Source organism: Delphinus delphis, chromosome 7, assembly GCF_949987515.2.
Source record: "Delphinus delphis chromosome 7, mDelDel1.2, whole genome shotgun sequence".
In the NCBI taxonomy this organism is placed as follows: domain Eukaryota; kingdom Metazoa; phylum Chordata; class Mammalia; order Artiodactyla; family Delphinidae; genus Delphinus; species Delphinus delphis.
Window position 1 is genome coordinate 75,905,227 of NC_082689.1, and position 881,063 is coordinate 76,786,289.

At 36.5% G+C, this 881,063-nt stretch overlaps 1 protein-coding gene, 1 non-coding gene and 2 pseudogenes across 5 annotated transcripts; 1 reads left to right on the top strand and 3 right to left on the bottom strand.

The window, feature by feature from the left end:
- Positions 1 to 76,697: 76,697 nt before the first annotated feature.
- On the top strand, positions 76,698 to 76,830 carry LOC132428786 (small nucleolar RNA SNORA72). The gene has a single exon (XR_009520185.1). It is a non-coding gene; the product is annotated as a small nucleolar RNA SNORA72 (small nucleolar RNA).
- Positions 76,831 to 144,875: 68,045 nt separating this feature from the next.
- LOC132428167 (HIG1 domain family member 1A, mitochondrial pseudogene) lies at positions 144,876 to 146,157 on the bottom strand (annotated as a pseudogene).
- A 36,102-nt stretch (positions 146,158 to 182,259) lies between these two features.
- LOC132427883 (lysocardiolipin acyltransferase 1 pseudogene) lies at positions 182,260 to 182,996 on the bottom strand (annotated as a pseudogene).
- Positions 182,997 to 236,216: 53,220 nt separating this feature from the next.
- On the bottom strand, positions 236,217 to 794,044 carry GALNT13 (polypeptide N-acetylgalactosaminyltransferase 13). 4 transcript variants are annotated; one of them, XM_060016781.1, is made up of 13 exons: positions 793,800 to 794,044; positions 759,479 to 759,549; positions 728,471 to 728,716; positions 584,171 to 584,339; positions 463,302 to 463,468; positions 462,471 to 462,678; positions 459,543 to 459,713; positions 437,328 to 437,445; positions 409,307 to 409,487; positions 302,814 to 302,953; positions 283,464 to 283,562; positions 256,385 to 256,519; positions 236,217 to 236,654 (listed from the first exon to the last, which is right to left on the bottom strand). In XM_060016781.1, exons 3-13 carry the CDS (start codon positions 728,610 to 728,612, stop codon positions 236,514 to 236,516), a joined length of 1,671 nt encoding a protein of 556 aa, XP_059872764.1. In that variant the 5' UTR covers positions 728,613 to 728,716; positions 759,479 to 759,549; positions 793,800 to 794,044; the 3' UTR covers positions 236,217 to 236,513. The 4 variants fall into 4 exon arrangements, with proteins under 4 accessions (XP_059872764.1, XP_059872763.1, XP_059872765.1 ...); XM_060016780.1 differs by having other exon boundaries at positions 793,673 to 794,044; XM_060016782.1 differs by lacking the exon at positions 793,800 to 794,044 and adding an exon at positions 791,341 to 791,359.
- Positions 794,045 to 881,063: the final 87,019 nt, after the last annotated feature.

Here is an 881,063-nt window from a genome sequence, read left to right on the forward strand (position 1 = left end):
AAATGTGCCCCCAAGCTTTTCGAGGCCTCTCTTTTCTTCCCTCACCACCGGCATCCCGGGGGCCCCCTCTTGCCTTCCCACAGCCCTCCTGACTCTCCTGCAGCGCTCCCAAACTGACAGTTTTAAGACTGATGGCCAACTCGCCGGGCTGCCGAAGCGGCGCTACCTGCTCGGACCAGACCCTCCCCCCCTCCCCGCCGCTTCCCGATCGCCCGCCCTGCGGGACGGCTCCCGGCTCCCTCCGGCGCTCCCGCCTCCTATCTTTTGGCCCAAATCCCGCCCAAAGGCATGTCTGCCGGGCACGAGTACAGCAGCCCCTACCCACGCCCTCCGGGCTCAGAGTCCCCGCTCCGGACTCCGGAGACGCGTCCGCCTGCCGTCCGCGGGCCGCTGAGTTTCCGCGGGCGCCACCGGGGCCCTCAGGCCGCCCCCGAGCGCTGCAGAGACGCGGCGGTGCGCTAAAGCCGAGCACTCACCCAAGGCGAGAGCGCAGGAGGCGGCGCGGCCGGCGGCAGCGGCAGCCTGGCCTCGCACTCTGCCCTGAAGGCGGTTTTCCTCGCCCCTACTTTTCCTGGGGCACCACGACGGGCGCCAACGCCGGTCCCCCAAGCTCCGCACCTTCCTGAGGGCACCGCGCTGCCCCCCACCAGAAGGATCCTGGCGCGCCGGGCACAGAACGACTTGGGAGCGGGACTCGGGGGTTCCTTGGCGCCGTGCTCTCCCAGCAGGCGACAACGGTGCAGCTGTAGGGGGTTTGAGCCTCGGGATGCGGGTCAGACTCTCAGGTGAAATACCAGCTCCGCTCCAGCTTTTCCTCTGCTTCACGGTTCCTGCCTTGTCCTCTCCCCTCCTCGGTCCCCCGCTCCCTGTCCGCGTCTCTGTGGCCCCGGTTAGATGAAGCGAGGCTCGAGCAGGGGGCGGCGGGAGAGCGGTGTGTGTGTTGGTGCTTGTGATCCGCTGCAGAGCCGCGCTAGCCCCGCCTGTCCCTGCCTTCCTCCACTGTTTCACCAGCCTGAATTGCACCTCCGCGCCTCAGTTGAGCCTGCAGTGTCTGGCAGCTCAGGAAAAAGCGAGCCCCTCCAATGAGAAGAGACTCTAAATCTGCTCCCAAAGGAACTCTCCTTCCTCGCCCCCCTGCCTCAGGCAGAAAGCCCCCAGCAAGCAGCAAATGTGCTCTTTGAAAGGAGAGAAGTACGATATGCCTCTCTAACTAGGGCTCTCGTGTAAACGGATGCCTGGGTTTGAGGATGCATCATAAACAGGGATCCCGACTGGCTTCGAGATAAGCCTGTTCAGAACTCAGAGTTGCAAGTAGCAGAGGGGGCTCAAGATGGGAACAGAAAGGAGGGGAGGCACTCCTAGGAAAGCTCACGGTCCTCCCTGAAAATGGCTATTGGAAAGACTTGGAATGTCCGGAGTTAATGTGTGGCTGTAATTGAGGGAACAAGGCTGGATTGTAATGGCCCAGGCCTGGCAGTTAACTTAATGGAGGGGCAAAGTGCAGAAACAGCTAATACAGTGCCCATGCGTAAACATCAGTGTATTTACCACATTTCATGTTTGTTCTAAGATGCTATGGTCTCTTATGGCGTATTCCATTCAGTCCAAACACATAAAATTGAATTTGTTGGAAAATTATCAAATCATGGGGTTATGAAAGCAAGGGGCTGCTGCAGGACTCCCAAGCAAAGGAAAATAAGCACATAATCATTCTGCCAATTCGCTGCCAATAGGTGCTCCCTTCTAATTCTCTATCTCTAAACCTTAGTGCAGGTAAGCCCTGTACCTTGTCAGCCATAAATAGAGGACTCTTTCACTTTGGTTAAAACGCCTATCCTGGGTTACAGACATCTCCTGCGGGCTCTCTGATAAGAGGTCAGTGACTGTGATTCTTTAGGATTACATAAGAAGGGAAAGTGACACTGTGGGAAGCAGAAACTGCTCTGGGCCTGGATCATAAGACCTGGTTGAGTTCTGGCCCTGCCATTTACAAACTGTGTGACCCTGAGCAAGTTGCTAAACATCTTTGACCCCCAGCTTTCTACTCTGAAAAATTGGGGTTTGAACATTTTGCCAAAGTTGGTACATGAAAAAGAGAATGAATGTGGTTTTATTAACTCCTTTTGCTGCAAAGGATGTCATAGACTGGGCTGTAAAATTGCAACAAGGCCAAGAGATGAGGAATGAGTGTTTGGAGTTGGCCCCAAGTTGGGAACTAACACATATTCTCCTCTTATCTCTGACTACTCTCCCCCTAATCATGATGCCTTTGTCAGGCTGGCTTCTTTTAATTCCTGAAACCCACTGAGGCATACTCGCCATCCTTGGACCTTTGCCTATCTGTGTTCTCTTTCTGGAACGTTCTTGCCCTGGCACTCCACGTTGCTGGCTTCTTCAGTCATTCAGCTCAGCCTGAATGCGTCCTCCTAAAGGAGCCCCTTCACTAGCTTTCCAGGTACCCCCTACCATATCATCTTAGTTCATCTTCATGACACTTCTTTTTCTAGCCACTATTTTCTTCAACAGAGTCCTGGAATATAAGAGCAAGGACCTTGTCTCCAACACCTAGAACACTACCTGTCACATACCAGGTCCACAATAAGTATTTGCTGGATCAATCACACATACCCATATACATATGTCACTAGAAACTCCACATGCATTGAGTAATGCAGAATTAAAAGTCATCACTAAATCAGGTCACTTAAATAATTTAATATAAAAGAGCATATAAATTAAAACAAAGTAATCCTTCCTGTGCTTGTTAGCTTTAGAACTGATATTCTATCAGGTGCCAAATCCTTTTGACTGCCCCACTGCAATATCTCTCTTTTAAAAATGGTACTAACTTTCTTCAAATCCCCATTTCATTTTAGACCCAAAGTCAGATGATGTTCTTGCGTTTAGTCTTCTACTCCTTCAAACTGTCCTAGGTAGTATTACTAGATCTGTCTCCTTAGAATCGTATATGTTTAGCAGTGGCATGGAAACTGAAGAGCTCTCTGATAGTTTCATTTAATTATTTCATTTCCAAGCTTTTAAACATTCCCACTTTTAAAAAAAAACACTTTTCTATTGAAAACCTTTGCCATTTTCCAACAACTAAATTTATAAACAAATAATTTTATACTTCAAGAGACATGGTCTGGTCTAGAGGCTAGAAGGGGGAAATAACTTGCTGACTGTCACAGACTTAATAAGTGGAAACTCTGAGATTTGAACCCAAAATAATGAATCTCCAGAACCTAGTTGTTCTGCTATCTCTTCCCAGGTGCCTAGAAAGGAGTCTAGGATTCTTGCTCCGTAGCCAGGGTCTCCCTCCACTCCACCACGTTTCTCATACAGGTTGAGATCTAAGGTCCACCAGAATATAGCCTAACCTATCTTTCCAAAATTATCTCCTACCTTCCCTTTAATGTGGGCCAATCCAGCCAACTTTGATTGTTAACAATTCCCCAAACATTAACTGCATTTGCTCGACTGCAGTCCTGTCACTTAAGGATTCTTTCTCTATCCCTACAAAGTCCAAATTACCATCTCTAATGTACACACAAGAGAAGGGAAAAATTCCTTCAGCTTTTACTTCAAGTGCTATCTCCCCCACCTTTACCTTATCCTCCCACTAGCCGTAATCCATCCCTTCTCTGAATTCTCATTCCCCTAGATTTGCAATGTGGTTTTTACTTTCTAGCCTGTATTTGAGCTCAGAATTTACCAAGATTTCCCCTATAAAATAGTAAGCACCCTGAGCATCCACCTATTACTATTTTGATACCATCTAGCACTCCAGCTACCCAACCTTGCCTTGCACATGATAAATATTTAATACGTTTTTAGAGAGAACTAAAATTTACTGAGCCTACTTTAACGTGCCAGGCAACTTACTTGGAGCTTTGCAGTTAGTATTTCCATGACATAGCTAGCAAGATGGTAGAGCAGGGATTCCAAAACATGTCTGCCCATTTTCAAGGTCTCTGTTCTTTGAGAGAAAGAGTATTGCCTGATAAAAGATTTTTCAGGATGCCATCATGTCACACTTTAAACGTGACTGAGCCTTTGGCCTATTTGTGACCTTGAGTCCAACTCCTTGAAAATGTTTAAAGATGAACCAAACGCATCTTCCTCTGTCAGGACAGCTGCTTCCATGATGAGGTTCTGGATGGCAGCCAGCCCCATGGTGCTGAGGCCAGGCGGGATGTGTAGGGAATGGATGACAGAAGGCCACCTAATCAGGTGCTGTCTGATGAACTGAAGTGAAACACTGTGAAGAGAATGGGTCAAAGGGAGGAGAGGCACACAATTTCAGCCAAGGCCACAAAGCCAGAACAACCTGGAAAATAGAACTACAGAATACACAATACACATTTGGAGTCCAACATTTAAAGATAGGGTGGTAGATTGTAAACAAACTACCAAGCAGTTCTTGGCTGGGGTGGTGGCAGGGTGGAGGGGAGATCAAAGCTATATTTAACAACAAACTCAGTTCTAAACAAGCTGCATATTTATTCTTCCCAGAAATGTTTCTGGCAATGTCTTATTTGCTGTGTCCAAAATTAGTAATAACACAAATAACTGTAACTTTAAAAATGAAGGATATGATTCTGTGTTTTAATACTGAAAAAGCATGACTTTGCACATACACTCACCCTATTATATAACAGAACAGTGTGCAGAAAAGAGTAGACTTAATGTAAAAGAAAAAAACCTCTGCCCCTGAGAAGTCCAAATTCTAAAAATGACTTAATCTGCCAACAGTGAAAAAAGCAAACCTTTGAACATCTCAGCATACCTGGAGTCCATCTCCTCGTCATTCACTTATTGCCACTGTGACTCCCACCATGAAATAGTCCACATGGCCAGAAATATTAATTACTCCCGGGTGAAAATGGTATTATATTTAATACTCCTTTACTCCTAATCCTACCATTCTCCAAAGTCCGGTGAAGAGATGGGCAGGCTTGGGATCTGAAGGTCTTACGCCTCAGAAGGTGACACATTCCCATTACCACCATAAGCTCTGCTATATCTGGGAAGAGGTCACTCTTTGAAATTCTGTATGCAATTTTGGGCAATAGAATGGTGTTCCTTTTTTTTTTTCAACCCTCCTAAAAAAAGATACCGAAGTTATTTTCTCTCTTGCCAAAAAAAGAAGGAAAAGAAATGAAAGGGAGAAATCAGTTTGAGATTTGATTGCGCAGATTTGAGAACAGAGGCATTGCCATACCATAGCAGATGACTCATCCAGCCCTTCATCTTGGCTCCAAACTCTGGCCTCCGCCCGAGGATTCAGAGAAAGGCAAAATGCCATTGTCACTTGGAGACCATTTATTTAGCAAGGTTTTCCTGACTTAAACCCTCTCTTTACTCCAAAGCTATACATGGGAATACTCTGGTTTATGAAAGAATAAGGACTTTAAAAAAGTCCTCCAGAACTCGAGGTCTGTTAGAAAAGAAATAATTGTTTAACAGACTCAAAGATTTGTTGGAAGGGTGTGAAGGAAAAAATAATTTCCTTTCTTTATTGTGTCAGTTGAAGTTATATCAATACTTCTGAGGATTTCTCCCCTGAGAATACGGATGAAGTCCCAGATGTCAAAATATGTACAAGAATCCTACTTAGTTCAACACAATACACATTTAATGTGCATAAACCATGTGCCTGGTGCCATGCCAAGGGTTGTGCAGGTCAGAAATGATGACAACATAATGCCAACAAATATGTTAACAGCAACAGTAATAATAAGTAATACAATGTGGTAAGCATCTAAAGGAAGAAGATTGTTTTATTAACGTTCAGAAGAACAAGTCTCTTTAAGAAGTATTGTTCCAGCGAAGGTGAATTTTCCAAACCTATCAAACTGGAATCACTTAACATTTTTAAAGCATTAAATTCCCTCTGTCCAAATGATTTTATTTTAGAAATCTGAAGATAGAATTTTAATAAGATTTCTAGGAGGTAACATTTCTACATAATTGGAATAAGATAAGAAATAAATTATATTCATAGAAAGTTACAAACACTAAAATATTGTAAGAAAAAATACAAACAGTAGCATTTTGAAGGTGATAGAGTAAATTTTTCACACGAACCTTCTGTGCTAGTGGATACAAAAAAGATTGTAATTATTTTTCACTACTGGAAAATAAAAATGCAACTTTTGTAATTTTCATTAAAATGTTAGAAGGACAGATTGTGCCAGTACAGTTTATCTGGGACGCAGATACCAAGACAAAGCTAGGAAGGCAGAAGGTTTCTTAGGGGTAACACCTAAGATAAAACGGGAAGGGACAGGATGAAGCAGAAGGAGCCTTTAGGCTGTGATGCTGATCTGACACTAATGAAAAGAAAGGAGAGAAAACAGAATTGAATAGAGAGACACTCAGACTTTATGCAAATTTGCCAATGGGGAGCAAAAGTTGGCCATTGGAACAGTACAGTGTTGAGCATAGCTGGCTGTGTCCTCCTAGGCTTGCTGAGCTGTCATTGGCTGAGGGCTGCCCTCAGGAAAACATGACTTTGGCTGAAATCTGTATCAGACTGGGAAAGGTGCTGTAGCTGGAAGCCAACCCATGCCATGCACTCCTTCCAGCCGAAGGCAGGTTTTTCTTGAAGGGAGATCAAATGGCAAACATCCAAGGCTGCCAGTCAGAGAAGTGGACTTTATCAGGGTCTTTTCAGAAGTTTTGTTACAAATATCCAGAAATACTAGTATAATCTAACTAACTGTGTGCGTAAATCTTCAGTTTCGTCCTGGTACAATGACACGAATCTCTCTTTTTTGCGGGGGCAGGGGGTGGGTAGTAATAGCCCATGGCCATGTTGATCTTGGCTTCATGTATAGTCTTCTAGAGGGTAGAAATATATATATATATGTGTGTGTGTATATATATACATATAAAACTTCTTTTAGCATCTGCCAAGACTGAGGCGGCTTGACAGAGAGAGAGAGAGAGACAGGAGTCATGGAACAGTTGGGCATAGGACAGGAGAAGAGAGTAGAAGAGAAGTTATGAAAGATCCTAGATGATCAAGAGATTGAGAACAGAAATCAAGCAACTTTTCACAGCAGGAGTCCCAGGTTAGAAAGAAGAGTAGAACAACATACAGAATTTTCTGAACTCCGATTGTCCTGTTTATAGTTTTTCAGTTGTGCATTAGAATCACCTCGGGACTCCACCCCCATAATTTTATCAGATTCTCTGGGCATAGGGCCCAGGCATCAGTATTTTTCAAAAACTCCCTTAGTGGTTCTGACAACACAGCTAGGATTGGGAAACACTAATTTTGGGAACTGCATACCTATTAGTGCAGGAGCGTCCCTGGGAAATGTCACGCATGTAAGTATCATCAATCTTTCTCCCCCACTCAGAGGCCCCATTCTTTGGCACCAAAGAGAGACAGTTGAGATTAGGACCCCCTTGTCCCCTATACTCTCACAAATCTCCAGAGCCCAACACGTGTAGATCTGAATGCAAGCAGACAGGAGGATCTTGCCCTCCTTACAAAAGCACCTGGGCAAAGCAGGAGGCAGTGTGGGTTGACTGCGGTTTCATCCAATCCTACCACCCACACTCATAAATAATGAACATGAATGGAAGGGTCTGGGGCCAAATGGTCTTAAGCCCATTAATGTTTTAAGTTTTTTCATTAATAATGTTTCTACAGCTTTCTGCGAATGTGGGTGTGAATGTAAAAATTCTGTCTTTAAAATCTTCCTTCGCCACTATTTATCATACTTTCATGAATTAAAAATGAAACTGGGAAAGGGAGGGAGGGAGGAAGAAAGAAAAGGAGGGAAGAAGAAAGAGCACAAAAATTAAAACTCTCACAAAGATTACTGATTAACCAGTGGCAGAGCACATCACCCATGAACCTGTGTGGCCACGTCGGCTGACAGCCAAGCTGGGATAGGCAGAGCTGGACATCTGCTTTATATTATGTGATTATTTGGAGAGGAGCGAGTGAAGAAGAATTACAGAAATAAAGACAACAACTGCTAGAAACTAGAATGTCCTTTTTATACACACTTATTTCTAGAATCCCTCCCAGTTTCTACTCAGGGAAAACTCTCAATACTTTTCATTTAGCTTTGTGTTCACTCAATAAAATGACAGCATAAACTCACCCATGTTAGTGATGACCCAGTCTTGCAGAGATCATCTTCATATTCCCCATAAGATAACAGAAGAGGCCCTGGGGATTAGTAAAGTCCAGGGGTAGATTAGGGTTGCATTAAAACTCTCCATTTCCCTGTTATGTGGTTCCTCTTTCAACTTACAAAGTGGGTGCTTCAGCAATTCAAATTTCTGGTTAAGGTAGCAATTATTGTTCAAAACTGATCTGAAAGTAAAAGTTGTACCTAATTTATTCATAGAGAGCTGCTACCTATTTATTGTGAACTCACAGATTATACTGTGGCTCTAGAAACATCTTGGCATTGAAGTAATAATTAAATGTAATGATTCACCAAAGCTACTCTTTTTTCCCCTCTCTCATCTCTAGCTGCTAATTGGAAAGTCTCTTCTCCAAAAAAAGAGCTTAGGTGATTGACAAAATTTTTTAATTAGTAGATTTCTCTATAGGGAGAGTGGATGGGTATTAGCAATCTATTGTGCATATAATATAAAGAAGATGCCTGCTGTTCAACAGTTACATCTCTGTATTGTTTTTGGTTTGCATCAAGGTGAAAAATCAAAGAAAGAAATTAAACATGCTGTGAAATGACCAAATAATGAATTAACTTCCCATGCACATAGAAATAAAGTTCTTTCAGCAGTAGTTTTTAGCAAAATCAAATAATAAGGATTAACAATTAGAGAAGGGGAGAAAGAGAAGATGGAAGAGGGAGGTCACAGCCCAGTTCTAGCCATCAGTAAAGTGCATATTATTTTTTGCATTCTGTGAGGCTAAAGTTGCTGCTGATGAAATGTCCTCACATATTCTGTCAATGTCAGTATGCAAACATCACTAAATAAACCCTTGTGTCAAAATGTCACATAGTGATTATTTATGCTTCTTGACAATACCAATGAATGACAAGGCTGCCTCTATAGCTGTGAAAGTTTGCATACCAGCTGTTAGAGGTAACATAGATGAAGGACAATGTAGTCAGCAGAATTCATTTAAACTGTGCCATTAAATTAGCTATGTTACCAGTGGCCAACACAGCACACACTACTGTGATTCTCCTGAAAGAAAAATATCGACTAAACATCTTAATGCAAAGCATTTAATAATTAAAATGCCTTTCTGAACCCCTACTATCAAGTAGATAGTCATACTGAAAGAGAAGTGTCATTTTATTTTTCTCCTTTATTTGCACATTGTTTCAAAATGTTTCTTCTTCTGAAATTGAATATGAAGCCCACATATTTAGAGGAGACTGCAATCACTAATGAAGTTTGGATAACACAAAACAAACCCAAATGACACAGTGATAAAGTCTTTGCAATATATACACAAAGTGACTAAGATATCCAGCCCCTTTGTTCCTGAATCCCCATATTGTCTCCTGTTCCAACTCTACTCAGCGAGATAAAAGGTAGATCAGTGGGACAAAAACATATACTGTGAAAATATTTTATTAAATCAATCAGTAGGTGATTATAAATCTGTCATCATACATTTTAAATATTAAAAAATAATTAAAAGGTATTGTTTTATTAGGGATACCAAACTACTAACGTTTCCCTCTATTAAGCATCCTGATACTTACTGATACATTGGATGCTCAAAAGACAATTCAAAGTTACCTAAATCGCTAGGCTTTTCAGGGTCCTGACTAAGACCTCTGCCCTTGCTCCTAATTGTTGGAATATGAATCTTCACTTTGAAATTTCTGGCTTTGTGACCTTGGCAAGTTACTAACCTCCCTGTTCTTGGCTTTTCTCATTGTTAAAATGAAATAGATATAGCTTCTACCTCACTGAGGTACTGTGATGTGAGAATTAAATGACAATCTACATAAAGCAAAGAGTCTAATATCTGGCACAAAATATTTTCAAATTCAGTGAAAAACAAATTCAAAGATTGTCTTTAAATGAAAAAAAAATCGACATGGAGAACTTCTAATTTGCTATTAGCTTACAGATGATTTTACAGCCCTTCCCTGGTGGCTCAGTGGTTAAGAATCTGCTTGCCAATGTAGGGGACATGGGTTCGAGCCCTGGTCCGGGAAGATTCCACATGCTGCGGAGCAACTAAGCCTGTGCACCACAACTACTGAACCTGTGCTCTAGAGCCCACGAGCCACCACTGAGGCCGCGTGCCACAACAGAAATATTATGAAATTAAAGCAATAACTAAACTCAAAAGATTTCTAATATATTGACCCTCCTTTATAATAACATTGTGGGTCACAAGTTACAAACTCTGTTTTCTCAACTCAACAAAAATGAGTGTGCCTACTTTCATTCCCTACTCGCTCCCATTTTCTTGCTTCTCTGTCAATGTTGGCTGTATCTGAAGTTACCCTACACTGGCTCTGCTATTTGTGTTCTAACAGGTGCTTTCATTCACTCTTATTCAGGATACCTTTGCCTACTGATGGGAGGAAAAATCCACCGACCATCTCATTCCACCACCACCACTTCCCAAGTCCTTGCCTCTATATAAGAAAAGAATTGGCTTCTTAACAATCCAACAAAAATATAGCCCCCACTCACTCTCCACAACAACAAAACTCCTGCTGGAAGCAAAGCAAATGAAAACCTTCCTTAAATTATTCCTGTAACAAAATGGTGAAAGAATTATTCACCAGAACACTTTTTGTGAAGTGAAAGTGTTTGAGCAGCCTGTGAGACATGTGAAAGTAGATGGAACTGTTTCAAGGTCAGGCCTCAAGAGGTGGTTGTTAGTCCTGAGAGGCAGGAAGGAGGACAAGAGAAAGAAAGAAAGAGTTGAGAGAGGCCTCAGCGCTGGGATGGGGGACCTGTCACTCTAGGAGGTATCATTCCTCCCCATGACAGTCTTCAAACTTCACAAAGTTCACCGGGATGATGATAGTTTTTGAAGCCAATGAAGTGCCTGGAATTCATACTCCCCTTGATATAAGGCAAAACCAAGGTGGTCCTTGCAGTTGCAAGAGCTGAAAGGCGAAAAGATGCAGGAAGAAACAACCCCTAAAATCAGAGAAATCTCTTTGAGGGCTTTGGATTGGGTAAAACCATAAGGTTCAAATCAAGTTGGAATAGTTCTGTGAAGGGTAACGAGGCTCCAAAATGACCCTCGGTTTATAATCCTGATTTTGTTTTTCAGGTTTATTGAAAACATTTTCCTCACTAAGTCAAAGAGATCGGCGGCTGCACCAAATCAGCTTTATCACCATTAACCTTTCATTGTGTTCTGTGTGGGTTACAAAATGACACAAGTGAGAAGAGAGCATTTTGAAATTCAGAGATTGGAGCTGGGTAGGGGGGGCTAGGCTATTAAAATAATTGTGCAGGGGCTTCCCTGGTGGTGCAGTGGTTAAGAATCCTCCTGCCAATGAAGGGGACACAGATTCGAGCCCTGGTCCGGGAAGATCCCACATGCCATGGAGTAGCTAAGCCTGTGTGCCACAACTACTGGGCCTGCGCTCTAGAGCCTGCGAGCCACAACTACTGAGCTCGCGTGCCACAACTACTGAAGCCCGCACACCTAGAGCCCATGCTCTGCAACAAGAGAAGCCACCGCAATGAGAAGCCCACGCATCTCAAGGAAGAGTAGCCTCCCCTTGCCTCAACTAGAGAAAACCCGCGCACAGCAACAAAGACCCAACGCGGCCAAAAGTAAATAAATCCTTAAAAAATAAATAAGTAAATAAAATGACTGAAAATATCTAGAAACGCTAGAAGAGTATTTCAAATAATGACTTTAGAAAGTAAACCCACCCAACATAAGAATGAACAAATTGGTGCTATTTAAAGGCAAAATAGCTGTACTATAAAAAGTGACACTGATACTTCAATTCTACATGTCTTTCAAACAGTATGAAAAGCTGTAACTTCAGGGTCTACCCCAAATAAAAGCAAAAACTTGTAGCAGTGATTAAAATATATATATATATATACGATTTCCTAAGAAACATCTTAATACAGACATAACGCAAGGGAATTTTATTTTCAAAAGCCAGGACACCTGTAAGTAATAAATTAGTTTCATGAAACTGTCACAATGAGTTTGTGGAAAGAAGAAAAATTTATATTGTTTTCTAAAATTGCATAGTATTCATCATCTATTTGCAATAAGGTATGATTGGCTGCACTAACACCACGGTTACTCTGAATAGTTTCTAACGCTAAATAACTCATGACCCTATGTACCGTCTAGAACTGTAATTGAAGGTGGGGAAGAATAAAAGTCTTAGAACTCCTTCTTAAAAGAAAACTTACGAGGAAGGAAAAATAAAAGAGGTAAAAGCAGAGCTACTCCTGTTGAAGCTGGGTCGGGGCACAGAACCTCATCAACACAGACCTTTCCTCCTTTCTCATGGTGGTCCGCAGGAAAGCTGAGAAACTACAGCACTCTGAGAGGTGTAGTCCATCCTCCTTGATTCTGGAATTTAAGAGACGGAATGGAAGGGAGGCAAGGGGAAGGAGAGATGCCAACTTCACCCCAAGCTGTGTCCACTTCTGGGATTCTCTGACGTTTTTGGAATGAGGAGGCTGAGCTGATGAAAGTGAATTCCTTGAAGGACTTAAAAGCCTCATGAAAGGAAGTTCTTTCCTTCCAAGGGAAGAAGGAATGAGGCTGAGAAGTTAGTACTGTAACAAAGCCTTAGTCATAGTGGGATGAGCAATTCTGCTGTAGGTTATCTGTCACACAAAATATCTCTTATCCAGGCACTAATGGTCTAATATAATGCATGAGTCTTACAAATATGCAGGTGTGGGGAAGGACTGATGGGATTCTAAATTTAAAAGAATAAGCTGTTTCATTAAGAACTCTGTGGGGAAAAAAAAATGTTGAGTATAAACAGCATGTTTTGGTACCCTTGTGGAACAGTCTTAACACTGCAGGAGAGAGCTAATATGAAAAAGCTTGGTTTCTGAACATTAGGGTATCCAAAAAATGCCTAGCCTGGCTGCTGTGAGATGGAGTAATCTTGATCTCAGTTTCAGAATAGAGGTTGTCACAGCTGGAGAGTAAAATGCCCAATAGAGGCAGTTCCATGTGCCATTCCTCAGGCGGGACCCAAGAAGTGACAAGTTGATAGCACACACAGGTTCCTCCTCTGTATGGAACCTTCCATTTCCTGAGAGGAGACAGAGCAGGAAAAATAAAACAAAAATAAGCCTATATTACTTGACCAGACCTAGACTTATACCTCAACAACAGCAAGTGACCACCAGAAGATTCCCATCAAAAATGTGATGGATGGTGGAAGTTGCATTAGTTGGAAAAGAAAATGCTAGGATCAAGTAGCAACAAAAAAGAGGTTATCTACAGACAAGGAGATTGCATAACCTTTACTCTTTCAAGTTTTAAGAAAATAATTGGTCAAATTCTTTCTCTACTCATTTATACACTCTGTCTTTGCCCCTCCTGGAGTATTCCAATCATTCTGATTGGAATATTCCAATCATTGTGCTAAGTAGAGCTCAGCGGCCCTCTGGAGCTCACATGTAATAGGTACATTTCAGTGTGATTGCCTTACAAGAGATCAGACGTGTGGATTTCCCTTCTTTCTTCTTTAGTGTGAAAAGCCAGTGCTACATTACAAGACAGGAAGTTACTGTGGCATCACTGAGGATAACGTTGCTGGGAAAGGTAACCCATCTTGGAATCACTGGGAATTGCTTTCCTTATGCACAGAGGAGGCCATAGCCTTAGTTTGGTAAAGATTGTGGTCCCATGTGGTTGAGAGATAATGCAACAGAAGCCACGTGTTCTGTGTCCACGAGGTGGCAGGAAGCTGATTTCTACCCTGATCCAGTGCTCATGGGACTATAGATTTGTCTTCCTCAGAGGTAGACAGATATAGGATTAGAAAATCTTAGTCACCAGAACTGGAACCTTGGGTAGAGAAAACAGTCTCCTAGGTGTGCTCCAGAGGCAACTCTCAGGTGCTGGTTCAGGCAAGCAGTGCCTCACCTTGAGCCACCTTGGTCCCCCTCAGCAGCTCTAAGGTGCCCTACTACTGGCATCCACCACAGTCTGAGCCTCACTGTCTTGTTCATGAAGTGACAGAGAACTAAAAGGGCTTGAACCTCAGGCCATTAGCCTCTTTGATTGAAGACGTCCTCTTTTAAAGATGTTCTGAGTGTTCCTTTTGAGAATCTTCAGAATTTCCCTGCTGATGCCCCCCGATTGCAGATGGACTGTGCTGGCTGCCTTGAGTTCCTTCCTCAGCTTCCTGCCTCGGGAGTACATCTCTTTTCTCTTTTGCTTTCCAAGCAGGAGCACCCTTGGGAGACTTTTCAAAATGGTCCACAGCCAGTTCCACTCCCCACAGATACTTTGCAGCTCGCTCCTAGGGAGAGGCCTCTTACCTCGTTGCCTCAGCTGCCTTATCCAAGCAAAGCTGTTCGTTCCACTTTCCAGATGTGACTCGGGTTCTTGTTCCAGGGTCCCTCAAGCTCCAGGGAATCTATGTCAAGCTTTACAAAATATTCTCTTGAAAATCCTACCATCTGGCTTTATCTTTTACTTTTTTCCCTCATGGGAAATTGTGAGGAGGACACACAATAATCTGTCAACTCTTTAAAAAGCTGTCTCGCTACAGCCCTTTAAACGGCAGGTGAAATACTGTTGACTGAACCAGTTTCATAATCTCTGAGCATGTCTCAAAGAGGTCTGGCACTTTATTTCAGAAATGTAGAGACCTGGTAACTACTGCGTTGTTCATGACTTTCCAGGCTCCTGACAAATGATGCACAGCTGTAACTTTGATAACATTTCACACGGATCACATGGCACAGTGATCACATTATACACTGATAACATTAGGCATCAATGGAAAGAAGTAAAAACATTTGGAAAATAAAGGATACTGTGAAGATAACTGGTAAATCTCATACCAAAATACGCTACATAACTATAATAAATAAGCTAAAGAGATACCAACTGGACACATTATATACCCAGAAGCCACCTAAAAATCTATTATATCATAAAAGAATTCCAAACCAGTGAAGCAGCAACAGGCTCTTGTTGTTGTTATTGTTGAGGAATGTCTTAGCTCAGGGTCAGTGGAAAGTAGATTCAGAGGCAAAGGCTTATGCGATACCCCTACATAAGGGAATCTAATCCCAGATAGCAAGAGTGAAGGAAAGGAGGATGAGGCCAGGAAGAGGGAAAGCCAATAGAGGATGCAAGGATGAGTTGACTGACTGCTCCACCTTTAAAGCCCATTTTCTAAGAGGCAGTATGGACAATGGCTTCTCATGAGGCAGAAAAATTGATCTCTAGCTGCCCCCTCCTCCCATCCATTATTGGTTAGTCAAGGATGTGCCCCAAAGAGATTAATTACTCCTGTTCCCCCAACATGCCCACATGTGTGCGCGTGCACGCACACACACACACAGCCTGTTTACACATATTTTGACATCAAATAAAAATGCCTCTACATCACTACTCTTCAATAAGGAAGTCTTAGGGCAAGAGGCAGAAGGCCTGTGTTGTGAAGTTGGTCATAGTCTACCCCCAGTTAGTCCTGGCTATAGATACTGGGGCTGGAACAAGTGAAACAGGTGAGACAGAAAGGTTGAGGCAGAACTATTTTGATGTAGTGCATACCTGAAACCAAAAAAAAATTACTTTTGTGTGGAAGGCAGGTATCAACTTACACCTATATGCCACATTTTACCCCAAAATAAATGCCAGTAGATTGAAGAATATAGAAAATGAAAATATCAAATAGAAGGTGATGTTGATGCATATTCATCTCTAAAGAAGAGCTTCTTAGCACACTGGGAATGGAGGAGGCTGCAAAGAAAAGAATGTTAAGGGAAGTCCAAATTCTGTGCAGCACTGAGGGATGCATTGATGTATTTTTCAAAGCCCTTTCCTTCCCTGTAATTCAAAATACCACCCATTCCTTGTTCTCCTTCAGTGTCATTGAATTGCATTCTCTTGGTCTTCTCCGAGAGCTTTCACCCATTAGTTTGTACTATACATGTTAGGTTTGCCAGATCCCTGTCTTGTTTCTGTTTCTCCCTCACTCTGTGCTCTCTGAATGTTCTTGTCGACATTCTCAAATGCAATTATCTGTAGGTCGATGACTTCCAGATCTACTCTGTCAACCCTGATCTCTTTTGAGTTCCATATGAACACCTCTGCCACGTTGTTGCTTTACAAGTACATCAAACTTTGTGGGTTCAAATCTGAAATCAGTACCCCTTTCCCAGGATGCATCAGTGCTCCTTCTTCTGTTTTGAGTACCATCCCTGCCATGCCCTAAGATGGAAATCTTAGAGTCATCATTGACTCCTTTCTTCCCCATATTCAACACATCAGCTTCTCTTGTCAGTTCTTTCTCAGAATGTCTCTTGGGTCTGGCTTGTCTTGTCTAATTCCACTGCAACTGCCTTAATTCAGAAATTTAGAATCACTCATCTGAAATATTGCAATAGCTTCCCATCTGTTCTTTCTCTCACTAGGCTCTCTTACTATAGTACCTCCACCAAATTCCTGCCAAGTGATCTTCCTGAAAGCATTTTTAATTGATCATGTCCCTATCCTGTTTTAAAACCTCCCTTGTTCCCACTTCTCACAGAAGGATTATGTTTTTTTAAAACAATATTTTTAACCTCGTTTACCTAGAAGACAAATATATAATCCTCAGCTCCTTGTACCTCACTGTTCAGGCATCTATTAAACATCTACATCATAGTTTTGCAATTTATCCATTTATGTTTCTGGAAATTCTAAAATGTGCCTTCCCTCAGAATAAGAACTCGATATCATTCATATTTGTATGCCCTAGAGCATAGCTATTGCCTAGAACAGAGTAGGATCTCAAAAATGGTTATTATTGAATGAATACTTAAAGACAGGAACTGATAAATTAGCATCTTCCAAAATACGTTTCAGAAGTATGTTAAATACTGTTATATAAAAATATGCTTTCGTAGATAAACCAGTTTGGGACATTTTAGAAAAACAAATGAAATAATTTTTTAACTGGACTGGTTCTCACAATCACTAATATTCTTTAATGTACATAATAAATCTTAAAAAGCAATATAGTATAAAAATATTCACTGCACTTTTTGCTACCAAACAAATTTTTGAAATGAGTTGCCTTCTAAGAAAATTATTTTGAAAATGCTTTTATAGGCAGGTTCACTAATTCATTGTAAGAATATAATAAAGACAGGTTCATCTCATGTACATCGTTATTCATCGGAAGAATATATAGTATGACCCAAAGGTTATACAGTTTTCTTTAAATTTAAACTATTCTGCAAGGCAGGTAAAAGCAACTTAGGGCAAGGTTACTTTTCCAATGCCATTCCAAGCAAATATTATGTATGATCTCCTATTCCTGAGAACAACAACGGTAATAAAGTCATATTTTTTTCTTGGATTGTATTCATATCCTTCACAAAATTGTTGGCTCAGGCCCTTGAGAGCTCAGGGTAATGCTGACAATGGAAAGCAAGCACATTGATCATTACTGTGTACATAGCAAAGCAAACAATCCAAGGAAATAGTAAGAAATACTTTTTGGTTAGGGTATTACAGAAGAAACACAAATTATTCTCAAATTTTACTAGGTAGAAAATGATTTGCTGAGTTAGTAAAAGAGGCAACTTCTGACTCCATCAACCTGTACTGGCACTCAGGAATCTGCCCTTCAACAAGTTTTCCTCGTAATTCTCACGCAAATAGTCCAGAATTAACAGATAATACTTTTACGTACCCTGCCTTCACTCATAACAATCTATGAAAAGGCTACACAAAAGAAAGTGAACAAACAGGGTGTGATGGTTAGTTTTATGGGTCAAATTGGCTGGGCCACGGTGCTCAGATAGTTGGTCCAACATTATTCTGAATGTTTCTGTGAGGATGTTTCTGACTGAGATTTACATTTAAATCAGTGGACTCTAAGTAAAGCAGATTGCCTGCTATAATGTGGGTGACCTTATCCAATCAGCTGATGACTTGCCTAGAACAAAAGTCTGACCTCCCCACTCCCAACTGAGCAAGAGGAAATCCTCCAGCACACTGCCTTCAGACTTCATCTGCAACAACACCTCTTCCTGGGTCACCAGAAGGCTGCCTTTGGACTTGAACTACAGGTCTCCTTGGTCTTTAACCTGCTAGCCTCTCCCATCAAATTTTGGACTTAAGTCTCCACAATTACAGGAGATAGCTGAGATAGCTCCGATAGATAGATAGATAGATAGATAGATAGATAGATCCAATCCTCTTGGTTCTGTTTTTCAGAAGAACTCTGACTAATACACAGGGGAAACCATGTCAGCATTTGTCCAATAACTCTACTCCCAACATTTCCCAAGCTGGGTGATAGAATTCCTGTTGATTGGTTTGCCAGAACTCTGTAATCTTCTGGGAACTTCCACCCCATTTATTCCTCTACCTGTCTACTCCAGCCAGCATGTCTGGTTAAACCAACCGAACTCTGTCCCTAGGACATCAGAAATAAAATTGAGAGAGTGAAATCAATCTCCCTAGGGGTACCTGAAATATTCTAAAAGAATCCGTCCCAGATATTTATAATATGAAGCCAGGACTGAGAACCACTGATATAAGTCTTATGTGCAATGCCAAGGCCAGTGGTTTTATTTGTTTTTCATTCTAGGAGTCATGGAAGCCACTCAATGCTTTTAAATAAGAGGGTGTCCTTATCAGGTTTGAGCGTTTTTTCTTTATACACTCATGCTGACAGCTGGGACAGAATGAATTGGGTAGGGAGGGAAAAGTGTGAATGTAAGAAGATTAAGTGACTTGGGTGAGGAAAATACCAGTGAAGAATAAAAAGTTGATGGATTCAAGGTACATTAAGAGATAAAACTGACAGGAAATTATCAATTGATTGTCTGGGTGTGGGTGAAGAGTGAGGGAGTGAGGGGTGACTCCTGGGTTTCTACAGGCAATAGATGGCAACAAGATTCTGCCATTTACTAAATAGGAAACAATGTAAGAGGATCAAGTTTTTAATTCCATCTTGGGCATTTGAGTTTTAAATGCAAAAAGTTGAGTATGTATATCTAGAATACAGAAATAAATTTGGGAATAATTGTCATACTGACAAGCTCAGCACTCTCTCTTTTTTGACAACCCATTGGTTCTAGGGACTATGAATTATTACAGAGATGAGAAAGGGGCTGAATTAAAAAGAAAGTATAAAAGTTTGCAGTAAGAATTTTTTAAACTTATTTAAAGTATGGTCAATATGTGCTTCCTTTAACTATGCTTAAGATACTGCATTGCCTGTTCTGAGAAGGAGAAAAAAAAAAAGAGACCAATAGTTTCCACATGATCCTTTAAAGCAGTTTTATTTTTCTGTTCTCTGGCTTAGAACTTAAGGGAAGACTCAGTTAAGAAGCAGTTTCTAGTAGCAGTTAAAGTCAATGGAAATCCAGTTCTAATCATTTCAATAAATCTTTCTTTGATTTTTATTTTAGCTATTAACAGATCTACATATGCCAATATTATTTATTCTTGATGTTAGAGAAATATGTCTAAATGTTGTCTGACCTACGAAGGGGATTGATTTTCTTGGTTCCAGGGTTTTACTTCCACGGTGAATCTGAAAACAGTGACTATGGCCTCAGGAAACTATAGGTGACTAGAGAAAAGTACTTACTAAAATTTTTCCAGAAGTTACCAGCAGTGCCTCTCTGAGAAAAATTGAGTTTTCTAACAAAATGATCCTTCTCTTAAGGCTTGGCAGATCTCAAGTGTGGGCCCTGTAATTACTCATCTCTAAAACTGGCAGAGCTGTGAATGCAGACAAACAATTGGTGGATGGCAGTCAAAGACATGATGGGTTTTTTTCAGCAAACATTCTCGCAAACGATGAAAGATAATTGACAGATCATTGACAGTGAAGCAACAGATGAAAAACAAAATAAGTTGGTTATATAGGTATAGGAGAAATAATTTATAATTAGTAGATGGATTTATTTGTTCTTCGTGATGATAAAGCTTAAGTGTGTTTGATAAACCATCTATTTAAAAAACAGCAACTTATACTTACTGATTGTAGTAGAAAAGTTCAGACCAATAGTGAAAGACCAGCAGTGAAGGAGATGGAAGAGACCTCACACTCACAAATAGCAAGCCGTTTGACATCCGTTTTACCGCTAGAGTTGCATGGTTTAAATAATAAATCTTTCTTAAATCTTAAAAATCCACTGCAACTACTCAAGGGTTCCCTGCGGAAGAAGCTAATCAGGCTGTCATTTAACCAGGACTCACAGGTTAGGGACAGTAGGTGGCAGCCCATCTTATCGGCTGGGGGTGCAGTGATTGGCAGAAGCCCATGACATAGCATTTGTTAAATATTTTGACTACCTCTCCTGGGCCTACCTGAAGCCACTATTTGCTAAAACCTAGAGGAATAGCTACACCTAATCAAAGAGACATGGTTAATCCAAAATGATATGTGGTGTGAAAAGCATTCCTATTTGGCTTTGAAATGTATTTTTGTACTAACATTTGAATGTGTCTCTGATGTTCTGAGAAATGACTTCAAAGAGATTAATGAAGCCATACTGTGAAGACCTGACTCAAGAGAGCCGGGAAATGGTCCAGCTTTCTCTTCATTCTGCTTCCCTGCCGAATTCCTCTTTGACTCCCACTCTCTGACACCACAAGGAATAGCTCAAATGTCGGTTAGAATCATGTCAGTCCATATAGAAAGGAGAGATGAGCGTGTGAGTACCACAGACTTTTTTTTGCAGCAGGTAATGCAGATTTAAAAAAAAAAATAACTATATTTGTGGATTATGTCTTCAGTATGCATTTTCTTTTTATCCTAATTCTTTCCAACAGTCTCTGGTTCTTACTTAGAGATCCCAGTGTTTCCAGGGAAATTGGCTCCCCTCCCAGCTTCAGGTATGGGTAATGGGACCTGGGCATCCTCCAAGCTTCAGGCGCGGAAATGTGACCTTGACACAGTACATCCCATTCTCTTCGCCACAGTCATGGGGTTCAGACCTGAATATTCATTCTAAACTAACACAATAATGGTAAACCTCAGGATTGTTGAAGTGTTGCAACTGGGCTCCCTTCCTTAGATGATTTCGTGTATAGATGTGAGGCCTAAATCTGCTGCAGTCATTTTAATAAAGTCATCATGAGGAAAAACCAATATATAAAGATGGACAGAGCTGAAAGACACAGAGCTGGATCCCTCATGACATTACAAACCTCAGGATAAAGCCAATCCTGAGCCTGCCCTTCCCCTTCCAGCAATAAATCTACTCAACTAAAATGTTCCTTTATTTATTAAGCCAATTAAAGTGGAGTTTTCTGTTATTTGCAATTCCAGGCCTTCTAATTAAAACAGTAAGTCAACAAACAGGTAATTAAGCTGATTAGGAACTGTCAATTATGTTAAAATATAAATGTTGCCAATGAATATAAAGCAGAATTCCACCACAGATAATCACAAGTCGATACACACATTCACTTCTCTCTCCACACACGCACAAACACACACACACATGCCACCAATCTATGTTATCTGCTATATTTTAATTCATTCGAGCTGTATATTTTCACAGAATACATGACAAGAAGACAAAACTAACGTCTATGTTATGAGTTAAGATTCACTTGATCCTGGGAGGACAGCCTGTATGAAAGTGGAAATATCTCAGATATTGGGATATTCAGCCTCAAAAGTTCTAGTAACTTATGCTTTTGTGCTTAAGAGGTAAATTAAATCTTTTTGTACAAAGAAGTATACAAATTTTTATTAGAAGAAAGATAGCCACAAACGGCATTATCAATGAATGAAAATAAATCAAATGCCATAAATGAGACTTATCTTTATATAATCGTATTACTCAAAATGGCAAGCCATCGTTGTCAATATTTTGAAATATTCAGAAGAGGCTTATGTCCTTTATAGGTATTTCTTTGTTATATTCTTTAAGTAATAACCATTTTCTTGTATATGTTAGAACGAAGGGCAAAAAGAAGTCAGCAGTCAGCAAAATAAATGAAGTGAAAAAAAATGCTGTCTTTTTTTGGAATATGATGGTAAGTATAAATATATAATGAATCTTTCCTCCCAAATTTTGCTACAACAGTTTCTTTGACCTATGACCCAGGGGTTGCAGAAAGACACATTCACCAGATAAAATGTTGCCAATATTACTGGGTATCTGCACAGAAGTAATTAAAATATTAATAAAGAGAGTGTCACGATGGAAGGTCGTGTTGCTGTCATTCAGAGCCCACATCGAGGTAATTGCTTTCGCTACAAAAATTCTCGGAGCTGCTTCATTAGCCTTGCCTTGTAGTCAGAACAACTGCAGCGAGGCTGTTCCTAAAAGTGCTCACACATGCTGCCAGAGTAATGGCTTACGCCAAGCACTGTGCATTCTGCTGAGATGTGTGGGTCCGACTGACAGGCTCATCCTTGACAGCAACTGGGAAACAGGAATTATGACACAATAGAAAGATAAATCCATCGCAGCCACAGGAGCCAAAGAGAAAGGCAGAAAGACAAAGGTCAGTGACGGTTCAGGCGATTTGGGTGACTTCAGTGGCAGACATATAAAATTGAGTTATCAACTGAATTCTGAAATTCAGCAGAATCTGAGAGATTTCAAGGACAGTCAAGAACAAATTCGAAATCGGTGCTGGGTATGAAAGAGTTCTAAAGAAAGAAGTTGTGCTTACTCTATAACTAAGCAAGGGAATAAATGGTCTTACCTATACTGTCCTGACTTCCTATAATTTAAAAAAAAATAGGAACTTATTACACCATATTTTATACTATCATGTCAATTGTATATTGACAATCAAAGAAATTGTATAATATTCACGGGGGGTTTTTAGTACATGGGAATGAGGTATCTCCCTCTTCATCCTAGCCACGTATTTATAAATAAAAAAAACACACAAAAGATTGTGATTATTGAGTTAAACTATAGATGCAATTTATAGAGGACTAAAGCAGAAAAACACAAAGCAGTTTTACGTCATCATTTTAGCTTCAACATCATCATCATTATCAGGATCAGCACTGTCATCATCATAAGACAAAATGACTATCAGACGCTGAACTAGATTCTGTAACTTGTAAATATTAACATACCTAATGTGAGACAATGTTATCACGAGGTAGATTTCTTTGCTGTGAAGGTAGAGGAAAAATAAGCCAAATGGGCAACTGTTGACATGCCAACAATGCTCCATAATAGGATCACAGGTTCTATATAACAGATACATCCAAGAGGAGGGAAGGCTGTATTCTATTCCTGGCTTGATAACACTGGCCATAGATATTGCAACTAACTCTCTGTTTTCTAACTTCATGGTCACCCAGTAATTTTTTATAATAATTTGGCCTCATGTAAAATTTCTTGAGCAGTAGATAAAATCATTGTTATCATTGATTATTAGTCATTTGACATTCAGGGTTTTATGCATCAGCTCCTTTTAGCGTATTTAACAGGAAACTGTCCCCCACAATCCTGTGATCTCTAAATTTAATTTAATTTCTAATCCTGAGAGAAGGAGGAACAGACCTTGCAATGAGGAGACCCATCTAGCATCAAGACATCCTTCCCAAGTAGCATCCCATTCTCTTCCTCTGTGCCTTTGGTTTTCTGACTTTCTTTACTCTTCCCTCCCATTTACCAAAGGAAAAATGATCATTAAGGATGGTTTTGTCATATTTGCTAATTCACAATAACTAAAGAAAATTATTATTTTCTAGCAAGATGTGAGTAAGCAGCAAAGGAGACTAGGAAAGTGCAGATAATAATTCAAAGGAAGATATTTGATAAGTAAAAATTTCCACAGTTATAATAGTAATTTGAAATACTAGAAAAATTCACAAAACATATGTTAGTATAAATCTTTTGAAAACCGATCTATGAGTAGATTTCAAGTATCTTAAGGGTGTCTGCAGACTTTAAACTGGAAGTTCAGTTACTCAGATAGCATTCCAAGGAGTAATTCTGCAGCAGAAACAAGGTTAATATACAAACATGTTCATTGCTTATACTGCTTACAACCTAACAAAACTGGTCAAACCCAGTGACCTAAAATAAGAAATATCTAAGTAAAAAATGGTGTATCTATTGGATGGACTATGTTCACTAAGATATTGGAATGACACAGAAAATATTTACATTAGTTTTATTGTTGAGTAAAAGGACGAAAAATATACTAAAATATTAATAACACTGGTCTTTGGATAATACAATTATGGGTGTTTTTAACGTTTATTTTTCCTTTTCATATTTTCAAAATTTTTATTAATAAACTTGATGGCTTCATAATGAAAAATTGCTTCCGATTGATTCAATATTTAAAAACACTTGTTGGTAGAAGAAATGGAAATTGTCACTACAGACAAATTGACTTATGTGTAAGAACAACATCTCTCTCAGATTTATTTGAAGCATTTTTAATCTTTGAGTCGAACACAGCTCTTTCATTTTTTTATTCACTTATCCACTGAATATTTATAGAGCACTTACTGTATATCTGGTGCAAAGATGTGCTCTGGGAATGCAATGAAAACTAGACCTTATTCTTATCCTCAAGATGTTTCTAGTTTGTATCACAGATGCTACTGTAATAGTCAATTAAAATAGAGTGCAGTATGGACTTGATAACATGGAAAAACATGGAGGGCAGCTACCCCAGTCAGGAACAGTTCCCCAGAGGAGGAGATCCTATGCTAAATCTTGATAACTAAAACTTATTGAAGGCTTATAATGAGTCAAATAATGTTCTCTTTTCATATATTAACTTATTAAGTATAACAATCCTAGGATGTTAATGTTGATATGAATTTTATCATGCAGATACATACAGATGAGAAACCTAAAGCAGAGACAGGTCATACAGGTAATTAGTGACAGAACTGGGATTTGAACGTACAAAGTCTAACATCAGAGTCCCTCATCTTAGCCACTACACTCATTTGTCAAACATGGTGTGGTTAAGAAAGAGTAAACAAAGAGAGAAGCAGGTGAAATGACAAACAGGTGAGAAAACCCAGGAACACAGCAGGTTGGGGAGCTGGACTGCAGAGCACTAGTTGAGGGCGATGGGAGGGAGGTTGAAAAGGCAGCAGTCATCAAGTTACCATAGACCCTTTGCGCCATGCTCAAGAGATTGAAATTTATCTTGAATGGATGGGAGAACAGTTCAAAAGTGTTTTCCCAAAAATGCCACGATCAAATGCATTTCGGAAAGGTCACTCTTTTGAGTGAGAATAATGGATTCGAGGAAATATAGAAGCAGAGAGGGGGTGAGATAGAAGGATTTATGATCCAAACTATTTAGATTGACTCATTATCAGGTAATTGTCTTCTAATGTTTGATGATTTGTCATGATTAGAGTTTGGAATCTAACTAATGTCATATCATTTAGATAATAAGTAATTGAGTATAGTGATTATGATGATTACCCTCTCTAAAACTGGACAGAAAAATAATAATAAAATATTCATTTCATAGATTCAGAGCATTTTTTAAATTGGCTATCTTTCCATAGTGCTTAAACAGTTGTAAGTGACTGAGTGAGGAAAAGAAGAGGTAAGCTGTCAATTTGCTCTGTCCAAATGAATTCTATTCTTATCCCATGTCCAGACATATTTATTCACATTCTCTTTTTTTAATCCAAAAACTAAGGAAAGGGTAGTATTGGAACTTTGGAAAACAGGAATGATGAAGTCATACCAAAATCTAAAATTATTATTTTTATTCTTTTGGTTCGTGTGTCTTTCCTTAATGTAAGAGCAGCCCCAATGTTTCCTATAGGTTAAAAAAGATTGTCTTCAATGCAACATTTATAGATAAGTACCAGAAAAGTCCTCTTTCAAAAAATATCTATTCTTCAATCCTGTTTTGTTATTTTCCTGAAATTTTCACATTAAAAGATTCACCTGTTGATGTCAAGTATTGATCTAGCTTTTTTTTTCTAACATCTTTATTGGAGTATAATGGCTTTATATTGTTCTGTTAGTTTCTGCTGTACAACAAAGTGAATCACCTGTACATATACTTATATCCCTATATCTCCTCTCTCTTGCGTCTCCCTTCCACCCTCCCTCTTGGTGGTCACAAAGCACCGAGCTGATCTCCCTGTGCTATGAGGCTGCTTCCCACTAGCTATCTATTTTACATTTGGTAGTGTGTATATGTCCATGCCACTCTCTCACTTCGTCCCAGCTTACCCTTCCTCCTCCCCATGTCCTCAAGTCCATTCTCTATGTCTGCGTCTTTATTCCTGTCCTGCCCCTAGGTTTTTAGAATCAGTTTTGTTTTTTTTTAAGATTCCATTATATATGTGTTAGCATACGGTATTTGTTTTTTGCTTTCTGACATACTGCATTCTGTATGACACACTCTAGGTCCATCCACCACACTACAAATAACTCAATTTCATTTCTTTTTATGGCTGAGAAATATTCCATTGTATATATGTGCCACATCTTTATCCATTCATCTGTTAATGGACACTGAGGTTGCTTCCATGTTCTGGCTATTGTAAATAGTGCTGCAATGAACATTGTGGTACATGACTCTTTTTGAATTATGGTTTTCTCAGGGTATATGCCCAGCAGTGGGAATGCTGAGTCGTATGGTAGTTCTATTTTTAGATTTTTAAGGAACTGGCATACTGTTCTCCATAGTGGCTGTATCAATTTACATTCCCACCAACAGTGCAAGAGGGTACCCTTTTCTCCACACCCTTTCCAGCATTTAATTGTTGTAGATTTTTTGATGATGGCCATTCTGACTGGTGTGAGGTGATACCTCATTGTAGTTTTGATTTGAATTTCTCTCATGATTAGTGATGTTGAGCATCCTTTCATGTGTTTGTTGGCAATCTGTATATCTTCTTTGGAGAAATGTCTATTTAGGTCTTACGCCCACTTTTGGATTGGGTTGTTTGTTTTTTGATATTGAGCTGCATGAGCTGCTTGTAAATCTTGCAGATTAATCCTTTGTCAGTTGCTTCATTTGCAAATATTTTCTCCCATTCTGAGGGTTGTCTTTTCGTCTTGTTTATGGTTTCCTTTGCTGTGCAAAAGCTTTTAAGATTCATTAGGTCCCATTTGTTTACTTTTGTTTTTATTTCCATTTCTCTAGGAGGTTGATCAAAAAGGATCTTGATGTGATTTATGTCAGTGTCATGCCTATGTTTTCCTCTGAGAGTAATATAGTGCCTGGTCTTACATTTAGGTCTTTAATCCATTTTGAGTTTATTTTTTTGCATGGTGTTATGGAGTGTTCAAATTTCATTCTTTTCCATGTAGCTGTCCAGTTTTCCCAGCACCACTAATTGAAGAGGCTGCCTTTTCTCCATTGCATATTTCTCCATTGCATATTTATATGATAAAAACCCTCCCGAAAGTACGTATAGAGGGATCTTACCTCAATATAATAAGGGCCATATATGTTCTCAATGGTGAAAAACTGAAACCAGTTTCACTAAGATCAGGAACAAGACAAGGTTGCCCACTCTCACCACTATTATTCAACAGAGTTGGAATGAGAACATGACCATATGTGTGTGGGTTTATCTCTGGGCTTTCTAGCCTGTTCCAATGACCTACATTTCTATTTTTGTGCCAGTACCACACTGTCTTCATTACTGTAGCTTTGTAGTATAGTCTGAAGTCAGGGAGCCTGATTCCGCCAGCTCCATTTTTCTTTCTCAAGATTGCTTTGGCTATTTGGGGTCTTTTGTGTTTCCATACAAATTGTGAAATATTTTGTTCTAGTTCTGTGAAAATGCCTTGGTACTTTGATAGGGATTGCATTGAATCTGTAGATTGCTTTGGGTAGTATTGTCATTTTCACAATGTTGATTCTTCCAATCCAGGAACATGGTATATCTCCATCTGTTTGTATCATCTTTAATTTCTTTAATCAGAGTCTTATAGTTTTCTGCATACAGATCTTTTGTCTCCTTAGGTAGGTTTATTCCTAGCTATATTATTCTTTTCCTTGCAATGATAAATGGAAGTGCTTCCTGAATTTCTCTTTCAGATTTTTCATCATTAGTGTATAGGAATGCAATCGATTTCTGTGCATTAATTTTGTATCCTGCTACTTTAGCACATTCATTGATTACTCCTAGTAGTTTTCTGGTAGCATCTATAGGATTCTCTATGTATAGTATCATGTCATCTGCAAACAGTGACCGTTTCACTTCTTCTTTTCCAATTTGGATTCCTTTTATTTCTTTTTCTTCTCTGACTGATGTGGCTAAAACTTCCAAAACTCTGTTGAATAATAGTGGTGAGAGTGGGCAACCTTGTCTTGTTCCTGATCTTAGTGAAACTGGTTTCAGTTTTTCACCATTGAGAACAATGTTGGCTGTGGGTTTCTCATATATGGCCCTTATTATATTGAGGTGAGATCCCTCTATACCTACTTTCGGGAGGGTTTTTATCATAAATCGGTGTTGAATTGTGGTGAAACCTTTTCCTGCAACTATTGAGATGATCAAATGGTTTTTCTCCTTCAGTTTGTTAATATGGTTATCACATTGATTGATTTGCCTATATTGAAGAACCCTTGCATTCCTGGGATAAACCACAGTTGATCATGGTGCATGATACTTTTAATATGCTGTTGGATTTAGCTTGCTAGTATTTTGTCGAGGATTTTTGCATCTATGTTCATCAGTGATATTAGCCTGTAGTTTTCTTTCTTTGTGACATCCTTGTCTGGTTTTGGTATCAGGGTGATGGTGGCCTCATAGAATGATTTTGGCAGTGTTCCTCCCTCTGCTATATTTTGGAAGAGTTTGAGAAGGATAGGTTTTAGCTCTTCTCTAAATGTTTGATAAAATTCGCCTGTGAAGCCATCTGGTTCTGGGCTTTTGCTTGTTGGAAGATTTGTAATCACAGTCTCAATTTTAGTGCTTGTGATTGTTTATATTTTCTATTTCTTTCTGGTTCAGTCTTGGCAGGTTGTGCATTTTTAAGAATTTGTCCATTTCTTCCAGGTAGTCCATTTTATTGGCATATAGCTGCTTGTGCTAATCTCTCATGATCCTTTGTATTTCTGTGGTGTCAGTTGTTACTTCTCCTTTTTCATTTCTAATTTTACTGATTTGGGTCTTCTCCCTTTTTTTCTTCATGAGTTTGGCTAATGGTTTACCAAATTTTTTTATCTTCTCAAAGAACCAGCTTTTAGTTTTATTGATCTTTGGTGTTGTTTCCTTCATTTATTTTTCATTTATTTTTCATTTGATCTTTATGATTTCTTTCCTTCTGCTAGCTTTAGGTTTTTTTTGTTCTTCTTTCTCTAATTGCTTTAGGTGTAAGGTTAGGTTGTTTATTTGAGATTTCTTGTTTCTTGAGATAGGACTGTATTGCTATAAACTTCCCTCTTAGAACTGCTTTTGCTGCATCCTATAGGTTTTGTGTTGTCATGTTTTCATTGTCATTTGTTTCTAGGTATTTTTTGATTTCTTCAGTGATCTCTTGGTTATTTAGTAGTGTATTTTTTAGGCTGCATTTGTTTGTATTTTTTACAAAATTTTTCCTGCAATTGATAGCTAGTCTCATAGCATTGTGGTCAGAAAAGATACTTGATATGATTCAAATTTTCTTAAATTTACCAAAGCTTGATTTGTGACCCAAGATATGATCTATCCTGGGAAATGTTCCATGAGCACTTGAGAAGAAAGTGTATGCTGTTGTTTTTGGATGGAATGTCCTATAAATATCAATTCAGTCCATCTTGTGTAATGTATCATTTAATGTTTGTGTTCCCTTATTAATTTTCCTTTTGGATGATCTGTCTGTTGGTGAAAGTGGGGTATTAAAGTCGCCTATTATGATTGTATTACTGTCGATTTCCCCTTTTATGGCTGTAAGTATTTGCCTTATATATTGAGGTGCTCCTATGTTAGGTGCATAAATATTTACAATTATTATATCTTCTCCTTGGATTGATCCCTTGATCATTATGTAGTGTCCTTCTTTGCCTCTTGTAACATTCTTTATGTTAAAGTCTATTGTGTCTGATATGAGAATTGCAACTCCAGCTTTCTTTTGATTTCCATTTGCATGGAATATCTTTTTCCATCCCCTCACTTTCAGTCTGTATGTGTCCCTTGGTCTGAAGTGGGTCTCTTGTTGACAGCATATATATGGGTCTTGTTTTTGTATCCATTCAGCCAGTCTATGTCTTTTGGTTGGAGTATTTAATCCATTTACATTTAAGGTAGTTATCGATATGTATATTCCTATTACCATTTTCTTAATTGTTTTGGGTTTGTTATTGTAGGTCTTTTCCTTCTCTTGTGTTTCCTGCCTAGAGAAGTTCCTTTAGCATTTCTGGTAAAGCTGGTTTGGTGGTGCTGAAGTCTCGTAGCTTTTGCTTGTCTTTAAATATTTTAATTTCTCTGTTTAATCTGAATGAGATCCTTGCTGAGTAGAGTAATCTTGGGTGTATGTTGTTCCCTTTCATCACTTTAGATATGTCCTGCCACTTCCTTCTGGCTTGCACAGTTTCTGTTGAAAGATCAACTGTTAACCTTATGGGGATTCCCTTGTATGTTATTTGTTGTTTTTCCCTTCTTGCTTTTAATATTTTTTTCTTTGTATTTAATTTTTGATAGTTTGATTAATATGTGTCTTGGCATGCTTCTCCTTGGATTTATCCTGTATGGGACTCTCTGGTCTTCCTGGACTTGATTGACTCTTTCCTTTCACATATTAGGGAAGTTTTCAACTATAATTTTTTCAAATGTTCTCTCAGTCCCTTTCTTTTTCTCTTCCTCTTCTGGGAGCCCTATAATTCGAATGTTGCTGTGTTTAATGTTGTCCCAGAGGTCTCTGAGGCTGTCCTCAATTCTTTTCATTCTTTTTTCTTTATTCTGCTCTGCAGTAGTTATGTCCACTATTTATCTTCCAGGCCACTTATCCATTCTTCTGCCTCATTTATACTGTTACTGATTCCTTCTAGGGAATTTTTAATTTCATTTATTATGTTGTTCATCATTTTTTTGTTTGCTCTTTAGGTCTTCTAGGTCCTTGTTAAACATTTGTTATATTTTCTCCATTCTATTTCCAAGATTTTGGATCATCTTTACTGTCATACTCTGAATTCTTTTTCAGTTAGACTGCCTATTTCCTCTTCATTTGTTTGTTCTGGTGGGTTTTTACCTTGTTCCTTCATCTGCATTGTGTTTCTCTGTCTTCTTATTTTGCTTAACTTACTGTGTTTGGGGTCTCTTTTTTGCAGGCTGCAGGTTCGTTGTTCCCATTGTTTTTGGTGTCTTCCCCCAGTGGCTAAGGTTGGTTCACTGGCTTTTGTGGGCTTCCTGTTGGAGGGGACTGGTGCCTGTGTTCTGGTGGATGAGGCTGGATCTTGTCTTTCTGGTGGGCAGGACCACGTCTGGTGGTGTGTTTTGGGGTGTCTGTGACCTTATTATGATTTTAGGCAGCCTCTCTGCTAATGGGTGGGGACTGTGTTCCTGTCTTTCTAGTTGTTTGGCATAGGGTGTCCAGCACTGTAGTGTGCTGGCCGTTTAGTGGAGCTGGGTCTTAGTGTTGAGATGGAGATCTCTGGGAGGGCTTTCACCGTTTGGTATTACGTTTGATATTACTGACTTTTTTAGTAATATCAGTAAATTTTTTAGTAATATCATTATTACTAATTTTTAAGTAATAAATATTTAGTTTGATATTACTAATTTGATATTACTAGTCCACCGGGAGGCCTCTGGTGGACCAGTGTCCTGAACTCTGCTCTTCCACCTCAGAGGCACAGGGCTGACACCCGGCTGGATCACCAAGACCCTGTCAGCCACATGGCTCAGAAGTAAAGGGAGAAAAAAAGAAAGAGAGAAAGAATAAAATAAAATAAATGTATTAAAAATAAAAAAGTTATTAAAAATTCAAAAATTAAAAAGTAATTAAAAAAAAAGAAAGAAGAGAGCAACCAAACCAAAAAAAAAAAAAAAATCCACCAATGATAACAAGCACTAAAAACTATACAAATAAATTTTTTTTTTAAAAAACGGACAGACAGAGCCCTAGGACAAATGGTAAAATAAACGCTATACAGACAAAATCATATAAATCCACTGCCTCAATTTTGGGATGATTCCTTATCTATTCAGGTATCCCAGAGATGCAGGGTACATCACGTTGATTGTGGAGATTTAATCCCCTGCTCCTGAGGCTGCTGGGAGAGATTTCCCTTTCTCTTCTTTGTTCGCACAGCTCCTGGTTTTCAGCTTTGGATTTGGCCCCGCCTCTGAGTGTAGGTCATCTGAGGGCGTCTGTTCTTCGCTCAGATAGAACAGGGTTAAAGGAGCAGCTTCTTACAGGGCTATGGCTCACTCAGGCCAGGGGAAGGGAGGGGCACGGAGTGCAGGGTGAGCCTGCGGCGGCAGAGGCCGGCGGGTCGTTGCACCAGCCTGAGGCGCGCCATGCATCTCCCGGGGAAGTTGTCCCTGGATCACGGGACCCTGGCAGTGGCGGGCTGCACAGGCTCCCCGGAAGGGAGGTGTGGATAGTGACATGTGCTCGCACACAGGATTCTTGGTGGCGGCAGCAGCAGCCTTAGCGTCTCATGCCCATCTCTAGGGTCCGCGCTGATAGCTGCGGCTCGCGCCCATCTCTGGAGCTCATTTAGGCGGTGCTCTGAATCCCCTCTCCTCACGCACCCAGAAACAATGGTCTCTTGACTCTTAGGCAGTTCCAGACTTTTTCCTGGACTCCCTCCTGGCTAGCTGTGGCACACTAGCCCCTTCAGGCTGTGTTCACGCAGCCAACTCCAGTCTTCTCCTTGGGAATATTACCTCCGAAGCCTGAGCCTCAGCTCCCAGCTCCCACCCGTCCCAGCGGACGAGCAGACAAGCCTCTCGGGCTGGTGAGTGCTGGTCGGCACCGATCCTCTGTGCAGGAATCTCTTCACTTTGCCCTCTGCACCCCTTTTGCTGTGCTCATCTCCGTGGCTCCGAAGCTTCCCCCTTCCGCCACATGCAGTCTCCGCCCGCGAAGGGCCTTCCTAGTGTGTAGAAACTTTTCCTCCTTCACAGCTCCCTCCCAGAGGGGCAGGTGCCGTCTCTATTCTTTTGTCTCTGTTTTTTCTTTTCTCTTTTGCCCTACCCAGGTATGTGGGGAGTTTCTTGCCTTTTGGGAAGTCTGAGGTCTTCTGCCAGCATTCAGTAGGTGTTCTGTAGGAGTTGTTCCACATGTAGATGTATTTCTGATGTATCTGTGGGGAGGAGGGTGATCTCTGCGTCTTACTCCTCCACCATCTTGAAGGTCCTCTCTGATCTAGCTATTTTACAATAAAATATTCTTACAAAAGTAGGTTTCAAACCTTTCTCTTTGGTAGCCCAGTGCATTATTAAAACAAGCATTAATGGCATTTGAAATACAAAAGTAAAAACAGAGCTATGCTTGTTGAAGCAGCCTCAGGGAACGAGGAACCCAGAACACTAAGCTAAAATAGCAAATTTAGTATACTATTGTCTTAAAGAATGTAATGTTTTCCAGTGAATAAGTGCAGCAATTCATTTTCTGCAAAGGTTACAAAAATGCTAAGTGTAGCTGAATTAGAAAGGCAACAGAAAATGAGATGTCTTTGGAACAGAGGCTAGTACTAATTGGCCCTTTCTGAATCTTTTTTCCTGAGAATGCTTTTTTTTTTCTATGGCTCAGCTATGGTTATAGTAAGTATATTAACAGAACTTATTTATTTTCCCACTTTTCTGCTTTTCCTAGAATCATTTTATCAATGTTCCCAGTTTTTCACCCAACCATGTGACGGTTTATCTCCAAGAAGTACATTTTCACACACAGACTTATTTAAAATTATATAATATTATATCTTGCACAAATAAATATTTCAAATGGATCTAGTGCTTGTTAAATGCCTAGGTGGCACTGGAGTATGTACTTACACTAAGAAATTAACAGCCACCACTTCATTGACTGATTTGGAAATTATCTACTCAATTATGTCATGCAGCCATTCCCAGATGTTCGTTAGTTATTGCTTATTCAGAGGATTGGCTATATTGGTGTTCATATATTTTTAGGTTTATTAGAGTGTGAACATATACTGTAATTACACGATGCAGATGAACCACCATCTGCAGATATTTCTCCTCCTCTCAAGGACTTTCAGATCAAACTGAGTCATATTCCACTGATGAGTTTCCCCTGGATTAAAGCTTTACAGCACTGTAAATGACAATAATTATGGAGCTGAAAATATAATGTTTCTTTGGACTAGAAACTTCCTTTTCTGTCCTTTCATGCTTTTAAAATAGCTTCTAAAATAAACCACGTCTTGTGTGATATGTTAATAAGCCCTTTGGGGCAACATTATTAAATATGTTTTAAATAGACTATCATTGATAAATAAGCAATTTACTTTTAGGTCACAATTTAGAGACCAAAATAGCAACTTAAATATTCAATGATGATTCTTAAACATGTATCTTTATCCAATTAGTCACCTTGTCTTCCTCATCCTATCTCAGTTGTGGTATGCATATTTATGGATATTTTGAGAAAATACTTATTGGAAAAGTCTACAGTTAGAGGGGTTCTCTAGAAGCTGTCCAGGTATTCCTACCACAGCCTAACATCACAAATTGGACATTCAAATCCTATCAGCAAATTTTGCTTGTAAAAAATGAATTTACAGGATTATTTGAAATAGAGGTATTTTTTAAAATTGTGTTTTCCTTTTTCTGTGGATTATCCACTCAGAATTATATTATTTTAATACTATGGAGCAAAAGATTATGACTTTGTACAGTCTCTTGGAGAATACTAGCTTTGTTTTTGAATTATAACAAATGAATAGGCTTTGGGAAGTTCATTCACAGACCTGTAAAACCAGTATATCCTGTTTGAAAGATCTCTCCTCAATCTCAATGTTACATTATTCAACACATATTTATTGCATGTCTAAAATGGGCAGAAATCTATTGTATATTTGATAGATCCAGATAAAAACAACAACATGTTTTGATGTCCTTCTTATTAACTAATGGGAGCAGACAGATGTAAAACTATCCAACTCTAGTAATAAGAATGAAGTTGATACCAGAATATAGGCTCAAGCAATGTTCTGGAAGAAAAACAATGAGTAGAAAGGATTAATTCTGGTTGGGATTTCTCAGCTATCTGTCTGCCAAGTATTTCCCTTCTTGTCTTCTAGATCAGCTCTCTAAATATTTATATTCTTTTCTATCATTTTTTTTTATTGGGGTAGAGTTGTTTTATAATTCTGTGTTAGTTTCTACTGTACAGCGAGGTGAAGTAGAGTTCCCTGTGCTACACAGCAGGTTCTTATAAGATGTAAGTTGTAGAAGACCCCAGTCTTGAAATCAGTAGGCCAACAAATAAATGACAAGCTACTCAGCATGTGCACAGAGATGCAAATTAAAGCAAAAATAATATGGCATAAAGAAATAGAAAAAAAGATTGATAAGTTTTGATGAAGGTGTGGAGAGTGAGTATATGTTCTCATGTGAATATCCAATGATTTAACACATCAAGAACACTGCATTTTCATAAATCAGGTAATTGCACATGAGGGTGTCTTTTTAGATTCTATTTTGTTCCATTGGCCATTTGTCCCCATCCCCCTACACACACACACACACACACACACACACACACACACACACACACACTTGCACCAAAACCACATTTACTTAATTACTGTAACTTTATAGTATGTCTTTCATCCTAGTTGTATAAGTCTTCCAGTTTTGTTGGTCTTTTTAAGAATTGCATTAGCTATTCTTGACTTTTGGATTTCCATATTAATTTTAGAATTTCCACCCAACTCTAGAAGAAGTTAGCATTGAGCTTCTAAAGGTCCCCTGAGTGGGATTTTGTACAAAGTTCTTGCAAGGAATGTGGAAGGAGGGAAATGCTTTGATTAGGGGAGATGGACAAGGTAGATCATGGAGAGAATGAGCACTTCCCCAAGACTGGGCAGAAAAGCAAATGGAATGGCTGCAGGCCCACAGTCCTTGTTGGCAAGGAGGGCTGCTGTCAGGGGTGTTTCTAACCCTTCTATAGGAAAGTGTCCAAGAAACAAGGGTAGACTGCAGGGCTGAACCTCAGCATGAAGCGGCAGAGAAGTGACATTATAGGTAAAAAGTAAATGGAGCAGGGACCCAGCAAATATCTTTGATTTCTGCCTCACAGAGGCCCAGAAGCCCTGGGTGATCACAGAGGGATGGAAACAAGCACAAGAGGTGAAGAAGTTGAATTTCCAGCCTCCCGACTTGGGAGCAGAGTAAATCTGTCTCACAGGGAAAGAAAAAAAAAAAAAAAAAAAGACATGTGATGTTGTAAAATTAATTATTTATATAACTTAATTGCAATAAAAATAAAATCCTTATGTTCCAAGTGTGGAATTAGGTTGACTATCAAAGTCTGCCTAGGATGTACTTTGCCAAAGCAGTTTAGGATTAGATGTAAATGACTCTATTCTCCCAGAAAGGGAGAAAAGAAATCGGTAGCTAGAAGAAAACATGAAAACTGTTTCAGAGTTCAAGTTATTTAGATAAGTTTCTTGAATTCTTCAGTCACATATTTAGCCTAATTCCTAATCACTTCAAACATCATCTACTGTAATAGCCTGGCCTCGCATGTGAATGTAGTTCCTGCTAAATGTCCCTAAATATGTGCACACATATATACCTGGAAATCTTTACTCTGCAGAACTTTCCCAATCACCTCTCAAATGAAATCAATCCTACCTGCTACCTTCAAGACTCATCATTTTTTGGTTACCTTTCCAAAAGTATTTATCTCCCACCACAATCCTTTTCATCCTTTTTTGGGAATGCTGGAATATTCAGAGATATCACTGAGTTGTATATATGATCACTTTTAGGAGGAGAGAATGAAAGTGGAAGAGGGAGGTGGTAGGCTGCTGAGGTTGGGAAGAGCAGTGGGTTGCTGAGAATGACAAACAAGTAGGATTTGACACAAGAGTGGTTTTTTATCCTCCAATTTTGGTTACATGGGGTTATCAGGAAAAAAAAATGCAATGGGACCAGCAACATTATCACAGATACAGTGTTTAATAGATCAAAAGAGGAAAAATGTTCTTAGGGTGAACATGGGCAAAGAATAAAGGACAGGAGTCAAAGTCTCAGTTTCAGTATTCAATTACACATAGGAATAGGGCAAAGGCAGAAGTAGAGCAAAGGGACTTCAGCAATAAACAGATCTGTGATCCTCAGAGCTTGTTTTTAGTCAGAGTGGTACCATGTTGTGTAATTGTGTTTTTCATTTATAAGCATTAGAATGCATCGTCAGTACCTTGATCTTGGATTTGCCTTCCACTGGTTCTTCCTCACTGTAGAAATCTTCAGAGAAGACGGGGCCAAATTCAGAGGGGTATCTGGTTAGCAAGCCCAAAATTCCTACTCCACTCACACAATTGATATCCTTATTGTCTGCTTAAGACATTGCTGTTCTTTTTCTCCCAATTAGCCTATTAGACCTTTGAGACTAAAGGTCCCCCCAAAATTCTAAAGTATCATTTCACTGTAAAAAATTTTTTAGATAATTTCCTTTGTCTTCTTCCATTTGTTGATGAGCCTGAAACCTTGAAATCCTATAGCACAAATCAGAGTCTGACTTCTGCTCCTTGATTTGATTCACTCTGTTAGTAAATCTAAGGTTTATTCAAGCCAGTAATTTTTTTCCTTTTTTCCTACTCTCGCCCATCTTGGTAATTTCTTAGCAATATTTATATTAATATTCATGAGAAGGTGCATAGAATTTGAAATTCAGATCAAATATATGTGTCGAATTGTAGCAGAGCTAGTAAAGTTTATGCATAAAAGAAGGTTTTTACATGACTGAAATAAAGGCATTGGATTTTCCAGAGTGTATTTTGTCATTTGTTATAATTTTGTCCCATTTTACCAAAGATATTCAAATGTAAAACTCATGACATTAATATTTGCTAAGCTTTTCTCTTAAACTCATTAGTCTTCATATTTGCATTCTCATTATGATGAATGCAATGTATTGAATGTAGTAGGAGCCCATTAAATATTTGTTAATCTAATGAGTGACAAATGAATGTGTATTCAAATTGAATCTGCCTCAGAACAAGACTACAAGTCTACCAACATTCTAAAATACTAACTGGTTAATTCACTTAGGATGACTCTAACTGAAAATAATGCCCCCTGATTTAATATCTGTTTTATCCTCTCTGACAAACTTTATAGCCACTGTTTTATCCAAGACCACTGTCTCAGTGCATTTGGGCTGCTATAACAAAACACCATAAACTGGACAGATTATACACAATAGAAATTTATTTCTTGCCGTTCTGGAGGCTAGGAAGTCCAATATCAAGGTACCTGCTGATTCAGTGTCTGGTGACAGCCTGCTTCCTAGAGTTTTCTCACCATGTACTGACATGGTAGAAGGGGTGAAGGAGCTCTCTAGGGCCTCTTTTATAAAGAAACTAATTCCAGTCATGAGGACTCTGCTCTCATGACCTAATCACCTCCCAAAGACTCTACCTCCTAATACTATCACCTTGGGAGTTAAGATTTCAACATAATAATTTTGGTGGGGGATATAAACATGCAGTCAATAACAACCACCATGTTATGCTCATTTAAATTTAATATGTAGCATTTAAAATGGGGAATAGTATACATTCCTAGCAACAAAGAGTTTGTATCTGGAAGATTCGTGGTCTGGTAAAACCTTAATTCTATGGCAGCCAGGAGGCAAAGCCTTAGAACCCTCAAAAATCTCTGAAGTAAATACAAAGGTAGCAAATGCTTAAGGATCTTCTAGGAATGACCAGAAATAAGGTAGATTATTGAACAGATTCCCTGATCCATCCCATCCACGCTTTTTTTATCTTGGGAACTGGAACAAAATGATGTTAGCCAGAGTGGTAGGAAGATAAAACATTATTTATCCAAGTTTATATTTTAATGGTTAAGTGCATATGCTCTGGAATATGGCAGAGAGGAATCTGGAGTCCTAGATCTGCTACTTACTAGCATGTAAACTTGTTTGGTCTATAACAAAATACCACCAAAGGGGTGGCTTAAATAACAGAGTTATAGTTCTCACAGTTCTGGAGACTGGAAGTCCAAGGTCAAGGTGTCAGAAGATTTGGAGTCACGGAGGGGCTCTTTCCCTGGATTGCAGGTGGCTGCCTTCTCACGGTGTCCTCACATGGTTTCTCCCCAGTGTGTGCTCCTGGAGAGAGAGATCTTGTGTCTCTTCCTTTTCTTATAAGAACACTAATCTCATCATGAGCTTCCCAACCTCAAACTTTATTTAAACCTAACTACCCCCCAAAGGTCCCACCTCCAATACCATCACTTTGGGGATTAGAGTTTTAACGTATTATTTTGGGGGTACACAAGCATTCAGTTCATAATAAAACTTGAGCAGCGTAGTTAATCTTTCTATGTTTTAGTTGTCTTATCTGAAAATCAGGACAATGGTAGTAACTATCATATGACTTTTATATTAAATAAGATAATGTATATAAAGTATGTATCATCTCCATATATTTTGGCATAATCTACATATTAGCTATTAAAACTATTATTTATTAATCATTTACTAGCTTGTCTTTTACCTTCTGTGAGACCACTGTTCAGCTGGTATCCTTTTAATGTTATCTGCAGCTGTAGTAAATGGTTTTATTTTAACTATTTGTAAAATAAGAAAGTGTCTCTCTGTACCTATTCCTGTTCATTTCTCTAGATAGGTAGATGATACATGGATAGATAAATAGACAGAATTTCTCTATTGAAAAATCCATATTTATAATGCCATTTAACATCCACATGTAAGATGTCATTCTTTTATTTTTATTCCAACATTAAAAAAGTACCAAGTACCAAGAAAAATTTCTGTGCATCGTAGTTTGAACACTGTCTTCGGATAGTCTTTTTATTTGCACTTCTTGACACCAAAAGATAGCTTTTGCCTCACTTTTTAATCTCAAAAGAATATTCTGCTCCCAGAATATTAAGAATGGGTAAGGGAACAACAGTGAGTGGCAAGTGCTTGCTTGTATATAATTTTAAAAGTCAATAAGGCAATCTGAATTTTTTATGTCTGCTATAATTACATGATGGGCTCAGTGTATCAGAATAATCTAAGTTCTATACCTTCCTGGATGAAAACGTGAGGTTCACTAGCCCAGAGGTAAGCCACACTAAAACTTACATTTGGAATACAGAGGCATTTTAGGGAATGACTGAATCAAGTAAAAGGTTGGATTGCTCAATCATGTCTATAAGGGGAAGCTATTTGATGAGAAATAATATTCAGAAAAATAGTCCTTAGAGGAAGAAAGGGAAATTTCAAAAATTATGCCTAAGGCACAGTTGTCATTTTACATTCCAGTTTTCTTGTGAAGGTGAAAAAAAACTTTTTAAGTGTTACCAGTTTTGTTTCATGGCTCTTGGACCTGTTGGCCTAAACACCCTTCACTGTCAAATATTATGTCAGCATCACATTGTGGCAAAAGTGGCCAAATGCAGAACAATATTGAAAAAAAAAGAACAATCAAACAATGTTATAACTACTCAAGCCACAATAGCTCTCAGCACTTTTTTTGTATTTTTATATAAAAAAATTAATCAATGGTGAATTACTTCCTCTTTAATTGCTTTAGAAAAATCATAATGAATTTTTCAAAGTTATACAAATTGAAGATTGAAATATCAACTAAAAAAAATAGGCACGTTAAATTTGCTTCTATTCCTTCCTAGTTTAAATTATAACTTCTGAGGAAGAAATTCTACAAATCTCCTAGAGAGCCTTACCACAAAATTTATTGAGTACCGAGTCTGGTACCATGTCCTAATTCAAGTTACAAAGTCAAAAAACCAAAAAAAAACAGAAAACTGTGTGTGAGAGAGAGAAATTCTCAGTCTGCATTTGTGAGGGCGAATGGTGGTTATGCAGAATGGTCTAGGGCCTTTAAACAGGGAAAGGGATGGGGGAGGGAAGCTTTGAGAGTTTCTTACACTTTTCTTTCTATACCTATAACTCTAAGCCTTCTTTGAATCCACTTCCTTATCTATTAATTATGTGGTCAGTACATAATCATCCCACCTAATTCACTGAATTATTGTGGTAATCAATTTATGTGCAAAAGTATTTTGTGTCAATATAATACATTCAATATTACGTCATACTATAACTGTTTAAAAGAGTGTTAGGTTGAGTATATAGAGTTTCCAAAGGTTTTACATCAGGAATGTCTCATATGAATTCTGGTTTCGTATATAACTAAGTTGATCATCTGGTATCTTGTTTTTGTAGCAGCAGCACAGTAACATGGGAAATGCCACAACTATGGAAGAATTAAGACTTATTTATTTTAAAATTGCAACTTCAACGCATTATATGACTCCAGGCAAATTATATAATTCTTTAGCCTTAGTTTCTTTATCCAAATAATAGAAATAACAGCATTCACCCATAGGGTTAAATATACTCAAGGAAATGCCTAGTTTACCGCAAAGCTGTTGCTAATAAATACTGGTTGTAAACAATGATCTATTGAATAAAGCCTTAGTTACTTTGTGAAAACACATAAAAGTCTCTTTCTTGGCTAATATGCTCATTCTTCTTCCAAATTCTAAATAGGGGAGCAAATTGGAAAAAGAAAAACTTAGAGAAAATAAACACTTCACACCTGATAATTCTAACATGAGGTTGAAAATAATGGCCTTTTATTCTGTCACCTCAACTGTGAAATAAAGGCTTATACCTTAAAATACTAACTGTTAGGGAATACAGTTTTAGAACTCTACCTTTTCTCCACTCTGTTTTATCTTCACATGTTTGAGGAAGGAAAAATAATCTTAAATCTCTAAGTATGACTTAAGGGTCATAGAATCTTGGCAAGAAGTAAAATCACCATGCTGAGTACCATTTTGTATATACTCCAGTTAATTAACTCTAAATTTTAAAAACTATAAAAATGAGTAACTAAATAAAGGGCCCTCTTTTTTAAATGATCAATACACTAAAACTCTAAATTTTGAAAACTATAAAACACTGTATTTATAGAATAAGTATTTTAAGTTAAAATAGTGTTTTATTTTACGATACTCCAAAATAAAAATTAGGTTAAAGATAAACTACCAAAAAATAGAAGAGAATTACTTCAGATCCACATTTATGACCACTTTTTGTAATTTAGTAATCTTTGGAACTCTGTATAACAGTGTTTGGGAAAGAAAACCCTACCAGAAAGATAACTATGATTACTAAGCTGTGTTTTCTATTATTCAGAGCTCTCCAAAAATTCTCCTGCTGGAATGACATTTGCACGGTTACTGTACCCAAAAGTATTTCTCCTTTCAAAAGCTCAACAAATATATAAACATATATATACATTTTTACAAATCCAAAAAATAAAAAACCTCATTGCCTATAAATTGTAAGCTTATAATATATATCCTAATATGAACATCATACATAGTTAATAGGAAATGCTTTTAAAATATTTCAACTGTATATCTAAGTTCAGTTTTGAATTTAAACTCAGTTTTAAAACAGAGCAATGTATTTTACCAATAGCAATTGCCGAAATAACTTATTTATGTAATTAATATTATAAATCACATTAAAATTAGAATACTAAAATAAAAAGTAGCTGTAAAATTTATATAAATGCTCTATTATTCACTCAAGATTAAGCTCAGAATAAATCAGATGTGTACATTCATAAACGTGTTGTTTGATTAGGCTTGTTTTAAATTCCCTCTCACAAGAATGAAGGGATATTTTCCTGAAAATATGTTAGAGTTACAGGTTGAGCTTCAGAAGGCAGAACGGGAATCAACTGGTATCCATAACTGGGAGACAGCTTTAAGCTCAGTAGGAGACAGTTTCTAACAATTAGAACTCTCTGCCCTAGGATGTAGTGACTTGGGAGAATTCACCAGGAGACTGAACTATCTTTTAAGGATGATCAATTGAGATCAGTGTAGGTAATAGTGCCAGTCCTCTAAAAGGATTTTTCTGTGCACATTTTCACTGACCAAACTGAAAACAAAGTTGGGCTAGACTAATTGTCAGGAGAGGAAGATTAGTTTAAAAGCAATAAGAGACTCTTTTTTTAATTAAAATAATAATCTATCAAAAATAATATTATTAGGAAAAAATTCATGAAAATGCAACTATTTTGGATATTGCAAATAGCTGTATAATCCTTTCCTACCTGCTAACATTTTATAGAGTTGCATTAAGTATACTTTATTTTGATTTTTCTCGGTTAATACAATATATTTGTATTACAAATATATTTGTAAGATTTTGTCTACTCTTTACAAAAGCTGATATGCAATGAAAATAAAAAAGTATTATGAAGATGGGGAGGATGAGTGAATCTATCAGTTGAGTGCTTCTTACATGTCAGGCACTATTGGAAGTCTTATGGGGTAGTTATCTTATTTAATCCTCACAATCCATTTACAGGGTTATTTAGGCAAAGAGAGTTTAAATATTTTCTCAAGCATAGAGCTATTATGTGATGTAACCAGGTCTTACCGGCTGTTATACAGTAATTTTCTAAATAATGATAACTTAACTATAGAGACCTAATAGAGGCAATTATCCATTAGAATCTTAATGTAGACATTTCTGTGTAAGAATAGGAATGTAGACATTTCTATATAACCCTATACTCTTTCAAATAGAAGTAAAAGACAGTAATCTTCTTTCTCTTTTGATCTTCAACTTGACATGTAGGAATTAGTAGTTTGGTAGTCCTAGGAAAACCTCTAGAGCCAAGTTCTAAGAGTGCCTAAATGGACCTAGAACTTTCCCAGAGTGGAAGGAATAGTATTACGTGTCATAAAATTTCAAAATTTCACAAGAATATGGCAAGATTCTGTACTGAAAACTACAAGGGTAAATATCCCTGAAGGGGCAAAATGAGGTGCAATGGAGAACTTAGTTCTTATTTGTCTCCAGATGGTACAAATTACAAGTTACAGGCTGGTTTTGTTTTATTATTATGATAGCAAAAAGGAACTAAACTAGAACAACAGTTTCCAGATGTTGCAATGGAAGAATTTTTCAGAATGTATAGAAGTCTCAGCACTTTCTCCAATGTCAAGCTTCTTGGAGATAATATCTGCAATGTTTTTCTTTATCTTCAATAGGATATACTTGGAATTCCATGGACCAAAAGTACAGAAGAGGATTCTTCCTAATTAGTTGGCTTGTTAAAAGAGTAAGAAAGAAAAAGGAAACTTGTTTGCAAACAATTAGGACCACTATAATTTTACTTAAGTCTGTTCATTATCTTCCTAATGCATTTAAACTATTCATATTATGGAGTAATGCCTGGAAGATTTCCGTAATTTGCTTCCGCAGAAAAAGGAAGTGTCTGGAAAGCTTTCTTTCTGAGGCCAGAATTCCTCCAGTTTCAAGGTTTCTTTTCTTTACTATCTCCTTTCATAGCATTTGGCCTCACAACTGGCTGTGAATTAAATCCACAACTCCAAAATTTATTCCCAGCTTCTGGGTTGTGGACAATTCCTTTGACTTGTTCTGACCCACCCTCCTGTGGATTCCTGCCTTGCCTTGAGAAGAAAGCACAAGACTGGAAGAGGTCATGAAGAGAGTGAGTGTAGATAGAAGACAGGCTGCTGAACTCTTATACAGTAGAGTCTTGATCTGGGAGATGAGGAAGGAGCAAAGCAGACTGTTAAAAGTCAAGAAGGGGTTCTAGAGAAACAAAGGAGATACTGGTCTCAGGTTAAAACATTTATTAATAATGACAAGATCTAGATGAGACATACCCATGAGAGTAAGCAGTGGATTCATAATGGACATCATCACTAGTGGAAACGAGATGAAGTGTCTAGGAGGTCAGTGTAATGGAAGAACCATGTATATGAATTTTGAAGTATAAGAATTAATGACAATAAGCTAAGAAATTTTCAAAGAATGAGAGAAACTGACCACAGACAACTACAAGTAAAGTATAGGAGTAACAGTTTCAGTAACAAAAGAGTAGATAATATGGACAAACTTTCCCACTGAGAAGATCTAGAAGAGCTGTTCAATATATTTTGTAAAAAGTATTTAGAAATACTAGAGAACTACCAAAGGAGTGGAGATTTTTGAGCCATGACCAGAGATAGGCAGGAAAACCAAAGAGGAGATGGGATTGCATGTTTCTATAGACCAGAGGTCAGGAAACTATAGCCTATGGGTCAAATCTGGCCTGCTACCTGTTTTTGTAAATTAACTAAAGTTACTTTCATTAGAAAACAGCACATTCATTTGTTTTTATATTGTCAATGGCTGTTTTCTTGTTCCAGTGACAGAGTGGAGTAGTTGTAACAGAGGCCACATGGCCCTCAAAGCCTAAAACATTTGCTATCTGTATCTGTACAGAAAAAAATTTGCCAATCCCTGCTCTAGATACAGGTTTCATGCCAGGAAATAACTGAAATCCTCTTTAGAGGAATATAACATCATTCTCACTTTTAACTTTTTCCTATAATTTTTAAAACACAACTAACTCTCAATCAAAATGAAGAAAATACAAAGGGAGAAAAAAAGCTATGTGAAATGAGTTGTTCCTAGAAGTAGACTCTGAGAAAGTTGAGTAAAAACATTTTTGAAGGGATATGACTCCAGATAACTTTTTCAGAGGAGTGGAGATATAAGAAAGGGAAAAGAAGAAAACTAATAAAGGATGCATTATTGAGCTAATTACCTCTGAGGATAACTGAAGTTCAATCTCCCTAGAGAACTTAAGGAGATATTGTAAAACATGCCTGAGAGTTATCCCAAGCAAAGGATGAGGAAGCTGGAGTTTTTATCCATCAACTTCTAAACAATCATTACATGAATGCTACTTCTGCAGATGTTATCTCTTCAACTTTTCCAGCCTGCACTTTGCTTAGGCCAAGCATGCTCCCATAAGCAAAATTAAACTGAAATGGCAGGGAGGAAGAGATATTGGCAAAAGAGTGCTTGGATCTGAAGAGATAAATGCCTACGACATATGGGCAGGGCACTAACAGAATTTGTTACCTAAGAAGCACATATATTGGTGTTAACAGTCCAATGGATTTAAATATAACTGTATTTAATATGCTGAGGAAACAAAAGACAAGACTTAGAGGTCTGGCAGAAACTTGACCATAAAACATAACCAAATGCGAAGTCCATAACTAACTGAAAAACACATAGCTGAACAATCTCAGAGTATTGGTTTAATACAAAATTAGATACAGCTGAAAAGGGATTTAGTGGACTCGAATGTAGGTCAAAAGGAAATATCCATATTGATAATTGATGTAACAAAAGAATGGAGAATGCAGAAAAAATATATAAGCTATGAGACTTAATGAAAATGTCTAAATGTAACTAGAGTTTTAGACAGAGAGGAGACATATCACAAGGCTGGAGAAATAAAAAAAAAAAGATAAAGCTTATAATTTCTTCAAACTGATGAAAGACATGAAGCCAATAGACTTAAAAAGCAATGAAAACCAGAAGTACAATAAATACAAAGAAAATCAAAATAGTAAGATAATAGTAAAATATCTGAAAACAAATCCAAAGAGAGAATCTTAAAAACAACTGAATAAAAAAGAGACATTGTTTTCAAAGGAGCAACCACAAAAGTGACAGCTGAATTGTCAGCAGATAAAATGGAAGCTAGGATATATGGATTTTCTTAAAACACTGATAGGAAAGAACTTTCAACCTGAAATTCTGCACTCAGAAAATGTATCTTTCAAAAATGAAGACAAATTCTCCATAAGGGAGTAACGGAACTAGAATTTACAACCCTGCTGTAAACCAAAAAAAAAAAAAAAAAAGGCAAATACATAAACAACTATGTTCAAACATTGGACAACAGACAACAAGCAGTGTGGAAATGTGATCCCTGCTGTAAGGGAAACAAACATAGTGAGCCCTATATTTGCTTCGGCTATCTATATGGAGGCAACTTCTAGAATGCAGAATAGGCAAGGAGAGCCAAAATATAGCTAAGTAATCTTAGCTTGATGCCTTGCAAGGACATATATTGGAGTTTGGAGTACCTGATGTAGCTAGAATTTGCAGGGCAGAAAACCAGAAAGGAGGTAGCTATGCAAAGAGCTCCAGAAATTTACAATAGGGTATTTGGTTTCTATGCTACATAACATTACCACAAAACTACTGGCTTAAAACTATATGCAATCATTTTCTCACAGCTTCTGTACATAGGACGCTCAGACAAAACTTAGCCAGGTTCTCTGCTTCATTCAGTCACCAGCTGCAATCCAGGTGTCTACTGGCAAAATCCAGAGTCTCAACTGGCGAAAGATCTGCTTTAAATCTTCTTCAGCTTGTCGAATTTCTCTCCTTTTGGCTATAGAACTGAGGGCCCTAGCTTCTTAATGGACATTGGTTAGAGGTTGCCCTTTTGTCCTAGAAGCCACCTTCAATTCCTGCCACATGGCATTTTTTAAAAGCAATTCACAACATGGCTTTTTCCTTCTTTAAGACCAGTAGAACAGTGAGTTTCTCCTGTAGTCTGCTCAGAGGGTATCTTGTATAATGTAAAATTGATAGAAGTGAAACCCCAGCATCTTTACCATATTCTAGTGGGGCTAAAAGCAGGTCACATATCCTGCCCACCCTCAAGGAGAGGGAATTATATATGGCATACCACCAAGTGGTAGAGATCAAGGGGGCCACAGCGTGTTCTAGAGTATATGAATAAACATTAATTTGCACATGTATAGAGTGAAAGCTCACAAAGCAGAGTAAACTTTAAAAGAATGGGAAATTATCATGCTACATTTTGTCAAATAATTTCAAGAGCTCATATAGTCAGGAGTCATTGAGTCCCCAGAAGTCAGAATAGAGACACATGTTGAACATAAGGGACATTCAGTAGAGATCCAATGCAGGTCACACCTCGATTGTGGATTGAAACCAGCCTTAGAGTAAGGGCTACCCCAGACCCCATTTTAAAAGCTTAAAAGCATAAGAAGAAATCCAATCAGAAAGGCCATATACGTGACTGGACTCAGGTCCTTCCATGGCTTGCTCCAGAATTTTAAAGTTTGCTTGGGTAATAATAATGACATATTGATTTTTCTCTCAGCATGTTTGCTTCATTTTAAATAATTAACTAGCATTAATTACCATGATCTGCTGGAAATTAGTACTTAGTTGAAGAGTACACCGTTGGGATGAGAGTACCAAAATAGGAGTGATACAAGCAAGGCTCAAGAAATCACTTAATAAATGTAAATGATTCTGTTAAGCATGAGGAAAATGAATTGCTTCTGTGTTTCAACTGAATTAAAAAGGCAGTGAAGGGCTTCCCTGGTGGTGCAGTGGTTGAGAGTCCGCCTGCCGATGCAGGGGACACAGGTTCGTGCCCCGGTCTGGGAGGATCCCACATGCCGCTGAGCTGCTGGGCCCGTGAGCCATGGCCGCTGGGCCTGCGCGTCCGGAGCCTGTGCTCCGCAATGGGAAAGGCCACAACAGTGAGAGGCCCGCGTACCACACAAAAAAAAAAAAGGCAGTGAACATTATCATCAAATCATCTTCCCTCTACTAACACCAATTTGCCATGTTCTTTTACCTTTCTTTCCTATTCCTTATTCTCCTCTGCAAACACAAAATTCTATCAGATGCTTCTCTAAAATAAAAACTTAAAATGGAAGTCTAGGAAGTGACAAAAATTTAGGAGAAAAATGTAATGAGACACTATCATTTACCAATGAAATGTTAAAGGCACAGAGAAATTCTCTGGATGTAAATAATTAAATAATCATTATAAGAGGGAAATTTCAGAAATTTGTATATGTGTGACATTGCTCTTTATATTGATTATCTCTGACATTATTAAATGTATACCTTCATGTGTTCTAAAACAAACTTTTGAGAGTTCAGAAACACATTGAATGCATATACCCTTTGACCCAGCAATACCAAACCTGGGAATTTACAGAAATATACATATATTCTCACACATATGTGAAATGACTTGATGCATTATCTATAATAGTAAAATATTAGAAATAACCTGATTTCTTAAATAATTTATGTGCGGTTATTAATGGAATACTACGCAGCAATATTAGAAACCTATATAGTAATTTTAGAAGACTTCCATACAACAACCCTAAATACTAATATTATTCCTATTATACTGGGAAGGAAACAGGCATACAGAAACTAAGCAACATATTCGGAGAGGTTATAGCATTGATATGAGTTGGAGTAGAATTTCGGCAGAGGCATTCTTTGAAAATACCTCTGCCACCTAGGGTAAATGTATGTCCCAGTTTACCTGTAGTACTGATCATTATTACTAGCACTCCTACTCATACTCAAATGTATCCTGATTTTCATGACAATTTTATGATAACCCTGTATGACATGGCATCTCTCCCTATAAGACAAGAAATGACAAAAATGTACATTCTGCAGATATGTTGTACTGGTTTCCATTTCAATAACTCAAATTTTTCTCATTATTACACTTCTGCCATACTAAAATTATATTTTCATTTTCCACCATTATACTTCAATAACCATCCATTTATTCTCATCTTCTAGAGAACATTTTAGATTCTCCACATTTGCCAAATTTGGAAGATTTGGCTCATAACAATTACCTCCTGTGTGTTTCAAATCCATTTCTAGGTATTAGTGTGCCCCTTCCCTTCTGCTAATAGCTGCACTGAATTTAATACTCTAAAAAAGAACTTTTAGAAATGTGCATCTTCATAAATATGCTACCAGAAAACTACTAGAGCTAATCAATGCATTTGGTAAAGTAGCAGGATACAAAATTAATGCATTCTTATACAATAATGATGAAAAATCTGAAAGAGAAATTAAGGAAACACTCCCATTTACCATTGCAACAAAAAGAATAAAATACCTAGGAATAAACCTACCTAAGGAGACAAAAGACCTGTATGCAGAAAACTATAAGACGCTGATGAAAGAAATTAAAGATGATTCAAATAAATGGAGAAATATACCATGTTCTTGGATCGGAAGAATCAACATTGTGAAAATGACTCTACTACCCTAAGCAATCTACAGACTCAATGCAATCCCTATCAAACTACCAATGGCATTTTTCACAGAACTAGAACAAAAAATTTCACATTTGTATGGAAACACAAAAGACCCTGAATAGCAAAAGCAATCTTGAGAAAGAAAAATGGAGCTAGAGGAATCAGGCTTCCGGACTTCAGACTATACTACAAAACTACAGTAATCAAGACAGTATGGCACAAAAACAGAAATGTAGATAAATGAACAAGATAGAAAGCCCAGAGATAAACCCACACACATATGGTCACCTTATCTTTGATAAAGGAGGCAAGAATATACAATGGAGAAAAGACAGCCTCTTCAATAAGTGGTGCTGGGAAAACTGGACAGCTACATGGAAAAGAATGAAATTAGAACACTCCTTAACACTATACACAAAAATAAACTCAAAATGGATTAAAGACCTAAATGTAAGGCCAGACACTATGAAACTCTTAGAGGAAAACATAGCAGAACACTCTATGACATAAATCACAGCAAGATCCTTTTTGACCCACCTCCTAGAGAAATGGAAATAAAAACAAAAATAAACAAATGGGACCTAATGAAACTTAAAAGCTTTTGCACAGCAAAGGAAACCATAAACAAGACGAAAAGAGAACCCTCCAAATGGGAGAAAATATTTGCAAATGAAGCAACTGACAAAGGATTAACCTGCAAAATTTACAAGCAGCTCAGCCAGCTCAATATCAAAAAAAAAAAAAATCCAATCCAAAAATGGGCAGAAGACCTAAATAGACATTTCTCCAAAGAAGATATACAGACTGCCAACAAACACATGAAAGGATGCTCAACATCACTAATCATTAGAGAAATGCAAATCAAAACTACAATGAGGTATCACCTCACACCAGTCAGAATGGCCATCATCAAAAAATCTACAAACAGGGCTTCCCTGGTGGCGCAGTGGTTGAGAGTCCGCCTGTCGATGCAGGGGACATGGGTTCCTGCCCCAGACCGGGAAGATCCCACATGCTGCGGAGTGGCTGGGCCCGTGGGCCATGGTCGCTGAGCCTGTGCGTCCGGAGCCTGTGCTCCGCAACGGGAGAGGCCACAGTGGTGAGAGGTCCGCATACCACACACACACACAAAAATCTACAAACAATAAATGCTGGAGAGGGTGTGGAGAAAAGGGAACCCTCTTGCACTGTTGGTGGGAATGTAAATTGATACAGCCACTATGGAGAACAGTACGGAGGTTCCTTAAAAAACTAAAAATAGAACTACCATATGACTCAGCAAACCCACTACTGGGCATATACCCTGAGAAAACCATAACTCAAAAAGAGTCATGCACCACAATGTTCATTGCAGCACTATTTACAATAGCCAGGACATGGAAGCAACCTAAGTGTCCAATGACAGATGAATGGATAAAGAAGATGTGGCACATATATACAATGGAATATTACTCAGCCATAAAAAAAATGCAATTGAGTTATTTGCAGTGAGGTGGATGGACCTAGAGTCTGTCATACAGAATGAAGTATGTCAGAAAGAGGAAAACAAATACCGTATGCTAACACATATATATGGAATCTAAAGGAAAAAAAAGTTTCTGAAGAACCTAGGGGCAGGACAGGAATAAAGACGCAGACTTAGAGAATAGACTTGAGGACACAGGGAGGGGGACGGGTAAGCTGGGATGAAGTGAGAGAGTGGCATGGACTTATATATACTGCCAAATGTAAAACAGATAGCTAGTGGGAAGCAGCCGCATAGCACAGGAAGCTCAGCTCAGTGCTTTGTATCTACCTAGAGGGGTAAGACAGGAAGGTTGGGAAGGAGACACAAGAGGGAGGGGATATGGGGATATACATATATGTATAGCTGATTCACTTTGTTATAAAGCAGAAACTAACACACCATTGTAAAGCAATTATACTCCAATAAATGTTAAAAAATGTGCATCTTTCATGAAACATGATGAAAAGCTAAATTCATTAATTTGGTCTTTAGATATTATTCTGACATCTAGAGTTAGTCTCTTCTGATGTATACATTGTGACTTTTAGAAATGTTCTTCTTAGGGATACTGTATCCTGATATAGAACAGATATTAACCATATTTTGTAACTACATGCATGTTATTACATGAATGTAAACATTAGGTAAAATAATTTTAAGATATATGATGCTGAGACATTGGGTCATTCAAAGACTAAATCTAGATATTAGTTTTCTTTTAAGGAACACATCAAAGAATAAAGCATATATGATAATTGGAGTTATATTGTAATGTTGAAGTTGATTCAAGAACATCTTCTCTCTTGCCTCTCATACTATTATCCGTGTGTTTTAACTACTATACCAAAACACTGATTTCTGAAATCCAGTGCACCACTTAGTTATATGAAATAAATTGTAAGAAAATTAGTAATTTTGAGACATGCTTATTAATCAAGACTTCTTTATAAATCACAGTACATTGTATATACTTCTCTTCTGCATTTTAATAACAAATTTGATTTTCCTCAGTTATTCTTGCATTGCTAACTTTCAAAATTTTTCATCTACATTATGTCTGTGGCAGACAAACTAATGATCTATGTGATACGAAATAATGCAATTTTCCTATTTTCTGTTATTTAAATCCATGTTAAAATACACCTTTTACATCAGAACTTTTATTGAGAAATGTCATATTTAAGACCTCCTAGATGTATCTACATAGGGTGAAAAAGTGCTAATTTCTGAGAACATCTCAAAAAGTATTCATTACTTTTTATAACTTCTCTATTTTCTTTATTCTTGCCATTTGTAACATATTCAAAACTAGAATAAAATAATGCTGTAATTAACCTACCTTGTCTGCCAAATCAGAAAGATAAACATTTGTTTAATATCTTCTAACAGTGGTCAAGAAATGTAACAACTTTCACTTTTATTTTATTTTAACATGATATAATCATTATTAATTATAATAAATATCTGAAAAGCAAAATATATATATATATATATATATATACACACACACACTCCATATATATAATGAATAATTGAAGAGTCGATGCCCAGATCCCCAGGTAGCAAATTATAAGACTCTGAGAGGGATAAATTAATAACCTTGATGTTGTAAGACTTCTTTCTCACAGCTTTAAGGAAAAGAAGGAACACATGGTAAAACCCATGTCACTCATGGAAGACAACACGCAAAAGCAGGATCTTGGAAGAATTAGACCACAAAATTGATGTGTGCCTTGTGAAATGAAGGAGTCCTATTGAACATGTTTAATGATATTCACATTTCCTCTTTTCAGATTGTTTTGACAACATATTCCTATATATCTAACTTACTGAGTAATATATTTTTTAAAGTGTTTGATTTCTTTTTCAACCACCTTCTATATAATGGGGAGCTGGGAGAGGAAAAGCATTAAAAGTAGTCAGTTACAGACATTTACCTGGTTTAAAAGAGAGGAACATAAACCAAGTACAATCAATTGCATGAACAATGTCCCAATTTTATATAAGTACTATTTCTCTAAAATGTTTCACAAAATTGGCCTCCTGATAGTATCAAAATCCCAGAAGAGCTGGTTATTGCAGCCTGAGCTCCTATCAAGCCAGAAGTAATACAGATGAATTTGTACCAAATTAGTGACATCAATTCAGATTGACAGATTGAAAATATAAAAGTAATTTGGGGAAAGGTATCTTTTTCTTTATAACCCACAGAGGGATTCTAGAGTTTGTAGCTTGCCTTGGTTTTAAGATTTCTTAACTGATAGTTGTCAATAGTCACGATTTTTCAATAGTACAAGCTAGGCTGAATTTGTATTAACTGCAAATTGCATAAGTAGTTCATTTTCAATCACATAAATTATAGGCTGAGTGCAAGGTCGGAATTCCTTTCCAGAATTATCACAGTATATTTTCTGGATTTGATTGAAAAGTCAATTACATTTTATGCTAATAAATAAATAAGATATGAAGCCATTAATACATATCAAATAATATGTTTTTTTTAAATCGGTGATATATAAACTTTTTGGATTATATTTTTTTTAGCTTCCGCTGAAAACTACAGAGGAAGTGGAGTTGAGAGTGGTACATGTTCTCACTCAGTGTCCATCTGTGAGGCAGGGCAGTTTATTTATTGTCAGATATCTCTGGGTCAGTTGCCCACTGGGGTAGGATGACTACCTGAAATATTCAACACAGAGGTGAGCTGTTTGGTAACTCCATTCACTATTCAGACCCAGGGCAAGTTGAACTAGTAGGAGTCAGGGTTCAATTTCTTGAGGAGAATAATTAGTGAGACCAGGAAGAATTCTGCTCTGAAAGACAGATTGAGGAACACTGCAAGTTTGGGGAACAGAACCTCAAAATAGGGTCTGAACCCTATATGCAGGAAAATTCAGGCTCAGGAACATGAGGGGCTGGCAGCAAACTATCAGAAGAGGCTCTCTCTGAAGGTAGTGGAGCTCAGGAAACGATGTGGGACTTCACAGAGAGCATGAGAATATGAAACTCCAAGTCAAAACTTCATCAAAATGAAACCTGTCTTACATACACTATGCCATAGAGATAATACTGGTAGATGAAATATTAAAGTCTTACCAAAAGCAAGAGAGTTAAGAGGCTAAGAAATCATAAACAGTCAGTGCTTTAAAAGGTTTGGTTTGGGAACTCGTAAGAGTTCAAGCCAGTTTGGTGAGGTTTTAGCAAACTTCCTCTATAGGAGAGGGTGAATGCTGATGACTGTCAATTAGCCAGTGTTGGAGATGCTTGGCAGCTAGCGAATGAGCAGTATTACCAAAACCCACCTTTCCTACACCTTCTCAATCACAGGCATTTATGTTCTTTACACAAAAATTCTGTACAAGTCTTTAAGCCAATCCAACTCAAACAGGAACTTTTATCCCTCGACAGAAGATTTAGCATTAGTCTTGGCAGCCATGGGTCTCAAATAAGGGGCTAAGCCATGGAACCTTTGTGCCTAACAAGCAATATCCTTCTCCTAACCTCAGCCTTCTTGGCTTCTTCCTGTTTTGTCAGCTAGAGTTCAGTCCAAACTATCTGAACTCCAGCTCAATCGTTAGAGTACCTGACAACTCCCATAGCTTTCAAACCCCTGTTTCATTTGCCCTTGCCGGATGGGGGTGGTGTGTGATGACAGGAGTGTCAGAGGTGGAAATAGACCCTGATGTTTTGATTTGTGGAATTTTAAGGACTGAGTTTGAGCACTGATTCCACCATATACTACTGATGTGATCCTGTGCAGGGTTGACTATTTCACTGAAGTATTGATAGGGTTAATTGAGACAACCCATACAAAGAATCCAGCAAACTGCCTAGGATTAACAAGTAACTGAATCGCTTTGATGCACAGCAGAAATTAACACAACATTGTGAATCAACCATACTTCAATTAAAAAAATTTTTAAGTATTTAGCAAATGTTAGATATCAAGTGCTGCCTGAGATTCTACTCTCAGAAAACTAACCCAGTGCTATGATGCTGTTGCCCCACAGATTGTCCTATTTCCTTTCTGTCCTAAAACAGCAACAAAAATAATCATTCCTTAGGAAACATATCTGATCACATATATAAAGTGCACACCAACATGCCTGAGTTCTAGTAATTGTCAGTAAGTGTAAATTGCCACATTTTGTCTTTTTGAATACCAGTGTGGTAGAGACTGTTGTTTGTTTATCTAGAAACCATTCTCTTTATTTCTCCTTCCTCATATAACCACCATTTTGTTCAGACCCCTCCCAACTCACTCAAGGGAAGCTGACAGCATGTTCAGCTCCAGAGGGGGTCATATTCAGTAGGTCTTAATTATTCCCAGCCAATTATAGGATCCTATACCTCATGTGGGTGAGCCAAAATGGCCTTTCCTGAGTGATTGTTATTTGACCAGAGATGGGCACAGGCTTTACTTGTTTCTATCAATCTGAAGGGAACAGCTTTTAGTTCCATGGTTAAGAGAGTATTTTTAGTCTATCTCTCTTCCCAAGCATACAACCTAAACTGCTTCTAGCAGTCATTTGGTGCTGATGAGTGAAGCCAGCCTGAGGAAGAGTTTAAAGTTGAAAAATCATCTGACCATATTTGTAAAGTCCAGGAAATGGAATTCTCCCATTTGAGATAATTCTTCTCCTTATTAAGCTAGCCCAAATAAGATTCATTCATTCACTGCATCCAAAAGCATCTCAAATGACAAAAACCATTCTCTGCATTTCTTTTTTTTTTCTTTTCTAATCATTTGAGCAGATCTGATCAGATCAGATCATTCTGATCACAGTCATTTTTCTTTTGTGATCTCCATGCTTCCTTGATTTCATCCATTGCCAGTGGTTCTAATGACCCTCTATGTATTGATATATTCAAGTCAGAACTCACTACTGAGCGCCAAAATCATATTTCCAAATATCATTAGTTATCTCCTCCTGAGTCACCCAAAAGTTTCTCCAAATTAGCATCCTAATCTTATAATTCCCATCTATGTTAGTATGACCTCTTCCTCTATGCATATTCTCATCATTTGTTGTATTGTCATCCACTTAACTTGAAACTTCAAGACTTCATTCTCATTTTCTCTTTCTAGCACCTATCCCAACAGCAGTGCATATTTGTCTTTTCTACTTCCGAAAGTAGCCCTGAATTTATTTCCTCTTTGCCTTCATCGTGTAACTCTGTAGGCAAAGTTCTCCCTCATCTCTCATATGGGGTGTTGCAATCTCCTCTTGTTTGAACTCCCAGCCATGAATTTCTCCTCCTTCCATCTATCCTCGAGACACAAAGTATTATGTTTCTAAATCAAAAAGTGATTTCCTCCTTTTTTCTACAGGAAAATCAAACTGTTCAGCATATCTTCCACAGCTCTTCATGACCAGACCCCACTCCACCTCTCTGGGTTGATTTTCTTCTAGACTTTCTTTCACACATTTCCAGGCTCCAACCTAGAAATGTCTGATGAGGATGTCTCACTTTTCTCCAAGCATGCCATGTTTCCTCTTGATACCGCATAGTTATAAGTGTTTCTTCCTCTGCTTCAAATGTCCTGACCTCATTTCTCTGCCTGGAAAACTATTATTTATTCTCTAACATTCATCTCAGTAATCTCCTAAATATTTATCCTTAGCAGCAACCTAAGCTCTCAGCCCGAATTAATCTCTTCTTGCCCTGTATTCAAAGCATGGTATACAGAACTTCTCATATAGTATTCTCCACATGATGGTATTATTTGTAGCTTGTGAGTCTAGATCTGCTCTTAAACCATTAGCACTTTAATAAGGGGAGAGTGCATGATTCACCTGGGAATCTCTCAGACTAGTTAACACAGTGTCTGGCATATAATAATGTTTTAATAAAAGTCTATGAAAGGAAAAACAGCAGGATCTCTCAGGGCACCACTCGATGGAGAATGCATGTTTTCTCAGGAAAGGTTAGATTTTGTATCAGTTGTGGTTTGTGCTAACTACACTCATACTCTGTCATCTGTCTATCACCTGGCAATTCTGCTTCACTTTCCAGGGTTATCCTCAAGGACAAATAACGTGGAAACTCCTCTTTCAGCCAAAAGCTGAAAAATACATAGCTCGTGTCCTAGATCTAAATGGAAGAATAAAGATAATCATGAATTCATTTCTAATAAACAACCCATCACAGCCTAAAGCTCTTAGAAGTGAAAAATTCATGATATCCACATCTACAAAATGCAATGAGGTTTGAATAAAATCAATAGAGAGGCATAAATTGATATAATGCTTTTTATGTCTTCTGTTACAGCCGTATTGGGGGTTTTTTTTTGCCCAGAGTAAAGCGGTTGTTTTAAGGTAAAGGGAGTGTTTTGCCAGAGCAGGGCAGAGGATGCAGAGCCAAACTTATTTCGACCCAACCACGGATCACTACTCAGGAGCCTTCCTAAAGAACAGTTCACCATATGTGCTGTAACACCTTGTGGGACACAGTGGTACTCTGTTTCCAAGCTTCCTGACACAGATGATGGCCTGCAGCCAAGTATTATGTGCTGTATTTCCAAGTAGCTTTGCAATGGTGCTACATTCTTCTAAAGTGTTGCTTTGCCCTTTCTTGTGTGAAGGTCTTGGCACATGAATCAGGAGGCTTTGCAGGGTTTATGGGAATGTAATTTCTCAGTTTCATGGAGGTCTGGCACATTCATGAATATGATGAAATTCATTAGATTGAAATGGAATCCAAATTGTCATCATGAGACGATTCTGAATAAAACACATGTTCCCTGATGAATCTATGCTGGAAAAAAGCTGTAAAACAACAGTTTATGTGTGGCATATTTCTGTATTGTAATCACATTTTAAACTTTTTTAGTGAGAAAATCAATTGAGAAAATCTAGAATAAATAGTGCTGGGTTCATCATCATCATCATCATCATCATTTCTTGAGTGCTTCCTATGTGTTTGAAGGTATTAGTGTATTTAAATATCCCAAGAATCTTATGAAGCAAGGCACTGCTATTACACTCATTTTCGAGAAATTGAATTATGGAGTCTTGGTGTACACAGAGGACCAGGAGGCACCAAAGAAAGAGGCAGACCACTCCAGATTGGTAGGCGGCAGGTTTAATTAGCAAAGGAACTTACATACAAGTCTTGTTTTGGGCAGCCATAAAACAAGTAGATCTCTGCACCTGCCCACCAGAATCTTAAAAGTTTATATAGAGATCTTAACTGGGCTGCCATGTGTATCATCCAGATGGTCTCACCAACATCTTATTCTCTCAAGGCTACGTCCTTGAAAATGGCTCCTACTGTGGAAATGGTGGGCAAAGCATACATCCCAAAGACAGGGACAGGGATAAGTAGCCTCCAACTGCCCTGCCCAGATCCAGCTCGAGGGTCAACTGGTGGTCACATCCTCCAGATTTCTTCCTCAAACAGGTATAAAAGTAACTTTTCCAGAGGTGCACGGGCAGGAAGTAGCAGAACTAGAAATGGAATCCAGATTGTCTTCACAGCCTACATATTTTATCACTATGCAAATTGCCTCTGTTTTAGTATTATCCAAAGAGAAAAACTGACCTTCTGAAAAAGGTGAAAATTGGACTTACACATCCCTGAGGTCAAGATATAGTGCCAATTATAAAATTTACTTTATTTTACCCTTTGATCATGCCATTAGCACTTGTGCATGACCTCATCTTGAATACTCAGGAGTCATTTACGTGTAAATTACCTTTATCTAACTTTCGTTAATTTAACATGATTTAATCTCTGAATTGTGTATTTGAAAGTAATCCAGAAAATACACAAGAGCAAACATAGCCTGGAAGTTTTAAACAGCTAATTTGAATACTTCCAAAAAATAATAAACAAGTTGTTTAAGGTTATTTTGAAATCCAACAAAAAGCCAACTTAATCAATGTCATGGTCAGGTGGACAATATTTCAAGGTACAAATGAAACTGCAAAGAGTAGCTTTCAGAAGAGAGAGGAGTGGGCTATACAGTCACCCCAAAATGGAGTCTGCAACCTCTTAGGTGCAGTAAAGTCATCCAATTAAAATTACAGTTAATGGATTGCAATGACCAACTTGACCCTATTATTACAAGCTGTGAAAAAAGAACTCTGAAAAATAGATTTTCAGCTTAGAAGATATGAATTAAAACACTGCTAGAATATATTCATATCAAGTTGAGAGACCCTTGCCGACTCACTATGAGAGGAAATGCTATCCAATTTTCAACTTCCTACAGGAGCTGAGAAGTAAAACATGTTCAGAAAGTAGAATGAAATCAATATCGTAGCAACCAAATTAATCTTTCATTAGCAAATAAAAACCATGTATCCTCATCAAATCTTAAAGGCTAAATGGTAAAAACCCCAGGAGCTTAAGATAGAAAACATACCATTAAAGCTTGAAAATCCCATTTATCAGTAAAAACAAGCTTATCTTTAATGCTATCCCTTCATAATTTATCAAGTACAACTTCCACCTTCGGTTAATACATTGGGTAAGCAAAAGCTCTTTATATGAATCACTCTGAGGAGGAAAATGAAATGTTTATAGAGTAGAAGGCTCAATGCAAGGAGGAGAGGTTAGAAATGGGATTTCCATGTCAACACTGCGTGGAAGGGGAGAAGGCACTCTGGCACAGAAACTCAGCTAGTTCCAGAGAAGACTGAAGGAAATAAAGACAAATTTCAGACCCTAATTCTCTCCCTTTGCTTTAGCTAAACCACCAAAGGAAGCAATCTGGGCTTCTTCCAAAGGAGAGAAAAGGGAAAGAAAAAAATAGATATAGATATAGATATTGATAGTATACAGGTACACAGTATATATACATAATATAAATAATGTGTACAAAATAAACATAAATACACATGTATAGAGTCTTAACTGACATTTTGGATTTCATGTAAAGACTGCCAAATTCTTCAGCAATCATTTTCAAATTTTATAGGTCCATCGTCATAAATGCAAAATTCAACGTTAAATAGGTTTACACAATAAGAGAAGGCAGTAGAACCCTCTCTGCTGTGATAGCTTGCAGAGGGTAGGAGTCAAGTGTGATGTACTAAACAGAAGTTCTGTGCCCTGACGTCTTAGAAGTTTGATTATGTTGTTAATCAACTTTTCAATGGTATTGTTCGTCATTTTCTTTTTTTTTAACATCTTTATTGGATTAAAATTGCTTTACATGGTATGTTAGTTTCTGCTTTATAACAAAGTGAATCAGCTATACATACACATATATCACCATATCTCCTCCCTCTTGCATCTCCCTCCCACTCTCCCTATCCAACCTCCCTAGGTGGACACAAAGCGCTGAGCTGATCTCCCTGTGCTATGAGGCTGCTTCCAACTAGCTATCTATTTTACATTTGGTAGTGTATATATGTCCATGGCACTCTCTCACTTTGTTCCAGCTTATGCTTCCCTTTCCCCACGTCCTCAAGTGCATTCTCTACTTCTGTGTCTTTATTCTTGTCCTGCCCCTGGGTTCTTCAGAACCTTTTCTTTTTTGATTCTTCTATATGTGTTAGCATATGGTATTTGTTTTTCTCTTTCTGACTTACTTCACTCTGTATGACAGACTCTAGGTCCACCCACCTCACTACAAATAATTCAATTTCATTTCTTTTCATGGCTGAGTAATATTCCATTGTATATATATGCCACATCTTCTTTATACATTCATCTGTCGATGGACACTTAGGTTTCTTCCATGTCCTGGCTATTGTAAATAGTGCTACAATGAACACCGTGGTGCATGACACTTTTTTGAATTATGGTTTTCTCGGGGTACATGCCCAGTAGTGGGATTGCTGGGTCATATGGTAGTCCTACTTTTAGTTTTTTAAGGAACCACCATATTATTCTCCATAGTGGCTGTATCAGTTTACATTACCTCCAAAAGTGAGAGAAGGTTCCCTTTTCTCCAAACTCTCTCCAGCATTTATTGTTTGTAGATTTTTTGATGATGGCCATTCTGACCAGTGTGAGGTGATATCTCATTGAAGTTTTGATTTGCATTTCTCTAATGACTAGTGATGTTGAGCATTCTTTCATGTGTTTGTTGGCAATCTGTATATCTTCTTTAGAGAAATGTCTATTTAGGTCTTCTGCCCATTTTTGGATTGGGTTTTTTGCTTTTTTGATATTGAACTGCATGAGCTGCTTGTATATTTTGGAGATTAATCCTTTGTCAGTTGCTTCATTTGCAAATATTTTCTCCCATTCTGAAGGTTGTCTTTCCATCTTGTTTATGGTTTCCTTTGCTGTGCAAAAGCTTTTAAGTTTCATTAGGTCCCATTTGTTTATTTTTGTTTTTATTTCCATTTCTCTAGGAGGTGGGTCAAAAAGGATCTTGCTGTGATTTATGTCATAGAGTGTGCTGCCTATGTTTTCCTCTAAGAGTTTTATAGTGTCTGGCCTTACAATTAGGTCTTTAATCCATTTAGAGTTTATTTTCATGTATGGTGTTAGGGAGTATTCTAATTTCATTCCTTTACATGTGGCTGTCCAGTTTTCCCAGCACCACTTATTGAAGAGGCTGTCTTTTCTCCATTGTATATTCTTGCCTCCTTTATCAAAGATAAGGTGACCATATGTGTGTGGGTTTATCTCTGGGCTTTCTCTCCTGTTCCATTGATCTATATTTCTGTGTTTGTGCCAGTATCATACTGTCCTGATTACTGTAGCTTTGTGGTATAGTCTGAAGTCCGGGAGCCTGATTCCTCCAGCTGTTTTCTTTTCTCAAGATTGCTTTGGCTATTCGAGGTCTTTTGTGTTTCCATACAAATTGTGACATTTTTTGTTCTAGTTCTGTGAAAAATGCCAGTGGTAGTTTGATAAGGATTGCATTGAAACTGTAGATTGTTTTGGGTAGTATAGTCATTTTCACAGTGTTGATTCTTCCAATGGAAGAACATGGTATATCTCTCCATCTGTTTGTATCATCTTTAACTTTTTTCATCAGTGTCTTATAGTTTTCTGCATACAGGTCTTTTGTCTCCTTAGGGAGGTTTATTTCTAGATATCTTATTCTTTTTGTTGCAATGGTAAATGGGAGTGTTTCTTTAATTTCTCTTTGAGATTTTTCATCATTCGTGTATAGGAATGCAAGAGATTGCTGTACATTAATTTTGTATCCTGCTACTTTACCAAATTCATTGATTAGCTCTAGTAGTTTTCTGGTAGCATCTTTAGGATTCTCTATGTATAGTATCATGTCATCTGCAAACAGTGACAGTTTTACTTATTCTTTTTTGATTTGGATTCCTTTTATTTATTTTTCTTCTCTGATTGCTGTGGCTAAAACTTCCAAAGCTCTGTTAAATAACAGTGCTGAGAGTGGGCAACCTTGTCTTGTTCCTGATCTTAGTGGAACTGGTTTCAGTTTTTCACCATTGAGAACGATGTTGGCTGTGGGTTTCTCATATGTGGCCCTTATAATGGTGAGGTAAGTTCCCTCTATACCTACTTCCGGGAGGGTTTTTATCATAAATCAGTGTTGAATTGTGTTGAAAGCTTTTTCTGCATCTATTGAGATGATCATATGGTTTTCCTCCTTCAATTTGTTAATATGGTTTATCAAATTGATTTGCGTATATTGAAGAACCCTTGCATTTCTGGGATAAACCCCACTTGATCGTGGTGCATTATCCTTTTAATATGCTGTTGGATTCTGTTTGCTAGTATTTTGTTGAGGATTTTTGCACCTATGTTCATCAGTGATGTTGGTCTGTTGTTTTCTATTTTTGTGACATCTTTGTCTGATTTTGGTATCAGGGTGATGGTGGCCTCGTAGAATGAGTTTGGGAGTGTTCCTCCCTCTGCTATATTTGGGAAGAGTTTGAGAAGGATAGGTGTTAGCTCTTCTCTAAATGTTTGATAGAATTCGCCTGGGAAGCCATCTGGTCCTGGGCTTTTGTTTGTTGGAAGATATTTAATCACAGTTTCAATTTCAGTGCTTGTGATTGGTCTGTTTATATTTTCTATTTCTTCCTGTTTCAGTCACAGTAGGCTATGCTTTTCTAAGAATTTGTCCATGTCTTCCAGGTTGTCCAATTTACTGGCATATGGTTGCTTGTAGTAATCTCTCATGATCCTTTGTATTTCTGCAGTGTCAGTTGTTACTTCCCCTTTTTCATTTCTAATTCTATTGATTTGAGTGTTCTCCCTTTTTTTCTTCATGCGTCTGGCTAATGGTTTATCAATTTTGTTTATCTGCTCAAAGAAGCAGCTTTTAGTTTTATTGATCTTTGATACCATTTCCTTCATTTCTTTTTCATTTATTTGTCATCTCATCTTTATGATTTCTTTCCTTCTGCTAACTTTGGGGGATTTTTGTTCTTCTTTCTCTAATTGCTTTAGGTGTAAGATTATGCTGTTTATTTGATATGTTTCTTGTTTCTTGAGGTAGGGTTGTACTGCTATCAACTTCCATCTTAGAACTGCTTGTGCTGCATCCCATAGGTTTTGAGTCATTGTGTTTTCATTGTCATTTGTTTCTAGGTTTTTTTTTATTTCCTCTTTGATTTCTTCAATGATCTCTTGGTTATTTAGTGGCATATTGTTTAGCCCCCATGTGTTTGTATTTTTTACAGATTTTTTTCTGTAATGAAATCTAGTCTCATAGCATTGTGGTTGGAAAATATACTTGATATGATTTCAATTTTCTTAAATTTACCAAGGCTTGATTTGTGACCCAAGACATGATCTATCCTGGAGAATGTTCTATGAGCACTTGAGAAAAAAGTGTGTTCTGATGTTTTTGGATGGAATGTCCTATGAATATCAATTAAGTCCATCTTGTTTAATGTATCATTTAAAGCTTGTGTTTCCTTATTTATTTTCATTTTGGATGATCTGTCCATTGGTGAAGGTGCGGTGTTAAAGTCCCCTACTATTATTGTGTTACTGTCGATTTCCCCTTTTATGGCTGTTAGCATTTGCCTTATGTATTGGGGTGCTCCTATGTTAGGTGCATAAATATTTACAATTATTCTTTCTTCTTCTTGGATTGACCCCTTGATAATTATGTAGTGTCCTTCTTGGTCTCTTATAACATTTGTTTTTTTAAAGTCTATTTTTTCTGATATGAGAATTGCTACTCTAGCTTTCTTTTGATTTCCTTTTGCATGGAATATCTTTTCCATCCCCACTTTCAATCCATATGTGTCCCTAGGTCTGAAGTGGGTCTCTTGTAGACAGCATACATATGGGTCTTTTTTTTGTATCCCTTAAGCCAGTCTATGTCTTTTGGTTGGAGGATTTAATACATTTACATTTAAGGTAGTTATCCATATATATGTTGCTACTACCATTTTCTAAATTGTTTTGGGTTTGTTATTGTAGGTCTTTTCTTCTCTTGTGTTTCCTGTCTAGAGAAGGTCCTTTAGCATTTCTGGTAAAGCTGGTTTGGTGCTGCTGAATTCTCTCAGCTTTTGCTTATCTGAAAAGCTTTTGATTTCTCCATTGAATCTGAATGAGATCCTTGCTGGGTAGAGTAATCTTGGTTGCAGGTTTTTCCCTTTCATCACTTTAAATACGTCCTGCCACTCCCTTCTGGCTTGCAGAGTTTCTGCTGAAAGATCAGCTGCTAACCTTATGGGGATTCCCTTGTATGTTATTTGTGCTTCTCCCTTCCTGCTTTTAATATTTTTTCTCTGTATTTAATTTTTGATAGTTTGATCAATATGTGTCTTGTCATGTTTCTGCTTGGATTTATCCTGTATGGGACTCTCTGTCCTTCCTGGACTTGATTATTTCCTTTCCCATATTATGGAAGTTTTCAACTATAATCTCTTCAAATATTTTCTCAGTTCCCCCTTTTTTTTTTCTCTTCTTCTTCTGGGACCCCTATAATTTGAATGTTGCTGTGTTTAATGTTGTCCCAGAGACCTCTGGGACTGCCCTCAATTCTTTTCATTCTTTTTTCTTTATTCTGCTCTGTGGTAGTTAATTCAACTATTTTATCTTCCAGGTCACTTATCCATTCTTCTGCCTCAGTTATTCTGCTATTGATTCTTTCTAGAGAATTTTTTTTTTCTTTTTTCTTTTTTTGCAGTACGCGGGTCTCTCACTGTTGTGGCCTATCCCATTGCAGAGCACAGGCTCCGGACGCACAGGCTCAGCGAGTGGTTTCCTCATAACCACTTCTGTATTAGACTTGTATAGATCAAATGCATTAAAAGATATCTGCAGGGAGTAATGTCAGTATCATGGTAGAATGAGACACTCCCTTTGTCTCTCCCCTTCAATCTGCAACCAGTGAATCATCCACAACTCAACAAAGGTGCCTATACTCAATACACCAGGACACTGGAGAATTCCACACATCTGTACATCTAAAGGTGGGTAGACTGAAACACATAGAGAAAGTAGAACCAGGGTACAGGGGAACGAGTGACGTTGCAATCCCAGATCCTTAGCTGTGGTGGCTGAACCTACTGCTCCAGAGAACACAGTAGCATCAGGGTAGGCAGCACACAATTCCAACCTCTCAGCCATAGTGATGTCTGTGGCCACAGGGAATGAAGCAGCAGTGGCAGTGGAGCCAGTGACCCTGTCCCTCCAGTGATGGAGGTGCTCATGACTCTTACCACCCTTCTTGTCCACAGCAGTGGCACCCACAAATCCAACAATCCCAGACATGACAGAGGCACCCGCTAACCTGGCTCCTCCCTCACTTCACCCTCCTCTCATGGCAGCAGAGCTTGCAACACAAGAGACCCCAGATATGGCAGAAGGGCTTGCCATCCTTGTACCCCAGGCAGGGATGCCACTGACACTAGCAGCAGAAAGGTACCAATGACCCCAGAGGCACAAGCAGGGACAACAAGGGCACCAGGCAACACCTCTGAGAGAGGTGGTAGAGGGTAGAAAGTGCCAACTCTCGAATATAACCAGGGGTAGCTCAGGTAAGAGAAACCAAAAACTTGTACTGTAGCGCCACCTACTGGAAACCAATAGAAAGCCCTTTAGTTCTAACCCCCTGAATAGAATGAAGTGGGAGAAAAGAAAAAAGAAAGATAAAAGGCTTTACCTAAGAAGATGTTTCCTACTTCAAATGCACTGGCAGAAGAGCAACTCATCAAACACTATGAAGAATCACTATAACACAGTATCACAAAAATAAAATGGCAATTCTCTAGAAACTAAACTTAAAGTCAATCTAACGAGAATTCAAAATCACTATCATGAAGAACCTCAATGAGCTACAAGAAAAGTCAAAAAGGCAGTTCAATGAGATTTGGAATAAAATTCGTGAACAGAAGGAATACTTGACCAGAGATTTAAACTCTAGAAAAGAACCAAACAGAAATTATGGAGCTAAAGAATTCAATAAATGAGATAAAGAATGTGCCAAAAAGCATTTTAAAAAGAGCAGACCATATGGAAGAGAGAATTTGCAAACTTGAAGATAGAAATCTAGAAGTGATACAGGTAGGAGAGGAGAGAAAATTAAGATCTCATAAAATGACAAAATTCTGTAAGAACTATTGAACTCTTTTAGGAAGGGAAACTTTAGGAAAATGAATATCCCAGAAGGAGAAGGGGTGGGAGGAGAAGGGAGCAGAGAGTTTATTTAAAGAAATAATAGCCCTTCTTATTAGATTGATTGAAATTCTTTACCCGTGCCATGAGGAAAAGGAACATGTTAATGTGAATTTCAGTGTGAATAAAGAAAAAGGGGAAATTACATAGGAAGGAAAGTCTATGGAGGAGATAAATGATGGGTATCAAACTTTGGAGGTGGCCTAATGTGTCCACTAGAATTAGGCACCTGAGAACTGCCATAGGAAGGGAGGAAAGGAAGGAGAGGTTCCCAAAAGAAGCAAGGCAGGGGTGATATTTAAGCCAAGCACTGCCTTCTTTATATACTTAACTGGCTTGATTCTGCCAGGTACTTCTTTCACTGGGACCAAAATGTTCAAGACAAAAATGAAATAGCTAAACTCAATGCGGAACTATGTTCAAGTCAATTTTTCTTTAGAATGTAAAAAGCACAAAAATATTGGTAAAGATGTGAACACTGGGCCAAAAATGCAGCTGGGAATAAAAGTGATGAGCATCCTTTTTTGGTGTGGCAATCTCACATGAGCTCTGTGTGTTCCCCTGCTCATTCCTTAAAGATGATCTTCGTGTCCATGCTCCTTGCCAGTCTTTCAGGAGCAACACCTCTCTGTTTTAGGTTTTCCGGAGGTATATTCTGAGTTATGTGAGATGAGACGAGAGATGACCAACGCTAAAATAATCTGCACATTCTCACGGTTTGCTGCTTTCCCTTTTCTCCTTTTCTCTTGGATTTCTTCTTTTTCCAAGAAATAAGAGTCCAACGTATTTCACCTGTATTTCTTCTCCCCCTCCCCCTCCCCAGCCCCCTGGTTCTGTGCATGTATATTGAAGAGGCATTGCTGTGGCAACCTTCTGTGAGGAAGCTTTCAAGCTGCTCTATTACTATATATTAAAGAAGATCATACCAGAGGGAACCATTTTTAAGGTAGAAGAAATTTAACCAAATTTATATCTCAAAATTAAGAGGCACCAGGACTCAGAGTGTAAAAATATTCTGTAAGTGAGTTCCTCATTTACAAATATTATTAGTGTTATTACTCTTTGTATTCATTTTTACCTTGGGTTTGGAAAACCATTTCCATTTTCCCCCTAGAACATACTGCAGATTGGCATCTGGCACAGTTGTTCTTAAGTGTATTCCTCAGTGTGTGCTATAATAAGTGTCTCTCTCTTTAGCCTCTTCGGTTTTCCGTAAATATCAACTCGTAATTTTCCTCTTCCTCCTCTGAAGTCCTATCTATGAAAACAAAACTACCATCTATAGAAGATGGATTGGCTCCTCTGTTAGATGAATCTGTCCTGTCCAAGAGCGTCATGAACTCAGCACGTTATGAAAAGCTATGATTTCTAAATGTGACTCTCAGGTGGGTGTCAAGAGGTAAGGAATATTGGAAGTAAAGTCTAGCCTTCTGTTGTGTCCTTCTTTCCTTCCTTCCTAGCTCAGTTCTCAGGTTTCTAATTCCAATGGACACATTGGGCAGCCTCCAAAATTCGATACCCATCATTTATCTCCTCCCTAGAATTTCCTTTCTATGTAATTTCCCCTTTTTCTTAATTCACACTGAAATTCACATTAACATGTCCCTTTTCCTCAGGGCCCTGGTAAATAATTTCAATCAATCTAATAAAAAGGGCTAATGTTCACTAGGATACTATTGGCCTGTTTATGCTAAGCCCTTCATAAACATTATCTCAGTCAATACTCACAGCCGTACTATGAAGTGGATACTATCATTTTTTGTTTTTAAGGTGAAGAATTTGAATGTTAAAAGCCTTCCATCCCTTGCATAACAACACACAAATAATATGTGAAAGAGCCAGATTGAACCTGGTTCCCCTGGAGTGTGAGCTCAAGCTTCACGCTCTGGACCATCTCATCCATTGCTTCCAGCTAACTAACCCTGGTGAAGACGTCTGTGACCTGTAATGCCCTAGAGTGTCTTTCTCTTCTTCTGAAAGTTATTTTCTTTTTACAGAGGAATCTGTAATGCATCAGTAAAAGAACAGATTATGAAAGAGATTTAAGCTTGAGAAATGTTTGGCGCAATCTCTCAAATTCTACCAAAGTGACTGTCTTTTCCATTTTCACTAGCGTTGCTGTTTGAGCCTCTGCTCTGTTTCTTCCAGGGATAACCTCATATAGAAATGCGAGAATCCGTCTACCTCAGAGTCCAATACTCAGGTACGTAGGCGGCTGAGGCTTTTCTGGGTGACACACTGCTCCCTCCACTGGACTGTGGGAGAAGGAGAAAAACATGCTCAAATCTGAAAGTTTGACATGGTACCTAATTTCTTATGTAATTTTCTTTATTGACACGATACCTAATTTTATTTACATTTATTGAGAAACTAGGAGAGACAAATAACATCACAAAAAACTCAGGGGCGTGATGGTCCCACAAAGCTGAGAAATAATAAGGGATTCCAATGAAGCTTGTCCCTAGCACAGCTGTGCCTTCTGTGACTAGGTTTTATTTTTTATTTAGGAGGCACAGCAAAGATGTGTTTTTCACACCAACAGGAGAAGCTTACAATTGTCACCGTGATCTGTTTTAAAGATAGAGCTGGCATCATTATCCTAAATTTCTATTTGAGAACTATAGTCTGTAGACTGCACATGCTTTATCTTTCTGGAAATATTTTACAATCTAGAAAAATATCAATATGGAAAAATATAGACCGAGAAGGTGAAGCAATTTTAACAAAGACAATCTAAGTTTACTACATTCTACACGATTCTGAATTCCATGTAGTGCAAAAATATGGGCAGAGCAGTCATTGAGCCATTCCAAACCTTAAAAATAAATCCAATAACATGGCAAGATTCATGGTTTATTAACCTTACTTATTTATTCATCCATTCATTCAAGAGTCACTTATAAAGTTCTTACTATGTGATGGACTCAGAGTTAGATGCAAGGAAAAATTTTTTATTCTCCCCCAAAAAGCAAGTTCTGAGACTAAGGTTTGGCTTTAAGTTGTTTCTTTGGGAAGCGATCTCAGGAAGCACATGGGTCAGGCAGGAAAGAAGTAAGACAGTAGGGACAGCAGCCGATGAAGTGTGTATAATTAAGTGAGTTACTACTCTGGGTCGCTAGAATTTAATCCTGCTGGCCAACTCTGCAAGGCAGTGTAGAGCATGCGCCTAATATTTTTCCCACCTGTGGGGCAAGAGGGTTGGACTATTTATATACTAGCTTTCTTTTTTTTTTTTTTTTTTTTTTGCGGTATGCAGGCCTCTCACTGTTGTAGCCTCTCCCGTTGTGGAGCACAGGCTCCGGACGCGCAGGCTCAGTGGCCATGGCTCACGGGCCCAGCCACTCTGCGGCACGTGGGATCTTCCCGGACCGGGGCACGAACCCGTGTCCCCTGCCTCGGCAGGCGGACTCTCAACCACTGCGCCACCAGGGAAGCCCTATACTAGTTTTCTTAAGTCATCAGTTGAGGGCTGAGGCCAGGTCAGGGAAAGGGGTGATTAATTCTCTAGGACCTCCATATGAAATGCATGTGAGCATAGCAGCACTGCCAATGGGAGAAAGCCCAGGCAAAGAGATGTAGGGGTTAGTGAATTAAAATAGTAAGGCCCAGGGGACATGGGCAGGCCACCTGTAAGTCTGCTACAGAACACCAAAGTTGTATGAAGTGCAGTGAAGAGCTCACAGTGAGACATGGAGGTCAGGCATACATGCGGTTGATCTGGGTTAACCTTTGGACTGACCTGAGAAAAGAGCAACATCTTGTATCATTTGTGATTAGAGGCAAGGACATAAAGTTGAGAAACATAAATTTGCCATTAGAAGTGGAAGCTGTTGATGAATTAAAGAATAAAGGCCTCATCTTCTGATTAAGTAGGGTGTAGATAATCCCCAAGAGTCAAGGAGAGAGAGTTCAGTGAGAGATATTCAGGGAATTGGAAAAGGAGACAATCAAGGACATTATGCTTTAATCATACATAAGGTCAAAAGATAGAAGAGAACAGAAAAGCAGTTTATAAATATTTTCATCGCCAAACAAGTTTTGGAGTCTCTCAGACCACATGTGTGGAAGTAGGGAGATATTTAATGAAGAGAAAATCATGGATGCACTTTGTGCCTTTCCTAATGTCCTATCAGTTTTGTCTTATGCTCAGCTGATCTCTAAAGAATCTGATTTTACTATCAGTCAGCACTGAGAACACTGATATTACTAACCCACATCAAATCACCCAGTCTCAAAATCTCAACTTATGGAAGTAATATTCATGGGAAGTTGTTTAAGCAAAATGCTTTCCATTCTTTATCCACTTCTATAAGTATTATTTAGACCGCTAGAAAAATGCATGTGTGGATCACATTTTCTTAGGGCTTCTTAGGATAACTTTCACTGAATTATGAATACTTACTGTATCTTAAGATCGTTAAAGATCTGAAATAGTCATCGAAAATTTGCTTCTATATTTGTCAAGAATTTATCAATAAATTGTCTATTTTATCATCAAATGTCTGTTTTGAAGGCCCATCTGAAAATTTTTCTTACTTCAACTGAAGAAATGATATGTATCTAATCCTATGATGATAAAATGCTGTAACTTGTTTTACAAATATTACCCTGGCTAAAAGGAACTTGGATACAAACATGAGGCCTGAATTATTTTTATTTTTTTGCATTTACCATATTGGCCATTTGCTGTATTATTCAGTTATGATTTTCTAACTCTATTTTTATTATCATTTTCATTGGGATTTTTGTGTATGTGGCTGAAAGTCTCATTACAGAAAAGTAAGTATAAATAAATTTTAAAGTGAAAATAATTTTGGGAGCTATGTAATTTTTTTAAAAATCACAAAATATGATTATGCAAAGGGCATAGGACTATATATAGAATAAAGCCACTAATCTTATTTATGTTAACCCCAGGCCATCAAAATCACTGCTCTGTCTTTGCCATCACGTCTTTTTATGCTGATGTGATTTCAGTCTACAGGGAGTCTACAACATAAATATATCTGCATTAGAGCATCACAAAATAGCACATTTTCCACATCTACACACCTAGAAAAGGGACCCAGATTTAGTGAGATTCAATTTGTCACTTTAAGATTATTAATGTACCACGGTTTCGGAAAAATATTGTGAGGGAGAACCCCAATTCATACAGGCTAAGTAAACTTGCTAGTAACAGAAGGGGTCAATATTCAAACATAGGTCTGTTTGAATTTAGAATATCCTTTCTACCAAAACACTTTATTTTGACTTATATCTTCCAACTATACAGATAATAATATGTAAAGAAGGAAATAGATGTATTGTGTTAATATCTATTCAGTGCCTGGTGGCTATAAGAGTATGAAAAGCCTTGCTATGGCGGTTCTAGTACAGACCATTAATTGCATCACATCACTGACTAGTTTTGTCATATGACATTTTATTCTTATGTGTTTTTAAAGAATAGTTTATACATTTCTACAGGGCTTTTTTTTTTTTTTTTTTTTTTTGGCGTTATGTGGGCCTCCCACTGTCGTGGCCTCTCTCGTTGCGGAGCACAGGCTCCGGACGTGCTGGCTTAGCGGCCATGGCTTATGGGCCCAGCCACTCCGCGGCATGTGGGATCTTCCCGCACCGGGGCACGAACCCGTGTCCCCCGCTTCGGCAGGCGGACTCCCAACCACTGCGCCACCAGGGAAGCCCTACAGGGCTTTTTAAAAGCCATGTATTGGTGCATCATTAAACTTGTGCATGTCTATTTTTTATGGTGATGGCTCCAATAGCAAGGCTGAGGCACCTGAGGAGGAGGGTAACTGAACTGACTCTGCTGGCAGAACTCAAGGCAGAAAGCTGGATGACAATAAAACATACACAATGTTAATATTAAGTGGTCTCAGCAAATTAGCCATGAAAGAAATAGAGTCAATGCACCTCTCCTCTGAAACTTGAGTGTAAAATGATGCTAGCTTTTGGTCTTCTCTAATTTGCACATCTGATGTGAGTGAATCAGTACACTGTCATTTATGCTGAGATTAAAAGTACAGCCACTGACAGATTATCTCATCATAAAAAAATGCTGGTGGCTAAAAGTAAGGGGTTTTGGGCTTCCCTGGTGGCGCAGGGGTTCAGAGTCCGCCTGCCGATGCAGGGGACACGGGTTCGTGCCCCGGTCCAGGAGGATCCCACATGCCGCGGAGCGGCTGGGCCCGTGAGCCATGGCCGCTGAGCCTGCGCGTCCGGAGCCTGTGCTCCGCAACGGGAGAGGCCGTAACAGTGAGAGGCCCGCGTACCGCAAAAAAAAAAAAAAAAAAAAAGTAAGAGGTTTCTCCTTTCTATGTTCACTTGATTTCCTCCATCTTTTCACTGACAGTAATAGCAGTTTCACAGGTCATGGGTAGTGCAAAGAAGCATCACTTAAAGTACTTGTCTGTCATTGTTTAGGCAAAGATGCCTAAGGAGAATGCTACCTGCTATTACAGTCAAAACCTTGTTAACAAGGTGGATTTTTGCCAAGAGTGAGGCTGAAGTGAGAACTACATCTCAGGTAAGCGGTCACCCACCCAATTATAATTACCAATGGAGTTGTAAAAAATCAAGAAAAATGTCTGACATAGGCACTGTTCTCCAATTTGGTGCTTGAGTTTCTGCACCAGAATGTCCTAATGTTGTCTTTTTTTTAATCTAACAAATCAGAATCTCTGGAAGTGACACCCAGAAATCTGCATTTATAACAAGGAAATCAAATATATTAATATTGAAGTTGACTACTATTTCCTCTAGCTATATATCAATATGCCTACTCCAGTTTGACGGGAAAAAATGACTTTTTCCTTATTATTTATCATCAAGTAAAATTGTCACAATGATAAGGATTGTGTATAATGAATGCTTCATTTTCATTTTAGGTAGTCAAAAATTTGAAAAATTCTGAAGTCCAGATCTCAGACCATAAGCTAATTCTCTTTTATTTTCATATTTAAAATACAAGAATTCAAGTAGTTCACATCAAAGTGATAATTACAGAATAATTTTTTAAATTATTACAAACATTTTAGAAAACATAATGACTAAGTCTCTACATTTTTCAAGCTAGGGCTAATATTTTAACAAATTAGCCTTGCCTCTCTTTATAACAAAGAGGGTTTTGGTCATTTTTGTGACTGGTTTATCAGAAGACTAACAAGAAAATTCTGCCAACTGATTAACATGGTTATGAATAAATCATATCCTTTAATTGTGGTTTCCTGGATGGCCAATCCTGTCACTTGTTATTTGTAAAGCTCATATAAAAAGAAAACAACCATATACTAAACAACCTAATTTTTTTATGAGATTCAGAGTAAATGATAGTTCTATGAGGTACACTTGATTATTGTCAGCTCCATTTTTGAGGTAAGCAAAATTATGGCATAGAAAAGTTAAGGACTTTGCCCAGGGTCACAAAGATGGTAAGTCAGCAAGTAGCAAGATTCAGACTCAGTCTAAAGCCCATGCTCTTAACGGCTGTCTCAGACTCTTACCTCTGTTAAGAGGTAACAATATAATCATATTTCTAAACCGTTTTCTTGTTATGCAGTTTAGTCTATATCTATCTTTTAACCTGGAAATATTATAGACCTTTTGGAACACATTCCTACCTACTACAATGATGTTATGACACTTGCATAAACTGTCAAAAAAAACTCTCCCCTTTTTTAACGTTTCCAGAAATAAATTATAGTTTTTATTTGATAAGTTATATTTTATCTTTTTCTATAAAGTATCTTCATTGGTGAGTATAGATAGTAATAACTATACTTATAACACATTTATAGAAATCACAGTAGAATTTATAGCAGTCTAGAGCTAAATAATATACTGTGATGATTATTCTGAATAACTAATTTTGAAGATAAAGATCAGAGAAATTAAATGTTTTGTGTTTGTTTGTTTGCTATGCGATGGACATTAATTAATTTTTGTCTGTGAGGATCCTTGCCTCCTTCCTCATAGCACCTAAATTTCCTGTTAAGGAATTACTTCTGCCCCATTTTGGTCATCTTGCAGGGAGTGAACAGTTGACATTGTGGCTGTCAAAGGTGCCACATCTTGCCTTATGTTGGCCAACAACACCTGGGCTCCACATATGTCACAATCCTGGTCTCCCTTCAAAGGCATTGAATCTTGAGCATCTGAGGCAAGAGTGGGAGAATATTTAGAGGTGATTTATCCCAGTGGGACAAGGGGGCAGTAGCTGCTTATGTCTTTTGTCTTATACCTGCAGCTGTTCCAGATTTGAAACAGTTTCTGTTTTTCTTGCTTTCTAGCCCTTTAGAACAGGTATTAGTTCCAGCCTATTCTTTTCAGTCCCCAAGCCTTACCCAGATCCTTGCAATAAATCAAATTTCACTTAATTAGCTAGAGTTGCTACTTTCTGTTACTTACAACCATGAATCCTAACATACACATCTTGTCTATTCTTTTGTTCCAGGTCACCCAAATAGTAAATGGCTGAAAAACAACTTGAGTGAACCTGACTCTCCTTACTTGAATTCTCATACCCTTTTCAGTAAGTAATTCTGCTTCCCCAAGTATATATAGTACCTTCCACATCCTTCACATTCAAATCTTGCTGTCTGCACTCTTGATATCCAAAATCCTAGAACCAAATAAAGTTACTGATACCTCTTTCTATCCAAATTGTTTATCTAAGCGGTTGTTATTTAAAATAAAAAGACAGGGCTTCCCTGGTGGCGCAGTGGTTCAGAGTCCGCCTGCCGATGTAGGGGACACGGGTTCGTGCCCCCGTCCGGGAAGATCCCACAAGCCGCAGAGCAGCTGGGCCCGTGAGCCATGATCGCTGAGCCTGCGCGTCCGGAGCCTGTGCTCCGCAACGGGAGAGGCCACAACAGTGAGAGGCCCGCGTACCGCAAAAAATAAAATAAAATAAAATAAAAAGACAAATTGATTTGGATAGAAAGGGATACATTGTGGGCAATGAACCTGTTCTACAGCATTAACCAGATTGGGTAGCAAATGGACAGTTACCAAATACATTTTCTGTATGAGGAGCAAAAATCTTATATTAAGACTCAGACTGCAATTGTAGAATTAAAGACTGAAAAATGGAGTGGAAATATAGGGCAATATCCTTTCAAATAGATTTCCTTTCTTTAAGAATGTAATCAATATTCTCTAATAAACATTGTACGCAGCTGCCCCTGTCCTAAACTCTCCTGGGAAATTTTCTGATTCATTATGGAAAACTGCCTAAAATATCTGTACCCTCTGATAAGACTCTCCTGAACTATAATTACAAATTGTGCTTTAGAAGTTGTTTTCAGGAAAGAAGAACATCAAAATTTTATTTCCTACATATTACAATAAAATAATATAACCTAAAGGAGATATCTATTATATGAACAATCAGAGATTGTTTTGACCTGAAAGGGATTGTAGTGACCATCTAGCTCAAAATTCCATATTTATAAATGTGGAAACAGAGGGTCAGGAGGATAAAGTGACTTGTATAAGATGATAGAGATTCAGGGCAGGCTAAACATTCACTATATTAAGATCATGCATGTGTCCCCAGACCTAGTTCTTTTCTTAGGTCTGGTTGTATAAATGCTGGTGATAAACAAAGTCTGATTTATATGATGCATCTTATGTGGGAAATGTCTGTGACTCTAGGTATCCGATCAACCTTGAGAAATGACAGCACTGTTAGTGTAATAACTTTTGAAGATAACCATTGCTAATTTGATGATTACCAGTTGCCATTAAATGAATTTAAAAATTATTGTGTTTTATTTTCTAGAAAAAAAAAAATTAGATGAGAAAGGTTGTTAGTGATCTTTTCTGACTCCCGAGCTAGTGTTTCTCCTATCACACTCTACCTATGATTGACAAAGAAATGAAAGTTTTATTTTGTTCTTGGTCAGTTCTTGGTCATTATAATGTTTCCTTCTCAAACTACATTTGCTAAATTTTACACTTTATAATTCACAATCACATTTTTATTAGGCTCTCTACACTGTCTGTTATTAAATCGTCATGTTTTCAGATGCTTAGGGCTTTGGAATGTCCTATTACACTGGATAACAAGGCCAAAATACAAAGAAGTACTGTGGGCTAATGGAGTCATGGAGCAAAAAAGCCTGAGGTAAGGAGCAATGCAGAAGCAAAGTAAAATAGAAAAGTACTCCAAGCAAAAAACAACTTATCAGGCTTAAGCCTAAAAGAGAATAATGTGGGTTTCTATTTGACAGCGAGAGGCAATGCTTAATGGAAAACATTAAAAGGAAATGGTTTACGGTACTTCGCTTGAGTCTTTACACATAAAAGATGTCACTTGTGTTCAGACAAGTGGAGAAGCCCACGAAGTGGGGAGAAGAGCAGAAAGTCATTCTGAAATAGGGAAGAATAAAATGCCTGGATAAACATTTTATACCTGCAGTAGCTATATTTTAATAATTTAAATCATTTTTCAAGACCCTATTAAGTTAAAATAAATTATTTTTGGCATTCAGAGAAAAAAGATAGATATGAAATCTGGAAAAACTGAAGGAGGAAAAAAGATTAAAGAAATGGAAGCTCTTTAACTCCCCTCTTCCATCATCAAAACGTTTCAAATAAAGGTTGTTGTTTTAAATACTCAGGACATTGAAGACCCACTTTCTGTATATAGATTGTAAAGCCATACATTTATTACACCTGTGTGAGACTCATCAGAATTTCCTTATGCCTCTATATATATACAGAGCTGGTGATCTCTAGTTGTTTTAATGCTATGTTTCTGTATAAAGAGTTGACATTTGGCATAATCATTATAATATTTATTTTCTGACTGGTGTCACTATACCATAGCTGCTCATCAAATATAGAAATTAAAGAGATTTTTTTCTTAGGTAGCTGGACATCAAACATTAATAGCTTGTAAAGTAGTTACTCCTTGGCTTCCCAGAGATTTCTGACACCATTACCTGTCAGAGTTTCCACTCTTTGCTTCTGTTGAAAACTGAAACTGAAACTACTGCTTCCTGGAGCACCAATCATCATGGTCCTGGGCTCTCAGATTGTACCTTTTGCCCCAGGTCCCAAGAAGAATTCCTTAGTGGCAGATGAGGCAGCACCTCACAATGACAGCACCCTCTTAAACATATTGTTTCACCTGGTCCTTAAAGAGAAGGAGGTAGGAATGTTTAATTTTGAGATGTGGTATAACCAGTGCACAGACAAATATCAAATGCCAAGTAGGCAGCAGACTAGAAGATTCTTTTCCAATGAGTGTCCTCTTTGGAATAATCTCTAGAATCTCCATACCTTTGTCAAAATACACTTCTGTCGTTTGAGAGATTCCTCTAAAAAAAATCTACTAGTTCCAGTGGATACAAAGATAAAGTTTAGTTTCTTAGATTAATCAGAAATGGTTCAGAAGATATGACAGGTACACTTTGATGAAAGAGAAGCTTGAAAAATAAATCTACTAATTGGAGGAGCTTCCCTGGTGGTGCAGTGGTTGAGAGTCCGCCTGCTGATGCAGGGGACACGGGTTCGTGCCCCGGTCCGGGAGGATCCCACATGCCACGGAGCCACTGAGCCTGCGCGCCCAGAGCCCGTGCTCTGCAACGGGAGAGGCCACAACAATGAGAGGCCCACATACCACAAAAAAATCTACTAATTGGAGAAAATACTTAGATGAGGGAAAAAAATATCTGAGCAGTCACAGAACAGCATGAATTCAACAAATTCTAATAGCAAAATGGTTGGCATTGAAAAAGGCGTTGAGCAAGGACCAATATTGAAATTTTCCAATGTTCAGTTCAAATTCCTGAGACTATGTTCCAATAGGTAGCAACCTTGATATCTGGTCCTCTTCACTTTCTCCAAATGAGTGACCAATAGATACTGGAAACTCCAAGGTTCAGGCAGGTATTAAGGGAGTGTTGTCTACCCAGAGATCATACTATGTAATTAACAAATGTCAAAATACTCCAGAAGAAACATCCTTCAGGAATGCTGCAGTGGTGAATGCTGTTGGTTGCCTACCTGTAAGACCATCCTTCATGCTCCTCCATCCTTGCAGACAGAACCCTGATTTTGTTCAGGGTTCTGTGTTTCTGAGGAAGATAAGGTCATGTGTTTTTGAGGAAGATAAGTCTAAGCCAATCATGGTGGTCTCATCACTTTTGCCATTATACTCGATTGGCTTAGACAGAGCAAGTATTTCAATTCTGGCCAACGAGATGTGACAGGAAGTCTGGCTGGTAGCACCTAGTAAAGTTTCTCAACTCTTATAAAGGAACACAATACTAGAACCACCAGTTTTTCTGGATGTCTGGAACTGAGAATCTTCTTGAGGCCATGAGTGTAGCCAGTCTAAAAAGACAACTCAGTACGATGAGAATGGCAGTGCAAAAAGATTGAAAGAAGCTGTATTTTTGATGTTTACCCTCTGAATCAACCTAGTAGTTGCTCTATATTTTGGATTTATGAGATTAATATCTCTCCTTTTAAAAAATAGCTGTGTTGAGTTTTTGTTATTTGTAGCTGAGCACATCTTAATTTTATGTAGTAGCCAATTTATAGTACTGGTATAGAATTGCAACTCCATACCTTCTTTAGATTGGAATAATTGAAGTGGATGGAAGATAACTAAATTCATGAGTATAAAATATGAATCAGCAGTAAGTAAAATCTATAGCTGCTTTATGAAGCAGAACCTAAAACAATATGTGAACCTATTGCCTATTAGGAGCAAGGGCTCAGTCAAAATGAATTCACCTTTGAAGGAGACAACAAACATTAAATACACTGACAAAACTAATACGTGGGAGACATGTTTCCAACTCAAAGAGCAAAGCATACTGCACCTTGCTTAAAAAGAGCCCACATTCATGAGGCAAATGGAAAGTCAGTATGATTATAAGAGGCTGTGGAGGAATTTCTAGTCTACTAAGTATCAAGAATCAAGATTTTCAATTTCATTTCCTACCATTGCCAGTTACATAGAAATGTTCACATTTTCTAATGAAGTCTTGGGCTTTTCCTTTTATTTTTAAAATCAAATGTATTCATACTTACATGCATTACTTCATAATGCTTTCCTATCATAATTTAAGGATAATTTCATATTCAAGTTTTCTCTGCCTAGAACTTCTTCAAGTCATCTTTAGGTCTTGCTCAAATGCCATGTCCTCTATGAAATCTTCCCTAACATCCTCAAGTCAGGAATATTCTCTCCTTCTTTTTGTCCTTGTTGTAATGTGTCTACACTAAGGTATAGCTCTTTTCAGAGTATCTCTTGCAATGATTTTGGCTATAAATGTGACTGTCAGCTCGCTGAGGTCACAAATCATACATCTTTAAATTCGCACCTTGTCATTTGGGATTGGTTTTGGAGGAAGAGAAGAGTTTACTAGACACGTGGACCAACTGGTCTCTGTCACTGAGTGGAAGCTCTTCCCTGTTCAGGCCAGAAAGGCCAGAAAACAATGAAAACACACCTTAGTAAAGTGTGGCTATAAGGAACAAACTTAGACGCTTCTGACTGAAACTTTTCTTTAAACTTTAATATGAAAGATTCTGCAAAGAATCATGCTACACACAATGCAGCATATTGTCTTTTAAATAGAAGCAGTGGTAGGATAGATGCACCTGTGTGTGAGCCTGTCCCTCTCCATATGGTTTAAGTAGAGCCCATTCTTCATCCCTGATCTTTTAAAAGTATGAATCAGATCTTATATTTCCCATAAGAAAAATCCTCACTATAATATTATTAGAAAAACAAAACAAACACAAACAAAAAACCCCTCCTTCCTTCCACAGCCTAAGTGATTCCTGTCAATCTGGCTGCTGCTGCAGCAGCTCATTACCTCAGCCTCTTACCTCACACTGCATTCATCAGGCGCCAAAATTCAGCCTTTTTGCAGCTCCTCATTAAGTTCATGCCAGCCTCATGGGTTTAGTTTTTAGAGTTTCCTCTGCCTGGAGTCTTCTTACACCAGCCATTTTCTCACTCATGTCTCAGCTTAAACACGTCCTTGACATGGTCTTACCAAATCATCGTGACTAATATAGCACCTAGGATTTTATTTTACTAAAATTATTTTAATTATTAATTTATTTATATGCTTGCTGTGGATTTCCCTGATTAAAATTAAACTTCTTGAGGGCAAGACAGACTTTGTCTTTCCTGTTTACTGCTATATCCCCAGCAAAGAACATAAAACACAGTTGGAGATCTACACATATTTGTTGAAAAATGAAAGCATGAATGAATGGACAATATCCTCAAAAAGATTTTTGGAAAATGGCTAGGAGAAATGGACCTCAGCATTCCAGTGCAAGTGCAGGGCAGAGCATGTACGAGACAACTGTGATGTGCTGGCCTTTCCAAACAACCTCCTCAATTAGGAAAATGCTAATTGAGGGTAGCTTAGATACAAAGGGTAAATATGGTGAGTAGATCTTTCCTTTTGGTTTTAGGGAGAATCAAGTGCACTCTTTAAAAATATTATTTATTTAATCTGGCATCTTATTATAAGCTATCTGAGGGTAAGACCATCAAAATTCTCTAAAAAAAAAAAAACCTCCAGCTTTTGTTTTTTATCTGCAATAATTATCTATAAGGTAAACTATATGCTTGTTTTGTCTTAAAAGACTTTCTTTTGGCTTTTAAGTTGGAAATAATGTAGGTAGGACAAAAACTTAAGAAATAAAAAATGTTAGAATTTTCAATGCTTTCACAGAGAATGGCAGCCACATTTAACATGGAATAATAGTCCTTTATTCTTAAAAAATAAAGCAGATATTTTATAATCATCAGTTTTATTTATTTCTGAGCTGCTAGGTTTTGTTTTTCCCCATATTTTTTGTTCTTTCAGCTGTTGTCACAAATCTCCTCCATCTAATGAGTTCCCAAATAAACCTGATTTGAGCAGCAACCAGCTTTTTAAATTATGTTTTTATGGGAAGGAAGATGCTCTGGCAGGAAGTTAAGAACGTGAGGAGTCGAAGGTTTGGCTCGCCAAGCCCTCCAGTTCTTAAAGCAGCTGCATGGGGCTCATGAAGACATGCTGCTTGTAACAGGTAAAGCAGATCTTGGTTTTACTGAAAAACGTGATAGGCCCACATCAAAGCAAAAGGTTAAAAAAGTAAAATAAAAACATAGTTTTCATCCTGTTAAATTCAAAACTACTCCCCTTTCCCTCTTTAAATATGTTGACTCAGATGACAAGAACATAACTGGGTTTCTGAATTATTTGAATACCTAAAGCTATCGTTACTATGTTTTATTTAAATCCAGATTTATCTACGTATTTATTTTGTTTTTCACATAAAACAACTGGACTTTATTTTTTCAGTTATGAAAATTTTCAAACACAAAGGTTAAGAGACTCATGTAATGAACCGCCAAAATCAATATACCTTTTTTTTTTTAACCTATGTGTAAGGCCAACTGGCCCGAGGCAGGGGAACACAATCAGATTCACAGGTTGCATCAGACCGAAACTCTCCGGACCACCCAGTTCCAGAAACTGACCTGGAGACTTTCCGGACCACCCAGTTCCAGGAACTGACCTGGGGACTTTGAACCCAGCCCAGCCTTCCCGCCTTTCGAGGGGCGGGACTAACGGGCCCGAGGATACCCGGAAAGACCACCAAATAAGGAATACCCTGCGCCCTCCCAGATTCACCACACCCCTTTCCCTTCTTCCCCTATAAAATCTTGCCCAACCCTCGCCCGGGTGCGACTTCTCTGGCCCCTTTCTCTCGGACCAGTGAACCTCGCCCGGGAGCGCTCCCTAATAAAGCTCACTTGAAGCTTTTCTCCGTTTCGTGGTGCCGCCGAAACCCGGGAGGGGTACCAAGCCCCGCGGGTTACTGCGCGGGCCGCTCCTCCCCTCCCCCAGGAGACAACCAGGGAACCTCTACTCATCCACCCGATCCGGCAGAAAACGGGGTAAGTCCCCCTCCCTTGTTCCCTCCGACCCTCAGAGTCCCTGCCCACCCGACTCCCTGTCCTTAATCGCGGCCGCGTCAGGGATTCCTCCGTCCTCTCTCCGGGCCTCAGGTGACTGTGGAGACGTCCCAATCGCCTGACCGCCCTCTGACCTGCCGTGAATTGGAGACTGAGACCAGGGACACCTCTCTCTCTCTCCATTCACTCAGGGACAGACTGGGGGTCATGGGAACCTCACAATCGAAACCAGATCCGAAGACGCCCCTGGGGTGTCTCCTAGCCAATTTTACAGCCCTCGGTTTCTCCCAAGATCTCCGTCGCCGACGGCTTATTTTCTATTCCACTGTGGCCTGGCCACAATATCCTCTAGACAATCAATTCTGAAGGGACTTTCGATTGTAACATCCTCCGTGATCTAGATAATTACTGCCGCAGGACGGGCAAATGGTCCGAGGTCCCCTATGTCCAGGTTTTTTGGTATTTGCGCTCCCGCCCCTCCCTTTGCGTCAATTGTTCTACCTCTCAAAATCCTCCTTGCCAAACAAACATCTCCATCCGAAACCTCAGTCCCCTTGGATTCCTCCCCACTAACCGACCCTCCCAAATCTCTTACCACTCCCCCCTTCAGAACTCCTCTCCAACCTCCACCCTACCCTGAAGCGGTCCCTCCTCCTCCCGAACCCGCTCTGGCCCCTCCAACAGCTCCCCCGCCTACCTCAACGGTTTCTCCTCCCACGCCCCTTGCTTACACGCTCTCACGACTCCCAGGATCCAAATCTCCTCTGCCCTCTAAGGGAGGTAGCAGGAGCGTAAGGACTGGTCAGAGTCCATGTCCCTTTTTCTCTCCAAGATCTCTCTCAAATAGAAAAGCGATTAGGCTCCTTTTCTGCCGACTCTTCCCGCTACATCAAAGAATTTCGCTCGCTCTCTCAAGCTTACGATCTAACCTGGCACGATATCTTTGTGATCCTATCTTCTACTCTGACCCCTGACGAGAGGGAAAGAATTCAAACTGCTGCCCGAAACCACGCAGAGCAGGTTCACCTTACCGACAGCTCCATGCCTGTCGGAGCCACTGCCGTGCCTGGCACCAATCCAGGCTGGACTTACCAGGATGGCCAAGATGGCCGCCGTAAACGCGACCTCATGATCCAATGCCTCCTGGCTGGCATGCAGGCTGCCGCTCATAAGGTAGTCAATTTTGAAAAACTAAAAGAGATAACCCAAGAACCTAACGAAAATCCAGCTATCTTTCTCAATCGCCTTACAGAGGCCTTAACTCTCTACACCCGGCTGGATCCCGACACCCCGGCAGAGGCAGCAGTCCTAGCCACCCATTTTATCACTCAATCATACCCGGACATCCGAAAGAAATTAAAACGGGCAGAGGACGGCCCTCAAACCTCTATTCGAGATCTGGTAAAAATGGCCTTTAAAGTCTATAATGGCCGTGAGGATTTGGCAGAATCCAGCCGACAGGCTCGGATGCACCAGAAGGTGGCCCTCCAAACCCAAGCTCTTGTAGCCGCCCTAAGGCCAGCCATCTCCCATGGATCACAGCATCCACGGGGTCCACAAAAGGCAACCCCGCCGGGGGCCTGCTTCAAATGCGGAAAAGAAGGCCACTGGGCTCGCCAATGTCCAAATCCCCGACCTCCTCCTAAGCCCTGTCCCGGCTGCGGGCTAATGGGCCACTGGAAGAGTGACTGCCCTACGACTGGCCCTCCCTCAGCGTCTCCACGCGGGGGGCAGGCCGACCCAACGGCATTACCACTCGAACTGCTGGGATTGGCTGACGACTGACGGCGCCCGGACTCGAAGACCCCCATCACCCTCGCCGAGCCCAGGGTAACGCTACAGGTAGCGGGTAAGTCCATCTCATTTCTGGTGGACACGGGGGCTACCTATTCGGTCCTGCCTACTTATTCCGGGCCAGTTTCTCCTTCCCAGATCTCGGTCATGGGTATTGATGGCAAACCATCCTTCCGGTCCACTCCCATGTCATATCGAAGGACTCCCTTTCACTCATTCTTTCTTAGTCATACCATCCTGCCCAGTTCCCTTGCTAGGCCGAGATATCATTTTCCACTTAGGGGCCTCCCTCCAGCTGGTTAGACTAGGTCCCCTCCTCCCAACTCCTGCTTCCTCTTCTCGGCCTGTCTCTAGAACCCTCCCCCTCCTATCCCCCTCTTCCAATCACACCGAACCCAATCAATCCCCAAGTCTGGGATACTTCTAAGCCCATAATAGCAACACACCACTCCCCCGTTCTCATCCGCCTAAAGGACCCCTCCAAATTTCCATCAAGGCCCCAACTTCCCATCTCTGAGACTCACCTTAGGGGCCTACAACCTATTATCACCAGACTCCTAAACCAGGGACTCCTTATCCCCACTGACTCTCCTTGCAACACCCTCATCCTGCCTGTCCGCAAGGCCTCTGGGGATTATCGCCTGGTCCAGGACCTCCGAATAATCAATGAGGCCATAATTCCTCTCCACCCAGTAGTACCAAACCCATACACCTTGCTCTCCCATATCCCCCCATCCACAACCCATTTTATGGTTCTGGATCTCAAAGATGCCTTTTTCACTATCCCCCTACATCCCGACTCCTATTTCCTCTTCGCCTTTACCTGGACGGGTCTGGATACTCATACTTCCAGTCAGCTCACCTGGACAGTTCTTCCCCAGGGCTTCCGCGACAGTCCTCACCTCTTCGGTCAGGCGCTCGCACGGGACCTCACTTCCTGCTTCCTTACCCCCAGCACACTCCTTCAATATGTAGATGACCTCCTCCTTTGTAGCCCATCTCTCAGCCTCTCAAGACAACATACTGCAGATCTCCTCAATTACCTTGGCTCTCGCGGTTATCGGGTCTCCCCAGCCAAGGCTCAGTTATCTGTATCTTCTGTAACCTACCTGGGGCTCCACCTTACCCCTACCACAAAAGGTCTAACAGCCGACTGCACCCGGATTATCCGTGAACTCCAGCCTCTGGAAACAGCAGAACAAATTCTCTCCTTTTTGGGCCTTATAGGATTTTTCCAACACTGGATCCCTAACTTTGCTCTCCTCGCTAAACCCTTATATCTAGCGGCTAAAAAAAACCCTCAAGGACCCCTCACCTCTCCTTCTGCCGTTGACACGCCTTTCTCACCCTCCGTAACGCTCTGGTATCTTCTCCTCCCCTTTCTCTGCCCAACCCAAACAGACCTTTTCACCTTTTTGTGGATGAACGGGCCGGAATAGCCACTGGACTCCTTGCCCAGCCTGTAGGGCCTTCCTACCGCCCCGTGGCCTACCTCTCCAAACAGCTAGACCCAACCATTCGGGGATGGCAACCATGCCTTCGGGCCCTAGCAGCGGCAGCCGAACTGACCAAACAAACACTCAAACTGACTCTGGCCCACCCACTAACCGTGTTTTCCTCCCACCGGCTGGTCGACCTCCTAGGCCACAAGTCTCTCTCCCTCCTGGGCCCCTCCCGCATCCAGGAATGCCACCTGCTGTTCACTGAAAACCCTGCTATCTCCCTAGACCTCTTCCCCCGCCTAAATCCGGCCTCCCTCTTGCCTATCTCCGATATCGGGGCCTCCCCTTCCCACTCCTGCTCCCAAGTCGTAGAGGCCCTCAGCCCACCGAGAGAGGGACTCTTTGACACCCCTCTTTAAAATCCGGACCGCACCCTCTTTATGGACGGTAGTTTGATACTCGGTCCTGACGGACGCCGACGGGCAAGCCTACATGGTGGTAACTATCTCAACTATTATTGAGGCTAACAGCCTCCCAGAAGGAACGACCTCCCAAAAGGCTGAACTAATCGCACTTACACGAGCCCTTAACCTTTCCAAAGACCAAAGGGTTAACATCTACACAGACTCTAAATATGCCTTTCTCATTGCACACAGCCACTCAGCACATCAATTGAAGCACCACCAGGCATGTTTTTGTGGTGCAGTGGTTCCCTCACAAGAGATCAATTCTTCCTCCCCCTTCCCATGTATCCCCATTACTCTCGTCCCACAACTCACACTGTATAGCCAAGCCGAATTTTCCTCACTAAATATGCCGCCCTTTACCCGACGAAAAAGAGCTATCTTTCTTCCTCTGGTCGCAGGCATCTCTCTCGCCTCCTCCCTGGTCGCTGCGGGCATCGGGGGAGGAGCCCTAACACACAGTGTCTCAACATCCCGTGACCTAGAACAGAAACTCCAGCTAGCCATCGAGGCTTCTGCCGGCTGCATCACCTCCCTCCAGCGCCAGATCACCTCAGTAGCCCAAGTTTCCCTCCAAAATCGACGAGCCCTGGATCTCCTGACGGCCGACAAAGGAGGTACCTGCCTCTTCCTACAGGAGGAATGCTGCTATCACATCAATGAAACAGGACTCGTCGAAGACAACATAAAAGCCCTCCATCGCTTAAGAGAAGAACTCCAACGCAAACACCAACAGTCCGCCTCCCCAATTCCCGATTGGTGGCCATCTACCCTCTATACCTGGCTAACAACAATCTTAGGCCCCTTAATTCTCATCTGTATCTTGTTCACGTTTGCTCCCTGTTTTCTTAGGTTCCTTCGCAGGCACATGGAGGAAGTCTCTCGGGTGGCCACAAACCAAATGCTCCTCGGCCCTTACACCTTGCTTCCTACAGAACCCTCTACTGGCCTCCCCTAAGCCTCGGACCTCTGGTCGCCCAACTCCCCTTTCGACGCCCCCATTCAGCATGAAGTAGCCAGAAATCAGAACGCCGCCCCATTACACCAAAGATGTCGGGATGTAAGGCCAACTGGCCCGAGGCAGGGGAACATAATCAGATTCACAGGTTGCATCAGACCGAAATTCTCCGGACCACCCAGTTCCAGAAACTGCCCTGGAGACATTCCGGACCACCCAGTTCCAGGAACTGACCTGGGGACTTTGAATCCAGCCCAGCCTTCCCGCCTTTCGAGGGGCGGGACTAACGGTCCCCCAGGATACCCGAAAAGACCACCAAATAAGGAATACCCTGCGCCCTCCCAGATTCACCACACCCCTTTCCCTTCTTCCCCTATAAAATCTTGCCCAACCCTCGCCCCGGTGCGACTTCTCTGGCCCCTTTCTCTCGGACCAGTGAACCTCGCCCGGGAGCGCTCCCTAATGAAGCTCGCTTGAAGCTTTCCTCTGTTTCGCGGTGCCGTTTGTTAAGATCCGACCTTACACTATGTATTTAAAAGCTGATTTTTTTCTTAGAAAAAGGAGGCTAGCCATCATTTTAGGTAAGTCAAATTACAGCACAATTTGTGGGAGCAGTCAAGAGACTGCTTGAAGTCACAGTTCCCATACCTAGGCAAATATATAAACTCAAGGGGACAAAAGTGAGATGCTAAAGAATTAAATATTTAATTGCCTGGCCACTGGAACCAAGCAATTTATTGATTTATTTTTCAAGAATCATTTGGATCTACCAAGTGCCTATTTTGACATCATGTTGCTTAAGGACAAAGAATGAAGGTCTACGGTCATATAAACATTTCTGGGTGAGGGGTAGAGGTGCTAAAGTGGCCACATTGAGCAGACATTGGCAATCCCATCAGTGACACTTGACTATTGCAACTCATGAATGTAGCATAAGATACAATTCACTTGGAAAAGATAGGAAAATAAATTACTTGTAAATTAAACAAACTTTAGAGGGTTCTAATGTTCCTGAGGTGGATAAAGATGGGGGGAAAAGGAGTTAAAGGAAAAATATGGGGTTGCCAAACTTTTGTTTCCTTAACTCTGAAAAATGATTTAAAGATAGAATTTGATTGAATTTATTTCATTACAACCAGAATGTATTGGGAGGAATAAAAAACTGTTGATGAAAATACTATGGAAGTTTTCAATGCAGTAAAGATCAAATATCAAGTAGACACTTCACATAGATTTATGTCTTAGGAAATAAAGAAGGAAATATAAAGTCTCTGCCCTTCCTAACTTTACGTTGGCTTATGCTTTCCAATTTTCTTAGAGGTGGCAGTGAAGGCTTTAATGAGAGCTACTTATTTATGTCTGCTAGACACAGGAGAATTTGGGCAGCAGGGTTGTCTACTTATGCATCCGAATTTGGAGTGTGTTGATCAGACTGGGGAAATTTCGCACGACTTTGGGAAAACTGAAGTAGAAGTAGAAAAGAAGAAACGCAAATACCAAAATGCTTTAAAAATATTATTATAGTAGGAGTTCTCGGGTCACCTAGTGGTTAGGATTCCAGGCTTTGACTGCTGAGGCCTGGGTTCAATCACTGGTCAGGGAACTGAGATCCTGCAAGCCGTGCAGTACGGCCAAAAAATAAATAAATAAAATAAGCATTACAATATTATTATGGTAAAGATGAAACAAACGATGAAGAAAGTTTGAAGAGGCACACATATACAGTCTTCTGAAAATAGCACCATTCAGTTCCAAAGAGTCTTAGGATGCCCAAGACATCAGGAAATAAAAAGAAAAGCCCAAGTATTTCACTACTTAGTTTCCATCAGCATTTCTGGGGCCCTGGACATGGGTGATGATATTTGGTGCTGAAAATGTTCTCAGCAGATACTGTGTTAGAAGCAATCTCTCTTTAAATGAAATGTAAAATTTTCAAACTTGACAAAATGAATCAAGTCCTGTCAAATCTCTATTTATATTGATATTAATGTGTATTTACAAACATATATTCGATGAAAAGCAATTCATGGATACTGGCAAATTTTTTAAAAAGTTATCCTCTATTATGTGATTATCATATGATTCCCACCAATTTAAATACTAGCAACCTGATAAAATTTGTTGCCAGTAATCTGTTTTAACTTTTATATCTGGTCCCAGGGATTGGTGCTTAATACATGTCTATTCATGAATAAATAGAAAAAAAAAAAGAATGAGTGTGTAAGTGAATAACCAAGTAAATACTAAACCCTTCATTTTTTGCCATAGAAACAGTATTATTTTAGTTTCAAATATTCTCTAAAACTTGTCTAACAAAGCCTAGTAATTTGTTTAGCCAGATTTCAATATATTTTCATTAAGTCAAGATTCAGTTTTCTAGTTGCTGCTGTTGTTGTTATTTTGGAACAAATATTCTATGCCTGAAGTCTGCAAGCCCAAGGTTTATTCTTACTCTTTGTCTCTCTTTTTAAGTGACAATTGGTTAAGAAATCAGTTTCCTCCTGTGATATGTTAATATCAGATGTAACACAGCTACTGAATTTTAAAATTGTAATCTGCTCAAGCTCACAAAGGAAATTGTGCAATTGAAATTCTTTTCAGTTTAAGCTAGTTTAGTTAAATATCAGATTGCCAGTCAACAGGGAAATAGTGGAGGCATCTATGGATAATGATCATTTACTACTTTAAGAAAGACTCTGAATCACCATTTCATACATACTAACAAGTATCATCATATTGACGTCTACACAATGAAATAAATATATAGGGGGCTTCCCTGGTGGCGCAGTGGTTGACAGTCCACCTGCCAATGCAGGGGACACGGGTTCGTGCCCCGGTCCAGGAAGATCCCACATACCGCGGAGCGGCTGGGCCCGTGAGCCATGGCCGCTGAGCCTGCGCGTCCGGAGCCTGTGCTCCGCAACGGGAGAGGCCACAATAGTGAGAGGCCCGCGTACCGCAAAAAATAAATAAATAAAAAAAAATAAATAAATAACTATAAATAAATAAATAAATAAATAAATAAATATATATATATATAGCTTTCTGTTCAACTTTTACCATTTGCAAGATTTACTTGATTATACATACTGTAGCCTGGTAAAGCATTTCCACTTTGCTAAATTCTTGATGTATTCTGGTACCATGTCATTTCATTAATAACTATATAACTTGTTTTATCTTCTAGGGCTTAATTTACAATCTCTGCAAGTGTATGTGGCATTGAAGGAGACAATTAGTCCACTGAAGAAATGGAAATGCACTTTCAAGTAGACTGACACCAGTTTTGCTAGAAATGCCATGGTTATGAAAAGACAGGATGCAAGTCTGAGGGTGAGTTGTAACCCTGCACTTGAGAGAAATAAATAGTGAGACTGAACATGAGTGAACACATTGCCTGGGTTTATTTGTTTGAAAACCTGCACCTACTCTGACAGCTGTAATTATAGATATAGAGTGCAGAAAAAAATTATTGAATAAGGCATACACAGACTGTTTTCTACTCTCATCAATAATTTTGATACTGACAAAAGTTTTGCCTTCTGCTATTTCATCAGTCTTTTCTCTCAATTAAAAACTCCGTGAACTTTACCCTATATAACAAAAGTGTCTCTTTCCCTTCCTGCCACCTCTTTTAACGCAGACGTCACTCGGAAGGTAGACTCTAGAAATACAAATCTCACCTTTCTGCTCCTAGTTTTCCTTCTTATTACATAGAATGCAGTGGCAGCTTTTTAGATATTTTATTTGCTTTGGAATTTTCCCATTTAAAATATGAACTGCTAAGCTAAGCAATGGTAAAACAAATTGTATAAGAAAAAGTTTTCCCTCTCTCTGACACAGACGGTAATCAATACTGAGCTTTGCCTCTCGAATTCTGCAAGTGCCGTTGCTGCCCCAAGTTATGCCTACGGTTCTACAAGCAACCAGGATGAGAATAATTTCGTAGGGGAGGAAAATATCTTTTTCTTCTCCCCTTCTAAATTCTTGACTGGTGTTCCTGTAGCAAAAGAGAGATGAACAAGAGAAAATATACAGATTTATTTAATATAAGTTTTAAGCCACACGGGACCTTCATAAGGGAATGAAGACTAAATGAAACCTGAGTGTTTTTCTGCTAGTTTGATGAAGAATGAGAAGTGGTTGAAAGATGTGATAGGACAAATGTGAGGCAAGGCCTGTACAGATTCTTCTCTGTGTCTCTTTATTTTTGGAGATAAGGATGCTCCTTTCTTCGGATATAAAGAAGGCATCCCTCACATAGGAATCTTATGACCTGCTTCAGGGGACGGTCAGAAAGTTCTTCCTGCACATACCATTTCTCAAATTCCTTCAGCTTGAAATACACAATATGCCAAGATGCCATCTTTGGGGGTAGTGTGTCCTGAACCACATAGACTTCCATCAAGCTATTTTTGAATTAAGAATGAAACTAAACAGCACAAATAATATACAGTAAAATCTCAAAACAGACATTCCCAGGCACAGGGCTGGTGGAATGACATGGAGAGATAAACATTGGCCAGCCAAGGCTGGACTTACTATGGATTTACTAATCTCATCTCCTGCTGTCTCTCAGGTTTGCAAGGACTTGAGTGGGGCTGGGAAGAACCAATCAAGTTAGAAGGCAAGTAGTGCTTTTTAGTCAAGGTTTTGGTCTTGCTACTGTGAGAAACCTGCTATTCTGAGACACAGATATGGGGAATTTTCACATCAATGGTTTTGCTACCCTTCCTGCTGAGCTGGTTTGGCCACCTAAGAGGGAAACACCTAGGAATTCAACCCACAAATAGGTTTGTTTCTCTGTTTTAAGATTTCGAGTTCTCCTCAGTGGTTGATAGTTCCTCAGGCCTTAACCTGTATCCACATTTTCACAGCTATTTACCCCAGATGGTTTTCCCCTCTCTCACTTCAGTGCCTTACACAACGCAAGAAAAGTTGAGGGATGAAGGTCCCAGGAGCGCTCAGAGAGATGTACTTTGTCTCCGGGAGAAGGTGCAGAGTAAGACTCTTAGAAGGCACTAAGTAAGGTGGCAACCGTGATCTCAAGTAAAATAGCCCATTGGAATTCTTATCTCTGCATTTCTCTCACTGTAACTCTAGAAGACCACTGGCTGTACGATAGGGAAAATAATGTCTAATTCACAGGGCTGTTATGAAGATTCAGTAAAATACTGTACATGAAGTACCTAGTCCAAAACTTGGCAAATACTATGAGCTAAATATGTGTATTTCCTTCAACTCTAAATGTCCAACCTCCCTCCACATCTCAACTTACTTCACCAAATCCGAATTCTACCTAAATAAATCTTCGGGTTTAGGAAAGCAAATGAGTCTCCATGACGCTCCTCGAAATTGTATGGTTAGTCAGGATTGAATCTTCAGTAGTATCTAAACCACACCGTATCTCATAGCCACCTCTGAAAGAACACTTGAGTAATATCTCTGTATGTGATTGGAAAAGATGTCATTTTACTTAAGAGAATAGATGCAGTTTGAAACTGAATGACAATCTTGGAGTGTTTTCATTTTCAGTTTAGCAATTTGCTAAGGAATTTTGATGACCTTGAGGATTTTAAGAAGCTCAAATGAACAAAAGTACTCTGCATGACCCCCATCACCAATAGAATAAAAAATAATTACAGGTAAACTTTTGTTTTATTTTATACAATCTCAAATAATGATGCTAAAAAAAGACTTGTAACCTAGTACCTAATTGTTTTTTTAGCTCTCTGGAAAACATGTACGGATTAATCACACATAGTTTACTGGCATGAGCAATAAAGAAAGACAATTACTACTTTCCAAAGCAAAAAAAATATAATAATAATCCACAATTTAGATCTTTAGAAATCTTCCACTGAAGGAAGACTTATTACAACAGCCTTTGAAGAAATAGTTCAGATCACCACAATCATATTTAAATACGGGAAATAAAATTAAACACATTTAGAATTCTACACTGTTCTTCTAACATGTCTTTAACTAAATAGGTGATTAATAAATATTTATTGTTAGGTACACATGCTTTGACTTTTGAAAATATTGTAGAACATACATTTAATTTCCTGAGTTTCAAACATAATGCTTGAGCATAACTATGAATACAGTTATGTTTCTGGGAGATAGTAGCCTGGAAAAGAAGGAAAGACTGTGATAAATTATTCCTCAAAAAACATTCTTTTTGAAGGCACAATGACCCAGGTAACAGCACCACAACTTTTATCATATTATATAGAATTTTCCCCCCAGAAAACCTATCAGATTTGTAAGCATGGCTATAAGAAAGAAAATGCCTTACAGATAATGTAGTTACAAACCCATCTAAGTTCTGTATTTGTTTTGAGAAAAGATTGGCCCTGTCTGCAACCTATAGTGGGGAACTTTTGGTGTTGTCTCATCCTCCACGGTGGGTGAACTCATCCCTTTCCACTGTTCGGACACAGCAGAATGTTTATTCACAAACAGCACATTTATTCCTAGGATATCAACAAAAAGAAATCCAACATAGACCTTCACTTTTGTCTTCTCTTTCTCAAAACCTCTCTGAATTATATCTGCTCTTCATTGATGATAATCTCCCTGGTAAATCAAGCTCTTGTGACAATGAATGTTATTGAGTTACTAATTAACTTTCCTATTTTTGATATTTCTGGAGATTCTACGTTTTTGAAAATTATTTTGGTTGGAAGAATATCAGGAACATAAAATATTGCGTCTGAGCAGACACGTTTCCTTTAACCTTTCCAGTAAAAGCTCACCTCAGTACCTGGTGAGTTTACTGTAATCAAATTTGTAGCTGAAAGAATAGATATTTTCTGATTTTCCCTGAGAAGCTGGTTTGCAGCTTGGCTATATAAGCTGAAAGTAAAAAAGTAAAAAGATTCAATACCAACTGTGGCTCAGGGTCAATTTATAACAATTTTTACCAAAAAATAAAGGAAAATCAAATTAAAGTAAATTTAAAAAAAACTTCTTGGGAAATTTTACAACTGCCCTCAGAACCCTTAAAATGTTCACATTCTACATTGTCTAAAATTACTCCTGTTTTCTTCGTCTTCAATAATTATATTAAAGACTAAGCAGAATATATAAAGCCAAAGGAGATTTAGCTTCAAGATATTAAGCAATGCTATTTACTACTGGAGAATAACTAAAATACGTTTTTAATAATGACAGACTAGAAAGATTTTAATCTTGGTTTATTGCCACACACAAATATGTTTAACAATTTTTATAATCTATATGTTGCTGAAAATGTATTTTGGTATGCATGTTAAGTAAATTAACATTAGCTACTGTATTATATAAACCCTGAAATCTCCACTACTTCATATTATTGAAGTTTATTTGTTGCTTATTTAAAATTCATCTAGAGGCAAGGAGGGAGCATGCAGTATTTAGTGATTCAGGAACTCAGATTGATAGAAGGTCTGCATTTAGAACGCATGTCCCACAAGGCCACCTTAAACATTGACATCCACCCAACATACACAGCAAAATAAAGCCTGAAGGGTAAAATGAGAGATTTTTATAGGCCAGTGTTGGTAGTCATATACATCACTGCCATGCACATCTTATTGGCCATAACTCAGTTGCAATAAAGGTAGGCTTTGAAATAGTCTGAGAAGAAAAGAAAAAACAGGGAAGTCTTTATGGTAGATAGTTAACCAGTGTCTTTTGTAGGCCTTTAATTCTATTAATAGCCCCTTAATTCACAATACAATTTCAATATGTGTTCCTTTCAAAATGTTTGATACCCAGATATAATTTTTAAGCCCACATAAGAAATCAAAGAACATTCTTCTAAAATTATGTGTACTTGCAGACTAGTGAATTTCTTATGACTCATTCTAAACAATAAAATATTACATATTCTAAGAAATCATGATTAATAATGACATAGGTATTTGTTATAAACATTGGTTCATGTAAAAGAGAGCTCTCAAGGGAATAAAGATGTGACACATGAAGGTGGCCCCTAACCACATCCACCAGAACCCTTTGTACTTATTCAATATGCCCATCCCTCAACAGCCGCAAGTGTTGCTCAAGGTTCACACCTGTAACTTCTCCAGTAACTTCTGAGTCTTGCCTGGGTAACTGAAACCATCTCTCCGGGGGTTGCCTTGAGGGTATACAACCAGATGTATATTCAATGAAAGACTGGTGGGGATTACAAAAGTTTTTGCTTTCTTGCCCAAAATTGAAACAGAATCTGCATTTCAGTATAAGCTCCAGAGTTCCTTGAGGAATAGGTTGAGGCTGGACTTCACCTGACAACAGGAAGTTGTATTACTACTTCTATCCTATCTAGCATCCCTAACTCCCTTATAGCTTTTGCCCTTAGCAAGTCTCTTTCATGTACACAAATACTCATTTCAATCTGTTTCTAGGGAACCTGACTCAATACAGGAGATAAATCATTTAAAATATCTTTTAAAGTACCTGGCATCTCTAGACATATTTCGTGCAGGTAGTGAAGTTGCAAAGACTCTGAATTAACATTTTACATTCTGGAAAATATGTCTGCAATATCTCTTTACAAATCAGGCTTTTCTTGTTTTACAACTATGCTGAGCGTCTTTGGTTTCCTTTACACTCATCAGGAGCACACATGAAGAACTAGGAATAAATATAAATGAAAAAGATATAGCTAGAGAACCAAGATCCAAGGAAGAAAGTTGGCCTCAGCAAGTTAGTGAATAGAAAAGATGACAACACAAGCAAATTGATTACCAGCAGAAACTATTTCAAGTTAACATTGAATCAGTAAGTGCATATGTAACTGGAGTCAGGTATATTTAATATTCTAAAACTAATTGGGCATACACTAAATGATTCTGACCTACACAAGTTTAGTTTACTTTAACAGAATTTTTTTTTAAATAGATGTATTTGCTTACAAAATTTAAATGTACCTTCTAAATCCATGGAATAATTGAAGACAAAAATATAAAGGTGTTACATTTTGCCAAATTAATTTATAGATGTTTTACAATCAAAAGAAAATTTCAGTAGGTGTGTGTACATGTGGAAATTGCCAACTCGATAATCATTAAGATGTAAATGTAAAGGGCAAAGAATAACAGGTTAATATTGAAGAAGAACAATTTTTATACTTATTCTACAGGATAACAAGATCTATTATATACAGTAAATAAGACAGTATGATAGAGGAATAGGTGAATGAAACAAAATGGAGTTAATGCACCAAATAATGCCACCACCCCAAATATGTCCATATCCTAATCCCTGTGAATGTTACCTTAAGAAAGGGACTTCATAGTTGTGATTTAGGCACAAACCATCCAAGAGATAAATAATGGAAAGATTTCTTTATAATAAGAATAGGGGGATTAAGAATCAAGAGAAACAGAATGGATATATAAGAAAATTTACCATTTAGATATGTTAGAAATCTAAAATATTTTTATTTTAAATTAGCAAAGGAGAAAAACAATCTCCGTGAAGACTCTAAATAGACCAGATCCCAAGTTTCAGTTAACCGGAAAGATATAACTATGTTAAATTTATCTGTACCTAATAAAACAGCTTCAAAATAAATGAAATAAATGTATATAGTAATACCAGGCTAAATAAATATTATATGTTACATATAAACTTATATATGTTACATACAAAGTTATATAAATGATGGAGTTTTATAAGGCTACAGTTATATAAGTCTAAAGATAAATCCACAAATCTGGAGAATAAAAACACACACATATAAATCTGTGAGTATCCAAATGTCAACCATAGAAAGAGTAAACTGTTTTTTATATTTACATGGTGGAATACTATTCATTAGAAGTTCTTTGAACACAATGAAATTAAGCTAGAAAACAGAAAGAAAATATGACTAGGAAATTCCCTGGTGGTGCAGTGGTTAAGAATCGCCTGCCAATGCAGGGGACATGGGTTCGATCCCTTGTCCTGGAAGATCCCACATGCTGCAGATCAACTAAGCCTGTGTGCCACAACTACTGAGCCCACATGCCACAACTACTGAAGCCCACATGCCTATGATCCGCAACGAGAAACCACCACAATGAGAAGCCCACGCACTGCAACAAAGAGTAGCCTCTGCTCAACACAACTAGAGAAAGCCCATGCACAGCAACGAAAACCCAATGTAACCAAAAATAAATAAATAAATTAAAATAAATTAAAATTAAAAAGAGAAAATATGACTAGAAAAATCCCATGTTTGTAAATGTACAATACAAATGCAAATACACTTGGCCCTCCTAATCTGTGAGTTCTGTATCCACAGATTCAACCAACTGCAGATCAAATATATATCTCCCCCAAATTCCAGAAAGTTCCAAAAAACAAAACTTGAATTTGCTGCACACTGACAACTATTTACATAGCATTCACATTATATTTGCAACTATTTACATAGCATTTACATCATATTAGGTATTATAAGTAGTCTAGAGATGATTTAAAGTATATGGGAAATTGTAGAATTATAATGAAAATTACACCATTTTATATAAGAGATTTGAGAATCCCCGATTTGCAAGGGGTCCTGGAACCAGTCTCCCATGATACTGAGGGTCAATTGTAACAAATGGATCAACAAATAAATTATAATTAGAATTTTAAAATATTTTAAACTGGATCATATAAAAATACAAAGGATACAGCTAAAAGATTACTTTGAAGAAAATTTATCAAGCTTAATGTAAGTATTAAAAGAATAAGAACTTTTAAATTAATAAAATATTCATTCTAAGAGCTGGGGTGAAAAGAAAAAACACAAAATCAGCAAATAAACCCAAAGAAAGTAAAAGGAAGGAAATAATAAACACCAAAGTAGAAAATAATGAAATGGAAACAAACGTATAATAAAAGATTCACAAAGCTAAAAGTTAATTCTTTGACAATATAAATAAAATTTACACACCTGTGGTGAAACTGATTAAGAAAGAAAGACACCACAAAACAATTTCAGGAATGGAAAGGGTGGAGTACTACAGAACCTTCAACATCACAAATATATCAAAATATGACTATGCACAACATTACACCAAGAAATCTGAAAATGTATATAGATGAAATAGACAAATTCCTAGAAAATTCCAACTTATAAAAACTAAGTCAACAAGAAACAGAAACGTTGATGGAATCCAGAATTTACAGAACCATAACTAGTCACAATTCCAGTTATTGAACACATGTAGATGCAGTACCAGTGAAAGGTTGTTTCTTTTGGTTAAATGTGATTCTTATTAGTCTGCTTTGACAATTTAATCCTTTATGTAAGCACAGTTTTATTCTTCTAAAAAAATACTGGAATTAAATTTCACCGAATATTAATAATTAGGTTTTGGGGGATGGTGCTATATTTGTTATATTGTTTGGGGATCTTATTTAGTATTTTAGGTTACAAAATAAAATTTTAAAACAATATTTTATGAAATGTAAGGTACTGACACTTGATACACTCCATTTTTAGTTCAAACATACTTAAAATTTATATAATAGAACTAATACTATATAAAATTATTTAGCAACTTATGTATTGTTTAGCAACTTGGAAATGTGACAACTTTTTATGCAGCAAGTTGTTATAAATAATTCTAAAAACCTGAAAGCAAGAGTATATTATAGAAACATTTATTCATAGCTGGTACTTCTAAAATGTAAAGTGGTTTTCAAGGGAAATCAACAACATATTTAGAAAGCCACTATTACATGTATTCACTATACAGTGTCAACTGGTCTTTAGTGTTATAATATTAGTCAACTACCACAACTAGAGAATTATCTTTTGCATAAATGAGTCAATTTTCTAAGGCCAGGAGCTACTTTGGGCTTTAAAAATCATTTTAGTTTCATTGAAAAACCTTCTCATCTCCCATTTTATTTAATTGTTGTTTCATGCTCCATTCCCAGGAAATTTGAAAGAAAGTCTCTTTATGAAATAATATATGTATATAAAGATATAAATATAGAAGTTAGGTCAATTTAAAGATTGTCATTTTAATGAACAGCAATAAATTTATTTTCCTGTATCTGAATAATAACTGTGAGCACTATCTCTAGTTTGTTCAATATAACTTGATTTTTATCTCTCTGCTGCTTGAGGAACAAGTTAAACTGCAGTAAAATATAATAAAATAAAAAATAATTCAAACACAGTCTTCATATCAAAATACTCTCTAATCATCAGGGGATTGCAAACCAAAATCCCCATGAGATATCACTTCATACCTATCAGAATGGCTATCATCAAAAAGACCACAAATAACAAATGTTGGTGAAGATGTGGTAAAAAGGGAACCTTTGTGCACTGTTGGTAGGAATGTGAATTGGTGCAGCCACTATGGAGAACAGTATGGAGGTTCCTCAAAACATTAAAAATATAACTGCCATATTATCCAGCAATTCCACTTCTAGTTATTTTCCCAAAGAAAACAAAAACACAAATTTGAAAAGATATAAGTGCCCCTATGTTCACTGCAGCATTATTTAGAATAGTCAAGATATGGAAGCAAACTAAGTGTCCATAGATAAATGAATGGATATTAAAAAAATGGATAAAATGGAATGTGATATAAACACACACACACACACACACACACACACACACACAATGGAATATCACTCCGCCATAAAAAAGACTGAAATGTTGATTTGTGACAACATGGATGGACCTTGAATGTATTACGCTAAGAGAAATAAGTCAGACAGGGAAAGACAAATACCATATGATTTCACTTATTCGTGGAATCTTTGGGATCGAACCCAGGCTACAGCAGTGAAAGCCCAGAATCCTAACAACTAGGCCACCAGGGGACTCCCACTTATTCATGGAATCTTAAAAAGAAAACAAATACAGAAAGAGACTCATAGATACAAAGAACAAACTGGTGGTTGCCAAAGGGGAAGGACTTGGGGGGGGATGGGTAAAATAGGTCAGGGAGATTAAGAGGTACAAACTTTTAGTTATAAACTAAGTCACAGGATGTAATATACAGCATAGGAAATGTAGTAAATAATATTGTGGTAAATTTGTATGGTGAAAGATGGGAACTAGACGTATTGTCATGATCACTTTGTACTGTATAAAAATATCTAATTACTACGTTGTGTACCTGAAGCTAATGTAATATTGTAAATCAATTATACCTGAATAAATAAGGGGTGTGGAGAGAGAAATACAACCAAATTTTTAAAAAATTTCTTAAGATAGACTGAGAATGTTGGTGGCATGGGGAGAAACCCTCCTCCTTCACTTGCTTATGTTTGTATATATTGGCATAAGCCTTTTGAAGGGAAAGTTAGCAGTGTCTGTGATATTTAACATGGGCATAGTTTTTAACCTCCAGAAACATCATTATTTAAGATTCTATACAGCCATGTGTACACAATAATACAAAAGTGTTCATCATCACATTGCTTCTAGTAGCAAAATTATAGTAATAGCCTAAAAGTTTGTTAATAGGAGAATGGCATTAGATCATAATACTGTGAAATATTACACAGCCATTCAATAAAAAAGGTAAATATCTTTGTATAGGAATGAAAATATAGCTTAAATACATTGTTATGCTTAAAAACCCTCTTTATCTTTCACAATCATGCATATTGGGGAAGTAGTTTCACACACTGGTAGTGTAAAAAGAATAGAAAATTATAAGAAGACAATGCTAATAAAAGAACAGAAAATTGTATCAAGCTTTCATTTTAAGTGAAGAAACATCTACCCTTGAAGAAACTGCTTCAGACAAAACATTTCTTACTTTTAACTATTTTCTCTCTGAGTCATTTAGGAAAAGGACTGTGCCCTGGTGAACTGCTTGATTTCCCACTACTGTAAATTATATTGCAGAGGAATCTCACACCTATTCTATAAGCTGCTGTTGCTTGTATTCATAATTGCTCTCATCACAGTCAAGGTGTTTTATCAGTCTTCTGATGGGTCCCCTGCAGCGAAGCACTACTATAATTGACCTGTTAATATAAACTGAGGAATTGAGATAAAATCTACCTCATGCAAGTGAGTTGATCAAAACAAATTTGTCATATTTCTTAAATGAAAAAATATAACACATAGTATAGAGGACATACTCAATCTGAAGCATCTGAATAAAAAGATTAATATTAATCTCATTATGAAAGTCATCCCCATTTATGGTCTTCAGAACATTTCTATTCAGATAATGTCAAAAGTCAGTTCTTCCATTAGCTGGTTGTGACACTAAAAAAAAGTGCACCTCCCCAAGTTTCTTTTTTACTACAAAGTAATATCCATACAGATATTTCACTTCATGGGAAGTTGAAGGGGCTGGAATAAGAAGTTTAGGCAGATATTTATAATATATCCATATCTATCTTAGGCCTCAAAATTTCAAACATGAACAATACAATTTCTAATCTCTTCAATTCACAGGTGCCTCTGTTGACAATTTTCAACTCTCTTGAATATCCAAACCCTCAATCATGTAAAAATAATTCAATGTTTCTTAAATCACTCATATAATCAAGATTAGATGATGCATGATTAGTCATTGTTATAATGAAAGGGGAAGATATAAGTAAATATTTATAAATGATAGTCAAGATGGGATCACTCTGATGAAATTCATTTTTCCACAAAAGCTGATGAAATAATCATTTCAGTGTTGACAACCTCTTTTGGATAAAAGACAATTCAAAGCAAATATTGAGCTATCAAGATTGCAATTTATTCATCTTATGAGCTTAAATTGTTGCCCATAGTACAAAAATTGTTCATGTAAAGACCTTCATTTTAAGATGCTGTAGGGTTTTTAAAAATAAAACAAAACAAATCTTTCATCTGTATGACGTTATTAAATCCTCACAAAAATCTCTTAATGTACATTAATCTTCATATTAGAGATGAAGAATCTAAAGTTCAGGCAGAACAGGATGCTTGCACAAGTTCTATAGCACAAATTAATAAAGTATGGACTTGAGAACTAGACACTGGGTTCAAATTCTTCTCTACTTTTCATTTATTGGGTGACTTCGTGGAAGCTACTCGCACTCTCTGTGCTTCAGTTTCCTCATCCATAAAGTGGAGTGATGGAAATGACAGTACCTTTTTCAAATCCTTATTATGATAAACAAATGAGTTTAAATGCTCCTAAACAGTTCTTGGCACATAGAAAGTACAACGTAAGTATTGGATATTATTATTTTAAAACTGCAGTTGATGGAGTCTAGACTTGAACTTAAATCTTCTGATGTCAAATTTAGACTTTGGAGCAAGACAAACTTGGATTTCATTCTTACTCAACTATGCAAAAGCAGTGTGAGTTTTGGGAGAGCAATTTTCTTCATATATAGAATAGGAATAAAAATATACTTGCACACTTAATAGACTTCTTGTGAGGATTATACTTGTCAACATAGTACAAAAGCTACATAGTGTCTTATGGAGACCAGCATCACAGTAGATGATAATTCCATTTTCAACTCCTGTGAAAGTAACTTAATGCTTCTACTTACATATGATATGCTGATCAATTCATATTTATTGAAAATTTAATGCACACACAAGCACTGCTGGGTTTACTGGCTCACTTCTCAAAGTAAGCCATAAGGCATCATCCTCATTTTACAGATGAGGAAACGAAGGCAGAGAAAAGTTAGGCAATGTATCGAAGATGAAAAAATTAAGTGATGGGATCAGAATGAGAAACCGAGCAGCTTGGTACCTGACACTACATTCTGTTGCTTCTGAGCATTTCCATAGTTAGGTGCAGTTCCTAATGTGATTACTTTTTTAAACAGAACACATAAGACTGGTATCTATTCTGGTAACCTAGGAGTCAACATTGCCTAAAAATGCTTCCTACTACCAAATATCTAGAAATACTGGAATAAATACAACAAACATTCTCCCAAATTAACCGATATGCCCAGGGTCAAAAATGACAAGTGAGTGGAAACAACAGTTTTAATCAGTTGTCAGGGGTATGCCAATCTCCATGGCTAAGAAACATCTGACTTAACAGGTGCACTATGAACAGGAGACAAGATTCTGAAAGCAAGCAAGGTTGGGGAGTTGGCATACCCCACAAAAATCAGATCCTTAAAATAGAGGCTAAAGACCATTTATTGCCCAAGGAAGGGAATGGACTGGGACTACATCTATCCTGGCCAAGGCTCTGAGTGCAAGAAAACGTCTCCGAGAATTCATAATCACTGGACTGACATTCAGTGTTTTGTCATGCAGTTGAACATCAGCTCACAATTCACACCAATATGGAATGAGTGTTATGAATGAGAATTTGCAAAAACAACACACTTTAGTCCCACGAGGGTGTTGTACATTTAAATTATAAGATGTGGAATACAAAATAGTATATTAAATAGAAATTTAATAGTATATTAAAGAAAAAGAAAGACAGGATTTTTAAAGTAAACTGATTAATTAAAATGATGAAATAAATGCTTAAGTTACTAATAAGAGAAATAAGAACTTCATCAAGGAGCATTGGTTCTTTATACAGGATACAATCTTAAAACTCTAGGCAGATTTGAAAGGAAATTAGAGTGCATTTAAGGAAACGAATGCAATCTTTAAAATAAAATATAACTCCAAGGACAGGTTAAACAGCACACTTTACACTACTGAAGATGAAATTAATGACATAGAAATATGAATCTGAAGGTACAACCCAAAATGTACAAGATACGAAATAAAAAGAGCTCATGCAATGTGAAAAAGTGGAAACGTCTTCCAGAGGTCTAATTTGAGTTGCAACAGTCTGATTCAGAATGTATATTGATGCAGACTTCTTAATAACAGCAGAAGACAAAAGAGAGGGAAAGATGTTTTCAAGATGCTTCAAGAAAGCCAGAGTTAAAACATATTCAGTTAAATTCTTATTGAAAAACATGGATGAAATAAAGACATTCATTGTGATGCAAGGGTAAAATTAAGACACTTTCAGACAAATGAAACAGTTTACCATCAATAGACTTTCACTAAAGGAATTTCTAAAGGATGTACTTCAGGAATAAGGAAAATGTGCAAATGATCCTGTAGAAATATCTAACATTCAACACAGCAATGTGAACAAAGAAATGAGAAAGTAATTACTAAGGTGTAATCAAAGAGTAATTGAATTAAAAAAATAAAAGTATAACAACATCTATTGGGGGAATAAAAGTTGGGAAGAACTGAAACACTGGACAACAATAACATGTAAGTCAGGACTGACAGGAAAGATATAAGAAATTTTTAAGATTTTTATTATTTAGAAAGAAGGTAGAGATTGGTTTGATTTAAACTTTGTAAGTACAGAAAAAATTTAAGTAACCATGAGAGGAATACAAATGCAGTATTTAATATCCAAACAGTTGTAGAAAACTAAGCAATACAAAGAAGACAGGAAAGGAGGTTAATAAATAGCGAAAGCAGGTCGTACAGAAGGCACAATAATGTGTTTGAAATAAATCCAAATATATCAGTAATCACAACAAATGTGCATAGAATAAGAATGTTTGGTGATAAAGATTTTTCTGGATACAAAAGAAAATTCACTTGCATATTGTTTTATAGTTACATTAAAAACACAGCTTGGCTTCCGGAAAGATGGCGGAAGAGTAAAACGCGGAGATCACCTTCCTCCCCACAGATACACCAGAAATACATCTACACGTGGAACAACTCCTGCAGAACACCTACTGAACGCTGGCAGAAGACCTCAGACCTCCCAAAAGGCAAGAACCCCCCCACCACGTACCTGGGTAGGGCAAAAGAAAAAAGAATAAACAGAGATAAAAGAACAGGGACGGAACCTGCATCAGTGGGAGGGAGCTGTGAAGGAGGAACGCTTTCCACACACTAGGAAGCCCCTTCGCGGGCAGAGGCTGCGGGTGGCAGAGGGGGAAAGCTTCGGAGCCGCAGAGGAAAGCACAGCAACAGGGGTGCTGAGGCAGAGCGGAGAGATTCCCGCACAGAGGCTCAGGGCCGACCGGCACTCACCAGTGCGAGAGGCTTGTCTGCTCACCCGCCGGGGCGTGTGGGGCTGCGAGCTGAGGCTCGGGCTTCGGTCGGAGCGCAGGGAGAGGACTGGGGTTGGTGGCGTGAACACTGCCTGCAGGGAGTTAGTGTGCCACGGCTAGCCGGGAGGGAGTCCGGGGAAAAGTCTGGACCTGCCGAAGAGGCAAGAGACTTTTTCTTACCTCTTTGTTTCCTGGTGCGCGAGGAGAGGGGATTAAGAGCGCTGCTTAAAGGAGCTCCAGAGACGGGCGCGAGCCGCGGCTAAAAGTGCGGACCCCAGAGGCGGGCATGAGACGCTAAGGCAGCTGCTGCCGCCACCAAGAAGCCTGTGTGCGGGCACAGATCACTATCCACACCCCTCTTCTAGGGAGCCTGTGCAGCCCGCCACTGCCAGTGTCCCGGGATCCAGAGTCAACTCCTCCGGGAGAACGCACGGCGCGCCCCAGGCTGGTGCAACGTCACGCCGGCCTCTGCCGCCGCAGGCCCGCCCCGCACTCCGTGCCCCTCCCTCCCCCCTGGCCTGAGTGAGCCACAGCCCCCGAATCAGCGGCTCCTTTAACCCGTCCTGTCTGAGCGGAAAAACAGACGCCCTCCGGCGACCTACACGCAGAGGCAGAGCCAAATCCAAAGCTGAGCCCCTGGGAGCTGTGAGAACAAAGAAGAGAAACGGAAATCTCTCCCAGCAGCCTCAGAAGCAGCGGATTAAAGCTCCACAATCAACTTGATGTACCCTGCATCTGTGGAATACATGAATAGACAACCATCATCCCAAATTAAGGAGGTGGACTTTGAGAGCAAGATATATTATTTTTTCCCCTTTTCCTCTTTTTGTGAGTGTGTATGTGTATACTTCTGTGTGAGATTTTGTCTGTATAGCTTTGCTTACACCATTTGTCCTAGGGTACTATCCGTCCGTTTTATTTTTGTTTTTTTAATTTTTTTTCTTTTTTTTCCTCTTAATATTTTTTATTTTAATAACTTTATTATATTTTATCTTACTTTATTTTTTCACTTTATCTCCTTTCTTTTTTTCCTTCCTTCCCTCCTTCCTTCCTTCCTCCCTCCCTCCCTCCTTTCTTTCTTTCTTTCTCTCTTTCTACTTCTACAAATTCTTTCTTTCTACTTTTTCTCCCTTTTATCCTGAGCCGTGTGGAAGAAAGGCTTGTGGTGCTGCAGCCAGGAGTCAGTGCTGTGCCTCTGAGGAGGGAGAGCCAACTTCAGGACACTGGTCCACAAGAGACCTCCCAGCTCCACATAATATCAAACAGCAAAAATCTCCCAGAGGTTTCCATCTCACCACCAGCACCCAGCTTCACTCAACGACCAGCAAGCTACAGTGCTGGACATCCTATGCCAAACAACTCCCAAGACAGGAACACAACCCCACCCATTAGCAGAAGGGCTGCCTAAAATCATAATAAGTCCACAGACACCCCAAAACACACCACCAGACGTGGACCTGCCCACCAGAAAGACAAGATCCAGCCTCACCCACCAGAACACAGGCACTAGTCCCCTCCACCAGGAAGCCTCCAAAACCCACTGAACCAACCTTAGCCACTGGGGACAGACACCATAAACAACGGGAACTACGAACCTGCAGCCTGAAAAAAGGAGACCCCAAACAAAGTAAGATAAGCAAAATGGGAAGACAGAAAAACACATAGCAGATGAAGGAGCAAGATTAAAACCCACCAGACCTAACAAATGAAGAGGAAATAGGCAGTCTACCTGAAAAAGAATTCAGAATAATGATAGTAAAGATGATCCAAAATCTTGGAAATAGAATAGACAAAATGCAAGAAACATCTAACAAGGACCTAGAAGAACTAAAGATGAAACAAACAACGATGAACAACACAATAAACGAAATTAAAAATACTCTAGATGGGATCAATAGCAGAATAACTGAGGCAGAAGAACGGATAAGTGACCTGGAAGATAAAATAGGGGAAATAACTACTGCAGAGCAGAATAAAGAAAAAAGAATGAAAAGAACTGAGGACAGTCTCAGAGACCTCTGGAACAACATCAAATGCACCAACATTCGAATAATAGGGGTTCCAGAAGAAGAAGAGAAAAAGAAAGGGACTGATAAACTATTTGAAGAGATTATAGTTTAAAACTTCCCTAATATGGGAAAGGAAATAGTTAATCAAGTCCAGGAAGCACAGAGAGTCCCATACAGGATAAATCCAAGGAGAAATACGCCAAGACACATATTAATCAAACTGTCAAAAATTAAATACAAAGAAAACCTATTAAAAGCAACAAGGGAAAAATAACACACAAGGGAATCCCCATAAGGTTAACAGCTGATCTTTCAGCAGAAACTCTGCAAGCCAGAAGGGACTGGCAGGACATATTTAAAGTGATGAAGGAGAAAAACCTGCAACCAAGATGACTCTACCCAGCAAGGATCTCATTCAGATTTGATGGAGAAATTAAAACCTTTACAGACAAGCAAAAGCTGAGAGAGTTCAGCACCACCAAACCAGCTTTACAACAAATGCTAAAGGAATTTCTCTAGGCGAGAAACACAAGAGAAGGAAAAGACCTACAATAACGAACCCAAAACAATTAAGAAAATGGGAATAGGAACATACATATCGATAATTACCTTAAATGTAAATGGACTAAATGCTCCCACCAAAAGACACAGATTGGCTGAATGGATACAAAAACAAGACCAATATATTTGCTGTCTACAAGAGACCCACCTCAGACCTAGAGACACATACAGACTGAAAGTGAGGGGATGGAAAAAGATATTTCATGCAAATGGAAACCAAAAGAAAGCTGGAGTAGGAATTCTCATATCAGACAAAATAAACTTTAAAATAAAGCCTATTAGAAGAGACAAAGAAGGACACTACATAATGATCAAGGGATCGATCCAAGAAGAAGATATAACAATTGTAAATATTTATGCACCCAACATAGGAGCACCTCAATACATAAGGCAAAAACTAACAGCCATAAAAGGGGAAATCGACCGTAACACATTCATAGTAAAGGACTTTAACACCCCACTTTCACCAATGGACAGATCATCCAAAATGAAAATAAATAAGGAGACACAAGCTTTAAATGATACATTAAACAAGATGGACCTACTAGAGAATGGACTTGAGGATATGGGGAGGGGGAAGGGTAAGCTGTGACAAAGCAAGAGAGAGGCATGGACATATATACACTACCAAATGTAAGGTAGATAGCTAGTGGGAAGCAGCTGCATAGTACAGGGAGATCAGCTCGGTGTTTTGTGACCACCTGGAGAGGTGGGAAAGGGAGGGTGGGAGGGAGGGAGACGCAAGAGGGAAGAGATATGGGAACATATGTATATGTATAACTGATTCACTTTGTTATAAAGCAGAAACTAACACACCATTGTAAAGCAATTATACTCCAATAAAGATGTAAAAAATATGTATATTAAAAAAAACCATAGCTTGAAAGTCAAAAAGAAAAAGAAAGGATACCTAGTCAAATATAAGCAAAAGAATGTTGCTGTTGCTATATTAATATTAGGCTATTCTTTAAGAAACAAAGCACTGTCAGGGAGCAAGAGGGTCACTACTAAAGGACAAAAGGTTCATTTTATCAGAAGTATTGTTCTGTTCTAAACTTGAAAGCTTATTAACACAGCCTCATAATGCAAACATTCACCATCTAAGATTTTTAACTTTCTTACTAAATTAATAGATTAAGCTGACACAAATTTATAGAAACTATTTTAGCAATACAATTTATCAGCTTGATTTCTCTACCTCCCAAGTTACAGAATGCATATTTATCAAGTTTATATTAATAAATAAAGCATCACATTTTAAGCCATAAAATCTCAAAAGTAGTTTATAATTGATTCATATAAATTACAATGCTACTAGAAATAGATATCAGAAAATTAGAGTCATCAGAAAGAACCCATATACCTCAAAGTACAACTAACATACAACCTCAAAATATCTCACTGAACAAAAACCAAAACCAAAACAAGGACCATGATGGTGTAAATTGAAAAAGACAAAGAACTGAATGATTAAGAAATACTACAAATCAAAATGTGATGCATAGAGCTACCAGGAATTTAAAGAAAAATTTATTTTCTGAAAGTTTTTATATTAGAAGAGAACAAAAAGAAATTAATGAGCTAAGCTTTCAATGTAAGACATTAGATAACAAACAGAATAATTAAAATATGAGCAGAAATTAATAAAAGGAAAACAAAAAAAAGTCAAGCAAGTAAAAAGCCGTTTTTTGTTGTTGTTGTTTTGTTTTTGCGGTACGTGGTCCTCTCACTGTTGTGGCCTCTCCCAGTGCGGAGCACAGGCTCCGGATGCGCAGGCTCAGCAGCCATGGCTTACGGGCCTAGCTGCTCCACGGCATGTGGGATCTTCCCAGACCGGGGCACGAACCCATGTCCCCTTCATCAGCAGGCGGACTCTCAACCACTGCACCAACAGGGAAGCCCAAAAGCCGTGTTTTTTTAAGTCAGCTAGACAAATAAAACAGCCCAAACCTCTGATTGCCATACAAAAAGACAACAATTATAGGTACAGTATGGGTGAAAGAGAATTTTAAAATTGCTTTCATGCCAAAACATAGGTGAAAAGGAAAGTTTTCAAGAAAAATAAACTTAGTAAAACTGACCCCCAAAAGTAGAATACTTAAGTGTAACTATTTAAGAAATTAAATCAATAGATGTTAACCTACACATCCACACCCTAAAACAAAAAACAAACCAGAATCAAAACACAAGAATATATGGAGTTTTCAGGCAAGTTCACTAAACATTATCCAACGAATGGATAATTTCACCTGCCTTCAAGTTCTCTCAGGAAATACTAAATTGCCAACTCATTTCATGACAAATTCAGCAAAAAATTACAAGAAAGATAAATTAAAGTTCAATATGATGAACATAGTATAAAAATTCTAGGGCTTCTCTGGTGACACAGTGGTTGAGAGTCCGTCTACTGATGTAGGGGACACGGGTTCGTGCCCCAATCCGGGAGGATACCACATTCCGGGGAGCGGCTGGACCTGTGAACCATGGCCGCTGAGGCTGCACGTCCAGAGCCTGTGCTCCGCAACGGGAGAGGCCACAGCACTGAGAGGCCCGCGTACCGCAAAAAAAAAAAAAAAAAATTCTAAACAAGATACTAGTGATCTGTGTCCTTCAACATATAAAAATAGAGTAGATCATGAGAAAGTTGGGTTTTTACCACTAATACTAGGTTGATTGAACAATCAAATATAATTTATCACATTGACATATAAAAGACAAAACACATATGAACAGCTCAATAATCACTGGGAAATTTTTTTTTTTTTTGCGGTACGTGAGCCTCTCACTGTTGTGGCCTCTCCCGTTGCGGAGCACAGGCTCCAGACGCGCAGGCCCAGCGGCCATGGCCCACGGGCCCAGCCGCTCTGCAGCACATGAGACCCTCCCGGACCGGGGCACGAACCCGCGTCCCCTGCATCGGCAGGCGGACTCTCAGCAACTGCGCCACCAGGGAAGCCCGGGGAAATATTTTTATAAAATGAAACGCCCACCGATAAGAATTATTAGTACATTAATATTTTATTTCATATGTGATAAAATGTATTGGTGATAGAGGCAGTATGCTGATCAAATGTTCCATGTTCCCCTATATTTCCCATACCCAGTCAGAGCCATATAACTACTTACACACAACAGATTATGAGTGGTCTATGGACAATTTTCCATTTTTCTTTCCCCAACATGGTCATAAAGGTGCCACAAATTCAAAGCAACTTAAATCCTTAAAGAGTTGCCTAGACATCAAGCAGAATTTGTGTCATGCTAGAAACAAACTGTTGATATAATTCATAGAGATTTTGTCTACCCTGTCATCAGTAATACAGACAAAGAATTCATAACCAGAATTAATAATAAACTGCTTTACAACTCAATAGGAAAACTATAAACTATGCAGTAGAAAAAAATAGGCAAGAGACATGAACAGACATCACAGAAGGTGAAACTGGGAGAACTGAAAATGAAATAACCATCAAAGATCCTCAACACCACTATTTTTTTTTTAACATCTTTATTGGAGTATAATTGCTTTACAATGTTGTGTTAGTTTCTGCTGAAAAACAAAGTGAATCAGCTATATGTATACATACATCCCCATATCCCCTTCCTCTTGCATCTCTCTCCCACCGTCCCTATCCCACCCCTCTAGGTGTGTCACAAAGCACCGAGCTAATCACCCTGTGTTATGCATTGCTTCCCACTAGCTATCTATTTTACTATTGGTAGTGTGTATATATCAATGCTACTCTCTCACTTTGTCCCAGCTTACACTTCGACCTCCCCATGTCCTCAAGTCCATTCTCTACATCTATGTCTTTATTCCTGTCCTGCCCCTAGGTTCATCAGAACCATTATTTTTTAGATTCCATATATACGCGTTAGCATATGGTATTTGTTTTTCTCTTTCCAACTTACTTCACTCTGTGTGACAGAATCTAGGTCCATCCACCTCACTACAAATAACTCTGTTTTGTTTCTTTTCATGGCTGAGTAATATTCCATTGTATATATGTGCCACATCTTCTTTATCCATTCATCTGTCGCTGGACAGTTAGGTTGCTTCCATGACCTGGCTATTGTAAATAGTGCTACAATGAATATTGTGGTACATGACTCTTTTTGAATTATGGTTTTCTCAGGGTATATGCGCAGTAGTGGGATAGCTGAGTCATATGGTAGTTCTATTTTTAGTTTTTTAAGGAACCTCCATAATGTTCTCCATAGTGGTTGTATCAATTTACATTCCCACCAACAGTGCAAGAGGGTTCCCTTTTCTCTACACCCTCTCCAGCATTTATTGTTTGTAGATTTCTTGATGATGGCCATTCTGACTGGTGTGAGGTGATACCTCATTATAGTTTTGATTTGCATTTCTCTAATGATTAGTGATGTTGAGCATCTTTTCATGTGTGTATTGGCAATCTGTATATCTTCTTTGGAGAAATGTCTATTTAGGTCTTCCTCCCGTTTCTGGATTGAGTTGCTTGTTTTCTTGATATTGAATTTCATGAGCTGCTAGTATATTTTGGAGATTAATTTGTCAGTTGCTTCATTTGCAAATATTTTCTCCCATTCTGAGGGTTGTCTTTTCTTCTTGTTTATGGTTTCCTTGGCTATTCAAAAGCTTCTAAGTTTTATTAGATCCCATTTGTTTATTTTTGTTTTTATTTCCATTTCTCTAGGAGGTGGGTCTAAAAGGATCTTGCTGTGATTAATTTCATAGAGTGTTCTGCCTATGTTTTCCTCTAAGAGTTTTACAGTGTCTGGCCTTACATTTATGTCTTTAATCCAATTTGAGTTTATTTTTGTGTATGGTTTTAAGAAGTGTTCTAATTTCATTCCTTTACATGTGGCTGTCCAGTTTTCCCAGCACCACTTATTGAAGAGGCTGTCTTTTCTCCACTGTATATTCTTGCCTCCTTTATCAAAGATAAGGTGACCGTATGTGCATGGGTTTATCTCTGGGCTTTCTATCCTGTTCCATTGATCTATATTTCTGTGTTTGTGCCAGTACCATACAGAAGTCAGGGAGCATGATTCCTCTAGCTCCGATATTTCTTTCTAAAGATTGCTTTGGCTATTCGGGGTTTTGTGTTTCCATACAAATTGTGAAATTTTTTGTTCTACTTCTGTGAAAAATGCCATTGGTAGATTGGTAGGGATTGCACTGAATCTGTTGACTGCTTTGGGTAGTATAGTCATTTTCACAATGTTGATTCTTCCAATACAAGCACATGGTATATCTCTCCATTGTTTGTACCATCTTTAATTTCTTTCACCAGCGTCTTAGAGTTTTCTGCATAAAGGTCTTTTGTCTCCTTAGGTAAGTTTATTCCTCAGTATTTTATTCTTTTTGTTGCAGTGGTAAATGGGAATGCTCCCTTAATTTCTCTTTCAGATTTTTCATCATTAGTGTATAGGAATGAAAGAGATTTCTGTGAATTAACTTTATATCCTGCTACTCTACCAAGTTCATTGATTAGCTCTAGTAGTTTTCTGTTAGCATGTTTAGGATTTCCCATGTATAGTATCATGTAATCTGAAAACAGTGACAATTTTACTTCTTCTTTTCCACATTGGATTCCTTTTATTTCTTTTTCTTCTCTGATTGCTATGGCTAAAACTTCCAAAACTAAGTTGAATAATAGTGGTGAGAGTGGAAAACGTTGTCCTGTTCCTGATCTTAGTGGAAATCGTTTCAGTTTTTTACCACTGAAAACGATGTTGGCTGTGTGTTTGTCATATATAGCCTTTATTTTGTTGAGGTAGGTTCCCTCTATGCCTCCTTTCTGGAGAGTTTTTAGCAAAATGGGCATTGAATTTTTTTTTTTTTTTTTTTTAGCGGTACGCGGACCTCTCACTGCTGTGGTCTCTCCCATTGTAGAGCACAGGCTCCGGACGCGCAGGCTCAGCGGCCATGGCTCACGGGCCCAGCTGCTCCGAGGCACGTGGGATCTTCCCAGACTGGGGCATGAACCCATGTCCCCTGCATCGGCAGGCGGACTCTCAACCACTGAGCCACCAGGGAAGCCCTGGGTATTGAATTTTGTTGAAAGCTTTTTCTGCACCTATTGAGATGATCATTTGGTTTTTCTCCTTCAATTTGTTAATATGGTGTATCACATAGATTGGTTTGCATTCATTAAAGAACACTTCCATTCCTGGGATAAACCCCACTTGGTCGTGGTGTATGATCCTTTTAATGTGCTGTTGGATTCTGTTTGCTAGTATTTTGTTGAGGATTTTTGTATCTATGTTCATCAGTGATATTAGCCTGTAGTTTTCTTTTTTTGTGGCATCTTTCTTTGGTTTTAGTATCAGAGTGATGGTGGCCTCATAGAAAGAGCTTGGGAGAGTTCCTCCCTCTGTTATATTTTGGAAGAGTTTGAGAAGGATAGGTGTTAGCTCTTCTCTAAATGTTTGATAGAATTCACCTGTGAAGCCATCTGGTCCTGGGCTTTTGTTTGTTGGAAGATTTTTAATCACAGTTTCAATTTCAGTGCTTGTGATTGGTCTGTTCATATTTTCTATTTCTTCCTGTTTCAGCCTCAGTAGGCTGTGCTTTTCTAAGAATTTGTCCATGCCTTCCAGGTTGTCCATTTTATTGGCATATAGTTGCTTGTAGTGGTCTCTCATGATCCATTGTATTTCTGCAGTGTCAGTGGTTACTTCCACATTCTTATTTCTAATTCTATTGATTTGAGTGTTCTCCCTTTTTTTCTTAATGAGTCTGGCTAATGGGTTATCAATTTTGTTTATCTTATCAAAGAAGCAGCTTTTGGTTTTTTTGATCTTTGCTATTGTTTCCTTCATTTCTTTTTCATTTATTTCTGATCTGATCTTATAATTTCTTTCCTTCTGCTAATTTTGTTTTTGTTTTTTTTTCTTCTTCTCTCTCTGACTGCTTAAGTGTAAGGTTAGGTTGTTTTTTTCACATTTTTCTTGTTTCTTGAGGTAGGATTGTATTGCTATAAACTTCCCTCTTAGAACTGCTTTGACTGCATCCCATAGGTTTTGGGTTGTCATGTTTTCATTGTCATTTGTTTGTAGGTATTTTTTGATTAACTCTTTGATTTCTTCAGTGATCTCTTGGTTATTTAGTAACATATTGTTTAGCCTCCATATGTTTGTATTTTTTTACAGTTTTTTTTTCCTGTAATTGATTATTTTCATAGTGTTGTGGTCTGAAAAGATACTTGATACAATTTCAATTTTCTTAAATTTACCAAGGCTTGATTTGTGACCCAAGATATGTTCTATCTTGAAGAATGTTCCATGGACACTTGAGAAGAAAGTGTATTCTGTTGTTTTTGGATGGCTGTCCTATAAATATCAATTAAGTCCATCTTGCTTAATGTGTCATTTAAAGCTTCTGTTCCCTTATTTTCATTTTGGATGATCTGTCTGTTGGTTAAAGTGGGGTGTTAAATTCCCCTAGTATTATTGTATTACTGTGGATTTCCCCTTTCCTGGCTGTTAGCATTTGCCTTATGTATTGAGGTGCCCCTATGTTGGGTGCATAAATATTTACAGTTGTTATATTTTCTTCTTGGATTGATCCCTTCATCATTATGTAGTGTCCTTCTTTGTCTCTTGTAATAGTCTTTATTTTAAAGTCTATTTCATCTGATATGAGAATTGCTATTCCAGCTTTCTTTTGATTTCCATTTGCATGGAATATCTTTTTCCATCCCCTCACTTTCAATCTGTATGTGTCCCTAAGTCGGAAGTGGGTCTCTTGTAGGCAGCTTATATATGGGTCTTGTTTTTGTACCCATTCAACCAGTCTATGTTTTTTGGTTGGGGCATTTAATCCACTTACATTTAAGGTATTTATTGATATTTATGTTTCTACTACTATTTTCTAAATTGTTTTGGGTTTGTTATTGTAGGTCTTTTCCTTCTCTTGTGTTTCCTGTCTAGAGAAGTTCCTTTAGCATTTGTTGTAAAGCTGGTTTGGTGATGCTGAATTCTCTTAACTTTTGTTTGTCTGTATACATTTTAATTTCTCCAGCAAATCTGAATGGGTAATCAGATTTACTCTCCCCTTGTTGGGTAGAGTAATCTTGGTTGTAGGTTTTTCCCTTTCATCACTTTAAATATGTCCTGCCACTTCCTTGTGGCCTGCAGGATTTCTGCTGAAAGATAAGCTGTTAACCTAATGGGCATTCCCTTGTGTGTTATTTGTTGCTTTTCCCTTGCTGCTTTTAATATTTTTCTTTGTATTTAATTTTTGATAGTTTGATTAATATGTGTCTTGGCATGTGTCTCCTTGGATTTATCCTGTATGGGACTCTGCGCTTCCTGGACTTGATTGACTATTTCCTTTACCATGTTAGGGAAGTTTTCAACTATAATCTCTTCAAATATTTTCTCAGTCTGTTTTTTTTTTCTTCTCCTAGGACACCTATAATTCAAATGTTGGCGCATTTAATGTTGTCCCAGAGGTCTCTGAGACTGTCCGCAATTGTTTTCATTCTTTTTTCTTTATTCTGCTCTCTGGTAGCTACTTCCACTATTTTGTCTTCCAAGTCACTTATCCGTTCTTCTGTCTCAGTTATTCTGCTATTGATTCCTTCTAGAGAATTTTTAATTTCATTTACTGTGGTGTTCATCATTGTTTGTTTGCTCTCTAGTTCTTCTAGGTCCTTGTTAAAAGTTTCTTTATTTTCTCCATTCTACTTCCAAGATTTTGGATCATCTTTACTGTCATTACTCTGAATTCTTTTTCAAGTAGACTGCCTATTTCCTTTTCACTTGTTTGGTCTGGTGGTTTTTTACCTTACTCCTTCATCTGCTGCATTTTTCTCATTTTGCTTAACTTACTGTGTTTAGGGTCTGCTTTTCGCAGGCTGCAGGTTCGTAGTTTCCATTTTTTTTGGTGTCTGCTCCCAGTGGGTGACGTTGGTTCAGTGGCTTGTGTAGGCTTCCTGGTGGAGGGGACTGGTGTCTGTGTTCTGGTGGATGGGGCTGGATCTTGTCTTTCTGGTGGGCAGGGCCACATCCGGTGGTGTGTTTTGGGGTGTGAGTGAACTTAGTATGATTTTAGGCAGCCTCTCTGTTAATAGGTAGGGTTGTGTTCCTGTCTTGCTAGTTGTTTGGCATGGGGTGTCCAGCACTGGAGTTTGCTGGCTGTTGGGTGGAGCTGGGTCTTAGCTTTGAGTCAGAGATCTCTCTGACTGATATTACATGGGACAGAGAGGTCTCTGGTGGTCCAATGTCCTGAACTTGGCTCTCCCACCTCAGAGGCTCAGGCCTGACACCAGGCTGGAGCACCAATACCCTGTCAGCTACTCAGCTCTGAAGAAAAAACAAGAGAAAATAAGTAAAAAATAAAAATAACTAAAAAAAGAAAAAATTATTTTAAAAAGCATCATTAAAAACAAAAGAAGAGAGAAAAAAACCAATAAACAAATCCAGCAATGATAACAAGCGCTAAACACTAAACTAAGATAAACATAAAAATCAGAAACAAATCAGTCACAGACAGCAAACCCCAAGTCTACAGTTGCACCCAAAGTCCACCACCTCAATTTTGGGATAAGTCGTTGTCTATTCAGGTATTCCACAGATGCAGGGTACATAAGGTTGACTGTGGGGAATTAATCTGCTGCTCCTCAGGCTGCACGGAGATATTTCCCTTTCTCTTCTTTGTTTGCCCAGCTCCTTGGGTTCAGCTTTGGTTTAGGCCCCACCTGTGTGTAGGTCGCCTTCAGGAATCTGTTCCCTGCCCAAACAGGAGGGGGTTAAAGCAGTGGCTGATTAAAGGGCTCTTGCTCATTCAGGTCAGGGGGAGGGAGGGGTACAGTACTTATAATTGGAATACAGGGAGAGACTGAGGTGGCAGAGGCCGGCATGATGTTGCAACAAACTGGGGCACACCATGTGTTCTCCCAAGGAAGTAGTCCCTGGATCACAGGACCCTGGTAGTGGTGAGCTGCACAGGCTCCTGGGAGGGGAGGTATGGATAGGTATGGCCCTGTGCTTGCACACAAGCCTCTTGGTGGCTGCAGCAGCAGCCTTAACATTTCATGGCCGTCTCTGGTGTCTGCGCTGATAGCCGCAGCTCACACCTGTCTCTGGAGGTCGTTTAGGAGGTGCTCTGAATCTCTTCTCCTTTTGCACCCTGAAACAATGGTCTCTTGCCCCTTAGGCAGATCCAGACTTTTTCCAAGAGTCCTTCCTGGCTAGCTCTGGTGCAATAGCCCTTCATGCTGTGTTCACGCAGCCAACCCCGTCCTCTCCCTGGAATCTGACCTCCAAAGCCTGAGCCTCAGCTCCCAGCCCCCACCCGCCCCAGCAGTTGAGCAGACAAGCCTCTCAGACTGGTGAGTGCTGGTCAGCACCGATCCTCTGTGCGAGTACCTCTCTGCTTTGCCCTCTGCACTCCTGTTGCTGCGCTCTCCTCTGTGGCACTGAAGCTTCCCCCACCCACCCACACCCCATCTCCACCAGTGAAGGGGCTTCCTAGTGTGTGGACACTTTTCCTCCTTCACAGCTCACTCCCAGAAGTGCAGGTCCCATCCTTATTCTTTTGTCTCTGTTTTTTTTTTTTTTCTTTTGCCCTACCCGGGTATGTGGGAGAGTTTCTTGCCTTTTGGGAAGTCTGAGGTCTTCTGCCAGCGTTCAGTAGGTGTTCTGTAGTTGTTCCACATGTAGATGTATTTCTGATGTATTTGTGGGAGGAAGGTGATCTCCACGTATTCCTCCACCATCTTGAAGGTCCCCCCTCAACCCCACTATTAAATGGAAAAATGCAAAATAAAACCATATGTTTTATAATTTCATACCTATCCTATTGGCAAAACTTTAAATGTCTGACAATGTTAAGTGCTGGCTAGAAAGTGGAGCAGGAGGAACCAATATATGGCTGGTGGGTGTGGATTGAGACAACCACTTTAGCAAGCAACCTGATAAAATTTTGCAAAGTTGAAAGTGCTCTAACTTCAACTTATGCTCAAATGCTATGACTTCTATATTCCTTTCTCTGACTCTCCAAACAGTCTGAGGCAAATCTCATATTTGTGCTAAATTACATGAACTTTCATTAGAGTTACAGCAGACATTAGTTACCTCAGTGCTTCCCAGAATCCAAACACACTTACCCTCTTTGGGGAAATACAAGACGTTAACCAGAGGTTTTGTTATTTGTAAGCAACAGCCTCGATTCCTCATTAACGTACACAGGTTAAAGCAATGATCTTTTCATACCTGTGTGCTCAGCCTCTAGTAGAAGACCTGGCTCTAGTGAGCCCTCAAATAACAGAGATCAATTTCAAAGTACTGAGTAGTTCCCAGGTACAAATTAGATTCTTTGCAATGTGGTTTATGAAGACATTATTTGTAATATCAGAATAGCAGCTTAATAAACATCATTCAAAGAAAGCTCCTCAAAGATAAATTCATTCAGTGTGCAAGATTTGGCCTATTTTATATAACCTTTAATTTCTTCTCAATTTACATTTTATTTTCAAGGTACTATTTTTCTCTTCCAGGAACAAATTACTTGAAGAACCCAAAGTAACTCTTAGGGTGTTGTACTTTAGATGTGTTAGAAATCTATTTAACTAGAAAAAATGCAATAATTCACATATATATGAAATGTTTTTCCACTTTACAAACATATATGGCTCTTTCCCTATCACAAGCTTCCTGTGATCAAATGTCCATGAAACATATGAGCATAATGAGACCTAATAACTTCCTGAGCTGGAAAAACACAATGATTTAGCAAAACCAGGGGGACTTAGCTTTTTTTTCTCTTTTGTATTCTTGAAGTAAGTATTCCATGGCCTATTCAGGGAGATCAATATAGCTTTAGCTCTGTTTTATATAGCTGGGCAGTCATGATGGTAACTGAAAGTTCATCTGGGTTTTAATTGAATGTGTTCCTAGAGATGCACCAAAACAGATCAGAACGACTTGCTTTTAATTTCCTTTGGGCAAGTTGCTGGTGTGGGCAATGTTGAATTACCATTTTGCCTCTTTTGCCTTTTTCTCTTCTTTTTGAGTCTGTCCCTTTGAGCAACACTGCAATAGCTGCTGGCTATGCAATTAGGCATCTCTGTCTGCCTCCCCTTCAATATTTTTCTCCTTATTAAGCTAGTAGGAAAATGTTAAGCCCCTAGGCATCTGCATCTATTAATAGGAAGAGGAGATTAACTGTCACCATTGCATAGATTCATGATGAGTAGACTGCTGGCAGAGTTCTCTTTTATTTCCTTCTTTTTAGTAAGAAGAAAGCCACGGGCATCTTTGCAACATCAATAAAGTGGCTCAGCAGTAGGGCCTCTAATCTGGTCTCTGATGAGATGTTGTTGGCCCTCCATCTTGAATTGTCCATCCACAGGATTAGGACAAAGGAAACAATTACACTTAGTCCAAGACTCTCCTTTTACAGATGAAGCAATAGAGGTCATGTGATGAGTCAGAGGGTGGGCGGGTAATTAGTGACTAAGCAGAAACAAGTAGAGTATCTAGATGAAACCCAGAAATGGGCTCCTGTGCCAGCATCACAGAAAGCCATACTCTGACAGTGGGTGTTTGTAACAAAGTGTTTATTGCAGAACACCAAGCAAGGGAGTGGGAGACAAGTTTCAGATCCACCCCAACTTGGTCTTTGACTTAGGGGTCTTTTAAAAGGGAAGAACAAAGAAGCTGAGGTTAATCATGGTCGTGTGACATTTCTTGATAATAGTTTTGGGAGTCAGAATGTCTATGGTTGGACTTCCCTGGTGGCACAGTGGTTAAGAATCCACCTGCCAATGCAGGGGACATGGGTTTGATCCCTGGTCTGGGAAGATCCCACATGCAGCGAAGCAACTAAGCCCGTGTGTCACAAATACTGAGCCTGCATGCTACAACTACTGAAGCCTGCATGCTTAGAGCCTGTGCTCTGCAACAAGAGAAGCCACCACAATGAGAAACCCGTGCACCACAACGAAGAGTAGCCCCCCACTCGTTGCAACTAGAGAAAGCCGGCACACAGCAACAAAGGCCCAACACAGCCAAAAATAAATAAATGATAAAATTAAAAATAAAAAAAAAAGAATGTCTATGGCTTACAAGTCTCTAGTCTGGTTGTCCCTGACCCAGGGGTGTGTAAGCTCATCCTGCCTTGGAGAAACAACCTGAGTTTATACGTTAACGATTCTATAGACAACAGCAATTTTAGACATCTGACTCTGGTTGATTATTGTTTAGTTAGCACAGGATTAAAGTCAGAGGGGGACAAGAAAGGGAACAGCACAAAAGAATAAAGCTTTGAATAGGGAGGGGTCAATCATAAGCTTGGCAGGGGAACTCAGTTTTAGGGGAACTTGGTTTCATGGGTATCCTACCACTACTATAAAATTTCTGAAATTTTTTATATCTCTTATTTTGGGACCAAGATTTAATATCTTTCAGAAGTGAAACACTTAGAAAATTGACTTTTCTGAGATAATAAAAAATTTGTCAACAAAATTGTCTGAACAGAATTAATGGAAAAGTGTTAATTGAAAGGAAAGATGGTAAGTGTGTATTTGGTATGAGACATTCCAAAAGAGTTTTCACTTAATTCAAAAATGCTATTTTCAAACCATCCGAGGATTCTCAATTCAGACAATTCATAAGGGTCTAGGGTTTTTTGTTCCTACAAAAAAACAATTTAAAAACATAATTAGGTAAGCTAAAAATTAGCAAACACAGAGAGGTAGTTTGAAATCACATAATGAAATGATTCTCCAAGTGTGATGCCTGTAAAATGAAGAAGGCTACGTTAATACTACTTACATCATAGTGTTGTTAAGATTTAATGAGTTGGTATAGATAAAGTGCTTAGAACAGTGCCTGGCATATTATAAGCATTATGTATATTATGTACTCTTACCATTAACCTATTGTCACACTACAAGTAATCTACTGGATTAACTGATTAGAATTTAGCTTCAGGAATGGTCTTGAAGAACAAGACTATTAGAAATAAAAGATATAAAGAAGATTTTTTTAAGTTCCTATGGGGAAGATAAACTTGAGTTGAGGGCCTCACTGGGGTACCTGAGAATTAACGTTACTTATGAACTTTGCATTCTCTAAGATATTAAGAAGCATTTGCCACAAAAATGCAATAGAAAACAAACCTCATTGCTTCACGTTTCATTATGAGTTTTCTAAAGGTATACATACCTTCTGTGGATAACGGGGCTTTATTTTCCACAAAAACAATTTTCAGTTGTTTCTCTGGATCTTTGAGACAACCAATATGTTTCACCTGTTCCTGGCCTAGTGTCACTTCATAGGAATCTGTAAAGAGATCTGTAAAAGAAGAAAATACTGAGACATCCTTTGACTAGGAAACAAAAGAATGAAGCCTGTCATCTTTTATTCTTTCTTCCTCTTTGACCAGTGCTTTTCAAACTTGAATGGGCAGACAAATCGCCTGGGGAATTTGTTCAAATGCAGATTTTGATTCACTGGGTCTCCCCTGGGGCCTGTGAGTCTACATTTCTAACAAGCTTCCAAGATGCCAATATTGCTGGCTCAGTCTTCACGCTTTATGTAGCAAGGATTTCTATCACATCTGATTATTAAATTCTGTTGATTCTTTCTCCATGGACCCTTGGATGGCATTTCTTCTGTAGTCTTCCTGGTTCACACACTTAACCCTCCAACCACACCTCTGATTTTTAGTCTTCCTCACTCCAATTCACGTCTCACCACTGCCAAAGTCATCTTTTCCAAATAGTGTTTTGATCTCACTCACCCTGTGCTAAAAAACTTGCAGTAGATCACCTGCCGATGATTCATTTACTGGGCATCAACTATGTGATGAGGGCTCTGCTACATCCTCAGAATAAAAAGAGGAAAAAAACACAGGTTCTATCTTGGAAAGCTCAAACATAACTATTTTAAAACAATATATATAAAAAAGGGCAATTGTATAGATATAAGGTCACATCAGAAAAATTAGAAAACTTTGGTTGTTATGATTAAGGTTTCTCATTATCCACAGCCTTTTATGCCAGATTAGCCCCACATTTAGGATGTTTGATTCTAGAGTTTCAGGGATTCAAGATTTATTATTATAGACCATAAGTGTCTTTAGAACTTTTTGGTGTCCATGTTGGTTATTCAAACCACATTTCTGCTGTCCTGAGAGTGAGTCCTTGGAGGGCTAAGGGATGAACAAGATGATTGTCCCTGAATCTTCTGAAGGTTCTGTCATAAGGTCTGGTATAAGAGCCTTATATCAGGATTTCTGTGCTCAGAATCACCTTCCTTTTTCTCAAACTTCTCATATTTGAAGCTACTAACTCATGCTATATACTAAAAGTCTGATCAGAAGATAAGCCCCTGATAATGACTTTAGCATGCCCTCTCCCTTTCTGAAAGAAAATAGATTTCTTCCTCTGAAAAATATATTTCTTATATCCTTCAAGGTCAAGCTTTAAACCACCTTCTCCCTAAAGCCTTCTCTATTTATATTAAGTGACCTCTGATTCTTCTTAATTCGCAGGAATCTTCATGGCTAGATACTCGGTGGGGATTTATCACATGCTTCATATTTTCTAATTGTTTTATAAAATTTTTAGAACTTAAAAGTCAGAACACTGTCTGGTATTTCTATGTACTGTACTCCACAAACCACTCTATATGGTAGTCATGTTAGTATTTTCATAGGCACTTGATAGTGAAGATGGTGATAATTGGGTTTGGCACTGGGATAATGGTCCTGTCTTTGGGGGCCACATCCAAATGGAAGATCTCTTTCTGAAAGGATAATCAAGGTGTTGGAGGAGCCAGAAGTGTATATACTTCATCTGGAGAAAATGTATATATTCATCAGGACATTTCTGGGTGACTTGATGACTGTTTCCAAATATTGAATAACCCTCATGGGAGACTGGGATTGGATTATTATTTGTGACAGAATATTCTGTGCTGTATTAGTATTATAACTTCCACTTCAGGCTAAGCCTGAAGACATCATGGCACTTGGGTTACCTAGGCCAGTTTGGAAAGAGGAGGAAGCCAGTGCATGTGAGAATCAAATCTACAGGACTTGACTTGCTGTCTAGCTATGCCCAAGGATGAATAACTTGCATTTCACCTTGTCCAGACCAAAAGACTAATACATAACGGTTAGCTCAGAAAGAAGGCAGGACTATATCTGGCACTTAACAGCCTCAGTGCCTATGGCCTATGGCTGAAAAGGGCTAGAGTAGGCAAGGCATAATATGGAAGAAAGTGACAGAAAAAACATTTCATTTCAATATTTTTGAAAATGTGCTTTATCACTATTTTTAAAAAAATGTTCTTTGCTTTTTGAGAACGGATGGGAATTATATCATTAAATGATTTTTCTAATAAAACAAGACATGCTTTCAATAGGAAACAAGTACTAAGAGAGTTTTCCAAATTGTTCAGTCCTCTCTACCCAAGTGACAAACAAGGAAACACAGACTAATAAAGGTAAAGAGAACATCTGAGTACAGAGCAAAGTTTATATACATTTAATAGTAAGCTAAGGCGCGGTCTAAGGTGCAGTCTACAACAAAGACTTGTAAACATAGCTGTTTGGAAAATGTTGAGATTGATATCGGATACCTTTGATATCTTTTTTAAAATAAACTATTTTTAGAGTAGTTTTTGGTTTACAGAAAAATTTAAAGGATAATACGGAGAGTTTCCATAAGCCTACACTTAGTTTCCCTATCCTTAACATCTTATCTTAGCATACATATTTGGTATAATTAAAGACTAACATTGATACATATTAACTAAAGCCCATACTTTAATCAGAGTTCCTTAATTTTTACCTAATGTCCTTTTCAGTTCCAAAATCCCTTCTAGGACACCACATGGCATTTAGTCACCATGTCTCCTTAGGCTCCTTTAGGCTGTTAAGAGTTTCTCAGACTTTCGTGTTTTTAATGATCTTGACAATTTTGAGGAATATTGATCAGATAGATTGTAGAATGTCCCTCACCTGAGATTTGTCTGATGTTTTACTCATAATTAGTCTGAGGTTATAGGTTTTGAAAGGAAAAACACAGAAGTAATGTGCCATTTGTATCACACATCAAGGATCCATACCATCAAAATGACTATAGGAATTTTTCTAGGTGTTTTTTATCAACTTAAGCAAATACCCCTCTATTCCTAATTTGCTGTGACTTTTTTGAAATCATAAATGGTTATTGGATTTTGTCAAATATTTTTCTGCCTCGATTGATATGATCGTATGATTTTCCTTTTTAACCTGCTGATATAATAGATTATATTGGCTGATTAGTTTCAAATATTTAATCAGCCTTGCACACCTGAAAAAAATCCTACTTGGTAGTGGTGTGTGCTTTACGGTGTATAACTTATACATTATTGGATTTGATTTGCTAATATTTTTGAAGATTTTTACATCTATGTTCATGAGAGATACTGATCTATAGTTTTCTTTTCTAGTAATGTCTTTACCTGGTTTTGGTATTGGGGTAATGCTGGTCACATGAAATGAGTTAGAATGGGTTTCCTCTGCTTCTATTTACAGGAAGAGATTGTAGAGAATTGATGTCATTTATTCCTTAAATGTAAGGTAAAATTCAGCAGTAAAAAAATCTGAGCCTCTTGCTTTCTTTTTTGGAATATAGTTGACTCTTTAACAACATGGGTTTGAACTCTGAAGATCCACTTATACAGGGAATCTTTTCAATAAATATGTACTACAGTACCACATGATCTGTAGTTGGTTGAATCCAAGGATATGGAACCTTGGATGTGGATCCATGGATATGAAGGATCGACTGTAAAGTTATATGTAAATTTTTTACTGCATGGGGGTCGCACCCCTAACCCCCATGTTGTTCAAGGGTCAACTGTATATTAATATCTAGTTCAATTTCTTTAATAGATATAAGAGCCTAGGAAAGCAGGTGGTTGTGTGTGTGTGCTCTAAATTGGTTGGTTTGCATTTGAAAAGCACAGCTGCGGGGCAGGTGGCTCATCATCTCTAGGAATCAGCTAACCTTGAGTGGGGGAGTCCCTCCAGAGTCAGCAAGACCCCAGATGTCAAGACATCAGAATATATAAAATAGAAGGCTCCAGAGACTTCTGCTCCAGGTAAGCAAATCTCAACCTGTAGCTCCATGGATTTAGTTGTCTCTCCAGATTTCAGGGTGGCAATTTTCCTTACAGCCACAGTTCTCTGATGGGTCTAAGGAAAGTTATTGATTTTCAATCTGTTCAGCTTTTTCTTGTTGTAAGGAAGGAAGTGATGACTTCTAACCTCATTACATGTCAGGATTGAAACCAGATGTTCCCAACCAATTTTTTTTTTTTTTTTTTTTTTTTTTTTTGCGGTACGCGGGCCTCTCACTGCTGTGGCCTCTTCCATTGCGGAGCACAGGCTCCGGACGCACAGGCTCAGCGGCCATGGCTCACGGGCCCAGCCGCTCCGCGGCATGTGGGATCTTCCCGGACCGGGGCACGAACCCGTGTCCCCTGCATCGGCAGGCGGACTCTCAACCACTGCGCCACCAGGGAAGCCCCCCAACCAATTTTTGATTGTTCTGCTGACTTTAGTTTCATGCCAAGCTTAACATATTCGCAGTAGCTTCCAGATTCAATGGAATTACACTGAGAAGTTTCTTTTTATAGAAAATTTTGCTCAGCCTAGGAGTGGGATGACAGGCAATTCATTCATACAGTACCATGTGTTTTTATTTTGCTTTAAAATGTAAGATAAAAAGATATAAAAATATTATCTCAGGTTTTTTAGGAAACTGGCAAGAAATTATTTAAGTTAGTTATTCAACATTATTTAAAGCAGCTAAGAAATAAATGACATGAAACTATGATAATTTCTTTCTTTTGTTATCTGCTGAAAAAAGGAGTGGATTAGAAATCCTGACCCAAGTTTAAGTACTGATTATTAATTACCAGCTGGGTATCCTTACAAATAATTGACTCCTAAATTTCTCAGTTTGTGAATTTGGATAATGTTACTTACTGGTCTAATTTAAGGTATAGTTAAGAGCATAAAAGGCATGTGAAAGCTTTAAATTTGCATTACAAAGAGCTACAGAAATGTAGGAAAGTAATATCCTTGTTAACAACTCTCGTGCACATTCTCCCAAGTGTAGGTTTTAAAGGGGGCAGAGAGTTTCTAACTCTGGTTTAAAGAAAGCACAGCCTCAGGACACAGGCATGTTAAGAAGGAGTAAACTGAGGATCCAAACAGAATACCGATGGATGGGAGACATGGGTTCTGTATTTTTAAATCATCCTCACTCAGTGACAGAGGCTAAAAGACTCTGAGATGAGAAGGAATAAGTGAGCATAAGAAAATGAAGGATAACAAATAAGACTCGTCAAAGTAAACAACCAAGTACATGATTTCTCAAAAAAGTTAACTAGCTCAGAAATTTAAATCACTTCTGTGACAGAGAATACTCCTGTTAGGGGCTGATGAAACCAAGTGGGGATCCCAGCACATATTACCATGTCTGCTGGAAAGACCAACAAATGGCTTATGCTCCTGGCTTGACAATATGTCTTTTTCTTTAGTAGTAAATTCAACCCAAATGACAAACTACAGACAGAAAATGATCATAGATTGTGCTGTGGGTAATAACATTGGTCAGAGAACTTTATTGCCCACTAAACTTTTGTCCCAGGTGTATCATAAAGCACTGGGGTGAGTGCAAAAATTGCCCTTATATTGTGTTTTCTACAATTGTGTTCTTATTTTTTAACACTGATAGTGAAGTTTTATATCACTCATTGTTTGTCTGTATCTAAGTTCCATAGCAAATGCAACACATCTGGCAAAAGTCTAAATGAATTTACTTCCTCAGGATATTTAACATTAGGAAAGAGTGAGGAAAGGAGTCAGCATTTCTTGAGCACCTACTGTATACCTAGCTCTGTAGAAGCTGATATGTGTTAAAGGAATTAGGTGGCAAGCCAAGCTAAGTTGGATTTGGATCCTTGTTTACACAAGCTGGGTGACTTCAGGCCACGTGTTTACTCTCACAGAGCCTCGGTCTTTTTTTCTCCCGTCCTTTGTAAAGTTGGGATAATAATACAATCTGCCATAAAGGATTTTGGAGATTTGGTATGTGGAAAGTACGTATTGCTATCCTAGCACAAAGATGTCAAGTATTTTTTATTTGCAAGTATTATCTCAGACCATCCTAAAAAGCTCTGTAAATTAGGTATCTTTCTGCCCCATTTTACAGAAAAGAAAGTGGAAAAAGTTAAGAAATTTGCCCAAGTGAGAAATATGGCAGGATTTGAAGCATACTTTTTCTAGCTTTCTTATCTCCCAGATTTTAGCTCTTTCTATTCTATTATAGAATTGTGGAAAACACATTTTAATATGTAATATTAGCATATTATTTATGTTATATGCCATAAGTATTACATAACACCCATGTTATATATATTCAAGCCCTTTCCATCTTCTCTTTAACCTAAAATACTAACTTTGCTTATGTCTTTCTTAGAGCCCAAAGTTTTGAATTTTGAAATAAAGTGGTAATATATCTCTCAATCACATTTCTTTTTTTCTTTTTTTTTTTTTTTTTTTTTTGCAGTACGCGGGCCTCTCACTGTTGTGGTCTCTCCTGTTGCGGAGCACAGGCTCCGGACGCGCAGGCTCTGCAGCCATGGCTCACGGGCCTAGCCGCTCCACGGCATGTGGGATCTTCCCGGACAGGGGCACGAACCCGTGTCCCCTGCATCGGCAGGCGGACTCTCAACCACTGCGCCACTAGGGAAGCCCCTCAATCACATTTCTTTGCGAGAAAAATTCAGGCCATTTTCACACTGTGAGGAAGGGTAAAAAGTTTAGTGACTCCCAATTTGGTTTCTGTGTTCAGAAATCATATGGATCATTGTGTTATATGAATTGAAAGGTGAATGCTTGCAACAGAATTGCAAAATATATAGCAAAATAATAAGAAACGTACATTTTGCAAATATTATTTGGAAAAAATTTTGCAAAATTAGCAATGATTTCTATAAAATTTAATTTATAAATTCATATTTATAAATTAAGCTTATGATTGTTTTGTCTTTATTTCCTGTATGGCAAAATTGTAACTAGTTCTGAATATCAATTAATTTTCAAATACAAAAAAAAAATGGATTAGGCAAATTAAATTCATTATAGAAATAGCATACAAAATTTTATTAAAAAAATGGAAAATGTTCGAAAATATATCCATTATACCTGGGTCCTTGTGCTTCCTTAACTGGTAAAAGAACTGTGATTTCTTTAAAGACCTAATTTTTTAAAATTGAAAAGTAATGTTTTTTAATTTTTAAAATTTGACAGCAGATAAGGTAGACTATCATATCAATTTTATTTAATTCCCATGATATGTTTGAGAGATAAAAATGTAAATGAAGTGTGCATGGAATGCTGCCATGTTTTGACTATTAAATTAAAATTTTAATGTAGCTTTATTAAGCAATTTTCTCAATGCTAATGTTTAACAGAGTAAGACTAATTTTCTTTTTCTTGTTTTGACTAATTGGTGCTACTTTTATAGAATTTTTTAAAGGCTCTTGCTTAAATTTTAATGAAGTCAGTTAGTCCCCAAAGAGACTAATAAGACATTGGTTGCTGAAAGGTAAATAAGATGTCTAATTATTTAAAACAGGGCGTTTCTCACACATATGCACTGAATAATGGAAAACCATATTTTGAGAGTGGGGTGGCAAGATGAGTTAAAGTGTAGAAAACATTTTGAAGGTAGTGATGAAAATAAAACCAGAATCATAAATACTCTAAATTTACCTACTCTGAGTTAATGCAATAAAAGTAAGAGCAATAATTAATACGTTCATTTACATTTGGTTTTAGAAAACAACTTCTAGTAAAGTCCAAGGTTTCAGAAATAATTAACTCAAACTACAATGTTGTATGAAAAAGTAAATTACAGGATAACTTATGAGAATCTAACCTTGATCCTGAAATTGCTTATTAAAAGAAGCTCCTGAAATAAGCAACATACCTAGAGAGATTTTGCTGGACACTATCATGGAATTTTGTTCCATGTGCTATTTTACTTGAGCAATGCAAATGGAAAAACTATGAAGTTCATTACTGGAGTCAAAATTTTAGTGTATTACAATGTAACATAGCTAATTGATTAGCAAAGCACATTTGGTATACAAGACATAAGGTTTTCACTATGTAAGTTAAACATGTGGGACATTTAGTGTGTATTCATAGAATATGAAGGTACTCTTTTAAAAGTTATATTTTGAGGAATCAGTCTCCTGGACTTCAGACTATACTACAAAGCTACGGTAATCAAGGCAGTATGGTACTGGCACAAAAACAGAAATATAGATCAATGGAACAGGATAGAAAGCCCAGGGATAAACGCACACAAATATGGTCACCTTATCTTTGATAAAGGAGGCAAGAATATACAATGGAGAAAAGACAGCCTCTTCAATAAGTGGTGCTGGGAAAACCGGACAGCTACATGTAAAAGAATGAAATTAGAACACTCCCTAACACCATGCAAAAAAATAAATTCAAAATGGATTAAAGACCTAAATGTAAGGCCAGACACTATAAAACTCTTAGAGGAAAGCATAGGCAAAACACTCTATGACATTAATCACAGCAAGATCCTTTTTGACCCACATCCTAGAGAAATGGAAATAAAAACAAAAATAAACAAATGGGACCTAATGAAACCTCAAAGCTTTTGTACAGCAAAGGAAAGCATAAACAAGATGAAAAGACAACCCTCAGAATGGGAGAAAATATTTGCAAATGAAGCAATTGACAAAGGATTAATCTCCAAAATATACAAGCAGCTCAATATCAAAAAAACAAACAACCCTATCCAAAAATGGGCAGAAAACCTAAACAGACATTTCTCCAAAGAAGATATACAGATTGCCAACAAACACATGAAAGAATGCTCAACATCATTAATCATTAGAGAAATGCAAATCAAAACTACAATGAGATATCATCTCACACCGGTCAGAATGGTCATTATCAAAAAATCTACAAACAGTAAATGCTGGAGAGGGTTTGGAGAAAAGGGAACCCTCTTGCTCTGTTGGTGGGAATGTAAATTGATACAGCCACTATGGAGAACAGTATGGAGGTTCCTTAAAAAACTAAAAATAGAACTACCATATGACCCAGCATTCCCACTACTGGGCATATACCTTGAGAAAACCATAATTCAAAAAGAGTCATGTACCACAATGTTCATTGCAGCCCTGTTTACAATAGCCAGGACATGGAAGCAACCTAAGTGTTCATCGACAGATGAATGGGTAAAGAAGATGTGGCACATATATACAATGGGATATTATTCAGCCATAAAAAGAAATGAAACTGAGTTATTTGTAGTGAGGTGGATGGACCTAGCGTCTGTCATACACAGTGAAGTAAGTCAGAAAGAGAAAAACAAATACCGCATGCTAACACATATATATGGAATCTAAAAAAAAAAAAAAAAAAGGTTCTGAAGAACCTAGGGGCAGGACAGAAATAAAGATGCAGGCATAGAGAATAGACTTGAGGACCCAGGGAGGGGGAAGGGTAAGCTGGGACGAAGTGGGAGAGTGGCATGGACATATATACACTACCAAATGTAAAATAGATAGCTAGTGGGAAGCTGCTGCATAGCACAGGGAGACCAGCTCGGTGCTTTGTGACCACCTAGAGGGGTGGGAAACGGAGGTTGGGAGGGAGACACAAGAGGGAGGAGATATGGGGATATACGTGTATGTATAGCTGATTCACTTTGTTATAAAGCAGAAACCAACACACCATTGTAAAGCAATTATACTCCAGTAAAGATGTTAAAAATAAATAAAGTTATATTTCTATTTTAAAAAGTAATTATATCTTTTTCTTCACTTTTTTATAAACCATGAAGCTTCTCAAAAGAGTAGTCTGCCCACACACAATACTCCAAAATTGGAATTAAAAATAAAAAATTAACCCTGCATTTTTATAAGGCACTGGAGTTCACCACAGTGGATGATCAAAGTCTTATCATTAGGTAATAATGCCAGCTAATAATGAAAAAGTGACAGAATTAGAAAAATCACAATTTTGCCACCCCCAATGAAATAACTGATTCATACAAATATCATTAATAAATGATAAGCCATGAGATGAAAGGCTTATCAGAAGCAAATATTTGCACATTACCTCTTAGATTACTTTTAAACGTAACAGAAAATCCTTTCCAAAGAAAATATCTGGTTGTCACTACCACAGCCAAGTGATCAAAACTAAAACCACTAATAATGGTACCACCTAAAATCAAATGCTTTCTGTTATGATCCAATATAAAATATAGAGCATTATCAATGAAATATTCTTGCCAAAAGTTTATTAAAAAACTATTCAAGCCTTTAGTACTAACTCAGAGCATTCCTCAGTCATTTTATTATCACGTTGACATTAGTAATCTATAAATGTTTCTATCTCTCCACATCCTCTCTAACATTTAAGGTTCTTTTTTCACACTTATGAATATCTGAATATGGAATAATTTTCAACAATGCTTTAATTTTCATTTCTCTGAATACTACTAAACTGGAATACATTTTTACACAATTATGTCACTGTATGGCCATCCCTATTTCCTATTCTCTGAATTATGAGCATGTAGAGTCCATTTTTCTATTTGTAGCAGGTATTTCACAGAGATTGTACATACTTTGTTAAGCACAGGAAAACCTCAAAGATATTCTGGGTTCTGTTTCAAACCACTGCAATAAAGTTAGTCACACAAATTTTTTGGTTTTCCAGTGCATATAAAAATTACGTTTACACTATACTGTAGTATATTAAGTGTGCAAAAGCATTATGTCTAAAAAAATGCATATACCTTAATTTTAAAATATTTTATTGCTAAAAAATGCTAACCATCAGCAAGCCTTCAGCAAGTCATAATCTTTTTCCAATAGTAACATCAAAAATCACTGATCAGGGCTTCCCTGGTGACGCAGTGGTTAAGAATCCGCTTGCCTAGGCTGGGCACACGAGTTCGAGCCCTGGTCCGGGAAGATCCCACATGCCATGGAGCAACTAAGCCCTTGCACCGCGACTACTGAGCCTGTACTCTAGCACCTGCCAGCCACAACTACTGAGCCTGCGTGCCACAACTATTGAAGCCCGTGCACCTAGAGCCTGTGCTCCGCAACAAGAGAAGCCGCCTCAGTGAGAAGCCCATGCACCACAACGAAGAGTAGCCCCTGCTCGCAGCAACTAGAAGAAAGCCTGCATGCAGCAATGAAAACCCAACACAGCCAAAAATAAATAAATAAAATAAAATAAGTAAAACATAAAAAAAAAAAATCACTGATCACAGATCACCGTAACAAATACAATAATAATAATGAAAAACTTTGAAATAATGTGAGAATTACCAAAATATGACACAGAGACGCAAAATGAGCAAATGTTATTGGAAAAATGATGGCAATAGTCTTGTTTGGTGGAAGGTTGCCCAAACCTTCAATTTATAAACGATGCATTGTCTGCAAAGCACATTAAAAGCAAGGTATGTCTATATATGAAAATAACTTTTCTTAGTCAGTGGTTCTCAACCTTGATTATACAATAGAATCACCTGGGAAGCTTTAAAAATATCTATGCCCAGGCTATTGATCTCATATGATGATTGAAATCTTTTTATTTGTCTTGCACAGGCCATTACTCCCCTATTTTCATAATTTCACCCTTAGCTTTGGACCTTGTCACCTGTATGGTTCTTTTGATCTCCATTATCCCACACACAACCATCATTTTTTCAGCTTTCAGTGAAGCATCTGCCCAGGCCACCCATTATTTTTTTTTTCCCATTTTTGGTGTACAGAGGTGTTTAAAATTTTCTTGGTTATTGGCTTTATTTAGCACAGTTAATCCTTTTAAAATATTGTTTATGTGCTTTATGTTTCACTGGTATTTTTTCTGTTGTTTTGAGAGGAGATGCTAAAATTAACCTACATAAGGCCATGTTGACCTGGTTCTCTTCATTTTTCAACCTGACAACTACCTAGACCATTAAAATCAGTAATGATTTTCAAGTCTTCTCTTATTCATTATTCATTCCCTGAGGTACTAAATACATTTTATTTGCCTTCTATTTGCCATGCATTCTACTAGTTGTAGAATGATGAAAGCACCATCTTACTGCCCCCTAAAAGAAAGAAAATAAAACCAAATAAAAAAATTCCTGTCATGTAGCTCACAATCTAGTAGAAGTGTAGCTATCAAGTAATTTGATAAAATGTAAAATTATAGCTGTGGTAAGTATTAAGAAGTGGATATTAATGAAGCTATAATAACATAACATTTACATAGTTGAATTGATCACTAGGTTAGTAAATGTTTTCTGAGTTATTGATGGTTGAGTTGAGGCCTAAATAATGCATAGTGCATAGAAAAGCTAAATTTTGTGCTGCGTTGAAAAAGAAAATATATTATACAAGTCATGGAAGAATTATTCCATAGTAAATATTCGATTGATGTCATTTCCTGTGATTAGATCACCAATGATGGAAATAGACTGTTACTGTTAATTTTAAAACATTTAGTGGAATCCAAACATCCCAGGATAGATTCTCTTGTTCACAAATCATAATGTTACAGCAATGAATCATAATTTTCAAGAGCATCCCAGACCTACTGCTCCAACAGATGCATCTTTCCATCTATAAGTACTTGTAAGTTATGCTTGTGAAGAAATGCTGCCTTGCTTATACCTCTAACTCTGCCTTAGCTTTTTCATATGAAACTACCTCATGCATTCTCACCTAACAGGAATGATAGACTTTTTTTTTTATAATGCTTTTCATAAGCTACCTGTTATAAGCAACTTGTTGTTAAGACTCAACGATTGAACTCTAAATAGGAAAAATTGTTTAAATGCTGAGAATTTTCTAGTGAGACTCCTTAACGAAAATTCTCTTATAACTATACTAGAGTTAGAGATCCAATTTATTGAAAAAGTTTTAGAAAATTATATCAAAATAAGGATAAGAAAAAACAGGAAAGAATTAGAACAATAGAGAACCCCTAAAAGTAATAGAGATGATATCTCTTTTCTGTGATAAAATTTGAAATCTAAAACAAGAGGTAAGTGGTGTTGGGTTACTTCTTTTTAGTTACAATCACTTAATTCACCGGTCTGTAAGGGTAAATAACAAGACTTTTAAAGTTCCATGTGCTAAGAAAATTCCAAGTTGTGTTTTTTTGGCTTTATAGGAATGTTCATTCCCAAAAGTTAAGGGTGCAAAATGTAGAATATCTAATTGCACAAACACATTATTTTTCTATAGTTACATACAAAACATTTGTAAGAAATGCTGGGAGAGTGCAACAGTCACATTTAGCACCTAAATGCTGGCAAACTGCTAATATTCTGCAGCCATGACTCTAAGTAAACTTTGTGGGGAAGCTTTCTTATTTGTACAAAAAAACTGAAAGAACTGGATAGTTAACTTGATGTGGTAATTGAATAGAATGGAAGAATGAAAATAAATCCACTGGAAAGATATAGTGAAAATATGAGAAAATATGAAAATTATAAAGATAACTCAGTGGTCAAATATTCTAAACCTTTACTCGTTAAAGTGTAAGGGATTTTATCTCAGTGCAATTGACCCTTGAGAATACACAGAAAATATTACTCATTGGTTTCTCCTAGATACCCAGTCTACAGTGAATAAGACAAGGTACATCCACCTTTTCAGAAAAAGTCAATTTCTCTTTACATATAAACATGGATAGTTACGTAGCATTCATAAATACATAAATGTCAACAAGTCATACCTAATTTTTAATATTGTAGTCTTTTAGTTTTCTTCCTTTTTCCCTCATTGTCCAAAAGACAAAATTTGACCCATTCAACATTCCAGGGTATTCCAAAGCATTAGCCGTATTGATCTTGGATGAGCAATATAAAAAAATACTCTGACCAATGAAAAATATCTTACTTTTAGTAGTCATTCAGAGCACATGCACAGAGCAGGAATTTCTTAGATTATTTATAATGGATTCATAATTTCTGTTATTTTGCTCTTCTACAAGTTAGAGATAATGACATTAATCTTTCTCTAAAGTTTTTTTTTAAATTATGGTGAAAGTTGAGAAATCCTGAATGCTCATCTACCTACCAAGAGGTTCATTTGCATAGTTGTTCTAAAATATATACATACATATACACATAAAAGAAAGACATCTTTACCCCGTGTTAAATGTGCCCTTCATAATCATCCATAACAATAAAACAGTACAGAAAAAGTCAACCACTCCATTAAAATAAAACTCTGTGTGTTATTATGTTAAGTAAGATTTTCTTCCCTAGCAACAGTTGCATAATTGTTTTCACTGAGTCATATGTGATTGCAGTAAACATATAGCACATTTTGCCTACTATTATTCCCTTTCACTCTTAAAAGATTCTGGGTTGGAAAATTCTTGCAAAAAATATTTTTAATTTCTAATAAAATAATAAATGCTTCTGCTAGGGAATACTTCTGTCAGGGACTTGGCAAGAGTCCCATTAAACTATAACTATAATTGCCACCTGAGTGCTTAAGCTCCTTGTGTCAAGGGACTAGCAGGCAAGAAGACTTGGGCTGCTACTACACAGCAGGAGCATTTGAGAATATGGGTAGTGCTTAAGTGACCAACTTGGGGGCCACTCTTTGCTCCCTTTGTCAATTTGCACAGTAAATAGACTGAGAAAGCCATGGTGACCAGAGGTCCAGAACCCTCAGAAATGAAGTTCAAGACATCAGGAAGACAGGTCCATTAGAATTCCATAAGAGGTGTCTCAGACTTTATTTGAAGAAATGGATCTGAGCCACACAGAGTGGCCTATAGGGGAGGCTGGCTATATCACCAGACTCTCTTCAGAATTAAAGGTCTTATTACCTCAACTGTTGAAAATGTTGCCAGCAGACATCCCTCACCTAGCAGTCCCCTTTGAGGATTGCCTTAGCTGAGATCTGCCTCACCCAAGGCCATTCTTTCTTCTTAAGGCAGAGTACAAGCAGTGCTTAATTGACATGGGTCAGACCTGGCCTTTTTGATCCAACTTTTGGGACAGCTCTGAAGGTTATCCCATTTTGAGATTCCCAGTAAAGTCAGTTGATACTTTCCTTAGACTATTTCCTTTTGCCCAGTCTTACTTCCTTTCCTTACCTCCCACAGATGTTTTCCCCAAAAGCACTCCATAATAAATCTCTTATTAGCTGAAAAAGCAGACAAACAAACAAATCAACTATGGAAAATGACAGAGAATTTAGAGTGCATATTTCAACTCCTTGTGATTTATATTTACATTCTTCTTGTCCTACACATGTGCTCTGTGTGATCATCCAGTATCTTCATTCCCACACCTTTTATATGCTTCTACTCCCCATATGCATTTTAGCTAGAGTTCTGTGTATTATTTAGGTTTCATCAATGGTTGAAAAGCCAAGGGAGCGGTAGTTCTCCCCATGAGAAAAAGGCCATTTTCCAGTGTCTCCTTCTGCTGTTGAACAAGGCCAGAGATGTTTTAAGCCAGAAGGCCTTAAAGACTTCTGCAGATTTTCCTTGCTCATGGCTAGAGTAGGGGTACCCTATTAACAGAGGTTTCTTACTGCCTGTGTCTCCTATAATCCAGAATAAAGACTCTGAATGGATTAAGCTATTACCCCCAGTTATGAGCTGTTTGGGGACTATAAATTTAGATTTCTCATAGTTCAATCAAGTTTTATTTTTATAGCGTTACTTGTGTGTATTTTTATCAACTTAAAAATTAAGAATTAAACATTAATAAGAGAGTTTATTTTAGCTTTCAAATCAGCATCCAGAAAATAGAAGGCTGATTCCTTTTTTCCCCTCACCACAATTGGTTTGGTCCATAAGAAAGAATGCAAGACATCTTTAGAATATAAATTCCCAATCCCTGTGCCAAGCTTTTATCACTAAACTCTACAAAAATTTCCAGCAGACTTGTTATATGAAATTTTTAGAACTGAAATTAACTTGTTTCTATTTTCTGTATTAGACATTCTATTTAGAGGAACAGCACACACTTTTTTAACTTTAGATTTTAAAGTATATATTTCTTGAAAAGCTTTGTGATACATCTAACCACTTTGAAAATAGCTCATATAACATTATTTCATCTGCCAGGAATATTTGCTCAGTAGGACAATTCTTACACTTTAGGTTGAAGTGTATGGTTCTTTGGGTAATGTGTATAGTATTATATTTCTGTACTTATCTTACAAACACTAGGGATCTGAAATAGATCTGTATATATGAAGTACATACTTTAAAAAATAATACACAATTTCAAATAATAAGTAAGCTTTTTACTTGCAAAAACCTATGTATTTTATCACTTTTATGGCATTCATTTCACATAAAACTCCACGTTGTAATTCTTCTATTTAACCTCTTGTTAAAAAATCTTCCCCACCTCACTCCACACTCACTCCCAACCTCCTGCCCAGTAATCATGGCATCGTTTGGTTTCTGGTGTAATCCACAAATGGTAAAGACAAAGCTAGGAAACGTTAATTTTTGGCGAAAGTTAAACCTCTTCAGAATTAATGGACCCTCTGGCAGTGAATAAGGTGATGTCTGAAGCTCTCCAAGGAGTATGCTTTGATACGAGTTGATATGGTTACAAAAATAACATCACTGAAATATTTATCCTGAGTCATGTATTCTTGGTAAATATATTTCCAAGAATATTTTTCTTTCAAGAGCTAATTTTAGGATGGTGTTCTTAAAATCCTAACCTGCAAAAATTTTACATGCCAAAGGGAAACCTAGTTTCCTAATAGAGCAGTAAGGGCTATATGCAAAAACTATGCGGTAGATTACCAGAGCTGTCCTAATCCAATTCGTTAGATAATGAAAGAAACAGAAGAGCCCATATATAGTTAGACATTCCAAGTTTTATTCCTCCTAACGCTAACAAATCCCTGTAGTTAATACTAGTTGAGAGTAATTTTTAAATGTTACTATTGTTCAGTAAACAGAATAAATAAGAGCCACTACTATTTATTTAGCACTTATGCCCAAGCCCTTAACTACAACACAATATTTCATAGTTTATTCAGATTTCATATCCGTATGATCAGGCCCAATAAGATGGCTGCTCTCTTGTTCTCTGTACAACACCTGCCCAACCTGGTCTTGCCTCATCCTTACCTTAAGGGTGTGATCACCTTCCCCTCCTAAGTTGAAAGTTTAATCAGTACCACCTGCATGATCACCCAGACCCCCCCCCCCCACCCCCCAGCTAATGATTTTTCTAGCCCTCCAGTACGTTTGGTTATCAACAGGAAACAGCAGCCCTCGCAAAGTTTGCTAACCCAAAGAGCTGTGGGAACACGTTGTCCAGCAGTCACCCTGGCAATGAAGGAGCCCTTCTGATGCTATGCCCCCTATAAGTGATAGCCTCCTCTTCCCTTGTGTAGCCAATATTGCTTCTGAGTCCTGCCTGCTGCAGGCTGTACCTGGTGGGCTGCTGCTCCAGGACCTTTGCCTCTGCCTTGTAAGTTTCCCCATCCAATAAATCATTGATGTCTGTGTCGCTGACTCTGGGTTCTTTCTTTGATCTAATGGCTGGGCAATGACAAGGATTGCGAGACTGTGGGGCACAGCCCAATAATATCTATATTCTGTAACCCTTTTAAGTCTTCAAATTCCTCTATATCTCATATTGTATCCATCCAGGCTGAGAAACCAAAACCACCCTAGTTATTTGAAACAGTACTTAATAGAGGAACTGGTTCTAAAAGTGTTAGAAGGGTCAGGGAATGAAAGAGAAATGAGTTTTACTCAAAGCCCATCTCTAAAGTGGGCTGCCATGCCCACAGGGCGTGCAGTGCAAATGTCACTAAGTTAGACAGGCAGGCGGCTAGGAGACCAGGCACTGAGAGTGCAAGAGCTTGGAGTCCTTTCTCTGTCTGAAGTGCTAGCCTTCCCTACTGCCAAAGCATCACCAGTAGCCTGCTATGCAGAAGCCACAGCAGAAATAATAATGACTTCTTCTCTTTTTAAATTCCAGTCTAGCACAAGTGCCTCACTTTGGCAGAACCTAACCAGTGAACAGCTGGCAAAGGAGTCTAAGAAATGTAATTTTAAGTTTCCAGCCCATAGCACAAGTTAAGTGTGAGACTGAACTCTGATAAATATTAGGCACGTTATTTATTCAACATTCCTAGAGAGACATTGAGCAATTATTAAAATAAAACCGAGTTATTTCGGAAGGACCAGCATATCATATAGGAAGTGTGGGTTGTGTTGGTGTGGTCATCAGAAGCAGGGTTCTAACATGAGTATCTGTAGGGTTGGGATGCTATTGATAGACCCTCAGACCCTTTCAACAGCTTTTATTCTGCACTGGAATAATTTACTTATTAAAAACAGCAAAGGATTGTATGAGCAAATGTGTGTCCAATAATTAGCATTCAACTGATTTTTAAATATCTCACCACTATTAGGTTTGAAGATGCTACAGGTGGCAAATAGAACCTATATACAAACTATGGATGGTCAGGTGGTCAATCCTATTAAGGTCTTCTTTTAGAACAAGGTCTTGGAAATAGTTGTTTTTTTCTTTTGATCCCATGCTTTATTCAGTTATAAGATAGTTTCTAAAGCATATAAACAACCATTTATCTGTGTAGTTTTTGCTCTCCATCCATTTCTAATATCTGTAATTTCAGTGGTATTTTTTTTTTACTCTGAGTTACTTATAAGGGGTTTAGTTACATAGAGATAGCTTTTCTGTGCTTAATTTCTTGCTATCATTTTGTGACTAATTTCTAGAGTATTGCACTGCTTTCAAAGAACATATCCTATATTATTTCTTTGCATTTTATTTTTTTTTTACCAGTATACTGGCCTCTCACTGTTGTGGCCTCTCCCGTTGCGGAGCACAGGCTCCAGATGTGCAGGCTCAGCAGCCATGGCTCACGGGCCTAGCCGCTCCACGGCATGTGGGATCTTCCCGGACTGGGGCGCGAACCCGTGTCCCCTGCATCAGCAGGTGGACTCTCAACCACTGTGCCACCAGGGAAGCCCCTCCTATATTATTTCTAAGGAAATAATTTTTCCTTGTAGATAAAACTATGGCTTATTTTTAATTGCTCCATGGGTACATTTCTAATTTACTCATTCATTCAACAAACTTTTGTTGAGCAACTATTCGTTTTTGACAGTCTCTGGAAAAGGCAGGTAATAGCACCATGAACCAGAAACAGTGTCACACGGATGGAGCTTACATTTGAATTGAAGGAGACAAATGGAAGTAAGCAGTCGAACAAAATTATTCCAAGTCATAGTCGTAATAAAGTCTCTGATTTAAAAAAAAAATGAGGGCTGAGATAGAGACTAACAAAGTGTGTGTGTGTGTGGGGGGGTCTACTCGAGGTAGGTTGATCATGGAAGTCTTCCCTGAAGAGATGATGCTATCTGGGACATCAAATTACAGAAGAGCTCACCATGAGAAGAGTTGGTTGTATGTGGGGTAGATGGAGACTCACAAGAAGCCCAAAGCCAGGGGCTGCACAAGGGAGAGGAAGGTCTGCCCCTGGGGAGCCTTCCCTCTAGTGTTGAAGGTAACTTGCCTTTTATTCTAGGAAGGATTGCTTACCTTCTGGTGGCCTCAGTAGCTGTGACACTGTTCTGCCTCTCTTGCCAAGTCTGGAAGACTCCTTGGTAATCACATCATTCTTTTTTGGAGAATTATATGCACAGATTTAATCTGAAAATCATGTAACAAACAGATAAGTCCTTCCACATGGCCTTTTCTTTTGGTCAGCTTGCATCGCCGCCTCTGACGGTGGGATTATGGTGGTTGTACCAAGGAAATTCAGCTTTTGGAGAGATTTCCACTTTGAGGTTGCAGAATCCTTAGTTCTCTTGGGTTTCTTTCTCAAACTGACAGCATTTGCTTTGTAACTTTCTGAATTCCTATCTATTCTGGCTTGTGTGTGGCACCTTTTCTTGCTGGTACTATTATGAATTTATTCTCATAATCATATTCTTTTCTGCCGTTTCGATGAGATTTGGGAAATGACTGGCAGTAAGTACACAGGGTCTGTCAACTTTGTTTACAATTGGAGTCCCAGAATTTATTTCAAAAGCATCCTTTTATTTATTTTTAAATGTTTTATGGAGTTCACAAATAACTGTGAATGTGTTAGTATGTTATTTTATGTTAGTTTACGAAAACCTTTATAAAGGCATGTTACCTGTTTTTAGAATTTGACCTTTATTTCTTCCTGTTTTCTCTCATTTTTCTGTATTCCTCTCTGATATTACTACTAATTTTGTCTGCAGTACTGAATAGGTGTGATAATTGGTATTTAAGTAAATTATTTAATAAATGAATGAATAAAGCGGAATGATTTGGTACCTCCTATATATGCATAGAAATGGAATAAAAGGTAACCAACATTTATTGTGCCTTTACCAAAACCAAGGTACTTTACGTATATATTTTGTAACTGTACATTAAAGCAACTCAGTCTTACTCTAGCTCCAGTATATTCATTTAATTTCCTAAGACTCCCAGAGTTAACTTGTTTAGCCAAGATTGAAATATTTATCGATTCCAAATTCTCGCTCCTCTCAATCCCCAACAAAATCCAAAAATCCATAGCAAATGTAACAATGTTCTTGGACAGAACTATTAGGGTTAAAAAACGGTTTCTGGAAACTTTAAAATGCACTGACTTGGAAAGAATACATTATATTCAGACAAGGTTGAAATAGGGAGAAAATGGTTAACTACAGAAAGGTGTTTCTAACTAAACAAGAGTAGTTACCGCTTACTGCCACTGGTATTACCCCAGAAACAGAAAACCACTCTGTGACAGTTCACGGGAGAACACAATGGTTCCAGCATTTGTTGCTATGAAAACACTGATTACATTTGTTTGTTTTCTATTTTAAGCTGCAGATTTCTCACTTTACTACTTTTAATAGTCACAAAAGAATAATGTGTCCTGCTTATCACTCATCCTTCCCTTGGCACGCTTGGTCAGAATAATATTTTATAAGCTTTGTACACAACTTAATTTTTAGCAATAAATTTTGTTCAAAATATTAACATCGCATGTAGCAGAGCAATAAATATTTACATATATTTTTTAACTGAGGTAATATTTACATATAGTGAAGAGCACAGACCTTAAATAAACAATTAATAACTCTTTTTTTTTTTTTTTTTTTGGTACGCGGGCCTCTCACTGTTGTGGCCTCTCCCGTTGTGGAGCACAGGCTCCAGACGCGCAGGCTCAGTGGCCATGACACGTGCTCACGGGCCCAGTTGCTCCGCGGCATGTGGGATCTTCCCGGACTGGGGCACGAACCCGTGTCCCCTGCATTGGCAGGTGGACTCTCAACCACTGCACCACCAGGGAAGCCCCCAAACATTTAATAACTCTTGATTGATGTAATCACTCATATAAATACCAACCCATCAAGATATAGAACATTTCTATCACCCCACCAGGTTTCTTCATGCTCCTTTCAAATACTACCACTCAATAGCCCACCACTGTTCTGATTTTTTTTTTCATAAATTTATTTATTTATTTTTGGCTGTGTTGGCTCTTCGTTGCTGTGCACAGGCTTTCTCTAGTTGTGGTAAGCGGGGGCTACTCTTCATTGTGGTGTGCAGACTTCTCATTGCAGTGGCTTCTCTTGTTGCAGAGCACAGGGCTCAGACGTTGTGGCTTGTGGGCTCTAGAGCGCAGGCTCAGTAGTTGTGGCGCAGGGGCTTCATTGCTCCATGGCATGTGGGATCTTCCTGGCCCAGGGATTGAACCCATGTCCCCTGCATTGGCAGGCGGATTCTTACCCACTGTGCCACCGGGGAAGTCCCTGGTTCTTTTTTCTTATTCTTTATCGTTGTATAAAAGGAATCATGCAATAGGGTCTCTTCTGTGTTCGCCTTTTACTCAACATATGCTTTTGAGGTTTATCTATGTTCTTTCTCTGTATCAACAGTGCACTCTTTGTTATCACATTCCCCTGTTGATTGACATATGCGCTGCTTTGAGTTTTGGGTTGTTATGACTAAAGCCACTATAAATATTCCTGTACAAGCCTTTTTGTGGGCATAGATTTTCATCTCTCTCAGGTAAATATCCAGGAGTAGAATTGCTGGATAGTAAGGTAGATACATATTTAACTTTATCAGGAAGTGCCAAAGAGTTTTCCAAAGTGATTGTACCATTTTCCAATACCTTCAACAATGTAACGGTTCAACTGCACTGCACGCTCACCAACTTTTGACGTTTTCAGTATTTTTAGAGTTAGTCATTCTAATGTGTATATAGTGATATTTCATTGTGATTTTAATTGCAATCCTTGATCACTAATGATATGCAGAAATTTTTCTTGTGATAATTGGCTATTCATACATCTTTTTTGTGACATATCCATTCAAGTTTCTTTTTTTTTTTTTTTTGATGTGTTCACTTACTTTAATAACATTACATTTACCATGTTATCACCATGGAAGGTAAATTCAGGTTAGACAAGAGAATTTCACAAGTACAACAAAGCATTCTGTAGTATACCAAAGTTTGTATAATGTCTGACCAAACCAGCTTGCTCATAAATCTCTTCCATTACAGGCGATTTATTTAGTTTAACATTTATGATTCTTTCAGAGGAAATAAACAGACTGCACACATTTAAAAAGTATTTTTCATTTACCTTTGCATTAGCACTTAAAATACACACTTCTATTTCAAAATGCCATTTAAAAATTATTCTAATATAACAGCAGCAAACTATAATTCTGCAATTACAAAACAGCTAAACGGGGATCTACAGTTAAGTTATTCTCATGTTTACAACTATGATTCTGAAACAGATACTACTTCAAAGCAGCTGTTACCAGCTCTTTAGGTTTGGTTTAAAAACACACACATAGTTGCTGGGAGGTTTATAATGTTGTATTCCGTGCACTGTTCTGAAAGGGTTCTTCAAGAGCCAGCCAGACCTTAAAAACAGTACCCAGTCCACAAGGCAGTCAGAAAGAGTTAAATTAACTGGGGTAAACAGGATTCCTACATTACATCAAAAGCGTATGATATTCTGCAGCAACTGGGAGCATTTTCAGGTTTGGTATGTTGTCCTCTTTACAACTAATTTTATCAGAAGAGTTTAAGAAGGTGGACACTGTACCAATATCGAGTGCATTTAAAAGTGACATGTTTTTGTGCTCATCTGACTCCCCTGAATGACTTAGCTAGTGAACTAGTCACCAGGCAAATCAAGCCTGCAAGAAAGGAAGCCAATATTCAAATTATTATGTTATTGTCTGACCCACAGAATTTATTTTCAACATAAACATATAACCTCAATATGAGATGTCTAACTAAAGCAAGCACCACCGAGACCAAGACAGCATCTCCTCTTCTAAGGTTTAGGTTTTGCCCAGAATTCTTGATACATGGAATAGCCCATACCAAGAGTCATTGCTCCCACAACAAAGCCTTGGGCTGCAACGCGCATGTAGATCAGGTGAACAGACATTTTAGTATTGCCCCTGCTCTTCAATTTATATAATCCATATGCAACGATTGCTGCAAAACCTGCCATTCCAATGGGGACAAATGGTGCCTCTCTAGCTTTTCGGATAAGTTTAGATCCCTGACCTTCATCATATGAAGAAAGAGAAACATCTGTGTCACTTGACATGGTGATTGAAGAATCTTCAACTGCACGACGTCGCAGGTTCCTACCGGCTCCTGCCAGCTGCTGACCCACCTCGCGCACCAGCCCCATTCAAGTTTCTTGTCCATTTTTTTTTTTTACATCTTTATTGGAGTATAATTGCTTAACAATGGTGTGTTAGTTTCTGCTTTATAACAAAGTGAATCAGTTATACATATACATATGTTCCCATATCTCTTCCTTCTTGCGTCTCCCTCCCTCCCATCCTCCCTATCTCACCCCTCTAGGGGGTCACAAAGCACCAAGCTGGTCTCCCTGTGCTATGCGGCTGCTTCCCACTAGCTATCTACCTTACGTTTGGTGGTGTATATATGTCCATGCCACTCTCTCACTTTGTCACAGCTTACCCTTCCCCCTCCCCATATCCTCAAGTCCATTCTCTAGTAGGTCTGTGTCTTTATTCCTGTCTTACCCCTAGGTTCTTCATGACATTTTTTTCCTTAAATTCCATATATATGTGTTAGCATACGGCATTTGTCTTTCTCTTTCTGAATTACTTCACTCTGTATGACAGAGTCTAGGTCCATCCACCTCATTACAAATAGCTCAATTTCGTTTCTTTTTATGGCTGAGTAATATTCCATTGTATATATGTGCCACATCTTCTTTATCCATTCATCCGACAATGGACACTTAGGTTGTTTCCATCTCCGGGCTATTATAAATAGAGCTGCAATGAACATTTTGGTACATGACACTTTTTGAATTATGGTTTTCTCAGGGTATATGCCCAGTAGTGGGATTGCTGGGTCATATGGTAGCTCTATTTGTAGTTTTATAAGGAACCTCCATACTGTTCTCCATAGTGGCTGTACCAATTCACATTCCCACCAGCAGTGCAAGAGTGTTCCCTTTTCTACACACCCTCTCCAGCATTTATTGTTTCTATATTTTTTGATGATGGCCATTCTGACTGGTGTGAGATGATATCTCATTGTAGTTTTGATTTGCATTTCTCTAATGATTAATGATGTTGAGCATTCTTTCATGTGTTTGTTGGCAGTCTGTATATCTTCTTTGGAGAAATGTCTATTTAGGTCTTCTGCCCATTTTTGGATTGGTTTTTTTTTGTTATTGAGCTGCATGAGCTGCTTGTAAATTTTGGAGATTAATTCTTTGTCAGTTGCTTCATTTGCAAATATTTTCCCCCATTCTGAGGGTTGTCTTTTGGTCTTGTTTATGGTTTCCTTTGCTGTGCAAAAGCTTTGAAGTTTCATTAGGTCCCATTTGTTTATTTTTGTTTTTATTTCCATTACTCTAGGAGGTGGATCAAAAAGGATCATAGAGTGTTCTGCCTATGTTTTCCTCTAAGATTTTGATAGTTTCTGGCCTTATATTTAGGTCTTTAATCCATTTAGAGTTTATTTTCATGTATGGTGTTAGGGAGTATTCTACTTTCATTCTTTTACATGTAGCTGTCCAGTTTGTGGTTGGAAAAGATACTTGATACAATTTTAATTTTCTTAAATTTACCGAGGCTTGATTTGTGACCCAAGATATGATCTATCCTGGAGAATGTTCCATGAGTACTTGAGAAAAATGTGTATTCTGTTGTTTTTGGATGGAATGTCCTATAAATATCAATCAAGTCCATCTTGTTTAATGTATCATTTAAAGCTTGTGTTTCATTATTTGTTTTCATTTTGGATGATCTGTCCTTTGGTGAAAGTGGGGTGTTAAAGTCCCCTACTATGATTATGTTACTGTCAATTTCCCCTTTTATGGCTGTTAGTATTTGCCTTATGTATTGAGCTGCTCCTATGTTGGGTGCATAAATATTTACAGTTGTTATATCTTCTTCTTGGATCGATCCCTTGATCATTATGTAGTGTCCTTCTTTGTCTCTTCTAATAGGCTTTATTTTAAAGTCTCTTTTGTCTGATATGAGCATTGCTACTCCAGCTTTCTTTTGGTTTCCATTTGTATGCAGTAACTTTTTCCAACCCCTTACTTTCAGTCTGTATGTGTCTCTAGGTCTGAAGGGGGTCTCTTGTAGACAGCAAATATACGGGTCTTGTTTTTGTGTCCATTCAGCCAATCTGCGTTTTTTTGGTGGGAGCATTTAGTCCATTTACATTTAAGGTAATTATATATATGTTCCTATTCCCATTTTCTTAATTGTTTTGGGTTCGTTATTGTAGGTCTTTTCCTTCTCTTGTGTTTCTCGCCTAGAGAAGTTCCTTTAGCAGTTGTGGTAAAGCTGGTTTGGTGGTGCTGAACTCTCTCAGCTTTTGCTTGTCTGTAAAGGTTTTAATTTCTCCATCAAATCTGAATGAGATCCTTGCTGGGTAGAGTAATCTTGGTTGCAGGTTTTTCTCCTTCATCACTTTAAATATGTCCTGCCAGTCCCTTCTGGCTTGCAGAGTTTCTGCTGAAAGATCAGCTGTTAACCTTATGGGGATTCCCCTTGTGTGTTATTTGTTGTTTTTCCCTTGCTGCTTTTAATATGTTTTCTTTGTATTTAATTTTTGATAGTTTGATTAATATGTGTCTTGGTGTATTTCTCCTTGGATTTATCCTGTATGGGACTCTCTGTGCTTGCTGGACTTGATTAACTATTTCCTTTCCCATATTAGGGAAGTTTTCAACTATAATCTCTTCAAATATTTTCTCAGTCCCGTTCTTTTTCTCTTCTTCTTCTGGAACCCCTATAATTCGAATGTTGGTGCGTATAATGTTGTCCCAGAGGTCTCTGAGACTGTCCTCTGTTCTTTTCATTCTTTTTTCTTTATTCTGCTCTGCAGTAGTTACTTCCCCTATTTTATCTTCCAGGTCACTTATCTGTTCTTCTGCCTCAGTTATTCTGCTATTGATCCCATCTAGAGTATTTTTAATTTCATTTATTGTGTTGTTCATCATTGTTTGTTTCATCTTTAGTTCTTCTAGGTCCTTGTTAAATGTTTCTTGCATTTTGTCTGTTCTATTTCTAAGATTTTGGATCATCTTTACTATCATTATTCTGAATTCTTTTTCAGGTAGACTGCCTACTTCCTCTTCATTTGTTAGATATGGTGGGTTTTTATCTTGCTCCTTCATTTGCTGTGTGTTTTTCTGTCTTCTCATTTTGCTTATCTTACTGTGTTTGGGGTCTCCTTTTTGCAGGCTGCAGGTTCGTAGTTCCCGTTGTTTTTGGTGCCTGTCCCCAGTGGCTAAGGTTGGTTCAGTGGGTTGTGTAGGCTTCCTGGTGGAGGGGACTAGTGCCTGTGTTCTGGTGGATGAGGCTGGATCTTGTCTTTCTGGTGGGCAGGTCCACGTCTGGTGGTGTGTTTTGGGGTGTCTGTGGACTTATTATGATTTTAGGCAGCCTCTCTGCTAGTGGGTGGGGTTGTGTTTCTGTCTTGGGAGTTGTTTGGCATAGGGTGTCCAGCACTGTAGCTTGCTGGTCGTTGAGTGAAGCTGGGTGCTGGTGTTGAGATGGAGATCCCTGGGAGATTTTTTTCCATTTGATATTATGTGGAGCTGGGAGGTCTCTTATGGACCAGTGTCCTGAAGTTGGCTCTCCCACCTCAGAGGCACAGCACTGACTCCTGGCTGCAGCACCAAGAGCCTTTCATCCACATGGCTCAGGATAGAAGGGAGAAAAAGTAGAAAGAAAGAAAGAAAGAAAGAAGGGAGGGAGGGAGTAAGGAAGGACGGAAAGAAGGAGGGAAGAAAGGAAAGAAAGAAAGAAAGAAAGAAGATAAAATAAAAATCAAATAAAATAAAGTTATTAAAATAAAAAATTATTATTAAGAAAAAAAATTTTTTTAAGAAGAAAAAAGAAATGGACTGATAGAACCCTCGGACAAATGGTGGAAGCAAAGCTATACAGACAAAATCTCACACAGAAGCATACACATACACACTCACAAAAAGAGGAAAAGGGGAAAAATCATAAATCTTGCTCTCAAAGTCCACCTCCTCAATTTGGGATGACTCGTTGTCTAGTCAGGTATTCCACAGATGCAGGGTACATCAAGTTGATTGTGGAGCTTTAATTCGCTGCTTCTGAGGCTGCTGGGAGCGATTTCCCTTTCTCTTCTTTGTTCTCACAGCTCCCAGGGCTCAGCTTTGGATTTGGCCCTGCCTCTTCGTGTATGTTGCCGGAGGGTGTCTGTTCTTCGCTTAGACAGGACGGGGTTAAAGGAGCCGCTGATTCGGGGGCTCTGGCTCACTCAGGCTGGGGGGAGGGAGGGGTACGGAGTGCGGGGCGAGCCTGAGGCGGCAGAGGCCGGCGTGACGTTGCACCAGCCTGAGGCACGCCATGCGTTCTCCCGGGGAAGTTGTCCCTGGATCCCGGGACCCTGGCAGCGGCGGGCTGCACAGGTTCCCCGGAAGGGGTGTGTGGATAGTGACCTGTGCTCGCACACAGGCTTCTTGGTGGCGGCAGCAGCTGCCTTAGCGTCTCATTCCTGCCTCTGGGGTCCGCGCTTTTAGCCGCGGCTCGCGCCCGTCTCTGGAGCTCCTTTAAGCAGCGCTTTTAGTCCCCTCTCCTTGCGCACCAGGAAACAAAGAGGTAAGAAAAAGTCTCTTGCCTCTTCGGCAGGTCCAGACTTTTCCCCGGACTCCCTCCCGGCTAGCCGTGGTGACTAACCCCCTGCAGGCTGTGTTCACATCCGCCAACCCCAGTCCTCTCCCTGCGCTCCGACCGAAGCCCGAACCTCAGCTCCCAGCCCCGCCCGCCACGGCGGGTGAGCAGACCAACCTCTCGGGCTGGTGAGTGCGGGTCGGCCCTGGTCCTCTGTGTGGGAATCTCTCCACTTTTCCCTCCGCACCCCTGTTGCTGTGCTTTCCTCCGCGGCCCCAAAGCTTCCCCCTCCGCCACCCGCAGTCTCCGCCCGCGAAGGGGCTTCCTAGAGCGTGGATACCTTTCCTCCTTCACAGCTCCCTGCCACTGGTGCAGGTCCCGTCCCTATCCTTTTGTCTCTGTTTATTTTTTCTTTTGCCCTACCCAGGTACGTGGGGACGTTTCTTGCCTTTTGGGAGGTCTGAGGTCTTCTGCCAGCATTCAGTAGGTGTTCTGTAGGAGTTGTTCCACGTGTAGATGTATTTCTGGTGTATTTGTGGGGAGGAAGGTGATCTCCGCGTCTTACTCTTCCACCATCTTCCCCTCGTTCTTCTCTTTCCCAAGTTTTTGTTTTGTTTTGTTTTTGTTTTTGTTTTTTTTTTTGTGGTACGCGGGCCTCTCACTCTTGTGGCCTCTCCTGCTGCAGAGCACAGGCTCCGGACGCGCAGACCCAGCAGCCATGGCTCACGGGCCCAGCCGCTCCGCGGCATGTGGAATCCTCCCGGACTGGGGCATGAACCCGTGTCCCCTGCATCGGCAGGCGGACTCCCAACCACTACGCCACCAGGGAAGCCCCATCTCTTCCCCATTTTTAAATTCAGTTGTCTTTATTTTTAAAATTGATTTGAATGAGCTTACTATATATTCTGGATAAAAGTTACTTTGTCAGATATAAGGTAATGAGAATAATTTCTCCCATGGTTTAGCATGTCTATTTACTTTCTTGATAGTGCCTCTTGATGAGAAGAATGTATGTTTAATTGGAGTATTTACATATAATGATATACTCAGATCAAAATATAAAACATTTCCATCTCCCCAGGAAATTTCCTCATGCCCTAATGTCTATTTCCTAGTCAACCTCGAACCCTTCCCAACAGAAGCAATGACTGATCTGATTTCTATCATCAGTTTGTTTTGCATATTCAAAAATTTCATATGAATGGACTCATACATTTTCTTTCAATTAGCTTAATACTTCTAAAATTATCTATGTTCTTGAATGTAGCAATATATATTTCCTTTTTATTGCATTATACTTGTTTATTATATTACTGCTTAGCTTCCACTTTTGTCCATCCATTGATAGAAATCTGGATCTTTTCTTGTATTTGTCTATTATATTGCTATGGTAATGATACTACTATGAACATTTTAGTGTAAGGCTTTTTGTAGTTATGTAGCTATGATAAATACCTATGAGTGGTATTGGTAAGTTATATTTTAACTTTCTAAGAAACTGATGAACAGTTTCCCAAAGTGGTTGTACAATTTGACACTCTGATCACCCATGGATGAGAGTTTTGGTTGGTCCACTCCCTCTATAATATTTGGATTTTGTCAATCATTTTTTTATTTTATGATTTCCTATGGGTGTGTTGTAGTATCTCCTGGAAGTTTTCATTTATATTATCTGATATTTAATAGTTTTTCATGTACTTATTGGCCTTTCATGTTTCATTTTGTATGTTAATTTTGAGGAAGTGTCTGGGTGTGTGTTTTGCCCATTTTTTTCTTGGGTGACTTTTTATTATTGAGTTGCTGGAATTTTTTTTTCAAATATATAGTCTATATAGAAATCCTTCCGAATCTGTAGCTTTACTCTCATATTGTTTTTGTTTGTTTGTTTTTTGTTTTTGCGGTACGCGGGCCTCTCACTGTTGTGGCCTCTCCCATTGCAGAGCACAGGCTCCGGGCGCGCAGGCTCAGCGGCCATGGCTCACGGGCCCAGCCGCTCCGTGGCATGTGGGATCTTCTCGGACCGGGGCATGAACCCAATGTCCCGTGCATCGGCAGGTGGACTCTCAACCACTGCGCCACCAGGTAAGCCCTACTCTCATATTGTTAATGGGACTTCCATAGCAGTTATTTTTATAATTTTGATGTAGTCTAATTTGTAAATATGATGTTTCATATTTTGTGATGTCTTGCTTAAAAAAAAATGAAAAATGAAAGAACAGAAGAAAAAAGGAAAAGAAGTAAGGAAGGAGAAAATCTTTGCCAAGATCATGAAAATAATCTATTTTTTCTGTATTTTAGACTTTATGTTTAGGCCTATGATCCTTCTCAAACTGATTTTTCTAAATCGTCTGAGATAAGAATCAAAGTGATTTCTTTTTTTCCATAAATATATCAGTACCACTATTACAGAAATTTTTTTTTAATTGAAAGAAATTGCTTTTGAAAAAAATTGCTGTTGGAAAAAAATCATTTGACCATACACGCTTTGTGTCTATTTCTGGTTTCTATATTACGTCCCAGTAATAGATCTATTTTTTTGCCATATCATACTGTCTTTCTTATTATATTTAAAAAGTCAGTCTTGATTTCAGGTAAGGCAAAATCTCCAATGGTTCTTTTTAAAAATTTTGTTTGCTATTTTAGTTCTTTTCAAATACTTTTTAAAATTACCATGTCATTTCTAGAAAAAAAGACCTGTTAGGGTTTTCACTGACATTGCTTTAAATCTTTAGATTTTGTGAAAAATTGGCATTGTAACACTATTAGGTCTTCCAGTTTATAAACATGGTGTATATGTCTATTTGTTTGGTTCATTATTTTCTCTGAAATATTTTATAATTTTCAGTATGTATATTTTTCACATCTTGCATTGTTTGTCCAGAAGCATTTGATACATTTTGTAAAGTTTACATAATTCAATACTTAACACCAAACAAATTTTTCTAAGTATTTTAACAACAAAAACAACTTACTTAACCTGATAAAATGTATCATCTAGAAACTTATAGTATCTGTATTTAAATGGTAAAACATGAGAAGCGTTCTCATTAAAGAATATCCTGTAAAGTACAAATACAGCTAACATGGTAATTTAGAAAGTTATTTGGGTAAATAACCAATAAAAATCTAAAATTTTCTACACACAGATAAGACAAATTGGGACATACTTTTAAGAGTATCCCTATCATAGTAGCAACAAAATCTATAACCTACTGAAAGTTAATGTAACCCAAAATATGCTAGACTTACCTAATAGAATATATACTATTTTATTTAAGAATTTAAGAGACTTTCTGTAAAACTAGAGAAAAATAATATATTTCTGCATGGGAAGACACAATATTGTAAAGATATATCATATTACTCTGTAAATTGTGTGTATGTGTGTGTATAATGGTACTGTTACAGGAATTGAATCAATCAATGAAAATAAAGTTTAACAGTAGATGCTTTTATATGTAGACATTAGTAAGTAGTAAAGTGTTTTTCTAGCCATTTGAAAAGGATGAATTATTCAATGTGTTGATAAATTTAGCTTTCAATTTGGGGAAAAAATTATATGTGTATGTCATACTATATATGAAAATTTACTCAAGCTCCATTAAAGATGTAAAGTTTAAAACGATACAACAAAATAAAATACTGGTATTAAAACATATAAAAACAGAGAAGCTCCCGAGTAAAGATCAGACAGATCTGACTACACAGAAATGTAGTTTTGTGTAATGAAGGATATTGTATAAAAATTACAAGAAAATTTCTTGTAATTTATATATGTATATATATACATATTCCATATGTATGATAAACCTGTTCAAGGGTGGCATCCATACTTATAATTATAAAGAGGTCTTCACTCCCCTATTTCCTCCAAAATAAAGCCACCCATGTAATACCATTTTTTGCCTATCAGATTGGCAACACACTTTTGAAAGAGAAATAATATCTGTCACTGATGAGGATATAAAGAAATTGGCACATTTATATTGACATGTCATTCATAGAATTGTAAGTGGTGACATCCTTTGGATGGCAGTTTAGCAATATTTATAAAACATGACATGTTCCTGTTTCATGATGCAGCCATTTCTCTTCCATCAATGCTTACTCTGCAGATGAGAACACTCATTACAACACTGGTTACTCAGGGAAATAAGTTGGCAGGCACCGAACTTCTCATTAGTAGGCAAACAGACTACACACTCTTTAATTTTAATAAGGTATATTGTCATGTATTAATTTGGAAAGTATTCCATAGTACATTAAATGAATAAAAGTAACTCAATACTCTATGATAAAATATTTTTAAATCTTATATATGTATATGAACATTGATTTAAGCAGGAGTATGTATATTGATATTATTATTGCAGAAAAATAAATCTGTTAGTGACACTGCTTCTGGGAAACAACTGAGAATGGAGAGTAAGGAAGTAATGTGCTTCAAACCAACAGATGAAATAAAGAATAATTAAAATAAATGAGCTAAATCAAACCAAGAAGCAAGAGGGAGGAGCCCACTGAGAATGTTGTTGTTCTTTGCAAATTGCCTGCTGTGAGTGGCCATGCCATATAAAACTAACTTTGCAGCTTTATGTAATGTGCTCATTTTTCCTGGTAACTCGGGCACTTTTGCCTAACATCTCTGGACACACACTAGATGAATAACTACGTAAACAAAACAAACTACCCGATGGAGACAATTTATCCAAGTTAATTCAGGAAAAAGGGAAGTTGGCACCTGCATCTACTTTATCCTTTACTTAAAAAGAGAGACTTTAAAAGATAGCTGTTGCCCTGGAATCATCTCCTAGTGAAATATGAAATTTAGGAACTTCATCTCCTTCTATTAAATCTTAGGCATTGTCAAATGCCCATATTCCTTCCTCTGCTGAAGAGAACTGGTTACTATAACAACCACTGCGGCAGTATTACTAACCACACACTCAAAAACAAAACCCACAAACTGATGAATATGTCTGTGTTCACAGTATTACCAGGTAATTTAAAAATGGATGGAAATGCAGTAAGAAAGAGTGAAAACGAAGGGGATTTGAAATTTTATATTAATCCAAAAAAGCAAGTTTAAGCATAATAGAGGACAGAAGAAACTGACCCAAAAGCTAGGGCAGCTCCCACCTCCTGCTCAGGCCATGCTGTTCTTGGCTGGATGGCAAGATGCCAGTGCTAGAGTTACTCAGAGAAGCTAGGTCGCAACCTCACTCTCCAATTCATTTTGGAGCTGTGAATGAAATAGGGAGAGCTAAGCATTGATGCCAGACAGCAATGAATATATATCCCCAGAAATGCACCCTGATTTCACAATTAAGATTACTGGGAGAGGTGAGAGCGATTGAATCAAAAGAACTACAGATTCCGAAGCTTTTATTTTTACTTGCTGTAAAATGGAGATAACATTTCTCCTCCCTTTCTTATCACTGTGAGTATAAAGTTACATAATCTTCTTAGAAAGTGATTTAAATGCTATTAAGCTTTATAAAATGTAAGTTACATTTCTTATTACTAAAATTTAAATGAGCAAATATCTGCAATTTATTGATAAGCTACTTTTTGTCATAATTTTTTTAATACTGTCATGTCTCCTTTAATAACAAAAAAGATTTACCCTATATCTGAGATTCAAACAATATCCTTCTAATACTTTTCAATAAATTTAAGACTCTGTGAGTAAAAAAAATAGAAATGAATTAAAAAGTTTATCCAAGCATGGGTGGCTGTAAGCAAATCTTGAAAAAGTTGAGTCTGAGACTGTCAAAAAAATATTGTCTAGATCTGGAAAGAAATGCTAACTTTTGTTTAAACACTCCTAATGTATGTATAATTGGCAGTCAGTCAGCAACTTAATACTTTTTAGAATTTGACTACATTTAAAATGTCAAATTCTTGTTATGCTACTAAATATATTTCCCTTCACATAAGAGTGTGATGACCTAAAACGGTTTTACTCATTTAATGAAGCCATTTTTGTAACTGTGAGAGAGTAAGTATAAAAATTACAATCTCATTTTAGCCCAGCTATTCTGAAACTAAGAAGTAGTCAAAATAGCTTGTTTTAAAGAGAAACAAAAAGAGGTCAAACCACCTTGTCTTGACAGAGTTCATGTACACCAAGTTCTAAACCATAACAGAATTTTTAAAGCTAACTGGTAAACCTCTAAAAACAGAGATTTATAAAAAAGAAATGTTGGTAAGCATTAACTACTGAGCTGGATTATGTTCCTACAAACACTGACCAGACTTTAAAAATCATAGATGACTGTCCTATTTGTTAAAATAGAGAATGCTAGAAAAGAATGATAGAACATGGTAGAGAGGGTGTGAGTGTGTAAGTTTAGAGGTAGTATTTGGGGTTTTTTGATCAAGTAATATCTATAATTAGTTTTATGAATCACTTACCAGGTTAACAAAGGCAGAGTCTATAGAAGACTAGGAGAGGAATGCTATATAGCCCAGAGTTCCATCTCACAGCCTACAGAATGTCAATTTCTACATCAATAATATAGCATCCTCTGTGGCCATGAAAACAATAGCATGTTTCCAGTCTTTAGATTTGATGTAGTCTTATTATGTTCATAATAGTAAAGATAATATTAGACATAAATTATTTTCTAATTATTCTATAAATAAAGTTTTGTCTTATTCTACTGAAAAATTTTCTGTCAGGAATTTTTTTGTTTATAAGTTTTATGTTTTTGTTGTTTATTTTAATGTTTCCTAAGGAGCTTCAAATATCCATTCTGATTTCTTCTTTCATTGTTTAAAAAAAAATAGAAAGATAGATTTTACTAAACTGAGAAAAATGGGAGATTCTTATCTAACTAATGAAATTTGAGCCAAGGTTAACTGAAAACATGGCACAATTTCAGACAACATTTTAAAGCAAATTTGATCAGAATATAAAATATTTCTTCAAAGGTCCTAAGCCTTTTATCAATTTACCATTATCTGTAAACTCTAGCTTGGCATTCAAAGTGCTCTCCCATTCATCATTGTCTCTCTCTTTCAATACATTTCCTATTATTTCTCTATACAAATCATTCCAGCAGCCAAATATGTTAATTATCCCCCATCCATACCAGTTTCACTGTCTTTGTTCATTTAATTTCTCCTTGGAATACACTATTTCTTATTATGCTTATCCACACTTGATTAATCCCTCAAAGTTTAGTCAAGTCCCTTCTTCACGAAGTTTGCCTGTTCACATCAGTTTTAAGAAATTTCTCCCTCAACCCAAATCTTAGTATACCTAAAACTTACTGTTCACTTGGCACATATTATGGGCTACTGAATAGTATTTGTCACTTGTATGAAGGTCCTTTCCCTTTAACCGTATTGCACTAAGGCAATAGCGAGGAGAGTAAAAGGCTTCACATAACTTTGGTAATTCCACAGGAACTAACTGATTTTCTTGAAGACAATAATAATAGTGATGATAACCAGAAACATTTATGGGCCCACCGTTATATTTATTGTGGAGGAAAGATATAGAATCCAGTTCAAATCCAAACTCCATAATTTATTAGCTTTCATCAAATTACTTAGTATTCCTAAGACAGTATATTAAAAACTTCACAAGTGCTATCTCATTTAATGTTAAACACAACCTTGCATGACAGCTTCTATTATTAGCTCAATTTTAAGACTAAAGGAAGTGAAGCCTGGATAGTCTACTTAAGGATAGAAGCTGGTAACTAGAGGGGCCAGGATTACCCTTATTGAGAGCTAGAGCTCTGGTCTTACCCAGAGAGAGGTGTATTAAACATACAGAGAGACAACACATTGGTTTTATACCCACCTAGCCTTTTACCTGATAGCAAAATGGATTTCAAGGTTATTTGGGGGATGACAAGAAGAAGTGAGCCTTCCTAATTACAAGAAAAACCAGACACATGAGATCAAAGGAATTTCTAACATTATCAAGAGGGAACTGTTAAAGGATCACTTCCTACTTGCTCTGCTGACACCAAAGCTAAAAGCCCTGCTGTTCTCCCTTACACTGGGTACAATTGGTTAATTCAGCTCTCAAGCTTTCCCAAATCAGTAAGGGCAGGTCTCTAGAGGAGGTCTGACAGTCTGCTAGCAACAGTTACAAGGGTAGCTGTCTTCAACTACGACTGGGCCTTTGAAGTTGAAGCTGGTTTCCAATTAACCATTCAAAATTAAGGAAGAATGTATAAAGGAAGAACGAGAAAATAGCTCAAGCACTTTTGCTTTTTAATAGATTTGACCTTTTTTAAATTGAATTTTGTGACAGGCTACACCAAAAGAAAACCTGGAAGAAATAAAACTGCAAAGTTCTAAAATTATGAAGCACAAATTGTAATTTTAAAAAAGCTTAAGCCACAATTCAGCTCAGATGTCCTAAGTACCAATATCTCTTAATTTGATATTTAATACTCTCTAAGCCATGCAAATAGTCTTTATCTGCTGTCTCTCCCTCTTTTAACCAGTTCCATTCCTCCAGGCTGCACTATCAGATCTATTTTGTCATTACTTCACTGCAAGTATTAGGTTGATACTCACTAGTTACTTTCCTCCAGGGTATAGTTAACACTAAATGCTTATTTGTGTTGATGTCTCATTTGCATTAAAGGCCAATGGTCAGCCAGTGTATTATGGAGGCCAATCAAGGAAGACATATCTTATATCCTGTATCTTTGCAGGAAAATACTTGTAAGACCTTGCCTAAGTCCCAACCTTTTTGGATCTCAGTTCTCTCATCTACAGAACAAATAAAATTTGTTCTAGATTATAGCCAAGCATTGAAGTCTTTAATTTTATGTCTGTAAATTTACCCATCATGCATAACTTCATAATAGTACTCTCTTCTGTATCTTCTTTACCTTTATCTGTCTTTATCTTCTTTTATCTATTCATGTTTCTTTATTATTTACTAACCATCCCCTCAGCTGATTTTTAAGCTTTCTCTCCTCTTTCACTATTTTCCCTTCTATTCACTTTTCTCACTCAAGAGATTTCAACTTAATTGTCAGCATTTAATCAACAATCTCTAATTTTCTTCTTTTACTGGGAAGTCTGACCTATCTACAACCACTCATCCTGGCTCAGCAGATCATTTGCCACTTGTGGCCGAGTGAGTGGTCCTCATGAAACATTCCATTTTTCCCCTCGTATTTTCCAGCCTCTTTGCAGTTAGGTAAGGACATGTAAGTAGTTCTGGCTAATGGGCTGAAGAATAAGTGATATGTCACTTCTGAGAAAAGCATAGAAGAGCTCAACCTTCCAACTGTCTCTTCCACTAGAAGAATGCACGTGTCAAATGGTGACATCTCCATTGGCCTGGGTCCCCTACTGATGCTATAGGGCAAATCTCCCTAGTGGCCTAAGCCAGACATATAGTGAGAGCAAAAACAAACCTTTGTGTGTTAAGCCACTGAGATTCTACTGTTTGAACCTAAAGAATACAGTCTTCAATTTTAGTCAAATGACTTTCGGTAAGGGACCATTTCTTTAATTGATTTTATGGTTCTCTCCACAGTATACTGTATAGACTTCTACACAAATGTTGTCAATAAATACTTTTGACTACATGCCTTTTATTGTTTTGTGTACTTTTTCATAAGCATAATTGGTCCCAGAAAATGTAATGCGATAAAAATAAAATCAATGATAATGATCTAAAATTCTTCCTCCTAAAATTTAAAGTGTTGCATTTCAGAGATTTAAAAGATCAATTAAAAAGTTTTGTAAAGAAGAGAGTTACATGGTATATCTGTCAGGAATTATTCAGAGAAGCAGAACTCCTAGAAGTTATGTGATAAAGGATTTATTGTAAAAAATCAGACTTTACACAATTAGGGGAAACACTGGGCAAGGAAAGGTTTGAACGTGAGAGTAGGAGGATCAGAGGAGATGCCTACCAGTCAATCAATGTGAGAAGCCAGCAAGTGCAGCCACTGGGGTAGAACTCTGAAGGGTGAGCTGGTGGAGAAGTCTAAGGGAAACTGCTGCCTCTCTGGCCTTCAGCCCACAGGCTGGTGATGAGCTCTGGACCACTGTTGGTCAATAAGATCAGCAGTTGGGTGGAAGCTGGACATGGAGTGGGGGAGAGCAAGGAGAAGCTGGAACCTCTTACCACCCATGGGTCTGTGTTGTCACGGCACCTAATACTCCAGACTTTCAGAGAGGAGGGAGTGCTACTTCACTTCCACTTTCCAAATGTCACACATATTTCCCTGTTGGCCACCGTAATCCAGAACCATACAAAGAAGGGGATTTGAAGGGTGGGCCTGCCAAATCAAGGGAAGTTAAGTGAGAGTCATCAGACTGAGGGCGAAGAGTGGTGAGTTAAAGATGGCCACAAATTATTCCTTCACCGTCTATGGGTGGAAACTATCTTCCTTGGCAGGGCGCTAATGCAGAGGTGTAGGAATGCTTTAGCTTACAACTTTGGCTTGAGGATTCCTTATCAGCTGAGTGAAAACATTATGAGAACTGTGCTACAGTTCTACAACTGTGCTAAAATTCCTTTTACCCAGTCCTCCTTCCTTTGTTGTCCTTCACAGGGGCAAACCCTCCATGGCTTCCTTTCTGTTTACTTCATAGGTGTTTCTCCCAAGAAATGTCTTGCGCATCTAATCCCATCTTGGTATCTGCTTCTTGGAAGACCCGAATCAATATAACCAGTTTGTTATAGAGAAATAAATCACTGAAACAGTTGACCATTCTTCCATATTTGTCTCAGACAGACTTCATGTCATGTAATTAGATGCAATAAAGATATTTTTACAAATGCTCAGTTTTGAATGGTTATTCCTTTATGAACTTTTTATATAAATCACAAATTAGAGAAACATATCCTTTGTTCAAGCTGGGTGTCCTTTTTTTTTTTAATAGTATGAAGTGTGTTTTGAAAAAAAATACCACATTCTCATAAAAATATAAAGTCTTCAGATTTCACCTGCTTACAATGAACAATCAACAAATCATTTCTGAGTGCCAGCTGTCTGAGAGGTAAAATAGCCCTGAAGAAAACAAATTGATAGGACGATTGTATCTTCAAGAAGTGTGTATTTTACAATGGAGAAAATGAATATACAACTCTTTACAAATATAACCAATGATATAGCATGATATTAATTCTACTGTCTTCACCTGTTCATTATGGGAACAGACTGACCAGGTGTTAAGCCTGGGAAAGTCTGCATTTGGCTGGGGTTTGTAGAAAGAGTGGCATATAAAGGAAGATAAAAAACCAGCAAAGAAGGCAAAATAAAAACAAAAAATAACTAATTACAGACTCAGTAAGTATAGAATTGTTCATGGAAAGGAAATAGGATATTTAATGTAAGCCAGGCCTTTTCACACTGACAGCCTAATTTGATCTTCAGAAAATATCGGCAAAGTAGAGAATATCCACTACAGGGAACTTAATGGTGGGAAAGCTTGAGAAGCTGGAACATCAGGAATCTGTACATGGTACAGCAAGGATTTCGTATCACTTCTCGTTTGTGTAAATATGGTCATTTGTTGGAATTCAGAGAATGAGAAAGGAAATTTGAAGCTGCAAAAGCTAGGAAGAAAGAAAACGGAGAAAGGAATTACATTTAGCAAGTAGGTCATTTGAAACCTTAAGAATTGCAAATTCGTAGAGTGAGAAATCCCATTTCAATGAGTATGTAACCAAGAAACCACAATAAAGCTTTTTAAAAAAATCAGACTTTAAAATTTATAGATTTTTTTATTTTCCTTCTAATTCTTAGCTGATGGGAAGTGAAAAAATTCTTTAACTCTGGGCTACTTTTTTTTTTTTTTTTTTTTTTGCGGTACGCGGGCCTCTCACTGTTGTGGCCTCTCCCGTTGCAGAGCACAGGCTCTGGACGCACAGGCTCAGCGGCCATGGCTCACGGGCCTAGCCGCTCCGCGGCATTTGGGATCTTCCCAGACCGAAGCACGAACCCATGTCCCGTGCATCAGCAGGTGGACTCTCAACCACTGCGCCACCAGGGAAGCCCTGGGCCACTTTCAAAAGAGAAAGGACTATTAAACCAGGCAAATGAGCTCAGTGAGGTATTATATTTAATAATATTGGCATCATTTACTGAGTGGTGTTATGTGTCAGACAATGCTTTCAAGGTACTATCTCATTTAGTCCTTCCCAGAGGATGTGGAATAAGCACTATTTTAATCCCACTGTGTAGTCAAGGACTCTGAGCCACAAAGTGAAACTACTCAAATTCACATAGCCAAGCTTCAAACCCAGGAAAAAGTCTGGTGTCCATATCCTTTATAACGTAACTAATGATTTAAAACTGTATTTGCTTATTTTTTGAAAATGTTTTATAATCACATCGTTCAATTTCTAAATGTTAGTAATCAATGTTAACAGTTTCGGATGTGTCCTAAAAGAAAAATTATAAGCATTAATAAGCAAAAACGTATATATGTGCATACATAATTGTTTCTTTTAAAACACAAACTATCACGTAATATATGTTCCTCTACAACTTGCTTTTTTTAAAAAAGTTATTAATTTTCAATATCAGCTTAGGAAAAAAACTTGTTTTTTATTATGGCTACCTAGTCTTCTTTTACATGGATGTATCATAATTTGTTAACCAGTCCACTGTTATTAGGCATTTAGATTGTTCCCAGTCATTGCTATTACAACCATTGCTATAATTAACAACCTTGTACTTCATCTTGCATTTCTCCCAAGCCTCTCAGTCTTATTGTTTTACCATGCTGCCTCTCTGAGGGACCCACATCATCCTTATTGGCAATTACAACTCTGAGATTTCTTTCTTTTTTTTTTTTTTTTTAAGTAAGAGCATTTTGAGATATGCCAATCTCTCACTGTTGTATTTCCTATTAGGCAAGGAGGTTAAACATAAATGCTCAGTTCAGAGCATTTCTTAAACCAATAGAATGAATGCGGACGATCTTTAAAAAAGAAATAAAGGGTGAACAGAGTTTTACGAAACTCAAGGGTGACAATCAAGAACAGCCATAAAGAGATCTTTTTAAAATAATGAATCTCCTGATGTTTCAGGAAAAACATCAGTGCTATTCTTTGAAACTGACCTCCCATAAATGTATATACCAGCTAATATACTGCATGTATATTGCCAGCGAATTCTCTCACCAAACATTTGCATGATGCCTAGACATATTTTAAAGAGCTCTGGAAGCTAGACTAATTAGGCCTATAGGTTATTTTTTTCTCACGCATATTAATAACTTATTTGGAGAGTCAATTCACAAAACTGAACAGCTATCTTCAGTACATTTACTTTATTTTGAGCTCTTTGGAGAATACTTGTTATATAAACCAACAGTAATGTTATGAATGATAGTATTCTTATTAATGACAAGGACTTTAGAAAATTTAATGTTTCTAGTTTGAAGATATTTATTAATTGTATCTATTCTGCTCTGAACGTTTGTTCCTCTTGGCTCCTTCTTTCTGATTATGCCAATTCCATTCCAGTGCAATCTTATCACACACCATTAAGAGGAATAAGCTTTATTGAAGCTCTTTAAGGGCAGGTCAGTAGAGTGAAACTCTTGTATATTAAAGTCAGAAGCTTAGAGGATATTCAACAAATGCTATTGCTATGATGATAAAATGACATTTGCCCAAGAACTGACAGAGGAGACTTTAGCCTTAGATTTCTCATCACCTGTTAATTCCTGATGATCAGAGGTAGAGCAGTATCCGATTCTTCACTCAAAATATCAGTAAGAAAAGGTTCATGGTTATATGTCTGGAAAATTGGACCTCAATACGGTGAAGGTGGTTAAGGTCAGTCAAAGAAGAGGGAAATGGGGACTTCCCTGGTGGTCTAGCGGTTAAGAATCTGCCTTCCAATGCAGGGGACATGTGTTCGATCCCTGGTTGGGGAACTAAGATCCCACATGCCGTGTGGCAACTAAGCCCGCGTGCCACAACTACTGAGCCTGCATGCCACAACTAGAGAGCCTGTGTGCCGCAACTACAGAGTCCATGTGCTCTGGAGCTCGTGCGCCACAATGAAAGATCCTGCGTGCCGCAACTAAGACCAGATGCAGCCAAAAATAAATAAATAAATATAAAAGAAAAAGAAGAGGGAAATGTATGAAAAAGGCAAAAGTTATCAAACAGCCTCAGTGTTAAGGTTAGCACTCTCTGGAACTAGAAAGTAGGTTGGAAGCGAACCTGGGTGAGTGACTAGTGTCAACAGGACTAGAGAGTCCAACAGGAGTCAATCACAGGTTGCTGAGGAGGCCAGTGTGCCCAGAACTGTAGTCCATAGAACACTGATTGGTATCAGAATGATCTGAGATGTTTGTGAAGGCAACCAAATCAGAATATTTGAATATGGGGCTGAGAATCATCATTTTTCCACAAATTCTCCAGGTATTGAAAGTTGGAAGCCCACAGTAGGAAACTATTATAGCATGAGACCGATACTTTTCCGGAAATTTTCATGCTGAGCAGCTAACTCATGGGTTCACAAATATTTCCCACCTAGAAATGGGCCAGGCTGCTGTTCGCTACCAGCACCTGTATCCATAGTCCCTCAACAACCCCTTCACAGGCCAAGCTGCAGCAGCATTTCCAGCTCATTAATTTTAGTTACTAAGATCCTTTAGCATAGCAGGCAAATTATAACACTAGAATTTACTTGTAATTGGAAATATGTACTCAGTTTAATTTGAGCATTTTGGGGGAAACTGGAGCAAAAGGAGATAGTTCATCCTAGTCAGAAACATATTTTCAGCAGTGGTGATAAAATGCTTTAGCAAGAGAATAATTCACCACCATCAGGATGGTCCAGATTACAGCTGGGTTTGCAAGAGTCACCTACTTTCCCTTGCAGACTTTTTCCAGTTCATTATAGAAAGCATAGAATAAAGAAAGTGCTATTTAATGAACCCCCAAGTTCATTAAATGATCATTCCTAGTAGTTAAATAGCCCTCAACAAATTGAGATTAATTTCCTATTTACATGTACATATAGCATATTCTCCAGTAGGCCTTTTTTTTTCTTTTATGCAGGTTTGTAAAATACAACCTGACACCTTGGATAGAGAAAAGAAAATCCTGGGAGTTAGGACTTAATTACTCTATAAAAATTATTAGTGTTATTATTTTATTTTAAATATTATAGAAAATACTGATTCTCCTCATAACATTTATCAACACTGGTTCATTATTCACTCATTTATTGAAAGAATATTTATTGCCTCCTTGAAAGGTATTGGGGACTATATGATGGGCAAGAAAAAATTGTTTTATCTGCCTTCGTAGAACTCTGGGTCCAAAGGAGGGAAGAGCTATTAATCAAATAACCAACCATGAGTCTAACTTTAACTATAATAAGTGCTTTGAAGGGAAGTCACGTAATGTCATGGGAATATCAAACAGGGGAAACAAATCACATTTTTAGGGTTACGGAAAAATCCATAGAGAATGACAGTTGATTTTGAATTGTGAACTAAGGGTAAATAATTATAAATTTGGGGCATAGGAGTGGACTTTATATTTGCAGGCCAGGAAGACAAGTTTAAGGAACAATAAATGTGGGTGGGGAGGGGGACAACTTATACAAGTTGAGGATAAAGAGTTATGTAGGGGCTAGGCAATGTAAAGTCTCATAGCCATATACAGCATTTAGGTGCTTTATTCAAATAACATCACTTAGAAGAAAAGTGTATTCGCATTCACAAATTTTTATGTAAAATCTTCACAAGCCTTTACTGAGCTTGGCTTAAAAATTCCTGATATAGTCAATCATTAATTTCACTAATGCTTGGTTAGGTGAGGTTTAAATGTTATGTCAAGAAAAATTTCAATAGTATTATATATTCTAGTAGAGGATTGAACCAAAAAAGGATTGATAATAGTAATAGAATAATAGGTCAATTAAGTATTAGTTTTATTGATGCAATGTACCAAAGATTTTCATTATTCAATTAAGATATGTGTCCATATGCTAATAGTCCCAGAGAGGCATATTGTGGCAGTAGATGCATACATGATATTTGCATATGGATCTACAGCTACAGCAACAAATGCGAAAGTCAGAAAACAGAGCTATTCACATTTAATCAAAAATATACAGATGGTTGAGTCATTTATGTTTTAATTTTAAAAATATACTTATCTGGACTTCCATTTTTATTTCTTCCCCTTGTATTTCAGAATTTAGAACACACACACACAGAGGGAAAAACATAACCATGCTTTGGCATTACTCAAAGTATTTAATTAGTTAAAGGATAAACATTGTCATTTACTTTTTCAGCCCCATAGGCAAAGTTTGCATTATTTAAGGAAGAGAGAATGAATTGCTCAGCAATAAGTGGGTGATTCAGAGCTGTACAAATACACCTCCTGGAGTACTCAAACTCTTATCCTTCATCAGACTCAGGATTGAGAGTCAGAATTATATGGACCATTTCCCCATCTTGCCACTTTGCCATCTGTCCTAAAGTAATGATTATTTTTCTACAGCAATTGCATTGTGGAATCTTCATTAAGGAACAAACCACTACTTGGAACAATGAGGCTGGCATTGAGGCTGTTGGCCCAACGAAGTGCATTATTCACAAATCCCACATGCTCCACATATGTTGGTTCCATTTCAGAAAGAACTAGGAGACTATGAGACTTTGAGAGCTTAGAATTAAAGACTAGTAAATTAAGTAAATCAAGCCAAACATCAATTTTAGGTAAGGAGCACAAGTCAAGATCTTAAAATCTCTTTAATTGTGGGCAGCAACTGGAGAATTAGATACTTTCACTTTACTGATGTGTTCATTGACCACAGTTCTGTTTGAAGCTTCCCATTCGATTCTTACTCTTTTCCTTTGTACTCTGCTGTCAGCAATCACGGGTGTCTGTTGGAATGGCTCACAATCACTGAAATAAGTGAGAGATTTTATGTGTTTGGAAATCTAATAATGTCACACTGTGCTACTTCTCCCTAAGAATTGATATAATTTTGAATGATATGTATACTAGGTAAATGTATGAGATCAGCATTCTCTTTATTCCTTTGTTCTGTAGTATGCAGTCAATACCTGCACTAGCGTATAGGCTTATTATGAAGGGCCTTGAAGAGAAAGGGATGCTCGAGCGATTGGGAGACAGTTGTGCTTATGTATCGTTATGCAATAATAGAGAGAAACAAAATAGATTTCATCAAGCTTATTGTTGTTTTATTTTCTGGTGTATTATTTACTTCTTTTGCTTACATTCTATTTGCTTCTGTTTGGCAGTGAGTAAAAGTAGGACATGTAACAAATAAAGGTTATTTCCTGTATTTAAAATTTTCTATGAATTATTTTTCTTTAAAGACAAAATATTTAATCATAAAATTTCATGCTTCTAATTGCTAACAGAAATATCTGTGATATATTTGGCCAACTCGAAAGTAGAGAACACCAGGTCAGTATGGAAGCAATGGTGAGTTGCCATATGTACGTTTGCACTACTTTATCATTTACAAATTCCTTTTTGTCTCTGCAAAAATGTAGTGTTCTTCTAAATCAAATATAATATTCTAATGGACAATATAAAGAATTAGGAAGAAAGCTTTCCATAATATATTTGTAGGGAAATGGAAATCTACTTCTTTCAATGAATAGTAATTAGTAACTTCAATTAACAAAAATAATCTACCAAATTATTATTTTATCAATAACAGTTGTCCTTCCCTGAAATGGAAACAAAAACTAACATGTCTAATAGCCATGCTTTTTCAAGCTTAAATTAAAAACACTGTCAAGAGTGGTCTAAGACGGCAGAGTAGGAAGACTCTGAGCTTACCTCCTACCATGGACACACTGAATCTATACCTACATATAGAGCAATTTCTCTTGAAGACTTGAGGGTTGATTGAACAGCTACTGCACGTGAAAGACCAAGAGAAATGGGTAAGGAAGATGGAGACACAGTATCCAGGGGAACTCCACCCCCAATGCAGTGAACTGCAATAGGGAGGGATATTGCTGAGGGTCCCAAGGGCAGAGTCTCCTGCTCTGGGACACAGCCAAAAAAATAAAAAAAAAAACTCCAGAAGTTTAAAGGGCACCTAGACTCTCAGGGAAGGAAATCCATTTACTAACCTTAGAGCTCCTGCCAAACAGGCAGGGAACTGCTGGACCTGTCTCGGGAGTCAGGGGTGCTGGCAAGAGCCATTGTTTGAGTCCTGCAGGGACTCCTCCTGGACCATGCTTGTTCTGGCTCCAGCTGGCCTGCCAAAGCCCCAGGCACAAGCAATCTACACAGGCAACACTCCCACACAAGACAACTCTTTCAAGACCAGGAGAGACAGCTGATTTGCCTAATTCATAGCAACAAAAAATGAAAGTCAAACAAAATAAGGAGACAGAGGAATATGCTCCAGACGAAAGGAAAAAATTAATCCCCGGGGGGGGGGGGAATAAAACCCCCTAAAGAAACAGAGATAAGTAATTTACCTGATAAAGAGGTCAAAGAAATGGTCATAAGGATGCTCACCAACAGAATATTACTCAATCAGAAAAAAGGAACGAAATCTTGCCATTTGAGGCAACATAGATGGAGCTAAAGGGTATTATGCTAACTGAAATAAGTTAGAGAGAGAAAAGCATACACCATATGATTTCACTTATATGTGGTATCTAAAAGACACAACAAAGGAACAAAGAAAACAAAAGAGAAACAGATTCATAGATACAGAGACTGGTGGTTACCAGAGGAAAGGGGATGGAGGAATGGATGAATAGGTGAAGTGGATTAAGAGGTACAAACTTCCAGCTCTAAAATACGTAAATCAGGGGATGTAATGTACACGTAGGGAATGTAGTCAATAGTACTGTAACAGCTTTGTATGGTGATGGATGGTAACTGTTTTTATTGCATTGATCATTTCATAATATACCAATATATCAAATCACTATGCTGTACACCTGAAACTAATATTGTATGTTAATTATAACTCAGTTAAAATACATTGTCAAATGTAAGTGAAATAAAGTTTCACCCATTGAGATGGCTACTATAAAAATAGAAAATAAGTGTGGGAAAGGAAATTGGAACTCTTGAGCACTGGTAGCATGAATATAAAATGGTACATCTACTTTGGAAAATGGTATAGCAATCCATCAAAAAATTAAAAACAGAATTACCATATTATCCAGCAATTCTCCTTCTGGGCATATATTCAGAAGAATTGAAAGCAGGGACTAGACCTATATTCAAAGCAGCATTAGTCACAATAGCTGAAAGGTGAAAGCAACTTAAATGTCCATGAGCGGATGAATGGATAAACAAACTGTGGTCTATACATACAAAGAAATATTACTCAGCCTCCAAAAGGAAGGAAATTCTGACAAATGCTACAACGTGGATGAACCTTGAAGACATTATGCTAGGTGAAATAAATCAGTCACAAAAGGACAAATAATATATGATTCCATTTACATGCGGTACCTAAAGTAGTCAGACTCATAGAGACAGGAAATGAAATGGTGGTCACTAGGGACTGAAGGGAGGAGAATGGGGCGTTATTGTGTAGAGTTTCAGATTTGCAAGATAAACTGAGTTCCGGGGATGGATGGTGGCGATGGCTGCACAACAGTATATGTACTGAAAGGAACCGAGCTGAACACTTGAAAATGGTTAAAATGGTAAAATATTTTATGTGTATCTTACCACTTAATAAATAAAATAATAATTTTTAAAATGGTGAAATAAGATTTAAAATAGTTGTTCTTTCTTATAAAGTACCTGTATGACTCAAATGTGATTGTTGAGTTTTCTGGTTATATTAATATGTATTTACAGCTAAAGTAACATAATTGAAAATGCGGTCACCTTGCTTTTACTGGTTAAAAATTCCCTTGCACTCTCTCTGCTCCACCTGCCTGACTTTTTTCAGAGTTCAGCCAGCTACTGGAATAGCTATGGACATAACCAAGATAAGAGATCCAGCTTCCATGATGAGCAGTTTCCATGTAAAAGCCTGTGCTTGATCAGCTGAAGCAGCAGGCAGCCATATTCCTGAAAATGGAGAAATAGATTGCTATTAAAAATTAAAAATTAGAGAAACCAATCCATTTGCAAACATGGTAGTGAACGTGTTACATACATAAGGGAAAATTATCTGGAAACACAGAACAAAATGTTAATAGTAGCTATTAATTTTTGTTCTTTTTAATTATGTATATTTTCAATTTTGTCCATAACGAGCACTGCATAATGAAAAATTGAGAGAAGAAAAAAAAAGCAGCAGAAGAAGAAAGAAAAAAGAAAAGGTAGTTGTTTTTTACATTACAAATGCTAATATCCTGATAAATATGGATTGTTTGGGAATCATATCTCAGGCATTTTATTACCTTATTTCCAACTGAGAGAGTCCTTTTTACAAAAACACTGTCCTTCATCAGAGTTAACAATGAACTTTATTTAGTACTAGCTGCAGATTTAATTAACATATGTTTACTTTCGTTTTTGGGTGATTAATGTCAGAGATGGTTATTGTGGGGTCTCACACAATTTCTTTAGCATCCCACTTGATAGCTCCCCTTTATTCATTAAAAATGATCATTACCTCTAACATTTTCTTTATCCCTCAGCTAGCTTTTAATTCATTGTTCTGTTTCTTTTTTTCTTTTTTTGGCCGCACTGTACGGCACAGGCATAGCTCTGTTTCAAACGAATATTGACAGGCCTTCTCTGAAAGACAATGAGATTATTTAACATCTTTGTAATTACTGTGCAATACCCCCTTAATCAGAAGCATGAAACACAGGCAAAACCCAGAAAATGGACATCGCTCTTCTCCTTTTACTTTCCTTGGAATGTCACAACAACCGGAGTACAACTGCCCTTGACTGGGGCTGATGCTGAATATTCCAGAGAATCACAGTATCTACTAAACTGGGTTTTTGAGGGTAACAGTACATGATGGATCTAAACTTGGTTTTGAAAAACTGGATTGAAGCTGCCTGTAGACATAAGACTTTTGAGAAATAAAACACTATTAAACAACTTGAATAGTGCTATTAATTACTTATATTGTTTAGTTTTCATTAGTGTAGGCAATTAGGTTTTTCCAGCATGGAAATAAATCAATCAACAATTCTATTAAATTCAGTATTTTTGAACCAAAGAATTTTTTTTAAAGAATAATTTCATATTCCAAACCCTTTTAAAAGAAACAAAATTGTACAATTGTCTTTAAGACCAAATGCCACCAGAATGATATTTATCTTTTTAATTCCCAGTATTTATATAATACTCACATGTTCAGGGCTCTCTCTGTGCTGAACTGTCAAGGATGGGAATTCATCTCCAACACCCTTCTAGTTTCTAATAGTGCTCCCCTCTCCTTTAGATAATCCCATTTACAGACTGTGCAGACTCTGATGTCATTTGCCACAAAGACCCCAGCTAGCCTCTCTACCCAGACACATCTCTGTGTTCTAGATCTTTGCCTCTTTTTTCATATTGCAATGTAAACATGCAGTTTTTGTGTGTCTCATTCTCTTAAGACCAGGTTTTAGTGAATACTAGCTAATCTGATGAACTCTAATGCTAATTCATTCATGAGACTCCATGGTAAAATGTCCTCCATCTTTGGTAAACCTAATTTAGCCTTCCTGGGTCCAATTAATCAAGCTAAAGAAATACTTAAGTGTGGGATTTCAGACACTATTTTCAGACTTTAGTCTTTATAGTTAGCTGGTTGTCAGTGTCCCTTAATGCTTTGATACTCAGTGACTCTCAGGTCCTTCCTAGACCTGGTGAATAATAATCTGAATTTTAAGAAGATTTTTATGGATTTATGTGAACACTAAAATTTCATAAGCATACTTTAAGCCCCATCATACTAATATGTATATCTTATTACTGTATATAAACAATAAGATCCAATATTTTGAGTGTTTCTATGTGTAGTCACTGTGATAACTACTTTGCATGTGTTATTTAATTATTACAATAACTCTACGACGTAGGTACTACTATTACTACAATTTTACAGATTGGGTGCAGAGCCTGAGAGGCTTCATAGCTTGTCTCAATCCACAGAGCTGTTACGTGGAAGAGTTGGGAATTGAACTCAAACCTGTTGGATGTCTGACCATGAGAACTCAGCCATCTTCTATAAATGCAGAAGGGCTTATGCCATTTTGCTTGCTTGGTAAAACATGGAAGTGCTAAGGATAGTACCCTGGTGGGTCATTATACCTAATACTGGTGGTGGTTGCATTGTCAGGTGGCAATTGCCAGGAACAGCATTAACCACCCAAAGTGGGTGACCACCACCCAAAGTCTCAAAGTCTCATAAACCTAAGAAGGAATGATAAGCACCCATGAGCTTCCCTGATATACAATAGTGTATAGTATTTTATAAAGACTTTTTCTCCAGGGTCAATTCAGCACCATTGTTAACTGTGCAAAGTAGGTATCTGGAGAGCTGATATTGCCCTGTTTCCACTTTCTACATTACCATCTTGGGGGATTCAACAGCAAAGGTTCAGGTCTTAGAAATTACCAGGTAAAGTGGTAAGTAATCCTACTTGCCTTTTCAAAGAAGCAGTACTGGAAAAATACCTGAATGACTGGGGTATGTAGGAATGGCAATTTTCAGACAAAGAATAACAGGTAAAGCATATAGAAGTAGCACTATAAATTGGATAATAGCCAGAGAGGGATTCCAAAATTAGTTTCTTTTATTTTACTTATACTGTCTTAAAACCCAATTTGCCGTATTCTACAATCCATTTTCATTTCTGGAAAGTATCATACATGTGTTTATCAACCAAAAATCAGAACTTAATACATTAAAGCCCAATGACTTCATGAAATTTTTGGTCATCCTGAGTGCAGCTGACAAAGTTTTTATTTAAGTCTGTCCATTCTTTACTGGTGTTTAGGTCACATTAATAATGATAACTTTCTAAATTATTTTTATTAGAAGTCATCTGGAATGGAAAGTCTCCTCATCATAATCTTATTAAGACCTCAGAGTATAAAGTAAATGAATAAATGCATTGTATTCACAGACTGCTAATCTGGAGTTCACACTTACTGTTCCGCTCTTTGAAATCCAGTAACTGTGATAGATCACTACTTAAAGAAGGTTATACTTTTAAACAAACTCTGACATTCAGTAAAATTCCATGTAGCTCTTCTGAGAAGAAAAAAGGATGTGTCAGGCAAATCAACTATGATAATTAGTGGAATGGCAGATACTGGAGTCCTGTTGTCTTGCCTAGTCATAAAGAGAACACAATCCAAGAACAAGCTAGATGCAAAGAATCTTGGAATCTTTGCATTCAGACACCTCAGTTGTTATCTACTCCCAAAGTCTTGTGCTAAAATTAATTAAATTACCTAAATTTAGACAATTCTATCAGAAATGTAGTTTCTAGAAGTAGCGATCAGAGATAAGAAAGTGTTCCAAGACGGTAGAAATCACAGTTTCTGGTGAGAGTATGATAATAAAAACTAAATTGTACATAGTTTTACAAACAGAATATCTCCCCTGTGGCACTGGAACACAGAAGAGACCCACAGTGTCCCTCTGAGGATAGGGAGGATGGCAGACAGTGGACAGTGGATATTGTATGGGTCATCTGTGCAGCAAGTCAGCTTAGAATAAAATAACAACAATCCCCTCCAGAAGCAGAACTTAAGATTTGCCAACTGTCTACTCCCTTGAAAAGACCATCAAAATAACATTTTGATCAAGCAAAGCAAAGTTTATTAAAGTTATTGCTGGGTGAACAACATCTTGACAGCCTTAATAGGATCTCAGAAGAGCAAGATCAGATAAAGATATTTATAAGGCTTTGGGTTTCCTCTCAGTAGTTTAATTAAATTTTTATTTGATAAATTATCTGTTTGCTTAGGTAAGACAATTATTTGCCTGGACAAACTGGTTCTTAGGAATTTTCTGAAGTTATTTGTAATTTTACAGCATTATTTTCCTGGGTAAGAATTTCCTGGAAAAAGTGCTTAAGTCAAGTTGACACAGGTGATCTCATGTCCAAATCCTGGCAATTAAAGTCTGAATGCAGCTGGTCTCAATTTTGACTTCTGAAGAGATTATCTGGGAACAAGTCCTTTCTGCCTTATATCTCCTTGATAATCCTAACATCACCGTCATCCTGATCTTTAAAACATTCTTGTTAATTGCTCTAGGATAATTTCAGTGATCTGCCAGCCCGTTAAAATACCTTGCATTATGCTTGAAGATGTCAACATTTCCAATTAGAAAGGCTTAAAAGACCAAGCGTTGGTAGAGTTAAGGCACTGGCTAAAACTCCTTAAAATGAATGGGTCATCAGCTTATAAATCAGCAAGTTTAAAAAGATTACCTAAATGCCTCATTGGTTTTGAACGGATGAAGAGATAAGAAGCGAGCAAAAGCACTTTAACATCTATAATAAAATGTAGAAGGGAAGAGGAGATTGGCAATCAAAGTAGAAGCAAAAGATGGAGATAGAACAAATGAAAACGAGAGGGTTAAGTATTTTGGTTTAGCTATTGCAGGCAATCCCAATTCTGCTTCATGGGTAATGTGAAGAATTACGTCCGTACATGAATAATCTAATTATTTTAAAATACACGTTTAATTATTGTTAACAACCTTCCAAAAATAAATTCTCAAGCTTCTAATTCTTTAAATTTTTTAGAAAGCATTTTAAATTATTGAGTGATTGAGTCAAATTTTACCTAACCGTTCATTGCCCAAGTCAATCAAAATAATATGTAAACTACTGACACATTTTTAGTATGAGGGAACTAAGCAGTTTTAGGGTATTTGATCCAATTCTGAATCCAGATATAAAATATTTACAACCATATGTAACACCCTTTGTATTTAATATCCTGCTTGGTTCTTAGTTTTGTTTTGTTTTATATATGAAGACATTAAAATACTCCCTGTATGGAGTCAGAGCTACTAGATGTTAATACCATGTAACTTTACTCGTCAAAAGTAAAATAAAACAAATATCCTGTTTGTGTGTAGTTTTTTTCAGCATATGTTTTATCCTCCTAGCATTACTCGTCTGACAACAAGTGGCCTCCTAAGAATACAGAATGAGTTTCTCAGTAACTAAGCTGTAAACATTTCTTCTAGGACTAGTGAAGAAAGTAAACAAGTCAGTTTTCACATTAACAGATTTGAAGAATAGCAGACAAAATTTTAACTATTATATATAAAGTGATTTTAAGTATTGTTTTTACTATGTATAACTAAGGCAGGACAACTCTTACGTTTTGAAGTATTTACACATAAATATTTTTAAATGATTATTCTGTTTGTATATATACTAATGATTTTGAGATATTGGATATAAATAATTTTTCCAATCATAGGTACATTCCCTCACGTGGAAACTCTCTGGTCATAGCACATGAAAAGGATAGGAAAGATGAATAGTCTTACTTACAATAACGGTTATCGACTTTGACATCTGCTCCCATAATTTCATGGTTTTTGAAAAGCTATACTCAGAGTAAGCAAAATTATCATTATAATTTTAACTTTGAAGAGAAGAACTCCACAGCCTAGGCTTATTCTGAAAATTAAAGCAACGGATTTATCCTTTTTTTTTTTTTATTAAAGACGAGCACACCAGTCAAATTAGCAATTATATGAGTACATCTCTTCCCATAATCATTACTTTCCTTCCATTTTATATTCTTGATGAGAAAACCATCACATTCTCAATAGTCCTTACAAACTATTCTGGCTTACAAACGATCAGAGTATGCAAAGACATGCTTTCTTTTTCAAAAAATGCAAAAATAATAAAAAGACATATAGTTGTATTGTTTCATTACCAGGACCTAAAAATTATATCAACATACTTTCAACAGATCATTCCTTGCATTTTTTTTTCTTCTCTATTCTTTAATCAAACTTTAGTCTTTTTAATAGGAGGTTAAAAAGCCTTTTCCTGTTTGGAAATTTCTGTCTAAACTAAGAACAAGCTCTGTCAAAGAACCCACACTTTCCAAAACAATGAGAGAGACCAGCGCTCTTACCACCTCAAGACTACCGAAAGGAAGGCTGAGGAACATCAGGAGGAAGAATGCACGGGGAAACTTCTTTGCGAAGACCGTCAAAGGGTTGCCTTTTTCTCGCTCTACACCTGTTGAGAGAAAGGACAGGTTTTTCACCTTCCTTAATCGAGTTGCTCGGCGCTCACGGGAACCCCTTGGAGGCCCTCGCCCCGCCCCTTCCGGCTCCTCCTTCCCGGCAGCTTTAAGGCTGCGGCTCCGAGGCAGCAAGATGGTGATGCTGCCGCCGGCCCTCCTGTGGCGCGGAATGCCTCCTGGGCCGGTTAGAGGGGTCTGAGCAGCCGGTGCAGTTGCCCTGCCGTCGCGTCTTTTGCCCTGCATTCCTGCAGGGATGTTTGAAGCCAAAGAAGCCTGTCTGTGCGGTGCTTCCCAGCACTCTGGCACCTGGCATCCGAGCTGTGGGACTCAAGCAGCCGGTGGAGAGCACGGAGACTTATTGCGATGGCTGCCGTAAAAATTTCTTAAAAAAAAAAAAAAAAGAACCTCTTGGAGAACTTGATACGTGTCCTTTGAAATTGGGTGGCCGCAACCACTGTGTATGTCTCATATGTAAACAACTTCTAAAAGTCAAAGTCTGGCTGGAGCTGCTCGTGTAAAAAGAAACACGAAGTCTGCAGTAGGAACGAGTCACTCATCTACCACGGGCGGCCAGAGGTGCTTGTATTTCAAGAGTCAGTCGTGGCCCCAGCAGAACTGAGCTAGAACTGAGTCCTCCTAAAAGGAACCCCACATGCAAGGCTTTAAGGGATGGTGGACGTCAACTCAGTAGAAGCCAGGAGCTGAGGGAGGAGTCGCCTATGAGGAGAAAGTCGACTGTGGGATGTCACAGGTGAGTGGATCTCCTACGAAGTCACAAAATCACTCCATGAAAAAAATAGCATTTGGGCATGTCAGAGAGAACGCTAAAGACAAATTTAGAGAGCACCATTCGAGTTAGAATTGGTCAACCCGTGCTTGCAATTGTGGAGTTACGAGACAGGGAACCAGCAGGTGGAAAAGATGATACAGAGCAACATTAACCTTTCACCGTCCTTCTTCGGCGAAATCCGGCCTCTGTACCCGAGTACCAAATTGATCTTGGAGACAGCGTTTTGGGTGAAGTAGAAAAGAACAGCTTTATCGCTTTCTCGGGTAAAGGGGACCACAGCAGGCTAATGCCCTCAAAACTGTGTGTCCCCGACTTGGAGGGGGTGTTGAGGAGTGTTATAGTAATGGTTCAAAGAGGGCATGATCAGCTGGGGGACATTCTTCTGATTGGTTGGGGGTGAGGTAAGTGGGAGTCAGCGTCATCAACCTTCTGGTTACAACTGGTCTGGGTCTACGTGCTTGTGGGCAGCATACAGTTAACTTCTCCCACCTGGTGGGTGGTTCAGTGTCTGCCAAACAGCTCAAAGATATCGTTATGAATATCCCTTGGGGAAAACCAGGACTCTGCCCCAAGCCTGCAATATTGCTTTTTAAATTTTTTTCCTGACTGCTCCTCCCTTGTTTCTACATCCCCTCCCTTCCCTGATTAGCAACTGTTTGAACCTGCCCTTTGGAATTTAGGGAAGATCATGGAGGCTGAATAAAGCCTCTTTCCTGCTAACAAGAAAATGGGGGACACAGAAAGACTTTTGTGCCCAGGAACCCCACAGGGTCCTGCTCAGTTTCACTTCCTCTGCAGGCTTCCAAGCCCTCCAGGCCTGAGGTGTGAGAGAGGAGCAAGCTTTCAGTCAAATGAGAGAGTGAACATTTTACTTAGATTGAACTAATATTTTTATACTTGGAAAAATTAATTCCTGAGACTGTCTAAAAAATCTAAGGCATCTGAGAGATGACATGCAGAAAAGAGGAAAAGGATTTGACAAAAGTTATTTGAAAATAGTAATGGAAAAAAAGAATCCATTTTCTAATGTGCCCATACTGCATTTCCTTACATTGATCCACTGGTAAATTGGTTTTGTGGTTTTTCGCTATTTACGTTTATGTGGTATTTCACAGCTTCTAACATGCTTTTATGTAGTTATCAAATTTGATCATCACCAAAAACCTGCTGATGCCAGAATAGATATCATTACTGTCCTTTCTGAGATGAAGAAACTAGGTCTTAAAAAATGTCAGTTGTCTTTCCCAAAGCTGGATAACTAGTACCTGCAAAGGCAAGACTCTACATTAGCACTCTTCCCTCTGCTCTTTGCTCTCAAATGGAATCTACCAGGAAGGAGCATATTTGGGATTCACTTATTTATCTACTCATCACTGCTGACTCGAATATTTGAGTAGAAACTTAGGAGAGTTAACTTACTGCACATATAAAACTGGTGACGATCTTACTGATAATAGTAAATGTTTAATTTACATAGAATAAGCTGTACACATTAATGTATGCAATTTGCTATTTTGACATATGTATACACAAGGAATCATCACGCGGGTGAAGGTAGTTAACATATCAATCAACCCCAGAAGTTTCCCAGTGACCCATCCCTCCCTTCTGCCCATCCTTACCTTCTCCCCAAGCAACCACTAATCTGCTTTCAATCTGTATAAATTAATTTGCATTTTATATAAATGGAATCATATATATAATCTTTTTTGTTTCCTTATGCATGGCATACTTGGGATATTCATTCACAGTTTTGTATTAATAGTGTGTATTGCTGAGTAATATTTCATTGCAGATTGCTTATTCTGTTGATGAGCATTTGGATTATATCTAGTTTAGGGTTTTTACAAATAAGGCTTCTATGAACATTTTTGCACAAGTCTTTGTATGAATATATAATTTTCTTTGATAAATACTTAGGAGTGGAATGGCTAGGTAATATGGTAGGTGTATTTTTTTCTAGAAACTTTCAAACTGTTTTCCAAAGTGGAAAAAATAAGATGCAGCTGGACAAGCAGCTGCTGAGTCCAGAGTGACAAGAGTGGGAGGTGAAGAGGGGGATCACTCCTAAGGCCAAGCACAATATTGAAGCTGCATTAACCTCTACTTGACACTTTGTTATCAATTTTAGATTTCAAATCATAGACTGTGTATTTCTTTAAAATTTTTTTTAAATAAGAGAAGAAAAAGCTGTGTAGGAAAACACAAATAATTACAATTTTTAAAGAAGGCTTATTGAAAACAAAATAAACCCACAACAAAAAACAAAAAAAGGCAAATTTTCTCTTTTTGAAGTTATTTCTCTTAGGGCAAGTACAATGTCTCAGTTTCAGTGCTTATGAATTCTGGTTAGGTAAAAAAGAGTTTGCATTTTATCTTAAGCCTATTTTTTACGATCAAAAGAAAACGTGTTTTGAAAAGGAAAAGAGTTCTCCTTTTATAGGTTTCAGAGGGTTAAAGAGGACATGCCAGTAAAGTCAAACCTTGAATGAAAAAGCCAGGAGAATTTGGAGGGAGGGGGGAGGGGCTACATTACAAACACCTGTGGGGTAGAAGGCCCAGCTTTTCTCTCAGACCCAGGACAAATGCAATCCTGATTGTTAAACTATTTTTGGTTTCCAAATCTAACCAGAATAAGTCTGAGAGAGACCTAAATTAGAAACCTCTTTTATTAAGGAAAAAAAATGTTTAAAAATAACCACCTTAAGACCGAGGTAAGTTAAATAGCTGGGTTTGGAGCAGATGTGCATAATAACTAATTAGTAGCCCCTGGCAGGATTAAAAACAGCTTTGCGGGGAGGAGTTAAGTATAGATTGGTGCATTTCAGTTGAGCCAGTTAGTACTCTTCCAGTAAAAATGGCGTGCCAACAGAGTGCTGCGGGAACCAGGAATTTCTGGAAGTCTGCTCGGTAAGTCCAGCTCACAGTGAAGCCGTGTCCACTGAAGGAGGAAAATCACTGTCCAGCAAAAGTGAGTTGTAATTAATGAGAAGGCACTCTCACCAAAAGAGTACACAAAGTAAGAAACAGCGTTTTAGTCTGCTTCAAGGCAGAAATAAGCTGACAGGTTTGCTTAATCTGCTGTTTGCTAAAGACTTGTAACTGCCCCATATTTTCTGCTGCTCGGACCAGCCTTCCCATAATGACAAAAAAATAGCTGTAGGCTCCAGTGGAGTGGAAACAATGACCACACGTTTCTTTGCCTCAGAAGGAGATTGGTGCCATTGGTTTGTTGGATTTTCCATTGACTCTAAATAGGAATTTTTAGGTGAACAATTGGTCAAAAGTGAGTTTAAATTTTACTAATGAAAGAGGAAACCTGAGACTAAAAAAGAGAGAGATCCCTCACTATAATTAAAAAAGGATTCACTTTTGCGTGACCCTTTTGGTTTTAAGAATAAAATTTGTCGGGCTTCCCTGGTGGCGCAGTGGTTGAGAGTCCGCCTGCTGATGCAGGGGACACGGGTTTGTGCCCCGGTCCGGGAAGATCCCACATGCCGCAGAGCGGCTGGGCCCGTGAGCCATGGCCGCTGAGCCTGCGCGTCCGGAGCCTGTGCTCTGCAACGGGAGAGGCCGCGACAGTGAGAGGTCCGCGTACCGCAAAAAAAAAAAAAAATAAAATAAAATAAAATTTGTCAAAGCTACAACGGTTGAATAATTTAGGTTAAACAATAGGGCCTTGTGTGTAAGCATTGTTGTTATTGTTTTAATGGCAGAAATTAAACACCCATGGACACTTAGAAAATAAATAACCTTCCTTTTTGTGTCAAACAAGACATAACTTCAAAAGAGAGTTTCTGATGGCAGTACCAGAACGTTCTTCTACGCTTTCCTTTAAAATGGTAAATGACTTGATGAGCACCGTTTTTAGTGTAGAAAAGCGACACCTGCCGATAAGCTGTGAAGAAACCAGCACTAAACATGCGAGGTTATGCAGATGCAGAAGAACTAAACTGTATGAATTCCTAGCATTAAAAATTCAAACTAAGGTTTCTGAGTGGAGAGCCCGTGTTTGCTCTGTGAGACTCATCTAGGTCTTATTTTCTGGTGAGTAGAGGGCACTGGTGGTCTTCTGACGTCTAGGTCAGCACAAGATTAAATGCCAAGATTTTATGAATAATTAAGGGCTTCCTATCAAAATGTTTGTTCAGCTTAAGGACAAAGAGTTTCTGATTTCAGGTCTTAAGGAAGAATGCAAGGGTTTGATTGGCATAGAAAGGAGTGTGGGGAAAGAGCCGAGAGGAAGCCAGGAGGAAGGGCCCTCACCTCCGCGGGCAAGTGCCAACACTTGATCTGGGCCAGTGCCCAGGAGCCCCAAATCTGCCTCTAGTCTGGGGAGTTTGTTAGGAAGTAGGATTGGGCCTTGAAGACAATCTTGTGTGTACCTTGTCTGCTAACAGCCTGACGATTGTTTACTAATACTCTGGCCTAAGTTATTTCACAGGGGTCGCTCCCTGCTACACAGTGTTGAAATTACATTCAGAGATTAAAAAAAAAAAATTGTGTGTGTAGCAGTATTTTTCCACAAAACGAAGTGCAAAATATCTTTAACAAATAATGATGGTAGTAAGAAATATTTGACATAGTCGTGCAAAAATGTATCTCATTTTACAAAGGCTTAGACATTTGTGAACATTTACAGAATATCCCCTAGGTTTTTAGACTGTGACCCTTACAATCTTACTCATTTTTCTTTGTATTTAAATGTGGCTGTTTGTCTAAAAAACGTTAACATGCAAGTTCAGTGATCTCCAGTTCACCAAATATTCTCTCCCGCGGCACGAAGATGATAATGATGATTATAAAATACCACTGAACAAGACTGTACAAACAGATGAGCAGGCACACTGCAGGTCCAGTACAGTATAGGGAGCAATTTGACCAGAAGGATCCTGAGCTCAGACTTGCAAGGTGGAATTACAGTCTGTCTCATAAAGTAAAAAGTCTTCTTCTCCCCCCAGTAGAAGAAGGGCAGCCTCTCTTCTTTCTCCTCCCACCACCTGTGGTACCAGAGTTGGAGGTCCTCCTTGGACGAGGGGAGGGTGTCTACTGGGTATCGGTGGGTGTGGAAGTGGATTTCCTTGGGAAAGTCCTTGAGGAGGAGTTGCCTCTCTGTCTGAGGAATGATATGAGGATATGCCACCGTGGTGTCATGGACGGCGTCTAGGTTCTTCTCTTAGTCTACTACAAAAGTAAAGCCTGTAGTTCTTGGATGTAAGACATTTTCATATTTTTGAAGTCCATTCTTTTTAGCAAATTCATTACTTCGAGCCGTGCAATTTTCTGTGACATCAGTCCCTTCTGGGAATATGAGAGTTGAAGTGGTTCATGCATATCACAAAAATAATCATGTCTTCAAAATGACTGTTGTCATCCTTCCATTTCCTGTGAGTGAAGATATAGGCAGCAGCCTGCATGGCCCAACCAAATCCAGGAATACTTTTGAGACTGGCTTTGAGGCAAATTTTTTCTAATCTGAGGTAGTTATGTCTCATCAGACAATTCCACAGAAATATTCAGTCCATTCTTGTTGGATGATTCATGATAATAACAGTTCTTTCTCCAGGAACAAATGCATCACCTGTTAATAATCACTTTTACACCAAACATGGGGTCTCCAGCAGTGCCACAGGTAGAGTGAGCCAGGTTGCCACAAGGCAGTTGTTGATCCAGTGACACCAAGATGGGTTTACAAACATCAAAGGTGAAAAGGGACCCAACATGAAAATGCTTCCAAAGATGCTTCCCCAAAATAGAGTGAGTATAAAGTAAATCCCTCTCCAAAAATGCTTCCCCAAAATAGTGAGTATAAAGTAAATCCCTCTTCAAAAATGCTTCCTCAAAATAGAGTGAGTATAAAGTAAATTGCTCTCCAAAAATGCTTCCCCTCTCCATGATACCATGATTATCCTGGATGTGAGTCTTTGGTCAGACAGATGAATTGCAAATTTCTTCTTCCAGTCTTCTGTATTTTGCCTTTCATTCTCTCAATGGTGCCTTAGATGATTCTTCCCTTTGAGTGCCTTTCCTACAATGGGCCACGTTTACACTAGACCCTGCTGACTTTGGTGATATAATTAAGTGTTCTGTAGTCTCAGAAATCAGAAGCCTAGAGGTTTCTGTAAAGCCTGGTTCTGTTATACCTTATTTGACCCAACAACCTCAGGGGGTTTACAGTTCTCCCGAAACTCAGTAACAAAGAAATCCCTGCTTTATCCTTGTTCCTAAATTAATTAGTGGTATCTCCAATCTCCAACAGTATAGTTACCAAAAAATCAAAGCAAACAAATAAAACACCTTAGTTTTCTCTTCACTTGCTCAGTAAGTGCTCCCCTCCCCCACCCCATTATTCCTCATAACCAGTCAGTCTTCCATTCTGCCTTCAAAATGTGTGTGGCAGATGTGAACTTTGCTCTGTCCCAGTTAATGCCCTGGATCACTCCCTCACCACCTCTCATGCCATCTCTCATGGTCTGGAGCATGGAAACTGCCCTTAACTGGTCTCTTCCTTACATTTCTGTCTTTAACCTTGTCACCACCAAAGTCCCCTCTCCAGAACATAAAGTTGATCATGTCACTCATCTGATTAAGATCCTTCTATATGTACCGCTGCCCACAGAATAAAGTCAGTCTCTTAGCTGAGAATTCACAATCTTGCTATAACCTTCCCTGACTTCTCTCTCAGCAACACGTGCAAAACTCTGGTCTGACCCCTGGGCACTCATGCCCTCTCACTCATCCTAACTTTGCATTGCTTTCTCCTTTGGCTAGAAGCCCTTCCTTCCTTTATGCTGCAGTCAGCTCCCTTCATTTCTTGCATAGGACCACTCCAGCAGAAGCAACTGTTCCCTTGTATGTGTTCATCTAAGTATCATCTTAGTGTCATCTAAGAAATCTTTGCCTAACTCTGGTCACAAAGATTTTTCTCCTTTGTTTTCTTCTAGGAGTTTCATTGTTTTAGTTTTCAAACTTACTAAATTTTTGAATAATTTTTTGTAAAAGATGTGAACTGTGGATTGAAGTTCTTTCTTCTTTGTGTTCATCTTCTTCACCTAGAGCTGCATTTGTTGCCTCACTATTAAAAAAAAATTCTTTCTCCCCTGGATTATCTCTGCACCTTGTCAAAAATCAGTTGTCCAAATATATCTGGATTTATTTCTGGATTCCCTGCTCTGTTTCATTGATGTATTGTTGGTCCTGATAGCAACACCACACTCCAAAATTACTGTCATTTCAGAATAAGTCTTAAAATCAGATAGTGTTGGGCTTCCCTGGTGGCGCAGTGGTTGAAAGTCCATCTGCCGATGCAGGGGACACGGGTTCGTGCCCCGGTCAGGGAAGATCCCACATGCCGCGGAGCAGCTGCCCCCATGAGCCATGGCCGCTGAGCCTGCGCTCCGCAACGGGAGAGGCCACAGCAGTGAGAGGCCCGCGTACCGCAAAAAAAAAAAAAAAAGTGTTAATGCTCCAGAACTTTTTGTTCATTTTTAAAGATGTTTTGTCCTTTGAATTTCCTTAAAAATATTAGAATCCGCTTGTCAATTTCTACAAAAATTCCTTCTTGGATTTAGATTGAGATTGCATTAAGTCTGAGAATGCCCTCGGAGAGAACTAATATCTTAACAATATTGAGGCTTTCGACTAATTAAAAAAAAAAAAGACCATCTTTAAAGATCTTTTAACATTTCTCCCAGCTACATTTTGTAGATTGCAGTGTATGCACAGTCCTTGCATATTTTTTCAGATTTATCCTTATCTGGTTAAGAGATCACATGAAAGTGGAAAGTTTTCTGAGACATGAGAACTGTAGACTTTACCTTGCAGGAAAAGCAAGGAGCCATACTTCTAAACACATACAGCTATTTGTATACGAAATAAGTCAATAGAGTCTCCTGAAAAATGACTGTGGTTCATGTTGCTAGAGTTGCTAAGAGTAGGAAGGATGGGTGGCATCAGGCTTAGGGTTGGAATGACTCTTTTTTTTTTAATTAATTTATTTTTGGCTGTGTTGGGTCTTTGTTGCTGCGTGCGGGCTTTCTCCAGTTGTGGAGAGCGAGGGCTACTCTTCGTTGCTGTGCACAGGCTTCTTATTGTGGTGGCTTCTCTTGTTGCAGAGCACAGGTTCTAGGCACGTGGGCTTCAGTAGTTGCAGCACGCAGGCTCAGTAGCTGTGGCTTGCAGGCTGTAGAGCACAGGCTCAGTAGTTGTGGCACACGGGCTTAGTTGCTCTGCGGCATGTGGGGTCTTCCCAGACCAGGGCTTGAACGTGTGTCCCCTGCATTGGCAGGCGGATTCTTAACCACTGAGCCACCAGGGAAGTCCCGGAATGAGTCTTCTTGAGAAGGATTTAGAATGAGACTGATGGTCAAAAGAGAATAAAGTCTAGGAATCTGTTGTGCACAGAATTGTTAATTTTTCTAGTAATGAAATTTAAATTTTTATTCTTAGGCTGGTCTAAAATGGCTCATGTCTCCTTGGCAAGTTCAGATAGATACACCATTTATTTCATATCACAGTGATTAACAGATCAGATGAAATAACTGCTTTACTCTAATGCTGATTAACACCAGGTCAGGTTCCGTTCAATGTCAGTGAAATCCCCATGTCTGGCAACCTTTAGAAATTGAATAGCTAATAATCTGTGGTGGATGGTGCAGACACTGACCTGCCTAGAGTCAGAGGGCTACATGACTACAGAGCCTCCTAAGACATCTTAGAGCTCTATGTACAATTAAATGATAATGTTAAATGAGAGTTCACATAACTTTAACAAAGGAGACCGTTTGAGTTTATGCCACCCTAAATGGATTTCCTTCTCTCTTGCACACTCTTGAATCATTCTGGCTGTGTGGAACATATTTCCTATTGAAATGCCTTGCAGCTATGTTAAGTTGCTTGAGTGGCAGTTGACAGTTCTGAAAGGCTGTGGCCTTGGAGGCTGATGGGTCTCCTACCCATCCTGAATTCGAAACAGAGAGAGTTATTTTTAACTCCATTATCAGTGCACATGACTGTCCTTGCTGGGCAAGTGAGCCAAACTGATGTGATGTTTCTGTTGCTGAGGTGAGAGAGATGGAGGGCAGCTAGTAGTTTCACATGATCCTTTAAGGTAGTAGACAGCATTGAAAAAAGAATCACAATCCAAATAAAATAAATAAAACAGCCATTTTAGTGAACTAATCAGGAATACCAAATGTTTATCACTGAAGCAAAGTTACAAGGATTTTCTAGTGTGATTATTCTACCTAAACTTAATAATTCAAGTGTTTATGGGGAAATGGTGATGGTACAAAGACCAACTTATTATAAAAAGATATCTTGACATTCATTTCATAAAGTGTTTTTTGAAGACATGTTTAATCTTCCCAACATTTTTATATCCATGAGAACTTCATGCAACTCACACGTTATCCCATTCTTCATAAATCACTCAGCTACAGACTTCAAACTTCAATTCGCTCAATTCAACACTTACTGAGCTAGCACATTCAAAGCATTAAATTAGGGCTGGAGGGGATTCCAAGATAAAGAGAACATAGCCTTTACCTTCTAGGGGATCACAGTCTAATAGGGAAGAGAGACACACACATCAATAATTTTAAAACATGGGAATCTCTGCTAAGTGTTTCTACTGTGTTGTGGAAAGAGAGATGAATCGTGGCTATGTGCAAAGATGTAAAAATAGCACTTTTCTTGTACTGATGACTTCTGCAACCTCTTCATAAGTCTGTTTTTGCTCATCATGTTATGATATATCATCAGATGGAATACTTGAATTTGCAAGTACAATAATAATTAACTAACATTGGCTTAGTGAGAAAAAGAAATCTTATATACACATAAAGTAATCTTGAAGTAGGTGATTCTAAGCGACGTACAGTCACATAGTATCATTAACAACTTGGGCTCTTTTTTTAACTCTCTACTCTGCCATCTTCAGTAGTGATTTTTAATCATTTAGTTTGTTGCTTCCTGGTTGCAAGAGGGCTGCTTCAGCTCTAAGCATCACTTGCTATGCAATCCATCCAAAGTAAGAAGAAAAGGCAAGATTTCTCACTCTTTATATCAGGGAGAAAAGTCCTGCCCAGTAGCAACCCAGGACAATTTCTCTTACATCTTATTTGCCAGCACTGGGTCATGTGTACTCCTATGCAGATGGGTGGCACTCAGCTTACTTGTCTTTGATCAATCATATCCCATTTCCGGAATCTGTGGGTGTGGGGGTCTGCTTTCCTTGCGCATGTCACTGCCCAAACAGAACTGAGACTATGTAAGCCAAAAAGGAGGGAGAAGGAGAGTTAGTTACCAGCAGCATCTGCAAGAACATATCCACGTATGTAAGCACTCAGAGCTTATGTTACTGGAAGGGGAACCCCTTCCAGGGCCCAAGAATGGGCTCTTGTCTAACACTCCGTAATGAATTGGCAGATGAGACACACATACTGACAAAGCAAAAGACTTTATTGGGAAGGGGAGGCCAGGTGGAGAGCAGTGGTGAACTTTTCACCTTGTCAGGGTGAAAAGTTCAGCCTTCTGGGCTGAGGTGACTGAGGGAGGAGACCCCCTGTCCCTGGTTTCTTCTAGGCTCACTGTGGCATATCCCACTTTCTTCTCTCCTCTTTCCACGAAACTACTGACATCCTTGTACCATTCTTCTTCTGGGTCAGTTACTAGTATCTCAGATAGGTTGGGACGAGAAGAGTATAATTCATCTATAACTTGCATGCATTGGTGCTCTACGGGGGAAGTATGGGGATCTGGTATTAAGGAGGCTGGATTTAAAGTCTGACAGATGCTTAGTTTTATTTCTGGGGTATCAAGGAGGAGGGTCTTGTATTGGGTGATCCCTCCCCCACCCTCCCGCCATTCCTCTATCCTCTTTAGTCTCTAAGACTGCTTGCACCTGTTGGGGCGTGTGCACTGTGGTGGGTTGACCCAGGGCCCATTTAGAGGCCTCTTTAACCATAAGAGCGGTGGCTGCTACTGCCCAGAGGCAAGCGGGCCAGCCTTTGGCCACCTCGTCTAGTTGTTTCAAGAGCCACAGGCTGTAATACAGGCCCCACCATTTGTCCCAACATCCCCAAAGTGGTTCCCACCCGTTCAGAGACATACAACCTAAAAGGCTTTTCTAGGTTCAGGAGGCTTAAAGCTGGGGCTATAGTGACGGCCTCTTTCAGAGTATTAAAGGCCACCTTACAGGTCTTATCCCAGTCAAGTGGCCCTTCTTTACCTTTTAGTTTTTCATATAGGGGTCAGGCCAGATTCCCATAAATGGGAATCCAGATCTGGCAAACCCCAGTTATCCCTAAAAGCTGTTTTCTAGTTTGGAGACAGGGGGTATTTAAGATAAGGGATTTCCTCTGAGGGTCGAGCATTCTTTTCCCTTCTGTAATTATGAACCCAAGGTATTTTACTTGGATTAAGCTTATCTGAGCTTTCTTAGGGGACACTTGATATCCCCTTTCATAAAGAAAATTTAAGGTTTCAATAGTATCCATTTGAGAGCTAGTAAAGTCTGGGCTTGCTATGAGCAAGTCATCTGCATATTGTATTAGGTTACTGTTTGTTAAGGTTAATTCTCTTAGTTCTCTCCCCAGGGAAGTCCCGAATATATGGGGGCTGTCTCTGAAATCCTGTGGTAGCTGCGTCCAGCAAAGTTGTATGGCTTACCTTGTTTCTGGATCTTACCACTCAAAAAGGCAAAGAGCTTTTGGGACTGAGGATGGAGGGAATGCAAAAGAAAGCATCCTTAAGGTCCAGCACTGAAAAGTACTTAGAGGTTCCCAGGACTTGGGATAGAAGGGTATATGGGTTTCGGGACTGTGGGGTGGATGGGAACCACAGTCTCGTTGACCACTCTTAGGTCGTGGACGAATTGATAAGATCCATTCAGATTCTTAACAGGCAGGATTGGGGTGTTGCAGGGAGACTCACAGGTGATTAGGATTCCAAAATCCCGGTATTTGTTAACTAGCAGCCTAAGGCCCTCAAGAGCTTGTGGTTTCAAGGGGTATTGTCTTTTCCAGGGGTAGGGAGCAGTGAAACATTTATAGCTAGTCCTGGTCTAGAGACATCCCACACCTGGGGATTGATTTCATCCAAGAAAGGGAGGGAGTTCTTTCCTGTGTCTGACTGCAAGTGTAAAGACACCAGAAAGTTATTGGTTTCTAGCTTTCCCCAAGTCACTCTGGTCTGGAGGTGGCAAAGGAGGTCTCTCCCCAGTAGGGGAGCTGGGCACCTGGGGATATATAAGAAGGGTCCCTTGCCAGTTTCCCACCTTACAGTGGAGGGGCTTAGTAAAATTTGAGTTTTGGGGTTTTCCGTGTACCCCTGACACCGTTTTAGTCAGGGAGTTTAAAGGTTCTAGCTGGAAAGGAAAAACAGAGACGGCAGCCCCTGTATCCAAAAGGAAGTTCACATCCTTACCTTCTACTTACAGAATCACCCAAGGATTAAGAAGTGTGATTTGGATCTCACCATTCGAGGGGGCTTGTCGAGCTGCTGGGCATCTTCAGTCCTGGTCTCTCAGGACTAACACAGGGCAGGTTTACAGGTCTCCATATGCCTTCCCTTAGGGCGATGTGGATACTCCCCTTTCTAATGTCCATCCTCTTTGCAGTAGGCACACTGGGTTCGTCTCAGCCACAGTGACCCCTAAGGTGTTTTTCCCTTTCTCACTTTCTCCATGGGCCTCACCCACTGGTAGGGTGAACCAAGGTCAAGACTTTAGCCTGTAGATTGGCGAAGAATCAGGTCTGTTTCTCTATCCTCCTATCTTTTCAGGCTTCTCTTTCTTCCCTCTTGGCCTCCTCCTCTTGGTCCCTATTTAGAAACACCTTTTTTTTTTTTTTTTTTTTTTAAACCTCATCCACTAGCTCAGCGATGGGGTCTCTGGTCCTTTTTCTGGTTTTTGTAATTTTCTCCTTACGTCCAGGGTTGCCTGGGTTATGAAGGAATGGACCAACAGGACTGTACCTTCAACACTTTGTAGATCGATTAGGGTAAAATTTTTGAAGGCCTCCTTGAGCGTTCTCAAAGAGGGCCAGATTTTCACTGTTTCTCTGGGTAACCTCTTTTATCTTACTATAATTAATGGCCTTCTGGACCCCCTGGGTCATTCCCTGCAGTAGGCTAATAATGAGGTGTCTTAGAGATTCCCTCCCTGCATTTGTGTTGGCGTCCCAATCCAGCTTTGCAGAGGGGATTGCCTCTTCTGCAGGGGCCAGGTCAGCATCCATCCACTGTAGTTCATCAGCCACTGTTCTGGCCTGATCTGGGATTCTAGCTTTTTCTTCATTACAATACCAGGTGAGAATGACCATCACGTTCCTCCATGTGAAAGAGAAGTTAAGGCTAAGATGCTCAAATTCATCACTAAATTTTGGGGGTTTTCAGAATATGAACGCATTTGTTCCCTACATTGGGTGATGTCTTGCATGGAAAAGGGAATATGAACCTGCATGGTTCTCCCTTCCCTATCTGGTACTACTCTTCATGGACAAATTTTGCCTGAGGAGGACCTTTCCTCGTGTGGAGGGTAAAGCTTATTTCCTGATTGTAGTCTCATGGGGGAAGGGGTATAAGGAGGCGGAGCTGAGGCTAGGAGACGTTCCCCAGATCTTATGGTCTCCGGGGCAGCCAGAATTTCCCTTCCCTTGCCCTCCCCGTCTGCCTTGGGGGAATCAAGAGAACGTAGAGGGTGTCTTCCATCCCAAACTTTGCCAGAAGGACTTTGAAAGGGCATTTATCAGGGTCTCTGAGCTTACATTTTCTCCTTTTTTCGGGATCTTGGAAGAGGGCCGTAAAGGCTTGGACATAGGGAACCTCATTGTTCTTACCCTCGTGTTAAATGGTGTTAAATCCTAGTGACCCCCGAGGGGGACCATTTTTCCTCTTACCCCAAGGAGTAAGTAGGCCAGTCCTGGGTGCAACATCTGATACGTTTTTTTCCTCTTTAATCCATCTAGCTGGTATCCCTCTCGGTGAACTAAAAGGCAACCCAGCGATGTGTCTGAAGGGAAACTAGGCTTGTTTCCCATTTTGATGGCTGTATAGTTTGTATCCTGTTGCCAGAGGACCAGTGCCGGCTTCTACAACCTCTAGAGAGGTTGTAAGTTCTCTCTTGGTCCCAGAGTGCCTGATTGTATATGTGCCAAAGGAAATGCTCAGTGGTAAGAACAATCAGAGGGACTGTAGGGCTGGTCCCAATTGGTAAGTTAACCTGTAGACATAATGTCTAAGGTGTTAACTTTCATCTAAGACCAGGTGAGACTGTATGGAACCCCGTCAACCACTTCCACTTGGAAGCACTTGGTCAGTTAGACAACCAAATGACTGAATTTATAGAAACAGGGTGTCTGATGGAGGGCTTCTATCACCCAATTATACCCCCCAGGAACAGAAAGCACAATCGACAGGGAGGAAAGATAGTAGTGTCTCAGAAAATCTCTTATGAAGACTTAGAACTTCAGATCTGAGTACTGACAAACAGAGTAAATGGAAATATCTTGAGTCTTCAAAGATTTCAAAAGGAGGAAAGGGGGCCAGGTTGAAGGAAGAGGGGAAGGAGGAGGGACAAGACGGGTGGACTTAACAGACATCTCCTGCCACCTGCAGATGCCCAGGCATTACGGGACTTTTCTCTGGGCTTCCAGGAAGGGAAGATGGGAACTCGGGCCAATCAGAAACTAGATATGAGATAATTCGAGTTCTCTGCCCACCGGAGGTGATCAGGCTCTGGCCCTCAGATAACTGAGGCCCTTCAACCAGACTCCTGCATCCAGGACCAGGATAGAAGGAAGAAGGGTAGGATAGGTGGGTGTTGAAAAGAAGAAAGGGAGAGGGAGGGGAAGAGAAGTCAACAAAGTCTCTTGTTCCTTACCCATTTGGGGCACTCTGGCCAGGCATTCGAGTCTGGAGGAGACCAGGGGTAAAAGGGTCCTGGTTGTGGCTGCTGGGTCTAGTCTGTTGGCGGGTGAGCTGGTCCTTGAGTACCCTGAGTGGTTGGGATGTCAGTCGTAGCAAAGAAGGGGTTCCACCAGAGTCACCAGTTGTTACTGGAAGGGGGACCGCTTCCAGGGCCCAAGACTGGGCTGTCGCCTAACAGTCGGAAATGAATTGTCTGAGGAGACACACGTACCGACAGCAGAAGACTATTGGGAAGGGGTGCCCAGGCGGAGAGCAGTGGGGTAAAGGAACCCAGGAGAACTGCTCTGCCACGTGGCTTGCAGTCTCAGGTTTTATGGTAATGGGGTTAATATCTGGGTTGTCTCTGGCCAATCATCTTGCTTGTGCCCATATTTGGTCTGACTCAGGGTCCTTCCTGGTGGTGCGCACATCTCTCAGCAAGATGGATTCCAACGTGAAGGTTTCTGGGAGGTAGGCAGGACATACTATGGGCTGGCGTCTCCTCCCTCCTTTCGGCCCCTCCTGAATTCTTGTGGCTGGTGGTAGCTTGTTAGTTCCGTGTTCCTTACTGGGACCTCCTGTTGTGAGATAACTCCCGCAAGCACTCATTATCATGCCTGGCCAGGGTGGGTGGTTTTGGTCAATGGTTCCCTAACACTTACACCATCACTAAGACTGAAATGACTGCACCATCACCAAATCTAAAATAATCCTTTCCAGTAAAGAAATCATGGAGCAAGGAAGGTAAAATAGTGAAGGATGAGGAATATCCTCATAACTTAGTCAAGGGGTTTTGGAGTATGGGTGTTATGGGAACAGCACTATACATGTGATTCTCAAGCCACATTACAGTTGCCCGAGAAGCTTTTAAAGATATTGTTGCCCATTTTAGATACTTCATTTAAGTGGAATTATGCAGTATTTATCTTTCTGTGGCTGGCTTATTTCACTTAACCTAATGTTCTCAAGCTTCATCCATGTTGCAGCATGTGACAGGATGTCCTTCTCTTTTAAGCCTGAATAATATTTTATGTATAAAGCATATTTTCTAATGGGTTAGAGTTTCAACCATGCAAGATGTAAAAATTGTAGAAATCTGTCCAGTAACTTGCATATGGTTAACAATACTGTATTTACACTTCAAAATTTGTTAAGAAGGTAGATTTCATGCTATACGTTCTTTACCAAAGTACAATGCATATATTGATGCCCAGGTCACTAAAGATACAGATTTAATTGGTCTCGGCTGGGGTCTGGGGATTTCTTGGTTTGGGGGTTGGTTGGTTGGTTGGTTTTCCATTTCCCGTGACAATTCTGAATTGTAACTGACCGAGGCAGTCTTAACATTCCCCTCAGCTTAAACCAGTTTCTTCTTGATCATAGGTCCCTGCCCTCCCTTTTCTTAAAGCATTTAGTTTAGAAAAATTGTGATTGTACATTTTTTCTCTGCTTCTTTGAAATGTATGTAATTCTTTCCCCAGCCTCTTGCTCTGTAAGGGTAAGAAATGACATGAAACTATTAGGATGGCCAGAAAGAAACAGAGGGACAATATTTAGACACTGAACACTAAGAAGCTCGTAATTTCCACAGAGAAGAAGTTGGGATAAGAGATGGAGAAGAGAGGGTGGCAAAAATAATATTAATTTTTTAGGGTGCCCCTGAAAATTCTTCGTATCAATACTGCTGCCTAGGTAAGAAGATATTAAGACTAGCTAAGTCACCCTAAGCTAAGTCCCAGTTTTCTACATTCAAATCCTGCCCTCTTTGTAGCAGGAAGGGATGGAGAGCAGGAAAACAATTGATGAGATGGGAACCTGCATCGTTCTCTCTCCTTCAGTGTCAGTTTAGGGCAGTGTATCTAGCATATAATTTTCATAGAATTGCTTATCTGTGGATGGGAATTATAGGCCAGATCTTCAGGAACAGTTCCTTGGATGGTTTATGAAAGTTCAGTTCTCAGGTAGGAAGTTAGGTCTGTTACCGAAGTAGACATGAAGCCCTCCTCTTGGAGCCCTAGCTGAACCAAAGCCCCCCTTGCCTGGTCAGGGAGTTCTTTCCTGCTCAGGTTCATGCTGCCAGTAAGGAAACTGAGTTTGCTGCAAGCAAAACAGACTTTCATTCAATGGCCAGAGAATGGAGAAGGGGAGCTCAGGCTCTAAAGGCACCTTCTCTCTGAAGGGTGAAAAGCGGGGGACTTTTAAGGGGTAAGGGACACGTGCAGGATCAGAAACTGGGGGAAAGGGTGGAGATTTCCAGGAATAGCCTGTGCATTGTGCAGTCCTTCAGGCACATATTGTGCCTAGCAGAGGGCAGAGATACCCCCTTTGGGCAAAGATCTTAGCATGGTAATGAAGCAAAGGTGACTTTCCGACACCTCTAGGTTTCATCTGCACAGGTGCATTCCTGTGGTCAACTCAGCCAGTTAGGGCCATTGGCCACTGTATATCTCTCAACGTAGAGCTGCAAAGCATCTCTGCCCAATGCCAGGTAATTTTGAAACAAACACAGTTAAATCAGGGCAAGGAAAGTTGTGACCTTTAGCCTACTTTGCCCGATATTTTGGATCTAGGAGGTTCAGTATGGTTTTGTTGGGGACTTTTGTGACATCCCGTTGATAAAACACAAACAGTCTATATGATTAAAAACAGTTTCTGCAACTGCAGCCTAGGCTGCATAGCATGAGTGACATGTCTAGAAGTTGGAGAGAACCTTCTTCCTCTTCTTACATGGAACTCAGCACTGTTTCCACACTTAAGCTACTGGTATGTAGAAAGAGAGAGCGTCTCTTGGCATTGGGTATAGGCATTCCCATGTATGTCATGGAAATGGCAAAATTTTCGCAACAGGGTCAGACAAGACTCAAGAGGGAGTCAAAGCAGGATGGGAAAAAACCATAGTGGTACTGAAGCTAACGAAAAAATTTGACGGTACAGGTGAGGCACCCCTTTGTAATGCCTAGAGACAACTGGGGAGCTCCTAGCTGTGCTCCTGAGGTCCTGAGTGAGGGGTTATAAGTCAGCAAACTTCTGGGTTAAAACTGTAATTGAATTACCAAAATAAGCTAGCAAAAACAACATTCAAGAGCTCATTTTTCTTAAGAAAGGCATAGGCCAGTTGATCCTATGCTGGCTGCTACTCCCTCTCAGATATCCATGCCTGGACCAGTTATCAAGCTGTTTGCTGTGGAGCTGTCCGCACAGTACCTGGGTAAGGACCAGGCTGTCTAGGGCTGGCCTTGCATACAAAACTCATGTGGTGACTTCAGGTATGACAGAAAGTTTTCACCCTTCTCTAAAAGTTCAGAACCAATCACCAACCTGACACTTGAATTTATCTGCTTATCCACTATAAGCACAAACTCAGTGACTCCTTCCACCCAAAATTAAAAAAAATCTATTTTTGGATAAAAGCCTAAAAATGTCATTGACAAGAAGTTTCATGAAAACTAAAATTTAGAACTATTGATACTACTTTCAGATAAATCTTTTATCCAAAAATGAACAGGGGGTAAATTTTTTATGACAGTCCAGGGAACTGTTTCTCCACCTAATTCAAAACAAGTATTCAGTCACCAAATATTTGTTGGATGTCATTTGGTGCCCAGCACTATAATGAACTGAGAGATACTGTTGAGTAAAGGAAACACGGTCTCTGCTTTAGCTGAAACTATAGCTTAGTGCAGGTAGTTGAGCATTAATGAAATAAGCTCAGTAACAAACATGAATTACTAACAGAGAAAAGTGCCCTGCAGGACAAAACTAGTACTTATAACTAGTTACCTGGCTTTGACTGACACCCAGGCAAGAACATCCTGGGGAAGTGACAGGATGGGAGAGAGTGAAGGATTAAAGAAGTTAACCAGGTAAGAGTAACTCAAGTTTAATTGAAACACACCAGAACCTCTGCAGTTTGAAAAAAAATCCCTGCAAAGAGATGCAGTTCAGCCTCAGCCACAATAAGTGGCAGACACAATCTTAGAATATAGCTTATAGTCAAAATTTTTACATTAATTATGCTTGATTCCCTCCGGTAAGTTCTGTCAGGTATATGGGCTAAGCTTGGGCTCTATGAATAGAGCCCTGGTCTGGCTCATGTTCCTTGTGGTTCCCGAAGAGCAGTAACTACCGTTATCTATCATTTGTGTTGTCATTACTGTGTGATGACAGATACTACCTCATAAGTATGTAGTAAAATTTAAAATATATATATATATATATATTTTTTGGCTGCACTGCTCAGCTTGTGGGATCTTAGTTTCCCGACCAGGGATTGAACCCAGGCCCTCAGCAGTGAAAGCACAGAGTCCTAGCCACTGGAACACCAGAGAATTCCCTAAATATTCTTAGTCTTAAAATTTCTTAGTATTTTTAATGTGCCATTGTCAAGTAGTAGAAAGAACAATTGTCAGGCAGTAGAAAGAACAATGTAAAAACGGAAAAGCCTGGAAAAGACCCAGCCTTGACCATGGGGATTTAACACTCACGAGGCTTTTCGTTTCCATCTGCGACTAAATCATTCTATGATCCTGAGAAAGTCACTTATTCTAGTCAACTAAATATCCCCATTGATAGTAACAGGAGGGGGTTATTATTTTGCTCTTCCTATACCTTTTAAGGGTAGAATAACTCAACCTTGAATGCACCGAGGCAAGAAAACCTTCCTTCTCTACTCTGTTCTTCCTAATTTTTATCGTTTTTTTAATTAATTGATGAAGTGTTTGTTTCCTTTGCTGGTTTCATGAAACCTTATTCTCCAGGAATTTGAGACTACTACTTATTTTGTAGCTATCTGAAGAAACTTAAGATCATAAATGTGAGAACAACTTGAGTGCTGTAAGAATATGATCACCAAGAAAATAATTTTTGAGCACTCCTGTGCCTGACCTTGTTATTAAGTAATAAATATAGATTATCTCATTTAACTATGCAGACAACTGTATGAAGTAGATATTATTACTGTCCCCATTTTACACGTTAAAAAAACTAAGGATTAAAAAGAGACTAACTTCTCAAGGTGGTATATTTAGTAAGTGTTAGAGCCGGTATTTTATCTTGAGTCTGGGTTCTGAATTGTCTCCTTACCTAGCACAAATTATATAACTCTTTATCTATAGCTGCATTAAAAAAAAAATGCTGAATTGGAAGGTAAATTCTCAGTGTACTCTTTTCTATTTATAAACTCAAATGTTTACATCAGGAAACTTCCCAGGTAGCATTCTCCCAGGCCCTCACCTTCCAGGTATTGTGAGGTAATTCAAGTAGCAAGTCACTGTACCCGCTCCATAGGTTTTTTGTGCAGGCTCACTATCTTAGAACCTCCAGGTGGGTATTCACACCATTCTTGGACTCTGACATGTTTCACATTCTCCCCAGAAATTCAGTCCAGTAGCCTCTGGGTATGAAGACATAAATAAACCACGGAGAAAGTAATTAATAATGCCATCCTTTCCACCACTTCTTTTTTCTTTTTTTTTCTTCTGCTGTACGCGGGCCTCTCACTGTTGTGGCCTCTCCCGTTGCAGAGCACAGGCTCCAGACGCACAGGCTCAGCGGCCATGCCTTCCGGGTCTAGCCGCTCCGCAGCATGTGGGATCTTCCTGGACCAGGGCACGAACCTGAGTCCCCTGAATCGGCAGCCGGACTCTCAACCACTGCGCCACCAGGGAAGCCCTCCACCACTTTTTTATTGTGAAAACCAAAGAGAATTTTCAGGAAGTAATAAAAATAGACCAAAGTCCACACCCACATCCCTGGCTTTGTAACAAATTTCCTCAAGGGCATTTGAAATCATAGTTTCAGCTTGTTGGGGGAAATATTAATAAACCCATGAGAATGTTCTGAAGATTAAGAAGCATTCTCTTCCCTTTTTTGTCTTCTAAAGACTGCATTCCATGTTCTCATGTAACTTTGGAACTTGCAAAACTTGGTTTCTGAGTCTGAAGATTCAAACTCAAAATTGTTTGAAGGATAGAGGATGAGAAGACACTTTTCTAATTTAATCTTTAATAAGTCACTCCTCTGTGGCTAGACTTGCAGATTCTGTAGTGAAAAAAGAAGACCCTGTTCACCATATCTTTTCAGTTGACATGAAAATAGAGACTAGAAGCAACCATGCAGCTAATGTAGGCAAAAGGGTGGTAAGGGCTGAGGGGATATTCTAATGGTACTAGCTCAGTGATACAAACCAATAAAAATATTTTAAAGATCAATGTGTTAAATGTGTTACTCATTCACTAACAAACTCATTATGTGTTAGGTGAGCTATTATGAGCCAGGCACACTGCTAATATAATTTTTCTGTCCTCTGATTTCTACAAGAGTGTTGGTGCTTACTATGCATTTTTTTTTTTTTCTACCATGGGTTTTCAGAGTAGAATAATAAAAAGGAAATGGGCTTCTGGTAAATTTTCTAGTTTAGTTTCATGCTATTTGTGTGACAGTAAACAAAATATTTAACCTGTCTGAGCTTCATTTGCCCATCTGTAACATAATAGAAAATAATACCCATTTATTGTTATAAGCATTAAATAATGTGCATCATAAAGTGTGGGAGCCCTCTCCCTATATTTCTTTGATCTTTTGCAATAACAGAGGCTTACTGACGATTTTTTCTGAAGGTTATTAAGTCTTTCTTTTTTTTAAATAAATTTATCTATTTTATTTTTGGCTGAATTGGGTCTTTGTCGCTGCTCACGGGCTTTTTCTAGTTGCGGTAGGCAGGGGCTACTCTTCGTTGCAGTGTGCGGGCTTCTCATTGCTGTGGCTTCTCTTGTTGTGGAGCACAGGCTCTAGGTGCATAGGCTTCAGTAGTTGTGGCTTGCGGGCTCTAGAGCCCAGGCTCTGTAGTTGTGGCGCATGGGCTTAGTTGCTCCGTGGCATGTGGGATCTTCCCAGACCAGGGCTCGAACCCGTGTCCCCTACATTCACAGGCAGATTCTTAACCACTGTGCCACCAGAGGAGTCCCTAAATCTTCATTTCTGATAATTGATTGTTAGTATTGTGCCAGAGCAATAATTCATAATTGACACAATTCCCATTTATATAATAACAATATCAGTGTTGTTACCTGATAGTTTCAATATATAAGGTCTACACACATAATTTTATGATTTTATGACTTTCTATCCAAGGTGCTGTACAAAGCAGTTAATTGGAGAGTTGGTCTTTGAGACCTTCTCTGGATTTAATGGCCTGTGAATGACCTCCAGGTGCTCCACTCTCCTTTCAAAGGCCTAAGCTGTTCCACTTAAAAAGGGCCTTGATTTCAATTAGCTCTAATCTCATTTTGATAGGTTTCTTCTGAACTTTTGGACCAAAAGGGATTCATCCATTCATTCAACAAACACTTGCACTGCCTGCCATGTATTGTTGCTAAATGTGAAAATATTATGTATGACCCAGGCTGTGTTAGAATTTTTTTTTTTTGGTATTAAGGCCCTTCCAGTATAAATTGAATCATAGCAAATAATTCCACCACCCTTAAGAGTTGTTTATTTTATAAAGATTAAAATAACAATGGATCAATCCAAAAGGGCTGTAAGAAACAGAGAACTTTTAAGTGTCTCAGTCATTTGGGTGCTTAGAGTTTTTTTTCTTTTTAAAAAAATTTTGTTTTATATTAGAGTATAGTTGATTTACAATGTTGTGTTAGTTTCAGGTGTACAGCAAAGTGATTCAGTGATACATGTATATATATCGATTCTTTTTCAAATTATTTTCCCATTTAGGTTAATACAGAATATTGAGCAGAGTTCCCTGTGCCATACAGTAGGTCCTTGTCAGTTATCTATTTTAAATACAGTAGCATATATATGTTAATCCCAAACTCCTAATTTATCCCTTGCCACTGCCTTTCCCCTTTGGTAACCATAAATTTGTTTTCTAAGTCTGTGAGTCTGTTTCTGTTTTGTAAATAAGTTCATTTGAATCAGTTTTTTAGACTGCGCATATAAGTGATACCATATTTGTCTTTCTCTGACTTACTTCACTTAGTACGATCATCTGTAGGTCCATCCATGTTGCTGCAAATGGCATTATTTCTTTTTTTATGACTGAGTAATATTCCATTGTATATATATATGCCACATCTTCTTTAGCCATTCCTTTGTTGATGGACATTTAGGTTGCTTCCATGTTTTGGCTATTGTAAATAGTGCTGCAGTGAACATTGGGGTGCATGTATCTTTTTTTTTTTATAATTAAAAAAATATATATTTTTGACCACACTATGTGGCATGTGGGATCTTAGTTCCCTGACCTGGGATCAAATCCACACCCCCTGCATTGGAAGGACAGAGTCTTAACCACTGGACCACCAAGGAAGTCCCCACGTATCTTTAGGAATTACAGTTTTCTCTGGATGTATGCCCAGGAGTAGGATTACTGGATCATACGGTAGCTCTATTTTTAGATTTTTAAGGAACCTCCATACTGTTCTCCATGGTGGCTGTACCAATTTACATTCCCACCAGCAGTGTAGGAGTGTTCCCTTTTCACCACACCCTCTCCATCATTTATTGTGTGTAGATTTCTTGGTGATGTCTGTTCTGACTGGTGTGAGGTGATATCTCATAGTTTTGATTTACATTTCTCAAATAATTAGCGACATTGAGCATCTTTTCGTGTGCCTCTTGGCCATCTGTATGGAGAAATGTCTAGTTAGATCTTCTGCCCATTTTTCAGTTGGGTTGTTTGTTTTTTTGTTTTTGAGTTGTATGAGCTGTTTGTATATTTTGGAGATTAATCCCTTGTTGGTGGCTTTGTTTGCAAATATTTTCTCCCATTCTGAGGGTTTTCTTTTTCTTTTGTTTATGGATTCCTTGCTGTGCAAAAGCTGTGAAGTTTAATTAGGTCCCAATTGTTTATTTTTGTTTTTATTTTCATTACTCAAGAGGTGGATCAAAAAAAATCTTGCTGCAATTTATGTCAAAGAGTGTTCTGCCTATGTTTTCTTCTAAGAGTTTTATAGTGTCCGGCATTACATTTAAGTCTTTAATTCATTTTGAGTTTATTTTTTGTGTATGGTGTTAGAGAGTGTTCTAATTTCATTCTTTTACATATAGTTGTCCAGTTTTCCCAGCACCACTTATTGAAGAGACTGTCTTTTCTCCATTATATATTCTTGTATCCTTTGTCATAGATTAGGTGACTATAGGCACTTGGGTTTATCTCTGGATTTTCTATCCTGTTCCATGGATCTGTATTTCTGTTTTTGTGCCAGTACCATACTGTTTTGATGACTGTACCTTTGTAGTATAGTCTGAAGTAGTAGTCTTAGTATAGTCAGCCCGATTCCTCTAGCTCCGTTTTTCTTTCTCAAGATTGCTTTGGCTCTTCGGAGTCTTTTGTATTTCCATAAAAATTAAAAATGTTTTTGTTGTAGTTCTGCGAATAATGCCATTGGTAATTTGATAGGGATTGCATTGAATCTGTAGACTGCTTTGGGTAACATAGTCATTTTGACATATTGGTTCTTCCAGACGAATATGTTATGTCTTTCCATTTGTTTGTGTCATCTTTGATTTCTTTCATCAACATCTTATAGTTTTTGGAATACAGGTCTTTTACCTCCTTAGGTAGGTTTATTCCTAGGTATTTTATCTTTTTGATGTGATGGTAAATGTGATTGTTTCCTTAATTTCTCTTTCTGATGTTTGTTGTTAGTGTATAGAGTGCAACAGATTTCTGTGTATTAATTTTGTATCCCACAAATTTATTGAATTCTCAGATGAGCTCTAGTAGTTTTCTGGTAGCATCTTTAGGATTTTCTATGTATAGTATCATGTCATCTGCAAACAGTGACAGTTTTACTTATGCTTTTCCAGTTTGGATTCCTTTTATTACTTTTTCTTCTCTAATTACCAAGGTTAGGACTTCCAAAACTATGTTGAATAAAAGTGGCATGAGTGGGCATCCTTTCTTGTTCCTTATCTTAGAGGAAACGCTTTCAGCTTTTAACGAGTATGATTTTAGTTGTAAGTTTGTCATATATGGCCTTAATTATGTTGAGGTATGTCCCCTTTATGCCCACTTTCTGGAGAGTTTTTATCATAAATGGGTGTTGAATTTTGTAAAAAGCTTTTTCTGCATCTATTGAGATGATCATATGGTTTTTATCTTCAATTTATTGATGTGGTGTATCACACTGTTTGATTTGCGGTTATTGAAAAATCCTTGTATCCTTGGGATAAATCCCACTGGATCATGTTGTATGGTCCTTTTATTGTAATGTTGGATTCAGTTTGCTAGTATTTTGTTGAGGATTTCTTCATCTATGTTCATCAGTGATATTGGCCTGTAATTTTCTTTTTTTTTGGTATCTTTGTCAGGTTTTGGTATCTTTGTTGGGTTTTGGTATCAGGGTGATGGAGGCCTCATAGGATGAGTTTGGGAGTGCTCCTTCCTCTGCAATTTTTTGGAACAGTTTCAGAAGGATAGGTGTTAACTCTTCTCTAAATGTTTGGTAGAATTCACCTGTGAAGCCGTCTGATCCTGGACTTTTGTCTGTTGGGAGTTTTTATCACAGTTTCAATTTCATTACTTGTGATTGTTCTGTTCATATTTTCTATTTCTTCCTGGTTCAGTCTTGGGAGAGTGTACCTTTCTAAGAGTTTGCCCATTTCTTCTGGTTGTTCATTTTATTGGAATATAGTTGGTTTTAGTAGTTTCTTATGATCCTTTGTAGTTCTGTATCCATCGTAACTTCTCCTTTTCATTTCTAATTTTATTGATTTGAGTGCTCTCCCTTTTTTTTCTTGATGAGTCTAGCTAAAAGTTTATTAATTTTGTTTATCTTTTCGAAGAACCAGCTTTTAGTTTCACTGATCTTTTCTATTTTTTTCTTCATCTGTTTCAATTATTTCTGTTCTGATCTTTATGACTTCTTTCCTTCTAATAAGTTTAGGTTTTTGTTGTTGTTCTTTTTCTTTCTCTAGTTGCTTTAGGTGTAAGGATAGGTTGTTTATTTGGGATTTTTTTTTTGTTTCCTGAGGTAAGATTGTATTGGTGTAAACTTCCCTCTGAGAACTTCTTTTGCTCCATCTCATAGGTTTTGGATCATTGCACTTTTGTTTTCATTTGTCTCTAGGCATTTTTTGATTTCTTCAGTGATCCCTTAGTTGTTTAGTAGCATATTGTTTAGTCTTCAGATGTTTGTGTTTTTTACAGTTTTTTTCTTATAGTTGATTTCTAATCTCATAGCATTGTGGTTGGAAAAGATGCTTGATAGGATTTCAGTTTTCTTAAATTTACTGTGACTCACTTTGTGGCCCGGCATATGCTGAATCCTGGAGAATGTTCCATGTGCACTTGAGAAGTATGTGTATTCTGCTGCTCTTGGATGGAATGCTCTGTAGATATCAATTAAGTCCTTCTGGTCTAATGTATCATTTTAGGCTTGTGTTTCCTTATTGATTTTCTGTTTGGATGATCTGTCCATTGATAAAAGTGGGATGTTAAAGTAGCCCACTATTATCATGTTACTGTTGGTTTCTCCCTTTATGGCTGTTAGTATTTGCCTTATGTATTGGGGTACTTCTATGTTGGGTGCATATATATTTACAATTGTTATATTTTCTTATTGGATTGATCCCCTGATGCTTATGTAGTGTCCTTCTTTGTCTCTTGTAAGAGTCTTTATTTTAAAGTCTATTTTGTCTGGTATGAGTGTTGCTACTTCAGCTTTCTTTTGATTTCCATTTGCATGGAATACCTTTTTCCATCCTCTCACTTTCAGTCTGTATGTGTTGCTACATCTGAAGTGGGTCTCATGTAGACTGCGTGTATATGGATCTTGTTTTTGTATTTATTCAGCCAGTGCATGTCCTTTGGTTGGAACATTTAATCCATTTACATTTAAGGTAATTATCGATATCTATGTTCCTACTGCGATTTTCTTAATTCTTTTGGATTTGTTTTTGTAGGTCTTTTTTCTTCACTTCCTGTTTCATTATTCTCCTGTGATTCGATGACTAATTTTAGTGTTGTGTTTGGATTCCCTTTTTTTTTTCTTTTTTTTACTTTTTAAAAAACTTTTCTAAATTTATTTTTGGCTTCACTGGGTCTTTGTTGCTGTGCACGGGCTTTCTCTAGTTGCGGTGAGCAGGGGCTACTCTTCATCACGGTGCATGTGCTTCTCATTGTGGTGGCTTCTCTTGTTGTGGACCATAGACTTTAGGCATGCAGGCTTCAGTAGTTGTAGCACGAGGGCTCAGTAGTTGTGGCTCATGGGCTCTAGAGAGCAGGCTCAGTAGTTGTGGCATACGGGCTTAATTGCTTCGCGGCATCTGGGATCTTCCTGGACCAGGACTTGAACCCGTGTCCCCTGCATTGGCAGGCAGATTCTTAACCGCTGTGCCACCGGGGAAGTCCCTCCCTTTCTTTTTATGTGTGTATCTCTTGTAGGTTTTTGGGTTGTGGTTACCATGAGGATTTGACATAGCAGTCTATATAAAAACAAGATTGCTTTAAGTTGCTGGTTTTTTAATTTCAAATTCATTTCCAATATCCTTCATTTGTGCTCTCATCCTCTCACAGTTGCTGGTTTTGATGTGATTTTGTGTTCAGTTGATTTCCTACCTTTACTTTATGTTTGCCTTTACCCGTGAGGTTTTCCATTCATAATTTTCTTTTTTTCTAGTAGTGGTATTTTCTATTTTGCTTAGAGAAGTTCCTTTAGCATTTGTTGCAAAGCTGCTTATGTGGTACTGGAATCTCTTAACTTTGCTTGTCTGTAAAGCTTTTGATTTCTCGATCAAATCTGAATGATAACCTTGCTGGGTAGAGTGTTCCTTATTGTGGGCTCTTCCCTTTCATCACTAAATATTTCTTGCCACTCCCTTCTGGCCCACAGAATTTTTGCTGAGAAATCAGCAGATAACTTTATGGGAGATTCCCTTGTACATTATTTGTTGCTTTTCCCTTGTTGTTTTTAATATTGTTTCTTTGTCTTTAATTTTTGTCAGTTTGATTACTATATGTCTTGGCATGTTCCTCCTTGGGTTTATCCTGCCTGGGACTCTCTGCCCTTCCATGACTTGGGTGAATGTTGCTTTTCCCATGTTCGGGAATTTTACAGTTACTATCTCCAAATATTTTCTCAGTTCCTTTCTATCTGTCTTCTTTTTCTGGGACCCCACATAATACAAATGTTAGTATGTTTAATGTTGTCATCTCGTAGACTGTCCTCATTTCTTTTCATTCTTTTTTCTTTATTCTGTTTCATGACAGTGATTTCCATCATTCTTTCAGCTCACTTATCCTTTCTTCTGCCTCATTTATTCTTCTCATTCCTTCTAGTGTATTTTTCATTTTAGTTATTGTATTGTTCATATCTGTTTGTTTGTCCTTTAGATTATCTAGGTCTTAATTAAATATTTCTTGTATCTTCTCATTTGTGCCTGCATTCTTTTCCTGAGATCTTGGATCATCTTTACTTTTGTTACTCTGAATTCTTTTCTGGGTAGATTGCCTATCTCCACTTCAGTTAGTTGTTCTTCTGGGGTTTTATCTTTTCCATTCGTCTGGTACATATTCCTTTGCCATCTCATTTTGTTTGTCTTCCTCTGTTTGCAGTCTCAGTTCCACAGGCTGCAGGATTGTATTTCCTGTTGCTTCTGGTGTCTGTCCCCTGGTGGGTGATGCTGGTCTAAGAGGTTTTTGCAGGCTTCCTGGTAGGAGGGACTGGTGCCTGCCTGTTGGTTGGTGGAGCTGGGTTTTGTCTCTCTGGTTGGCAGGGCCATGTCAAGTGGTGGATTTAGTGGGAAGCTGTGGGCTCAGGAAGATTTTTGGCAGCCTGTCTACTGATAGGTGGGGCTGTGTTCCTGCTCTGTTGGTTGTTTGGCCTGCAGTATCTCAGCACTGGAGTCTACTGGCTTTTTGGTGGGGCCAGGTATTGGTGAGAAAATGGTGGCCTCCAGGAGCACTCATGCCAATGAGCAGTCCTCAGAACCACTGCCATCAGTGTCTCCTCCATCCCCACAGTGAGCCACATCTGCCCCCCACCTCGCCATGAGACCCTCCAAGACCAGCAGGTAGTTCTGGCTTAGGCTCCTTTTTTTTTATTATTATTTTTTAATAAATTTATTTATTTATTTTTGGCTGTGTTGGGTCTCTGTTGTTGTGCACGGGCTTTCTCTAGTTGCGGTGAGTGGGGGCTACTCTTTGTTGTGGTGTGTGGGCTTCTCGTTGCAATGGTGTCTCTTGTTGTGGAGCACAGGCTCTACGTGTGCAGGCTTCAGTAGTTGTGGCACATGGGCTCAGTAGTTGTGGCTCCTGGGCTCTAGAGTGCAGGCTCAGTAGTTGTGGTGCACGGGCTTAGTTGCTCCACTGGATGTGGGATCTTCCCGGACCAGAGCTCGAACCCATGTCCCTTGCATTGGCAGGTGGATTCTTAACCACTGTGCCACCAGGGAAGCCCTTAGCCTCCTTTTGAAGTCACTGCTTTTCCCCTGGGTCACAGTATGCACAAGACCATGCGTGTGCTCTCCAAGGGTGGAGTTTGTTTCCCCCAGTCCTGTGGAGTTCCTGTGATCAAACCCCACAGGCCTTCAAAGCCACATGCTCTGGGGACTCCTCTTCTGCCCTCCTCCCGATGCCAGACCCCGAGGCTAGGGGGCCTGACTTGGGCCTTAACCTCTCACTCCTGTGGGAGAACCTCTGTGATATAACTATTTTTCACTTCGTGGGTTCCCCATCCGGTGGGTATGGGATTTGATTTTTATCACATTTGCACCCCTCCTACCATCTCATTGTGGCTTCTTCTTTGTCTTTGAATGTAGAATATCTTTTTTGGTAGGTTTCAATGTTTTTAATCGTTGGTTGTTTAGCATTTAGTTGTGCTTTTGGTGTTTTGGGGAGAGGAGGTGAGCTCACGTACTTCTACTTCTCCACCTTGTCTCTCCCCTCCTGTAATTCTGTGATTGCATTGTCAAGAACTCAGGTGCCACCTGTATTTCTTTGAGTTTTCACTGACAAAATATTCTAGCCCTGAGAAAGTAGAGAGTAAACCATGTGGGAGCATCAGAATAGGATGGCTCTGTGCTGCTATTTAAGAAACAAATGTCCTGGATAAGAATTGGCACAGCCCCTCCTTAGATATTGGGACCCAGACAGGAGCACTCTTTTCCTGCAGATGTGGCCACACACGAGCCCTTGTCCGAAAGCCACTGTGGTGCCTCCTCAGCTGGTCCTGAAGAAAAAAAGATCTCTTGACCTCAGGGAAGAATGACTAACAAGTATCTAGGTGCTGAGATGTAAAGCAGTTGGCAGAGACTGGAGATGATGAGGTTTTCCTTACTGCTGCACACTGGAGCAAAGATATATTTGCATATGAGTCACCCTCTTCAGCAAGCTTTAGTTTCAGAGCTAATTACATGTGTTGTCTAGAATAGCACGAAGAGAATTAACCCAGCAGATTTTTCTATATAAGACTAATGTGTTAATATGGACATACACAATCATTTTGTAAGAATATAGCCCAGAAGTCCTCAGTCAAATTTATATGAATATTACATGGATTGTTTGCTTCTAATTTTGATCAAGGGGAAGTACACTGTGTTAGAAGAATGAGATAAATAAAAATAAATCAGTGCCAAGTTCACTGCTGTTTCCCATTGTAGTGATAATAAGTTTCATTTTTCCCTTCTAATATTCTGATTTATCTTGGGAAAAAGACTAACTCACATTCCACATTGTATGTTCTGGATGGTCTTACTGTCTGTTAATCTCATTGCCATACTTAAGAAATATGGAAGAAACTTCTTTTACTGGCTGTATAGCAGAGGTTTAAAAAAAATTCCCTTGACCTTTTCTTTGTTCAGGGAAGAATAAGAAATAAAAATGGATGCTTTCTTGAGAGCTAAAGAAAGAGATGCTCTTTCTTTCCTCACTCACTGCCCCAATGAAATCTCTTTCAAGGTTATTCCTTCAAAACAGAATTTGGTATTTCCTCTACACTAATCAATATTGGAGAAAAAAGGTCTTTGACTTCAAGTGTTCTCAGTGCTCAATATTTCTTTAAAAGTCAGTCTTCGGGCTTCCCTGGTGGCACAGTGGTTGATAGTCCACCTGCCAGTGCAGGGGACACGGGTTCGTGACCTGGTCCGGGAAGATCCCACATGCCGCGGAGCGGCTGGGCCTGTGAGCCATGGCCGCTGAGCCTGAAAGTCCGGAGCCTGTGCTCCGCAACGGGAGAGGCCACAACAGTGAGAGGCCCGTGTACCGCAAAAAAAAAAAAAAAGTCAGTCTTCATGTTTCTGTTTCTAGAAGCTATCTTGTTTTCTTCTTTCTAATCATCAAGTTACCATCTCTTCTACTTTTTAAAGAGAGTTCATGAAAAATTTTAAAATCTAAAATTTAATTGGATTTTTATTTTTCATTGTTTCTTTGTCATACAACTTGTGTTCCTTACGTCTCTCTTGCTTCCCACTGTATCTCCATGCCTGATGCCTGATATGCAAAATAGATACTATTTGTTGAATAGATTGATGTTTTCTATTTCTGTAGGAATCACTTCCCATCCCCAAGACAAAGGACCTAAAAATCCTATCAGTGTTAATTTACTTTTTATGAGTTGTGATAGAACACATGCTTCTTAAAGTTGAACTTAACCAAAACGAAACTTTAAAAAATTAACTGCAAATGCAATGTTCAACGGTCGATTTGGCATAATTTTCATATTTAGCATAGAGTAATTGTCAGGAACAGGGTCTGGATTCATAAGCTTTGGATTGAAATTCTGGATCCGACACTTAACATTGCTTATATGATTTGGGTTAATCACTTGAAATGTTATGTGCTCTGCTTTCATCATCTGTGATAACCAGCTCATGGAAGGCAGGCAGCTTAAATGAGATTATTTATATAAAGGGTTTTGGAACAGTGTCTGATCCTTAGGAAGCTGTTACCTGTATTATATTTATTTCATCTTATCCTGATATGGAGTAGCCTCTGGTGCCCATGAACCTCCCAGTTGGATATAGAGGAATCAGAGTTTATTGTGAGTACAGAGAGAGCAGGTTCACCTTAAATTAATTGGTCATCCCAGACCTAAATGCTACTGCCCCAAATTGTTTTTTGTTTTTTTTTTTTTTTTTTTGCGGTACACGGGCCTCTCACCGTTGTGGCCTCTTCCGCTGCGGAGCACAGGCTCCAGACGCGCAGGCTCAGCGGCCATGGCCCACGGGCCCAGCTGCTCCGAGACATGTGGGATCTTCCCGGACCGAGGCACGAACCCGTGTCCCCTGCATCGGCAGGTGGACTCTCAGCCACTGCGCCACCAGGGAAGCCCCCAAATTGTTTTTATACCATATACTTGGAAATGGCATGAAGAATAAGCATACAAAAGGAAGAATGCAAATCAGAGAGGACAGGAATGGACACCTCTCTACCCAAGTTGGAGGGCCAGAATTTTCATGCTCCTAAAGAAGGTAGTGATGCCTGCTGACCTTATTGCTTTTCCTGCCTTCCTGAGCCTCTTGTTTCCTTCTGTGAAAAAGTTAAGAAGTTATATGAAATGATCTCAGTTCATTTCAGCTCTAAAGTTGTATGATTTTACAATCATACAACTTTATGAGAAGGGAGAAGTGTGTGAGTGTGTGAGAAGTGTGTGAGTGTGTGAGTGGAGTCTCCCTTCTCACACACTCCTCAGAATGGACTACTTTGACATGATTTTCATGAATTTCAAAATTATTAAGCAAAATTTTATTTTGCTAATAATTACAATATTATACAGTAAACATTTTGTCTTAATTTATAAGCAGTAAATACCACTGACTTGTTCACAGGTAAATAACTATATTTCTCAAATGGAAGCATATTCTGACCATTATGATTATTTTAATCAACATCATTACTAATGTTATTAGAATTGAAAAGAATTGGTTGCAGAGGATTTTATATTAAACGGTGTTGCTGCTATTTGGGGAAAAATGAGACTTGTGTTTAAGAATCTTAACATTGGGTGAATCTTTAGCTGCACATCTGTGAGGATTTTGATTTTCTACATTTTAGTAACTCTTTTCTAATTATTGGAAATGACCTGTGACAGGAATGAAGTTATATTGGGTTGGCCAAAAAGTTCATTCGTTTTCCCATAAGATGGCTCTAGTAGTGCTTAGTTGTCTTTAACTTCATTCAAAACGATTTTGTTAGATTGTATTGTGACAGCTGTCATATCAGCATGCATTTAAAAAAACTTATCAAAATTGGTGAATTTTTATGTAGCAATTTTAAGATTGAAGATGGAAGAATAAAAGCAACGTTTTTGGCATATTATGCTTTATTATTCCAAGAAAGATAAAAACGCAACTGAAACGCAAAAAAAGATTTGTGCAGTATATGGAAAAGGTGCTGTGACTGATCGAACGTGTCAGAAGTGGTTTGTGAAGTTTTGTGCTGGAGATTTCTCGACGATGCATCACAGTTGGGTAGACCAGTTGAAGTTGATAGCGATCGAATCGAGACCTTGAGAGCAGTCAACATTATACCAAGCGGGAGATAGCCAGCATACTCAAAATATCCAAATCAAGTACTGAAAATAATTTGCACCAGCTTGGTCATGTGAATCGCTTTGATGTTTGTGTTCCACATAAGTTAAGTGAAAAAAACCTTCTTGACCATATTTCCGCATGTGATTCTCTACTGAAATGTAACGAAAACATTTCGTTTTTAAAACAAATTGTGCTGGGCGATGAAAAGTGGATACTGTATAATAACGTGGAATGGAACAGATTGTGGGGCAAGCGAAATAAACCACCACCAACTACACCAAAGGCTGGTCTTCATCCAAAGAAGGTGATGTTGTGTATATGGTGGGATTGGAAGGGAGTCCTCTCTGATGAGCTCCTTCCAGAAAACCAAACAATTAATTCCATCCAACAAATACTGCTCCCAATTAGATCAACTGAAAGCAGCACTCGCCGAAAAGCACCCGGAATTAGTAAACAGAAAACGCAGTCTTCCATCAGGATAACACAAGATCACATGTTTCTTTTGATGACCAGGCAAAAACTGTTACAACTTGGCTGGGAAGTTCTGTTTCATCCACTGTATTCACCAGACATTGCACCTTTGGATTTCCATTTATTTCTTTATAAAATTCTCTTAATGGAAAAAATTTCAGTTCCTTGGAAGACTGTAAAAGGCACCTGGAATAGTTGTTTGCCCAAAAAGGTAAAAAGTTTTGGGAAGGTGGAATTATGAAGTTGCCTGAAAAATGGCAGAAGGTAGTGGAACAAAATGGTGAACAGGTGGTTCAATAAAGTTCTTGGTTAAAATGGAAAATGTGTCCCTTATGTTTACTTAAAAACTGAAGGAACTTTTTGGCCAACCCAGTATTTTTGGAAATATGCAAAATGGTTTGGGATAGGAGTTTAACAACATATATCTTAAGAACTTCAGCCCTGATTATACTGAAGGAAGGTATGTTGCTTCCTTTGGGAGTGACCATCTCTGCAGAAAATGAAGGCTGTCTTGATAATGACATGTATATAGGCTTATTGTATTTTCAGCTATCAATTTGAAAGGAAGTGTCTTAACATTTCCAGCCATCTCGTTATTTTCTTAGTTTCAAGAAGATTCCAAATGACCTTTAGAAACACTTCGTAAGATATCCCGTGTTGCAAACTTTAGGGAAAAAAAATAATTCCCTGAACATTTGGACACAGCATGCTACTATTTGCCTGCCATTAATATACCGTATGGATCTACAGCAGGAGGCAGAAGCCTAGAGGATATATTTTCCAAACTTTGCAGGGTGAAAGCTGCCCTACTCGATGGGTCTATTTGTGCAGCTGCCTTGGAAAACATTCCCTGATGGGGCTTTGGTGAGCAGCTCTTCACTTTTTCAGCAACTCTGTTAGTTGTTTAACCTCTTAGAGCTGGTCTGGGCATTCTGATCTCTAATTTCTCCTACTTCATTCATTCCTTATTATCCACCCGTTAACCATAATATTTTCAGGTGGACTGGAGAACAAAGGGCAAGCCACAAAGGCACAGTTACTGTCCTTAAAAGAAAATCATCGGGCTTCCCTGGTGGCACAGTGGTTGAGAGTCCGCCTGCCGATGCAGGGGACACGGGTTCGTGCCCCGGTCTGGGAAGTTCCCACATGCCGCGGAGCGGCTAGGCCCGTGAGCCATGGCTGCTGAGCCTGCGCGTCCGCGGCCTGTGCTCTGCAACGGGAGAGGCCACAACAGTGAGAGGCCGCGTACCGCAAAAAAAAAAAAAAAAAAAAAAGAAAATCATCAAGATACAGTTTCTTTAGAGAAAAATGGGTTTGCAAATGACTTCTGTTGATTACTGCTGTTAGGAAGCTTGCCCCTGCCCACCCATTACCTGTTACAAGGAAACCCGAGAACTTGGAATTCTAGGGAAGAGTTTCCCAAACTCATTTAAGCTTATTATTATGCCATTGTTATATCATATGCCTATGATTCTGAGCTCATTAGATAAAACTCACTCATTGATTTAAAATGACACACACTTTCATAAATTCACTGCTAGAAGAAATTTTCAAAAAGAAGAAGTAATCAAAATCTGAACTTTGGACCCAAACAAAATTAATAGTAGTGACACACATATTCAGTAGTTTTTTACCAGTAAGATTTTTTTAAGGTTTAAAAAAGCAGAAGTCTTTCATTTTTGTAGTTTTGTTACAAAACATGAATTTAAAAACATTTTAAAACCAGAATAGTGTTTTATTTTCTTTTTAGTAAGTCACACATTGCACAAATATTAGAAATATTGCCAAATTTCTCACTTCAAGGGCAACATCTTATTATAATACTTTGTTTTCATTATAGAGTAACATGTATACATACCATTCTTTGTAAAATGAGAAGGAAGAAAAGTATGGAATCATACAATTTGCAGAGTTTCAAAGGACCTTAAATTAAGCTGCTCCTTAAAATGTTTCTTCACCAATATAGAGATATTTCTTTACCAGTGTTACACATAGAAATAAAGAGAATAATAAAACAAACTCCCATGTTCCTATAGCCAAGCTTCAACAATGCTAAACTTTCTGCTCTGATTAATTCATCAATGATTTTCTTTATTTTCTGTGAATAGGTAGCTAGATCTACTTGTTGAGCATCCTCTTGCATGCCATCAAGAGACACGTTTTACCTGGTTGTCTAAATTTATTGTAAAGATTCATCACTAGGTTCCCACAGTGCCATCTCTCTCTCATATCTATCAAATTTTTAACCTAAGGATTTTAGCATCTATTAATGGTATTGCCTAGATATTTTATTTGATATTGAAAAATAGTGACTTGGTAGTTTTATCATTATCCTTGCATTTATTAGCTGTGATTCTTACATAATGATCTTTATATCCAATTTTATGACTCTGAAACTCTATTGAAGACAGGTAGGCTAGATGCTTGATTGTTCTTGCCAGTTCTCAAAATAATGATGTGGTGCCCTTGTATACTCTTAAGGAGACCAATAATTTGTGCTCTGCTTTGTCATTTAAAATTTTTGTTTTGTTTTCAGAACTCATGGATTTTAACATTTTATGATTTCAGTCCATTGCAGCCATTATTCTTTTTGAGGTCCAAGCTGTCCTGTCAATGCCAGAGGTTCTTGGCTCCTCTTTCTTTGATGGATTTCTTCCTTTTTTAGTTACAAATGGGTATTTCAGGTTCATCTTTTATATTTCCTGCCCTAGACTCTGAGTCAGCCATTTGTCCAAGGAGTCCTGCTTCCTTTCATAGGAAGTTGCAGTAAGAAATGACAGTGTGAGCATTAGAGATGCTTTTTGCTTCTAGGACTTCTCAGGGCACAGAGTCAGAAAATATACAAATTTTAGGAAAACAATAAATCTTGAATTCATACTGATATTTGGAATTGGCATTGCAGAGTTTTACTTAATGTATAAAACTTGATTTTTAAAATATGTGTATTTTTTCCCTTTCTGAAAATTTTAGACATTAACATAATTATATTTGCTTTATTTTACAATAATACATATGTATATAAAATAGTTTGTATATACACAAAGTATAGTTACCTGCATTGTCATTAAAAATAAACCTGCCCGCTGAAAGCATTTTAAAATCTGTGTGGTTCTTTTCAGTCCTTGGAATATGTAATTCTGCAATTTTTATTTAAAGTATTGTGTTTTTTAGGAATTCCCTGGCAATCCAGTGGTTAAGACTCGGTACTTTCACTGCCATGGCCTGGGTTCAGTCCCTGGTCGGAGGAACTAAGATCCTGCAAGCTGTGTGGTGTGGCCAAAAAAAAAAAAAAAAAGTATTGTGTTTTAAAAAATCATTTGAAATAACCCTTCCATATCTGGTTATTCCACCAACCTTATATACTGTTCATTTTATTTTTGTTCATTTCCATTTTAAGGGATTGCTTTGGTTTTTGTTTTTATTTAATTTTAGCTTTTAATTCATGAAAAATATTGACATAATTCCAAAGTCAAAACTATGAACCAAAATAATTTAGGTTTCCAGCTTCACCTGCTCCCCTTCTTACTCTTTCCTTCCGATGGAGTAACCATTTTTTATTACTTTCCAGATAATCCTTCCACTTTTAAAAATTGAAATACAGTTGACAATACAATATGTTTCAGGTGAAGAATATAGTATATTTAAATATATTTCAAAATGAATCACCACAATGAGTCTAGTAACAATCTGTCCCCATGCAAAGTTATTAAGATATTATTGACCATATTCCCTATGCTGTATATTATGTCCCCATAACATTTATTTTATAACTGGAAGTTTGTAACTCTTAAACTCCCACCTCCCTCCCCTCTGGCAACCACAGGTTTGTTGTCTGTATCTGAGTCTGTTGTTTTGTTTTTTAGATTCTACATATAAGTGAGATCATGTGGTATTTGTCTGTCTCTGACTTATTTCCCTTAGCGTGATACCCTCTAGGTCCATCTATGTTGTCAAAAATGGCAAGAGTTCATGTTCTTTATGGCTGAGTTATATTACGTTGTATATGTATACCACATCTTTATGCATTCTTCTCTCGGTGGCACTTACGTTCCTTCCATATCTTGGCTATTGTACATAATGCTGTAATGAACATTGGGGTGTACATATCTTTTCAAATTATTGTTTTTGTTTTCTTTGGGTAAATACCCAGAAGTGAAATTGCTGGATCATATGGTGCTTCTATTTTTAATTTTTTGAGCAATCTTCTTACTGTTTTCCATAGTGGGTGCACCAATTTACAATCCCGTCAACAGTGCATGAGGATTCCCTTTTCTATACATCCTCCCTAACACTTGTTATTTGTTGTCTTTTTGCTCATAGCCATTCTGACAGGTTTTAATTGCTGTCTGTATCTCACTGTAGTTTTGATTTGCATCTCTCTGATGATTAGTGATGTTAAGCATCTTTTTCTGTGCCTGTTGGCCATCTGTGCATCTCCTTTGGAAAAATGTCTATTCAGGTCCTCTGTCCATTTTTTAACTGGATTGTTTGTTTTTTAGATATTTAATTGTATGAGTTCTTTATATATATTGGAAATTAACCCTTTGTCAGATATATTATTTGCAAATATCTTCTCCCATTCAGTAAGATGCCTTTTTGTTTTGTTGATAGTTTCCCTCACTGTGTCCTTCCACTTTTTCTCTTAAAAAAATAAATTCAGCATACTATACAAGCTCTTCCTTATCTATCAGGATTTGGTCAATGAAGCAGAACCACTGTGAGTGATGTAAAGGATTTACTGTAAGGATTAGACATTACACAACCTGGTTTAGCTGTCTGTGTAAGCCCAGTACCCCCTGGATCGGGTCTGGGCTTGAAGTCAGCAGGACTAGCAGTCAGGAAGGAATGATTCACATAAAGTTAAGAGAACAGGGGTGAATGGGTGGGGAGGGCAAACCAGAACCTATTAAGACCCACATCCATCTCTTAACCTGAACCAGCAGTGGTGTGTCAGAATCTCCAGGTCCCTGACTTTGATGGTGTGGGCAACCTGCAAAAGAACTAGGATACTTTGCCACAGCATTAGCACCCAGCATGTGTTCAGAGAAGTTGAAAGAGGAGATCCAGGGGAAGTTGAAGGAGCTGCCTGTCAAACAGCTGCCCTATGCAGATCCACCACAATGTCATAAACTGTTTGAGCTGCAACAGTGTCTGATCTCACACTGACCTGAGTGAACCTAGCAGCTGATTCTGATCAGTCTTCAAATCCTATGCCAGTTTTGCTTGTGGCCAACCCTAAACTAGAACTGTGCATGGGAGAGAATACTGGGAAACTTAGTTCCAACTAAGTTAAGTTGAAACAGTACAAAGCCACCACAGTCCGTCTTTTGTCAACTTGTCATCCAATATATATCCCTCTTCCACTACATCTACTATTTCCACTTGTCCTTGGCAAGCACCTTGATGAATGGTGGTTCTTTGCCTGGGCCTAAATCTTTATTCCTGAACGTCTGGGCTACTAGAATCAGTGCCTCATTGGAGACATGGGTGTTCTCAGCAGTACCCTAGGGGATCTCCTGAATTCAGCTGTCCTCTTTCTTAGCCCCATTGTGTAGTAGCAACCCAAATTTCCCTTGATATTCAGGATCAATCTATCCAGCAAGTACCATAAATCAATCCCTTTCTTGCCTGCTAATTCTAATTTAATTATTCATTGCTGTATGCATTGAAGGTGGAAACATTTCTCCCTTTTAATCTAAGACCTCTATACTAGCAGAGTCCAGTGTTACAGATATAGGAAGCAACTAAAATATCTCAGAGGTTACAGAGAGACTAGCCACTCCTATTTTCATCCCTTGAGTCCCAGACTCATAAATCCTACCTATGGGAGAAACCGTACACTCATCTAGAATACATACTGCATCCTGGAAAATATACACCTCTACCCCACAAAGTGTTGTAAGCCAGTTGACTCCATAAATGAGTTTTCAAAAGGCCAATCCCAACTATAAGCATGAACCTATTGTACACTTGCTGCAAATGAGTTTCTTGATCAGAAGTGATACTGTGTGGAATATCTTGAAGGCAAGTAAGGCATGTTATGAATCCAAGGATGGTAATTTTGGAAGAAGCATTGTGGAAAGGAAGGCAAATCCACATCCAGGATTAGTGCCATCCCATCCATGGTGAATGTGGTCAAAAATAACCTGGTGGCTGTAGAAGTTAATTATCTTGGAAGTGACATAATGCCACTTCCACCATACTCTATTAATTGAGACAGTCAAAAAGTCCTCCAGTTTTCAAAGGGAGGGATAAATACATGTATATTCCACCTCTTGAAGGACGAGTAGCAGAGTTCTGATGAACATGTTGGATATTTGATGAAAAATATGTTGCACAATTCCTGGAAAATATAACTGGCTATTTTTCTGCAACCTGATATTTTTATCTATTTAATTTTTATCTCAACTGAGATCATTACAGAGTCATATAGACCAGGGACCGGTTTCGTGGAAGACAGTTTTTCCATGGGGGGGTGGGGGGGGGGAGGGATACGGTTCAGGCAGTAACGTGAGTGATGGTTCAGGCAGTAATGTGAGCAATGGGAATGATGGAGAGCGGCAGATGAAGCTTCGCTCGCTCACCCATCACTCACCCCCTGCTGTGCGGCCTGGTTCCTAGCAAGCCGAGGACCCGTAGCGGTCCACAGCCCAGTGGTTGGGGACCCCTTATATAGACAACCCTTGCTTATTTTCTAATAGTGTATAATATCCCATTATGTGATTATACCAAAGCTCATTCAACCTGCTCCCTAATGATGGATATTTTAATTTTTTTGGTATAGAAAGCAGTTTTGCTATACAAAAATATTTTTATACAAATAATGATGTAATGCCTAGCCTTGTTTGTAGTCATTTCTTTTTTGTTTTTATTTTTTTGTGTATCTTCAGTGTGAAAAAGTGTGCATCTGTAAATTTTTTACTTTTGCGATTCAGGTACAGTTCAAGGAACAAAAGATTCTCTTCTTTCCTTGAGATGAGCCCCTTTTATTTAAATCTTTTTATTTTATTTATTTAAATTTATTTAAATGTTTTTATTTAAAGATTCTTAGAGAAATGCATTTGTTGGCTATTAATTAACATTATATAATATACATTGAATGATATCCCAGACTATTTTGAAATTGTAGTTCATATTACATAACAAAGAAGCAATCACTGAGTAAACTGTATTAGAATATTCATTATGCAGTATTGTGTTATCTGTACCTTGATGAAAAAGATTAATCCTTCTAGCTGCTCAAACAAGTCCACAAAAAGAAAAAGTTTTTTAAAAGTAGTACTGATTTGTTGGGAGTCAGCATGACATTTTTGACTTCATGGGATACTGCAGAAAACAATGATCCATGATGTTTCAGATCTATTTAAAAGTGGGTCCAACTAATTCTCTGGTGATCACCTAAACATCACACTACATCTTCCTCTGTGAAATGAAGATTTTCCTATGATTCAAGTACAAAACTGATTCAGCCTGTTAAATCTAAGTCCGCAAGTGCCAATTTCATTGAACTTTTCATTTAAAAATAGTATATATAACTCAGCTATAAAAACTGAAACTGATAATTTTCCTTGCTTTTTTTTTTTAACACTAAGTTACTCTAAGGTGTTAAGCAATCTAAGAAGTTTACAATAACTGAAGAAGGATCTTAAGCTGATATGAAAGGAAGCTGAATAGAAACTTTTGAAACTGATGAAAATTCAAAAATTACTACAGAAATATTATTATTCAATCATATTAACTCATAAGTTCATAAAAAGTAGGGAGTGGGGGGTCTATTAAAATCATTTAAAAATATTTAGTTTTGGTCCTCAGAAAATAGGTGCTTACAAGTAGTTTAAATTATGACTATTACTTAATATTCATGTTAATCACATTACTGATATTGTTAACATTAAAATATTTTTAGTTTAATTTTTAGTTTATTTTGGAGTATAGTTGATTTACAATGTTGTTAGTTTCAGGTGTACCACAGTGATTCAGTTATACACATACATTCTTTTTCAAATTTTTTTCTCATGTAGGTTATTACAGAATATTGAGTAGAGTTCCCTGTGCTATATAGTAGGTCCTTGTTGGTTATCCATTTTACATATAGTAGTGTGTATATTTAATCCCAAACTCCTAATTTATCCCTCATCCCCACCTTTATCCTTTGGTAATCATGAATTTGTTTTCTAAGTCTGTTAGTCTGTTTCTGTTTGTAAATAAGTTCATTTGTGCAGTTTTTTTTAGATTCCACATGCAAGGGATATCATATGATATTTGTCTTTCTCTGTCTTACTTCACTTATCATGATAATCTCTAGGTCCATCCTTATTGCTGCAAATGGCATTATTTCATTCTTTTTTATGGCTCAGTAATATTCCATTGTAGACATGTACCACATCTTCTTTATCCAATTTTCTGTCAATGGACATTTAGGCTGCTTCCATGTATTGGCTATTAAAAGTAGTGCTGCAATGAATATTAGGGTGCATGTGTCTTTTCGAATTATGGTTTTCTCTAGATATATGCCCAGGAGTGGGATTGCTGGATCATATGGTAGCTCTATTTTTAGTTTTTTAAGGAACCTCCATACTGTTCTCCATAGTGGCTGTACCAATTTACATTTCCACCAACAGTGTAGGAAGGTTCCCTTTTCTTCACACCCTTTCCAGTATTTATTGTTTGTAGATTTTTTTGATGATGGCCATTCTGACCAGTGTGAGGTGATACCTCACTGTAGTTTTGATATGCATTTCTCTAATAATTAGTGATGTTGAGCATCTTTTCATGTGCCTCTTGGCCATCTGTATGCCTTCTTTGGAGAAATGTCTGTTTAGATCTTCTGCCCATTTTTCTATTGGGTTTGTTTTTGTTGTTGTTTTATGAGCTGTTTGTATATTTTGGAGATGAATCCCTTGTTGGTGGCTTTGTTTCCAAGTATTTTCTTCCATTCTGCGGGTTGTCTTTTTGTTTTCTTTATGGTTTCCTCTGCTATGCAAAAGCTTTTAAGTTTAATCAGGTCCCATTTGTTTATTTTTGTTTTTATTTTCATGACTAGGAGGTGTATCCAAAAAGATGCTGCTGCAATTTATGTCAAAGAGAGTTCTGCTTATGTTTTCCTCTAGGAGTTTCATAGTATCTGGTCTTATATTGAGGTCTTTAATCTATTTTGAGTTTATTTTTGTGTATGGTGTTAGAGAGTATTCTAATTTCATTCTTATAGCTCTCCAGTTTTTCTAGCACTACTAATTGAAGAGACTCTCTTTTCTCCATTGTATATTCTTCCCTCCTTTGTTGTAGATTAATTGACCATAGGTGTGTGGGTTTATTTCTGGGCTTCCTATCCTGTTCCATTGATCTATATTTCTGTTTTTGTGCCAGTACCATACTGTTTTGAGGACTGTAGCTTTGTAGTATATTGTGAAGTCAGGGAGCCTGATTCCTCCAGCTCCGTTTTTCTTTCTCAAGATTGCTTTGGCTATTGGGGGTCTTTTGTGTCTCCATACAAATTTTAAGATTTTTAAATTCTAATTCTGTGAAAAATGCCATTGGTAATTTGACAGGGATTGTACTGACTCTGTAGATTGCTTTGGGTAGTATAGTCATTTTGACAATGTTCTTCCAATCCAAGAACATGGTATATCTCTCCATCCGTTTGTGTCGTCTTTGATTTCTTTGATTGTGTCTTACAGTTTTTGGAGTACAGGTCTTTTGTCTCTGTAGGTAGGTTTGTTCCGAAGTATTTTCCTCTTTTTGATGCATTGGTAATGGGGTTGTTTCTTGAATTTCTCTTTCTGATCGTTTGTTTTTAGTGTATAGAAATGCCACAGATTTCTGTGTGTTAATTTTGTAACTGCAGCTTTGCCAAATTTATTGATGAATTCTAGTAGTTTTCTGATAACATCTTTAGGATTTCCTGTGTATAGTATCATGTCATCTGCAAACAGTGACAGTTTTACTTCTTCATTTCCTATTTGGATTCCTTTTATTTCTTTTTCTTCTCTGATTGCTGTGGCTAGGACTTGTAAAACTATGTTGAATGAAAGTGGCATGAGTGGTCATCCTTGTCTTCCTGATCTTAGAGGAAATACTTTCAGCTTTTCACTGTTGAGTATGATTTGAATTGTAGGTTTGTCGTATATGGCCTTTATTATGTTGAGGTATGCTCCCTCTATGCCCACTTACTTTCTGGAGAGTTTCTATCTTAAATCGGTGTTGAATTTTGTCAAAAGGTTTTTCTGATCTATTGAGATGATCATGTGGCTTTTATTTTTCAGTTTGTTGATGTGTATCACACTGATTGGTTTGCGTATATTGAAAAATCCTTGCATCCCTGGGATAAATCCCACTTGATCATGGTGTATAATCCTTTTAATGGATTGTTGGATTCGAATGGCTAGTATTTTTTTGAGGATTTTTGCATCTATGTTCATCAGTGATATTGGCCTATAATTTTTTTTTTCTTTTGGGGTGTGTGTGTGTGTGGTATCTTTGTCTGGCTTTTGTATCAGGGTGATGGGGGCCTCACAGTATGAGTCTGAGAGTGTTCCTTCCTCTATGATTTTTTGCAACAGTTTCAGAAGGGTAGGTGTTAACTCTTCTCTAAATGTTTGATAGAATTTGCCTGTGAAGCCATCTGGTTCTGGACTTTTGTTTGTTGGGTTTTTTTTTTTTTAATCACAGTTTCAATTTCAGTACTTTCAGTACTTGTGATCTGTTCGTATTTTCTGTTTCTTCCTGGTTCAGTCTTGGGAGCATGTACTTTTCTAAGAATATTTCCATTTCTAACAGGTTGTCCATTTTGTTGGCATACAGTTGGCTGTAGTAGTCTCTTATGATCCTTTGTATTTCTGTGATGTCAGTTGTAACTTCTCCTTTTTCATTTCTAATTTTATGGATTTGAATTCTCTCACTTTTTTGCTTGATGAGTCTGGCTAAGTATTTATCAATTTTGTTTATCTTTTCAAAGAACCAGCTATTAATTTCATTGATCTTTGCTCTTGTCTTCTTCATTTTTGTTTCATTTATTTCTTCTCTCATCTGTTTGATTTCTTTCCTTCTACTAACTTTAGGTTTTGTTTGTTCTTCTTTCTCTAGTTGCTGTATGTGTAAGGTTAGGTTGTTTATTTGGGATTTTGTTTGTTTCCTGAGGTAAGATTGTATTGCTGTGAACATCCCTCTTAGAGCTTCTTTTGCTGCATCTCATAGGTTTTGGATCATTGTGCTTTTATTTTCATTTGTCTCTAGGTATATTTTGATTTCCTCTTTGATTTCTTCAGAGATCCATTGGTTGTTTATTAGCATACTGTTTAGCCTCCACATGTTTGTGTTTTTCACAGTTTTTTTGTTGTAGTTGATTTCTAATTTCATAGTGTTGTGGTTGGAAAGGATGCTTGATGTGATTTCAGCTTTTTTAAATTTACTGAGGCTCACCTTAGTATTAGAACTTATTAAATATTAGGAAATATGCTAATAAGACATGGGAAAAGTTAATGGTCTAATTTTTGATCCTTGATACTAATTAATATTTTTAGGTTCAATGCTATTGGCAACTTCAGCTCTTAAAGTTAGAAATAACTTATATAATGATTCGTGTACAGGCACATGTACATTAATATGAACTTTGATGCTAATTGCATCTTTTGACAAACCATGCAGCAATAACCCTAATAGCATTGGATATCATTTTAAAATATTCATCTGTGAAGGCTGGAATTTAGGATCAATAGAGCTTATCATAAGCAGAGTTTTTTATTTCAGTACAGGAGCTACTGAGAGATGGCCAAAAATGATTTCATTCTGGGCTTACTTCTGCAAATGTAAAGTGATAATTTTCAGAGAAGCTGATGTGAAGAGTTTCTTACATAAAGTGCCTATAATCCAGAATGTGACTGCCCCAGGATGCTCTAGTTTAAACCCTACTGCACTGCCTGGGGGGCCACAAGGGGTAAGCACAGGGCTTTTAGTCCATTTATGGTACAAAACAGAAGCCAATTTTCATACATGCTGGGAAAATGAGGGAAAAGATAGATACAAAATGCCTGGACATTTTTTTTTGAATTTTTTTTTTTATACAGCAGGTTCTTATTAGTTATTCATTTTATACATATTAGTGTATATATGTCAATCCAAATCTCCCAATTTATCCCCCCCCCACTTCCCCCCTTTGTGTCCATACATTTGTTCTCTACATCTCTGTTTCTGCCCTGCAAACGGGTTCATCTGTACCATTTTTCTAGGTTCCACATATGTGTGTTAATATACGATATTTGTTTTTCTCTTTCTGACTTACTTCACTCTATATGACAGTCTCTAGATCCATCCACATCTCTACAAATGACCCAATTTCATTCCTTTTTATGGCTGAGTAATATTGCATTGTATACATGTACCACATCTTTATCCATTCATCTGTTGATGGGCATTTAGGTTGCTTCCATGACCTGACTGTTGTAAATAGTGCTGCAATGAATATTGGGGTGCATCTGTCTTATTGAAATATGCTTTTCTCTGGGTATATGCCCAGTAGTGGGATTGCTGGGTCATATGGTAATTCTATTTTTAGTTTCTTAAGGAACCTCCAGACAGTTCTCCATAGTGACTGTATCAATTTACATTTCCACCAACAGTGCAAGAGGGTTCCCTTTTCTCCACACCCTCTCCAGCATTTGTTTGTAGATTTTCTGGTGATGCCCATTCTAACTGGTGTGAGGTGATAATCTCATTGTAGCTTTGATTTGCATTTCCCTAATAATTAGTGATGTTGAGCAGCTTTTCATGTGCTTCTTGGCCATCTGTATGTCTTCTTTGGAGAAATGTCTATTTAGGTCTTCTGCCCATTTTTGGATTGGCTTGTTTGTTTTTATAATATTGAGCTCATGAACTGTTCATATATTTTGGAGATTAATCCTTTGTTGATTCATTTGCAAATATTTTCTCCCATTCTGAGTGTTGTCTTTTCATCTTGTTTGAAGTTTCCTTTGCTGTGCAAAAGCTTTTAAGTTTCATTAGGTCCCATTTGTTTATTTTTGTTTTTATTTCCATACTCTAGGAGGTGGATCAAAAAAGATCTTGCTGTGATTTATGTCAAAGAGTGTTCTTCCTGTATTTTCCTCTAAGTTTTATAGTGTCCGGTCTTACATTTAGGTCTCTAATCTATTTTGAGTTTATTTTTGTTTATGGTGTTAGGGAGGGTTCTAATGTCATTCTTTTCCATGTAGCTGTCCATTTTTCCCAGCACCACTTATTGAAGAGACTGTCTTTTCTCCATTGTATATCCTTGCCTCCTTTGTCATAGATTAGTTGACCATAGGTGCGTGGGTTTATCTCTGGGCTTTCTATCCTGTTCCATTGATCTATATTTCTGTTTTTGTGCCAGTACTATATTGTCTTGATTACTGTAGCTTTGTAGTATAGACTGAAGTCAGGGAGACTGATTCCTCCAGCTCCGTTTTTTCCTTCAAGACTGCTTTGGCTATTCGGGGTCTTCTGTGTCTCCATACAAATTTTAAGATTTTTTGTTCTAGTTCTATAAAAAATGCCATTGGTAATTTGATAAGGATTGCACTGAATCTGTAAATTACTTGGGTAGTGTAGTCATTTTCACAATATTGATTCTTCTAATCCAATAACATGGTATATCGCTCCATCTGTTTTTATCATCTTAAATTTCTTTAATCAGTGTTTTACAGTTTTCTGCATACAGGTCTTTTGTCTCCTTAGGTAAGTTTATTCCTAGGTATTTTATTCTTTTTGTTGCAATGGTAAATGGGAGTGTTTTCTTGATTTCACTTTCAGATTTTTCATCATTAGTGTATAGGAATGCATTAATTTGGTATCTTGCACCTTCACCAAATTCATTGATTAGCTCTAGTAGTTTTCTGGTGGTATCTTTAGGATTCTCTATGTATAGTATCATGTTATCTGCAAACAGTGACATTGTACTTCTTTTCCAGTCTGGATTCCTTTTATTTCTTTTTGTTCTCCGATTGCCTTGGCTAGGACTTCCAAAACTACGTTGAATAATAGTGGCAAGAGTGGACATCCTTGTCTTATTCCTGATCTTAGAGGAAATGCTTTCAGTTTTTCTCCATTGAGAATGATGTTTGCTGTGGGTTTGTTGTATATGGCCTTTATTATGTTGAGGTAGGTTCCCTCTATGCCCACTTTCTGGAGAGTTTTTCATCATAAATGGGTGTTGAATTTTGTCAAAAGCTTTTTCTGCATCTATTGCGAAGATCATATGGTTTATATTCTTCAGCTTGTTAATATGGTGTATGACATTGATTGACTTGCATATATTGAAGAATCCTTGCATCCCTGGGATAAATCCCACTTGATCATGGTGTATGATCCTTTTAATGTGTTGTTGGATTCTGTTTGCCAGTATTTTGTTGAGGAGTTTTGCATCTATATTCATCAGTGATATTGGTCTGTAAGTTTCTTTTTTTGTAGTATCTTTGTCTGGTTTTGGTATCAGGGTGATGGTGGCCTCATAGATTGAGTTTGGGAGTGTTCCTTCCTCTGCAATTTTTTGGAAGAGTTTGAGAAGGATGGGTGTTAGCTCTTCTCTAGATGTTTGGTAGAATTCACGTGTGAAGCCATCTGGTCCTGCACTTTTGTTTGTTGGAAGATTTTTAATCACAGTTTCAATTTCCTTACTTGTGATTGGTCTGTTCATATTTTCTATTCCTGTTTCAGTCTTGGAAGGTTATACCTTTCTAAGAATTTGTCCATTTCTTCCATGTTTTCCATTTTATTCGCATAGAGTTGCTTGTAGTAGTCTCTTAGGATGCTTTGTATTTCTGCGGTTTCTGTTGTAACATCTCCTTTTTCATTTCTAATTTTATTGATTTGGTCCTCTCCCTCCTTTTCTTGATGAGTCTGGCTAATGGTTTATCAATTTTGTTTATCTTCTCAACGACTCAGCTTTTAGTTTTATTGATCTTTGCTATTGTTTTCTTTGTTTCTATTTCATTTATTACTGCTCTGACCTTTATGATTTCTTTCCTTCTCCTAACTTTGGGTTTTGTTTGTTCTTCTTTCTCTAGTTCTTTTAGGTGTAAGTTTAGATTGTTTATTTCAGATTTTTCTTGTTTCTTGAGGTAGGCTTGTATAGCTATAAACTTCCTTCTTAGAACTGCTTTTGCTGCATCCCATAGGTTTTGGATCATTGCGTTTTCATTGTCATTTGTCTCTAGGTAATTTTTGATTTCCTCTTTGATTTCTTCAGTGATCTCTTGGTTATTTAGTAACGTATTGTTTAGCCTCCATGTGTTTGTGTTTCTTATGTTTTTTTACTTGCAATTGATTTCTAATCTCATAGTATTGTGGTCAGAAAAGATGCTTTATATGATTTCAATTTTCTTAAATTTACTGAAGCTTGATCTGCGATCCAAGATGTGATCTATCCTGGAGAATGTTCTCTGTGCAGTTGAGAAAAAAGTGTAATCTGCTAGTTTTTGATGTAATGTCCTCTAAATATCGATTAAATCTGTGTGGTCTGTTGTGTCATTCAAAGCTTGTTTTTCCTTATTAATTTTCTGTTTGGATGATCTGTCCATTGATGTAAGTGAGGTGTTAAAAGTCCCCCAGTATTACTGTGTTACTGTCGATTTCCTCTTTTATAGCTGTTAGCAGTTGCCTTATGTATTGAGGTGCTCCTATGTTGGGTGCATATATATTTATAATTGTTATATCTTCTTGTTGGATTGATCCCTTTATCATTACATAGCGTCCTTCCTTGTCTCTTGTAACATTGTTTATTTTAAAATGTATTTTATCTGATATGAGTATTGCTACTCCAACTTTCTTTTAATTTCCATTTGCATGGAATATCTTTTTCCATCCCCTCACTTTCAGTCTGTATGTGTCCCTAGGTCTGAAGTGGGTCTCTTGTAGACAGCATATATATGGGTCTTGTTTTTGTATCCATTCAGCGAGCCTGTGTGTTTTGTTTGGAGCATTTAATCCATTCACGTTTAAGGTAATTATCTATAAGTATGTTCCTACCATTTTCTTAATTGTTATGGGTTTGTTTTGTAGGTCCTCTTCTTCTCCTGTGTTTTAAAATGCCTGGACATTTCTTATCCATCAAAACCATCCTTTATATCAGCTTTTCTTCTAGATGGAGAATCAACACTCAACATGTCATACATACTATAAACCTGCCCTTAGGTAGCTCATATTTTTTTTCAAGAGGCACTCTACCTGAGTCATTGTTAACTCGTTCAGGTGCCCTTCAAGGAATACCCTTAGTGGGCATGTTGACTGATAAGGACCAAGAAGCTTGCCAGCTCAGCCCGCAGAGAGATGGCAGTGTAACTCACCAGGCTTTAAAATTCTTACTCTTCCCACTACACCCTAATTATAGGATTAAAATATCAGGATCTATTTCAAGGTTAAAAAAACTGACCTGAGTTGTTAACTTCACAAGAGTTGTGAAGCAAGAGTACCAGTCTACTGCTTGACTGGTAATGAAAGAGATTTCTGTTGGGTGCAATCAACGATCCTTAGGTCTTCAGAGTCTGCCACCAGCACTTCTACCTCTTGCCAAAAATGATACAGTGTTAGGGCCTCCTGGATCTGTCGGTGGTAGGTGGAATAGAAAAGAGTGTCAAGGTGGAGAGCTGATACTTCAGGTTTGAGAAACAGAAGAGGGAGAAGCCCATCTCCCTACTCAACTCCAGAGATTCGTGCACATAAATGTTGACTCTAATAAAGGTTGCTGTAGGGAGAATTTAATTATCAGTATTTTTAAAATTTGGAATTTATATCTTCACTTTAAATGTATATTCCTAGGAATGTGTAAGTAGTATGTATATAGTGTTTACAAATAAACCTTAGAGAGATATAACAATATATATATACAAATAAAGTTAGTCTGTGATAGCAAATGTTATTTTATGATTCAGGGGTTGATCACATCTCCAGCTGCCTTGTCATCCTAACATTCCATTATCTTATCACAAAATACCATGCTTCTGTTAGAGGGAAAGTGCCCATCTGAGTCATACCAAATTTAATTACTCTAATACTCATATAATTATGGAGTTGTCTTAAGTTCCAAATACATCCATTCCCTTAAAAATTAATAGTTTTGCAATGAAGAAAGACAGTGTAATCTTAGTAGGAGGACATTTAAAAAGTAAAGAGGAGGTTAAAATGTATCAACATAAAAAGAACAAGAAAAATATCAGTCCTTTTCTTTCTGCCTCACCCTAGGCATGGAATATAGTACACCAGTAGAAGGGAGAAAATATGGAATTCATTTGACACACAGAAAATATTTATTGGGTGCCTAGTATGTGCCATGCATTGTTCTAGATACATGCATTATCACAATGTAATTGAGATCCCTGCCCTTTGGTATTTTTTATTCAAGTAGTGGGTGCTTGGTGGGTGTGGAAGGTGGAGAAAAGGAGGCAGTAAGTAAGTGAGCATTAAAGGCAGTAAGTAAATTTTTTTATATTCTTGTTTTAAAATTTTTATTGGAATATAGTTGATTTACAATGTTATGTTAGTTTCAGGTGTACAGCAGAGTGAATCAGTTATACATACACATATATCTACTCATTTTTAGATACTTTTCCCATATAGGCCATTAGAAGGTATTGAATAGAGTTCTCTGTGCTGTACAGTAGGTCCTTATTAGTTATCTTTTTTCCTTGCGGTACGCGGGCCTCTCAGTGCTGCGGCCCCCCGCCGCCGCGGAGCACAGGCCCTGGACGCGCAGGCCCAGCGGCCATGGCTCACAGGCCCAGCCGCTCCACGGCTTGTGGGATCCTCCCAGACCGGGGCACGAACCCATGTTCCCTGCATCGGCAGTCGGACTCCCAACCACTGCGCCACCAGGGAAGCCCTAGTTATCTATTTTATATCTAGTAGTGTGCTATATGTCAATCCGAATCTCTCAAATTATCCCTCTCCCCTTCCCCCCCACCCGGTAACCATAAGTTTGTTTTCTACATCTGTGACTCTATTTCTGTTTTGTAAATAAGTTCACTTGTAACTTTTTTTTAGATTCCACATGTGAATACTATCATAAGATATTTGTCTTTCTCTGTCTGACTTACTTCACCCAGTATCACAATCTCTAGGTCCATCCATGTTGATGCAAATGGCATTATTTTTTTTCTTAATGGCTGAGTAATATTCTGTTGTTTCAATATATATGTACCACCACATCTTCTTTATTCCTCTGTTGATGGACATTTAGGTTGCTTCCATGTCCTAGGTATTGTAAATAGTGCTGCTATAAACATTGGGGTGCACTTGAAAGACAAGGTTGTGCTTTTGGACAAGAGTAACAGAAAATAATGTAGCAGAAAAAAAGGTGTAACTTGGAGTCCCACCATGTTAGAGAAAGCCAAGAAGGGACTTTTTGGGTGTAAGATATAAAATCTAGACAATATCCTTTACTCTTACTGACAATTATAGAAAAAGTTTTGGAACCAATGTGTTATTCATAATGTTTTCAAATCAATGAGCTTCTCAATCATGCAAACATAATGCAATATTTTAGTTGAGTTTTCTTCAGAATAAAATTATGAAAATAGATATTAGAATCCTCCCTCCCTCCCTCCCTCCCTTCCTTCCTCCTTCCTTCTTTCTTTTCCTTCCTCCTTCCTTCTTTCTTTTAGCTTAGCAGATGAAATGGTATTTTATTATTTTATCCCTTGATTCTATGTGTGTCTAGGAATGTAGGGCTGATCCTGGGGAATCACTTCACTGTAGTGTGGGTAGCCTCAATCTGCTCCTCCAAACTCTGACAAGACTTGTCTTCCAGGATCCCAGCACACGAATCAAGGAATTGGGTATGATGCACAGTATTCTGAAAAATAATTTTCATCATATAATAGCAAACGTTAACTTTTCTATTTGAAGTCATTTTTATAAACAGAAAAAGAAAAAAATCAAACAATTTTAAATAAATGATAAATTTAAAATATGCACATTTTAATGTTTCTATTTTATATATATTTGGTATCAAAATTGTACTGGGACCACAATATTTTTTTACTGCCAAGAGATATCAATAGGCACTTATTATTTATTTAAATAATCTACAAAATGGAACATAAGCATAAAATATTGAAATTATTTGTTTGAAATGCTGACAAAATTTTTTAAAAAGACAGCATAAAGGAAGACTAAATTGGTATATTTTAATTCTACAAAAATGTATAAATATTGAAATTTATAGCAGAGGAACAATTATTTAGTAATGCTTACAACATTTAAAATGTGTAATTCTTGATGCATAGTCTACTTTTATAAATGTTAACTGTGTGCCAAGCATGAATCTAAAACAGTTTTGAAATTGTTTCTCCTTAACTGTGGCTATACTGACCAAAAAAGCAAAAGCTCCAAAAAAATCATAAAATCATCATGTCCTTTTTTTCCCCACTTGTGCTATTTTTAGCTAAAAGTACAACTGAAACCAAGCAGCAGCTTACATTCATTTTATCCCAAATTAAAAGCATGATGAAAATTTCATTTTTTAACCATTATAGATATAGCCTTAATCATCTAATTTCCCGTCCTCATTTGTGCTCATTAAAAACAGAATATTAAGTGATTTGTTTTCCCTAGCTAAAAACAAAAGCAGAATGATAACTTTTTATAATGATGATATAAATATCATAGAAGTGGTCTTTATCTTAAAAGATAGTAAACAGAAAAGCTGCCCTGCATCACTAGTATTTCAGAAGGATTTTTTTAAACAAATACAATTAAAATTGCCTTTAGAATTTATTGAACAATATAAAACAAAAGTTGGACACAAATTTATACAAACTATTTAAAACACATTGCTGGTATTCATTCAGTACCTTAAATTCATACAATTATGAATATATACCTAATAGCAGTTTGACCATGGTGTAAGTCACACCAGATGTGTTTATGTGCTATACAGAAGAGTGGCTGATTTATTGATTCCATATTTTGATATATTGAGGAAAAATGGGAAAAAATGGTAGTGGCTGAATCCTGAAACACAAACTGTCTTAAGACTTAACCAGATTTTTGCTGCCTAACTGATTGGAAATTTATTCAAGATTTGTAGATATCAGCTGTGCATAAAGACAGATTGTAGATGATGACACATCTGTTAAGATCTTGAATTTCCTAAATTCTTCATATTTATTAAATCAGCATGCATTGTAACTTGAGAATGCATACAAGTTTTGCCTCTTCTGAAACTAGTTTTAGCATCTGTAAATAAGATGCCAATAAAATGGTTGTGATCAGATAAGATCATCATTTCACAAGTGGTGAAAACAATGTAGGGGGGTAGCCAAAATTTTAATTTTTACGGAACCAATTTGTACTATATTCTTAACCTCCCACCAAAAAATTAAAAAGGTAAAATCTTTCCTATTGTTTTATTGTTGTATTCTTTTCTCTCTTTACTTTTTTTCCCCTTTTTATTATTAGGCTGTTTCTAAGCACCATGGCAAAATTGAAATTGTGGGTTGTGTTTATGACAGTCTACAGAGCTCCACTGGGGCGCTTATAAGTCTCTGCCTATTACCCTGCAGTCTTTGAAGCTGCATAACCTAGAACCTACCCAATAGTCACAGTAATGGATGGTCTAATTCTGTGCAAGCTGTAGGCCAATCTTACTTTTACTTTGAACATAATTATAAGGAAAATAGAAGTGAGGGGGGAGGATGCTCTGTTAGTTACTGCGGAAGAGGCTATTGCCCAGTAATACTAGAATGTTCTGTAATCATGTTGTTTCCTGTTAATCTCTTTATTTTTTGCTGCAGGTCTTTATTTGTTGTCTATAGCAGTATTTTATAGAACTAATCTTATTTAAGCACGAAAGATAGTGAGAATTTTTATATCTCTGAATGTACTTAACATAAAATGTTTAACAAAGACATTTTCCTCATTATTGTGCCTTTTTGTTGGAGTGCTTTTTAATTGAAGACAATATTAGGTTATATTAACAATGATGAGTCCTGGCAACACGAATTACAGCTATATGATCTTTGGGCAAGCCACATTATACATCTGGGTCTCAGGCTTATTATCTATTAATAGGTAAACAAAGACTAGGTCATCTGTAAAGTCCTTTCAAAGATTCTGCAATTGTGTTTTTTTCATAGACTTGCTCATAGAAAATAAATTTAGTAATTGCTCCTGTGAAACCATGAAAATACATATGATTCTTAAGAGAATGGTATGTCTCCCCTCTAGAAATAAAAGTCTATGCCTTCAAATGGCCACCGAACTCAACCAAAAAATAAAAATTAAAATTAAAATTATTTTATCTTAATAGAGCAACTTACATAATACAGCAGCATGTTTATAAATGTCTTGTTTCACTTCCATAAGGCAGGATATTTTATCATACAGAATAAAACATAGTCCATACATGAATGTGAAGAATATTAGAAAATTATATTTGGAGACAGTTATGCAAATCCTGTCTAAATATATTACTAGACTTTACTTTAAAATATAAAATAATGTGCCCAAAATATGATATAGTAGCACTTAGCAAATTAACACACGTTTTTCAGTTCATTAATTCAATAAATGTTTAAAGAATATTTACCATGTGCCAAGAACTCTACCGGGAATATCACAGTGAATAAAACTAACAAAGTGCAGGTTTTTAGGAGGCTTACATTCTAGGGTATGAGATGGGGATGTTGGGGGGTGAGGAAGTAGAATGATAGACAAAATATAAAGAAGCAAATTTGTAGTTTGTCAGAGTGTACAAGGAATAGAGAGGGCAGGAGGGAGAAGGGTTTGCCTTACTGATGAGGTATTTGAACAGAGACCTAAAGAAAATGAGTGAGAGTTCTGTTGGGCAAGAGAACAAAACATTAAGACAGAAATTTGCTTGGCAGTCACAGTAGAATAAGGGGCAGTCAGAAATGTGTGTGTGTGTGTGTGTGTGTGTGTGTGTGTGTGTTTGTAGAGGGATATCATTCATGAAGGACCTTGAGGACCACTGTAAGAAGTTTGGTTGGAGAAACATGAAGTCACAGGGTTGTGAGCAGAGAAGTGAAACAATCAAATTTATGTTTATCAGAATGACTTTGGCTGTTGTATTGAAAAAAGACAATTAGGGGCAAGGATTGGGAAATTAGGAAACCAAATTATATGCATATTTCAATTTAAAAGGTTACAGGTAGTGACACAGTGGATGTGTGCCAAGTCGTTGATTCATGGTTATATTTCAGATACCGAATCAAGGGAATTTGCTGATGAATTAAAGTTGAGAGAGAAAGAGAGGAGTCAAAAGTGACTCTAGGGTTTTGATCTGAGCATCTGGAAGCCTGGAGTTGACATTAACTTCAATGGGGAAGACCTCAGATGAGGAAGATTCAAGTCATTTGAAATATTTATTAGTCTAGCTCCATAGACAAGGAGTGTATTAGATGAATGCATTGTGAATCCACTCATGATTTTAATTTTCTGTATTGAATACAGTATTTTTTTTTTTTTTTTTGCGGGAAGCGGGCCTCTCACTGTTGTGGCCTCTCCCGTTGTGGAGCACAGGCTCTGGACACACAGGCTCAGTGGCCATGGCTCACAGGCCTAGCCACTCCACGGCATGTGGGATCTTCCCGGACCGGGGCACGAACCCGTGTCCCCTGCATCGGCAGGCAGACTCTCAACCACTGTGCCACCAGGGAAGCCCTGAATACAGCATTTTTGAAAAGAAAATTTAATTAGTCATTAGTTTTGGGTGGTTTGTAATATTTAGTATTATTTTTTTTTTGTTTGTTGGACACTAACAGCATTTGCTGAAACCATATGAGGATTCTTTGAAAATTCTTCTCTGGCATTCAAGCTCAGGCAGTTTTCATATTTCCTGTATTTTTGCTATGACCATAATGAACTTTCAGATACTTAAAATGCTTCCAAAATGTGTCAAATTCAGTTTCAGTGGAGTAGCTGTATTTTTAAAAACTTGTCATTGACTCTTCACTAGATAACATATGCATTTTGATTGACAAATCCATAATAAGTGAAACAGATTGTATAAAAGAGTTCTTGAGTGTTTAAGCTTTTTAAATTTAAGGAAGAATGCCTTGCAGGGACATTTTGTCATATTTTAGTCAGGACAAGAGGAAAAGAGGGAAGAAGAGAGTTAAAATGGAAACTGTGATTGTCAAGTCAGACCTCAGTTGACTTGTGAGGCCACTGTCAATTTAAGGCAGTGGTTTACTAGCTCTTAGGAGTCACAGCTTCCTTAGAAATTTGCTGTAAGCAATGGATTCTCTCGTCAGAAAAAAATGCCCCGACATTAAAATTTTGTTTGTAATTTTAAATTTAAATAAATTTAAAACATATCAGCACAAATTTCACGGATAGATTTTTCTTCTTCCTTTTCATGTCTTCTGCTCAAGTACTTTGAATGCAAAGGGTTTTAAAGATGGAAAAATATTCAGGTATCCTCAGAGACTTTGAGGTGAGGGATGTCTACACTTTAAGGAGTAAACCTGAAATGCTCCATGTAGTGTAATTCTTCCTTAGAGTTATACCAGTTTAAAGCCATAAAAGGAAGGAATGCTAGCTGAGAAAATCGTACAGGATATTACTAGCTTTTACAAAGTGAGCTCCGTGTGTGTGTGTGTGTGTGTGTATGTGTGTGAGAGTGAGAGTGAGGAGAGAGAGATTGCCTGTAGCCAACCTGATCAAACTGATTAATATTTTCTATTAGAGCTTTTAAAGAAAGGATGAGAGCCAACGATATGACATTCTCTACTCTAAGAGGTCACGTCTTCCATTCCCCCACCACCCCCTCCCTAAAATTTCTCTTAGCTGCTGAGTGCATTTACAATGAATAAAATACATATGTAGAGCAAGTTTATGGGCATTTTAAATGGTGTCACAGATTTTTCTTTTTTTTTCATGTTTTCTACTTACGTATTTTGAATACAAAGTGTTTTAAGATGGAAAAAGAACATGTGAAGGTAGCCTAATTATGACTGTGTTCCTTGAGTCATAATTTATGGCAAATGATATCTAGCATTTCAGTTAAAATAAAAGTTTAATGGATATATATTGAGTTCATTCCCCCAGTGATGAAAACTTTAGATATTCTGGCATAGCAATGAAATTCTGATAGTAATGCATTATTTTATTTAAATATAAAAATAAAGTAGTCACAGTGACTTAACTAAAATCCTAAATGCCAAAGAATTAAAAATTAGGGCTAATACTCTACCTTTCACCTACAATTCTGTGTAGCCTAAGTGACAAGTCCCAGTCTCTAGAGTGAAGAGAAAAACAACTGTATAGTTTATGAGACAACGTGGTTAAAAATTGAGTTTCCCACATCAATTCTAGGACCAAGCTGATTGTTACACTCAGCCTGTGTTAGAAGTGATTGCAACCCAAACAGAATATCTTTTTAAAATGTTTCAATTGTTTTTTAGCTTCATTTTGCTCCCCTCAATGACTAGCTAGTTTCTTCTGATTTCATGTACTTTAAATTGAATTTTCAAATTCTCCTCCACTTTTTTGTTTAAATGTGATGTTTTTATAAGAACTCTATTAGATGTCAATATCCAATTTAAGTTTTTTCCTGGTACAAAATTTGGAACTGATTTTTGAGCAACAAATTCATTGCTTAGAAGTAATTCAATGTAATGGCCTTGCTGTTGACATAGAAATTCAACATGTTTCCATGAAGGTCCAGTAGAAACAGAGTTTATAAAACAATTTATAACATTTCATAATGAAGTTATAAGGCATTTACATTGTCCCTTTTTCCACATTATAAGAAAAAAATAAAAATAGCCCCCCCCCCCAAACTAATCCTGTGACATGATGGCAATAATTTTTTTTTAAAAGGAAACACAATTCGTTTTTCAAGTTGTTCTGATGTTTAATAACAGTTTGCTGTTATTTATTCTATGTGCTTTTTAATCAGATACAAATTTTAGTAGGGAAATAAGCAAACATTCCTAAAAATGAATTATAAACAACTGTGTTTTAGAATACTAAAAGGATTTTAAAACTTTCAATTCAACAAAGTTAATATTTTTTCCTAATTGAAATAATGGAAAAGCATAAGTGTAGACACTTTCATGGCTTAGGGGAAATGGTCTTCATGCCCCCAGAGTCATGTTCCTTAGCAGCCATTGTTGAGATCTGCTTCCACTACAGTCCTGCATGGTAGGCACCATTTTATCTTCTTCAGAAGGTTCATCTAGACATTGATTACTGTTAACATGTCTCAAGGTGAGTCTCTGTAAAAGATAACCAATAATCAGTGCAACATATTTTATCTTAAACTTCACTAGCACATCAGATTAAATCTGCTCTTTAAAAAGTCCTTTTTTTTTTTTTGGTATAAACATTGAGATATGTTTGTAAGAGGAACTGTGCACAGGTGGCTCTGAATTAATTATTATACAACTTTCACTGTTATGGTTTTAATCATTGTCTAATGCACCTTTGTTTGCAGATGGTTAAAGAAATTGGCCGACATTTATCATGCGTTGCCAAGAATTCAGGCTCCTTTGCAAAAAGCCCATTTGTGAGTTTAGAGTTCAGTTGAGGAGTGCAAATATTAACAAGCTTTTACAGAATCTTAGTTTTCTTGGGCATGTGTTACTTAGTAACCATTTGGCAAATACGAAAAGAGATGTCACAGCTGTGACCCAGATGAACAAAACTGCTGGAGATGTTCCCTTTTCAAAATACTATACAAGCCATAGTATCTGTGACTGTGAGACATTCATTGTAGAAGAGTAATTACCATAGCAACAAAGATCTATCTTACTTGATGGTGTGCTCACCATATTTAGTTTGCATTTTTAAGGATCTTAAAAAATACCAGCATCAAATAAAAACAGATGTGATGGACATATTTTTAAAATATTATACCTACATATATTTTCATAACAACAGTATTAATAAGCATCCTCTCAGTACCCAAATGCTGAAATGTAATTCCAATAATTGCACCAGGTTAACCAGTCTTCTCTTTTGAGTTCACATTTACATTTTGAAGTCATATTTTTGGACTTTTCAGATATATATTTTAAGTCCACATGGTTTTATATACTAACTTATGCACTAATTGTATACATTATCATATACAGTTCTGCTTAGTTTCATGGGCAATGCCTAGAACCATACTACACGAAAAACTCCCCAGCCAGAAGAGACGTGTTTGAATATGGGAGGTGATTTGGAGATATATCTTGAAAAAAGTATCCATATATTATACTCTTGTTGCAAATTACCAAAATTAAAGGTAGACAAATACTTTTTTTTGGGGGGGGGGTGGGCTCTTGATATTATATTGAAAGTCAGAAGATAAAAAATGCAGGGGGCATGCAAAAAAATGGTGGTGAAACACTGCCTAGACACTTATAATTTGTTTTGGATTAGGACTACAAACACCCCGAACTGCGCTGTCCTGAGAAAAGATAGACTGGAAAATAGGCTTGTGGTAAAGGATGCTTAATAGACAACAAACAGGAAATTAAAAGAGCAAGACTATTAGATGTGAAGAAGATTTGAAGATTTAGGCCTTTGTTGTTGCTCTTTTCAATACATGGAATCAAGCCATTTATACTGAAAAATGGACAAAAGAAGAAATGGCCAAAGATAGGCAAGAAGATAGTTGATTTATGCTAATGATGCCAGAAATTATTTTGTTCATTTATGAACCAAAAGCCAACTTGGAAAAAGATACAAAAGAAAACAAGCATTTTTTTCTAGAAAGTTCTAGTTAAAAAATCAAAGTGTTCATTTTTGTTACGTACCTGAGGTCCTCTGTTTATATATGTCCTTTTCCAAAAAAGCCACTTACCCTTGTTTGCTTCTATTAGATCCTTTTAAAAAACACGTATATGACTTTAAGGATTAGATTGAATATGTGTTGTCAATTACATATGTGATAGTTTCTAAAATATTAGTACGTATTCTTTCTAAAAAATGCATAAATATTTTCTTTGAAGGAATTCATTAGTAGTCAAAAGCCACTGCTGTTAAGATAACCAACCAAGGAAAATACTCTCCTTTTCAGTGTAGTGGAGTAGAAAGATCAGACATTTTAGGGTTAGATAGCCCTAAGTGTGAATTTCTGCTTCCCAAGTTACTAGCCATGAAAATTTGGGCAAGCTACCAAATCATTCTGAGGACATACTTTGTCAGATGCTTAATTATACTTACTAATATGTAAAAATGCTCTTTCCCTTACTGCTTAAAAAATTTGACTTTTAGTCAGCTGTGATCACTTGCAACCTAAGGGTAAAATTGTTAACTGTTTATAGGCATCAATGACTTACAGTAAAAATGACCTCTGATTGATTAACTGCATCTGCATCTGATAAACTGCATTATAATACCAGATAGGAAGGCAAATAGTGGGCCTCTTAAAGTGCAAAAGACTTGTAATTTTGTGAGACTAAATAGTTAAATCTGAGATGACCACTTGGTGGGCATTGCATCTACCAGGTATGGTTTCTTGGAAAACAAACTAAGATAATATATGCAAATTGCCTTGTGCAAAAGGTCTGGACTTCTTCAGCTTTCCAATGTATGTTTGGAATGCCCTGTCTCATATGTAAGTCTAATCTAAACAACATCCCTCTTCCCCCTCCTCTCCATACTTCGATTCTCAGCCTTGTCACAAGTATCCCAAGCTCAATTGTGTCCTCTACTAACAGCCTTTAACTGATTCATTTGAACCAGAATAACTCCCTGACTTCCCATGTGTTCTCATAGCAAGGTATTGGACAATATAATAGCTTTTATTTACAGGACAATAATCCCCTTAAGATCAAGAACTAGGACAGGTACTTATTGGACTTGAACTGAATAATAATTCATTTTACTGTCTACTGCGAAGATACTCACAAATCATACAAGTCAGAAAAGTACAATTTTTAAAAGCTTTTATTATTATAATTATGTCATTTAACCAGCCACAAAGAAATGCTCAGAAATAATTTACTTCATAAAGTTATTGAAAATTACATCTTAGTCTTCAATAATGCATTTGCTTTAAGTTTCAGGTTAAAATAGTAAATTTTAGAAAGGATATGTTGTATCTGCACACAAAGTATCTGAATAAAAATTAACAATTTAATAATTTCAGTGTTCCAAAAACAATTTTTGGGCTATGTTAGTTTTTTTTTTTATTGGTTTTTTCAGCTCTGTTACAAAATCTATTGTCATATAGACATGGCTATAGTTAGAGCTAATATGTCATAATATATTCCATCAGTTATACTTATGCATATGTATATTTGAAATAAAGAAAATACCTATTAATAATAAATAATACACAAATACCTATTAATAAATAATAGACAAACCTATTAATAATAGACAAACACCACTTAATATATACCTATTATACCTATTAATACCTATTAGTAGGAAAATACCTATTAATAATAGACAAACACCACTTAATATATACAGCCTCCAAATTAATGAGCAGCTAAGAAGTAAAAGAGAAAAATAACTCCAAGGAGAAATAGCACATAAAGATTTTTTAAAACCACATTTTAAAGAAATAAGTTTAGATTTCAGTACCAAAACACAAGAAAAACACTAAAATAAATTTAATAAAGTCTGCAACACAAACCTCCAAAATTATTTGAGAAAGTAATCAGTAGAATTCTTAAAAATATTTCTAAAAATTTCCTTTCTTGTATAGTTTCTTAGATGCCATTTTTGCAAAGGGTTATCATTACATATTTCCACAGTGGGCTGTTGGGAGCCATCAGCTACTTTGCTTACTGAGAGACAGGACTGGGTGAGTATGTGAAGAAGAGTGTGGGTCTGTTTGACAAAGAAAATAATGAGTAATGACAAAATCTAGTACAAAGGCAGTAATAAATCAATCATTCTCAGCAACATACAATTTCTACTGGATAAGCACTGAAAGCACATGTCACAATAATTGCATCCATGGAGCTGTGAGCCACATCCCTTTAGCTGACTTTCATGTCAACTGTATTCAGTAACTGAAGATAAGACTGAGAATACAGAGAAGAGCCTGAGATCAAATGATGAAACATTTGGGGCAAAAGTTTATTTTGGATAGAAAAGGTTATATTCTTAGTGTTCATTCCAGCAATAAAATGCTCTTAGCATTAAATGAGTTATTTTGTGAGTGCATATTCAAAACCGTTGATTAGTCCAGTGAGTTTTCGATTATGGTCTTTGGCTCCCTCATTCCTTTGCCCTAAACTTGAGTGGATGCCAGGGAAGAATCTAGGGGATAATTTAGCTTTAGGGCTTGGCTTTACTTTGTACAATATGGTACTCAAGTTATTTCCACTGTGTTTTCACAGGGCTAACCTGGTGGCATTAAAAGTGTTCCACATATGCATTGGTGCATTCATCTAAATGTCAATTAGAAAGTTAATGAAGGGAGGAAAAAGAAAATGATTAACTCCATTTGGGCTCTTAATTTGACATAATTCTCCTAATTAATTTGTAATTAATTTATTTGTCTGTTTCTTGTTTTCCATCTATTTCCTCCACAGGAACATAAGCTCCAGGAATGCCAGGGACCATGACTATCTACATCATGAAGTCCAGTGCCTGCTCACATGAGGTACTCTATAAGTTTGTTGATTGAAATATTTAGTGGAAGACCAATGCAGAAAATAAATTCTGATAAAATTAAACTACATCTCTTGGGCAGCTTACTGGATACAAATCATTGGATTTTTCCATTTCAAGGACTTACTTTCTACAGTCAAATGGTAATAAATGATTTACAAAGATAGGAAAGGTAACATTATCATATATAATAAATTTTATTTGTGAAATGATACTGTTCACCATATAGTTGATTTGTTAAGGAGACTAGTTTGGGGGGCTATTTATGAAATCAGGCTTGCCTTTCCTATCTATACTGTTTTAAATTTCTGGGTTTGATAATCCTCTACCCTTAGTGATTTTTGCAATGAACATTTTTTTGGTAAATGTCATGTTAACATCAAAGACCACAGTGTTAGTGAGTATGAATTTCATGTGTTATTAAAAAGAAAAATGAATTATAAAGTTTTCCTTGGTTTAAAACAAAAACTTGATTTTACTTATACTCAGGAAATGTACCTCCAGAATATGAATACAATATAAACTTTTCCATAAAAAATATATTTGTTGAAAAAAATATATATTTGTAATATTTTCCCCCCAAATGTTTATCACATGAATGACAATGAAACAAACTCAAAAAAATTTCACTCTAGGTACTTCTGAAAAACCATAAACCAGAAGAAATTAGAAATCTGAAACAACCCCTTTGAGATAAAAAATTATTTTTCATTTTTAAAAACCCACAAAAACATTTAGTGCTTTCATTTGTTTGGGAAAAAAAAAGTATAGTTTTTTTTTTTTCCTGAGTATTCTGTTTAGAAGAGATACCAATTGTTAATATTTTATTGGTTTTCTAGTAATTTTAATTCCTTATGCAAATTTATGTAATTGAGCTCATCTAGTTAAATAGACTTCACTTTATATTGTGGGCATCATTCTTATAATTAATATTTTAAAAACCTAAAAAATAATTTCTACAAAGGAGACTTGCCAAAAATCATTTAACTTTTCCATTGGGGTTGGGGGATAGCCAATTTGGAGCTACTATAAATAATGCTGTGATAAACATCTCTGAGCATCTCTCTCCACATCTATAATCATTTCTTTAATGATTCTTAGACGTGAAATCACAAGATCAAAAGGTATGAACATTTTAATACATATTAGTAAATTAAAAAAAATCTGTAATAATTATTTTGCAATAATAGCAACAGCAGTTTTCTTGTGATTACTCTATTCCAAAATACTGTATTTGTGTCAGTTTCACTGCATCAGTATTGTGTGTTGCCACTATAAACATTTCTTGACATATGGACAGGATAAATAAAGAAATGGATAAAAGAACACATATGAAATGACTTTTTTTTTAACAGTTATTTAATGGCTTTTTAGTTATTTAAATACTTTTTTTTCATTTTCATTGGTTAATTTATATATCTCCTATGCTGTGTTCAAGACCTTGGATATTTTTATATTGGATTTTTTTATATTGGATATTTTTATATATATATATAAATGTAAATAAATATATTGTATATTTATATTTTTTCTTTTAAATGCTCTTTTTTAAGCATACCAGCCCTTTGTCATATTTGTTACAAATGCCTCTCGCAACTGTAGGAAACTGTCATATTAACTCAGTTTTGAAGGCAATGTGACATACAGGCTGACATGCAGCATACTGCCAAATATCATTTCCTATAGCATTTTTTAAAATATTGACTAGAAAACAGGATAATATGAACCCTATGCTGGTATTGGTTTCTCTTTATAACATAGCATTACTTAATTGTTCTCTATTGAAATATAAAGCATTAGTATTTCCTGGGATTTTACAAAATTTCAATCATACTATTTTAAGATGCATAAGAAAAAGTTAATGCTTCCTGCCTTTAAACATATTTTTGCTATCTGAAACAAGATGTGTCATGGAGTATCCTAAATCTACCCTTTATTATTATTTTTTTTTTTGCAGTACGTGGGCCTCTCACTGTTGTGGCCTCTCCCGTTGCAGAGCACAGGCTCCGGACGCGCAGGCTCAGCGGCCATGGCTCCCAGCCACTCCATGGCATGTGGGATCTTCCTAGACTGGGGCACGAACCTGTGTCCCCTGCATCGGCAGGCGGACTCTCAACCACTGCGCCACCAGGGAAGCCCTAAATCTACCCTTTTAAAGGTACAATTACTACTGAAAGCCAACTGGAATTAGGCTAGGGAAACAATTTTGGTGACAAAATAAGAATCATAAAATTATAAAATTAGGTCATACCTTTGGGTAAAAAAGCACGAAGTAAAAAAATTGATATTTTAATGAACAGATAGAAGTGACTGTATGGTTGATTGAAGAACCAGTCATACAGGTCTCAGTTTAAAAGATGCCATACGAAAAGTTTAAAATGAAACTTGGTCAATTTTATTACATATAATCATAAAGAAAGAATGAATTTGGACTGTTATAGGTATTTAATTTAATAGCAAAAACAGGATTTCCCCTATTGATCAAGTACAGAATAACAATTTAAATATTAATATAATAAAGTTCTTATTTAAAATTTTAAGTATGATCTTCTAACAAGGTGATCTGTGCACTTGTTAGAATAGAATATGAGTATTAAAAAAAATAAGTGTACAGGTGTAGGTATTTAACAAACAAGAACTAAAAGCGTAATACTAAACTACTGAAATTCCTATTTACTAATTGTTTCTACATAAGAAATCACAGCTCTGGGTCAGTGGGACTATGGAAATATAATACTTGTCTGATATACACAGCCTTCAAAAGGTAAATCAAGCCACTATTTTTGTTAGGAATCCTACTCAGGGAAATGGCTGGGTTGGCAATTATAGATGACTTACCTTGAAATTATATTCCCATTTACCTGCTTTCTGATAAAGTGAAATAAAAGAGGAGGTATTAAGTAAAATCTAAATACAAGCTTCTGTGATTTCAGTAAATATAAATCCCATATATTTTACCTACTGAAAAAAAATTCCTGATATTGTGTCTCTGAGAAACATTTGACACAGATGGATATCAAATTCATAACAAGCATTTTCTCAGTCAACTTGCTCAGTCACATGAAAAACAAGACTTATTTTTAGCATCATATTTTGCTTCCTTTTTTTTCTTTGTTGCATAGTGTTTGTTGAGCATAAGTGTTCTGTTCTAAAATTAGATTCTCACACTGTATGTAGCCGCCTGAATGTTCAAAAAGAAATGTGATTATGTGCACTTATTGCAGGAAAATACAGATTTCAAATGGATTGGAACCCAATTGCAATGAAATAGAATAATATAAGACAACTTGAATACAAGAGAATGGATGGATGGCAGACCTTTATAACAGTAATCTTTAAAATACTTCAGTGAGATGAAATATAGGTTGTTTTTCCTTTTGTTTTAACTTTGTGGCAATGGGCTTTCACAGCACCAAAGTGTTCAAGGAATTTTTTCAAGAGATTCTAGACCAGGTGGGGATTTTCCAGTTTTGCTAATGATGCTCAGGTTGCCCCCAAAATGAACATATTTGACCAGGTATAAAGTGATACTGAATTAAATGCATGGTTGTATTGTTTAAGAAATACTTAGTTAGGAAAGTGGGAAACTCCATATTTCAAATCAGAATTGGCCAAAGACATGTATTTATTACCAACAAGTTCTTAGTTTCATTCAAATGAAAGGTGAAACAATTAGATATTAATTAATTATATTATGAATACATGTGGCTAAAATTCGTAAGCAATCAGACCATACTGACAAAGTAGTTTTATGACTGCTTGTTTAAATAGACAAAATTTATTGCAGTACATCTTTGCAGTTATTAAGGAAAGGAGAAATTCTGTGTGAATACAATTTGGTACCACAAATAATTGATAATATTTAACCATTTCTTTCATTTGTAATACTGTACATTTAACTTATCAAATTGAGATAGGCTGGGACCTGGGACCCTTTGCTGCAGTGCTTGCACCTGGACAAACATCTGAGCTACAAATTACAAAGAAACTATATAGGACTAAAAAAACTGTGCATGCACAGGTGGGGCAAATTATGGACAAAAAGACCAAAAATACCCCCAACTGCCACTTCTGAAGAGTGGGGAGCAAAAGCAGGGTACTGTGCATGCCCCCTGTGCACAACACCACCAAAGGGGTGGGAAAAACACCTAAGCCACCCCTCTGGCCCAACCCCTGAACACAGCCCTACCCTCACCCCATGTAAGGAACAAGCTCGCACCCCCCACCCCCCACCTTGGGGGAGCGAGCAAGGGAACCTTTTCACTCCTGTGGCCTTTCCAAGGTGGGGAGTGGCACGAGCTGGTGTGTGCAGGGGGCATGGGCAGTACCCTGTCTTTGCTCCCGGCTCTTTAGAAGTGGCAGTTGGGTTTTTTGGTCTTTTTGTATTTTTTTGTCCATAATTTGCCCCAGCTGCGCATGCACACAGTTATTTTTAGTCCCTTTTAGTTTCTTTGTAATTTGTAGCTTGAGGAGACATTTGTCCAGGTGCAAGCATTGCAGCACTGCAGCAAAGGGTCCCAGGTCCTGCCTGTCTAAGGATCATCAATCATCATTTGAAAGCATCCAATTATATTTAGTTTTTCAATGACCTCAGGAAGCAAGGTAGTGTAGTGGAAAGATTGCTGGAGTTAGTGCCAGAAACCTGGGCTGTGCAGATGTAGACAAGGAATTTAAACACACTAATCACTACTTGATAGATGTGAAAAATACAAATAATAATATCTTACAGAACTGTTGTAAGAATTGCACGAGAAAACAGATAGAATTAAAGACATTCAGTAAACTTTATTTCCTTCTCTTTTCTCCCCCCACTCACTTAAGAAGTAAACAAACCAAAGCAGCTGCATAGATTCCATGTTTTGAGGCTTTATGATACCATTAGGGGAACCACTGACTGAAACTGCACCCTGGCCAGGCCCCATAGTAACTACTTGCATGAGTTATCTTAACAGCAGGAGGTCCTGGTAAGGAACATGGAACTAACAAGCCACCACCAACCGGAAGAATTCAGGAAAGGTCAAATGGAGACAGGAGACGCCAGTCCATATGTCCTTCCAGAATCCTTCTCTCTGGAATCCATCTTGGCTGAGTGATGCGCATACCACCAGGAAGAACCCTGAGTCAGAATGTTTGGCCAGAGACAACCAGAAACTAATCCCATCACTGTAAAATCTGAGACTGTGCGCCACCTGGCAGAGCAGTCCTCCTGGGTTCCCTTACCCTCCTGCTCTCCACCCAGGTGCCCCTTCGCGATAAAGTCTCTTGCTTTGTCAGCACATGTGTCTCCTCGGACAATTCATTTCCGAGTGTTAGATGAGAATCCACTCTCGGGCCCTGGAAGGGGTCCCCCTTCCTGCAACAAATGGCGATTTTGGTGGGACCTCTTCTTTGCTATGACTGACATCCTGACCACTCAGGGTACGCGGGGACCAGCTCACCTGCCGAGGGACCAGACCCAGTGGCTGCAACCGGGACCCTTTTTTCCGTGGTCTCCTGACGTGGATGACTGGCCAGAGTGCCCCAACTGGGTAAGGAACAAGAGATTGTATTGACCTCTTTCCCCTTCCCTCTCTTTCCTCTTTTCAACCCCTCCTATCCTACCCTTTTTTCTTCTGTCCTGATCCTGTACGTAGGAGTCTGCTTGAAGGGCCTCAGCCTGAACTGAGGGTCGGAGCCTGATCACCTCTGGTGGGCAGAGAACTCGAATTCTGGTTCTGGTCTGGTCTCTTGTTTCTGGTAGGGTTGAGTTCCCATCCTCCCTTCCTAGAAGCCCAGGGAAAGGTCCCATGACACCTGGGTGTCTGCAGGTGGCAGGAGACATCCATAAGGCCACCCCTTTTGTCCCCCTTCCTTCCCCTCTTCCTTCAACCTGGCCTCCTTTCCTTCCTTTGAGATTTTTGAAGACCTGAGATATTTCCATTTACTCTGTTAGTACTCGGATCTGAAGTTCTGTGTCTCTATAGGAGGTTTTCTGAGAGACTGCAATCTTGTGCTTAAGCAAGTGTGTGATTAGGATGGCCAGGCCTGTGTGTGTTTAATACTTTGTGTTCTGTGTTGTGATTTGTGATGGCCATTCTGCCTTGTGAAATGGGAATATGTGTGGCCACCATATTGTTTAGACTCCAGAGAAAGTTGGTTTAGGTAAAACTCTTGAAAACTGGTTTTTTTTGCATATACAGTTAGTCAAAGCAAGCTTGATCAAACGTCTTTTCAGAATTTTGACCCTAAGGGAACAAGTCCTACTAGGAGAACATGATTTTTCTCTCCCTGTGCCTTGAGACCAGGGCTCTCAGGAACCCTTATCTAGACCATCTCTAACTCCTACAACTGAGAGGAAAATGGGAAGAAGCCTTTAAAAATTTTACTTATTCCAACTGTTATTTATAAACTAGTGAATTTTATATTGTGATACCTGATTTATGACTAAGTTTAGAAAATGAAGCTAAATCTTTCATTGTGTCTGTCTGGATATTTGTATGTCTCAGTATGTGTCTTTGTCTTTGGATAATATTGCTGAGGTTAATTTGTAAATGAGCTCTGTTCAACTGACTTAAAGAAAAGTAAATGAATTTCGGGTTCACGTGAACTGGGAAATATTCAGTATTAAATTAATATCTGGTATTAATGTATAAGTTTGTCAATCTAATTGATATAGACATGTCTTTAGAGTTATCAACATTAAGTGTAATACTTTTATTGCACCTAGGTTTAATATAAGCTAAATAAAATCTTGTTATATCTGTTATAAAATTGTCAGCAAAAAACAAAACAAAATTCAATGTAAAGAAACTTTTAAGGAAAGAAAATATAAATGAGATAAGAGCTTTTAGATAAACTCTATTAAGAATAATTATGCTTTAGGAATGTCTGTCTAAAATAGTCTCTCCAGATTCTGGTAACTTGAAATTCTAGAGTTGTGCTAAATTAAGTGATGGAAGGTTATTGAATAGCTAGGTCATTCCCAAATAAGATACTGAAACATTAATTACTGAACATTGGCTTCCTTTTGCAGAGAAACAAAAGGTATTTAGGACTGTTAATAAATATGTTTGGTGCCACACTGAGATATTTTCTATAAGAAAGCACATTTTTCAAGAAATTATTTGGGTTTATGTTTACCAATCTACAGAGTGCTGATATAAAGGACAGTCCATGGTTGCTTAAAGTAGGGTGTGTGTTTTCAGTAAAAAAAGGTATGAGGCATGGAATTGCATTTTATTAAGGGAAAAGGAAGTAGGTCTGACTTACAGGTGGCTGTTTCTGAATGGAAAAATAAAGTGATGGATACAGAAAGTGATAAAAAGTTTTGTGGAAAGTGGGCCCCAAGAAAAGAATTTTGTGCATGGTCAGGACTGACTGAGTTTAAAATAAATTTGAGTAAATGAATTTTAAAAGTAAGCTGGTACAAAACTTGAATTTGCCTTTTCTCTCTGTTAGGAGGACAAGTTTTCTTAAAATGCTGAACTGCCTTTGATAACAGATTTTAAGTTTCTTTACCTTTTGAGTGATCTGTTCTGTATTTGCCTTTGAAATCCTTTATTGTTACTTTGGCTAACTGAATAACTGTTGTTTCACAGTGACCTATGATATTATCTGTTTTAAACCCTTTTGAATTTTTTTGACAAAAGTTCCTAAATCAAATTCTAATGAAGTCCTTTTGACCTCTAGCTAACTTTGGAATGCTTCAAAGGGCCCCTGAAACATCCCAAAGAGAGAAGTAAACTAATTAGGTTCATTTGGTATGTTAAATTACATGGGAACTTAATCTTCTTAGGTTATATTGTGTGGTACATGTTACTAATATAGATATAGAGATTATATGGAATTCCTAAAAATCTGATATGTCCTGGTAAAATATTATCAGTCATAATTCTAGTTATTATCTGAAAGTGTGTCACAGCAGCAACCAAGTTACTTTGTCAGTTGTATTGTAAACAGATTTAAACGTACCTCCTGAAGTCTTGTCATTATAGACAGATATGTTTTCATTCTGATGCCTTTGCAAAAATGCTTCCTCTTCAAGAAGATTTATAGAAAGGACTTTTGGATAAATACAAGTTTCTGACTTTCAGACCATAATGCTGAACTGGGTAAGAAATTGCAGAATTCTAATGGGAAACCTGATGGCTTCGTAAAGCTGTTAACAAAAAGGATTAGTTACACAGGACTGAGTGAACTGGTGAATATGGTTGTAGTTTTCATGGTTTCTATCTGAAAAATTACTGGTTTAAATCTGTGTTTTCCAGGTATAAGGAAAACCTTCTCCTTACACTAATTATGACTTACAGTAATTTGGTAAATTATACCTTTGTAAGCAGAATTGAAACATTTATCTTTTCTCTCTATCTGCTCCTTCAAGAGTGAAAGCCCTTAGGTTCCCAGCAGCTTTATCAGATAAATTAGGAAGGCTCCCTCAATAACAGGTACAGAAATCTCAAGGTATTTTGGGGACCTTGAAAAGGAAGGCATTCACCTAGATCTGTTAGGCAAAATCTGTGACAAGCCCTTGGTGTGACTTTCCTAGCCCTGAGAGGACTTTTAAAAGTTCAGTCTGAGACTCCTTATAAAAGTTTCAGCAAGCAGAAAACCCATATGATCAATTACAATTATATAAATCATCAGGCCAAGTTTATTGAGACCAAACTTATTTTGCAAACAGACTAGTCTTAATTTGGTTATATTTGGTAAAAACGAGGGTAATTTTAGAGAGAAAAAGATTATGTTTCAGTGAATATTAAATTCCAGTTTTGTTAATGGCAGTCTGTTATTTACTAAGACTCACCTCACAGATAGTTCCTTGCTGTTATATTAATGTAAAGTTTAATTGAAGGACACTCTAAGTTTGTTTCTGAAGCTTATCTCAGTAATCTATCTTTGGATGAAGATCAGATGCCCCACAACTAGCAACCAGGGGATTATGCATGCTGGAAAAGGCATAATTGAAAGGACTGTCTCCAACATGGACGGAAGGGCCCTTATCAGGTACTCTTAACTAGCTCATGCACAGTGAAACGGAAGGGAATTGACTCTTGGATTAATTTCCACTTACAGAGGGCCCCTGCACCGGACTGGTCTATAGAGAGGACTGCTGACCTCAAACTCACCTTAGAACAATGCTCAAACATAGGAGAAACTACATTCCTCCTAGGACGAGAAAAAGACAATATCAGAAATAGACAGCTAGCCCAAGATCCTGGACCTGACTTGTATGATCATTTATAATGTTTTCTTGATTCTTGGACCTTTGCATATGAATCAGTTGCCTTTCTATCATAGGCACGATCCTATGCTAGTTTGAAAAATCAGTCCAGTTGTTGGGCTTGTGGCCAGTTAACCTGTGTCTAGTACTTCTGGGTTACCTTGGTGGATTTCTCCACTCCAGGGCTCTAATTGGTTAGCTGTGAGGAAATTTACTTTCAAAAAAAAATTATAGTTATGTTCAGGTTACTATTGATATTACTAGATGGAATCCCCTCACCTGGTCAATTAATAATGCCTGCTCTGACCCTGGCCATAAATACGAGTTTTCTTCTATTACTCAAGCTCAATCAGAGCAACAAGCAAAGTTTCAGCCAAGGAATAAAATCTCCCACAATTATGGGGCAGATTTAAGTAGATAACACCAGGCTATGGTAATTTAAGGTAAAAAGCTCCTCTCTGTTGGGAACAAATAAATCATACTAAGGATAATCAGTCTAGTAACACTGGGAAACTGCACTGGGTGCCTTATGGACAATGCCAATATATAATTTCCCTTAAAGATAGGGATTGGTACAGAACAGACTAAGTCAGATGACCTGCGATATACTGGGCTTCACCTAATGGAAGTTCTTGACTTGTATTCCTACTTATGACCTCACTAATCTGCCAGCTATATTGTTTTTTATATTGCCTGTTTTACAACATTTTTGTTTCTTGTATTACCAAATGTGTGACTGAGCCTCTGATAAAATGATGATATGTAGTTCCATATGAGATCAATGATTATAATAGCGCAACTCAAGATATGGGATGAAGCAACAAGAGGGAATATTTTTCTGGACTGTAAGAGGCTAGTAAGACAGGTGGCCCAGAGATTTTTGGCTACTGTTAATAAGACCTAGTCCAGTAATAGCACACTGAGTGGCCTATCAGCGAAATCTTCACCAGACCTGGGAGTGAGCATTCCCAGCACAGTGGGACGAAATGGTCATGAAATGCCCCCCCAAACCATGGTCGAATTTACCAAATTTATGACCATGAAGGGGCCCTGCTGACTGGAAACTGGCACTTGCCATCTGCTTCTGCAAGGATTAAGTCAATGGCCACTGTGGCCACTGACCTTCAACACCCCCTGAAAGGAATTCAGGGTGGAGATCAGGAATGAGGCACTCTGTGCTCTGAGAAAAACTGACAGAACAGGCCTTTAGATAGTTAAATACTTTCAGGAGATTTTATGAGCCCAAATTCTTATATCTTCCCATATCTAGAGAAATACTAACATCATTAACGGTGACATCTGCTTTATTAAGGATAGTATTACAATTAAAAGTCAAAATGGAGTAGCTGTGGTTCAGATATCCAATGAAATAACTAGGTGACACTATGGGTGTGATTTCAGACAAGTCCTTGTATTGCTAAGAACTTGAGTTTTCTGAGCTGTGTCAGAATTGGATGCTACCAGCCATCCTCAAAACAATGTCTGCTGGTAGCTGGTAGCTGCAACCTTACTTTTTAAAGGTCTCCTCTTGTAACTATTACATTTTAGACAATGGAATTGTTTTAGATCATACATTAACGAAAAGAGACATGTGTGGTGACCAGTAGCACCTGTTATCTTTGTGTTAACACCACATTAAAAGTTAAAACCTACTTAGATAAAACTAGACAACTGGCTACATGGCTACAAGTCTCTCCAAAGTGCCTGGTCCAGACTGGGTTTCAGGCTTATTCTCCTGAAAAGAAATGAGATTTATTTTGCCTATTAAAATTCCAGTTGTCACTCTTCCAACTACTTCTAATTTGGTCTGTTACACTAAAATGGCAGATCCAGGGACTGAGATTTGAATCATACAAGACTCAGATCCAGGACTTGGAACTCAGAAATATTTCCAATTCAGTGTCTGTTTTCCAAATTGAGGCAGGACTAGGCCCCATTTTAGCAGGAAGTGGCCAGAGCTGTCATCACCCAGTTTCCTGAATTAAAACTGATAGGACTCTGTGGGGCTCTGGAATACAAATCCTTTCTGTGTCCCCTGTTTCTTGTTTATAGGATATAGACTTCATTCAGCCTCCCAGACCTTCCCTGAGCTCCAAAGGGCAGATTCAAACAGTTGTTAATCAGGGAAGGGAGGGGATGCAAAAACAGGGGAGGAGCCGTCAAATGGTGGTACAGCCTTGGGGCAGGGTCCTGGTTCCTCCTAAGGAGTATGCATAAGAACATCTTTGAGTTTTTCTGCAGGAACTAAGGCCCCCACCCAGGTAGAGAGGATGGTAATTTCAGGCTGAGCACAAGGTTCCTGGAACCACCACCCTGTTACCTCACCACCAACCAATCAGAAGGAAGTCACACACCCTGCAGCTCTCACCCCAGATTTTGCCTTCCTTTTCTGGGCCTGGTGATGACCATCCTGTTAGACCTCCTGTTTGGCCCCTGTCTGTTTCATCTCCAACAGGCTCCAAGAGTTTCAGGCTAAATTGTTACCATGAGGGTGAATGCTGGTTTTGGGCACAGAATACCTTGATTTAGATCAGGTGGAGAGAGACTTCTACTCTACTAGGCAGGACTATGCCTATTCTCAGCAGGAAGTAGTTACAGAAGAAAGAGACCTCTACCCCAATTCCCAAGAAGTATCTTGAGTATGAAGTCTCTCCGGGGGAGTTATTAGGGGAACCACTGACTGAAACCACCCACCCTGGCCAGGCCCAATAGTAACCACTTGTGTGAGTTATCTTAACAATAGGAGGTCCTGGTAAGGAACATAGAACTAACAAGCTACCACCAACCGGAAGAATTCAGGAAAGGTCAAAAGGAGACAGGAGACACCAGTCCATATGTCCTCCCAGAATCCTTCTTGCTGTAATCCGTCTTGGCTGAGCAATGCACTTGCCACCAGGAAGGACCCTGAGTCAGAATGATTGGCCAGAGACAACCCAGAAACTAATCCTATCACCGTAAAACCCGAGACTGTGAGCCACATGGCAGAGCAGTCCTCCTGGGTTCCCTTACCCTGCTGCTCTCCACCCAGGTGCCCCTTCTCAGTAAAGTCTCTTGCTTTGTCAGCATGTGTGTCTCCTCAGACAATTCATTTCCAAGTGTTAGATGAGAGCCCACTCTCGGGCCCTGGAAGGGGTCCCTCTTTCTGTACCAATACTGTTTCAATTTTTCTCTGGATATTTGAAGTTCTCCCATTTATGACTTGCTTTTTTAAGATTAAAAGGACTGTGTGAGATAAGGTGTGGAATGTTTCAGTTGTTCACACTGTGAGATTCACAATTGTATTGATAACTAGCTTTCTTTGGTTACTTCATTAGGACCTAAATCCTGCCTCAGCCATGGGTGGTGTAATCTTTGTACTTTAGCCGCCTCCTAATAAAGGCTAAAAGGAGAGAATTGAAAGGTAAATTTCAGCTCTGTAATTCTGTGAACTCCTTATTCTGCTTTGAAAGTGCGCCACCTCAGAGGTTTCTCAAAGAAGAATTAATTTGCCCTTGATAGCCGTAGATAAAGAATTAAAAAACACAGCAAGTGCTATTTCTACTTTCCACTGGTTGTAATATGAAACTAGAGCTGCTTGGCAGTTACTCCCCTTTCTCATCTCAGCACCTCTCACCCTTATGCTCCATTTCCCTCCTCTCTCTCCTGGAAGCCTTGTCATTTTCTAAAACATATTTATGCTTTTTCCTAACTTTGCGATATTTTTCAGTAGTGCATATAAAAAGACTAAGAAAGATAAGCAGATGTTTGGCCACTGTCTAGACTTGTCCTTCCTAAACTCTTACCATGTACATAAATGACCTGGGGATTTTGCTAAAATACAGACTCTGACTTAGTGTGTCTAGGGTGGTCTCTCAGATTCCTGATTTCCAACAAGTTCCCAGGTGATGGCACTAGTCCTAGAATTACACTTTGGGTAGCAGTTGTTGAGACTATTTTGTAGACTTAAAGTGATCATAAACCTAAAACTTAAAGAAAAGGTAATTATAAAAAATAGATATTGTATTTCACTTTCATTAAAAAAATCATGTCTTTCTGCTGACCTCTTCACAAATAAAATCAGTGTTTTCTTTCAAAGTTGAAATTTCCAGGAAGGCAGTACATTATTTCTATAATCTATTCTCGTGTGTCTTCGCTACATTATGATTCTACATTTTTTAATTTGGCAAAAAAATCTACATTATGATTTAAAATTTAGACAAGTTGAACACAATTCTGAAAACCTAAACATATAGGAGAGTAAATTAAACTTATGTAATTATTAAGATGATTGGATTATTTATTTAAAAATAAACATTTCTCAACATTTATGACATAAGCTTTATTGTATGTTTTAGAAATAATGTTTACATGCCACAGAACATAACAGTGCTCTAAAATACTGCAACAGAATAACTTCTAGTTATCCAAAATAGTAAATTTACAAAAAACTATATCTTAGCTGAAGCTAGCTATTTTTTTCCACTTTTCTTTCAGAATCCCCTAATATTCAGTAATCTTGCTACTGGCTGATAAAAATATAAACAAATATACAGAATTACCAAAAATAGTTATTTCAAATATGCAGGAATTTGAATTATGACTATAGAAGCTGTTGTCACTTAAAAATTATAGAAAAGTTTAAAGATTAGATGTGGTATTCTGAAATTCTGCTTCATCTTATAAAAAATATGTATACTCATTTCCCTTTCCTTTTAATATATACTAGATTTCTTTGTTTTTTTAGCACAAGCCCAGTAAAGTCCTTGTTTCCTAGTGAAAACTAAAGAGCAACAACAGCAACAACAACAAAAGTTTTTATTTTAAAACTTGCATTGTTTCTCCTTTATTTGTACATTTATCTGTACTTTTCCTCATTGAAGAGGTAGGGAGCTCAGGGTCCAGGATTACCCACACATATTATTGGAGGAAGCAGCATCCATCCCCAGGCTTAACCTAAAGGATGGTGATGGATGATAACAGTTGAAGAGAAAACTTGGTGGTTAGACAGAGAAGATGAACAACGTATTAGGAAGGCAAGAGTCTGAATAGAACACACTGGTGCAATATAGGAAGGGTTCAGGGTGTCTTTAATAATGTTCCAGAAGAAAAATATTTGTTGTCTAAGGAGCTTGGTAATCTTGTATAAATTTTAGGGCCCAATTTTAACCCTACATAACTAGTTTCAGATCACATTAGAATTCAGTGTTTTCTTGATATTCCACTTAAGAAGCTATATCTTGCAAATTAAATTGACATTCAAAAAGTGTTTAAAAAGATCTTGTTAAACTATCAGTAATACCAACAACTCTGAAGGTTGGTTTTTAAAATGTTACTCTTGCAGAGTATTATAGGCTTGCATCTGCATCTGTGAAATTCTTTTATCTCTATTGTATTATTTATCTTGTAAGAATAAAGTTTACTTATCTTTGAATAAGTCACCGATCATTTAATGATGTGGAAAATGTGGCAAAGATGACCAATTCATTTTGCTAAGCAAAGAGAACTGAAAGAAATGCAGCTGTTTCAATGCACCTTCCTTATGCAGAGGAAAATATTTCTTTTTTTATTAGCTCCATCTGATGGTCGATCTGGTTTTTACACACTGCCTGGCTATAAATTCCCAACAGTAATTTCACTGTTTTCTATCCCTCTCTTCTATCAGAAAAATGTGCTATATTGTGAAGATACTCCTTAGCTGATTATGTATCTAATTAATTCATTGAATTCTGCAAAGTATTTACTAATGTAAAGAACACTAATTCATGCTAATTCTTGTGGCTATTTTCTTTTTCCTTTAAGTTGAGAAGCATAAATATCACAGATTACAACCATGTAAAATGTAAAATTTGAAAATATGAGAATATTAGTGATATTGTCCTGTATGCACATTTTCATATAGGACACACATACCTCTCAGATAGGCATGGCCTGCCCATTACCTAATTTATGTTGAGCATGTACATGGTGATAACAGAGTTTAAGCACATAAAAATGACTTTATTTTCCTTATGTATATTTTATATTAATGGACTAGTTTGGCAAAAACCTATTTATATGATATACCATCCTAATGTTTTCAGCTATGAGCATGCATGCTTGAAAATACAATTCTTTCAATGCAGAGAAAAAATAGCTTAGGATTTAAATGTATTTGAAATACATAACTGAGTCTAAGCATTAAATAAATAAATTAAGAAAATACTATACCTCAGCATCATACTCCCATAACTGATTTCCTCTCATGTGGTGGCATTTTAACATGATTACAGGTCCGTTGAGTCTAGACACATCCAAGCACAAGTCATCGGTTCTGATTTCTTTGTCAGCAGTATAAGAAAATACCTGAAAATATAAGAGTCAGCCAATAAAATAATATATTCTTTAAAAAAAAAAAGTTGCAGTATAGCAGATTTATCTGTGGAAGCTTTCATATCAGATAAACTTGTGTTTTCAAATGATCTCTGCTGTGTGATCTTGAGAAAGCTAGTTCATCTCTCTGCGTCCTTTTCTTCAACTACAAAATATGTACAGTGTCATGTGCTTTTTGTGAAGACTCAGTTTAACAAACTAAATTATTATTATTTTTGTAATTCTAACCTTTTTTTCCTTTTTTAAATTGAAGTAACAGTTGATTTACAATGTTTAGTTTCAGGTGTAGAGCAAAGTGATGTATATGTATTCTTTTTCAGATTCTTTCCCCTTATAGGTTATTCCAAAATATTGAGTATTATTCCCTGGGCTATACAGTAGGTCTGTGTTGGTTATCTGTTTCATACATAGTAGTGTGTATATGTTAATCCCAAACTCCTGATTTATACCTTTGCATCCCTACCCCTTTCCCCTTTGGTAACTACAAGTTTGTTTTCTATGTCTGTGAGTCTGTTACTGTTTTGTAAGTAAGTTCTTTTGTATCATTTTTTAGATTCTACATATAAGCAATATCATATGATATTTGTCTTTCTTTGACTTATTTCACTTAGTATGTTAATCTCTAGGTCCATCCATGTTGCTGCAAAGGCATTATTTCATTCTTTTTATGGCTGAATAAAATTCCACTGTATTTATATACCACATCTTCTTTATTCCTCTGTCAATGGACATTTAGGATGCTTCCATACCTTGGCTATTGTAAATAGTGCTGCAGTGAAGATTAGGGTGAATGTATCTTTTCGAGTTATAGTTTTCTCTGGATATATGCCTAGGAGTGGGATTGCGGGTCATATGGAAGTTCTATTTTTAGCTTTTTAAGGAACTTCATACTGTTTTCCATAGTGGCTATACCAATTTACATTCTCACCAACAGTGTAGGATGGTTCCTTATTCTCCACACACTCTCTAGCATTTATTGTTTGTAGAGTTTTTGGTGATGGTCATTCTGACTGGCGTGAGGTGATACCTCATTGTAGTTTTGATTTGCATGTCTGATAATTGGCGATGTTGTACATCTTTTCATGTGCCTTTTGGCCACCTGTATGTCGTCTTTGGAGAAATGTCTGTTTAGATGTGCCTATTTTTTGATTGGGTTGTTTCTTTTTTTGATATTGAGCTGTTTGTATACTTTAGAGATTGATCTCTTGTAGGTCGCATCGTATGCAAATATTTTCTCCCATTCTGTAGGTTGTCTGTTTATGACTTCCTTTGCTGTACAAAAGCTTTTAAGTTTAATTACATCCCATTTGTTTATTTTTGTTTTTATTTTGATTAGGAGATGGATCCTAAAAGGTATTGCTGCAATTTATGTGTTCTGCCTATGTTTCCTCTAGGAGTTTTATAGTATCCAGTTTCACATTTAGGTTTTTAATCCATTTTGAGTTTATTTTTCTGTATGGTGTTAGAGGATGTTAACTAAATTATTAAATTCTTAATATTTGGTGACATTGTATTTTCTGAATTATATTTGCCTTATAAAACTTACACAACAGGTTCAATAAAATAAAGTTTGTAAACTTTATGGAGCTCCGTAAAGGGCAGTCCTTGTTGCCACCACCATTTGACCAATTCCCTAAGTCTAGAGACAATGATGTTTTTCATCAGTTTCCTTTCTATAACATAAGTACATCACATAAACTTTATTAAATATTGTCAGTGGGTTTCTGAAGGTTGTAGAATTATCTTTAGAGATCTCCTTAAAGGCAGGCTCTATGTTTACCTTTCTCATGTGGTTTTGGCTGGGCTTGACTATAATTCTTCTCAAAATATCCAAGAAATGTCAAGGTAGATAGCAGACTCATTGTTAGCTAATTCAAACTGATGCTTTAATAATCTCTATTATTTTGTTCCTAGTGTGAATAATTTATTTATAACATTGATTATTAAAGTTTTGTAAGGGTTATTAAGTACATAATTATAAAAGTTGTTTTCTTCTGTTATGATAAGCATGCTTCAGTATTCTGTGGGTATTTATTTTTTCTTTGCAATGTCAAGAGGGAGTATGATGAGGAAGGTCATTTCAAGGTCTTTTCATTTCCCAAAGCAACCTGATGAAATCTGAGGAAGTCAGCTCTACAGATCACTTATAAACTCTGAGTCCTAGCCTGTAAGCTGACTAAGTTAGTCTTGAAATGGTTGCCTCTGTAGCACTGGTACTCAGGGCTTCTAGGAAGACTAGGAAGATCACAAGTAGTGGTAAGAGGGAGATGCAAAGTCAGTGATGGAACCCAAGTACCCTCTTAAGCCAACATCTTAAAAGGAAAATTTTCACAAAGGTTATACATTTTACTTAACAATATAAAAACTTGGGAAGTGTATAAAGTTCATTTATTTAAACAATATAAAATATATTATAGATTTCATGTATTGAATTCAGAAAAGATTTTCTTATCTTTGAAGAATCATGTATATGTGTATACTTTTTATACTTTTCAATGTATATACTTTTCATGGAAAAAGAGTAACCAAAAGAAGAATGAAGGAAACACCCATCTAAGATAAGTATTTGTATCCTTCCCAAACGTGGCTAGTATTTTTTTTAATACAATTACAAGCATATTTAATTAAATAAATGAATCTGGTAGTACACCTTGATGTGAGAGAGGGTAGTTTCTAGAGAAATTTCTTTTGCCCATTATAGGATTATTTCAATGTGAAGGATAATTTTCCACTTTGAAATTGCTTTATTTTAGTTGTATACAGATGGCAATGTAAACGGAGACACCAAAGCATCCATATTCACCATTAATTTTGCATAATGAGTATAATCATGGCCTGAGCATCAATTCTCCTCAGGTCTCTAATGATAGTTTGGAAACTTTAACTATTGAAAGTTCTAGAGAGAAGTCCACAAAGCATTCTTTGTTCCTCAATTTCTAATTTTGATTCACTTTTGGGTCAATTAATAGATATGTAATTTACATCACATTTAAGAAAGATATCTATAGAATACTCTCTGACCCTATATATGAAATTATCTTTCTTTGGACTTTGCAATTGAAAAAAAATTAACTGACGCATCTACAAGTCATGGCGATTGCTGGCAAACACCAGAAGTTAGAAGCAGCAAAGAATGATTCTCCCTTACAGGTTTCAGAAAGAATATGCCCTTTCTGGCACCTTGATTTCAGACATCCAGCGTCGAGAATTGTGAGTCAATAAATTTCTTTTGTTTTAAGCCATCCAGTTTGTGATGGTTTGTTATAGCAGTTTGAGGAAACGAATACACTTCCTTTTATTCCTAATGCTGGTTGAAGCCTTTAAAAGTAATGGGATTAGTTTTCCAAATGTCACTGCAAATTTTTCGAATCTATTGTATCTCAATATCTGGGCCTAAAATTGTACCATCCAGTTATACTTTCCAAAAGCGTCAGAGCAATCATTTTCATAATCATTTTTCCATTTAAATATATCTTTGTAAAGTGGTTCTTTACTATGACTAGATGATTTACTTGCTTTTATGTATACTTTATTGAGGTTAGATTGATTTCTGTCTCTGAACTGATGCAATCAAATGAGTTTAGGAATAACTCCCAACATATGAAAGATGATAGCCAAGCTCAGTCTCAGTTCCTTTTAATCTTAATATTTTTTCAGAGAAGGTAAACTTTTTCATTATATCACACATGCATACAGTTTGTTCTGGATTTTTCTTTTTGGGAAGTGTGTCCAAAGGTATTTTATGATTCTTCAAATATCTAAAATTGAAACAACATTTAAACATTTTTTAAAGACTGTGTGAGAATTATCTAAAATATTCTGCAGTAAATTAGTACTTTACTTCGCACAATGAAGGAATGTGTCAATACGTTCTTTTAAAAATTGTATCTTGCTTAAAATCCTAATGTATACCTGTTTCTTTAAAAATACTCTTATATCTTTACCCCTTTGAATAATTGCGAGAGCATAGCAGACATTCACAAAACCTTGTAGAGCAGCCCAAGTTGCAAACCAAGGACACTGTTCTGTTACTGGGACCTGGACCACGCCTCCTTCAGCAAGAGGCTTGGGGACTAAACGCCCTCTGCTGGCTCTGTCTCAACATAAGGTTTCCTTCCTTCTTTTATCCTTAGATAAAGAAATATTTTGCCAAAAAATATGTGTGTATTTAAAAGGCTCACATGCGTATTTGATTCAGCTTTGTTAATTATACAGGTTGTGATTTCCCTAGATTTAGTTCAGAATTTATAAAATACTTTTCCTGTCGAGTTCCTCAGGACAATATTTACTCTAAAGGTTCACAGTTTGAAGAGACTATGTTACTCTATGCCAGCTGCTTCACTTTCTAGATGAAGAAACTGAGGTCAGTAAAGCTACAGGGTTCACCCAATTTGCCAGAGCGTCTTAGCGAAAGAGGTCTCTCTGGACCCCAGGCTCATTGTCACTGTTCCTTCACTTGACCATACTGCCCTTTACATACCCATTTTGGAGCTTTGGGCCCTCTGGGAATCCCTTTAGGTATTTGAAATACAGTCAGTTTGAGAAATCTGTTAACAGCCATCCAGAAGGACAAATTATAAGAAAATAAACATCATAATAGTTTTTCCCTCATTCTGTAAAAATAGCCCAGGAACATTTGTATTGAAATAACAAAATTGTTTAGCAATAAAAATTCAACATTTAGCAGTGATTTATTTAACATGTTCTCTCTTACTGTATGTCACACCATCCTGATATTAGCATGGAGAATGCATAGATGGAATTGAATTCATCAATGGAGATGCCAAACAAAGAGACTTTTGCTCTCAGACAAAAGATTTTTGTCTTAATTGATTTCAGATTCTGTTTATAGCCTGTTAGCCCAGTGGTTTATATAGAAGAGGGTAAGGAGATGTAGGTAGCTTCTAGCTGTGTACTCTTATCTTACATGCATACATGGTATCTATGGTCTTTTACAGTTTTAATGCTCTAAAAGACTTGTTAAAAACAGGATGTGAGTGTGTATCTCAAGTTCAGTATTCCCAGTCTGTCCTCAGTATCACCTATGAAGGCTTAACTCTTTCCCCTTTCACTTCAATATAACTATGTAACACTCTAGTAGTTCCCTGTTTGTACTCAGCAAGTCACCTCAGTCTTCCATCCCTGACCTGGTATGTGCTGATCATATCATTCGGACTATCCATTTCACTTTGCCCAGGAAAAGATCACCTCCTTAAAGTCTTAGTACATTCGTCACTTTCTTCATGTAGCGTTTTTGTAACTACTCTTACCCTGATAGCTTATCTGCACTTTATTGTAGGTATGATATCATCTGTGCATATCTTTGGAGCAGAACAACGCTAACACAATGGGCTTTGGAAAATGACACGACCTGGGTTTGAGACCTTCCTCCACACTCTTCAGAAAGAATTACTGTGAGACTTTGACCAAATCTTACCTTCCTTATCTGGGAAAAGGGATAAAGATGCCTCCTGTTTCCTGGGCTATTTCAGAGGTTGAATGAGGTAATTCTTCTAAACTCTAAACACAGTACTTAGCCCAAGTGACATCTCAGTATCAGTAATTATCTGTGCAAAATCCAGGCATATAATCAACATTTGATTACAGTTTGTTTCATCTTTTTGTTTTATTTTTTAAACCTCGCTGCCCCAGTAATAATGCTGGAGATATATTTTGAATACCTTTGGAAACAATTCTAGGAGAAGAGTATGTGTCCAGTAATTACTTGCTGAATTTCAATGAAAGCAATTTCTCTTTGGAGTTCTTTAGTACACTTTATGGAAAACAGAGCAAGAGAATAAGGTAATAAAATAAGCAGGATGCACTAATATAATAAAATGTGACTGTTGTTTCTATTTTCTTTCTACTTCATTGTTAAATCCTCCTTTTTTTTTTTTTTCTGTGTTACGCAGGCCTCTCACTGTTGTGGCCTCTCCCGTTGCAGAGCACAGGCTCCAGACGCACAGGCTCAGCGGCCATGGCTCACGGGCCCAGCCGCTCCACGGCATGTGAGATCTTCCCTGTGTCCCCTGCATCGGCAGGCAGACTCTCAACCACTGCGCCACCAGGGAAGCCCAAATCCTCCCATTTTAAACACTACTGGTGTTAAAGTTTATGTATGTTTAATAACTTACTCTGCCTTGAAGGGTTTTAAAGGAAGTCTGCAATTCAGGAATCTATACTCAAATATTTTCCAAATATTTACTCATATTCTACTATTGTAATATTGAAGAATATAAATTGCAAATATAAGCCTAGTAGGAATTCCTTCCAAAAGATACCTCAAGATATAATACTTGAATGGTAGATATTGTTTTTTATGTGACTGTGGTAGAATTCTCAGATGGCCCCAAGATTCTTGTCCCCTGGTGTACATGCCCTGTTTAACACCCTGCCCTTGAATGTTGGTGAGAGTGTGACCATGACAGGAAAGTTACTTCATGATTACATTATGTTACATAAGACTGTGTCTTTGCAGACTGAGAAAGATGGGCCCTCAGTCCTCCAACTTCAAGGAACTGAAATCTGCCAATAACCAGGAATCTTGGGCCTCCATTAAGATCACAGCTCTGACCAACACCTTCATTTCAGTCCTGTGAGACCCTGAGCAGAGAACGCAGCCACATTGTGCCTGAATTTCTGACCTATAGCACTGTGAGTTAATAATTTTGTGTTGTTTTAAGCCACTTAATTGGTAGTAATTTGTTATACAACAATAGGAAATTAATACAGTGACCATCAGGTTAAAGGAGATGCATGCAAAAACTAAATTATTCTCACCATGTAGAACACCTTCTCCCATGCTATGTCTCTATCATTTATCTATTCATTCAGTGATTCATTCATCTATTTATTCCGTGATACTTTTGAGAATGTTAAATGTTTTCAGGCTTTATCTAAACCATATAGGCCATTCATGAAACTTTGATAGCAGACATCCAAGCAAATGCCAACATTTCTGTAAGAGTTTCCTCCACTATTCCAACCTGCTTGAACTCTGTTCTTGATGTTCTCATTGTATTGATTTTCTGTAACAAATTAGCTTTCTCTTGATGATATTCTTTCCTATGTTTTCCCCCACTGAATTATTCCTTAAATATTTTTTATCTGAAGAACTGGCCTTCACACATATAAATTGCAAGGGAAGTAAAGTAAATTCCTGGATGGGATATTCTCCTTCAGTCATGGGCAATTTTATACATACTTTCCCTTTATGACTATATCATTAGTTGGAACCATGGAGCAGCAAGATATCTGGTCTTTGAGGTTCTTACTCATTTATGCCTGTGAATGTAAAATAAACATAGCAGTAATAATATATATTATTCACATGACATATATATACGTATATATATAGACTATACATTCATTTTAGTGTTTGTTTTATTAGCCACAGATTAATGATAGAAGACTTTGTGATATCATTTCTGAATGTATTTTTACTGGTATTTTATATTATTTCAAAACTTTTCCACATACATTGTATTATTAGACACTTCCTAAAACTGGTATGTTGCATATAATTAGAGAAAAATTATATTAAATATATTAAAAAGTCTCAAGGCAAATTATAATGTCCTTAAGATAGCACAAAGAAACTTACTGTGTATCTGTTGTAACTGCATCTTATCTGTAAAGGTAAACTACCCTTTAGTTTAAATTAGACATAATTTTTAAAATTCACCTCCATATTTTTAGCACAACATTGGCACTGAATCAAATAATACTGAACTTTTCTAGATGGTTTCAAGCTTAAAGAAATCCTACTTACGTCATTCATCATTGCTGCCAACTAAGATCAATTTAGTTTGGCTTCCTCCAGAAGCTGACATTGAACAAGGATTCAAGTGCAAGTAGTTTTTATTATGTGGATGATCCCAAGAAAGACCAGTAGGAGTGCAGGGAAGGCAAAGCAGCCAGTAAAGCGTATATTACAAATTAGTTACACTGTAGATAACTGGAGCCTTATCCTGTGGGAAACTGGCAACCAGGTGGAACAAGACTCAGATTCAGTTCCCTGGAAGGGTGAAGGACCTGGGATAATTATACCACTTGCCCTCAGCTTTTGCTTGAGGTGTGCTTCCAGGTAGTAGAGTTGATTAATTCCCCAGGTGTGACAAGGTGGGCAAAGCAGCCTCTGGCAGAGAAAACCAGCAGGCAGAGGGACAGAGATTCTGGCCTTTTGGATGTTGGGCTGGAAGCAAGTGGAAGGAGAGAAAGCCAACATTTGGGGATAATCTGCTATGTGTTTGGCAAGATAGCAGTCATTTTAAATATTAGTATATTAAATATGATATAGCATATATCATAAATTTCTTCAGTAACTTTTCAGGGTTAGTATTATAATTTCTTTTTTTTTCAAATAAGGAATGTGACATTCAAAATGGTTAGATAAATTCCAGGTCACTCAGTTTGCAAGTGGGAAAACCTGTCTTTGATCTGTGGTCTGTCAGGCCCCAAATCCCATGCTCTTTTCACACAGTTAACATTTTGCTTCTGGGATATTTAAAAAACTCCAAACTTGATTCAGATTTCACAGGTTTTTCCTTAAATTTCCCATATGGTCCTATGTTCATTTTTCCAGGATCCCATCCAGGATACCACATTACATGTAGTCGTCATATCTCCTTAGCCAACTCTGATAGATGCTCAGACTTTACTCTTTTTGATGACTGACAGTTTTGAGGAGCACTAGTTAGGTATTTTGTGGAGTGTACCTCAGTTTGGGTTTGTCTGATGTTCACCTCATGGTTAGATTGGGGTTATAGATTTTTGGGGGGAAGATCACAAAAGTGAAGTGCCATTCTCCTCACATTTTATCAAGGGTACATGGTATTAACATGACTCACAGTGTAGAGCCTTGATCACTCACCCAGGGCAGCATTTGCCATGTTTCTCCACTGCAAAGTCACCACCACACCCTTCCATATTCTACTCTTAGAAAGCAAGTCAGTAAGCATAGCCCACACACAAGCGGGAGGAGAGATAAATTCCATCTTCTGGAGGGGGACCTGTCTACATAAATTATTTGGAATTCTTCTGTATAGGAGATCTCAGAGATCAATATTAACATGTCCTAAAAACTTCAGTCTAAAACTGGGGGCCATGTCTTTATATCAGATTCATATGTAACCACATTAAGATTCTCATAGTAAAAAATAAATCTAGCTCATGGGCCACTTGTTTGGGCCACTGAAGGAAGAAAAGTTCTCTTTAGTGAGCACATTGTAACGTAATGATTTCCACCACCTAGAAATAGCACTTGGTCTCATCAGTGTGTAAGATGTGGATTGAATGAACACTGGCCACCGTGACCTAGGGAGACCACTTTGATCATTCTTTGGTGTTACAGGGACCATACAGTGCACCTCTGAATTTGCTAGCTGCTGTTTTCTTGGGGCGGGAGGTGAGGGAAAGTGCCTCTTAAAACAAACAATTTCTGCATATCCCAGCCAAATAAGCACATTTTACTTCCTTTAAATAAAAAGAACACTGCAAAATCTGTTTAGAAAGTTAGCAACTAGAGAGATGGAGTAGAAGTATATCTATCTGGTAGGTTTTCATTAGAAGACTAAGATTCTTTACTAGAAGTTGGAATGGACGTAGTTCTGGTAGGCTGTTTCCATGGTAACCCAATGAAGCCTTTTTTCCTTTAATGGAAAGGTATCATTTCTGTACATACCACATGTAGCTTCTTGCTCAGTATTGGATCAAGTCCTTTGATAATAGAATAAATGAACTGACAAAAAGTTCTGTAGTCTGTCCCTGCTTGTGGTGAAATTATACTTGGGTACTAAATAACATGAATAAAAAGCCCTTTTCATTTTGGCCACATTCACCATGCCATTTTTAATAAAAAAGTACATGTGCAAGTATTTTCATGAGGTTGTATTAGAAATAGGTTACAAGCTATCCTTTGGCAACCTTTGCACTCTGAAAGATTATTGCTCCTTTTGTCTCAAGTAAAAATTTCCTTGCTTGACATTTACATTCTATTAAAATCTTAGCTCCACTACTTATAAAACTTAATTTTCCACTCTCCCTAGTCCAGGCCTTCCACTCCATTTACACTAGTGTCCTCGGTGTCCTTGCACACACTCCATTCTCTGTGCTCCCTGACAGCTTTGTGAAGCATTTAAGACCCACTCCTGTCCTTATCAGACCTTTTTTCTGAATGCCTTCTGTATAATAGTACAAATATTCTTTGTTTTAAGAATAATTGTTTTGTATTCCCATTGAGATTGAGCGTAGGGATTGTGTGCCCATTTACAAAAATGGTAATATAATAAAAAGAATCCAAGTATGATGCCAGTATAAATACTTATCCATAGAATATTATTAATTTTATAATTAATATTATAAAATTATTGTCTCTGGGTGAACCATGTATTTGGAGTAAAAAAGAAAAGAAAAACCTGCTTCTGGGGAGGCAAACAACTCTTCCAATACTCAGTGCAGCATGAAATTCTCTTAGGGTTACTCATGGAAAGGACTCTATGTCATGTAACAAACAGCATCTTCCCTACTTCCTTATACACAAAAAGAAGTTTGAGTTTTTTTTTTTTATTATTTAATTAATTTATTTATTTATGGCTGTGTTGGGTCTTCGTTTCTGTGCGAGGGCTTTCTGTGCGAGGGCTTTCTGTGCGAGGGCTTTCTCTAGCTGTGGCAAGCGGGGGCCACTCTTCATTGCGGTGCGCGGGCCTCTCACTATCGCGGCCTCTCCCGTTGCGGAGCACAGGCTCCAGACGCGCAGGTTCAGTAATTGTGGCTCACGGGCCCAGTTGCTCCGCGGCATGTGGGATCTTCCCAGACCAGGGCTTGAACCCGTGTCCCCTGCATTGGCAGGCAGATTCTCAACCACTGCGCCACCAGGGAAGCCCCAGAAGTTTGAGTTTTAAGTGTGTATTTATTTCCTCTTGGTGCCCATGTATTACTGGGTATATATATATATATATATATATGGTGTTCAATGAATTACTGATTAATAGGTTCTTTTTTCTTTAAGTCATTACTTTTTTGTGACTGGCAGGTTGCTCAAAATTTTCACATTGTTCTATCTTCTAAAAACATTTGTTTCCTAAATTTTTTTCCCCTAAATTCAAGCTTTCTAAATTGTGTCCCTGTCACTGGACTGCAGGTTTCACAAATCATCTGGACTTGTTTCTTGCCTATCTAGCAATAGTGATAAAGAATATTAACTGAGAATGTCTAGTTCAACCATATCAATTTACAGATTAGAAATTGAGGGCCAGAAAGGACAAGGGACTTCATAACACCTGTGGTATGGACTGAATGTCACCCCACCACCCCAATTCATATGTTGAGCTATAATTCCCAGTGTGATGGTATTTGGAGGTGGTGTATTTGGGAAGTAATTAGGTTCAGATGAGGTCATGAGGGAGGGGCCCTGTGATGGGATTAATGCCTTTATAAGCAGAAGAAGAGATCAGAGCTTGCTTGCTCTCTGTCATGTGAAGAAGCAGCAAGAAGGTGGCTGTGTGCAAGCCAGAAAGAGGGCCCTCCCCAGAACATGACCATGCTGGCACCCTCATCTAAGACTTCCAGCCTCAAGAACTGTGAGAAAATAAATGTCTGTTGTTTAATCCACCCAGTCTATGGTATTGTGTTCTAGCAGTCCAAGCAGACTAAGAGTCACAGAGGGATTTTGACACTCAGGTCCTCTGATGTTAACTTTTCACCAAAGCTGACTCAGATCAAGTATGGTGTAGTGTAGTAGGGTATATGAAGTATATAACCTAATTATGATACCTTCCTCTCAGGGTTATTGTGAGACTCAAATTATATATACATACTTAAAACACCTGCAAATGTTTACTATAGGAGTAGTGTTCAATATAATTTCCACCCCCATCACTGCCATAGGCTTTTGGGAAGAAGCATTCATAATATACCCATAAAGAACTTAATTAATAACTAAACCAACTCATACTGCTGATGTATGCTTTAATTTAGTGTAGGACGCAATTAATCCTAGAAAAATATAGAAAAAAATTGTTTCGTGCAAAGGAGAAATATTGGCTTACATCCATATAAATAAAAACAATAGTTTGTAAAGATGAGGCTAGATTGTTAACTAGGAGAAATACCTAATAAAAATTAGAAAGATTTGTTCTTCATAGTTTATACAGAAAAATGATGACAATTCCATGATATCTTAGGTATAATTTTTTTATTTGATACAAAGAATGTATAATTAGGGTCATTAAAATATGGAAGATATTTTGTTGCTATCTTGTCACTATTGTTATATCAGGATTTCTAACAACAAGGCAAAATATATATGGGATATATAGTTATTTGGGAACAAATGAAATGTTTAAAACATTTTTTTTTCAGCCATGTAAGTGTATAAGCTTGCATTTGATTAGTCTCCTCATTTTGGGTTATCCTCAATAAAATCTTATATATGATGACATCTTTTAAAAATTGGTGAGTTTTAAGCAAAGAATGCCTTAAAAATCTTGGTGCTATAAAAATATTATACCTATTTTATTTGGCTTGCAGATTTCTTAGACTTTTTTTCCTTTTTCTAAACTTTGTTTCTCTTCCTTGCATTGGTTAGTCAAATATTTGAACATAAATTTCTTGTCCAGTTTTTTGTTATCTAGGCTTCATGTGTTTTCTTTCCCCAAAAAACAAGTTTTCATATTTGGAAGGGAAAAGAACCCTAGGTATACCCTTACTTGTTACTTTCTTCCAATACTGTAAGAATTTATTAACTAGGATAGAATTGGGAATACAGTAAGATGAAGAAAATCTTAGGTATAGCAAAGCATATAATCATGAGTATGGGCTCTGCTTGGCTTCTGGTGAATATAAAACTGGGGTAGCCAACACTGTTAATTTAGAAACTATAGACATTATTTACCTTACTTAGAAACTAATAAGGTGGCTTTTTCTACGAGAGTAAGCCAAGTTATTACTTTAGCTATTACAAAGTGCTTCAAATGGTAATATTAAATAATAATTTATGTCCTCAGTAAAATTTAGGCACACACACTCTAAGGGAGAAGAGGGGATCATTTCAAAGGACCTTAATATTCTTCATATATAGTAGATTCATGCATTCAATCCATTAAATTTTTTAATATTAAATATACTAAAATGTTGGTAGGAAGATGACTTGAACAAGCAAGCAGCTCAGTGTAATGATTAAGACCAGAGTGTTAAGTCAAGAATTATGCATTAAGACAGTATGAAAGCATTTGAAGATAAAATAGAGAAAGGAATGAGGTTCAGAAGATTGAAAAAAATACAGAGGAGAAAGGTTCTTCTGGGACTGAATTGTTCAGTGGAGACAAACCTATCATGATGAAGTTAGCAGAAAGCTTGTAGTCCATCTCTAAGTAATAGAAGCTTCAGAAGAGATAAACTGGTGGCCTGAGGGAGCTAGTAGCAAAACTGCTAGTAGCAAAACATTTTTCTTTTATTAAGTTTTTCGGTTAACAGTCTACCCTTGTCATTAAGAAAAGTACTATTGATGGTGTGCAATAAGAGAAGTACATATGCCTGTGTGTGTGTGTGTGTGTGTGTGTGTATTTTGTAAAAATACAGTAGTATTAAAGTTTCTGCTTTGTGAAAGTGTGTGATATTTCACTTTTCAAAGGGGGTTTTTCAAAATATTCTGGAAATTCCATTAATAAAATGAATACAAATTTATGTGAACTTTCCCAAAGATCTTAAAGTATTTTAATATTTAAGCTTTATAGAAATTTAATTTTAAGCTTTTTAGAGATGGGCTGATATGATGATACACTTTAATTGATTAATCAATAGAGTAAGTATTTCTTTTGTCCACTATGTGCACATACTTTGATATCATCATCATTTCCTTAGATGCCCTCATAGAGACTGTTGTCCCTTCCAAGTTTAGTCCAGTGCCTTTCCTTTTCCATATAATTCTCTCCTTATCAGGAATCAGGGTAGACATTTTTATTATCTCAACACCAAAAATAATTGAACCTTTTTGAAGCTGGTTTGTTTTTATATTGTTATATGGGTATATTATTATATACCCAATAAGTCATATAACCAGTGTTGTACTTACAGCTAGAGAGCTTGGAGCCAAAGTTGTGGCTTATTTAAATGAATGTAGGATTTCAGGTATTAATTTTAAACACTTTACAGTAAATCAGTAAAAGTGGTTTCTAGGTTGACTTGCATTGCCAATTTTTCCGTTGCTTTTAAAAAAAGTGTCAAATGTGATAGATGTTAAATATCATTAAGCAGAAATACATAAAATTGGACTGTACAACACTTAGAAGAAAAGATCTAAGAAATAGACAATACTAGGGCTCGGTTTTTGGAAGTATTAAGAAAACAATCTCACAATCTCTGAGTAACTCCTACAAGGGGAAAGAAAAGGATTGAACACAACAGATTTGCCATTTATTTCTATGCCAGGAAACACTCTGGCCAGGCAAAACTAGGCAGAATAAGATCATTAGTTTAAGTTCCTGCAAGTTTTAATCAACTCCAAGCTTAATACGTGTTTCTTTAATACAAAAGATAATATAACTTGTTTGAATTAAGAAAATGTTACCTGCTGATTGTTTACTCAGTTCTTGAATTAAGATTTGAAAAAACAATTTTAAAACTTCTGTTCAGAAGTTATTAACTATTAATGGAAAAGGCCATCATCATTTAATATTTATGGATTCACTTTTAGTTATTTTATACTTTAAAATTTTTATTAATATAGGATTTAGAGGTATTGACAATTTTATTTACTACTACAATTGCACTAAAATAGAATACAAAAACTCAAGTTAAAATGGAATATCCAGGGCTTCCCTGGTGGCGCAGTGGTTGGGAGTCCGCCTGCCGATGCAGGGGACACGGGTTCGTGCCCCGGTCCGGGAGGATCCCACATGCCGCGGAGCGGCTGGGCCCGTGAGCCATGGCCCCTGAGCCTGCGCGTCCGGAGCCTGTGCTCCGCAACGGGAGAGGCCACAACAGTGAGAGGCCCGCATACTGCAAAAAAAAAAAAAAAAAAAAAAAGGAATATCCAAAACCAAATTTTCTATAATTAAAATATTCTGTAGGACCAGTATAATTTAGAGCCATTCTTTGTAGCTACTACTTGATTTCTTGAAGTAGCAAGATAAAGTAATACATGTTTTTAACTTTGAGGAAGGTTTCGTATCTTATATCTTAAACCTCCGAAGGGGTGGGTTGCTTAAGAACACTGAGCTAGAGACTTCCTGGAGTTTTCTTTGTGAGGACCTACAGTAGTTTCCTGTGGCTGCTGAAACAAATTATCGCAAACTTGATGACTTAAAACAATGGAGATTTATTCTCTCACAGTTATGGAGGCCAGAAATTTGAAGTCAGTTTCACTAGGTTGAAATCAAGGAACCAGCAAGGCAGTGTTCCCTCTGGAGTCTCTAGGGGAGAATCTGTACCTTGCCTCTTCTAGCTTTTGGCAACAGACTATATTTCCTATGCTTGTGGCCACATCACTCCTGTCTCTGCCTCTGTGGTCTCGTTTCCTTCTCCTTGTCTATGTGTGTGTCACATCTCCCTCTGCTTTCCTCTTATAAGGATACATGTGGTTGCTTTTAGTGCCAACCAGATAATCCAGGACAATCTCCTATATCATGATCCTTAATCACATCTGCACTGTCCTTTTTGCCATATAAGGTAACATGCACAGGTACCAAGGCTTAGGATGTGGATACGTTTGGGGGTCATTTTTCAGCCTATTACAGCCTCAAATCTAGGCATTTTCATAGGAACAGTTTCATCTTCCAGGACGATTTTCCTTTATGTGGTTTCCCCAAAATTTTGAAGCTATTTCTGTGTTAACAGCAGGTCCTTGGGTAACTTTGAAAATTTTGTATGAATTTGTTTACCCATTCATTCTTTCAATAAGCACTTATTACTGTAGAAGGATTAAGAAAAGGAAATTAACTAATACTTGTTTCAAGAAAAGTTTACAGTTTGTTTTTGGAAATGAGTTGAATAAACACAATTGAATGAAAATATGAGAGTTAAAAGAGAAACATGGAGATATGGTATATAAGTAAGTAAAAAACAAATGTGAAAAATTAAAGTATTGTGAGTTCAGCAAAAGGAAGTATCAATGTATATTGAAAATCAGAAAAAAACCAAATTATTATATGGAGGACAGTGAATTTTGAAGTGGAACTAGAACGATGTAAACTATGGAATTACGTAAACTAGAATTTATGTAGTTAGAAAAGTGGAGAAAGGTGATATCAGGTGGGTAAAAGAAAAGGCAAGGATATGATTTTAAAAAATGGATTTCAGTAACAATTTTTAAAATGTCTGTTCTGGCTATACTCAATAGAGTTGATAGAGTTGAGAGTTTGTATGGGTGAGCAACAGGAGATAAAATTACAAGGGTAAGAAGGAATCAGACTGTGTAGAGCTTTGACTAGTAAAGGATGTTAATTTTATCTTGTAATAACAGGGGGCTCTAAAGTTTTTTGTTTTTCCAGTTGGGAATGGTATTTTTAAAGGAGTTTTCATTATTGAATGAGGGTGGAGTAAAGACAGGCTGGAGCTCTGGTGAAACTATATTGAAACAATTGTGGTAACTCAAATATGAAGCAATCAAGGCCAAGATTTGGAAAGTAGAATTATTAATAAAAGAAAAGAAGGAATAGGGAAAAAGGACATGTAGAAAGAATCCACAAGCCTTAGTGCCTAGTTCGAGAAGGGCAGGGTGTGTGATAAGAGATAAAAGAAGAAAATGTAAAAGATAGATGAATACAAAGATTGAAGAAAAAAGGCTTTTCATGAAAGATGAGTTAATTATAGACACACTGAATTTGAGGCTACACTTGGTCCTTCAAGTAGAAATGTGCATTAGTTTGAAGCAATGGGTGTAAGCCCAGGAATTGGTATGATTTTGGAGCTTTAATTTCCTGGGAAAATAGAATGAAAAGAATCAAGAATAAACAGAGTAGCATAAAAATAATGGTCTCACTGACTTGTATATGTATCCCAAAGGTTTTTTTGATACCAGACTGATCCCATGATAGCAGGCCCTGCTGAGACTTACTTGGAAGGGAACTAACTTCTTGTATTGATGGACTTGATGAACAGATACCACATGACCCCCTGAAAAACCAGGTCAATGTGAAATGTATGTCTTTAGGTATTTTCTCCTACTAACATCATCTACTAACCTCATCTAGAGTATCTATTATAGGCTAGCATAACCAGGTTTTGTTGGATGAGTGATTGAGACAATTTACCATTCCATCCTCAGTATATTTTAGTCTCCTGGTAGGAGCATAAGCCAACCAAAGTCAAGAGAAGTTCTCCCAGCCAAGCATTCATGAGACTGAAAGGCTCTTGGAATAATCCCTATTTCTATAGAGGTTATAATAACTGCTCTCTTCTAGCTCTCATGTATCCAACTCATTTAAACATTTAATGAATGGTAAATGTTCTTTTTTTTCCCTCACAGGCCGTTGTGGGATTTTACTTTGTGAAATCCCTGGTGAATTTTAATTTCAGTATGCAAGTTATTAAAAGGGGACCAAACTAGTGTAGAAATGGCTTATAAGTAATTATAAGATGTAAACTTTATGTATAAAAAGGTAAACTTTAAAATGAATACATATCTCTTGAATGAATATATCCATTACAATCTATGAGTATATTAGAATGTATTACTAAAATAATTTTCTCTAGGAGAGGGTCTGTAATGAGGAGAGAAGATATTTATTTACTTTCAAAATTTGTAAGGTACCTGTCATAAGGTTAGATTCTTCTTAAGTATAAATGATCACGTTTTAGAGGAAGAGGAGACATTTGTATGAAAGTATAGATAATACCTAATGATCTCTTCTTTATCTTGACAGACAATGGGGTTTTAATAAATGGCTAGCATAAGCTTCCCTAAAGGCTTGCTACCTTGAAAAATGGCTGTGAATCATTTACTGCAATAAATTACATGGAATGTTTCCATGTGCTTTCTAGCTCTCTCCAAATGAATGGCTACAGGGAGAAAGAGAAACATTATAAATGCATTTGCTAAAATGTGAGTGTTTTTCCATCACTTTATATTTTTGGCCTTTAGAAGGAATAAGTACAATATGTACAAAGGCTGCTTTTCTCCCTATTTTTGATTAAAGATATATTGCAGTTCAAAGGGAAATACCATTGGTTTTTAAAAAATTTTATATTGATACATTATATATTATGTATATGATATATTTATATTTTATCAAAGAAAAGTGTTTATTTTATAAATAGTATATTAATCTAATTTGACCCACTTATATAAATTTATATATATTTTAAGTAAAATTTATATAAATTTTAAATAAAAATTAGTGTCAGTATTTGAGTAGATCTAGTATATACCCAATGAGGCTAAGGCCTGTTTACCATTGGCTCCTTTAAGATGATGTTAAATGTCATGTAAAAGCACCTCATTAGAAAAGAATGGTATTTTGACATCAAAAAGAGAAAACATAAAGACAAACATTGGGATAAACTGTTTAAAAGTCTGTATGTGAAAACACAGTGTGAACAAAATGTCAAGTCAGAAAAATATCTGTAATGTGTATGACAGAAGATAATAATCTTAATAAAGTGTTTTTATAAGTGGTGGAGAGAATAAAGAACCACCTCAAACTCCAATGAAAACATAAGCAAAAGCATGACTGAAATTCATAAAGTACTAATGCCAACTTTAAAAATGCTTATGTGCGTTGATAATGTTAGAAATATGATTTAAAGTAAGATAAAATGTTTCTTCCATACTAAATTGGCTAAGATGAGAAACAAGAAAAATACAGTATCCAGTTAGGGTTGGCCACTGTGATCACAGTCCTGGGGAAGTGTGGCTGGGAATCAATACAGATGCAGTGAATATAAAACTGGTGTGGAGTCAGGCAGATTTAGGTTCAAACTGGCTTTACCACCTCAATCACATTATTAATCTCAGGGTTTCCATTAAACTCATGAGTAAAATCAGGATAATAACACCATGTACTTCATTGATTGTTGTAAAAACCAAAGAGGATAATGCATGTTAAATGTATATCATAGTACCTCTTCCTATTTTAGCTATTTGTCCTATTAAATTGGTGAAACATTAAAGAGGACAATTTGTCACTATATATTAAAAACCTTGAAATGTTGCATAACCTTTGATCTAGCAAAGTTACTTGTAGACATTCTTCTAAAGACGTAAATATGGATGGAAGCTCACCAGATTTTAGCTACAAGGGTATTGATGAGCCTGGGGTATAACAATAAAAAGTCATAAATAACATTGTGTGTTAAACAGTACAGGATTGATGAAGTAAATTACAGTTTGTCCATTAAAATATGCCCTGTTTAGGGTAAGAAGTTGTTAGCCAATAGGTAACAGAAAAGAAGCTAAATTATTTGGGTTTTAAACAGTGAGCATGTCTTAAGTTTGTGAGTGGAGCAGTATTTGGCCAATAGTGCAATTAGAACAGTATTAGTGAACTGTAGAGACAGGAACGTGCACAGAGCATGCAGGGAATAAAGACATGTCTAGAGCACAGGAACTATAACATCAAGGGAGATTAAGCTGGAAAGCCAGATGGAGATGAAATTATGAGGGGCTTTGACTATCATAACTAGGGAATTTGTACTTTATTTTTGGACAGAGAAGAATTGCTGGAGATTTTAATCTGATTTTAATTCTAATATGCCATGGAATTTCATATGCTTATGGAATTTCATATGATATATGGAAATAATGAGTTGTTTTTTTGTTTTTTTACCATACAGGTGAAAGACGTTGTAGGCTAGGACAAAGAGAGAGGTCCTGGTTTTAAAGGGACTTAGAGGTAGGAGTCAAGGGACATTATTTTCATAGAAATAGGGGATTTGGTGGCCAATGAAATTTCAGAAGTGAAGTGTCTATGTCAGATTTTAATTTTGGATGGTTGTGTGAAAGGGAAGAAAATGAGTACAGTTTGGAAAGCTTTGATTTTGAGATGCCTGTAAAGAATCCCAATTATTAATTAGCAATAGATTCCAGAGCTCAGGAGAGAGGTTGGGGATGAAGATATAAATCTGAGTCATTAGTACTGTAGGGGACATGAAACTGCTTCCAGGAATCCACATCATCTTTTCAGAAGTATAAAGAAGACAATCCCATAACTTCTAGTAACACACTTTCTACCAGTAAATTGTTAAGTTCTTTCTTTCACTTGTAGAAATTTATGTTCAAGTTTTAATCATATTCTTATTTTCATTCTTGTGTTTTCATTTCATGTGTTTAATGATCTTCATGATATTACTTGCTAATGAAAAGAAAGCATTTCGAGAGCAGATAGGAATGGAGTATCAAATTTTGTCATTATTCTTTGAGGTAGAAGACTTTTATTAGTAAGGTTTTAAAGAGACCACCTCAAGATGATCAAGTGTTGAATTTAATAATAATTCTCCACTTGCTACCCTGTTTTTACAGTAATCCTGATAACAAAAACATCCATGCATTCTTTCATCTATTTACTTGACTAATTTTTATTAGGTGCCTACAGTATCCCAAGCACTGTGCCAGGTGCTAGGAATGAGGAGAGAAGAGTATGCTGGCCATTTGATTATCTAAATGTTTAAGAAAAATATTTCCAAGAACTACTGAAAAGTTTCTTTCTGATATCTCCAAAATTAAAAAAACCCAAACTGCAAAAATACCCTTGCAAGGAGAAATGGTTAAAGGTATAATTGTCTAGAAATATAAAGTGCATTCTATTAGAAAGGTAACTGAGTAAAACATGCTTAAAAAATGAAACAGCATTGGGCTTCCCTGGTGGCGCAGTGGTTGAGAGTCCGCCTGCCGATGCAGGGGACATGGGTTCGTGCCCTGGTCCGGGAAGATCCCACATGCCGCGGAGCAGAAGAAACAGCATTAACATTTGTTTTGACTTTTGTGTAAAAGCAGGAGAAAGAAATTTAAATTTAAAAAAATAATACATTTATTTATTTATTTTTGGCTGCATTGGGTCTTTGTTGCTGTGTGTGGGCTTTTCTCTAGTTGTGGAGAGCCGGGGCTACTCTTTGTTGTGGTGCATGGGCTTCTCATTGCGGTGGCTTCTCTTGTTGCGGGGCACGTGGGCTTCAGTAGTTGTGGCACATGGGCTCAGTAGCTGTGGCTTGCAGGCTGTAGAGCGCAGGCTCAGTTGTTGTGGTGCACGGCCTTGGTTGCTCCGCGGCATGTGGGATCTTCCTGGACCAAGGCTCGAACCTGTGTCCCCTGCACTGGCAGGCAGAGCCTTAACCACTATGCCACCAGGGAAGTTCGAGATTTGAATATTTTTAGGAGTTGGGGCTACTTCTAAAAATTCAAAACTAAATAACCATAAAAATAGATGCTGTTTCCATGGTAACATAAAAGAATAGCAATAAAAGACAGAGAAGGTAGCTCTCTCAATAATTTATTCATTCTCAATAAAATCCTAAGATCTGTTCTTTTTAAAAGTAAGTCAAAATTTTAAACATGTCCCTAGTATTAATCATGCTAGGAATATTCAGTTCCATCAAAAAGATATCATAATAGGGTTTTATGTGATGTTTTATGTTTTTCATAATATATATTTGTTAGAATAACAGGAGAGGCAGTGCATTTTATTGAGCTTAACAATACCATGAAGTGTCTTGTGCTTTTATCTTGCCTCTGGCATTAGCCACTGAATAAACATTTTATTTTTTACTTTTAGAAGTAAAAACAGAGATAATTGAGAACACAAATGGAAATAATAAAGAGAATAATTAATAGCAGTAGACCAAAATGTACTATTTAGTATATGCCATGCTAGTATTAGTTGTTTCATAAATTTTTACTAATCTTTAGAGAAAAAAATTGAGGGAAAACTTTTATGCATTTTATAGATAAAATACTGAAGCTCAAAAATACTAAGTAACTTATCATAAGTTACTCAATTAATCAGATCTGAATAGTGTTATAAAATGATGTTCTTTTATTCTCAACAGTTCAATTTCTCCATTTTTATTTGTTTAATTATGAAAGTAGTACATATATAAGGAAAAATACGGGGTAAAAAGTAAAATTTCCTATACCAGCTTAATCTTCTCTCCAGAGGTCATTTGTATTCCAAATAGATATGTATACATTTCTAATAAATTGTATAGCATTTACATATATATATTACAGATGCTATATAGAGGAAAATGTTCACGTACATTTTCCACAAATGAGATCATTCAAAATTCAAAGTAAGTTGTACTGTGCGTTATTTTTCCCTCTTTTCAATGTTTGATGACAGTACATTTAGACCTCTCAGTCATTCTGGTGGCTACGTAGTAATCTGAACTGTGGATACACCATGATTTATTTAAACATTCTCCTCTTGGTAAATATTTGTTTCCATTATTTGTGTTGTAACAAAATGGGCTTCAATAAGCATCTTCAACATTTGTAGACACGAATAAGTATTCATATAGATGAAAAATTATTGGTTTTAATTTTATCTTATTAAGTAGATAACATGGAGACATTAGAAAATATGTAGGTATGGGTTTTTTACTTACTGTTTATTCCCTTTATTTATGAATCCCTGAGATTGGTGTCTGTCTATACTTTTGGTTTCTGTGATAATAACAGCATTTTTGGCAATGTCTACATAGTACTAAGGTACTTAATAATAAGTACTTAATAATAAGTCCATTATTCTGACCATGAATTCTTTCATCTATTTACTTGACTAGTATTTATTAAGTGCCTATCATATTCTAAGTGCCACATGCTGGGGAGGAAGAGAGGAGTTAAGACATAGCCCCAGCCAACAGGAAGTTTACAGTAGAGTAGGATAGTTTATTTCTGGTTATTATTCATGTAAATGAATAATGTAATTTTAAACATTTATGATCTAGGTGTTCCATGTCATTTAGACAAATTTAAGTATATGACTGGTTATCCTTTTTAACAGTAACCTTGGCACCTTAATGATTCCATGAGGATAATTCACCTGAAGGATCTTCCTTCCTCATTTTCATCTGTATTAGAATCAGAGTGATTTCATAAATAGTGTTTCCCTTTTTGAATTCTGCAGGTAATCACTGTGTAGATGATGAGCTGGATTTTTTCATAAGCTGTTGAAACACATTATGGGGGACACTTCTAAATGTCCACCCAATACCCATGGTAAATAAACTGTGAGGAGAAGCTGTGATGAGTGTGAGGTGAAGTATTTAGTGTTTCTGTGCCATGAGGTGTCCAAGTAACACATTTCTGGCCAAAGAGACATACATGGAGATGTGCTGAGCCTTTAGGAAGGCATTTGCTTTTGCCTAATAAAAGGACAGACATGGCTATTTCAACTTTTCTCTACCCCCACTTCTTCCTGCTTTGAATGCGGACATGATGTCTCGAGTTTCAGCAGCCCTCCTGTGATCAGCTGATGATAAAAGTTAACTTTAAGAAGAATGGAAAGATAGAAAGCTTCTGCTTTCTTGGTGGACTTATTGAGGACTGGAACAAATTATCAACAATTGACTACTTTCAGATTTCTTATTATGTGAAAAAATTAAACCCCTATATATTTAGTCCTCTGACAGCTTTTGCCATAGGACTGCATTGGGTTTTGGTAGTAGAAGCCTCTCACACTCGTCAATCAGTATAGTAAGCTGGACCATTTTTGAATGCTGTCATTGTTCTGCCTATGTGGTTGTTTCCATCGTCTTCTTTCATATGGTCATTTTCCCATGCTGCAATTTAGAAAGTTTGACTCAAATATTTTCTTGGTTAAATTCAAACTGTGTAGCACTAAGTAACATTTTAATAATTAAGTTTTTTTATTTGTTTGTTTGGTTTTAGGGAGAAACTTCATTTTAGTGTTCTCCATTGAATCATATAAAAGTCTGATTTGAAGTACGGTGCCAAAATTCAACAGGGCCATTTCCTTCTGGCTTTTTCTCTATGGATCCTTTTTTTTCTTTAAATTTTATATTAGAGTATAGTTGAGTTACAACGTTGTGTTAGTTTCAGGTGTACAGCAAAGTGATTCATTTATACACATACATACATCCATTCTTTTTCAGATTCATTTCCCATATAGGTTATTACAGAATATTGAGTAGAGTACCCTGTGCTATACAGTAGGTCCTTGTTGATTATCTATTTTATATATAGTAGTGTGTATATGTTAATCCAAAACTCCTAATTTATTCCTCTGTCCCACATTCCCCATTTGGTAACCATAAGTTTGTTTTCGAAGTCTGTGAGACTGTTTCTGTTTTGTAAGTAAGTTCATTTGTGTCATTTTTTAGATTCCTCACATAAGCGATATCATATGATATTTGTCTTTCTCTGTCTGACTTACTTCGCTTAGTATGATACTCTCTAGGTCCATCCATGTTGCTGCAAATGGCATTATTTCATTTTTTTTTTATGGCTGAGTAACATTCCATTGTATATATGTACCACATCTTCTTTTTCCATTCCTCTGTCCATGAACAGTCAGGTTGCTTCCATGTTTGGGCTATTGTAAATAGTGCTGCAGTGAACATTGGGGTGCATGTATCTTTTCGAATTATGGTTTTCTCTGGATATATGCCCAGAAGTGGGATTGCTGGACATATGGTAGTTCTATTTTTAGTTTTTAAAGAAACCTCCATACTGTTCTCCATAGTGGTTGTACCAATTTACATCCCCACCAACAGTGTAGGAGAGTTCCCTTTTCTCCACACCCTCTCCAGCATTTATTGCTTGTAGACTTTTTGATGATGGCCATTCTGACCAGTGTGAGGTGAAACCTCACTGTAGTTTCGATTTGCATTTCTCTAATAATTAGTGATGTTGAGCATCTTCCAAAGCTCTGTTGAATAAAAGTGGCAAGAGTGGACATCCTTTTCTTGTTCCTGATCTTAGGGGAAATGCTTTCAGCTTTTCACAGTTGAGAATAACGTTAGCTGTCGGTTTGTCATATATGACCTTTATTATGTTGAGGTAGGTTTCCTCTGTGCTGAGTTTCTGGAGAGTTTTTATCATAAATGGGTGTTGAGTTTTGTCAGAAGCTTTTTCTGCATCTATCGAGATGATCATGTGGTTTTAATTCTTTAGTTTGTTGATGTGGTGTATCACATTGATTTGCGGATATTGAAGAATCCTTGCATCTGCTTCTGGGTCTCGCAGCGGTAGTGGCATCCCGCACACTACCGGGGCAGCAGGGGCAGTGATTGGCGACTGCTCGCTGCTCATGCGTGCTCCCCAGATGGCAGGGGCAGTGAGCAGTGCCCACTCCTGGGTCTCCCAAAAGCAGCGGCAGTCTGCGCACTCCCGGGACAGCATGGGCAGCGATTGGCACCTACTCCTAGTGGCAGTGGTGGCTCACGCCCACTGCTGGAGCTCATGTAGGTCGTGTCCTATTGCCTAAGAGTGCGTGCAGGGAAAGAAGCTCCAGTGGTGGTCCTACCCCCCTCCTTGCACGTTTCCCCAACAATGGCACCTTGTCTCTCTGGTGTGTCTAAGCTTCTTCTGAGCACACCCTTGGTTGCCACACTCCAGCCTCTTCGGGCTGTCTCTGCACAGCCAATCCCAGCCAATCCTCTACCTAGATCTGACCTCTGAAGCCTGAGCTTCAGCACCCAGCCCCTGCCCGTAGTGGTGGAAAAGCGTCTCAGGCTGGGGAGCACAGGGCGGAGGTGACCATCTGTGCAGGTCACCCTCCGTCTTGCCTTCCTCAAACTGGTTGCTGCACTCTCCTCCGAGGCTCTGAAGCTTCTCCTCCATCCTGGCTGATCTCCTCACCGTAGAGGGGACTTTCCGGGGTGCAGGAACATTTCCTGCTTCGTAGTTCCCTCCCTGGGGTGCAGTTCCCATCCCAGTTCCTTTCTTTATTTTTTTCCCTTTTTCCTTTTGTCCTATCCAGTTATGGGGAGGTTTTCTTGCCCCTTCAGAAATCTGAGTTCTTTTGCCAGTGTTCAGTAGATGTTCTATGCAAATCGTTCCACTTATAGATGTATTTTTGATGTATTGGTGGGAGTAGGTGAGTTCCACGTCCTAGTCCTCTGCCATCTTGATCCCTAAGATCTCTCTATGAATTCTTGATACATTCACCTGCCTTACAGATACAACCATCATGTTGTGCTGATCAGAATAATTTTTGCTTCCTCAGTTCACTCTAAAGCATTAAACAGCTCACTCCTGTGCTTCATCTTGACCCTTTTAGACAACTTGTATACAGAGGATTAGTTATCTCTAACTGTGCTTTGTTATAAGTTCCCACGAACTCCAAATTTGGCCTCTGAAAGTAGCCATGGCGGCAAGACTCACAGCCAAGTAGCCTCCACGTGGCCCACCTTGCCATGCCACTTTCCAGTGCTTACAGAGAGCATAAGAATCCTTGTTATAGTATAAGTTTCTGATAATTAATTGGACTGTCACACAGAAAGAGGTGTCCTAGAATTTCAGTCAAGTATAAATCTTGTTTAAAGACTACATTTTTACCTGGTCCAAAGGGCGTCTTCAGATAGCCAAAGCAAAGTTGTAACAGATGTGCTTACCTATGTATGCACTTTAAAATTTTATTAAACCACCAAAAGTCACAGAAAATATGACATATATAAACATTTGAAAAAGAAATTTAGGATAATCACCATCGGGAAAACATCATAGTTATTGAGTGATTATATGATTCAGTTAACAACAGAATAAAATGTAGCCCTCGTTTTCTCATACATGGTAATATGAGTCTCAAACATCTGGCCTCATTCACCATACGCTCATTGAAGGTGTTGCTCTTTTTATTAAATTCTTCAGTGCTTTCTTACGATACTTGGGATAATAACATAGGCAAATTAATTCTTGATTAGAATGCCCATTAATTTACTAAACTAAGCCGTAGTCTACTTGAATAGTTTATACAACATTTTCCCCCCAAATATGAAGCTGATAAAAAAAGGGAGAGTTTACCTGATTTCCTCCCATACCATGACAGTTGAATATACCCACTTTTTCATTTTCCTTGCGGCCCATGTTGTCTAAACATTGATTTGTTTCAACATTTCTTATCTAAAGGAAACACACAAAAATGTAAGTCAGAAGGTCTTTCTGATATTTTCAAATTGCAAATTGGTAACAAAATGAGTTTGTAAGGAAATTTCTCCAAGGAGAACACATTGCTTTAAATTTTTATTTTTCTATGTCCATTCTGAGATCTGTGTAAGATTCTAAACTCTCATTCAAGTAAATTTGAATAGGATGAGCATTGTCATTAGCATCCAATCAAGAGGCACTCTTTGTTTATAGCATAGTATCAGAAAAGAAGAAAACCTCTACATATTATAAATTAGGAATTCTTCCCAAAATCCTTTTAAAATTAGGACAGTTTCCAAATTCCACTCAGATAACTATAGTGTATTCGTGATGTCCTATAGAGAAAGGAATAGAAACAAATTGGTCAAATATTCAAATTTATGTATTTTTAGTTGCTTCATTACTAGATGCTCCATTCTGTACATTTATAAAGATTAATTATACTGTTTATTTCTTTAACTAAAATATACACAGCTTTTTTCATTCCCAGTGCCAAACTTAGTGGAAAGCAGCTGACCCTAAGAAAGACTATTACAAGGCTAAATGGTGATTTCACATGAAAATTCTTCAAAACCAAGATTAAATTGCCAACTGTAAACATAAGATTCATGGTTTACACTCAGACACTGCATTAGTCCCATAGTTAACATAACATTAATACATATTTGCGCCAGATGCAATTACAAAAGCCATTTATTGAGTTTAAAGATGCCCAGATTACTAAATCAAGCACAAGTGAATGTAAAAAAGAAGAAAAACCTTTCTAGTAGATGCAGTGTTTTAGAATTTTTTCGTTAGTCTTACCTCCAAGTAGTATGTTTTGTACTTGTCCACTCTGCTTCTGAAAAATTCTTACCTCTGACTCTTATTTGGACACATATTACTGTTCACTCACACATTACTTGGATATATTTATTTATAATAGTTATCTATGCTTTAGGTACATGTTTTTCCCTACTGGCAAATAGGTACATGTTTCTCCCTACTGGCAAATGAATATGATTAGAAACTTCTATAGAGGCTGGAGTAGGTTTATACAATTCAACTTTTTTGTATGGTACAGAACCCTATGGTCAGGTAATGGTTCCCAGAGTTAGGAAAAGTACTGTCATTTGCAGTAAACCCCAATCAGCAATTGAAATTAGTGGGGAGTAGAATTCACACTTGGTAAGGGGTTGGGCAGAACTGAGCAGTGTGGTCAAGCCCTGTTCCAATGATTAGAGGGAGGCAAGAGTGGAAACAGAGAAACAAATAAGGAGACTATTGAGCCATGCCAGCAAGAGATGATGGTTACTTCGAATAATAGGATAACAGTGGAGGTGGGGAGGTCAAATTTAGGATGTTTTTAAGGTAGAGCCAGTAGGACTTGCAATTGAATTGGAAATGAGCTAGGAGAGAAAAAAAAGGCATCAAGAAGCATTACAAGGTTTTGGCCTGAGCAAATAGGTAGATGATGTTTCCATTTACTGGGAACAACATTCTGAGTTCTTAACATTGATAACTGTATCTGTGGTCTTTATGCTTGAAAATCCATTTTGTGGATCTGAAATCCTTGGCTTACAATATATTTCCTTGAGTATCTTTAAAATGTTACTCTATTCACTTCCAGCATAAATAGTTGCTTTTGAAAAGTCTGATGATAGTCTGATTTTCTTTCCCTTATTCTTACAAATGTCTGTTTGCCTGAATGCCAAACTAAGTCCAATAGGTTTACCACAACATATCTTAAAATTCATTCTGTATCATTTGCCCAGGTATATGGTGTTCTGTTTCAATATATAGTTTCAAATTTATTTTCAAGGGTAAATGTTGAACAATATTGTATTATATATAATTGAATTATATATAATTCAATAAATATTGAGTTATAATTTTTAGTGTTTATTTTGTTTCATTGCTTTTTCTCATTAGGAAATTCTATTATTTTGGACCTTCTTGCTTCTCTATATGTCATTTTCTATTCAATAGTTTTGTCTTTTATTTCTTTTTTATTTTTAAAAGTTTCCTCCTTTCCCCCCTCTAAAACTCTATGGCATTTTCTCCTGGGATTATTGACTCATCTATTAAGTTTATCCTTCATTTCTGAAATGATTCATTCTTTAATTTCTAGTTCTTTCCTGCATTTCAGGCCCTCATTTCAGAGGTTTTTCTAAATTTGATTTATATTTTTCTTTTACTTATTTTATCATTATAAAATTTCTCTTGACTTGTTTTGAAATATTAGTTTACAATTTTCCTCTGTCTTATAAGCGTAAAGTTTTGGTGTGCTTTCATTTTTTGTAGAGCTATCATTTTACTCTTTATTATCTTTATTCTTATGGTAGTGATCCTTTTCTATTCTTTCCTTTCCTTTTTTTTTTTTTTTTTCCTTTCAGGAAACAAATTTTCTGGATCTTTTAAGAGGGAGAATTTGATTAGGAAGTAATTTTTCCTCCTTCCTCCCTCCCTCCCTTTCTCTTTCTCTCTTTGTCTCTTTCTTTCTTTCCCTTTTTCTGTCTCTCCCTCCCTTCCTTCCTGATGGGGGGAATCACTTGACATCTTTAAACTATTCTGGTGCTTGGTATCTATGCCCAGATGATTCTCATTTAATTGGTATAGGGTGTAACCTGTCCATCAGGTGTTGTAAAGTCTCCCCAGGTGATTAAAATGTGCAAAGTTTGGCAAACACCATTCTGGAGGAAGGTATGGCATGTCTTGATATTGAATGGTGACATTACAGTTACTTTTCCTTTTTTGAGCAACTTCTTTTTCAGTGGTTTCCACCTGGGCTGCCCTGTAGACTCACCTGGAAAGCTTTTAGAATGTACTTCTACTTTGCTTCACCTTCATAGATTCTGATTGAAATGGTCTAGAGTAGGACCAGAATACAGTTAAAAGCTCCCCAGATAATTCAGATGTGTAATCAGGGCTGAAACTCCCCTTATCAGGAAAACACAACAGAATAGTTGGTAACTAGAAGCCTGTTAATTTTGTGAATCATTTTGAAAACTCAGTGCTGGTGGAAAGGTTAGGAGGTTTTCATAGCAAAGCTGATTTCCCAGCTACCCGTTGGGTATGTTTAAGAATAAATGTTTCCAGCTGTACCTACAGGAAATGTTTACACTGGAGACCATTTCTAACTTCACAAATCTAGATCTGTTCCTGTATTTTTTTGAAGAGTTGAAAAAAATTGCCTTCTGTTTTTTGAAGTCTCTTGGTTCTGTTCAACTCTGCCATTTTTATTTTTAAAAAATGTTTACTGAAATATAGTTTATTTACAATGTTGTGTTAGTTTCAGGTGTACAGCAAAGTGATCCAGTTTTATATATATATAATATTATATATATATTATATATATATTTTATATGTGTTATTTTTCAGATTCTTTCCCATATAAGTTATTACAGAGCATTGAGTAGAGTTCCCTGTGCAGTACAGTAGGTCCTTGTTGATTATCTATTTTATATATAGTAGTGTGTATATGTTAATCACAAACTCATAATTTATCCTTCCCCCCACATTTCCACTTTGGTAACCATAAGTTTGTTTTCGAAGTCTGTGAGACTGTTTCTGTTTTGTAAATAAGTTCATTTGTATCATTTTTTTAGGATCCACATATAAGTGATATCATATGACATTTGTCTTTCTCTGTCTGACTTACTTCACTTAGTATGGTAATCTCTAGGTCCGTTCATGTTGCTGCAAATGGCATTATTTCATTCTTTTTTATGGCTGAGTAATATTCCACTGCATATATACCACATCTTTTTTTATTCATTCCTCTGTTGATGGACATTCAGGTTGCTTCCATGTCTTAGCTATTGTAAATAGTGCTGCAATTAGCATGTTTGTTTTTGAATTATGGCTTTCTCCATATATGTGTCCAGGAGTGGGATGGCTGGACATATGGTAGTTCTTTTTAGTTTTTAAAGAAACCTTCATACTGTTCTCCATAGTGGTTATACCAATTAACATCCCCACTAACAGTGTAGGAGAGTTCCCTTTGTCTCTACACCCTCTCCAGCATTTATTGCTTGTAGACTTTTTTATGATGTACATTCTGACCAGTGTGAGGTGAAACCTCACTGTAGTTTTGATTTGCATTTCCCTCATAATTAGTGACATTGAGCGTCTTTTCATGTCCTTATTGGCTATCTGTATGTCTTCTTTGGAGTAATGTCTATTTAGAGCTTCTGCCCATTTTTTGATTGGGTTGTTTGTTTGAGCTGCATGAGCTTTTTGTATATTTTAGAGACTAATCCCTCTCCATTGCATTGTTTGCAAATATTTTCTTCCATTCTGTGGGTTGTCGTTTTGTTTTGTTTATGGTTTCCTTGCTGTGCAAAACTTTTAAGTTTAATTAGGTCCCATTTGTTTGTTTATTTATTTTTTTCATTACTCTAGAAGGTGGATCAAAAAAGATATTGCTACAGTTTTATGTCAGAGTGTTCTACCTATGTTTTCCTCTAAGAGTTTTATTGTATCTGGTCTTACATTTAGATATTTAAACCACTTTGAGTTTATTTTTGTGTATGGTGTTAGGGAATGTTTTCATTCGTTTACATGTAATTGGCCAGTTTTCCCAGCACTATTTGTTGGAGAGACTCTTTTCTTCATTGTATATTCTTCCTTTGTCATAGATTAATTGACCATACATCGGTGGGTTTATTTCTGGGCTTTCTATCTTGTTCCATTTATCTATATTTCTGTGTTTATGCCAGTACCACACTTTTGATGACTATAGCTTTGTAGTATAGTATGAAGTCAGGGAGTCTGATTCCTCCAGCTGCATTTTTTTCTCTCAGAATTGCTTTGGCTATTCGGGGTCTTTTGTGTTAACATACAAATTAAAAAAATTTAAGTTCTAGTTCTATGAAAAATGCCATTGGTAATTTGATAGGAATTCACTTAATCTGTAAATTGCCTTGGGTAGTGTAGTTATTTTGACAATATTGATTCTTCCAATCCAAAAACGTGGTATATCTTTACATCCCTTGGTGTCATCTTTGATTTCTTTCGTCAGCATCTTATACTTTTCCAAGTACAGGTCTTTTGTCTCCTAGGTAGGTTTGTTCCTGGGTATTTTTTTCTTTTTGATGCAATGGTAAATGGGATCTTTCCTTAATTTATCTTTCTGATCTTTTGTTGTTAGTATATAGGAATGCAAGAGATTTCTGTGTATTCATTTTGTATCCTGCAACTTTACCGAATTTATTGATGAGCTCTAGTAGTTTATTGGTAGCTCTTTAGGATTTTCTATGTATAGTATCATGTCATCTGCAAACAGTAATAGTTTTGCTTCTTCTTTTCCAATTTGGATTCCTTTTATTTCTTTTTCTTCTCTGATTAACATGGTTAGGACTTCTAAAACTGTGTTGAATAAAAGTGGTGAGACCATACATCCATGTTTTGTTCCTGATCCTAGAGGAAATGCTTTCAGCTTTTCAGTTGAGAATGATGATAGCTATGGGTTTGTCATATATGGCCTGTGTACCCTCTATGCTTGCTTCTGGAGAGTTTTTTTAATCATAAATGGGTGTTGAATTGTGTCAAAAGCTTTTTCTGCATCTTTTGAGATGATCATATGGTTTTTATTCTTCAGTTTATTAATATGGTGTATCACATTGATTTGTGTATATTGAAGAATCCTTGCATACCTGGGATAAATCCCACTTGAACATGGTGTATGATCCTTTTAATGTATTGTTGGATTAGGTTTGCTAGTATTTTGTTGTGGATTTTTTGCATCTACATTCATCAGTGATACTAGCCTATAATTTTCTTTTTTTGTGATTGTCTGGTTTTGGTATCAGGGTGATGGTGGCCTCAAAGAATGAGTTTGGGAGTGTTCCTTCCTCTGCAGTTTTTTTGGAATAGTTTCAGAAGGATAGATGTTAGCTTTTCTTTAAATGTTTGATAGAATTTGCCTGTGAAGCCATCTGGTCTTGGACTTTGTTTTTTGGGAGTTTTTTCATCACAGCTTCAATTTCAGTACTTGTGATTAGTCTGTTCATATTTTCTATTTCTTCCTGGTTCAGTCTTGTAAGGTTTCACCTTTCTAAGTGTTTTTCCATTTCTTCTATGTTGTTCATTTTATTGGCCTGTAGCTGCTTGTAGTAGTCTATTATGATCCTGTGTATTTCTGTGGTGTCTGTTGTAATTTCTCCTTTTACATTTCTAATTTTTGCTGATTTGGCCCTCTCTCTCATTTTATTTTATTTTTTTTCTTGATGAGTCTGGCTAAAAGTTTATCAATTTTATCTTTTCAAAGAACCAGCTTTTAGTTTCACTGATCTTTGCTATTATTTTCTTCATCTCAGTTTCACTTATTTCTGCTCTGATTTTTCTGACTTCTTTCCTTCTACTAAGTTTGGGTTTTGTTCGGTCTTCTTTCTAGTTGCTTTATGTGTAAGGTTAGGTTGTTTATTTGCAGTTTTTCATGTTTCCTGAGGTAAGAATCCACTGCTATAAACTTCCCTCTTAGAACTGCATTTGCTGCATCCCATAGGTTTTGGATCATCGTCTTTTCATTGTCATTTGTCTCTAGGTACTTTTTGATTTCTTCAGCAATCCATTGGTTGCTTAGCAGCATATTATTTAGCCTCACATGTTTGTGTTTTTTACAGTTTTTTTCTTGTGTTCAGTTTCTAATCTCATAGTGTTGTGGTTGGAAAAGATGCTTTATATGATTTCAATTTTCTTTAATTTACCAGGGTTTTCTTTGTTGCCCAGCATGTTCTCTAACCTGGAGAATGTTCTGTGTGCAGTTGAGAAGAACTGTGTTCTGCCACTTTGGGGTGGAATGTCCTATAAATATCAAGCCCATCTGGTCTATTGTTGTGTGTGTCATTTAAAGCTTGTGTTTCCTTGTTTATTTTCTGTCTGGATGATCTGTCCATTGGTGTAAGTGGGGTGTTAAAGTCCCCCAGTATTCTTGTGTTACTGTTATGGCTGTTAGCATTTGCCTTATGTATTGAGGTGTTCCTATGTTGGGTGCATAAATATTTATAATTGTTATATCTTCTTCTTGAATTGATTCCTCAATCATTGTGTCGTATCCTTCTTTGTCTCTTCTAACAGTCTTTATTTTAAAGTCTGTTTTGTCTGATACGAGTGTTGTTGCTTCAGTTTTTTTTTTAATTTCCATTTGCATGGAATACCTTTTTGCATCCTGTCACTTTCAGTGTGTATGTGTCCCTACCTCTGAAGTGGGTCTTTTGTAGACAGCTTATATACGGGTCTTGTTTCAGTATCCATTCAGCCAGTGTACATCTTTTGGTTGGAGCATTTAATCCGTTTACATTTAATGTAATTATCAATATGTATGTTCTTCTTGCCATTTTGTTAATTGTTTTAGATTTCTTTTGGTAGGTCTTTTTCTTCCCTTCCTCTTTTATTATCTTCTCTTGTGATTTGATGACTTTTAGTGTTGTGTTTGTATTCCTTTTTCTTCTTTGTGTGTATATCTATTATAGATTTTTGGTTTGCAGTTACATGAGGTTTTGATATAGCAGTCTATATATATATACACAAGATTGTTTTAAGTTGCTGTTCTCTTAATTTCAAATGTGTTTCCAATATCCTGCATTTGTATTCTCCTGTTCTCACGATTGCTGATTTTGATATCATTTGTGTGTGGATGGTTTCCTATGTTTACTAAATGTTTGCCTTTACCAGTGAGCTTTCCCATTCCTAATTTTCTTGTTTAGAGTTGTGGCTTTTTCTTTTTCACGTAGAGAAGTTCCTTTAGCATTTGTTGTAAAGCTGGTTTGGTGGTGCTGAATTCTCTTATTTTTTGCTTGTCTGTAAAGTTTTTGTTTTCTCTGTCAGATCTGAACGAAAGCCTTGCTGGGTAGAATATTCTTAGGTTTTTTCCTTTTATCACTTTAAATATATTTAAAGTGACACTCCCTTCTGGCCTGTAGAGTTTATGCTGAAAAATCAGCTGCTAACCTTATAGGGATTCCCTTGCATGTTACTTGTTGCTTTTCCTTTGTTGCTTTTAATATTTTTTCTTTGTCTTTAATTTTTGTAAGTTTGATTAATATGTGTCTTGGCATGTTCCTCCTTGGGTTTATCCTGTATGGAACTCTGTGCTTCCTGGAGTTGAGTGAGTGTTTTTTCCATGGACTTGGTGACAAAATGGCAGCCTCCTGGAGAGTTCATGCCAATGAGTACTCCCCTGTACTTCTGCCACCAGTGTCCTCTTTTCCACAGTGAGCCATAGCCACCCCCCTGCTCTCCAGGAGACCAAGACTAGCAGGTAGGTCTGGCCCAGGCTCCTATGGAGTCCCTGCTTTTTCCATGGGTCCTGGTGTATACCCTCCAAGGGTGGAGTTTCTCTTTCCCCCAGTCCTGTGGAGTTTCTGCGATCAAGCCCCACTGGATTTCAAAGCCAAATGCTCTGGGGGGCTCCTCCTCCCAATGTTAGACCCCCAGACTGGGGAGCCTGATGTGGGGTTCAGAACTCTCACTCCTGTGGGACAACCTCTATGATGTAATTATTTTCCAGTTTGTGGGTCACCCACTCAGTGGGTATGGGATTTGATTATTTTGCACATGGGCCCCCTTCTACTGTCTCCTTTGTCTTTTAGATGTATCTTTTTGGGTACATTCCAGTCTTTTTTCAAGTCCAGTGGTTGTTTAGCAGTTATTTGTGATTTTGGTGTTTTTTGTGAGAGGAGGCAAGCTCAAGTCCTTCTACTCTGCTATCTTGTCTCTACCGCCACCCCCCTGCCCTCTCCCATTTTTATCTGGACTTTGTCACTGTTGTCCCTACCTCCATAAGCTGGGCTTTATTCCCTGAAGTTTCTCCTGAAAAAGAGCTTCAGTTATTGAGTTGTAAGAATTCACAGGCTGCAGAGTTTTCAGACCGTTCAGACATTTAGAGAGGGGACTTTTCACTGACTTGCACATTGGATTTTATGAAAACACTTCTCCCAGTTTCAACTACTATTTTTAAATTGGCATAAAACAATTTCTCATGAGTATCTATTGGCAACTCAGGTGTTATCCTGGTCTCATTTCCATCAGGCACCCCATTGCTTCCCTTTTTTCCTACTGCAATGATTGTATTATCATATGGTCATGAATTTTACCGGTCATATTTTGGGATTGGTAAGAATACCTTGTCACCTAATTTTATTGTTAAAGTTGTCCATCAGTTTTTGGTTTTGCTAACCTGGATGCTCTCTCTGCCTCAATGGAGGAATTCAAAGAGTTTCAAACAGTATGTCACTGCTGCTGCTATTTTTTCAGAATTCCAGAATAGACTCATTTTGGGGACTTCATGAAAAGGAGTCTGTTTTATTCATGACATGTTCTAACTTTTCTAAAAATTGGTTTGATGGTTTCCAGACATGTAATATTAATTGTCCCTTAGAATGCAGCAGGTGCTAAGAGGATATAGTATAGGAACCCAAGTTGAATCTGGTGAGGCTGGCTGGACATGGGTTCTAGGAGACTAGAAATAATTAGGAGTCAGTGGTTTTAGGAAAGCTGTCAGAATGAGACAGGAATGGCAAGCACCACAACCACCACAATAATTATTATTATTTATAATTGTAATTGTATGTGCCATGAACTGTCCCAAGCACTTATGTGTAATAACTAATTCAAAACCAACCTATTACCCCAATTTTACACATGAAAACATTAAGATACAAAGAGGTTAAGTAGTTTGTCCAAATAAGTTATTGAAAGTTATTATAGTGAGTTTGGGAATTGCCTGGTCCTGCCATCCAGACAGGTAGGCAGGCAGTGTTGTTCAGAAAGGAGGCCTATAAGGAGGATTAAGTTCTAGTTGAATAAAGGTAAATGACAGGTCATCCAGACAGTGGCAAAGACACATGGAACATGAAAGGGGCCTAGGATCAGACCTGAGGAAGCAGGTCAAAAAGGCTAGAAGCAGGGGCTTCCCTGGTGGCTCAGTGGTTGAGAGTCCGCCTGCTGATGCAGGGGACACGGGTTCTTGCCCCGGTCCGGGAAGATCCCATGTGCCATGGAGCAGCTGGGCCCGTGAGCCATGGCCGCTGAGCCTGTGCTTCCGGAGCCTGTGCTTCGCAACGGGAGAGGCCACAGCAGTGAGAGGCCCGTGTACCGCAAAAAAAAAAAAAAAAAAAAAAAGGCTAGAAGCAAAGTGGTTTCCATGCTGAGTGTCTGTCAGACTGTTGGGCCCCGGTCATGAAAATGACTTCTGGCTGTCATGACATTGGATACAAATATGGAGTGTCAGGGAACAGGGCTAGCAATACCCATCTTAAAAAATTGAGAAGGACATATCATCTGGATAGAGACAGTATCTGAGAGGTTTTTGTGAGTAGTCCTATGATATCCAGAGTTTTTTAAAAAAATGCATGTACACCTAGAAGGCAGCCTGATGTACATCAGGTTATTCTCAAGTCAATGAGCCTAACAGTGGGAATCTGTAATATTTTCTTCAAACATAAAAAGAGTCACTAGTGTCTTTTAACAGTCTTCAACAAGCAAATCTTAATGCACAATATAAGATACTGGCATACAGGAAAGTTCAAACTATGCATCTCATCTTTTGAGATGCAAAGGATGATCAGATATAGGATGATTTTGCATGATTTTAAAATCAGAACCATTGTAAGAACACTCTGGAACTGAGGTAAATATATATATTCCCAAAGAATGTTATTTAAGCAGAGAAATGAAATTTCAGGAAAGATCCTGATCTTGTCACTGGTGTCATATTACCTGACAACACCAATTGCTTGATCATGCCATTCATTAATCCTGAGAAAAATCTAGGCAAACAAACATGGAGGAACTTCATCCATAGAAACTCCTTACAGAATCCAACCTGTATCAACATATGGGTAGTTCTGCATTCTGAGAAATTCTTGTGACTCATTCCTTATGTTGTGGTATAGCTTTGAATATATGGTGTAGGGCCAGTGTAGTTTTAACTTTGTTGTCTGCTTTGACATTTCTTTGTTTACACATAATCTTTTATTGCCTGAGAACAATCTTTCATGACATAAACTTGGGAGTATTTTTCCCACTTGTGTTTTGATGTTTGAAATCAGCAAGTCTTTTTCTAAATGTTTCTACTCAGTGGTAGTATCATTGGTAATGTTCTTACCACTTGCATGGTTTGTTCATTAGCTTTTGCTCCCTCTGCTGGATTGTAACAGCAAGCAACAATGAGAACTCCAATTCTAAAAAAAGAGTCATAAACTCCCACCCCCACCACCTTTGAACTTCAAAACTAACAGGTAAGCTTCATTCTAAAATAAGAGTCTAAACTTAAACTAGCTTTTTTGGGGCTTTAATTACTCCAACACATGCTTATCTTTCAACTGCACATTATGTTACTCATTATTTTAAATATGTCAACCTCATTTGGTTTCTCTTTACTTTGTAAAGAAGGAAATTGGCACATTTGCAGTGCATTCCAGAGTTTAATGTTAATAGTTGCATGTAATTAATTGCAGTGAATATGCATTTAAGTATATTTATTTTCTCTTTACCAAATTATGAATAAATCAGAAGGATGGTTTTACACAGATTTGCAAAATCTATTTAATTAACAAACCCAAGCTGACTTCTCTTATGTAAACCTGGGTTTAGAATGTCCTGTGAGATTTAAAAATTATGAGTATGTGATATCTTAACCTCCTTCAACAAAACAGTAAAGAATACAGAAAACTGAACGATTTCATTTATTTTGGTGGATAACAAAAGCAATCAAGAATCCTAGGAGAATTCATATGCCTAACTGGAATATAGTTTGTTGCAGTTGTTTGTGCCAATACATATTTAAGTGATAGAATTGATTCTAATTTATTTATCAGCAGTGTAAAGTAAAAACAAAAAAAAATTTTTCTAGTAGGATACTTGCTCATTTTGTCCATAGGTGGGTTACCCAGCCCAACATTCTTTAAGGTTAACATCTGATGAAGAGTAATATATTCTGCCTGTATATGTGCATATTTAGTTACACTGGGATGAAAATCAGCTACTGGTCCCAAAGAGTTTTGGAAATATCATCATGGGCAGAGAGAATGCCCCCACTTGTGCCAAGTTGTATAAAATGAGGCTTTCTTACTGGTTATCCTATTAAAGGGTCAAGAAGATGGTGAATTTATAAATAGATCTCCTGATTACCAGCAGAAAGGGTAACACTCTCAAGGTTTTAGCCTCTGCATTTGGCAGTAACTGATTTTATCCTTAATCCCTGCAGTCAATAGATGTCTGTTTTTAGTTAAATTTGCTCTTTAACAATATTTAAGGAATACAGTGTCAATGTGTGCAAGGATCTTAACTAGCTGATAAGGTTAAAGAATACAAGAGGAGAAGGAAGTGCTGAGGTCAAGCAGGCAGTACAAAATGCAGAGACTAATGTCAAAACGTCTTCCAAGCAACATGTAAATGCAAATACTAAGCCCCAAGAGTTAAAAGTCACTTGGCTCCAGCAATCCTCTTCTCTCCCTTCTTGCCCTCTCTATTCTTGTGTTCTACATAGCTCACATTTTTCCAAAATGCTGGCCTGTCTGAGGCCAAAAATTTAGGGTGAAGCATTACTACTTTAGAAAGCCATTTTTCAATCTTATACTAGAATTAGCTTTTACGTTTACAAGATCAGAAGCTGACATGCTAAATATACATAAGCTAAAGGGCTACTTAAGAGAGAATTTAATGCTGCAAGAAGCTCTACTTCCTTATTCCATTATGATCTGCTTACTAAGTCTAAAAGGCATATGCTTCATTAAGCTACTTAATTAAAGGTTTTAGTTCAAAGCAATTGCACAGCTTTTAACTTCCCATTGGAAACTGCATGTAATTCACGGGCTGGGTAAAGTAATATTTCAATTACCTGAGTAAAATGCAAATGTAAGAAATTAAGACAGCTATCTGATATCAATACTGATGATTATTTTGGTGACAATACACGATAATAGAAACTGAATACCATGTTTGCCTCTATCTTGCAATACAACTAGGAAAGTTATAAAGAGAAATTGACATGAAAATATTTATATTCATCAATGCACTGCAATATTAAATATCTAGGCTTTGAAAAACACTGAAACTCAAAGAAATTGTAAATTGTTAAATCCTAACAATTTCATTTGAAATTAAGTGAGGAGTACATATGAATTACTACAAAGAAATAACTTTGTCCTCTAGATAAGTAGCTTTGGACACCTGATACCACTTTGAGACTTTGAGAGATAGTACCTTCATATATAAGGAAAGGTAGTTTTTTACATTTTTAAATTGATGGTTAATGACAGGTAGTAAGAAAGAAAAAGATTTAAGTAAATGACTGTTGTCCATTAACAGTTCATCCCGAACTCATTATCAAAGTGTCCATCAAATTATGTATACATGACTAGGCGAAATTGAATTAGAAAGCAGTGCTTGGTGAATTTGTCCTTCTGTTTCCAAGGAAACAGGTGCAGGATTGCATCTCTTTAGGATGGTTTTAAAGTGGAAAACTGCAGTACGTTAATATTCCAGAAAGTTCAAAACTTAATATATTTCATAGAGTTTTGAATTTATTGGGTTTTTGAAATAGCAGCTTATAGCATGCCTATATACCACATGTTTATTTCTACTTAATTTCTTATCTGTTTGTTTGTTTGATGCTCTTTTGCCATCCCCCCACCCCCATTTCAGTAGAATGGCTTAAGAGTAAAGGTCTTTCCTTATTGACTTTGCATCATTAGCATATAACACAGGTTCTAGTTTAATCTCTTATTTAATAAAAGCATTTTGAATGAATAACATATAGTAATATAATCTATTTTCTCCTTCTAGTTATAAGAAAAAGTGAGCTTTAGTGTCAGACTAAAATGTATTGAATCCTGACTCCAATATTTAATTAGCTCTATGAACATTAGGTCAATCATGTGAACTTTCTCCATACAGGTTCCATATTTAATTGGGGATAATAACAAAACCTAAGTCATGGAATTGTGATTTTTAAATACTGCAATTATTATTAAGCATCTAGCATAATGTTTGACATAGTAAGAAAACAATAAATAGTAGCTATAATTACAATACCTGTAACTACTGGTGCTGCTACTAATTCTTGCTAGGTGGTGTTGTAGATGCTCTCTATCCTCAATCATCACTATAACCTTGTATGATTACCTTCCTGCTGCTGACAGGTACCAGAGAGAAGACCTAGTGCTACTTGAGTCCTAAACTGTGAGGTCAGTATTTAAACCCTCCTCTGCTTGATTCCGAAGCCTGGGGTTTTTTCAGTACAACGTGCTGCCTCTTCTGGATATGTTTCAAAAATCCTGAAAGGTGTAATCTCTATCTTTAAAAGTTTTTCAGACGATTTCTATAAGATTCATTACAGAAGATAGTTACTTTAAAATCAGTAGGTTGTATAAAGGAATTTTCCCACACTTCATTTTCACTTTTTCAGAAAGTCAATTAATTAGGTTTCTTGCTGTAGTACAGGAAAGCATAAAACTGAATTTTTAACATGGAAGTAAACATCTAGGTTCCATTTCAGAGTCCTGAATCTTGCTCAGGAGTCACCCCGGTGGCCTCAGAGAATTTCCAAAAGCCCTCTTTACTCATGTCTGTCTTGTTATCTAGGCCCTGGTCATCCTTCTTTTAGAAAGAGTTATCAATGTTTACTCATCAGCTGGGTCCATTGATTACCATGGGAGAAATACTCTACTACAAGAATAGAAAAACTCCCTTCTTCTAAAGGTACAGTCAGATTCACACTTGATCCAACAAACTTTTCAGTAAAGAAATGAATGTTGGATATTTTGTTGGGGATCTTCAGTAGAACTAGATTATAATAACTCACATGCAAACAGTGTTCCAGTTTAAAAAACACTCATATATTTTATGTACTGAATATAAATAAATCCCTGTGACATTAGTGCTAACATGGGAATACTGCATATTTGAAAACAGCAATGACACCCTCCCAATGAAAACAAAAAAAACCGCAAAACACCAGAGGCCCAGGACTAGTCACTAAAGTTACACCTAGAAAGTAGTATATTCAGTGTTATTCCACATGAACCTTTGCACTACAGTATTCAGATACATGAACCTTTGCACTACAGTATTCAGATTAATGTTGAATAGATGTAAACTGAAAAATTCTATAGAGAGATACTTACCTGGCTGATGAGTAAGTGGAGATTTGGCAAACAGTGCAGTGATAAGGCACAGAAAAACAGCCTTTAAAAACAGTTCAGCTAGGAACAAATTGCATTTTTTTTCTTCAATTATTTTCTAGTTAATCACAAGTGATATTTATAGTTATAGAGTGGATAAAGTCATAAATATCTTGGCAAATGCACCAAAAAGTATTAGACTGAATTTTCAGATATTCTACTGTTATGACCTATAAAAATGGCAGACTCAACAAACATAATAAATATTTTTGGAATGCATGTATTATTGCTGTTGAAATGCTTTAATTACAACCAATATTAAATTAGTTTTGATTCTCAAACCTAATCCCCATTAGGTGGGAAATTAACAGTATGGAACATACAATTCATAAAGGAATAATTCTTATTTTGAGCAATTGAATATGTATTAGGAACATATGCTTGTACAGTTATTTTTAAATTTCTAAAGATAATAGATATTTTGTGACTATATTACCCAATCTACAGATTCAATGCAATCCCTATCAAATTACTAATGACATTTTTCACAGAATTTGAACAAAAACATTGTAATTTGTATGGAAACACAGAAAGACCCTGAAGAGCCAAAGCAATCTTAAGAAACATAGAGCTGGAGGAATAAGGCTCCCTGACTTCAGAATATACTACAAAGCTACAGTCATCAAAAGAGTATGGTACTGGCACATATACAGAAATACAGATCAATGGAACAGGACAGAAAGTCCAGAGATAAACCCACGCACCTCTGGTCACCTAATCTATGAGGAAGGAGGCAAGAATATACAATGGAGAAAAGACAGTCTCTTCAATAGTGGTGCTGGGAAAACGGGACAGCTACGTGTAAAAGAATGAACTTAAAACACTCCCTAACATCATACAGAAAAATAAAATGGATTAAAGACCTAAATGTAAGACCAGATACTATAAAAGTCTTAGAGGAAAATATAGGCAGACATAAATCGTAGCAAGATCTTTTTTGATTTACCTCCTAAAATAATGAAAATAAAAACAAACAAATGGGACCTGATTAAACGTTTAGCTTTTGCACAGCAAAGGAAACCATAAACAAAATGAAAAGACAACCCTCAGAATGGGAAAAATATTTGCAAACGAAGAGACCCACAAGGGATTAATCTCCAAAATATACAAACAAACAGCTCATGCAGCTCAACATCAAAAAAACAAACAACCTAATCAAAAAATGGGCAGAAGATCTAAATAGACATTTCTCCAGAGAAGAGGTAGAGATGGCCAACAAACACATGAAAGAATGCTCAACATCATTAATCATTAGAGAAATGCAAATCAAAACTACAATGAGATATCACCTCACACCAGTCAGAATGGCCATCATCAAAAAATCTACAAACACTAAATGCTGGAGAGGGTGTGGAGAAAAGGTAACCCTCTTGCACTGTTGGTGGGAATGTAAACTTATCCAGCCACTATGGAGAACAGTGTGGAGGTTCCTTAAAAAACTAACAACAGAGCTACCATAGTATCCAGCAATCCCACTCCTGGGCATATATCTGGAGAAAACCATAATTTGAAAAGATACATGCACCCCAATGTTCACTGCAGCACTATTGACAATAGCCAGGACATGGAAGCAATCTAAATGTCCGTCAGCAGAGGAATGGATAAAGAGGTGGTATGTACATACAATGGAATATTACTCAGCCATAAAAAAGAAAATACTGCCATTTGTAGCAACATGGATGGACCTAGAGATTGTCATACTAAGTCAGAAAGAAAAAGATATCATATGGTAGGGCTTATATGTGGAATCTGAAAAAAGGTACAAATGAACTTATTTACAAAACAGTCACAGATGTAGAAAACAAACTTACGGTTACCAAGGGGGAAAAGGGGGGAGGGATAAATTGGGATATCTAACACACTGCTATATATAAAATAGGTAACTAATAAGAACTTATTATATAGCACAGGGAACTGTACTCAATACTCTGTAATGGTCTATATGGGAAAAGCATCTAAAAAAGAGTGGATATATGTATATGTATGATTCACTTTGCTGTACACCTGAAATTAACACAACATCGTAAATCAAGTATACTCCAATAAAAATTTTAAAAGTCATAGAGAAAGAAGAAATAAAGAAGACAAAGGCATTCTTTTCTTCTCTAGATAATAAAGTTAGGGTAGGGTTATTCTCTGAATTGCACATGGTAATTAGAAAAAGTAGCTTTCTGGATGAGTGTGAGTGAAAAACTTTTATTAAAGAAGTGAAAATATTTATAAAAAAATAATATTTTGAAAAAGGATGCTGCAGATCAAGGGTTCTCAGTGTGTCCACAAAGTCTATATGATTTTGATAATAATAAGATAATACTTTTCACTCTCACTTCTCATGAATGTACAAGAAGTCTTCTGTAGGCTACATGGTGTGTTATAATAGACAATATAGAAGCATTTGTAAGAATCCAGCTATCTTTTTTTGACCAGTTTTTAATGCAATTTAAAAAAATAAATAATGCTAGTCTTACTATTTGGTTTTGCTTTATAAGATATATTTCTTTTTCAAAAATATGTTACTTATATTGTGTAATGGATTATTCAATAAATTAATAAATTTTAATTTTAAAGTTTCCAGTTTGTTTCAACATAATAAATATTAATAATTAGAGTCCACATAAATAAAAGCTCTTCATGCTCTTCATGGGTTTACAATAAATTTTAAGTGTAAGTTCCATATGACTAAAAAGTTTAAGAACTTTTTAAAGTTCTCTAAAGAAACAAGAAAATACTATTTATGCCATCTTAAACTATGTTCTTTCTTTTTACAAATCCCAGTGATATACACCTTTATGGTCCTTGTAATTTATGAGAAGTCATTTAAAATAGATCTGATTAAAAACCCTTAAAGCATTTTATTCATGACATAAAAAATAAAAACTTTTGCACAGAAAAGGAAAACATAAGACAAAAAGACAACCCTCAGAATGGGAGAAAATATTGCAAATGAAGCAACTGACAAAACATTAATATCCAAAATTTACAAGCAGCTCGTGCATCACAATATCAAAAAAACAAAGAGCCCAATCCAAAAGTGGTCAGAAGACCTAAAGAGACATTTCTCCAAAGAAGATATACAGATTGCCAACAAACACATGAAAGGATGCTCAACATCACTAATCGTTAAGAGAAATGCAAATCAAAACTACAATGAGGTATCACCTCACACCAGTCAGAATGGCCATCATCAAAAAATCTAGAAACAATAAATGCTGGAGAGGGTGTGGAGAAAAGGGAACCCTCTTGCACTGCTGGTGGGAATGTAAATTGATACAGCCACTATGGAGAACAGTATGGAGGTTCCTTAAAAATAAAACTACCATACAACCCAGCAATCCCACTACTGGGCATATACCCTGAGAAAACCATAATTCCAAGAGTCATGTACCACAATGTTCATTGCAGCTCTATTTACAATAGCCAGGACATGGAAGCAACCTAAGTGTCAATTGACAGATGAATGTCTATAGAAGATGTGGCACATATATACAATGGAATATTACTCAGCCATAAAAAGGAATGAAATTGAGTTATTTGTAGTGAGGTGGATGGACCCAGAGTCTGTCATACAGCGTGAAGTAAGTCAGAAAGAGAAAAATACCATATGCTAACACATATATATTATATGGAATCTAAAAAAAAAAATGTTTCTGAGGAACCTAGGGGCAGGACAGGAATAAAAATGCAGGCGTAGAGAATGGACTTGAGGATAGGGGGAGGGGGAAGGGTAAGCTGGGACGAAGTGAGAGAGTGGCATGGACTTATATATACTGCCAAATGTAAAATCGGTAGCTGGTGGGAAGCAGCCGCATAGCACAGGGAGATCAGCTCGGTGCTTTGTGACCACCTAGAGGGGTGGGATAGGGAGGGTGGGAGGGAGATGCAAGAAGAAGGGGATATATGTATACATACAGCTGATTCACTTTGTTATACAGCAGAAACTAACACACCACTGTAAAGCAATTATACTCCAATAAAGATGTTAAAAAAAATATTGAGCTCCTTAGAAATTGCTCCTTTTGCAAAATATATTTATAACTTAACCAAAATAAATAATTCATACCTCGCCAAGTGAGTAATAACGTCTTGGGATCTGGGAGTCCGGATAGATGTTTTCAAGGTACCAAGAAAAGGGCTTACACTTCAGATTTTCTCTTAGTGTTCTTCTGACTGACACATCTCCATAATCCACTTTGACAACACCTGCAATTTTGCAGAGAAACACACAAATCAGCTTGTGCTATTTTCATTTCAGCACTGTTTCACTCTGTTTACTTTGCTATCAGTTTTTTTCTCTATAATTAAAATTTCATCAAATTGAATTGCATATGCAGCTGCTACTACACTGATTTTCTTAGTATCATCCAATTAGTACATTAAATGGATATTAAAAGGTTTTCCATTGGTTATGACTTTTCAAATGCAAATATTTATCACCAAGTACTTGTACTTCCTAGATTGAATAATCAACTAAGTGTAATTTGGTATTAATTTAATATCTCACAATCAAAGCTTAATTGAGCTGTGTGATAATGTGGTTGTTTCTCTTTAATAAAAATTTCAGTAGCTTCACTTTTTATTATTGCTCATATTTTTCCTTTAGTATAATTTATTCACCACTTGTGGATTTCATGAGAAATTTACATAAATATAATCCTCACAGTGGACGGCACATATGTGTTCTAAATTTTCCTTCTTGAATTTTTATTCTTTCTAGGTTTACCATAGACCTAATATTTTTTTTACTGATTTTTTTTCCTATCTTATTTTACAAGTTAGCATAAACCACTTCAAATCCTTGAGTAAGTTAGTAAATATATAAGCATAAAGAAACATAAGTAAATGAAATACACTTACATGTGTATTAAAATTGCTTAATTGTACTTCATATAATAGACTGAATATTTCCATTGAAGATCATAAAAGAATGCTCTTTAGTTGAGAAATTAAAATAACAATGCCACTAATTTTTATATAAAAGATATGGTGACATGAATTGCTCATTAATATTAAAATGACAATTGAAATGACTAAACTGTGATAAGATGACAGTTATTTCTTATTTTGAAAAGGTCTCTGTTTAACATGTTTAAGACTAGTAAGCAACCAGACTTTGGCACAGGAAGAAAATGGGCCAGTATTTAGTATATTCTATCCCAACCAAACAGCAAAGCCAATTAGTCATTTTGTAAGAAAGGAACAACTGTTTAGGAAATTGAAATGTCTGTAACTAATACCATTATTTGGGTCACTATTTTCAAATGAGGTGATACTTGAAGCTCAATCACCTGCCAGTCCTTCCCATCCCCCACCACCCCTGTTTCTTTCAGAATTTTTGTTTTCTCAAAATTAAATGTCTGACTGTTGTTAGAAAGCATTCTGCTGTGCTTAAGCAGCCAAAGTATTTCCTTCTAAAATAAAATACTGATTTTTCTAGCTAGTGTTTGGATGAAAGCAATGTGATCTTTGTGCTTTTTAGACAGATAAATACTTTCTTTCAAAATAATTCTATCCAGAACTTCCAATCTGGAGTGCAGCTTTCAAAAGAAGAGGTTCAAAAACATTTACAAAATAGATCACGAAAAGAATTTCTCTTTGTGTTAAAAGCTACACATACAGTCTTGAAAATCTTATAAAAAGATGCTATTGGACCCAGAAAAAAAAGGCACTGCTGCTTCAAAGGACTTAGTTCAACAGTTAGTTTTACGGTTCTGGTTTCATTTTCAAGGTGGGCAAATTTAATCAAAGTGTCTTATTTATATATCAGTATGCTCCCTTTTCATCATGTTAAGATTTAGTATTCCTGGCTCCAGAATTGTTTCCTAGGAGGCTTTTATGAGCACTTTCCTGATTGGAAGAAAGTTTAAAGGTTCATTTGCATATATTTTACATGAGATAAGAGAAAATGTTAACTGCCCACATCAGATTTTTCAAAGGGTGGTTGGTGGAGAATGATAGAGCTTATTGAGCTTATTACCATTAGAAATGCACAGAAATACTGTGGACTTAATATTTTGGTAAGCATTCCTTTTCCCCTCTGTATGGATATTTTCCTACTTAGAGGTAAGATATTCAATATTATGTAAGACACAGAAGTGCTCACCAAACATTCATCAATTCCTCCACATTTCTCAGAACGCTGCAGTTAGGCAAGAACATCTGACTGGTTCTGACCAATGTCCCTCTGGTTGTAAGAATAGAAGGACTTGTTTGAGACCCATCAGCTCTCTTTTCCTCTGCTACTCATACTCCTGTATGTGCAGCTACAAGATGGTGAGACCTTTGTTAGTTTGTGTCAATGAGTGACTATGAAATAGAATCTGAATTAGATTATTCATTTCCATCGCTTAAAATACTATCTCACTTGTTTCCCAAACTCTTTATTGCCAACCCAAACCTCTCTGAAGTAGTTTATCCCATTGTTTACTCAGCAATTTTACTGGGATTTCTAATAGGCGCCTCAAATTTGACATGTCCAACAAGGTCCTCTTGATTTCCCACATGATCCATCTTCAAGGTTCTACATTTCAGTAAGTAGCACAAATATCCACCCATTTTCTCAAGGCAAAAACAAGGGAGTATTCCTTTTATCTCACAGACACATTCAATTCATTAGCAATTCACAATATGGATCTTTCTACTTACTATGGGGTTACATCCTGAAAAACCTATCATAAGTTGAAAATATCGTAAGTCCAAAATGCACTCAATACACCTAACCTACCAAACATTATAGCTGAGCTGAGCCTACCTTAAATGTGCTCGGAACACTTACATTAGCCTGCAAGTGGGCAAAATCATCTAACATTAATCCAATTTTATAAAAAATTATTCAATATCTCATGTACTTTATTGAATATTGTACTGAAAGTGAAGAACAGAATGATTGAATGGATACAGAATAGCTGAAAGTGAAAAACAGAAATGATTGAGTAGATACGAAATGGTTTTAAGTATATCAGTTGTTCACCCTCCTGATTGCACGCTGACTGGGAGCTGGGACTGCCTAGCTTCTCAAGAGAGCATCACACTGCATGTTGCTAGCCAGGAAAAATATCAAAAACTGAAATTTGAGAAGTACAGTTTCTACTGAATACATATTGCTTTCATGCCATAGTAGAGTCAAAAAATTAAGTTGAATCATCATGAGTCAGGGACTATCTGTATATCCCCAGCCCCTCTACCATCCCCATTACCATCCTGGTCCCACTCTCTCTCATCTCTTGCCTAGACTAGCATTGCCGTAGCCTCTTCACTCGTCCTCCTGACACCTGACATTTCTCCATCTATCCTTTATTTACTATTGCTTGCTCCCTAGGCAATATATTTGAAATATAAATAAAATCATGTGCTCCTCTGCTCCAGAGCTTCCAGTAGTTTTCCATTGTGCTAAAAATAATTGACAATATCCTAGTCATGGCCAAAGCTTCTTCATGAAATGACTCTTGGTTATCTCTCTGAATTAATCACCTGTATTCACTTCATTGTAGCAACACTGGCTTTCTATTTCTCCCTCTTTTTCCCCCCTGTCTGGAAAGGTATTACCCTGGAACTTAGGTCCTGAGTTGTCCTACACTTTGTCCAAATCTCTGCTCAAACTTTACTTCCTCAGGCTCACCCTGACCTTCCTATCTAAATTGATCACCCTTCCTATCATCCCGGTAATGCTCTATCCCTCTATCCTGCTTAATTGTTCTCCAGCACACTTGCTAGTACTTGATATCATATCACAGGTTAATTCTCTCATTGCCTCCCCAACGAAAACTTTGGACAAATTACTTAATCTCTTGAAGCCTAAGGTATTCTGTCTGATGATATCTTGTACGATGGTGTGAATACTAAATAATATCTGAAAAAGGCATAGTACAGTGCGTGGTATATAATAATTACTGAATACATATTATGTATTTTAATGGACACCTGTTGTTTTTGTCTGCCCAACATCCATTCTGCATTTTGGTAAGAGCATTCAGGTTTTCTTTGGGCAACCATCACAGCCCCACTTTCACTTTGTGTGTCTTGGTGACCGCGTTCCCCTTCCTGCCTTTCCAGCTCCACTGGGATGATAGAATAAAGGCATTATCACCAATGAATCTTGCTGAAATTCACATTCTGATTCAGGTGGTCTAGAGGTAGGCCTGAGAGTCCGGATACCTAACAAGTTCCCAGGGGATGCTGCTCTTGCAGCAGGCCAAATTCTGAATAACACCCAAGACAATCAAAGCAGTCCATTTCTCAGCCTTACTCAACAGCCCATCATAATGATTGGCTCAGGAATGGGCATGTGAACTATCTAGGCTAATAAAAGTATACTCTGACAACTTTCTAGGACTGTTAGGAAGTTGAAGCTCTGTTTCTTCTGGAATTGCTAGCTGTAAAGATGATTAAAGCCTGGAGCTGCTGAGGCTACCATACAGAGAATGCCTAAGACAGTGAAGCCAATACAGGAGTAAGATAAACAGATGGAAAGAAAAGCAGGCAAAGATAGAGAGCATAAGCCAGGCCAACATTAAGTCAGCAGATATTTATCATGTTCCAACTATATACAGGGCACAGTTTTCTAAGCACTTGGGATACATCAGTGAACAAAAGTATCTTCCTCAATGGAGTTTACATTCTAGGGTAAGGAAACATAAGCAAACAGTAATACATTAGAAGGTGATACGTGCTATGACAAAAATAGAATAGGGTGAGGGAAGAAGGTTGCAATAGAAGGAATCAATGAATTATGATTTTTTTCAAAGGCAACTTACAAGAGTTGCAAGTTTTTAAGGTAAGTCTTTCAATGGGACTTGAACAAATGCTGGAGAAGCTCTGACCGAGTTTCATGATGAATTAGAATAAAAAGTATTTTAAGTAACTCTACATTTGCAGGTTTTATTAATAGGTAAATGATAACATTTATGGGCAGTTATATTTTATTTAATAACCTTTCATTCATCATTTTAAAATCTATTTCATGATAGTATTGAATTTAGATACATAGAACAATTACGCTTTAATTCTTTAAATAGATAATAGATAGAAGGTCATAATAATCTCAGTTAAGTTCTTCCCAAGTAGATACCTAATAAGCCTAATAGTTCTGGTTACCTATAATCAAAGTACCTGATGACAGAATAGCCTGATTATAGATTAAAGTTTAGAGTTTTGTGCATAAGAATACATATTGCAGCATAGCTTAAAGTGGAGAAAATGGGAAATAATTTCCTTCAATAAGAGAATTCTTAAGTAAATCAATGGTATACCTAATTGACAAAATATAATTGCTGTATGGAAATAATTATGTCTGTATAAAATATGGGAAGTGTAAATAAAATATAAAGAACTTTTATTACACTGTCATAACTGAGTAGAATGAAAATATCTGGAACAAAAATAACTGAAAAATAAAAACAGTACATTCCCTTTGCTACTAAAAAAGAAAAAAACATTAAAAAATCTTTTTCCTTAAGCACAAAAGTTAAAACTGTACAAAGTTTTTATGTACAATGATATATTAATATACTTATAGATACAATGATATATTAACAATATACTTGCTTATTATAGATACGTATAGTTTCAGCTAAGAATTTTTTGATATTTTCAAAATTCCTTATAAAAAGAAAATCCTTATTCTGTTATTTTCTTTGAAAACTTGTCATCAAAAGCTTTTTGAATAAGGATCTACATTTCTTTCTTCTCAAGTGTAATAAAAAGATAGATCATTTTTAAGCCAACTAGGGATTACTGTATTCTAGAGTATCTAAGTACTATATTGTGTCAGATGTTTAGCAGATTAGTTGGAATATTTTTTTAATTTAAAAAGACTCTTTTAAACTGCCATTTTAATTTTTACCCATTCTTAATTTGCATGTAAGTTACCCAGGCTCATAACCGTTCATTAGGAAGTCACTGGATAGAACTATATTAAGAGGCTGATGACCCATGCCAGCTAATAATACACAGTGATTATCTGTTAAATTTATCATTTACTATTATTACTTCAATTTTATTTTAACAGAATAAAAATGAGATAATGAATTGTACAAAGATCACAGCTTCTGCTGAGAGCAACAGAACATAGAACAATCAAATATCAGACAACTTCTCAATTTATTTAAGTTTATCTGATCTTTATAGTCAAAAGTGTGGGCAGGTCAGAAGGTGACAAAGACAGTGGAGTAGGAAGACCCTGAACTCACCTCCCAGAGACAAACCAAAATTATAACTATTTGCATAATAACTATCTATGCAAATGACCAGAAGATTTATTCCAACTGAAGACATAAAGAAGGAACCACATAGTATGATATGAGTCACAGACTTAGAGAACGAACATGGTTACTGGGTGGGGAGAAGGGATAGATTGAGAGTTTGGGATTAACATGTACACACTGCTATATTTAAAATAGATAACCAACAAGGACCTACTCTATAGCACAGGGAACTCTGCTCAATATTCTGTAATAACCTAAATGGGAAAATAATTTGAAAAAGAATAGATACATACATATGTATCACTGAATCACTTTGCTGTACACCTGAAACTAACACAATATCCTTAATCAACTATGCTCTGATATAAAATAAAAATTTAAAAAAAAAAAGGAACCACAGTAAGATTAGTAGGAATGATGGAGACACAGTATAGTCAGAACCCAAAACTTCAGGGTTGGCAACCCACTAATGGGAGGGATATCACAATTATACAGGTTCTCTACAAGGAATGAGGGGTCTGAGCCCCATATTGAGCCACCTAGCCCAGGGTTCCTGCACCAGGAAGATGAGCCCCTAGAATGTCTGGCTTTGAAGACCAGCAGGGCTTATGTTCAGGAGAGTGGGAAGGCTATAGGAAACAGATTTCACTGTTAAAGGGCTCATGCAGAATCTCATACAATCCAAATCAAAGCCCAGAGAGGGTAGTGTGAAAGGAGCCTGGGTTAGACCCAGTTGCTGATCTTGGAAAGGCAGGAGACAACTGGGCCTCCTTCTGGGGATGAAAAAGGAGTTGGCCACTGGAGGCAGCCATTTTGGGGGGGCTCATTTTACTCCTATAATATTATTGCTGGCAAGTGACATTTTGAAATCCTCCCTCTACCCTGTAAGTGCCAGGGGCCAGCAACAGCCCCAATTCCCCAAGGTATGCAGATAGCTGAGTGGTGACTGGGCCATGCATACCAGCAGGCCAGCACCAGTCCCATGACCCCCGGGCCCCAGAGTCAGCCATGCTGGGACCCAGCCTGGACCATCAGTGGGCTAGCACCAACCCTGGCATCCCTGGTCATCAACCACTCACTCTAAGACCTGGCCCTGCCCACCAGCAGGCAGAAACCAGCCCTGCACCCCACTGGGCTGTGCAGCCAGCCACTCCAGGACCCAATCCTGCTCACTAGGGGGCCAGCAGCCACAACACCAGGCAAGGCCTGGCAATCAACCTGGCTAGGGACCAGCCCTGCCTATCGTCAAGCCAACAGTAGTCGGCTCTGCCACAGCAGAAGGCAACATGCTGCCCACATAGAGCATAAAGAACACAGAGCTCTAGTGATCAGAGGGGAGTGTGCTGCTGGGCCCCATAGGAAGTCACCTAAATAAGGCCACATTTTAAACACTGGAAGACATAGCATCCCTAATACATAGAAATAAACACAGAAAGTTAGGCAAGATGAGGCTAGAGAGGAATATGTTCCAAACGAAGGAACAAGATAAAACCATAGAAAAAAGCGAAATGAAGTGAAGATAAATAGCCTACCTGACAAAGGCTTAAAGGTAATAACCGTAAAATGTTCAACAAACTTGGGAAAAGAACAGATGAACTTAGAATTTTAACAAAGTTAAAAAATATAAAGACTCAAAATGAGCTGAAGAGTACAGTAACTGAAATAAAAAAATACACTTGAAGGAATCAACAGTACAGAGATGACACAGAGGATACAGTCTGTGGACTGAAAGAGTAGTAGAAATCACGGAAGCTGAACAGAGAAATAAAAAAAGTTTTAAATGCTGATAGTTTAACGACACCTCTGTGAAAACATCAAGTATACTAACCTTTGCATAATAGGAGTCCCAATAGGAGAAAGGGTAAGGGAACTTATCTGAAGAAGTAATAGCAGAAAACTTCCCTAACTTGGGAAACAGACATCTAGATCCAGGAAGCAGAGAGAGTCCCAAACAAGATGAACCCAAAGAGGTCCACAGCAAGACAATTTATAATTAAAATGGCAAAAATTAGAGATAAAGAGAGCATCTTAAAAGCAGCATGAGAAAAGCAACTAGTAACATTTTTAAAGGAAACTCCCATAAAGGCTATCAGTTGACTTTAGCAGAAACATTGCAGGCTAGAAGGGAGTGGCACACTATATCCAAAGTGATGAAAGGAAAACACCTGCAATAAAGAATATTTTACCTGGAAAGGCTATCATTCGACGTGAAGGAGAGATAAAGAGTTTTACAGACAAGCAAAAGCTTAAGCGAAGACCAGAACTAGAAATATGAAAATTACAAAAGGAAAAATCTCATTGGTAAAGGCAAGCACACAGTAAATCAACCACTTATAAAACTAGTAGGAAGGTTAAAAGACAAAAGTAGTAATATCTATATCCACAATAAGTAATTAAAGGATACATGAAACAAAAAAATGTAAAATATGTCAATAACAAACATGAAGGGGGAGTAAAAATGCAGGTTCTTAAAATGCATTAAAACTTAAGAGATCATCAACTTAAAATGTTTATATATAAAGGCTGTTATATATGAACTTCATACTAACCACAAATCCAAAACCTAGAATAGATACATACCCAAAACAGAAAGGAATTCAAACATAACACTAAACACAGTCATCAAATCGCAAGGGAAGAGAGCAAAAGAAGAAAGGAACAAAAAACTACAAAAATAACCAGAAAACAATTAACAAAATGGCAGTATGTGCATACCTATCAGTAATTACTTTAAACGTAAAATAATTCTTAAATTTTTTCACTTCATGTTTTTTCCTAAAGTCCACTATAGATACTCTCATACATACTTTCTCATTAAATCTCTGTAGTATCCCTATCTATTATTATTTTTAAGGATGAAAGAATTGAAACTTTAAAAGGTTAAATAACATGCTCAAGCTTACTTAGAAAATATCAGGAGGAGGATTAGAAGTCATTCACATCCATTTATCACAGTCCAAGCTCTTGCCCACTCTACTAGAATAACATCGAAAAACTGGAGAAACTTTGAAAAACCTGTACAGAGATATCTTTCCCTGGATGGTGGTACATAACATGGTAATTATCATTCCTTGAAGGATAGGATCCACTTGGCAAATTCTTCCAGTCCTAACAGATCAATGTGATCCAAGGTCCAGGACAAACTTGAATTCACAGAAATAAATGATCAGTAATGACATAATTGGGAGTTTTTCTACTGATTTGACAATTAAATACAAGCCAGAAAGTTTCAGTGTGCAATTGAATGATCAACCAAGATATTTCCATAAAATGCTTCACGAATTTTGTACTATCCATTCCTCGTTCTGCAGGATGCTGAAGTAACTGTTTCTTCAGTTTCGTGACACATATTATTATATGTTCTCTGAAGTAGTGATATATTTTATAATCAATGGCATCTTACAATTGCTCGAGCGGAGAACACACTGTATTGTAACTGATGCTGCTTGAACACGTGCAAACTTGTTTTCCTCTTTGTAGAATAACAAGCCAATTGCAGTTTCAGTAATTAATTAATGCAAATTTAAATCAATAGGCATTTAAATACATCCTGATTATTGTCTGAAAAACTTTCCTTTGATACTTCTGGTAAGATCAAGAAAGTGCTAAGATGAAAATTTCGTGAATGGTTTTAGGGACTTTAAAGAAAATCCCAGGAATAACAATGTTTTAAGAAAGCCCACATTATCAATCATCTTGATGGTACTGAGAATGACAGTGGATGGAAAACACATACACACCAGTAAATCTGCATTGAAAAGTGATTCAAAAGGGTCAGCCTCCAAATATGAAGAAGTTGCTTTACCAATTTATTTTGCTTATTTAAAACAAATTCTTTGTAGTACAAGAATGACATATGATCAAAAAGCTATCTGAATAGTTTATGTCTGAAAGAGTTCCCGTAATAGGGACAAAATAATTTTAAGTGAAAAGGAAGTGATACATTATACTTAAAGTGGAGACTTTTTCTCAGCAGCAAATAAGAAAATGGTGATCTTTAAATTGATGACAGTTTAAATTAGATGAAATATATTTAAACATTTATTAGCTGGTCATATTTTAATAGAAACAATGAGCTAAAGTCAAATAAGTATCTTTACTACAAGACTTCTCATAACCTTTACTATGTTACAGTGCATTTTGAATATCAAAAATAATATTTCCCAGATTTAATTGTCCTTTCTGAAAAATTTTGACAATAATACTCCATTGAAAATGTATTGAGAAACATAGCTTTACTGTATTTTCTATGTCTAAGCAAAAAATTAGTCATTTACAGGACATAAATCGATCCTGTTAGAGAAAAACCTTTGTTGGGGGAAAAATTCTATATGCTTTTCAAATTTTTTCATTAGCAAGTTTCCATTGCAAGATTTTAATTAAACCGAGACAATGGTAGTAAATACAAACACGTATATTCATTGATGCGTGCATTTATGTTCAGTTCCTAGAACAGTACCTGGTGCCAATAGTTATTCTTTAAATATTAGTTGTACTAATCTCTGGCACATGTTCTCTCTTCCCTCTTTTTCATTCCATCTCATTCTCTCTCTCTCACTTTCTCCCATATATGTGTGTGTAAGAAGTATGCCTTGGGAACCCTCCTACACTGTTGGTGGAAATGTAAATTGGTACAGCCACTATGGAGAACAGTATGGAGGTTCCTTAAAAAACTAAAAATAGAACTACTGTATGATCCAGCAATCCCACTCCTGGGCATATACCCAGAGAAAACCATAATTCAAAAAGATACATGCACCCCAATATTCATTGCAGCACAATAGCCAGGACATGGAAGCAACCTAAATGTCCATCATATACATATATACAGTGGAATATTACTCAGCCATAAAAACGAATGAAAATGCCATTTGCAGCAACATGGTTGGACCAAGAGATTGTCATACTAAGTGAAGACGACATAGAAAAACAAATATCATATATGATATTGCTTATATGTGGAATCTAAAAAAAAGGGTACAAATTAACTTATTCATAAAACAGAAGTAGAGTCACAGATATAGAAAACAAACTTACGGTTACCAGGGGATAAGGGGGAGGGGGAGGGATAAACTGGGAGATTGGGATTGACATATTACAATACTATATACAAAATAGATAACTACTAAGAACCTGCTGTATAGCACAGGGAACTCTATTCAGTACTCTGTAATGGCATATGTGGGAAAAGAATCTAAAAAAAAAAATAGAGTAGATATATGTATATATATAACTGATTCACTTTGCTGTACACCTGAAACTAACACAACATTGTAAGTCAACTATACTCCAATAAAACTTAAAAAAAAGAGAGAAGTATGTCTCTATTTAAGAAATATGCCTCTATTTGCTTTCATGACTTAGAATTACTACTTAACACTTACTGAAAGTGTTGAGAGAGAGAGGGAGGCGGGGTGGGGGGAGAAATAATTGTATACAAAATTTGGCTCCAGAGCATTGCCTGGTTTCATTAACAAAGAACATCATTAACAATTTTAAATATTTGAGTGCATTTTCCTAGTCTGTATTTTGTCAGCCTTGTCTGCAAAGCCAATAAGTAAATCTAATTATGTTTTTGGATTGTGAGTTATTAGGAAAAAAAAAAAAAACTAATATGGCCCAGAAAGACTAGTGTGAATTGGTTATTACATTTTATAAACTAAAGCAATACCTGAGATTATATTGTGGAGCACGTTTCAAACAGAAGAAACAGTAAGTACACATAGTCAGTTCTTCATCATTTAGGCTAACAAAATGTAAACCTACAGTGTGTGTGTGTGTGTGTGTGTGTGTGTGTGTGTGTGTGTATTTCAACAGGAATGACTTCTGTACCTTTTAAATATTTGTTTATTCAGCAAAGGAAAATAAGTCTGAATATGTGGAGATATGATTAAAGGAGATCAAGAACACACCAGTTCACTTAGAGAGATACTGGTTCTCACTGCCTGGGTTTGAATTCTGCTCTGCAATGTACTAGATGTGTGATATTGAGCAATTTATGTAACCTCATAGGGCCTCAGTTTTTTCCTCTATTAGATGGGCATAATAATAGCATCGTCCTTAGAATGTTATTGTGATTATTAAATGAGTTAACAAGTAAAACACTTAAACAGTGCATGATACATAGTAAGTGTTTACTAAATGTTACCTCTTATGTTTGCTATTGTTTTAATGTGGATAATTGTTTTAATGTGGATATGGACTTCAAGGGGCACATCATCCCATCACAGAAGAGTAGGCTAGTAATTCTCTGAGCCTGTGCACTTCTGTTGTATATCAGATGGAGTGGGAAATCAACAACTTTAACATTGGCCCTGATGCCTTTTCAGTGGGAAGCACAGCATACCTCACTTTCAAGACTTCTCAGAATTGCACTCCTATAGGTATCATTTAAGGTCTCAATCCAAGCATTTTTCTAACCCCAAAGTACTAGTAAAATGAAGCTGCAGCTCCACACATCTCTGTACTTTACATTTCCCCTCCCTACGTTTGTGCATTATGGTGATTTTGACACATACGCCACACAAGAAAAACACAGATTCCGTAATCATGGTTTTTCAGTTAAGAAGAACACTACTAAAAACAGTAGGAATTCAGATTAAAAGAAAAAAAAACTTCTAAGAGAACATATTGATTTCTGTTTTGAAATAAAAATTATAAAAATATTCTCAACCTCCACTGTCAACAACAAAATTTCCCCCTTCTGTCCTGAACTACTACAAGTGAGTGAGCTGAAAAAGGCCACAGAAGAGTCATTAGTCACCCCAGGGATACTGTGCACTCTTACTATGGAGCAACCCATGACAAAAATTTCAATAAGCATGAGTTTGACTTATGATTGGGAGGAAAGGTAGAGTAACATATTGTTCCTGGGTTTCCCATGCAGTATTTATCTTCTTCTAGCACCAGTCATGTCAAAGACTTGATAGTGAAAGCAAAGCAAAGTTTATTTACTGCATACAAAAGATACAGTTCACAGACCACACTTAACATTGCTTGGCATGAGAACTTCTCCGCAGTTACCAAGTAAGGGCAACGTTCAGTAATGATGAAAACAGGCCAAGTGTGTCAGCTGTACTATTGTGATGCTAAAATATTCTTCTACATTAGAGTCTAGTACTCCATTACACAGAGAATTCTAACATGCCTCTCTTCTTTTTTTTAGAGCTTCGTATTGTTCTTAGGATGTCACCGGTCTAAGTCTATGCTACCATCTAATTCAACAAACCCTCTGGGGGGTTGGGCAGCTGAAGGGGAAGGCAGGATGCCAACATCTTGAAAGGAATAGCATGTGTATAATGTAGTTTTTTGTTTTCTGGTGAAGGTTTGATTTGTCTAAGGGAAAGGAAAGCATTTTGAATCATACCATAGCTATGGTATTCAAATGCACAAACTCTGAAGAAATCAGGAGAGTTTCTTAAAATATAAATAAACTTGCAAATGTTGATTCAAGTGTCTCACGTTATTTCTCCTGTCCCTTGATTTTGCTTGTTGCAAATAGGTTAAAACCTCAACATCATTGGTCAGAAAATAAAGGAGGTAGTTACTGAAAACTTGGGGAAAAAATTTCAGTGCAGTAAATATTTACTGATAAAGAGCTGTATAAAACCACAAAATTGCATCAAAATTGTAACTGAGTTAGAATTGACCTTTCATAGATGAAAAAAAACCCCTAAGGCTCAGAAAGCTAATTGGACCTGCATGAAGTAGCACAGCTGATAAGTGAAAGAGCTTGCATTGGAACCTAGGTCTCTCGACTTCAGTTCAGTGCTTTTAACGTGTTTCTTCACACAGTATGTTTTCACTGTTCCTCTCTCTGTGTTATATACTGTACTGGGTGATAGAAATAAAGTGTTGAACAAAAACTACATACAGTTTCTTCCCTCACGGCTTAGTCAGTAGTTAATCAAATAACCAACACAAATGAAAATTACCAAATGTAAAATTACAAATGTATCTGAGATATGTTCAGAGTATAAAAGCATAGAATAGGCAGCTGATCCTAGCTGGTGGTTAGGGAGGAGAGGTCAGGAAGGCTTCTCCAGGGAAGTGATCATTGAGCTGAAATGTTAATCAACTATGGTTGTGGTGAGATGGAGAGTGAATTGGATGGGCTTTACACAAAATGCCATCTGGTTTTATTTTTTAGGAATATTTAGGGAAATAAAAGTTATTTTTCTTTGTCTATTACCAAGGATTAATCATTCTTTATTTCTGTATTATTTTCTGTGACAAACAGACTCTAAAACGGCCCTGATTGTCCCCACTTTCTGGAATTCAGGTCCCTGTTGTGGTCCCTTTTCCTCGAGTGTGGGCAGAACCTGTGACTTGGCTTTTAACAAAGAGAATATGACAAAGGTGAGGGGATGTCACTAAGGTGATGACGTTACATTAAGATCGTAACTTACATCTTGCTGGCAAGATGTCTCCCTTGATGGCTTTGGTGAATTAAGCTGCTGTCTCCCTTATTGGCTTTGGTGAATTAAGCTGCCTTGTTGTAAGCTGCAATGTGCAACTCTCTCAATGGAGAGGCATGAAACTGCTGGCAAAACCAGCAAGGAACTGAACCCCTCACTTTGACAATCTGCAAGGAGCTAAATTCTGAAAACAATCATGTGAACTTGGAAGCAGATCCTTCCCCAGTTGGGCTTTGAGTGAAACAGCAGCCCTGGCTGAGATGTTGATTGCAGCCATGTGAGAGGCCCTGAAGCAGAGGACCCCATTAGGCCTTGCCCAGACTCCTGACCCACAGGACATGTGAGACAATAAAATGGGTGTGGTTTTAAGCCACTAGGTTTGTGGTAAGTTATTACACATCAATAGATAGTCCATTGCCTTTTCCTGTCATTTTAGACTGTATCTGAAATGTTTTGTTTATCATCTTAAAAAAACTTCCTAGAAAACTACGAAAAACTAAAAAAAAATTAGGGGAGAATATTTTGAAATTATTTAGATAATCATTTACTTCTTAATATATACATTTAAAAAGTCTTTTAAAGTTGAACATCTGGATGTATTAATACATGATCCATTTAAGTATACATAAAGAAAGATATTCTAACACCATTTTTCTCAAATATCGTACTGGAGTCTAAAAAGGATTAGGCTGGGGCTTCCCTGGTGGCGCAGTGGTTGGGAGTCTGCCTGCCGATGCAGGGGACACGGGTTCGTGCCCCAGTCCGGGAGGATCCTGCGTGCCGCAGAGCGGCTGGGCCCGGGAGCCATGGCCACTGAGCCTGCGTGTCCGGAGCCTGAGCTCCGCAATGGGAGAGGCCGCAGCAATGAGAGGCTCATGTACCACAAAAAAAAAAAAAAAAAAGGATTAGACTGAAAACTAGAGCAACAGAAACTTGGATGACTAATTACAGTATTGCATGTGTGAATGATCCACCTGACTATGAACTCCAGACCCACCACATACTAGCCATATGACCCTGAATAAACTACTTTACTTGTATAAGGTACAATAGAGGTAATAACTGTAACTACTTCATAGAATCATTGTGAAAAAATAAATTAGATACTGTATACAAAGTACCCTGGCACAAAGTGAGAGCTCGAATATTTTAACTATTGTTATGTCAAAAAATTATAAACGCCTTTTGTTCAGTTATAGAAACTTTACAGTAAAGTATTTCATAATCTAATAATAGATTACAGTCTTATTTATTCCACTTTTTGAATTTTTAGATACAAATGGGAATTTTTTTAAATATAATTGCATTCCTTCTGCTGGCTTGGAAAAATTTTAAAGCAATTTTCAGTGATTTGAGTCATGGATTAAGAAATTTGCTACTTCAGATAATAGTTATTAGTTATTAATACTTTCACAGGGCTCACCAATCTTAATCCCTTTCATCTTTTTTAGGTAGTCTTCAATCTTGTATTTTTTTCCTTCCCAATGTTCAGTGTTTACTGAGTTAAGAAATACTCTGCAAGGCAGTATTAGCAAATTCATCACAATTTTTTAAGAACATTAAAATTGTATGGTTACTTACTATATGGTATAATTATAGACTTCTGCTTGACAATAAACCAATGCTGTTTCAACATTTACAGAATACAGACACTATAGGACTTATGTAATATTAGGTAATTAAGTAATATTTAGTAATTATTAACACATCAGTATGTTTTTACATTTAAATAGTTTCTAGGTGATTATTAAAAGTTTCTTCTAGATATACAACATGAGAATCCAACGGCCTTCTACGGAACTGAAAATGTGGGAGAATACTGATAATGGTAATAGACCAAAGATGAATTCCTTTAAAATTATTTACACTAAAGCAATATTTTAACTTTCACTCATAGCTTCATAACCAAGGTCTCTACTCTTAAAGATGGTTAATAGTAACACTAACAAAAGATTAAGAACATTTGATCAAACCTTGTTAATAAAATCCAATTTCAAGCTTTCTTAAAAAGGAGGAAAAGCTACATAGCATTTTGGATGGTGGGTTTATTTTATTAGAACATACTGTTAGTCCTTAGCCAATACGACATATGTTTTATTAGCATACACAAATACAAATTTTTCAACAGTCCTGCCAAAATGGGCAAATGACTAAAATTTAGGTGGTTTTGAAAACAAGTGCTGCTGATGTAGTTTTGTTTTCTGCTTAAAAGAGCTAGGTATCATCTATTAAGCACACATTATGTATTTCCAGCCACACAGGTTCTCTGAAATTATTGCTGTTATTATGGTTCCATTTTACATAGCATAACAAGGAATCTTCATGAGACTGGGCATTTAACATTTTTTTTTAAGTCACAGTTTATCAAATTTTAAGTGCAGAGAGAAGATTCCTAATTATGTAAGACAAAGTAATTATGGTTAATCAGAGAAAAACTCTTTGACGTTGTAATACATGACTTTAAATACATGCCTTTGTAATACACGAAACTGTTGCAACCAACCTGCCCTCTGCATTGTTTAACACAGAAAAAAGGAAATGCAATTTTTATGCATGTGTAAACTACATTACATTTGGCACCTACAACAGAGAAGCTGAATAATTGTTTTGAAGTAACTTTCCTAGAGTTCAGGCTTTCTTATTAGAAGGAAGCTCATGAAGAAGACATTCTCTCTAACATATTAGTTATAATACACTTCTAGACTGTCTCAAGAGAAGAGGCACAAAGCAACACATTTCAGGTCATTTGTAAGGTAGCCAGCCAGGAGGGCACAGTAACATCTGGAACAAATAATCAATTTTAATCTGAACGTTGAGCAAGTATAGCAGAGCAACCTCCTGCTATGATCCCTGTGAGCTTCTTGAATGGGGGTTGAATGTAAGTGTGGTATATAAGGATAGGATTCTCTTACAGAGAATTGGTGTTCCCTGCGTCAGTTTCCTGGACAGGAAACTGGAGGTGAAATGGTCATGGGGTCTGAAATTTGAGTAGTCTGCTTGGGTTTAAGGGTACTCCCAGATGATGGGGGTCATAGGAACCTGGTCATGGGGAGGTAGGTCAGAATAACCCAGCTAAAGTGGGATGCACCTCAAAAGGCTGGCATGTCCTTAGAGACCCCTGAGCTTCATTCCAGCAGGAGTCCACGGTGCCAGGATGGTCAAATCACTAAAGTTTTTCCGTGAGGCCTTTCTTGACCACCCTATCTAAAATGGCATGGCCATTCCGCTTAGTCGCCTTTCATTATCCACTAATTTCCTTAGCTACTATCATAATCACACATACTATTTACTTATCTCATTTATTGTCTGTCTTCATGCTACAAGGTAGGCTCATAAAAATAATACCTTTGTCTGTTTCTTGTGCTTCTACATCCTCAGGACCTAGAAGAATGCCTGGTACATATTAAATAATGAATGTTTGTTAAGTGAATGAGTGAGTGAACTATTACTTTTAAGTCAGAGGAACTATGTCTGTATAACTTCATTTTATTTCCTTTTTAAAGTCTCTTTTAAATAATTTAAGGTTAATGCATAGACTAAAGCTACAGAGTGATTTTTCCTTTATTGTTAAATTTAGAAGGTCTAGGATTGATTTTGTTAGTGGACCAAGTGCAAAGGCTAATCTTTTCTCTCACAAATGACAAGAAATCATCTGATTTAAAAATAAGATTAAAAAATTTCCCAGGGCTTCCCTGGTGGCGCAGTGGTTGGGGGTCCGCCTGCCGATGCAGGGGACACAGGTTTCCGCCCCGGTCCGGGAAGATCCCACATGCCACGGAGCAGCTGGGCCCGTGAGCCATGGCCGCTGAGCCTGCGCATCCGGAGCCTGTGCTCCGCAACGGGAGAGGCCACAGCAGTGAGAGGTCCGCGTACCGCGGAAAAAAAAAAAAAAAAGAGTCATGTACCACAACGTTCACTGCAGCTCTATGTACAATAGCCAGGACATGGAAGCAACCTAAGTGTCCATAGACAGATGAATGGATAAAAAAGATGTGGCACATATATACAATGGAATATTACTCAGCCATAAAAAGAAATGAAACTGTTATTTGTAGTGAGGTGGATGGACCTAGAGTCTGTCATACAGAGTGAAGTAAGTCAGAAAGAGAAAAACAAATACTGTATGCTAACACATATATATGGAATCTAAAAAAAAAAAAAAAAAGGTTCTGATGAACCTAGGGGCAGGACAGGAATAAAGACGCAGACGTAGGGAATGGACTTGAGGACATGGGGGGGGGAAGGGTAAGCTGGGACAAAGTGAGAGAGTGGCATGGACATATATACACTGCCAAATGTAAAACAGATAGCTAGTGGGAAGCTGCTGCATAGCACAGGTAGATCAGCTCGGTGCTTTGTGACCACCTAGAGGGGTGGGATAGGGAGGGTGGGAGAGAGACGCAAGAGGGAGGGGATATGGGGACATATGTATACATATAGGTGATTCACTTTGTTATACAGCAGAAACTAACACAACATTGTAAAGAAATTATACTCCAATAAAGATGTAAAAAAATAATAATTCTTCTTAATAAGCATGTTCACTCACACTCCCATATGAACATGTACATTTACATGCATGTATTAACATATGCATACACATATATCATTCGTGAGAAACTCATGAAACCCACACACCTACAGAAGGACAAATTAGTTAAGACATACATGAGATGAGACTTCATTGGTGGAACAGTAGTTAAGAATCCACCTGCCAACGCAGGGGACACAGGTTCGAGCCCTGGTCCGGGAAGATCCCACGTGCCGCGGAGCAACTAAGCCCGTGTGCCACAACTACTGAGCCTGCGCTGTAGAGCCCACGAGCCACAACTACTGAAGCCTGTGCACCCTAGAGCCTGTGCTCCACAACAAGAGAAGCCACTGCAATGAGAAGCCTGTGCACTACAATTAAGAGCAGCCCCTGCTCACCACAACTAGAGAAAGCCTGTGTGCAGTAACAAAGACCCAAAGCAGCCAAAAATAAATAAATAAATAAATTTATTTTAAAAAAAGACATACATGAGATAGGTCTATTAGTATAGTAGAATTAAAAAAAATTATTTTGGTGTCTGGGAACACATGTTTAATATAAATATTTGACTTAATATAAATAAGATATATGTTTGGTTTTTAAAAATTATATTTCAATGGATCTTTTTACACATGAAAAAGCAATAGGTTTTGTATTTTTAAAAATTAACCTTTATTAAAATACAAAGTTTAAAAAAAAAACTTCCCAGTGTCAATCAACATGAGTCACAGATATGTGAAAAGGTTGGTCACAAAAAAAGACAACAGAACACAGAAAACTCAAAAAGAGGAAGCCACAGGAGTAGAATAGGTCCTTACTAAAGAGGAACTACTATTATATCATTTTATAATTTAATATCTGTTACATATACTTACCAAGCTAATATATGTAAACAAACTATTTACATTGCCTATTATTCTCAGCAAATCATTTCACTGTCTTCAAAAGTACTATTTTAGGAAATCCTGCAGGTACACTTAAGGTCCTATCTTGACTGGGTCAATCCTAACATTCTAGTATATTCCAGATTCTGGTGCTAACAGTATTCAAAATGAAGTCTATAGCAACCCTAACAGAATTCTACTTTCCCAAGATTTATTCTTTTCTAGGTATAAAATTTATATTCACTACTTTAGAAGGGAAGGAATTAAAGCCATAGAGAACCCATCTGGGGATCCTTAGATATTTGTTGTAACTCAGGAGACAGATACTAAGATATTTCTGCTTTATTTCTTCAATCTAGCCTCATGGGACAATGGAAAAACCACAAATAATACTGTCTTCGATATCTATGTGTTTGAGGTAAAAAAAAATGTCATGGTTTTAAAATTTTGTCTAATTTTTCATATAATGGCCATAGTTATAAATGGACATTAATCTGCCAGTTCTTGCTTATTTTTATTCAGTGTAAAAGATATTCAGTATGATTTTGACATAAATTAGGATTACAAGTTCATGAGAGTTCAGTAAGACCAGACACCCAAAAGTTATGCTGCACCCACATCTTCATTCTGTTACATAATTTGTTTTAAATAAAAGCTCTAAACTCTTACATTCTTTTTAAGAATCCAACTCTACTGAGGAAAAAATGATCTTTACCTCTTCGTACTGACTCAGTGAAAGATTACAGAAAAGAAATATTACATGAATTATCTTAAACTGTATATATACCCTCTAGTATACTTCAAAGTATGTCCCCAAAAGATTCCTGCTATTATCTAAGTGGGTGATGCAACATCTGAACAAGATGGTATGTCATTAACTAGCATTAGCTGAACTCAAAGTAGGGGCACTGTGATGAAGATGAGATTTGTTCACGAAAAGATAATTTTTAGAAATGAAGAAAAGTGAAGTGACTGTATAAATAAAACGCCTCATTTTTTCCAATCATCTTGATATTGCAGGAAAGGTTATTTTTATTATGAATTTTCTTAATACATATAACTTTTGTTGATTATATTACTGCTCCATATCACTTTTTCCAAGTGAAAAGAGAGGCAAGTTATATATTTCTTTTGACTCCTTTGTGTGACATAAAGTGGGGTTTATATTTTGTAAAAGCTGAATGTTTTCATTAACAGATAGATTCTTCAAATAAAATGCAATTTAAAAGAACTACGAAACCTCTAAGTGGACATGCCAGGTTATGCATGGCCAGCACCAAAAGAAAATCTGCTGTGGACTCTCATACTCTTTATTACTCAAAGAATCCAGTAGATGGAAGCCTTTTCCTTTTAAAACTCAAACTGCTTCCAAAGCATGCAGTTGGACTTCCTATTCCTGCTGAAAGGGTAGCTGGAAATAGCTGGGAAAAAAGCACTTGCTCTCCTGAGACCATATCAGAAAGACCACAATTTACCTGCTTTGTAAGTGGTTTGAAAATTTCATTATCAAAGTCAAGTTGTTCTGACCCCTATGAGCTGAACGAGAAAGGAAAGAATAAATAAATCGTTGACTCCTGAAGCCGGGCTCTTGGCGGCTGCAATTTTGCTTGTCTTCCTGCATTAGTGTCCACATTCTTGTTGCCCTTTCTCAGTGAAACATTCCTTAGGCTAGTGGTTACATCTGTTTCCTTACATTAGAGTTCTTTTGGAGCAATCCTCAGATGAGCAGAGGAAGACATTCTGAATTAGGCTTTCTGGGATGAGCAAAGGCTTCTTCTGAGGGGTGAGGCTCGTGGGCATGGCCACACGGTGTTTTCTCTTTGTCCCTGTTTATGGCCTCTTTCTGCCTTTCTTAGGCTGGTCACCTCTGCCTTCTTACCAGAGTCCTGAGCATTATCTCTGAGAACATCTGTAGATTATCGTTACACTTGACTGTCCAGGGAATGAATGATTGCATTTTAAATAACTGATCAGATTTAATCATTATATGAATTAAATCACTATTAGTCTATTAGATTGCTCTCTGTCTCTTTTAAAGATATGAAAAACCAGGGTAGTTTAAAGAGTCTGGGTTTGGGGCATTCCAATGTACACTCTAAGCTGGGTATTTTTATTTTTTCAGTTCAAATCTCAATATGGAATTTACACTTTGACAGAAAAAACACACTTTTCTTTAATTCTAAATGTGTCACTGAATGTTTTTTCCATGTTTTTATAAATCGAACTAATGAAACAATTATGTATGGTGGCAACCTCTGCAAGGGCAGCCAGGATACCTGACATCAGTACCACCCTCTTTCCACTGAACTGCACCACAGTTAGGTATTAGGTCCCCCACTCCCTTTTCATTGCTCAGTTTTGAAGTGTACAGTTAAGCTTTAATTTAGAGCCTTATCTCTGGTGATGGCTTCTAACTGCTCATCACTTTTCCTTGCACTAAGCAAGGGTCATCAGGTCACATCTCATTGAAAACTCATTTAACCATCTCCTGTATACTTTTAAGGTCAAAAAGGCAATATACTGAATTCAGATGTGAAAAGCAACAACTACAACAACGTCCCTAGGTTAACAGTATGTAAGTGTCCTTTCTCTAGCAGGAAGAGATCTGGATAAACTATTTGGATGTTGTTTACTGAATACTGGAGCTTCGCCATGTATCTAAAGGGCTCATAGCAATACAGTGAAATAATGTTCCATTTTGCAAAATGGAGGGTTTCATCTCCCAGAGCCCCAATTTCTATACTGCACAACAGCCAAGAAAGAAGGAAAGAGGAAAAGGGAGGAGGCCAGAAATAAAGATAATACTTTGTTATAACTGGTGAACGGTCTCAGCTGACAAGTCTGGAGGAAGAACTCACAAAAGTCTTTGGGAAGTTATAGCATATCTGAACTCAACTGTCGTCTCACAACTTAAGAGACCAAAACTGGCGCTCAGATGTATGAAATCTGCCTTAAACAAACAACGCAACTTACACATAAACCACAAAGAGCTCTGAATATCTTTGTTATTACTCACACTCTATTTATAAATCCTTAAAAGTCATCAAAGCAGTACTCCTGCCACACTTGTAAAGGCCAAGGTGAGATTCATACTTAAGATGGAAAAGCATTTGCTGTTACCACTCTGTGATCAAAACTGATTTTGTGTCTTTGACTCAGCCATTTTGTAAGACAAAGCAATTTTTAAAAAATTAAATTAAAAAAAATGAAACATAGGATGCTTATTTTAAAAGCAGGTATGTTATTTCCTGTCTTTTCGTTGATGGCCTTCCTGACAGGTGTGAGGTGGAATCTCATTGTGGTTTTGATTTGCATTTCCCTGATTAGTGATGTTGAATACCTTTCCATGTGCCTGTTGGCCATCTGTATGTCTTCTTTGGAAAAATGTCTATCTAGGTCTTCTGCTCATTTTTTGATAGGGTTGTTTGTTTTTTTGATATTGAGCTGTATGAGCTGTTTGTATACTTTGGAAGTTAAGCCCTTGTTCATCACATTGTTTGCAAATATTTTCTCCCAGTCTGTAGGTTGTCTTTTTGTTTTGTTTATGGTTTCCTTTGCTGTGCAAAAGCTTTTAAGTTTAATTAGGTCCCATTTGTTCATTTTTGCTTTTGTTGCCCTAGCCTGAGGAGACAGACCATAAAAATATCGCTAAGACAGATGTTAAAGAGCATACTGCTTATGTTTTCTCCTAGGTGTTTTATGGTTTCAAGTCTTACACTTAGGTCTTTTATCCATTTTGAGTTTATGTATGTATATGATATGAGAAAATGTTCTAGTTTCATTCTTTTACATGTAGCTGTCCAGTTTTCCCAACATTACTAATTGAAAAGACTGTCTTTTCCCCATTGTATATTCTTGCCTCCTTTCATATAGATTAATCAACCATGTGGGTAGGTTTATTTCTGGACTCTCTATTCTGTTTCATCGGTCTGTGTCTGTTTTTGTGCCTGTAGGATACTATTTAGAATACTGTAGCTTGAACCCTAGTACACTGTTGCTGGGAATGTAAATTGGTGCAGCCACTATGGAAACCAGTGTGAAGGATCCTCAAAAAATTAAAAATAGAACTACCATGTGATCCAGCAATTCCGCTTCTGGGTATTTATCTTGAAGAAAATGAAACACTAACTCGGAAAGGTATCTGCACCCCCATGTTCATTGCAGCAGCATTATTTACAATAGCCACAATATGGCAGAAACCTAACTGCCCATTGATGGATGAATATATAAAGAAGATGTGATATATATACACAATGGAATACTACTCAGCCATAAAAGAAGAATGAAATCTTGCCATTTGTGACAACATGGATAGAACTGAAGGGTATTATGCCTAGTGAAATAAGTCAGACAGAGAAAGGCAAATACCATATGTTTTCACTTACATATGGAATCTAAAAAACAAAACAAATAAAAAATATAATAAAACAGAAAGAGACTCACAGATACAGAGAACAAACTAGTGGTTACCAAAGGGAAGAGAGGTGGGGAGAGGCACAAAATAAATGAAGGAGATTAAGAGGTAAAAACTACCAGTTATAAAATAAATAAGTAACAGGATGTAATATACCATACAGGTAATATAGTCAATATTTTATAACAACTTTGTATGGTGTGTTGTCTATAAAAAATATCAAATCACTACATTGTACACCTGAAATTAATATAATATTGTAAGTCAACTGTACTTCAATAAATAAAATAAAAACAAAATAGGTATGGTTTTTATATAAGATTTTGAAGAAAAAATGTCTACTGAGGGAGCTCTCTGTTCTATCTCTTATTATCTTTGTGAACTTCAACATGGAATATGACTTTTGAGACACTGCTTTTTTTCTTAGTAAATTGGGGAGGGGCACTGTATTAAATGACCCTTAAATTACATTCAAGGCTTTGAATTATAGAGACGTGAACAGACAGAATCAAAGAAGAAAGGGACAGAAAAATGTTGGTGTTTTTCAGATTCAAGTCTCAATTTAAATTGTGAGAACTTACGTATAATACAACTTCAATTTTGTCATATCATTCCTGTATTTAGTTTGATTACTAAAACAGCTAAATTCAATGTTCTTTTCCCTTTTTAATTAGTATGCTTTCTCATATATTGTGCCAGATGTCTTGATCTCAGCATTAGCATCTGGTAATAAATTACAGGTGGTGAAGCGTTATTATAAATTGAGGAATTCTTTTTGCACAGTATTCATTTTTCATAATGTTTTCATGACTCTGACTTTGGTTTTAAAATACTTTTTAAAATTAGTGTTTTGACTTTATAAAACCAAAATTCAATTTTAGTTTACCTTAGTTCCTGGAAATAGTGTCCTTAAAAAAAGTTCTAAAATATTTTTAGACATATATTAATGTTTATATGAAAGATGGAATCCACCTTTTAACTTATTTTAACATATATTGAAAAGGAATAAAAAGTAAGTGTGGTTATTTATAACATTTTCATGATTTGAGTTCACCTATAAAAGTCATGACTTTTTTTTTTAACATGGGGAAGTGTATAGTCATCATGGAAAGTTTCAGTGGAATATATGGAAAGGAAGGATATACAGAAAATATACAGAAAAGAAGAATAAAGTAATAATCACATATAATCCCACTACCCAGAAATGAGCAAAAGAAACATTTTATGACATTTCCTTTTAGTATTTATCATCTATGTATTTTTTCATCTAGCTGAAAACCTACTGTATTTTGCATTTTTATTTCACTTTGTTTCCTAAGCAATTTCCTAATAAAAAACACTTTGTAAATATTTGAATGGCTGCATGATAATCTATTAAATGTACCATTATTTAGTTACTCAGGTCCCTACTGTTGTCAGATCTTATCCCTGAACAATATTACAAATGACAGTGTGATAAATGCATTTGTGCATAAATATCTGCATGAATTTTGTAATAACCTCTTTCCTAATAGGGCTTCAGAGACCAAAAATCTGTTTTCTATTGCTTCTAGTAACTAGGAAAAATGTACAACCACACAAATATATCAGCAAAGCAGAGGAAATAGTGAATTCTTCCACACCCTAAGATCTTGAGACCTTTAGGATTATTAGTCTGAGCAAATTCTATTCTCCTCTCTAACTAAACAAGCTTCAAGTTAGTGTGACAATAAAGCCTCACTCAATTTCATGACTCTTGGAAGTTTTGAATTAAACCATCCGTTTTGTATAAATCCAAGTAATTTTCTTATAAACTGGAAAAAAAAAAGGCTTATTTGTTTTTTATAAAGCCATTAAGCTTTAGAATCTTCACAAAGATGTCTGGACTATTCACCAAAAAGTAGCCTTCTATATCTGCCAATTTTGATGAAAGCATCTCTTCTTTTCTAATACGTTATAATACTTATCAAATTTGATTTTAGGTAATGGCTTTTCATTTTGTTTATGCATGTGTCTGGGTGAGGTATAAGGTCTTAGGCTTGTGCTCTTAAACTTTGAAAAGCTCTGTATTGAATAAACTGTTCATTCCTAATTAGCTAAATATGGGATAGATGAGTATTTCTACATGTTGATCATAATGACCCCAAAAGACTAATGTTTCTATGGAAAATTAATATTTAACTAAAGCACTAACATGTATGAGGACTGTCTTTTCAAAATGATTTTTTTTAAAAGAAATTAAAAATTAGAGACAGCCTTTAAAATTGTTTCGGGGAAAGCATTTTTTTTTTTTTAAACTAAGGACTTGTTTCATACCTTTTCCCCACTCAGGATCAGACTATAGCCACAAATTGGGCAAAATGTATTCCTCCAGTGGTGGGAAATAAAAATGTCTACTCCTGCCAACAGAAGATAAGATGGTTGAAATTATACAATTTCTGTCCCCTCTGGCCTCCTCAAGGACTTTCCTCTTGCTATTGTTTACCTTACCCTGAATCATCAATTTCTCCCTCTTTACTAGATCTTCTCATGGGTAAATAAATATCCTCCAGGAGTTTTGATTAAAAAAATATCATCAAAACTACAACAATAATAACAAAAACAAACAGTTTTCTCGCTACATAGTCACCTCCCTGCTCTCTTTCACCCACACAAAACAACTTCTGAAAACATTTGTCGATTATAGTGATTCTCAATGCCAGCAGCATGATTAGATTTATCTGGGGAACTCTAAAAATACTCACAGCTCCGAAAATACTTCCAAGGTCCTCCCCCTCCCTCCCAGAAGCTCTTTTATGATTGATTTGAGATGAGCCTGCTCTGAGACTAGGTATTGGAAATTTCCAAAGTTCAACAGGTGATTCCAAGGTGAATCCAGGGTTGAAAAACATGGGTGTGTATTCTCTGTTTCCAATTCCACACTTCCCATTCGGTCTTCAATCTACTCTAAGATGGCTTCCATCAACAGCTCTCCACTGAATCTCAGCAAGGTCACCAATCACTTCCACGCTACCAGATATACTAGTCACTTTTTATCCTCACTTTATATTCTCAGCAGCACTCCAGGAAAGTGATTATTCTCTTTCTGCCAGCTGATCTTTTCTTAGCGTCCACAACACCACACTCTTCTGGCTTTGTTCCTATCTCAGCAGCTACCCTAGATTCTCTGTGGTGCCTCCTGCTATGCTAGCCTTCTAAGTGTTGCTATGCCCTGAGGTTCGATTCTGAGACTCTCTTTGTTTTAATCTAAGCTTTCTCGTAGGAAATCTCATGCAGTTCAATGGGTTTAAATGCTATCCATAAGCAGATGACACTCAAATTGTTAACACTAATCCTAACAACTCAAGATTTGAGTCCAACTGCCTATTTGACATGTACACTTGAATATCTAGGGGGGTCACCTCAACAAGTCCAAAACAAAACTCCAGATTCAGCCCTACCCAACCTGAAACTGCCCTTCCTCCAGTCTCTCCATCTTAGCAAATGGCACCTCCAACCACCCAGTAGCTCATAAGCAACTAAAATCTTAAAGATTTTTACTTTATTTCTCCTAACATTCCTCTCCATCCAATCTATTAGCAAACCCTGTTGACTCTATCTCTATGGCATATATTAATTCAGATCACTATGCCCTCCCTCTTACTACTGTCCCAGTTGAAGCTGCCATCAGTTCTCCTTTTGACTGTAAAAGTAGCCTTCAAACTGGTTTTCTTAGTTATTCTCTTTCCCCTTTATGTTCAATATTCTACAGAGCCACCACAGTAATTTTCAAAAATGTAAGTCATATTTTAATATGCTTTACAAATCCTTCAATGAGTTCCCATCGCTTAGGATAAAATCAAACTCCTTAGAATAATCTAGAAGACTTTTCATGACCTAGTCCCTCTCTACCTCTCCACCTGTATCTTGTATCAATCCCTCCCTCATTAATTATGCCTCACTAGCTGCTACAGACTGATGTCCCTCCCCTACCCCCACCCATTCATATGTTGACACTCTAACCCCAAATATGACTATAGCTGAAGGTAGAGCCTTTAGAATGTAATTAATGTTAAATAGGTCATAAGGGTGGGGCCCAATCCAATAGGGATTATAATCTTACAGACTTTATAAGAAGAGGAAGAGAGAGAGAGGGAGAGATCTCATTGTGCACCCACAAAGAGGTTTGGAACACACAGCGAGATGGCAGCTGCCTCCAAACCAAGAGGAGAGGCCTGGGAATGAAAGCTGTCTTGCTGACACCTTTATCTTGGACTACTCAGCCTCCAGAACTGTGAGAATATAAATTTCTGGTGTTTAAGCCACCCGGTCTGCAGTATTCTGTTACGGCAGACTGAGAAGACTAAGACAGATTTTCTTCCTTTTCCTCAGAAATATCAAGCTCATCCTTACCTAAGGGTTTTGCACTTTGTCTTCTGCCTTAAACATTCTCTCCCAGATTGCTATACGGTTGCACCTACTCATTGGTTAAATGCCACTTTCACAGAGAGGCCTTCTTGAATCATTCGATCAAAAGCAGCCATCTCTTCCAGTTGCTCTTACACTATTTTATTTTCTCAGCAGTGCTTTGTCTTTGAAACTGTCCTATTTATTTTCTTACTCGTAAATTATTCATCTACTCCACTAAATTTAAACTCTATGAATGGTGGAACTGTATCTACCCTGTTCACTGTGGCATCACTAGCATTTATTTATTTATTTTTATTTTTTTTTTACAGTTGGTCCCTGTTGGTTATCTATTTTATTTTATTTTATTTATTTTTACATCTTTATTGGAGTATAATTGCTTTACAATGGTGTGTTAGTTTCTGCTTTATAACAAAGTGAATCAGTTATACATATACATATGTTCCCATATCTCTTCCCTCTTGCATCTCCCTCCCTCCCACCCTCCCTAGAACAATGCCTAGTATGTAGTAGTAGCTTAACAGATGCTTGTTGAATGAATAAATATCTGGAACTCAAACCAAAATTTAATAAAGCCAAAAGGCCTTGTGCAAAAGGAGACAAATTCCATGATCTGAAAAACATTCAAGTGATTTCAAAGAGCTATGTGAGGTATTGATACAGTGTTGGCGAACACACAATAATTAAACAGAGGTCTTTGACTTCCCTCCTTTCCCAAGAGCTGACTGGATAGACATTTTGTATAGTTCTTATACACCTGTTTATTAAATAATTTTCACAAAACTCAGGCACATGTGTATTATGATATCATTTCATTTAAGGAAACTGAAGCTCATATAAGTGAACCTTAACCAAAGTTACAGGTAAGTGAGCAGGATTTAGCCCAGGCTGTTTAAAAAGTGTGTGCACAGGAAAGGAAGCCATAAACAAGACGAAAAGACAACCCTCAGAATGGGAGAAAATATTTGCCAATGAAGGAACTGACAAAAGATTAATCTCCAAAATATACAAACAGCTCATGCAGGTCAATGTCAAAAAAACAAACAATCCAATCAAAAAATGGGCAGAAGACCTAAACAGACATTTCTCCAAAGAAGACATACAGATGGCCAACAAACACATGAAAAGATGCTCAACATCACTAATTATTAGAGAAATGCAAATCAAAACTACAGTGAGGTATCACCTCACACCAGTCAGAATGGCCATCATTAAAAAATGTACAAACAGTAAATGCTGGAGAGGGTGTGGAGAAAAGGGAACCCTCTTGCTTTACATTCCCTCTGCTGGTGGGAATGTAAATTGATAAAGCCACTATGGAGAACAGTAAGGAGGTTCCTTAAAAAACTAAAAATAGAACTACCATATGATCCAGCAATCCCACTACTGGGCATATATCTGGAGAAAACCATAATTTGAAAAGATACACGCACCCCAATGTTCACTGGAGCACTATTTACAATAGCCAGGACATGGAAGCAACCTAAATGTCCATCAACAGAGGAACGGATAAAGAAGATGTGGTACACACATACAATGGAATATTACTCAGCCATAAAAAGGAACAAAATTGGGTCATTTGTACAGATGTGGATGGACCTAAAGAGTGTCATACAGAGTGAAGTAAGTCAGAAAGAGAAAAATAAATATTGTATATTAACGTATATATCTGGAATCTAGAAAAATGGTATAGATGATCTTATTTGAAAAGCAGAAATAGAGATACAGACATAGAGAACAAACATATGGACACCAAGGGGAGAAAGGGGAGGTGGGATGAATTGGGAGATTGGGATTGACATATATACGTTATTAATACTATGTATAAAATAGATAACTAATGAGAACCTACTGTATAGCTCAGGGAACTCTACTCAGTGCTCTGTGGTGGCCTAAATGGGAAGGAAATCCAAAACAGAGGGGATATATGTGTACATATAGCTGATTCGCTTTGCTGTACAGTAGAAACTAATACAATATTGTAAAGCAACTATACTCCAATAAAAGTTAATTTTCAAAAAAAGCAAAAAAAAAAAAAAGTGTGTGTTCACTCAACAGCACCATGCAGCCTCTCTCAAAGTCCTTTTTAGATACAACTAGACACAATGTCATCTGAAAGAAATTCTGTCTCGGGCTTTTAGGGCTTGCCAAGGAAACACTTGCTTTGGATAAATTAAGCACAACCCTCAAGAAAGTAAACTTGGTGGCCCCTTAAAGTCTCCACCAGATACTCTATGATTCTAGAACACAAGGGAACATTCACTTGATGAATTGTGGTACAAAACCAGCAAGATCTGACCTTTGATGGAAGTTAAAGAGAATGGTACCTCAGTAACATCTTGTTGCCCTCATCTCTTACGAGCCGCCAGAAAGTGGTGGAGAATTTTCTGGGATGTTACACTGAGGTAATAATGACAATAGTCAACATTTATTGAGAATTTCCTCTGTCCCAGGCCCCGTTCCCATAGCTGTACCATGCAAGTGTTATCTCTATTTTAGTAATGAGAAAACTGAGGCTCAGAGAAATCAACTAACTGTGAGCCATCTGACAGCAAGGCAATGACAGAAACAGGACTCAAGATGACAAATCTGACTTCAGAGCTCTGGTTCTTAAGCTCCACAGTTAGGCCAACTGAAGCCATCTCCTTGACTCTGGCCAATTCCTCCAAAGTTAAAATCCAGGAGGTTTTTACTCCACAAAGAAAACATAAACAAGGTAATGTTAGGGAAACGTCTGACTGAATATCCTTCATAGAAGAATTTTCTTCACCCCGCGTAAGCAGTGCCTGTGGTTCCTTAAGAGAAAGATTGGTCTGCTCTGGTCAGCCACTCACCCAGAGACGGCTTTGCCAGTTTCTCAATGTTGGCAGGGATTTCTATGTTGTGGCCAGCTTTTTCTGAGCAATACTGGGCCTTTTTGTTGTCTAATCTCCTATGGGAACAAGCTCTTATTAAGAATATTAGTAAAAAAAAATCATGTGGGCTTCTCATTATCAAGAAGTAATAATATGTTGTGGTAGCAAATCTGTGAGATTTTTCATCAGAGCCAGAAACATTTTGTTACATGTTTTATCCAACTTATTATCCATTGGATTTTCTTTTAATCAAAGTGAATTCATTAAAGACATATACAAATAGTTCATTCTAAGGAAAAACAAACAAACACCAACCTTTTAAAATTCATTCTTTCCCAAAACTCAATCTTTCCTATATGTATTACTGGCTTATTGACTGCTACAATCTACTACTACTCATTTTTATTCAACCTTATTTCAGAAAATATTGTGTGAAACTCTATTACCATAAATTTTCACACTTTACTATTGAATTTTTTTATCTCCCAGTATTTCCATTTGCTATGACAAATGTTTTCATCCTTAAATGCTTTTGTTCCATAGTTGTTCTACTTTGAACAATTTTTTATCCATACCTGTCATTTAAAAATGTTTCTGGATCATATATTCCCTTCCTACTCTTGCTTTATCAATAGAGAAGTTGACAAGGTCCTAAAAATGTAGCCTTATTTTTTCATTAAGATAGAAATTATAGCCTGTTGATTATTTTAATAGTCAGGACCATCCTTATTCATGTTTGCAGCAGAAACCAGGAAAACGTGATTTTCTAAAATATGCAGATGGGAAAACAGCCAATTCCATTGTTATTTTTTACTCATGAAATTGTAAACAATGAAATTGTACATCAGGTTAAAAAATAACAAAGCTGACCTTTGGCTTCAGAGAGTAAACCATCTTCTTAACAATTTACTGGTAACCAGCTACGGTTTTCAGGAATACGTTCTGACTACTCAGTTGGGGACAAAGGCAAACAGCTCTATGTAACTGGTGGCTAACAAAATCATGCTTTCTGTTGTCTGACTCATTTCTGGACCTTTTGTCTACATTTATCGTTTCCTTCCCTTAATTTTCTTTTAATTTCTTAATATTATTTTTCTATTTCCAGGTACCACATCCGTTTGGGAGGTTGTTGATATGGTTAACTTCCCTTTCCTTACATATATGAAGGTTCTTAAAGTCTTGAACTCCTTTGTTCCTTGTCAGTAAGCCGAATGATCCTGCTTAGATTTGCATCACTTGTGTTTCATCTCTTCATTCACAGTTTAAACATCCCTTGTCGCAAAACCAGGAACTTTCCACACTATATAAAGCAAATTCTATTTCTACCCCATTACAGAAATTTTAATTAAAAAACAAAGCTCATTTTTTCATTTTATTGCCTTCAAACACCATCTTTTATTGGTATGTTTCTCTTTGATTTGCAACACATGTTTTCTCCTGTTCTTTTAGGATTCAATCTTTCTTTAATCTTTTTATTTAAGTCCATTTTCTTTTTTTCATTAATTAATTAATTTTTGCTGCGTTGGGTCTTGGTTGCAGTGCACGGGCTTCTCATTGCAGTGGCTTTTCTTGTGGGGGAGCACAGGCTCTAGGTGTGCAGGCTTCGGTAGTTGTAGCGCTCTGGCTCAGTAGTTGTGGTTCGTGGGCTCTACAGCACAGGCTCAGTAGTTGTGGTGCATGGGGTTAGTTGCTCCGCGGCATGTGGGATCTTCCCAGACCAGGGCTCGAACCCATGTCCCCTGCATTGGCAGGTGGATTCTTAACCACTGTGCCACCAGAAAAGCCCCTCTTTAATCTTCTTAATATGTATTTTTAATGGTGATCTCTAAAACCTTGTAATAACTCAGAGGGTTACACCACTAATAAACAGCAACAACAACAATTGTTTATTGAGATTTTACTATGTTTCAAGCTGTGGTGAAAAATCACCTTATGTATAGTAATTCATTTAATCTTCTTTCAAATCTTTGAGATAAAAAGTATTTTCTCCATTTTATATATAAAGAAAGTGAGAATGAAAAAGGCAATATTGCCTTCTCAAGGTCATATAATTAATAACTGATTGGAGTCTGGATGTAAAGGCAGATGTTCCTGATCTGTGCTCTTAACTACTTTATTTTGATTCCTCCAAGGATATAGTCAAATTCTATGCTATTCATCTCCAAGGATAAATTCTATTTTGCAGACCAAATCAACTTTGGGCTCAATTATTTTATTTTATTTTTTTGTTTTTGCAGTGCGCGAGCCTCTCACTGTTGTGGCCTGTCCCGTTGCGGAGCACAGGCTTCGGACGCGCAGGCTCAGCAGCCATGGCTCACGGGCCCAGCCGCTCCGCGGCATGTGGGATCTTCCCGGACCGAGGCACGAACCCGTGTCCCCTGCATCGGCAGGCGGACTCTGAACCACTGCGCCACCAGGGAAGCCCTGGGCTCTATTATTAATATAATACATAACTAGGTTATGGATAGCCTAAATTTAAAAAAGATATCACAGTGCCTATGGTACTTAAAGAATTGAAGATAAAAGGTAGTTGCAATGAAATTCCTTCTTCTCACAGTATCCAACCAGGCATCAAGGAAAGAGTACTCCACAGTATTTCTTGATTTACATCACCCATAATCCAAACTAATCAGTCTCTATATGCTTACTTTCAACATTTGACCCAGTTTGTTAGGGTTCCTGCACCTTTAGTGACATCTTGGAAGTGACTCATTTATGACTGTCTGACCTCAAACTTGGCCTTGCTTTTCTTGTGTAACTATGCTCTCCTTCTCTCCTCCCTGGTGACCTCTTTTAACACATTGGTCATTGTTCATCTCAGTCTCCATCCATCTTATGGACAGGGTTCCTCCCATTGTGTGTGTATTTCTCCTTAGTCCCTTTACAGATCACCTTAATTTTCACCTGATAATTTTCACTTGATTAACCGTGCTCAGAAGTCTTGATATAACAAATTTTGGAAATTGATGCTGATTTGGAGATTTGAATTTGCTTTAACAGTTTAACTCATTGCATTTGTTATCCCATTAGTCCAAAAGAGGAGATGTCTGTTGGCTTACCCAGTCTTCCTACTGGGTTCTGGTTGTCAGTATAACATTCCTCTCTTTAGTAGGTGAACCTAGCATGACTTTTGTCTGAAGCTGTGCATGTATGACAGGCATGGTGTTCATGACTAAATTCACTGTGTTATATATACATATGTGACAAATGTATAAAATTTGTATATATATAAACGTGCATACACACACATACATATGCATTGTTGTGTATATGTATGTATACATATGTATACACATACATATAATACTTTCTAAACTATATATTTTAGACAAAGACACAATTTTTGAAATCTTTTTTTTTTTTTTAAAGGAGGCAGGAGCCATACTTTCATTTCAAATAAAAATATCAGATTAGTTCATTCTTGGTGACTGGGACATTATTTGATGGGTAAGGAAGAAAAAAAATAAAGAAAAGAATAACCTTGGCTGTGATATGCCACAAAATCCTTCCTAATGGCTTTGGCATAAATCAATGTTAAGTGATGTATGTGCACGCAATCAGGAAAATATTTAATGTATTATTAATTAAGATTAATTACACGAACACATCAACAGGCTATAGTTCTCATCAATGATATTTATTTCTCAAGTACTCTAGTGGAAAGAATAAAAGCATTTGATGATGTCAATAGCATTGACTTTAGAATAATGGACATAGGTCTAGGTCTCTTCACCAAGATATTAGATCAGTTTTCTCTGGAGGGAAATACTCATTCTTCTTTGCACTGAAGACATCATTCAGAAGATTTGGCTACAAAGGGGGTTCCTTTTATAGAGATAGTCCATTCAGTGCAGTAAAGACTGTTTAGTCAGTCAATCAATCTAATTATATGTATTGAATAGCTAACAGGAAAGAATGTAGTCAATGGAATCCTAGGCCTATGGCTGTTTCTCCTTGCTCTGAATAAAACGAGTGAGAATGGCAAGTCTCGGTCCCTTTATAGGATGATCTTGTCATAGCAGCCCATGTCACTTTATGAAATTGATATGCTTTTTGTAAACCGAACCTTAACTTTATTAGGAAAACTCCTTTCAAGGAATTTTGGTATGAGAGTCATTATAGTGCACAAACGAGACTGAGGAGATTTGTGTAATATAAATGGCACAATCTAAGATAAGTTCAACATTTTTTATTCTCTTTTCTAAATATTTTAAGCTTATAAACAGAACAACTATATGTTTCTTTCTATTCTTTGATAATGGTATAGTTGAGTTTTTCTAGTTTGTTTAAATTGAAGGTTACTGTAGGAATGATTTGTATAAAAACTATTTACATCCAACAATTGATTGGATTATGGGAGGAACATGTCTATTCTTGTATTCCCAGAACCTAATGTAGTAACAGACTTGACAAAGGTGTCTAGTGAATGGAGTAAATGGATAAATAGAGCCTCGATGAAGTTAATGATTTTACCCATTCAAGAAGAAGAAAGCAGTAGAGCAGAATGGGAAAATCACCGCAACTAAATGGGATTCTATTTCTCATATGTAAAGTAAGGGGGTGTTGAACTAGATTATCTATGAGGTGCAAAATTGGCAGTTATATTTTTGCAGAAAATAGGAAATGCAAATGCACAAAGAAAGGGTAAGGTAACAATACTTAACAGTCATAGAGGAAAATGGATTAAAATCTAATTTCTAAAACACATCATTAGAAAACAAAGCATTTTAGGTAAGATCTGATTTCACTGGGTCCAAAGTAGTCTTTCTAGGATATTACTTTGCTGTACTTTCTAATTGCTATCACACAATTCTCATAGCTTTGGTGGAATTCCTGGAAACGTTATGCTATCCCTTGAACCTTTAAGCCCACTCCTCCATAACCATCCAATTTTGCTCATTTTCCACAGGAGAAGTAATATTGAACAATATGTTAATACATCCTAAAGTTAGGTTAGGTTAAATGTCTTCTTGCCAACAACAAGGTTGTATTATTAATGCTCCCAGAACTGAGGTTAATTAATTGAACATTAAGTTTCTATTTTAACTCCATGAGATAAAATTAGAAATGATCTTTTCATAATTATAAAAGTTGTAAATTATTTGTCTCTCAATGCAATATTGCTTGCTTACAAATAGATATTCTGTTATCATCTGAATTCTGTAAAGACAGAAAACAGTATCTCACCTCTATTTGCTCAATATAAAATACTTTTCATTGTACTCCATTCAATACATAACCTGTGTGATTTTCACCTTATGTTATTTGCAGCTCAAGGATGGTGAATTTTAAATGCTTTTTACATCAAAAAATAATTATTGAAAGGTAAATGATTTAGACTGTTTCACTTTTTTAGATCACCAGTTAGTTTCATCTGATGGCTATAAAGGGATTAAAACTTTTATGCCAACGCACTGAGCAGTGCTCAACTGTGATTCCTTTGTAGATGGGATAAAGCACTTGGGTGGTATTTTCAGATGAATAAAGACACTGACTTAAAAACACGATTGCATAAACATGATGTAGAAGGCACAGGCCTGGGGGGTCAATTCAACACTTCCATTTAACTCCAGTCTTTATCTTTTATATTTATTCTAAAAGAGCTTCACGTAAAAACTCCCTGCAGACAAAGAATTTGCCCAACATTTAAATTTTAGGCTACAGACATAACCGTTTCATTTCAACATGCTGCTCTTAGCTTTTTTTCATATTTCGGAGCGTGGTTTAATTTTCTTTCATTACTATAATGGGTCAAAGTGTGCAGAACAGTGATGGCAGCAAAACTGCATTTTTAAGAAAAGGTCGTGCAATTAGCTGATGCATTGATAGAGATAACTATGGCCGGCAGAATCCTCACTAGTCCATCACAGAAATCCATAGAATAAATGATCAGGACATTTACCCAAAAAAAAGATGAAGCAAATGCCATAGACAAATGCCATAGACTCCGAAAAGGCTGGAAGCAAGCCAAAGTTTGAGCACATCTAAGCCATAACGTGAAGATGGGTGATGAAAGAGCAGTGATTCAAAATGGGGTGAGCTGGCCGGACAGGCACACATCTATCTAGTCTACTAAGCCTATTGGGTTTTTGATGCAACTAAGGCATGACACAACTCGAGAGAGTTAGAAAAATAAAAACTGGATTCAGAAAACATTAGCACCCCAGAGATCTGAAATGCTTGGCGAGAAAGCAAACAAACAAAACAGAGAAACAAGCTTTGAATGCATTTAAGCCTAGAAAATATTACTGGGTTAAAGTAAATCGGACATCAAAATGAATACTGGACAATGACATTTTAAAAGCTGCACAATGGAATTTAGTACCTCGAAAACAGACTGCAAATTTTGTGATTGAAATCTGTTACAGTGCTACTATCCATCACCCAGCCCCACAGGTGGTACAAAGGAAGGAGAATAAAGTTCTTATTCTGAGGTTGGGGATGGAATATGACAGGGGTGGAGGGAGAAGTAACAGGAAAGTAGCAGGAAACCCAGAGGGGAGGTGGAGTTTAAATCCTGCTAGCTCAGTGATCTCCCAACTCAATATTCCCAAACTGGGCCAACAAACTATGGCCATCTAGTCAGCAATTTCCGGGGGAAAAAAAAATCTGTTATAGTGAAAACTCAATGAAGGTATTTAACATTTTAAAGGACTTTAAAGATTGACCTAAACTAATTATTGAGCCAGTACAGTCTCCTCAGTCATGAAAATGAATATGGGGAAAATGAATGGAATCTCTTCTTGAATGCAAAAGCTAGTTGGCCACTTGTGGAGGATGTCTGAGAGGTGCTTCCTGTATTGGTAAATGTAGCAGTTAGCTTTTGCTACAGCACAAATCGTCCCCAACTTAGTGCCTAAAACAATAACCGATTATTTAGCTCAGCATTCTTCAAGTCAGTAAGTAATCTGGCTGGGTTTAGCTGGGCTTTTTGTCTCCTTTCTTTCTTTTGTTCCTTTTGCATTTGTGAGGAGCTGCTAGGTTGGTGGGGGCTGGCGAGTTTATGAGGACTTTGGCTAGGAAGGCAGGGATGTAACAGAGCATCTCTCCACATGCCTCAGAGCCTCCAATGGGCTAGAAGTGGTCTCCTCACACAGCCAGCCTTCTCCCTTTCAAAAGAGAGAGATGAGCCTCTTTCAAGAGAGAGAGATGGGCCTCTCCAGTCCTAGGCTCAGAACTTACTCTATGTCACTTATGCCACAAAGGCAAAGTGCACACTCAAGAGGTGCAAAACTAGACTCACTTTTGATGGGAGGGGAAGAATCTGTGGTCATTTTTGCCACTCTCTCGCAATGTATGTTAGAGTAGAAACTTCTAAGGACCACTCCCATTCTTTTGTTTCTGTGAAAAAACTAGGGTGCCACATTTCTCTATGGTCCCTCAATTCTTTACATATCCTCACTGCCTACTTTACTCCTTATTTTCTATTTCTGAAGTGATAGCCTAGTCAGTGTCAATTCCGTGCAACTAGGTTAACAGTGGTGGTACCTCTTAGCCAGAAATGTGAACAACTAGATCAAGTTTGGCAGTCAAGGGAGAGTTACCTTAAGAAATGGGTCTAGGGCTTCCCTGGTGGCGCAGTGGTTGAGAGTCCGCCTACCGATGCAGGGCACGCGGGTTCGTGCCCCGGTCCGGGAGGATCCCACATGCCGCGGAGCGGCTGGGCCCGTGAGCCATGGCCACTGAGCCTGCGCGTCCGGAGCCTGTGCTCCGCAATGGGAGAGGCCACAGCAGTGAGAGGCCCGCGTACCACAAAAAAAAAAAAAAAAAAAAAAAAAAAAAAAAAAAAAGAAATGGGTCTAATTAGTTTTTCCAAAAATAAATCAGACCTTAGGGGAGTAACAGAAGCTAAACTATGAAGTCCTAGGAGAGCCAGAACTAAAATGCAAGCCTGAGGAGTCACTGACCAAGGCTGAGGTGAGTAATATTGATAAAAAGGCAGGTTTTCTACATTCAAAGGCTAAGAAATTAAGTGGACATTATTATTTTACTAACCAATCCAGTATCATAATAATGATAGGTAGCATTTGTTAAGTACTCAGTATGTGGCAGAAAGTAACCCAAACGCTTTACATTTAACCTGAAGGCAACTTTATAAGTAGGCACTATTTTTTTTTTTTTTTGCGGTACGCGGGCCTCTCACTGTCATGGCCTCAACCGTTGAGGAGCACAGGCTCCGGACGCGCAGGCTCAGCGGCCATGGCTCACGGGCCCAGCCGCTCTACAGCACGTGGGATCCTCCTGGACCGGGGCACGAACCTGTGTCCCCTGCATCGGCAGGCGGACTCTCAACCACTGCGCCACCAGGGAAGCCCCAAGGCACTATTTTTAATCCTATTTTATACAAGAGAAATTTGAGGATTAGACAGTACCCCGTATTACAGCAAAATGAAAACATTTACACAGCAGGTAAGCATCAGAGCTAGGAGTTGAACCCAAGACAGTCTGACTCCAAATATTCTGCTTTGAACCAAAAAATTATATGGTCACTCCAAAGAACGTTATAGCTGAAATAAATATTAGAGACCATCTAGTTACATTCCAAAAGGGTTAATAACTTGAGCAAAAATTACTTATTTGGCCAGTGTCAGAACTGGAACTATAATCTAATTAAGGCCACACACACACCAACCTTGAAAAGAATGTTTATACTATAAATGTATGTTTGCACTATAAACTGTATATAAATACATTGTTAAATCTATTGATCTACAGATATGCCCACTCTTTATTACACCCCACAGTGGTGAGCATATTCTGCTCAATAAAATCTTTCTCAAACTTAAATAATCAGACAAAAATAAATAATTTTCCTTTAGGTTTTAGTCTGAAAAATATACAGGGAAAACAGGCTGTATATTCGATCCCTCTATGTTATTTTCCCACCAACCATTCTATGTTCTAATTACTTATTTAACCCCCCTTCCAAATTTTGCATTGTATCTTCATTTCTCTTTTTTGAGTTCCCTAGCTTTTTCACTAATCCCATCTTCTCCCTGCTATTCCAATCCTCCGAAGTATGATTCATCTTTAACCCAATTCAAATGCTACAGTCCTCCCTGGCTGGATTAATATCACATTCTCTCCTCTGAGTTCTTGGGGCATCGTATTCACGCAGCTTGCATAGGGTTTATATTGCCTGATCGTTATCATGGAGCCACAACAGACTGTGGGTTCCGTGAAAGCAGGAGTTGTGCTTTATGTTTCTTTAAATCCTGAGTGCACAGTATACTACTTGGTACAAAATATATACTCAATAAAGATTTACTGAGCAGTCTCATTTATGAAAATGGACTTTCGGGGGGATATCTATCCACACATAGGTACACTGTTGCAAATCACTCTAAAAATGGACATGGGATCATAAGCACAACCCATGTGACGAGCATCTCTGGTAGGAAACCAAAAGCCCACAATCCTTTTAGAACGCGTTTCGCTTTTCTGCCAAAGCAGCACACCGTACTGGGCTAAAACCCTGTCGGCTGCACCCACTCTCCTGCACCTACCTCTCCTGCCTGGCCTTTCCAAACCTCCAAGATCTAGCTAGGAAAAGACCTGGACAAAGAATAGTCTATTCCTTTAATATTTAGGGACTTGAATGGCTAGACCTTTTTGCGTGAAAGGAAGGAAGTAGCCTGAATAGGGAGCCAATGGACTGTACACAGATGATCATTTTCTTTACATTGTAAGCGACAGCAGTAAACAAGGACATACATGTTAATGACTTTCCTTTAACCGAAGCCATCCAGTCAGCACTCTTGCATTCAGAACAGTACAATGACTCAACTACTGTGATATATATATATATATATATGTGAATATTTGCAAACACCCAATCTAGGAAGAAAAGCAGTCAATGTAATACTGTTTAACGCAAAAGAACATGATTATCTTTCTTTTGTACAAGATTTATTGCCAAGCATTTTTTTCCCCGGGATTTGCTAAAATTCATTAACTACACTTTCAGAGACACAATATGGTCCCTTCATCTGATATTTATGTCTCTGCTCACTAAATCATATGTTTCTTTTGCAATGCTGACTTTTAAGATCAAGGGCTACATTTTGAGTCAGTCCACCTTAACAGATTGCCTTAGACAGCAATTCTATCACATTAGGTTTAAGAAAATAGCCATTTTCTTATAATCCATTCTAACTCATAATCCATTTTACTGGGGAGCAGCAATCGAATTCACATTGATTTTGAGTAAACCTTGACATACACATCTGCCCCATTTTAAGCTGGGCTTGTACAGATCAATGCATCTCTACCGTCCACATGCACTCAGTAATCAATGGGTAGGGAAAATCATTATTTATTGCTCAGTAATTGTGTTTACATTCAAATAAAATATAATAAAATGTGCAAGGCCATTTTGGAGAAAGAACAAGTGACCCATGAATCACAAGCAGATTGTCTTCCTTTAGTCTGTCAAAGGAAGCAGAATATCTGAGGAATTTTACCAGGAAAGTAAGGAGAAAGTCCTGTTCTCACCTTCGCCTAGTTTTAGTCCTCAAGTACTGAAGCAGTTGTCAACATTTTCATGATCTTTTAATCCTAGGAAACCTCCGGTTGGTAAACAGTAGTTCCAGCCACCATGGGTCCAGGCAGCAATCCTCTTTGCTGGATTATGATCAGCTCTGATGCCGATCTGGTCTCTGCCCACCTGCTCACTGTTGGCTCTGAACCCTCACTTTAATTATCCCTCTTGTCATCTGAACTTGGAGTATATAGTTGGTCTCTCTAGTGATTGAATCTCAGTTCTCCCTAGCGGATTATAGTTTGGAATCATTCCACTAATGCATTTTGGTCAGGACCGCCTTGAACAGGATACCTGGTCTATTCCAACTCCATCTGAGCTCTCATCTCTGGTATCACCCAGCTACCTGATTGCTGCCTAGGTGCTGCTGTGAAGGGCGGGAAGGGGAGTCAACCAACAGCATAGAGATAGAAATAAATGAATATCTTTGTCATTCTGATTCTCCACACTTTAGTAAGGCAGCCCTACAAGCAGTGGGACAGATAAGCCCAGGTTTCTGCCTCACAGCATAAGTAAACAGATGGGCTGTGGTGAAATTGCCTATCAGAATTTGTTTTGTCCTATTTTATTACAGTTATTCAGGCAAGGAATGCAGATTGAAACAAGGAATGGCTGAAAATAGGTTCTGTTTTTAGTGAATTTCAGTGAGTTAAAAATACTTCATAGTACTGTGAATGAAGGCTATGCATTTCTTTCATCGTAGCTACTCGTAGACTTAAAAATGCTGAAGACTGCACTTGGCAAGTATCTAAGTACTAAAGTTAGATGTATGAAAATTGGAACAACATAAAGAAAATGGGCAGGCCCTTTGTTAAAAGATCAAACAAATTTGTGGATCAAATCAGCAAGTGAGGAAGTATTTTGAAAAATGGTAAGATTCATTTCTTTAAATTCTGAAAAGATAAAAAAAAGCAAACAAATAAACAAAACCAAGACAGCACCAATTATGATTCTTACTTTCAGTCCTGTGTAACCTTTTCCCATTGTTTAGAGTATTGCATGGAAATGTCAAATTACGTGATTTTGAACCTAGACATTTTCATGTAAAATTTTACATAAAAGTGAACATAGTTCTATGGATGTTTATAGAAATGACTTAGCATTATAAGTGATCTCTCAGTTCACCTAAAAGAAATCACCTTATGAAAAAAATGACAGAGTTTTCTAAGTTGAGTAATTCTCTAAAGGAAATAAGAGGGAAGAAAAATAATATCAAAGGTAACTGGATCACTTTTCTATGGTAACAAAACTTGCTGTTTGGAAGAGCAGCATTCTTGCTTTTAATATGTATATTTAGAACACCATGTAATTTGTGTCAGGGCAAAGCAAATCAGAGGATGATTTTAATATGTCAAGTATTCCTTAAGCAATATGCAAAAACCGTCACATTTTACAGAAATATCTACAGTTTGCAAGGGCATCGTCCACTTAAAGCTCACATATACTCAAAATTTACTGATATGAGTAAGTTGGAACCTCAGTATAGAGGACCAAAGAATAATTAGTAAATAAAAAGAGAAAAGTTAAAATATTTGTAATTTATCTTAGTTAGTCATATAACTAGCAGTCTCTTTTATAAGGCCCATTGGAGCATAACAGAGGTTCATAGTCATTCTTTATCCTTTATAAGGCGCACACCGAAAGACCAGTGATATCTACCTACTCCTGCCATCACTCTAGCTGAATGTCAAACATGACTGATATCGGGGTGTTAGAGAGTGTCCTGAGCACCCCACTGAATGATCAGCTATCCCTTGACCAATACTTTCATGGAAGTTTTAATAAATGTAGCTTTGTTACAGGGGAGAATGTGGAAGACCAGAGTATTTGAGTAGCTTTCCCAATGTTACAGAGAATATCAAAGTCAAGTCTTTCTCCAACTGTTCTCTGACAAAGCACAGTGCCTCATCATTGCCTCCTGGTAGTGACTAAACTCAGCCAACTAAAGAACTTGCATTCATTGAATATCAGAAGCACTATGTCCTCAATTGAACATGTAGCCAAATGAGAAACCACGAATCGACTTGGGATCCCAAGGCAGACAGTGAACTCTAATGAGGTTACAAGAACTCAGATTGATTATTAAAACAAAGGGCAGCACTCTTATCAGTGCTACAAGACAAGAAAAACAAAACCAAAAAAATAGTAATAGTAATAAAACTTTAAAAAAAATGCATTGCCAAATATTAAGCACTCATCTTTCAAGAGTGCTATGAAGCATTTTTGACTCCCCTAGAGAGTTAAAAGCTAGAAGGGATCTTAAAGATTATGTAAGTGAATGTATACTTTTAATGTGGAGATGAAACAACTGATTTTGCCTCAGAAAAATATGTACTCAAAATTTATCACAAAAAAAAGATACAAAGGGAATTAGAAGGTAGATCTAATTTACCTAATTTCCAATACAGTATTATTTTCAACATACTGCCTGAATCTTCACATCTTTATTTTCAATCAACCCCCAGGTTAATAAAAACAGGTATTGTCAAATGCATGCATTTATATATAATAGATCATATAAGACAACTGAAAGCTTTTCTTAAACAGAGATACCTGTACCACTAGTGGAAAAAATGATGACTTCTAGGTGGTATATGGATATCAATTTACATCTTGATAGCTAAGTATTTATTTAACATGTATCAACCTATAATTTCATAGTTTAAGGCTCAGTTAAATTGTAAGGAGATTTAAAATCAATTTTTAAAAATGTAAATATAGACTATGATATGGCAAAAGTAATGAAAGAGATAAATTAAGGACAGAGGTTTGGGGCATACTGATCTAAAGTAGAATATACTGGCCATATAAAATTGAAAAGAGTGCTTATTTACCAGAAGTTGTACCAGTGATGGGGTTTCCTAAATAAAATAATTTAGTGTAAGTGACAAAATAACTTACTTAAATAGGAAATGACCTAGAATACTCCATGATATCTACCCTATAAATTTCTTTAAAATAATTTGTTTCTCATGTATTGCTTTATTGCATTATTGATTTCAAGAACTAATTAAAAAGCACTTTTTCCATGGATCTAGATTTCTCACAACTAAAATTTAATCTGAACATACTGAAAACTGGCAGCAGTTCTCAGGCTCTTAAGTGAAAACACAGGATTTTAGAGTCTGAGTTTAGAAAATCAGAATAATACACCAGAGACACATTTCTTCAAGTTTTTCTTTTTTTCCCAAAGAGTGCTAAGAAAGATCTACTTAATAGCAGTTAGATTTAAATTTACTTGCTTAACAGTAGACAGCTAAGGGGAAAATCTGTAGATAACTTTGTAGAAAATAAAGCAAAAAGGTTTTCAACCAACTCAGAGGCTTTGCTCCCAAATAATAATAGAACGGTGATCAAAGAGAAATCACTAGAAATTGTGTTTAGTAGAGATTTAGTGAACAGTATCAGACCTAAATGAAGTCCACTTGAGATGTTTGAAACCATTTTAATTTCAAGGGGAATGTGATGACAAACAAGAAACTGCTCTCAATAAGAACAACTGGCAATTAAAGATACTGGCAGGAAGGAAGGCAGAATGCTGAGACTGTGACTCTAACCTCTAACCAGGAAAATTTTAAATCCTCTCTTTGGTCCGCAGGCAGCAAGAAGAAAATGTGACCTCGCAGTCCATTATCAAAAACAATTTAACCTCAGAACATAGTGTCTAACTTTCTAGAACATTATTAAGTAGATAATTTTGCTTGAGGAAACTACTCGTTTTATGCAGTCTCTCAAAATGAAAGCTGTCCTGTGGATGCTGTGAGATTTTATTATTAAACTTATAAATAAACTCTGGGGTTATCAGTTAAGCATATCAGCAATAACGAAAATGAACAACTTACTTTTCACTGTTGTATAATAAACTTTTACTATATCATACATATGTTTTATGATTATGTTTCATATATATGATTTCACATATGATTTTAAAAGGCAGATTGCACTGTATTATGTAACATATATTCTAAGGTATCATCCACCAAAATCTGAAATGTATTTCCTAAAGACAAATTTTAAACAATGCCAAACAGAGTTGCAATTCCTCTCATATAGCTAAGGATTTGCCTAAAGAGAGACAATAATCACATTATCTAAAATAAGAATGAAAATGCAATCTGGAATTATCTGCAGTAGTGATGATGGTTCAAGGAACTGGGGCTCTCATCAATTGTACCTAAGAACATATCCCAGATACCTATTAGGTGCCTAGAATTAAACATGTCTTATTCAAAACCCTGGGTTGTCCCATCAATTTCATTAGGAATACATGGCATCTTCTTTTAGGCTCAAGAGTTAAAATAACCAACAAGGCCAATAAATTAGGTCCATAGACAACTTGTTGTCAGGCATCTTAAGAGTTACCATAGTACAGGGATGAATAAGAAATAGCCCAGGGACTTCCCTGATGGTGCAGTGGTTAAGAATCCGCCTGCCATTTCAGGGGGCACGCGTTCAAGCCCTGGTCCGGGAAGATCCCACATGCCGCGAAGCCGCTAAGCCTGTGCACCACAACTACTGAGCCTGCGCTCTAGAGCCCACAAGCCACAACTATTGAGCCCGTGTGCCACAACTACTGAGGCCTGCGTGCCTAGAGCCCGTGTTCCACAACAAGAGAAGCCACCGCAATGAGAAGCCCGCGCACCGCAACGCAGAGTAGCCCCTGCTTGCCACAGCTAGAGAAAGCCCGTGTGCAACAACAAAGACCCAACACAGCCAAAAATAAATAAATAAATAAATAAATTAAAAAAAAGGAAATAGCCCAGACACACATGAACATTATAAGAATCAGCATTATGCTTATGTAATCAGAAGTCTCTTGTAACCATTCTTATGCAGAAATCATGTTACTTTCAACGTTTGAGAAGTTTTACATGTTTTTCTACATTAAATTATGTTTAAATAATTGAAGAGTATCTTATTAGGAACTTTTAGAGAATCCCTACCTTCTAGGGAAATATTTTGAAATATTACATCTTCCTAAGATGACCAATCCATTAATGACAAAACTCTAGTTAAATTTTTAGATATATAGACACTGAAGAGAAACAAAAACCGAGTTATTTTAGAAAAGTATTCATATAAAGTGAATATTTTTTGCCAGTTCCTGCTATACCTCCCAACAGTGTAAAACAGCCAATTATTATTTTTAAATGGACAATTAAAATGATGGGACCTACTCTACCCAACACAATCTTGAAAAAGAACCAGTTTAGAAGATTTAAACTACCTGATTTCAAGACCTGTAAAGCTATAGTAAGCAAAGCAGTGTGGTAGGCAAAAGCACAGACACACAGGTCAGTGGAACAAAATGAGGAGTCCAGAAATAGTCATATATTTAAATGGACATTTGATTTTCAACAAAAGTGACAAACCAACACAATGGGGAAATGAAAATATTTTCAAAAATGGTGCTGAAATAACTGAGTAACTTTACAGGCAAAACAAAATAAAACAAAACACTCAACCCCTACCTCACACTACACATAAAAAATAATTTAAGATTGATCACAGACTTAAATATAAAAGCTAAGCCCATACAGCTTTTAGAAGCAAACCTGTGAAAATAACTTTGTGACATGGGTGTAGGGAAAATACTCTTACGATATTATAAAATAACCATTGACAAATTAGGCTTCACGAAAATTCTAAAAATTCTGCTCATCAAAAGACATTATTAAAAAATAAGATGTAAACCACAAACAAAATACTTGCAAAACATATTTGGTAAAGGACTGATATACAAGATACATAAAACCCTCCTACAAATCAATAATATAAAAAGACAACTCTATTAAAAGCTGGAAAATATCTGAACAGAGATATTTCAAATAAAAACATTCAAATGGCCAATAAGCACACAAGAAAAGTACTCAATATCATTAGTTACCAGGGAAATAAAAATTAAAACCACAATGAGATACCACCATACATTCCCCAGAATGGTGAAATATAAATATCTTAAGTGTCACCAGCTACCTGATTGCTGCCTTAGCACCGCTTGTTCATAAGTGTTCATAGCATTTTGATTCATAATGGCAAAACAAGACCAAACAGAACAGGAAACTACCCAGACATTCATTAATAGGAGAATGGATAAACAAACTGTGGTGTATTCGCACAATGGCATTCTCCTCAGCAACAGAAAGAGACCACTGAGACATGCAGTATCATAGATAAGTCTCAAAAAACTTGCACAATAAACGAGGCCTTACTATATGATTTCATTTATATGATGTTCTAGACCAGGCAAAACTAATCCATGGTTCAAAAACATCAGCCTTCGGGAGGATGGACTGACAAGTAAAGGGCACAGGGGAATTTTCTGCAGTGATGTTAAGGTGCTATAATGAATAGAGTCTTGGTTTACACAATTGTATACATTTGTCAAGACTCAGAAATATGCACTTAAGATATTTATATTTCATTGTATGTAAATTTCACCTCAAAAAAACCTCTAAACAAATACTGACTTTAGTTGGTGCTATTTAAGTGTTTAGTGCTTTTAAAGTACTTAAGTATTAAATATTTAATATTAAACATTTAGTATTTACATACTTAAAGTATTAAATTTAAGTATTTATGGGCAGTGTACTGATGTCTTCAATTTGCTTTGAAGTTGATTAAAAATAGGATGGATTATTAGATAGAAAGCTAGGTAGATGGATAGGTATGTGATAAAGGAAGTATATAGTAAAATGTTAATAGCAGAATGTAGGTGGTTGGGTATACAGTTGTTCTCTGTAAAGTTCTGTCAACTTAGCTGTGTGTTTGAAAATTTTCATAAAATTTTGAGGAAAAAATATACTATTTTATCCACAGATAGAATAGTAGACAGGTAAAATCACTGCTAGGACACAAAAAATTTACTGAATAACATATTGCCACAAAACAAAATTATTTAGGGTGTTTTAGCTTAATATAGAGGCTATAAGGACAGTGCTATTATTCATTAAAGTTGTCTTGATAATGACAAAGACTTCTGTGTTCCTCATTGAACACTACACTCACCAACAAGATTTTAAAAATCATTTAAATTCTGTAATAACATCCTCATGAGAAGGTTAGAGGCACCCAGTGGCTTTTGTAAACTAAAGCATAAACAGTATTTTTGTAGTACCTGTCCATGTATCCTTGATCACAACTTTAGTGAAAGGGTGTTCATACAAAAACTACCTTTCTCTTTCATTTTAAACATAAGCTTTGAATTTAATTAGAATATAATCATAATTATTCTTTGCATTTAGAAAAAAAACTTATGCGACTCTCAAGAATCTTGTTTAGTAGTGCTAAGAAGTGTTTATAAAATAAATCAGTAAAAACACAAAGACTTTTAAGTAAAGCGCCCAAGGCATAATGTCTAATTGATGTACGTTATTTTATCTATTCTGAGAAAATTAATGTTTTGGTAACATGATTTAGCTAATTTCATACAAGAGAATATCTCAGAACGAATATATTTCAGAAATCATTTACTTTCAGGTTCCTATTTTTAACAGAATAGATATGAAACTATTTTACATAATAAAATATTAATACACTTATACTACTCATTAAGTTGTACCCAATTAAGTTATTTTATTTAATTTATCAATTCAGTTAAAGAAGATTTGTTAAGCAGTTTACAGTGTGTCACTTAACTGTGCTAAGAAGGATATATTGGTTAATACTGTGTTTTATAGGTTTCCACAAAAGGTTACCAGTCCTTCTCATATCGAACACTTAACAGAAGAAGTGTTAATGGATATAAGACTAGGTAAGAACATCTAGGCAACCTTCTAAGTATGGCCAAGAATTTAGCTTCTTGAGTTCTAGAAGAGAAGCAATAAGCTGAGGAGGATTTCATGTTGTGCCAGTTGATGACATCAAGACAGCATCTGTCTTTTGGAATCCTGTGTTTTGTGCCAAAGTAGAAAGCTTCTCTCATTTCAGTGTGGCAAATACCATAATGTCAGGATGAAGTGTGACATTTACAGGTACCTGTGCTGATGCACTTCAAGAACCCAGAAAAAGAACTCACATCCTGCATGTTTAAGAAGGTATTAGATTGAATCATAAGAAACTGTGTAGGTCCAAAATGTTCAAATATCGGCAATTTCATACAGTTAGATTAAATATTATTTTAAAAAGGCAGGTCTCTATTTCTTCATCTGACCCTTTACAAGCCATCAACTGACTTATTGAAAGAATCAAATGAGATGGCGAATCCGAAAGTACTTAGTACCTGTATCTACAGGCAATACAACCTGAGCTTGGGAAGAAGCAAGACATGGGAGTCAGAATGGCTGCAAGCCTGGGGGGCATTATTCTGCTGGCAGGTGAGTGGGGACTAAAGCTTAAAAGTTGTTCATAAATTCAAAATCAGTCCACAGAAGCTAGGAACTGTATGATTATTATTAAATTCCAACTAGTAATTCCAGTCTAATTTCTGTCCTTGAAGGATTATAGCAGAGATCCAGACAGCTAGAGAATTGGTATCATAGAAACAAACGGGACGTCGCAGGCATAGAAACACTAGTATTCAAGTACGGGAACCCAGGCATGAAAGAGCTGGAGTAGAGAGGAGAGAATTGGTGAAAACCTAGAGTTAGGAATTATGATAAGAAGGGCTTTTTGAAGCCTAACTATTGTATACAGGGGGCACTATGCTAATGTCCTTTATATCCATTATTTAATTTGAATTGACAATAAGCCTACTGGGCTATATTTTATAGTAATACCATTATACAGATAGTAAAATTAAGCTTAAAGAGTTTAAGTCACTTGATGAAAGTTGCACACCTAGTAAACGACTGAGTTGATGTTTGAAACCGGGTCACTGTAATATAAAACTCACAATCTTTCCATGACTTTATACAAGAAAATTACCCATTCACCAGAGAAAAGGCCAGCACTCATTCCGAGTAGATGTCATTCAAAGTTAGTCTCTAGTTGTCAGAGGACCAGAGCAACAAGATAAGTAAAGATACTACTGGTAAGATTAACTGGATGCTGCCCAGAGAAGATGCTCTCAGTTAGACTCTGCACTGGACTTGTTAAGTCCTCAGAGTGCGTAGGGAGGCTAAAGAAGCTTTAGTAGGCAGAGCTGGAGAAGAGCAAGTGGAGACATGGAGGAGGAGGGACACTGAAGATTCCTACACTAGTAAGTACACAGAATAAACATAAGTAGGAGGATTGAGAATCATTTCTTATAATGGTGGCCATGGAAGAGAGGGGCAATGCGGTATTGGCAAGGACACCAGCCCTGGAGTCAGACTGACTTGGATTCAATTCAAGCTCTGCTCCACCACATCCTATGTGGCAGACCCTCATCAGAAGTTCTTCCAGATTTTTGAACCTCACATTTCTCATTTGTAAAGTGAGAAAAATAAAAGGACCTACCTTGGGACTTCCCTGGTGGCGCAGTGGTTAAGAATCCACCTGCCAGTGCAGGGGACACAGGTTTGAGCCGTGGTCTGGGAAGATCCCACATGCCGCGGAGCAACTAAGCCCAAGCGCTGCAACTACTGAGCCTGTGCTCTAGAGCCCGCGTGCTACAACTAATGAAACCCGTGCACCTACAGCCCGTGCTCCACAACAAGGGAAGCCACTGCAATGAGAAGCTTGCGCACCGCATCGAAGAGTAGCCCCCGCTCGCTGCAACTAGAGAAAGCCCGCGTGCAGCAACGAAGACCCAATGCAGCCAAAAATAAATAAATTAATTAAAAAAATAAAAAAGGACCTACCTCATGGGTTATGAGGCTTAAATGAGATAAGGCACGGACAGCACATAGAACTATGACAGTATTAACAAACACTAAATAAATAGTAGCATTTGTTGACTAGAAGGCAACACAGTTTACTTTTCAATGTGTAAAGGTAACACCTATTTCATTTACCTGAGAATTGAAAATAAGTGTTAAGGAAACCAAAGTTGGTACAAAGTTAGAGAGAGACTGGCCCAGAAGAGGGGCAGGTTGGGTAGAGCTATGGGAGGGCAGTTACAATGACACATCAGTGGTTCACTTTATTATTTATTAGAGCAAAGGCAAGGCCGGCTGACTTACATGGGGTTGAGGCATGTACATGGAGTGACACTGGGTGAGTCTCTTTTCCTCCTTCGGCTTCAATTTACTCATTTATTAAAAGGGGTAGTGATACTTATTTCATAGAATGTTATAAGACTTACAACCAAATTGTGTAAATATACTCCTTAAATTGAAATAATATGTAATCTAACTTTGTATTATTATTGTCAACCACCACTGAAAAAGTATGAAAAAAAATATCCTCGTGGAACTGAAATGTAGAAAAATTTCACATGAAATAATTAGACTTCCCAAAAGATGGTGCATTTAGTAAATAGCTTGTTTCAAAGAAAAATGACATTATGGTGAAGTTTTTATGGTTTCTATGATTGATTAATATGTGTATTTTATTTTTCCTTTTTTATATGCTTATATAAAACTACTTGTTTCATTGATCAAAGTGTTTAGAACCTATATTTTCCTTGTGATAGAGATGCATGGATAAATATGATTTTATAACAGATATATTTGTGTACTAGGGACTGAATGATCTCGTGAAACAGAACTCTGGCCTTTACTGAATTTTTTTTTTTTCAGTTCAGCTCTAGAAGCTCACAACTGAAAACTTCTACAACAAGATGAAAAAAATATTACAATGCTAACTCATGGTTCCAAATGAAATTTTTTCAGGTTTATTAAATCTGAGATCTTTCAAAAACTAACGTCATGTTTACATCATTTCCAAAAGATATTGCATGGCCTTGCCATTAATGCTTAGACTGAGTCGGAATGAAAACTGTGCTGTCATTCCTGTGGTTAAAAGTCCTTCAACGCCTCCCTATGTTCTTCATGATAAAGACTAGAGCTCTTTATGTGGCATACATGGACCTTCATGAAACTGTAAACATTCTTTCTCTTCAGTTTCAAATTCTGCATCCACACCTCCAGCTCAAACCCTTTTTCCCATACATGCACCTCAATCTTCAGGAATAGCAAAGTAATTACTATACTCCAATAAACCAAGCTTTTACACACACACACACACACACACACACACACACACACACACACACATACACATTTCCTCTGTCTTACATATTCTTCTTGAAGTGTAACTACCAGTTTCTACTTGTCATTTAAGACATGATGCAAGTGTCAAGTTCTCTGGGAAGCCATTGCCTCAACCCCACGTGCCTGTGCTCCCCGCCACACAATGCTACTTCCTGTCTGTTTGCCTGCATGTCTCCTAACTAGAATGTGAGCATATAAGGGCTATTGTGCCTTTTATTACTACATTCCTGAAACCAGTATGTTCATTTGTCCAGAGTAGGGAATTCATGAATAGTTTTGAATGAACAAACAAATAAACAAAAGTCACTCTTACTGCTATTCTGACTCTGAATTAACGGTCTATTTTTAATACAGCTTTATTCTTTTGTCCTTGAATCTCAGAGGCTCTAGGTTAATGAGTCTCCCTCTTGCTCTTAGTAACACCTAAGAGAACTGACATCTATTTCTGATCTGCACACAGTCTAATGAGCAGAGCCCTGACGCTTTGAGCAGACTCGACTGGCACGGTCCTCCTCTGCTTTTCATCTAGCTTCATTATGCTCTTCAATCATGAGCCAGACTCAGAGTTACTTAATGCTGGATCCATTTTATGTTGACTTCGGGCCTGGGTGGCCACCTATTATCAGAGTCCATAGATTTAGGATATTAAGTCTGTTTGTTAGATTTGACACTTCCTAGCATCAGATTCTGGATATGTCCATCTCCTTCCCTCCTGGCTTCTTTTTCTGCACCTGTGTCACCCTAGTGTTTGGATTTAGATCAGTTCTCAGGTCTTTACTAATTTGAATGATTTCACAGTAAACTGAGCCATAGTCAGCCACATCCTAAAACATGACTTGTGACAATTTTAATGTTGGATCTAACGCAGTATTGTTTGCGAATAATTTGATTTTATGCAAATAACATTTTGATTTCTTCCACCTTCTAAGGGAAATATTTATAACTAAAAACTTTTATCATATTCATCTATATTTTGCCCAAGGAGGAGAAAGACCTGGAAGTCAGTCCCTTTTGTTAAAACTGCTTTAAATTATTCCACATGGTACTTTACATGATCTTTGCAATGTTTCTGTAAGCAAGTAAGATAGTGTTATTTTACCCACATTTCATGGACAGGAAATTATAACAGGATAAATCCAGTGACTTGTTCCCTCATTTATGTGTTTAATTATTGATGATAATTAAATGGAGATCCTTTGATTCCCACTTTATGGCTCTTTCCTTGGATTATACAAATCAGTTTATTGATGATTGTTCATGTGAACACTCTTTGGGACATTCTTGGTACTCTCTAGAATGGCATTTGATGAATAGAACAAGTATAATTTGTTATGATATTGTAAAATACTATGATAATTTCAAATAATTTGGTATCTGAAGTATTTTAGTGAACCTGCAACAGTGGTGATCTTGAAATCACACTATATGTTTCCAAAAATTTAGCGGAAAATGGAGAAAAGAAGAATTATTAGAATGAATCCACTAGTCTTTTCATTTCCATGACCCTTTAAAAAGTTTTGGAAAGGCTCTGTTTGATTCTGACTATGCTTTTTCATCCTTAATGCTCACCTCTGAATAACATGCAGACTCCAGAGAGCCAGATATTCGAGTGCATTTCCAAGACCTTGCAGATTTAAAAGTGTCAGAGACTGCTTTGTGAAGGCTTTCCGACTGTCTAGTATAAAATAGTATTGGGACTTCCTCAAATAGATTCCCCTGCCGGGACACACGGTCAGGAGGCAGCTCATAGCACATCAGAGACAGGCCAGGCCCAAACATGAAACAGACACTGTGGCTTTGTTATGAATATGACAGACTTCAGGGTCAACACTCCTGTGTGGAGGGAATGCATGCTGTTTTTCAAAGGAGCTCTAGGACACGCTAGGAAACCTAACACTGGTGTGAGTGTTTTTTCCCTCTTGACTGTAAATTCTGCGTGGTGAAAATAAACTTAAACAAGCAAACAAAGAAAGCACATTTTAACACTGAGAAACTATTAAGCACTACTAACACTATTAAATTGGCAGTGAATATATTAAGAGTGCCTAATCAAAGAAGTGTTCTAAAAAATTACTTGAGCAATGATTCATAAGAGTAGGTTTTTTTTTTTTTTTGCGGTACGCGGGCCTCTCACTGTTGTGGTCTCTCCCGTTGCAGAACACAGGCTCCGGACGCGCAGGCTTAGTGGCCGTGGCTCACGGGCCCAGCCGCTGCGCGGCATGTGGGATCCTCCCGGACCGGGGCACGAACCTGTGTCCCCTGCATCGGCAGGCGGACACTCAACCACTGCGCCACCAGGGAAGCCCAAAAGTAGGATTTTTCCACTCTCAATGACTGGGAAGTCATTTAAAGTATGAGACAAGAGTCAAGTACATAGTAAGTATGAGGCAGGATTATTGAGTGGTTAAGGGCCAAGAGTTAGGAACAAGACCATGGTAATAAGCCTCTAATACTTCATAACTTTGTTACCTTCAGTCTCCATTTCCTCATTTTAAAAATAGACATATAATGCCACTCTACATTACTGTGGTCATTATCAAATAAGATAAAGCATGACAAATCTTGAGCAGAGTGCCTGCTTCCTAGGAGGGGTCAATAATTATTAGCTATTTCTGAATCATTATTATTAACATGAAGGTACTGGATAAACAGAAAGTCCTTGTAAGGTTAGAGACTTTAGAAATACCTGTTTGGTGAAGAGAATACTGACTTTGAGCCAGCTGGATCTGGCTTAGGGAGCCAGCTCCTCTGATTTCTGGCTGTATGATTTTACCACTGTACGCCTCTCATAGCCTCAGTTGCTTCCTCTGTAAATAAGAATAATACCTACTTTTGAAAGCTGTGGTGAACACGAAATAAGGTCACACATGCCAAGTACCTACTGTAGTACTTGGCTAGTCTCTTGAGCCTTCACGAGAAACCTATTGCTATAATTTTTGTCCATCATTTCAGTTGGGCAGAAATGAAAAGACTAGACATTTCTCTTCCATGACTCTTTTCTGGCAATATAACCTCTTAATTCTATTAGTTTCAATATTAGCAGCAAAAGCAAAGTTAAGAAGAAACAAAATATACTGTAGAGGCGGCTGATGGGTATGGAGAGACTAGATTTCACAGTAATTGGTTAAACCACGGAAGGATGACTGATTTATAACGTTGAGAAGATACAGAAAAAATTACAAAGAAGAATAATTACAGGTAAAGCAGAAACCAACACACCATTGTAAAGCAATTATACTCCAATAAAGATGTTAAAAAAAAAAAGAAAAATAATTGCAGGTTTTGAATACATAAAAATTTAAAAATCAGATCTTCAAAATATGTTACCAAAATAAGAACAAAAAAGGAATTTGGAATAAAACGTTATATTTATAACAAACATGAGAGATCAAGGGTTATTATCTTTTATATAGTATGTGCTCACATAAATGATCATTAATGCACTAAGGCCTTGATAAATAAATGGGCAAAAGGACAGACTTTACAAAAGGGGAAATACAACTATTAAATAAACATAAAACGAAATATCCAGAATTTTTATTAATCCAAGGATACAAACTAAAATACTGAGAAAGTATTATCACCCGTTAATTATTTTAAAATTTAAATTAATGATGATTACTGCTGGTGTTGATGCCTAATAAAACTCTAAGTTTCTAACACCGAATTTCCCCTTTCAAATTTTCTAAATGAGGTTATACTATTCTTAACTGTAAATTTATAATAAATAATTGGATAAAAGATGAACAGATGCAGGAGTAGTGGACAATTTTCATACCAGCATGAGACCATGGAATGCACAGCTGGTTGCTGTGTACAATGATTATGTATTATATTTTTTTTGAGAATATTTCTGGAAACTCTAAATTGCACAGACATTCAATCAGAGTCTAAGAGAGAATCTATGCATTAGGCAGTAAATACATGGTGTTATATTTAAAAGTATGTTGAAAAAATAATGTCTGCTGTGAATATTAGGGATGCAACTTTAGAAATGGGAAGAAGGGGGAAGTCTATGAGAAAGTAGATGACTGACAAAGTAATTATAATTTTTGATATTTTCCTAGTATTCTATTTCTTTCTTTCTTGGAAAGCACCGTCATACATATTTCTCTAATTTAATCCCTCTAATGATTCTGTACAATATATATTATTTCATTTTTACAGATGAGGATATTGAGTTTCAAAGAGGTTAAATAATTCCCTGCCCCAAGCTCAGATACCAGTAGAACTACAGCTAGGGCTTGGACCTAAGTCTCCCAAATGAAGGTTCTCTGCTTCCCACTATGTTGACCTGGATATAAAAAGTATTACTATATGAGCTTCAATGATAAAGAATCAAGTGTTACTGTAGACTATCATAGAGATTTTGGACAGAGGATGAGGGTAAATAGAGAAAGTGAACACATATAAATGAAGTTTTCTCAAACTTGCTGTTTTGACAACATTGGGATAAAAAGTCCTACTGATGGCTAAAGGAGTTAGACTGCAGTGAAGCTTAGAAGCATTGTCAGTAAATGCTGACTTGAAAGTCTTTACAACAGAGACTCTGAGAATGTCCATTCCAGAGTTAGTGAGGATCCTAGAAGAGACTGAACGTCTATAATTATTGGGAGTTTGTGACACTAGCATTCTAGGTCTCAAAAGTGACTTGATTTTAGGGCTGTGCTTTGGGTCAAGCTATGTCCTGTCTTTATTCTAGAGCTGTGCTGTCCACATAATTAAATTTATATTAATTTAAATAAAATTAGAAATGCAGCTCCTTAGTCATCTTAGGTACATTTCAAGTCCTCAATAGGCACATATAGCTAGTAGCTACCATACGGAACAGTGCAGGATTATAAAGCATTTTCATCTTTGCAGACTATGCTATTGAGCAACAAATTTCCTACTGACTGGCTACTTCTTTGTTGGGGGAAAACCTTCAACTCAGGGAACATGGGAAGTTATTGAACCATTTGGTGAGCTTGGATTCTTTCTGTGGGATTATTCTTGATCTCAGGGGATCATATGTCTCATGCTCCAGATGTTTGGGAATTATTTATGCACTTTCCACCTACTAAGGAAAGAACAGAAGAGGATAGAAGAATCACTCTCAATCAATAATACGTACTATTAGGAGTGAAGTGCATAGTTATCTAAGAGTTCTTTGGAGAGTCCTATCTCAGGAGATATACAAAGGCTGCTCATGGGAAAATCCTACCCTTGTTGACTTAATTCCCCAAATAGTGGATCCCAAGGCATTTCCAATTTGGAGCAAATTCTACAGAATGTGGAGTTTGCTTTTAGCAACAGTCCCCTATTGTTCTGAGTCTCTCTCTCTATTTTTCCATATTTTTTTAAAATTTTTTTTTATTTTTCCATATTTTTAACCACAATATGCTTGGAGCCCATACAACATCCTCCCAGGGTCTTGAAGCCTATCACCTGATCCTAGTGAACTCTTTCCAAGCTTAAAATTTATCCTGCCTCCTCTACCCTCCACTGGCCAACAAAATACACCTTTCTAGAATTCTATTCTCTCCAGCTAATTGCATTAACTAATTCTTGTCTGTGTAGATAATGATTAATGGTGATGGCATAATGAGAACACCTTAGAAATAAGAGTACTTGGATTTTCTGGTGTGGGGAGTAGTATTCCAAGACTATACATATATATATATATATTTTTTTTTTCTTTTTAATTCCCTGACCCAGGGCCCCCTTAGTGGAAGCATGGAGTCCTAACCACTAGACCGCCAGGGAATTCCCCAAGACTATATCATTGGAAGAACAAAAAAATGGAATAAGAAAACCTGAGTTCGGTTCTGCCTCCACCATCTCTTAATTATGTAGCTACAGGCATAGTATTTAACTGTCTTGAGCTGAATTCTTCATATGAAAAATGGGGACAATAATACCTACAGTACATGGTTTCTGTGAAGATTAAATGGGATGATGGATTTCGATATAAATCCATCCTAACAATTTTTCCCCATGATGTCAAGCTAATATCTTTGCCAGTGTTATTTTATGCCTTTGTGAAAGCACTGATGTCAGCTCAAGGCTGCTTTCTGCGGAAAAATTCAGATGTCCTTTAACACTGTCAGAATGTTATTTGTTAGTTCGAAGATTAAAGGATGACAATAACAGCAATATAATGGCGTGTTAAAAGTCTTTGTCAGGCCAGGCAACAAGCAAGAACCCCTTCTATTTGGAGCTGTGTAGTATGAGTTAATTTACTTTAAATTGTATAAATTTACACCATGTGATTATAGAGTTTGCAAAGTCTTTTGTGTTTTAAAAGCAGACAGTTTTAGATGTGAGCTTACTGTCACTGCCTAATAAAGAATTTGTAAAGATCATGGAGACAGGAAGCATAAAACCTTTCTTTAGAAACATATTTTATCAAGTAAAGGGTCATAAGCCTCTCAAAAGGCAGAGAAAAGAGTGTATATTTGCAGCTGTATTCATATTTACAAGCCACTAAGGTGCCGCTCAAAAAATTGAAATATCGTCTATAAATAGACAAGTGACAGAATCACATGTCTTCTCAAAATGAAATACGTTCTTCTCAGGGGTGGATTAAGTACAGTAACATCAATAAGAACAGCCACCTTCCCAAGCTTGAATAGCTCATGAAATTTTTTTTTTCAAAATATTTTCATAATCTACTATCTCATTTCAAGCAACCAAAACCCTGTAGGAGGATTCATCTCTTTCTAATTATACCAGTAATTATAAGTGCATTTTACTGAGCATGATGTTGTATCCACAATTTGGGATAGCACATTCAAGATTACCTAGGACTTCCAGGATGTCATCATATGTAAGGTTCAGTCAAGTCAGAATGCCGTTTGAAAGATGCCACAAAAGGCATGCTGGGAAGGGTATGGCTGTAGTTTGTTGACTGACTTCTTGTAAATGTCAAGGGTTAGGAATGAATATCTAAATACACTTTAAAAAAATGAAATGTCTCATATTTTAATGCATCAGACCTATGAGATCACATTTTATTTGTACCTTATTCGTAATAAAGTTGCCTGTTTACCTGCTCACTGGTTTGAAAATTTCTTGGAGTCGAGGAACGTGTCATTTACCTCTTTTATCTCCAGATCTCAGGAAACTGCCTAATACCATATATTAAAACTATTTTCTTAAAATGAATGAACGTAGGAATGAGTAAATGTATGCACTTACTGATAGCACTCAAGTCCCCACTAAAGCACATAGTTCTAAATCTTCTGAGTCAGGTAACAGCGCTTTAACATTGACACCTTAAAAACCATTTCTCTCACTTTTCTCCAAATTTCTGAATATTCCCTAAATCTCTGGATCTCCTCTGTGAGGACCTGCTGGATCTGCATACAGTATGTCAGGGGCTGACACCCCATATGCTTAGCTCCACATGGCAGGGCTGTGGTAGGATAAAAGAGACCCCAGACTTAAAACCCAGATCAGCCTGAGTTTGTATTCTGATAACATATTCAGTCTCTCGGATCCTCAACTTTCTTGTCTGTAAAATGGGGATAGCAAATTCATACTAAATGTGATAACTGACAAAGCACTAGGCACATAGCAGATGCTCAAGACATGATAATAAGTGCAGTGAGCTTAACTCAGGTGAATTAAATGTATGCTCATTACAAAATAAAAAAATGTTTTAAATGTCTTTAAAAATGCTGAAGAATTATATCTTGCATATATATATATACATACTCTTAATTACATAATGCACTTTACTGTACATACATACATACAACTGTATAGAATTGTATGAGCCAGGCCTTTTCTGTAAAGGGCCAGGTAGTAAAGATTTCAGGTTTTGTGGGACATTCAGTCTCTGTTGCAACTATTCAGCTCTGCTCTTGGAGTGTTAAAGCAGCCCTAAATAATGCATAAAAAAATGAACATGACTATGTTGTAATAAAACTTTATTTATGGACACTGAAATATGAATTCTACAGAATTTTCATGTGTGATAAAATATTATTCTTCTTTTGATTTTTCCTAGTCATTTAGAAATGTAAAAAACATTCTTAGCTCTCATTTAAAAAAAGACAGCAGGCTAAATTTGTCCCATGGCCATAGTTTGCCAACCTCTGGCATAAACCAAGCCATGTATACTGAAATTTATGGGTGATTTAGGGAATTTTTAAGATTAATGTTTACTATACAGTTTTTCTTCCTTATATGCTGACTTAATAACTCAATCACCTTTTGAGAGGTGAATTAACTCTTCTATTATTAGTGTCTTTGAATTGCCTTAGCACTCATCACTTATTAGATCTCATTTTCTCTACACCTACTCTCTTGGTGAGCTCATCCAGTGTTCTGACCTGATAATCATCTACAAGTTGATGGCTTCCAATTTATATCTTCAACCTGAACTTATTTTCTGAACCCTAGACTCATATTTCAAAAACTCTGCTTAATATCTCCACCTGGATATCTAAAGTTCATCTCAAACTTGACATGTCCAAAACTAAACTCATGATCTTTCTCCTAAACTTATTTCTCTCATAGTCCTTTTATCTCAATTTATGGCAACTCCGCTTTCTATTTGTTCAGGCCAAAACCTGAGTCTACCCTTGATTCTTTTATTTTTCTTACAGCACAACATCTGTTCCACCTGCAAATACTCTTGGCTCTAACTTCAAAATATACCCAGAATATAATCGTTTCATGTCGTCCCTACTGTTATCATCATTACCATTTACCATTACCATTACTGCAGTAGGCTCCCAGTTGGTGCCACTATGTCCCCTCCCCTCAGCCATCTACAGTCTATTCTCAATACAAGATTCAGAGTGATCTGTTACAATCTAAGTTAGATCATGTCACTCATGGGTTCACAACATTCTAATGGCTCTATTTCAGTCAGAGAAAATGCCAGAGTCCTTGCTGTGTCCTACGTAATTCCCCTACATTCCCCATGTCCTCTATTCCCCCTTCCCAACCTGTCTGACCTCATCTTCCTCAGCTCTTGCTGCTGCTCACCTTGCTGCAGCCACACTGGTCTCCTTGTGGCGCTTGAAGCATGACAGTCACACCTCTGTCTGGAATCTAATGATTGGAACATAGGTTTTTGCTCAAATGTTAATTTCTCAATGAGGTATTTCTTGATTATTGATTGATTTCATACTACATCCCATATCTCCAATCCCAGTATGTTCCTGCTTCTCTCCATCACATTGTCACCATTTGACAAATACTGCACATTTTAACTATTTAAATCACCTTACTAGAATGTAACCTCCATGATAGTACACATGTTTAATTGCTTCTTTCACTGTACTTCACCCTAGTAGAGTAGAATTGTACCTGGCATAGTAAGAATTCAAAATGTATTTGTTGGATAACTGAGCATTTTTTGGTGATGGAATTGTGGGCAACCATTATTTCTTTTCTTTGTGCATGCCTGTATTTCCTACTAAAAAGAAGAAAAAGTAGGGCAGACTTTAGATCAAGAGACACACATATTGGGCTCTAGTCTTGAATATGTCACTTTACATCTGTGTGAACTTCAGTAAGTTCAAAAGTGTATAACTTGAATTTTTATCTGTAGGACTAAAATAAGATAAAAAGTTATCTATTATATATATACACACACGTGTATACATATATATACCTATATATGCATATATACCTATATACACATATATATGATAAAGCAAAAAGATATTCTATAACTGCCTAACATATGTATATTATTGTGATGATAAAATATGATAAATGTTTTTGAAAATATTTTATAAATTAAAGGCTGCTCAACATGAGATCATTACAAAGAGAGGTTACTATATATTTTTCTACTAATCATTTTACAATAAGCAATAGACTCAAGTACACTTACATATTTATTTCTGTCTCATGGCCTCTGTAATCTGAATTTAATGAAGGACTAGTTTTGAATCTAAATTCAAGGTGATGGCATAGTGAGTTTTCTCCAGATATGGAAGGAGCAAAGGAAGAAGAATATTAAAAAAATTCAATTTCACCATCAACAACACTATAGTACATCAGGTGACACAAGGAACAATAAATAAGAAATGAATCAATATTTAAAATACCAAACAACCCAATTAAAAAATGGGCGGAAGATTTAAATTGTCATTTCTCCTAAGAAGACATATAGATGGCTAAAAAGCACATGAAAAGATGCCCAACATCACTAATAATTAGAGAAATGCAAATCAAAACTACACTGAGGTATCACCTCATACCAGTCAGAATGGCCATCATCAAAAAATCTACAAACAGTAAATGCTGGAGAGGGTTTTGAGAAAAGGGAACCCTCCTACACTGTTAGTGGGAATGTAAACTGGTACAGCCACTATGGATAACAGTATGGAGGTTCCTTAAAAAACTAAAAACAGAACTACCGTATGATCCAGCAATCCCACTCCTAGGCATATACCCGGAGAAAACCATAATTCGAAAAGATACATGCACCCCAATATTCATTGCAGCACTATTTGCAATAGCCAGGACATGGAAGCAACCGAAATGTCTATCAACAGAGGAATGCATAAAGAAGATGTGGTACATATACACAATGGAATATTGCTCAGCCATAAAAAAAGAACAAAATAATGCCATTTGCAGCAACATGGATGGACCTAGAGATTGTGATAGTAAGTGAAGTAAGACAGAGAAAGACAAATATCATGTGATATCTCTTATATGTGGAATCTAAAAAGAGGGTACAAATGAACTTATCTACAAAACAGAAAGAGAGTTACAGATGTAGAAAACAAACTTATGGTTACCAGGGTGTAAGTGGGGGAGGGATAAACTGGGAGATTGGGATTGACATATACACACTACTATATATAAAACAGATAATTAATAAGGACTTATAGCACAGGGAACTCTATTCAATACTCTGTAATGGCCTATGTGGGAAAAGAATCTAAAAAAAGAGTGGATATATGTATAACTGATTCACTTTGCTGTACACCTGAAACTTACACAACCTTGTAAATCAACTATACTCTAATAAAAATTAATAAAAATTAAATTGAAGTCATTACGGAAACAGTGTCAAGTGGCATTAAGAGCTAAATGCTTTTCATGTATCGCTTTTGAAGAATATACGTGTACTATGCACATGAGGAAGGATGAGAAGGGATAAAGGGGTTCAAGTACAGTTAGTGGAGTTGTAAGCAGAAGATGGGGGATGAAGGAACCATCGTCTCCTAATCGTTAGAAAGTTGGGGCAATGGAGATCTGCTAGGAGACAGGCAATGGGAATAACACAGTACTCTGCTGGCTGGCTTAGAAAGTGTCAACGGGTTCTATTACTTCAAAGTCACATACAACATTCCAATTCTTTCCCTATCATTTAAAAACAGAAATAGGATAGCTGCTTTTAAAATCAGTTTGTATTATATCAAGGTATTAATGTACCTGCAAAATATTCCTGTGATAAACAAATAGGAAACATATGTTTATAAGACATGTATTACAACTGAAAGTATATTTTATCTACCAATAAACTTCTAGTAGATTGAACATAAAAATCCCTTCTAGTCATTGGGAGGTGCGCCATCAATCTGAGAAACTCTGGTGTATACAGAGAGAGAAGGCTTAGGAACCAAAACTGATTATCAAAATAGAGTTTTCACTACTAAATGGGGTTGAAATCATTCTTAGGGAATCAGAATTTATATCAGTAATTGGCAAAACCTAATCATTTAATTCCCAATGTCATTAAAGTGGATATCCATTTCTGCATGTGAACTGAATAGTATTCAAGGCTAAAACTCTCCCTAAAAACTCAAAGCAGACGTTAACCCTTATTATTCATTATTTCCAGTCAAGTCTGTCTGTGTGAAAACTTCTATATTAGGGAAAAAACGCCTGCAGTTTCATTCCAAGTATAATGGAATAGTAGCCTAAAATATGTTTATTAGTTTATGGAGTCACTGCAAAAAAAGCTTGCAATTATCTAAAATTCCTCCAAATTGTGATCAACAGATTATAAACTATTATCTCTGTTAAAGAGCAAGACAAACTTGAAAAACTATCATAGATAGAGGATATAGAAAATAATGGTAGGTGTACCAACTACATGTTAGTTACACTTGGTTCTGAAACTTCTTCTATTAATATAAACTATGAGAAAACTACTCCAGTACAACGTGTTTGAAAATGAAGTTCAGAGTATATGACAGAAGGGCCTGCATCTGGTTTTGCCCATGACTGAATACCTAACATGTAGTAGGTGCTCAGAAAATAACTGCCTAATGAATGAGTAAATACTTTTCACAACCACTTTATCTTTGGTCTAGTTCTCTTATCCACCAAGTGCATTACGCACACCTGCTCATCCTTTAAAAGCACCACATTTTATATTAATTTGTATTAACCATGCCTTCTTATTTTCTGTATTCTGATGCAATGACATCTGAGACCTTGCTGACCCTGGATGGACTGACCCTTCCAGAGTCAGTTACTTTCTAGAGATAAACAACTTAGCAGGATGTGTGCCTGCCAAATGCAAGCCAACCAGTACAGAGCTCACACGCCAACCACCTTTTCCACAGGGCTCTCAAACTCTGGGGCCACTACTACCACTTGCTCCAGTCACCCAGGTACCAGACAACTAGGGACAGTCCATATATATTAATACTAGAGCCTAATGAAAATATTCAAATTAGCCAGTCCTAAGCCTGCTCACCCTGCCTTCCCATGGAAACCACAATTGAGGCTCCTGTCTACATTTTTCTCATCCCCTCTGCCTCCTGACTGATTCTGGAACTTTCCCAAGTTGCCCGCCTGTATGGTATGCCATGCCTCCTGTTTCTAGGGATCTGTGAGTATAACAAACATTTCATGACAGTCGTTTCCATGTCCACATGTTTTACTATACCTGATTAAAACATACCGGTATCCTTAAAACACAATTTCTTTGGGACAGTATTTCCATTTAAACTATGGGCAAATTAAACACAACTCCACATTTGGGAAAAAAATTAGTTTCATATAAAAGCAATGAGAGATTTTTCACCTATGAAGTTGGCCAAGATTTTTAAACTGATCATTCTGAGTACAGTTTCATGCAAATGTCGTAAAAGACATTTTGGAAGTACTTAAATCAATATTGCAACAATTAACTCAATTTGTGATTAAAAAAAAAACTCTACAACTAAGTAAAATGCCTAATGGAATAGAGTGATGTTAATTCTATCTATCTATCTATCTATCTAAATATGTAGATATATGTACATATATAACCTATAATATGTATTACATGGAAACATATAACACATTGTTCAAACACAAAGATAAAAAAATTACAATTCCACATTTATAACAAAATGTATTTGGTTACTCATATAACAAAGGCTGGAAGGTTGAACACTAAAATGCTGAATGAGTAACACTCTGTGGTGAGTTTATGGGTGTTTTAAAATGTTTTATTTTAGGTTTTTAAATGTTAAAAAATAGATAAGTTAAACCATGTACCCAAAATCTAGGTGTAACACAAGGCAAATAGCTTACCACGTTAGCTTGCGATCTATTTTTAAAAAACAAAGTATTACACAGCTAAACGCCCCACTTATCCCTCTCTTTTCCTGCCTCCCCATAATTTACCGATAATGCCATTATCGTCCATTTATACTTAAAAAATTTCTTCAGTGAATATATATTACTTTGTAATTAGGAAAATCGAATTAAATATATCTGGTGTGGCATTCTAATGTCTCTTCATACTGAACTAATCTGCATCACCATTTTACATTTTAAATGGTAGCGTTTCCACTTAAACCTCGGCCCTAACATGGAATGCTTAACATATGGGACATGAAACTCCACCAGAGGCTGCCAGGCATATCAGGGATTCTTTGATGGAAATACATACATAAGTCATTATAGTAAAATATTTAACCATTTAAAATTTATATTCATTTATTAATAGACATAGTGTATTTGTAAAGTTACTGATTATAACTTTTTTGCTTAGATAACATTTCGAGCATGGAAGCAGAAAAGAACATTATATTTATTTATTTACTTAATGAAATATAGTTGACATACAATATTATGTCAGTTTCATGTGTACTATATAATGATTTGACATTTGCACTCATTGCAAAATGATCACAAGTCTAATAACCACCTGTCCCCATACAAAGTTATTACAATATTATAGATCATATTCCTTATGCTGTATATTACATCCCAGTGACTTATTTATTATATAACTGGAGTTTTGTAATTCTTAATTCTCTTTACCCATTTTACCCACCTCTCCACTCCTTCTGTTCTGGCAACCACTCTTTTGTTTTCTGTATCTGTGAATCTGTTTTCATTTTGTTTTATTTGTTTTTTTAGATTCCACATATAAGTGAGATAATGCAGTGTTTGCCTTTCTCTATCTGATTTATTTCACTCACCATAATATTCTCTGGGTCTATCCACACTGTTGTAGCAAATGACAAGAGTTCATTTTTTTTAATGGCTGAGTAATATTCTATTGTATATATGTACCGCATCATCTGCAACCATTTGTCTATTGATGAACACTTAGCTTGCTTCAATAACTCTGGGGAGAACCTCAGCAATTGTGATTTTCCTCCTGTTTGTGGGACACCTACAAATGGGGGTGTGAGTCTTGACTCTACTGTGTCTCTGCCCATCCTTCCTGTCTTGTTGTGGTTCCTTCTTTATACCTTTAGTTGTAGAAAATCTTTTCTTCTAGTCTTCAGGTTGTTCTCAAAGATATCTGTCTATAAATAGTTGTAATTTGGCTGTGCCCTTGGGAGGAGGTGAGCTCACGGTCTTCCTACTCTGCCATTTTGGTCATATCCCCCAGAAAAGCACTCTAACACTCTGAACTAATTAGAATTGTTGCTCCAGGGATTTACATGGTTAGGTATACCAGAAGTTTCTTGCAGTAGGAAGTCCCACTGCAGAGGAGTGCTCAGTTAATTTCACTGTAGCTTCCCTTACGAATAAATATTGGGATGTTAAATTTTTAAACTAGATGCCAAGTTATAATTACAAACAAGGGCTTTTAATCAGAAAATGAATTTGATCATTTTCAAAGTAATGTTATATTTAAAAGATTGTGGTTTTATTAGTTTGCTTAGACAAAAGAAATTGTCCATGATCTCTGAATTCTAAAAGCATCATTTAAATATAACCACACTGTAAATAAAATGTTCTGCCTACAGAATAACTTTGTACTCCTTTGGTGCTTAATAGGAGAAGTTCTACAAATGAAATAACCTCAATTGATGATTTGAAATTGAAATTGACCCCTGTGGTCTCACAAGTGAGCTAGGAGCCAAGAATATCCTTGATTAGAGCACAGGAGTTATCACCCACGCGCACGGTCTCTAATTGCCTGGGTTGGCAAAGCTTTCTGGTTTCCCTGATGGTCTTTGTGTTGGCCAGGTGAGGTCCACTTTTAAAAGAAAAGCGAAGTCTATGGCTGTTGACTATGCAAACTGTATCTCTAATTTAAAATATTTTTTACCACTAACCATTCCAGTTGTGCCTCATAGTCTGTTCTTTTAATCCCAAACATAGCAGGAGCTCACTGAATCAAAATTCTAGGTGTGCTTAATAGTTCTGTATGCAGATAGCACTCACTTCCTTCTCTGACCCACTATGCATGCTATTCTGCCCTTTGGTATTATTGTGTATTTGTCATTCATCCTGATAGACATATGCTCACTTATAGCCATTATCTATACATTATTCATATTAGAATCCCTAAGGTTTCCTAACAAATTAAAGTACCAAGTAGATACTTAATGAATAGACACAAAAAGACATAAATGTAGACTTAAAGGAGATAAGAGAGATAAAGGAAGCTGTCAGATCATGAGGAAACTTGATTCTTTTATTTTACTAGATATCACAAAATTTTAATTTCTAATAATTTATACTAAGGTTAGGTAACGATTTAATTCCAAAAAGTTCACGGCTATACCATTTATAATAAATGACCCAGAATCCCAGTAATTAGGGTTTGAATAGATAATTTTGATTAATCCACATAGTATAACATAATGTAGTCATAATGAAGTATAAATATAATTTCTGAATTGGAAGATGTTCAACATATGTAGAGTACTTGTTTTTCTTTCTTGTTTTCTATCTGGAGATTACAAGAGTATATACAAAAATGTTCATAGTGATTATCACTGGTATTAGATTTATAGTTGTTTATCATTGACTTTTTCAAAAAAATCTTTTTATTTCTACTTTTCCTGCACATATTCTTTTTATGATAACAGAAATATAAATTATTAAACATGATTAGATGAAGTGGTTTAATAATCAAAGTGATTCTTTATCTAGTTGCTCTAGTGCTGCATTAAAGAAAATGCTTTATCTAGGGCTTCCCTGGTGGCGCAGTGGTTGAGAATCTGCCTGCGCATCTGCCTGCTAATGGAGGTGACACGGGTTCGAGCCCTGGTCTGGGAAGATCCCACATGCCACGGAGCAACTAGGCCCGTGAGCCACAACTACTGAGCCTGCACGTCTGGAGCCTGTGCTCCGCAAGGGGAGAGGCCACGACAGTGAGAGGCCCGTGCACCACGATGAAGAGTGGCCTCCGCTTGCCACAACTAGAGAAAGCCCTTGCACAGAAACGAAGACCCAACACAGCCAAAAATAAAAATAAATAAATTAAAAGAAGGCTCAACATTAAAAAAAAAAAAGCTTTATCTAAAAAGCTTTATTCGGGCTTCCCTGGTGGTGCAGTGGTTGGGAGTCCGCCTGCCGATGCAGGGGACGTGGGCTCATGCCCCGGTCCGGGAGGATCCCACATGCTGCAGAGTGGCTGGGCCCGTGAGCCATGGCCGCTGGGCCTGCGCGTCAGGAGCCTGTGCTCTGCAGCGGGAGAGGCCACAACAGTGAGAGGCCCGTGTACCGCAAAAACAAAAAAAACAAAAAATAAAAACAAAAAGCTTTATTCTTTGAAAGTAAGAAATACAATTATATTATTGGGTTCAAAATAATGATGTTTAGCATTTGCCATTTGTTGAACAAAGTCACTGAAGGAAGCAAATAATTTTGCAAATCTTCAATTGTGCAGGCATTTACTTTCTGTAACACTGCCCTACTTTCCTCTGTTATTTCATATTATAATATTAATTTTGAATTCATTTAAAATAGCAATGAATTCTTTATATCTCTGATTTATAAAAGAAATGCCAAAAATGGTTCAAAACATCAGTGTTGAGCAATGACTAAGTTATAAATGAATAGTTCTTGCTATTGTAAAGGCAATTAGCAGCTTATCCCTTCTCCTAGACAAATTAAAATGATGAATATTTCTCTCTGTGAAAGGAAAAAGTGAGTTGTTCTCTTACCAAATCTGAAAGTGGCAGCTGATGCTTTGTTTGAAACTAGCCTTTTGTTTTAACAAATGAAACTTATCCTATGCCTTTGCTTGGATACTAATCCTGAAAGATCATATCAGAGAGGCCTTTATCTACAATTGTAGTAACTTGCAAAGCTTCAAAGACAGCTGAGTTCATTATGTTAGAGCTGCCAATCATACAGTCAGTCATCTATATAGCTTTTGAACTCTCACTGTCATGTTTCCTCATGGACATTTTTTTTCTCTTCTGTTTTATAAGACGTTTAAACATTCCATTCCATCTCCTTACAAATGACATTCTAGAAGATTCCCATAAGATTTTCTTCGCCATAACAGAAAACTAAGACATTTATTCATTCCATTAGTGTTTAAGATATGATTCTTCAAGCTAATCTCAAATTTTTAAAAATCATTTTCCCTGTCATCTTGAGATTTTTGTTTTGCCTGCACTTTGAAACACTGTAGGATATCATAGTATTTGACACACCATAAGCTCAATATGGATCCCTATAACATCCACCAAGATAACTCATTGATGTCTAAGAAATCAATAAACAATCTTTAAACTGAATCAGAACTAGAAGTATTCTAAGCACTTAATAAATTTGAGCCATAAATATGACACAGCAAAAAATGTTGGGTAATGGATGTGGATTTTCAGTCCTTGTCATCTAAACCCTATAGCCACTACCCCAGAACTTTTTCCTGGGGTCCCCATTCAAACAAAGGCACTAACTATCCATCTAGTTGCTTGCTTCAGAAGACTTGCCACCATCTTTGACTCCTTCTCTCTCTTAATTTAAAACTTTCAAGCATTCACTACTTTTTGTTATTTCTACTTCACAGTATCCCTGGACTTTTTGTACATCTCTCCATTCTCACTACTATACAGATTTAGGCGGTCAACATTTTACACTTGGTTTAGAATTCATCCTGCAAACTTCAGTCTCATCCCCACTGCAATTCCTTTACCATATAACAGTCAGAGTGATCTCTCAAAATAATTCACTTTTCACTTATGTCCTTCAATGACACCCCATTGCCCTTTGAGATAAATTCCCATGCTGCTGCTTAACTCTTCCAAACATATTAAAGTTCTCACTTTCAGTTCGTGGAAAGCATCATGCTCTCTCTTAATTCCCTGCACTGACAAACTTTGATCCTTCTGTCAGGAAAACTCTATTTTTCCCACTGTCTCCTTTGTCGCTGGCTAACTTCTGCTTATCATTTATGTTTTGGCTTTGAAATCGCTTCACTCAGAAAGACTGCTCTGGCTTCCTAAAGCTATTTTCAGAAGACTTTCTATACACTCTGTTCCACATCTCTCCATCCCCCATCCTACTTTTTTTTTTTTTAAAGATGTTGGGAGTAGGAGTTTATTAATTAATTTATTTTTGCTGTGTTGGGTCTTCGTTTCTGTGCAAGGGCTTTCTCTAATTGTGGCAAGCGGGGGCCACTCTTCATCACAGTGCACGGGCCTCTCACTATCGCGGCCTCTCTTGTTGCAGAGCACAGGCTCCGGATGCGCAGGCTCAGTAGTTGTGGCTTATGGGCCCAGCCGCTCCGCAGCACGTGGGATCCTCCCAGACCAGGGCTCGAACCCGTGTCCCCTACATTAGCAGGCAGATTCTCAACCACTGCGCCACGAGGGAAGCCCCCCCATCCTACTTTTTAAACTGCATCCTAATGCCTTATTTACTTGCTTTCATTCACCTCTATGTGGTAAAATTAATGAGAATGGGGAGTATGATTTTTAATTCAACATTTCTTCATGAAAAAAATGAATGCACTCAAGATTTCATAGCAAAAATTATTCATATATGTTTCATTACAACTCAAATTTGTTACCACATAAACAGAACTACCTAATTTTCTTCCAGCTCAGGGCTTTAAACTCCTTAGCCCTATCCTAAGTGTCTAAAATAATATAATTCCAAAGGCATCACACTTCTTTTATATTGTTCCAATGTTTTTTTATTCTCCCCTTTCAACGCCTGGGTTATTTTCTGCTTTCTGCAGAAATAAAATCCATTTTTCTCTCACAAGCATGTTTCCTATTTGTTCTACAGCTGAGTCCTTACAGTGCCAGAACACCGAGGATATTAAGCTTAATAACAGACTCCTAGGACCCTTCTCTGTAATGGCCTTTGCTGGAGTTGCTCTCTCTTTCCTATGTCCCTTCCATAAATGTATTCACATGAACAGAGAGCATTGCTTCGACAAGTGGAAAATCCTCATTTGCTCAGTGCTAAGTTGAAGCAGAGACACAGCCTTCTATTATTACCAAGCTTTCTGAAAAATAAAGTCATGTGCTTTTTCTTTTCCCAAACCTCTCCATTTTCTGCCATGTATTCAAGCTCTCTTCTCTCCTTGCCTCTTTCAGAACATACTTAATACTAAAGGGTCTGAAGGAAAAGTTTAAAACTTTCATTATTTTTCAAGAGTCAGTGTTTCCTGAGGCCCTTCTGAATCCCAGGTGCAGATCTATGCAGGTCCTGGCCATACAAAGAGGAAAAGACTGGCTTCCTAAAACACGTCCCTGTTGGTGGGGAAGGCAGACTCAAACAGATCATTTCAAATCACTACGACATTTCCAAGGTTTGAGCAATTCTACAGAAGCACTGAGAATGAAATGCCTAATTCTGCTCAGGAAGAATTAGGAAAAGGAGACGTGAGAGGTAGAAAAGTTTCCAAAGGAGGCAGTACATACCTCTGTGCTTTTTATTTTCCTACAACAGAATATTTGAGTAATAGAAAACAGATATATGGTAATTAGATTTCTTATTTTTCATTCATTTTCTTTTGCTGTCAGATAAGAAAACAAATGAATTTTCTTCATTTGATTTTAGACTTGAATATACTTTCATAACTCTGCCGGATCTCAACAGATACCTTACCAGACATCTGGCTCTGGGAGTGGGGAAGCACAGGCTGCAGCTACTGACAAGTCTGAGCACAGGGAGACCCATTCACTTTCTGGTGATACCTCTGTTGCTCGGCAAGCAACTAGAATAGGTAGGTGTGTTATTGTAAAGCGTCTCCTCAACTTGTTTGTTTGAACTCTCAGCATCTAGAATATTGGGCCCAGTAAAGAATATTACTTAAAAAAAAAAAAGAGATCTCATTTGAAAACCATGAAACAGGGCTTTATAGACAACTTATCATTTCCTTTAATGTCTCACTTGGTTAGCTACTCAGTTTTTCCGTGGGGTAGCTAGGACAGAATTTATTATTCCCATTTTCCACATGGGTTTCTGAGACCCATTAAGTTTCAAGGATTTACTGTAACTAGACAAGTCTTGTAAAACCAGGCCTTGAACCATCTGGCTACAAAGTCTGGGTTTATGTTATCTAGATTCGGCTGATGTAGAAAACAATATCTCTTTTATCTTTTATACAACACTCATATACATATACAACATTCATATTCACATGCATTTAATGACAACCTCAATTCTTTTCTCTTTAATACCATCAAACCCTTCAGCTTTTCTCAGAGGTCATAATGTCTGAAGCAACTTACATGATGGACAATATTGGGTGATTAGACATAAATTATAAATACACAGTGTTCAAATATATTCGAAAATATAAATACTACTTTTGTTCGTTTGTTCATTCATTTACCACTTGCCCATTCTCCTATAGAACAGCATTTGCTCCAGGTGTGTGTGTGTGTGTGTGTTTTAATTGCCTCTGACTGGGCTCCTAGTAAGATTGTGTCTTCTCTGGAATCTTGCTTTGAAGATGGGTGCAAATCATCTGCCTGGCTATGATGTGATCTTTGTTTCCCATATAGCTATTTTTTTCTTGTCTGTACACTACTACCACTAAGAACTCATTAGCTACAATATGAAGGGGGTGGGTCCAGGTATGGGAACCTGACTATGACTTCTGTTTCCAAAAATGTAAATAATTAGATGCCCAAAGGAACCAAACTGGCAAAGCACACAATCACACACACACACACAGACTGATGGTCATTATAACAATTGATAATTTCATTATTATTAAAAATAAGAACTACAGTTAATCAACAACCTCATAAAGAGATTAAAATTACAAGGCCCAAACTGGATGAAAATACTTTCAACACCTGTTAGCCAACAAAGGAATAATAAACAGAATATATAAAGAATACCTTAAAATCAATAAGGGAACGATAAAAAGCAAACAAATAAATGAACAAAACATTGATAGCCAACTGAAGTTCAACCTCATTAACAAGAAGACCCAATAGAAGATTGATATGTAAACATCAATTGCATTTATATAAAGTACCAATAATCAGAAAAATAACACAATTCTCACATTCTCCATGTCATACTATTTTAAAGCCTGACAGTGCCATTGCTGGTAAAAGTGTTAGGGCAAGGGGAACTTTGCTGGTAGCAATTAGAATTGGCACATTAACTTGGGAAAAATGCTGGGCTTTAGCAATTTCACCCCTAGATATATCCCACAGACTAGTGCATTTCAACCTTTAATAGCCACAGAAGATACAGTAAGATGCAGATTCTGATTCAGTAGATCTAGGGTAAGGAATTTTTAACAAGTTCCAGGTGATGCAGATAATCCTTGGACCACATGTTTTTGGTATCAAGCCCTACAGAACCTGTGCTCCAGGAGCCATGTCAAAGAATGTTCAGAGCAGCATCATTTACAATGAGATAGTTGGAGGCAACCCACATGGCCATGTTTGGTAGCAGGAATAAACACATTATGATATAGCCAGACCATAGAACACTGTGCAGCAGTGACAATGAATCAGTGTGGAGGAATATTAAAAATATAATACTGAGCAGAAGAATAAGGTTCAGAGGAATACATACAAAATAATTCCAGTTACGTAAAAGATCAAAAGCAAGCAAATAAACATGTATGTAGTAAAATTCAGTAAGCAAGAGAAGCAAGAAAATATTTATCACAAAATTTAGGATACCACTCAACTCTAGCAGCAGGATGGTCAATTTGATGCAGTTAAGAAGAGGCCCACAGGTGATTTTAATGTACAGTTAGTAGCTCTTAAACAGCATTTGTGTAAAAAGATGTTTATTTTGATATTATTCTTCCAACTGTACTTTATCTCATGAATGTTTGTCTGCATAATAAAAACAAACAAAATCTTCTACACTAGGTCCCTAATATAAATATAAATTAATATAAATATTATGTAAATGTAATATAAAAGGGGAAAATGAGGTTAATAAGACTAAAAAGTGAAAATTTAAAAATGCATGCGACTATATCTTATATGACAATTGATAAAATTTGAAGGCAAAACCTAAAAAGAATTCAGAAGAGGCCATTCTCCCAGTGATATGATTACATTTATAGCATTTTGATGTTCTAATTTGATCTAAAAATAGACTTTAAATATACAGAGGAGTGCATTGTTAGCAGCATACGCCTTAAATTATCTTCTATGAGACTTTTGGTAGAAACTACAAATTATACATCAATAATACTCCTGTAGTCAGAGTTTAAATTGCAGTGATAATATTGCTGATTAAGGTCATTTATCTAAGTTCTGGAAACCTAGCGAGCAGGGACAGACTTTACATTATTGAAATTAGAGTGCTCTCATCCAGTACTTCCATTCAAATAAAAGTGCACTTCATCTCCATACAGAGTTGGGCCCAAGGACAACCAATAAAACATTTCTTCAGGAAAGCGTCTTAGTTACCCCCCAGCATCAATCCTGTATTCAACTGCAAATTACCAGCACAGATTATAGCAGAGACAATTCTGACCTTAAAAAACCCACTCAAGGGCTTCCCTGGTGGCGCAGCAGTTGAGAGTCCGCCTGCCGATGCAGGGGACGCGGGTTCGTGCCCCGGTCCGGGATGATCCCGCGTGCCGCGGAGCGGCTGGGCCCGTGAAACATGGCCGCTGAGCCTGCGCGTCCGGAGCCTGTGCTCCGCAGCTGGAGAGGCCACGGCGGTGAGAGGCCCGTGAACGGCAAAAAAAAAAAAAAAACCCACTCAAAGCAGGTGTTACCAGTTATCCTCCAAGACTAGAGGAACCTTTAGTAGTGATCCAGCAGAGATAGTATCACATTTAAAGCGAGAGGGACTCCTGATGGGCATGCCAGAATGATTTAGCTGTGAAATGTACCCTTGGCACCTGAAAGGTTTAATCTACTGCAGAGAGTTAGTTGCTACCGGTATTTTATGTTGGAGAATATTTTCAAAGCATGATTTTTTGGCTTTTCATAGTTAATTTTAAGTCCTTTCTTCTGACAAATGTTAGAAAGTAGGGTGTTTTGTATCTCAGGGCCAGTTCCTGTTTAAGATAATAAGGCTCTGTTCAATGACATCTTTTGTAGGTATACAAAGGCATACAGATGCTGGCTGAGTAGAGGGCAGAGACCAGGATTTCAATTTCTGTCTGCCAGGAACTGAAAAACTGTTATATAAAAAGATACAACTGTTTTAGCAAATATTCATATTGATGCTGACAGAAATGACTAGTTCTACAATGGGGAGTTTTGGTCTATAGGTAGAGTTGCTAGATGTAGAAAATAAAAATACAGGATGTCCAGTTAAATTTGCATTTCATATTATCAGCAATTAATTTCTTGGTATACATATGACCCAAGTATCAAGTATTACTCAGAACATTAAAATATTATTTGTTGTTGATCTGACATTCAAATTTTACATGGAGTCTTATTTTGGGAGGAGGGGGACTGGAATCCCTTTGCATATGGAGAAATCATATTATAAAGCTTAGTGCTTTGATCTTAGAATTAAAGGACTCCATGTTGAATAAAAACCTGTGCATCTGTTACAGGGGCCAGAGGAAAACAAGAGAGCCAACCAAAGAGGATAAAAATGAGGGCTTAAAGTTCTCTCAAACTTGAACATGAACAAGAATCACCAGAGATCTTGTTAAAATGCAGGTTCTATTACAGTGGTGTCTTAGTTAGTTCCGGCTGCTATAATAAAGTACCACAGACTGGTACTTAAAGCTGCCTTGAATAACTGTGTCTCACACTGGGGGCAGGAGGAAAGCTTTCTGTTCTGGGATGGCTATGAGCCCTGAGGTGGTACTTTGCTCTCCTGGGAAGCTGATCTGACTCCTTTCTCAAGCTTAGGCTCAGGGATGAGGATGTTCCTATTCAAAGTGGCCAGGCTCTCTACTGGGAAGCACTTTTGATTTCCTCAACCAGCCACTTCTACTTGGTGCTAAGATGCCCCAGGATATGACCTCACAGAGATGAGGTGGTGGAGATTCCAACTACAGTGGACCAGTGCCAGCAGGTTCAAGACTGAGGGAGGAATGCTAGCCGGGTCTCCCATAAAGAGACAGAAGTGAAAAGGAGGCAAACACTTTTTAACAGGGTGAAGCATCTCATAAATAAGGTCGAGTCTCTTCATTGGAAACCGCCTACTACTTCTGGAGACGGTGTCCAGGGTGCTGTGGTGGGGCTGAAATATTTCCACCTACTAGTCCCACTTGCCAGTCAAGGATGACCACACAACTGCCGGAAGCAGCCAGCCCCAGGAGCTCTCAGTTACAACTGGCAGCCTCATCTTTGCTCTGTGCACCAGAGCCACTGTGCCCACTCCCACATTTTCTGATTCAGGGTCAGAAAAGGCCCACTGGTCCTCCATACCTTCATTGCAATTTAGTTGCTTTCTTGTGGCCACCCTAGTTTAACCCCCTAATTGTGGAACTTGAAAGAGGATTGGTTCTTTCCCTTCAGGAAGACCATGGGCTCCTGAGGCAAATCAATCCGCCTTATCTCCACAGATCAGAGCTGCAAAAAAGATGCTGATGTAGCATTTGCCAAGTCATTTGCAAAAGCTTCTCAAAAAGTGTCATTTAAATATAGCACAATATAAAAACAGAAATCTTCATGCATTGTGCTGCTCAATAACCTTCAGAGGAAAAAGATCAGATTCTATGTATTAAAAAATTAGTAAAGTAAAATTGTACCCTTTGCACATGATTTTAAAGTTAGTAAGAACAAGACATAATTGAGAATATTTAAGACAATACAATATCTCATACTAATAAGACGATAAAGAACTGAAATGTTAAAGGAAAGAATAAAAAACACTAGAAAATGTTTTCTAAAAAGTCTTCAAGAGGGGTTTCCCTGGTGGCGCAGCAGTTGAGAGTCCACCTGCCGATGTAGGGGACACAGGTTCATGCCCCGGTCCGGGAAGATCCCACATGCCGCGGAGCGGCTGGGCCCGTGAGCCATGGCCGCTGAGCCTGCGCGTCTGGAGCCTGTGCTCCGCAACGGGAGAGGCCACAACAGTGAGAGGCCCGCGTATCGCAAAAAAAAAAAAAAAAATAGTCTTCAAGAGCATAAAACAAAAGGCAGGAAAAAAAACCCAACGAATCTGATTACATCAAAATCAAGGATTTCTCATTGGAATGATGCAGAAGAAATTAAGACAAAGAATGGAAGAGGAATGGGATAGGTGCAAATGGGCTTGGATCAAGATTTCTCCGTATTGACCTCGTTATATTATTTTTATTTTTGAACTCTTTGAATACATTATGTATTCAAAATAGAATAAACATTTAAAAATTATTTTAAAAAATGAATCCTGCTTAATGAAAAAAACATGGACAGTTAATAGGAACCTGGAATAAGATACTTACTGGGATTCTGAAAAACATCCAATGAAATTCTATGACTCACAAATTTTGCTCCAGAGCATAAATCCCCTTTCCCATTCTTATATAAGTTGATAAAAACATGTATGTTGCTACTACTTAGAACAGTGTCTGTCACACAGTTAATATTTGATACTATTTGTTGAAGAAAATAATGTTAAGGGTGGCAGGGAATTGGAGCCAGTTTGAGTAATCATCATTAAGAAAGTGAATAGTTAAAATGCAGTGGATTCTCACCACTGAGTGCTTTGCAGCACATAGATGTGTGCTTAAAACCCTGGAATGGGTGTTAAAATCACAATGTTTATGTTACAAAGAAAAGAAAAAATGACATATATAACTCAATGCCATTTATACTAATTAAAAATAAATTAACCCCTAACAATACACAGTTTTCAATAAATCGTTCAAACAAAATATACATATTAAACAAATTATAATGTTATCTATAATGAGGGATAAAGGAAATTAAAAAAGAAGGAAGGAAAGAGAAAGAGAAGAAAGAAAGAAAGAGGAGAGGGAGGAGGAGGGAGAGGAGAAGGAGGAAGAAGAAAGGAGGAAGAGAGGAAGGGCAAGAAAGAAAAGAAGAAAGCAAGCCATAGCCATGAACCAAAAAGTATGATTAACTAAATCCTCTTTACCCAAAGTTTAGGGGGAAAATCTGTGATAGATTCAAGATGGTCGCAGATACTTTGTTACTCCTTCCTTTGAGACAGAAGTAGGGTCTAAAATCTCTCTCCTTGATTCTGTCTGCCTTAATGACTTGCTAAACTAATAGAATGTAGCTGAAGGATTCTCAAGGCTCTCAGTTATAATACTTGCGGCTCTGCCCAGGCCCCTTGAAATATTTACTCTGGGGGAAGACAGCTTCCTTGACAGTTAGCTGAGTACCTTGAGAGCATTATGCTGGAAAGGCTGCTGATAAGCACTTCAGCTGACCAGCCTCCCTCAGTCCAGCCTTTCAGCCATCATAGCAAGGGGCCAGATATGCAACAGGAGCCACTGTGGACTCTCCAGACCATCCCACGTGCTGGCTGAATACCACTGAGTAACTTCAGTCAATGCCATATGGAGCAGAGGAACCACTGTGCTGAGCCCTGCCTCAATTCCTGACCCACAGAATCATGAGATATAATGAAATCTTCTGTTTTAAGCCACTAAGTTTTGGGATAATTTGCTATGCAGTAATAGAAAACAAGAATCAACACTAACTAATAATAATACCTGACTACCACCAATTTTAAAGTCTAGGTATCAAGGATAAAATTATGAAGGACTAAAAGACAAAGATAAACAAAATGGTATTATAACTTCTGAAACTGCTTTCTACCCTGAGTCAGAGCCTTTCAAACTAAGGCTGCCACAACATCCAGATATATTCCTATTTAATTGTTTTCCTAGTCTCTGAGAGCAAGGCTTTGATCCTCTCTGTTTCTGGCTCTTGCGCCCTGTGCCTTGTCCCAGTTTAAAAGACCTGAGTTGGAGGAAGGCATACCTCCTTAGTGAGTACTGCTGAATCATCCCCTTTATATCAACATAATCAGGTGGCTGAAAATGGTCTCGTCTTTCAAAAGGAGTGGAGAAGCTAGTTGTTTCATAAGAATATAGAAAGTTAGAAATAAAGTTAGAGATCATCATTTTCAGCTGCTAGTTTAAAGAAAATATTCAATACCCCAGAGATTGTCACTTTCCCAAAATAATTTTAAAAATCTACATGTTTAGATCTTAAGTTCAAATAGAAGATTTCTAATTTACCTTCTTGCCTTTAAAGCTAGAGTCCTAGACCCAGGGTCCTGGGCTCTAGGTACCTTCAAATTCCATAAATAGGAATGAAAGCTTCCATGAATTCCAAATCTGTATGAATAAGGTTGTGTATTTATGTATCTGACTGGGAATAGTTTATTATATACTTCACAGATTTTCAAAGCAGTTTGTGATCTCTGCCCCAAGTTGACAAACATTGCCTTAAAGTAAGCCAGCAGTGTATTCTTATATCAAAGAAGATGTCATTTTATTATACAAATATTTTGCCACATATATGTTATTTATCAACAATATTTTAAATAACTTTTCCAAAAATAATAGAATACACACATATTTATGTATAAAATACTTGACCCTTGGCCAGTGCTTTCTTTTATTATTTCTTCAGATATTTATTATTATCTATAATTTATTAAGTCTTTAGTATGCTTCAGATACAGTTCCAATATCTTTACATAATTTATCTCATTATTGCTCACAAAAATGGAATATGTGAGATCAACGAGAATCTCAAAATATCAAAAGAGATTCTGTGAGATAAATATTATAAAATTCCCACTTCATAGATGCAGAAACTGAGGCATAAAGAGATTACATATCTGTCCAAGGTTACATAGCTAATTCTGGATTATGACTTTGCTTCTGTATTAATACATGTTTGATCAAAAAAGTTGAAATATTTTCTCTATTAATGTTTTAATTTGCAGAGAAGACAAGAGGATGAGAAGAAATAGCAGTTATTGATTACATTCAACTAACTAAGGAGTTTAAAAAGAGGGTAGAATAAAAGCAGTTGGAAGAAGGTATGGAAAAATAGGGGTCACTTGGCAAGGATCATGGATTAGGAGAAAGGAAGAAAGGCTGATAATGGAAAACACCACCAAAGCTCCACCTGTAAAAGACAGCTACTATTGTTCCAACTCTTTCTTCATCCAGACGTAGTGCCCTTCATCATGATGTAGCCAAGCTGACTCCTGGGTTACAACCCTAGGGTCTCTTTCTCCTCTTCCATCTCTACTCCTCCCTGGCCTATAATCACTTATGCTAGATCCTGGCATCCCCTCTCATCTTCCATTTACCTGGACAACTCTTAAGCAAAACAGATCTATGATGCTAGTAGTTAATACATTTTCCCTGAGCTGGTTTTCTACTTACTGTCTTTCCCACCTAGATTTGAGGCTTTTCCCAAGTGAAGCCAATAAATACCAGAAGAAAATGGGAAACCAAAACATCAAGTAACTCTTACTGGAAAAGGTTCTACAGGTAAAAAACATCCTTTCAGTGTTAATGTCCCCAGGAATCTAATCTGGGATGAGGTTAGCAATCAAATTTAAAATCTTGGATGACCTAGGTTTGTGCAAAGAGAGATCTGGCTTTCAGTACCAGAATGAGATGGCATCTGAAAGCAGAAGAAAAGAAGAGCCTTCTTGAATCTCTCTGTTCTATGCCTAGGACAGGCTAGACTGGCCGCTGTAAGATAATTAAGAAAGCTGTGGAGACTGAATGTGGAGAAGGTTCGTCATGGGGAGCATTAGTATATTTACAAATAAAATAAAGCTTTTATGGTTTGGTTTGTGTTAGACCATGCATTTGTAGTTTTTACCACATAGCCACCAACCTCCTCTACTGCTCTTTACTGACAGTCACGAGGAAAAAGACTCCTGTGTGCACATTGTGGCATGTGACACAAACATTTCTGGACAACATCCCTATGGTACATGCACTTGGAAGCCTGCCAAGAAGCCCATACCTCATTGCTTTCCTTCCTGTTCACTTCTTTGTTAATAAAATACAGTGATTCTAAACACGGGAAAGCCCAGTGAAATAAAAGAGAGCCAAATAGATGCTAAAGTAGAGCTTTCCATCAAGTGACTCAGAGCCAGGCAGTTATCAATACGGCAGCCACCTGCTCTTAGGCATTGACAATCCACATCAACCGTAACTACTCCATACTACTGCTGCTTCTGAAAAAATTATGCAGAAAGCCTATTTGTTAAACAGCCATCCTACCTTTTCAGAAACTGTCTCCCCTTCCCTTTGCAAAGCCCTCCCCTTTTCTCCCTAATGCACCTTTTCATCCTGGTCTATATCCATTGTTCAACATTCCTTCCTACCAAGGACTTGATGCAAAGCTCTCTTCAACTCATAACCCCACTAGATAAAGACAACTACGAAAAATAAAATTTTTATTTTCTAGAGAATCTGTGTTATTATGCTAAAGAAGAGCTACTCCCAAGGGCAATGGATTGAAGATTATTAGGATGCTGAGGTAGTCTTTCATTAGAGTTGAATGTCTGGTAAGCAAGTATGTGGGTAGGTTATTTATTTATTTCTTTTGGCTTTGGCTTATTTTTTCAGGGTACTATTTAAAGAGCCTCAACTTAGCACATCTGAAAAGTTTAAACTACCTGATATATCATTACTGGATCTAGAAAAGATTGTGTTTCCTAATTCTCTAAAAGTTATCCTTGACACTGCTCACTTTCATGAGTTGATGTAACTAAGTAATTCCAGAATTAAACTAATATTTTACTATTTTATTTTAAAATAGCTAAAGGATGATGATAACATAGAAATTAGGCAAAGATGGTCCACCAGAACACCTTATGAGGGGGACTTAAACTGCTAGTATTAGAAATCTGAAATCTGCAATGTGTAACTACCTGACTACCAGTAAATTTATGTAATGACCACTGCTGAGTATTGAGTGATCCACTTAATCCAGTTAAGAATTAGGATTGAAATGCAATGTACTGACTATATAATTTTTAAGCTGGTCAATTTTAGCTATTCTAAAATTAAATAATGAAGTTAGGGCACTCTGAAGACGACAAGATGGAAATAGGTATGATAAAACCTCTGTATGCACCTGAGTCATGTTTGATTCATATTTAATGCTCTTACATAAAACAAAAACTCTCAGCCAACTCCTGACAGTAAAAACCCATGAATCTTACAGAAGTGTTCTTGATCATTTGTACTAATTTAAAAAACATTGACATTTTCTACTTTGACTAGTTGAACAAGCCTTAAGGAAATGAAAATTAATCATGATCCATCCGATCCGACTGGGGTAGAATTTACAAATTGGAAACTTCAGAGTACCACACTGGTTGCATACACACATATACACACACACTGATTAGACTAGGGCTATACACACTTTGTTTGAGGGGGGTGCAAAAACTAAATGTATAAATGATTTTGGTATCTAAACCCTAGAAGGTACTGATTATTCTGTGAACAGATCTATACTAGAACTTAGGTTATATTTATTCACTCTAGAAATACTTTGAACTTGCCCAGATTTGATAATAGCAACATTATATAAGGGGTTAATTATCAGAAATAGTTGTTGAATTGCTAATCAAAGACTTTGACAATACAATGATCCATTCTTACTGTTCAATTCAATATTTTTGTAAGATTCAATAAATATTGTTTATACCATCTGTTTATTAATTTTATGAACCATGAATACAATTCAAGACACTTGGAAAGAATAACTGTAATGGGAATTGATATAATCATATTAATAGATTTATTTAAAATCATAACTTTTATGGCTGATACTTTTATTTATGTTCCATGGATAAAGATAACAATATTTTGTATAAGGAGTGTTATCTGATTCTGGCATTCTGCTCATGCTTATTGCCCAGAGAGCTCACTGACCACTTAAAAAAAAAAAGCATGCATTTTACTCAATAAAACCTAAATCATTCAACAAATACTTCCGGGGCACATAAAATGTACTAGGCTTGGGGGAAACTGTTTTTACAAAAACAAATAATTCCAAATGCCATAAAGGCTAAGATAAACAGATTTTACATAAACAAATTACTTTTTAAAATATCTTTTTTTATATCAGTTGAGTTACAATATGTGTAATAGTCTGGGAGAAAACCCTTGAAATGTATATAACAAACAAAAGGTGAATTCCCAGAATACATAAAAATCTATGAATATATAAAAGAACAAAAGAGATCCAAGAGTAAAATGAACAAAGGATATGAATGAAAAGAAGAAATCCAAATTAAAAAAGTGGTGAAAGACGTTCATTTCTAGCAGCAGTGTGAGAAGAGAAACTGTATATACATGTAAATATATGCAAATATAAATGAATGCATGCATATATGTACACACACAAATATATTTGCAAAAATAAGGATTGAGAATCTGGAATATTAATAGTATAGTGTAAGTGCTCAAGCACTGTTGCAGTCTTTTGGGATGGAAGTTTTGAAAATGTCTACCAAAATATAAATGTACATATCCATTGATCCAATAAATCTACTTCTATGAATCTATCTGGTCAATAACTACAGAAATATCTAACACTAATTGAATGTTTAATATTTGCCAGGTGTTGTTCTAAGTGCTTTATGTATCTTTTTTCAATTAAGTCTCAAAAAACTCTATGTGGAAAGCCCTATTATAATATTTCCATTTGACAGTAAGGAAACTAAGTACTGAGAGGTTTAGTAAATATAGAGGGGTTATATGGAACAAAGATTTAAACTAATCCAGGCAGTCTGCCACCACAGCTTTCTTTCTTCTTTTTTTTTAAAATTTTTATTGGAGTATAGTTGCTCTACAAAGTTGTGTTAGTTTCTACTGTACAGCAAAGTGAACCAGTTATACGTATACATATATCCCCTCTTTTCTGGATTTCCTTCCCATTTAGGTCACCACAGAGCACCTGAGCTATACAGTAGGTTCTCATTAGTTATCTACTTTATATATAGTATCAATAGTGTATATATGTCAATCCCAATCTCCCAATTCATCCCACTCCCCCTTCCCCCTTGGTATCCAAATGTTTGTTCTCTACATATCTCTATTTTTGCTTTGTAGATAAGATCATCTACACCAATATTTTCAGATTCCACATACATGTGTTAATATATGATATTTGTTTTTCTCTTTCTGACTTACTTCACTCTGTATGACAATCTTTATGTCCATCCATCTCTGTACAAATGACCCAATTTCGTTCCTTTTTATGGCTGAGTAATACTCTATTGTATATATGTACCACTTCTTCTGTATCCTTTCCTCTGCTGATGGACATTTAGGTTGCCTCCATGTCCTGGCTATTGTAAATAGTGCTGCAATGAACACTGGGGTGAATGTGTCTTTTTGAATTATGGTTTTCTCTGGGTATATGCCCAGTATTGGGATTGTTGGGTCACATGGTAGTTCTATTTTTAGTTTTTTAAGGAACCGCCATACTGTTCTCCATAACGGTTGTACCAGTTTACATTCCCACCAACAGTGCAAAAGGGTCCCCTTTTCTCCACACCCTCTCCAGCATTTATCGTTTGTAGATTTTGTGATGATGATCATTTTCTGCCCGGTGTGAGGTGATATCTCACTGAAGTTTTGATTTGCATTTCTCTAATAATTAGTGATGTTGAGCATTTTTTCATGTGTTTGTTGGCCATCTGTATGTCTTCTTTGGAGATATGTCTATTTAGGTCTTCCACCCATTTTTTGATTGGGTTGTTTGTTTTTTAGATATTGATGAGCTGTTTGTATATTTTGGAGAGTAATCCTTTGTCAGTTCCTTTGCTTGCAAATATTTTCTCCAATTCTGAGGGCTGTCTTTTCATATTGTTTATGGTTTCCTTTGCTATGCAAAAGCCTTTAAGTTTAGTTAGGTCCCATTTGTTTATTTTTGTTTTTATTCTCATTACTCTAGGAGGTGGGTCAAAAAGGATCTTGCTGAGATTGATGTCGAAGCGTGTTCTGCCTATGTTTTCCTCTAAGAGTTTTATAGTGTCTGGCCTTAGATTTAGGTCTTTAATCAATTTTGAGTTTATTTTTGTATATGGTGTGAGAAAATGTTCTAATTTCATTCTTTTAAATGTAGCTGTCCAGTTTTCCCAGCACCACTTACTGAAGAGGTAGTCTTTGCTCCACTGTATATTCTGGTCTACTCCATTGTATATTCTGGCCTCCTTTGTCATAGGTTCGGTGACCAAAGGTGTGTGGGTTTATCTATAGGCTTTCTATTCTGTTCCACTGATCTATATTTCTGCTAGAGCTCTGTTTCTTAATGCTATTACTTTCTCAGAATTAATCTCTTAAGTTCACAAAAATGTTGCTTCAAGAATGTTTCTGGTCCTTGAACACAGAGACTTGGCACCGCACGCAATACTTTTGTGGACTGTGTGCTACTCGAGGGTAAAGAAATCAAAGCAGAGCAAAGTGCATGTAACATAAGGTGTGTGCTGTTTCTCATTAAAGTCTGGATTTCTATCTGCCAGAGTTATTCAAAACTTAAAGTATAAGATTGAGGTATTTAAGGTGTCTTTTTGGCACCTTAATTCACTGGCAAGCATCCCTCATACCAAGTTAAGCCGTGTGGCTGACAGGGTCTTGGTGCTCTGGCCAGGTGTCAGGCCTGTGCCTCTGAGGTGGGAGAGCCAACTTCAGGACATTGGTCCACCAGAGAACTCCCAGCTCCATGTAATATTAAACAGCAAAAGCTCTCCCAGAGATCTCCATCTCAATGCTAACACCCAGCTCCACTCAACGACTGGCAAACTACAGTGCTGGACATCCAATGCCAAACAACTAGCAAGACAGGAACACAACCCCACCCATTAGCAGAGAGGCTGCCTAAAATCATAATAAGGTCACAGACCCCCAAAACACACCACTGGATGTGGTCCTGCCCACCAGAAAGACAAGACCCAGCCTCAACCACCAGAACACAGGCACCAGACCCCTCCACCAGGAAGCCTACACAACCCACTGAAACAGCCTTAGCCACTGGGGGCAGACACCAAAAACAGTGGGAACTACGAACCTGCAGTCTGCGAAAAGGACACCCCAAACACAGTAAGTTACAATGAGAAGACAGAGAAATACGCAGCAGATGAAGGAGCAAGGTAAAAACCCACCAGACCAAACAAATGAAGAGGAAAAAGGCAGTCTACCTGAAAAAGAATTCAGAGTAATGAGAGTAAAGATGATCCAAAATCTTGGAAATAGAATGGAGAAAATATAAGAAACATTTAACAAGGACCTAGAAGAACTAAAGACCAAACAAACAGTGATGAACAACACAATAAATAAAATTAAAAATTCTCTAGAAGGACTCAATAGCAGAATAACTGAGCCAGAAGAACGAATAAGTGACCTGGAAGATAAACCAGTGGAAATAACTACAGAAGAGCAGAATAAAGAAAAAAGAATGAAAAGAATTGAGGACAGTGTCAGGGACCTCTGAGACAACATTAAATGCATCAACATTTGAATTATAGGGGTCCCAGAAGATGAAGAGAAAAGAAAGGGTCTGAGAAAAAATTTGAAGAGATGATATTGAAAACTTCCCTAATATGGGAAAGGAAATAGTTAATCAAGTCCAGGAAGAACTGAGAGTCCCATACAGGATAAATCCAAGGAGAAACACGCCAAGACACATATTAATCAAACTATCAAAAATTAAATACAAAGAAAAAATATTAAAAGCAGCAAGGGAAAAACAACAAATAATATACAAGGGAATCCCCATAAGGTTAAAGCTGATCTTTCAGCAGAAACCCTACAAGGTAGAAGGGAGTAGCAGGACATATTTAAAGTGATGAAGGAGAACAACCTGCAACCAAGATTACTCTACCCAGCAAGGATCTCATTCAGATTCAACAGAGAAATCAAAACCTTTACAGACAAGCAGAAGATAAGAGAATTCACAAAACCAAACCAGCTTTACCAGAAATGCTAAAGGAACTTTTCTAGGCAGGAAACACAAGAGAAGGAAAAGACCTACAATAACAAACCCAAAACAATTAAGAAAATGGTAATAGGAACATACATATCGATAACTACCTTAATTGTAAATGGATTAAATGCTCCAACCAAAAGACATAGACTGACTGAATGGATACGAAAACAAGACCCATATATATGCTGTCTACAAGAGACCGACTTCAGACCTAGAGACACATACAGACTCAAAGTGGGGGATGGAAAAAGATATTCCATGCAAATGGAAATCAAAAGAAAGCTGGAGTAGCAATTCTCACATCAGACAAAATAGACTTTAAAATAAAGAATATTACAAGAGACAAAGAAGGACACTATATAATGATCAAGGGATCCATCCAAGAAGAAGATATAACAATTGTAAATATTTATGCACCCAACATAGGAGTACCTCAATACATAAGGCAAAGGCTAACAGTTGTAAAAGGGGAAGTCGACAGTAACACAATCATAATAGGGGACTTTAACACCCCACTTTCACCAATGGACAAATCATCCAAAATGAAAATAAATAAGGAAGCACAAGCTTTAAATGATACACTAAACAAGATGGAATTAATTGGTATTTATAGGGCTTTCCATCCAAAAACAACAGAATACACTTTCTTCTCAAGTGCCCATGGAATATTCTCCAGGATAGGTCATATCTTGGGTCACAAATCAAGCCTTGGTAAATTTAAGAAAATTCAAATTGTATGAAGTATCCTTTCCGACCACAACGCTATTAGACTAGATATAAATTACAGGAAAAAATCTGTAAAAAATACAAACACATGGACTCTAAACAATACACTACTTAAAAAGCAAGAGATCACTGAAGAAACCAAAGAGAAATCAAATTATACCTAGAAACAAATGACAATGAAAACACAATGATCCAAAACATATGTGATGCAGCAAAAGCAGTCCTGGAGGGAATTTTATAGCAATACAATCCTACTTCAAGAAACAAGAAACATCTCAAATAAACAACCTAAACTTACACCTAAAGCAATTAGAGAAAGAAGAAGAAGAACAACAGAAACCCCAAAGTTAGCAGAAGGAAAGAAATCACAAAGATCAGATCAGAAATAAATGAAAACGAAATGAAGGAAACAATAGCAAAGATCAATGAAACTAAAGGCTGCTTCTTTGAGAAGATAAACAAAATGGATAAACCGTGAGCCAGACTCATCAAGAAAAAAAAGGGAGAAGACTAAAACCAACAGAATTAGAAACGAAAAAGAAGAAGTAACACCTGACACTGCAGAAATACAAAGGATCATGGGACATTACTAGTAGCAACTCTATGCCAATAAAATGGACAACCTGGAAGAAATGAACAAATTCTTACAAAAGCACAAACTTCTGAGGCTAAACCAAGAAGAAATAGAAAATATAAACAGACCAATCACAAGCACTGAAATTGAGACAGTGATTAAAAATATTCAAACAAACAAAGCCCAGGACCAGATGGCTTTACAGGCAAATTCTATCAAACATTTAGAGAAGAGCTAACACCTATCCTTCTCAAACTCTTCCAAAATATAGCAGAGGGAGGAACACTCCCAAACTCATTCTACGAGGCCACTATCACCCTGATACCAAAACCAGACAAAGATATCACAAAGAAAGAAAACTACAGGCCAATATCACTGATGAACATAGATGCAAAAATCCTCAACAAAATACTAGCAAACAGAATCCAACAGCACATTAAAAGGGTCATACACCACGAGTAAGTGGGGTTTATCCCAGGAATGAAAGCATTCTTCAATATACGCAAGTCAAACAATGTGATACACCATAGTAACAAACTGAAGGAGAAAAACCATATGATCATTTGAATAGATGCAGAAAAAGCTTTTGACAAAATTCAACACGCATTTATGATAAAAACCTATCAGAAAGTAGGCACAGAGGGAACTTACCTCAACGTAATAAAGGCCATGTATGACAAACCCACAGCCAACACTGTCCTCAGTGGTGAAAAACTGAAACCATTTCCGCTAAGATCAGGAACATACAAGGTTGTCCACTCTCACGACTATTATTCAACATAGTTTTGGAAGTTTTAGCCACAGCAAACAGAGGATAAAAAGAAATAAAAAGAATCCAAAATGGAAAAGAAGAAGTAAAGCTGTCACTGTTTGCAGATGACATGATAGTATACATAGAGAATCCTAAAGATGCTACCAGAAAACTACTAGAGCTAATCAATGAATTTGGTAAAGTAGCAGGATACAAAATGAATACACAGAAATCTTCTGCATTCCTAGACACTAATGATAAAAAATTTGAAAGAGAAATTAGGAAACATTCCCATTTACTATTGCAACAAAAAGAATAAAATACCTTGGAATAAACCTACCTAAGGAGACAAAAGACCTGTATGCAGAAAACTATAAGACAGTGAAGAAAGAAATTAAAGATGATACAAAAAAGTGGAGACATATACCATGTTCTTGAATTGGAAGAATCAACATTGTGAAAATGACTCTACTATCCAAAGCAATCTACAGATTCAGTGCAATCCCTATCAAACTACCAGTGGCATTTTTCACAGAACTAGAACAAAAAATTTCACAATTTGTATGGAAAAACAAAAGACCCCAAATACCTAAAGCAATCTTGAGAAAGAAAAACGGAGGTGGAGGAATTAGGCTTCTGGACTTCAGACTATAGTACAAAGCTATAATAATCAAGACAGTATGGTACTGGCACAAAAACAGAAATATAGATCAATGGAACAGGATAGGAAGCCCAGAGATAAACCCACACAAATATGGTCACCTTAACTTTGATAAAGAAGGCAATAATATACAATTGAGAAAGGACAGCCTCTTCAATAAGTGGTGCTGGAAAAACTGGACAGCTACATGTAAAAGGATGAAATTAGAACACTCCCTAACACCATACACAAAAATAAACTCAAAATGGATTACAGACCTAAATGTAAGGCTAGACACTATAAAACTATTAGAGGAAAACATAGGCAGAACACTTTATGACCTAAATCACAGAAAAATATTTTTTGACCCACAACCTAGAGAAATGGAAATAAAAACAAAAATAAAGAAATAGGGGCTTCCCTGGTGGCACAGTGTTTGAGAGACCGCCTGCCGATGCAGGGGACACGGGTTCGTGCCCTGGTCTGGGAAGATCCCACATGCCACAGGGGGGCTGGGCCCGTGAACCATGGCCGCTGAGCCTGCATGTCCGGAGCCTGTGCTCCACAATGGGAGAGGCCACAACAGTGAGAGTACAGAAAAAAAAAAAAAAAAAGAAATGGGACCTATTTAAATTTAAAAGCTGTTCAAAGCAAAGGAAACCATAAACAAGATGAAAAGACAACCCTGAGAATGGGAGAAAATATTTGCAAATGAAGCAACTGACAAAGGATTAATCTCCAAAATTTACAAGCAGCTCATGCAGCTCAATATCAAAAAAACAAACAACTCAATTCAAAAAAGGGCAGAAGACCTACATAGACAATTCTCGAAAGAAGATATATAGATTGCCAACAGACACATGAAAGGATGCTCAACATCACTAATCATTAGAGAAATGCAAATCAAAACTACAATGAGGTATCACCTCACACCAGTCAGAATGGCCATCATTAAAAAATCTTCAAAGAATAAATGCTGGAGAGGGTGTGGAGAAAAGGGAACCCTCTTGCACTGTTGGTGGGAATGTAAATTGATACAGCCACTATGGAGAACAGTAAGGAGGTTCCTTAAAAAACTAAAAATTGAACTACCATGTGACCCAGCAACCCTACTACTGGGCATATACTCTGAGAAAACCATAATTCAAGAAGAGTCATGTACCACAATGTTCACTGCAGCTCTATTTACAGTAGCCATGACATGGAAGCAACCTAAGAGTCCATCGAGAGAGGAATGGATAAAGAAGGTGTGGCACATTTATACAATGGAATATTACTCAGCCATAAAAAGAAACAAAATTGAGTTATTTGTAGTGTGGTAGATGAAACTTGAGTCTGTCATACAGAATGAAGTAAGTCAGAAAGAGAAAAACAAATATCACATGCTAACACATATATATGGAAGCTAAAAGAAAAAAATTGTTATGAAGAACCTAGGGGCAGGACAGGAATAAAGACTCAGTCATAGAGAATGGATTTGAGGACACGGGGAGGAGGGAAGGGTAAGCTGGGATGAAGTGAGAGAGTAGCACTGACATATATACACTACCAAATGTAAAACAGATGGCTAGTGGGAAGCAGCTGCATAGCACAGGGATATCAGCTCCTTGCTTTGTGACCACCCAGAGGGGTGGGATAGGGCCGCTGGGAGGGAGACGCAAGAGGGAGGAGATATAGGGATATATGTATAGCTATAGCTGATTCACTTTCTTATAAAGCAGAAACTAACACATCATTGTAAAGCAATTATACTCCAATAAAGATGTTAAAAAAAAAAGAATGTTTCTGTAATTTTTTATAATAGCAGACAACTGAAACCTAATACTTGTTGATACTGGTTTGATTAGATACGTTTTGATAACTTTGTATAGTATAATATTATTTAGCTGCAATGTCAAATGATACAATCCTTTGTGAATTATGTGAATTATAAAATACTTCAGAACATATTATTAAATTAAAAGAATGGAAATCAAAATAGTACTCATTGTACGATCTTATTTACTTATATATGTGTTTGTATATGTATGTATAGTTATGCAAATGCATAGGAAAAAGATTTGAAGGAAGGGTGACAGAGGCGGTGATGGAAACACATTTTATTTGCCTCTGGACATATGTTATAAAATTAAAAAAATTTTGAGCTTAATGAACTGTATCTAAAAACATAACCATATTACTCAGCCATAAAAAAGAACAAAATAATGCCATTTGCAGCAACATGGATGGACCTAGATATTGACATACTGAATGAAGTCAGATAGAGAAGAATATCATATGATATTGCTTATATGTGGAATCTAAAAAAATGGTACAAATGAACTTATTTACAAAACAGAAATAGAGTTACAGATGTAGAAAACAATCTTATGGGAACCAGGTGAGAAAGGAGGGAGGGATAAATTGGGAGACTGGGATAGACATATATGGACTACTAAATATAAAATAGATAACTAATAAGGACTACTCTACAGGGAACTCTACTGAATATTCTGTAATAACCTATATGGGAAAAGAATCTAAAAAAGAGTGTATATATATATATATAACTGATTCAGTGTTCTGTACAGCAAAGGGTAACACAACATTGTAAATCAACTGTTACTCCAATTTAAAAAAAAAGAAAAATCATAGGCATTCAATAAATATTTGACTGACTCAAAAAAAAAAAAAAGGAACCAAACAAACACATTAAAAAAGAGAGAGAGAGACAGATCCTTTATTCGTATAGCTTAGTAGAGGAGAAAAAATACTTTAAAAATGCGTAAATGCTACAACAGGGGAAGTACAGGGAGCCATTGGATTTCCTGGGGGGAAATTATACCAAACTTTATACATGAATGATGAATGCAGATGGATGATGATGGTACTTTATGCAGATGTAGCAGCATTCATTAGCTCATCAAATACTGTTTTAGACATATGCAAAAACCTAAAAGCAGGAGGGAGCGTGTTGAGCTTTGGATCTGAATATAGTTCAACATGGTTGGTATGTGGACTGCTAGGGTTGAAAGTATAGGGTGAAAGACTGGTAAACTGGACAAGTACCAGATCACATAGAGCCTTGTTGGCCATGTTCTAGACTTCTGACTTTGTGTTAAGAGGTCCTTAGGTAAATGAGAGATCAAAATTTAGGAAGGTCCTCCAGCAGCACTGTAAGGGTAAGTGAAGGGAAGGCAAGCTTTGAGGCAGGGAGAGCCATCAGGACAGTTAGGAGGTTATCAGGATGCAGGACGAGTGTGAGAATGAGGATAATTGATAAATCTGAGAGAACTTAGCAGGTGGAATAGAAAGAACTTGAGTATTTATTTGACTTTGAAGTTTGTGAGTGAGAAGGAGGAAACGAGGAAAGTGTAAGCAAGTTCATATAAGTATCCCCTTTAATTGCTGTCTGTGTGTTCCTCACATACTATGACTTAATATTATTTTCCACTTAAACTAATTAACTGTGATGATGTAGACAGTTCACTCTTTAAAGGCAAAGGCAACGTCTTTTCCGTGTTTGTATCCCTTTGCCTGGCACAGTGCAAATCAAGAACTTAATAATTCTCATCAAATGAAGACAGAAGCAAGGTAGTATCATTATTATAAAAATACAAAGAAATACCCATGCAATGCTAATAACAATACCAACAATAAAAATTGACCAGTAGACGGCAGACAGCAGAAGCAAGAACAACTACAATCCTGCAGCCTGTGGAACAAAAACCACATTCACAGAAAGATAGACAAGATGAAAAGGCAGAGGGCTATGTACCAGATGAAGGAACAAGATAAAACCCCAGAAAAACAGCTAAATGAAGTGGAGATAGGCAACCTTCCAGAAAAAGAATTCAGAATAATGATAGCCAAGATGATCCAGGACCTTGGAAAAAGAATGGAGGCAAAGATGGAGAAGATGCAAGAAATGTTTAACAAAGACCTAGAAGAATTAAAGAACAAAAAACCAGAGATGAACAATACAATAACTGAAATGAAAACTACACTAGAAGGAATCAATAGCAGAATAACTGAGGCAGAAGAACGAATAAGTGACCTGGAAGACAGGATGGTGGAATTCACTGCTGTGGAACAGAAAAAAGAAAAAAGAATGAAAAGAAATTAAGACAGCCTAAGAGACCTCTGGGACAATATTACACGCAAGAACATTCGCATTACAGGGGTCCCAGAAGGAGGAGAGAGAGAGAAAGGACCAGAGAAAATATTTGACGAGATTATAGTCGAAAACTTCCCTAACATGAGAAAGGAAATAGCCACTCAAGTCCAGGAAGTGCAGCGAGTCCCATACAGGAGAAACACGACGAGACACACAGTAATCAAATTGGCAAAAATTAAAGACAAAGAAAAATTATTGAAAGCAGCAAGGGAAAAACGAAAAATAACATACAAGGGAACTCCCATAAGGTTAACAGCTGATTTCTCAGCAGAAAATCTATAAGCCAGAAGGGAGTGGCATGATATACTTAAAGTGATGAAAGGGAAGAACTTACAACCAAGATTACTCCACCTGACAAGGATCTCATTCAGATTCGATGGAGAAATCAAAGGCTTTACAGACAAGCAAAACCTAAGAGAATTCAGCACCACCAAACCAGCTCTACAACAAATGCTAAAGGAACTTCTCTAAGTGGGAAACACAAGAGAAGAAAAGGACCTACAAAAACAAACCCAAAACAATTAAGAAAATGGTCATAGGAACATACATATCGATAATTATCTTAAACGTGAATGGATTAAATGCTCCAACCAAAGACAAAGGATTGATGAATGGATACAAAAACAGGACCCATATATATGCTGTCTATGAGAGACCTACTTCAGACCTAGGGACACATAGAGACTGAAAGTGAGGGGATGGAAAAAGATATTCCATCCATGCAAAAGGAAATCAAAACAAAGCTGGAGTAGCAATACTCATATCAGATAAAGTAGACTTTAAAATAAAAAATGTTACAAGAGACAAGGAAGGACACTACATAATGATCAAGGGATCAATCCAAGAAGAAGACATAACAATTATAAATATATATGCACCCAACATAGGAGCACCTCAATACATAAGGCAACTGCTAACAGCTATAAAAGAGGAAATCAACAGTAACACAATAACAGTGGGGGACTTTAACACCTCACTTACACCAATGGACAGATCATCCAAAATTAAAATAAATAAGGAAACAGAAGGTTTAAATGACACAATAGAACAGATAGATTTAGTTGATATTTATAGGACATTTCATCCAAAAACAGCAGATTACACTTTCTTCTCAAGTGTGCATGGAACATCCTTCAGGATAGATCACATCTTGGGTCACAAATCAAGCCTCAGTAAATTTAAGAAAATTGAAATCACAGCAAGCATCTTTTCTGACAACAACACTATGAGATTAGAAATGAATTACAGGGAAAAACCATAAAAAACACAAAAACATGGTGGCTAAACAATACGTTACTAAACAACCAAGAGATCACTGAATAAATCAAAGAGGAAATCAAAAAATACAGAGAGACAAATGACAATGAAAACACGACGATCCAAAGCCTATGGGATGCAGCAAAAGTAGTTCTAAGAGGGAAGTTTATAGCTATACAATTCTACCTCAAGAAATAAGAAAAATCTCAAGTAAACAATCTAACCTTACACCTAAAGGAACTAGAGAAAGAAGAACAAACAAAAACCAAAGTTAGCAGAAGGAAAGAAACCATAAAGATCAGAGCAGAAATAAATGAAATAGAAACAAAGGAAACAATAGCAAAGATCAATAAAACTAAAAGTGGTTCTTTGAGAAGATAAACAAAATTGATAAACCATTAGCCAGACTCATCAAGAAAAAGAGGGAGAGGACTAAAATCAATAAAATTAGAAATGAAAAAGGAAAAGTTACAACAGACATCGCAGAAATACAAAGCATCCTAAGAGACTACTACAAGCAACTCTATGCCAATAAAATGGAGAATGTGGAAGAAATGGACAAATTCTTAGAAAGGTATAACCTTTCAAGACTGAAGCAGACAGAAACAGAAAATATGAACAGACAAATCACAAGCACTCAAATTGAAACAGTGATTAAAAATCTTCCAAGAGGGCTTCCTTGGTGGCGCAGTGGTTGAGAGTCTGCCTGCCGATGCAGGGGACACAGGTTCATGCCCCGGTCCGGGAGGATCCCACATGCTGTGAAGCAGCTGGGCCCGTGATCCATGGCCACTGGGCCTGCACATCTGGAGCCTGTGCTCTGCAGCGGGAGAGGCCACAGCAGTGAGCGGCCTGTGTACCACAAAACAAAAACAAAACAAAACAAAAAATTTTCCAACATACAAAAGTCCAGGACCAGATGGCTTCACAGGTGAACTCTATCAAACATTTAGAGAAAAGCTAACACCCATCCTTCTCAAACTCTTCCAAAAACTGCAGATGAAGGAACACTCCCAAACTCATTCTATGTGGCCACCATCACCCTGATACCAAAAATCAGACAAAGATACTACAAAAAAAGAAAACTACAGACCAATATCACAGATGAATATAGATGCAAAAATCCTCAACAAAATACTAGCAAACAGAATCCAACAGCACATTAAAAGGATCATACACCATGATAAAGTGGGATTTATCCCAGGGATGCAAGGATTCTTCAATACACGTAAATCAATCAATGTGATACACCATATTAACAAACTGAATAAAAACCATATGATCATTTGAATAGATGCAGAAAAAGCTTTTGACAAAATGCAACACCCATTTATGATAAAAACTCTCCAGAACATGGGCATAGAGGGAACCTACCTCAACATAATAAAGGCCATATATGACAAACCCACAGCAAACATCATTCTCAATGGTGAAAAACTGAAAGCATTTCCTCTAAGATCAGGAATGAGACAAGGATGTCCACTCTCACCACTCTTATTCAATAGTTTCGGAAGTCCTAGCCACAACAGTCAGAGAAGTAAAAGAAATAAAAGGAATACAAATTGGAAAAGAAGAAGTAAAACCGTCACTGTTAGCAGATGACATGATACTATACATAGAGAATCCTAAAAATGCCACCAGAAAACTACTAGAGCTAATCAATAAATTTGGTAAAGTTGCCGGATACAAAATTAATGCACAGAAATATCTTGCATTCCTATACACTAATGATGAAAAATCTGAAAGAGAAATTATGAAAACACTCCCATTTACCATTGCAACAAAAAGAGTAAAATACCTAGGAATAAGCCTACCTAAGGAGACAAAAGACCTGTATGCAGAAAACTATAAGACACTGATGAAAGAAAGTAAAGATGATACGAACAGATGGAGAGATATACAATGTTCCTGGATTGGAAGAATCAATATTGTGAAAATGACTATACTCCACAAAGCAATCTACATTTTCAATGCAATCCCTATCAAATTACCAGTGGCATTTTTAAGGAACTAGAACAAATTATGTTAAAATTTGTATGGAGACACAAAAGACCCCGAATAGCCAAAGCAGTCTTGATGGAAAAAAACAGAGCTGGAGGAATGAGAGTTCCTGACTTCAGACTATACTACAAAACTACAGTAATCAAGACAATATGGTACTGGCACAAAAACAGAAACATAGATCAATGGAACAAGATAGCAAGCCCAGAGATAAACCCATGCAGCTATGATCATCTAATCTATGAGAAAGGAGGCAAAGACATACAGTGGAGAAAAGACAGTCTCTTCAATAAGTGGTGCTGGGAAAACTGGACAGCTACATGTAAAAGAATGAAATTAGAACACTCCTTAACACCATACACAAAAATAAACTCAAAATGGATTACAGACCTAAATGTAAGTATGAAACTCTTAGAGGAAAACACAGGAAGAACACTCTTTGACATAAATCACAGCAAGATATTTTTTGATCCATCTCCTAGAGTAATGGAAATAAAACCAAAATAAACAAATGGGATCTAATGAAACTTCAAAGATTTTGCACAGCAAATGAAACCATAAACAAGACGAAAAGACAACCCTCAGAATGGGAAAAAATATTTGCAAACGAATCAACAGACAAAGGATTAATCTCCAAAATATATAAACAGCTCATGCAGCTCAATATTAAAGAAACAAACAACCCAATCCAAAAATGGGCAGAAGACCTAAATAGACATTTCTCCAAAGAAGACATACAGATGGCCAAGAAGCACATGAAAAGCTGCTCAACATCACTAATTATTAGAGAAATGCAAATCAAAACTACAATGAGGTATCACCTCACACCAGTTAGAATGGGCATCATCAGAAAATCTACAAACAACAAATCCTGGAGAGGGTGTGGATAAAAGGGAACCCTCTTGCACTGCTGGTGGGAATGTAAATTGATACAGCCACTATGGAGAACCGTCTGGAGGTTCCTTAAAAAACTAAAAATAGAATTACCATATGACCCAGCAATCCCACTACTGGGCATATACCCAGAGAAAACCATAATTCAAAAAGACACATGCACCCCAATGTTCATTGCAGCACTATTTACAATAGCCAGGTCATGGAAGTAACCTAAATGCCCATCGACAGATGAATGGATAAAGAAGTTGTGGTACATATATACAATGGAATATTACTCAACCATAAAAAGGAACGAAATTGGGTCATTTGTTGAGATGTGGATGGACCTAGAGACTGTCATACAGAGTGAAGTAAGTCAGAAAGAGAAAAACAAATATCGTATATTAACGCACGTATGTGGAACCTAGAAAAATGGTACAGATGAACCTGTTTGCAGGGCAGAAGTTGAGACACAGATATAGAGAACAAACGTATGGACACCAAGGGGGGGAAAACTGCAGTGGGGTGGGGATGGTGGTGTGCTGAATTGGGCGACTGGGATTGACATGTATACACTGATGTGTATAAAACTGATGACTAATAAGAACGTGCAGTATAAAAAAACAAACAAACAAACAAAAACTAACACTAAACTTTCTTTGGGTTATTTGTATGGAAATATGTTAATATAAATGTTTCAGACATTACATGAAATTTCTAAAAATTTATATGTTCTGGTACAATGTTATAAGTCATAATTCTAGTTATTACTTTAAAATTTATATCTCAGAAATAACTAAATTTCCTTGTCAATTGCATTATTATGAACTTTCATCAAATCTTTAACCATGGTCATTTTTAAGTCTTTTGACATTTACAGACAGTTCTGGGTATACTCTGATGCTTTTGCAAAAATGTTCCTATAAAAGGGTTTCATCTTCAAGGAATTCATGGAAAAGACTCTGACAAGTACAGGTTTCTGGTAACTGACTATACTGCTGAACTGAATGAATAAGCATTTTCAGAACTCTAATGGAAAACTGATGAATTCATAAAAGTGCTAACAAAAGATCAAGATGAAAAAAAATTAATGACATGGGACTGAGTGAACTGATGAGGATGATTATAATTTTTGCGACTTTCTGTTTGAATAAAAAAAAAAATCCCACAAGGACTCAGAAGCAAAAAATATACAAATCAATTTTCACTGCAAAGTAAAGGAGCTGTTACAGTGGAGGATTACCTGACTGAATGTCAATATTATGACATAGTGTGAGTGTGTTTCGTGTTTGGTAATTGCAATCATTGTTGCTTTTGTTCTGGTCATCCATTTACAATGCTTGGTGTCAGTTTATTTATCTCTTGTAAAAATAAAATACAGTGTGTGTGTGTGGACAAAAAAGAACAAATTAGACTTATGAACAGAACAGAACTTGTTTCTATGTAGGGGACTTACTGTAGATCTTAATTTCTTCATTCGTAAATAAATTACTATTTTAATAAAAAAAAAATGACCAGTGATCGACTACAGCAAGGAAAAGCTGTTGTCTGTCCACTACATCATTAACTTCAACATTTGGCTTTTCAAGGGAATCACACAGGTATATGAATTGTGTTATTACAAGATAGCATATTAAAATGATTCAGAATTTCCTCCTCATAATATCATATTCGCTCAGTGATACCATGGTTGATACTGCTAAAAAAGCATTTATTAAGTAATAAAAATCCAAAATTCATAGGTACAAACATACTTTACTTTCATAAATGCCATACTCTTTTCAGATGAATTCATGTTAACTCAACCAAAAACTGATATCCCTGGATTATTAAAAATATATATATTAAAAATATATATATCTATGTGCTGCACATTTTGCTGGAAACATCAAAACCTGGGCTTATGAAATCAGCCTGGAACCACATTTTTATGACTCATAAAAGAAATTAGGCCCTAAACGCAAAGGGCTGGTTATTAAATATTGTATCTTTAAAAAAATCAGCGTGTTGAAAAACATTTATATTTTGTAGGTACAAATTTCAAGAGATAGAAATGAATAAAGTCCTTAAACTTTAATAATGATCCGAAGATGCTATTAACAAAGACTACCTTTGATGAGCTGAGTTTTCGAAAGCATTTTTGAAAGGTTAGCAATTGAGAGTTAACCTTCAAAGTAAGTTCAAGGATCCTTCTTTAAATGCTTACTTGGAATACAGATCAAAATACTACAATAATGTCAAGGAAAATAAGCTGTTTTCCCAGTTACATATAAATACTTTTAAAGGTATGTTTGGGGAGTCTTTACCATTTTATCTTCAATTTGTGCTCAAAACAAGAGCACAGCTGTCCATTAAGAAAAGGAAAAAGAACAACCGGAGGTTATGAAAGGACAGCTGCATCTAATCACCATGTCAATTGATACACTGTTAGAAATCTACCTTCGCAAAGAAAGAAAATCAATATTTATAGAACAGCCAGCATTTCAAATATATGGTTAGTGCTGTGACTACACTCTATTTTAAAATTCTTAAGCTTTTTACCTGTGGCCAATAGGATAAAAACGTTGCCATTTATAATGGGGTGTTCTGTGCAGAGTGGTTTCTGCTTACATCACGTCATTTCAAAGGACTTGCTAGGACAATCAGGTTGGCTCAAGCTGAAACTGCCCAATTACTAGTAAAAACTGCCTCAGGCTTTAAGAGCCTACAGGGCGTTAAAACTCGTGATGCTATAGTATTTGCATCCTTAAAAATACAGCCGGAAAGCAAACTAAACAAATGTTGAAAATGCATTCTTCAACACTATTTCAAAGTATTTCTACTCTTCATTCATATACCCATTTAGGAGACATAATTAGACACTGCAACTCTATCAGTATTGCCAATGGCTAATGGGCATAGGGCAAGACAATTAGGACATATAGTAAATACTTTGAAAAAAATCAGATAAAAGTAATTCAGACATGTAGCTATTTATATGACTCCTTTTAACTTTAAAGTAATGGGGGTCATGAGAAAAATACAAATTAACATGTGTAAAAGTATCTTATTTTAAGTTTATGAGCTCTTGTATTATGCTGCTCTATTAGAAAATGTCATTGTCCTTCTAAATTGTCCCTATTAGACTTTTTTTTTTTTTTTTTTTTTTTGCGGTACGCGGGCCTCTCACTGTTGTGGCCTCTCCCGCTGCGGAGCACAGGCTCCGGACGCGCAGACTCAGCGACCATGGCTCCCGGGCCCAGCCGCTCTGCAGCATGTGGGATCTTCCCGGACCGGGGCACGAACCCGCGTCCCCTGCATCGGCAGGTGGACTCTCAACCACTGCGCCACCAGGGAAGCCCGCTATTAGACTTTTATATTAGTCCTGGAAGGTAAGATTACATGACTGTGATTACGGTGATTACGGTGGAATCATAGAACCCAAAGCACATGGGTAAGCCAATGGAACCTTCTTGTCTGATGGCAGACTCAGAGGAATGACAGTGCAGGCATAGGAAGAATACCTTTCACCTCTCTTTTATCAGTGGGTCCTTTCTCAGGTTGGATTAGAGAAGTGGGACAAAGGGTTCCCATTTGCTGCAATTCTTATGAAGAGATTCCCTGGTATAGAGGAGATATCCATGGAGAATTCAGTAGAAAAGAAGAAACAAAAGTGGCTCCCTTCAAAAATTCACTCATTCAAAAAAAAAAAAATTCACTCATTCATTTAGTCATTCACTTATTCTTCTAATTATTCAACACATATTTTCTTTCAAGGACTGCAAAGTGACAGGAAAGTTGCTAAGCATGGCAAATACAAGTCTCTGAACTACTTCGGCAATAGAGATAGGTAATAAAAATTAAACAATGTAGTACATAGCAATGATGGATTGGCCATGGTATCGAAACTGTAGGAAATACACCTTTGAGAGAGAAAGAATACCCAGTTAGTTTGAGACAGAACTGAAGCATCCCTGAAACCAAAAAATAAAGTAGGTAGGAGCATATTGGAAGGAAGCAAAATTGTTGTCAAAATTCAATCATAAAGACTCAGTACTTAAAGATCACATTTCGAACAACTGCATAAGTGGAGAATAAGATGTAGTACTAGAAGCCCTGGTATAAAAAAAATGGGAGTCTCCTTATAAAACATCTTGGGCAAATGAACAGATACACGGAGGTGCTGCTAGAAAGAACTGTAACATTTTCCTTAGCCGGATTATTATGGAGGTTCTGGAGACTTAAAAAACTCAATATAAACCATTCTAGAGTTTTTTGTAAACATGTGTGTGTTTGCGTGTGTGTTTATGTATACTATAGAAAAAGATATAATTCTAAGCAAAAATGTGCAAGCATGTGTCCCTCCCATCTCCCCCATACCAACTTCTCTTGTTACAAACTTAGATGAAAAACAGAAACCCAACAATTTTAGATGATAGCGAAGAAATCCATGATTTTGATTTTAAGAGTGACAGAAACTGCCAGTAATGACAAAAATAGTTATCCACGCAACAAAGGCTTGCCATCATACAAATGACAGATTCCTGACTTCCCCAATATAACCTACTTTATATGATTTTTGGATGATTTGAAACCTGCCTAGGGCTAGCATTGTTTATAGGCATCCAACTCTAGTTTCCAGTTTACTTCCCTCCTTCCCTTTCCACTGAGAAGCAATTTATTGTTTCACATTTTTGGTTTTCCCTCTTTGCCCACACACAGCAGGCAGGTTCCACACTCAGCGATGCTGTCTCTGAGACATCCAGAAGCATAAATGCCCCTTAGGAAATTCCCAGATACTTTCAGCATATTCCCCAAGTGTCCTTTTACTGCTTTCCAAAGTAATTTCTGGGCTTAAATGAGCCCATTTTATAAGAATAATAACCTTCCAAATGATATTTATTGTAATGTAAAAACTACATTTTCCAGAATATACAAACAGTCCCTCTTGAGCAGCAAGTCATTAGTTCCAGATAGCAGGCATTTTCTTTCAACCTTTAAACTCTAAACTTGTCATTTCATTACATTTTGAGAAATGGTTCTACCACTTATCTGCCTTTTTCACTCAATGGGAAATTATACAAAAGACTAACACCTGACTTTCTACAAATAATATTCATCATGAGTGAATAGAATACATATGGTTACAATTATTCTCAATTGCTTACATTCCCGAATGTACGCTGTATATAATCACACATAACACATTTCTTTCTTGCATTAATTCTTTCTTCATATTTGAGCTTATATATTTCTACAAGTAATGATCTGAATTCAAAAAGTATCATCAAAAGAAAATGAAAAGGTTATATAACATCTGGACTGGGTTTCTATTGTAAAAAGAAATACATCTATATGCGAAATAGTGTTCCTGGCAATAGCTTCTTGACATAGAGGAGGGTTAAAAATGCGTGAAAAAATCCATCTCCTAATCACACATTTACACATGCATTGCCCCAATTTTTCTTTTCTGTGGAGTAATGTTGGATCTTAATAAGAAAGTTCATACTGCTCATTCCCTGCTTCACCTATAAAAGAAGGATGTTCACAGCCTCATATATACTTTCAGAACCAGAGCATGTCAGTTAGAACCCACACTGACTTTATTAACCTGTGATAGATGATAATGTAGAAAAGAGGATGTGGGCATGGATTTTTGTTGTTGTTCTTACAGGTTACATAATAATGGCATTGATGACCGTAAGGCCTATCATAAACTATCAAAAATAGAACATTACAAATTATTTTATAAATACAGCTGAATTCCTGTTATATTAATTTATGCTTTGGTTTCTTTGGACTTTGAGATCTTGAAGATAAACCTGTGTCTTCCTCTTATTTGTATCTTCTCATGTTTCTTTTTGTCCTTAAAAAATGTAATACCTCAGAGGTTTTTTTTAATAGCTAATATGGCTGTTGAAGAAATCCTAAAAAATTTTAAAGAATGCAATAACTCATAATGATGCCACCCAGTAATGGGATTTTCTCACAATGATTTATTTATTTTCTCTTTTTTAATGACATTTAAAATTTTCTTTTAATTTTTTAATTATTTATTTTCTTTTAAAATTTGTTTTTAATGAATTTTGAAAAATAATTGCTTTATAAAGAAAATTTATAAAATATAGAAAAGTGTAAGGAAAATAATGAAATTACTCATAATCTCACTACCCAGCGATAGCCTAAATTTACTTCTATTTCCATAACTATCCTTCTCTGTAACTAAAGTAGGATAATATTTTATTGTCCCATATTATGCTTTTTCACATATTTATCGATGAGCAATTTACTGTCATTTAATATTCTTTAAAAATATAATTTTTTATATCTGCATAGTTTTCCATCTTGTTTCTGTAGGAAATCATTTCATCTTTCCCTACTCAGATATTTAAGAAAACAAGGCAGTAGAAAACATCTCTTTATAAACATTAAAAAAATTCCTTACCAACTCAGTCAGCCTTATGTGTATAACACAGAAATAAAGACTTACTTCCCTTAAAAATTTTTTTCTTAAATTGAGCTGGTACATGTCAGTTAAATTTGGATGGCCTTATATATTGATTGCTTCATTTTTTTTAGCATAATACTTGTACCCAGAAAGAAACAAAGAAAAAAGAATATTTAGGCATTTGAGATAAGTACAGTCTTTCTCATTTTAGGTCAAAATTGACTTCATAGGACAACTTCTCAAACACAATTTTCTACAATATTATGGTGATAAACAATATCTTATTTAAACTAGTAGAAGAGGAGCAATAATGCAACACATACTCAGCATGTTTAAAATTGTATTTTCCCCTGCAGAGGAAGAAAATGTCAGAATTGCTTACCTGGGGATATGATATAAAAGAAATCTTTAAATTCATCCATCCAAACTTCTGCCAGTCTCCTGTTGTTCTTGTTGATGACATGACCAGTGCCACCAGGGAAAGTGTATGGAGTTGCCTTCCGAAAAACGTGACCCACGTGGGAGCAAGTCACAATCTCCAATGAGCCTCCACATTGCCAAATCTGGAAAAAAAGAGCAATTGTTGTATAGCAATCATTGCAGATAATGCAGCAATATTGTCTGAGAAGCAACTGAGGCTAACTCAGTTAAGACCAAATCTTCAGATCTTACATTGTTCAAACAACGTCAGATGAACACAAAATTTAGAATGGGTATACTTGGGTTTGGCAAAGGATTCTAATTTGGAAGAGTTTGATGTATTTAAATATTGTAGTATTGGAATTGTGGAAGATGTAATTATTTTTATGTGCCTTTATTAGAATACCTAATTTTCAGTTTCTAATACTTAACCTAATTTCTATTTAATAGATATTTGGTATCCAAAATTTTCTATAAATAAATGAATTTGTACATGTTGGATGCCATGGTCAATAACTAAATCTGATTTGGAGAAAATCAATCTGCTATACCCCATCCACCTGGAGCTTCAAGTAACCATTCATTTTCACCTCTCCATATCTCCTGTATCTTAGGCTTTTGAATACGCTACTATTCTTATTAAAGCATGCTAAGTATCCTTTAAATCTATTCAACTTCTATGCATCCTTTAAAGCCCACTTCCAAGATCATTTCTTCTAGGCAGCTCTGTGGGGAGATATAGTATTGTGTGACTTTTGTACTTTAAACACAGTTTTATTAAGAACATATTACAATGTATTGGGTTGGCCAAAATGTTCATTCGGGTTCTTCTATAACATTGTATGGAAAAACCTGAATGAACTTTTTGGCCAACTCAATATTGTAAATAGTTCACTTCACTATTGCTCCCTTAAAATTATGAACCCTTGAAAGACAAATGCTATATATTTCTTGGTATCCTAGATTTACTGTTCAGTTGAGGATAGGTATTAAGTGTCCATAAAACATTTATTTCTATAAAATTATATTATATAGCCATAGGTTACAATAGCATGTATGTGTATGTGTGTGTTATAATGTATATCATACATATAAATATAATATATATATATATATATACATATAGTACATTTATTCATCCCAGTAAATGAAAGTCATAATTATTGCCATCTGTAATTGGAAGGATTTGGCTTTATACCATAAATAACATTATTCTTATTTTAAGAAGAGCTGTTGGGCTTCCCTGGTGGTGCAGTGGTTGAGAGTCCACCTGCTGATGCAGGGGACACGGGTTCGTGCCCCAGTCCAGGAAGATCCCACATGCCGCGGAGTGGCTGGGCCCGTGAGCCATGGCCGCTGAGTCTGCGCGTCCGGAGCCTGCGCTCCGCAACGTGAGAGGCCACAACAGTGAGAGGCCCGCGTACAGGGAAAAAAAAAAAAAAGAAGAGCTGTTTATTTTGGAAGAAAAGGTTTTCTCCTATTGATCCCTCAAGTAATATTCATCTGAGAAGAGGGCTGCTATTGGTCTTGGGTAGCAGTAAGAGACATCTTTTCTAGAAGATGAAAGATGATAAATAAGTTATACTCATCAACAATGTTTGTGCATTACATGTACAGTCTATTCTATCTCATTTTCTAATTGTTTAAACAGTGTGATGCTAATAGAAAAGATGTTCCAACCCAACGCTGAAATGACGGACAATATAAAAGAGGAATGGAATTCACCATTTCCCTAGAAAGACAGGTAGCTCATTCTTAAATAATCAAATTACTTAATTGATTGGTAACTTTCTCATCTTTCTAGCATAAAGTCTATAAACTGTCTTGTAATTACACAACTCTTTACATTCCTCCTTTCTATTAAAATGGAGGAAGTTAATCCTTCTCCTACCAAAGACAAATCAATACTTGTATGTCAGTCTAGAGCATATTACTTAAGTCTGTCTTAATGACTTCATTGATTTGGTCCTCCCCTTGAGTTTCTCCTGAAACATCAGTCATTTCCCTCATAATTGGATTATGCCTATCTTTGCATAATACCTCCTAAACCTCCTATCTTTCAAACAGATTTTAAATAGAGATAAACAAATTTTTAAAATTACAAAACACAACAAAAGGTTCATCCCTTGATCTATATTCCCATCCAACATATCTTTTTTCTGTTTCCCCTCACTATAATTAATATACATTTTTTACTGATACACGTTATATCCCTTCCTCAATTTTCATCTGTTCTTCTACTCATTGTGAAATGCTGTTTATTTCTGCAGTCCCACAATATTGCCATGATGAAAATCACAAATTTTTCCTTTGATGAATATCTAGCAGACTCCTTTCTTGGATCCTCCTTTCATCCTACTACTTCACTATTTATACATTTTCACTCTAAATTTTTATTTAAATGTTGGCATTATTCCTTCTTTGTTCATTCTCTAGGTGGTCTTATTTGTTCTTATTATTTTATGCATGATCTGAATACACAACCCCCCCCCCCCCCCCCCCCCGCAGTATCTCAGCCCAGACTTTTCCTCTGGGATCCAGACTTGTGTATCCAAACACTTACTTGATACCTCCTCTTGCAAGACTCAGAGGCATCCAAATAAACGTGTCTGAAGTGGAATTGTTAATTTATCTCCACCTTGTCAGCCAGATCTTATTTTCTTTCCGTTTTTTTTTTTTTTTTTTTTTGGCGGTACGCGGGCCTCTCACTATTGTGGCCCCTCCCATGGCGGAGCACAGGCTCCGAACGCGCAGGCTCAGTGGCCATGGCTCACGGGCCCAGCCGCTCTGCGGCATGTGGGATCTTCCCGGACCGGGGCACGAACCCGTGTCCCCTGCATCGGCCGGCGGACTCTCAACCACTGCGCCACCAGGGAAGCCCTCAGTTTTTTTTTTTGAAACCATCAATAAATGGAGCCACTATTCACCCAGGCAGTCAATCCAAAAACAAAACAAAGCAAAAATGACAACAGAACTCCCTTCTCCCCCCCAAAAATCCCCTAGAAGTCATCGCCGATTTCTTCTTTTCTTTCATCACTTATATTCCATCCATTAACAAATCCTGGTGGTGCTATCTATAAAACAATTCTCAGTATACCCATCTCGTTCTGTCTCTACTGCCACCATCCTTGTCCTAATCATCAACATCTCTTGTCTGTCAGTTGTAATAGGCTCTTAATTGTTTTTCTACTATCACTGTTGCTCTTCTATAATTTGTTTTCTACTGAGAAATCAGAGTGGTCTTTAAAATTCTTTATCATGTCATTTTACTTTCCTGCTTCAAATCCTTCAATGGTTTTTCACTGCACTGTGAATATAAATAAAATCCTTTATCAAGGCCTCCAAGAACTACACGACTCTCCCCTTCTGCCAATAAACTATGGTGATATTGGCCCTCTGCCATTTCCTAGAATAACAAATCACATATTTTTTTCACACACCAAAGCTTCAACACGCGCTTTCCTTATACCTAGAAAACAATTCTGTCAGCCCTTCACTGGACTGCCTCTTTCCCATACTTCTCATCTCAGCTAACATATCACCTCATCAGATTTTCCCTAACTGCCATATTTAAAGTGCTGCATCCAAGTTATTTTCTCTAATAGCACCCTATTTGTTTCCTTCATTGCTTATCACAATCTGCAATTTATTTCTCTAACTGTTTGGCTATGCACATATTCTCCCAACTAGAATGTAGATTTTAGAAGAGCAGTGGAGAGGTTTACTCATGGTTGCACCCCCAGAGCCCAGCCCAGTGCTTGTTACATGGTAGGTATCACTGTATGTTGGTTGAATGGAAGAATGGAAACTCAAATTTAACTACCAAGACTAACATTGAAAAAGCAACCCTGGGGCTTCCCTGGTGGCGCAGTGGTTGAGAGTCCGCCTGCCAATGCAGGGGACACGGGTCCGTGCCCCGGTCCGGGAAGATCCCACATGCTGCGGAGCGGCTGGACCCGTGAGCCATGGCAGCTGAGCCTGCGCGTCCGGAGCCTGTGTTCCGCAGCGGGAGAGGCCACAACGGTGAGAGGCCCGCGTACCGGAAAAAAAAAAAAAAAAGCAACCCTGGCAGAATGATGAGATTTAAACAGACATATTTTTGGAGGGATTTTAAATTACATTTTTTTAAGGAAATATTTTTAGTACCAAACTAGGCAGAGTAGTCTAGTAAAATGATATGCAACTGCTGTTCCACATGTCTTGGGAACTGAGGAAGGTCTTTGGAGGTCACAACACAAAAAATAAACATCAGAAATGGTTGATGGTTTATGGCAAACAAGGTTGCTAAATAACACATTCTTAATTTTTTTTTTTTTTTTTTTTTTGCTTGCGGTACGCGGGCCTCTCACTGTTGTGGCCTCTCCCACTGCGGAGCACAGCTTCCGGACGCGCAGGCTCAGCAGCCATGGCCCACGGGCCCAGCCGCTCCGTGGCACGCAGGATCCTCCCAGACCGGGGCACGAACCCGCGTCCCCCACACCGGCAGGCGGGCTCCCAACCACTGCGCTACCAGGGAAGCCCCACATTCTTTATTTTTAATGTGTTTTCAAAGTAATCATTTAGTCCAACTGATACTATCTCTTAAAAACATGATTTAGTAAAGTACTCAGGTGTTTGTACGGCGACCACACCATTCAACAAGGTGACCTGAATTCAGAAGAAATAGCATATGATATGTTATACTTGAGGGGGAATTGAAAAACTTTTCCTTATTGTGAGGAGCACAGTGTTAGCGGTAGAGCTTTCCCTTCTCCTCTATGGATTAGGTATGACTAAAGAGTTCCTTTCTTCCTTCACCCAAGTCATATAAGGGAACTAAATGAATGGAGAGACTGGCATTTCACTCCTGGCTGGACACTTCTGAGCAGCAAAATCAGCAGATTACCCTGGTGCTCCCACTGGAACATAGCAGAATATGGTGAGTGAGTCTATGGGAAAGCCTCAAGTGTGTGGAAAAACATGACCCTAGTAAAAATGGGGACCACCTCTAGTCTAGAGAATCCTGAAGGTGGGCTGGGGTTTATTGAACAGCTTGTTCCAGCAAAATTGATAGGTCCAGTGATGCAGTGACCCTGGGAGGGAGTGGTCTTGGGAGACAACTGGAGAAGACTTCAGTGGTTTCAAAACTCTATAGAACATGGAATATAGACTAGAAAAAAAGTGATCTGTGGGACTAGCAATATGGCAGATCAGCAAGGAGATGTACCACTGGAAAAGGCAGCTGGGGACCTCACAGGGTGAGGTGAGAGTAAGATTTCCCTCTTCAAAAGGGCCTTGTATAACAGATGCAGTAAAAGGTGAAGTTCAGAACACTTTTAAGAAAACAGTGAAACCATGTACAGAAGCCTGTCATATAAATGGAGGCCACTAGTAGCAAGTGGAACCACACTGAGCCAACAACAGTCAGACATCATAAAATATATCAGTTAAGACCTGCTGTTTCTCTAGCCCTCTTATTTGACCCCATACACTGTAGAAGTGGCAACCCAGAGAACCCTGACCTTCCCCATTCCAAGAGCTTCTATCAGCATTGTCCTGGGGAGAGAAGAGAATGTGAACTGTGATTGCTTACAAAATCAAAGCCTTTAAGCTGAACATTACTAGTATTTTTAATAACTGAAAGTGACCAGAAAGCTATAAAATCTGTGCTAAATGATGTCAGATTGGAAAGGAATATTCTTCAGAGCATGAAGCAATGATTGGAGAAAAAGTAAAACCATTTTAAGTGTGCATGCTTACTAAATTCAGACTATGCAATAAGCCCTACTGCAAACGAACCAGTGATGTACAGCTGTCCTCGGGGCTCCCAATTTGCCTTTTTGCAAATATGGATTAGCACTGTGGTTGTGTGAGGCCACTTTATTTCTACTCTTCCACTTCTTGGCCCTACCCTGGTTTTGTATGCTTATGGCTTCTATGGCCCAAGCTTGCACACAGAAAAGGGAAAAAAAAAAATCTAGTTTGAAATCCTTTAAAAGTAGAGTTCCAGTGGTCTCACTCCTTATACGAAAGTGCTGATTTCTGGTTATCCTCTAAGCAATGAGATCTTTGTGTGTACATGTAAAGGTGTAATTCAATAATGACTGTTGATTTACAAGACAGAAGGAAAACCTGCCCCTGATGTTGATTCTCACAGATAGAGGCAGATTTTTTAGTATATTTAGGAGAGGTAACAGAGGTGGAGGTAACTGTTCTATAACTCAGTGGATACTGGCCTGTGTTTTGCTTGTGGATCATACTCTACTGACTCCTGGAATAAAACGCGTACTTTTCCCATTGCCATCTGTGCTCATAGAATGTGTGAATAAATACTCATATTGCATTTCCAAAGTAAAGCATCTCCCCCAAATTTACACTAAAATAAAAAGATCAAGGTAGAAAAGCATAACGTTATGCATTAATTAGGCTGATATCTGGTCATGCTAATACCCAGTTAATATGAAAACAAAATATTTAATTGATCAAATATTGACCAGACAGTTGCCATGTACTTAGTAGACATTTGGGTAATGTGAAATAATTAAAAAATAAACAGTTCCCAGAAAACTGTATGATTAAATATTAAAGTGGAGAGAATTCTAATTGAGTGGAGTCCCTAATGACTACCATGATAATTTCCCTTAGTGTATCTTTAACAAATATTTTGGAAGGATGGATGAAAGGAAAGAAAGAAGAAAAAAAAAGAAGGAAGAGTATGACACAGTCATTAAGAATTTGGGCTTGGAAATAAGCAAACAGAATTTTCTAGGGGCTCTCTCACTTACTATCTATGTACACTGGTGAAAATTATTTACATCTCCAAGACCTTGATGTTCCCATTGGAAAACAAGGATAATAATAACTGCTTCCGAAGACCGTAATGAGATTGTGCGTATCAAGCACCATGCCTGACACCTCATATGGGAGGAAATAAAATGTTATTTGTATATTAGTTCCTGCTGTTCAGGAAAACCAACATATGTAGATTACTAGCTGATTCTTGCTTCTTAAAAAATATTTAGCTACATTTTGGTGAATTTTGCCTCTTTTTGAAATTGCAATATCAATGTCTGGGGACTTAGGTGAGGAGTTTAAAAGAATTGCCAATTAGTTCCCAATTAGAATACTACATTTTGTTCTCTGAAATTAATTTACAATGTTTAAACACAATATATAAACTGAAATGTCTCATCCGCATAAACATGTGATGTCCGAATTACTTTGTATCATTGAGCATATCTGATTGTTATTTTCTAGGCTTCCAAAAAGATTAACATTCGTATGTTACTTCTCTCAAATAAATTTGACTATGTGTAACATACAAACTGTCCTTTTATCCACAGAGGATTGAAGCTAGCTGGTTACTTGTCTTGGTTCCCAGATATTTTTATGAGAGTCTTTTGATGATGGAGAAGGTTATTAATCAAAATGCAAAATGCCCATTGCTCATTTGATTATGTACTTGATTTTCTTCCCCTAGAAAGAAGACAATTAACTAACATACATTATCCTTTTCATGTTTTTTGGTACCTACATCAGTGACATTTTTTTTAACATCTTTATTGGAGTATAATTGCTTTACAGTATTGTATTAGTTGCTGCTGTGTAACAAAGTGAATCAGCTATATGTATACATATATCCCCATATCTCCTCCCTCTTACGTCTCCCTCCCACCCTCCCTATCCCACCCCTCTAGGTGGACACAAAGCACCGACCTGACCTCCCTGTGCTATGCGGCTGCTTCCCACTAGCTATCTATTTTACATTTGGTAGTGTATATATGTCCATGCCACTCTCTCACTTTGTCCCAACTTCCCCTTCCCCCTCCCCGTGTCCTCAAGTCCATCCTCTACGTCTGCATCTTTATTCCCATCAGTGACATTTTAATTAAGGTTCATAAACTTCACAAGCTCCAACTTTGCAATCTCAGTTCCGGTGCTACGATTGTTTCTAGCTGTCCAGATATTATGCCAAACTCATGCAGCTGCTTGATTTTATACTAACCTTCACCCCCCACTCCCGGCCCACACACGTACTGTCACTGGCACCAAGTCACTGCTTAATATGGCTTTAATAGCAACCACCACAACAATATATCATGGAGGGCACGAAGCACAATGGTTATGAGTGTGTAGGCTCTAGTTCCTGAGACCATATCCCAGCTCTGCCACTTACCAGCTGGGTGAACTCATCTTTCTGTGGTTCAGGTTTCACGTAATAACATGACTTGAAGAAGCCACCTCAGGGGGTTGTTGTGAGGAGTGAGGCAAAGCAGTGCGCATAACAATACTTAGCCTTTATATGAAAAAGAATTGGAATGAAGCAAATAGGAGAGATTTATTAAGGGGTTATTGTAATCATCTAGGAAAGAGATGAGAATGACTGGGACCAGAGTGATGGCAAGGGAAATAGAAGGGAATTCAATAACTTGACATAATTTGGGGGATTAAAATTAAGAATTATTGTATGTGCTTTCCCTTATCTATTTTGTCCTCTCTAATAAGCTCATTTTATATACATTTTCTTCCAGTAACCAGTTCTTAACTATGCTGTCTTTCACTGATCTTAATTTTCACTGACTCATAGCATTTACTACTGTACATTCATCCCACTCTACCCCATTTAGCTCTCAGTTCTATATAGTATGCCATCTTGATAAATATTTGTGTGTGTGCATGTATATTTATCTGTGTGTATACTGACATAAATATATTATTTGTATATATTAGTCTTATCTCCCTGACAACATTATTATCTCTTTGAGAAAAAATATCACACATTTCACTTTATGAAACTGAACTTCATCGTCACATGAAATTGAAAGTCACTTTATGAAACTGAATTTCATCATCACGTTTCACTTTACGTAACTGGTATAATTCACACATAGTGAAAAAAATCACAACTTAAATATACTGTTACATAAGTGTGTGCAAAGTTTAAAAAATGCTTGAAATATTGGTGCTCAGTACATATTAACTGACTGATCTCTTAATATTGATATAGAGGAATCTGGAAAATTACAGAGTGTACACAAAATGTATCTATTATAAAGTGGAATTGGGAACAAAAGCTTTTCTTTTCTTAGTTCTGGCAAAGCGAAAAATGAAACAAGTTACTATGACTCAGTTTTCAACCTATCTCACTCTACATTCATTGTTTGTTTCAAATAATCCCCATCGGCACTTCAAGTCTCCACTTTGTTTATACATATTCAAGTAGACTGATGACAAATCCTTTAATTCTTACAGTTGAAACAAAGTCTAAAAGAGCCTTCAGTGAGACCCTGAAGACGCCGTGATCTTTGATAAGTTGGCAGAAACACAGGAGGTATGGAAGTCATGATAAGGGGCTCAGTAGGCATTTTCTATTCATTCTGGACAAGAAACTTCCCAGTTATTCTTCATAGTCAGCTTGATTTGGGGAATGTCTTCTTTAATTGGCTGGTTTGTCTCTTAACCTAGTTTTCACTTCATAGTGTAATTGAGGTCATTTATGCAATCTGGAAGAGGTCTCTAGAGCTCAAGTCATATCCTGATATCACCATAACATCTCAAGATGAAGACTCTTGTACATCAAGCTTCTGTGGCCTTTAAGTGCTCACCTGAGTTGCCAGAGATCACAGATTCAACATGTCTGAGGAATCTATCCAGTACTTGATAATTTTTTTTAATAGAATGATTATTTGTATGAAAAAGAGAAGGAAGCATCTGATTTGAAATTGGAAAACTGGATTCTGGACTTGAAATAAACACAAATTGATTGCAGGATTTGGAACAAGTCACTTAAGCTTGACAGTCCTCAGAAAATTCACATGGAAAAGAAGACTAGGTTTTCTTCTGAGTTTCTAGGATTCAGATTAATCTCTTTGTATAGAGTAAATACCACTTTCAGAGATCAGATTTTTAGATGGGAATGATAAAACTCTCCAAAATTTGAATCCACATTTTCCTCCTTAGATGAGTTTACTTTACCTTAGCTGTATTAGAAGTACATGGTAAAGATACCATTCTCTGAGCAAGAGAAACTCTGAGTTTGCAAAACTTATTATGAGGCAATCAATGTGTCTTCTCCCTTCAAGTCTGGGAATTCTATTTTGGAAAGGTCACAAATGTTATGAAAACAATGAAAAATACAAAAGCACTTTTGTTCTCCATGAGTTTTTCAAGAAATAGCCATATATTAGAGTAATTTGTTTGAAGATTTTGTTTTCACCTTGGCATTAAATGTAGAAAATTCTGAGTTGAATCTATACCATTTCATATAACCCATTAATTTGGTTCAAAAAATATCCAGTTATTAACTGCTTTCCCTTCTAAAGTACTTTGCCTCTTAACTTAGAACTGAACCTCCTGAAAGCCCCAAATTCAAAATGGACCCTCTTATATCTACTCATTTGATAAAGGACTTAACAAATTAATCCTGAAATGAGTTTAAGGGCAGTCTCCCAAGCCAGTTCATCTTTTTCCTTTGCCAAAGACTTAGCAAGTGATTCTTGGGGGTTGAGGTGTAGGGGATGAGGTACAAGGAAGGGAGAGAAGCAACATAGAGCAGAAGCACGAAAAGGTGTGCTCATACTGGGTGTGACGAAGTGGAGGAATTCTTCTGAAAAGGAACTGAGGCAGTCTGTGTGTGAACCAGTGTGCATCACAAGTATAGTGAGGTAGTTGTGGTCACAGATGGAGTCCTTTTATCCTCGTCTCCCACTCCTCTCAAACACAAACACCCATTCTCAGCAGTTAAAATGAATAGTGGAAATACCTTTAATGTACACAGGCCAACATTTTAATATATAAATTCCACTATTACTTTTTGCCTCTCAACAACTTTCTTAGCCTTGGAGCATTCTGACCTTCAGAATTACCACACATTATGGCCACTGTGTTTCCTGGCATCAGGAGAATTGTTACCTGTCGTTATTCCACATCTTATTAGGACGGCTGGTATTGCAGAATTTCCCAGTTCCCCTTAAATCAACAGAGCAACACGTAGTCCTGACTGTGTTATGGCAAATCTCCCTTCTGCTGCTTAAATGACATGTGAAAATGAAGACCATCGAGTAGCCTACCGGATATTGAAACTCCGATGTAAGATAAGGTGGCTCTGCTTAAGAAAATTAGGGCCTAGTTTTTCATATTTGCAATAAAGTATTGTTTTTTTATTAGCATAGATGGTCACAGGCAGATAATTCGTGAAAAAAGAACACAAATAATATGCAATGCAGTGACGCTTCTTCATCTTTCAATAATCAATAATCTTAAAGTTTGATAATACTGGAGGTTTTGGAATATTGTCAGTGCTTTTAAGGGGACTAGTGACTAAGAAAAATCTAGAATGATTGGCATTTGTGCGTTCCTCATTGTATAATTAATCCTACAAATACATTTAAACGGTGAAAAATTGTATGTAGATGAGATTTTTGAGAACTAGATGGAAAGGGTCTGTGATTATTAAATGAGATTTGGGACAGATATTTTGCATTTTACACTGGTGTCCTCTTGTGTCTGACGACCTGACCGCCTGTCAGGTATCAGTAACATCTGCCGCTTGCAGCCACAGAGCAGCCCACGACAGCTGTGTGATGCTGCCCTAGAATTCATGCCAGAACAGTCCCCTCTGAATACCAGTAGACCACCTGGGTATCCAGCTACAGTGTGTGACAACATCTCCTGCTCTTTATGAATGCCAGAGATACTTAAAAAGAACTTGGATGGGGTAGGAAAAGAAAACCTGGTACCTCCAAAACCGTTATCCTTCAGTAACTCAATTTCTCCATCTTTAAACCATCCACCTTCCCTGATTGCAGCTATAACATTTTAGTTTAAATGAAACTTCCTGTATAATTTGCAAAGTCGTCAAGTGCTTTTCAAATGGAAGGCCCGTGATAAATTTGAGGAGAGGGAATGACCTCTCTCCCCTCAAGCATTTTCCCTCAGAACTTGGCTGGCATCTACCGAGCAAATATTTACTAGCCATTGACTTTGTGTCAAGCACCATGCTGGGCTCTGGGGCTTAGAGAAAGGATAATAAAACACGGCTCTCTGTCTTCAAGTAGCTCACAGGCCAGTCTTAGGTGTTGTGAGTGTTAGGACTGAGCATATTAATGTCTAGTCATCAGTTTGCACTTGACAGTTGAAGAGCAGTCTCTCATGCCTACAAGAAAAGGACTGTCTTAAGAGTACTCACTCCAACCATAATCCCTTCATGGACAGAATTTTCTTTTCCTGGTTTTTTAATTAGCTGGAGACATTTTGTTTTTTTATCAAGGACCTGAGACATTTTCATACAATGCTATACGTTTTGCTTCAGATAAAGAATTTCCCTTGGCAACACCTATAAAACTCTAATGCCATCTATGGAACACTATGATTCCCTTCCAAAAATCATCTTACAGGTATCTTTTTTTTGCTATAAAATGTTTAGTGAGATAAATGTGAAACACATAAAAATATCCATATTGATATCACCTCAAGCGCTCATTACAAATACCCACAAAACCCACTATGAAGGGAAGTTATACTCTACTTTGCCAGTTTTAAATTTTTTAAAAACAAATTGGTAGTAGTCAGTGTAGGTTAACTTACACTTTAGAAGAAGTATGATGCATCCAGATATGATGCTTAAAGCACAGGGAAGATAATTTCCTCTTCTCTGTTTCATTAAAATTGCAAGATATCATTCTTAGGACATTTAAAGTTTGTTTCATAGAGAACATCATTGCTCATTCAGGTGCTTGCTGAAGAAGCTGCCTTTAATCCAAAACTGTCTCCTCTCATCAAGCTCCCAATATCAATCCCATCCTCTCTGTAGATAATCTCCTGCTTTCCACTTTTCTTGAGCTCAGAAACAGTTGAGCCAACTTTCTATTCATTTCCACCTTGAAATATCTCATATAGCCTTAGCTTCTTTTCTCCATTTTAAGAAAAAGAGTCAACTCTCCAAAGATAAATATCCTGCCTTTAGGACCTTAAACTCAAATAGAGGAATTCTAGAGTAGGAGCAGAAGGTGTGGGTTTGATGCTCAGCCCTTACAACTTCCAGCCACATGACTTAGTTTCTTTGCAACTCAAAACCTTTAATTATAATATAAGACAATAACAACAACTCATCCACAGTGCTCTGGTAAGAACGTAGTGAAATAGTGAGCATAAAGCTGTGTGGTAAACTAAAAAGAATTACACAGGTGTACTTTATTATATCTAGAATATTCTTCCAACATCTGTAGATATTTATCTCATCAGTTGTTCCTTTCTCTTTCTTTTTCAGTACATTTTAGATTTTTAAATCCTTTCTATCAGCTTACATTTACCTTATCTCCTATGATAAAAGAATAGCAAACATAAAATAATTACCTTGATCATATTTACCCTTTAAGTTACCATGCATTTTCTTTCCTGTTTGCTGAGAAACTTCTTAAAAAGTTTGGCTTTTCTCTACGTTATCTTTACAATTCAATTTTCTTAACATCTTATATTCTAGTATCTTGATTCTATCATCTGAAACTACACATGAAACTTTTTATGAGCTTTCATTATTCTTGCTCACTTCTCTGCAGCATTTGACACTGTTGACAATCACCATAACATTCTAAGTTCTTCTGATGTATATATTTGTTCTTCCCTGACAGCTTTGTCCTAGCGTTTGCTTTCTCTTTTTTTCTCCCACCCCTAAATGCAGGTGCTACCTAAGGACATGCCTTGCTATTCCGCCCTCTATATTTTCTTTCTTGGCAAACATCCATTCTCATATGCTCATTAAACTATCAACTCTGTAAAGCTAACTCTCAAATCTGTCACCTTCCTTATACTTTGCCTCCACTCTGTAACACATTTCCAACTTCCTCAGGTACACCTTTAACTTTCCATGACCTTAAAGAGTCAAGTTTCCATTCTGTACCCCCAAAATGAAAAGAAAGCTTGTAGTTCCTGGGGTCTTCTCTTGCAGGGCCAGGGAAATGATCAAGGAGCACTAGTCTTTCATTAGGTCTAATTACCATTCATCATTACAGGGTTAGTGTGGGACATTTTACCCTTAAACAATTTATTTATAGATTCCTATCTTAATTCAGGAATTCCAGAGGTTAAGATGATTTCTCAAACCCAAATAAAAAATAGAATATAGAGTTGGTTGACCAATTAAAATGCAGAATTTAAAAACATAAATAAAACAACAAGGTCCTACTGCATAGCACACAGAACTATATTCAATATCCTATGATAAACCATAATGGAAAAAATATAAAAAAAAGAATGTCTGATGTGTATAGCTGAGTCACTTTGCTGTACAGCAGAGATGGGCACAACACTGTAAATCAACTATACTTCAATAAAAATATTAAAATAAAACAAATAACATTTTGGTTGACCAATTAAAATAGAGAAAATATATAAGATCAAGACTGCATATTGTTGAACTATGAAATAATAAAATGAGTAGAAAAGTGTAGTCAAATCTTTGACAATGGAGGAGCTCATGTAGAAACAAGTTTTAGTAGCCAGGCACATCATGGTGGCAATAGAGAAATGCTACACCAAATTTTGATTTCAATTTTAGCATATTTGCAGTGTAAACCAGTGGTAGTTTGGTAATAAAATATTTTAAGAATTTTTAATTCATCAAGTTTGAATTTTTGCAGATATAGTGAAACTTTTCAACATAGATATATTTTTAAGGGTAATTTAAAAATCTATTTAAAAAGCTCCAACTACGTTTTCAATGGCACTTAAAATTCAATTTCATTGGTACATAATACTCAAATTCTGAACAGTTGGATCAAAGTCTTCCCTCCACATTATCTCACACCCTCAAAAGAATCATTCCTGGCATCTAGAATCAGTTATTGCTGAAATCATTCAGCCTTATTTAAATAAGTCTCATAATAGGTTTCCTTTTTAAACTACATTTCTGGTTGACTAGAACAACAGTGAAACGACTGGTAGTCATGTACTTAAGACAGACATCACTAAGAGTGACAGTATAATCATAGCTTAAGATGTACATTTACTGCAGTGGTTACCATAGAGATCTAAATTTGGCTCTTTAATAAAAAGTACATGAATTTGATTTTGAATGTGTTCATTTTGGTTAGCAAGGTACACCAGGTTTCCAAATTGAATGAACATATATAGAAACAACAGTTTCGGAATTTTGTCCTAGAAATCTTCAAGGGGTCAAATATAGGTATATAAAAAAGTAATAGGTTCAATTTCTGGAGTTTTTAATGGATACTTCATTAACTCTGTCACGTGAAGCCTAGTTTGGCAAAATATATATTTAATGGCTTACTGATATTTTATTCTCAAGAGGGAAAACAAAAGGTGGGGGAACCAGACATTCTAGCCTAAACATAGGTATGGCTCAAAGCACAAAGTAGGATCACAAGAGTAAAGATCTGAGAGTTCACTGATTTCTGGCCCCTGCTCCTCTTCTGTCCTGCTGTCTATAAGGCAAGACTCTTGAATTTTTCATTTATAAATTCTTCCCTGGTTATCTTAGATCACAGAAATCTCTCCCTTCTTTGAACTTAATGAGTTTGTTTGTAACTTGAAATGATCCTAGATGCCATTATACTCTCCAAACTCTCAATCAATTTGGAGATGGTATACCTTGCAGATATACCATCCGGAGTGTCTAGTGCAGGTCTAGGTATGTAATTATTTACATTGATTGATGGATAAGATGAGGGTAGATTGATACCTGACTGCTATAGAGAGGTAATCTGAAGTATAATGCAAACATAACAAATGCATTAAAGTTAAAACCAAATATATGGGAGGGAGAAAAGCTACTGAGATCCATTACGATAATATGTGTAAAAGAATTCTATAAAGCACTATTCAAATGTAAGGCCTCATCAAAAAATAAACTCCTAGAGGAGTTTAGTTTGTTCAGCAAATGTTGTTCTGAGAGAATAAATTGTTCTTAACTGTTGAATAAGAAAGCTTTCCCTCCCCCAAAGCATTAGGATATTTGTGCTCCTACAGACTTGGAATGAGAGTTGTAATACTCTGTCTTGCATTATGCTCTATATTGAATGTTCTCTTTGCAAAGCCTTGCACAGCTGGATTCTTCCTGTCCGTTTGGTCTCAGCTAAAATGCTTCCTTAGAATGGTCTTCCCTGACCACTCTAAGGAAATGCAATGCTCTACCTCTCATTTTACTTTCTTCAAGGCACTCATCTTGATCTGAATTTAACAGACTATTTTTCTGTTTACTCATTTATTGTCTATCCTCTTCCTCTAGCACAAGTTCTATCAGACCAGGGACTGATCTTCTACATGCCTGTATGTCCAACTACTAATAAATATTTCTGAGTTAATTAGTGAATTCTCCAAACTAAATTTACTTGCAAACTTTGTTTGAATTTAATGGCAGGTTTATTTCATTTCACCAAACCCAAGATATATAAATGATCCTTAAAATTTCAAAACTAGAAATATGTTTGGAAGTTATTTGCTTTAACTTTCCTGTTCCATTAAGAAAAAAAATGGAACCTTGATTTGTAAAATAAATAGTTCAAAGTTAATTCACTGAGCACATATTTAGATACAAAAAGAAAGTTAAACATTTCATTATCAGAATATTTTAGGCACACTTTAAATGTAAATCAGCAGGATAACTGACTTAATTCTCAGCGCCATTTTGTATGATTAAGTACACTTAACGGGAAGCTTTAGTAAAATATGGCCATGGCAGAAAGTGTCAAATTTTTCTTTGCAATAATTCTGAGCACATTAAATTCTTCAAAAAGCTCTTTTTATTGCCATAAATTCAAACAGTTAAATTGAAGTCCTTCATATTTAGGATCAGAAGGATCATAAAGATTTTTATAGTTAACATGAATACACATGGGGTATCAGCACATTAGCAGAGAAGGATCAGAAAACAGTCACAGAATTGGAGTGTGTTTCCCAAAAGTGACATTTCAGATATTTGTCTCTAATAAAGATTGTTGGTTTCTTAATGTGCTAAAACTCAGTAAAAAACTAGGTACATCTGGCTTATTGCTATTGCTATATACAGGGAAATTCCTCTTAGTATCTGTGAAATGTACCTGCATTTGTTAAAGAATAACATCATCAAAAATGTCTCTATCATAGTTCAGAAATCAATAGTTTCTCTTTCCCGTATCTTTATTTCCATTTAATGGTTTAATTCAAGAAGACAGAAGAAAAATTTAGAGTGATCTTTCAGTAAAATTTATTCCCAATGAGTATTTCTGAATAAACCCCATAAAAATATCACTCAATTCTGGTTTATATATTAATGGAAATAAAAATGTAGATTTTACAGATAACTTTTTATATCATTTTCATTCCATTTCTTTCTCATTTTATGCATTTCGTTTCTATCTATCTTCAGAGCTTCACAGTTCACTAATTCTCCTAATTATCTGAGTCCCAACTCCTTCAGGATGTCTGGTGAGTATCTCTCAACACTCATTTGCAATAGAGATCATTTAAGCTGTAAACTTTAAAATCCATATATTTATTGTCACATTATATCCTTTACAATAACTATGAGACTTGCATTCCGAGTCTTCATGAATATTTAATTATTTGCACTCAGACTCACATACACATAAATTTAGATAGATAGGTAGATCGATAGATGATTGATTGACGGGTAAATGGATAAAATAGAGAGCAGACAGAATAAGTTGGACATTAGATGAGTACATTTGCAGGCTGATATATATAGTATATGTTTACATTTTCAGAGAAACACTCATATGATAAGACTTCATGAGGTCATGAAAAAGAAGCAATGAATGTTATTGGTTCAAGAAGGTACTAAACTGTGAGTGGTACTAACAACCCCAAAGAATATTTTTCAAAAAAATCACTTTAAGAGATAACTAAGTGACCGTAGAAGGGAACCAGAGATTAATAACAAGTCCTAGTGTACCTAAGTCTCCTACAGTGCCTTATATTTCTAAAACTAAGTATGTCTCCATGTAGTGTATGTTTACGAGGTGAAACATCACATAGATGACTATCCAGTGTAAGTCTGTTCTCACATTCTGCTTCAGTGAACTAGAAAGTTCAAATGAAGAGGTAGAGTTATGAAAATTACCAAGCCTTAGGCTATTATAATTTTAAAAGCAAAACAAGTTCTGCTAACATTTTCTAACATTAAAGTTTGATTAATATCTAATTTTCCTGTCGTTAACTTGTGCTTTCTAAGGGAGCACAGGAAATCAGGTATGTATTGTACTTAACATTCAAAATAAAATTCTAACCCATTTATTTTGGTAAAATAGAGTTCTCTATAGACACCTTAATTAAATATCATTATATGATCCTACTGACCCAATGTTCTAAAAATATATAATAGATGTAACATAGTCCCTAGAAACAAAGTCTCAGCTATCCCTTATCTAGAAATATTTTATTCTATAATATCAATTAAACAAAGGATAAGGAGACTGAATAAAGAGAGATGTTTAAACAATTGTTTAAGTTAGAGTGGTGGTCCACATGCCAGAAAATCTAATTGTAAGCACAGAAGCAAAAATTTTAAGCCACATGCAATGTGTTTAAGGTTTATCCTGCACCAGATAGGTAACCTTAGAGTAGTTTGCTGGACTAAATCATTGATATTGGTTTATATTCTTTATGGAGGCTGTACATGAACATGATCTCTTGGACTTTTATGTCTAAGTTTATGACCTCTTAGACTTTTTTAAAAAAAAGAGGCCAATAAGGTACAAACTTTCAGTTATAAGATGAATAAATTCTGAGATCTAATGTACAGTATGGTGACTATAGTTAATAATGCTGTATTATATACCTGAAATTTGCTGAGAGTAGATCTTAAGATAACTATGTGAGGCAATGAACGTGTTAATTAGCTTGACTGTGGTAATCATTTCCCACATCACATATGCATAACATCATGTTGTAAACTTCAAATATATACAATTTTTGTCAGTTATACCTCAACAAATCTGGGGGGAAAAAGAGGCTAAGAAATCTCTATGTTAATATTAAGAGAGTACTTTATTATATTTAAATCAAACTATTTCACAAAACCATCTCCACCAAAATCGTAGATAACACATGAACTTAGTTAGATTAAGCTAACTTAACTAAAAGATTTCTATTATAGTCTGATTTCTATGACCAGGCAAATAAAAACAGTCAAGTTTTATATATGATAGACAATCCAGTATGCTCAGATTTGCATGAATTAAGTTTAAATAAAAGCAAAGAGTGCTAACAGAAATAATTCAACTAGACTTTTGTCAAAATTGATTTCTATTTAACAAATTATTATGACTGACATTTTCATTTGTCAAAATTAGAACTGCATGGACATTTCTAGAAAATTCTTTACTTTCTTTTAATACTTTGAAAAGCCTGGGTACCACAATCCCCAAAAAGTCTACAAACATTTTCACCTCATTTACCATGCTATTCTGTTCAATGAAAACTTCTGCCTTTCATTTTTCCATTATTTATTATGTCAACTCTCTTTTCTACTTCATTGCTTGTGCAATTTGGAAATAAATGGATTTCACATCATGAAACATTTCACTTGGTTATGTTCTTCAGATAAATATATTGCTGCTTACAGAGTGACTTGGAAGGAAAGAAAATTGGGGTATTTAAAGTAAATTCCACCTTGTTAATTAAACTATTGGTTGTTGACAAAACAGCTTACTTTTTAAGGGTAATTATAATAATAAAATTAAAATGTCCACAGTACGGTACAGTTTATAAAAAATTCAATAAGTATTGTCTTATTTAATCCACATAGCTGTCCTGAGAAGTAGATTGTTAGAATCATATCTAGAGTATTTAAAAGAAACCGGTATACTCCAATAAAGATGTTAAAAAATAAATAAATAAATAAAAGAAAACGGGCTAAGATATAATGAGAATCTCCCCTAAACTATAGAGGTCTACAGCTGACTAGTTACCATCAATTACAATTTTCCTTCATTTGTTTCTCTTTGGAAGATGCCTCTGTGTGTGTGTGTGTGTGTGTGTGTGTGCATGTTTTAATAATAGCTTTACTGAAGTATAATTAATATACATCGGACTGCATATATTTAAATTGTACCATTTGATAAATTTTGGCATATGTGAAATCTGTGAGGCCATCCCCACAATCAAGATAATGCATATCTCCGTTAGCCCCCAAAGTTTTCATGACCCTTTGTAATCCTTCCCTCCAGCTCTTCTCTCCCACCCCAATCTCCAGCCCCTAGACAATTTATCTGCTTCCTGCCATTCACAGGTTAGTTTACAGTTTCTAAAATTTTACGTAAATGGACTCGTATGTTATCCTTTTGTCTGGTTTGTTTCATTCAGTCGCAATTATTCAAGATTCACAATGTTCTAGGGTGTATCAATAGTTCACTCACTTTTCTGACTAGAATTCCATGTATGGATAAATCATAGCTTATTCACCTTTGATGGAGATTTGCATTGCTTCTGGATTTTGGCTGTTCCAAATAAGGCTACTCTGAAAATTACTGTACGTCTCTTTGTATGGACATGTTTTCCTTTCCCTTGGGGAAATACCTAGGAGCTGTTTAAGAAATAGTAAAATTATTTTCCAGAGTTATTGTACCATTGTACCATTCCCACCTCAATTGTATGTGCTCTTCTACATCCTCACCAACATGTTCTTTTTTAATTTTAGCCATTCTGATAGATGTGTAGTGTTATCTCATTATTTTAATTTCATTTCTCTAATAAAGAATAATGTTAAAGATTTTCTCACGTGGTTATTTGCCATCTATCTGCCTTCCTTAGTAAAGTGTCTCTTCAAATCTGTGAGCTATTTTTCCTTGGGTTGCTTTATTACTGAGTTTTGAGAACCTTTGGGTTTTTTTGGATACAAGTCCATTATCAGATATATTATTTACTAACAATTTCTTCCTGTCAGTGACTTGTCCTTTCAATCTCTTAACAGTGGCTTTGTAGAGCAAATTTTTTTCATTTTGATGAAGTCCAGTTTATTGATTTCTACCTTTATGGGTTGCCTAATCAAAGGTCACAAAAATTTTTCTCCTATATTTTCTTTAGAATTTTATAATTTTAGGTTTTACTTTTAAGTTAACTTTTTATATAGTGTGAGGTATGCATTTTAGATACTTTTTCCACATGGATATCCAGTTGTTCCAGTACTATTTATTAAAAATACTATCCTGTTTCCACTTAATAGCCTTTGCCTATTTCTTTTAAATTAGTTGTCCATATATGTGACATCTTAATAGCATATGGAGTCTTCCAAATCATAAATGTATATATATCTCTCCATTTTTGTAGTTCCTCTTTAATTTCCCTCAGCAATATATTGTGGTATTCAGAGTAAAGGTCTTTGCATATCTTTTGTCAGATTTATCACTATTTCATATTTTTGATTCTATTTTAAATGACTTTTTATTTTAATTTTGATTGTTTGTTACAAGTATTTTAAAATACAACAACTATAGTATTCCTGTATCCTGTAAACATGGTAAGATAATGTTTTAGTAGTTTTTTAAAAATACATTCCGCTGAATTTTCTAGACAATCATGTCATCTGTAATGACCAGCTTACTTTCTCCTTTCTAATGTTTTGTTTATTCTTCTCGCTTTATTCCACTGCCTACAAGCTCCACCATAATGTTAAGTAGAAGAGGTAAACGCCAATGCCCTTATCTTTTCCTGATCTTATGGGGAAAACATTCAGTCTTTCAACATGAAATATGATGTAGGATTTTTACAAAAGCCCTTTATTAGGTTGAGGAAGTTCCCTGTTATAATTAGTTTGCTCAGGGCTTTTTCTCACTTACTTTTTATTTTTTAATCAGGAATAGAATTTGGGTTTCATCAAATACTTTTCAGCATCTGTTCCAATGGTTGTTTGATTTTTCTTTTTTTGGTTTGTTAATTTGGTGAATTAAGTTGATTGATTTTTGTATGTTAAACCAGCCTTGCTTTCCTGGGATAAACTTCAGTTAGTTATGATGTACATTCATTTTACATATTGAGAAGATTGATTTACTAAAGTTTCATTTAGAATTTTTGGATCTATATTCATGAGGGACATTGGTGTGTCATTTTCAATTCTTGTAATGTCTCTGTCAAGTTCTGCTCTTTGAAAATGCTGACCTCATAAAATGAGTCAGGACGTATTATCTCCTCTTCAATTTTCTAAAACTTTGTATAGAACTGTTCTTATTTCCACCCAAAACGTGTGGTAGAATCCACCAGTGTGGTCATCTGGCAATGGAGTTTCCTCTGTGAAAAGGAACTTTAAACTACAAATTTATTTATTTATTTATTTTTTGCTGAATATACGATTATTGGGTTGATTTATTTCTTCTTCTCTGATAGTTTTTATTGTTTAAGGAAATTATCTATTTTATCAAAATTGCCAAGTTTATTGACATAACACTGTAAATAATATAATTTTCTAATCCTTTAAAGAACTGTAGAATCCATAATGATGTGACTGTTATCATTTCCAATGTTGGTAATTTGTATCTTCTATTTTTCCTATTAAGTGTGGTCAGAAATTTATCAGTTTTATTGATCTTCTCAAGGTAACAGCTTTTGGTTTACTTACTTTTATCTAAACTTCTCCTCTTTTATATTTCATAATTTCTATTTTGATCTCTATTATTTCCTTTCTTACATACTTTGGATTTACTCTCCTCCCTTTTTTCCAGTCCCTAAAGGAAGAAGCTGAAGTCATTGATTTTAGATCGTTTATATTTTCTTCTTTTAATATAGACATTTAGTGCTCTAAATTCCCCCTAAGTATTGCTTTTAGTGGCACCACAAACTTTGATATGCTTTATGCTCATTTTCATTCAGTCCAAAATATTATTACTCTTACTTTTGACTTCTTTTTGTTGCATGGCCTATGTCAAAGCATATTATGTAGTTTCCCAATATTTACTCTACACCATGCTCCACAAATCAGTCTGGTTGGAGGGTACAGGCATTATAGCTGGTCCTAAGTGAGCACTGGGGCAGTGAGACCTCTAAGATTTATGAGTTTCTTCCTCAACCTTGGGTCATCTTCTCACACATGTGCACTGTTCAGTACTCCATATTTCATGAGTTCTCTGTTTGTGCAGCTCTCTCCTCTCCATTACTCTGTCCACTAAATTCTAGCTGCCTTGAGCTCTCCAGACACTCTGGCCCATTTCCTCAACTCATGGAGTCCACTGGGATCTGGCTAAGTCTCCCTTCATGTTGCTGAAGACTAGACACTATCTCAAAGCCACGGCAACTCAAGGCCCCTCCTTGTTTGTTTCCCATCTCTCAGAGACCATCATCATTTATGACTTACTGTCCAATGTCTTGAAACTCTTTTTTCATATATATTTTGTCTGTTTAAAAAATTGACTTAGGTTTGTGTGTGTGTGTATGTAATAAATTCAGTACCTGTCACACCAACTCTAGATGACACTTTCCTGGTTATTTTAAATTCAGTTGTTTTATTTACGCCATTTTATGAGTGTAGGTAAACATTTTACACTGTAAGTTCTTAGAATGTCAGTGGTTATCTCAGAGGATGTTGCAGCAGTCTAAAAAGAAAGTTTTTTTGTTGTGGTTGTTGTTGTTCTTTGTTTTTTTCTAAAATGTAATCTCCTTCTGGTCAGGAGAGATTTAGAACCACATATTGACTAACACTTAGAGCAGCAGTATTTTATATATGTATTGCATATTCTGGTTTTAAAGGGCTTTTCATGAACATTCTCTCATTTGATTATCTATGGTTAAGCCTAGATGCAAACATACTAGAGCTTAGGAGACATGCTACCTTACCCAAATTCACACAGCTAATAAGTGCTAGAGCTAGGTCTTGAACCCAGGCTGTCTCCCTCCCAGACCATTCTTGTAACCACTAGTCTATGCTTCAGGGCAGTGGGACACTCTTCTGAGTCTTTTGCTGCCTTCTGACTCTTTTAAACGACCTCAGTTGGTTCTACAGTGACAGATTATCTCACATATTATGCGCTTTTGGAAATAATGCTTTTGTGCTATTGCCTAATGCAAGGCAAGGATTTCAGGTGGTGATGCTTATTGGGTAGTACTAATAACATCAGGGATATTATTCAAAGATAGATAAATGGCTCTGTGTGCAATGGATAGTGCATTGGACTTCTAAAGATAGATGATACCTTTGATGATAAATTCATACTATACTGGGTTAATTTTGTCATAAACTATTTTATATGAATATTCATTTCTGAGTTCTTCCTATATAAAATTTCAACCCCTAACAATTTCCAAGATCTACCATTTCATATTCCTCTTCTCTTCCTTAGTTTTTTCTCTTTAACACTTATCACCAGTATATATATATTTTTTAATAAATTTATTTATTTTTGGCTGTGTTGGGTCTTTGTTGCTGTACACAGGCTTTCTCTAGCTGCGGCGAGTGGGGGCTTCTCATTGTGGTGGCTTCTCTTGTTGCGGAGCACAGGCTCTGGGCGCACGGGCTGCAGTAGTTGTGGCTCACAGCCTTCAGTAGTTGCAGTGTGCAGGCTCTAGAGCACAGGCTCAGTAGTTGTGGCAAATGGGCTTAGCTGCTCCCTGGCATATGGGATCTTCCTGGACCAGGGCTCGAACCCATGTCCCCTGCATCGGCAGGCGGATTCTTAACCACTGCACCACCAGGGAAGCCCTATCACTAATATATTAATGTATTTTGCTTCTCTTGTTTATTGTCTGTCTCCTTCACTAAAATATAAGTTCCATAAGGACACACAGTTTTGTCTACTTTGTTCACAACTGTATGTCCTGTACCTATTGAGTAGGAAATCAATAATATCAGTTAAAATTTACATTTACATCTTGGAATTTATGTTATTTTGATGATTGTTGTGTAAAGGAGTGGAGAACTGTATCTGAGACTAAGTTTTCAGGAGCATTAGGATCTACTTGTACATATTCTCACTGCTATGGGACATGTATTGTCCATAAGAGGCTAAAGCATATAAGAAGATGATAAAGTCACTAGATGAGACAACCGTCTCGGCATTGTTCAGGAAGATTGCATTTGCATGTTAGCTTCTACCCCTCTCCTGATAACACCATCAGCTGTCAGGGCTGTCATGTTACGGAGGGATGGACCTTTACAGGGGAGGTAGTGGTACAGTAATTAGCAGCACGGCCACTGGTCACAGAATGCTGGGGTTCAATTTTCAACTATTATATTTACTAGCTCTATAAATATTAGAAGTCACTATTATTTTATGCCAAGAATTTTTATCCAGAGACTTCAAGGGATTTTTCAACCCTTTGAAACTGTGTTCAAACCTACTGTGTGTAGGAGACGGATGCCTCTTTCTTGGGAGGTCTACAGTTTTCATCAGATATTCAAGGTCTGTCAGTACTTACAATACTCTGGGAATCAAAGATCAAGTGATACTGTTATAAATAAATCCCCCAAAGTGTATTCTTTTGAATTGGCTTAAACTCCCATAAGGCCAGCCAGAGTACTAATTTTTTGCAGGAATTTAATATTTCTATGTTTTTCATCCTCAAATCTACATAGACCAGAGCTATAAGATAACTATAACTTTACTATTATTATAATCACCTTTTCACAGTTGAGGTTAAGTAATTGGTCTATACTAACATGATGGAGACAAGAAAACCTCATACATAAATCTACAAAAGAAATGATGACATTTTACTGTCACTGATACCTATGTATCTCTTCTTTGATATGCGCTTCCCTGAGAGTAAAAGCATAAGGCCTTCTTCACTTTGGCAGTCTCAGGATCCGGAAAGTGTAAAGGACATACTACATGTTCAATATAAGTTTGTTGTAAAATAATTAAGCTGGATATTAGACAAAGATCTTCTAATTATAAATCTCCAACATATTGTCATTTCTTGAAGTCACACATCTCGTTATGAAATTAATCTAAAGGACAGTGTCCTCCCTTTGCTAATGTACTGTTCCAGCATTTTCTCTCACTCAATATCTTCCTCAGCCAGGGTATCAACTATTAAGCTAACACATATTCATGTCATAAAAAGAAAAGTAAAGTAAAACATGAATCAAGAGTCTAATAAAAAGCAAAATATACATTTTGTTTCTATTGATAGCATACGGAAACTAAATCAAAGACCAGTCACTTAGGACTACTTTATCTCTTAATAATCTCAAACAACCAATCACAGAAAACCTCCTGTGTTATTATTTAGTGATCTGATCATTCTTTTGGCCACTAGTTGCATTCACTCTGTTCACCTGGTATCTGCATCACATACCATATTTTCAAATCTCCCTTTCTGATACCTTAATATCTCTGTTGTATTTCCTGATTATGGTCTCCTGGCATGTCATATTATTCCACTAAATTCCTTCCTAATACATTTCTCCCTGACACATCTTTCAGTCAGTTAGATGAAGAGCATCCATCTAATCTGGGAGCTCTGCGAGGAAAGTAAGGGGAGCCTAGTGGCAGAGAATCAAGCTTAACAGGTGAGCAGAAAAGAAGTGAATAAGAATGTTAGGAAAGAAGGAAAAAAAGACGGGCAATAGGATCACTAGGTAAGAGTAGTATTGCTATGTTGATTTTTTTTCCTTATGAATTTCCAGCATAGCATCCAAGGAATATTGGTTAATGAATGTATAAATACTCTCTTCATTAAATCTAAGGGTAAGAGAAAATTGTTTTTAAGGTCTTGAGTATACTATCTTTCCTTTCTTCCCCCCTCCCTCCCTCCTTTCCTTCTTTCTTTTTTCTTCTTCCTTTTAAACTGTCAGTTCTTATATTCTGTACTTTGAGAACTACACTGAGTAAAAAAGTTGGGTCCCCAAATGTCCCAAAGATTGTGCAAAGATGTATTCTGTACTTCATAACAAGAAGACATTCCTGAGTATGCTACTAAGTCTTGTGGGGCAAGCTCGGTCTGACTATGAGTATATAAGCAAATATGGGAAGAATAAAATTTCATTAACTAATGATCTTCTCAGACATTGGACTATTAGGAAGATTTATAGGCAAAAAGTTGTATAAGAAGGACATCCTAGTCCTTCTAAAATAATTCAGATTATCCAAGATCCATTAAATTCCACATTATATAAATTCAAAGTAATTCTTATTCTCAAATTTTGACATTTGCTTACACAATATCAAACATATTTATATTTGTGAAAAACAAAGTTTACTTTCTAAATAAGAAATTAAAAGGCATAACTCTTGAACTTCATAGATTAATATATCTAAACTCTAATAATTTTGTTGTGCAAATAATGCCAGCAAAACGATAGTGTTTCAAATCATTCAGGTTAAATTATAGGGAAGAAAAAACAACAGTATTATTAATTTGACTCATTTTTAAAATGATACTGAATGTGGTTTGAAGAAAAAAAACAGTATGTTAGCCCTTATTGTTTCTTAGTAAGATGGAACATTTGTGTGTATTTAAAATTTTTGAATGTAATAATATATCAAAATTATTCATATGCTTCCTAGTATTGGTTATACGAGGGATTAATTCTTAATTTTTGTTTACTTGGAAGGCCATTTAATAAGTGCATTTGCATTATTAAAACTGATTTATCAAACAATAATGTCTATGATTGTGAAAAATCATGTTACTTGAATTATCCAGAATTCCTTTGACCACAGGTTATTCTTAAAGGTATTTGAGAATAACCTCAAGTAGCACTTGCAAATTCAGATATCATAAACACTTCCAAGTTTCAGTTCAAGAACACAAAGTGATTTCATAGGATAATGCTTTATTAAAAAATAAAGCCTGTCTTTTTAGAAAAGCCCTAGTGTCTTTGAATTATGTATAAAAGAATTATTTTGAAAACTTAAAAAATGCCTCTAATTTCCCATTTAACAGTAAATATTGCATGCAAAAAGACTCTAGCAGAGTTTCTAAACAAGTATGAAAATGACCAACTGATCAGTAATTTGTATCACTTTACAGAAAAGATTTGACAGTAAATTACTGAGTCTATATGTGCATGCTACAGCATAGTATGTTCAGAGTCAAAAAATAAAGTAAAATGCAATTACCCTAAAAGACATTTCAAGATTCTCTCCACCCCAGATATCCATTCCTGCATCGTAAGTTCCTATCTCTTCAAAGTAGTTTCTGTCAATAGAAAATAGGCCACCAGCCATAGTAGGGGTCCTAGTTGAAAAAAAACAAAAAGAAAAGAATATCTTTTGAAAACAATGTGTGGAGTTTAATGAGACTACAGCAAATATTTTTGAGACATTTTAAATTAAAAAAATAGTACTCAAAAATCTCAAACTGGAAACATAAAGCCAAGTTGTTAGAGATTTTAAAATTAATAAATAGCATTTTATTTCACACTTTCTGTAAAACTAAATTTAGATTAGTCTATATTTTTCTTACAGGTGATCAAACAGATACAAGGAAGGAACACTGGCCATTTAAGACAGAGGCATATACATCCTTTCTGAAAGGCATAGTGAAGAGAAGTTAGTGCTCTTAGCACTATCCTTAAAGAGATGAACTGGTCATGAAACTACCAGTTGTCTTTTGTCACCTAATTATAAATTATTTGAATATGAACTCTAGAAATGTATGGAAGTGGTTTCTCTATGAAAAGATCTATAGCCTATTTAAATATGAAAAATATTAAATGCTGTAAAATGTTTATAGGCAATAAGTATCTAATGATAGTCACATAAGTACCATAGAACTTTATATCTAATTGTTTACAGCTGTTTACCCAGTTAAAATGATAGAATGAATCATATAACCCTATGGATAAACATAAATCCTGTATGCTATTCACAGTTTTAGAAGGACATTTGGCCAAGATCCAAAAGTTTTTACTAGGAATAAATGCTTTTGGTTCTCATATTCAAACTTTCTCTATAGAAAGTAAGAAGTCAGGTGTTAAGTTTCAAAAAGAATAATTTTTAATTTTTAATCTAAAAAGTTTCATTAAAATCAGTGGTTAATGTGTGAACCACACAAGTTTTCTGTATAAGCAGTGTGAATTGAAACTGAAAAAGAAAGTTCTAGTTGTTCACAAATGAATCTATACTAGCAATGATTATTTTTGAATAGAGGTTTTCAACCTTTGTAGCACATTAGCAGCACCTGAAGCACCTTTAAAGAATACATTTCCATGCTTGGGTGCCACTCTCTGCAGGTTTAGATTTAATTGGCCAGGAGTGCGGCCAGATCTTTGATATTGTATAAAGTTCCCAGATGAGTCTACTGTGCTGCTAAAGATGAGAAACGGATCTAGTAACTTAGATTTGGAATGCTCATCCAGGTACAGTTGACCCTTGAACAACATGGATTTGAACTGCTCGGGTCCAACTATATGCAGTTGTTTTTCAACAGTAACTACTACAATACTACATAACCCATGGTTGGTTGAATCCTCGGATGTGGAGAAACCTTGGATACCAAGGGCTGACTATAAATTATACTCAGATTAACCCCTGAGTTATTCAAGGGTAGTTTGAGATTGTTAGAAAACCAAATGTTCTATTTTTCTCAAAATTATATCCTCTTCTGCCACCGGATATGACCATGTCCTCTAACTGAACAGTGTAGTTCATTGAAAAACTACCAAATAATATTGTACTTGGATATCTACCATATCACAGAGTTCTCTATTTCCCCCAGTGCTCTCACTGTTTTATACTCAGGTAATTAACTGTCCATCAGTTGGAGTAGCAGAGTCTCACTTGGTCTGAGCTGTTTTATTACTTTTGGTCTTGCTGGGTTCCTATCAAGAACAGTATCATTGACCTACCGAGTAATAAAGAGAAACACTAACAAAGCTAAGCAGATGGTAATTATGGAGTAGCCATGACCCTCACCTGATTGGGGTTTTGGAACTCCATGGAAATAACTGTATAAGGTATTACAGTGCTGAACAGTCTAATGAAATGAGGAACAGAAATTGCTGCAATTACCCTATCATAATGTAACCAGGTGCTTCAGAATGTTAAGGATGCATTTTTAACGATCAGAGTGCCTGTTCACTTATCTATTTACTAATCGGGAACTAATGCATTTAACTTAAATACATGTATTGACTTTCGTCTTACAGTTGGTGATAATTCCTACAAATATGTGAGAAATATATTATAAATGGCTACAATGAATTATATACTTAACCATAAAAATGACTCAAATAAGTTTTACTTTTAGATGAAAAGTAACAAAAGCTTAAAAAACAATTGCTCAAAAAATTCCTGTATTTTCTGAAGATGGATGTTCCTAGGGAGAATTTTTTTGTGTGTATTTGCAATGTCAGTTAGCTCTCTCAAACAGTCCGGGGATGGTGCCTTAAATAATACCTACAGACACAGACAGTGTTGTATAGCATGTTCTGTTCTAAGTTAACTGCTTTGTAATGTCCCCCCATGAACTATTTACATATTCCTGTGCAGACCTTAAGTGTTCAGGGTACCTAGAAAATTAAAAACCTTGATTATAGTTGAGTTAGCTAAAATTGTCTTTTTAAGGTTGTGTCTCTGCAATGTCGGACCAACCAATTCCATCAATTTTATTGGGGAAAATATCATCAGCCCAATGGCTGCAAATATTACCTACCACACAGTAAGTAGGTGAAGATGAATTGAGTTAATAGAACTAAAGCACTTGGCACAGTGCTTGGTACAGTATAAATAGTTAATAAGGCTGGGTAATACATCTTTCTTGTTGTTGCTGATGTTAATCATTCAATCAAAATCTTAAGTGTCCTTCAATTAATTTTGGCTCCCCATACACGTGTTGTCATTTTGGATTTCAAAATCATTTAAAAACACTTCAGATCCAAGAGGTTGAACTCTGCCTCTCTGAACACACCTTTTAATTTTTTAACCCCTCCTATTTCAATCCTATGGAAGTCACTTTTTATCCTTCATTGATGGTTATCATTCCTTAGCTACTCCGTATTCTCACAGAATAACTCCCTGCAGAAATCGTTTGCCTCCCTCCTCCCATCCCCTCTCCAAGACCCTGCCATGTCAGCGAACACCTAACTGAGAACCCTAGGTTCTCTGTCCTTGCCTGACTGACCCCATTCTCTTCTTATAAATATTGGTTCCTGGGCAAACTTACCCTTCTCATCTACCTCTGCTCCTAAGACCTAGAGAATCACTAAAAAAGTAATAAGCTGAGGTCATCTGGTCCTGCTACAAGTCCATGTTGTTGACCCTCTGCTAGTCCAGAAAGACCTAACAATCCTTTTACCTCTATTTGTTCACCTGTCTCATTTTTAACTGAATATTTTCCAAAGGTTTTGGACTATTCTCAATAAGTTGAAGATTGAGGCAATGCATAAAATCTAAACTCTCTCAATCATGAACTCTAACCTCTGTCCATCTCTACGTTAATATGTGTATGTTTCTCAGGGCCTCTTCCTTCCTCTTGTCTCAGAGAAAAGAATGTCTCCTTTCCTCTCACTGTGGGATAGCATTCACCCTTTTGCCCTCAGCCAGCTCTTTTCTGACTATAAGCATACTTTTTTTGTTTTTATTACCCCTTGATTTACTGAGATTTGCAGATATTGTGTATTTTACAAATTGAAGGTTTGTGGCAACTCTGAGTTGAGTAAGTCTATCGGCATCCTTTTTCCCAAAGCATTTGCTTACTTCATGTCTCTGTGTCATTTTGGTAATTCCACACTATTTCAAACTTTTAAATTATTATTATATTTGTTGTGCTGATCTGTGATCAGTGATCTTCGTTGTTAACTACTGTAGTTAGGTGCACCACGAACCACGCCCGTATAAAACAGTGAACCTAATCAATAAATGTTGTGTGTGTCCTCACTGCTACACCATCCGGCTGTTCCCCTGTCTCTCTTCTTTTCCTTGGGCCTCCCTATTCCCTGAGACCAATTAATAATCCTGCGATGATCTCTAAGTGTTCAAGTGAAAGAAAATGTCCTACATCTCTCACTTTAAATCAAAAGCTAGAAATGATTAAGCTTAGTGAGGAAGGCGTGTTGAAAATCGAAATAGGCCTAAAGCTAGGCCTCTTGTGCCAAACAGCCAAGTTGTGAATGCAAATGGCAAGTTCTTGAAGGAAATTAAAAATGCTACTCCAGTGAACACATGAATGGTAAGAAAGCAAAACAGCCTTATTGCTGATATGGAGAAAGTTTGAGTGGTCTGGATAGAAGATCAAACCAGGGCTTCCCTGGTGGCGCAGTGGTTGAGAGTCCGCCTGCTGATGCAGGGGACACGGGTTCGTGCCCCGGTCCAGGAAGATCCCACATGCCGTGGAGCGGCTGGGCCCGTGAGCCATGGCCGCTGAGCCTGCGCGTCCGGAGCCTGCGCGTCCGGAGCCTGCGTGTCCGGAGCCTGTGCTCTGCAACTGGAGAGGCCACAGCAGTGAGAGGCCCGCGTACCGCAAAGAAAAAAAAAAAAAAGAAGATTAAACCAGCTACAAAATTCTCTTAAACCCAAGCCTAATCTAGTGCAAGGCCCTAACTCTCTTTAATTCTATGAAGGCTGAGAGAGGTGAGAAAGCTGCAGAAGAATGCTTCTAAAGCTAGAAGAGGTTGGTTTATTAGGTTTAAGAAAAGAAGTTGTCTCTATAACATAAACCTGCAAGGTGAAGCAGCAAGTGCTGATGTACAAGCTGCAAATTATCCAGAAATCTAGCTATTATTGAAGTTGCCTACACTAAAACACAGATTTTCAATGTAGATGAGACAGCCTTATATTGGAAGAAAATGCCATCTTAAGACTTTCATAGTTAGAGAGGAGAAGTCAATGCCTGACTTTCAAAGCTTCAAAGGATAGGCTGACTCTCTTGTTAGGGGTTAAGGAAACTGGTGACTTTAAGTTGAAGCCAATGCTAATTTACCATCCTGAAAATCCCAGGGCCAGATGTGCTACATCTACTCCACCTGTGCACTATAAATAGAACAACAGAGCCTGGATGATAGCAAATCTCTTTACAACATGGTTTACTGAATGTTTTAAGCCCACTGTTGAGACTTACTAAGGTGAACCTGGTCACCTTAGTGCTCTAATGGAGAGGTACAACAAGATTAATGATGTTTTCATGCCTGCTAACACAACATCCATTCTGCAGCCCATGGATCAAGGAGTAATTTTGACTTTCAGTTCTTATTCTTTAAGAAACCCATTTCATTAGGCTATAGCTGCCATAGATAGTGATTCCTCTGATGGATCTGGGCAAAGTTAATTGAAAACTCTCTGGAAAGGATTCACCCTTCTAGATGCGATTAAGAACATTCATGATTCATGGGAAGAGGTCATAATATCAACATTAATAGGAATTTGGAAGAAGTTGATTCCAACCTTCAAGGATGACTTTGGGGGGTTCAAGACTTCACTGTAGGATGTAACTGCAGATGTGGTGGAAATAGCAAGAGAACTAGAATTAGAGATAGAGCCTGAAGATGTGACTGAATTGCTGCAATCTCATAACAAACCTTTAACAGATGTGGAGTTGCTTCTTATGAATGAGCAAAGGAAACAGTTTATTGAGTTGGAATCTACTCCTGGTGAAGAGTCTGTGAAAACTGGGAAATGACAACAAAGGATTTAGAATATTACATAAATTTAGTTGATATAGCAGTGGCGGGATTTGAGAGGACTGACTCCAATTCTGAAAGAAGTCCTATGGATAAAATACTATCTAACAACATTGCATGCTACAGAGAAATAATTTGTGAAAGGAAGAGTCAATTGATGGGGTAATCTTTACTGTCGCTTATTTTATGAAAATCCCACAGTCATTAGGCATCAACACTGAGGCAAGACCCTTCACCACCAAAAGATTATGACTTACTGTACGCTCAGATAATGGTTAGCATTTTTTAGCAAGTATTTTTTACCTAAGGTATGTATATTTTTTAGATACAATGCTTTTGCACACTTAAAAGACTACAGCATAATGTAAACATAACTTTTAAATGCACCAGGAAACCAAAAATTTGTGTGACTTGCTTTATTGTGATATTTGCTTTATTGCAGTGGTCTGGAACCAAACCCACAGTCTCTGAGCTATGCCTGTACTCTTTCAGCTACCTGTTCATTGACTATTACATTTGTGTTTTATGTGTTTGATTTCTAGATTGTCCCCTTGAGCTTACAAAACTGCTCATCTAAGTTCTACCCTAAACCATAATACATCTTCACTCCATCCTACTACTCATTCAAACCAGGGACATATATTTTCTATTCCCTTCACTGGTGACCTTATTGAAAGGATACTTTCTAACATGCTCCCTCAACTCCTCTTGACCTTCTCACTAGAATCTGGATCTTGCTCCTATCTCTATAATAACCTCTTTCTGAAAGGGCCCATTGATGATGAACTTCAACAGCCTTTCCCTGCCCTCTTCCTTTGAAAGCATTTAACACAATTTACCAACCTCCTTGCTTAAATTCTTTTCACTTCTGACTCCCATTGCATTGTTCTAGAGAGGTTTTTCCTTCTATCAGTTTAAATATTTATTTTATGATGCTTATTGATCCCCCTTCCTCTTCCTTTCCCTTGCTGGCTATCAGATCTCAGTCAAGCTTTTAGTTTCACATCTGTGACATGAGTATAATATACCACTACAGTATTGTTTTGCAGACATATGTGCTTAATAATTATCTTATTTTCCCCAAAATGTAGTCTTCTCAAGGGTCTCTCAGTGGCACTTTTCTCTTTCTCTTTACCTGTATCAGATCATCGGTCATATGCCTTTAACCATCACCTCTATGAGGATGACTCCTGATCTCTGTTGTCTTTTCTCTCTTCCCTCCTCTGCATTGGTTGTGCTTTTCTAAGTACTCACTAGATGTTTACTTAAAAACTCCTTCTGACTCTGCTCAGTGTATGTAACATAGAACTGAGAGTGTGCTACCACATCTGTTTCTCTTTCAAAGTCCTCTATTTTTTTCTAGTGTCCTAAGACTTTATTCATCAGACCTTATTTCATCAAACCACCTTCCAGCACCTTTTTCTTTTTTGCCTCATTCGGTCATTTCCCAAATACTTCCTTTTTTTTTCATAAGTATTTTTGACACTTATCTCTGTTATTAGGGTCACTTTCCAATTTTAGTCCTTTTATTTCTAACCATTTGTTAATGGAACTCTCATGCTTCTAGAGTCTGCTACTTCTAAAATTTATCCTACAAATCACAGCCAGATTAACTTCTCTATATCAGAATTCCTCTAAAACTGTTGACCAGATGTTTCAAAACCTATTTTAATAAATGCCAGCTTTTTAGGGCTTCCCTGGTGGCGCAGTGGTTGAGAATCTGCCTGCTAATGCAGGGGACACAGGTTCGAGCCCTGGTCTGGGAGGATCCCACATGCCGTGGAGCAACTAGGCCTGTGAGCCACAACTACTGAGCCTGCACATCTGGAGCCTGTGCTCCGCAACAAGAGAGGCCGCGACAGTGAAAGGCCCGCGCACCGTGATGAAGAGTGGCCCCTGCTCGCCGCAACTAGAGAGAGCCCGCGCACAGAAACGAAGACCCAACACAGCCAAAAATAAATAAGTAAATTTATAAAAAATAAAATAAAATAAAAAAAATAAATTCCAGCTTTTTATCCTGGCAGCAGGGATCTGGACCTACCCAATGAGCTCCTCCATTCCCTTTAACTATTTATCTGTACTTAAAGTGTTTAGTTATACCAGTAAATGCTTCACACTTTCCCACCTTGGTGCATTTGTTCACATCAATTTCCCACTTGAATTTTCCTTTGTAAAATCCCCTTATATGTTCATACCTGCTCCATTCTTAAGTCAATGCAAAGTTGATATATTCCATACAGGCTGGTCTTAGTACAAGCCTCTTCCCTCCAGTTTGGTTGTACTCTTTCCCTTCTACCTTGTACTATAGCACTCTGTTTCTCTCAAAGCAATTGTCACTTCTTATTGAGTATTGTGAGTACTGAGTATTTGACTTCCATATTTGAAAGTCAAAATTACCTGCAATTTTACTTCTGAAATTGCAAAAAATTCTTTGCTTACATCTGCTAAATTGATAATAAAGATGCCTTCACTAATTCTAGGGTGTTTAAAGACCTTATCCTCTACTTAGAGTTCTGGGGATTGAGTTTGATAGTATATTAGAATTACAGATATAAAGCTTTATGACAATGCAGAGTAGTAAAGAACTCAAAAAGTAAGTATTTGACATGGAAAAATACTGAAGCTTTTCAGCAGAACTTGATAAGTCCAAAGAAATTGTGATAGAATACATTTGATTATTCAGTAATGCTAAAATGCAAGGCCTGTATTTTCTCCAATAAGACAATATAGCCCATACTTCACACTGGGATAACCACCATGTGTGTGAAAAGCAGGTAGACAATAAAGAGACTCTAAGAGGCAGCCAATTAGTTTTTAGGGGTATAGACTTTGTATCTAGATTGACTGGGTTCAAAACTGAGTCCCACAGTGTGACCTTCAGCAAGTCACTTAAACTCTATGCTTTAATTTGATCATCTATAAAATGCGGAAATACGTTTTTGTTTTTTTTTTTTTTTTGCGGTATGCGGGCATCTCGCTGTTGTGGCCTCTCCCGTTGCGGAGCACAGGCTCCAGACGCGCAGGCTCAGCGGCCATGGCTCACAGGCCCAGCCGCTCCGCGGCATGTGGGACCTTCCCGGACCGGGGCACGAACCTGTGTCCCCTGCATCGGCAGGCGGACTCTCAACCACTGCGCTACCAGGGAAGCCCGGGAAATACGTTTTAATGTAATACTCTTAGAATAGTATCATCTCAAAGCAAGTACTGCACATTTAAATACTAATTTTAATGAAGAAGAGGAAGACATCTGTTTATCAAGATTATAATCAAGAAACACAAATACCATATGCTAACACATATATATGGAATCTAAGGGAAAAAAATGTCATGAAGAACCTAGTAAGGTAAGACGGGAATAAAGACACAGACCTACTAGAGAATGGACTTGAGGATATGGGGAGGGGGAAGGGTAAGCTGTGACAAAGTGAGAGAGTGGCGTGGACATATATATATATACACTACCAAACGTAAAATAGATAGCTAGTGGGAAGCAGCCGCATAGCACAGGGAGATCAGCTCGGTGCTTTGTGACCACCTAGAGGGGTGGGATAGGGAGGGTGGGAGGCAGGGAGACGCAAGAGGGAAGAGATATGGGAACATATATATATGTATAACTGATTCACTTTGTTATAAAGCAAAAACTAACACACCATTGTAAAGCAATTATGCTCCAATAAAGATGTTAAAAAAATAAATAAATAAAAACATAATAAAAATAAAAGCTAATGGAGCCATGAATAAAAATATCAGTAAGTAATATTATGAATAGTAATAATAAAAACAGATTATAATCAGCTTTACCTTATTGTTTTCAGAGTCTAATCAATTTTCAATAGAATTGTAATATTTTAGAGCTTTAAAAGCCCTACAGATTTGGTCAACCAAATTTAATTGCAATGTATTTATATGACTTGTTCAAGGACACCCCCAGGTAGTTAGTGGTCCAGTTAGGAAAACAATTTCTTTCTACATATAAATTATCTATCTATTTATCTATCTATCTATCTATCTAATCATCTGCCAATCCATCATCTCTCAATTTATCCTTATAACTCACACAACAAAAGATTTGAGGTAGCTAATTCAAAATACACTTTTTCTGATTTCAAGCTCCAAATTTATGTACCACGTTTTCCTGTGAATGTTAGTACTGCTCTTCAAAGCAATTTCTTTTAAAGTTATTGAAACATCATTTCTTCTCACTAATCCTTTGATATATCAGGATTCTATTTAATCTTACTTGGCAAATAACCAAGATCGCTGGAGAAAAAGTGTAAAGAAGATTTGTGAGACCATAGCTCAGCTTTAGGCTGTTATTTGAAACAGTCAAATTACACAATATCTAGACTGTTAATGTTTAGCTCTGTATTAATAACATTTCTCACATATTATAAACCATGATAAAGAAAAATGATAAGCATAAATATTTTATTATTTACACAAATGTGAGGCAAATAGTTGAAATGTTTCCATAATTTTGATTTTTTCAAATCATAAAATACAATGACTTCATTTTGTTAACCTCTGTGAAGGTTTAGAACCCAAAGGAAAATTAGACGCTGTGAGTATCTCTCTGTCCTTCCATATTCTGTCAAGTATACTCAATACAGAAAACAGAAGAAAGGAATCAAAGGCATAGCCATCCTTTTACTAGAGTAACGAATAATTGCATGTTGAATGTAATTAAAGTTTTTTTCAGAGAAAAAAATGGGAAGTTTAGTGGAATACTGCACACCACAACACTCATTTGAACATATGCTGAGTAAGGAGATGCAGATTTTGCTAGAGAAGAAACTGTTACTTTAAAAGTTTATGCTGACTTAGGCTCTGAGAAAGGGAAGCTTGCTCAAATCCTGTAGAGTTTATGGAACACAGTTTCAAAGCTATTTTTATTTTTTCTTTATTTTGTTTATTTTATTTTTTTAGGTTTTGACAAGATTTAACTTACTTTTCTTTTTTTGAATTTTATTTTATTTTATAGAGCAGGTTCTTATTAGTTATGTATTTTATACATATAAGTGTATATATGTCAACCCCAATCTCCCAATTTATCCCACCACCATCACCCATGCCCCACCCCATTTCCCACCTTGGTATCCATACATTTGTTCTCTACATCTGCTTCTCTAATTCTGCCTTGCAAACTGGTTCATCTGTAGCATTTTTCTAGATTCCACATATATGCGTTAATATATGATATTTGTTTTTCTCTTTCCAACTTACTTCAATTCATTCTGTATGACATTCTCTAGGTCCATCCACGTCTGTACAGAAAAAACAATTTCATTCCTTTTTATGGCTGAGTAATACTCCATGGTATGTGGGTACCACATCATCTTTATCCATTCCTCTGTTGATGGACATTTAGGTCGTGTCCATGTCCTGGCTACTGTAAATAGTGCTCCAATGAACACTGGGGTGAATGTGTCATTTTGAATTATGGTTTTCTCTGGGTATATGCCCAGTAGTGGGATTACTGGGTCATATGGTAGCTCTATTTTTACTTTTTTAAGGAACCTCCATACTGTTCTCCATAGTGGCTGTATCAATGTACATTCCCACCAACAGTGCAAGTGGGTTCCCTTTTCTCCACATCCTCTCCAGCATTTGTTGTTTGGAGATTTTCTGATTAGGCCCTTTCTAACTGGTGTGAGGTGATACCTCATTGTAGTTTTGATTTTCATTTCTCTAATAATTAGTGATGTTGAGCATTTTTTCATGTGTTTGTTGGCCACCTGTATGTCTTCTTTGAAGAAATGTCTATTAAGGTGTTCTGTCCATTTTTTGATTTGCTTTTTTTTTTAATCAAAGCTACTTTTTAAAAATTTTATTTTCTAACATCTTTGTTGGAGTATAATTGCTTTTCAATGGTGCGTTAGTTTCTGCTTTATAACAAAGTGAATCAGCTATACATACACATATTTCCTCATATCTCCTTCCTCTTGCATCTCCCCTCCCACGCTCCCTATCCCACCCCTTTAGGTGGTCACAAAGCACCGAGGTGATCTCCCTGTGCTATGCCCCTGCTTCCCACTAGCTATTTATTTTACATTTGTTAGTGTATATATGTCACTGCTACTCTCTCACTTCATTCCAGCTTACCCTTCCCCCTCCCCGTGTCCTCAAGTCCATTCTCTACATCTGCATCTCTATTCCTGTCCTGCCCTTAGGTTCATTAGAACCATTTTTTTTTATTTTAGATTCCATATATATGTGTTAGCATTCGATATTTGTTTTTCTCTTTCTGACTTACTTCACTCGGTATGACAGACTCTAGGTCCATCCACCTCATTATAAATAACTCAATTTCATTTCTTTTTATGGCTGAGTAATATTCCATTGTATATATGTGCCACATCTTCTTTATCCATTTCTCTGTTGACGGACATTTAGGTTGCATCCATGTCCTGGCTATTGTAAATAGAGCTGCAATGAACATTGTGGTACATTACTCTTTTTGAATTATGGTTTTCTCAGGGCATATGCTCAGGAGTGGGATTGCTGGGTCGTATGGTAGTTCTAGTTTTAGTTTTTTAAGGAAGCTCCATACTGTTCTCCATAGTGGCTGTATCAATTTACATTCCCACCAACACAGCAAGAGGGTTCCCTTTTCTCCACACCCTCTCCAGCATTTATTCTTTGAAGATTTTTTGATGATGGCTATTCTGACTGGTGTGAGGTGATACCTCACTGCAGTTCTGATCTGCATTTCTCTAATGATTAGTGATGTTGAGCATCCTTTCATGTATTTGTTGGCAATCTGTATATCTTCTCCGGAGAAATGTCTATTTAGATCTTCTGCCCATTTTTAGACTGGGTTGTTTTTTTGATATTCAGCTGCATAAGTTGCTTGTAAATTTTGGAGATTAATCCTTTTTCAGTTTCTTCATTCGGAAATATTTTCTCCCATTCAGATGGTTGTCTTTTCATCTTGATTATGGTTTCCTTTGCTGTGCAAAAGCTCTTGTTTGCTTAGGTCCCATTTGTTTTTTGTTTTTATTTCCATTTCTCTAGAAGATGGGTCAAAAAGGATCTTGCTGTGATTTATGTCATAGAGCATTCTGCCTATGTTTTCCTCTAAGAGTTTTATAGTGTCTGGCCTTAGATTTAGGTCTTTAATCAATTTTAAGTTTATTTTTCTGTATGGTGTTAGGGAGTGTTCTAATTTCATTTTTTTACATGTAACTGTCCAGTTTTCCCAGCACCACTTATTGAGGAGGCTGTCTTTTCTCTACTGTATATTCTTGTATCCTTTATCAAAAATAAGGTGACCATATGCATGTGGGTTTATCTCTGGACTTTCTATCCTGTTCCATTGATCTATATTTCTGTTTTTGTGCCAGTACCATATTGTCTTGATTACTGTAGCTTTGTAGTACAGTCTGAAGTCTGGGAGCCTGATTCCTCCAGCTACGTTTTTCTTTCTCAAGATTGCTTTGGCTATTTGAGGTTTTTGTGTTTCCAAACAAATTGTGAAATTTTTTGTTCTAGTTTTGTGAAAAATGCCATTGGTAGTTTGATAGGGATTGCATTGAATCAGTAGATTGCTTTGGGTAGTAGTGTCATTTTCACAATGTTGATTCTTCCAATCTAGGAACATGGTATATCTCACCATCTGTTTGTATCATCTTTAATTTCTTTCATTAGTGTCTTATAGTTTTCTGCATACAGGTCTTTTGTAACCTTAGGTAGGTTTATTCCTAGGTATTTTGTTCTTTTTTGCTGCAATGTTACATGGGAGTGTTTCCCTAATTTCTCTTTCAGATTTTCCATCATTAGTGTCTAGGAATGCAAGAGATTTCTGTGCATTAATTTTGCATTCTGCTACTTTACCAAATTCATTGATTAGCTTTAGTAGTTTTCTGGTAGTGTCTTTAGGATTCTGTATGTATAGTATCATATCATCGGCCAACAATGACAACTTTACTTCTACTTTTCTGATTTGGATTCCTTTTATTTCTTTTTATCCTCTGTTTGCTGTGGCTAAAACTTCCGAAACTATGTTGAATAACAGCGGTGAGAGTGGACAACATTGTCTTGTTCCTATCTTAGAGGAAATGGTTTCAGTTTTTCATCACTGAGAATGATGTTGGCCATGTGTTTGTCATATATGGCCTTTATTATGTTGAGCTAAGTTCCCTCTATGCCTACTTTCTGGCGGGTTTTTTATCATAAATGGGTGTTGAATTTTGTCAAAAGCTTTTTCTGCATCTACTGAGACGATCATATGGTTTTTATCCTTTGATTTGTTAATAAGGTGTATCATATTGATTGATTTGCGTATATTGAAGAATCCGTGCATTCCTGGGATAAACCCCACTTGATCATGGTGTATTATGCCTTTAATGTGCTGTTGGATTCTCTTTGCTAGTATTTTGTTGAGGAATTTTGCATTTATGTTCATCAGTGATATTGGCCTGTAGTTTTCTCTTTTTGTGACATCTTTGTCTGGTTTTGGTATCAGGGTGATGGTGGCCTCGTAGAATGAGTTTGGGAGTGATCCTCCCTCTGCTATATTTTGGAAGAGTTTGAGAAGGATAGGTGTTAGCTCTTCTCTAAATGTTTGATAGAATTTGCCTGTGAAGCCATCTGGTCCTGGGCTTTTGTTTGTTGGAAGACTTTTAGTCACAGTGTCAATTTCAGTGCTTGTGAGTGGTTTGTTTATATTTTCTATTTTTTCCTGGCTCAGTCTCGGAAGGTTATGCTTTTCCAAGAATTTGCCCATTTCTTCCAGGTTGTCCATTTTATTGGCATAGAGTTTTTTGTAGTAATCTCTCATGCTCCTTTGTATTTCTTCAGTGTCAGTTGTTACTTCTCCTTTTCCATTTCTAATTCTATTGATTTGAGTTTTCTCCCCTTTTTTCTTGATGAGTTTGGCTAATGGTTTATTGATTTTGTTTATCTTCTCAAAGAACCAGCCTTTAGTTTTACTGATCTTTACTATTGTTTCCCTCATTTTTCATTTATTTTTGATCTGATCTTTATGATTTCTTTTCTCTGCTAATTTTCGGGTTTTTTTGTTCTCCTTTCTCTAACTGCTTTAGGTATAAGGTTAGGTTGTTTATTTGAGATGTTTCTTATTTCTTGAGGTAGGATTGTATTGTATCTTACTTCTTAGAACTGCTGTTGCTGCATCCCATGGGTATTGGGTCATCGTGTTTTCATTTTCATTTGTTTTTAGGTATTTTTTAGCTTCCTCTGATTTCTTCAGCAATCTGTTGGTTATTTAGTAGTGTATTGTTTAGCCTCCATGTGTTTTTATTTGTTACAGATTTTTTCCCATAATTGATATCGAGTCTCATAACGTTGTTTTTGGAAAAGATACTTGATACTATTTCAATTTTCTTAAATTTAGCAAGGCTTTATTTGTGACCCAAGATATGATCTATCCTGGAAAATGGTGTATGAGCACTTGAGAAGAAAGTGTATTCTGTTGTGTTGGGATGGGATGTCCTTTAAATATCAATTAAGTCCACCTTGTTTAATGTATCATTTAAAGCCTGTGTTTCCTTATTTGTTTTCATTTAGGATGGTCTGTCCATTGGTGAATGTGGGGTGTTAAAGTCCCCTACTATGATTGTGTTACTGTCGATTTCCCCTTTTATGGCTGTTAGCATTTGCCTTATGTATTGAGCTGCTCCTTTATTGGGTGAATAAATATTTACAATTGTTATATCTTCTTCTTGGATTGATCCCTTGATCATTATGTAGTGTCCTTCTTTGTCTCTTTTAATAGTCTTTATTTTAAACACTATTTTGACTTTGAGAATTGTCTATGAGAACTGCTACTCCAGGTTTCTTTTGATTTCCATTTGCATGGAATATCTTTTTCCATCCCCTCACATTCCGTCTGTATGTGTCTCTAGGTCTGAAATGGGTCTGTTTTAAACAGCATATATACTGGTCTTGTTTTTGTATCGATTCAGCCAGTCTAAGTCTTTTGGTTGGAACATTTACATTTAAGGTAGTTATCAATATGTATGTTCCTATTACCATTTTCTAAATTGTTTTGGGTTTATTATTGTAGGTCTTTTCCTTCTCTTGTGTTTCCTGCCTAGAGAAGTTCCTTTAGCATTTGTTGTAAAGCTGGTTTGGTGGTGCTGAATTCTCTTAGTTTTTGCTTGTCTATAAAGGTTTTGATTTCTCTGTCGAATCTGAATGAGATCGTTGCTGGGCAGAGTAATTTTGATTGTAGGTTTTTCCCTTTCATCACTTTAAATATGTCCTGCCACTCCTTCTGGCTTGCACAGTTTCTTCTGAAAGATCAGCTGTTAACCTTATGGGGATTCCCTTGGATGTTATTTGTTGTTTTTGTTGTTTTTTTTCCTTGTTTTTTTTTTTTTTTTGAGTTTCCTTGCTGCTTTTAATGTATTTTCTTTGTATTTAATTTTTGATAGTTTGATTAATATGTGTCTGGGCATGTTTCTCCTTTGATTTATCCTGTATTGGATTCTCTGCTCTTCCTATACTTGATTCACTATTTCCTCCCCATATTAGGGAACTTTTCAACTGTTATCTCTTCAAATTTTTTCTCAGTCCCTTTCTTTTTCTTTTCTTCTTCTGGAACCCCTATAATCCGAATGTTGGTGTATTTAATGTTGTCCCAAAGGTCTCTGAAACTGTCCTCAATTCTTTTCATTCTTTTTTCTTTATTCTGCTCTGCAGTAGTTATTTCCACTATTTTATCTTCCAGGTCACTTATCCGTTCTGCCTCAGTTATTCTGCTACTGATTCCTTCTAGAGAATTTTTAATTTCATTTTTTGTGTTGTTCATCATTGTTTGTTTGCTCTTTAGTTCTTCTAGGTCCTTGTTAAACAGTTCTTGTATTTTGTCCATTCTCTTTCCCAGATTTTTTTATCATCTTTACTATCATTACTCTGAATTCTTTTTCAGTTAGATTGCCTATTTCCTGTTCATGTTTGGTCTGGTGGGTTTTTACCTTGCTTCGTGTGCTGTGTGTTTCTCTGTCTTATCATTTTGCTTAACTCACTGTTTTTGGGGTCTCCTTTTTGCAGGCTGCAGGTTTGTAGTTCCCGTTGTTTTTGGTGTCTGCCCCCAGTGGCTAAGGTTGGTTCAGTGGGTTGTGTAGGCTTCCTGTTGGAGGGGACTGGTACCTGTGTTCTGGTTGGTGGGGCTAAATCTTGTCTTTCTGGTGGGCAGACCGCGTCCGGTGGTATGTTTTGGGGTGTTTGTGACCTTATTATGATTTTAGGCAGCCTCTCTGCTAATGGGTGGGGTTATGTTCCTGTCTTGCTAGTTGTTTGGCATAAGGTGTCCAGCACTGTAGCTTACTGGTTGTTGAGTGGAGCTGGGTCTTAGCGTTGAGATGGATATCTCTCAGAGAACTTTAGCCATTTGATATTATGTGGAGCCAGGGGGTGTCTGGTGGACCAATGTTCTGAACTTGGCTCTCCCTCCTCAGAGGCACTGCCTGACACCCAGCCGGAGCACAAAGACCCTGTCAGCCACACGGCTGCTAGTGTTGGAGGGTCTCCTGTAGAGGCGGGGGTTGGCTGTGGCGTACCACGGGGACAAGGACACTGGCAGCAGAAGTTCTGGGAAGTACTCCTTGGCATGAGCCCTCCCAGAGTCTGCCATTAGCCCCCTCAGACCTAGGTTTTTGTTTTATGGGATAAAATTTTCGACATGTAGTTAAAGCTGGTCTTCCTAAAGCCAGGCTGCCTGCAGCAGCAAGTTTTTCCAGTCCCTTTTCCAAGCCTAATCAAAGCTATTTTTAAGTTCTGCTTAGTATGGGCAAGTGGCTCGTTTTTCTGCCAAAGAATCCATTTACCAAGAAATACTGGAATCAAATACCTTAACCTGTGCTTAAAGACCTATATTACCAAAAAAGGAATAGTTATTCTTTCCTTTTTCCTTAATCCTTTTTCATAATCCTCACCACCTGATAAAACTCTAAGCTTCCAAAGAGAATGTATAGTAAATGGTGCAAATTTTAATCTTTCCTTTTGCTTTCATTTAATGCTTCAGAGGGGTCAAAATAACAATGGGGCCAGATGTTTTTAAATGTTTTTGTTAATGTGATACAATTATTCAGTATATAAATGTGATATTTAGTTCATCACCCTGTAATCTTTCTATACCACTCCTGTTCTCTTCTCATCTCAATAGACTGCTATGAACGTCTTGTAAATTATCTTCTAAACCATTAGGAAGTAATATACTGTAAATGTACTATTTTCTCCAAGGAATACAGATTTAAAGTTTCCACTTGAGGTAGAATTTTTCTTTTTCTCAAAGTCAACATATATTAGATTTTAACACAAGCAGGGTTGAATGTTGGACTGTTGAACATTCTGAAGTCCTTTCAAAGTCTGTTCTATGCACAGCCTTGACCTTACCCTGTGCTGTTGCTTTAGTATCTCCTATTGTAAAGAAGTGTCTCACAGGCTTTATCTGTTTCTGCTTTCTTTCCTCCAATTTAAAAGTGTATTTTCATTGGACTGAGGAAAATACAATAAAGAAAACCTGATAGATAAAAATTAAGAAATATATTACTAGTTGCTATTATAGAATTAGAAATATTGTCATATTTGTATAAGATTTTACAGAATAAACTAGGTGTTTTTCATTTATTATACTTCCTAGAGGAACTATAAATTGGAGTCAGTAATGATTTGGGGGGAGAAAATCAAATTGGCAAAAGTTATACAAGAATACTAAAACACATTTCATATTGCTTGATTGCATAATTCTAAAGAGACTACATTATTGCAAAAACTGTGGATCACAGACATACATGGCAAAAACATAAAGTGTAAAACTCTTAGTTGACTTTAGACTATTAAAAATAGAGACAGGGCTTAGTAAAAAATTTAGATATTAACCACCATTAAAATTTATATTTGTGATAAAATGTTAATGGTATAGAAAAATACTAGTGATATATCAATTTTTAGATTGTGTGGAAATGTATCTGGAAAGAAATGCTCTGGAAATAAATATAATAAAATACTAAAAGAACTGGTTCATTGGTGTTCTGCTTCTTTAAACTTATAGATACTCATCACATTTATTTTTCAATGCATACATCTGTTACTTATATTACCAGAAATAAATTTAAAATAACTATTTTCAAATAGTTTCAAATTTCATTTAATATTTTATAGCACTTCACCAGTTAAGCAAGGCAGGGAGAATAATTTTCCACTTTATAGTTGAGAAGAATTGGGTAAATTCCCAATAGGAGGAGATTGAAATAAAACCCAGATCCTCCAAAGCCAGCTTTAATGCTTCTTCTATGATATCACACTAGAAGGATACAGGAAATAATATATGTGAATATTCTATGAGTTTTTCGCAATGATTGTAATCCAAGTTGTTATTAATACCATTGTTTAATTTATTTGATCTTCTTTATAAATTCCTAATTCCAATTGAGGGAAAAATAAATGTATGAGATCAGACAAATGTTAATAAAAATGGATACCAAAGTCAAATGTGTCAGAAGTAAAAACTCATAATTATCAATACATCTATGTTTAATTTATTATGCTAGCATGGATTAGAAGAAAATCTAAAACTCTTTTGTTTTACTTTAGAAAAATACTGAACATGGTACTCAGTGTAAGAAAGAGGGGAGTCATACTGAGAATATTAATAGTGACTAAATGTGAAAAAAGTCCATAAGGTAAGACACAAAGGGTAAAGAAAGATAAATAGACTTGATAAATAACTCATAGGCTTTTAATTAAGTAATCTATTTCAATCAGTGAGAAATTAAAGTAGAGACTAATACTTTTATAACTATTTATTTAGGGTTACTTATAGAGCATAATTAGGAGACTAACGCCATCAGTAAGATTAAAGAGCCAGGGTCTTTTCCAGAAGCACACACCACTCTATCCGTTGACACAATTTAGCTCCTGTACATCCACTTGCTAACCAGTTGTCCTGGCCTCTTCCCCTTATCCAGCAGACTTACAGCTGGTGCCAGATAGTGAGCAACTTTAGTGCAGAGATAGCTCTATTCAGCTTTGCATGTGTAGAACCTAACACAGTGCTCAACAGTGTTTGCGTATGTGTTTTTTCATGTGGAAAAACATGCAAAACTAAACTATTGCTCATTTCAATAGCCTGAACCAAATCAACTGAACAGTTATATTTATTGTATAGAAAAAATGCATACTACACCCCCAAACTAATTAAATGATCTGGGAGATTATCTGCACTACCAGATAACTTATGCTACCAGTTAAAATATCTCATTTTAAAAATGTTGGTAATTTTAATAAGTGCAAAACATTATGTAGGCGAAAGAAAACACATCAACAGAGCATATTTGACACACAGCCTCTTGGTTTATGACCCCTGGTTTAACGATTTGATTACTGTATTGTTGCACATATAATTGAGATATTCCTGAAAAGTCACATAATTTGACTACTAAAATATCAAGGACAGTTAACTGATTAAAGAAAACTAAATAGAAAGAAGAACAAAGCTGGACTATGTATGCTATGCTATTATTTCATACTCATAACTTCACAATTGCCAAGCATGTCGCAAACTCCACTTATTATCAAAAAGAAAATATCAAAGCCCAGAGGTTGAGAATAGAATAATAAGTATAACCATTATAAACTTTACTTTAAATGATGTATAACTAAGGTTAGGTTACAAGTTCAAGTTGTTCCTCTATGTATGCAAATGCATGATTGTATTTCTAAATGATGACTAGCCAATTACAGTCACTAGAAAGTTCTGTCATAACTGACATTTTAAATAAAGCATTATAAAGAAAACCAAAATTTCAACCTAATTTTAATCACTTTAGCTATTCAGAATTCTGTTAATCAAGTAGGAAAAAAATTGTCTTTAACACCTAGAATGATTTATCTGTTTGTATGAATATGAGAAAAATGATCACATCCTCGAGTAATAGATTACAAGTACAAAGAAAGTTCACATTACAGCTATGCTGATGAAAATTACCTGCAGGCTATTACAACACAGCCAGTGAATTAATTAACCTTTTGCCATAAGAATCTAGAAACTTCAGCAAAGACTGAGCTTTCTCTTTCTCTTGCTCCAGCTCTCTTAGCATTGAAATACTGCTCCTTCACAGTGAAATACTGTGCAGTTACTAAGGCAAACAAATAAAATATACTCAGATTTCATCATCTCTCCATGTTACTACAATAAAATCACATAAATTGTGATGAAAATATAGCAATTTGGATGTTTCCTCTTTTGCTTTAGTTAATGAAAGATGAGAAATAATGGTAGATTTCTATGTAGATCTTTACTTTTATGAATAAGATGAGCAATTTCTTACTATGAATGTTGGCTAGCTCTTAATTATTTACCTTTTGACTCTGTGAGAAGATAAAGTTTAAAAAAGTATGTCTTTTGCCAATGTGTTAAAAAAGTAAGGATGCACATGCAATCTTTTAAACCTCTTTTTCAAATAACACATTGTCTATATTTGAGTGTATTGGTCATGTATTTTGATAATTTTCACTTGGGATCTGAAGCTGAAAAATTATCTAACACTAAATGAAACCATGATCTAAGAAAATAGGATTTCTAACAAACAATGGTAATATGAGCCATTGTATTTTCTCAAGTTGTTAGAGGCAAGGATCAATAAGACAAGATGAATGTGAAGATGACAGCAAGAGTTAAGGACTGCTAAATTACACTCCAAATATTGACATAATAATTTCACATCCTTACGCAACTGTTTGGAACTACATGTTATTTTCTTTTTGATGTAGTTAATATATCCTTAAGAGGGTTAACAGTGCCAATATTTAATTGTCCAATAACAAGCATTGAGAGCTGCTCACTTCCATTAGCCAATTTTTTTAGCTAGTTTTAATTAATTCATTATATAATTAGTCTTGTCAATAGATAAGTCATTGTCTCAGTAGGCTAGGAGACATTCTTGACATTCTTGTCTAGATAATGGGTTATATATATTGTTTTAGAATGTTAGGGTACTTCTTTATTGTTGCAACCAAATGATGATTTACCAGATTCATCTTTAAAGAGCTAAACTAGTGAACTCCCTCCCCAAGTATTGTTCAGGAAATCAATTTTTGGTTGCAGGCAAGAGGCACACAATAGTATCTTAAAATAAGAAGGTGATAATTTTATATTAATAAATCAGATAATGCTTATCTAGACAACTAAAGATTTATATGATAGTTCTTATTTTGTATTAAGGGCAAACACATATTTTAAACGTAAATATTTCAACTTAAGTAGCTTTTTAAATAATTTGGAACAAACAATAAATCCTTCATAATTGTTCATATATTAAAATTTTCCAAATGGAGCTTTCTTTTGTATCTATAGGGAAGATAGCTCTTTAAGGTTGGTAAATTTAAAATATTTACTAAAACATTTTTGGTTATATCTGTTATAAACTATATTACATCTACCTGAAGTATCAAGGTTAACACATACCTGTCACATAGAAAATTCACAATACATATGTTTTGAATATAAGAATACACAGGTTCAAAAAAACTGGCACTTCTTCCAGTACTTAAATTTGTCTGTGCAATTTAAAGTAGATTTAATATTGTCATTGATTCTTATATGATCATGTAAAACGTGATAATACATATATGCATATGAATAAAAAGTATATGTCTTCAAAAGTCTAAAAAATGATCATACAAATTGATAATATTCCTTAATTATTATAGGAATACACATGCTATGCTTTGGAAGATATGCTCTACATACCTAACAGGTAATGTTCTGTCTCCTTTCCTTCTATCCATTTCTCTTTGGGGAACAGGATACCAACGGAAATTCAGTTTCCAGTTAAAACCCCCATAAGTCATGTCTGACCCGGCCATATATTCAAAGGTATCATCACTAATCACATCAATGATGGGGCATACAACTGTTTTCCTGCAGAAAAATTAAAATCAGTTTACATATAAATAATAATTTAAATGTTACCTTAGCTTCTTTAAACTTAATATAGCTGACATGTTGAAATTTATTTTGTGACTTTAATTTGCCTTTATTTTCATGTTACCCTTTTTCTCTGTAAAATTACTTCCTTTTACTGCATCTTACTTCAGTCTACTTTTATTCTATCATGTATAATCTAATCAAATATACTAATTGATCTTCAAGCTGACTTCCAAATGCATTCTAGATACTAACTCAGCGGGATGAACATGGTCTATTTTTCATAAAACCTCCACTCACAGCATGATTAGCAGAGCTGCTTTGATATTATGCATCATTTTAGCTATAGACCACTGAAAATCAACAGCATGCGGGGAGTGAAGAATGAATGATGGCAAATTAGATCTGGTAGTTTGACTCTCAAAGGCAATAGGTAAGTTTAAAGAGATAGTTCACAGAAAACCTTCATAGAAAAACAAACAAATGAAAATCCAAGAAGCAACGATAAAAATCATGATCATGAGTACAAGTAAATATTTCCTATGAATGACATTAGTGTCATGACAATTTCTGAGTGAACTGTCCTAGACTTATAGTTTACACTAAAATAAAAAAAAAAAAGCTTACACTAACAATCTACATATTTTAAGATGGGAAAAGATAAGCAACTTCAGTTTCTGGTGTTTTATGATCCATTTTTTCTTAAAGTAAGAGGAAGAGCCAGGACATTTGGGTTTTTTTTTTTATTTTATTGAAATATAGTTGATTTACAATGTGTTAATTTCTGCTGTACAGCAAAGTGATTCAGTTATACAGATTTGATACTCTTGATGGTGGCTTTTTACGGTAAGGAACTTTTCACCATGGGAGATCATTAGGTACTCTTTTAATCCATGTTGTGCTTTCTCCAGTCTTCTCCTACTCCAGGTTTATATGTTTTATTATGAGATCAAGCTTTTGTCATCTTCACAGTAAATGTTCAAACAACTGTGCCTTGTTTGTAGCTAATTCCTAAGAGTATAGCTTGCTTTTCATATAAGATAGAAGGTGAACATACAATTGAATCACCCATAGATGTAAACATACAATTGAATCACCCATAGATGTGGAAAGCAAGGACATGCTGTCCATTATTTATTCTGGTTTTGTAACACCAGCATCACCAACACTCATTTTCTATTTGGTCTTATATGCCACACAATTGGCCCATGCATAGAGTTCTCTGAAATTAATAGATTTAATTTAGCCTTGGAAAAGCTTCTTGGTAACTTTGGTCCTTATAAAAGCAATATCTTTCTCTCTTTCTTCATTACATTTAATAATTTAAATTATAGGGAGATGAAATTAGGTCTAATAACCTTGAATAGGACTTTATTATCTAGTTATGGCAACTTGACAACATATAAGTAGGACAAGGCATTAGAGTTCATTATATGCAAATACAATCTAAATATGTTGTTAGATGAAAAAAATAAATGATCCATTCATGACCATAGTGAAACAACATTGTATTAAAAACTCACTAAGTTGAATACGAAACACATGTTTTAAAAAGCAGCATAATGTATGAAAAGCTGTCAGGAAATGAATTTAAGAGGTTCTAAGTTCATTATACTTTGCCAACCTTACCTTCCTGTGCATACTGTACAATACACAGAATGGAAAAATGTTATTAGCCATATATTACACTCAGTTGACTAAAAGGTTCCCACTGCTTTCTTCAACTGCTATGGTTCATTTTACTGACAACTTCTATCCATCTTCCTGGCAAGTACCAAATCCTGCCATTTATGTGATATAGCTGCACTAGCTCACACTAAGCAGCCCCTGTCTTGGAAGCTTAATTAAAAACTTCAATTCTAAAAAGACCTTTCGACGGTAGGTGAAATGACTATGCAAGCAAGGTGTTATGCAATGCTTTGTTCCTATATCAGACAGCAATCAGCATAGCTGTCTTCATTAGGCGCTTAGGAATGACACTCATTTACCACCCATGTTTATGAGTATCTGCAAAAAACCCACTTCATAGCATCATCATCAGAAAGAATTTCAGCTAACTATGAGGGTTCTTAATTTCTATATTCTTCAACTTTTCAGATTTCATAATATGTCTGTACAAAAGGACAATATTATTTAAATAATTAAACATTCTTACAGCTGTGCTTTCTATGCTTTTTTTTTTTTAAATCCTTGTTTCATTTCAGTGGGGTGCATGAGTGTGAGTTTATTTTTAAGATCATCAGGGTGGCTTTGGACTAGACTTTGAATAAGGGCACTGACGTAGTAAAGGGAAGACTGTTCTGGGAGTGGGAAGAACTAAATTGCTGTTCCCATCATTTCCAATAACTGGGACAAGCTATTTAACTCATTTGTTCCTCCCTATTATTAAATACAGACAAGAATACCTTTATTACCTACCTCACAGGGTGATGGAAGACAAAGGTGCTTTGAAAATGTATTTTATAAAATATGATACTATTTTTGATTGGACTGATTTCCGTCACCTATAAAATGAATATTCAGCACATCTTTACTATTTGAATTGTTTGACTATTTCTTAACCAAATATTCAGATTCAGCATAAATAAGCCAAGGTCTTTATTAAATAAGGAGTAGGGGGCCTACTTTTTTAAAAGCTAGGAAATAAACATTCTGAAAATAGCAACTTGGAAGAAAGGTTTTGATGGACAGCTGAAAATGTCCTAACGGGTTCAGTCAAAACCCAGACAGACATAACACATGAATTCTTACCTGTCTTCCTTTATTCTTGCCAGCAAGGGCTCCAACCATCCTAACGTGCATTCACAGTGTGCATCGAGAAAAGTTATGACCTGTCCTTTTGAAGCAGCTGCTCCTCGAAGGCGGGCACGTATTAACCCAGAGCGCTCTTCCATTCTAATAATTTTTACCGGCACTTCTAAATTTTTCACATAATTATCTAATGTCAACTTGAGAAAATCTGTAATGTGCAATAAGAATTTATAAAGTTTTGAAACTGTTTTAAGACAGAGAAGAGATACTACTACCCAGATGGAAATTCAACATGCAGAAATGGTGGTAAACTCCTATCAACATTTTTTGCATTGTACAAAAGAAAGATGTAGAGATTTCATCAGTGAATTAGTATACAGTTCATTATGATTCTGTCACTTGGCTGACAAGGATAAAGATATACTAGGAAGTTAATATACCAGAATCTAATTTAGAAACTGGGCCACAATGGCAAATGCAATCTCCTTAATTATAAGTTATTTTTCTTTTACCTTCACTAAAAAAAATAAAAAGACCAATATCCACAAAGTCATATAAATGCTCAGTCACAAGATCAACTGAGTTTGGAAAAAAAAGAAACACTTATGAAAGTCATTTTGGCTGATTTCTTAGGTTAGTAAGAATCATGGAATCATGAGATAAACTGAAAGAATTTGTTACTTGTTTCTGGAGTTGATATATTAATGAAAATTTGATAGGTGGTTACAGAGTTAGTATAATTACAAGGAAAATACAGATCATTGCCCACTTACCTTTTTGAACACAGTTAAGCTTTCTAATTAAAAAAATATACAAAAAAAATATTTGTACCTCTTTCACTGGCATCATCTACCAAGATGACCTCAGAGAGTAGATAGTGTGGAGAACGATTTATAACACTGTAAACAGTTCTAAGGAGAGTGCTCCAAGCTTCATTATGAAATACAATGACTACACTTGTGTTTGGAAGTTCATCAGGGTAGACCTTTGTCTTGCATCTGGAAGAGAGGAAAGAAGAGGGACATGCTAAGAAGTTCATTTTTCATTCTGATCATTGTAATAAAAATATCCATTATGACACAACTTTAGACTTGAAAGCCCCTTACTACAGAAACACTTTATGATTATCTAAAATTATTTTCCTTTTAATATTTGCTGTGAGTAATCACTTGGCACTTTGAAAATTAAATATGCATACTTACTAATATTATTTTAACTGATTTTATTTTTGACTAATTTTACATTAACTCCAGGGAACAAAGAGGCATGACTTACACAAGTCTAAGAAAGCTAAAATAGCATTCTGAGTCTATCAATAGAAGACCAGGTACAACAGGGACAGATGAATTCACTTAGTAGATATAATTGTCTTCTTTGTTTAGAAAAAGAGTTATTGTATAACTCAAAAAGTCTTAAGAACATAAAAAGGCATCTGTTCACAGGGTTTTGAAGCTTGTAAAACTGAAATGATTTTTCTATTCTAAAATCTAGTCATGAACGCTTCCTATTCTGTTTGAGAATGCCATAATCCATGTCTACTTTGAGGTAAAGATTTAGGGGCCAGGATACACTTTACAGATTCTCAATGAGTACTATACAATCAAAATCGGAGATTATGAAAGGGTATAGGCTACCAGAACATCTCAAACTTTAATGTGCAGAGGAATTGCCTAGGGATTTGTTAAAATGCAGATTCTGGTTCCGAAGATCTGGGGTGCAGCCTGAGAATATGCAGCTTTTAAAAAGTTTCTAGGGGCTTCCCTGGTGGCGCAGTGGTTGAGAGTCCGCCTGCCGATGCAGGGGACGCGGGTTCGTGCCCCGGTCCGGGAAGATCCCACATGCTGTGGAGCGGCTAGGCCCGTGAGCCATGGCCGCTGAGCCTGCGCGTCCAGAGCCTATGCTCCGCAACGGGAGAGGCCACAACAGTGAGAGGCCCGTGTACCGCAAAAAAAAAAAAAAAAAAAAAAAAAAAAAAAAAAAAGTTTCTAGGTGATTCAGATGCTTCTGATCACTGGAGCACAATATTTAGTAAGACCTTACATCATAATTGTTATTACTTTTAGAACTTGATATTTTGAGAAGAACTTTTAATTTTGCTTATAAGTTAAAAGAACTCCAGATTTTACTTTTCAAGCCATCCATTGAAAAAGGTACATTTTGATAAATAACATGCAGTGTGTTCTAGGTGGTCATCCCAAATTTAACATGCAGATGGCTCTCACCCATATCAACTTTCAACATTTAGACATTTCTGTCATGTAATGTTAAATCACTGTGATTACAGAATATTAAGAAAAGAATGTCACTGGGTATCCAGAACAGGAATAGAAGTTTATTCACCTTAGGTTATTTTTTCCTGTAAAATATTCTAAAGAGTTAGAAAATTAAAATAATTCCATAAAGTAAAATGAACCAGATACAGCCTGCCACCAATAAATGACCTAATCTCTGACACAAAATTAGCATCGTTAAAATTAGTCCCCTTCACAGGTGAGTGAAAAAAAATCCACTAAAGTTTGGGCATCAAAGGCATGTAATAAAAGTCTGCTGAGATTTTAATCATCTTTTAAAACAGTCTAAAATATCACCTACTCAGTGAAGTGCTCTGCAATATAGCCAGATAAGAATGTGCATGTGTCTAACCGTAACATTTTTTCAGCAAATATTTATTTGAATAACATTCATTAAGCAGCCACACTATATAGGACACTGTGTAAATAAGAAAAATCAAAATGTAGGGGGTGAAAAGTAGGTTGATTCATAGTCATCTCTTCCCATTCTGGTAGCAAGATTCAAATGGTTTCTATACGCTTCATCATCATTTGACCTGTACCTCCAGGCAGTTCATCACTAAATGAACTTAGAAAGCTGTCTTGGTAAGTCAGAAAGGTTCTTGCCATGATTTTCCTCAAACCTCCATTCTTCTTCCTCAGCAAAACACCCCCTCACTTTCAGCATGCTGAACAAAATGTATCATAAAGATAATCATTATCATCAATAAAGAAGTAAAGCTGGAGAAGCAGGCTGAAATCTGTCCAACAGTCAACAAACACTGGTTTAACCCAAGGATAACAGTCTATAAAGTCTACTTAGTATCATTTGGATAAAAATCATTTCTTTTAAATTAAATCTCTCACAAGTTACACTAAGTGCTAATAAAGAAAAAATGAATGAGATATTAATTTAGATAAATCATTTAAAATATCGAAATAAAAGCAGACATGTAGATCCAGCTTCTTAAACTATTTCCGGCATGCTTTATTTTTGCGGTTAAAAAAAGTCCACTCACAAATGTTAATTTTATATTCATCTATGTGACGAAGTTATAATGAACTAATTTACTATTAATGTAGCTATTTTGCTTACTTAGAGAAAACTTCCACCATGTCATTATTTAATGTAGCATAAAAATAAAATGTGGCTAATATGTTATTAATTCTTCCTCTTCCTCCTATGTATGCAGTTATTTAGCAAAGAAAACTTTATATAATAATAAAATAATTTATAGGATAATTCTTGTTACATAAATTAATCATTTTCTATGTCAGTTTATCCAGTTATCTCAAGTGCATAGATACGTATGAACAAGAGTTTTTATTTTCGTGGTTTTTAATGGATTTGTGACACACTGAACTTGAATTATTGTCCGTAATTCATCAAACCTATTGTTTCACCTAGGGTTAGATACATCATGATTTTATGTTCCACTAGGAAAGAAAAATGTTTCACTAGGAAAAATTTTATGTTCCACTAGAAAAATGTTGTCAAATAAACTATAATATAATGCTTTCTTATCTTGAATAGGCTCTATTCAATACCTAAGGAAAGCCTATAGAAAAAACTTTTAAACTTATTTGGACATAGATTCCTATCAATATTTTCAGGTTTGCTTATAAATCAGTCACACTAGTTTCTTGTTGCTTTGAAGTTTCTTTCATCTATTCTAAGGGGATTTCTCCAGCTTTAGGTTGTATTGCTTAAATGAGAGGCATGCGTTTAGCACGTACCTCAGTAACAAAATACAAAACAACTTCATCTTGTGAGTATCCTCCTTGGTACTATAAAGCTGTGCTTTGCAAAATTTAGCTGCAAAAGAATTATGTTGGGATCTTGATAAAATTCAGATTCTGATTCAGTAGATCTGGGATGGGCCCAAGGCCCTGAATTTCTAATAAGATGCCTGGTGACGTGGACACTGCTGGTCCTGGGTTGACATGATAAGCAACAAGGCTATGTAAATCAGTTAGCTGTTGATTAACAAGAAAATATGAAATTGCAGTCATTGCTCCAACCATAAATATTGGCTTCATCAAATGAAATATAATTTTTGCCACTGTTTCCTTGTCTTTCTGTTCAGACAATAACTTTTTGTTCTAATACTGAATCATATTGTAATCTTTCTGAAGAAATGTTGAATGACAAACTCTACACATACAGTACAAATACTGCACATAACTTAGTCGAAGTTTAACTATGTAAACGGCCATGACCACATTCACACAAACTTAAGGAATATTGCCTACATGACAACTGCCAGCTGGTAGACAATGTTTGTAACTAATCATTAACTGTAAAACTCATCCTGATTTCAGACATATAAAAGGTATAAAGCGTACACTTAGAACAGGTGAATACAATAATTTTTCTTTAGCCACAGAAAAGTACTAAAGTGTTGTTTGATTTTTTCAGGTTTTTTTTTTTTAATGTCTTTAGTATCTAAACTGGCAGAGTTTTTTTTTAACTGGCTGATTTTTCCAGAAATAATTAAAAACAAACAAAACAAAACAAGGAACCTATATGATGTAGGTGGAGGTAAGTACTTAAATAGATAGTTTGGATTTCTCTAATAATCTCTTCACCCTCACACATGACAACCTCCTTCTTCTGTGGTATTACAGGAAGAATTTCACCACTGTTCACCTCAGCTTTTACGTCTCTCATAATAAGATTAAAGTATGTACTCTGAAATGTGTGGTAGACATTGCTTGGTCTACACAGCTGAGTAAAGCTCAGAATCTCCAAAAGGTGGAATTGCAAAGGACTTTCAAAGTTGACTAATTCAAATATTTATTTCACAGAATACAAGTCTCAAGTCACAGAGCTAGTTCAATACTCTGCAAAATAAAGTAATAAATAATACCACTAATAAAATAATGTATTATTTAATAATATTAGTAATAGTAATGATTTCTGCTCCATATTATATGCTAGATGTCTTAAATGATGTTGTTGGTATCTGAAAAATTAGAAAAAAAGCATTTTTATGCCTTTTAAAATAATTTATATCTTTATAAATATCTTTAAGTCAAGAGAAGTAGATTCTCCTAGGATCATTTTATTAAAACTAAGCATAGAAAGACAGCTTTCACTGAAATTAGGTACATATAGATCAAATACTCTTAGCAACCTGTCTTTCGAAGATATTATTTCTTTTATGTGAACATCTAAATAGAACTGGAAAATTTGACATAATTGTGGGAACACAATGTGCATGTAATTAACTTTGAGAGTAAAAGTGGCAGACTGCAACAGTAATTTTCATCAATTTGAAAGGAATATCTGATACCCAATACTCAAATTAAGCTCCTGAAATCTGGTATTCCAATAAGATCATAAGCTTTATCATAGCAGCATTTCATATTTGCACTATATTTTGACATTCTAAATCTATAATAGTTGAAATAAAATGAAGGTTTATTTCCTTTTAATTCTGTAATAATATATCTCTGGCTCTAATTCTTAGCTGCACATAGGAATCATCCCATGAGCTTGAAAAAAAATTACTGATATGTGGGTTTTAGCCACAGAGATTCTGATTTAGGGGTCTGGGGTGTGGCCATGGGTAATAGGATTAAAAAGAAATCTCTCCTGGGGATTTGAATGTGCAGCCAAGGTGACGACTGTTACCAAAATGTATTTAACAGAAACACTGATATGATATACATACATATATATGTATATACATACAAGTATGTATGTATATACATACATACATATATAAAACCTTTTTGCTTACATCAACATTTTAAAATAGGATGTATAAGGTTAGTATCTCTTGTGTTTGTATGAACTAAAATAAGGCACTATTTCCTTTAATTATAAGTACTGGAGTCAGAAGGTCTCTACTTCAATTACAATCTCTTCTGTCATCTGGATACATACTAACGTTCATCCAGTTTTCTGTGTATCAGCTGTTGATTTGTAAATATATGAGAAATAAATGCAACTGCTCTTCTTTGGAGAGAATTCGGGGGTAGAATCACTTTTCCACTGTCTGGAACATGGAAATAGTGACATAGTGTACCTATTTACCATCTTTTCCCTTGGCTATGCCCACATTATGGGAACATAGACTGTTACAATTTGATTTTATCCTTTTCAAAACCATATTGATGATTTCAGATAAGCTACTGGAACACAACATGCCATATCAAAGAAAAATTGACTACAAAATGAGAATGGGAAATCACAAAGGATCCATAATTACACAGTGGTTTAGTTAGATACAGTGCATTTCGGACTCCAAACAAAGGCTGTCAACACTGTAGTTTGCATGACTTTTTGGATTGCTGCTCAGTGAATCAGCGGCTACCTTTAACTGCCTCAAACAAAAAAGAGTAATAACAGTGATTTAAAATAAAGACTTACAAGTCCTCTATATACTTCTTATTTTTAAGAACTGTGGGAATTGCATTGAACCTTGCAGAATTATGTGTGGTTTCCACGTTTCCCCGTCATTAACATTTATATTCACAGAGAGAAATTCCATCATTTTCCAATGCACTCATGCAAAGAAAACTTGGGCAACAGGAAAGTGTTTCTTCCATAATTGAAAGCTTGGTGCCTCCGTAAAATGAAGCACTTAATTTTGCATGGGTTTCTATATGTTGATTTGTACTTCCGTGGTGTTAAACCTTCCAAAAGTAAGTTCCTGTAAGTCATAATTACTTGACTATTTCAATTTTTTTCTTTTTTTACAAAATCAAATTGTTCTTCACCTGTCCCAATCACCTTTATTTTAACATCCAGGTAGACCCTGTACTCATCCTTAGCCTATTTGCTATCAGATCTATTCTTTGCTCCTTCTGTTTTCTTCTAAGTATTGGGGTGGTGGGAGCAGGAGAGTTTTTGAGCAGGATGCTTTTCCAAGACTCCCTTGCTTGTCAGTTTCTCTTTGAAATATGCCACGAGGACCTTGGGTGGAGAGCGCTGTGCAGCAGAAAGGAGGAAGAGGGAGCCAGGGAATTTCTTTCTCTCTACTTCCCTAATCCCAGAGAAGACTACTCAGCCCCTCCCCCAACCTTGTACTTCATATATGCCTCAATCCTTTTACTTATTATACTCTTTCACAACAAATACGTCTAATCCAGTAGACTAGGGGCTTCTTAAAAAGAAGAGGGAAGGTTAATCTTATTTATCTCTGTGCTGCCAGAAACTAGCCTTCTGCATGTCACAAAATATATTTAGTAAGGGGTTGATGCATGAAAACTTCACCAAGAGGCAGGCTATTGTTTTAATTATCAGATTAACTTCCCAATTGTAGTTTTTAAAAATAAATTTATTTATTTATTTCTTAATTTTTGGCTGTGTTGGGTCTTTGTTGTTGTGCATGGTCTCTCTCTAGTTGTGGTGAGCGGGGTTTACTTTTTGTTGCGGTGCGCAGGCTTCCTCATTGCAGTGGCTTCTCTTGTTGTGGAGCACGGGCTCTAGGCGCGAGGGCTCAGTAGTTGTGGCTCACGGGCTCTAGAGCGCAGGCTCATTAGTTGTGGCACACGGCCTTAGCTGCTCTGCGGCATGTGGGATCTTACTGGACCAGGGCTCGAACCCGTGTCTCCTGCATTGGCAGGTGGATTCTTAACCACTGTGCCACCAGGGAAGTCCCCCAGCCATACTTCTACACTATTATAATCTGAAGTAGAGGCGTAGAAATACCCGTTTTTCTACATCTTTTTATATTTTCAGTTGGTTTTGGCTTTCAAGCTTCTAGAGCCACGGCAAATAAATGAGCTAGGGATAGGAAAGAGGAGGAGTATCAGCAAATTGGTCTGCAAGTCATTTTATTATAACACATTTCCCTCAAACATAAGTAACATCGTTCTATTTTGATATACTGGAGAAAGCTCTGTGTCTGGAAAATCTATGTTTATCTCCTCATTCTGCCATTAGGATCTATGAGCAAACTCTTGAAGCTTCAGTTCTGGCATTGCCTAAACTGGAGTAAAACTGCTTGCCACATCTATACCACAGGACTTTTGAGGAAACAAATGGAATTATTAAGGAATTATATGAATGTAAGTTATTATTATGCTATTCTTATATTATCAAGTACTATATGAAATATTACAGATAAGGTCTTTGGTTCAGCCTCGCTGCTGATAGTATTCTGACCATAGCCATATTAACTTGTCTTTTATTCTTAGTTTCTGTGGCCAAGCATCCATTTTATTCCTTACTTCCAATGCATTTTCAATAACAGGTCTGGTGTCTAGACCATCCTGGCTTGAGAACTGCTTTATTTCTTTGTCCAGGGTAGCAGTGTGGAATAAAGGTCCTGCCTCTTTCGCTTTTAGTTCTTTCAAATCATTTATTGCCGTAATCTGAAATTTCTGCTGCTGGCTGTGGCTGCTTGCTATTAAATCTTCCTGCTTACCTTAATCTCTGCTGGAAGATCTCAAAGGGTCAATTTCTGCTGAGATCTCTGCTTCTTGCCTGCTCTTGAATATCCATGAGTTAGGTCTATCAACCTGTGTTCCCTCCTGTTACCAAAGCTGGAAGAGATCCCCACCCTATAGGTTGGTCTGATTATCCAATCCTGCATTTCTCAGCTAGGGTTAGGCCACCTCCTCCTGTAGTCAAGCTCTGATTTAAGAAACATCATAATAAGAAAGCTAGTACTAAGTGGCGAACATTTACTGAACTCTTAGTTACGTAGCAGACATTTTACTATACGTTTTCTATGTATCATCTCATTTGACCCTGAGAACTGAAATCTCCTGCAACCACACAGGTTAAATATCAGAACTAAGAGAAGGCTATGAACTCATAAATAGCTTCACTGCATGCTTCAAGAACTTCCAGAAAATAAATTTATTCAAACAATTAATTGGTCAAACAATCCCCTTTTAAGGAGAGTACGTTGCTTGGTTGTCTTCTCAGGACAATATATATCTTAACTAGACAAACTGCTTGCCTATCAGTTGACCTCAAGACGTTTTCCTCAATATGTCCACCAATCCTAAACTACTACATCATACACTGACCAGGCTCAATAAGATTCCTGCATTAAAAGACCAGTCTTAAGCCACTTAAACCCAGACCCCCAATCTCGATAAATCTCTAACGTGGACTCTCTTTCCAAGACTACTAGAACTCATCAGAACTGTCTGTTAAGGTGGTGGGTATTCTGGTGATCTTTTATGGAGTCCTGATACTATTCTTATAATAATCATTAATAACTATATATTATATAATAATCATATAATATTATATAATCATAATAATTATTCTTATAATAATTATAATTGCAGTCCCTATAATATTCTAAATTACTCCCATTTGATAATAACTTAATGTTCAGATCAGTTAAGTAACTTGCTTCTAAGTGACAGAGCTGGGTTTCAAACCCCGGAAATCTGACTTTAATAGCTGCTATTCAACCTCTTTCCTGATAGGATAAGGCCTTTCTCATTTAGAGAAGAAACTGCCTTTGTTAGGGAGAATTCTTAGAATAGGTACTTGGGGAGCCTGAAGGTATGCATTCCCAGAAAACAAAAGAAAACATTAATTGCTTTGAATGAGGTGAGGGGAAATTTTGCTTTGCTCCAGCGGGGGTGGGCACTTGAGACTAAAGAAAGGAGTAAAAAGGGACTAGGGAGAGGAGATGAGCAAGTAAAATGATGAGAGGCTAAAGTGGCCAGTGGACTTTCCTCAGTGATGAGACAACTGCAAGAGGTTTTAAAGATGAGTTATATCTAAAATTCATATTTGACTACAATGTTATAATGCAACCCCACCTCCCTTCCTACTATCCATTAAATTTGCCCTACTCATAAATGCACTACATTGGTGATTACATAAGTATGTCTCTCATTTAAGAAAGAAGCCAGGTGTAGCATCTGTATTGCACTGTGAGGAACTGAGACAGCAGTCACAAAAGCAATCATAAAAGAATGTCTACCAGGGAAATGAGTAAATCTTGGGAGGACGATTCTTTTGGCTTTAAGCTGACTTATCTTGACAGACTGGGTACACTAAGTTGACATCTGCTTTATATTAAAAAATAAAATATCATAAATCTAATTTCTACCAAATAAATGGCAACCATATACTCCCACTGGAGTTACTTCCATGTCAACAGTTGCTAAACAATCTCTTTTTTCCAGCACATAAAAGAAGTACTGTACAAGCAAGTTTTATATTTTTTCTATTGTGAAGAATTCTCTTTTTTGGAAATGAATTATAATTCAACACTGTATCTAGAAGTAAAAGAATACCATTCAAGTAAGTGTTGTGGCCTTTGTTGTGTTGGAACATGAATTTAGAAGGCTGTTCTCTTTCTATGACCTCTGAATATAATTCTTTCATGCTATTGAAAGTACTTAACAATGAGTTGTCTAAATTGAATGTGCTTATTGAATGCAGTAACTATAATTAAAGTGACTTTGCAACAAAATTACTCACTATTGTCATTCATAAGTTTAAACTCTCACATTTGTTAGTGAAAATAACACTGATTTCAATAAGGCCTGGATTCTGGAACAAGCTTTGCTTCTGTCCTCATTCATGGCCTTATCCAAGTCAACTGACCACCCTAAGCCTTATAGGTTTCACTTCTCTTAGACAATGAAACCACCGCACAGGTTCACAGGCAGAAACTTTGATATTGACATTATGGTGGTGATGTTGACATCATGAGTCACCAATCCTGATGATTCCTCCCTCAGTATCTTTCTTATCCTTCGCAGTAACTATGTCCTCTACATAGACTATCATCCCTTCTCTAAGTTATTGCATGGCATCACTATGGTGCATTTGGGGGACATTTTGACGCCCAAAGTACATCCTTCTCATTGCAGACCAGAATGCAGATCTAAGCAGCCACTCTTTTATTCAAATGTTCTGATGGCTCTTCATCGCCTAATGTTAAAATCTAAAGGCTTTTCCTGGCTTAGTCTCACACATGTCACCTTCTCCTCTCGCCATGGCATTTAACTCTTCTGCAATACTGAACATCTCAAAGTTCCTTCAATAAACAAAGCTTTCTCATGCCTTTATCTTCATCAATCTCTAGAATTCCTTGTATTTGGAATGCTATCTTCCCTGAAGTGCTCACACACATTATTCATGGTAGGACTCAAGTCGTACTTCCTCAATGAAACTGTATTTCCTGCACAGATATCCAACTGTTCACTCTCCTAAACTCCCAGAACATTTTATGTATTTACTCCCTTTTCCTTCTCTTTCTTTTCATTTTCACAAGGGTTTTTTTCCTGGTCCTTGTGCATTTACATCTTTTGCATGATTATGACCACATTGCAAAATTTGGGTTTTCAAACATTTTCCAGTTTCAATGTAATCTACGTAACTATCGAGAATGGAGTCATTCTGAAGTGTGTGGAAAACTCCCTACCATACTGTAGCTACTGTTTTCAAGAAAAGCTCTGAAATGTTCCCAGAAAAGATCCCTTTCTTCTCATTATTCTTCTAATGAGACTTTCCTTTAGCTAGAATATAAAATATTCTGTGATTTTATAAATATATTCTCTGAATATAAAATATTCATTTGTGAATCAAGTACATACATATATATATTATAAACCATACCTTCTTGAGGAAAGATGGAGTTACAGATAATGAAAGAAAGTTCAATTGGTCAAGTGCGGCTCTGTATCCAGAGTGAATTGTGATGGATGCTGTTTCAGAGTACAAGTCTGTATCAAGAACAATGCAGTGGGGTAGACCTTCAAGATGGAGGAGGAGTAAGACACGGAGATCACCTTCCTCCCCACAAACACATCAGAAATACATCTACATGTGGAGCAACTCCTACAGAACACCTACTGAACGCTGGCAGAAGACCTCAGACCTCCCAAAAGGCAAGAAACTCCTCACATACCTGGGTAGTGCAAAAGAAAAAAGAAAAAACAAACAAAAGAATAGGGACGGCACCTGCACATTGGGGAGGGAGCTGTGAAGGAGGAAAAGTTTCCACACACTAGGAAGCCCCTTCGCGGGCGGAGGGGGGAAGCTGTGGAGCCACGGACGAGAGCGCAGCAACAGGGGTGCGGAGGGCAAAGCGGAGAGATTCCCGCACAGAGGATCGGTGCAGACCAGCACTCACTAGCCCGAGAGGCTTGTCTGTTCACCCGCTGGGGCGGGCGGGGCTGGGAGCTGAGGCTCGGGCTTCGGTTGGAGCACAGGGAGAGGACTGGGGTTGGCTGCGTGAACACAGCCTGAAGGCGGCTAGTGTGCCACAGCTAGCCGGGAGGGAGTCCAGGAAAAAGTCTGGAACTGCCTAACAATTAAGAGACCATTGTTTCAGGGTGCGCGAGGAGAGGAGATTCAGAGAACCGCCTAAACAAGCTCCAGGGACGGGCGCGAGCCGCGGTTATCAGCGCAAACCCCAGAAACGGGCATGAGATGCTAAGCCTGCTGCTACTGCAGCCACCAAGAAGCCTGTGTGTGAGCAGAGGTCACTCTCCACACCTCCCCTCCCGGGAGCCTGTGCAGCCCGCCAAGCCAGGGTCCTGTGATCCAGGGACAACTTCCCCTGAAGTTGAACACAGAGAATACAGAGAACGCACGGTGCGCCTCAGTCTGGTGAAACGTCACGCCAGCCTCCACTGCCGCAGGCTCGACCCGCATCCGTAGCCCTCCCTCCCACCGGCCTGAGTGAGCCAGAACCCCCGAATCAGCTGCTCCTTTAACCCCGTTCTTTCTGAGTGGGAACAGACTCCCTCAGGCGACCTACACGCAGAGGCAGGGCCAAACCCAAAGCTGAACCCCAAGAGCTATGCCAAAGAAGAAGAGAAAGGAAAATTTCTCCCAGTAGCCTCAGGTACAGTGGATTAAATCTCCACATTCAAAGTGATGTACCCTGCATCTGTAGAATACCTGAACAGACAATGAGTCATGCCAAAATTGAGGCAGTGGACTTTGGGAGCAACTATATATATAATTTTATTCTTTTTCTCTTTTTGTGAGTGTGTATGTGTATGCTTCTTTGTGTGATTTCCTGTGTATAGCTTTGCTTTTACCATTTGTCCTAGGGCTCTGTCTGTCCATTTTTTTTTGTGTTTTTTTAGTATAGTTTTTAGTGCTTGTTATCATTGGTGGATTTGTTTTAGGTTTGGTTGCTCTCTTCTTTCCTTTTTTTATTACTTTTTAATTTTTTAAATTTTTAATAATTACTTATTTTTTATTTCAATTACTTTATTTTATTGTATTGTATTTTTTCCCTTCTTTCTTTATTTCTTCTCCCTTTTCTTCTGAGCCGTGTGGCTGATAGGGTCTTGGTGCTCCGGCTGGGTGTCAGGCCTGTGCCTCTGACATGGGAGAGCTGAGATCAGGACACTGGTCCACCACACACCTCCCGGCTCCACGTACTATCAAATGGAGAAAGCTCTCCCAGAGACTTCATCTCAATGCTAAGACACAGCTCAACTTAATGACCAGCAAGCTACAGTGCTGGACACCCTATGCCAAACAACTAGCAAGACAGGAACACAACCCCATCTATTAGCACAGAGGCTGCCTAAAATTATAATAAGGTCACAGACACCGCAAAACACACCACAGCATGCAGACCTACCCACCAAAAAGACAAGATCCAGCCCCACCAACCAGAACACAGGCACTAGGTCCCCTCCACCAGGAAGCCTACACAACCCACTGAACCAACCTTAGCCACTGGGGGCAGACACCGAAAACAACGGGAACCATGAACTTGAGGCCTGCAAAAAGGAGACTCCAAACACAGTAAGTTAAGCAAAATGAGAATACAGAGAACACACAGCAGATGAAGGATCAAGGTAAAAACCCACCAGACTAAACAAAGGAAGAGGAAATAGGCAGTCTACCTGAAAAAGAATTCAGAGCAATGATGGTAAAGATGATCCAAAACCTTGGCAATAAAATGGAAAAAATACAAGAAATGTTTAACAAGGAACTGGAAGAACTAAAGAGCAAACAAACAATGATGAACAACACAATAAATGAAATTAAAAATTCTCTAGAAGGAATCAATAGCAGAATAATGGAGGCAGAAGAATGGATAAGTCACCTGGAAGATAAAAGAGTGGAAAAAACTACTGCAGAGCAGAATAAAGAAAAAAGGATTAAAAGAATTGAGGACAGTCTCAGAGACCTCTGGGACAACATTAAACTCACCAACATTTGGATTATAGGGATCACAGAAGAAGAAGAGAAAAAGAAAGGGACTGAGAAAATATTTGAAGAGATTATAGTTGAAAACTTCCCTAACATGGGAAAGGAAATAGTCAATCAAGTCCAGGAAGTGCAGAGAGTCCCACACAGGATAAATCCAAGGAGAAACAAGCCATGACACATATTAATCAAACTATCAAAAATTAAATACAAAGAAAAAATATTAAAAGTAGAAAGGGAAAAACAACAAATAACCTACAAGGGAATCTCCATAAGGTTAACAGCAGAAACTGCAAGCCAGAGGGAGTGGCAGGACATATTTAAATGCTCCAACCAAATGCCATAGACCGGCTAAATGGATACAAAAACAAGACCCATATATATGCTGTCTACAAGAGACCCACCTCAGACCTAGAGACACATACAGACGGAACATGAGGGGATGGAAAAAGCTATTCCATGAAAATGGAAATCAAAGTAAAGCTGGAGTAGCAATTCTCATATCAGACTAAATAGACTTTAAAATAAAGACTATTACAAGAGACAAAGAAGGACACTACATAATGATCAAGGGATCGATCCAAGAAGAAGATATAATAATTGTAAATATTTATGAACCCAACAAAGGAGCACATCAATACATAAGGCAAATGCTAACAGACATAAAAAGGGAAATCAACAATAACACAATCATAGTAGGGGACTTAAACACCACACTTTCACCAATGAACAGATCATCCAAAATGAAAATAAATAAGGAAACACAAGCTTTAAATGCTACATTAAACAAGATGGACTTAATTGATATTTATAGGACATTCCAACCCAACACAACAGAATACACTTTCTTCTCAAGTGCTCATGGAACATTTTCCAGGGTAGATCATATCTTGGGTCACAAATCAAGCCTTGGGAAATTTAAGAAATCATATCAAGTACCTTTACCAAACACAATGCTATGAGACTGATATGAATTACAGGAAAAAATCAGTAAAAAATACGAAACATGGAGGTTAAGCAATACACTACTTAATTACTAAGAGACTACTGAAGGAATCAAACAGGAAATCAAAAAACACCTGTAAATAAATGACAGTGAAAACACGATGACCCAAAACCTATGGGTTGCAGCAAAAGCAGTTCTAAGAGGGAAGTTTATAGCAATACAATCCTACCTCAAGGAACAAGGAACGTCTCAGATAAACAACCTAACCTTACAACTAAAACAATTAGAGAAAGAAGAACAAAAGAAACCCATGGTTAGCAGAAGGAAAGAAATCATAAAAATCAGATCAGAAATAATGAAAAAGAAATGAAGGAAACAATAGCAAAGATCAATAAAACTAAAAGCAGGATATTTGAGAAGATAAACAACATTGATAAACCAATAGCCAGACTCATCAAGAAAAAAAGGTAGAAGAATAAGATCACTAGAATTAGAAATGAAAAAGGAGAAGTAACAACTGACACTGCAGAAATACAAAGGATCTTAGAGATTACTACAAGCAACTCTATGCCAATAAAATGGACCACCTGGAAGAAATGGACAAATTATTAGAAAACCACAACATTCTGAGACTGAACCAGGAAGAAATAAAAATATAAACAGACCAATCACAAGCACTGAAATACAGACTATGATTAAAAATCTTCCAAAAACAAAAACCCAGGACCAGATGGCTTCACAGGCGAATTCTATCAAACATTTAGAGAAGAGCTAACATCTATCCTTCTCAAACTCTTCCAAAATATAGCAGAGGGAGGATCACTCCCAAACTCATTCTATGAGGCCACCATCACCCTGAGACCAAAACCAGACAAAGACGTCACACAAAAAGCAAACTACAGGCCAATGAACACAGATGCAAAAATACTCAACAAAATACTAGCAAACAGAATCCAACAGCATGTTAAAAGGATCATACACCATGATCAAGTAGGGTTTATCACAGGAATGAAAGGATTCTTCAATATACACAAATCTATCAATGTGATACACCATATAAACAAATTGAAGGATAAAAACCATACGATAACCTCAATAGGTGCAGAAAAAGCTTTTGACAAAATTCAACAGCTTTTATGATAAAAACCCTCCAAAAAGTAGGCATAGAGGGAACTTACCTCAAACATAATAAAGGCCATATATGACAAACCCACAGCCAACATCATTCTCAATGATGAAAAACTAAAACCATTTCCAATAAGATCAGGAACAAGACAAGGTTGCCCTTGTCTCACCACTGTTATTCAACATAGTTTTGGAAGTTCTAGGCACAGCAATCATGGAAGAAAAAGAAATAAAAGGAATCCAAATCAGAAAAGAAGAAGTAAAGCTGTCACTGTTTGCAGATGACATGACACTATACATAGAGAAACCTAAAGATGCTACCATAAAACTACTAGAACTAATCAATGAATTTGGTAAAGTAGCAGGATACAAAATTAATGCACAGAGATCTCTTGCATTACTATACACTAATGATGAAAAATCTGAAAGAGAAATTAAGGAAACACTCCTATTTACCACTGCAACAAAAAGAATAAAATATCTAGGAATAAACCTACCCAAGGAGACAAAAGACCTGTATGCAGAAAATTATAAGACACTGATGAAAGATATTAAAGATGATATAAACAGATACAATTTCTATATATAGAAATATACTATGCCCCTGGATTGGAAGAATGAGAATGAACATTGTGAAAATGACTATACTACCCAAAGCAATCTACAGATTCAATGCAATCCCTATCAAACTACCAATGGCACTTTTCACAGAACTAGAACAAAAAATTTCAGAATTTTAATAGAAACACAAAAGACCCCAAACAGCCAGTGCAATCTTGAGAAAGAAAAATGGAGCTGGAAGAATAGGGCTCCCTGAATTCAGACTATACTACAAAGCTACAGTAATCAAGACAGTATGGTACTGGGACAAAGACAGAAATATAGATCAATGGAACAGGATAGAAAGCTGAGAGATATACCCATGCACATATGGTCAGCTTATTTTTGAAAAAGGAGGCAAGAATATACCATGGAGAAAAGACAGCCTCTTCAATAAGTGGTGCTGGGAAAACTGGAGAGGTACATGTAAAAGTATGAAATTACAACACTCTCTAACACCATACACAAAAACAAACTCAAAATGGATTAAAGACCTAAATGTAAGGCCAGACACTTTAAAACCCTTAGAGGAAAACATAGGCAGAACACTCTATGACATAAATCACAGCAAGATCCTTTTGACCCACCGCCTAGAGAAATGGAAATGAAAACAGATATAAACAAATGGGACCTAATGAAACTTAAAAGCTTTTGCACAGCAAAAGATTCCATAAACAACATGAAAAGACAACCCTCAGAATGGGAGAAAATATTTGCAAATAAAGTAACGGACAAAGGGTTAATCTCCAAAATTTACAAGCAGCTCATGCAGCTCAATATCAAAAAAACAAACAACCCAATGCAAATATGGGCAGAAGACCTAAATAGACATTTCTCCAAAGAAGATATACAGATGGCCAACAAACACATGAAAGAATGCTCAACATCACTAATTATTAGAGAAATGCAAATCAAAACTACAATGAGATATCACCTCACACCAGTCAGAATGGTCATCATTAAAAAATCTACAAACAATAGATTCTGGAGAGGGTGTGGAGAAAAGGGAACCCTCTTGCACTCTTGGTGGGAATGTAAATTGATATAGCCACTATGGAGAACAGTATGGAGGTTCCTTAAGAAACTAAAAATAGAACTACCATATGATCCAGCAACCCCACAACTGGGCATATACCCTGAGAAAACCATAATTCAAAAAGAGTCATGTACCAAAATGTTCATTGCAGCTCTATTTACAATAGCCAGGACATGGAAGCAACCTAAGTGTCCACTGACAGTTGAATGGATAAAAAAGATATGGCACATATATACAATGGAATGTTACTCAGCCATTAAAAGAAATGAAATTGAGTTATTTGTAATGAGGTGGATGGACCCAGAGTCTGTCATACAGAGTGAAGTAAGTCAGAAAGAGAAAAACAAATATCGTATGCTAACACATATATATGGAATCTTAAAAAAAAAATAGTTATGAAGAACCTAGGAGCAGGACAGGAATAAAGAGGCACACGTAGAGAATGGACTAGAGGACATGGGGAGGGCGAAGGGTAAGCTGGGACAAAGAGAGTGGCATGGACTTATATACACTACAAAATGTAAAACAGATAGCTAGTGGGAAGCAGCTACATAGCACAAAGGAGATCAGCTTGGTGCTTTGTGACCACCTATAGGGTGGGTTAGGGAGGGAGGAAGGGAGATGCAAGAGGGAGGATATGTGGGGATATACATGTGTATGTAAAACTGATTCACTTTGTTATAAAGCAGAAACTAACACACCATTGTAGAGCAATTATACTCCAATAAAGATGTTAAAAAAAAAGATTAAAAAAAAAGAACAATGCAGTGTTAGCAAGGGGTGAAAGCACTGCCATGGAATGCCTAGAAACAAGCAAAAGAAAAATACTAACAGAGAAATCAGTGATATTTTTGGGAATAGTATCAAGTAAGAAGGATCAAATCCAGGGGATATATTCAGAAATAGAAGACCATAGTCCCTGAAAGTTCAGAGAAAGTAAAGAATTCACTCATGAAAAAACTGGGGTTCTGCTTTATTGGGCTAAATGTATTGACACACAAGTACAGGAAGCACGCTCAGTACATGGATTAGGGGATAACACAGGAACTACGTCTTAGGATCAAAGTGGTAACTGAAAGTGATACACAGGATGAGGGAAGATGTGAAATGGGCTTGTTGAACTAGAATCAGGGCCACTACTAGCTTACACTGTGTGATTAGAAAAATGTGTGCCTTCTGGACAGAGGAGTCCTGCTACAACAGATTTAATAGCAAATTTGGCTTTTGTACCCAGAAAGAGGCACTCTTTCTTCCAGTAAGACACAGCCCCTCACCGAGGTCCACAGCATCGTTAGACTGCACCACTCACTCCTTCAGCTGGATGACTTTGTGCAGTGCACACACTGGACAACTCTACAGGGGTGTCCTAAGCTTTAAAATACTTTAATTACCCTGACTACAGAGATGATTAGCTCTGTTTTCAAATGCACAGTTGTATCTTTAGTTTAAGAATTGGGGATATGGGCTTCCCTTGTGGCACAACGGTTGAGAGTCTGCCTGCAGATGCAGGGGACGCGGGTTCGTGCCCCGGTCTGGGAGGATCCCACATGCCGCGGAGCGGCTGGGCCCGTGGGCCGTGGCCGCTGGGCCTGCGCGTCCGGAGCCTGTGCTCCTCAGCGGGAGAGGCTGCAGCAGTGAGAGGCCCACGTACCGCAAAAAAAAAAAAAAAAAAAAGAATTGGGGATATAATGAATAGTGGGGCAAAATAGCAGGCAGGTCATTGCACTTTATTTGAATGCAGTAAATGTGCAAAGCCTATCTATATGGAGTAAAGTATGTGGGCTTTGTAAGAACTTATTTTTTTCCACTTTGGCTTAGTGTTTTCACTTATTTCTAGCTTTGTTTGCTATAATGCACTACATGTCTATATACCTATCTATAACTATATTTATATTTATTTATAAAAATAAGTAAAACAATATAAGTTATACTCAATAGTACTCTATGAAATTGAATATCATGGATTCCTGACACTGAAGGAATGATTCAGGGAACAACTATACTTTGTTCCCCTATCACAGAACATAAATACCATATGTTATATATTTTTACAAAAATATTTTAAATCCATGAATGAGAACAAAATTAAGATCAAAGTCTCATGTATGAAACAAGTGAAGAAATTAAATAATAGAAACTAAGTTTCATTATCTACTAAGATAAAAATTTAAAAATATCAAATAGCAGTTGCAAGGCTTAATTGCTACTAAATTAAGTATCAATTAAAAGACTATATGCATCATGAAATTCTTTTTTTATATATTTCTCCCACCCAGTTTTAAATAAGAAATAATTTCTTTTCTGTCCCCATTATTTCCCATTAAATACAACCATTCTTATCAATGGCAACAACAGGCACATCATTTTGGGGGAAGGGAGTTTTGTCTGCTGTTTCTACATCATTAGGTCACCATCTGGGGGCAAGAGTACAACAGAAGTGATGTTGTGCCATCCTTAGTGCATCATAACAGGAGGCTCATGATGTTGATTTGTGTCATTACTAATATTAATGTTGACCACTTGAGTAGGGTGGAGTCTGCCAGGTTTTCCCAATGTATTTTCCCATTGTAATATCTTGTGAGGAGATAACTTGAGATTTTGTAAAATATTCTATTTTATCAAAATTTCACTCCCTAGTTATACCATCCATTGATGATTATTGTCTCTAATATATGTCTTGTGCATGTATATTTTTCATATATTTCAAGGGGTTGTCTCAGGGTAACTATCTAGATGTATAATTGCTGATTCAAAGGTAAATGTATATACAATTTTATTAGACATTGACAAATTTCTGACTATAAAGGCTGTGCCAATTTGCTTTCCCATCATCAATGCTTGACAGCTTTTGTTTTCCCATAGTTATGCAAACAGGAAGTGTTATCAAACTTTAAAATTTTTACCAGTCTGATAGGTGAGTAAAAATATCTCAAAGAAGTTTTAACTTGCATTTTTCTAAGGAGGAATGAAGTCAAACATCTTTCAATGCGCTTAACATGTTTAAAAGTCAACTTTCTATCTGTGTGTGTGTGGTGTGTGTAAACATCTGTTCTAGTTTTTTGTCCATTTTTGTATTGAAGGTTTTTTGTTTCTTTGCTTGTTTGTTTTGCTTTGTGCCCTTGGATTCTTCAGAAATCTTCAATTATAGAAATAATGGTCCCTTTATTTGTGATATATCTGCTAATATTTTCTATCAGTTTGGTAGTTATATTTTTATTTTACTTATATTTTTCCATGTGAAAGGCTTTTTATTACATGTATTCAAATGTATTATATTCTTTTATGCACATGCATTATAATGATAGATAGAAGAGTATTTCTCTTCACCAAGGTTATAGAGGAATTCACCTTTTTTTTAAAATTTAGATCGCTGATTGATATGGTGCTTATTCTTTAGCACGGTGTGAAGTATGGATCCAGTTATATCTTTTTCCAAATGACTAACCAATTATTATTATTAGGAGCAGGACAGTGATTTGAGATGTCACTTTGTTATATTAAACTTCCATTTATTCTTGTTATTTATCTCTATACATCCTATTTCATTTCATTGTCTGTTTTTCTATGTTCCACTATCACACTGTTTTAATTATAGAGCTTTATACAGCTTTTTTTTTTTTGCATCGTTATTCTGGCAGGTTTATTCCCTGTGTGAGGCTCTCTATCCATCTTATGTTAATGCATTTTAAAGTATAAGTGCACTCCCCCCTAAATTTTGCAGCGCAATTATTAGAGTTTGATTTTTAATTACTTTTTTCTTATTTTTTTTTCTTTTAGTATAAAATGTAAATAAAGTGAAATATGTAAATCTTATGTCCTCTTTTGTATAAGACATTATATTCTCTCTCGGTCTCTCTCTTTACACACACACACACACACACACACACACACACACACACACAATTAAAAAAAAATGTAAACTTCTCTTTCTACCTAAAAAATCTGAAGAACAACATATTACCAAGCATTTCCTGAATTGTAATGAATAACTGAAGTCAAAGCAATCTCCATATATCAGTTACTCCCTTCTAATCATTACACTTCATAAATGTCCTGAGCCTCAATTGTTATTGCTAAATGTAACATAAAATGTCATGCTTCAGTGACTACAAGCAATATCAAAATGTCAAATACATCTATTCTTAATTTCAATGTAATGTTAGTTAAGAGCAGCTATTACTATTAAAGAATGAGAATCCTGGGTGATAAATAGTTTTACCTTAATAAGATAATTTCCAAATGATTTATTAAAAATGAAGTAAGGAATTCTAGCAAAGTAGACCACTATTCATCTACAATCACTTAGTGAAGAGAAATAGTGACTATAATTACTGCCAGATAGGTTTGTTATCTGTCCAGCAGCCTTTGCATGTTGCTGATGTCTGCTGTATTGAGCTATCTAAAACATGTATGTGCTCACTTAATTTCAGTATTTAAAAAATTCAGATCTGTATTCTATAAAACAAATTGAATATCAGTATAATGGGTTTCTCTTTTAAATCATATTTAAGACTTTAGACCACCTGATTAAATACTTAAAGGTGAATACTTTTCTAATTTTATATGCTAAAGAAATTATAGATACTATGTTCAAATAAATTAACCAGGAGCTACAATTTTATATTTAAAAAATAGAAATCACATACCTAAAATAAGTATTTCTGCTCTGCCACACATAAGCTCTGGACTAGGCCTGGAAATTTTTCATAATTTAGTCTTCTTTATGATTTATGTAATTGACACGCTCCTTTGTTTTGTTCTTAAATCCTTTGGGAATAAAGTAGGGAAATAAAAAACTGTTTGCCTCTCTCTTCTGTTCACATCTGTATTTCCTACTCCATCAATGGTGCTCTCTTGCTCATAAAGCTACTCCATACACTTACATTTGCTCAATCAGTCCCTACCTGAAGAGACAACATTTGTGCACTGACTCTTTTTCCTAACTTCTCCTCCTGAGAGATAACCACATTGGGGAGGTTTAGCTTCTACTTTCTCATTGCAACCCCTGTTTCATTTAGTTTTTAGATGGCTTAGACTCCCGGTACCAGCAATGGAATTTACTCCCTGGGACAGTTAACCCAATTTCCTTTCTGGACAATTATATCCATAGAGACATTTGGCCCCATGATGTAGGGAGCAGAGGTGGAAGCTAGCAAAAGAGGAGGGGGAAATGACTGATATCAAGACTGGGTCTTACTAAGGAACCAAGACCCTTAAGAAACCATGCTTCTTGCCACATGAGCAAAGCTGTGTGTGAGTGTATATTTCCTATTCCCTTGTTTTATATTATATTTGTAATAGTATTCACAGAATCACAGACAAAGAAGGTGCCTTACAGACCACCTAATAACTTTAATTTTATGGATGGGGCAACTGAATCACAGACAAAGAAAACAATCTGACAAAATCTCTCAAATAGTTGGTGGCTGTGCTGTGATCAAATTCTAGGTCTTTGAAATCCCTGAACAGTGACCTTGTCTCTTTAGTATATCTAGGAGCTACTGGGGCAAATTCCCCCATAAAATACGAGTGCTTTACATATTTCACCTCCTTTGAAACATATAGCAACATATTAAAGACCAAAGGAACAGGCCATCTCAAAGTTCATTCTGGTTTTTCAAAAATAATTTTAGGGATTACTATAAGGTACTTTTTCTTTCATTTTTGTATAGTCTATCCTTATCTGGTTTTCTTATTATTAAACCTTGTTTATCTCTCATGATGTTGGCTGTTTAAAATACATATTTTCATTGAAACAACATAGTACTGATTAGGAAAAGCAGTGAAAGTTTTCAAAAGCTTTTCTCACTGACCAATAATTTTTATAATTCATTGTAGAATTTACTATAGCATTCTTTTAGGAATTTAAATTTTATCTAGGTTAGATACTTGATTTCATTAAGACTTCCTGTGTAGGATTTATAGAGTAAATACTCAATGCTTTCTTCTCTAGGGAGAGTGAGATCAACATGTAAATTGTACAAAGGGAGCAGGCAGGAATAGAACAAAGGTATATACAGAATAAATGGTGAATAGAAAAGATAAAAATGTCCCTGAAATGTTAGTAAAAGGCAGTCATACCTAGCATTTAAAATTTTTCCCAATATAACAAACACAGCTTGAACCGAGACAACTATGGAGGAACTGTAAACTATTACAGAGAAATGTTGGGGTGATCCCATCTCTTGGAGGACTACAGTAGTGTAGCCTCTTGGAAAAAAGGAAAGGCCACTTTGTGCCCCACTTCAAACACTAATAAAAAGTAAGACACATGATTTGCTATAATAAGAGAAATAAGAGGTGTTTTTAGCCAGGACAAGAACAAACTTCAATGTTAACAGCAATCTTTGTGTTCCAAAAGAGAATGTCTCCAGGCCATAAGAAAGGTTTCAAGAGCAGTGAGTAGAGTTAGGGTCAGATCTAATTCCTTTTCCACATGCTGAAGGAATAAGTGAGTTATCATTAGAATCTGTTACTAGAAACCTCAACTAGTATTTACTGCCTTTCATACTTCAAGGAGAAATTACTGCAGTGTGATTGTCAAATTGTTACATACTCAAGGTCACTCCTCTCTCAGATCTCAAATGGTACATTATGGATTCCAATTTTAGGAAACAAAATTAACCTCAAGCCAACAGTCAAAAGAAATACCCACCCCCCAAACAGAACAATTCAATTAGGTGAAGTACTAAGTCAAGGATTTATTCTCATAAGAATCCTAATTACAATAGATACTGGCTTTGAACATAGTGATGAAGATGATTCATGCTTGACTACTGATGTTACAACTTGCTTTTTAGTGTTATTAACACCAAAATAGAATTCATAATAAGAATTTCCAGTGTAGGATTTTGTATAATACTAACATTTTAAGAACTTCTAACACAAGATCATAATATAAATATCCAAGTTAAAATAACATTTGATTCTTCAGAAACACATATATTTGTTTATATGCACATGTACATGTATGCATATGTGCATATGTATTTTTGAGATCTCAAGTGAAGAAATAAACATAAAGGAAATTAACATAAGAGCCTGTGATCTAGAAGAAAATGATTTGATAATTTCTGAGAGAATGTGAGTACTGGAAAGTGGGTGATTCCTTTTTTGTTTTTTTTGGTTTTGGGCACGTCATTGAGTAACTTAGCTTCTCGTCAGTTTTTTGAGCTTCAAGATTTTCCTAATCCTAATATTTATTTTCAGTTTCTTATTCTAATTTGTAACCTCTAAAATCACTTCAAGTCTTTTTTTTTTTACTATACATTCAAACTTCTCATTTATGTCTCAAGGATAAAATTTATTCTTGGAACATATGGAACATTCACTCATGGGGGGAACTGTTGAGTCAACATGATTCTGATACTTAATGAAGTGGATCGAGGCAGACGTACCATAAAGCCAAAGAAGATCAAGCATCAGAGCCCATTGCACAGCCTATTCAGCACACTATCGAATTTCATAATCTCATTTTTTATTATTTTTCTCTTAAAGAAGACCCCAAAATAGTTTGTTTCAAGCCCCACAAACATAGATCTGCTCTGGAAGCTGAGTAGGAAGTATATGAGATATTTCATCATTCCTCACTTATCAGAAATTAGCTTCCTTCTTGCTGAACACAATCTTGTCTCAGTGCATCAGGCATCTAGAGGTCATATGTGTCCACAGACTGAGATTTCAGCACTAAATGTTTTAGAAAACCACAAACTGTGCTAAAAACCATCATTCTCAAGTGGAGAGTGGCATTCTTCTACCTCAGCAGGGAACAGGGTCTGATCATGGCATATTTGGGGCCAGAGACCATAGAGGTGTGTTGGCACTCTGTTAGCTCCCAAAGCGCTCCCAAGGCCAAGGCCATCTCAAAACAGCTCAATTGGGAGCGGGAGCAGGAGCAGGTGAGGCGTGGCTTCATCACAAGTAGAAGCTGAAGTGGTTTATTTATAAGAGAATTTTGAAATAGTGAAACCAAACTTGAGGCATGCTAGCAGTGTAAAACATACTATTAATGTGGATTTCCAACTGGTATTGCCTTAAAAATATGCATAGCAAGATTTAAATTTAGATTTAAGTTTGGGAAGTGGTAATATCTGAAAGATGGAGACAGATAAGGAGATTAGGAGGCAAGCTTTGGAATCAGAACGCCTAGACTCAAACCTTGACCCCATCATTTACTTGGGATGGCAAATTGCTAGAGTGACCTTATCATCTTTCATCTTTTCTCATTTTAAAAATGGAATTAATTACAACACATAAAGATGTTGTATCAAGCGAACTGAAACATGTAAAGCACTTGGCACAGTGACTGCATCACAGTGAGAACATAGCTAATAATGTTAGCTATTATTATTATAATCATTATTAAAATAGGCTAGGAAGAAGATAAAAATTAAAGAAACACAGTAGATATTTGAGTCTTGGTGATTAATTTTGATGTGTGGGGGAAGATATGGAGGAGTTTGAGATGACCTCAGATTTTCAAGTATCACTAACAGATATAAGCAATACCCTAAGAGGAACTGGTATGGAAGAGGCAAAGAGAGAGATCATGCATCATTTTAGGTTATTTGTTGATTTTGATAGATACAAGAAGATATAGCAAGCAAAAGATAAAATATTTGACCTTGAAGCTCTGGGGTTAGTCAAATGTAGAGACAGATAATGGGAAATTATCAACAGATAATTGCTCACAAATTGGTAATAATGCATGAAAAAATATGTGTCAAGAATGGATTCTAATGCTCAAGATGTGAGAGGCAAAAGAAGAATTCATGGAGGAGCCTTGGAAGAACTCAGAGAAGTTAGATAAGATTCAAGATAAAGTGCTTTCATGGAAGGCACAGTCAGTAGCACATAGTAAGACAAAGACTGAAAACTTCCTGCTGGATGTCTCAACACAGAGACCCTCTGTAACCCTAGTGAGAGAAGTTTCAATACAGAGTCTTGGGGACAGAAAGATTACACTGGATAGAGTTATAAATTGGAGGTAAGTAAGTAGGGACAGTCAGTGAAGACTACTTTCTCTAAAATCTTGGCTGTTAAGGAACAGTGAGAAATAGTGCAACACATGGAGGATTGGGGGTTGAGGGCATATTTCTTGTATGTAGGCTTATTTACCTGGTTGTTTATATGATAGAAGTGATGTCAGAGTGATTATAGGCTGTTGGAAGAGTCAGTAGGGAAGGAGGGTTCAAAGAATGAGGAAAGAACTGTGGTTACTGACACATCTCTGTCTATGGCTGATATCAGAACGTGTAGATAGCATCATCTCTTCACAGTCTCTGAGTAAATTGAGTAAATATCAATATAATCCTGCTTGAATGCCAGTGTCTCAGGCTGACTACTGACACTCCACTGTCAGACCATTCTCTCTTTGGGTTCACTGATCTATGTATTTGACCTTCTACTGACTAGCTCCTTCATCAGATTTCTATTATTTCCTGGAATCTAGTATCTGATCCATATCTGCTGTCATTCTGGTGTCCTGGAAGTTGAAATGTCCTCATGTCCCCATACTATGTCATTGTTAGATGCTTCCTGTTTGGTGAATATTCCTGGTCTTGCCTTGCGGTGTATACCTCCTAGACTGCTTAGGTGAGATCTTCTTTTGGATGATTTTTCTATTGTCAACTAAGGCCAGAGGTTTAGTCTAACAAATTCTGTTCACACACTCTTTTGACAATAAGTCTTGAAATGTTTTTCTGAAAAGGGTTTTTGTTTGTTTGTTTACTTTCTACTTTAAATACTGTGCAGTTTTAATTTGTTGCTTTTTTATTTTTAGCCATGAGCATTCACTTTGCTTAGAATCATGGAAAATGAAAATTATTTTAATCTTGACATTGCATAATTTTTATATTACTGGAGTGCTAATTCCTCAGCAAGGGTTTTTTTGGATAGCTATTTCCAAAGCTTTGTGTACATAAGGGAATTATCAGAGTCAGCTTCACTATAAAATTCGTGAAGCTAACAACCGCCAGAACATGTGTATAATATCATTTGATGCCACTGAAATCAAGAGGTATATAAATTAGAATAAAACATACAGTATACAAAATTAACATATACATTTTAAAATGTTGATAACCTTTCTTTCCACTAACTTATACAATTACATTTTCCCTTCAAACACACCAGGCTGGTTTCCAAGTGTATGGCCAGATATAATCCCCTCCAGAAATAGTACTTTGCTCAATTTTATGTTTCAAAATAAGAGGTTAAATGTGAGTTATGTACTAAATAGTTGAGAATTTCATCACTAGAAACTGAATTTTAAATTTTATTTGATATTTGACATGTTCTTCAAGGTAGTGTTTACCAGAGGTAAGACAAATGATAAAGACCTTTCCTATCTCCCATCCTCCCCATTAGTACAAAATATAAAAGTCTTTTAGGAAGATAGAAGCAAATCGAATAAATTTAAAAAATAGAAATAAAAATAAATGGAAGATATTTAATATACCTGCCATTTACAAAGCACTTTAAAGAAGGGAAGTAGATTAATATTGTATTTTCTTCCTAAAATATATATGCAAAAACATTGATAAAAATCTAGGGAAAGTGGTTATCCTGAAAGTTCTACCTATACAAAATTGCAACGATTTAAAAACAAAGAAAAGTGGGACTTCCCTGGTGGTGCAGTGGTTAAGAATCTGCCTGCCAATGCAGGGGACATGGATTCGAGCCCTGGTCCGGAAAGATTCCACATGCCGCGGAGCAACTAAGCCCATGCACCACAACTACTGAGCCCACGTGCCACAACTATTGAAGCCCGCACGCCTAGACCCCGTGCTCCGCAACAAGAGAAGCCACCGCAAGAAGCCTGTGCACTGCAACAAAGAGTAGGCCCTGCTCTCCACAACTAGAGAAGAGCCCACGCACAGCAACAAACACCCAATGAAGCCAAAAATAAATAAATTAGTTAATTAATTAAAAAAAATAAAAACAAAGAAAAGTGCAATAATATTGTAATATTTTGGATCTTCCTGGTTTAGTCTCATTTTAATAAATAGAAGGGTAATATTTGGAGTATTTTTGAAATGGAAGTCATTTACATTTCAAAATTTGTTATAATGAATAATCAGAAAAACAATTATGATTTTTTTCATATGGAGGAAATAGGATCTATAAAACAACTACATTCTTACTAAGTTCTTTTTTTTAGTTTGTTTTTATAGTTAATGAACAAAAATGTTTAATTATTAAATCTTATCTAGCCGTTTCAGATAACTGCTTACTTAGAAGATAACTTAATTGCATGGGGATATGTCACAATAGATAAAATTAAAAATTAGATCAATTTTTAAAAAATAAATTACACATGCACTTAAAAAATACTGGAAACACTGTGAAAGGTTGGGATTTCTTACACTGGTGGGACTGTAGGTGATTTTTATTTTCTTTTCTCTATATTTTAAAATTTCTATTATACACATTAATATTTGTACAACTAGAAAACAATATTCAAAGAACTGCCCATGTGGGCTTCTGTGCAAGTTACTAGAATAATGTCAGTATAAAGCAAATTAAAGAATTGGACCTTTCACTTTGGAGCATGCATTTTCAAATGGTAAATAAATAAGCTGCAGGAAGAATCTTAGAATTACTGTAAGTGAGATCTTAAAGGCACCTTAGAGATCATTGCATCAACCTCTTCATTTTGCAGATGAGGAAACTGAGAGAAGAGCAGGAGAAGAAAGTCAGCATTCTTGACCCAATAAGTCATCACCCTCTTAACAAAATTGAGAATGGACATTAATTCCTTAAAAGGTTTTTGATCTCTTGCTCTTCCGAAAAATCAAAATCAAAATTAACAATGTGATCTTTAGCCTCTGCCCTGAGGGCAGAATTTAACAAGCATAGAAAAAATGAGTGTTTTGTAGAATTCATTTTCTCTTTAAAAGCTACAGAGATTTAAAAAAAACCAAAAAACCAAATGCTGTTCCTTCCCCTCCACCAAAGCAAGTGTTGTTCTTGCTTCCATTCCTAAGAAGAAAAAAACCCCTTGGAGGACATTCTCTTTCTTTTGCATGCGTGCACGTGTGTGTGTATTATTTCTGACTGTGAAAGCATTAGACATCCATTGTGGAAAATGTCGAAAATGCTGAAAATGATATAGAAAATCTTACGCATATATTATATTGTCACTCCAAAACAATGATAATTAACATATAGTTCTTTTTTTTAAGTTTTAATATATTTTATTTAAACTAGTATGTCCAAAATATCATTTCAACACATAATCAAAATTAAAATTGTTGAAGTTTTTTACATATCTTTTTTACACTGTTTTCAAAATCAGTGTATATTTTACACTTATAGAACATCCCAATTAGGGCTAGCCATATTTCAACTGCTTGATAACCTCATGTGGACAGTGGTACTCTATTTCACTGACTTCTTGAATATTATTGAAAAAATACTCAAAAGCCAATCAGTTTTTATACCTGGAAAGTGATGAATATGGAAATATATAAGGAAAACAGCTCTCTAATGTTATGCGGTATTTGCAGTATAAATAGGTTTTTAGTCTGTAAGAATGAAGAGCCTTCAGTCACTCCTTCAGATGCCACAGTTTATAATGATGACATACTCTGAATCTAGTCTTGAATATCCAATTTTAAAAGAAAAACATTCACCCAGGGTGTCTTCTCTACTCTTAATATTCAGCTTCACTTTTGTCACTTCTGATCACCTAATGTGGGACAGTCTTTTCAAATATCAAGCAATCCTTGCACACAGCTGGATATCCTACAGTTTAACTCAGTTCTGACACTAGCTGCCTGGAATTGGGAGTCAGATCTCACAGATTAAGGGCTCAGTTCCACAAGACTGCCTACCCCCGAACTTCAGAGGCCAATCACAAATTCAGGTTGTTCCCTGTGCTTCTGACTGATTTGCTCTAGATCAGATGTTCCCACAACCCCCTCCTCGGGTTTAGTTAATTTTAGTTAATTTTCTAGAGCAGCTCACAGAACTCAGGAAAACAGTTTACTTGTTGAATTACTAGTATATCATAAAAGAATATAACTTAGGAACAGCCAGATAAAAGTGATGCAAAGGCAAGGTATGAAGGAAGGGGCATGGCGCTTCCATGCTCTCTCCAGGTGTGCCACTCTCTCCACAGCTCCATGTGTTGACTAACACAGAAGCTCTCTCTCCTTTTGGGTTTTTATGGTTTTCATGAAGTCTTCATTACATAGGCATGATTTGTTAAATCACTGACCAGTACTGACTGAACTCAATCTCTAGCCCCTCGTCCCTCCATGGAGGTCAGGGGAAGGGGTTGAAAGTTGCAACCCTCTCCTCCATCTAGGTTCAATTTTCCTCTATGTTGATTTCTCTTTCCACATGTGGTTGCAGAATTAGCCACCAGAACCTTTTGACTTAAATACACCACTCAGCTCAGCAATACTTCTGAAAAATATGGCATTTCCCCAAGCAGCCCAAATTCAAATTGAGTGAGCGTTCTCATAGATCATCTTTAGTCAAGTGCCATTCCTGAATCCAGCACTGTGGCTAGAGGAACACACTGCTCTTAACAGCACACCCATCACAAGCCCACCCCTCAAGGCAGGGAGTTGGCAGCAATTCCACTCTAATCAACATAGCAATTCCACTCTAATCAACATAGTAGCAAATGGATGGTTCCCCTTATTATGAGCTGGGATAATGTTATCTAAATAAGATGAGAGTGAGGATGAGAAGGAAAAACAAAAGCACAACAAGCTAGTTTCATATGGTGGATCACGAGTGAGAAGGTTTTAGTAAAGCATGTAATAAATGATGAGGTTTTACACTAAGGAGATGGAAAATTAGAGCTGGATTCAAGATAAGCTTAGGACAAGGGCAAAGAATGGACGTACTTGTTGGATGTCGCACAGACATCTCAAAAGTAACAGGCCCAAAATTTAACTACCAAACCTACCACGCTTCTAGTTTTCAGCATCTCTATAAATGATACCCACATCTATTAAGTTATTTAAACTACAAACCTATGAGTCATTTCTAATATTGCCCTACCCGCTCTCACTCTGTCAACTGTATTTCCTAAATATACCTTGAATCTATCTACTCCTATCATCACTATACCTTCTTAGTTCAAATCACCATAATTCCCTTGCCAATAGTAGAAAAATAGCCTCCTAAAGGCTTTCCCTGCCACCATATTTGTCCAATTCCATCCCACTTTTCAGAAACCATTCAAACAATATTTTAAAAATGGAATTATGATCATATAATTCCTCAGGGTGAAACCATTAAATGGTCCTCATTACATTTAAATGAAATACAAACTCTTCAACATAACCCTCAACACCCTGCATAATATGGAATAGGCCTATCTCTCAAACCACGTTGTCTGACATTCTCCCAGTAACTTATATATGTAGGCATATGGACCTTCATTTACTTCCTTAAACGTGCCAAGATTTTTCCAGCTTCAAGTCAGGTTTTTCTCTTTAATGCAAATTTTATTCTCCATTTTCATCTGGCCAGATGCTAGTCATTCTACTATCCTCAGCTTGAATATATATATTCCCCCAAATATTATAAACATATATTATCCCAGATATATTTGTGAACTAAGTCCCTTCATAAATTATCTTATCTCATAATACCTTGACATTTCCTCATTTCCACTTATTATAAATTATAGTTACAGGTCCCTTTTGTGGCTTAATGATTTACCAGCTATCTTCTTCTAAACTGTAGGCCTCACTGGGGCAGAGTCTATTTTGGATCAGTCACATTGTATTCCAGTAATGTAGCAAGTTCCTGAGTATATATATTCCATAAGTACATAAATTAATAAAATGTTATTTAAAATGCACTTTACACCTTATCACTAAAAGTTGGTAGCATTTTCCACTAAATATTCATAAAATATGAGGAAAATACAAAAATCAGGGAAAAAAACCTATGAACACCATTGTTCAGATAAACGACCTGAATATTCAAGGAAATTTAATGATCTAAATTTTTTGTTGTTGTTGTTGTTGTTTTTTTGCGGTATGCGGGCCTCTCACTGTTGCAGCCTCTCCTGTTGCGGAGCACAGGCTCCGGACGCGCAGGCCCAGCGGCCATGGCTCACTGGCCCAGCCGCTCCGCTGCATGTGGGATCCTCCCAGACCGGGGCACGAACCCGCGTCCCCTGCATCGGCAGGTGGACTCTCAACCACTGCGCCACCAGGGAAGCCCAATGATCTAAATTTTTTACATGAACATGTAAGAAAGTTAAAATACAGAAAGACTGTATATCACTCTAGTGTAGAAACAAGAAGGTTGATATAATATCCCTCAAGAAGTTTAAATTTACTGATTTTGTCATGAGAGATATATAGACATACGACTAGAACTGAAGAAACATGCAATGATCACTCAGATGTTCAAATATTGTCCTAGGCATGTAGGACAATATTTGAAACGTTGAATTTTGTTCTAAAACTTTTTACTGGGAACAAACCTTCTAATATTAGCATTATGTAAATGATGGGAGGAGATGAGTGCTAAAGCACTAAAAAAAAGAAATGTTGTAGCTTAGAAGGAAAACATCTTTAGCAGGAGAGAGTGGAAGCTGAGGGCACTTCAGTAAAGTGAATCTTAATTTATAGATATGGTCGGAAGTTATTTACCTAAAGTCCATCCTTTGGGTCCTATTCCCTGAAATTATATGAAAAAAATTTGTATTTATTTGAATGCATGCATTTTGCTTGGGAGAAAAGAATCTAAGCTTTCATTAAATCCTCCAGTGAGGATCTGTGACCTAAAAATAGGTCAACAACAACCATAACAGCAGAACCCCATGTATCCTGAGATTTAATTAAATTGGCTTTTATGAAGGATTTGGGTATTCTCATTTTATCCAGTCAGAAACCCTATTTACTTCCCTTTATTGATTTTCTTTTTCCTGAACTTTCACGAACTCTTTTCCTTTCCTTTTTTTTCCCTTTAATTCTTCCTGTTTTTGTTTTAATACAACAACACACCAAAGATTCTGACTCTTTGATCTGGAATTAGGACAGGTTGATAGGGACTTGATCACTGTTTTTAAAGTCATACAGAAAATATACAGGGGATATATGGACTTACTCATCAAATTCTTAAATACTATCATTATGGGTACCCCTTCCAGCACAACAGAGACCTAGTTGAAATAAAAGAAATTCTACTTCTTTGTACTTCAGTACAAGTAACACAGTCATGGTCTCCTTAAAAAAATATTCAGATGGGATATAAAATATATGTAGATTCAAAAGGATCATGAAGGGAAATTATAATGTGATTATGAAAAGCTATGACACGTGAGGGCATTTATGGTGATAAAAACATATCACGCTCATCTAAAGTATGACTAGCACTGTTCTAGGCATAAATATTCAATAAGCTACACACACACACACACACACACACACACAGAGACATACACACATAAGTGACTAAAAGAAGACAGTGCAGTGCTTCAAATATCAGACTCCAGGGTCAAACAGATCTAGATTGGACCTTGTGCTTTTGTGACTTCATGTCTCCAGGAAACATACTTAATCTTAGCCCCATCTTATTGTAAAGATTAAATAAGAAAACATATAATCAGTAAAATGATCTAATATTATTAGATTTTGTATACCATTTCATATATTACATTTATAACAATATATATTCAATACTACTATATTCATTTTTATATAAATACAATATACAGATTCATTTTTTCTGACTCTAAGTTCTATTTTTCTCATAATAAACACTCAAAAGCCCAGGAACTAGGCCTATCCTATAAGTCAGCATATTATGTTTACTGAATAATGAGTGTCAGGCACAAAGAAAAAAACAACAATTAATACAGGAGGAGCTTCAAGATGGCAGAAGACTAAGACACGGAGATCACCTTCCTCTCCACAAATACATCAGAAATACATCTACACATGGAACAGCTCCTACAGAACACCTACTGAACGCTGCCAGAAGACCTCAGACGTCCCAAAAGGCAAGAAACTCCCCACGTACCTGGGTAGGGCAAAAGAAAAAAGAATAAACAGAGACAAAATAATAGGAATGGGACCCGCACCAGTGGGAGGGAGCTGTGAAGGAGGAAAGGTTTCCACACACTAGGAAGCCCCTTTGCAGGCGGAAACTGCGGGTGGCAGAGGGGGAAGCTTCGGAGCCATGGAGGAGAGCACAGCAACAGGGCAAAGCGGGGAGATTCCCGCACAGAGGGTCGGTGCTGACCAGCAATCACCAGACCAAGAGGTTTGTCTCCTCACCCACCGGATGCGGGTGGGGGCTGGGAGCTGAGGCTCAGGATTCTAAGGTCAGATCCCAGGGAGAGGACTAGGGTTGGCTGCGTGAACACAGCCTGAAGGGGTTAGAGCACCACGGCTAGACGGGAGGCAGTCCGGGAAAAGGTCTGGAGCTGCTGAAGAGACAGGAGACTTTTTCTTGCCTCTTTGTTTCCTGGTGCATGGGGAGAAGGGATTAAGAGAGCTGCTTAAAGGAGTTCCAGAGACGGGCGCAAGCCGCGGCTATCGGCACGGACCCCAGAGATGGGCATGAGAAGCTAAGGCTGCTGCCGCCGCCACCAAGAACCTGTGTGCGAGCACAGGTCACTATCCACACCTCCACTCCTGGGAGCCTGTGTTGCCCGCCACCACCAGGGTCCCGGGATCCAGGGACAACTTCCCCGGGAGAACGCACGGCGCACCTCAGGCGGCTGCAATGTCATGCCGGGCTCTACTGCTGCAGGCTCGCCCCGCACCCGTACCCATCCCTCCCCCCAGCCTGAGTGAGCCAGAGTCCCCGAATCAGCTGCCCCTTTAACCCTGTCCTGTCTGAGTGAAGAACAGATGCCCTCAGACAACCTACAGGCAGAGGTGTGGCCAAATCCAAAGCTGAACCCCTGGAGCTGTGCAAACAAAGAAGAGAAAGGGAAATTTCTCCCAGCAGCCTCAGGAGCAGCGGATTAAATCTCCACAAGCAACTTGATGTACCCTGCATCTGTTGAATACCTGAAAAGACAACGAATCATCAATCAAACTGAGGAGGTGGACTTTGGAAGCAAAGATATATTCTTTTTTCCCTTTTTCTCTTTTTGTGTGTATGTTTCTATGTGTTATTTTGTCTCTATAGCTTTGCTTTCACCATTTGTCCTAGGGTTATGTCTCTCCGTTTTTTTTTTTTTTGTTTTACTTTAAAAAAATTTTTTTTAATAATTATTTATTTTAATAACTTTATTTATTTTATTTGACTTTATTTTATCTTCTTTCTTTTTTTCTTTCTATGTTGTCTCCCTTTTATACTGAGCCGAGTAGAAGAAAGGCTCTAGATGCTCCAGACAGCCGTCAGGGCTGTGCCTCTGAGGTGGGAAAGCCAACTTCAGGACACTGGTCCACAACAGACCTCCCAGCTCCACATAATATCAAACAGTGAAAATCTCCCACAGATCTCCATCTCAACGCCAAGACCCAGCTCCACTCAATGACCAGCAAGCTACAGTGCAGGACACCCTATGCCAAACAATTAGCAAGACAGGAACACAACCCCACCCATTAGCACAGAGGCTGCATAAAATCATGACAAGGTCACAGACCCCCCAAAACACACCACCAGATGTGGACCTGCCCACCAGAAAGACAAGATCCAGCCTCATCCACCAGAACACAGGCACTAGTCCCCTCCACCAGGAAGCCTACACAACCCACTGAACCAACCTTAGCCACTGGGAACACACAGCAAAAACAATGGGAACTACCAATCAGCAGCCTGAGAAAAGGAGACCCCAAGCACAGTAAGTTAAGCAAAATGAGAAGACAGAAAAACACACAGCAGATGAGGGAGCAAGGTAAAAACCCACCAGACCTAACAGATGAAGAGGAAATAGGCAGTCTACCTGAAAAAGAATTCAGAATGATAGTAAAGATAATCCAAAATCTTGGAAATAGAATAGAGAAAGTACAAGAAACATTTAACAAGGATCTAGAAGAACTAAAGTGCAAACAAACAATGATTAACAACAATAAATAAATAAATAACAATAAAACAATAAATAAATAAAATTAAAAATTCTCTAGAAGGGATCAATAGCAGAATAACTGAGGCAGAAGAACAGATAAGTGACCTGGAAGATAAAATAGTGGAAATAACTACTGCAGAGCAGAATAAAGAAAAAAGAATGAAAAGAATTGAGGACAGTCTCAGAGACCTCTGGGACAACATTAAAAACATCAACTATCGAATTATAGGGGATCCAGAAGAAGAAGAGAAAAATAAAGGGACTGAGAAAATATTTGAAGAGATTATAGTCGAAAACTTCGCTAACATGGGAAAGGAAATAGTCAATCAAGTTCAGGAAGCACAGAGCGCCCCATACAGGATAAATCCAAGGAGAAACACGATGAGACACATATTAATCAAACTGTCAAAAATTAAATATAAAGAAAACATATTAAAAGCAGCAAGGGAAAAACAACACAAAAGGGAATTCCCATAAGGTTAACAGCTGATCTTTCAGCAGAAACTCTGCAAGCCAGAAGGGACTGGCAGGACATATTTAAAGTGATGAAGGAAAAAAACTACAACCAAGATTACTCTACCCAGCAAGGATCTCATTCAGATTCCACAGAGAAATCAAAACCTTTACAGACAAGCAAAAGCTAAGAGAATTCACAACACCAAACCAGCTTTACCAGAAACGCTAAAGGAACTTCTCTAGGCAGGAAACACAAGAGAAGGAAAAGACCTACAATAAGAAACCCAAAACAATTAAAAAAATGGGAGTAGGAACATACATATTGATAATTACCTTAAACATAAATGGATTAAATAATCCAACCAAAAGACACAGACTGGCTGAATGGATACAAAAACAAGATCTGTATATATGCTGTCCAAAAGAGACCCACTTCAGACCTAGGGACACATACAGACTGAAAGTGAGGGGATGGAAAAAGATATTCCATGCAAATGAAAATCAAAAGAAAGCTGGAGTAGCAATTCTCATATCAGACAAAATAGACTTTAAAATAAAGACTATTACAAGAGACAAAGAAGGGCACAACATAATGATCAAGGGATCGATCCAAGAAGAAGATATAACAATTGTAAATATTTATGCACCCAACAAAGGAGCACCTCAATACATAAGGCAAATACTAACAGCCATAAAAGGGGAAATTGACAGTAACATAATCATAGTAGGGGACTTTAACACCCCACTTTCACCAATGGACAGATCATCCAAAATGAAAATAAATAAGGAAACACAAGCTTTAAATGATACATTAAACAAGATGGACTTAATTGATATTTATAGGACATTCCATCCCAACACAATAGAATACATATTCTTCTCATGTGCTCATGGAACATTCTCCAGGATATATAATATCTTGGGTCACAAATAAATCCTTGGTAAATTTAAGAAAATTGAAATTGTATCAAGTATCTTTTCTGCCCACAGCGCTATGAGACTAGATATCAATTACAAGAAAAAATCTGTAAAAAATACAAGCACATGGAGGCTAAACAATACACTACTTAATAACCAAGAGATCACTGAAGAAATCAAAGAGGAATTCAAAAAATATCTAGAAACAAATGACAATGAAAACGTGACGATCCAAAACCTATGGGATACAGCAAAAGCAGTTCTAAGAGGGAACGTTATAGCAATATAATCCTACCTTAAGAAACAAGAAACATCTCAAATAAACAACCTAACCTTACACATAAAGCAATTAGAGAAAGAAGAACAAAAAGCCCTAAAGTTAGCAAGAGGAAAGAAATCATAAAGCTCAGATCAGAAACAAATGAAAAAGAAATGAAGGAAATGATAGCAAAGATAAATAAAACTAAAAGCTGGTTCTTTGAGAAGATAAAATTGATAAGCCATTAGCCAGACTCATCAAGAAAAAAAGGGAGAAAACTCAAATCAATAGAATTAGAAATGAAAAAGGAGAAGTAACAACTGACACTGCAGAAATACAAAGGATCATGAGAGATTACTACAAGCAACTCTATGCCAATAAAATGGACAACCTGGAAGAAATGGACAAATTCTTAGAAAACCACAACCTTCCGAGACTGAACCAGTAAGAAATGGAAACTATGAACAGACCAAACACAAGCACTGAAGTTGAAACTGTGAATAAAAATCTTCCAACAAACAAAAGCCCAGGACCAGATGGCTTCGCAGGCGAAGTCTATGACACATTTAGAGAAGAGCTAACACCTACCGTTCTCAAAGTGTTCCAAAATATAGCAGAGGGAGGAACACTCCCAAACTCATTGTATAAGGCCACCATCACCCTGATACCAAAACCAGAGATAAATGTCACTAAGAAAGAAAACTGTAGACCAATATCACTGATGAACATAGATGTAAAAATCCTCAACAAAATACTAGCAAAGAGAATCCAACAGCACATTAAAAGGATCATACACCATGATCAAGTGGGGTTTAACCCAGGAATGCAAGGATTCTTCAATATACGGAAATCAATGTGATACACCATATTAACAAATTGAAGGATAAAAACCATATGATCATCTCAATCGATGCAGAGAAAGCTTTCCACAAACTTCAACACCCATTTATGATAAAAACCCTGCAGAAAGTAGGCATAGAGGGAATTTTCCTCAACATAATAAAGGCCATATATGACAAACCCACAGACAACATCGTTCTCAGTGTTGAAAAATTGAATCATTTACACTAATATTGTCAACAAGACAAGGTTGCCCACTCTCACCACTTTTATTCAACATAGTTTTGGAAGTTTTAGCCACAGAAATCAGAGAAGAAAAGCAAATAAAAGGAATCCAAATGGGAAAAGAGGAAGTAAAGCTGTCACTGTTTACAGGTGACATGATACTATTCATACAGTATCCTAAAGATACTACCAGAACACTACTAGAGCTAAATAATTAATTTGGTAAAGTAGCAGGATACAAAATTAACGCATAGAAATCTATTGCATTCCTATACACTAATGATGAATAATATGAAAGTGAAATCAAGAAAACACTCCCATTTACCACTGCAACAAAAAGAATAAAATATCTAGGAATAAACCTACCCAAGGAGACAAAAGACCTGTATGCAGAAAATTATAAGACACTGATGTAAGAAATTAAGGATGATACAAATAGATGGACAGATATAGCATGTTCTTGGATTGGTAGAATCAACATTGTGAAAATTACTACCCAAAGCAATCTACAGATTCAATGCAATCCCTATCAAACTGCCACTGGCATTCTTCACAGAACTAGAACAAAAAATTTCACAATTTGTATGGAAACGCAAAAGACCCCTAATAGCCAAAGCAATCTTGAGAAAGAAGAACAGAGCTGGAGGTATCAGGCTCCCTGACTTCAGACTATGCTACAAAGCTACAGTAATCAAGACAGTAGGCTACTGGCACAAAAACAGAAATATAGATCAATGGAACAGGATAAACCCACACACATATGGTCACCTTAAGTTTGATAAAGGAGGCAAGAATATACAGTGGAGAAAAGACAGCCTCTTGTATAAGTGGTGTCGGGTAAACTGGACAGGTACATGTAAATGTGTGAAATTAGAACACTCCCTACACCATACACAAAAATAAACTCAAAATGGATTAAAGACCTAAATGTAAGGCCAGACACTATCAAACTCTTAGAGGAAAACATAAGCAGAACACTCTATGACATAAATCACAGCAAGATCCTTTTTGACCCACCTCTTAGAGAAATGGAAATAAAAAGAAAAATAAACAAGTGGGACCTAATGAAATTTAAAAGCTTTTGCACAGCAAAGGAAACCATAACAAGACCAAAAGACGGCCCTCAAAATGGGAGAAAATATTTGTGAATGAAGCAACTGACAAAGGATTAATCTCCAAAATTTACAAGCTGCTCATGCAGCTCAATATCAAAAAAACAAACAACCCAATCCAAAAATGGGCAGAAGACCTAAATAGACATTTCTCCAAAGAAGAAATACAGACTGCCAACAAACACATGAAAGAATGCTCAACATCATTAATCATTAGATAAATGCAAATCAAAACTACAATGAGATATCATCTCACACCAGTCAGAATGGCCATCATCAAAAAATCTAGAAACAATAAATGCTGGAGAGGATGTGGAGAAAAGGGAACCCTCTTGCACTGTTGGTGGGAATATAAATTGATACAACTACTATGGAGAACATTATGGAGGTTCCTCAAAAAACTAAAAATAGAACTACCATATGACCCAGCAATCCCACTACTGGGCAAATACCCTGAGAAAACCATAATTCAAAAAGAGTCATGTACCAAAATATACATTGCAGCTCTATTTACAATAGGCAGGACATGGAAGCAACCTAAGTGTCCATTGACAGATGAACGGATAAAGAAGATGTGGCACATATATACAATGGAATATTACTCAGCCGTAAAAAGAAAAGAAATTGAGTTATTTGTAGTGAGGTGGATGGACCTAGAGTCTGTCATACAGAGTGAGGTAGGTTAGAAGGAGAAAAACAAATACGATATGCTAACACATATATATGGAATCTAAAAAAAAAAAAAGGTCATGAAGAACGTAGGGGCAAGATGGGAATAAAGACACAGACCTACTGGAGAATGGACTTGATGATATGGGGAGGGGGAAGGGTAAGCTGTGACAATGAGAGTGTCATGGACATATATACACTACCAAACGTAAGGTAGATAGCTAGTGGGAAGCAGCTGCATAGCACAGTGAGATCAGCTCGGTGCCTTGTGACCACCCATAGGGTGGGTTAGGGAGGGTGGGTAGGAGATGCAAGAGGGAGGATATGTGGGGATATAAATGTGTATGTAAAACTCATTCACTTTGTTATAAAGCAGAAACGAACACACCATTGTAAAGCAAGTATACTCCAATAAATATGTTAAAAAATTAATATAGAATTATTCTTTTTACAGCTCTTTCTGGGATGATCTTTTGGTAATTAATGCCGTTTTTAGAAATTACATGATATACTTCCTATTTCATCTAATTGAAAATTTAGTAAAAATTGCTAACAGCTTTACTCTTTGCTTAAAAAATTACCCTATTTATTGTTTAAGTAGAAAAGAGTCAAATTAGTAGTACAGAAATGTAGGAAGTAAATCAGGATATTGCTATAGAGCGTACACTGAAAAGTCCCATTTCATCATTACGTACGCTCCCTTAATCCTATCCAACATCAGCTAACACTTACTATGGTCTCTGAGGGAACTTATAATGACTATGTGAAAAATGAGTCCTCAGGGGACAGTCAAACTGAGTGATCAAAGTTCAGACAAGGATGGAGGCATGACTAGTTTTAGCTGAGGTTTTCTGGCCTCAAACTTTCTTATCACAGTTCTGCCTTTCTTAATTCAATCAGTTCTCTTCCTGTCCCTTATTCTGGGTTCCTCAGTGAAGTTGATTACCTAATTTTATTCAGTCTACATGAGTGCCTACTATGTGTCAACAAAGTGATAACAACAAACTATTACTGCTATTGATAATTATAATAACGACAATATAATCTCAGTATAACTAAAACAATGAACACTGACTATTTGCCAGGTACATGTATTAACTCACTCCATCCTCCTACAAAGTAAGTAATGTGTCATTCTCACTTATGAGGAAACTGAGCCACAGAAAATAAGGCAAGATCTCAGCCTTATAGTAAAGTCAAGTGGGGAGATTTATAATAAACAGATACATAATCAAATGGGTTTGGAAATTATAGATAAAGTAACAGGTTATTAAGGAGAGAGCAACAGAACTGAATAATGGCAAACAGAGGAGCAGAGAGTGGAGATGAGAAAGATGCTATTGGTGTTGCTAGAAAATGTCAGGAAGTAGAGAGTAGGCAGCAGGACACAATCTTGGAGAAGCAGCCACAAGTTCAACTACACGGGAGCCATGAATGCTCTATCAAGGGGTTTAGACTTCATCTCTGTACTTAATGAGCTCATAGTTAATGATTAACAGGGGCTCTTACTTAGAAAAGTGGTATTTTCAGATTATAAATATTTAATCATCTCTCTGGTAGTCATGTGTAGGGAGAATAAATTTGATGAAGAGAGTACTGGGTAGCAGTTAGGAGATTTCTGAAGTCATCCAGGTAAAAGATAAGAAAGTCCTAGAATAGGACATGCTATCAGAGGTGAGGTGGATGAACAAATTTGATACATGCATCCTGATGGCTGATTCTACCTGGTGAAGTAGACTCTTTACTATTGACCTTATACTTACTCCTTAACTCCAAAGTCCACTGCCTCTTTCACTCTGAGACAAATGTGACCCTAAACGAAGGATGTTTAGTTGGTAAATATCTGTGCCTGAATAAGTAGATCTTTTCAGAACCACAACTTCAACTCAAATGAAGAAAAAAAATACATAAAAGTTTTCAAAAACCGAACCTGCCTTACTATAAGTAAACATAAAAATCATAAATGTCTCAAACCGTCTAAAGCAGATTTTATACATAGGACACAATGCGAAATAAAACATTAACAAATAAAACTGAATGAAATTTAAATAAAGAATACTAAAGCCATAAATTTTTTACTGATACTACAGTTGGGCATATTCCAAAATTTTGGAAATAAATAATCTCTAGATTTTTCAGGTGGTGGAGCTAAAAATGAAACTGAGTCACTTGGTTATTATAACTTGGGAGGGTTACTGATAGAGACACTCATCTGAGTTCACTATTTAATCTTGACAAAAAGAAAATATGATGAAAAGAGCAACTCCTAGAAATAGAATAGCATCATGGGCATAAACACTGCATGTGTCAGAAATGACTGCTGTTAACAAAAAGAGACATGTTGGAAAAAGACAACTACAGTTGTAATAAAATAAAAATAAAACACAAGTCATACATGTAACTACATTTTTTAGTTTGCCAAATCAAAGAAGAAAAAAGTAACATGAATTGATTTAAATTATTTAGCTTATGTAACACAATATATCCAAACTATTAACATTTCAATATGTAATCCAGTTAAAGTTATTACCTAGCTAACTTACACTCTTTGTTTTTTTCTACAACTATGCAAGTATTTTATATGTATAGCACATTTCAGTTTGAACAAGCTACATTCTAAGTGGTCAGTAGAATTAAGTGACTAGTGGCTACTATATTAGAGAACACAGGTGTAAAAGACAGGAAAATATACTTTTTTAAGAGGAAAATAATTCTCCTTCAGATAAAGATATTAGAATACCATTATTTTAACCACTTAATAAGTAATTAGGCAGTCCCTCCCAACAGGAAACTTGCACAAGCCTCTTAGATAGCCTCATCCACAAGAGGCAGACAGCAGAAGCAAGAAGAACTACAATCCTGCAGCCTGTGGAAAAAAAAAAACCACATTCACAGAAAGGTAGATAAGATGAAAAGGCAGAGAGCTATGTACTAGATGAAGGAACAAGATAAACCCACCAAAAAACAACTAAATGAAGTGGAGATAGGCAACCTACCAGAAAAAAAATTCAGAATAATGATAGTGAAGATGATCCAGGACCTTGGAAAAAGAGTGGAGGCAAAATGGAGAAGATGCAAGAAATGTTTAACGAAGACCTAGAAGAATTAAAGAACAAACAAAGAGAGATGAACAATACAATAACTGAAATGAAAACTACACTAGAAGGAATCAATAACAGAATAACTGAGGCAGAAGAACGGATAAGTTACCTGGAAGACAGAATGGTGGAATTCACTGCTGTGGAACAGAAAAAAGAAAAAAAGAATGAAAAGAAATGAAGACAACCTAAGAGACCTCTGGGACAACATTAAATGCAACAACATTCACATTATAGGGGTCCCAGAAGGAGAAGAGAGAGAGAAAGGACCAGAGAAAATATTTGAAGAGATTATAATTGAAAAAGTTCGCTAACATGGGAAAGGAAATAGCCACTCAAGTCTAGAAAGTGCAGCAAGTCCAATAAAGGATAAACCCAAGGAGAAACACACTGAGACACATAGTAATCAAATTGACAATGCCGAGATACACAGTGATCAAACTGACAAAAATTAAAGGCAAAGAAAAATTATTAAAAGCAACAAGGGAAAAATGACAAAAAACATACAAGGGAACTCCCATAAGGTTAACAGATGATTTCTCAGTGGAAACTCTACAAGCCAGAAAGGAGTGGCATGATATACTTAAAGTGATGAAAGGGAAGAACCTACAACCAAGATTACTCTACCTGGCAAGGATCTCATTCAGATTCGATGGAGAAACCAAATGCTTTACAGACAAGCAAAAGCTAAGAGAATTCAGTACCACCAAACCAGCTCTACAACAAATGTTAAAGGAACTTCTCTAAGTCGGAAACACAAGAGAGAAAAGGACCTAAAAAACAAACCAAAAACAATTAAAAAAAATGGTAATGGAACATACATATCGATAATTACCTTAAACGTGAATGGATTAAATGCTCCAACCAAAGGACAGAGGCTTGCTGAATGGATACAAAAAGAAGACCCATATATATGCTGTCTACAAGAGACCCACTTCAGACCTAGAGACACATACAGACTGAAAGTGAGGGGATGGAAAAAAATATTCCATGCAAATGGAAATTAAAAGAAAGCTGGAGTAGCAATACTCATATCAGGTAAAACAGACTTTGAAATAAAGAATGTTACAAGAGATAAGGAAGGACACTATAAAATGATCAAGGGATCCATCCAAGAAGAAGATATAATAATTATAAATATATATGCACCCAACATAGGAGCACCTCAATACATAAGGCAACTGCTAACAGCTATAGAAGAGGAAATCGACAGTAACACAATAATAGTGGGGGACTTTAACACTTCACTTACACCAATGGACAGATCATCCAAAATGAAAATAAATAAGGAAACAAAAGTTTTAAATGACACAAGAGACCAGATAGATTTAATTGATATTTATAGGACATTCCATCCAAAATCAGCAGATTAAACTTTCTTCTCAAGTGCACAGGGAACATTCTCCAGGATAGATCACACCTTGGGTCACAAAGCAAGCCTCAGTAAATTTAAGAAAACTGAAATCATATCAAGCATCTTCTCTGGCCACAACGCTATGAGATTAGAAATCAATTACAGGGAAAAAAAGTAAAAAACACAAACATATGGAGGCTAAACAATACATTACTAAATATCCAAGAGATCACTGAAGAAATCAAAGAGGAAATCAAAAAATACCTAGAGACAAATGACAATGAAAACGCGAAGATCCAAAACCTATGGGATGCAGCAAAAGCAGTTCTAAGAGGGAAGTTTATAGCTATACAAGTCTACCTCAAGAAACAAGAAAAATCTCAAATAAACAATCTAACCTTACACCTAAAGGAACTAGAGAAGGAAGAACAAACAAAACCCAAAGTTAGCAGAAGGAAAGAAACCATAAAGATCAGAGCAGAAATAAATGAAATAGAAACAAAGGAAACAATAGCAAAGATCAATAAAACTAAAAGTGGTTCTTTAAGAAGATAAACAAAATTGATAAACCATTAGCCAGACTCATCAAGAAAAAGAGGGAGAGGACTCAAATCAAAAAAATTAGAAATGAAAAAGGAGAAGTTACAACAGACACTGCAGAAATAGAAAGCATCCTAAGAAACTACTACAAGGAACTATATGCCAATAAAATGGACAACCGGGAAGAAACTGACAAATTCTTAGAAAGGTATAACCTTCCAAGACTGAACCAGGAAGAAATAGAAAATCTGAACAGACAAATAACAAATAATGAAATTGAAACTGTGATTAAAAATCTTCCAACAAAGAAGAGTCCAGGACCAGATGGATTCACAGGTGAACTCTATCAAACATTTAGAGAAGAGCTAACACCCATGTTCTCAAACTGTTCCAAAAAACTGCAGAGGAAGGAAAACTCCCAAACTCATTCTATGAGGCCAACATCATCCTGATACCAAAACCAGACAAAGATACTACAAAAGAAGAAAATTACAGACCAGTTTCACTGATGAATATAGATGTAAAAATCCTCAACAAAATACTAGCAAACAGAATCCAACAACACATTAAAAGGATGATACCCCATGACCAAGGTAGTTTTATCCCAGGGATGCAAGGATTCTTCAATACACGTAAATCAATCAATGTGATACACCATATTAACAAATTGAAGAATAAAAACCATATGATCATCTCAATAGATGCAGAAAAAGCTTTTGACAAAATTCAACACCCATTTATGATAAAAACTCTCCAGAAAGTGGGCATAGAGGGAACCTACTTCAACATAATAAAGGCCATAAACAACAAACCCACAGCAAACATCATTCTCAGTGGTGAAAAACTGAAAGCATTTCCTCCAAGATCAGGAACAAGACAAGGATGTCCACTCTCACCACTACTATTCAACAGAGTTTTGGAAGTCCTAGCCATGACGATCAGAGAAGAAAAAGAAATAAAAGGAATACAAATTGGAAAAGAAGAAGTAAAACTGTCACTGTTTGCAGATGACATGATACTATACATACAGAATCCTAAAGATGCCACCAGAAAATTACTTGAGCTAATCAATGAATTTGGCAAAGTTGCAGGATACAAAATTAATGCACAGAAATCTCTTGCATTCCTATACACTAATGATGTAAAAATATGAAAGAGAAGTTAAGAAAACACTCCCATTTAACACTGTAACAAAAAGAATAAAATACCTAGGAATAAACCTACTTAGGGAGACAAAAGACCTGTATGCAGAAAACTATAAGATACTGGTGAAAGAAATTAAAGATGATACCAACAGATGGAGAGATATACCATGTTCTTGGATTGGAAGAATCAATATTGTGAAAATGACTATACTACGCAAAGCAATCTACAGATTCAATGCAATCCCTAACAAATTACCAGTGGCATTTTTTACAGAACTAGAACAAAAAATCTTAAAATTTGTATGGAGACACAAAAGACCCCCAATAGCCAAAGCAGTCTTGAGGGATAAAAAAAGGAGCTGGAAGAATCAGACTCCCTGACTTCAGACTATACTACAAAGCTACAGTAATCAAGACAATATGGTACTGGCACAAATACGGAAACACAGATCAATGGAACAAGATAGAAAGCCCAGAGATAAACCCACACACCTATGGTCAACTAATCTATGACAAAGGAGGCAAGGATATACAATGGAGAAAAGACAGTCTCTTCAATAAGTGGTGCTGGGAAAACTGGACAGCTACATGTGAAAGAATGAAATTAGAACACTCCCTAACAACATACACAAAAATGAACTCAAAATGGATTACAGACCTAAATGTAAGGCCAGACACTTTAAAACTCTTAGAGGAAAACATAGGCAGAACACTATGATATAAATCACAGAAAGATCCTTTTGACCCACCTCCTAGAGAAATGGAAATAAAAACAAAAATAAACAAATGGGACCTAATGAAACTTGAAAGCTTTTGCACAGCAAAGGAAACCATAAACAAGATGAAAAGACAACCCTCAGAATGGGAGAAAATATTTGCAAATGAAGCAACTGAGTAGGATTAATCTCCAAAATTTACAAGCAGTTCATGCAGTTTAATAACAAAAAAACAAACAACCCAATCCAAAAATGGTCAGAAGACCTAAATAGACATTTCTCCAAAGAAGATATACAGATGGCTAAGAAGCACATGAAAAGCTGCTCAACATCACTAATTATTAGAGAAATGCAAATCAAAACTACAATGAGGTATCACCTCACACCAGTTCATCAGAAAATCTACAAACAACAAATGCTGGAGAGGGTGTGGAGATAAGGGAACCCTCTTGCACTGTTGGTGGGAATGTAAATTGATACAGCCACTATGGAGAACGGTATGGAGGTTCCTTAAAAAACTAAAAATAGAATTACCATGTTATCCAGCAATCCCACTAGTGGGCGTATACCCAGAGAAAACCATAATTCAAAAAGACACATGCACCCCATATTCATTGCAGCACTATTTCCAATAGCCAGGTCATGGAAGCAACCTAAATGCCCATTGACAGACAAATGTATAAAGAAGATGTGGTACATATATACAATGGAATATTACTCAGCCATTAAAAGGAACGAAATTGGGTCATTTGTTGAGACGTTGATGGATCTACAGACTGTCATACAGAGTGAAGTAAGTCAGAAAGAGAAAAAGAAATATCGTATATTAACGCATGTATGTGGAACCTAGAAAAATGGTACAGATGAACCGGTTTGCAGGGCAGAAATTGAGACACAGATGTAGAGAACAAACATATGGACATCAAGGGGGGAAAGTGGCGGGGGCTGGTGGTGGTGGTGGTGTGCTGAATTGGGAGATTGGGATTGGCATGTATACACCAATGTGTATAAAACTGATGACTAATAAGAACCTGCTGTATAAAAAAATAAATAAAATTAAAAAAAACTTATAAAAAACAATAATTAGTTATTTTACACAGTCGTTTGAGAGTGTTAAGACCTCAGCACATTTAAAGCCCTGTGTCAAGGCAAAACTCAGATGATTTAGAAAGGCTCCTGTCCACATGATAATCATGGATTACTAGGAAGACATCTTCCATCCACCAATCCATCTCTCATTCAGTTTGCACATTTGGAACATGTGCTGATCACTATGTTAGTCTCCAGAGCTACAATAGCATATAAAGAGTAATGACCATTTGGCATAATAAATGCTAAGATGGAGACTTGTACAAGCCATTAACTGCCCATGAAGAGGGGAGAACTGACAATGAGGTGAACATCCATAGAAATAATGTACTCACATGGGCAAAGGCATGCATCACAGAATACTATGGTATGTCTGAGACTATACATAGTTTTATGTGATTGGTTAGTAGGGTTCATAAGGGGAAGTAGCAGAAAATGAAGGTAGAAATAAAGATGGAGACTAAACTACAAAATGCCTTTAGGCTGTGCTCAGGACTTTGGACTTTATCTTATGGATTTGGGGAACTGTAAAAGTCCATCATCTTATTGGTTTAGCAATTTAACTTTGGCAACTCTGTGGAAGACAGACTGCAGAGAAATCAAAACTGGAGAAAGGAGAATTGTCAGAATATTAATAATTGGGAGTTTAATAAAAGAAAACATACTGAAGTCCTCTCATAATTCAGGAGATTTTAGAATGGAAAAAAAAAGTCAAGAATTTAAGTTACCATGCATTGAAATGTATTAATTCATTTATCCAAAAAATATTTATTATGTACCTACAATGTATAAGGCACTTTTCCAGGGTGAGGGATATGGTAATAACAGGACAGAGAAAATCTCACATTTCAAGGGGAGCAAGGTTTTTTGTTTTGTTTTGTGTTGTTTTTGCGGTACGCGGGCCTCACTGCTGTGGCCTCTCCTGCTGCGGAGCACAGGCTCCGGACGCGCAGGCCCAGCGGCCACGGCCCACGGGACCAGACGCTCCGCGGCACGTGGGATCCTCCCGGACCGGGGCACGAACTCGCGTCCCCTGCATCAGCAGGCAGACTCTCAACCACTGCGCCACCAGGGAAGCCCGGGGAGCAAGTTTTGATTAAATCAATATACAATTTTAAAAAGTTAAATTCCATGAAACAATTAGATGGGGTAAAGTATTGAGAGAGAGAATGGAATGGTAGCACTATAGTTAGGCTGTTTAGAGAAGGCTATCTGAGGTGAAGGCTATCTGATGTTTGAACTTAGACTTGATTAACAAGGAGTCAGTCAGGAGTGAAGTGCCTCAGAGGATGACAAAGGGCAGTGGTCCAGAGGGTATGAGCTTCAATGTCCAAAGAGCAGTATTATGTCCTGTATGTCTGACCACAGTGAGCTCATGGGACTGTGATAAGTATGGTCAAAGAGGTGGGCAGAAGCCATATTGTTGAAGACCTAGTAGGTAAAGATTTTGCATTTCATTTAATGTATTTAGAATCTACTGGGAAGTCGCTACTGAGTGGTCACATTGTCATACGTGATTTTTATGAGGTCCCTCCCTCTTGCTACTCTGTGGATAATGGATTGGAGATAGGCAACAAGGGCAATGGCAGTGATGTAGGTTGACAGCTTAACCGTCAGAGACAAGTGGACTGACTCAGGATGCATTACGGAGTTAGATGAATAAGTGTTTCAGATAGTTGAAATTGAGGGTGGGGTATAATTGAAAGAGAAATATCTAGAAAGACTCCTGGAGTTTTCTCCAAAGCACTGGGTGGAAGGTGTTGTTACTCACTCATGTAGGGAAGACTGGAGGTCGAACAGATGAAGGGGGTCCTCTAGGATTTAGAAGTTAGGGCAAGCCTCAGGCTTCTAGTGTGAATGACTGAAAGAAATTACAAGAGTAGGAGGTGGTTTTGAAGCAAAAGGAAAAATTGACATTAAAAATATACATATATGTAGAAATGTGACATGAGACATATAACAGAAAAGACAATTCAGTTACAACTGGGGATGCCAATCCTGATAGCTTGACAGCATGGTTTTCAACCTTGAGATATTAAGAGCTTCCTAAGGCAAAATATTAATAAGTTATTAATCATCCAGACGTTTAACAGGAAAACAGAATTGGAAGTGAACAAGGAGGAATATAAAACACTCACATTCATTCTCCCATCATCTTTTGCCAGAGCTGCTCAGGACAAAAATGGCTGACTGGTTATGAGTACTCACAATGAATTTCATTATGAAGTATCTCCCCTAACTGGGTTGCAGTAAGTTTTAAGTGCTGGGATATTTTTGTTTGGGAGCTAATCACAGCCCCTGAGAACAAAAGCACAGACGAGAAAATGTAAGAAATGCATATTTCACCAACTGGTATACAAAATCTAAATCAATGGTTTCCAGGCCCAGTTCACAGACTAACAATGAGAATCACCTAAATTACACATTCAAAGTCCTTATTTTATTTTTCTTCCCCAGACCTACTACAGCAAAACTTTCAATGCTAGGCTCAAGGTTCTGCCTTTTTATTAATTTCCCTGGGTGAATGTGATGCCCAGTTAGGTTGAAATCACTCACAGTGGTCAATTGGGATTATTAATGTATATCATGAAATGCTAAGGAATATGGTCTTAGCCTATTTGGAATATCAAGAGTCTAGATTCTAAACATAAAAAAGCATCTCTCTATATAGAATGTCATGGTGGTGAAAGATGGATAAAATTATGAGATTAGTAAATATTTCAGTGACAGAAGCTTGGACCTTTGTATTGGCCATCAGGTTGCCAATAAAACTCCTAAATTCTCTCAAGCTAATAATCTGTTACTTCACCATATGGTTTTAAGTTATTCTGGTACTGGTCAAAGAAAGAGGATACTGTTAGCCATCATCCTAATCTGTGAAGAGTCTACCTGAAGGATCTGTATTAAAAAAAAAAAAAATTGCTGCTTTCATTAATTTTTATACTAATCCAAAAGCAGAATTGTGTTCTTAAGGACATTCAGAGATGCAGTGTTCCCTGAAAAAAAGATCCTTAATCAGGGAACATACCGTACTTGCTATATGCAGTTTAAATACATATATCCTTCAAAGTCTAGTTCAAATATTCCCTTACTAGGATTTCTCTAACTACTCTAATTGAGCCTCTTCCACTGAAAGGCAAAGTTTTCATCTTCTCCACTACAGATACTCCATTAACACTTTATATGTGTCTGCATTTTTCTTCAGTCATGTATTTATCTATCTGTCTTCCCTGCTAGACATAGAACAACTTCTCCTGAAGCCAGACATAGAGTCAGTGTTTATAAAAGCATTCTGGATTGAATTAAATTTCAGGGTAAGCAGTATCAGCAGTATAAATGCCAGAAGGTTACTTTCCTCCATGCAGGTTAGTTGTGAAAATGTGACTGTCAAGAGACAGATTGTAAACAGCAATAATAAAGTTAGGTAAAACTCTCAGTCTTTGAGATGTCAAGCACAAATCACAGACGGCACCCAGTAACCTTCAACATGAGTCCCTCCAGCTGAACAAGAACTTAGGCAAAAGGAAACCACTGACAGACGAATCTTTTTGGACATACCCGCTCAACTAGATGCCAGTTCTGTAAGTGAAAAACAAAGAATTCTCAAATACACATGCTTGTGGCAAAAAACATTTAGCATGGACTCTTAACCGTTAACAGAACACAAATGAAGATAAAGGAAGCCTGTGAAAGGAGCAGATAATGAAGGATGTTTTAAAAAAAATGTGGTCTAAAGAACAGCATTTTATGGCTTATGATTTTGATTGTCTCTGTGTTTAAGTGGCAAAATTATCTAAGCCCATTGGGGTTAGTTATTTGAGGGGACCAATCCCATGTCACTCTAAATAAAGTAAGAGGGTGACAATACACATGTGTGCTGTCATCACGAATGTCTTCTTGTCATGACTGCTAATAGGTGTGAGACAGCTTTAAATGCCATGCTTCACAAAGCAAGTAACAGATGCGTTGGTCTTAGAACTTCCTTCCTAAATTGAATTTCTGTCAAGAAAGCAACGTCAACAAATCAGACAAAGCCTCTATGACACGCCAGGGTTTCAAAAGTGCACCTAGGGAGAATTATTCTCCCACAGCTGTCATCGATATACATTCATGCAAGACTTTCTATTGTCTTTATTAACTACTGTCATTATGATTTCACCACTGCACAGTCATTCAGATTAAATTATTAAAACCTATGACAGAGGAACTGGGAAGCTGGCGGAAGAGTAAGAAGCGGAGATCACCTTCCTCCCCACAGATAAACCAGAAATACATCTACACGTGGAACAACTCCTACAGAACACCTACTGAACGCTGGCAGAAGACCTCAGACCTCCCAAAAGGTAAGAAACTCCCCACGTACCTGGGTAGGGAAAAAGAAAAAAGAATAAACAGAGACAAAAGAATAGGGACAGAACCTGCACCAGTGGGAGGGAGCTGTGAAGGAGAAAAAGTTTCCACACCTAGGAAGCCCCTTCACAGGCGGAGACTGCGGTGGCGGACGGGGAAAGCTTCGAAGCCGCGGAGGAGAGCACAGCAACAGGGGTGCGGAGGGCAAAGCGGAGAGATTCCCGCACAGAGGATCAGGGCCGACCGGCACTCACCAGCCCGAGAGGCTTGTCTGCTCACCCGCCAGGGCGGACAGGGCTGGGAGGTGAGGCTTGGGCTGCGGTCGGAGCACAGGGAGAGGACTGGGGTCGGCTGCATGAACACAGCCTGAAGGGGGTTAGTGCACCAGAGATAGACGTGAGGGAGTCTGGGGAAAAGTCTGGACGTGCCGAAGAGGCAAGAGACTTTTTCTTACCTCTTTGTTTCCTGGTGCTCCAGGAGAGGGGATTAAGAGCGCTACTTAAAGGAGCTTCAGAGACGGGCACGAGCCGCGGCTAACAGCGCGGAACACAGAGACGGGCATGAGACGCTAAGGCTGCTGCTGCCGACACCAAGAAGCCTGTGTGCGAGCACAGGTCACTATCCACACCTCCCTTCCGGGGAGCCTGTGCAGCCCGCCACTGCCAGGGTCCCGGGATCCAGGGACGACTTCCCCGGGAGAACGCACGGCGCGCCTCAGGCTGGTGCAACGTCCTGCTGGCCTCTGCCGCCGCAGGCTCTCCCTGCATCCTCACCCCTCCCTCCCCCCGGCCTGAGTGAGCCAGAGCCCCCGAATCAGCGGCTCCTTTAACCCCGTCCTGTCTGAGCGAAGAACAGACACCCTCGGGAGACCTACACGCAGAGGCAGGGCCAAATCCAAAGCTGAGCCCTGGGGGCTGTGCGAACAAAGAAGAGAAAGGGAAATCGCTCCCAGCAGCCTCAGAAGCAGTGGATTAAAAGTCCACAATCAACTTTATGTACTTGGAATACATGAATAGACAACGAATCATCCCAAACTGAGAAGGTGGACTTTGAGAGCAAGATTTATCATTTTTTCCCCTTTTCCTCTTTTTGAGAATGTGTATGTGTATGCTTCTGTGTGATATTTTGTCTGTATAGCTTTGCTTTCACCATTTGTCCTGGAGTTCTATCTGTTTTTTTGTTTAAAAATTTTTTTTTCTTAATAATTATTTTTTATTTTAATTACTTTATTTTATCTTACTTTATTTTATTTTATCCTCTTTCCTCTTTCTTTCCTTCCTTCCTTCCTTTATACTTCCTTCCTTCCTTCCTTCCTTCCTTTCTTTCTTTTTTCTCCCTTTTATTCTGAGCCGTGTGGATGAAAGGCTCTTGGTGCTGCAGCCAGGAGTCAGTGCTGTGCCTCTGAGGTGGGAGAGCCAACTTCAGGACACTGGTCCACAACAGACCTCCCAGCTCCACATAATATCAAACGGCAAAAATCTCCCAGACATCTCCATCTCAACACCAGCACCCAGCTTCACTCAATGACCAGCAAGGTACAGTGCTGGACACCCTGTGCCAAACAACTAGTAAGACAAGAACACAACCCCACCCATTAGCACGGAGGCCGCCTAAAATCATAATAAGTCCACAGACACCCCAAAACACAGCATCAGATGTGGACCTGCCCACCAGAAAGACAAGATCCAGCCTCATCCACCAGAACACAGGCACTAATCCCCTCCACCAGGAAGCCTACACAACCCACTGAACCAACTTTAGGCACTGGGGACAGACACCAAAAACAACAGGAACTACGAACCAGCAGCCTGCAAAAAGGAGACCCCAAACACAGTAAGATAAGCAAAATGAGAAGACAGAAAAACACACAGCAGATGAAGGAGCAAGATAAAAACCCACCAGACCTAACAAATGAAGAGGAAATAGGCAGTCTCCCTGAAAAAGAATTTAGAATAATGATAGTAAAGACGATCCAAAATCTTGGAAATAGACTAGACAAAATGCAAGAAACATTTAACAAGGACCTAGAAGAACTAAAGAGCAAATAAGCAACGATGAACAACACAATAAATGAAATTAAAAATACTCTAGATGGGATCAATAGCAGAATAACTGAGGCAGAAGAACGGATAAGTGACCTGGAAGATAAAATAGTGGAAATAACTACTGCAGAGCAGAATAAAGAAAAAAGAATGAAAAGAACTGAGGACAGTCTCAGAGATCTCTGGGACAACATTAAACACACTAACATTTGAATTATACGGGTTCCAAAAGAACAAGAGAAAAAGAAAGGGACTGAGAAAACATTTGAAGACATTATAGTTGAAAACTTCCATAATATGGGAAAGGAAATAGTTAATCAAGTCCAGGAAGCACTGAGAGTCCCATACAGGATAAATCCAAGGGGAAACATGCCAAGACACATATTAATCAAACTATCAAAAATTAAATACAAAGAAAACATATTAAAAGCAGCAAGGGAAAAACAATAAATAACACACAAGGGAATCCCCATAAGGTTAACAGCTGATCTTTCAACAGAAACTCTGCAAGGCAGAAGGGACTGGCAGGACATATTTAAAGTGATGAAGGAGAAAAACCTACAACCAAGATTATTCTGCCCAGCAAGGATCTCATTTATATTTGATGGAGAAATTAAAACCTTTACAGACAAGTAAAAGTTGAGAGAGTTCAGCACCACCAAACCAGCTTTACAACAAATGCTAAAGGAACTTCTCTAGGCAAGAAACACAGGAGAAGGAAAAGACCTACAATAACAAACAGAAAACAATTAAGAAAATGGGAATAGGAACATACATATTGATAATTACCTTAAATGTAAATGGATTAAATGCTCCCACCAAAAGACACAGACTGCCTGAATGGATACAAAAACAAGACCCGTATATATGATGTCTACAAGAGACCCACTTCAGACCTAGGGACACATACAGACTGAAAGTGAGGGGATGGAAAAAGATATTCCATGCAAATGAAAATCAAAAGAAAGCTGGAGTAGCAATTCTCATATCAGACAAAATAGACTTTAAAATAAAGACTATTACAAGAGACAAAGAAGGGCACAACATAATGATCAAGGGATCGATCCAAGAAGAAGATATAACAATTGTAAATATTTATACACCCAACAGAGGAGCACCTCAATACAGAAGGCAAATACTAACAGACATAAAAGGGGAAATCGACAGTAACACATTCATAGTAGGGGACTTTAACACCCCACTTTCACCAAAGGACAGATCATCCAAAATGAAAATAAATAAGGAAACACAAGCTTTAAATAATACATTAATCAAGATGGACTTAATTGATATTTATAGGACATTCTATCCAAAAAAACAGAATACACATTCTTCTCAAGTGCTCATGGAACATTCTTCAGGATAGATCATACCTTGGGTCACAAATCAAGCCTTGGTAAATTTAAGAAAATTGAAATTGTATCAAGTAGCTTTTCCAACAACAACGCTATGAGACTAGATATCAATTACAGGAAAACACCTGTAAAAAATACAAACACATGGAGGCTAAACAATACACTACTTAATAACAAAGTGATCACTGAAGAAATCAAAGAGGAAATTAAAAAATACCTAGAAACAAATGGCAATGGAAACACAATGACGCAAAACCTATGGGATGCAGAAAAAGCAGTTCTAAGAGGGAAGTTTATAGCAATACAATCGTACCTTAAGAAACAGGAAACATCTCGAATAAACAACCTAACCTTGCACCTAAAGTAATAAGAGAAAGAAGAACAAAAAAAACCCTAAGTTAGCAGAACAAAGAAATCATAAAGATCAGATAAGAAATAAATGAATAAGAAAAGAAGGAAACAATAGCAAAGATCAATAAAACTAAAAGCTGGTTCTTTGAGAAGATAAACAAAATTGATAAACCATTAGCCAGACTCATCAAGAAAAAAAGGGAGAAGACTCAAATCAATAGAATTAGAAATGAAAAAGGAGAAGTAACAACTGACACTGCAGAAATACAAAAGATCATGAGAGATTACTACAAGCAACTCTATGACAATAAAATGGACAACCTGGAAGAAATGGAGAAATTCTTAGAAAACCACAACTTGCTAAGACTGAATCAGGATGAAATAGAAAATATGAATAGACCAGTCACAAGGACTGAAATTGAAAATGTGATTAAAAATCTTCCAACAAACAAAAGCCCAGGACCAGATGGCTTCACAGGCGAATTCTATCAAACATTTAGAGAAGAGCTAACACCTAACCTCAAACTCTGCCAAAATATAGCAGAGGGAGGAACACTCCTAAACTCATTCTACGAGGCCACCATCACCCTGATACCAAAACTAGACAAGGATGTCACAAAGAAAGAAAAGTACAGGCCATATCACTGATGAACATACATGCAAAAATCCTCAACAAAATACTAGCAAAGAGAATCCAACAGCACATTAAAAGGATCATACAACCATGATCAAGTGGGGTTTATCTCAGGAATGCAAGGATTCTTCAATATACGCAAATCAATCAATGTGATACACCACATTAACAAACTGAAGGAGAAAAACCATATGATCATCTCAATAGATGCAGAGAAAGCTTTTGACAAAATTCAACACCTATTTATGATAAAAACCCTGCAGAAAGTAGGCACAGAGGGAACTTTCCTCAACATAATAAAGGCCATATATGACAAACCCACAGCCAACATCATCCTCAATGGTGAAAAACTGAAAGCATTTCCACTAAGTTCAGGAACAAGACAAGGTTGCCCACTCTCACCACTCTTATTCAACATAGTTTTGGAAGTTTTAGCCACAGCAATCAGAGAAGAAAAGCAAATAAAAGGAATCCAAATGGGAAAAGAGGAAGTAAAGCTGTCACTGTTTTCAGATGATATACTATACATAGAGAATCCTAAAGATGCTACCAGAAAACTACTAGAGCTAATCAATGAATTTGGTAAAGCAGCAGGATACAAAATTAATGCAGAGAAGTCTCTGGCATTCCTATACACTAATGATGAAAAATCTGAAAGGGAAATCAAGAAAACACGCCCATCTACCATTGCAACAAAAAGAATAAAATATCTAGGAATAAAACTACCTAAGGAGACAAAAGACCTGTATGCAGAAAATTATAAGACACTGATGAAAGTAAATAAAGATGATACAAATAGATGGAGACATATACCATGTTCTTGGATTGGAAGAATCAACATTGTGAAAATGACTCTACTACCCAAAGCAATCTACAGATTCAATGAAATCCCTATCAAACTACCAGTGGCATTTTTTACAGAACTAGAACAAAAAATTTCACAATTTGTATGGAAACACAAAAGACCCTGAATAGCCAAATCAATCTTGAGAATGAAAAATGGAGCTGGAGGAATCAGGCTCCCTGACTTCAGACTATAGTACAAAGCTATAGTAATCAAGACAGTATGGTACTGGCACAAAAACAGAAATATAGATCAATGGAACAGGTAGAAAGCCCAGAGATAAACACACGCACATATCGTCACCTTATCTTTGATAAAGTAAAGGAGGCAGGAATGTACAGTGGAGAAAGGACAGCCTCTTCAATAAGTTGTGCTGGGAAAAGTGTACAGGTACATGTAAAAATATGAGATTACATCACTCCCTAACACCATACACAAAAATAAGTTCAAAATGGATTAAAGGCCTAAATGTAAGGCCAAAAACTATCAAACTCTTAGAGGAAAACATAGGGAGAACACTCTATGACATATTTCACAGCAAGATCCTTTTTGACCCACCTCCCCGAGGAATGGAAATAAAAACAAAAATAAACAAATGGGACCTAATGGAACTTCAAAGCTTTTGCACAGCAAAGGAAACCATAAACAAGACCAAAAGACAACCCTCAGAATGGGAGAAAATATTTGCAAATGAAGCAACTGAGTAGGATTAATCTCCAAAATTTACAAGCAGCTCATGCAGCTCAATAACAAAAAAACAAACAACCCAATCCAGAAATGGGCAGACGACCTAAATAGACATTTCTCCAAAGAAGATATACAGACTGCCAACAAACACATGAAAGAATGCTCAACATCATTAATCATTAGAGAAATTCAAATCAAAACTACAATGAGATATCATCTCACACCAATCAGAATGGCCATCATCAAAACATCTAGAAACAATAAATGCTGGAGAAGGTGTGGAGAAAAGGGAACACTCTTGTACGGCTGGTGGGAATGTGAATTGGTACAGCCACTATGGAGAACAGTATGGAGTTTCCTTAAAAAACTACAAATAGAACTACCGTATGACCCAGCAATCCCACTACTGGGCATATACCCTGAAAAAACCATAATTCAAAAAGAGTCATGTACCAAAATGTTCATTGCAGCTCTATTTATAATAGCCAGGAGATGGATACAACATAAGTGTCCATCATCAGATGAATGGATAAAGAAGATGTGGCACATATATACAATGGAATATTACTCAGCCATAAAAAGAAAAGAAATTGAGCTATTTGTAATGAGGTGGATGGACCTAGAGTCTGTCATACAGAGTGAAGTAAGTCAGAAAGAGAAAGACAAATACCATATGCTAACACATATATATGGAATTTAAGAAAAAAAAATGTCATGAGGAACCTAGGGGTAAGACAGGAATAAATACACAGACCTACTAGAGAATGGACTTGAGGATATGGAGAGGGGGAAGGGTGAGCTGTGAGAAAGCGAGAGAGTGGCATTGACATATATACACTACCAAACGTAAAACAGATAGCTAGTGGGAAGCAGCCGCATAGCACAGGGAGATCAGCTCAGTGCTTTGTGACCGCCTGGAGGGGTGGGATAGGGAGGGTGGGAGTGAGGGAGATGCAAGAGGGAAGAGATATGGGAACATATGTATATGTATAACCGATTCATTTTGTTATAAAGCAGAAACTAGCACACCATTGTAAAGCAATTATACTCCAGTAAAGATGTAAATAAATAAATAAATAAATAAAATAAAAGGCATGTTTAGTCCATTTAAAACAAAAAACAAAAAAACCTATGACAACTCTTCATAGGCTGACCATGATTCCTTCAATCAGGCAGTTGAACTTGATAACAACTCTCAGGAACTAATACAAAACATATTATTTACACATATACCACCCAATATGATAACACACACACACACACACACACACACACACACACACACACAAAGTGACCTCAAATGTAAGAACTGATAACATTCCAAAACATCTTTTTAAAGTTCATTTAATTGTTGCAAAATTGGATTGCATTTTCTTAGAAAAACAAAATTATATAAGGTGTTGAATTTTATAGGCTAAGCCCCTAAAGCCTCTTTAGCTCACAGTATAGTTAAAAAGATGAACAGTATCATCATATACATTAGCCAAACTGTATAGCATTGATTCCATGGGGAAACGCATTTACAAGTAGTGTAGTGGCATTCCTCCATCCTCCTGGCACACCCTCAGCAAACCACACATTCCTATCTTTGGAGGGATCCTCTCCTTATTCACCACCCCACTGCCACGGTTTAAGCAGCAAGAGCTTTTAATTAGAAGGAGACAAGAGAAAGTATTCTTCATGCCTAAGTTTAATACCTAGAGAATTGACTTCAATATGCAAGGACAACATGTAATTCTATGCTCAATGCCCAACATATCATTATGATTCCTAAAATAAAATCTTTATGGATAACAATTTATAGAAACTTCAATGCCTTAATATTTAAGTTTCTTTGAGTTAATCCCTCCACCACCTTCAGCCAAAAAAATTGTCTTGCTAGTGGAAATAATTTTACGTATGTTGAAGATATGATTTCTGAGGAGTCTATGTGGAATATGGCAACTGTGCATGTCTCTGGGATTCTTGCTCTGCAATTATAAGATGAAGGACATACTGCATATTTGAATAATGTATTATACTTTCAATCCAAGCCTTGATTATGACAAGTCTTAGAAAATTCAAGACAGAGTTCAGATAAAAGATTTCTTACCCTGGGGTCAAAAAATCTTGTTTTGGAATCCAAAAGAGACACATTTAAAATTAGATTTAAAAAAAAAATGTAGAGTCTCCGAACTCTAATAGTATCACACTCCCCGGTTTTATGTCCCTAATCAAATTTTACGACAAAATTATAAGACATTATTTTTGCACGAATAAAATACTTTAACATATAAATAAGCAAAAATGACTTCACTTAGACATAGCTTGTTTAGCTTCTACTGTTAAATAGTTGCAAAATCATCTCACTAACTACTTTGTCTTAAATTGCATAAAAGTTAAAAATCAAATTAAGTAAACCATTGTGATATTGGATAAAGTGTTAAGGAAAGCAAAGTGATTAAATCTCAAGCTTCCTGAAGTTTAATGTACACACTGTGTGCTTGTGTTTGATTATAAAGAAAGCATAATACAGCTTAAAATCTTCCCTAAAATCAAGGTATTTCAAATATACTAAACCTAAAAACATTTATTTATAATGTATTTTATTCTACTTCTTAGAGTGAAAATATTTTCCCTTTCCTCTTGCATTCCATTTTTTACAGTAATCCTATAATAGGTTTACTCTTCCATTAACAAAAAAAATTAAAATTTAGATATAACACACATTTAAAGAGTCACTAGTATATAACACACATTTAAGAGAGTCACTAGTGGCAGAACATAATCAGTTTTCTGAACTTAAAAAAATGATTGAAAAAACATTTTTTTAATAAAAGCAATACATGTAAATGGTTAAAGGAATTATAGAGGAACTTACAATTATAAGCCATAATCTCCTGATTATCCTCCCCACTGTGTCCAGCTCCTCAGATATATATACTTGGAGCCCCTTTCTGTTGTTAATTTTCCATAGCTGCAAACAATAAGCTATTTTTTTTAATTTGAACGTATATGCTCATTTTTATTCAGTTATTTAACAATAACCATTGAAATTCAGCTATAGTAGGTTAATATTTAGTTTATTTATATCATGCTCCTCTTTGCAATATAGTTTTAACACTATTGTCAATTACTCTATTAGTGATATTTGTATATTTGTAAGTACCATATTTAAATCTCTATTTCTTGCTCTGTCAACCACAAATAGTATATCTTGATTTTCCAGTTTTTAAGATGAGCATATTAACGCCTCAACCCTTGAACTCTACCCCATTCTGTCTTCTTGTTGCTGTCATTTTACTTTTTATTTTGTTGAGGTTAATAACATTTATATTCTGTTCTGTAATCTCAGCTGAAAGGGCTATGTGCTCAAAGTATCCCTTAGAACTCTAAGTCACATTCCATAAAAGTGGAGGAAGTTACAATCTCTTTCAGTTACCTTCTCCATCCCAATTTCCTGTTCCAAGATTGTAGTCACATCCTTAAGGGGAAAGCACCCTCTTATATTTATAACACATTGAAAAGTAATCAAAAACTTGAGAATGTTGAAGGAATTTATCCTGAAGAAGATGTTAGAGGTTGGGGAAAAAAGAGTTATGAAATATACGTTTAAATTTCTAAAAGGCTTTCATGTGTAAATAGAATTTCTATTGGGCACCAAGGGAATGGAATAGCAATGGAATAATTCATGTTTTGATGTAGAAAGCAGGAGAATAACAGAACCAGTCAAAATTAGAACTCATGGGGCTTAAACATAGGTTGATGACCCCTTAGCAATTACACTGCCAAAGGTATTCAAAAGAAAGTTCATGAAATGATGGTTTTAACAGAACTTCATTATTTGAAATTGGAATACAAAGAGCATCAAAAAACAGAAAAGTCCACATCTATAATTACAACGTAACTATTCAAACATGGTTTTATTTGTAATTATCACAGTTGATATAATTAAAACTAAACTTACCAACAGTGACCAGTAGTAGCCTCCTATTAGCTTCACCATTGCTTTCAAATACACATTGAACGTTTGACTTAATCAAAGTCTTTAAACAGGAATCAAATTATATTATATTACATATTTCTGTCTTGATGTTACCTCTGACTCTATGATTAGATAAGGAATTCACTTCTCTGTGTCTTTGGTGTGACTAACACTGGTAGATTAAAAAAAATTAAAAACAAATAAAAGAACTACTGTAAAGATTTATAATTCAAGAATGAACTCCTCTTTTTCTCTCTTGAAGTATCATTAGGACTTTTTATGTTGTGTGTAATCAAATTCCCAGACAACATAGCGGTAAGCATGAAAAGTTCAGGGTTCTCTGACTTCCCATATGGTTTGATCTGAATTCTCGCAATGCTGTTAGAGATTATTTTTTTCTTAATATCATATCCTTCCTAGGACTGGCTTTTCTCTCTCTATAGTAAATAGCTGCAACAGTCCCTTTACAATCTTATATCCCAATGTCCAAAAGAAAAGAGCCCATATTTCCCCGTTTCCTCAGAGGAAAGAGGAAGCTTCATACTTAGAGGACACCAGCAAATATTTGCAATGTCTTATTGGTTCAAACTGACTCACAGACCCAGGCCTGATGAAATGAATGTGGGCAGGAGAGTGGGCTTCATAAATTCAGCTTCTAGCCTGGTTGGGTCAATATTACCCAAATCATAGTTCTATGAATAGAAGTAGTACAGTTCTTCAGAGTGAAGTTGGGGTTCTGTTACCACGAAGTGCGTGTGGGCAGCAGGAAGAATGTTTGCCAGTGGCAAAATCATTTCACTGTAAGAACTTAGTTGTGCAGGGTTGGTTTGCACATATAATTATCCACTAGTCTAAAAGTTGAGACAGAATAATTCAAGTCTAATAGCTGTGACGTTTTCAAAATTTGAGGAAGTTCATGTTTAATTACCACTAAGAAGCTATGTGCTATATTCCCCATCTGCTGGAAGGCCTTAAGCACTAAACAAAGAAAGATATATGAAACCTTCTTTGTCAGACCAAAGTGTTGAAAATCTGAGAAGTGCTAAGGGCAGAGAAGATTGGAATGATATGGTTAAAGTTGAATTTAAGGTGAAGTATTTTATCTGAACAATTTGAAGTGAGAAGCAACTTTAAAACTTATGAGAATTATGGTTTCTTAGGAATTCCCTGTTTCACCTGGTTGAGCACATATATTGATATAGAGTATTTAATCATGTCTAAAGGAAAGAACCCTGAAGGAGAAATGGCTGTATTTCTCCCGTGGTAAATTTTTAGAAGAAAATGGAAAACAGTTCTCAATAGCATTCAGGCTTGAAATGCTAAGAACAGCCATTTCAGCTAAGGAGGTATGGTACTGGCCAGATCTGGGAGCTAAAGACAAGTCAGGAGAGAGAAATTCCTAAGGAAGAATATTTTCATTTCTCAGAAACAGTAGTCTATATAAAGGGATATATTTATCTCAGAAGGATCTTGCTGAGGAATTGCAGTTGGGGGAGACAGCAGCACAGAGCAGTGGCTAAAAATGTGGCTCTGGGGTTGACTCTTTAAGGTTAAAATGCTTAAAATCCTGGCTGTATCACTTCTAAATTGTATGGTTTTGGGCAAGTTGCTTAAGCTCTTTGGTCACACATCCGTTATAGGTAAAATGGTGATATTACTAGTTCCTGGTTCATTGCATTGTTGTGATAAAATCATGCAAAGCCCGTACAAGTAGAGTGTTTGACTCCCAGTAAATAGTGTTTGACTGCCTTTAATAAATCTGAGCTAACAATAATAATGGGGATAACCCAAGAAGTTTATCCTGAGTGGAGTGCAGTTGTACTCTGGAAGGAACTGTGGAAGTCTAGGGGAAAAGACAGACATAAAAAGATTTAGATGCACCATCTGGTTCAAATAGACCCAACAAGTTCACCATCAATCCCCTAGGAAATGATGGTTCATTCCAAGGCGCTTAACAGAAATCTTGATTTCTCTCTTTGTCTACATTTTCTTTTCACGGCTAAACTTTGACCGCTTGTGCACCTTTTTCTAATTCCACTGTTTTCACTACATGTGTATGGAATAGATAAAATGAGTCTCATCCCCTCATTTGAGATCTCCAGGTAAATATAGATATTAAATAGCAGTCTAGAATCAAAACACAGCGTGCTCGCTGTTAGTACATGATCAGTTTATAACCACTCAGAACTGGACATCCATTAGAATGATGTCTCCTTAAAGCAGTCAGTCTCCAACTTGGTTGCATATCAGAAACACTTGTAGTACTTTTTTAAAAACGAACACATGATGGAGGTTACTTCTCAAGATCTAATTCAGTAAGTCTAGGTTGAGGCTAAAATACTGTGATTTTTTAAATTTTTGGGGGGTAGTTCTGATGTACAATCTAAAAATCACTGCTGTGAGAATACTATTATCCTGTAATGATAGTAACTGATATCCATTGGTCGTTTACCAAGTGCCAGGCACTATTCAGTGTGGTTTACATGAATTAACTCATTTGACCCTCAACTCATCTAATCCTCACAATTATCCTAACAGGTAGGCTGCTATTGTTATTCCATTTCACAGATGAGAAAATTGAGGCATGGGGAGGTTAACTAACTTGCCCAAAGCAGCATGGCTAGTAAGAAGTGGAGCTGGGATTGAAACCCAGGAAGGCTGGCTCCAGAGGCCACTTATTGCCTGGAAGTATTAGAAAGCAAAGCAAACTTCTGGCATTCACCCTCAAGGAATTAGTCGAGGTAAATTAGGTGAGGAAAATTATCGTTAGTTATTATCTCTATGGCAAAGGGGAATTCTGTGCAGCACTACAGTGGGAGCTTCTTTGGACAGAGCAGTGTGTTTCTGTCACACCCTGTCAAGATAAGACTGTGACTGATCACAGACCAGGTGTCTGGAGGAAATCAGGCCCCCTGAGGAATGTTGTAGGAGGAGGAAAACTTCTAACGTTCAAGTGATATTTAGTCATGGTTCATCAGGAACTAATTGCCTACAGCAGACCGGTCAGCTCTAAGGAAGGCCAGCAACTGTCCCAGAAAGATGGTCACCCTAATTCTGGAGAGACAACTGAAGGAGACAAACTTGGATACCTTCAGCCTGAGTCCATGGGTTCTATTTAGTAATAATGAAAAACAACCAGCTAGTGCTATCAGTACCATCTAAGTTTGTTGGAGAGAAGATGGGGTGAATCATATAGGTGTATACATATATTTATGCTTATCTGATTCTGTGGGCAAGAATTATAAGTTCTTTACAGGCATTTTCAAACAAAATTATTGGCCATCGTTGTTCAGAAATAGCCAGAGACATCTGATTACTTATCGTGATCTGAAGCAAAACACATGCATGATGCTGATATTTTTTTGTTCAGAAACACATATGTGATATTTACTCTTTACTTTAATGTTTGTCAATGGCTCTTTTATGCAAGAAATGGAACTTAGAGCCAATTTAAAGAACTTGACAAATTTCAATTTGTGTTGCTGTGAATGTGAATTATTAATGTCATTTTTAAGTTAACGTGTTTCTAAAATACTGAAACAAGCCCTTGGCAACAAAGGTATTTTAACATTTTATTCAAGCTACACCTAAGTCTTAAGTAAATCACGAAACAACAACCTTAAAACTTTTAGAATTTGCTGAGAAAATTCCTCGTCTTCCAAGTACTGACTTTAAAAAATTTAAAACTGTTTCTGAAAATGTTATGTATTTGACATAAACAAATGGAAATTATTTATTAGAAACCTTTATGAACATTGACCTAATTTCTAGCTAAGAAGGATAATGAAAAAGCAAATTTTATAAAGATAAATGTAGTGTTTTTCCAAGTTCACTTACAAAATCAAAAAGGCAAAACACAATTTTAGTTCGTATTTCTGTCAAGTATAGACAGTTGTGCACACTATTTAACTGATGACAGGCACACTCAGTTAAAAATAAAGCTATTCCGTCCATCACTTAACCCCTGTGAATATAAACGTAACCCAAATAAACCTAGCCAGCTTCATAAGCCATCTAGGTATCATGTCACATTCTAAAAACCATTAATTCAACATCTCACCATGCTGAAAAATGATTTAAGTCTTTACCAGAGGCAATGGAATGGATAATTCAGGGTGATTACAGTCCTATCCCACAAGGAAATGTTCTCTTCCTTCAACCTCTCCCATCACTCTGCCAAAATCTCATCCAACAATGACACTTTTCTTGCTTCCAGCTGTAACCTTTCCAGATCTACCTTTTCTTCTGAAACAGTAGTTTTCTAGCCTTTAAAATCTAAATAAATCTAAACTTCTTAATCCATATTTTGCTCAAGACCAGAAAAGTAAGTGAGCCAGGGAAATAGTGCTCTGTGTGTGTGTGAATATTTGCTATTGTTTCCATTGTACATGAAAGGATACATCCTTTATAGCCTTATCATATTGAAAAAGGCCCCAACTAAAGTAAGTATCCTTGTCATTTCCTCTCAATCATTCCACATCTCCAGTGTTTGCCACTTATTAAAGGGTTCCAAGAACTCTTGAGTCCAGATTGTTTTAGGATTTTAAGGATAATGAACCTCTACCACCCAATAACAGGATCATGTAGCTACTGAGTATTTCAAATATGGCTGCTTCACATTGAGATTACAATAAGTGTAAACTAAATCCCACATTTCAAAGACTTAGTATATAAAAAGAATATAAAATCTCTCATCAAACATAGTTTTTACTCATTGCATTGAAATAATCATGTATTTGATATATTGGGTGAATTAAAATATATGCTACTGAAATGAGTTTCACCTGTTTCTTTTTACTCTTTAAAAGTGACCCCTTAGAAAAAATAAAATTACATATTCGGCTCGCATTTGTGGTTCAAATTAGATTACTACTGAACAGCTCTGTACACTATTACCTTTTTCAGACTTCACAGGTCTCAGTGGAAAAAACAAAACAAAACAAAACAAACAGCACTTACGGCATGACAATGTACAGCACTTTAAATTAATGAGGAAAAGATAAATTGACTGTTTCAGCATAGCAGATGGTCAGAGACAAAGCTGAGCTAGACTTTGCCTCCTTTATAATTTTTAAACCTGGGAGAATTTTTATTAAAAGAAACTTGTTTATATCTAATGAAAACATTTTCTAGTCAATTTAAAAAATACAACATTTTCCATCTGTGCTATAATCCTATCTGGTACTTTTTAACCCAGCATGTTAATCACATAGTGCTTAGATTCTAATAAAAGCCCCATATCTATTTTCACCTTGTAACTGTCTGTAGAGGCATATTTTCTTCAGTAGGGTAAACAGAAAAGCTTAACTCTGATTCCAGCAACAACTGGTTGGGTCAACAACTGTAATCACAGTAAACATCAAGTCTTTGAGCCTTGACTTGCCAGGCAAAGGGGATTGCGCTACATGAAGGTGTTAATTTCATGCTTGAATAGCCCTGCACTATTAAATCAGAAAATTGCGTTACAGTCCTCTCACATCATGGAAACTGCTGCAAGCAAGCCTGCCTCTAAGGAGCATTTGAGAGAATTTCACTGAGAACAAGACACTGAAAACACAAACACACAAGAAGAAAAACAAAGTTTCTTTTATGATTGGACACTTTGGCTTAAAACTTTTATTTGCATACTTTTTATGGTTTGGATTACCACTTGCATTTTTCAAGTTAAAGCTAATGATAGAAGAATTCAAGCAGCACTATTGTAGCTATAAAAATGTGCATCCTTCTCTATTTTTTTTCTCTGAGGTGAGGCAATTTTTACTAATGTTGGTAAAACAGCTTTACTTACCACTAAAACATTCTCCCTGCACTCCACCTTAGTAAGAGCGGGTGATGTGTGTTGTTAGTCATACATATTTAGTCTCAATCTATTTTTTCTAAATTAACTTCTAATTTTTATCCCACTTCTTAGTTTTATATGCCCTATTTATGACCGAGAATGTCTCCATTCTCTCTATATGTGCTATTATCAGAAAGGTTAGAAAAAAAACGAAAGGTCAGGAAGAAGAATTATGTATGAAGAGAAACACTTTAATCATCCCAGTTCAAAGTGTTTCCTTTATATCACCTCATTCAAAACTTTCACTCCTATGACATAGGATTATTCGATCTGTTTTTCATATTAGGAAACTGAGGCACACTACATTTAAATAATTGATTCAAGACTATTATAGTTAGTAAGTGGAAAAAGCAGAGACTTAAAAATAATTTCAATTTAAGGCAAGGTGCAGAAAACTGAAAGGCCGTATTTTGAGTGTGAGATAATGCTTTATATTTTAAGAATGAAATAAAATACTTGTTTTCCCTATGATGACTTTTTGTTTCCAACTCAAAAGTAAACAAAAATAATAAAAGTCACATCTTACTCCATTTGTTATATGCAAGTATAAATGAAACATTCACCAATCTAATTTAGAAATAGTCTGCTGTTTATCAAATGTTCTTTGCTGTTAGGAGATTAATATGCTTACCTTTTCCTGCTTTAACATTATTAAGTACTAATTCACTTACATGCAAAGCTTCAGCTGGGCTAATAATCATAGCATTTTTTTGTGTTTTTGTTTTCCTCAGCTGGTAGTCAGCCTAGTAATGGATTTTACTTTTATTCAAAATGGATACATTTTATGACTATAATTTATAATAACTTTTAATAGACTAATTTAAAAAATCTTGTAACAATGAATCTCTGCAGTGCATACCTTTATTTTTCTGCCTACTAGCTACTCCCTTCTTCAGGGAGAATGCTATTCTTTATCTGGGTATTGTCATCATCCTATACTCTATCCATTTAGTACAAATGGGGACTTTCGTGATTTCAGTTCTTGGTCATTATTCTGTGTGGTCCAGAGTGTTTGTCTGACCAAAGGTGGTCCAATGAGTCCCTTCCCTGTTAGTTTTTGGCCATCTATCCAGAGGAGTCAAGTTACTATAAGATAAAAATTTGGAAGGCCATGTTTTCCACTGTTTGGGGAAGTGGTACAACAGTGTGAGCACATGAAGTTAGTGCAGAGAAAAGAGTGGAAATGAGAAACAGAGAAAGATGCCCAATTCCCAGCTGCATCACTACTCTTTCCTTGGCTTAATTATTCTGTAAAATAAGGAAATTCTTCTCATCAACACTAACAGAGGATGACAATGTACATTATTTACCTCATATTGGTGAACTAATGAGTTGTATTTCTGTTACTTATAGTCAAAAGAACCCTGATAAAAATGCCATAGGAACAGAAAAGATTTTTACTTTATTTTTAACTGTAATATAAACAAAATTCCATCTTTAATATATTCAATATGTACTTCAAATTAGTTGTACTTCTTTCCCCCATTTTCAGTTTTTAATTTCTAAGTGTGATCTCAGGTAGTTGTTCAAGCTTCGACTCTAATAGTTTTGAACGAATATGTATCCCTGTTCTACTAGAATTTTTAGCATGATTACTGAGTCATGTGCTGTAGTAATTATAAAGGATAGATTATCTATACTTATACATTTATAAATGTACCACTGGACTTACTTGCCTCAACTAGCATTTTCAAAAGAGGGAAATGTCCAAAATCACCAAGAGGTGAGCACTGATATATTAGATGTTTGCTCTTGCTCAAGCCCCTCAGAACTGATTCCACCAGAGATTTCAACACACGTTTCAAAACATCTTTTCTATCTTGTCCTTATTCATTTACTCATCTATTTCAAGAAGTTTCTAAGAATGATTAAACAGAAGTAGTTATTAAAATTATATTTAAATAATCAAAACCACATTTATGTGGACAGTTTAAAATAACTTGAAATCATATATATTTGACACAAAGCATCAAGTTCAAGGATTTTATTATGTCTTGATTAAGCAACATGGATTGGCAGTCCAGAATTTGCTGTTCCTCATATAACCATGACAGTTTTCTGTAGCACAATAAATTCACCAATTCAGATCGTTGTTGTAAAACGTATAAAACTAGAAATATCGCAAGACTGCTTAGGTGCCATTTCATTTTCACAATAGACTCAGTCTCTTTTGGTTCTCTTATTTTATCATGCTTCTTACATTTACTCAGGCTAATATGGTGGCTAGCGAGAAAAGTGCTCTCCTAATATACAGTTTGTTTATATAAATTTTGAAGAGATATTGGAACACTTCCTTGACATCTGCCTTCCTATATGGTTTAGCTTAAGTTTGAAGACAAAGAGAGGGACTACAAGTAATGCAACCCATTATTCTATTTTTGAATTTTAATTAATTAATTTTTATTAAAAAATTTTTTATACAGCAGGTTCTTATGCAACCCATTATTCTAAATTAGTCCTCCTGTGCATTCAGGATCAAAGTCATAGGTTTAATCTGAAAATCTCCTTAAAACTGTGAAAAACAATTTTACAACTTTAGCTCACAAATATCCATAGCTAATTTCAAGGAGAATCAAGTAAAGAAACGTGGATGGATTTTTGCAATGTTTCTCAAATAGCTTCCAAACAAAACTAAGATGTTATTTGCCTTTATTTCAGAGTTGACATTTGCACTGATGGTTTAAAATCAATGGTGGGTAATTGTTGGCTCCTTCAGCATGAAACTGTATGAGAGAACATTAAATCCTTCAATATACCTCCCAGTAAAAAGCAATAGTAACACATCTCCCAGAAAACAAGCGATACAAACACCTTTAAATATTCTGTGTGATGAAATGGAAAGTACACCTCTGATAGTTAATTTTATGTGTCAATTTGACTGGGTGAAGGGATGCCCAGATAGCTAGTATAACATTATTCCTGGATGTGTCTGGGAGGATGCTTCCAGGAGAGATTAGCATTTTAATTGGTGAACTGAGTAAAGCAGATGCCCCCCCCCCCCCCCCACCAATGTGGGTGAGTATTATTCAATCTGTCGAGGGCCTGAACAGAACAAAAAAGCAGAGGAAGGGAGAATTTGCTCTCTCTCTGTCTGAGCTAAGATATCCATCTTCTTCTGCCCTTGGGCATGAGCACTCCTGGTTCTTGAGCTTTTGGACTCAGATAGGGATTTATACCATCAGCCTCCTTTGCCGCCACCCCCAACTCCCATTCTCAAGTTTTAGACTCAGACTGAATTACACCACCCACATTCCTGGTTCTCTAGCTTGCACACGACAGACAGTGGGACTTCTCAGCCTCTATAACTGAGTGAGTCAATTCCTATAATAAATCTCTCTCTCTCTACACACACACACACACACACACACACACACACACACACACACACACACCCCTTCTATGGTTCCATTTCTCTGGAGAACCCAGACTAATACCATGCCTACAGCACTCCTGCAACATACCTAAATTTAATGGCTGTCCAAAGAAAAGCACTCTTGAGACCACCTGAGTTGCAAATTAACTAGCTGCTTGTTCCATGGAATGTTATTGTTACCTGAAGGAACAACTGACAGACAAGCTATCATTTAACAACTGGGAATTTGCCTGATGTTTTCTTGAAAATTAACAAAAATCATTGTTTTTTTTCAAGGAAGACAAATGACAGTAGTAGATTTTTGCCAATGATAAAAAGTCAAGACTTAGAGCAAAAATTACAATCTGGGAGAACTTGGATCCATCTCTTTGAGCTCAACAGCTTCATAAATAGCTTAACAGCTACATAAAAGTTATATGATGAGATTGGTTGTGATATTTACCAATGAGATTTTTTGCTACTGTAAATCTGTCAAACTGTGTGATAGGAAATGGGTTAAATTTGGAAAACAAACATAATTCAGTGAACAAATATTTCCCTAGTGAACAATAAATAATGTTACCAATATTGCATGAGTAGAAGACTTTAATACAGCAGAGTATAGAAAGTTCACTGATGTTGTTTCAGATGCTACATCGCAGGTGATCTTTAAGAAACTACCTTTCTTAAAGTTTTGGTGTAGTATCTTTGAGTTTTGGTAGAGTATTAAATTTTAAATATCCATAATTATCTTCAAGGACTATTAAAATACATCTCCCCTTTCCAACTATTCATCTCTGTGAGGTCTAATATTCCTCATATACTTAAACCAAACCAACATTTCCAACAGATTGAACGCACAAGCAGATACAAGATTTCAGTAGTTTTCTAAGACTGCTATTAAAGAGGTTAATACTACTCAGTTTCTAAATTTGTAAAATACTTTTCATAAAAACATTTTATTTAACATATAATGGGTTTATTGTTATTTTAAATGAATCAATAAATGTTTACTTAAAATTTTCTGTTTTATTTTTTAACACAATAAATATCATTTGTTATAATCGATATATATAAACCATTTGAGGGTCCTTTAACAAATTTTAAGATTAAAGTTCGAGAACTATTAGTTTATTCTCCACATTGATAGCGGGAAAGAAGTATCCTTAATGACTCCAGAATAGAACCGATATCACTGTAAACCAGAGCAGCCCTTGAGGCTCACACTAGTTCTGACCATGGTATGTAGAATAGGATGACAACTTTCAAATATCTGAAATACTGCTACCGTATTCACAAAACAACTGTAGTACTCTGTGCTTTTGCCCCTGGTGTAACTAGACATGCATGGAAGAAACAAAACATTGTCATAGAATGAATTGGTAGTCAGATGATGGGCACAACTTTGGAAGCCAGACAGCCTGAGTTTGAAGCTGTTTCTCAATTTACTAGCTCTGTCAGCCTGGTCCATTTACTTGACCTATATATCATAAGTCTGTTTCTTTATAAGCAAAGAGAGCTGTGATAGTACCAGCCTCAACAGCCCTAAGATTTAATAGACAACGCATACAAAATATTTAGCGAAGCATCTCAGAGTCAGTAAGAATCCTCTAAGTATTAGTATTTCAATTACGCTATCACTCTTATTTATTGTTCTTATTAGGTTTCCAGATTAAAAGACTTTCTGAGACAGGAGAGATACTAATAATATAAGAGTAAAAAAAGAGAACGTCTGAAAATGTTATTAAAGAATACACTAATTAGTGGACTTTGACATTCATAATATTGGCTTAGATATTAAGGGAATGACTAAAATGATGAAATACTGTTAATATTAAGTATTTATCTGTCATGCATTTTTTAAAGTAAGAAAAATTGTTGACACCCTCCAAGAGACATGTAAATGTAACTTGCAGTTATCCTGGATCAAATAAGAAAATAAATGATTTCTATTTTTACTTATGAAATCTAGTAGCTGTTTATAGTTAACTGCAAAAAGTGTTTTGTAGTGAAAACTTAAAAGGTGGTATCTCTCGCTAATGGGTTGGGTCTGAGAAGGGGCGTGGTCACAAATCCCTTAGGCTGAGGGACCACATCTTCTCTGAGCCCGGCTCTGTACTGAGGGCGGGGCTTTGGGTGGTCCGGGTGTCACACTAGAGACTCAGGCCTGTACCATCCTCTCGTCTAGGCCGGGTTAGGTATATTCTCTGAGGCTGACAGTGTCTTATGTTCCCCCATCAAACACAGAGCACGCTGTTATCACTGCTTACATGGATGGATGCTCTCCCATCCTCCACCCCTCCTAGATAGATGGCGGCGGGGGAAGACAGGGCCTAGGTCAGGGGGTCCCCGGCATTGCTGAGCAGGGGCCCGGCACATGGGAGCTGCTTATGAATGTCTGATGAACGAATGAATGGCGGGCCCAAGATTATTCACAGGGAAGGGAAGCGTTGGGGGGATCGCTAAGGCTGGGGAGGGAGCTATAGAGGCAGTTACGGATGGGGGGCAAGACTTAGAGAAAAGGACAAGTTTGCACCCCAAGATGCAGGGGTGGGCCCTGGAGGGTGGTGGGACAGGGAAGGACCCTCTCACAGAAGAGAGGGTGACATCGTAAGTTCAAACTGGAGAGACAGAAATGGAAACAGGGAAGGCTGGCACCCGGAGTGCGGAGTGTCAGGACCTTCTGAGGTTTGAGATCTCAACCTTCTAAATAGTAGGTAGGGGGCTCCTTCTGGTTTTGGGAGTGGTGAATGACATACAGCCACGCTCTCTGCCCCTGTCCATCCGTCTCCGCCTCTGTCTACGCTCTGCCCCCGTCTACATTTTGCCTTTGTCTATTCTCTCCTTGTCTGTGTCTCTACTCTGAATCTGTCTACACCCTCTCTGCCACTGTCTATACTCCCTCTCTGTGTCTTCCCTCTCTCCCTCTCTCTTACTATCTATTGTACATTGCATCTATTAAAATTTTGGAACTGTTAAGAAAAGCTTCCAAGCGTATTTCTAAAAACTCTGTGGTAAAAATAATTATAATGAATTCCTTCTCCCCCACATGCCCATATACCCCCATACCCCATTTTTTAAAAAGAACATATCTTTGGGACTTCCCTAGTGGTGCAGTGGTTAAGAATCTGCCTGTCAGTGCAAGGGACATGGGTTTGAGCCCTGGTCTGGGAAGGTCCCACCTGCCGCGGAGCAACTAATCCTGTGTGCCACAACTACTGAGCCTGCGCTCTAGAGCCTGCGAGCCACAACTACTGAGCCCTTGTGCCACAACTACTGAAGCCCGCACGCCAAAAGCCCATGCTCCGCAACTAGATAAGCCACTGCAATGAGAAGCACGCGCACCGTAAGGAAGAGTAGACCCTGCTCACCACAACTAGAGAAAGCCCACGCACAGCAACAAAGACCCAACGCAGCCAAAAATAAATAAATGAAATTATATATATATATAAAAGAACATATCTTTGATTCCCTGGCTGTCCAGTGGTTAGGACTCCATGCTTTCACTGCCAAGGGCCCAGGTTCCATTCCTGGTTGGGGAACTAAGATCCCACGTGCCGCAGGGCCAAAAAAAAAAAAAAAAGGTGGTATCTCACGCTGTGAAAGTTTATCAAAAGTACTGGCTTTAAAAAAGCAAAATGGCATTGCTTCATCTTCAAGTTTTAATTATCTTTTTGGGAAAAGCACGTATTCAATTTAAATCACGTAATAAAACCTAAAATTGTTATTTTACTAAAGTACTTACCAGAAAGGAAAATGTTAATGTAAATGGGAGAAATGCTACAAATATGAGTATTAAATAAATGCCTTATTGGTCATTAAGCCTTAAAACGTTTTCTTCTTGTCAAAGATAAAATACTTTTATTTTAAAGACTAGATTCTCATTTTCTTAATGTGCTTCTGGACTCTGATCTTACTTCTAAAACCTATTCTCCTATTAAATGCTTGTCAACATGGTCTACAACAACGTAAAAATGACTCAATATACAACAATGAAAGAGTAATTAAATAAGAGTATATCTATTCAATACTTGTTTTATCATTATCATAATTATGAAAATCTACAGTTAATTGATATTGAAAGATAGCCGTGAAATTAAATACACAGAGCAGATTTTTTAAAAAGCATCCATAAAATCTGCCTAAGTAATACATAGACGAATTGCCTAGTTATATGTACAGATAGAGATAGTTATATGAGGTATTAGTTTAGAAAAAGAATTTGGAATCATGAATAGCAAATGTTTAACTATGCTTATTTGGGCAGTAATTTTTAGATTTTTTTGTTACGTGGTTATAAATTTTTTAGAAAAATTCCCAAATGCATTTATTACATTTATAAGCAGAAATAAATCTACTTGCTTCAACAAATACATAATGATAGAAATGTGTACCTTTCATTAAGAAATTGTAACTGTAGATATTCAGAAGGAATATTTACACTGATTTTTTAAAATAAGTGGTTTGTTGAACTGACTGAGAAACCACACACACACACACACACACACACAAACAAGGAAAGAAACTGAACTACCAAAACATATTTAACATACTAGCTATGTTAAAGTAATAGAAGATTACAGAATAATTATATACAGTTTTTAATTTTTAATGCTCAGGAAAACAATTTCCATGTTGCTATGAATCTCCATGTATTTGAAATAGCTTAAAATAGTCACTGAACAAAAATCACAAAAACCTGAAATGATTATGAGAAGGCTACAGATGTCACAAATTATTTTTCAGGCACTGATGCCTTCAGTGCCGTCTGTATTATGTGGTTTGGGTTAGTTTAAGCAGCTTGATGACACCTTCATAAATCGGGTATTCATGCTGAGTATGTGAATTACACTACAAACTAAGCAGTATATTTCTGTAAATTTTGCTGTGATATTTGTCTTCAAATCAAGCACATAATACAATGCACTCTAAGTCAGCTATAGAGAAATGCATGTCCAAAAATATCTGTCTCCCAAAGTATCTAATTGGATATGCAGTCAAGTAACAAATAGAATTATGTCAGAGTTAGCTGAAAACACTCTTCAAAATTTTCATCATGAAAGAGGGCCCCAAACCCAGCAACACTGACAGTTAAATGTTTTTCTTGAAACGCTGTTCAGCCTGGATACGAAAGTATTGCTGAAGCCTCTTTAAGTTATAAATGTCAGATGAAAGGAACAGCACTTAAAAATTAACATTTAGCGTATCCTCAGGGCTTATTTCAGAGTAAAAAAAAAAAAAAAATTTACAAGTGTGTTAGTAAAGTCATTTGACACTCAATCCTACAACCCTGGAAAAATCACTCTGTTTCAGGGATTATCTTCCACATTTTATATAATTTCTCCCTACCCTCTCTCACTTTGGAAAAACTACGCACACTTCTAATTTTAAAGTGACTATGAGAAAACCTACAAGAAGTTAAATCATATGTGCAATTTGCCACAAAATTTCCTTTTCTGTAATTTAATTGTAATGAAATCAGGCTGAAAAAAATAACATTATGGATTTCACATGCAGATTAATTCACCCATGTATGCATGTATCTGTTTGCTGGCTGGTTACTCAATATTTACTATACGTTAGGAAAAGAGAAACGAAGGAAACACAGTCCCTGATTTGTACTTTAGAGGAGGGAAACAGACATGTAAAAAAAATACTCATAATAAACCATATAATACGTGCTATTAAAAAGGTGTAAAGAGGGTGCTCTGGTTAGGGGTACTTCTTACCAGACCTGGGGTAGAATTAGGGGTGAAAGGAATTAGAAAAGATTTTAGAGGAAGGAGATGATTTTGTTGGGTGGTGAAGGATGAGTGGGAGATTATCAGGCAGACTTGGTGAGGAAGGAAATTCTAGAAAACAGAACAACATAGTAAAAAGGTTATGTCAGTAAGAGAAAACTGAGTGCTTTAAAAACGCCAAGTGCATCCTGTATGTCTGGATCCTAAGGCACCTTTGGAGCAGTGGCCGCAGATGAACTTAGAAAGGCTGTCTGAAGGAGTTTTAAATGATGCCAAGGCATTTCGACTAGGATGTCAGTGAAAGATGTTAGGTACGGAGCCATATGATCATATTTGCATTTAGAAGATAATTCTAGCAGACTTGTGAAAGAAATTGGAGCTGGCTGAATGGGGAAGGAAGTTGACCGCAAAGCTGACGGCAGGGAGATAAATTAAGGAGCTATTGCAAACCCTCAGGCAGCAAATGATGAGGACAGTGCAACTGGGAAAGTGGGGAGAGACTTGAGGAATATGTCATTGATAGAATTAAGGACACAGTGACTATCAATATGAGATAGTCATATGAGAGGGAAAACATGCAAAGTTTTGAGTTATTTCTCAAACTTAGCAGTTCCCATGTTTTAGACATTATTTCCTCATTCTATATTCTACTTCCCATTTGAAAAACCCCTGTCAAACCTGTCAAATGCAAAAGTTGTCAGGCACATTTTGGTCAAGGCCAGCAATTCTGAGCACTGGCTGTGTATGCTGGTAGGCAGATAGACAAGTGCTACCACTTCTTCCTTTTAGTGCTCCTATGACCTCAAGCAAGTAGCTTCTATCTTTTAGCACGTAACTCATAGAGGTCAACCTAAGAGTAGTAAACCAGCTAGAATAAGCAAGGCATTTCCTGGTCCATCCGAGGAATGATCACAGCGAGTTGTAGGAGTAGCAGATATGGAGGCAGGTCATTTCACCGAGAGTCCTCAAGAGCACAGGACTTCAATTATGGAATGAATGTAATGACAATTCTGCTCTTAAAACTTACTTTTGGATTATTTGAGTGATTAAGGTGTGAGGGCTTGGAGTATATAAATCAAATTACTAAAATGGCAAGTTGGGCATTGAGGCAAACTGATGTGTCTGGGCCCTTCAGAAGAGAATGGCTACTACTCAGCTGTAGGGTATTATTATACTAAAAATCTAGCCCAGTGTTGCTAGATCCTTTTTTTGGTCTGGTGTCTACATACATATTTAACAGACTTTATTTTTTAAAGTAGTTTTAAGTTTGCAGAAAAAATGAGCAGAAAATATAGACTTCCCTTATACCACCTTTCCCTCTACACCCCCGACCTGCACAACACAGTGTCTACAGTCATTAACAGCCTGCATGAGTGCGGGGTATTCAGTTACAATTGCTGAGCCAGTATAGAGACATCATTATTAACAAATGCATAATGACATGTATCCACCATTATAGTGTCATACAGAATAGTTTCATTGCCCTAAAATTCTGGGCTACACCTATTCATCCCTCCTTGCCTAGGCCCTAAGCCCTGGCAACCACTGATTTTTTTTTTTTTTTTACTGTCTCCATAGTTTTGCCTTTTATAGAATGTCACGTAGTTGGCATCATATAATATGCAGCCTTTTCAGACTGCCTTCTTTGACTTTACATTATGCATTTAAGTTTCCTCCATGTCCTTTTGTGGCTTGAAAACACATTCTTTTTATCACTAAATAATACTCTATTGCCTGGATACAACACAGAAGATTGGCCTTTTCCTTTTTTTCATGAAAACAGAATTCTAGATTCTTATAATGTGAAGTTCTTTTATTGTTTAAATATTGGCAACTAATTCAGGTGGTTGTTACTGTTGTTTACCATTCTCTGTGTCTGTTAAAAGATTGATCCCTTGGCCATACTCCCCCAAATTATGACTCAACACAGATGATAAGGGAGCTCATGAATTTGCATATCTAACACTTTCCCAGCCAGTGCAGATGCTGCTGGTCCCTGGCCCACAGTTTGAGTAACACTGGTCTAGATCATCCAAGCTATAAATATGGCTTAAGAATAATTTTTGGATAAAATTAAGTCACTGATAATATTCTCATGAAGAATTTTTCCTTAGCTTTAGTTGACATGTTAAATGAGACATAATGGACACTATTTTCAACATCCACATTTTTAGGGGAATATGAATACAGCAATAACCATAAGAGAAACACTACAGAATAAAGAAACATCTCCATCAGAATTGTTTCCTCTTTTCCATTTTGTATAAAAGCATTCATACCAGTATTCCTAATAGACTTGTATCTTAAACCAAAGTAACTGCTTTTCATTCTTTTGATACCAGGTTTACTTAAGATGATTATTTATTAATTAAATTATATGTTCCTCTACTAGAACTTCAACAAAAATATTCTGGATCGCGCAGACTTTCCAAGAGGCACATAACCTCATAAAAGAGGGACAGAAATTCAAATACTAAATGGGAAACATTCCTTTTCTTCCTGCGTGTGTATGGGACAGTGGGGGGTGTGTGTGTGTGTGTGTGTGTGTGTGTGTGTGTGTGTGTAATCTAAGTAGCATAGTCCAAGACTTATTATAATTTCTACCTCTCAGAGGAACGATTGACACAAGGTTGCCTGTTGTGGATTTCTATTACCCCAAAGAGCGTGCATGGATATACATCAGGGTATCATAAACTTGGATAGCAAAAAGTACATATTTCTAAATGAGAAACAGCATTTACTTTAATTATAAATGTAGGCAACAAACTAAGGACATATTGTAGTACCTGTTACTTTCACTCTAATAGTAATCATAGATATTTTCATAAGCATATCATAGTTGCATCTCTATTTGACACTGTTTTGAAATTATGGTAATTATTAAAAGTACCTCAAGATAGAAGTAACATGGCAGGCCATATTATTCTATTACAAAATTCATTTTAAAATAGTTTAGTGGATATATTTCTGTATAATTGGCTTCTTTTTCCTTTTCTTCATATTTTTGTATATTCTGAGAAAGGGCCCATAGGTTTAACCAGATGTCCCAAGGAGTCCATGACACCTAAAGTTTAAGAAACCCTGCAGAACTTGGTAAAAATATTCTTCCTGTTCCAAGTTAGCCGTAAGGATCCCATTGGCTTGAATTATTCCATCCAGAATAGTTCTCAATCCTGCCATTTGATTACTGCCTTTTATATTTGGTATGTACATTAGAAATGTGGTTATTCAGCCAATAGGAAGACTCAGGTCTTTCTCAATGAACCTCTGGATGTCAAAAGTGATATGATCAATGTGGTTCTCTATAAATTGAGTTGACCAGGGTATTGATCAGGAGAATAGCTGAAATGAACGGATTAGTTATGCCACACACAGATATATTCGTTGCACAAACCAAGCTTCCTCAGAAAGTGAGGAAAGCTAAAAGTAAAAATTTTCAAATTATTAGTTAAATTCTTAATGATGTCATAGATTTATTTGGTAAGACAAGGCCGATGTTTGGCTCACTGGTTCTTTTCAAAGACTAGAAAACCTGAATTTACAACTTTTCTAATCAAAGTAACAAAATGATAGGAAATATTACCACAATTTGCTTAGGAAAAAGATAATGGTTATTACAACCAAATTGAAATGAAATAATATCAGCTCAAGTTTTCACAAGAACTCATGATAAATCTCTTTTTAATATGCAGAGACTTTTTAATCAAGCATATGGGCAGCAATGTAGTTATGTTGACAAGAAGAATTTCCTTATTTCCCTAAGACTAAAAACATTTCCTTATGATAGATATGCAGCCAGAAAAGTGTGGTGATGATCTATTGTAGTCAATAATAAAAAATGAGAGAGAGCAAAAAGAAAATCCCACTTTCACAATTGCTTAGGATTTTCAAAAAGCTTCCGCTTTATTTCTCAAAGCCAAATCTGAAAAGCGAGTAAAGCAAAAGTCAAATTTCCTGTGTATCTTACATAGAGGCTAAAATATATAAGTTATACCTTCAAGTAAATCTAATAAAAGTCAGAAACTCCTATTAGTCTTGCTTAAAAACTTCCTTTGACTAAAAAGAATTATTTAGACAAGTTTTCAAATTTTATGTGTGTCTACTCCATTAAATGCTTTCCAACAGGCTCATAGAACTGGATGCAAGCTTAGAAAATCCTAAAATTTATTTCCCTGAATTTCTTATTTAATCATACCCCCTATATCCCATATTTCCCTGATTTCTCAGCCTTTTTTACTCTATAGCCTGGTATCTGCTTTCTGTGTGGCTCCACAGATTTCGTGCTCTAGGCTAGGGCTATGTATCCTAGCTCACACAGTGGCTACAGCTGCTTCACTCCATGTCCCCTTAACACGGCCACTGGTATTTGAGGAGAGGTTTGCTGACACTGTCTAGCTACTCTTCGACCATTCAACCTATCAGTGAAGAGACTGAGCCTGCACAATCTCAAGGCATCTTAAATCTCCTTCCTGAAGATAACAAGCTAAGAAAATCATACACTGTAAACATGTTGCAATTAAATTATGCCTAATTTAAGTTCAAAGATTTTTATTGGGAATGGCCATTTGAAACTGACCCTCAAAATTCCTTTTAAGTAATTTAAAACTCAGTTTTAAGGAATCCAGATTCACAGTTGATATTCAAACTCAAGGTCAAGTAAAACCTCACTTGCTTAGCTTAACACTGTGTGTGTATATGTATTTCTGTATTTCATTCTATATTGAGCACAAATACCATGTCTAATAAACAACAAAGTATCAGATGGAAAGTGAGGGCAAGTAATTAATAAGAAACTCCTAGCAAAGTTATCATAACCCACAATTTACCACCACTTCCACAAATGGATTATATCATTAGTGACTCACAGCAGGCCAGAAGTACAAAACTCTCAAGTGGAATAATCTTGAAATAGCTGATAAAACAAGTTGTGAAGCTGAGAAACAGTTTAGCACTTATGTGTTCATACTGCACTGGTGCTCACCTTGATAAGACATCCAGGAGCTTCTATTTCAAAGTCAAGGACCTCAGAGTGTTCGAAGTAGACAGACACTCTGGAGTCAAGAAAACTAGCTTTCTATCCTGCATGGCTCTTCCAATTATTAATGATATTGGCTATGTCAAGTCAGTTAACCTCTTGGAATTTCATATTTCCCATCTGTGAAATGGGATTATTATCTAACTTGCCAATTCATGTGCTGTTATGAATTTCATCTGAGATGCAGTATGTGAAACCATTTTATAGATTGAAAGCATGCAAATTTATAATATAGTTATTATAGGTTATTATGTTTCAAGTTATAGGGAAATGGTGGGAAGCAAGTGGGATTGAGGAGGAGTTCCTAGAATGGCAGGTAGTGTTAACCCCTTCCCGTCCCACCCTGTGAATGAGAATTTTGTAACTTGATAAAGAGCGGTTGGGGTTCCTCTGGCTGAGGAAGTTTGTTTAGAAGACTCCTTCCAAGCCCTTTATGTAGTTGTGCAGTCTGAAAAAGTATTTCTAGGCCTAGTCACTTTTTTCAGCCAGGAGAAGGAAATCAACATGGCTGAGTGTCTAATAAGGCCAGCCAGATACTATGTGCTTTAAAGATATCATTTTTGATCATTAACAACCCAACAGTTGAGAAGAGCGAGGCTGAGAAAATTTAAGTAAAATACCCAAGGCACGACTACTGCTTGTTCAATTTTGGAGTTGACTAAGGCCTTCAGAATCCAAAGATTTCCCAGCAAATTACACAAGTTGTTCTGGAGGCATAATTTGTTAAGTTAAACATTTCTTTAATCACCAGTGCTGGATGTTTTCATGTTGGAATTTTATTATAGGGTTATTTTATTATTTAATCATTTTGGGAGAATACAAAATGACATCACAAGGAAAATGTAATAATACTCAGATGCTGTTCCAATATTTTAGCATTCATATTTTTGCGTATTTTAGCTCATTTAAATCTCACCACAATCTTAAAGGTAGGCATTATTATTATTTCCAGGTTACAGACGAAAGAGGAAGTCTGTGACACTAGCCATGATGCTATGCTGCCTCTCTGGCAGAAGCAATAGAGTTATAATAACTATACAATTTATTGTCCATACTGGGCTCTTAATAATTAGTAATTATTCCAGGCAGCAGGTATAGACCTGAGTCAATCAGATTTATGGTCACCACAAAGTGGAGAGCCGTCAAGAATGATATCTCCTACATCCCCCGCATTGACCATAGTCTTGGTAGACCTATCAGTTAAAAGTACACCTTTTCTGTGACCCAAGTTGGACAATAAAAAGCTTGTTTTTGGAATCTGAATCTTGGCCTGCCCAAAAGCCAGGTGAGCTTCATTCATTCCAGAAGTCATGCCCCTACTCCCCCGATCTCTAGACACGCTTGGGGTTCTGTGCATTTAGACGTTCGCTTTTCCTCTTCCCTTGGATTCTGTGTATTACTTCATATACTATAAATATATTTAGTTTGTATTTCAGTTAGAAATGGCTTCTCATCCTTGAAACCAAAGAAAAATAGTTGGTACAAAGGTCAACCTAGAGGACTCCTTACATACCACGAAAGCTGCTCATCACCTACAATCAGCATCTCAAGTCCTTGTAATCCTTAAGCAGATTTTGAATGCCGGACCTAGAAGAACACCTTCAACTCTGGGGCTCTCCTTTGGGTAGGTTGGTGTATTCATATCTTATGGCTACTGTAACAAATTACCACAAACATGGTGGCTTGAAACAGCACAAATTTATTCTTTTATTGTTCTGGAGGCCAGAAGCCTGAAATTAGTTTCACTAGGCTAAGGCTAAGGTGTCAGGAGAGCTGGTTCCTTCTGCAGGCTCTGAGGGGAGAACCCACTGCCTTGCCTTTTCTAGCTTGGAGAGGCTCTTACAGTCTGCCTTGCAACTCCTTCCTCCCTCTTCAAAGTGTGTCATTCCAGTCTCTGCTTCCATTGTTACATGGCCTTCTTTCTGACCCCTCCTGCAGCCTCTTAAAGACCCTTGTGATTATACTGGGCCCACCCACATAATCCACGATGATCTCCCCATCTCAATATACTTAGTCACAACCACAGAGTCCCTTTTGCTATATAAGATAATGTTCACAGGTTCTGGGGATTTGGATGTAGACATATGGGGCAGGGGGAGGGGGGAATGACACCATTCAGCCTCCGAAAGCTGGCAACTTAATGAAACACTATGGGAATAAAGATGGACTATCATTGCAAAAAGCTACCTCCAAAGAGGGAAAGAAATTGCTTTTTCTACATATCCCAGATTATCATTCTATTTAAAAAGATTCTTCAGAATTATAAAAATGCACACTTTTCATAACTTTTTTGTTTTAAATGTCATTGAATGCACTAAAGTTAGGAGTTTTAAGTAAAACTGACTGGAACTCCTGATATGATGTGAGCAGATACAGAGTTGGGAGTGAGAAGAGTTTCTTAGAGTCTGTCTCTCTATCTCTCTCCCTCTTTCTCTCTCTCTCCATATATATATATATATATATATATATATATATATATATATATGCTCCCTGATTTCTTCTTGTGAATTGAGGAAGACCCAAATATGAGGATTCATCACTGAACGTGATGGGTGCTATGATGTGCTGCCTAGATTCTTCATACAGGGGAAAACAAACAAACATCCAAATGTTTGAGTGCTGCTGGCAAATAGCCCCAGTTGCCAGGCTGGCTTTGAAGACTGCCTGGGGGGAAGAGGGCTGATTTTTCTCAATAGCATGCCCTCTTCCTAAGGCACCTGTATTCAATGGTTGATCAATCCATGGGTATAGTGATCTGACTCACTTGTGCCAATCTGGGACCATTTTGAAAGTGCGTTCTATGTTCAAAACTCTTCCCATAGGACTGGCTGAGGCTTCCATTCAGACTGCATCACAGCTCAACTCAGTGATGTGCTGGAACTGGCTAGTACCAGCACACCAGAGCTGGTTTGTGCATCTAACTGCTCCTCTACTTCACGTCCAGTGATGTCAAGTGGGTACCTTAAAATCTGCCAGAGTGAGAGTACTCACACTATGGGAAAGTATAAACAATATAAATCAGGGCTTTAAAAATATCACCATTATTTCAGAGAACCATATATTAAACATTTATCACCAAACCACTGGAATTTTCCATCTGCACAATCCTGCTTCCTTCTCTTCCTGCCCAAAGACATTAATCCCAAGAGCACTCCCTAATAAACCTACTGTAAAATAATCTTCCTAAGGAAACTAATCTATAATACTTAAGATACTGCAAACATATTTTTTTCAGCTTCTGAAATAATTTTGAACAAATGACCCATCTTCAATTAAGTCAAGACTTAAAAAAAATTGTATTTTCAAAAACACAAAGTAGCACAAATGATGTGAGATAGTTATTTGCATGATGAGCCATCAACTTCAATACTTTAGAATTTTCTGCAAATAAGGATATTCTTTTATATAACAATTAAGTAAAGAAATTAGAATTGATCCATTACTACCACTTAATCCTCAGACACTATTCAAATTTCGCCAACTGTTCTAATAAAGTCTTTATAGCAAAAGGCTCAAGTTCAAATTCATGAATGGCATATGACTATGTCTCATTAGGCTCTTCAAACTCAGGCTATCCTTGACATCTATGACCTTGACATCTTGAAGTTTACGGGCCAGTTTTTGTTGTTGTTGAATGTCCTTCAGCTTGGATGTGTTTAATGTCCCTCATGATTAGATTCAAATTACACATCTCTGGCAGGAATATTGAATAAGAGCTGCTACACACTATCAGGTGGGGTAAGATTTTGACTCATCCGATTGCTGATGGTGTTCACTTTCACTAATTAACACAGTGTCCTCTATTTTCCCTTTGTAATTAATAAGTATTTTTGTATGGAGGACAATTAGAGCTGTTTAGATGTTCCATTGCTCACCAAAATGTCTACTTACGTATTCATTTATTCGCAATAGTATAGATTCATGGAATCTTATTTTTTTCTCAATAGGTTATGGTCCATTCATATCATTATTTATTTGACGTTAAATTTGTCCCAAATTGGGGTAGTTGGAGCCCCTTCACCCTGGCTTCTGGATCCTCCATCACTCTGTATGCCCTCCCCTGCTCTTGGTACAAGATGTTCTAAACTCCCTTACACTATCCCTGACCCAAGACAGCAATCAGGCATTTCTCTAAGGAGCTCTGATTCCTTTTAGATTTATTAAGAAATTCAAGATACAGGTGATAGGTATGCTCACTGTTATTGGGAGGTCACTGTTCCCAAGCCCTCTCAGTGGACAGCAGTTGGAATATATGTGTGTGTATATGTGTGTGTATACACACATACCCAAACACATAGGATGCACGTGCACACTTGCCTTTAAAATGTCTTTTCACCTTTCTTTCTATAATAGAATCTAGAAGTTGATATTGATATCCCCAATTCCATTCCAATTCCACAGGGTTCATTCTAAATTTTCCCTTTCCAGGTTTTTATCTCCCTTTTTTGACAGTAAGAATCCTGATTGATTTGATCAATCCCACTGTATGAAACCAATCTCCCATCACCTCTGTCGTCATCTCCCCCATACACATGACCTCTGAAACTCAGCATAGGGTGCTGCCCTAACTCTATGTGGCCAGCTTCCTCCACACCTTATCCATGCAGCTCTGGACCACCCTGACACCCAGCAGTCCTCCTCAACCTTACCTAGAATCCAGCATCCTGCCCTGAATCAGCTTCTGCATGGAAACCTATTCACCCCACTTGGACTCCTCATGCAAAATGCCTCTCCTCATGCATTGATGTCCTGCAGATCTGACTTGGCTATGAATCCGCAAACAGGCTGGCCCTCACGTGAAAGCGCTCTTCACCTCAATCAGGTGCTAACCATTCTTGGAAGCTCTCCTGTGAGGGTGCTTTCTCAGTGCTGGTCACGTTCTGATATGCCATTCCAGGCCACCTCCCACAGGACTGACATCTGAACTTACACAGCTTCTGATACCCCATACAAGTGTACTTAGCTATGAGGCCTTTCTCCTCACCCTGCTTGGGCTCGGATGCCTGTGTGTTTGTCCTCCTTGTACTCCACACGCTCTGACACTAGCACCACACATGGACACTTTCCTCATCCTGCATGGCCTCTGACTCTGATTGGCTGACCATGGCCCTCCTCCCATGCTCAGCCCTACCTAATGGCTTTTGGACCAAAATGTTTAGGAAGAGAAGGGGAATGAGCAGGAAAGGAAAAAGAAAAAAGCCTTTTCCTTTTTTGAATGCAAAAGGGAAGTTTGCCGTTGGCAAAGGAGAAGTTTGCTGCTGTTGTGACTACGTCCAAAAGTTCATTCGAAGAAAATTTTGCCTTTTCTTTTTAAACTTTCAGATGTTTAAACTAATTCCTCGAAGTTGCTTAATCATCAAAAGCTCAATTAGTATTAAAAGTCTTCTATCAGCCCTTGAAAAATACAATTAAAAAAAATTTGATTTATTTACTTTTGGCTGTGTTGGGTCTTTGTTGCTGCGCGTGGGCTTTCTCTAGTTGCGGTGAGCGGGGGCTACTCTTGTCTGCTCTGTGTGGGCTTCTCATTGCGGTGGCTTCTCTTGTTGCAGAGCACGGGCTCTAGGTGTGCAGTCTTTTTGGTTCACGGGCTCTACAAAGCAGGCTCAGTAATTGTGGTGCACGGGCTTTTCATTGCGGTGGCTTCTCTTGTTACAGAGCACGGGCTCTAGGCGCGTGAGCTTCAGTAGTTGTGGCGCACGGGCTTAGTTGCTCCGCGGAATATGGGATCTTCCCGGATCAGGGCTCAAACTCGTGTCCCCTGCAGTGGCAGGTGGATTCTTAACCACTGTGCCACCAGGGAAGCCCCCAAAATACAATTTTTAAAAGTGCTATATGTGTGTGTTAGAGAAACAGATCAATTGATCATGCAAAGTTTTCAAACATACGAGGTGTTTCTTGTGTATGTTTCTCTTTACCTCAGCTAGAATTTAAATCCCACAGTGGCAGGGAATATGTCTAACTCATATTTGCAGTCATAGGATCTGGCACAGTTCCTGGCATGTGGTAGGCTCTAATAACATGTATTTCTTGAACGAGTTAGTTGAACTGGTTTGGTGTGCTCTGTACCAAAGAATGCACAGCTATCATATGTCAAATGGAAAACTGCCCCAATGGTCACATAGCTGCCCAGCCTAGGTGACAAATGGACAACAGCAGTGAGATGGAGAGGGAGCTCTTATGTATTCAAAGACTGTGGGTTGAGACATAGTGTGGTCTTTTTTCATAAATGACTTTGGGAAACTCAGCTAACCATTATAAGTGATGATGATGACACTAACTCATCTGACATTCTGTGTACTGGATGTAATAAAACATGTGAGTGGGAAATATAATTGTAAGCGTAAGCGTCGCTACAAACACAACAAGGGCCATGTGAAATCTATTCACATCTTTAAAAGTGGCACCAAACCAAAACTTTCATCATTATAATTTCATAAAGGTAAAACTAATAATCTACCCATAAGTATTTTGGGTTGTCATTTTTAAGCATAGTGAAAATGGGTACCCTGTGTTACTTTATCTCTTTCTAACAATGTTCTCTGTAAGATACAAATATTCCATGCATATATAAAAACAAAGGAATATGCTTTATTAGGGAGACCCTATCTCTGTCTACCCCCTATATTATCAAGAATAAATATGAAAATATGGTAGTTGTGTAGCCCCAGCCAGGCTCTCCCAGAAGGTATCTGCCACAGCCAGGCTATGGCTGAAACATATGCATCTCATGTCTGCCTCATGTCTTTCAGCCTCCTGTTTTCAAGTTGCAGTTTTGTGACACAGTCTATTAAACACACAGTTGAAGTAATTTACTTCTGTTAAAATCACTCACAGCTGAACTGACTCTCAGATGATTGAAACTGTTTATGAAAGGTACTAAATGTCTTTTTTTAAGTTATTATATTATTTTGGAATTGTACATGACACAAAAATTTTGCAATTAAATCGACATTTCCCCACATATGCACATTGGTGGCTCTTCTACCAATGAAATTTTCTTTATTACTTAAATTCCAGGTATATGACAAAGTTTCTCACTCAACTTCAGTTTGTTTGTTTGCTTCTGATGGAGTATTTATGTTAGGATGGAAAACCAACAATTTTTTCTAAAAAGATACACTTGATTCTGATATGTTGCTCAGTCTTATCTTTTCTTATTACCTGATCCTCTTGACTATAATAAGAGGTTATAATAAAAACACTGAAAAAAACATTCTTCCAAGTGTTATTTGATCTTGCATAATATTTATTGTCAAAGGCAGTAAACATTTAAAGTTCACTTTAATAAACTTTATTATTGTCAAAGGTAGTAAACATTTAAAGTTTACTTTAATAAACTTATAAAGTTTACTTTAATAAACCTACTTTCCCTGAATTCTTAAAATGGGGTTGTCCATGGCCAGTTTTTCCTTACTCCTCAATGCTACCCTCATTATTATTTACCCACCACCCTGTGGATTTCTTTGTTTGAAGTCTACACCATCTGTCTCAGACACCTACTTAATCAGTCCTGTTGTTCCTCTTATCCCCACTCCCACCATAATGCATGTCAATTCTGGACTCCCTAAAATGGTACCACTGTAGGACTCACATTCATTGTCCTTTCTATTCCAGAGTTCACTTAAATCATCTGGTCTTGAGATGCATTTGGCATGAGCTTCTAGATGCCTTAAATGCAGACATATCCATTCTAGCTGAATACTCGTTAATAGTACAGTACACATTAACTGGACCTCAAGTTTACATTGAACAAGATACACGGCAGCATTTCATAGATATGTATGCTTGCCCTTTATCATCTCAATCTCCTTACCATTGCCTCCTCATTGTTCTACACATATTTCATTGTCCTCTGCCCTCTCAAGGAAATCAAGTAAGGAACATCTGGAAGGGTACAACTTTGGAGTCATAGAGCCTTGTACAAATTCTGGCTTTACAACTTGTATGCTGTCTGATAAAAGATAAATATAGATAGGTATAATGGCATAAGAAAAATACTTTTTTGGAATTTCAGCAAGTCTCAAAACTGAAGCCAGCAAGTGATAGGTAACCCAAATTCTAAAAGAAACTGCTGGGAAGATATCAGAGCGGATACTGTGACTCTGAATCTCTATCACCCTCCTACAGACTCTATGAGAGAAGAGTAGGAATATGAAGAATAGTTCAATGAAGTAAAGAAATTCAAAGGCATTGGATATGTGGTGGTAGTTCCTACTTCTGGGGCAGGGAAGAAAGGTACTTTTCACTTCTCAAGCCAAACGACAAGGATCCCAAGATATTAATTTTCAGAGGTTGTGACTGCTTTTTAGAGATCAGCACCTCACTCTTGCATAGATATTTATTGGCTGTGAAACTGTAACCTGTAGTAATGCGCTGGTCTCATACAATGAGAAAGCACTTGGGGAACTGTGACAAGACTTCCTTGATGTTTGGAGATATGTGAGGCAGGAAATATTCTAGAGGAGTCTGAAGGACCAGGTGGGGAAAAGAAGTATAAGTGATTGAAGAAGTACATTTCCACACTTTCTTGTGGCAAGGAGCCACGGGTTTCTAAGAACAACTGGACAGGGTAAAAGGTAGCTGGATTCAAGCCCTCGAGATTGGGCTCTGCACTATGGGACTGTCTGCTGAGGCAGGGAGCCCCAGAAGCAAGTCTTTGGCTGGTTTATTGCCTGAAGAAGAAACCTGGGCTGGGGCGGGAGACAGAACGATGTCAGATGAGGTGTTTGGTCCATGCTGACAACTGCTCAGTGAAGAAGTCTCCAAAATGCCCCTCACTAAAAATGAAATCATGGATGCCTGCCACATTGGAGAATATGACGGCCACTCACTTTTACCCAAAAGCTAGGTTACACCATTACTATTTGAAAATGTGGCTTTTGTACTAGTTGAAAATAGCCAGAAGATGCAACTAAATCAATCATCCAAAGACTGGGAAGACAGTTCTGGCAGCAAGTTTAGAAGAAATTTGGAAAAAAAGCCATTTCCAATAGTTCAGCCTAAACAAAAATGTCTCTTCTCCCCTCAGTTCCCTTAATTGTAAAATGGGAATAATGCCACTTACTTTTAAAGCCCAACTTGAGTATTGAGAAGGAGAACTAAAGGTTGATGGTTTATAAGTACCTAGCATAGTGATTTGCACCCAGTAATTTCTCAATAAATGGAAACTAAAAAAAGGAGGACACTTCAACTTAAAAGTTAACAATTTGTTAGCACTGTCTTAGCTAGCACTAAATTCTAGCTATTCATTTTTTTCTGATCTTTTTTCACAGAACACATTGTAGTATTCCCAACATGGAACTATTTCCAATTTTCATTTTTTTCTTATTCTGCTCCAGGCTAACTGTCCTGCTGAAAGAAAAGATGACAAAAATGCCAGTTTAGCCCAATGCAGATCTATACCTCTGTCATCATGTCAGTTTCCCTCTGAAAACCTGTAACAGCTCTCTTTTGATTACAAAATCAAAGTCAAGATTTTCCACCTGTCACATCCCCTATATACCATCAGAATATATACTATCATTTATTAATTTATAAATTTGCTCAACAAATATTTATTGAGTGCCCATCATACAGCAAAAACTCTTCTAAGAGCTGAGGATACAGCAGCGAAAAAAACATAGAAAGAGCTCTGCATTCAGTGAACTTATGCTCTAGTGTGGGAAGCAGAAAATAAAGAAGATAAATAAGTAAAACATGCTCTATGTTAAGTACGCAGTAGTATAAAGGAGAACAATAAAGTAGAGAAAGGAGATAGAAGGTGTCATGTGTGTATAATTTTATATAATGTGGCCAAGGAAGAGCCCAGAGAGAAAGTGACATTTAGCAAACACCTTGAAGGTAAGGGAGCAAACCATAAGAATATTCAGGGAACAAACATCCCAGACAGAGGGAATAGAAAGTTCTAAAGCCCTGAAGTGGAGTGTTCCCCGTGTGCTCCAGTGTTGACTGTACCTGGAACTGAGAGAGAAGATGGGTAAGTACTAACACAGGATGTGGGAGATGTAATGGGAAGCTAGATCATGTAGAGCTTGGTAGGATATTAAAAGGACTTTGGTTTTTTCACGGAAGGAGATGAAAAGCATTGGAGAGATTTAAACAAAGTAGTAGCAAAAACTAGCTTAAATTTTAATAGGATCACTCTGACCATTATATTGAATTAGAGACTGTAGGGTACACCAAAGGAAAAGCAAAAATCAAAACAAAACAAAAAGCACTTAGTAGGTTACTACAATAATTCAGGGGAAAACTGTTCATGGCTTTGAGTAATATGGTAGCAGTGGGGATGATGAAAAGAGCTAATATTTTGAAATTGCTGATGTGTCAGGGTTGTGGGTTGCAAGAGAGCAACCAAGGTTCCAAGGTTTGGCATGAGCAACTGGAAGAGTGACGTTTCCGTTTCCTAAGATGATGGACTCCATGAAAAGAGGGGGTTTCATAGGATTATCCGGTGCTGAGTTTCAGAGATGTTAAGTTTCAGATGAGTGTTACATATTCAAATAAAGAGATGAACATTAGATGTTCAATTCTGGATGTCAGAGGAGAGGTCTAGACTGGAGGTCAAGAGGATATTTATAATGAAGAGTCTACGAAAAGGGAGTGAGTACTGACAGAAAATAGGCCCACTCCAAGGACTTATTCTTGGGACATACCTATGTTTAGAGGTTAGGGAGAGAAAAAAAAAAAAGCACCAGTAAATAACAAGGGGATATAAGGCCATAGAGGTATAAGAAAATTAGGACAGCCTAGTAACTTGGAAGCCAAGTGAAAAATTTGTTTCAAAAAGGAGATAGAAATCAACTGTGTCAAACCATGCTGCTAGCTCAAGAACTATGAAATCTGAGAATATATGATTAAATGGAACAACATAGAGATCATCAACAACCTTGGCAAGAGCAGTAGTGCTGGTATTGTGAAGAATAAAGTTAGCTGGAGTGGGTTTAGGACAAAATGGAGGTGGGGAGTGGTTGAAGACAGTGAATGTAGACAATTCTTTCAAGATTTTGAACAAGAAGAGAAGTGGATATACCTGTGAGAAGTGTTGTCTCAAGAGGTATTTTATTTATATGTTTGTTTGCTTTTAAGGGAGAATAAACAGTTTGCTTCCATGCTGCTAGGAATAACCAAGAGAGAAAAAACAATTGATGTCGAAGAGGTGGGCAGAGTTGTTGCAACAATGCACTTGCGTAATTTAGAGGGGAGGGCATCAAGTGTGCAATAGATGGGCTGCCTGTAATTAGAAGCAGGGACAATGCACTCATAGTAATAGGACAGAAGGCAGAGTACAGGACTGCAAATGCAAGTAAGAGGGTGAATGTGATGGTGGGACTAGTGGAGGTTTTCTTCTATTTCCTTCTATTTTTCTCAATGAAAAAGAAAGTAATATCATAAGCTGAGAGTGAGGATTGGAGAAGAGGTATTGAAAGTGTAAAGGGAGTGCTGAAATTATAAAATAATAATGCACAAAGCGGAAGAGAAAATAGACAAGGGCAGTTTCATGTAATTGATGGACAGTATCAGGGGCTTCCTTGAATGTAGTGATCATAACTGTATGAGTCAGAGTGACTACACGAGTAGTCCTTAAAATAACTCACTACTGTGTTAGGTCATTCTCTTCAGCACACCATATAGTCATCGTATTTTGTCCACTCCTCATCTCTTCCTCCCTTGGAAACTCTATGCTCTCTTATATCTGTATGTCCCACATAATTATTCAAGGGCTAACCCGTGGCTCATGTTTTCGCCAAGGCTCACTGTAACATAACTCTCTATCTTGTTTTTTCCCCTGTTACATTCATTGGTGTTCTCTGGTGGTTGAGAGCACACACTGGGAGTTATGCTGCCTCGATTCAAATGTCAGCTGCATGAGCTTGGAGAAGTTCCTTCACCTCTTGGGTATGTTTCTAAATCCATAAAACAAACACAATAAAACATAGGATATACTTCATGGGGCTTTCACTGAGAATTTGATGAGATAATGCAGGTAAACTACTTAATGCAATGCCTGTCAGGTAGTAAAAATTCAACAAATACTGACTATTAGCTACATTTACTATTATTACAGAATTTATTAATTCATGTATATTAATTGAGTCATGGGAGAAAAAAATCTTTCCCTAACCACCATGTTATGCAAGCTCATTAAGGATACGGATGGTGTGCTATATTTGCTTGAAAATTTCTCACAAAATACTGATCAGAAAGGAGGCACTGGATGAGTGTTTATGAAATTGAATTTTACTTATTAACTTACATTGTAAAATTTAACTTTATCTTACTTAGTATGATGATAAAATAATTACTTTATACTGGATCTTTCCATTTGAATTTCTTAGAATACCATCTTAGAAAATTATCTCATAAAGTATAACCAGATAGCTTCCTATGACATTTTAGTGAAAATGTCTGTATCTATGTCTATACTTTTTCACTGCTAAGAAGGAAAAAGACAGAAAAGGAACAGAAAGAATGCCTTTCCTCAGGGGAAAAATAAAGCAAGATGTGTTAAATGCAATAAGTAAGGGTATCGTAGGACATGTATTTGTACACATATATTTTCTGCCCTAAAATTATAACTATTACATATGCTCCACACAGTTCAAGTTGAACTTGGAGTATACATAGTGAAATTTATTTTTGACATTGTTTTCAATATGTTTTGATACAACAAAATTACATAGCATTTAAGATATTAAACATTTAAATTCAAAGACTAAGCACAAATTGTCTTATTTATAAAGCAACTGTAATTCAGAAAGTGGATTGGCTTCTATAGGAGACATTTCAAGGTCATGAAAATATTAATTGCAATATACTTTGAGAATTTTAGACATGCCAACATCTCTATGTCAATGAAACTATCTTACTTTCATGGGTTAAATTATATTAACTATGAAATCAAATTCTTCCTCAGAAAAATAACATTGCAAGTTGGCATTAGACCAATTTAGCCTTCCTTTAAGGCACTAATATGTGTATAGAAAACATCTGTCCATGGAAAAAAATTGGAAGATTTTTATATAGAAGTCATATATTCCTTTAACATAGGATTTTTGTAGCAAAAGCAGAACTACATACTTTCTTAAGTTGAATCAATATGCAAATGTTTCTTAAAAAACTTTCTTTACTTTTGAAATCGGATTTTTTTCATATAGTAAGGAAAAAACTCCACATTTTAATGAGAAAATCAACTTGCAAGGGCCAGTTTTAGAAATATTAGAATCTTAAAATTTTCTTAATTTATATTTTACTCAATTTTGCTAACACTGTAAAGATAAATATAGTAATGATTTCACAAAGAAGAAATAGAAAATGAGAATATTAATTGGATTTCTAATCTTTGTTCCACATCTTTTCTTTTTAATTTGAGAATTACTACAACTTTCATATGCTGGCAAAAACTTTTATAGAAACTAGAGATAACAATAATTTCTATAACCCTTGGTTTTATCTAATGTGTACATTTTAATTTCACTACCCGGATTAAAAGTGGTAGGTATGCCTCTGTATACGAGGGAGTGTATGTGTGAGTGGCATCATGTGTGTGTATGAAATCAGCAACACCACCCATCTCCTGGTCACTCAAATTTGAAACATTAGAGTCATCTGTGACTCCTCTGTTTTCTCTTGCCTTGTATTCAGTCACCAGTTCTGACATATCACTTCAAAATATACTTGGGATCATCTCTACTTATAGTTCCTGTCCCTCGTCCTTATCTGTTTCAGGTTCAAAACACAAACACATGCACACACACATAAAACTGAAAATTCAATTACATGCCCATCTCTCCTGAAGCTATCCTGAATTTGTTCTTTACCATTTCCCTTCATTTTAGCACATTACTACACATTGCTTTATATTTCTACGGCAGCTGCTATAGACAAATTCCTATCTAATCATATCTACATGAATATAATAGCCAGTAGGGAATCCTATTAAATTCAAGATTCTCCTATCTATAATATTTACTATATAAAACTTCAGATATATCTCTTCCTAAGTATCATTTTGCTCATGGCATTTTCTGCTCCAATGCCTCCAAGTTGCCTACCATGACACGTCTAAACAAAGGCAGAGGTATTATTTTTAAGATTCTTCATCTTCTCTAGGCCTGTGATCCAGAATGGCTGGTTACAACTTCCATTCTAGTTGTACAAGGTGTAACAAGGCTTCGTACAGTTTCTGTCTAGACTCTATCACATTTTTCCATTTAATCATCCAAAATCTCTGCATTTTAAAGACCGCTTTTCTCATTACCTTTTAAAATTTTTATTTTTTTAGAACAAAAACTATCTCATTTTATTTATATGAGCTCTATTTTTTAATGAAGATTAAAAAATAAACATTCTGCCCCAAATTACAGAGCATCCATATGTAGAAAACTATATATATATGTGTGTGTGTGTGTATATGTATACATATATGTAATATATATATATACACACACAGAAGAAAACATTAACAGCCATAATAGTGGGTAAGTATAAAAACCCTTTTAGTCCTAAATTACGTGAGGAAATATGTAAATAAAAATATAATTGCCATGGTAGATTTAGAAAATAAAAATTAAATTCTCTGCTTTCTCAATGATAATTTACAAAACAAAAGAAAAAATGTATCTGGCCAGCTTGAATATATAAACTCTTAAGAGTAAAAATGAAATAATAGCCAGATACAAAGCCCAGTTTGCTTATAATCCATGTTCTTAACAAGTTGTTTCACTGTCTTTGATCTAATCAGAACTAGCTTTCTCCTCAATACGCTTTTCTTCCTGCCCCAAAAGTTATCTCCTTTCTATCTAATGTGGTTCCACACATATCCACCCTATAAAGCCTGGCTCCAAATACACCCTCTTATAAAGCTTTCCTTCACCTCACCTCCATACAATGGTACTTCTAAACTCATATTTCCACATACCATATTTTTTAATACATTTTCTGTCTTGCATGCATAACATTCTCTAATGGAGAACTGTATCATTTGGCTTTCATGGCTACACAACTAGATCTTGATAAGTGCAAATATATAAGCTAATAGAAGATTTTTATACAAAGATGAGGCAGTGAATGAAAGCTGAAAACTATAATCACAATTCTGGGAAGAAAGCATCTACCTTTAAAAAAACTGTTCAAAGATCAAAGTTGGAAGTCTTACACTTCCAGATTTCAAAACTTATTACAAAGCTATAGTAATCAAAAAACTCTAGCACTGGCATAAAAACAGACACATAGACCTACGGAATAAAAAGAGGGCCCAGAAGTAACCCCTTACAGGTACAGTCAAATTGTTTTTGATGAGAGTACCAAAACTACACAATGGGGACAGAACACTCTTCAAGAAATCTTGGTAAAACTGTATATATACATGCTGAAAAAAGAAGTTGGACCCTTACCTTACAACACATAGAAAAATTAACTAAAGTAGATGAAAGACCTAATCACAGGAGCTAAAACTCTTAGAACAAAGCATAGGGGAAAAGCTTCATAATATTAGATTTGGCAATATTTTCTTATATATGACATCAAAAGTGCAGGCAAAAAATAAAAATAGATAAACTGAACTATATCAAAATTAATAACTTCTGTTTTTAATCAGAGGATAAAATCAACAGAGTGAAAAGGCAATCTGTAGAAGGGGGAAATATTAGCAAATCATATATCTGATAAGGGGTTAATATCCAGAATTTATGAAGAATTCATACAACTCAATGACAACAAAAAAAACAAATACCTCAATTAAAACATGGGGAAAGGGCTTCCCTGGTGGCGCAGTGGTTGAGAGTCTGCCTGCCGATGCAGGGGACACGGGTTCGTGCCCTGGTCCGGGAAGATCCCACATGCTGCGGAGCGGCTGGGCCCGTGAGCCATGGCCACTGAGCTTGCGCGTCCGGAGCCTGTGCTCCACAACAGGAGAGGCCACAACAGTGAGAGGCCCGCGTACCGCAAAAAAAAAAAAAAAAAAAAACCATGGGGAAAGAACCTGAATAGACATATCTCAAAAGAAGACATACAAATGGCCAAAAAAACACATGAAAAGAAGTTCAACATCACTAATCATGCAAACCAAATCTACAATGAGATACCACCTCACACCCATTAGGATGGCTACTATTAAAAAAAAATTTTTTTTTTAAATTTTGGCAAGGATGTGGAGAAACTGGAACCCTTGCGCTCTGGAATGTAAAATGGTACAGCCCCAAGGTTCAGATCAAGACGATGGAGTAAGAGGGCATGAAGCTCATCTCCCACCATGAACACATCAAAAATACATCTACATGTGGAAAAATTCTCATTGAAAACTAACTGGAGACTGGCAGAAGAACTGCTGTACAATGAAGATTGTAAGAAAGATATACACATAATTGGATAGGAAGGGAAGAAAAGCAATTAGTTTGGGAATTGTGCCCCTGGAAAGGGACTCAGAAGAAAATGCAGATTACAAGGGGGGGACACCCACACTGAGGAGTGAGCAGTTTGAGCCACATACTGGGAACCCCAGTCCTGGGATCCTATGAGGGAGAGACAAGCCCCCTTGGCTGGTTGGAGGACCCCTGGGACTAACGGAAGGGCTGTGGGAAGCCCGGACTCTGCTCATAGGGAGTACGCACACTGGCTTGCCCCTGAGGCAGGGAGGAGAGAGGTTTGCTCTACTGGCTGATGAGTTTCTTGAGACTGCCTCACAGCACACCTCAGACCAAGTTGGGCAAAAATTCTGGCCCCACTCACACCACATCACAGTGCAGCACTGGATCTGGGACAGCCATGACCAGGGAGAAGACTCGACTGTGGGACGCAGATGCGACCTGGTCCCAGGGCTTAGCATCAATGGGGAGGGAGTGGCATTGTTGGATCTTACTCAGTGCAAAAAAAAGCGGCCCGGATCTCTGACGGCAGCCACTAAACTCCAGCTCACCCGCCCCATACACACTGAGAGGCCACAAGGGCCCCGCCTTCCCTGCAGAACAGTTCACAATAGGGTGGGGGCAACGGAGGCTGGGGACAGTTATATGCTGTGAAGCACAAAAGGGACTTACACCCAAGGCTGCATCTGAGCAGAGCCGTGGTCACTTGCACAGGCAGTGAACAGGACTTCGGTCTGTAGCTAATATGAGCTGAGGGTCCACATGGATTCCACTTGTTTCAGCACACTGACCCTCTGAGGCAAGGGTCCCAGTACAGGGAAAGGGAAAACACACACTTAAAAGGAACAGAGCAAGCTTGAACTCACCCCTCAGAGTTTCTGCTCCAGCAACTTGGAATCAGACAACACCCTCTATAGGGTGGTGATGGCCACTGAACTGAGAGGAAGTCCCAACTCACACCCGATGCCAGCTCTATCCCCTCTACCTCCAGACCCACATCAAATCCAGCTCTCTCACAGAGGCATTGGGCATATGTAGACTGCATAGGGATGCTCTCACACAAGAGCCACAATCAGTAAATGTTTAACCTAAACTAAAAGAGGCAGAGAAAGTTAAGCAAAATGAAAAGGCAGAGGAACTACTCTCAACTGAAAGAGCAAGAGAAAAACCTTTGAAAAAATAAATAATGAAACAGAAATAAACAATTTACCAGATAAAAAATTCAAAGCATTGGTAATAAAAATGTTAAAAGATTAGGGGGAAAAATGATGTATACAGTGAGCACTTTAACAAGGAACTAGAAAATATAAAAAAATTTTAAAAATATTTTAAGAAGACCCAATCAAAAATGAAGAAGTCAACAGCTGAAATAAAAACACACTAGAAGGAATGAATAGCAGACTGAGTGATACAGAAGAACACATAAGGAATCTGGAAGATAGAATAATGGAAATCACCTAATCATAACAGCACAAAGAAAAACTAAATTTGTAAAAAAATGAAAAGAATTTAAGAGGTCTCTAGGATAATATTAAGTATACCAACATTCACATTATAGGCGTTCCAGAAGAAGGAGAGAGAAGCAAATCAAAAATGTATTGAGGAAGTTATGGCTGAAAACTTCTCAAACCTGAAGGAAAAAAAACAAAAACAAAAACAGATATCCAGATACAGAAAGCACAGAGGGTTCCAAACAAGATGAACCCAAACAAATCCACACAAAGACATATCATAATTAAAATGGCAAAAGTTAAAGTTAAAGAGAGAATTCTAAAGGCAGCAAGAGAAAAGCAAAAAGTTATATACATGGGAACCTCCCTAAGCCTATCAGCTGATTTATCTGCAGAAACTTTGCAGGGCAGATGGTAATGCCATAATATACTCAAAGTGCTGAAAGGGGAAAAACCTGTAACATAGGATATTCTACCCAGCAAGATTAAATGACTACCAGTTTGAAACAAGTAGATATAATTATGGGTCAACAACTATGAACCTCATGGCAACCATAGTTGTGACCACCTAGAGGCGTGGGATAGGGAGGGTGGGAGGGAGATGCAAGAGAGAGGAGATATGGGGATATATGTATATGTATAGTTGATTCACTTTTTTTATAAAGCAGAAACTAACACACCACTGTAAAACAATTATACACCAATAAAGATATATTTTTTAAAAAAACCCTGCAATAGATTCATAAAAACTAAAAAGAAAGGAACACAGCATACTATGAAAGAAAATCATCAAACTGCAAGGGAAGAAACAAAAAGAAGAAATGAACAGAGAAGAACTACATAAACAACTGGAAAACAGCAATAATTACATACCTGTTAATAATTATTGGGTTGGCCAAAAATTGCCTTCGGTTTTTAAGTAAAAATAAAAGACATATTTTTCATCTTCACCAAGAACTTTATTGAACAATGTATTTACCCTTTTGTTCCACTACCTTCTGCCATTTTTTAGGCAACTTCATAATTCCATCTTCCCAAAACTTTTTATCTTTGAGCAAAGAACTGCTCCAGGTGCTTTTTACAATCTTCCATGGAATTGAAATTTTTTCTTTAAGAGAATTTTGTAAGGACCTAAATAAATGGAAATCTGAAGGTGTAATGTCTGGTGAATATGGTGGATGAATCAGAACTTCCCAGCCAAGCTATAACTGATTTTGCCTAGTCATCAAAGAAACATGCAGTTTTGCGTTATCTTGATGGAAGATTATGCATTTTCTGTTGACTAATTTTGGATGCTTTTCATCAAGTGCTGCTTTCACTTGGTCTAATTGGGAGCAGTACTTGTCGGAATTAATTGTTTGCTTTTCCAGAAGGACCTCATAATAGAGGACTCCCTTCCAATCCACCATATACACAACATCACCTTCTTTGGGTGAAGACTGGACTTTGGTGTGGTTGGTGGTGGTATATTTTGCCTGCCCCACTATCTCTTCTGTTCCACATTATTGTACAGTATCCACTTTTCATTGCCCGTCACAATTTGTTTTAAAAACAGATGTTTTCATTACGTTTAAGTAGAGAATTGCATGTGGGGATATATGGTCTAGAAGGTTTTTTTCACTTATGTGGAATCCAAACATCAGGAGATTAAAATAACCAAGCCGGTGCAAATGATTTTCAATGCTTGATTTGGATATTTTGAGTATGTCGGCTATCTGCTGCGTGGTATAATATTGATTGTTCTCAATTAATGTCTCTATTTGATTGCTATCAACTTCAACTGGTCTACCTGACCATGGAGCATTGTCCAGCGAGAAATCTCCAGCACGAAACTTTGCAAACCACTCTTGACATGTTCGATCAGTCACAGCACCTTCTCCATACACTGTGCAAATCTTTTTGTGTGTTTCAGTTGCATTTTTACCTTTCTGTAAATAATAAAGCATAATATGCCAAAAATGTTGCTTTTTATCTTCCATCTTTGATATTAAAATGGCTACACAAAAATTCACCAATTTTGATGTCTTTTTTTAGGTGCACACCGATATGACAGCTGTCACACACAATCTAACAAAATTGTCTTGAATGAAGTTAAAGAGAACTAAATGCTACTAGAGATATCTTATGGAAAAAACCAAACAAACCTTTTGGCCAACCCAGTACTTTAGATGTCAATGGACTAAATGCTCCAATCAAATGACATAGGGTGGTTGACTGGGTAAAAAAATAAAATCCTCATGTATGCTACCTACAAAAGACTCACTTCAGAGCTAAAGACACACAGACTGAAAGGGAGAGGATGGAAAAAGGTATTTCATGCAAATGGAAACAGCAAGAAAGTGAGGTTAGCAATACTCATTTCAGACAAAATAGACATTACACAAAGGCTATAACAAAAGACAGAGAAGGGCATTATATAATGATGCAGGAATCAATACAAGAAGAGGATATTACATTTGTTAACATATCTGCACCCAATACAGAAGCACGTAAATATATAAAGCAAATACTAACAGACATAAAAGGAGAAATTGACAACATCATAATAATAGTAGGGGACTTTTAACAGCCCACTTACATAGTGGACAGATCATCCAGACAGAAAATCAATAAGGCAACAGTGGTTTTAAATGGCACAATAAACCAGTTGGACTTAATAGATAGCTACAAAATTACATTCAAAAACAACAGAATATACATTCTTTTAAAGTGCACATGGAACATTCCCCAGGATAGGCCACATGCTAGCCACAAAACAAGTTCCAACAAATTTAAGAGAACAGAAATTATATCATTTTTTTTCTAACTACAATGGTATGAAACTAGAATTCAGTTACAGAAAGAAAAATGGTAAAGAACAAACACTAAACAACAACAAGATTAACAACATGCTACTAAAAAAAACAATGGTTAATGAAGAAATCAAAGAGGAAATAAGAAATTAACTCAAGATATATGAAAATGGAAACACAACAATCCAAAATCTATGGGATGCAGAAAAAAGTTTCTAAGAGGGAAGTTTATAGCTATACAGGCTTTCCTCAATTAAAAAAAAAAAACTCAAATAAACAACCTAACCTTAAAGGAATTAGAAAAAGAAAAGCAAACGAAGTCCAAAGTCAGAAAAAGGAAGGAAATTATAAAGATCAGGGAGGAAATAAATAAAATAGAGATTAAAAAACAACAGTAGAAAAGATCAATGAAACCCAGAGCTGGTTTTTTGAAAAGAGAAACAAAATCAATAAACCTTTAGCCTGGTTCACCAAGAAGAAAAGAGAAGATACCCAAAAAATAAAAAAAATAAAAAAAAGATGAAAGAGGAGAAATAACAATTGATATCATAGAGATACCAAAAAATAGGAGAATAAGAATAGTTATAGGCCAACAAACTGGACAAGCAAGAAGAAATGGACAAACTTCTAGAAACACACAACCTGCCAAAACTGAATCAAGAAGAAACAGACAATTCAAACAGACCGATCACTAGCAGTGAAATTGAATTTGTAATAAAAATTTCTCCCAGTAAACAAAAGCCTAGCATAGAATGGCTAGGGGAATTCTACCAAACATACAATGAAGAATTGATACCTACACTTCTCAAACTATTCCAAAAAACCAAAGAGAATGAGACACTCCAAAATTCATCTTACAAGGCTACCATTACCCTGCTACCACAATCAAAGACAGTACAGAAAAATAAAGTTACAGGCCAATATCTTTTATGAATATAGACACAAGAATCCTCAACAAAGTATTAGCAAACCAAATTCAACAATATAGTAAAAGGATCATACATCATGATCAAGTTGGATTTATTCCTGGAACTCAAGGATGGTTCTATATTTGCAAATCAATGAATGTGACACACCTTATTAACAAAAGGTAGGATAAAAATCACATGATCATCTCAACATATACACAAAAAGCTTTTGAAAAAATTCAACATCCATTTATGATAAAAACACTCATCAAAAAGGATTTCAAGGGACCATATCTCAGAGTAATAAAGGCCATTTATAACAAACCTTAGCTAATCTCATACTCAGTGATGAAAAGCTGAAAGCCTTCCCTCTAAATTCAGGAACAAGACAAGGATGCCCACTCTTGCCACTTCTGTTTAACATAGTATTGAAAGTCCTAGCCACAGCAATCAGACAAGAAAAAGAAATAAAAGGCATACAAATTAGAAGGGAAGAAGTAAAACTGTCATTATTTGCAGAAGACATGATATTTTACATAGAAAACCCTAAAGTCTCCATCCGAGGACTATTAGAATAAATGAATTCAGCAAAGTTGTAGGATACAAGATTAATATACAGAAATCTGTTGCTTTTCTATACACCAATAATAAACTATCAGAAAGAGAAAGTAAAAACAAATCCCATTTAAAATCACATCAAAAATAATAAAATACCTAGGAATAAACTTAACCAAGGAGGTGAAAGACCTATGCTCTGAAAACTATAAAATATTGATGAAGGAAATTGAAGATGATACAAAGAAATAAAAGGATGTCCCATGCTCTTGGATTAGAAGAATTACTACTATTAAAATGGCCATAGTACACAAAGTAATCTACAGAAATCCCTATCAAAACATCCATGAAATTTTTCACAGAATTAGAACAAATAATTCTAAAATTCATATGGAACGAAAAAAGACTCTGAATTGCCAAAGCAATCTTGAGAAAAAAGAACAAAGCTGGAGGTATCACATTCCTTCACTTCAATCTATACTACAAAGCTACAGGATTCAAAACAGCATAGTACTGGCATAGAAACAGACACATAGATCAATGGAACAGAACAGAGATCCCAGAAATAAACGCACACATCTTTTGGCAATTAATCTATGGCAAAGGAGGCTAGAATATACAATGAAGAAAAGACAGTCTCTTCAATAAGTGGTGCCGGGAAAACTGGACAGCCACATTATAAAACAGTGAGATTAGAAGATTTCCTCACACCATATACAAAAATAAACTAAAAATGGATTAAAGACCTAAATGTAAGACCTGAAACCATGAAACTCCTAGAAGAGAACATTAACAGAGCACTCTTAGGCATAAATTGTAGTATTCTGTCTCCTAAGCAAAGGAGATAAAACAAAAATAAACAAATGGGACCTAATTAAACTTAAAAGCTTTTGCACAGCAAAGGAAACTGTTGACAAAATGAAAAGACAACCCACTGAATGGGAGAAAATATTTGTAATGTTAATATCCAAAATATATAAACAGCTCATACAACTTAATATAAAAAAAAACAATCCAATCAAAAACGGTCAGAAAACTCGAATAGACGTTCTTCCATAAAAGACATGCAGAAGGCTGACAGGCACATGAAAAGATGCTCAACATCACTAATCATTAGTGAAACGCTAATCAAAACAACAATGAGGTATCACCTCACATTTGTCAGAATGACTATCATCCAAAAATTGACAAATAACAAATGTTGGAAAGGGTGTGGGGAAAAGGAAAACCTTGAACATGGTTGGTGGGAATGTTAATTGGTGCAGTCACTATCAAAAACAGTATGGCGGTTCCTCAGAAAATTAAAACTAGAGCTACGATAATTCCACTCCTGGACATATAGCTGGAAAAAGTAAAAACACAAATTTGAAAAGATACATACACCCCAATGTTCATACCAATACTATTTACAATAGCCATAATACAGAAACAAACAATATAAATATAAAAAACCCGATATAAAAAAGAATGAAATTCTGCCATTTGCAGCAATATGAATGGACCTAGAGAATATTACGCTTAGTGAAATAAGTCAGAGAAAGATAAATACTGTATGATATCACCTATATGGGGAATCTAAAAAATGATAGAAATAAACATATATAGCAAAATAGAAATAGACTCACAGATATAGAAACAAACTAGTTGTTACTAGTGGGGAGAGGAAAGAGGGGCACATTAGGGGTATGAGATAAAGAGATACAAACTACTATGTATAAAATAGATAAGAAACAAGGCACAGGGAATTATAGCCATTATCGTGTAATAACTTTCAGTGGTGTATAATCTGTAAAAATACTGAATCACTATGCTGTACAACTGAAACTAATATGATATTGTAACTCGACTATGTTTCAATAAAAAATAAATAAATAAAAATAATAAAACCATTGCCAAAACCCAGGATCAAACCAGGGGCCTTTAGATCTTCAGTCTAAGGCTCTCACAACCAAGCTATTTCAGCTACTTCTGGAGAACTTTTCCTACATATCTATAATGAAATGTTTGTTTCACTGTAACAAAAAAGGTCAGTATATAGGTTCAGCTGGAGGTAGTCATTTAACAAGTATTACAGTGGTGATGAGGCAAGGCCTCGTTTCTAAGCTAGAAGTGATCAATAATTTTACTTTTCTCAGTTGTTTTTTAACTGCCCTGTAATTTGTTTTTCTCATTTAAAAATAAGCCATAGGGACTTCCCTGGTGGTCCAGTGGTTAAGACATCTCCTTCCAATGCGGTGGGGGAGGGGGGGGTACAGGTTTGATCCCTGGTGGGGGAACCAAGATCCCACATGCCTCGTGGCCAAAAACCCAAAACATTAAAGAAAACAGAAGCAATATTGTAACAAATTCAATAAAGACTTTAAAAATGGTCCACATCAAAAAAAAAAACTTAAAAAAAAATAAGTCATAGACTTATTTCATGTCAAAAAATAAAATAAAATAAAATGGTACAGCTGCTACAGGAAACAGTATGGTGCTTCCTCAGAACATAGAATTAGCATATGATCCAGCAATTCCATTTCTCAAAAGAACGGAAAATAGGATCTTAAAGAGATATTTATACAGCTATGTTCATAGTAGGATTATTTACAGTAGGCAAAAAGTGGAAGGAAACCAAGTGTCCACTGACAGATTAATGGATAAACAAAAGTGGTATATACATATAATGGAATATTATTCACCTTAAAAAGTTAGGAATTTCTGACACACGCTGCAATGTGGATGAACCTTGAGGACGTTATGCTAAGTGAAATAAGTTACTCATAAAAAGACAAATGCTGTATGATTCCAATTATATGAGTTACCAAGAATATCCAAATTCATACAGACAGAGATTAAAATGGTGGTTGCCAGGGTCTGGGGATAGCGGAGAATATGGAGTTGTTGTTTAATAGGTATACAGTTTCAGTTCTGCAAGATAAAGAGTTCTGGAAACAGGTCCCACAACAGTGTGCATATACTTGTAGGGGAGTGAAAACACTTTGGGTTATTCACCTTGGGTTAGTACCAGAGGCCAGCCAATTAAACTGACAAAAGAAAGAGTAACAGGAGAAAATGCATATAAATTTTATTTTGATGTTAATGTTTTGGTTTTTATGTATATGGAGGTCTTTTAGAAAATAGAGGAAGACCCAAAAGAAGTGGTTAAACTCGGGCTGGGGTTGGGGGTCTTAGATGTCATTTTAACAAATGGTGATGAATCATGGAAAAGACAAAGGAAAAGGTATTTGGGATTTAGGGGTGGTAAAATGTTGGAAGGCAAATATATGGGGGAAACTAACAGAAGATAAGGGTTATTTAGTAAGGTTGAGTTTATGCAGAGTCATCTCAGTGCCATGTCCATCACCAGTGATAAAGGTTATTGTTCCTTTTCTTGTTCAAGAGACAGGGGCATCTTCACAAGGGAAACTTGCCTTGCTTTTAGGCAGACGAGGGAGGGAGGACAGCTTTTCCTGTGCCTGTTTTTTCTAAATTGCCTTTAGTCAAAATAATCTTCATGCCAAAGTGGTATATTTAAAGATGGCATATTCTGATCCCCTTCATAATTAACACTACTGAACTATATATTTAAAAATAGTTAAGATGGTAAATTTTGTTTTGTATAGATTATAATTTTTAAAAAGTCAAAGTAATAGTTGTTAGAAAATTAAATAGATTGTTGAGAGGTAGTTCAGGTGTAAATGGAGTTATGCAGCATGCTTTCTACCTACAGTGGTACACAAATGTATCCCTGAAAACATACCTAGACACGTTGTAATCAACTTTCTTATTTGAAAGGAAAGTTACAGTGAAACAGTATTATTATTTCAAACATAATAATAATACCTATCATCTCTATCTTCTTCAAATAAATATATATAAATGTATATATTTATGTGCAAACACACAGAGACAGAGATTCTTACATACCACTTATAATTGGGGAAGTGAAATTAATTTTACACATGAGCACATTACATAAATCAAAGTATTATAGAAATTATTATTATCTTCAGAGGCAAAATTTTTGCCAGCATATGAAAGTTGTAGTAATTCTCAAATTATAAAGAAAAGATGTGGAACAGAGTTCAGAAATCCAATTAATAGTCTCACTTTCTATGCCTCCTTGTGCAATCAATGCTACATTTATGGTATTTTAATTCATAGGAAAGACAATCCATATAAAGGTATACTTATGAGATTGAGCACAGAAAAAATATATACTATGGCTTATTTCTGACGTAGTAAATAAGGTCTTTGTCCTTTGAGAGCATCTTATTCAGAATTTGTATGCTACAGCTCCTTTCCACTAATACCGCAAGACCGCTAGAGTCTTTTTCTCTTTATCAGCTTGCAAGTGTGCATAAGTAAGAAGCAGTTATTTGTCTAGGATATAAATAGCTGAAATAAATTTCCAATTTCCTCATTTTTTTCCCTGATGAAATATATTTAAATGCCAGCTGCATTATAACCTTCAAACAACTCAATACCAGAACTTGAAGTGCTATTAAATGTCTGAATACAAGTAAATGCTAAAAAACCTTAACATTTTGTTTTAATTGGCCACAGCTATTTTATAAATATTCACTCAATAATTACTATTAATTTCTTATTCGAAAAGAATGGCAGAGTAAAGGGAGAAGCCAATTGCTTAAAAAGTTTCCTTGCTTAGTCCTAAAAAAAGAAGGCTAGGACATAAAAGAATTCCACAGAATAATAATGATAATGAATCTAAAAATTTCACTAGGAACTCAGCACAATTCTATCCTTCATCATTTTTGGTGTGTTCATACGATACTATAATTTGTTGTTTATGTAAATATATTCTTTTTACTCTTCACAGTCAGGGGCTATTATATCCATTTTCTTGTTCTCAAGGCTAAACCTATATTAGGTAAATGACAGGGATTGGCTGGTTAACTAACTGATTACTTGGTTTCATCAGTAAAGCAAACTGGGGCTTAGAAAATTAATGGCTTACCCAAGATTCAGTAGGAAGCCACAGAGCCAGATCTTAAACCTATGTGTTTTGGCTCCATACCTAGAGATTTTCCCCCTAATTATTTAAAAAATTTCTCCACTGTAGGCTTTTTGTTCCACCTATTTGTTTTGCATATAATGGAATAGAGTCATGTATGTCATCGATTATAATCATTGTCATATTGTTTTCTCTGCTTCAGAAAAGCCGAGGCATGGGATAACATTGGCTACAGACAGCTTTTGCAAACCAAATTGTGATTTTTGCTGGATTTCATGGAAATATAGCTCAAACACTCTTTTCAAAAAATGATACAAATACACACACATGCACAAACAAACATACATCTATGCATTTGCTTAACATTTGTTCCATTGCTTTTGTGTCTTTACGGAGTTTTATATATGCATAAGTCTGCTATATTTCTAGCATTGTCTGTTTCAGGATCCCAGTAAATATGTAACAGCTCTGTGTATCAGTAAGAGGAAATTATAACATTTAGTTGCTTAAGGTCCACTCAGGTTACTCAAATGAGAGTTTCTTAAAGAGGCTTCCCCTTACTGCTCTATTCTCTATCACTTACCATTCTTCATTCTTTTATTTGTTCTAAATTCCATGAAGCAGAGACTTACTACTAGTTTTATTTACTGCTATATCCCCAGCACACAGAACAGTATTTGGCACATAGCAGCATATTAGGTGCTAAAATAATGTGTTTAATATCACTTAATGTGTTTAATCACTTAGTTTGGTAATATATTCTCTCTCTATTTAAATATTATTTGAAAACTCTTACATTGAAAACCAAACAAAATGACACTTATTTACTTGCTTATTTAAACAGAAATATTTAGGCCCAGTTTCTTAAATTCAAACTATATCAATTTACAAAATATTAGACCTGTAATAGATGAGAAACATGTTAACTAATCCCTAATGCTGATCCATCAACGTAAGTTGCTAGTCATTTTTCGCAATGTTCTGAGTAGAATTTTATGACATTGTACTATTTTTTTTTAATTTATGGAGGATGGGCAAAGGGGAGAGAGGATTGGTTATATCTGTCAGGAATTTTATTTATATTTATATAGATATAACCACAAGAATCCCAGAAACTGAGGGCCTTCAAAAAAGTAAGAAATTTGGTAAGTGCTTCAGCCTTGACTGTACTTAAAATATCCAAGTACCATGATTATTTGTGATACTATCATTTTATGTCCCTCAAATAATTAAAGATAATATATAAGTGTAATATAAAATTTAATAAATATATTAAGTAAAGAAGCAAATTAATATAAAAATTTAAACACCCCTAGGGATGGACATTCTAGAACTTAACTCCAATTTGTCCTGATATTTCATCACAATTGCCTCCATGGAAAAACAGTTTTTATTTAGTTTCTTCTCTTTGAAAACATGGGATATTTACTTAGATTTATTCCTCTTGTAAAACAATTAATAAAGACAAACCTCAATTAAACAGGGTCAGGATATCAGAAGGGGGAGCTCTCATGCCCCGCATTGACAGTGGAGACCAACAGGAAGAAGAGAGACTCCCCTTCTTTCCCAGCAACAACTCAGCCAATGAAAAGCCATGGACTTTTTTTTCCCACCCTCCCAACTTCCTTTTCCTCTCTATAATAGTGTCTCCCTTTCCTTGCTGTGCAGGGACTTGCCTGTGGTTTGCCATGTTTGTAGACCCTGAATTGCAATTCTCTGCTGATCTGAATAAGCGCCTCTTTGTTGGAGATGGCAGTCTATTTGCTTCAGGTCAAAATTTTGGTGGCTCTTTCAGGGACCAGAGGAGACTCCCTATGGCTCCAGGGCTGGGGAACAAACAGGGGTGGTACCGACAGTTGAGCCCATTGCTTCTCACTGCATTTCTCGCCAGCACTGGAATTTGAAGTTTTTCCTGGATTCAAGCTCACATCCTCTTGTGTTTGAAGCCCTGCAGGCTTTATTCAGGATCTATTTAAAGGCTTTGTCTTTCTGCTTAAGGTTTTGTTCTGTGTGTAACTACTCCTTTGGCACTTTGGTGTGATCTTGAGATCAGACTGTTTCAACTGAACCTGTCTAAAAATGCCTTTGGCTCAATTCTTTCAGGAAGGGGCCGCTTCAGATGAAACTGTTCTGGTTTTTCAACTTTTGGCCTATTCCTTTAGAAGGGCTATCCTCTGAAGACTGCCTAAAAAACAAAAAAAAAGCCTTCAGCCTGGCTCCTCCAGGACCAATGTTTTCTAAGGACTGGCTAGGACTGGCTTGCAAGCTTTTGAATTAAGCCATTTGTTCTACAAACTGTTTAAACTGAAAATTTTCTTTGCTCTAAAGGAAAAACCTCTAGGAAATGGGATCCCAGTTATCTAGCTTTTTTGAGGGTGCCTTCCCTATAGGGACTCCAGCTAATTTTATTTTTAAAACCAAGGTCCTTCCCCATGCACAATTTCTAAATAAATGGACTGACTTGACCAAAGGCAATTTAGAATCTCAACGGCCATGATGGGGAACTTCTGAAATCCCTAAACTTAATTTCCTTAAAACTGAACTGGTTCAAAAATTTCCAAAACTGACTGGAACACTTATTTCAATTGGTATTTTGAGGCTTCCCAATGTTATCAGGTATCTAAAATTGCCTCTCTGCAAATTATGATTTTAAGGTTAACTAAGGCAAACAAATGATTAAAGAGAGAAACAATGGCTCCCAAAGCCCCAGGTTCTCCTTCCTTGGCTTCTTTGTCTTAGGCTCTGCTTCTAGTCCCATCTTGTCTCGATTGCTCTTCTCATTATGTCCAGACTCCACCTTTAGTGCCATCTTCCTCCATCCATGCTACGCTGCCTCCAATATACCCTCAATTCCTCCATACTTAATTTTCTTGCCAATCTTTCCCTTTTCTCTGAAACTCTCCCCACTCCCTTTTCCTCTTAAAGTTGTCAGAACATGCACCTTTCAAGTTAAGCTTTCTGAGGTTCCAGAGGCTAAACCCTTAGGTTCTTATCTCCCTTGACTAAAGCTGAACTAGGAGCCATAGTCAAAGATTTTCTCAAAGTAACCAAAGATTCTCTCAGATGGTGGAGAAATTTATTATAGTCATTCAAACTTATCACCCTGGTTTCTCTGACTTATAACAGCTAGATCATATGCTTGTCAATTAAGGTCAGGTCTAGTATTGGATGAAAACCACTAATTGGGAAAGTTCTGCAAGGTCACTAGAATTATAACCAGGAGAACAGCCCACTAACTTATCACATGATCAGTCTCAGGCAATTGCTAGATGATGTCATTGAGCAATTCCTAGAGTTTTTCCAAAGCCTGTTGATTAGAAAAGAATTCAGGCTTGCACATAAAAATATGTTGAACCTGTTCATGATTTTTTATTATTGAATTCAGATTGTTTTTAAAGAAAATTCTGGTCTTCCTTCAGATGTTGATTCCATCCAAGTAGCTCATAACTCTAGTTTATTAATGGGCTGAACCGGGACCTCTTCCTTCTAATAAAAAGGACCCAGATGGAATGGGAAACTATGTCCACTCCACATTTACTTAATCTGGAAAGTAGCTCTCTTACTCTAGATGAGTCATCTCCGGAGAAGGCCACCAAATTCTTCATCTTCAATTCCAGCAAATGGAAGCTCTGACACAAAACGAAAACCCTCTAGTTTCTGCTATTAATGCAAAGAGCCAGAACACTGGAAAAGAGACTATTACAAATGTAAGCACTTCAGGCACCTTCAGCCCTCTAACCAGCCTTCCCAACGTCCTTATGCTCAATGACAGGGTTCTGGGGATCTACAGGGGTTCTTCCCAGTTCTCCCTCCTAACTGACTTGGAGAAACATTTCTTCTGATTGGGGATGAATCTCTTCCCGTCATAAATGACACCGCAGCCACATGCCTAGTGCTCAACCCCACTATTATAAAGCAACCCCTCCCTCGGAGTACTAAAACAGTTCAAATAGTGGGGATTTCTAATGAACCTCAAGAGGTCCTTGTCTCTGAACCTATTCCCTTTTGTTTAGGCCCTTTGAGAGATGCCCACTCTTTTATCCTTAGTTCCTCTGCCCCATTCACTTATTAAACAGAGGCTTAGAGAAGCATCACGCCAGAATTTATTTCTCCCAGAGGGGAAATAATTCTAGAAATTGACAGTAGTCATCAAAATAACCCCCAGGTGAATTAAATAGCCCTTTGACATCTTTTATTTGTTCCTACTCTGATGGTACTAAAGCAGATCCTGAAAACACTGGTCACTTGTCCCTACTGAATCAACTACCACTTTCCATATGGGCAAAATCTCCAACTGATGTGACAAAATTCACAGCGCACCTCCAGTCAAAATTCAATTAGATACTTCAAAACCTCTTCCCAGAATTAATCAATATCCTATACGTAAAGAAGCCCTTCAAGGCATAAAGTCCATAACAGAAGATTATGTGGCTCAAGGACTCATTATCCCTTGTTCTAGCCCTTGTAACACTGCCATTTTACTGGTGAGAACACCTTAAGGGCTGAGGGTAGAGGTTTGTCCAGGACCTCAGAGCAATAAATAACATTGTTATCCCTGGACACCCTATTGTTCCTAACCCTCATACCTTACTAACATCCATTCCCACTGGAAGTAAATTCTTTAATGTAATTGAGTTATGCAATTACATGCACTTGGGAAGAAAAAACAATTCACCTGGGCAGTAATGCCTTAGGTTTTACTGAGAGTCCTTCTTATTTCTTGCAAATCCTGAAGGCGAATCCGGATGACATCAAGTTCCCTAGAGGTTCTACCCTGTTGCAATATCTGGATGATTTGTTTCTTTACTCTCCTTCTCAAGTCCCCTCACAGGAAGACAGCATCCTCTTGTTAAAGCCTTTAGCCTTAAAGGGACATAAGGTCACCAAAGGAAAATTGCAGTTTGGCCAAACCCAGGTTTGATATTTTCTTTTTAAAAATTTTTGGCTGCATTGGGTCTTCATTGCTGCACACCAGCTTTCTTTAGTTGCGGTGAGTGGGGGCTACTCTTCGTTGGAGTGCATGGGCTTCTCACTGTGGTGGCTTCCCTTGCTGCAGAGCACAGGATCTAGGTGCACGAGCTTCAGTAGTTGTGGCATGCAGGCTCAGTAGTAGCAGCTCGCGGGCTCTAGAGAGCAGGCTCAGTAGTTGTTGTGCATGGGCTTAGTTGCTCCATGGCATGTGGGATCTTCCCAGACCAGGGCTTGAACCCATGTCCCCTGCATTGGCAGGCAGATTCTTAACCACTGTGCCACCAGGGAAGTCCCCCAGGTTTGATCTTTAGGGCATATGCTATCAAAAACAGGGCTCTGCCTAGATCCACAGAGACTTCATGGTATCCTAAGTTTCCCCCAAACCAAAAGTAAGCACCAACTGTGAGGTTTCCTTGGGCTACTTGATTCTTGCCAAAATTGGATTTGAAATTTCTCTCTTATAACCAAACCTCTGTATGTTTTACTCAACAATAACAACCCTAACCCAATTTTATCCAGTTTTATGGAAAGAACTGGAAGACACAGCTTTCAAGGCCCTAAAGGAAAGTTTGATGAAGCAACCAGTCCTTTGGCATCCCAATTATCAGATTCCTTTTTCCTTTTTGTATATGAAAAGGAAAGGAATGCCGTTGGGGTACTCACCCAAAAATATGGAGACCACCATCGACTCATAGGTATTATGGCCAGCAACGAGACCCTGTGACACCAGGATACACATCTTGCCTTAGTGCCATATCAACCACTGCCTTTTTGGTTAAAGCCACCAAGAAAATTGTTGTGGAATTCCCTTTAACTATTTTTGTACCCGATGCATTAGAAGCCCTCCTGAATTCTCACCACATTCAATATTTCTCCGCCAGCCATCTTACCTCCTATGAAGTCCTTTTGTTAACTGCCCTTCACATAACTCTTTTCTTTTATAATAACCTTAACCTGGCTACTCTTCTCCCCTCCATCACCCACAAAGTTCCTCATGACTGCTTAACACTGATGGACCACCTCCTGACTCCTCATAATGATATATCAGAAATTGTATTAGGTAATGTTGCCTTCTGAAGGTTCACCAATGGTTCTTATTTTAAAGGTGACAACAGCAAATAGTGCTCTGAGTATGCTGGCATAATTTGTTTTGATGTTGTTGAGGCAGCGTCTTTTTCTGTGGCTACTTCAGCTCAACAGGCTGAATTACACACTCTTACATGGGCCTGAACTTTAGCCAGGGACAAGACTGTTTATACTGACAGCAGATAGGCTTTTGAAGTAGCTCATGATTTTGGAATGTTGTGGAAGCAACATTTCCACAACATCCTTATTTCCAGTGGAAATAACATTGAAAATGGCCCTTATGTTCAGGAATTATTGTGCACAATAATGTTACCTGCCATTTTAGCTATTATTAAATTCTGGGATAGTCTAAACTTGAAATCTCTGGACGCTAAGAGAAATTACCTTGCTGATATTTCTGCAAGGAATGCTGTCCTTAAAGGGACCAACAGCATCCAAACCTCTGTCGTGGTCCAAAAGGTATTTCCAAATTATCCAAATGATAATTTAGAAAAACTGGCTAGAGAGGTCCAACAATTGGCCTCAGAAAAGGAAAAACAAGATTGGAAATTCAATTATTGTTGGTTTGATAAAAAGAGAAAGCTCTGGTTTGAACCAAATAACGATGCAGGCCTACCCGAGACTCTAAAATGCTCACTTCTCACTACTATACGTGCATTAAACCATTGATCTACTGACAAAAATGATAACCTTCATGAATCAATATTGGTGGGGAAACATTAACAGGGCCACAAAAAGTGCCTACCTACCTCACTTGTTCCACTTGTCCAAAGTACAGCCCAGGGAAGTCTGTTCCTACTGCTCCCAGACATTTTAAACTGCCAGATGGACCATTTGAGGTCTAGCAACTGGATTTCACACAACTTCCTCTGTCTAATGGATATAAATATGTTTCAGTCACAGTCTATATGTCTTCACCGTGGACTGAAACCTTCCCTTGCAGACCATTTACTGCCTATTCTGTGGCTAAAGTTGGGAAAGATTATTCCTTCCCGGAAGAAGTCTTCTTGAGTTTCATAGTGTTCGAGTAACCCATTTTATTGGCCGGGTGCTTTGCCAAGTCTTGGCTGTTTGGATGGTTTTACAGCACTGTCACTGGTGTGGACTGTTGCCTCAATCTTCTGGTTTAGAAGAACACACTCAGTGCATCATTAAGACTCAACTGGCAAAATTTGTAGAGGCTCTCCAAATAGCTTGGCCAGAAGCACTGTGGCTGGTCCTTCTAAATCTCAGATTCACCCCTTTTTGAACTCATAAACTCTCACCCTTTGAGATAGTGATAGAATCCCAGTGCACTTGGCTCTTGCTTCTTTTGACCCACAACTGCTAAAAGGAAAGACCCTCCAATACTGCAAAGACCTAATTCATTCTATTAAAAACCACTATGAGTTTTCGAAGAGCAATCTATTCACAGTGCACCCTTGCGAGACGAAGATCTCAAGCATCATACCTTGCAACCTGAGATTTTTTCTATTGAAAAAGACACTTCCAGAAGTACTCTCTTCAACTTTGCTGGAAAGGTCACTATCAGGTTACTGCTAAGCAACCCTTGTGCCACGGAACCCCAAGGAATAGACTCTTGGATTTCCATGACATACCTAAAAAAGAGCGCCAAGCACTGACTGGACCTGCACATAATTTGGTGGCCTAAAAGTAAAAAAAATTCCCAGTATTGGAGGAGAGGACATCTGATGAGACAGTGTTCCCAAGATATCCAGAGCAGGCCTGTTGGAAGTTTGTTGCTAAACCTTTGATAATGATATAACACAGCAGATGATCTCCAGTTTCTATGATCTTGACAACATAGAGACTTTAAATAATAATGCCTTAGAGTTCTCCCTCCTAACCCTCCTTGTTACCTGAATATGACTTTAATAGGTTTCCAATCTGAGCACTTTCCTTCTGACATGAGACACCACCCAGGAAAGATCCTTCCTGACACTGAGGGACAAAAAGCCACTGAAACCTGAAAACCTGACTCTTGATCAGTGATGCTTTTAGAGAAAGATCATGATCAAAAGAGGGATATGTAAAAAAATTAATAAACAGAAACCTCAAGTAAAAATAGAGCTTGGGCATCAGAAAGGGGAGTCTCATACCCTGCAAGAATAGCAGAGCCCAACTGGACAAAGAAAGACTTCTTTCCTGGCAAGAACTCAGCCATTGAAATGCCATGGACTCTTTGTTTACTACAGTCCTCCCAACTTCCTTTTTCACTCTATAAAAGAGTTCTCCTTCCCTTGCTGTGTGGGGACTTGCATGTGCCTTGCCATGGTCACAGACCCTGAACTGCAATTCTCTGCTGATCCTAAATAAACCCATTTTTGCTGGAGAAATATCTAGCCGTCTATTTGTTTCAGGTAAACACTCTGAACACATCTTCAAATATTTGTAGATTGATATTAAAGCCAAACAACATTAAACTATTTGGACAATTTTCTGAATGCAGTCATAAAATATGCTGAGATATTTTAATAAATTCACAGTATGGGCAGTTCAGACCCTTTCTAAATAAATATCAACTCAAGTTTTCACTAAAATAAGATCTTTTTAAACTAATTATTTATAAATCCCATCTTTTTATATCTTGATATTTCAGTCATCACTGAGTCTAGCTTTATGTGTCATCTCATGAGATGTAACTATCCAAAAACTGAACTGTAATACCAAAATTGGAAAAAATATAGTTTTCTATATCAAATGAGTATTAACAGCTTTTTACATCTTTTAAATAAGTTTGGATATCTGATTCATGGTGTGTTTCTCAACATTAGTTGTTCCCAGGCAGTCACACAATTGAGTCATTCAAGATGACTTGCAAATGTCCTCAGTGAACTTCACACACACTTTATGATTTGTCTAGCAATTGTAGATGGTATTTCTTTCTTTCTTTCTTTCTTTTTTCTAATTGCATACACTGTGATGTCATAAAAATAAAACAGGAAATGATTTATTTCACTACTATTATTTGCAAAATCTCAAAATTCAAGCAATAATATCTACAGTAGGTATGGCATTTTTTTATAGTTTTTATACTGAGATTTGAATCCTGTATTTTTTAACTTTTTTTTTTTTTTTTTTTTGTGGTACGCGGGCCTCTCACTGTTGTGGCCTCTCCCGTTGCGGAGCACAGGCTCCGGACGCGCAGGCTCAGCGGCCATGGCTCACGGGCCCAGCCGCTCCGCGGCATGTGGGATCTTCCCGGACCAGGGCATGAACCCGTGTCCCCTGCATCGGCAGGCGGACTCTCAAGCACTGCGCCACCAGGGAAGCCCTGAATTCTACATTTTTTAAATGTTGAATTGTTCCATAGTTTAAGACTTAAATCTTCAAGTACTTAATACACTCAGTAATTCTTAAAACAAGTAATACCACTGGCCACAAATATTTTAAATGGAAGCTCAATAATGATGTTGCTTCTTTTTTACTTTTGTGACAGCTCTGTATTAAAATAGTTCTTACCTTAATTTTATACCAGATCTGATATAAAATTTAATGTTATATGTTCTGATAGTTGAAAATGAAGATTTAAAAAGATTTGAAATAGTGTGTACATGGTTTTCCTGAACACATAAGTATCATATTTTCCCATTTTATCACAACATAGTATACAAAACAAGGTAATAAATGCAACATTATAACATTATGAACTCAGCATATAAAATGCTCAAAATTACTTAGAAGAATATGCTCACTGTATATCTTTAAAAATTCAAATGTATCTACGCATATACAAACACACACATACAAATAAGGACCGAACTACCTGTAAAATTATTTAGGCCTCTGGAATGCAAAAATGTTAAATTTGATGCTTAAGCTATTTGCTAGGAACCAAAAATATCCATAATATGTAGTTACTTGTGGTTTTGTTGAGAGAGACATTTCAAAAGCATACAGGGGTATACAAAACCAGTTACTTTGCTATCAAATGAACCTTCTGACAACCCAGGCCAGCATCTCAACAAGGCTTGGATTAATTTATTTTGATCTTATTTGAAGTAATTCAGAAAGGAAAAAAAATCATGTTTAGTAAATATGTTAATGTCACCATCGCACTAATGTAATATAACCCATTATATGTAGCAAACTTTGTAGGCATCAACTATGTATAGGCCATTACATGTCTAAAAGAACAAGTTCGTTTTAAATAGAAGTGTGTTCTGGAGGATATTTGTAAACTTGGAGATTTTCTAAAAACTGAGGACATATCTTTTCTAAGTGCCAAGAGTTTTCTTTATAAGAACTATATACAAGGATGACTACACTGCCACTAAATATTCTGATTTTTATTACCTCCATTTAAAATATGTTCAACTATCTAGAGCATGGCTTACAGTTAATCACATAAGTGTTAAATTCTTCAGCATAATTTTTCATGCAGTATTATTATTTCCAAGTGAGTATTTCCTCCATGGCTGATAACTGAGCTTTCTAATTATATCGATAAATAGCATCATAAATTGCTAAAGAGCCCACAATAAATAATTTTAAAGGGTCAAAGAATCACACAGGCAGTTGGCTATTTTTATGCTGGAATAGCAAAGCGTATAGTTTTTCGAAGCAAAGTATAAGGGCTTTTTATACAGGCCAGAAAATAATTTATCAAAGATCATGTTTGCTCTATTTTTAGCAAGATAAAGCAAAGCAAAACAAAAAGACATCTCATGAAGGAAAAAACCTGTTAGGTTGGTGTATTCTGCAATGTCGTTGCAAGTAACATATTTTGCTCTGCCAGAGAAAGACAGTTCATATCTCTCATCATAGCACAGTTAATTCCTGCTATGGCAAAGGTATTCAGAACCACATAGTTCTAGATTTCAAATAATCTGAGTCAATTGAAGTTCTGAGATATTCTGAAATTTGGGGATTGCTAACATATAAGATTATAAAACAAATGTAAACTCACCCTTCTAATCTTACATCCGGCAAACTTCTGTTAAGGGCAATCAAATCGCTGGCCATAAGGTTAAACTGATTGATTTTAAACAGTTCTTTCATTTTCTCCTGGTCATCTTTAGGAATCAGCACAGCCTTTCCCATTTCTCCTGGCCCTTCTTGGTTTCTTGAAATAACAGCTGTAAGACACACACAGGTACACACATACATACAAACATACAGATAATGAACTGAAAATATAAACTCATGTGTTGGATTAGATTCTAAAGGGTATCACTTATAAACTGGCTTAATCATAAAATCATCAAATCTCTATTGCCACTTACAAACCATGCACTACACTAAAGAAACAACTTATTTTAATTCATTAACTCAATGCTGCATGTTGTCCTTCAAGTCTATCACATATCATATGATCTGACTAATCATTAAGACAATAATTAAGCAACACAAAACACCAAAACTTAAGACTTCTCTTTCATGTTTTTTAATACACTTATTAGAGAGGGATGAAGTTGAGCTCTGGGCAGACTAAGTTGTACAAAATGATAAAAGAGAAATTTTAAAAACTTACCAAGATTAATTTACTTTTACATCCACTTAAATATTTTGGTATTTCAAATATCTACTGCCATTATATCTTTATAAAAGCAAGCAAGGTTGGCAACGCTTTATCCCCATCAGAATTTGATTTCTTTGTCAAATCATTTTCAAATAAGTGAAAAGAACTTTCATAGCAGTGACATATAATTTTAAATGTCAAGTTGGATTTGGAGGCTATGTGTTCCATAACTGGAATTTCAGAGCAATATTCTGGGCTTGATTGTTTTTATTAAGAGCATTCAGGATTCTACACAAGCTAATGTTCTTGCCATTTCCTCCAAGTTATCACCACACAAATGTCCCTTCTAGCTATAAAATACATGGTTCAATGTGTGTGTGTGTGTAGGCACATGCATGCATGCATATGTCTGGATGTATGCTAATATATAGTAATAAGACAAGGTTCCAGTCAACCCTAATGTACCCTTAACTTACTTTTCATAATGATATTAAATTAGGTTACCATGAAAGAAACGTAGTTCTGGTCTTGACTCTTCCAATGTTTTGTTGTATTATAGCACCTAACAAACACATTAATCTTACTGAGTTTAATTTCCATATACTTTAAAGGGCAAATATATGGACCCTGATTACTTTAAAATGTATTTAAAATTTAAAGAATATTAAAAAGCTAAAACTAGAAATATCATATTTCTAGTGGAATCCAGCAATTCCACTCCTGGGTATACATCCAGAAAAAACTAAAACAATAATTTGAAAAGATACATGCGCTGTACCTCAATGTTCATTGCAGCACTATGTATAAGAGCCAAGATATGGAAGCAACCCAAGTGCCCATCAACAGATGACTGGATTAAGAAGATGTGGCAAGCATATATATATACACACACACACATATATATATATGTATATGTATAGAATATTACTCAGCCATAAAAAAGAATGAAATATTGCCATTTGCAGCAATCTGGATAGACCTAGAGAATAGTATGCTTAGTGAAATAGGACCGACAGAAAAAGATGAATACTATATGATATTACTCATATGTGGGATCTAAAAAATAATACAAATGACTGTACATACTAAACAGAAACAGACTCATAGACATAGTAAACTTACTATGTTTACTATCTAAAAAATAATACAAATGAGTGTACATACTAAATAGAAACAGACTCATAGACATAGTAAACTTACTATGTTTACTATGTTTACTACTCACCCTACAAATTTAGGGTTACCAAAGGGGAAAGGGAGGGGGAGAGAGACAAATTAGGGGTATGAGATTAACAGATACAAACTACTATGCATAAAATAGATAAGCAACAGAATTTACTGTAGAGCACAGGGAATTATACCCAATATCTTGTAATAACCTAAAATGGAATATAATCTGCAAAAAAAAAAAGTTGAATCACTATGCTGGATACCTGAAACTAACACAATTTTGTAAGCCAACTATATACTTCAATACAAAATTAAAGGATAAAAAGCATGTGAAAATAATCCATAAATTACAGCATTTCATAGAATATAAATTCTAATATAATATAAGAATATGGTCAAAACTAGGGTAGAACACAATAAGGAGACTTTCCTCTGATTTGACCATAATTATAAAACATCAAAACTGATATTACCAGTACTAATACACAATGGGTCTTCCAGTAGATTATTTTCTGTGAAAGGTTATTCTGAGTTTGGAATGGCAGGAGTCAAACTATAAAAGAGACTTAGGCATCTCTGGGGAACTTCAGATACGGGTATCATGAAGGTAATTAGCCTGTAAATCCTCTTATATGTAGAAAAATGGTAAGAACCGGGAAATTTTTAAATGAAAAAGATATATGTATTCAACCTCAAACTATTAAAAAAAGTTATCTTAAAGCTTATGAAGACTCTCATTCACTTTAAGAAGCAAAAATAGAAATGATGGCAGGAATTTTATGAAAAAGCATGTTTTGTTCAATTTATGAATTAGAATTCTAACAGTAATATGTTCCCTCAGGAGTTAGTAAGCCTATTGTCTCTGAAATCAGATGGAGTTGTTGGCATTGGCTTTGGGTGAATTTGTGCTGCTGGTGAGATGCTGGACTTAGATAGGGCTTAAAGTACTTTTCATTTCTAGGATTTCTTTAAGTTTTGATTCCATAGAAACTGTTAAAAAGAATTTTTATAGTTTCCATAGGAGTCCTTCTAATTCTGAAGTAAAGGACATTATCAAGCTATATAATACTACCCACTGCCCATAGATATTTTATATATGTGTCTGTATCTATATCTATCTAGAAGGAAATAGATTTTCAATCTAGATTGGTAGAGATAGATAGGTAGATGATAGATATTTTACATATTCTGGTCTGTAACCTTAATGTCAGAAAATATAGGATTAATTTTTTTCTGGGAAAAAGAATTTTTGATTTTTGGTACATTAAAGAGAGCTTAAAGAATTTGAGGTTAAAAAAATTAGAATTTTTAGAAATTAAGAAAGCAATTCATTCACCATTCACAGTTCTTTAAAATGCCGTCTATAAATTCTAACAAAAACACCTTACATTGCAGAGAAAGGCACTAGCATCAATGCAATGCTACCAAGACTATGAAATAGATAGGAATGACTTTTACACTATGTAGAAAAACCATGGAGCTCAACTCCATCATTGTAGACAATGAAGATCAAGTTATAGCACATTGAAGTACTTGTTTTTTGTAATATATTCAAAGCTGTGACCATTTCCTTTGCTTAGCATTTTGAAAATTATAGTTTTGTCAGTGGTATGGTAGAGTAAGTATCTCATTTTGTAGTCTTATCAACAAAAATAAAATTGTCATAAACAGTATCCATATACTTAGAACTAGTTTGCAAGCACATATAATCATTCTCCTTAATTATTCTCAGCTTCTTAGTGAAGAATAGATGACAACTTAATGTGTATCAGGTTAAGTGTCTCCTCCCCAAAGTTAAATATACTTTTCTATAATAGCCTCTAATGAATGCATATTTGACATTTTACAAAATGTTTTTTCTTATGCATGAGCAGACCTATTGGTATTTTTCACCTTGCTCAAGGAAAAAATGCTAAGTGATTATAACGTGGAACCAGGCTTTTTCTTTTTCTGGCTCTTACTTAGCAGAATACATATCGCTAGAAGAAGCAGGTTTTTTTTTATTATTATTCAAATAATATAAATAGGAAATAGAAAAGATTGTGCAGTTTAGTATGTAGTTTATCTCTGATCTCCAGTACCTTTAAATAGCAACTTTTATTTTTTTCTCACCTGTTTATTTCTCTCCTCTACATAGTTTAAAGAAAAAGAAAATCCACCCACACACCTACAAGATACCATGCTCCTCCACAGCCAAAGTAAAAAAACAGAAAGAAAAGTCATTGAAGTTTTGGTGTTACTTTTCCACTCTTAATAGGCAACTATATTGGAGAAGGCAACTAAATCTACATTATACCTTGACTATTGATTTAAATATGGATGGAAATGTCCCAATTCCAAATCTGGTTTGGACTGTAAAAATAAATTAATATACTACGCTGGAAGGTATTTTCTTCCTAATTATATGGTTAAATAATTAAAAATGATAGATAATTTGACTCAATATGACATTATAAAACTTGTTGAAATATAAAAGCAGAATCATTATATATATGTACATATATAACACATATATCTTTCATTTTCTTTAACATAGTGCATACCGTATAGATTAAATGAGATTTATTTTTATCATAGAATTCCCATTGATAAAATGATGGCCACGAAAATATAAATAAACCAACTGATCAGTCTACCAAAATGAACACTACATATTAATTGCATTATGGCTTATGTACATTATGAACACTTTTTCGGTTGCAGAAATATCCCATTAACAATAAGCACTGTCTATTTGAAAAAAGAGAGATAAGACAGTTTATATTTAAAAACAAACTAGAGTAAAGTAAAATTTAGGTCATTTTAAAGTAAAGATTTTATTATGTTAAAGAACATAGTAATATATGATGCATATTGGTAAAAGCATGACACTGGACCAAAATCTAAATGTTATCCCATCTGCCATACTTTCCAAAAAATTACCTCAAATTATATTTCTATCCTCAGATCTACTCAGCTGTTAATTTCTGTATATTTGCCTTTAACATCTTTCTTTTCAATGATACTGCAGCTCTTCTCCAATTTTCATCTCTTCCAAATCGTCAATTGAAATAAATTTAAAACCTTGACTTTTAATCTCTCTCATCTTTGAATATTCATACTTCATTGCTAATAATCAGTTTCCCTAAGACAATGCTGTTTGCCTTGTCAATCATAAACAAGTCTGCAGTGGAGTCAGAAGATGAGGAAATCACACTAGCCGTTGGATCACCATCCCACCATCCAAACCACTTTGCCTTCCACTCAGTGTTCCGTGGGCCATGCTCTTTTGCAAATCTACAGACCCTGAGTTTATAAAGAATAATTCTTGTTAAAGTAAAGGAACTCCGTATATCTTTACTTTGGCCCATTTCTATTAGAAACAATGATAGACTTCAAATATCAATATTATAATACAGAGCTTAATATATATATCAAACAAAATTCATTCTATTTAATGTGGGAATAAATGGCAATTCACTTGCTACACTTTTGAAAAAAACTATGCATTTTTATAAATCTGATACATCTGTCAATAATACTTTTTAAAAAATTTTAACATGGACATATATGGTGCTCTGGTTTCTGCCCATTACATTTCAGTAACTAGATTTTTATGCAGCAAGAATATTGCAAATAGCAAGCTCCAATGGGATCAAGTCCAGCAGATATTAGCTACTATTTCCCAGTAGGGTGGTACCCCTTGTTAGATATTAATAAGGCAGCATTTTCCACCAGCTAAGTGAGAGATCATTCACAGGACCAAGGGAACACTAATTTCCAAAACTGTCTTTTACTTATTTTTTAAATCAAAAATATATTCTTTTTATTATATATAAAAATAATACATGCTCATTTAAAAGAAAGAATAAAGAGAGAAAGGGGGAGAAAGGAAGGGAGACAGAGAGAAAGAGATAGGTAGGTAGCCACGATGAAAAAAAAGTGAAAAATCCGTTAAACTTCTGCTTGAATGGTCAACTTTAATTTATTCAGAACATACTTATATATTTAAAATATGATTGTTCATGCATGCTGAATTTTATCATTTCATTTATCATTATGATACATACTTGTTTTTATCGTTTAAAAAGCAATTGTTAAAATCTACCCAAATAAATACGTGAATCCATACCTACCTTATAATGGCTGCAAAATATAGCATAACATGGTCCTACCATGATTTATTTAACTAATTCTTTGTCTTTGAACATTTATGTTGTTTCTGTAATCTCTATTATAAACGATGATTCAATTAATTTTCTTCCTTAGTCTACATCTTTAAAAATTTGTTTAAGAATTTGTTTTGAAAATATGGTAGAAATTTAATGAGGAAATTACAGATTAACCATGCTATAATATAATTATTGTTTATCTCATCTTTTTTGACTTTCCTTCTGATATTCCTCTGGCTAGGAATTTCCTCCTATGTCTGATGACTGAAATAATCCCTGTTCACCAATTTCAACTTTCAGATAAGGTAAACACTCTCTCTTCTCTGTTTTTATAGCTCTTTTACTTTATTCCATTACGCCTTTTATAATACTCCATTACCATTATCTGTTTACATGTAATGGCAGAGAGTCTAACTAGTGAACTGTCCCATTTTACTTCCTCCTAGATACACAGATATACAACATTCCTCAGCCTTCCCGACATTTAAGTGTGGTTTTGTAACTGAGGATAGAAATCCTATGGGCCTGGCCAATAACAATTTCCCATGTGCAATTCTCCATGCTCTTTCCTTGGCTCTAGCAACTTTGGAAGCCACGTGTTGAAAACAGCAAAGCCATCACAAGGAGGTGGTAACATAGATGCCTGAATCACCACTTGGAGGACAGCCACCAGCTGATCAGGTATGCCCACTGCATAATTTATATGAGAGCAAAAACACTTTATTTTGCTAAACCATTGGGACTGCAGACCTATCTGTTATACCTATAGTGTTATTTTTATTAGCGCACTTTATTCTTTCCCCTTTCGTCTATGAAGACTCACCAACATATTCTGCCTCAACTTTGAGTCAGTTCAGTGCCTGACACCATTCATTCAATCAGTGAATAAGTTCAAAAAAGTAGAAGGAAACTTTGAGACAATCTAGTTCTATCGAGAGACTGAGGAACAGAGCAATTAAAGTAGAGGTTTTTCCCACCTCAAAGATGTATAAAATGATCCATGTGGTATTTAAAAAAAAGTAAAATCTCTGCTTCATACCTATTTTTTATATTAAAAATTAGTCCTCACTAGTATTTAATATTTAGGTTCAGAATAATATATGTATGCATAATAAATAAATTTAGATACATTAACACAAGCTGAAAAATTTCTACAGATAGTGGCACACAGTTAAAATGTGTGAAGACTATGGTCTTAAGAGGTTTTAATTAGATCACAAATCAGACCCTAAGCAGACAGTTAAAGAAACCATTTAAATAAAGTGAAGTATGCAATTAATCTATTTCAGACCCCAATGGTAATTTTTAATAAAAATAGTAGTTTGTGGAACTGTTACAAATGGTTCTCAATAGTAACTCAATACAAAGTACAGCTGCTTAAATACTGGCAGCTATTAGCCTTACAATAATGGACTTTTCTTTCTTGTCCATAATTTCTTCTTTTGTAAAATATTTAAATAACTTCACAGTGTTATATAAATGGAAGTTATATGCCAATGCATATATGTACTACAGTAGATGCCCATATTACACATTCCTGTAATATTCTATAAAAGAAAATGAAACATAGCTTATAAATTATGACTCAGAAATCTTTTATAAAAATATATTGTAAGGAAATATGGATATGCCCCAAATTTTACTGGCATAGATAATTAAAGTAATATTATGTGTTTTTACATGCAAGAAAAAAAATAAATGTATATTTTCTCCCTCTCCATATAGATACTATATACTACATATGTATTATACTAAATACTATATATACTACATTTTAAATACAATATAAATTGTGTTATATCCACATACAAAAAACATAAATTAAAATTATGCTATAGAAAAATATTTAATTATGTAGATGTTCATATTATACTTAAGTGAAAAAAGAGGTCATGAAACAATACTAAAAAATAAGCCCATTTCTATTAAAAAAAGTTATATGATGTATAAACATATGTCACCAACGGAGACTTGCAGTGGTTTCTTAGATTAGAAGAACTTTTACATTCTTTCCTTAGCATCATCTGTATTGTTTAAATCAGTTCAACTGTACTTAATAAGGGGATTTCAGCTGCATATTAACCAAAACTCTGGTTTCAGTGATGATGGATATAACATGGCTTTTACAGTGATAGATACAGAAGGGGAAGTTAGTGGATGTTGGGGGAATGAAAAAGAAGGGATCAGTGTTGAGTGGAGTTCCTGAAAGAAGGAAAGCTACTTAATGTACCTAAGATGACAAGCAGGTAGAAGAGTATCATAAAGAATTATGGTTTGTTTTAGCAGGAAAGTTCTCACAGGAGGTTCACTATAATTTACAGATAAGGAAAACTATTTAAGTAAGGACAGATAGCAAAGTTCTTGGTTCCTCTTTTATGAAAAAGCAAATTTCCATATTAGTATAAATTTTTTTCACTCTCCTTTCACAATCGTCCTTACAAAACCATCTACATGTCTATTAAAGCCACTGCTATTCTTCTGTACATTAAGAGGTTGTTTGGCACCTGTTACAGTCATAAATATTTCCTAGAAACAATGGACCCAACTTTTAAAATGTTCACTAAGGTAATATAATAATGCTGAAACATGAAATTATTTCCTTCTGCATTAAGAATGAGATTCCTCATTAAAAGTATTGAAAAGGTCCTCAGCTTGCAATGGCTGTAGTAATAACCTTAGTCTCAGCTTTAAATAGGAAATCTCCCCATCCCCCAACTTCTGCCTACACTGCTCCCCACCCAAATTTTATTTTTGGAAACAAAACTCGAATTTTGGCTTCAAGATGCATTGGGAAGCCCTTTGTAAGGAGACAGCATAGTGGAACAATGGCCATTTTAAAGAAGCCCCTTACATAACCCAACACTACAAATTATTCCTAAAATACACAATAATAAACTCTCAGCATTTGATATATCATCACACATACGATTCATCAAGTTCGCAAAAATATACCCACTTTAGCCAAAAAAAAAAGCACTGCATTCATTGACTGTACATCTAATTGAGGTAGTAGATACATATTTTTTAAATAATTTCTGAATGTAACATTTTACTTATGCAACTGCATAAGATGTCCAATAAAGCTCGAAATTAGCTACTATTAGTCACAGAAAATGTGAAGCAAATATTACTCAGGAGGTTCTTATGATTCCACATGTCAGAAGTAAAAAAAAAAAAAATTCTTCACAAAGGTCTGCAATTAAAAATTATAATACCGTGAGCAGAAAAATGGTTCATCTCAAATACCCTAAAGTATTTTAAGCCATAAAATTAAATTTACTGCTGGATTGTGCTTTTCTGGCGGCAGTTGTGCTGAATGTCTTTATTTGGTCCACTAGGTCTCCCTCTGCACCATCTCCAGCCTGCTGTGTCAAGGGGTGCTGACCTCTATTTCACATCATCCAGGTTCCCTTGTCCTTTGACTTCTGGTTGGGAAGGCACTGATAGATATTAGGGGATAGGAGATGAAAGAGGTTGAGGTATTTATTTCCCTGGTTCCTTCTCTGTGGGGTTGCTGACGGTTGGTTCTCTCACTCACAACTATAATTTATTTCATGGGGAGTGCCCTATGACCAGTTAATGAAGGAAGAAACAGTGCAAGGCTGGATTAACTAAGAATTTACTAGTCCTTGTTAAAAGCTGCTACTTTACAGCCCTACTCAGGGGTGGTCCTGAAAGTCAGTGGGTGAAAGGAAATTCTCCCATCATGCAGAAAGTCAGAGAGGAAATTTGGCTGAATACTGTGTGAAAGGAGAGATGGCTTGAGTTAGGGATCTACACTCATCCATGAGCAGTGGCTAACAGGTTGGACAACTGATAGGGGACTTAAAACACCAAGACTGGAAAATCAATGGCAAAGAGGTCTGATGGAGGAGTATATGAGTGGTCCTCTTGAAATGGGCACAAAAGATGGAGATTCAGGTCCCATGTAATCTCCCAGAGAGGGTTTCCATGGCAGAGGAGCCTCTCAATAATCACATGGACAAAATTATCCTTCCTATAGCTGTCATTCTTTTTTTTTTCAATTAATCCAGTGCTTGCTCAATGGGAGAAGTACTAATAGGCCAGGATGGCACAAATGCACACTATGCACTGATTTGACAACATGAACTTCTCACCACAGTTGACATGGTTATGGCCACCCGACTTGCCAATAGTAAAAGACAACACACAGCCAATCATATGGCACCATTCTTGACCAATTTGTATGAGGTCAATTCTATTGGACCCCTTTCATCATTGTGAAAGGAAAAAAAAAGTCTTCTTAAAGGGAGAAACAGATATCTGGGATCTGTCTCCTCTGGCCACAATTCTGTCAGCACCACCATTTGTAGACTTACAAAATCTTTATTTTACTTGGGTTTTGACATAATCTTACCACAGACCAGGGGAAATAATTTATGGGGGGAAAAGAAAATGACCCCCGGGATCACCAAAAAAAAAAAAAAAAAAAAAAATCTCAAGCCCTCAACATCTAGAAGCAATTGACTTGATAGAATGGAATAATCTGCTAGACTACTATAGAAACTTTGGGGAGAAAAATCTTGTGGATTGGGGATGCCATCCCACAGGATGCTATGTACCTTAAAGCACTATCCAATGCATAATGTCATATCTCCTAAGACAGAATGCACAGGTCCAGGAACCAAGGGAGGATGTGAGAGTGGCCTCTTTCAGCAAAGTCACTGAAGAAAAATTTCTATCTCTACAACCTAGCCTTTATGGGGAGAAGGGTACTAGTTTCCATGGGAAAAAAATGCTTCCACTAGAGAACACAATCAAGCATCTGTAAAATTGGAAATTGAGTCTGCCCTCTGGCCATTATGAACTCCTTAAGCTGTCTAACCTTCTCTACAGAGAAAGGGACAACAATAGTGGTTGAGGTGATTGATATTATTTACCAGTAGGAAATTAGACTGCCACCACATAATGGGGACAAGGAGAACTATTTCTGAACCTAGAGGTTTCTCTGGAGTGTCTTATTTATGTGATAGGCTGGGTAATAGAATAATGAGGCAACACAATAAAGGTAGACCAATCAGGCTTATAACACAGGATCATACCACCAGTAACTAGTCTGATCATACCATACAGACTAGTTACTGACACAGCTTAGGATACACATAGAGTAATTGCAGCTAAAAGAATGTATAATTATCATCTAAGACCTCATGAGCAGCTACATGTCATAAGACTATAGCAGCTATATTTTATATTAAGAATTTTTTTCCTTACTTTTTTTTTCTAGATTACCTTATACAAAGAGCACTGAGGTTTACTAACATTTTAGATTTTGTTTGGGAATATGATAAAACTGATATAAATTCATAAGAATATGGTAGTTGATACGATTCACACATCCCTTATACTAGGGACACACATTTTTTATCTGGAAAAGAGATATGCTGAAAAAAAAAAAAAGAGGAATGGAATGCAGAATTTTCCATTTGTTCCTCCAGATCCACATTCCACTCGACCTTTCTCAAACTATGCCCCAGGAGGCTGACTTTTTTTTTTTAAATAAATTTATTTGCTTTTATTTCGGCTGTGTTGGTTCTTCGTTGCTGCGCATGGGCTTTCTCTAGTCGTGGTGAGCGGGGGCTACTCTATGTTGTGGTGCACGGGCTTCTCATTGTTGTGGCTTCTCTCATTGCAGAGTACGGGCTCTTGAGCACAGGCTCAGTAGTTGTGGTGCACGGGCTTAGTTGCTCTGCGGCATGTGGGATCTTCCTGGGCCAGGGATCGAACCCGTGTCCCCTGCATTGGCAGGCAGATTCTTAACCAATGTGCCACCAGGGAAGCCCGAGGCTGAATTTTATAGACTTTCTTCTCTGGCTTCAGATTGGATTTGGCCAATGAGACTAACCAGTAAGAAGTTGGACAGTAAGACAAAATAAAATTAAGACATTTACTCCCTTGGGTCTTTCTTGTGTAGTAGCCACAAACTGGCTATGACCTCAAACTATAGGCCATAGTCTCTCAGGTAGCCCTCTCCATAGAGGTATTTTTTACGAGTTCATATAATTGCTTCCTTCCCTCCCACTTAAAGTCCAGGAGTGGTAATGACTTAACACCTGATTACTAGTGCCAGTGTACAACCATTTTTTGTTGCATTCTCTAAACTCTGTTGATTCTTTTGTAAACAGCCTTGTTATTATACTCTCCTTGGCTACTTGCTTGAAAGTGCCATCTGTTTCCTGCTTATAAGAGTTTAAAAAGGAAAGTGGGAGCTGTAGTGGATTCCCCACTTACATGACAAAGTTTATGGTTTGACCAGTTTAGTACGATAATTTTAAAATTTAAATGCTGTTATAAAAATCAACACAATGCTCAACCACCAGTAAGGTACATATTTAGGTGAACACACTCTTTCTTAAAACTCATCAGATCTATATGAAATACTGTCAAATATGCCCCGGCTTTTATTATCTAAACCATTTTTATTAAAGGAAATTTTGGTTACTTCATAAGGTCAAGGGCAAATTGTGGGTGCTTACTCACCTAGACAAGCTACAGATTAAATTAGTGACCCAATAAAAAACAACAGACGGTGCTCTGAGCCTGAGGAGAAACAATGACCCCTTCCTTCTTCTTTCTCTATATAGTTTACTCTTAAAATCCTTAACATTTTACCTGACTGTACATAATATGTATATCATATACATGTATGCATATACACACGTTTATATTTGTGCAAAAATATATATGTATACACACATACATACATACACAGATTTGGGGGGATGGTAATGTTTTAAAATATCTTTACCGATACTACTTTTTTCTTTCATATTTAATAATTTAATTGTCACCTTTTCATAACTACCTATAGAAGTGTTTAATTTTCATTACATACACATTGCTAGTTTAATCCTCTACTACTTAAAACCTATTGAGGTTAAAATTTATTTATGGAAATTCTGCCCTAGGACTTGAGTTTCAAGGTAACTATGAATGTTTTGAGTAATTTTTCCCATGAAATTATTTTAACCTGAAGGAAAAGCAGTTTACTCTGGCACAGCTGTCTTCCAACGTTTATAATAGATCCAGTTTTCTGTAGGAATAAGTAATAGCAGTCACTTTAGGAAACAACTTTAAAATTTGTTTGCATTAGTAGTTAATGTTATCCAATAGGTAAATTCCATTGCAATTTGTGGTTAATAGCTCTTTATTCATGCTACTAGGAAGGGGCAGCTAATTTCATATGTATCATTATATTGTTTTATTTTCAGTTATTTTATATTTATTCCTCTGCATGAATAAACTGATTTGAATTATTACCTTTCTTATTTTATATTTCAAAGAGGTAAAAATACTCCAGTGATTTCAAAATGAGGTGGTTTTGCATCCTTTTTTTGAAGTGCAGTTATGAGTTTTTTAATAAGTGGACTTTAAGATTGCTTATTGACCATATTTTAGTTCCTTGTCCATTGTGGCACAGCAAAAAAAAAAATTTCACTATCCTTTTGATATTGTTTCCTTCCAGCTCTGTTTCTTCATTCTGGCTTCTTTTTTCCTATGTACTCTGCTAATTCATAAAGTCTCAAACGGGAGACCAATTGGATGAAAAGACTTAATCTGGATAGGTTGTATGCAACACGTTTTGCCATACTGACTTGCATTCATCAAAACCCAGACACCTACATATCTTATAAAATTATAGACTCACAATATCTCAAGATTGGAAATTTAGGTATTTTGTCTGAATGCACAAGTGTTTTCAACAGAGAATTGTTTAGAGCCAGTTTACCTCAGCTGACACACAAAACAGAATTTAGCTTGCAAATGTTTTGCAAATTTATCTCTATGATCTTAACAATAAAAAGTGTCTCAGGAAAAATAGATTGATGGGAAAATAAAGCAGGTAGACTAATGCAGTAAAGTTCCTTTACATACTGAGTATCACATCTAACTAAGCAGAATCACGTGATAGTAGCAAGTTGCTATTACCTTGCATTAACTGACATAATATGTTCACTCACTGAAAACTACTTAGGGATTCCCAGCTTGAGATGGTAAAGATGGTACGATATCTCCCTTGTAAGAAAGAATATGGGATCATTATGTGAAAGCATTCTGCTCTTGCTAAAAGATGTTCCCATAAATTTAAAGCAAGCTTAAGAGGAGGTGCAAGGCAGAAGTTATAATTATTTAACTGTAATTATTTAGGTAATCTTCATTTTAAACTATGCAGATTAGAAGAAAGGAAGCAGGGAAGACAGAACCAAACTTTGTCAAGTTTAACTATGCAAGGTTCAGGATATATTTCCCCACAGAGTACAATTCAGAAATTCATATATTAATGAAAGTTTTTCTTCTTAGAGTTTTTCCTCTTCTTCCCATTTTTCTCATCTAATGTGAATTATTGTCACCTTCTCTTTATCCTGTCAGATCCCAACAACTTATCAAGACATTTTGTAGCCTTTCTTCCTGCCTACAAATTATCCAGTTCATGCAGATTTCCTTTTTCAAGTGTGGGGTAGTATTTTTTTTAATAAATTTATTTATTTCATTTATTTATTTTTGGTTGCATTGGGTCTTCGTTGCTGCGCGTGGGCTTTCTTTAGTTGCGGCAAGTGGGGGCTACTCTTTGTTGCGGCACGCGGGCTTCTCATTGCAGTGGCTTCTCTTGTTGCGGAGCACGGGCTCTAGGTGGGTGGGCTTCAATAGTTGTGGCTCGCGGGCTCTATAGAGTGCAGGCTCAGTAGTTGTGGCACATGGACTTAGTTGCTCCGTGGCATGTGGGATCTTCCCAGACCAGGGCTCATACACAAGTCCCCTGCATTGGCAGGTGGATTCTTAACCACTGCACCACCAGGGAAGCCCCATGTGTGGGGTAGTATTTCATTAAACAGTTTCAAGTTCTGTTTTTATGTATATTGCATGTTTAGTTATAATTGTTGAGATATAACCAAACACTTAACTCTTATAAGATATGATGAAACCATCTCCTCACATTCAATTCAATTTAATTCAACAAGCATTTATTGACTTCACTATGCCAGGTCTATTTGGGATGCTGGGCATATATCAGTAAACAACACAGAAAAAATTTCTACCCTAGTGTTTCTTACATCTTATACACCCACAGTTCTGCTTCACCCACTAACAGTTTTCATTTTCTTCTATGATATCTTTCTTACCAGTACCACTAGAAAATTTTCGTTGGAAAGTTGTGTTACTGTCCAATATAAACAAGAACAAAACATGCAAAACTTAAGCTGTGTTCATGTGCTAGGCACTGCTCTTAGCATGTTATATACATTAACTCAATCTGCATAACAAGTTTATGGAATGTGCACTAGTTATCACAGTCCTAATTTTATGGAAGAGTAAACACAGAAATAGAGAAAACTTAAATAATGTCAAGCTTGCCCAGTTAATAAGTGAAGTCCTGATCAAACCCAGGCAGCTTGATCTCAGAGTTTGTGCTATTTACCAGTAAACACACACACACACACACACACACACACACACCCCGTATCTGCCCAAAATCTCTCCAGAAAGGTTTTTATAGCATTCCTTTTAATGTGGTTACTTTAATTATCTGTTTGATAGCAAAGAAATCCAAAACTCAATTCAGGATCTCTGATTTAGCTGAAACTACGCTGTATATCTAAAATCAATCTAAAGGCATCAAATTCTACTGAATAATTTTCAGAGCACAGTATTTTTCCTTTTTGTAATCAGTTTAACTTTTTAAAGGAAAGTAATCAGTTTAACTTCACTGATTTAAAATGTCCCTCTTTAATACTGAACTGATATTCTTCATGTTAACTCAGAGAATTCACATCTGTTAAAAATAATTAAATTTTCCCTACAAATGAGAGATAAATTGTATTAAGAGAATAGTGTATATATTTTACTACTCCCTAATGCCATGACTTTTCGGCCTTGTGACAAAGCATAGGCAGTCTATACAACCAAATATTTCATCCTTGCAAAATGATTCTAATAACTGTATAATTATTTCTGCAGGAAACAAAGTCCCTTTAGATAGTAGCTTAATTTGCATATTGTTAATTTGACACAGACATATAATAAAACATAAAAGAGCAAACCTTAGTGAGTCAGAATAAGTTAATCAATTTAATACCTAATGACAAATGTACCTGGTTCTTATTCTAAATCCATTGTTCCGAGCCTGTGAGCATATTTCTCCTGGCTAGAAACCTGTGAATGTTGGATATCTCTTTCTTTTTTATAACATCTATATACTTAATAGATACAAATATAGTTTCCCTAACTTCCGTATAAATGAGATTGCCCTCTCTTGGATGATTAAATATCTCCTGAGATAATGAAGTAGATTCTAGTTATATCCATCTTCAGGTGAAAAATTAAAAAAAAAAAGAAAACTCAGAAATGCCACTAGTTTTAAGGTTAATTCTTGGCCCTCATAGTTAAGGTGTATTTTTCAAAACTAACTTTATTTAAATATTATTTAAACACAATAAAATACACTCATTTTGTGTACAGTTCAATGAATTATGACAAACGTATATACCTATTTAACCACCCCCCCAACCAAAACACAGAATATCCATCATTCCCAAAGTCCCCATGTGCCCTTCCAGTCAAGCCCACACAGATGCTCAAACTTGCTCCTATGTCTTCTGTCACTAGAGTTTAGATTTGTTTTTTATAGCATCTGTATAAATAAAATGATACAGTATGTAGCCTTTTGTGTCTGATCTCTTTCCCTCAGCGTATTGTTAAGATGCGTCTGTAGAGATGACTACTGACTGTATCAGTAGTCATCTCTCTTGAGTAAACACTTAGGAATAAAATTGTTGGATTGCATGGTAAGAGTATTTTTAAATTCATAAGAAATTGCAAATCTTTCTCCAAATCACATTCCTGCCAGCAATGTGTGAGAGTTCCAGTTGTTCCACATCCTCACCACTACTAGATGCTGTTATCATTTCTGATTTGGGCCTAAAAATGAGTATGCAGCTACATCTCATTGTAGCTTTTATTCTACGGGTAAAATATATTTTATTTGATAGTTTGATATTGATTTATAAATTGTAAATATTTAGACAAATAGTATGAGTGTCATATTTGTTGTCTTGAGCTCCATCTGGCAAACCTTTGGAGGTGAGTTTAGATTGAGGCATTGTAGGGGCATCAATAAGGAAACAATTAGCTTCAACTCCCCTACACAGTTCTGGAGAGGACACTATAGAAATACATTTTATGTCCACATGACAAAAATTCCTTTCTCTAGATGGACATCATAAAAGCTGACTTATGCTTCTGTGTGTCAGTCACACATGGTCCCATTTCCAATTTTTTTGGATCTCAGATATTTCAATAGATATCACCTCTACCTCTCGTGGTCCTTGTTTGTAAAAATAGATCTTTTGCGTGTAGAACACTATCAATAATACTGATATTCATTTGTTTTTTTCCTGACACATTTCCTTTATGTAGATCTAACTTTCTGCTATGTTATTTTGTTTCTTTAAAAGAACTTCTGGTTTTCCCTGGTGGTGCAGCGGTTGAGAGTCCGCCTGCCAATGCAGGGGACACGGGTTTGTGCCCCGGTCTGGGAAGATCCCACATGCCACGGAGTGGCTAGGCCCGTGAGCCATGGCCGCTGAGCCTGCGCGTCCGGAGCCTGTGCTCCACAACACGAGAGGCCACAGCAGTGAGAGGCCTGCGTACTGCAAAAAAAAAAAAAAAAAAAAAAAAAAAAAAAGAGAAAAAGAACTTCTTTCAAAATTTCTTACAGTACAGGTCTGAAAGCAATCAATTTCCTCAGTTTTTGTTTAAGAAAATATTTGTTTCACTTTCATTACTGAAGGATAATTTCATTAGATATAGAAATCTACACTGGTAGTTTTTTTTTTTTCCCCTAATGCTCTAATAATTTCACTCCATTCTCTTCTTGTTTGCGTGGTTTCTGATAAGCAGTTTGTTATAATTCTTATCCCTTTGTAAGGCTTTCCCCTTCACATTTTCTATTTGTCTTTGGTTTTCTGCAATTTTAATATGAGATGCCTAGGTGTGTGTTTTTGTTATTTATCCTATTAGGGTTCTCTGAGCCTGTGGGATCTGTGGTTCAAGGAAACAATTATTTCTTCAAATACCTTATCTGCTCATTTTCCTTTTCTTCTCCTTCTGTTATTCCAATTACACAAATTTTACACTTTTTACTTGTTCTTACAGTCTTGGATTTTTAAAAAACGTTTCCAATCTTTTTTCTCTTTGCGTTTCAGGCTGAGTAACTTTTACTGCCCTATCTTCAAGTTCGTTCTTTCTTTCCTTGCTTGTGTTAAGTCTACCAGGAGCACATTGAATGCATCCTATATTTCTGTTATGGTGTTTTTAATTTCTAATATTTCCTTTTAAATTTTTGTTATAGTTTCCATCTATCTGCTGACATTATCCAAGTGATGCTGCATGTTGTCTACCTTTTCCATTAGAGTGTGTAACATATTATCATAATCATTTTAAATTTCATATCTGATACTTACATCTGAACCATATCTGAGTCTTGTTCTGATGATGACTTTGTTGCTTCTCAATATATTTTATCTTGCCTTCTGGCATGCCTTACAAATTTTTGTTGAAAGGCAAACTTGTAGAGGGTAATGAATACTGAAGTAAGTAGGCCTTTACTGTGAGAATTTATGATAATCTGGCCAAGAGTTGGGTTGTTTGATGTTTATTCTATCTATCCCATTAAAGTTTTTGTAATCAGATATATTAATATAATTTACATACAATAAAATTCATCCTTATTAAGATTAGTTTTGACAAATGTATATAGATATAATCACCACCCAAACCAAAATATAGACTACTTCCAGACTTCAATTAGTTTCATTGTGCTCAGTTGCAGACAACCCACTTCTCACACTTCCAGCCCAATAGCCACTGTAACTGTCTTTTTACAGTTTTTACTGTTTTACTGTACTGTTACAGTACAGTTTTACTGTACTGTTACAATTTTTACTATTTTAGAACTTCATATAAATAGAATTGCACACTATTCAGTTTTCTGTGTCTTTTTGTGTGTCTGCCTTTTACTTAGCATGATGTTTTTGATATTTAGCCATGTTCCTCTGTGCATTAATTTATTTTTTATTATTAAGTAGAACTTTTCAGTAAGTATGTATCAAAATTTGTTTAATTCATTCACCAGTTAATGGACATTTGATCATTTCCAATTGTTGGATGCTAAAGATAGAGCAGTTATAAACATTTGCACATGGGTATTTGTGTGGACATATCCTCCCAGTTAAATATTAAGGAATTGGATTGGTGGAGCATATGGTAAGTACATGATGAAATTTACAAGAAGCTATCAAACTGTTTTCCAAAGTGTATCTTTTTCCATCTTTACCAGCAATTAATAAGATTTCTAGTTGCTCTGCATTCTAGCCAGAACTTGGTATTTTTAGCCTTTTGGCTTTAGCCACGTGTTCTTATTTTGAATTTAACTTGAATTTCCCTAATGCTATGATGTTCAGCATCAGTTTATGTGCATATGTGCTGTCAAATGATCTTCTCTGGTGAAACGTCTGGTCAAATTTTTTGCCCATTTGTTTTACTTGGGTAATCTGTCATCTCATTATAAACTTATAGGAGTTCTTTATGCATTCTGGATAAAGTACATTATAAGATATGTGTTTTGCAAATGTTGTCTGCCACTTTGTGATATTTTTTTTCCTTAATGGTATCTTTTGAAAAACAGAATTTTAAATTTTTATCAACTCCAATTCATCAATGTCTTTTTCCTTTAGTATTTGCTCATTTGTGTCCTGAGAAATTTTTTTTTTGCGGTACGCGGGCCTCTCACTGTTGTGGCCTCTCCCGTTGCGGAGCACAGGCTCCGGACGCGCAGGCTCAGCGGCCATGGCTCACGGGCCCAGCCACTCCGTGACATGTGGGATCTTCCCGGACCAGGGCACAAACCCGTGTCCCCTGCATGGGCAGGCGGACTCTCAACCACTGCGCCACCAGGGAAGCCCAGTCCTGAGAAATTTTTAACTGCCCTAAGTCACTGGATTTTCTCCTACAATTCTTATAGTTATGCCTATTACATATAGGTCTATACTCCACTGAAAATGAATTTTTAATAGATAAGTGTTTAGTTTAAGGTTCAGTTTTCTGTTGTTGTTTTATATCTGCATGTGGATAGCCAACTGTTTTAGCACCACTTGTTGGAAAGACTGTCCTATCTCTTTTGAATCACCTTTCCAAGATTGTTTAAAATGACCAATAACTGTCTAAAGTAATAATAGTAATATGATACTGGTTGATGACAGCATACAGATAAGAGCAGTGAATGAAACAAATGTCACGAGGCATAGGATGGAGGTATTGGTAATACTCTGTTAAAAGTTACCTGTACTATAAATGTCTTGGAGTATAGAAAGACCAGCTATTGTAGTTAGGTTTTAACTTTCTATTAAAATGCATAATTAAAAAGGAAAAAAAAATTACCTGTACTATATGTGAAATGGTATGGCATCATTTGAAGATATACTTAGATTAGTTTAGAATATATATTGTATTGGAAAAGAAGAAGTAAAACTGTCACTGTTTGCAGATGACATGATACTATACATACAGAATCCTAAAAATGCCACCAGAAAACTACTAGAGCTAATCAATGAATTTGGTAAAGTTGCAGGATACAAAATTAATGCACAGAAATCTCTTGCATTCCTATACAGTAATGATGAAAAATCTGAAAGAGAAATTAAGGGAACACTCCCATTTACCATTGCAACCAAAATGATAAAACACCCAGGAAAAAACCTACCTACGTAGACAAAAGACCTGTATGCAGAAAACTATAAGACACTGATGAAAGAAATCAAAGATGATACAAACAGATGGAGAGATATACCATGTCTTTGGATTGGAAGAACCAATACTGTGAAAATGACTACACTACCCAAAGCAATCTACAGATTCAATGTAATCCCTATCAAATTACCAATGGCATTTTTTACAGAACTAGAACAAATCATCTTAAAATTTGTATGGAGACACAAAAGACCCCGAATAGCCACAGCAGTCTTGAGCAAAAAAAATGGAGCTGGAGGAATCAGACTCCCTGACTTCAGACTGTACTACAAAGCTACAGTAATCAAGACAATATGGTACTGGCACAAAAACAGAAACATAGATCAATGGAACAAGATAGAAAGCCCAGAGATAAACCCACACATCTATGGTCAACTAATCTATGACAAAGGAGGCAAAGATATACAATGGAGAAAAGACAGTCTCTTCAATAGTGGTGCTGGGAAAACTGGACAGCTACATGTAAAAGAATGAAATTAGAACACTCCCGAACACCATACACAAAAATAAACTCAAAATGGATTCGAGATCTAAATGTAAGACCGGACACTATAAAACTCTTAGAGGAAAACATAGGAAGAACACTCTTTGACATAAATCACAGCAAGATCTTTTTTGATCCACCTCCTAGAGTAATCGTGGCACATATATACAATGGAATATTACTCAGCCATAAAAAGAGATGAAATTGAGCTATTTGTAATGAGCTGGATAGACCTAGAGTCTGTCATACAGAGTGAAGTAAGTCAGAAAGAGAAAGACAAATACCATATGCTAACACATATATATGGAATTTAAGGAAAAAAAAATGTCATGAAGAACCTAGGGGTAAGACAGGAATAAAGACACAGACCTACTAGAGAATGGACTTGAGGATATGGGGAGGCGGAAGGGTAAGCTGTGACAAAGTGAGAGAGAGGCATGGACATATATACACTACCAAACGTAAGGTAGATAGCTAGTGGGAAGCAGCCACATAGCACAGGTAGATCAGCTTGGTGCTTTGTGACCGCCTGGAGGGGTGGGATAGGGAGGGTGGGAAGGAGGGAGATGCAAGACGGAAGAGATATGGGAACATATCTATATGTATAACTGATTCACTTTGTTATAAAGCAGAAACTAACACACCATTGTAAAGCAATTACACTCCAATAAAGATGTAAAAACATAAATAAATTTAAAAAAATAAACAAATGGGACCTAATGAAACTTCAAAGCTTTTGCACAGCAAAGGAAACCATAAACAAGACGAAAAGACAACCCTCAGAATAGGAGAAAATATTTGCAAACGAATCAACTGACAAAAGATTAATCTCCAGATATATAAACAGCTCATGTAGCTCAATATTAAAGAAACAACCCAATCCAAAAATGGGCAGAAGACCTAAATAGACATTTCTCCAAAGAAGACATACAGATGGCCAGGAAGCACATGAAAAGCTGCTCAACATCACTAATTATTAGAGAAATGCAAATTTTTAAAAGTATATATACAGTAAGAGAAAATAGAATAGCATCATATAAAACCTCAATTATATTAAGAGGAGGCAGAAGTAGTAGAGAATAAAGGATGCAAGGCACAACTGTAATAAATAGAAAACAGTTACAAACATGGAAGATATTAATCCAACACTACAAATAAACAAAGTGTAAATGGTCTAAATACACCAACTAAAGGAAAATTGTCAAAGTGGATTAATAAAGTGGAACTGCATCTCTGCTGTCTACAAGAAACCACTTTAAATATAAAGACTAGGTTAAAAGTAAAGGGATGAAGAAAGACAGACTAGGCTACCTCAAGTCAGAGAAAGCTGAATTAGCTATCTTAATTTCAGACAAAGTGGACTTCAGAGGAAGGAAAATTATCAGGGGTAAAAAGGTGCTACATAATGATAAAGTAGTCAAATGTCTGAAAAGAGATAATAATCCTCAACATATATGCATCTAACAAAGAAACACCAAAATAAATTAGTCAAAATTGGATAGAACTGTATGGAGAAACAGAGAAATCCACTGTATGATTAAGGATGTCAACACTCCTCTTTTAGCAATTGATAGATCTGGTAGGCCAAAAATCAGTAAGGATACAGATGATCTGAATAGTTCTATGAGTCAGTTTGATCTAACTGATATTTATAGAATACTCTAATAACAGGGAAATACACATTCTTCTCAAGCTCACATGTCAGATCGGTACAGTCACTTTGGAAGACAGTTTGGCTTCCAAGTGACTGTAAGATGGTTCTTACAGAACTAAACACTATGTTTAAAATGCAGCAATCACACTCACGGGTATTTAGCCACTGATTTGAGAACTTTTGTTCACATGAAAACCTGTGTGTGAATGTTTACAGCAGATTTACTTACAGTCACCAAAATCTATGAGCAACATTTTTGCAATAACATGACACCATATTTTATAATAATAATGCATATTATTTTAGTATATTTTACTGACTCCAAGTATTTTGTCAGAGACAAATTCAGCTAGAGAAGAGCAGATTTTAGTCTCCACATAATTTTGAGGGTTTTTTTTGTTTTTTTTTTTTGCAGTACGCGGGCCGCTCACTGTTGTGGCCTCTCCCGTTGTGGAGCACAGGCTCCAGACGCGCAGGCTTAGCGGCCATGGCTCACGGGCCCAGCTGCTCCACGGCATGTGGGATCCTTCCGGACCAGGGCACGAACCTGTGTCCCCTGCATCGGCAGGAGGACTCTCAACCACTGCGCCACCAGGAAAGCCCAATTTTGAGTATTTCTTTCTACCCATATATTTTTCATTTCTTATAGTACTTCCTGTGCTGTGGTATAAACAGCTTCAGCTTATTATCTGAAGTATAAGTGCTAAACAACTCAAGTCTGAGCATTGCCTAGTCCTAGAGTGTATCCCTTGTTAACAATGAAATAAACAACCTCTGACCAAAGCAACACTAACAGGACTCAATTCAATTTGATTTGATAATCATATCGTACAACCCTAACTGAAAAAAATATATATAATATATTCTCAAACATCCTTTTCAAGTCTACCTCAATATATCCATTAATTCCACTGAGCCAAAATGAGATCATTGCTAACAAATCAAAAGCATTTAAAAAAGCTTAAGATGACTAAAGATAGTCTGACTTACATTCTTTTGCATATTATGTTCATGAAAAGTTGTTATCCTTTGTTTGTGAAGGGGAGCAAAATATGGTATCCCCAAAGTTGCTACTTTGGCATATGGATTATTTGAATTAAAGTTGCTTGAGAAACAGCCAGTGCAAGAAGGACCCTCTGACCCTTCTTTATGCCCGTGAAAGCAGAAAATAAATCTCCCATGTAAAAGGTACCCTCCTGTACCAGGAAAAACAGACATCCTTATCACCAGAGATAGGGAATGTAGGGGCAAGAAGGCCATATAAATAAACCTTGTTACTTCCTCACTAATTTAGTACACCAAGGCCAAATTTCTATGTCTTGTAAATTCTTCACAAATTTATTGTTTCTTTGATTAAAGGATATAAAAGTTGTCTGCCTTGGTCACTTCTTTAAGTATCATATGTTTAATGGGGCTCTTGTACATACGAAATTAAATTTTTCTCATTAATCTGGCTTACGACAATTTAATTATTAAATCAGCCAAAAAGCCTTGAAGAAAGGAAAGGTTGGGCTTCCCTGGTGGCGCAGTGGTTGAGGGTCTGCCTGCTAATGCGGGGGATGTGGGTTCGAGCCCTGGTCTGGGAGGATCCCACATGCCACGGAGCAGCTGGGCCCGTGAGCCACAACTACTGAGCCTGCACGTCTGGAGCCTGGGCTCCGTAAAAAGAGAGGCCGTGATAGTGAGAGGCCCGCGCACCGCAACGAAGAGTGACCCCTGCTTGCCGCAACTAGAGAAAGCCCTTGCACAGAAACAAAAACCCAACACAGCAAAAATTAATTAATTAATTAATAAGCTCTTACCCCCAACATCTTCTTTAAAAAAAAAAAAAAAGAAAGGAAAGGTTTTTCACCCCTACAGTTTTCTATAAATAAATGAAAGGATATGGTGTCAGATTTAAAAAAAGAAAAGGTGTTGAGACGTTTCTATATACAGGTTCAGAGTATAATTTATATATATATACACACACACACACACACACACACACATACATTTGGGAAGAACTCTTAAATGTTTTGAAAATGATCCCACTCATGTATGTAACTGATACTGATTTTCTTTGCTGATCCTCTGTTAACAATAAATCAAAGTTCTCATTTGAATCTTTAATGTATTCTTCTGCCTATGAAAACTGATGTTTTGGTTGTTAATATTTATGCACACAAAATAGGAGCACCTCAATACATAAGGCAAATGCTAACAGCAATAAAAAGGGAAATTGACAGCAACACAATCATAGTAGGGGACTTTAACACCCCACTCTCACCAATGAACAGATCATCCAGAATGAGAATAAATAAGGAAACACAAGCTTTAAATGATACATTAAACAAGATGAACTTAAATGATATTTATAAGACATTCCATCCAAAAACAACAGAATACACTTTCTTCTCAAGTGCTCATGGAACATTCGTCAGGATATATATCTTGGGTCACAAATCAAGCCTTGGTAAATTTAAGAAAGTTGAAATCGTATCAAGTATCTTTTCCAACCACAATGTTATGAGACTAGATATCAATTACAGGAAAAAATCTGTAAAAAATACAAACACATGGAGGCTAAACAATACACTACTAAATAATCAAGAGATCACTGAAGAAATCAAAGAGGAAATCAAAAAATACCTAGAAACAAATGACAATGAAAACATGACAACCCAAAACCCACAGGATGCAGCAAAAGCAGTTCTAAGAGGGAAGTTTACAGTGATACAATCCTACCTCAAGAAACAAGACATATCTCAAATAAACAACATAACCTTACACCTAAAGCAATAAGAGAAAGAAGAAAAAAAAAACAAAGTTAGCAGAAGGAAAGAAATCATAAAGATCAGAGCAGAAATAAATGAAAGAGAAATGAAGGAAACAATACCAAAGATCAATAAAACTAAAAGTTGGTTCTTTGAGAAGATAAAGAAAATTGATAAACCAAACTCTATGCCAATAAAATGAACAACCTGGAATAAACGGACAAAGTCTTAGAAAAGCATAACCTTCCGAGACTGAACCAGGAAGAAATAGAAAATATAAACAGACCAATCACAAGCACTGAAATTGAAACTTTAATTAAAAATCTTCCAACAAACAAAAGCCCAGGACCAGATGGCTTCATAGGCAAATTCTATCAAACATTTAGAAAAGAGCTAACACCAATCCTTCTCAAACTCTTCCAAAATATAGCAGAGGGAGGAACACTCCCAAACTCATTCTACGAGCCCACCATCACCCTGATACCAGACCAGACAAAGATGTCACAAAAAAAGAAAACTACAGGCCAATGTCACTGATGAACATAGATGCAAAAATCCTCAACAAAATACTAGCAAAGAGAATCCAACAGCACATTAAATGGATCATACACCACGCTCAAGTGGGGTTTATCCCAGGAATGAAAGGATTCTTCAATACACACAAATCAATCAATGTGATACACCATATTAACAAATTGAAGAAGAAAAACCATATGATCACCTAAATAGATGCAGAAAAACCTTTCGACAAAATTCAACACCCGCTTATGATAAAAACTCTCCAGAAAGTAGGCATAGAGGGAACTTACCTCAACATAATAAAGGCCATATATGACGAACCCACAGCCAACATCGTTCTCAATGGTGAAAAACCGAAACCATTTCCTCTAATTTCAGGAGCAAGACAAGGTTGTCCACTCTCACCACTGTTCAACACGGTTTTGGAAATTTTAGCCACAGCAATTAAAGAAGAAATAAAAGGAATCCAAATTGGAAAAGAAGTAAAGCTGTCACTGTTTGCAGATGACATGATACTATACATTGAGAGTCCTAAAGATGCCACCAGAAAACTACTAGAGCTAATCAATGAATTTGGTAAAGTAGCAGGATACAAAATTAATGCACAGAAATCTCTTGCATTCCTATACAGTAATGACGAAAAATCTGAAAGAGAAATTATGAAAACACTCCCATTTACCATTGCAACAAAAATAATAAAATACCTAGGAAAAAACCTACCTATGTAGACAAAAGACCTGTATGCAGAAAACTATAAGACACTGATGAAAGAAATCAAAGATGATACAAACAGATGGAGAGATATACCATGTTCTTGGATTGGAAGAATCAACACTGTGAAAAATGACTATAATTCCCAAAGGAATCTACTGAATCAATGCCATACCTATCAAACTACCAATGACATTTTTCACAGAACTAGAACAAAAAATTTCAACAATTTGTATGGAAACACAAAAGACCCCGAATAGCCAAAGCAATCTTGATAAAGAAAACCAGATCTGGAGGAATCAGGCTCCCTTACTTCAGACTGTACTACAAAGCTACAGTAATCAAGACAGTATGGTACTGGCACAAAAACAGACATGTAGATCAATAGAACAGGATAGAAAGCCCAGGGATAAAGCCATGCACATATGGTCACCTTAGTTTTGAAAAGGAAGCAAGAATACACAATGGAGAAAAGACAGCATCTTCAATAAGTGGTGCTGGGAAAACTGAACAGCTACATGTAAAAGAATGAAATCAGAATACTCCCTAACACCATACACAAAAATAAACTCATAAAAATTGAAGACCTAAATGTAAGGCCAGACACTATAAAACTCTTAGAGGAAAACATAGGCAGAGCACTCTATGACATAAATCACAGCAAGATCCTTTGTGACCCATCTCCTACAGAAATGGAAATAAAACAAAAATAAACAAATAGGACCTAATGAAACGTAAAAGCTTTTGCACACTAAAGGAAACCATAAACAAGACGAAAAGACAACCCTCAGAATGCGAGAAAATATTTGCAAACAAAGCAACTGACAAAGGATTATCTCCAAAATTTACAAGCAGCTCAAGCAACTCAATATCAAAAAAACAAACAACCCAATCCAAAAATGGGCAGAAGACCTAAATAGACATTTCTCCAAAGAAGATATACAGATTGCCAAGAAACACATGAAAGGATGCTCAACATCACTAATCATTAGAGAAATGGAAATCAAAACTACAGTAAAGTATCACCACACACCAGTCAGAATGTCCATCATCAAAAAATCTACAAACAATAAATGCTAGAGAAGGTGTGGAGAAAAGGGAACCCTCTTGCACTGTTGGTGGGAATGTAAATTGATACAGCCACTATGGAGAACGGTATGGAGGTCCCTTAAAAACTAAGAATAGGACTAACATACTACCCAGCAATCCCACTACTCGGCATATACCCTGAGAAAACCATAATTCAAAAAGAGTCATGGGGCTTTCCTGGTGGCGCAGTGGTTGGGAGTCCGCCTGCCAATGCAGGGGCCACTGGTTCGTGCCCCAGTCTGGGAGGATGCCACGGAGCGGCTGGGCCTGTAAGCCATGGCCGCTGAGCCTGCGCGTCCGGAGCCTGTGCTCCGCAACAGGAGAGGCCACAACAGTGAGAGGCCCGCATACTGCAAAAAAAAAAAAAAAAAAGAGTCATGTAACACGATGTTCATTGCAGTTCTATTTACAATAGACAGGACATGGAAGCAGCCTAAGTGTCCATAGACAGATGAATGATGTGGCATATATACACAATGGAATATTACTCAGCCATAAAAGAAACGAAACTGAGTTATTTGTAGTGAGGTGGATGGACCTAGAGTCTGTCATACAGAGTGAACTAAGGCAGAAAGAGAAAAACAAGTACTGTATGCTAACACATATATATGGAATCTAAGAAAATATCGTTCCTAGAACCTAGGGGCAGGACAGGAATAAAGACGCAGATGTAGAGAATGGACTTGAGGACACAGGGAGGGGGAAGGGTAAGGGGGATGAAGTGAGAGAGTGTCAAGGACATATATACACTACCAAATGTAAAAATAGATAGTTAGTGGGAACCAGCCGCATAGCACAGGGAGATCAGCTTGATGCTCTGTGACCACCTAGAGCAGTAGGATAGGGAGGGTCAGAGGGAGATGCAAGAGGGAGGAGATATGGGGATATATGTATACATATAGCTGATTCACTTTGTTATACAGCAGAAACTAACACAATATTGTAAAGCAATTAAACTCCAATAAAGATGTTAAAAAAAAAAAAGGAAAACTTATGTTTTTATTTCACTTTATGTACCTCATAGTTGTGAATAAAATACAACAATGGTAGTCTTAAAACAAAAAATACAAGAAAAATACCCAATCTATTTAGTGTTTGATTTAACCAAAATATGGGGGATGGTTTCTTTTTTGTTTTTAATAATGTGGAGAGTAAACATTACCAAAGTAGGCAAGCATAACCAGGTCCTTCAAGTAAATTCCAGGACTACAACAGCATCATCTTGTCCTTCAAACCAACCTCTTTCCCTGGGTATTTCTGTTAATGGCTCCCAATTTTTCTTTGTGGTCAACTTTGAACAAATCTCTCCAGAGCCCCTTCATTCCATTAACTCCAAATGCTAGGCATTCTACTTGCCATCTTTCCCATTTGTTTACTCCTTTCTGATTATAGAAATTATAGAATTATAATTATAGAATTATAATTATAGAATTATAATTATAGAATTATAATTATAGAATTATAATTATAGAATTATATAATTATAGATTATCACTTTTGTTTGATGATCTACTCAGCAAGGAACTGAGTGTTTCCTATTGGACATGCACATAGACAAGGAAATTATGAAATCCATTAGCTGTGACTTTCCTGTTGCAGGTGGCTTCACTTTGCCACCTCCTACATGCATCATTTTTCATGATTCCAATTGTCTGGATCACTTGTTCCTTTACTTGTTCTTTACATCAAGTGGGAAACCTACCTCATTAGTTATGAACTGAAGGAGAAGAGTGAGGGCTGAATGAGCTTCAGGGACTAGGAGAGGCTTCAACAGTTTCTACCTTGGTTTGCCATTCTGGCTTCCTTGTCTCATCAATTAACCAAGAATACCCCAGATAGTTTTCATAAATACTCTCTAAAGCTGTGTTGTGCAATATAGTAGCCACTAGCCATATGTAGCTGTTTTAATTTAAATTAATTGAAATAAAATAAAAATTCAGTCCCTCAGTTGCTGTGGTCACATTTCAAGTACTCAAGATTCACATGGGGCTAGTAGGTACTTTACTGGACAGTGAGAATTTAAAATATTTGTAGCATTGCAGAGAGTTGTATGGGACAGCACTATCTAGATCCTCTGGACTGGTCCAAATAAACTTTTAAAAATCCTGTCCAAGTTGTTTATAATACGAAAAAATAAGATGTTGTTAAGCTTCTTATTTTTTTCCTAAGCAAAATCTAAATCTGAAGGACCTTTCACAACCTAACAGTTATTGTATTAGGCATATTAATGGAGATGATGAGTACTGCAGTATTCGATGAAGTGTCACAATGGAACAGGTACTAAAGTTTCAAATTTCAGAATATTTCTAGAGAGATGTTTCAATAATATGATTATTTTAATGAATAGTGTATATTATTTTCCATGTTAGGTTTATCAAGATAAATATAGAAACAAGCTTTTTCTTAATTCTGATTTATTTAGAACATTTTTCTTTTAAGTAGGATCTCTTGTTGAACGTAAATTTAACTTTCTTCCTTCCTACTGACATAGCACATCATTCACATGTAATAGCATTTCCCATATTTAGTGTCATCCCAGAGGTTTTGTGTTATTGTTTTTATTTGTGCATCCATCTTACCCACTAGTTTATGAACTATGGGAGCACAGAGACTTTCCTAGTCTCTATTTCCCCATTAATCCTAGTATGATGCTTTCAACAGAGTAAGCACAAAATAAAATTTCCATAAAACAATAATCTAGCACTAATTTGAAAGAAAAAACTGTAAATGTACAGCAAATCCCCTGTTAAAGACTTACAATCACAAGAAACAAGATCACTCTGGATGTGATCTGTTGCGTGTTTCAAGGCTTTAAAAATTATTTATTTATTTATACTTATGTTGATGGTACAATATATGTATTCCCAAAGTACCCTGGGTCACACTGGACAGGTGTGCTTGATTCTCTGATTCATTTAATAGGACCATTTGGTTCTCATAAGAAGTTCCGTCTTGCAATTTAATCTTTATCATTAGAAGTCCTATTTTAACCTGCAAATACTAACACCTTTTTCTATTTTTCAGTTTTTTAGAACCCATGCAGGGAAGAGGGCTTCTACTTATTGGTATTCCTCATAGTCATTGCCCACAAGAACTTGCTAACTATGCTACTAATTTTGGATTTATCCTGGAAGCAAGAAGTAGTTATTAATCATATTTGAACTACATGGTGTAGATATAGTATTTTATAACTAATCAGTGTTAGCAAAGGGAGTGGCTGTTTATGATAAAAATGAAAAGCAAGAATATCATTGGAGAAAATACTGTAAGTGATGATAAACATTTCTGTGTATCCAAGTCTCTGAGTCACTGTATACATGCGATGAGAAGGCTTGAGAACCATTTCAGTGTTGAGAAATGTTTGTTATTTTTAACTCAGTTTGAGATTACTATAGCCATTTCATTGTCATTTCCCAGAGCCAGTTGGAAAGATGGCATGTCTCTTATGCACTTCTTCTGATTCATAACGAAAGTATTTGTCTCTTTTCTCCACTCTACCGATAATGCTAGTTGCGTTTGTTCTAGAGCCAGAAGCGGAGTAGGTATGTACCTAGTGCCAAGAATGGTATCAGGAATAAGGATGAAAAACAATATTTTGTGATTTTATTTTCTTGTGATTTTCTTTCAATATGTTACATAAATTTCACTGGAAGACTTCAAATCCTGTTTCAATTTGCTTGTCTACAAAATATGTATTTTAATAAAAGTGATATCTTAAGGATAAATATAATTTTCCTTACTATATATACACTAATAATATATAGAATAGAATACCTGTTCTCAGACATGAGAGAAACTTCAAATCATTATTGGGTCTAGCACATTGCTAATGAGAAAATAAACATTATCAACAGATGTGGTATCTGGAGAGAATAAAACCAATTATTGAATGTACATATTTTATGGTTTATAGGAGCTGATGAGCATACTTTGAAAAAAGACAGTATTCAATTTATAGGGGTTCATGATTAACACTGAAATCTTTCATAAGGTGTAAAACCAAAATCAATGTATTCAATATTATAAATATTAAAGCCAGTGCCTCTTAAAATATGATAAAATATGATCTATTTAATTTCCTAAAATTTATTCAGATAAAACATGCAAATTCTAAATAATCCCGTAAGTAATCCATGTTATTCACTTCTTTTCTAAGTTTAATAAATAGAACACTTTTGGGCACAACCCATGAATAAATAGAACTAAATAAATAGAACTGAATTCTATTCAGATATAAAGAAAAAGCTGTTCTCTTCCTTTTCTCTTCTTGCAGAGAGACCATATGCATTATGCATAAAGAAAGAGATTTGAGGACAAAAATGAATTTGGAGTGGAGTGCAAAAATTAGCCTGTTTTTGGCAATGATTTGAAAGTAAATATTAAATTAAACCTTTAAAAGTAGGAGTCATCATCACCCTTCATTTGTTCCATACATCCCTTTGGCATTCCAGTGAAGCTCTTATAGCTCTTTTCAGATTAATGTTTTAAATATATAAAATAAAATGTATAGGGTTATAATAGACATTAATTCTACTGAAATAGTTATAAAAATATTAAAAAAGCAAATTTATGATACAGTCATATAAATTCTTCTCTGCTAACTCATCATATGACATGACGAAGTACCAAATCTACTATCTCCAATAATTTTGAAGTCGTGATTAGACTAAATGATACTTAAAGATATCAGAACATCTGGACAATTAACAGCTCAAAGAATCACAAAAAAGATCTAGCCATTAAAATTGTCGGTGCAACATTAAATTGGCTATATCTGAACAACACAGGTCAGATTTATTAAGTACTAGACATTTGCGATAGGAATTCTCACTTCGAAAACATCACTCACATCAGTCAATTTTGCATTAGGTAGAGCTGATAGACATTCATCCTCTGTAAGTATTTTTTCTATTGAAACAAAAAAATGTTTAGCTTTTTTAAAAAATTGGAGTATAGTTGATTTACAATGTTGTGTTAGCTTCTGGTGTACAGCAAAGTGATTCACTTATATATATATATATATATATATACACACACACATATACATATTCTTTTTCATATTCTTTTCCAAAAATATTCAGTTTTTTAAACTAGACCTTGAGTCAATGAAATAAGTGTAGGTATTGGGAAATTAACTGACAGAAAGCACTGTATAGTAACAAAGATAGTAATATGCATTATATTATGTTGAACATAAAATTATTTTATTCCTCTTTTCTCCTTAATTCAACAAATAAATTAGGTTACATAAGACTGAGAGCTCTGAACACAGAAATACTGAAGATGAGGGCAAGCAAGATAATTAACTGGGAGAGAGATAGTTAACGTGTAAACCAAGAGAATGTGTTAAATAAATATTTTCCTTCGGAAGTGAAATCAGTCAGCCAATTAAGTACTGTACATAACTACTCAGTGCCAAGTTAAATATTGAAATGTATTTGGGGAGAAACAGAGAGAGAGAGAGAGAGAGAGAGAGAGAGAGAGAGAGAGGAAGGGAGGGAGGGAGGGAGAAAAGGAGGCAGAGACAGAAAGAAAAATTGACTGAATACAAGATTATGATATGTACTAATTAAAATGAAATATCTTACTTTTTATTTTAAAAGATACATTTATTTGTCAACCAAATAGATCTTTAGAGTTCATCTGAAGTGGCAATTTTAAGACAAGAGTTACTGCTGGCAAATAATTTTTACACATTTGATATCCTGTGTCTTAAAGTCAATGCCTTATTAATCATAGGTGACTAGTATAGTAAAGGATGATAAGAGTATACGCTGAAGCTGCACAGCATTCCGTCAAGGCTTTGAGCCCAGCAAGCCATCTCACAGAAGGAAACCTCATTGCCCAAATATTTCCTTTCGTGACTGCACTTTTTGCTCATCTCACTGGGAAGCTACTCTACTTTGCTACCCTGGAAACTGCCTGGTGGCCTAGTTTTATAGGAACTTGTCCAGCTGGCTTTAACAGGCTGCTCAATAGCATTGCGTTTTATACAGAAGAAACAAGCTTGAGAAAAACAATAATAATAACTTATCTACACAGAACATGTGCCCAGTTTTAAAGACACTTTATATTTATGAACTCGGAGATAGCTCTCTGCAACATCTTGGGAAAATTAAATGCCAACTTCTAAACAGTGACAGAATCTACTTGTAGCAAATGGGCACAAAACCACCACATCAAAAGATATTACTTTTAAAATAAGTCAACAGGCAGTTCCATTTATTGACTTATGTGGTCGTATTTATATACTACTTTTATTCAGTTTAACAAACAGCTTGATGTAGTTTGGGGGTTGGGGGGGGTAGTATTTAGAACAAGATTTCCTGGGTTGGAGTTAAGTTTTATGATATACTAATTGTATACTGAAGTATATGGATATTCAGCAAGGATATTTACCATATTATGAGAAATTGTCTCATTTGCAAAATGAGGAAACTATCCTGTGAAATGTCTTGAATCTCCATGAGATTCAAATGAAACGAAGTCTGGCAAAATAATTTAAATGTTAACAGGATATTTTGTAAATGGTTTTCTGTATTTATTTTTATTTAACTGTTTTACCTTTATTGTGGCAACTCTTCCAAGAAGTCTCCCCTAAACTTTCAGTTTGGACTTTTTTTTTGAAGCTAGTGCAAATGAGTAACTAATTCATCTTCCTCAACAAACCCACAGCAAGTATGTACTATTCATTTTTGTACCGGCACAGCATAGTATATTACAGATGCTAAACAAATACTGATGAACTGCATTAAGCTAAAACTAATGTTTTTTAAATGCTTAAGGGGATTAGTGTTGACTACAGATAAGCATTAATTGTATTTTGGGTTTCTCTTCATCTACGCAATCACTAATATTGTGGTTATAAATATCACTTAAAGAAAAGGCACCAAAGAAAAAGATAAAAAGAGAATCCTCTATCCTCAAATAGTTGATAAAAATACAGTTTAAAAGAAATATTCAGCATTTACTACCTATTTCACATCTCATTTTCTTTATTCATATTATTTTATTTCTTCTACAATTGAGATTCTATTGAGACATAAGTAGGACTATATTATTTTCATTTAATGGGACATGAAATCTTTTGAGCCTTTAAGTACTTGAATTTATATTTAAAATTTTTCTACTTAGTGCTATAAAAGTAGATGTGTTGAATATTCTATATTTTTTGAACAAGCAGTGGGATACAATCCAGATACTTACTTGGGCACAGCAAAGAAACAAGTCATTTTTCTCTGCAAGGAGTCCTTTAAAGTAAAGAAGTACCTTCAGCTGCCTACCTCCCACAATGTTCCCTGTACTCATGTTTCATGCCTCTTACCGAGTACACACGATTTACTTTTCTTATTGAAAATTAGGTGCTAATCTAACCTCATCTCAGTTACCATTGGTAGTGCTGATTATAGAGTAAATGATGCTTCTGTACAACCATAAATTTCTCCTAGTCTTGATGCTAAGTACAGTCCTAGGTCCTCTTAAAGCAACTTCTGGTTCTAGCAAGAATAACTGTACATTTTAAGTATTTGACTATGCCAGCGCAATTCCAACAGTGACAGTTTTCAGTTAATTAAGTTAATTGGCGGAGATATTTTCAGCATTCCAGGAGATATAGCATGGAGCAGGCATTTCAAATTGGGTAGCTGCTTTTAAACTCCAGAAGATCCATATTATAACAGACATTTTGCATATCTCATTTAGTCTAACAAAACACCTTCACAGAAAAGATAGGGCCTTCTAATGCATACAAAACGTCAAACGTTGCCTCAATTTTCTTCTTAATAATTTTAATTGGCTCTTATTTTAGAACCAAATTAGTTTTGAAGAGAGCAGTGTAGACTAATCCCTACCAATATAAATGAGATCTGTCAAAAATTACTGCAGTTAACTTGGCTGGGAGTTTACAATTTTTCACAGGAGGACTCACAGGCCTGAGCAGCTGGAACTTAGACTGTCAAAGCACTGATGTGAAACAATCTGAACAACTGTACACAACTAAATTACAGCATTTTTTGCGGGCATGAAGCATAAAATGCCTCCGCTGACAGCAAGATTCTCTATACTTAGCTTGTGATAACAGCATTGCCAGGCAGGGCTTCTGCCTATCTAAATTTTGATAATAAACACTCAGGATACCATTAAATTTCTGCTTAGTTCAAATCAGTTCTGTAATCTAACTGATCCATTTAGTTATTGACTATAGAGCCTTACACTGGTCACTTGATCTCATTAAGCCATTAATTAACATCTAAATAAATATTTATAATTACCCCAATAGAGTGAAAAATAAAAACTTTCAGTTTAACCATTATGTGTCATTGTCTGACAGAAACGCTTATAATTCCGAGGAAAGGGTTTATGAACAATTTTATATATAAATTAGACTATTTAAAATGATTTAATATAATAATCCCCTATTACAAAAGATACTGAAAATGGCAAAGTTCTTAGTCAATGGTCTTCAATTCTTCTATTTAAAACTGTTAAAAGCACAAGTTTAATAACATTCAACCAGAAAATATGATGTATGCTATAAAAATGATAAATGGTAATGTCATCCCTTTTATTTAGCATATTTTAATGCTTAATACAGACTACATGTATATACTGATATGATCATTTTCTTCAGCTTGTGAAGATTATTTCGAGAGTCTTGAGTTTTTGAGCCACATAATCAATATCTTCCCCAAGTTGACCATCTTTTAACATGTAATAAGCATGCCCTTTTATCATCATTCTAATCAATAATAAGAGATTAAAAACTGAATACAAATCAAATTTATTTATACATTTATAAAAGTACATAAAATTATATAAATATTAAAAATAAAACTATCAGTTAAATAAGTTAATAAAACTATACAGACATAGGTGAATAAACCTATATAAATATGTCATTCAGCATATACTGCACTGTCTCCATTCTAAAGTGAAATCTTCTCAACAGGAGTATTATCAGAGACTTCAAATACCTTGAGCCTTAGACTTCAAATATAGTCTTAGCAATAAAACGGGGAAAAGATTATTGTATATCATTACAATATTATAGTTTATTTATGTAGTCTAAATCATTTTAAGCAATTTTTTTTTTTTTTTTTGCAGTACGCGGGCCTCTCACTGTTGTGGTCTCTCCCTTTGCGGAGCACAGGCTCCGGACGCGCAGGCTCAGGGGCCATGGCTTACGGGCCTAGCCGCTCCGCGGCATGTGAGATCTTCCCGGACCGGGGCACGAATCTGTGTCCCCTGCATCGGCAGGCGGACTCTCAACCACTGCGCCACCAGGAAGCCCCTAAGCAATTTTTATAACAACAGTTGGCTCTTACTGAATTAAACTTTTTCATCCCTGCTAATAATTTTGATAATTCTATATTTAATATTTAGTCTGGTCCATCAAATTAAGAACCTAAACCATTATGCAAAAGATTCTAATGAGAACATTTGTTGTTTTCTTCCTATAGCAAAGAAATCTAATACGGTGCATTACATTCTTTAATGATGCATTTTAGATTTTTAAAATTTTAAAGGGTGCTGATGTATAGATATTTCTGTTGGATAATTGTAACATACATGTTTATGCAAAATGGGGAAAGAAATAGGGGCATAAAAGGGAGTAGGATAAATATAAATTACCCTAATTGAGAAAACTTATTTTTATAACAGTAAAGGAAATTTGAGTTGAATATCCAGAGCAACTTCCTGACTATGAACAATAAAATGAATTATGGAACAGCTTCCTGAGATTGTGGAAGAAGCTCACCATGGAGGTTATTTTAAAATAGACTGGGAAAAGTGCTGAAGGTACATTTTGCAGCATAGGAAATCTGAGTTTTCAAAAGGATAGAATGAGTAAAACAAGTTTGCTATTTTTAATGGGTTTCCATTTGGGGCTTGAATTAATAAAATAAATTGTAAATTGTAGACAGACAACATTCTCATCACCCCTCCTCCACCAAAGGTCTGTGTTGCAGTAGCTCTATTCCAGACAATAATGGCTGAGTGGCCTGGGTATGCCATACCCCATACCCCAGGTATGGCAGGGTGAAAAAACACCTGGCAGGCCAAGAATAGTGGGGGCCTAATCACATGTGCCCCAACACACACCCATAGGCCAAAAGTTCTATGCTAGGAGAGGCAAACCAAGAAAACCAGAAGCTACCACCTCCATCAGTATCCTTCTTATGAAATAGGAGTGTCACTCCTAAGAAAAGTAGACCACTGTCCCACCCTCAGCTTCAGAGCAGACAGGCACAGAGATTTTGGCCAGGGGGAAGGCAGGCCATAAAAACAGAGAGCTCCAGAGTTCTTCCCAAAGGAACAAGCTTTGTTTAGAACAGAGTACAGAGAAGATCAAGCCTAAAGGCATTCTCTATAATGAGAATTATTGGGAAGTGAGAACTGGAGGGGGCAGGTAACCAGATAAAGAATCAGGCAAGAAGAGTCCTCCTGGATTCAGAACAAATCTCAAAGACTAGTCTCTAACATTACCTCTGCAAAGGAGTCAATGTAATTGGATCAGACTCTGCAGAAATTTATACTCCCAGGCATTTTTAAAAACAATAGAGCAATCAGTTGGCGATTGGTATTGAACAACAAACATAGCTCTAATACTTTGTGCAAAATGCTTCCCAAAGTTGTCCTGATATTTATTTTAAAACAAGCATGGTTACCTCTACTTTTTGCTGTATATAGAAATAACTATATACAGAACACTCATAGAAAAGGTGGACAAATATTTTTAAAATACATAGACTATATACGATTAAAGTAAGATTAACAGGCAAAGGAAATAGGATCTGAATCTAGTTCAATGAAAGTACAGAATAGTTTCTTCTTCATATCTACTAAAGATTAAACAAGAAAAAAGAATAGGATAGAACAGAAGAGATGAAAGCTGGGGTTACTTTTACAAAATTAGAGCCTCAAGGCTACTGTAAAGAATCAAGTATAAAGGACACAGCCTGTGACCACTACTGTTAATACATTTTCACCAAATGGTAAAACTTTTCACCCTGTATTATAGTTCTCTATTTATTATTTATTTATAATCTACCTCATTCAAAAAGGATATAAGACAATTTACAGAAACACTTTGAAAATTCTCCAAAACAAAAGCATTAATGGAAAGTGGAAAACAATCAGTAGCATAAAGCCATGAATAATTCCTGCAAAAATGTTATAAGATTCAAAATAACTATGAAGTCAAGATACAGATTTAGTTCTGACTCTTTTTTTTGACAAAAAAAGAGAAAAACATGAAGAGTTTCGGTTACACATTTTTATTCCAAGAAAATTATACTGTTGCTCTGAAGGTCAGCCTATCCCAGCACTGAGGTCTGACAGAAACATGTCCAACAAGTCCTCATTCTGGGAATATTGAGTAACGACAGGAAAGTGCACCATAAATATAGTAGCATCCTAAATTGAATTTACCAAATTTGAAAATATTATCGAATTTACACAATTTTTTTCAGTTATTTTAGGGGGTGCATGAATAAATATATTTGAAGACTACTAGTCAAGCAAACATAACCACATTTTAGAAGAATAAAGTCTTTCAACTGTTTAGAGTCAAGAAGCGATGGTGACAAACAAATTGACAGCAAGACCTAGACAAGTAAACTTATAATAGATTATGATATCAAATCATAGTCTGATTAAAACAAAATGAATTTGAAGAAACTCCAAGGCAGACTTATGAATGTTAAAGTAAAAAAGGACCCCGTAAAAAATAAAAAAGGTCTCTGTATAATCAGAATATAAGTGCTATGAATTCCACACACAATGTGCCTTCAGTTAAGGTGCAACATATTTTGATACTTAACGATTCGGAGACTTTTTAAAAAAAATCATGTACTATAGTACATAGTTTATCTAAGGCTCCACTGATCTGTACAACTTCTGAAAAATTAGCCTATGAGCCAATGGTATAGGTAACACTATACAAGAGCAATTTTTTTGACAAACAGTTAAGGTTTCTATACAGATAACTAAATTCTTTCATGAAAAACAAATGATGATGACAGAGTGCATGTAGTGAACTAATTCCACCTATTTCATCGCAAGCTAGATTTGTTTTCATCCAGAAAGCTGTTTTAGTTGTGTTTAATAGTATATCTGTAAATTAATTCCATCTTCTTTAATAAAGTCACTTTCTTGAGGTTATAAATCTGCCAGTTCCCTCTATGTTATGTTGATAACATTTAGAAATATAAATAGGTATACCTTGCTTTAGTAAATATTTAGTTCCCAAGTTGTAATTTAAATAGTAGTTTTCTAAAAGTTAACTTATGCTTTAAGGTATCACCAAAAACAAATTCAAAGGTAAATCTTCTGTGGACAGATTTACATTTATTGGATAAAAAAAAAACTAGTGCTCTGAATAAAGATGCGTACAATCAAAAGTTTAAGTAGACGAGTACGTAGAATACTGATTATAAATTTACAAGTACTCATATCTTTACCTGAGACAAAACCTTAAAAGTATATATAAAAAGATTTTTCTGTGCAAAGAGAAAAGTATATATCTCACTAAAGGCAAGGGGAAAAAGGGTTGGTCAGTTTCGTACTACAGCTTGCTGAAAGTTTGTCTACCGACAATGGGCAACACACACAGTATAATAACTTTTTAACATAGACTAATAATGACACTGTAAAATTAAACAAACCAAATTACAAAGGACTTGAGAAAATAAAATTTTCACGAATTGATCTTCATTTGAAAAAATCAGAAGGTGGGAGATGAACCCTATTTATGCCTAAAGCTTAAAATGTATTATCACATGTAATCCTCATAGAAACTCTGCTATTTGATCAATGAGAAAGCAGGGCTCAGAGTTTAGGTAATTTGCCTGAAGTTTACTTCAATGAAATGATGGAAGCAGAAATCAAACCCAAGACTCTGGAACTCTCCAGGCTTTAGTGCCTTCTTTGTAGCTCATTAGTTAGGGCACACAGACTCTTAGCACACCCTCCTGTCTCTCACAAAGTCAAGGAATTCTGAATGAAACCTCTAAGTGCGGTTTCTCCAATTTGTTCCTTTGGATGTAATTATTACTACAACTAGCTTTGTGAGGCTAAGCTGCACCTGAAAACAACAAAGGTTTACAGAAACAGTCATTCATATACCTCACTTTCAGCTTATATTAAAATCATAATTGTTCGTTGTCATAACAGTGAGTCCCAATCCACAATTTTCAGTTCCCGCTATTTCAAACCTAAGCAAGAAAATAAGGAACATTTTTCTTCTTCAAAGAAACTATCTAACTTGGCACTTTTCTTCCATTAGAGTGTTTTTATCTTCTGAGAATTAGTCCTGCCAACTATTTCTATTTCCTGAGCAAGGGGAGGGGTGGGTGAAGGGGCACTAACACAGCTCAGCAGGAATATAAATATAAATCAATTGTGTGGAATTGGGTTCTCTGGCATTTTCATTCCGGAAAATCTTCTGTAGGACCAGGCACAGGACCAATAACTAAGCATGACCTTGAAATTGCTTGAAAGCAATTAAACTGCCTCAGTGAGGAAAAAAAAAAAAAAAATTGAACAGTGACAGAGAATATAGGAATTTCACTCTTAGCCACAAAATTTGATGTGAATGTTCAAAATTGATGCTTGTGGTAAATTACTTAAAATATAAAAGATTTCTGAACAATTTTAAATAAAACATGACTAATCATTGGTCTATGAAGAGGAGTAAAAATGAAAGAATAACATTCAGAATGATGAAGGAAATATTCATAATATCTTAGTACTGAAGTTTACCTTAGTTTATCTCAGTACTCATAGCATGAAATCTTATCTGAACATTAAGAGCAAGCTTCCCTATTATTTTAGCTAAAACAAATACCTTCGTTTTAGTTGGCATGAAAGATGAATTTGTTTTCATACATGGGTTTTTCAGCATTTGTGATAGAGGCAAGTGAAAACATTAGTATTATAGTAGTTTTAAATAAAACATGACCTTTCTAAGAATAGTTAAATAATTTAGGGATTATGTTATACTTAAAATTAATTTCCTGATATTTAGTGAGCTTACCTTAGAGTTGTAATACTGTTTTATGGATCTAACTTAGTTTTAAACAGTCCTTTTCATACTCAAATATTTTATCAACCAATTTTTTTAAATAAAATCCAAGTCGGATTTGTATACTAGAAACTATATAAACCAAGAATCTTGTTAACCAGTTCAGTAACAAACTTCCTGTAATAAATTCATAATTAGATTATAGAGAGAATCCCAGGAAAACAAATATAAGGAACTTAATAAAAATGATTTTGTCATATCCTTTAATCTATTACAATAAAAAGCGACATTTATAGTTAAAATATTACTTATGGACCATTACTGCTTGGGCCTCTAAAAACAGCCACCAACAGTAGCGTTTAAATTAAATCTCTCCTATAGTAAAAACTGAAAAGCATATATTTTTAGTATTCCTGAGGCAGCCATTTGCATACATGGTAACTGTCTCAAACCCCTTCAATCTGCTCTCCACTTCCACCAGATGGACAGTCTCAAAATAGCTGCCCCTTCAGCCCTTGGGTTCAGAATACAGCCCTTTCTCCCTTCCTATTATCCATGAAAACATCAAGGTTGAGTTATTCTTCAGGACATTTAACACTTATTTTCCAGGACTCCTCTGTCCTGGCCATCTCCTCTTGATACTAAAGCCTGTCATTGTCACCCGTACCCTGCACATTACTTTGCTGCCTTTTTCACTTCAGCAGAGACTAAACTAGAACGGTTGCTCCCACAGAAAGGGAAATGGCACACAGAATGTGACTATCAGATGAGAGGACACAGACACTGCTTAATTATCAGTGTGCAAGTCATTATAAAAAGGTGAGTCCCCAAAAGAGGTATCCATGCATCAGAGAGCAGAGGACAGAAGGAAGATGTCTTTCTCACCTTTCACTCCTCAAGGAAGCCTATTCTTTCTCCAGCTTAGAGAGCTGAACACCACTTATTTCTTTTACCAATCATTTGGTATTTATCATTTCTTCCTTGGAGGGAAGGAATTATTTGCTACATTTCATGATATTCATCATAACAGAGGTGCAGATAAGGTATGTTCAAAACACAACCATTACTGCTAATTCAGAAAATGAGAGCATTAAAGAACTTTAGACAACATTGTGTTCAACAACCCAAATTAAGAAGTGAGGAAACAGAGGTACAAGGAAATTAATAGAATCGATAATCAAATTAATTTTCACAGTTTATGAAATAAATATGAAGAGATTTTTAATGTCATATAGAAATTTCAATTGCTCTGAAACATGGCAGAGAAAGCTTCTTGCTTTGAAGACAGAGCACTTGGCCAAATGTCAGCTCATAAAACCATGATCGTATTCTTTTTCTTTACACTCATGGATGTAAGGCACTTCTAATAGTTAAGAACAAGGCTGTACCCAGAGAATCTGTTTGGACACGGAATAGTATACTGGTTTCTGGATTTTACCCTGGAGCCAGGTACTAATAACTTATGTTATTTGAGAAGAAAGCTGTCTCATTTATAAAATATTTGAAGAATCTTTGGGTTGTAGAGACGAGAAATTGCTTGAATTAGAGCCCAGAGACTAAGAGAACCGAAGGCTCAAGCACACTGCTTTATTGTGGTTCGACCACAAGTGTCCATTTAAGGTTGAGGCTACTTCATACTGTTAAACACCAGACATATTATCCAAACATGAATAAGATAAATCAATGGTCATTTGACAATGGTCTATTTTCAAAGCGAACTGTATTCGGTTTCTGATAGCATTCATATCCATGGGAAGTCACTTAGTATGGGAAAAATCATTGCAATGTGGGGTAAAGGGGTATCATCTGGGCGTGGAATAGCAGTAGCAAGTAATTCAGGGTGTGTTCAGGGTCTATGACCTGAGTTTGGTCCATCAGAGTCCATTTTTCTACTATCATTCACTCATAGCAAGGACTAAAATAGAACCGCTGGTACTGCTACATAAAAGGAACTCAGGGGCAGTGATGTGGATTTTCTGGTAAGAGGACACAAAGGCACTGCTTAATTAAAACTGATGCAAGTCATTATAAGAAGGTGAGTCCTGAACAGAGGCAGTCGTGGAGAGCAGACATAGAAGGCTAAGAGAATGCCTCCTCCTGTCTCAAAAAGAAGTGTGTATGCTAATACTGAGGTGGTATCAAATATGAAAAGAATGTAGAAGGAAATTAAAAATGAAAAAGTCAAGAGAAGGGTGCTAGGGTGGAGATCAGTATCTAGAAATGAAGGAGAGATTTAGATAGATGATGAGTCTGCAGGCTTCATAACTTCCTTGTGGAGTTTATACTAAAATCAACTGGATTATAGAGGTTCTCCAGGTACATCCAGACAGCAAGGGCATAAAACTCAGGATGTATGAGAAGTATCAGGGAATCCTGTATGCACAGCAACATAAAATATAATATCAAATGTTTCAGTGTGACCACATAACATGGTGACATATATTAGAGGCCATGGAAAGAATGAAAAAGTAAACTTTCTTCAAAATCCAACACTTTCTGCTCTCTCTTTCAGAGAATACATGTGACGCTCTGCTTAGAGAGCCTGATCTCTGAATTTACCCAAGGAACTGCAAAATTTCTAACACTAGTATGAAGAGCAGTATAGTTTTGCTGATGTAGGTTCCCAATGCACAGAGACAAATAGCTGAAATCATCATGCTTTGATAACTTCATTAGAAGAGCCTAAGGATTAGGGAGAAAGTGAATATACAGGTGCCTCTGGAGTATGGAAGGGTGCTTTGGGCTCTTGATGTCCAGGACTTTGGCAATGTAATATGTCAGGAGAATCTATAGAGGGTGCCAAGTTAGAAATCAAGTAAACACTCCTCCCCCTTGCCACCTCCTTATAGGAAAACCATGTTTTTTAAAAACCCTAAGGGCAAAAAACCCTAAAATTTCCTTCTACTGATTTCTGGGTCTAGAACTTAATCATATTTACAGATTGATATCCTAGTCCAGGTGCATTTTAACTTTACCTTATCGCTATTTAACTCTCTGTTCTCAATTTATTCATAAAATGTTAAAGCAACCATTTCAAAACCTTGGTCATAAAGATAATCCCTAATCCTTCTTCTTCTTCTTTTCCCCCTTTAGTTTCATTCAATCATCAGTGGGGAGGACTGGGCGAGAGTCACCCATATTCTAGTCCATATCCAGTGAATTTTTATAGAATAAATAAATGATGCCAAGTAAAGCAGCCAAGTTGCCTAGTTAAAGATTTCCACAGTATACTTCCTTCCTAGCATGCTTTGTTGAAATAATACTTGCGCAGATCATCAACTCTATTAACTAAAAGTTGTTAAGAAAACAAAGGGATGGAAGGAGTCCAAAGTATTTTGGGGGCACATTATATTCAAATATCCTCAAGTCCATAATATGGATTACCCAAAAAAAAAAAAACTATTTAAAAATAAACAAAAGGGTAAAATGTAATGTTCATTTAGCTCAATATTCTTTCTCAATATTTTCAATGTTATTAAAGAGGGTTCAAAGTTATTTGATTTTTTGTATTAATTTTTTATGTTTGATAATGAGTTATTAATAAGAGAAGTAGTAACACCTTACATTTGTAAATTACTTAAAAGGTTATTTTCTGTATTTCAAAGTATTCTTATTTATCAATTATCTAAGTTTAAAAAAGAAAATTTCAATTAAGGAAAACTATTTGCATAATGTCTTCTATCGAGATTAAAGACTTGCTTTTATCCTGCTCCACGAATATTTATCAACATACCGTAAGAGTATCCTCCTCTAAAAGCTCATGAATGTTATGGGATATCATTAAAAAGTTTTATCTAATTATAAATTAAGCAATAAGGTTATCACACATTCCTGATTAGCCTACATGTTGATTATCTCCAACATCCCTACATATAACAGGAGAGCTCCCAACAAATTATTCCCAGGTTTGCATATGTTTATGTTCATACTGCAATCATTGTAGTCATTGAGAAAGGAAATTATCTTCCAATAATTATAACTAAATGTGCTATGTGCCAGAAACTATTCTAAGTGTTTTGTAAGCAGTAACTCAGGCAATTCTCACAATTCTGGAGATGGGTAGCATTGTTTTCCCCATATAAGTATACTTGAGATAACTGAGGCACAGGAAGTTAAGTAATTTTCCTTAGGTCACATAGTAATACATACTGGGATTCAAACACAAGCGATTTGGGTCCAGAGTTTGCTCTTTCAAGCATTGTATACTGCCTGTCTGTGTGAATGCAAACACGTGTTAGTAATTTAGTCTCAATCATTTATCTCACATGTGCAATGTATTTGGTAGTTTGGAAAGATACAGAAAGGGAAGAGACCAAGATGGCAGAGTAGGAGGACACTGTGCTCACCTCCCTCATGAACACATCAAAAATACATCTACATGTGGACAGCTCTCACTGAAAACAAACCAGAGACTGGTAGAACGGCTTTTCTATAACCAAGGCTGTAAAGAAAAGTCCACACAGAGTCGGGTAGGAAGGGAGGAAAGCAGTCAGCTAAGAACCCACCCTCCTAGGAGGAGTCACAGAGGAGGAGAAGGATATCAAGGGCTTGGAGACCCTCCTTGGGGAGTGAGGGGTTTGAGCCACATGGTGGGTACCCAAGCCCTGGGGTCTGACAAGAAACTGTAAGAAACCTAGACTCAGCCTGCGAAGAGCACACACATGCTTGTTGCCTCCTGGAAACAAGGCAGTGGAAGCAGATTGACACTGCCCGGGACTCTGGCCCCTCTATCTGCAGCATAGCTCTCCACTAGGTTAAAGGTTGCTTTTGCCCAGGAAAGTGCACACTTGGGAGGGACGCAGCCAGCTCCATCTGGCACTGCATCCGAATGGGGTGAGTACAGCCATTACTGGCTCTCACAGAGGCAGTGGATCTGGAGCTGTCTGAAACTCTGACTGCTGTGAAGGGACTGACCCAGGGCATGCTCTAACCTGCACAAGGTGCCCCTTCCAACCCCTCTTGCTTTAGCACTGCTTCCCTCTGGGGCAAAGCTGCCATTGCTGGGAGGGGGAGAGTGCACACTTAGAGGGAACGGCAGACCCTGCTTAGACCCTACATTCATGGTTTCTGCTCCAGCACTTTGGGACCCAACCCACCACTGATAAGGTGGTGATGGCCACTGAATATAAAAGAAGCCCCAGCTCACACCTGGCTCTGGCTCTAGCCCCTCCGTATCCAGCCCCACCTCCCACCAACATGATAGCTGCCAGCACACCCTGGGGGAAGATACAGCCAGTGCTCACTTCAGATCTAGCTTTCCCATCAAAGCCACTGGGCACACACAGACTGCATAGGAATGCTCCCATACAAACACTCCTTCCAGGCCAGGATAGGTAACTGTTTCACCTAATTTCATAGAGACAGAGAAAGCGAAACAAAATGAGAAGACAGGAATTTATTTCAAATGAAAGAACAGGAAAAAAATCCTGAAAAAAACAACTAATGAAACAGAGATAAATAATTAACCAGATAAAGAGTTCAAAGCATCAGTAATAAAGCCGTTAACTGAATATTTTAACAAGGAACTAGAAAATATAAAGAAAGAACCAATCAGAGCTGAGGAATACAATAATTGAAATGAAAAACACACTGGAAGGAATGAAGAGCAGACTAGGTGACACAGAAGAAGGTATAAATGACCTGGAAGACAGAATAATGGAAATCACCCAATCAGAGCAGAAAAAAGAAAAACAAATTTTATAAATGAGAACAGTTTAAGGAACCTCTGGAACAACAAGCATACTAACTTTTGCATTAGGCGAGGTCGGGGTGGAGACGGTCCCAGAATGAGAAGACAGAGAGAAAAGGGTCAAAAGTGTGTTTGATAAAATTATGGCTGAAAACTTCCTGAGCCCAAAGAAGAAAACTTGTCTACAGGCACAGGAAACACAGAATCCCAAATAAGATGAACATAAAGACACTCACAACAAGACATATCATATGAACAGACCATGCATGATTTGCTTAACCATTCATTATTATTTCCAGTTTTTCAATATTATAAATAATACTGGTAGATACATTTTCATCAAATTTATGAGTATTTCCAAAGGACAAATTCCTTGCTGTCAATGTGTAGAAATATTTATAAAAGCTTGCTCTACTATTTCAGATATTTTTCCGCAGAAGTTGTGTCAATTTAAACTCTCACTGGCAGTATATGAGAATGCTCATCTAACCACACCCTCACCAACACTGAATGTTATATTTAAAAAATATTTTTCCAGTTTGGTAGATGAAAATGGTGTCTTATTTTAATTTAAAGGGGTATTCACAAATAACGTCACAAGTGATAGGGAATATATTTTTGTTTACTATTATTTTATATTTCTTTTGGGAATATTCTGCTTATTTCAGATCCTGTATTTTCCAATTTCGAACGTTAGAAGCCAATAGAAGCCTTGTAAATAAAAGTTGTACCAGGGCAATTAATGAGTCTGGTAAGCTTATAAACGCTTGTAAACCAAAACTCCCCTAAAGGTTTCTAGTACATGAATAAGCAATGTTAAAATTAATAAACTTTTATAGTTTGTATACTCAGCTACATTTATAAATCCCTTCACTAAGCACACATAACAATAGGTACAGAATCTCAGGTCAGAAAATCTTGGGCCTTTTCATTGTTACACTAATCAATTCCTAGTTTAAGTTTTATTATTTATTCTACTCTAAATATAAAAACTTTGGAACTATTATTTAGCATCCTTTAGGGATATCTACTACTTCAGAGTAGTTAAAATAAAGTAAAATAGAGCCAATTTTAGAGATCATCTTGGAAAACACTACAAAGATTAATAAGTTTCACTTACAGTGTACAGCAAACAAGCAAAGCCAACTTAGAAATTTACTGTGGCTTGAATGGTATTACTTCATGTATTTTGCAGGGAAGCCTCTGTGTTTACCTGATTAATATTCCTTATACAAACTTGCCAAAGCCCTTAATTACTGACAAATAGTACAATGTTTTATAAAAATTGTCTCTAGTTTAACCACTCATCTCGGTTTCCTTGGGATAGCCCTAGGTTAAAACTGGTCCATATAGCCCATTCAGTTAAGCATTATCAGAAAAGGGGCCCAGGTTTGGACAATAAATTATAGATCTGTCATATTTATAAAATACTATGAGGTGCTAGTTGATTTTTACTGGATGTAATTTATTTTGTATCACTGGACCAGAGCACAGTCTCTAAAACCAGAGTGCCTGGGCTTGTATCCCGGCTCCAACATTTACTAAATCTCTGAGTATGGGCAAGTTACTTAAACTTGCTGTTTTTCAATATTAGAAACATTGGAACTCTGTTTTCTCAACCATAAAATGTGGAAAGTGATAGTATCTAATGTGACAGATATTTTTGTTCCTAAATATTTTCCACCCATCCTTATGGAGAAGGTAATATTTTCCATTCCCCATTGAAAAGTATGACTGATCTGTGATTTGTGTTGCCCCTCCACATGAAAGGATTATACATTCTCACCCCATTAAGATACGTTTAGCCATTTAATTCTTTTGGTCAAGCCATGTGAACAAAAGTGACTTATACACAGAAATTTTAAGAGTCATTGTACGGTTTTCTTTTCTCTTTCCCATTTGTCATAAAATTGACAAAATCCCAATAGAGACTAATTCTTCAGCCTGGGTCCTATAATGAAGAAAAGGTAGAGCAGAGATGCTATTGATCAACAACAGATATGTATGTGAGCAAGGAATAAAACACGGTTGCTGTTGTATGCTCCTGAGATCTTGGGTTGTTTGTTACATCGGTATAATATGTATATGTATATATATTTGTGTATATACATACATATATATATGACATTTAGAACAGTGCATGGCACACAGTAATATATAATTGATGATGCTTACTTCTAGTAGTATCTTAATATTTTTAATTGTAAATAGCTTATGATCATATGAAACAACGTAAAGCTCATTGTGATATTAGCGATAAAAATAAAAAATTAACATTAAAACAAAAACATTTATTCCAGTAGTAACCTAACAATAGATATCAGAATAGATTTATATTAACGTATTCTGCAGTACAATTCAGAGGTATATGTCAGTAATTCCAGATTCAATATTTTTCTGGGGAAGGAATGATGGATATATTCTACATTTTAATTGAAGAGTATCTACTGCTACATTATTTACAGTTGCAAAATATTGGAAGCATATTGATCCTTAATAGGAGGAATCCATTAAATAAATTCTGGTATAGCCATACAGTTAAATTCTTCTTAGGAAATTAAACTGTTATGGAGGAATATAGAGGAATATCAATGATACATAAGAATGTTAAAAATATATATATATTTATGAAGATATTATAGACATATATTAAATGGAGTATACAGTAACTCCATTTCAGAAACATGGGTAACTTTCTTGCCTTTTATATTTTCAATTTTTACATGCATTATTTTATAATAAAAATCAGTTAAAATTAAAACATACCAGGTTTTATTTATTGTATGTATATGGCTCAAAACCGAAAAAGGAAAAAAACAGAAATCGTTCTCATTGCAATGTGGTGCAACAGAAATAGCAAGGACTGTGGTGTTGAGAATACCTAGTCTGAGGCTTAACTCACTTACTTTCTGTGTGATTTCAGCTTAGTCAATGAGCCACATTTTCCACAACTACCAAATGATGATAGTAGTACCCACCTCAACTGGTTGTGTGGAAAGGAAATAAAATCATATATGTAAAAACTGTTCTCAATAAATGTTAGCATCTTACTGCCCACTCATGAATAAGAAGAGGTGTTACGCGATACCAGTTGACTGATTCTCCAAATCTCAAGCAAGCAAAATATTTCTTCTGTTCTTGTGGTTTATCTACATCCTTTCACCACATAACAACTGAATAAGATTTTGCTGTCATTCTTTTCCCATGTACTTGCTCCAGGGACTGTGTCAAACAGTACTACCTCAATTGGTAATAAAATAGCTAAGTCCCGAGACCTTCCTTTTGATTACTCTGTATAACTGCCATCTTTTAAGCATAACTTAATAATTCAAATTTATATGCATATTGAGATATCTTCAACATGTAGTGTAGCAGCTCTCAAACTTTGCTTTTAGGACTTCTTTACTTTCTTACAAATGACTGAGGACCCAAAGAGCATGTTTGTTTTGGCCATAGCTATCAACAATTACTGTATTACAAATTAAGACTACCTATTTCAAAAATTATTTTTAATGTAAAATAATAATAAACCTAATACATGTTAACACATAAAATATTTTAATGTAAAATAATATTTTCCAAAAACTGGTGAGAAGAGTAACACTTTTATACATTAAAAAAATCTCTATAGTATCTATCTTTAAGAAAGCCAGCTGAATCCTCATATCTGCCTTTGAATTCAATTTGTTGCAATATGTTATTTTGGTTACACTGTTTTGCTGCACACATATATTCAGTTAGAAAACAGAAGTATTTTTGTAGCATTTTTCCAATAACTGTGGATATGCTTCTTTGATACTACCTCAAAATTCAACAAGTAGGGCTTCCCTGGTGGCGCAGTGGTCGAGAGTCCACCTGCCGATGCAGGGTACGTGGGTTTATGCCCCGGTCCGGGAGGATCCCACATGCCGCGGAGCGGCTGGGCCCGTGAGCCATGGCCGCTGAGCCTGCGCGTCTGGAGCCTGTGCTCCGCAACGGGAGAGGCCACAACAGTGAGAGGCCCGCGTACCGCAAAAAAAAAAAAAAAAAAAAATTCAACAATAGTTTCTTTTTTTTTTTTTTAAACATCTTTATTGGAGTATAATTGCTTTACAATGGTATAAGTAATAGTTTCTTAAAGGTTACTTGCAATGAGGAAATGGAAGCCATACAACGAATATTTGATACTAGAGTAGATTAAATTTGCTGGTCCATCTTGCACTTTGAACTGGCTTTAAATCTATGAATAATTTTGTAACATCATGCACTGTAACATTATGCATAGGAAATACTGGTTTGAGTTATGCAGATCTTCCAAATGTTGGGACATTTCATATAGAATATAAAAAATCACATCTGCTTATATCATCACTGATCTCCTCTGAAAAGCCTTTAAGTATTAGGGAACTACGAACTTCACAGTGAAGACATACAAGTTTTCCAAAATTCTAATTTCCACTTGAAAGCTCAACTTTTATCATTGGTAATAAATACTGTTAATTGGTTTCCCTGAGGTGAATGACTCACTTTATCTTTCAAGGAAAATGTCTACCAAATAACCAACTTTGAATCCCCATAGTTTCTCTGTCATTCTTCCAGTTTAAAATGATGCTATGAAACGAGTAGTTAGTTTAGCTTACGACTCAAACAATTGCACAAGAGCTTTTACTCTAGACAGCCACTGCATAGACAGTATGAGGTATAAGTGCTTTACGTTTACTTCCCATTTTATCATAAATGATATATACTCACTGACTTCATTCTTATGAAGGTATCAGCAGTTCTACTCAACTATTTGTTATCTGCATAAGAGCAAATTTAACAAAATGAAAGGGCAAAGAATATTTTGGTATGATCATGAAAAAAGAATATTGATCTCATGGACCCTCTGGAAAGGTCTCAGGGATCTCCAGAGGTCCACAGACCTCAATTTGAGAATCATCAACATAGAACATATACAAGTCTTGGAGTCATACAAATGTTTACATATTCTTACTTCTCCAAGGTAGGGAGGAATTTGTTACACTTTGCTTTATCCTTCTAGGAGAAATTTCTCCTGTCATCATTTAACTCTTCACTTTCCTGATAGCAAGTGAATAATTTTCCAGTAAAAAATCTGTTAGCAGATTTCAGTCTTATCGTATCAACTTTATCTACAGGCTGAAGCTGCAGACCCACCTCTACCTGTCCTAAGGTTTCCCAGGGGTAGACAGATGGGTAGCCTCAGTCTTATGAAGCATACTTATGAAAAGGCAACAATGTTCAACTGATTCTGTTAAAGCATTACATAATCTCTTGGGTGAAATGCTGTAGATGAGGGAGCATTAAACAAGAAAGTATAGGTATGGGCTCTGATAAACTACTAACAATTATGAGCTGTAGGGCTAGGTTGTGATTTTTTAGCCAAGTCTTGAATACATGGTAATGAAAAGAGAAAAAGTTGCAATTAGCTTTAGTGTCTTTGACAGTGAACAACAGAATGTAAGCTATATGTCAATGTTTTGTTTTCCACCCTAGATATGAACAACAGTCCCATACAGAAGCCTGATGCTCAAGCACGATGACTATGCACATATGTAATATATAAAGTACAGTTGATTCTCATTATTTTCAGTAGTTATGTTCTATAGAGTTTCTGTGAATACTGAATTAATCAATACTGAACTATTGCTCTCAGGGGTAATACAGAGTTCAGTTCCTGCAAGCCTGTGGTCACAGCATTTTTATCATTCAAAACACTATTTGCGTCATACAGGTTTGTTTGCTAAATTCCTTATAAAATAAGGTAGACATATCTGCCTTGAAAATCCACTCTTCTACATAACCCTTTTCCCAGGGTTTTTTTTTTTTTAATTGTTCTATAGCCTCCTATCTGCAGAACCTGCCTCACTTGCAAGTTTAACAGTTTCTTGCTATATTACCCTTTGAAATGAGCAAGCCAGCTAGCAGTAGCCGAGAAGTGTTTAGCGTTTTCCTAACCCTGGGTAATGTGCACAGTAAATTTCTTTGGCTATCACCCTCACAACAATGCTGCCCACTATGCTTTCTATTGGTCATCATCTCATGAATGTACAAGTTTAGCCACTCTCTCATCTTTTCCACAGCTTTATCATGCACTACACGTTAGTTTAGCACTTTGTACAGTGTCCTCATGTACAGATCAGTGAACTTTCTCTTCCTTTTTCTGGATGGACCATATTGTTGATTCATTAACATTAAACTCATGGCCAACAGCACTATAACTCACGGTGGAACAAAGCTTATCTAACACATGTACTTTCTCCATAAGGCACATCACAGCCTTTTGCACTTAGGAACACTAGACAGCACTTCAGCACTACGTCTGAGGGCTATTTTCAGCAGCAAAAGCACCAAGAAAAAAAAAAAGCAAAGAACGCGGCACTAAATAGACTGCTAAAAGGATGCTCTTTTACAGCGTAAGAGCTAAAACAAGAAGGCAGGCATTACCTTCTCAGTTGGGAATGTGTATATTGGGCAACTAAAAAATTCTGCTGCTCTGCATATTTGCAAGAATAAGTATAAAAGCACCATCATAAGTATTGATTTTGTGGTTACAAGTATATTTTCGTGAGTAGGTGAATTCACAAACACAAAATCCACAAATAATGAGGGTTTACTGTACTTACACAGAATTTAAAGTTCAAAGGTATTTGGAATTATAAAAAAGATATAATCAAGAACAGAAAGATGAAACTGCAAGTGTATTTTTTTTTTGCTTTTGGTAATGAAAGTGTTCACCTATAAATTTCTAATGTTTAGAGATGACACTGTATTACTATTAAGGATATTAAATTAGCTTTTTACATATGGTGTAACATTAAAAACCCAGAAATTCTGAACAATTTTAATTATGAGCTCTTCATCCAAATGCATCAATTCCCAGTATAAGTCCAATGAAAGAAAATACATTTCAGTTATTAGTTTTTGGTATTGAATGGAATATTGGTAGAAAAGTTATGATGCTTGAATTAAGAAAAAGTGCCAACTTGAATAAAAAAGTAATAAATCAGAAAACATTTATGAAGCATTCAATTTTATTTTGAAAATTCATTTCTGGAAAATTACAATTTCCCTGACTAGGATTAATTCCAGAAGTTTTAGAGAAGGCAACCAAATGTAGAAACACAATTTATAGAAAAACCTCATTATTATCCATTTTAAACCATCCATAAGTATTTTAAGATCTCCTTAATAACGGCTAAATGCTACAACTTTTCTTATCTCAAACTTGAATCATGCTTTATCACAATATGAAGAGGAAAGAGTAGTAGTTTTTTTTCTTTTTTTGGTGACTTAACAGTTTTTCTTTGTTTCTTTTTCCAAGTCCTCTCACATTCATTAAAATATACCAGCCCCAAGTTATTTCATCCATATTAGTCTCTCCTATATCTGGTTTTCATGGTAAGTTAGATTAAACCTTCTTGAGTCAACTAATTTGTATGGAGTTATCAATATGTGGAACTATATGATAGTATCATGTTAAATCTCAGAAATTTAAGAATTCATCTTATATGATGAAATTTCCCTTATTTAGTGACAGACAAGCAACACGAAAGACTACCCTTCCACTTCTTCTTTGCTCTATTAACTTCAAAACCAAGTAAAGAACTCTGCTTTGGGATAGGCTCAGTTAATGCAAAACTATAAATCCTTGGATGACAGTTCAGTTATGAATCTCTTTAAGTTAAACCTGGGTCATATATCAAGCACCTGTAGGAACAGCCCTCATTTATATTCCTCTAACCCTCAGTAGGGAAGGTTCTAGGAGGCTAAACTCTGGATCAGTCATATTGCTAGTCTTAACTTAGCATTCTAATAAAATTTTCTCAGTAATGAGGTTTATGTTAAGTGTCATTGATTAATCAACTATTTATTTAATATACGCCTTGAACTGTGTGAGTCACCTGGGATAGAAAATGAATGATACTGTATATTTCTGTCCATTGCCATTTTTCAAGTTAATTTTATGTATGGAAAGAAAGAATCACTATTTTCATTAGAAGATTATCCTTTCCCCAATGTATATGTGTTGGTCTATTTCTATACTTCAGTCTGTCCTACTGGTTGACCTGTTGATCCCTGGACTAATCCCATACTCTATTAACTTCTCAAACTTTATGATGAGTCCTGAAATCTGGTAGCATGTATTCTTCTTAAGGATTGTACTAGCTATGCTATATCCTTTGAATTTCCATATAAACATGAAAATTACCTAATTAATATCCACCAAAATGAAAAACTATACTTATAGTTGGAATAGTAATAAATCTATAGATCAATTATATTCCTCATTTATTTAGCTCTTCATTAAATTCTCTCTAAGCAATGTTTTAAGGCTTTCAGTACAGAGATCTCACACATCTGTGAAGTTCTCTCCTGGGTATTTTGTGGTTTTATGCTGTCATAGCTGATATTTTTAAAATTTCATTTCGTAAGTGTTTGTTACTAGTATATAAAAATAGAAGTGATTTTTATATACTGACCTGTATCTATAATTGACCACTCTGGAGCTGTTTTACTATTTTTGCAGTGTGTGCTTCCATTTGGAATTATTTTCCTTCAAGCCAAAGAACTTTCTTTAGTATTTCTTGTAGTGAAAGTTGCTAAACACATTGTTTTGTTTAAAAAGTATTTCTTTTGTACACATTTTTGAAGAATATTTGTCAAGTATAGAATTCTACGTTGACTTTTTTTCTTCTTTTAGCCCTTTAAATACATCATTTCATGTTTTCTTGCTGCAACAGGGAAAAGTCAGTTACCAGTCTTATTATTGCTCTTAAAAAGGTAATGCATATTTTTTACTCTGGCTATTTTCAAGATTTTCTTTTTACCTTTGGCGTCAAATATCTGGCCCTGCTATGCCTTGGTGGTGTTTTCTTCACATTTATACCTTTTAGGGGTTACTAAATTTCTTAAATCTGTAGATTTAGAAATGTCTCACGTATTCTTTTTTTCTAATATTATTTCTGTCCCATTCTGTCTCTCTCTTCTCTTTCTGAGATTTTAATCATTCACATTTTTTACCCTTTTGACTACATAATACATCTCTCCTATAATATATTTTCTTTTTCTTCAGTTTTTCGTCTTGAGCTTCACTTTGTATGTTTTCCATTGGCCTGACTTGAGCTCATTAATTCTGTCAAGATTGCAGTTAATCCTCATCCAATGAATTTTAAATTTCATATATTGTATTTTTCAGTTCTAAAATGTCCATTTGATTTTATATTTTATATATATATATATATATACACATATATATATTCAGATATTGTTTGAGATCTCTTGTCATTGATTTTTTTTCCATTCTTCCTTCTATTTTCTTGAACATATTTATAATAGTCATGTGTGAGTCCTCGTTTGGATCACCTGTGGTTCTGCTTCTATTATCTGCCTTTTCTCTTACTGGTCACATTTTCTTGCCTCTTAGCATGTCTAGTATTTTTCTCTTATTAGGTTATGTAGACATTAAAAATAACTTTGAGATAAAATTCCTACAATTCCCCAAGTGGGCTGCATTTCTTCCATTAGGCAGGTAGACTGAGAAGCTGAGTCAAGGCTAGGTTGGAACTTTACACTTAGCTCACCCTCTATTTTCAATCATCAAAAGGATAAGATCTGTTTTGTGGTTATTTCAGGCTCCTCCCTCCAGTGGGACTTTGGGAAACCTGTTTCCCAAGCACCATAATAAGAAGGGAAGTTGATTCTGATTTTCCTAACTAAGAACCTATTCTCCTTTATGATCCCAGAGCTCAGCACATGCCCATGAGGGATGGGATAGGAAGAGCTGCCATTTGGCTCTCCTTTAGTTTTCGATCTGTGACATGACAAAATATGAAAAGCTCTGATATTTCATTCCTCCATGAGACTAATTCTGTATAACCCAAACCTACCCTATGTCCAGGGTGGGTGGGAGGAAGAGAGAAAGATTGAGAGAGACAGAGACTGAAGAAGAGAAAAAGAGAAGAAAAGCCAATGACATAATTTCAGGACACCTGGGAAAGGCTCTCCCCTATCTGAAACTTTAATTCAACTACTCTTTGTTTTCACAGCTTTCTGCCATCCTTTAAAAATAGGAATCTGTAATATATCTGTCATTTTTCCCCCCAAATTCTATCAGTGACAAAAATGGCATGCTACCATCAACTTCATTCTACCAAACAGTGGAAATTTATCTGAAAATTTATCTCATTTTTTCAAGGTAGGAACATCCCACCTAAACTCGTGTTCAGTTTTTGACAGTCATTAAAGTTAGATCTTACTGACTTCTAAATACTCTAAGTTATAATGATGTTATTAAAAGAAGTGGCTAATTACATTAAAATGCCTATCAAACTGTCAATTTAGTCAATTTTGTCAAAACAGTAAGTATGCCAACTGTTTTAGAAAAAGTCAGAGATAAATTACAATACTTAACATTTTCTCAGAAACTTGCAAATACGTGCTGGTTACTAAACATTTTTCTTAATGTTATTCATGATTAATTATATCACTACTAAGCAGCAGATTAGCTTTGTGTCGCAAATATTTTAATGTCATTAGAGTATCAAAATTCTAAAAAAGTATGTCTCTTGTTACTTGTGTTATGCTAATAAGAAACTTTATATATTGTTCTTCTATAGAATATATATTTCTGCAAAAAATCCCTTGCTTTTGAAACCAGATCTCTCATTTCATAATCAACATTTTTTTTAACATCTTTATTGGGGTATAATTGCTTTACAATGGTGTGTTAGTTTCTGCTTTATAACAAAGTGAATCAGTTATACATACACATATGTTCCCATATATCTTCCCTTTTGCGTCTCCCTCCCTCCCACCCTCCCTATCCCACCCCTCCAGGCTGTCACAAAGCACCAAGCCAATATCCCTGTGCCATGCGGCTGCTTCCCATCATAATCAACATTTTTAATAGTAAAACTTTGTGATTATTTAAACAAAATAACTAAAGTTATTGAGGTTTGCTGCTGTTGTTGATGTTGTTTAAAATAAAGATAAATGAATATTGCTGGGCTTGGAGAACAATGATGGCCAACTGACACTGAATCTCCCCCACATACCCTTCCAAATAAATCATAAAAATGACAATAATGGCAAATAAATCCAAAAATAACCCATGACTTCAACATCACTAAGAGCCAGAGAATACAACAATCTTTAAAAACAGAGAAAAGAAAATTCCAGCAGAGTTTCCACCTGATGTTAAGCCTGTAGGTATGGAGAGGGAGAGAGAAAAGGCATAAGAGACTCTGAGAAAATATGTGAAGGAAGCAGAGGACATAGATGAAACACAGACCAAATCATTCCCCCAGAAACAAACTTCAGCATTACATTCCAAAATAATAAATTCAGGTAAAATGTGGTTGATTATAACACTAGCTATAGAGAAGGGGCTTGGTAGTATACAGGATCAGCAGTGGCAGCCTGGAAGAAGCATTGCTTCCTGAAGAGAAAGAAATATAAAGAGGCTGGAATGAGGCATGAAGGAAAATTAGAAAATAACAGGGCAAAATTAATGCTTCTTGCAGAAAAAGGTGACAAAACACCAACTCTTCAACTCTCCAACACCAATCAACAACAACATTCTTTTAAAAACTGAACAGAAAAGAGCAAAAATGACAAACTGTACTTTTGAATTAAGAATGCTACTCATAGAAGAAACAACAGAAGGAAGCAGATGTCAATATAAAATGACTTAAAATTTTGAAATTGTGACTAAAGCAATTCTACTGATGAAAACTATCTCCTAAGAAACAAACATGAAGCTAAAAGTAATAACAAAAACATTCCAAGTTGAATTAAACATCCTAAAACATGTATTTGGGGTCATGAAAAAAACACCTTGAATTATAAATACAAAAACTAATACCAGAAATGGACAAATTAGAAAAAAAGAGAACTGAATGAACTCACAAAATAAATAAAAGAGTAACATATCAGAAATAAAGACTAAAGGAAAAGATTCCCAAGGGAAAAGAGGTTCAAATGAAAATTTAATAAAGGCCATTGTATAAAAGAAGTAAAATCCCCAGGAGAATAAAAAATTCTACTTAAAAACAATAAAAAGGGCCAGAGAGAAAGTGTTTGAATTGGAAGACAATCAAAAATAGTCCAAGGTGGAGGTGGGGGAGGGATGAATTGGTTGATAAGCGTTGACATATATACATTAATATGTATAAAATAGATAACTAATAAGAACGTGCTCTATAAAATAAATAAAATTTAAAAAAACAATAGTCCAAGGCATGTATAATTATAGTCTATAAAAAGGAAAATCAAAAGAATAAAAACTAATATTTCAATATTTATAATGATAATCAAAAAACATTCTAAAAACAAAAGAATGCCTGATTCCACATATTGAATTTACTCTGAACTCTGGCACATATCTAGCAAAGCTGTTAAAGTTTAAAGACAAAGTCCTCAGAACCTTCAAACAAAGGGATGCAAATTCAACAGAATTAGAATGTTAATAGACTTCTCAAAAACAAATACAAAGCAAGGCACAAGTAGAGTGGTATTTTCGAGAAAGTTAAAGAATAAAAGCGTGAGCCAAAGGCATTATCTTTAGTCAAAACCTTTTTTTAAGTATCAAGGCTATAGAAAAACAGATTTAAATGTGAAGGACTCTGGGAATATTGTACACATGTACACTTCCTGAGGAGTCTACTTGAGGATGAGCTTCATCTAACCAAGAGAGGACTGGAAAAACTTGCAAAGGCAGTGATGGTGAGCATTCCATATGTTTACTTTTAGAATTAAGACTAAAACAAAGGTGGAATCACAGGTAGAAAAATAATATTCATGAAATTATAATTTATGACAAAGTTTGAAGAGTCTGGCTCCTGGCCAAAGTCCAGTGTTTGGGTGTGTGATCTTTCGGGCCTCACAGAGGAAAGCAGCCCACACCAGACTTGGTGGATGCCAGCACACTGCAGTCTCTGAGGAGGCTGTTAGTCAAGGACCCAGGTCCTACTGGCTGGCCATGTTCTTAGAACAGAATAGTATAACATAAAATATATTAGAGAAAGAGGTGAAGAGCATATGGTAAGGCAAAAGCAGTATAATGTTTACAAAGGATAAATCTGGTTAAAGGATATACAGATATTCTTCATAATACTCTTATTTTTGCAACTTTTCTATGTTGAAAATATCTTCTAGTAAAAATTCAAAAATATGTATAAACTAAAAAAGTAAAATTATTTGCAAAATGTTTTTACTGGGGAGTATAGTGAGGGGTCATAACATTTGATGTCTTTGTGGATCTCAATATAAATCAATTCCTCCCTTACAAAATATAATTTCACATTGGCTGGACTTCTCTGTTCCTCCAAATCTGGTCTCTGGCTCTCTACAGTTTGCTGTGTCCCTCTCAATGCTGACATTTATGGACTGAATGAATTGGCTCCCTTTTCCTAAGGTATTCTCTTGTGTTTATCCAATGAGATATGCAAGTAGGATCACCACATGTGAGATAAGTTAGGTCAAGCTTGCTTTGTTCAAGGCTTTGTTCCTCTACTAAAGTTTACTATTTCTTTTGAGTGGTCCTTTTGAACAGACACAACTGTACTTAAAGCTACAACTCTATCTTAAGGAACCTGCAAAACTATTTCTTTCCCTTGCTTAAGGGATGTAACAGCAACCTTAGTCTGTGAGTCTACTGCCCAAGCTTCACTGTCCCTTGTTGGTTTCCTTTAATCCTGCCCACACTTTTGTAAATATTCTCTTTATTAAGCTTTTCCGCAGTCACTCTTTTTTAAGAGTGTTGTATCTTTCTTGCAGGGATCTTGTCTACGTAATACTAATGGAAAAAAAAAAACCCTACAAAAAAATGGAATGTAATTAAATGCTGAAAATATTCTGAAAACTGTATATTACAAAAAAAGCAATTATTAGTAGAAGCAGTGAAACAGTATGTAACATTAATCATTTTGAAATATCTACATGGACTCTTTCACAGATGAAAAAAGGATGAAACTTATTGTGTTAAGAAAGCATCATATGTTTTCTCAAAAGATTTCTACAGAGTAGCTTAATGTAATGGTGCATATATAGTTTGGTAGGGATTAAATATTTATATATGGATACCAGAAGCAATACCTTAAACACGAAATGAAGCCCATGCTATTTCTGATCATTTACATTATAAATTATTATCACTTAAATTTTATCACTCTCCTCGCAGCCATGGTTAACATCCTAAAGACCATTCAAGGGAAAGGAAGGGTCAAAGTAACTAAAAGCAATTTAAATACAAAAGATGGCTATTTTCCCTAATTTTTCTTTATCTTCCCTCCATTTTTCTCAAAATATTCTGCCCATATTCTTTAACAAAATCCACCTGAATTCTACCACTGAATATTAATATCAGCAGGTTAGGTAAAAGGGGACATTTTCTTTCATTCAGTTTATGTTAACTCCATGTTCTAGTTGCTCAGTCTCAAAATTTTGGAGTCATCCTGGATTCCTCTCTCTGTCTTGTACCTCAAATCCTATCCATCAGCAAAAACTATTGGTTCTGACTTCAAAATATAAAATCTGACTAATCATCACTTTCTCCACTGCTCCACCCTCATCTGAACTACCTTCTCCTCTCACTTAGGTTACTATAATATCCTTCCAATTGCCTCTCTTAATATCTCTTCTTAACACAGTGGCCAGAACAATCCCTTTAAAAGGAAGACAGACTATGTCACACATTTCCTCAAAACTCTACAATGGTTCCTCATTTCACTCAAAGTAAAACCCAAAGTCTACACCTGCTTAAAAGGCCCTATGTGATCTTCTTCCCATTACCTCTCAAAACTCACTGCCTACTAATTTTCAACACATGCTCTCTCCTCTAGCCAAACTGGCCTCCCTGTTGCCCCACAAATGCAGCAGGCATGATTGCCACCTTTATACTATCTATGCTCACTGCCTGGAATGCTCAACTTCCAAAGATCCACAAGATAAACTTTATGTATTTTCTTAAATGTCACCTTTTCAAGGGGTCTACTAAGACCTCCTACTTAATATTTCTAAGATGTCCCTCATCCCCAACATCCTATCCCCCACTCTTTTCTATTTTATTTGTTTCACAAGAATTATTGTCTTATAACTTTCTATATATTTATATATTCCATTTATTATTTATGGCCTCCTATGACTCAAGTGCAATGACTGGCACTAAGCAAGTGTTCAATAAAAATTTGTTGAATGAACTGATGAATTAATACATGCAAAAAAATATGTATTGGGGCTTCCCTGGTGGCACAGTGGTTGAGAGTCCGCCTGCCGATGCAGGGGACACGGGTTCGTGCCCCGGTCCGGAAAGATCCCACGTGCTGCAGAGCGGCTGGGCCCGTGAGCCATGGCCGCTGAGCCTGCGCATCCGGAGCCTGTGCTCCGCAACGGGAGAGGCCACAACAGTGAGAGGCCCGCGTACCCCAAAAAAAAAAAAATATATATGTATTGAATGCCTCCAAAATTGTTAGGTACTCCAAAAGGTTTTTTTTCTAATAAACATATATTCTGTAGGTTAATGATATTGAATATCTAAATGTATTAAAATCATAATACAATTTTATCACAAAAAAGGAATTTCTAATTTCTGAGTAAATCCTACTCAAATATTTCTGTATATATATTTCAAACATACCAAAATGGAAAGATTTATCTTGTCATTACTCCCCTTTATATTTGCTCTCCACTCCCATCTCAGCTCCAAAGCTGGATTATGTGGTTCTACTTCTCTTTGTACCAACATGGCACTTAATATATTTGATTGGGGTTATCTCTTAACATGTCTCTATCCCATAATCGATTAAGAAATTTTCCAGGGCTATGTCTACTGCATTCACCTTAGTTTTCCCAGCACTTAAAGTCGGTACTGCATAAATGTTTAATGAATAAAAAGGAGAAAAAGAAAAGAATACGAAAGCACACAGACCTCCCTGTATATTGTCAATGTATTAATTGTTTCAAAATTGAGAAAAAGAAGAAGTAAGTTTCCTTCTTGCCTTTTTCTTAAAGTTTTCTTCAGTTGTAAGTAGTCAGATAAAAGAAGCCTATATAAAAGCCCAGACAAAAGAATGAAAACTCAACCTAAGACTAAAATGAATTAATTTTTCTAATGTTTTAGTTTTACTACATGTAGGTAATTGACTGTTTTCAAAATGTCACATAAACATGCTAACATTTTTATTGTTTTAACACTCTTTATCACCCCTAGAGTACCATGAAAATTTTATTAGTGCTTGTAACAAATTCAGGGATCCTGGGTCATAGTGCTTTAAGCAAAGGCATATTTAAGAGCTTAATTAACATTTGGGCAATCCTTCAGTATCAGCTATGGGTTTGATTTCAAATTCCCATTTATTTAATGATGGCTCTACCAACAATAACTTGAATTACAGTAAGAAGACTGAAAATTAATTCAAGCACAAGAATCAAGAATTCAAGATTTTCTAAGTACTATAAAAAGCACTTGATCTATGAATCTGAAGCTATCAGAACAGTTAAATTGATCAGCTAATGTATTAACTACATCCTAGGACAAGCTGATCAATATTTTGCCTTAGATTAAAAATGTAAGGATGCTACTAAGATATTTCTATGATGAATAAGATAAACCTAACTCTCCAGTAACACTTAAATTATTATAGGCAAATAAAATGTATCATCAACCCAGGAACTTGTTTATTTATTTATTTTCAAATTGGAGAGCATTTTTGGAGAAAAACTCAGAGTTGTATTGACTTTAGTCAACATGTTTTCCAATTATTTTATCCAGAAAAATAACTCATTGTTTTTTTTTTTTCTTTTCAACTTGACAATATAAAAAGATGCACAGCTCTAAGAAATAAGGATAAAATAAGCTTAACACATTTTTCTTACCTAAGCTTTTGTCTTTATGGGGGATCAATAATTCTGTCATGAAGAAAAGCCTATCACAGAATTCTAACTACAAAGATAAAACTTCTCAGGGCTTCCCTGGTGGCACAGTGGTTGAGAGTCCACCTGCCGATGCAGGGGACAAAGGTTCGTGCCCCGGTCCGGGAGGATCCCACATGCCGTGGAGCGGCTGGGCCTGTGAGCCGTGGCCGCTGAGCCTGCGCGTCCGGAGCCTGTGCTCCGCAATGGGAGATGCCGCAACAGTGAGAGGCCCGCGTACCACAAAAAAAAAAAAAAAAAAAAAAAAAAAAAAAAGATAAAACTTCTCATTGGTTTATTTAACAGTAAAATTTAGATTTCAGTTAATCTCCTTTGCCTGACGGAATAGCCAATGCTTGATCCAGTAGACAGATATATTATGAATTAAAGTTGGAGAATGACCATTAGATCATACCCTATTGCCTTTATTCTGGTTAGGTCACAAGCCTCTCAAAGCCTATTTGAAATGTAATATTCTTAATGAGAATGAGTCTGAAACTGGAAATTTAACAAGCATATGTTTATGAATACAGACACTAACTTGCCTTTGTGCTGTCTTTGTAGTTAGCTGCTTATTTTATTTATTTATTTATTTTTTTTGCGGTACACGGGCCTCTCACTGTCGTGGCCTCTCCAGCTGCAGAGCACAGGCTCCGGATGCGCAGGCTCAGCGGCCATGGCTCACAGGCCCAGCCGCTCCGCGGCATGTGGGATCCTCCCAGACCGGGGCACGAACCTGTGTCCCCTGCATCGGCAGGCGGACTCCCAACCACTGCGCCACCAGGGAAGCCCAGCTGCTTATTTTTAAAAGTGAACCTCCTCTACTCTACTCAGACTGTTTTAATTCCATAGAACAGCATCCTTCCTCCTATCCATAGAGCTTTCTTCCCTAAAATTGTACCTAGGATACTTCCACTAAATAGTCACTCCCATTCTTATAGCTGAAACTCAATGCAATCTTGTAATTATGTGCTTATCCCTGTTTTAATGATTATACATTTGTTTTGTTTCTAAAACTCTGTACAGGTTGCAGAGGAAGGGATATGTTTGAATTGCTGTGAATGCTGTGGTCAGATAATAAATACTAGATGACTAATGGACTGATCACAGTCCCATAAAAAAGGCATTGTATTTACTTCAGTCTGTATTTCCTGAACAATACTGGTTTAAACAAAAAGAAAAAAAGAAGATCTACAGGTTACAGGCTAGAAAATGTGGCTCAAGAAGAAGGATTCCTGCTGTGGATAAACCTATCAAAGATAATATCTTGCCTTCTCATAGGGAGAATTGCTGCTTCAGAGTGATAGCTGTATCTACATAAGTAGCAAAGTAAAATATTGTATGGCAAAAATCCCTACTTATAAGGGAAATCATATGAGTAGAGAAATACTTATGTGGGATTTAGTGACCCAGAAAGTCTAGATCCTTGATCAAACCTCCACTTAACTTTGCCTGAGGAGAGTAATTTGGCATACATATGCAAAGGGTTACAATAGGAATTCTTTTACTTTTAATAAAATTTGTCCCACATCACATTTTAGCAATGTAATTAGGCACTGAACATGTCATACAGCCCACCGAAATTATACAGAGCATTTAAAGACCATTTTAAGGTATTCTCATAATTTCTAATTGCTTAGATATTTTATTATAGATACAGTTTTCACTTCATAAAGCTTCCTGTAAAGAAACTTCTACCAATATTTTTATTGCCAACTTGATCAGCCTGATTGTTTTTTTCCTGCTACACAGAAGTTGCTCTGTTGGCTACCAGCATACATTCCTCAAGGGATGTTATAAATGGAAATAAGGCACTTAGGGATGTTATAAATGGAAGAATAAGGCCAAGAAGGGAGTCAATAAAGAATGGGGAAATTATTCTTGTGAATATTTGTACACAAATATAATTTCGAGGAATTGTACATATGCTTACACACGATTTATACTTTAATTTTTTTAATGAATAAAGAATTTTTTCCCTATTTATCATGGGTTTTTAAGTGAAATGCAAAATATTTCATGAATAAATCTCTTAAATATTGGAATAAGTAATCAACTGGCAGCAACTTTGATAGTTCAGTTTATGTTTCTTTTATCACTTTTCCATCTTTGTTCCTCATGTGGATAATAGCAGAGACAGAGAATGTTGCTTCAGAGCATGAAAATAGAAGTATATTATTTGAAATTCACAGCACAATTGTTCAGAAAGCATTCTGGAAAAAAAAATAAGAAAAAAGTAGCATGGAAAACATTCACAGTAGGGGGGGGCACCAAAAAGAAAATCAAGAAAAAGATGTTGAATAGTCAAAACAATCTTGAGAAAAGAACAAAGCTGAATGTATCACGCTCCATAATTTCAAGCTATACTACAAAGCTACCACAATCAAAACAGTATGATACTGGCACAAAAACAGACACACAAATCAATAGAACAGAACTAAGAGCTCAGAAATAAACCCACACATATATGGACAATAAATTTACAACAAAGGAGCAAAGAATATACAATGGAGAAAGGATAGTCTCTTCAATAAACAGTGCTGAGAAAACTGAACAGCCATATACAAAAGTATAAAACTAGGCCACTATCTTATACCATACACAAAAATTAACTCAAAATGGATTAAAGACTTGAATGTAAAACCTGAAACCATAAAATTCCTAGAAGAAAACACAGACAGTAACTTTATTGACATTAGACTTAGCAATGATTTTGTGGATCTGAATCCAAAGGCAAGGGGAAAAAAAGCAAAAATAAATGGGATTACATCAAAGCAAAAAGCTTCTGCACTGAGAAGGAAATTAACATCAAAATGAAAAGGCAACCTACTGAATGGGAGAAGATATTGGCAATTCATATCAGATAAGGGTTAATAGCAAAAATATCGAAGAACCCATAGAATTCAACAACAACAAATGAACAATTAAAAAATGGTCAGAGGATCTGAATATGCATTTTTCCCAAGAAGACATACAGATGGCCAAAAGGCATATGAAAAGATTTAACATCACTACTTATGAAGGAAATGCAAATCAAACCACGATTAGATATCACCTCACAAATGTTAGAATGGCTATTATCAAAAAGATAAGAAATAACAAATATTAGAGGATGTGGAGAAAAGAAAACCCTCATGCATTGTTGATGGGGGCTGTAAAATGGTGCAGCCACTATTGAAAACAGTATGGAGATTCTTCAAATAACTAGGACTAGAAATACTATATGATCCAGCTATTCCACTTCTGGGTATTTATATAGAGAACATGAAAACACTAGTTCAGAAATATATATGCACCTCTATGTTCAATATTCATTGCAGCATTATTTATAATAATCAAGATATGGAAGCAACCTAAGTGTCCATGGAAAGATGAATGGATAAAGAAGGTGTGGTATATTTATATATATGCTACTCAGCCATTAAAAAAAGAGAATGACATCCTGCCACTTGCAACAACCTGGACAGACCCTGAAGATGTAACACTAAGTCAAATACATCAGACAGAGAAAGACAAGTACCATATGATTTCATTCATATGTGGAATCTAAAAAAGAAAAAAAACCAAACAAACTCATAGATACAGAGAATAGATTTGTGGTTTCCAAAGGGGAAGGGGGTTGGACAGTGGGTGAAATGGGGAAGGAGGTCAGCTGTATGGTGATGGATGGTAACTAGATTTGTGCTGATCACTTTGTAGTGTATACAGATGCCAAATTATAATGCTATGCTGTACACCTGAAACTTATATATATATATATATATATATTACATTTATAGACACTGAACCTGCACTATAAAAAGGAACCAATCATACATAAAAACTTCCCATCAGTATAATAGAGAATCAAATGATAAAATATTAAAAGTGAATGTAAAGGAAAAGTTTCATGCAAAAACAATGCATTGTATTCATATGAAAAGAGTAAAAGCAGAGAAGAAAACTACTGTGATTATAAAATAAAGGGAAATAATCAATTCCTCATGCAAGAAGGTGGTATAATGAGAAAGAGAAGTGTCAAGAACCCAGTGTTTTACCTGTAGGTACACTAATAGGAAAATCTACCCATTCTGTTAAATGTTTATCATCACCCAAAACATAGTAGAACAGATATACTCTTTGATTTTATAAGAAAAGGAAAGTCAGAAAAAGAAACCAAAAAGAGCATTTACCTCAAAAGTGACTCTCAACACTGGCCTTTCATCCATTGTTAGCCCAAATTCAAACTACAAGTTTCTTTAAACCCTATTTCTTTAAAATCTAAGTCACAAAACTGCAAATTATCTAAACTCCTTTACGAATACTCTAATATCTAAAAACATTCACTCTACTGTTTGACACAGGATCTAAATACCTTAACACAAAAAGAACTCAGTGTTAGAAATGATACTTGTCTCAGGCAGGGAGGCAAGATAGCCCTGTAGAAAGAGAACTTGTTTTAAATAAAAACAAGCTAAGTTTATTGAACACTTATTATGTGTCAAACACTGTTATTTACATGTATTATTTCACAATGATCCTATGGGATAAGCGCTATCATTACTTTGAAAAACTGTGGTACAAAAAGTTAAGTAATTTGTCCAAGGATTTAAGTCCTGTAGTTGGGGGAGGTGAGAAGAATATAAACCTGATGTGGGTAAACCCATAAGGCTGAGCTTTTACTCATGAAGCATCCTATGTTAATGGGCTGACCTGGCAACTAACTAGCTATGCAACTACAGGCAAATTATTTAGGCTTTTTGCCATGCCTCAATTTTCTTTACTTATAAAGTCACTTTAAATGTTTTTCACAATAACTAAATTCTCTAGGTTTTAAATAAAAACAATTTGAATTAAGCACCATCATGGAGTGAGTCATCCTATGAGGCAATATGATGATATAAGAGATCTTTTCTCTTAAAAAACATACTTTTTCTTTCTTCTTCATATTTATTCACATGTACTTGTCTCTGAGGATAGGAAAGAACAATATTTCTCTTCCTGAATCCAGGATATAAAGAAAGAAGCCACGCAAGACTTGACTCTGTTTCTTCACTAAGGAACCCACAAAATTTATGAGTGTCATTTTAATTGGCCAAGGAGAATGTAACTCCTGCAGGGTCCTCCAGCCAGAATTCCTTTGCCTACTCACTCTTTGCATCAAACCAGAAACACCGACCCCACACCCAATAACTCTTAACCTCCCAGATATCTTAGTAGAGGTAGAAATACCCATAATAGGACCCAGAAATCACATCAGCTGTGGCAACACCGGTCCTTACCCTCCAATCTTCTATTTAAACCAGAGTTTACTTAGCACTGACTTATGTAATTTTGGTTCCAGGGTAACCAGAAGTGAACTTTCTCTGAATGATTATGAAATAATTTTTTAAATTAAAGCATAATTTAGCTTCAGAAAAACCTACCTTTTTTTTTTATGTACAGTTCTAAGAGTTACAGCCATGTAATCACCACCAAAACTGAGTTATAAAATAGTAGTTCCACCACTCCCAAATTCACCCTTTTTGGCGTATAGTTCTATCAGTTCTGGAAAACACACACAGTTGTGTAACTACTATACAAATCAAGACATAAAACAGTACCATCCCCACAAGACTCTCTTGTGCCCTTCTGTAGAAAATTTCACCCTTTGTCCCCTTCCCTTGGCAACTATAGATCCGTTTTCTGTCTCTATAATCACCTTTTTTCCAGAATGTCATATAAAAAGAATCATACAGTTTATAGCCTCTTGAGTCCAGTTTTCCACTTAGTGTAATGAATGTGAAATTTATTCAAGTTGTTGCATTTATCAGTAGCTAGTTCGATTGCCGAGAAGTATAGCATTAAATGGATGTACCACAGTTTGTTTATCCAGTCACTAGTTGAAGGACACTTGGGTTGTGTGCAAGTGATTAGGAACAGAGTTGCTCTAAGTATTTGTATACAGGTGTTTGGGTAAACCTAAGTTTTTACTTCCCTTGGGTAAATCCCTAGCAATGGAATTGGTGGGTTGCACAGTAACTGACTTTACCTCATAAGAAACAGCCAAACGGTCTTCCTAAGTGATCATACTATATTGCATTCCCAACAGCAATGTATGGATTTAAAAGTCCAATTTGCTCTCCATGCTATTATCAATTTTGTTGTTGCTAACTATTTCAATAGGCATAAGATGGTATCACAGTGTGGTTTTAATTTGCATTCCCCTAAAGACTAAAGATGCTGAGCATGTTTTCATGTGCTTACTTGGTATATACCTTTTTGATGAATATCTATTCAAATATTTTGACCTTTTAATAATTGGGTTGTTTGGATTTTTTTTATTATTGAGTTTTGAGAACTCTTTTATAATCTGGATAAAAGAACCTTATCAGGTATATGATAACTTACAAGTAAGTTGATTGTATTTTCATTTTCTCAACAGTGTCTTTGAATAGCAGATTTTTTTATTTTGATGAAGGTCAATTTATCAGTATTTTCATTTTATGGGCTATGATTTAGAAAATCTTTTTGCCTAACACAAGGTCACAAAAACTTTCTACAATATTTTCTTCTGAAAGTTTTATAGTTTTAGGTTTTAGATATAGGCCTATGACCCATTTTTTAGTTATTTTTTATATATGGTATAAAATAAGGATCAATGTTCATTTATGCAGCATATGGATGTTCAATTGTTCTAATGTAATTTTTTAAATTGCCTTTTCACCTTTTTTGAAAATCAATTGACCATACATGTGTGAGTCTACATCTGGCCTCCCTATTTAAGCAATTCGTTCTGAAGGAGACTTAGGAAGTAGATGCCAGAAGCATATCTAGGTATTGCCAACCAATAATGGTTCTTAAAATAGTTGTATTCATATACTTCATCCGAGGAGCTTAAGGCAGTACTGTTTCACTAGTCTTCTGCTTTATATAGTCAACTTAAAACAAATGGATTTCCCATGTGCAAAAACTGGACAAATTTTAAGGCTCTAAAAGAAAAAAAGATGAATTGATATAAAATCCAGGTCATAGAAGTTTTCAAAGAGTTAAAAGTTTAAAAGGATTAAAATTTATTTAAGAAAATTACTATTTTTAAATGGGATGCCAGAAAAGGAAAGGAAAGGAGAATAGGAAAGTGAAGGGAAAGAATAATAGAAAATGAAAAAAAGGGGGGAGGGGGCATTTACTGAGCACCTATTATTACCATACACCATATTAGGTGTTTTTTCATGTGATGTTAGTTATTTTGAATCATTCTTTCTGATACCAGTTTATTCAACCAGTTTGTAGAGAAGGCAACCATAGAAGTCAAGATTCTTCCACCCAGTTTAATGTTCAATCCTGTTATGTATCTCAAATCAAAAGTTATTCTTCAGATAACTGTAAGAGCCAAATTCTGTTGAATTCCTAATGAATCACATGAACTGTGGGAAGTTTTTAAGATATCCAGGAAAAACGTGACAAACTAAAAGATAATCAATTCTGTAGTGAAGTGTGGACAAGGAAGCCATGTGTCCATTCATTCAACAATCATTGAGCATCAGCACACTGAAGGGTCTATGCTGGGTACCACTGAAGCAAGAGGAGTTAAGACACACTCCAACCTCTTAGACTCAGGCACCTCAAGGAGGCGATAAAAGATATATCCAGTAACCGTGATTTGAAAGAAAAGAGAAAAATATTTAGTAAAAGAAATGCAAACAAAATGCTGAGGTAGTTTTAGGAAGACAAAAAGAAAAATATCTAAATGGGAAGATTAGAGAAACCGTAGGAACAGACTACACTTGAGCTGGTGGTTCTTAGAACGAGAAGCAGATATGATGACATGCCATGTTAAGGAGAAAAAGCACTTAAAATGCATGGAGAAAGTGGAGGTATGTGCAGGGAACAGAAAGAATAAGCTCACTGGGTTAAAACAGAATATGTGGAGATAAGTTATGGGAGATAACCTTGGGAAAGTAGACTGAGGTCAGATAATGCATGCCTTGCTATGACATTTATTCTTCCTACGACAAATATTTCCTGAGTGCCTACCAAAAGACAGGCACAACAGCAGGCACTGACAATATTAGCCACAAACAAGACACACAAGGTGCCTGCCCTCATGAAGGCAAAGTCTAGAGGCTCAGGAGTTTGGACTTTATTCAAGAAGTAATGGCTCTTGCATAGCACAGGGAGATCAGCTTGGTGCTTTGTGACCACCTAGAGGGGTGGGATACGGGGGTGGGAGGGAGACACAAGAGGGAGGGGATATGGGGATATATGTATATATATAGCTGATTCACTTCATTATACAGCAGAAACTAACACACCATTGTAAAGCAATTATACTCCAATTAAGATGTTTAAAAAAATTGGTAAATACTAGATTTAACAAAATTAAACAGCTTTCTTAAATGCAAAAGAAATAAAATAAAATTTAAAAATAAAGATGCAGACGTAGAGAATGGACTTCAGGACACGGGGAGGGGGAAGGGTAAGCTGGGGCAAAAAAAAAAAAAGAAGCAATGGCTCTTAATGAAGATTTTCAAGCAGTCAGGCTGGTTTTGGGAGGTAGGATGGTAGAGGAATATTAGTATAACCAGAAAAACAAGTAAAAATATTCAAACTATTTTCTTTTGCATCCTAACTTTGATTTTGCTAAAAAGTGTGAACAATGAGAAATATATAGTGTTTTATAAATGAAAATCATTTCTAAATAGACTTTTGAACATTTAGAGTTTGGATGAGACAGTACACTGAATGTTTTGCTAAATAGGAGAATCACATTATAATGTGCAATATTCTGCACATTTGATGTCTCCTGGCATTATCTTCTGATTTCCACTCAGACAATGCCCGATTCATGAGATGATCAGACAGATATTGTCACTGAGAGTGAGAACTACTGCTGGCTCTTATCTGAGTACCATATATATATATATATAGTATATAAACTATATATCTCTCTATATATCATATATAGTATACATAATATATATCATATATACATATCATAAATATCATATAGTATGATAGTATAGTATATATATAGTATAAATATCATATATAGTATGTATATATGTAATATATATATTTACATGTATATCTCCTAATATTGTTAAACCTTGAAAATAAAGCAGGTTTACATATAGAGCATAAAGTTCATATAGTGGAGTGGAATTTATAATATGTTAATCTAGAAAGAAAAGTAACTTGTATCTAAACACCTTAATGACTTCCATCCACCTAATAATACGTGTACCAATGAGTATGTACACTCTATTTAGAGGAGAAAAGCTAAATTAAATAGATTCTTTAACTAGATTCAAACCCTGATTAATATTTAATTGTTAAAGGCTTAACTTCAAGGAAGGAGATAATTTTTCACCACCTGCTTCTTTCAGTAATTGAGATTTAAACAGGAGTGAAATTTAACAAGTTTTACTCTACAGAACATTCTGCACAGTTGATGTCTCCTTGGCATTATCTTCTGATTTCCACTCAGACAATGCCCAATTCATGAGATGATCAGACAGATATTGTTACTGAGAGTGAGAACTACTGTGGCTCTTATCTGAGTACCACCCCTCAGTCTGACACAATGCTCCCAAAGTTTCCAAGAGAAATTCTATTCTGGAGTTTATAATGTCCTATGTCCTCACAGTGGGGGTCAAATAGTGTGTCTGTGCTAAAAAACAGAAAATACTCAGCTTTGGTTATTGAAACAAATGACATGTGATTTCTTTTAAACTTTTCAATGATGTATTCAGGGCTTTTCCAGTATAGTACAATATAAAGACACAGTATTTCTGAAATGATGATTAATTGATTTTGAAGATGATGAGTATGTAGAAAAATGTGATAACAAAAATATTAAGCATTACAATATTTCACTATGCTGGATCCCATGAAGTAAAACAACTCACTTTTCTCTCTACTATATATATAGTATATAAACTATATCTCTCTAATATCATATATAGTATACATAATATATATACATAACATATATCATATATACATATAAATACCATATGGTATGATAGTATAATATATATATAGTATAAATGTCATATATAGTATGTATATATGTAATATATATATTTACATGTATATCTCCTAATATTGTTAAGCCTTGAAAATAAAGCAGCAATCTATTCGCATATTCCCTCTTTGAGCACTCCACCGTATCTGATATTTAACTGTTAAAATGCATATTTATATTTCAATATTATTTCCCTTCTAAACTGGCTGCTGTGTTTTTCAGCATCAGAAGGAGAGATTCTCAAGGCTTTGTAAAATGAAGAAAAGTTGGGGGGAGAAGTACTTCATCGTCCTCCAAAACCTTGTGGCTCTCTTTATGGGTCTTTCAAAGACTCCAGCAAAAGGAATTACACATTACAATAAGGAATCCAAGTTCATTTTCTCAGCAACAAATGTGAGAGAAGTTTATCCAGCAGACACTGTGGTGTAACAAAAGAGCACCAGCTATGGAGTTGGAGAAACGAGGGTCAAATACCAATTCTGCCTCTTACTGCTCCACCTACCAAGCCCTGTTCAACCCACAGGCTCAAGTTTTCCCATCACAAGCAATTACATCTGCATCACCGTACTGTTATGAAAGTTTTTAAAAAGTCATGTATGGGAAATTATACAAATGTTAATTACCATTACATTTAAAATCCCTTGTTTCTCTATTATTGATTTCAATGTTGACTCTATAAGACATAAAGAAGAAAGGAGAAAGGGAGTAGAACTGAAAAAATTTTGCATCTAAATTTTTGATGCCACAATTAGAATAACATTGAGAAAAAACCCAAACCAATAAATAAACATTTAAAATAACTGAGGAAGGAAGTTATGTTTAGATAAAGCTATATTCTTCTTTTGGAAAGACTTGCTGCAATTGGTCCAAGAGAAAATGTATCCAAGAAAATGAAAACAAAAGAAGTTTAAAATTCTGAGAATGACAAAAACTGTATGATACATGTATTAAAGAAATATGTATATATATACATATATATATATATATATATATATACACACACACACACACATATATTACTATTCCATGGACCAGTATATCGGTAATGATACACCCCAACTTCCAAGGAGCAAAGGAGTAATGGATGGTAATTGACAGGTGCTAATCATTTTGACTGATCCCAAAGAAATGCCAGAGATAAGATCTGATATATTATACTTTGGGATTTACACAAATACATTGGACTTTTTTAAAAAACTTTCTATTGTTTTATTGGTTCTATTGTTTAAAACACAAGAACACCACATTAATACTGTAATGTAGCAGGATGGAATTATTTGTATCCATATAACCATCATGTATTTTATTTCTCTAACAAAATATACATCTATAGTACTTTCTAAAATTCCCCACATACTTCATCTTTCTACACCTTTGACCATAAATACGGCAGCACACTTTGATGAATATTTAAATTTCTCTCTCCTACACACAATACTACTTTAGTCAAAGTTTTCTACAGTACATGAGAAACATCAGACAGTAGTTACTTCCATTGCTGATAATATTTGGGTTTACTCTGATAAGATGTGGGTATAACTTGTTTTATCCAAATAGAGATCTTTATGACAATGAATCTGATCAATTTTTAAGTCAATTATATTTTTTCATTACTATACATTATTATTTAAAAAAAATACATACCAAGATATTTTGGCCTTATGCCACAATAAAAGAAATTATGTGTTACATTTCAGCTGACCTAGTTTAACTGTATTTTAAAAGAAAAACTGTCTTACAAAATCCCAATAGTAACACTTAAAATAAATCAAGCATCAGGTTAGCTTACTTAAGCAGCAGGCCATAGCTGTAATATTTTCCAAATCAGGTTTTTATTTGTCAATCAAATATTTTCCAGTGATTCTCAACTGGAGACAATTTTGTCCCCCAGGGAACATTTGGCAATGTCAAGCAGGTGCTTTTAGTTGTCATAACTAGGGGCCATTGGCATTGGCTAATGGAATCTGATACATAGAGATCATGGATGCTACTAAACATTCTGCATGCACAGGATAGCCCTCACAATAAAGAATTATTGAGTCCAAAATGTCAACAGAATCAAGGGGGAGAAACCCTGCCTTAAATTAATATCACAATAAGGTTCTAAGAGGAATATTAATACAAAATGATTTTTCAGACCAGCAAGCAATAGGATTCAGGAAAATAATAATAATAGCTTAGATGTAGGGAGTATTTATCATGAGCCAGTGCTGTTTTATTAATTCTCTTATCAGTGTTAACCACAGTCCTATGTGTTTGGCACCATGATTATCAACCTTCTTCTATGGATGACAAAAATGAGACTTTAACTTAATTATCTTGCTCAGTGTTACCCATCTTCCAAGAAGCTGAGCCAAGATTTCAACCACAGCCTGCTAACTCTAGATCATATACTCTCGACTACATCACTATACAGTTGACTCTTGAACAACACAGGTTTGAACTGCACAGGTCCACTTGTACGTGGATTTTTTTCCCTAAACATATACTAGAGTACTACCACCTTCAGTTGGTTGAATCTGCAGACGCAGAACTGTGGATACGGAGGACCCACTGTGAAGTTATACTCAGAGTTTTGACTGCACAGACCATCCCCCACGTTGTTCTAGGGTCAACTGTATAGTCTTCGTGTTGATTAGAGAACATGCTTTCTGACATAGGTTTATGAAAATGCATCATATTTAATAAAATCTATAGAAACCCTGATGTATTATTCTCTACTAGAAAATCCCATTCTTGAAGATCAATAAAAGTTTAAGACACTGCAGATGTCACTAAATCATTATTTATTCATTTACTGAGATTCTCATTTCAGCTTTAGCAAATGTACTCACAATGTCTAGAAGAATGAAAGACGCAACTAAGTGAAACACATCACACTAACAAGAAAATGAGAACAGAAAACACTTAGCTCTGGTATACTACTACAAGTGTAAAAGCAAGTTAGGATAAGAGACAGCCTCATCAAATCATCAGGAGGTCTCATATTTTCAGTACAGCAGAGATAAGTTATAGGCTACCTAAAGTTCTCTCAGGAAAACTACAAACTTACTAACTGGAAAATACAGTGTACTCGTTTTCTAGGATTGTCAGAACAAGAACAAAATACCATAGACTTGGTGGCTTAAACAACAAATTTATCTCTCACAGTTCTAGAGGCTAGAAGTCCAAGATCAAGGTGTTGTCAGGTCTGGTTTCTCCTGAGGCTTCTCTCCTTACTTTGCAGATGGCTGTGTCTTCACATGGCCTCTCCTCTGTGTGCACAACACTTGTTTCACTTCCTCTTCTTATAAGGATACCAGTCACATTGGATTAGGGCCCCACCCTAACAGCCTCATTTTTACTTATTTAAAGACCTTATTTCCAAATATGGTACATTCTAAAGGTACTGGGGGTTGGGACCTCAACATTAGATTTGGGGGTACATAATTCTGCCAAACTACCAAGGACAATTTCTGAGAACACATGGGGTTTCACCTGCCCACAATTTTTTTTTTTTTCATTTTAACATCTTTATTGGAGTATAATCGCTTTACAATGGTATGTTAGTTTCAGCTTCACAACAAAATGAATCAGTTATATATATACATATGTTCCCATATCTCTTCCCACTTGCGTCTCCCTCCCTCCCACCCTCCCTATCCCACCCCTCCAGGCGGTCACAAAGCACCGAGCTGATCTCCCTGTGCTATGCGGCTGCTTCCCACTAGCTATCTACCTTACGTTTGGTAGTGTATATATGTCCATGCCTCTCTCTCGCTTTGTCACAGTTTACCCTTCCCCCTCCCCATATCCTCAAGTCCATTCTCTAGTAAGTCTGTGTCTTTATTCCTGTTTCACCCCTAGGTTCTTCATGACATATTTTTTTCTTAAATTCCATATATATGTGTTAGCATATGGTATTTGTTTCTCTCTTTCTGACTTACTTCACTCTGTATGACAGACTCTAGGTCTATCCACCTCATTACAAATAGCTCAATTTCGTTTCTTTTTACGGCTGAGTAATATTCCATTGTATATATGTGCCACATCTTCTTTATCCATTCATCCGATGATGGACACTCAGGTTGTTTCCATCTCCGGGCTATTGTAAATAGAGCTGCAATGAACATTTTGGTACATGACTCTTTTTGAATTATGGTTTTCTCAGGGTATATGCCCAGTAGTGGGATTGCTGGGTCATATGGTAGTTCTATTTGTAGTTTTTTAAGGAACCTCCATACTGTTCTCCACAGTGGCTGTATCAATTTACATTCCCACCAACAGTGTAAGAGGGTTCCCTTTTCTCCACACCCTCTCCAGCATTTATTGTTTCTAGATTTTTTGATGATCTGCCCACAACTCTTTCATGGAGGTTTAAAAGAACAGTTTGTCAGATATTAGGAAAAATCTATAAAACAGTTATGAGAATAAATAGCACAGTGTCATTCCAAGGTGGCACCACAGGCACTAAACCTAAAGGGAGATGGTCAAGATTCAACTCTTTCCAGACCCATGTTGAAATTTGTGTCTACAAATGGCAATCATGGTCTCATCAATAGCCCTATGTTTTCCCCACATTTATTAGACAGAAAAATAAATTAATAAATGAAAGACCTTAATGGCAAAAATGCACTGACAGTCAAAGTGTATTGGATCTTTGTGTCAGTGAGGAAGAGATAAATGCAATCTGGAGTCCCTCTGCTTTCAGCTAGGTTTCTTTTTTGTTTGTTTGTTCTTGCTTTTTTTTTTTAATTATTATTATTTCCCTAAACTCACAGGAACCTCAGAACTGCTGCCTTGAAACTAAGGGAGTTGTTTTCACTAGAATTTAAAGCCTGCCTGTCTGTGCCCGCCAAGAAAGCAGATCATAACTGCAGGACATGTTTTTCTTCCCCATACTCTTGAAGCAACACAACTTGCCTCCAGAGCTGTCTGCCTACTCAGCAGGACAGCAAAAACAAAGAGGAGAAGATGAGTGAGAGTCAAGCAGAACAGAAGGAAAAACCAAATGGAGAGATGACTGAAGCAAGCATCATAATGCTTTCTTAGAAAAATGGCTAATTGGAGCAAGATAAGAAGAAGCATGATAACAACAAAGAACATTTGTTAAGTATAAGCAAATCACTAATATAATTATCAATCTTGTGTCATTTTAATATAAATTTCCATTTCATTATTTTTCTTAGTTTCCTGTATCATGTCTGTAATGTTCCTCTATCTCTTCTAACCACAGGAACCTAAACTCACATGGGTTTGACTGTAATAAGCTCTCCTCCTTCAACCTCAACTTGATTATTTACCCTTAAACAGCTCTTTCATCATGTGATTTCATTCCCCTTTTCTAAAAGTCTCTTCAATTAAAAAGGACTCAATCATTCTATTACTTCTCTGCATAATTTGGCCTCGCCCTGTAGGTCCACAATCCATCCTTATTACTCATTACTCCAAACACACTCAGTTTAGTAATGCCTGTCTCCTCATTATTCTAAGATCATGTCACCAGTCAGCCCAGAATGTCTTCTCTTTTCCCCTGTACTGACCATAGACACCTCATCTTCTGAAGCCCAGCTAATAGCCAGTCCATTTCCACTTGATGCCTTCCAAATGGATAATATCAGAACTGAACCTAACAATCCATCTACCCTCTGGATACCTTACCCTGTATCTCCCACAATTACCTCGGGTTAAACATAACAGTTCATTCATTATCTCCTGCAAAAATAGCTGCTCTTGTCCCAGGGTTCCCTTTACATACTCAGCCAAGACAGACCCAAGAATCGACCTTCACTATCTCTCCCCTTTACCCTCCCCCACATCCAGTCATTCATTAAATACTACCGAACTGACTCCTTAAAAGCCTCTCACATCTAGTACTGCCTCTTTGTGTTCTTCACCATGTTATTCATCATCCCCCACCTAGCCCAGTGTGTTAGCATCCTAACTCTCTTCTTTGTCACTCCATCCTTTTTTAATGCACCAAACTATAGCTCTAAGCAGGGGAACCAAGGCCAATCTTGATCTAGCACCTGGAGTAGTGGTCAACTTCTACCACTGTGACATCCTCAAGCCAGCAATATCATCTTGGCACATGACTGATGGTGAATGTCTCCAAGTTATTACACTGGGAGATTCTATCTAAAATGCCTTTTCTTCTGTTATCCTTCACATAAATTCTTATACATGTGTTTAAGCATTTCAACTGCACCTATTTGATGAAGTCTTCCCTGACTTCACCAGGCAGACTTGGTTTCTCCAAAATTCTATTTTGAACAAACTCTGTTTTTACACTGATAATCTTATAACATATTCCTTGTACATTATCCCAGCAAGTAGCCTGTGAGCCATTTGAAGGTTTGGATCATGCAGTTTTTTTTTTTTTTCATTTATATATTCCCAGAATATATTAGAGTAATTATTCCACAGAAGATTCCAAATAAATGCATGATAACTGACCGACAAAACACGGATTAGGGCTTCCCTGGTGGCGCAGTGGTGGAGAGTCCGCCTGCCAATGCAGGGGACACAGGTTCGTGCCCTGGTCCGAGAAGATCCCACATGCCGCGGAGCGGCTGGGCCCGTGAGCCATGGCCGCTGAGCCTGCGCGTCCGCAGCCTGTGCTCCGCAGCGGGAGAGGCCACAACAGTGAGAGGCCCACGTATCGCAAAAAAAAAAAAAAAAAAAAAAAAAACCAAGGATTAATCATCTAATATATGTATAGTAGCATATTAATTGGAAGCATTATAAAAACATAATCCACAAACAACTTTTATAGATGTAAGAGTAATTCTGATGTTTAAAAACCTAAAGCATTACTTCACTTCAGAGTTTTAAGAAAATTGTAAGTCTTGGTATCTTTTTATATTAAAATGTGTAGGAGTATATTAATGATACTCTAACAATATTTTAAACAAAAACAATGTTACTACATGTGACATGATATCTTGCGAAATATTCCATGGAAATCCTAGAATACCTTACCATTACATGAGATATAAAATTGATTCAAAGTAAATCCATAGCAAAAGTATCCATTACATCAGTAAATAACTAGCTTTAACCAATTTAAGAAAAGCAATATTTTGCTATTTTAAAGGGCCTTGTGAAGAAGTATTTGTACATGTTTTAGCAAAAATTGTTACTTAGGCTCAATATTTTTGAAAATAAAAATTTAGGATGTTAAGGAGCAATTCCATGAAACAAGAAAGGTGTTTATCTCAAAAATAGGAAAATTACTTTGAAGGCAATATTTTTAAGAGAGATCAATTTATATTATATTTGAAGATAATTCAAAGTTTCAACTCATACATAAATGATAATATTATGCTTTAGAAAGCTTTTTAGCCAGTTTCTCTAGAATTTTAACTAGAGGTTGAATTATTTTCCCTTTGTAATTCATAGTGCAAGATCTACTTCATAATAATATTTTATCAAGGTAACTTTCAATTAAGGTCTTGGTTTTTATACTCTTGAACTTAGTCTTTTCATAAAAATCAATCTACGTTAACTTTACACATCTAGCTAACTCTTACTTCTTTGACTTGGACCTTGGCCTTTGTTATTAACATTTTTCCCATTCTCCCCACTTATTCATTAATATACACATTTTTTCAAAATCGAATTCAAATCTGATCCCCTGCAGAGCTTTAAATACTTAACTAAGCCCAGATCTTACTCATCTCTTCCCTTTTAAATTATGTATCATCCTTGTGTTTGCTACGATACTTTTTACATATATAAGTTTTAACCCTCAGTTGATTTTTTGAAAGTAGAACTAGCTGTTTTATCTCCTTCTATGCCAAGTAGATATTCAATAAATAGTTTGACTTATTTATAAATGTATTTGCAATTTTCCATTCTCTATTGTTTTTACTTTACTTCAGTTGGACAGAGAGTTTTTTATTTTCTCAAAGATTTACCCATCTAAATATAAGCAACTAGCAAATAACTGTTGACAACTGTTTCATAGATATCTTATTTCTGTGTGCAATGGGTGTGTGTGCCTGTGCATGTGTGTGTGTGTAACACATTTAAATCCTTACAGTAGAAGTAGGAGAAGAGATTTTGAAAACGTTGATCTTTCAAAGTAACCCATTTATAGCTCAGGACTATATGTATCATTGACTTTTTTCCTCTTTTCCTTTGCTTATATTATTTCCTCTCTATATATTTTGCTTTTTGATATTAACTTTAATATGGAGCAAAATGCTCTACATGTTCTGGGTTCAAGATCTTGGTCACATCTCTCCTACTGTACCATGTGCTCCCTAGAGTTCATCCATACTTCTTTCGCTTTCTTAAAAGACCCCGGCTACCACCACCACAGTGCCTTTGTGTATGACAGTATCACTACCTTTGCATGGTTAACTCAAGTCACTCAAGTTTTAGCCCAAATGAAACCTCAAAAGGCTTCTGATCTCTCATATTCTGATCTCTCATATTAGGTTATATTTTGTTACATGGTTGTATGCCACCCTGGACTATTCATTCATTGTATTTACAATTATTTGTAACTATATAGTTGGTTGACATCTGTCTCCCCAGCAAGCTAAGATACACACAGTATTCCCAGGAGCAAGTACTATGCCTCTGAAACACAGTAAACATAAATACCCATTATAAATACCCATTCAATGAATGAAGTTGCTTTATCTGTGCTTATTTATTTGCCAGAAGGGCTGATGAATACACCTGAAAGCAGTGTGACCCAGCAGTGCTCAAACAGAGAAAGGAAGGCAGAGCCAGTAGTTTTGCAGAGCAAAGCCAGTAGCCCTGTTCAGCCAGGAACTTGGGGTGCAGGTCAGCTTGAGTTAAGACAACAAAGCGCTTTACTGGTTCTAGAGTTGCTTCTCTTACTTCATCCAGGCAGGGAATCTAATCCATACCCCTAACTCATTGCTAAATACAGCTTTCAGTGGATCTGACTAGGCAACCTAAACAGAGCACACAGGAAGCTACAAAGCCCATTCACCAGCCCTACATACAGTGAAACTTGAACAGAGAGAAAATCATGTAGTTTCTCCCATCTGCAGAGTAAAACTGATGGCCTCGCTAATCAGGGAATTCACTGCACACTCAGGACCTGATTCAGGTACCCAAACAATGAGCTGTATAGGCCCTGGGACCTGGTCTACTGTCCTGCCAGAGCAGGGAAGCTAATTCATAGTCCCATCTACTACTGAATATAGTATCCAGTCCTGACCATCTAGTACGTCTGACTAGATATTCCAGGCAACCCCAGAACTCATCCTACAGCCTCACTTGGGCAGGGAACCAAGCCAGCAGTCCTATCTAACTATCTCAGCCAATGCCACATCTCCCCTTCTCTGTCCACAGAGCTCAAACAGTTGCCTTGCTACAAAACAGACCATAATAGCAGGCCCCACCTGACCAAGGACATTACAGCATACACACCCAGAAATCCAAATTGAGCTGACTGATGAAGAATTGTCTCAGCCAAAGCAAACTTGTAAAGTCTGGAAGAGGAGCTCCATTACTCAAATGTGCAGATACCAGCATATGAAATCAAGAATCATGAAAAGTCAGGTAAATATGACACCAAAGGAAACTAAGAAAGCTCCAATAACTGACCCTAAAGAAATAGAGATCTATGAACTGTCAGGCAAAGGATTCAGGATAATACTCTTAAGGAGGTTTAGTGAACTACAAGCAAACACAAACAGACAACTAAACAAAATTAGGAAAACAATGCATGAGTTCAACCATGAAATAGGAACCATAAAAAAAAAAAAAACAGAAATCATGGAGTTGAAAAATACAGTCACTGCACTGAAGAATTCAATAGTTTCAAAAGTAGATTCAACAAAGCAGAAGAATGCATCAGTGACCTGAGAGATAGGATGCTAGAAATTACCCAGTTAGAGGAGCAAAAGAAAGAATAAAAAAGAGTGATAAAAGCCTATGGGAATTATGAAATACAATGGAAAACAAATCACATTATGGGAATTCCAGAAGAAGAGAAAGAGACAGGGACAGAAAGTATATGTAAAGCACTATGGCTAAAAACTTGCCAAACCTGGGGAGAAAAATGGACATCCAGATCTATAAATACTCCAAATAGGTAGAACCTGAATAGAGCTATACCAAGACACATTATAATTAAATTAGCAAATGTCAAAGACAAAGAAAAAATTTTAAGAGCAGCAGGAGAAAAGAGAAAAGTTACATACAAGGGAAACCCCATAAGACTAGGGGACGTTTTCTCAACAGAAACTTTTCAGGCCAGGAAATGAGATGACATATTCAAAATATTGAAAGAAAATAAATGTCAACCAAGAATTCTATATCCAGTGAAGTTGTCATTCAGAAACAAAGGAGAGATAAAGACATCCCCAAAACAATCAAAAGCTGAGGGAGTTCATTAACACCAGACTTGCTTTATAAGAAATGCTAAAGGGAATTCTTTGGGTGGAAGTAAAAGAATGCTAATTAACATCAAAAAAATATAAAAAGGCAGCATAAGTCTCATTAGTAATGGTAAATACACAGTCATGGTTAAATTCTGCAATATGGTAAAAGCAGTACATAAGTCAAAACTCTAGCTTAAACGTTTAAGTAGTAAAAATAACCATAATTACAATAATTTGTTATTAGCTGCACTACATAAAAAACATATAAATTGTAATAGCAATACCTAAAATGTGAAGGGAAGGAGAAGTAAAAGTGTAGAGTTTATGAATTCTAATGAAGTTAAAGTTTGTTTAAGATATTTTATGTAAGCTTAATGGTAACCATGGAAAAATCCTGTAGTAATTATACAACAGAATATGGTAGAGTCAAAGCATACTGATACAAAAAGACATCAAAACACAAAAAGAGACAGCTAGATAAGAAACAAGGAACAATGGATGTACAAAAAAAACCAGAAAAATTTAACAAAAGGGCAGTAGTAAGTCTTCACCTATCAATAATTGCTTTGAATGTTAATGAATGAAAGTAATCACAAGACACAGAATGGCTTAAATGGATGAAGAAACAAGATCCAACAATGCTGTCTACAAGAGACTTATATTAGTCTTAAAGACACACACAGACTGAAACTGAAAGAATGGGAAAAGACATTTCAAGCAAATGGTAAACAAAAAAAGCAGGAATAGCTATCCTTATATCAGACAAAATAGACTTTAAACTAAAAATAGTAAAAAGAGAAAAAGAAGGTCACTATACAATTATCAATATGAAACATCACATTAATAGAATGAAAGTATCATATGATCACCTCAATAGATGCAGAAAAGCATTTGACAAAACTCAATATCCATTCATGATAAAAACTCTCAACAAATTAGGCATAGAAAGAATGAACATATCTCAACAGAATAAAGGTCATATATGACAAGCTCACAGCTAACATCGTACTTAATGGTGAAATGCTGAAAGCTTTTCCTCTAAGACCAGGAATAAGACAAAAGTGCCCACTCTCACCACTCTTATTCAACAAAGTAGTGGATGTCTTAGCTAGAGCAATCAGGCCAGAAAAATAAATAAAAGTTATCACAATTGGAAAGGAAGAAATAAAACTGTCTCTTTGCAGGTGATATGATTTTATATATAGAAAATTTTAAAGATTCAGCCAAAAATCTGCCATATCCAATCAATGAATTCCAGATCTAGTCAATGAATACCATAATGTTGCAGAATAAAATAGTTAACATACAAAAATCAGTAGTGTTTCTATACACTAACAATAGTTACCTGAAAAAGAAATAAACAAAATCTCATTTACAATAGCACCAAAAGCAATAAAATACTTAGGAATAAATAAACTAAGGAGATGAAAGATCTCTATGCTGAAAACTACAAGACCCTGATGAAAGAAATTGAAGAATGAAAAGGTATCCCATGTTCATGGATTGGAAGAATTAATATTGTTTAAATGTCAATATTAACAAAAGTCATCTGTAGATTCAATGTAATCTCAATTAAGATTCCAATGGCATTTTCTTTTCCTTTTTTTTTTTTTAACAGAAGTAGAAAAAACACTCCTAAAATTTATATGGAATCATAAAAGAGCCAAAGAAATCCTAAGAAACAAGAACAAAGGAGGAGAACCTTCCTGATTTCACACTAAACTATATAGCAGTAGTCTTAAAAACATACAGGTACTGGAATAAAAACAGACAAATAGACCAATGGAACAGAATTGAGAGCCTGGAAATAAACCCAAGCATATACAGTCAATTAATATTTCACAAGCAAGCCAAGAATACTCAATGGAGAAAGATAGGCTCCTCAATAAATGGTGCTGGGATAATTGGATATTCACATGTAAAAGAAAGAAACTTGACTTATATCTTACACCACTCACAAAAATTAGCTTGCAGTGGATTAAAGACTTAAATGTAAGACGCAAAACAATGAACATCATAGAAGAAAACATAAAAATAAAGGTTTTTTTGTTTGTTTGTTTTTTGCGGTTCGCGGGCCTCTCACTGCTGTGGCCTCTCCCGTTGTGGAGCACAGGCTCTGGACGCACAGGCTCAGCGGCCATGGCTCACGGGCCCAGCGGCTCCGCAGCATGTGGGATCCTCCTGCACCGGGGCACGAACCCGTGTCCCCTGCATCAGCAGGCAGACTCTCAACCACTGCGCCACCAGGGAAGCCCAAAAATAAAGCTTCTTGACATAGGTCTTGGTAATGATTTTTTCGATATGACATGTAAAACATAAGTAACAAAATAAAAAATAGACAAGTGGGACTACATCCAACTAGAAAGCTTCCGCACAGCAAAAGAAATGATCAACAAAGTGAAAGACAACCTACGGAATAGAAAAATATATTTGCAAACCATATATCTGATAAGGGGTTAATACCCACAATATATAAGGAACTCAACAGCAATATAAACAATAACCCAATTAAAAATGGGCAAAGGACCTGAATAGACATTTCTCCAAAAAGATATATAAAAGGACAACAGGTACATGAAAAGATGCTCTACATCACTAGTCACTAGGGAAATGCAAATTAAAACCACAATGAAATATCAACTCATATCTGTTAAAATGGCCATCATCAAAAAGACAAGAGATAACAAACACTAGAATGGATGTGGAGGAAAGGGAATATTTGTGCACTGTTGGTGGGATTGTAAATTGGTAGAGTCACTGTGGAAAACAGTATGAAAGTTCCTCAAAAAATCAAAAATAGAACTACCATATAATCCAGCAATTCCACTTCTGGGATTATATCCAAAGGAAACAAAAATACTAACTGGAAAAAACATCTGCACTCCCATGGTCATAGCAGCATTATTTAGGCAAGACATAGGTAAGATATCAAAATAGCCTAGGTGTCCATCAATGGATAAATGGATAAAGAAGTTGTTGTATAAATATTTGTGGAATATTATTCAGCCATTAAAAATGAGGAAATTCTACCATTTGTGACAACATGGGTAGATCTTGAAGGCATTGTGCTAAGTGAGATAAGTCTGACAGAGAAAGACTAATACTGTTATGATCTCACTTGAAATAAAAACCAAACTCAGAGAAAAAGAGATTAGGCTTGTGGTTACCAGAAGTGAAGTGTGAGGGAAGGAGAAATGCAGGAAGTCAAAAGATACAAATTTCCAATTATAAGATAAGTGAGTACTAGAATGTAAAGTACAACATGACGACTGTAGCTAATGCTGCTGTATAATATATAGGAAAGTTTTAAGACAGTAAATTCTAATTTTTCTCATCATAATAAGAAGTTTTTTTTTCCTTTTCATCTTTCTTTTCTTTTTATTGTACCTGTATGAGAAGGTGGATGTTAGATGAATGTATTATAGTAATCACTTCACAATATATGTAAATCGAATCATTATGCTGTACAACTTAAACTTATGCAGTGATGTATGTCACTTATTTTTTGATAAAACTGGGGAAAAAGTGAATAAAAAAGCATCTGCTGTCACAGGACTGACATTTCATTTGGGAGAAACAAAACAGATGATTAGATAGATAGATAGATGATAGATCAATCGATAGATAGATATATATATAGATAGACAAACGAATGATAGGAAGGAAGATTTAGAGAGTGTTGTGCACTTTAAAAATGATTATGATATTGTCAGGGAGACTGCTTTATACTGGGTGGTCAGGGATCTCCTCTCTGAAGATGTGTCATTTAAGCTGTGACCAAGAAATAAAACTCAGATTATAATGCTGTAACATGTAACCCTGTAATAAAAGAGTCTGCTAGTTTGTCTACCCCACTGACTGTAAAAATCCTTCTTTGAAGGTAGGGGTTAAACCTTCAGTACTTTGAAGAATGAGTAGCACATAATAGTACTCAGTACCTATTTTTAAGGTGGCTGAAAAAAAAAAACTGATTAAATGGGGCAAATGTGATCATTTCCAATTTCTGTGCAAGGTAAGAGATCCAAAGAAGTTAAATCATAATGGATATTCAGAGTAGAACCCAAGTTCTGCCTGAGTTGCTTCTCCAATCTTTTTATCCATCAAAATCTTTATCTTGCTCCTCCTTTTAAAAGCTATGATATACTGCCAGTAAGTCTTCCGTATCAAGTCACAGAGTTGATAATTGTAGTAGATGGAGTACAGTTATTGTATAGAAAGAATACCACTTGCATTGTGATTTGTTTAAATCAATTAGAAAACATTGCAGTTTAAAGTTTTTGGTTTGAATCTGTTCCATAAATTCATCAAACATCTAGTTTATACAATGCCACGGAAAGAAAGAAATATTATTTTATTGTCGTGAGATTTAAAAACTAGTCAGAAAGACAAACATGAGAAAAACTAACTATAAACACTATAAGGCATGAAGTTTGATGGAAACAGCAGAAGTAGCACCCAAATGTTCAAAGAACTGTTCAAGGTACAGAACAAAAGAAAACACACAAGCTTTAGCCCTAAAAGGCTTATTGAAGCTTACAATCCAAGGGGAAAATGCACCAATAAACTGTTTAACTGAATTAGATGTTTCTTGTTGATAAAGCTGTTTCACCTATTCTGAGTTTTTTTTTCTTTTTCTCTGTCTTTATTTCTAAATATCAGGAAAAATAAAATAAAATTAGCAGTTGATTTGTGGCTGTACACATATTATGGTGATTTAATATTAAGTCTTAGACATAGCCTTGTGATGAGGAAAAAAATCATACCTTAGTTCAATTTTATTTTTGGTTGGTGTAGCAAACAAACAAAGAAACAAAAGTGTAGAAACAAAGAAAAAAAAGTAGTAAAATCTATATCTGAATTAGATATGTATTATAAAGATCATCTCCAACATCATGATGATTTTGGAAGACATTAGCAGCTTCCTATATCAGGAGTAACTATATACAAATTATACTTTATATTGTAAGAGCAATTTTCTGGAGTATCTGTATAAATCCTTACATCAGTTTAAAAATATATACTCTCAACAGGATAAGCCAGGCTGAAGGAATTCTGAACTTCTCACTTTTCAATAGGTTTTATGGCCATCTTGATGATTTATGTAAATTAATTCATGGTATCCTTCTTTTCTCATGTGTAAAGTTAATACTGTGTTTACATTGGTTTTGTTCAATTCTGTCATAATACTGGCCCAGAAAGAAAACCACAGCGCATTTTCTAAGATAAAAATTACAATTAAAAGGCAATGAGAATATATGTATTTGTATAACAGATTCACTTTGCTGTACACCTGGAACTAACACATTGCAAATCAATTATACTCCAAAAAAATTTTTTTAAAAAGGCAATGAAAATTTTCCATTTTTTGAAACTATCAAGAGACTCCTTCATAATATATATATATATATATATATATATATATATATATATATATATATATATATATATATATAAAAGAAGCAAGAGTGTAATGCCTAAAAGTAACTGTGTACTTATTGGGAAAAACAAGCAAAATACCATAGTCTAAAAAATGTCCAGAGAGCTCCCCACTTAAGTTATCTTGAGTAATTTTTACAAAAAAACACATTTAGCCAGGGAAGAGGAAGCCACATTTCATAAGACCCTTCAGAAGCCCTGAAATCTATAAAATAATGATTTTTATCCAAGAACAAGATAACCACTGAATTTACAATATCAATCCATCTGAGATGTGCAGTTTAGCTTAAAACTGTGTCCTACACATAATAAACAGTCAAATCAATATAAATCCCATGCCTTAGCAGTAGTCCTAAACTTTTTATAGGAGGTTTACTATTTTTCTCCTGATGAAGTTTCATAGCAGCACTTTCTACGAAAACAGATGTTCTCTTTAAAATTACCACATGGTATTATAAAGGATACGAGTATCTTATGAATAATAATGAATAGGTTTGCGTCAGAAAGCAGAAAAAGAAAATACTGATATGATGATTTAAAATAAAAGTATTTTCACATTTGCCAACTTTTTCCTTTATCTTGCTAATTAAATCATTTTTTCTCTAGTTCAGTAATGGCTCGCACCTACCTTAAGAGTAATATAGTTCCACTTAAATATTTTGACACATACAAAAGCAGAAAGGATATTCTCCCTGACTAAGCAATACCATCAGAGCAATTTTACAACAAATTGTGACTAATGCCCCTTCCCTATGTCACACATCAAAGAAATTTAATGGTATTACCTCATTGATTCTCACAATTCTGAGAGGTAGGTATTGTTCTTTTACAGATGAGGAGAGTAAAACAGAATTTGAAAATCTGCCCGAGGTTGTGTGGCTGACTTCCAGTAGAGCAAAGATTTGAAGCAAGACAATATGGTTTCAGAGCCTACACCTTTATCCATTAGTAGTTTATACTACCTCCCAATAAAAACGTTTTTTTAATCACAGTGTATTCCACTCAATGGACCAAAATGTCAACGCCCAAGAGACATCAGAAAAATGTCTTATATTTGAATCCATTTGGTTTAGGCTTTAAAGGACTCCAAAATGGATTTGGCATTTTCATATTTTAGTGATGCATATCCTGGACTTTTAGCTTTCTCTCACCATCAAAAATACAAATGTGTGTGTGTGTGTATCTCTCTTCTGCATTAGACAGTGATTCAACTGAGACAGGAACCAAGTGTGACTCTGTATCTACAATACCTAGCAAGGGTCTGAAAAACACATAGCAGGCATTTGAATAAAGGATTACTTAATGAAAACATACATGAATGAGTTAACAGTAAATACGTTAGTCAGTAAAACGATCTCAAAAACATACATTGTACACAAAAAGGCTAGAGATAACAGTGAATAATTACATCTAAAATCTGTGCAGTACTTATAATATTAAGAATTTCCTTCACATACTCCATTGAATTTTCAAAATACCATAAGGACTACAATACTACCTGTACTTTATACATAAGGAAGTTTCATAAGCAGCCCAGCCAAAGTAATATACTTAGGAACTGGTAAAATTCCCACTCAAACCCATGTTTTCTGACTTTTAATGTGGGTCATTTTACACTTTAATTCATACCCCTTCTTGAAGATTGCTATGGTACATCAAATCACGTTAAATTCCTGATAAAAATAACTTCAGCACATTTTTAAATCATAAAATGTTAATAAAATGGTTGCTTCTTGTTTTAAAATACACAAGCTTTGCTTATTAGGTACTTATATATACCACGTTTTCTAGAGCAGTGGTTTTCAAACTTTACTGCACATTAGGAACATCTGGGGAGTTGATATTTTTAGAATCCTAATATCCCATCTACGCACCAGAAATTTTAATTAGAATCCCTGTGGCTGTGTCCAAGGCATCAATATTTCTTTAAATCCCCACAGGTGTTTCCAATGTGCAGCCAAGTTTGTGGACTTCTGAGTTTTCATAAACTCTGGCAGTGTTGTCTTTCTCCCCTTATTGGATTAGAGGGCAGATCTGTGTTAGGTTGTAGAGGTAAAAGCAACAACAATGATGGTGTAAAGAAAAATGAAAAAAAAAGTTAAAAGAAGAAAGTTTATGTGAAAAAATATACATATATATACATGTGTGTACACACACAGACACACACACATGGGACTTGAAGAATACAATGTCTCTTTAATACTGTATATTTTCTTGCCATTACTTGTATGCATCAAATGAGTCAATGGTAAGTCAAGGCTGATTTCCACTTTAGGAATGGAGTCTGAGATGTATAAACTACTTTGTGGTGAAACAATTATTCTCTCAGAAGCTTTTGTTTTGTCATCATTCTATAAATTTTGCATAAGGTAAATAGCATTTACCATGACGGTAACTGCAATGCAGAATTTGTGGTCACATTCTAGGCAATTAGAATATACCGAGGGATCAATTTTGCTATTTTCAGTAGAGATAAATTTAAACAAAGGAGCTGTAATATTAACTATTCTGACTTTAAGATTGAAGAAGGTCTCTAGAGAAGTCACTGCTGCTATAGCAGTATTTAAGTTGGACACTAAGAGTTGGGAAACTGCATCAATAAATGGGACAAAAATGTTTCTTAATAAATGATTCTTCAAAATAGATACATTTATATATATGTGTGTAATACATTTATATATATGTGTGTATATGTGTATATATATATATATATATATATTTAGGAGAAATAACCATTCAGCTCTTATTAGGGACAAATTAGAAACACCAGAACAAAGAAATCATCAAAAAAATAAATACATAATAGAAAGCCAGGTTTATAAGTCTATCAACAGCGAAGATTATTGGGTACCTACAATATTAGGCATGGAAGGAGGTCTTCATCTAAAAGCGAATTATTTTTCACTCTTCTGTCCCCCAACTATGAGTAAGGTTCAATCAATATTTGTAGCACAATAATACTAAAATCCTAAAACATGTTCAAGGGTTGTGTGTGTGTGTGTGTGTGTGTGTGTGTATTCTAGATTTTACTAAAGCATGCCTTAGAAAAATGGTTTTGTTATATTTAGTTATGTGTTCCCATTATGGATTCATTTAACAAAATTTTCAACAAATATACATAGATAACTACTTATGTTTCAATCACTGATGTAGGCACTAATAAATAACACAGTGATCAAAATATGTCTGCCTCCATGGATCAAACATACCGTTTAAACTAATATCAATTAGTAGTTTAAATGACTCCACTTTGAAATAGTTTTCCTCCTTAAAAAAAATAACTGTTCAATCACAGCACACTAGACATCTGCTAATTTTCTTACTATATATATAGTTCAGTGATGGAAAGACAATTTGCAGTGACATTAACCAGTGTAGGTGAAATATAACCTAGTTCTGAGGCCAATTTAAGTTCTAGATTATACTAAATCCTGATGTTTGACTTCCTACTCCTTTGTCTTCTGGATTTATTTCTGATGAGAAGTCAGCTGTGTATAATATATCTTTTCCTCCTGATGTCTTCAAGATTTTGTTTGTCTTAATTTGTCATTTGGTTGTAATTTCTTCTTTGAGCTTCTTCAATCTGTGCTTTGGTGTCTCTCGTTTTTTTTTTTTTTCTCATTAGTCTCTCAATGTTTTTCTTATTAATTAAAAAAAATTATTTGCCATTATTTCTTCAAATTTTATTTGGTTCTGTTCTCTTTCTTCTCCATCTTGGATTACAATTACACATATGTAAAACTACTTCTGGTATTACAAATGCACTATTTGATATTATAACTCTTGTTTTTTTTCTGATTTTTCTATGTTTTAAACTTTTTTTCCTCTTGGTTTTTCAGTCGGAGTCATTTCTGTGAACCTACTATTCAGTACAATAAGTCTTTGCTCAGCTGTACCAAGCATACTGATGAGCCCATAAAGGCATTCTTCAATTCCATTACTGTTTTTCATTACTAACATTTCTGTTTGATTCTTTCTTATGGTTCCAGCTTTGCTAAAATTGCCTATGTGATATGCATATTATCTGCCTTTTACCTTAGGGTCTTTAAAGTATTAATAATAGGTATTTAAAATGTGTCTGATAGTTCTCTTATCTGGGTCATATGTCTGGTTTGTTGAATTTTTTTCTTGGCAGTGTGTCCATTTTATTGTCTTTTGTGTGCCTCATAAATTTTTATTAAAGCTGGACGTTAGAGACTGAGTAAATAGTTTTTATGTTTTTAAATGAGAGTGACTGTCCTTCTGTTAGTGCTAGGGTTTGGATCAATATACTCAGGAGTTGAGCCAGATTTCGGATTTATTGCTACCAAGTTTACTGTCTGCATCACAGGATTCATATTCTTCAAGTATTATCTTTGTTTAGGGTAGGGACTAGCTGGATCGAGGGATTTTTCTCAATAGCTTCTCAACTCTCAACTTTAGTCTTCCCTTTGCTCTGTGCCTCTGAGAAAGTCTCTGCATGTTCTTTTACTCACCCAGCAGTGTTCCACTGCTACTTTTATTTGAAGCTTGTTAGCCTGGTTGGTGGCAGACCGGGATGATGGGTATTCTCTTTTGTTCTGATTAATCCTCAGTCTTAACTAGATTCTGTGGATCTGGGCCTAGAGGTTCTGGTCCTCTCAGCACTTCAATTTCTTCCTCCAGCTGTAGATCTGAAACTAGTGTATTCTTGCTTTTTCTCTAGGGAAAGAGTATTTCTCTGCTGTCTTTCCCCTGCTTCAGTGGGTTTTCAGCTGGGATGCTATGAGTCATGGTTTGTCCTTCCCCTAGCAGCTTGAGGCTTTTCTTCTATAAAGAAGGAGGAATGAAAAATCCAGGTGGTGTTTCCTGCACTTCCCAGAGTGGCTGCTGCATCCTACACTAAGCCTGTGCTAGAATAGATGCTTTCTGAGGACTCTAGCCAATCTTTTTCTTAATGAGCATCCATTAAGGTTCATGGAGAAAGGCATACAAGTGAACAAAAATTCCCCTTAAATCTGCGGCCTCTGGGTATACTATATTCTCTTTCTAACCTGCATTGCCTTTATTAATTAAAGAGTTCAGTTAAATTCATTTTTAAATTTGTTTTTACTGAAAAATATTTGACACATAACTTTGTGTAAATTTAAGGTATATAACATCGATTTGTCACATTTATATTTTTAATTTGGTTGCTATTAGAGCAATAATTAGCACCTCTCACATCAAATAATTACCATCTCTTCTTAGTGGTTAGAATAATTAAGATTAGTCTCTTAGCAAGTTTGATGATTATAATATTGTTGTCTATATTCACTACACTGTGCATTAGATCTCTAGGATTTACTTTCTACATGATGCAAGTTTGTACACTTAAACATCTCTCCTATCCCAACCCCCAGCCCCTGGTAAGCACAATTTTACTGTTTTTATGAGTTAGCTGCTTTAGATTCCACATATAACTGATTTCATACATGACTGCTGACTGATGGCATCTGACCCAAGCAAACAAGTGCTTGTGTCCTGTCTTAAGTTTCAAGTTAGTTGGTTGCCCTATCACCTCAGCTCTCTGATGTGTCCAAGAGAAACTGTGAATTTGCAGATTGTCCAGCTTTTATTATTATTGCTGTTTTAAAGGTTAGAATAATGCTCCATCCAGATTTCTATATCCCAAGCAGAAACTAGAAGTCTCTTGTTTACTTACTGATCCATACATTGTATCATATGTCTTTATAAAGGCATGATCATGTCCCTTAAAACGCAGAATTAAAAGCCATAACTAAAATATAAGCAAATTCTCATAAATACATGTCAGGTTAAATTATAAATAAATTTTATGTACTCTGGGCAAGGCTCCACTTACCTGAAAGAATTGGTAAAAATAATTACAGAAAAGATACCTATTATTTATTAGAACTCATGGAATATTATTAAGATGTTACAAGACTGGAAATGGGCAATTATGTTGCATTTCCTAAAACCATATGTTTATGTAGAAAGAAGTAAATGAAGGAATAACACCCCAATTGATAGGGATACTAAAGTTTCACGCTTGCAAATATACTGGTGCAAGTCATAAAACAAAAAAGCAATTTGCAAGCTATAATAAAATTACAGGCCATTGAAGAAAACAAAAATCATCATGCCCTTGTGAAGAATAAATTTATCAAACGATCAAATTTATTTCCATAGCAAAATATTATAGGCAAAATAATAAGCTGCAATAGACTGTGACCTTACATAGCTTCTGATTTGGGCCTCAATTATACTTTAAAAAATCCAGAAAGTAATGTTTAAGACAAAGTCAATATTCCTTCAGTTCATATCATTGTCTAAATACCAAATGTCCTTACATGCTAGGAGGTTCAACATTAACTAATAGTTTGCCATACTTCTTTGGCCACAATGCTCTAGAGATATGGCTATTACCAGGTGATAACCAAGGTTCATGTTTGATGGCAAAAACCAAAATTTTATAGGCAAAGTTTACCAAAAAAGAAGATATATAATATTCATGTCATTCACATATACTTTTGATATGTAATACTTAATAACATATGAGATGAATTTTAACAAATATTTTTTTAATTCAACATAATTTTTTTAATTCAACATAATTTTTTTAATTCAACATAATGTTAAATTTAAGCTTATGGAAATGCCTTTGTCATCAAACTGTTCTGTGGAATATCTGGAGACAGATTTCCAGTTCCTACTTATACATTCCTTCACTATATTTCTATATATTATACAGAATTTATTTTGTAAATCTTTTCCTAACTTTCTTTTCTTAACACTAAAAATGTTAAGTTCTCTTAACACTAACTCTCAATATCTCTCCTTCTGAAAACAAACTCTTTAAAAATTTTTTCTTTCTTTCAGGAAAGTTCATGCTTGAACAGTTCTAAGCTCATGTCCTCTGAGTTATATATCTCGTGTATCATTCGAATGACTCCAAATAGAGAACCACTATGGTTTGGCATCTGAAGGGGGACACATCTGTGACAGATTTTCTCCAACTGGATATTGTCTGCCTATTGGACAATCTGTCCCTACTAATCCCATGCAAACTTTCATCAATGACCATTTTTTAAAAGATCTAACATTAAAATATTGTAATCTGCTGACTATGGAAGAGTAGACATCAAACAACATTTCTATATAGTTGGCAAGTCTAAACGCTGTGCCATTAACAATGTTCATTAAAAAACAATGTAACATAGAATCATAGAGCACAACATGAATCTTTGAGTTCTTGACCCATTTCCTTTCTTACTCTGGATGTCCAACCTGGGCATACTCATCTATTCTCAACAGGCATACTCAACTATATCTCCAGTTCCAAAATGTCACTTAAATTCTAGGTTTATACCTAGCTTCTATGGACTACATTGTGTCTCCCCTAAATTAATATGCTGAAGTCTTAAGCCCCAAGGTAACAGTATATGGAGATAGGATCTTTAGGAGATAATTAAGGTTAAATGATGTAGTAAGGGCTGGACCCTAATCTGATAGAACTGTGGCCTTAGAAGAAGAGGGAGTGAAAGAGCTTGCTTGCTCTCTCTCCACCCTGTGAGGACACACAGAGAAGGTGGGCACTGCAAGCCAGGAGAAGAACTCTCACTGGAACCTGACCATGTTGGCACCCTGATCGTGGACTCCAGCCCCTAGAACTATGAGAATACATTTCTCTTGTTTAAGACACAAGTCTATGGTAATTTTATAATCAGCCTGAACTGATGAGTACACAGCTGACTACTGATCATCTCTACCTGGATGTCAACAGGTAACTCAAGCCAAACACATCTAAATTAATATTCCTTATCTTTCACTAAACCTGCCCCTTCTCTTGTATTCTAAGTAACAAGTAATAGTAGCAAGCCAGAAGACAGAACAATCTGGGATTCTCCTTACCCTTCACCTGAGAGTCATCAACTACCATAAATTATCTTTTCAATATATCCATAACTTAATCTTTCTCCAATCCTAATGTGGTGATATTGGATCTCATTTTTTTTTTTTTTTTTACATGGACTATTTTAGCAGATTTCTCACTTCGAGTAGCTTCCTTACATCAAGTTTTACACCTGAGCAATCCATCTTCTGCTGTCACATAATCAATTGAAAATGCAAATCTCCCAAGCCCCCCTCCTCCTTGAAACTGTCAGTTTTATCCATTACTTATATAATGGCCATGATTTGGGCCCTGCTTACCTTTCTAATTTATCTCATGTTGCTTCACATGTACCCTCCTCTCCAGTCATTTATTCATATGTCAATATTCAGTTCAAGACCCAGTTTCCCCCTAAGAAGCACTTCTTCACCTCTTTTCCCTCAAAGAAATGACTGATCTAAATTTGATGAACATATTGCTCTTTTACAATAAGGCTCTAATCCCCACAAGGTAAGCAAACATATCTTATTAGCTGGCTGTATCAAACTATTTGGTACACAGTGGACACAAGATTTGTTGAATAAAAAAGAAATTAAAAAAAAAATCAAAGAACCAATGAGGCTACAGTTAATATCCTTTAAGTTAAAAATCAGAATGATCATAAACATGAAAATGGTTCATTAAATGGTGAAATAAAAACCATCTCCAAAAATAATTGTTAAATAAAAATAGTAAGACATAAAACTATAATGCTGTTGATCATGATTCAGTTAGAATTAATATGTGTGTGTGTGTGCTCAAGTGCACGCTGGCATACACAGAAGATTACAACAAAATATACCAAACGTTAACAGAAGCTACTTCCAGATGGTGGGATTAGAGGCAAATTTTATTTTTGTTAAACGTGTGTATTTTCAAAATATGAGACTGGTAAAGCTTTAATTTATGCCTCAGTTAAGGTTCTTAGGGTTGTTAAGAATGAAGCAAAATAAATGAACAAACAATACAAGTGCAACTCAAGGAAGCCAAGAGCAAGTTGTTCAGTCAAGATGCTGGGAACTAGAATGAGGGAATAAAAAGATGTCTGCAACCTGAATCTTTATTTCTCTGAGGATACCTAATCTCTTGATCATGCTGTTCTCCATACATCTGATTTGTTTTTTTCTTAGAATATCCCCCCTCCTCACTCCCTCTCTGGGTTGGCTTTCTCTGCTTTTCTGTACACATAGACTAAGCAAGGCCGAACCCTTCCATTTTGAGTTCATATTACTTTAGTTTGAGTGACCATAGAGAGCTAACATCAATGAATCCCAATTCTAAACTTCTGAAAGAATTTGACTGGCTCAGCTTGGATAACGTGTGGCCAATCAGCTGTGTCTAGGTTGCTGGGGAGGGGCTAACAGATTACAGTTTACAAATACATTTTTTTTTCCTCCTACAGTTGTGAATGACAGTTTATAGGACAGAATAAACCCTAAGCAATAAATAACAATGCACTAATAGCAACACAAATGAAAATATAAAAATTGTTTTTCACTCATACATTTACTAGGATTTTGAATTTATAGCTGGGAATATACCATCTGAGATTTCCAAAAGGATAATTTTCAGGTTGCTATCACCCTTGAATATTTACATATAAAAATAGAAACAAAAAAACAACCTATAGAATGGGAGAAAATATTTGCAAATGATGCGACTGACAAGGATTTAACCTCCAAAATATACGAACAGCTCAAACAGCTCAATACCAAAGAAAAAACAACCCAATCAAAAAATGAGCAGAAGACCTAAACAGACATTTCTCCAAAGAAGATATCCAGATGACCAATAGGTACATGAAAAGATGCTCAACATCGCTAATTATTAGAGAAATGCAAATCAAAACTACAATGAGGTATCACCTCACACCAGTCAGGATGACCATCATCAAAAAGTCTACAAATAATAAATGCTGAAGAGGATGTGGAGAAAAGGGAACCATCCTACATTGTTCGTGGGAATGTAAATTGGTGCAGCCACTATGGAGAATAGTATGGAGGTTCCTTAAAAAACTAAAAAAGAGTTACCATATGATCCCACAATCCCACTCCTAGGCATATATCCAGAAAAGATGAAAACTCTAATTGGAAAAGATACATGCACCCCAGTGTTCATAGCAGCACTATTCACAATAGCCAAGACATGGAAGTAATCTAAGTGCACACCAACAGATGAATGGATAAAGAAGATACACACACACACACACACACGATATTACTCAGCCATAAAAAAGAACAAAATAATGCCATTTGCAGCAACATGGATGGACTTAGAGATAATCATACTAAGTGAAGTAAATCAGAGAAAGAAAAATATCATATCACTTATATGCAGAATCTAAAAAAAAATTGATACAAATGAACTTATTTACAAAACAGAAACAGACGCCCAGACACAGAAAACAAACTGTGGTTACCAAGGGAAAAGGCAGGGGGAGGGATAAATTAGGAGTATGGGATTAAGAGACACACACTACTATCTATAAAATAGATAAACAACATAGGGAACTATATTCAATACCTTGTAATAAGTATAATGGAAAAGCATATATATATTTATATATATAACAGCATATATATGTTTATATATATATATAATCACTTTGCTGTACACCAGAAACTAACACAACAATGTAAATCAACTATACTTCAATTTTTTTAAAAAAGAATAAAAACAATTGGACACAATAGAACAAATATTGCTAACAAAAATAGTGATATGTCAGTACACATTGTTTGCTCTTCTGTTTGACTACAACTACCTAATCCTCTAAAAATCACTCAAATTTTATTATAACAAATTAGAGATATATAATGAAGACCACAAGACATGAGATTAAGAACTTGAGTCTAAACCAGTTTTCCCCTTTAGAATATATGTGACAATGATAAAATCCAATAATTTCTCTAACTAGCAGTTTCCTCAGTTGCAAAAGGGAGAGAATGAAATCTGACATGATTACATCTTTATATTGCTATGAAAACTGAAGTGGAATAAAGGTACACTGATTAAAAAGAACAACTTTGGGGGACACAAAAGAGCAATACACAATGACAAGTGTCAGCAAATAACCTCATTTCCACCTGTATGTACTAAAGATACAAGTTAGAATTTGAAGACGGTACATGTCATAAAGCTCATTTCAGCATTTCAGAAGGCAGTTATAATGCAATGCCAAATACTGTCCATATGAAGAATCAAAATAAAGTCCACACTGTGCACGTCAAGTCGCAGTGGCAAGATACAAACACAATAAGTTTCAAAAATATTAAAAATGGTTATTTAGAGAAGAAAACTTAACCCTGTATTTCAGAAAAGTGCTGGTTTTGCTCTTGTTTGGCAGGAAATCTAAATACTTTTGTCAGTCATATATAGGAAGTTAATTTTTGTGCATCTAGGCAATAAAAAATACTAGTCATTACATCCGTGCCAAATTACTTGTAAACTATGTAGATTTCCAAATGTTACTATTATAACTAACACCTTAGTAATTTATAAATAACAAAGCTTTGAATAAGACCTAAAGTAGTGTGTTTATTTCCAAAGACAGTGTTCTTCAGTTTACACTGTAATATCATAGCAATTATTTAAGAAGAGAATGGCTTTTGATGGTTTTTTAAACCAGTGAGCATATTATGGTTCCAAAGCTAGTACTTCCACACTTCCCATTCCCACTTATACAGGTAAGTTAAGAGTATATGCAGATATAAGTTCATTTACATTTAATAATAACAATTATAACATTCACATAACTTAGTTTTAAAAATACACTCAAAACTTCATATTAGAATAAACAGAATCAACAATTCCCACTTCATGAATAAAAAAGGAGGTCTCTGAATTCCTAGCGTGCTTTTTATGGGATACCACACTGCCTATGGATACACCGTTGCTCCCAAGATCATGTGTTCCTCATCAACCTATTATCTGTGTGATAATCCTGCCAGATACGTTATACAACTCCTCCATGTCTCTACTTGTACTTTCCTACCCACACTCTCAGGAAATTCTTATTAACTCCATTTTCTTCATTCTTAAGCTCTAGCACATTAAGAAAAACCTCCCCTTGACTTATCACTTTGTCCCTTCAATAATGATCATCTACATCACACCCGTTAGCATTCAGTTATTTTTTACCTCATTTAAAAGTAGAGATTATTACTGTAATTCAGTTTCCTAGCTGTTTCGTATAAGTTATCCAAATCACCTGGTTGGCTTGATTTGTTGATTTAAGGGTCTGGCACAATGACAATCTGCCCAATCCCTTCTGAGGAGGCTAACAATAAAAACTTAAGTTTCAAAAACTAAAACTGTCGGCTTCCCTGGTGGCACAGTGGTTGAGAGTCCGCCTGCCGATGCAGGGGACACAGGTTCGTGCCCCGGTCCGGGAAGATCCCACATGCTGTGGAGCGGCTAGGCCCGTGAGCCATGGCCGCTGGGCCTGCACCTCCGGAGCCTGTGCTCCGCAACGGGAGAGGCCACAACAGTGAGAGGCCTGCGTACCGCAAAAACAAAACAAAACAAAAAACCTAAAACTATAAAAATTGTCTCCACGTTCATGAACAATATTATAATCCTATGTGCAACTTAATTTCTGTTTCATTCACTTTGTCCCAGCTTCCAATCTTGGAAACTGAGATCAATTGTTCATGGAAAATTGAGAGGGAGCCATCTAAAATTATTTAGACTGTATTAAACTAATTTATAGTTATAATATTCAATATTCCCATTCCACTATCAATCAAAGGCACATGCTTCTCAAGTGGTCCATGTCAGTCTGTCAGGTATTTCTCCAGAGTGGGACACATATAATTTGGGACCCTTTGATTACTATAGCCCTCCCAACTTCCTTTTCTCTCTGTAGAAGAGCTCCTTCCCTTATAGTGGGGGGACTTGCACGTGGCTCACCATAGTTGCAGATCCCCAACTGCAATTCTCTGCTGATCCCAAATAAACTCATCTATGCTGGAGAAATTTCTGGCAGTCTATTTATTTCAGGCCAACAATGTATCTTAAGACAAATAACCTAATTTGCTACATATGGGTTGGTAACTGCCTGGAACAAGTAGATTGTAATTAGTTTCATTTTGGTTGGCACCTGAGGCTGTACCTAAAACTCTCACATTTTCACATCAGAATTCACATAGTTACCAGTACTTGCTTTTTGTTATGTAAGATGTTAGGGGAACTAAAAAGATTTAAAAGTTTAAAGAAAGAACATAGATTTATTTTTCAGGTAGAAGAATACAAAATTATGGCGCTAACAAGCTAAATACCGGAGGAAAAAAAAACATGATTGCAATTAGGAACATTCAAAATATCTGAGAGTAAAATCCTCCCTGTAGACATTATCTTTTTTAAATTTAAGCTTTTGTTCATTTCCTCCAAGCCTCGGGGCAACTAGTGTAGAAGAAGGCAATGTGGTGAGTAACATATGTTTCCAAGTGAAATTTAAAAAGATTAGTTTTTAAAATCCAGAATAAATAACGTTGTTCACTGAAAGATGGTGTTTCTCATAGAGGAATTGAGAAACCACGGAGGTATCGTTAAGGAGAAGAGAACATGGCGATGTCACCAGCCACAGTTTACAGATACCCCTTATTGATATAAATGGCAGAATCCCACCTATTAACTGCAAACCCCTACTTCAGCAAAGGAATTTCCTAAAAAATTAATCAGTGATGCCATGCCTTGGGTCTTATCTAGTATCAGGAAGTAAGCAATTTTGTTAATTTTTTTCTCATACTCTCCACTCACAACTTAAAAATAAGATGCTTAAATCTGCTAAATTAGATTTCTTTCGACGGCGATTTTATATTTTAAGTTATTATGGCAAATCTTAAAGTTATGTAAAAATTGAAGCACTTCAAACCCTGATGTTGGAAAAGCAGTACCTATTATCTTTTTAAATTTCCTGTGCTGACATATATGAATGCTTGTTTCCTGGCTTAAAGATTGGATAAATATTTTTCTGTACACAGTATGTGCATGTTCTGTTTTGTTTTTCTATTTCATATATATGTCAATAAAAGGAAACTATATATTTTCTATTGGTATATTTAGTCGGGTAGATGCAGGTAACTGTCAGATAAAGTTGCAGAAAAAAACAACTAGAAAATTGACCCCAGAGAGGAATAAATCATTAGCACAAGTAGTAATACACTAAGGTCAGATAGAAAGAGAATATGGCATTACGTTGCAAGATAATGGGTAACCCAAATGTCCATAAAGAAGCATGGAGTGAGTAAGCAGACTTGATTCCCTTTATCTTGAGGGAAAGATTTTGGATCACTCTACCAAGTACAATAAGATTCTAATAAAGAATAATGAAGTTAATTATAAACTGAGGTTGACAGCCAGAGACCAAAATTTGATGGTTATGGTTGTAGTTGGGAAGCACCAAAAAAGGAGTGGATATGGGGAAGAAGTGCAACATGAGGGCTCTTTCTTTTCACTGAATACAGAATGGATTCCTCACTAGCATTAAATCTGTTAGGCTGTAGTTGGTAATGGACTCCCTCAGGACTGCACATTGAAATAATTTTTGGCCCTAGTGTGGATATCAAAGTTGATATCAAGGTGCAAGAGGCTGAAGAGTAAACACTCCTACCAAAAAGTCAAAAGTATAGAAGTGTATAAAGAAAATGTTAGAGTTTTCTTCTCTTTCTCCCAACCAGCACTTTCTAATCCTATGCCTAATGTAGCCAAAATGACATCAAATGTTAAGGATTTGGCAAATTTTCTCATAGGACTTTTCCTAGGTATGTAAAATCCTTTTAAATGAAACAAAGAACAAATTTTTTCACACAGAGTCCATTCTAAAAAACTCAATTCAGGATTTAATATTAACACAATTAGGGAATAATAACACTTAGAAATGAAAGGCACTATACAAATTACTTAATCAAAACCTTTCATCTTACCTTTGAAGATTCTCACAGTTTCCATGGGTTAGTATTCCAGGCAAAGTTGAGCTAGGCCATCTGCTCAGGGTCTTACTAAGGCTGAAATTAAGTTGTTAGCCAGGCCATGTGCCTTTCTGGAGTTTAGAATCCTCCTCTAAGCTCACATGATTGTTGACAAAATCCAGTTCCTTGCAGTTACAAGAGTAAGGTCCCAGTTTTCTCGCGGTTCTCAACTTCTAGAGGCCACAGGGCCCTCGCACAACATGGCTACTTCATACTGCAAGGCCAGCAGGAGAAGCTCTCTCACTAGGAAGTGCCTAGTCACTCTTTTAAGCAATTATGTAAATAGGTTGAGTTTACCCAGGAAAATCTCCTTTGTGATTAACTCAAAATCATCTGCAAAATCTCTTCACCTTTGTCACACAGTTAAAGCGAATCAAAGGATGATATCCTATCATACTGAGAGGTTCTCTAACACTCAAGAGAAGGGGATGATACAAGGATGTGGAATATTCTAGGCCAGCTTAGAATTCTGCTGACCCCAGTATTGGGGAGTCATCTTAGAATCCTGCCTAGCACAACCCTTATATCCAAGATGTACCCTTCAGTGCTTCAATTGGAAAGCTTGCATATTTATCACAGCTCCTCACTGGGATGCTTGGTATACTCCATAGCCCTGGAAAACTATCAGAAGCTCTGCTTGACTTCCTAGTCTAGTAACTATCACTCGCAAATTAGCAATTACTGGAAAAATAAATCTGAATGCAGTTTCCCTGCTTTCCAGGATCCTTGGCCCCTCGTGTGCTCCCTGCCTTGGCTTGATTTTCAAACATGTTAGCTAAATTTATTTATTAAAAAAAAATAGCATCCAGGTTTCCTGGGTGTTCATATTAGGAATGCTAATCTGCAACAAGATGGTCCACCATCACTGGACCCCGAAATTGTTTATTCGGGTATCTTATGAGATTTTATTTGCAAAAGGTGAACTTACAAGATGTAGCATAACAATAATAAGCTAGCAAGTTGTAAAGTTTGAAAAAGAGCTGCTTTTTTAATCAGTAACATCTGTGATAAATTACTTAGAAAATAGATTTTAAAAATCCACTTTTAGTGTTAAGCATTCTACTTAAGTGTAATTCACACCACCAAGGACATTAAGCAAAAATTTTAGTGTATGCATCAGACGCGATATTTTTAAAAATATTCTTTAAAGTAATCAATAATTTTGCATGTTATTATTTTTTGATAAGTGATCATTAATAGAAACAGCTTTTATTTTGAGGCTTAAACTAGTTCAGTGAGTTTTGGGAATTAAGAATCTCACAGGATTATTCTAATGTAAAATTTTTATGAAACAAAATAGATGTTCAGCATAATTACCACCAAATTTGGGCCCTTAAAGTTCTGTTAATTATTAACTTTCAAACATGTGGAAGATGTTTTCTGTGTGCCTAATTAATAAATGTACTCATTCTCCTCAAAGGTTTAAACATTTGGTTGATATCTCTTCTTGGTTAACATTATCCACCTTAGTGCTACTCATCAAGTGGTCCATGAACAGGCAGCATCAGCAACACCTGGGAGCTTAAGAACCCTAATCCTACACGTACTGAATTTGAATCTGGGGCTTAGAACTAAGTATCTGTGTCTTAACAGTCTCTCTAGGTGATTCTGTGGCATGCTAAAGTTTGAGAAGCATTAATCTAGCTCATCTTGATAGCAGTAGGAATTTTTAACAACCACAAAACAAAGAGATCAAAGCATATATGTGAAATTTCCCCCTTACATTTGTACCCATCTTTTAATTAGTCCATAAGCTGTCCCATCAAGAAGAAAGAGGATAATAAATCCACCCCATGCTTGGATACACCTCTGGGACACAGGGCAAAGGGCCCCAGACTGAATGTAGATTCCAGTGTTATTTCTCATTTCCACATGATGGTTTGGGGCCATAAATTCTGTCACAGTGCAAACAACTGAACAATAAATCAGAGATACTAGCACTTCAGTCTCGCAGATTATGTAGTGAAGAGTTTAAAGTGGATTTTAAAAATATATAATAGTGGGTACAAGTTTCCAACACACCAAGAACCTCACAGAGTAAAAGCATAACCCTGAAAATAAAATTCACAACCAATAAAAAAAGTGATATAAGTAATCAAGCTTCCAAAACTATATTATAGTAGTATCTTGCTTGGAATTCCTCTGAAAGGTTAGTTAATTACTGCTTGTATATCAATATCAATATGACAGCCATTTCACCAACCAACAACTTAAATCATTTTCAATAAAACCATGATATAAATTTAAAGTTTAATTATTTAAAATGACCTAAAAAGACAAAGTTCAAAAATATGTAGTATTCACAGAAATTAAAAGTGGTAAAACCTAAGGTCAAAAATGAAACACACGCAGAATATGATCATCTTTCCTCACAGTGACTGAATTCTAAAGCTACATATTATGTAAATCCTAAATTTAAAATGACTAAATTTGCGATTCCATTTTTCTCTAACTTGAAATATAACTCTTTAGTGACTAAATATTTTCCTGCGACTACAAGCAATAAAATAACATGTAAAATCCAGATATTACTGAGCCACTATCCACCTGGTATGTTTATTTGCTTATTAGAATTTTGTAAAGATTTATTCTATTCACAATCAAGGATACGCATTTGAAAGATAATTATGCTAAAAGTATTCTCACCAATGGAAAAGTTGTAATACCTGCTCATCCCATGCCATCAATGGGCTAACTGAGAGAAAGCAGATCAATTTTTGTGGCACTGGTACCATTAAAGGTAAGTACTAATCTTTGGACCCACTGAGATGGTAGCAGCAAATAAAAAAAACTTTTGAAAGACCAATTTACAATACATAGTAAGAAAAGTTGACCCAGATTTATTTTAATTCCATGTTCTGTTAGAAACTAATCTCATTTTCAATGTACTGTATTTAACTCCATTTTATGAAGTCAGGTCCATAGTGAATAATTTCAGGGGAATTGAATAATTTATTTGGATACTCTATAGTAAACTAGTAACAATTAGGAATAATCCTGTGGGGGGAAAAAGAAACCAAACGTAGACAAGAATACTATGTATTCAACATGATTAAAATAAAATTAAAATGTCAGTTATGAAATAACTGAAAATATGTCTAAGTTGCCTCTAAGTTGAGAGCAACAGCAATGTCTTATCTTATTAATTTATTAAAAAATGCTTTATTGGTTCCAAAATTAATATGCAGTTGGTGTTTATTCATATATCTGACACAGCACTAAGTTAGGAAGAGTAAAATAAAGTGAAATATGTTTTAATTAAAATGAATTGAAAGTTCTTTAAAGTTTGGTGGGTTTTTTTTACCACTTAAGCAATTCAAGAGTTGATTTACTTATTTTACACAAGTTACCAATGTATGTTTTAAAACTGTTAAATATACAAATGAACTTTAAAAAATGAAAAGATTCAAACAGATAAGCAAATGTTTATAACTAATCTATTTAAAAGTTGATAAATAATAATTTTTGCATGTACAAATAATTCAAAAGCATCTATACTAACCTAAGAGGTATCCATAACAATATTCCTTATATTAATTAGATATATATGGGTTCATTCCACTAGACTTCAACTTTCTTAAATTATTTGATATTTTATACTATTTAAAGTGTTTTTTTTAAATACATGAGTTAAATAATAAGAAAATTTTTCTTTTATTCTAAGTAATTAAAGTATGATCATGGATGCACAGTGGGCTTATACACATTTTTTGAAAAGAGGATAAAAATCATTACCACAAAATGTTTGCATTTTTACAGCATTTCTTCTAAAATGTTAGTAGAATTTAACCATATTAATGCTGGCTTCTACAGTGAATTTTGGAAAAAATCATTTGTTAATTTTTCTAGTATAGCTGTTATCAATTCAGTATATTAAATAATATTAACATTTTAATCTGTTTTATTTAGTGAATTTACAGCCATTTAAAAAATTTATCCATCTATTCAGCATGAATTGGATATTTAATTTATTGCAAAAATCTATAGTTGCTAAATATAGCAACTTAAAATATTTAATTATTGTAACACTTTGGTGTTTGAATTATCTAAACTTTTTGGTGTGTGTTTAAAAATTGACTTTATATACTTGGTAAGAATATAAAATATATTAGTCCTAATAGAGGACTTCTGAATTTCTCAAAATTACCCTGTAAAGAAAAGCTTGGACTAACCTTTCCTAATCAAGTAAATGCTTCCCCAAACTATATTATGTCTGATTTCACAGTATATTTTCTTATAATGTAGACATTTGTAAGGTTTTAAAGTTTTAATGATGGGAGAAAATTGAGAATTTGGGAAAGATACAAGGTGTGCAAGAAAAACAATCATGAAAATTAGTTTACTTCTGTGGGCTTCGAGGATAAAAATTAACTTGACTAATAGGCATGGGTGATGAAGCAGCAGTTAGAACACATTGACTTTTTTGCTCTTAGTGCTGCCAGGAGTTTTTATTCCACCTTCTTTTCTAAAATAGAAAAAATTATGAGTACTGTCATATTTTCCCAAACTAAAATGATAATCCAGGACATTATATTACAAATGCACTTTGTATTTTAGGAAAGTCACCAGAAACAGATACACTTATTCCAGAATCACCATTATTACTAAGAAAACAGTTCTGTGACCATAGAAGCCCAGAAGCAAGTTGTAAAATCAGGTCATTCAGTGTTCAGGTTGAATCCAACTTTGTCCATACATGTTTTTTCAATGAATTATATACAAAATGAATAATTTAGTATTAAATTACTTGGTCTCATTCTATTTTAGTTCCAGATATGTTTCTAAAGACTGAGGTAGTTTGCAATATGCATTCTAAACAGCTTTAAATATTCCTGATATTCACTGTTTTTATTTTATTTTATTTTTATTATTTTATTTTATTTTTATTTTCATCAAAGCATGGTTTGTGCCAGAACTTTTCCTTTAGAAATTAGTCAAATGAACAAGTATATGTTATCTTACCACACTAATTGCAAACATGCATATGAGATATTAAAATACACTGAAATATTACTAATCACTTCATTTTGAGTTCTTCTACCTCATGATATTCAAATATTTAAATAAACACAGTGGTTGTTGTTATTTAGAAGAACCCATGGATTGAAAGCATAGCATAAAAATATAGCAATGATAATTGACTCATTCTTCAAATTTTAGGAAAAAATAATATTATTTCTATAAAAGGTTTAGTTTTCCCAAGTAGTGTAACAATTATGAAATTAATATTTCAGTAGTGTGACTTCACTCTCACATTATTTCAAACATTATTGATGCCATCAGCCTTCCACAAAGTTCACTTCTATCTTTGGCATTAAGTCTAATCTTGACCCTAGTAAAGTGGAAGGGTTTTGATAATCTTCAAAATACTGATCCACAACAGCAGCCCAATAACATCAGTAATGTTATTCACCCCTTTTAAACAAGTGGAAATAGAAGTTTAAAACTAAATAATCTCTCAAGGTTAACTTGTCCAGGAGTGGCAGAAATAAGAATCAAATGAGGGACAAGCCCATTCCCTTGACCACTATATGATAATGTCTCTGTTTAATACATTATATGGTAATTATGTTTATAGGTCTATATTCACCACTAGCTTCTAAACCCTTCAATAGAATGAATTACACCAAATCCATTCTCTTTTTTTTTAATAATTAATTTATTTATTTTTGGCTGTGTTGGGTCTTCATTGCTACGAGTGGGCTTTCTCTAGTTGTGGCGAGCGGGGGCTGCTCTTCCTTGCAGTGCGCAGGCTTCCCACTGCGGTGGCTTCTCTTGTTGTGGAGCATGGGCTCTAGGTACGCAGGCTTCAGTAGTTGTGGCTCATGGGCTGTACAGCACAGGCTCAGTAATTGTAGCGCATGGGCTTAGTTGCTCTGCATCATGTGGGATCTTCCCGGAGCAGGGCTCAAACCCATGCCCCCTGCATTAGCAGGCAGATTCTTAACTATTGTGCCACCAGGGAAGTCCCCCAAATTCATTCTTTTCTTGTAACATAACTCAACAGTGCTTGAATGATAATTCATTCTTTGAACAGTCTCTGAGGGAGAAAACGCTCTTTACACTCCCCTGCCCGTAGACTCCTCCCTGACTTGCACCTTGGGAAAAAGTTCACCCTTTCTCTTCTGAATCTTGCCACGTCCTGCAGTGCAGTCTCAGGTGTCATATCTCTCTGATTTGGATTGACCCTCTGTACTCTTGGTCTCTCTCTCTCTGCTACCTTATTCAGGCTCAGCCTCAGTCCTCTCCACCCCCAGCCTTCCTCTCTGCCAGGAGTCAGCTCCTTCTCACATTCTCTGTCCCACCACAATCCAGCCCCAGCCAGATGGTTTATTGGAATGAGTTGTACACTATTCCCCACATTAGAGATTCTGTCCTTCTCCCAGTTAGGCTTCAATTTCTATGAAATGTATGTGATGATTTGTTCTGGTTGACTATCCCGGAGAAGGTTTTGCCGAGTGAAACTCCGAGTGTGGTTTTCTATAAATCTGTCCTGCTTGTCTTTGTTCCATTTCCTAAAGGTCAGTTGAGCACATGTCTCCAGAGATTTGAAAGTTATCACAAGTGAGTTTAGGCAGAACTCTGGGCACCGACCCCAAATAGAAGTCGATTTGCTAGCCTCAGTTGTTTTCCCCCTCCTAAAAAGTATTTAAGCTTTAGGCTAATAGCCAATTTTGTGTTTCAGTCTGCTCAACAAATGTTGAGACAATAGCTATCATCATTTGTACAACAATTTTCTAAACTGTTAGTCTGAACCAGCTCAAAGTTTCAGAAGAAAGCTTTAAGTTCTGCTTTGTAAACTGTATGACTAGAAAAGTGCACATTAGATTATTCATTTAAACTGGTTTCCAGCACAGTTTATTTATCATTTTTCATTCCATATTCTCACACCTACTCTTTTGTTTTGCTTTCCAAAGTAACAGAGCACCACTCTATGTAATGAATGTCACGCCAGACTCTGAAACATATTTTTAAAATATGATTAAGTGAAGCTAATTCCCTTGTAAGGATCTCTAAAATTTATCATCCTCCAGTGACTCATTTTCATTTCTACATTAAACGTGGAAAAACTTTATTCTAAGAAACTGAAAGCACATATTAGTTACTCATTTATTCATTCCAGGTATGCTGTATACCACAGAGATTTAGGGTTCTAACATTGGCAATCCATATAATTAAGTGTGGAAAGTCTTCTAAATACAAATTATGATACAAGAACACATTGTTGGTAAATATATCTTCTCTCTTGCTCCTCTGCAACAGCTTGCCACCTTTTTACATATTTTTCATCTTTTCTTAAATGATAGCTGACTCATTTAGAATGCCAGCTCCACCATTTACTAATTGTATAATCTGAGCAAGTTATTGAAGCTCTGTGTGACTTAATTTCTTTACATCTAAAAAATAGGGGAGGGGTGAAGCACCAACTTATAGATAGAGTAAATAAAATAATACTTGTGCTATATAGAACTGTTCATTGGAAGCCTTTGATAAATGCTAGTCATTTTGCTATCAATAGTATACCTCCTCTAGACCCAAGAAAGATTAAACTCTTATGTGTTGCTCCATTTGAATGAGCATATTTTGATACACTGTTGATCTTTTTTGTTTTGTTTTCTCTCTACAGGTATCATCCTTCTCATAAAGGAACTAATACTATTGTCTTCTGACAAGTGTATTTACCTGTATTCTGACAAGTTTATTTACCTCTAGACTTTTCTTTGTCCAAAACTTCATGAGTTCTGAGATCCTTATCAACATGCCTTAAAATATCACTTCAGTCATATCTTTTACTACCTAAGATTTCTAACTAAATTCCTAAGGCACATAAGAGCAGGAAAAAGGCTGTGCATCTTTTTACTGCTGCAGTATTTTATATGGAAAATGCTCAGCAGAGAGTTCTCTGTGATATTCATTCTCTCCCTGAAATTGTCCTGGGCTTTCTACATTCATATACATTTCCTCACACAATCCAACTGGCCAAGACCTTTCCACATCTTTACAGATACCCAAATTCTACCCATCATTTTGCTTCAAAGTTCACTTCATCTCCATGCTTCCTTGTGCACCACCCCAAAGGGGAAAATTAAATGGATTGATTTTTAATATCATAATTGGGCCACACTTATTTAATAACTGATGGCTTAGAGGAAGGCATATAAATAATCAGGCAAAGACTAAGAACTCTCTACTCTCTGCTTCTTTCCTTCTGGCCATAAAGGATGTGGCCTTTTCAAGCAATAGGGGGGTATGATTTGAGACTTAGCTTTATACTTAGACCTTGAAATGTACAATGCAGACCTATCATTGTAATTTGATCTAGATTATTAAGGCCACAAGTCAGATAATGGAGTTTTCAACAGAACCACATCTATCTTCATAAAGCATTGCTTTGCCTTGGTTTGAATCATTATGCATTAATTCCCTAGAAAATTTCTGGGAAAGTTGGACTAAGAGAGGATTCAGGGATTCCGGATACACTGGTCAAGCTATTTTAACAATAATATCTAAGAGTTGCTCCATAATCGCACCTCTATCATTGCAAGCATGTACCATGGCCAGGATTAATCAAATTTGACATAAATTACCCCATCTTGTAGGATTCAATTTAAATCCAACATGATAACTCTCTCAGGGAGAGGGGATCATCCTTTTTCACTATGATCTCTGGCATTTACTCTTTCATAGACTCAATATATTTCCTGATTTATGAATAAACCACCCTTCTCACTTCGTCACCTGAGTTCAGTAAAAAAAAAAAAGAAAAGTTAATAAATAATTGAAAGGTTTAAAAAATATATGTATAGCCTTTACTACATATTTTACAATTTCCTCAAGAGTGGAGGTGGACACATACTACTCAGAGGGCCACTAATGTCCTTGCTTCTCACAACCACATGATGTTGGCTGACCTACACATCACTGCCAGTGCTTTATTCCAACATTGCCCATATTTTTAATTCCTGATTCACAGTGTTCTTTCCCACCATGTTCTTATAGAGCTTAGTGCTTACTTTGCAGATTGCCGAAGAGCCCTTAATATTACAGTTCTTTTATTTGACCAAATCTTTTCCATTTAATTCTATTGCAAATGATGCAACAGAGTTAGAAAAACAAATGAATGACTCTATAACATCCTTCTCTGCAAAAAATATATTTCCATTGGCTTAAAGTCAGTTATCCCCAAACTCAGGATGAGTTCCATTCCATCTGGTACTATGCCTAGGAAATTAAGGGGATAATCTTATTTCTATGATTTTTCTACGAGGCCAAGACTTTGAGGTCATCTTTCAGCACTTACTTTTGTAGTATAATTTCTCCAAAGACACCTCACACTAATATAATCCCTATGTTTTGCTCTGGCATGAGTTAACATGCCCAAATTCCTTACAATAAGCACAACATAGGCTCTATCCTGGGACTCTTTAAACGTGTATATATACATTTGATCTCTCCAATTAAAATGTAAGATCTCTAAACACAAAGATTGTGTCTAATAATATTGATCTCCTTTAATGTTTGGATATGTACCTAGTTTCTTGTGAAGTATTTATTTTGTTTCCAAGGTAGAAGCAGCAAAGTCCTCTTACCTAAGCCCGGACTAATTTTTCTACCACTTACCTAACAGCTCCACTTAGATGGATTATGAGCCTCTCAAATCTAATAGCCAACACCAAACTGGGGTTTCACAAGAACGCTCCTTCCCCTTACTCCCAATCAATTCCTCTCCCCACAAGATTGTTCAATTTTATTTAAATGACTTCAGCATTTATACATTGCTTAGGCCAGAGTTCTGAATCTCATCCTGATTCTTCCCACTCATTCATCTTTCAGATCCAATCTATTAACAAGACACATTTGTGTATAAATGTATCTCAACTTCACTCATTTCTCTCCATCTTCATTTCTTCCTCCTAAGTTCAAACCCCCTTCTTTTCTTCCCTTGGATTACTGTAATAGACTAGTTATTGGTCCTCATGCTTCTCCTCTTATTTCCCTCCAACTCTTTACAAAATACTATCCACAATGAGATTTTTTCAATGTAAAGCTAATTATGTCATTTCCCTCTCATGCCCCTCCTCTATTGTCAATATTCTTCAATGGCTTCCACTATACTTCAGATAAAATCCAGAGTTTTATCAGGACCTAGAAGATCCTGCATTAGCTGCCTCTGGCCTAACCTTCTACAGTTTTCACTTTCCCCCTTCATCCACTGGGCTAAACCCAATATGGCCTTAATTTGGGGGGCAGGCTGGGCTCTTTGTAGAGGTTTCCACAATTAGAGGGTGTTTTACTTTTCAAAACACTAGTACAGAACCCTGAGTCTTCCACTCTGACATGAAAATCTAACCACAAGTGATTGGGATAAACTTGAGATAAAAGGTTTTCAGGGTTGAGGGGTTAAAAATAAACACCAAGGCAATTTTACAATTGAAAATGTCCATAAATTCAAATTGGGATGCCAAGATTATGTCTCCATCTTAGTGATTTTCAAATGTGTGATTACTAAATCCTGGTATTTATATAGCTGATGGTTGTTATATGATCAAATATACTGTTGTAGTTCTAGTACCCATTAATCATATTACAGCTAATTAAAACTGGAACGTCTCCTTTGGAACAGTAGCAATCTTTCCCTTTTGCTTGAATAAGATATATATATACATTATTTGAGACTGTCATGTTTCTCCTCTGATTTGAAAGCCCAGAGTCAAAAAGAAAATATTGTAATCTCTAAGTGACACTCTTCCAAGAATAAACCAACCTCCATATCAATGGTTGTATCATTCGATATTTGGAAGCCAACTATTTACTCTAAAAAGCAAATGTAAGGTGATGATTTGGAAAGGAGGCAAAGTCACAGAGATATAGTTGTCTTTTTATTGCCAGAATCAAATAGTAGGAGAAAGCTAGGTCCCAGGGGCTCCTGCTCAGTGTTTCAGTACCTCATCATTGGAAATGCTATCTAGCAACTTCACATTACTTGTAGATAATGCTTGGTAATCTGGCTGAGGGCCAGTTTTAGAACTACCACAAGAGTAGAAAAGTGCTCTAACCTGTCCAGCTGTGCTGAGATCACATAACAAGTTATACCAAAGAAACTAAATACAGCCAAAGATTTCCGATAAAAACACAGCTTTGCAAACCATCACCAAATCTGGCCTCCTGAAGAGCTTTTTCACAAATAATGAAACAGAGAAATGCATTGGGCAAACAGGCCTGGAATGCTTCTGGAGACATCTGGTCGGGACATGTTTTCATGTATTGTCAAGGAGTTGCTGGGGTGACTTCTTCATATTCTGCAATTTGCCAACATAGGTAAGAAGGAAGGCCATTAATGTGTGAAGCTGATGTATTCCATCAAAGCCGTTAAAATGAAAATGACACATGTGAAAGTTAATTGTTTTTTCCAGAATTTGTTTATTTTACCTATTGCCCTTCAATATTATATAACTATTATGCCAGATATTATGTTTGGTACTGAAAATACAACAAATAAGATGAAAACCCAATTTCTCCAGGAGTTCCCAGTCCAAAGGAGAGAAATTCATAAATAAATCTTAGTTTAATATAAAAATTGGTATAAAAAAGAATACTAAGGGAATAGGAAAGGAATTCTTCACAAAACTCAACTACCAGTAGAGAAGCTATGTTGTATGTGTGGAGGTGAGGAGAGGAATCTGAGCAGAATGCTGCCAAGAGGACTTCAAAAGAAATTGACATTCGAACTTTGGAAGGAAGAGGAATTAACCAGGAAGCAAGGGGCCTTTTCTTAGGAAAGTGATGCTCTGACCTGACAACTAGAAATAATGAACATATTTAGTTATCCAAGAATCGTCATTTAATAAGTCGTGAATACTAAGTAATAATAAAAATAACATGGAGAGTATCCACGGAGAGTTTATTATTTACTGTTCAGGGCTATACATAAATAAATAATTGCATTTAATACTATGAGGCACATATAATTTTTTTTTTCATTTTACAAATGAAAGTCCCCATGTTCAGACATCAGAGACAGGATTTGATCCTGCATAGTCATTTGAAAAATTATGAATATTTTATTATTGAAGTCCCTATAGAGATGGAAAATACAGTAACAGAAATGAACAATGAACTGGGTAGAATTAACAGTAGTTTCAATACTACAGAAGATAAGAGCAGTGAAACTGATAGTGATGAAAACTATCCAAAATGAAACAAAGAGAGGAAAAGAAAACACCTTAAGAAGTAAACAGAATCATCAGTGACATGTTAGACATAAACTATAGTTACAAAAATAAGGTCAGTGATTTCCAGGGGTGAGGGGAGAGGACCATGGGGTAAGGGGAGAGGACCATGTTGGTGACTACACAACTGTGTATGTTCGTCAAAACTCATCATGGTGCACCCTTAAAATTGGTGAATGTAATTGTTTATAAAGTATACTTCAGTAAGCTGATTAAAGAAAAAACTGAAAGGGGGTAACTTACCATTTGGCTTAAGAAAAGACTGTGATACATCTCATGGAAATTAAAAGTTGGAATTTATGTAATTCAATTAGTAAGAGTTAAATATTATTAAAGGTAACAGTAATACTAAACAATATTACTAAAATATTACTAATATTAATATTACTAGTAATATTTAGATAATATTAAAGGTACTTGTTTCTCTAAATTTCACTTTTAATATACATACATGTGAATGTTAACTTCTCTTGCTGCCTTCAGTACATCAAAGTCTTCTGGAGCTAGTATAGTACCTTTTATTATACTAGCCTCCAAATATACTTTTAAGTATCTAGGATGAAACTACAAACACAGTGGTTGTGTTCTACATCAGAACTATTGCCAGTGATCTAAGTAGTCAATCACAAAAATAAGGTTTCCATAAACGTGGCCTCTATTTTATTTAATTTCAAATTCCACATAACTCCTAAGACATAAGAACTCAAAGAAAGCATTATATTATTGGAAATCATCCCTGACCACAATACAATATAAGAATTAGGTATATCATTAAATTTTTAAATCTGCAGTCCTTATAAATAAAAAATTAGCATTCAATGTATTTCTTTAAAGAAGCATTTTATTGTAAAAAATAAAACTTTAAAATTAAAGATGGCAGGTATAATCAAATATGATAGATCTTTCCTTAAGCTAAACAGTAAAATTTATTGCAGTTCTGTGATACCATTAAACAGTTACCTATTTCTATTCTCATGTTATCTTTCCTTTCTTTTAGGATGCAGCACAATATTTTCTCTGAAGGGAACAAGGTAAGTGACACCACCTTTCTTGAAATTGCCAGTATATCACACTACAAAGGGCACAGAATGAAATATGTTTATTTCATTTAGACCATACACACTGCCACATGTTAAATGGGCATTAAAAGTTAAAATAGAGGGGCTTCCCTGGTGGCGCAGTGGTTGAGAGTCCGCCTGTCGATGCAGGGGACTCGGGTTCGTGCCCCGGTCCGGGAAGATCCCACATGCCGCGGAGCGGCTGGGCCCGTGAGCCCTGGCCGCTGAGCCTGCGTGTCCAAAAAAAAGTTAAAATAGAATGCCAAGGACATAAAGGGTTGCAATGAAATAAATCCCTCAAAATCTTTCTTATTACTTCATTATGCAAATGAATTTTAGTTTGTCATATTTGGAAATCAGTTTGAAAGAATGTTTAAAGCCTAAACCTTTCATTACTATGAACATAAACCATCTAATGGACACTTCAGTGTATGATCACAGACTAACTTTATCAAATAATCTTAACCAAGGCAAAAATTAAATGGAGGACAGAGGGTGAAAGGAACTAAATTACATTATTTTAAATTTATAATCTAAGTTGTAGTTTCTAATATTTACAAAGTTTATAAATATATATATTAGCCTGATTAACATACCTTAGTTTTTAGGTAGAAATAACTGGGATATATATTTAAAAGAAAGAAAAAGAAAGTAATTTTCTTACTTAAAATCATATAATGTGGAGACGATAACATTTCAATGCCATAAATAATTATATTTTTAAGCTAATGTAATAACCTCTGTCAAATTTCTTTGGACTTTCTACCCCAGCTCAGAATTGATAAAGATTAAAGTAACATTTGTATTTATTTAAAAAAAAGTAAAATTTGCAGAAAACTATAGCACATCCCACTACACACTACTGATACCAAATTTCGCTCTGTACGTAATAGAGAAAATTAGACAGTTTATAGATAGAATAGACACATCAAATTTTCTTTTTTTTTTCTGAAAAATTAACTCTAGAAAATACATCTTATTTTTACCTAAATTATTTCCAGATAGAAATAGCTCACCTTTCAATAATTTAAGTAAATTTAGTCTTCTTGTTTTTTTTCTTTCCAAGTGCTAACAAAAATTCTCAGCGTCTTAAATATACCCAGTACCTTAAATACTCTCAGCACCCTGGTACGGAAAACACTAAAACATTTTATCGAATACATTTTTTTTTTTCTCCAGGCAGATTAAGAACTACTGTTATCTGTTTTGGGGGGCTTTTGTCGCTGTTGTCTGTGTGGTGTTTGTTTTGTTTTGTTTCATTTTTGTATAAAGTTATGTGATCATCTATACATCATCTCGATAAACAAAACATCATGTGTGGTTAAGATCATTCAACTTATCTCTGAAAGTCAAGTTGGAAGTTATAACTTCATCATGCTACCTGTTAAAGGAAATAGAGAGTGGATCTTAGAGTCAGCACTATATTACCTGCTAAAGATAGTTAAGCTTTTCACCTATAAAATGAGGTAGCTATCTATACTGACAGATGCTATGAAGAAACTAATCTGTCCCTGTCACTATCTTTTCTTAGGAACACTGACTTCAACATATAAACTTGGTGATAGATGATGGTTACAACTTACAACAGAATTTGCAGTTATCAGCAATCTATTTACAGACTTGTAAAGGGAAACCTCACAGGATTTGTATACAGTAGAAAATGTTTTGCATATATTTATTTATAACTTCCCCATCTTGAACTTCATTTAATCCTTCTACTGAAAACAGATCAACATTTAAATAAATTTAGCAGTATTTACGTATTAAGATGAGCCACGTACATTTTCATCCTTGCAAATGGATCATAAAGTTTAATTCCACAGTATAACTTCTCTTTGAGCCTGTCACTTTGATTCCTAATGTTTCACTGGCCTAAAATGATCAACGTTGAAACTGTGTTTGTTCTTGTGGATTGTAGTGAAATATGAGAGAAAAAAAATGTTAATTTCTTCCAGCATAGATTTGTTAGAGTTGAGTGTTAGTTTAAAAGAACATCAGAAAACTGAAATTATACCTTTACAGGTACTGTAGTAGAGGGGCATTCTGTGTGTGGTAATTGTCCTTCATAGCAAGAAAAAGGGCAAGACTACTCATTAATCCTGCAGATGACATTACATTAATAGACATGATAAAATGTATAGTATATTAATAATAAGACTTTAGAAAAAAGTAACTAGGCAAGACAAAATAGGCCATTCCATCTCAAGAAGAGGAATACTGGACATGGATCACTAGTCTATAATCCATGCAACTAGAAAAACTCTGCAAGCTGAAAGGAGATAATCTGGTTCAGTGAATTGCTAATCTCAGGTGACAAGGCAAAACCCACAATATGAACCTGCAAATTGAAGCTACTTTTGCTCTATCATTTCTGAAAATTATCTTTCAAAACTATCACAACGATGAAAATAAATTTGCATGAGACCAAGCAAACAGTACTTCCAATCCAATATTTAGTTTCTAAAGAAATAATTTGGGAGATAATTATGAGTAGTTGTCCTTCATGACTTCATCTTCATGGGTTATGGATGTGAACTGAGACCCCTCACTCATCTTTAATAATGGATCAGAGCATTTCCATCCAGGAATGTAAGTATTTTTTAATTTAAAAAATGAATCCTTTTAAAAGTATAATATTTGAAATTGTAACTCACATTTTAGATAAGAGAACTCCTTTCCTTGAAAAGGAGTTTAAGGGCCTAGCTTCCTATGCCCAGACACCACCTTAGTACACAGGATGTTCTGAGGCTCCTTCACAATACCTTAGAGCTCTGAGAAAAGAAGAAAAAAAAAAAAAGCTTGCAAACCACTGCATGATTCTAAATCCTTTGCAAGGCTACTACTTCCTACTCACATTTCAAGAAAAGTAAGATGACAAGTTTCCTAGGTTCATATGATGAGTACAGAAGTATTTCCTTTCATTTGCCTTAAAATGATAGTTTTCAAATTTTAAAGTTGCCTCTTAGTTCTTTAAGCCTCAGAAACATGTATCCAACGGCCTACTCAACACTCTTCCATGAATCTCTCAAGGGCACCTCAAGTGTAACATATCCAAGACTAAGCTCACTTTCTTAGCAAAGATCACGATCAAGAAGGAAACCTGGTATTGTCCTCATCACCTCCCTCTCACTCATCCTCAATTTCCAGCTGTCTATAAGTACCATTACTCTTCTTAGGTGTTTCTTTCTCAAGTCCATCTATTTTTCCCACTCTCCATCTCTACTGCTACTAAAAGGTTCAAACTACCATTATGTGTCCTTCAGCAATTACTTCGCAACAGGTCTTCCTTCCCACACACTCTTCAGGCTTTCTAATCTATTTTTTCACACAGCTGTTAGTTATGACCTTAGGTTTTCCCTGTTTAAATTCCTTCAGTGGTGTCCCACTGCTTTTAAAATTAAAAGCAAACTTCTTAATAATAACCTAGAATGACTTGATCACACCACTAGCTTCCTTGGGCTCTGTCCTCCAGCAATATTACCATTCTCTCAGTCTTGAAAATCTGTCAGTTCCTGTTTGCTGCAGGGCCTTGATGCAGATAAGATCTGGTGGTTTATTTAAATGCTGTCATATCACTTTGGATTAGAAGCATTTATCTCAACTGTAAATCAACATGCAATTCTGTTTTTAAAGTTTATGTTCATATTTGCTGGACTGTCTGGCTTACGCTCATATCCCAGCACATAGCATAATGCCTTGCACATAATAGAGCTTCATGAGTCTATCGGCTGAATTAGTTAAGTGATAATCTGGGATCTGGGGAAGAGTACGACCTATCTTTCATTTGATTTTTGTAGACTTTTGATAACATTTAAAGTTTTAAATCCTTTTAGTCTCTTTTCAAGAAGCAGATCAGCCTCATTTTAGATTCTGAAATTGCTCTTCTCTATTTTATTTCCACTATCTTATACATTTAATGAGGTTGAAGAATGTCTAGAATCATACATACAAATGTTTTATTTGTACATATGATGTTATGTACAAAGATTCTACTAGAGAATGATTATGATTTGCATTTGTATTTTCAAAGCTTTTACTGATTAAAGAGCTTGACTCTTTAGTATCTTTTAAGCATCCAAGCATATCAATACCTACTGATATTAACAAGAATTACAGAAAGGGAGGATGGTAGAAGAGGAATATGTATTCAGGCCACTAAGTTTGGCAGAGACCATACTCTTAGATCCCTAGCTCCATCCAACAACAGTGAATCTATTTTTATTTCATTCCTAAATATTTAGCCGTAAGTGCCTCTAGTTCACTTACAGATATTGATCTGTTCAAAAGCAAGGAAGCCTTTATTACCACATTAATTTTTTGATCCTCTGCCCCTCAACAACCTGGCAATTATTTAAATAAGTGTGGCTTGCTGAATTACTGATAAAATTCATGAAACTATCCATATTTAAAGTTCAAAACCATTGATTTTGTGTAATTTTATTAAAGATGAATATAACTTAATTTTAAGAAATTTTGCATGAGCTTTCCCTGGATAGCTACACTAAAGTAACCTAGATTTAAAATAACAAAATACTACTACTAATTTAATTAATAATAGTCATTTCGGGCTTCCCTGGTAGTACAGTGGTTAAGAGTCCGCCTGCCGATGCAGGGGACACGGGTTCGTGCCCCGGTCCGGGAAGATCCCACATGCCGCGGAGCGGCTAGGCCCGTGAGCCATGGCCGCTGAGCCTGCGCATCCAGAGCCTGCGCTCCGCAAGGGGAGAGACCACAACAGTGAGAGGCCCGCGTACAGCAAACAAACAAGCAAACAAAAAATAATAGTCATTTCAGAATGTTCTAAGGACCATGCAAAACTTTCTGCAGATATTACATAATTTAATCCTAATAATAACCCTATGAAGTATGTAGTATATTAATGTATTGTTATTATCCCTATCTAATAGATGAGGAAACTAAGACTTAGAAAGCTAATAAACTTGCCAAAAATCACACAAAGCAAGAATTCACACCCAGGCTGCCTCACTGTAAGTAGAGATGATGATACAGCATAACTCTATAGGGTCTCAGCCATAATGAAAATGTAGGGAGCTTCTTCAGCTTTTTTTTCATCAACTTTTCTTTCCACCTTAGGGAGGGAGAAAGTGAAAAGTTTCTGACTCAGAACCAGCAATGACAGCAATTAATCAATAGCTTATGGAGTTTATAGACAATACTCTGTCTTCTTACCTCAGAGAAATTTAGTTTGCATTAAATTCAGTATTCCATTTGCAAAGTTCTGGGAAGCATAGACATTACTGACAGAACATTTTTAGGACATCTATGAAATCCATTTTGCTACAGGACGATTTAGGCATGAATAGTATCCTCAAGGAAGAAGGCTGTATACAAATAATAGTAATTAAAGGCAATATTTTAAAAATACAATAACTCCTAGGTTTGATACATTATATTTCTCTAGAGGATTCAGGGAAGACTTCAACAGAAAAGGATGTGAGTGTGATCTTGAAAAAAGTTAGAATTTCAAAAATTGAACCTTCTGTAATTTTAACATGCGTATGAGTACCACACCACTCTCAATCAAGCATTGAAGACTGCCAATTCACATATTTCCATGTCATTCATTTTTTACCGAAAATGTTCTAGTAACTATACAAATATCAAATGCTCTGCAGCAATTAATTACTTAACAGTATGGAATTAAATATATTTACTAAGTAAGTTATTGTAAATAACCCAACATAGAAGACTGACAGAAAAACCTGTTTCTGAAATAAAAGCTAAAATGAACTCCTCTTGTTTTCCAAAGAGAGCTATTACTTCAGACATTTATTATTGGTTCCAAATGTTTTATTCACTCACCTCACATGATTCCAACACAGCCTGTTCTTTACAGGAGGATTATTTTACTTGTGTAATTAAGGTAATACAAATATTATTCTGATAGATTAATATCTGATTAGCTTGGAAGAAAATTTAGTTGAGATACATGTGACATCCAGGTTTTACAAAGCTTGAAATATATTAATTTTGGAGGACGTCTTTACAAAGAATATAAAATTAAAAATGGTTCCTGATCATATGGACCCTAAAGCTTACGCTTCAATAGCTTTATTGTCAGTAAGATTCAGTTTAGGAACTCTAGAGCCCAAATTTTGTTGTACAATATTATATAATTGTTGATTAATTAATTAATTATTGGGTACCTACTGTGTTCCAATAGTATGTTCCAATATTACAGAATAACCAATACTATTCTAGGCACTGAGAATGAAATGTTGAATGAAACATACAAAATTTTCATCTTCCTAGAGCATATGTTCTAAAGGTGAGAGACACAATAATACATAAATAGATTAGACAAATCCAGAATACATAACAAGATAAGGGCTATAAATTTAAAAGGGTAAGGAGATAGAGAATAGCTTAGAACTGGCTATTTCCACTAAAATGGTTAGGGAAGGTGCATCAGGATTTGATATTTAAATTGAATCATTTAATGATGAGAAAGAGGCAGCCAAGCTAAGAGGGATTTTGTTTTTTCAGTTTTATCCACAGTAGGGAGAGAAGGTGATCAATAGACATTTGTTGAAATGTTACGTGAATGCATCTGTGGGAAAGCATTTTCAGTAAAGTAGAAAATGCAAAGATCCTGAGATGAGCGTAACTTGCAGTTTTGGGGGGATGGAAAAAAGGCCTATGTGCAGAGAAAGGTGATTAATGGAGAGAATGGTAGGAGATGAGGTTGAAGAGAGGCAAAATCTAGATCAGTTAAATCAATAGTTCTCAGGCCAGGTTGCATGTTAAGTCACCTGAGGAATTTTACAAAGCACCAGTGCCTATGCCCCACCAGAAGCCCCGTCAGCAGAGGGAGGGAGAAGTGGTATTCAAACAGAAGCATTTGTTTTTAAGTCCTCCAGGTTAAGAACCAATGATCCACAGACTTGAAGGCACAATAAGAATTTTGGTTTTAGTCAATGAATGCCAATGAATGCCTTGTCACGGTTATCAGGGGGAAATCAATAATGTCATGAAGATGTATATAGCCTTGAATTAAGATTCAGAATAAATACTTTGCCCAAATTCTTCATGTGTTTTTCCTTGTACCTAATTTGTATATTTATACACAAACACAGAGAAAACAAAGATGGTCACGTGCAAGCAGAGAATAGTATAAAAACAGTTTCTATTCTTTCTAATGGTGATACCCATAGAATACACTGATCAAGAATTCTGAAAGTTTCTCATCACATAAGAAAAAAACATTCATTTTTTTCTTCATCTAGACTATTTTACGTTACAAAGACTCAGGAAGATTAAGGTGCCAAAACCAAGTTCTTTTCCTGACACACAACTCCAGTGTCCTAGGACCCTCTGACCAACAAGTAATAGGAAGCTTGAATCAGTTTTATCTCTAAAATCTGAATTCTTCTGGTAGCTCCGTGACCTCTGGAAAGCAAGGCAGGAAAAATACCTCAGTAGTTCCACAACTGATTTCCATCCTCCCCCTTCATTGCCACCTCTTCCCAATTCTTAAAATTCCTTACCCACATTTTTTCATAGCACTTATACCTTCTGAAATAAGATTTCTTATTTTTTATTTAGGTTATTCATTCATTTATTCCATTTCTTATCTAGCCTCCCCACTGGCATTCAAGCTCCATAATACTTTTGTCAAATTTGTTTATTGATTTATCCCAACATCTACAGAAGTGCCTAGCACATAGCTCTGATTCAATAAATGAATATTTATTGAAGAATGGAATGAAAGCACATGTGGTCATTATTCTTATTTTTCAGATGAAGAAACTAAGGCTCAAAATGGCAAATGAAGTGTATAAGGTCACATCTTAAGGAAATAACAAATATAGGATTAAAATGCACATCTTTCTCACCCTAAAGTCCGTGTGTTAACCACTACACGCTAATCTTTAGTAAAGCATTTAAAGCTGATACTAGAATTCTGTGCTGTGGTCAGACTGCAGACAGCCTGTAGTACCAGAGTAAGGAGTTACGACTCTGAGCTGCCATTAGTTGGAAGTTATTGAAGGACACAGAGCACGAAAGTAACAGCATCAAAGTAGTGTTTCAAGAAGATTTATCTGCCATCATTGTGGAGAATAGATGGGAAGGAGAACAAGGCAGCAAGATAGTTCAAAGAAAAAAGCATGACGTCCAGATAATTTCAGGAACTAGTCAAAATAAAGTCTATAAATCACTGGCAACATCAGATTACTCTTCACCTGTGAAATGCAGACCTGTTATAAATGTTCATTCAACAAATTTATTGAGGGCACACAATGTTCATAACAGTCATCAACAGGTTCTAGCAAACATTTTATGTCAAGTAATAAGACAAGGTCATCTGTACATGGTCATGCCCATTTCATTCCACTTTGTGGGCATGTGAATAGCACAGATAACTGAAAGATCTTCAAAGAACCACAGTAAAAATAAAAGTGAAAGTAGAAAAGGATCCAAAGCAGAAAAAAGTTTATTCATTCACCAAATGTTGGTTCTGTACTTGCTCTATGAAAGACACTCAGATTATTTCCTGAGTCAGAAATGGATCTTAATCCCCGAATACGAAGTGCCCTTAGTAAGAACAATACCAACAACAACAAAATGCACATAAATAGCCTGAAAAAAAAGAGATTATGATGGAAGAAGTTTAGATAAAGTACTATGTGAACTGAGAGGAGAAACAGATAACCTTAAACTTGGGATTGCAGAAATCTTCAGCGAATTGCTAGTAACTGAGCTATAAAATATATTCCACCAAAGTACATCCAAAATAATGCATTAGTGGATTTTGTGTGTAATTCTTGGTAAACATAAGTAACTTTTAATGACACTGGGAAAAATATAATGATCGTGATGCATTTCTGGAAGAGACATTGTAAAACTCATGAGGCCAAAAGCAAGACTGCCAATTGTACAGGTCCTTTCATGGTCACTATAATTTTTAAGTAGGGTTCTAGGTTGGAATCCTCAAGACTCAGTAGGTTTACCTTGGCCTCTACTACTTGTCTAAGTTTGATAGTTGATATAACTTCCTTGGATCTTCATTTCTCTGTTAGAAAAAAAAAAGTATATGAACCAGTAACCACTTTTCATTTGCTCTTTGTCATGCGTATCAATTCTAAATGCTATATAATATAAATTTTATCAATAGGTCACTTTATAGATAACCCTGAGTGATCCATGCTTGTGAGATTTACTCTGCATACCTACTGTAAAGAGTTACATGCACATATTATGACATAGCTTCCAATTCATTGTAGCTCCTTTTGTCATGAGAAATGAGAACTTCAAATTATGAAATAAGACAATCACTCCAGTAATCTGCTTATATAAGTTGGTAAAAGTTCATATAGTCTCAATATTTCTTAACTATTTTTTCTAGCAGAGGTGACTTTCTGAAATATGTATTCCTACATAACTCTAAAGTATTTTATTTTTATCTTTATATTAAAGTTAGAAAGATGGAGAATTGTATTTGCGATAGTACTTGAACCAGAGATGAAGACTTCTTAATATCACTGTCAGTATCCTGACTGAGCTACTTTGTGATTTGGGACAAGCCATGTCTTCACTCTTTCTATGCTTTCAAGACTATGGAACATTTTTAAAATGGTTCTTAGTGGTTGTATTCATTTTCTAGGGTTGCCATTAACAAATTACCACAAGCCTGGTGGCTTGAGACAACAGAGATTTATTCTCTCACAGTTCTGGAGGCTAGAAGTTCAAAGTCAGGTTGTCAGCAGGGCCATGAGCCTTTCAAAAGCTCTAGGGAAGAAGCCTTCCTTGACTCTTCCAGCTTTTGAAATGCATTTCTTGGCTTGTGGCAGCAGAACTCCAATCTCTGCCTCCATTTACACATGATGTTTTTCTTCCTCTGTCTCTCTCTCTGTCTACTCTTTCTGTGAAGGACATGATTCATTGCCTTCAGGGTCCACCCTAAGGCAGTAACTCTCATCTTAACTACTTACGTCTGCAAAGACCCTATTTCCAAACAAGGTAACATTCTAAGGTTCCAGGTGAACATGAATTTTTTTCAGACATTATTCAACCTATTAAAGCAGTTATGAAATATTCTACCAATTTATATAAAATTAGCATATATATCAAGGCACAAATTTTTATTAATGTTATAAACTTATATGAAAAAGGAAAATAATCATTGATGCTTCCAGCTGAGTGAGTGACAGACAACGAAGTGGTTTGAGCAGAGGCAAGGCATTATCTGACTTAACTGTTGAGAACAGATTATAGGTGAGCAAGGGTAGAAACAGGGAGGCCAATGAACTGGTGAGAAGTGCTTGAATTCTGAATATATTCTGCAGGAAGAATAAATAGGATGTGCTAATATAAAATGTGAGAGAAGGAGAAGAGTTAAGAATGACTAAGATTTTTGGCTTAAGCAACTGGAGTGCCAAAACTGCTAAAAACTGAGGTAGAGAGGACTGCAAGTAGGGAAGTCTTTGGTGGAAGATTCATAATTCAATTTCAAACACAGTAAGTTTGAGAGGTCTCAGAATCCAAAAGAATATATCTAGTAAGCCTTGGTTGTAAATATCTAAAAATGAAGATAAAGGTGGGAGCTGGATTTATCAATTTTCAAGTTGTAAAATTATAAGATGGCATATAAAGCAAAGAGATCAGATTGGATGAGATCACTAAAGAAGTGAGTATAGATAAAGAACAGATAAATCCAATCCCATTTTCTGAGCTACCTCAACATTAAAAGGTGACATGAAGGGAGGAAACCTGCACAGGAGATTGAGAAGGAGAGTCAATGAGGTAGAAAATCAGGAGAGTGTGATACCCTCTAAGACAAGTAACAAAAGTATTACAAGGTGATAGGAATGATTAAGGTTGTTTCGGATGTTATTCATAGTCAAGTAAGATACGAGTTGAGAATTGGCCATTGGATTTAGTAAGAGGGAGGAGGTAAGTTGTCTTCATAAAAAGTCTTTTTGCTGAAGTCATAGTGGAAAGAAACTGATTGGAGTAGTTTATATTTAAAAGCAATAATTCAAAACAGTGAGTTCACAAAATTCTATTAAGATAATTTTCTCTTAACTTCTTCATGAAGGTGTCTGAAGACTAAATGATACAGCACATGGTTGAGTGGAAGGCTTGGCATACAGTAGACAATAAGCAGTAGCTCTAATGATGGTAAAGATGTTATTAATTATGCACACAAAACTTCTAATTCTATAGGAGTGCCAATCTCCTCAACAACAATTTCTCACCTCCAGGAATCTATCTTTTGAGATCCAGTTTATATCTCATGTAATAATGAGTAAATTAGGCATGCCCCAAATGGGTACATTAATAATGAAATAAATTACAACTCATCAATTACACTAAAGAAAAAGACAAAACTACAATCGAAACATACTACACAGCAGCAAATAATGAAGACAGTTATAAGTGAGGAACTAATAAAGACTTTTGATACTTTTTATCCTCCCTTTAAAAGCTAGAGGGAAACAAATTATGATGTATGAGATACAATATTGCACAGCCAGTAAAATTGTTTTAAGGAATATTTGATGATGCAGGAAAATGTCCAAAATATAAATTCAAAGGCTTAAGCAGAATATAAAAATGAAATAAAGTAGGATCCCTCTTAGAAATATAAAGAAAAAACCAAAACTTTAATTATAATAATCTATATGTGGTTTGCTTATAGGTATATTTATATCCTTTCTTATATTTTTCTACATTGAAAAAACATTTTTTAAATAAAGATTGTGTTACTGTAACTTGAAAGAAGAATTAATCTTCCAAAGAGGGAATCATGTATTATATTTAAAGCATTTTTTTTTTTTTTTTTGGTTGCGTTGGGTCTCCGTTGCTGTGTACGGGCTTTGTCTAGTTCCAGAGAGTGGAGGCTACTCTCCGTTGTGGTGCCCAGGTTTCTCATTGCGGTGGCTTCTCTTGTTGCGAAGCATGGGCTTTAGGGCATGCTGGCTTCAGTAGCTGTGGCACGTGGGCTTAGTTGCTCCACAGCATGTGGGATCTCCCTGCACCAGGGATTGAACCCATGTCCCCTGCATTGGCAGGCAGATTCTTAACCACTGCTCCACCAGGGAAGTCCTAAGGGATTTTTAATAATAACAATATTTGTAAAGTATTTTTATTTAAAGGAATAAGATTTTGTTTTGAGAACTATTAACTTCAGGTAAATTAGGGGTCTTTTGCACTAATTTCTTTTTGTAGAGTTTTGTATGATTCCTAAAGCATTTTTTTAGTGCATCTATTTAATCCTCAAAAGATGGAGGAAGTGAGATTCTGTTTGGATAAGGCTTCTAGTTAAGGCCAGAGCCATGATAAAGTCCAGATCTTCCAACCACAGGACGGGTGTTCTTGCCACTATACTATTTTATATCCAATATCCCCACTCATTATACCAACAAAATAGAATCAGTGAGACAGACCTATAAGAAAACTCATGTGAAAGTACTTCCAAAAAGTATGAAACAAAACAGATTAAGGATACTGGTTCTAGTAATGCCAAATATAATTTTTAGATGAATATTCTAACACATTTCCACAGCCTGATGCTATTTAGAAATATGGTGAGATTCAATGATAACACAATACTTTCCATTCATTTATCATGAAAAAAAATCATAAAGTTTAGATACAGAGAAGAGTAGGTCTGCTCCAAGCCTCTCATTTTATAGATCAAGGCACAGTGCTACAGGGAGAGGGAGATACCCTAAAAGTAGCAAAGCCGAGATTAGAACTATAATGTACTCATTTTCCTGACTACTGCAGTTTACAACTTGTCAAGTGTTTCATCAGATAATATAAAGCTAAATAATTAAAACAGTTTAACTCTGGAATACGATTTAAAATCATATCACTTTTAGTCATATGGAAAGGAATCAATGGAATCAAATAAATAGATCATATAAAGACCTTGCTAGATACAAAGATTTTCTACATGCCAATTTTAACATTACAAATCAGTAATGAGAGGAAAGACATCACAAGTAATTATTGAAAAAAATACACCCTCATTATTACACAAAAATAAAATACATACAGATCAAATCATTCAATGTGAAAAAAATTAAAAACAGAAAAACTCAAAGAATTTGTGAAGACAAGAACCTCTCAGTTTAGTCCTGAACAGGTCTTTCCTCCAATTACAGCCCAAAGTTTTATATTTATCTTCCTTTCCCTATGGAGTTTACTGGTACCACCAAATGTGTCATAGTTAGAAGCAGAATTTTACCAACACCCAGATTCTGTAATTGCTTAATATATTCTACAATGTCTAATATATCACATCTTTTAAGCCTTCGTCCGTTTATCTTTACATTTCAAAACTCTGAACATGAGGACAGCATATATTTAAGTTCAGTATTTAATAGTAAAATTTTAATGTAAATACAATAAAACATAAAAATGTAAGTACAATAAAACATAAAAATGATTTTTAAAATTGTGATTAGAAAGTACTCTAATTAGCAAATGTGTTTTAAATTAAATTACAAATAACATGGTGAGATAAGTATTCTCATATATTGATAATGAGATGTGAATATTAGTGGCCTTTCCAGGAAGTCATTAAAAATGTCTATCAAGAAACTTTTAAAAATATGTACACCTTTAAAAAATAAATCCCATAACCAAGAATATAGCCTAAGAATATAATCAGCAATATGTTTAAAACTGTTTAAAAACAACTTCCTAAAAATGTTCATAACATTATTTAGTGGTAAAAAAATTAGGAGCAATACACATGAAAATTAATGAAAGGTAGTTAATTATGGAAGTTATGATAAATACATATGATAAAATATTACCCATTAAAACTATGTTTTGAAAGCTATTTCATGCAGGACAAAATGCTCATGCTATATTGATCAAAAAAAGTTTAAATATTAAATTTTATTTTAGTATGTGGAAATTTCTGGATGGCATTCCACATTATTTTTCTTCTCTTTATTTGTATTTTATATTTTACTACAATAATTATTTATTAATTTTATTATCAGAGAAATAAATAGTACTTTTTTATGTTAATATAATAGATTAGATTTTTCATTTGCCTTCAAGTTAAAATATCTAAAGAAGATTTGGTTAGTAACAGTTGGATACTTTTCAAGTTATATAACAAATTTTACATCAATTCTGTATAATATGCAATGAATTCTAGAAAATAAACTCAAATATTTATAACTAAGTCATACATATAAGCAATAGAAAAACTTATAGATGCATACTGAGAAATATTACAATGAAGTGTTGTTCTTATTTCTAAAATCCATTCCTTTCCTATCTTCAAGGAACAAATGTTTCTGGAATAGCTGAGTTTTTATTTTGGAAAAATATAACCTTGACTCTCTTCACATCATACACAGAAATTAACTCAAATCTTATAAACTACAACCATAAATCTTCTAGAAGAAATACAGAGTGGCCTCGGCGTAGGCAGAGATTTCTTAAATAGGATACCAAAAGAACAACAAAAGAAGAAAAAAAGATACACTGGACTTCATCAAGATAAAAAATCTCTGCTCTTTGAAAGATACCTTTTAAAAAATTTTAAAAGGCAAGCCATAAACAACCCAATTACAAAATAGCCCAAAGAACCTGACAAACACTTCATAAAAGAAAACTGGCCCCCCAAAAAATGAAAAAAAAATCAATATCACTAGTTATCATGACACACAAATTAAAACCACCATGATATATCATTACAAACTCACAAAAATGGTTCAAATTACAAACACTGACTAGGAAGTGTTGGCTAGGATGTGAGTAACTAAATCTCTCCTATGTTGCTGATGGGAATAGCAAAGTCTAACAACTTGGGAAAACAGACTGGCAGTATCTTACAAAATTAAAATACATTTAGCATATGACTGAGCACTACCACTCCTTGATATTTACCCAAGAGTTGTAAAAACATATGTCCACATATGTAAACAAAGATTTGTGTACAAATGTAGCAACTTTATTCATAACAGCCATGGAAAGAATGTAAATGTCCATCAACAGGTGAAAGGATAAACAAATTGTAATATATACATACAACAGAATACTGCTCAGCAATAGAACCTCTGATACACTCAACACCATAGATTAATCTCAAAACCCATATGCTGAGCAAAAATAACCAGACACACAAGAATTCATAGTCATCGTCAGATTTTCTAGAATAGGCAAAACTAACAAATAGTCACAAAAGACCTATCAGTGGTTGTCTGGGGCTAGAGTGGAGGGATTTCCTGCTTGGGATGTGTGGGAACATTTTAGGGGTGTCATCCTTGTGAGGTTGAACCCTGGGATTCACTTGTCAAACTCATCAAATTGCACACTTAAAAGGGAGCATTATGTTATACCTCAATAAAATTTATTTTAAAATAATATTTCTTACCTAGCTACTATCCTCAATCATTCCCAAAGTTATATTGACATTGAACCTTACTTATTGACTAACCATGGGTCCTGTTCTACAGCTCCATCACTTTATTCTCGGTAATTTTCCTTTTTTATTGGATTTTTTTCACTTTTAAACCTGTCCAGTATTACTTTCTTTTATTCATTTTCCATCATCTCCATTTTCCCATCTTCTTTTTACAGATGAATAAAATCTACCACACACTTACATCTTTTTCAATATTCCTCAGTCGAACTTTCATAAATGTTCCTCTGGGTCTTCTATGTATTAGTTCATTCCACACATCCTACCTGATCTGCCTGCTCTGCTCCATCAGAGCTCTCTTCAATGACAGCACTACCATGTGTCAATATGCAGTGTTCTTAGACACCCTGCATCACAGTGACTGTGTATAACAGTGCAATGCAAGACACATTCTGAAGGAAAAAAAGAGAGTCCCTTGGCTATACATTTGCCAGCTGGGGCTGTAAATCAAACTACATAAGCCAATAAAAAGTAAAAGAAAAGGTTTGGACTATGTGTGTAAACAGTAACAACAACAAAAATATGTTTGCCATGATAATTGAGTTATTTCAAGTTGCTTAATCATCCACCTATACCGGATACTCTATTATCATGAGAACACTCAGAAAGTGCCACGCTGCTTGTGCATTCATTCAACAATTATTAATTGAGCACCCAGGATGAGTAGCTGTCTCTGCTGCAACACAGCCCTTTAGTGACCATGATTTCCAGTGGGCAGAGATAAAATTTGTCCATTTCCATTTTACTGGTGGACTATTTGGTAATACGTTTTGTCCTCCATTCTCTGCTCAGTCTACTCTAGTCTTTATGGAATTGACAATTAGATCTTGTCCTCAAAAGGCAGATGTTGGCTTATTGATGTTTTTTCTCTTTATTTCATATATTCTCACCCCTCCTGACAGCACAGCATTGATATGCTGACATTTTATTCATACAATTCTGAATTCCTTTCTCCCCCTCTAAACGTGAAAATAAGAGTGATTCTTTATTTTTCTAACCCCAGCTCTGACAAAATCAAGCACTCAAATGTTTGTTGAATGGATTGTCTCATTTTACTTCATACTAAATAAGTAAAGATTTTGAATAGTTACTTTTTTATACACTATCTAAACTTGATTTTACGAAACAGAAAACTTTCTTGTTCTACCAGTTAATTTACAGAGCAAAGAATTTAAATGAATTAATATTCCATTTAGTTACCATCTAATTCAAGTGGTTTTAATTAATAAATAAAACTTGAGCATCTGAGTCTCTATCTGAATAAAGATAAAAATGTATTAGTGCTACTCTCTTGCATATTTAATAAACAGCACTGCATTACCCTTCCAAACTTTATCTGACAATAAACACATCTTTTCTTTTCCAGAAACCTTCAATGGTTCCCCATTTCCTAAAGAACAAAGTTAAAAATTCATTTCCCCAGTACTCAAAGTCCTTTAAAATCTGTCTTTATCCTAACTTTTAACCTAAAATCTAGAAATCCCCTTTGAGTCTGACTCTGCCCCAATCAACCGATTCACTGATTTCTTACATCCTCATTTTGGGAAAGCCAATAGCTTTCCTCTGATAATTTATTCCCTCCTGGTACTTGCTTCCTCCCAGTTTTCCAATGTCCACATAATTTATGTATGTCAGGGCCTCTCACAGCAGTTTACTTGGTATCTCTCTTATAGCAGCCACCACTTTCTATCTTGTAATGTACATGTCACGTCTCCAGTAGACTGTATGATTCCTGAAGACAGATGTTCTATTTGATTAAACTTTGGATATTTCATATTACCTAGCCCAGTACCATTGAATAAATGGATGCAAAAATTGTATCAATCATTTTTATTAAAGTTTTGGGGAAAAACAGTGCTTCCCTACTGTTCAGAACTTTTAATCATTCTTTGTAAGACTTCAGAGGCTTGGCCCCAAAGGAAACTGCTGAGGAAAATTGCAACCTAAATTAATTAGTATACTGTAGAAACTCAATAAATGTAAAATTGCTAAAGTCTGAAAGCCTACCTTTCAGACAGGTAAGCCTGCCAGAGTACTATTCTCCTAATTAAATATGACATTTTTTTACCCAAGGTCGGTGGCCACCTCCTTCTTTGTCCTCCAGAAATATTCCTATATGCGTAAATATTTTATAAATACTATATAAATGTTATGATTATTTTGCCTTAAATTAGTCTAGGCACCTGAGTCAGGGACACGGCATAACACTGTGGTTCAAAGTGTGGGCTCAAAAGTCTGACAAACCAGGCTGTGAGCCCTTTCTTCCCTCTTCTTAGTTTTGAAACCTTGGGGAAGTTAATTAACCTTTTCAGATCTCAGTTTCTTATATGTAAATAAGAATAATAATAGTACCTACCCTCAATGCCACTGTGAGAACTAATCGAAACAGTGTATCTATAAAGCACTTGGCACAGTAAACCTCATAATTATTCATTATTACAATTTATTTTTCTTCCTGACATTGCTATGTCCATGTGGACTGGAGAAGGGCTCAGAGTGAATTGTAAATAAAACTATGAAAGGCAAAAGCAAAATCAAAAGTCAAAATTTTATAAAGTCTATTAACTTTTGAAAACTATTTATAAACTTGATCGAAAATTATCTGGGACATATATGCCTTTAATCCAAGGTGACTGTCCATATATCCCACTTTTTGTATGACTATAAATATTATCACCTGAAAGTTCCAGTGGTCATCATAATTTCTGTGGGGCAATTCCAATACTGACAGTGCATTTTAACCAATCACACTCTTCTACCCTCCCCCCAAAAGGTAAAGCCATATTTTTAAAAAACAAGAAAAATGTGGCATTAGGGTTCTTTTCCTTTTTAATTAATTAATTAATTAATGAATTAATTTAATGGCTGTGTTGGGTCTTCATTGCTGTGCATGGGCTTTCTCTAGTTGCGGTGTGCGGGGGCTACTCTTCATTGCGGTGCGTGGGCTTCTCATTGCAGTGGTTTCTCTTGTTGTGGAGCACAGGCTTTAGGCACGTGGGCTCCAGTAGTTGTGGCACGCAGGCTCAGTAGTTGTGGCTCGCGGGCTCTAGAGTGCAGGGTCAGTAACTGTGGTGCACGGGCTTATTTGCTCCGCGGCATGTGGGATCTTCACAGACAAGGGCTCAAACCCGTGTCCCCTGAGTTGGCAGGCGGATTCTTAACCACTGCACCACCAGGGAAGTCCCAAATGTGGTGTTAGTTTTAACACTTTAATTCACAAGTTTTCGGTTTCCTCTCACACCTAGTCACAGGAACTCTCCCCTGAAGCACTAAAGATTAATCAAACAAAATCAATAAACATTTACTGTTTAATAAATAAGTACATGGCTAGGCGTTAATGTTATGAGAAGATCATTTAGAAAGAAACAAAAGAGGGAATTCCCTGGCAGTCCAGTGATTAGGACTCTGCTCTTTCCCTGCCAGGGCCTAGGTTCGATCCCTGGCTGGGAAACTAAGATCCTGCAAGGCTACCTGTGTCCCCAGATTTATGAGAGGAAAGCAGGGAGTGTCCCAGGCAGGATCAAGGGAAACATGGAGGTATGGCATCGAGATTCCAGTCAACAATTCCACTCATCTTCTTGATTTCCCCCAATTCAGAGCAGCAGTGAAGAGGTCTTAAGGGATACAAGTGGATGAAAGTAACTTTGCAAAACCTTAAAATACCAGATAAGGTGATACTTACTGTTTTATAAATGATCTGAAACCAGAATGGTCCCTAGGAAATATTTTCCTGACTGGGATTTATACATCCTACTAGACAGGGAGTTTTGGCTGAGTCTCTCTAGTGTCTCTGAGAATGAAGACAATCCAGTCAATTCACATTTTCAGACTGTGTACTCCATACTGGTATTTGAATGAAAGCATGGCACTTAAACTCCAATGCAAACTGGCATTAAGTGATAACAAAGCCCTTTACTGAACTTGCATTGTAATACCCAACTCCTGTTCCATTGGTTGTTAAAATTCTGGCACTCCCTCTTAACCACACCGTGAAATCATAGGAGGTACTGGTCTCTGGATCCAGCTCCTGGCACAGCGCTACTCTAACCCTTACAATGTCCTACGTTATAAGAGCACCAGAAGCATCTTTTGTTCTAATGTTTGGTCCATGACCCTGGTTCCTGACACGGAGCTCCTACATCCCTTGGAATTTCCTGGGATTAGAGCATCTAATAGGAGCATCTTTTGTTTTAATGAGGTGACTCTGGGTGGGCTCCTGGATAGCTCCTGGATGGGGCTGGTCACCAGAAAGACCAAGCCATGATTAGATGCTTGGAATATTCAGCTCTACCTCCCATCCTCCAGGAATGGGAGAAGGGCTGGAGACTGACTTGGCAATCGATCATATCTATATGATGAAACCTCCATAAAAATCCCAAAAGTATAGGGTTCAGAGAATTTTTGGGTTGGTCAACACATCTACATGACAGGAGGGTCATATCCCCAACTCCATGGGCACAGAAGCTCCTGTACTTGTGACCTTTCTGGACCTCAACCTATGTAACTCTTCATCTGGTTGTTCACACATATCCTTTATTATATCCTTTATAATAAACTGGTAAATGTAAATAAATGTTACCCTGAGTTCCGTGAGGCATTCTGGCAAATTATCAAACTCAAGAAGTGTTCAAGGAAGCGCCAAGTTATAGCAGGTTGATCAGAAGTACTGGTGACAACCTGGGACCGGCGATCCGTGTATGAAGTGGGGGCATCCTTGTGGGACTGAGCCCTTAACTTCTGGGGTCTGATGCTTACTCCAGATAGGCAGTGTCAGAATTGTAGGACACTCAGCTGACGTCGCAGAGAATTGCTTGGTGTGGGGGAAAAGTCCACACATCTGGTGTTAGAAGTATTGCGTGTGTGAGTAAAAGAGAAACACAGAAGTGATTCCCCATATGCTCGCTCTGCCTCAGTTTCCTTATATGTAAAAGAAGAAGAATGTCTACTTCACATATTTTTTGTGAAAATTAAGTTAACATGTGTAAATAATTTAGAGCAATCATAGCTTATAATTATTTTTGTTATCATTGGCTAATGTACTTATCTTTGTCTATATACAAGCAACAACTCTTTCTTAGATATTCCTCTCCCTCCCCTTTTCTTGAAGGTAAATTTTATTTCATTTCCCAAGTATGTGTAATATGTTCAAGATTCAAGATCAGTTAAAGAAGTGCAGGTTCCTTCCCTTCTCGAATATCATAACTTTAGATCCCTTTTGTCTTCTGTGATGATGAGAAGGCTCTTCTGGGGTTTCTAAGCAGACCTCTCCCCATGTCACTTCCACATCACCAGTTCTCATAGCAGACTACACATTGTCTATGGACTGACCAAAAGCCAGATACGAAAATAGTTCATTTTCCATAGTTTTATTGAAAAAAATAGCTAGAAACATAATTCTTCATTTGGAGATGAGCGTGACTTAAAACCATGACTCATATCCATTTTGTTTTACAGATGGTGACTGAGGCCCAGAGAGACAAATTAACTTGCCTGAGGACGTGCGGCCCTGGGTGGAGGTGGTGGAGGAGGACTCATTATGCATGGTGCTCATGCAGACTGGCCACATGACCTCAGATTTCCCCAAAGCGTTTGTGGTGCACTGCAGCAACACCGGTCTTTTTAAATACCTGTTCTCTCAAATAGCTATTCTAACTCTTCCAACTTGGGAGCAGCACCACTTAGTACTCCATACCAGTTAGGAGTTAGAAATATCCTTCGGTGCAGGCTTTCCTGGTTGCGCAGTGGTTGAGAGTCCGCCTGCATCAGTCCGGGAAGATCCCACATGCCACGGAGCAGCTGGGCCCGTGAGCCATGGCCGCTGAGCCTGCGCGTCCGGAGCCCGTGCTCCGCAACGGGAGAGGCCACAGCAGTGAGAGGCCCGCGTACCGCAAAAAAAAAAAAAAAAATATCCTTCGGTGCATTTTAGCTCTAAGTGGCCCCAGAGTGGCATAAAAGAGTTAATATGCTCCCCTGACAAGAACTTATGTTACCCAAAAGCAATCCTCTAGAAAATAGGAAAAGGAAAAGGATTCATGGGTCTGTATCTAATATTGGAACAAGTCTTTGTGCTCCCATGAAAGTCCCTAAAATAATCATTTTTTACAGCATCGTTCAATAATTGATGTGCGAAATGATAATGCTGACTCAGAAGGAAAGATTTAATTATATCCCATATACTCCATTTAATAAGGAAGAGAAGAATGTAATCCGTTTTAGAAAGAATAATGATGGCTTTTAAGTTTGATACTTAGAGTTTAATAATGTAGTCAACTTCCTACTGAACAGTTCCATTCAGTTGCCCAACATGTGTCTCAAACTCAACATGTCCAAAATAAACTCAATATCCACCCTCAAAACGTCTCCTCCTCCATCTCCGCTCTCAGGAAACTGGATCAAATAATGCCCTGCAAGAAACCTGAGATCTGTCCTCGGCACTTCCATCTCCTCCACCCGCCAGAGCCAGTCAAGCAAGCTCCCAATATCTCAAATACCTCTTCATTATACCCACTTCTCTCACAACTCACTGGCACTGCTCTGCTCTAAGCAGCCCTCACCTCCCACACAGAATTCACGAAAGGCTACCACAACTTCCTACCCTGCCTCCGTGAAGAGATGGCTCTTCCCCAATCTAGTCTCCACATGTGATCTCTCCACAACACAGAGGTGATCATGTCTGCTGTCTTTTAAACCTCTTCAGTGGCTTCCCATTTTTTTCAAATCCATTCAGTGGCTCTTATTCACTCGCTTAGTTATCTGTATTATGTAACAGATACATCAAACCCACATCCAAAACAAACCTAGGACCCTAGTAACGCTCCACATTACTGTTGCCCCCTGCACATGACAAACGACATCCTAAATCCTATGTTCATAATTAGCTTTATTGCTTCATAAAAAGTCTTGTCATATCTCTGTAGAGTCCTAAAGCGTATATTTTAAATTTTTAGTTAGTTTTAGCTTTTCAAATTGTACCATGCCATATATCATCTCTGAAAGATATCAATAAACTTCTGTACTTACTATTGTATCATGAGGATTAATTCATACTGGTACAGGTTGCTGTAGTTCATTCATTTGACTAAAATATACTATTCTCTTTCATTTTATATCACTATTCATACATCAGCTTTTCCTTTGACTGACCTATGGATTATTTTCAGCTTTCATTTTTATGAACAGTAGCACTATGAAATATTTGTTTATATGGAAAAACTTATATCACTAGGAGTGCTGAGTCATCCATGAATTTTTTAGATTTCAGAGATGATGCCAAACCGTTATCTGAAGTTACTATAAAAATGTGGAGGTGCATCACCTCTAACAACTGGTATTATCAGCCTTTTTAATTTTTGCCAATTGAATGAATATAAATACATCATTATAGTCTTGGTCTGCATTTCCCTCATCACAATTAATGTTAAATATTTTTTCATAAGGTTCTTTTTTTGTTTTGTTATATTTGTTTCCTTTTCCAAGGAGTATCTATTCATGTTTATTGCCCATTTTTTCCTGTTGGCCTATGTGGGCTTCTCATACTAATAACGGGAGTTATTTATATATACCTGACAATAACCTCTCAGTTACATGTTCTTTGAACATCTTCTACAGTTTGTAACTTCCCTTTTTACCTTTTCTAAGGTATATTTAAGTGAATCAACTTTCTCAATTTTAATATAGTCAAATTTATCAATATTTTCTTTTATGGTCAATGATTTTGTATAGTGTTTTAGAATTGTTCCTTAATTCATGGTCTTATAAATGCCTATTTTTTTTCTGCTAAAAGTTAAGTTTTCTTGTGACATTAATATTTCCAAAGTATATCTTGGTTTATGACATGAGTTAAGCATCCAGCTTCATCTGTTTTCCACCCAGATTACCATTTTATTTTCAGCTATATTTATTGAAAGAGCTCTTCTTTCCCACATTGATCTGTAGTGCTTCCTCAGTCATATACTGAATGGTCCAAACTTGTGTGTGTGTACTTCTAGGGTCTCTATTCTGTTGCACTGTGCAGTTTGTCTACCCTTTGTGCCAATTACTACAGTCTTGATCACCAAGGTTTTGTTAAGGAATTTGCCAAAAGTCACACAACTAATTCAAGGTGGAGGAGGTGAGGGTCAGGCCGGTCAACAAAGCTGGGCTTTTAACTGTGGGGTAATCTTGTTATACCACCTATGAAGCCAGAGGTCCTGATGCTTGGGATTTTTTTCTTTGACCATTACTAGACTATGTTCTTCTTTTTTTTTAAATTGAGATATAATTCACATGCAACTTTGTTAAGTTTAAGATGCACAACTTGTTAACTTGAGAGGCACTTAACAAATAATTGATGATTTGGTGAATGAATGAACATATCTCAAAAATTAATTCAGAGTGTATGCTAATATTGGGTATTTACAAGTTGTTTAAAATTTAGAACTAGAAGGGATCTTAGAAAAGCCCTAGTCCAAGCCCTTTGTTTTAATAATGGAGACACAAAGGTCTGGAAAGATCAAATTTTTTGTCAAAAAAGCCTGTTTTTAACATATCTAGAACATGAAAATTTCAGTCAAGTGCACTTTGCACAACATCACCTACCTGTAAATAAAATATTATTTGAAATACATGGCACAAATTCCTAAATAAAGTAATATTCTGAAATAATAAGTAACAGTAGAAGATGAAATTAAAAACCATAAAGCCTAATTTTCATTTTTTCAAGACAAATATTACTGTATAACATTAAATAAGTCTTAAAAATAAAGAGAGTATTGTTTAATTTTACATTTTAAGTACATGGAAAAATTACTATTTTTGCCTTGCATCATTAAATTTTACTTTTTGAGATTTGAAACTTAGCATTAAATCAGCAAAACTGCTTTTTTGGTACTTCCAGAAAAGGCTGTCATAGTTTTGCTGAATCAGATTATAACATTTTTTGTGACCAATCTAGAAGTCTCCATTCAACAAATGACAAAGTGAACATTCTAAACTGATGTGATCCATCAAAACACATTTCCACTTTCAGCCAAGCAGCAGCTCAACTGGTTCTAACAAAAAACCAAAAAAGGCTGATTTATTCTGGGATCCTAACCAAAGATCAGCAAATTAATCCCCATATTCAATTATCGAAAACTCATGGACTCATAAAGTTCTCCTCTTTGAATAATTCTAATTAAAGGCATAAAAAATGTATATAAACTACCTATATGGGTCTAGGTTCTGTCAGTTCCAAAGTACTTTCTCTCAATTCTTTGTATTAGTCAAAAAATGTAGTGAGAGAATTAGACTCATTTTGAAAAGAGGAAGATAATCAGAATTTCTCCAATTGGACCAGAGAATTATTGCAAAGCAAACTAAAGATGTCCAACAAACTCTTTCAACAAAAATTAATTTTTGGAAATGCTTTTCTCTGTTTCCCTAAACTTCACACAACTGATAATATCAATGAAATTCATTTTATTAGCATAGTTTGATTAATAAATAACCTCAAAAATATCTGTAACATTAAAAGCAGATTACATTCATTAAATAAATGCAAATCTCAAGTCAGTAATTTAGATTCACTTTTCCAAAAGGTACAAACATATCAACAGGAACTCAAAGTTTACCTTTTGTCATGTTTATAAAGAAACATTTTGCTAAGTAGAGAATTAATGTAAACTAGATTTTTTTTTAATGTTTAATTCAATGAGAATAAAACTAATTTCAAGCATGCTTAAGTACTTTAGAAGCACTCATTTACTAGGAATATTTTAGAAGTAAATTAATAGGTATTTAAGTCAACAGAAAGCATAGGAAAATTACTTGGAATAACTTCAGGAAATGAATCTCTATGACTTTACTTAATAAATCACCATTTATATAAATTATTATGTTTCTTTAGCATTCACTCTTATCTAGTCATTGAAACTGGTTCCTAAATAGGGAATATTGAGTTAAAGTGACTTTATAATACACTTGAAATTATCTTTTGCCTTTAACATAGGGCAACAACCTGGTAGCCCACAGGTTAAATCTGGCCACCAACATGTGTTTTGTTAAAAATACATTGTGCCTTTTTTTTTTTTATTGCTTTTGGAAGTTTTAAGGGCTGTCATGTGTAGTCTCATTTTGCTACAATCCTCACCATCTCACTGTAGTAGTTTTCCTCTTTTATGTTATGTGCTTGGACTCTAAAGGCTTATACTTCTGGAAGCCAAAATTTAAAATTCTGTCCAATTTGAATGTTCACTACAGTCACAAAACATTGGAATTATTAGAATTAGAAGGTACCTTAGAGGTTAGCTAACTCATTTCTTCTGACAAGATACCTGAGGCCAAGAAACATAAAGTAGCTTTCCCATGGTTAAATGTACATTAATAGTTCTGCCCAAATGCTTTCATGTTTTGTCATGAGTCACCACCATTTTCATCGCTATGAAAGAAACATTTGCTTCATAAGCACTTACCCCTCAGGGCAGGTAGCAGGGACCTCTCCTTCTTGTCATCACATTTGTTACATTCACTGAAGTACAGGAGTAAGAAGACATCAACAAGAACCCACATCAGTGAAGTGGCTAGAACCACCTTGCAGTAAACAAACCTCCTCATGTCTTTCCTTGATTTCTAGTTAACACAGAGATCGAAGACAGATACAACTGTGATAAATCCAAGCCACAGGGGTGAACTCCAGGATAAAAGCAGGATGCACCCCACTGTATTAAAAAAAAAAAGAAGAAAAATTAATTATTGAAAAGTTTATTTTGCATAAATGTGATATAACATGAAATATATGACTTATTTAATGCTCCCATATATATCGGCACTTGGCCTTCAAGTTCAGAATTAAAAGCCCAAATAAATGAAAGTTTTGTAAGTAAGCCAGGTGGCTAAAATTCTAACAGCTAATCCTAGATCTGCCACTACTCTGCTGGGCCCTTGACAACTACTTGATTTCTTCAAGTTGTATTGCCTTTTTCTTAAAGTCCTTTCATGGTATTCTGTAAAGCACCAGGTTGTAAAATAGTGCAATTCTAAATTTACTGGGATTCAGCACTTTTAAGGAGCCAATACTGCTGAACTAGAAATCATCCTGGACTACTATCTATTGCAGTGGCTAAGAGCTGGACTTTATGCATAGATAGGCCTGGGCCTATTTACTTCCTATGTAGGGGAGACTTTCTAAGCCTCAGTTTTCTCATCTATAAAATGAAAATAATAATGTCAAACTTAAAGATTTGCTATGAGGACCAAATACGATAACACTTGTAAACTGTCCTACAGAACACATAGTTATTAATGTTAAGATATAAAACAAACACACACACAAAATTCTCAGATTCTCAAAAAGGGCAATTACATGGAATAAGTCACCAGTTATTTAGACTTAAAAAGCCCATCTGCTCTGCATAGAAAGTATCCACTACAAATGTGCATTTGAGAATGGGCAGTACACATTCAAAGAAATTATCAGAGAATAATTTCAGAGGATAATACATTAATATAAAGTGACTTAAAATAACCAGAGCAAGGATTCTAAAGGCATAACAAAGACATGTGTGCAATTATTGAGAGATATTCAATACCATACACATATTTGTTTTATTTACACTACATAGAACAATAACTACCTGGTTAATTCATTTCTATCTCTACAGTAACTATATCAAAATAAAAGTCTCGTATAATTTGATACATTAAAATAATAGAAACTGGAGTATATATTTATTGATGTGAATAAGATAAGTAACAGTTTTGACAGATATTTGAGGAGAACAGCTATTAAATACAAAGATACTTGGACTATTTCACAAACACTTGTCTCAAAATAAAAACATCAAAGTACAATTTGCTGAGGCAGAAGTTCTTTAAATTAATGGCAGCTGACTTTGCATCATAAAGCAACACAAATGCTGTTGCCTGTTACAAATCTAACCAGACTAGTAACAAAGTTTACATGAAGCGACAATTTAAAGAATTATTATAACAAAGACTCTACTTTCAATATCTACATAAAATTTACATTTATTCAACATATATTTAAAACAGAAAGATACAAAATGTACAAATCTAAGGAATGCATGATATTTGAGGTTTATTTGTTATTTTTCTTGAAAAAATGGTATACTAATTATTTTATTTCGTTTCAACTTCATTTTTCTGTAAAAATTATAACTAAACACTGGAATTCAACCTCTAAACCTGACGACAAGGGAAGGATTCCCATATATATATTTCCTGTTACTTTATGTATATTTCACTGAATATGATATTTGAAACAATTCAAGCTATTAAATTTTCTGTCTTTTTTTGGTCCTAAGATGGAACAGGCGCCTTCAGTTTGTTGTAGAAAAAAGTCCTATGGAAATGCATATATAACACTGATGGTAACTAGATGGCCATTCCCAGATTTAGAAGGAATACCTTAAAATAAAATATCCTATAATAAAAATCTATATATTATATAAGATCTATATATTACAGGCTCTTTTTATCATAAAGATCTATAATAAAAGACATAAAAAGAACCATCCCTGGCTCTGAGTTTAGGTAGGCATTTTGCCTTTCTATGCTTCATTTTCTTTACTTATATTTCCTTCCCCATCCATCTCACAAAATTGTAAGGCTTAAGCAAAATAAAGAATGAGAACATTTTTTAAAAGAAATATAAAGAATATTATTATAATAGAAAACCTGAAATCACTTAATATTAAAATGTCTAAGATAAGTCATTTCTTAATAAGAGCCTAACAGTAGAGGTTATTGAGAATTTAATTTAAACTTTAGCCATAATAGAAAGTGAAAATCACATCTTATTGCCACTTCAAGCATCATTCAAATTATTCTAATTTCATACCCTGGTACATCTATATGTCAAGATATTAACATTGAGAAAACTCTGACTTTACTATTTTATGTGATAAAACTAAGCTGCTGTATACATTTTTGTTTATTTATGAAACAATCTTTCCTTATATATTTCAAGTTTTTAATTCTATCTACTGTGAAAACACCTCTACCTAAACATATTAAATTTTATCATTCTTTATCTGCTGGTACTTGTAAAATAGTAATCTCGTACACTGTTTCAATACTCTTCTTCATAAGAACGAAACTGATTGAGCAGAAGGATGGTACAATATACAAAGTAACACTAACCAACATAAGCACAGTTGGTGGCCCAGGTTTATTTAAGAGAATCAGCATCTGTATTATGTTTTTATTCCAGTAAGTCCCTATTTATTTGCAAACACTACTCTGTTCCTCAAGCCAAATCCAAGTTCTGCAATATCTCTGGCTTGCCAAATCAATGTGGAGCATGACTAACTTTGCATAAACTACAGGCTCTTCTATCCAAAAATACGACCCCTTTTCTAATCGTTTCAAAATCTTTTGAGCACAGTTATTCCCCTCTTTAAAAATATATCTCTAGATAAGAAAACGTCAGGAGTTAGAAAGCTATCAAGTGCCATCTTTTTATTTTTTTAATTAATTAATTTATTTTTATTTATTTTTGGCTGCGTTGGGTCTTCGTTGCTGCGCGTGGGCTTCCTCTAGTTGCAGTGAGCGGGGGCTACTCTTCATTGCGGTGCGCGGGCTTTTCATTGCAGTGGCTTCTCTTGTTGCAGAGCACATGCTCTAGGCACTCAGGCTTCAGTAGTTGTGGCATGTGGGCTCAGTAATTGTGGCTCGCGGGCTCAGTAGCTGTGGCTCGCGGAATCTAGAGCGCAGGCTCAGTAGTTGTGGTGCACGGGCTTAGTTGCTCTGCGGCATGTGGAATCTTCCCGGACAAGGGCTCAAACCCGTGTCCCCTGCATTGGCAGGCGGATTCTTAACCATTGCACCACCAGGGAAGTCCTCAAGTGCCATCTTGCTAGTCATATTGCCTTTCCTTTTCTTCTTGCCCACTAGATAATGGTGTTAGCCAGAAATTCTGAGAGATTACAGAATTTTTGTTTGAAAATATACACCATTTTTGGGCTTCCCTGGTGGCGCAGTGGTTGAGAGTCCGCCTGCCGATGCAGGGGACGCGGGTTCGTGCCCCGGTCCGGGAAGATCCCACATGCCGTGGAGCGGCTGGGCCCGTGAGCCATGGCCGCTGAGCCTGCGCGTCCGGAGCCTGTGCTCCACAACGGGAGAGGCCACGACAGTGAGAGGTCCGCGTACCGCAAACAAACAAAAAAAATACACCATTTTTACTATTCTATAAAAAATTGTATTTCAAATATAAAAAAATAAGATGTAAGTAAAGCTTAGGAGTTTGGTAACTATGTTTTTAAAATAAGAAAGAAATTTTTGTTTTTAATTAGGAAGTTATCACTTACCCGGGGAATCTACTCTAGTTGCTTTCAGACATATTTTTATCTGTAGCCAAATATTTTCTTTTGTAGAAAACTGCATAATAGGTGCAAATTTATTAAGTCTGTTTTATGAGGCTATACTTGAGGCTGCCAAAGGATGAAGCTCATGGAAGAGTGCGGGCAGTACTTCCAGAACTTTCAGGGACCCAACGCACTTTAAATGTTTTAAATAGCTAGGCAGGAGCTTCTGAGAGCTGATGACTGAACAATTATGCAGTTTGGTTTAAGGACTGATAAATCTAGTGAGTAAGCTTTGAAAAAATACCATGAATTAGTTACAGGTCTTATTGACAGAAAGTCTGATCTTCACATGAATGAAGATTTAAAATTCAGTTGGGCAGAGGAATCTATCTGCAGCCTAAACCAGGGTCCACCATAAAAACCACTGTAAACCGTAAAACCCATGCCACAAGGAAAGATACACTAAGAGACAAAGAAGCAGTCAATGATAATGTTAAATGAATGCCTCATGTGGAAAGATGGTGGAAAAGAAGAAAAAAAATACTTCACTTGCATTTAAACTAAGGAAATTTCAAATATTCATAAATTTGACTATTAGGATGAAACCAAGCATAAAACCTACGACTATATATTGCAGAGTTACAATGCCATGATCTGAATCGGGGTTCCCACACTCACTAATTGTAAGGCTTAATTCAAGTTTCTTAGATATTCTATGCCTCCATTTTTCTATTCACAAAATATGAACAGTAGACGCTACCTCATAAGACTCTGAGTATCTGATGAATTAATACACATAAAGCTCTTATAACAGTGCCTGACACATAGGAGGAGTTCAATATACACTAGTTATTATTAGTAGCAATAGTAATACTATCACCATGAACAGCATAGAAAGAACAAGAAAAAAAGAATGAGAATTCTCTTCCCCAATCCTTCTAGAAGCAGTATATGTTCAGTGTGTATGTTTAGGGGGTCAGGAGACAAGATGAGCATCGCAAATATATTCAGTATTTAAAGTATATTTATATTAAATTGAAAATGTATTTAACGTTAAATATATTCAATATTTGAGCATTACAAATATATTTTATATTTAATTATGAGAAATATATTTAACAGATGTAGTTGCTGATGGAGTATGGGTTACACAGGATTTTACAATTGTCAAAACTCATTGAACTGTACACTTAAGATCTGTGCATTTCACTCTATGTAAATTACAGCTCATTTTCTTAAGGCAAAACCAAAATGTTAATGTACCTATTATATGATTCCCTGATTTAATGACATTTTGATTAACTAAAGAAATTATAGTCCAATTGCATCAGATAAGAGTGCTTCTACTTATGACCTTTCTGATCTCATTTCTTACCAAGTGACCAGTCCGTTTTCCCTGCCCACTGATATGGTCAGAGCTCCCTGCTCTTACTTCCTTCAAATCTTAGGTTCTAGCACACGGAGTGCCTTCCTACCAACCTGTATAAAAGAGCACACAACTTAATCACTCTATATTTCCTTGGCTCACTTTATTTTTCTCTTGGTACCTATTCACAACCTCCCAGCATATTAAAAAAATGTTTTTTGTAATTTGTTTATTATTTGTCCCTTTTTCTTAAATAGTAAGCTGTATGAGAACAAGGTTTCATATCTCTTACATATGCCCTCTCTCACTTCAATATATTTAAATTTTAAAACTCCAGCAGTGTTTTATGTGCAGAATTGTACTCCTCCCTCCCCGCAGAAGATTCATATGTGAAGTCTTAACCCCCAGTATTTTAGAATGTTACTTTGGGGATAGATCCTTTAAAGAGGTAATTAAGTAAAAATTAGGTCATACAAATGGGCTCTCGTCCAATACGACTGGTATCTATCTAAGAAGAGGTTATTAGGACACAGACACACATAGAGGAAAGGCCATGTGAAGACAGAGAAGGTGGTCGTCTACACACAACACAGAGAGGCTTCAGAATGAAACCAACTCTACTGACACATTGATTTTGGACTTCTAAAATCTGCGAGAAAATTAATTTCTGTTGTTTAAGTCACCCAGTCTGTCATACTTTGTTATGGCAGCCTTAGCAAACCAATACACTGGTTAAATTTAACTTTCCCCTACACCACTCCTACATGCAAACAGATGAACATGACTAGAAAGAAGCCCCAAAAATATGCTGCCTGTTCTCACTTTAAATCTATGAATTCACACTGGACTTGCAGTGCCTGGCAGCCATCCTGCAATAGTTCTAGTCAAATCAATCTCCATCCCTCAGATAACATTTGCACCTTGTTTGCCTTCAGACTGCCATCTCCAAACTATTTCCTGTCAGCTCATCACTACATGTATTCATTTAGCAGAGAAGATATAAACAATCAGAAGAGAATTTTGCATACTGCCACGTGGAGTGTATCAACTTGCTGGTTCCTATTACTGCCACCCCTAAATCTGCAAGTCCAAGTGTGACAATGGAGGAACTATCCTTTTAGGAGTACAGCACCCTCTGCTCCCACACATTCACGAATTTTACTGATGCACTTTTCTCTTTTGCACCAGTTTTTCTTCTCGAATGAGTCATTTCTATCAATACAAAGATGCTATATGGAAAATCATCTTAAACCAAGTTGACCCCACCCACATTCCTCTTCAGCGATCCTTCCTGCTCTCTGCTCACCTGTAATACAAAATTCTGCAAAGAATTATGTATAATCACTGTCTACACATCCCATATCCTTATCCTCCCATTCTCTTTTAAACTCAACAGGCTTAAGCTCCTTCCACTGTATGGAAAACATATTGGATACAGTCATGGCCAGGTCCAATTGTCAATTCTCAATATCTTATAAAACTCCTAGGCAGGATTTGACGTAAATTAGCCAAAATACTTTGTACTCTTTTCTGGCAACTCTTTTCTTTCACATCCCCTATTTGATCTTACAGCAAATTCTGTTGGCTCTACCTTCAGATTTAACACACTTCTCACCAATTCCACTGCTGCCATTCTAAACCAAGCCACCATCACCAACTTGACATATTGTTTCAACTTTTTTTTTAAACATCTTTATTGAGATATAATTCACATACTATTAAATTCACCCATTTGGTGTACAATGCAATGGCTTGTAGTATAGTCACAGAGTTGTGCATCCATTACCACAATCAATTTTAGAACACTTGCATTACCTTGAAAGAAAGCAACTCCCCTTTGCTATAACCCTTCAACCCTCCCATTGCCCCTAGCTCTAAGTTACCACTAATTGAGTTTCTGTCTCTATAGATTTGCCCATTCTGAACACTTCATATAAATGAAGTCATACAATATGTGGTCCTTTGTGACTGTCTTCTTCAGTTAGCATAATGTTTTCAAGACTTTATCCATGTTGTAGGATATACCAGTACTTTATTTCTTTTTCTTGACAAATAATATTTCATTGTATGGATATACCACATTTTATTTATCCATGTAGCAGTTGATCCCCATTTGTGTTGTTCCCACTTTTTGGCTATCATGAATAATTTGGTGATGAACATTCATGCACAAGTTTTTATACAGACATATGTATTTGTTTCTCAAGTATATACATAGGAGTGGGATCACTCAATTATTTTCTTAAATACACCCCCATAGAAATCTATTCTCCACACAGAAGGCGGTCTGATCATGCTAAAACTTAAGTTTGATCAGATCTCTTCTATGTTCTGATCATTATTGACAAATGGCTTTTTTGTCACATTTAAAGTAAATTCCAAATCCCTAACTTCGCTGTAACACAAACAAATCTGCACCTTGACTGCCTTTCAGATTTCATCTTCTAACTCTCTCTCCTTTACTTAATGCACTCCAGAATCTTTGTGCTTGAAGTACCCTCTAGAACGCTGTTCGCCTAAGTAATTCAATGGCACAACCCTTCACCCTTTATTCAGATCTCTGCTCAAACATCCCCAGAGTCTTCTTTTCTGGGCCAACTTATCTGAGATAATGCCCTTCCACCATCTATGCAATATACTTATGTGGTTTATTCGGAATACGTATCACTAGTACTTGTTAATTTATTTATTGCCTCCTTCCGCCCCATGGAATTATGTCTGTTATTCTCTGTGCTATCCTTAAGACACCAAAAACATTTTCTGGCACAAAATAGGTGCTTGATAAACACCTGTTAAATGAATGAATGCAAGAAGGACCGAGAAGTAAAAGGTCTGGTAAAAATGTGGGGAAAATTAAACAAACCTTGGCAATCATAATAATGAAAACTGAAAACATTAAACATTCATTTGGTTGAGCTGTGGGTGAATGGTGTTCTAAACTGAAAATAACTTGTTCACCAGCATAAAGCTGCTCTCTTGCTTCATGCCCTCTGATACCTCTGGTCCCCTCTACCCTGACTTCAACTGCTTTAAGACAAAAATATGATTAAGGGTGAAGGTGAGGCAGGTTGTCACCAGAGCAGACTGAAGTTCCTATGCACCTGTATAAATATGGTTCAGAGGTTAAGGGGGGATGGTGGGAGTAGAATTTCCACCTACACCTCTGTTTGAGTATGGCTCTGTTTAGTACAGGCACCTAAGTCATCATCTTACCCAGTCTCAGGTTACACTGTTGCTGTTCTCGTCCAATCAGCCACCTCTGGCAACAGTACTGTGGCCCATGAAACTAAACTGGGTCGGTTTTCTGATTTCCAGACCGCCTACAGTCTGACAATGCTGTGTCTTTTGTTGCAAAGGCCACTCAATGATGGAGTAATAGGAAAGGTATTAGATTTTCCATAAACACTACCAAAGTTTTTGCTGAATGTTGGAATGACCTCCTCAGAAACTGACTGAAAAAGATATCTGACCAAACTTCTAATCAACTCCTGGTCCACCCACCTGAGCAGGACAGTGGCTTACTAAGTTTGGCCTTCCCAAAAGAAAGTTCATCTTCTCTTGGCCACCTACTGATTAATGATCAGGATGAAATGGGTGGGGAATTTTATAAAATTATTTTTGAAAATATGGATTCCACCCCGTCCATTCCTGAACATGGTGCATTTTTCTCTCCCCAACAACAACCTCAGGTCAGTCCGGTTGGCATACCTCTAACAGGCAGTGCAGCCACAAAGAGGCCTGGAGCATTAAAACTTAATTCTGACTCCACCACGTGGATTCTTGTGTTGGACTGACATGGTCCTAGACCATGAGGATAATAAGTTCTTTGTTGTGTACACTGCTAATGGAATCCAACTACAAGGGACAATGTGAGCCAACATAGGTGGTATCTGTAAGTTTTGTAAAAATGCCCTTGTCCCACTCATATTTAACCCTTCCATATGAAAGGTCTGGGTCACAGTAAAAGATGTTGTAAAAAGAGAGATGATGTTATATTTATTAGGCTAGGACACACAAAATGTCATGGCTATGGAGGGAGCTTAACAACCCTGATATCTGAGGAGAAAACAAATTGTATCCGAAGAGGTGGAGGGAAGCGGTGGGTGAGGGGCGGTCAATTCATACTCTCTTTGTCTCCCCAACATTAGAGCCTGGCAATATAACCACATGGCCTGCCCGAGTGAAGCAGCTTCTGCAGCTGGCAGTCTGAACTACTATCTCTTTGTCACCTCATCCCTATGCTATAAAACCGAAACACTCATGTGGGCATGACCAGACCTGAACTACTAGCCTGCTGTGCCTGATGCCCTCAATGGCAGCTACCAAAAAAGAGACCCTTTCTCTGCTTCCCCCGATGTCTGAGCAGCTTTGGGTTATGCTCTATATGGCCATCCAGGCTATAAATAAGTCTTCAGTGACATGGCACATGCTTAACCGTATCAATATAATGGTAATCCAAATCAAGTTTACCAGCAAATATTGAACTAGAGTGACCCGTGTCCCTTTGGACTTTATGTTTGGATCTGGGGCAGAATGGCCTATGGACTGTCTTGCCACTGGGGACTGAGGTACTTGATTGCCTACTGTAATGACAACCAAGGATCAGCAAATCGGGCTAAATTCTCTTGCACTAGTCCCCTGGATAATAAGGTGGCCTTAGGCTACATCTGGGCTGCATAAAATAAGACCTACTGATACCCTCTGAGACTTCTTTACAGAGATTGAGTCCAGGACCCTGGGAGACATGATTGAAGTCAAAACTGCAGGTTTGCCTAATCCTGCTGTTTTAAGTTTTGCTCATAATAACCTTAAGTAAATACAGTATGAGAAAAATTGAATGGAATCGTTCCCAGCCTCTATCAGATTAATCAAGATGTTCAATGGAATGGCAGGCTCATGTGAAAATTCACCAGAAGCCAAAATGATGGAGGACCCAAAGGTAGCTATTGTTGGGAGACTCTCCTCCTTAGGGTCTCTCACACTCCTACACTTCTCGCTGTGTGTGCCTATATGCAGGGCCCCAAACACTCTTCACACAGGCCGTTTCTCAGGGCTGTGTTTACAGTGATCAACTTAAAGAATGAGGTGAGGTCTTTCTCTGGGACAAAGAGCAACCTTTTACTGCTTTCTATAAAATGGTGGATTCCCTATGGCTATTGTTCTTTTGCTGAAATGCAGCCTATCGTGTGTGCAGACATCCACTGGTGCAGTCCACACTACCTCTGTGGGATCTGGGAGGCAAGGGGAGCTGACACAAACATGTTGAAACTTAAGCTACTTGCTGTGCCGTGACTAAAAACGTCCTTTGCCCTGACACAGGAGTCTATTCTGCCAACGTCCATGAAACAGTAACAATCTAACTTATTAGTGTTTAATTAAGTACAATCAAATTCCAGACCCTTCATAGACCTGAAATCATCACACACAGAAAAATCAAGAAGTGTGTATATGTGTTGCGTGGATTTTCATACATATAGAAATTTTTCTAAAAGGATACACCCGCTAAACTTGATAATCTCTAGGAGGAGAATTGATTTATAGTCTTCTGTAGTTCTGAATTTTTAATAAAAGCATGTATTATTTCCAGAATAAAACTACTACTTTAATTATAAAAAGTAATGTACGCCTTTCATTTATCCTACAGACAAAACTGAGTATCTACACAGATGCCAACATCTATGCCAGGCACTAAAGATAAAACAGATGAAAAGATGCAATCTCTGCCTTCCTGTTTAGGATCCAGTAGGGGAGATAGACAAGAGCATCAGAGTAGGGATAAGAAAAGAGGTAAGCAAAACATTTGGAGTGATTCCAAGATGTGGAACTCTTTTCAACAGATAGTTATAATGTGTAATTATTAATGTTAAGAGAATACAGCAACAGAATAATTGGGCATAGAGAGAGTGAAAGAAAGCTGAAGCTTTATAGAGAATGTGAATATGGCAGACATCATTTTTCAAGGCAGTTTTTTACACCCTGGTCTTTTCAGTCACGCTTGGGTATAGCGATATCCATTCTATGAAGATACTGTGAATGTCAAAGCCTAAAATATATGTTAATGAGACTCTACAAGCAATAGATTCTCATTAAAACATAATGAAATTAAGTCTTCATTAAAAAAAAGCTTGTAAAAAGCAATACATGACCCTCAAAAAATGATGAAATTAAATGCTGTAAAAACTGTATCAACCTAAAAACTGCTCATCTTTCATTTGTTTAAGGTATTTAATAACTGCTCAGTATTCATTTTATAACATGACATACCAGTGGTTTAAGCTTGTTCATTAATAGTTGCCAAGAGAGGCAAACAGAAATCCAAAGTGTTCAACTGGATATAAAACCCAGAGATTTAAGACAACAGTAGAGCATTTAGACAGTTCCCAGTAGACTTTCACCAGCAAGCTGGCCATCTTCTGCCATAAATCACATGATTAAAAAGAAAATAAATGAGTCCACTGAGACATTAAACCATTAGAAAATCTTAACCTCAGTTTCCTACTTCCTAGCTGGCCTTAAGGATTTTGAATTCTTCATGACAAAAGATGTAAGGAATGAATTACAAGTGTTCCTTCATTGAAATAGTCAGGGTAATGTGGCTATTTCTAGTCTAGATATTCTTTTCAAAACAGGGGTGTTTATTTGTAGAAAATAATGAATAATATTAAAATAGCTTGTAAAATTATATCACAGCCACTCTGTTTCAACAAGCAATTAGTGCGAGATAAAAAGAGAATGAAGTATCATCAAACAAAAGCCCAGAACTCTAGGGCACGAAAGGATCCCAGCAGCACAAAGGAAAGGATGCTGAAGGGACCTGGTTACAGAAAACTCCAAAAGTTAAATAGACTAAATAAAGCTGCTTTCTGATATTCCATCCTAAAATTACACAAATGTAAATAAAATTTTAGTTGTCGGCTTGAATATTTTAATTTAGTAAAATTTTTACCATAATTGATACGTGAGAGAAATGCACACCTTTCTTAAAAGTAATTTTAAAATTATTAACAAGTAAAATATTCAGCTTCTTCCACTCAAAAGAAGCAAAAATCAAAACCACAAAACACTTTATTAAAGCCACTATATCCTTACTTATTAGTCTGATTTGCAGCTTCAGTTTTCTCGGGGTTTTTTCTGCAACCTTCCTGGTGAAGTTATGAACCATAAATTAAGTGCCATAAAAGACAGGCAATTAGAGGAAAGAAGTCAATAAAGAGCTAAAAATCAGGATATTGAATAATTAGCCCCCAATTAATGAAAAGTTAAGTGAAATTATTATATCCCCCAAGAATTAACATTCGTATTCTTATTAACAGAGCAACATTGTTATAGAAAATTGCTAAAAACTGTAACTTGTTAATCAATATAAAGCAATCTAATATAACGAAGTATGTAATCCAATAATAGAAAACACAGAAATATTATAAAGTAAGGATATTTGCCAAAAATACCTGAGAAAGAGAAAAATGTGCCTCTTTACAAAATTTAAAAATTGAGCAGAGATTACCATGATATATAAGCACATGAAAAGCAAGCAGAAAACAAGGCTACATTTACCCTGTCATCTGGGGAAACTATTAATTCATTTAATTAGGGATTATGCCAATTAAAAAACTGTAAATTAAATACTGTTTTTCAGAAAATTATATTTTCTCGAAGATGGGATAAAATGGGTCCTTACAGGTAGAAATGTAAATTGGTAAAAACTTTTTTGGGGAGAAATGTGGTTTATTAAAAATAAAAATGACTTTTGACCTGCTTTCTTAAAAATAATCCTAAATTTCTCCACTGCAAAACTCTCTTGTTAAAACCCCATACTAAAGAAAAGGCTTCATGGACAATGCTATGACAGCATTATTTATAAAAAGAGTACATAGGTATACAGTTATGATAAATTATAACAAATAGAGAGACCCAAAGGATTGTCAAAAATTATTCACAGGGCTTCCTTGGTGGCGCAGTGGTTGAGAGTTCGCCGGCCGATGCAGGCGACACGGGTTCGTGCCCCGGTCTGGGAAGATCCCACATGCCGCGGAGCGGCTGGGCCTGTGAGCCATGGCCGCTGAGCCTGCGCGTCCAGAGCCTGTGCTCCGCAACGGGAGAGGCCACAACAGTGAGAGGCCCGCGTACCGCAAAAAAAAAAAAAAAGTTATTCACGAAACTGAATAAATAAGAAAGAAAAGGAAGGCAGAACCTCCCATTAAAAATAAAGCTTGATTTAAGTATTCTGTTTCAGAATTTCTCTCTTCTACTGCTCTCCAGTATTAGAGAATCTATGTGACTTTGGAAAGATAAAATTTCACCCTACATGTCATATTCTATTAACCTCCACATTCCTTTTAAAAAAAAGTGGCTAACTTTCCAAACCTGGAGTTTCACCCAAGATTCAGGAGCTATTTTTTTTCTGTTTGCATTTGTGACCTTTCTTCCAAATAAATACCCTCTTAAAACCATCAGGACCAATATTTAAAAGCAATTACTGAAACTGGGGAAGACTAAGGACTTGTAATCACTCTCACTGTTGCAGCCTGCATTTCATCAAATCCAACTACATTTTTACGAAAGAAACAACACGAATGGATTTTGTATTTCACTTATGTAAGGAAACTGTAAAATACTGAAGACATACCTATTCAGACCCCAAAATGTTCTTCCCTTATAAATGATTTAGGTTAAAATGGCATGTTAATTGAAATACCTGAGAACTACAGTGATTGCTGCTCTAGAAAAACAGTCTCCTATCAATAGTAGACTGTTGTTTGAGAAAATCTTTACTGAGATAATGGCAAAAATGATTAGATTGAAAAATCAAATTTCCATGAACAAGAAAACCTCCCTGATAAAAGCAAGGCACCCCAGTATTTGTTTTTATTCAGAGTCCAAAAAAAAAAAGCCCGATGTAGTATACAGCTAATATAATCTATCCTACAGTCTGTTTTTAAACAACCAATCTAAAAATACTGTCTTAAGTGACCTTAGTTATCATTTTAATGCAATAATTAAATCACATTACATCTCTGGGGTACAAAATAATGTATGTCCATTTATCATTTTGGGCCTGTTGTTGCCAATTAAATCAACTTCTGGAAACAATTCTTCTTTCAGTATTATTCACCAGAAATTAGCAATGGGGAATACGGTGGGGGGCTAGGGAGTAGTAAAGGGAAGGAGAGAAGTCATTATCACCCTACTCAAACTTGTCTCAATTGTTAGATTCCTTTCTAGAAATTGTATTTTTATAGATTATATCATAGCAGTGAGAAACAATGTTATTAATAGGCAGTTTTTCTTATTACAGCTTATTTTTGAGTCAAGGTCAAAATTTTAGAGTCAAATTCTAAAAGCAAACAACTCATAAATTTTCTGCAAAGGTTTTACAGTTTCATAGCTTAAACAGCGAAGTATAAAGCTTCAAGATCAATAACACCTGTTAGTACAAGGAAAAGCTCCACTATTTATGTGGCTGAATGTTTATATTTTCTTTTGATTTTGATAGGCAGAATAAATAATTCCAACCAGTGATTGACCTCCGAACAAATCAGTAGGTGTGCTCCACATCAAAATCTCTTATCGAACTTCCCTGGTGGTGCAGTGGTTGAGAGTCCGCCTGCCAAAGCAGGGGACACGGGTTTGTGCCCTGGTCCAGGAAGATCCCACATGCCGCGGAGCGGCTGGGCCTGTAAGCCATGGCCGCTGAGTTCGGAGCCTGTACTCCACAATGGGAGAGGCCACAACAGTGAGAAGCCCTCATACCGCCAAAAAAAAAAAAATCTCTTATCTATTAATTTCTGTGATATGAAACAGTGTTCAAACTGAGAAAGAAAATGCTGGTATGTTTCTTCTCTTGCAAAAAACCATAATCAATATAAAAATTATCAGATTTCCCACATCCATTCAACTCCATCCCAGCAGAACAGCAATCAACATTTTATTTTTCTTTTTGCTTCACATTTCTGGCAGATAGGTACAAAGGCAGCCATCTGAACCAATGAAACCTATTAACTGCTGCATGGGATTTTTTTCTTTATACCAATTTTAATTCCTGGTTATTCACACTCTCTCATTGTATTAAATTACATTTCTCTTTGATCAGATTTAATCATGTTACTCTTCATCATATTTAATCATGTTACTCTTCATCATATTTCATATATTCCTTTTTTATTCATCTCATTTCCTCGCCATATTCTCCTCTTTTTCCAGTTATAAAAGTCACCGAACCAGGATTTTTCATTTCAATTTATAATTGGCTTTGCAGGATATATTTGTCAGTTGTTTTTTCCACATGTCAATTATTTTTCCCATTCTTTTCCAGCTTTCTTGTATTTTCTTCCTCTTCTATGAAGAAAACACCATATCTCTTGACCATCCCAATATTTCTCCATAATCTCCACTTGCCATTATACAGAAGCTCCTTTTCTCTTACCCAGTGCCTGAACGCATATTCTAAGTTCTTTCTTCATTCCAACCAAAACCAAAATGACAATTGATGATCCCCCTAAGAAAGACTGTACTTGTAGTCATGTGCCACTACTGTGACACTGAAAAGGCTAAATAATAGCAAAAATACCAGAACAATGAACATTTGTATGAAACAGCCAGAAACATACAAAGTGTTGTTGTTTCTAAAAATTCAGCCATATGTAGTATGGTTAGGGGTATTAGACAGACTTTGATTCAAGTCCTATCTCTGCCATCCTTTAATTTGGAGATATTGGAGAGGTTAATTTGCCCAGCTAAGTCTAGTTGTTCCCAGATTTATAAAATAGCAATAAGAGCTCTCCCTACTTAAAAGGTCATGGGAAAGAGTATGCACATAAAATGAGAATCAGAGGCATCTGCACATAGTAACTAATCAGTACATTTTAGCCATTGCTACTATTGCGATCAATATTATGATGAGCAAAAAATTTTGTTAATACAACTCAGAAAGAGAAAAGCATTTAAGATTCCTTCAAATATAAGCTATTTATTTCATTTATTTGGCAAATTTAAGTACCTAAAGTCTCTCAACCCTATGCTAGATGCTTGGGACATCTTTCCTCTCAGAGCTTTTAATACAGTATTTCCAGATAAAATCAAAGACCTGCTAAGAGCAGGTCCATTGTTAAGAGAACCCATTTTATTATTTTTACTTTGTTCTTTATGCATTCCATCACTTTATATATCTTAATTAAGTTTATTATAGAAAAAGTTAGGGGTATTCATAAATTTGCTGGTAGACTTTGACGATTTTGAGGCAGCTATGAGACATAAAGTAGGACTTCCCAGAAGGCAGGGGAGTATAGGAGTTGAATTTTAGGACAGATAAAGATGAGGGAGTTAGCAAACCAATGTTAATTAAAGGCATGAAAATTTCCACAAAGAGTCCTATAGAGTGCACTTTAAAAGAAAGTTAAGCCCACAAGTGAAATTGGGCGAGGTCTATCAAGGGAAGAGAAAATCATGAGAGTGTAGTGTTAAAGATTCCAATAGAAGGAATATTGTAAAACAGAGGGCATGATTAATGGTACAAAATCATGCTAAGAGATCAAAGAAGTATAGTCTATATGTAGTCCCAGGACTAACTTCAGTGGTGTAAGAGAAAACAGTTTCAGACAAGCAGGGAAAGCAAGCCTCCGTGTGTTGAGGTGTGAATGGAGGATGAGGATTTGGGACAGAGAATGGAAACAATTCTTGGAAATGTTTAATTGTGAGTAGAGATAAGAGTTACTGTATAGCTGAAGGTGGACTTGGAATGAAGGGAGGATTTGTGCAGAGATGCTTATTTGTTTTTAAGCAGAAAGATACTTTGACATGTTTAATGCCAATGCGAAGGAAATCAGGAGAGAGGGAGAAGATTGAAGATACAGAAGAGGAAGAAAATATTCATTTGAGTTATAGGGCTCTTAGGACACATACAGGTATAAGGTCCAGAGCATGCATGATGGCACTGGCTCACGGAGGAAGACACGTCAGAAGGGAAGAATGAAAGGATTTATGGATAGAAGTAAATTAGCAGGAACCCTGAAGTTCACAGATGCTATTTTCTCTGTATGGCATCTTTTAAGAAGGAGAAAAAGAGAGTAGTGGGGAGTTAGAGCACAGGACAGTAGAAAATGTTTTATACCAAATTATGGAGAATGGAAGATATATCTCTCTAGAAAAATACATAGAAGTTGCATCTCAGAGTAGAGGGCTCAGCTGAAGTTGTCAGCCCAGATTCTCACCCTGTTTGCCTGGGGTATATCACCTCTGATGCCGGCCCAGAGGAACTCAGGCATGCCTCCCTCGCTATTCCTTTATGCCTTCCATGAAAGGGGTTAACTCCAGGCAGTAGGTATTTTATTTTATACTTTTCATTTTTTCATTTTTCATTTAACAAAGTATATCAATTTAAAAATCAGACTAAGTATGACTAAAGCAAACAGAATACTGTATGATTCAAATCTCAATGAACTCTTAGTTAACATGATTTGGATGGACTGAAAATGACTCGTAACACCCTGCTTTCCTAAAAATTAATGATGATGCATCTTGCCAAACCTTTGCACTCACACCTACAGACACAGCAAAGGAGGAAAGCACAGTGAAGTAAGTAGAAACCCAAAGAATTTTGCTCTAAGCTAGCTGCATGTTACTGGGGCGGGGTGGGGGAACTGTGGTCGTGACTAACATGGATAAATGCCCAAGTGACTCTATTTCTCTCTCTCTCTCTCTCCCTCCTCCCTCCCTCTTTTTCACCTGGACCCTACTGTTTCCAAGATACCTTCTAGTTTGACTCTCTGCTGCTCAATTGGGTGTCTCTGATACTGACTGAGGTTGCCTGGCAACATGACCGATGGAACACTCACCAGCCTGTGTGGTGGCTCTATTTTTTGGTTCGCAGGTGGGAGATTTGGATAGAATTTCATAAGGTTTCCACATTGCAATTCTGTTTCATTCCTGTGAATGTGTAAGGAAGTTTATTGCTTACAATATTATTACTATAGTTCATTGCATTATTCATCATTGTTTAGAGGTTTTTATTTTTTGAAACTATTATTAATACTTCCAAAATTTTTAAAGAGGTTGGATTGCCCTTCAAAAGACTTCCTACCTTTTCATACACTCATTATCATAAAGCCAAAATTTTAAAGAATATTAAAAACCAAAAGGTTATTGATGGGGAAGAGATATAAGGGGAACTTCTTGGGGATTGGAAATGTTCTGTGTCTTGATCTGGGTAGTAGTAACACAAGTACATAACTATGTAAAAATTCATCAATCTGTATACTTAATATTAGTGCACTTTACACACTTTCATATACATATGGCATACTTCTAGAGTTTTAAAAGGTGCTGACAAGATGAATAAACACACATACACATATAGAAACAGAAGCTATATAAGCTTCGTATAAGTTTTAAAACAAAAATAATCTCTAGGCTTTTATCACAGAACATAACATCTTCTTAAAGACCAGACACTGTTGTTGCATTTAATCAGTTTAACAACAGAGACATTTTGCCATATGGCAACCATGCTTTTACTAATAACTTGCTATTTATAGAGAAGGAGACTTAACTGTCACTTCGACTGGACAAATTGAGGAGAGTAGACAGCCCTAAAAGCCACACACTGCAGATGATTTGCTTTTTGTTTCAGCCTCACTGGATAGCAAGCTGAATGCCTCAGATGGAGAGAAAGATCACATCTAGAAATTCACCTCAAGGAGAGACTTCATACACAAGTCATACACACGCCTTGCTGGTCTGGCCTCTCTGGGGTGAACTAGATGTACCACTTCCTGCAACATAATATGGACAGAAAAATACATTGGCAAAATCTAACACAAACTTTAAAACAGTGGTCCTTAGTAGCTTTATTTTGCTGTATTTTATTTGTAAAATTTTATCTTACAATCTCCATACCAAAGAGTGAGGGTATTTTCTGTACTTTACCCATTGGACCTGCTAAAGAGCTTAGCACTAAAGTTGCACAGCTTTCAAAAGTACTTTTATGTTGTTCTTTATGCTCATCATGGCTTTAATAAATACTGCCCAATTTATAAATGAGTAATCTAAGGTTCAGAGAATTTAAGTGACTTGCCCCAAATGACACACTTATCTAAGCCAGCGTCTTCCTAACCAGAATTTGAAGCCAGTTTTCCAACATACACCATGTTGTTTAATGAACACCTATTGTTTCTTTCAGAACTGGCAAAACCTTCCCACCAAGCCAGTTCCTGTAAAAATTCAACTTTAGTTTGACTAAATATGTCTTTATCACTTATTTCCTGGTCTTTAGGATATTTCTTTTGACAAGAAGATCTGTCTGGGGCAAATAAAAATGCATAGAATTGTGGTGCTTTAAAGCTGTGGAATAGGTAGTGGAGGTCCACTCATATACCTAATTCGTTGTCAGCTGACAAAACTGAGGTCCAGCGAGTTCTGATGACTTTCACAAGTTTCATAACTTTTAGCGGTAGAATTCAAACTAGAACTCCTCTTATCTGTTTCTCGGTTTGACATTACATACATATTACTATCATAAACCTAAATTTTGAGCAATATTTCAGTATAGCTCAAAGAATATAATTGATCTATTTAAAGGGTAGAAATTGAGACTCTCCATCCCAGCTAAAAGGTAAAGCTTTACACAAGAGAAACAATGCAAATTGCCTTTCTTCGCTCTCAATCAGTATTAGTCATGAATAGACTCTGTCCTCCCTTAAACAACTGAATTTATGGTAACATAACGTGGGTAAAATAAAACATACCACTTATTGATCCTCTCCTATGTGATAGACCCTTTGCATGTATTATCATATTCAATTCTCACAAAAATGTTTCAAGTAGTTGCTATCATGCTCTCTTACAGCTGAGCAAGCAGGACCAGTTAGGATAAAGACCTTGCTCAAGGTCACATAGCTAGTAATTTGCAAATCTGAGATCAGAACCCAGTTCTGTTTGATGATAGAACCTGTGTATTTTAATCCACACCATCCTGCCTCAGAAATCTGATTACTTAAATGTAGTCCCCATCCTCTAATTGTGTCTAAGACTGCTAAGCGTCTACCAATACTAATCTTCCCCTTCCTTACTAGGGAGTCGTGTGTGCAGCTAAAACACTATACACAATAGCTTTGTTTGCAGCAAAGAGTAATGATGGTCCGGCAGAAAATACTGGGTAAAGTTTCCAGGGAATATTTTTGAGCGGGGCTAAACCAGCTGGTAGCATGCCCTTTTGCCATTGCTTTTTTTTTTTTTTTTTTTTTTTTTTTTTTGCGGTACACGGGCCTCTCACTGCCGCGGCCTCTCCCGTCGCGGAGCACAGGCTCCGGACGCGCAGGCTCAGCGGCCATGGCCAACGGGCCCAGCCACTCCGCGGCACGCGGTATCCTCCCGGACCGGGGCACGAACCCGCGTCCCCTGAACCGGCAGGCAGACTCCCAACCACTGCGCCACCAGGGAAGCCCTGCATTTTTTTTTTAACATCTTTATTGGAGTATAATTTCTTTACAATGGTGTGTTAGTTTCTGCTTTGTAACAAAGTGAATCAGCTATACATATACGTATATCCCCATATCTCCTCCCTCTTGTGTCTTATTTTTTCATTCTTGCTGCATAGAACCCAGATATGATGGCTGGGATCCAGGAGTCAGCTTAGCCATTGGAAAACCCTTGAGGATGAAGTCATACTGCTAAAATGTTGGAACAGAACTAGATAAAGAAACTTGATTCCCTAATGACCAAAGTACCACAATTCCAGCCCTACATGCCAATGACCAGACTCCTTTATGCAGGAGAAAACTTGAATTCTACCTTGTTTAAACGAACGAAATTTTGTTATACATAACCCACTGAGCCTCCATTGCTCACAAAACTGTGATAGCAACAAATTCACTTTGTGTGGAAAGACTACTAAAAATAGTATTGACTCAAGAGTTCTGGCTCTGGTTAGTGCAGACTAGGTAATGTATAGAGAAAAAAAAAAACTCATCTTGCTTTGGAAAACTTGAAAAGCTGGGTTAAAATATATATAGATGAAAAAAATTTTTCAGTTTTTCTACCACTTAGAAGGCGAAAAGCCACAACAGAATATCACTCTTATTCTAACAATGAGTAAGGGCCAGATAATCTATAATGTAATAACTTTTCTTGAGCTCATCTGAGAGCTGGGGTCACAAGGCCAAGAGATTAACTAAATTTCAAAGGGTAACAGCCATTCTGAGGAGAGGCAGGACACAGGAACGATTTCACCTTTAGCAGAACATGAGAGGCATGGGTGCTCATTTTGAAAGTGGGTAAGAAGAAAACAGCTAAGATGGTAACAAATACTCAAAGGCCAGAATGGGCTGGCAGAATAGTATAGACACCCTGGGATCTCCCAGACACAAAGGCATACACACTCGTTCATAATCTCTTTTTTTTTTAGGCATCTCCTGGCAGCTCAGCAGCAAGATTAAGGTCAGGGCAGAAAGCCAGAGAGAGAGAGCACTTTGGTGACACAAAGGCACAAAACCCTTTCTGCTTCCCCACACCCTTCTCTAATAAAAAGCAAACTTTAGCCTTTTAGGACAGAAAACCCTCATACCCCCAAGGGCCCTGGAAAAGATGCACAGTCTCTGGGAAAGAGGTAGAAGCAAAAGTCATCAGACCCTGCTGGAGGAGCCGGTAACTCTCTTGAGCCCAGAATCTCATCCTAACACATTGCAGAGATCTGTTCCCACTGGGGGAAGAGCAGGACACTTTCTCTCACCAAATATAACCCCAGAATCAAGGAAGAATGTGAGCATGATGAGAGGAATGGGTAGGAATACTGAAAAAGCCACACAACTAAGGCCCAGGTGCACAGGACATTGTAAGATTAAGACTGGAGCAAAGTAACCCAGAACTTTTCCACTCTCACCAGGAGCACAGCACCAAGTAACCAGCAGTCTACCCTGGGGAGGTACAAGATGTAACATGAGGCTTCCTGCATTTGGCAAGCGTAGGAGGGTAGAGAACAAATGCCGAGAAAAATCCTCTGGCCCTCTAGGACCCACACTAAGCACAAGGAAGCAGCAGCACTGTTGCTGGAACTGGAAGTCTTTAAAAAAACACCCATCGGTATAAACTGTTAGATGAACAAAGAAAAAAAGAAAAATCATTCGATAATCTCAATAGATACAGAGGAAGCATTTGATGAAATGTAAAACCCAGTTATGATTCAAAATCCCAACAAAATCAGAATAAAAATAAATTTCTCAATCTAATGTATGATATTTACAAAATACATCACAATAAACATCATGCTTAATAGCAAAATGGTGACAGTATTCCCTTTGATTTGGAAATAATAACAGAATTTCCACTCTTCTTCCCACTGTCATTCAGCCTTGTTCTGAACATTCTAGCTAATTCAATAAGATATGAAAAAAAAGTAAAAGTATAAAATTTAAAAACTATTAAATAATATTATCTTTGATCACTGACAACATAGGTCTTTATGTAGAAAATCCAAAATAATCCACTCAAAAACTATTAAAATTAATAAGTGAGTGTACAACCTGCTGTATGCAAGGTCAATATAAAAATTACATTTCTTTATATGAGGAACAGAAAATAAAGTTTTTAAAAATATATAATACATAATAATATTAAGCTGTGTAAAACTGCTAGGAACAAATTAACCACAATGAATAAGACCTCTATGCAGAAAGCCAGAAAATATAATTGAGAGAAATTAAAAAGACCTAAATATATAAAGTATGTACTTTGTATATGTTCATAGATTAAAGGAGTCAACATTGTAATTATGCCAATTCTTTAAGAATTCATTTAGCAATAGACTGAATGTAATCCCAACTAAAATCCTAATTTTTTTGTCAAATTTGACATAGTAATTCTAGAATTTATATGAAATAAGGCAAAGTCAAGATTCCTTGAATAAAAATATTGTGGGAGAATATTTTTTAATTGGTATGTAAAATTATATGTTTCATGTGCCCAGTAGTGTTTTTTGACGTCTGTATACACTACAGTGTGTTCACCACCAAAAAAGTTTAGTTTCCATAAGTCGCCGTACTGCTGACCCCCTTTCCCCATTTCACCTTCTACCTCTTCCCCTCTGGTAACCACTACTCTGTTCTCTGTAACTATGTGTTTGGTTTTGGTTTGGTTTGTTCATGTATTTATCTATTTATTTTTTATATTCCACATATATTTCGACAACATGGATGAACCTTTAGGGTATTATGTTAAGTGAAGTAAGTCAGACAGAGAGCGTGTTTTAATAGATATCAGGAATAATGAAAAAGTGGCCAGAGTTAAAATAGTGTCATAAGTAGTAAGAAGACACTAAAAGACAAATTAAAAAGAATAATTGCCCCCAAAACATAGACATATGGACATTTAATTTATGATGTTGGCAATAAAGAGTAGTAGGCAAAGGAAAGAATTTTCAGCATGATTCTGTAACAACTAGATATCCATTTGAAAGGAAAATAGGATTTCACGTCTACCTCAAACCATTCATGAAAATCAACTGAACGGGAATAATCTAAATGCAAAGAGGCAAAAATATAATTAAGATTAAACTTAAAAACTTTTCCTCATCAAAAACTCCATTAAGAAATTGAAAAAGCAAGTCACAGAGAGGGAAAAATTATTTGCAACATTTAATTTATAGGGGGTTCTTAATCCAAATATAACTAATTTCTGCATATTAACAATTTTAAAAATCACCACAATAGAAAAATAAGCAAAAGCACCTGAACAATTTATAAGTAATAATAAACATATGGCAATGAAACCACATAGCATGACCGCCTTATTCAACAAGAAATGTAAACTATACTTTCATCAGAATGGCTAAAATTAAAAGGACTGATTAAATCAAGTATTGGTAAGGATGAAACAGTTATGAATTCTCATATACTACTGACTGGAGTGTAACTGGTATAGCTACTATGGAAAACTGTTTGGCAGTATCTACTAAAATTGAAAATTTGCATAAAATATAACAGCATTTTCACTGGCAAGTATATATCCAATAGAAATGCATGTACATGTACAGCAAGAAACATTTAAAAGAATGTTCATGGTAGCATTATTCATAATTGCCCAAACCTAGAAACAGCCCAAATGTCCATCTACAACACAGTGGATAAATACTATGTAGTATTTTTATACAATGGAATACCATACAGCAATGAGAATTAATGAACCACATAAAAAAATTAATGAAACTTAGAAATACATGTACAGGAAAGGAAACCAAACACAAAAGAATACATGTTATATGACTATTATCTATGTAAATTCAAAAATCAAGCTAAATTAAAATTCTGTATTTATCAACACATAATGAAAGGTTAAAACTATAATGAAAAGTAAGGAAATGATTACTGCAAAAGTCACAAAAATGTTATCTGTCAGGGAATTGATGGAAGGGGGGGGTTAATCTTTAGGAGAAGAAAAAGCAACATTTCTGGAATGCAGAAAATGTTCTACTTCTGTATCTGTATGATGGATGCATGGGTCTTTGCTTATAAAAATTATTGTTTTGTGTGCTTAATGTATAAAAATTCACAGTAAAAAAAAGTTTAAAATGGCAATAATTCTGTAATTAAATTTTACAAATTAAAAATTATGATACAGTTGACCCTTAACCAACATGGGTTTGAGCTATGTGGGTCCACTTATACATGGATTTTTTTCAATAAATATAGTACCTGTATTTTCTTTAACTAAGTGTGGGGAAGAGTTTGTGTTTCATTAGAGATCACAGTGTAAAATCAAAAGAACTAGTGTTTGAGTCCTGATTCTATCCAAACTGTTTCAGCTTCCTGCCTTTGGATGAATCATTTATCAATTCCTTTATTTTTTTTTTTTATTGTTTTTTTTTTCTTTGCAGTACGCGGGCCTCTGACCGCCGCGGCCTCTCCCACTGCGGAGCACAGGCTCTGGACGCGCAGGCTCAGTGGCCATGGCTCACGGGCCCAGCCGCTCCGCGGCACGCGGGATCCTCCCGGACCGGGGCACGAACCCACGTCCCCCGTATCGGCAGGCGGACTCCCAACCACTGCGCCACCAGGGAAACCCCAATTCCTTTTTTTTTAAGGCAGAGATAGCAGTAAGCGTACTTTTGACTCCACGGGAGTGGGCATTCCTAACTTCCCTCCCATGTTGTTCAAGGGTGAACTTTATATGAGACAAAGTTCAATTAATATAACTAACATCTACTGAGAATTTACTGTGTTAGGAGCCACTGTAAGTACCTTATCTCATTTGATCTTTACAATTTTCAGAAGACATAGTACTATTACTGTCACATTTCAGAGGTGAAGAGACTGAGGCAGAGAGACCTTACATGTTACACAGCTACAGAGGTCTCATTTTAAGATCTGAACCCATGCATTAGTATGGTTCTGGGGTCCATGCTCTTAAGTAGTGCATTCTACTATGTCTCCAATATAGAAAAAGAGAGATACTCCCTATGCTAGGTGTTAGTTTTCTTCTCTTGTCAAAATTACAATTTAGTATGATAGGTAAACTAAGTCTGAAATACTAATCTTTCATGGATACAAGATATTAAATCTTTAATTTAGCACTGTATCCTTGTTTCATTGTAAGCTCTGCTAAGGAAGGGAGACAAATCACATTAAGATGACATGTTTATTTTCCTCATTTATAATTGAGCAATATCATAAATTACACTGTTCCTGTTGCCCAGCATAGAAGTGAATATGTATAGAAGATTCATCCCAACCATAGGGATATTTTTCCCCAAAGGTCAGAAGAGTTTTCTCCCTACCAAAGACTTAACTAAACAAGGGGAAAACTCTTAAAAAAATATATGTTTCTCTGATTATTGGTAACATCATTTTCCAGTTCAGTCAACCTGGAAATCTCAGTTATTTTTTAGAGGAATGATATGTAGTGGTGAACTATGGATCCTTCGGAGTTTGACTGAATGGGCTCAAATAACTTGCTATTTTCTAGTTATTTAACCTGGGACAATTTACTTAGTTAATTCTGCCTCAGTTTCTATTGCGCAAATGGGGATGACATTAGCGTCTACTGCTCACGGTTGTTTCAAGTTAAATAATAAATGTAAATCACTTAAAACAGAGCCAAGTACATAGTAAATGCTACACAAGTGTTAATTACTATTACTACTCCCTGACCTATTGCCTTCAAAATCTCACCCACATCTATTCCTTTCTCTCCATTCCCACTGCTATGACCTAGGTCTCACCTTCATTCCTTCATTCTTATAGTGCTACATTTTCCTATAAATTGTTCTTGACTACGACTGGAATCCTTCATGAAGACAACACCAGATTAATATTCAAATAAGAAACTTTAGTTCACAGGATTGGCCTTACAAAATATTCTCTTTGTTTTGTCAATTGCCTAGTAAATTCAAATTTCTTATTCTGATGATCAGTATTTCCTACAAACTAGCTCCAGCCTTATTTTCCAGCGTTTTCTGTTTTCAGTCCAAGACAAGAAACTTATTCTGTTGTCAAACTAATTAACTGACCATTCATCGAATGTGAAGTATACCTTTTCACCTCTAACCCTGGATATGTCATTTCCTTGATTTTTCTGTTAATATTTTCCACCTGCATAAAGATCTAGCACAAATGTAATCTCCACGGTGAAACCTTGAATGAATGCAGTTTAGAATTGTATCTTCTTTCTTAAATCTCCTCTAATGCTTTATTTTTCATATATATGTACACATTTATATAACATTATTTCTCAAATTATTTGAAATGACTTTATTAATTTGACTAGTTTAGACTATTTTGATGATATCATAACCTAATACCACATCCTCTGCTTTATTTAGGCCTGGGCATATCTTATCTCCTCAAATTGAAGAAAGAATTTTCTTGAAAGTCATTTTTGTCTCTGCCTCCCACCTACTCTCATACTTAACCAACACAGTGCCTCTCATATTATGGCAGCATGTGATAAGTATTTATTGAATTGAGTGAAATAGAATTATTAAATATAATCACTAGCTTTGTCTTTCAGAGATCAACTCTGGAAATTGAAAGTAGAAGAATTCCATAAGTCCTTCAGGCTCAAAACCAAGAGTAGTGTGAGAACAACAAAAGACTTGACCCATTCATTTTTAGAGCAATAATATTTTGTATACTAATAAGTTTGAAAATATCCCTGAGGTAAAATGTTGCTAATGGTTTGTTTCAAGAAGTGATGTGTAAAGGGACTGGGATTGATGGATGACTGAAATGGAAGAAGATGAAGATCACCAAAGAGTGAAAGGGAAAGTATCATTGTGGCTGGTGTGTTGTTAAGGATGGCCCTGAGTTTGGACACACCTGAAAATGATGACTAGGGAGGAGAATGATTAAGTCAAGCTGGACTCTTCAAACCTCTCAGCATTGCATGAAGTGGCTGGAGAACTGCAAGAAAAAGGTGTGTTCAGTCACTTCAGATTCTAAGAAGTAAGATTAATAGAAGCATAAGATATGATCTCTGGCTTTAGGGAAGAAACTTTGGTATTTTTCAAGTTTTCTGTACTCAAACAGCACTTTTTTCAAGGTAATGAGTTTTGGGTTGCTGAGTGGTCCTACCAACACTTAATATAAAGCAATTGTCATTTATTTAGTTGAAATTCAAGTATCAACTACTTATTTACTAAAGAATTAATATCTATGATCTGAGGTTTGAGAGTAAATGTTTTTAGGCAAATAAAAGAAAGATCAGTCACTGAATTTCAGTGCTCAACATCAGGTTAAGAGGATAAAGAAAAGGATAAAGCTTTAGAATTAGATCAACCTCTAAATAAACGGGTGGAAGATTCAAATTAGACATTTTTCCACAGAAGACATACAGATAGTCAACAAACACATGAAAGGTGCTCAACATCACTAATCATCAGGGAAATGCAAATCAAAACGACAATGAGATATTACCTCACACATATTAGAATGGCTATTGTCAAAAAGACAAGAAATAACAAATGTTGGTGAGGATCTGGAGAAAAGGAAACCTTTGTGCACGGTTGGTGGGAATGTAAATTGGTGCAAACACTGTGGAAAGTAGTATGGAAGATCCTCAAAAAATTACAAATAGAACTACCACATGCTCCAGCAATTCCATTTCAAGGTATTTATCAGAAGAAAAGGAAAACACTAACTTGAAAAGATATATGTGCCCCCATGTTCACGGCAGCATTATTTACAATGATCAAGATATGGAAACAACCTAAGTGTCCACTAATGGGTGAATGGATGAAGAAGATGTATATATATGCACAATGGAATACTATTCGGCTGTGAAAAAGAATGGAAGCTTGCCATTTGCAACAACATGAACAGACCTTGAGGGCATTATGCTAAGTGAAATAAGTTAGACAGAGAAAGCTAAATACCATATGATCTCATTTACATGTGGAATTTAAAAACAAACAAAAACTCCAAGCTCACAGATGCAGAGAACAGATTGGTGGTTGCCAAAGGAGAGGGTGAAGGGTGGGTGAAAGAGGTGATGGGGGTCAAAAGTACAAACTTCCAGTTATAAAATAAAAAGTCATGGGGATGTGATGTACAGCATGGTGACTATAATTAATAATATTGTATTGCATATTTGATAGTTGCTAAGAAAGTAGATGTTAAAAGTCCTTATCACAAGAAGAAAAATGCATAAGGATATGTGGTTACAGATGTTAACTAGACTTACTGTGCTGATCATTTTGCAATATATATAAATATTGAATCATGTTGTACACCTGAAACTAACACAATGTTTTTGTCGATTATGCTTCAATAGAAAGTTAGATAAACCTCAAGCTTCAGTCCCATGAATGATAGATTTAAACTTTCTGTGGTGCATTTTCCTCACATGAAAATTGAGATAATATCATATCTACCTCATGATATTATTGCTTACATTAACTTAGATGTTGAATGCAAAGTGCATGGGATAGGGTCGATACTTAATATATATTTTTTCTTGCCCACATCCCTTCAATTTCCATGAATCGTTTAACAAAACATTGGATGAGATTGTTCCTCCAAATTAGTTGACAATCATTTTAACAATTCTCTTTATTCTGTATCTATAAGTTTGCCTGGCTTCCTTCAAAACAAGCATTTCAGATTCCATAAGCACACAACTTCCCCCTCTTTTCTCCAAAAAGCACACAAACACACTTTCAGTCTAGATTTGCTATCACCACATAATAGGATATATATATATTGTTTGACTAAATAGTTTGTTTCTTCACTAAGAGTTCAAAGGAGGAAAAGTATCTACTAAGAGCATCTTGATTTGTGTATGAAGAAAGCTGAAGTTTAGTTTCTTTTTGAGCATGTCAATCAACAGTATTCACTGAGTACCTTTGTTGTATATTTTATATGACGTGATCATGAAGTTATGATGCTTATTAACAAACGTACTTGAATTGAAATATCCAAATGAATCAATTCCAATTTAATAACCATGAACATTTATCAAGCATTAACTATGTAGATGGAATTGTGCTATAGTTTACATGTATTAACTCACCACAAATTCAGCAGTTCCTAATCTTATATCCATTTTAAAGAGACATTTTAAAGTAATTCAAAGTCACACAGCTAAAAAGAGATAAATCCAGAATTTAAACCCAGGAAGTCTGAATCCAGAGTCAAAATTCTTAAAACACTACACTATGTCACCTGTTTGTTTGTTTTTTTAAAGTAGTTATACTGGGAGACAATGTACAAATATCAATACTGCCATCATTGCCTCTACATTTTCTGGAAATTTTAATTTAGAATTGTCCTCCAGATTATCGCAATTCATCAAACAAAGAATGTGAGCATGCAGAGGCTAGGACCCTATGATTCTATGGTTCCTTCCAACTTTAAAATGATAATATGAGAGCACTTGCTTTTTTTAATAAATGAAAGATGACTTTTAGAGAATTTCAGAACTCTAATTCTAAACACTTTTCATCAAAGAATAATTTAGGTGATTCATTAACTTTCTTTCAGAATCCACGTTTTCACTTATTTCCTACTAGTTCAAAGCCATCCAAGTCAGGAATTGAAAGCATCATTTGAAATGGAAGCAATGACATGACAGATGATACAGAAAAAAAAATTGCAACATTTCCGTGATACTGCTTAAGCAAAACAAAAATCCAAAGAAATAATTAGAACATGTTTGTATTCTTATTAAATATTAAATAAATATTTAAATATTCAGGCCCTTAAATAAAATTAATTTAACTTTTTCTAAGTTGTTGGTGAAGGTAATATTTCTTGAAAAGCTGTGTGTTTTGATCAAAGCCCAGGTCTTCACTTTGAATAGATATTGAGCAAGTTATTAAAACTTCTTGGATCTCAGTTTTCTCATTTATAAAATGGGAATAAAAATAGTAATCTTAAAATATTTTGGGGAGAATTAGGACAAAATATATAAATGCCTGATACACAGCAAATCTTAATCCTCAGCAAATCCAAATATTTAATTCTGTACTCCTATTTAAAATTTCCATAGCAACACTGGCTAATAACACTAATTTTTCTTCATGCTTGTCAACTTATGATTAAAAGGAAAAAAAAACTCAAATAAAAAGTGATAAATATTATGTACCATTTATATACATAGAACAAGTGTAAAATCAGTCATTAGAATTCTTGAAATTATACAACTAATTCAGACTAGCAAATAGCTCAAATCTTTATCTTTTATATACATTTTTCCTCAGTATTCACAAATATAAAGAACTGTAAATAGAAATGTATTCTTTCATGACTGTCTGCCAAATTTATTCAGCATGACTGCAATTGAGTGGAAAAATAAAAATACATATTACTTACTGTATGTGGCACTTGGTAATTTCAAAATGATTTGCAAACATTCATCCTCAAAATACTCCTACAAAATGCATCTGGGAAAAGAAAGAAATGCAAAAGAGTAAGCAATTTGCCATGGTCACAGAAAAACTAATCCAGAACAACACTCACTTAGACACCACATATTTTAACATACCGAAATGAGCTTTTGTAAAATATAGATTATACATACAGTATATTATAATGGGCTGATGAACAGAAATGTTCCCAACTATATGCAAATATTCTACACATCAGTCAAGGAGGACACTCTTAAGATGAATCTGCACATTGGCTTCCAAAATACATGCAAGAAACACAGGCCCCCAGAACAAGCCAGAATAACATAAAAGCAATTCAAAAATGAGATATTTATAAGTAAATTTTAGTTGGAGATTTTAGGTGGCTATTACATAATTCAAGTTTTGCAAATGTACTTTTGTCTAATATATGAAGATCACTGAGTCGGAGGAGAATTTTGCTTGATTTATCCAGAGAATTACACCAATTCACTTTGTAACTGCGTTTCAATTCTAATTGAAAACCATGTACTGAGAAAAATGCAGGCATCCCACTTGCACACCTCACAAAAATAGACAAACATTCTTTTTTTTTTTCAGAAGGCCAATTATAAGGAGAAAGTTATTTAATCAGATTTCATTAATTAATGTGTTTGTTTTAGGGGAGAGGTGTTAGGGAAAGCACAGTAATTTCAAAGTGCAAAATATTTCAGCTTAAGTGAATTTTATGCTTCTGGGTATACTGTTTTATAAAAGAACTGTTCAAATGAAACAAAACAAAACACAACCTAATGATAATTAAAGTAACCCTTCAAAGTACCACATGTTGTTTCAGACAGATTAAACACACTATGGACAATAACAAAGTAGCAAGCATCTTTAGAGAGACATTAGTTTTCAGCAACCAGAAGAATTTCCGCCCAGATATTTAGTTGTTTATAGGACTAAGCATAAATAACTAGCTTACCAAATCAACAGTTCAACAGCAGAACAGGCATTCTGAGTCGAACGTCTAATTGATTTATCTTCCTCTAGTGTGTGAAAGACAACAGGATGGCACTGGCCTCTACCTGGTACAGGAATGAATGATTTTACTAATCCTCAACAGAGAGTTTCTCAAAAGGAGGAAACTAGAGATAGTTAGTGAATTTATAGTTAAAGGTCAAAAGTAAGTCAAAAAGTTTTTACGAAACCATGTAATTTTATAAATTTCATTTTTCTAAGTTTAAAACTCAGAGATTAATAGAAGATACAAACTCATGTCTACATATAATTTCAATAGAATTATAAAGTTATAACAATTAGCAGATCTGTGTATTTCTTCATGCTTTAGCATAGTCATCCTCTTAGGCAAGAGAACTGAAGTTAACACTAATTCCATGACTTGCCCAATTTGACACAGCTAATAGGGGTGATCCTGGACTCAGAGCCAGCTTTTTCCGACCCCAGTTTCTTCCACTACAACACCTACTAGTCCCTACACCTCATGCAGGGCAGAAGTTGCAAACTGGGGCATGTTAAAAAATATTCAAAAGCAAGAGATTTCTCATAAGAGTTCTAATTTCTTTTTTTTTTTGAAAGAGCAAAGATATCTTAAGGCTGGGTTTGCAACTTCCAGAGAGCAGAGAAATGGTTGCCAGTCTCACATGGGACATGCCTCCTGCACTCATCTAATTCCTACTTTTGCAAATTGTCTTCTACTCTGCAGTTGTCAAGCACCAGAGAGTTTTGCTCCTGATCCAAAAAACCCCTTTACCTACCAACTACAATCAGACCTCTTTGCTGTGAAACAGGAAGAATAATATTAATTATCCTCCAAGAGCATATTTCATTAGTTGAAGTGACTGCTTCTAACTACATTTCACTATACTCTCCTAATCAGGTGTTATTGATTACCATATTTTAACCTACATATACATTTTAAAATTTCATGGGCTTGAATTTCCAGGTATTTAAATATATATTTGATACTTTTTAAAGCTAAAGGAGAAATTCAAAAACACAGTTGACTGGTACACAGTCATAAGCATTAATCATCTCAAATCATGATTTTTCATTTACAATGGACACATCTTTCAGAGAGATACCTCCTGGGGTGATAGGTGTACTAAGTCAAAAGAACTTAGGCCTCAGCTTCAAGAGATTCTCAAAAGTCAAATCTGGGACAATTGGAAAATCAGAATAAATAATTATAAAGAATTAAACTTCATTACAGAATATAAAATATAAATAAAAGAAAGTATATAAGGAAGAATCGGAAAACTCTTCCCTTCTGTAGAATATACCTTGGAGTTAGAAAATCACCACTAAGCACATATTATAGTTAACTGATTTAGTCAAGAAAACACCTGCGGATCAACACTCATGGATGAAAGTGTGCTGACAAACAAGATATTTCCATAGTCTTGAAGTATCTTCCCCCAATCACTTACTAATTACAATGGAGAAAACAATGGAGAAACTTGGCAGAGACCACCTTAACTAAATGATTGAAGACAACATCATCAAAACGGCACAAGCACACATGACAAGTCCCCAAGTATGATGCCCTTGAGAAGGACACATCACTTCTGTGATAAGTCTGCCAAAAATGTATAAACTGAATCAATAATTAGGAAATATCAGGAAAACCCAAATTGATGAAAGTCTAAAAATATCTGGCCTGAACTCTTCAAAGTCATTAAAAACTGAAGAAATGTTCCAGATTGAAGGAATTTTTCAAAAGACATGACAACCAAATGCACGGGTGATCCTAGATGCACCGTGAGTTACATAACAGTATTTTGTTAAAAATGATATTCTTAATTTTTACAACTGTACTGTGGTTATATAGGAAAATGTCCTTATCCTTAGGAAATACACACTAAAGTACTTCAAGTAAAGAAGCATGTTGTATGTAACTTATTCTCAAAGGATTCAGGGAAACATTATATATATGCACATATATACATACATATATGTATATATAATTATGTAATTATACAATGCATATCTATCTATCTATCTATATATATATATGAGCATATATGGAGAGAGAAAGAGCAAGCAGAAATAATAAAGCACAAGGGGTAAAATGTAAATAACTAACGAAACTGGACAGAGAGTATTCAGGGTTCTGAAGTATAATAATTACAATTTTCTGTATGCTTGAAGCTATATCAAAATTTTAAATTAGAGGCAATAGGTAGAAATAAATAAATGTCTTACTTTCATTGAGATATTTTGGGATCACAGAAAAATAGCCAAAGAGATAATCAATGACATGTTTTTAAATTAAGAAAAAATTAAGAAGTTAAAAAACAAATCAGAATCATTGCTCAATGTTTTTGGACAACTAAAATACCAAAAATCCAGATATATAGACACATTCTCCTGCATTTTATATATTATATATAATTCATATATTAAATATGCATATATTTAAATCAGATATCTTTTTAATAACATATTTATATATGCATATTAAATTCATAAAATAAAGAATGAAAGTAAATATGGAATTTAGCTTTGGGTTTTTAAATAAACCATATAAACAATATTAAAGTCAGTGAATTCAGCAACGTAAAGTTAAATAATAAAGTGATATGCATAAATAAAAGTGTTCAGCAATTAAAGAAAAAAAAAGATTATCAAACAGTCCTTGAAGGTCATCAGTATAACTGTTTCTTCCTTATATAACTGTTTTTCTAAATCAAAATTACCAACTTCTGTTTTTTTCAAATTCAGGAAAAAAAAGACACATTAAAAAATAAAAATCGCCCTTAATTCCTAAAACAATATATTTCATTTCAAACAATATATTTACTGTCTTTATTTCCAAACCATTATTTAAAGAATTATACAATATAAACTCATAATTAGATTCTTTTTTTTACTCTATTGTGAATTTCATTCCGTGACAACATTATGTTTGTTTATCATTACAATGCAAAATTATTTCACTGATTGGTATCCCATAGATGTAATCATTGATTTAATATTTTTTATCTATAACTTGTTAGCAAGTATCAGTTACCAAAAAATAAAAAACACTGCAAACGTATTTCTGAATGTATCTTCTGCCATATCATGATTGTTTCCTCAGGATAAAATACCCAGAAGGGAAATTACTGGATCAAATAGCATGAGGCTGTTAAAATTTGCTCAACTATATTTTATTAACACAGATGCACAAAATTTTCACATTTGAACAACCCCACAATCAGTTTATATTTTACAGTCACTGCAGCCATTTGCAGTTGTGACACAGTATTTTTTGCGTGTTTGTGACCTGACTTGGCCCTAGTTCTTCATATTGTCATGTCTTGAATTGAGTTTTATGCATTCTTGGTGTTACAAGTGTAGAGTTTACCTTTTAAAATGTCTACAAAGAGGTTAGCCAAAAATTTGACCTTGAAATAAAAAATTGTTCATATGGAAAAGCATGGAAACAGAGCAGTTTTAGTAAAATATTTATTTTTGGAGGAATTAACACTTCCTATTTTCTTAGGAAGCAACAGTTGAGATTTTACAGGACCTAAGGAAGAAAATAGATGAAGATATGTTACAGTCTTGTAACTGAGAACATACAAGGGGATTGATTACTACATGACGAGTGATGCAAGCAAAGACAGAAAACACTACAGAGCCCCCTGAATAATCCAAGCCCCCCTACCAAGTCTCATTTCTAATTTATAGCAACAATGCGTCAGTATGTCTAGATACTACCATTTACATTTTATTACGTTAGATATTAGCATTTTAAGTGCCACTTTAATTGATAGTTTTCAACAGTCTTCAAGTTACTTTAGCCACCTTTCCTTTTTCCTATATTTACTTTGTATTCTTGCAAATTCACACAGACTTAGCAACTTTCCTAGTCTGCAGAATCCATATTTTGTATTATTAAGTTCTGGAGATTAATACAAATATTATTCAGTATAAGCACCCAATCAACCCTTCTGGAGTCTCAGTTGGTCTGCCCTCGCAGGTCACTGATTAAATAACACATGACAAACCATGCCTCCCTTTACCCAAGACTACATTTTCTTTACTGGTTGATGAGAATGTCATATGAGATAAAAACTAAACCTTACTGAAATGAAGATATATGAACTCTTTTGCTTCCCCTCATATTTAAGTCCTGTCATTGTGTCAGATAATAAAATTAGATGAACTTGCCGTGACTTACTTCTTTTAAAGCCATGTTGGTTGTTACCCCCATCTGTTCTGCTCTTTGAGGTGTATGAAAAATGTCTTTTTGATTTATTCTATTTCCCTAGATATCAAAGCAAGCTGATGAATCTATAACTTCTAAAGTCATCACTGTGTTCTCTCTCTCTCCCTCCCCATTTTCATTTGGCATTCAAGAATCCTAAGTCAACTCCTTGTACACTTTCTATTGTAAATACGGCTTGGTAATAATCCTATGATAATTTCTATCATGAACAGCATGCCGAATCAGGATCTCCTCAACATTGCATTTAAAAATGTAATTCTCCTGAAGTCCATTAGCCAATTTAAGTCACTGCATAATTCCATATCAGGTTCAAACAGTAGGCAATGCCTTGACCAAGATCCTGAACACCCTCACCCCTTGATTTTTGACAGTGTGCTTACCTTGCAGACAGTGTCTACATTGTGGCATTCCCTAACTGAAGACTGTTTCATCCGTCCCTCTTCTCTGTTCATCCAGTTGAGAAGTCAAGACCTGTTTCCTAACTCAAGTGGGTTTTCAGTCAATTCTTTGTTCCCTTTACTTTATTTCACTTTTTTTCCACTGAATGTTCAAGGAACTGGCAAAGTGATTGTTCCAAACATTCACTAGCCTCTCCTGTAAAGAACACTGAATGCCTTCACCTTCATCCCCTGCTTCTAATCCACTGGCAGAGATATGAGAAGATGTTGGTTCCTTCATCCTCAGAGATGAAAGGTGAAACATGTTTGCTTAACTCACTTAACCCCACTCTCAGCAAACACACAGTAAAGCATGACTTATTTTATATCCTTCCCTCATTACTTTCTACTCACTGTAAAAATTTCACCTCTTGCTTTACATATCCTATCTTTTGCTTACTTCACTTTCATGAAGTTTTTCCAAGAACAGATTAGAGATTCAGGCAGATTTATGTTCAGAGAACTTCATCAGTGTCATTTATAATATTTATAACTGTAAATCCTTAAAAGCAACTAGAGTGTCTAACAATTAGAGATCAACAAAGTAAGGTGTGGTTTGTGTAGATGATAGAATGCCAGGCAGCCACAAAACTCATGTCTCAAGCAGTATTTATTTATATGCAGAAATCTTCAATATATCAATATATTTTTAAAACAATATACTTTCTAAAATAACATGATGAATAAAGTAGCAATTGTGTAAATAATTATAAATATGTATACACACATGTATTTACATATACACAAATATATGTATAAAATTCAGAAAGACTGGAAGACTATATAGCAAAATGGTAATAGTTATGATCTCTGAATAATGTAAAAATATAAGTAATATGAACTTACTTTTTAATAGTTTACTTAATTTTGCAAACCTTCTGCAATATATATATATATATATATATGTATATATATATAATCTTATCATTCAAAAAGAAAGAATACTAGTTTGAAAACTCAGAGGGAACAAAAGCAACACACTGCATATGTAAGAACCAAATACAGAGCTATAAATCAGGCAGAACTTCAGCATTAAAAGAGCTGGAGACTAGTATAGACAAAATTGGGGCATAAATAAGCAGTAAGAGTAAATTCTCAAAAAGTTAATAAAATGTGATTTTTTTGATGTGGTATGGCTGGACCTACCAGTTGCCTCCCCAATATTTATTCTCTCCGGCCTTAGATGCTATATGTACTTTATGCTCTTTGGCCTTTGCCTGCCCAACATGTAGATATGATTGGAACTCTGGCAGCTATTTTGAGATCTTAAAATGTCTACAAGAATCCAAGATCCCTGGTGACATTAAAGAGCCAGGCTTCTCAGGCTTGGACTGCTGACATCAAGACTTCATATTTTGTGAGGGAAAAATAAAAGCACTAATTTCTTCAGGCCACTCTGGGCAAACACTGGACACAATTTCTAAGTGATACATACAACTACTTGAGAATTTGCAGGTAAGAATAAAGAAAATGTTTCTCTGTCAAGGATTTAATGATTATTTGACCAGAATATATTAGCAAATGTTAGGGTCCATATGTCAAATAATACTTAAAATGAAAAAAAATTCAAAGGAATTCAGAGGAGAGAAATGGAAAGAATTAACATTTAGGAAATTACAATACATTAAAAATGGCTCAAATGGAAAAATTTGTATTTCATAAAAGGAAATACCTAGTAGTTTAGTTATATTTAATTGTATGAAGGGTTATTTTTAAAGTTAGACTCCAAGTAATGAAATTGCTTTAACAGTAGGAGAGATTATATTACACACTAAAAATGAATTTCCAGAAACTAAAGATTATTTAGATATTAGCTTTTTTTTTAAGTGAAGTTTCTTTTGAGCCTAAATTTAGAACTGGGACCTTTCAAATCATGAGATCCAATTAGAAATGTAGTGTAAATACGTGATGAACTTTAGGTAGAGGATGTGAGTTAGTTTCCTATTATGTTTTATGGTCAATTTTGGTGCTCTCTTCATGTTTTACACCACTGTTTAAACGTACACATTTGTATTTACTTCTTCTGAGAATACGTTAAAACTGATTGAAAGTGTATCCTTAACTCCACTACACCATCCAAATATAGAGTGTGGCAGGTTGTATCTTCCAAAGATGACCGCAACATGTCCCATCCTGCATGGTCTACTGCAATGTGAGCTTGACATTTCGCCCATCACAAGATGAAGCTATTTCTTTGCCTCCTGGAATCTGAGCAGACCCTAGGACTCCTTTGACCAAGAGTATATGATAGAAGCAACACTGTACCAGTCCAGGAGTAACCCTTAACTCGCATCTTCTGTCTTCTGCCTCTTGGAGACCTCAGCTGCCATGGAAGAAGTTCAGGTCACTCTACTGCAGAGAGTGGCCATTTTGAGGAGCACAAGGCATCAGACATGTGACTAAAGAAACCATACTGGACGTCCAGTTCATCCGGCCTTTAGACGACTCTGGTCCCAGCCACCACCTGATGGCAACTACATGAGAGACCCCAAATGAGGATCTCCCAGCTGAGCTCTGTCAACCCACAGAACGATGAGAGATTATAATAAATTGCTATTTTTAAGCCACTAAATGTATGGATAATTTCTTGCATAGCAATAAAATAACCAGAAAATGTGATCATCCTAGAATTTAAAATCTAGAAGTATAACGCAATATTTGTCATCCTTTATTTATGTAAGTTCTAAAATTATACATATGAACATATACTGACCAGAATGTCAATTGTTTATATGGTAACCTATTTTTCTGTCTCTGTCTCTACCTCTATCTATGCAAGTTATCTTATATCCAGTTAAAATGATTTCCGATTGCTTTCTGGCTGATCGTGCACTAACACAGAAGTTTTATATATATGTGTATAAAACATGGATATATATATATATATATATATGTGTGTGTGTGTGTGTGTGTGTGTGTGTGTGTGTGTGTATTTATGTGCACATACAAACACACACACAGTGGAATTCGGGGCCATTCAGCCTGTAAAACAGAATATATAGCAGAAACCTGAATGCTGAACTGACAATGTGGAAAACAGCTTAAATTTGTTTTCTGTGCTCCCAAAAAGCAGGACTAAGACCAATAAGACCAATGAGAAAAGTCACAAGGAGCAGAATTTAAGCTCAGCATAAGGAAAAGCCCTCTTACTGTCAAGAATGACAAAATAGAATGGGCTTCCCTAAGAAAGGGCCAAATGAAGAATTCAAGAAGTTGAAGGTCCACTGTCCAGAAATGCTGAAAGGGATTTCAAGTTGTGGTTTGTTGACGGAATTAAATGTTTTTTAAACACCCTCTTGAACCCACTATTTTGATAAATTTGTGGTGATTATCTTTGGAACAGATTATGGTAATATTTTTATATTCCCATCGTATTCTAGAAACAGACATGAGGAGTGTCACAAAGATTCATTCAATAGAGCATCATTAAATTCACAGCCCTTTATCCTACTGAATCAATGTTTTCAAGACATTTATTGAACAACTAGCTATATTATGGACTTTAGTAGACCTCGGGGGAACAATGAGGAATGTGATGCCTCCACTGTGAAAAAGATTATAATTTAAAATCGGACACAGAGGAAGACACAACCATGATAACATGGTATAAGTTAGCAACAGCAATAAGAACAAAGTACTGTGGGAACTGGAAAAAGGAATAGAAAAAATTCTGTCCTGGAGATTGGGGAAATCCTGTAAAAAGAGTTAGCATTTAAGCTGATCCTTGAAAGGACAAGATAGGTAATTCAAGGCTACAAAGCAGTGTGAGCAAACAGTCATGGATATCTATGACATGTCCAGGTAACAAAGAGATAATTCAGTGAATCCTTAAAATAGATTAGGAGGGGGTAACAAATGAGAAGTGAGGCTGCAAAGCTCATTGCGATAAATTTCTATGAAGGGTTTTGAATGATATATCAATACTAAAGAAACTGAAATTTAACCTGTAGAACTTTCATAGGTTTTTACACCCAGGAGTTACATGCCCAGAATTATATTTAGTGAGATCCCCCTATTGGCAGTGTGGAGTAGGTAATGGACTACACGATGTGGAGTAACTTTATTTTAAAGAAAGATGTCAGTCTTGGGTGTAGATTAGGCACCACTTTGACTGAGGGAAGGTGGGTGACAGGATCACCCTCAAGATCCCTTTCAATCTTAAACCCTGTGACTTACATCCCTTGCAAAGGAAACAAGTTGCAGACAAATTCTTTAAAATGACAGAGGTGGCAGAGCTCTTGGGCCACTCTGGTGAAAATCACAAAGACATTGCTATTTCAAATACCCAATGAGTTTGACAAGAAGTACAGAAAGTGCACAATCTTTGACGAGCTGACAATGGAACGTGAGAGGAAAGAAAATCACAAGGAAGAAATTAATACAGCACAGGAGAAAGGCATTTTCAACTATCCTTCTGGGAAAGCCAGATAAAAATTTGACTGACCTAAATCCTTTTGGGCCTGCATCATTTTCCAAAGTAGCGTCTACAGCTTTGGAAGGCCTAGGGGACCTCTCTGTACATGTGCAATCTAATTAATGCATGTAGGAAGGACTTAATTGTGTAGGACATTTTGCTAGGTACAGCACAAAAAGAACTACGTTTGACTGCCTTCTCGCATTTCATAATCTATTAAAGACAGATGGATGTAGATATACATCTACAATTTAGGAAGATAAAAGGAAGGATTCATTAAACTGCAGAAAGAAAAATGTATGTACTTATGTTAAATGCTTCATGAGCATCAATAAGCGGGACAACTTGATTAGTGCCATTTCAAGGAGAAACAGAGCTGAGGGTCAGAGGCTAAATGCCAGTGACACAATCTCACTCCCGAGACTTGTTGGAAGGAAAAAGGAAAGCTTTGCCTTATCCATATTTAACAGCACTGTAAGCCAAGGTCAGTGAAGGGGTCTGAGGCACAACAAGCCACAGGACTGCAGCTGCTTAAAGGGAGGGAGGACAGGCCAACCACAGCACGGAATCATTCTGGGGAATACGATCTCCTTTTCTTCGCTTCCTTCCCTTTTGTTGTCGTTGATGTTGGTATTGGGCCACTTGGCCCTGCCTAGGGAGCTCTATATATATGGGTGTCAGCAAGGAGGCAGGAATTCATGAAATTCCTAATGACTTGAAGGTGTGAACCTGGATTGAGAAAGTAACACGTGAAAAAGTTTGAAATTGGGGTGCGATGTGAATTTTTACCCTGAGACTGACACACGGTGTGTGAAATCAGAATTCTTAAGTATTCTGAATGACTTGCTTGATGGCAATCAGCCAAGCATATCATCAGATGAGAATTTTAGCTACTGAAGAAGCTCACTGTCCTTGAAGCCCCCGCACAGTGGTAAAGGCTATTTTCCTATAGAATACAGCCAGAATAACACAGTCTGAATGCCTTTGCTGAAAAACACAGAGAAGAAAAAGTAAATATTCTACAAGATAACAATATGTCTCTTATTAATGCCCCTTATTAAAAAATTTGTAATATTGTTCACATGGAAAGATTTGACATTTATATTTTTTATGGTATAAGAGACCCTTTCTTGACAGAATGGCTTGGCCTTATGAAAATATGTAGCTCTATTGTGCAAATGTTGTTCATCTCGAACGAGGACATAACCCCCAGAAGCAGGAATGAGAAAGTCATCTTTTTAATAGTATGAGACTTCAGTAAGGCAGAGACTTGACAGAAAGAAAGACGGGCAGACCCAGAGAAAAAAGGATTTTGCCACGTGGACCCCCAGGGCTTTAGAATTGCAAAAGCACTAAGTAATTGCATGCAGTGCACATGAACCGTTGCTGAAAACCCATCTGTAAGTATGTGCCTCTTAACGAAATTTTGGAAGCTACTGATCCTGCATTTACATAGTGTCTTAAACCAAGTAGACCCCAAAACCACTAGCCAGATTTATTAACTGATTATGTATACTGACTGCTTAAGCAGGAATCATTTCATGCAGCAATGAAATGCACTTCTGTATTAAAATGTGGCAACATTTTATTGGCCCACAATTTTATATATCAAGTTATTGTGAGATGTAGCCCTCTGGCCAATTAAAAATGCATGGGTATTTACAGATTTATAATAAAATACAGATGCATACAACTTTATTAAAATCACATAATTTTTTTTCCTAGGCAAATACTAAATACATATATGATAAAAATATAGATGGACAGAAAATAACATCAGCTAAAAAGTGACTAAATGGGGGAGTTTTAGGGTGTGTTATTGTGAAGAGGAGTGAGAAGAGTAAAAGGGTATATGAAGAGTTGTTGGTGGTGAAATGTTGTTGGCATCAGGCCATTTCAATAAACACACCTGGCCCTGCAAAGGGAGCGCTATATATGGGTATCAGCAAAAAGGTAGGAATTCATGAACTTTCTAATAAATTGAAGGTGTGAACCTGGAAGATTGGCTAAAAACTCAAAACTATTGAATTAAACCTGAAAATAAAGTTATAATGAAGATAAGGTTTTAGATAGGGAAATTTAAAAAACTTAGACCAAAACTTAATTTGGTCCAACAAAAGGTCAAAACAAACTCTAAAGTTAATAAAACAGCTAACAGTCAAGAATAAATCTGAATTATCATAAAATAAGTAACTTCAGTGGTGCCCAAGAGATCATGGAGAGCCACACTTAAAAACACCCAGGAGAGGGCTTCCCTGGTGGCGCAGTGGTTGAGAGTCCGCCTGCCGATGCAGGGGACACGTGTTCGTGCCCCGGTCCAGGAAGATCCCACATGCCGCGGAGCGGCTGGGGCCGTGAGCCGTGGCCACTGAGCCTGCGCGTCCGGAGCCTGTGCTCCGCAACGGGAGAGGCCACAACAGTGAGAGGCCCGCGTACAGCAAAAAAAAAAACAAAAAACACCCAGGAGAAAGCTGGACAGCCACGTATAAACCACTAAAGTTAGAACACTCCCTTACACCATACACAAAAATAAACTCAAAATGGCTTAAAGACTTAAATATAAGACATGACAACATAAACATCCTAGAATAGAACATAGGTAAAGCATTCTCTGACATAAATAGTAGCAATATTTCCTTAGATCAGTCTTCCAAGGCAAAAGAAATAAAAGCAAAACTAAACAAATGGGACCTAATCCAACTTATAAGCTTTTGCACAGCAAAGGAAACCATAAACAAAATGAAAAGACAACCTACACAATGGGAGAAAATATTTGCAAATGATGCTACCGACAAGGGCTTCCAAACTACACAAACCACTCACACAGCTTAATATCAAAAAAACAAATAACCCAATCAAAAAATGGGCAGAAGACCTAAATAAACATTTCTCCAAAGAAGACATATACATAACAGGCACATGAAAAGATGCTCAACATCACTAATTATTAGAGAAATGCAAATCAAAACTATAATGAGGTATCACCTCACACAAGTCAGAATGGCCATCATCAAAAAGTCTACAAATAATAAATGCTGGAGAGGGTGTGGAGAAAAGGGAACCCTCCTACTCTATTGGCAGCAATGTAAATTGATACAGCCACTATGGAAAACAGTATGGAGGTTCCTTAAAAAACTAAAAATAGAACTACCATATGATCCAGGAATCCCACTCCTGGGCATATATCTGGAAAAGATGAAAACTCTAATTGGAAAAGATACATGCACTTCAATGTTCACAGCAGCACTACTTACAATAATAACCAATACATGGAAGCAACCTAAGTGTCCATCAACTGAGGAATGGATAAAGACAATGTGGTATATATACACAATGGAATATTGCTCAGCCATAAAAAAGAATGAAATATTGCCATTTGTTGCAACATGGATGGACCTAGAGATTATATACTAAGTGAAGTCAGTCAGACAGAGAAAGACAAACATTATATGACATCACTTATATGTGGAATATAAAAAAAATGATACAAATGAACTTATTTATAAAACAAACAGACTCACAAACATAGAAAACAAACTTATGGTTACCAAAGGGGAAGTGGTGGGGGGGACAAATTAGGAGTATGGGATTAACAGATGCACACTACTATATATAAAATAGATAAACAGCAAGGACTTACTGTATAGCACAGCGAACTATATTCAATCTTATAATAACCTACAACGGATAAAAATCTGAAAAATAATTTGTATGTGTATATATATGTATGTATAACTGAATCATTTTGCTGTATACCTAAAGCACAATATTGTAAATCAAGATTCCATAAAATAAATAAATAAATACCCAGGAAATCCATGAAAAGAAAAACTCAACTTTCAGCAGAAGCCCTCTGTGGAACACGCACGCTCATGCGCGCACGGGCGCGCGCACACACACACACACACACACACACACATAGTGGGCATCAGCCCTGCCCTGTGACAGGAAAGAGTATATATCTTTGATTTAGTGTTAGTCAAAAACACACTGCAAAACCAATGATAATGCTAAATCTTTCTATGTCTTGGTTTTATATTTACAATGATGGTGAATATTTTTGTGAACTACTAACTTCCAAAGCACTTTTAAATAAAATGAAAATTGTTCACAAAGTGAGTTTACAAGGTTAATTATCGGTGGACTATCACACTATAAAATAATTATAAGTGGAATTTTGGCAGTTAGATGCAACAATACAAAAAGATCAATTGTCTGTCTGTGACTTAATGTAACCTTGGTTGAAAATGGTTAACCTCATACATGGTTCCCAGACACAGCAGGAGTTATTACTTGATTGTAATTATTTCTCATGTAGAAATTTCTTGCAAGGCTGTTGAAGTTTAAGTTAAACTTTTCTTTTTAATCACTTTTAAAAAATATTCAAACACAAAACTTCAGAATGGGAGGCAACAGGAGTACTAGGCAAATGTAAGCTAAGGACCCAACGTTATTTTAGGCAGCTCTAGAAAACTGTTTGGATCACAATAAGAAAAGTAGTAAAAGGTTATTTAACTAATTTCATTATTTTTAATATGAAAAGGATTTCTAAACACAGATAAAACACAAACTATTTAATAACCCATACAACCACTTCTTATATTATAAACTCTCACAAAACATAAGCTAGTCCTTCATCATTTTTTAAAAATAAATATTCTATTTTATTGAACATGTTTTTGGAGTTGAGGAAGTTACAGGTTACATTAAACAATTAGTCCTGGTACATTTCAACAGACTGTAAATGATTCAGAAATAAATCAAAAACATCATGATGCATCATTAGATTCCCACCAGCAGTTTATGAATTTATGTACAATTATCATTTGTACAAATTATTGTGAAGGAACTGACAAACTATCAGTGTTCAAAACAACATATTCTCCTCATATGACAAGAAAAGAGAACTGGAATTCAAATATTTCTAAATGAGAAATCAATGTGTCCTTCTACATAAAAAAATAGAAATTCTCCAATTAAGCATTTATAAAAATCACTAAAAACAACAAGACATCACATACTAAAAATGAAGTCTGGTCTCTAAAGAACAAAAAATAATAATGTTTCATCTTTTTCACTCAAGGGACTAAGGCTAGGATTAGAAACATTTTTAAATTGTTACTATTTTTCATACTCAAACGAAAAAAGCACTCACTTTTCAATTTCTCTAAGAATCAGCCAAGAAAAAATAACAGTCAAAGCTGATCAAAAAACTAAGGGGAAAGGGGAGGATGACCGCTCAACATAGCCAAGAACACCTAACAAAAATCAGCAGTGACACTAGAATTTTTTAACTAGAAGTTAAAGGAAATAGAAGAATCTTACCACCTTTTTTTTAAGCTAGATGCACTTTCTGCAAAGTGGCATTTCAGTGTTTAGCACTGTGTACAATGTGTGCAATTATACAATATATTTATCATGACATGGTATTCCTTTGCCTTCCCTCTTTTACCTTCACCTTTCTCTTAAACAAGATTTATAAATATTTCACCAATATAGTTTTACTGTGTTTCTATTTTGGTTGGCTTCAATCCTATCTTTGACTGCTATTTATTTATTGCCTCCTGGGATCGGATTTTGCAGTTACTCTTCACAATAACTCTTCCAGGTCTGAGAATTTTATTTCAGAAATCAGTTAAGCAGGCAAGATTTACTAGGCACCTGCCATACTAAATGCCCATAGAGGACCCTGGAAGAGGAGATACACTAATAACAGCTAGTATTTGTTAAGCGCATGCTAAGTGCCAAGCACAATAATCAGTACATTACATGCATTGTCACCTCAACACATTAAAGCAGTTATAATTATTAGGTAGATGAAAATAAACATCTAGCTCTTAGAATTGTGAGAATTAAAAGGGCTAATATTATGTAAAGCACTTAAAAGAGACCCGCAAAACCAGTTAGAAACCTGCATTGTATTAGTGTTAGCCACTATTACTATTACCCTCACTTTAAAGATGAAGTAACTAAATCCCACAGAGGCTATCTAACTATGCTTTGTCATTCTGCTAAGTAATTGGATAATTCAGAACTTCTGAACTGCATTTATGCAGGCACCATAGTCTTAAACTTGTAGCTTTAGCACAACCATGTTCCACTGCCTCTTCCAAACTTGAGTCCAGGCATTTTTCTTACCTTAGAATCAAGGGATGGTTCATATGCTAACGGTTCTAATTAACTGCCAAGAACTTCACATTTAAAAGGAAATTTAATGGACCCTGGATTCATCAAACCAGGTGAGATAACAGGACAGAGCAGGTCTTCACTGCCCCCAGTCACTGTCCAAAAACCAGATCACTCAGTAAATGGTAAAAGGAGGTGACCCAAGGGATTATTATCACAACCTGTCAACAGAAACCAGATATCCACAGCTTTAAAGAATGCCTCATTGTTACCTTTTTTCTCATTTCAGAATCCCCTATCCTTCCAAATCATAAAAATACTAGATCGATCTTAACATATTATTTAATATGTAATTTGTGTTCTCAATTTTCACAATACTTTTTTGTGGTATACAAGCCCCAAGTTGGTGGTGGGGAGAGACTGGGAAACTTCCTCATTCCTCCTTATCTCTCTTCCTCTCCCTGTCTGTCTGTCTCTGTCTCTGCCTCAGTCCCTCTCTCTGTCTGTCAATCTCTTTATTTCTATCTATCTACAGAAAGCTATTATAACTTTCTTTTGGCTTGTTGAATTGATATTCATAATTAAAAGATGCTAAAGCACACATGTATGCACACACACACACACACACAGAAATCTAACAACCAGCAGGTTAGACATTTCTTATGGGACCCATCTGTGTTCTCACGTTCATTAGGAATAGCTAACATCTTTAAAGCAACTATTTCTGATCAGCTACAAAATTAAAGTGTTAGTCCAAATAATAAGAAGCAGTGAGAACTTCCAGAGCAGCTGCCGATCTAAGATGGCAATACCCTCACATCTGTGCAATGTTGGAATGGCCATCCTTCATCTATCAATTCCTCTGTGAATCTGCAGACACATCAGGTAATCAGAATAACTGGTATAATTTAATAACACAGAGGACTATAAAATTTACCATCTCTATCTGGAAACCACTACAAAATGTTGTTTAAAATTATTGTTTAGTACTATTAAAATGTTCAGGAAAACAGAGGTGGAATGGAGATAAAATCTTCTAGAGAATCATTCGGTAAGGCTTGCATTTTTACATCAGCAAAAATAAAAGTTATTTTTTTAATTATAAGAAAATAAGACCTAGAAAATTTAAAGTTCATTTCATTCTCAAAGAAAATGATAGGCCTACATTTGCAAAATAAACAAACAGTAGAATATAGAGTCATACCAGGTTTTGTTTTTTTTTTACCAGTTGCATCATTTCAAAGATAAGGAAACGGAGATCCAAAGAACTTAAATGACACACTACAGAATTTAGTAATGGTTTTACCAGAACTAGAATCCAATTCTCTCCTCTTAGTCCCATAATCGTTATCATACTGTAAGGGATGACTGCTACTGTGTTTAGAACAGAAGTTCCAAGGATTTATATTTCTTTATACAGTGGAGCCCCCTCTCCGAACCCCAACCTGTTCCTTTCCTCAGAGGGAATCACCTTTAATTGCTTATTAGTTCCACAACAAAAAGCTTAAATTCAAATGTCTTTATGGACCAGGGGGATTCAACAGACAGTGACTGCAATCTGTGGAAATCTGGTACAGATACACCTAAAGAAACCACATTTTTTTAAAAAATCAAGGTAAAACATACTTTGACCAAACAAATAGACCCACAGAATTTTAGACATTATCTAAATTATCTCACATACCACACTCCACACTTATCCATACTCTTCCTATTAATATAGTCAATTATTCCTTCTCTTAGTTCTCTTTGGAATTTTGAGTGCAAATCATTTTCCTTCATAAATTTGAGAATTATTCTATTAATTTTTAAAACATGTTCTGACTATATTTCTTTGTTTTCTTACAATCAGATCTCCAATTAGCAGGAAGTCACACTTCAGGGAGATTCAGTGACTCATCTTTTTCATCTTTTTGTTCTTTTTCTTTGCACTGTAGAGAGATTTTCTCTATTTAAAATTACAAATGTCCCTTAAAACTACTGATATGAAAATCTTTAATTTCCAATAGTTTTTCTCGTTTAGTTTTTGTGTCTCTTCCCTATCATCTTCTTGTTTTATGAATGTAATATTTTCTTGAATCTCTTTTAAAAATTTAATTTTTTGTTCTCTTTTATGATTTTTTTTTAATGATCTGTACCATGCAAGGTCATTTTTTGTCATTGGTTTTCATTTATCTTGGTGTCGCTTTTTTTTTTTAACATCTTTACTAGAGTATAATTGCTTTACAATGGTGTGTTAGTTTCTGCTTATCAACAAAGTGAATCAGTTATACATATACACACAGCCTCATCTCTTCCCTCTAGCGTCTCCCTCCCTCCCACCCTCCTTAGCCCACCCCTCTAGGTGGTCACAAAGAACTGAGCTGATCTCCCTGTGCTATGCGGCTGCTTCCCACTAGCTATCTATTTTATGTTTGGTAGTGTATTTATGTCCATGCCACTCTCTCACTTTGTCACAGCTTATCCTTCCTCCTCCCCATATACTCAAGTGTATTCTCTACTAGGTCTGTGTCTTTATCCCGTCTTGCCCCCAGGTTCTTCTTGACCTTTTTTTTTTTTCTTAGATTCCATATATATGTGTTAGTATATGGTATTTGTTTTTTTCTTTCTGACTTACTTCACTCTATATGACAGACTCTAGGTCCATCCACCTCACTACAAATAACTCAATTTTCTTTCTTTTTATGGTGGAGTAATATTCCATTGTATATATGTGCCACATCCTCTTTATCCATTCATCTGTTGATGGACACTCAGGGTGCTTCCATGTCCTGGCTGTTGTAAATAGAGCTGCAATGAACATTTTGGTACATGTCTATTTTTGACTTGTAGATTTCTCAGGGTATATGCCCAGTAGTGGGATTGCTGGGTGGTATAGTAGCTCTATTTTTAGTTTTTTAAGGAACCTCCATACTGTACTCCATAGTGGCTGTATCAATTTACATTCCCACCAAAAGTGCAAGAGGGTTCCCTTTTCTCCACAACTCTCCAGCATTTATTGTTTGTAGATTTTTTCATGATGGCCATTCTGATCAGTGTGAGATGATATCACATTGTAGCTTTGATGTGCATTTCTCTAATGATTAATGATGCTGAGCATCCTTTCATGTGTTTGTTGGCAATCTGTATATCTTCTTTGGAGAAATGTCTATTTAGGTCTTCTGCCCATTTTTGGATTGGGTTGTTTGTTTCTTTGATATTGAGCTGCATGAGCTGCTTGTAAATTTTGGAGATTAATCCTTTGTCAGTTGCTTCATTTGAAAACATTTTCTCCCATTCTGAGGGCTGTCCTTTTGTCTCGTTTATGGTTTCCTTTGCTGTGCAAAAGCTTTTAAGTTTCATTAGGTCCCATTTGTTTATTTTTATTTCCATTTCTCTAGGAGATGGATGAAAAAGGATCTTGCTGTGATTTATGTCACAGAGTGTTCTGCCTATGTTTTCCTCTAAGAGTTTGATAGTGTCTGGCCTTACATTTAGGTCTTTAATCCATTTTAAGTTTATTTTTGTGTATGGTGTTAGGGAGTGTTCTAATTTCATTCTTTTACATGTAACTGTCCAGTTTTTCCTAGCACCACTTATTGAAGAAGTTGTCTTATCTCTACTGTATATTCTTGCCTCCCTTATCAAAGATAAGGTGACCATATGTGCGTGGGTTTATCTCTGAGCTTTCTATCCTGTTCCATTGATCTATATTTCTGTTTTTGTGCCATTGATCTATATTTCTGTTTTGTTTCTTGGAAGATTTTTAAACACAGTTTCAATTTCAGTCCTTGTTATTGGTCTGTTCATATTTTCTATTTCTTCCTGGTTCAGTCTCAGAAGGTGGTGCATTTCTAAGAATTTTTCCATTTCTTCCAGGTTGTCCATTTTATCAGCATATAGTTGCTTGCAGTAATCCCTCATGATCCTTTGTATCTCTGCAGTGTCAGTTGTTACTTCTCCTTTTTCATTTCTAATTCTATTGATTTGAGCCTTCTTCCTTTTTTTCTTCATGAGTCTGGCTAATGGTTTATCAATTTTGTTTATCTTCTCAAAGAACCAGCTTTTAGTTTTATTGATCTTTCCTATCCTTTCCTTCATTTCTTTTTCATTTATTTCTGATCTGATCTTTTTTGATTTCTTTCCCTCTGCTAACTTTGGGGGTTTTTTTGTTCTTCTTTCTCTAATTGCTTTAGGTGTAAGGTTAGGTTGTTTATTTGAGATGTTTCTTATTTCTTAAGGTAGGCTGTATAGCTATAAAGTTCCCTCTTAGAACTGCTTTTTCTGCATCCCATAGGTTTTGGGTTGTTGTGTTTTCGTGGTGCTGAATTCTCTTAGCTTTTGCTTGTCTGTAAAGGTTTTCATTTCTCCATCAAATCTGAATGAGATCCTTGCTGGGTAGAGTAATCTTGGTTGCAGGTTTTTCTTCTTTATCACTTTAAATATGTCCTGCCTCTCCCTTCTGGCTTGCAGAGTTTCTGCTGAAAGATCAGCTGTTAACCTATGGGGATTCCCTTGTATGTTATTTGTTGCTTTTCCCTTGCTGCTTTTAATATTTTTTCTTTGTACTCAATTTTTCATCATTTGATTAATATGTGTCTTGGCATGTTCCTCCTTGGATTTATCCTGTATGGGACTCTCTGTGGTTCTTGGACTTGAGTAACTATTTCCTTTCCCATATTAGGGAAGTTTTCAACTATAATCTCTTCAAATATTTTCTCAGTTCCTTTGTTTTTCTCTTCTTCTTCTGGGACCCGTATAATTCGAATGTTGGTGTGTTTAATGTTGTCCCAGAGGTCTCTGAGACTGTCCTCAATTCTTTCTTTTTTTTTTTTCTTTATTCTGCTCTGCAGTATTATTCCTACTATTTTATCTTCCAGGTCACTTATCCATTCTTCTGCCTCAGTTTTTCTGCTATTGATCTCTTCTAGAGAAATTTTAATTTCATTTATTGTGTTGTTCATCACTGTTTGTTTCCTCTTTAGTTCTTCTAGGTCCTTGTTAAACGTTTCTTGTATTTTCTCTATTCTATTTCCAAGATTTTGGATCATCTTTACTATCATTATTCTGAATTATTTTTCAGAGAGACTGCCTATTTCCTCTTCATTTGTTAGGTCTGCTGTGTGTTTGCCTTGGTCCTTCATCTGCTGTGTGTTTTTCTGTCTTCTCATTTTGCTTAACATACTGTGTTTAGGGTCTCCTTTCACAGGCTACATGTTCATAGTTCCCACTGTTTTTGGTGTCTGTCTCCAGTGGCTAAGATTGCTTCAGTGGGTTGTGCAGGCTTCCTGGTGGAGGGGACTAGTGTGTGTGTTCTGGTGGATGAGGCTGGATCTTGTCTTTCTGGTGGGCAGGACCACATCTGGTGGTGTGTTTTCGGGGGTCTGTGGCCTTATCATGATTTTAGGCAACCTCTCTGCTAATGAATGGGGTTGTGTTCCTGTCTTGCTAATTGTTTGGCATAGGGTGTCCTGCACTGTAGCTTGCTGGTCGTTGAGTGGAGCTGGGTCTTGGCGTTGAGATGGAGATCTCTGGGAGATTTTTGTCGTTTGATATTACATGGCGCTGGGAGGTCTCTTGTGGACCAGTGTCCTGAACTTGGCTCTCCCACCTCAGAGGCACAGCACTGACTCCTGGCTGGGGCACCAAAAGCCTTTTATCCACACGGCTCAGAATAAAAGGGAGAAAAAAATAAAGAGAAAGAAAGAAAGAAGATAAAATAAAGTAAAATAAAGTTATTAAAATAAAAAATAGTTATTAAGAAAAAAATTTTTTAAAGTAAAAAAAAAAAAGGATAGACAGAACCCTAGGACAAATGGTAAAAGCAAATCTATACAGACAAAATCACACACAGAAGCATACACATACACACGCACAAAAAGAGAAAAAGGGAAAAGAAATATATATATCTTTGCTCCCAAATTCCACCTCCTCAATTTGGGATGATTCGTTGTCTATTCAGGTATTCCACAGATGCAGGGTACATCAAGTTGACTGTGGAGATTTAATCCGCTGCCCCTGAGGCTGCTGGGAGAAATTTCCCTTTCTCTTCTTTGTTTGCACAGCTCCCGTGGTTCAGCTTTGGATTTGGCCCCGCCTCTGCGTGTAGGTCGCCGGAGGGCATCTGTTCTTCGCTCAGACAGGATGGGGTTAAAGGAGCAGCTGATTCGGGGGCTCTGGCTCACTCAGGCCGGGGGGAGGGAGGGGTATGGATGTGGGGCGAGCCTGCAGTGGCAGGCTATGTTGGCGCTAAGTTGCACCAGCCTGAGGCGTGCGTGCATTCTCCCAGAGAGGTTGTCCCTGGATCACGGGATCCTGGCAGTGGTGGGCTGCACCGGCTCCTGGGAGGGGAGGTATGGATAGTGACCTGTGCCTGCACACAGGCTTCTTGGTGGCATCAGCAGGAGCCTTAGCGTCTCATGCCCGTCTCTGGGGTCCACACTGATAGCTGCGGCTCGTGCCCGTCTCTGGAGCTCCTTTAAGAAACACTGTTAATCCCCTCTCCTCGTGCACCAGGAAATACAGAGGCAAGGAAAAGTCTCTTGTCTCTTCGGCAGCTCCAGACCTTTTCCTGGACTCCCTCCTGGCTAGCCGTGGTGCACTCACCCGTTCAGGCTGTGTTCACGCAGCCAACCCCAGTTTTCTCCCTCGGGTCTGACCTCCAAAGCCCGAGCCTCAGCTCCCAGCCCCCACCCGCCCCGGCCAGTGAGCAGACAAGCCTCTCGGGCTGTTGAGTGCTGGTTGGCACTGATCCTCAGTGCGGGAATCTCTCCGCTTTGCCCTGTGCACCCCTGTTGTTGTGCTCTCCTCCGCGGCTCTGAAGTTTCCCCCCTTTGCCACCCGCAGTCTCTGCCCACAAAGGGGCTTCTAGTGTGTGGAAACCTTTCCTCCTTCACAGTTCCATCCCACTGGTGCCGGTCCCGTCCTGTTTTTTTCTTTTTTCTTTTGCCCTACCCAGGTACGTGGGGAGTTTCTTGCCTTTTGGGAAGTCTGAGGTCTTCTGCCAGCATTCAGTAGGTGTTCTGTAAGAGCTGTTCCACGTGTAGATGTATTTCTAATGTACTTGTGGAGAGGAAGGTGATCTCCGCATCTTACGCTTCTGCCATCTTGAAGCCAAGGCTCTGTCTCTTTTTCATGTTGCACATTTTTGTTAACTTTTTTCTTAAATTATTTCTTAAATGTCTGGTGATACTTGGTTGCTGTTTTATATTTAAGAATAAACGAACAGAAATGGCTGAGCCCTCTGTACTTGAGTGGATCTTGTTGTTTAGAAGACTTTGCTTTAGGGTAAGCCAGGAGCTGATCATTAGGCTGAAGTATGCCACTAAGTATCAAAATAAAAGGGAATTCATTCTACTGTTGTAAGATGCATTCCTAATTGCCCTTACTGTCCCTCAGCAGTCCATGTAATTTCATTAGTCTATGTTAAGGGGGATGGTCAGGAGGGGCAGTGAAAAAAATCTTGCTACAAGGATATTTGCGTAGGAAGTAGAATTGGTGAATACAAGGGTGGCTAGTCCATCTATCCATGTTGATTATTTTGTTTCAGCCCCAGCGTCTCACTTCTGCCCTCTATTTTTCCTGGCACTGTTGAACCTTAAGCCTTTGGGTGCTTGTTTAGGGCAAAAGGGCTCCCTCCTCACCCCATCTTTGGCAGTTTCCTCTGCCTTGCTTCATTCCATCTAATTTGTAACAGTTTGATATCTTTTTAACTCCTTAATTTAATCCTTAAATTAATGAGGTTTCAGGAGGAAGTTTAGATAAAGGTACGCCTCAATCCTTCCTTGTAAAATGAATACTTGACTGTTTAAAAGGCTTTTCACTAACCTAGAGAAGCTGCCCTTAAAACACCTAAAATGAAGAAAACCCAAGAACAAACGTAATTATTATACTGTTGCGTATCACCATAGTCATGATGGCGACAATGCTGTTAAGAATCATTCAGACAAGGCTCTGTACTGAAATAAATGCAAACTGCATATTTGCATGTATCTTAGGGTACACAGGGTAAAAAGGACTACTGATTTCATGTTTCTGAAATGTCCTTTTTGTGGGCAATAAGATAACTCACTAACATTCTCAAAAAAAAAGATGTATTGAAGTTCAAAATTATTTAATGACATAGTTGCAAATATCTTATATTTGTGGAGGTTATTTTTCCCTACAAAAGGAATGGAAATGATGCATACATATTATCTCACTTGAATTAGAATTTTATATAGGTAATAAGAATTTGTGCATTGTAGAAGCAAACTGGGCCTATTGTCTGCAACAGCAAATGAAGAGTCTCATAACCAGCAATTCAATGTGTTAATTCAGCTGCACCATCCAATTACTACGATTCATCGCAACTTAGTGCACAACAATAAAATTCTTAAAAAAATCTGTGACAAAATATATGCTCTAGGTTTAACTCATAGGAAAAATACTATCCTGAAGTCAGGGAGTAGGAGCCATGGAACATAAATTATAAAAATGATCCATCACAATCTATCAATTAATATCACAATGAATTTCTGACATGAAGTCAATAGTCTAGAGTTAATAATAAAATATACTGGAAATTTTATATGGAAAATCTGACCAAGGAATGTGAGAACTGTGTGGCCACTGAAATTGGCATCCCCTCAAATAATACAGCAGTCCTTTGGAGCCAGAGCCTGCCAACTGACCACGGGGCCCAAACACACAATTCTAAAAGTAGACAAAGGTAATGAGATGCGAATTTAGAATCCCCATCCTCCGGTTAAATGACCCAGATGCAAGAGCTAGAGAGTCTGTTTATTACCTACTCAGGGACTAAATGATGAAGTGAACAGGAGCTCTTTTTTATTTATATTTTTATATAGAATCAAGAGAACTAATAGATAGTCCAGGCCTGCTACATGAGGATGTATTAAGCCACAGAAGAAAGACAATTGAAAGTCGAGAGCATCATGAAGAAGAAAGAAAGGAAAAGAGGAGCAGGAAAACGATATGGAAGAAAAAGTGTATTGAGAAATGATGAAACACAGTATTGAGAAGAAAATGCAGAGCTGCACTGAAAATCTATAGGATATGAGTGAAACCTGAATCATGAACAGACACAGGCTGGTTTCTAATATTTTTCAGGATGAGGGATGTATAGTCCCATTTGAGACTGAACTATCAAGAGAATCAAAGAAATATGAGTCTTGAGGATTCAGAAAGAGGTGGAATTTGGCATGAGAGAAAGAGAAAAGACTGTAGTACTAAGTGTTAAAACTCAGCTAGTCAGTAATCTCATAAACCCTCACTTCACTTACAGAATCTGAAAACAGAATTGTTTTTAAGTAGATTTTTATTTTTTAAAAAAACCAGAGTGACTCATTACTAGGCTATCTAATTCAAATAATTTACACAATCTAATCAAGTATCAGTCAGTCTAAAATAATATTTTTAAGACTGAAGAAAAGTCATTAAACACTGCAGGAGTGTATTAAACAAAAATAAGTAACAGAAAGTTGCTAAATATCAACCAAAGGCCAGAAGTAAGGAGAAATCATCAAAGATTAATACATCAGTTCTTTACAGATTAACAGTGATTACAAATTAATATAGATATTCTATAATGTATAAAGCTTACAAAAAACATATTTGAGAAAAAAATCCAGAAGTTTCAGGAGGATTTTTCCAATACTAATATTTATGAAAATATTAGTATTTCCTAATGTAATTTAAACAATTTATGAATAGTACTGCAGGAAAATCAGCTGTTTCTTATTAGGTTAGTTACAGATGTAGATCTTAGTTATAGATTAAAGTATATATATAGAAATCCTACTTACAGATTTTAATTTTTTTTCTTTTGTCTGCATCACTGTGTGTTAACTTGTTTTTTGTTTTCTTTTTTACTGGGGATTGGGGTGGGGAGGGGGGAGGGTGGCCTGCACCTATGAAGAGACAAGAATAAATCTACTTGAAAATCACTCTGATTTTTCCATATTTATTTTATTGTCCCTTTCATAATTAGTTTTCTTTCTTAATCTAGTGCTATGACTTCTAAAAGGTAAATATTTTTTGTTTCCAACTCTACAAATCTGATATTGTTGGTCAGATTTTCCTCCTTCACTTTCAAAGGCAAAACTTATTCAAATAGGAAACAAAACATAGAAACACGGGTTCCATTTCCAATTCTGTTGCTTCATACTTTGTGACTTAAAGCAGATCATTTTAATCATTTCATCAAAATAGCATAGTCTGTACCCCGTCATTCATCAACTTACCCTGGACAACTTACTTAACCTTTATGGGTCTCAATTTCCTTGCCTGTAAAATAGAGGTACTAATAAAACCTACTTTGGAGGGTTGTTATAATTAAATGAATTAATATCTGTAAAGCACTCAGAACAATGTCCAGAACATAGTAGCTTTTATATTTTGTTAAAGAAATAAAAATTAAATAAATCTGAAAAATGTACTATATGTAGTTCGGTTGCTTGTAACCTCATTGTACAACAGACTCATCTGGAAAAATGTTTATAAAGATAGATCGTTATGGATCCATCCCAGGCAAATGAGAATCTGTATCAGTAGGATCTGATAACCTATATTAAAACAAGCAAACAAACAAAAATCTCTTGAGGTAATTTCAATTTCCAAACTGGTTTGTCAGCAGTGACATCATACGATGCCACAGGTCAGTTTAACTACATCTCACACACTCTATCAGTGCCCTTTTCCTCTTCAGTGGCTGCAATAGTCACTATCCAAAGCAACTTGGGATTTAATAGCATCAGCCAGTTTTCCAAAAGCAGAAGTTTAGGTTTGGAATTTTCTTTCTCACCTAAAGCAAAACTGCTTTGTCCTCACCAAGGCAAACAAAGACGTAAAAAAGGAGCAAACTGATCCCTAAAGGCTGGAACGTACTGGTTAAAGGGAAGGACAGAATAAGTTCTTAAGACATGCTCCTTTTGTTTTTGCCCAGCATTCATTCTTTTTTCAAAGACACAGATTGGCACCATCTCAGTGACAGTGATTTGTGGTTAAGTGCCATGAAGGAGCAAGTTGCCTCCAATTCTCTATTCCTTTCAATAAACACTGATGCAATAAACTGAGGCTAGTGTAATTGCTATCATCCTTCCTAGGTACAAATCTTATCGCCCAAACTTCCAAGTAGAAAGAGAAGGGAATAGCTATAAGGACAAAGTCATGAGTATCACAACCATGCTGGCCTGTGTTGCTTGGGTGCTCGGGATCCACTGAGTAGGCAGTATATCTAGTGGTTCAGACTGAGGAAGTGTTCCCAATCGCAGGCTACAGAATGTGGTGAAATAAATTACCAGACTGTGATGAAATTTTCTTCAGTCTTCGTTAAATTAGAAAAATAAATGCAATGTAGAAAAATGCACAGGAAGTTAAATTTATGCTATTTTAAGAACTATATTTTGAGATTTAGTACTGCCACCTTAGTTGGTGTTACAATGTGCAGTCTTTTATAAAATGATGGTGGAATAGAGTTTTAAAAATCATTCTTACCATGCAAAAGAAAATGTTGACATGGAGGTTGATGCTCATTTTTTTTTTTAAATTTTATTAGTCAGTGAAAATATCAGACTGGGAACTCAGAGCACTGGCTTCAGAGACAGACAGAACTGATGTGATCCCCGGCCCTAATGATATATATTAGCTGTGTGACTTTGAGCAAGTGACTCTTCATTTATACAATGGGGATAGTAATAACTACTTACAGCTCATACGATTATGAGGATAAAATGTGGTACAAGCTATTAGATGTTTACTTACAAGTGCAAAGTATGTATCCAATAAATTTTAGTTATTTTATCAGTTTGTAACTCTTTATTTTTAACTCCCTCATAAATAAGTTGAAATGGCTGTAACTTTACATATATTTGTTTCCAAGTATTTATTCCCAATTTTCTTTCATTAGACTAATGGCAGTACTGCATGGGGGTCTTGATAGTCATGTAAATCTCATCCTCTCTATCTAAAACTAATTATATAACAAAAATCTCAAGAGGAAATTAAGTTATTATTCTTCTGACGTACAGTAAGATAATCCTCCCCATATGTCAAAATTCATTTCTTAACAAAAAAAAAGCACTGTGCTTATAATATCAAGGCAATTAATATTAGGCAAGAGACTAGGTTGACATTTACTGGAGTCTCTGAGGTGTAATTTAGATGATTTTGAATGTGCAGGCTGTGCTTTAAATTCTTCTATTTACAGTGGCTACTTAGCACATGTATTATGTTCACCAAAGTGCCAACCAAGAATTTAATCACACTCTTCCTATACTGTTCTACAAGATCTTAAATAAGATTTAAGTGACAATTCAATGTAGTTTAATGTACTAAACAGAGTCCCAATTAATTCTACATCATGTTAAAAATCCTGATATATCTTGGACAGTTCCCATATATCTTAACAGTAAGTGCTCCTGAAAAAAAACAGGAAAGAAGCCTGAGTATTTAATATGGACAGTGTGTTTAATCTTCTCACATAACAGAAAATAGAATCACAAATATGTTCACACCTATGATGGTAACAGTCACTACTTTCCCTACATCCCTCTCAAGCTATGTTGGGAGGATTAACCGTTAATATGGAACAATTTTTAACAACTGATACTTTGCATCTTGCTTTAGGTCTATTGGGAAGGGAGGACAATTATAGTAAACATTAAGAGAGAACCTGATAGTTCATAAGGTCTGTAATTATGTGGACATCTGAGTAAAGCTGGGCCCTCAAAGGAAAGTTAGGCCCCAGTAATCTCTTAATAACCTGCAGTAATAACTTTTAAAAATTAAGAATTTCAGCTTAAATAAATAGGTCCCAGATATACTTAAAAAAATAAAATTGGAAAACTCATAGCTAAAAATGAATTTTAGCTATTGTATTTAAAAGGGACATTAGAATACATATTAATCACACAGAGGTCTTTAGCCACCTGTAATTATTTCTTGGTAATCATCTTGGACCAATTAAAAATATTATTATAAATAAACTACCTTGAAAACATACAAATAGATATAAATCTGAATCAAAAAGAAGTATCAAATGAATAAAACCTATTTGATTATACTTTGCTCCCAAAGATAACTGCTTATAATGCCCTCAATGAATGACCAACTACTACTAAATTCATATGTGTATTCATTTTCACAAATTTCTTTGAACTCTCTAAGTACTAAATTTAGCAATAGAAAGCTGGACTCTTCAAAAATATATATGCCTGTTTACAACAGAATATTACTCAGCCATAAAAAAGAATGAAATTGGGTCATTTGTAGAGATGTGGCTGGACCTAGGGACTGTATACAGAGTGAAGTAAGTCAGAAAGAGAGAAACAAATATCGTATATTAATGCATATATGTGGAATCTAGAAAAATGGTATAGATGATCTTATTTGCAAAGCAGAAGTAGAGACACAGACGTAGAGAACAAATGTATCCATGCCAAGGGGGTAAGGGGGTGGTGGTGAGAGGAATTGGGAGGTTGGGATTGACATACATACACTATTGATACTATGTATAAAATAGGTAACTAATGAGAACCTACTGTATAGCACAGGGAACTCTGGTGACCTAAATGGGAAGGAAATCCAAAAAAGAGGGAATATATGTATACATATAGCTGATTAACTTTGCTATACAATAGAAACTAACACAACATTGTAAAGCAACTATACTCCAATAAAAATTAATTTAAAAAAATAAACAAAAAATAAAAACACCATCTAAACTCTGAAAAAAAAATATGTATGCCTGTAACTGAATGGCAGAAATACTTAACTAAACAATGTGCTTTAAGATAGAAATTGTAAATAGAAGTCTAATCTGCTAAAATGGTAAATGGTTTATCAAAGCAGGTAGTACATGATCTTTAAATGTGATTTATGTGTTCAAACATATGCTTAGTATGTATCTGGTGGAGAGGGCAGGGAGGATATTAAGAAATGTCATCAAATAGACTTCAGAGTCAATATGAGTATAAAGTATACTTAAGTATAAAGTATAAAGTATACTTAAGTCTTGACTTGATGCTTCACATGTGTTTATTCTGATGACAGGAAGCATTTAGAACCAAAGCCCAATTAAAATTCTTGAATAATTAGGCATATGGTCACTCAGATTTCAAAGTAGTGATCCTGCTAGATCTCAATAGGTTTAAGATGTCTACATGTTCTTACTACTGATGGCGACATAAGCCCAAAAAGGTGATGTATTAAAAGTCACAATCCAGAATTTGTTGTTTATTGCAAAAGGTGCCTCTTGAAAATAGGATGTTTAATAAGGCAAATTAAAGGACAAAACTATAGGATCTGTTCATTTTCATAAAGCACAATAAACACTTATCAGAGACATATAGTATTGTTATTTATTTCACATGGTGGGACTTTATTCATACTTTACTCTCAGCCATTTTCTATACTTTTCTTGTTATTCAGAAACACCAATATCCTCTTCATTTTCCTAACCAGAAAGAATATAAATATTCATTTATTTCATGTTCTCTCACCCTCTTCCTAAAATGCCAAAGTTTTAAAAAGCTGCAAAATCTCTATTACATGGAAATGTTCCTAGTACAACTACCACTTCTAAAAATCAAGGTGGCAAATGGAAGCACTGTATTTCACTCCGACATAACTTTAACCTGAAAGTAATGTACATTAAGTTAGAAAGTTAAATGTGTCTCAATATTCTTATCAGTTAGAAATCAGAATGTAACTCAACCAATAACAGCATGTCCACCTTCACTATGTCTTTGATATTTTTAAATACAAAAAAAACTGCGTAGAGTATGAGTTGATTTATAAGTAATATTTTTAAAGCAAAATTTCCTTGAACATGCTCCTGAACAATACTCATGGTAAATCCCCAACTACTTTAAGAAGTAACTAACATATCATCAGAACAGCAATACTGCAGCACAGGGATTCCTACTAGTACATTGTATCAGGAGGCGTTACATTTCCAGGTACTTTGGCAAATTCTCATATACATGTAGTATCACACCTCTCATATATATTTGAAGCAGTAAGGAAACCTATAAATTATTCAAGGTAAGTGATTCAGTTTGAAGATCAGTTTATAGCCCCCAAATATTTTAAGCTGATACATCTGTTCTTTATATTAAAAAAGAGAACTTTTCACTTGTTAAAACCACAGGAAAAGGGCTTCCCTGGTGGTGCAGTGGTTGAGAATCTGCCAGCCAATGTAGGGGACACGGGTTCGAGCCCTAGTCTGGGAAGATCCCACATGCTGCGGAGCAACTAGGCCCGTGAGCCACAACTACTGAGCCTGCGCGTCTGGAGCCTGTGCTCCGCAACAAGAGAGGCCGCGATAGTGAGAGGCCCGCACACCGCGATGAAGAGTGGCCCCCGCTTGCCACAACTAGAGAAAGCCCTCGCACAGAAACGAAGACCCAACACAGCCAAAAATAAATTAATTAAAAAAAAAAAAAAACACCACAGGAAAGTATTCACTAGCAAATGATGTCATGCCCTAGTTTACTTTCAGGTAAGAAGGTTGAGAGAGGCCACCCATCAGAGCCTCTAAACTCATTTCTTTAGTTCTGCAGTGACTGTTAAAGAATATCAGTCAAGTTAAACACTTGCACAGAGGAGCAAATTCAAGCAGCGAATGAGTTAAAACGACACAGAGGACTCACGTTTCAACATCCCTTCTACTAGTCTTCAATTCCCATTCATAAAAGACTAAATGAAACAAAAAAGAGAGGCAGAATTCAAGTTCTTGTATGTAGGCTTATTAGTATAGCTAGGTAACTTCAAAGCCAATAATTAGCTCCATGCTAATCAATCAACCAACAAGTTTCCAGCAAGCATTTACTAGTTTTCCTACACTGTGCTAGGGTCTGCATATCTGAAACAGCACCTGTCCCACTCTGGACACTGGGATCCAGAATTAATCTATACCAGCAGCACTGTGTTTCCTTTGGAAAAGCTTTCTTTTCCTCTTCCCCAAATCTTATCTGAGACACAGTGCCTCTACTTAAGCAAGCAGCTTAAGCCCTAGAATGGGATGAGCATCACAGAAATGGTGAATTAAAAACATTTAACTAAACAAGCAAAAGCAGCCAGGGAAAAATTCTCAATGGAGTTGAAGGTGGGCAGGGGCATAAGGAAGAGATGTGAAATCCTGGTTTGTGGTGAATGGTGCAGAGAAATGCACGTTTCTTATGTTCAAAACCCACCTTAGGCTATGAAAATTCTCCAAATCTATTCACCTCTGAAATCACTCAAACGGTTTCAATATTAAGGTTCCAATTCTGCAGGAGGAGTTTGAAGAGATCAGGGAAAAGGAAAGATTAGTAATGCAACAGAAAAGTCAAGATGAAGAAAAGGAAAGGATGGGTGAAGGCAAGGAGAATGATCTGGGAAGATAAGAGATCAAAAGTAAGTCACCAATAGGTTAACCTCACTTTGCAATAGTCTCAAACCAGCAGGTTTCTCTAACACTAGAGGGCATGAACGCAAACACACACACACACACACACACACACACACACACACACACACACACACACACACGGTGGTGGGGGCAGCCCTGAGCAAAGGCAGCCTTCATACAAAGCTGAAGATATGGGGGCTCCAAGGATACTCGAAATTTCAGGGGGCTCGGGCAGCCAAGTGTCTTTACCCCTGCAAATAAAATCTTCATGCTGCATTTGTGGGAAGAGTGATCGCGCTCTCTCCCAAGGAAACCGCTCAAGGATTGAGTGTTAACGACAGTCGAAAGCAGGCAATCCCCAGTGCTCCTGTCCTCCGTCAGCAACACCTTTGCCTCAGGAAAGCTCCCACCCTTTCCAGGTTAGTTTTCCCTGGATCCCGAAGCTTCTGTTTATCTGCCCACTGCCTCCTCCTGTGGCTGCCTGCAAAGGTTGGAGATGTAGGCTCTCCACCTGGAAATTCAACTGATCCTAGTCAAAGAACGGGGTAAGGGGAGGGGCGCCCGCAGCTTTCGCTGTCCAAACCAGCAGCCTCCGTGCGCCCGGGCTCGTGGCAGCGCAGCTCCCTCGGACCCAGGGAGGGGAGGCGGCCCTCGCGACCCTCATTCAGCCCGTCGACTCTACGACAGCCCAGACAAGAGCTCTCTGTTTCCAATCCCCTCGTCCCTTCCGGCCCCGAGAAGGGAGGTCTCCGTACCTGGAGATCTCTGTACCTGGAGGTGCCCAGAAGGTGGGCCGGGGTGTGCTCTCCTGGACAAGGAGCCTCGGGATCTGGGAGCTGGTGGTGTTCGGGAAGACCAGGCAGGAGAGATAAGAGAGGGAGACAGAGACAGGCAGCGAGAGGCAGAAACAGAAAGAGAAAATACGGCAAGACGGAGAGACAACGGAAGAGACAGAATAACAGGCACACGGGAACATCCCAAGAAAAACAGGGAGAAAGAGAATGAAAAAGGAACAGTGAGACCCGGAGCGGGTGCGGTGAGCCAGAGAAAGAATCAGAGTCAGAAACAGACAGAGAGACTGAGAGGCAAAGGAAGGCAGAAATAGAGAGGAAGGCAACCGTCGAGGAAGACACCCGAGACCCAGCGTGTCCCCGGTGTCGGACGGACGTTGTAGAAGCGCCCGCGCACCGCAGCCCCCGGCCGCCCGCAGCTAGTGGGAGAAAGTTGCCGGGGCGGGAAGGCCGAGCCGCCCCCGGCGCCGAGCGCCACCGGAGCGCAGAGGGTGGCCAGCGCCCCCCACCTCGGCCGGGTAGCGGAGAAAGCAGGGTAGAGGGAGGGCGGCGGTAGAAAGTTCCGCGCCTCGCGGTCCTCCCTCGGCACCTGCAGCAGCGGGAGAGCGCGCTTCGAGAGCCCGGGAGGCCGCCTTATCGGGTTCGCCGGCGCCCCCGCACCGGGACCGACCCTGGGCGCTCGGCTCTGAGCCCTGCCACCGACTGCGGGAGTTTGCGGCGCCCACCCGGGCACTCCGGGCCGCCCAGAGAGGACTCGCCCCAGACAGAGGAAGAGAGGAGAAGCAAGAGAGAGACGGAGACCTGCTATCGTGGCCAGGGATCCCGCGAAGAGGGAACGGCGGTCCACGCACGGAATTCAGCCTCCGACCCAGACCGGCAGGCGCCAGACGGCCGCGCCGAGTGCGGGGCGCGCGGAGCCCGCGCTCACCTGGAACACGCGCCGGCCCGCGAGCGCCGCGCGCAGCCCCGCTTCCCGCCCGCGCCTCTCTCTTCACACTTCCCCGCGAGCAGAGCGAGCCGGCTCCGGCCTCGGCCAGCCCCGGAGAGGCGCCCTCATAGCGCAGCGGCTGGCTGGAGGGGCTCCGCGAGAGCGGGCGCCGAGGCCGAGGAGGCGCAGGAGACCGAGCGAGGGCTCCTAGCACATTGTCACCTCGGCAGAGACGCCGCCACCGCCTGGTCACTTCGCCCCCCCTCCCCCCTCCCACCCCGGCCCGCTCCCTCCCAGCCCCTCCTCCTCGCGTGGTTCCTCCCCCTCCCGTAGCCCCAGCCTGAAGGCCTCTCACTGGGCTAGTATCATTTACGTAACCAGCCCCCCGGCCCTCCTCCCTCCTGGTTCCCGCTCCTCCCCAGGCTGGGGCGGTGCGCACAGAGCGCGCTTCAGTTGCTCCTGGAGCTGCCGCTCCTGCGATGTGCACAAGTCCCGCGATAGTTGGCAGTCACGGCCCCCAGCTGGAACCGCGGTGTCGGCTCCTTTCCGCCGAGAGCGTCCGGCGACCCCTGGCCGCCCCTGGGCCCCACCGTGAGAAAACAGGCTTGCGTGCACTGTGTCGGCCCAGTGCACCAGAGCGCCTCTTAGAGGGGTGCTGGCGGGGGGAGGAGGGTGCAGGGGCTCGCAGGCGGCCCTCGGGGAACGCTTTAGCAACCTCCCCCTCTCTGTCGGCTCTCCAGTGGAGAGAGGCTGCGGGGAACTTGAGGTTTAGGCGCCCTGAAGCAGAAAGGACAGACAAGAGTTTGACCTCTTGTCCATTACAGTTCGTTTACCCTGCCAGGAGCCTAGTGTTCTGGCTAGCGACAGCTGCTGCCACCAAAAGCACTGTAAGAGACTTGGAAACGCAAAGCGCTTCCTTGTGCTCTTGAATTTTTTAGGGAGCGGTGAAGAAAAAAGCGAGGCTTTGAATTCCTTTCTCAGTCAGGAAGATAGGGTCTTTGACACCACACACCCACACACACACACACACACACAGGCGCCTGAATGCTTGCATTTCAGAGTAAAGTTACTGTGTAGTGTCATAGAAAGTCCATGATACTAAATGAGGAGTGCATGATAATAAATCCTTACATACTACATGTAAGGATTTTAGAACAGTGCATGGTACAAGGCACAAATTTAAGACTGAGGTATTATTAGCATTCTGAGACTTGGGACCTATCCCCCATTGCCATGTGGGAGGGACTCTTCTAGGAAATTGGGGTTGCTGAGTTCAAGTCTCTGCTTTGCCATTTATTCACTTTTGGCTCTTGGTTAGTTTTGGTTCTTGACAATACAGTTTCAGTTTTCTTATTTGTAAAAGGGGGTAACATAGGGGTCCTTTCCTCCTCTCACAGGGTCACTTCATGTTGTCTTAGCTCCCTCTTTTTAGTTTATGTGGCAAAAGTAAGGGAGGATATGAGACCTACTCCAAAAATATTAAGAGCCATATTGTACAAACATATATTAATTTTAATCTAGTATGTCAATGACATTCTTGATTATATTCATGAAAGGCAATTTTTAGAGATGTTATCTTTATATCCTTTCATGAATCAATTATTATCTAAACTGGTATGATAATAACTATTTAATGTTTCCTCCTATGCTGTCCATCCTGCCCAACCCCCCGCCCCCATCTTCTCATCAATTAGGGAGCATCTACCAGAGGGGTTTCTGTGCATGTGTGAGGACAGAGGGTGTCACTCATAACACCAAGGACACTGGTCTTTTTCTCTATTGCTTGCTTTTGTGAGTTCTGTCATCACATCACTCACCTCTGTATGGCATATTTAGAAAAGTTATGGACCAGCAGGTAAAAGATTGAGCTTCTAATGCTGGCAGAGCCACTTATTAGGCATATATCCTTGAAAAACATATTAAGCCCCCATTCTTACATTCTTCATCTCTAAAAAAGATAGCAATAGCATTTTGCAAGCTTTGTAGTAATATTTAACTAAGGCAAGAATCATAAAACTAGTTGGTAAAAGTTATACATGCAGTTAATTATGTAGTCCCAAAGTATCTCCCTGGGAATTATTATCTTTTGCTGTATAGCACACCATTCCCAAACTTAGTGGCTTAAAACAATAAACATCTACAATTTCCGAATTGTTCCAAAAAGCAACAGAGGAGTGCAAACTCCAATGTAGAGCATTTTTCATAGCTCTGCTGACACACGTTTACCCAAGGAAGTTACATGGCCAAGCCCAGATTCAAAGGATGAAGTAATATACTCCATGTCTGGATGGGAGAAACTGCAAAATCATATTGCAAAGAAGAATGTACACACAAAGGGGAAGGAAGTACCTGAGGCCATTTTTGTAATCCGTAGTTTCTTCTCAATTACAATGGAAATTTATAAGGAAAAAATATTCCTTATAGTGAATAAATCTGGTAGACATCATCTTAACCAAGTGATCAAGATTAAAATCACCAATAATGGGATCAGGTGACATTATGAGCCTCATGATGTGATGCACTAAGAAATACACAATATAATTTATTTAGTATTCCAGACCAAAAAATAAAAGCATAATCAACTATAATCATGGGGAAGCAAAAGACAAACCTAAACAGAAACTCCACAAAATATCTGTACTTTTCACATATGACACTGTGATGAAAGTTAAAAATAAAAAAGGCTGAAGAACTATTACAGACTAAAGGATATTAAAGAGACATGACTACTAAATGCAACATGTAATACAACCTGAATTGAATACTCAACTGGAAAAAACACATAACTATAAAGGACATTGGAACAACTGGCAAAATATGAATAAACTCTGTAATATCTCATCTCTAGGTCTTTAATCTATGTTAAATTACAACTACTTTTGTATCAGTATTAAATGTCCTAGTTTTGCTAATTATACTGTGATTACTCTAATGAAATATTTTGGAATAAAAAGGGCCTAGTGGCTACAGTTTGTTCACAATGATTCAGAAACATCTATAGAGAGAATGATATTAACAGTTGTTAAATTTGGGTGAAAAATATAAGGGAATTCTTTGTAGTAAGTTTGCAACATTTTTTAAGTTTGAATTTATTTTTTTTTATGGTAATTCTCTTTTTAACTTTTCATACCATTTTCCACAGCAGCTACACCATTTCACATTCCCACCAACAGTGCACAAAGGTTTCTATTTCTCCACATCCTTGCCAACATTTGCTATTTTCTTTCCCTTTTCCTTCCTCCCTTCTTCCCTTCCCCTCCCTTCCTTCCTTCCTTTCTTTCCTTCTTTTTCTTTCAAATGAGAGGAGAAACCGTCTTCTTATCTTACAAGAAGGTTAGATGTAATAATTTATGTAAATGAGTGTTAAATATAATAAAAATTTATATTGTACTTTTTTTCAAATAGGACACTAAAAATTTATACTTAATCCATAAGGAGTTACTGCACGTATTTGTTTACATAAATGGGATGACCAACACTGTACAATTAATCAGTTATAAGGCACAGAGTGACTTAGATGGAGAATATACTGAAGATATGAATATGAGTTTATCAGGTACACTTGCCCATCCTGTGGTTAACCAAGTAGGCAAATTACATATACACACATATATATGCTGAAATTAAATTGTCAGATTTGGGCAAATTATTAGCAGTGGAGGAGAAGGAAAAATGTATTATATAACTCAGAGAGTTTAAGACTGGATGAGTAGGAGAAAGGAGATGCCTAACATTTCTCTGTTAAGAGAATCAGAAAGCAAGAATTTTATTTTCTAAAGTGAAAATCTAATAATGCTTCTTTTTAATTGTAATACTTCAGTGGCTTTTCATTGCTTTTAAGAAATAGTCTAAAATTCCTACCATGTCCTACAAAACCTTTATAATCTGGGCCCTACTTACCTCCTTAGTACCTACGATGAGCTAAGCACTGGGGTGGGTACTGAAGATAAAGAATAAAGACGGCCCCATTGAACTTAGAGTCTAGTCCTTCATCCAATGAATATCTATGGAATACTTAGACCATGCAACTTGACTACAACAGTGAGCAAAAAGACAATGACTCTGCTTTCACAAATGCTACATTTTGTTGTGCTATGTTCTAAACAAATAAGCGAGTATGTAACTATGGCAGGAGGTAACAAATTCTCAGAAGAAAATTGAAACAGGCCAAGAGCTGAGCTTTCAAACTAGTTTGCCACAAATGATTTTTAGATATCACATGATATATTGATCATCTCACCCATCAGGAGTTGCCAAGTAGGGTGGCCTCAAGTTGCCAGAGTCCATAGCCAGGCAGCCTCTGATCATAAGAAACTTGTTCAGAGCTCTTTGGATAATGGCCCAAGCAAGTGGTATCTGAGCATGTGTTTAATTCTTCCTGTCACATAGATAAAGAGGTGTTTACTTCTGGACATCTGCTTCAGCATTCAGCTGCAAACAACTGACAAGGGCTCATGCAATGGTTTGAGGATTCTTTTTCCAGGAGCAAAGGAACATCACATGAAGCTCAAAACGTGACCCACTGCAGATGGGGGAGCAAAGAGGTTGGGCAGGAACTTCTAGTGAGCATAGGTCCAGTTAATGACCCAAAGCTCCAGCAACATAAATAACAGATAATCCTATTCTGTATGCAGCTGATTTGCTGTTTTTTGTGGTAGCCATGTCAACTGCAGATTGGCTATTTTAATAATGCTTAGGCATTCTTCAAACTCAAGCTTTATAATTATTTTTATTTTTCTGATAATCATTTTGAATATATTTGAAACCCATTTATAGCCACAAAAATTCAAAATCACAACTATTAATGAAATAAAAGTAGAGCTGATATATTTTAGATACCATTTTAACAGATATAAATATTTGGTCATAAAAGTAAATGTTTAAACTCCTTTTTACCTACTTGTCCAAACAAATTTTCTCACCTTTGATGTTGACCAACTATTATATCATCATTGAAAACGTCATGATTAGGAAATATTATAGCTATTTCAAGCATAAATATAAAGTTGAGTTCATGGAGGCAAGATCTCATTAAAATATTTTTTAAAGATTTTATTTGGAAGTCAAACAATTCAGTAGATCTTATCTTCCTTGATATATTATTTTTATAATAATAATTTAATAATGTGAAGAAAATGTAACTAATTTTTAACCAAGCTCCATATTACACTAATATTTGCTCTAGTTTATCTCATGATCCACAAAGACCTGTGTCCTTCTTAGCATCTAACATAGTTGCAAATTTAGTTTTCCATATTTGTGTGATTAATGTCTATTTCCTCCAATATACAGCAGGGTAAAGTATAGGTATATAAGGTGGCAGTGGGGGTGGAGGGAGTTGTTGTAGCTTCACTCCAAGCAGGGTGCCTGTTGTACAGTAAACTTTTGTTGTTAATGAATAAATCAATCCAACCACCTATTAATCAACAGCTATGCCTTTCCTGTAAACCTTTCTCTTTTTTATCCTTCCCTTTCCTTTATCATGCTATCTTATCTTTCCTTCCCTTTCCTAGACTTTTTCTCTCCTTGTTTTGAATTCTTGATTGGGCAGTAATGATTAGTGCCAAAGAATTAGGGGAAACAACTAATGTTTAGCCCACTAAAATCTTTCAGCACTACGGAGAGCGACAAATGAGTGTCTCCCAATTAACTTAGGGGTCACACCAGCCTGACTATGCTATTATTTAACATACATTGACAGGGATACGTAAATAGATAGTAAGTAGGCTAATGTGGAAGAAACTAAGCCACTATTCAGCATTCATAAATAGAGATAAATAAGTAGACGGAAAGCAGGACAATGTGGAAAACCACTGGCATTCACTTAAGGGAATGTGGGTTTGCTATCATTTAACCTCTCTGTATCTCCATTAAATCAAAAGGCAAATATGAAGTAAAATGTTAAGTACCATCAGAGTTCAAAACATGAAGCAGTCACATATCCACAACCTCAGAGTTTTTCACTTATATATATACCATATGGACGTAACCCTTCTTAGAAGATAAATCCCTAGAAAGCAGGGACTGTATCACTGAGTACAACGCCTGGCACATAATGAGTATTAGCCATGTATTCATTAAATATATGTACTAAATTATATCATCCTGTCAATAATATTTCACTTGCTTGTTAAAGGTCAGGAATAATCTATTATATTGGCAAAACTATTTTCACATCTAAAAATCTAGTACTCTCTATTTAAAATTTGAATATGGATGCTTATTGGAAACAACTACATGGCAGGTAAACTTTATTGATTTCTGTATTTTAAAGCTATACTTAAAACATCACCCTCTTGTAATGAAGAATTTTCCAGTGTGTTTTAATTAGTTATTTGAAGCTTTACTCAACTCCAGCATATTAATGTAACAACCACAGGATATTTTAGCCAACAAATAGCTACCATAGCTCTCTACTCCATCAATGCACAAAGATAAAAGCTATCATCTTACAGAGTGAAAGTCAGATATAAGGAACAAAGAAAAGTATCAAAGCCACTATTTTTAATTTTAAATATTAAAAAATGATGCCCAGAATCATATGAGGTTTTCTTTTTCACCTCACTTTTCTTCAGCTATCCTATTCAAAGCAAATTATTTATGTTGCTACACAATGTGCAAAACAAAAATTATGTGTACTGGACAAGAAAATTTTAAATAGTCAAGTTCATAAATTATTCAATGTTTAACAGGGAACAGGAAGTAGAAAGTATTCAGTAGAGTGTCACAAATTTTTTGTCTTGAACTCTATCTAAATATACAGTTAGAGTCTGGATAAAAGGAGAGAATCTGTTTCACTTTAAATCCATTTGTGTTGCCAAATTTACGTGAAGAGGCAACTGTCTCAACATTAAATGACAGAAAAATGACTATCATTTAGTAAGAAAGGTGAATACAATTAACTGAAGAATTTATGAAATTTAAATAAAGACATATTTCACTTTATTTTGAAAGATTAGTAGTTCATATTATACTACAGGTTAAATATAAAAAGTGAACATGTTATTATGATCTTTCATTAATTAGCCTGAAATGCATAATAATCTGTTAAGTCAGAAATATGTAATAGTTATATTATGATATAGAAAGAGGAAATATATATATGTATATATGTATATACATATATATATTTCCTTGAAAAATAGAAAGCATTTTACAAATGTAAGGTATTGTAATAAAAAGTATAGAATTAAAACTTAACAGATTAAGAAAAATTATGGAACATTTAAACAATAGGCCCCATGATTTTAAACTTAATAGACAATATTAAGGAAGACATGTTAGGGTAGAGTATGCAGTGATGTTTTTTGTTTTTTGTTTTGCTTTTTAACATCTTTATTAAAGTATAATTGCTTTACAATGTTGTGTTAATTTCTGCTGTATAACAAAATGAATCAGCTATACGTATACATATATCCCCATATCCCCTCCCTCTTGCGTCTCCCTGCCACCCTCCCTATCCCACCCCTCTAGGTGGTCACAAAGCACCGAGCTGATCTCCCTGTGCTATGCAGCTGCTTTGCAATGATGTTTTGAGGTACTATTGTCTTGGAACAATCACTAGCATCATATAAAAGCAATCAATTTTATTAGCCATAAAGAGAATAATAATAGACTCCAAGAAGAATTCCATAAACAAGGGAGTTGACCTTTCACGATTTATATACTAAGACGTTAACAATTACTCAAGTTTGTAAAGAAAATAGATTCTAATGTATTTAAGTGTATCTTTTCTCCAAGAATATACAAAACAGTTCTCAAAATCTTTCCATATTTTCAGCTCTATAAATTTTTTTTCAGCTATATAAATCTGATTGACATATTTTTGCTGATTCTCTGAACAAAACGTCATTATATATGTACATATGTATGTGTGCACATGTGTGTCTGTGTGTGTGAATCTATGAATTATAGTAAAATTAACTTTTATAACTTTTAATTTTATGAATGCCCAGAGTTATCTTTCTAAGTGTGCAATTCCTCTAAGATTCTTGAATGTGAAAATCAACTTTTAGAGTTACCTCTCATTAAACACAGAATGGGACTAAGTACACCATGTAACATGTAGGCGTTATATTGACTTTCAAGGATACTTCAGTACTCAATGATGAAATTTTTCAGTGAAAAACTGAAATTAATACTTCCTTCCTCCCAAATCCACAAGCCATGTGAGCTGCCAGTAGCTAGATTTTAAAAATTGATATAAAACTTAGTGTCATATCCTCTAGAAACCCACTGAAGAAAGGAAAGCACAGCAAAAGTTAACTATATTAGAATCAGCTTTTCAAAAGGGGTGCTTCCGCTTCCGTTTCCATCATAAACAAAGCACAGAAATTAGGAAATGAAAAAATCACACTCATATTTACTCATCAACCTATACAAAATTGTGTGTGTATGTGTTTTCATATATACGTCATCTTTCTTCTCAAGCTCAGAGGGCCACAATCAGTTTGTAGACTTTAAAGCAAAACAGACATGGAGTAAATGTTCTGACACTTAGCAACAATGTGACCTTGGGCATGTACCTTTCTGAGAAGTCACTTTTTTGTAAAATAAGTATGCACTATATAACAAAGTAGATGTTTTAAGAATTAAATGATGCAGTATATATACCTGGCTCATACTAGGTACCCAAGAAGTGATACTATTTCTAAGTTTCCTGTATTTTAAATGCTGTTGTTATCAATTTTCAAATATAATGGGTTCTTAAGGGGAATCTTAGATTTCATGCTCCCTGCTTTGGGAACAATGTTGGGATAGGAGCTAAGGTGATCAAAACTGAGTACATATCAGAAATTCTCACTGCTTTTCCCCCTCCTCAAATCTCTCAACTCAGTAATGGTTCTAACCCAGAATCAGAATAAACATTTGTACTATGAAGAGTTGCCAAGTCTTAACTGCTACCCCTATCATTTGCACAAGTGCACATGTGCAAGCATCACACACACAACTCTACTTGAGCACACATATTCATACAGATTCCACTTTAAAATGTAAGTTCCATGGGCTTTGTCTGCATTGGTCATAAAAATGTCCCAGTAGACAGAACTGAGTGGCTCTCACTTAATAAGGGCCCAATAAGTAGCATGTATCATCACATAGGCCTATATTCTTCTCTCCTCAATAACCACTGCATACCAGGGGAAAACTGGCTTTTTATCCAACAGTCTCTTCATGATCAACCTTTTTAATGGCCCCTAATTAGGCAATGAATGCTCCTCTGTGAAGAGCATCTTGCCAACAACCACCTGCTGAATCCTCTGTAACTTTGCACATAGAAGAAGAGGATACAATCCAACCAATTTAGGACCAACTAAATAAGCAGGTAACTCTCTCTCTCATATTCCTAGTTTGGCCTGAAGTTTGTATAGCTAACTGTAGCAAGTACAAAGATGTCCAAAACTGCTAAGGTGTGAAAATGTAGGAAGCTTTTAAGAAGGAACAAGAACAGACGTAGGATCTGTTTTTCAGGACTCAAAGCACTTTGATAATAATAACTGCAACATTTTGCAAATTCAGAACTTTTCTTTACCAAGAATTATGGAAGATAACTTTCATTTTAGCACAATATTTTGCCTTTTGACAGCCCATTTCCAGAGTTTCAGAAGAAAGTAGAAAATTCCTGAATAAATTCACATATTTGCATGTGATTTATTTACCCATTATTGAGAAGTAGATATCTAGGACTTCTTTTTCCCACTTTTTAAATCTACCTTTTAACTACTGACTTTTTGTTATCGGTGCCAAAGGAAAGAAGAGCCAATTTTATACATATAAATTATAAACTTCACCATGATAAACCATGCTACAGAACTATCTGAATTCTAAGCCAATTATTCTATTAATACTGAATAATATTGCAGAATTTACTACAAGGTTTTGCAAAGTCTCCCATTAGAAAGTTCTGAAATGATGATTTTTTTTTTTGACCGCACCGTGTGTCATGTAGGATCTTAGTCCCCCGACCAGGAATTGAACCCGTGTTCCCTGCAGTGGGAACACAGAGTCTTAACAACTGGACCACCAGGGAAGTCCCTGAAATGATGATTTTTAAATTTTAAAATAAACATTCACTTTTAAATAGAAATTTAGATGGGTATGTCAATAACATTAGAAAGTGTTCCCCAATCTGCACTTGATAGTCACTATCTGTGGTTCAGAACCAATCTATGTTGTTGCTTCTTTTCTTCTAATATTAATAGTTGGATAGTGTTTTACTCATCTACTTCCTCTGTCAGTTATTAACCTCTCATATTTTGAGATAAATATCAAAGAAAAAATATTGCCAAAAATAGCTCTCCGGGGCTAAAAGAACACTAGTAAGTTTCCTATTTGTTTCTTCTAGTAAGGGATATATTTCTTTAATAATGTGTCATATTTCAAGATTCAGTACTGGAAATGAAAGCCAATACCAAAAAGTAGGGAATAAGTAAGGAGAAACATCAAGCCAGAACCTGATTGGAGACTCATCTGTTTATGAAGAATAGACCTAGCTACAAAGAGCAGTCATGAGGGCTAGAAGCAGTATTCCAGCGACACAATGATTCTAGTAAAACATCTGTAGATATAGATTTTGTATATGTGTCTTCATGTGTTACAAAACAAAACAAATTAATTCAATATTAGAAAATTAGGATATTTTTCACTAAAAACCTTGATATGTGGCTTGTCTTAAAAATTAGAAGGCCTAGAAAAATTGAACCTACTTTGCTAAATGCAAAATGGAGCTACTTCACTGGACTAAGCAGCTGTCATTGCTCATGTGGATTATTATAACAGCCTCCTTTTTCCATCCTTGCCTTCCTTGAATCTATTGTCAACAAAGCAGCTGAACTGATCCCATTAAACACAAGTTAGGTCACGTTACTATTATGCTCAAAACTCTGCACACACCCGCATCTCAGAATCCTTATGGTGGCCTATATCTCTGACACTTTCTCACTCTACTCCAGTCATACTGGCCTTCTTGCTACTTCTCAAATAATTCAGGCATGATTGTGCATGTCCTGTCCCCTCTGCCTATAACACCTTTCCCCTAGAGTTGTATCTTAAGTTTTGACTTAAATGTCATCTTCTCTGTGAAAACTAACCAGGTAATTGAATATTAAGCCACTAACACCCCTATTTCCTTTCCCTAGTTGACTTTCCTTCATGGCTATCACCACATACAGATTTTACTTATGTACCTTATTTATTTTGTGTCCATCTTATAATAGAAACAATTTTAGATAATGAATCTTTGTATATTTTATTTCTTGCTATATCCCATTCTCTGAGAATCATCTCTGGCCCATAGCCCTTGCTCCATAAGTTTCTTTGAATGAATAAGTGATGGGGTATGATTATTTTCACTACTTTGCTAATGAGGAAACTAGAAGCTAGAGTTATATAATTTGTCCAAGATCATATAACTAAAAAATATAAAAGCTATATTCAAACCTTGTCAGTCTGATATAAGGGCTCAATATCCTAATAATCAGGTTACAAATATATCAAGAAGAAGTATGTGATTTTCAAGGAAAATAGAAAAAAGCATTTCTGTGTGGAGGTACAGAATATTCCTATGTGCATAAATATGCAAACTCTATCTTCATTCTTTTATGTCACCTGTCTGACCTCTAAAAATAAAAGGTCATGACCTTTGACTTAAGCAGTGAAAATGGATAAATCAATGATTGTATTAGTGCTTTGGCCCCATTGCTTCTCACAGCTGCCTACCTAGCTCTCCTGCTCTACTTTCTCTGGATTAGGATTAACCTATACTAAGGATATTTGTTTGAAATTATAGTGACTTACACTTTTTTCTCATTTGAAATATGAATTATCTTTTGAAGTAGCACATAAATAAAGTTCACAAATCACATGTGCATAACTGTGAATTTCACAAAGTGAGCACATCTGGGACCAGTATTATGCTAGTAAATATATAACAACTAGTCCCCCCACCTCAAAACAAAACAAAACAAAAGCACATTGAAAAAACACAACATCCATAATGTGAATACTCCCAGCATGGCCAGTTTCAAGCTACCAAATTGATGCCAACCAGCTTGCAAAATTAAAAAATTTAACAATCAATTCTTGCAACTTGATGCAACGCAGTTGCAACCTATCACTAAAACCCAAGAAGCTCTATCATGTTTCTCCTCAAATCACTACTTCGCTCTTTCCCAAAGGTATCTTGATTTCTAACATCTATTTTTTAAACTTAATATAAAGTAATCATACACACTCTTTCACATAGGGTTTCTTTCTCTCATTTTTGTGTTTATGAAATGTGCCCATGTATTGAAAGTACTGGTAGATCATTAATTATCAATGCAGTATAGTATTCTGTATGATGCTATGATTTATACTCTTCTTTAGAGTTGGCAAACATTTAGTTTGATTCTAGTCATTGGTTATACAAATAATATTGCTATGAAAATTCTGATGGATGTCCTTTGGTAAACACATACACTCATTTCTGGAGGCTGATATTCGCCACACTTTTTTCCTTAGAGAAGAATTGATGAAATCAGAGGCTATATCAGATTTATTTGAAACGGCCAAAAATGGTTCCAAAGTAATTGCATGAATTTACACTATTGACTAGAGTGTGTGGGAATTCCAGTTTCTTCACATTTTTATGTAGGCAAGAAATTTTTAGTCTTTTAAAATTTTATGCATTCTGGCATGATATATCTCATTTGGATTTCAATTGATTTCCCTAATGACTGCTGAGATCAGATCGGTACTTTATTCTTTTTTAAAGCTGAATAATATTCAGTTGCATAGATACATTACATTTTATTTATTAATTCATTCAACATTTGAATTTGTTTTCACTTTTTTTCCTATTATGAATTATACCGCTATGAACACTCATATATGAGTTTTGGGTGGACATAGGATTTCATTTTTCTTGAGTATATACCTAGGAGTAGAAGTGCTGGGTCATACAGTAGCTCCGTGTTTCACATTTTAAGGATTTGCCAGACCCTCTTCCAAAGCAGCTGCAACATTTTAAAGTCCCACCAGCAGTGTGTGAAGGTTACAATTTCTACATATCATTGACAATACTAGTTATTATGTCTTTTTGATTATAGCCATCCTAGTGGGTGTGAACTGGTATCTCATTGTGGCCTTGATATTCATTTTTCTGATGGCTAATGATGTTGAATATTTTTTCATGTGTTTATTGGCATTTGTAATCTTCTTTGGAGAAATGTTTATTCAGGTCCTTTGCCCATCTTTTGTTTGTTTTTCCTTTGCCCACTTTTTAATCAGATTATTTTTCTTATTATTATTGAGTTCTAAGAGCTCTCAACCTTTTTTATGATTAATGCATTAGATGTCTTTTTCAAGAATCATTTCCCCACTCCTAGGTCATGAAGATATTCTCTGATGTTAATTTCTAGAAGCATTACTGATTCATCTTTGACATTTGAATTTATATTATGTTGGAATTAATATATATATATATATATATATATATATATATTTTTTTTTTTTTTTTTTTTTTTTTGCTGTACACAGGCCTCTCACTGTTGTGGCCTCTCCCGTTGTGGAGCACAGGCTCCGGACGCACAGGCTCAGCGGCCATGGCTCACGGACCCAGCCGCTCCACGGCATGTGGGATCTTCCCGGACCGGGGCACGAACCCGCGTCCCCTGCATCGGCAGGCAGACTCTCAACCACTGCGGCGCCAGGGAAGCCCCTGGAATTAATTTTTAATATATGATATAGGTCAAGATTAACCCTTTCTATGTGGATAGTTAATTGATTCAATACCATTTATTGGGAAAACAATCTATTTCTCACCATTCTTAAATTCTAACTTTGTCACAAATATAGTGTTTATATACATGTAGAACTGTTTCCAGAGTCTATATCATTGCAAGATATATTTCATAGTAATATCACGTTGTCAGAATTAATGTAGTATGATAATGTTTTGATTTCTGTAGCTGAATTGTCCATTTTTCATCCTCTTCTTCAGGATTGACCTGATTATTCTTAGCCCTTTGCATTTCCGTACACATTTTAGAATCATTCTGTCCATTTTCCCTCCAAATCTGCTTGGTTTTGTTTGAGTTATACTGAAACCATATATTAATTTGTGAAGAATTGAATCTTTAAAAAAAAAAAAAAGGGACTTCCCTGGCAGTCCAGTGGTTGAGACTCCACACTTCCAATGCAGGGGGGCATGGGTTCGATCCCTGGTTGGGGAACTAAGATCTCACGTGCTGTGTGGCACGGCCAAAAAAAAAAAGAATCTTTAAAATATTGACTCTTCCTATTTGTTAATATGTTATATGCTCCCATTTATTGTTTCCTTTGTTTACTTTCAATAATATTTGAAGTTGCCTTTGCAAATATTTTGTGCATTTTTTATTACATCCTGAGTAATTTGACTTTATTTGATAACATAAATTGTATTTTTTAATTTATTTTAAAATTATTTCTGAAATTTGGAAACATAATTGCTTTTTATATATTAATTTTATATCTAGCAACATATTTCTAACAGTTTATCTGTGGTTACTTTTGGATTTTCTAGGTCCTTAACTGTTATTTGTAATAATGACCATTGTATTTCTTTCTTTCCAATACGTATAGATTTATAGATTTGTTGAGGTATAATTAACATATAATGAACTTCAGAGACTTAGAGTGTACAATTTGATGAATTCTGACATATGTGTACACCCTTAAAACTATCACTACAATGAATAATGAACATATCCATCAGCCCACAAAATTTCTGCATGTGTTTTTGTAATTGCTCCCTCATGAGTTTCACACCAACTCCCTTCCCTTTTCTAAGGCAATCATTATTTTGCTTTATATCACCATAGATTAATTTGCATTTTCTAGAATTTTATATAAATGAATTACACAGTTTATATTATTTTTTGTCTGATTATTTTGGTATTAATCCACATTGTTGCATGTATCAGTAGTTCATTCTTTTTCATTGCTGAGGGGTATTCCATATACATATCAAAATTTGTTTATCCATTTGTCTGTTGATGGATACTTGGTAGTTTCCAGTTTTGGGTTCTTACAAATAAAGTTGCTATGAACATTTGTGTACAAGTCTTTCTGTGGATATATGCTTTTATTTATTTTGACTAAATACCTGAGAATTAAATGGCTGTTACATGGCTGTTATATGTTTAAAGTTTTAAAAATCACCATAGTTTTTTTTTCAGTACTTATACCATTTTACAGTGTGTGTTCCACTGTCATTGCATGGGTTGTTCAATAAATTTTAATTAAGTCAATTCAGTTGATAGTGTTTTTCAAGTCTTTTATATAAGTACTGATTTTCCATGTCCTTCCTCTATCACTTATAGAAAGAGCACTGTTGATATCTTTAAATATTTATAAATATGTCTATTTCTCCTTTCATTGCTTTGCATTTTTGTTTTATGTATTTTGAAATTCCAAAAACCTTGTTGACTAGGTAACCTACTTCATCTAATATTACCATAACCACTGCAGCCTGAATGTTTGCATAGTATTGATATACATTTAAAGTATCTTTCTTGTAAACAGTGTATAGTTAAGTTTTTTTTTTTAAGTTATTCAGTCTGACAATTTCTGCCTTTTAATTTTTGTGTTCAGACCATTTACATTTAATGTGACTATTAATAGAGTTGGATTTAAATCTATCATCTTGCTCTTTGTTTTCTATTTATTGCGTGTATTAATTACTTGTTTCCTTTTCCTTCTATTTCTGCCTCCTTTTAGATTGAGTAATTTTATGACTCCATTATATCTCCTTTTTTGGATTATTAGCTGTAATTCTTGTTATTTTGACAAATGATTTAAGATTAATAGTATACATCTTTAACTTACCACAGTCTGCCTTCAAGTAATATTGTATGTCACATATAGTATAGACCTTACAACAGTATACTTTATTTCCCTTCTTCCCACCTTCGTGCTATTCATGTTATACTTCTTATTTCTTCATTGGTTGAAAATTTTATAATACATTGTTATCACTTTTGCTTTAAATCATTCATTATCTTAAAAAAAGATATTAAAACTAAGAAACATGGTCTTTTATATTTATCTATATATTTACACATTTGGTGCCTTCGTTCATTTGTGTAGATACATGGTTTTATGTGGCATCATTTTTCTTCTGCCTAAAGAGGTTTCATTATAATTTGCTATAGTGAAGATCTGCTGGCAACTAATTCTGTCAGCTTTTCTTTCTCTCTAAAAGTCCTTAATTGGCTACATTTTTTAAAAGATATTTTCCCTTATATAGGATAAGGATATACAATTCAAGATTGATTGTGGGGTTTCATTTTTCTCAGTATTTCAAAGATATGGCTTCATTACCTTAGACTTGAATTATTTTCAACAAGAATTACACTGAAAGTTTTTCTTTGTCCCTCTGAATGTAATGTCTTTTTTTTTCTCTTGGTAATTCTGAGATTTTATTACTTATTTTAAGCAATTTGACTATGCTAAGTTACAGTGTAGTTTTCTTCTTTCTTGAGGAGATTCTTAAAACTATGGGTTTAGAGTTTCCATCAAATGTGGTAAATCTGTAAATCTTTATTTTATTTTATTATTATTATTTAAACATCTTTATTGGAGTATAATTGCTTTACAATGGTGTGTTAGTTTCTGCTTTATAACAAAGTGAATCAGCTATACATATACATACATCCCCATATCCTTCCCTCCTACATCTCCTTCCCTCCCACCCTCCCTACCCCACCCCTATAGGTGGTCAGAAAGCACCAAGCTAATCTCCCGGTGCTATGCAGCTGCTTCCCACTAGCCATCTATTTTACATTTGGTAGTGTATATATGTCCATGCCACTCTCTCACTTCGTCACACCTTACCCTTCCCCCTCCCCGTGCCCTCAAGTCCATTCTCTACGTCTGTGTCTTTATTCCTGCCCTACCCCTAGGTTCTTCAGAACCTTTTTTTTTTTTAGATTCCATATATATGTGTTAGCATACAGTATTTCTTTTTCCCTTTCTGAGTTACTACACTCTGTATAACAGACTCTAGGTTCATCCACCTCACTACAAATAACTCAATTTCATTTCTTTTTATGGCTGAGTAATAGTCCATTGTATATATGTGCCACATCTTATTTATCCATTCACCTGTCGATGGACACTTAGGTTGTTTCCATGTCCTGGCTATTGTAAACAGAGCTGCAATGAACATTGTGGTACATGACTCTTTTTGAATTATGGTTTTCTCAGGGTATATGCCCAGTAGTGGGATTGCTGGGTCATATGGTAGTTCTATTTTTAGTTTTGAAAGGAACCTCCATACTGTTCTCCATAGTGGCTGTATCAATGCACATTCCCACCAACAGTGTAAGAGGTTTTCCTTCTCTCCACAGCCTCTCCAGCATTTATTGTTTGTAGATCTTTTGATGATGGCCATTCTGACCAGTGTGAGATAATATCTCATTGTAGTTTTGATTTGCATTTCTCTAATGCTTAATGATGTTGAGCATTCTTTCATGTGTTTGTTGGCAATCTGTATATCCTCTTTGGAGAAATGTCTATTTAGGTCTCCTGTCCATCTTTGGATTGGGTTGTTTGTTTCGTTGATATTGAGCTGCATGAGCTGCTTGTAAATTTTGGAGATTAATCCTTTGTCAGTTGCTTCATTTGCAAATAATTTCTCCCATCCTGAGGGCTGTCTTTTCATCTTGTTTATGGTTTTTTGCTGTGCAAAAGCTTTGAAGTTTCATTAGGTCCCATCTGTTTATTTTTGTTTTTATTTCCATTTCTCTAGGAGGTGGGTCATAAAGGATCTTGCTGTGATTTATGTCAGAGTTTTCTGCCTATGTTTTCCTCTAAGAGTTTGATAGTGTCTGGCCTTATATTTAGGTATCTAATTCATTTTGAGTTTATTCTTGTGTATGGTGTTAGGGAGTGTTCTAATTTCATTCTTTTACATGTAGCTGTCCAGTTTTCCTAGCACCACTTATTGAAGAAGCTGTCTTTTCTCCACTGTATATTCTTGCCTCCTTTATCAAAAATAAGGTGATCATAGGCGAGTGGGTTTATCTCTGGGCATCCTATCCTGTTCCATTGATCTATATTGCTGTTTTTGTGCCAGTACCATACTGTCTTGATTACGGTAGCTTTGTAGTACAGTCTGAAGTCTGGGAGCCTGATTCCTCCAGCTCCGTTTTTTTTTTTTTCTCAAGATTGCTTTGGCTATTTGGCGTCTTTTGTTTTTCCATACAAATTGTGAAACTTTTTGTTCTAGTTCTTTGAAAAATGCCAGTGGTAGTTTGATATGCATTGCATTGAATCTGTAGATTGTTTTGGGTAGTAGAGTCATTTTCAAAATGTTGATTCTTGCAATCCAAGAACATGGTATATCTCTCCATCTGTTTGTATCATCTTTAATTTCTTTCATCAGTGTATTATAGTTTTCTGCATACAGGCCTTTTGTCTCCTTAGGTAGGTTTATTCCTAGGTATGTTATTCTTTTTGTTGCAATGGTAAATGGAAGTGTTCTCTTAATTTCACTTTCAGATTTTTCATCATTAGTGTACAGGAATGCAAGAGATTTCTGTGCATTAATTTTGTATCCTGCTACTTTACCAAATTCATTGATTAGCTCTAGTAGTTTTCTGGTAGCATCTTTAGGATTCTCTATGTATAGTATCATGTCATCTGCAAAGAGTGACAGCTTTATTTCTTCTTTTCCCATTTGGATTCCTTTTATTTCTTTCTCTTCTCTAATTGCCGTGGCTGAGATTTCCAAAACAATGTTGAATACCAGTGGAGAGAGTGGGCAACCTTATCTTCTTCCCGATCTTAGTGGAAATGGTTTCAGTTTTTCACCACTGAGGACGATGTTGGCTGTGGGTTTGTCATATATGGCCTTTATTATGTTGAGGTAAGTTCCCTCTTTGCCTACTTTCTTGAGGGTTTTGTTTGTTTGTTTGTTTGCGGTACGAGGGTCTCTCACTGTTGTGGCCTCTCCCGTTGCAGAGCACAGGCTCCAGACGCGCAGGCACAGTGGCCCAGCCACTCCGTGGCATGTGGGATCTTCCCAGACAGGGGCACGAACCCGTGTCCTCTGCATCAGCAGGCAGACTCTGAACCACTGCGCCACCAGGGAAGCCCTCCTGAGGGTTTTTATAATAATGAGTGTTGAATTTTGTTGAAAGCTTTTTCTGCATCTACTGAGATGATCATATGGTTTTTTTTCTTCAATTTGTTAATACGGTGTATCACATTGATTGATTTGTGTATACTGAAGAATCCTTGCATTACTGGGATAAACCCCACTTCATCATGGTGTATGATCCTTTTAATGTGTGTTGGATTCTGTTTGCTAGTAGTTTGTTGAGGATTTTTGCATCTATGTTCATCAGTGATATTAGCCTGTAGTTTTCTTTCTTTGTGACATCTTGTCTGGTTTTGTTACCAGGGTGATGGTGGCCTCGTAAAATGAGTTTGGGCGTATTCCTCCCTCTGCTATATTTTGGAAGGTTTGAGTATGATAGGTGTTAGCTCTTCTCTAAATGTTTGATAGAATTCACCTGTGAAGCCATCTGGTCCTGGGCTTTTGTTTGTTGGAAGATTTTTAATCACAGTTTCAATTTCAGTGCTTGTGATTGGTCTGTTTATATTTTCTATTTCTTCCTGCTTCAGTCTCGGAAGGTTGTGCTTTTCTAAGAATTGGTTCATATCTTCCAGGGTGTCCATTTTATTGGCATAGAGTTGCTTGTAGTAATCTCTCATGATCCTTTGTATTTCTGCAGTGTCAGTTGTTACTTCTCCTTTTTCACTTATAATTCTGTTGATTTGAGTCTTCTCCCTTTTTTTCTTGATGAGTCTTGCTAATGGTTTATCAATTTTGTTTATCTTCTCAAAGAATCAGTTTTTAGTTTTATTGATCTTTGCTACTGTTTCCTTCATTTCTTTTTAATTTATTTCTGATCTGATCTTTATGATATTTTCCTTCTGCTAACTTCGGGGTTTTTTTTGTTCTTATTTCTGTAATTGCTTTAGGTGTAAGGTTAAGTTGTTTATTTGAGATGTTTCTTGTTTCTTAAGGTGGGATCGTACTGCTACAAACTTCCCTCTTAGAACTGCTTTTGCTGCATCCCATAGGCTTTGGGTCACTGTGTTTTCATTGTCATTTGTTTCTAGGTATTTTTTTATTTCCTCTTTGATTTCTTCAGTGATCTCTTGGTTATTAAGTAGTGTATTGTTTAGCCTCTATGTGTGTTTAGTTTTTACAAATTTTTTTCCTGTAATTGATATCTAGTCTCATAGCATTGTGGTCAGAAAAGATACTTGATACAATTTCAATTTTCTTAAATTTACCAAGCCTTGATTTGTGACCCAAGATATGATGTATCCTGGAGAACGTTCCATGAACACTTGAGAAGAAAGTGTATTCTGTTCTTATTGGATGGAATGTCCTATAAATATCAATTAAGTCCATCTTGTTTAATGTATCATTTTAAGCTGTATTTCCTTATTTATTTTCATTTTGGATGATCTGTCCATTGGTTAAAGTGGGGTGGTAAAGTCCCTTACTATTATCATGTTACTGTTGATTTCTCCTTTTATGGCTGTTAGTATTTGCCTTATGTATTGAGGTGCTCCTATGTTGGGTGCATAAATATTTACAACTGTTATACCTTCTTCTTGGATTGATCCATTGATCATTATGTAGTGTCCTTCTTTGTCCTTCTTTGTCTCTGGTAATAGTCTTTGTTTTAATGTCTGTTTTTTCTGATATGAGAATTGCTACTCCAGTTTTCCTCTGATTTCCATTTGCATGGAATATCTATTTCCATCCCCTCGCTTTCAGTCTGTATGTGTCCCTAGGTCTGAATTGGGTCTCTTGTAGACAGCATATATATGGGTCTTGTTTTTGTATGTATTCAGCCCGTCTATGTCTTTTGGTTGGAGCATTTAATCCATTTACATTTAAGGTAAGTATCAATATGTATATTCTTATTACCATTTTCTTAATTGTTTGGGGTTTTTTATTGTAGGTCTTTTCCTTCTCTTATGTTTCCTGCCTAAAGAAGTTCCTTTAGCATTTCTGGTGAAGCTGATTTGGTAGTGCTGAATTCTCTTACCTTTTGGTTGTCTGTAAAATTTTTAATTTCTCCGTCGAATCTGAATGAGATCCTTGGTAGGTAGAGTAATCTTGGTTGTAGGCTTTTTTCCTTCATCTCTTTAAATATGTCCTGCCACTCCCTTGTGGCTTGCAGAGTTTCTGCTGAAAGATCAGCTGTTAACCTTATGGGGATTCCCTTGTATGTTATTTGTTGCTTTTCCCTTGCTGCTTTTAATATGTTTTCTTTGTATTTAATTTTTGATAGTTTGATTAATATGTGTCTTGGCGTGTTTCTCCTTGGATTTATCCTGTATGGGACTCTTTGTGCTTTTTGGCCTTGATTAACTATTTCCTTTCTGATATTAGGGAAGTTTTCAACTATAATCTCTTCAAATATTTTATCAGACCCTTTCTTTTTCTCTTCTTCTTTTGGGACCCCTATAATTCGAATATTGGTGTGTTTAATATTGTCTCAGAGGTCTCTGACACTGTTCTCAATTCTTCTCACTCTTTTTCTTTATTCTGCTCTGCAGTAGTTATTTCCACTATTTTATCTTCTAGGTCACTTATCCGTTCTTCTGCCTCAGTTATTCTGCTATTGATTCCTTCTAGAGAACTTTTAATTTCACTTATTGTGTTGTTCATCATTGTTTGTTTGCTCTTTAGTTCTTCTAGGTCCTTGTTAAACGTTTCTTTTATTTTCTCCATTCTATTTCTAAGATTTTGGATCATCTTTACTATCATTATTCTGAATTTTTTTTCAGGTAGACTGCCTATTTCCTCTTCATTTCTTAGGTCTGGTGGGTCTTTACCTTGTTCCTTTATCTGCTGTGTGTTTCTCTGTTTTCCCATTTTGCTTAACTTACTGTGTTTGGGGGGTCTCCTTTTTACAGGCTGCAGGTTTGTAGTTCCTGTTGTTTTTGGTGTCTGTCCCCGGTGGCTAAGGTTTGTTCAGTGGCTTGTGTAGGCTTCCTGCTGGAGGAGACTAGTGTCTGTGTTCTGGTGGATGAGGTTGGATCTTATCTTTCTGGTGGACACGTCCACGTCTGGTGGTGCTGGGAGGAATTGGGGCACTGGGAAGCTGTAAATATTTCTTAATATTTCCTCTATCACCTCCTTCCACCCTCATTGGGATCTCTAGTTACACCAAGGTTACTTGAAGATGTCCCATAGATCCTGATGCTCCTCCACTGTTTTTTTTTAGTCTTTTATCTCCTGTATCACTTTAGTTTCTGTTACTATTCTACATTTTCTTCTACAATGTCTTATCTGCATTTACTCTTATTCTGTGCATTTCTCATCTCAGAAATTTTATTTTTCACCTCTAGGTGTTTGATTTGTTATTTTTTAAATATATATTCGCATTTCCTAATCATGCACAATCTTTCCCCATCATCTAAATATATGGAATATAGTTATAAAAATTGTTTTAATGTCCATGTCTCTTATTTACCATACATGTCTCCTCTGTTTCTGTTTCTACTGATTGATTTTTCACCACATTATGAATCAGATTTTCCAGCTTCTTTCCTGGTAATTTTTGCTTGGATGACAGACATTGAATGCTGAAATTTTTGTACTTCTATATATTTCCTTGGGCTTTGTTCTGAAACACAGCTAATTTGTCTGGCGATAGATTGATATTTTTCAAGGCTAGATTTTGAGATTTGTTAGACAGGACCAGAACAGCTTTTATTCTAGGCTTTTTCCCCATTATAGAGATGAAATCGTTCTGATGACTCTATCCAGCGTCCTACTAATAGGAACAGAATCCATTCCCAGGCCTGTGTGAACTCCAAGGATTGCTCTTTCTGCTTTGGCAGTCCCAGGTAGGTTCTACACATATATGCTTATTAGTACTCACCTGACTATTTAGAGAGCCCATTACAGACTTCTGGAGTTCTCTGTGCAGCTCTCCAGACTTCTGCTTTGCAAACTCTACAAGCCTGGCCTCTCTGCCTTCCCTGTCCTCCCAGTTCTGTCCCCTCAACTCAGGGAGACTGCTGAGACCTATCTCAGTTTTCTCTCCCTACATTCTCAAGGTCACAAACTGTGGTAATTGTAGAACTCACCTTGTTGTTTTCCCCTTTCTGATAGATCGGTATCTTCCATTGCCCAATCATCGCTGTCTGAAAACTGTTTTTTCATACATTTTGCTGGAAGCAGAATTCTAACCCTTTTATCTTTATTCCCTTTCCTGCCTCATTTCACTGCTAAGCAAGAATACAATATTGAATTCAGTTCATTATTGATATAAGAGACTTAAGAGCAGACATTGTTGTCTTGTTCTATTCTCTAAGGGAAAGCTCTAGATAGTCCACTATTTAGTATGATTTTTGTGGTAGAATTTTGTGATGTTCTTTTTCAGCTAAGGTAGTTTTTTTCTATTCCTAGTTTCGTCCTGAATATTTTAACTTTTCTCATGTGCTTTTTCTGCTTCCATTGAGATAACAATATAGTTTTACTACCTTATTCTGTTAGTGCAGTGAATTGAATATTAAAACAATCTTACACTCCTGGAATATACCCAACCTGATCTTGATATAGTATTTTTCCATATTTCATTGGTTTTGATTGCTAATACTGTATCTAAATACTTTTACAGCTAAATAAATGAGAGAGAATGACCTGTAATTTTCTTTCTTCTAATGTCCTTGTCAGGTTTTGAGATCAAGATTTTGCTGGCCTTGGAAAATAAATTTTTCTATTCTCTGAAAGAATTTTCATAATATTATACAATATCTTTCTTTGATATATTGTAGAAGTCACCAATTAAACCATCTGAGCCAGTAATTTCTTTGGGAAGATTTTCAAATATAGATTTGATTACTTTAATAGCTTTGAAAACTTCAGATTATCTATTTCATATTGTTTCCATTTGGGGTAACTTTATTTTTAGCCTAAGAATTTGTGTATTTCTCTACATTTTTATTTTTATGGCATAGGGTTTTTTTTTTTCATTATTTCCTCATATTATGTTTTTATTACCTGTAAGGTCTGTAATGATACTCACCTTTTCTAAAATTCCTGTTATTGGTAAATAGTATTTCTTCAGATTTCTTGATAGGTAATATTACCAGATTAATTTCACTAGTGTTTTCCAAGAAACAACATTTGGCTTAGTTGGTTTTCTCTATTTCATATTTGCTTTCTAGTCATTAATTTCTATTCTCATATTTACTATTTTTCTCTTCCTACATTGTTCACATTTAATTTACTTATACTTTTCTGACTTCTTGAGATGGAATCTTAGAGACTAATTTTCAGCCTAAGTGTATCTGGTGGACACCATCAATGCCTTGCTCAAATCCTTTTGTATTCATTTTACCAGTGCTATATACCCATCTCCTTGTTTCTATCTTCTTTGTTGCTGACCATGGATAGCTATAATCTTTCTCTGAGTATTACCCTCAGGATACTGAAACTACCTCATCCATGAAGATCCATAAGTGCCCAGGAGCTTAAATCCCTCTTGTATGGTACATAGATTCCCTCAAATACCTTTTACCAGTGCCTTTGAATCTCCCAGTTTCTGGCTTGCAGTTGAGACCATCCTCAAAGAATTCCCTTTGGAATACTTAAGCCACGTTGACTAGTTGGAGAGGTTGAAGTGCCTAGAAGTTTACACCTTCCTGGAACAGACTAGTCAATTGCTAACTGATTCAGAGGTCCAGAAGCCTTCTCTCTGGCTTCCAGAGGAGACTCACACTGAGACAAAGTTTTTTCTCTAGAGTTCTTCACAGGATCAGACTGAGGTTGAGTTTTTAGAGGAAATCACATATTTTGTGGCTTTTTACATTTCAGCAACCTGCTTTCTCACTCACTCCTTTATCAGTTTCTCTCTGGAGCATTTCCCAATACATCCTTTACTTAGGGAGAGCTTCTGGGAAAATCAAACCTAATACATACTGCACATTTTCCTCTAAGCACTGCTTTAGCTGGATAACACTAATTTGATATATATTTTAATTTTATTATCACTTAGCTCACAATGTTTTCAAATTTTCATTATAATTACATTTTTACCCCTGGATTATTTAGAATTATGTTGCCTAATTTCTAAATATGTGGAAATTTTCATGATATCTCTATTACTGATTCCTAGTTTATTTCCAGTATGATCAGAGAAAACATTCTGTATGATTTCATTTTTTTCAATTTTTTTTTTAGGACTTTGGTATATGTTCCATATCTACATCACTCTTTTTTAGTTTGGGGTGCAATATTATGTGTGTTGGGTATGTGTGTTAATAAGCACATATATTTGTTAATCATGTTATTCAAATCTTCTATTTTTTTTTTTTTTTTTGTCTGCTTCTATGAGTTACTGAGAGACTTGTATTCAGAATCCTTGGTTATGCTTGTAGATTTGTCTATTTATTCAAATCTGTCAATCTTTCTATATAATTTGAAGGGAGGTTAGTATTAGACGCATTAAAATTTACAATTGCAATATAAATAATCTATCCTGGTAGACAGATCCCTTTATCATTGTGAAATATGTTATTTATATTAATACTTTTTTTCTTAAATTCTTTGATAATCATTTGACTACACTGGGTTTTTGGTTAGTTTTTGCATACAATATAATTTTTCATGCTTTTACTTTCAATTTTCGTGTATCCTTATATTTGTTTCTCTTATAAACAGCATGACTTATATTTTGTTTCTATATTTATTTTAGAAATCTTTACTGGAAAAAAATTGTTTTAATGTGGACATCTCTCCAGGTTATCTAATTCTAGCCTTCTGTTATCTTTGAGCTATTTCGTAAATCAGTAAATTTGTATATATGCAAATGATGTCTGGTTTGGTGGAGATTTATCTTTCCTCCCATACTGAGGAAAAAAGTTTCCTACTATATACATATTCATTCTATTATTCCTGATTTATAAATATGCCTGTTCTTAGAATTCTCTTTTGAACTGGTTATAACATATGCCAAGTTTACTCATGAATCTGAGTTAAACTCTTTAATAATAAGTGTTTATTTTTATTTCTATATTAGACTCATGAATTAATTTGCTATGAGAATTATCTATTATCATCTTCACATTAAATTTAGACCATTTGCATTTAATGTGATTTCTACTTAAGTTTAAATCTACTATCTTACAAATGTTTTCTATTTGTCCCCCCTATTTTCCTTTTTTTTTTTTTTGATTAATTTCTGTTTTCAGCACTTTTAAAATCCTCATTCACTTTTCTTTTAATTGGGGTACAGTTTTACAATGTTGTCTTAGTTTCTACTGTACAGTGAAGTGTACTCCCGTGCTGTATAGCACAGGAGTTCCCTGTGCTATACAGCATGTTCTTATTAGTTACCTATTGTATACATATTAGTGTACACATGTCAATCCCAATCTCTGAATTCATCCCACCCCCCACCCTCCCCCCCGTTTCCCCCCTTGGTGTCCATACATTTGTTCTCTACATCTGTGTTTCTATTTCTGCCTTGCAAATCGGTTCATCTGTACCATTTTTCTAGATTCCACATATATGCCTTAATATATGGTATTTGTTTTCCTTGTTCCTATTTACTTCACTCTGTATGACAGTCTAGGTCCATCCACGTCTCTACAAATGACCCAATTTCATTCCTTTTTATGGCTGAGTAATATTCCATTGTATATATGTACCACATCTTCTTTATCCATCCTTCTGTTGATGGACATTTAAGTTGCTTCCATGTCCTGGCTATTATAAATAGTGCTGCAGTGAACATTGGGGTGCATGTGTCTTCCTGAATTATGGTTTTCTCTGAGTATATGCCCAGTAGTGGGATTTCTGGGTCATATGGTAATTCTATTTTTAATTTTTAAGGAACCTCCATACTGTTCTCCATAGTGGCTGTATCAATTTACATTCCCACCAACAGTGCAAGAGGGTTCCCTTTTCTCTATCCCCTCTCCAGAATTTATTGTTTGTAGATTTTTTGATGATGTCCATTCTAACTGGTGTGAGGTGATACCTCATTGTAGTTTTGATTTGCATTTCTCTAATAACTAGTGATGTTGAGCATCTTTTCATGTGACTCTTGGCCAGCTATATGTCTTCTTTGGAGAAATGTCTATTTAGGTCTTCTGCCCAATTTTTGATTGGGTTGTTTGTTTTTTTGATATTGAGCTGCATGAGCTGTTTATATATTTTGGAGATTGATCCTTTGTCCATTGATTTTTTTGCAAATATTTTCTCCCATTCTGAGTGTTGTTTTTTTGTCTTGTTTATGGTTTCCTTTGCTGTGCAAAAGCTTTTAATTTTCATTAGGTCCCATTTGTTTATTTTTGTTTTTATTTCCATTACGCTAGGAGGTGGGTCAGAAAAGATCTTGCTGTGATCTCATTCACTTTTTAAGTATGCATTTTGTTTTCTTGATGAATATCTGTATATATTACAACACACATTCTATTTTTGTTTCTTCTCTGACAATGGTAGTGTTTTGACAACTTTCTCTCTCTTTACCTCCCTCCCACATTGTATGTATTCTGATCCTCTATTTGAATTCTACATATATTAAACACCTGAAATAATAATTATCAGTGTTTTACAAAACATTTATTTGGATTTCCCCATTTATTTATCATTTTTCATGCATCTTCCTTTATTTCTTTATTCTTACATTAAATCATTTTGCTTCTGCCTGAAGAACTTTCTTTAGTAATTTTTTAGTACCTATATACTGATACAGAAGTCCCTAAATTGTTGTTAGTCTGGAAAAGCCTTTCCTTTACTTTGCCTTTATTCTTGAAGGATATTTTAGGGGGCTGGCAGTTTCTCTCAGCACCTTAAAGATGTAATTTTACTGTCTTATTTTCTCCTTTATTTCTGTTGAGAAATCAGCTCTCTTGTTTATTCTTGGAAAATAATACACTTTTACCCTGGCTGCATTTAAGATTTGTGTTTGGTTTATAAAAGTTTGACAGTGGTATACTGAAGTGTGATAATTTATATTTATCCTGCTTGGGTTTCAAAGAGATTCTTGAATAGCTTAATATCCATATTAGTCGGTGTTCTCCAGGACAAATAGGATTGCGTATGTGTGTAAAACAAATTTGGTTCATGCTGTGATTATGGAGGCTGAGAATTCCCAAGATCTGTATATAGTTGGCAAGCTAAAGACCCATGAGAGACAATGTGTAGTTCTAGTCTGAGTCCAAAGGCCTGAGAACCAGGAGTGCTGATGGGATAAGTTCCAGTCTGAAAGCTGGCCAACTCAAGAACCAAGAAGAACTCATGTTTCAGTCTGAGTCTGAAGGCCAAAAAAATACCAGTGTTCCAACTCAAGCCATTAGGCAGGAGGAGATCCCTATTACTAAGACTTTTTGCTCTATTCAGGCCTTCAGTTGATTAGATGAGGTCTTCTCACATTAGGAGGAGCAATCTGCTTTACTCAGTCCACCAATTCAAAGGTGGAAAACCCTCACAGACATATCCAGAATAACGACTGACCAAATGTCTGGGCACTCCATGGCCCAGTCAAGTTGACACATAAAATTAACCATGACAATATCTATTGCCAATTTTGGAAAATATTCACCACTATGTCTTCAAATATTGCCTCTGCCCATTCTCCTTTCTCTCATTCTGGAACCTCCAAAATACCAATGCTTTATCTTTTTATCATGTCTCATAAGCTCTTTTTACATACTCTGCATTCTTTTTATTCTCTGTACTTCAGAATAGATAGTTCCTATTGACATATTTTCCAGTTCACTAATCTTCTTTTTTGCTATGTTTAATTTGCTATTATATATTTATATATGTATTAAATTCTTAATAAAATCTATTGTATTTTTTTCAGTTCTAGAATGTCCAATATATTCTATTTTATATATTCCAGTTTCTTGGTGACATTTTCAATTTTGTGATAGATTTTCTAGGGTACTTTAATCTCAGTTATTTTAAAGTCCATGTATGATTACTCCAACATTTGGATTATTTGGTGGAGTAATTTGTTTTCCTTTTCCTCTGATTTTTATTTTATAATTTGCCTTTCTTTTGGCAGTGTTGATATTTTTATTTTTTTATTATATGTCAGTCCTTGTGTATAAAAAACAAAAAATTAATCAGGTTCTAACTGATATAGTCTCTTTCCATAAGAAAAAAATACATACTTCTGATTTATTGCAGGCAGTCTGAGTAAGAAAAGATGACCTTCATCCAGTTGGGGACTGAGCTAATTTGAAGATTTTTTTCAGTCCTTTGTGAAAGCTGGTGTATTTCCAGGTCACTCTTGCTCTCAGGTTGTGACACTTTAAGGTTCCCAAATGTACTACCCATGACCTCTTCTCTTTGATACTCTCTGTTCTCCAATACTTGTCTCATCAGTTTATGAGACGTCTGAAAATCTGTGCAGTTACTTATCCATTAAATGCCTCTTTTTGTTTAACTTCTTGGTCTCTCACCTCTGTATGACATGAATTGGCAAATAATTTTAAAAGAAAAAGGGATTAAATATCAGGCTTATTTCAATTTATTTCCCTTTCTTCACATTCTGGCTACCTTGCTAGTCAGATTTTGTTTTGTTTTTGTTTTCTCATCTTTTCTAGTTGTTCTCAGTGGTGTAGTTGCTTACCAACAAGCTATTTTACCATTATTGGAAATATAATCACTCTAAACTACTACCCTCCTCCTCTACATGTATTGTACTTTCTTTTGTACAGGAAAACACATTCTCTAAGATTTTTGTACTTGCCTTATTTGTTTTCTCTTGGATCAACAAGCTTAAATCTTAAACCTGAAATATGTCAACAATAAAAATTAAAAATGTAAACACCATCTTTTGTGTACTTTGAGTGTTGAACTTGCTAGATCTCAAAAATACATTGTTATAGACACAGATCACTTACTAAAAAAGGACCTCAATATAGGGCTTCCCTGGTGGCACAGTGGTTGAGAGTCCGCCTGCCGATGCAGGGGACACGGGTTCGTGCCCCAGTCCGGGAAGATCCCACATGCCGTGGAGCGGCTGGGTCCATGAGCCATGGCAGCTGGGCCTGCATGTCTGGAGCCTGTGCTCTGCAAGGGGAGAGGCCACAGCAGTGAGAGGCCCACGTACCACAAATATATATATATATATATATATATATATATATATATATATATAAAATAAAAAAGGACCTCAATATAATTCTGTACTTACAGATGCTCCACTTTAAACTTTAAATCTAACCATAACACAGATGTTCACGTGATTTCCTCAAAACATAGGCATATCTTGTATAGTAAAAATTATTAGAGAAAGCTGGAAAAGAGTATAAATACTATGTTGTGTATTTCAGGAAATGAGATGGATAAGATGGATATGTGCTCAAATCCTGGCTTGACGACTTATTACTTATGTGACGTAGGATTTAAAATCCTTACTCCTCAATTTCCTCTTCTGTTAACTCAGTCATTAATACACATATGCAACAACACATGTAACATGTGCAAACATGTTACATATGTGATGAAATATGTAACATATGCAACAACATATTTAACATGTAATGACATATGTAGTGATATATGTAATAACATGTAATATGAGGATTTTGTAAGTTTAAATGAAAAAATAGGTATAAAATGTGTAACAAAATTTGCTTGACTCAAACTGCTCAATCAATATTAGTCACTTATTCATATTCTTTGAAAATAATTTTTCATGCTAAGTAAAAGTATCTAGCAATAAATTAGAATTACACTTGAATTCTGGGTTTTTAAATCACAAGGGAGTAGATTATTTTAGGTTAAATATCTACTTTTTTTTAAGGTGATGAAAATTTTTACATATAAAACAAAATGAAATATAGAGGAGAAATGATTTGAGGCTCAAAAGAATTCCTTTATAGGAAGGAAAAATTTTAAATAGCTAAAGTTTTTACTAGAGAACCTTTGTACTTAAGGTTAGGTTAATTGACAAGATTAAGTAATAGGGTCATAAAGGCATATAAAAATTAGGAGTAGTTGAAAGTAAACCTTTAAGTTGTTATGAGATTTTAAAGTATATTTTAAAAATAGATTTTAAGTAGCATAAAACCTTGCAAATTAAAGCAAAACTGATTCTAATGTTGTGTTCAGAGAATCATGATAGCTTAGAACTGTAAGGGGTGGCATTTAAAAGATGGTATTTAAAAGATTATCAGACCTAGAAAGGTTAAGTAACTTTCCAAGGTTACACACATACAAAGGCTGAGATATAAGAAATTGGAATCTGTGTTGAATACCTTTGATCTACCTCTTCAGTTGCACTCTCCATTCTCCTGTAATCTGAACTGTGGTCTGAAAGGCTTCTTGTTGACTTCACCCAATGGGCAACATTATCAGGAGATTAGAGGGAGGCAAGAAAGTGAGGTCAATGTATATAATCCTTGTATCACCTCCCTCCATGGTCACTCTGGGCTGACCCTATTGTTTGCTTAAGGTTATATTTTATTTATATATTGTTTGCCAGGCAGTCCTCACAACATAGCTGTTAAAAGCTGCTGTTACAAGCCTCAGGGTATTGCACTATCCCTGTGGTTTACCTCTGTTCTTCCCTTTATTAAGCTTTTTTCAAATTACCCAGTTGCATGCTCCATCTTTTTTCTGTTTGGACCCTGATACACACAGAAAGTCTTTAACTGGAAGCTCAGAACTTTGTGGTTCTTTACTAAACATTTTATGCTTCTCAATACAATCAGATTGTTGCTTCCTGAAAAGTTATTGATTTCCTACACAGATTACATAGAATGGTCTGATCCTCAAGTATGTTCATAAGGCCAATCACTCTTGCATATGTCACATATTCCTACTTTGTTTCTTAACATGTAGTTTTAATTGTGAAAGTAAATTTATGTAAATAGATATTTTAGGATAATAATTACATAATGCCAAACATTTTCAAAACCCTGAGAAAAACAATGTATCCAAAACAGTCCAGTGAAATGTTCTTGCCAATGGATTTATATTATTTTATTTGTTACTTTATTTGTATATACTTTTTTGTAATTAAAGTTCTTCAGTGCATTGGGGCAAATTTACATAGAAAAATGCAAGTAAATGAACACGCAGTAGCTATACGTGCCAACCACATTAATTGGCAGTAGAGAAGAATAAGCATAGTCACTTACCAAGAGTACCTTTCACTCCATCTCCTAACCCACCACTTTTTGAAAAGAATGTTTTATGTTCTCACCATTAGTAAGACATCTTCTAATGGCAAATTTAAACTCTTTATAGAGCCAGATTTTCATGATTGTTTCAGTACATTTACTAACTTTAAAATTGTGTTTTATTTACTCCTTACTCCCTGTCTTGAAGTTGTATTTTAGTTCATGAACATGCAAAGTCTCCATGGTGATTCAGAAGAGAACGTCCATCTAACATGGGCCCAGATTTTCCAGTTTCTAATTGTATTATTAATTTTAAAAAACAATAAAAATGTACATTTCAAAACAGTTCAGGAAAAGTTCAGCACCGAATGAAGCTACAAATTATGAGTAATTTGTTAGGTACATGGATTTCAAGTTCAAAAGTACCATGAGATGTTTTCATAATTAAAATAAAAATTTATCATACTTTTTTTCTTTTCACATCAATAAATTCTTGTGTTCTCACCTTCATTGCATTCAGATTTTAAAGCCATAGCTAAAGCTGCATGTTTTCTCCAGATTTTTTTGGATAATTTGTCAACTGGAAATGGAAGTCTAAAATTAAAGTCTTTAAAATTATATTATCTTAAGCAAGGATTTGTAGGAAAAAAATCAACCCATATTGCTTTATTTTATTCAGCACATAAAGGCGAATTTAGTGCTCTTGCTAAGTTCACTATTCCAAAAAGTGGCACGACTAAAATGGGCTTAGTATAATCTGATATTCAATCTTAGAGTAGCCAAATTGCCTCAAGTCACGTGGAACAAGTGGCCTTATTACCCATTAAAATCTGAGTTAATCCGTTAGTTTTGAAACCAAGCAGGACCCTGTGGGGCTCCTGGGCACAGAAGACTTTACATGTCCCCTATTTCTTGTAGGGAATAGACTCCAGCCTCCATGACCTTCCCTGAATTCCAGAGGGCAGATTCAAATAGTTGCTAATCAGGGAAGGGAGGGGATGCAGAGATAAGAGAGGAGCAGCCAAGAAACAATAGCTCAGCCTTGGGGCAAGCTCCTGGTTCCCCTTCAAGGGATACACATAACAATATCTTTTGAGCTCTTTATAGAACTAAAACCCCCAAATGGAAGATGTAGCATTCTTCATTCCAGAGAAGACCACTTGAGGCCAGATTAAAGGAACCAGAGAAGCTCATCAAGATATTACCTGAAGCCAAATTAAAGGAGTGAAGGCCCTGCACACAACCTAATCTTAACAGCAACCCCACACTTGAACTATTGCTATAGAACTCCTCACCAAATCCCCCGGGTGGGGACACACAGTTTTCGAGGGCAGGAGCCCACTGTGTCCCCCTTTGCCTGTCAAAGCAATAAAGCTATTCTTTTCTACTTAACCCAAAATTCTGCCTGCCAGATTCGATTCAGCACTGGTGTACAGAGGCTGAGTTTTTGGCATCAGTTTCCATAAATCTAAAATCTGTTCTTGAAATGTATATTTAAAATATTTTAATATGACATCAAATGATAGTACTAAAATGATATAAATATATATGATAGTTGGATACTCTCTTTTATATTATGAAGTATACATTTATTGGATAACAAAGCATTTGTGTATTTTGAAATTTTTGCACCAAAGATTGCATCAGAGTCTTTGAATGATAGGTAACGACTTTTATAATCTTAAATTAACTGACAACAATGTACATCATTGGATGATGAATAATTCCTATATTTAGGAGTTGAACATATTTTACCTATGTGCTTTCTTTGGACCCCACATGATAAGATGAACCACCATGATCCTATATTCACTGATTTTACAACAACCAGGTATACTCAGTAATGTTATATGCTTGGTTAAGATTCTTTAATCACAAAGAAAAGAAATCCACTGAAGTTAGCCCAGGGTAAGAAGACTTTATTATAAGCTTACGTGTGGTAAAGGTCCAGAACTAGAATGAATAAGCATCATGAAAAGAAGCAACTCCAGTGACCACATTCTCTTCCTTTTTCTCTCATAGAGTAAATGATCACCTTTTTGAGTTTCTATTTTTCTTTGCATGTCTTTTCTGCTCTTCTCTCCATTGATTTACTGCCAATTGACTTACTCTGCTTACTCATACTTTATGGTAGCTCAAATATTTAACTTGAGGATTTGTTTATTCAATTTGAAAAGCAAATATTTACTAAGCACAACCTGTGTTCTAGGTACAGATGATTTCATTTTGCCATGGCTCCAACTCTGTCTCACTTTCTGTCAGTTTCTTTCCTCCTCTTACGCCTCTTACACAAGCCTATTACCTGCTTCTTTATGTTTCCAAATTTAAATTCTCCAAAAAGAAACTTGCTCTCTACTACAGAAGCTGTAAAGTGTGGCTCAAGGGTTATTTCAAGCCATCCAGATCTGTGTTGTTTGAAACTGACACATTATTGGCCCCATAACAGGGTTTTATCCCAACATTTACAAGTTGAAAACTTCTTCCGGAAAAAAAATTTAATTTCTGCTATCCCTTGGAGGAAGGGGGCGGGGAGAATTTCTGGCAACACTAGACATTCTTTTCAAAGTAACAATGACTTGGGGCTGATTAGCTACAGCGCTCTAGACAGAGCTGGTGTGTCCAGGTTGCCACTTCTCCCAGTTGTGCCCCACACTAAGCTGAAATTCTTTTGCCTTTTACCTTTGTCTTTATGCACTGACTTATTTTAGAGGAGAACCTCTAAGCAGCAGAAAGGGAACTACTTGTTACCCTGGCCTCCTTCAATCTTTTATATTGTCTGCCTGGCCTCTGGGAGCTTTCCAGTTTGCATCTCCTGGTTTATCTCATCTTGGCACACTAGGAACATCGCAACACAGTGGCCAGCCTGTAACTGAGCTTCTGTAGAAGAAATCACAGGCCCCTGATCCAGAAAGTGAGGATGGCTTTAGAGCAGAAAATATAGCTACCTAACTAAAAGAAGCTACAGGTGATGCAATTTCCCTTGCAAGAGAGTAAGGATAGGCAGGCCAATATATTAACATAGCTAATTTATCATAATGAGAACAAACTTAAGTATGTTTAAATAACAAAAGAAAAATTCCACTGGAGGAAGATTCAACAACTTTTATCAGTAACATGACTTAGAAATCATACAACACTTTTCAGGGTGATAAGTCGGAAGACTGCAGGGTGCAGATACCCAGTAGTAGCCTCGGAAGGGGATCACATGGAAGAGAAAGCTTGGTGGTACAAAGCCCTGAACTCTCACCATATTTTGAGAGCTGCTAAAAACCAAAATGTTTCTTCCTGGCAAGTAGACTTTACATTCTCTCTTCTAATATTATAAAGCAGGGGTTGGCACACTATAACCCAGGGCCCAAATCTGGCCTGCTGCCTGTTTTGTAAACAAAGTTTTGTTGGAACACAGCTCTGACTATTTGTTTATTATTGTCTGTGGGTGCTTTCACACTACAGAGCCAGAGTTGAGTAACTGTGACAGACTGACTGGCTAACAGAGCCTAAAATGTTTACTATGGGACACTTCACAGAGAAAGCTTGCCTATCCCTATTCTAAAGAAAGACATACTAAATAAATATATTACAAATATGTTATATAAATATATTACAAAATGGCCCTTCTAATGCAATTAGGTAGGAGAATGGCCCTTCTCCTACTTAATCTAAATTCTGACTCAGTTTAATTTAATCCCCTCATTTTGACTTTGGCTGAAATGAAGGACTATAACACAATATCACCAATGACATTTATTCATATTGAACTCTGTTAGTAAACAACCATTTCTAATTCTAATCCTAATTCACAACCACCAATAACATTTGTAATTCACTATAAATAGAATTTCTTTTGGAAATAATTGTCAGTTTTAGTAATGCCTCCTGTGACATTTCCTACGTTTACTAGTCTCCACTAAACCTTCCCCATTTTTTTACCAGTGAATGTGTATTATGATATAGACCTTCATCTAGACAGTCAGGTTGTTCAAGCATTGATGAAAGAGGTAGTTTCAATTTATGCTAGCATAGGCTTTTAATATATACTGTTAGAAACATAATTATCCTCGCAATGTATAGTTCTTTTTTCATTAACTGCAGAAAAAAAAAAAAAAAACACTTAAAATGAAAGTGGAAATAAAGTTTTCCTTTATCCCAGCAATAATCTACTAGAAAGTATATTGGAAAGCTACTCCCTGCATACAAATAACAAAGTATAAAATACTTCATAATTAACTAGAAATGCATAATATACAATATATAGATATAACTATGAAATTCTGTTGAAAGACTTAAAAGTTAAGTCAATAAATGTGGATGTGATGGTTAATTTTATGTGTCAACTTCACTGGGCATTGGGTTGCCCAGATAGTTGGTCAAACATTACTCTGGGTGTTTTTGTTAGAGTGTCTTTGCATGAGATTAACATTTAAATAGACTAAGTAAAGCAAATTGCCCCCCTAACGTGGGTCCTGCTTGTCCAACCAGTGAAGGGCTGAATAGAAAAGCTGATATTCCCCCGAGTAACAGAGAATTCTTCCTGACTGATTGACTTGAACTGAAACACTGGCTCTTCCTGAGTCTCGAGCTTGCCAGCCTGCACACAGGAACTAAATCAGCAGCTCTGCTCGGTCTTCAGCTTACCGACTCACCCTACAGATCTCGGGACTCGCCCATCTCATAACTGTATATAATCATATATAAGTATACATCCTATTGGTACTGTTTCTCTGGAAAACCCTGACGAATATGGAGGAGAAATACTTTGTTCCAGTTATTAGAGCCCAGTCAGGAAAACAATCAACCCAATCAAAAGAGAAAGGTATAAAGCCCCTAACTAGATCACTGAGGTAAAAAGAGAACTCTATAATTCACAAGGATACCACTCCTAGGGCTGAGGAAACAAAGGAAAGAAGTTGGATTTATTAATACTTTGAAGTTTGTGGAGGTCTCACAGAACTGAAAGACCTTTGAGGAGGGGGCACTGGCAGAGGTCTCTGAGGGGACATAGTTAGGCTGATTCTGTGAAGGTGGGAAAATCTGCAAAATGAATACAGTTGCTGCTGCCAAAGGGGAGAAGTGTTGCTAGGGAGATGCTCACAGGAACAGAAGTATACCTGGAGCCCACGGGAAGCAGATAAGAAGGAGCTAGTTCCTTGACCCTTCTCTTGCCTTATAGCCTCCCTCCAAGAAGCTGACACAAAGAGGAAATGTGGCTTGTAGAGCCCGAGCTCCAGCATCACAAAGCAAGGTGTAGAAGCACAAAGCAAGGTGGGTTTGGGTTTGAGAGACAATAACATAGTAAGTGGTACAACAGATGTCCATTTTCCCCAAGTACCTTTATAGATACAAATGGTTTGGGTGGCAGAATGACGGTAACTTAAATATTTTAGAGTTCAGCTGTAATTTAAAAAAAAATTGGCAAAGATAATCAACAAACATAATAAAAGTGACTTTATATTATAAACATGAAAATTCATGATAAACAATACTCCAAACAATACTCCACAATATAAATAGTGAAATTAATTAAATAAAACAAACTGTTGAGAGATAGACTCTGTTATATCTTCAAATTTGTAATGATTAATCAATACATGGTGTTAGGAAGAAATCTAAGATATCTTTATTGTATATATCACACTTGAAACCAAATTTATTTTCAGTTGAATTAAAATTTCAAGTATGTAAAATAAGGACACTAAAAAATAGAAGAAAATAATGGTTACCATTTACTTGTTCAGAGTATGGAAATAATATATAAGCATACAAAGAAAGGACAACTTCAAAGGAAGAGTTCGACTGACTACACATAATGTGCAAATTTTATAAACAAAGTCATTACGGGCTTCCCTGGCGCAGTGGTTGAGAGTCCGCCTGCCAATGCAGGGGACGTGGGTTCGTGCCCTGGTCCGGGAGGATCCCACATGCCGCGGAGCGGCTGGGCCCGTGAGCCACTGAGGCTGTGCATCCGGAGCCTGTGCTCTGCAACCAGAGAGGCCACAACCGTGAAAGCCCCGCGTATCGCAAAAAAAAAAAAAGGTCAACAAAGTCATTATATGCAAAAATGAAAGGGTGATGGTACATAGGGACAATTCTGCAAATTTGTACAGAAAAAGAGACACAGTTCTTGTCATGCAAAAATTTTACAAATAAATGATAGATACAAACATTTCTCCTTAGAAAAATGAGCAAAGTATCTGAACATGGAATGAGAAAGAAGAAATAAAAATGGCAAAAAATATATGAAAAATTAATTCTCTTTAGTAATTAGAGAAATGCAGATAAGATGAAAAATTTATATACATATTTTTTGTATGAAATTGCCAAGGCGATAATAAGGACATCCCCACACTTAGCTGGCAGTAGTAAACTGGCACAGCCTGCTTAGAATACATGATCACAAAACGTGCCTGCAACCCTAAATAACTTTCTCATTTCTAGGTATCTAACCAGAGAAAATGAACAGAGGTATAGTCAAAGGCTTGGTAAAGGTATATTCTATTATAGTAATAGAAAATTGTAAATAAACTCAATGTCTAACAATAAGTAAATTGTAGTAGAGCTATGTGATGAAATATGTTGCACTGATGTGTTTTAGTGTTCTAAAAATAAACATTTGATCAACTCAGAAACGTTTCAAAACATGCAAAGTAAAAATTACAAGCAAAATACAAAATAATGTTTCGGGTATGATGTTAGATCTAATATACAAAAAAATAATAGTTATTGTCTCAGTATGGTGAAGTGATTAATGATTGTTTTACTTCTTAAAATATTTTTTTAAAGTTGCCATTTATAAAATCAGACTGCTAAAGTAAAGTTGTTCTTTTCATATAAGAAGGAAATATTTACTCAGAACTTGAACATCATTCTTAGAGCCAATAGGTTTCCTCATTACCCCCAAAACTAAATTCGGAGAGACTTGTGACTTCTTCTACAGTAGCAAAATAAAAGAATTCAGACTTCTCTAAATTCAGACTTCAACTGCTAGTTCTCTAAAGTTCAGTAGTATACAAGCATTTTTCTGAGCATTTGTCAGATATCAACTATCAAATTCTATTTTCTGGGTTAACTAATAGGTTAAATGCTAGTCATATGTTTATTATTTCAAGCTTAATTTTTTGACTTCTTCTCAGAGCTCCAGATTCACACATTTAACTGTCTACCCAGCACCTAATCTTAGAAGTTAAAGTTCACCAAATGACCACGTATAAAAAAAAGAAATTTCTATTCCCTCTGCCATTTCTATATCCTCAGCACCCATGCGTCAGCAGCTTCCTTTTCGTCATTTTCTTAAGAACACACCTAATTATTCATGCCAAAATTTTCACATTTTTCTCAATCTCCAGCTCCCTCCCTAATCTACCCAGCTGGCCTAATCCAATGCTACTATCTGGGTCCAAGCCCCCAGCATTTTTCTTGAACTACTGAAACAGCCTTCTACCTGCTTTTCTTGCTTACACTATTGCTCACCCTCCCAATTGCCCATTTGTTATGAAACAGCTACAGTAGCTATTTAAAAATATCAGTTAAATGACATCATTCTCTGGCTTAAAAATCTCCAAAAGTTTGTCTTAATTTGGGTTTCCCCAGAAGCAGACCTTGGTAAGGGATGAAGTACAAAGAATTTATTTGACAGCTGATCCCAAGGAATACCAGTCAGACTGGGGACATAAGACAGAAAAAGGGAAGAAGCCATAAACAGTGCATTACTAAGCAAACTGCCACTGTGAGCAAGTGAAGATGAATCCTATAGGGAATTCTAGAAGCCAACATAGAACACGTGCCTCATGTAATCCCACTTAGCTGAGCAAAGAAGTCAGTTCCTGTTAGACATTTGTTGAGGTTGTTCCTACAAGGGATGGTGGTTCGGGACTGTAGGCATTGATTCCCCAGCATTTCTGGCCTGCCACTCATTCATGTGGAACAGCCTCCGTGGACCAAGAGGGAGAGACCAAGACAGAGAGAGAGAGAGAGCACTCAAGCAGAGAGTCATAGACACTGACAACTGGAAGGCAGGTCTGAGGGCCTAGAAAAGTTAAGTTCCATCAAGGATGGAACCCTGAGAGCTAAATGATACTGCACCTTTTGTACCACTCTGATCCATGCATGACTTACTTAATCTCAGGAAAATGGCTTGTATTCTTTACATACATATAGACATACAACAGTACGAGTCCATTCCTGAAATTGATCTCAAGGTGGAGATTAATATCTATCATCTTCCTCTATCACTGCTTCTACATTCCATTTAACGTTGGTCAGCCTTGATGTTGAATTAAGTTAGAGTTCTTCAACCTCAGCACTATTAACATTTTGGGACAAATAATTCTTTGTTATGGGAAATGCCCTGGGCATTGTAGGATGTCAGGTATCATCCCTGACCTCAACCCACAGATACCAGTAGTACACCTTCCCCCAAATTGTGATCATAAAAGTCTCCAGATATTGCCAAATGTCCCCCAGGGGACAAAATTTTCCCCTTCTCCAAGCTGAGAATCACTAGGTGAATAGCCTTTTGGGTCATCATTACCTTCTACCCTTAGGGGTTTGAACATCTCATTACTGTACACTTGTCAGGCTGAATCTGGCAGGCTGTAGCTGTTGTAATTGCCTAATCATGGCTATTAATGGGCAAAAATAAAACAAGAGAAGCCCTAATAAGTTCCCTGAGTTCCGAGCATAATCATGTCTGCCTCCATTATATAGGATCATCACTATTTCTTCATGAAAACCAGGCTTAATTCTTTATGCCAGTAAAGCGATTCCATTCTTTATCTGTACTTACTGGTGTGAGGACCGATAAATGACCAGGTGGCCACCATAGCTTTAGGTTTATTGGAACCTTACCTGCATCTCCTGGTGGAAGGCCATATCACGTCATGCCTGGAACCAAGATCTCTAGTCCAAATGAGCCTAAAGTTGTAGAGATGAAAGGTACAAACTGACAATTAGATAGTCCACTCTTACTTCCACCTCTCTGTTCCCAGACCTTATGATTCTACCTATTGGGACATAACGCCATATAATAGCTGATAATTCAAAGTATATGCTGCAGCTTGAAAGAAAATGTCCCAACTCCATAAGTTTGGCATTCTAGGTATCTTTCGGAGGCCATCTGTATTAGTTTTCTATAGCTATGTAACAAATTACCACAAACTTGGTGAATGGGTGATATTCTGTGGTCAGTTACTTTCTCTACCAGGGCCCAATACCATGGCAGGAGATGCTTTTTGAACAATGTAGGTTTCTCTTCTGTATAATGTCTGATCTTGCTCTAGAACCTAAAGACTCTGCTTTGAAATCTCTTATTGGGGGTTGCTTGAGACTCAACATGTTGCCATTATTTACCACAAATACTTAAAGAACTCTGGAATTTGCCAGACCTTGTGCATCAAGTGGCAAGACTGCTTGCACCACAATCTGAATTTGTCACAAAATTGTCTCTTGCTTTAGATCCTACTAAAAAATGGCAGCCTTTTAAGTAGCCTGATAAATGGATCTAAGAATACTTCTAAGTGTGGCACCAGCAGTTTTTGCTACAGTTTCCACTGTATTCAAAACTAAAAGCTGAACAATGTGTGCATGGCATGCAAATCACTTCATGAACTGTCCTTCCGCACTTCCCCAACCTCAGCTCCTATCACTCCCTCTTTTCTTACAAAATTTGATCCACCTTCTGGCCTTCATACGTTCTGTGCCTCTGACTTGAATGCCTGTACATCTCCTCAGACTGTCCCCTTCTCAGGAGTCAGGTCTCTGTTCAAATACCACCACAGATTCAGAGAGCCCTTCCCGGACTGCCTGTAAAGTAGTTCTTCCTTCCACTCACTTCTCCTTGCTTTGCATTACTTTTCATTCTAATCCCCTCTTTCATTTCTCTATAGAACTTATATCTAAAATTATAACATATTTTTAGTTTTATTTTTTCCCATAAGAATGTAAGCTCCACAGAAGCATGGAACTTGCCTGCCTGGACCACTGGTATATGCCTTCCACCTAGCACAGGTGTTGAATGAGGGAATGAAGAAAATAGAGGGATTATCATAGATAGTCATTTTATAGAAAGAAGAAACTGACATTTTAACTGAATAAATAAATGTATATCAGGGTGTAGGATTAAAAACTTGGATGGGTATTAGAATAAAGAATCTCAGGTGTGAATACTTTTCTTAATACAAAAGAATAAACCTTCAGCACATTTTAATGGAGCACAATAATAGGAGTTGAGACCTATAACCAAACCTTACCTCAGGATTTTATGACAAGTAACTATTTGAGAACATTTTTTTCTAAATGCTCCATTATGTTTAGCAAAAACTTATTAAGAATGGAACCATTCTTATTTTAAGACATGCAGAGTTAATGACCTTACTTAACCAGATCTGCATTGCCCCCATTATGAAGTAGCTTATAGCTATTACTTAACAGTATCAAAATGTGTATATTTGGAGATTAATGAGTCTGAAGGAGTATATCTTAACAGTATTAAAAATTATGAGTTTCTCATTTAGAAGTTTTATTTGAAGATGTATATACCTCAATTTTTTTGTTGGGCTCTACCTGACTGAGGTGAATGTAAATTTTCAATAGTTTCATCAAATGTGCCCAGATACTTCACTTAAGTTTATACACAGAAAAATGGATGTATTATCTCTAGGATGAGGAAGGGATGACTGGACAGAAATTGCGACCAAAACCTAAGAATTTTTGTTTGTTCGCAAGCTCAAACAAAGACAAGAGCGTCAATAGATTTATAGTGTCCAGAACTAGGCCATAGATGACACTCTCTATTTTGTACTGCCCAGACTCTCCAAATGAACTGTGTTCCCATTAAGAGATATATCAGCCAAATGAAGCCTATAGGTAAGACAATGGTCAGGCTAGCGAAGGGTTTGGAAACAATGACAGAGGATAGAGGTGTTTAGCAAAGAGGAAGCAAAAGCTTAGATGGGAGTGGGGTAATGGTCTTTAGTACTTAAATAGAGCTTACATATAAAACTAAGAACAATTAATAATATTTATAAGGCACTGAATTGTAGTTCAGTCTGTGGAGAATCTTTCTGACAAGCAGAGGTGTTTCAACACTGATCAATTCTTCCCTACCTACCCTCAGTGAGGTGGGATTTTCAACCTCAGGCAGTTAAAAGAATGAGCAAAACTGTATTGCAGAAGAATACAAGTATTTACCAATTGATACTATAATGGTAGACATACATCATTATAAATTTGTCCAAATTCAATGAATGTACAACACCAAGAGTGAACCCTAATGTGAACTATGGACTTTGGGTCCAAACATAATGATGTGTCAATGTAGGTTCATCAGTTGTAATAAATGCATCACTCTGATGGGGGAGGTTATGCATGAATGGGAGCAGGCGAAATCACTGTACCATCCACTCAATTTTGTCAAGAACCTAAATCATTCTAAAAACTAAAGTCTATTAACATATTATTAAAAAATTCAGTTGGGTCAGAATTAGCGTTCAAGATTAGAATTCATGAAGCCTGAGTCGTCAGAACGTCTTTGAAACTGTGTGGAGAGAAATGGGAATGAAAACAATCGGGAATATTGATTGGCAGAGGGTAAGGGAGAAGAGATAGTCCTGGCCTATTTTATTACATTCTGGATGTGGTTGAATGTTTCCAAAGGTGGCTACAATGGTATCCTATCTTGCAACCTTTGGTGATGAGATACTGTGGCCCCTCTAATCAAGAAATGGAGTCTATTTTTATTGTTCCCCACTCCACTCCTTGATTTAGACTGCTTGGGACTTGTTTCAATAAATAGAATGTGGAAGAAGTGATGATGTGCTTGTCCTGGATCTGGACTCTAAGATGCCCGGCAGCTCTGTCTTCTCTCCTGGAAGGCAGATGCCATGCTACAGGGAGTTACAGATTAGCTTGATGGGGAGAGAACCATGTAGAGACTAAAGGATGAGACACCACAAGGAAAGAGAGATGATGTGGGGAAGTATCAAATTGCCTTTGTGAATCTTCAGGCCCAGCCTGGCTTCCAGATGAATGCAACCAAGTGAATGACCCCACTGACAATATGCAGTTAGAGCAACAACCCTAATCTGTGGGGTTTTCAAGATGGGATTAGTGATTTTATAATAAATCATCTCTTTGCCTCTGTCTGTCTCTCTGTCTCTGTCTCTTTCTTTCTTTCTGTGTGCATATACTAAGGAAAGACCAAGTAAGAACACAGCTAGAAGTCAGCTGTCTGCAAGCCAAGAAGAGAGCTCTCACCAGGAACCGAATTGGCTGACTGGAACCTTGATCTTTGACATTCCATTTTACAGAACAGTGAGAAATAAATTTCTTATGTTTAATCCACCCATTCTTTGGTATTTTTTTATAGCAGCCTGAGCTGACTAAGGAAGGGGAATTGGTCTGGGTGATCTGTTACTTTCTGATTCCAGAATTTACTCAAAGTTGCTTAGGTTTAAGACTTAGGAAAATTGAGAACACTTTTCTAGTTTTCTTGATAGCCAATAAATATTTAAAACATATTTTAAGTAACAGTATTACATGATACTAAGTTTGTTTTATCAATATATAAACGCTTCGGTCCCCCCAAATCCTGAAAAACAGGATTACACTTGTTCACTCTCTTTCTAACTCCAGTTTGGTAGTAATATTAATCCACTGGTTTGCAATAGAGAACTGTATACTTAGATTCTGAATCCCTGTAAAGAAAATAGATAAGAATACAAAATTCATATACAGACTCTAATGTAAGTAAAGAATGATAATGTGATGATGAACTCAACAAGAAATCAGATCTCTGTAAAAAGTTGATAAGAAATGAAACATAGATAAAAGGAGAAAAGGTAAGATTAAGGGGAAAACCATTTTGAATTTTTTAATATATTTTAATCTATCAGCAATATCATTGAATAAGATAACACAATAACTATATGTCTGCATGTAAAATTGTTCAGATAATTTTGTAAGGATGAAGAAACCTGGAGGATCTTTTAAAGTCACATTCCTATAAGATATCATCATTTATATAAGATAAGAAAGGGAACAATTTCTCTGCATAGAGGAAGCAGTACAAACAGTATAGAGAAATTGCCAGTGTTTGCTAGATAAGATCAGATTAGGAAAACCATTGGGTATTCTCTGCCTCTACCTCAGATAAGCAAAGGAGTAAGGGGGCAACGTTAAAGAGAAAGGAATATAAATTAGGACTGGGGAGGAAAATAATCTGTAGGAGATGGCCACAGCTAAACAAGCCTTTTCTTCCCTCTATTATGCTGTGGGTGCAAAGTAATAAAGGTAAAACATGGTGTAAAGAAAACTAAAATTTCTATTAGTTTTGTGATTCTGAAGAAACTGTGTAGAGAAATATTTTTCATAGTAAATGAAATTCTCCCATTCCATCCTTCTAATGGGTATTTTATGTCCTTTAGCTTCCTTTCCTCTTCCTTTGCAAGACTTCCATCTTTATCATATTTTTACAAAGAATCGAAGAGTTTCACAACAAAAACCCAGGAGTGAAGGAAAGTAAAATAATATATGTCTTTATAATTTTGTCTCTTCTACATCATATAAATACTAGATGGAGATGGTTTTACAGCCAATATATAGTGTTCAAAGTGGCTTTACTCATAATATTCCCACACTGGAGACAACCCAAATGTCTATCAAAAGAAGAATTGGGGCTTCCCTGGTGGCGCAGCGGTTGAGAATCCGCCTGCCAATGCAGGGGACACGGGTTCGAGCCCTGGTCTGGGAAGATCCCACATGCTGCGGAGCAACTAGGCCCGTGAGCCACAGCTACTGAGCCTGCGCGTCTGGAGCCTGTGCTCTGCAACAAGAGAGGCCGCGACAGTGAGAGGCCTGCGCACCGCGATGAAGAGTGGCCCCCGCTCGCCACAACTAGAGAAAGCCCTCGCACAGAAACGAAGACGCAACACAGCCAAAAATAAATAAATAAATAAAATTTTAAAAAAAAAAAAAGAAGAATTGAAATATACATTGAGGTATATTCATACAATGGAATAGGACATAACAATAAAATAAAATAATCTGTTGTATTAGCTAAATAGAGCCTTTTAGGTGTAGCAAGCAAGCAAACAAATAACACCAGACAAATATCAGGCACAAGAAAAATATGGATGAATCTCATGGACATATGAAGTGGGAAGAAAAAAGCCAGATGTACAAAAAGGTTAATACTGTATGTATGACTTCACATACAGAAAGTTCAAGAACAGACAAAACTAACTGATGATGATAGAAGTCAGAATAGTGGTTACCTCTTGGGGGAAGTGGTATAAACAAGACAGGCACAAAGGAAGTGGAGTGGTGGAAATGCCTTATATCTTTATCTGGGTGGTGGTTAAAAGGTGTAAACATGCAAATAATTCTTAAACTGCGTACTTAAGAGTACTGTACTTTATACACTTTACTATTTATATTATATCTCAATTTAGAAAGAGATAGAGATTGAAAAAAGGTAGAGGTTCTGGGGTAAATGTGTTAATTTTGAAGAACCCTGGTGTGAGCACTTCAAAAGAATGACTGTCGTCCCCCAGAGCAGCTGAGCCTGAGAAACAAAAAAGGCTTGTGTAACTGACAATTGGAAGAACTATTCCGCATATATTAAGACATCACAGACAGAGAAAACAAATAATGGTTTCAATTATGAGCCCTAAATAAAGAGCCACAAGGGTGGAAGCTTCAAATTGTAGGCTTTGGCTTGCAATTTACCTACTTCTCACATGGGCAACTCTACATTGCAATTTCCAACAGTGGTAGTAGCAGAAATTTATTTGTTCAACAGTGGTGAGTAATTCTTCTAAGAATTTCAGAAGGACAGCTAATAAGAAAATATATATAAAAAATAATTACCAGGAAAAGCAGAATACTAATAAGACATAGATAAAAGCCATGAAGATAAAGGCAATAAAGACTGATAATTTGCTATGATTACACTTTAAATTTGATTCAGCTTCTCAGCAGCCAGTGAAGAGAGGCAAAGCTAATCAGTTTTTAAATTCTCATTATCTGGAAAGAAGACAAATATCAATCTCCCAAAGGAAATAAAAATTTGCCTGGAATTAAATTTATGTTTAAACCCATGCTAAGTGATACCCACTGAATCCAATGATATGGTAAAGAAGAAGATCATTTAAAACTGAAAATACCTGGGGCTTCCCTGGTGGCGCAGTGGTTGGGAGTCTGCCTGCCGATGCGGGGGACGCGGGTTGGTGCCCCAGTCCGGGAGGATCTCACATGCCGCGGAGCGGCTGGGCCCGTGAGCCATGGCCGCTGAGCCTGCGCGTCCGGAACCTGTGCTCCGCAACGGGAGAGGCCACAGCAGTGAGAGGTCCACGTACCGCAAAAAAAAAAAAAAGAAAAGAAAATACCTGGACTACGATCAAGAATTCATCATTCGCCAGTCTCTAGTTGGGTAATTCTAACCTTTATGAATATCAGTTTTCCTTTCTTTAAAATAATAATGATAATAATATTAACAGATAACACAAATACCCTTGCTATGTGCTAAATTAATTCTATCCTCACTAAAGCTCTATTAATATGGGCCTTTATACTCATTTTACTGATGATGAAATTAGGGCTCAGAGAGGTTAAATGACTTGTCCCAAGTCACAGATACAATAAAACAAAGATAGTCATTCTTATTCAGTTTTCCTCACCAAGTGATTGTGCAATTACATGTGATGTTTGGTTAGTCTTTCTGAAAATACTCTATAATTTAAAAATTTTAAATGGACAAATAACTACTTTGTACCTATTTATAAGCAAGGCATTTTACTAGACAAACTGCAGTCCACAAAGATGTAAATGGTACTCTGTGTTGATTTAATAAAAGGTCATGACTCTAAAGACAACGGCCATGACAGTCCCTCATATAAAGATGTCTTCCCTTCACTCCATCCTTTCCTATACTTTTCCAGAAATTTTGCTGATCTTTTCCATACACTCATTATCCTCTCCTTATTCTTCAATTCTCTTTTCCCAGCTCTCTTTCTTTTCTATTTGGTATTAATTGAAATAATGGATGCTATTATAAAATAACAAAGATATAAGTAAGAAGACAAAGTCAATGGAACTTAGTGAAACACATTCGGAATACTTGTGATGAGAGTAACCCATAATAATACAAAAATTTTAATTAGATAAAAGTTCTTAAAATGTACTGTAGATTGCCAATAATTTAATCTCATTAGAGGGAATAAAGAAAAAGTGAAGACAGTAATAATACACAACTTTCAAAAATTTTTCTTTCTTTGGTGTAATTGGTGGGGATCTTCAGATTAAAAGGAAGAATTTTTCAATGAAGTAATATTAAAGCATATTTGTATGATAAGGGGAATAATTAATTAGAAGGGAGAAATTACTGATGCAAAAGAAACGATGGTTATTTGAGGGATAAAATCCTTGAGCAAGTAAGAGGCGATAGGATCCAGTAGATAACTAGAGGGATGGATGTTTAATTAACCATTCCTGAAATGACATATCTCTGGTTTTCCTTAAGAAAATATCAAAAACCCTACCTTAATACCAGTTTTAGGTGACAGGACATATATAAAGTGATGAAAGGGAAAAACCTACAAACAAGATTTCTTTACCCAGCAAAGATCTCATTCAGATTTGACAGAAAAATTAAAACCTTTACAGACAAGAAAAAGCTAAGAGAATTCAGCACAACCAAACCAGCTTCATCAGAAATGCTAAAGGAACTTCTCTAAGCAGGAAACACAAGAGAAGGAAAAGACCTACAATAACACACTCAAAACAGTTAAGAAAATGGTAAAAGGAATATACATATTGATAATTACCTTAAATGTAAATGGCTAAAATCCTCCAAACAAAAGACATAGACTGGCTGAATGGATACAAAAACAAGATCCATATATATGATGTCTACAAGAGACCCACTTCAGCCTTAGGGACACATACAGACTGAAAGCGAGGGGATGGGAAAAGATATTCCATGCAAATGGAAATCAAAAGAAAGCTGGAGTAGCAATTCTCATATCAGACAAAATAGACTTTAAAATACACTAATATGAGAGAAAAAAAAGGACACTACATAATGATCAAGGGATCAATCCAAGAAGAACATATAACAATTGTAAATATTTCTGCACCCAACATAAGAGCAACTCAATACATAAGGCAAATGCTAACAGCAAAAAAAGGGGAAATCGACAGTAACACAATCATAGTAGGGGACTTTAACACCCCACTTTAACCAATGGACAGATTATCCAAAATGAAGATAAATAAGGAAACAGAAACTTTAAATGACACATTAAACAAGATGGACTTAACTGATATTTATGGGACATTCCATACAAAAACAACAGAATACACTTTCTTCTCAAGTGCTCATGGAACATTCTCCAGGATAGATGACATCTTGGGTCACAAATCAAGCCTTGGTAAATTTAAGAAAATTGAAATGATATCAAGTATCTTTTCCGACCACAACGCTATGAGACTAGATATCAATTACAGGAAAACACCTGTAAAAAATACAAACACATGGAGGCTAAACAATACGCAACTCAATAACCAAGAGATCACTAGGAAATCAAAGAGGAAATCAAAAAAAACCTAGATACAAATGACAGTGAAAACACAATGACACAAAACCTATGGGATTCAGCAAAAGCAGTTCTAAGATGAAAGTTTATAGCAATACAATCCTACCTCAAGAAACAAGATAAATCTCAAGTAAACAACCTAACCTTACACCTAAAGCATTAGAGAAAGAAGAACAGAAAAAATCCAAAGTTAGCAGAAGGAAAGAAATCAAAAAGATCAGATCAGAAATAAATGAAAAAGAAATGAAGGAAACGACAGCAAAGATCAATAAAACTAAAAGCTGGTTCTTTGAGAAGATAAACAAAATTGATAAAACATTAGCCACACTCATCAAGAAAACAGGGAAAGACTCAAATCCACAGAATTATAAATGAAAAAGGATAAGTAACAACTGACACTGCAGATATACAGAGGATCATGAGAAAATACTACAAGCACTCTATGCCAATAAACTGGACAACCTGGAAGAAATGGACAAATTCTTAGAAAAGCACAACCTTCCAAGACTGAATCAAGAAGAAATAGAAAATATGAACAAACCAATCACAAGCACTGAAATTGAGACTGTGATTAAAAATCTTCCAACAAACAAAAGCCCAGAACCAGATGGCTTCATGGGCTAATTATACCAAACGTTTAGAGAAGAGTTAACACCTATTCTTCTCAAACTCTTCCAAAATATAGCAGAGAGAGGAACACTCCTAAACTCGTTCTACGAGGCCACTATCACCCTGATAACAAAACCAGACAAAGATGTCACAGAAAAAGAAAACTAGAGGCCAATATCACTGATGAACATCGAAGCAAAAATCCTCAACAAAATACTAGCAAACAGAATTCAATAGCACATTAAAAGGATCATACACCATGATCAAGTCGGGTTTATCTCAGGAAGGCAAGGATTTTTCAATATAAGCAAATCACTTATTGTGATACACCATATAAACAAATCAAAGGATAAAAACAATATGATAATCTCAATAGATGCAGAAAAAGCCTTTGACAAAATTCAACCCCCATTTATGATAAAAACCCTCCAGAAAGTAGGCATAGAGGGAACTTACCTCAACATAATAAAGGCCATATATGACAAACCCACAGCCAACATCGTTCTCAATGGTGAAAAACTGAAACCATTTCCACTAAGATCAGGAAGAAGACAAGGTTGCTCACTCTCACCACTACTATTCAACATAGTTTTGGAAGTTTTAGCCACAGCAATCAGAGAAGAAAAAGAAATAAAAGGAATCCAAATGGGAAAAGGAGAAGTAAAACTGTCACTGTTTGTAGATGTCATGATACTATACATAGAGAATCTAAATATGCTACCAGAAAACTTCTAGAGCTAATCAATGAATTTGGTAAAGTAGCAGGATACAAAATTAATGCACAGAAATCTCTTGCATTCCTATACACTAATGATGAAAAATCTGAAAGACAAATGTAGGAAATACTCCCATTTACCATTGCAACAAAATGAATAAAATACCTAGGAATAAATCTACCTAAAGAGACAAAAGATCTGTATGCAGAAAATTATAAGACACTGATGAAAGAAATTAAAGAGGATAAAAATAGATGGAGAGATATACCATGTTCTTGGACTTGAAGGATCAACCTTGTGAAAATGACTATGATTCCCAAAGCAATCTACAGATTCAGTGCAATCCCTATCAAACTAACAATGTCATTTTTCACAGAACTAGAACAAAAAATTTCAACAATTTGTATGGAAACACAAAGGACCCTGAATAGCCAAAGCAATCTTGAGAAAGAAAACCAGAGCTGGAGGAATCAGGCTCCCTGACTTCAGACTATAGTACAAAGGTACAGTAATCAAGACAGCATGGTACTGGCACAAAAACAGAAATATAATCAATGGAATAGGATAGTAAGCTCAGAGATATATCCACACACATATGGTCACCTTATCTTTGATAAAGGAGGCTAGAATATATATAATGGAGAAAAGACAGCCTCTTCAATAAGTGGTGCTGGGAAAACTGGACAGCTACATGTAAAAGAATGAAATTAGAACACTTCCTAACACCATACACAAAAATAAGCTCAAAATAGATTAAAGATTAAATGTAAGGCCAGACACTATCAAACTCTTAGAGGAAAACATAGGCAGAAAACTCTTTGACATAAATTATAGCAAGATCCTTTTTGAGCCACCTCCTAGAGAAATGGAAATAAAAACAAAAATAAACAAATGGGACCTAATGAAACTTAAAAACTTTTGCACAGCAAAGGAAACCATAAAGAAGACGAAAAGACAACCCTCAGAATGGGAGAAAATATTTGCAAATGAAGCCACTGACAAAGGATTAATCTCCAAAATTTACAAGCCACTCATGAAGCTCAATATCAAAAAAACAAACAACCCAATACAAAAATGGGCAGAACACCTAAACAGACATTTCTCCAAAGAGGATATACAGATTGCCAACAAACACATGAAAGAATGCTCAATATCATTAATCATTAGAGAAATACAAATCAAAACTACAATGAGGTATCACCTCACACCAGTCAGAATGGCCATCATCAAAAAATCTACATGTATAGCTGGCTCACTTTGTCATACAGCAGAAACTAACACATGAGTGTAAAGCAATTTTACTCCAATAAAGATGTTAAAAAATTTTTTTTAATTTTTAAGAAATCTACATATGATAAATGCTGGAGACAGTGTGGAGAAAAGGAAACCCTCTTGCACTGTTGGTGGGAATGTCAATTGATACAGCCACTGTGGAGAACAGTATGGAGGTTCCTTAAAAAACCAAAAATAGTCCAATAAAGATGTTAAATTAAAAATAAATAAATAAATAAATAAATCACTCATAGATCAAAGAAGACATAACAAAGAAATTAGAAAGTATTTTGAAACTGAAGGAGTAGAAAAACACAGCGTATCAAAATTAATGGATGCAGTTAAAAAATTAATCTTTTAATGTCTTAAAAAAAAAAAAAAAACCAAAAATAGAACTACCATATGACCCAGCAATACCACTACTGGGCATATACCCTGAGAAAACTATAATTCAAAAAGAGTCATGTACCACAGTGTTCATTGCAGCACTATTTACAATAGCCAGGACATGGAAGCAACCTAAGTGTCCAACAGATGAATGGATAAAGAAGATGTGGCACATACATAAATGGCATATTACTAAGCCATAAAAATAAATGATATTGAGTTATTTGTAGTTCAGTGGATCGACCTAGAGTCTGTCATACAGAGTGAAGTAAGTCAGAAAGAGAAAAACAAATACCGTGTGCTAACACATACAGAGGGAATCTAAAAAAAAAAAAAAAAAAAAAAAGGTCCTGAAGAAACTAGGGCCAGGACAGGAAAAAAGACGCAGAGGTAGAGAATGGACTTGAGGACACGGGGAGGGGGAAGGGAAGCGGGGACGAAGTGAGAGAGTGGCATGGACATATATACACTACCAAATGTAAAATAGATAGCTAGTGGGAAGCAGCTGCATAGCACAGGGAGATCAGCTCGGTGCTTTGAGACTCCCTAGAGGGATGGGATAAGGAGGTTGGGAGAGAGATGCAAGAGGGCGGAGATATGGGGATATAATGTCTATGTATAGCTGATTCACTTTGTTATACAGCAGAAAATAACACAACATTGTAAAGCAATTATACTCCAATGAAGATGTTAAAAAAAAAAAAAACAGTTTTAATAGTGTATTTTGCTGCTTGGTGGCAAAAGCATCCTAACTGGTTCTATGAGCATTGGATGCATGTGCATGGAGTTTGAAAGATTTGATGATAAAAAGACAAGGGAAGGGCTTCCCTGGCGGCGCAGTTGTTGGGAGTCCGCCTGCTGATGCAGGGGACACGGGTTCATGCCCCGGTCCAGGAGGATCCCACATGCCGCGGAGCGGCTGGGCCCGTGAGCCATGGCCGCTGAGCCTGCGAGTCTGGAGCCTGTGCTCCACAACGGGAGAGGCCACAACAGTGAGAGGCCCGTGTACCGCAAAAAAAAAACCAAAAAACAAAACAAGGGAATTGTCTCCTGGTGGCTTCTATGTTATCAGTGAAGCAAGAATAGATGTTACTGACTGTCCTTGAGGAAAATGAGAGGGTTTAAGATGTTTGATAGAGGGGAAATAGGAAAGAATCATCTTGATGAGTAGACCAGCAAATTTACTAGGGAATTAGAGGATTGCTTAGCACTCCTAAGTGCCCACTGAAGATTAGTGACTAGAAATCTAAAGTGCAAAACAGTCAGTATGGTTCTGTTTTCTCTCCAGGCATGTTCAGATATTCAGGTGCATGTACAGAGTAAGCAGAGTGATGTGCATAATCAGGTTTGGCATTTTGCCAGGCAAGTTTTGAAAGCACTGGAGAAAGGCAAAGGAGTTGAGGGCTTCTACAAGGGAGTGATTAATCATGGAAGCTAGCATGGTTAAAGAGATAATTGAGAATAAGATAAGGCAGATGATGGTGAATAATAGATTGGGTCAAAAGATTGGATGCTTCAGTGAAGTCAAAAGAATTGCTAGAGAGAAGAAGCTAAAGTGAATACAAAAGAGCATGGAAGTGGTCAGAGGAGGGTGCTTATATATGACATTTTTGAGAGGCTAAGTACTGAACACATCAATAAAATGGAGGGTAAAATCATGGGAAAATGATGGGCATAAAGTTGGAAAGTGAATGAGCTAAGTACTAAGATATTTAACGACTAAGAGAAGAACTTTCAAAACTTTGGATGACAGCAAAATTTGGAGAACTAATAGGAAATCTAGTCTGAAATCAGGCACTCCAAAGGACTGTCTTTAAGAAAAGGGAGCAGAAAAGAGAAATGGGCTGAAATTGGTAATGAGAATTAAGGAAAAAATTATTCCACTTCCAAGTCTACAGTAATGGAATGTGACAGAAAAACCAGGCACAAACTGATAATGCTGTGGGAAAAAGTTAGCTAAATTCTATGAACTTTAGTTTCTTTAACTATAGAATGTGGCTAATATTAACTGTCTAGAGTAGTTTGAGGATAAAATGAGATACCATATAAAACACAAGAAGGTTCTTAGTATTATAGGACAAAAAACATAGTCATATCCCTATAACTCACATTTTAAAGTGCTACCCACAATATTAAAAATAGCTCTTTTGGCTGTTTGTATTGATTTTTACTTTGTTCCATGTACTCTTAAGTAGACATTGAAGAGCCAGTGATAAGAAAATTCACCTCTTTAGGGTAGTCTTAAAAATCTCAAGTTGAGAGTTCATTTGAAAATGCTTCCAGGTTAATAGTTTAGCCAGGCATCTATCAAAAGCATATGCAAATTTTCATTAGGAAAAAAGACACCTTTAATCTAAGCTTCAAACTGCATTTTCAGAAATAAAGATCCAAAAATTATGGACTCATGGAAAAAAAAAATTACAAAATATACAAGAAGACAAGATCCCATGGTCAAATGGAAATTCTAGACAGCATAATCTCAAGATCTCAAGACTAGATATTGGAATTATTAGACACAGACTTTAAAATAACTGTACATAACATATGTAAAGCAATGGAATAAAATCTTGGAAAGAGTACAGAACAAGAAACTTTGACAGTAGCCAAGTTGATTTACGAAATAACCTATGAGAAAGAATGGGAGGTGTGACATATAGAGAATTTCAAAGTTACTAACATATTTCTTAAACTGAGGGATAGAACACAAGTCTTCACTGTATCACTATTCTTTATATCTTTCATATTTTTATAAATGTTTGTAAATACATAGTATTTGATAAAACAATTAAAATAATTTTATGATCCTTCTAAGAAATACTGTATAGCCATTCAACAGCTGCCAACTTAATAGTATTTCAATTCCATCATTTATTGCTTATTTTTTAGCTGAAGTATTACTAAAAGAGACACTCCTCATCTATTATTTAGTTAGCCAGTGGTACAAGATATGTGCTTGTTTCTTTCCCCTTATTTAACGATTTTAAAGATAGTTTATCTATAAATTTAAATCAATTGCAATTATTATCCTTATTGAAGTATAAATTATCCCATCTTTGTCCAGTGGGAGCTTCTTCAAATTTGCTCCTTTTGACATAACCTTAGTCATTTTAAACATTACCCTAGTAATCTTTGATAGCTTCATAACCAACTGGTATAACGAAGTGTTCTAGGCTTAGCTGGTATATATGATGCCCCAGATCTGCCATCAGATATTTTTCCAAGCATAGTATTTTGATGGTAGGAGATAGTTCAAGACTACAACCTGCATACTTGGTGCTAAAGATTCTAATTATTCCTGAGTTGGTCACTGTTTCTAGACTTTTTGGTGCTAAAGCTATGAATACATTTATACTTATATGTATGTATGCATATGTATATACACACACATACACATACTCTTTGTGTATATATGTACATATATACACACATGTATGTACATACTACATGTATGCATATAATATGTATCAGGATAAATACTCTTGATTTCATACTTCCATTTCAAATTTAGTACTACAGGATTTTAAAATTAATCATTTGTATTACATCTAAATATGTTTTCTTCCTCACCATGAATTAGAATCCTGGTTTTAAAGAACACAGGGGATTTTAGAAATGAAAAATTCCACAATTACTAATTTTTCTCACATATTACATATACTGAAGTTTTATAATAACAATATTAATATCACCACTTCCATTGATAATTCTCAAAAAATATTTTTGCATATATTATTCTCATACTCCCCGCCCCTCATTTTTGGGATAGGTGTACTATATCTAGATGGTCTGAAGATATTATAGTCTCTCCCTTTTAACTCTCATTTAAAATTAATTCTACAAATAACTATGTTTACAGTTCATCACTAGTTCTTATGTTAATGTCTCCCTAGTCATTTTGATTTTCTGAATGGCTGCCCTCTAATGGATTCCTCAGAAAAGGGAACAATTTTCCCTGAGTTTATACAGTTAGTCTGTCACCTTTATGTAAGAAAGTAAGTTGTGCTTGCTGTAAAATTTGTGGCTCACATTTTCATTTCTTGAGTATCTTACTATATTGCTCAATTTTCTTTTGATATAAATCACCGGTGTGGAAAAGTTTAATGACAATATAAGTTTTTCTTTTCAGTATAAGTTACTTGCTATATTTATTCTATACCTTTGCTGTGAATTTTTTTCGGAGATTTCTGTTATGCATATATTGGCTTTTCTTTACATATTAATAGCTCCCACTTCCTAATTTAATCCTTTTTTCCTTTTCCGTTTATTTTTTTTTAACATCTTTATTGGAGTATAATTGCTTTACAATGGTGTGTTAGTTTCTGCTTTATAACAAAGTGAATCAGCTATACATATATCCCCATAGCTCCTCCTTCTTGCATCTCCCTCCCACCTTCCCTATTCCATCCCTTTTCTTTCTGATTTTTAATTTTTCTACTGTTACTTTCATTTCACATACATTATGCATTGTATTTCATATGCTATATTATATGTTACATAATTACATATATAATTATTTTCCAAATTTATGTTCATTTGTTCTTGTGTTTAATTTAGTCTAGTTTTAGTTTCTAATAATATTTTCTTTTATATCTAATATTTTCTTAAATTCTGTCACTCATGTTCCAAGCTTTTCTAAGTCTTATTAAAGTTATTTCTTCTATTTTATAACATTTTTATGTCTTTCAATTCGCTTAGAAATAAAATGTGAAATTGTTCCTATTTCATTTGACTATATCTTTCTGATTTGCTTCATTCTCTGTAGATGTCATTCTGATCCATTCTTTTATATTATAAAAATGTATGGGGTTTGACATTATACTTTTCTGTCACCTATTCTAACATGAAATAATTACATTTTTCTTCTAGTTATTTCTACATCATTTACTCAGAACTTCTTCAGACCAGAGGGAAAAAATTAAACATTTTCTTTAAATAATTAAGAAAGAAATAACTATACTCTTCCTTTTCCATTCTAACTAGTCACTAGCTTTTCTGAAAACCAGGGAAGGAGAACAGGAGGTTCATCAGATTGAGGGTTTTCCACATAATTCTTGTCACCTCTGACATATCCCCCTTGTTGGCAGAATCTTTTATCTGCACTTTATTATCATCACATTAACGCTAATTTTATTCGGCTGCATGTTACAAGCCAGACGTTCCATCCCTACTATTTATGCCATTTCACTGGTTTAAGGATGTCTAAAGAGGCTTTTGACAAAAGCTGACATTTCCACTCCAGCAGGTTGTGCGTTAGGAGGATGGGAGGTAATAGAGTGATTAATTACGAAGTCAGCTCAGAGTGCCGTAACAAAGTACCATAGATCGAGTGGCTTAAATAACAGAAACTTCTCATAGTTCTGGAGGCTGGGAAGTCCAAAGATCAAGGTGCCAGGAAAGTAGGTTTCATTCTGAGACCTCTTTTTTTGGCTTGTAATTGGTTACCATCTTGCTGTGCTCACAAGACCTCTTCTTTGTATGTACGGGGAGAGAGAAATCTCTTTTTCCTCCTCTTCTTATAAGGCTACCAATTCTATCAGATTATAACTCACCTTTAGGACCTCATTTAACTCTGATTACCTCCAGAAAGCCCTATCTCCAAACACTGTCACACTGGGAGTTAGGGCTTTAACGTATGAAAGTTATGGGGACACAGTTCAGTCCATAGCATTAGTACAATGAAATAAATTAATTTCTTCAATAAGACAATGAAAATATTCACCTGGATTTGGAACAGGGGAAAGATGAGTTTGAGAAAGGTGAAAGTGTGAGGCACTGTTTGGCCTAATAGGCTAACATTGGTCCTGAGGAAGACTAAGCTTACAGGGGCAGAATGTAATTGTAGACATTGAATTAGGGGAATATAGGATGTCATCAAAATGAGAGTCTCCAATTAGTTGTACTGAATACTGAATCTAATTTGTGTTATGGTTTTGAGCACTGAAATTCAAAGAAGTGAAGATCATACACCCAAAAAAATAGCAGAAACATTTAAGGCCAAGACCCAGTACTATTTCTAATGCATTCTTTCTCCCTCTGTTGTCATTAAAAACTTCACAGTTTTTCTGAGGGTTTTTCCTAGAGGTATTTTGAACCTTTGGTTTCTGTAATGCTGTAACTAAATGAAACAGGCCTGCATAGGAATATTAACTTGCGAAAAATTTATCGAACACAAATGAAAGAACATTGAAGTTATTTCTCCTCTGCAGGATGAACACTCTAGTTATAAAAATAACTCAGGATGTATTATTCTCAGGGATGTTTCATGAAATTGGCATCCATATCCACTGATGTTTTAAGAATTGTAAACCTGAAAAGTGGTTTTAAGAATTAGATGGACTCATAACACAGCAATTTTATTATAGCTTCTGGTTACTTCTGGATTTCCTTAATACATTCCATGGTAATATAGTACAGTTACTCCATAAATAGATGCTAATGTTTCGAAAAAGCCTTGAAGAGGGAGACTCTAATAACTATTCATTATTTCTAAGAAAACTTAAAGCTATGCAATATTTTTTCAATCATGGAAATTGATACCAAAATAATATCCACATAGCAAATGCCATGCCAGAACAGATTCCTTATATATACCAATATAAAGGCTGACTAGTGGCCAGTTAAGTGGCTGGGCGTGAGAATTCCATTCAACAAGGATGATAAAACGACTTATGCTCTTGGGCATTTTAATGAGAGTCTTAGAGGGTTGGTAGCAGGTGTTAGAAACAGAAGAGGAAAGACGTAGAAGTTCAAAAATAACTAAAGTCACAATACGAGAAGACACGATACTATATACATAAGCAGAAACAATGAAAAATATATATATAACGTTATATATAAAAGAGAGAAAGAGAACACACGCGAGCAAGAATGAGGAGAGCACCAAAGGAAAGAGAAATTAATTGACAGCGACAGAGGATAGCTGATCATTTTATCAGTCAGCCTCGTCAAGATCATGCTACCATAACAAACAACCGAAATTTTCAATGCCTAAAAATAAATTGCTTATTTCTCCTTCACATTATGTACAACATAAGTCATAGGTTAGCTGTAGCTTTGTTCCATTTCTTCACTCTAGGATTCAGGTACACGCCACTCTCCTGGCCAAGAAAAAAGAGAGATAGCACTTATCTCCTCTAAAGAGAGAGGGTTTCTGTTTGGAAATAGCATTTGTCACCTTTTGCTCACATTTCATTGGCCAAACTAAATCATACAATCAAGCCTGATATAGGGATATGGGATAGGGAAATATATGTTCTTCATAGGAATAGACAGTAAGTAATTTGGAACCATAACATGATTGAGGACAGTTACCTTAATGGCAGTGCAATAGAATAGGAAGCAATGGATAGCTACTTGACAGTTCTTGGTTTTTAAAGAGGTTTGGCTTGGCGATTGTTGAGACTCCTGGGTGTCTGTCCAGTTCCTTTACATCACTCCCTGTTTCATTAGCACATACGAATGTTTTCAGGGTTTCAGGGTGGAGAAATGAATGGAATTTCCAGCAACTCTAGGAGGCTTTCTGGTCAGGGAGGCTGGGGGAGGTAAGCAGAGTCTGGAGCCACCTAAATAAGAGGTTAAGAAGCCCCAAGAAGCTCTGGCTTATGCAGCTGCCCTTTTAATCCTTTCAGGGAAATGAAGCAAGATTGATGTTTTAAATTTAACAAGAACACATACAACTTGATAAAATAAATATTGACTTTTAACAGAAAATATCCACCAAGATTTCACTTTATTTAAAACTGCGTTTGGCTTTTCTTATGGCATTCAAAATCCTCATTTTTCTCCATATGGACACTTAAGTCATCCAATAGATGGGGTAGACTTATGAGCTGGCATTTTGCATTCTGGAAAATTAAAACCTGTTAGAACTAGTTAACAAGTATAGAGTTGGTGTCTGTATGATGTGAAAATAATCTACCAGTACTTCTCAGATGCACATACACGCTTATTCAGAAACATTTATAATATCCTCTTTAAAACATCAGCAATAATGCACTCAGTGCTATCCAGATAGAAATGTGGAAAAATCAGTTTAACTATTTTTAAGTAAAAGGTAGTAAACTCTAAACAATTGTTGGTTTAACTATACCATGGAAAAATACCAAACATAACTGTTTAAAGAGTCCAGTTTGAGGGCTTCCCTGGTGGCGCAGTGGTTGAGAGTCCGCCTGCCGATGCAGGGGACACGGGTTCGTGCCTCGGGCCGGGAAGATCCCGCATGCCGCACAGCGGCTGGGCCGTGAGCCATGGCCGCTGAGCCTGCGCGTCCGGGGCCTGTGCTCCGCAATGGGAGAGGCCGCAGCAGTGAGAGGCCCACGTACCGCAAAAAAAAAAAAAAAGAGTCCAATTTGAAAATTAATACATCTGTTACAATAACTTAGGTAAAAGAATCTTTCCCCACGCAACAACACTGTAATGAATTTTCCCCTTAAAACTGGTTCTTAAAGGAGTCTTTTTGGAAATTTAATTATTCCTTATTCACTAGGAAACAGGAGTTAATTGATTGCAAGTATATCTTTATGAAATCTAACAGGACATTTTTACGTTGCGTTAAAATCCCAGTTCATTTTTGAAGATTTTGGAATCCAATTTACTACCACTGCATCAACAGTAGTAAACACTGAATCTATCTTAAGAGATAAGTGCACATAAAACATAGAAGATTAAATAGTGACACACACACACACTCAGGAAATAACTCAGAAAATATATAATTCACTTATATGTTCTGTTTTACCTCTAATTATTCTACTCCTTGTTATATTTATTACCAGTAAACTTTGTTCAAAATTTAATTGAAAACTGAAAAGTTTAAGTGATTTTCTACGCATCCAATGAAAAGTAAAAAGGCAACAGGAGAAAATGCACAGGAAACCCTGAATTGTAAGATTAAGAGAAACTATTGGTTAGCATAGAGCAAGTTATGTATTGATTTAAATCAAATAGGGAAAACATAGAATAGGGCTTCTAAAATTTCAATGTGCACACAAATATCCTGGGGATGTTTTAAAAATGCAGATACTGGTTCAGTAGTTCTGGGAAGGGGCTGAGATCCTTCATTTCTAACAAGCTTCCAGGTAATTCCAGTGGTGTGGCCCACAAGTAGCTGGGGGCTAGATGATGGTAGAACCTATGTCAGAATTACTCCAGAAAGACACAACAGAGTATAGAAGGCACTCTACACCACGTGCTTCCACTGGTTTTAGGCCAAATATCAGTGTATTTCTAATATGCTTACGAGAATACTTCAATAGGCCAACAATAACACGAGAGAGGGGTCTCAGTAAGGTCAGACGGCAGGCCTATGCACTGCTTGTCTTTGTTGTAATTTTATCTTTACTTCATTTCAAAGGTGTAACTGAATCCCACAGGAGTTCTACCTCTGATTGTAAGGGGAGGTTTTTAATTCTTTTATAATGTACTACTAGTGACCAAAAAGAATGTAGTTGGCGGGCTCTTCAGGGAAACACATTAAGCCTCTGATCTCTACCCCTGCCGACTGGAGGTGAAATAGGAAGCAGAGTCATAAGAAACATCCTAGAGGGATCCCATGAGATTAAACATGTTTAGCCAACGTGATTAATTCTTAGGAGAGTTTGATCGTCTCTAACCTGTGTAAAGTGAATGCTATTTTGTCAGTTCAGAGAGTGGTTCAAAAAAGGCCTTTGGTTCGATGACAACCTAACACTTTTTAAAAGACCAAGAGCAACACCAAGTCATTTTTTTTTTTTTAAACTACTTATGGAAACACAGCTTACCTCTTTCCAATAGTGATTTATAGCCTAATGGCAATGCTTCTGGACATTTTTCTCTCTCAGACTGAAGCTGGGTACTAGATGCTTTTACCGTCTAAAAGCAATTTTAAAAGCCTTCTGTCAATGGCACACTTAACAGACTTGCCCTTAGGCTCTCTTCTATTCACCTCTCTTCTGTGTCTGCTGACTAGGTAAGCTTTAATTGTGGCCCGTGTGCTAGCTTTCATGTTAATGATCATCAAATGCATTATTAACTCTTCCTTTGATAATACAGGTCATACAAAACTAAAGCTTAAAACATTTCTGTCCATTTATGAAAAAATGTGACGACAATGAAACTAATGGTAAAAAATAAACCTTTTAATTCATTGCACCAAACATGTAAGGGAAGAGAAGCTTACTCTCTTTAATGATTTATATTTATTTGCTGAAAATATAAAATGTATTTTTTGTTCACAATAGAAGGGCTCAGTAACCAAATAGGCAGTAGAGAAAGAATCGACATTAACTTTTTTTTTTTAAGTTTATGGCGCCAAAGAAAATACTGAGAGGCAACAAGGCCACTTTCACCTTCATGAGATATTATACAAAATTCTATAAATAGACACCTCATTACATTGGAAACAGAATATTTTGGCCAAAAAATGTATTTTATAGCCATGTCTTCTATGCTTATTTGGAAACATGCATTTAATTTCAAATATTTTATACAGCCAAAGATGTTTTCTTTAAATTTCAGTGTACTAAATTCATGATATAACTTCTGTTATGCTTAACTGATCATCTTTATTGTTGTAAAAGATCATTTACCATGGCAATTGATAAGCCAGGGCTTCAATTAGTTACTCCATATGAGCAATTTCAGTGTCACTAGATTGCTTGCAGAATATGAACATCGGAGTTCGTTATGACAGATATAATGTGTTTTATTAAATAATGTATAGTGCAGATCACAGCACAGATACCTTTTTCTTTTCTTTTCTTTATTATTTTTTTTGAGATACACATTGTATTCGGGAGAAAACGTTTCCCACTCTACCCTCTCTTCTCTCCTCTATTCCACAGTAACTGGCCTCACACTCTCCCAATCTGTGGCATCCCAGAATCTGCCTGACCATGGGCCACAAGTCGAGTGGAAAACATTGATCCTGTGCACTGTGTAATCCTGTGTAATGGGTTCTTTCCTGCATGAAACACATCATCTATATAAACTCCCCATCTGCACAGAAATGCCCTCAGTACTAAAGTTGCATGTGTGCAAGAAAGGTGTCAAGTGAATTTTGTACTCTCTGATCTACCGAGTGTAAGAGAAGGCTTTCGTCTTCCTTGCACTCTGGTACAATTTTATCTGCAGTGCATGCCAGTTAAGGGTGGAGGAAATAGCACATGCTTAGAAGAGAGCACTCCAACCTACATACCCTATTATGGGTATAAAATGGACCACAGATAGTTTATTTTAAGTAAATAATTGTGAATTGACTGCCTGTGGGCATGGGTTTTCATCCTTGACTTAGCAGGTGAATTTAAGAAGCTTATGACATTGAGAGTAGCCTTTTACTAACTTGAAAAAAGAAACAGACTCGGTGATAAAAACGTGAAATAACCTTTTCTAATAGTGAATATCCACAACTGGCTCTCTTTGAGGAATCAGTTGTAACCTTAAATTGGGTGGAATCCAAGAGGAAATTGTATTTTTTGTAGAAGTCATAAAGAAAACTTCCAAAGATTGGTTTTTATGAATGGGACAAAAAAGATGTCTAACTGAATTTGCTTTTCTGAATATATTTCTTGTTTTGGATCCAGGAGTTCATCAGGTAGTTCCTGTGATCATTGGCAGGTGTGTAGCAAGTCCAAGGTCAGGTAATTCGGCTCATTGTTTCCCCCACTGAGAATAATCCCTTAAACTTCGATGGCGGTAAACAGGGAGTGCATTTCCTACTACCTTTGTAAGGAAGGTTTCTACAAAATTAGCTACTGTGCTATAATTTCCCCCAAGTTGACCCAATTTTCAGCCAATTTTCCAACCAGTTTAAATAATGCAGGAGGATTATTTTGTCTATAAATTATAATATTATAAACAGACTATCAATCAATTGCAAGGTATTAGTAGTGCAACTCTTTTAAAAAGAGAAATGAATGCAAACTGACACAGAGAGGAAAGTTTCAAACAAACAAATTTAGGCCACTCACCGCCACCCTCAGATAAAAGTCAAACTTGCCAGGCTTGTTTAACCTTTTCTTACCTTCTTTTTCATTTGTGTCACCTGTGTTTTGAAACTATGGTAAGGAACAAAATGGAACGAACTGTGCTAACGCGTTATTTTATCTATAAGTGAAAGATTTCTTTACCAGAAATAGAAATAACACATCTTTTTACTATGCTTATCATTGCTTAAATCTGTCTCATTTCTGCTTCAAAAAATTTCTGATATATTGCTTTTATGTGAAGTTTTCCTAATATACTTAACAGAATATGTTCTGAGAACCTAAGCTAACATTCATTGGTTTAAAAAATTTTAGGCATAGATCTGTTTAGCTGCATGTTGCTATATTAAATTATTTTTTATGGTGCTAGAGATCTTTCTGAATAACTGATGATAAGCTAATTCTAAAAGAGAAAAAATTGAAAGGAGAGAAATTTTAAAGAAAATTCCAGTGAAATTCTCTGAATTAAAAAAAAATAAAGGTAGGACACTAAATTATCACCTAATATCTTTATGTTAAGATTTTTAAGAAACACTTTTTTTGAATTTTAGGTGAGATTTAATTTAAAAGTTTATTAACTTAGATCTTAAGAAAGAAATAAAAGTCCTTTTTGATGGGTAATTTTATTTTATTTTTTTTTGCTGTACGCGGGCCTCTCACTGTTGTGGCCTCTCCCGCTGCGGAGCACAGGTTCCGGACACGCAGGCTCAGCGGCCATGGCTCACGGGCCCAGTCGCTCCGCGGCATGCGGGATTCTCCCGGCCCGGGTCACGAACCCACGTCGCCTGCATTGGCAGGCGGACTCCCAACCATTGCACCACCAGGGAAGCCCTTGATGGGTAATTTTAAATTCCAAGATTGAAGCTGCCCATCTTTGTTTCCTGTCTTCAAGATGGAACTCAACACTTTGATACTGACTGCTAAAACAGACATTTCATAGTAAAAAGGACATTTCTTTCACCTTCTGAAAATTCAAAGTAATCTGCTAAGAGGTATCACAATAAGTATAGCATTAATAGGATCAACTTCCTTAGAAGAGAAAATCTATGTACACTGTAGGATATTACATCCTGAAACTGCCAAATTTCTAGAGTATTCACTCGTCTGTTTAACTAGTGTTTCTATCTTACTTGCATCTTAGGTTTTATGGAGATGCATGAAATACTGTTGGGATAAAATATAAGTAAATGTTCTCTTTCATTCTACTTGCCAGGTTAGATTATTAGTCCTTATATTCAAAGATGTGAAATTTCCTTTGATACATAACATGTCAAACAGGAAGGCAATTTTCTTGTGTGGAAAAGAACAAAGAAAACTAACAACGCCATTGTCTAACCTTGGAAGAGTATTTTCAAAATAGGTTTCAGTTTTACAGTTTTGATTCCAGAAGTGAGAAAGCAGAGTGAACAAGCAGTAGGAAGTAGTATAGCTTATCTTTGTCATTTGAGGAACTATCAGTTGAGAAACATTCTACTATACAATTAAAGGGTTAGGAAGCTGAGTTATAGAGTATAGAATATTGTGCTCATTTTCTGAAGAATGTCCTGGGTTTTGATTGTAGAGAGAAAATGAAAGAACAATTTTATCTCAAAGAAGAATATTAAAAATGCACAGGAAATTTGTATAAAACTTGTATAAAATAGTCTGTAAAATATTACCTCAGAACACCAAGTCACATCAATGAAGAAATCTACTATGTTTCTGCCAGGAAGCACGTATATTGTAAATATGCCAGTTCTTCCCAAATTGAACATACAACTTTCCTAGAGAACTCTTTGACAATACAAATCAAATTTCTTAAGAACATGCTTATCCGCTTTTAGAAATTTATCTTAAAGATAGAGTGTGATTCAAATAAGCATTTCTATGATACAGGAAAATCACTTTCACAACCAATAGTAGCAGACTGATTATATAAACTTGGGCATACAAAACTTTAACATGTAGCCTTCAAAAATCATGCTGGGAAAAATAAAGCTTTGTAAAACTTTCAGCATGAACTTTACATGATAACAGTAAGTTACAGTACACTATAAAGCATGATCCCAACATAAATAATCTAAACACTCAATAAAATAATTACATACAGACATATATATATATAGAAAAAGACTGAAAAGACATGGGCCGACATTTTATAGTGGTTACCAACAGGTAGTAGAATTATGAACAATTCCTATTTAACAAAAAATTATTTCCCATGGCTCCCAAATATTTTTTTCATTGGTTTAGTTTATAAATAATGAAATATTTCATACACAGAAATGTACAGAAAACAATACAAATGGCACACACTCAAATTTAGCATATGTCAATTTTTTGAGTTATGGAATTAGAAATAATAAACTGTATATAGGAGGCAGTAATAAGGAGATATGATGAAATAGAGCAGAGAGATGAGTACACATGGCAGATCTAAGGCTTGGTCCTGGCCAACTAGAAGGAGGGGTGGAAATCCTGGTTGTGAGTAAAATGCACCCTCAAAGCAATAAGGAGCCATTGATGGTGACTGATGAAAGAAGGGATGTGGAGAAAATGAGGGTTGTAGAAGATTTTTCTGGTATATATACTCAACTAGGAAAAGAAACAGAAACCTTTGCTCCAGGGATTATTTCTTCTTTTGTCTTGTTAACCTCAAGATTTGATCATCTCCCCTTGGTTTCAAGATACATTTGTAGCTATCTCCCTTCTAGAACTTGTCCTTCCTGGGCTTTCCTGCCAAATCCTCTCTTCTGTGTTTATGCTATTTTCCAAAGTTGTATTCTTGCCACATTGATATTCTTGCTATGTATTTTCTGCATCAAATATGTAATGTATTCAAAGATGTTTCTATCAATGTGAAGTCATCTCACTCTTAAACCCCAGTCTCAAATAGCCGTGACGCCTTTGGATGAAATCACTTCCACCTTTACACCACAGCCAAATACATCCATCATTTTTCACCACACACTGGATTCCCTTTCCTGGCTTGCCTATTTCCAGTACATCTGCAACCATTTCTCAAGTCTCAGTCTGGGGAAGGACCTTCTCCCAAACTCACTTATCTGACTGTTGACAGGCCTCAAAATATCTACTGACACACTCACACACATGGTTGTTGGCAGGTGTATTAGTTTGTTAGGTATAAAAGACTGGGTGGCTTAAACAAAGGATTTTACTTTCTTACAGTTCTGGAGGCTAAAAGTCTGAGAACAGGGTGTTGGCAGGGTTGGCTCCTTCTGAGGAAAGGCTCTGTTCCAGGCCTCTCCCCTTGGTTTGTAGGTGGCTATCTTATACTTTTGTCTTCACATCCTTTTCCCTCTGTAGCTGTGTTCAAATTTCCTCTTTTTATGAGGACTTGGTTCACATTGTATCCGAGCCCATGCTAATGACCTCACTTAATTACCTCTGAGAAACCTTGCCTCCAAATACTTTCACATTCTGAGGTTTTGGGAGTTACAGCGCTAAAACATATGAATTTGGTGAGGGGACATGATTCAGCCCATAAAGCAGGACTCAAGTCCTCACTGGCTGCTGCCCACACATATCAGACCCTTGTCCTCAGGGCCTGTCCATGGGCAACTTGCAACTAGGCAGCTGGCTTTCCTCGTAGTGAGCAAGCTAAAAATTGAGAGAGAATAAGTAAAACAGAAGGCAGAGTCTTTCTGCAACTGGATCTTGGAAATGTGACACCCTATCGCTTTTGCCATATTCTATTCTTAAGAAGCAGTGTCTAACCCCAATTGTTTGTAATTCTCTGTAGAATTGGGAGCAATTGTCACCTCTTGTCTCAACTTTGACTCCTATTGACTAATTCTGCGACAACAGAAAATGTCACATCTGATATCCTGTTCCATTTAGGTTTAAGTTTTTTGGCTTTTTTTTAAATTGAAGACGGTTTTTCGAGGGAAAAAAATGCCCCATTTTTATTCTTTCTGAGATCTGTGACAATCAAGAATATCTACTTCATATGTTGGCTAAACAAAAGCCTCCTTTTCAAATGGCAGTTTTCCTCGTCACCAAGAGATATCCGCGCTCTGGATGGTAACTACCTACTTATTCTTGTCTGGCATGCACGTCAAAGCTTCATCATCCAGTGAATGTTGTACATCTTAACTAGAAAGAAAATGAATCAATTCTCTACAGAAGTGTGCATTCTAATTCTGTGACACCGAGAAGTCTGTAAGTGCATTTTCTTGTAACAATATGAGATGGCAGGGTGAGGGTCAGGAAAATGAGGCAACAGAAAGTCATGCCACACTCCTGAACCTGTCCTGTGACAAAGCTAATGTGACAACTTTATAGTTTCTGACACTACAATTGCTTTCAATCCAATATGCTGCCCTCCAAAATGGAAAAGTGTAATATTAAGGCTATTGGATGATTCTAATGTTTTATGCAAGAAGACTTCAATTTGTTGAAAGCAAATGAACAAAAATCCTCAGTCCCTTTGCACATGATGTTTTCTCCGCCAAGAATGCTCACACCACTGCCACTTCACTGAGCTAACAGCTAATTATCTCTCAGGTCCTACGATCGCGCTTTGGAAACATGCATCTGACCATTTTGTATATTCACCAACAAATATGTTTTATCATACTGAATTGTAGTCTTACGTTCAGTTACTCATTTTCCCCATTAAACTATGAACTTCTGGGAGGCAGAAATCATGTCTCTCAGTGATCACTGTATCCCTGGCACCTAGTTCACTGCTTGGCACATGATAGGACCTCAAACTACTGCAACAAATGAGTAGACAGTATTTTTTTGCTCTCAAACTTGGGTGAAAAGTAGTCTATATTTTTGGCACATCATTAAAAAAGAAAACATCTCCTGAAGAAACATTAATTGTGTGTCCTGTAGTCCTCCCACCCAGAACTATTTATCTTATTTCTCTAAATTATAAGGTTTTATCTAGTGGTTGGTGTTAGGGCTTGACTCTGTAAGCATCAAGAAGATATTGTAAGTAGAGAGAGCAAGAGATTCTTTTATATAAGAGTCTGTTAGTAAAAGCAAAGATTTATACTAAATCCTAAGTCCAGAAATATGATTAAAATTGGGAACACAGGACAAAAAGTTTGAAGTTGGGTAAGATTTGTAGCAATAAGAGGTTAGGTATAAGTAAGCACTGCCCAGTGTGATTACAGTTTATAGCACTGAGGGATCAGCAGTAGCCCACACTGATAATTTAAATGACTTTGGTTGTTTGAGAAGTAGGTTAAAGTGATGTTTAAGAGGAATCAGATTAAGGTCAAATGTGCAGGAAGAGAGCTTCAAATGTATAAATGTTAAAAGTCTGTCCAGGGCTTCCCTGGTGGCGCAGTGGTTGAGAGTCCGCCTGCCGATGCAGGGGACACGGGTTCGTGCCCCGGTCCGGGAAGATCCCACATGCCGCGGAGCGGCTGGGCCCGTGAGCCATGGCTGCTGAGCCTGCGCGCCCGGAGCCTGTGCTCCGCAGCGGGAGAGGCCACAGCAGTGGGAGGCCCGCGTACCGAAAAAAAAAAAAAAAAAAAAGTCTGTCCAAAAGAAGATGATGCTAGTAAAGAAGATGTGATTTAAGATATGAGCTGTATGGAAACATTATATAATGGATCACTGGCATGGAAGAGAAAAAATGCCAGCTACTTTGTAAGACTATTATGGTATTCAGACTGAGATAGAAGGGCAGTTCACCAAAGCTATCATTGACTCTGAGGGTGTTTTGCTGAATCATGCATGGTGTCAGAAGAACAGAGAATTTTCTGGAAAAATGAATACATTACATCCACCACACATGTTAAACTAGATGGAAATGAAGCTGAACAGTGAACAAAATGTAAAGAGTTCTTGATTTATTTAGTGACTACAGGGGCTGACAAAAAGAAAGAAAAGCTGAAAATCCTGTTATGCTACATATGGATATTATATTTACATCTAAGAAAAATCGAAACCATTTTAGCTATTGTAATCCAGATGTTTTACGAAAACTGCAGTCTCTAGTAAAACCATAACTCATGAGAAATTACACCTTTTCTTTTTACTGTGAGCCTGGAGATATACAGGTTAGCTTTGCCTTCCAGATTATCTTATATAAAAATTGAACATAGCAATGCATTTGGGACTTACATTGAGATCATAAGAACATACTGCTCATAAGAATATACTGAAATAAATGTACTATTTAAAAAATCTTCCTTGTATATCATGGGAGATAAAGTTAAAAGATGCTTTATATGAATTGTATTTTATATTCCATTTTACTGAAGTTTTAAAATCCAATTACTAATAATATGGTATGTGCACTTGAAGAATTAAACCACAGCAGTGAATTTTTAAAAAGAGACACTTGAGAATCAGAATTGTCTTTATAGTAACTGTATCAAACCCATAACCTAAAAATTGTGTGCCGTTGGCTCAGTTTTTAATAGAAAGACAATACACTCCTAACACTTTAGCTACTAATTAGCATCTCTTCACAGGCTCAAGTCGAATTTTCAATGAATAACACAAATGAACTTGCATTCTTCCCTTCTATGCATAGAATTCTTTACAGTGAAAACAAGGGGAAAAAAATGTCACTGCCCTATATATGTGCCCATCTCTGAAGTCAGTTCATTTAATGAGTGCTTACTACGTACTAGGCTGGGTTAAGAACTCATAAACATTAGTTGGCCTTTGTAAAACCCTAGTAATAGGTCATTCCAAACTTTAGCTGAGGAAACCAGATTCTGAGAGATTAATTAATGGGTCCAAGACCACACAGCTAATAAATTTTAGAGCTGAGATTTGAATCTGGATCTGCCTTGAATACTTGCTATCCTATTACTATTCTATTTTCCGTCTTTGCTTTACTATATGGATTAACTTCTAGCTTTCAAAGAAGAGTTTAGAAAAAAAATAAAGAAAAATCAATTAAAAGTTTAGAAATAGAGTTTTTAAGAGAGATTGAGAAAAGTTGGAATAATTTAGCAAAGCAAATAGGACTAAAAAGTCTTTTAATATGATAATTTTTGTGCTAAGTTTCTTCTACTACTAGTTTTCAAATACTTGGAAATAGAAGTTGGTAGGTTAAATAAAAGACCATTTTAGTAAACATTTCTACTGTTTCCAATATCCTGTTCTCTTCCCATTATGGAAGGAAAATTGCACTCCCATGCCTTTTAGAGTTAGGCTTGCCATGTGACTGTGTTAGCCAATGAAATGTGAGTGGGAGAGGAATGTGTTGGTTATGTCTATGGACACAAGCAACTATCTTGGCTCAGTTCTGCAGCCAACTCTTTCCTGCCATCACTGTCAAGAGAGTTCATTTGACAAGCTTTATTATATTAAGCCAGTGAGATTTTTGCATTTTGTTATTGTACTTTAGCAAAACCTTACCCTTTTCTGACCTGTAAGGACCCTGTTTGTTACTCCTAAACTGACTATGCCATTCTTATATGACTCCATTTCAGGGAAAATAGGAATTCCCTCTAAAACACACATAGCTTTTCAACATATAAATCATATCTGAAATTCTACCAAAACAGACAATATGAGTTATTAATCATTTTTGTCTTTAAAATGCAAATACTTTTGGAAGAATGATACATAAAAATTTATCAATTACCAACATTTTAGTGTACATCAAATAGTTCTAGCTAACAGTAATTCCATGTAAATATTAGGCATGCATGTGGTGTGTCTGGGCAATTCCTGGTCAGAATGAGGACAGGAAGAATGTACAAAATGGTTTATATTAAAAGAATCTAGAAGAATGATAAAAAAGAGGAGTGTTGAAAACCATAAAAAGTTTATTTCAGTGCAGGGCCCCAAATGAGATGGTACTAAAGATTCTATTGTTTAAAAACTTATACTTCAAACTGCATGAGAGACATGAGGTAGAAATTGGTTACTTTTTTCATTTAAAAAATGACATTTATGTGGTTTTATTTAATACAGAAAAGTTTAAAATGAAAATATGCATTAATGTCCCAGCTCAGACAACCGCTTTTGACAGGAAAAAGGGATACATGCACATGCACAGAATGCTCAAATAGTTAATAAAAACACAAAATTAGAGTCTGATCTCCTTCATCCCAGCCCTCTGTCTTTTTCACCAAAGTTAACTGCTATTACCAATTCTCATATATCTTTCTGAAAAATTATTGTCATATAACAACATCTAACTCCATGTCTACCTTCATTTAGATTTTTATTTATTCAATCCTAGGTATACATATATATTCTTTGTACTTATAGAAAAGGCATCACATCATACAAATATAATACCTTGATTATTTTTCTCATAATAATAACTATGGAAAGCTTTTCATAGCAGCACATATCGCACCTTTATAAAGTCACCAAGCATTTAATTCAACCAGTCAGTGCTCTACTGCAGGACAGTGGAGTTTTTAGTTTTGCAATATATAAAATATTATATAATAATAGATATCCTTTTTCATATACCTTGTCATTAATTTGAAAATACATCTTTGAGGTAAATTCCTAGACCTGGAGTTGCTGAATTTAGGAATTTCTGCATTTTTCATAAGTTGGATAGATATTGCCAAAAAATGTTGCATCAATTTACTCTTCCACCAAAGAATATGTGTATGTCTATTTCTCCATCCCTTACTTAACCTGAACTAGGTCTTGCCAACTTTCAGTTTTGTTTTTTTTTTTTTTTTTGCGGTACACGGGCCTCTCACCGTTGTGGCCTCTCCCGTTGCGGAGCCCAGGCTCCGGACGCACAGGCTCAGCGGCCATGGCTCACAGGCCCAGCCGCTCCGCGGCATGTGGGATCTTCCCGGACCGGGGCACGAACCCGTGTCCCCTGCATAGGCAGGCGGACTCACAACCACTGCGCCACCAGGGAAGCCCCAACTTTCAGTTTTAATGAGGTATATATAATTGACAAATAAAATTGTAAGTTATTTTAAGTGAATAAGTTCACTGATGTTAAAATTTTTCAATTCTGGTATATAAAAATTAATATCTTTCACTGATTTGCTGTTCTTAAACTATGAATGAGATTGAGTATTTCTTCATGCTTTCATTTTAAATTTTTATCAACAATTTGTTAATAATTTGTAGTCATTTATTTAAAGTAATTAATGTAAGTGGAGAAGGTTTATTGAGCTTATCAAAAAATAAGTGATCTTGTATCTAAATCCATTTTGTTCTGTGCTATATTTTTACATTTATCTTGTTGATTTATGAGAAGACAGGAGGGAGAAGAAAGAAATGTAGAAACTGAATGAGCAGGAAGTAAGATAAAGATGATACATACAAACGCAATAGAAATAAAAACAAACAAGGAAGAGAAGAAAGCAGTGATAAGGGAGGAAATAGAAAACCATGATGATAATACTTTATTGCTGCATTTGTCCACAGCCTAATAGAGTTGGAAACAAAAATAGGAGATTTAGTACAAAGGAGAACACTTCTGACTTCTTTATGTATTGTGAACTCAAAATGTCTGCCAAAAAGAAAGGAAATAGCTATCATCTTCTCTTTGGTTAGACTAGGACTAGCAGTGAATCTAATATATTACCTCTATGCTTCTGAAAATTATATAAAGATTTTCTTTTTTTCTTCTGATACTAAGATTGTTCTTAGAACAGTCTCTCAGTTTTGGTTTTAGACATAATTTGAAGTAATGGTTCTATATTATACATACGCCAAGGAATTTTGCTTGATGCTGTATAAACAAATGATGATGTAGTTTTAGTTCACTGACTCAGAGAAGAAAATATAACTTTATTTTCTGGTAACACTTAAATTTTAGTATGATTTCTCACTCCACCTCTCACTGGATTGAGGATTCTCAGTCAAGACATTTTAGAATTATTACCCTTGACCATTTATTCATCTTTAATTCCTGAGATTTCAGGTTAAGAGGTGGGCTAGGTAGCACAAAACTTGGGTGGGCACACCTGGTTTATCTTAGTATCTGTGCTCACTGGCAACCAATGGAACTCACAAAGTATAAGCTGAGTGGTCCCTATTTTCGGCCTTAAGCCTTCTTGGAATCTATTCCTTTTCTGTCCTACACTTCTGTTCCTCTCAAGTGTAACGAAAGAGGGTAGAAATGGCTGTACTACTCACTTGCTACCCTGAAGTGCACAAGAATAGACCCACCGATCCTGGGCAATGCCAGGGTATGGAGTAATTCTGAGAGGCTGTCTGAAGCCCCTTTGTCTTAGAAGTATCATGTAGTAATTTCTGGGCTCACACCTTAGTATATAAGCTTGGTAAATAAATTGAATCACTAAGTTTAGAATTTAAGCTCTTTTCTCCACCCTCACTAGCCCTCAATCTGCTTCCCCTTACAGTCAAGAATAGGGTAGGAATAAGAAGTAGAGTTTGTGGCAGGGAAACTTTGCCAAGATTCTTTATGATATCTGAAATCTATTGCTCATAGCTTGAATGCTTATTATTTGTCTGTAGCCTAGGTTATGAAATTCAAAACCCAAGAATGGACTTCTATTCTTGTTTCCTCTTTCTTTTACAGTGCTTATCCCTTCCCTGAAGGGTGCAGAATGCTTACCTGATTGCATGCGAAAATAGTCATGAATAAAAATAAAGTAGTATGAAGGAGTATGAATAAAATACTCAAGTAATTTTCAAAATTTTTAATTTTCTAAATTACTGTTGCCATTAGAGGTTTTGTAGCCATGCCCTTAATCAGATAACTAGTTGCTTAACTAGTATCTCAATCTCATCTCTTATTACCCTCAAAATTATTAGAGGGTTGCATTAGATTGCTCTAGAAAATCTACTATTCTTGAAATGTACAGCATCTAAGTCCTCTCCACTCCCTTCCTTGTGCCACCACCTCTCACGGGAACAGGTAACACTCAGAAACACTGAGAAGTGTTTGGTGCACTGAAAGATGATAGGGGTGACTTCTTGTTCTTTCCTTTAATTTTGGTGTATTTCCTCCCTAAGTGTTTATAATTCCTTACAGTGTTTTATTTCAATTTGAAACAATCTTGATTGTCAACAAATCTTATAAAGAAGCTACTATATTTCACAGGTACTTATTATAAACATTTTTCCACCAGCTTTGCAGTTATTACAAAATGCCAATCAGCCTCTTCAAAAAAAAAAAAAAAAAAAAAAAACAGAAACAAAGAAAAAAGCAGAAGAAGAAACAAAAACTTCCACAAGTAAATTTAGCTCACCAGACTGAGCCTTAGAAGAAGACAGGAAATGAAGAAACCACTTTTCACCATGGGTATTCCATTTTCACTGAGAAAAAAACTTGATTCAGACATGCTGACAGGCTAAAAGCAGCCTTGGCCAGGGCAGAGGAGAAACTTAGTGCCTTAGTAATCAAAGCGGAGAACTTCTAAAATAAGGAGTCTAGTAAATGTTTCATCTAGGGAAGGCACAAAGCCTGGTGGCACTAAGGTTGAAGCAATTACTGAAATGTCAGGGCTGCACAGCAAAGGGAAGCTACAAAGATTCTTATGGAGGGTGACAGGCTTTTTTTGTTTTTTTTTAAACATTCACTTTTCAACTGTTTTCAGTAAATATGTGCTTTAGAGGTAGTTAGTTCAGAAATCTTTGGGATAGAGAGCATCAGGAATGAAAGGCGTGAGCAACTGAGAAACTGAAGAAGCATCTTTTAGAGGTTAATGCTTTGCTGACATTTTAGAGCCACAGAAAGTCATTTAATAGCTGCAGTGAAGCACTGAGGATGTTTTGCCCTTGGAGAAAACTAGCAGAGTGCCAAGGGGAGGATAAAGCGGGGGTGTGTGGGGGACTTAAAGTGTTGGTGTTCTTTGGCCTTATGGCACATATTTCTTGGGAAATTTTTGGAGCTTTTAAAAATTGACTTAGAGTAGGATCACCAGTCTTGTACAGATGTTTACAAAAAATGCATACAACCAGCGGTGACAAGTAAAACACAAACAACTCTCCATCTTTTTGCACTTTGATTTTTAAAAATATCTGGATACAAACTTTAAAAGTATTTTATTCTCAACCACTTTCTTAGATGAAAGCACACTTCAAAGGAAATAGTAGATTTCATAATTTGTGTTTTGCTTCTTTTCCATAATATTCACACCTATGTAAAAGTTCCGTATTAAATACAAAAGTGCTTGAACAGGCAGGATCGATTTTCCTTATTTTAATACTAGCATCTGTAATAAAATTTTTCTTCTCTTATTTCCTATTCAATCATCTGTATTTTCAGTTAGGAGGTCATCACCTCATTTGAAGGATGATTTCATAATTTATTATGAACAAATTTTCCAATGAATAATATTAGGGTTTTACTAAAAGTACAAGCAAACAGTGGAATAAAAAAGAAAAAAATCCAAGAAATCTTAGAGATGTCTATTTAGTATGGACAATTTCTGGCAATTGTACAGGACTTAGTTATTCAGTATTATTCAGTGCACTACATGGTGTTTGAGGAGGGCTCTAGAAAGATGATACAACTCTTGGTCTTAGATAAATGTACTTTTGAATATTTTTAAGACAGCATAAAATTAAATATAAGTAGTGTGATACGAGCTTAGTACATGATGAAGAAAAAAGATGTTAGACATACTGTGGTTTTTTTTTTTAACGTTTTTATTGGAGTATAATTGCTTTACAATGGTGTGTTAGTTTCTGCTTTATAACGAAGTGAATCAGTTATACATATACATATACCCCCATATCTCCCCTCTCTTGCGTCTCCCTCCCTCCCACTCTCCCCATCCCACCCTTCTAGCTGGTCACAAAGCACCAAGCTGATCTCCCTGTGCTATGCCGCTGCTTCCCACTAGCTATCTATTTTACATTTGGTAGTGTATATATGTCCATATATACACTACCACTCTCTCACTTTGTCCCAGCTTACCCTTCCCCCTCCCCGTGTCCTCAAGTCCATTCTCTAGTAGGTCTGCGTCTTTATTCCCGTCTTGCCCCTAGGCTCTTCATGACCATTTTTTTTTTTAGATTCCATATATACGTGTTAGCATACCGTATTTGTTTTTCTCTTTCTGACGTACTTCACTCTGTATTACAGACTCTAGGTCCATCCACCTTAGTGTTCTTAATCTTGGAAATAATATATTTTGGTCCAGGGTAGGTTCATGTTTGGGGAAAGAATGAAGAAAGTTTACAGGGAAGAGGTGAGGTATTGTTAGTAATTGAATAGTTTGTATGATAATATGAGAGCTTTTCATTTAATAACTGGGAACTTTACCTTTAATAGAAATCTAAAAAGTGAGCAGACTATATCAAAATATTAATGAGGCAGTGTGGAGCTACTATGCACCCTCTCTATGGGTTTTAACAATACATTGAAAAACTAAATTTCAAATTTGCCATAGTAAATAAATCAATACTTATTCAATTATGTTATGTTCTGTGTCAATATTTGACTTTATTTTGTTTCTGTCAATGTATTGTATCCAAATTAATGTCCTAATAAGTTTTAAAAAGGTGAAAGCATCATGACCTATTTTTAAAACTCTGCATGACATTATTTTAGTAATACATTCAGTGTCCTAATGAGCAGAGAAACTTTCCTCCTCTGTCTCTACCTCTCCCCATCCTCTTGTATTTACTTCTTTTAAAATATCGCATTATTTCTTCTTTGACCCATTAAGCCAATTACCTTTTTGTAAAAATTCTTTGGATTAATTAATTCCATTTCTGTAAAAAATGACTCACGATTCAGATGTTTTCTACTTTCAGAAAATATGCTTGCACATTTGCAGAATTTGATCAGAAGTAAGTACCGGAAATTATGTTTGTTCTTCAGTAAGTTTTAACATGGGTAAGTTTACAAAAAGAGGAATTTTTCTTTCAAAGGGATCGGGAAAAGTGAATATTTGGATTTTATACCTTTATAAATAGTTTGCTGAATCAAGTAAACTCTGCATTACCTGAAAAGCACTTACAGCTTCCTTTATGTAAGATATAATTAAATGTGTAACTTATCTTCTATTTTTCCTGATAATTGCAGTGATATCATCTATTAAATAATATTATTTGATTATAAAATTAATTTATACAAGGGGATATGGGGATGTATACATATAGCTGATTCACTTTGTTATATAGCAGAAACTAACACAACATTGTAAAGCAATTATACTCCAATAAAGCTGTTAAAAAATGATAAAAAAAATTAATTTATACAAAACAGAGGAAATTTGGAAAAAGAAAAAAAATTAAAAGGGAGAAAAAAAAGAAACATCACCTATAAGCCCATACTTCAGTGATGTACACTAAACAAGTTTTGCCATATTTCAGAATTTTTTAATTGATTTTTCTCAAGATAACATTTATCATGATTTATTTATACATATTTATGATTTATTAGATATAATTACCTTCCCCATTATTAAAATTATATGTGTAATTTGAATACTATAAATATATGTTAGTCTATATACTTTAACATAAGAGTCAACATTATGTATTTCGACTACCTTTCCAGAGAGGTTCATTAAAAATTAAATTCTAGGGCTTCCCTGGTGATGCAGTGGTTAAGAATCCGCCTGCCAATGCAGGGTACATGGGTTCGAGCCCTGGTCTGGGAAGATTCCACATGCTGCGGAGCAGCTAAGCCCGTCTGCCACAACTACTGAGCCTGCACTCTAGAGCCCGTGAGCCACAACTACTGAACCCTGTGCGCCTAGAGTCCGTGCTCCGCAACAAGGGAAGGCTGTGCACCACAGAGAAGCGTAGCCCCCACTTGCCGCAACTAGAGAAAGCCCGCGTGCAGCAACGAAGATCCAACGCAGCCAAAAATAAATAAATTTATTAAAAACAATTAAATTCTATCCCATCAGCAATATAATTATAAATTAATCATCAATTTATTACTTATTTATTAATCATCAATTATATTAATATCAATAATTATAAAAGAATGAATGAATGAATGCATGCACATTTGGTGTTCCTGGCTCTGGGTGTTCTAAAAATATAAAAGGAAAATAGAAATAAAGTCTAGGGCACTGGGGCATGTATTTTAAATTTTTTTGAGGAAAGCCCACCTGTGGTCCCTAAAGAGACGAAACACTGGCCTGATAAATTTCACAAAGCATTGTGAAAACACTGGTCTAGAATGGAAGGCCCAGTCAATGGTGAGTTCTAAAATGGTATGCCTGGGAAGCAGAAAAGGCTGTTGAAATACAGAGCAAATGTTCTTCTTAGTTAAAAAATATATGTACCCAACATGTACTGAAATAAAAAGAAGGTATTTGAAGCATGTTTTGTTTGTCTGTATAGTAGTTTTCTTTTAAGGGAAATCTTAAGGTATGATTTAAAAGCAAGCTCAAATTTTAAAAAATTGGGCTGATAAAATATGAGTTACTAGTCTTATTTAGTTCTACTACAAGGAGACAAAAGTAAATTGAAATCTGTTTAACTGTATGAAACAATTATTGCAACCAAATGTGTCATCTGAAATGATTCATTTAACAAAGCAAAGCACAGCATATAAACCCTTAAATGAACATATTTATTGACATGGCTTATAAATATGTTTTGTCACCAAAGTATTTTTCCCTTTTCGATCTAAACAAGGCAAAATATTTATTTTGATAATCACCTTTTCCACAAAAGACATTAAATTGATCCTAGTAAATTATTCATGTATGTGATCTTATTTATATGATTGCCCTCTGAGGATATGTTTTGTATATACTTCATGCTTAAATGCTTTTTATTTCTCAATCAACTTTAAAAACTTAAGAAATATAAAATGTATATTAACCAGACTTCTACAATTTTACTATATAATCTTATAACTTATTTTTTTACTTTTTATTTTTTATTATTTTTTTAACATCTTTATTGGAGTATAATTGCTTTACAATGGTGTGTTAGTTTCTGCTTTATAACAAAGTAAATCAGCTATACATATACATATATCCCCATATCTCTTCCCTCTTGCATCTCCCTCCCTCCTTAGGTTGAAGGTTTTTGTAGGAACATACTTTTCCAACAACTTGCTTACAGATCATTCTCTGTTGGAAATGTGGTAGTGAATAACAGGAAGCAACTTCTTTCAAAATCAATATGATATAAACGTTAATCAGGAATAATCACTTAAGGCTACAGGAAGTGTTCATTACTTTACCCTCTGGTGAAGTGGGTAAGTGGGAGATGACGGTTTGAGCACTTATTGAAAGATATTTTAAAAATAACCAACCACAATAAATGTAGTCCAGTTAAATAAAGAAATAAATTTTGAATATTCATCATACCTAAATTGCTAACTATGAGGAGTAGGATGCTCTAGGGAAAACTGACAAGCCCCACTTCTGGGGAAAATTATAATATATGTGTAGATTCACAATTTTCCTTTATAAAACAGCTTGAAATGAAGATAGAGAACTAAAAAGAGAAAATACAATAACAATACTGAAACCAGTGTTATGATGGAAAGTAGATTAACATACAGATAATTGACATGATTGGAGAAGAAAACTGAAATAGTGAAAAAGAAAAACATATTTAGACATATAATACAAGATAACATTCCTAAATGAATAAAGACTGAAATGGCTCATCATAATCCAGAAAAATAATAATATAATACTGAGACATATACTGATGAATTTGACAAATTTCAAATTCAAAGAAAGAATCTTAAGAAACCTAGATAGAAGTTAGATGCATAGAAAAAATATAGAATATTTGCCAATTTCTGTTAATCAACATTAAATGACAGAATACAAGGCAGTTGGGCTTTTGCTTCTGGGGCAGCTAAGGTTCCCAGCTTTAAAGTGAAGGTACTGCATGGGAATGCTAAAACTGTGGTAGAAAATCCAGTCTTCCTGGTCTTAAAGATAAGAGGAAAACCACTCAAAATTGAAAGGGAAATATTGGAAAACAGAACTAGCATGAAGCTTTCCCAAATTCTATACAGAAACTCTCCTCAAGTTTCTGGCTGAATCCAATCTGTGCATATATAGGGCATTCATAAAGCAGCCCAACTGAGATGTGAGCTGCCACCCAAGAGATAGTGGTTTCAATTTAAGTTGAATAAAGTTAATAGCCTTCTAAGACAACAACAATATCTCTTTGATTACTTGAATCCAAATACCCTCTCTGAAGGAATATTATGAAACTCGAAGTCTTCACAGCAAAACATTCATAATGTCCAGGCTATAATCCAAAATTACTCAACATATAATGATCAGGAAAATTTTAATAAGTCTAGAAAGAAAAGAATAATGCCAAAATTATCCAGATGCTAGAATTAGCAGAGAAGGACTTAAAAGAAGCCATTAAGAAAAATATTCCCATGATGAATACAGAGATAAGAATTTTCAATTAAAAACAGAAATATATATAATATAAATTCTAGAGATAAAAAATACCCCATCTGAAATTTAAAATTCACAAGATGGTTTTAACAGCAGAATGGAGATGGAAGAGAAAAGAATTAGTGAATCTGAAGATGGATTAATAGAAGTGATCCAATATGAATAAAAAGAAATAATTTTAAAAGTTGAACCATCCCTCAGTAACCTGTGGGGGTAATATCAAAACGCAAAGCATAAATGGAATTGAAGTGGGAGAGAAGAGAAATAAGCAGACAGAAAATGTATTTAAAAATAGTTTCACAAGTGTAGTGAAAAAGCCATTTAAATATTCAAGAATCTTAGAGGATTCCAATGCAACAAATTTTAAAACTGAGATAATATAGATAATTCTTTGTAAAATACAACTTTCTGGAACTGACATAAAGGAGAAAATTTAAATACTCCTATATCTATTGAAGAAACTGCATACTTAATTTGTTATAGAAAGTCTTTCCACAAATAAAACTCTAGGTACAGATGATTCCACTGGTGGAGTCAATTAAATATTTAATAAATGAAAACCACCACCATTATGCAAACCCTATAAGAAAATAGAGACTAGTATAAACCTACTATCAAAACCTGATAGAAACAGTACCAAAAAAAATATTTGGTAGTGTATATATGTCAATGCTACTCTCACTTTGTCCCAGCTTCCCCCTCCCACCCCGTGTCCTCAAGTCCATTCTCTATGTCTACCTCTTTACTCCTGCCCTTCAACTAGGTTCATCAGTATGTTTTTTTTTTTTTAGATTCCATATATATGTGTTAGCACACAGTATTTGTTTTTCTCTTTCTGACTTACTTCACTCTGTATGACAGACTCTAGGTCCATCCACCTCACTACAAATAACTCAATTTCATTTATTTTAATAGTTGAGTAATATTCCATTGTATATATGTGCCACATCTTCTTTATCCATTCATCTGTCAATGGACATTTAGGTTGGTTCCATGTCCTGGAAAAAATATATATATATATTTGCTGCCAATATCCCTCATGACTATGAGTGCAAAAATTATTTAGTAAATATTAGCAAATTAAAGCGGAGCAACATACAAAAATGATAATTTATTATGATGGGGTAGAGTTTGTCTCCAGGAAGTTTATGTGATAACATTGATAAATCAATGTAACTTACCATATGAAAAGACTAAAGATTGAAAAAAATCACACCATCGTTCAGCATTTTAGATGTATTCATGATAAGAATTCTCTTAAAACCAGGACTAGAAGGGAACTTCCTCAGTCTGACAAAGACATCTATGAAACAATTATTAGGCTAACATCATAACTAATTGTGAACTAGAATGCTTTCCTCTAAGATTGAGAACAGCGCAAGGATGCCCTCTCTCACACCTGTATTCAATATGATACTAGAGGTCTTAGTCATTGCAATAAAGCAAGAAAAGAAGCAAAACAAACTAACAAACAAAAAAGCAGTATTCAGATTGAAAAGAAAGAAGAAAAACTGCCTCTATTTTCAGATGACATGAATTTATATGAAATTTCCTAAGGAATGTACAAAAAAAATTACTAGAATTGATAATGAGTTCTTTTAAATTTCAGGTTTCAAAGTTAGTAACAGAAGTTAATTGAATTTTATGTAGTAGAGGCAATATATTGAAAAATAAAAATTAGTAAATTCCATTTCCATAGCATCAAAAATATAAAAAATATGAAAAAATTTAACAAAAGTTGTACAAGACTTCTGATTAGAAAATTAAAAAATAATGCTAAGATAGGGCTTCCCTGGTGGCGCAGTGGTTGAGAGTCCGCCTGCTGATGCAGGGGACACGGGTTCCTGTCCCAGTCTGGGAAGATCCCACATGCCGTGGAGCGGCTAGGCCCGTGAGCCATGGCCGCTGAGCCTGCGCGTCCGGAGCCTGTGCTCCGCAGCGGGAGAGGCCACAACAGTGAGAGGCCCACGTACCGCAAAAAAAAAAAGAAAAGCTAAGATAAGTAAAAGGAGATCTAAATAAATTGTGAAATAAACCATTTTCATGGTTTAGAGGACTCGCTGTTGTAGTCAAATCGTTCTATAGATTCAATTAAATTAAAACTAAAATCTAATTTTTTAAAAATAAGTTTACTTATTTATTTTGGCTGTGTTGCGTCCTCGTCACTACGCTCGGGCTTTCTCTAGTTGTGGGGAGCAGGGGCTACACTTCATGGAGGTGCACGGGCTTCTCACTGTGGTGGCTTCTCTTGTTGCGGAGCACGGGGTCTAGGCGCACAGGCTTCAGTAGTTGTGGCTCATGGGCTCTAGAGCACAGGCTCAGTTGTGGCGCACGGGCTTAGTTGCTGTGTGGCATGTGGGATCTTCCTGGACGAGGGCTCGAACCGGTGTCCCCTGCATTGGCAGGTGGATTCTTAACCACTGCGCCACAAGGGAAGCCCTAAAATCTAACTTTAAATAAAGATAAAGTCTCAGATATTTTGTAGAAATTAACAGATTGATTCTGAAATGAATACGGAAAGTCAAAGAACCTAGAATATCCAAAGCATTCTAGAAAAAGAATGAAGTTGAAATATTTGCTCTATCTGAATTAAGATTTCTTATACAACTTCAGAAATTAAGACGATGAGATATGCTTTACTAAAAAAGAAAAATAAAAGGACTGACAAATACGTAAGTGGAACAGAAAAGAGTACAGAAATAGATTCACATGTATATCATCATTTTCACAAAGATGCCAAGCAATTCAATAAGGTTTTTTTCAACAAATGGTGCTGAAATAGCTTCAAATCCATAGGGGATAAAAGCAAATATGACTTCTACCTCATACCACATACAGAAGTATATTTAAGTTGGATCATTATCTTAAATGTAAAATCAAAAACCATTAAGCATTTAGAGGAGGATATCTTATTGACTTGGAGATAGGCCAACGTTTCTTAAAGACACAGAGAAAGCAATACCATAAAAGAAATAGTTGACAAATTATTCTTATGCTTTTAAAAACACCTGTAAGGAAAGGAATAAGCAGACACTAACTGGTATAAAATATTCATGATATATCTAGATATGTGTACAGACACAAATAGAAGGAGAACTAGTATGCAAGTTAAAAAAGAACGCTTACAACTAAATAATAATAAAAAGAACAAAAATCAAATTAAAAAAAATATAAATTAAAGCATATATTGATACCTGCAATAACTGATTGAATCTTAAAAGAATGCCAAATGAAGAAAATCTTATACAAAAAAAACTGAATGCATAATTCTATTTTTTAAAATTAAAAAATACATTGAATAAATCTATACTGATGTGAAAAAAAGCAGCTGGAAAATACTGCCTCAGAGAGTGAGGCTGGGATTGACTTGGAAGAGGCATCAGGGAACTTTCTGGGGTGGGGGAAAGTATTCTACATCTAAAGAGGGATTTGGGTTATACAGTGGTACCCATTTGTCAAAATACTGAAAACATACATTTAAGATTAGTGTATTTTATTGACTGTAATTTACACATTTAAAAATTATAAATAAATATCAAAATGTAGTTAGTGATTTACATGTGAAGTATTTGGACAGATGAATGTACTGATATCTTCAATTTATTTCAAAATCATCAAATAATAAAATGGATTAAGAAATGGATACAGGGGTGGATAGGTGGATGGATGTATGATAAAGCAAACATGGTAAAATGCTAATGATAGAATCTAACTGGTCAGTATTTGGGTGTTCACTGTAAAGTTCTTTCAACTTCCCTCTATGTTTGAAAATGTTCATTAAAAAATACTGGGGAAAAAAGAAGACAATGGAGCAATATCTATAATATTTTGAGTGTAAAGTGGATGACTCAAGGATTGTATACTAAGATAAGTTGACTGTAAAATACATAGGCAATAAATATACATGTTCAAATATGAAAGAGCCCAAGGAGTATATTACTCATTTATCTGTCCTAAAAAATCAACTTGCAGACATAATCCAAACAACAGAGAAAAAAAGATATATAGTTATCATGTTTATCTACATTTATAAAGACTGTAAATATTATAATTTTAAAAACACAAACTAATGTAAATATGAGAACAATTAGAGTAAAACAGAAAGCTCATTGTATATCATTCAGAAGTCAGAGGTGGTACATATACAGAAAGTAGGAAGAAATAAAAATTAAATTTTTAAAGGAATTCACAGGGAAGGCAAGATTTCAAAAGCTGATAAATAAAAAATATAATTTGAAGCAATTTGTAATGCTTTAAAAGTAATTATCAGACTAATAAAAGTGAAATATAAAACTTTAAATTGTTGTGTTGGGGAAATGGGAAGGTAGTATCACTTTCAAGAAAACATGTGAAATATAGCAAAAGACTGAAATAGTAAAGAGACCGAGAATAAAAACAGAAAATGTAAATTATGATGAAAATAGGAAGTCCAAATATTTGATATAAATATAAAGCATTGATATATACAAATCATATATTAAAGTCAAAGACTCTTAAATGATTAAACAAACCCATTTAAATGTTCTGAGAAAAAAATGATCAATAAAAAATTTTTAATTAAAATATTAACAAAAACATATTGGAAAAATAAAAATCAAAGCAAAGGGCTTCCCTGGTGGCACAGTGGTTGAGAGTCCGCCTGCTGATGCAGGGACACGGGTTCGTGCCCCGGTCCGGGAAGATCCCACATGCCGTGGAGTGGCTGGGCCATGGCCGCTGAGCCTGCGCGTCCAGAGCCTGTGCTCCGCAACGGGAGAGGCCCCAACAGTGAGAGGCCCGTGTACCACAAAAAATAAAAAAGCAAAGTAAAACAAAAGGGATAGAAGGATTAACATCAGATAAAGTATAAATCAAAAGGTATTAAGTAGGACTATAATGATTAAGATGGTTTGGTATATTTATGAAATATATAATCCCCAAAGCATATTACTTATGTTTATTTTTATAATAAATACATAAGTAGCATGTATTAGAAACTAGACACTATTCCAAAAACTTTACAGCTGTCGGATACAAACGACAAACCCATGTGGGAATTTAAATTATTATCTCAGTTTTGCAGATGAGGAAAGTGTAGAGTTTAATACAGTAGGTAAACGTGACTCCTACTCTGAGCTCTTAATCACTGAGGAAAATTCTCTTAGATCTTCACGTGCTAGATGATATTGTTTTATAATATATAAATAAAACTCTTTGAATGTAAAGGAGAAATTGAAATAGAATTGTTATATAAAATTTTGATACATTTTATAAGTCTTTGTAAGGAAGAAGAAAATATGAATATACTAAGGAATATATAAAATCTCGTAGATATTTATCAATTTTATTACAGTGAAAACAGAAAATGTGC

Bases quoted from the DNA above. Each gene is read 5' to 3' on its own strand.
- GALNT13 (XM_060016781.1), bottom strand. From the start codon at position 728,612: ATGAGGAGGTTTGTTTACTGCAAGGTGGTTCTAGCCACTTCACTGATG. The intron at 459,714-462,470 runs GTAAGAATTCAT...ATTTTTCTGCAG, and splicing joins GCAAGAATAAAGGAAGACAG to GAAAACAGTTGTATGCCCCA. The intron at 283,563-302,813 runs GTATGAATTATT...TGTTTCCTTTAG, and splicing joins GTTATTACTCACTTGGCGAG to ATAAGAAATGTTGAAACAAA.